The sequence below is a fragment of the Chiloscyllium punctatum genome, chromosome 48 (genome assembly GCF_047496795.1).
Source record: "Chiloscyllium punctatum isolate Juve2018m chromosome 48, sChiPun1.3, whole genome shotgun sequence".
NCBI classification, from domain to species: Eukaryota; Metazoa; Chordata; class Chondrichthyes; order Orectolobiformes; family Hemiscylliidae; genus Chiloscyllium; species Chiloscyllium punctatum.
In genome coordinates, this window is record NC_092786.1 from 31,291,512 (window position 1) to 32,444,944 (window position 1,153,433).

At 43.4% G+C, this 1,153,433-nt stretch overlaps 1 protein-coding gene, 4 long non-coding RNA genes, 1 other non-coding gene and 1 pseudogene across 6 annotated transcripts; 4 read left to right on the forward strand and 3 right to left on the reverse strand.

Moving 5' to 3' along the window:
• The first annotated feature begins 22,680 nt into the window (after nucleotides 1-22,680).
• On the forward strand, nucleotides 22,681-510,172 carry LOC140468867 (multiple C2 and transmembrane domain-containing protein 2-like). The gene is made up of 23 exons (XM_072564927.1): nucleotides 22,681-22,931; nucleotides 90,792-91,317; nucleotides 179,607-179,666; nucleotides 183,135-183,249; nucleotides 254,504-254,646; nucleotides 259,998-260,074; nucleotides 262,948-263,059; nucleotides 267,077-267,115; nucleotides 280,973-281,137; nucleotides 284,907-285,037; nucleotides 306,576-306,762; nucleotides 308,834-308,927; nucleotides 321,447-321,549; nucleotides 321,926-322,028; nucleotides 324,068-324,169; nucleotides 329,074-329,148; nucleotides 330,597-330,716; nucleotides 411,761-411,880; nucleotides 420,756-420,803; nucleotides 463,143-463,252; nucleotides 479,856-479,965; nucleotides 491,243-491,340; nucleotides 503,740-510,172. Exons 2-23 carry the CDS (start codon nucleotides 90,871-90,873, stop codon nucleotides 503,806-503,808), a joined length of 2,628 nt encoding a protein of 875 aa, XP_072421028.1. The 5' UTR covers nucleotides 22,681-22,931; nucleotides 90,792-90,870; the 3' UTR covers nucleotides 503,809-510,172.
• Nucleotides 43,900-44,179, reverse strand: LOC140468817 (large ribosomal subunit protein eL37 pseudogene; annotated as a pseudogene).
• On the reverse strand, nucleotides 266,700-276,182 carry LOC140468868 (uncharacterized). Its single transcript, XR_011955855.1, has 3 exons — nucleotides 276,075-276,182; nucleotides 269,680-269,810; nucleotides 266,700-267,178 (listed from the first exon to the last, which is right to left on the reverse strand). It is a non-coding gene; the product is annotated as an uncharacterized lncRNA (long non-coding RNA).
• LOC140469178 (U1 spliceosomal RNA) lies at nucleotides 457,430-457,592 on the forward strand. Its single transcript, XR_011956006.1, has one exon. It is a non-coding gene; the product is annotated as a U1 spliceosomal RNA (small nuclear RNA).
• Nucleotides 510,173-568,727: 58,555 nt separating the features above from the next.
• LOC140468869 (uncharacterized) lies at nucleotides 568,728-614,151 on the forward strand. Its single transcript, XR_011955856.1, has 4 exons — nucleotides 568,728-568,802; nucleotides 568,921-568,966; nucleotides 570,385-570,484; nucleotides 613,870-614,151. It is a non-coding gene; the product is annotated as an uncharacterized lncRNA (long non-coding RNA).
• A 39,629-nt stretch (nucleotides 614,152-653,780) lies between these two features.
• Nucleotides 653,781-719,721, reverse strand: LOC140468870 (uncharacterized). The gene is made up of 3 exons (XR_011955858.1): nucleotides 719,646-719,721; nucleotides 687,768-687,881; nucleotides 653,781-654,129 (listed from the first exon to the last, which is right to left on the reverse strand). It is a non-coding gene; the product is annotated as an uncharacterized lncRNA (long non-coding RNA).
• LOC140468871 (uncharacterized) lies at nucleotides 692,305-772,654 on the forward strand. The gene is made up of 4 exons (XR_011955859.1): nucleotides 692,305-692,364; nucleotides 694,219-694,374; nucleotides 770,356-770,440; nucleotides 772,543-772,654. It is a non-coding gene; the product is annotated as an uncharacterized lncRNA (long non-coding RNA).
• Nucleotides 772,655-1,153,433: the final 380,779 nt, after the last annotated feature.

Sequence of the window (1,153,433 nt, forward strand, 5' to 3'; positions counted from 1 at the left end):
AACCACCACCAGTTATCTCTCTCTGTTGAACTGTAGGGTCCAATAGAACAAATGGCAACTTTTCTCTTCAAGTGGGAACTATGAGTTTTTCAGTCGAGAATATTTTTTGAGTTGCACCTGGGAAAGCATGTAATGTTGTCAAAGAATCATTAGAAACCAATCTGAAGATCTCTTTACATTCAGCAGCCTGTAGAATTAGATTGATAGAGTTCTTATTTTTGAAGCTTGAAGCTTGATTATTCACACAATTCAGAACCCATATCATAATTGGCAAGTGAATCTTGTGAGAATAGGGTTGAGAAACATATCAGCCATGATTGAATGGTGGAGCAGGCTATATAGGCTGAATGGCCTCATTTCGCTCCTATATCTTTGATCAATTTATCAGATAATTTTCCATCGTTTCTACTTTGACACTGTGGAACTGCACCATCTCTTTTCTACATTTCATCCAGATCACACAAGTTCTGATATTCGGCCTAATTGACAATCTTAAAGATCAAAACAGAAAATGCTGGAATTCTTCAGCGGATCAGACTCTGTAGTGAAAGAGAAAATCAGAGTCAACTTTTTAAATTGTTGACCCCTCATTATAAATGAGGATAGTTAGAAATGCAATAGGTCTTGATCAAATGAAATCAAAAGCTTAGGTGATCTGTCAGTATCTGTAGCATTGGATCCCTCCAGTGTGGAAATAGGCCATTTGGTCCATCAAGTCCACGCCAACGCTCTGAAGAGCATCCCACTTACACTCATTCCCTTACCCTATTCCTGCATTTCCCATCCAACCTACACATCTCCGAACACCATGGGCAATTTAGAATGGCCAATTCGTCTATGCTGCACATCTTTGGACTGTGGGAGGAAACCAGAGCAACTGGCAGAAACCCACGCAGACATGGGGAGAATGTGCAAACTCCACACAGCCAGTCACCTGAGGCTGGAATCAAACCCAGTTCCCTGCTCCTGTGAGGCAGTGGTGCTGACCACTGTGCCACTGTGCGGAGAGAGAGAGAAACAGAGTTAACGTTTTGAATTCAATTTCACTCCTGAGTGGCAACTTTTTTACACAGAGGGTGGTACGCATACGGAATGAGCTGCCAGAGTAAGTGATTGAGATGGGTACATTAGCAATGTTTAAAAGGCATTTGGACAAATCCATGGAAAGGAAAAGTTTAGAAGTGTATGGACAAATGCAGGGAAATTGGGTTAGAGTGGATGGCCATTTTGGTCAGCATGGACCAGTTTGGGCTAAAGGGCTTGTCCTTGTGCTGCAGGACTCTATGACTCATGTTCAGAAATGTTCCTCTTATTTCAAAGTTAACAATCACACAGCACCAAATTACAGTCCAACAGGTTTATTTGGAAGCACTAGCTTTAGGAGCACTGCTCCTTCACCAGGTGGTTGTGGAGTAAAAGTTGTAGGACACAGAATTTATAGCAAAAGTTGACAATGTGATGCAACTGATATTATAGATTGAAAAAGACCTGGCTTGTTTGTTAAGTTTCTCATCTTTTAGAATGGGCATGTTAGTTTCAATTCTTTCATATGGTCATTCCAAAATTTTCTTAAAGTTACATTCTCAAGTGAACTTTAACAATAGGTGCTATGTTGGCCCAGATAATGTATTGAAAGTGTGAGGTGCCCTGTGTGACACTATCTGTACCCCAGTGGTCAAACTGATTCTAATCTAAAAAAGGGAATTACAGAATCGCACATGGATTCATGGAAGTTTTGAGCAAAATAGAATATAATTCTGCAAGTACAAATTCACTCCACAAACTTGTATATGTGTGTGTGCATTTGTGTGTGCATGCATGTGGGTGCGTGTGTGCAGGGGTGGGTATGAGTGTCTTTGAGAGAGTGTGTGTATTTGTGTGAGTGTGAGTGTAAAGGGGTATAAGTCTGTGAGAGGGTGTGTGTGTGGGTGTAAGTGTGGGAGTGTATGTGTGTGTGTGTGTGTGTGTGTGTGTGTGCATGTGTGTGCGTGTATACTGCAATGGGCTCACCTGTAGCGTGACATGAACCCACGGTGCCGGTTGAGGCCATCCCCATGGGAACCAAACTTTGCTCTCAGCTTCTGCTCAGCCACTCTGTGTTTTAGCCTGTCCCGAAGTCCCCCTTGGAGGATGGTTACCCAAAGTTCTGAGGTCGAATGTCCCAGACCACTGATGTGTTCCCCAACTGGAAGGGAACACTCCTTTGTGTTGATTGTTGTGCATTGTCCATTCATCCGTTGTTGTAGCCACTACTCAGTCTCACCAATGTATCATGCCTCAGGGCATCCTTGACTGCAGCGTATGACAAAGACAACGTTGGCCAGGTCACATGAGTACCTGTCACATACACAATGTGTCCTCACTCTGACATGTCTTGCAGCGTCTACCATGACAAGGTTGTATGGAGTTGTCCTGAAAGCCAGGCAGTGTGCTACAAACTATGATCTGTTTGAGGGTTGGTGGTTGTTTAAAGGTGAGCATTGGAGGTGTGGGGAAGGTCTTGGCGAGGTGTTCATCCTCATTGATAAGGTATTGAAGGCTGCACGAACATGGCATAATTTCTTGGCTCCTGGGAAGCACTGGACAATGAGGAGTACCCTGTCAGTTGCAGCACGTGTCTGTCTCCTGAGGAGGTTCATTACGTCTGAACTGGCAGTTGATGAGTTGAGCGTCATACTCTGTTCTTATGAGGATATCCTTGAGTACCTCCAAGTGCCTGTCATGTTCTTCCTCATCTGAACAAATCCTGTGTATGTGTAGGACTTGTCCGTAGGGGATTGCTGTTTTAATATGTTTCCAATGGAAGCTGGAAAAGTGTAGCATCGTGAGGTTATCCGTGGGTTTGTGGTAGTGTGAGGTGCTGAGGTGTCCATCCTTGATGGAGATACATGTATCCAAGAATGGGACAGATACTAGAGAGTAGTCCATGGTGAGATGAAACTTGTTGGTATCACTGTGTGGTTGTTTCAGTGACTCCTCGCCACGGGTCCAGAGGAAGAAAATGTCATCAACGTACCTGGCGTATAGTGTTGGTTGGAGGTCCTGCATAGAGAAGAAGTCCTGTTTGAACCTGTGCATGAAAATGTTGGCATATTGGAGTGCAGATTTGGTCCCCATGGCTGTTCCATGCGTCTGGAAAAGGTGAAAATGTTGCAGTCGAGGATAAAGCGGATGAGTTGTCAGATGGTGCTTGGAGATTGACAATTGTTGGTGTTGAGTACCGAGGCTGTTGCCGCGATGCCATCATTGTGGGGAATGCTGGTGTAGAGTGCTGAAATGTCCATTGTGATGTGGAATGTTCCCGGTTCGACTGGTCCGTGGGTGCTGAGTTTCTGTAAGAAATCTGTAGTGTCGTGACAGAAGCTGAGGGTCCCCTGTACAATGGGTTTCAAGATGCCTTCGACATAGCCAGAGAGTTTCTCCCAATGGGTCCCATTGCCTGATATGATGGGACATCCTGGTGTGTTGGCTTTGTGTATCTTCGGAAGGCAGTAGAAGTCACCCACGTGAGAAGTACGTGGGATGAGGGTGCGTAGGGAGCTCTGAAGGACTGGATCCAAAGTCCTGATCAATGTGGTTCACAAGTGTGCTCTTTGGTCGGATCAGCTGGTAGCCTGTAGTGTTCCTGGTTGTTCAGTTGTCGGTACACTTCCTTGCAGTAATCTGTTCTATTCTGAATGACAATGGCTCCTCCTTTATCTGCTGGTTTGATGACAATGTTGTGATTGGTTTTGAGAGTATCATTGTGATCAAGTGATGTTTTGCTTTACCCACACCTATTATTTCAGATTTCCAACATCTGTAACATTTGTTTTTATTTGGTCTTGAGCAAGTTGAAAGGGGGAAGGGAGAAGGAATAGAAAATGGAAGATGTATGATTGGGTGGAGGGCAGGAGTCAATGACAACATTTTTTGGTGATGGGTAAATTAAGGAAACAAAAGTCCAGATGAGCTGTGAATGGCTGGGAAGTAGCATGGCGAATATGAGGTGAAGTAAAAAAGCAAGAGAAACTGAAAGAGAAATTAAATTTTGAAACTAAACATGAAATGCAGTGGAGGGTAAGGCTATGATTTAACATTGACCAACTCAAGAATGATTCCAGGAAACTGTAGATTACTGAATGGAAAGAAGAGCCACAACTCCTTAAGCTTAGGTGGAGTTTCAGTAAGACTTGTGACATGAAACTGACTGTTTAACCCGCTGGCAAGATCAGTGTTGAGCACTCAGTCTTTGTTACAAAGCCAGTGGAATTATACTTGGGTCATGAACTCTGATTAGTTGAATTTGGAACCTGCAATTCATGTTCGGAAACTCACACTTTATCACTACATGTTGTTCCACTCCCACTCCTGCTCCTATTTCCGGCTGAGTTGAAATGAAGTTGTTTCATCAGTATTGGATATGAAATAACTATCTTTTGCTAATTTGGCACTGTAACTTTATGGGCTGGGGCTGTTTTCCCTGGAACGTCAGAGACTGAGGGGTGACCTTATAGAGGTTTATAAAATCATGAGGGGCATGGATAGGGTAAATAGACAAGGTCTTTTCCTTGGGGTGGGGGAGCCCAGAACTAGAGGGTGTATGTTTAGGGTGAGAGGGAAAAGATTTAAAAGGGGCAGCTTTTTTCACACAGAGAGTGGTCTGTGTATGGAATGAGCTTCCAGAGGAAGTAGTGGAGGCTGGTACAATTACAACTTTATAAGGCATCTGGATGGGTATATGAATAGGAAGGGTTTAGAGGGATATGGACCAAATGCTGGCAAATGGGACTAGATTAGTTTAGGATATCTGGTCGGCATATCTGAGTTGGACCGAAGGGTGTGTTTCCATGCTGTATATCTCTATGATTCTATAACATTGCCCTCTCCCACCCTACTCAGAGTGCCAGTACATCCTTTTGCTTCCTAACTACTGGAATGAGGGGAGAGCTCTGAACACCACTCATTGCCCCTTCAAACACTTTTGGCCAATTTATAACCAGCAAAAGTCTGCACTGAATACAGATTCTGAGAACATGGCATTACTTCTCCAAGACAGAAACAGGCTACTCAGCCCAGCTGGTCCATGTTGGTGCTATTATCCAGACTAGCCTCTTCCCAGTTTACTACGTCTCAACCCAAGGCCAGTCACACAAACCATAGATCAAAATGAGAGTTACAACACAGGAACAGGCCATTTAGTCCATGCCAATTTTGTCTGCCTATGGATAAAGTGAATTGTCGAGGTCTTTTTCTGAGCATGGGGGAGTCCAGAATTAAAGGGCATGGATTTAATGTGAGAGGGGAAAGATTTAAAAAGGACCTGAAGATCAACCAATTGCAAGGCTTGTGAAGGTTGTAGCTCAGGTTGAGGTTTAGGGTGTAGGTTTGCTCACTGAGCTGTAGGTTTGATATCCAGACGTTTCTTACCTGGCTAGGTAACATCATCAGTGGCGACCTCCAAGTGAAGCGAAGCTGTTGTCTCCTGCTTTCTATTTATATCTTTCTCCTGGATGGAGTTCCTGGGGTTTGTGGTGATGTCATTTCCTGTTCGTTTTCTGAGCGGTTGATAAATGGCATCTAGATCTATGTGTTTGTTTATGGCGTTGTGGTTGGAGTGCCAGGCCTCTAGGAATTCCCTGGCATGTCTTTGCTTAGCCTGTCCCAGGGTAGATGTGTTGTCCCAGTCGAAATGGTGTTTTTTTTCTTCTGTGTATCGGGCTATGAGGGAGAGAGGGTTGTGTCGTTTTGTGGCTAGCTGGTGTTCATGTATCCTGGTGGCTAACTTTCTTCCTGTTTGTCCGACGTAGTGTTTGTGGCAGTCCTTGCATGGAATTTTGTAGATGACGTTGGTTTTGTCCATGGGTTGTACTGGGTCTTTTAAGTTTGTTAGTTTTTGTTTGAGAGTGTTGGTGGGTTTGTGTGCTACTAGGATTCCAAAGGGTCTTAGTAGTCTGGCTGTCATTTCTGAGACTTCTTTGATGTATGGTAAGGTGGTTAGGGTTTCTGGCTGTGTTTGGTCTGCTTGTCAGGGTTCGTTCTTGAGGAATCTGCGCACTGTATATTTTGAGTATCCGTTCTTCTTGAATATGTTGTTTAGGTGGTTCTCCTCTGTTTTCCAAAGTTTGTCTATGCTGTAGTGTGTGGGGCTCACTGGAAAAGTGTTCTGATACAGCTTTGTTTGTGTGTGTTGGGATGGTTGCTGGTGTAGTTAAGTATTTGGTCAGTGTTTGTCGGTTTTCTGTATACGCAGGTTTGTAGTTCTCCTAGTAGAAGAGTCACAGCACTCCATCCACTCCACCCAGGAATTCCTAAAAATCATCAAAAACACCAAAATAGAGGAAGACGAAGCAATGATCTCATTCGACGTAACAGCACTGTTCACCTCCATCAACATCGACCTGGCAAAGGAAACACTTACCACACTTTTAGAAGAGACCATCACACACACCCCAACCACCATCAATCACATTACCAACGAAAACATCATGAAGCTAGTGGACCTGTGCCTCACCACCCACTTCACCTTCAACAACATAATCTACAAACAAACCAACGGCACACCCATGGGATCTCCGCTATCAGGATTCATAGCTGAAGCGGTAATGCAAAGGCTAGAACAAACAGCCCTACCAACCATCAAACCAAAAATCTGGGTCCGCGACGTAGATGACACCTTTGTCGTCACAAAACGAAACAAAATAGAAGAGACATTTAACATCATCAACAACACCCTCACAGGCATAAAGTTCACCAAGGAGGGAGAAACCGACAACAAACTCACATTCCTGGACGTCACAGTCGAAAGAAAGGACAATGGAAAACTACACCCTAGATCAACCAATTCACACAGAGGGTGGTGCGTGTGTGGAATGAACCGCTCAAGGAAGTGATAGAGGCTGGTACAATGGGAATATGTAAAAGGCAGCTGGGTGGGTATATTGATTGGAATGGTTTAGAGGTATATGGGCCAAATGCTGGCAAATGGGACTAAGTCAGAATGGAATGTCTGGTTGGTGAGGACAGGTTGAACCGAAGATTTTATTTCTGTGCTGTATGACTTTATGATTATATTTTCACTTGTTTCATAGCCTTGAAGATTACAACATTACAAGTGCAGATGCAAGTTCCTTTAAATACGTTGAGGGTTTCCACCTCAACCACTACACGCCTCCTGTGCAGTGATATCCACCCTCTAGGTGAGAAAAGCTTTTCCTCATATCCTGGCTAATCCTTCTACCAAACACCTTAAATCTGTGCTCCTTGGCCTCTGCTTCTTTTCTCCTGTGTATACAAATCCAGAATCTCCTTAAACATGTGTATACTAGTCCTCTCAAGCACTTCCTGTTACAGCAAGATTCACATTCTAGCTACTCCCCAAGTCAAAATATTTATCTTGAATTCTCGACTGGTTTTTTCATGACTAGTCTATAATTCCAGACCTTAATTTTGAACTCCTCACATGTGGAAATATCTTTGCCACGACTACCCCATCAGAAAACAAATCAAAATTATTAATTTGCACTCAACTTTTTTTTTGCTGTGAATATTTTATACAACACTGCATTGGAGATCCTACAGAATAGGCTGTTTCATGTGTACAGCAGAGCAGTATGTTCAACATGAGGTCTTCATTGAAGTGAAGCTTCAGATATTTGCCTACAATGCACATGGAGGTTGTATGACTGTGGCAAGCAAGGACAGACATTTGTGCATTTTGCATTTCAATCAACACACAGTCTATTAAACCATTTATTTTCCCCATTTGTAGCTACTCTTCTCAATCTTCATCATTAATGTGTGTGGAATTAGGTTTCAAATAAAGTTTGTGTTAGTCATTCACGGGATGAGGGTGTCTCTGGCTAGGCCCACCCTGGATTGCCCAGAGGGAAGTTGAGAGTCAACTACATTGGTGGAGTCGCACATAGGCCAGACCAGGTAAAGCTGGCAGTTTCCTTCCCAAACAGATATTAGTGAACCAGATTGGTTTTCCTAACAATCTATAATGGATTCGCAGTCGTAATTAGAATCTTAATTCATGTGGTTAGCACTGCAGCCTCACAGCACCAGGGTCCCAGGTTCGATTCCAGCCTCAGGCGACTGTCTGTGTGAAGTTTGCATGTTCTCCCCGTGTCTGCGTGGGTTTCCTCCGGGTGCTCCGGTTTCCTCCTACAGTCCAAAGATGTGCAGGTCAGGTGAATTGGCCATGCTAAATTGCCCATAGTGTTAGATGCATTAGTCAGAGGGAAATGGGTCTGGGTGGGTTACTTTTTGGAGGGTCGGTGTGGACTTGTTGGGTTGAAGGGCCTGTTTCCACACTGTAGGGGAATCTAATCTAATTCCAGATTTTCTTCTTTTGTTAGATTCAAATCCTGCTATCATTTGAACCCAGGTATCCAGAACATTACCTTAGTCACTGGAATAAAAGTTTAGGGATAATGCACTAGGTCTTTGCCTCCCATAGAGGGGCATAATTTACACAATAATGGAACATAATTTACATAATTGACATAATAATGGAACATAATTTGCCATCACTGATGAGGGAATGCCATGCTGTTTGTTAGATTTGCCTTTGTTTCAATTCCATTCAATTTCGCTTTATTATCCAGACAGAAATTCATTTCAGCTACATTGCTCATTCATTTAAAAAAAATCACATATAAATGAATTATAACAATAAAAGGAAGAAATTACCCTATCACGTAAGTCTGACTTTAATTAAAATATATTAAAAACAATTCCAATGCATTAATACGATTGGGAGGGCAATCATAAATGTCTATCCTCAACCATTTATCAAATTCCTGTTAAAGGTTCTTATGGTGAAAGGCGCTTGAAAACTGATCTTTTCTGCATTCCATGAATGCATTCAACAGGAATACCCAAGACAATGGGTGATTCGGAATTAGATCAGTCTAGGATGTCTGGTCGGCACAGAGGATTCGGACCGAAGGGTCTGTTTCTATATTGTATAACTCTGACTCCATGACTCCTTGCTTGCATCAAAATTTGCGAGGGCAGATTTAATCAAGAAAGACTTGTTAGTTAAATTTGCTTCCTGTCAGGGCAAATAAGCTCTGTGCACTTTCCTCAATCAACAACAGAAGGACGCACTTAGAGTCATAGTGTTGTACAGCACGGAAACAACCCGTCTATGCCAACCTGATGTTCTAAATTAATTTAGTCTAAAAGCGATAGCACTCTCAAGGACAGAGAGAAGAATTTCCGTGAGCTTTTTCACTGCAGTTTGCTGTAAGTTAGAGCCTTAAACACCAGAGTCTCTTCCCCTGGGGATTAGAGGTCAGGGAATGTTCACTCCTGGGTATGGAGGGACTGCTTCATGAGGAGATGTTGGGTGGGTTGGACTTATATTCACTGGAGTGTCGAAGAATGAGAGGAAAACTTGAAACATATGATACTTTGGGAGTTTAAGCAAGATAGATGCAGCAAGGTTGTTTCCCCTTGTAGGAGATTCAAGGGCCAGAGGACATAATCTCTGAATAAGGGGGAATGAGGTGGAATTTCTTATCTCGGGGGTAGACATTTTGTGGAATTATTTACCACAGAGGGTTTTTGAAGCAGGACCATTAAATATATTCAAGGCTGAGATAGACACACTTTAATCAGTAAGAGAATCAAGGGTCACGGTATAAAGCAGGAATATGGTGATGATGGTTATCAGATCTCATTGGAACAGACTCCAGGGGTTAATTGGCCTAGTTCTGTCTTACATCTTATGGTCTGATGATGAACAGGAAAAGCAACTGTGTCTTCTTAATCAAGAAGAGTCCGACCAGGAAGTCTCAATAGTAAATGATACATTTTGACTTTTACTTCAGTAGAGGCTGAGATCATTCTGATGGTCCATAAGAGACAGATAGATGTTTGCGGTCTTTCTGTATTACAGACTTGAGGTTGTGTTCTTAGGAATCAATGAAGCGAACACAGATAGCCCAAAGTTGCATTCACCTGCAACTTTGGAAGGATCCCTTGGGGCCTTGGAGGGAAGGAAAGGGGGAGGTGTGGGCGCACCTTATCCACCCGGAAACCCGTCTTCAACACACCCCACCCACCTGAAACCCGCCTCCAACACACACCATCCACCTGGAAACCTGCCTCCAACACACCCCATCCACCTGGAAATCAGCAGAGGCCTCACCTTCATTCCCCTACGCTCCTGGATTAACGGGTTCAACACGCGGTTGACATCGAACAATTCTTCCGCCGCCTTCGCCTCCGCGCCTACTTCTTCAACCAGGATTCTCACCCACCCTCTGACGACCCCTTCTCCCACCTCCAACACACCCCATCCACCTGGAAATTCACCCACACCTCCCCCACTTACTTCCCTCCAAGGGCCCCAGGGATCCTTCCATATCCGCCTCAAATTCACCTGCACCTCCACACACATCATTTATTGCATCCGCTGCACCCGATGCAGCCTCCTCTATATTGGGGAGACGGGCCGCCTACTTGTGGAATGTTTCAGAGAACACCTCTGGGGCACCCGGACCAACCAACCCAACCACCCCATGGCTCAACACTTCAACTCCCCCTCCCACTCCACCAAGGACATGCAGGTCCTTGGATTCCTCCATCGCCAGACCATAGCAACACGATGGTTGGAGGAAGAACGCCTCATCTTCCGCCTAGGAACCCTCCAACCACAAGGGATGAACTCAGATTTCTCCAGTTTCCTCATTTCCCCTTCCCCCACCTTGTCTCAGTCAAATCCCTCAAACTCAGCACCGCCTTCCTAACCTGCAGTCTTCTTCCTGACCACTCCGCCCCCCACCCCCACTTCAGCCTATCACCCTCACCTTGACCTCCATCCACCTATCGTATTTCCAACGCCCCTCCCCCAAGTCCCTCCACCCTACCTTTTATCTTAGCCTGCTGGACACACTCTCCTAATTCCTGAAGAAGGGCTCATGCCCGAAATGTCGATTCTCCTGCTCCTTGGATGCTGCCTGACCTGCTGAGCTTTTCCAGCAACACATTTTCAGCTCTGATCTCCAGCATCTGCAGTCCTCACTTTCTCCTCTGAGGGAGCTGGATCAGTGTGAAGGATTCTCCCCTTTAAAATAAAGGGTGAGTTGGTGGTCGGTGTTTGTGTGGTTAGTTCACAAACAATGGTAGATAGTAAACATAGATGGGGGAAATACTAAATGAGTATTTTGCATCAGTATTTACTGTGGAAAAGGACAAGGAAGATATAGAATGTAGGGAAATAGATGGCGACATGTTGAAAAGTGTCCATATTACAGAGGAGAAAGTGCTGGCTGCCTTAAAACACATAAAAGTGGATAAATCCCCAGGACCTGATCAGGTGTACCCTAGAACTCTGTGGGACGCTAGGGAGGTGATTACTGGGCCTCTTACAGAAATATTTGTATCATCAATTGTCATAGGTGAGGTGCTGGTATACTGGAGGTTGGCTAACGTGGTGCCACTGTTTAAGAAGGGTAGTAAGGACAAGCCAGGGAACTATAGACCAGTGAGCCTGACGTCAGTGGTGGGCAAGTTGTTGGAGGGAATCCTGAGGGACAGGATTTACATGTATTTGGAAAGGCAAGGGTTGATTATGGATATTCAAAACGGCTTTGTGCGTGGGAAATCATGTCTCACAAACTTGATTGAGGTTTCTGAAGAAGTAACAAAGAAGATTGATGAAGGCAGAGCAGTAGATGTGATCTATATGGACTTCAGTAAGGCGTTCGACAAGGTTCCCCATGGGAGACTGATTAGCAAGGTTAGATCTCTTGGAATACAGGGAGAACTAGCCATTTGTATACAGAACTGACTCAAAGGTAGAAGACAGAGGGTGGTGGTGGAGGGTTGTTTTTCAGACTGGAGGCCTGTGACCAGTGGAGTGCCACAAGGATCGGTGCTGGGTCCTCTACTTTTTGTCATTTACATAAATGATTTGGATGCGAGCATAAGAGGTACAGTTAGGAAGTTTGCAGATGACACCAAAATTGGAGGTGTAGTGGACAGCGAAGAGGGTTACCTCAGGTTACAACAGGATCTTGACCAGATGGGCCAATGGGCTGAGAGCTGGCGATGGAGTTTAATTCAGATAAATGCGAGGTGCAGCATTTTGGGAAAGTAAATCTCAGCAGGACTTATACACTTAATGGTAAGGTCCTAGGGAGTGTTGCTGAACAAAGAGACCTTGGAGTGCAGGTTCATAGCTCCTTGAAAGTGAAATCGCAGGTCGACAGGATCGTGAAGAAGGCATTTGGTATGCTTTCCTTTATTGGTCAGAGTATTGAGTACAGGAGTTGGGAGGTCATGTTGTGGCTGTACAGGACATTGGTTAGGCCACTGTTGGAGTATTGCATGCAATTCTGGTTTCCTTCCTATTGGAAAGATGTTGGGAAACTTGAAAGGGTTCAGAAAAGATTTACAAGGATGTTGCCAGGGTTGGAGGATTTGAGCTACAGGGAGAGGCTGAACAGGCTGGGGCTGTTTTCCCTGGAGCATTGGAGGCTGAGGGGTGACCTTTTAGAGGTTTATAAAATCATGAGGGTCATGGATAGGATAAATAGGCAAAGTCTTTTCCTGGGATGGCGGAGTCCAGAACTAGAGAGCATAGGTTTAGGGTGAGAGGGGAAAGATATTAAAGAGACCTAAGGGGCAACGTTTTCATGCAGAGGGTGGTATGTGTATGGAATGAGCTGCCAGAGGAAGTGGTGGAGGCTGGTACAATTGCAACATTTAAAGGACATCCAGATGGGTATATGAATAGGAAGGGTTTGGAGGGATATGGGCCGGGTGCTGGCAGGTGGGACCAGATTGGGTTGGGATATCTGGTCGGCATGGACGGGTTGGACCGAAGGGTCTGCTTCCGTGTTGTACATCTCTATGAGTCTATGACTCGATCTGAAATACATATTGATAATACTGAAAAACATGCCGCAAGTCTGACAGCATGAGGAGTGAGAGAGAAACAGAGTTGAAAGATCAAAGACAAACATGAATTCTGTTTCCTTTGCCGCAGATGTTAAATATTTTCATAATTTTGGAAAGAGAGCTTTTTGCTTTTGTGGTTTATTGCTTCACAGCATTGAGGTCCACCTGTCAAAACAGACCAGGCAAGCAGCGTGCACATGATACCTTCACCACGGTGTCAGCATGAGCCATGGTGAGAGAGGGTAACATATTGACAGAGAGAAAGAGAGAGGGTTACACATTGATGGAGAGAGAGGGAAAGGTTTATACATTGATGGAGAAAGAGAGAGAGAAAGAGAGAGAGAAAGAAAGAAAGAAAGAGGGTTACATATTGATAGAGAGAGAGAGAAGAGTTGCACTTTGGTAGAGTGAATGAGAGAGAGAGAGGGAGAGAGAGAGAGAGGGAGGGTTACACATTGATGTAAAGAGAGAAAGGCTTACACATTGATGGAAAGAGAGAGAGAGAGAGAGAGAGAAGGAGGGTTACACATTGATGGAGAGAGAGAGAGAGAAGGAGGGTCACACATTGGTGGAGAGAGAGAGGGAGGGTTACTCTTGATAGAGAGAGGGAGAGAGGGAGGGAGGGTTACACATTGATGGAGGGGCGGAGACAGAGAGAGAGGGGTTTATACATTGATGGAGAGAAACAGAGAGAGATAGACAAAGAGAGAGAGGGTTACACAATGATGGAGAGAGAGAGAGAAGGAGGGTTACACATTGATGGAGAGAGGGAGAGAGAGAGGGTTACACATTGATGGGGAGAGAGAGAGAGGGTTACAGAGCGATGGAGAGACATGCGTTGATGGAGAGAGAGAGGGTGGGTTACACATTGATGGAGAGGGGGAGAGAGAGAGACTGTTACACAGTGATGGGGAGAGAGAGAGAGGGTTACATATAGATGGAGAGAGAAAGAAATAGTTACGCATTTATGGAGGGAGAGAGAGGGTCACACATTGATGAAGAGAGAGAAAGAAACAGAGAAGGTTACACAATAATGGAGAGGGTCACACATTGATTAGATTACTTACAGTGTGGAAACAGGCCCTTCGGTCCAACAAGTCCACACCGACCCTCCGAAGAGGAACCCACTCAGATGCACTCCCCTACACCTAACACTACAGACAATTTAGCATGGCCAATTAACCTAACCTGCACATCTTTGGACTGTGGAAGGAAACCAGAGCACCCGGAGGAAACCCATGCAGACACGGGGAGAATGTGCAAACTCCACACAGAGAGTTGCCCAAGGCAGGAATTGAACCCGGGTCTCTGGCACTGTGAGGCAGCAGTGCTAACCACTGTGCCACTGTGCCACCCAATGGAGCAAGGTAGACAGACAGAGAGGGTTACACAATGATGGAGAGACAGAGAGGGAGAGGGTCTGGGTCACACATTGATGGAGAGAGAGCGAGAGACAGAGGATTACACATTGATGGAGAGAGAGAGAGTCATACATTGATGGGGAGGGGGGGGGGTTACACATTGGTGGAGAGAGAGAGAGGGTTACACATTGATGGAGAGAGAGAGAAAGGGTCACACATTGATGGAGAGAGAGAGAGATAGAGGATTACGCATTGATGGAGAGAGAGAGTCACACATTGATGTGGAGCGAGAGAGAGGGTTATGCATTGATGGAGAGAGAGAGAGAGAGTCACACATTGATGGAGAGAGAGAGAGGGTTACACATTGATGGAGAGAGAGAGAGAGGGTTACACATTGATGGAGAGAGAGAGAGATAGAGGATTATGCATTGATGGAGAGAGAGAGTCACACATTGATGGGGAGCGAGAGAGAGGGTGATGCATTGATGGAGAGAGAGAGAGAGAGTCACACATTGATGGAGAGAGAGAGGGTTACACATTGATGCAGAGAGAGAGAGGGTTACACATTGATGGAGAGAGAGAGAGAGACAAAGAGAGAGAGAGGGTTACGTAATGATGGAAATACAGAGAGAGAGAGGATCACACATTGATGGAGATAGAGAGAGAGTGGGTTATACATTGATGGAGAGAGAGATAGAGGGAAGGTTACACAGTGATGGAGAGAGAGAGAGGGTCACACATTGATGGAGTGAGGGAGATAGAGATAGAGATTTAGACATTGATGGAGAGAGAGAGCGAGGTGGACAGTTACACATTGATGGGGGGTGTGGTTACACATTGATGGAATGAGAGAAAGAGAGGATCACACATGATGGCGATAGAGAGATAGAGGGTTACACATTAATGTAGAGAGAGAGAGAGGCTTACACATTGAAGGACAAAGAGAGAGGGTCACACGTTGATGGAGAGAGAGAGGGTCACACATTGGTGGAGAGAGGGAGAGAGAGTGATGGTTACATATTGATGGATAGAGGGAGAGGGTCACACATTGATGGAGAGAGAGAGGGTCACACATTGATGGAGAGAGAGAGGGTCACACATTGATGGAGAGAGAGAGAGAAGGTCACACAATGATGGAGAGAAAGAGAAGGTTACACATAGATCTAGAGAAAGAGGGTCACACATTGATAGGGAGAGAGAGGGTTATACATTGATGGAGATAGAAAGAGAGGGTTACACATTGATGGAGAGAGAGAGGGTTACGCATTGATGGAGAGAGAGAGGGTTACGCATTGATGGAGAGAAAGACAGAGAGGGAGGGAGGGTTACACATTGATGGAGAACGAGGGAGTGGGGGAGGATTGCACATTGATGGGGAGAGAGAGACAGGGTTACACATTGATGGAGAGAGAGAGAGAGGGTCACACATTGATGGCGAGAGGGAGATAGAGAGAGAGTTAAACATTGATGGGGAGAGAGAGAGAGGTGGACAATTACACATTGATGTAGGGGGGTTACACGTTGATGGAATGAGAGAGAGAGAGAGAGGGTATCACACAGGATGGGGAGAGAGATAAAGAGAAGGTCACACATTGATGGAGAAAGAAAGAGTGAGAGTTACACATTGATGGAGAGAGAGAGAGTCACACATTGATGGAGAAAGAGAGAGTGAGAGTTACACATTGATGGAGAGAGAGAGAGAGAGTCACACATTGATGGAGAGAGAGAGAGAGAGTGAGAGTCACACATTGATGGAGAGAGAGAGAGTGAGAGTTACACATTGATGGAGAGAGAGAGAGAGTCACACATTGATGGAGAGAGAGAGAGAGGGTCACACATTGATGGAGAGAGAGAGAGTGAGAGTTACACATTGATGGAGAGAGAGAGAGAGTCACACATTGATGGAGAGAGAGAGCCAGAGTCACACATTGATGGAGAAAGAGAGATAGAGAGAGGGTCGCACATTGATGGAGAGAGAGAGAGAGGGTCACACATTGATGGAGAGAGAGAGTGAGAGTTACACATTGATGGAGAGAGAGAGAGAGAGTCACACATTGATGGAGAGAGAGAGAGATAGAGAGAGGGTCACACATTGATGGAGAGAGAGAGAGTGAGGCTTACACGTTGATTCAGTTAAAGAAGAATATTTTTTCTTTGACTACCAAATGATTTGGAACCTGCATCTTTACCCAATGAATCTCCAGAGGGAGACAAACTATAGGAACAATGTGTGTTATATGGAAGCAGTGCAGGACCTGAGCTGGGACATAAGGTTCATTGCACATTTGCTCAAGTCTGGAGTGACCAGAGGAGAAAGGCAGATGGAAAGGTTTGAGAGATTTGCTTTGAAGAGTGGTTTCGAGACTGGGGGAGATTACTAATCCAGTCACAGATTCCACCTGTGGGTGATTGTTGGTTTGTTCATTATTGTAACTTTTTTTTTCGTAACATTAAGGCACCAGTTGTTCTGATGGTAACAATATCCATTTGATTAGATACAAGGCATTTGAAATAAAGGGGAAGGATTATGGATTATGACCAGGGCATGTTACGCATAATCTCTGCCATGTCAGATAAACTCAAATCCCTTTGGTCCGTTTGCTGACTGAAGGTAATTCTTTGTGCTTATGTCAGTCTCTCTCAGCTTTTCCCAATTTCCTCCCCTTCTCATGACTCAGTCATGCTGACTTTGTATTCTCCTCTTGAGTGGTGAACTACCCTCCCTCAATCAATCCCTATCCCTTACCGTGTCTTCCCACCCTTGCTAACAGTTATAATTCTTGAGTCGACAACCTTTGCGTCTGCTGACAGTCGTATTTGTTGCCATTTCCTCTCTCACTGACCAACTTCCTTCCTGTTGCGTTCCACCTGACCCAGCATTGTCCCCTTATACTCTGACCAACAATCACCATTCCTTTTCACATTGTTTCTGTATGAATGGACAGCAATGTCCACGTATGTATAAACACTGGCATTGACAGCTCGCCTTTGACCAGGTCTTGGTTCACAGCTGGTGAGACTTTGCCCGGTCTTACCTCACTTGGTTTTTATTTTCAGTAGGGTGAAAGAGAAAAAACAGGATTTTTGAGAACATTGAGTCTAACGCCTGTGGCGAGAATTGTGTTGGAATCCCTAATGATAGGGTAACTGAAGGCCTTGAAACTTTTCACTTGCTCAAGTAGAGCCAGTATGGAATCATGACAGGTAGGCCGTGCCTGACAAACCTCATTGAATTTTTTCAAGAGCTGACTAAGGTACTGTACAGGGGAATGTCTATGGATGTTGTTTATGTGGACTTCCAAAAGGCACTTGATAAAGTCCCACATAAGTAACTGTCAGCTAAGGAGGAAGGTCACGGAGTTGAGGACAAATTACTGACACAGCTGAGAAATCGGTTGATTGGCAGGTGACAGAAAGTAGGGATAATGGGTAGAATCAGAGAATCATAGTCAAGATTAGAGTGGTGCTGGAAAATCACAGCAGGCCAGGCAGCATCTGAGGAGCAGGAAAATCGATGTTTTGGGTAATCCTGATGAAGGGCTTATACCCAAAGCATCGATTTTCCTGCTCCTCAGATGCTGCCTGACCTGCTGTACATTTCCAGCACCACTCTAATCTAGACTCTAATCTCCAGCATCTGCAGTACCCACTTCCACCTCATAGAATCCTAAAACCCATACAGTGTGGAAACAAGCCACTAGATTCTCCTAACTACACATTCTTCCACATTATTTGGTCAATAATAAGGCAAGATAAACCTATAAGAGGTTCATCTGAGAGACCAGTCTCCTCTGTGTCAGAAGGTTGTGCATCCCACTGTAGTGACTTGAGAACAATCCAACCTGACACACTGGTGCCTTGCTCCCTGAATTGCTGTCCTTGGGAGAAGATGTTAACCTGAAGGCTTGCTACCTCTTTCAGGTGGATCTAACAGATCTTGGCAAGAATTTGAAGAAGAGCACAGCAAATTTCCATCAGCGTCCTTGACAATATTTATGGGCAGGTGATGGTCTAGTGGTATTATCTCTGGGCTGTTAATCCAGAGATGAAAAGGGTGACTCTGGGCCGGCACAGTGGCTCAGTGGTAAGCACTGCTGCCTCACAGCACCAGGAATCCAGGTTCAATTCCAGTCTGTGTGGAGCTTGCACATTTTCCCCATGTCTTTTTGGGTTTCCTCTGGGTACCCTGGTTTCCTCCCACAGTCCAAAGATAAGCAGGTTAGGTGAATTGGCTATGCAAAATTGCCCCATAGTATTCAGGGACGTGTAGGTAAGGTGCATTAGTCAGGGGTAAAAAATGTAGAGTAATAGGGTAGGGGAATGGGTCTGGATGGGTTACTCTTTGGAGGGTTACTATGGTCTTGTTGGGTCAAATGGCCTGTTTCCACACTGTAGGGATTCTATGGTTTGTAGCACAGCAGGCCAGGCAGCATCCAAGGAGCAGGAAAGTCAATGTTTTGGGCATTAGCACTTCATCAGGAATGAGGAGGGGGAAGGAGGATGAGAGATAAATAGGATGGTGTGAGTGGGGCTAAGGGGGGAAGGTGATGCAGGTGGGAGGTGACAGTGGTAAGTTGGTGCTGAGGATGAAGCGGATAGGTGGGAAGGAAGATGGGCAGTTCAAGAGGGCGGTGCTGAGTTGGAGGGTTGGATCTGGGATGAAGTGGGGGGGGAGATGAGGAAACTGGCAAAATCAACATTAATCCCATCAGGATGGAGGGCCCCAAGGTGGAAGATGAAGTGTTCTTCCTCCAGGCATTGGATGGCTTGGATTTGGTGGTGGAGGAGGCCCAGGACTTTGCATGTCCTTGGCGGATAGGGATGGTGAGTTGAAGGATTTGAACACAGGGTGTTTGGTTTTTTTGGTGGGTGTGTCCCAGAGATGTTCCCTGAAACATTCTGCGAGTTGGCGTCCTGTGTCCTTAATATAGAGGAGACCACATTGAGAGCAACCGACACAGTAGATGAGGTGAGTTGATGTGCAGGAAAATCTCTGCTGGAAGAATTTTTTGAGGCCTTGGATGGAGGTGTCGGGGGAGATGTGGGTGTACGGTTTATACCTCTTTGGTTGGCAAGGGAAGGTGTTGGGTGTGGAGGGTGGAGTGATGGGGGTGTGTGGACCTAACGAGGGAGTCACGGAGGGAATGGTCTCTGCGGAATGCAGGTGGGGTGGGGAGGGAAATATAACTCTGGTGGTGGGTTCATAGCTATAAAAATGGCACTCATGCATTTGTTGACATGAATGCATGGTGAAACCTTCAGCACCAGTCTATCTTCTCAGGAATATGCTTAAGATGTATTCACCTACTGATCATTTTATACCATCTGGTGCTACGTAGCATTATAATTTTTAAAAATTCTTTCCAAATGTGGATGTCATTGTCTGGACCAATATTTATTGTCAACCTCTAGTTGCCCCTGAGAGGGTGCTGGCAAGCTGCCTTTTTGAAATAGAACCCCTACAGTGTGGAAGTGGGCCATTTAGCCCATCGAGTCCACACTGACCCTCTAAAGAGCATCCCATCCACACTCACCCCGTCTCTGTAAGCCTGCCTTCCCCACAGCCAATCCACCTAATCTACACATCTTCAGACTGCGGGAGAGAACCGGAGCACCTGGAGGAAACCCATGCAGACACGGGGAGAATGTGAAAACTCCACACAGACTGTCACCTGAGGCTGAAATCAAACCTGGGTCACTGGAGCTGTGAGGCTAACTACTGAGCCACCATACTGTCCTCTATTTACTGTATTCGGGTGGGGACAGCCACAATACCATTAGGGAGGGAATATGACAAGTAACACTTGGTGAAGTATTTCCAGGTTGGGATGGTGAGTTGGGGGTTCTTGCAGGCGTTGCTGTGTCCGTCCTTCCAGATGGAAATGATCATGGGTTTGGAAGGTGCGGTCTGAGGATCTTTGGTGAATGTCTTCAGTGCATCTTGTAGATAGAACACACTGCTGCCACTAAGCATAAGTGGTGGAAGGAGTGACTGTTTATGGATGTGGTACCAATGAAGTGGGCTGCTTTGTCCTGAATGGATGTCAAGATTCTTGAATATTCTTGGAGTTGAACCCATCCAGGCAAGTGGAGAGTATTTCATCACACTCCTGACCTGGGCCTTGTAGATGGTGAACAGACTTTAAGGAGTGAGAAGGTGAGTTATTCACCTCAGAATTCCTAGCCTCTAACTGCTCATAGTATTTATATAGCTGGTCCAGTTCAGATTCAAGTCAATGGTAATTCCAGGGTATTAGTAATGAAGGATTCATTGATGGCAAAACTTTTGAATGTTGAAGGGTAATGGTTAGATTCTCTCATTTGGAGATGGTCATTGCTGGAAATCTGCATAACACAAAAGTTACTTGCCATATGTTACTGCAAACTTAGATGTTGTCCACGTCTTGCTGCATTTGGACATGGACTGCTTCAGCATCTGAGGAATCATGAATGGTGTTGAATATTGTGCAAGGAAGACCAACTGAAGATGGTCAGATCAAGGATGCTATCCTGAGGAGCCCCTGCAGGTATGTCTTGGAGCTGAGATGACGACAACTAACATTTGTGCAAGGTGTGACTCTAACCAGTGGAGAGGTTCCCCCCGATATTGATTGATTCCAGTTTTGCCCTTGATGCCACATTTGGTCAAATCTGGCCTTGATGTCAAGGGCTGACACTACCACCTCACCTCTGGAATTCAGCTCTTTTATGTATTCTAGAGGTCTGTAGCTCTAATGAGGCTAGGAGCTGAGTAGCCTTAGCAGAATCCAAACTGAACATCAATGTACCTCTACACCGTGCTCCTGAGAGGGTTGAGTGTCTGAGGACAACATCGATTCATAATTATTTTGTGCTTTTACCAGAGCAAAACATCACAAAGACTTCACTAGAGAATTATGGAATAAAATTTCATACTGAGCCACATAAGGAGATACTTTGCACATTTATTTATTTGTGGGTTGTGGGTGTCACTGGCTGGGTCAGCATTTATTGTCCTATTTGCCCTTGAGAAGGTGGGGATGAACTGCCTTCTTGAACCATTGTAGCCCACTTGCTGTGGGTTGACCCACAATGCTGGTAGGGAGGGACTCCCAGGATTTTGACCCAGCAGCAAAATCCTGATATATTTCCATGTCAGGATGTTGAGTGTCTTAGAGGGGAACTTAAAGATGGCAGTGTTCCCATGCATCTTCTGCCCTTGTCCTTCTAGATGAAGTGGTTGAAGGTACTTTGGTGCATGATCAAAGAGGTAGAGTTTAAGAATTGTCTTAAAAGGGGAAAGATAAATGAAGTGATTTAGGGGGAGGGAATTTGTGAGTTTAGATCATAGACAGTTGAAGACACAGCACCAACGATGGAAGAATTATAATTCTAGAAGCTGAAGCTGCCAGGATTGGGCAGACCAAAAGGATTCAGGAGGGATTATAGAGTTGGAGGAGATTCTAGAGTTAGGGAGGAGGAGAGTGATTTTGAAAGAAATTTAAAATCAAGATATTTCTTGAACGGGAACCAATGTGAGTCAGTAGGTGGGACTGTGCAAGTACACAGGCACATGGGGGACGAGCCAAAAATGTTCCAGAATCATCTGAACCATGGGGTGGCACGGTGGCTCAGTGTTTAGCACTGCTGCCTCACAGCACCAGGGACCCAGATTTGATTCCAACCTCGGGCGACTGTCTGAGTGGGGATTGCACTTTCTCCAGCTCCGGGTGCTCCAGTTTCCTCCCACAATCCAAAGATGTGCAGGTCAGGTGAATTGGTCATGATAGATTGCCCATAGCGTTAGGTGCGTTAGTCAGGGCTAAATGTAGGGGAATGGGTCTGGCTGGGTTACTCTTTAGAGGGTTGGTGTGGACTTGTTGGGCCGAAGGGCTTGTTTCCATACTGTAGGGAATCCAATCTAGTCTGCCAGTAATAAAGGTACAAGTGGTGGCTTCAGCAGCAGATCAGCTGGGGCAAGGTCAAAGTGGGACAATAATGTTGTGGAAGTGAAAATCTTATTCTGAATACGAGGAAGCTCAACTTGAAATAAAACATGACAGTCAGGTTGTGAACAACCTGGTTCAGTCACACAGTTGCCAGGGAGAGGGATGGAGCTAGTAACTAGGGAACAGAAACTGGAATGAGAGATTGAAGGAGAATGTGTCTTCATGTTTTTAATTGGAGGAAATTTGCTTATACAATTCTAGACAGGACAAGGGGGATAGCAGCCTTTATTGAGGAGGGAGCAGTGTCAATGTTAAGATCTGTTAAATAATAATTGTTTGGTGCAAATCTATTGATATTAACATAAAAAATCTTGTCAACAAACTGAGAAGCCAAATTAATGAGGATGCTGCAGGGTTTTTTTTTAGGTTAAAAAGGAAGCATCTTTTATATTTCACCCTCTGGGTCCTGTAGACCCTGCTGTGAAAGGGATTGTGAGGGCACAGGTCCACGTTTCTGACTGACACAGGCATACAAGGGCAATCTATACATTACACCCACACTGGAGCCTGGCAGAGCTGAGCATTTACAATCGGCAGAAACAGAGGACCTCCCCTTTAAGGTCTGGACGAGGAAGTGAGAGAGAGGGAGGCTTCCCCTGAATGAGGCTGGAGCGAGGGGGAAGAAGACACAGAGAAAAGGCACAGCTGGCAAGAGCTCTCAACACTAACGAGATGGTCGCTGAAGGTGTGTGCATCTTTATAATCTCTCTAATTGTTGCATTTAATCCGTCTCTCTTTCTCTTTTTACAACCGACTGCAAATCGGCCAGTTTCCTAATTTGCAGAATGCATGTTTGAAATCTCCTGGTTAGAGAAACCCTCCAGCTGTAACAAAACAAACAAGCCTGAAGTTGGTCAGCCGAGTTGTGAGTTTGCAGAACTTTGAATCCTGTGGACTGAAATTCACACTCTCCTGTCTTCTTAAACAACAAGAACAAAATTGCACTGGTTTTACCAGTGAATTCAAACCAGCAGCGATTGAGGAGAAAGATTGATGTGTTGCAGCCACATTTAGTATAGTCTGTTCATCTGTGTGTTGGACGTGGTTGTGGCTGAGGAGATAGTGAGGGATCCAACAAACTGGGTCTCCCCATTCAGTCTAATGTTGAAAGTGTCACCACATCAACAATGTGGAATATTTAGCCTGCGTCCCTCTGTCCAGTCTGGCGATGCATTGTGCAGGGCAGGAGCAATGCTTTGTTTTTAAATCTCCTGCTTCAGAGATATTCTAACCATCAAAAACTGCTCTGAAGAGTGCAGATATGAATCATGTGTGCTGTGGTAATCTGTTACTAAATAATACTTGCTTTTTGCTATATTCTGCACTTGTGAATTCACAAGTTGAAGTTGTTATTCATTTGGGACATTTATAGAATCATATTCTCAGCTCTTCCAACATGGGTACAATGCCAATGACCTAATTTTAGAGGAATAAAAACGTGTCATGAGAGAAACATAAAGCATTTTCCTGGTCACGGATAGTAATTTCTAGGCTTTGCTCTTGGACTGAATCATTTGCTAATATAATCACATACTATAAAACAAAAATAGCTTTTCATTGCAGTTATTGCCACAAAGCCTTTACATCTTCATCAGTATTTGGCAGGCCATGCTGTTGTGACCTTGTGCGATTTACTTTGCATTCTGGCCTCAGAATCCTTTGTGGTTATAGAAAGTTTAATTTGAAAGTGTGTCAGAACCAGTGGTGACACAGTTGGCAATCAGAGGGGTGCAGTTTTAAGATGAGTGGCAAAAGGTCTAGTGGGGATTTTAAAAAAATCATGTTAGGATGTGAAATGTGTTGCCTGAAAGGATGACAGGAACAGATATAACAATAACTTTAAAATGATGAAAGTATTTCCAGTTTCTGGACAGGCCATTTGGCCCGTGACAGTATTATTGTTCCATATGAACCTCCTCCTACCCCCTCCATTTAAGTCTGTTTGTAGATTCTTCCATTCTGTCCTGCATGTTTAGTTAACTTCTCCTATTTATAATAAATCGTGCATTCTATGAGAGATTTGTATGTTATTTGTCTCATTTTCTGCTTCTGGTAGTCAGTTCACCATGTCTGGATAATGAACTTTCTCCTGAATTCCCTGCTGAACTTATTAGTTATTGTGTATGCATAAAAGCTTTGTGTTACAGACCTTAAATGTTGTTGAATCAAGAGACATGTTGTCAAAGATTTTCATTTCACGTTCATCATGATAAACGCAAGAATACCAGATTTCAAACATTTTCAGCAAATTATACTCCGAAGAGAAAACAGTGCTGATTGGTTGGTAGGAGAAAGTGAGGAAGGCAGATGCTGGCGATCAGTGTTGAAAAGTGTGGTGCTGGAAAAGCACAACAGGTCAGGTAGCATCCAAGGAGCAGGAAAATCGACGTTTCGGACATAAGGCCTTCATCAGGAATATGGGTGAGGGAAGGGGACTGAGAAATAAATAGGAGGGAGGGGGCAGGGGGAAGGTGATAGTTGGGGGGATCATAGTGATGGAAGGGTGGAGTGGATAGATGGGAAGGAAGATGTATAGGTAGGACAGTTCAAGAGATGGTGCTGAGGTGGAGGGTTGGATTGGTTGTTGAGTGAACTCTGGCTGTTGGTTGCATGGGAAAAGCAGCAGGAATCATAGGCATCGCAAGCTCCTTTTAATAGTTTCAGAAATAAGGCTTGAACATATTCCTTTTGTTTGCAGCAAACAGACTCACAGTGTGAACGTGTGTCGGCTTTAGCAGACGTAAATGAGCCGCTTTATCAGCTCGACAGAATGGTGGTGTGGAAATCCTGTTACCATTCCTGTTGTTTGGTCCATGGCAACACATTGGCCCAACTGAGCCAAGTTGCCCTTTGTTCAGGAAGGGATTGAATCAGGTTCTATCTAAATGATGGAAAAAACAGAAACAAGGGATCCTTGGTAGAGTCTGGGCACTTAGATCATTAAAATATTACAGCAGGTAGATAAAAAAGAATCAAAGACAAAGACAAAGAATGATAACCTCCAAATCTAGAATACAAAGGGTAGAAGTCATGCTTTGCCTGTCCAAACCCATGTTTAGACTTTACCTGGTGTGTCATGAGCAGATCTTGCCACCATACCGTATTGGTCTTGGAAAGAGTGTAAAATGTTATCTGGACTCCAAATGTTAAACAATGAAGCGAGATCACACTGGAATGTTATTCCAATGAATTTAGGTTAAAGAATGACTCAATCAAATTATTTTCAAGGTAATAAAGTGAACAGATAGACTACGAAAAATGATTTTCCCTGATAGGATTGTCCAGAATGCAAAGTCAAACATTGGCCTTTCTGGAGTGCAAATAGGAAATAATTCCACGCACAGGAACGTTGAAACTTTTATTTTAGAATTTTCACAGACAGCGGTTAATTTGAAATCTGAGAGTAATAGATATTTGTTAAATAAAGATACTAAGGAATTTGGAGTAAGAATGACTCTTATGGGCTAACGTTGTAGACCAGTCGTTATCCCACAGAGTGTGGGCTCACGTGTTGACTTCTGCTCCTATTTTTAAGAAGACATTTCCCTCTGGATCATACAGAGGTACCGGCCCTCCAATCTGGCACCCTGAGGTATTGCCAGGTGGTGGATACTGTGATCAGTTCAGGTCAGCCTGGGGCTGGTGGGATCAAGGGTGAAACACTGGCTCAGTGGTTAGCACTGCTGTCTCAAAGCACCAGGGACCCAGGTTCGATTCAACCCTTGGGCGACTGTGTGGAGTTTGCACATTCACCCCATATCTGTGTGGGTTTCCTTTGGGAGTTGCGGTTTCCTCCCACAGTCCAAAGATGTGCACATAGGTGGATTGGCCGTGCCAAATTGTCTGCAGTGTTCAGGGGTGTGTAAGTTAGCTGCGTTAACCATGGGAAATGCGAGGTTATGGGGATAGGCTAAGGGGATGGGTCTGGGTCTGGGTGGGATGCTCTTTGGAGGGGGTGGACTCGTTGGGCATTCCTGAAGAACGGCTTATGCCCGAAACATAGATTTTCCTGCTCCTCGGATGCTGCCTGGCCTGCTGTGTGTTTCCAGCATGACATTTTTCAACTCTAGTTGAGTGGAATGGCCTGTTTCCACACTGTGTGGATTCAATGGAATATGAGAGATCTGTTCAGAAGAGTTGAGTGGAGCATGGGATAGAGGCCGGTCATAACTGATACACGTCTGGATCCATACAGCTCTGATCTGGATAGACAAAGCAAGTTATTTGTTTCCAGGTTTTCAAACCATTCTGAAAAGGCCTGTCTGAGACACCCTCAGTGTCTGGATAACCTGTAATTATAAGGAAAATATTTGGAAGGCTATGGGGAAAGGACAGAGGAATTCGATTAATTCAGTAGCTGAGTGCAGGCATGAGTTACATAACGTTTTACTGTTTGAGTTCTTCACCCAGTTGGCGAATAAAGGGTTTCAAATTAATTCGCTATTGCCTGTGGTGGTACCACCATTCCCAGCTAGAGGTTAATTTCCCCATCAAAGGTGCCCGGAGACAGTATTGTTGTGAGTGACAAAGAATATATTTCGACTCACCACAGCTGGCTGGAGAAATTATCTTGGTTTTATTGTTGCTGTGGATCCTGCCTGAGGATCTATTTGCTGTAGTTCATGATAGATTTTTTTTTGAAAAGAGACTCTTGATTGTTATAGTGTGTGCTACAGTTTGCTGAGTGAATAGGTTGATACAGTGAACAATGTACGTACAGCTCCACCTCCCACATTCACTGACACATCAGTGGGTACTCGGTTAATTTATACTTGTCAAGTCTGTTAAGGTGAGATACAGTTAGAAGACTTGGAAGAGGTGTTTCCGTTAGAAATGTTGATGGCCATTTTCTTTTTTTAATAATGGAGACTGCCCACGCCAAGGTGTCACATTTTAATTCCAATCCCTGGAGATGGGAGAATTCAGTCCCTTGCCATGGCTGGTGTGTATGGCGCTTACAAGTCGAAGGGGCAACTTCCCGTTCAGGTCCTCGTAGGCCTGAGGTGCTAATTCTGTAGAAGTGGGTCATCGTTTGTGGAAGGTATGTTGTTGAGGACTGAGCAGTAACTTGTTTGTAATTTCAACAGTGGGAAGTGTTTGGGAATTAATTTAAACAGCCATTTAAAGCTTTTTGATAGGTTTCCTGTCAAAATTATAGTCCACAATTGATGACTCTTCGGAAATTCTGCTGTGATTTTTATGACCCTTAGCGTAAAGACATTCTTTTCAAGCAAGCCTTTGGACACAGTGGCGGAGTGGTTAGCACTGCTGCCTCACAGCACCAGGGACCTGGGTTCGATTCCAGCCTGAGGCAACCGTCTGTGTGGAGTTTGCACATTCTCCTAGTGTCTGCATGGGGTTCCTCCTGGTGCTCTGGTTTCCTCCCATAGTCTGAAGATGTGCAGGTTAGGTGGATTGGCCAGGTTAAATTGCTCATAGCGACGAGGGATGTGCAGACTCAGTAGGTTAACCATGGGGTCTGGGTGGGATACTGTTCGGAGGATCGGTGTGGACTTGATGGGTTGAATAGTCTGCTTTCACTCTAGGGATTTTATGATTCTGTGATCTCTCCTAATATGGTGGTTCATATGGGGTGGTACAGTGGTTAGCACTGCTGCCTTGGGCGACTCTGTGGAATTTGCACCTTCTCCCCGTGTCTGTGTGGGTTTCCTCCAGGTGCTCCGGTTTCCTCCCACAGTCCAAACATGTGCAGGTCAGGTGGATTGGCCATGCTACATTGCCTGTAGTGTTAGGTGAAGGGGTAAATGTAGGGGAATGGGTCTGGGTGGGTTGTGCTTCAGAGAGTCGGTGTGGACTTGTTGGGCCGAAGGGCCTGTTTCCACATTGTAAGTAATCTAACCTAATTAGAGTACTTTAGTACTGCTGATAAGGCACATTTTGTTAAAGTTTTTTGCCTCTCATTTCAGGACAAATCATAAGAATACCAAATTAAAGGGAAAACCTCATTTAAACTGCATGAGGGGAGAGTGCTGATCAATTAACAAGTGGACTCTGGTCCATGGTAAAGCCTTGGCCAATGAGAATGCACTTTCCAACCAATCAGCACTCTCTTCTCATACTGTATAAATGCTGATTTTCTCCCTAAATTAGTATTCTTGAGAATTGTCCTGATGTGTGCAAGACAAAATGATTGAACAAAATGTTGTTTTTCAGCAAAACTCAAGTCCTGTGCTAACGATTGTCTATTCGTACAACATTTTGTTTGATAATTCTCTATCTTGGGATGTTTTATGCTGTAGCTGTTGAAGATGCTGTATACTTAGATTAGATTAGATTACTTACAGTGTGGAAACAGGCCCTTCGGCCTAACAAGTCCAAACCGACCTGCCGAAGTGCACCCACCCAGACCCATTCCCCTACATTTACCCCTGCACCTAACACTACGGTCAATTTAACATGGCCAATTCACCTAATCTGCACATCTTTTAACTGTGGGAGGAAACCGGAGCACTCGGAGGAAACCCATGCAGACACAGGGAGAATGTGCAAACTCCACACAGCCAGTCGCCTGAGGTGGGAGTTGAACCTGGGTCTCTGGCGCTGTGAGGCAGCAGTGCTAACCATATGTGATTGTTTTATGCCTTTGCCGTGGACAACAAAAGTGTAATCTTGGCATGCCAGAGGAGAGTTGCCACTCCTTGAATTTGACTGTCAAATTACTCAGAATTACTTCAACGTCTTTCTGGCAGAATGTTAATCCTCTTTATAATGCGACGTTGCCTGGAGGAGGACCATCATGCAGTGCAAGCTGGTGTTAAATGGAAGACAGATCTGTTTTTCACTCAGTGGCTGGTGAAGGGAGGTTAGATTATTTCCTGGTGAATGTTTTGTGCATTTTCAGAATTACTGGGATTGAGAGGGATCTCAGAGACTTCTGTGTTGTGGATTGTGGTCTTGAGCGGATTTGTCAAATAAAATATTTATTGGCACTTGGTCAACAGAATGTTTCTAGTCAATCTTTGGTGTAATTTAGAAGTGTTCTAGCCAGCAGGGTGATTGTGTAATTGTAAAATAAAAGGAATCATTACCTATAATTTTAGATGTTTCCAGTGAACTTTTTGGAATAGAGCCTGTTTGAAATATTGCTGCCTCAAGGTAATAATAACTTGGCTTCAATCATTGGAATGTTTCTGAGTACTTGGTTGTGATGAAAGTACAGAACATGCACAAGATTGAATGTGTTTAATTGGGCTGATTTTAACTTCTTTAATCTCATCCAGATGAGAAATATTGTGCACAGTATGTGGAATCCTTAATTTAAAAATAAGGACTGGTCTGTTAAAAAAGTGAAAAGGTAATAATTATTATTAGGATCGTAATCATGTAAGAAAGACTTGCATCTATGTAGCTTCCTGAAAGCGTTTTATAGTCAATTTGCACACAGCAAGGAGTTGATGACCAGATAATAATGTGGGTTAAAGAATTAATATTGGCCATGACACCAGTGGTAGTGTCCATCTTAGAAACAGTGGACAAGTGCTATGGAGCCTTTATTTGTTCATTTGAGAGGCTGGATTTGATTTGATATTCCATTGGAAGATGGCACCTGTAATGGTGCAGTGCTCTCTCAGTATTGCATTAGAGGCTCGGCTATAAGTTCAGTTCTTTGGGGTAATACATGATCTGATCAAAAGGATGACGCAAAATAAGTTATAATGCAAGGCTGTCAGAATGTTATTGACCATAAAGAGAGTTCGTCACCTTAGAGCCATTGAAATGATAAAGCACAAAAGGGGCCTGTTTGGTCCATTTTGTCTATGCTGACCCAAAAACATCTATTTGCTCTTTCTAATCCTGTCTTCCTGCACACGGCACATAAGGTGCAGTTCAGGTATTGTATAAAAGAGTTGGGGTCTCTTCCTCCACTAGCAACTCTGGCAGCGAATTCCAGATACCCACCACCTCTCTGTATAAAAATGGTTTTCCTCATGTCCCCTTTAATCCACCGAGCTGGAATCTATGACCCCTTGTTTTTGAACTCGTTGTCAAAAGCTTGCTATTTCCTGCTGTCTCACCCGGTATTTCTCAGTCAGGGAAATGAGCAAGAACATTTAGTCTCGATCCATTTGAAAGCGACTGAATGTACCAATGACTTAGATTAATGTGATTCTTCTGTGTTTGAGAGCCTCACTCTGTTTAGGTCCATTTTAGTTGGATGTTGGAGCTTTAATCTGCTTTTGCTCCTGATTCCTTTTGTGTGTCAGACTGACTTTCCCAGTCGTGGGTTGTCAGTCCTGGTGTGAAATACAGTATAGTACAGTGTCATAGTCATAGAGTCATACAGCACAGAAACAAACTATCCAACCAATCCATGCTGACCATAATCCCAAGATAGACTAGTCTGACCTGCCTTTCTATATCCTTTCCATAACAGGGTGATCAGAACTGTCACAGTACTCCAGAAGAAGTGTCACCAACATACTGTACAACCTCAACATTCCTTCCCAACTCTTATACTCAAAGGTCTGTGCAATGAAGGCAAGCAAGCTAAATACAGTCTTTAACCACCCTGTCTACGTGTGCTGCAAATTTCAAAGAATTATGTACGTGAACCCACCCCCCACATCCCCCCCAACCCGGTCACTCTGTTCTACAACACGTTTGAAAACGTGTTATATAAACGTGTTTTAATTGTCTAAGCTCTGCTCTTGTTTGCTTTACCAAAATGTAATACCTCGCATTTATCCAAATTAAACTCCATCTACCACTCCTCAGCCCATTTACCTAATCAATCAAGATCTCCTTGTAATCTTAGACAACTACTCTGTTCCACTATGCCACTAATTTTGGTCATGATTTGGAGATGCCGGTGTTGGACTGGGGTGTACAAAGTTAAAAATCACACAACACCAGGTTATAGTCCAACAGGTTTAATTGGAAGCACTAGTTTTCAGAGCACCGCTCCTTCATCAGGTGGTAGTGATGAAGGAGCATCGCTTCAAAAGCTTGTGCTTCCAGTTAAACCTGTTGGACGATAATCTGGTGTTATGTGATTTTAACTAATTACGGTGTCATCCACAAACTTGCCAACTCTGCCTTTATATGTTCTCATCTAACTCATCTGCCTAAATGACGAAGAAAAGTGGACACAGACCTCCAGTCCAAAAAAAAACCCTCCACCATCACTCTGTCTCCTGCTGTTAAGCCAATTTTGTATTCAGTTGGCAAGCTCTCTTTAAATCCCATCTGATCTAACTTTACTCATGAGTCTCCCACATGGAGTCTTGTCAGAAAGGCTTTCATGGTTTCAGCAGCTGTTCAAACTAAGGTTCTAACTCACCCTAGTTCTCAAAATCTCAAATGTGACAGCGCAGAAGGTGGCCATTCAGCCCATTGTGCCTGCAAACATTTTGTTACCGTGTTGAAGTATGCTTTGTTCCACAAATCTGGACAACACAAGTTTCAGTAGTACAGCAGATGCTTTATTATCAGACAGCTGATGTGAGATTCTCAATGCCCCAAAAGTAGTCGTGCGTCTACGTGTGGTGATACTTCCCCATGAATTTCTGCCCTACACATAAAGACAGTATTTTTTATAGAGATTAAACAAAAGGTTTATCAGTCATGTGATCGATTGTTAGTACATGGTTTAATGGGTAATTATGAATTTACAAAGCCCGGTGAATGTCGATGTCTTGTGAAAATGTGTGAATGGGTTACAGAAACTGATTATCGTATTCTTCATGTTGTTGATGCGAAGAGATTAAGACCGAAGGGTTTTGCCTGCTGTAAATGGGGGATTCACATACCTATGCTAAGACGGAGAGGAAGTAAGACAATGGGAGCAGGAAGCAGTTTAACAGGGTTGTGGCCAAAGCTATGAGTCTTGTCTGGGAAGGACAAACACCTCTATCTGAGGCTACAGGGGAATCCACATGTGTGGATCCACTAGGATCCTCTTCTGGGATACAGTCAACCTCCCTCCTAACTGAGATGACCTGTCCATATTGTAAGAAAACAGGCTTTCAGTTGATACTGCAGTGAGTCTTTTTGACAGTGGAATGTTTAACTCTTGAGTCCCCAATGTGCCCTGAAAGAGAAGTAAAACATGGATCTGATCCCTTGGTGCCTTTCTAACTTGCTCAACCGAGTGCCATTCTTCCTGCCTTTTCCCAAATCCCTCCACTTCATTTTTATCTGGATAACCATCCAGGGCCGTCTTGAATCTGCCTCCACCATATTCCCAGGCAGTTATTCCACGCTCGCTGTGTGAAAATGTCTATTTTTCTCTCATCACCTTTACCTTATTTACACATCACTTTAAACATCGGCCTTCTGGTTCCCGTTCCTTTTACAATTAAGGTAGCATCTCCCCCTCGACTTTGTCCAGCCCCCTCATGATTTTGAAAACCTCAATCAAATCTTCTCTTCACCTTTTCTCTAGAGAGAACAATCCCTACTGCTTCAGTCTAATCCTCATAACCTGAAGTTTCTCATTCCTGCAACCATTCTTGTAAATTTAAAGAAGTTTTATTGAAAAAATACTTGGACAAAGTAAACAGAAACAATCCTTAACTTGTCAGGATCGTTTGTGAAGTGTCAGGGTTTCTGCGTTTAATCATTTATAGTTTCATTTTCCTCTTAAGTACTGAAAATTAAGCTTGTTGTTAGCTGTCTGATAGGCTGTTGGTCTGTGTTGCAGTTTCAAGCACCAAACAAATTTTTGTTTCTAGATTATACATTGCCAAAGCATTGTGCTGGATCAGTGAAAGGAGTTCCCCTTAAACTGTCAGATGTAGAGTAACTGAACTGTCGTTACAAAGTTCATTCACACGTATGCTTTCAGTCATTGACAAACATGCTTTACAATACTTAAAGTCATAGAGATGTACAGCATGGAAACAGACCCTTCGGTCCAACCCGTCCGTGTTGACCAGATGTCCCAACCCAATCTAGTCCTACCTGCCAGCATCCGGCCCGTATCCCTCCAAACCCTTCCTATTCATATACCCATCCAAATGCCTCTTAAATGTTGCAATTGTACCAGACTCCACCACATCCTCTGACAGTTCATTTCATATACGTACCACCCTCTGCGTGAAAAAGTTGCCCCTTAGATCTCTTATATCTTTCCCCTCTCACCCTAAACCTATGCCCTCTAGTTCTGGACTCCCCAACCCCAGAGAAAAGACTTTGCCTATTTATCCTATCCATGCCCCTCATAATTTTGTAAACCTCTATAAGGTCACCCCTCAGCCTCCGACGCTCCAGGGAAAACAGCCCCAGCCTGTTCAGCCTCTCCCTGTAGCTCAGATCCTCCAACCCTGGCAACATGCTTGTAAATCTTTTCTGAACCCTTTCAAGTTTCACAACATCTTTCCGATAGGAAGGAGACCAGAATTGCATGTAATATTCCAACAGTGGCCTAACCAATGTCCTGTACGGCCGCAACATGACCTCCCAACTCCTGTACTCAATACTCTGACCAATAAAGGAAAGCATACCAAACGCCGCCTTCACTATCCTATCTACCTGTGACTCCACTTTCAAGGAGCTATGAACCTGCACTCCAAGGTCTCTTTGTTCATCAACACTCCCTAGGACCTTCCCATTAAGTGTATGAGTCCTGCTAAGATTTGCTTTCCCAAAATGCAGCACCTCGCATTTATCTGAATTAAACTCCATCTGCCACTTCTCAGCCCATTGGCCCATCTGGTCAAGATCCTGTTGTAATCTGAGGTAACCCTCTTCACTGTCCACTACACCTCCAATTTTGGTGTCATCTGCAAACTTCCTAACTGTACCTCTTATGCTCGCATCCAAATCATTTATGTTAATGACAAAAAGTAGAAGACCCAGCACTGATCCTTGTGGCACTTCACTGGTCACAGGCCTCCTGTCTGAAAAACAACCACCACCCTCTGTCTTCTACCTTTGAGCCAGTTCTGTATCCAAATGGCTACTTGAGTGAGTTTAAATGCTTGAATAATTGAATTGGGTAGAATTCCTAGTCCAAGGTTTGATTTCTTAGCTGCTGCTTGAATGTTTTAAACAAACAAGGATTCTGGCTGTGGAAGCAGGAACGATGTGGATACAGCAACTGTGATCTCAGAATCTGGTTAGTGTGCAGTCAGTGTAAAAGTCACCAGCACCAGACTTTGCAGGATTTTAAAACAAATAGTATTTTTTTATTTACGCATGCTCAGCTGGGAAAGGCTATGACACACATCCAACAAACTTGTCAGAAAGATGTATTTTAAAGGCAGGAATCCATTACCAAAATAGTAGAACCAACCCAAACATGTTTCCACTGATGGGTGAGTGCCGAACCAGAGGACACAGCTTAAAAATATGGGATAGAGCATTTAGAACAGAGATGAGGAGAAACTTCTTCACCCAGAGAGTGGTGGCTGTGTGGAATGCTCTGCCCCAGATGGCAGTGGAGACCCAGTCTCTGGATTCATTTAAGAAAAGAGTTGGATAGACCTCTCAAGGATAGTGGAATCAAGGGTTATGGAGATAAGGCAGGAACAGGATACTGATTAACGATGATCAGCCATGATCATATTGAATGGTGGTGCAGGCTCAAAGGGCAGAATGGCCTACTCCTGCACCTATTGTCAATTGTCTAATTAACCATTCACATGTCTGTAAGAACCTGATTGAGTAGGGACCTTGCTCTCACTGTTGTGTTGAAGTTCAGGTCTGTTCAGATGGTGGCCGTCAGAGCTTTTGCATAGTACCTTTGAGATAAAGATGCTCCAGCATATTATGTAGATAGCTCCTGGTAGTCCTTGTAACCAGAAGTTTCTTTATAGGTGAAAATGGTTGAAGGAAGTTTTTAACAGATTTAAAGGCTCTTGAAATGACACGAAGATCTAGCTTTGTTTCTGCTATTCTTTTGCAGACTGCTTCAGAGTAAGCAGGGTTTAATCAAAACAGTCGTAAAGAAGTTTTGATTACATGATGAATGACTGTTAATGAATGGTGAAAATTGCTTATGCGATCAAGAAGTTATTGATACGCCATAGAAGGTAGATACTTTGCACTTGATAATGGAGAACCAGTCTCAATAGCTCTCCTTTGTTACCGGAGTAGACTAAAATGAGGGCGGCTTGGGGCTGCTTATCCCTGTGTCTTGTGTAAAGTGTAGAGTATCAGGTGTGGAATAAAACAGAAAGGCCTTGCTTTAAGAATGTCCATTATTGTCCACTTTGGAAGTTTCAAAAGCTTTATTACTGTTGCAGGCTGAAAAGTCAGCTGACCATTCAGCAGCCAACTTGTAGTCCCTTGAAGAAGGAATAGAGTCTTAAAAAAATGTAATAATTATTTGCCTGCATTTGTCATATTGTAGCTTCAAGACAATGTCCTCTCAGTTTTAATCTGTTTATCAAAGATGGTCTGCTTTTTGTGTAGTTACGAGCTGACAGCAGATAAGAGGAAGTACTTGGTAATAAATGAACCATAAATGTGTTATTAAATTGTCAGTGCCACAGACAAAGATCAACGTGATTAAAAATAATTTACCCATTAAAGCTAGCCTCATTACAGTCTTATAGAAGTGTCCATAATCTTAAATTAGATTGGACTTAGTCCTGGTGGTTTGTTGTCTGATGCTTGTGTATCTCAGTGGAATGCAGAAGGTTTTACTGTACAGAGTGCTGGTGAGACCACAGCTGGAATACTGAGAGCAGTTTTGGTCCACTGGTTTAAGGAAATGTGTCATTTGATTGGAGGCTGCTGAGAGAAGATTAACTCGGGTGATCTATGGGATGGAGGGATTGTCTTATGGGTAAAGGCTAAACAGGTTGGGGAACTCTGCTGACTAGAATTTAGAAGACTCAAAAGCGATTTTTGTTGAGACCTATCAGACTAAGGGACTTGACAGGATATATGCTGAGGGGACATTTCCTCTCAATGGAGAGTTCATGCCCATGGGTATATTCTCAGAGTTCAGAGAAGGAGAAAATGAGGACTGCAGCTGCTGCAGAGTCAGAGTCGAAAAGTGTGGTGCTGGAAAAGCACAGCTGCTCAGGCAGCATCCAAGGAGCAGGGAAATTGACATTTTGGGCGTAAGCCCTTCCACAGGAATGGGGAAGGCGAAGGGGGCTGAGAAATAAATAGGAGGGTGTGGGTGAGGCTGAGGGGAATGTAGCTGGAAAGGTGATACATCGGGGATGATGGTGATAGGTTGGAGGGGAGGATGGAGTGGACAGATGGGAAGGAGGATGGACAGTTAGGACAGTTCAAGAGGGCGGTGCCGAATTGGAGGGATGGATCTGAGATAAGGTGGCAGGAGAGGAGGTAAGGAAACTGGTGAAATAGACATTGATCCCGTGTGGTTGGAGGATCCCAAGGCGGAAGATGAAGCGTTCCTCCTCCAGGCATTGGGTGGCTTGGATTTGGTGGGAGAGGCGGCCCAGGACTTGCATGTCCTTGGCAGAGTGGGAGGGGGAGTTGAAGTGGTCGGCCTCAGGGCGGAGAGGTAGTTTGGTGCATGTGTCCCAGAGATGTTCCCTGGAATGTTCCATGAGTTGGCGTCCTGTTTCCCCAATGTAGAGGAGGCAACATTGAGAGTATAACAGACACAGCAGATGAGGTGATTGGATATGCAGGAATATCTCTGCCTGATATGGAAGGATCCTTTGGGGCCTAGGATGGAGGTGAGAGTGAGGTGTGGGCACAGCTTTTACACCTCTTGTGACAGAGGAAGGTGCCGGGAGCAGAGGGTGGGTTGGTGGGAGCTGTGTAGGGAATGGTCTCTGCGGAATGCTGATAGGGGTGGGGAGGGAAATATATCTCTGGTGGTGAGATCTGCCTGCAGATGACAGAAATGGCGGAGATGATGCACAGCCGGAGATTAGTTGGATGGAAGGTGAGGATGGGGGGGGGGGTTGGGGTAGGGGGTTCTATCCTTGTTGTGGTTGGAGGGGTGGGGCTCAAGGGTGGAGGTGCGGGAAGTGGAGGAGATGTGCTCGGGGGCATTGTTTACCATGTGGGAGGGGAAATTGTGGTCCTTGAAATAGGAGGCCATCTGGGATGCTCTGTGGTGGAATTTTGCCTCCTGGGAACAGATACAACAGAGGCTGAGGAATTGGGAGTAAGGGACTGTGTTTTTGCAGGAGAGGGGGTGGGATAAGGTGTAGTTCAGGTAGCTGTGGGAGTCGGTGGTTTGAAGTAGATGTCCGTGTTGAGTCGGTGGCTGGAGATGGAGAGGTTCAGGAAGGGGAGGGAGGTATCAGACATGGTCCAGGTGAACTTGAGGTCAGGGTGGAAGATGTTTGTGAAGTTGATGAACTGTTCAACCTCCTCATGAGAACATGTGGTAGTGCCAATACACTCATTGATGTAGCGGAGGAAAAGGTGGGGGATAGTCCCAGTGTAACTGCAGAAGATGGACATACCAAACGAAGAGGCAGGCATAGCTGGGGCTCATGTGGGTGTCCATGTCTACCCCTTTGGTCTGAAGGAAGTGGGAGGATTCAAAGGAGAAATTATTGAGGGTGAGGACCAGTTCTGCCAATCGAATGTGTGTGTCATTGGAGGAGTATTGGTTGGTTCGGCAGGAGAGGAAGAAACGGAAGGCTTGGAGGCCTTTGCCATGCAGATGGATGTGTACAGGGATTGGATGTCCATGGTGTAGCTGAGCCACTGGGGGCTGGAGGAACAAAAGTCTTGGAGGAAGTGGAGAGCGAGGGTATCCTGAACCAAGGGGAACAGGCCGGTGTCAAGATTTGAGGAGGTGTAGACGATGGGTCGTTCGGGACAGTCAGGTTTGTGAATTTTGGGTAAGAAGTAGAACGGGACAATGTGGGATCCAGGACTATGAGGTTGGATGGGAGATCCCCTGAGATGATGAGGTTGTGGATGGTCTGGGAGTTGATGGTTTGATGATGGGAGGTGAGATTGTGGTCGAGGGGATAGGAGGAGGAGGTGTCTGTGAGTTGGCACCTGGCTTCATTGGTGTAGAGGTCAGTGCGTTAAACTACCACTCTGCCTCCCACCTTGTCCGTTGGTTTGATGGTGAGGTTGGGGTTGGAGTGGAGGGCTGCGCATTATGAGGGTGAGAGGTTGGAGTGGACAGGTTGAGACAGTCACTGTCGCAGCGGCAGTTGGAGATAAAGAGGTCAAGGGCAGGTAACAGACCAGGATGAGGTGTCTAAGTGGCAGGAGAAGCGGTCCTTAGAGGGTGGGTGGGAGTCCTGATGGAAAAAATAAGTGCGGAGGCGGAAGAAGAAATGTTCAATGTCACGACACGTATGGCATTCGTTGACCTGGGATCATAGTGGGATGAAGGTGAGACATTTATTGAGGACTGATCGTTCACCCTCAGTGAAGGGGAGGTCTGGGGAGATGGTTAAAAACACGGCAGGGCTGAGGCCTGGGGCCTGGTGTAGAACTGGAGTGGGGGTGGAGACTGTCCCTGGAGTAGGTGTGGTCATGGTATCATTGGTGACATCAGAGTACAGAGTGCCAGTTTAAGACTCAGATGAGAAATTTATTTTCAGGGTGAGGATCTTTGGAACTCCTTGCCACAGAGAGCTGTGGGGGCAGAGTCCGAGTGTGTGTATAAGGGCCCGATAGATTCTTAATCATTCGGGGAAATTAAATATTACAGGGAAAAGATACAAAAGTGGATGTGAGGAATGTTGGATCAGACATGATCCAATTGAGTGACAGCGCAGGGTTGAGAGGCTGAATGGACTACTCCTGTTCCCATTTCTTGTAGTTTTATATGGTCTTATGGTATAGTGTTGTAGATGGAATATTTTCTGAGCTAGGTTAGGGTGAGTTTGTCACCAACAGAGTGTCTTATATTATTTCCTGTAACACAAGCCATATGTGGATATTATGGTATTAAAAAATCTAACAGATACATAGCATAGCTAACTTCTATTAGACCATGACATTGCTCAGGCCATCTGAGCATCTGGGCTAATACTAAGCTATAAATTTCAGCAGTGCAACATGCTTCCAGTAGAGTATCTTGCTTCAACCAGTCAGAGGCAAGTCTGAGTCTGAGACCTTTGTACCCCTGGGTGACATGCTACGATGCCATGTCTCTTAAAGGTATACTGATTGTGACACAGAGGTTGGCTTGAATTGTAGAGTTCCTTATCTCCCCATATTTTCATGAGTAAAGTGTATTCTGAACTCCTTATCCAGTTGAAAAGGATGGGGTTAGGGACAACTGATAATCTGGCCAATGTACGAAATGGCTTTTGTTAATGGGCTGCTTTTCCTGTAAAACAGTGACTCCCCCTTAATGGGGAGTGAATCGTCCAACTTGGCGTGTTGAACCTTGTGTTGCTGGCTTCACATGCCTGAGGTGAAGTTGGTCAGGGCAAGAATGTGAGATGGATAAGATTGCATTCCCTCCTTGGATTGGGTGGTTTAGTGCAAAGCATTCTGCCTTTCACCCATTCTCGAAAAACGACTCATTACCTTCTCAATAAATGTTTTTATTTTAAAAGTCTGGCGAGGATGGGACATGATTGGTAACTTCATTATCTAAGAGATGGAGATGCTGTGAACTCCTGACTGTAGTAGCTGGAGTATCTGGTTCAGTGTCAGAGTCATTACAATGCAGAAGGAGGCCATTCCGTCCATCGAATCCTTACTTGCTTTCTGCAGAACAATCCTCTTTGACGTGGGACTGTTCCAGCAGTAATTGTGATCTGGTCCTCATGGATATTTGAAAAATATCAATCATAGTTTTCTAGTCCCTTTTACCTTTAAGTGTTGGGTGAGCTTATCACCAAGAAAAGATGAATTAGCTTGCACAGAGTTATGGGAATCCTCCTGTCCCTCTCTGTGTGGTATGGAATGATCCAACAGGCACAAGGAAATGAGTCCATTGTAAAATGGTTGCGAAAAGAGTTTTCTTGCATTTGTGTAGTGCCTTTCATGTCTCCAGGTCCTCTCTAAAGTGCTTTTCTGTTAATTCTGTACTCTTTGAGAACAATGACAATCATAATATTTTAAAAAGATGCATGGCAGTCATTTTGAACAGACCAAGTTCCTCCAAACAGCACTGAGACTAATGAACAAATCTGGTTGAGTTTGGCTAAAAGTAGCCCGGGAAAACAGGAGAAGTCCAACCATTTCTTCAAAGGGTGAGATCTTCAGCATCCACCTGAATCTCCAAGGAAATTGGTGGGGCCTTTAGCCCTTGGGGTCCGAAGGGTAGCGCCTTTGACAATGCTGCACTCCCTTAGTAGGCCGAATAAAAATAATATTCTCTTGCGTTGGGGCCAAAAAGGAGGGAGCAATATCACTGAAATACGTTGTAAAGATGTATATTTTTATTTTTCTGTATTTTTGATTGTGGACTGAAATGGGAAAAGGTCTTAAAAGCCAAGGATTACCACACCTTTTTAAAAGTAAGTGACTTGATACTCCTACTAGACACAGCCGTTTGTTCAAGCAGTGGAGAATGTCTGTCTGCAGATGAGCTTGAGCTATGGACATGTCTGAATGGAGTTTCCACCGACAACAAGGAGCTGATTGGTCTGTGATGATGGAAGCCTCTTGCATATAAAAACTGCGATTGGCTCCCAAGTAGCTGAACAACTTCTGGATTTGAATGTTTGGGAGAAGTCAACAGATCTTCCAAAGCTGTCCTCTGTCTCTGCAGTTGAAAGCACTTCAAGTTTTAAGAAAGCCTGTTTATTTCCCCATAACAGTTACTGTAAGCTGTTTCTTTTTAAACCAGTAAGCCAGGGACATGATAAATATGGATCAGTCACCCTGTGTCTCCTGCAAACCAGTAGAAGAAGTATCTGGAGAAGGAAGATAAAAGGACAACCTGTCCTGACAAGCCAAAGATCATCTCAGTGAACTCTGGGGTCATGGACCACTGAACTGTCTTCCTCGTCTGCTCCTCTGTCCAGGGCACCCATTTTTTAATTGTGTTTGTGTGCGTGCATCTGTGTTAGGGGAGGTTAGAGTTTGAATAAACATAATAAAACTTGTTCAGTCAGAAACTTGCTCCATGCTTTCTGTCAACCTGGTTCTGAAAGACAGCTAAATTGGGGAATTCCAAATACTTTAAAATAATCTTTAACTTTTGTGATGACTCCACTTGCTTATCCCAGTGAGGGATAGTGACACGTCCTACACAGGAATTGTTCCTGTCTATGGTGCATTTAATAGCATTGCCGGAGGACTTATGAAGAACTGTTTGAGTTTAGTTGTGATGACTGGAGCCAGGAGGACTCTGTCCTGTAAGTCCAGTTTGTGCTTGACCGCTGACCAACGGGCACCCACTGAGTGTCTCTGCTGAACTGAAACCCTTTCCTTGTATGTGCAGAAATTCTGATTGCACTTGATTTCATTGTCTGCGTTTCGAAAGTGTGAGAGAGTGATTTACCAAAATGAGACCAGGAATGAGGGACTTCAATTCCATGCAGAAATGTGAGAAGCCTGGATTGTTTTATCTGGAGCAGGGAAGGTTAAAAGGAGATTTAATCCAAGCGTTCAAAATTGTGAAGAGTTTTGGCAGGAAAAGGTTTCCAGTGACAGAGAGGGTTAGTGACGAGAGGAAACGGATTTAAGGGAATTGACAGGAGAACTAAAGGCAAGACGTGAATTTGTTTTTGACACATGAAGGCTGTGGAAAATGATTCACTAGTATTGTTCTAAATAGAACTAGGCAAAATACTTGCTGGAGGAAGAGATTTCAACTACTGTGGAAATCATGTCGTGTCTACTTTGCCCAAAGGCAGATCCTTGGCACATTGTCAATTTTGTCCTGAGGGATTTTCTTGGCAATTTTCATCAATGGTCAGTGGTATTTGTCCCTTTGACTCTCGGGCAGGAGACAGGGGCCTACTTCAACTGGAACTGGAGCCAAACCTGCCTCATGTTTGTGTTATTTTGAATCACACATTGGCCGTTGAGCTAACTGTCACACACACGCACACAGCTTCCCCCCTGCCCCCCACAGATCTTTTCAAGGGAATCCAAAAGTCGTCCATAGTGGGTGGGCGTTAGTAGTCATGGATTTACATGTGGAGTTGAGAGTGTGTTGCTGGAAAAGCACAGCAGGTCAGGCAGCATCTGCGGAGCAGAAGAGTCAATGTTTCGGGCATAAGTCATTCCTGATGTAGGGGTTATTCCCGCAACATCGATTCTCCTGCTCCTCGGATGCTGCCTGACCTGCTGTGCTTTTCCAGCACCACACTCTCAACTCTGATATCCAGCTCTGCAGTCCTCACTTTCTCCTAATTTACACATAGAGACAGAGTGCATGCAGAGGGAACTGAGTGAGTCCTGTACACCTGACTACTTCAAGGAAGGTTGCTAATATTTCAGTGCTGAGGGTAAATTGAAGTCAGGACTGTTCTCCTTAGAGCGAAGAGGGCTGAGTGGTGATTTGAGGCATTTGAAAGGGCACTGGATGGTTATTTGTACAGAAATAGCATGCAGGGATATGGGGAAAAGGACGGAAATTTGCACGGGGTAATAGAATTTGTACCTTTGTTTTAAACTAAAACAAAGGCACAAATTCTATTACCTCGTGCAAATTTCTGTCCATTTCCCCATATCCCTGCTAATTATTTCCAACTTATGTTGAATGTGGGTGTCGCTGGCTCAGTCAGCAATGTTTTTTGCCCATCCCTAATTGCCCTTTCTCTGGTTGGCTTGCTCGGCCATTTCAGAGGGCAGTTCAGAGTTTGCTGTGGGTCTGGAGTCATGTGTGACGATAGCTTTCCTTCCCAAAAAGGACATTAGTGAATGTGATGGACTTTTACAACAATCGACAATATTTAGACGGCTGCCAGTTGTCTAATTTTCAATTCCGGATTATTTTATTGAATCCAGTTACCATGGAGGGATTCTGGCTCATATCTCCTGGGTTCTGGAGTTCTAGCCCAGTGACTTTACCAATAAGCCACTGCCTCCCAGGAGCAAGCGGCTATACGCTTAGCACAATTTTCTTTTATACTCATACAGCATGGAAACAGACTCTTCGGCCCAACCAGTCCACGTTGAACATAATCCCAAAGTGAAATAATCCCACCTGCCTGCGCTTGGCCGATATTCCTCCCAACATTTCCTGCTCATAACCTTATCTAAATATCTTTTAAATGTTGCAACTTTGCCGGCATCCACTGCTTCCTCTGGAAGTTCATTCCACACAAGAATCACTCTCTGTAAAAAAAAATAAAAGTTGCCCTCCTGTCCTTTTCATATCCTATACCCTCAGGAAAGACACCTACCATTCACCTTACCTGTACCCTTTGTTATTTTCTGAACCTCTATAAGGTCACCTTTCTGTGAAAGAAGCCTATTTAGCATTTCCCATAACTGAAACCCTCCATCACAACATAGAACTTAACCGCGCAGTATAGGCCCTTCAGCCCTCAATAGTTCCACAGGTCGATGCAACATTTGAAGCCCATCTAACCTACTCTATTCCATTTTCATCCATTTGTTGATCCAATGATCAATTAAATGCCCTTAAAGTTGGCGAATCTACTGCTGTTGCAGGCAGGGTGTTCCACGCCCCTGCTACTCTCTGAGAAAAGAAACTATCTCTGACATCTGTCCTATATCTATCACCCCTCAATTTAAAGGCATTCTCGGCAACTTCCTGGTAAATCTTTTGTGAACCTTCTCCAGCATGATAATATCCTTCACTTTCCAAATGTGAGCTTTGTTTAGTAGGTAGGTAGGTATACTTTAGTTCATGCAGTGCTGGAGGACGCCTTTGGGGCACGTCTGGGTCTCAATGTGGTCCCCATGTGGAAACCATTCCTGAAGCTGTGATAAACCACCTCTTAAATGCCTCACCCAACCTGAACCTATTGTGTTTCTCATTTTGGTGTCTGCACTCCAGTTATGCTTCCCCTTTCTCTTGTCGTTGGGTTTCTGCAGGTGAATTGCCTTAGCCTCACATTGCCGGCAAAACGTGTGGGTCTTGTTCTGCTTCCTACCAAATGACAATGTTCCTTTTGTCGGAACAAATCACTGCAGATGCTGGAATCTGTGTTGAAAACAACGAATGCTGGAGGTCATGGTAGGTCAGACAGCATCTGTGAAGAGAGAGCAAGCTAATATTTCGGGTCTAGGTAACTTCTTCAGAGCTGACATAAAGTGTGGAAGGGGCAGCATTTATTGTACAGTTGAGGGGTGGGGAGTTGGGTGCTGTTGTGGGGCGTGCGGTTGTGGGGGTGGTGGGGTGCAGATAGTTCAGATTAGACATCGGAGCAGTGTTCCCTTTGTCAACTTCGCTACAGGCTCAAGAGTGAAGCCAACTTTTGATCTTTTCTTTTGAAGTTCTCCTTTTGTTTTATAGTTTAGTTCTGTGACCTGATGAGCTGTTTCACTAAAATATTATCTTTAATTGATATTTGTGATTTTTGCAACTATAGTCATAAATTACATTGTTACCATAAAATCCTTACAGTGTCAAAACAGGCCATTCAGCCTAACAATTCCACACTGACCCTCTGAAGAGTATCCCATCCAGACCTATCCCCTTACCCTATAACCTTACATTTCCCATGGCTGACGTACCTAACCTACACATTCCTGAACACTACGGGCAGTGTAGCATCACCAATTCACCTAATGTGCACATCTTTGGACTGTGGGAGGAAACCTACACAGACACTGGGAGAATGTGCAAACTCCACACAGACAGTCGCCTGAGGCTGGAATCGAACCTGGGGCTCTAGTATTGTGAGGCAGCAGTGCTAACCACTGAGCCATTGTGCCCCATTGTTGCTAATGGGCATGTTCCTTTGTGGCAGCAAGTGCAGTAATTATTAAAGTTTTAATCTGTTGTGACCTGGCATACACTGAGGGCATTGGAATCAGTCACTTTGTCTTTGGAATGATTGATTCTGTTTTTAAAAAAACACCTGCAAGGTGCAGTGGAGCTCATTTAAAATTGATTTTTGGTTTTAAATCCATTTCTTGCCCAGGACTATCTCACAAAGAGGATGGGGGGATGAACAGCTGCTATTTGTGTGATAGTGCCTCCATATTTTGTTTTTCACTGAATTGAAAGCAGGATTGCAATTTCAGATAGTGGGCGATGATGCATGGAATTCGTGACTCAAGATCTGGATGAGAGGCATCGACATTTGAGCTTGAACTGATATGTGCCAAGTAGCAGTTGTATCGTTTGAGTTCCAGGCAATGACCCTCACCAATAAGAGGAGAAAGTGAGCACTGCAGATGCTGGAGATCAGAGTCAAGAGTGTAGTGCTGGAAAAGCACAGTCGGTCAGGCAGCATCTGAGGAGCAGGAGAGTCAACGTTTCGAGCATAAGCTTTTCATCCTGGTGAAGAGCTTATGCTCAAAATGTCGATTCTCTTGCTCCTGGGATGCTGTCTGATTGGCATCACCAACCATCTGCATTTGGCATTCAATTGTATGACCATCATTGGATCCCTCAATCAATGTGCTGTGGGTTACCACTAACCATGTAAGTACAAGGGTAGGTCAAAGCTTGGAAAGTTTGTGGCAAGTAACTCACCTCCTGGCTCTCAAAAGCCTGTCTACCATCTACAAGGCTCAAGGGGGAAATGTGATGGTATGCTGTCCATTTGCCTGGCTGAGTGGAGCTTCAACAATGCAAGAAGCTTGACACCATCCAGAACAGAGCAGCCCTCTTGGTTGGCGTCACATCCGTCACTTCCGTCATTCACTCCTTTCATCACCGTCTACAAGGTTCACTACAATAACACACCAAGCCACCCTCAACAGCACCCTCCAAACCCATGGTTCTACTATCCAGAGGGACAAAGGCAGCAGATACATGAGAGAATCACCCCTTGCAAATTCCCCTCCAAACCTCAAACCATTCTGGGTTGGAAATATATCACTGTTCCCTGAATGTTGTTAGGTTAAAACCATGGAACTCCCTTTCTAACATCATTGTGGATCTACCAACACCACATAGGAATCTCACCACCCTCACCTCAATGGCAGTTGAGGTTAGGCAGTAAACACTGTCCTAACCAGCAATGCCCACATCCTGTGAATAAACAATAAAAATAAATTGCAAGTTATATTTTTTCAGGCAGCACAGGTCTCTGTGACGTACATTGTTTAATTTCCAATGTCAAATAAAGTGAATCAGTGCCTCTATGTTGTATTTGTATCTGATTGAAGTCTGTCCCCAGAATTGCACTTTACACTGACATTGATAGACCGAGGGAGAGGGTGATGTCGACACTGGAGAAGTAATCCAAGATTATTCTCTGGGAACCAAGGGTTTGTACCTCGCATTTGACCTTGCTGGAATTTAAATTCAATTCATAAAGTCTGTCTCCAATGATGGTGGCCACCACAGCAACTATTGATCTTTGTAAAATTCTTCTTGGCTCACTGAATGTCCTATAGAGAAAGAGACTGCCATCCTTTCCTGGTCTGGCCTTTGTGTGACTCTAGACTATATTTGACTCTCAACTGCCCTGTGAAATGGCCAAATGAACCATTTAGCTCTTAGATGAATAGGGCCAGGCAACACACTGCCAGCGATGCCCACCTCATGTGAAACAGTTTTTTTTTTAATGTGTAAGTCTAGCCATCAGTGCTTTATGCCAACTCTTCTCACTTTCTGATGTTTCTTGCAATGATGTTCCTTCATTATTCAAGTCATTTTTTGACCCTAAGGTCAAAATTGCTTGACTTACACGGGTGTCTTTTTACTTGCTGCAATGGAAGCTGTTGGGTTTGAGGACAGTGTATTTCCTGCCCCAACTGTTGTTTGCTATCTGTTGTGGTCTCGAGTAGGTGAGCAGTGTCAATGTGGAAAGTTGCTTGTATGTTTCGTCCTCTGGTGTGTGGCAGCTCTACTCTATTTACAGCTTTTTTTGGTTTCGTTCTAGGAGCTGTGCTGTTCCATGACCTGCTCTTTGGAGGTCATACACAAACATTTCTAATTCTGGAACGGCACTTCTCTAGAATGAAGCACTAAGACTTTTCTAATCATACAATCTCCCTCAATCGTAAGGAAATGACATCTTGTACATCCCAAGATGTTAAACTTCACCCTGCGGTTGTCATCAGCATTAAATTTTGACCTTCAGGACCTATTCCATTTCCCTAACAAAAGCAAGAGGATGTCTGGATCATATAACACCTATCTTATCTGATTAATTACTGTGGTTCCAATGGAAACTTTAATTGTAGCATTTTGCTTTTGACTTCAGTCATCTTTTTTAGCCTGATTCAATTATGACTTGCAGGCTACAACCTTTCACGCCTAGTGAGTTTGAGAAGATTTGTAGCTCAGGTTGAGGTTCTGGATGTAGGTTTGCTCGCTGAGCTGGAAAGTTCATTTTCAGACGTTTCATCACTAACTAGGTAACATCTTTAGTGAGCCTCCAGACAAAGCACTGCTGAGGATTCCTGTTTTCTATTTATATGTTTGGGTTTCTTTGGGTTGGTGATGTAATTTCCTATGGTGATGTCATTTCCTGTTCTTTTTCTCAGGGGGTGGTAAATCAGGTCTAAGACAATGCGTTTGTTGATAGAGTTCCAGTTGGAATGCCATGCTTCTAGGAATGCTCGTGCATGTCTGTTTGGCTTGTCCTAGGTTGAATGTGCTGTCCCAGTCGAAGTGGTGTCCTTCCTTATTTGTATGTAAGGATTCTAGTGAGAGGGGGTCATGTCGTTTGTGGCTAGTTGATATTCATGTATCCTGGTGGCTAGTTTTCTGCCTGTTTGTCCAATGTAGTGTTTGTTACAGTTCTTGCACGTTATTTTGTAAATGACATTAGTTTTGCTTGTTGTCTGTATAGGGTCTTTCAAGTTCATTAGCTGCTGTTTTAGTGTGTTGGTGGGTTTGTGGGCTACCATGATGCCAAGGAGTCTGAGTAGTCTGGCAGTCATTTCCGAAATGCCTTTGATGTAGGGGAGAGTGGCTCGGGTTTCCGGACACATTTTGTCTGTTTGGGTTTTGGGTTGTCCTAGGACAAGACAAACAGAGGCACGCACGAGAATTCCTAGAAGCATGGCATTCCAACCAAAACTCTATGAACAATTAAATTCAATAATTAATATGTCACATTTACATATCTAGTTTTGGACCAAAGCTTAATTATTCAAGTAAAAACTGAAGAAACTGCAGATGCTGGAAACCAAAAATATAAAAGGAAATTGTTGAAAAGGCTCAGCCGGTCTGGCAGCATCTGTGGAGAGAAATCAGAAGGAGGGGTCTGTGGTAGAGATATTGAACCTGAAACGTTAACTCTGATTTCTCTCCACAGATGCTGCCAGTGTTGCTGAGCTTTTTTAGCAATTTCTGTTTTTGTTAATTATTCAAGTTGTAGCTTAAATTCTTCAAGGTTTAAAATTGATCAGTTCTTTTCACAAAATGTAAACATCTTTGATTTATCATTTGTTCCTAATACTCCATTTTTCATAAAATGTACAAATAACTTGAGTTTCTTAACCTGCACTTTTTTTATGATAAGGAGAAAATTTGCTGGATATTTTTCAAGTTGATCTTTATTTTCTGTGGAATGATTCCTGCTGTTTGATAGGGTCTACCACTTGTGCCATGTACGATACTCGCTATTAGACACAAAGCAAATGGTGATTGAGAGAAGATGACGTGGACAATGGGGAGTTGTTTCCTTGGGGAAGACAGTTTCTCATTGTTGCTCCGTTCTCCTTCACTGTGTGACCTGCTGTATTCCTGATCCAGTGAGGCAGAAGTGCACCAGTAAGATGATGAATGCAGGGGATTGTGGCTTGACTGGCTGAGTGCAGAGTGTCCCCTGGTGATTTTGTCATGCAGTTTTGAGAATGCAAAATGGGTGGTGGTTAGGGGGTGTGAAGTTGCTCTGCCTCCTCTTCCCTTCACAAATATTGAGGGGGAAGGTTTCAAATACTCTGGTGACATTGCAGCAGACCATAGTTTTCTCCATATTTGGATAATTTACATCAGTGGAAATTCTCGATATTTATGACGCATCCACTCTACCTGCTTATGAGTTAGCTAAATGAATGGGTTTGTATATAACAGATGCAACACATTGTCAATAAATGCGAGATTATCCACTTTGGTAAAAGTACAGAAGGCAGAATAACACCTAAAATGATGAGAGGTTGGGAAATATTGATCACAGAATTCCCTACAGTCCCTTTGGCCCATCGAGTCCACACTGACTCTCCAAAGTGCATTCCATCCAGATCCCTGTAACCCAGCATTTCCCATGGCTAACCCACTTAACCTCCACATCCCTGGACACTAGGCAATTCAGCATGGCCAATCCACCTTAACCTATACATTTTTGGACTGCGGGAGGAAACTGGAGCATCAGAAGGAAAACCATGCAAATGCACAGTCACCCGAAGCTGGAATCGAACCTGTGTCACTGGTGCTGTGAGGCAGTAGTGTTGATCACTGAGCCACCATGATGTCACTAAATAATGGAGTCCCTGTTGGGGAATTGAACACCAGTTTCCTGCGTAATAGGCGTGGGTACTAACTGCTATACTAACCAGGAAGTGAGATGTTCATGGGGGTCTAGGTGTCCTATTCAAGTCACCATGCTGACCCAGCAAGCAGTTAGGAAGGCAAGTGGATTGTTAGCCTTCATTGCAATGGGCTTTGAATTCAGGAACAAAGACGTCTTGCTGGCTTTGTATAGAACCTTGGTGTGACTGCACCTTTTTGTACAGTTTTGGTTCCCATATCTGAGGAGTGTTGTACTCGCCATAGGAGTGCAGCAGAGGTTCAGGAGGATAGTGGACAGCGAAGAAGGTTACCTCAATTACAACGGGATCTTGATCAGATGGGCCAATGGGCTGAGAAATGGCAGATGGAGTTTAATTTAGATAAATGTGAGGTGCTGCATTTTGGGAAAGCAAATCTTACAAGGATGTGGCAGGTTGGAGGATTTGAGCTATAGGGAGAGGAATTGAACACCAGTCTCCTGCATGATAGACGTGAGTACTAACTGCTATACTAACCAGGAAGTGAGATGTTCATAGGGGTCTAGATGACCTACAAAAGTAGGACCTAGTGCCTAGGTAACCTACAAAGCCTCCAATCTGTAAAAAAAACCCTCCACTACCACCCTCTGTCTTCTACTTCAAGCCAGCTCTGTATCCAAATGGCTAGTTCTCCCTGTTTTACCTGGAGCGTTGGAGGCTGAGGGGTGACTTTATAGAGGTTTATAAAATCATGAGGGGCATGAATAGGATAAATAGACAAAGTCTTTTCCCTGGGGTGGGAGAGTCCAGAACTAGAGGGCATAGGTTTATGGTGAGAGGGGAAAGATACAATAGAGACCTAAGGGGCAACTTTTTCACACAGAGGGTGGTATGTGTATGGAATGAGCTGCCAGAGGAAGTGGTGGAGGATGGTGCAATTGCAACATTTAAGAGGCATTTGGATGGGTATATGATTAGGAAGGGTTTGGAGAGATATGGGCCGGGTGGGACTAGATTGGGTTGGGATATCTGGTCGGCATGGCAGAGTCGGACCGAAGGGTCTGTTCCTGTGCTGTACATCTCTGACTGTATGAGTCTCGAAGAATAAAAGGTGACCTCGTTGGAGGTTTAAAAAGTCCTTTCAAAATGTGACCATTTTGATAGCTGCAGAAAGGATGTTTACCCAGGCTGGGGCAGGTGACATTACCTGAGAATATAGACAGTCCATGTAAGACTGCGATGAGAAGGGGTTTCTTCATTCAGAGGGCAGTGAATCTTTTGGAATTTTTTTACCCAAGGGAGCTGTGGAAGCACTATCATTGAGTAAGTTCAAGTGAGTAGATTTCTGGAGACTAATGGCATCAAAGGATAGGGGAACAATGGGGAATGCTGACATTGAGGTAGATGCTCAGCTGTGATCTAACTGGGTGGCAGAACAGGATTGAAGGGCTGAAAGGCCTGCTCCTGCTCCTATTTCCAACTTCTCAACTATACATCACTTTGGAGGTAACCGACTCTAGAGGTTCCTCCTTCACTCAACATTACCAGAAGAGCATTACCAAAGGAGCAGAAATTAGGCCAATCAGCCCAACATGTCTGCTTCACCATTCAATCACAGCTGATAAGTTTCTCTACCCCATTCTCCCATTTTCTCCCCGTAACCCTTAATCACCTTGAAAATCAAGAACCTATCTATCTCCGTCTTAAATACACTCAATGACCTGGCCTCCACAGCCTTCTGTGTCAGTGAATTCCATAGATTCACCACTCCTGACTAAAAAGGTTTATCCTTCTCTCCATTCAAAAAGGTCTGACCTTTACTGTAAAGGTGTGCCCTTGGCATAGATACTGTCAAGAGTGGCAAGTCAACCATACAATCATACAGCACCGAGACAGACCCTTCAGTCCAATCAGTCCATGCTGACTATAATGCCAAGCTAAGCTAGTCCCACCTGCCTGTGCTTGGTCCACATCTCTCCAAACCTTTTCTATTCATTAACCCATCCAAATATCTTTTAAACATTGTAATTGTACCCACATTCACAACTTCCTCTGGAAGTTCATTCCGCACACGAACCACTCTCTGTGTAAAAATAGTGCCCTGCATGACTTTGTTAAAATACCTCTCCCCTCACCTTAAAAATGTGCCCCTAGTCTTGAAATCTCCTACCCTAGGGAAAAGATACCTGCCATCCACTTTATCTATACCCCTCATGATGTTATGAACCTCTCAACCTCCTCTGCTCCTGGGAAATAAGTCCCAGCCTATCAAGCCTCTCCAAGTTGAAATCCGCTAGCCCTGTCAACATCCTGGTAAATTTCTTCTGTACTCCAGAACTGGCCTCACCAACATCCTGTCCAATCTCGACAGGACGTTCCAACTCCTATACTCAAAAGTCAGCAAAGAATCCGACCTATTGCTAGGCCAGAGCATCACCAATTCATGTCCCTTCCACTAGTTGAAGGTATTGTTTCTGTCTGATAAGCAACAGGCCTGCCATTAGTGAACTGTCCTCATTGTCTGGGAATATCATTTTGGTTCAAGTCCGTCACACCTGATGTGGCAGCTTATGTACACTCTTTATTCAAAAGCAAAACATCAGGTTAGTCTTGATGCTTGTCACAAATAACATAAATTGGCAAGGCAGCAGTGTTGCCATAGCAACAGAAAAGCAAACCTTAGCAATCAGGACGCAGTTATCAAGTCTGCCCTGTGGAGAAATCCACGCCTTCTCTCTTTCTAAACTGTCTTTGAATGCCTCACGCTTCATACATTGACATAATTGTGCATGATGCATGTTTTTAACTGAAGTGATATTCTGGTGTCCAACTCCCTGGCCTTGGGGAGCCTGCTGTCAATTACCAGATCTCCAGAACCATCTAAACCTGCCCTAAGGGTCTGTGTGCACTATCTAATTTGATCCTAATGAATCTTACTTCCTTATCTATCACCCATACAGACATATCTGCTCAAAACACAGACACATACACACACATACGCGCACACACATACGTGCGCACACACACACTCCCTCAATGAATGTACCTTATGTACAGTTTTAAGTAGTTTTGGTTGTGCTGGTGAAGATTAATGATATGTTGTAATCTTGCCATTTTTTTAAAAGGAACCCTACAAAACCCATCACTGTCCAATCAGAAGCTGTCAAGATTTATCCTTTTGAATGTTAACTCTTGACATCGAGAATATAGTGAGATCTTCATGAAGGAAGGGTGGAGATGTGGTGCTGGCTAGGGGTGGGGAGGAAGGGAGTGAGCTTTGGTAGTGAAGAGGATTATGTAGCAGTGGGGCTGACCAACTCTGGTGAGAGGTGAGACTGAGTGTGGCTCGGTACATGGTGCAGTGTTAGTTTGAAGTGGTGGTGTATGGACTTAATGCCCAAAGTATGGATAAGTGATGTGGTGGGGAATTTGGCCCTGGAAGAGGGAGTTGTAAGCAACTGGCTGTGATATTAAAGAGTTAATTTGCTCTGCTCCTGCAAGAAATTGAATGCCGTAGGGGTAGGATGGTGTGTCTTTGTCTTTGTCAGTGGAATGTGGGAGGTTTACATTCCCATCGCCTGCTATTCAGGGATGATTTACATTGTCATCCAGAAATCAATAAGAGCATTATAGTTGGAATTCTAACTACACCCTGTAGTTAAAAACACAATTCACACCAGATCTGGCCTTTAAGGGATGATTTGCATTACATTGTTTCTGCAGGTGAGGTGGTCACTGCATTGTATCTTCAGTGGCAGGTGACTGTGAGGGAGTGACTGGGGCGGGGGGGTGCTGTCTTGTAGGCATTGCTAACTGTGATGTAAATATCCTGTATAAAGGAAGGACTGTTTCCTTTGTTTGGGAAGAGCGCTTGTCACGATCCCCGTAAGCTGTGTAAGGTGTATGTTAAAGGTTCCTCCAGAGATACCCGTGGACGTGCCTCGCAAGCGTGGTGAGGAGGATTCAGAGTTTCTCCAAAGCTTGTGCTGTACCGTGCTTAATAAATTTTGTTGTTCACAGAAGTTGGTGGTTTGGAGCTGCATCGAGTATGTAAGAACCTCAGGAAAAAAAAGAACTTAACATGGCTAATGGCTGTGCTTGGGGATGGGAGTTCCATACTTCCTGCTCACCTCTTGGGCACAACAGTAGACTGTTTAAATTTGGCCCACATTCTTGGTGTATGTGGTGTTACGGCTAAATCAGTTGCTTTCCTGAAGGTGATGTGAGAAGATTGGCGGAAACAGCTACCCAACAATGCAAATTAAGTGGGATATCTTATCATTTGAAGATTCATTTTCTAAAGCAATCTTCATTCACACAGTAAACTACAAAGTTCTGATTGCTTTCAGTAGGAAAGACAGGTTAAAGCAAGTAAAGAATATGCTGCTGAATGTGTTTATAAAGTCACCCTGCTCCTCATCTTACAGCCATCACTGCTTCCTCACAACCTTGTGACATTTGTTTATGCTATTATTTTGCTGTTCAAAGGTAGTGTTGTGATTAGTGGCCAGTGTTTGGATTCTGAGCCAGACTCTTGAACTCCAGATGTCTCCTTGACCTGAGACACACTGTTAATTAATCTTATCACAGAAGTTGCCTAATCTACTTGGTTATTTTCCCATTTTTTTTCTGTTTTTATTTTGGGTTGGCTTACTATTCTACTGTCACCTGTGATATGACCGAAGCTTTGTGTAATGATTGGAACGAGCTCAGCCAGGTGGTTCTCATAGAATTTGAGTTCCCTGATTGGGGCTGTTAACCTAGTCCAATCAGGGAGCCTTGGCTGACATATAAACAGGCGTGTCAGAGGTTCTGATCACTCTGAGAGATGGCTCTGAGGGGGCTGGACCCATGTCAAGTACTATGTGTCAATAAAGAGCGAGTTGGTGATGGGATAATGTGGAGTTATTTCACTTTGGAATCGCATTGTGAGGTCATATTGTGTTTGGGTAATGTTCAGTCCTCATAGAAACCTATAAAATTCTAAAAGGACGGGTTAGGCTAAATGCAGGAACGCTATGTTCGATGACCAGGGAGTCCAGAGCCAGGAGTCATATGCTGAGGGTACAAGGTAGACCTTTCATAACTGAGATAGTGAGAAATTTCTTCACCTAGAGATTGGTGAGCCACAGAAGGTAGTTAAGGCCAAACATTGAATGTCTTCAGGAAGGAGTTAAATATAGTTCCTTGGGCTAAAGGGATCAAAGGGTATGGAGAGAAAGCTTGAACAGGGCACTGATCTGGACCATTAGCCATGATCCTATTGGATGGGGAAGTGGGCCTGAAGGGCTGAATGGTCCACTTCTTATTTTCCATGTTTCTGATGCCTCTGAACCTGAAGTTCAATTGGGGCAGTGGTTAGCATGACTGCCTCACTGTGCAAGGGACCTGGGATTATCGAAGCCTTCCCGCGAGCTTCAGTGGGTAAGGGAGGACCCCCTACTGGAGTCTACTCAATCTTCCCTGGTTCTTTCCCTGAGATCGTTCAATTGCCTGAAATAAAATTTTTACAAGACGTCCATTAAAGGTTTAGCGCGTTTATTTAAACATTTACAACAGTATCACAGTTACAGAGTAACAAGACACCAAGCCCGAGTTTACGTCAAGGTTCTACAACCTCAGCAGAATAGCAGTACCTGCACTTAGTAACCTCATGCACTCTCAGACTACTCTGAGAATGGCACTCTCAATCTTGAGTATTTATTCGGTTTTTGCCCTCTAAACATGTCAATTAAACTCCTGCTGATGAACGTGATGTCCTCCCCACATTCCTGATGTGCTTGTGATGAACTTGTTAGTCTTTTGTTGACCGATCACATTAGTAGAATAGCTATAATGAAACTGCCCTTGTACTGACTCAGGTAATGACGTTAAGTGATGATATTCTTTAAAGTTTGGTCACATATTCATCAGCTCATGTCTTTGCTTAAATCTGATTATTGATCTTTAACGTCTTAAACCCATTCCTCATTGTTTTCCACCTCACACGCTTGGTCAGTAAACTCTTTATTCAAACCCCTACTGTCTTTCTTCATAGGTACTTGATCTGGCAAAGGCTTTTTTTCCTCCTTAATGACTAATTTTTAAGATTCGAAGCTGCCTAAACTTGTTCTTGTACAGAGCTGGACTTCCTGCTTTTCCCAGCAAAGCTACCTTACTTAATACTTTTTCCTTTTGCTTTATTTCTATCATTCTTTGGTTTCTTTAATTCCATGCTTTCCCCTCGTGTCCTTTCACAGGATCAATTCCAGCCTCCAGTGATTGCCTGTGTGGAGTTTACACATTCTCCCCGTGTCTGCGTGGGTTTGCTCTCTGTCTAAAGACGTGCAGCTGAGGTGGATAGGTCTCCCGATGAAGGGCTTTTGCCCGAAACGTCGATTTTACTGCTCCTCGGATACTGCCTGAACTGCTGTGCTCTTCCAGCATCACTAATGCAGAATCTGGTTTCCAGCATCTGCAGTCATTGTTTTCACCTAATGTTAAATTACCCGTAGTGTGCAGGCTATATGGGTTAGCCATGGGAAATGCGGGGTTACTCGGATGGAGCAGGGGGTTGGGTCTGGATGGGATGCTCCTCAGTGAGTTGGACTTGAAAGGCCGAATGTCCTGCTCCTATACTGTAGGGATTCTTTGAATTGGTCACCAAATCCTGAAGTGGCAAGGAAGAACAGCAGAGACTATACTTTTTGTTTTCCTGAGTTGATGTTTGAAGGACAGAGGTTGACTAGGATACCAAGGAAGAATCTCTCCTGCTCTTTTTTTTTTGAACATTATGTTGGGAATTTTTACATCCACCTAGAGAGCTGACAAGATTTCACAGTTCAATGTCATGTCCAAAAGACAACAGCACCATCCAAAAAGCACTGCTTCTGTCAGTGCCAACCACAATAATTTTTTTTTTGCTCAGGTTTTTGGAAAGGGGCCGTGAATGCACAGCTTTCTGACTCTGAGGCTAGAATACGACTCAGCAGTGGTATGTCATTTTAACTAGGACGGGGGTCAAAAATTACCCCACGCCACAGCAAAAGCAAAATCCTGTTGATGCTGGAAATCAGCTGGGAACATAACACAAGGCAACCGGAGAGGTTAGATTGAATAAAACTAGGCACCAATAAAGAGATTTGAAGCATTTGAGGTAAATTGTTTTAATTGACTCGCAGGGTGTAGACACCTAAGGCTGTGTCAGCATTTATTGCCGGTTCCTAGTTACCCTAAGGAATGGCAATATATTTCCAAGTCAGGGTGGTGAGTGGATAGGAGGGGAACCCGCAGGTGGTGGTGGTGGTGGTCTTATGTATCTGCTGCTTTTGTCCTTCCAGACGGAAGCGGCTATGGATTTTGCGTGCAATCTGAGGATCTTTGAATATCTGCAGTGCATCTTGTAGGTAGTACACACTGCTGCTGCTAAGCACTGGTGGTGGAGGGAGTGGGCTGCTTGTGGATGCAGTGCCAAGCAAGTTTGCTTTGTCCTCGATGGGGTCAAGCTTCTTGAGTATTGTTGGGGCTGTACCCACCCAAGCAAGTGGGGAGTATTCTATCGCACTCTTGACCTATCCCTTAATTGTGGTGGACAGACTTTGGGGAGCCAGGAGGTGAGTTACTCACTGCAAGATGGCGAGACTCTGAGATACATTTAAAGGGTAGCAAGACATTGACATGAGGAATAGAAGAATCCAGAGGAACCTCGATTATCCGAAGGACATGGGCAGGGAGTATTTCATTCAGTTAATCGCATTCCAGATCATCAAATGCTGGATAACATGGTTTAGCCAAGCATCAGGACCTTGCGATCTTGCCGGATAGTCTGATATTCGGATACTCGAATGCCGGATAATCAAGGTTCCTCTGTACATTGATGGGGTGACATGAAAGGGAGAGGAGGAGGAGGAGGTTTGTGCTTAATCCTATATTGTTATTTAGAAAGGTGCATAGTGGAATGGAACTCTGCTATTTCTATGAACTTGAAGGAAGTAAAAGCATAACTGGAATAAATAACTGTTTTGAACGACTTGAATTTTTCCTATATACCGTTCAGAGAGGATAATATTTTAGTTAAAGAATTCTTTACTTCTGTGCTGAAACCGTGCTTGCATTTGAAATGTTGTATTGTTGTTATTTTGTTGCTTTTAATAATTCTAGATAGATCTTTCAGTTACACGCATCTAAGAGGGAGAATTTACAGAACTAGCTGTTGAAAATTGACTTATTCTGGAAGAACTGTAACATTATTTAAGCATGAAGGAAATGTTATGGATTAACATATCCTGAACTTTGATATAGGGGATAGATTTTCCAAAGTAATATGTGATGGAGAAAGAAAGATGCCAGTTATTTTAATCCTTTGGTAACAAATATAAAGCTAATAAGATTTATGTTTCAGGGCTGTCTCTAATTCAGGTTAAAATAGAGGATTGCGGGGGGAATCATGCGACATGTTCTAAACTCTATTCAACAATAAGCTTAAGTGATTTGGAGGGAAACCAAGTCGTTTTACATGGAAGAAAGTGCAAGATGCTTTTAGTGACAAACAATGACCAGAGCAGCTCTGCTGTTGCTATGGAGTCATACAAAATGGAAACGGACCCGTCAATCCGACCAGTCCATGCCGAACATTATCCCAGACTGTTAGTCTCAAAGTACTAAGGAAACTCTAACAATATCAAGTTTTGCAAAGAGCTATAGTTTAAAATTTCTGTTTAATTCTAAGATAAGAAAGACCTGACGTCTAGAAAATAGCTCATCAGTGTTTCTACCTAGATGCAAGGCCCATGTGATTCATGTTGTCATAGAGATGGGTTTTGAGTGAGTAGATGTCTGTGGAATTGAGTTAGATTTTCCTGAGAGCATCTTTCTCACTCCTTTTGAAAACCCTTGTACACTGTCTGGATTCAGAGTGGAGAGTAAAGAGGTAAAGGCAGCAAACCTCTCTTGTCTACCTTGTAATGGGAGATCACCTTCTGATTGAACAAACACATTTCATGAGGGTTTAAACGAAGCTGGCAGATTGGCCTGGCTTTGGCTGGGAAAAGTGACTTCCAATTTGTCTCTCACCATGAAAACCAGTTTGGGATTCTTAAGTTCTCTGGTAAAAGCAAAAGGAAGTTAGAATGTCTTTTGGCTGTTGAAGAATGAACTTTTCACCGAAGGGGAAATGTGTAAAAGTGAAAGGAGATTTTTGGTTCTTTAAAATGTGCAATTGAAGGATCTGTTCCAAATTATTGAGTTAGTATTTAGTCAAATAAACCAAAGAACCATAGACACTAGAAAGCAGAAGCAAACAGAGAAGTTGCTGGGAAAACAACAGGTCTAGCAGCATGTATGGTGAGAGAGACAGTTAGCATTTCGAGTCCAGTGATCCTTCTTCAGAACTGACTGTAGTTGGGAACAGATTGGTATGTATATTGAAGATGGGGTGGGGGGGAAGGAGGAGGAGGAGGAGGAGTAAACACAAGTTGGAGAAGAAGTCACTGTTGCTTGCCACTTCCTGTTGCCTGCCATTTCAACATACCACAGTGTTTCCTGGCGAACATCTCTGTCTCAGGCTTGCTGCAGTGCTCCAGTGAAGTTTAGCACAAGCTAGATGAACAGAATCTTCCTTTCCCCTTGGGGAGCCTACACCTTTCAGGATTCAATATCAAGTTCAATAATTTTAGGACTTGAACCTATATCCTCTCTACAACCCCCATATACCAGGCCTTGTCATCTCATGGACTGCTTCCACAAACAACACTGTTCGCTGCTAACCGTCCCCATTAACAGCTGTTGATTCCCCGAGGCTGACTTTTACCCACTCCTTTTGTCTGTCCAACTGTTGTTCTCTCTGTCTGGGCTTGATCTCCACCACCACCTCCACCTCCTCCTCCTCCTCCTCCTCCTCCTCCTCCTCCTCCTCCTCCTCCTCCTCCCCCTCCTCCCCCTCCTCCCCCTCCTCCCCCTCCTCCTCCCCCTCCTCCTCCTTCTCCTCCTCCTCCTCCTCCTCCTCCTCCTCCTCCTCCTCCCTACCCCACCGTCAGCATTTATACCAACCTTTCCCAGCTACAGTCAGTTTTGAGGAAGAGTCACTGGGTCTGAAACTCTGCTTTCAGATGCTGCCAGACCTGCTGAGTTTTCCCAGCAATTCCTGGTTTTTGTTAGTTTAGTCAATGTTGCTTTGAGTTTGGTATTAGAATACAAATCCTACAATTTTTGAAATCTTCTTATTTGATCCTTTCAGTTATTCTTTGGCAATTTCTTTTCAAAACATTACTGATTTTTATAGTAACAGTAACAACTGCCTTAATTTTGTTACCCTCTCTCTGAAAGCACATATTCTAACTTTGTGTAATGGCTTTAGGACATTGGACTTACCTTGTGATGATGTCTTGGGGTATAAAAAGTGCAGTGAGTGGGGTGTTTAAGAGCAGGCTAGAAAGGAGTGGAGAGAGTGACTGAAGCCTGATGTTGAGCCATATTGTTTGAAACTTGTGGGGAAAGGTTGAGTAGACCAACCAGCATTAGGTGTAGGGTTTATAGAATAGTCTTTTGATAACATAACAGAAAATTAGAGCCTGGTGTATGTCTGAATACGATGGATTCTATTTAGTTGTAACATGTCATAATGAAAGCCAAAGCTGGAAGGTAGTTTGTGAGACTACCTTCTCTTCGACTAGCCTTGAACTTAAACTAATGCTTAATGCTACAGAAAATAGGACTAACTTAATAGACAAATCTGCTATTCAATACCCATTGTTATGTCTGATGTTTAACTGTCTCATCAAATGTTATCCCATCGAAATATATAAAATTCCCAAAGGAAGCTTGGTTATGGAATCTAGAATGAGAGGTCACAATCTCCTAATAAGTGCCAGGACTGAGGTGAAGAGAGACGTCCACATTCAAAGGATTACAGATCTTTGGGATTCTCCACAGCAGAGGGTTGTGACTGTTCAGTTGGTATGGATTGTGTCCCTAGAGGATTGCTTCACACAGCCATCTAGCCGTACAGCCTTTTTATTCCTGTTTATCCCTGGGGAATATTTCTTCCCACCCTACCTCTTGCAAAAATGCCATCCCGTATTCCCAATTCCTCCGCCTCCGCCGGATCTGCTCCCAGGAGGACCAGTTCCACCACAGAACACACCAGATGGTCTCCTTCTTTAGAGACCGCAATTTCCCTTCCCACATGGTTAAAGATGTCCTCCAATGCATCTCGTCCACATCCCGCACCTCCGCCCTCAGACCCCACCCCTCCAACCGTAACAAGGACAGAACGCCCCTGGTACTCACCTTCCACCCTATCAACCTTCGCATAAACCAAATCATCCACCGACATTTCCGCCACCTCCAAATAGACCCCACCACCAGGGATATATTTCCCTCCCCACCCCTTTCCGCCTTCCGCAAAGACCGTTCCCTCCGTGACTACCTGGTCAGGTCCACGCCCCCCTACAACCCACCCACCAATCCTGGCACTTTCCCCTGCCACCGTAGGAACTGTAAAACCTGCGGCCACACCTCCTCCCTCACCTCTATCCAAGGCCCTAAAGGAACATCTCCGAGACACCCGCACCAATTAACCACACCGCCCCGTGGCCCAACATTTCAACTCCCCTTCCCACTCCGCCGAGGACATGGAGGTCCTGGGCCTCCTTCACCGCCGCTCCCTCACCACCAGACGCCTGGAGGAAGAACGCCTCATCTTCCGCCTTGGAACACTTCAACCCCAGGGCATCAATGTGGACTTCAACAGCTTCCTCATTTCCCCTTCCCCCACCTCACCCTAGTTCTAAACTTCCAGCTCAGCACTGTCCCCATGACTTGTCCTACCTGCCTATCTCCTTTTCCACCTATCCACTCCACCCTCTCCTCCCTGACCTATCACCTTCATCCCCTCCCCCAATCACCCACTGTACTCTATGCTACTTTCTCCCCACCCCCACCCTCCTCGAGCTTATCTCTCCACGCTTCAGGCTCACTGCCTTTATTCCTGATGAAGGGCCTTTGCCCGAAACGTCAATTTTGAAGCTCCTTGGATGCTGCCTGAACTGCTGTGCTCTTCCAGCACCACTAATCCAATATTTGATGGAAGTGACAGTAACTGCCTTTTTTAATATCTCAGTGATTTTTCTCCAGGATTGCACGCAGCATAATCCTTGAGACTGGTCTTCAGTAACTGAAGATCAGGCCAGATCTGTTGGGTTGGAAAACTTCGTGGAAGCGTATGTTCGAGGCTGAAATGCACAGATCTTTACATTCTAAGGAATTCAAGAGATCTTAGGTTCGTGCAAGAATCATAGAATTGCTGCAGTGTTGAAGCCATTTGGCCCCTCCTGTCCACGCCGACCCTCCGAACAGCGTCCCAACCAAACCCACCCCCACCCCAACGTATACATTACCATGGTTAATCTACCTAGTCTACACATCCCTGGACACTATGGGCAATTTAGCATGGCCAATCCACCTAACCAGTACATCTTTGGACTGTGGGAAGAAACTGGAGCACTGGGAGGAAACCCACACAGACACCCATCCAAAGGTGGAATTGAACCTGGGTCCCTGGCGGTGCTAAACACTAAGCCACTGTGTCCACCCACTGGGGAGATGGAGCTGTCGTGAATGATCATCTTGAATCTCATTGTTTTGTGGTGCAGGTCAGGCAGCTAGTTTCTTACATTATTACCTTGGTGGAGTTTTGAAAGCATTAGCCTAGCTTTGACGAAATCGGGTTCTATGGTAAGTCAGTAGTCTGTTTTAGCTGCACCTCTCTGAGTGAGAGCAAGAGAGGGACGATGAGTCAGGATCTGCAAGGTAAGATAATATACTTATTGCAAAACCACAGCGCAATAGAACAAAATGATCAGTTTCTTACTGGAAGTTTCTTCCGTGCCAACTGTGGGACATTAATCCTTGCCATGGATCAGCTCGGCTGGTTGCTGTTAATTAAAAGAGCAGGTTACTCGGGTTTCTGAAAAGGATATTCAGGCTTTGTTATTGGTGAAATTGAGTATGTACTCTCGCCGATGTTATTGTAATTCAGGAATGTTAAGTCTGCACAAACAGGAAAAGTCAGTTTGGTGCAGAAAATGAACAGTTGTGGATCAGGTCATGGGGAGCCAATAATCTGTTGGGTTTCGTGAGCTGCATTCAATGCAGTTGCACAACCTTTTTCACCAAATGATTGGCAGAGAATTCATTGGGAACGAGACTGGATGTGCTTCAGGGCAAATTGTTTTCAACTAAAGAAAGATGTCTTTTTGTTTGACGTGACTCAATCTTTGATGCCTTCAGCAAAAGTAGAGGAACAAAGGCTCAGGTTTGTTTTTCGTACGACAGATGTATATGGAGGGCTAGCACCAGCAATAAATATAAGTGCAAAGTCCTTGTCAAGGCTCTTCTCTACTCCCTGTATTGCAGCTCAACTTCTGTGTGATTGTTCATCTCTGTAAACATAACGGTGAGATGGTGTCACGATGCATTCAGTTACTCTGCAATTTCTGACCAAGTATCTGGTGGACTCTAAAAGCTTGAGCAAGAGTCCAGAAATGGGAACACCATCCCATAAGCTGTTTCAGTTTTAGTAATTTCAAGCTAATATGTTTTTCTTCAGTTCTTTACCATTTATACAGCTTATTCAGAAATTTATTCTGTAATCTGAAATGGCGACATTATCCACTTTTCACTGTGTACAAGTGACAATGTATTAAATAACCCGAAATCTAAATGAATCAAAGTGGTGACTACATTCAAGAACATCTTTGTCAGGTCCAAGGCTTAGAGTCAAAGTTTATCTTTAGTGGTGAAATCTGATACAGCAGGAAGGTGAGGGAGTGAAGAATTTTAAGGCCATATGGAGATGCATGGGGCGGGGGGAGTGGGCATGGTGTAGTGGCTCAGGGAGTAGCACTGCTGCCTCACAATGCCAGGGACCCGGGTTTGATTCCAGCCTTGGGCTGTGTGAAGTTTGTACGTTCTCCTCGTGTCTGCATGGGTTTCCTCCATGTGCTCTGGTTCACTCTCACAGTCCAAAGATGTGCAGGTTTAGAATTGGCCATGCTAAATTGCCCCATAGTGTTCAGGGATGGGTAGGTTGGGTGCATTAGTTAGGGGTAAATGTGGAGTGGTAGACGAATGGGTCTGGGTGGGTTACTCTTTGGAGATTGGTGTGGACTTGTTGGGCCGAATGGCCTCTTTCCGTACTGTAGGGATTGTATGATTCAATGCAGCCTTTTTCACTAAGTGAAATCCTCAAGTGAGCATGCTCAGATTGACAGGAAACTTTGAAGATTCAGAGGGAAGGAGACCTAATTTAAAGTCTGGACATGCTGTAAAGGGGAAATTGTTTTCAACTTGGCAATAAAAATCATTTTTTTTCACGCAGTTCAATCTTTGAACCTTTTATCCATTGTGTTCCCTCACTTTAAGAGATGTCAGCTGTTCCCAGAAGAATATCAATACAGTATTAGCTTCACAACATGAGAATAAATGAATGGCTACCAAAGCTGAGTAAGCTTGTAAAATTTGAACTAATAAATGAGTTCAGTACTGAAAGAGCTTTTCTGACCCATTGGGAAGCTGTGCTGTTCCTTTCTTATTCCCCCCAAACTGGGAACTCAAGGTAAAAATAACCACAGATGCTGGAAATATGAAATAGAGAAAAGGATTCTGGGTAATCCAAGATGGAGGATGGGAATAGTTTCTGGCTGTAACAGGCTATTCCTTTTTTTTGAGGTATTTTAGGTGTTGGAGGTTATTTCCTCGAATCCCAGGAGTAGCAATTACTGTTTTATGTGCTGTTGCATTTTTTTGGAATTTTGGAGAAAAAAGAATCAAAACAACGGCACTTTTAAAAGAAAGAGGAATAGACAAAGGCAGCACGTGGTGAGGTCAGTGCAGGAGAAAAAGAAAGAAAGAAATCCACACTCCTCCCTGACACAGCAGTGAACCTGCGAAGTTACTGCCTTTGCTGTTTGAATTCATGTATTGCTCGACATTGGAGTGCATCTGAGAAAATTTTAAGTATGGCCTTACAGTAAGTCTGCAGTAGTGAGTAGAGTGGGTTCTTTCTTGATTATATGTTTTATTGAGATATGTCTCCTGATTAAACTTAAAAATATCAGCCATAAGTATTAAGTTAGCCTGGAACATTGTTTTGTAGAGGAATAAGACAGTGCTATTTTCTGGGTCTGTAGATTGGAAGAAGCAAAAATGGCCTTTAGTAGAGTGATGTGCTCTTCTTGTCGGATGTGGGAGTTTAGGGAGAGTTTACGGGTTACTGAGGATTATATCTGCAATAAATGCCATTGGTTACGAATCCTATCAGATCAAATGGATCAGTTAGAGATACAGTTTTTTTTATTAGATTCCCTCCAGTGTGGAAACAGGCCCTTCGGCCCAACCAGTCCACACCGACCAGTTAGAGGCAATGAGGAATTTGCAAGAGCAAGGGGATGTGATGGATGGCAGTTATAGGAAGGGAAAAATGTTGCAGATGGAGTTATGAGGGAGGAGCTGGCCAAAGTTCAATGGTGCAGTACCCTAGCAGGGATGGCAGTGGAGCATCAATGGCAGGTATTTCTGGGTATAATGCAGAAGTTGCAGGATTAGTTCATTCCAAAAAGGAAGAAAGATCCTAAGAGGAGGCAGGGGTGGCCTTGGCTGACGAGGGACGTTAAGAATCACATAAAGTCAAAAGAGAAAAAGTATAACATAGCAAAGATGAGTGGGAAGCTTTTAAAGAACAACAGAGGATTACTAAGTAGGAAATACGCAGAGAAAAAATGAGGTACGAAGGTAAACTGGCCAAAAATATAAAGGAAGATAGTAAAAGCTTTTTTAGGTATGTGAAAGGAAACAAAAATGGTTAAGACTAAAATTGGGCCCTTGAAGACAGAAATGGGTAAATATATTATGGGAATCAAAGAAATGGTAGAAGAGTTGAATTGGTACTTCAGATCTATGTTCACTGGGGAAGACACAAGCAATCTCCCAGAGGTAACAGTGGCTGAAGGACCTGAACTGATGGGAATTTATATTTGCCAGGAATTGGTGTTGGAGAGACTGTTAGGTCTGAAGGTTGATAAGTCCCTGGGGCCTGATGGTCTACATCCCAGGGCACTGAAGGAGGTGGCTCTACAATTCATGGATGCATTGGTGATCATTTTCCAATGTTCTATAGATTCAGGATCAGTTCCTGAGGATTGGAGGGTGGCTAATGTCCCACTTTTTAACAAAGGAGGGAGAGAGAAAGTAGGGAATTATAGACCAGTTAGTCTGACCTCAGTGGTGGGAAAGATGCTGGAGTCAATTATAAAAGATGAAATTACGACTCATTTGGATAGCAGTAACAGGATAGGTCAGAGTTAGCATGGATTTATGAAGGGAAAATCATGCTTGACTAATCTTCTGGAATTTTTTGAGGATGTAACTCTGAAGATGGACAAGGGAGATCCAGTGGATGTTGTGTACCTGGACTTTCAGAAAGTCCCACATAGGTTAGTGAGCAATATTAGGGTGCATGGTACTGGGGGCAAAGTACTAACTTGGATTGAAAATTGGTTGGCTGGCAGGAAACAGAGTAGTGATAAATGGCCCCCTTTCGGAATGGCAGGCGGGTACCGCAAGGATCAGTGCTGGGACCGCAGCTTTTTACAATATACATTAATGATATAGATGGTATTAAAACTAATATTAGCAAATTTGCTGATGATACAAAGCTGGGTGGCAGGGTGAAATGTGAGGAGGATGTTAGGAGATTACAGGGTGACCTGGACAGGCTAGGTGAGTGGACAGATGCATGGCAGATGCAGTTTAATGTGGATAAATGTGTGGTTATCCGCTTTGGTGGCAAGAACAGGAAGCCAGATTACTACCTAAATGGTGTCAAGTTAGGTAAAGGGGCAGTACAACGAGATCTAGGTGTTCTTGTACATCAGTCAATGAAAGCAAGCATGCAGGTACAGCAGGCAGTGAAGAAAGCTAATGGCATGCTGGCCTTCATAACAAGAGGAATTGAGTATAGAAGCAAAGAGGTTCTTCTACAGTTGTACAGGGCCCTGGTGAGACCGAACCTGGAGTATTGTGTGCAGTTTTTGTCTCTAAATTTGAAGAAAGACATTCTGGCTATTAAGGGAGTGCAGCGTAGGTTCACGAGGTCAATTCCTGGAATGGCGGGACTATCTTATGTTGAAAGATTGGAATGATTGGGCTTGTATACCATTGAGCTTAGAAGGCTGAGAGGGGATCTGATTGAGACGTATAAGATTATTGAAGGATTGGACACACTGGAGGCAGGAAACATGTTTCCACTGATGGGTAAAAAATAAGGGATAGGCCATTTAGAGCAGAGTTGAGGAGAAACTTCTTCACCCAGAGAGTGATGGGTGTATGGAATGCTATGCCCCAGAAAGCTGTGGAGGCCAAGTCTCTGGATACATTCAAGAAAGAGTTGGATAGAGCAGGAATAGGATACTGATTGTGGATGATCAGCCATGATCATAATGAATGGTGGTGCTGGCTTGAAAGGCAGAATGGCCTACTCCTGCACCTATTGTCTATAGATTTTTTTAATTTCAAAAATATACTTTATTCATAAAATGATTTGATGGTCTGTACATTTGGTCATGCCATACATATGTCCACATTTACAAACACAGATTCGAATTTATCATTTATACAGGTCTGTGCATTTCTCAATCTTATGCATATCCCCAAAGCCCATTTTGGAGAGGACATCCCTCATATATGTATGCGATATCCTGTCAAAGGCTTTCTCCTGGTCCAGGCTGATGAGGCAGGTGTCCACCCCCCTGTCCTGCACGTAGGCGATCGTATCCCTGAGGAGTGCAAGACTCTCAGAGATCTTCCTGCCCGGTACAGCACAGGTTTGGTCCAGGTGGATCACCGATCCCAGAGCAGACCTGACCCGGTTGGCGATGACCTTTGACAAGATTTTGTAGTCTGCATTTAACAGTGAGATCGGTCTCCAATTTCTAATTTCCTCCCTCTCCCCCTTCCGCTTGTAGATGAGGGTGATGATGCCTTTCCTCATGGATTCACTCATGGTACCTGCCCGAAGCATACTGACATACACCTCCAGCAGGTCCTGGCCGATCAAGTCCCAAAGAGCGGAATAAACCTCGACCGGTAAGCCGTCGCTTCCGGGAGTTTTATTCTTTTCGAAGGACTTGAGGGCCTTGGTCAGTTCATCCAGAGATAGCGGCTGGTCCAGCCTCTCTCGTGTTCCGTCATCTAGGACCTCCGTGATAGAGGACAGGAACGACTGGGAGGCCGCGCTGTCGGTTGGCTTCGAGTCATACAGGCTGGCGTAGAAGGATTTGCTGATCCTCATGACGTCAGCCTGAGATGACGTTACCGAGCCATCTTCTTTCTTCAGGCTGCTGAGCACGGAGCTCTCTTTGTGCACCTTCTGGAAGAAGAAACGTGAGCACGTCTCGTCCTGCTCCACCGAGCGGACCCTGGACCGGAAGATTATCCTGGAGGCCTCCGAGGCAAAGAGCGAGGCTTGCTGGCCCTTCACCTCCTTGAGGTCCTCCGTGACATCGACCCCCATCGTCTGCAGCAGGAGCAGGTTCTGCATACTTTCCTGGAGCTGGGACAGTTTTCCCCGCCTCTCTCTCGCCTCCTGGACACCTTTGAGGATAAAGAACCTCTTGATCTTCCCTTTTACCGTTTCCCACCAGTCCGCTGGAGACTCAAAGAGGGGCTTCACGGTTCTCCAACCTGCGTAATCCCTCTTGAGCTCTTCGATGTTTCCCGGGGTCAACAGCTTAGTGTTCAGTTTCCACGTTCCCTTGCCTGCCCGCTGTTCGTCCTGTAGGTGACAGTCGGCTGTGGGCCGGTGGGTACCCCTTGGTTCTCACCGGGTAGGGGGAGGCCTTCACCCACCCCCTCAGAGGGATCGTCTTTTCCTTCTTGGGCGATTCCTCTGTGCAGGAAGCACACACAATGGGGTCGCCGACAAGATGGAAAACAGCGGCTCCCCTTCCTTCTCCTTGAAGACCTTCAGGAGCTGTTCGCACTGCTTCACGCTTCTGAAGGTCACATCGAAGTAGCCTGCCCCAGGGAAATCCTGCAGGCAGTACACGTCTGCGGCTGCAAGGCCGCAACACTCCAGCAGAACTTTCTTCACAAACACCGTCCGATCCACCAGCTCCGACGACTCGCAACACGACCCCCGCAGTACTTCCCCCGCCAGCACGCTTCTGCTGCGTCGAACCTCCAACACTCGAGCAGAATCTCTTCCTCTGGTCCTCAGGAACGACACATATTCCGAGCCAAATTTTTTTTTTTTTAATTTCAAAAATATACTTTATTCATAAAATGATTTGATGGTCTGTACATTGGATCATGCCATACATATGTCCACATTTACAAACACAGATTCGACTTTATCCTTGTCATTTACAATCCTGTGCATTTTTCAATCTTGTACATATACATATGTTTGGCTGAGGCATCAGCAGAGCCCAAAAAAACGTCCGCATGGGCCCCCTGTTCTTCTTTAGGCAGGCCGATCTTACACGGTGGTCTTTCCCCACCGCACCTTGGCGGCAGCTGCCCCAAGCTTCAGCGCGTCCCTCAACACGTAGTCTTGGACCTTGGAATGTGTCAGTCTGCAACACTCAGTTGGGGTCAACTCCTTCAGCTGGAAGATCAACAGGTTTCGGACCGCCCAGAGAGCGTCCTTCACCGAGTTGATGATCCTCCAGGCGCAGTTAATGTTCGTCTCGGTGCGAGTCCCGGGGAACAGGCCGTAGAGCACGGAGTCCCGCGTCACGGCGCTGCTCGGGACGAACCTCGACAAGCACCACTGCATTCCTCTCCAGACTTCCTCTGCATAGGCACATTCCAGAAGGAGGTGTGTGACAGTCTCGTCCCCCCCGCAGCCACTTCGAGGGCAGCATGCGGTGCGGCAGAGAGTCCGGGCGTGCATAAAGGATCTCACAGGCAGAGCCCTTCTCACCACCAGCCAAGCCATGTCTTGGTGCTTGTTGGAAAGTTCTGGCGATGAGGCATTCTGCCAAATGGCTTTGACAGTCTGCTCAGGGAACCGCTCGACAGGATCCGCCCTCTCCTTTTCCCGAAGGGTCTCAAGGACGCTACGTGCTGACCACTTCCTGATGGACTTGTGGTCAAAGGTGTTTTTCCTCATAAATTTCTCCACGAAGGACAGGTGATATGGAACGGTCCAACTACTCGGAGCGTTCCGCGGCAGCGAGGCCAGGCCCATCCTTCGCAACACCGGGGACAGGTAGAACCTCAGTACGTAGTGACACTTGGTGTTTGCGTACCGGGGATCCACGCACAGCTTGATGCAGCCACACACAAAGGTGGCCATCAGGGTGAGGGTGGCATTGGGCGTGTTTTTTCCCCCATTGCACCGGTCTTTGTACATAGAGTCTCTTCGGACCCGGTCCATCTTTGATCTCCAAATGAATTGGAAGATGGCCCGGGTGACTGCGGCGGCACAGGTCCTGGGGATAGGCCAGACCTGTGCCACATATAGCAATACTGAGAGTACCTCACACCTGATGACCAGGTTTTTTCCTGCAATGGAGAGCGACCGTTGCCCCCATCTGCCTAGTTTCTGTCTCATCTTCCTGATCGGCTCCTCCCAGGTCTTGGCGCACGCCCCAGCCCCCCCGAACCAAATACCCAGCACCTTCAGGTGGTCAGTCCTGACGGTGAAGGGGATAGAGGATTGGTCGGCCCAGTTCCCGAAGAGCATGGCCTCGCTCTTGCCTCGGTTTATTCCGAGCCAAAAGGCCGAGAAATCCTGCAGGCAGTACACGTCTTTTCTTCACAAACACTGTCCGATCCACCGGTGTGTGCTCCTCCACCTTCTTCACAGTCACCCTGACTGTGTTCCGAATGCCCTGGCCCAGGCGGCGAGTGGCTGCTGAGGCCATAGCTCAGAGGTTGGCTGGTCCCTGAATTGGCGTTAGGCCGAAGCCAGCATGAAGATCCACCAAGAGCAGGTCAGCACAACCAAATGATCCTCCAACGTCCAATCACGATCCAGCAATGGTCTCCAGCAGCTCCGACGCCTCGCAACACGATCCCTGTGGTACTTCCCCCGCCAGCACACGTCTGCTGCGTTGAACCTCCAACACTCGAGCAGAATCTCTTCCTCTGGTCCTCAGGAACTACACATATTCCGAGAAGTAAAAGGCGAAAGATTCTAGATACAGTCATATAGATGGGTTAACTTCAGGAAAGGTAAGAGAGGTAGGCAGGCAGTACAGGAGTCTTCTGTGGCTATCCCCATTTCAAACAAATGTGCTGTTTTGGAAAATGTGGGGCAAAGAACTCTCAGGGAAATATAGCAACAATAGTCAAGTTTCTGGCATCAAGATTGGCTCTGATGCAATGAAGGGTATGTTGGGTTCCAAGAGATCAATTGTGTTCGGGGACTCTTTAGTCTAATGCAGAGACAGAAGTTTCTGTGGCCAACAGTGAAAAATCAGAATGGTGTCTGGCTTCCCTGGTGCCAGGATCAAGGATATCCGAGTGGGTGCATAATGTTCTCACGGGGGAGAGGGGCCAGCAGGAGGTCATTGTCCGCATTAGAACCAATGACATAGGAAGGGAAAAAGATGAGACTCTGAAGGGCGAATATAGGAGTCAGGCAGGAATTTACAAAGGAGGTCCTCAAGAGTAGTAATATCTGGTTTATTCCCAGTGCAATGAGCTAGTGGGGGCAGGAATAGGAGGATAGGGCAGATGAATGTATGGCTAAGGAGCTGGTGTATGGGAGAAGGATTTACATTTTTGGATCATTGGAATCTCTTCTGGGGTAGAAGTGACCTGTACAAGAAGGACAGATTGCACCTGAATTGGAAGGGGACTAATATACTGACAGGGAGATGTGCTAGACATGGGATCTAAGTGGGACATCCTGCCCTTGGCTCCAGCTCCCCCCCCCCCCACACACACACATGCACACTTTTCCTGGGTTCCACACAGGGATGAACCGTAAACCCCCCCTTCCCCAGATAATCTCTCCAACATTATTCTGTACAGGGCAGAGATTGAACCTGTCAAGAAATTGTGTGTGTGAGTGTGTGTATATACGCGTGCACTATTTGGGTGGGTGGGTGGGGATGGACGGGGGTTGGTGGAGTGGGGGCGGCGGTGTGGGCTCTCATGCACAGTGTGCTTTTGCCTAGTCTCCTGAATGGAGAACAGACTTCACAGAAAATTCTGAGACTCAGAGGAAATCAATTAACCGAATAGTCAATTATCAGCCCATCTCGTTCAAATAATCGAGGTTCCCCTGTGCATGTATTTGGAAAGGCTGGGACTGATTACGGATAGTCAACATGGCTTTGTGCGAGGGAAATCATGTCTCACAAACTTGATTGAGTTTTTTTTTGAAGAAGTAACGCAGAGGATGGATGTGGTGGATGTGATCTTTATGGACTTCAGTAAGGCATTCGACAAGGTTCCCTATGGGAGACTGATTAGCAAGGTTAGATCTCATGGAATACAGGGAGAACTAACCACTTGGGTCGAGAACTGACTCAAAGGTAGAAGACAGAGGGTGGTGGTGGATGGTTGTTTTCAGACTGGAGGCCTGTGACCAGTGGAGTGCCACAAGGATTGGTGCTGGGTCCACTACTTTTCATCATTGATATAAATGATTTGGATGTGCGTATAAGAGGTCCAGTTAGTAAGTTTGCAGATGACACCAAAATTGGAGGTGTAGTGGACAGCGAAGGGGGTTACCTCAGATTACAGCGGGATCTCGATCAGATGGGCCAATGGCCGGAGAAGTGGCAGATGGAGTTTAATTTAGATAAATGCGAAGTGCTGCATTTTGGGAAAGCAAGTCTTCGCAGGACTTATACACTTAATGGTAAGGTCCTAGGGAGTGTTACTGAACAAAGAGACCTTGGAGTGCAGGTTCATAGCTCCTTGAAAGTGGAGTCGCAGGTAGATAGGATAGTGAAGAAGGCGTTTGGTATGCTTTCCTTTATTGGTCGGAGTATTGAGTGCAGGATTTGGGAGGTCATGTTGCGGCTGTACAGGACATTGGTTAGGCCACTGTTGGAATGTTGTGTGCAATTCTGATCTCCTTCCTATTAGAAGAATATTGTGAAACCTGAAAGGGTACAGAAGAGATTCACAAGGATGTTGCCAGGGTTGGAGGATGTGAGCTATAGGGAGAGGCTGAACATGCTGGGGCTGTTTTCCCTGGAGCATCGGAGGCTGAGGGGTGACCTTATGGAGGTTTACAAAATCATGGATAGGATAAATAGACAAAGTATTTTCCCTGGGGTGGGGAATTCAGAACTAGAGTGCATAGGTTTTGGGTAAGATGGGAAAGATATAAAAGAGACCTGAGGGGCAACTTTTTCACGCAGAGGGTGGTACGTGTTTGGAATGAGCTGCCAGAGGAAGTGGTGGAGGCTGGTACAATTACAACATTTAAGAGGCATCTGGATGGGTAAATGAATAGGAAGGGCTTAGAGGGGTATGGGCCGGGTGCTGGCAGGTAGGACTAGATTGGGATGGGATATCTGGTCGGCATGGACGGGTTGGACCAAAGCGTCAGTTTCCATGCCGTATATCTCTATGATTCTATGACTTTAAGCAGAAAGTACTGGAGAAATCTGACAGATCTGGCAGCATCTATGGAGCGAGAAACAAAGTTAATGCAAAGTTAACCCTTGTCACCATTTTGTGGGGACGCTGTTTTTAGGTTATCAATGCCACTTGTGACTTGATTATCTTTTAAATTTAACCCTCTTAATATTACCATAGTCTGAGATGTGAAGTTATCGTATTTTATGAATAACTATCAATAATTTTAATCATTAAACCAGTTCCCCTTGAAAGCATTTGTTAATCATCTCAGTGGCTTATTGTGATAAATCCCAATTTCTCACCACAGTTTCTGCAAAAATTGATTTACAAATTCTTTATTGGATTTATTAAGCACTGCCTTTACTTTTATGGTCTCCCCAAAATACGAAATGTTTCCTGTACATTTATTCACTTGCAGTTTTGAAGGTTTCTGTGAGTTTCATTGCTTTTTTCCTATGGGGGCGCACACACACAAAAACAGGTGTACGTGCATGCACACACACATGATCACGCACGCATGCATGAATGTACACAGACACAGGCATGCACATGCATGTACACGTACACACACGCAAAATGCACATGAGTGCATGCACGCAAACACACAAAGAAAAGATATGCACATACACAGGCAGGTGCACATACACACATACACGTGTATATGCAGACATGTATGCACGCACACTCCTTGTTGAAAATGTTGGAAGGATTAGCAGGCTAGTCATCAACCTGTTCAGCCCCATTTTCGATACTCCATAAGCAAAAAATTGCAGATGCTGGACATCTGAAAAAAGCAACTAGAAAGCAAATTGGAAAATATTAGCAGGTCTGGCAGCATCTGTGGTGAGAAACAGCACGAACGTTTCAGAGCAACGACCTTTCATCAGAACTTTGGAGAACTGGAACCGTCCGTCTCTCTCCACGGGCTGTTGCCTGGTGACCTGAGATTCCATTTTCTCTTTGTTCTTATTTCATGGACATTTGGTTCTGTCATCAGCAAGACTTGGAATTGACTTGAACCCAGAGCTTCCAGCTCCGAGATTGAGAAAATCTCACAGAGCTCCCTATCGGGCCATCTCTCAGTTATCATCTTTTCAGAGAAAGGATTTCCAGACTATTCAGAATTTTCTGATAGTTGTTGCATCTTCAATGTTACAAACCGGAGGGAGGGCCTTGCCCTGAGTGATCACAGTCTTTGGCTTTGATGCAGCCTTTTGTTGTAAAATTCTGTGGTAAGTTCAAGTTGTACATTGTGCCAGGCATTGTGTGCGTGGTATAATGGCTCCTTGCATAGAGGTGTTTCGCCAGTTTTCTGTCTGTGCTGTTTCTCCAATCTTTTGCTTGTTAATGAATGCACAAAGTGGGAGTTAGGGGCTGAATAGGTAAATGTTGACTCTGAAATGAGTCATAATTTTCACGGTCAATACATTGCAAGATGAATAAATCGATTTCATTGATTTTCAGGTTTAAATTTTTGGATTTCATAGAATCCCTACAGTGTGGAAATAGGCCATTCAGCCCATCAGTGATCTTCTGAACAGCATCCCACCCCAACCCATCCGCCTATCCTATCCTTGCATTTCCCATGGCTAAACCATCTCATTTGCACATCACTGGACACTATGGGCAATTTAGCATGGCCAAATCACCTAACCTGTACAGCTTAGGCTTGGGGGGGGACTGGAGCACCCGGAGGAAACCCGCACAGACACGAGGAGAATGTGCAAACTCCACATTGAACCCGGGTCCCTGGCGCTGTGAGGCAGCAGTGCTAACTGCACTGCCCTGTTTCACCCACTTAAATTCATCAGCTGATTATTTGTCTCAAAAATCACACTTCCAGGTACTTGTGATATATTTGTACTTCAGATTTAACGTGAGAAACAGTTGAGTGTTGCATTCAACTAAATTTCCTGCAAATGTCAGTGACCATCAACTGTCTTCACAGCAAACGTTAAACTTCTCCATATAGTGAACGCAGCTTAACGTCTGTGATAGGAAAATAATAAAGTTTGTTGTAATGCATAGTACACCAGAACATTTTGAAATGAGAAGTCTGGTAATGAAAAGTATGGATTTCAAAAGTGAGAAACTTACTTAACCGAGCTGATTGAAGAGTTGAGGAAGTCACAGAAGAGTAAATCTAGCAGACGTGACAAATATATTGGTCGTGCAGTATTTTTGGTTTCTCTTAAAGATCTTTGGTAACTCATAAACATCTAAAAAGTAAGGTCAGACAATGTGGAGACAATAGACGAGTGGCCCAACGAATTGCTGGCTGCTTCCTAGGTCATGCAGAGTGAAGGGAATTTACTCCGTAGCAGAAAGTGGGAGATGACACAAAGACAGAAATTGCTGGAGAAACTCAGCAGGACTGGCAGCTTTTACATGAGAACATAAGAACTAGGAGCAGGAGTAGGCTGTCTGGCCCCTCGAGCCTGCTCCGCCATTCAGTAAGATCATGGTTGATCCTCCCATGGACTCAGCTCCATGTACCTGCCCACACACCATAACCCTTAATTCCTTTACTTTTCAAAAATCTATCCATCTTTGCCTTAAAGACATTCAAGGAGATGGCCTCAACTACTTCACTGGGCAGAGAATTCCAAACATTTGGGTGAAGAAATTTCTCCTCAACTGAGTCCTAACTATGTTCCCCCTTATCTGGAGGCTGTGCCTCCTCATTCTAGTTTCACTTGCCAGTGGAAACAACCTCCCTACCTCTATCTTATCTATTCCCTTCATAATTTTACATGCTTCTGCAAGATCTCTCCTCTTGCTTCTATGTTCCAATAAGTATTGTTCCAATCTACTTAATCTGTCCTCACAAGCCAACCCTCTCTGTGGGAAGAAAGCAGAGTTCACATTTTGAGGTTGGTTACTGTTCGTCAGAAGTGGGCAATGATGTTTCACTCGGATCAGTGCATTGTTTCGGAGTGAAGGGTAGGCACTGGAGACGCTGCAAGGCTTGGCTTGGGCAATGCAGATCCTTCACTCAGAGATGAAAACCCTACTGTGAGGTTGGCCTCGGGAGTCTTCGATGCAGGAGTTTTGGAGTCAGGCGTTAGATCCTGAAGAAGGGTTACACCCTAATGGTAAACTTCTCCACCTCCTGATGCTGCCTGGCTTGCTGTGTTCTTCCAGCCTCCTGCTTTGGGTCCTGGGGCAGTTTGGGTCTGTGTTGGTGTAGGGTGTCTGTGGAGTTGCCTGCATACAAGGTTACAGTCAGTGGTGTGTTGCGGAGGGTCAGTTTAATAGTTACCCAGGAGTTACAGTAGATGTTAATCCCTCTACATAGTCCTGTACCTCAGGCAGAACTCTCAGAGGTCTCTGACCCTTTGTGAGAGTTGCAGTCTGTTTTGGAGGATTCCTGACACTGTTAATTGTCCGTCTGAAGTTTTGCCTTCCGGGGCAGTTTGGAGGGAGTCAGCTGAATCTGGATTTAATTCTTGAGTTCCCTGCTGTAATAACTGGAGCAATGGGTCCATATGCGAACACTGCAAAGTGAAGGGAGCCTTTGTAAGTTCATTCATTATAAGTTCCTTTTGAAGAAAGGTGAATAAAGGCAAATGAGTTTTAAAATCACCTCAGGCAGATTTAACAAGAGCCTCACTTGTGGCTTGTTCCTGACCCATTTAACTGAAGACACAAAGCTATATTCAGTGGGAAAAATACCCTCTTTACTCTCACAACCAATTTCCGCTCTGGGATGTGCTAATAAATCTCAATCTAACATGAACAGTTGTGGCTCTCTGGTAGTATCCCCACCTCTTAATCAGGAGACCCAGGTACAAGTCCCACCTGCCCTGGAGTCCTGCCTGAGCAGGTTGATTGAAAATATCATTTTATAATCTGCCTCCACCATACTCTCACGCAGTGCATTACCGCTCCTAACCATTTGCCGCGTAAGTAAATTTGAAGGGCAATTTTTGTGCACTGGTATTGTCCCTGCCTCTGACTGTAAGGTGCTGGAGGGATCTAGGATCGAGTCCCATCTGCTCCAGAAGCATGTCATAGCACATTTTGATTGATCAAAAATTTTGGCTCTTGATTTTTGCTGTTCAACTATTGGTTATTCTACCTTCAGCTGCCAAAGCCCCAAACTCAGGAATTCCTTCCCTAAACCTCTTTGCCTCTTTTTAAGCTGATCCTGAAAACTTGGAAGCACTAGCTTTCGGAGCGCTTTCAGTGGACAACCACCTGAAGCAGATGAAGCTACTGGGATGCTGCCTGAATTGCTGTGCTCTTCCAGCACCACTAATCCAGAATCTGGTTTCCAGCATCTGCAGTCATTGTTTTTAACCACCTGATGAAGGAGCAGTGCTCTGAAAGCTAGTGCTTCCAAACAAACCTGTTGGACTATAACCTGGTGTTGTGTGATTTTTAACTTTGTATACCCCAGTCCAACACACTGGCACCTCCAAATCCTAAAAACTTGGTTCTTTTGATCATCTGTCACGATATCTCCTTGAGATGTGGCAAATCTATTCCCAATAATGCTTCTGTAAAGCACCCTGGGACATGATGTACCACATTAACAATGCAAGTTAATGTACTGTTGCTGTTCCTTCTGTTCACCATTCCTACAAGTTTCAACTGCTTTTGTGAAAATGGACCTTCACAGACAGCTGGAGCGTTGGCTGAATTAAATCTGAGTTCAAGCCAAATTTAATTTAACAGCGTTACAAATTAATCACAAACTTCTCCGAAATATAAATCATGAACAGACAATTCAGCCTCTTGAGCCTGCTCTGTTATTCAATACCATCATGGCCTGTCTCATCTCGGCCGCATCGCCACTTTTCTGCCCACTCTCTGTAACCTTTTAATCCATTACTAACCAAAAATATGTCCATCACCACCTCCAATTTATCCCAGTCTCTACTGCACTCTGGGACGATTTGAGAGAAGTGGTTCCTCCTTATCGCTGTTTTTACCTTATGGTAGATTTAATTCAATGACAATGACTGCAGATCTGGAAACCAGATTCTGGAATAGAGTGGTGCTGGAAAAGCACAGCAGTTCAGGCATTAAATCGACCATCCCTTATGACCTGTCATTCTAGATTGCCCCATAAGGGAAACATCTGTTTGACATCCGCTTTGTCACTCTCCTTCAGCGTTATGGATCAATTCGATCTCTTAGCCTTCTTAACTCTAGTGAGTATAGGCCTAAACTGCTTGATCTCTCTTCACAAGACAAGCCTTTTATATCTGGAATTAATCTAGTGAACTGTCTCTGTCACCAATGCAGTTGCATCTTTCCTCAAATAAAGGATCAAAACTGTCTGCTGTACAGGAAGTCCCTGGATTAGGAATGCCCGACTTGGAAACGTCCCGTACTTGCCAACCTACCTCTGGCTACTCATTTTTAAAAATTATTTTTAAAAATCTGAGTTACCTACAATGTTTTGTCCTAACGAATGGGTGGACTAATGAGCTCGTATCTGTTCCGAATTGCACACAACTTCGGCTTACGGACAGTGGAAAAAACGGAACTCATTCATAACCTGGGGACCTCCTGTACTCCAATGCACTAACGCATTGTCCAATTGCAACAAGATTTCCCTATTTTTACACTTCCTCCATTAGCAATAAATGCTTAAATTCTATTCGCCTTCCTTTTATTACCAATTGTATCCACATACTAACTTTCTACAGTTTGTACATGAGGACACCCAGATCCCTCTGCACCAAAGCATTTTGAAGTTTTTATTTAAATCCATTAGGACAATAAGTTGACTTTCTATTCATTTGATGAGAATTGATTACCTCATACTTTTCCTCATTAAACCCTATCTGCCAAATTTTGGGCCATTTACTGAACCTATACATATCCATCTCCCACAAACCTACCAACACACTGAAACAGCTACTGACCCAGTCCCAACAACCAGTAAAATGAACGTCATTTACTAAATACCCTGCAAGGACTGCAACAAATATTACGTTGGACAGACGGGCAGGAAACTAGCCACCAGGATACATGAGCATCAACTAGCCACTAAAAGACATGACCAGCTATCACTAGTATCCTTACACACAGATGAAGAAGGACATCACTTTTTCTGGGACAACGCATCCATCCTGGGACAGGGTCAACTGAGACACGCACAGGAATTCCTAGAGGCCTGGTATTTGAACAGAAACGCCATCAACAAACACATTGATTTGGATCCCATTTACCAACTTCTGAGAAAAAGAACCAGAAATGATATTACTCACCGTAACAGACCAAGACACAGAAACAGAAAGTGGGACAGAACACCTGCGCCTCACCGGAGACTCACTGATGGTGTTAGCGAGCATGGTGACAAAACGTCTGAAAGCAAATCTTTCAGCTCAGCGAGCAAACTTGCAACCTGAACCCTCAACCTTCTCAAAATTTGCGAACAATCAAGCCAACCTATCCATATCCATTTGCAAGTTTCTTATTTCTTCTTTGCAACTTAAACACGTGACAATACATAAGTGTTCTACAGGTATTGCTGTAATGGAAACTGTGAATATGTTTCCCAAACTGGAAATGTTTGAAACTATAGGTGATCAGCACAGATTGTCAGAACTGATAGGAGGACCCGCTGGGGTTTGAGTTGAGAATGTTGTCCTAGAGTGTTGCCCCTAGTCAGAATTATACGCTCTCCCAAGAACTGCAGGTTAACAAGATGAAGGGATGCTTAATAGACAACCATTAGTGGAGGTCAGTTTGAGTATAACTAATTTTGATCAGTTTGAGTATAACTAATTTTCACCCAGCTAAAACCTCATGTCAAAGCATAGTGAGAGTAATTGAGTTTGTGTAGCTCATTGGTTGACCAGATTAACCAGGAATTGGCTGTTCATGTTGGGATATTGGATGGTCCTGCAGTGGAATATGTGACTAACTGTTCAGATGCATTTGGAAATCAGCTCCTCCGAGCTTTCAGTTTGAAATGAGGCAACCTGTGTTTCACTTTACCCGCATTCTGGTGTTGCACCTGCTGAGCTGCATCCTGCATCCAACAAACTTATAAAATTGTTCACCTTCCCTTCGGGTGAATTCATGTTGATTAGCCAGATTTAAAGAAAGATAATGGGCCTCTTGGATGGTTTTACAATATGGCAGGTTTCTGTTACCTTAATGTCTCCAAATTTTGGACATTTACTCAAACTTTCCACATCTGTGTGTATGTACCATAAACACACCTGACAATAGCCCTTTCTGGGAAAACGCCAATCCATTTAAACTTGCCCATATGGCCCAGTTATAGTTTGGCTGTGATATCAGGAACATGTCAGTTTGAAATGAACAAGTCCCATGTCTTGCCAGCTTCTGTACTGTTGTTACTGAATTCCAAGAATTGTATTTTTAATAAGGTCTGATTTTCAGTTTGATTCCAGCCTCTGGTGACTGTCTATGTGGAGTTTGCACATTCTTCCTATGTCTGTGTGGGTTTCGTCCGGGTGCTTTGGTTTCCTCTCTCAGTCCAAAGATATGCAGGTTGGGTGCATTGGCCATGCTAAATTGCCCATAGTGTTAGGTGCATTAATCAGAGGGAAATGAGTCTGGGTAGGTTACTCTTTGGAGGGTCGGTGTGGACTGGTTGGACCGAAGGGTCTGTTTCTGCACTGTCGAGAATCTAACTGAATCTAATCTTCCATTAGGGAAGGATCTGCAGCTACAGTGTTGCTCCCCTGCTAGTTACCCACTCCCTCTGTTGTCACCTATTGCTGGAGATCGCATGAAATATTAGGAGCACAAGTATGTCATTTAGCTCTGTCAAGCTTGCTATGCCATTCAAAAAGACCATAGTTGATCTCAGCTCTGATATACTAAACTCTGTGACCAAGCATAACCCTCTGGAACTGAGAACTCATCAATTTCTTTACTTAGGATATTTTCTTCAACTCTGTCCTAAATAGCCTTAAACTGGGACTATGAACTCTACTTCTAGACTCCCCAGCCTGGGAATGTAGTGAATGTAATCCGGTCAGCCAAGTGAGCTCACAGAATATGAGTTCCCTGATTGGCACTGTTAATTGGATCCAAACTGGGAGGCCTGACTGACAGATGTAACCAAGAGTGTCAGAGATGCTAGCATTCTGATATCTGACTCTGTATAAGGCAGTACTACTGTCAAGGATTGTTCATGTATTATTAAAGGATGACTTGGTGATGGGATACCGGCCTCTCTCGAGTTATTTCAGGGAGGTCAGCAGAGAATGTAGGCCCTTCCAATTTATTTCAGTAGGTGCTGGGAAATGAGAGACTTGATCATGGCTTGGATGTTGGCACCCATAAAGAAGGCAGGGGAGAGGATGAGCGATGCACCCTGATCCCCTCAGGTTAGCTAATCTTACAGACAGTATAGTCTGCAAGAGCCTGTTGGGAGGGCCTGGATTTGGGCCTTGAAGGGTGGGCCCAAATAGAATGAGGTGGATGGCTCAAAAACTCTATCGCCATTGACTTGATGTTAAACTAATTCCTTCTCCAGCAAGCTATTTATTCAGAGTGACTGTTGGAAACTAATATTTGTGCAGTTTCCTGCTTACTGGTCCAAACATGAAAATCCTTTGTCTGCCCACTTGTATAGCCTAATGCGAGCAGTCTGCACTGCCATGCTAGAGATATTCTTGTTGAGTTGTTAATTTGTTTTTGGATGAGGTTATCTGAGGGATTCCAGCACCGGATAGTAACCTCAAAACCTCATGCCAGTTTAGATCTGACATGGGCTGGCCTTTTTGTTTTAGTGGTGGGACCCCACTGCCTCTGGGGGACAAACAAGCGCCCTTTGGAACTTTGGTGAGGGCATCTCTTTAAATGATGATGGATGATTAGTCCGAACCTCTCAAAGCGATCGTGTCTTTTGTGAGGAACATCCAATTGCCCTAAATGGTAGGTAACTGAGAGGCTTTTCCACAAGAAGGTTTCCCTCTTAGCTACTTTTTCAAAATTTAAACAAAATAAAGAATAATAAAAAAAAAGCCAGGCTACAATATGGCTGTGGGGGAGGGGAGGGCTTGTTGGCCTACCTGGAGTGCTAATTCCTCGCCTGCCATTAGGTGTCCACGTCCAGAAAGGTGCTAAGCAAATGCAGTGTCTTTCTTTCTTTAGATTGTGTCTTAGAAAGGTACTCTATTGTATTCCTGCACAAAAGTCCCTTGTTGTACAGTTATTCTGCACGGAAACAGGCCCTTCAGCCAACTTGTCCATGCTGACCAGATTTCCTAAACTGACTTGTTCCACTTGCCTGTGTTTGGCCCATATTCCTGTAAATCTTTCCTACCTATCTACCTGTCCAGATGTCTTTTAAATGTATTGTATTCGCCTCTACCACTTACTCTGGCAGCTCGTTCCTTCCATGTACCTCCCTCAGTGTGAAAAAGTTACCCCTCAGGTCCCTTTTAAATCTTACCCCCTCACCTTAAATCTAGGCCCTCTAGTTTTAGGTTCCCTGAACCTGGGGAAAAGACCTTTCCATTCACCTTATTTATGCTCCTCATGATTTAATAAAGTTCTGTATCGTCGCCCCTCAGCCTCTAACTTTCCAGGGAAAAAAGGTCCCAGCCTATGCAGCCCCTCTTTATAACTCAAACCCTCTAGTCTCAGTAACTTCCTTGTAATTCTTTTTGCAGCCTTTCCAGTTTAATAACATAAAATCCTATTGCAGGACGACCAGAATTGTGCGCATGACCCCAGATGTGGCCTTACAATGTGGTGTACAGCTGTAACATGCTGTCCCATAATCATGAACTCCGACCAATGAAGATAATGGTGACAAATGCCTTCTTCATCACCCTGTCTACTGATGACGTCACCTTGTCTTTTGTATCTTACTGATGCCAGTTCTATAGTGGTATGGCTTCATCTCTGGCTTTGGTCTTTAAATTAGCTTCCCTCCTGTTTTAGTCATCTGTCATTTATGTTTGACCCATTGTGCCTTAACAATGTGTAAATCCTATTAATTGTAAATGGTTGTAAAGACATGGAAGGGAGATGTAGAGAAAAAAGGCAAACTATACGAATACTCTAACAACATGAGGATGTGTATATTTCATTAAGTGTCAGATCACATGGGACTGAGGCCTGATGGGACAAGGCCTGACTGAAACCCTGGTCCGCTATGAGTGTGTACATCATTGATGATATTAATGGAAGAGGAGATTCAAACTGTGTTGGTCTGAACATGGTTCGCAGTCCATGTGGGATCAGTTGGTTCTGGAGACAGGCACTGAGGAAAGAGATGTGGCTGTGGTAGTGAGTCTGTTTGTGGACGTGGTTGAAAAGCTTCAGGGCAGAAGAGATGACCTGGGAGTTGCAGCGAGAGAGAGACTCACTGAGATCCTTGTAGAGGGAGGAGCAGAACTTCTTCAAGGTAAAAATCACACAACACCAGGTTATAGTCCAACAGGTTTGATTAGAAGCACTAGCTTTCAGAGTGCTGCTCCTTCATCAGGTCGTCGTGAACAATGACCTGATGAAGGAGCAGCGCTCTGAAAGCTAGTGCTTCCAAATAAACCTGTTGGACTGTAACCTGGTGTTGTGTGATTTTTAACTTTGTACACCCAGTCCAACACTGGCATCTCCAAATCATAACTACTTTTTCAAGGTAGGCTGTGATGAAGGGCTTTTGCCTAAAACGTCGATTTTCCTGCTCCTCGGATGGTGCCTCACCTGCTAACACCACTCTAATCTTGATGGATATTAATGGTTTGCACTTGCCTTGTGTTCGGCCCTCAGCTCCTTATACTAGCCCACAAACATCTCTGTTTGGAAAGCAAAATTTATCAATTCTTCACAAGGCCCAGCTGCCTCCTGAATCACTTCTGTTACCGGCAGTGTATTTACTGTGTGAAGTGTCTGGTTTTTAATTTGCCCTTTATAAGTAGAAGATTTTGTCTTTAGCACTAGTGTCATGGTACATCTTGAAGTATTACATGGCTCGCAGCAGATTGTTGTGTCACTTGCTCACTGCCGTGTTACTTTTTCCTGTTACTTTATGTCTTAGTCTCACTTTCACTTTCTGTTTGTGCCTCTATAATTTTCTCGTTGACGTACTATGCCTGATTTTTTGATGGTTCAGTAGATGCCCCTGCAACTGGAATCATCTGAAAACATTCCCAATGTGGAGTTAGGGCTGTAGATTTTAGATGATCCTCACATAATTGGCCTAATAGTTCACCAGGGGGTGGCATGGTGGCTCAGTGGTTAGCACTGCAGTTTCACAGCACCAGGGACCCGGGTTCGATTCCAGCCTCAGGCGATTGTCTGTGTGGAGTTTGCACATTCTCCCCATGTCTGTGTGGGTTTCCTCTGGGTGCTCTGGTTTCTCCCACATTCACAGAAGATGTGCAGGTTAGGTGGATTGGCCAAGCTAAATTGCCCCTTAGTGTCAGGTGCATTAGTCAGATGATCTGGGTGGGTTACTCTTCGGAGGGTCTCTGGACTGGTGGGGCTGAATGGCCTGTTTTCACACTGCAGGGAATCTAATCTAAAATAAGAGGAATTAAAACCTACTTGAACTCTTGGGTAACCAGTAAATGAACCCCATCACCATTTACACTTGACCGCTGTGCACATTCTGGTCTCTGCTGTCAACTTACCACATTGGGAATTGATGTGTCTGCAAAAAGCCTTGGAGCTTGACGATAACATTGTGTTTGATTCTCATGTTTTTATTGTAACTCAGACCATCTACTGAAGAAAGGGAACTCCCTCTTTTGTTTTCACAATACAGAACTTCCACATACTCCTATTTGTCACTTCATTGATCATATTGACCACAACTGCTGGAAATAATCTGTCAAAATCCTCTCAGCTTCACCTCCGTGACTACAGTCTCTACTTGTGAAGAATGAAGGGAAGGTTTTGAGGCACAACACTTTCCAGGTTCACATTGCTGAAAGCGGTCTTCCAAATCCAGCTCAGAGCAAAGATAATCCGCTAGACTTAGAAATGGAAATTGTCAAAACTGAGTTCAAATCTAGTCTCCATGTTGATCTCATTCATTTTGGTCAGAGTAGAGCAGATTCAGCAAGCCCTGTCTAATAATGGCCAACTCAAGGAAACCATCATCAGGAATGGCCCAAGCATATTCATCATCACCCCTGAGCATGTACTTCTTTTCTGCCCACTCAACGGTGAACTAGGAATATCTAGGAATGTAATTTTCAAAGGCAATCGGGTAAGTTTTCCACAAGCACTATGTTGAGATCTGCATGACCACATACATGTAGGTCACATTGGGCACTGAAAGAAAGATCAGCGATTGGCACGTGATCTATCTATTGGCCCGACATCAATAAGGACATGAAGCAATTGATCGAGTCATATATAATCGAGAGAGCCGCTCATCCCACATGAAATTCCTTTTGAGCCGTAATGCAAATTTTCCATTTCGAGAAGCCAATCACATCCTGACGATTGAACATTTCACCAAATTCCCTTCAGTGAGATAAATCAAAGATGGCACTACTGCAATAGTCATTGACATATTAGCCACCATGTTCATTATGTTTGTTCCTCAACAGGTTGTTAGGTGACAACAGTCTGTTGTACACTGGCTGGGACAACTCCAACATTTAAAGGGCATCTGGATGTGTACAGGAATAGAAAGAATTTAGAGGAATATGGGCCAAACGCTGGCAAATTGGACTAGATCAGCTTAGGATATCTGGACAAGTTGGTTAGAATGGTCTGTTTCTGTGCTGTACATCTCTGACTGTGGTGAATCTTTCCAAGACAAATACAGGAAGTGGGATTCATTGCATTATCTGTTTCATCACTACCCTAAGTGTAATGGTCTAGCAGAAAGTACTAGGCAAAAGTGAGGACTGCAGATGCTGGAAACCAGATGCTGGAATCGATGTTTCTCCATTCCTGATGAAGGGCTTTTGCCTGAATCTTCGATTTTCCTGCTCCTCGGATGCTGCCTGACCTGGTGTGCTTTTCCAGCACCACTCTGATCTAAACTCTAGCAGAAAGTACTGCTCGTTCAGTAAAGGCCCTGATGATTAAATGCAAAGCTGTTTGCCAAGACTTTCAGCATACCGTTGTAAATGTCTAAGTTGCTCCTGAAGGTAATGGTTTACCCTTACTGACCACTCTCCATTTGGAATATACATTGACACAATCCTTCCCACTCTTACCACTCAGCCATATTTCATTGCACTGTTGGAAAGAAATGGGAAAGTTGTAAAAGAGAGAGATCACTGAGTATGGAGACAGTTTTCCCAACTAGAACCAAGACAAAGCATCAGAGTTCAAGATTGCTCACCGATTGTGAGAGTCTGTGGAAAGCAACTAAGACATTGTGTCCAGCCCAGATTGTACAATATTGTCACAAGCCATGATCAAACTCTGCTGTAAAACAGATGACACATCTGAAATATGCATGACCTCCTATCCATCTTAAAAGACTTTGAAAGAATCACGCCATACATCCATTACCCATGATAAACATCTGTCCACCACATAAGATTTCATACTGCAGAATGAAGCTGCACTACTGAATTATGACATTTATATGAAGAGTAAATGTGGTTGCGTCGTGAGGCTGCCAAAGTGTTGTTGTGAAGTCTGAAGTGAACATATTAATGTGCACTTCTTTATTTTGTAAAATCTATCAAATCAGTCTCCGTTCTTCGAAGGCAGAAAGAGGGAATGTAGCATTCTTGTACAGATCTAAAAAGGGCACTAAGCATTTAAGACAGTGAGATAACATCTTGACATGTTATGCAGTATGTAAGAGGTCTCCAACTTTATCTTTCTCAGTCAGCAGTTTAGCAAGCAGCCAGCTAATTTGCTGACCGGTCTGTTCATCCACCAGACAACTGTGCACAATAATGATAGAAGTGCGCATAACTCCTAGTCTGTATACGTAAGTTGAAGAGAGTTGTTAACAAACTTCCAGATAACTGACTCAATATGTACCAGATTCTCAGGTACTGCAAATTGGTCAAAACAAATTGGTAGGAATGATAAGAAGGAACACTGTTAGAAATAGCTTTAACAAAATAAAGAGTCACAAAAGGAAATGAGTTTTCAAAGTAAAACAGTGGGAGAACAACATTGAGACAAATAAAAGTGGACACAAATGAGGGAACATAGGAGGCCTGCAGTGCATCTCCAACTGGGCCAATTACATGCAGAAGGGAGTTGGAACCTGAGGGGGCAAGACCAGTAGGGAGGTAAGTAGAAATCATTGGAACCACGCAGATTGGGAAATGCGAGTGTGTGGACTGAATGAGTCATCACTCGGTGTAATAAATAGAACTGTAGCATGTGAAAACTGGCACAACAGAAAGATCGCAACAAGCAAACTATATGGGAAAGAAGTGTGATGCTTCAAGAATATGTGCGCTGTATAAAAAGACAAGTATAATAGTATCATTGAACCTTTGTAAGTATTTGCTACTTTGTAATGAATGGGTGTGATTTACTGAACGACTACATCTCTCAATGTCCCACCTTTAACACTTGGTTGTGCATGCAACACGGGTCCACTCAATTTGCAGTGACTTTCGCTTGTTTGTCTACAAATATAGTGTGTCATCGGTCTGCTAACTTTATTTTTATTTAGTGTTGTTTGTGAAGTCTTGCCTTTGCATCAACTCTCCTCCCCACTCTTTTGTGTCAAGGTACATTGCGTTTCTGAACTCAACTCATTGTAAATTTAAATATTAGTGGTTTTTGGATCAATCCTTGCAGTTTTCTTTTAAATCATTCCTGGGATTTGGTCCTTGCTGGCTTGGCCAGCAGATCACCCATCCCTAGTTTCCCTTGAGGAAGTGGTGATGAGCTTTGCTGACCACCTTCAGTTCACTGCTGAGTATCTGCTCATTCATTGCTTTCTTCACAAGTACCTACAATTTCCTTCACAATACTCTTCTGCAGGTCTGTTTAAATTCTCCACTGGTGCAAATTTTGAACACTTGTTTTAGATTAGATTCCCTACAGTGTGGAAGCAGGCCCTTCGGCCCAACGAGTCCACACCGACCCTCCGAAGAGTAGCCCACCCAGACCTATTTCCCTCTTGACTAAGGTGTACACCTAACACTACGGGCAATTTAGCACAGTGAATTCGCCTGACCTGCACATCTTTGGGCTATGGGAGGAAACTGGAGCACCCAGAGGAAACCCACGCGGACACTGGGAGAATGTGCAAACTCCACACAGTCACCCGCGTCTGGAATCGAACCTGGGTCCCTGGTGCTGTGAGGCTGCAGTGCTAACCACTGAGCCACTTGTGATGGGCCGTAGACGAATATGTGCCTTGACCATTGTCACACAGCAACAAGTGAGTGAGTTTACATCTCTACTTTGATGTTGGGTGACACAGTGGGTTGTCTTCCTTCCTAGGTGATTTTGAGGGAACCCAGTTTTGCCAAAGCTGATGCCCCAGGAGAAAGTGAAGTCTGCAGATGATGGAGATCCGAGTCGAGAGTGTGGTACTGGCAAGCCACAACAGGTCATCCTGAGAATTGAAGGGGGTATTTGGGCATAAGCCCCTGATGGAACATCGATTCTCCTATTCCTTGGTTGCTGCCTGACCTGCTGTGCTTTTCCAGCACCACACTCTCAAAGCTGATGCCCTTCAAGTTAACCTGAATCCTCCTCAATCTGTGATGTAGTGAGCATCCTCCCTTGCTTTGAACCAGAAACCCCTGATTCGAGTCCTGCACCAGGGCTGGTGCCTGTGGAAGGAGCATTTCTAACTTAAGAGTATCAAGCTGTAAATCTTTCCAACGTGCCCAGGCACTAATGAAAATCAATGCAGCCCTTGAAGCTCAAGCAAGGCCCAATTCTTCGAAGCGAGAACGAAAGAAAAATCAAACTGATGATTGGAAGAAGAGCAGGAGGCTGTCTGAGTCATCAGTCTTCCCTCGAGCATCACCACTCGTTACAGATTCATTCATGTTTGTAAGCTGCAGGATTGCACCAAGAGAACGTGTCACCACAATTCCTGACAAACATTAGTCAGTACGCTGCAGGCTGGTGAGTGGGTTTGGACCACATTGGGGAGTCCTGAGGACGTGAAAGGTCTAATGTAAATAAAAGATTTATTGTTGGTTATAGTCACTGGTGCAATAAAATGAGACCAAAAGTAGACAGAATCCAGATTTCTTGATTCCCTTGTTTAGGGAGATGGTGATATGGAGGTAATATCTCTAATTGGACCAGGTATCCAAAGGTGCAGGCTAATGCTTTAACAACCATATGGCCATAAGAAATAGGAACAGGAGTAGGCTGTTTGGCCCTTCAAGTCTACTGTGCCATTCAGTAGGATCACTGCTGATCATAGGGTGGTGCGGTGGATCAATGGTTTGCACTCTTGCCTCACAACACCAGGGACCCAGATTCAATTCCACCCTCGGACAACTGTGTGGAGTTTGTGTACTCTCCCTGTGTCTGGGTGGGTTTCCTCTGGGTGTTCGGGTTTCCTCCCACGGTCTAAAGGTTAAGTGAATTGCTAAATTACCCATAGTGTCCAGGGATGTGTAGGTCAAGCATGGTTACAGGGATAGGATCAGTCTGGGTGGGATGCTGTTCGGAGGGTCGAGTGGACTCATTGGGCCGAATGGCCTGCTTCAGTAGTGTGGGGATTTTGTGATCTGACATTCTTCACGTCCATTTTCCTGCCCTTTTCCCCATAACCCCTGATTTTCCTTTTGATCAAGAATCTATCTCAGTGTTAAATATACACAGGGACATATGTGTGTGTGCGTGTATGAAATGTAGATCTATATGTGTATGTACACACAAATATAAACAGATATATTATATATATATATTTGTTGTTATTCTTGGATGAGTTGTTAGCTGTCTTATACTGTATAGTAAAGAAAAAGAAGAAATTCAAATATATCCATCTTCGTTTGAAAGCTTGAAATGTAAGATAAAGAAGATTAGAATGTGTATGGATCTCTCTAGCATTAGAGATGTGGTATGTAAACATCTTCAGTGAAGAGTGCTATGTAATAATGAAAAGTCAGCAACAGCCATATGAACTGATCCTGGTGCTTGAGAGAAGCAAGCAGAGCCTTTTTTGGGAAGATTGTGATTTTTCTTCCCCATTGCCTCCCTTCCTGTTTGCTAGTGTGATTGACCTGACTGTAGGACGTGTCCACCCATCGATTGTGCTGCCAGAGTAACTTGTTTCTCTGTAGCTATCCTGCTGAATCTCTTGTCATAGCTTAAACATATTGATCAGATCACTCCTCATTCAGAAAGCCAAGTTTATCTAATCTGTCTTCCTCATTTCATGCTCTAAGTTGTGATGTTGAGTCGGCTTAAGTAATTATCCAGTTATTGAAGGAAAAGCTGTCAAAACATCTCAACTTGCACTTCTCAAGACCTGCAAAGGAATGCTAAATTTCAAAGGGAGCACCACTATCTACAGCATGAGAAATGTGTTTTGATTAAATCTGATTGGTCAAAGGTCATTACTACTGACATAAACAATGATGATAAGTCTGATAACTGTACATCCCATTGCATTAAATTGTTGAGTGAAGCTAAGTGCTCAGTGATATTGTGTAAATTGTATAAAGAGTAGCTGACAATTTGGGGCTGACACCCAGTGACCATTTGTCCCTCCATTTTTCACTGACAGATCCTGCATAAACAAGAGGCTGAGGAGGCCGTCTCTGAGAGAGCAGGACCATCGAGGACTTGGTCGAGTCCTCAGCGACATGGAGTCGCAGAAGGACATTACCACGTGGGAATCCTTCCGTGCCAAGACCAAGCCCTTCCTGCAGAACTTAAAGAAAGGCAAAATGTTGAGCAAGAGGAAAGAAGGGAAGAAGAGGCACCTTCTGGACCAGCGGATGAGCGTGTCGGAGCCAGACATGGTGCAAGTGGGCAAGACGTACAGTGAGAGCTGCTCTCGCGTAATTGTCAAGACCTCTGCCATCAACTACTTCAGCAGCCCGTCCACCCCGGTTAAGAAACGGGATCAGGTCATGGCGCCGCAAATTTCAGTCTCGCCAGGCCAGCCTCAGAAACCGGAGAACTCGTGTCCTGAAAAGGAAGCTTGCACACCCACTACATTACCCGAGTTAGTCAAGGAATCCAGCAGCAATAGCGCTGAAGACCTGGTGGAACGCAGCTTCTATCTTGGAACGGATGACAAATATGCGGTAGGTGTTTAAAGGAAACGCAGAGGCGCATCTTCTCCTTTTTTGGGCCGAATGGTGGATTTGTAACCATATCCAGCCGAGGTACATTTGGCGCCTGCCATGTGAGAGAGGCATGGAGTGCCACTGATTTTAAAAAAACCTGCTAAGATTAACAGTTTGAAATGAACTTCGACAGATACTTACCCAAGGGTGTAAAGTCATCCAGAGGAACGAGTGAGACCATGGCTGGAAAACTGTGAACAGGTTTGGTCCCCATATCTCAGGAAAGATAGACCACCAATGGAGCCAATCCAGAGCAGGTTCTCTAGACTAATACCAGATTTGGAAAGATTGTCTTCTGAGGATTGGCTGAGTAGGTTGGGGCTTGTGCTGATTGGAGTTCAGAAGTATGAGAGGAGACCTTATTGAAACACTTATGATTATCAAGGAGTGTGACAGGGTAGATGTGGAATTGTTTTCCTGTTGTGAGGGAGTCTTAAGACCAGAGGGCATCATCTTTGATTGAGGAGCCATGCATTTAAGGCAGAGATGAGAAAGAATTTGTTCTCTTGGTAGTGAGTCTGTGGAATTCTAGGAAGGGGAGGGAAAGGTCTAGGAAGGGGAGGGAGGAGTCTGAGACGGTCCAGGTGAATTTGAGGTCGGGGTGGAAGGTGTTGGTAAAGTGGATGAACTGTTCAACCTCCTCGTGGGAGCACGAGGCAGCGCCGATACAGTCATCGATGTAGCGGAGGAAAAGGTTGGGGGTGGTGCCAGCTGCGGAAGATGGACTGTTCCACATATCCGACAAAGAGGCAGGCATAGCTGGGGTAGGCATAGCCATGGCTACTCCTTTGGTTTGGAGGAAGTGGGAGGATTGGAAAGAAAAGTTGTTCTGGGTGAGGACCAGTTCAGTCAGTCGAAGGAGGGTGTCAGTGGAAGGGTACTGGTTGGTATGGCGGGTAAGGAAGAAGCAGAGGGCTTTGAGTCCTTCGTGATGGGGGATGGAGGTGGACAGGGACTGGATGTCCATGGTGAAGATAAGGCGTTGGGGTCTGGGGAAGCGAAAATCGTGGAGGGTGTGGGTGGTGTCCCGAACGTAGGTGGGGAGTTCTTGGACTAAGGGGGACAGGATCGTGTCGAGGTATGCAGAGATGAGTTCGGTGCGGCAGGAGCAGGCTGAGACAATGGTTCGGCTGGGGCAGTCAGGTTTGTGGATTTTGGACAGGAGGTGGAAACGGGCGGTGCGGGGTTGTGGGACTATGCGGTCGGAGGCGGTGGATGGGAGATCCCCTGAGGTGATGAGGTTATGGATGGTCTGGGAGAGGATGGTTTGGTGGTGGGAGGTGGGGTCATGGTCAAGGGGGCAGTAGGAGGAGGTGTCCATGAGCTGACGTTTAGCCAATTCCTTCGTCTTCGCCACATCTGCTCCCAGTAGGACCAGTTCCAAAACCGTACAACCCAGATGGCCTCCTCCTTCAAGGACCGCAATTTCCCCCCAGACGTGGTCGACGATGCCCTCCACCGCATCTCTTCCACTTCCCGCTCCTCCGCCCTTGAGCCCCGCCCCTCCAACCGCCACCAGGACAGAACCCCACTGGTCCTCACCTACCACCCCACCAACCTCCATGTACAGCGTATCATCCGCTGTCATTTCTGCCACCTCCAAACGGACCCCACCACCAAGGATATATTTCCCTTCCCTCCCCTATCAGCGTTTCGAAAAGACCACTCCCTCCGTGACTCCCTTGTCAAGTCCACACCCCCCACCAACCCAACCTCCACTCGCGGCACCTTCCCCTGCAACCGCAAGAAATGCAAAACTTGCACTCACAACTCCCCCCTTACTTCCCTCCAAGGGCCCAAGGGTCACTTCCATATCCGCCACAAATTCACCTGCACCTCCACACACATCATCTATTGCAGCCGCTGCACCCGATGTGGCCTCCTCTATATTGGGGAGACAGGCCGCCTACTTGCAGAACGTTTCAGAGAACAACTCTGGGACACCCGGACCAACCAACCCAATCACCCCGTAGCTCAACACTTCAACTCTCCCTCCCACTCCACCAAGGACATGCAGGTCCTTGGACTCCTCCATCGCCAGACCATAGCAACACGACGGTTGGAGGAAGAACACCTCATCTCCCACCTAGGAACCCTCCAACCACAAGGGATGAAGTTAGATTTCTCCAGTTTCCTCATTTCCCCTCCCCCCACCTTGTCTCAGTCAAATCCCTCGAACTCGGCACCGCCTTCCTAATCTGCAATCTTCTTCCTGACCTCTTTGCCCCCACCCCACTCCAGCCGATCACCCTCACCTTAACCTCCTTCCACCTATCACATTTCCAACGCCCCTCCCCCAAGTCCCTCCTTCCTACCTTTTATCTTAGCCTGCTGGACACACTTTTCTCATTCCTGAAGAAGGGCTTATGCCCGAAATGTTGATTCTCCTGTTCCTTGGATGCTGCCTGACCCGCTGTGCTTTTCCAGCAACACATTTTCAGCTCTGATCTCCAGTATCTGCAGTCCTCACTTTCTCCTGCTCTTACATATGGCCTCCGTAGAATACAAACAAAATTCATCCAGAATTGGACTCTTGAACAGAGGGCATTCTCCAAATCCATCTTTCCAAAGAAAAAGCTTTTGGAAGTCTGTAATTTTCACTTCCATCCACCCCCCACAAAAAAAAGAGAGGAGAGAGGTTCGATGAATTGAAAATTTCAAAATTGGTATTGGTTAAGGCTTTTGTTGGTTGAGAGTCAAGAGCCCTGTGCCCCCTCCTAAGTCCTCTTGGGATACCCCCCCCCCAACATTGCTGATGAAGGGCTTATGCCAAAAATGTCAAGTCCTGCCCGACCGCCTATGCTTTTCCAGGGCCACCCGTTTTGCCTCTGCTGTCCAGCATAGGGGCTGCACAGTGGCTCAGTGGTTAGCACTGCTGCCTCACAGCACCAGGGTCCCAGGTTTGATTCCAGCCTTGGGTGACTGTCTTTGTGGAGTTTGCACATTCTCCCCATGTCTGTGTGGGTTTCTTCCCACAGTCCAGAGATATGCAGGTCGGGTGAATTGGCCATGCTAAATTGCCCATAGTGTTAGGTGTATTAGTCAGAGGGAAATGGGACTGGGTGGGTTACTCTTCAGAGGGTTGGTGTGGATTGGTTGAGCCGAAGGGAATCTAATCTAATCTGCAGTCCTCACTTTCTCCTAGTTATAGAGTCATACAGACCAAAAGAGTGCCTTTGGCCCATTGAGTCTACACCAATCAGCTTGCATTAATTCCTCTTCCTCGCACTTGGCTCATAGCTTTGAATGTTAAGCCTTTTCAAGTGCTTCTCCTTGTACTTACCAAAGGTTACAGAATGAGACGGCCAAAATGGATTGACTGATCCTGATCTTCTGAAACAGCTTGATGGGCTGTGACCTGTTTTGATGACATTCATTCTGCTTCTCTCTCATTCTCACACACACACACACACACACACACACACACACACACACTCCTGCTCTGTCTCCCTGCAGATGCAGCCGGCCTGTCTGTTTTCACCATTTTCTGTGTTTTATTTTGCCTCATGTTCGCAATGGCCATGATATTTTAATTTTGTAGATTAAGGGCTGAATGGCCTTTAACTAGTTCTTGCCTTGCTGTAATGGCAGAGTCTTGCTATTGACTCACAGGAGAATGCTGTATAAAGACACGGAAACCGGAGTGTCCCCTTTTGGAGTCAAAACAGTTTGGTGCCTGGTGAATAATTTGGAAGTGAAAGTCTGTTTTGACACAAATAAGGTCTCCACAATAACCTGGGGCTTATGGTACATGGATTGAAAACTCCAAGACTGTGTATCAGACATAATTGTGGGAAATTAAAAGTTTTGTATAAACTAAACTCATTAAAATCTAGGTGTAACAGGATTCATCTTTCAATGAGAAGTTCATGGGCCGACAAGTGATTTAACTGTTGTCACTGTGGAGGGTTTTGTTTAGAGTGGGTGTGTGTGATTACTGATAATTTATTTCCTTGTTGACTGTTTTGCAGTATGTAGGCAGAATGTGTCAAAATATAAAAATCCCTTTCAAATCGCATGACCCCCACATTAAGGACCCTGACCTAGATTCTCTGAATTGCTGATTTACAGATTGATTAGGATTGGTATAAATGCTGTCTTTATCAGCAGCAAAAAACATTTGTTTGATGCACAAAGTGTTTATTCTGTGCAGTACGCATATGAATCTGAGTCATTGTTGTATATCGACTAATACTATCTTGGAAAGGGACAAAATATTTTCTTTTTGAGAGGTTCTTGGGACCACTTTTTTGTTTTCAGGGGTTCATTTTCATTCTCATCAATTTATAATGCAATACAGCCACTTCATACCGTCTGTGTTTGTATTAACATGTGAGGTTTCAACTCTCAAAGAAGCAGAAATTGAATAATTTATCAAAGCTCTCAATTATAAACCCTACATCAAACTTCAAGTTACAGCATTCAAGGAAAACATTAATTTCCGAGGTGTGTTGTAATTACATAGGTGCAAGACAACAGACTTAAGTTAGAAATAAAAGTTGCTTTCAAAATGACTGATTCACTTCAACATGCAAAAAACCATCACTCAAAGCACACCTTCCATATTGTGTGAAGTTGCATTTCCATCGCATATGTCCAAAGCTGAAAGACTTTAACTGGAGAGTCTGAGATGTAAATTGGCTAATTGACAGTGTTCATTCCAAAGGAATATGCCCCATTATTCCCCCATCTAGTAGCTCCTGAACATATGCAGCCTTAGGCTAGAGCTTCCACATTCATTTACCTGCAATCCATTACCTTTTAGTTTTCCTGCTCCAGGTTAACAGTGCGTTACTTAGTAGGCAGGTTTTAAACTGTTCTTGCTTCTTCACTGTCACCTCTCTCTGCCATCACAATTGCCCTCTTGTCTTCATGTCTCTTGTAGATTCACACCACCCCCACTCGACCCTGAAAGCCCCCACACATCCGACGGATGGAATTCCTGACATACAGGTCCCTGCTATCATCCCTCCCAATCCTGCTCCCAGAAAAAGGCCTTCCCCGATGTTTCTCTCACTTACAATCCTCACTCTCACTTTCACTCTTACTCTCGCTCTCTGTCACACTCGCTCTCTGTCACACTCGCTCTCTGTCACACTCGCTCTCTGTCACACTCGCTCTCTGTCACACTCGCTCTCTGTCACACTCGCTCTCTGTCACACTCACTGTCATGCTCTCGCTCGCTGTTGCGCTCTCACTCGCACTCTTGCTCTCATGTTCTCTTTCTCTTGCTCACGCTCTTTCGCTTGCTTTCGCGCTCTCTTTCACGCGCTAGCTCTATCGTTTGCATGCTCTGTCACACTCTCACCCTCACCCTCACCCTCGCATGCTCACTCATTTAGCCAGCTCACCGCCTCTGTAGTCACAGACTGGGTCTCTCTTTTACCCATGAACTCCTAATGCTGGAGAGAACTAGCCTATGATTGGAACAGCCCCTCTCAGATTCTGCCCATTCAACTCGCTGGGATAAGGTTTGTAATTGTGCTCGTCCACAGGAGTAGGCTGTTTGGCCCCTTGACTCTCATGTGCCTTGAAGTATTCAAGAGGGCGTTGGATGGTTCTTTGGATAAAAATAACATGCAAGAGTATAGGAGTAAAGCAGGAGATTGGTACGAGGTAATGATGCTCATTTATCAGTTCAGACGTGATGGACCGAATGGTGTAATACTTCTGTGATTCTGAGTCCATGTTCTCTGTAAAATATCGGAGATCAGGAAGGAATTTGGATGCTCGGTTGGCCAAAACTGCAGTGATCAAAGTGGGTGCCATTTTCAAGATCAGCCCCTGTCCTACTATTGCCACGTCCAGGAAGGCAAATTGCAAATATGTTGTATTTAAAAATGGGAAGTGATTGCCCATTGATTGCCCATCCCTAACTGCATGGAGGATATGTAAGAGTTGAGCATGTTGTTGTGGGTCTGGAGTCACATGTACCCCAGTCCAGGTAAAGATGACAGATTTCCTTCCCTAAAGGCCATTAGTGAACCAGATGGGTTTTTACAACAATCTAGGAGCTGACTGTTAAACCGGTTCTTCGTTCCAGGTTTTCTGCCTGGAAGGGATTTGAACAGTGTCCCCAGTGCATCAGCCTTCAATTCTGCATTCTAGTCAAGCGATGGTTCGTTGAAGTTTGTGTCACAGGGAGACAGGGTGGTTAAGAAGGCGTTTAGCACGCTTGCCTTCATTGCTGAGATCTTTGAGCATCGGAGTTGGGACGTGATGTTAAGGTTGTTCAGGACGTTCGTGAGGCCTTTTGTGGCACACTGTGTCGAGTTCTGGTCATCCTATTATAGGAAGGATTGTATTAAGCTGGAGAGGACTCAGATAATATTTACCAGGATGTTGCTGGAAATGGAGCGTTTGAGATATCTGGAGAGACTGGAGAGGCTGGGACCTTTTTCTCTGGAGCGTAGGAGGTTGAGAGGTGACCTTAAGGTTTATAAAATTGTGAGGCGCATATGCATAACATTAATGGTCTTTACCCTGGGGTAAGGGGGAGTTCAAAACAAGGGGATAAATTTTTAAGGTGACAGGAGAAAGATTGAAAAAAAAAGTAAGGGGCAATTTTTTGTTTACACCGAGAGTGGTTTGTATGAACTTCCAGAGCAAGTGATAGATAGGGGCACAGTTACAAAGATTAAAAGTCTTTGGATGTGTATGTGAGTAAGAAATATTTGGAGGGATATGGACCAAGGGCTGGCAGGTGGGACTACTTCGGTTTGGGGACATGGTCGGCATGGACTGGTTGGACCGAAGGGTCTCTGTTTCCTCGCTGACTATGCAGATGGGTAACAGTCACTATTGGTCTGGCCTGACTGGATTAACCAAACGCAGGCTTCCTCAGGACTTAGAGATCTTCAAAGAGACAGGACACCTGTCCCAAACATGGACATCGAATTCCTCCTTTCCTGCTTTCCTAGTTGGCGCTCTGGAAATGTGAACATAATAATTTCTGCTCAGTGTTTTGGGGACTTAGTAGGTTGTTTCCTACCTAAAAAAAAGTAGACTTTTCTTGGCAGACTATAACACTTTACAAATGAAATCATCAGAAAATGATTTGCAACATGCCAGGTGTAGATCACCAGAGTGGATGTTCAGTGTCATCGCCTGTGTTTATGACAATTCCATTCAATATTACTTGGTACCAGACTGTAGTTCGGTCTTGCTAGAGGACGTGTAGGCTATTTTTGAAAATGGATCATGTTCAGTTGGATATTTTCTAATCAACCTTCTCAAAAATGTTATTACATACCTCTGGAGCAAGTGGGATTTGAACGCAAGCCTCCTCGGTCAGTGGTCAGGACACTACCACTGCACCACAAAAGCCCTTTAGTTCCTACTATATTGCAAAACACAGCCAGCTGGTCAAAATTGTTCAGTGGCCAAAAGCTGTGATTCATATGTTAATACCTGTACGTTTCTTTGCCTGTAAAATACCACGGCCAGGGTGATATCATATGAATGTTTTCATGCATGTTAGCCCTTATAACATGCATCTCAGAGTCTGGATTCTTTATGAGACAGATATGTTGAAATTTGTTAATTATTCAAATTCAATGAAAGAAAGAAAGAAAGAATCTGGAATTGAGAATCAACTGATGACCATGAAACCATTGCTGATTTTCTGAAAGATCTGTCTGTCTCGTTTGGGAAGGAAATCTGCCATCCTTACCTCTTCTAACCTACATGTGACTCCAGACCCACAGCTTTCAACTGCCCTCTGGAATGGCCTAGCAAGCCACTCAGTTCAAGGGCAGGAAATAAATGCTGGGCAGCCAGCAGCACCCATGTCCCATAAGTGAATCAAAAAAACTGCGCAATGATGTGATGTCTCGGATTTGCACGTAGCCTAGGTTCTACACTTACTGTATTACTGCTACATTCTATACCAGCTGGGGCAGGGGGTCTGTTTAGCTCAGTTGGCTGAATGGTTGGTTTGCGAAGGCGGTGTGATATCAGACAGTGTGGGTTCTTGCATTGCTTGAGGTTAACATGAAGGACTTTCCTTGTCAAACTCTCCCCTTGCCTCTGAGGTGTGGTGACCCTTGGGTTAAATCACCACCAGTTGTCTCTCGCTAATGAGAGAGCAGCCCCAGGGTTGGTCTGATTATGGCTAATTGACACCAGCTGAAAGACTCGGGATAAAATGAGACACTTTATATTAGACCATCCCATTTTGTGATGTTGATTTCACTCTTAAAGGTACAGTCCCATTCTGAGGTTCTGCAGTGACGCAGCATGTGTAACATGGTGAGCAATGTCCCTGTTGGTATTAGCCAAAATATTGATGCCACTTTCTTAGCATTGGGTGCTTTGTTCTTGTATCCACTTCCAATGTGCTTCATTTATCATCCTGGTGCTCAGTGCGGTATGAATCTCACACCGGTCACAGTCTGTCAGTCCTGACTATTGTGCAATGAGAAAGCAGTATGTTATGATTTCAAGACCACATACAATCTGTTGCACTTGCTATTTTGGTCAGATTTTTGGTATTCTCTCTCTCACTGAGCCTTTAGTCATGTGAACAAATGCCACCTCCTTTGGCTTGGTGTCAGGTGTTGGTCGTTGTGAAGCACCTTTGGGAAATTTTGCTGAATTCAAAGTGCTGCAAGTTTGCGTCACATTGATCCACACTGGAATTTAAAAGTTATTGTTTTAGGCATACCTGGAGAAACCAGCACACTTTGACATCTTAGGCACAAGACATTTCTTCAGGAATGGCTGGAATGTTGACAGACTGGTTCTGAACTCTTCAGATTTGCTGCTAGGCCTGCTAAGGTTCTTGTCATAGAGGTGTACAGCACGGAAACAGACTACTCCGTCCAACTCATCCATGCTGACCAGATATCCCAACCCAATCTAGTCCCATCTGCCAGCACCTGGCCATATCCCTCCAAACCCTTCCTATTCATATACCCATTCAGATGCCTTTTAAATGTTGCAATTGTACCAGCCTCCACCACTTCCTCTGGCAGCTCATTCCATACACGTACCACACGTGAAAAAGTTGCCCCTTAGGTCTCTTTTATATCTTTCCCCTCTCACCCTAAACCTATGCCCTCTAGTTCTGGACTCCCCGAACCCAGGCAAAAGACTTTGTCTATTTATCCTATCCATGCCCTTCATAATTTTGTAAACCTCTATAAAATCACCCCTCAGCCTCCAACGCTCCAGGGAAAATAGCCATGGCAGTTGGTGGAATTTAAATTCAATTCATTAACCTGACAGCTAACGCAGAAATGGTGACCATATTAATTGTTTTTGTAAAATCCCATCTGATTCATCCCAATGTCCTTCAAGAGGTTTCTGAGCGACGCGTGATTCTAGACCTACAGCAATCTGTTTGACTCTGAACTGCCCTCTGAAATGGTCTAGTGAGCCATTCAGTTCACGTGCAGTTTGGGATGGGTATCAAATGCTGGATTTACCATATTCTGTGAAAGAATAAAGAAAATGAAAGGTAGGCCGAATCCCACAGGAAACAGATGTGATATTTAGATGAATGCAAAAGATCTCCTCATTCTATTTGAAGAACAGGGAACATCTCCATCTCTTTTGGAGAATATTTATGTCTGACCCAAATTATCAAATCAGATGAACCCTTAGAGTCATATTTGATTATTTCTTTCTGACAGAGAGACCTGGCCCTGTTGAGCTTTGAGTACTTTCCTCTTCACTACCGTTTTGCTTCAGAAACAGGAGTAGGCCAATCAGCCTATCAAGCCTGCCCCAGCTTTCAACCCAATTGATTTGGTTTATCAAGTACTTTATCCACCCCATCTCCTTCATCCTGTACACCACTGGTCATCTATTGGTCTCTATCTTAAATACACTCAAAGACTGACCCTTCCATATCCCTCTGTGGTTGGGAATGCCAAAGGTTCACACTGCTGAGTAAAAATCTTTCTCCTTGTCTTAGGCCTAAGTGGCATCCTCGCTTATTTTTAAATTGTGCAGCTGGTGAAAGAACTCCATGAAGGCCCCGTCACCAAGTCACCCTTTATTGACACGTGCATAGGACATGGCAGTGACCCAGCTAGCTCAGAGCTGGCTGCTGGAGTGAAGAGAATCCCTCGGATTACTGTATTTTTTAATTTTATAAACAGTAGACAGCTTAAAAACCATTAACATGGACAGCTGTAGGGAGAGGAGCGGCAAAGCCAAACCCCAAACCCTACTGTTCAACCTGTTTTCAGGGAAATGGGGCCAAGCTTCAAATCTCACTTTCAGTCATCACAGAAGTAACAGTAACAAATACATACAAGGCAGTCCAATTAGATAAGAAACAGTGCATAGAATACAGACTCACCCCACCCCCAGCATGCCACCTGTCCCTCCCACCTTCTGGCCACTCTAATGCAGCCAGCCTCTGTGCCCTTTCCGGCTCTCGGTCCACCCTGACACACCTTCCAACCATCTCTAGGACAGCCTGTCCTGTTTCCCCAACTCCTCCCAGTATGACAGTGGTCAGGACGACCTATCCACCTTCTGGATTCCCTAACCGCTCTTTGCACCTTCCGGCCACCTCCAGGACAGCCCGCCCTGGTAGCTGCCCGAGGTGGCAGCGCTGAGGATGGCAGACTACTGTTTCTACCTGTCAGCCAGGACTGGATGACTGGACCAGGATAACAGCCTCAATCAGGAAACTCCTATTTTCTGAGGTCTCCCTGGCTGACCTTGTTCCACACACTACAGCCGGGTGATCAGTTCTGCCAAAAAACGAGGAGGTGATAATGTTCTCCTTTAAGTTTACACTTGCAAGATGATAAAGCCTGTAAACAGCAAATGTTAGCTCAATTTGCACCTGGGCCAAAGAGGCTGTACTGCAGGGTTTCTGTACAAATGAAAGCATCGTATGATGTACAGTTGCTGGGCACTCAGTTGCTCATGTGGCAATAAGCATCTTGTCAAACAGTATAGTGATTTTTGAGATTGCGAATGGTTGATGCTCCAGTGTAGTAATGAGAGTGTGCTGCACTGTTGGAGGTCCTTTCTGACATTTGAGGCAGTAAGCTGAGTCTCCCTCACAGAAGAGCACTCTCCAGTGTTCAGGCTAATACTTGTTCCCCACCCAGCATTACTGGAACAGACTATCTGGTAAATATTGTATTGCTGTTTATCGAATCATATTAAACAGAAATAGAGTCATATAGCATGGAAACAGGCCCTTTGGCCCAACTCATCCATGTCGACCAGGTTTCATGGATTGAACTAGTCCCATTAGCCTTTGTTTGACCTGTGTCCCTGTAAACCCTTCCTATCCATGTACCTGTCCAAATGTTGTAATTATACCAGCCTCCACCACTTCCTCTGGCGGCTCATTCCATACACACATTACCTCCACGTGAAAAAGTTGCCTGTTAGGTCACTTTTAAATCTTTCTCCTCTCACCTTAAACCTTTGCCCTCTAGTTTTGGACTCAACTACTCTAGCTAAATTCACTATTAAGTCTCTTTCAAAAAAAGGACAATAACTACATTTGTTGACTCTAGATGCCTTAACTGTGTGTTTCACCATGTCATTATGCAATTTAATTTTCTTTCTTCTGCAATACGAATGAAAAAAAAAATTCCTTCTTATGCATTTTCTTTGGGCTAACGAAATTTAGACAAAATATTTGGAAGCAAAAGTAATTTCCTTGCTCTAAACTAAGCCTTACCTGAAAATCAGTTGACTTTCTTCATGTAGACATCAGTGAGTGACTGTAGGATCAATGAAGCCCATAAACTTTACTTATCGCCAATATCTAACAGCGGTGCCAGATCTATTAGCTGCTGTTTTCTTCTTTGAAGTTTATTGCTCATTTGTTTGTTTGCCTGTGGGAAATGAGTGGCAGTTAGTGTCTGCACAGTGGGAGGCTGGGCTTGTGGGAGATTATTAACTCAGCTATTGAATGGATTGGTTGAGACATAGAAGCCAGACTGCTGTGTAGTTGGAAGCTGTCGCAGCTGGTGTAATGTGTTGTTGGCCCTTGTCTGGCCCAGTACAGAAGGCACAGCCTTGCCTGCCAATGGTCAAGAGAAAACATTGCAGCAAATGACAAAAGGGATGAGGTGGCTTCACAGTGCCAGGGACCCAGGTTCGATCCTAACCTCAGGCAGCTGTCTGTGTGGAGTTTGCACATTCTCCTGGGTGTGGGTTTTCTTCGGGTACTCTGGTGGCCACCCACAGTCCAAAGGTGTGCAGGTCAGGTGAATTAGCTATGCTATACTGCCCGTAATGTCCACGGATGTGCAAGCTGGATGGATTAGTGGGGTTATGGGTACAGGGTGAAGTGGGGGTGGAGGGGGTAGGGTAGCTGGGTCTGGGGGAGATGCTCTTTGGAAGGTTGGTGCAGACTCGATGGGCCAAATGGTCTGTTTCTGCTCTATTGGGATTCTGTGATTCTAGATCATGTGACTGATCCTCCTGGAGAATCCAACTCTCCTCTCTCCAGGTTCTTTGGGGGGTGGGGGAGGCATTTGCTGTTGTCTTCCTCTATTTCCATGGTTTGGGTGCCGTGTTCCCTTAATGCTTTTGCCTTCTGTACAAACTGCTGGGGTGTGTGTGGGACAGCGACTTCTGAGACCGGAATGCAGACTGCCGTGTTTAGGGAATGGCGGTAGTGCTTCTCGGATGTTCAGTCAGGAAGCTGGTGCTGTGCTTCATCCTGGGCAGTGTGGCCTAGCAAAGGTGCAGAAGGAGAGTGAGGACTGCAGATGCTGGAGATCAGAGTCGAGATTAGAGTGGTGCTGGAAAAACACGGCAGGTCAGGCAGCAACCGAGGAGCAGGAAAATCGACGTTTCGGGCAGGAGCCCTTCATCAGGAATGAGACTCCTTCCTGATGAAGGGCTTTTGCACGAAATGTCGATTTTCCTGCTCCTCAGATGCTGCCTAACCTGCTATGCTTTTCTAGCACCACTCTAATCTTGACAAAGGTCCAGAGGGAATCCATCACCACGCCATCGAAAAGACACAAGTGGAATTGGGCTTCCTCAGTTTTGATGGCAATAGGTATTACCCATCCCTCCTCTCAACTTGTCACATACAGCATGGAAACAGATCCTTTGGTCCCAGCCGACCAGATACCCTAAATTAATCTAGTCCCATTTGCCAGCATTTGTCCTGTATCCCTCTAAACCCTTCCTATTTTTCCCTCACTCCTTCCCCCTCAAAGCCGGAAAGGGAAGAACTAAATAGTCTCAGGGTAAGGGATTGGGCATTTTGGATTGAGATGAGAGACATTATCATTCACATCGTATAGATTATTTACCTTGAGAGAGCCTGTGGATGACCTCAGGCTGATTTCATTCAAGGCTGAGATTATTTTTTAAATGCGGAGGATATGAGTGTCAGGGTGAAAGCTTGAGGTTGGAGATGTTTGTACTGAATGGTGGATGGAGAAGGCTGGAAGAGACTGGAAATTTGGAAGAGAAACGCAGAATGGTTGAATTGCTCAGCAGGTTTGCTAGCATCTGTGGAGAGAAATCAGAGTTAGCCTCCCTCAACCCATAACGTGAACTCTGATTTATCTCCACAGATGCTGCCAGACATGCTGAGCAATTCCAGCAATTTCTATTTTTGTTTCTGATTTACAGCTTCCACAGTTCTTTCAGTTTTTTGTTAAGCTCTGATTAGTTTGTTCAATGTATTCCCGTTCTAGACGGCATGCCCTCATCCCGTGCGAGGTGGTGGGTGGGGGTGGAGGGGGGTGAGGGGGAGATGGTATACTGGCTTTCCTCCTTTATGCCACCACCTCCTCAGTTTGTCTTGGTGAGGGTCATTTGAAATGGAGCGTGTGAGAGATGCCCAAGATGGCTGACAGAAATGGCAGCTGTCTCCTGTACTCTTGCCGATTGTGCTGCCAACACTTGGCCGTTTGCAGTCGTTGCCCAGGCTCTGAATCAGCCGTTGGACTGTGGTGGGTTGTAGCGATGGTGAGGCAATCACTGTAAAAGGAAGTAGAGAAGCTCAGGATCCAGATCAAGATCATTTAACATGAGAAATGCTTCCTTCCTGTTCTAACATGACTCTGCGACTTACCTCGTTCTCAGCAGAAATAATTTAATACAAATACTGTAGATTATACATTTCATTGGAACTTAACAGTTGTTAAATTCCGGGGTGGCATGGTGGCGAGCACTGCTGCTTCACAGTGCCAGGGACCTGGGTTCCATTCCTGTCTCAGGCGACTGTGTGGAGTTTGTACATTCTTCCCGTGTCTGCGTGGGTTACCTCCGGGTGCTCCGGTCTCCTCCCACAATCCAAAAGATATGCAGGGCAGGTGAATTGGCCATGCTAAATTACCCACAGTGTTAGGTGCATTAGTCAGGGGTAAATGTAGGGTAGGGGAATGGGTATGGGTGGGTTACTCTTCGGAGGGTCGGTGTGGACTTGTTAGGCTGAAGGACCTGTTTCCACACTGGAGAGAATCTAATCTAAATTGTCACTTTCCCTTTTAGAATGTCTGGTAGGTATTTCACTTGACCTGTTTGTGCATGCACATATTTTCCACCATCTAACAGTGCTAATTATACAACACACATCCTAATTTGTTAAGAATATCTGACCTGTGGTCAATTTTGTCTGACCCAAATGGAAGTATATTTTAAAAGGAGCCAGGGTTTCTTGCGTTAACAAAAGAGTTATGATTATTGATTACTAACCACAATCAGGAATAAAAATACAGACTTAAAATAAGAAATGAGCCCAAAAAATGGTTTTAAAAAAATACATCTCAGTTACTCTTGAGGATAATGTTGCAGCCATGACAATAGATGTTTGAGTAGACGTTGGCTGTTGAGCAGGTGATTTTGTGATTTCTGGGGGACTTGCTGTTTTTGAGTGTAGACGCTGTGTTAGAACACTATCAATAGGCACTTATTCATCAAAAACACACTGTAGGTTTGCTGCAGGTGTATTGTCTGGAATTGGGAATTGGACTGAAATAACTCCAGGAAGAACATTATCACAATATCAAGTTGCCCTTTATTGACATGTGGCGAGTCCTGGACACTGATCCAACCCCCACAGTGAACAGAACCCCTGACACTCCTGTTTGTACTTTTTAATACATTTTAAAAAAAAATAAAGTACAGTTGACAATAAGCAGAAAACAGCAGTTCACAAGAAAAACCATTATACAGGGGAAGGGGTAGAAAAGCCAAACCCCAAAGTTCAATCAGTTTTCAGGGAAATTTGGTCAAACCTCAAGTCCCACTTTCAGTCAAAGGTAACACAGTAACAAATGCAGTTCACAACACACACGCAGGTGTTCAGTCTCCACACAGGCCTTAGTCCATCCGAAGGATCCGACCCACTCACAGGAGTACAGTACATTGTAAAGGCGCAGTTAACTCCCCGGGGTTTAGTCCACTCTCGAAGGCAGCAATTGTTCACCTCTCAGCACACACAGGTTGTTCAGTCTTTAAACACCTAGTCACCCACAAAGGGCCAGGCCTACCCACAGAAACAGCTCATCCGGAAAGATGCATCCTCTCACAAAGTCTCAATCCAAACATCAAAAAAGTGAAAACACATTCAATAAACTAAAGAAAACCAGAGTGCAAGGGCTAAGCCCTGCCACAAAGTCAACATTGTCCTTTTCTCAAAGTAAAAGAGAAAAGAATAATGCACAGGCTGTAACCAGCCAGTGAAACAACAGTTCCCTAATGAAAACTGAATTACACATGTAACACATTGACTGGGTAAATCAGCCGGTTTAAGAGTCAGTCCTCAATAAAAAGGAATACCAGTTGACAAACTGGCTATATGGTTCAGTCAGTTCAGGAATCAGGATTCCTCTAAAAAAGACAAACAGAAACCAACATCAGCAGTACACGCGGGATGTGGGCAGTCAGCTCAGAGTCCGTCCCCTCCCTGACACAAATGGAGAATCCTTGACACTGGGCCAGATCTCAGAGTGAACAGTACCCCTGACATTCCTGTTTATATCTGTCAGCCAGGGCTCCCTTAATAGACCAGGATAACAGCCCCAATCAGGGAACTAATTCCATGAGGTTCAGTTGGCTGACCACATTACATTCACGACAGGATGTTGTGAAGGGGTCAGTTAGTTCAGTTGGCTGGACAGACAGTGTGATACAGGATGATGGCAACACTGTATGTTCAATTCTGGCCAAGGCCACTGTGAAGGACCTTCTTTCTCAATGTCTGCCTTGACCTAAGGTGTGGTGACCCACAGCAGTCCGCTCTCTCTCACACACTCTTGTCTCCCCTCTTCCTTTCTTGCTCTGACATGCTATCTCTCTCTCTCTGTCCCTACAACGAGAGAGCAGTTCTCACAAGCAGCTTAATTTTTATTCCTGAGAATTAGGAGTGGGTTTGGCAATGATCTGATCCAAGTCTGTGCCTGGATCAGTTTACTTAGAAATGTTTCTGTATTGTTCCAGCTAGCTGGGAGATGACTTGTTTGCTGAACTGTACAGACTGGAAACAAACTTGCCTTATTTCAGAGGCTCCACGTAGAGCCAGAAATAATTAAAATGCATGTGATTTTTGCTGGTAACATTCATTTACTTGTGCTGCTGTGGAATGTGTTACTTTGCTCATTTGCTTATTCTATATTGTCTGCACTAGCTTCTCTCGCACCATTGAGCTGAAAGCCCCAGGATTGCATGGCATGGAATCATAGAATCTGTGCAGTGTGGAAGCAGGCCATTCAGCCCATCACATCCCCATCCATCCTCCAAAGAGCATCCCACTCAGACCCACCTCCCTACCCTATCCCTGGCTAACCCACCTAGCCAGCACATCCCTGGACACTATAGGCAATTTAGCACAACCATCTTACCTAACCTGCACATCTTTGGACTGTGGGAGGAAACCCATGCAGACACTGGGAGAATGTGCAACTCCACAGAGGCAGTTGCCTGAGGGTGGAATTGAACCCAGGTCTCTGGCACTGTGAGGCAGCAGTGCTAACCACTGAGCCACCGTGCTACCCTGGTAAATCCTTTCACTGGACCAATAAAGAAAAAGCTGAAATTTCTGAACTCATTGCAATGTCCAGAGGACTATAAAGCATCAAGTCAATAGATCCTTTAGCTTCACTGGAATGGTGAAGGAGACTGGAAACCGAGTGGGAACAAGTTGGAGAGTAAACTTATCAAAAATTGCACCCTTTACCCCACTTTCTTCTCTCCACTGGTTTTGCTTTCTTGTTCCAGTTTCTTCCTTTTCCTTCTAGGTTTTGTTTTCCGATGTATGTGATTCTGCCATTAACACCTCCTCTAGGCAATTCTTTTATTTTCTTTTTTTGGTTCCATTACCATCCTCTTTGACACTGCACTGTGAACCCTTCTCATCATGTCATCTTTCCCGTCTTGCACCCCGTCACAAGCTAATCATGTGGGCTGTGATTGGTTCAAACGCCACCTTCAGATGATACCTTCAGCAAGTCTGTGTGATTCAGCAGTGGGGGATGTTTGTGTAATGACTGTAATAAGTGAAATGGTTACACATAGTGGGAAGCCCTTACTACCACAGAATGTTTTTGACCAAAATGTTCAAGAGACGAATTCCTGAAAACACTAAGGAACATTAACAACCTCAAATTTGTCAGAGAAGCAATGGAACAGAGGACATTTACCAAGTCTTTGCATTACATAACTAACTTCAGTATTTAGGAAGCAGGAAAAATAGAACAGCTTGTAAAGTCATGTGGACAGCTTACTTGGAGTGATGCACAAAAAGATGACTTCTAAAGTGCAAGTCATGTGTAAAGTATATGTTAGCTCTTGCCGCTCAATCAAGTGCCAAACAGGACCGAAATCGATAGAGGAAGGGACGAACCAGCATTGCTGCCCGTGCTGCCTCTGACCCGGGGTAGATTGGTGTGAGACGCTGGAAGGGGTTCCATGGTGAAACATTGAGGCAGTATTGGTCGACACTTCTAAAAACAAATTCATATGAAATAAAATTAGTGGAGCTTGAGCATGCGTTGGTGCTGATGATACCATGCACCTAGTGTGATAACATCTGCAATGCATTGGCAGATTAGATTCCCTGCAGTGAGGAAACAGGCCCTTCGGCCCAAACAGTCCACACTGACCCTCCGAAGAGTAACCCACCCAGACCCATTTCCCTCTGACTAATGCACCTAACAATATGGGCAATTTAGCATGGCCAGTTCACCTGAACCCACACATCTTTGTGACTGTGGGAGGAAACCCACGCAGACACGGGGAGAATGTGCAAACTCCACACAGTCACCCGAGGCTGGAATTGAACCTGGGACCCTGGTGCTGTGAGGCTGCAGTGCTAACCACTGAGCCACCGTGCCACTCCAGATGATTTGGTTTGATTTGATCGGATTTGATTTATTATTGCCACGTACCAAGGTACAGTGAAAAGTTTTGTTTTGCATGCAATACAAGCAGATAATTCTGTACAAAGTGCATTGGATGCATCTGGAATCCTTTTGTGGCCAACTGATGTCATTGGCTATGCCTGGACAGGGGCAGGTGTCCATTTTGGCATTCGGAGTAATTTCTGCAAATTATGTTGAATATATGCAGGTAGAAAACATTAAATTGGGATTTCACTTGTACACATATAAAGTGACGCAAACTGGGATAGTAGCGCGGTTGAGATGGGAGGTGTATGCTTGTACTGTTTTACTCTGTAAATAAATTCATGACTGAGCAAACTTTGGCTCAGGTATACAACTGCCTTTAGGGAGTTGCACATCACTGACCTTCTCTTTCACGGTGCTTTCATTCTGCTTTTATTTCACGTTTCTAGCGACCACAATATTTTGCTTTTGTCTTTCTGGTGACAATATTTGCCGGTTTACAAATTGAAGACGTCAGTATCAGCTTGAAGAAATTTACTGCTGTTAATCATATCAGTGCTCTCAAGTTGCCAGATGGAAACTCAGTACGTTTTCTCTGGTGAAGGAAAGTTGTCTCGAATGCTGTGGATGAATTCATTTTTTACATATTAAAAACTGTCAGGCTGTCTTCTCTTGAATATTCAAAACTTGGTGGTGGGGGGAGGATGGATGAGCTGATCATGGTTTAAGATTACCAATTAGGCAAAGATTGGGACAGAAATAAAGCTGCTGTTTTTATTTGTAAAAGAGACCAAGCCAAAATGATAAAATACAGCAGCTACAGACAAATCCAGCCAGAGATACAGTAGAGAAAAAAATGTTCTTTTTCAGATGAGGACTTCCTTTAAAATAAATCACATACTGTAGAGGTGGGAGATCTGAAATATAAACGAAGTGCTGGAGAATCATTGCAGGTCAGGTAGCATTATATTGAATGTGAAATTGACCGAGTGTTTTGAGTCTGACTCTGTCTCAGAAGAAGTCACAATGGACTCAACCTTAACCATATTTCTCTCTCAGCAGATGCTGCCTGATTTGCTACTAGCACTTTGTTTTTATTAGAGAATTTCCTTTTTGTTTTTTAGTGTTTAACTTGCTACTGCCTGCAGTAGTTGAGGCACACAGCGTGGAAGCAGTTGAGGAGAAACGAGAGTAAACACATGAGGGAGGAAGTAATAAAAGATAAGGTAGAAGGAAGCTTGCATGGAGTAGAAGCACTTCAGTCAGCTGAGCTGAATAGCCAGTTTTTGGGTTTTACATTCTACATAAAACTGCATCTGCTGACACTGGCCTCTTGCGCGACCCTGACATTCCCACCTTTGGCAGCCGTGCCTCCTCCTATCCAAGCCTTGACACTGGAATTCCGTCCTTAAACTTCTCAACACATCTGTCCTTCACTCTTTCTTTAAAGCATTAAAATATTCTCTTTCGACCAAGCTTTTGACAATCTCTCCTACTAGCTCCTTAATATGGTTTGGTTTCAGATGTTTTTTGATAATATTCCTACAGTGCATCTTAGAATATTTTAGTGATGCAGTAAAATGCGATATTGTGTGTGTCTGTGTATATATGCATCTGTGTATGTATGTGCGTCTGTCTGTATATATGTCTGTGTGTGTGTGTCTGTATATATGTCTGTGTGTGTGTGTCTGTATATATGTGTCTGTATGAGTGTGTCTGTATATATGTGTCTGTATGAATGTGTTTGTGGTGTGTATGTCTGTCTGTATGAATGTGTGTGTGTATGTCTGTCTATGTGTGTCTGTGTATATGTGTCTATGTGTGTGTCTGTGTATATGTGTCTGTATGAATGTGTGTGTGTGTATGTCTGTCTATGTGTCTGTATGTCTGTCTATGTGTGTGTGTGTGTGTGTGTGTTTAGTCAGTGCAGGACTTGGATACAGCTTGCCGATTTGTCGGCAATCAGGTTTATTGAGGCAGTAAACGGAAGACAAACCAGAAATTCTCTTTAACTCTTTTTATAGTAATGGGTGAATCACTGATGTGCAGATTAGATACAGGAATTTAGTGACGTTATTGCAGAAGCTAACTAATCTATAATCTAATGCACCACAAGCTGAATGCATATCTCAGTGGTGTTGAAGTTGTGTGTTGGTAAGCAGAATTATACTTGGCTCAAATACCCACTTTCTGTTCAATCATGCACCAGTCAAATGCTTGATAAGATGTGTAAACAAGTCAGTGGGTGAAATTAGCAATGAAGAATAAGTAATCCCCTCAAGTTTCAGATTTTACAACGAAATAACTATCAGTAAATAGACCAGACAATTTAAAAAAAAATCATTCACAGGATATGGGCATAACTTGCCAGACCAGCATTTATTGCCCATCCCTAATTGCCCACATTACTGTGGTTCTGGGGTCACCAGATGAGGAAGGCAGTTCCTTTCCCTAAAGGGCATTAGTGAACCAGATGGGTTTTTCCGACAGAAAAAAATGATTTCATTGTCATCATTTGACTCCTATTTCCAGTTATAATTCAAATTCAAATTCCATCATCCAGTTTAATTCAAATTCCATCATCCTCTGTGGCAGGGTTTGAACCCAGGTCCCTCGCACATTAGTTAGGTCCACCCCTGCTCATGACTCCACCCCCATTTCCCCCACCATCACACCCACTCCAGTTACTGGCTCTGCCCCCACTCCCAGCTCCACACCCACACTCGATCCCAGCTCCCAGCCCTGCCGAGTTTTCACCATCCCTCCAGACCTTCCCCTCACTAAGGATGAACGATCAGTCCTCAGCAAAGAACTCACCTTCATCCCCCTCCGTCCACGTATCAATGAATTTAATATACGACGTGACATCGAACACTTCTTCCGCCGCCTCCGCCTCCGAGCTTACTTTCACAATCAGGACTCCCGCCCACCTTCCAAGGACCCCTTCGCCCACCTCCAACACACTCCATCCACCTGGACACCCCATGCTGTCCTATTACCTGCCCTCGACCTCTTCATTTCCAACTGCTGCCGGGACATTAACCGCCTCAACCTGTCTACTCCCCTCCCTCACTCCAACCCCTCACCCTCACAATGCACAGCCCTCCAATCCCTCTGCTCCAATCCCAACCTCACCATCAAGCTATCAGATAGATGGGGCGCAGTGGTAGTCTGGCGCACTGACCTCTACACTGCTGAAGCCAAACGCCAACTCGAGGACACCTCTTCCTACCGCCCCCTCGACCATGACCCCACCCCTCATCACCAAACCATCATCTCCCAGACCATACAGAACTTCATCACCTCAGGAGATCTCCCACCTACAGCTTCCAACCTCATAGTCCGGGAACCCCACACTGCCCGGTTCTACCTCCTTCCCAAGATCCACAAGCCTGACCACCCTGGCCGACCCATTGTCTCAGCATGCTCCTGCCCAACTGAACTCATCTCTACCTACCTCGACACTGTCCTATCCCCCCCTAGTCCAGGAACTCCCCACATACGTTCGAGACACCACCCACGCCCTCCACCTCCTCCAAGACTTCTGTTTCCCCGGCCCCCAACGCCTCACCTTCACCATGGATATCCAATCCCTCTGGATTAAGAGGCTAGCGTGAATACCAGTAGGCCATCAAGTCCCTTTACTGAGAAAATTTCCTCATGCTGTTATCAGCCACCATTTCTTCATTCAAATTACTTCATCCAGTTTGAATTATATATATAACTCAGCAAAGAATGAATCAATTATTTTGAAGAAATCATTAACTTCCTTATCATTTATTTAATAGGGGAGATGTCTGAAAAACATTCCACCTCCACGTTAGAGTCTGAAACTTGAGTTGATGCAGGAGTGAGACAGTATGGCTGGAGTAGGCCGAGGCTTGTATGTGCTGCCTGCTGGACAGGGTGAAACTCGATCCTAGGCAATGTCACGTCAACAACAGCTTTTGCTTTTGAACTGAAGAGGAAAGAAAAAGCTTTTAATCAGGAAAGAATTGGAGTTGAGTCATTAGAGTTGAAGAGGAGACAGTGACATAGTGGTATTGTCACTGGACTAGTAACCTGAGTAAAAACAGAAATTGCTGGAAAAGCCCAGTATGTCTGGCAGCATTTGTGAAGAGAAATCAGTCACCGGACCCAAAACGTCAACTCTGATTTCTCTTCCCAAATACTGCCAAACCTGCTGAACTTGTCCAGTAACTTCTGTTTTTGTTTCTGACTTACAGCATCTGCATGTCTTTCGGTTTTTATTGAGTAATCCTGAACCTTCAGCCAACGTTCTCAGGATATTGCACCTTTTCAGATGGTGAAATTTGAGTTCAATAAAAACACAGAATTCTGTAGGAAATAGAGGTGGCCATTATTGTAAAGACCTATCAGGTTCACTCATTTTAAAGTGATGATTTGGAGATGCCGGTGTTGGACTCGGGTGTACAAAGTTTAAAAATCATACAACACCAGGTTATAGTCCAACAGGTTTAATTGGAAGCACACTAGCTTTCGGAGCGACGCTCCTTCATCAGGTGATTGTGGAGGGCTCGATCGTAACACAGAATTTATAGCAAAAATTTGCAGTGTGATGTAACTGAAATTATACATTGAAAAATTGATTGTCTATTAAGCCTTTCATCTGTTAGAATACAGTGATAGTTTCACTTCTTTCATGTGTAAATCACAAAACCCTTTTTTTTAAAGTTGCATTCTCGGGTTAGCTGTTAACAATGGTGATAGCTAGACAATATGTTGAATGTGCTCCTGCCCCACTGAACTCATCTCTACCTACCTTGACACTGTCCTATCCCCCCTAGTCCAGGAACTCCCCACATACGTTCGAGACACCACCCACGCCCTCCACCTCCTCCAAGACTTCCGTTTCCCCGGCCCCCAACGCCTTATCTTCACCATGGATATCCAATCCCTCTACACCTCCATCCGCCATGACCAGGGCCTCCAAGCCCTCCGTTTTTTCCTCTCCAGACGTCCCCAACAGTACCCTTCCACTGACACTCTCATTCGTTTGGCCGAACTGGTCCTCACCCTTAACAATTTCTCCTTTGAATCCTCCCACTTCCTCCAGACCAAAGGCGTAGCCATGGGCACACGTATGGGCCCCAGCTATGCCTGTCTCTTTGTTGGCTATGTAGAACAGTTGATCTTCCATAATTACACCGGCACCACTCCCCACCTCTTCCTCCGCTACATTGATGACTGCATTGGCGCCACCTCGTGCTCCCGCGAGGAGGTTGAGCAATTCATCAACTTCACCAACACATTCCACCCTGACCTTAAATTTACCTGGACTATCTCTGACACCTCGCTCCCCTTCCTGGACCTCTCCATCTCCAATAGTGACGACCGACTTGACACTGACATTTTTTACAAACCCACCGACTCCCATAGCTATCTGGATTACACCTCTTCCCACCCTATCTCTTGCAAAAATGCCATCCCGTATTCCCAATTTCTCCGCCTCCGCTGTATCTGCTCCCAGGAGGACCAGTTCCACCATAGGACACACCAGATGGCCTCCTCCTTTAGAGACCGCAATTTCCCTTCCCACGTGGTTAAAGATGCCCTCCAACGCATCTCGTCCACATCCCGCACCTCCGCCCTCAGACCCCACCCCTCCAACCGTAACAAGGACAGAAAGCCCCTGGTGCTCACCTTCCACCCTACCAACCTTCGCATCAACCAAATCATCCACCGACATTTCCGCCACCTCCAAAAAGACCCCACCACCAGGGATATATTTCCCTCCCCACCCCTTTTCACCTTCCGCAAAGACCGTTCCCTCCGTGACTACCTGGTCAGGTCCACACCCCCCTACGACCCACCCTCCCGTTCTGGCACTTTCCCCTGCCACCGCAGGAACTGTAAAACCTGTTCCCACACCTCCTCCCTCACCTCTATCCAAGGCCCTAAAGGAGCCTTCCACATCCATCAAAGTTTCACCTGCATATCCACCAATATCATTTATTGTATCCGTTGCTCCCGATGTGGTCTCCTCTACATTGGGGAGACTGGGCGCCTCCTAGCAGAGCGCTTTAGGGAACATCTCCGAGACACCCGCACCAATCAATCAAATCGCCCCGTGGCCCAACATTTCAACTCCCCATCCCACTCTGCCGAGGACATGGAGGTCCTGGGCCTCCTTCACCGCCGCTCCCTCACCACCAGACGCCTGGAGGAAGAACGCCTCATCTTCCGCCTTGGAACACTTCAACCCCAGGGCATCAATGTGGACTTCAACAGCTTCCTCATTTCCCCTTCCCCCACCTCATCCTAGTTACAAACTTCCAGCTCAGTTACTGTCTCCTTGACTTGTCCGACCTGCCTATCTTTTTTTCCACCTATCCACTCCACCCTCTCCTCCTTGACCTATCACCTTCATCTCCTCCCCCACTCACCCATTGCACTCTATGCTACTCTCTCCCCACCCCCACCCTCCTCTAGCTTATCTCTCCATGCTTCAGGCTCACTGCCTTTATTCCTGATGAAGGGCTTTTGCCCGAAACGTCGATTTCGCTGCTCGTTGGATGCTGCCTGAACTGCTGTGCTCTTCCAGCACCACTAATCCAGTATATGTTGAATGTGTTAGTCCCCTGTGTTCTCTGTCTATGACCTGATGTTTAGATTGATTCTAATCTAAAAAGTGAGATAACAGAGTTTTACATAAATTCATGCAGTTTTTGAGCTCAGAGTTCTACATGAATGTATGCAGTTTTTGAGCAAAGTGCAATTTAACTCTGCAAGTACAAATTCACCACACAAAATATATGTGTGCATGTGGGTCTTTCTGTCTGTGTGTGTGTGTCTGTCTGGGGTGGGGGTTGTGAGTGTGAGAATGTGTGTGTGTGTAGTGAGTGCAGAGTGTCTTAAGCCTGTGAGGGGGTGCATGTGTGGGAGTGTGTGTGTCTGTAAGGGTGTATGTGGGTATCTGTGTGTACCTGTGTCCGAGTGTATGTGAGAGTGTATGAGTGTGGGTGTTTGTGTGTGTGTGTAGTGCAATGGTGATCACCTGTAATGTGACGTGAACCCAAGGTCCCAGTTGAGGCCATCCCTATGGGTACCGAACTTGGCTTTCAGCCTCTGCTCGGCCACTTTCCTCTGCTGCCTGTCCCGAAGTCCATCTTGGAGGATGGTCACCCGAAGGTCCGAGGCTGAATGTCCTGGACCACTGAAGTGTTCCCCAAATGGGAGGAAGCTCTCTTGTCTGTTGATTGTTGTGCGGTGCCCATTCATCCATTGTCGTAGCCTTTGCTCGGTTTCCCCAATGTACCATGCCTCTGCGCATCCTTGCCTGCAACGTATAAGATAGACAACGTTGGCTGAGTCACATGAGTACCTGCCATGTCCAAGGTGGGAGGTGTTCCCACGTGTAATAGTGGTATCTATGTCCACAATCTGACATGTCTTGCAGCGTCCACCGTGACAGGGTTGTATGGAGTTGTCCTGAGAGCCGGGCAGTTTGCTACGAACAATGATCTGTTTGAGGTTTGGCAGTTGTTTAAAGGCAAGTAGTGGAGGTGTGGGCAAGGTCTTGGTGAGGTACTCATCCTCATTGATAATGTGTTGTAAGTCACGAAGAACATGGCGTAATTTTTCAGCCACTGGGAAGTACTGAACAACGAAGGGTACCCTGTCAGTTGTAGCATGTGTCTGTCTCCTGAGGAGGTCATTACAGTTCCTTGCTGTGGCACGTTGGAACTGGCAGTCGATGAGTTGAGTATCGTACCCCGTTCTTGTGAGGGCATCCTTGAGTTCTTCCAGGTGTCCGTCACGTTCCTCCTCATCTGAGCAGATCCAGTGTATGCATAGGGCTTGTCCATAAGGAATGGCTGTTTTAATATGTTTTGGGTGGAAGCTGGAGAAGTGTAGCATTATGAGGTTGTCTGTGTGTTTGCGGTAGAGTGTGGTGTTGAGGTGTCCATCCTTGATGGAGACGCACGTGTGCAAGAATGAGACTGACAGTCGTGAGTAGTCCATGGTGAGTTTGATGGTGGGATGAAACTTGTTGATGTCACTATGTAGTTTTATCAGTGACTCCTCGCCATGGGTCCAGAGGAAGAAAATGTCATCAATGTACCTGGTGTACAATGTTGGTTGGGGATCCTGCATAGAGAAGAAATCTTGTTCGAACCTATGCATAAAAATGTTGGCATATTGAGGTGCAAATTTGGTCCCCATGGCTGTTCCGTGTGTCTGGATGAAGAATTGGTTGTCAAAGGTGAAGACGTTGTGATCGAGGATAAAGCGGATGAGTTGTAGGATGGTGTTTCGAGACTGGCAGTTGTTGGTGTTGAGTACTGAGGCTGTTGCCGCGATGCCATCCTTGTGGGGGATGCTGGTGTAGAGTGCGGAAACGTCCATTGTGACTAGGAATGTTCCCGGTTCGACTGGTCCGTGGGTGCTCAGTTTCTGTAGGAAAACCGTAGTGTTGCGACAGAAGCTGGAGATCCCCTGTACAATAGGTTTCAGGATACCTTCCACATAGTCGGAGAGATTCTCACATAGGGTCCCATTGCCTGACACGATGGGATGTCCCGGTGTGTTGGCTTTGTGTACCTTTGGAAGGCAGTAGAAGTCGCCTACACGAGAAGTACGTGGGATGAGGGCGCGTAGGGAGCTCTGAAGGACTGGATCCAAAGTTCTGATCAGTGTGTTTAATTCTCGGGTGTGTTCTTTGGTCGGATCAGCTGGTAGTTGCCTGTAATGCTCCTGGTTGTTCAGTTGTCGGTACACTTCCTTGCAGTAATCTGTTCTATTCTGAATGACAGTGGCTCCTCCTTTATCTGCTGGTTTGATGACAATGTTGTCATTGGTTTTGAGAGCCTGGATGGCATTGCGTTGTGAACGGGTGATGTTTTGCTCTACCTTGTGGGTACAGCTGATGCCTTTAAAAGAGGAATCTCTCCACCCCACGAGTCTCCATGTTGGGTTGGCTCATCAGCATGAGCTCCCTTGCCCATCGCTGTGCCTCACACCAGCCCAGGACGCAGTCTACAGGCCTTTCCACGATAGCTTTCATTAGGGAAGAAGTGGGACCCCACCTCATCACCACCACCGAATCAACCATGGGGGGCGGGCGGAGGAGTAGGAGCAGGAGCAGGGTCACACGTAAATCAGAAAGAAAAACAAAAATTGCTGGAAAAGCTCAGCAGGTCTGGCAGCATCTGTGGAGAGAAATCAGAGTTCAGGGTCCAGTGACCCTTCCTCAAAACTGAATGTTCTCTGGGTTCAGCTGGGCTGGAGTCATCTTTGCATCTGAGCATTGTGCGTAAAACTCAGAAACAGGCCATTCACCCCCAGTGGCATTTGTTCTACAAGAGTGTTCTTCTATCCTCTTTCACACCTTTCTCCCTCTTCAAATATTTATCCAGCTTGCCTCTTACGTGCATATATTTTCATCTCTTCAATTACTCCGAATGGTCATGTGTTCATCATCCTTGATGTTCACCAGGTAAAATGTTAATACTTTATTTGATTTTTAGTGACCATCTAATGTATGATTTCCAGCTTCAGCCTTCCTCTCAAGTGGATACATTTTCTCCTTCTATAATCTCACAGACCCTTTACTAGGCCCATGCTTCAGTCTTCTAGTTCCCAGATAACTGAGCCAGTCTCTTTGGACTTTCCTGATAGTTATGACCCCTCGGTTTTCATTTCATCTATTTTTGAATCACTTTTACGCTTCTCTCCTTTACTCCTTTAACTTTTTCTGCAAGTCAGAGACCAGAACTGTAGTCCCAGCTGTGGCTTGACTAAGACTCAATATAAATTTTCCTGTGAATTTTCAGCTTTTTAGTTCTACCTCTTTGAAACAAGCATTGTGTTTTTTTGGCTCTGAGAAGTGAATAGTGCTCACTAACCGAAAGCCTTATCCTTTCTAAGTATAAATAAAAGTTGTTTTCAAAACTATTGACCAGAAAAGACAGAGGGCTGAGGTGATCAGTGTGGGATGCTGATTATGGATTTGCATTAGGTGAGTCGCTACAGCAAATATATTGATCGACAAAGGCACACATTGTTGGTCTTGCATAAACAGGACATGAGAGCCAAAAGGAATACTGGAAAACACTGCAATGATTCAGTTGCTAGAAATCTGATCAAGGACAAATATGGTATTCCCAGCAGCTGGGAGTTACTAATGTACAAGTCAATGAACAAAGTCAAAATTTTCATAACAAAAGCAGGCTATTTGCTTTGTTGATGCAATATTTAAAGAAAAAGATCCATGATTCAACTGAATGATATCAAATAGAGGTCTGTGAAAGCCAGTTTACAATCGGTGAAGACCAAATCTATTTCTTAACCCACCACAGTATGTGGGAGTGACAGAATTGCAAGAACGCCAAATCTCAACGGGCATGATAATTTGTACTGCATGAGAAGTGGATCTCGATCGATTGGTAGGTGGATTCTGATTGAGGTGTTGCTATGGTGAATGTACCAGGGAACAGTTAACTGTCAATATTTTGTTTAAATTCAATCCAGGCAAGTGGACTCTGGTCAAGCCATTACCACGAGGAATGCCTTAGGAAATCACCGCTCTACAAGTTTTTTTTTAATTTATGTGAAAAGACACAACACATGGTTTTATTCATTTTGTTTGCAAAGGGCTGGGCCCAGGATGTGAAGTTGGGGAATGTGTTATATGTTAAGGCCGAGGATATTTACTGAAGGTGATTATAAAGTGTCCAGATGGGAGGCAAATGGAAGGCTCACTCCCACATACTGTGGTGGGTTAAGGAATAGATTTGGTCTTCACCGATAGAGTCCTACAGCATACAGACAGGCCCTTCATCCCAAACTGGTCCGTGCTGACCAAAATGTCCATCCATGCTAACCCCATTTCCCTGTACTTGGCCCGTAGCCTTCTTGCGGAACGTTTCAGAGAACACCTCTGGGACACCCGGACCAACCAACCCAACCACCCCGTAGCTCAACACTTCAACTCCCCCTCCCACTCCACTAAGGACATGCAGGTCCTTGGACTCCTCCATCGCCATACCATAGCAACACGACGGTTGGAGGAAGAGCGCCTCATCTTCTGCCTAGGAACCCTCCAACCACAAGGGATGAAGTTAGATTTCTCCAGTTTCCTCAGTTCCCCTCCCCCACCTTGTCTCAGTCAAATCCCTCGAACTCAGCACCACCTTCCTAACCTGCAATCTTCTTCCTGACCTCTCTGCCCCCACCCCCACTCCCACTCCAGCCTATCACCCTCACCTTGACCTCCTTCCACCTATCGCATTTCCAACGCCCCTCCTCCCTACCTTTTATCTTAGCCTGCTGGACACACTTTCCTCATTCCTGAAGAAGGGCTTATGCCCGAAATGTCGATTCTCCTGTTCCTTGGATGCTGCCTGACCTGCTGCGCTTTTCCAGCAACACATTTTCAGCTCTGATCTCCAGCATCCTCAGTCCTCACTTTCTCCCCGTAGCCTTCTCAACCTTTCCTATTTGTCCAAATGCTATTTAAATGTTGTTAATGTACCTGCCTCAAACACTTCCGCTGGCAGCTAATTCCATATGCGTACCCCTCTCTGTGTAAAAACGTTGCCCCTCATGTTCCCTTTTATTCTTTTCCCTCTAATCTTAAACTGATGCCCTCGAGTCCTCAATTACCCAACCTTAGGAAAAAGACTGAGTGCATTCAACCTATTTATGTCTCTCATGAGTTTGTATACTTCTGTAAGTTCCTCCCTCAGTTCCCATGCTCTAAAGAAACAAGTCCTTGCTTGTCCAACCTCTCCCAATAACACAGACCATTGTATCCTTGTAAATTTCTTCTGAACTCTTTGCAGTTTAATAACATCCTTTCTATAACGAAGTGACCAAAACTGAACACAATACTCCCAAGTGTGGCCTCACCAACATTCTGTACAACTGCAACATAACTTCCCAACGTCTGTACTCAGTGCCCTGACTGATGAAGGCCAGTGTGCCCATAGCCTTCTTCACTGCCCTGTCTACCCGTGACTCCAGTTTCAGAGAACCATACACCTGAACTCCAAGATCCCTCTGTTCCACTACACTCCTTAAGGCCCAAACATTCACCATGAAGCTCCTACCTTAGATTTGACTTTCCAAAATGCAAGACCTCACACTTATCAATATTAAGCTTGCTTTATCATTTCTTGGCCCACTTCCCCAGCTGATCAAAGTCCTGCTGCAATTCCTGATAACCTTCCTCACTGTCTATGATACCACCTATTTTCATGTCATCTGCAAGCTTACTAATCATGCCTTGTACATTCTCATTCAAATCATTGGTATAGATAACAGACAGCAATGGGTTCAGCACCGACTCCTGAGGCACTCCACTAATCACAGACCTCCAGTCTGACAAATATCCTTTCACTATTCCCTTCTGCTTCCTACCATCAAATCAACTGTGTGTCCAATTTGCCAGCTCGTTCTGGATTCCATGTGATCTAACCTTCCAGAGCAGCAAACTATGTGGAATTTTATCAAAGGCCTTACTGAAATCCATATTGACTACGTCTACCATCTTGCCCTCATCAGCCTACCTGGTCACTTCATCAAAGATCTCTAAGAAATTTGTGAGGCATGATTTTCCACTCAAAGCCATGCTGACTATTCCTAATCAAACCCTGACTTTCCAAATGCATATATATCTTATCTCAGATTTTTTAAGGTTAAAGTTATGGGGTTGACTGTTGCATGGATACTACTTTTGAGGGGCCACAGTCCAAAATACTGTATCATTACCAGAAGCCCAATTGAGCTCCAAACGAATGAAGAGAAAAAACACAATGAATTACAGTAATTACTGGATAAAGGCAATAGAAACAAAAATAAATTAGTAAACTTTATACATTTAAATCATAATTATATGGTACATCTTAAATTAAACATGTCAAATACAAAAGTCAATTAAAATCCTGCAAAATCACACTGTTCAACATCTTCAGCACAAAATATAGGTTCATAAGCATCAAGCATAAGACGAATGATATCATCGTCTGGATCCTCTTCACATTTGGTGTCTGTAGTTAGCAGTAGCACATCATTGGCTTCTTCTCCATCTGTGTCATCCCATGTCCTCTCTACCATCCGATGCATTTCAAATTCCACGTTTCTTGAATGATTTGGAAATAGTGTCAGCTTTTACTTCCATGAATCCCCCAACGATCCATTTCCCAATCAGTGGCAGTGATGGAGCCCACATACTGTCTCCTTTTGTGTATGCTTTTATCTTCAACACGCACCCAGTTATTCCACTTCATTTTCATTGTGTCCTTAATGGCTTATTGATACCACCATCTATTCGTTGCAAAACCCGGGAATTACAGCTACGTTAGTGTTATGTGATCGGATGTTATCAACAACATTCCTCACTAGTATGATCCAATGTGGTCCCAGATAAGCAAACTCTTTTCCTTGTGAAGTCCACCAGGTCATAAATTCCAAACTCCCTTTATCCATTTGATACACCCACTTTCCTGCATCCAGCCTTGTGGATGCTCGTGGACAACAATTCTGTTTGGAAATTTCTCATTTGGCAAAATTTTTCTCTTTAAACAGCCACAGGTTTTAACTGCCAGCAGCCATAAATTACATTTCTCATGGTCAGTGGTTTTCACCAATAGTTTTTTTCTCCTTTTTGGTTCACGATTCGATTCTCAAGAGTAATAGGCACTTAGTCCATGTTTCGAATGCATGGTAACTTGGAGCTTCCCTTCAGCTGATTTCTGCTTACAAACTGGTGAAACTGTGAAATCTTCAGATAAAAACAAGGACTGCAGAGAAGGGCTTTTGCCCGAAACGTCGATTTTCCTGCTTCTCGGATGCTGCCTGACCTGCTGTGCTTTTCCAGCACCACTCTAATTAGATTATGATATCTTCAGGTTCAGAGGGCAGCTTTTGTGCTGTCTTAGTTCTCTGCCGAAGTACTAAGCAATGCCTTCTCAGGAACCTTGTGCACTGTCCAAGACTTGCCTTAAAATCAGAAATTCCATCCTCCCTTGATTGGTTTTGTACATGAAGTCGGTTGGCTTCACAGCAAACACGTTTTCCATTTTAACGATTTTCAAGTACCCACTCAGCAACTTTTTTTTCTCCAATTGTGGTCACTAGCTGGGTTTACCTCTGTTGGCCCACTTTCGCTCTAGCATTGCCTGACGTTGGTTCGATGTCATTCTCTGGTTTCTCTCAAGTTTCTCTGAAACGTAGTTCAGTTGCTGCTTCACCATTATTTGTCTTCTCTTGCAACTTCAGTGACTTTCAGTTTAAACTCATTTTTTTTCTGGAGGGAATTTTTATACAAAATAATGGAGAAATTTTAAAACCCCAAATAGGTATATAACTGTATTCCATGTGTTCTTTGACACCTGACTCTGACCCTGACTTTTAAAACTTTCTCATCAAATTAGTGTGAATTGTACATCAAAACAGATAATAGCACGAAGAAAAATACAGTTGTACGTTATAACATTGATATACTGGATAATACCTTGACTCACAAATGTTGATGTTATCTTTGAAGAACTAGGGTCGACTTTTACATGAAATGTTTGGAAAATTCTAGATTTGTTTGGCCAAAAATAGGGGTCAACCTTTACATGAGATTGACTTTTACTCGAGTACCATATATGGTATGTGAACTGGGTTGAATTTATCCAAATTGGTACCTTCTTTGACATTGTGATTCCACATTGCAGCATTAAAGATATTAGGTCGAAGTTTATGGAGTACTCATAAAAGAAAGTTATCAAGTTATGCAAATGAGTTGTTCTTTGACCAGTATATGTTAAAGTGTATTTAATTCAGTTGGAGAACAATGATTTAATGTTCATCAAAATAATTTAATAATGCCATTCTAGATTCTGAAGGTTATGTTCTCCAAACTATTAGATTTGTAAAGTTTTTAGAGCACGGAGAAAAGCTGCTTCGGCCCATCATGCATGGGCTGATCAACAAACATTTATCTATTCCAATTCTATTTTACAGCACTTGGCCCATACCCATTTTTGCTATGGTTTTTCAAGTGCTCATCTCGATAGTTCCTAAATTTTTTAGGATTAGGTTTTATTGTCGCATGTAGAGAACAACTTCGGTTATCCAAATGTCAATTATCCAAACTTCGGATTAACCGAACAAGATCTTGAGGTCCCGTGAAAAACGTTGTCAGTTATCCGAACAATCAGTTATCTGAACAAAATACTCCCTGCCTATCTCACTCAATAATCGAGATAGTCAAGTGCAGGAATGCAGTTTACAATGTCACCATTCACAGCGCCGTCTTCGCTGCAAGGTACAAAATCTCAGAAAAAGAATAGTAAATAAGAAATAAAGCTAAAAGTTCCAAATAATATTAGGCGGCACGGTGGCGCAGTGGTTCAATTCCCGCCTCAGGCGACTCTGTGTGGAGTGGGTTTCCTCTGGGTGCTCCGGTTTCCTCCCACAATCCAAAAATGTGCAGGTTAGGTGAATTGGCCATGCTAAATTGCCCGCAGTGTTAGGTGAAGGGGTAGATGTAGGGGAATGGGTCTGGGTGGGTTACGCTTCGGCGGGTCGGTGTGGACTTGTTGGGTGGCCTGTTTCCACACTGTAAGTAATCTAATCTAATCTAAACAATCCATTCTTAAGCCATGGCTCTGAAGTCACTCCACATGGGCCTGATCTCTCGATCCTCATGCCTATGTGCTGCCTCTGTACCTGTACCACCCTTTTTGTCAGGCATTATTAGAGGTCTCTTGACAGCAAGTTTTGTATCAATGGAGTATTGGATGGCCACTTATCTGATGGCAGCCTGTAGACCTCAACAATAAGTTGTCCGATTCGGAGAGTATGTGTCGAGAGTGTGGTACTAGAAAAGCACAGCAAGTCAGGAAGCATCTGAGCTAAGATTTGCTTTCCCAAAATGCAGTACCTCACATTTATCTGAAATAAGCTCCATCTGCCACTTCTCAGCCCACTGGCCCATCTGATCAAGATTCCATTGTAATCTGAGGTAACCTTCTTCGCTGTCCACTACACCTCCAATTCTGGTGTCATCTGCAATGTTACTAACTGTACCTCTTATGCTCACATCTCAATAATATATGTAAATGACAAAAAGTAGAGGACCCAGCACCGATCCTTGTGGCGCTCCACTGGTCACAAGCCTCCAGTCTGGAAAACAACCCTCCACCACAACCACTCTGTCTTCTACCTTTGAGCCAGTTCTGTATCCAAATGGCTAGTTCTCCCTGTGTTCCATGAGATCTAACCTTGCTGACCAGTTTCCTGTGGGGAACCTTGTCAAACGCCTTACCGAAGAAAGATCACATTTACCGCTCTGCCCTCATCAATCCTCTTTGTTACTTCTTCAAAAAATTCAATCAAGTTTGTGAGACATGATTTCCCACGCACAAAGCCATGCTGACTATCCCTAATCAGTCCTTGCCTTTCCAAGTACATGTACATTCTGTTCCTCAGGATTCCCTCCAATAACCTGCCCACCACCAACGTAGGGCTCACTGGGTCTATAGTTCCATGGCTTGTCCTTACTACCCTTCTTAAATAGTGGCACCACGTTAGCCAACCTCCAGTCTTCCGGCACCTCACCCGTTACTATTGATGATACAAGTTTCTCAGTAAGATGCTGAGCAATCACTTCTCCAGCTTCCCACAGAGTTCTAGGGTATACCTGATCAGGTCCTGAGGATTTATCCACCTTTATGGGTTCCAAGACATCCAGCACTTCCTACTCTGTCATATGGGCATTTTGCAAGATGTTACCATCTATTTCCCTACAGTCTATATCTTCCATATCATTTTCCACAGTAAATATTGATGCAAAATACTCGTTTAGTATCTCACCCATTTTTTATGGCTCCACACAAAGGGGATGATCTTTGAGGGGCTTATTCTCTCCCTAGTTACCCTTTTGTCTTTTATGTATTTGTAAAAACCCTTTGGCTTCTCCTTAATTCTATTTGCCAAAGCTATTTCATGTCCCCTTTTTGCCCTCCTGATTTCCCTCCAAAGTATACTGCCTTTATACTCTTCTAAGGATTCACTCGATCTATTCTGTCTATACCTTACATTGGCTTCCTTCTTTTTCTTAACCAAACCCTCAATTTCTTTAGTCATCCTGCATTCCCTATACCGACCAGCCTTCCCTTTCACCCTAACAGGAATATACTTTCTCTGGATTCTCGTTATCTCATTTCCGAAGGCTTCCCATTTTCCAGCCATCCCTTTACCTGCGAACATCTGCCCCCAATCAGCTTTCGAAAGTTCTTGCCTAATACTGTCAAAATTGGCCTTTCTCCAATTTAGAACTTCAACTTTTAGATCTTGTCTATCCTTTTCCATCACTATTTTAAATCTAATGGAATTATGGTCGCTGGCCCCAAAGTGCTCCCCCACTGACACCTCAGTCATCTGCCCTGCCTTATTTCCCAAGAGTAGGTCAGGTTTTGCACCTTCTCTAGTAGGTACATCCACAAACTGAATCAGCAAATTTTCTTGTACACACTTAACAAATTCCTCTCCGTCTAAACCCTTAACACTATGGCAGTCCCAGTCTATGTTTGGAAAGTTAAAATCCCCTACCATAACCACCATATTATTCTTACAGATAGCTGAGATCTCCTGACAAGTTTGTTTCTCAATTTCCCTCTCACTGTTAGGGGGTCTATAATACAATCCCAATAAGGTGATCATCCCTTTCTTATTTCTCAGTTCCATCCAAATAACTTCCCTGGATGTATTTCCGGGAATATCCTTCCTCAGCACAGCTGTAATGCTATCCTCTATCAAAAATGCCACTCCACCTCCTTCCTTGCCTTACTTTCTATCCTTCCTGTAGTATTTGTATCCTGGAAAATTTAAGCTGCCAGTCCTGCCCATCCCTGAGCCATGTTTCTATAGGTGCTATGATATCCCACTCCCATGTTCCCAACCATGCCCTGAGTTCATCTGCCTTACCTGTTAGGCCCCTTGCATTGAAATAAGTGCAGTTTAATTTATTAGTCCTATCTTGTCCCTGCCTGTTCGGCTCTCTTCTGTTCTTAACTGTTTCAGCCTCAGATTGATCTGTTTCCTCACTATCTCCCTAGGTCCCACCCCACCCACCTTACTAGTTTAAATCCTCCCAAGCAGTTCTAGCAAATTTCCCTGCCAGTATGTTAGTCCCCTTCCAATTTAGGTGCAATCCGTCATTCTTGTACAGTTCACTTCTACCCCAAAAGAGATTCCAATTATCCAAAAATATGAATCCTTCTCCCATACACCAACTCCTAAGCCATCTGCTCTATCCTCCTATTCCTGCCCTCACTAGCTTGAAGCACTGGGAGTAATCCAGATATTACTGCTCAAGGACCTCCTTTTTAAATTCCTGCCTAACTCTCTGCAACCACCCTTCAGAATCTTAAACTTTTCCCTTCCTATGTCGTTAGTTCCAATGTGTACAATGACCTCTTGCTGGCCCCTCTCCCTCTTGAGAACATTCTGCACCCTCTCTGAGACATCCTTGTTCCTGGCACCAGGGAAGCAATATATCATTCTGATTTTTCCCTGCTGGCCACAAAAACGTCTCTCTGTACCTCGGACTAGAGAAACACGTAACACAATTGATCTCTTGGAACCTGATGTACCCCTTATTCCATTAGAGCCAGTCTCAATACCAGAAACTTGGCTGTTCGTGCTACGTTCCCCTGAGAATCCATCACCCAGTCCATTTTCCAAAACTTGTTTGAACGCACCTACACCAGGTGCCTACCCCTCTTACCTTTCCTGGAGTTAACCCATAGGAAGAGACTTTTTCCCCCCTTCCTATGACTACCATCCATCACATACTGTTGCTGTTGCAAATTCCTCGTTGCTTCTAACTGTCTCTCCAACCGATCCATTCAATCTGATAAGATTCGCAGCCAACAGCATTTATTGCAGATATAATCCGCAGTAAACCTTAAACTCTCTTTAAACTCCCACACCTGACAAAAAGCACATATCACTCTAGAAAAGGCCATTTTTCCTCCTCCACAATCTACAGACCCAGAAAATAACATTATCTTATTCCTCTACAAAACACTGCCCCAGGCTAGATTAATAGTTATGGCTTATATTTCAAGTTTAATCAAGAGACATAACTCAAAATCATATCATCAAGAAAGAACCCACTCTATTTAATACTGCAGACTTTCTGTTAGCCACTTAAAATAATTAACTTATCTGATTCTGTGCTGTGAACTTTACCCAAACGGTTTCTCCATGATGAGTTGTGAATTTCAATGTTTGTTAATTTTCCCAGATGCACTCTGATGTCCAGCGATACATAAATTCAAACAGCAAAGGCAGTAACTGTGAAGGTTCACTGCTGTGTCAGTTTCTTTCCTTCTCTTTCTCTCTCCTGCACTGACCTCACCATGTGCTTCCTTTGCCTGTTCTTCTCCCTTTTCAAACTGCTGTTGTTTTGACTTTTTTTTGCAAAGTTCCAAAACAATGCAACAGCATATGAAACAGTAATTGCTGCTCCTAGAATTCGAGGAAATCACCTCCAGCACCTAAAATAACTCAAAAAAGGAGCAGCTGTTATAGCCCAAAATTTCTCCCGTCTTCCAGCCCTTCAGAGATGGAGAACAGCAGCCTTCTCTGGTCTGGCCTACATGTCACTCCAGTTCCACAGAAATGTGGTTGGCTCTTGACTGTCCTCTGAAATAGTCTAGCATGCCAACTAATGCAAAGGTTACTTGGGATGGTCAACATAGACTGAAGGGGAAAAGGTGAGGTCTGCAGATGCTGGAGATCAGAGTCGAGAGTGAGTTGCTGGGAAAGCACAGCAGGTCAGACAGCATCCGAGGAGCAGGAGAATCAACGTTTCGGGCTGGAGCCCTTCATCACAAATGAGCGTGACAGTGACAGTCTGACATGACAGTGATGCCATGAAAGAATACATTAAAAATTATGTATTATCTTTTCTATACATATCATTTCTATATTTATATGCTATTTTATATGTTTATTATTGTTATTATTATTTAAAACTTCTAATATATTTTCATATGGTGCTGTCCAGGATTTTCACCTCCATTGGTACAATTTACCATGTTTACTTCTGAAGCGGAACTTTTGCCCGAAACGTTGATTTTCCTGCTCCTCGGATGCTGCCTGAACTGCTGTGTTTTTCCAGCGCCACTCTAAGCCAGAATCTGGTTTCCAGCATCTGCAGTCATTGATTTTACCTAACTGGATCTGACTTAAAATGCAGAATCACCGCTCAGTTCAGGAACTGCAAAGTTTGACTGGCTTATTTTCTTTTTAGAAGTGTTAAAAGAGCACAAATCTGTTGAGGTGCTTGTGCGGTCAAAATTCAGAAATCACACACTTTTTGCTGGCAGTTTTGCAGGAACAGCTTAAGTGAGTTCATTACTCAATATGTTTCCAGCACAGTCCAGTTTCCATGGTAAATATGATGAGGCTCAATCATCTGTAGTTTAAAATGAATCTTTTAATCTCCTGTCACATCATTAAACTAGTGAACTGCATTTATTCCACTCTGAGAGTGATAGATTTGAAATGGTTTGCTGTAATAAAGTATAAGAAGCTTATGGCCAGATGCTGTGTGACAATGGAGACACAGAAGGAGCATTCTGGAACATTGAAATGCTGATTTGGAGATTTTAAATTCGCTGGCTAACTATTAATGACAAAAGGAATGGAGCAACTGCTCCTGTGGCTAAAAAGGAAGAATTTTTAATCATTCAACGATTGCAGTGCTCTCTGAGATTGAGAAGCAAGTTTGCATCCTTCATTTTTACAAAAATACATTTCATTCATGAAATTTTGTAAAAGCATTTCAAAGATTGAAAACGATATGGCAATAAAAGTCAGTTTGTCTCCATACGTCATGTTCCACTCTTGGGTCCCTCAATACATTGTATTGCTGGTATTCCTGATGAACGGCTTTTGCCCGAAACGTTGATTTTCCTGCACCTCGGATGCTGCCTGAACTGCTGTGCTTTTCCAGCACCACTCTAATCTAGACTCTTACTATTGCAATGTATTTTCAATATCACATTTGTAGCCTGAAGGAAAACCATTTCAATTTTTTTGGAATACTACTTCCAGTTGTGGACTCCCTGCTATAGGAAAGCTGTTGTGAAACTTGAAAGGGTTTGCAAGGATGTTGCCAGGGTTGGAAGACCAGAGCCAAAGGGAGAGGCTGTATAGACTGGGGCTATTTTTCCTGGAACGTGAGAGGCTGAGGGGGTGACCTTCCAGAGGTTTCTAAAATCATGAGGAGCATGGATACGGTAAATAGACAAGGTCTTTTCCTCAGGGTAGGGGAGTCCAAAACTAGAGGCTTAAGCTGTGAGGGGAAAGATTTAAAAGGGATCCAAGAGATATCGTTTTCACACAGAGGGTGGTGTGTTTATGGATTGAGCTGTTAGAGGAAGTAGTGGAAGCTGGTATAATTACAGCATTTAAAAGGCATTTGAATGGGTATATAAATAGAAAGGGGTATGAGGGATATGGCCCAAGTGCTGACAAATGGGACTAGATTGGGTTAGGATCACTGGTCGGCATGGATGAGTTGGACGGAAGGGTCTGTTTCCGTGCTATACAGCTCTATGACAAAAAGTGCGATAGAATCAAACGTTTTCTCCCTGCAGCATTTCCTACTCTGGGGGTCAAGAGTGTGTTGTTGGGAAAGCATAGCCAGTCAGGCAGCATCCAAGGAACAAGAGAATCGACATTTTTGGTATAAGCCCTTCATCAGCAATGTGGCTTGTGGGCCGGGGCTGAGAGATAAAAAGCCTCATTCCTGTTGAAGGGCTTATTTCTCATGAGTGAGAACTCATGGGACACTTTGGGGAATATAAATTTGAGAGTAATTCCTGATATCCAGGAGTTTGGTTTGGATTTCTGGGTTGTAGAGCTCTGTAGCCTAATTCTTTCAAATGTACCTCACCATCCCCCACCCCCTTGCCCCTTACTGACAGTTGAGGATTGCTGAAATTCCCTTGTATTTCTCCTTCAATGCACTTATCAGGAGGCATTATCATGGTATCGGAATGGATATGTTCCTAATGAAGCAGTTTCTCCTGCAGTCCCCTTTGTGCAAACGTGATTATTATCTCATGTCCTCTTTCCTGCTACATTGTATACAGTGACTCAGACGGCAGCATGGTTCCAAGAGGGAATTGGCAGCTCTTTAGGGCCTTCCTTAAGTGACCATTCATCAAGTGTAACCTTTTGGCAGTAAACGCTGGCTATTAAACGTCTGTCACATGTGATTCTGTCTTGACACATGTTCGCTTTCCAGCTCAGTTCTCTGTAGTGTGGTTGGAAGTGCCAGTTCAAACTGAATATTACAGCAGAAGATCAAGCCTTTTGGCAATGCTCAACCTGTTCCTTTTCTCTTTCTAAACAAAAATCACCGTGTAGGAAATCTGGTTTCATCCCATTCCACTGTGGTCTTCACATAAATGTTAGTATTATTTCTTTATCCCCAAGCAACATTCTTTTTCAAACTGTGTGCGGGCTGTTGCCTCTTTGGTACTTTCTGGGAGACGGTTATTCTACATTTTGTGAAGAAAGCAGTGCTTAAAATTTAATTGAGTTTTTTTTCCTGAGTTTTTTTTTCCGAAGCTGGCTCATCTTTATAAATGTGCATTTGCCTCATGTTTTGGTGTCTGCGTTGCTGTCTGACGTGGGATGAAATCAGGCCTCAGGCTTACCTCATCTCAACTCTTGTTATGCGTGATGTTTGAGTTTCTTCACTGGACCACTTTAACACTTTTATTTGACAGCAAAACACTGAAGTTAGAGCACCAATAACACAAGTGACTAATAAAACTGTCACAACTTTCAGCTAGAACATAAAATAAGAGGTTATTTTGAAACCTCTTAATGGTCCAAGGCCAAAACAGGCACAAGTCAACATCTACTGTGTACATAGGTTTTTGTGTTATTCCTTCTGTCTGGGTGTGTGCATATGTGTTTGCAATATATTGTCCAAAATGTAAACTTAGCCACCTGCCAATAATTTAGTGCTTCAGTTTTTTTTATTTCGTTGAGTTTTTCGAACTCACTAATTGATTATCAATCTGATCGTCAGACAAAGAGAATTTTTTTTTTCACTGACCATGTCTGGGTATAGCTATAGTCCCACAAAATAATGTTACCTGATCCCCATCACTAAACTTGTGTTTAACATAGAAAGTAAGAGCAGGAGTCGGCTACTCAGCCCTTCGAACCTGCGGCTCCATTCAGTATGATCCTGGCTGATCATCTAACTCATTCCCCCGTTCCCGCTTTCTCCCATACACTTTGCTCCCTTTAGCCCCGAGAACTATTAGTGAGTTTTGAGAAGACTTGTAGCTCAGGTTGAGGTTTTAGATGTAGGTTTGCTCGCTGAGCTGGAAGGTTCATTTCCAGATGTTTCGTTATCCTACGAGGTAACATCTTCAATGGGTCTCAGACGAAGCAACGCTGAAAATTTCTGCTTTCTATTTACATGTTTGGGTTTCTTTGGGTTGGTGATGTCATTTCCTGTGGTGATGTCATTTCCTGTGGTGAAATCACTTTCTGTTCCTTTTCTCAGGGGGTGGTAGATGGGGTCTAACTCGATGTGTTTGTTGATAGAGTTCAGGTTGGAATGCCAGGCCTAAAGCCGGAACTCTATCAACAAACACATCGAGTTAGACCCCATCTACCACCCCCTGAGAAAAGGAACAGGAAGTGATATCACAGGAAGTGACATCACCAACCCAAAGAAACCCAAGCATATAAATAGAAAGCAGGAATTTTCAGCATTGCTTTGCCTGAGGCCCACTGAAGATGTTACTTTAGTAGGGTAACGAAACGTCTGGAAATAAACCTTCCAGCTCAGCGAGCAAACCTACATTCAAAACCCTGAGAACTATATCTAACTCCTTCTTGAAAACCGTCAGTGATTTGGCTTTAACCACTTTCTGTGGTAGTGAATTCCACAGTCTCACCACGCTCTGGGTGAAGGCATTTCTCCTCATCTCAGTCCGAAATGTCATATCCTGTATCCTTCAACTGTGACCTGTAGTTCTGGACTCCCTGGTCATCAGGAATATCCTTCTTATGTCCAAACCCATTAGAATGTTATAGATTCCTATCAAATTCACCCCTCATTCTTATAGTCTCCAGTGAATGTAGTCCTAAGCAATCCAGTCTCTCCCTTTACTGCTGAATTGATCTCCAGCAACCCCGTAGGATTGTGCTGTTTTCAAGTTGAGGGTAGTGTTTAAAGGAAATGGTGGCAATCTCACCTGCTGGTTGGACAGCCATCGAGAGCCAACCCTTGTCTGCTCTTGGAAATGCCCAGCTGAGTCGAGTGTCATTTGGGCACAGAACACAGCGGGCATTATCCGGGATTTGGAATGCTACCCTGGGAGTTGAAGGTCTATTTGAATGCAGCACCTGTGCCTTGTGTTGTAAAAGCCACTGGTTCTGAAGAGTTAATCTGGTGACATTACACAGACTTCGGCCGGAGACATAACCAAAGAGAGCTGATGCATTCTGTACAGCTTCCGAGAGTTCCGATTGTGAAATATACAAATGAGTCGTATCTGTGCCTGACTCATAATGTCATTGGCTCTCATTGCTATCACACAGTTAACTATCTTGTTAACTCACAAGACAAGATGTTCCTCTTCTGCTTAGACTCATCAGTGCTCTATCCTCCACTTCTGACCATTAGGCTGGCATGAGGAAGCTCATATAGCTCCACTGGCTGGCTTTTTGGTTTGTGATACAGAGTGATCTTAACAACATGGGTTCAATTCCCGTCGCCTTGAAGGCCCCAGCCATCCCAAACTGGCCTCTCACCGGATTTGTGGTGACCCTGCGGTTAAACCCATCGGCAATCGCCTCTCTGAAACCAGAGAGCAGCCTTGGTGACTACACTGGCTTTTGACATGGCGGTGGACCAACCGCCCCTAACCACATCTTGGCAGCAGCGGCAGGTACCACACGCTGTTCTGTGCCACTGGTAGAAGGTGTTGGCATTTACGTCTGCTGGAGGCTGTGGAGGAGGGCCGTGAGTGAAGGGTATGGAGCTGCCTCTCAGGGGGTACCCCTTCCTAATTCTAGCTCCCTCCCTCAATTAAGCACAGAATGAGGGGCATGTCCCGCACCTGGTAGCCCACTTTTCAGGATTCCCTCATAGCTGGCTCCTTCCCTATGCAAGGAAGCCCTTGAGTGAGCATTAAGGTCTCTCCTTGTGGAGGGTCAGGAAGACCATCCACCAGCCATCTATCCTCAGAGGTAATTATGGCAGAGAAAATAATGTAGTTACTGATCACCCTTCAACCTGATTAAATATCCCCATCCACACCAACTGTGCCTTGAGGGAGGGCAATAAATCAATTGCCATGGTACTCCATGGATATTGTGGAAGTTTTCTGATGTGTGTATGTGAGAGAAGGTATTGAAGAGTTTGAGATTATTCGCATTCTGAAGAATAATAATCTCCAAATAAATCATTGGACAAATCTTGAGGGAACAGTCAAGTTGATGTTTTAGAATTTCTAGTTTCTCTGGAGCCATGGACCCCATGCTGATATTCAGAAAGATGGAAGATGAAAGATGGAAAATGGAAGATTTACACACGGGCAAGCACTTGCATACAGTCAATGGAGGGATTTGAGATTCATACGTAACACTTATTAGACATAAACTGGAGTATTGTGTTCTGTTCTGGTGCACTGTAACATAGGAGGGATGTGAAGATACTGGAAAGAGTGCAAAAAAAGGTGTATAAAACTGGTTCCAGCGATGAGGAACTTCAATTATGAGACAGATTGGAGAGATTGGGATTGCTCTTTTTGGACAGAAGAAGGCAAAGGGGGGGGTGCGGGGAATCAATTGAAGTTTATAAAATTATGGGTGGGTCTGATTGAGTAGAAATGGAAAAACCGTTCCTGCTTGTAAGCGTATCGCCAGTGAAAGGGCACAGATTTGAGGTGATTTAAAAACGTAGCTAATATGATGTGAGAAATGAGTGATTTAGGGCTGGAGTTCAGTGTAGTGGAAGCAGGTTCAATTAAGGCATTGGAGAGGGTAATGATAAATATTTGAAATAGAAACAGTTTGGAAGAGTCTGGGAAAATTACAATGATGGTTGGATAGCCAGTACAGGTCAATGAGCCAAATGGTCGCCTCTGCACCCTAACAGTTCTGTAATTGCGTGAATCATTTCCAGGAGAACCAGGTAGATACTTGCAGGAATATATACTGAAAATCTTCGTTTTAGGGTTACTGGCTTGTTTCCAATTCTGTAAAAAGTCAAGATGCTCATGATTGAGAGAGATCTCTTTTGCCGGCCTTTCAGAAAAAACTCAAATCTCTCTTTTGTCAGAGCTGTTTCAGGAAGGTTCATTTGTGTTTCTCTGTTCTTCACTGCAAGTCTTTTAACGAATCACTGGGTAATCTCAGTGAGTTACAAGACAGGCACCTCATACGTTTTAAATGTGACAGCCATGATTGGCTCTGGGAAACAGAATTTGCTTACTCCGGTCTCCTCAGTTCCTTCCTGCCCTTCTGAGGTTGAATGAGAACTGTCACTGGGGAACCACACAAATGAACTGTCACTGATGCCAAAAGAAGGTGAACATGGTCAAAGGAGGGTGCCCACTGTGGTGTATTCTGCTCTTCTTCCCAGTTCAGAGTTTTATGACCTGTTATTGAAGCACTTTCTGGTATTTCTCTGGCGTCATTGGTCACAGATAACGCAATAAGATAATCCCACATGCTCAGCAGGATCCCTATTCGAACTCAGCATCCATCTGTTGCTGCCGTGTTTAAAGAGGAAAATTGATTTAATTTATTACCCCAAATGAGTACAGAAACTGTAGGAGACAACTCAGAATCTCTAAGTGATGGCAGATTTTTTTTCTCTAAGTTGGTATCGCTAAAGGTCAGGAATTATTGCTCATCCCTAACAGCTCTCCAGCTCTGCAGCTCGCTAAACCATTTTCAGAAGGCAGTTAAGAGTCAATCCCATTGCTGTGGGTCTGGAGCCTGATGTAGGCCAGACCGGCTAAAGATGGTAGAATTCCTTCCCTGCAGGGCATTGAAGAACCATGTGGGTTTTTGCACCAATTGTTAAAACGCAACCAGATCTTATTGAATGGTGGAACAGATTCAAAGCACCTACTGGCCTACTCTTGTTCTCTGTGTTTCAATAAAAGCAAAATACTGCAGAGTCTGGAAATCTGAAATAAACTGTGGCTGAATAGTTAGCACTTCTGCCTCACAACTCCAGGGTCCCAGGTTTGATTCCAGCCTTGGGTAACTGACTGTGTGGGGTTTGCACATTCTCCTCATGTCTGCGTGGGTTTCCCCTGGATGCTCCGGTTTCCTCCCACAGTCCAAAGATGTGCAGGTTAGGTGGATTGGCCATGCTAAATTGCCCAAACTGTCCAGGGATGTGTAGATCTGATGGATTAGCCGTGTGAAATGCGGGGTTACAGGGATTGGCTAAGAGGGTGGGATGTTCTTCGGAGGGGTTGGTGTGGTCTCAATGGGCCGAATGGCTTGCTTCCACACTGTAGGGATTCTGTGATTCTTAAAACAAAGTCTGGAGAAACTCAGCGGGTCTGGCAGCATCTGTAGGGAGTAAAAGAGGGTTGACAGAGTTTAGAGCAAGGGTGTAATGAAAGCAGGGGAGGAATGGGCCTGGTGAAACACAAACTGCTGGTTGAGCCGGTAGTTTGTAGAATTTCCTCGACAGCACTGTCGCTGATATATATTCTGTCTCTTTGGTGATCAAGAGGAGGCTGATAGGGAAGTAGTTGACAACTGGATTGGGTTTGCTTTGCTACATCTAGATGTATTATGCTGAGCTAATGCCGGGTAATTACCTAGAGGATGGGAAAGAGAAGTGGAAGAGGATGTGAAAGAAGTCAGAAAATAGTTAGGGTAGCAAAGAGAAACTTCAAGACTATTGACATGAAACATAAAGAGTGAAGTGTACTACATACAGATTCCAGACCTGCAGTGGTAGTTTGTCTGCATCAGTGTTTTCTGTGGAAAAGGACATGGAAGATATAGAATGTAGAGAAATAGATGGTGACATCTTCCAAAATGTCCATAAGTGCAAGATGTCTTGAAATGCATAAAAGTGGATAAATCCCCAGGACCTGATCAGGTTTACCCTAGAACTCTGTGGGAAGCTAGAGAAGTGATTGCTGGGCCTCTGACTGAGATATAAGTGAGGTGCCGGAAGACTGGAGGTTGGCTAATGTGGTGCCACTGTTAAGGAAACTATAGACCACTGAGTCTGATATCAGTGTTGGGCAAGTTGTTGGAGGGAATCCTGACGTACAGGATGTACATGTATTTGGAAAGGCAAGGACTGATTAGGGATCGTCAACATGACTTTGTGCGTGGGAAATCATGTCTCACAAAGTTGATTGAGTTTTTTTGAAGAAGTAACAAAGGGGGTTGATGAGGGCAGAGTGGTAGATGTGATCTATATGGACTTCAGTAAGGCATTCGACAAGGTTCCCCATGGGAGACTGATTAGCAAGGTTAGATCTCACGGAATACAGGGAGAGCTAGCCATTTGGATACAGACTGGCTCAAAGGTAGAAGGCAGAGGGTGGTAGTTGTGGAGGGTTGTTTTCCAGATCGGAGGCTTGTGACCAGTGGAGTGCCACAAAGATCGGTGCTGGGTCCACTACTTTTCATCATTGATATAAATGATTTGGATGTGAGCTTAAGACGTATAGTTAATAAGTTTACAGATGACACCAAAATTGAAGGTGTAGTGGACAGCGAAGGGGGTTACCTCAGAGTACAACGGGATCTGGATCAGATGAGCCAATGGGCTGAGAAGTGGCAGATGGAGTTTAATTCAGATAAATTCGAGATGCTGCATTTTGGGAAAGCAAATCTTAGCAGGACTTATACACTTAATGGTAAGGTCCTGGGGAGTGTTGATGAACAAAGAGACCTTGGAGTGCAGGTTCATAGCTCCTTGAAAGTGGAGTCGCAGGTCGACAGGATAGTGAAGAAGGCGTTTGGTATGCTTTCCTTTATTGGTCAGAGTATTGAGTACAGGAGTTGGGAGGTCATGTTGCAGCTGTATAGTACATTGATTAGGCCACTTTTGGAATAGTGCTTGCAATTCTGGTCTCCTTCCTATTGAAAAGATGTTGTGAAACTTGAAAGGGTTCAGAAAAGGTTTACAAGGATGTTGCCAGGGTTGGAGGATTTGAGCTATAGGGAGAGGCTGAACAGGCTGGGGCTGTTTTCCCTGGAGCGCCGAAGGCTGAGGGGTGACCTTATAGAGATTTATAAAATCATGAAGGGCATGGATAGGATAAATGGACAGTCTTTTCCCTGGGGTCGGGGAGTCCAGAACTAGAGGGCATAGGTTTAGGGTGAGATGGGAAAGATATAAAAGAGACCTAAGGGACAACAACTTCATATGTTTATGGAATGAGCTGCCACAGGAAGTGGTGGAGGCTGGTACAATTGCAACATTTAAACGGTATCTGGATGGGTCTATAAATAGGAAGGGTTTGGAGGGATATGGGCCAGGTGCTGGCAGGTGGGACTAGATTGGGTTGGGATATCTGGTCGGCATGGACGGGTTGGACCGAAGGGTCTGTTTCCGTGCTATACATCTTTATGACTCTACCTCTGAGTCAGTAGATAGCAGATTCAAAACTACTTGCACCAGATATGTATCATACTAATCTCTGAACAGTTTGATTAAACTAAATACAATACTGTAAATATCAAAACATAAATTAAGATATGAATAGAGTGAATAAGGGATGTAGAAGAAAAAGCTATGAGAGAGTAGAAATATAGACCGGTCACTTTGCCTTTGTGTTTACAGGGAGACTAAAGTTCTATATGTGATATTGGAAAATGCAGCAAAGAAGATATCACAGAAGATTATTGCTGAAGTAATCATGAGGGGGTGTGGATAGGGTAAAATAACCAAGATCTTTTCCCTGGGGTGGGGCAGTTCAAAACTTGTAGGGTCTGGGTTTAAGGTGAGAGGGGAAAGATTTAAAAGGGATCTAAGGGGCAACATTTTCACGCAGAGGGTGGTGCGTGCATTGAATGAGCTGGCAGAGGAAGTGGTAGAGGCTGGTACATTTACAGCATTTCAAAGGCATCTGGGTGGGTATATGAATAGAAAGAGTTTAGAGGGATAGGGGCCAAGTGCTGGCAAATGGGACTGGATTAACGTAGGGCATGGATGAGTTGGACTGAAGGGTCTGTTTCCATGCTGTACATCTCTATGACTCTTTGACTCTAATCAGACTTGGTAAGGGTAAAGCCCCTATGTATATTAAAAGTTTGATGAATTATGTGATGAAGCACAATTATGTGATGTATCAAAATTCTTTCGAGAAGCCAATAGTGCTTGGGGTCTGGTGGACAGCTCGAGTTATTTTTCGATGTTGCCACAGATGGGATAAGCTCAGGGAACCACAGCCAGTTAGCTCGCTGTAATTGGTCGGAGAATTGGTGAAGCTTAACTCAAAGGCACAAAGGTGTAATGAATGTGCAGTTAACACTGACAATGAAACAGCAAAATATCAGAGAGCATTAATGACCCTGCAGAATGGAGATGTCATGAGCAGGCAGAGGTGGTTACTGCAGATGTTGGCGATGAGAGTCAATATCACCATTACCCCCACCCCCATCCACCTATTACATTCTCAGCTACCTTCCCTCTAGCCCTACCCCCCTCCCATTTATCTCTCCGCCCTGGAAGCTCCCAGCCTCATTCCTGATGAAGGGGTTTTGCCTGAAACGTTGATTTTCCTGCTGACTGACATGTCATGAGCAGGTTAATGCCAATAGAGTGAAGTATGAGGAGATGCATTTCTTAGAAGGGATAGCCTATCTCTTGAGAGGTTAAAAAAGTTCCTAAAACTAGTGAGCCAGGTAAATAAAAATAATTTTTTTTAGAATACAAGCATTTAGGATTCATTTAGTCATCGAGGCCTAGAGATGTGCAGCATAGAAACAGACCCTTCGGTCCAACTCGTCCAAGCCAACCAGATATCCTAAATTAATCTAGTCCCATTTGTCAGCATTTGGCCCATTTCCTTTGACCGAGAGGGATATAATTGAAAAGCAGAAGGTTTTCTTTCTCTTATGGGATGCAGGCACCCCTGTTGGGCCAACATTTACTGTCCATCCCTTATTACCCTTGGGAAGGTATTGCAGCACTGTCTTGTTGAGCTGAAGTGTGTCTGGTGGAAGTACATTCACCATGCTGTTGGTAAGGAACGATGAAATATTTCCAAGTCAGATGGTGTGTGGCTTGAAGAGAGACTTGCAGGTGGTGGTGTTCCAATGTATCTGCTGCCCTTGTCCTTCCTGGGGGTAGAGGTGACAGGTTTGGAAAGACCATGAAATCTTGCTGAGACCACATTGAGAAAAACGTTCTGATTCTCGTGCTGACATTGATTGTGAAGGTGAAAAAAAGATTTCCAAGGATAATACCAGAACCAAAAGCTTATAACTCGCAGCAAAAACTGAACTGGCCAGAGCTGTCTCTTTTACTTGAAAGGAAAATACAGAAGGGTGACCTGAGAGAGTGCTTTAAATAATGACTTTTCATTTGTTGGAAGACCAAAACTCTCAACCATAAATGTAAAATAACTGCCGATTAAATCCAATAAGGAAGTCAGAAAGCCATTGGGAGAGCAGTGAGGTGATTTACCTGACTAACACGAAAGGGTATTTTAGGGGGAAGCTCGATAATGAGGCAGAAAGGAATAGAAGATCATGTTGATCGAATGAGATGAAGAGATGTTAGGAAGTGGCTGTCACTGAATAGAAATGGCAACGGAGCAGTTGGGCAGAACAGCCTGATTTGTACTGTGGTTTCTATCCAAGCTCTCACTGCTCATTCTGTTCACATCCCCTGGGACCATGAGTCAACGTTCATGATGTCCAGGGAATAATTGTAACTTTGGTATAATACAGATAATGTGAAGTGGACTCCTCCATTACACATTTCTGTTCCATTGAAGTTAGTCGGAAGGATAATGAAGTGGATATATAATGTTGGCCTGCTGTCCCTCTATTTACACCATTGTCCAGTAATAAAACGATTCCAGCAGCAAGCATTTTGGTAAGGTAATAAGGGTTGATAAAATGGGAGTTTGTAAACCATTATATTGAGTAGCAAATTCCATATCATTTTGGTATTCTCACAACAGGACCGATACCTTGTTTTACTGGAGATGTTGCTGCATAATTGATTGTGTTTCCATGGTACAGAGAGTGACCCACAGCTCAATGACAGTGTGTATGGAGCACTCAATACCTTTGTTCCACTTGCGAAGGCAAAAGGTTTCACTTGTAACAACGTGTCGGCTGTGATTAATTAGACTGAGCACTGTAATTATTCGCCCACAGACAGATCTATTCAGCACAAGTGTATTGTTACCAGTTTGGTCTTAAACAGTGCCCTGCCTTACCTTGCAGCTTCTAATTACCTCCTTTGTTTTCCTTTTGTCTGCTAATGGTGCAGTTAAACTTTAAAGAGCAGTTGCTGATGGTGGTGAGCTGAAATCTTGACCACAGGGAGTCAGTGATTCTGCCCAGAAGCCTGTGCCCAGATTTTGAATCTCCTCCTTTGGGGTGGCATGGTGGCTCAGTGGATGGCACTGCTGCCTCACAGCGCCAAGGACTCTTGTTCGACTCAGTCCTTGGGCGACTGTGTGAAATTTGCATGTTCTCCTTGTATCTGCATGGGTTCCCTCCAGATGCTCTGGTTTCCTCCCACGGTCCAAAGATTAGGTGGATTAGCCATGGTAAATTGCCCATAGTGTACAGGCTACGTGGATTAGCCATGGGTAATGCAGTTTTAGGGTAGGGGAGTGGGCTGGGTGGGATGCTGTTTGGAGGACCATTGTGGACTCAATGCCTGAATGGCCCACTTCCATACTGTGGGGTTTCTGTGATTCACTTGTTCAGATATTGGGCACAGCGATTGATGGAATGGTGGGTAGAGTGAGAATCTTTAAGGACTGCAGGACTAATAGAATCCAACTGCTCCATCAGCCTCCTGTCAATCATCAGCAAAGGTGTGGGTGACACAAACCACTTAATTAGCACCAAGCTGCTCATGGGTACTCACTTTGGGTTTGACCAGGAATACTAGCGCCAGATCTTGTAGCTGTGTTGGTCCAAACCTGGGGAAAAAAAAATCCAATTCCAGAGGTGAGGTGCAAGTAAGTACCCAGATATTAGGGCTGGATTTGACTGGCTGTGCCAACAAGGAGGCCCCAGTAAAACTGCAGTTGGTTCTTCTCAGTGGCAAACTCTTCACTGGTTGGCACATCAGAAGATGGTTGGGATTACTGGAAGTCAATTTTCTCAGCTCCAGAAAATCTCTGCTGGAGTTCTCCAGGGTATGTACATTTAATCAGTCTTCAGGTATGCTATGATACACCTCTGGAACATGTGGGACTTGAACACAACTTCCATAGTACTTCAGCACAGTCCTAGGCCCGACCATCTTCAGCTGCTTCAACAATGACCTGTCCTCCATCCTAAGGTTGGAAGTAGCGATGTGCAATTATCACTGAACAATGTTCAATTCCCTTCACAGTCTGCAGATAATGAAGCAGTTTAAAGGCTACTCTGCAATATTTTTTAATATGAAGCACAAATTAAAACAGCAGGTTTTAATTTGGCAATGATCTAAATGTTTCAAAGCTGATGTTGGAAATAATCACTTGGAGAGTATTCTCTTAAATTCTGAAAAACAAATATTTAGCCTCGTGTCTCATTGTGTTGCTGTGATTCATTAACTTCAATTTGAACACTCATTAGATTTACAAATTTGACTTCCTTTGCTGTGATTTCTAAGGATTACAGCGTTTATCTCTAGTATATTAAAGGAAGAACTTTATAAAACATTTGCTGAGACTGGAGGACAGCTTGCAGCCCCTTTTATATCCAATGTTCTGTTTCTGAAATGTATTAATAAATGAAACAATAGTATTTAATTTGTGTGCAGAATGTTTTTTGGCAACAGGAATGAAATAATATTCAGATAGTTTCATTTTGTTTGGAGATTGGATCGTTGGTTGAGGATAGGATTTGTCCAGGATATGGGCAGATCCCTCTGGCTACCTTTCATTAAACAGTGCCATGGGATCTTACATATCTATCTGAGTTTGTGGACATGGTCTACGTTTGCTGTTTTGTTTTAAAGGTGACCTCTCCGTCAGTGCAGCATTCCCTCAGTACTGCACAGCAATTAGTGCCTGAGGAATGTGCTCCAAATGTGAGGTGATGCATTTTGGCAAGACTAATTCTAGAGCGAATTATACAATGAACAGAAGGGCCTTGGGAAAAGTTGATGGGCAGAGAGATCTGGGAGTGCAGGTCCACCGTACCCTGAAGGATGCTGCACAGGTGGATAGAATGGTCAAGAAGGCATATAATATGCTTGCCTTCATTGGACGGGGTATTGAGTATAAGAGCTGACAAGTCATGTTAAAATTGTACAAGACATTGATTTGGCCGCATTTAGAATACTGTGTACAGTTCTGGTCGCCACATTACCAAAAGACTGTGGACGCTTTGAAGAGTGTGCAGAGAAGGCTTACAAGGATGTTGCCTGGTATGGAAGGTGCTAGCTATGAAGAGAGGTTGAGTAGGTTAGGATTGTTTTCATGAGAAAAAGGGAGATTGAGGGGGGGGGACCTGATTGAAGGGTATTGACAGGGTGGATAGAGACAAGCTTTTTCCCAGGGTGAGAGATTCAATAACGAGAGGTCACGCTTTCAAGGTGAGAAGTGGAAAATTTAAGGGGGATACACGTGGCAAGTACTTTACACAGAGGGTGGTGGGCGTTTGGAATGCGTTGCCAGCAGAGGTGGTAGAGTCAGGCACGGTAGATACATTTAAGATGCATCTGGATAAATGCACAAATAGGTGGGGAGTAGAGGGATACAGATGCTTAGGAATTGACTGACAGGTTTAGACATTACATTTTGATCGGCTCAGACTTGGAGGGCCGAAGGGTTTGTTCCTGGGCTGTAAGTTTCTTTGTTCAGTCTCGACATTGGGTCTTGAGTTCTCAGCCACCTTGATTATAGAGTGTGAAGGCCGTGCTTAACACCTGGCAGGGCACCGTATGAAATCCTTTGGCTTCAGTGAATCAAAAAAATGGCTCAAGGCAGTGGGGATGGGCGATAGATGCTGACTTAGCCAGCTATACCCACATTCTGTCAACAAGTGAAAACAATCCCTAATACAATTATATTCTGGTCTAATAAAATAATTGGACAATGCTATAGCAGCAATAGCTTCTACAACACATCATGTGGCCAATGTACTTGCCACATATTGCCAACTGGGAAGCTGGCTGCAGCTAGAGTTATAGAGTCTTTGAGATGTACAGCATGGAAATAGACCCTTCAGTCCAACTAATCCATGCCCACCAGATATCCTAAACAAATCTATTTGCCATTTGCAAGCACTTGGCCCATATCAGAATCTCAGGGAGTCCCTCTCCCACTGCAACTCCCAGGTCATTTCCTCTGCTCTGAAGCTCTTCAACCATGTCGTGAAACAAACTCGCTACCACAGCCGCATTTGCTTCCTCATTTCCCCTTCCCCCACCTCACCCTAGTTCTAAACTTTCAGCTCAGTAACTGTCACCTTGACTTGTCCGGACTTGTCCTACCTGCCTATCTTCTTTTCCACCTATCCACTCCACCCTCTCCTCCTTGACCTATCACCTTCATCTCCTCCCCCACTCTCCCATTGTACTCTATGCTACTCTCTCCCCACCCCCTCCCTCCTCTAGCTTATCTCTCCATGCTTCAGGCTCACTGCCTTTATTCCTGATGAAGGGCTTTTGCCCGAAACGTCCATTTCGCTGCTCGTTGGATGCTGCCTGAACTGCTGTGCTCTTCCAGCACCACTAATCCAGTATTTGGTTTTCAGCATCTGCAGACATTGTTTTTACCATATCCTTCTAAACCCTTCCTATTCATATATCCATCCCGATGCCTTTTAAATGTTGCAATTGTACCAACTTCCATCACTTTCTCTGGCAGCTCATTCCATACACGTACCACCCTCTGTGTGAAAAAGTTGCCCCTTAAGTCCCTTTTAGATCTTTCCTCTCTCACCATAAACCTATGCCTTCTAGTTTTGGACTCTCCCACTGGGGAAAGACTTTGTCTGTTCACCTTATTTATGCCCTTCATGATTTTATAAATCTCTATAAGGTCACCCCTCAGCCTTTGATGCTTCGGGAAAACAGTCCCAGCGTATTCAGCCTCTCCCTGTAGCTCAAATACTCCAACCTGAGTAACGTCCTTGAAAATCTTTTCTGAACCAATTGCATTTCTAGAATCACAGAGTCAGACAGCACAGAAACAGATCCTTCTGTCTAACCGGTCCATGCTGGTCATAATCCTAAATTAAACTAGTTCTATCTGCCTGCGGTTGGCCCATATAACCCTAAACGTTTTCTAGTTCATGTACTTACCTGAATGTCTTTTAAACATTGTATCTATATACGCACATCCACCACTTCCTCTGGAAGTTCATTCCCCACATGAATCAACTGTAGGAGACTCACCAACTTTAAGGGCATTTAAATGGTCATTGGATAGACATATGGACAAAAATGGATCAGTGTCGGTTCGATGGGCTTCAGATTGGTTTCACAGGTCAGTGCAACATCGAGGGCCGAAGGGCCTGTGCTGCACTGTAATGTTCTATATTCTGTGAATCGTACTCTATAAAAGGAATTGTCCATTGTGTCTTTTTTAAATCTTTCTCCTTTCACCTTAAAAGTATGCCCCCTAGTCTTGATTTCCCCCACCCGAGGCATTCACTTTATCTAGCCTCCCTCATGATTTTATAAAACTCTATAAGGTCACTTCTCCGTCTCCTACGCTCCAGTGAATAAAGTGCCAGCCTGTCTGGTAAGCGAAATGTAGTATAGACATTGCTGCCAGTCATGTGATCTCAGTACTCATTTACACAGCATGCTCATGATGTCAGTGTTAACTTTTTTGTCTGTATTGTGGTAAAATAGCAAGGTGATAAACAGGGGTTGTCTTGCCTGCTTAGCTTCCATCACTTAGAATGGTGGGAGAGATTTATGTAATTATACACCTGGAAAGCACGCTTTGCGTGTGCATGTGTGTGAGGCAGATAAAGTAAGTAATTCTATGCAAAGAAAATTAAGTGCAAACAAGAAACTTAGTGTCCTATTGGGACACGTGGGAGTGTGAAGAAATGGGTACCACCAGAAATGAGATGAGTTCAGGACTAATTGGAACATTGGAGCCAAGGAAAGCTTGCCTAGTTGCTATGGTATTTTAAAAGATTAATATTGATAATCAGATTTGAGGTATTAACAGAAGTGAGGTTCAGAAATATTTGAGTGTTGTGCACCGTGCATTTAATGTGTCTGGAATTAAATTCCAAACGATAAGTTCTGACCATTGCTTTCTGTCTCTAGATTTGAGCAGCAGTTTTCTGTAAAATGTATAAGAGCAGGAGCAGGCCATTCAGCTCCACCATATAGTATGATTATGGCTGATCAAACACTTCAAAGCCTTTTACCAGTCCCCAACCTCATAGTCCTGTACACTACTAGGAATCTGAAAGCTAACAATTTCTATCTTAAAACACATTCAAAGACTGAGTTTGCACAGCCCTCTGTAATAGAGAATTCCAAAGGTTCACAAACCTCTGGCTTAAAAACAAAATTTGCCTCCTCTTGGACCCAAGTGGCTTCTCCGTTTATTTTGAAATAGTGCCGCCAGTCATAGACTCACCTAACCAGGCAAATACACCCTACCTGCATCGACCCTGTCCATTCCTTTCAGTATTTTGTAAGTCTCAACAAGATTCCCTCTCATTCTTTGAAACTCGAGAGAGTCTAGGTCCAGTTGGCCCAAACTCTTCGGAGGACAGTCCCGTCACCCCGGGAATGAACCTGGATGAATCTAGTTGCGCTCTCTCTATGGCAGCAACATCTGTCCTAACATAAAGAGACCAACACTGCACACAGTACTCCAGGCACAGTCTAACCAATCTGCTCTACAACTGAAGCAAGACTTCTTTACTCCAGTACTCAAATCCTATTGGAATAAAGGCTGACATTCTATTATCCTTCCTGATATCCAACTACACCTGCATGCCAACCTTCAGTGACTTATCAATAAGGACACTTGGAGTGATAAGAGTCATAGAGATCTACAGCACTGTAACAGACCCTTCTGTCCAACTCAGCCACGCCAACCAGATTACCCTAAATTACTCTCATGCCATTAGCTAGGATTTGGCCCACTTCTTTCTAAATCCTTCCTATTCATGTACCCATCCAGGTGCCTTTTAAATGTTGTGGTTGTAGCAGCCTGCACTACTTCCTTTGGCAGTTCATTCCATATACGCACCACCCTCCGCATGAAAACATTACCCCTTAGGTCCCTGTTAAATCTTACCCATCTCACCTTAAACCATACATATCAGCAAGGCGGCTAAATCTACTACTGTAGTGTCTCCCACCTGCCCTCCTCCTCTAACCTCGTTAACAAGTAGGAAGAGCGGGAGTGACGACCAGGGGACTGCCGGTAATATATCTGGGCAGTGGCTGAACCTGAGACACTACACGTGTTGTGTCTCCCATCCTCCCTACTGCCCCTCCTCTAACCAAAAATAGGACTCTGGTTTGTTAAGATAAGGATTTTCTATTTCTTTATCAGTGAATGGTTAAAAATTTACTTTTTATGGTTTATCTATTAATTGGTTTTTAGAAAAAGACTATAGCAGAGAGGTATCAGAAAGTATTTTAACTCAAACCTATACAAAGTAATAAAGTAATTAACTAAACAGAGATGGCTGGGCAGGTGATGTGCTGTAGCTGTATGATGTGGGAGCTGGCTGACCCCATTGTAAATGGCAGTGACCACATCTGCAGCAAGTGTTGGTTGCTGGAAGAACTCCGGCTCAGAGTTTATGATCTGGAATCTGAGCTTCAAACACTGCGACACATCCGGGAGGGGGAGAGTTACCTGGACGCTTTGTTTCAGGAGGCAGTCACACCTGGGAGATTAATTCACATTCAGTTAGTGATCAGGGACATCAGAGTGTGACTGTAAGTGAGGCAGGTAGGGGGAACCTGAGTTCAGGAGTGCAGGAGCCTCAGCCCTTGACCTTGTCCAACAGGTATGAGATTCTTGCTCCCTATATGGATGAGGAAAAGAGCTCTGGACAGGATGAGCCAGCTGACCACGGTGCAGAAGGCCATTCAAGAGGGGGGAGCAAAAAGACAAGTAGTGGTTATAGGGGATTCTATAATTAGGGGGACAGATAGTATCCTATGCAAGCCGGATCGGGAGTCTCGCATGGTGTGTTGCCTGCCCGGTGCCAGGGTGCGGGACATCTCCGACCGGCTTGAAAGGATATTGGAGCGGGAGGGGGAGGATCCAGTTGTTGTGGTCCACGTTGGGACTAACAACATAAGCAAAACTAGGGTGGAGGACCTGTTTGGGGATTATCAAGCACTAGGAAAGAAATTGAAGTACAGGTCCTCAAGGGTCATAATCTCCGGATTACTGCCCGAGCCACATGCCAATTGGCATAGGGATAAGAAAATTAGGAAAGTAAACACGTGGCTAAGGGATTGGTGTGGGAAAGAGGGATTCCATTTCATGGGGCATTGGCATCAGTTTTGGAACTGGAGAGATCTGTATCGTTGGGTTCAGGTCTCCACCTGAACCGATCTGGTACCAATGTTCTAGCGAAGAGGATAAATAGGGTGGTCAGTAGGACTTTAAACTTCTGAGTTGGGGGGAAGGGAAAGTGAAAGTGAGAGAGAGTATGGAGTTAAATGGAAAGATAAGCAGCAGGATAGCATGTATGCAGGTGGATTTAACCTTGAGGCAGATTAGGAATGCAACAAAAAGGAAGGATAACTTAGGACATCTTATGACTTCCAATATCTCGAATGATAAGAATGCTCGTAGCATTTGTAACAAAGTAGATGAACTAAACGGCACAGATCATCGTGAATGATTATGATGCGATAGGCATCACAGAGATTGTAGGGGGTTCAGGACCGGCAGTTAAACATCCAAGGATTTACAACTTATCGAAAAGACAGGGAAGTGGGCAGAGGGGGCGGGGTGGCCTTGTTAGTTAAGAACAAAATTAAATCTATGGCACTGAATGACATAGGGTCGGATGATGTGGAGTCTGTGTGGGTGGAATTGAGGAACCACAAAGGCAAAAAAAACCATAATGGGAGTTAGTACAGACTTCCTAACAGTGGTCAGGACCAGGGGCGCAACATGCACCGGGAAATAGAAAAGGCATGTCAGAAAGGCAAGGTCACGGTGATCGTGGGGGACTTCGATATGCAGGTGGACTGGGTAAATAATGTTGCCAATGGATCCAAAGAAAGGGAATTCTTGGAATGCTTACAGGATGGCTTTTTGGTACATCTTGTCATGGAGCCCACAAGGGAGCAGGCTATTTTGGACCTAGTGCTATGTAATGAACCAGATTTTATAAAAGATCTTAAAGTAAAGGAACACTTCGGAAGCAGCGATCATAATATGGTAGAGTTCAGTCTGCAGTTTGAAAGAGAGAAGACAAAATTGGAAGTAATGGTGTTACAGTTAAACAAAGGTAATTATGAGGGCATGAGAGAGGAACTGACTAAAATAGACTGGAAGCAGAGCCTGGCGAGGAAGGCAGTAGAGCAAAAATGGCAGGAGTTTGTGGGTATAATTGAGGACACTGTACAGAGGTTCATCCCCAAGAAAAGAAAGATTATCTGGGGAAGGATTAGACAGCCATGGCTGACAAAGCAAGTCAGGAAATGTATCAAAGAAAAAGAAAGATCCTATAAAGTGGCCAAGAGCATTGGGAAATCAGAAGATTGGGAAGGCTACAAAAACAAATAGAGGATAACAACGAGAGAAATAAGGAAGGAGAGGATCAAATATGAAGGTAGGCTAGCCAGTAATATTAGAAATGATAGTAAAAGTTTCTTTCAATACTTAAGAAACAAACGACAGGCAAAAGTAGACATTGGGCCACTTCAAACTGATGCTGGAAGGCTAGTGATGGGAGATAAGGAAATAGCTGGAGAACTTAATAAGTACTTTGCATTAGTCTTCACAGTGGAAGACATGAGTAATATCCCAACAACTAAAGGGAGTCAGGGGGCTGAGTTGAGTACGGTTGCCATTACAAAAGAGAAAGTGCTAGAAAAGCTAAAAGGTCTTAAAATTGACAAATCTCCTGGCCCTGATGGGCTACATTCTAGAGTTCTGAGGGAGGTGGCTGAGGAAATAGCGGAGGCGTTGGTTGAGATCTTTCAAAAGTCACGAGTCAGGGAAAGTCCCGGATGATTGGAAGATCACTGTTGTAACCCCATTGTTCAAGAAAGGATCAAGACAAAAGATGAAAAGTTATAGGCCAATTCGCCTAACCTTCGTTGTTGGTAAAATTCTAGAATCCATCATTAAGGATGAGGTTTCTAAATTCTTGGAAGAGCAGGGTCAGATTAGAACAAGTCAACATGGACTTAGTAAGGGGAGGTCGTGCCTGACAAACCTGTTAGAACTCTTTGAAGAGGTGTCAAGTAGGTTAGACCAGGGAAACCCAGTAGATGCGGTCTATCTAGACTTCCAAAAGGCCTTTGATAAGGTGCCACATGGGAGGCTGTTGAGCAAGGTGAGGGTTCATGGTGTTCGAGGTGAGCTACTGGCATGGATTGAGGATTGGCTGTCTGACAGAAGGCAGAGAGTTGGGAAAGGTTTTTTTTTGGGAATAGCAGCTGGTGACAAGCGGTGTCCCACAGGGTTCAGTGTTGGGGCTGCAGTTGTTCATGTTATATATTAATGATCTGGATGAAGGGACTGGGGGCATTCTAGCGAAGTTTGCCAATGACATGAAGATAGGTGGACAGGCAGGTAGTACTGAGGAAGTGGGGAGGCTGCAGAAGGATCCAGATAGTTTGGGAGAGTGGTCCAGGAAATGGCTGATGAAGTTCAATGTGAGCAAATGCAAGGTCTTGCACTTTGGAAAAAAGAATACAAGCATGGACTACTTACTAAACAGTGAGAAAATTCATAAAGCTCAAGTACAAAGGGATCTGGGAATGCTAGTCGAGGATTCTCTAAAGGTAAACATGCAGGTTGAATCCGTGATTAAGAAGGCGAATGCAATGTTGTCATTTATTTCAAGAGGGTTGGAATATAAAAGCAGTGATGTGCTACTTTATAAAGCTCTGGTTTGGCCCCATTTGGAGTACTGTGTCTAGCTTTGGTCCCCACACCTCAGGAAGGACATACTAGCAATGGAGCGTGTCCAGCAGAGATTCACACGGATTGTATTCATTGGAGTTTACAAGGTTAAGGGGAGATCTAATAGAAACTTACAAGATAATACATGGCTTGGAAAGGGTGGACGCTAAGAAATTGTTTCCGTTAGGCAAGGAGACTAGGACCCGTGGGCACAGCCTTAAAATTCGAGGGGGTCAATTCAGAACAGAAATGCAGAGACATTTCTTCAACCAGAGAGTGGTGGGCCTGTGGAATTTATTGCCGCAAAGTGCAGTGGAGGCTGGGACACTAAATGTCTTCAAGACAGAGATTGATAAATTCTTGATGTCACAAGGAATTAAGGGCAACGGGGAGAATGCGGGTCAGTGGAGTTGAAATGCCCATCAGCCATGATTAAATGGCGGAGTGGACTCGATAGGCCGAATGGCCTTACTTCCACTCCTATGTCTTATGGTCTTATGGTCTTAAACCTATACCTTCTAGTTTTGGATTCCACTTACCTGGAAAAAGACCGTTGCTCTTTCCCCTATTCCCTCGCCTCTGCGCTTCAGAAAAAATAGCTCCAGACTATTCAGCCTCCCCCTTTTGCTGAAACCCTCCAACCCTGGCAACCAGATCTCTTTGGACATCTATATGTCACAGCTTCTTACCATTTGATAAATGGTCTGAAGAGAAACACTCTGTTTCTTTTAACAAAGTAGTTAATCTCACATTTTTCCTACATTAGAATCATAGAATCCTCACACTGTCACACAGGCCATCCAGCCCATTGAGTCCACACTGACCCTCCGAAGAACATCCCACCCAGATCCACCTCACTACCCCATCCCTGTAACCCTGCAATTCCCATGGCTATTCCACCTAGTCTACACATCCCTGGAAATTGTGGGCAATTTTCCATGGTCAAACCACCTAACCTGCACATCTTTGGATTGTGGAAGGAAACTGGAGCATTCGGAGGAAACCCACGCAGACACTGAGTGAATGTGCTAACTCCACACAGGCAGTTGTCTGAGAGTGGAATCAAGCCCCCTGCTGATCACAGAGCCAGCATGCTGCTGATGAGTTGGTAGCACATCGTACATCTCTCCTTATTGTTGTTCCCGTCAAAACTGGTGGAAGGCTCAACTCGGCACAAGAGAACAGGTTTCTGTTTAAACTTAACTCAAATCATGCTTTCTTCGAATCCTCTATGACATGAAATAGCATCAGTCTCAACTTGGAGAGATTGTACAATGCAGGTCTTTGGCAAGTTTATAGAATCATAGAATGCCCATAAGTATGGAAGCAGGCTACTGGGACATTAGACTGTCACGCTTCCTGCAGAGATAGGAAGGTCTGGCCTTTTGTTTTCGTCACCATGTTCCTTCAGAGATGACTCTATTTCTTCTTATTAATTCACACATGGAAGGAATGTAGGTGTTGCTGGCTGGGCCAGCATTTATTAGCCATTCTTAGTTTCCCTAGAGAAGGCCGGGATGGCATTTTAAGCTCCTGGCAAGTGTGAAGGTAGGGGCATTTAATCAGGTGCAAGGATTCCTGGTGGGGACTGGGGAAGGTCTGGCCTTTCGTTTCTTATTAGGATGGTGGCCTGACCCATACCCTGGTCAATGACCAGGAAAAGGCCTTGACCCTTTGCCAGTGGTGTTCATCCTGTGGGAACAACAAACAAAGTCTAGTTGGTTGCTCAGTGTCCTCTCTATCAAAGGCCTTTGGTGCTTGGCTTTGCGAAGGCTGCAGCCCCTTTTCTTGCCTCTTTCCCCATTCTCCCTGAAACCCCAGCCTCCATTTTCTCACACCAAGGGCACTTCCTGATCAAGTCATGCCCATCCTCTGATTTAGTAGGGTCACCAGTCTCTGAATGGAAGCTCGCAATTGATTGGGCGTTCCGTGCCCTGGGCTCCTGATTCTGTGCAAAGCCCACTGATGCCCTGATTCGGCTCGTAATTCAGCCTTCCACAAAGGAGGCAATGCGGGTCTAGCTACTTGGATACAAAATTAGCTTGGTGGTAGGAGATAGGATGGTGGTAAGGGGTTGTATATGGATTGGAGGCCTTTGACTAGCGGCGTGCCGCAAGAATCGATGCTGGGTCCACTGTTGTTTTGTCATTTATATAAACGATTTGGAGGAGAATGTAGGAGGCATGGTTAGTGATTTTGCAGATTACATCAAAATTGGTGGTAGAGTGGACAGTGAAGAAGGTTATCTAAGAGCACAACAGGATCTTGATCAGCTGGGCCAAACGGCCGAGGAGTAGCGAATGGAGATTAAATCAGATAAATGGGAGTTATTGCATTTTGGTAAGGCAAATCAGGGCAGGACATACACCGTTAATGGTAGGGGCCTGAGGAGTGTTGTCAAATAGAGAGACCGAGGGGTGCCGGTACATAATTCCTTGAAACTACTGTCACAGGTAGACAGCATGGTGAAGAAGGTGTTTGCTTTCATTGGTCAGCTCATTGAGTACACGAGTTGGGACATCATGTTGTGGCTGTACTAGACATTAATGAGACCACTTTTGGAGTACTGCGTACAGTTCTGGTTGCCCTATTATAGGGAGGATGTTATTAAACTGGAAAGAGTGCAGAAAAAAATTTACAAAGATGTTACTGCTACTGGAGAGTTTGAATTAGGAGGAGACATTGATTAGCTTGGGACTTTTTTCCCTGGAGTATAGGAGGTTGAGGGGTGACCTTACAGAGGTTTACAAAATCATGAGAGATCTTTTCCCCAGGTTGGGGAGTCCAAAACTAGAGGCGTAGGTTTCAGGTGAGAGGGGAAAGATTTAAAAGGTACCTGAGGGGTAACTTATTCACGAAGTGGGTGATGCAGATATGGAACAAGCTGTCAGAGGATGTGGTAGAGGCGGATACAATTACAACTCAATAGACATTTGGAACAGGTACAGAGGAACCTCGATTATTCGAACATCAATTATCCGAATTTTGGATTATCTGAACAAGATCTCGAGGTCCCATAAAAATGGCATTAGGCAACTCAGCATTCAGTTATTAGTTGAACGGCATTATAGTGTGCATTGCTGGATAAGCAAGAAATGTTCGGATAACTGGAATTCATGGATTACTGCTTGTTTATGATCAGATCGATTATCCGAACAATCAATTATCCGAACAAATACTCCCTGCCAGTCTCGTTCGGATAATCAAGGTTCTACTGTATATGAATGGGAAGGGTTGACAGAGATATGGGTCAAACACATATGGCCAAATGGGACTAGTTTAGCTTGGGATGGGCATGGGCGAGTTGGAGCCAAGGGTCTGTTTCCATGCTGTATGACTTTGACTCTCTGGCACAAATGGCAGAGGAGATGCTTAGAAATGGCCAGGTTTAGGTATTTTGGCTTCCAACTGTTATTCTGACTTAAATCCGATGTTCTGCTCTAAATGCCTCATTTGTACAGTTAACAAGAATTTTACAAATGGAAATCTCAAGAATCCTATTGTATTAATTTGCAGCAGCTATGGAATTTGCAATGAACTGTAATCCTGGTGACAGGTTGGCATCAGTGAGTTTGTTGATGCCTTTAGCTGGTACAAAGCTGGAGCTATAAGCAGCCCCCAGAGTCCTGCCTTCCTACGATGCCACTGCACTATAAATGGATGGTATGCCTGAGGACTGGCTTTAACATCAGAGGGCAATGTCTCCTCACCTATATGGAATTGTCCTGCTGTCTGATGGGATCCCATTCTGAAACACTCACCGTCACTCTATCTGCAGGGTGTCAGCTTTGGCTAAGTGGGTAGCATTATTACTTCTTGAGTCAGAAGATTGTTGGTTCAAGACCCACTCGGGAAATCAGAGCACACATGAGCCAACCTAGTGCAGGAAATCTTTTTTTAAATGGGGAATGTGTGCAGAAGCTCAGCTGGTCTGCTGCAGGTCTGGTGAGAGAATGAGTTCAGTTGTGCGGAAGAGTCAGACTAGACTCGAAACGCTAACTCGGTATCTGTGGAGAGAGAAACAGTCAGACCTGCTGAGTTTCTCCAACATTTCCGATTTCCAGCATCCACAGTATTTTGCGTTTATTTTTTAATATCATGCAAAACCCTGTCTGATCTCGGTGTTGATTGAGAAAGATCATGCTCTTCTTTAACTGATTCCTCATCAAGGTTGCCCCAGTGCCTTGGAAAATATTTACCCCTGACCAACATCCGTAAAAATTGGTTGTTTGGTCATGCTGTTGTGGAAGCAATTATTGGCTGCTGTGATTCAATAATCATTTTTCACAAACATTTCCTCACCTCTAAAAAAACCTTTGGGAAGCTCCAAGCTTGTGAAAGGCTCTGTACAAGAATAATTTATCTGTTCCTCTTTTTTAAAAAAAATCTTCTTGTATGGTTCCAAGCCACAGTTGAACACGTGAATTTTTTCCTGTGTGTTCAATTCTTGCTGTCCGCTTTATGTAAGTCCCCCACCCCCACCACCCCGCTCCATTCCCACAAGATGATTGAAATGGAGCAGAATTTAAAATGTTAGCAATCTCCGCACATTGTGCAACTCGCTGCCAACAACTGCGAGGCCTGTGGGCCAGGTGAGATGCAAAGGCATGGATTTGAATTGCTGCAAGTCTCATTTATTTTGAATAGGGTTCAAATGTCCTGAAGCACTCTTTTTTTTAGAGGTAGCATCATATGGAAATTGGAAGTGATGAACCATTTTTAATCACCCAAACTGATTGAAGAAAAATTGTGGCTTATTACCTACCTGACCTTTAAATCCAGTGTCATAATGTCCCTTTAATTATACCTGAATTCAAACTCCCTAGTGTCAAGCTGAAGGTGAGGGCACTTGAGAAATGAATGGTTGCCACAGAAACAGCACTTTCTGAAGTAATGAGCGGTTCTGAAATGCAGCTCGACATGCTGTGTCTTAATGCAGGGCTCTTTTCTACATCTTTCTCCCACACATCCTGATTCCTGAATGCTTCCCTCCCCATTAATTTGTCATTTCTCACCACGGTTTAATGTTGCCAGAGGGACCGTCTGCTGATTGGAGGCGAAATTTCAAATTCAGAACAAGAGAAATGATTGCATGTGTTTGACTCACTCGTCTCTGAGTTAGTTCATGCCTCACTATAAAGGGAAAGTGCATGATCTTGTCTCACACTTTGAGTGCTGAACTGAGGACCACTGTGTCTGATTAGGTGGCTGGAAACTATTTCATGGCACTGCTTAAAAGGAGGGAGTACCTCTCTTGCTCTCCCCATGTGTAGCTGTCTCATTCCCTTCTGAAACATCAATATAACAGATTAAAGGCAACATGCTGTGCATGTTGGGAATCTGAGACAAACACTGAGATCGCACAGTGATTTGAAATGCCAACTCACGACTCATAACTTCAGATTCTCTGGTAAATGCTCAATAGGTCCAGCAGCATCTGTGGATGCAACAGATTAACTGGTTATTGACTCATTTGCAGTTTCTGGGATCTTTCTGTGTGTAAGACTGCTATGCCTATGCATTTAAAAAAAAAGACTCCATTGCCTGAAAAGCTTAATGACTATATAAGGCAGCATTGCCTGCACGTAAAAATACTCAGTTCTTTGAAAAGTATGGGAGGACTTAATAAGTCTGTGATAATGAGCTTTGTTAATACAGATTCTTTATTTGGAGCAAACAGGGACAAGTGAAAGCAGCAACATTCTTAGTAAACTATACATCAAATGTACGAGTTCAATGTCTTTCAACTTTTTCATGTAATAGCAGGTTGCTAGTCATTTCTGTCAGAAGTTTGCATCATTAATTTAATCTGAACCTGTTGTAACAGGTCTGGTTGTCAATGGAAATTGAAGTAGGCCTCAGTTGGTCAACTACATTGGGTCCCAGATGGCTAGTTACTATTGGCCCCAGGTATCAGATGAGGTGCAGAAAGCTCCGCCTCTTCTCCATTTTGTTAATCGAGTTCCTGGTCTGACATTAAACCTTGATCCATTGAGATGAAGCCAATGCCCAATGAGTAAAGGCAGTTCCGCAGAGATTATTCCCTCCGCAACTCCCTTGTTCAGTCCATGCCCCCCCTTCCCCCCCCCCCCCATCAACCCATTCTCCACACCCAACACCTTCCCTTGTCACTGCAAGAGATGTAAAAATCTGTGCCTACACCTCCCCCCCCCCCCCCCCCCCCGCTTACCTCTGTCCAACGCCCCAAAGATCTTTTCACCTTGGCAGAGATTTTCCTGCACATCCGCCCACCTCATCTACTGTGTCCATTGCTCTCGATGTGATTTCCTCTACATTGTGGAGACAGATTGCCAACTTGTGGAGCTTTTCAGGGAATGTCTCCAGTACACACGCACTAAAGAACCCCATTGCCCTGTGACTGAACACTTAAACTCCCCTTCCTAGTCCCCTAAGTCCTGGGCCACCTCCACCACCAATTTCAAGTCACCTGATGACTGGAGGAAGAACGCCTCATCTTCTGCCTTGGGACCCTCCAACCACATGGCATCAACGTCGACTTCACCAGTTTCCTCATGTCCCTTCCCCCACCTCATCCCAGATCCAACTCGGCACCATCCTCTTGATCTGACCTACGTGTCCATCTTCCTTCCCATCTCTCCATTTCACCCTCTCCACCGACCTATCACAATCACTCCTCACCCGCATCCACTTATTGTCTTCCCAGCTGCCTTCCTCCCCAACCCTACCGTCCTATTTATCTCTTAGCTCTCCTCTCCAGCCAGTGATGCCCACATCCCACATGTGCCTTAAAAAGTCCCGAGGTGAATCACAAAAGAGGAACAGTTGGCTATGTTCAAAAGTAATTTAGCTCAAAGAGGATATGATGTGTCGAGGTAATACCATTGGACTAGTAATCCGGAGGCTCCAGTAATATTGGGGTCACATCAACTGGTAGAATTCAAGATCAGTTATTAAATCCAGAATTGAAAATTGTAGTGATCATCAAACTCTCGATTACTGTAATGTACGATCATCTTTATTGTATAAGGACATGGTCCTGACGTGATCATTTTTGGAGACTGCATTGAACCCTACCCAGCATGATGATGTCATACAGCCTTGGGTAGGGATAGGTAAAATAAGAGGAGGTCTCATGGGGTGAAATCCTGTACCTGCAGTTCGCTTCACTGTCTAGCTAACAATGTTTGTCTTACTAATATAACTTGTAACTGGTGGTGAACATGAGATAAATGACATGATAAGGACGTCTTCATGTTAAGACTCACTTGCAGTTGACACTCCAGCAATACTGTGAACCCCAAAGGCCCTTGAACCCAGTCAAGGAAAGAGGATTGACAACATCATTGTATTGTCAAATCCCAAATAGGTCACCCTTCAGGGAAGGAAATCTGCCATCCTTATCTGGTCTGGCCTACATTGTGTTTCCAGACCTACAGCAATGTGGTTGACTCTTCATTGCCCTCTGATATGGCCTGTAGCAAGCCACTCAGTTCAAGGGCAGTTGTGGACAGAGAACATAGGCTGGGTTTGCCAGCAACACCCACATCCCATGACAAAATGAAGATTTAAAATATGAAACCAATGTTTACCCCCAACAGAGAGAGAGAGAGAGACAGAGACAGAGACAGAGATATGCTAACTAAATTAATAGATCATGGTCACGAAAGGGATTGAGACATAAATTGGGTCTGGGTGGGTTACTCTTCGGAGGGTTGGTGTGGACTTGTTGGGCCGAAGGGCCACACTGTAGAGAATCTAATCGAATCTAATTATCATCTCTAAAGAGCACTTGAAAATTTGAAATGTAACATTGTTGAAGGCAGTAAGATGGTACAGTGTCTCAGTGGTTAGCACTGCTGCCTTACAGCATCCAGGGACCCAGGTTCAATTCTGGTCTTGAGCGACCATCCATGTGGAGTTTGCACATTCTCCCTGTGTCTGTATGGGCTTCCTTTGGCTTCATCCTATACTCCAAAGGTGTGCAGATTAGGGTGGATTGGCCATTCTAAATTGCCCTGTAGTGTCCAGGGATTTGCAGGTTAGGTGGATTAGCCATGGGAAATGCAGAGTTACCAGGATAGTGCAGGGGAATGGGTCAGGGGGGAATGTTCTTTGCAAGGTTGTTTTGGATTCGATGGGCCGAATGGCCTGCTTCCACACTGTAGGGATTCTATGATGCTTCTATGAAGGAGAGTGGTATAACGAGTAAAAAAGGCAGCACTTAAAAAAAGAGTAAGACTGAAAAAGGAATAGAAAAAGAAAGATGCATGGGATATCGAGGATAAAAATTTTCTTTGTAATTATATTAGGAGGAAAAGAGCAGTGGAAGGTACCAGAAACTGAAACTGCTGGGAATGCTGATTAAATCAGATAATATCCCTGGGGAGAGAAACAGAGTTAATGTTTCACATCCGTCCAAACGGGAAAATCTGGAACTGTAATAAGTTGTACATAAAGGTGCCTAATGAACATAAGGGCCATAAAGGGTCGAAAGCTGGAGAGATTAAATGATGAGAGTTTGTAATGTCAAAAGGATTGGTAAAGGAGTGAAAGATTTGTCGACCGGATGGTGTAAATGCTGAATCATGTGAGACCGCCAAGGAAAAGAAACAATTAAAATTAAAATCCTCAAAGAGCAAGGAAATGAAATTGGGACATAAACAGCATGGGTGTATTAACAAAACAGAAAATTAAAATTGTTGAATTGAGTTATTGAAAATTTTTGATTTGACTTGTTATTGTACCGCGATACAATGAAAAGTATTGTTTTGCATGCTAACCAGATAAATCATCAGTAATCATCATCATTAAGCACATCAGGGTAACAGAACAGAATACAAAATATAGTGTTACAGCTGCAGAACAGGTGCAGAGAAAGACAATCTCTAATATATGAGAGGTCTGTTCAAAAGGCAGCAAAGTACCTTATTGAAAGCTGAGGAGCTGTTCCTTGAACTTCAGTGAAACATAGAGGAGGCTGAGGATAGAGGTGAGTGTGGGAGCAAGGTGACAAGCTTAAAAGTGACAAGCTTAAAAGTAAAAGTTACACTTACAGATTGACTTGGATGTGTTGCCAAAGTCATTGTGCAGTTTGTAGTGGTGCTCCTCACGTGGTGGTGGCTGATGCGAACACAGGAGACTAAATCGAAAAGAGTACATGTACGTTGCAGTTTCACCCAGAAGGAGTGTTTGGGATCCAGAATAGTGAGGAGAGTGAGTGTACAAGGAAGGGTGCTGCATCTTCTGCATTTCCACAGGAAGGTGCATCATGAGGGGTATTGTCTTAAAAACCGATTTGGTGCCTGTTGTAAATGGGAAATAATAGAGCTGTAAGGTAATAACTTTGTGTTGATCTTTGCAATAGAGAACGAGGATAAATTACTTGCCTTTATCCGGGGAAATTAATAATGAATCAAGGACTGAAATACATTAGAGTTAACATAAGCAAGAGAACAAGATTGACAAATTCTCCAGAACAGAATTGCAGTTTGTGGACTCAGAGGGTCAGTGTCAGCATCATCTTGCATTTAAAAAAAAACCTATTGGACAGAAACAATGCATTGTGACAAATGGTTATTTATCAGACTTGGTTGTCCAAGTGTAAGTGCTGAGGGGGCACTTTCTTTTTTGGTGTGTATTAATGTTTTGAGCATAAGAGAACAAAGTAAAATTTCAAAATTTGTCAATGGTACTGTGAAGTAAAAGGTTAACTATACTTTTAATCACAGACAAGCTAGTGGGTATGAGCACAGGGAGCTATATCTTAGTGATGTCAGGTCACATGGAGCATGAACCTAGGTCTGTCTTACCACCTTATGCATATAATTATCGTCAGTCAAACCTCTTAATGTTCATTTAGCTGAATGTAGACCTGATTCTTGCTTCAGGGACCAGACGTGGAGATGATACCACTCAGTTGTGACAGGAATACAGAAATGAGCAGATAGGGCAGAAATGTGGTAGATGGAATCCATTACTGAGAAAAGTGAGGTGATCCATTTTGGCAGTACAGATGGGAAAAGGCAGTATAACATTAATAGCACATTTGGAAAGAATGTGCAGAGACATGGGACCTGGGAGTTCCCATGCATCGATCTTTGCAGGATAGGAGGGAGCAGTTATCAAAACACACCCAATCTTGAAATTAATATAGATATTGAGAACAGAAGCAGAGAGGAGATGATGAAGTTTATAACACTTTTAGTTTGGCTGCATATAGAAGTCTGATTTTGGTCACCATACCTTATGAAGAATGTGAGTGTCCTTGAGAAGGTTCAGAGGAGATTAACCAGAATGATTTGTGGTTTGAAGGATTTTAGCTTTATGGCTAATTTGGAGATGCTGGCATTATTTTCCTTGGAGTGAAGGTCTGAGGGAGATTTTATGACCGTGTATAAGGTTGTGATGGGTTAAGATGAGATCAAGAAAGAAAAAGCTACTCCCATTAGCTGATGTTGATGGATTACGAGAGATAGATTTGAGGCTTTAGGCAAGAGATACAAGGGACTTTTGAGGTTAAAAGTTAGTTTTTAATGCAGTGAGTGGTAATGATCTGGAAGTTAGTGGAAGCAGAAATGATAAATCATTTCAAAAGGAAGTTAGATGGGCACCTGAGGGAATGAAACACACAGGGCTAGAGGAAAGAGTAGGACTGGACTGACTTGATGACTCTGCAGAGAGCCTATGTGCACCTGATGGGCAGGATGTTCCCTTCTGTGGCAAAATGATGCTCTGAGGCAGTGGTTTAAATATGAGCCCTGTCACCTGACTGTAGAACTAAAATAAGGGAAAGTGGGAATACACATTAGAATCCCTACAGTGTGAAAGCAGGCCATTTGGCCCATTAAGTCCATATTGACCCTCCAAAGAGCATCTCACCCAGACCTAGCCCCTCACCCCCCACCCAGACCCAACCCCTCATTGTAACTCTTCATTTCCCATGGCTAATCCACCTAATCTACACATCCCTGGACACTATAAGGCAATTTAGCATGGCCAAGTCACCTAACCTGCACATCTTTGCGCTGTGGGAGGAGACCGGAGCACCCGGAGGAAACCCGCACACCAAGGGGAGAATGTGCAAACTCCATACACACAGTCACCCAAGGCTGGAATTGAACCAGGTCCCTGGCGCTGTGTGGCAGCAGTGCTAACCACTGAGCCACCGTGCCGCCCCAGTGGACTCCCAGTCTGAACCAAAAAGGTATAATCATAAGTAAAATTCAACAGAAGGACAGTCTCCAGTTGTTTGTTCCAGCTTTCTTTTAAAATAAAGAGTATTGTTGGACCTGTGGATGTTGTTTGTGTTATGTAGAGCGAAGTGAGGGATTTACACACAGCATTGACATCATTGTAGACCTGTTGGGCTGGAAATTCTGTTTCTGAGCCATGAATTTAATGCAGTTTTATGTTTCTTTTTATAATTTTGAATTATTTCCTGGCGATATCCTGCTGTGAATCAGAAAAGAAGTCATGCAGCCTCTGAATGTAGCTTTAGTGGTATTCAAATTATAAAGGATGGATGAAGTAATGGACGTTAAACATGAATAAGTGTGTAAGGTTATAATTCAAAACATTCAGTCACCAGTCATGAAAGGTGAGAGTTTTGCTCCTTTTTTTTGTGATTTAATTTGAATTTGTGCAGTAAATTACACTGCAATTACTCAATCCCATATATTGAGAAAACGAGATAACCTCTGCTCCCTTCTCCCTCATGTATTTATGTTTGACGGGATTAGATGAAGAGGGCTATGAGGAGGTTGATGTGGTGCAGAATAGACTATTTGGGTTGAATGTGTGTAATATGTTGTCCTGTTGGTTATCCCCAATACCAGTTGTGAGTAAATATGTGTGACTGCCTGTTCGGAAAGTTGGGATTAACCTTGAAATGTAAGCTTTTGGCGTGGTGACAAGGACTTCCTGGGAATGTGGGCGAACATCCAGTTTGTGCTTCCCTAGGATTTCCCACCCTCTTCAAGGTAATATACACAGAAGGTCCCAAACAGGTCAGTCATCTCTCTAAGCCTGCCCTCACAGTGAGGTGTACTGCATCAGCAGCACTAAGCGTAGGTTCCTGGTAATTTTCACTTAGGTGTGGAGCAAAGTATGTACAAATGGTCCTGGGCACTATTGATGTCATGTAAATTGGTGAAAGAAGCTGTAATTTGTTTTGAACAGTTAACTGGAGCAATCATTTTGTTCCTTGGTCCCTTTGTAAGTAGACCAAGGATTAATTCTGAAACATTGCTAAAAAGAGGCGTGAATCTGAAATGTCTCCAGTTTTGTACACATCAGGACTGAGACACAAGAAAACCGAATTTAGCAAGGAGCTAACAAATTGTGTAGTAAGAGAAGATGGGATGGATTGGTTGTCAGTGGGAACTGTTGATCTTATTGCTTTTATTCAAACCAGGCAAGTCAACTCTGATTGGCCAGGGTATTGCCATAGGTTATGTTGTGATGCAGGTCGAGAGTAGGGATTAGTTACATTTCTACCACAAAGGTAACTGATTCAATTGTTCCAACCACATATACAGTGTTTAGGGATCGTGGGAATTAGTGGTTTAGGAAAGACCAGTTTCCAGCTTCTACTGACCTGTCAGTGACATGTTACAGTGATGGTCTCGATCAGTCAAAACAGACAATCTCTTCTAATGCCATGGAAAAGATGTGAGGAATGGGGGGAGCATTTTACCTTGCAAGGAGACCCCACTTCAAACATGGAGTGTGCTTTGTTACCATCCAACTTGCAGTTTTATGAAGGACATTTACTTGACCTCTGTCATTCAATTAATACAACCTGTTTCCGCTGTCTCTCTGGGCACTCTGTTCCATTGATTGACCACTCGCTCATCGAGGGGAGTGGCTGGCAGACGATGGATGATAAAATTGGGCACCATAGCAGTAGTGCCTACTCACCTCCATGGAAGTTTTGACAGCGGTAGCTGCCCTTCCATTGGGATCTCTGGAGACCACTGAGATACCTCTTTCTTTTATCATTGGGATGTTACCTGCACAGCCAGTCCAATGGCCTTGTGGCTGGGTGAGATGCAGGTCTCCTGCTTGGATACCCTGTGTCTAGTCCAGGCCCAATCCCCCACTCCCCTCAACCACTTCCAGGGAGTCAACCCTCATTTTCCCCAGCCCCCCCCCCCACAAGGCTAAAGTTTGCTCACACCCCCCCTGCCGAGGTCTGCCAGCCCTACCCCAGTGAAACCCCGAGCTTAGGGTTAAATGCAAGCCCGTGGTGTCTTTTCTTCAGGGACTGACTGCAGTCCCAGTGATGACCATTGCTCCTGGTGGTGCTGCTGCAACTGCAGCCAGTGCCTGAAACCTAGGAGAGCTGTTGGCCTTCTGATTGGATGGTTGCTTTCAGAGTTGTGCTTCCTCCCTGTTTTAAGGGTATTGTGGGGTAAACATAGAATTTATGGCTGGAGCCAATTAATTGCTCACCAGCTGTTAAATGACTGCACAGTGACCAAGCTGGGAAGGAGGGTTGTTGGCCAATACCTACCAAAATTCTAGGCACGTTTTCAACCAATTCCGTTTGAGGTCCAGGACACGGGAACTCCAGAAGTACAAAATTCCTGTCACTGCTCCCACATTCTTTGATAGTACAGGCTGTGCCAAGACAGTTCTACGATCAGTGATATGGCAAGTGGATTAAGTTAAAATTGGCTGTGTAATATTGGCTCGGAGCTGATCCAGACGGTGCAGGAAGGACCTGCTTTGAATGTATTTTCAGTTAAGATTATCGTGATGTGATTTGTCTGCATTGCTATTGGGTGATTTTAAAAATAAGTCTTTGATTTGGGAATGTTTCCTGTAAGGTCTGCCTTTGAACAATGAGCAACATGTTTTGATGAGGAACACACGCCATGGATTTGTTGTTATATTGAGTGAAACCAGAACAAAGGAACTCTGAGAAAGGAAAAAGTTTTTGCACTTTTTTTTTCAACTAAGTAATTGCACCTTTATTTGTAATTACCAGCCTGGATTTAAAGATCCTCAGAATACATTGAACTGACTTGATAATTCGGAGGGTGAATTACAGTGTTGACATGTTTATTTTAATACTGTGGGAGTTGAAGCTTAATTATTTGCAATCACGCTTTCTCTGGTAGTACTATTATGAAACTAAAATAAAGAATAATTCTGTTAGTGTGCCGTTAGGTGTCAGATGCATTGAGTCACCTGGTGGACTAATTCTCAAAAGTAACTAGGATGTGGGAGAACATTGGCTTTAATCACCGTGACAGAGACTCCTTAGACGTGGTGTCAGTTCATCAAAACCCACAAATTAAGACAATAAATTACAGGGCCCTGGAGCAACACAGTTGCTCTGTTTGATAGTTATACAAGTTTCAATTGGTAGAATTGATTGTTCACTCCTGTGGATTCAGGCGTGCTTAAAAGGTCTTCCTTATGTAGGTGGGTAATACAATTCTACCACAGAAGGTGGGAGCAGAACTCTTTCTTGTTTGTTGGATGTGGGTGTAATTGACATTGCTGCATTTATTGCCCGTCAGTAATTGTCTTTGAGAAGGTAATGGTGAGCTGCCTTCATGAACTGCTGCAGTCCATGTGATGAAGGGGCACCTGTGGGGTTGGTCGGGAGGGAGCTTCAGGAGTTTGACCCAGCGACACTGAAGGAAAGGTGATCTGTTTCCAAGCCAGAGTGGTAGGTGGCTTGGAGAGGGATTTGCAGATGGCGCTAGTGGCCCCATGTCCCTGCTTCCCTCGTCCTACTGCAACAGAACTTCCCAAACCGTGATCCCATCTTGGTGTGTAAATATTGGTGCAAGCCCTGAGTATGTGTAGGTTGGAAGACGTTGATGGTTTTGCCCGTAACTGTTGTGAAGATTCTGATAGGGCACGGCACCATTCATACATGCATGGTGGAGCCAATCCCAACACTGTTCCCACCAGACTCCCCACTCAATAGACATTGTTGCTGCTTCAGGAGCTCACAACTCCAAACGATTATCCCGAATTTCCACTGTCAGACATTAACCCTGTTCTTCATGGTTTGGAGCATCAGAACGAGTTATTACAAATACTTCTCTGTGCTGAATCTTATGGACTTTAGACCTCACTGCAGGGGTGCACCAGAGGTGGAGGGTGTGAATTGTTTATTTTTTAAGCTGTGTTGACTGAGAGGTGTTGCTTTGTCCTGGATGGTGTGGAGCTTCCTGAGTGCTGTTGGAGTGACAAATGACGCTCCCCTCTGACTTCTCCAGCTTTTGCACAGATCTAGGAGGTACTGTGGGTGATAGTGCCTGGGGAGAGCTGGCAGTAAAGACATCAGCACAGTGGCATGCTGAAGCCCTCCTCTGCTAGTCAATTGATGAGCAGGCCTGACGTTTGCCTTGTAGATGGTGGACAGATCCTGAGGAATCGGGACCCTGTGTTAGACCATCTGTGTGACCTCAGTGTTAAAGTTGAGGAACCTTTTGCATCAAATGGACAAAACTCTATCAGATTGAAAGGGATTAAAAATGCCAAAGCAGCCTAAGGAAGGATGTTGTTTACAAAATCTGGGTAGACCCGTTTATGGAAGGCTGCAGGCCCCTTTGAACCAACACTGTGATGGTCAATTGATTTCTTTTTGAATGGTTATGGTAAAGTAGTTTAGAGATTAAGAGAAGATTGTCTCTCCTCCAGTGGACTTGCTTGGTGCCATGCTGAATGGATCACCCATTTGGCAGGTGTATGGCTATTCATGGATCTCATTTTTCCTCAGATTTTTACCATTTGTAGTCATCTACATCTGAGTGGGACTTGCCTTAAAAAAAAGGTAAGCGTTTTAAGTTCATTCAGTTCCAGGATGTCGGTGCTGTTGACATGGCTAGCATTTATTGACCATCTCTAATTGGCCAGTAGAAGGTGCTGTTGAGCTGCCTCCTTGTGCCACTGCAGTCCATGTGGTGTCAGCATATACAGAGTTTTGTTAAAAAAGGGAGAACTGATCCAATGCCAGTATTGTAACAAGTCAGGATAGTGAGAGACTTGGAAGTGAACTTGCAAGTTGTGGCTGTTCCCAAGTGTTTGCTGCCCTTTAGGATTGGCACAGTAGTTAGCACTGCTGCCTCACAGCGCCAGAAACTGGCTTCAATTCCCGCCTCAGGCAACTGTCTCTGTGGAGTTTGCATGTTCTCCCTGTGTCTGCATGGGTTTCCTCCGGGTGCTCAGGTTTCCTCCCACAGTCCAAAAATGTGCCGGTTAAGTGAATTGGCCATGCTAAATTGCCCGTAGTGTTAGGTGAAGGGGTAAATGTAGGGGAATGGGTCTGGATGGGTTGCTCTTCGGACAGTCGATGTGGACTTGTTGGGCCGAAGGGCCTGTTTCCACACTGTAAGTAATCTAATCTAATCTTGTCCAGATGTAGATGGCTACAAATGGTAAAGGTTGTGGGTTTGGAGGGTGCTGTCTCAGGAGTCTTTGTGCAGTGCATCTTTTAGATGGTACACACTGCTGATACTGAGCATCAGTGTGGAGGTACTGAAAGTTTGGAGGTACTGGCAATCAGGTAGGCTGCTTTGTCCTGGATGGTGTCAATCTTTGTGAGTGTTCTTGGCGCTTCACTCACCCAGGCAAGTGGGGAATATTCCATCACACTCCTGACTTGTGCCTTCTCCATAGTGACCAAGCTTCAGTGATTCAGGAGGTGAGTTACTCACAGCAGGATTCCTAACCTTTTGACTTGCTTCTGTCTCTACGGTATGTATGTGGTGAGTTCAGTTCAATTTCCAGTCAATGGTAACCTCCAGGATGTTAAAGGAATCAACAAAGATAGTACCATTGAATGTCAAGAGGAAATCAATGCCTTGTGGGAATTAGCTGAGGAAGAATGAATGCTTTCCTGTCCCAAACACTTCATGGTCAATAGACCTTTGAAGTATAGTCAAGGTTGCAATGTAGGAGACAGGGAGATTTTATTATGTAAATAAGATCAAAATCATCTTCCTGACGGGGAGTGTCTGCGACCAGAGGACAACGAGTTAACATAATTGGCAGGCGAAACAGTGAGGAGATGAAGAGAAATGTCTGTGATTTCTGACTATCTGGAATCCAGTGGCTGAACAGATGGTGGAAGCAGATTCGCAAGTAACTTTCAAAAGTGAATTGGATCAATATTTGAAAAGGAATAATTTGCAAGGCTAAAGGGAAGGATCGGGGGAGTATGTCCAATTGGCTTGCTACTTCAAACAGCTGACATTTGCATGATGGATTGAGTCTCCTTCCGTGCTGTTGGGTTTCAGAATGACTTCTCTGACAAGAGCTCCTCTTCATCCATATTGGCAATTCCGACCTCCATCCTCTAGTTGCTGTTTGTGTCTGGCAGGCTCCATTATTCAGGGCCCAATATTGAGGTGATGTTTAAGTCTTGTTGGTCTGGAACAAGGGATGCACATTATACCCCCCCACACACAACCAAGACCATGTTTCAAAGCCATGCTATCTGGTTCAAACCAGAAGAAAATACCACTGTTACACACTGGATTACATGATGTGGAGGTGCTGGTGTTGGAAGGGGGTGGATGAAGTTAAAAATCACACAACAACAGGTTATAGTCCAACAGGTTTATTTGAAAGCACAAGGTTTGGGAGGTAGCTGGTGGGGCAGAGTCATAGGACATAGAATTTATACTAAAAGATCAAATTGTCATTCAACTGATTCAATTGAACAAATGTGGATTGATGTTCAGTCTTTAATCACTTAGAATGGGAATATAGGTTTCAAGTAATGCCTTGTGGGAATTAGCTATGGAAGTATGATAGCTTTCCTGTCTCAAGCACTTCATAGTTTGATTGAAGTATAGTCACGGTTGTAATGTAGGAGACTGGGAGATTTTAGTAGATAATGTAACGGCATTAACCCCCCCCCCCCGCCAATTTAAACCTGCAACACAGAAATGATTTAACCCCTGCTGCAATCTATAATCTATAATATAATCTATTGGGACGAGATGCAAAGAACTATCCCAAAAGTCACTATTTAAAGTACAAAAACAATTAAGAACTTTATTCTTTAAGTCTAACGTAAAATATTAACTAACAACTATTTACAACTCCTTTCTCTCATTTATCTTTTACTTTCCCTTCTACAATACTGGTCCAATAAAACCCCAATTAAAATTAAAATTTCAAAACCAGCCAGCTGTCGAACCTTCTCTTTATATCTTCCTCTGTCTTCTTTTCTTCTTAGGGATTTCTGTTTCATAGGTCATTGATCAATAAAGGTACCTTTTAAGAGAACTATTCTTTGGGCAGTCTGCACATGCTGGTGGTTTGGCAGTTCTCCTCCAACTGTTCAATTTTTCCCAGTTTTATACCCCGAAGCATCAGCTTGTTTTGTTTGGCTTAATATTGTCAAAATACTAAATTCAAATTTGATTGGGGGTTATTATCTTGGGGGCATAGTTTAAACTGATTGGCTGAATTTGAATTTGTTTTTTGTCTCATAACAACCTGGATACTGCTAGCTGCTGGATTAAATGTTACATTGTAAATTCTCAAGTACTCCGTGTTCTTGCTAAGTCCATCAACTTTCTTAAAGTTACAATACCCCTTACACCTTCATAAGAATAAATAAGATCAAACTCATCTTCCTGATGGGTAATCTTTTGAAACCCCATTCTAAGTAATTAAGCCATAACAGCAATCTAACTCTGTTCAATACTTTGCATCAGTTGTATGACACTTTGATCTTTCACTATAAATTCTGTGACATATGGTCCTGTTCTACAGCTACCAGATGAAGGAGCTGTGCCTCGAAAGCTAGTGCTTCCAAATAAACCCATTGGACTGTTAACTGATTTTTAACACTGGATTGCATTATCGTTAAATTATATGTTCAAAGCATTTATAATGGAAATGATTGCTGCGTCAGAAAAACATCAAAATTGATGTCATATTGTTGTGACTGTGATTGAATTCCATATTTTGATGAATGGGCTAAATACTTTGTTCCCTCTTTCAAACCAAAAAAACCTGCAAATACAAGACATTGGTCAGGCCACGTCTGGTCACTCTATGATAGAAAAGATTTACCAAGATGCTACCTAAACTGGGAGGTTTGAGTTATAAGGAGAGGCTGGATAGGTGCGTAGGACACTGAGGCATGACTTTGTACAGATGTATGAAATCATGAGAGGCATGGATACGGAAGATAGCTAACAGCTTCTCCCCATGGTGGGTGAGTCTAAACCTGGGGGGCCATAGGTGTCATGTTTGAGGGGTCCATTGTTTCACAGTGTTTGCAGTGGGTAGCCAGAGGTAATGGTGGAGGCGAGTACAATTTTGTCATTTAAAAAACATTTTGAGAGGTACATGGACAGGATAAGTACGGAGGGCTGTGGACCAAATGCAGGCAAATGGGACTAGTTTAATTGTTAAATCTGGGCAGGATGGGCAAGTTGGGCCAAAGGGCCTGTTTCTATGGCTGTATGACTCCGTCTTTCCCTGAATTGCAAATGTGGCCTTCAGATTGACCCAGCAAGCTGGCATTTCTGACGAGACAGCTGTCCCTCAGGATCGTGCTGTCGTGCAACTTTAGATTACATGCTCAAGTTATGAGACGAGGTTGGAACTGCATGGGCACCTCCATCCCACAGTTTTCCAGCAGCTTGAGTTCTGGTCTGCAAAGGTTTGTAAAATCAGGAAAAATATGCATTAAACTTTGGACCCTCATCCCGATCTTGAGTACAGTGTAAACAGGAAATCTAGAGATGGGCTTTATTAAGTGCAGAGTTTTTAACTAGCTGGACAGCGTCCCTCAAATCGATTCCAAGGAGCTCCCTCAGTGGAGTGGGGGTGGGTTCCAGTTCTGGTGAGCCAGTATGGGATTCTGTGCTCCAGACCAATGCTTTTCCAAGTATTATATGATATGTGTACTGTTATGGAACCCTCTGCTTTGAAGTGGAGTCTATAGAATACCTAGAGTGTAGAGGTAGGCCATTCAGCCCATCAGGTGCATACCAAAGCTCCGAAAAGCATCCCATCCAGACCCAGCCCCCACCTAGCCTATCCCTGTAAGCCTGCATTTCCCATGGCTAATCAAAGAACAAAGAACAAAGAAAATTTACAGCCCAGGAACAGGCCCTTCGGCCCTCCAAACCTGAGCTGATCCAAATCCACTGTCTAAACGTGTTGCCCAATTCCTAAGCATCTGTATCCCTCTGCTCCCCACCTTCTCATGCATCTGTCCAGACGCATCTTAAATGAATCTATCGTGCCTGCCTCTACCACCTCTGCTGGCAATACGTTCCAGGCACCAACCACCCTCTGTGTAAAGTACTCACCGCGTGTATCCTCCTTAAACTTTCCACCTCTCACATTGAAAGCATGACCTCTCATTATTGAATCCCTCACCCTGGGAAAAAGCGTATCTCTATCTACCCTGTCTGTACCCTTCGTGATTTTGTAAACCTCAATCAGGTACCCCCTCAATCCCCTTTTTTCGAATGAAAATGATCCTAACCTACTCAACCTCTCTTCATAGCTAGCACCTTTCAAACCAGGCAACATCCTCGTAAACCTTCTCTGCACCCTCTTCAAAGCGTCCACATCCTTTTGGTAATGTGGTGACCAGAACTGTACACAGTATTCTAAATGCGGCCAAACCAATGTCTTGTACAACTTTAACATGACCTGCCAGCTCTTATACCCAGTCTGATGAAGGCAAGTATACCGTATGCCTTCTTGACCACTCTATCCACCTGTGCAGCAACCTTTAGGGTACAATGGACCTAAACTCCTAGATCTCTCTGCCCATCAACTTTTCCCAAAGCTCTTCCATTTACTGTATGATTCGCTCTAGAATTAGACTTCCCAAAATGCATCACCTCACATTTGCCTGGATTGAACTCCATCTGCCACTTTTCCGCCCAACTCTTCAGTCTATTTATATTCTCATGTATTCTTTGACAGTCCCCTATGCTTTCTGCTACTCCACCAATCTTTTTGTCATCTGTAAACTTACTGATCATACCAACAGGGCCCTCTTCCAGATCATTTATGTATATCACAAAAGCAGTGGTCCCAACACTGGCCCCTGTGGAACACCACTGATCACCTTTCTCCATTTCAAGAAACTCCCTTCAAATGCTACTCTCTGTCTCCTGTTACTCAACCAGTGTTTTATCCACCTAGCTAGAAATACCATGTGACTTCACTTTCTCCATTAGTCTACTATGGGGAACCTTGTTAAACGCCTGACTAAAGTCCATGTTTATGACATCTAGAGCCCTTCCTTCATTTATCAACTTGGTCACTTCCTCTATTAAGTTGGTAAGGCACAATCTCCCCCCGCACAAAACCATGTTGCTTATCACTGATAAGCACATTCTTTTCCAAATATAAATAAATTTTATCCCTCAGTGCCTTTTCCAGCAACCTTCCCACCACTGACATCAGACTCACTGGTCTGTAGTTACCTGGAATATCCCTACTACCCTTCTTGTACAGGGGGACAACATGAGCAACTGTCCAGTCCTCCGGCACCTCACCTGTGTTTAAGGATGCAAAAAAAAATCTGTCAGGGCCCCAGCTATTTCCTCTCTAATCCACCCAGCCTGCACATCCCTGGACACTAGGGGCACTTTACCATAGCCAATCCACCTAACCTGTACATTTTTGGACTGTGAGAGGAAACCAGACCACCCAGAGGAAACCGACGCACACACTGGGAGAGTGCCTGTATGGCGTTTGCACAGTCACCTGGGAGGTGGAATTGAACCTGGGTCCCCGATGCTGTGAGGCAGCAGTGCTAACCGCTGAGCCACCGTGCCACCCCGCTTCACCTTGTAAAACTGTAGTTATATCTATTTTAGTTAACTTCTCCATTGATGGGATAGTTGATGAAGTTCCCTCTCATCCAGCTTCCTGGTGAGTGAATGCAGGATTTGCAATTCAGCAACACCTTGTGGCCAACTATGGGAGATTGGCCGCGTCAGTAACGTTAGAAATATGGCAACATGGCCACGGGAATAGACTTTGAGGGACACTGTACAGTGAGCGAATCTACGGAACAGTCCCATTTGGGAAAGAAAGGGACAGCTGGAGTGTTGGTTTACTGCTCGGGTTGACTGACGTGCACTGGAGATCTTGGGTCGTGTTTCTTATAACCTCTCACTCCGTGGAGTCCATTCCACAGCAGCACACCATTGCAGTGCTGCTCAAATATGGACGCCACCAGGGTCAGCTCTCCAAACTTCTCCATATCCTGTAAGCTGACCGTTTTCAGCTTGTTCAATAACTGCCCAATTACAGCTGTCAAAAGGAATTCATTTATAGAATCATAGAGTCAGACAACATGGAAACAGACCTTTCGGTCCAATCAGTCCATGTCAATCATAATCCCAAACTAAACTAGTCCCACCTGATTGTGCATGATCCATATCCCTCCAAACATTTCTTATTCGTGTACTTATCCAAATGTCTTTTAAATGTTGTAACTATACCCGCATCCACCACTTCTTTTGGAAGTTCATTCCACAGGCGAACCATTCCCTGTGTTTAAAAAAAAGTTGTCCCTCATGTCTTTTATAAATCTTCTTCTCCTCTCTCCTTAAAAATATGCCACCTAGTCTTGAAATTCCTGGGATCGAACAGCTTTAATATTAATCTAGAGACTGTTTTGGCTCCTTTGAATCCATTTTGTCATTGTCCTACAAGAAGGGGATATTATAGTCTGTATAGGCATGAGCACAGGCCCCAGAGAAGTTGCATTAGTAGCTGTTAGAATTGGTGTGATCTGTAATGTTCTCTACCTCCACACCTACTGCTGCACATGTCAGCCTGTCCGGGCTGATGGGAAGATAATGTGTTTTTTTTATCAGTCTGTGAGGTTGAAATGTCTCTTTGGGGAAGTAGAACAGAAGAAGTGCAAATCAATGTGTCTTTTTGTTACAGAGCGTCAAACTGGCATCTGAGAAGTAATCTTGTTTTCATAAGAGGTTCTTTGTAATGTCTCATTCACTTTTGATCAGAACTGTAGTCCTGGATTATAATGTTCATCACTCTTATTTCTTTGCTCATCCATGAGATGTCCGCATTGTTACTGAGGTTGGCATTTATCACTCGTTCTCGAGCTGCCCCCAGAATTTTTAAGGTAGTTTCTTAAGATCCATCTCTTTAAATCAAATTTTTAGCTAACTCTCATCGGAACATTACTTGATTAGAATTAGCTTTATTGTCACATGTATTCACATGAGCACAATGAAAGGTTTGTACTTTCAGTGCCAGCTTAGGTACCAAGGTACATAACTACAGATTCTCAAGTGTAGATTCTGAGGTGAAAAATATTGAAAAATAAAGATATCAGAAAACAGTCTTTTCAAACCAGACCGCACTGGGCTTCACCTTGAGGCTGGGGGTCCGGGCCTGCGATTATTAAAGATCTTGACTGACCCATTGTCGTCATGTGGGTGATAATGTTGGGGGAGGAAAACTCCACCTTTCCTTTGTTTTAGACATACATAGATGGGAAATATAATTGAGGGGTGATAGGTACAGGACAGGTGTCAGAGGTAGGTTCTTTACTCAGAGAGTAGTAACAGCATGGCATGCCCTGTCTGCAACAGTAGTAGACTTGACAACCTTACGGGCATTTAAGTGGTCATTGGATAAGCACATGGATGATAATGGAATAGTGTAGGTTAGATGGGCTTTAGTTTGGTTTTACAGGTCGGCGCAACATCGAAGGCCAGGAGGCCTGTACTGCGTTGTAATGTTCTATGCCCTAGGTAGGAGACCATGCAGCCCCTTGGGTCAGCTCTACCTTTCTATAATATCATGGTTGAACTATTTGTGTTTTGAATTCCGCATCCCCATCTACCCAAGATGCCTTTGATTCTCCTGGGTAAGTAGTGTCACAGAATTACAGAACTGTTAGAGGGAGGCCATTCAGCCCATCATGTTTGCACTGGAATCTATCAACCACTGCCTTAAAAATATTTAATGACCTCACCTTCTCCACCTTTTTGAAGCAAAGAGTTCCAAAGTCTTTCAGAACACAAGAGAGAAAAAAAATTCTCTTCATCTCTGATTGAAGTATTTAGTGATTTTGCTAAGTTGACAGGCTGTAATTATTATGACTGACTTGCTAGACTGGACTGTAACTAAGATTCCACTATTTTGATGTGTGACAGAAGTTAGATTAGGGAGTAAGGATAGCAGGGGTCATCCTTTCCTGAACGATACCAATGAACCAGTTGACTACTTAGGATTCCCTATTCATTTCCTGAACTCTTTTTTTTCTGCCACCAGGTCTTTGTTGAACTGGATAGAAATTCTCAAAGCTGCCTGGCTTATATCTTTAGAATTTGGGAACGTTAAGCTTCTAAAGTAGAATCATACAACCCTTCCAGTGTGGATGCAGGGTATTCGATCCATTGAGACCTTCCGAAGAACTCCACACCCGTACCCACCCCCACCCTTTCCCTGCATTTCTCATGGCTAATCCACCTAACATCCTTGGACACTATGGGCAATTTAGCATGGCCAATCCACCTAACTTGTACATCTTTGAACTGTGTGAGGAAACCGGAGCACCGGCAGAAACACACTAAACGCAGGGAGAATGTGCAAACCCCACACAGACAGTCGCCCGAGGGTGGAATTCAACCTGGGTCCCTGGCACTATGAGGCAGCAATGCTGAACCAGCTGCCATTTCTTGGTGGTGGAATTCATGGATTTGGAACATACTGTTGAAAATGCTCAGGTGATTTACTGCAGTGCACCTTTTAGATGGTACACGTGACTACCTTTAATCATTCTTGCGAGAAGGATGAACGTTGAAAGATGGCAGGTAGACTCGAGAAGTAGATGGGTTTTGAAGGTGATGTTCCTTTTAAAACGGTCACAATTTTTTTTTAAAACAATGGTGTGCTTAAACAGTAATTTCAAGAAATCCTGTGACTTGAGCTGAATGAGTAGACAAATAACCTAGAGACAGAATAGCAGATTTACTAAGTTGAGCTTTTGTGAGCCAGTGTGGGTGGGGGGAGAGGCCAGAAACTTCACCTTGAAGGACAAAAAGTCTATTCCATCTGCTTAGGAACCTCAAAGTAACTGCACAAGAGCCATGTATATTTTGCCCTAGAGATCAGTGAGAAAATTTCATTGAGTTAGCTTGTGTCTGAGACTGTTGGGGAGAGACAGCAAAGGTCATATCTGAGTGAATGTGCACAGTTTACTGATAGGAATGTGAATTTAGGAAGAAATTAACGAGTGATGATGAGAGTGATACCTCACTGGGATAAAGTGTCAGTAAAGGATATTGCTGGGAAGAAGGGTTGAATTTTTTTGCTATTGTGACAAGAGTTTTGCACTATTTTTAAGAAGAGCACAGAAGTTAGCCCAGAGTTCTGCCCAGTATTGATTCCTCAATTGATGTTTCAAAGAAGAAACTGACCGTCTGGTCTTTATCAGATTGGAGAGCTGGCTGCGTGCAAATTGACTGCCACATTTCCTAAACGATAGCAGTATAGTTGGTGGGAAAAGTCTTTGAAATGGCTAGTGATGGTAGAAAGTGCTTTATAAATGCAAGTTCTGTCTGGGAAATCCAGAATTTTACAATTTGAGGTTGGTGTTTCAGGAGAGAAATTGGGGAGTGATTCCTCAACTGCGGAAATATGGGGGTGTCCTGCCCCACCCTGCCTCAAAAGCTTTGGATTCTGGGTGTTGATGAAAACTGAGGTGGAGGGATTTTTCACAGGCAGTGGTTGAAGGAGAAGGAGCAGTATCAGGTGGAAGGTGCTGAGGCACAGGTTAAGTGATTGATGGAATGAGGGACTGGATGGTCTGGTCTTGTATCTACACATTCTGCTTTTACTGCTGTTTTATTAATTGAATTTTCTTGAACTTGCGTGGCCTGATGATTGTCCATTGAACTAAGCATTCACGTTGCTGGAGTGCAGTACCCTCTGTGCATTGGATTAGTGAATAAACTGTCAATGTTCCCACTGATCGGAGGTGAAAACCACAGAGGTTTTATTGAAGGCAAATTGGAGGGCAGCCCAAAGATGGACGTCAAAAGCGATTTGCAGTGGACTGTGAAGGTGGTACAGAAATGGCCCAGTGTGACAGTAGGATAGCTACACAGAGCAGACACCTGCTACTGGGATCCTGATGAAGGGCTTATGCCCGAAACATCGATTCTCCTGCTCCTCAGATGCCGCCTGACCGGCTGTGCTTTTCCAGCACCACACTCGTCAGTCCTCATCTGCAGTCCTCACTTTCTCCAAGAAGTCACACGACACCAAGTTACAGTGCAACAGGTTCATTTGAAATCACAAGCTTTCGGAGCGTTGCACCTTTGTCAGGTGAAGTCTGTCAATATTCTTGGAGATCCTCTCCGCTTTGAGCCGACAGTTTACGGTGTCATAGGAACATAGAAGATAGGAGAAGGAGGAGGCCATTCAGCCCTTCAAGCCTGCTCTGCCATTCATCACGATTATGGCTGATTGTCCAACTCAATAGCCTGATCCCACTTTCTCCCCATAATCTTCGATCCGGTTTGCCCCAGTTGCTTTATCAAGCCACCTCTTGAATCCATTCAATGTTTTGGCATCAACTACTTCCTGTGGTGATGAATTGCACAGGCTCCCCATGCTTTGGGTGAAGAAATGTCTCCTCATCTCCATCCTCAATGGTCCATCTCAAATCCTCAGACTGTGACCACTGGTTCTGGACACACCCACCCTGTCTATCCTGTTAGAATATTATAAGTGTCTATAATATCTTCCCCCTCCCTCCACCCCACTCCTCTGAACCCCAGTGAAAGCAATCCTAACCGAGTCAATCTCTCCTCGTACGTCAGTCCCACCCTCCACAGAATCAGCCTGGTAAACTTTTGCTGCACTCCCTCAAGAGCAAGAGCATCCTTCCTTAGAAAAGGAAATCAAAGGTACACACAATAATCTCGGTGTGGCCTCACCAAGGCACTATCTATCTCCGTGGAGGTGCCAGTGTTGGACTGGGGTGGACAAAGTCAGAGGTTACATGACACCAGGTTATAGGCGGGCAGGTTTATTTTAAATCGCAAGATTTTGGAGTGCTGCTCCTTCGTCAGGTGAAGTTCGGGATCTTTGTGGCAGTGAAGTGTAGCATTGTCTTTTCCTGTAAGCAGACTTGCCTGCTGACATTCATGATTATCCGCGGCACTGAGTGGCTGTGCCAAGTTTATGAGTGAGCACGGTGCCCAATGCCATTATAACAAGATCAATGCCATTGCAATTTACTCCTTATATTATTTGTATTTTTCATTTTTGTTGAGCAGCAGATAGTAGCAAATCTATTAATAGTAAGGGTATCCTATTAAAATTGTATTTGTACAAAGTGAAGTACTAGATTTGATGGAACTCTGATCTAATGCACTTAGAAGGATGTTTGCTCCAATAAAAAAAATTACACCTCAAGTCTGTGTAGTTGGCTTTTTAAGTTAGTAACCCATTTATCATCTCTCAATACTTATTGTCACCTTAATAAAAACCAGAAAAAAAGGTTAATTTTTTGAAACGTTAACGCTGATTTCTCTCCATAGATGCTGCCAGACCTGCAGAGCTTTTCCAGCAATTTCTGTTGTTGTTTCTTCTTGTCACCTTGACTGTTAATATTGGGCTTGGAGCTGCTGAGGAATGTTTAATGTGGTGTCCTTCATGTAACTAAACTGAACCTTTTATCTTTCAGGATGATCTCAGTGAAAGCACTGACCTCGAATCATTGCAGAGTTCACAGTTCCTCGAACAGGTAAATGCTTGTGTTTAATTGCTGAAGAAATTAAAGTTCCTTAGCTTAGAATGAAATGTTATTGACATCGATGTTTGAACACGTTTATATCAAATTCTGCTCAAGATTATTTCAATTCAAGTAAATTCTAGGAGATGTATATAAAATTTGGGATTCTAAGGCTAAATTTTTAGTTAAAAACACAGGACTTGACTTTTACACAATTAATATTTTGGAGAATTTAGCTTGCTTTGGTGGAGCTGCCAGGTCAGAGTTTTCCCATCAAGCCACCTCCAACAGGAGGAGCCAGATGTCCACTCAAAACCAGAGGTTGCCTTGTACATTCTGTAGAAAGTGAGGACTGCAGATCCTAGGGGTCAGAGTCGAAGATGTACTGCTGGAAATGCACAGCAGGTCAGGCAGCATCCGAGGAGCAAGAGAATCAACGTTTCGGGCATAAGCCCTTCATCAGGAATTCTCGGATGCTGCCTGACCTGCTGTGCTTTTCCAGCACCGCACTTTTCTACATTCTGTAGTTCTGTCAGGAACTGAGAGTTTTCACCTGAGTGGGTTTGACTTTAGCCGCGAGTGGGTAGTGAGCAGGAAGAGTTAGCGGGGGGAAGGTACGGGGGAAGCAGAGGTGTGGTCAGTGTATCTTTTGTTTATGTTATCTGGCTGTTTCACTCAGAACAGGCAGTTTCAATTTTGCTTCAGTGTAGACTATCTTACTGGAATGAGAACCAATTGGGAATGAATCTTTGTGAGGCCTGCACTTTGTGTAGAGAACATATGAACTTTATCACACCCCATATACAATGCATTGGGGCATACCCTCGGTGTGGATTCATTGGGGAAATGCAGCCTAAACATTTCCTAGCTTCTTCCTAAAGGAAGACATCTACAGTGGGCCTCATGGAACCTTGTGGCAGGAAGCAGTGGAAACAAAGTCACAGCAGATGAAGGATGACGTTTCTCACATGGTAGCTCTGAGAGGTAGATTGGGTAACCATAACAAAACGCTGAGGTATCCACAGTGGTGAAATCTGAAAGAAAATTGCAGAAAATCACTTTGCTTTTGTCTAATGATCTCCAAATAATTTTACACTTTAGAGAGTAGCTGGAACCAAAGGAGAGGTCAAAGTTACTTTTGTGGGCTGTGGAATGCCTTTGTCTTCGTTCCTAGAGACATGAGTAAACCAACATCAACAGCTTTCTCGGGGAACGTAGGAACTTTCTAATAGGATCGGCCATTTTGCCTGTTGAGCTGACTTCACCACTTAATCCAATCATGGCTGATGAGAGAACATTCTTCTAACTTCTCCATACCCTGCGTGTGTAGAAGTGCTTTCTATCATCAGCCCTGAACACATTGTGCTGTAGTTTTATGGTTATAGCTTGTTGTTGTGGGCTTCCCCAAGCAGAGGAAATGGTTTCTCTTACTCTCTCTGCTTAAACTCTTTCTAACCACAACCGTGAGATATTATCTGTCTTTATCCTCATTAACATTGTCGGGCTACATAACCAGTCAGTATCTCCTACTCCACTGTCTCCTCTCTGTGTGTTTCAACTCTGTAGATCTTCCAGAGAGCTGGTGGTGTAGTGATATTGTCACAGGCCTAGTAATCCAGAACCCTAGGCTAGTGTTCATGCATTCTCACCAGCTGGTGAGATTTGTTCAATTAAAAAAAAGTCTGTAAAAACCCATCTTGTAGAATAATATCACCTGAGGGAAGAGAATCTGCCATTTTTATCTGGTCTAGCCTGTATGTGACTCCAGACCCTCAGCAATGTGATTCACTCTTAAATGCTGACCCAGCCAGCAATACAATATCCCGTGGACAAATAAATACAAAGCTGACTTTGCCTCAATTCCTACTTGTCCTAATTTGATGTCATTTCAGCAGCTTTGCCACCCATCCCCTATTCTGGGTTTCTCCTTTTGTGATCAAAGAAGCCACAGGTGGTTCGCTCTGCCTCTGAGTGTTCTGAAATTAAGACGGTATAACAGACTGATCTTTGTGGTCACAAATTTGCCCTGGCCTATCAACGTGGGACAAAATATAGTCCGGTCAGCAATACGGTGCCATCATGCTAGTCCCTGATATTGTAGAGGTGAGTGCACACGGGAATTAAATCATAGAATGCAGGCTGCGCAGGATGAGGCCATTTGATTAGAACTGCTGCCTCACAGCGCCAAAGACCCGGGTTCAATTCCCGCCTCAGGCGACTGACTGCGTGGAGTTTGCACATTCTCCCCGTGTCTGCGTGGGTTTCCTCCGGGTGCTCCGGTTTCCTCCCACAGTCCAAAGATGTGCAGGTCAGGTGAATTGGCCATGCTAAATTGCCTGTAGTGTTAGGTAAAGGGTAAATGTAGAGGTGTGGGTTGCGCTTCGGCGGGTCGGTATGGACTTGTTGGGCCGAAGGGCCTATTTCCACACTGTAATGTAATGTAAAAATACTGGCCCTCTAAAGAGGTCCCAGCCAGACCCACCAACCCAATCCCTTTAACCCTGCATTTCCCATGGCCAGTCCACCTAACCTGCATATCTTTAGAATGGAGGAGGAAACCTGAGCAGCCAAATGAAACCCACAAAGACACAGAGAGAATGTGCAAACTCTATATAGTCACCCAAGGGTAGAATTGAACCTGGGTCCCTGGCGCTGTGAGGCAGCAGTGCCAACCACTGAGCCACCATGCCACCCCAATGGATGCAGCCAGCAAATAGGACTGACAAGGTTGCTGCAGACATAACGGAGAACATGAAAGATAGGCACAGCTCAGCTTGGACTTTTATTCATTATTCTCCAGGATAGCTTCCCTGTGCACCTGAAGTTGAGACCACTGTTAATGATTCATTGTTAAGTGAATCCAGCAGGAATTCACACAGATGATCCCTGGAATGGTTGGCCTGACATATGACGAACGGCTGTGGATCCTGGGATTGTATTCATTAGAGCTTAGAAGGTTGAGGGGAGATCTAATAGGGACTTAGAAGATAATGCATGGCTTAAAAAGGGTCGATGCTGGGAAGTTGTTTCCATTAGGCGGGGATACTAGGACCAGTGGACACAGCCTTAGAATTAGAGAGGGTCAATTTTGAACGGAAATGAGGAGACATTTCTTCAGCCAGAGAGTGGTGGTGCTGTGGAATTCTTTGCCCTGGAGAGCAGTGGAGTCTGGGACGTTAAATGTCTTCAAGACAGAGATTGACAAGTTCTTGATCTCGTAAGGAATTAAGGGCTATGGAGAGAGTATGGGTAACTGGAATTAAAATGCCCATCAGCGTGATTAATTGGTGGCGTGGACTTGATGGGCCAAATAGCCTTACTTCCAATCCTGTGCCTTATGATTTTAAGGTCTTCAGTTGCTTCATGTCTTTATTTGACTTGTTAAAGCGTGAAGCAAGTAGGATCCTTTTAAACCTGTAACTTCAGATCTGAATTGTTTTAAAGTATGATGTATTTGTGACACAAATGTTTTAATTGCAGTCCTTCGAACACCATGAAGAGCCAGGTCGAGAGCCTTCTGCATTTGGTTTGCCCTCGTACCTTCTGACCATCCAGTTGAAAGAGGGACGGAATCTGGTAATCCGGGATCGCTGTGGTAAGATCCTGAGTTTCGTAGCTCAAACTAACTGGCTGTGTTGGGACGCTCAACTAGCAGCAAGCTCAATGAGACTCACTGGGGATTGGTTGAATGTGGAAGTACTGTCTGCGTGGTCTCCTCCTTCTATTCCCCAGGCAATCGGCAGGAGCAAGCTTAGTTGTAGAGAACTGGCTGGAAAGAAAATAATTTGGGCAACCTATCTATGTGGTCAAAGCTAAAAAAAATCGCACAACACCAGGTTATAATCCAACAGGTTTGTTTGGAAGCACTAGCTTTTGGAGCAGGTGGTTGTGGAGGATAAGATCATGCTCACAGAATTTGTAGCCAAAGGAGTCCTGTGTCATGGAGATGTGATACAGTAAACAAAATGAGACTAAAACTTCCTTTTTCTAATATAATGGGATATGCTGGTTTCTGTTCTTTGATATGCAAATTCCAGAACTTCTCTTAAATTACATTCTCAAAAGACCTCAGCTTTTTAAACAGTGTGTGAAATCTGTCTGTGTCCCGATGCTATGTCAGACTGACAAACCCTCTGGATAGTTTTACAGAGATTTACATGGATTCATGCAGATTCATGCTGTACCTGCGTGATGTTTGGCTTAGATAAGAACTGAGGAGATAGCAAGTGCAGAAAGCTGAAGAACTGAGCGTGGGGCAGTTCTCAAGTGGAACAATGAATATGTCTGTGGCTTGAATTGAAGAGAAACAGCGAGGTGTACAAATGGGTAAAGAGCTGAGAGGACCAAGTGAGGAGATGTGACCAAGGTTGGGGGGGGAGAAATAGAAATCAAGACTTTTGCATCTTAAATTATTTTATCAAAAAAATATTGATTTCCTCTCATCCTGCAAATGCTCCTTATGTATTTGTATCTGTTCGGGCAATTGATAGCCATCGCCTATTTCTTCTTAACTTCGAATAACAACATGAAGCAACTTCACAATGATACATTGGTCTTGACTTGAGGTGCATTCTTGAAGAATAATGTATAAAGGTTTGGGGTGAGCTGTACCTATCTTTTTGTGTCTGGAGCAATCCAGTCAATCCTTTTTGCTGGCTGGAGCCAGGTATGTTAATTTACTTCAAAGCCACTTTCCTTTTGAAATCATTCACCAGCTCTGCTCCCACTCTCCTTTCGGTCAATGAGTTCCAGGTCAGTGCGAAAACAGCTGCTTCCTCTCCACTGTTGGCCCAAAATGATAGCTCCTGAGGATTGAGAGGTTTGACACTGGTTGGGTCCGTGAAGCAGTGGAGGAGGGATGGTGGTGCAGGCCTTATTGATGGTGCTGAGCTGGCTCAGGACTGATGGACTCTCTTCAAGCTAGACCTTTCTTTTATTTCCTTATTCGTAAGTTATCCAAAATGGCGCTGTATCGTGATGGCAAATTAAAGCTTTTCGCTGTATTTTATCGTGGCCTTACTGTAAAATACAGGTGACAATAAATCATTCGTTCATTCAAAACTTCAAACCTGTACCTCACAGTGTTGTAATATGAAGAACCATTTCTCTATGTCTGCCTTTTCCAAACTTTTCATAATTTTGAAACGTCCATCAAATCTTTACCTCGATCTCCTTTGTGCTTAGGAGTCCTTGTCCTCATTAGGACTTGGTGAGTTAGAGGAAAAGGCCATTTTATTGGTTGGGGAGTCACTGTATAGGTCCAGCTTGAGATGGTAACTCTGAGGTATTCTTGGTTGGCTTTGTCACCCAGCAAAATGATCTGAGCAAACGGTAGAAAAACTAGTTTCCTTTGCAACATCGAGGAATGTGACAGATTTACCAAGGAATGTGACAGATTTACTGAAGTGTGACTCCTGGTGTCTCAGTCAACATTTCCACAGATCCTGCCCCTGTGGGAACTGCTGCAGGACCTTAGCACTAGTTAAACTTCAGATCTATGAACAGTGTTCACTGCTGACCTTTTTCTAAATAAATGTGACTTTAAAAAGAAATCAACCTCGAGGATCGGTGAAGTGTCAAAGGGTGGGGAACAATTTTAGATTGTGGGATTGGTCTAAAACTGGAATCATGTAATTTCTCTGCCAAATGCAATTTTCAATTCAACTGAAGCTGACCAGAATTGGTATCACCCATTTTGCCCCATTGTCAAAATGTAAAATTATCCCTAGAACAGTAGGAAGTTTCATTTCTGATGTTTTTGGGTGACATGGTGGCTCAGTGGTTAACGCTGCTGCCTCACAGCACCAGGGACCCAGGTTTGATCCCACCCTCGGGCGACTGTCTGTGTGGTGTTTGCAACATTCTCCCTGTGTCCGTGTGGGTTTCCTCTGGATGATCTGGTTTCCTGTCATGGTCCAAAGATGTGCAGGTCAGGTGGATTGGCCATGCTATATTGCCCATACTAAATTGCCCATAGTGTGCAGGCTGGGTGAGTTAGCCATGGGAAATGCAGGATTTGTGGGATAGAGTTGGGTTGGGTCTGGGTGGGATGCTCTTCGGTAGGTCATTGTGACTCGATTGTGACTGAATAGCTGCTTCCAAGCTGTAGGAATCCAAGATTCTATGATCTTGTTTATTGTGTGTTATTGAGACCACACTGCGAAAGATTTTTGCTTTCCTGTTCTCCTCGCTAACCAAGAGGTCTGGTGTTTTAGATTCATGGTTTGATTGCTAAATTGTTCGCTGAAAAGTAAACAAATGTTTAAATTCTGTTTGTCCAGCCAAGACAAAACTGTCGCAGTAGATCGAGTTGGATACCTGCATTCTGTCAGATCCTGACAGAAGATTGAAGCTAATAGGAGCTTTTTCTAATGTTTGAGGCAGCTGATATTGTGCCAGACATGATTACAAAATGCAACCTCACCCCTCATTGTTGTCTTGTACTTGATTTTATGTGGATCGTTGGAAGTGATTGGCCATTTGAATCTCACCACTGAAAATACAATAATAACTCTTCAGTGATAACAGCATTCACTTAGATTAACAAAGCCATCTGGATGACTCCAATTAACTGTTATTCTATTATTTGATCTTTGACACAGTGAATCAACTTCCGATCGAAGCCAAACGTTTGTTGTTACTGTTTGTTGAATGTTGGATTTTGTATAAGGATTATTGTTGGCCCTCCATTTAAAGTTACATTTTTAACCTCCAGTTTGTCACCTGCGGTATTTCAGTCCACTTATTTTGAATGTTAAAACAATACTATAGAATTGTAGAAGAATTATAGCATGGAAGAAGGCCATTCTGCCCTGTTAGTTCCCTCCTTCAAGGGTAGCCCAGCTAGTTCCACTCTCCTGTCTTTTACCCTGTAGCCTGCAAGTTTTGTCCACTCAGTATGAGCAGTAGAACTGTGTTCAGCCACAAGTGTCAGTTAAATCTAGGTGTAGTACCTTTTTACAGAAATTAAAAATAGCATGGTTAGCACTGCTGCCCCACAGCGTCAGGGACCTGGGTTCGATTCCAGCCTCGGGCTGTGTGGAGTTTTGCACGTTCTCCCTGGGTCTGCATTGGGTTTCCTCTGGGTACTCTGGTATCCTGCCACAGTCCAAAGATGATTTGGAGATGCTGGTGTTGGACTGGGGTGTACAAAGTGAAAAATGACACAACACCAGGTTATAGTCCAATAGGTTTAATTGGAAGCACTAACTTTCAGAGTGCTGCTCCTTCATCAGGTGGTGCCAAGCCAGTGCTTCCAAATAAACCTGGTTGGACTATAACCTGGTGTTGTGTGATTTTTAACTCTGTCCAAAGTTGTGCAGGTTAGGTGAATTAGCCATGCTAAATTGCCCGTAGTGTGTTCAGGGGTGTGAAGATTAGGTGCATTAGTCAGGGGTATATATAGGATAATAAGGGAATGGGTCTGTGTGGGTTACTCTTCGAAGGTCGGTGTGGACTTGTTGGGCCGAAGGGCCTGTTTCCACACTGTAGGGATTCTCAAAGACTTTCTAAAGTATCAGTTAGTGCCCTTGAGAGAGTGTGTGTGAGAGTATGTTTGTATTTGTGACAGAGAGAGAGAGAGAGAGAGAGAGAGAGAGATTATGATTATTCCGTTCTCTTTTGATAGCTGTGTATAAATCTGCTTCACCTTACTCTCAGGTAATGCATTCAGGTCTTAACCTCTTGCTGAATAAAAAAAAATGTTTATCCACTTTTTGGTTCTTTTGTGAAACACCCTCAAATCAAGCTCCTCTGATCCCTTAACCCTTCCATCAATAGAAACGGTTTTCCCCATTGTGTTTGTGGACCTCTTGTATTTGCAAACCTTAGTCAGATCTCCTCTCAAATTCCATTCTTCTGAGGAGGAACCTTCCCACCTATCTCCAATCCGTCTTCATAACTGAAGCTCCCTCATCCCTGGCACCATTCTCATCAATCTTTTCTGCACAGTGTTTAAAACCATTAGACATAGGAGCAGAAATTAGGCCATTCATCCCATTGAGTCTGCTCTGCCATTCAGTCATGGCTGAGAAGTTTCTCAACCCCATCCTCTCACTTTCTCCCTGTAACCCTTGATATCTTTGATACTCAAGAACCTATCTATCTCAGTCTTAAATAGACTCAATGACCTGGCCTCCACAGCCTTCTGTGGCAATGAACTGCATAGATTCATCCCTCTCTGGTTGAAGAAATTTCTCTTTATCTCCATTCTAAAAAGTCTTCCCTTTACTCTAAGCCTGTGCCCTCAGGTCCTGGTCTCCTACCAATGGAAATGTCTTCCTAACATCCACTCTGTCCAGGCCATTCAGTATTCTGTATGTTTCAATTAGATCCCCCCCCCCCATCCTTCTAAACTCCATCGAGTATAAACCCAAGACCTCAAAAGTCCCTCATATTTTAAGCTTTTCATTCCTAGGACTATTCTCGTGAACCTCCTCTGAACACATACAAGGGTCAGTGCATCCTTCCTGAGATATGGGGCCCAAAACTGCACACAATACTCCAAATGTGGTCTGACCAGAGCTTTATAGAACTTCAGAAGTACATCCCTGCTTTGATCTTCAAATCCTCTCAAAATAAATGCCATCATTGCATTTCCAGGTTATAGTCCAACAGGTTTAATTGGAAGCACGCTCGCTTTCGGAGCGATGCTCCTTCATCACAACCACCTGATGAAGGAGCAGCGCTCCGAAAGCTAGTGTGCTTCCAATTAAACCTGTTGGACTATAACCTGCTGTTGTGTGATTTTTAACTTTGTACACCCCAGTCCAACACCGACATCTCCAAATCATCATTGCATTTGTCTTCCTAACTACTGACTCAACCTGCAAGTTTACCTCGAGAGAATCCTGGACGAGAACTCCCAAGTCTCTTTGCACTTCAGACTTCTGAATTTTCTCCCCATTTAAAAAATACTCCATGCCTATATTTTTCTTACCAAAGTGCATGACTTCTCACTTTTTCCCTGTAGTACTCCACCTGCCACTCCTTTGCCCACTCTCCTAACCTGTCCAAATCCTTCTGTAGCCTCCTTGTCTCCTCAATGCTACCTGTCCCTCTAACCTAGTGTGCCTTTAATTATAAAGACTAGAATCCTGTAGGTCTTATTAAATATCAACATTGCGTACCATCTTCACTGATATTTGAGTATCTGCAGCTCCCTTTGCTCCTGTCCCCTTGTATTTGGAATTGTTTGTATCGTCTCTTCCTATTCTTTCATCCAACTAAACTATCCAAGCTTTGTTTACATCGAATCCAAGACTGCTCTGTGGTCAGTATCACAGTTGTTTGTGAGAGTGTATGGGGGAGCCGGCTGGGAGGTTTCCTACATTATTGACCGTGATTGTATTTCCAAAGAGATTTGAGGTTTCTTGAAGTCGTGAGGATGCAATGTAATGGCAAGGTTTTGACTGTGTTGTGAGTAAATTGCATTCAGTGGTCTTGGAGTTTCTGCAAACATTTGCAGTAGTTTTCTTTGAAAATAAAACTGCTAAAAATAGGTCTCGCCCACAAGATTAGTCAGTACTTCTCTCTTTCTCTCGCTCACTCTCTCACTGACACCCTCCCTCTTGCACTCTCGCACTTTGAAACACTCTCGCTCTCACACTCTTGTATTCACTCACTCACTCTCACATTCTCCCTTTCTCTCTCTCATTCTCCTTTTCTCTCTCTCTCTCACTCTTGCACTCGCTCTCACTCTCACACTTTCACACTCACTGTCACATGTACTGTCATGCATAAACACACTTACACCTCTCTCCCACACACTCTCTCTCTCTCTCTCTCTCGCTTGTGGGCAAAAATGGTACTTTAGAAATCCTGAGCAATGTTTTAATTTTTGTAAAAGGTATTACACTAGATTATGCTGAGCTTCAACTTACAAACAGTCATGGAGCTATACAGCAAAGAAACAGACACTTTGGCCCAACTTATGTGTGCTGACCAGATATCTTAAATAAATCCAGGCCCAGCTGCCAGCACTTGGCCCAAATCCCTCTGAACCCTTCCTATTCATATACCCATCCAGATGCCTTTTAAATGTTGTAATTGTACCAGCCTCCACCACTTCCTCTGGCAGCTCATTCCACACACGCACCACCCTTTGCATGAAAAAGTTGCCCCTTGAGGTCCCTTTTAAATCTTTCCCCTCTGACCTGAAACCATTGCCCCCTAGTTTTGGACTCCCCCCACCCTGGGGAAAAGACTTTGTCTATTTACCCTATCCATGCCCCTCATGATTTTATAAATCTCTATAAGGTCGCCCCTCAGCTCCTGACACTCCAGGGAAAACAGCCTCAGTCTATTCAGCCTCTCCCTATAGATCCTGGCAACATCTTTGTGAATTTTCTGTGTGGCTAAAAACATTGTTGCACTTCTCGTCACACAGCAGGAACTTGGACTTGTGAAATTGAATTGTGATTCTGTGAGCATCATTTACTGAGCTAAATGGAGGGACATGGCCCATCAATGTCATGCGGCAAGATTGATTTCTTAAATGAGCAATTCTATTGTGATCCAGTGGTTTTGAGAGGAAAGTCTTGCTATCATCTTGTCAGGCCTACTAGGGATAAGCAATTAGTGTACCTTACTTGAGTCATTCATGTCCTGAGCACAAGTTGAAAATAGAAGTTAAAAAAGGAAAGAGCTTGTCTTTTTTAACAGTGGTTGTTCCTCTCTCAGTGACACGGAACACTGCAATCCTGCTGCTATAAATTCTGTGTCATATGATTCTGCTCCACCACCACCTGATGAAGGAGCAGTGCTCCGAAAGCTAGTGCTTCCAGATAAACCAGTTGGACTATAACCTGGTGTTGTGTGATTTTTAACTTGTTACACCATGAGAGAGGCAGTCACCTGGGCAATAATTGGCTAATTTAATAACAGGAGGGCAAGCGCACTGTTGAATTAAGGATGGCTAGCAGGAGGCTAGAAGAACACAGCAAGCCTGGCAGCATCAGGAGGTGGAGAAGTGAACGTTTCAGGTGAAACCCTTCATCAGATTACTCCATGCTTCACCCATTGACTTCTCCACCTCTTGATGCTGTCCGGCTTGCTGTGTTCCTCCAGCCCCCTGTCTCTCTACCTTAAATCCCAGCATCTGCAGTTTTTTTTTGTCTCAAATTAAGGATGGCTGCCAGTCAGTGGAGGGTCGGTAGGAGACCCGGCAGCTTGGGAAGTGCAGGAGTCTGAATTTCAGGTAAAAGAGAGCGAGGGAGAGGGGGTGGCTGAAGGTGAATGTACCCCTTCACCAACGTTTAAATTTTCACATTAAAAATTGGCCTCAGCAGTTGATCCAAAATGGCAGAATTGCTGTGAGTCGCAGTCTCCAAGTCAGGGCTGGGCAGAAACCCTGAGTTGATGAGAATCCTCCATGGCATAAACGAGGGTTGAAGAGATCCTTCAAGGCTATGAAAGGCATGAGGTTAAGCAACCCAGAGCAATAGTGAGTTGAGTTAGCAGTGTGTGTAAAGATCTTGGAGAAACATCAATTGAGGAGAATAGCATTGAGTGAATGCCCAAAATCTTGCTGAAAAGGAAACTGATTGTAGCAATTCCATCTGAACAAGGCATTTTAATTTGGACATCGGGCTAACCCTTTATTGGGCTTGAGTATCTGTCAGGTTATTGTTGGGTAAAAGAGTTGAATCTTTTCTTTCTTCCTTCTTTCATAATGAGTTCATTTGAAATATTTCTTCTCCCATACAATATAGTTCACTTTAAGTTTGCATACACTGACAGTCTCATGTGGATTAGTTCAATGACTGATCTCCACAGTGAGCATTGTTGGGAAAAATATTATGTCTGTTAAGCCAGTTCTCAGTCTGACAATATTGCCACCAGCATGGATCGTAGCGTGAGATCCTCAGCCCCAGCTTGTAGAGAGCAGATCTGTTTTGCGTCCCACCTAATCATTACCGGTAGTCCTTGAGTACACGGCTTTGATTAATGCGTTTTCACCATGCCATGTCTTGTAATTCCACCACCAGTCATTCCATTAGTGCGTTTCTGATTGAGGATAACACAGTTCTTATTCAGCTCCCGGTAGCATGGAGTAATAAACGCTTGCCAAAGCTCAGGGCTCTGTACAGCTTTTGGTTCATTCAATTCATTTTGGTCATTAACTGCCTCAGTGAAGGCTGGATAGTCTTGGTCCACAGCTTTCCATCTCCAGCTTAGCAATCTTGTGAACAAGGCAGAAACATTAAAAGTTGTTCCTTGTATGTTTTTTCATGTCTACTTTGGTAGTTTTTTTAACTGCATGTTTGCAACCTGTACTTTGCTTTTGATTAGATTCTGCATATTGTGGAAATAGGGCCCTTCGGCCGATCAAGTCCACACCAACCCTCTGAATAGTAACCCCTCCAGACCCACTTCCCTACACTTACCCCTGACTAATGCACTATGGGCAACTTAGCATGGCCAATTCACCTGACCTGCACATCTTTGGACTATGGGAGGAAACCAGTGCACCCAGAGGAAACTCTAGCATACGTGGAGAATGTGCAAACTCCACACAGACAGTCACCCGAGGGTGGAATCGAACCCAGGTCCTTGGCGCTGTGAGGCAGCAGTGCTAACCACTGAGCCACCGTGTCACCCATTTCCAGGAATGTAACCCTATGGATACAGGCTGGGCTATTTAGGAATGAGATGGGAAGACATTTCTACACCTAGAGTCAATCACAGAGACATACAGCACGGAACCAGACCTTTTGGTCCAACCACTCCACGCCAACCATGATCCCAAACTAAACTAGTCCCAGCTTCTTGCTCTTGGTCCATATCCCTCCAAATATTTCTTATTAATGTACTTATCTGAATGTCATTTAAATATTGTAACTGTATCTGCATCCACCACTTCCTCTGGAAGTCATTCCACACATGAACCACCCTCTATGTAAAATAAGTTGCCTCTCATGTCTTGTTAAAATGTTGCTCCTCTCACCTTAAAAATATGTCCCTAGTCTTGCAATTCCCCCAACCTGGGAAGAGGCATATGCCATTCCCTTTAACTGTACCCCTTATGATTTAATAAACTTCTATAAGGTCATCCCTCAACCTCCTTTGCATGAGTTTAAAAAAGTCCCGGTCTATCCAGCCTTTCCTGATGACTCAAACCCTCCATTCTTGGCAACATCCTGGTAAATCTCGTCCGAACCTCCTCCAGCTAAATAATGTCCAGAGAGTGTTGAGCCTGTGGAATTCATTACCACAGAAAGATTTGAAGAAGGAGATAGTGATAGTTCTGGGGGAGAAAGGGATCCAAGTGTCTGGGAAGAAAGCAGGAACTGGGTACTGAGTTGGGTACTGTTCCTATTTCCTATTTTTCTAGTTTCTAGCTCAGGCATTTACGTGGATTTCTGTGTGTTTTGCTTAACACAGTTTCACTTGACGAGTTGATTGAGGATTACCCGTGCTCAGAATGTCCCACTGCAAAGTATTGACCTGAAGATGGGGTTTAGTACCATGTATTCCCCTCTCCCTATTACATCAGTGACCATACTTCAAAAAGTGCTGTGTTGTTGGTAAAATACATTTGGAATCCTAAGGTCACTAAAAGCATTGTCGAAATGCAAATCACTATTTTATGTCTTGAGTTGGCAGACAGTGAACTGTTTTACATTTCCTTTTACCAGCATGATTCAGATCTGTTGTACAAAGGCTGTTAGCGAATAAAGTTTTTATTTAATCGAGAGGGCCAGTTGATGCTGTAACTTTAATTAAAGAGCTATTGAAGCTGTTGGATGTTACTGAGACAGTTGGAAGTTTTCGGGCTGTTGGACTGTGAATTACGACGGGCTGGGAAAGAGCGTTGTCTGTGCTGGTAATACAGGTGATCTGTTAGATGCTACTGCTGCTCATGTGTGATCTGTTACTTGTGTGTAAATATTTAATATCACATGGCAAGGCTTGAATGCAATCTCAGATTTGCATTTTGGGAAGCTTGTAAATAGAGATGCAGTTATGCTTTATTTTCAAAATCGAGAGGCTTTACGCTCCCTGGCTGAAATGAGCTGTTCCCTCTCTCCTTCCTGACCCCTTGCCTCTTTTGTGATGTGATGAAGTGGGAGCTTTTACTGTTCTCGAAGCCTGGGAGGACACCACAGATATTGTTAAGAGTTGTCGACACTTGTTTTTTACTTCTTAGACACTCCTTGGGGACTGAGGGCGGACTTCTTCCAGTCCGCTGTTGTGGGTCCTGACATGACTGAACACTAGTGAGAGGCATAGATAGAGTGAATAGTCAGAGACTTTTCCCCAGGGCTATCACAAGGGGGCATAATTTAAGGTGATTGGAGGAAGGTTTCGGGAAGATGTCAGAGGTTGGTTCTTTACACAGAGATTAGTGGGTGTGTGGAATGCACTGCCAGCAATGGTAGTAGAGTCAAATACATTAGGGACATTTAAACGACTCTGTACTATCTTCCATGTGCCTATCCCAATGAAGGATATGTAGATTAGTCAGCTGTTAAGATTGGATAAAAGCCAGCACAACATTTAGGGCCGAAAGGCCTGCACTATGCTATATTGTTTTGAGTTCTATGTTCTAACAGTGTGGCACTAAATCCACACACATTGTTGTAGGTGGTGTTTGAAGATGTCCTGGAGGTTGGGGATGCCTTACACATCCCTTTAATCTCGTATCTGCTCATATGACCTGATGTACACAGAGGCTGAGGGCTCTGGCCATTTCTGTTTGAATTCCTACGACAGTGTAACTCTAAATGCAGGGGGAATGGCCTTATATCTTTGTAAGACTAGAACATAACAAATGTGAACAAGAGTAGGTGAGTCAGTCCTTTCAGCCTGAGTTGCCATTCAGTCAAATCCTGGCAAGTCTGATCATGGCTTCTACTCCACTTCCCTGCCACCTGTAAGCAAATACACAAGATGGCCTTCTGCCTAGTCTTCCCATGTGTCTGTCACACTGAGACATGCTTCAACACTCTTAACTCCGACATGACCCAGCTTGGGACCTTTTACTGACTGAGTTGTTAGACGCATCCTGTGGTGTTGTGCAATGCTCTTGATGTACAGTACGTACAACATTCTCATACATATTGTACTGTTATGAGGTTAAAAGCATGTATGTTTACTTTAAAATGGGGAGCGTTTTCTGAATTTTGAAGTAAATTAAAAACACAGGTTCAGCTGCCTGAGCAGAATGGCTGGGAGATGAGCTGTTCCAAAATAGCTACATGTAACAATCGTTTATTAAATGGATACTTAAGTTTTAGTTGTTGTTTTGACAACAATTCAAATTTAACCAATTAGTTTAAACTATGCTCAGGTTACTAAAACACAATCAGCGGGGGGTATAAAAACATGGCCATTTTTGACAGTCGGTCAGAGCAACTGCCACCGAACAGCAGAGCAATTGTCACAGAACTGAAGAATTAACTGCCCATCTAAAATCTTGCTCTCAAAGAAATTAGAAGACACTTGATCAAAATGATCTTTAAGATCACCCAGGAAGATCAGCAGATGGAAGTTTGAGGACAGCAGAGAAGGCAGAGACAGTGTGGATTTGAAATTAAGTTAATATAGTATTTAATATGTATGTTATTGGAACGGCATGTTAATAAAATTGTGTTCAGTTAAGGGAAAGAGTCTTTGGTTTGTTAATAGTTTTGTTTAGTGTTCACTATTAGAGTTAGGAAAATAACTTGTTATTTTTCTTTAAATAGTGGGAGTTAGGAGTTCTCTGTCACTCTCACATTTTATTGGATTACAAGGCAAGGTGAGCTTTTCTGGGTGTTTGGTTTTAGTTAACAGAAGGGTTCAATCTCCGCATTGTAACAATACACTTGGTTTAAAATTTAGTTGTATAACTCCATGTATGAAACCTTTTGAAATAAAGTAAAGCTATTACACGACAAATTAAGTTCACTTTTTTTTCATGGGAAAGGGGCAAGACCAAAGTTCTTTGCCCTTCCCTCGTGGTGCTGGAATTGATCGACCATGTCAGAGGGCAGTTCAGAGACCAGCACATTACTGTTTGTCTGGAGTCACGTGTAGTTAGACCAGGTGCATTCAAGAGAAGGTCAGTTGTTCATTTGGATAGAGTTAGTGTGCAAGGTTATTAAGCAGGAGTTAAAGATAAAGAGTTAAAGAGTGCAAGATAAAAGCAGGATTGACACTAGGTAATGATGCTCACTAGCACTGATGGGCCGAATGATCTCCTTCTGGGCCCTAACAATCCTGTGATTTCTGTGAAGGGCAGTTGCTCTCTTTCCCTACAACTTCTCAATAAACCAGATAGTTTTTAGGGTAATCAGAGTTTCATCGTCACTATTATTAATTGCATTTCAACTCCCAGTGTGATTACTAGTCCAGTAACATTACTAGTACAGTCACCATCTTGAGATGTATTTAAGTAAAAATGTTTCCATTATGAGATCCCCTGGTAGAATAAAGGTTGTGGGTACAGGGGCTGCAAACACCTCAAATGTTCCCAACAAGTCATACATCATCCTGACATGGGTATGCATTGCCATTCCTTCGTTGTGTCGGTGTCAAAATCCTAAAATTCCAATTCTTAACAGGGAAGTGGGAGTCTATTTACACATTCTTCAGTGCTTCAAGCAGTGACTCGCTACTACCCTCTGAAGTGAAACTACAGAAGTGGGCATTAAATGCCAGCTGTACCACGTGGTGCCCGAGCTCAATAATTAATATTGTAAAAGTTGCAGGTTGTTTGTTCGTTGTGGTGATTAAGATTATTTGCAAAAATATTTACCTGTGAGGGAGCTTCAGTGGTAGTTCTGGTGATGGGAGGGGACCCTTCCAATGCCACTGTTAATTCTGAACATTTCACACTCGGTTTCAATCCGTGTCTATGTGAAGCTGGGAATGATTATCAGTAACGTCTGTTCAAACCAAAGATTGAAAGGAGATAATAAATATTATGTAAATTCAATCATGCCTTATAAAAATTGTGGGTGTATTTGTGGAACTCTGCACATTTTAAGATTAATCTTGAGAAGACTACTTAAGTGTAAATGTTATTTGGTTCAGAACTTAGTGCCGAATAAAGTAGTGCAGTTAACCTTTAGCAAAGGAGCAAGTCACATTATGTATTGCATGTGTTCCCGGGTTTATTCAAGCCCATCAGTAAACTAATCGTGATAGATTTGTATTAAGTCAGCTCGTCCAGTCGTTTTGTTTCGGAATGTGCAATGTGTTTAGTGAGGAGTACTGCTTTCATCAAAAGGGGATTAGAATTGAACACTACGATGTTTGATGAACCTTAACAGTAAGTCTGGTGCTCTGTTTCTTTTCCTTTGGAAATCCACTTGCCTTCAGAGCTAAGGGTGCCACCTGTGGGCAAAAGCAGATTGTTCTCCTCTCCAACAAGACCTGATCAAGTCCTAAGGACCTACCCTGCCATCTTGTCCAGCAAAAACCTGTCCACTGTCGTTGTAACATTGTGTGAGAAGAACGTGCTCAGTCTCCACTAATGTTCGTGTGAAGACTTTTGTTTATTTCAAAAATATACTTTATTCATAAAATATTTTGATGATTTGTACAATTGGTCATGCCATACATACATAAGCATTCCATTTCTTGGCATGCAGAGACAGAGTAATCATTCCTATATACAGGTCTGTACGATTACTATCCACATATTTAGCTGGGGGGTCAGTGGAGCCCCCTTACTGGATCGGACCCCTGTGCTTAGGCAGGCAGATGTTACACGGTGGTCTTTCCCCACCGCGCCTTGGCGGCAGCTGCCTCAAGCTTCAGCCCATCCCTCAACACGTAGTCCTGGACCTTGGAATGTGCTAGTCTGCAACATTCAGTCGGGGTCAACTCCTTCAGCTGGAAGATCAACAGGTTTCGGACGGCCCAGAGAGCGTCCTTCACCAAGTTGATGATCCTCCAGGCACAGTTGATGTTCGTCTTGGTGTGCGGCCGGGAAACAGACTGTAGAGCACGGAGTCCTGCGTCATGGAGCTGCTTGGGGCGAACCTCGACAAACACCACTTCAGTGAAGACATGTTTCCGAGATCAACCCTCGGAACAGGTAGCTTTAGCCAATGCATCTATCATCATCCAGGGTCCAGCTCAGGAACCCACAATAAATAGCAGCTGATAGAAGCACGAGAAGAAGATCTTGTTGATAATGTTGCTATCTCCCAGTTAGAAACTCCCACCTCAGGACTTGATGGTCATAGTGCGTAGACACATAGACAAATAGGTGTGCCTGTCCATCTCCCAATATTTCGGTGGCCGGTGGTGAGAAAGAGAGAATCTCCTTGTCAGCCAGACTGTGTAATAGATTCACTTCTTGTGTCCTCCTCTTTCTGAGGGAGTGAGGCACATCCAACTGTGAAGAACACTGACAGGTGCAGTGAGGGTGCTGACATTGTCACCTTACTATTCAGTCCCAATATCAGCAGACACTCTCTTTGTTGAGAGTCTGACAGTGGGGAATTCAGTGATGGTAATACCAGTGAATGTCAAGAGATGATGGGGAGCCATGATTTTAATTTGCTATCTATCAGACCGAGGTGGGGCATTGTCCAGGGCTTGCTACCAATGGACACCAACTGCCTCAGTATCTGAGAAGTTCCGAATGGTGGAAGGTCATTGATGAAGTAGCTGAAGGTGATTGGACCTAGGACAGGGCTCTGAGGAACTCCTGCGGAGATAACCTGGAGCTGAGATGATTGATGTTCAATAAACACAATCTGCTTCCTTTCAGTTAGAAGTAGCTCCAACCAATGGAGAGATTTCCTTTGGTTTCAATTGACTGTAATTTTGGTGGGATGCATTGATAGTGTAGTTGTTCAAATGACTGCCTTGATCCAGGACAGCCACACTCTCATACAAAGATACGTTTCTGACAAATGGGTTCCTAAGGACAAGGTTGAGTAGGTATGGTTTTCTCCCTGTTGGTTCCCTCACCACCTGCTGCAGACCTATTTTAGCAACTGTATCCTTTAGGACTCAACCTGCTAGGTCAGTAGTGGGAATACTGATCTTGACTCCTGACCCTGGCCCACAGTGTCCAGACCTCAGACTTTGACCTTGTCCAAGTGTCCAATACTGGAACTACAGGTTAGGAGAAAGAGAGGACTGCGGATGCTGGAGATCAGAGTCAAAAGATGTGGCGCTGGAAAAGCACAGCCGGTCAGGCAGCATCCGAGGAGCAGGTGAATTGACGTTTTGGGTATAAGCCCTCCGTTAGGAATGAGGGTGGGGGGGTGGGGGGCGGCGGGTGGAAGTGAGGTAGCCGGGAAGGTAAGAGGTAGATGCAGGTGAGGGTGATGGTGGTAGGTTGAAGGGGAGGGTGGAGCAGATAGGTGGGAAGGAAGGAGGACAGGTAGGACGGTTCAAGAACAGGCAGTCGAATTGGAGGGTTGGATGAGGTGGGGAAAGGGGAGATGAAGAAACTATTCTGCCATGAACATGCAAGTCCTGGGGCTCCTCCACTGCCAAATCCAAGCCATCTGACGCCTGGAGGAAGAATGCCTCATCTTCCGCTTTGGGACTGTCCAACCATATGGCATCAACGTCAACTTCACCAGTTTCCTCATATTCCTTCCCCTCACCTCATCCCAGATCCAAACCACCAACTTGGCATCACTGTCTTGGCCTGTCCTACCTGTCCATCTTCCTTCCCACCTATCCACTCCACCCTCCCTTCCAACCTATTGCTATCACCCCCCCACCTGCATCTACATATTGCCTTCCCAACTACCTCACTCCATCTCCACTTTCCTATTTATCTCTCAGCCCCCTTAGCCGCCCCCACATTCCTGATGAAGGGCTTATGTCTGAAACGTCGATTCTCCTCCTCGGATGCAGTGCTTTTTCAGCAACACACTTTTGGAGCTGCAGGTTGTCTGGGAAAGAGGGAGGTGGAGGATCAACTCAGTCCTGACTCTTGGAGTGACCTTGCATATCCCGTTAAGGGGTGTGGGCAGACTGGGTTTGAAAGACCGTGGTATGAGGGGAAGAGATGAGTTAAAGGGGGAATGGTGTACTGTCAAAAGAGACCCCCTCCCTCACTCACGCCGCCCCCCCCCCTTCTCACCAGTTGCTGTTGCAGTAAAAGGTGCAGGGGCTATGAGCAAGACAGAGGCCTCCCCCTCACTGTGGATACTCTTCACTGGCCACAAAGGGGATGGAATCGGTTGAAATGGGATTGGGGAGTGTGGGTTGTGAGAACTCCCACCCATCGTAAATTGGACCAGGATAGATGCCAGCTGTTCCATTTCATGAGAGCCACCCCCTCCACTGGCCGGGAGTGGGGTAGCTCAGCCCAGCCCATTCCCTCTCTCTCTCTCTCTGAATGTTGCTGAGTCTTTCCAGCATGTTCTCCTTTGTCTCTGTGTATTGCCTCTCACTGAATGTAAGCATCTGACATCTCCAGGCCCTTTGACATTTTGTCATCTCAAATTGATAATTTTCACCAAAACATAACCGTGAGAAAACTAAACCTGTGCCAAATCTGCAAGAGCCAGCGATGCGATGCCATTTAGCTGCAGGACATTAGCCTGTTGGTTTTCTGTTGTCATGGCGCCTAATTACATTTTGGGCAATCCTTGATGTTGTTTTCCTTCCAGATTATTCCAAAGATTTTTCAGTTCCGAGAAAAGTGGTTTGATTTTCTGACATCTGTTCTAAATTTACTTTTAGCATTATAATCTGACTTCCTGGCACTGACTTCCTTTACGTGCTATGAAGTAATTAGGTTTGCTTTATCTGCAAAGTTTAGCTTTTTTTTATTTACTGTTTACCTTCACAACCCTCTTTCTTGACTGTGTTATAAAGTTTATATAATCTTCATAATTCTCTACTTACAGTTGCTTCCACTGCTATTTTCTGGATTCTTTTTAAATTTAAATTTATGAGTTTAACTTGTGTAGATTTTCAATTTGATATATAAACATGTGCAACTTCATGTTCATTTGAAAGGCATAAAAGGCCCAGTGGGACCATTAGGTACACTTCATGGTGTATATATGTAACTTCATGTTCTCGCATGGGATATGGGTGTCCCATCACTCATTGTCCTTGTGACTAGTCACTTTGAACAGCTGCAGTCCCTCTGGGCAGTCCAGGAGGGTTGTTATGCTGTTAGGGAGTGAGTTTCCAGGGTTTTGACCCAGGAATACTGAACGAATGGTGATGTAGTTGCAAGTCGAGAGTGTGTTGCTGGAAAAGCACAGCAGGTCAGGCAGCATCCGAGGAACAGGAGAGTCGAGGTCTCGGGCATAAGTCCTTCATCCGATGTAGTTGCAAGTCAGCATGGTGTGTGGTTTGCAGGGGAACTTGCAGACGATGGTGACCCACATGTATTATGGGTGGCGTGGTGGCTCAGTGGTTGGCATTGCTGCCTCCCAGCACTGGGCACCTGGGTTCGATTCCACCCTCAGGTGACTGTTTGTGTGGAGTTTGCACATTCTCCCCGTGTCTGTGTGGGTTTCCTCTGGGTGCTTCAGTTTCCTCCCACAATACAAAAGATGTGCAGGCTAGGTAGATTGGCTGTGGGAAATGTAGGGTTACAGGGATAAGGTAGGGGTGTGGGTCTGAGTTGGGGGGGGGGTGGTCAGTGTGGTCTTGATGGGCTGAATGGCCTGCTTCCACACTGTAGGGATTCTATGATTCACTTGTTTATTCAGCTCACTTTTTGTCACTCTGTTATTTCTGTCTTGAAACACTGCATTGATCCCTCCTTCCCAACATCATGTGCATCTGGTGGCAGCTACTGTGTGTAAGTTTGTGAGACTCTTTAGTGTGAGTCAGCGTGAAGTCCAAACAGGAATTGAAATAAACCCTTGTAAAAGCAGCTGAAATGATTCTGAGCAAATTTTGTTATTATGCCTTGTGTTGGTTTGTTCAATGTTTTGCAACATGTTTGCAATAACAACGTTGTGTTTAATTAGTGCTGCATCTACAGAACAGACCTCATGTTTATTGCTAATTCATTGGTGTATCCTCTGTCTACACAACTCCCTGTTTTTATGTCATTGCCTAATTAGAATGAGTGCCTGTGTCCAAACAGTTCTCTAGATCAGGGACAAAGCTTGCTTGAGCACTGATATGTGGGTGGCGCGGTGGCTGAGTGGTTAGCAGTGCTGCCTTGCAGTGCCAGAGACCGGGGTTCAATTCCCACCTCAGGCGACTCTCTGTGTGGAGTTTGCACGTTCTCCCCGTGTCTGCGAGGGTTTCTTCCGGGTGCTCTGGTTTCCTCCCACAATCCAAAAATGTGCAGGTTAGGTGAATTGGAAATGTTAAATTGCCCGCAGTGTTAGGTGAAGGGGTAAATGTAGGGGAAGGGGAAGGGGTCTGGGTGAGTTACACTTTGGCAGGTCGGTGTGGACTTATTGGATCTGTTTTCACACTGTAAGTAATCTAATCAAACTTTGAGTTTATACTCAATATCTTGTTGAATTATGCTTCTCACAACTTAAAATGATATTGCCTCTTCCGTACAATACCCCCAAGATACTTCAGCAAATGTAGGGAGCAGGAGAGCTGTGAGGGGAGAGACATGATAGGAAACATAACAGGTCAATGCGGGAGAGAAGGTGCTGAGTGGAGTAGTGACAGTGAACCAACGGTGGGTCAGGTCAGTGTGTGACTTGGCAGAGAGCAGACAGACAAACGTAGGCCATTCAGCCCTTTAAACCTGTTCTGCCATTCAATAAGATAATGGCTGATCTGATTTTAACCTCAACTCCACATTCCTGCATATTTTATGTGGTCATGGTCTTGCTGTCTTTGTCCTTCTTGGTGGTAAATGTCATGGGTTTGGGTCAAAGGAACTCTGGTGAGTTGCTGCAGACTGTCTTGTAGATGGTGCACATTCCCTCCTGCTGTGCCCGAGAGGTGGATAGGGTGCCTGTCAAGTTGGTTACGTTTCCCTGAATGCTGTTGAATCTCTTGAGTGTTGAAAGCACCCCATGATCTGTTAAGAATATGGTGACTGTACTTAATACAGGATTCCTAACAGCTCATCTCCTCATTCCCACGCTGTTTATATGGTAAAGAGGTTAATGAGAAATGATCAAAGTGTGAGAGGGTGTTGACTAAGTCCCTGGTACCAATGGTGGATAACTCAAAGGAGACCGGAGATGGGCCCCGAGAAGATTCTAGAAGTGGAGGGGAGCTAGATTCCAGAGAAGTTGAGAGATGAGGTGCTGGGAGCCGAGGAGATGGATGGGTATTGGGGAAATAAGGCACTTGAGAATCTTTGTGCAGTTTTGGCTATTGGGTGTGAACTTGTACAGGAATTGGAATTTGTGTGGAGATCGTTAGAAAAATCTCACCCTGGGAATGACCGAGATGTTCCTAAGCGTTACCTTGACAGCAGGACATTGGTCATGCGGACATGACCAATGGCCTCTCGGTAGTGGAACAGTCACCATCTTGTTAAGGGGATTGGACTTGTTTTTTGAATTGGAGATGCCAGTGTTAGACTGGTGTGTACAAAGTTAAAAATCACATGCCACCAGGTTATAGTCCAACAGGTTTAATTGGAAGCACTAGCTTTCGGAGCACCACTCCTTCATCAGGTGGTCACCTGATGAAGGAGCAGTGCTCTGAAAGCTAATGCTTCCAATTAAACCTGTTGGACTATAACCTGATGGTGTGTGATTTTTAACTTTGTTTTTTGAAGCTCAGCTCAGGGTCACAGCCAGGAAGTAAGGTTGTACGCCATCAGGAAATTCTCACTTCCTGACTTTTTAATTCCATGCCTGTTGAGATTCAGGTGGGATCCTGGCTGCGCATACTTTTTGTGGAAGTCTTTCCTATGGCAAGAACCTTGTGTTAATGTCATGCTAGTGTGTAGTGTGTGGTGGAGAATAGACTGCAAACAAATCCGAACAAGCGAGTCTGATTATGGGACAACAGGATGCAATTTATTACATCGCTGTGACTACAAAGGGCAGGCCCCAAGTTATGGATAGACTCTGCTCATTCGCAAGTCAATTTGCACACAGTTGGAACACAATGCAAGACAATGTAAAACAGCTGTTTGTAAATGTGAGGAAATGTTCTCATGTCGGACTTTTTAAATGAATATTAATACGACCCTATATGTGATCTCATTTGTAAGTGCAAGCATTTATAAGTTGGACCTTCTTAAATCAGGGATTGCCTGTACATAAAGGTCACATTAACTCTGTGAAATATTTAGCTATTACCATCAAGAGGTAGACACCAGGGTATCTCCATGGAACCCTGCTCATAGATTAACCCTTTCATGTCTGTTGCCTTCTATAAGGGATGAAGTTTGCGTTGTGTGACACTATCACTGTGATCAGTTTTGAAGAGATCTAGCAGTTCAAAACCTGCATCTGAGAGTCCCTGTGAGTCTGTGGCATTACTACATACAACTACAATCTGTAACATTGTGGCCCAGCCAATCCCCCCTCTGCCAATAGCAAGACTCTGCTGGGAGATTAAACCAGGCTTAATGAAGAGTTTCTTCTTCAGGAACACATGACAGGAGCAGCAGTGTATCTAAGCGCAAGGTGTCAAACTGCTTCAGCTACAGGGCTAGCTTGATAGAGTCATACAATGGAAATAGACCCTTTGCTCGAACTTCCTCTGGTATTTCATTCCACTATGCACCACTTTAAACAGCGGAAGCTGCAAGAGATAGAGAGGTTTTGGTCATCTCACAACTGATTGAGATTTGAGCTTTGCAGCACATGCAGTTGTAAATGCTGGTGGATAATTACTCAGCAATAGGAGGAGGAAACTCCATAAGTAGCCTCATTGTCAATAATGGGGGAGTCCTTCAGATCAGTGCAAAGGGCAAGGCTGAAGCATTTGTATCTTGTTTTCAGTCAGAGGTGCCAAGTGGATGAGCCATCTCAGCTTCCTGGGGACTCCCAACATTCACGGATACTGGTCGTCAGCCAATTAGAATCACTCCACGTGACATCAAGCAACAGTTGGAGGCACTGGATGCTGTCAAGGCTAGGGGCTCTGACAACGTTCAATACCATTGAGGATGTGGTTCAGAACTTGCTGCTGCCCCTAGCCAAGCTCTGTCAGTACAGCAACAACACTGACACCCAGCTGACAATGTGGAGAGCTGCCCAGGTATGTGCTGTATGCAAAAAGCAGGACAAATCCAACACTAACTCTAATACTTCATCAGTCCACCCTAAATCATCAGCAACGTGCTAGAAGGTCATCAACGGTACTATTAAGATTCTCTTGATTCTCACCAATCTGAGCTTGGATTCCACCAGGACCACTCAGCTCCTGATCTCATTACAGCCTTGGTTCAGACATGGACAAGAGAGCTGAATTCCAGAGGCAAGGTGATCTGAGAGTGACAGCTGTTGACATCAAGGCTGCTGTTGACCCAGTGTGACATCGAGGAGCCCTGGCAAAACTGGAATCGTTAGGTATCGGGGGGGGGGCAGGTTTTCTGCTGTTTGGAGTCTTACCCAGCTCAAAGGAGAATTTGGAGGTCATCATCTCAGACACATCTCAGTGTCAGTACAGAACTGCAGGAGTTCCTCTGGGTGGAGTGCTAGGACCAAGCATCTGCAGCTGCTTCATTAGTGACCATCCTTCCATCAAGTCTAGAATTAAGGATTTTTGCTGATGCTTGCACAACATTCAGCATCATTTGCAATTCCTCAGATGCTGATGAAGTCTGTGTCATATGTCAGACAACATCCAGGCTTGAGTTGAAGTATGTATCATCTACAAGCAGCAAGTCAACCTCTGCAGCATCCTCCAAGTCTTTGAGATCCACCATGGGCAAAACATGGGAAGATGAACTCCATCCAGATCACCCACCATCCTGAGTTATATCACTATTACTTTGGTGTCACTGAGTCACAATTCTAGAACTCTCTTGCTCACAGCCCTGTGGGTGCCCTATGCCTGAGGAAGAGCAGCGGTTCATGAAGACAGTGCTCCACCGCCTTTTGTGGAGAGCTGAAAGTGGTAATAAATGCTACCATCTCTAGGGACACCCAGTCCCCATGGCTCAATAGAAAACAATTCAAAGAATGTAAACAAAGGACAAAAACATCTGGGAATCCACACCAGGCCAGTGAGCCTTGCAGAGAGGAAGTAAGTTCATGTTTCAAATTGGTGACTTTTCTTCAGAATTGAAGACAAATGGAAATGTTTTGCTCCTCTTCACAGATGCTGTCTGACCTGTTGACTTTCTCCAGCTTTTGGTTTTCCTATTTCAGTTCTCCAGTGTCAATGCCGTGCTGCTTTTGTGCAAATAAATGAATTGCTGGGACACTCTGGGGGGATTAATCAGGAGGCTGTGATGTGTTAGGCTGCATCCTTTGAATCAACGTGCTGTCACGGAGAGGCTGTGTGTCTTGTTTCATCTTTCCCCATCTGAATTGGCTGCAGTGCTGCCAGAGAAAGTGGTGAATGCAAGTATATTAAAAGACATTTGGGTAAGTTCATGAATAGGAAAGGTTTGGAAGGACATGGGCCAAGCGCAGGTAGGTGGGACCAGTTTAGTTTGGGAACACTGTTGACATGGACTGAAAGGATCTGTTTGCATGCTGTATGACTCTATATTTAACACCGTGTTCAAATGTTGCGAAGAGCCCAAGCAAGGTGTCTAGTTTGTGATTGAGACCACCAATATCTAGTTTATTTACCATCCTCCAACTTGTGAAGAGGATTCATTTTTTAAAATAATTGTTTCTCTTTTTTTTCTTGGGGTTGCTGGCAATTTATTATCTTTTCCTACTTGTCTGCTACCTGTACCCTTCCGTGATGCAGGATATATACGTCCACCCACAATACTTCTGTTTGTAGTAGTTTGATCCAATTGATTGGCATGCTCTGCCATTTTAGAGGGTGGTTAAGGGTGAACCACATTGCTGTGGGTCAGGTGTCACATGTAGACCAGGTAGGAATGGCAGATTTCCTTTTCTAAAAAGCATTTGTCAACCTGAAGGGTAATTTTTTTCCTGATCATTATTCATCAGACTTGCAATTTCCCACAACTTTATTAATTCAGTTATTGATTTTTTTTGAGTTGCTGTGGTCGGAATTGAACTCCTGTCCTTAGACCTTCTTCACTCTAGTTCCTGGATAGTACTCCAGGAACATTATTCCAATGCCAGTACTCTGTCTTTGCACAGGCCTTTCCTCCTGTAAGACCACAGTGATTGTTCTACATTACAGATAGTCCCCTAACACAACCTTGAATAGATGCCTCTATAATGCAAAGTTAATTGGAATCTGCTCTTCTTGTTCTTTTTTCCCAAATGTTCAACATTCGTTCCTGCTACCTCAGTCCAGGTGAGCCTATGTTTAGCAATGCTTTGTGGCGATCTCCCCTCACAATTTGGAGATGCTGGTGCTGGACTGGGGTGTACAAAGTTAAAAATCACACAACACCAGATTATAGTCCAACAGGTTTAATTGGAAGCACACTAGCCTTCGGAGAGACATCCATTGCATAGAGTAATGCTTTGGGTGAAATTGTCTCAAGTCAGATATGGATGGTGCAAAATTCTAGTTGTTGAATTTCTCGATTATCCTCACTGATGGAACAGCAAATTCTATAACGTGCCCACTTCCATTTCACATAATTATGTAATATGTTACTTGACTCAGCTTATTATGTGGCCACGCAGATCAATCAGTAAGGTGTTGGACCATACACACCGTGAAGTTACAGAGCAGTGGATAAGCCAGCCTCTGGTGTCGAGACTCCCTGTGAAATGAGGCACCAAATGGGGAAAACCCTCCGAGAAGGTTACAAGTGTTGTCGATCAGAGAGATTTTGATAGAACAAGTAGGAAAGCACAAGCCAGACATTATAAAGGAGAGTGAGGTTCCACCATTGCAGCTGGTCCACTAGTTGCAAGACAGAGCAAACAGTTTGGAACAGGTCCACCAGGCAGGCATTCCCTGTCTGCACCTGAGGAAGGGTTCAGCTGATTGTTAAAGATGCCTTGCTCACACAGTGTAAACCAGCACTGCAGCAACTCATCAAGGTCCTGTCAGACAGCGCCTCCCACTGTTGGGCTGATGCAAATACACAGCTTGCTCAGTGATGTCCTTCAGGCAAAGAGAGCTGTCATGCTTACCCTGGCTGCTCTACGTAGTGACCCCTGACCTCCAGCCACATGCTAAACGTTTGATGGTTCTCCCATGTGGCCTGGTGAGCAAAAATACCTCTCATTTCTCTTTGGAGTGCGTGTGCATTTTTACGTGTGGCCCCTTGAAATTTGTTTGCGGCTGGATATGTGCACATGGTAATACCAAGGGGCAGCTGGGAACCACTGGGCTGCTAATTGGTTGCCCAGTTCAGAGGGAAACTTGCTGGTCAGTCACTACTTTGTAATGCTGAGCCCCTTTGTCTCCCAGGCTAAAGACCAACTGAGCTACCATCTCAGGGCAGCTGGGATGAATAATAAATACAGACAGTAACCTCCAGGAATGTATGAATTCTCAGTAACCAGGCCTATAACGATGGGTGTCAGATGGCGATAAAAATTATAACTTGGAAAAGCACTCAGTAGCGCACTTGGCCAATATTTGTCCTTTGACAGTGTTGCTGTAACAGATAAGATGATTTTTAATCTCATTGCTGTTTGAGATCTTGCTGTGCATGTGTTGGGTTGATCTGTTTCCTACATTATGATGAAGAGAGTTAGCTAGATGGTTAGTTTATGATGGAGAATTGTCTTCAATTCCTGCACCAACTGAGGTTACTGTGAAGGACAAACCATCTCAACATCTCCCCTTGCCCGAGGCATCGTTACCCTCAGGTTAAACCACCAGACGTTGCTTCCCCTCGAATGAGGGGGTGGCCTTATAGTCTGTAAGACTATGGTGACTTTGCCTTTTTGCATTATGATGGTGACTACAGTTTGTGACTGTGGATTGTGAAGCACTTTGGAAATTTTTGAAATTGTAAGAGATGGAGTGTAAGTGATGCCTTTCTTTTCCTAATACTGCTATTGATTTGTAAGGAATAATCAAGGGAGCCACTGGCAGTTTCTCTGTGCTGACGTTTACTGGTTGCTTGAGTTTTCTGTGTTTGAATGAGGAAGGCCCGGTGGCTCAGTGGTTAGTTTTGCTGTCTCACAGCACCAGATTCCAGCTGTGTGTGACTGTGTGGAATTTGCATGTTTTCCCTGTGGTTGCTTGGGTTTCCTTTTGAGTGCTCTGGTTTCCTCCCACAATCCAAAGAGGTACAGATTGGGGTGGATTGGCCTTGCTAAATTATCCAAGGATATGGATTAGCTATGGGAAATTCAGAGTCAAGGGGGAGTTGGGATAGTCTTCAGAGGATGGTTGTGAACTCGATGGGCTGAATGTCCTGCTTCCACATTGTAGGTGTTCTGTGAATGCATGGTTTGGTGTTGCGTTGTAGTTTGACGTTTATTACAAACATAAGAGTGAGAGCAAGGATAGACTACTCCATCCCTCTGCCTTTTCCACCATTCAATAAGATCATAGCTGATCTCACCTACCCCCCCCACCAACCTTGCTGAATAACATAACCCGCATCCCCCCCTTTCTTGTCAAGAGCTTTCTACCTCTGCTTTGAAAATATTCAAAGATGCTGTTTTTGAGGATAGAGAATTCTAGAGATGACCCTCAGTGCAGGGGAACAAAAAAAATCTTATGTCTGTCTTAAATTCACTTCTTATTTGTAACTTTGTAACAAAGTTAAAAATCATACAGCATTGGTTACCTGACTAGTTACCTGGCGAAGGAGCAGTGCTGTGAAAGCTTGTACTTTCAAATAAACCTGTTGGACTATGTGTTCTGTGATTTTTATCCTTATTTTTAGGCAGTGACCCTTGTTCCAGACTCTGTTGAACGAGAATGCAATTTATTCACCTCCACCCTTTGAAAACCCCTCAGGATCCACCCTTTGAAAACCCGTCAGTCACTGAAGCTGCCTCTTACTCTTTTGGATGAGATTCCTGTTGTACGCGTCTCAGCAGTCGCTTTCCAAGTGGTGGTGACTCCATCAATTGTGTTTAGCCACAGTGTAAACTGTAGAAACAGCACCACCCTTGGGATAAACTGGGGATTGCCACAGCAATAGTCAAACTAAACACCGAGTGATAGCAGCAGTCAGACAGATTAGTGATTTTATCATGTACTCCAGCTAATGATGTAATGTTACAGGTAGCTCTATTGAAATTGTAATCTCTCACATTGCCATGCGCTGTCTACTCTGCCATGCACTGTGTTTATTTTCTACACGATTAAAATGCTTATTACAGTTTTAATTGCATTTCATAAGGTGACTGAACAAATCCAAACATGCCTTGAGGTCTTCTGGATGAAGTGACACTGTTTATTGTCAGCATTATTAAAAACTGTGGCTCTGCTTGTCAAAGAGCTCACTTCTTCCAGACTGCCCCCAGGCTGAACTCCCCCACCAATGAGATGCTAATTGCTGAACTCCAGGCTGGTTCGGGAGATATGAGTATAGAATCACAGAATCCCTACTGTGTGAAAGCAGGCCATTTGGCCTGTTGAGTCTACACTCCCCCGTCTAAAGAGCTTCCCTCCCAGATCCAGATCCAGCCCCCTGTCCTATCCCTGTAGTCCAGAAGTTCCCATGACTAATCCACCTAACCTGCACATCCCTGGACACTGTGGAAGAATACTGGAGCATTCAGAGGAAACTAATGCAGACACAGGGAGAATGTGCAAACTCCACACAGTCATCTGAGGAAGCCATGAAAGGTAACAATCAAGATGAGAATTTTAAAACCAACACCAGAGTACAATTATCCCTTGTGCCTTAATATAACACCACTTAAACATTGACGTAGATCTGGTATGCCAAGGCCTGTTGATGATAGATCAAACATCAAAGAATCGCATTATTATAGCACATACTGTAAAGGTTCTGATCTGCATTATCCCTGAGTGTTCCTGACCACTTATCCCCATTGTCAATCCTACTTCACCCCAGAGCCACGCACGAGCATGTTTGACCAGTTAATGGGTGGCAGCCACTTTTAAAACAATTCCATCACATTAAAGAGAGATGTACAGTCACTCATAGCAACAATCTGTGGAGCCAGCTGGAGTATTTTCCCTGTGGCTCTTTGAATGAGGCCGTGGGATCTTCCCATGCACCTGGGAAGGCAGCCAAGATGAGTTTGACATCTTCTCCGAAAGCTGTAAGGTTGCAGCTGGCAGTGCCCCAGTGGTCAGTCCTGAGACTAGAAATACTGGCACTCCTGGGGCATTACATCACATTCACTTAGAGCATCATTAAAACATGGCTTTATTAAGAGAGTTTATGATCTGCCAGAACTGAGAGATGCATTTTCAGGGGCTGTTTAGGTGATAAACAGCCTCTCATTCCTGAATAAGCAGTTTAATATTATCGTCAGTAATGATTTCTGTGTTAGAATATATATTGGTTTCCAAATCCACCAACTCTCTTCATTCTGTTTAGACTACAAGAGCGAAGATGTTTTGCTTCAGTTGTGTAGAACGTTGGTGAGATGGCAGCTGGAATACTGTGTGCAGTTCTGGTGGCCTTGCCAAAGGAAGTTTAGAGGGAGTGTCGAGGAATTTCACCAGTCTGATTCCTGGGATGGTGGGAGTGTTCTGTAAGGACAGATTGAGGAGGTTGGGCCTTTATTCCCTGGAGTTTAGAAAAATGAAAGGTGTTCTCAGAGAGAGCAACAAATTTCTTAAAGGGAGAGACAGTGTTGGTACAGAAAGCATATTTCTCCTGGATGAGATCCATAATCTGGGAATGCAGTCTCAGGATAGGAGAGAAGACTGGGATGAGGGGGTACATCTTCACTCAGAGGGTGGTGAATCTTTGTAATTATATACTCCAAAGAAAACTCTGTCATTAATATAAGTTCAAGACAAAGATTGATATATTTCTGGTTAGTAATAAGATCAAGGGATATGGATAGTCTAACGGGGAATATGGTGTTGAGACAGATGGTCAGTTATGATCTAGAATAACAGAACAGATTTGAGAGGCTGAGTGGTCTAATCCTGGTCCTAAGGTCCAGAGGGAAGCAGACCATTTGCTCAGAATCTACACCTGAAGTTTATCCACATTAACCTCGTTTTGCTGTTTGGTTGGAATAGAGAAACATTAAAAATAGATCTCTTTAAAACTGCAGTAGTGATACTCTTTCCATTCTCTGAAACTAATTACATTTAAAAGGTGGCTCAGTGGTTAGCACTGCTGCCGCACAGCGCCAGGGACCTGGTTTCGATTCCAGCCTCGGGCGACTGTCTGTGTGGAGTTTACACATTCTCCCTGTGTCTGCGTGGGTTTCCTCTGGGTGCTCCAGATTCCTCCCACAGTCCAAAGATGTACAGGTCAGGTGTATTGGCCATACTAAATTGCCCATAGTGTTCAGGATGTGTTGGGTGCATTAGTCAGGGTTAAATGTAGAGTAATAGGGTTGGGGAATGAGTCTGGGTCGTAACTCTTTGAAGGGTCGGTGTGGACTTGTTGGGCTGAATGGCCTGTTTCCACACTATAGGGATTCTGTGATTCTATTCAGTGAAAATATTAGTTTAAACTCAAAGAGGTGAGTTGATGGGAACTATTTTTTATGCATTGAGTTTTGTGATCTAGAAGGCACTACCTGAAAGGAGAATACCTTTTTTTTTCCATCTATTTCAATTGAGGAAAGTTTAGGAAAGATAACTTTTGGCGACAATTCAGTCGGGTGCTCTGTCGGTACTGAGTGGTTCCAGACTAGTTACCCACTTCATGTGTCACTCTATGACATGCTCCAAGTGAACCTTGACTCCACTCGACTTGGCCTCACCCCAAATGAAAGGGACCAGTGAGGATAAACCATTGTCGAGAGGAGTAGCAGATACATTTAACATAGCACTCAGAAAATCATGTCATGTCATTTCATCTCTTCAAACATTGATAGTCAAATATAATGTGTTGAACATTGCATTTCCTGCACATGTCCTGGAAAGGTGTCCTGCCGTGTTTTGGACTGTTGTTAGATACAATTGATTGAGGAACAACCAACAGACCTAACTTGGTGGTTGGTGTCTCAGCAGAGGTATGTTGATTTGTCGCACAAAGTCAGTAGTTCAAGAAGGCAGTTCAGCTCTGCCTTCTCAAGAACAACTCGAGAAAGGCAATCAATGCTGGTCTAGCCAGCGACGCCCAGATCCCACCGGTGACTTAAACAAAAACAAAAGGAAATTTGATGTAGTCAGTGATCAGAATGTAATTGTGTCTTTGGACATGGACAATATGGGTCACAATTTTGCACCACAGTTCAGAAATAATTTTGTGTGAGAGGACAGATTCTCTCGATTGTTGGGATTAACAGACCCGGTGTTGTGGTCTGGAATCTTTCATGTTGCATCTGATGAGTTTATTACCACATGGATGACAATGTTGAGAATGGTGTATGCTAACAGACCAAAGATAATTGGTCCAGCTTTTTCAGTGGTGTGAAAGGTTTGAGGTGACTGTTCTGAGCCAGATTAAGATTGAAGACGGATGATGCCAAACCAGTGGAAGCTGTTTATCATGTGTGCATTGTACTTTATTATGTCTTTCCCCTGTTAGAGCATCGTGGGATGATACTTGCATGTACACCAGTTCAAGATATTTTCTAATCAATCTGTTTAGAGATGGAGCAGGTCTCCTGGGTAACGTTGACATATGAGGCTGTCCATTCCTTTTGAGGTAAATCACTTGGATGGAGGCAAAGGCTCCAGCTTTTCTGACCGTGTTCATGTGGTCTGTTTGTTTGACAACATGTACTGTCTGTGACTTCATACACATGATTGTGGGCAATCTTGGAATTCCCTCCCTAAGGGCATTGTGGGTCAACTCCAGCAGGTGGACTGCAGCGGTTCAAGAAGTCAGCTCACCCCCACCTCAAGGGTGAATAGGGATGGGCTATCAATACTGGCCCAGCCAGTGACACCCGCATTCCACAAATGAATGATAAGCAAAGGTGGAAGTTTGGAAACATCGTTGACATTGTTCCTTGGTTCACCCTTCTTCTCCCCCCCCGGCCGCACCCCCGCCATGATGCTGTAATACGTTGGGTTTCTCTAAGCACTTGGATTTCTTGTAGGTTTTATCCTTTTGTAAAACATCGCTTGCGTACGTCGCAATGTTTTGTAGTTCATTCACAGGATGTGGGCATTGCTGGCTTGGTTATTGCTCAGGAGGACAGGTAAGAATCAGCTACATTACTGTGGGTCTGGAGTCACGTGTGAAAAGGTCAAGTCACCATAGTCTTACCAGACGATAGGACTGTTCTGCGGTGGTTTAACCTGAGGTCACTATGTCTCGGGCGAGGAGAGAGGTCGTGAAGGAGAGCCCTCTAAGGTAATCTCAAACGGCGCAGGAATTGAACCCATACTGTTGGTGTCACTGTGTGTTACAGACCAACTGTTCAGCCAGTTGAGCTAACCAACCCTCTCTTAGAGTCACATGTAAGCCAGACCAGATATGCATGCCATTTTCCTTCCCTAAAGGGCATTAGTGAACCAGATTCTTAATTCCAAATTTTTATTGAATTCAAATTCCACCATATGTCGTGGTGGGATTCGAACCCAGGTCCCCAGAACTTTTTAAAAAAAATTAGTCGTGGGGTGAGGATGTCCCTGGCTGGGCCAGCATTTATTGCCCATCCCTAATTGCACAAAGGTCAACACGTTGCTATGGGTCTGGAGTCACATGTAGGCCAGACCAGGTAAGGATGGCAGTTTCCTTCCCTCAAGGGCATTAGTGAACCAGATGGGTTTCACTGATAATGGATTCATGGTCATCATTAGATCAGGTGTCTGGATTAACAATGTGACGAGGCCATTGTCTCCCCAGAACACTGGCCTGTTATATGAGGCAAGCCACATCTTTTTGAGGATTTTGATATTTTACTGAATGTGTTGATGGGTGCAGCAGTGGTTTTGGAATCAGGCATCGGGAGGTGTTGCTGACCATGTACAATTACTTTGAACTTGTGTCCTTCTCAGAGAAGATTATAAATAGCATGGTCTTCAGGTTTGTTTAAAATTGCTTTTCTGAACAAATTGATGGGTACAGAGGCAAGTTTCAGCCTTCGGCTGAATTCACTTTGGGGAAAGCACACTGGGCACCTATTCTTTACCTTGAAATCTGTTCGGGAAAACATCATCGGGATCTTTGTGGTCGTCATTAGAAAAGCTGGGGGATATTATCATTCTTGAACCTTTCTTTCCCAAAGCGATATGAAGTCTGACTGTCTGCCTTTCTTTAATCACCAGGATAGATGTGGGATATTTACAGAGACGGGGGGCTGGAAGAAATGGGCATTTAAGATCAAAGTTTGCTGACTGCTCCCTCTGAGTCTAAGATTCTGCCCAGAACGCAATGTCCTGTTTGTAAAACTTTGCATTCCTTGGAAGAACAAGTAATAATGTAGACATCATTTGCTGCCCTTCCCTAATTACCCCCTTGGCCTACAGGACTATTTCAGAGGGCAGTTAATTGTCAACTGTAATTGGTTAGGCCTGGAGTCACATGCTAGCCAGACCAGGTAAGGGTGGCAGATTTCTTACCTTTCCAGGACATGATGAACTGTTTGGCTCCTTTCAGTAATCACCACGGTCACCATTATTGCAATTAGCTTTAAATTTTAGGTTTTATTAAATTGAATTTAAATTCCTCGAGTTGTCATGATGGGGTTTGAACCCATGGCCCCTTGAGCATTAATTCGCCTGGGAATCAGTGATGTGACCACTAGGCCAGTGCTGCCTCCTAAGCAATCAGGCTACTTCAGAAGAAAGATTAGTCAGTCTCTACTCAGGGCGGCACGGTGGCCCAGTGGTTAGCACTGATACCTCACAGCGTCAGGGACCCTGGTTTGATTCCACATTCTCCCCGTGTCTGCGTGGGTTTCCTCCCACAGCCCAAAGATGAGCAGGTTAGGTGAATTGACTGTGCTAAGTTGCCCATAGTGTTCAGGAATGTGCAGGTTAGGTGCATTAGTTAGGGGTTAAATACAGGGTATGGGAATGGGTCTGGCTGGGTTATTCTTCGGAGGGTCAGTGTGGATGTTGGGCTGAAGGGCCTGTTTCCACACTGTAGGGACTCTATATAAAATTCTGCTCTATATTCCAAATGAACTGTGACCTAACCTGCACTCTGGAGGCCAGCATTTCCCTCACAGAAAACTGGAATGAATACACGTCACTCTGTTAGTCACAAAGGGGTTAAAGAATCTTATCATGCAAGTCCTGAGTGGCCATGATTTTAATGACAGGCTGTTAAAATGAGGAAAAGTGAGACTCCTCTATTTAGCATTAAAAGGAATATTTAATATTTGTGACAAGTACTTTATGAGTGCCATTATGTCATAAATAAGATTCAGTGAAGCCCTGTGTTATCCTGTACCATAATGGGGGTCTATTGAGTCGATAGAACATTGCTGCGTGTTGTTCAAATGCAGGAGCCCTCTGGTGGCTTGCTTGTGAAGTGCATGATTGAAATCATTTTACTTCCATCAGTAAATTTGCAGTAAAACGCTGAGGGTTTTTAGGAGTGAATGAGGTGCCTTTGCTAAGTTCATGTTTTATTAGTGTAGGCGATTCAGTTTGAGTTTGTAATGTGCTGTATTTAGGGGACTTTCTCCTGCACAGTACAGGGAGCATGGAAGAATTGCTGTTAAAGTCTGAGATGCTCAGTGTAGTGTTTTAAGGTGATTATACCCTGACTAACTTTCAACCAGTTTTCACTAATCCTTTCTAACTCAGGGGCGTTATATGGTGAGATAGACAAAGGGGACAAGAGTCGTGGAAAGGTCCAACACAACTTTAATGAACACTTTATCAAGGAGAAACAATATTTTTCAGGTTCTACTATTGTACTTAAATTAAACTCTATCAATTCTTCACAGGACTCTTCAGTAAATAGTTTTATATCTCCTAAGTAAACAGTCTTAAATCTTCTGACACATGCTTCTGAAGGTTTGCTTCACCCTATCCACATGTCAGTACAGCTGTTTTTGAGCTGTTTGTCTGAAAAGGTTAGTAATTCCCATTCAGTAAGGCTGGGACAGGCTGTTCCTCAGTCTTTGAAGGTTGGCTGATGTTTCAGGATCTCCAGTTGTCGATTTGGTCTTCCCAGGTCATCTAGGGCTGGTTCTGGTCTTCGGGTCATCTCATCGAGGTGGTCTTCAGGGCATGGTCAGTCTGATGATGCTCACCATGAGGTACAAGGAGCTGGAGATGCTGTGCAGCTTTGCTGCCAAAGAGGCTCTCTGGGGACGCTGTTGAAGAAGGTACTAAAGCAGAGCCAGGCTGGGACTCCAGATTGCCCACTTATCCCTCTCTTCATTCCCTTCTTGAAGATTCTGTGGCCTGTGTCCGGTCCTAGCATCAGCCAGGGTCAGGAAGATCCAATGAGGTGGCTGTGTTCCATATTTGTAGATGGCAGAACATAGTTTTGAAACTTCTGCTGTTGAGTGCTGTCCTTGCTACACTGTACATCTGGCCTCCTACTGAGCTGGGCACCGCCAAGTCTGTGTAACATGCTTCTAGCAAAGCACTTTCACTGGAGTAAACAGTGTGGCCATTAACATCAGGCCAGGCAGCTCCAGGCCTGTCTTCTTCCGATGGAAAGTTGATTGTCCAAAACCTGGCGACATGAATACTGTCTGTTCCAGCTGTACAGTTTGCAAATTGCAGAGTCCAGTTGGGTTTCCACATTTCAAGTTTTTATCCATGCTCATGACAAAATGTCAATATGTCTGTAACAATCCCAGAAGTCAAGAGTCAGCTGACCACAACAAGTCTTTTGAAGTCTCTAAACTAGAGTTGTCCAAAAGCTAGATGTTTTTAGACTGTTCAGCTAGGTGCTGGAAGGTTCCAGACTTGTCTGTTTGGCTGCTTACACATCAGGCAGCATCCGAGGAGCAGGAAAATCAACCTTCATCACAAAGGACTTCTGTCCGAAACATCGCTTCTCCTGCCCCTTGGACGCTGCGTGACCTGCTGTGCTTTTCCAGCACCACACTCTCAATTCTGATCTCCAGCATCTGCAGTCCCCAATTTCTCCTGCTTACACATTAGTCTGTTTTTAAAAAAAAACTCATTCACAAGATGTGGGCATCACTGGCCAGGCTAGCATTTATTTGCCCATCCCTAACCAGTTCAGAGATAACCACATTGCTGTGGGTCTGGAGTCACATGTAGGGCAGACTGGATAAGGATGATTGTTTCCTTCCCTAAAGGGGATTAGTGAAACTGATGGGATTTTGCAACAATCAACAGTTATTTGGTTGCTATTAAAGCGGCTTTTTATTCCAATTTTTGTTTTACTGAATTCAAATCCATCTATCATGGTGATTCTGCTTTAACAGTAGTGCCTCATTGGATGTGGAGCACTTTCCAATGTGCAGTGACTGTGAAAAGTGCTTGATAAATGCCACATTGCTGTTTGTGGGGCCTTGCATTCTTCAGATTGGCTGCTACAGGGCTAGGCTGACAGCAGGCGCTACATTTCAGAAAGTATATAATGGGCTGTGATACACTGTGGTTGATCCTGAGACATCACAGATGCTATATATCTGGGCTTTCTGTCTCACTCTCTCTCTCTCTCTGAACACCCTGTCTGTGGATCTGGAGGATAATGCCAGGTGAAATTGGTAATGAGCAAGACAGCCCCCCCTTCCTTCAGGGTAAATGAACATTGTCTGAAGCCTGAAGTGTGTTGGGCCTTCACTGAGTCAGACCTGGCCTACTTCAGAACTGGCTTTCATCACCTTGTACAAAGGCTGCCTTACATGCACAACCAATAAGGAAATGTGAAACTGCGTATTTGTAACTTACGCAGTGTGCTCAGACTTTGTCCACAAATTCTATTTTCTTTTATTACTGTTGTTGCATTTACTGAATCAATAATTCCTCTTCAGTTTGCTCAAATACAGTGTAATTAGGGGATAGTGATGGCCCAGTGGTATTCTCATTGGACCATTTAATCCAAAGTCCTAGAAGCATCTGGGGACCTGGGTACAAATCCTGACTCGGCAGATGGGGTAATTTGAATTCACCAAAAACAGCTGGCGTTCAGAGTCTATTGATGACCATGAATCCACGATTGTTGGATAAAACCCATCTTGGATCATAGATCATAGAATCCCTGGAAACAGGCCGCTTGGCCCAACAAGTCCACAGTGACCTTCTGAAAAGTAATCCTCCCAGACCCATTTCCCTACTCTATTACTCGACATTTCCCTTTGACTAATGCCCCTTACCTACACATCCCTGAATACTATGGGCAATTTAGCCCTGCCAGTTCCCCTAACCTGTACATCTTTGGACTGTTTGAACTATCTGGTTCACCAATGTCCTTTAGGGAAGGAAACTGCCAGCCTTACCTGGTCTGCCCTACGTGTGGCTCCAGACCCACAGCAATGTGGTTAACTCTTGACTGCCCTCTGGGTAATAAATGCTGACCTAGCCATCGGAGTTCACACTCCATGACTGAATAAGGGACCAGCAGGGTTCTGTGGCGAGTGTGTTGAGAGCCCATGTACAACACCATAAGCCATCTTTTAGTGTCCTTTATTTTAAACCTCTGATTGTGTGAACTTTTGTCATTGTTTTTCCATTTGTAAATCCTTAGACTGGAGCTACCTATGTAAACATGCCACACTAACTGCAGCTTCTTCTCCCATATAGACGCACTGCAGAACCATCACTGGCAATGAATTTGATTGCAGTGTGACATGTTTACATTGAAATTTATGGTGGAAATTCCGGGGATGAATGTCTGAGCTGAAAAGGGAGCTCTGCGTCTGTGTCCTATTGCTATGACCTCTTGCCCTTTTACCCTTGAAGAATGCGCTGGGAAATAGATGCAGTTGGTCCAGCAGCCCCTCCTCAATAACTGTCAGATTTTGTCCTTCATTAAAGCTTTGGCTTAAATTAACTGCTGTTTTGGTGCTGGCTATGTGAAGTCTGGGTTCCATTTCGCAGCTACTTTGTATTTGTGGTTTCATTCTACATTGCAAACTTAATTCAGGTCCTGTAAAACACGCGAGTAGATCGTTAGTCTGTGGAGTGGATTGCTTTTCCGATGCTAATTCTTTCTCGCAAATGCAAATATTTTCTCTTCTGGTTGGTAATTAATTGTGATTCAATATTTCTGTCTGAGTAAACGATACACCAATCTGCAGCTCGACAGTCTAATTCCCAGTTACAGGCTTAGAGTCAGGAAGCATTTGAAAGGGTCACTTGGCTTGTATTGTCGGTGCTTTGAGAAATAAGCAACCCCTGGATCTCACTTTCCAGTGGGATAGAATCAGTGACCGTTTTCAGCACAGGTTTTCCATATGTACCAACCCCTCATTCATCAAATTAATCTCAATGCCAGGAGTAGTTTAGTTTGTGAAAGTTGGTTGGCGTCTATTTCTGTGCTGTATGACTCTTGAGTAGGAAGGATTGTGCCTGTGGCATTGTAAACCTCTAATAAACAATAACTGGCTGTTACTTATTTCATCCTGATACTTCGGAGCTCTTGTGGCTTGCAGATCCAGGTTCTTCTTTTCCATTCATTCAAGGGACGAGAGTATGTTTGGCCAGGCCATATTTAATTGCCCAGAGGCTAGTCAAGAATCAACCACATTGCTGTGCGTCTGGAGTCACGTGTAGGCCAGACCAGGTAACGAGAGCAGCTTCCTGCTCTAAAGGGCATTAGTGAACCAGATGATTGTTCCCCCAACAATTGACAGTGGAGTCATGGTCATCGTTAGACTCTTGATTCCAGATTTTTATTGAATTCAAATACTGCCATGTGCCGTTGCAGGATTTGATCCTGGGTTCCCAGAACATTACCTGGGTCTCCATGTTAACAGTCTAGCGGTATTATAACTAGGTGATCACCTCAAGTCACAGAATCATTGGAGTGTTACAGTGCAGAAGGAGGCCATTTGGCCCATCATACCTGCTGCTGAGCTGGAGGTGTGGTATTAAATGTTGAAACAGGTTGGTTTAAGTAATATTTTATAATCCTGACAGTGGTTTTCATCTCTTGTGGAATGTGATCGCTATAAAACTGAGACTTGACCATCCTCCAACCGACTCTGCCTGTCTGCTTTCACTTAACCATTTACCTGCACTCCCAGCTCAAGGTATACGGACAAACGTGGGCCTCTGCTGTCTCTGCTTTGGAGGCTTTGTGGGAAATAAGGGGCCAGGCTACCATTTGAGATCTTATGTGAATATGATGTAAATATCCCATTCCTGTTTCTGGACCTTATTAAATGACAGAGTAGACTAGAAGGGCCAAATGGCTATTACTGTACCTACTAAACCCTTCCCTATTCATATACCCAGCCAGATGCCTGTAATTGTACCAGCCATGCTAAATTACCTATAGTGTTCAGGGATGTGTAGGTTAGGTGCATTAGTCAGGGAAAATGTAGGATACTAGGGTAGGGGCATGGGTCTAGGTGGGATACTCTTCAGAGGGTCAGTGTGGACTTGTTTCCACACTGTCAGGAATCAATGATTCTATGAAGTGAACAAATATAACAGAGATGGGTCTCAACAATGTGCAGTTACTGAATTTAAACTGTAAGTTGGGCAGAGACTATGTGAGTTTGGTTCTGAATTCTTGTATGAATTGAATTCCTTCAGTACAAACTCTGACAGCTATAATTTGATGAAGAATCTGATTACAAATGTCTATAGGTGAGCTCTTGAGATCCTAGTGAAGACCCTCGTTGGGAGAGAGTTGTTTCCTCAGGAGCAGTGGTCTGTGAAGGTTCACCTCCCATTTTTGTGCTTGTGCATTGGGTCCTTGTGACCTCACATGGATCGTGGTCAGCTGAGGCCTTAAGATTTAAAATTCTTATTGAATGTTTTCCGTGGTCTCACCCTCCCTACCTGTGTGACCCTCCTCAGCTATGTAAGACAACCAGTCCCTCCAAAGGCCCCTGTTTGAAGGAAAGGACACTCACCCCTGTAGAGTGAGTGTCTTTTCCTTCAAACAAAAGCAGAAATTGCTGGAGAGACTCAGCAGCTCTGGTAGTGTCTGTGGAGAGAAAACATTTGGAGTCCAGTGGCGTTTCTTTAGAACTGTGCTTTTTCTCCTTGGGTTTCTCCTCAGAGAATCCCTACAGAATGGAAGCAGGCCATTTGGCCTATCGAGTCCACATCGACCCTCTGAAGAATGTCCACCCAGGCCCACCCTCCTACCCTATCCCTGTAACCCTGAATTTGCCATGGCTATTTGACCAAACCTGCACACCTCTGGACACTGTTTAGTATGGCCAATTCCCTCAACCTTTTTAAACACAGATTAGGAAAGGATATTTCTGTTATTTGCCAACTTTGGTGGCCACATTTGGAGGTGGAGGAGGACTATCTGAATCCAATTACTGGGCTGCCATTGCCAAGCAGCTCTCAGTTCAGCATTACCTCACATCCTGTGCTCGAGGTGAGAAGCCAAGCAAACATCTGTTTCAGTTCTAGAGAGGTACAGTCAAAAAGCAGAGCAGTTAGGCTAAACCTGTACAGGACCTCGGTCAGAGAGCGCTTGTGTTCTGTGAACAGTTCTGGTCTCCGTACACCATTCACCGCCTCCAGCATTGGCACACTGTGGTTGCTGCAGGTACTGCCCACAGGAAGCACTGCAGCAACGTGCCAAGGTTCCCTCACCATGAACTTCCAAACCCATGAACTCAACCAGACGGAAGGACAAGAAACACGAAGGGGCAATACCCCCTACCAATTTCTTTCCAATTCTTACATCATCCTGACTCCATCCATCTTCATTCACATTTGCTGTGTCCAAATGCTCAAACAGTGGATCTCCATACACCAGGGCAGGTCATGTCTTACCAACATGATTGGATTTTTCGAGGAGGTGCCAAAGATGATTGATGAACGTAGACTAGTGGATGTTGTTGACATGGATTTTAGTAAGGCTTTCGACAAGGTCCCTCATGGTAGGCTCATCCAGAAGATTAAAATGCATGGGATCCACGGTGACCTGGCCACTTGGATTCAGAATTGGCTTAACCACAGAAGGCAGAGAATAATGTTTGAAGGGTGTTTTTGAGGCTGGAGGTCCGTGACTAGTGATGTTCCGCAGGGATCCATACTGGGATCTCTGCTGTTTGTGATATATTTATAAAAATGACTTGGACGGAAATGTAGACAGGAGGTTTTGTAAGTTTAAAGACGTTACAAAGATTGGTGGAGTTGTGGATAGTGTAGAAGGATGTCAAAGGATACAGTGGGATATAGATCAGTTTCAGATATGGGCGGAGAAATGGCAGGTGAAGTTTAATCCACCTAACTGTGAGGTATTGCACTTTGGGAGTTCAAATGTTAAGGAAAAGTGGCAGGACTCTGAACAGCATTGTTGTACAGGAGGATCTTGGGGTTCAAAGTCCATAGCTCCCTGAAACTAGCCATGCAAGTAGATAGGATGGTAAAGAAAGTGTATGGTACACTTGTCTTTATTGGTCAGGGAACTAAGTACACGTGTCAGGATGTCCTGTTGCAGTTTTGGTTAGGCCACATTTAAAGTATTGTATTGAGTTCGACTCACCACGTTACAGGAAGGATGTGGAAGCTTCAGAGAGGGTGCAGAAGAGGTTTACCAGGATATTGTCTGGATTAGAGGGTATAAACTATAAGGAGAGGCTGGAAAAACTCTGGTCGTTTTCTCTTGAGCAGGCAGAGGCTGAGGGGAGACTTGGTAGAAGTTTATAAAATTATGAGATGGATAGATAGAGTTGACAATCAGAATCTTTTCCCAGAGTTGAAATGTCTAGGACGCGTGTATTTAAGATGAGGTGGGGAGGGAGATTTCAAAGGAGATGTGAGAGACAGGTTTTTTTTAAAAACAGTAGTAAGGGTCTGGAACGCACTGCGAGTGGTGGTTGTGGAGGCAGATACAATAGGGGCTTTTGAGGGATTTTTAGGTCACAACGTGAATATACAAGGAATGGAGGAATATGCAGGCAGAAGGGATTGGTTTAATTTGGATTCATGTTTGGCACTTCATGGTGGGCCAGAGGGTCCATTCCTATGTTGTACTGTTCTGTGTTCAATGTTCTGTGTTCTACCAGAAGGACTGCAGCTTTCCACCTTGTTGAAGCCAGATACAGATGGGCAATGGATATTGGCCTTGCTCTCATCCCATGACCACATCTAAAAACCAATCACTGTTCATACCAATGACTTTTCGCAGGGCGGTTCGGTTCTCCCTCATTGGAGATGGTCACCCCTTGGCATTTGTTGGGTATGATTCCTTCCAGATGAGTGGGAGAGTATGCTCACTCCTTGTTTCCCATGGATTGCTCCCTGTGGATTGCTCACTTGTTTTCTTTCCCTGTTGCCTTGTTGGGTCCTGATTGTGTGGTCCTTCATGGTAGATAGCAGACTTCCATCATAGCGGTGCCTGCTGTATCTATTAGGTATGGGAGGTCCATGCCCCTAATGAGAATTCAGGGTACTCTCATCACAATCCTGACGTGTGTCATGCAGAGGTTTTAGGGAGTTAGCGGGCGAGTTACTAGCTACAAGATCCACTGGACAATGGCTCAATTTCCCAATCTTGGGAGGCTTCATTCAAAGGAACATAAGACCGTTGAAACAGGAGTAGGCCATTCAGCCCCTTGGGACTGCTCTGCCATTCTAGATTACAGCTGATCACTGACTTTGACAACATATTCCAGTGTTATTTCCAATATCCCTTGATGTCATGAGTAACTAGAGATCTAACAAACTCTGTCTTGAACTTGCTTTAATAACTTAGCTTCCACAGCTCTCTGGAGTACAGAATTGCAAAGATTCACCACCCTCTGAGTGAAGCAATTCTTCCTCATCTCAGCCCTAACTGGCCAACTTCTTATTCTGAGATGGTATCCCCCTGGTGCAGGACCACGCATCCAGAGAAACATCTATTCTATAAGAATTGTGTAAGTTTCTATGCAATTGATTCTTATTCTTTTAAACTCCAGCGAATACAGGCGCAGTCTCCTCAATCTCTGTTCACAGGACAGTCCCAGCATCCTGAAATCAATTCTGTGAATCTCCACTGCACTCCTTCTGTAGCAAGTGTAGTCTTGCTTTATCGCAGGAACCAGAACCCACCCCCCCCATGGATTCTCTGCACCACTGAAGCAAGACTTTGCTCCAGTTCTCGCAATGGTGAGGGAAAATGTTGAAGATTTTATAAGGCGTCACTGTGGGCTCTACCTTTAGCTGTCTCAGGAACCTTGTGTTGGAAGATAAATACAGCAAACCTCACACCAAACTCTTAGACGAGCGTCAGCAGTGTTGCCTGAAATAATTCCATGAGGGCCATCATCCCGTCACCAAGTTAACCCTGACTTGCATGTGGAGAGTCCTTAACACTGATCCAGCTCCCTCAGAGCCAGCTCTCAGAATGATCAGAATCCCTGACACGCCTGTTTATATCTGTCAGCCCGGGCTCCCTGATTGGACCAGGTTAACAGACCCAGTCAGGGAACTCATATTCTGTGAGGTTCACCTGGCTGACCTCATTACAATCACTCCATTACCCACCCTCCTGCATTTGTTGGATATGTGGATAATGTATTGCAGTTATTGCAAATCTCAAGGGGAATATCACTAGCACTACTTCTACAAAGTCCTACAAATCCTGTGGTAGGCTGTGAGATCCAGTACTTGTATATCTTCTCTGAGTTGAGGATCCCCAGTATTGAGGCTCAATTTACTGTCAGAATGCCATGGTGAATGGCATCAGCTGGAGCAAATTTGAGATCTTTCAGAGGGAACTCAAGGATGTTGGGCGTTCGAAAGGATGGAAATCCTGAAGCCACTGGACAGGAGAAGACAAGGCACAAAAATACATGACCGCAAGGGGTCAGGAGTCAAATCCTTGGGTGCACCTGAGCAACTGGAACCAGGAATGTTGCATTTAAGGAACACCTTTCAGTTGCATGGAAAGGCATGTGGTGTAGATGTTGTTTTTATGGTTTTTCAGCTAGTTGTTTCACAAGGGAAAATTGAGCTTCATGATTAAAGTGAATATGTAGCAGTATGGGTAGAAAATTGGTTGATTATTCACACTGTGGAAACAGACCCTTCGGCCCAACAAGTCCACACCGACCCACCTAAGTGCAACCCACCCATTCCCCTACGTTTACCCCTTCACCTAATACTATTGGCAATTTAACATGGCCAATTTGCCTAACCTGCACATTTTTGGACTGTGGGAGGAAACCGAAGCACCCGGAGGAAACCCACACAGACACAGGGAGAATGTGCAAACTCCACACAGTCAGTCGCCTGAGGCGGGAATGGAACCCGGTTCTCTGGCGCAGTGAGGCAGCAGTGCTAACCACTGTGCCGCCCACATGGTTGATGTTTGATGTTTGGGTAAATAGATGTTCCTCAGTCTGGGAATAATGTATCCATGTGGTCGGTGCTGACTCCAGCTTTGTTGACAGTGACATTATAAACAGTTTGTATTTATGTTGAGCTTTCTAACAAAGGGACTTCTCCCAAGGCATTCCTCTGAGTGACTGAGAGGACCTTGCTGCTACATTTTCAAAATGGTGGCAACTTGCCTGTCAAGTTACAGCAGACTAGGAGAGTACACTGGCTTAATGAGGAAGCAGAGCAGTGGTAGCGAAGTTAAAGAAACGAAGCAAATTCTGGACTCCATATCCTGTTATCCCTAGAGACGTCCTGGCCCCAGTTATCGGCCCACTTATTTGCAGGGTTATTGACCTGTTACATTTTGGGGAGGCGATGACCTAGTGATTACAGAGGTTTAAAAATCACGTGGGGCATAGATAGAGTGAATAACCAAGGTCTTTTCCCTCAGTGTAGGGGAGCCCAACACCAAAGGGCATAGTTTTAGGGTGAGAGGGGAAAGATTTAAAATGGACCTGAGGGCACAATGATGTGTATGTGGAATGCACTGTCAGAGGAAGTGATAGAGGCAGGTACAGTTACAACATTTACAAGACATTTCGATGGGTACATGAATAGGAAAGACTTAGAGAGATATGGGCCAAAGGCAGGCAAATGGGGTTAGTTTAGTTTGGGAAAACTGGTTGACATGCACAAGTTACACTGAAATGTCTGTTTCAACGCTATATGACCCTGTAGTATTATCACTAGAGTATTAATTCAGAGAGTCAGAGAATGTCCTGGGGAGTTTTGAGAAGAATTATAGCTCAGGTTGAGGTTCTGGATATAGGTTTGCTCGCTGAGCTGGAATGTTCATTTTCAGACATTTTGTCACCATACTGGGTAACATCTTCAGTGAGCCTCTGGAGGAAGCATTGCTGATGATTTGGTCTGTATGTGTTGTTTTCCTGTAGATGCTGGCTTGAAGTTCCCCATTGGCTGTTCGCTCTACTGTGACATCTAGGAATGGCAGTTTGTTGTTGTTTTCCTCCTCTTTGGTGAATTTTATGCCAGTAAGGTTATCATTGATGGTCTTAAAGGTTTCCTCTAATTTATTTCGTTTAGTGATGACAAAGGTGTCATCCACGTAGTGGACCCAAAGTTTGGGTTGGATGGTTTGCAAAGTCTCTGCATTGCTGTCTCTGCTAAGAACCCTGATATCGGAGATCCCATGGGTGTTCCGTTGGTTTGTCTGTAGGTTTTGTTGTTGAATGTGAAGTGGGTGATAAGGCATAGGTCCACTAGCTTGACGATACTGTCCTTGCTGATGAAGTTGGTGGTGTTTGGTGTATGTGTCTTTGGGTCTTCTAATAATGTGGTCAGTGTATCCTTGGTCAGGTTGATACATCAAAGGAAACCATTATTTCATCCTCTTCTATCTTGGTGTCTTTGGTCTTCAGGAATTCTTGTCTGAAGTGGACGGAGTGGCGTGAGTCTTCTACTAAGTGTTTTAGTCTTTGGTGTAGCTCCTTAGCCAATGTGTATGGGTCTGAGGTGGGGAGGGGGGGAGGGGTCAGTGCTTGTCGGTTTTCTGTATACGCAGGTTTGTAGTTCTCCTAGTAGAAGAGTCACAGCACTCCATCCACTCCACCCAGGAATTCCTAAAAATCATCAAAAACACCAAAATAGAGGAAGACGAAGCAATGATTTCATTCGACGTAAAAGCACTCCATCAGCATCGACCTGGCAAAGGAAACACTTACCACACTTTCAGAAGAGACCATCACACACACCCCAACCACCATCAATCACATTACCAACGAAAACATCATGAAGCTAGTGGACCTGTGCCTCACCACCCACTTCACCTTCAACAACATAGTCTACAAACAAACCAACGGCACACCCATGGGATCTCCGTTATCAGGATTCATAGCGGAAGCGGTAATGCAAAGACTAGAACAAACAGCCCTACCAACCATCAAACCAAAAATCTGGGTCTGTTACGTAGATGACACCTTTGTCATCAAAAAAGAAACAAAATAGAAGAGACATTTAACATCATCAACAACACCCTCACAGGCATAAACTTCACCAAGGAGGGAGAAACTGACAACAAACTCGCATTCCTGGCATCACAGTCAAAAGAAAGGACAAAGGAGAACTACAAACCTGCGTATACAGAAAACCGACAAACACTGACCAAATACTTAACTACACCAGCAACCATCCCAACACACACAAACAAAGCCATATCAGGACACTATTCCAACGAGCCACATCACACTACAGCACAGACAAACTTCGGAAAACAGAGGAGAACCACCTATACAACGTATTCAAGAAGAACGGATACTCAAATAATACAGTGCGCAGATTCCTCAAGAACAAACCACGACAAGCAGACCAAACACAGCCAGAAACCCTAACCACCTTACCATACATCAAAGAAGTTTCAGAAATGACAGGCAGACTACTAAGACCCCTCAGAATCCTAGTAGCACACAAACCCACCAATATTCTCAAACAAAAACCAACAAACTTAAAAGACCCAGTACAACCCATGGACAAAACCAACGTCATCTACAAAATTCCATGCAAGGACTGCCACAAACACTATGTAGGACAAACAGGGAGAAAGCTAGCCACCAGTATACACGAACACCAACGAGTCACAAAAAGACACAACCCTCTCTCCCTTGTAGCCCTACACACGGATGGAAAAAAAACACCAGTTGTCCAACTGGGACAACACATCTATCCTGGGACAGGCTAAGCAAAGACATGCCAGGGAATTCCTAGAGGCCTGGCACTCCAACCACAACACCATAAACAAACAAATAGATCTAGATGCCATTTATCAACCCCTCAGAAAACGAACAGGAAATGACATCACCACAAACCCCAGGAACTCCATCCAGGAGAAAGATATGAATAGAAAGCAGGAGACAACAGCTTCGCTTCACTTGGAGGTCGCCACTGATGATGTTACCTAGCCAGGTAAGAAATGTCTGGATATCAAACCTACAGCTCAGAGAGTAAACCTACACCCTAAACCTCAACCTGAGCTACAAACCTTCACAAACCTTGCATTAAAGAATTGTCTATTTATATCAGTAACAGGCTATGGTTTTGATAATATATCTAAATGCAGCCCTTCCACTACACACAGGAGTTTGAAGCCATAAACACGCACATATTGTGACTTCACCAAGTCACTGCCATGAATGGGGATCCATGGTTAAGTTGAGAGATTTGAGGCACTCCAAGAGCAGAGAAAAGCTCAGAAGTTGAATAAGCAGAGGTTGCTAAAAAAAAGTTTAATAAAAGTGAACAGGGGAAGTTGGTTTTACTTTGATGCAATTGAGAAAGAAGGCTTGTCAAAATGGTCACTTATTGACTGAGAAGTGACGTTATTGGGAATTCCCTGAAGGGGAGGGTTGCTTGGACTTGCTTTCGCTGAGACAGAGACCATTGTTTTTTGCATGGGAAATAGTATAAATGCTTAAATTAGAGAAAGATGCTTGATGGTGGGGAGATAGCGAGGTAGTAAGATCAGTTGCAGATTCCACAGCAGAAAATTGATGCAGACAGTGGCCTCTTTGCTTTACATGTTGTCACTCCATAATTCTGACCTCTGTGGGAAAATGTAAATTTTGTTTTTTAAAACCGTAAACATATGCAGAAATATGTTTAGCTCAGCTGGATTGGTGGTTAAAATTTGTTTCTGAATGACGCCAATAGCACAGGCTTGGGGCCTACCCCTTTGCTCTGTGGGTGAGTGGCTCTCTAACAATGGAGAAGGAAAAAATACTGTAAAGGGAAGACTCAAGTTTGGGACTGTGGGTATATAGATTCTTTGGCATTGCATGCAAGGTATTTGCTCAAAAATGTAATCAGGTGGAGCAAAACTGCACCCTACTTTTAACGGATAGTTTCAGACACAATCACCATATCCAGTGTTTGCCTGAAGTTCAAGTCATAATTGCGATGACCTGAAGCTTAGCTGCGTACTAGCTGTGCTCATAATTGACACGAGAGGTAAAATAACGTTAAACGTTGGCCTCCAGAATGTTGGTCAGATCGAGAGCAATTAATTATCTTCATTCACGGAATGTGGGCATCGTTGGCCATGCCAGCATTTATTGCCCATTCTGAATTGCCCAGAGGGTAGTTAAGAGTGCACCACATTGCTGTGGGTCTGGAGTCACATATAGGCCAGACCAGGTAAGGATGGCAGTTTCTTTCCCTGAACGGCATTGGTTAAGTATCGACTGCAGCTCCAGTTAAACTTACTGTGTAGCTGGCTCCTGGTGGCCTTATTTTACAACAGGCGTATTTGATATTCTGTGATTCGTGTTGAGGACAGCGATGGGGTAGAATTTCCAATTTGCTGCCCAGATCTCAAACTCCTGACGGAAATGAAAGTGGAGCAGTTTCTGTTGTGGTTGACCAACTGGTGGATGCTGCTATTACATTCAGATTGCAAGCTAAACATCCATTGCAATTTTTTTTGAAAGTATACTTTGAAAAAACATTTAGTCACAAATGCAGTTCGGTTCTGTACAGCACCATATCAAGGAAGCAAACAAACATTGGAGTTTGACTCTATCCAAACAAGCCAAATCCATCTCTTACATATACAAGACAAATTTAGATGCCTTGAGGCACGAGGAGAGTCCGATAACTGAAGAGACCCCGATTTATCTTTAGCAGGAAGACCTCAGGCATGGTCTTTCCTCACTGGGCTTTGACAGCAGCTGCCCCAAGCTTTACTGCATCGTTCAGCATTTAGTCCTGGACCTTGGAATGTGCCAGTCTGCAACATTCAGTCAGGGTCAACTCCTTCAACTGGAAGACCAACAAGGTTTGGGCAGACCACATAGCCTTTCACCAAGTTGATGATCCTCCAGCCGCTGTCCCTGTTTGTCTCAGTGTGCATCCCGGGGAACAGACTGCAGAGCACAGAGTCCCATGTCACAGAGCTGCTCAGGACAAGCCTCGACAAAAATCCATCCCAGATATGCTTCCATTAATAGAATGTGCGATGAGGAAAGGTGTTAAACTGAAAGTGAATGGTCATTGCGTGATCCTGACATTTGGGGTAATAATATGGTAGGGGTGATTACATGACATAAATGTTATGGCACTTGGCTGCATGCTCTCTGCCTCACAATATTCCAGGGTATTCACTTTGTTAAAGTGAATGGAATTGAATTTCAGACAGTGATTCTAGTGGTACTACAGCTACTGTGCCATGGTCAAAGTGGATTTGTACCCTGCAAACTCTGAGCCAGGGACCTGGGTTCAATTCCACCCTCAAGTGACTGTGCAAACTCCACACAGACATTCTCCCAGTGTCTGCATGGGTTTCCTCCAGGTGCACCGGTTTCGTCCCACAGTTCAAAGATGTGCAGGTTAGGTGGATTGGTCATGCTAAATTCCCCACTGATTCAGGGATGTGTTGGATTAATCATGGGACGTGGAAGGCCACAGGGAGGGGAGCGAGTCTGGGAGGGATGCTCTTCGGATGGTCAGTGTGGACTCGGTGGGCTGAATGGCCTGCTTCCATGTTGTAGGGATTCTATGATTGTAAGACTTGCTGGATCTGCAATGAGGTTTTGCCTGTTTACAGGAAGAGCACTCTGCCCTCCCTCTTGAGTCATTTGCTTCCCTGTAAAACACTGAAATGATGAGCTGAGCAAATGCCAAAATACCTTTTTATTGCTGAACTATTAATATCTAGCTTCAAGCCTCATCTGTGAGATTAATGCATAAGGAGTTTTATTGTGATTTGTTTTCATAAACTCTTTGCTGTGCCAAATTTCAAAATCTCTGCAAACTAATAGACAGATATGTTTTTGTAACCAAGGACCTTGAGATGTTAATGTCACAGTGTTTGACAAGACTGCTTTGGAGTTATAAAGATTATGTGCTTGATATCTAAGAAGTATATAACTTCTCTTCTTTTCTAGATTTTTAACACATGCTGAGTGAACCTCTAGGGTCAAACTTTTTTCATTGTTTTTCTGTATCTTAATGTCTTAGGATTGTTCGACTTCCTTGACATCTGCTTTCAGTAAACTTCAAACAATCTCTGTTCAGAAACTCAACACTTTTGATTTTCTAATTTGTTATAAGAAGTGATATGAGGGCACAAATCCCGGAAACAATGTCCAGAGATCTGAGACGCTCTTAATTGGTGTTGTATCAACGCCAGTGCACTCGTTCAAGTAAAGTGCAGGGAGAGAGAAAGGAAAGGAGCTGTTCATTGTTGGAAGGTCTCAGAAGTTGACTGGAAACATTTAGTAAGGCACTTGCAACACGTTTTGCATTGAAATCATTTATAAACAGTGGTTTTGAGGTGCTATCGCTGAGGCCACTCCTGCCAGTCCAATTTTTCTTCAACTGTCCTTACAGAGCCTCAGATTTCCTTGAAGGACTTGTGAATATAAATCCATTTAGCTGGCACTCACCCGCCACCCGAGTATCTGAGCGTTACACCCCATTACACCGTTGTAATGTCTAGGAACGGTGGAAATGCAGGAGATGGTTACAAACGTTGAACATTGCTGAAAAGAGAGACATACTACCAAAGCTTTTCGTCCTGCGCCCATCAGGACAAATGCAAGAATACTAAATTTTAAACGATCGCCACAATTCAGGTGACAATAGGTTGGCATGTCAACCTTGCTGTTTGTGACGTTGACGTGGAGAGAGCTGCAGATTCCCCAGTTCTCGGAGTAATCTAAGAAGGACCGAAATGTGAAGGAACGACCTTCACATGTGTGGCTCTGAGGAAGAGCCATCTAGACTCAAATGGTAGCTCACTCCCTGTCCATGGATGATGCTTGATCCAATGTAATTTCCAACATTTTTTGTTTTCAGTAATGCTTGAACATATTCCTTTAGTTTATGGAGTTTGGAACCTTGTGAATGGTTGTATTTCACCTGTAGTAAGTCTCAATGTGCTGTGTTGCAGCCTCAAGTAAGTAGTGGGCATTTAGCATGTTGGTGAGGGCACTTTTGGAATACTGCATGTAATTCTGGTCTCCCTACTATAGGAAGGATGTGAAACTTGAAAGGGTTCAGAAAAGATTTACAAGGATGTTGCCAGGGTTAGACGGTTTGCGCTACAGGGAGAGGCTGAACAGGCTGGGGCTGTTTTCTCTGGAGCGTTGGAGGCTGAGGGGTGACCTTACAGAGGTTTATAAAATCATGAGGGCTGTGGATAGGGTAAATAGCCAACGCCTTTTCCCCAGGATGGGGGAAGTCCAAAACATGAGGGCGTAGGGTTAAGGTGAGAGGGGAAAGATTTACAAGGGACCTAAGCAACAACTTTTTCACACAGAGGGTGGTACATGTATGGAATGAGCTGTCAGATGATGTGGTGGAGGCTAGTACAATTGCAACATTTAAAAAGCATCTGTATGGGTACATGAATAGGAAGGGTTTGGAGGGATATGGACCAAATGCTGGCAAATGGGACTAGATTAATTAGGATATCTGGTTGTCAGGACGGATTGGTCTGTTTACGAGCAGTACAGCTCCATGACTATGACATCTCATGGAGTTCAGTGGTAAATTTGACACCTTGAAAGCAAGTTGGATACACTTGCCTTAATCAGAGAGCTCCGAATTTGAAATCCTCTCATTGCTCTGAACTTGATCATCCGCTGAATGTTTTGTTCAGTTCTGGACACCATTGTGCTGCTATGTTCGGAAACTTCCCACTATGTTATGGGATAACACATAATCAAGACACAAGAAATAGGAACGGGGTAGACGCTGACCTGCTGGATCTGCTCCACCATTCAATTTGATCCTGGGCTTCAGCTCTGCTTTCCCACCTGTTTCCCATTCCCCTGATTCCCTGAGTGATGAACAAATCTGTCCATTTCAATCTTAAAGATATTTAGCAATGAAGTATCTGCCGCACTGTATGGTGGGCAACTTCATAGATTCACAACCCTTTACATGAAATAATCTCTCTTCACCTCAGTCTTAAATAATTGCATTAAAATTAGATTTTATGTCACCTTGGCCCCTTATCCTGAAAATGCTTTAGATTTCTGACAATATGTGTCTACCCTGTCAAACCCGTTCAGATTCTTATATGTTTTAATGAGATCACCTCTCATTCTTCCAAACTCCAAAGGATATAGACCCCAATTTGCTCAGGCTGTCATGATAAGACAACACATTATTTGCACTGTTAGGGATGCCCATGAGTGAGCAGCACAAGATGGCTACCAGCGACCCATGGCAACTGTGACAGAACATGGTTGGCAGCACCATTTCTTCCCCCCCGCACCACCGCCCCACAACCTTTCTCATAGCAGGGCTCAGTTGTGTAAACCTTCACTTACTGCCTCCAATCCAACTATAATGTGGAGACGAGACTACACACAGTCCTCCAGATGTGATCTCACCACAATTCAGTAAGACCTCTCTATTCTCTTATCCCTTTGCACAAAGGCCCAGATGCCATTAGCCTTCCAAACTGCTGCTGCACTTCACGCTGACTCTGCGCTCCTTGTCCAAGCACGCTAAACATCTGTGAACATCAACACTTCACAAGTGAAACACTTATAAAAAATAATACTTGTAAGTATAATAAACTATGAAAAGGATAGTGATACATTTCAAAAGGCTGATGGGAGCAGGGCAGGTGCAGAGAAGGGTGCGTGAAACACCTTGGAAAGTTGGGGAGAGGTAATAGGTGGAATTCTAAAAATCACAGGTGCAGGAGCAGAGGGTCCTGGCACTCTATGTGCACAGATCATTTGAAAATGTTTGGGCAAGTTGAGGAAGTATGTGGAACTCTGGGCTTCGTAAGTTGATGCAAAGAGTATAAATGCAAGAGTTCAGATAAACTTGCACCCAGGTTTGACTGGAGTAATGTGTTTGCCAAAGCTTTGGGAAAGGTATGAAGGTGTTAGAGATGGTGCAGGAAGGATTTGTGAACATTGTTCAAAGGATGAGGAATTTCAATAATGTGGATAGAGTCACAGAATCCCTACAGTGTGGAAGCAGACCATTTGGCCCATTGAGTCCACACCAAACCACCGAAGAGCATCCCACCTAGACCCATCTCCCTACCCTCATCCTTGTGATCCTGCCTTCCCCACGGCCAATCCACCTAACCTGCCAGTCTTTGGAGTGTTGGAGGAAACTGGAGCACCCAGAGGAAACCCACACAGACACTGGGAGAATGTGCGAACTCCACACAGACAGTCAGCCGAGGCTGGAATCGAACCTGGATCCCTGGCATGGTGAGGCAGCAGTGTTAACCACTTAGCCACCATGCAGCCCTTTGGGGGTGATAGATGAAGAAACTGGGGTTGCTCTCCTTGTAGAGAATTGGATGGAGAGTAGATCTGACCGAGGAAGGGGTGCAAAATCAGGAGGGTTCTGGACAGAGTAATTTAGGAGACGGTTCTCACCGCTGGAAGGATAAAGAACCAGAACGCACCACTTTAAAATGATTGACCAAAGAAGTAATGCTGCCTTAAGAAAACCTCTTTAGGCAGAGAGTGGTCAGGATCTGAAATGCACGGCCTGAGAGTGTGGTAGAGACAGGTTCGATCATGACTTTCAAAAGCGAGTTGGATAGAAATCTGACAAGAGAAAATTGCACAGTGCTAGAGTGGAAAGGAAGGTGTGTGGGATTATTCAAGTAGCAGAGAATCAAAGAGAATGTGATGAGTTGAACGGTTTTCTGTATGGTGTAACCCACTCTGAGGTTCTATGATTTATTTACAAGGTGACATTGTGATTAAGATTGCTGGAAGATTGCAGATTAAATAAATTGAGGTTACACTTTGTCCTCGATGCCTACAAGCACTTGTACTTGTAAGTGCCTACAATATATTAAAATGTCCTAAGATTTTCCACAGGAGTGTTCTCAAACAAACTTTGATGCCTGAATCTCAAAACAGACCTTCAGGACAAGTGGTCACTATGGTAACGTCATAAAGGAGGAGAGAGTGGAATCTTTCTTCACCCATTTGTCAGGGGCAGAAAGATCCAATTTTACAAAAATTGGCTCCAATGATACTTGGGCTTTCCTGGCGATACCTGCGGATCATAGAATAATTATAATGCAGAAGGAGGCCATGCAGCCCATTGAGTGTGTGCTCTCTGTACAACAATTCAGTCAGTCCCATCCCCCCACTCTAACCCTGCAAATTTATTTCCAACAAGTGTCAAATTGTTCAGTTGAGACCCAGTTGGGCAAAATTTTAAGTGAGCCTTAGAATTCGGGTAATGTGCATCTTTTTTGGACTCAAAATGGACCTAAACAACCTCCCCAGCCTTGCTTTTATCCATGGAAGCTCAAATTTGTTTGCGGAGTTGGTTTGTGATGTTTTATTTTTAAAGTGCCATTTAATGATAAACATACTCTTGAGTGCAAGGATACTGATATTTAATACTACAGGAGCTGCAATAGCTCCCTCACTGACTTTTGATGGTTGCTTTTGTGTTTTAGATATGATATACTGACCTTAAAAGAAATGCAATATCCTTATGCACTATTATGTGAATGTCTTGGCTCTGTGACTGTGTTTTATATGCTTTCTCTGTTAGTGAGGGAGCAATAAATGATGTATATTTGCATCCTGGGCTATTATGGCGTCCGATGTAATGCAGAGATTGTCCAGAATTCTTCCATTAGAACTATAATAATTTCACTGCACGTGAAATCTCTGAAGACACAAAATTTGTCTGAGAGGCTTTAATAGAGGGAAAAGACAGACATCGAAAAACTATCTGCTGCAGTATATCAATTCCTGGATTTCAAAAATGGAACGTTAATTGCCATCAATGGTTGAGGCAAAACCTCCATCACTTCATGACTGGAAATTAGAACTTGTTAATCAGTCAGTGAAAATGCTGAAAATAGAGCACATCAGAATGATAAAGCAAGAAAGGATTCTGGGAACACACTCCTGGCTCGGAGACCATTTTTGATCTCTTAAATAAAGAATTTTCATTTATACAGGACTTTTCATGATATCAAATTTTCTCTAAGTACTTTAAAACCGATGAAGTGCTTTTGAAGTGAAGTCCATGTTGTATTGCTCAGAAACTGAACTGGACCAGCCAGTGTAGATTCTTTGGTGACAAGAGCAGATCAGAGGCTAGGAATCCCCCAGAGAGTAACTCACCTCCGGATTTCCCAGGGCCTGTCCACCAGCTAGATGGCAAAAAGTCAGGACTGTGATGAAATATACCCCACTTGCCTGGATGAGTTCAGCTCCCAAAACAAAAACTTGAGAAGCTTGATACAATCCAAAACAAAGCAGTCCAGTTGATTAATACCACATATACCACCTTAAACATTCACTTCCTTTACCACCAATCCACAGCAACAAGGGTGTTTACCATCGACAAGATGTCCTGTAGTAACTCACCTTCAACGGCATCTCCCAAACCTGTCACCTCTCCTGCCCAGAAAGAAATGGGCAGCAGATGTTTGGGAGCAACAAAAAGAGGAGTTTTGAGCATTGCAATCTGTAACTAATGGAATGCTACAGCGATCAGTGTTGGGCCACATACATTTATAATAAATATTTATGACCTGGCCGGATTTGCAGATAACGCAAATAGGTAGGAACACAAGTGGTGTGAATGATACAAAGAATCTGCAGAGGGCATACAGATGGGTTAAGCGAGTGGGCACAAACTTGGCAGATGAAGTATAATGTTGAGAACATTGAGGCTCTGACTTTGGCATGAAGGATAAAGGAGCTGAATATTATTTAAATAGAGAAAGACTGCAGAAAGCTGTACCTGGGGAGTCCTTGTGCATAAATCACAAGTTAGCATCCACGTTCAACAGGTAATAGTGAAGGCAAATGGGATGTTGGCCTTTGTGTCAAAGGGATTGGGGGATAAAATAGGAAGATTTTGCTGAAACTATGCAAGATCCAAGTCAGGCTAGAATACTGTGAACTGTTTTGGGCCTCTTATCTAAGGAAAGATTTACTGGCATTGGGGACAGTCAGGAGAAGGTTCAATAGACTGACACAAGGTTTTGGTGGGGGGTGGGGTCTGTCATGTGAGGAGAGGTTGAACATGTGCCTGTACTCATCGGAGATTATAAGAGTGAGAGGTGACCTAATTAAAACTTGACAGGGTAGATGTAGCAAGGTTGTTTCCCCTTGTGACAGTGTCATGTACCAGAGGGCATGAACTCAGAATAAGTGGTCACACATTTAAGACCGAGGAGGAGGAATATTTTCTGTGATGGCGGTGAATCTTACTGCAGAGGGCTGTCAGTGCTGGATCATTAAGTTTATTCACGGCTGAGGTTTTTAATCAGTAAGGGAATCGAGGCTGACTGGGGATAAATCAGGAAGGTGCAGTTGAGGGTTATCAAATCAACCATGATCTCAGTGCAGTGTGGAGCAGACTTGATGGGCTGAATGGCCTACTTCTGCTTCTGGTCACATTGCCAGCATCTGTAAGTTCTCCTTCAAGTTCTGCCATCCTGACTTGGAAGTATATCGCTGGATCAAAATCTTGGAACGCCTTTGCTAATCTCACTGTGGATGTACCTGCACCATATGGATTGCAGTGGTTCAAGAAGGTGGCTCATCCAGCCTTCTCAAAGACAATTTGGGACGAGCAATAAATATTAATGCGAGCCATTATAATACTGATGCCCTGCAAAAGAATACGAATGGTAGTCAGTTTGTGCACAGTAAGCTCCCACAGACAGTATTGACTAAGATAGCATTTTTTGTTTGTGATATTGATTATAGAATCGTAGAGGTCTAGAGTATGGAAACAGGCCCTCTGGCCCAACTGGTCCATGCCACTGATTTTTCACAATTTATACTCGTCTCATTTGTCCACTTTTGGTCCAAATCCCTCCACACCTATCCCATCCCATGGTTAAAGGATAAATATTGTTCAGGTTACCTGAGTGCTATAGTAACCAGCAAACGACACAGCCAGGGACTGTGGCAATAGTCTCTATCTAAGAGTGTAGGCAGGATCTGGGTTTGAAGTCTCGCTGATGGACAATGTGTTTTACATTTCTGCACTTCTTGCACTGCAGTACATTTGTATGTCCACTTGAGTTGGAGAGTCAGCCTAGGCTACATGCTCAACTCTCTGGTACGGCACTCAAACCCAGGTGATTAGATTAGATAACTTACAGTGTGGAACCAGGCCCTTCGGCCCAATAAGTCCACACAGACCCTCCAAAGAGCAACCCACCCAGACCCATTCCCCTACATCTAACACTGCGGGAAATTTAGCATGGACAATTCACCTAACCTGCACATTTTTGTGACTGTGGGAGGAAACCGGAGCACCCGGAGGAAACCCACGCAGACACAGGGAGAATGTGCAAACTCCACATAGACAGTTGCCTGAGGCAGGGATTGAACCCAGGTCTCTGGTGCTGTGAGGCAGCAATGCTAACCACTGTGCCACCGTGCCGCCCAGTGTCATACTGCCATTGAGGCACAGATGACACTGAGGGTGACTGTGCATGCGATATGGTGTCGGTTTTTAGTGTATTGTGTTGAGTTTAATTGTTCTTCAATTTGTGTTCTGTCTGTAGCACCTTATTCCTTTTGTTGAGTTGTAGTCATGCCAAAATAGTCGGATTTTTGAGGGAGTCAATACCGCAGAAAGAGAGAGGTGTGTAAGCTTGTAGACTTGCAAAGAGTTTACTTGCATAGTTTTCCTGAAATCTTTATTTTTGTTGCATCAGGTGAAGTTCAAATGCATTGGCTGTAGAGGTCATTGTAGCCCTTCTGTAACATTGCAATTAGAGTTATAGAGATGTACAGCATGGAAACAGACCCTTTGATCCAATTCGTCCATGCCAATCAGATATCCTAAATTAATCTAGTCTCATTCGCCAGCATTTGGCCCGTATCCCTCTAAACCCTTCCTATTTATATACCCATCCAGATGCCTTTTAAATGCTGTAATTGTACTAGCCTCTACCACTTCCTCTGGCAGCTCATTCCATACATGCACCACTCTCTGTGTGAAAAAGTTGCCCCTTAGCTCCCTTTTAAGTCTTTTCCCCTCTCAACTTAAATCTAAGTCCATTAGTCTTGGACTCCCTTCCCCTGGGGAAAAGACTTTGGTTACTCACCCTATCCGTGCCCCTCATGATTTTATAGACCTCTATTAGGTCACCCCTCAGCCTCCGGCATTCCAGGGAAAGTAGCCCCAGCCTATTTAGCCTCTCCCTGTAGCTCAAACTGTCCAACTCTGGCAACATTCTTGTAAATCCCGAGTAAGGATTACTTAACTCAGATTTCGCTCCACAGATGCTGCCAGACCTGTTGACCTTTTCCAGCAATTTCCATTTCTGTTTAGATCCTTGTAAATGTAATTGTCCAAGACAGAGTAGGGGGTGAGATCATGGAGATTTCCAAGTGAGCTTTATGTGCTGCATGTAGGGGAATTAATAACTTTATTCTAATGCTGAAGAGAGTTGCAGCTGCCTGATAGAGGTCACTCTGTTGGCTGAGAAGTGCTTGAGAATGATCGATGAAGGCGCTACATGAATACACATCTGCCTTTCAAGTTTCCTTTGCTTACGCGGTGAATTGCGATGAACGGTTCGTAACATTTCATTCCTTTCAAGATCACATCTTGCTCTGTTTGACTGCACCAGTTGCTGTGTGTTTTGCACAGCTCCTCCAGCCTTCGTTGATAACTACATCATTATCTGTGGAGCATCAGCATTTTGACAGCGCCACTCTCCAGTGTAATTCAACAGGACCTGAGTGACTGTCGAATCTCGTTGAAATAATCCCATCGGAATATATTAGTTATGCCACAGAACTAACAGTGGCACAGGCAATAGGTTTGTTTCTCTTTCCCATAGCTTTCCATCAGGTACTAATTGAGTCTTGCAGCCCTCGTTATTTGTCTTGTAATTGAGTTATCTCAACACTATCTTGCGGAAGAAACTTTTTAATTACTACACCGCAATCTTTATAAAAGAGATGTGATTGATTGAAACACTTTCTTTTCCCACCACTGGATTATATAGAGTAAAACTCAACAGTGTTTCCATTTTTCTCAAAGCCTCTCTCTCTCTGGTGTTTAGACCAATACTGGTCTTTTTTTGTTGTCTGCTCTCCCTTCACTGCCTAGTTGAGATGTTACTTGTTTGACAGGAGACACATACCTTCTGTATACAATCACCACACACATTTCTCCCCCAATTATTTTACCAACAGTCAAGGTCCACTAAGTTGACACTTCTCCTGAGCAGCTTTGTGAGGCGTAATCCTCCCCTATTAATGCTGAGTTTAATATCATCATTCACTCCAGTGTTTTATTATTCAAGCTTTCCAATTCTTGTAACATTATTAGCCTGTCAAATGTTGTGTTCCACCTGTCTGGGGGATTACCCATTATCCCTTGCATGCAGGGAAGTGACACTGATGAGTGAAGTTTTGAGATATTCATTTAGTGTTTAATCTGACGGGCATGACAGCTGATCCCAAAGCTCCTCACTGATTAAAGCTAGGCCTCTCTGCCTCTCTCCATCCCATCACGCCTCTGAATACAACAGTAAAGGGATAAAGCTGCCAGTGAAAGGTGCTCCAGGCAGATTTGCATAGGCTCCACGTAAGTGAAACTAACAGACTGATTATGTGTTGTTGCACAGGAATTTATTCAGTGGAAAGGAAAAGTTGGGGGGGAGGGAATAAAAAAGGGAAATCAGTCAAGGCCTGTTTCAGAGTGCTGGGCATTTTCAGTAACCGTTCTTCCACTTAAGTTAAACTTTGATCTGCACCTCCACACAGCTCTTCAGATGTCAGAAGTTGTTGTGGGAAAAGTGCGCAGTTTAGGAGAAATTAAACTCACAGTCTTGCCCTTTTTTTGACACTGCAGTATGCAAGGGGACGCTACTCCCTGACTTACTTTAGCTGTCATTTTTACATTTGGGTGAATCCAGGGAGTGCAGACAGTTACAACAAAGTGATCAATCAAGAGATATCTGCTCTTCATGTTTGTTCGGATATTTTGAAAATGTTTTGATGTTGCAGTGCGGGGGTTGGTGCATAATCATTTGCTGTTTTGGCTGGGCAGCGTTGTGTTTCATTTGGTTGATCATGTTTAAGCAACTTTCTGTTGCTCTCTCAGTTTCCTCTCTCTCCCTCCTGCTGTCTTTCACTCACTCTCTCTGTCTCTTTTTCTCACTCTCTCTTTTCCATCTCTCGCTCTCTCTCTCTCTCTCCCCCTCTCTCTCCTGTGTCTCACTCTCTCTCCCTCCTGCTATCTCTCACTCAGTTTTCTCTCTCTCCCTCCTGCTTGCTTGCACTATTGCTTGTTTGTGCCTTCCCACTCTTGCTTAAATGCAGAAGTTTCTCTCACTCGCACGTTTTTCACTTGCTGTTGGTCGTGTTTGCCTGTGTTCTGTCTTCCTCACTTGCATTTTTTCTCCATCTCTTCCCCTCCTTTGTCACTGTCTTTCCCTCATTCTCACACCCCCATATGTTGTATTCTCAGATAGCACTCCTGCCACCATGAGATACTCTGCTTTGAGTAGCTTACTGCCTTTTGTTCACGCTGGGTCCAGAAGTTGTCCAGCGATCAGGGGATGGATCACCAATGAGTCCAAATGAAAGAGGCACTGACGACACCAAATGCTGGAGATCACAGCGATTCAGACAGCATCTATGGAGAGAGAGCAAGCTAGTGTTTTGAGTCTAGATGACTCTTCATCAGAGTTGAAGTGGGGAGGGGGCAACATTTATGTAATAGTTAGGGACAAAGACAGGGGAGGGATGTAGAGTGCTGGGGGAGAAAAGATGTTGGACAGTTCAGACTAAGTGACCGGAATGTGAGAATGGCAGAACAATGGTGGGTCTAACTGCCAGACTGGAAAGAACAGACAGTCCCACTGGGGTGGGGAAAGGGGACATGGTGACAGACAATGTAACAAGTAAAGCTAAAAGAAAGGGAAGGACTGGGAGTGGGTTCACAACCTGAAGGTGTTGAACTCAATATTAAGCCCAGAAGGCTGTAAAGTGCCCAGTCTGAAGATGAGGTTTTGTTTCTCTAGTTTGCGCTGAGATTTTGTGGAACACTGCAGCATGCCGAGGACAGACACTTGGGCACGCGAGCAGGATGCTGTGTTAAAATGACCAGCTACAGGAAGGTCGGAGTTATGCATGCATTCAGACCGAGGTGTTCTGTGAAGCAGTCACCCAGTCTGTGTCTGCTTTCTCCAATGTAACAGATTTCAGCATCTGCAGTAATGTGCTCCGACCGGGGAGAGGGACTTGTCTGACATAACCAGTGGTTATGGTACGTGGTAGCAGTGGGTACAGTTTACATTAACTTGCTGGCTGCCAGGAGCTGGATCGTTCTGTCTGGGTCCTTTTGCAAATCTCAACTGTCTTCATCCAGAGACTGAGACACATGAGATTGGCAGGAGATCAATGTAACATGAACATCAACTCCTTCAGAGCGATTAGCTCATAGACTGCACATGCACACACGCGCGTGCTCTCTCTCTCTCTCTCTCTCTCTCTCAGTCACTCACTCTCTCACTCACTCACACGCGTGCACACGCACGCACACACTTTTATCTACAGCATATTTGTAAAGGTCCAAATGCTGTGAGAGGGCTGTGTTGTTTTTCTGAAGAACTCTGTCTGGTGGCTATGTTGGAATGTCTTTCCCCAAATATGCAATCCCAGTTTGCATCCATTATTAAACTTTGTGTGCAGATATTCACAAAAAGCTGTTTAGTAACTTATTAGCTGGCTGTTTAGAACTTCCAAGCGTGACAGAGTTTTTATTGAGCCTCAAAAGACGATGTTACATTTTGGAATCCAGGTTGTAGTGATTGTAATGAGGTCTGCCAGGCAGACTCAGAGAATATGAGCTCCCTGATTGGGGCTGTTAACGTAGCCCAGTGAGGGAAACCTTGCTGACAGATAAGCACAGGAGTGTCATGCATCCTGACATTCTGAGAGCTGGCTCTGAGGGAGCTGGATCAGTGTCAAGGACTCTCCATGTGTAAGTAAAGGGTGACATGGTGACGGGATACCAGCCTCTCTGGAGTTAATTCAGGGGCAATGAGGACAAAGCATGCTCCTGAAAACATTCACTCGCAACAGTCATCTTTGAATTGGGGCAAGCATTTCTGACATCGTGCTGTTAATTGGGAAGCTTGACTCGTTCGATCCTGCTGTCGAAGACTGGGCCTAGAATGTGGAAAGGATGTGTTATGTTTTCCAGGCAGATGATGTCGGGGCAGCTGAAAAGCAAAGAATAATTCTCCTGACTGCTTGTGGACCTGCAGCTTTTTTGCTTATTAAGAACCTTAATTTTCTTGAGGCAGCAGATAAGAAAATCTTTCAAGAGTTGATGAATTTAGTTACAGAATATTCCAACCCCAAGCCTCCTGTAATTCTGAGTTGTTATAGTTTTTACTTGGCACTTTGAGAACCCAGGGAATCTGTGTTGGGATTTTTAACTAGGTTAAGATGACTGCCAGAGGCATGTGATTTTGGTTTAACCCCCAATGGGATGCTGAGGGTCTGTGGTATGTGGGGTTAATGATGTAGCTTTGCTAAAACGCCTGCTAGCTGAAGCCCAAACTGGCTTTGTCATTAGAAAATATGGCAAGTGGAGCACATGAGTTATAGGATAGTGATGATGGAAGTGGCCACACTTACCAGTCCGAATGAACTTGGGGAAAACTATTTGAGTGCAGGCAATTGCACAGCCTCACTGAGGACATCCTGAATAGGAGGACTCTAAGTCAGCCCACAGAAAAACCCCAAAACAAAGCCAAGTCTCAGCCAAACAGTTAAATGTTTCTTCAGGATCTGGGCCGACAAGCCATTGCAGTTCCTGCCATTGTGTGGATGTGAGACAACAAGAGAGTCCCACTAGACCTGAATTGAATAACAGAACTTACAGGCCATTATCCAAGAGAGTGCACACTCTGCAAAGTCCAGCTACATTTGGTTTGGAAATGTTAAATTGCGTAGCAACATCCAAATCAGAACCAATCAAAAGAAACATCTGATTAAATGGTCATTGGGCTTTGATGGGGATCGATACCAGCACGGCCGTTTCAGTGATCACAGAACCAGCCTTTAACAAAATTCCCTCTGGACTCCAAACCTTAAGGTTACACTAGATCTTGGCTAGACTGAGAACCTGTTCTGGGGAATCTTTACAGATTAGGGGTACAACTTCAGTTCCGGTCTCTTATGAGAAACAGCTAGTTCAATTGCCACTGATTGTAGTAAAAGCCTTGGGCCCAAGCTTGATGGAGTGAAATTGGTTGAGAAACATTCACCTGGATTTACTGAACATTTTTCGATTAGAAAATGGCTGCCTGAGTGAGGTCCTAATTAAATGCACAGAGGTTTATCAGGAGCGTCTAGGGACTATCAAAGGAGACGAGGTCACCTTGCGTGAAACAATTGCACGATTCTGCAAGGCCTGTCCAGTGCCATGGGCACAAGTTAGGACAGAAATCGGGAGGCTGAAAAGTGAAGGAATCATCAAACCAGTATGGGCAGAGCTGTCAAACCGTTTGGAAGCTTAATGGATTAGTTTGTCTCTGTGAGGATTTTAAACCAACAGTAAACTGCTTTTTGTGGCTGGATATATATCCAATTCCTCGCACAGAAGATTTATACACAAGGCTGATGGGGGGGTTGTCTTTCACAAAGTTGGACATGAGCCATGAATAATTGCAATTATGGTCAGATCAAGAATCCAAGAGGTATGCTACAATTAATACTCATAAGGGTTTATACCGATTTACAAGTCTGCCATTTGGGGTATTGTCAGCTCGTGTCATTTTCAGTGAATAATGGAGAAAATTTACAAGGTCTACCCCACATTGCCATTTATTTAGACGATGTGTTAATGCCAGGGGTCCAATAAGGAGCATGTAGAGAACTTGGACATCATACTTAGACATTTCTTCGTAGAGTGCACATGCCTTAGAAGGGAAAAATATGTGTTACAGGCATCCCAAGTGACTTACAGAGTTGACAAGACTGGGTTACACACGTTGGAAGATAACGTGAGAGCAATCAAAGGGGGCCTGGCTCCAATGTCTGTACTGGAGCTCAGGTCTTTCCTTGGGCTGGTGAATTATTGTGGAAATTCATACATAACCTGGCCTCCATCCTGGCACCTTTGTATCAACTCTTAAAAATGGGTCAGCCTTGGAAATGGTCACATAGCCAAGCCATGGCTTTCAGGGAAGTGAAGAAGTAGCTAGCATCTTCGAAAGTGTTGGCATGCTGTGATCCCAAATGAGATCAGGTATTGACATGGCGATGCCTCCCCGTATGGCACCGGGATAGTATTAGCTCATGGATGGCCCAATGCAGAGGAACACTCTATAGTGTGTGCATCCAGGACTGTGGCTAATGCAGAGTGTTAATTAGGCCAGATAGAGAAGGAAGGTCTGATGATTATATTCTGAGTCAGGAAGTTCCACCAATACCTTTACGGACATAAATTTTGCAATAATAACAGACCACAAATCACTGCTAGTTGTACTTAAAGAGGACAAGGTAGAGCCGCCCATAGCTTCAGGCTGAACTCAGCGGAGGGCTCCAATAATAATTGTGTATAATTACAAGTTGGAGCCTGGGAGGCCAAATAGCAAATGCAGATGCATTAAGCCGCCTCCCACTGACAGATACACCACCGGTGGGACTGTCACTGGAAGAGTCTGTAATTATTTTAAATTGTCTGGACACACTTCCAGTCACAGCTGACAATATCAGACTCTGGACGTACCAAGATCCGATCCTGGCAAAACTGAAACCGTTGGTGGCTATGGGGGAACCAAAGAGCCATCACAACCTGAATTGAAACCTTTTTGGACCCGGAGAGACCAGATCACAGCAGAGGATGGCACATTGTTTTGGGGAGCAGGAGTGATTGTCCTGAGCATCAGACACTGCCAGGTGCTGGCTGAACTCCACCAGGGTCATCCAGGGGTTTCCAAAATTAAAATGTTAGTGAGAAGTTATGTCTGGTGGCCAGGATTGGTCGCAGACATAGCCGTACTTATGGGGCAGTGCCCAGAGTGCCAACAAGGACAAAGATTACTGCCAGCAGCTTCCCCACACCCGTGGCAATGGCGGAGTAAACCGTGGTGGACCTAGTCACATGTTGATTTTGCAGGTCCTTTCATGAGCTCAATGTCCTTAGTCATTGTAGATGCCCATTTAAAGTTGCTGAACTTGCTTTGAGTTCATTCGTTAAGAACTGTGCGCATCTTTTGCAATTCCCAGACTCCCGGAAGTGTTGGTCACAGATAATGGGCCATCGTTTACCAGCAGGGAATTTGAGTACTACCTTAAGTTGAATGGTATTTGATATATCTGGACAGCTCCATACCATCCATTGTCCAGTGGTCTAGCAAAAAGAGCAGTCCAAACGTTGAAGGTAGGTTTGAAGAAACAGCGTACAACTTCACTTGATACCTAACTGTCCTGGTTCCTATTTGATTATAGGACCATCCCTCATGCACCCACAGGGATATCTCTGGTGGAGTTACTCATGGGGAGAAGACTCTGAACCACGTTAGATCTGATCTTCCCAGACTTGGGATGGAGGGTGAAATGACATTGGGAATGCCAAAGCTAGACACAAGACTCTGCTAAGCAAGAGACAGAGTTTACTTCAGGGGATGAGGTTTGGTGTAGGAACCATGGGAATGGCCCTGCATAGGTAGGCTGTATGGTCAACACGAGGTCAGGTCCCGTGTTGTATAATGTTCGGGGAGGTGCGACAGCTCTGAATAAACACGTGGACCATAAGAAAGCTGCAAACTCGCAAACGGCATGGGAACAAAACGTGCCCAGCTCTTCGACTGCCTTTCTGACTGTTCCAGAAACCATTGGTTCTCCCTCTCCATCAAGCGTTAAAGATAACTCGGAATCTGAGATGGCTACAGAGGATGTCGCTGCCACTATGCCTTTGCAGCCTGAAGAGGAGAATGAATTTTTTCCGAGGTGTTCTTGGTGTGAGAGGTGAGCTACTGTGCATTGCACACTGCCTGTATCAGAGACAGTGTTGGAGGAATCTGACATGGTGCTAAAACACCCCTGGAGGAGCTACAAAAGAAAATAACCAGTCTATGCCCCAGACTTAGAGAGGGAGGGAAGTAGTGATTGTAATGAGGTCAGCCAGATGGACCTAATAGAATATGGGTTCCCTGATTGGGGCTGTTAATCTGGTCCAATCAGAGAGCCCTGGCTGACAGAAACAGGAGTGTCAGCGATCCTGACACTCTGACAGCTGGCTCTGTAGGAACTGGATCAGTGTCAGAGACTCTGTGTGTAAATAAAGGGTGACTTGGTGACAGGATACCGGCCTCTGTGAAGGTATTTCACAGGTTGTTTAGGTAAATTCCTTATAGCCCATGGTGTCTGCACTTCAGCTGCCTGCTCCAGGTTCATCAAATTGGAGACCCCCCAACCCAGAGTGAGCACTGCTTCCCAACTGGCTGTTGACTGTCCATTCAGTCACACCTGACTGTGGGCGATTTTGACAATGCACTCTTCAATCCCATTGTTCCAGTTTGATTATAAACTCCAGGATGTAGTTGCCCGAACTCTGAGATGAAAATGGGATTAAAATTGAATGTGTTAGAATAGAAACCATCTCTAACATCTTATTGTTGTGTGAGAATCAGTGGGAAAGTTCACTTCTGCTGTAGAAAATACGAGGGCAGTATTCTTTTCAGATAATGTTTTGCTGATAGTGCCTGGTCCGTCATTGCTTGGGGTGGCTTTTCTCTCACAATGTTCTGCTCTTCACCTCATTAATTGTATGTTTACACTCTTGTTTGTCTCTCTTTGGGAATAGTGCCAGCAGAGACCTGGGAGTGTTTCCAACAGCTAGGGCCTTGCGTCTTTCTGGCCCCCAGGTTTGCAACCCCAGCTGGTCATCACGTCAGGTTCTGCAAACCAGGAACTGTCCCCACCGTGTAGTGCCCCCACAATTATCACTGAGGGCAAATATCTCAGAAGACAGGAAGGCTCTCCATAGGAATTTGGAGATGTTTGCTGGAGAGGATGGCGAGAGGAGGATAATGCTTTTCCCAGCTGGCCGACAGAGGAAGCCATGCCACTGGACCAACTCAGCTTGGACACGTGTGACAGCCTGTATTAGGGCTGTGTCTGGGGGGAAAAAGCCATGCCCAGCAGGAAGTACCTCTGTGCTCCACAAGGCTAGGTGTCACCACCTTCTGTTCTACGCCTCCTAATCACTCGAACTCTGTCACTGTACACACCTCATAAAAGCTCATTGAAAGTTCATTGGTACGGTGGCTAATTGGTAAGCACTGCTGCCTCACAGCGCCAGGGTCACGGGTTTGATTCCCACCTCAGGCAAATGTCTGTGTGGAGTTTGCACGTTCTCACCGTATCTCTGTGGGTTTCCTTCGGGTGCTCTGGTTTCTTCCCACAGTCCAAACATGTGCAGGTTAGGTGGATTGGCCATAGGAAATGCAGGGTGACAGGGATAAGGTAGGGGATGGGATGCTCTTAGGAGGGTTGGTCTGGACTCAATGGGCCAAATGGCCTGCTTCCACACTACAGGGATTTTATTCTATGATGGAAAACAAATGCCATTATTCCACACATCCACTCAACAGCTCTCTCCACCTCATTTTCCCAAACTACTAAAACCTTCCCTGTCCTCTACACTTCTCCCATCTGCTCCTGCCTCACCACTAACGTGGTGACTTTCATCTGGTCACTTTCATCATACTCAGTCCCTCACTTTGCCATATTAGCAGGAAGAACTGGTCCACCCCTTTTCCCCGATTGATGTCTCAATGCCCTATTTGTAATCCTCAGACTGGTCACTCTCGGCCTGTAAGACTGACCATAGCCCAAACCCTGAACTGCAGGGACACGGATCTCAGGACTCTGGTAAGACTAAGGGCCTGACTGACTGTAGCCAATCCCTTCTAGAGTGACAGTACCCTGCAACTTCTCTTATTGTGCACCTCTGACTTTTGGACATGGCTATTAACTTGAAGCACATGGAGTGTGCTACCCAGCTAAGCTGCTGGCTCCAGTGTGACGCTGACGTGGCGCAGTGCCACACAGACATGTCTACTCCCTTGTCCATTCAGTGCTCCCACTGTCGCAAGCTGCCTGCCTCTCCCTCTGCAAAGCTGCGTGAACCCCAGAGGCTGGCCGCTAGGTAACCGGGCGCTGAAGACTCTTGAGCTAAGAAAGCAATGTGACCCACACAGAGGCTAGCAGGAAGTGGGAATGAGTGAGTGCTGGGAAAGCAAGCTAAACGCTTTGCAGTGTTGCGCGGATGCAGGCTGAGGGAAAATGGTGTCCAGCGATGTTATTTGTGAAGAGATGGGTGTGCCACTCTGACTGGCTTGTGAGGGAATTTGCACTGTCTAATTGATTACTTTCTGAAGGAGAGGAGAATTAAAAATGGTGTAAAATAAGGAGAGTGAGGTTTGGATGGAATGAAAGGTAGTCACCAGCCATTGGTGGGATTCTGAAGTGACTATTTGGGACTTGGGGGTGGGGTCAGCAGAATTATTTTTCTTGATGTCAAAAGTCCGGAGTTTTCATTTGCACTATTTTTCTTTAAAATAGTTTTTCGAGTAACACCATATGCTGTCATTGATACTTTGGAAACCTGAATGAAGTTAGCCCTTAATCTTCTGAATTCCAGGGAATTAAAAACCTCGCAGGTTAAATCTCCCCACATAAAGTGCTCTTTACATGCAGTGCTAAAGTAACCAGCTCTATGTTCTAAACAGCTCAGGGGGAGGGAATCAAATACAATGGATATTGAATCAGCAGAGGCTATGCATTCATGCCTGTGATGGGCAGTCAGAAATGGATCAGCATCTCTCAGACAGAGTTGTGTTTGCCCAGGACATGACATTCACAAACAACCTTTAATGAACTTGACCAGGTTCACCAATGAAGATCGGGGTAGGATATAGCTCATCTGAAAGACTCTTAAAATAGTTGTGACCAGTAAATATAAATGGATATCGGATTAGTGTGGTTATATTTCTCTTGGGAAATGGTGTGTCCCGTTTTCCCTTTCAGCAGCTAAATAGATCAGCCAAAGTTCTGGTTCATCTGAACAGTATCTACTTTTCAAAAAAATCACATGGGCGACTTTTCTGATCATGATGAGAAAGATTCTACCTCTGAAGTAGAAGATTGGGATTGTTGTTAACAACAGCTTGGGCCCTACAGGCACAAAGTGGAGTTAATTAACTGAGTATTAGAGTCATTCAGATTGATATGTTGAAGCTTTCTGTATATTTTAGTTTCAATTAACTTTACCTTGTATCAGGTCAGTGACCCGTGGTTACTAAGGCCTGATGCTGACCCCATGTTTTCGAGATGCCGTGGTAATGGGTGGGCTGAGAATTGAAGCAGGGTTGAGAGCGTGGTGCTGGAAAAGAACAGCAGGTCAGGTAGCATCTAAGGAGCAGAAGAATCGATGTTTCAGGCATCGGGAATTCCTGATGAAGGGCTTTTGCCCAAAACGTCGATTCTCCTGCTCCTCGGTTGCTGCCTGACCTGTCATGCTTTTCCAGCACCACGCTCTCGACTCTAACCTCCAGCATTTGCGGTCCTTAGGTTCACCTGAGAACTGAAGCAGTTGAGGCAGTGACTTAGCTGGATTTGTTTTAGTCTTTTTCATTATGAAAGCCTTGCCTCGAGAATGTTATTGAAGAGAATTGAACACGATGTTGAGCATACTTAGAGTTTATCCATTCACCATAACGCAAGAACCCTTTTTATTACGCAATGCTGTTGGTGAGTGGGAAAAAAAAAATTCAAGTTTTGGAGCTGTTCCCAAAACAGAGAGCAAGGAGGAGGAAAATTCTGTCCTGTCACCTGCGATCACGATAGCTCAGATCATTGTGGACTGCTCTTGGTAATTGGTTTACTTTGTTCAGCCGTCTAATGAATTGCAGCTCTGTGAGGTCTCTCTGGCTGCTCACAGACCTTCCTCACTATCGGACATGATTAAAGCCGCTGTAATGGAAGACAGCAGTACAAGTACAAGTCGAACTCTGGTTTCCTAATCCAAGCTGGCTCGACATGCCTTTGCCTGGAGTTGTCAAGGAGATTTGGCAGGATGGTGATAAATAGGAGAGCTGGAACCCAGTGGAAAAAAGCACGAGAGTTGATTAAATACCCAAGCTTGAATTGATCCCTGAGAATTGATCAGACAGTATCAGGCTTATGGACTGTGCCAAATGCAAATGTATTTCAGCAGTTCCATCAGATTTTGTGGATAGTATAATTTGCCTCTGGTCAAACCTTCGTCCTATTTGTTTAGTACAATGGGAGAAGCTGTCCACTGAAAAAGGAGCAACTCAAAGGTGGCTTTAATGTAGGCCTTAGGCCTTGTGAATGCAGAGAGGCAGGTGTACGTGCAGCTTGATGTAGCTGCAGATCTAAAGAGCCCTTATTTCTTAAAAAAAATGCAAAAATTAGAGTTTTCTGTAGTGGAGAATGTTAACTAAGTGTGATGTGAATTCTTGAGGTTTTATATTTTTCCATTTTCCTCCCAAAATGTGTTGACACATTGGGTAATATTTGGGATCTTGCCCAGAGCTGAGAAGAACTCCACTTGGGCACAGGTGGGCCATCCCTGGGATCAAGGAGCCGAGGATACAAGTCCCATCTACAGAGAGTTGGTCGTCCAGCACTCGCCCATGTTGACCAGGGCCAGTATTCTTTTGAATACGCCATTGGTTCTCGGAGGCAGCTATATATGTTAAAGTGGAAATGTCCTCCAATTGATCCAGGTTTCACAAGTAGGATTCAGAAAACAAAACCTGTGTGCTTTAAACTTTTCACAAGAAGTTTGAAGCTGTCAGAGTTAATTGGAGAGATGGGATGCCTTTTAGATAGATCCAGGAATAGGTTTAGAAGAAATGAACTCAGGGATTGACCGTGCTGCTGGGGAGGTACCAGCCTTGAGATTGTTGACATCACGGATCCCAGGCCACAGGTGATGGACAGCAAGAGGGAGTCACCGTAAGAGGCCTGTGGTGGGAGTGGGAGTGAGGTAGGGAGATGACAGCAAGTTTGGTGAATGTCTCTCCCTGGACCTACCCCTTCCCGATCCTGGGCCTCTTATTCAGGGAACTGAGTGCTATTAAGCAAGATAGCCCCCTCTCCCCCACCCCTTCAAAACTCTCATGTAATCCTGTATAGATCTGTGAATCTTGCTCCCTGCATCATTACACCAGAAGACATAGGAGCAGAAATTAGGCCATTCAGCCCATTGAGTCTGCTCCACCATTCAATCATGGCTGATCAGTTTCTCAACCCCATTCTCCAGCTTTCTCCTCATAACTCTTGATCCCCTTGATACTCAGGAACCTATCTATCTCTGTCTTAAATATATTCAATGACCTGGCCTCCACAGTCCTCCGTGGCAATGAATTCCCTAGATTCCCCACTCTCTGGCTGAAGAAGTTTCTCCTTGCCTCCATTCTAAAAGGTCTTCCCTTTACTCTGAAGCTGTGCCCTTGGGTCCTAGTCTCTCCGCACAATGGAAACATCTTCCCAACATCTACTCTGTCCAGGCCATTCAGTATTCTGTAAGTTTCAGTTAGATCCCCCCCTCATCCTTCTAAACTACATTGAGTATTAAGCCAGAGACCTCAAATGTTCCTCATATGTTAAAGCTTTTTATTCCTGGGACCATTCTTGCACCTTGGGAATCCAAACCCCCCTCCCCTCACCACTACCTGGTGTGGTACTTTAAACTTGTATTCATGGGATGTGGGTGTTGTTAGCTGGCCCAGCATTTATTGCCCTTTCCGAGGTGCCCTTGAACAGCTGGTGAGCTGCCTTCCTGAGCCGCTGCAGTCAGTGTGCTGTAAGTTGACCCACAAGGCCCTTAGGGAGGGAATTCCAGGATTTTGATGCAACGATACCCGAAGGAACAGCGATGTATTTTCAAGTCAGGATGGTGCGTGACTTGGAAGGGTCTTGCAGGTAGTGCCGTTCCCATCTACCTGCTGCCCTTCTCCTTCTTGATAGTAAAGGTAAAGTCACCATAGTCCTACCAGACCATAGGGCGCTCTCTCATTAGGGAGTGACAACTGGTGGTGGTTTAACCTGAGGGGCATCATGCCTCAGGCAAGGAGAGAGGTTGACAAGGAGAATCCTTCATGGTAACCTCTGCTGGTGTTCCAATCCACGCTGTTGGTGTTCCAATCCAAGCTGTTGGTGTACCAATCCACGCTGTTGGCGCCACTTCATATGAGTAACCTGCCATCCAGCCTATTGAGCTAACCGTCTCGATTGTAGTGGTTATGGGTTTGGAAGGGGCTGCCCAAGGAACATTGTTGTATGGTAACAAAGGGTTTTTCATCCATAAATACGACAGGTTAAGGATGGAAATGATCGGAGTGCATCTATGAATGATTGCCAATTAAATTGATCGCTCTGTAAGAATACCTTAAGATATTTTCACAGATATCATTGATGCAATGTACTTATTTTGTCCCACAGGTACGAGTGATCCTTATGTCAAGTTCAAACTGGCTGGCAAAACGTTGTACAAGAGCAAGATCATGTACAAAAACTTAAACCCTCGATGGGATGAGACCTTTGTCATACCAGTCAAGAACTTGAATCAAAAGCTGTATGTCAAGGTAATAAAGAGCTGCATGTTCAGAAATGATATACTGATTCAGCTAAATACTGTTACGTTAGGAGTTAAATTTAGTGTGGTTCAGTGCTTATGTTTAGATGGTTTGGTTTGATTTGATGGTTATGATATAGTTAGGATCGGTGATGGGGTCAATGGTCCATTCTTTGTTTGGGATTCACTGATTAGAATTTTGGTTGATTTCAGTGGCTATGGTCATTGGTAATCGTTTTAGGTCACCCGATCCGGTATCAGTGGTTATAATTTGGTTTGAGGTCGCGCGCATTGTTTAAAAACAGATTGTTGCATTTCTAATTCCTGTGTGACAATAAAACAAAGTATTAACACTCTGCTACTTGAATGGTTAGGATCTGGAGCGCGCTGTCTGAGAGTGTAGCAGAGTCCATTGAGGCTTTCAGAGGGAACTGGGTCAGTATCTGAAGAAAGAATATTGATAGGGTTACCAGGACAAAGGCAGGGGGTGTGGAATTAGCTGAGTAGTACTTACAGGATCAGTTTCCATCCTGAAAATGTCCCCTTGTTCCTTATTAGGCGGATGGGACTGGTTTAGTTTGGGATTATGGTCAGCATGGATTGGCTGGACCGAAGGGTCTGTTTCTGTGCTGTATCACTCTACAACCCCTAGTCTTCTATTAGTTAGCCAATCCTCTGTCCATGCTAATCCAACATAACGAGATCTCAATAATTAGCACTGATTTAATGTTGTGTTAATAAAAAGATGTAAGGGCCCTAGCCAAGGTGTGACAAAGACTTAAAAGGAGGGTCCTGGAACTGAATAGACTTAAATGTTTAGCTCTGAATTTTGTAAAGACTCCAGCTTAGCCAGGAACGAGAACAAAGATTCTGGAAGCCCTGCTCTGGAACACAGCGCCTGCCCATATCACCCAGGGCCCATTGGTTCATGGTTCTGGATGTAGGTTTGCTAGCTGAGCTGGAAGGTTCATTTCTAGGTTTCGTCACCCTTCTAGGTCATCTTCAGTGGGCCTCTGGGCAAAGCACTGCTGGTAATTCCTGCTTTCTATTTATATGTTTGGGTTTCTTTGGGTTGGTGATGTCATCTCCTGTGGTGATGTTATTTCCTGTTCTTTTTCTCAGGGGGTGGTAGATGGGGTCTAACTTGATATGTTTGTTGATAGAGTTCTGGTTGGAATGCTATGCTTCTAGGAATTCTTGTGCGTGTCTTTGTTTGGCTCGTCCTAGGTTGGATGTGTTGTCCCAGTTCATGGAGGCAGCTATATATGCTCAAGTGGAACTTTATGAATAGGATTCAAAAAACAAAACTTGTGTGGTTTATACGTTTCATGAGAAGGTCTGCAGTTGTCAGTTATTTGGGGAGATAGGATACCTTTTAGATAAATGCAGTAACACTTAGAACAATTGGAGTGCCTTTTGGGATTGTAAATAATAGAGAGGAATATGCATAAAAAATGGATAAACACATCACAACTTTCAAGCTATCGAATCATTTCAAACTACTGACTTGTACCTTCAAACAGTAGGAAAAAATGCATTGCATTTAAAAAAAAGTCCGTTCTAGCTATCTTACTCTGTGTGTTGAAATAGACCTGAGGACCATCATTATAGGATTAGTGTTTCGTGACTGATGTTACTACCTATCATTATCACAGTGGGCGCCTGTCAGTTTGCAGTTTGTTTAATAGCTCAACTTGCTTATATGACCAATGGAGCTATGAATATAAATGCTTATTTTTATACAGGATTAAGTAGTTGAAGAAAACTAAATATAATGAATCAGTTTTTAATCAATGAGAGTGAAACTCAGGACAAATGCAGGCCTCATTATTAAACTAACCCATTCAAGATCGTAAGCCACTTTAGGAGAAAGTAAAGACTGCAGATGCTGGAGATCAGAGTCGCAGAGTGTGATGCTGGAAAAGCACAGACGGTCAGGCAGCATCTGAGGAGCAGGAGAGTTTACATTTTGGCATAAACCCTTCATCAGGACATCAGATTCTGTTACACTGCAAATTCTTATCCTGATTAGCTACTGACTGAATATAAATATTCCAAACAGTCGCTTTCAACAGGGGGAAAAGAGAATTAAGTTTGTGCGCAGAATATGACTCTAGATAGATGCGATATGCAACCCAATTGGCTTGGCATGTGAAGAATATTTTAAGTATGGGACGTGTCAATGGCTGCTAAGGCTGTGCTTTCTCACTTCAAATTTGTAATTAAATTGACAGAGGGGTTTTGTTGTTCTGAAGTGCCAAGAATTTGTCAATCATGTATTGTTGAAACTCTTGCAGTTCCTGAAGCATCGTTTGTTATGGGTTTTTGTGCAGGATTTCAAGTGATTCTGAATTCTGTGGAGGATTTCGTCCACGCATGTGCGTACACACCTACACGCACGCACGCACACCTAACATGAATACACACCTACACAAATACACACCTACACGAATACACACCTACACGCACGCACACACATGAATGCATACCTACATGAATACACACTGACACACGCACACACCGACATACGCACACACACTACACACACTGCAGTATGTTTCCATTGATCAAAGAGAAGGTTGGGCTGATGCTGAAGTTGATGTTCACATTTGGGACCAACTGTAGGAATTAGTTTCAGGCTGATCCACAGTTATTTCGAGTTAATGCGGTTTGTGAATTCTCATTTATTATTGTGCTCAGCTCCATATTGCAATCGACTTACAGCACAGATTTGGACCATTCAGTCGAACTATCCATGCTGGCGTTTATACTCTACATAAGCTTTCTCCCGTTCTGTTGCGTATTAGCTTAAACATCCTGCTAACGTTGTCTCCCTTACATTTTTATCTAACTCCAGTTAAGTGTCTGTTCTATTTGCCTTTACCACTTCATATTCTGGGGTATGCTACTTGGGTAATGCAGCTAAACTATGAATAGAGAGCTTTAGTTTCTTATTGTAGCTGTCTCTTTATAGCAGGTTTGGTAGCTCAGTGTTTAGCATTGCTTCCCCACAGCACCACGGATCCCAGCAACCCGTTTCCTGCTTTGGGTGACTGTGTGGTGTTTGCATGTCCTCCCCTTGTCTGTTTGGGTTTCCTCCGATTTCCTCCCACAGTGCAAAGCTGCCAAGGTTAGGGTGGATTAGCCACGCGAAATTGTCTTTAGTGTCCAGGAATGTACAGACTAGGTGAGTTAGCTCTGCTAAATGCCGGGTTACGAGGAAAGGGTAGAAGGGTTGGGTCTGGGTGGGATGCTCTTCAGACGGTCAATGTGGACTTGTTGGGCTGACCAGCCTGCTTCCAGGGTATAATTCCGACCTTTTGACAGGACTTTTTTTGTGATCCTGATGTGCTTTGCTTATGTCAGGAAAACTGCCCATGGAGAGGCACTGAGTGGAGGTTGGCTGCGATAGATTTTGGAGCAGGCCTATTGTAGCGTGGTGTGGCTCACAGCTCTCGTGGTATCTGACAGAGTGTAAATCTAATGGATCCACATTGTTACACAATAGCACCCCAAGCCTGAGCAATTAATTCATTGTACGCCAAAATGATCCAGTGTTGCTACCGCAAACATGGCAGAATGTAAATTGGATGCCCACACGCAAGCCAAGTATTTTGTGCCACACTCCCTTTCCCCTTCTGATCTCACAATGTGGCTACTGATGACACATCCTTCTCTGGCCCATGAAGAGTTGCAAAAATAATTAAGAGTCTGTATCCTGAAACAGATGTGTCGGTGCTTTTTTACCTCACAAAATGGGGCAAAATTGGTCGCCGGACTGAGTTGGGATGTCGATCAGCTTTGGTTAACTTGGTACATCAGAGAGTCCAGGAAATTACAGATATTCTGGGCAGCCTGCAGAATTAAATGTGATTGGTTTATGTAGACAGAGTGCTTTCACACTGTAACGGCAAAATCCACTTTCATGTCTTCATATTGAAACTTTGGATCTACCATCCGAGAAACAAGAAAGTTGACATTTCAGGCAGGACCGTGAAGAAGTTCTGCCCGAAATGTCGACTCTCTTGTTCCTCAATTGCTGCCTGACCTGCTGTGCTTTTTCCAGCGCCACGCTTTATCAACTCTGCCTCTCCAGCACCTGCAGTCCTCACTGTCTCCTACTTTGGATATGGTGTCGATGTAACCTCATTCTGGAATCACAGCAGTGACTCATACCAGACCAAAGTGTCTCGCTGGGATAGTGAAGGCCGGTTGAGCGTTCACATTTGCTTCAATCTCTCTACTACGTGTCAGTGATGAGCTGCAATCCTCTTTGAGGCAGAGACAAAATTGGGGCATTGCAGCTGTAGTTCACCTCCACATACTGCAACAACTTGAGGATAGTCTGTCCTTCCTGTGATTATGAGAAGCTCCGTATTCAATCTTTTGAGGTTTCTCTGTGTTTTGGTTTCAGTGCCAGATCCAGGTATTCCCTTTCGACTGCAGTGCAGCATTGTCTGTCCCATATAAGCATTAGGAATTTGTGTCATCGCCCATCCATTGACCTGTTGTGTTTATGTTCAGCCGTATGCTCACCTGTGATGCAACTGAGGGCCAAGGGTCTTGTGGTACAGTGGTAATGTCCCTACCTCTGGGCCAGAAGGTCCACGTTGCCTGGAGGTGTTTCATCACGTGTCCACACAAGATGATGAAAATAATGGACACCTAAGAGTTTACATTCCTCTGTCTTTGTAGAGTGTCCAGTGGAGCCATAATGGGTCATGTCATGGTATGACCAAGTGATGTTGGGTACCACATTATATTCTACTGAAGGTAGGACTTTGGAAAATCAAGAGAGCTCGTACAGGGAGCTTTATATGAAGGAGGACATTTGGCCCATCTTAATTAACCAGACTCACTCCTCTGCTGTTGTCTCCATTATTTTTTCAGTCATTGCAGTTGATAACTCTACACACAAGAAACCTCCTGATGCCAGTCTTAAATTCCACTTTTACTGCCTTACCATTTAATTGATAGAGGCATGTTAAAGTAGCATCCCATAATGTTTCCTATTTTACAGACCCTGATAATGCCATTGCTTAGACGCCTCTGATTTTCAGACTGAAAAGCCCAAATGTCTCCACTCTTTGCTTGTAACTCAGACTCTGACACCACTGCCCAGCCTCATGACTCCTGTCATTGTGACTGGTGTCTGAATGTCTCCGTGATTTCTTGACCATTGGAAATGGACACACATCTCCGGGTCGGGACTGATCGGAGCACTGAATTATTTCCTTTTGACTGAGGTGGCGATCATAAAATTGATTCTACAGGTTATGGTCGTAAAGCATTTGTCTTGAACCACGTGTTCATTCACTCTCAGTTAACGTAATAATGAAATAAAACTCTCTCCGCAAATAGGTTTACGACCGAGATTTGGCCACGGACGATTTCATGGGTTCTGCATATCTCAGTCTGAGCGAGCTTGAAGTGAACAGGTTTGTAATCTAATGGTGAATAATACTTTACTGTTTGTGTACTGTTGGTTTGTTATCGAGTGAGTGATTGAAGAGGGTTATCTGATAGAGCAGTACCTGAGCTCTGAATATTGAAAAGTGTTCCTTGGATTTAGGCAAGGCAAATAAAAGATATGAAGTACTCAGACTCAATTGTCTGGAGCTAAGTGCCATTAAAAGCACAGCAATTGTTCACTGGCCTGGAGGGATTAAGAGATATAAATTATAAATTAATGGAGACTGGATTTATGACTGTGTTGGCATACACACAGAACTTCAGTGAAGAGCTGATATGACTTATAATAAGGCACGGGAACTGGGCTGAAGTTTTAAAGTGTTTGAGCTAATAGATTGACTAAAACTGATGGTGATATAATGAAAACAGAGTAGTGACTTTTGATTTAGTTCATAGCTGAATATCTGTCCCCATAATGGTCTATTACAGACATATATACGCACACATTAAAATGGTGAGTGTAAAGTTATGATATTGAAGCAGGCAGTTCAGCCCATCAAGCCTGTGCTAGTTGTTTATTTTTGGAGATGTTATCCAATTAAATCACTGTGTTCTCTCCTCATATGAAAGTTTCAATAAATAGAATGAAACCAATCACTGTTCAGCAGGTGAATCTCAAACCTTACCTCACATTAGTTAGAACTGGACAGATCCTGCACCAAGAGGGCTGCACAGTGTTAAATGGTGGATTTGTGTTTTACTGTCATACATTCACAGTGAATACAGTTTCCCACTGGGGGTAACAGGATTGCAGACTTGGCCCTTAAAGAGTGCTCCATTAAGTAGAGAAAGAGCCTGATCTTGGCCGTCTATTTCCATTAGCAGCACATTTACCATTGTACAGTTTGGTGTTATTCAGATTGAGTATTTTCCCCTTTGACACCACTGAATTAGTAATGAATGTGTAAATGGTATGTTAATGATCTATTGAGGAGGGAGTGGGCAGGGAAATGGTATAGGGACCGAGCACATTGACTTGATAAATGAATTCAATAGAATTGGGTTTACAATTTTGTAATAATGGGAATAACATCTCCCAACCCTGTGGCAGCCATTTTGCTTGTCTGCCTATTGGACTTTTATATCTCCGTGATATCCAAACTATGAGTACGTTTCTATTTGATTGTTCAGTAATGCTGGAAAATAAGTTTATATTCTCTCGAATTGAACTCTACATACTGGCAGCAGATATTGAGCCTTATACTCATGGAAGCCTATGCGTTCCTCACAATTATTTGCCTGGTGAAATTGACGCTGGTTTTGTGGATTAATTATGACCCAAAGAAGGTCTACCTGCTCATCTTGTCCATGCTAGCTCTCTGTAGAGTCAGTCAATGCCATACTCACCACTAACCTTGCAAGTTTTCTTCCATTCCATTACCCATCCAATTGCCTCTTGTAATCACTGCCTCAGTTTCTCCTATTTATATTGGCAATGGGTTTGAAATTCAAATTTTCAATCATGTTATGGTGTTATCATGAAGTTTTAGGCACTCTCAGCTTATTTATGAAACCTAGGGTCAGACTTCCATTGTTGTGGCTGAAAATCTGAGTTGTAAAATTTCTCCACTCATCCCCTTTACCTCTCGATGCAGTTTGAAAGTGACATTTAGGACAGGCAAGTGCTGAGGTCGACTGAGTCATCTCTCTTCTCTGAAATAGTGGCCCAAACCTAATGCTACCACAGCACAAATCAGTTTGCCTATAGCCTGTACTTACCTAGTATCCACTTCGAGCTCACTTCAGCACAATGTGGAGATGAAAGAAAGTATGGACGTGTAACCAGCTGTTACATGGCTGATACTGCAATAAAGTCTCATTCAAAATACCCAATGATAAAACAATTAATCCATTGTAAAAACAAAAAAAGCTTCTATTACGAACCACATCAAAGACAGTTAATCCTTTAAAAGCCTCTTAAATCTGCTAGTCAAATCATGAACTTTGTACCCCTGCTGAGATAACATGGATCTTTCTGGAAATCAGTCAAGCATCAACAATTGGCCTACCTGTAATAACAACCCTTGGGAAATATCAACAATGAGGTGTGTTAAAATGGCAGAAGCAGATGGTGAGTTTTTTTTTGTTCTAATCTAATTAAGATATCCTTTGAATCTGTTGAATCCAGCAGTGGGTCTACATAGTTTTTGTTTTCGTTGACAGCTGCAGCCTGTTCTTATTTTCTTTTGAAAAGGAAACAAATTGTGAACCTTTAACAGATCTTACCTTCCCTCAGGGTCTTGTCTGTGTCCTCCATAGAGTCGCTGTGGGTTGAGTTGCATTCTCCACAAAATGTGGGGTCTGTCTGAACTCAGCACTTGTCACAAATAGCTCTGCTGAGTTTGGGATTCTCAATCTGGCCACAACTGACAACAATGAGAAATGGGAAAAAGGCCATGGCTATTCACCCTATCCATGCCCCTCATGATTTTATAAACCTCCACAAGGTCACCCCTCAGCCTCTTGATGCTCCAGGGAAGATAGCCCCAGCCTATTCAGCCTCTCCCTATAACTCAAACCCTCCAACCACGCTAACATTCTGGTAAATCTTTTAGGAATCCTTTCAAGTTAAACAGCATCTATCCTATAGCAGGAAGATCAGAGTTGTATGGGCTATTCCAAAAGTGACCACACCAGTCTTCTGTACAGCCGTGACTCCTATACTCAATGCAATTGACCAATTATGGCAAGTGTATTTCTTCACAACTCTGTCTACTTCAACTTCAAGAATTCCAGAGCTGGAATGGCTGAAAATCTGGTTTCTATCCTCTATAGTTCAAAGGCTGTCGACATGATTTGAAAACACTTTTTAACATGTTGGTCTGCTCCCTTCTCTTAGCACGGTACTGAAGCAATTGCAGCTCGATGATCCAAATAGCCTGGAGGAAGACATGGGCGAGATTATCCTGGAGATAAAACTTGCCAACAAACCGAGGGATGGCAGAAGAAATGTGAGTAAAGGGGTCATTCTTTCCTGCTGTGCATTTATTCCTACATTTTCATATGTTAACTTTGGAAGTTATATAAGGTGAAAGGAATTGTTTTTTGGATACGCAAGAATTCATAATGCATGTGTCAAGTAATATCCACTCCCACCATCACCGATGCTCAGTAACAGCAGTGTGGACCACCTATAAGATGCACTGCAGAAATTCACCAAACTCCTTCCAATACTTCCCCATGCACAGTCACTGCATCTAGAAGGGCAAAGGCAGGCAGTTACATGGAAAAACCAGCAATGCCAACTCCCTGCGGAGTCACTCACCATCCTGATGTGGAAATATATCACCGTTCCTTCAGTGTCACTGTGTCAGAATCCATGAATTCCCTTCCTTGTGGAATTGTGGACTGCATGTCTCACCACCACCTTCTCTAGAGATGTGAAATAAATGCTGGCCCAGCCAGTGAGACCCATGTCCCACAACTGAACAACAAAGCAGGATCCAAAACTTGGATTATGATGTGATTAATTAATGATGGGAAGTTAGGGATGAACAATAAATCTAGTAATGCTTATATTCTATGAACAAATATAATTCAAAAACTTGCAAACTTGTTTCTTTGGATTGATTGAAGACTATAGTAACTAACTGAACCATCAGCAACAATGGACATCATGTGAGGAAGCTCAAGGCTTCCAAGAACCCACAATGTACATCACGTCCAATTGGTACTACCACAGGGAAGATCAGATTATTGTGCATCCATTAAGCTGTGAAGTATTCTCTATTACTTTGTGTTCCAGGCTGCCTCCCATTTGGATTTATGCTTTTTCGAAGGTGATAGGCTTAAGTCCAACTCTAGACACTGTAACCTGCCTGATACTCCAGAGTAATACGAGCGTAAGAACTAGGAGCAGGAGTAGGCCCTTCAAGCCCGCTCCGCAATTCAATGAGACTATGGCTGATCTTTTCATGGACTCAGCTCCATTTACCCACTCTCTCACTGTATTCCTTAATTTCTTTACTGTTCAAAAAAGAATCTATCTCAGCTTTAAAGGCATTTACTGAGGAAGCCTCAACTGCTTCACTGGACAGGGAATTCCACAGATTCACAACCCTCTGGGTGAAGACATACCTTCGCAACTCAGTCCTATATCTGCTCCCCCTCATTTTGAGGCTGTGCCCTCTTGTCCTAGTTTCCCCTGCCAGTGGAAACATCCTCTCTACTTCTATCTTATCTATTCCCTTTCTAATCTTATGTTTCTATAAGATCGCCCCTCATTCTTCTAAATTTCAATTAATATAACCCCAGTCTACTCAGTGTCTCCTCATAAGACTGAACTCTGAAATCAAACCTAGTGAACCACCTCTGCGCCCCCTCGAGCACCTGTACATCCTTTCTCAAGTAAGGAGACTAAAACTGTGCGCAATGCTCCAGGTGTGGCCTCACCAGCACCCTGTACAGCTGCAAGATAATCTCCCTGCTTTTAAACTCAATCCCTTTAGCACTGAAGGACAAAATTCCATTTGCCTTCCTAATTACTTGTTGTACTTACAGACCAACCTTTTGTGATTCATGCACAGGGACACCCAGGTCCTTCTGCACAGCAGCGTGCTGCAATTTCTTACTGTTCATGTAATAGTCCTTTTTACCGAAATGGATGACTTCACATGATGGAGCCTCACTAATGACAGGTTGTAACAGGGAATTCCCATTCGCTATTGGCCATAAACTCATGGCCCAGGAACTCATCAGGTTTGCTGAAGGAATAAAAATGGTGTGAGAGTTTACTTAGCTGGGGTAGTTTCAGGTGTGAGGTGTTGGTGCAGCCAATTGGCAGTAAAATTGATCTTCAAAACCCAGTGGGTTTTTATCAGATTTGCTACAATATCTGTGCACCAGGCTTCACATCTGAGTATTTTCTCTTGAATTCATTGCTGTTGGTTTATTAATGATCTGGTATTGACACATGGGTGCGTCCTGGCTGCTCTGATTCCCTCCCTGATCCCAGTTGCTGTGAGTTGAGCTATTATTGCCTGGTTTCCCTGTAGCTGCTTGGTGTCATTCCCCATGGTTAATGGGATCTATAACCAAGAAGAGTAAAGGGATGCTTATTTTCACTAAGAGGATGATGGAGGTCTAGAATTCACTATGTGAAAGGTAGGGGAAAGCAGGGACACTTATCGCATTTCAAATGTGTGGCATACATTTTGAAAAGCCATAACTTACAGTCCAGGAAGCAGAGAGTGAGATTAAGCTGGATGGCTTCTTGTACAGCGAGGATGGGCTGAATGACCAGCTTCCATGCTGTAAAATTGTTATAGTTGATGTCACCTTGTTCAGCATTCATGTAATTGACAATGTAGCTTAGTTTAAACAAATAGCAGTAATGATTTGCAGTCCATACACAGCCTTCCACATTCAGACTCTTCAACACTGATGCACAGCAGCATCAGTGTGTACCCTCCAAGAGATGCACTACAATAACTCACTGGAAATCCCTTACAGTCTCACAGCCTCTTCTACACAGCAGCTATGTGGGAGCACGACCCTCTGCAGCCTCCCCTCCAAGCCAAGGCACCCGCTGCCTGAATTTGGAAATGTATCGCTGTTCCTTCAGTGTCGCTGGGTCAAAATCCTGGAACCTTCCCTGAGAGCACTGTGGATATACCTGCACTAGTGGACTGCAGCAGCTCAAGTAAATGACTCCCCACCACCACCTTCTCAAGGGGCAACATATGTTGGCCTAGCCAGGGAATCTCCTGTCCAATAAATGAATAAAAACTTCTGCGTGCGGTAAGGACAGGTGGGTGGTCTTGAAGGTGGGGAGTTGGGCTTCATGTTGTGTTCAGTATGCCTCCAGCCCAGTACTGATAGTGCACTCTTTATAGCATGTGAAGCATCAACCTTCAAGCACTTTCTAATCTGGACATTCGATGACTATCTCCCATCATTTAAAAAACAGGCAGAGTGTTGTGTATATGGACTGTGGACCATTAGACTGGTGGAAATGCTTGCTCAGTAAACAAACATGAGTCTGCCAATTGAACATCTTAACTGCGCAGGGCCAGTACCTGTGGGGGAACTGCAGCCTAACGTTAATATGAACCTTAATTAAAATAAAGCCCAATCTCCACTCTGACTCTGAGTGCCAGTCGGACCCTCCTGTCGATTTACTGAGGGTATTTACTCTGCTGTTCCCGCTGAGGGGAGATGATTATCTTCCGTGTTCCTGAGGAGATTGGGATTGCAGCAGGTTTTTCTGAATGGCACTTGGCAGATTCCAGGATGGTGGTGGCATGTTTTGAGATCCCGGAGGTTAATTTGCACTGGATTTGCCCGTCCAAAAAAATTAGCAGCATAACCATGTATTGTTGCTGGCAGCATAATCGCTCGTCATCCTGCTGTTAAATCCCAGCATTAAAAAACCAGCAGAACAGAAAATGACAGCAGTGTAATTAACAAAAAGGGAATCACACCAACCAGGTCTATCTAATTAGAAAAACATGAACCAGTACAGAAAGCCACATGACTGGCACGAGAAGGTTAAGTGACATTGTTTGGAAAGGTTTTAATTTATACAAGACTAACTAAACCTTCATTTTCATTAAGCGTTGTAGCTTCAATATGTAGATTTAACTCGGGGAATCCGTGTTTGCTGATACAATGTGCATTTATAATTAACATTGTAACACATCGCAATACGTGTCACTTGAGTGCAATCAGTCAAAATGTGATAGTAAAAATATCTGAGCCTTGTAGGGAAGCCTGGCTCTGGTTAGCTGTGGGGAAGCAGCCCTTTTGCAGGCACTCGTGGTGTTGCTCAGAAACGCCAGCGTAACCCCCACTGCGATTTATTTGCAATTATTTATTCGGATTCCAGAGCAGCTTCGGTGCATTTTCCCTCTGTTGTTAGGCAAGACCAATCCCTTCAGAAACGGTTAATTTGTCATTAACAACTGCATTCCTCTGTTCATTCCTGTCTCCTGCATCCTGTGCCACCTTGCATCCCATCTGTTCACCAGGCCGGTCCAGTCAGGAAGAAGCGAGGGACGCAGACGAAGGTAAAACCTTAACTCTTTTATTGATTGTTTTCTTAGTTTGATGCTTTTGTCAGCCAAATGTTCCTAAAAGAAACAATTTATTGACAGTGTCAGGAATTTTGTTGAGTCTATAGACAACGTAATGTTTGTCATGTTGATTCACCATTTGCTAATTGAGTGGCCAGCACCATTATTACCAAGTATCACAGAGAGTTTTAATTTGTGCTCATTCCTTGCATTAGGTTGTTCAGAAACAGCCGCTCAGGAAGTTTCCAGGGTGAATGTTCCATCTTAGTCCCTCAAACAATTCTGATACATGTTGTCAGCATGTTTGGTGAACTAAACGTTTTTTTGTGTGGCAGTGATTTGCCAGGGTAGGGTTTGACACTTTGATTCAATGTATTCCTGGGGATTAAATCATGTGATCCATGTCCACATGACCTCTGTATAGTTTCTGATCATGTGACAGTTTCCAGTTCATGCTACATTTAATGCCGAACAAAAGAGGCCCATATGGCTGAGGGTTATTTGCATTAGGAGTTCAGTTTACACTTGCAGCAAGTCCTGTGCCAGTCTTGAGCGCCTGGGTCAAAGGTCATTCAACTCACAGCATGATTCCGATGGGAATTCCCACTGACAAGGGGATTGTAACCAGTTTCGAGGCAAGGTCCTCCGATCCGCAGCTCCAGGCAGCATGCTCTAATCTGTTTATTTCCTGGATGAGGAGGGAGGAACTGGCTCCCCACTCTAGTGACACAACTTCTTGGTTGGTTGCAAAAATGCCTAAAAAAGCCACATTGGACTCTTGACAGTGGTAGGCCCAGAGCCTGGACTCTCAGTGGTGGTAAACCTGGAGCCTGGACTCAAAATGGTGGTAGGCCCGGAGCCTGGACTCAAAATGGTGGTAGGCCCGGAGCCTGGACTCTTAATTGTGGTAGGCCCGGAACTTGGACTCTCGATGATGTAGGCCTGGAGCCTGGATTTTAGTTGGCGGTGGTGCCCATCACAGAGTTTCCTGGCGATGGTGGACCCAGTGCCTGGGCTCTTGGTTGGAGTCTTCGAGTACCAGAACACCTTTCAGAGACCCTGAAGCTATGCTTTAGACCCCAATCTGAACAGAAGGTGAACTCTTACTTGAGTAATTTCTTTTTATCCTCATTGTACATCAAAATGGTGTTGGATTGTGGCGACAAAATACTTTTCCCTGTATCTTTAAGATAGATGTGATAATAAATAAATCATTCATTCAATCGAGTGAGCCTCCTGAACCATTGAAATACAAACATATCACCAGGTACGTCAAAGTGAGCTCATAGAATGTTTGCATACTACATCGAAATGACTGCATGATAGGAGGGATTTATCTCATCTGTCTTGTATTGAGGCCAGCCTGAAGACTGGAGAAGGTTGACAGCATTGGAGTGAAGGAGCTGTAGGTTTATGGTGTGTTCTTTGGATTTTTACCACCAGGGACCTGTGTGTAGGGTGAGCAGGAACTACTCAGTTACATATCTCTGGTTCCCAACTCTGTCTACACATATGCCTGGAGGTGTCAAACTCATGACATCTCATGACAATCACCCCATTTCTCTGCTTCCACCAACATGTGCATCTTCAGAGCTAACTGCCATTCCCCACCAAGTCCTGCTGCTGTGGAAACCTTTGTTTGTGTTTCTGATATCTCTAGATTTCACTGTTTTAATGCCTTCCTCAACTGGCCTCTCATGCTGCACTATACAATGTGCTGTAATACCCCGATCATTTCAACTCCCAGTCCTGTCTCTCTCTGCTGCAGTCTCCCTGGGCAGTAAGTACTGGCCCAATCAGTGAAGGCCCATAATCCCTGAGTGAGTTAAAAGAAAAATCAGAATGCGATAGATTCTTCATATTCAGTTGTGTGAGCGTTGAGTATCATCCACCTATTGTTTGGTGGTACAAAGTTTTAGTATTGTTGAAAAGAGAGACATGTTGCTGGAGTTTTTTGTCTTGCACTCCTCAGGACCAAATGCAAGAATGCCAAATTTCCCAGAATCACCACCATTTATTATACAAGAGAAAAGATAAAGGTATAGTCCTCACAATCCCAGAGAACTACAGGGGTCCTCCTCTCATTCTAGAGAGATGACTCGTGGTGAATTTAACCTGATGGCTACCAAGCTTTGGTGAGGGCAAGAATGAGGCAATGGGACCTTCGTGGTGATCTTAGCCAATACAGGGATTGACCCTGTGCTTTTTGCATCGCTCTGCATCGGGAGCCAGCTGTCCAGCCAATGGAGCTAACTGACCCTGAATTAGAAGAGAAAAGGGCACTGATTGATTGGCATTGCTTCTGCCGATCTATGCCGCCATGCCACGTAATAGGCACCTCATCCTAACATTTTTCTCCTATGGGATAATTTTGTGTGACCTTTTGAAATTTGGCATTCTTGCATTTGTCCTGAGGCATGCAGGACTTTGGCGACGTATCTCCTGTCAGCACTAATCATCCATCACCTCATGGTCTGGGATCCTATGTTCCTATAAAGAATAGAACGTGCTCACAGAAAACATAAAAAGCCTGCATAATTTCTAGATATTTCTCCTACCGTTTCTTGTAGCCTTGTCCTGGAGATTCCTAAACATTCTTGGAGAGTCTGGAATCCTGGCAGTGCTTCAGGATTGACTTGGAGAGCAGGGTCTGTCACTCTCCACCTTGTGTCTCTGCTACATTATTGAGCTTTAAATAAGTGAAGGAATGCGTGTAAGCAGAGGAGAGAATGTGTTTTTGGATTGCTTACAGATATTGCTCCATTAACCATAAGTTAAACCGTGTATTTAAGTTGAGAATGCAGAGCATGGACAAGAATTACATGAGCATATAGAATTTGAGAGAGTATATAAATTGAAATCAATATTATATGTCAATTAGAAAAGCAAAGTTTAAAATCTGAAATGAAAGCAAGGACTGACAGCATCGTGCCTTAGCACCAGGGATTCAGGTTCGATTCCAGCCTCTGGTGTCTGTCTGTGTGGAGTTTGCACTTTCTCCCTTTGACTGTGTGAATTCCTCCGGGTGCTCGGGTTTCCTCCCACAATCCAAAGATGTGCAGGTCAGGTGGGTGGGCAATTTAGCATGGCCAATAGTGTCCAGGGATGTGCAGGCAGGGTGGTTTAGCCTTTGGAAATGCAGGGTTACAGGGATAGGGTAGGGGGATGGATCTCGGTGGGATGCTTCTCAGAGGCTCTGTCTGGACACAATGGGCTGTGAGGTGGCACGGTGGCTGAGTGGTTAGCACTGCTGCCTCACAGCACTAGGGTCCCGGGTTCGATTTCCACCTTGGGTGACTGTTTGTGTGGAGTTTGCACATTCTTCCTGTGTCTGTGAGGGTTTCTTCTGGGTGCTCTGGTTTCCTCCCATAGTCCAACGGTGTGCGGATCAGGTGGATTGGCCGTGCTTAATTGCCCATAGTGTGAGGTGCATTAGTTAGGTGTAAACATGGGGAATGGATCTGGGTGGGTCACTCTTCGGAGGCTCGGGTCACTCTTCGGAGGGTCGGTGTGGACTTGTTGGGCTGAAGGGCCTGTTTCCACACCGTAGGCAACCTAATCTAATCTAATAGCCTGCTTCCACATGGTAGGAATTTTATGATTCTGAAAGTGCACTGTGGGTATATTGAGATTTGTGTAGATTAATGGTGTGGCACGGTGGCTCAGTGGTTAGCACTGCTGCCTCACAGCATAAGGGTCCCAGGTTCGATTCCAGCCTTGGGCGACCGTCTGTGTGGAGTTTGCACATTCTTCCTGTGTCTGTGTGGGTTTCCTCCGGGTGTTCCGGTTTCCGCCCACAGTCCAAAGATGTGCAGGTTAGGTGAATTGGCCATGCTAAATTGCCCATAGTGTTAGGTATTCTAGTCAGAGGGAAATGTGGGTGGGTAGGTTACTCCTCGGAGGGTCAGTGTGGGCTGGTTGGGCCGAAGGGCCTGTTTCCAGGGAATCATCATCAAAAAGAACAAGATAATAGTTTCACTTGATACTTAACTGATCCTATGTTTCTCCTGAAGCTGTTTGACCCTGTTACATTACCTTTTGAATAAAAATTTGATATAAATGTACATTATAAATGTTTTAACAGGCACTCTGGTTCCCTCAGCTGTGTAAATAGAAATACTGAGTTCAGTAAAAGTTTGGAAGTTTTGCTGAAGCATTTACAAGTTACTGATTATGCCTCGGTTGGAGTAATATGTTCCATTCTCTGGATCATACTTTTGGAAAGATGGCCAGAAGCAGATTAGGCATCAAGACAGGAGAAGCTGGCATTGTTTGCCTTAGAACAGAGAAGGTACGACCACAAGAAATAGGATCTGGAGTAGGCCCTTTGGCCCCTTGAGCCTCTCCTCCTTTGCAAAAATGATTCGAGTGGGATTTGTACCCACAGTCTCAAGGAGTTCGTTTGGGCCTCTCTCTTACTACTTCAATGACGCTACCACCTTCCCCTGTGCTGTAAGGTGGAACAATTCCAACTTCTTTGATCAATACTGGATTACCAATCTGCAGCCAGCCAGTGCATCATTCACTGGTTTCACATTCTGTGGCTCAATGTGTTATTGGTCCTGCTGTGCTAAACGCTTTTGAAATGTCAGTGTACGGTGTGTGTAAACACAGAGAAAAATTCCATGGTGTGCACTAGGGGTTTGGAGATATGACTAAGCAGCTTGTTGGAGAGGTGGGAGAGAAATAGCGAGGGCAAAGGGTTGAAGGATAAAGGTCTTTTCAGCTGAAAATTGAGGATGGGCAGAAGTTCAGAACTGACTGTCGGCTCGAATGAATGGACTGGAAAGTGGGGCTGGAGGAGATTGGAAAGTACAAAAACAAGTGGTTCACTCAACATGTTTCTGCCTGATGAAGAGCTTATGCTCGAAACATTGATTCTCCTGCTCCTCGGATGCTGCCTGACCTGCTCTGCTTCTCCAGCACCGCACTCTCGACTCGCATGTCTCTGCCAGAGTTCGTACTCCACACAGACCTCTCTTATTTTTTTTTACAGAATCCCTACAGTGTGGAAGCAGGCCATTCGGGCCATCGTGTTCACACCGACACTCCGAGGAACATTCCCCCATCTCCATCTCCATCCCCCTCCCCTGTCCCTGTATCCCTGCATTTCTCATGGCCTACCCACCTAGCCTCCACATCCCTGGAAGCCTTGAGAAATTTAGCGTGGTGAGTTCACCTGACCGTGGGAGGAAACCCACACAGACAACAGGGAGAAAGTGCAAACTGCATACAGGCAGTCGCTCAAGAGTAGGTCCCTGGCCGAATCAAAATACCTCCACCCACGCTGCATCCCTGTATTCTCTGCCTTGTATACGCATTAATGTTGGAGCAGGCACCAAGACAGGAAGAGTGGCCGGTCAGTTGTGAGTTAGAATAGAAACTTGTTAAATTGGCTAAAAGCCAAAGAACGGTGGCATGTTGGAAGCCAGAAATTGCTGGAAAATCTGAGCAGGTCTGGTAGCATCAGTGGAGAGAATTGTGGAGGTTCGGTGACCCTGCTTCAGAACACTGGAGCAATTCTCTTTTCTCCACAGAGGCTGAGTGTTCTCCCCAGCCAGTTCTGCTTGGTTTATGCGGGAGAGAGGAATTCAGAAGCTGAAAGAGACATGAGAGGGAGTTGGTATGTGACTGCAGAGAGAGGTCGGAGAGCCTGCTGCATGTCATACAGTGGGGCTTGATTGAGAGATCTTGTGGTGCAGTGGTAGTGTCCCTACCTATGAGCTAGGAAGTACAGGTTCAAGTCCCACCTGTTCCAGACATATGACAAAACATTTCTGAACAGATTGATTAGAAATATCTACAGTGAGAGGCTGATAGATGAGGGCAGTGTGACCTGTGATCTGGTGTTAGCAGAAACACAAGCCAGAGGCTGGTGGCTATTTCCTACTTAATTTTAAGCAGCTTCTCTTTTGGTCACAATATCTTTCATTTTTGTTTGTGTCACTTTGGAGCCGATTGTTTCAATTCCTTTTAATTTATTTTCACTTGCAACTCAAAAGCTTCCACTTTTCCTTCAGTTTTGTGATTATTTTATAGATTTTGTTTGGCTTCAGTTGGAGTGTGGAGGCAGTGGCTGATGGTATTTCACTAAGAGTGGGGCTTGAACCCTGTCTGCTGCTGTTAGCCTGATCAGCTAAACCGAACCTTTCCCCAATCCCACCATTCATTGGAATCTTTCTGTCCTTCGACCTTCGAAGTCTGACCTGGAATGCTGCTGTGCTTTGGTCATTCAGTCCTGGGTCAGTGATCACTAGAGGGCAGTATTCAACCAGCATTCAGTGACCTGAGCCACTTATTCATTGAGAGTTTGCTTTTCAGCTAACAGAGATTAATAATGATTTTTAACAAAATCCATGTTAGTTCCATTATGTCTGACAGCTCCTTCATTCCTTCCTTTTGTAATTCTCTATTTTAATAAAGCTTTATCGATGACAAATACATGATTATGTTAACGAAGGCATGTCTAAAAGATTACTACATACTGCTCCTGTCCTTAATTAATTTAACGTACAAGATATATTTCCCAAATGTGAATTTTGCCCCAAATATTCTACTTTGGAACTGTTCACATGCACTGAAATGAAATATACAATCTTGTCGGCTTTTTCTTAAATGTTCGAAAGTTGGAAGGGAATTGCAGGAGGGAGGCTTATCTCTTTTACGCAGTGAAGGGTTTTTAGCTGTCAATTGTTCCTGGATATATTTCCAACTTTTGGATATTTCAGCACTTAAAGGGCATCAGAGGAAGTTGGAGAGCAGCGCAGATATCAGCAGGTTAGAAAAACGCTGCTAAAATTAGCACAGCGTGGCATGTTAGCCCACTCCAAGCAATATTAGTCAGGTATTTGTGTATTTAAGTGGTCTAGACTCAAGTAGATAGACTCTAGTCAATAAACATTGACAAGGGATTAGCATTTGCGATATTGGTCTTAGGATTTGGGGTGGCAGAGCCTGGCAAATTTGGGAACAGACTTTCCTCACAAATTAATCTGTGGCTAAAAAAATGTTAGCTTTGGAGTTACAGTGTAATTGAAGGGATCCGTGCTTGTGTACACACCAGGATGGAGTGTGCTGACATTCAACCACGGCTTTGGATGTGCACTGGGTTCTCACGAGAACTTAGAAGCACTTTGCCTTTGGAAGGTGCTGAACACCTGCGTGACGTTGCTACTGGCTGCTTTCTGAGAAGCTGGAACGCATACACGATAAGTCTCACTCAGGCATCACTTCACTTGATAGCTGCCCAAATGGTGCATCCATTCCCAATGCAAACAAGGCTACAATACTGGGCAGCTCGGTGGCTCAGTGGTTAGCACTGCTGCTTCACAGCACCAGGGTCCCAGGTTCGATTCCAGTCCCGGGCGACTGTTTGTGTGTCGTTTGCACGTTCTCCCCGTGCTCCAGTTTCCTCCCACAGTCCAAAGATGAACAGGTCAGATGAATTGGCCATGCTAAATTGCCCATAGTGCTAGGTGGATTAGTCAGAGGGAAATGGGTCTGGGTAGGTTACTGTTCGGATAGTCGGTGTGGACTGGTTGGGCCGAAGGGCATGTTTCCACACTGTAGGGAATCTAATCTAAATAAATACCCAAGCTGGACTAAAATTCCAAAGAAAGTTGCTGAGAGTTTTACATTGCAGATAAATAAACAGCCTGTTTCTGTTGATACTTTAAAAATGCATTAATAGCCTCCTCCATAACCAATATCCTTTGTATTAGGAGAAAGTGAGAACTTCAGATGTTGGAGATCAGAGCTGAAAATGTGTTGCTGGAAAAGCGCAGAACGTCAGGCAGCATCCAAGGAGCAGGAGAATCGACGTTTCGGGCATGATTCCTGAAGAAGGGCTGATGCCCGAAACGTCGATTCTCCTGTTCCTTGGATGCTGCCTGACATCCTTTGTATTAGGTCTGACTGAGGGAATACTGCTTCTTGAAAACTATGGGAGCAAGTTTCTTCGGAACATTTCATTTCCCCTGCATTTTCAGGAAATTTACTCAAGTAGTTACTTTGCAAATGTTTACATCAGGAGAGTCTCTGAAAACAAACATGGTTAACCTTCCACCGACAGCAGGGAATGGGAGGGGAATGTAAAGTGCAAAGCAAATTATTTTATCAAGGAATCTGAATGTAATTATATGATGTGAATGACAACATAAACTTTAGAGTTACCTCTAAGGATCTGGCGTCGAAGCAGTAGGAATGCTGCCCTGTTTTATAACATACCAGACCCCTGAAGACCTGTTGACTAACTTCGATTGAAATTGTAATGACGGTTTCTCGGGGCCCTGATAAATGAGGTCATTGCCATTTAAATTGTCACCTGTGCCTCTTCAAACATAGATACAAGCTGCTGGCCTTCTGAATATCAAAAGACACTGGAAACTATCATTCCTTGGGCAAATATTGCTTTTGCCTTACTTGCAGAGGCTTGAATTGCTCTCTGGTGTTTTTCAAGTTATTTTAGACGTGAGCTTCAAGGCTTGAGCCCTGAGAGTGCAGCTCTGAGATCTTCAAAGTGTCCTGGGAGGGAGGGAGGGGGGGGAGGGCGCGGGGAGGGAAAGAGAGGAGGCGGCGGGAGGGAAGAGAGTGGGGGAGGGCAATGTCGTCTCTCTCAGCGATGAGAGTATGTCGACATTTCCCAGTATCAGCAGCAATAGACCAGATGTGAGAACGTTATAAAGAGGCTGTCAATAGATCTAGCCGGTGTGGAGGCTAACTCCAGCTCTCTCTGCCTGCAATCCCCGCCACCCCCCCCCACTCTCATACTGTTCAGCCATATGGAAGCAATCTTCATCTTCTACCAACCCCCCCACCCCCACCCTTGGCCCTTTAATGGCTAACTTTGGAATCCATTTTCACGAGTCTCGAAGGGCTGAGGGGAGCAGTCTCATGAATTGACCAGATAGAAGTCACTTCCAAGATAAACATTCGATTTAAAAGTTAGACATACCAGGCTGCAGATTTCTTTTGACATATTTCAGAGAAAAATAAGCACTGCTATCCATCTTCAGCAGATGCCAGGCATCAGCAGGATACCTTTGATCCTCTTTGAAAAGTTATCCCCACCCCCGCCCCTCACGAAAGTATAAATCCACAAGTGTTCTCCTACACTGGAGGGTTCAGCCCCTGCCCTTTGAAGTTTGACCCGAAGAACAGCCCACGGCCTTCGCTGTAAACACTGCCTTTCTTTTTATATCACGCCTCCCGTTACCTCAGGAAGTCCAAAAGGCTTTGCAGTCACTTGAATAATGTGGGGTGTTCAGCACTCCATTCACACAGAGAAAGCTCCCATTAAGACTGGTGTGACAGTGATTGGATAGGGACCCTCTGGGTATTCAGATCCAAATTGTTGGAAGTGAGAGGTCAGGTATAAGACATTGAGGGTTTTGTTTATTCCGTCATGGAGTGAAGCCTAGGCTAGCTAGGCCAGCATTGATTAGATTTAGATTTAGGTTTTATTGCCACTGTACTCAAATACCGAAGTACGTGTGTACATTGAAATGTTTACAATGTCAGAGAAAGTGAGGACTGCAGATGCTGGAGATCAGCATCAAAAAGTGTGGGTGCTGAAAAAGCACAGCCGGTCAGGCAGCATCGAAGGACCAGGAGAGTCGAGCTTTGTGCATTTCGTCAGGAATGTGATGATGTCCTGATGAAGAACTTATGCTTGAAACGTTTCCTCTCCTGCTCCTTGGATGCTGCCTGCCTTTCCCAGCACCACACTTTTTGACTCTAATGTTTACAATGTCGCCAATCCCGGCTTCATCTTAGGTACAAAGGTACCTCGTACAGAATCATAGGTACAAAAATAGGAATATAAAGTGACGTTGAAAATGAGTCATTATTGTACTTCTTCAACTCTAATTGCTTACAGGGATTAACCAAATCGCTGTGGGTCTGGAGTCACATTTAGGCCAGACCAGGTAAAGATGGCAGTTTGGCAATAGTGAGGACTGCAGATGTTGGAAACCAGAGTTTAGATCAGAGTGGTGCTGGAAAAGCATAGCAGGTCAGGCAGCATCCAAGGAGCAGGAATATTGACATTTCGGGCAAAGGCCGAATAGATGACTGGCCTTTGCCCGAAACGTCGATTTTCCTGCTCCTCGGATGCTGCCTGACCTGCTGTGCTTTTCCAGCACCACTCTGATCTAAAGGATGGCAGCTTCCCTCCCTAAAAGACATAGTGAACCAGATCGGCTTTTACAAAAGTGGGCCATGGGTTCATGGTCATCATTTAGACTTTTAATTCCAGATTTGTATCGGATTCAAATTCCACTATCTGCCATGGCAGGATTCGAATCCAGATTCCCAGTGGTCAATAATCTAGTGATATTACCACTAGGCCATCGCCCTGCCCTATTTTGATTATAGGATAGGAGCAGAGGGACTCCCTCACATACATACACACTTTCGTTGTTGAAAGTGGGAGGTTAGGTATATGACACTAGTTAGACCTCAGCTGGAATACTGCTGTGACACTGCCTTGTGGGAACTCACTGGGAGAGAACAGAAGCGGTGAGGAATGTCAGCTATGAGGACAGATCGAAGTAGCTGGGGCTACTTTTGGAGAGGAGGAGGCTAAGAGGAGATCTGATTAAGGTTTTAAAAGTCATGGTTTAAAAGGTTGGATAGAGAAGATAGGGTGGAACTGTTCCTGATCATAAAAAGAGCAAGAATGAGGGGGTGGGGTGTGGTGGTCCAGATTTAAATCAAGGGTGAAGGGAGGAAAAATGTATTCACTCAGTGAGAAGTTCGGTGTGTGGAATGCACTATGTGAAAGTGGGGTGGAGGCAGGTTCAATTGAGGCATTCAAAAGGGCATTGAATAGTTATTTGGAGAAAAATAATGTGCTAAAGTATGGGGAATTGGCAAGAGATTGGTACACGGGGGGTTGGTGCTCACTTAATGAGCTGGTGCAGCCATGATGGGCTGAACGCTCGAACCACCGTAACAGATCTGTTAAATCCTAGTGTCAACGGAATCATGGCACTTTCCAAATAAAGGCATAGAGTACAAAAACAAGGAAGTTATAATGACCTTTTCCCCATCGTGGGGGATTTCAAGATAAAGGGGCATGCTTTTAAGTTGAGGATAAAGATTTTAAAAGGACATGCGGGGCATTTTTCTTTTTAACACAGAGGGTGGTTTGTGTGGAATGAACTGCCAGAGGAAGTGGTGTACACAGGTACAGTTCAACCTTTAAAAGGCATTTGGATCAGTTCATGAATAGGAAAGGTTTAGACGGATGTGGGCCAAGTGCTGGGAGGTGGGACCAATTTTGTTTGAAAACATGGTCAGCGTGGACCAGTTGGACCGAAGGGTGTGTTTCCATGCTGCATTACTCTATGACTATTACTATTTATCAAACACTGATTGGGACTAAGCTGCAGTATTGTGTCCACTTCTGGGCATCATGTTTATGGAAGGGCGTGAGGGCAATGGGAATGTGTTGAATAGGTTTGTAAGAATGTTTCCATGGATGAGAATAGATGGGAAAAGCTGGAGATTGAGAGAAGGTTTGACAACAATGATTCAAATTACGAGCAGTCTGGACGTCGAGCAAGAGAGAAGCTGTTCTCGATGACTGAAGGGTTAAAGACCGGGTTGCACTGACTGAAGGTGATTGGCAACAAAAATAGCTGATGTGAGGGAAGTGTTTTTACACAGTGAGTGGTTTGTGTGTGGAGTGCATTGCCGAGAGTGGAATGGAGGCAGCTTCAATTGTGGGCAGCATGGTGGCTCAATGGTTAGCACTGCTGCCTCACAGCACCAGGGAGTTGAGTTCGATTCCTGCCTCTGGCAACTGTCTGTGTGGAGTTTGCACACTCTCCCTGTGTCTGCGTGGGTTTCCTCCCACAATCCAAGAGGTGCAGGTCAGGTGACTTGGCCATGGGAAATTGCCCATAGTGTTAGGTGCCATGCTTTGGAGATACCAGTGTTGGACTGGGGTGAACAAAGTTAAAAATCACACAACCCCAGGTTTAATTGGAAGCCCTAGCTTTTGGAGCGCTGCTCCTTCATCAACCACCTGGTGAAGGAGCGGTGCTCTGAAAGCTAGTGCTTCCAATTAAACCTGTTGGACTATAACTTGGTGTTGAGTTATTTTTAACTGGGTTAGGTGCATTAGTCAGGGAGAATGGGTCTGGGAGGGTTCTCGTCGGAGGGTCGGTGTGGACATGTTGGGCCGAAGTGCCTGTTTCTATACTGTAGGGAATCTAATCAATCATGGCTTTTCAAAGGGGATTGTGATAACTGACAGAGTGAAGTGAAAACATTCACAGGGTTGGTGGAACTAGCTGAGTTATCTTACTGAGAGGCAGGATGGCCATTAGATGAATCTAGAATTTTCTTGCATCATTCCCCTTCACTGTGTGACCTGTGTGATAAGTGAAGAGAGCATGGGTGAAGTTTAATGGTACATTAGCAAGATTTGTTTCTGATGTCTGATTTTAGATCATGTGAGTGAGGGGTGTTGGAGGGAGTGTTTTGATCTAATTCCAGGAAAAAAACAAACTTTTGGGAAAGCTCCAAAACAACTTAGGGGGAGGAGAGGTGGGTAATACCATGTTAATCATGCGAGTGATTTGAACATGGATTTGTTGCTGCAATTTGGTTTAATATCCCAGACATAGTGGGCTGTTTGCAATAGAGACAAGAGAGGGCCCATTCCAAGGCTTGTTGGAATGAGTCAATAAACTGTGCTGATTGGTCACCCAAAGATGTTGGGATAGATGGATATCTGCCTTTTGAACTGAGGGGAAGTGTGGTATTGAGGAGAGAATGGGAAAAAAAGAACTGTTGTAAGGGAAATGGAAAATGACGGAGTCTTCTCAGAAAAATACCCTGGATATCCAAAAGGAAAAGAAATCAAAACCGAAAAAGCTGCGGATGCTGCAAATCAGAAACAAAAGCAGAAATTGCTGAAAAAGCTCAGCAGGTCTGGTAGCTTCTGTGGACTGAAATCAGAGTTAATGTTTCGGGTCTAGTGACCTTTCCTCAGAAAATCTATCACACTTGGAAATGAACGTTTTGGTCATATTGAGCTCCGTCTTGTAGAGTACAAGCTGAGTCAGAACAGAATGTTACATTTGCCAAATTTACTTGGTTTTCGTTCTGTGACAGATGTTCCTGCAGATGTTTAGTTGGATCTCAGAAACTGGATAAACTTTGATAAAAATAGTTATTGTTAAAATGGAAATGTGAATCCACGTATTAGGAATCTTCAAAATATCTTCCCCATCAGCTCTCTCAATGTTGCGCAAAGCTGATAATCCTCTGACATTTTCATGTTTAGGAATGGGCCTACACCCTTTTCTAACCCTGATGTGGAGCTGCTGCTGTTGGACTGGGCTGGACAAAGTCGAAAGTCACTCAACATCGGGTTATAGTCCAACAGGTTTATTTAAAATCACAAGCTTGCACCTGATGAAGGGACAGCACTCTGAAAGCTTGTCATTGTGAATAAACCTGTTGGACTATAAGCTGGTGTTGAGTGACTTCTGAGTTCATAACCCATTTGCAATTTCAGTTTTTTAGCTGTTTCTGCCTGCTTGCTCAACTCCCAACTAAATGCCTCTGCGCTGAATAAATACCTGAACAACTTGTTCATTGGATTCCTCTGGCATCAGTCCATTCTTCATCCCTTATGTGTAATATTTGTCCAGGATGTCTTTAAAAATAGACAGTCTTATTTTCTATCCCACATGTAACCAAAAGCTGTTTGCTTGTATGATTTAAATGATTAAATCAATGAGAGTGAAGTTGTTGTTGACTGATATGAGTCACGACTTTGAAGTTACCATCGCTCTGTCTTCTGCATGTCTCCGTGCCTGTGGTTTGGTGGAAAAGACCAGCCTCGTCAAGAATATCCGCCTGTCTGATACCCTTCGGAAAAGCCAGTTGTGGGATAGCATTGTCACCATCACTCTGTTTGAAGGAAAGGGGTTCAGAGAAGATGCAGCAGAAGGATGCTACGTCAAGTTCAGGCTGGGGGAGGAGAAGTACAAAAGTAAGGTAAGCAACAAGGAACATTACTACATTTATGTAGCACCCAGCCATATGTTCTTGGGATGACCCAAAACATTTTGCTTTTGAAGTTTAGCGTTTATTTTTTGTTGGGGAAATTGGCTGTCCGATTTCTGCTCAGCAATATTGCAGATTGTGGATTAAATAAAACCCGAAAGAACTGCGGATGCTATAAATCAGAAACAAAAGCAAATTGCTCAGCAGGTCCGACAGGATCTGTGAAGAGAAATCAGAGTTAATGTTGCTCGGAAACATTAGCTAGCTCGGAAAATCCCAGTTTATATGAAAATAGGGTGGCGGGAGGAGGTCAGGAGTAAAGGATAACTGGGAATCTAGTCCAAAGAAAGAAGAGAACAGTTGAACAGACATAGGATTGGATAACGACCTGGCTGGGAGGGTGAATAACTATTAATGGGGACTGTTAGTGGCTAACAATGGGTGGTAATAGCAGACTGTGTGATAACAAGGTCATTGGCTGTCCAGCTATTTTTCCCTCTCTTTGGGCTCTATCTCTGCTGATCATTTACTCCTTATCTCTTTCCCCCCCCCCCCCCCCCCCCCCTTACCTTCTGCATCTAAATCGAGCAACCATCAGTTGTGACGAATGGTCACTTGACCTGAAACACTGACATTGATTTCTCTCCGCAGATGCTGCCAGATCTGCTGAGCTTTTCCAGCAATTTCTGCTTTTGTTGTTGTTGCACATCCTGGAGTCGGATTTTAAGCTGGTTTGTTGGTTTTGGTTGTGAGTTCAGTGTTGGCCAACAATGAGAAGCTCCCATCTTCATCTTGGGATCTGGGACATTCGAACTTGGTTTAATCTCTGGGTTGGAAGATGGCAGCCCTCTGAGTAATTCTCCACAGACTGAGCCAAATGTACTCCAACATGTGCTGCAAATTAATGGGCCAAATCTCACTGGAGTGGGACATCTTCTGTCATGTGGCATGTGTTCAGCTGCTGCTTGTCCCCTTCAGCTTGAATGTAAGTGCTTTGTAACGTGCTGCAAATGCACGGTGATAGCATCTGGGACCCCAGTGAAGGATGGGCACATTATTTGGTTTTGTTAAACACAGTGATTTAAAGATTGAGAATAGAGCAAAAATAAATTGGAGAAAGAGGGTGAATGTGATTCTGCATCACCAAGGGAATGAATGATTATTGGAGATTTGCGACAATGTAGAGTTGAGGTTAAAACCAGATCAGTCACGATCTCATTGAATGGCATAGCAAGCTTGAAGAACTGAGTGACCTCCTCTTGGTCATTGTCTATGTGTTTTAAAGTCAGATCAGATATAAAGTGAAATAGAGATGGAAAGAATGATTGGATTAAAAGAGAGAGAGAGAGAGAGAGAGAGACGGACAGAACAAAATGTGTGGTAAAATTTGGAATGTCTTCGAACTTAAATATGCAAGAAAAAGATTGAGCAGCTCATGTTGTTCCCTTTCTGAGCCCAAAGGGGAATTTAGCAAGAACATGACTGCGATGAGGTCAGCCAGGTGGAATATGAGTTCCCTGATTGGGGCTATTAATCAGGGAGCCCTGGCTGACAGATATAAACAGGAGTGGTCAGGGATTCTCCTCACTGAGAGCTGGATCAGTGTTAAGGGCTCTCCACGGGTAAAAAAAAATGGGTGACTGGGTGACGGGATACTGGCCTCTGTGGAGTTATTTCAATAGCAATATTAGTAAAAGGGTCTAGATTAGTGTGGTACTGAAAAAGCACGGCAGGTCAGGCAGCATCCGAGGAGCAGGAAAGAAAGGTGTTTACTGTCACTCCTGAGCTATGCCTTCAATTAAATAAAGAATTGCTCTGCAACTCTAGCATCTCCTTAAAAGTAACGAGTTGTTAATCATGTGTTGTCTGAATTGCCCAATGAGGTTCGGCATTAATACAACTCCACAGTGCACTGACCCTTATCCATTGACCCTGCTGACTCCTTTGCATGTGCATATTAGTGTGTGTCTTTAACTTGCTGTTAATTACAATTGGAGGTTTGGCCCAAATGTTATGATGTCACTCTGTGCAAGTGTAGAACAGGAAAGTGAATCCATGTAAATTTACTGACGAGAGAGATTTTTGTATTATCAAAACAGATTGAATTGATGAGTTGGAGATGCCGGTCTTGGACTGGGGTTTACGAAGTTAAAAGTCATACAACACCAGGTTATAGTCCAACAGGTTTATTTGGAAGCACTAGCCTTCGGAGCGTTGCTCCTTCATCAGGTAGTTGTGAAGTATCTTACGACATTATTCTCCACAACCACCTGATGAAGGTGCAGTGCTCTGAAAGCTAGTGCTTCCAAATAAACCTGTGGGACTATAACCTGGGGTGTGATTTTTAAGATTGAATTGAATTAGCTTTTCTGTTGTGAGGAAGGGTCACCAGACCTGAAACATTAACTCTGATTTCTCTTCAGATACTTTCAGATGTGCTGAGCTTTTCCAACAGCTTCTGCTTTTGTTTCTGATTTACAGCATCCGCAGTTTTTTTTGGTTTTTATTGTCACGTCCTCACATGCATACAGTGAAAAGTTTGCAAATTGCCACTATTGGCACCATCTTAGGTACAGATTCTTGAGTACAAGTTCTTTGGAAAAGTATTAGAAATTTGGCCAACTTTCCGAGCCTAGTATCATTCTGTGTGTATTGTATGTTTCTGGAATCTGAGACATTTTATTAAATAGCAGGTGAATTCGTATGTCTAGAGATCAATAAATGTTTGGTATTTTTCATGTCAACCCCAATCTGCAAAAGATACTCCCTGCATTTTGAAAATTGTTAGAATGGTTTTCAGAGCTTTTCCATATCCCAGCCCGGAATTCACATCCAGGCATCCTGCACCTATCCAGCCTTGGTCCTTTGTGCATTGTTGATTTTTGTTGCTTTACCACTCGCGGTCATTTTTTCAATTGCTCGAGGTCTCAAACTCTGGAATTCTCTTCCACAGCTTCTTGTTCTGTCGCTGTGTCTGTCTCTCTGTCTCTGTCTCTCTCTCTCTGTCTCTGTCTGTCTGTCTGTCTCTCTCTCTCTCTCTCTCTCTCACACACACACACACACTCTCTGTCTCTGTCTCTGTCTCTGTCTCTGTCTCTGTCTCTGTCTCTGTCTCTCTCTCTCTGTCTCTCTCTCTGTCTCTGTCTCACTCACACTGTCTCTCACACACTCTCTCTCTCTCTCTCTCTCTCTCTCTCTCTCTCACACACACACTCACATTCTTTCTCTCTCTCTCTCTGCCTCTCTTTCTGTCTCTCTCTGTCTCTGTCTCACTCACACTCTCACTCACACACACTCTCTCTCTCTCTCTCTCACACACACTCTCTCTCACACACACACACTCACATTCTTTCTCTCTCTCTCTCTCTCTCTCTCTCTCTCTGTGTAAACTACCTCTGTGATAAGAATTTCCTGAAAACTCTACATCTGTCTTGGTATCATATTCTCTTTGGTAACCTTCCTGTAAAGCAGCTTCAAATGTTTCACCATATTGGAGGTGCTACATAAATGCAAATTGTCATTGAGAAATGTAGAAACTCTCAGCATGCACCCAAAATGCACCGTTTACTGCAGCTTGTGTTCATTTGTCAGATTGTGTCCTTGGGAACCACTAGCAGTACGGCTCTGTTACCTAGTACTGTAGTTGTCCCATTTCTGAAAGTGGCATGAACTCCAGTAACTTAGCCGTCAGATCTCTGCTCTTGGAAGTCACTCGAGACCTGAATGTCACTTCACATGTTGTCCATTTTCTCTTCCCAAGGTTCTATACAAATGCACAAATCCTCAGTGGAGAGAGCGGTTTGATTTTCACCTGTTCAATGACAGGGCGAATATTTTGGAAGTTGAAGTCTGTGGGAAAGTCAACCAAAAACAGGAAGCAAGTTTTGGCATGTGAGAGTGCAATTCCTTATTTGTTATAATTTACTGTTGAGTTTTACAAGGTTGAAAAGAAAATGCTGCTGGAATAAGAAAAGAACTAAGTATTTAATATTCACATTCTGCCTAAATCGCTGGGTTTGTATTATTTATTTCTGATGTGTCGGTGCCATTGCTAAGGTTACACCTGTTGCCTGTCCCTAATTGTCCTGAAATCATTATGAGTTAATCACAGTATATTCAACTGGAATAGGAGAGTCGGAGTTCTTCCCTCAAGGACACAGAATCAACCGGTTACTTACTGTTCAATAACACTTGTGATCAGTTTCAAGATTTTAGCTCCTAAAGGAGACTGAGAGTTTAATGGACACAAGACCACCCACTCAGCTTCTCTGTCCTTGTTACATTTCATCCCACAGTCTCAGTTCACTACGTCAACCAGCAAACCACTGAGGTGTATGTATAGTTTGAGGTCTCTACTTCAAGCTCCTTCGGAGGATGTTAGGGGAATCATGGATGGCAGGAGTTAAGTTACCAGGAATGAGAAGCATCAAGCCATTTATCATTGATGTAAAATTTAGAGTCATAGAGATGTACAGCACAGAAACAGTCAGTCCAACTTATCCATGACAACCAGATATCCTTATCCTAATCTAGTCCTATTTGCTAGCACTTGGCCCATATCCCTTTAAACCCTTCCTGTTCATATACTCATCCTGATGCCTTTTAAATGTTGTAATTGTATCGGCTTCCACCACTTTCTCTGGCAGCTCATTCCATACATGCACCACCTTTTGCGTGAAAACGTTGCCCCTTAGGTCCGTTTTAAATTTTTCCCCTCTTACCCTAAATCTATGCCATCCTTTTCTGGACTCTCTAACCTGAGAGAAAATACCTTGTCTATTTACACTATCCATGCCCCTCATGGTTTTATAAACCACTGTAAGGTCACCCCTCAGCCTCTTCGCTCCAGGGAAAACAGCCCCAGCCTGTTCAGCCTCTCTCTGTAGCTCAAACCCTCCAACCCTGGCAACATCCTTGTAAATCTTTTCTAAATCCTCTCAAGTTTCACAATACTTCCAGCCTGCTAATAGCAGACGAGGGCTATTTAATGCCTGAAGGTCATGGAGCATGATATTATCAGCGCAGATTAATCTCAGCCTGAACACAGGGAGGCTGATGTTCTTGGTTACAGCACAGGGGCAGGAGGAAGTGACTGGTTGGATGAGACACGCTTAAGTTTTAATGCTTTTGCCATCCCTTCAGCCATCGATCCTGCTGACTGTTTTGCATATGAATATTAGTGTATACAATTTACCTGCCATTATTTACAAAGGACGTGTTTGGCCCAAGTGTTAAAATGTGATTCGGTGGAAGTGTAGAGTTTACTGTAAATTTACTGATGAGAGAGACTTTGTATTATCGAAACAGATGTCATCAGGTCAGCACCAGGAATCCATGGTCTTAGATTGAGCTAAATTTTAGCTTAAATTTTGGGTCAAAGTTTAGTGAGGTGGGCAGAGAAGGCCTCAGGCCTTTGGCCTCCCAGGCCCCAATCTTTGCCTCTTGGCAACCCATCGCACCAGGCTTTGGATTATTTTAGGCCCACCTCAAAATGAAAGCCAAAACACCATATGCATTCTGAACAACCCTGTCCACTTGGGTGGCCATTTTAAGGGATCTATTACCTGCACACCAAGATCCCTCTGTTCCTCCACACTGCCAAGAATCCTATCCTTAATTCTGTACTTAGTTTTCAAATTCGACCTTCCAAAATGCATCACCTCGCATTTATCCAGATTGAACTCCATCTGCCACCTCTCAGCCTATCTCTGCATCCTGTCAATGTCCCGCTGTAGCCTACAACAGCCTTCTATACTGTCAACAACACCTCCAACCTTTGTGTCCTCTGCAAATTTGCTGACCCATCCTTCAATCCCCTCATCCAAGTCATTAATAAAAATTACAAACAATAGAGGCCCAAGGACAGAGCCCTGTGGAACACCACAGACTTCCAGGCAGAATATTTTCCTTCTACTACCACTCGCTGTCTTCTGTTGGCCAGCCAATTCTGTATCCAACAGCTATGTTCCCCTGAATCCCATTTCTCCTTACCTTCTGAATAAGCCTACCATGGGGAACCTTATCAAATGCCTTGCTGAAATCCATATACACCACATCCACGGCTCGACCCTCATCAACTTTTCTAGTCACATCCTCAAAGAACTCGATAAGGTTTGTGAGGCATGACCTGCCCCTCACAAAGCCGTGTTGACTGCATTTAATCAAGCCATGCTCTTCCAGATGGTCATAAATCTTATCCCTCAGAATCCTTTCTAACACCTTGCAGACGACAGATGTGAGACTTACTTGTCTGTAATTGCCGGGGATTTCCCTATTTCCTTTCTTGAAGAGAGGAATTACATTTGCCTCTCTCCAGTCCTCAGGTACGACTCCAGTGGAGAGCGAGGATGAAAAGGTCTTCGCAAGTGGCGAAGCAATTGCGTTTCTCGTTTCCCAAAGCAACTGAGGACAAATCTGGTCCAGGCCTGGCGACTTGTCAATCTTAATGTTTGACAAAAGTTTCAGCACATCAGCTTCCTCTATCTCTGTCCATTTCAGCATGCACACCTGCTCTTCAAAGGTTTCATTCACTACAAAGTTAGTTTCTTTTGTAAAGACAGAAGCAAAAAACTCATTTAGGGCTTCCCCTACCTCCTCAGACTCCACACACACATTCCCTATGCTATCCCTGATCAGCCCTACTCTTTCTTTGACCATTGTCTTATTCATCACGTAAGTGTAAAGTGCCTTTGTGTTCTCCCTAATCCGTTCTGCCAAGCCTTTCTCGTGCCCCCTCCTGGCTCTCCTCAGACCATTTTTAAGCTCCTTCCTCGCCTGCCTGTAATCCTGTAGCGCTGAGCTTGATCCTGGCTTCCTCCACCTTATGTATGCTACCTTTTTCCTTTTGACGAGAAGCTCTACCGCTCTCATCATCCAAGGTTCCTTTATCTTACCCCTCTTGCCTGTCTCAGAGGGACATATTTATTCATCAGTTGCAACAACTGTTCCTTAAACAGTCTCCACATGTCTATAGTGCCTTACCATGGAACAATTGCTCCCAATCCATGCTTCCTAACTTATATCTAATCGCATCATAGTTTCCTCTTCCCCAATTAAATATCCTCCCATTTTGCCTAATCCTCTCCTTCTCCATAGCTATGTAGAATGTGAGGCAGTTGTGGTCACTATCACCAAAATGCTCTCCCACCACAAGATCCGATACCTGCCCCGGCTTGTTTCCGAGCACTAAGTCTAGAATGGCCTCTCCCTTTGTCGGCCTGTCAACGTACTGAGTTAGGAAACCCTCCTGAACACACTTTACAAAAACAGCTCCATTCAAATCTTCTGCTCGAAGGAGGTTCCAATCAATATTGGGAAAGTTAAAGTCACCCATTACAACAACCCTACTACGTCCACACTTTTCCAAAATCTGTCGACCTATGCTTTCTTCCATCTCCCTGCTGCTATTGGGGGGCCTGTAGTAAACCCCTAACGAGGTGACTGCTCCCTTGCTGTTCCTAATTTCCACCCATACTGACTCGGTAGGCAGATCTTCCTCGACAATGGAAGCTTCTGTAGCTGTGATACCCTCTCTGATTAGTAGTGCTACACCCCCTCCTCTTTCTCCCCCCTCCCTATTCTTTTTAAATGCTCTAAACCCTGGAACATCCAGCAACCATTCCTGCCCCTGAGAAACCCATGTCTCTGTTATGGCCACAACATCATAGCACCAGGTACTGATCCATGCTCTTAGTTCGTCACTTTTATTCCTGATACTCCTTGATGTTAATTCCTTTGAGCTGGTTGTCATCTCGTAGCTGGTCTTTCTAGGATCACATCACAAGTGCATTCATTGTCCCTCAGTTAGACTCTCAGGTTGCAATATTCAATGACAGCAACACAAAGAACCACGAAGTCTGGCAGCTATTGTCGAGAGAAAAGCAGTGTTAACATTTTAAAGTCCACCAACACTTCTTCAGATTCATATATTTTAAATCAGTTTGATTCTGAAATTGATCCCAGAGGGATAAAACCTTAATTCAGGTTCTCCGTACGCAAACGCAAACCTTACTGGTCCAAATCACTGGAAATTTACACCTCAGGCCTTTGGTCCAGTCACTCTATACTGGTCTTAACGCCCCATAGGATATAGGGGCAGAAGGAGTCCATTTGGCCCATCGAGTCTGATCCTCCATTTAGAGAGTTCGTTGCTGAACTGATAATCCTCAACTCCAATTTCCTGCCTTATCCCCCATATTAATCCTTGATCTCTGTAATGATTAAAATTCCATCTCTCGGCCTTTTAATATATTTAACACCCCCTGAAGAATTCCACGGATTCTCTCCCCTCTGAGAAAAGGAATTTCTCTTCATCTCTGAAATGTGTGAACCCCGAGCCTGAGGTTATATTCTCTGATCCAGGACTTTCTGACAAGGGGGAAACAAGCTCTCTGCATCTACCTTACCAGGCACCCTGAAAAGTTTACAAGTTTAATTTTTCTGAACTCCAATGAGTACAAGTGTGTGAGCTCCTCGAGAGTGGATCCCAACTCTCAGTTTACTTCCATCTTTCCTAATCAGCATATTCTATTATCTTTCACTCCCTCATTTATTTATCTAGGTTTCCCCTTAAATATATCCTCAGAAATATAGTCATGATTTAGAGATGCCGGTGCTGGACTGAGGTGTACAAAGTTAAAAATCACACAAAACCAGGCTATAGTCCAACAGGTTTAATTGGAAGCACACTAGCTTTCGGAGCGACGCTCCTTCATCAAGTGAAGGAGAGCTAATGTGCTTCCAATTAAACCTGTTGGACTATAACCTGGTGTTGTGTGATTTTTAACTCTGAAATATATTTATGCTGCTTGCCTCAACCATTCCATGTCATAGACAGTTCCCACACACCATTTGCATAGGTGGCACCACTCTCTGGATAAATGTGTTTCTTCTGATTCTTTCTTTGCTTTATTATTGTCTGTGCTTTTACGTTCTGGATCTGAGCTTTAGACTGTCTGATGTGCACAAATATCTTCTCTATCTCTATTCCACTTAATGTAGTCACTGTTTTAAAGGTTACCAATGGGGCTTCTCTCAAGCTTCTCTTTTTCAGGTAAGTGTTTCATGGATACAGCTATAACAATGAGGCTGAACCTCAGGAAGGCTGTTGAGGTATTGAGGTGGATGCAGATGGTATTTGCTAAAGTGGCATCAGGAACATGGGACTTCAGTTCCATGAAGAGATTGGAGAAGCTGGGCTTTCCTTCTCAGTATTTAGTAAAGTATTTAGATGTGCACTTGCAATGCTAAGGCAGACAAGGTTATGGGCCAAGTTCTGGAAAATGGAATTAAAGCATTTCCATAGAATCTCAACAGTGTGGAGACAGGCTGTTCGCCCCAATGAGTCCACACTTACCCTCCGAAGAACATCCCACCCAGACCCATCTGCCTTCTAACCCTGCATTTCTCATGGCTAATGCACCTAACCTACACATCCCTGAACACTATGGGCAATCTACCGTGGCCAAGATTAGAGTGGTGCTGGAAAAGCACAGCAGGTTGGCAGCATCTAAGGAGCAGGAAAATCGACGTTTCGGGCAGGAGCCCTCCATTACAATTCCTGATAAAGGGCTCCTGCCCGAAATGTCAATTTTCCTGCTCCTCAGATGTTGCCTGACCTGCTGTGCTTTTCCAGCACCACACTCATCTTGACTCTGATTCTCCAGCATCTGTCGACCTCACATTTGCCAAATCTATCATGGCCAGTCCACCTAACCTGCACATCTTTAGACTGCGGGAGGAAACCCACGCAGATACTGGGAGAATGTGCAAACTGCACAAAGTTAGTTCCCCCCAGACTGGAATTGAACTGGTCCCTGGCACTGAGAGGTAGCAGTGCTAACCACTGAGCCGCCATGCTGCCCAGTTAAATTGTAGTTTTTGACTCGTGTAGATTTGATGGGCTAAAGGGCCTTTATCTATGCTGTAGACCACTATGATTCTAAAGTTAAGGATAGATTTAGTAGAGGTGATCTAAAATATGAGAAATTTTGAGTGAATAGCTAGGGAGGAAGGTCGACACCAAAGGATGCAGAGTTTAAATTATTTGCAAAAGAATTAATGAAGAGATTCTTTTCCCCACACAAGTTGTTTTTATATAGAATACACTTTGTCAAAGGGTGGGGAGAAAAGTTAATCAAAAATTGCCCAGAAATAGGTCATTTTCATAACAGTTCTAAAATCACAAAGTCTAATGCCTAAAAACCAGCTGAATCTGAGTCTGGCAATCGAAATGAATGCTGACCTGAAGGTTTAGATTAGATTAGATTAGATTACTTACAGTGTGGAAACAGGCCCTTGAGCCCAACAAGTCCACACCGCCCCGCCGAAGCGCAACCTACCTATGCCCCTACATCTACCCCTTACCTAACACTACGGGCAATTTAGCATGGCCAATTCACCTGACCTGCACATCTTTGGACTGTGGGAGGAAACCGGAGCACCCGGAGGAAACCCACGCAGACACGGGGAGAACGTGCAAACTCCACACAGTCAGTTGCCTGAGGTGGGAATTGAACCCAGGTCTCTGGCGCTGTGAGGCAGCAGTGCTAACCACTGTGCCACCATGCCGCCCACTTAATTAAGAGAGCTGAACATTACAACTGCTAAGGAAATTGAAGTTGGCAATGAAAGAAAAACTTTGTGCCAGTACCCAAGTGAACTCTTATCAGAAGGTCCAAGTATGACCAGTGCGCAAGGTTAAGAAAAAAGGTAAGCATGTTGTGTTCATTACATAGAGGAGGATTTTGTCAAAACCCACCAAGAAAAGTAGAACTAAAAACAAATGAAGCATCTAAGAAACCATATATTGACCGCAGTACATGATGTCATTCTTGAAGACTTGGTTTTCCCCAGTGAAATTGTGGATGAGAGAGTATGTGTGAAACTGGGTGGTACAAGACTCATGGAAAAGACACAACAGAACAATCCATAGGATCCCTATAGTATGGAAGCATGTCATTCCATACCAACTGTCTGAAGAGCAATCCCATCCAGACCCACCCCATCCCTGTAACCCTGCATTTCCCATGGCTAATCTACCTAGCATGCAGATCCCTGACACTATGGGGCAATTTCCCATGGCCAGTTCACCTGACCTGCACATCTTTGGACTGTGGGAGGAAACTGGAGCACCCGGAGGAAACCCACACAGACATGGGGAGAATGTGCAAACTCCACACAGACAGTCGCCCGAGGCTGGAATCGAACCCGGGTCCCTGGTGCTGTGAGGCAGCAGTGCTGACCACTAGGCCACCATGCCACTCACACACAAAAAAAATTGAGCTATCTACAAAAAAACTAACAAGCAAAATTGTTGTATTGTCCTAGAGTTCCAACTGTAAATTGTAATGAATGGCTCAAATAAAATAAAAGGTCAATACTAAAAAAAACTTTCAGAGGGGAATTGATTACAAGAACATGGAGATTATGATAAACTTGTATAAAACACTAGGTCAGCCTCAGCTGGAGCATGTGTGCCCAGTTCTCGGTGCCACCCTTTAGGAAGGATGTGGACTCATTAGAGAGAGTGCAGAAAAGATTGACAGGAATGGATCCAGTGATGTGAATGTTCATTCACAAAGATTGGGAAAGTTGGGACTGATTTCATTGGAGAACAGGAGGTGCAGAGGGAGTTTGATAGAGGTGTTCAAAATTGTGGGCATCTGGGCACAGTCGATGGTTACACATCATTCCCACTGGTGGAAGGATCATGAATGGGAGGGCTCAAGATTTAAGATAATTTACCAAAGAGGCATTGGAGATGTGAGGAGAAACTTTTCCATAGAATCCCTGCAGTGTGGAAGCAGGCCATACGGCCCACTGAGTTCACACGGACCCTCCAAAGAGCATCCCAGCCAGACCCATCCTGCTCCCTCGTTCCTGTAACTGTGCATTTCCCATGGATAATCCACCCAGCCTGCACGTCTGTGGACACTGGGCAATCCACCTACATCTTCGGAATGTGGGAGGAAACCAGAGCACCACCAAGGATATTTCCCTCCCCTCCCCTATCAGCATTCCGGAGCCCCACTACCAAGGATATATTTCCCTCCCCTCCCCTGTCAGCGTTCTGGAAAGACCACTCCCTCCGCCACTCCCTTGTCAGGTCCACACCCCCCAACAACCCAACCTCCACTCCCGGCACCTTCCCTGCAACCGCAAGAAATGCAAACCTTGCACCCACACCTTCCCCCCTCACTTCCCTCCAAGGCCCCAAAGGATCCTTCCATATCCGTCACAAATTCACCTGCACCTCCACACACATCATTTACTGCATCCGCTGCACCCGATGTGGCCTCCTACACATTGGGGAGACAGGCCGCCTCCTTGCAGAACATTTCAGAGAACACCTCTGGGACACCCGCACAAAACAACCCAACCGCCCCATGGCTGAACACTTTAATTCCCCCTCCCACTCTGCCAAGGACATGCAGGTCCTTGGCCGCCTCCATTGCCAGACCATGGCAACACGACGCCTGGAGGAAGAGCACCTCATCTTCCGCCTAGGAACCCTCCAACCACAAGGGATGAATGCAGATTTCTCCAGCTTTCTCATTTCCCCTCCCCCCACCTTATCTCAGTCCCAACCCTCGGACTCAGCACCGTCTTCTTGACCTACAATCTTCTTCCCAACCTCTCCGCCCTCACCCCCACTCCGGCCTATCACCCTCACCTTAACTTCCTTCCACCTATCGCATTCCCAACGCCCTCCCCCAAGACCCTCCTCCCTACCTTTTATCTTAGCCTGCTTCCTGAAGAAGGGCTTATGCCTGAAACGTCGATTCTCCTGTTCCTTGGATGCTGCCTGATCTGCTGTGCTTTTCCAGCAACAGATTTTTCAGCTCTGATCTCCAGCATCTGCAGTCCTCACTTTCTCCTAGGAAACCAGAGCACCCAGAGGAAACCCAAGCTGTCACGAAGAGAATGTGCAAACTCCACACAATCTGGGTCCCTGGCGCTATGATGCAGCAAAGCTAACCACTGAGCCACCATGCCGCCCATTCCAAGCAGTGATTGGTTGTGGTGTGAAATGTGCATATGGTGGTGGCGACAGGTTCAGTTGGAAAATGATTATTATTTATTATTAGAATAGGCAGGACTAAGGTAAGAAGGGGGATTGGCTCTAGGAGCACTGCTCATTCGGAGTAGTAACACAGACACGGTAGGCTGAATATTCTCCTGTGCTGTGATTTTGTGTTTGCATTTGAAAGATTTGCAGGGCTTTGGGGAACGGGCAGGTGAGTGGGATTATTAACCAGCTCTTTCGAAGGGCCAGCACAGGCACGATGGGCCAAATGGCATCCTTTCTTGCTGCATCAGTCTAAAGACTACACATGATTATTAACCATTCCTTGGAGAGATGGCTCAGTTGTGCATAACTCTGCATTTTGTCTTTTTTCTTCCTGCTTTGAACGAGGATTTGGTTTTATATCATAATTACTTTGGCATTGGATCAGTTTTCAGTTGAAACATGACCTTGGATTGTTTCAAAGAACAGAGAAGCTGATGTAGACTTTTCAGCCTCTTGAGTCTGTTCAACCATTTTAATAGATGATGGCTGATCTGTACCTCCAAACCATTGCCTGCCTTTGATCCTGATTTCATGGCATCTTTACCTAATAAAAATCTGTCGATCTCAGTCAAACTGAGAACTATTTCTGACCAGGCGAAGTACTGCTATTTATTACCTCTCTGTAAGTGTACCACAATATATACAGACTTTGAAAGCACAATCATAAACACTTTGGCTTAATGCAGAAAAGATATCAGTCAAGAAGTGAGCAGAATGTCGCACTGTTTTATCTTAAAAAGAAATGAATGTTGAAATGTAAATAATTGCATACAGTTTGGAAAATATAAAGGGATCTGGGTTTCCTAGCGATCATGAAAAGCTAATCTGCAGGTCCAGAAGTGATTAGGAAAGCTAATAGAATGTTATAATTTATTGCAATGGATATTGAATACTAAAGATTATGCTTCAATTATAAAGGAGAGTGGTGAGACCATGACTGGAGGACTCTATAGTACTGGTTTCCTTATTTGGGAAGGATATAATTATGGTGGAAGCAGTTCAGAGAGAGTTAACCAGAGTAGTATCTGGAATGGGCATGTTATCTAATGAGGAATGGTCTTGCTGGGGAGGTAATGGCTGAGTGGTATTATTGTTAGACTATTAATCCAAATACCCAGGTAACATCCTGGGGACCAGGGTTCAAATCCAGCTGTGGCAGATGATGGAATCTGAATTGGTTTCCAATTTTAAAAAATCTGGAATGAATCCGCGGTCACTTGTTGGAAAACCCACCTAATTCGCTAATGTCCTTTAGAGGAGGAAACTGCTATCGTAACCTGGTCTGGCCTATGTGTGACTCCAGACCCAATGTGGTTGACAGTTGATTAAGGGATTGGCAATAAATGTTGGCCTAGCCAGCAATGTCCTCATCTCACGAATGAATAAAAAAAGGACAAGCCAGGCTGAAATCCACCAGAGTTTAGACTCAATTGAAGCTTCTAAGATACTGAGGGATCCTTACAGGGGCAGTGTGGAGAGGATTTTTCCCTGTACAAGAAAATCTGGAACCACAAGACACTGTTTAAAAATGAAGGGTCACCCATTTAAAACCGAGATGAGGTGAAATCTTTTCTGACAGACGGTTGTGAGTCATTGTGGCTTTCTTCCTTAAAAGGAGGTGGAAACCGATTCTTTGAACATTTCCAAGTCAGCGTTGGGTGCATTTTTGCTAAGCGAGGGGGTAAAAAGGTTAGTACAGGTAATTAGGAATGCGAATTTAAATGTTGAGATAGACCTCGCTGTCAATTGTTCTCAATGTTAAAGTAGACCCGGGGGTGGGCAGCCGAAGGAGTTGGTAAAGGTCAGCATGGGAAAATGAATAGCCGATAATAGCGATCGTTAGCGGCTGATAATGAGTTGTTATGGTTGCAGGTCATGTGATGACAAGGCCTGTTGCCTGGTGGGTTGGCGGGGGGAAGGACATGTGACAAGGTGCTCAGACCCTGAAATTATTGAACTCCATATTGAGTCCAGAAGGTTGCAGGGTACCCAAGTGGAAAGTGAGGTGTTCTTCCAGCTTGAGCTGAGCTTCACTGGAGCACTGCAGCAAACCTGACACACAGATGTTGTCCAGGGAACATAGTTGAAATTGCAATAGACCTCACTGGACCTTTTACACAATTTTGCGACATTCAGACTAATTCTGATTGCAACTAAAGAGCAAATAGAGTACAAGTAACAAAAGTAATGCAATATCCTGCTGTTATTTGCTATTTAGTACATCAGGTGTCTACTGTCTGTAAATGTTTATCATTTTAAGTGTCTTGCGTCATTGTCGTTCAGACTGTGAGATGGTAATACCTTTCTGCAGAAAGATGTGTCAGAATGGCTGACTGCTGGCAGAGGGATGAATAATAGCCAGAGCAATTGGGGGGTTGGGGGTGGGGAAGAAATCTGACTGACATCATCTTCTTAAAAGATCTCTCCACCCTTCAGGCTCTCTGCCTGTATTCCTGATGAAGGGCTTTTGCCCGAAACGTCGATTTTCCTGCTCCTCAGATGCTGCCTGAGCTGCTGTGCTTTTCCAGCACCACTCTAATCCTGACATCATCTTCAGTTGAACCCTTTGGGGTATCAGGGAGAGTCCAGAAGTTCCCGTTGTTATTATTGGCTAACCCTTGTTGGAAGTGACCTTTACCCAAGGGAGAGACAATCCTGGCTTTTTCTGCCTGTTTCACATGCCTGCTGTTCCTTCTGAGAACAGAAACTGTCTTACAGATTACGACCTTATGTAATCTGTAGTTGCGATTCCAGAACTACCTTAATTTATCCAATTGAAATGATTGTTCTGCACAAGGTGAGACCAGTTTTCCTCATCACTTCATAAACCTCACTCAAATCATCCAAGCCTACAAATGCCCCAGGTGCCAGGAATCTGAAGCAAAAATACAAAATACTGGAAACACGGAGTATGTCGGATAGTTCTTACTCTCCACAGGTGCTAACAGTTCAACTAAATAACTCTTCATCAGAACGGAGGAACTCCAGGACAGGAATAGATTTTGAGCCAATGTGGGAGTGGTGAGGGTAGAGAAAGAGTGAAAATTAGATTAGATTAGATTAGATTAGATTACTTACAGTGTGGAAACAGGCCCTTCGGCCCAACAAGTCCACACCGCCCCGCCGAAGCGCAACCCACCCATACCCCTACATTTACCCCTTACCTAACAATAGGGGCAATTTAGCATGGCCAATTCACCTGACCCGCACATCTTTGGATTGTGGGAGGAAACCGGAGCACCCGGAGGAAACCCACGCAGACACAGGGAGAATGTGCAAACTCCACACAGTCAGTCGCCTGAGGCGGGAATTGAACCCGGGTCTCTGGCGCTGTGAGGCAGCAGTGCTAACCACTGTGCCACCGTGCCACCCGTGTCTCAGAAAAGGGCCTATCTGAGACAGGTAGGTGATGAGAGAAATTGCATGGCAAACATTTTCATGATGAAAATCTAAAGGGAGTGGAATGGGTGAGTAAAGGAGCAAAATGTAAGCCCCCCCCAAATCTATACTTCACAGGAATAGCAAAGGTCATTCAGTCCTTGAACCTGAGCCATTCACTTTGGTCATGGCTCGACAGTATCTCAAATTCCTGATTTGTGACCTTTAACACTTGCATAAAATCTTTTTTAGGTTGAACTATGACCTTGTTTCTGAACAACGATCATGCTCAGTTTAGAAGTTTTTGTTTGACCCAGTCTCAACAGGTGACTTCATTTCAAAAATAGATTTTCTGGGAATTGCTAAAATTACTCGGGGGATTAACCCATCTCAGGAAGTGTACCTTGGCCTTATCATCTCTGATCACATAGATCTCTTGACTACCTGCCCAGTTAAGTGGCCCCTTTCTCTGCAATCACCAATAGTTTTAGAACTAGGGTTAGGACTAGGGTAGGAGAAAGTGAGGACTGCAGATGCTGGAGATCAGAGCTGAAAGTGTGTTGCTGGAAAAGCGCAGCAGGTCAGGTAGCATCAAAGGAGCAGGAGAATCGACGTTTCGGGCATAAGCCCTTCACGATTGAGGAAGGTGTGCCAAGCAGGCTAAGATAAAAGGCAGGGAGGAGGGACTTGGGGGAGGGGAGTTGGGAATGCGATAGATGGAAGGAGGTTAAGGTGAGGGTGATAGGCCGGAGAGGGGGTGGGGGCGGAGAGGTTGGGAAGAAAATTGCAAGTCAAGAATGTGGTGCTGAGTCCGAGGGTTGGGACCCCTCCCCCCATCTTTTCTCAGTCCCAATCCTCGGACTCAGCACCACCTCCTTGACCTGCAATCTTCTTCCCGACCTCTCCGCCCCCACCCCCTCTCCGGCCTATCACCCTCACCTTAACCTCCTCCCTACCTTTTATCTTAGCCTGCTTGGCACACCCTCCTCATTTCTGAAGAAGGGCTTATGCCCGAAACGTCGATTCTCCTGCTCCTTTGATGCTACCTGACCTGCTGCGCTTTTCCAGCAACACATTTTTCAGTTAGGACTAGGGTAGTACTTCTTGGACCAAAGGAGATCGAGAGGATGTTTCCTCCAGGTGAGAAGACTGTGGCAGGTTTGGTGAAGCTTAAAAATCACATAACATCAGATTTTCGTCAAACAGGTTTATTTGGAAGCACTAGCTTTCGGAGCGCTGCTCCTTCATCAGGTGGTTGTGGAACATGCACATATGACACAGAATGTATAGCAAAAGGGTTACATTGTCATGAAGTTGTAATTATTAATTAAAAACTTTAGTTAAAAATCACACAACACCAGGTTATAGTTCTTAAACTAATTTAGATTAAGTCTTTCATCTTTAAGGTGTAGGTTTGCTCGCTGAGCTGTAGGTTTGATATCCAGACGTTTCATTACCTGGCTAGGTAACATCATCAGTGGCGATCTCCAAGTGAAGCGAAGCTGTTGTCTCCTGCTTTCTATTTATATTTTTCTCCTGGATGGGGTTCCTGGGGTTTGTGGTGATGTCATTTCCTGTTCGTTTTCGGAGGGGTTGATAGATAGCATCTAGATCTATGTGTTTGTTTATGGCTTTGTGGTTGGAGTGCCAGGCCTCTCGGGATTCCCTGGCATGTCTTTGCTTAGCCTGTCCCAGGATAGATGTATTGTCTCAGTTGAAATGGTGTTTTTTTTCCTTCCATGTGTCGGGCTACGAGAGATATGGTTGTTTAGGTTCTTTTATCTGTAAATCCCAGAATTACATTCTCAAGGTGGCGTCAGCTTATCTAATAATAGGTGTCACCTCAGCTCAGACCATGCATTAAATGTGTGAAGGTACAGTCTGTACCAATGTTGACTCAATTCTATTTCTAAAGTGGGATTTACAGAATCTTACATGGATTTATGCAGTTTTTGAGCAAAATAAAATTAATTCTGCAAAAACAAATTCACTCCAAATCAGGTTTGGTTAAGATGGACTAGAAAAGCTGTTCCCTTTAGCTGATGGTACAAGACAATTTAAGGCTTTATCCAGGAGATGTAGAGGGAATGTGAGGAAGAACTTTTTTTTTATAGCAAATGGGAATGACCTGGAACTTGCTGTCCTCCAGGGTGAGTTGGAAGCTGAGAAGAGGAATGATTTCAAAAGGGAACTGGATGGTCACTTCAGGGAAATAAACTTGAAGACTGAGGGGACATAAGCTAGGAAATAGGATAAACCAGATTGGCCCATGCCCATGATTGGTCTCATCCTGGATTGTAAATGACTCTGTCACCGATTGTTGAGTTTTGTCAAGTGCAAAATTCCAGCACAAGGCATGGTATTTACACAGTTGAATATAAGTCTGATTGGACTTCATCCAAAATGTTGTGTTTTAAATGTTTGGTCATGTGGTATAATGAGTTACATGAAAGTCATTATCTGCAACTAACCACATCTTCCTGGAGTTATGGTGCAGTGGAAATGTCCCTACCTCTGAGCCAAGAGACTGGCGTTTAAATCCCAACTACTCCAGAGCTGTATCATGATATCTCGAAACAGATTGATTAGAAAATGTCTATACTGGTCATAATACTTCCACACTTGACTGAGTTTTTTTGAAGAAGTAACAAAGAGGATTGCTGAGGGCAGAGTGGTCAATGTGATCTATATGGACTTCACTAAGGTGTTTCACAAGGTTCTCCATGGGAGACTGGTTAGCAAGGTTAGATCTCATGGAATACAGGGAGGACTAGTCACTTGAGTCCAGAACTCATTTATATAAATGATTTGGATGTGAGCATAAGAGGTACAGTGAGTAAATTTGCAGATGACACCAAAATTGGAGGTGTAGTGGCCAGTGAAGAAGGTTACCTCAGATTACAACAGGATCTTGACCAGATGGACCAATGGGATGAGAAGTGGCAGATGGAGTTTAATTTAGATAAACGTGAGATGCTGCATTTTGGCAAAGCAAATCTTAGCAGGACTTATACACTTAATGGTAAGGTCCTAGAGAGTGTTGCTGAACAAAGAGACCTTGGAGTGCAGGTTCATAGGTCCTTGAAAGTGGAATTGCAGGTAGATAGGATAGTGAAGAAGGCGTTTGGTATGCTTTCCTTTCTTGGTCAGAGTATTGAGTACAGTTGGGAGGTCATGTTGCGGCTGTACAGGACATTGGTTAGGCCACTGTTGGAATATTGCGTGCAGTTCTGGTCTCCTTCCTATCAGAAAGATGTTGTGAAACTTGAAAGGGTTCGGAAAAGATTTACAAGGATGTTGCCAGAGTTGGAGGATTTGAGCTATAGGGAGAGGCTGAACAGGCTGGAGCTGGTTTCCCTGGAGCATCGGAGGCTGAGGGGGTGACCTTATAGAGGTTTATAAAATCATCAGGGGCAGGATAGAATAAATAGCCAAAGTCTTTTCCCTGGGGTCGGGGAGTCCAGAACTAGAGGGCATAGGTTTAGGGTGAGATGGGAAAGATATAAAAAAGACCTATGGGGCAACGTTTTCACGCAGAGAGTGGTACGTGTATGGAATGAACTGCTAGAGGAAGTGGTGGAAGCTGGTACAATTACATTTAAAAGGCATCTGGATGGGTATATGAATAGGAAGGGTTTGGAGGGATATGGGGCAGGTGCTGGCAGGTGGAACTAGATTGGGTTGGGATATCTGATCAGCATGGACAAGTTGGATCGAAGGGTCTGTTTCCATGCTGTACATCTCGATGATTAAATCATCAATCTATATGGACATGTGAAGAGAGGGCTCATCAATATTACGCTGGAGAACTGCATTCGATAGCCTACTGAGTACAGATATAAATAAAGGAGTGCTGCAGTATGGAGGGAGTTGAAGAGCTGTGCTTATGTAGGGAACAGTGTTCATGCAGATGCCCACAGCCCAGAGGAGATTCCAGACTGCTGTCTCAATGTACCGCCAACAGTATTAATGTAAAGTACAGAATAAAGCAGGTACCACTTCTAAAGACAACTGGAGTACACTTGGAGTGGGTGTAGCACAAATTCAATGAAATGATATCTGGACCAATAGGGTTAAGCCATGAGGACAGATTGGCTAGACCAGCTTATGCTTTCAAGTTAAAGAATGGTTGAAATGCGGTGTATAAGGTGATTAAAGAGGAGATGGTGAGAAATGATTTCCTTTTGCTTTTCAGTCCAGGCGTGAGACCTAAACAATTTCTAATCCATAAAGAATCACCAGAGATCTACACACAAAAAGGCCCTTCGGCCCTTCAGATTGAACTATTCTACCCCATTTTCCAGCACCTGGCCCATAGACTTGTATGCCTTGACCATCTGGATGAAGTAGGGATTGAACCTGAGCTTATTAGTCCAGAGGTAGGGACACTAACACCGATCCACAAAGGTGCTACAGAACACGGGGTGTAACATTAGAAGTGACACTGATTGTTTGGGGTGATGACAGGTAATTTTGTTTTCCCACAACATGGTGGAAATGTGGAGTTGCTTATTGCAAAAAAAGCTGTTGTCTTGGGTGAAACTGTTGAGACTTAATTTGATTATTTTAGACCAGTGAGCAAATGGTACAAAATCAAAATAAGCAAATGAAGCCATCGTCTAAATCAGCCACAAACTACGTGAATAGCAGTGAAGAGGTTGGATGGCTGATTCACGTTGACTATTTGGTGTCACTAGCATTGGTCTAGCGCAATATAGTTTAAATTATCTGTCTCACGAAAGTTGTCTTAATCTCTTCTGGGTGATCTTTAGACATCATGCTGACTGAAAGCTGTAACACCCCTCTGAATAGGTATTGAACCGCCTCTTAATTGCCTCCTATTGTTCGTCTGACAACTCACTGATTGATCTTTCACTGCAAACAACTGCAGCAATTAAATGGTCAGTTGCAGCTGAGCGCTGTTGTAAATATTTCTGGATTCGAACTGTAGACGGGAAAGATAGGGCAAAGTGCCCTCCAATCGCACAAAGCGAGGAAATGAACTGGATTCAATGCGATCAAGTGAAAACATTGCAACAAGTCAGCACCTTGTTATCTGAAGTTTTTCCAAAGTTGACAAATCAATCAATCAGGCTCTACTGGAATGCAAAGACATGTCAGGAGAATGGAACTGTGTTTGCCACAGAGTGTGACCGCTTGGGTAGCACCAGGGCTGGAGATGAATGTCTGGCAGCATCTGACTGAGGAGCCCTGGCTGTTTGAAGAAGAGGAAAATGAAGAAGCTGAGAGAGGGGAGAGGAGGGAGAGGGGCAGAGATTCTGGGAGAATTTTGCCTCTTGGATGGGCCGACCAGCAGAAGGAAGGCCCCCTGAAGATTAATAGTGGCACGTGACTGATATTGGACGGCAGAGAATCTTCTCGAGTGGTATTGAGCAACAAATGCAGATTGTGATTCTGTCCTGTTGCTCCGTTTATGTATTAAGCATGTGTCTGTGGTCAGAGTGAAATTAGAAACTGGGTGATTGATGTTTTTTTTGTAAATTGGAAACAGAATGAGACATGGCAGATTCGTATCAATATATTGAATAGTTTTAATTGTATTTATGTTAAGCATTCGATTGAAATATGTGAAACAATTAAAAGAGCAAATTAAACCAAGAGAGAATGATGTAGAAAGATATTTACAAATTGTGTTAACTTGGTAAGCAGAAGCAAGAAGCTATTAAGAGCATAGGTAAAATATGGTCATATTTCTTGTTTACTGCTTAGTGGCTAACTGCCAAATTGGATCATCAGTTCATTCCTCTAAATTGTCTTGAGTTTCATTCCCGCGAGCTCAGTAGAAATTAGAATCGCTGAGCGCTGCTAAATTAAGCCCCTGATTTCTGAAATGTCAATTCTCCTGCTTCTTGGATGCTGCCTGACCTGTTGTGCTTTTCCAGCACCACACTCACAATTCTGATCTCCAGCATCTGCAGTCCTGAGGTAACCCGCTCCCCATTCCAGGGTTCTGCATGTTCATGCCAAACAATAAGATTGGAAGTGGCCCTTCAGGTCCAGAGTCCTGGAATTCACCAAGGATTGGGTGGTGGTGGGGGTGGGGGGGGGGGCGTGCAGGGGCTTTATTAATACCTGGCTGTACTTGCAGCAGGAGTCTGGTGTGTGGCTTTCCGCCGGCAATGCCCAGACACGATGCAGTGTGACACTAAACCCTTGGGGCTGTTGGAAACAACTTCACGCTCTGTTTAGGAGTCACTAATTCTCGTGTCATAGCCACAGTAGATAATAAATACTGTGCAACGTTTGCATTCCTTCTAAATGAAACTAGGAGGAAAAGAATTGGATTTGATCAATGTTATCCCCTCAAGATCTTACATTGTTTGAAATGCATGTATCTGATTAGAATTTCCCTTTGCTCTACCACCTTATGGATATTGTTAGACTTGTTTAAGGGAAAGCTAGATAAATACATGAGGAAAGAAGGAATAGCAGGATGCGATTAGCTAAGGGTAAACGGGGAGCTCATGTGGTGCTGTTTTGCTGCTGTCAACCTTTTCCTGTGCACTCTGCCAGTCACTAACTTGTGTTGCAGGACGGAACAGGTAGAAAACTTGTGTAATTTGAGAGTGAGTAAGCCCAGTCCATTACGCAAACCAGCCTTCGATCCATTGACTCCATCTATACATCCCACTGCCTCGGGAAAGCAGCCAATGCCAACAAAGACCCCTCCCATTCCAGTTATACTCTCTCCCACCCTCTTCCATATTTGAATACATGTACAAACAGCTTCTTCCCTGTGGTTATCAGACTTTTGAACAGCCTTCTCCAATGTTAATTCTGATCTCTCTCTCTTTCTGTATCTTCTCTGCAGCTGGAACACTATATTGAAAGATTCACCTCCACTGTGGCTGTTGACCTGATTTTGAGCAATCATCATTATCCTTCTCTCTCCTCTGCACGACACTACCAGCACCCACATTGATTCCTATATTTATTTGCTAAGCCAACCCAGCAGTTACTGTGATGACTGTAGTTTTGACACTATTGCACCTATTCTTTGCACTAAAGGTGGGCTTTGATCGGCGCAACATCGAGGGCCGAAGGGCCTGTACTGCGCTGTATTCTTCTATGTTCTATGTTCTATATTCTGCACTCTACTCTTACCCTGATGCGCTTTGTATGGTACAGTCGGCCTGTACCTGTATCACAGTGCATGTAACAACAATCATTCAATCAAAAGAGATAGGACCTGAAATTTTATACTCTAAAGGGGAAGGCGTGTGGGTTTTTAAACATGGTGATAACAGGCAACTTTCAATTTACCACGATAAAGGTCTGCTTTGGGAATAGGGATAGTTAAAACGTGTTTGTGGACTTTAGAATTGACTGTCATCTTTGTGACTGTTTGGGACGCAATGTCTGATAGATATACTTCTGGATAACAAGTAAGTACCAATAAATAAAATATCAATTGTAGAGCAGCTTGGAAACTGTAGTTACAGCATAGTGTAGTTTAATCTGTAGGAAAATCGAGACTGTCAAGTTCAGGAGGATACATTTTGAGCAGAAATGTGAACGTTTGCGACTGGGTAAAGTGCAAAGAATAGGTGCAATAGTGTCAAAACTACAGTCATCACAGTAACTGCTGGGTTGGCTTAGCAAATAAATATAGGAATCAATGTGGGTGCTGGTAGTGTCGTGCAGAGGAGAGAGAAGGATAATGATGATTGCTCAAAATCAGGTCAACAGCCACAGTGGAGGTGAATCTTTCAATAACGTCAGAGAGATTGAGAAACTGGTGAGGACTTTAAATAGGAAGCCATGTGAAGATTTATGGAGCATGAAAAAACAATTATAAATACTTTCATAATGGGCAGAGAAATGATGATTCCGGAAAAAGAACATTCACTCGAAAGAACCCGAGTGTAACTTGATCACAAGAGACCAAGGACGTGGAAGTTATCCTGGATTATTCCTCTGTCTCAAAGGAAGGGTGTCTGTATATTCTTATTGAAGGGACATTGCAACCAGTAATCCTGTTGGCCTTCTTCAAAGAGGAAATAGACCTAAAAGATTAAAGGAACTTGTGTTATAAAGTGGGACTTTGAAGACTATCCTGGAGATCGACGAGGTGTCGCTGCATTTCAGCAGCGGTACTGTAGCTGTGTCTCTGCACCATAAGTTTTTCTTTATCCCATGTCAGGATGGTACACACGTGGTTTTAGGTGCAGTTAATGACTCAGTGAAACATGCAGGTAATCCAGTTGTGATGCTAAAGACATCCTTGGTGCTTTGTAACCATTTCAATGAGCTATTGCACTTAGAGGAATCCAGTACCCTCCTCCATCACAGAGTGGATCGATTTCCCCACTGACAATGAATTGCTGCTTTCCCTGAACTCTTTACAATTTGTATTGTGCGTTGTATCTTGTTAACTCTCTCATGTTCTGATAGAATCTTGCAACTGATTTGAGTACAGTCAGCTTTTTAATAAAGCTGAAAATATTCTTGGGAAAATCAAAGCAAGAATAGAGGAAAGATCAATTTGGGTTTCCCCTAAATACACTGAGGGAGACTTTTAGATTGTTGAATTATATCAGTGAGATAAATTGGGATAGGTGTAAAACTGCACTCACCCCAAGTCCCATTGTATACCACTGGCTCTTCTCTGTTGAAATTGGGTTATTAGTCATGGTGACGCACAAGATTAACCTCTCTCATTTTGTGATATTCACATTTTTTTCACTTCTATCAAGAGATTTTGACACCAATTTGGGTACCTTGGCTGATTTTTGTTTAACATCTTCTCAACCCAGGACTCCTAGGGCACTGACCAAGTGAATTTTGAGTCTAATTCTACTCCCCCCATGCACCCTTTTGAGAATTGCAAAGAATTTCATTCACTGAGTCATTTTTAAACTAAAATTAAATTTACATTAATGATGTGCTCTTATTAAAGTTCATTTAATATTGTAAATGTTTAAGTTCTGATCACTGTCTTATTTTAACATGTTTCAGGTGCAAAGTTAACCTTTTGACGTTATCCAAGGGACAGGCAAACTGTAAGGAGCTGTCGCTGGAAAATGGACAGGGTTCTGTGGTTTTGTTGATTACACTTAGAACGTGCAACGGGGTCTACATCTCTGACCCCTGTGTCAGCCCACTGCATGACGAGACTGAGAGGCAGCAGATTATTCAGAGATATGTAAGTACACCGTACAACAAGAGTCGTTTAAAAGCCTTGACTGTAGGTGGCAAGTGGGCACTGAACTAGGGGACACAGCCTCAGAAAGAGGGGGAGCAGATTTCAGATTGAGTTGAGGAGGAACTTTCTCACCCAAAAGGTTGTGAATCTGTGGAATTTCCTACCCAATGAAGCAGCTGAGGCTGTCTTATTGAATGTTTTAAAAGCAAAGTTAGATTTTTGAACAGTAAAGGAATTAAGGGTTATGGTGTGTGGATGGATAAGTGGAGCTGAGTCTATGAAAAGATCAGCTATGATCTTATTGAATGGTGGAGCAGGATATTCCTGCTCCGATTTCTTGTGTTCTTACATACCAACTGGCAGCAGAAGAGGGATGATTACTGTCTATAAGGAGAGGAAATACACCAGGCAATGCAACAACTTTGAGGAAGAAACAGTTAACTTTTTAGTTGATGATAAATGACTTCTTGATTCGTAGAGGCTGCTAGACCTGTGGAGTATCTCCACCATTTTCTGCTTTTATTTCAAAATTTCACCACTTGCATTATATGAAGCTTAAGAAGAAACTGGATAACCCTTTCTTCAGGTTTAAGGTTTAGATTTAGCCCAACAGCAACTTGTTACTGCTCTACTTGAAACTTATTCCATAATAAGGATGGCACGGTGGCTCAGTGTTTAGCACTGCTGCCTCACAGCACCAGGGTCCTGGGTTCGATTCCAGCTTTGGGTGACTGTCTGTGTGGAGTTTTCACATTCTCCCCGTGTCTGTCTGGGTTCCTCTGGGTGCTCCGGTTTCCTCCCACAGTCCAAAGATGTGTCGGTCAGGTGAATTGGCCATATAGAATTGCCCATAATGTCAGGTGCATTAGTCAGAGGGAAATGGGTCTGGGTGGGTTACTCTTCAGAGGGTCGGTGTGGACTGGTTGGGCCGAAGGGCCTGTTTCCACATTGTAGGGAATCTAAAATCAAATAATAACAGAGCTAATGGTCCAGTTTACAAAGGTGCCAACCTGCTTCATAAAATCTGTAGCAATGCAAGCTTTTTCTTTTTGACTTTGCCTCATTTTTAGTAAGCAGACCTCAAGTGGTGAGGTTGTGTTAAGTTGGACACAGTGAAAGTAATTCAAAGTGAGTTGGCGTTCTGCCCTATATTAAACCCTTGTGCGATTGTACCCATTAACAAGAGGCAGTGAGATAATCTGAGATCTTATTCTAAGAATGATGCTATGGCTGAGAATTTCCTGGGTGGCACGGTGGCTCAGTGGTTAGCACTGCTGTCTCACTATTCCATGGTGCCAGGTTTGATTCCAGCCTCAGACGATATCTGTGTGGAGTTCTCCCTGTGTCTGCGTGGTATTCCTCCAGGTGCGATACTTGTCTCCCAAGGATGTGCAGTTTAGGGTAGATTGGCCATGCTAAATTGGATTGCAGGCTAGGTGGATTAATCGTGCCAAATGTAGAGTTACAGGGATAACATTGGGATATCCTTCGGAGGATCAATGGCGATTCTATGAAACAGATCCCTTTTAAACTCAGGACCTGGCAAAGTATGAGCAGATTTACTCCAGCCTATGTAGGATGCTGTATTTCAGTATAGCACAGAATCACAAAACCTCTACAGTGTGGAAAGAGGCCATTCAGCCCATCGGTTCCACACTGACCCTCCAAAGAGCATTCTGCCTAGACCTATCCCCCACTTTTATCCCCATGACCTCATATCTCCCATGGCTAACCCACCTAGCCTGCACATCCTGGACACTATGGGGCAATGTAGCTTGGCCAATCCACCTGCACATCTTTGGAGTGTGGGAGGAAACCCACACAGACACTGGGAGAATGTGCAAAGTCCACACAGTCACCTGAGGCTGGAATCGAACCCGGGTCCCTGGCGCTGTGAGGTAATAGTGTTAACCACTGAGCCACTGCTCCAGCAGAAGGAGCCGTGCACCCATTGAGATCATTTTGGCTCTTCGTTTAGTTATAAGTCAGAAGCTGTAGTGAATGATGAGCTCTTATTCTCTATGCTGTTTGGTGAACGTTTTTTAACTGAAGTTTTAATTTTGATTTTCAGTGTTTGAGAAACACCTTCCAGGATATGAGCGACATTGGGTTCCTGCAAGTACAAGTGGTAAAAGCTAGTAACTTGGCAGCAGCAGACTTTGCAGGTAATTTCTGGGACGGCACGGTGCCTCAGTGGTGAGAGCAGCACGATGGCTCAGTGGTAGCACTGCTGCCTCTCAGTGCCAGGGACCTAGGTTTGATTCCCGTCTCCTCCGTGTGGAGGTTGCACATTCTCCCCGTGTCTGCATGGGTTTCCTCTCGGTGTTTCGATTTCCTCCCACAGTCCAAAGGTGTACAGGTCAGGTGAATTGGCCGTGTTAAATTGCCCATAGTGTTGGGTGCATTAGTCAGAGGGAAATGGTTCCCGGTGGCTTACTCTTCAGAGGGTGGGCGTGGACCTTTTGGGCCGAAGGGACTGTTGGCACACTGTAGGGAATCTAATCTAATCTTTATTGTGAACCTCTTTAACCTGGCACCCTCAATTGCTCTCAGTCACTGCTTCACCTTTTGGTCTCCCCACCTCATTCTTCCATCCTTCTACTCCCTGTGTTGTCTCTTCAATTTAATATTTTCTTCCATTGGGAGTAAGTTTGATTTGGGATGACATTGGACCAGTTGACTGGGTTAATGTTTCCTATTTTACTTCAATGTCCAAGGGCAATGTTAGGTTTTTGTTTCTAATGCTCTCTTTGATTCTGTTTCAGTCTTTCACATCTTTTCCTCATTCCTTGTCCCATTGCCCCTCTATCTTCCCACTCCTGTTCGTTCAGTCAGATATTGCTAGACAGGGTAATGAAGAAAGCATTTGGTATGTGTGGCTTTATTGATCAGAGCATTGAGTAAAAGAGTTGAGAGGTCATGTTGTGCTGTACAGGACATCGGTTTGTCCACTTTTGGAATATTGTGTGCAATTCTGGTCTCTCTGCTATAGAAAAGATGTTGTTAAACTTTAAAGTGTTCAGAAAAGATTTGCAAGGATGTTGCCAGGGTTGGAGAGTTTGAGCTATAGGAAGGGACTGAATAGGCTGGGGCTACTTTCCCTGCTGTGTCGGAGGCTGAGGGATGACCTTTCGGAGATTTATAAAATCATGAGGAACGTAGATAAGGTGAATAGACAAGGTTTTTTTTATCCAGGGTAGCAGAGTCCAAAACTAGAGCACATAGATTTAAGGTGAGAGGGAGAAGATTTGAAAGGGACCTAAGGGCCAACTTTTTCATACAGAGGGTGGTACATGTACAGAATGAGCTGGCAGAGGAAGTGGTGGAGGCTGGTACAATTGCAACATTTAAAAGGCATCTGGATAGGTATATGAAGAGGAAGGGTTGAGAGAGATATGGCCAAATGCTGGCAAATGGCACTAGTTCAGCATGGGAAACCTGACCGTCATGAATGAGTTGGACCTAAGGGACTGTTTCCATGCTGTACAATGTTATGAGTATATTAGTTGTATTCCAGTAAACTACTCCCGCAGTAAGAAACATGTTGATGTGTTTATGTTTATATTTTACATGTTGCTTCGATCCTTAATTATTTTGGAGAAGGAAATTACCTCATTGTTTCAAATTAAATGTGCCTTCCTCCATCAGTGCCTTTGTGAGTGGGAAAGGGACGACTTGCATTTATATGGCACTTACACAGCCTCAAGTTGACACAAGCCTCTTTAGAGATATTTAGGTTCTTTGAAAATGTTGAACGACTTCAGAAGTGCGTATTAATTGTACAATGCTTTGGGATGCCCTGTGTTGTGAGGGGTAATTTTATACTTGCATTCTCAGAAAGCAGTGTAATAGTGACTTGTTTTAATGATGTTGATGAAAGGATAAATATCGTCAGAGACAGTGGGAAGACAGCCCTCTCCATATCTTAACAATGTACTGGATCTGGGAGTGCCATGAAGTCCTGAATGCACTTTTTCATCCCAAGGATTCCTTGCTGACAGTGCAGCACTCCCTCATTACTGCACCATTGTGACAGATTAGAATGTATCTTCTGGCCTGGATATGTCCCGTAAGGAATTCATTGGACATTTTAAAACCGACAGTAAACGCTGGAGTGCACAACCTTACAAAGGACCGCGATTAGGGACGGAAATGCTGGTTGGCACAGATATTAGTTCAGAAAAGAGTCTGTTATGGGGCATGACAATGAGCCGTATGCGATTACCTCTGATCATCCGTTCCCTCGTTTGCAAATGAGAGGAGGGTCTTTAAAATTCAAACTGGATGAGTAATGCAGCAAGCATCAGGAGCAAATCCGTGAAGCATTTATTCTACATCCGAGGTGAGTTATATTAATAATGCAGCTCTGTTCTAAATAAGGAGCAGAGACACTGTGATATTTCACAGTTAATATACTGCAGCCTTAACTGCCTGACAGTGAACTGTGGGAATAGGTCGACCTTGTTCACCTGCCCTCCTGCCTTCATGATGGACTTCTTGCAAATTAGGAGCTTGATTTGGTACCATATGGTGCCTGCACTGACCCTGAGAGAGGTGCTGTGCTTAGTAAACGTATCAGACTCCTGTCTGTACATCGAACATATTTTCTCTGTAATGAGCGTTTTTTTTTGCAGTGGGATCAGAACAGTTCAGTCCCAATCCTTCAACTGAAACCATATGAAACCCTGCAGTAAACTCGGGTTGTAAATGGAGTATCATCTATTACTGGAGAAAGTGAGGACTGTAGATGCTGGAGATTAGAGCTGAAAATGCGTTGCCGGAAAAGCGCAGCAGGTCAGGCAGCATCCAAGGAACAGGAGAATCGACGTTTCGGGCATAAGCCCTTCTCCAGCAACACATTTTCAGCTATCATCTATTACTGTTTGAAACAGGGTATTCCTTGTCTAAAGAATAATTAAGCATTTGGTGATGTGCTTTGGTCATAAGATTTAGCCATCTGAAGTGTAACTTTCCTTATAGAAATAAAATGATTATGCATTTGCGACAGAAGACAATATTTGAATTCACTAGAAATGACCAAAGCAAATAGTATAGGCCCATTCTCAGGGGATGTTCGGCAACTAATTTACTTCCTTATGTACTTTCAGAGGTCAGTGCAGCAGAAATGTTCAATGATGTAGAATTTGATGTCAAGACTTGAGTTTCTATAAAAGCATCCTCAAGTCCTTCTCCCACACATGTCCACATCCACTCCTGTAGGGGTCATGCACCCACACAGAAAGTTGGTCCCAACTTGAAATCACAACACCACGTAGAAAATGTGTCCATATTATTGGAAACAGACTCACCTGTGGGAATCACAATCGTGAAACTAGTTGGAAGCTTTTAACTTAACGAGTTTTCAATGAAGGGTTGTTGAGTTCTCTAACATGCTGACTATCAAACACTGACATGATTGTTGAGTGGATTCCGTTAGAAGCTGTATTAATCTGTCCACTCATTGGCTGTCCCTCCATTCAAAGACCTCATCTATTCAGTGTCATGGTTTCTGCTGTGAGTCTTTTTGTAACTAAAGAGTACGACTTTTCACCCACAATCTTAAGGATGGATGTGGCAAGACGTCCCACCGGATCCACAATATAGAATTTGCTTCCTTTATATTTCTGCCCAGTAATAGGTAATTAAAATTTAATAAAATTGCTGAAAAAGGAGGCAAGCTGCTGAAGCTTTTGATCTTTCTTCCATCAGGACAAAGGCAAGAATGCCAAACTTCAAGCTGTCGTGATTGGAATGAGGTTGGCCAGGTGAAATAGAATATGAATTCTGTGATTGGTCGTTAACTTGGGCCAGTCAGGGAGTCATGGCTGACAGGAGTCTTAGGGATTCTCTTCACTCTAGGGATTGACTCTGGTCAGAGTCCATGTACTGTACACATGTAAATAAAGGTTGATGGGATACTTGCTTCCGTGGAGTTATTTCATAAACAATCAGTTATAGAGAAAAGCATGCTGTTTGGTTGGCACGTTGATGGTGATTCTTGTGTTAGTCCTGAGGAGGGCAGTAACAGTCACTTGTTTGCAACAAAATTGCAACTGTTTAAAATATGAACCTTTGATCTGTGTTATGAAGTATGGATGTTTCTCAGGACTGACTGAAGAGTGACAATTGCTAAGAATCACCTTTTGTGAGTTGAAGGAATGTAATCAGAGTCTCGGTTGGCTGTACGTTCCCTGTGTGCTATTCAGTAGGATCATAGCTGATATTCAACTTTAGTCCATTTGCCCTCCCTCCCCCCCACCCTGTTTTGTTTCTCTCAGTCCCCAAAAATCTATCACTTTCTGTCTTGAATTACATAATGGCTTTCTGTGGTTTGTAAAATTCTGGCAAGCCTGAAAGTTGAGAGATAAAAATCGTTGCCATATAATTGCAAAATAAAAGGTAATGATGTTATCAGTGATGGCAAGCCTCAGAAACTCACTGGGTGCTTTATTGTTTTGACTGATCAATAAGCATTACGTTTCTCAGGGTGTTGAAAATATTGGGAGAAATCGCTCCTCTGTTTCTTTGGATGTGCTCTGATCATTCTTAACCAGCCCTGATTGACTGAGTTGACTTTTGGCCTTGTTTGTCAATCATTCAGCTTGACATGACTACAGTACACAGACACCACACACACGCACGCACTCTTTCACACACTGTCAAACATACACACAGACAACTCATTCACACTCTTCCCCCCTGCCTCTCTCTCTCTCTATCTCTCTCACCCTCTCTCTCCCTCTCTCTCTCTCACACACACACACACACACACACACACACACACACAGACACTTATTGCTAAATATCACTGACTTTGGAAATGTTTGTGGCTGGGAAGCAAGTGAAGGCGGCATTTCGAACTTGAATGCAGTTTTAGCCTTCTGAAAGAAATTTCCTTTCCGATTTGTGTATCATACTATAAAATAAAACTTGCAGTTTGTCCTGTTTCTTGTGTAGGAACAGAATGCTACCAGTGGAAATGACCCCTTCCTCTGGTTAGGACACAAAGCTAGACAAGCTGAAACAGAAGTTGCTGGAAAAATTCAGCAGGTCTGGCAGTATCTATGGAGAGAAAGCAGAGTTAACATTTTGGGTCCAGTGATTCTTTTTAAGAACTGCCTGCTTTGCCTAGTTTGATAGGATCATTGCTGATCACCTGACTGGATACAGTGTATCTCCATTTGATAGGATCATTGCTGATCACCTGACTGGATACAGTGTATCTCCATTTGATAGGATCATTGCTGATCACCTGACTGGATACAGTGTATCTCCATTTGATAGGATCATCGCTGATCACCTGACTGGATACAGTGTATCTCGGTTTGATACTTCACCTGAAACTTCCACTGGGATTTCTGCAATCCTCCGTCCACTCTGGGCATTCGTGCTTCCCTTGTCCAGGACTTCTCTCTGTTCCTGATTTTTACCAGCCCACCATTGAAGGCTGTGCCTTCAGCTGTCCAGACTTTGAGTTTTGGAATTCATAGGATTGTCACAGTAAAGAATGAGGCCATTCAGCTTATCATATCAGGACTGGCTCGCTGAATGAGCACTTGTCTCTTTGTCAAATGTCTGTCCAATTCCTTTTTGAATGTTTTCTCTGAAACCTGCTTCCAGTGGATACTCAGGCAGCCATGCTCCAGACCATAATCACTCGCTGCATAGAAAAGGTTTCTAACATTCCACTTGTTGATAACTTTAAGCTTCTGTCCTCTCAATATGACCTTTAAACAATTGAGAATGCTGTACGATAAGCAGTCCTAACCCTGTCCCTGAAACTGTTCTCATGAACCTTTTCTGCACTTTCTCTAATGATTTCACATCCAAAAATGCGATGCCCAAAAGTGGATGTAGTACTCCATTTGAGGTCACGCTAGTGTTTAATACAGTAGCTTCCTTTCTCTTGTACTCTTTGCCCCTATTAATAACAACTATATGCTTTATTATCTGCACTCTCAACCTGTCCTGTCACCTTCAATGATTTATACACATGTACACACAAATCCCCATGTTCTTCCTATCAAAATGAATCAGCTCTCATTTTTCTGCATTGAACTTTATCTGAACAATCTGCCCATTCCACCAACTTGTCTATATCCTTTTCCATTTGTACACTATCCTCCTTACAGTTCACAGTGATTTCAAGTTTCATCCTATGTGCCAAGTGCATCAAAATCTACGTCAATGATGTACGTTAAGAAAAGCGAGGGACCCAATGCTGACCCCCGGGGAAACTCGGTTAGAAAATTTGTTTCAACCCATGGGGCATGCAGCAACTACTAGGTTTCAAAATAATCGCAAACTTTAATGAAGATCAACAAAATGAAATTAAGAACTATCAATTTAGCACTATAGCTTGCATTGTCTGATGCAATGACCACAGTTCTGTTTTGTATTTGGCTCTAAGAATTCCTTAGATTATTAAATCTTGAAGCTTTATTTACTTTTCTTGGCACCAACTCAAAAGGTGTGCCACAACCCTCCAGAATTTACTTTGACTCTGCTTAGAATTCCAGCTTTTCTTAAAGGTCGAAATTCGATTGGGTGAAGGTGTAGTTCTCCATTTGTTTCGGGGCCTTGCCACCCTCTATTTTTTTCTTTATAGACCTTGGGACTGTGGATCTCTCAGCTCCTTGTTGAAGTTGCCAGTGGATATGCAGTTGCATCTACCAAGTGCCCCAAAAATGGGTCATTCATCCTTCAAGTCTTTGTACCTGTCCATCTACCCTTGTAAGATAAACTTCAAGTAGCTTTTAACTGCAGTTAATTCCCAGCTGGTTTGAATTGCATTCACATAAGAATGAATGCTTGTAACTTGCTGAAACTTAAAATTATGTTCGAAAATCTGTGATTTTGGTATTCACAAGAGCACCTTGGGAAATCGTACATTACAGACACTATATAAATTCAAGTTGTTGAAGGAATACGTGTGTATTTGCTGAAAGTGATATTGTAGACCATTCTTGAACAATAAATTGTGGCTCTTTGCACCTGTAAACAATCTTTGCCCTGAAAGCAGCAGACATATAATTAGTTTTAATATGTCATCCATATTTTTGCCTCCCTAATAAATAACATACCTTTCAGCTGGAACAAACGATACAGACTGTGGAGGTAAATGTTATTGTTACTGCTCCTTCGCAGCACATGAACTTCATTAGTCAGTACTTAAACATGGTATGGAAGCATTCTTTTGGCGATGGCTCTCTGAGCTGCAATATAAATCATGACACTTTCGTAATAACGCTGGCACTGCCTGCTAATGGAGCGTGTGAACCCGTTCATAAACAAAGGACAATAACACTGCTGCATGATTCATTACCTCATAAGGTGGTGTCTGCTAAAATTTTGTGCTTTTGTGACTTGCAGTATAGTAAAGATTCACAGGGGATTCTAGGCAATGACATTTACCCTTGACTGGTGAGTCAGTCAGCTCTGCTTTGATGCAAAAGTAAAGGAGATTAACTCCATGTGATACAATTATGTAAAATTGCTGTCTGCACTTCCCTTTTTGCCTTATTGCCTCCTTTTAAAGTAAACACCAACAATTGTCCCTAGCACCATCAGAACACAAGAATCTGTTGAATTTGGTCATGTATGTTTTATGCATATTTTTAAGGACCTCATGTGCAAAGTACTTTATCTTTATTTTTCATGGAGAGGCTACTGGCAGTTGCTGTTGTTTTATCTATAGGCAGCCAGTGGCCCAGGAGTTCCTTGGGGAGAGTGTGGAGGCCTTTCAGTCAGAGACTAAAGGAGAAAAGACCGTAGGAAACCCAAGAGAAATTGTGTAAACAGCTGGCAACAGCCTGTTACATATCTTGGATTCCACCCGTTTCCACTGAAGTTACAGTGGCTTAATCCCTGAAAAATATTCGTATGTATAATATAAAATGTGTACTTCCGTACGTATGAAGTAGGATGCTAGTCCTTGAGGAATGTGTTGAAAGATTCAGGTGAATAAACAGTGCAGAAGATCTAAAAATATTATAAGGTTGAGATTTAAGGAGCAAAATAATGATGGTTTAATGAGGAAAGAAAATTAATAAGGAGAGATGACTTTTTTTGCATTGTTGCAAATTGGACAGAACTATACATATAGTGACAGTGACGTCAGTCAAGATGCTCGATTCCAAATGAGTACATGATTTGCCAAATCAGGTTAACTTTTCAGTATTGAAGGTATTATTATTGAAACTGGAAGGTACTCCTACAGAAAGTCAGCCAAGGTAATTAGAGATACACTTCGACTTTGAGACTAAACAGGTAAATCTTCTGTGAAGGGCGTCAAATTTTTTTTCCTGTGGATTTTAACTTGAATAATTTGGAGGTTCCGGTGTTGGACTGGCATGTACGTAGTTAAAAATCACACAACTCGAGGTTATAGTCCAACTTCCAAATAAACCCGAATGGGGCAGTACAGTGGCTCAGTGGTTAGCACTGCTGCCTTACAGCACCAGGGACCTGGGTTTGATTCCAGCCTCGGGTTGCAGATTGTACATTCTCCCCTGTATCTGCGTGGGTTTCCTCCAGGTGCTCTGGTTTCCTCCCACAGTCCAAAGATGTGCAGGTCAGGTGAACTGGCCATGCTAACTTGCCCATAGTGTTAAGTGCATTAGTCAGAGGGAAACAGGTCTGGGTGGGTTACTCTTCGGAGGGTCGGTGTGGACTGGTTGGGCCAAAGGACCTGCTGCCGAACTGCAGAGAATCTAATCTAATCTAAACCTGTTGGACTCTAGCCTGGTGTTATGGGAGTTTTAAACTTGAATGAGGTTAAATTGAGCAAAGCAAAGGGGATGGATGAACTAAATGAGTTGAGGTGGGTGAGGTTGCGAATTTCTAAATGGTGGAGTCACTTTGCTTAGGGTAGGACTTTCGAAATAATGCTGTATGAAACTTTCTGAAATGTAAATTTATCAAGTGACAGATGGGGAACCCCAGGCAGACTTACAGCCCAGATTCTACTTCTTGCCTTGTTTCTTCAGGAATGTTTAATTATTGCTCATTTATCTGAGCAGACTATTTTAGAACCAACTAATTTTTATAAACATGATAAATTTGCACTTTGTTTTATGCAATAAATCACTGGCTTGAAACCCTTAATCAATTAGTCATAGAGTCATAGAGATGTACAGCACGGAAACAAACCCTTCGGTTCAACTCGTTCATGCTGACCAGATATCCGAACCCAATGTAGTCCCACCTAACAGCACCCGGCCCTTATCCTTAGGCTACGTTTGGAGTATTGCGTGCAATTCTGGTCTCCTTCCTATTGGAAGGATGTTGTGAAACTTGAAAGAGTTCAGAAAAAGTTTACAAGGATGTTGCCAGGGTTGGAGGGTGTGAGGGTGAATAGGCTGGGACTGTTTTCACTGGAGCGTCGGAGGCTGAGGGCCTTATCACAAGGGGCATGGATATGTTAAATAGACAAGGTCTTTTCCTCGTGGTGGGGGGAGTCCAGAACTTAAAGGTATAGATTTAGGGTGAGAGGGGAAAGATATAAAAGGGACCTGAACGACAACTATTTCATGCAGAGGGTGGTGTGTGTATGTAATGAGCTGCCAGAGGAAGTGGTGGAGGCTGGTACAATTGTAACATTTAAAAGGCATCTGGATGGGTATATGAATAGGAAGGGTTTATCTCTGTAATTTAAGAGTGCACGGGCCAGGTGTGCCTTAGAATCATGGAAATGTACAACACGGAAATAGACCCTTTGTTCCAACTTGTCTATTCTGACTAGATGTCCTAAATAATCTAGTTTCATTTGTCAGCACTTGACCCATATCCCTCCTATTCATATCCCCATCCAGATGCCTTTTAAATGTTGTAATTGTACCAGCCTCCATCACTTCCTCCGGCAGCTCAACCCATACACATACCACCCTCTGTGTGAAAAAGTTGCTCCTCAGGTCCCTTTTAAATCTATATATTTGTAATCATGTAATCATCAACCCATTTAATTTTCACCATAAATGTTTTGAGATTTTTGAGCATCATCTCTGTTTTTATCTTTCGTTGACATTTTCTGGGATATTTGAAGTGTCCAATCATTTCCACTGCTGAGAATTTGAAATGATATTGAAAACATTAATGGGCAGGACTTCCCCATATCAACTGTTAAAAGTAAGGGCAGTTTGCTGCCTCATTCTTGGGTAAGTCATCATTTAATATTATTTGCACCTCAGGCTTTCACTGTGCCATATTTGAATCTATGTGACAGTACGTGCATTAATGTACAGGATCCTGTAGTTGGCAGGCAGAAGGAACATTGTTAACACATAAGGCCTGTTTTAACTCAAAGAAAGAGATGACAGCCATTTTCTGGTTTCTGCCAGGGCACATCCTTGACTAATCAGTCAGCCTTCCTGCATAAAAAAGGTATACAAAGGTTGTCAGTTAACTGTCACTCATCATTAGCAGGTGCACTCTCCATGGCAGTGCCATAATCCACTTAACTAATCAATCAGCACTCTTATCTCATGCAATATAATTGTTGCTTTCCCTTTCCTTTGCTATTTCTTGCGAATTGTCCTGACCATTGCCGAATAAGTGCATCGACAAGATATGCCCCTTTTCTCAACAAGCTCTTAGATCGTAATGCTTCCATTGTCAAGATGAACTGAGGAACATGACATGCTAAATCTGAGTACTGTATGCCTGTTCAGATGGATAAGTGATCTCACAGCATTACTTGATGAACAACATGGGAACTCTTAAAGTGTCCCAACCAACATGAGTCCCGTAACCAGTGCTAAAAAAGGGATGATCAGCTTTGTCTTCTGTGGGAGCACGGTGTGTGCAAATTGGTTCCTCCATTTTCTGGATTACAATATTGACAGCACTTCAAACATCTTTCTTCAGACACAGTTTTTTTTTGGAATGCTGTGCGGCTGAGGAGGTGCTATTTCACAGAATTCACAGATAATTGCAAGTTTGTTTTGGTTGTGGGGATGAATAAATATTTGTACGTTAGTCACGAGGAATATATTTGTTCGTTGTCTCACTTGTGTCAGAAGGAATAGGGAACATTGTAACCATAAAGCAGGATCTTACTGTGGACTTCAGGACCCCGAAGTTGGGTATGATGTAGGTGCCCCTAATTTGCATTTGATGGCATTGACACCAGGAGATTGAGTTTGAGAGGAAACCTGGAGGTTCAGCAGCTCCAGTTGTTGGTGCTGCTGAGGCAGGCCAGAGATTGAGAAGGTGCTTCCGCATAGAGACAGTTTAGATAATGACAGGGAAGTGGGGCTGAGTTTAAAATTAAATCTCACAGGGACCGAGCAAGCATACCCCTCCATAGCTCTCTGATAGCAGCATTTGGTGCATAAATGTGATCCTCACTTCTGGCAGCTCTCTGAATGGATCCTGCAGTTCCTTGAGCTCCCCAGCTTAGTGCAGAGAGGGTACATCCATGGTTAATGGCTATGATAGTGAAATACTGACATGTACAAAGGTGACAGTAACGATAGTGGTCATTTACGAGAGTCTGAGAAGAGAGATGGAGTAGAATCCCTATAGTGTGGAAGCAGGCCATTCAGCCCATTAAGTCCTTATTGACCCTCTTAAGAGCATCTCACCCAGTTAGACCCACCACCATCCCTGCAACCCTGCATTTCCCATGGCCAATCCACTTAACCTGCACACCTTTGGACAGTGAGAGGAAACCAGAGCCCCCAGAGGAAACCCACACAGATATGGGGAGAAGGTGCAAACTCCACATTTGCCTGAGGCTGGAATTGAATCCAGGTTCCTGGTGCTGGGAGGCAGAAGTGCTAATTACTGAGCCACCATGATACCAGTGGTCTGAGCAATGTGTTGTTTAGTGTAAAAAAGAAGAAAAAATCCAGATAACATTCAAAGGAGAACCAAATTGTTGTTTAGACTGGGGCCCATACTGCTGTTAGCATAATACCAGTGAGTACTGCACTGTAAGTGTACATGACCTAGTCCCTTAAATATGCATGTGGGCTACCTACCACTTTGCAGTAGCCAATAAACCGGCCTTCCAGCTCACCCCCGGAAACCTCCCCAGGGGTAACAGTACACCCAGGATCTCTCCGAATGTGACTCTCTCCTGTTTCTCCAACCCTTCTCACTTCTATTAACTTCCTGGGTCCAGGAAAAGTTGACTCCTGCAATTTAATTTTATTTTTCATTCATCTAGTGGCAATTGTCATGAAAGTCAAATGTTTGAAGGCACTGCACTTGTCCTTCTGTGCTTCATGCTAATATTATCAGATTGTTAGATGCAGCTATGAATCGCATTAAGCAGAACATACAGTATGGAAACAGGCTATTCAGACAGGCCAGCCATGTTCATGCTGTATATTAGCCTCTTTTTACCCTGCTTTCTCAAACTCTTATCAATATACCCATCTACTTTTTTTCCCCCTCAATTACCGATCTGGTCTCCCCTTCAGTGTAGTTACGCTATTGACCTCAACTACTATTCCTCAAGGACAGACATTTTTTATATGTCTATGTCAAACCCTTCTGTAATTTTATGTTCTTTGCCTTCATGTTTCCTGATATTTATAATTATACAGAGCTGATATCATTCTTACAATTTTTGTTGTACCTTCCCCTGTGTGTCTATATCCTTAAACAACTTAGTTTAACACTTAAGATATGCTCCACTGTTTTTTTTTTCTTAACCAATCTTAACTGGTCATATGCAGGGAAAAGTGATCCATTCTGTGTTCTGGAGCTGGGCAATGATAAGCTACAAACTCACACTGTGTATAAGAACCTCAATCCTGAATGGAACAAAGTCTTCTCGTTGTAAGTTGCACTTAAAATTAACCTGAAAGTTGTACCTCTTCATTCCCCCAATGTGGGGATCGATTTTTTTTTGAGGGTTAAATATAAGAAAATCATGCTTTTCAAGCCTTAAGCAGCACTACATGATAAACACATTGATTCCTTAGTTATTGCTGGCATCATTCAAATTTTCTGTGTAAAATCCTTTTCTCAGCACAATATTTAATATCAAGTAATATTGAAATTTTCTATTAAATATTATGTAAAAGACCTTCAGAGTGAATTTAATCACAGCCTTAATTTATGTGCTATTAAAAGAGCATTAGCCTAATCGGAAATGATTGACATGTTGTGACAGTACATACTTTCTAACTGTGTCTCCCTGTCCTGTTTATAGTAACATTAGGGACATCCATGATGTCCTTGAGGTGACAGTCTTTGATGAGGATGGAGACAAGCCACCAGACTTCCTGGGCAAAGTTGCAATACCCTTGCTTTCCGTAAGCTCAACATTTTGTACTCGCCATCGGTTTTACTTACAGGTGTTGCTTTTAGAGATTTGTGTTCATCAGTTTTTTTTACACCAGTACCAAGCCCATGTCTATGTGATATCAAAAACCCTTTCACTTAAGCTGAGTGGGTGAGACTCCTATTGCCCTGTGATTATATTCAGATTCTTGCCTAAGAGGTATTGACAGGCAGCAGAACTTAGAAAGACTAAAACTTTGCCACGTTGTTATATGTAACCTATGGCCCTTCTACGAGTGAGCTGTAGAAGCCCAAGATAGCCATGATCACAGTTTTAGTTTGTTCTGCTTATCAGCTCTTGACCCTAACAGTTTAAGTATCACAACCTGTCTCCAGCTGCATTCGTTCCCTTTCCAGGCAAACAGGGACATAACTGGCCCATCATGCATTGCCAAATTAGATAACGTTGTGTCAAGTAAAGGGTGATGCTGTCCTGAGAGTTACATGTTTTAAGTTGCTTAACTCTTGAGGAATGGGTTATTATCGGTCAATCATTTTAGAATTGGAGGTGGAACAAGCAAGTTAGCCCTAATTTCAAGTTACTGACCAAAGATTCTGACACATTTACATTGAAGGGAAGGATGATAGCCCCATCCTGGTAAACTATAGACAGAAAGCAGCTGAGAAACGTTAGAGGGTGGCGTATGTGACTACTCAACCAATATAAATGTTACCTTCTTTTGCTCCAAACTCTAGTGGTCTAATGCCAAAAGGCTGGAGAAATTTCAAGGCCCATAAATTATGTGTAGAATGTGCAATGGTCAATCAGTGTTCATTATAAACTATTACAACTACGCGGAAAAGCTGAGCATCATCAAGCCTTATGTCACATCTGGGGAATTAGCCACACATCAGAGAACCATCACCCCCTCTCCCGACTTTGATTTAATTCCTCACTCTCTGCTGACCAGCCAAATACTGTGGAAATTTTCTCATGGAGATACTTTCACTGGTTTCTCATTCTCCATGATTTCAAACCTAATCTCAGCTCATTGTGCTCGCTATTCAGAGTTCAGTACTTTCTTATCTGGAGGATAATGTAAATCATGTGGAGCCAGAAACTGGGGAAAGATGTAGTGCAAGGGGTTATTGTTACTATGTAAATAAGAGGGTCTATATTATTAATGAGGTAAACTCACATGATTACTGGAATTAATGAGAGCTTGTTCCAGGTGAAGCCTCGTTCTTGTATAGTTGAAAGACAAAAATAAAAGATAAAGGTTCCCAACATTAATTGTCAACCCAAACAATGACCCATGATGATGATGATGATAACAGATGAACTTTCCTTAATGCCTCCTTCGATTTAAATGCACCAACTCATTGATCTTGCTATATCATGGGACCTTACTACTTGAGGGCTATCACTGATTACTTCCATTCACCTTCCCTTTCCTCCTTCCAACTCAATTCCTGTTGTGTTTCCCCTGGTAAGAAACAATTCCTCTGTCCACTCTCAGCTGCACTTTCTAAATCACAGCCTAGTCCATCAACCCCACAACAACCAATCTTCTTGAACGTATGCTCACATCTGCATTTCTATTCCTAGTTCTCTTTTAAACCATTACTCTGTCTCACAATGTGAAGTCAAGCAGCTTCCAAACAACCGATTGAACTAGGTGAGTGAATAGGTCACTGAGGTGTATCTGGCTTTATTTTACATTTTGGTACATAGTTACATGAGGATAACCATTGTCAGATTCATTTAGTTAAACTGTAAAGGAGACCTTAACCCTAGGATCACGACCTGGGTTAACATTGAAGCAATAACCCTGGAGGAAAGGCTTCATTTCAGACTCCACCTGACCCTTTAAACATTCCCAATTTGAACATTGGTACACAAACAATTTTAGCTTTGCAACAGCTCGGTGTGTGTGTGTGTGTGTTTGTATGTATATACACACACAGTCACTGGGTTGATCCTGCCACTTCCATTTTTATAGGTGAGTGAATGTGCGAGATTGCATTGTTAAGTTTTGTTTCCACTGAGCTTTCTCCTTTGTGACTCTAGATCAAGAACGGTCAAGAGACTGCCTATTTTTTGAAGAACAGAAAGCTGGGCCGACCAGAGAAAGGAGTTCTTTACTTGCAGATGGATATTATCTACAACCCGGTGAGTGAGAATGGAAATACTGCAGCACAGATTTCTTTGCAACCCTGTTGAACAGGCTGTGATGTAATCATATTTCATGACCTTACCTAAGTGGGGAATATGGTCAGAGGTTCACTGTAACTCTGACAGTGGCAATCATGTTGGACTGAACTATTCTAGGCTTCTTCAATGCCACCAGGGTAATATATAGGCCCAACACTTCTGACCTCAAATCAGTGCAGAGTGAGGATGGAACCCTTTCGAGAGATGAGAAAACTTTAGCCTTTGATGGGAGAGAGCACTTAAAAGAACTCCTAAGCCACGAGACCATTGTAAATAAGAGCCAGTTTGAGGAAGTTCCCCAGCTCCCCATCAAAGATGGACTGAGACTCAGACTCCCATCTAGTGGGGCAGAAGTCAAAGCTACCATTGGACAAATGAAGCATAGGAAAGCTGCAGGAATGGATGGGATTCCAATGAACATTTGAAACTTGGAGGAGTAGACTTTATCGGTCATCTCCATCAATTGTTCCTGAAAATCTGGAACAAAATGAAAATCTCTGCTGATATCAAGGATTTTGCCATCACCACCATCTTCAAGAAAGGAGACAAAGTGTACTTTGGAAAATACCGAGGGATCTCCGTACTCTCCATCGCCAGGAAAACCATCATGTGACACGTCTCAATGGAGCCCGGCTGATTGACAGCAGCTCATGGACCAATCAGTGGAGGGTGGGCAGGGCTGACAGACCAGACAGGAGCAGCTGGTCTTCTGACCCCATGACCATTAACCTTGCCAGGAGCTTTCTCCCAGATTCTGCAGTGATCCTTCTGGAAAGATAGTGTGGCTTCTGACCAAACTGGGCAGCACGGTGGCACACTGGTTAGCACTGCTGCCTCACAGCGCCAGAGACCTGAGTTCAATTCCTGCCTCAGGCGACTGACTGTGTGGAGTTTGCACATTCTCCCCGTGTCTGCGTGGGTTTCCTCCGGGTGCTCCGGTTTCCTCCCACAGTCCAAAGATGTGCAGGTCAGGTGAATTGGCAATGCTAAAATTGTCCGTAGTGTTATGTAAGGCGTAAATGTAGGGGAATGGGTGGGTTACGCTTCGGCGGGCCTGCGTGGACTTGTTGGGCTGAAGGGCCTGTTTCCACACTGTAAAGTAATCTAATCTAATCTAAAGTAATCTAATCTAATCTAAAACTGGAGAACTAAGGACATGATTTTCACTGCTTGACAATTCCAAGAGAAATACCGGAACACGAACCACTTGATTGAATCTGCCACTTTGCATTTGGAATATTGTGAGCTGTTTGGGGCCGTCTGTATAAGGAAGGATGTGCTGGTTTGAGAGGTGGGTCAAGAGGAAGTTTACAAGAATAATCTTGAGGACGAAAGGCTTATCATATGGGGACAGTAGAAGAATCTGGGTCTGTACTTGGAGTTTAGAAGGATGAGGGGGACATCTGCTTGGAACTTACAGCATACTGAGAGGCCTGGATAGAATGGATGTGGAGAAGATGTTTCCACTGTTAGGAGAGACTAGGACCCAAGGGCACAGCCTCAGCATGAAGAGACGACCCTTTAGAACTGAAGGAATTTCTTCAGCCAGTGGGTGGTAAATCTATGGAACTTATTGCTGCTGAAGGCTGTGGAGGCCAATTCGTTTATTATATTTAAGACAGAGGTAGATAGTTCTTGAGGTGTAAGGAGATCAAGGGTTACAGTGAAAAGGCAGAAGAATGGGTTTCAGAAACATATCAGTCATGATAGAATGTTGGTGCAGACGTGATGGGCTGAATAGCCGCATCCTGGTTCTATATTTTATGGTTTTGTTGCTGCCACCAGGATATGAACTTGTAATGTTTGCGAGAATGGTGTGGAGATTCAGTACCATCCTTAGACACCCAACATCATTAGTAGCTATTTTAAAACTGAAGTACAGAAGTGATGGGCTATTCATTGAATTTAGTCGTTGTAACTGAATCACAGTAGAACTGCATAGCCTGTTCCTTTGGCTGATTTGTTCAAGTAAGCTGAAGTATTAATAGTCAGTATACCTGGCAATATCAAACTATGCAGAATCTAACAGTAAAGCTTCTCTTTGCTGGCTATGGAAACCAATGGCAAGGCCACTATTTTCTCCCCATCCTTTGTTACCCTTGAGAGGGTGACTGAAAGCTGCCGTTCTGAACCGCTGCTTGAAGGTGCCTCCCCAATGCAGCTCAGCTGGGAGTTGCAGCATTTCTACGATGAGGGAATGGGCGACATGTTTCCAAGGCCAGGGAAATGTGTAGCTTGGGGTTGATAGCGTTCTCATGCCTTTGATACATTTATCGTGCACGAAATGCTTGAAGCCATTTCTGCCACTTTTTGTTTTGAATTATTGTACTTCCTCTGATCATCGAAATCAGTGTTTCACTGTTGAATTTCAGAAACCAATTCCCTGAACACAGTGGGCAGTAGTTACGTGCATTTAGATCCACAGGTTTTGGTGTTGTTTCTGTAGTAGACCTTCGGACCACTGCAGTTAATCTCTTTAAATAAAAAATAAACTGTGGCTTTAACTTTATACTGAAATCTTCAAGATTGCTAAATCAGTGGTATCCCATTGTTGTTATTTGGTAACATCAGTACTGATGGTTCTTTGTTACTAAACAGATAATGGCAAGCTGCTACCTCTATTACAGAACAAATTGTGTGAAAACACTATTTCTGAATAGGCTTCAACAGTGATATGCATTACACAATGCTTTTTAAAAAGAAACAATTTAAATGCGTGAGAAATTATTGAGGCTCTGGTTTGGATTGCAAGTGAACCAGATTTTTTTTTCGTTTAATTTGACGCTTCGGTGAATTTCATTTGAGATGTGGAGTGTTAAGGTTCCAGTGGAACACAACGATAGACACACAAGGGCAACTCTGACTGACGGTTAAAGACGTCTCACTCCAAGTTTAGATTTTGTGCATTCATTCACTGCAAATTATGTGATTTTCGCATCTGTTTTTCTAGAAGTGGATATATCTTGTGTGAGAGAGCTGGAACATCTAAAGTGACTTTGTGGGGAATCAGCAAAGAGCAGAACCAGTGTTTTGCTCACGGTGCAATGATGTTAACGTGAATATGTCTGTAGGATTATGTGGGAAAGACCTCCTGTCTGGAAATAAGGCAACTTTGGATTCTCTTTAATAGTGTGAGGTCAAAATTTAGACCTTTTTACACTGATTCTTGCATTTGCAATTAAAGTCAGAATTTGCAGACGAGAATGCAGAAGCTTGGGTTACATCAATGTAAACAATTGTGTTCTACAGAGAGGGTGGTGAATATTTCAGCTTTCCAGCATCTGTAACACTTTGTATTACTGTAAATAAAGGCAATGTCTTAATTTAGGTTCCTCTTATATTGTATATGGTAGTTAACATTTTAATATTAATAATAATATAAAATGAATGGCAGGAAGAACTGAAAGGCCTGTTCCTTTTGCTGACTGTTTTGCTCAAGTGAGTTAAAATAGTTACAGTCAGTACATCCAGCAATATTAAACTATGCAGCATGTAACTGCTGTCCTCTGGCTGGATTGCAGTCTTAAGTCCTTCACTATTATTTTATATCCCTCATATCTTTTATGAGGCTTTGGTTTGACGGTATTGAACTATCAATTAAACAAGGTCCTTTTAAGAAAATGCAAAAGCAGAAACTATTAATGGCGTATGTTTTGGGACTCAAAAGAAAAAAGATTCCATGGTATAGTCAATGACCCCCCCCTCCCACCCTGGTTATAATCTCTTCTGTTGGGCAAAAGATACAAAAACTTAAACACAGAACCAACAGATTCAAGAACTGCTTCTTCCCTGCTGTCATTAGACTTCTGAATGGACCTCTCAACTTTTACATTTAATGTTGATCTTGCTGTTTGTGCACTTTCTCTGCAGCCATAACATTATATTCCTCACCCTTTTCTATTACCCTATAACCTTTGTATGGTATGATCTGCCTCTACTGCGTGGCACAGTGGCTTAGTGGTTAGCACTACTGCCTCAAAGAATAGTCTAGTTAGCACTACTGCCTCAAAGTGCTAAGGACCTGGGTTCAATTCCCACCTCAGGCAACTGTTTCTGTAGTTTGTGCATATTTCCCATGTCTGTGCGGGGTTCCTCTCCCAGTCCAAAGATGTGCAGGCACGGGTAAATGTAAAGTACCAGGCTAGGGGAATGGGTCTGGCTGGGTTATTCTTCGGGAAGGTCAGTGTGGACATTTTGGGCCTAAAGGCCTGTTTCCACACTGTAGGGATTCTTGACAAATTTCTTTTTAAGACCAGAAATAGTGGTTTGGGGCCATGCTGCACAAAAACTTTATGTTTTTTCAGAACAAACATGGAAACAGGAAACTAACTTGTCGATACATAGTTGTCGATGTGAGGGCTGGAGCTACGTCCAATAAATAGTCTAGTTCAAGCAAGGGCTGATGCCGCAGCACTCAGTCAAGACAAAATGAGGAAATATGGAAGGAGTTATGAAAGTTCTAGTGAAAAGGTTAGCATTGATACAAATCCAGTTTTCTGGATGTTTACATGACTGGCTATTGTGGTGAAATTATTTTATCCCACAATGCCTTAGATAACCAGCAAACCAAGAAGTAAACTCATTGAGACTGAACTTTCAGATGAGAGTCATACTCTAAGAAAGCACAGCTTATTTTTGATCAAAATCTCAATACATGTCAATCTTCAGACAACAAACATATTTCTTCCATCGGATATCTTTTATTATTAGAGTGTGGGTCCTATGGTGTTGTTATGCTGTCTTCAAGCTTGGCTTCTAATGGGGACACAAAATGGGTGAATTTCCAGCAGGTTTGCTGGATCATGTTCTCTTACACGTGGAAGCTTTCTGAAAATGCTCATTTTGTTTTTAAACTTTCTCAGATTAAAGCAAGTATCCGAACATTTAAACCCAAAGAACCAAGAAATCAAGAAGAAAATGCCAAATTTTCCAGAAAGGTACTTGAGTATTCTACACTAACAGCTGTAATTTGCAAATTTGTGGTTTCTCAATTTACTTGTTGAGCCCATAGTGTATTCTTATTGACGGTTCCTGCTGTTAGAGCCCTGAATGATGTAACAGTATAGGTAATGTCACCATAGTCCCAGAGTACGGTAGAGTTGCTCTCTCATTAGAGAGATGCAACTGATGGTGAATTTAGCCTGAGGGTCACCATACCTCAGGGAGGGGAGAGGTAATGGTAATCTCACCTGGTATGGGAATTGAACCGGAGATTTTGGAGTCAGTCTGCATTGCAAACCAGCCAACTGAGCTAACTGAACCCCTTTAACAGTTATGAATGGAGGGTATGATTATGGGGTCACTGGTGTAAAATTTCATGCACATAATTTTATTTTACCGAGGGCCTGGTGGAAGCCCTTAGCCATCTATATGTTAATATGGAATCTCTAGCTTAAGGCTGTAAATATTCAGGAACTAGTCTGGGGAAAATGCAGTGAATGCTATTGTAATAAATACTGATGACTGTTAATTAAGATCTGAGATGCAGTAATAAGGATAGTAGGTTAAAATCTTCCAGCTTTGTGAGTATGTGATGCGAAGGCATGAACTATGCCTTCCAAGTGTTTTGAAGCTCTGTTTAGAGAGATGGCTTAATGTGTGTCCAGATGTATCTCAGTTATACAATGCAGGAAAGTGAACATGAGGAGTGTCAGATCAGCCATGATCCTATCCAATGGAGGAGCAGGCACAAGGGGTTGAATGGCCTACTCCTGTTCCTATTTCTTATGAGATATTTCTAGATATTAAAGACATAAACAAATGTGAGGATATTGCGTGCAAAAAGCAATGAGGTTTTAGGTTTATGTTCAGTGTCTTGTATGCTCAAGCGCGGGATACAAGAGTATAGTGGAAAGTGTACAACGTCACCACGCACAGCGTTATCTTGGGTACAAAGTACCTCGGAACAAAATCTTAGTTACAGAAATAGCAAACTAAAGAAGTAAGTTAAGAAGTTCAGCACAACAGTTGTCTTTGCATAGAAGTAGAAAAATAAAGAAATAGAATTAAAATGTCAAATGTTCCAGTCCTTTCATGAGCCATGGTGCTGACAGATGTCCCAAGCTGGGCTTCCCCAAGAGAGCTCGCTTGCTGTCCTCTGCATTTGCCCTACTTTCACCTATGCTGAGGTAAGACTAAGCTCTTAGAGAGCTTGTTATCCAGGTAAACTCAAGTGATTGCGGAGGGAGGAAAGGGGAGGGGGTGGAGAGGAAGGTCACAAAGTCTTTGCTGCTGTCTGACTGTTCAGCATGGCCTTAGATGGAATCAAACCCCTTCGTGCTGAATCATTCGTCCGAGAGCAGTGAAGGCAAATTGGAGCACTGCTGTTAGACTGCACAACTACCATTGATCCAGTCTCTTCCCCCTGTTTGTTTGATGTTCACAGACATTAACAAGGAACGTTCGGCGTGTTCGGAATATCACCAGGGCGATATGGAATACTTTGCAGTTCATCCAGAGCTGCTTTGAATGGCATTCTCCCCAGAGAAGTTTAATTGCCTTTCTGGTAGGTGATATTATTGCAATCTATAATTCTCATCTGCACAGAAGGAGAACAGTGTTCTGACATTAGGAGCTTCAGATATGGTACAGCAGCCTTTAAGCTACACTGCAATATCTTAATATAGAAAACCTCTAAGTTAACAGTCTTCAATACGATGATCACGTGGTCCTGCTGCTTCAAGAAAATACACATAGAGTCATGCAGCATGGAAACAGACCCTTCGGTCTGACCAGTTCATGCTGAACATAATCCCAAACTAAACTAATCCCACATCCCTGCTCCTGGCCCATATCCCTCCAAGCCTCTCCTATTCATCTACTTCTCTAAGCATCTTTTAAACATTGTAACTGTGGCCGTAGGGGTCTACTGCAGGCTATCCACTTGATTCTGTTAGCACTCGGTCCTTTTAGTAGAGAAATCAAGGGATACGCTTACATTGGGCAGCCTCTGTCGCCATTTTGAGAAGCACCCAGCCTGCATCTCCACCCCCTTTTTAATTGATAGTGCAGCCAAGGAGGTTATCGTCTGGTTAGTGCAAAATCATTGTCACTGTCAATGAGGAGCAAAGGTACTCCCCCTAGTGTCAGACCAGTACCATGGGCCCTGTTAACCTGGGAACCCCTCCTTTTGTGTCAGGCCAGTTTGATCTCCAGCCTAATGAAGACAAACCACTTGATGCTGGAAATCTGAAATCAAGACAGAAAGTGCTGGAGATACTCAGCTGGTCTGGCAGTATCTGCGAAGAGAGAAACCGAGTTAGTGTTTCAAGTCTGGTCTGATTCATCTTCACAACCAGATCTGAAGCCAAGTCATATCGGATTTAAACCCATAACTCTCTCCCTCTCTCCGCAGGTGTTGCAAGACCCTGCTGAGCTTCTCCAGTACTTTCAGTTCTGGTTTTGATCTGCAGGCGGCTAACCTCTGCGATGCTTCAGAGTGGCAAACTGGAGGGGCCTGTCATAAGCAGCACATGATGTGTCAGTAACGTGATCTGGTCTGTAGTTTGTATGGTCGAACTAGCACACCATGCTGCCAGATGATAAAAATGTGCCCTCTTGACTTTGGTTTTGTGAAACTGTTGCGCCATCGACCACACAGTTAACCGTCTGAATTGCTGCCATATTTTAGTCCTGGATATCACCCTTTTCAAGTATATTTGGATATTATAAGAGTAATGAATTTGCATGATCATAAGAAGATATTTCTAAAACAACCAGTTGTGTACTTCTGAAGTATGTCCTATGTTGTAATGTGGGAAACATGGCTGTCATGTCCTACACTGTGACAATTTTGCTTTCTTATTCATGTTGGTCAGGAAATAAATGTTGGTCAAGATCCTGGTCAGTCTTCTCTGCTCTTCCTCAAAATAATCCCTGATCTATGTTGCCTACATCTGTGAAGGCATTTGCCACATCAATATAGTTGTCCCTCTGATAATTCAGAGCTGGAGTATCAGTCTGGACTTAACTTACGACAGCAATTTCGAACGGGGTATGAACGTAACCTCCTGACTCAGCGTATGAGTATATCATCCACTGAGACAAGTTAGGCTTGACTCACAAAAGTGACAGACTGTTGCTCGGCAGCATTAATTGCAATCTTTTGGGAGAATGCCAAAGATGTATCTTTGTGCAATTATCAAACTCAACACCTCTGCAAAATCAAGGGTTGGATGGTTTGGAAAGCTTCTGGTTGATTAGCTCGAGTTAGGTGGCAATGATGTGGGTTGTGAAGAGCCATGGTTGAATATATTTATTGGCCTAGTGTTCAAATGCATTGCTCTGGACAATTTTGACTCTCATAAGTGTTCAATTATAAATTTTTTTTTAGAAAACTGCCAAATGCTTGTCAGCTTGGATTTTAACATTATTCATCGGATACGAGTTTCTATAGCGTTTGGTTGTAACATTAATAATTGAGAGAGTTCTAAGAATTTTGAGAGAGTCCAAATAAACTATTTCCCTGTAACTAGCTCGAATATCACCAGTCCCATTTTCCCCTTGATTAACAAGGTAAAACCTATGAATCTTCCTTCAACTTTTCAATGATTGTAATAATGTTGTTGGGCCCAATTTAAAAGTGATTTCTGTCTTCCTTCATGTCTCTCAACTACTCCCCCCATTGATGAGCACATTGGGAATCTGCTCACTATTAGGGGTGTAGGTACGGCAGCAGGCTATTCAGCTCCTTGAGTATGCTACGCTATAAAGTTTGATCACCATTGGTCTCTCATGAACCCATCTTGAATCGCTAACCCTTAACCCTGCCTAGTGAAAAGGTATCAGTTCCAGTTTTGACATTCCACTTGAGATCTCTCCACCCCACCCACCATCATTGATAGTTTTGAGGTGAAGTGCTTCTGATCTTCACTCCTCTTTGTGTGTGAAAATGTTTGCTCTGATGTTCCCTTAGATTGAACCAGTTCTAAGGTTAACTATGTGACCTTGTGTTACCAACATTGTTTTTGAACCACTTGCTGAGATGATGTACAGAGAGTGACATGGGTTACTTTCCTTTCTAATGTTCTCTGCCTTCCTTGGTAATTGTTCTGTCTTTACTGTCCAATAACTGAACTAAGAATAGGGCACTGACAGTGAGGAGTTCTGCTGAGGAATTAGCAGTGTGCTACCAGTGACCTCATAGGATCCCTACAGTGTGGGAGTAGGCCATTCAGCCCATTGAGTCCACACCAACCGTCCTCATTCTGACCGAACCCCTGTTCTATCTCTGTAACCCTGTATTTCCTATGGCTAATCCACCTATCCTGCACGTCCCTGGATACAATGGGCAATTTAGATTAGATTAGATTACATTACAGTGTGGAAACAAGCCCTTCGACCCAACAAGTCCACACCAACCCGCTGAAGCGTAACCCACCCATACCCCTACATTTACCCCTTAACCTAACACTATGGGCAATTTAGCATGGCCAATTCACCTGACCACACAGTCAGTCGCCTGAGGCGGGAATTGAACCCGGGTCTCTGGCGCTGTGAGGCAGCAGTGCTAACCACTGTGCCACCGTGCTGCCCATTTAGTATGGGCAATCCACCTAAACTGCACATCTTCAGACTGTAGGAGGAAACCAGAGCACCCAGAGGAAACCCACACAGACACAGGGAGAATGTGCAAACTCCATGCACGCAGTCACCCGAGGGTAAGAATTGAACCCAGGTTGAGAGCACTGTGAGGCAGCAGTGCTAACTACTGAGCCACCGGACCATCCTGTCAGATTTGCACACCAGCATGTACCAATGAACCAACCTCATTAGCAACGACCAATTATTTTGGAAACTGATGACCCTGCCAGTCTGTCTGAGGTGGACCCTCAAATGCTCTGCTTGGCAAGCACTTTGAGTTGAATTTGACTGAGTCTGGAGTCCCCTAATGGAGGGGCTGCAGATTGTCCAGAACATTTTTGACCCTGAAACAATTTATAAGGATGCAGCCACTTAGAGAGACACAGGGGCCTAAAGGTTTGGCAGCCTTGCCATGGGCTCTGGCATTTGGGTAAATGCCAAAGCAAATCTGTCAGGAAGGCAGAATTTGTGGGCATTGAGTGACGTTGCAGCTGATTGGCCTATCGCAGCTGCTATTTTTTATGCTTTGATGTTTGAACAGATGCATGAGATTCACTGAATATCGTCACATGCCTGTAGCTTTATTTGTCCCTTTAACATCTTAAAACTACTTCTCCGCTGGCATGTCACAATAGCAATAAGATGGAGCGGAGCTGAGAGGTTTAAGATCCTTGATCCCTTCAAGAGCCCATTGAACAGTAAAGAACAACAAAGCGGGGGAAAGAGAAAGCACAAGAGGAAAGGTAAGAGGAAGCTTGGCATCTTTGCTAAACCGTACAGCACACACTGCACGACCAAGTTCATTCCAATGCAGTCTTTGGAAACAGATGTGGTGGAAGCTGGCACATCTGTCAAGTGCCAGGGCAGTACTGCTACCCAGCAAGGCTATATACCCTGTAGCTGGCATACATCTGCATATTGTACAATATTATCAAAATCTGCTGGCCTCAAGCTGAACTTCTAATAAATCTTACAGCTCTGTAATGTGAGGGTTTGAGTTAGAGGCTGAATAGACTGGGGATTTTTTTTCGCCTGCCGCATCAGAGGCTGAGGGGTGACCTTATAGAAGTTTACAAAGTCATGAGAGGCATGGATAGGGTGAATAGTCAAGGTCTTTTTCTCAGGGTACGGGAGTCCAAAACGGAGGGCATAGGTTTAAGGTGGATGGGGAAAGATTTTAAAAGGACCTGAGGACTATCTTATTCACGCAGAGGATGATGCGTGTGTGGAAAGAGTTGCCAGAGGGAGTGGTGGAGATGGGTACAAATATAACATTTAAAAGGCAACTCTATGGGTATATGAATTGGAAGGGTTTAGAGGGATATGGAGCCAAATGCTGGCAAATGGGACTAGGTCAGATTGGGATTACTGAAGGGTCTGTGTCGATGCTGTATGACTCTGTGTGACTCTACCTGCCTGTAACTAAGGGAATCTGGAGCTGGGGCAGCATTTTGGACTAAGTGGTCTTCCATTTAATATGGAGAAGAGGAAACATTTCTGCTGTCAGACAGAAAGTAATCTTTGGATTTCTGTAGGTCTTTATTGCAAGTGAATGGAGTATAAACATAGGGCCCCCTTGCTACAATGGCATTGGTGAGACTGCATGCAGCCAATGCTCCTTAAAAGTCGCTGGGTCAAAATCCTGGAGCTCCCTCCCCAACAACATGCTGGGTCTACCTCCACCCAAACCGACTGCAGTGGTTCAAGAGGGCAGCTCACCATCACCTTGTCAGGGTGCACCGAGGGACAGGCAATAAATGGTGGGCCAGCCAGCGACACCCACATCCCATGAGTGAATTTAAAGAAAACATTTTGTTCTCATGAGAGATGTCCTTGTATTTTAAGTAATTCAGAAACTTTTGACAAGGTTGTATCCTGGGATGAAAGGTTCGTTATCTGTCTGAGAGGAGATTGAGGCAAATTGGTCCTGTCCTCATAGGCATTTAGAAAACTCCTATCAAAACATGTCTGACTCTAAGGGGGATTGGCAGGGTAGGTGCCGAGAGGATGTTGTCCTTTTATGAAGGAATCTAGAATCTGCAGTTTCAAAAGAAGAGGGTCTCCCATGAGAATCTGTTCTCTCAATTCTTTAGATATCTGCATGCCAGAGTGCAACAGAAGTTGAGTCACTCCGTATACTCCAGGCTCAGCTAGACAAGTCCTTAATCAATAGGGGATTCGAGTGTTATGGAGAATAGGCCAGAAAGTGGATTTGCGGCCACAACCAAATCAGCTTTGACCATGAACGGTGGGTGAGGCCCAAGGATCTGTAAAGTCCATGTGTTCCTATATGTTCCGAACTGGCACAAGGGCGAGGCTGAATATTCAGCACATCCTTATTACATCATAATGGAGAGGCAATGACCTATTGGTATTATCACAAGGCTGTTAATCCAGAGACTCAGATAAGATTGTAGGGACCCAGGTTTGAAATCCCGCCATGGCAGATGGTGTAAGTTCAACTAAGTAAAATCTGGAAGAGTTTAATGGTGATCGTGAATCCATTGTTAATTTTTGGAAAAGCCCATCTGATTCACTAATGTCCTTCAGGGAAGGAATCTGCCATCCTTACCCAGTCTTGCCTACATGTGACTCCACACCCACAGCAATGTGCTTGACTCTTAACTGCCCTCTGGGTAATTAGGGATCGTCAATAAATGCTGACTTAGCCAGCGACACCCTAATCGTGTGAATGAATGAAAAACAGTTACTGTATTCTCTAGTGCGAATAAATGGGATTCGTGTAGTTTGTTAGTTGACATAAATATAATGGGCCAAAGGATTTGTTTCTGTTCTGCATGATTACATTAGAATCCCTACAGTATGGAAATCCCTTCGGCCCAACAAGTCCACACCGACCCTCCGAAGAGTAACCCACCCAGACCCATTCCCCAACATTTACCCCTGACTAATGGACCTAACACTATGGGCAATTTAGCATGGCCAATTCATCTGATCTGCACATCCTTGGATTATGCGAGGAAACCCACACAGACACAGGGAGAATGTGTGGAGTTTGCACAATCATTTGCCCGAGACTGGAATGGAACCCAAGTACTTAGCATGTGAGGTCTCAGTGCTGACCACTGAGCTACCGTGCTGCTCACTGCTGAATGAAGAAATTGCTTCTCACTCTAAATTTAATGGGAAACCCCTTATTTTGATATCGTATCCCCAAGCTCTGAACTTCCCCACGAGGGCAAAATGTTTCTCAGTATCTACCCTGCTCTATTGTTCCTACCCGGCATTGCACACTTCCTTCATGCAGAGAATGTAATGTTAATATATGGAAGGCTTCTTCAGGCATCCTCGTCAATATTTACCTGCAATCTGTTTATCTGTGCTGTTAACCTGGCTGTTGTCTGTGGGACCTTAGTATGTGCAAACTACTCTATTTTCTGTATTGACCTATTTCTATGCTGTACTGTATTGTATTATACGTAATGGGCTGTGAAGTGCTTTATGATGTCCTGAGGACATCTTGGTTTGTTAGCAATGTCCATACTTTTGAGCCTTAGTAATAGTTGACCAGGCTATAATATCAGGTTGAAACCTGCCTTTAACACACTTTTAATGTCCACATGGAACTTATAGAGTATGTCTTGGAGATACTGATTCCCTGTTGAGATGGATGGGGTAAGTGTAGTGGATTTAAACTGCAGGAGCAGTTCTCAAGATGGGAGAGTGTACTTAACCCTTTCTGCAGAGCTATTCTTGCCTTGCTTTATCTGCCAAGTTTCCTGAAGGCCAGTGATTAAAAACAGAAACCACAAAGAGTCATAGAGATGTACAGCATGGAAACAGACCCTTCGGTCCAACCTGTCCATGTTGACCAGATATCCCAACCCAGTCTAGTCCCACCTGCTAACACCTGGCCCATATCCCTCCAAACCCTTCCTATCCATATACCCATCCAAATGCCTCTTAAATGTTGCAATTGTACCAGCCTCCACCACAACCTCTGGCAGCTCATTCCATATACGTACCACTCTCTCTGTGAAAAAGTTGCCCCGTAGATCTCTTTTATATCTTTCCCCTCTCACCCTAAACCTATGCCCTCTAGTTCTGGACTCCCCCACCCCAGGGAAAAAACTTTGTCTATTTATCCTATCCATGCCCATCATAATTTTGTAAACCTCTATAAGGTCACCCCTCAGCCTCCGACGCTCCAGGGAAAACAGCCCCAGCCTGTTCAGCCTCTCCCAATAGCTCAAATCCTCCAACCCTGGCAACATCCTTGTAAATCTTTTCTGGACCCTTTCAGGTTTCACAACATCTTTCTGATAGGAAGGAGACCAGAATCACATGCAATATTCCAACAGTGGCCTAACCAATGTCCTGTACAGCCGCAACATGACCTCCCAACCTGCACTCCAGTGTCTCTTTGTTCATCAACACTCCCTAGGACCTTACCATTAAGTGTGTATGTCCTGCTAAGATTTGCTTTCCCAAAATGCAGCACCTCGCATTTATCTGAATTAAACTCCATCTGCCACTCCTCAGCCCATTGGCCCATCTGGTCCAGATCCTGTTGTAATCTGAGGTAACCCTCTTCGCTGCCCACTACACCTCCAATTTTGGTGTCATCTGCAATGTGAAGTTCCTATCCCCAGTATTTCAATGGATGAGTGGATGTTGACTCTCTCCCATCCCACGTCCATGAAATCCAGGAAAAGCTAAGGATTGGATTGAAGATTTTCTTGAAGTTTGCCATTGCCAATGAACCCAGTCCTTTCCCTTTCTCTCCAATACCAGGGGGACATTAAAATGGTAGGTCTAAGTTAAATGTATAACCACAAGTAGACCTGATTTGGAGATGCCGGTGTCGGACTAGGGTGTACAAAGTTAAAAATCACACAACACCAGTAATAGTCCAACAGGTTTAATTGGAAGCAGTAGCTGTCTAAGTAAGCCAGTGCCTCTAATTAAAACTGTTGGACTATAACCTGGTGTTATCTGATTTTTGACTTTGTACACAAGTAGACCGTTTGAGAAATCATCTCCAGGTAGGTCTTTGAGTTTTGCTGCAATTTCACAACTCGAAGTGTGATGTTATTCTGAACTTAGTGGGATAATCAAGAATAACCAATTTGGTGAAGAGCTGTGAAACTGGAAGTCGAACTGAGTTGTGACTTTAAGAGGATTCCAGCATGTGGTAATAAATGGAATACTGGCTGCAGTTCAGAAAAGTTGCCTCAGGGAGCCTAAGTATTTCATGCAATACAGCCTTACTGTGTGACAGCCCCACTGTGTGGCCTGGTGTCACCTTATCCAGAATATGGTTACAGCCACAGTGTAATAAATGGTTGACCAGAGCTGTATAGGAAGGTGTAATATCCACTTGGAATTTCCCTCCTGTCGTACAGGCCTCGACTGAGGCTGCCAGCCTTCCTCACTGTGATACTAACTTTGGGGGAGAGATGTAAAACAGGTTGTCAAATGACTATCCTGTTTTACAGTGTTGCACACATTTGAAATCTATGCTTATTCATGGGCTTGAAAGATGATAATAAAAAGTGAGAGCTTTCAAGGCAATTCTGATGTAATCTTTAATAAAAACCCTGGGATTAGGCTGTACATTCTGCTCCTTGTGAAGACTTGCTTGCCCCCCCCCCCAAATTAATTATCTTTAATCTATCCTAAATTACTCACAAGTTGTGTCCTTCCAAACCTGATACCCATGCTATCCGTTCTTCAGTGAACTGATAATTTCAAAAATCTGAATTTGATTATTTTCCACTCGACAAACATATTAAGAGTTGCGTAACCATGAGGAAATGCAGCACAGTCCTCCCACAGTCGAAAGATGTGCAAGTTGTGTGGATTGGCCAGGCTAAACTGTCCCATAGTGTCCAGGGATGTGCAGGTTGTGGGTGCATTGGCCAGGCTAAACTGTCTCATAGTGTCCAGGGATGTGCAGGCAAGGTGGATTGGCCAGGATAAATTGACCCGTAGTGTCCAGGGATGTGTGGGCTAGATGGGAGGAGCTGTCGGAACTAAGAGGAATACTGTTTGGAGAGTCAGTACAGACATGCTAGGCTGAACGGCCTTGATCTGCACCAAAGAGATTGTATTCAATCGTACATTGTATTCTATGTTCTGTATTCTGTGTTCTATTCCATTCTGTGTCCTGTTCTGTTCTATGTTCTGTTCTATTCCATTCAATAACATAAAGCAGCCATGATCTGACTGAGTGCTGGAAGAAACATGTGGGTTGAGTATCATCCTCCTTTCCATTCTTTAACGTTTAGAGAGATCAGCAAGGTTCAAGCTGAATGTAATGTTGTTTAATATTACTTTAGTTTGTCTCCTTGCTGACACGAGGACTTAATCTGAGGAGCCTGTCTAGCGATTCTCAGTCCTGCCAGTCTGCTATGTATCTTCACAAGATGAAGATAACTGCCCCCCTGATAACTAGTTTATTCAGCATTTTAATACAGGGTGCCCATTCCCTTTCTTTCTGTCTCCAATCTCTGTCTGAGCATTAATGGAAGTAAAGCGTCTCTGTTCTCTGAATACCTGTGCAGCAGTCAGTGGATCACAAAAGGAGACTCAGTAACCTGAGTGCAATAGCGTTTAATTATCGTCTCAGAAGACTGATACCTTGTGTGAACTGTGACCCTTGTGAAGAACTCACCTTGTACCCAGATTTCCATATAATGTAGCCTTGTCTCCTCGGCGACTGAGATTTGACTGTCATTTTGTTCTGAAGCTGTCATTTTTATTAGTGTGGCACACGGTATTTTTTTTTGTTTGAGACGCACGTCAGACGGTTTTATGTTGTCTATTATTTTCCCGGGTCTTTCCGAAAGCTGCCTCTTTTTATTGCAGTTGGATGTGGGCGTGCTTGATGTGGGTAGGATGTAATTATACTCGCTGCAGGTGACAGTTACAAGAAGGCTTTAGCAAAAACGCAACTGAGTGATGGAAAACTTCGAACAAAAACGCACCTTGTGGTCTGGAAAAAAAAAAGAGAAACGTATTTCTCCAATCCGTGGCGGAGTTTAATGTGATTTTAATGCTGTTTGCTGCCTTGACCTGTTCTGCATTTCTTAATATAATGGATTGTATGGATCTCTTTGCCCTGTCTCTCCAGCATCTTGCCTATTGTGCACACAAGCAAAAAAATAACAAAAAGACATCTTCTGTGGCAGCTACTTTGTGTGTCACAGTCATATAAAGCAGTGTTTGGGTGGGAATGCTGCCACAGTCTTGCTCCGTGGCCTCACAGACAGGGCACCTACTTTGCTCTTGCTGACCCCACAGATTATTCACTGTGATTTAGCCCAGTTGGAGGGAAAATGTTCATTATCTGTTTCAGCTTGGTTTGGCTCAGTTTAGCATATTGATTTATGATGCACCATGGTAACCACACTTGACTAGGATTATTGTGCCTGTTCTAAAGTATGATCGAAAATATCTTGCATTGTTTTGTTTGCTGCATTTGCACTGAATGGTGTCGCCCAGGTTATAGAATTTATCTGTGAAAAATGCCTTCTATGAAACGATTGAGACCCGTTACTTCGGGCTGGAATGTTTAATGTTTGGAGCAGAGAAGGCCGAGGAGCGGGGTTTATGGAGCTGGTATTCCCGTTCTTATATCTGGGTTTGTGACCATTCAGGATAAACTGGTGTAAACGTGCACCTTCTGCACATCCCAGCAGCAAAGGCAATGAGAGTGAGGACATTCAGGGCTGTGATGCCCTTGTGCACCCAGTGCTGCAGCTGCTGGTGCTCCAGCTGGTGCTGCTGGCATTCCTGGTGGTGCTGCTGGTGCTCCAGCAGGTGTAGCTGGCAATGCCAATGCTGCTGCTGGTGCTCCAGCCGGTGCTATTGGCATTTACAATGTTGCTGCTGGTGCTCCAGCCGCTGCTGCTGCTGGTATTCCCATTGCTGCTAGTGTTCCTGATGCTGCTGCTGGTATTCCCATTGCTGCTGGTGTTCCTGATGCTGCTGCTGGCATTCCCATTGCTGCTGGTGCTCCTCACCTGAAGTCCATTGTAAAGGTTCATTATGTGCTCCTTTGCTGCCGTGGAGGCTGACAGCATGGAAGTGCAGGTCAAAGGCAAACCTGTCCAAGGATACAAAAAGGTCAGCAAGAGTCTTAGAAATCACTTCTCAAGCTGGGATACACAGTCTCTATTGAGTCCCAGCTGATGGCTATTACTGAACAAGTTAGAATGCAGACTGAATCTTGCTTGATAGATCATATTTTGTTTTAATTTTAATGAGGTGGCCTTCCATTGAACCAGGAACATGCGATACAGGAGATTTCATTTTACCAAGAAAACCAGTGTTTGTTTCACAAAAGAAAATTGAATAAGCCCAAACTATTTACATATAATGCAAACTAAATATTTTAAAACACAAGGTTAGAGATAAATAGACAAGGTCTTTTCCCCAAGATGGGGGAAGTCCAGAACTAGAGGGCATATGTTTAGGGTGAGACAGGAAAAATTTAAAAGGGATCTAAGGGACAACCATTTCACACAGAGGATAGTGCATGTATGGAATGAGCTGCCAGAGGAAGTGGTGGAGGCTGGTACATTAGAGGGATATGGGCCAAGTGCTGGCAAACGGGACTAGATTGGGTTGGGATATCTGGTCAGCATGGATGAGTTGGACCAAAGGGTCTGTTTCCGTGTTGTACATCTCTATTACTCTATCACTCTATATAATGATGACAATAGCCAGTAGCATTGTTGCTAGATTCGTAATCCAGAGACCCAGGTAATGCTCTGAGGAGCCATGATTGAAGACTACCATGGCAGATGGTAGAACTTGAATTTAATAAAAATCCGGAATTAAAAGTTTAATCATGACCATGAAACCACTGTCCGTTATTGTGAAAACCCATTTGGTTCACATGCTCTTTATGAAAGGAAATATTACTCTTCAGAGGGTCATTGTGGACTTGGGCCAAAGGGCCTGTTTCCATAATGTAGGGGATCTAATCTAATCTAACCAAATCAGTGTACTTTTTACAACACCTCACTCTGTTTGATTTAACTATGACTCTGATTTCCAGTCTCAAAAATCTCAAAGCTTTTCCTCAAGCTTTTCTTCAGACCTGAGTTTAAAAATACAAAGCTTCCAATAACGTCTTCAGGGTTTTGTCCAAACATCTCTAGTCTGGAACTATTACTAGCCTCCTTACTCTGAGGTAAACTATCCTAACTGTCTTCCCAGGAGCACTTTCATCTTCATTCCTAGGACTTCTGCAGAACTACCTCAAACTGGAAATTTGAAAAACAAAACCTTTGTTTTTTTGGCCAGGGGTGTTTCCATTAAGCTTGAACAAAAACCAACTCCTGGCATTTCTAACAGAAAACCTGATGCACAATTATTTACCTTGCTCGATTGTAAACGCTGCAAAGGTACACAAAAACTTATTTCATTCAGAAAGGTAATCCCTTCAAGCTGTTTTAAAATAAATCACTGTGGCTAAAGAAATGGCTACAAGTTCATCATTAAACTTTCTGACGCACAAAAAAAATCCCATATGTCACTCATTCAAAATTCAAACATCCAATCTTAAACTAAATGATATATATATAAATATATAAATCATGCACACTACATCACAACTGTTGGAACAAGTTCTGAGAGTGAAAGCCTTTCATTTAAACATGGAAAAGAATATCATGGTTCAGTATGTAAAAGCTTTCTAGCCTGTGGATTTTAGTCATATGCCCTTTGCCCTGTATTAATTGCAGACCTACCTATTCCTTCTGGATTACAGCTTGCTATTTTAATATGGAAGTCCCTTCAGGTCTGACAGACTTACATTTTTTTGTTTTGTTTCAATTCCTTGCAAGCATCGACGCTGTCTGCAGATTAAAATTAAGCCTGATTGACTTTTCTCCCCCCTCTCCCTCCACCTCGGTTCATTACCCCTCTTCCCTCGTCCTTCCTCATCCCTTTCCACCTTTCTTTATTCATTCAAGGGATGAGGGTGTCACCAGCTAGGTCATTTATGGCTTAGAGGATGGTTAAGGTTTTGGAGCTGGAGTCACATGTAGGCCAGACCAAGTAAGGATGGCAGATTTGTTTCCATGAAGTTAACCAGATGGGTTTTTATGGTAATCGCCATTGGTTACATGATCACCATTCAGCTTGTTTTTAATTGAATGCAAATTTCATCATCTGTTATGGTGGGTTTTGAACCCATGAGCATTTGGCTGGGGTTCTGGAGCACATGTCTTATGGTATTATCAGTACGCCGCTCCCTATCCCAAGAAGATATCAAAGCAGTGTAGTGCCATGTAGCAGCTAATTGTACAATTGGCGGTGGTGGGACTTGAACTCATACTTCCAAAGAGACTTTTTTTAGATTAGATTACTTGCAGTGTGGAAACAGGCCCTTTGGCCCAACAAGTCCAGAGCAACCCACCCAGACCCATTCCCCTATACTTACCCCTTCACCTAACACTACGAGCAATTTAGCATGGCCAATTCACCTAACGTGCACATCTTTGGACTGTGGGAGGAAACCGGAGCACCCGGAGGAAACCCACACAGACACAGGGAGAATGTGCAAACTCCACTCAGATAGTTGCCTGAGGTGGGAATTGAACCTGGGTCTTTGGCGCTGTGAGGCAGCATTGCTAACCACCATGCCACCGTGCTGCCCTGTTACCACACTTCCGCATCTGAATGTGGCCACTGTTTTAAAAGTTGCCAATGGGGTGCCTCTCAATCTTCTCTTTTTCTAAAGAAAGGAGCCCAACCATGTTGAGATAAGTGTTTTCATGGATACAGCTGTAACAGTGAGTTTGAACCTGGGGTACGTCAGGAAAACTGTCGAGGTCTTGAGGTGGATGCAGATAATGTTTGCTAGATTGGCACCATGAATGTGGGACTTCAGTTACATGAAGAGATTGGAGAAGCTGGGCTGTTCTCCTCAGTGTTTAGAGAATTATTTAGATGTGCACTTGCAATGCTATGGCACACAAGGCATTGATTGAGAGCTGGAAATGGGATTAGAATAGTTGGATTATTTTGATTGCCACAAGTTTGATGGGCCGAAGGGCATCTGTCTCTCTTCCCCGCCCCCCCCACTTTTCCTCTCTTTTCGTTTGCTTTTTTTTCCACTCTCTAATTACTCTTCCTTTCTTTTTTTACCTGCTCCTTCTCTCATGCCTCTCTTCCCCCTCTTCCCAAGTTCCATTTGCATCAATTCAGGGGTTTGAGATGGAATTGGAAAGGAGATGAAAGGAAAGAATGCACAAGATGATACTGCTACTGTTGCTGTGTTCACTGTCCTCCAGAAAGTCCTCTAGTTAAACGCTGACACAAAATGGAATCTATCTTATTTGGTTGCTGTTACAAATATTGATGAATTTGTGTCATTTTCCAGGACTGTTAATGTGAGTGAACACAACTGTGCATAACCTCAGATATATGGTTAACCGAGTTGTGTTTGAAAATCTTGATTTCACTAAGTCTTTCCTTGCCGGTCACCCAAGAGTAACTCCGCAGAAACACCTGTATTTATGGTGACGCAAATCCTTCTTAAGGATTGATCCGAAATGTTTTGTCACTCGTAGGTCCTCCTATGGACCAGCTCCGAGCTCTGTAACCTCCTTGGGATTCCATCCTAACATACGCTCATCCTCACCGTATTATGCGATGTGTGTGTCACAGGCAAAACCCATACATGTTACCCATCCCTCAACGACCTTCAACTAAACGGCTCTCTAGGCTCTGTCAGAGGCCAGTTAAAAAATCAACCACCTTATTATGGGCCTTGAGTCACATCTCCGCTCAGCCAGGTAAGGAAGGCCAGTTTGCTTAGCTAAAGGACGTTAGTGAACCAAGTGGCTTTTTTCCAATAATCGATTATCCATTAAACTAGCCTTCAATTCCATATTTTATTGGATTCAATTTCACCATCTGTCATAGTGAGATTCAAATCCATATATCCTGGCCGTTAGTCTAGAGCTGGGTTCAGTGACATTACCTCAACCAACCCACAACCGCTGAATGACTTTTGCAACCTCCAGGAACCCTCTACCCGATTACACTCACCTCCTCAACTCTTTAACCCAGCTCATTAACCCTGCCAGAAATCTTCAATCCCATGCAAGCATTCACTCACCCCCCTCTCTCTCTCACTCTTTGTTTTTCATTCTCTCTCACTCTGTCTCTCACTTTTTCTCACACTTCCTTTCACATTCTCTCTCTCTCTCTCTCTCTCTCTCTCTCTCTCTCTTAGGCATCTACCTCTCACATTCTTGCTCACACTCTGTCACTTTCTCTCTCTCACTTTCTCACTGTCTCATAGTTTCACCCTTTCATTCTTTCTCTCTCACCTTCTCTCACACTCATATTCTCTCTCTTTCTTACACACAAACACACATACACACACTATCTGGAAAGAAACACTCTTGAGTGTTCATTTTTAAGCTGTTTTTGATACTTGCTTGCTTAGGTCTGTGTTGGAATAAACTCGTGTGACACAATAGTGATGAAGCCACAGTGACATTTGGTTTCTAATTAGCTGTTGGAGAGTATCTGTGTAGGCCCCACACACAGAATGGTCAGTTTTCAACCACAACCTGTTCAAACATTAACGGCAACATTTCATAGCACTACACTTAACGCCGTGCTTTATATTATAACAAATTGCAGCTTCATCAAAAATCATTCCTACTAATTTACAAATGTGTTTTAGGTGGAATTGTGTTGCAACTTTGCAACATTAAGCGTGTTGAACATGCAGATTTCACAAAGAATTACGTGTGGCACTTGCATTATAACTTCAATCCTAAATTAATATTTTGGTTACGTGAATCAAAATAAGGATTGCAGGTGAAAAGAAATTACACTGCTGTGAATGTAAACAGCCATTTGCTCCTCTGCGTTTTGTAGCGTCATAATTTGTCGGCTGTCTGACAGTTTCAGGAAACTGATTGGAAGTCAGGAGCACTTTGCCAAACCTCGAAAACCACAAGCCGTCTTAGGTGTCCCTGCTTCCTCACTTTGTACATACACTCAAGCCTGACCACTTTTGTGAGACTAGGTTCTGTAGATCCCCTCACCGCATTCAGTGGCCTGAAAATGAAATAGCCCCCTCTTTCACCGGATCACCAAGCGATTTGGGAAATATCACCCGCTGTTCATGTGGTTATGGTTTTGGGATTTGTTTTTTTTTGTCACAAGAAGTCCCGTGAAGTAGACTTATTTGAGTGTTCACTTGCAAATTAGCTGCACACTTTGTAAAACAACGACTGCCCATCTCAGTGAATTCATTGCCTGGAAAGCACTTCAGGAGATTGTAAGTGATACGTAAATGCAAATCTTTTTCTCTTAGCCAAGACCACAAACTTAACCATTGCTACGAAAGTGAAAGTTACCGTTGTGCTCGGGAATTGTATGCTGTTCTCAAGTCCTTCCACTCCTCAATTTTAAGAAATGCATCTGTAATTCTCTCCTTTTCCCTCTCTTTCTCTTTCATTTTCACTACTTCTCATCTCCACCTCTTAGTCTCTCGTTCTCTCTGTCCATCTCTCTTGCCTCTCTTCCTATCTCTCATTCTCGCACCCTCATAGTCTCCCTCGTGTTCTCACTCACACTGTCATTTGTTCTCATACAGTCATTGTGACACTCACCATTGCCCCTTGTTCCTGGTCCCCTTGGTGCCAGTTCAGTAGATATATTCAAGAGGGAGCTGGATGTAGCCCTTGCTGCTAAAGGGATCAAGGGTGTAGCAATGGGAGACTGAGATTACATGATCGATCATGATCATATTGAATAGTAGTGCAGACTCAAATGGCTGAATGGCCTACTCTTGCATCTGTTTTCTATGTTGCTATGTTCTGTCACTCTCATTAGCGACAGTATTTTGTCCTTCATTAGAGAGAGACGGTTGGTTCTGAGTTTAACCTGAGGGTGAACATGCCTCAGGTGAGATTGAGAAGATGAGACAAAGGTAGAGATTGCTAGAGAAACTTGCACGTCCAGCGAGATCTGAAGGGAAAAACAGAGATAACGTTTGGAATCTGGTACAATTTTTCTTCGTAAGAGTTCTTCAGTTCTGACTCTTAAGAACTCTCTTTCTTTCTCCCCCCTCTCTCTCCACGTGTGCTGAGTTTCTCCAGCATTCTCAGTGTTTGTTTTAGGTTTCCAGTATTCGCAGTACTTTAGCTTTATTTGAGAGGGGAACCTTCATCATTACCTCAGTTAACATGGGAATTCAACCTGTGCTGTTTGACCTCACTCTCCATTACAGTCCAGCCAACTGGTATCCCAAACAGTACAGTCTCGACGTAGATTTGGATTAACCCTGGACATCGTACAGACCCATTTAAAACTTGGCTTTCTCACCCTAGTGTTCGTGTGTTTGGCACTTAGATGTCTGACTTGAACACTGTGCACAGACATAAAGGAAGCGCTTTACTGCGCACCATTGTGGGCGAGTTTCAATTGTCCTTGTGAGAGCTGGAGCTTGTTATTTACAGTTTTGTTGCATTAGATCTGACCAGAAAGGAAGAGCTTTGGGTATTAAAAAATCAGGAGGTGTTATGGGTGGATTGGACATCACCTCCAAAGGGCAGAGACACCTGGGCACAGTTGACAAATCACCTTTCTGTCATATTATTTGTTTTGTTTGCCATTATCTATTCTGAGGTTCTTGTCGATTGTTTCCGTACTGTGGATTCCCAGTGAATTTGGAAGTTAGAAATAGGGGCTTGGCCTTCCAACACTGGCTTTGGTGAAGGTGCTATTTTGGTTGGCAGCAGACTGGCTATCTCATAGAACCCTTACAGTGTGGAAGCAGACCATTTAGCTCATCGACTCCAACTGACCCTCCAATGACGTACGTATTCTGCAATGTCCATTGTGTTCACTTTAGTGGAGAGGGACAAGAGGGACATGTGATGGGCATTCACTGTCTGACTTACAACTTAAACCTGAGGGCTGTATCCAAGCTCTCTCACCCAGTGACTTTCAACAATTAAATGTTGAAAAAGAGTGAAATATAGAAAATGGTCTGAATGAAAAACTTGGTCATGGTCACCTTTGGATCAGTCAATCAGAACCCTCTCATTTTCTCTGTTCTTGAATTTTTGCAACAAGTCCTTTCACTCCTCAATTTTAAGTAATTTGTGTGTAATTCTCTCTCTCTTTCTGTTTGAAACCTACCGTCTCTCACTCCATCTCTTAGTCTCCTTCTCTCTGCCTCTCTTTCTTGCCTCTCTCACAGGCTGTCTCTTTCTCTCGCTCTTGCTGATTCTCAATCTCACTCACCACCACTCCTCATTCTCTCACTCACACTCTCACTTGGTTTTTCAGTCACTCTCGTTTTTTTCCTCTCTCACTCTCCCTCTTTCTCACTTAACTGTCTCTCTTTCTCTCACTCTCCCTCGTTCTCTCATTGTCCCTCCTTATCTCACTCTCCCTCGTTCTCTCACTCACCCTCGTTCTCTCACTCACCCTCGTTCTCTCACTCTCCCTCGTTCTCTCACTCTCCCTCGTTCTCTCACTCACCCTCGTTCTCTCACTCACCCTCGTTCTCTCATTGTCCCTCCTTATCTCACTCTCCCTCGTTCTCTCACTCTCCCTCGTTCTCTCACTCTCCCTCGTTCTCTCACTCACCCTCGTTCTCTCACTCACCCTCGTTCTCTCACTCACCCTCGTTCTCTCACTCACCCCCGTTCTCTCACTCACCCTCGTTCTCTCACTCTCCCTCGTTCTCTCACTCTCCCTCGTTCTCTCATTCTCCCTTGTTCTCTCATTCTCCCTCGTTCTCGCACTGTCCATCGTTCTCTCACTCTCCCTCATTCTCACACAGTCACTCCCTCTCTCACACACGGACTTGTCTTTTTTATATCAGCTTCACTGTATGGCATTAAAATCCTGCTAATGGGCCTGTAATACTGGAAGATGTAAAGCAGACACTGCCAAGTTTCATAAGCAGTCAGAGTTTTATGGCATTAATCTCTAGAGATTTGAATACTTTTTTCCTTGAATTACATATGACCTGAGAACTTATGTTTTATCTTATTCCCAAGTGAAAATATTACTCAAACAACGTATGTAACCAATTTCTAGTTTTGCTTGTGAATAAGGAATTGGATTAATACTTGCTGGACACAGCACAAGATGAAATTAATACCTAACTAGCATCGACAATAAGGAGCTGAATGTTCCTCCGCTTGTCATCTTAAACTGAGTTGGGGAAGGGGGGCAAATCGATAGAAATTCTTGTGGCAAATAGACAACATGCAGGTCTCCTACTGCCATTTGCAGTCTCCTGAATAACAATCAGAAATCTCTTGCTTGAGAGGTTTGAAAGGACATTAATGCTGCAACTCTCATTTCCACTGGCAGTAGATATCCAGGTCAAAAATCACATGATGCCAGGTTATAGTCCAACAGGTTTATTTGAAATCACAACCTTTCGGAGTGCTGCTTTCAAGTCCTGTTGGACTATAACATGTGTTGTGTGATTTTTGACTTTCTCTACCCCAGTCCAACACCCGCACCTCCACAACATAACAGGCTATCCAGGGTTTAAGTAAATGCTGGGAACAACCTGCAGAAAGGCGATGAGGTGCATTGTGAGGTTTTGGTATCGTTTCCCTCGCTTCAGCAGCTGAACTCGGTAAAGCTTTGTGTTTCCTGAGGCTGTGGCTTGCTTCATTACCCTGTTGGAATGCAGTGAGTCTGCTGCCCCTGCTCCATGTTCCCTCGGCGATAATGCAGGATGACTCCTTCAACATGTGGCCCTTGTGACCTCAGCAGCACATGCGCCGGGGTGTCCTACCCCCTGACATTGAGGTCTTGGCTGGTGGGGTGTGGAATGATGGATGGATGTGGAGGTGCAGTCAATGCTGGTCTTTAACTAAACCATTCAGTGTGACTCAAATCATAGAAACAGGCCATTTGGCCCATCAAGTCCACACCAACCCTCCGAAGAGCATCCCACCCTGACCTCCTCCACCCTATCCCTGTAACCTGCATATCCCATGGGTAATCCACCTGGCTCACATATCCCTGGACACTATGGGGCAATTTAACATGGGCAATCCACCGAACCTGTGCATCTTTGGATTGTAGGAGGATCCCAGAGCACCTGGAAGAGAAAAAAAAACACACACACACAAAATGCACACTCTATATGGACAGTCACCCGAGGCTGGACTTGAACCCAGTCCCTGGTGCTGTGAGGCATTAGTGCTAACAACTGAGCGACCATGCCGCCCCAGATATCTGGATAATTCTCAAACATAACAGCTCGGTGTTTGGGGGAAGAAGAGCAATAGGTTTTCCATCAATGAAGACCATCTCATTTGGATATCTGTGGCAAACTGGAGGGGTGAGTGACTCCTATCCATCCCACCTGCAGACTTCCCAACTTCCGGCCCTGCTCCGTTTGTCCGTCTGTCAGCTAAAGGAAACTAGTCTGCTAAGAGCAGGCACCCCTTCTGCAAAAGGGTTCTCTTCTGAAGGTTACAAAATGGTTTTGATCACACTAATATACATCATCCCCAAAAAATGATCCATTATGAGTTATGTAAAAATATACTGCAAAATGTCCTGAATTCGGTATTTCAGGAAGTGCAGTCATATTCAACTTTTCAGAACTGAGGTACCTGAACACAACTTCAATATGTTTGATATTGACAGTACATTCCAGGGCATGTAAAAAAACCTCTGGGGTTTAACCCAGATTTCACCCCTTCCCTTTGGGGTACTGTGGCTGAGAGGTGTTAGATGGTGGTCTATTTCCATTGCACCTCTGTAGCAGCTGCCTCAAGCTTTAGTGCAGCTCTCAGTAAGATATAGAGAGCTTAGCGTAAAAGCAGCAATCTCTCCATCAACATCAGCCAAATGAAGGAGCTGGTCGTTGACTTCAGGAAGCAGAGTTGGGGGGAAGGCACCCCCCCCGTCTGCATCAATGGGGCTGAGGTGGAGATGGTTGAAAGCGTCAAGTTCCAGGGAGTGATGGTCGCCAACAATAAGTCCTGGTCCACCCACATCAACGTGATGGTCAAGGAAACACAACAACGTCTCTCGTTCCTCAAAAGGCTAAGGAAATGTGATATGTCCATAAAGACCTTAACAATTTTTATAGAAGCACCACGGAAAGCATCCTGCCTGGATGCATCACCATGTGAACGGCAACTGCATTTCCCAAGACGGCAAGAAACTACAGAGTCGTGAACACAGCCCAGTCCATCCCACAAAGCAGCTTTCCATCCATTGACTCCATCTATACTTCCCACTGCCTCAGAAAAGCAACCAACATATTCGAAGACCCCTCCCACCCCGTTTATACATTCTTCCACCCTCTTTTGTTGGGCAGAAGATATAAAAGTTTGATACATTGTATGATCAGATTCAAGGCCAGCTTCTTCCCCTGCTGTTATCAGATTTTTGAATGGAACTCTCAAATGTTAATGTTATCCCTCCCTCTGCACCTCCTTTTGTGGCTGTAACCTTGTGTTCTGCATTCTGCTCCCCGATGTACAATTTATTGTATGATCTGCCTGTAATCCACAGCACTTTTCACTGTATCTCGGTGCATGTGACAACAATAAATCAAATCAGTCTGTAGCTGTGGACCTTGGAATGCGCCTGTCTGCAAATTGTCTGTAGATAACTCTCTTCACTGAAGAGTGTTAGGCACTGAACTGATGATCCTCTAGCCACAGCTGATGTTTCTCTCCCTGTGCCTCTCTACAAACAGCCAGTAGGAGCACAGAGTCCTGCATCACGGGAGTAGATGAACCTCGCAAAGAAGATTCACTGGATCCTCAGGGAGCTGGAGTTTTGTATAAGAACAATCTTCTTAGATCTTTGTCCTGCCTCTCCACCATCAAAGTGACATTTGGAGCTCTACTGGGGACAGTCCTGAAAGTGTTAACCCCCCCATGACATAGAAGGAAGTCAGTGCTTCTGGTAGCTTTACTCCAACTGCACCCCGTTCAGAAAGGTAAACCGAGGAATGTGGAGCCGAGTTATCAAATGAGGCATTGCAGGAGCTTACAATGATGCTGAGGAGCGAGGTACTGAGTAAAAACCAAGCACCACCAATCGCTGTACTAACATGTATAAACCTTTGACACACACCAGTTGAGGTTTAACTTACCCGGTGATAATGTGTAGGAACGCCCGGCCTGAAGTTGTGGTGGACACAGATCCATCGGTAACTTTGGAAGAAAAATTACCTGGATGTGGGGAACTCATTGAACAACGTTTTCAAAAGGCTAGTATAAGTGGGGCAGGCTGAATGGTGTCCGATGCCTTGGACTTTTATTAATCAACCTGTTCAGTGATGTTATTACACATCTCTGGAGCTAGTGGAACTTGAACCCTGGCCTCCCGACTCAAAGGTAGGGGCACTACCACTGGACCACAGTGCCTCTCTTATATTGTTGTATGTTACTCTGAATTGCCAAGTGAATTGTCACCCAGCAGTCATTCCGGTACACTGGACACAGTGACGAGAGAGGATATTGACCTGTGCACATTTCCACTGTGGTGCACCCCAATCAAGGACATCATGGAGTTTGAGTGATTTGAACTTCATCGAGGCTGAATAGTTCAGGAAAGGGGAAACCTGGAGTTGAAAGCTTCTCATTGAGAGGGTCTGCTGATTTACCATTATGGAGCTGTAGGTGGCAGCATAACCACACGAATCAACCTGTCCTTTAGTTTTTTTTCACTTACCCGCATGGGACTGTGCTGTTCAATTCAGTTGAAGTCAGCTTGCGTTGTGGAGCCTGTATGACAACTTGATGTAGTTGGCTAACTAATAGGTGATGAGTTGGTTAACTAAATGAATGCTTTGTTGGTTGTCAACAATACCTTGCCAACTGAGAAACCACTTTATCTTTACAGGTGTGTTCTGTATGTCTGACCTAGAACTCTGTTCTTCCTGTTCATTCGAGGTTTAGATGTCATTTTCAATCAAGTAAGCTCAAGTTTTACTCACGGATCAACAAATCAGATTCACGTGTGGGGAGCTGCTTTTTATGGTCAGTTGTGTGTGAGGAGAGTAATCAGATCAACAGGTTTTGAAAGGCATGCTCAATATAGTGGAGCAGATATATTGTTGAGGCACTGGCAATGGAAACAGCTAATGACCAAAACCATTTGGTTCCAGTTTAACTCCTAAATCACTCTGACAGTGTCCATGCTCAGTGAGTATTCTTGAAGATGCAGCCAAATATAATTACCTCTTGGGCACGCAGATTTCTCAAATGAGAAAGAGCCATGATGAAGATAGCATTTCTTATCATAGGGAGCGGCATTCCTTCACTGAGCTGGTACAGGCAGGACGGGTCAAATGGCCTCCTTCCGTGCGGCGGGTTTCCATGGCTCCCCAGTCCATCCATCATAATGGGCTGAATGGCCTCCTCTTTGTAGCAGGGTTTCTGTAATTCTCTTGTAAATTTAGCATTGCTGCTCACTTGGCACCTCTGGATGTGAGATTTGTAAACTGCACAGGATACCACTGTGCACTTCACCCAGACATCCCATTGCAGTGCTGGTGGTACAGTGTTTTATCCTGCACCAACTGTGGGGCGTCCTGGGAGCCGTACACCCTCTACATGGCCCTTGGACAGTGTTTGATCAGCTGCTGAAGGATGTGTCTTAGTTGTCGACTTTCCAGGTTTGGATGGCATGAAACGTCCGGCAAAATGCAGCAGTCTGGGAGAAACCTTACCCTCCCACCCCCCGGTCTCAATTTTCAAATGCGTTGATATTTCAGTTTATGAATTCTTTAACTGTGAAGTGACGAAACATTCAGGAATACAGTTATTGGACTGTAGCCTGGTAAAAGTTTAGGTGAATTGGCCATGCTAAATTGTCGGTAGTGCTGGGTGAAGGGATAAATGTAGGGGAATGGGTCTGGGTGGGTTGCTCTTTGAAGGGTTGCTGTGAACTTGTTGGGCCGAAGGGCCTGTTTCCACACTGTAAGTAATCTAATCTAATCTAAAATTGGTGTTATCCGATAGGCACAGGGAAGGGGTGGTGGCGTTAAAGCGAAAATACAGTTGGCTGGAGAGTACCCTGTGGGAATCTGATAAATGTGGGCCGGATGTGAGCAGGGTCACGTTCTGGTTACTGCTGATCAGTTGCTATTGATATGTCGAGTGAATTGAAGATTGAAGACCAAGCTGCTGGCTTTTTAAAAAATACATTATCCTGGCACTTTGACTGACAGTTGGTCTGGTAGTGATAATGAAAGTGATTGTCCTCTTAAAATTAAAAATCGTGCTGTTTGAATTAACGGTTTGTAGAGAATTTCTGCTGGATAACACAACTTCCACAGTGACATGTTAAGATTGCTGGCCACTGGAACAGATAACACATGGGGAGAAAAGCACACATTGAGATGATGATCCCAGTTGGTCAAGTTAGATCCCAGAATGAAACCTGGCGTGATAGACCTCTCTCCATGGATACTGCCTGACCCGCTGCGATTTCCAGCATTTTTTTGTTTGCAGCACAGATTCCAGCATCTGTAGTAATTTGCTCCTACCTTGATAAACCTGAACCTGTGTTTCTAAACAATGGAGATTGGTTACTGTGCACATTAACAAGAGTCTGCAAGTGTACTTTTAGGATAAACAAAAAAAGTTGATTTAACAAGGATAAAGCATTAACTGCATTTCCTCTGCCACTTTTGCCACCTCCAGCAGGATACCACAACCAAACAAACCCTCCCCTCATCTGTCAGCATTCCACGGGGACTATTCCATCTGCAACACCTTGCTCCACTTCTCTGTCACTCCAACAGCTCTTTAGCCTCCTTTTTCCTCCTCTTCAAGGCAGTCATCGATGTTTTGACATCTAGCCCTTTACCTCCTTTCTCATGACGCTCTAAAGCCCCAAACACACCTTCCAGGTGAAACTTGTCTTTCGTCCAGTCTCGCCTACTGTATCCCTACTCAAAATGCGATCTCCTCTACATTTGGAGAGACCATTGCAGATTGAGTGGCTACTTTGCAGAATACCTCCACCCTAAAGCTCCACACCAGCTAGAGGAACAGAGTCTCATTTTCCACCTAAACACTTTTACATTATTCAGACTTAACATTTAGCTCAGCAGTTTCAGAGTATCAACTCTGACCTCCAGTTGATTCACCCTACCTGCCACCAAAACCCCAGTTCCTCAGGTGCCTTGTCAGCACACGTTTTCTGTCGGATGAGCTGATTGATCCTCTGCCATTAGTTTAACACCTATTCTTCATCTGTATATCTTTCAATTACCATTAGTATTGCCTTTTGATATGGGACTCTTCTGTCATCTGCTCCACTTGTTTCTCCTGCCCCTCTGACAGCAGCAGAAGACCATCACTTTATAATCCCTTTCAGTTCTGTAGAAAGCATTAGAAGCACTACTGTTTCACTATGTACCCCAGCAGAAGGATTGAGACTGTCACTATTTCTTTTATCGCAGCAATATCCTCAAAGGCAGCAAATCACATTGATGATTCATCACGATCTCTATGTTGAGGCTTCTTGGCACAGCTGCAACCTGATTCTGTCTGGCAAATTCCTCTGAAGGAATACCTGCTTTTCTTCAGCTGGTAGCTCTCCCTGTGGCACCTACAACCAACTGCAAAACAAACCCGTCATAATTGTAACTTCTAAGCAAATATACAAGCTCCTAAACTCAGTTTTCAGCAGAATTGCAGGACTTCTACCCAGAGAATTTAATCTTCCTGCTTCTCTACTGACTGACGTTTGGATTCTTCTGTCCTTCTGCCTGTCTCTGGATCCCTGTTGCTAGGTAACAGTGTAGATTCCTTTCCTACTTTTCCTTTTAAGACTAAATCATCAACTCTTCCCTCTTCCTTCCAAGGGTTGTAAAACCTTATTAAGTCATATACATATATAAACGGGCTTCCAGATTTCCGGGCAGCACAGTGGTTAGCATTGCTGCCTCACAACACCAGGGACTGGGGTTCGATTCTACCCTCTGGCGACTGTGTGAAGTTTGCACATTCTCCGTTTTTGCTTAGGTTTCCTTTGGGTGTTCCAGGTTCCACCCACAGTCCAAAGATGTGCAAGTTAAGCGGATTGGCTACGCTGAATTACTCATTGTGTTCTGGCACGTGTAGGTTAGGTGGGTTGGCCGGGGGGTGGGTGTGTAAGGATGGGGTGGTGGGATGCTGTTTGGAGGGTCAGCATGGACTTGTTGGGCCGAATGATGTTTCCACACTGCTGGGATTCCATGGACATCCTGTCACCAAAGCTACCAAACAATTTGAAAAATGAAACTAAAACCGTGTCTTCCCTTCCGTAGCACAAAAAAAACCAAATTTATACATTGTCTGGAACAAGATATAAACGTCTATATTTTAAGCATCGGTTCAATGGGATAATGATCCAGATAATCTGTTAATGCTGGTTGAGGGATAGATTTTGATCAGGACAGTGGGGAGAGCACTCAGTCTCACTTTATCAGACAAGGCCACTGAAGCTTTCACTTCTGTCTGAGAGAGTGAGGGTTAAAACCTAAGAGTAAAAATAGCACCTATGACAGTGCGGCACTCCCTCAGGACTCCATTGGTGTGGTGGCTTAGAATTTGCTCACAAGTCTTCGGTGTTACACACGCATCCGGTGAATTGCAAATCACTTATTGGAATTGAGAAATTTGAAAGCACAGTGTGGAACCCTGAATAAATATTTTACGTTTTAGTTACTGATCCTATTTGTTTTTATGGTTGACTCTTTCATGAAGATCACGCAGGGACAATATCAATGATTTCTCATGACACACAGTCTCGCTAGCCTTGTGTTTTTTCATTTTAAAAAATGACAGTATTTGAAATAACAGTGCACTTTCACAAAACAAACAACTTTTTACTTCAGGTGCATTGTATAAATGAAATCATTATATTACCTTGTGGGAGCTCATAACTTCCATGACTTTCCCTAAGGTTTTTTTACAAGTGCTTTGACATTGTGAGGACATTTGTCTAGAAAGTTCTGGTTTCCACCTTGGCAGTCAATGAAAAGCAAGGTGTCATAGAGAGTACCTTCCAAGCCAGAACTTTGGAAACCTCTTGTCCGCTTCCATGTTTAAGAATTTTCAACTTAAAACCGCCTGTTCTAGTTTAGAGAAAACGTGTGCCATAACGAAGAGAAAGAACATATTTGGTGTTCATGATATGGAGGTGCCAGTGTTGGACTAGGGTGGACAAAGTCGAAACTTACCCAACACCGGGTTATAGTCCAACAGGTTAATTTGAAACCGCAATTGGGATTGGCTCTCTGTAGCTAACAAGCCTTAAACTGGGGATTCAGCTATCTTAGACACTGCCTGAAAGAAGTCCCCCCATACATCAAAACATTGAATCCTGGCTCTTGGAGTTATGTGGATATCTTAAGCAACTGTCCATGACTCACTCCCCTTTCCCCAAACTCTCCATTCCCCAGATGCAAACATTTTGTACAATTCTCCCTCGTCCCATCATGAGTGCCTGAGCCCACATGCTGTGGTATTCCCTCCCAAGAGCTATCTGCCCTGTCATCTCCCTGTGCTCCTTAAAAAACACCTTCAGAAAGCTCACTGGCTCAAAGGCTGGTTTAGACTTCAGTCACTATGCAAAAAGGTGCCATACAATCCGTACAAGTGGTTGCTTTTTACTGAAGGGGAAGAAGAAGGAGATATTTGCTGTAAGGCAATAACTCAACATTATAAGAACACTTATAGAGTCATAGAGATGTACAGCATGGAAACAGACCCTTCGTTCCCACCCGTCCAAGCCGACCAGATATCCCAACCCAATCTAGTCCCACCTGCCAGCACCCAACCCATATCCCTCCAAACCCTTCCTATTCATATACCCATCCAAATGCCTCTTAAATGTTGCAATTGTACCAGCCTCCACCACTTCCTCTGGCAGCTCATTCCATACCCGTACCACCCTCTGTGTGAAAAAGTTGCCCCTTAGGTCTCTCTTATATCTTTCCCCTCTCACCCCAAACCTATGCCCTCTAATTCTGGACTCCCCAACCCAGGGAAAAGACTTTGCCTATTTACCTTATCCATGCCCCTCATAATTTTGTAAACCTCTATAAGGTCACCTTTTCAGCCTTCGACACTTCGGGGAAAACAGCCCCAGCCTGTTCATTCTCTCCCTATAGAATGTGGAAGGGGCAGACAATGAAGAATTTAATGGAGGGGAATCCTCTGTAAATGTCCCATCAGGCACGGGGGCGTTGCTCTGGGTTCTGATTGGACATTTCTGGGTAAATATAGGTGATGATTAGAATGCCCGATCATTATCTCAGCAAGACGAGCAAAAAGTTATGATGGTAAGGTATTGGTTCTTGAGAAGAGGGGCTTCAATCCTTCCCATTCTTCGTTGAAGAGATTATTGGTTAGATAAAACAGATTAGACTCCTGCAGTAAAGAGTTGAAAATGCAGATAAATTTTGCTTTCATCTGTTGATGCCAAAAGAAGAGAATTTAATGCCTTCTAGAAACTGGATTAACTCCCTTCCCATCGTCAAGTAAATCCCAATAGTCTGAGGTGGGCCTGATTCCTGTTCCCTGAGGTGAATGGACAATGTTTAACCCACTGTGGCACTCTCTCCCTAACTATAACTCAAAATTCAGATACACACTTCCTCTCAACTACCTTCTGTGCTGTTGATGACTGGAATTTAAATAAAGTCCATTTGCATAATCAAAGGGTGTGCAATTGGAGGAGCTGAGTTGCGAGTGATGGAAATCGAGTTCCAGTCACAAGTCGGAAGCGTCCAGCATTTGAGAACAGTTTTCCAGCTGGAAAGAAGTCCATCCCCTGGGGTCCAGCAGTAAAGATATGGCATTGCTGAGCAAGATCCCAAAAGAAACCTTTCCTGATGTCAGTCAAGGAATGGGGCTTTATTTTCAGGTCGAGTGAAGAAGGGTCACTGGCTAACTCAGATTTTTCTCTGTCCACAGATGGTGCCAGATCTGCTGAGCTTTTCCAGGAATTTCTGTTTTTGTTTCTGATTTCCACACTTGCAGTTCTTTTGGTTTTTTTAGGGTTTTCTTGTCTGGGGGAATGAAGATGCCCGCACCCACCCACCCACTCAGGCCAGGCAAGTTGCCCTGCACATATCTTACTAGTTTCTTGTAGAGTTAATGATGGACATCACCAGCTGAGCTGCTCAGCTCTACTGAGGATCTGCTAAGGGCATTTGCGTCCCTGCAGTTACACCTGTGGGATCTCAGTCGATGGACACTTAACGTGTTCGCCTGAAATTCCTCCCCCTGCTATTTTGACAGAAGCATTGATCCCTTTATAAGATGAGCACAACATCATATGGACCCCAGTGGCTTTTGCTGAGGGTTACCTCACCACCTCAAAGGATAACTAGACATGGGACAACCTTGTGAATGATGCCCGCATTCTCATAATCAACCAAAAAAAAACCAGAAAAGAATTCTGGACAAATGGGTTGTGTTCTGTTATTGTCTTGTGGAAACTATATCAAATAACTCTGTGGAGGCCAGTATCCCATCACAAATTTACTCTTTATTTACACATGCTCTGTACATGAACTCTGACCAGCTAGCTCAGAGCCAGTTCCGAGAGTGAGGAGAATCTCTGAGATTCCTGGCCCAGGTTAACAGCTCCATCAGGGAACTCATACTCACTGAGATCCATCCAGCCAACCTCCTATGAAAGGATTTTGTCTATAGTTTGAATATCATTATCATGGAAAACAAAAATGACTTTATAAAGTGTGCCTCCCTCCAGTGACTAGTTAAAAGCCAATAAAGACACCTGAGAAACTCATTGACTTCATAGGTTACACTGGTAATCATTAAGGCTTTACTCAGCCCAGCATCATCGAATAGAGCTAGCTGTTCAAACTCACTGGGAAATAGCATCATGGGTGTTGTAGTCTTCCTGTTACTGGGATTGTGCAGCATCTGGGTTTTAACTTTTGTTTTAAAAACAACACAATAAATTTGCCGTTCTGTTTCTCAACCCAGGCTTATATACTCAGGTTGCGTCTGTCACTGCTGTTTGATGGATTTGATCAGGCTCTCTCAAGACAGAACTAATCACACAGAGACACAACATGGTCTCAAGCATCTGATGGAAACCAATATATATGTATTAAAATTGGACCAGATGTACTCAACACTGACTGCGTGCAAGAAGCAGGCTGCATGCATGAAATCTGGACTGTATGTATGAGGGAAGTCTTTCAAATGTGTGGCAATCAAACACAATGATGTTTGTGTGCACTGTTTACCTAAATCCCTGTTGCATTGACAATCAGACAGCAAGATCTCACTCACCTCCTACCTGAGCATCTTCCTGTCATCTGCCCTTGATATTGCAAAATCTCTGCTGTTTTGGTCCACTCACAGAGTCATTTCAAATTAAAAAGTCTTGTTTCTCAAAAGGAGCTACTTGAGTTAATCCCCACCATGTTTTTGATCCATTGTAATATTCTTGCCATTTAGAAATGTCATCACACTGTTAGCAGTCGGTTTCTCCAAAGATTTAACTTAATACTTCAAGCCTCTCAAAGAGCTTTGGGAGCAAAGTTTAAGGCTCTTTGTATAAGCTTAGTATTTTTGGAAACATGAACTTGCTGTACAGTGTGAAACAGACATGCTTGATTACACATTTTCTCTTCAGATAAGCCGAGCCAAATACAATAAATAAAAAACCCGAAAGAACTGTGGATGCTGTAAATCAGTCAAACAGAAAATGCTGGAAATGCTGAGCACGTCTGGCAGCATCTGTGGAGAGAAATCAGAGTTAACGTTTCAGGTTGAGTGACCCTTCCTCAGAACAGAAATACAATAAGATGGGATTTATGTTTTTTTTTCCTTATTTTAAATAAATTTATGGCTTCATCGACAAGGCCAGGGTTTGTTATTCATTTCGAATTACTCTTCGGAGAATTGAAGAGTCACCCATATTGTTGCAATTCTGGAGTCATGTAGCCCAAACCAGCAGCAGATTTTCTTCACCCTAAAGTGATCTGGAAGCATTTTTATAACAAAGAGTGATTGCTTCATTGGCAGCCTTTGAGAAATTAGCTTGGAATTCCAGATTTTAATTAATTGAGTTTAAATTCCACAAGTGGGATTTGAACTCAGTGCGTTTCCCTGGATCTCTGGGTGACAGTCCAGTGACATACCCACTAGGCTTTGCCACTTATGTGGCCTCAACTCCATTTTCCTGCCCTCAATCCACTACGAATTACAAATATTTCTTCACTTCCTTAAATTTACTCAATGTTCCAGCATCCCTCACACTCTAGGGTAGGGAATTCCACAGCCTCACAACATTTTGAGAAAAGTACTTTCTCCTCACCGTTGTTTTAAATCTGTTACTGCTTTTTCCTAAAAGTACGACCTCTCTCTCATTCTAGATTGCCCCCACAAGAGGAAATTTCCTTTATATATCAACTTTGTTAATCCCCTTTGGCATCATATACACCTGAACATTTTTCCCAAGATGGCGGTGGACTAGGACTGCCCAGCCAGAGCTTGTCCGCTGTGTCCACGTCTTTCCTTTTTTCCCTCTTTTCGAACATTTTCTTTCCTTTTTTCTCCTGAGCTCCCGTCCTTGAGCCTTGAGTGAGCCCTGGCCTCTGCGTGGATTCCTGTGCACCCACATTTTATGTAAGAATAATAAAATAAACTAAACTCATCATAGAAATTTAGGGACTAATGACGTAATGGCACAAGGAAACTTCAGATAGCGGGAATTTTCTTTGCAATGTTTCAGCTACTTCGACCAGAAAGGGAACAAATAAAACTAGAGTTTTGCTGTTGCAGGTAGTAAACCTTCTGCAAAGTTCAGTTGTTTAAAAAGGAAGTAATTTTTTATCTTTGCCTTTCTGTCTGTCTCTCTCTCTCCGAATCCAATTTTTTTTCCCTCTCTTTTTCAGTTAGATTGACTGTCAGTCTGACTTCTCACTAGGATTCCAGATGTGCTGTTGACTTCACCACACACTTCCATTAGTTTGTGTGGGTAAAATTTGTTCTAACTGAAAGATGAGGAGGAAACATTAACAAATATGACATGCCATAAAGTGCTGGATTGTTGCACATTATGGACTGTGTGGTGCACAACAAGCTGCAGTCAGTGTGTTAATATTGGGCAATCTGTGCTGCCGTCAGTATCTTCAGGTGGCAAGGTTACTGAGGAAATTATTACTTGATTTCTTCTAAACTCTCAAATCATTTTTAAATGGAACCACATTGATACTTTTGCTGGTCATTTTACCTTCCCAGGTTTGCCATTATTACACTGCTTTTGGATTCCTAAGCAATGAGCAATAAAGTTAAAATCTCAAAAAGACCACAGGCTAACCTGTGACAAAAGCAATAGGCGTGTTCTGTTGTGACCTGATTGCATAATGGCTCATTCTGGAAATTTCTAAGAGAAAAGATACCCCATTGGCCTTTGACTGACACTCCCTTTACTGTGTGATGAGGTGATTCAAGAATCAACTAATTAAATAAGGCTTTAAGTAGGAGTTTTCAAAAAAGGAAACCATTTCACCAAAAACACCTCTTGTGGAAAATTGGAAAACATGTTCAGACTGTGTAAGTTTAACAAACATTAAGTAATAGTAATCATAACTAAATACAGACATTACAAAAATACCATTGTAGATTTTTAATGCAATGTATTCCTGGATTTCTCTGTCTTTCAGTTGCAGCCAAGTATTTTGAACACCAGAAAAATAAACTCTCAATTTTATATTAATCTTTCCATACCTTTTAGGATGTAGATAATCATATCTCCTTTTGAAAAAAACAGAGTAAAATCTGCATTTAACTTTCATTTGAATAGGGAGAGACTGGACAAGGAGGTTCTCATGATGTTAAAAACCACAGGGTGAAACTGTGGTGGTTCTCAGAAATTCCTCAGATAATGCAGTTGGGAAGTTTTGACAAACCATACCTTGACTTTGTTGCTTATACCTTAGTGTTTGCTGTTGATGTGTTGACACCAGTGCTGTATATTTGAGCAGAGTCCCTGATGAAAATAAGATTATTTTAATTATATCAGAGGCAATAATCTTCCTGTGCCACATGGAGTTTTGCTGGAGTAATTCACTCTGTTACAATAATTCAGCAGATTACACAGTAAATGAAGAGCAGAGCAGTATTTAACAAAGCTATATAGACAGGCTGGGGCTGCTTTCCCTGGAGCGTGGGAGGCTGAGTGGTGACCTTATAGAGGTTTACAAAATTATGAGGGGCATGGATAGGGTAAATAGGCAAAGTCTTTTCCCTGGGGTCGGGGGAGTCCAGAAGAGGGTGAGAGGGGAAAGATATAAAAGAGACCTACGGGGCAACTTTTTCACGCAGAGGGTGGTACGTGTGTGGAATGAGCTGCCAGAGGAAGTGGTGGAGGCTGGTACAATTGCAACATTTTGGATCAAAGGGTCTGTTTCCATGCTGTACATCTCTATGATCGTGGGAGTTCATTATTACACTCATCCTTTCGAATCTGACAAAATTACTTTTGGACGGTAGAAAATTGCACATTTTGATTAAAGTGCCATCCTAAATTTCTCCCTGAACGATTTGCAAAAGAAAATTCACTTGCGTTTCTTTGGCTATTCATAAAAAATAAAACAAAAGCTGCACAACATCGTGGGCCGAAGGGCCTGTTCTGTGCTGTATTGTTCTATGTTTCTAAGAAACTGCTGAAGTGAAGAAAAGTTGAGGTTCCACATTAAACTTCCCAAGTAAAGATGCATGCTACGGGAATAAATTGTTTCCAGCATAGTGTCGATATAATATTTGCACGGAGAACTGTTTATAGATCTTTCACCAACACAGCCACTAGCCTGTATGCTACCAGTGGGTGATTTAACTGGAGGACTTTGATATATTCCAGAAGAACTTAATATTAAAGAGAAAAACTGTTGTAATAGTTTCAATAGCAAACACAATAGCTTGGAATATTGTTACACTAAGTGGCAAACAATTGCATAATGATGATAATGCTGGATTACAAAGCCCAGAGGCCAAGACCAAAGCTCAAGAAACTTGGGTTGAAATCCCAGCATGGAATTTAAACTCAACTAATAATTCTGGAATTGAGAAATATTGTCAGTAGCTGTGAAACTAGAATCGATTGTGGTTTAGAAACCATTCTGGTTTGCTAATGTCTTTCAGGGAAGGGAATCTTCATTCTTAAAATGGCCAAGCAAGCCATTCAGGTCAAGAGTATGGGCGGCACAGTGGCACAGTGGTTAGCACTGCAGCCTCACAGCGCCAGAGACCTGGGTTCAATTCCTGCCTCAGGCGACTCTCTGTGTGGAGTTTGCACATTCTCCCCATGTCTGCGTGGGTTTCCTCCGGGTACTCCGGTTTCCTCCCACAATCCAAAAATGTGCAGGTTAGGTGAATTGGCCATGGTAAATTGCCCGTAGTGTTAGGTGAAGGGGTAAGTGTAGGGGAATGGGTCTGGGTGGGTTGCGCTTCGGCGGATCGGTGTGGACTTGTTGGGCCGAAGGGCCTGTTTCCACACTGTAATCTAATCTAAAGAGTAAGGGGGGGATGAGCAACAAATGTTGGTCTCGCAGACAATGTTCACATCCCATCAAAGAATAAAGAGAAGCAAAATTGTATCACAACAACTTTAGATAACCATCTTCCCACCTGACAGGGCAGCATGTCAGTGTTTCAGTGGGAAATTGGGTTTCTCTTTAATTGTTTCTATGCATCTGCTCTAATGTCTGAAGTAGAAGCCAAATGCTGGAGAAACTTAAAAGGAACAGCTGCATCTGTGGAGAGAGAAACAGAGTTAATGTATGATTCTTCTTCAGAACTAGTGGCTTGACGAGGCTGTGGTGTCAGAAATTGAGTTGAGAATTTCTTAGAGCAGAAGCATAGAGAGTGAGCCATCAGAGATCAGTGGGAGGTGCAAAGGATAGAGGTGACAGAAGGGTTAAAATCCTAGAACTCCCTTCCCAAGGACATTGTGGGTGTATCTACAGCAAATGGACTGCAATGGTTCAAGAAGGCAGTTCACCACCACCTTCTCAAGGGAAACTAGGGATGGTAAATAAATGCTTCTAGCCAACAATGTCCATATTCTCTGAATGAATGAAGAAAAGGTGGCACGGTGGCACAGTGGTTAGCACTGCTGCCTCAAAGCACAGGGTCCCAGTTTCAATTCCAGCCTTGGGCAACTGTCTGTGTGGAGTTTGCACATTCTCTTCGTGTCTGTGTGGGTTTCCTCTGGGTGCTGTCCAAAAACGTGCAGGTCGGATGAATTTAAATTCCCATGTTAAATTGCCGATAGTGTTAGGTGCATTAATCACATGGAAATGGGTGGGTTACTCTTCGGAGGCTCAGTATGGACTGGTTGGGCCGAAGGGCCTATTTCCACACTGCAGGGAATCTAATCTAAACTTGTGTGCACAGATCTAAACAAATATCTGTACAGAACATATATGTTTCAGAGTAACAGACACATATTTGTAATTTATATAAATATTATTTTTAATATACTAAGATTGGGCAATTAATGCTGGCCAGCCAACGATACCCACATCCCACAAAATAAATAAATAAAGAAAAAGCATATTTAACATACTTACATGTGTATATTTATGTATATCAATTTGTTTTTGCATAAATATGGAAGGAATAACAAAATGTATATGGATCACCTCTGTCTAGTAGTTGGTCAGCAGCAGCTTTTGAACTGAAAATTGAATACATTCGATGAGTTATAGAATGAGATGAACATCTTTTGTTAGCATGTTATCTGCTGGAAGTTGGTTCTTATAATGATGCATGAATAGGAGCAAGAGTAGGCACTTTGCTTGCTCTGCCAATAAGTACAATCGTGGCTGATTTTCTACCTCAACTCCACCTGCCACACCATTCACCAATCCTTTTATTCCCTTGGTACTCTGAAATCTATCATTCTCTGTCTTGAATGCACTCACTGACTAGCAGCCATAGCCTCAACAACACAGAGCTGATTATGTGACAGCACCGGCATGAGTCAATATTTTGCGGAATCATTTTGTAGAAATCAAAGGTATTTTACAGAAAATTAAATTTGAAGGAAAGATATTGTGAAACTTGAACGTGTGCTGAAAAGAGTTACAAGGATGTTGCCAGGGTTGGAGAGTTTGAGCTATAGGGAAAAGCTGAATAGGCTGTTTTTGCTGGAGCGTCGGAGGCTGAGGGATGACCTTATAGAGGTTTATACATAAAATCATGAGGGGGATGGGTAGGGTGAATAACCAAGATCTTTTCCCAAGGGTAGGGGAGTCTAGAACTAGAATGCATAGGTTTAGGGTGAGAGGGAAAAGATTTAAGAGAGACCTAAGGGGCAACCTTTCCACACAGTCTTGCATGTGTGGAATGAGCTGCCAGAGGAAGTGTTGGAGACTGGTACCATTACAACATTTAAGAGGCATCTGGATCGATACATGAATAGGAAGGGTTTAGAGGCAAATGCTGGCAAATGGGACTAGATTAATTTAGGATATCTGGTCAGCATGACAAGTGGACTGAAAGGTGTGTTTCAGTGCTGCACATCTCTATGACTCGATTTGTTCGCTATTCTGGATTTGTTTTCTTTAAAGCTCCTAACGATAGACTTCTTTTTTAATCCTTGGAACTTTCCCCCCCCCCCTTATCAATTTGTGAGGCTGGATTTCCTGTTAATGAAGAATAGATGTTGCTCAGCTTTGTGGCTTTACTTTGGCGATTGTGCTAAAGTGCAGTTTCCCATTTCAGGAGATGCTTTTACTTTCGTTCACTGATCCATGCAGGAAATTGGAATTACAGCTCCTTCTGGGTCCCACAAGTATATAAAAATAGAGCCGCGAACGACAGCCAGCTCCAGACTGTGTAAAGCAGCTCTTTTATTCCATCCCTAATATGCAATCATAAATATTCCTTTGCTTCAGCCTTGATACGTAAAAGCATGTTAATTATTCCAAGGAAGCGCAGTATTGCTTTCCCACTGTATGAAGCCACTACATGCACACAGAGTGACATGCCAATTCAGCTAACACTCCTGCTTAAAAGCCTAGAGGGAGCATTACGCGTCCAGCCATCTGATCTATCATCCGGGAGGTCGAATGGTGTTAATGCATCCAGCACAGATTACAGACCCCCTCTAGATGTTGTTAATGCAAGACACACTTTGTGAAGTATTTAAATGGACACCGGAGGTGATGGTTCATGTCAAGCAGCAGCAGAAAGGCTGAGGGTGGATCTCATTGTCTACAAACGTAAAGATTAAGAAACCTGAGCACTGATTATACACTAAAGCGTGGCTCATACTGTGGGTGACAATTCTGACAGCTTGTTTATCTCACCTTTACCTGTCTTGTAAACTGCGGCCTGATGTAGCACTGCACAGCTGACGCCTGCATGGAAAATACATCCTGACAGTAGCATTTAAGGCTTGCCATGTTGTGTCAAAAAAATTACTGCTTATTAATGGATGAAGACGATTAACACTGACCAGAGATGCTAAGGCCTCTAGCTCTTCCCTTCCCTAACTCTTCAAGTGTGGAAAGATATCTTCAGCTTTCTGCATCTGCATATTATTTCTTTAATCTGAAACTCACAATGGTGAATTTTTTGCAACTTAAAGCAAAATTGGCAAATGGAAGAACACATCTGATTTTTGAAGGAATAAGGATATAAAAATGATCAAAATGCGATCATTTCCTTGATCTAAAAATGCCATTGTCATTTTCAGAAGCGTTCAAAATGTTGAAAAGTTTTTGCACGCCAACCCCCTCTCTACTACTGTGCAAGATCGGTCAAGCTTTGAATCATATCATTTTGTTGTTGTTTGATGCAGGACTTCTGCTGAGTTCCTGCTTAATTTTGATTGGATTACTGAAAGGATTCCTTTGACAGTCACTTCTCCCAAAGTCTTGCAAAAGTCATAAAAAGATAGAAGTTTGTCTTATGTCCCAATGCACTGGTGGCCCTAATAGTCAGCATATTCAGAATATTCAATAGGGGCATCCAACAGACAAATCAACATAACGCTGCTGTCTATATTCGATTAAGAAAGACCAACTTTTTTAAAGCATCTGTTGTAAACTCAGGCTGCTGCAATATATCTTACAGCCAATGAAATATTTTTGATATTTTGTATTTTAAGAAATGTAGCAACCAAGTTGCACATAGCAGACTCCCACAGCAGTAAGGCAACAATGACCAGATAATCTCTTTCTCATAGAATCCCCTACAGTGTTAAAGGAGGCCATTCAGCCCATCGGGTCCACACTGACCCTCTGAAGAGCATCCCACCCACACTCAGCCCATATTTCCCATGGCTAACCCACCTATAGCCTGCATTCCATGTGCACTTTAGCAAGGCCAATCCACCCAACCTTCACATCTTTGGACCGTGGGAGGAAACCAGAGCAGGGGGCTTGCGCAGACACAGGGAGAATGTGCAAAGTCACCCGAATTGAACCTGGATCCCTGGTGTTTTGAGGCGGCAGTGCTAACCACTGAGCCACCGTGCTGCCCGTACGCCCATTTAACAGAAGGCCAAACCATTCAACAGAACTCCCCGGCTTTTCTTTGGAAGTGCAGTGGGATCACTTGTAGCATCCTCAGAGAGAGAAGACATTTCCTCATTTAAATTCTCAGCTGAAAGTGTTTCTGTAATATAGTGTCAGCCTTGACTTTGTAATCATAACCACAGGGTGGGACTTGAACCTCAAACTGCTGACCGAGAGGTAAGGCTACAAGCCACTGAACGACAGCTAACCAGATAAATTTCTGCAGCAAAGCAGAGATTATTGTTCTTTTCTTTCTCTGCCATTGCTAGTATCTAATAATGAAATTAATAGGCATGTAAGTTACTGTTTTCAAAATAGCACTCCATGTTAAGAGGTTGTAAAATTTATTTTCTAAGTTGGTGTGAAAAGCATTGCTTGCTGAGTGACCGAGTGACATTGAGAGTCATGATATTGGCTCAGTGGGACCCTTCTGTAATCATATTTCTATAAATACTTGGATAACGCAGCACTTCGTGGAGTGAATGGCAGGTGTCCCTGAACTGTGTAGTCGCTACATTGAGCAAAGCTGGTTTGAAATATATTGAGTGATGTTAGGTTTGATTGAGATTGATCGCTGTCCAATGATTGTTAGAGAAAGATTACAGCCTCAGGTACCCTCAACCAGATGTCTCTTTTAATGTACTCTAAACACCCCATGCAGAGATATTTTGAGATACATCTGGAGCAAGTGGGACCTGAACCTGCACCTCCCTGTCTAGAGTAGGGACACTACCACTCCCCCTAAGTGTTTTGACTAAAATTATCCCTTTACTGATGTAATTCAAGCCAAAGGAAAGATGTTGTGAAACTTGAAAGGGTTCAGAAAAGATTTACAAGGACGTTACCAGGGTTGGAGGGTTTGAGCTATGATGAGAGGCTGAACAGGCTGGGGCTGTTTTCCCTGGAGCATCGGAGACTGAGGGGTGACCTTATAGAGATTTATAAAACAATGGGGGACATGGATAGGGTAAATAGACAAGGCCTTTTCCCTGGGGTGGGGGAGTCCAGAATTAGAGGTTTAGGGTGAGAGGGGAAAATTTTGAAAGGGGCCTCAGGAATAACATTTTCAGTCAGATGGTGGCGAATGTATGGAATGAGCTGCCAGAGGAAGTAGTGGAGACTGGTACAGTTACAACATTTAAAAGGCGTCTGAATTGGTATATGAATAGGAAGGGTTTAGAGGGATGTTTGCCAAGTGTTAAGAAATGGGACTAGATTAGTTTCGGATATCTGGTCAGCATGGACGGGTTGGACTGTGGGGTCTGTTTCCGAGCTGTATGTCTCTTTGACTCTCATATCCTGTTTGTGGAACCTTGCACTATGTTTGCCCCATTTCAAGAGTGCCACCCCTTGTGCAATATGGCTCAGTCAGATACAATTTTTTTCTTATTGTTGATAGATTGTGCGTTTTTCTAGAAAAGCCAGGATGTATGGATAGGCAAGGGCCTATTGGCATTATCACTAGACTAGTAATCCAGCAACTCACCTCATGTTCCAGAGACCCGGGTTCAAATCCTGCTGTGGCAGATGGGAGAATATGAGTTCAATAAATAATTGGTAATTAAGGGTCTAATGATGACCTTAAAACTATTGTCGATTGTTGAGGAAAATCCATCTGGTTCACTAATTTCCTTTAGGGAAGTAAATACAATCATTACCTGCTCTGGACTACATGTGACTCCACACCCACAGCAATGTGGTTGAGCCCTAACTGCCCTTTGGTCAATTAGAGATGGGCAATAAATGGTAGCCTAGCCAGTGACTCCCATATCTCCTGAATGAATAATAATAATAATGCACAGAACAGCTTACTGGATCACCTGAGATGGCTGTTAAGAGTCAACCAAATTGTTGTTTAGAAATATGGATCTAGGGTCCTCTGTGGCAAGACCAGATAATGAGTCTCCTTCATTGAAGGATATTAGCAAACCAGATGAATTTTCAAAATGCTAGATGATTGTTTCATAGTCACCAGTACAGTCATAGAGTCATCGAGATGTACAGCATAGAAACAGACCCTTCGGTCCAACCGACCAGATATCCCAATCCAATCTAGTCCCACCTGCCAATACCCGGCAGTTTTCTCTCCAAACCCTTCCTATTCACATACCTATCTAAATGCCTCTTAAAAATGTTGTAATTGTACCAGCCTCCACCACTTCCTCTGGCAGCTCATTCCATACACATACCACCCTCTGCGTGAAAACGTTGCCCCTTACATCTCTTTTATATCTTTCCCCTCTCACTCTAAACCTGTGCCCACTAGTTCTGGACTCCCCCACACCTTGGAAAATACTTTGTCTATTTATCCTATCCATGCCCCTCATGATTTTATAAACCTTTATACGGTCACCACTCAGCCTCTGACACTTGAAGGAAAGCAGCCCCAGCTATTCAGCCTCTCCCTGTAGCTCAAATCCTCCAACTCTGGCAACATCCTTCTGAACACTACTCCAAATGATTTGTTGATCATAGCTGCCCTTGAAGGATTTGAGCTGTCTTCCCTATGGGAGTCATCTGAATTACTGGTCAAATGCACTAGAGGAAATTGGGTATCCCAAAGCTATAAATGCAAGTTCTTTTCTTTTACCAGTCTGAGCCTGGCCTCTAGAACCTCAACCATGGCTAGTTACTCATTCATTCAGGGTGGAACTGTTAAGGACCAGGCCAGAACCTCTCAAAATATTTTAAGAAGGTAGCCTAGACTTTAACTTTTTCTTATTTTAAAGGCAGATGAGAAGGGTCGTGACAGCTGGTCAAACTACTCAGCTCTAAGCAAAACAGAATTTATTTAAAAACTACAGTTGAAACATGAACAAAAGAAAGTGGAATTTAGAATAACTTAACTGTTGGAAAACATAACCCACAGCAACTTAACTAATGAACTGTTCCAATCCAGTAATATCCCATAAACACAACCCTTAGCAAAAAGGTAAATTCAGACACAGATTCTTGCAGGCAGTAGGGGACAACTTCCAGAGAGAGGTTTCAGAAGAAAATCAGAGTAGTTCTTTACTGAAGCTTGCAACTCCCCTGGACTCACATCTTTTGACTGTTACAGCTAAAAACAAGCCAGAAAACGTCTGAACTAGGAGAACTGGCCACTCTCCTTCCATTGTTAAATTAGACTCTTCAGCACCTCTGCCTTTATGACCTCTCTTCAAAACAAAAGCAGGACAAAATAACCTTTCTAAAGTGACATAATAGTCACAGGAACCTGATCAGTAAAGTGTTACCATTTTAGCGACAAAAGCTATTGATCACACACCAGGTCTGTTGCAACATACGATGCTATAGACAATGACTGGAAGTGAGATGAATTTTGACAGACCTGAACCTTTTCATTTTCATAGCGCCACGTTACGTTTTAGGCCATAATGCCCAGACAACCCTTTTGTTGAACGAATGAATGATGAATTAATGATTTTGTGGTCACAAATATCTGGTGAGATACAGTGCAAAGTGTTTTATCTCCATTTTAAGTTACGAAAAGAATAAAAACAACAAGGTATGCTTAACCAGGAGACAAGTGAAAGACTGACGGGAAGCTCCCCTTAACTGAGCTTGATGGATACTAGCAGCAGACATTGTTGGGCTGCAAACCTACTGCCTTTGCATTTAAGGTCATTACACAGGTATGTTAAAATGGAGTGTTTTAATTGAAATGATCTTTGTCCACATGCAGCACCCTTGTTAATATAATTTGCATTTCACGGGTTGTTGCAAGTATTTTAGCCCAGTTATGAAGTATATTAATAACGTACAATTAAAAATTATTTTGAAATCCACAGAGTTTATCTTTTGAGTACCTAACCATATTAGTATTCAGCAGATGCCAGCTCTGGACAGAAATAATTAATAAAAGTTACACACTTTAGCAGCGAAAGGCTCATATTTTATTTATTAGTTTTGCATCTCCAGTAAAACTACAGTCAAATCTTATTATTACAAACTAGCAGGTTTGGCAAAACAGACAGTTTTATCAGGGGCTCCTCTATACTTTGAGATTCTCTCATGACTTCGATTGACCTTCAGTGAAACCAGAGAATACTTTAGTTATAATGAGGCAGGACGGGATTCAAAGTGCTCATTTGCTAGCCTTATGTGCTGAATCTACAAGGGACACCTAGTAAACCGCACATTATATCACATAGGAGCCTCCTGTGGTCATTTGTTTATTGAGATTTAGTTTCTCCACATCTCTGTCCAGTTTTAAATGTTTTGTTTTATTTCCAAATATTTTTAAAATTCTGATTATCTCTCCCTCTTTTTGCTCTACGTTAAGAAGGGGACTGACTGAGACCATTTCCGTGGGTGCATTCTGGCTGGTGGAGGGTGTGCCATGGTTATGATGGGGCTTGTCAGGAGTACATGGCACAAGATGGCTTCAAATGCACTTCGGAATTGTCACTAGGTATAGCTGATGAACCTAGCCCTGCGTTATTCTGGTTCTTGTCAACAGAGTTAAGCTGAGTCCTTGTTGAGGCTGGGGATTGATGAATGTCTGTGATTGTCCTTTGGCTAGTTAATGCCAGTGAACAACATGGTAAATTCAAAATAAAAAACCGAGAGAACTGCAGATGCTGGAAATCAGAAGCAACAACAGAATTGCTGGAAACGCTCGGCAGGTCTGGCAGTATCTGTGGAGAGAAATCAGAGTTAACATTTCAGGTCAGGTGATCCTTCTTCACAACCCTTGAACAAGGTCAATTTGCCTGGTTTTCTAGGTTAATCCCCCTAAGACTTCAGGAGTGAAATCTGTTTTGTGTCGTTCGCTGATGTTTTGTTCCGTGAACTGACCTAACGCTTGGGTTCCAGATTCCTACTATTCAATATGAGCCCAAATATTTGTTTAGTTCAGCACCAGATATTAGGCTAGCCATTGTCACTGATTGAGTTGACCCATTTTGAAAGTCAGCTTCAAGTTTGTCCTCTTCCATTTACTGTCAGCTGTTGCCTTGACTGTCAGAGTCCACTATGAATAGTGACTTTATTGACATTAAGTCCAATATTTCCTCTGTGACCAGCAGAAAGTGAGTATGAGTCAGCAGAAACAAGAAAGTTTTTTTTTTCTAAAATCGGTTTTCTAATATAAGGTCACGTCTGTTATTCTGTGGTTGATACATTTTCATTTAATCTAATAATGGTTTGTGTTTCCCAGTAATCCATTTCTCCTGATTATCCAGTTATTAAAGAATGCCCTTTACACGCTTAACTTTACAAAAACCTGTCTCTTGCATGTAAAATGTATCTGGTTTCTAACAGGGATTATGTCGAACATTTTTCATTGTGTAGGAATGTTTTCCGTTTGCTGTATAAACCCTGAAGGCAGCTTTGTACATTCAGTCAGTCTTTTTTTCCCCTCTTTTAAATCCACAGTGCTTGAACTGATAGTTTAAACACATTCTCCGTCTTTTCTACCACCCAGAAGGCCACCTTTTTTCCCTTGCCAAAAGTATTGCTCCTTTTGAGAATATTATAAAGCAACCTGATGCTAGAGTGTCAGGTTTTGAAACAATCTAGGGACACACCTGAGCTGATGGTTTGGTATTCATAGAATCCCTTCAGTGTGGAAGTTCAGCCCATTGAGTCTATACAGGACTTCCCACCCAGACTCACTCCCCTACCCTATCCCTATAATCCTGCATTTCCCATTGCCAATCTACCTAACCTGCACACGTTTGGATTGTGGGAGGAAACCCACACAGACACGGGGAGAATGTGCTAACTCCACACAGACAGCCGCCCGAGAGTGGAATCGAACCCAGGTCCCTGGTGCTGTGAGGCAGCAGTGCGAAGCTCTCTGCCCCCTTGTACACATTACAATAGTGACGCATAACCTGGGAGCTCAATGATGATGTACATTGGTGTGAGCAGAGTTGATATTTTGGACCAAGCTGTGTCACTGTTGCACAAGGTAGTTGTGCTCAGGGAATCTCAACTTTTCTCAATTGTATCAGTGTTATCGCAAGTCTAGAATTGCCCATTCAACTGTAGAACAAAAACTTACCTGCATGGGCCATTTCTGGGCACGTCAGCACCCCACAGTGTTCCCACTATTGGTTAATTGTTTGAGAATATTCAGCAGAATTGAACCATTGCCCTCCTCATAATTTGCAGGATGGGGATTCCAGGAGGGAGGAGCTGTAAAATTCTGCAGCTATCTTTCCCACCCCTGCTGTCTCACTGTGCCATAAGAGTCTTGTCTTCAGTGTCTCTTTGTAAATTTATCTGGCCCAGAATTAGTGGCGCTACCACTGCGCCATGACTCTATAAATATTTTGGACATATTATGATATACTTCCAGGGAGAATTGAACTTGAACCTTCTGGCTCAGAGACATTGCCACTGCCACCAAAAGAACCCATCCATGTCTCTTAACATGAGCTCAATTAATTGAACCTGTTCAGCAGTGTTATTATTACAAACTGCTGGAGCAGGTTGGGGTTTGAATTCAGACCAATGCACTACAAGAGCCCTTAAATGACCCTCTTAGGTTTTCTAATCAATCTATGTCAGAGATGTTACTACACACTTATAGAACAAATGGTACTTGACCCTAAGCTTCCTCCTGACTCAGAGGTATTGGATCACAGGACCCCATAAATAATATTTTGATCAGCATGTTCAGAGATGTGCACTGAGTATAGGAATTGGGCTGTCATGATGCAGGTGTGCAGAGCACTGGTTAGGCCACTCTTGGAATAGTGCATTGAATTCTGGTCTGCCTGCCATAGGAAAGATGTTGTGAAACTTGAAATGTTTGGAAAAGATTGACCAGGTTGTTTGCCAGGGTTGTTGGGTTTGAGCTGTGGGGAGAGGCTGAACAGGCTGGAGCTATTTTCCCTGCAGCATCAGAGGCTGAGGGGTGACCTTATCGTGGTCTATAAAACTATGAGCGGCATGGATAGGATAAATAGTCAAGGTCTTTTTAACCAGGGTAGGGCATCGGTTTAAGGTGAGAGGGGAAAGATTTAAAAGGGACCTGAGGGGCAACTTTTTCATGCAGAAGGTGGTACATGTATGGAGTGAGGTGCAGAGGTGGTACAATTACAGCATTTAAAAAGCATCTGGGTGGTTACATGAATGGGAAGGGTTTAGAGGGATGTAGACCAAATGCTGGCATATGGTACTAAATTAATTGAGTATCTGATAGGCATGGACGAATTGGACCAAAGGGTCTGTTTCCGTGTTGTACATCTCTATGACTCTGTATTATGATACCCCTGTGGAGCAGATGAGACTTGAACCTGGGCTTCCAGAGATGGGGGCAGTACCAATGCACTACAATAGCCCTTTGTATGAGCTCAGGTGAACCAAATAAATGCCTTCATTCACATCTAACACAGTTGATATAGACAATTAACGCTTTAGAAAGAGAGGTGAGCACTGTCTTCTCCTTCAACTCCAGTCTGATTTAATCCCCTCCCTCACCTTTGATGGTACTACACTACTTCATTTTCACATTAATCGATAAATATCCGGAAATGTGGGTAACTTCCTGAATGTCGATGAAGGCGAAAAGTCAGGCAGGTGTTTTGGCGGTGAAGAGAAAGCACTTCTGGATATTAAAAATACGTACATTTCACCAGGTCCATAGGGTGTGGAGCTTTAATCCATTAGTGAGAAAGTGGGTTTGTCATCAGGCCCAATTGCTGCTTAAAACTGCCCTCCTTCCAGATGGTTGTTGGTCACACAACGGGGCAACCTTATGCCTCACCCACTTATCCACGCAATAGCGATCTGTTGTTTAATAAAGATGTCTTAGTTACCAGGAAAGATCTCGAAAGGATGGCTGATTGATTCTTCTTCATTAATGATGCAAAGTAGCAAGTTATGACTCTTAAAAAAGACTGTGTACTAATAGCTACGTACTGCTTTAGAATATGTCTTGATTCATGACCGCCTATTTTCAAAACCAAAGTGGCTTGCAACAGTGAGATTGACTTTTTCCTGTTGCCGCGATGGAATTAGAACTTCTAAAAATATGATACACTTAAAAATGAAATGTTTTTGTGGCTGGTTTCATTGGATTGGGAGTCTAATTGTATTCTTCCCTAAGGGCTAAACAATGAAATATTTATGATTAGATCACTATTATAAGTGGTTTGTAATTTAGTTACAACAGGATTGTTGTTCAATTAAATTATATAGTAGCTAAACCAAGCCATAGCATTTTTTCCATTTAATTGAGAACTGAGCTTCTGTGTTTTGCATTCCAATTCGACTGTAAATTCTTGAGTGTAATTTGGACCATCTTTTGGCTTTGGAGCCATAAGGAGGCAGAAAGGAGAATTTAAATGTATAAAGTGTCATTCGTTGCTTCAGAACTTTACAAAGTGCTTCATAGTCATTACAATTGAAGAGCAGGCTTGTATACTGTAGACAATTAATTTCTGCACAGCAAAATCCCACAAAGAGCTCCGAGGAAAACATGCAGATGAATTTTTGTGGTGGAATGAAATGAAGGATAAATTTGATCTGAAGACGAGAAAAGCTCTGCCTCTCTTTCAAAGCAAGTCCCACGAGGTGTTTTACATTCAGAAAGTAAGTAGAAAGTTGGTTTGAGAACTGTGAACTATAGGAGCTCCAACTGTGTCAATGGAATGCAAATGGAGAACGTTTAATCATCAGTGTTTACTAAGGAAGAGGATAATGATGCAATTGTTTTTGGGATGTGGACATCTTGACCTGTTACAGTCTGTTTGCTCTGGAAAGACTCACAATGCCATTCAGGAGGGAGTTCCAGGATTTTGACCCAATGATAGTGAAGGAACAACAATGTATTCCAAGTCACAATGGTGAACAGGCTGGAGGTGGAAATGTCCCTATGTGTCTGCTGCCCTTGTCCTTCTAAATGGAAGTGGTTGTTGGTTTGGAGAGCACTGTCTAGGGAACCGTGATGAATTCCGGCAGTGCATCTTGTAGATTGTATATGCTACTGCTACTGAGCGTATATGGTAGAAGGTGGGATTGTTTGTGAGTATGGTACCAACCATGTGGATTGTTTGACCTGGATGGTGTCAGGCTTCTTGAGTGTTGTTGGAGCTGCACCCATCCAGACAGCTGGGAGTATTCTGTCACATTCCTGACTTACACCTGGTAGATGGTATGCAAGTTTTCCAGCAGGTGAGTTATCTGCTACAGCAGTCCTAGCTTCTGATTTGGTCTTGCAACCACATTATTTATATGGCGAGTCCAATTCAACTTTCGGTCACTGATAACCCCAAGTTGTTGATGGCGGAGAATTCAGTGATGGTAGTGCTATTCGATATTAAGAAACAATGGTTAGATTCTCTGTTGTTGGAGATAGTCTTTGCCTGACGCTCATTTGGCACAAATATTACTTTCCACTTCTCAGTCCAAGCCTGGATACTGTCCAGGTCTTGCTGCATTTGGACATGGACTACTTCAATACCTGAGGAGCTGATCAGAATCTGGCATCTACCATACTGGGAACCACTGGAAGAGGCTGAGATGGATTATCCATTTGACACTTTTGGCAGAAGATTGTATCAAATGCTGCATCTGATGTGTGGAGCAATATTAATAGAAGTGGAGATGGTAAAGGTAATGGATGGGGTGAAATTTGACAGGCCTGATGTACTGGCAAGGCTGGCTGTGCTAAGTCATAGGGTTCAGATTATTTTTTGGGTTTCATAAATAAAGGCATTAAATGCAAAAGCAGGGAAGTTATTCTGATTGTTAGGCCATATCTACAATATTGTACTCAGTTCTATCATGCTTTATGATGAGGGAGTTGTTCAGTGAGAGGGGCACAGTGAAAATTTAGCAGTATGGTGCAGGTGTAGTGAAAATTAGATTTTATACAAAAGGAGGTCAGAGTATGAGTAAGATGACACTGTACAAGCTAGACCTGTCCCACATCAGCAAAAATGATGGGAAAGGAATTTTGTACCATACACCCTAAGGCCATATCAGCGTTTGGTGCAGACTAGAGAGTTTAAACAGATTTCTTTAGTGAAGATAAGAGGAAGATTTCTGTTTATTGTACAAGCATGAAATGCAAACAATATACGAATGCATGATCATGGGGATATAAATGTTGATGGTTCTCTGTATGCATTGGATAGATGTATGACAGAGCTGGACTGAGTATCACAGAGTCATAGAGTCATACAGCACAGAAACAGACACTTTGGTCCACGCCAAACATCAGACTGAGTTCTGTTTAGCAAGGCTAAGCCAGACTCTCTTTCTGAGGTTCTGTTAATAAACACAAAGTTAAGCTGCGTGCCTGAGACTGCCTGTGGCCGACATAGAAGATTGACCATGTCGAAGTGTTGAGGGACTTTAGCAATGGGGTGAGGTTGGACAAGCTTTGCAGTTATACTTTGAGCAAAAGAGATTGAGACGATATTTGCATGAGCAGCATGTTGTTGCAACAGTTTTAGATAAGGAAGGTGGGGAAAAGCTGTTGGCAGTAGCTGATTGTACAAGGGGCAAACAGATTTAAGGGTTTTACTGGAGTGGGCGATATGATAAAGATCTTCTTTAACATGGTGAGTGGTGTTGTCCTGGAACCTGCAGCCTATAGTGATGGTGGATATAAGGACAGTTGGATGGGAAATTAACATGCATAGTGACAGGGATAGAAAAGATTGACTGGATTACTTTGGATAATGTCTCTTTTATAGGGCTATCCATTCAGAAATATTCTCCTGCTCACATCCGGAGTATACATCATCATGAGAGGTCTAGACAGGATTGATAGGGAGAAACTGTTCTCACTGCTGATAGAACTGAGAAGCAGCGGGCATAGATTTAAGATAATTGACAAAAGAAGCGATGGAGACATGAGGAAAAACTTTATCACGCAGCGAGTTGTTGAGATATGGAATATGCTGTCTGATAGTTGTGGTGAAGGCTGGTTTAATTATGGCATTTAAGAGAGAATTGGATTATTATCTGAAAAGAATTTAGGAACTAAGAGCTGAAGTAAGCCATTTGACCTCATACACAATCCTATATAAGCTTGCTCTGCCATTAATCCATGAGCTCGATGGGCCAAATGACCTCCTTTAATGCTGTAATGACTCTATGATCTTCTGATTCAGAAATGAGAGTGCTCAGACTGAACTACGTTGATACTTACAATTCAGTTTCTGCAGTTTGTTCTTTGATTATTATTTTAAAACCAATTGATTTTGCACATAAAAACATAAAAGATAGATTTGAAAATGCAGGACTTTACTTTGTGACTTAAAGCTGTCTTGATAGCTCAGACTGTTCAGATGGAAGTCTTGGTTATTAGATTTCATTGCCTGAAGTCTGATCCTAAGAATAATGTTGATTAATGCCGCCAGTTACAGATGAACTCAGTTCTGATCTTTTATTTTAATTGGCACGTGTTGCAGATGAAGAGGATTCAACCGATTGTACCTTCTGCCTCTCCATTCTCCTATCAAGCCTAGGTACAGCATTTGTACACTCCAAAAACTTCCAGATCAAAAATGAGAGAATACTTGAACAATGTAAAAGTACATAAAGCCATTTTGTACAATCAGTAACATTCTAATCAAGGCTTTTGTGCGTTCCTTTATAATAGGAATTTTGATTAAGGGAGATTAATGCTTGCAGAGTAGGGTAGGACACTGGATTGGTTTAAAGTTTGATACTGAACCAGAACTAATTTAGCAATCACCAGTCTAAAAGGATGAAGATGGAATCTCCAGTTTCATCTGCCGTTGATTGACTGCGTCATTCAAAAACTGAAGAGGAAGTACTATTAATTTTGATTTGTAGGTTAGTGTTATCAGTGAAAATATGCTTTCGTGTTCCTTCATATTTGAGTTTGTTCTCTCCTCCCCAATCCCCATTCCAGAAAATAATTTTAATTGATAATAGAGGCATTGAATTTGTTTCTTTGTCCTGTATCATTCTTGCTATGGGAACCATGGACTCAGGAGTAGGAATAGGCCATTCAGCCCGTCGAGCCTGATCTGCCTGTCGATAAGGTCAGGTTGTAAGCTCAACCTCAGTTCCCTGTCTGGTCCTCTAATCCTTGACTCCTTTCTCAGTGAAGAATCCATTAACTCTATCTTGAATAGATTCAATGACACAGCCTCCATTGCTCCCTGGGGAAAAGAATTCCAGAGACTAATGACCCACTGAGAGAAAATGTTTCTCCTCTTCTCGGGTTTAAATACTGTTGGACTAGACATTCAACTCATTCCCTTCAAATAATAAAATCATAAAATGGACTTGAATGAGATCATTTGGCCCATCACATTCATACTGTCTCTTTTAAAGGGCTATCCATTTAGAAATATTCTCCTGCTCACATCAGGAGTATACATCATCATGAGAGGTCTAGACAGAGTAGATAGGGAGAAACTGTTCTCCCTGCTGAGAAGCAGAGAGCATAGATTTAAGATAATTGACAAAAGTAGTAATGGAGACATGAAGAAAAACTTTATCACGCAGCAAGTAGTTGAGATGTGGAGTATGCTGCCTAATAGTTGTGGTGAAGGCTGGTTTAATTATAGCATTTAAGAGAGAATTGGATTATTATCTGAAAAGGATTTAGGAACTAAGAGCTGAAGTAAGCCATTTGGCTTCATATACAATCCTATATAAGCTTGCTCTGCCATTAGTAGAAACGTGGAACTTAGAAAATAGGCACAGGAGTAGGCCATTTGGCCCTTTGAGCCTGCTCCCCCATTCAATTTGATCATGGCTGATCACCCAACTCAGTACCCTGTTACTGCTTTCACCTCATACCCTTTGATCCATTTAGCTTTAAGAACTATATCTAGTTCCTTCTTGAAAACATTCAGTATTTTTGCCTCAACTGCTTTCTGTGGCAGAGAATTCGACAGACTCATTATTCTGTGGGTGAAGAAAGTTCTCCTTATCTCAGTCTTAAGTGGCTACCCCTGTGACCTTAAACTATGATCTGTAATTTTGCAGTTCCCAAATCATCAAGAACATCCTTTGATCATCCTATCCAGTCCTTTTAGAATTTTATAGGTTTCTATGAGGTCTGTTCCCACCACATTCGCGCCACCCCCCACCCCCCTTCTGGACTACAGTAAATATAGTCCTAACTGACCCAGTCTTTCTTCATGCGTCAGTTCTGCCAACGCAGGAATCGGGGGGGAATTTGAGCACTGCAGATGCTGGAGATCCGGTGGAAGAGTGTCATGCTGGACGCACAGTCAGTCAGGCAGTATCCGAGGAACAAGAGAGACGACATTTCGAGCATAAGCTCCTGATGAAGAGCTTTTCCATCCCAGGAACCAGTCTGGTAAACCTTTGTTGCACTCCCTCTAGAGCCAGAATATCCCTCCTCAGGTAAGGACACCTAAACCTGCATACAATGCTGTCACCTCACCAACTGCGGAGACAATCCCAGACTCTGTCCAGAGAACAGGAATGTTTGATTGTGTGGGGAGAAGCATATCTCAGAAAGATGTACTGGACACGGATCCTGCGTCTGCACAAGTCTGGCTTATTTTCCACTTTGGGATAAGCCTGAGAATGACTACCTTTATGAACTCAAAGTATTCAACTGGCTGGTTTTCAGATAGCCAGACTTTGAACAATGCATTTGTGGATTAAATTAATATTTCCCTTGAGATTCCTCACTGTTGGTTTCCAACACCTTGAAAAGGCTACCCCTTATGATTATATTCATTAACACTTTTGAATTGTCCAGTCCTTTATGTTAATTACTGTCCACAAAACAGTTACTACGTACTGAGCGACTGTTTTTCATTGATTAAGGAGTGAAGTAGGATCTGCTGTGTTCTATCTTGAAATGCCACCCTTTGCTTGTGCAGAAACGTACAGCGTAAATGAACATTAGTTGAAGAGAGCCAGGAGTTGAAATGTATATCTTTTCTGATACAGCTATCAGGTAACCCACAAGAAGTATCATTTAGGATATCTCTACTAACCAAACTAGGCACTGAGAAGTTGTCACCAAGTTGTAAGGGCAACTCTTCATATCTAGCTCAATAATTAGGCGTGCTCCAGCCCTCAGAATGCTGAGATAATTGCCAAAAGGACTAGGAGGAAGATGAGGATGATTCAGTAGTCAGAGGAGACAGGTCTTGGGTAACTGCAAAGAGAACAGAGTTGGGATGTCATGTTGAGGTTGTACAGGACGTTAGTGACGCCCTTCTGGAGTATTGTATGCAGTTCTGGTCACCATGCTATAGGAAGGATATTATTAAACTAGAGAGGGTTCTGAAAAGATTTACCCGGAAGTTGCCAGGACTGGAAAGTTTGAGTTATAAAAATAGACTGGAAAGGCTGGGACTTTTTTCACTGGAGTTTGAAGGGTGACCTTAGAGAGGTTTATAAAATCATGAGCAGCATAGATAAGGTGAATGGCAAGGTTATTTTCCTTACAGTGGGAGAATTCAAAACTAGGGGGCATCTTGTTAAGACGAGAGGAGAAATATTTGAAAGGGACATGAGGGACAACTTTCTTACGCAGAGTTTGTGTGTGGAATGAACTGCCAGAGGAAGTGGAGGATGCAGGTAGAGTTGCAACATTTAAAAGACACTTGAGTAAGTTCATGGATAGGAAGGGTTTGGGAGGATTTGAGCCAAGCGCAGGCAGGTGGGACTAGTTTAATTTGGAAACATAGTCAGCATGGACTGGTCAGACCGAAGGATCTGTTTTCATGCTGTAAACGCTATGACTTTATATAAATGAGAATTTTTAAAAACATATAATCTGTCATGCTTTGCCTTAAAAGGTGCTTGAAGCAGATTAAGTAGGAACTGGAAAAATACTCAAAAAGAGGATATTTGTTTGGTAATGGGGAAGGAGCCGGAGAGTGGGATTAAAGTTCTTTCAAAGGACTGGATGGCCTTATTTATGTGCTGTGAGAATCTGGAAGGGGTATGTTAACCTTCAGAAAGAGCGTGAGGGACATTGGGATGGGAAGGTGGTGGTGGTGATGCTGGACATCAACAGCTATTGAGCCTTGTTGTGCACCCAGCTAAAGGGAGATGATTTTATCATTGTAAAACACAGGATCCAACAGTTTGGTTTCTGTTCAGTTACCTGTGAAATCGTGCTGGCCTACTTCCCGTGTTTCTAGTTTTCCCTATTGCAAAGCAATCCCAATCACTCTTTGCCTCCGAAATAAAGTCGGAGCCTGTGATAAAAACTAATGATTTTTTGCAGTGCACCTATTTTTCAAGTCTCCACCTTTAAAAGAATCTTGTAATCACTGTGTGTAATATTCAGTGTTAGTTTGTTTACCTGCAAAAGAGAATTGGACAATATATTTTTATAAGAACACGTATATAACACATTGTACGCATTATATGTATTACATTCCATACAAATCATATTTCCATCTCAGGGTTTTTAACTAGAACCTTGGTCTATTAGAAATATTGGAGTTGATTCAAACAGGATTCACCCACTAGACTGAAGTTATTGATCACATTGCTGATTTTATATCACCCACTTGATTCTGCTATCCATTTAAAAACAATTAACCCTGTCATGTCACAAAAATAGAAATTGCTGTAGAAACTCGGCAGATCTGGCTGTGAAAACAAAGTCCATGTTTCAGGCCCAGTGACCCCACAGTATCTTTGCTTACGTAGTTGAAGCTTTTATTACATGATTAATGTAATTTCTAGTGAAAAAGGGTGAGCTTTGGGGACAGAATGATCACAACTGTGGTCTTGAATTAGCAACTCAAGCGCTGTCATATTGTGCAGTTGCAATTCAATAAATTCGTAGCTTGTGTCTCAATTCCAACAGCAATACAGCCACCACATTCTCTGGATTCTCCTGGAGATTTGAACAATGCTAATGTCCTTCTTGAAGCCAGCTCCCAAACATTAGATTAAACTTCCAGTAAAACCAACCAGGACAGACTGGACTCTGGATCCAGTGTGATACCTGAACAGCATCTCCCTTGCCAGTCTCTGAACTCTCAAATGAGCATCATTCAAGTCAAGAATAAAGTCAATGCTCTGAAAGCAGTCTGAAGCTCCCTTTGCTGTGTGGCAGCATTGACATGGATGACCGAGAGGAGCCAGCCAGCTGTCTTTCAAGATGCTGACGATTTGTCCTAATGCTTTAGCATTGAGGCAGAGCAGTAACAGTGGAGGAAAGAGAAACAAAAAGTCAAAGGAAAGCCAGCCTGGATCTCCCTGCCTCGAGGCCTTCCCCTGTGATCTCCGATGTCAGTAGGGTGTGAGTCAGCCTGATCAGTCACATGAAAATCCGTGGCTGAAACCTAAAATCCTGAGGGCAGCATTATCCTCCAATCAAGAGTCAGCTGACAGTGGCTTGCATTGGAAAGAAAATCAACTTTAAATCTGACTGATCGATGTGTAAAAAAACCCCAAAGAACCACAGATGCTGGTGATTGGAATTGCTGGAGAAACTCAGGTCTGGCTGCAAATATAGAGAGAAAGCAGAGTTAATGCTTTGCAGGGACACTTCTTCAGAACACAATTGATGTGTAAACCTGGTTGATTGTCTATTAGGAAGGGCAGCGACTACGCCCACATGCTGTGGCCTTTGGCCATTCTAATGCAGCGTCTACACTTCCTGCAATGGTGCAAGAATCTACGGAGCTGCCAGGGAACAGACTGTAGCACCAATTTAGAACAACTAGACTGGGCAAGAGGCAGAGCCTTGCCTGTGCTCCTGACAGTCAAGACCAAGAAAGATATAAGCACTAAGTTTCACAAGCATGTCACAGGCTGGGGAGACGATTGATTCATGTCTGTGAACTAGTCCTGAAATACATCTTGGACAGATAGATGGCTGCTGCCTCACAGTGGCAGGTTCCCAGGTTTGATTGCACCATCAGGGCAACTGTCTTTGTGAAGTTTGCACATTCTCCCTGTGTCTATGTGGGTTTCGTTCGGGTGCTCCAGTTTCCTCCAGCAATCCAAAGATGTGCGGGTTAGGTGAATTGGCCATGCTAAATTGTCCCATAGTATCCAGGGGTGTGTGGGTTAGGCAAATTAGGGAAATGCAGGGTTACATGGATAGGATAGGGGGTGGGCCTGAGTTGGGTACTCTTCAGAGGGTCGGTGTCGATGGGCCAAATGGCCTGCTTCCACATTGTAGGGAACCGATGACTGGGCATTCTCAGCTGATTAAATTGGAATCTCTTTGTGTTGCTTCCCCTTGATAGTTTGGTAGAATAATGGAGAACTTTTCTTTGCTGTTCCTCAAATCTGTCCAAAACTGGCAGTAGTGACGGTGTTGCTTCTTCACTTCAGGGTAAACATTGTAGGTGATGATTACATCAAGAAAATTAATTCTGAGCAGAATACGCTAGCAGCTGGTCCCACGTTGTTTCGTCGGCATTCAGAGGCTTGTGTGAGAATCCTCAACTTGGAGCCTGAATGTAAGCGTGTGAGACAGTGAGACTCAGCCGCTTTTTTGATTGATTTTGAAGGCTGAACGAGGCACAAACCACTTTCTTAGACATTTGCTAGTCAACCTGCTCAGTGATCTTACCCATCTCTGGAGTAGGTGGGATATTAACCGGCGCCTCCTGGCTCAGAGATAGGGACATTACTACCACACAATAAGAGCCCCTTGGACTACTTTGCTTTTCTAGATCTGCAAGTGTTGTAGACAGTGAGGAAGGATATGGCAGGTTACAGCGGGATATAGAGAAGCTGCAGAGCTGGGCAGAAAGGTGGCAAATGGAGTTCAATGTAGCTAAGTGTGAAGTGATTCACTTTGGTAAGAGTAATAAAAAGATGGATTACTGGGCTAATGGTAGACTACTTGGTAGTGTGGAAGAGCAGAGGGATCTTGGTGTCCATGTACACAGATCTCTGAAAGTTGCCATCCAGGTAAATAGTGCAGTGAAGAAGGCATATGGCGTACTGGCTTTTATTGGTAGAGGAATTGAGTTCCGGAGTCCTGAGGTCATGCTGCAGTTGTATAAGACTCTGGTGCGGCCGCATCTGGAATATTGTGTGCAGTTTTGGTCGCCATACTATAGGAAGGATGTGGAGGCACTGGAACGGGTGCAGAGGAAGTTTACCAGGATGTTGCCTGGTATGGTAGGAAAATCCTATGAGGAAAGGCTGAGGCACTTGGGGTTGTTTTCATTGGAGAAAAGAAGGTTTAGGGGTGATTTGATAGAGGTGTACAAGATGATTAGGGAGTTAGATAGGGTTGACAGTGAGAACCTTTTTCCACGTATGGAGTCAGCTATTACAAGGGGGCATAGCTTTAAATTAAGGGGGGGTAGATATAGGACTGATGTTAGGGGTAGGTTCTTCACTCAGCGAGTCGTAAGTTCATGGAATGCTCTGCCAGTAGCAGTAGTGGACTCTCCCTCTTTATGGGTATTTAAGCGGGCATTGGATAGGTATATGGAGGATAGTGGGTTAGTGTAGGTTAGGTGGGCTTTGATCGGCGCAACATCGAGGGCTGAAGAGCCTGTACTGCGCTGTATTCTTCTATGTTCTATGTTCTATGTAAGTGCTGTCACACACAACTGAACAACTTTCCCACCAACCAAATCACCATGATTTTCTTTTCCCCCTTTTTAACTATTAACCACCATGTGTAATCACCATGCAGCCAATCAGAAATTTATATGCAACTCAACCAATCAGAAGTGAATTGGGGGGGAGGGAGGTGGTTATGGATGGCACGGAGGTGGTTGTGGGTGGCACGGTGGCACAGTGGTTAGCACTGCTGCCTCACAGCACTGGAGACCCGGGTTCAATTCCCGCCTCAGGCGACTGACTGTGTGGAGTTTGCACATTCTCCCCGTGTCTGTGTGGGTTTCCTCCAGGTGCTCCGGTTTCCTCCCACAATCCAAAGATGTGCAGGTCAGGTGAATTGGCCATACTAAATTGTCCGTAGTGTTAGGTAAGGGGTAAATGTAGGGGTATGGGTGGGTTGCGCTTCGGCGGGTCGGTGTGGACTTGTTGGGTTGAAGGGCCTGTTTCCACACTGTAATGTAATCTAATCTAATGGAGAGTGGGAAGGGGCTAATTCAAAATGGCGTTGGACTACATTGTATCCTAGTTTTCTAATCAGCCTATTCAGAGGTTTCATTTTGGAGCAGGTGGGACTTCAACCCAGGCCTGTGTGTCCAGAGGTAGAGACTCTACTTCTGCACCACAACAGAGCCCCCCAATGGACTAATTTTTTAAAAAACTTAACCTATTTTCCTAATCGACCTGTTCAAAGATGTTGTTACTCACCTCTGTGTCAGGTGAGACTTGAACCCAGATCTCTTGGTTCACGGGTAGGGACACTACCTCCACCACAAAAGAGCTCCTAAAGGACTACTTTTTACACCTTCTAAAAGATACAATTTTCACCGGGTAATTGGGCCTACGCGTGTGTGAATTGTTGATCTCTAGATGGCCCTTAGCATTTCAATTTGAACTTCTGTCTTTCTGTTAGCCTGGCACAAATGAAAACCATTCAGAACTGAATTATATGGATACAATCGGATTGGCTTATTCATAACTTGACTCACCATTGTCAGTATCAGTGCTCCAGTTTTACCTATGACACATCTGGAATGTTGGTCTAGAGTGAGTTATTTTGAATATTTTTTCCAGCTTTTTGTATTTCTTTTAGATATTACCCCACAGTGGTCATTTGTGCTTAACTGTACTTGTTCAAATTTGTACCAAATATCTTTCTAACAAGGAAGGATTTCCAATGGTACTTTACCTTGAGCATTAAACCAACATTGCTGCCAGCACATTGAGAACTAGTTTTTAAGAACCTGTACCTCAGTACTTTTGTATCTAAGATGGCACCGTAAGTGGCAACGTGTTAACCTTTCACTGTACGCATTTGAGTACAGGTGACCATAAAGCTAATTTGATTCAATTCAATTCAGCCTTGGATACATGTAAGCCATTGGTGTCTGACAACATACTGTGACCCAAACTGTTCCTTATCATTATATGTGACTATTCAACTCCTTATCTACTGTGACACTCATTTATTTGCATCTGTACATAGTAAGTTTTCTAGTATAGCCCTCTAGTTCAGTGGCTAAGACCTCTCTCATCACACCCTCCTTCTGGACTGAGGTTTTTTTGTCATACTGATGTTAGAGTCATTTGTTCTGTGACATCATCATGACTTACATGAGTTTCATTGTGTCACTCTGGATTTTTTTAATCAAATCAAATTTGCTAATTGTTGCCCGAGTTGCTGGCCAGGCATTAGGTAAAATTGAGGAATAATCTCTCATTTGTAGTGTTGTGAGATGAAAGCTTTGGGAATGTGGACTTGAGCAGCATTGAATTACATAAGATAAAGGTGCATGGCGTTAGCATAAAATAAAGATGCATGGTGCTACAGGTAAAGTATTAGTGTGGATAGAGGATTGGTTGACTAACAGGAAGCAAAGAGTGGGGATAAATGAATATTATTCTGGTTGGCAATCGGTAACTAGTGGTGTGTCTCAGGGATCATTGTTGGGACCACAATTATTCACGATTTATACAGATGATTTAGAGTTGGGGACCACGTTTAGTCTGTCAAAGTTTGCAGATGACGCAAAGATGAGTGTCAGAGCAGAGTGTACAGAGGACTTGAAAGGGTTCAAGATTTACAAAGATGTTGCCAGGGTTGGAAGTATAGGGAGAAGCTGAACAGGCTGGGGCTGTTTTCCCTGGAGTTTCAGAGGCTGAGGGGTGACCTTATAGAGGTTTATAAAATTATGAGGGGCATGGATAGGGTAAATATGCAACGTCTTTTCCCTGGGGTTGGGGAGACCAGAACTAGAGGGCATAGATTTAGGGTGAGAAAGGAAAGATATAAAAGACACCTAAGGGGCAACCTTTTCACGCAGAGGGTGGTACGTGTATGGAATGAGCTGCCAGAGGAAGTGGTGGAGGTTGGTACAATCGCAACATTTAAGAGGCATTCGGATGGGTATGTGAATAGGAAGGATTTGGAGGGATATGGGCCAGGTGCTGCAGGTGGGACTAGATTGAGTTGGGATATCCGGTCGGCATGGACGGGTTGAACTGAAGGGTCTGTTTCCATGCTATACATCTCTATGACTCTATGACTATGAAACTTTGCAGAGGAACATAGATACTTCAAGTGAGTGGGCAAAGGTCTGGCAGATGGAGTAGAATGTCGAGAGTACGGTGTTGGAAATGCACAGTAGATCAGGCAGCATCTGAGAAGCAGGAGCATCGATGTTTCCGGCATGATGAAGGGCTTATGCCCAAAGTGTCGATTCTCCTGCTCCTCAGATGCTGCCTGACCTGCTGTGCTTTTCCAGCACCACACTCGACTCTGATCTCCAGCATCTGCAGTCCTCACTTTCTCCTAGATGGAGTACAATGTTAATAAATGTGAAGTCATTTATTTTGGTAGGAGTAACAGTAACAAGGATTATTACTTAAATAGTGAAAAGTTGCAACATGCTGCTATGCAGAGGCACCTGGGTGTCATTGTGCATGAATCATAGAAGGTTGGTCTGCAGGTAGAACAAGTAATTAGGAAGGCAAATAGAATTTTGTCCTTCACTGCTAAAGAATTGAGTTTAAAAGCATGGAAGTCATATTGAGCTGTACAAGGTGCTGGTGAGGCCACACCTGGGGTACTGCATGCAGTTTTGGTCTCGTTACTTGCGAAAGGATGTACTGGCACTAGTGGGGGTCCCGAGGAGATTCACGAGGTTGATTCTGGAGTTGAGGGGGTTGGCTTATGAGAAGAGACAGAGTAGACTGGGATTATATTCACTGGAATTGAGAGTAATGAGGGAGGATCTTATGGCAACATAAAATTATGAAGGGAATAGATAAGATAGAAGTAGAGAGGATGTTTCCACTGGCAGGTGAAACCAGGACAAGAGGGCATAGCCTCAAAATTAGGGGGAGCAGATTTTGGACTGAATTGAGAATGAACAATTTCACCCAGAGGGTCGTGAATCTGTAGAATTCCTTGCTCAGTGAAGTAGTTGACGCTACTTCAGTAAATGCTTTTAAAGTTAAGATAGATTCTTTTTGAACAGTAAAGGAATTAAGGGATATGGTGAGAGCACGGGTGAGTGGAGCTGAGTCCACAAAAAGATCAGCCGTGATGTTATTGAATGGTGGAGCAGGCTCGAATGGCCAGACGGCCTACTCCTGCTCTTAGTTCTTATATTCTTGTTTACTCTGGCAGCTGGTAAGTTCACCTTAATGGCTCCCTTCCTCAATATAACCATCAGTCTGATGGCTGGGTTGTAGCCATCTTGGTTTTCAGCTCTGTAATCCCTCTGTGTCTCTTGACCTGTCCTTTCATCTTTAAGACATTCCTGAAAACTCACCTCTTTGACCAAGCTTATTGTTCACGTGTCTCTTTATATGATGCCGTGCCAAATCTTATTTCATGCTCTTCTGAAGTTACTTAGGGATTTTTTATTATGTTAAAGACAGCGTAGAAATGTCAGTTGTTTCAGTAATAAGAAGATAGCTGCTGCCCAGTGGAGCCAGGTTAATGATGAGAGAGTGTCCATAGGCACCAACGACATAGGTAGGAAGAGAGATGGGGATTTAAGGCAGAAATTCAGGGAGCTAGGGTGGAAACTTAGAGCTAGAACAAATAGTGTTGTTATCTCTGGTTTGTTGCCCATGCCACATGCTAGCGAGGTAAGGAATAGGGAGAGAGAGGAGTTGAACACGTGACGACAGGGATGGTGCAGGAAGGAGGGTTTTGGATTCCTCGATAATTGGGGGTCTTTCTGAGGTAGGTGGGACCTCTACAAACAGGATGGTTTTCACCTGAACCAGAGGGGTACCAATATCCTGGGGGGGATAATTTACTAATGCTCTTCAGGTGGGTTTAAACTAATTCAGCAGAAAATGGGAACCAAAATTGTAGTTCAAGTGTACGGGAGGTTGAGAGTAGTGAAGTCAGAACTAAGATTTCAAGATCGCAGAAAGGCACTGGCAAGCAAGAAGTTGGTTTGAAGTGTGACTAATTCAACTCCAGGAGCATCCGGAATAAGGTGGGTGAACTTACAGCATGGGTTGGTACCTGGGATTTCGATGTTGTGGCCATTTCAGAGACATGGGTTGAGCAGGGACAGGAATTGTTATTGCAGGTTCTGGGATTTAGATGTTTCAGTAAGAACAGAGAAAATGGTAAAAGAGGGGGAGGTGAGGTACTGTTAGTCAAGGACAGTATTACAGTGGCAGAAAGGATGTTTGTGGACTCGTATACTGAGGTAATATGGGCTGAGATTAGAAACAGGAAAGGAGAGGTTACCCTGTTGGGAGTTATCTATAGGCCTCCAAATAATTCCAGAGATATAGAGGATAGGATAGAAAAGATGATCTTTGATTGGAGCAAGAATGACAGAGTAGTTGTTTTGGGGACTTTAGTTTTCCAAATATTGACTGGGAACACTATAGTTCAAGTACTTTATTTAGATGGGTCAGTTTTGTCCAAAGTATGCAGGAGGGTTTCCTGACACAGTATATAGACAGGTCAACAAGAGGTAATGAGAAAGTGAGGACTGCAGATGCTGGAGATCAGAACTGAAAATGTGTTGCTGGAAAAGCGCAGCAGGTCAGGCAGCATCCAAGGAACAGGAGAATCGACGTTTCGGGCATAAGACTGAAGAAGGGCTTATGCCTGAAACGTCGATTCTCCTTTTCCTTGGATGCTGCGTGACCTGCTGCGCTTTTCCAGCAACACATTTTCAGCTCAACAAGAGGTGAGGCCACATTAGATTTGGTACTGGGTAATGAACCCAGCTAGGTGTTAGATTTGGAGGTAGAAGTGCACTATGGTGATAGTGACCACAATTCGGTTATGTTTACTTTAGTGATGGAAAAGGATAGGTATATACTGCAGGGCAAGAGCTACAGCTGGAGGACAGGCAATCACGATGGGGTTAGGCAAGATTTAGGATGCATAGAATGGGGAAGGATACTGCAGGGGATGGGCACAATTGAAATGTGGAGTTTATTCAAGGAACAGCTACTGCGGATCCTTGATAAGTATGTACCTGGCAGGCAGGGAAGAAGTTGTCGAGTGCGGGAGCCATGGTTTACTAAGGAAGTTGAAATTCTTGTCAAGAGGAAGAAGAAGGCTTATGTTAAGATGAGAATTGAATGCTCACTTAGGGCACTTGAGAGTTCCAAGTTAACCAGGGAAGACCTAAAGACAGAGCTAAGAAGAGCCAGGAGGGGACATGAGAAGTTGTTGGCGGATAGGATCAAGGAAAACCCTAAGGCTTTCTATAGGTATATCAGGAATAAAGGAATGACTAGAGTAAGATTAGGGCCAATCAAGGACAGTAGTGGGAAGTTGTGCTTGGAGTCAGAGGAGATAAATGAATGCTTTTTGTCAGTATTCACACTAGAAAAAGACAATGTTGTCGAGGAGAATGCTGCGATACAGGCTACTAGACAAGATGGGATTGAGGTGTTAACAATTATGCAAAGTGTAAAAATAGATAAGTCCCCTGGACCTGATAGGATTTATCCTAAGATTTTCTAGGAATCCGGAAGGAGATTGCCAAGCCTTTAGCTTTGATCTTTGTCGTCTTTGTCTACAGGAGTAGTGCCAGAAGACTGGAGGATAGCAAATATTGTTCCCTTGTTCAAGAAACGGAGTAGAGACAACCCTGGAAATTATAGATCTGTGAGCCTTACTTCAGTTGTGGGTAAAGAGTTGGAAAGGGTTATGAGAGGTAGGATTTATAATCATCTAGAAAGGAATAATTTGATTAGGGATAGTCAACAAATTTTATGAAGGGTAGATTGTGCCTTTCAAACCTTATTGAGTTCTTTGAGAAGGTGACCAAACAGGTGGATGAGGGTAAAGTGGTTGATGTGGTATATGTAGATTTCAGTAAGGTGTTTAATAAAGGTTCCTCACGGTAGGCTATTATACAAAATATGGAGGTATGGGATTGAGGGTGATTTTGAAGTTTGGATCAAACATTGGCTAATTGAAAGAAGACAAAGGGTGGTGGTTGATGGGAAGTATTCATCCTGGAGCTCAGTTACTAGTGGGGTATGGCAAGGATCTGTTTTGGGTCCACTGTTGTTTGCCATTTTTATAAATGACCTGGATGGGGGCGTAGAAGGATGGGTTAGTAAATTTGCAGATGACACTAAGGTCGGTAGGGTAGTGGATAGTGCCAAAAGATGTTGTAGGTTACAGAGAGACATGGATAAGCTGCAGAGCTGGGCTGAGAGGTGGCAAATGGAGTTTAATGTGGAAAATTGTGAGGTGATTCAGTTTGGAAGGAGTAACAGGAATGCAAAGTACTGGGCTAATGGTAAGATTCTTGGCAGTGTTGATGAACAGAGAGATCTCAGTGTCCAGGTACATAGATCCTTGAAAGTTGCCACCCAGGTTGATAGGGTTGATAGGAAGGCATATGGTGTGTTAGCTTTTATTGGTAGAGGATTGAGTTTCAGAATCGTGAGATCATGCTGCAGCTGTACAAAATTCTGGTGCAGTCACATTTGGAGTATTGCGTACAGTTCTGGTGACTGCATTATACGAAGGATATGGAAGCTTTGGAAAGGGTTCAGAGGAGATCTACTAGGATGTTACCTGATATGGAGGGAAGGTCTTGCGAAGAACAGCTGAGGGACTTGAAGCTGTTTTTGTTGGAGAGAAGAAGGTTGAGAGATGACTCAATTGAGACATATAAGATAATCAGAGGGTTCGATAGGGTAGACAGTGAGAACCTTTTTCCTCAGATGGCGATGGCTAGCATGAGGGGACATAGCTTAAAATTGAGGGATGTTAGATATAGGACAGTTGTCAGAGGTAGTTTATTTACTCAGAGTAGTAGGGGCATGAAACGCACTGCCTGCAACAGCAGTAGACTCGCCAACCTTAAGAGCATTTAAATGGTCATTGGATAGGACGAGAATGGAATAGTGTAGGTTAGATGGGCTTCAGATTGGTTCCACAGGTCAGCACAACATCGAGGGCTGAAGGGTCTGTGCTGCGCTGTAATGTTCTATATTCTATGTTCTATGCTCGCCATCCCCACATCAGTTTTTGAGCTGTCTGTTAGCAGTTAGGAAATGCTAACATCTCACATTCCAGTGAGGCCACCACAGGGAAAATGGCTGAGCATTTCACAAGAGCTGGTTGTTCATTGCGCACTCAATTTACATTTTGAGATGGAAATCAGCCTCCTCTGTCTCCTCTTTATTGTCATTGATCCCTTATTTAGGAAGTGATCTGATTGCATTATAAATGGAGACCTTTCTGCCTGTTATGTCGGTGTCAGACTATGAAGGAGCTCAGTCACATGCTGCTGTTCTCTCCTCACACGTTTCACCTTTACAAGTATTTATCCAATGCCTTTTGAAATTTTCCAATTGTATCTCCTTTCAAACGTCTGCTCCAGGTTATAGCACATGTTGGAAAATCATTTCTCATTGGTCTTTAGTGAATAATGGTAAGTCTTTGCCTTCAGGTTACTAGCTGATGTTTCTTTTTGTCATTAACAAGCCTCCTCATAACTGTGACCTCAATAAACGTATCCTTTAACATCCTGTGCTCTCAGGAGAACCAATCCAACATTTCTAGCTTAGCCCCATAACTGAATGCTTCCTACTTGGAATCTTTTCTGATGGTCCTTCTTTGTACCCACTCTTAGACCTTGATGTCCTTCCTGAGACATTATCTTACCCAGAATCTAAATAGTGTATTGTGAGTTAGGTTGTTCATTCGATGCCAAATAAAGCCTTGTCGACAAGTCCTTAAGGGAGTTAGTGTATAAACCCTCATGTCTCTGTGCACTCCCTTTAAAATCATGCTATTTCATTTATAATTTTCTTCCCAGTATTCATCCTATAGTATATCCTCTACAGTCTGGAAACACACCCTTCAACCAAGCATCCACTCTGACCCTCCGAAGAGTAACCCACCCAGACCCATCCCCTTACCCTATTATCCTGCATTTACCCCTGACTAATGCACCTACACATCCGTAAATACTATCAGTAATTTAGCATGGCCAATTCACCTAACTTGCACATCTTTGGACTGTGGGAGGAAACTGGAGCACCTGGAGGAAACCCACGCAGACACAAGGAGAATGTGCAAACCCCAAACACAGTTGCCTGAGGCGGGAATCGAACCCAGGTCCCTGGTGCTGTGAGGCTAACCACTGAGCCCACCACGTTGCCCACAAAGCATCCTCCTGCAAAGCATGTCTTCACACATCTCTCCGTTAAATTTTGTTTTGTTTTTCATGCCCATTTCATTTGCTTTGCCGACAAGAATGTGAGCATCCTGACCAGTTCCCAAGAATAAAGACAAATTTGGAGAGGTTCCTTTTCGCTTTTCTGAGCTTTATTGGTAGCCTTCTATTTAAAAGCAAGGAATGGTGGTTTAAATCCATTTTTAAACAGGTTCACAGCCTTAACTCTTTAGTGCTCCATGTGACATTGTTCACCTTTATTTGTTTTTATGTTAGATTCACTGGGACCATTTCATTGTTAATATTGCTAAACCTGAAGGAATCAGATCTAGGTCAATTTTATATTCATCCCTGAATATTCTGCCCTCGGGCTACAATGGAGACAGCATTCTTTCCTGTAATTCATTCAGGTTACAGCACCTCAACAAACCTGAAACCTTAAAAATAGAACATGACCTGAAAAGCTCAGTTGCAAAGTCACCAGATCATGAACTAACCTTTGAATGCATTCCCTGGCCCTGTGTATACCTCTGGGCTATCAGCACTCCATCCTTTCGTCTATTGACGTTTCTCTTGATTTATTCCTGTTTCTTGCTGGTTAGCACCACATCTTTTGTCATCTAAATCTGTTTGTACTTCATTGCAATCTGTTTTAGCACTTACTTCTTTTACTTCAAGGACTATTTCAGAGTCCATCTCTAGAACACTTGCACTAAACAACCCAACCACCCTGTGGCCGAACACTTCAACTCCCCCCTCCCACCCCTCCTTGGCCTCCTCCGCCGCCAAACTGTAGCCATTGGACGCCTGGAGAAAGAATGTCTCATCTTCCGCCTTGGGACTCTCCAACTGCATTGGTTGATTTCACCAGTTTCCTCATTTCCCTTGCCCCCACCTTATCCCAGATCCAATTCTCTAACTCAACACCGCCCTCTTGAACTGTCCTACCTTTCCATCTTCCTTCCCACCTATCCGCTCAAACCTCCTCTCCAACCTATCATCATCACCCTCATCTACCTATTGCATTCCCAGCTGAACTTCCCCTCCCCCCAACCCACCCCCCTCCCATTTATGTCTCAGCCCCCTTGGGCCACCCCCTCATTCCTGATGAAGGGCTTTTGTCCGAAATGTCAATTCTCCTGCTCCTCAGATGCTATCTGACTGACTGTGCTTTTCCACTCTTTGACTCTGATCTCCAGCATCTGCAGTCCTCACTTTCTCCTATTCTTGCATTACTGGGGAACAAAAGAGAACAAAAGTACTTAGCATTGATGGAGCTTTGGGTTCAATTGGTCTTTTTTTGATGTGAATTACATTGAGCTGTTTTACCATCTCCAGTGAGTTGGAACGTAGCACCAGTAACCACCAAATGTTGGTTACACTCTATAAAAACGAATGTTCCATTTTGGTTTCCGTTCTACATGTCATTTGTTTGCCTCAGCCTGTTCAGCGTAACAGATTTACTCTGCAATGTGGCCACACTATAGTATTGGGAGGAATTCTGACTTAACCTGCCCACTGTGGGTTTGAATGTCTGACTTGCTTTGTGTCCTTTTCAATTTTATCCCATTGATGGTAACTGAACAATATTGGATGTAGCGAGTACCAGCATTCCACCTTCTGTGAATTTCCTGCACAGAGAATTAGGTTAAAGTTACACTTATTTGTGATGCTTATTGGAGTATCGGAAATGTGTGCCAGCTGAACTGTGCACAGCAAGATCCCACAAGCAATGATGCAATCATAACCAAAAGATCTGTTTTTAATTAAATGGTTGAGAGTCAAATCTCAGCTTTGGGCGGCACGGTGGCACAGTGGTCAGCACTGCTGCCTCACAGCGCCGGAGACCTGGGTTCAATTCCCGCCTCAGGCGACTGACTGTGTGGAGTTTGCACGTTCTCCCCGTGTCTGCGTGGGTTTCCTCCGGGTGCTCCGGTTTCCTCCCACAGTCCAAAGATGTGCAGGTCAGGTGAATTGGCCATGCTAAATTGCCCGTAGTGTTAGGTAAGGGGTAGATGTAGATGTAGGGGTATGGGTGGGTTACGCTTCGGCGGGGCGGTGTGGACTTGTTGGGCCGAAGGGCCTGTTTCCACACTGTAAGTAATCTAATCTAATCTAATCTAGTACAGCAGAGAAGACTCCAGTGCCTTTTATATGAAACACAAGCTCTCTTAACTGATTTGATTTAATTTATCATCACATGAATTTATTACAAATAAAGTGGAAGTGTTGTTTAGTGTCGCCACTCTCAGGCGCCATCTTAAAACGCAGAAAATAAACCAAAGCATAGATGATAAAGGCAGAAAAATAGAACAACAAAGTTTAACCTGTAGTCTGATTTTAATAACATGAGGTAATCTTTGGAACATCTCTTGCTTCTGGCTCAGCCCTGGGCCTGGATTTGGATTCCTCCACCCTGATGCCTCAAGTCCCTGCGGCTAAACTGTCTGCACTTCTGCGACTGTGAGTCACCGCTCTCCCGTGCCATCTTGTCTCCACCAACCCCACCATCACCACGAATTGATACTGGGCTGACCTCACCATTACAGCCTCTGCTGGTGCAGTCACAGAGTCCTGTGCTGGGAGCAAACTTACCGCATCGCCATCTCCACTGTCCTCACCGTCAGGCGTCTGGGCCTAGCTGCGAACCTGGAGCCTCAGCTCAGCCTGCGAGTCCGGACCGGGAGATTAAGCCTGGGACCTGCTTCTCGCTCCCTGGGAGACCTCATCCTGGCTTTGCTGCCACCAAACATCACCTCCGCCATCATTTACACAGCCTCCGCTCACTGGGCCTGCACTGCCATCTTCGTCCATCATTCCACCTTGGACCCTGTCTTGCCCATGCCTGCGAGGTCAGGTGTGTTTTGAGGTCCCACCTGTAAAGATACTCCTGCTGCAATGCTGCACTCCCTTAGTCCTGCACTGGACTGCCAGCCAGATTTAAATCTCTGGAGTGGGATCCGAACACTCAGCGCTGATTCAGAGGGAATGCAGCCCACTGGGCCACTAACCAGCTGGTATTCAACAGTACCTACCTTTTTTAAAAATTGTTCATTGGGTCCACTGATCATTTACATTTACTTGCCCTGCCAATACCTAGTCCATTGATATAAGGCAGCATCAGTGAAGAGTCATCTATGTTGCTATGGATCTGTCGTCCAAATGTGGGCAGGGTTCAGTAAGGATTGTAGTTTTCTTTCCTAAAGCCATTCAGGACCTTGCTGAGACCATGTCTAGTGTGTACTGTGTGAAATAACTCCACGAGAGCTGATATCCCTCAGCAGGTCACCCTTTATTTAAACGTGTGTCGTACCTGACAGTGACCCAGCTAGCTCAGAGCCGGCTCCTATGGTGAGCAGAACCCTGACATTCCTATTTTTTATTTTTCTTCTGATACTTTTTAAAATCTTTTTATCCCCGTGTTACCGCCTCACTGCAGTATTGCTTATTTTTTCCCCAGCACCCATGTTGTGTGTGTGCAGGTGTGAGGCACCGTGAAAGACATGAGGTGCACAAATCTTTATTTAATTTCCACCACCAGGAAGAAAGGAAACACCCGAGTGGCCAGTGACAGGCCGTGTCCTTCACATCAAAGGGCAATGCTGTGTGATCAAACAGTGAAGGGGAGGGCAGGGATTAAATCAAAATAGAGTTGGAGGGGGAAATAATACACTCCACTGTCTGCAGTGCCCACCTCTCCCTGAACAACTCCAGGGTGGACACCGCGTACTCCTTCTCCAGAGACACCCGGACTCTAACGTAACCGCGGAAGAGGGGCAGGCAGTCAGCCCTAACGACCCCCGACATTCCTTTTATATCTGTCAGCCAGGACTCCTTGACTGGACCAGATTAATGGCCCCAATCTGGGAATTTATATTGTATGAATACCACCTGGCTGACCTTACAGTCATAGAGTCATAGAGATGTACAGCATGGAAACAGACCCTTTGGTCCATCCCGTCCATACCGACCGGATATCCCAACCCAATCTTGTCCCACTTGCCAGCACACAGCCCATATCTCTCCAAACCCTTCCTATTCATATACCCATCCAAATGCCTCTTAAATGTTGCAATTGTACCAGCCTCTACCACATCCTCTGGCACCTCATTCCATACAAGTACCACCCTCTGCATGAAAACGTTGCCCCTTAGGTCTCTTTTATATCTTTCCCCTCTCACCCTAAACCTATGCCTTCTAGTTCTGGACTCCTTGACCCCAGGGAAAAGACTGACTATTTATCCTATCCATGCCCCTCATAGTTTTGTAAACCTCTATAAGGTCACCCCTCAGCCTCCGACGCTCCAGGGAAAACAGTCCTAGCCTGTTCAGCTTCTCCCTGTAGCTCAGGTCCTCCAACCCTGGCAACATCCTTGTAAATCTTTTCAAATTTCACAACATCTTTCTGATAGGAAGGAGACCAGAATTGCAAGCAATTCTGTGGCCGAAACAATGTCCTGTACAGCTGCAACATGACCTCTCAACTCCTGTACTCAATACTCTGACCAATAAAGGGAAGCATACCAAATGCCTTCTTCACTATCCTATCTACCTGCAACTCCACTTTCAAGGAGCTATGAACCTGCACCCTAAGGTCTCTTTGTTCAGCAACACTCTCTAGGACCTTACCATTAAGTGTATAAGTCCTGCTAAGATTTGCTTTCCCAAAATGCAGCACCTCACATTTATCTGAATTAAACTCCATCTGCCACTTCTCAGCCCCTTGGCCCATCTGGTCCAGATCCTGTTGTAATCTGAGATAACCCCCTTCGCTGACCTTGTTTCAATTAGGACTGTGTGTATGGTTTGGTCTCCTTATTTTAAAACAAATATGATTTCTTTGGAAGCAGTTCGGAAAAGGTTCATCTGACTCATTCTTGGGATGAACGGCTAACCTCAAAAAGAGGTTGAACACATTGGGCCTGTACTCATTGGAGTTTAAAAGAGTACGATAAGAGTCAAAGGGAACGCAGTAGGTGAGAGACTGGGAGGATGTTTCCACTTATGAGAAAATATTGGGAGAATATTTAAAAATCTGAAGTCTCACTTTTAAGATGGAAATGCGAGACTCTTTTCATTTGAGGGTTGTTAATCGAAGGAATTATCTTCCCCAGAAGCTAGTGTTTATAGAGGTTTATAAAATCATGGAGTGTGGATAGGGTGAATACCCAAGGTCTTTTTCCCCAGGGCCAGTGAATCCAAAACTCAAGGGTATAGGTTCAATGTGAGAGGGGAAAGATTTAAAAGGACCTGAGTGGTAACCTTTTCACGCAAAGAGTGGTGCATGTATGGACTGAGCTGCCAGAGGAAGTGGTGGAGGCTGGTACAATTACAACATTTAAAAGGCATCTAGATGGGTATATCATAGATCTAGAGGGATATGGGCCAAATGTCGGAGAATGAGACTAGATTAATCCATATCTGGTCGATGTGGATGAGTTGGACTGAAGTGTCTGTTTCCGTGCTGTACATCTCTTGACTCTAGTGGATGTTGAGTTCATGCAATTTGTGTTGGGTTGGAAAGATTTTTGATAGACATGGAAGTCAAGAACTATGGGTTAAAAATCGCACAACACCAGGTTATAGTCCAGCAGGTTTAATTGGAAGCACTAGCTTTCGGAGCACTGCTCCTTTATCAGGTGGTTGTGGAGTAACGCATATTTCATAACCATCTGATGAAGGAGCAGTGCTCCGGAAGCGAGTGCTCCCAATTAAACCAGTTGGACTATAACCTGGTGTTGTGTGATTTTTAACTTTGTCCACCCCAGTCCAACACCTGCACCTCCGTATCAAGCATTACGGGGAGCAGGCAGTAAATTGGGGTTAAAGCCATGACAAAATCAACAATCATCTAATTGAATGGTGAAGCAGGCTTGACGGGCTGAATGGCCCAGTATACCTTATTTTCCTAAACACGATAAGTAAACTGGACAGACTTTCCTCGTACTCAGTTTTGTAGGTACCATCACTGAGGACATTTTTAAAATCTTTTTTTAAAATTAATTGCATTTAAATTTTGGGCAGCACGGTGGCATAGTGGTTAGCACTGCTGCCTCACAGCGCCGGAGACCCGGGTTCAGTTCCCGCCTCAGGCGACTGACTGTGTGGAGTTTGCGCGTTCTCCCCGTGTCTGCGTGGGTTTCCTCCAGGTGCTCCGGTTTCCTCCCACAGTCCAAAAATGTGCAGGTCAGGTGAATTGGCCATGCTAAATTGCCCGTAGTGTTAGGTAAGGGGTAGATCTAGATGTAGATGTAGGGGTATGGGTGGGTTACGCTTCGGCAGGGCGGTGTGGACTTGTTGGGCCGAAGGGCCTGTTTCCACACTGTAAGTAATCTAATCTAATCTAATCTAATCTCCAGCATCTCCCATGATGGGATTTAAACGTATATCTGCACAGAATTAGCCTGATCCTCTGGATTACTAGTCAAATGACGTGACCAATGTGCCAGCATTTCCCCCTTTAATCTGTTCACACATGTGGATGTGAGATTCGAACAGGACTGATTGGTTATTTGATGCACAGGAGCAGTTACACCCAATCAGCTACCATGCACTGCAGAGTACTAAGTGAATCACAGACGATGGATGGTGACTTGACTGAGCTCTCCAAGAGCACAAAAACCCAGTGCTCAAGTGAGTCACTGATCTGAGCCTGGGAAAATGTTTGGACAAAGAGTAATCAAGCTGCAAAAATAGGAAAACCAGAGAAAAAAGACCGAACAAACACTTTGATCCGGATAAGAGCAGGGAGAGTGGAGCAAATTGATTAGATTACTTAGTGTGGAAACAGGCCCTTCGGCCCAACAAGTCCACACCAACCCTCCAAAGAGCAACCCACCCAGACCCATTCCCCTACATTTACCCCTTCACCTAACACTATGGGCAATTTAGCATGTCCAGTTCACCTAACCTGCATGTTTTTGGACTGTGGGAGGAAACCAGAGAACCCGGAGGAAACCCATGCAGACACAGGGAGAGTTTGCAAACTCCACACAGTTGCCTGATGCGGGAACTGAACCCGGGTCTCTGGCACTGTGAGGCAGCAGTACTAACCACTGTGCCACCATGCCGCTCATTGGAAGCCCTTCTCAGGAGATAGCACAAGAAATAATGGGCTGAGTGATCTCTTTTTGCACTGCATTATTCCACAAAAGATACAGCACCAAGTATGCCTTTGTCAATTATTTCTTTTTTTATTTAAATGTAGTTTACAATAATATATATAGATGCATTCCCTGCGCCTGCCCTAGTTTACTACAATGTGCTCCTTTTTTTTAAATTGGTTAGTTTTTCAAGCTGTATGACTTCAGCTTTCTAAATGTATTCTCAGTGACTTAGAAAGCATTTGCATTTTATTTGGCCTGCACTGGGTATGTTAAATTATTCCCCTGGCGGAAGGTTATTGGATTTTTACACTTTATTTTAAGGCGATTATTTTTGCATGAGCTTACAGTACGATAGTTACACTTAATAAGTGTTTTTATTACTGAGCCTTTAGCCATAATATATGGGCCATTTGCTGCTCTAAACAAGGTATTACTTACATCTTTTCTATCTGCAAGTGTGACCCATGAATAGTTTCATAAAATAATTACTAGATCTGCTGTGCACTTTAAAACATTTTGAGGAAGGGCAAGTTTCAAAACCAGGGAAAAAATGCAGATACCAGATGTGTGTTTAAGCTGGTGAATATTTAATTTTTATTGGAGAATGAAATATGAAACCTAATTTTACAGGGTTTTTTCTCTCTCTGTTCTGCTGTTAGAAATCTTAGCAGTTCAGAAAAAAAAGAATGAGATTCAGATGAATTGATTTCTGTTGCTTTGCTCAGTCAGTTGAGCCAATATGTGAGAACTGAAATTTAAAAAAAATCATTTTAAACACGTATAAAAGCCGAAAGAACCGAGGCTGCTGTAAATCAGAAACAAAAACAGAAATTGCTAGAAAAACTCAGTAAGTTCAGCAGCAACTGTGGAGAAAAATCAGAATTAACCCTTCAGGTCCAGTGACACTTCCTCAGAACTTTGAGTTAAATGGAAGGGTCACTGGACCCGAATGGTTAACTCTGATTTCTCTCCATAGATGGTGCCGGACCTGCTGAGCTTTTCCAGCATTTTCTGTTCTTATGTTAAAGCTGGTATCACCTCGGGTTTGTTTGCAAATGAAATAGAGTAACTTCTCATTGTCTCTGTGCCCAGATTTTAAAGCGGGACAGAGTGGAAAATGAAAATCCTGCTTCTATTTCCACGCCATCCTCGCCGTTCCCAGGCATTGTGTTCCTGTTTCCATTCATTCCCGGATGTTGCATCATCCTAAGTTGGCCTGAGGTAGCGGTGAGCTGACTACAATTCAGTGGTTTGCTCGGCCATTTCGGAGAGGCTGTTAAGAATTAACCACATTGCTGCGTGTCTGGAGTTACTTGTAGGTCAGACCAGACAGATTTTGTTCCCAAAGGCACTGATCATTCTTGAATGTTTTCCTGCTGTGGCCACATTTTAACACTGGGAAATTGCTGTGCTCCCAGATTGAGTGGGGGTGAGGGATGGGGAGCAGGGTTAGGTTTGCTGCAGCAAAGAGTCAGAGCTGCTGGTGGTTCCAGAGCTGGGATTGATGGAGCTGTGAGGGGACGATACCAGGTTGTGAAAATTGGGAAGTACCATCAAGGAACTGGGAGAACAGCAATGGGCCATTTCTTTCCCCAACAATTTTGCAGGATCTATCGGAGGCTGTATCGGGATTTTTGCAGCCCTTTCCCTTAAGGCACGCATGGGAGAACGGGAACACAGTTGTCATGGGGTCTCAGAGCCAAACCCAGCCCTGACCCCAGTTCATTCTGGAAAACAATCTACCAGAGTGGTTCCAGGAATGAGAAACCTCCCTTATGAGAATAGCTTGAAGATGTTGGGACTCGTCTCTGTGGAGAGAAGAAGCAGATTGAGAGAGGTTTCCAAAATCATGAGCAGGCTGCTTAGAATATCTAAGGAAAAATGGCTGTTACTTGTAGAAGGGGTAGATTTACAGTGAAGTGCAAATGAATTAAGGGTGATGTGAAAAAAAATGTTTTCACACAGTGAGGACAAAGTCAAAAATCACACGACACCGGGTTATAGTCCCGGTTTATTTGAAACTGCAAGCTTTTGGAGCAGTGCTCCTTCCTCAGGTGGTTGGTAAGAGACAATACATTGGATCCAGAGTTTATAAGTAAAAGATTAAAGGGTCATACAATTTTATGCGACTGTACTGAACAAACCTAAATGGCTATTAAGTCTTTAATCCATGAGAATGAAGGTGCAGTTTTGATTGATGAATATGTAAATCCCTGCCTCAAGATAACTTCAGGTTTTATCAGAATAAGGTAACACCTTAGATCAGACAATGTATTTTACATGTGAGGCCATGTTTCAGGTCTGTTTGTATCTCATCCTGGAGTGGTTTTATTTTCAAAATGACGAGTTAGGGATGGAATGCAGTGCTTGGAAATCTGCTGGAGGTAGGTTCAAGAGGGCAAATGGATTTTCATTTCGGTATGAATGGTGCGCAGTGATATGGGGAAAGGTTGGGGGTTAGCAGTAACCAATAGAACCGGAGTTGGCACAGTGGGCTGAATGGCCTCCTTCTGCACTTTAATGATTCTCTGACTGACTTTGAGGAACCTCCTAAAGGAAATTAGTGCCTTTTTTTTAACAACAGTTTCATGATCCTTATTAATCACTTAACTCCAGAATAATTAATTAATTTGTTTAATTTACATTCCTCTAGCTGCTTTGATGAGATGTGAACTGAAAACCTCAGACTATTAGTCTGGACCTCTCGCCTGGCTTGGTAACACTGCTGTTTGGCATACTGGCTTTGGATAAGGCTCCTGTTGAAGGCTGGCAGGAGTCTACTTCAGCCACTGAAGTTCTGGACTGATAACCTCAGCACTGCCATGACCTAATTTCAAGATGTCTCTCTCTGTTTGCTGCTTAGCAACAGCAACCTAGCACAAGGAGTTGACTGATCAGAAGAGGCAAAATTAAATTTCGAAACTCTGCCTTTGCCCAGAGAAGGAATAAAAAAGTTTAAAATCAAACAGTAATACTTGGAAATGAAGGTACTGGTCGTACTGGTCTTCCATACAAGGCAAATCTGACCAGTATGTCCCATTCGCTTGTTTTACTGGTTTATCCTCATGGGTTGTAGACCACCAAAATAAGCAGAGCTTTTGTTCCACCCACGACAAGGAGTCTGTAAAGCTCTACCATCTGGTAATCACCCCAAATGTAGAGGACATCTGGCCTGCTCCTTGCACCAAAGACTTTATAACCAATGAAGTCATTTTGAAGAGAGGACACAGTTGTACTGGGGGCACATCATGCTCCACAAACACAAATCATGACCAGATCATCTGCTTCTGGTTAAGGGATAAGTATTGACCAAAAGTCGGGATGATGCTATTTATGAAAACAAAGTTGTGGAATTTTTTACATTCACCTGAGAGAGCAAATGGGGCCTCAGTTTAGTGCCTCATCCAAATGATTGAAAACACAGCAAACCGCAGCATGTTTTATTGCAGTTTTGTAAACCTCTACAAATAGTATTTGCTGCTGGAAGCATTTTATTCTTTGAAGGTGAACTGTTGGAGCTAATAGTACACAGCTATTTCATTTGGCCTTGATAGCGATGCTAAGTTTCATTATTTTAGTTTGGAATGAATACCTTTTGTGATTCTCCTGCCATTTGCTGCACCTACAATGAGCTGGCAGATGGATGGAATGTATTGGAATACAGATAAGTCCAGACTGCAGGAAGTTGCGTTCACTTTTATCATATCAACGCTCAACTTATCAGGTGAAAAGAGAGGCATGTTGTCGAAGTGTTTTGTTTTACCATCAGCCATGATCCTATTGAGTGGCAGAGAAGGCTTGAGAGGCCAAGTAGTCTGGTCCTGTTCCTATTTCCTCTGGACCAAATGCAAGAATGCCAAATTTCATACACGTAACAACGATTTACGCTGCAGGATATAAAGATGCTGGTTTGTTGGCAAGGCTTTGGCTAGTAAACAACAAACTGCTGAATTCAACTGGATTGAATCATATCTTACAGCAATCCACTGCATTTATCTTTGACAGAGCTGCCAAATTGGGTTCTCTCCATTGCTCCAAAATGCGCACTTTTTTCAAAAAATTACATTAAGAACCACTTCAAGTCATAATTCTTTGAGATTTTGGTCACCCTGCTGTAAGAAAGTTGTTATTAAATTGGAGAGGGTGCAGAAAAGATTTACAAGGATGTTACTGGGACTGGAGGGTTTGAGCTACAGGGAGAGGCTGGGACCTTTCTCTCTGGAGCATGGAAGTTTCAGGGTGATCTTCGAAAGGTTTACAAAACCATGAGGGGTATGGGTAAGGTGAATAGTAAAGACCTTTTTCTCAGGATACGGGAGTTCAAAACTAGAGGACTTAGTTTTAAGATAAGAGGGAAAGGTTTAAAAGGGAGCTGGGGGTCAGCTTTTTCACACAGAAGGTGGTGTGTACCTGGTATGAGCCGCCAGAGGAAATGGTGGATGCAGGTACAGTTACAACATTTAAAAGACATTTGGACAGGTACATGAATAAGAAAGGTTGAGAGGGATATGGACTGAATGTAGGCCAATGGGAAACTAGATTAATTTGGATCTCCCATGATCAGCATGGACAAGTTGGAGTGAAGAGTCTGTTTCCGTGTTGTATGACTCTGACTCAATTTGAGAATGCTCAAAGTTATTCTTCAAGTTTCCAGAGAAGAGAACAGTGTTTTTACAACTTGAACTGTTGCCATGTGTGTTGTAATAAGAGTTCCTGCAGGGATATCCGCTAAGCAATTGCAGGATATTTTCACAGTTCAGATGACAACACATGGTAAAAACAATGACTGCAGATGCTGGAAACCAGATTCTGGATTAGTGGTGCTGGAAGAGCACAGCAGTTCAGGCAGCATCCAAGTAGCTTCGAAATCGACGTTTCGGGCAAAAGCCCTTCATCAGGGGCTTTTGCCCGAAACGTCGATTTCGAAGCTACTTGGATGCTGCCTGAACTGCTGTGCTCTTCCAGCACCACTAATCCAGAAGATGACAACACATGTCCAAGTCAAAATTGTCTGTACTTTGCACTGAAATGTGGCGGTAATAAGCATTCTCATGATGCCTCTGCTGCTGCCCTTCGTGGTGATAGAGGCTGGAATAGTGAAAAGCCTTGCAAGTGATAGCAACAACTGGCATTCATACAGCACCTTTAATCTAGTACAGCGACTCAAGGCTCCTCACAGCATTGTAATACTGAACGACACGAGATAGTTGGACAAGTGACCAAAGGCTCGGTCAAAGCAATTGGTTTTACAAACTGGCTTAAGGAAGGCGAGAGACAGAGAGGTTTGAAGAGGAAATTCAAGAGCTTAGCACATAGAAGGCTGAAAGCAAGAAGAAAGTGAGGACTGCAGATGTGGGGATCAGAGCTGAAAATGTGTTGCTGGAAAAGCGCAGCAGGTCAGGCAGCATCCAAGGAGCAGGAGAATAGACGTTTCGGGCATGAGCCCTTCTTCAGGAATGGGGAAAGTACGCCAAGCAGGCAAAGATAAAAGGTAGGGAGGAGGGACTTGGGGGAGGGGGCGTTGGAAATGCGATAGGTGGAAGGAGGTTAAGGTGAGGGAGTCGAAGGAGGGTGTCAGTGAAAGGGTACAGGTTGGTACGGCAGGAAAGGAAGAAGTGGAGGGCTTTGAGTCCTTCATGATGGGGGATGGAGGTGTACAGGGACTGGATGTCCATGGTGAAGATAAGGCGTTGGGGACCAGGGAAGCGAAAATCATGGAGGAGGTGGAGGGCGTAGGTGTTGTCCCGAATGTAGGTGGGGAGTTCTTGGACTAAGGGGGACAGGACCGTGTCAAGGTGTGCAGAGATGAGTTCGGTGGGGCAGGAGCAGGCTGAGACAATGGGTCGGCCGGGGCAGTCAGGTTTGTGGATTTTGGGCAGGAGGTAGAAATGGGTGGTGTGGGGTTGTGGGACTATGCGGTCGGAGGCGGGACAATGAGTCGGCCAGGGCATCAGGTTTGTGGATTTTGGGCAGGAGGTGACAATGGGCCGGCCGGGGCAGTCAGGTTTGCGGATTTTGACAGGAGGTGACAATGGGCCGGCCGGGGAAGCAAGAAGGCCAATGGTGGAAATTACCACTAGCCATCAGGGAAGTTTTAAGGGTGATTCATAATGCATTGATTTTATTTCTGAGGTTAGATTAGAATGGATGGCTTTGAGGTATGTAGGGAAGAGGTCCAGGGAATACTGGAAAGGGTGATGGCATTTATCCTAGGATCCTCTGGGAAGCTAGGGAGGAGATAGCGGAGCCATTGGCCTTGATTTTTATGTCGTCGTTGTCTACAGGAATAGTGCCAGAGGACTGGAGGATAGCGAATGTGGTCCCCTTGTTCAAGAAGGGGAGTAGGGACAGCCCTAGTAACTATAGGCCAGTGAGTCTCACTTCTGTTGGGGGCAAAGTCTTAGAGAGAATTGTAAGGGATAGGATTTATGAACATCTAGATAGGAATAATGTGATCAAGGATAGTCAGCATGATTTTGTGAAGGGCAGGTCGTGCCTCACAAACCTTAGTGAATTCTTTGAGAAGGTGACCAAGGAAGTGGACGAGGGTAAAGCAGGAGATGTGGTGGATATGGATCTTAGCAAGGCGTTCGATAAGGTACCCCATGGTAGGCTACTGCAAAAATTACGGAGGTATGGCATTGAGGGTGCATTAGAGATTTGGATTAGGAATTGGCTGGCAGGAAGGAGACAGAGGGTAGTAGTTGATGGTAAAGGTTCATCTTGGAGTGCAGTTACTAGCAGTGTTCCACAAGGATCTGTTTTGGGACCATTGCTGTTTGTCATTTTTATAAATGACCTGGAGGAGGGGCTTGAAGGCTGGGTGAGCAAGCTTGCGGATGATACGAAAGTCAGTGGACAGCGAAGAAGGATGTGGTAGGTTACAGCGGGATATAGATAAGTTGCAGAGCTGGGCAGAAAGGTGGCAAATGGAGTTCAATGTAGCTAAGTGTGAAGTTATTCACTTTGGTAGGAGTAACAAGAAGATGGATTACTGGGCTAATGGTAGGCTACTTGGTAGTGTGGATGAGCAGAGGGATCTTGGTGTCCATGTACACAGATCTCTGAAAGTTGCCACCCAGGTAAATAGTGCTGTGAAGAAGGCATATGGTGTACTGGGCTTTATTGGTAGAGGAATTGAGTTCCAGAGTCCTGAGGTCATGTTGCAGTTGTATAAGACTCTGGTGCAGCCTCATCTGGAGTATTGTGTGCAGTTTTGGTCGCCATACTATAGGAAGGATGTGGAGGCACTGGAACGGGTGCAGAGGAGGTTTACCAGGATGTTGCCTGGCATGGTAGGAAGATCGTATGAGGAAAGGCTGAGGCACTTGGGGCTGTTCTCATTGGAGAAAAGAAGGTTTAGGGGCGATTTGATAGAGGTGTACAAGATGATTAGGGGTTTAGATAGGGTTGACAGTGAGAACCTTTTTCCGCGTATGGAGTCAGCTGTTACTAGGGGACACAGCTTTAAATTAAGGGGAGGTTGGTATAGGACAGATGTTAGGGGTAGATTCTTTACTCAGCGGGTTGTGAGTTCATGGAATGCCCTGCCAGTATCAGTGGTGGATTCTCCCTCTTTATGGTCATTCAAGCAGGCATTGGATAAAAATATGGAGGTTATTGGGCTAGTGTAGGTTAGGTAGGCTTCGGTCGGCGCAACATCGAGGGCCGAAGGGCCTGTACTGCGCTGTATTTTTCTATGTTCTATGTTACTTGAATCTGAAGTTACTGTAATATCACTTGCCTTCTATAAATTTGAGTGGAATATAATTCGTGATTTATTGTCCCTCAAAACACGTTACGTCACTGTACTCACCAAATAATGGAGTTCTGAACGTAACAGGCTCTGACTTCTACTCAGAAAGCCCCATCAGCAAATGTCACAGCTTTTGAATAATCACAGTCATTTCTGTGTCAACACTTGTTGGAATCTCCCACTTAATTTAACGAAGAGTGATATTCTAGGGTACAAGACTACTTTCATTTGCGATCTGTTTATTACATACAGAACAACATCCTGCACTTACTTTGAGGCTGCTGTCCTGAAGAGAACTTTCAAAAGATGTCAATCTGACGATGTCCTTTTTTAAAATCTGACCTCCTTTTTCCCAGATATCCAGGATAGTTTTCATTCTTTTCCCCATTAGCTTTCCTTTTGAGTGTTAATGCAGTTTTTCTTTCTTTTTTTTCTCTTTCTTTTCAGTTGTATTTGGTGATCGTCTGGACATTTGAGATCTACATGATCCCACTCGCCTTTTTGTTGCTTTTTGCCTGGAACTACATTCAGAAAGCCAGAGGGAAAGTGGTCAGCCAGCACTACATGGTGAGTTTTGACAGGACTCTTCTTTTCCAGTGCTTTTTCAAGATAACGAATAATATCCCCGATCATAACCAAAGGCAAAAGTCTCCCTCTGTTAAAATGGCACATATAACACAAGAGTTGCAATTATATAATGGCTTGTATGACTATCCCGGTCATCCCAAACTGTGTTACGGCTACCTCAAAAGTATTTTTGAAGTGTAGTCGTTGTTATGCAAAACTTAGCAGTCACTTTGCGCATTACAAACACCCAGAAGGGCTCCTGATTAGGTACCCAGTTTGTGTAACGATGACTGGGGGATACCTGTTGACCAGGGCACCAGGAACAATTACCCTGCTGTTTTTCTTCCATGAGCTCTTTTGCATCCACAAGAGAAGGCAAATGGGGCCTTGGGTTTAGCATTCAATCCAAAACACTGTATCTCCAACTCTGCAGCACCCCCTCAGTACTGCATGGGAACATCAGCCTTGCTTTTGGACTCAGAGCCGTGAACTGGGTCTTGAACCTGAAACCTCGTGGCTCAGAGGTGAGAGTGCAACTTATAGAGCCACCACTGACACTTAATCATAGCAGCAAGTAAAGGATTAGATTCCTTACAGTGTGGAAACAGACCCTTCAGCCCAACAAGTCCACACCAACCCTCCTAAGAGTAACACACCCAGACCCATTTGAATGATGCACCTCACACAATGGGCAATTTAGCATGGCCAATTCATCTGACCTGCACACCTTTGAACTGTGGGGGGATACGCACACAGACGCGGGGAGAACATGCAAAATCCACACAGATAGTCACCCGAGGCTGGAATGAACCTGGGTCCCTGGTACTGTGAGCGACTGTGCCACTAAAAGATGCTTGTAGACATAATGATCCTGGCCCAGATAGCCCAGTAGCTGTGACAGTCTAGACTGGAGTCATGCTTCAGATGCAGTTGATTAATGGAGGAATTGCCTGGAGGATTAAAAATTGGAACCCTTTGAAAAAACTCCCTCAAAGTTGGAACTTCTGGAGGGGCTTTCACTCCTAGGAAATGGTAAAGGATTAAAAACCCAAGTGGCACCCTATCCCTCTCCTTCACCCAACTGGCATACTACCCCCATCACAAACCTGGCATCCTGAACTCATCACTCACCTGGCACTCTACCCCATCCCCCAACTGGCACCCTGACCCCATCACCCACCTAAAGCCGTATCCTGTCACCCACTTGGCAGCCTCACTCCCCCGATTACCTCTGACATCCTACCTCCTTCACCCAGCTGGTACTCAACCCAAAAACGGAAAGTCTGGAGAAACTCAACTGGAGAAACTCAGCAGGTCTGGCAGACCCTGTGAAGAGCGGGAAACAGAGTGAATGATTCGACAACAGTGACCTTTTGTCAGCAAAGCACTCTACGCTAATCACTGACCTGGGCAGCCTACCGAGCTCATCCACCTGACCTCCTACATCCCTTCAGCTAGCTGGCATTGTACCCCCTACCCTACCACCTACCACCCTCGCTCCACATTTACCTTGCATACCTATCCTTTCAGAGGAACTTTCAAAGTGGTTGCTGGACATTTAAATAATTGCTCTACATTTTCTGGGCCACTATGTATTTTAAATCATTGGAGGACTCCTCTTGTTCACTGGATTCACAGCTAGATCAGAGTTGGCCTTTGTTGTGATATAAAATTTGTTGATCTCTTGAGATTTATTTGGAATTAAGTATCCATCTTGATCTCTGTTTGAAATTCCTGTGGTCTGAGTACTATATCTGAAGCAGATCAGTGAAGCCAATAATAGGCATTGATGCCAGTACTCTGAGGATTTAAGCAAATTCTCCCAAGAGTTATAGTAGGCAATTACAAAACCCACCTGAAAGCTCGGTGTCTTGGTTATCTGAGTTTTACACTGGGAGGTTGTTTGTTCCTCTGCTTTCTCTGTCTTTTACTCCTCACGCCATTTTTAGGGGGTGCAATGGGCTAGTGGCATTATGGCAGAAAGTGAAAATTGAATTCAACAAAAAAAATCTAGAATTAAAGAGTATAATAGGGATCATGAATCCATTACCGATAGATGGGTTTTCCAATGTTCACTAATGTCCTTGAGACAAGGAAACTGCCACCCTTACTCGGTCTGGCCTACATGTGACCCCTGACTGACAGCAATGTGGTTGATCCTTAACTACCCTCTGGGCAACCAGGGATGGCAATAAATGCTGCCTAGCCAGCGATGCTCTCATCCAATGCATAATTTTTAAAAAGTGCTGAACATCTGCGTTTTGTCCAAAGTCCTTCTCAGTTTGTTGGCCACAAAGTGGCATGGATATAACCTGACCATAGCAAGGTCATTTTGCCCTCCTGTTACATTATATCACAGTAAAAGGCCATAAGCTACAGTCACACTGCTCTTAATTGCACTGTGCTCCTCTGAGCTGATCAGTCTGCTGCTCGCTTGGCCGGGAAGGTAGCAGGAAGCAAATGGACTCTTTGCAGTACAGTTGGAGCAGTTACGAAAGACGTTTCTGGTCCTTCTGTGCCAGGTTTGTCGTGGAGCTCAACCCAAAGCGAACCTGATAATGTCTTTCTTGACATGTTCAACTTGATGAGTTTGAGGAGGAAAAAGACACACACACATCTTCGGTGGCAATAATGCCATAACCATACTGTATCTTTTCAAACATGTCAGTGCCTGCGGTCATGTATTTGAAAGGAAGTTTGATAGGTGGGTGATGGGAAATAGTCTGTCAAACATTCCTCCAGCATGAGTGCCGCTTTTAAGTCTGTTTTTGCAGCAGTGTTGGTTTCTATAACACGTTGTTCAAGTGATCTCCCCGACCTTGACTCTCTGTCCTACGGTTCTTACAGAGCGTTAAATCACAGCCCTGGAGCCAAGGACAGAGGTCAGCCATGTGACTGCACAAAACAATATGTGTTACTGGAACCCATCACTGCATCAAACTCTTAATAACCTCGTAACCAGAGGGAGTGGACATTCTTGACAGGATTGTTTTAGTGGGGGAGGCAAAAGATTTGGCAAGGTGCCCAAGTTGCTTTTCTGAGGAAAGGCAAGTTAAAATGCACAAAGTTCTTGCAATATGCCGATAGTCTGTATCTTAATATTCCGTCAAACATTCACTTTGAGAGTTTTAATATTTGCCCCCAACATTATTTCCTTTGATAAGAAACAAAATGATTTTTTTCCACCTTATTTCTAGACCGAGTGTTGCATAGATTCACAAAGGCTACAACACAGAAACTGTCTATTCAACCAGGGTGCAGGATAGTGGTTCAGTGGTTAGCATTGCTGCCTCTCAGTGCTAGGGACCTGGGTTTGATTCCATTCTCGGGTGACTGTCTGTGTGGAGCTTGCACATTCTCCCTCGTGTCTCTGTGGGTTTCATTCAGATGTTCCGGTTTCCTCCCACAGTCCAAAGATGTGCAGGTTAGGTAGATTAACCATGCTTAATTGCCCATAGTGTGCAGGCTAGGTGGATTGACCATGGGAAATGCAGGGTTACAGGGGTAGGTCTGGGTGAGATGATCTTTGGAGGGTTGGCATGGATTCGATAGGCCAAATGGCCTGTTTCCACACTGTAGGGATTCTATGATTTCTCTTTGCCTGTGCTTGTACTCAACGGTCTTTACTTAACCCTATCATCATGTTATTCTGTTCCACCCTCTCCATTAAAGTCCCCTTTAATGTCTCTATATTATTTGCCTCGACTATTTCTTGTAGCAAGCCCCACTTTCTGAATGAAGGTTTTTCTCCTGAATTCCCAATTGGATTTATATGTGATTATCTTAAATGTGTGATCCCTGATATTGTTTTCTCCGACAAATGGAAACATCTCCGACTGACCCTTTTTAGAATTTTAGAGATCTAAATCAGAAGAACCTTCCTCTCTTCATGGGTGAAGAGACCAAACCCAGTGTGAACCAAGTCCCTTGGTCTTCGAAAGGTTCCATTAATTCACAATACCACAACATTCTTTACCAGGCAAAGTTTTCTGGAAAGCTGATGTAATAGTAATTAGTCATGATCGGAGCTCAAGAAGGTACAACCCTGGTCTCCCATCATTTCCATTCATTTCCTACATGGCCTTTATCCTTTGTTAATATGTTTGAGCACCAGCCAACAGCAGTGCAATGCTAACACCTGCCTCCCCGAGGGTGTCCAGTGGACTGCTCATTTGCTGATGGATTTCAGGGTTAAACCCACACTGTGTTTGACGGTATGGATGTTGAGCCACTGGATTCAGCTGCAGAGACTTGGACGAAAAGTACCAATCCGGTGACAGGAATCTTCAGCTGGGTAAACCACTGCTGTGTGATGCCGAATTTGAAAAGTTTGGTTCCGTCTTGCTGTGACTGGCATTCACTGTGGGGTACGTTCAATGTCGTAAACCATTTGGTTGACAAAGAGGTGACCTTCTTGATGTTTATAAAATCAGGAGGGGCATGGATAAGGTGAGTAGTCAAGGTCTTTTTCCCTGGGTTGTGGAGTGCACAACTAGAGGGGGCTTAAGGTGATAAGGGAAAGATTTAAAAAGGGCCTAAGGGACAACTTTTTCACGCAGGGGGTGGTGCGTGTATGGAATGAGCTGCCAGAGGAAGTGGTGGCAGCTAGTACAATTACAACATTTAAAAGGTATTTGGATGAGTATACGAATAGGAAGGGTTTAGAGGGATATCAACCAAATGCTATCAAATGGAAGTAGATCAATGTAGGATATCTGGTCAGCATGGACCAGTTTCCATACTGTACATCTCTATAACTAATTGGTAGATTTTATCACTAGCCCATTGGAGGTGGATTTGTAAAGTGCATGCCCAATAATATTTTAAGGAACAGGAGTAGGCTGTTCCCATTATCAAGGTTGCTCTGCTATTTAATAAGATCAGGGCTGATCTGACAATGGAGATAATGAAGACTGCAGATGCTGGAAAGTCAGAGGTGATTAAAGTGTGGAGCTGGGAAAAGCACAACAGGTTAGGTAGCATCAAAGGAGGTGGGGAGTCAACATTTCAGGAAGGGTCCTGACAAACGCTTGATCTGGTCTGACTATGGCTTTATTGGCACTTTCTTCCTTTCTCTCATAACCTTGACTCCCTTGTCAATCAAAAATCTGTCCATATGTAATGAACCAGGCTCTGCTACTCTCTCTCTGTGGAAAAGAATTTCAGAGATTAATGACTATTTGCAGGAAGAAATTCCTCCTTATTGCCATCTTAAAGAGAGTTCCCTTACCTTTAAACCATGCTCCCTGTTGTATTAGGTGTTGTTTCTGAAAAGGTTAATGTTGGAAACTGCTTTAGGCTTTAATCAGTCTAATGATGTCTCCCACTGTTTGGGTGAAGGATGGGGAGTCTAGCTTGAGATCCTAGTGTATGTAAAATACCAGGCTGAAAGGATAGAGTTAAAAACAAGGAGAGCATACTGCTCACAGTGAGCATTGCTGCCATCCCGAGTGGGCACCACAAGACAGAGCTCCAGTCGAAGTGATGTCAAGGACCATTACATTAATTGATAGCGAGGTCACAGCATCAGAGACATTGCAGATTTAAGGTGACAGCAATTGCTAACAAAAGGACAGTTTCGAAGATTTAAAAGATGGAGTCTGACAGAAGAAGAAGGTAGAAAAATTTTAAGTTTAGGCTGATCAGGTGGTACATCAATTAAATCGCCGATTTGGTGGGAAAATGTATTAAGTCCACAACTGTGGATGTTTATTTTACAAAATTGAGGTATGAGTATGTACTGGCCGTGAAAATGGGTAAAATATTCATTTTGCCCAGGAAGTGGTGAGAAACCTCTATCTGGTCTGTAGAAGATGGAACAGCTCCCAAGTGCTCCTCTAGAGAAGTTAATAGCCCGTGTTACAGCTAAACCCAGTACAATATCCTCTGTAAAGCAGAACCAAGAGACTAAAACCAAATCCTCCTGCGGAGAAATGATTTACAGATGATCAGAATGAAGCTCAACAGGCAAAAAGCCAAAAAAACCTAATAATCCTTTGCTCTCTCGGTTGTGTAACTCAACTCAATTCATTAGTGGTTTATTCTCTATAACTAATAACCAATCATGACCTCAGACCAACTAGTGAAAAGAGGATTGGTTGCCGCACTCTATCCCAACTATTGGTTGGTTGTGGTTTACTGTACTACACATCAATCAGTCCATAATTCTAGATTCCCTTACAAATAACTCCCCTGTCGAAGCCCCTCAGAATCTTAAATGTTTCGATAAGGTCACTTTTCATTCTTCTGAACTCCAATTAGTTAGCCCCAACGTGCTCAATCCTTCTTTGCAAGACAGCCTTTTCATCCCAGGAATGAACATCAGGAAACTTCTCTGAACTGCTTCTAATGCAAGTGCATTCTTCCATAAATAAGGAGCCTGAAACTATACTGGGTTCTCCAGGTGCAATCTTACAAATGACCTGCTCTGGCAAGACCTCCTTACTTTTATACTCATTGACTTTGCAACCATTCTGTTTGCCTTGTTAATTACCTACCAAGCCTGCGTTCTAACTGTTTCTGATTCATGAACGAGCAAATGCCTGCATCAGAGACCCATGCCAAAAAGGCCAAAGGCAATTGCAACTGAATACCCCCTTGGGAAGGGGTTTCTGCTCCATACTAAGCACCCTCACAGATCTGGGTTTGTTTTTCATAATCCTGCTGGAACCTTTTGCACAGGTCTCCATTTTTGGCTGGCTTGTCAGTGTTCCCACACCTTAGCTGTGCTCACCTCTTCCAGTGTAAGTGCCAGGCCTATCCTGCCTGATTATCCCTTCCATGTTCAGCAGCCACCTCCTGCAGGTAGACCGCTAGCACCAGCAGAGGTAATTCCGGACACTCATGAATTTTCAAAACCTGGATGATTCTGGTCTTTGAAACTGAAATTGCTGTGAAATTTTTCCAGAGTACGATTTTTACTAAGTGGAGTAGAGGCCACATTCCTCGACACAGACCATTTATTTTAAGTTTATGCCCTCTGGTCCAAGACTCTCTGACAAAAGGTAACCTCCTTTCTGTTTCTGTTCAGGTTGTGAAAGATTGCCCCTGTATTTGCCATTCCAAGCCAATCTGTAGGTGAAATGTGTAGAGTGGATGTTCCACATCAGAGTGCACAGCTATTGAATGGTGGGACTTTCTTCCATACCAGAGATCCTCTTTAACTAACAAGTGCCAGTCCACTTCTCTCCAGAGGGAGAAGCACACTGATATGAGGTAAAAACATTGGAGCACAATCCCATTCCCACTATCATTAGAGTGGTAGGTCCTCTTTCTGTTCTGTGGTTACTTACAGCAAAGAATAAGATGGGCTTTTACCACAATCAACCTTAGTAATGCCAAAACAAAGAAGAGTGCAGCACAGTACAGGCCCCTCAGCCCTAAATGTTGGGCTGGCCTTCTATCTTACTCTAATATCAGACTAACCTGCATACCCTTCATTGTACTAACTTCCATGTGCCTGTCCAAGAGTTGCTTAGATGTCCCGAATGTATCTGACAAACATGTTGAGCAGGAATCCAGCTTTAATTTCAGATTTATTAATCGATTTTATGATCCACTAGTTCTTATGGCTGGCATTGGACTCATATCACCATAATGTTAGTGGGGCATTAGATTATGAGCCTAATGACATTTCCAAGACACTAACAGCATGGGTTTGATCCAGTTCCAGCTGAGGTAGATTTGAAACGTAAGGTGACTAGCAAGTTTCTTTTACCTAGGGTTGGGGAGTTCAAAACTAGGGGGCATATTTTTAAGGTCAGAGGGGAAAGATTTAAAAAGGGGCCTGAGGGGCAGCTTTGTCACACAGAGGGTGGCTCCTATATGGAATGAACAGCCAGAGGAAATGGTTGATACTTATACAATTAAAGCTTTTAATGATATTTTGACAGGTTCATGAGTAGGAAAGGTTTAGAGGAGTATGGGCCAAACACAGGCAATGAGATTAGTTTAGCTTGGGCGAATTGGACCAAAGGGTCTGTTTCTGTGCTGTATGACTTGACTCTTATCTGTCTAATGTGCCTCTGAAAGTACAAAGCAATGGGAAACACCACTGACAAAATACTTCTTAGAAAAGTGCTCAAAATGGATCCAAGGATGTCCCTGTGGGCGGAGTGCACATGAAGGAATGAATGAAAAAATGAATGAATGAATGAACCCACAATATAACTGTTTGTAAGATGCTGAAACAAGCCATCCAATGAACAAGCAGGCTATAGCAGAATTAACTTGCAAAGTAATAAAACATTTCATTTAAAGCAGATGTCTTGCTATTAAGAGACATCACTGAAATTGAACAGTGTAGATGAACACTATTGAGTACAGAATATCTTTTGGAACTTGCTCATTTCATTGAATCAGAATGGATACAGAATACAGGCTGGCCAATGATCACTGACTCTCTGCAAGAGCATTCCAGCTCATCCCATTACCCTGCCCATCGTGGTGTTTGTTTCACACCAGAAGTGATGTTCGTTACTGTGATAGACATGGTGGGCGCGTTGGCGAGTGTACTGTACAGTCAAGTCACATTCGGAGAAAGGGAGGACTGCAGATACTGGAGATCAGAGTCGAAGAGTGTGGTGCACAGATGGTCAGGCAGCAGCCGAGGAGCAGGGGGATTGATTCAATGTTTCGAGCATAAGACCTTCATCAGGAATGAGAGGAATGAGTCAAGTTGCATTGTTTAGGCACAATTTATGATTAGTGTAAAAAATATTGTGGCCTTTTTTCAGGTTTGAGCACTACTTTAAAGCATCAAACACTTTGCTTGTGTTGTTATAATGATCTAGAGTTAAAAGCATTTTGCCAGTGTAAGAAAAAAAAGTTATTTAAGGCTAACTATTCATTTCTCTTCTTGTGTTTTCTGTGTCAGGAGGATTATGACGTGGACATTGATGACGACGATGAGGAGGATGAAAAGGTAACGGACAATGTATCTAATTATTACTCAACAAGCAGGCATGTTGTTTGTGGATGAAGGATCTCACAATTCACTCGCTTGTTTCATTAAAAGACCTGGTGCGGATTTTCTCTGTCAGTCTGCCAATTCTCGTTCTGTTCTGCAGAGTTCTCAAAGCACTGAATTTAAATTATTGGCAGCTACCACCCTGAGCTTAAGTGCATTAAAATAAACTTGGCAAATGCAGGAGATATGCTGAAAGCAGAAACCCATCCTAAGTAGATGGTTTGGATATCTTTAAGCAAGTATTTAAGATTTTAATTTGTATTTGTGTCTGAGTGTTACAGAATCACTTCCAAATTCCATGTCAGCCATTCACTGAAGGCCTGTATTGTTAAACACTGGTATAACATCTCCTACTGTGAGAGCTAGAAATGGTTTAATACAGGTGCAAGCAACAGAAAGCCTGTCTGTGTAAGGGAAAATTTTAAATTGGTAACACTTCAAAGGGCCAAGTCCACTGAAGTCAATGAGTTATGAATTAGCACTGACATTCTCATTCTCCCAGCAGTAGCTCTGCAACCTCTTGTAACGGAAATGCCAGAATGCCTATTGCATTTACTTGCTTGAGAGCCAGTGCTGTCACCTCTCAACCTGCGAACAACAAGCATAGTGAAAAAATATTTGTGTATGGAAAAAAACATGGTCTTAGAGAACAACACCAAGGACATAGGTAAATCAACAAGCACTCTGCCTGATTTTTCTTTAATGTTGGTTCTTGCTCATTTAATGACACCATCCAGTGCCAGTTTGCAACGTCATCTCCATTCCCTCCCACTACCCATAATCAGTCACAGAAGATTCACTATTAATACATTAGATCTTCCAAAATAGTGCCTCTATCTTTTCTGTTACAGCTCAATCATCGTGTGGAGATGCTGGTGTTGGACTGGGGTGGACAAAGTCAGAAGTCACATAACATCAGGTTTTAGTCCAACAGGTTTATATGAAACCACAAACTTTCAGAATACTGCTCCTTTGTCAGATGAAGTGATTTGACCTAATGAAGGAGCCGCGTGCTGAAAGCTTGTGATTTTAAGTAAACCTGTTGAAATATAACCTGAGGTCATGTGACTTCTTACTTAACCCAATCATCAAACTTTCAATGTTGGAAGTCAGGCTTCACTGGTTTGGAACTGATGAAGCCTGGTCAGATCACATGAAAGACTGTAACGTCTATCTTATTAGCTTTATTTCTTATTTTTTCTATCTTATATACTATGTCTGCCTGGAATGTAGAATGACTTTTTTCTTCATTTTTTTCTTTTTTATACTTACGATTTGTACCTGGGTACTTTGTACCTAAGATAGTGCCACGTTTTGATGACATTATACACTTTTCACTGCACTCCTGCTCTTTTGTAACTTGAATGCTTGTGACAATAAATCTAATGCAAATTCTAATTATATGGACCTTTAGGACATCGAATTGACTTTAAAAAAATTCTGATTTCCACGTTGTCACTCGACTAGCTAATTACCTGCATTTGAAAATAATGATACTTTCAAAGATTTGCAACTCTAGAAGAGCAGTACCCTGGAAAGACAGTGTGATGTAGTGTTAGTATCGTTGGACTAGCAATCCCAGAGATCCAGGTAATGTTCTAAGCACCTATGGGTTGAATCCCACTATCACAGATGGTGGAATCTGAATTCAATAAAAATCTGGAATGAAATGTTTAAAGGTAACCATGAAACAATTGTCGATTGTCATAAAAATTCATCTGGTTCACCAATATCCTTTAGGGGAGGAAAGTCTGGCCTCCATCTGACTCCAGACCCACAGCATTTGGTTGACTCTTAACAGAAAATCTTTGAAATAGCTCAGAAGTCTACTCCATTCCATCAAACACTGCAAAGTCTAAAGAATGGAATGGAATAGGACAGACTGCCTGGGTGGACTAAGGCATGGAAATATTAGTGACTAACACAATCCTGTTGACTCTGTAAAGTCCGCCTTACTAATATCTGGGGTTCAGTACCAAAACTGAGAGAACTGTCTCATAGTCAAGTCAAACAACAGCCTGAAACACACTTATTTACAGAATCATACTTCATAGACAACATCCCAAAATCACCATTACCATCCCTGGATATATCCTATGCCACTGGCAAGACAGACCCAGCAGAGATGGTGGCACAGTGTTATGCAGTCAGGAGGAAGTTGCCGTGGGAATTCTCAACATTGATTCCGAAAACCCATGAAGTTTCATGGCATCACTTGAAACAAGGGCACGATTACCACCCATGATGACTCCCCAAAGCCATGATTTGGAGATGTTGGACTGGGGTGTACAAAGTTAAAAATCACAATCACCTGATGAAGGAGCGTCACTCCGAAAGCTAGTATGCTTCCAATTAAACCTGTTGGACTATAACCTGGTGTTGTGTGATTTTTAACTTTGTACTCCCCAAAGCCAGCCCACCATCTCCAAGCCACACGTCAGCAACACGTGTGATAGAAACTCTCCAGTTGCCTGGATCAGTGCAGTTCCAACGACACTCGAGAAACTTGACACCTTGCAGGGCAAAGAGGCCCATTGATTGGCACAACACCCACTCCCATCATCATCGACGCTCAGTAACTGCAGTGGGTACATTGCAGAAATTCACCAAGACTCCTTACACAGCAGACAGCACCTTCCAAACCTACGACCAATGCCATCTAAAAGGATAAGGGCAGCAGGTACATGGGAACACCACCATCTGTAAAATACATTTCCAAGCTACTTGATAATATGTCACCGTTCCTTCATTGTGGTTGGGAATCATTGAATGCCTCCCAAATGGCATTGTGATTGTGCCAACACCTAATGGGTTGCAATGGTTCAAGAAGGTAGCTCCCTGCCACGTTCTCAAGATCAGCTAAGGATAGGCTATAAGTGTTACCCAGCCAACGATGCTCATGTCATGAGTGAATTACAAGAAACAACTTTCATCTGCAACACCGTCCTTTGCACCATTTATTAAGGTGCAATCAGAGATGGTAGTCTCTCTGAAAAGCTTAGACTTAAGTTCATCTATATTTTTTAGAAGAAGTTAGCAATTTGATCTATGCTAGCAATGTGCAGAATGCCACAGTCTGAGTCTGTGCAATGTGGAGAATCTCCCACCATGATCCTCCCAGTGATGATGTGCAACTCTTTGAAGTGTAGCTTTCTTCAGCTTATCACATTAAACATAAGCTTCCATTGTTTTCAAATGACTTGAAAACAAGATGAAACCTTTCCATCGCAGTGACATTGATCGGAAATGCCTCTTTGCTTCATCAACAGGCTATATTGCAGCAGCACCTTCACTCAATTTACTTGCATTGCAAGTAGCAACTGTTCACAGAACAGATTTATTTATGCAGCTGTGATTTGTTAAAATCTAGTTCTACTGAGTGTGGAAAAGACTAACAAGTTATTTTCCATGCTTCATTGCCTTGAGGTAGAGCTAATACCTTTCTAATTCAAGATCAATAAGCTTTTACCACGATTCTAACCCAAGACGCCTGTTTTACCTTCAGCTTCATCATCGGCTGCAAAAATATTGTCAAGTCAGCTTTGGATGTCATGTTATTCCATGTGGCCATTTTGCATTGCACGTGCAAATGTTTGGCTGAAACTTTGCCATCGTTAGACACTGACAAGTGGAAATCAGGTTGTATCAAGAGAAAATCTATGAACAGGAGGAGGCCATTCAGCCCCTCAGCTCTGTTCCATCATTTAGTGAGATCATGGCTAACCTGTGACCCAACTCCATAACACCTGCCTTTGCAAGTATCCCTTAATATCTTTGTGTAACAAAGGATAATGGGGAGACAATTATCAGTGGACTGGTAATGTTCTGGGGACTCAGTTTGAAATCCTGTCACAGCAGATGGTGAAATTTGAATTCAATTCATAAACGAAGTCTGAAATTAAGAGTCGATATGATGACTATGAATCCATTGTCAATTGTCAAAAAAACCCAACTGATTCACTAATGTCCTTTAGAGAAGGTAACTGGTCTGGCCTCCATGTGACTCCAGACCCACAGCTAAGTGGTTGACTCTTAATTAGGGATGAGCAATAAATGCTGGTCTTGCTAGCATTGTCCTCTGAGTGAATTTTTAAAAATCTATCTCAGATTTTAAATCTAACATTAAAATTTAGCGTGACGATTTAAAATTAATAACTGATCCAGCAACCACGACCAGTAAACAGTTTCAAAAAATGTAAATTCCAGTTCCAAAGAGAAGCAGTCGTGGTGAGGATCAGAGAGGAAACAAGCGAAATGTTTGCAAGTATTACTGTTTGGAAAACGTTTCTGATAGTTTGGTTCATCAACCAAGCTGGGAATTGGAAAATGAGTCTGCAGAAGTCATCGGCTAGATTGTGCTTTGAAGCTAATGGTGCACACCGTTATGATGCAGTGAAACAACTTCCAGAGTCTGGATGCATGCAGTTGAACATGGAAATCTTGATGTTATAATCCTGCTAACCTTGCTGTTTCTCAGCCTGCGTTATAACAGAATTACTTGAAGTGACTCACTTCTGAATCAAAGTAAGTGAATGATGTTACAACGCTTAACCACTAAATATGCCTGAAAACTTCAAGGTTCCTGGAATGAGGTGAATGGTATGATCAGTCATAAGTGCTGCACTGAAATATTTCCAATTAAGTATATAAAATATGGAATCTCATTCCTTCAACATTTAATCACTGCTAGAGATTTATAAAAAATTGTTTTTGCTTTTGCTCTTTTATTTCTTTCTGTTAATCTCATATTTCTTTCCCTCTCTTTATTTCCTTTATTTACACAATCTAAATCTGATGTATCCTTCCTAAGTTAAACTCTGTGGGCTGAGATCCAAGATGGCGGCAATCTAGTAGGTCTGCCTTGCTGAGCTCTGCACCATAACCCAGGCAAAGTGATGCAGTTATCCTCCCTTTCTTAGCTGTTGTGGTAAAAGTTGGTAGTTTTAGATGCCCAGAATTGCTGTGTGTCAGTTTTGTTGATTAAGGAAGATGACCAAGGGAAAAGGACAGCGAGGATCGCAACAAGCAGGGCACTCTCCTGCCGCTAAGGACACGCTTGCAACTGCAGCGTCAGCCTTCACGAACATCCCGAGGACTTAGCTGTGGAGCAGAGCCTGGTCTCGGAGTTCATGAAACTCTGAGAGAAGATCGATTCAGCGATGGAGGAGACCCAGACCAGGCTGGAACTGATCTCGGTCATGCTGCAGAAGCATAACCAGCAGATCCAGCGTCTTGGGTAGTGTGTCATGGAGGTGGAGCAGCTGGCCACGGCTTCTGAAACCATGGCAGAATCCTTGATGGGTTGGGTCCAGACCTTGGAATGGCGGGTGCGGGCCTTGGAAGAGCAGTTCAATGACTTTGAAGGTAGAGGTCGTCAAAAGAACATTCGCTTGATTGGGCTGCCGGAGTGGGAGGAAGAAAGCTAGCTGATCAACTTCTTAGAGCAATGGCTCCCACAGTTTCTGAGGTTGGAGTCTGAGGTAGGTCAACTGCGGGTTGAGCAGGCCCACCGGGTCGCAGTGCGCAGGCCCAGATCAGACCAGTGCCCCCATCCCCCGGTCCTAGTGTGACTCCAGCATTACAGAGATAGTGATGCTGGAAGCCTCTCGAGAATCCTCAGGCTCTCACATACAAAGGATCACGAATTATGCTTTTCTTAGACTTCTCTCCGGTCGTGATTCGTAAGAGGAAGGCCTTTGATGAAGTAAAGAGGAGGCCAAGGGAATTGAATATTCAGTACTCTTTAAGATATCTGGCAATATTACATTTCAGGCACGGCGGGTCCATGTTTAATTTTGACGAATCAGAAAAGGTAAAGGTCTTCCTGGATACTTTAAAATAGACTAACTGGCTCAAATAATATGGACAATAGTGTTTACCTTGTTTTCTCGGTGGTTTGCCTGGTTTTGTTCTTTTAATACATGGGGGTCACCTTTTTCTTTTTCTCTCTCTTCTCCCTTCTTTCTCCCCTCCCATTATCCTTTTTTAGTATCATTTCCTTTTCTTCTCTCTCTCTCTTGATGTGGGATGGGGGGGTGGGGGTTTGAGGGTGTTTTTTTTTATCTACCAGGATTGCCCAGGGTCAAAGTATGGATGGGATGGGCTGAATGCTCACTTTTAATTTTCTTGTTATAAGATGCATGTGATTTGTTTTGTCTGGGTTTGGGGTGTGGCTTCAGCTTGAAGGAGCCATGGAGGGGTTAGTGGGTTGTATGAGTGTTCCCCGTGAGCAAGGGGGGGGGGGGGAGAGTCTCCTTTTATTTGTGTTAAATGTTGATTCATTGTAGAAGTAGTTGTTAGAAGTTTTGATTTGGTAGTTTTTGTAATTGTATTCTCAAGTTTATTTGAACTGTTTACACTCGGCGCATTATGAGAGGGATTCTTCCTCCCAGGGGATCACGGGCTGTTTTGGACGGCTATGACTAATAGTTTGTTTATATGATGCACCTGGAACATTAAGGGGAGTCATTTACCGATTAAGAGAAAGAAGAGATTTTCAAGCCTTAGTAAAGAAACGGTTGATGTAGCCTTGCTGCAAGAAACACATCTAACCGATAAGGAGCACTTATTGGATACAGCAGGAAGGATCTGGCCGGTGTTTTCTCATCCTTTAATTCTAAAAGCAGAGGAGTTGCTTTGCTTATCCAGGAGAATCTTCCATTTCAGCTGTTAGACCAAATTAAAGACGAATATGAGCAGTTTCTGATCCTGAGAGCTTTGATACATTGAGTGGAGTACAGGATTTTGAATGTATATTGCCCCCCCCCAGCACATCCCCTCAATTTTTTTAACGAATGCGCTCTCCAGGTTGATGACCCTTGGGGTGCATCATACAATTATAGAGGGAGACTTTAACCGACTTATGGACCCCGAGGTGGATAGGATACTGAGGGGTCTCAAGGGTTATACTCCCACAATCCAGGCAGCTAATGGACCTGACCAAGGAGCTGGGGTTGGTGGATGTGTGGAGATGTGTTCACCCAGAGGGTAGGGATTTCACCTTCTTCTCTAACCCACACAAATGCTACACTAGGATTGGTATGTTTTTTGCTCCGTCAGCCTTTTTGAATTTGGTGCTGTCCAAGGGTGATCAGCTGTCATGGTTAAGTAGCTGTCAGTGTCTCCATGCTGTGGGTGTTTTCAGCAGTACTGAGTTTGCGAAGGTGAGCTGAATTGTATAACTCCTAGGCTTGAGTCCTGATGGATAGAGATTGTTGGTGAGTAATCAGTGTGGTTGGGGGTAAATTGCGTAGTGGCTAAGACTGTGCGGTGGGGGCATTGATGGTATATTAGTCTTGAAGCCCTGTTATAGGAAGGATGTTGTTAGCTGGAGAGGGTTCAGTTACCAGGATGCTGCCAGGACTGGAGGGGTTTGATTTATAGAGAGACGCTGAATAGGCTGAGGCTGTTTTCACCGGAGTGTAGGAGGTTGAGGGGTGACCCTATAGATGTTTTTAAAATCATGAGAGGCATAGATAAGGTAAGTGGCAGGTGCCTTGTCCCTCGGGTGGGAAGTTTATAAAAAGACATGAGGGGCACATTTTTTACACAGAGGATGATTCATGTGTGGAATGAACTTGCTGAGGAAGTGGTGGGTGTGGGTACAGTTACAGTGTTTAAAAGTCATTTGGATAAGTCAATGTATAGAAAACGTTTGGCTGGATATGGGGCAGGTGGCAGGCAGGTGGGACTATTTTAGTTTGAGATTATTGTTGGCATGGACTGATTGGACCAAAGAGTCATTTTCCATGCTGTTTGACTCTATAACTTGTTCTCATTCACCTTGTGTCAGGTGAATCTTGTGGCGTTGCATCCAGATTATCGGGTTTGACTCCCAGCATTGCAGTTCCTATTGCCCTCTGACCAAATGACTGGAGGACATACTGCACATACAGGGCATCCCTCTTCCTTTCCATCATCTTCACGATGACCTGCCGTGCATTGTCTGAAAACATTTGGAGTCCACTCTGCCTCATTTTGTGGCATTACTCACTGTTTGCCACGACTAGATTTGCTTTCCATGTACCTCTCAGTGCTTGCCCCAGCCACATTGTCCAGAAGAGGTACAGACCACCTTTAAACCTTAAAAAAAAACACCATTCTGACTGGGACAACACATCAATCTTGGGACAGGCTAAGCAAAGACATGCCAGGGAATCCCTAGAGGCCGAGCACTCCAACCACGACGCCATAAACAAACACATAGATCTAGATACCATCTATCAACCCCTCAGAAAATGAACAGGAAATGACATCACCACAAACCCCAGGAACCCCATCCAGGACAAACATATAAATTGAAAACAGGAGACAACAGCTTCGCTTGGAGGTCGCCACTGATGATGTTACCTAGCCAGGTAATGAAACGTCTGGATATCAAACCTACAGATCAGTGAGCAAACCTACACCCTAAACCTCAACCTGAGCAACGAACCTTTCACCTTTAAACAGTATTGGCTAGCTTCTCATTGCACTAATCAGCGTCAATATTAAACCCATTGCTGTCACAAGTAGCCAATAAAGCAGCATGTTCAATGTTGGCTGCATACAAATATCATTTTACTGCACAGGTTGAATGTTGCTGGTATGTTGATTGATTTGCAATCCCAACAGATATGGGTTTATCATGCATTAATTCCCTTTGCCCATTTCAGGGGCTGTACCGTTAGCGTGGTGGTGCGTATTAGCTAGGATCCTTCACTTTGATTGGTTTCTGCCCTTGTTCAATCACGGATTCCAATCTGCTGGAACCCTCACAGAATCTGGTGAGTTCTGGAATATCAACCAATACGTCTGCTATCTCTGCATCCAATTCTTTTGAAAAGCTCACATGCGGGCCATTAGGTCCTGGTGATGTGTCTGCCTTCAGTCCCATTTGTTTGTCCAACATTGTGTCCATTGTGATAGAGACTGTTACAAAAGACCTTTCCTCTCTTGAGCACCTTGCTGCCTATTATCTTCAGCATGCTTGTCATGTCTTCCACCGAAGACCAAAGCAAAGTATTGGTTTAAATTATCTACCAGTTCTTTTTTTCCTCATTATCAATTCCTCAATTGTATCATTCAAGTGTTTTGCTCTCACTTCCCGCTCTGTTTCCTTTTGTATAGTGGGGAGTTATTGACACTTTACTTCCACAACCAATTTTCTCCCTTTTTATATTTTAGTCTTCCTCTGTGGATTCCTCCAACATTCCTAGTCCTTTGGCCTACCACTAGTTTTTGCTGCTTCATTTACCTTAGATTTTGTTTGGATACTCTCCTTGACCACCTTTGTTAACCAGTGCTGGTTCAACCTCTTATCAAGTAATTTTTTAACAAGAAAATAGTTTTGCTCCATGTTAAGAAATATCTGTTTAAAAGTCTACCTCTGCTGACCTTTCTCTTAGTCTATCTTATCATTCTTTGTTGACATCTTTTTCCTCATTTTGCTTATTTAATTTGAGAATGTTAGTTTGAGACCGAGTTGCTCTCCATCAAAGTGAATTTAAAATTCTTCTATCTTGGGATGACTACCCCCCAAGAGGGACCGTGACTATGAGGATGCTCATCAGTCCTAGCTCCTTACACATGATTAGATCTGAAATAATCTATTCCTGGGTAGGTTGTGTAATGTACTGCTCTCAGAGACAATCCCTGCTGGAATTTACTGCTTGGTCTTCCATATTACCCTTGCCCATCTGATTTGTCCAGTCAATGTACTGATTAAAATCGTACATGACAATTGTTGTCTCAGAACAGCAACAATAACTTGCATTCATATAGTACCTTCGGTGTAAGGATGACTTAAAGATGTGCAGCAAAGTAATGAAGCACTTGGCAGCGAATGGAGCTGACAGGACTTGGTGATGAAAAGGCATGGATCCAATTGGTCACAACTTTGTAACATCTTTCAGAATAACCTGAAGACAGTAATAACTGTATGAGTCCAAGTGTTTTCCATACCCTCCACAAATTTAAAACACTGCTGCTCCTATCCTAACTCACCCTAAGTCCCGTTCACCCACAACTGCTGCAGTCGCTAATGGGCTTTGGTTCCCAGTTGCACAACGCCCCAAATTTTAAAATCCTCCTCCTTGATTTCAAATCCTTCCATGTCCTTGCCCTCTATATCACTGCAATCTCCTCCAGACCCATAACCCCCTGTGTCATTTGTATCCATCTGTGTCTGGACTCAGATTTTCATGGCTCCAGCACTAGGGGCCATCCCTTTAGCTGAGTAATCTACAAGCTCTGGAATAGCCTGTCTTCACTTCTCTCTCCTTATTTCACTTTCCTCTTGAAGAGACGCTTCTGATAACCTGACTCTCTGGCCAAGCTTTTTGTCATTGTCCTAAACTGTGAAGCTTCCTGGTACTGTTTATTATGGTAAAAGGGTGCTAAATAAGTGCAACTTGTTTGTTTAATTTCTGTCTGAAAGTTAACCCACATAGAATATTCAGTCCTTCACCGGTGGGGGGTGGGGGGTGGTGGGGGCTTTGTTGTTGGGGGAGTTTGGAGGGGTGGATGGTGGCTCAGTGGTTAGCGCTGTTGCCTCTCAGCACCACACACCTGGGTTCGATTCCCGTCTCTAATGACTGTCTGTGGGGAGTTTGCACATTCTCCCCGTGTCTGCTTAGGGTTTCCTCCAAGTGGTCCGGTTTCCTCCCACAATCCAAAGATGTCCAGGTTAGGAGAATTGACCATGCTAAATTGCCCGTAGTGTTTGGTGCAATAGTCAGGGGTAAATGTAGGGGGATGGGTCTGGGTGGTTTACTCTTGGGAGGTGTGGACCTGTTGACCCAAATGGTCTGTTTCCACACTGTAGGGAATCTAATCTAATCTTCCCTCAGTGCACATATGCAGAAGTATAAACTGAAGGGATAATGATTAGTATAAGGTTTTTGTAGCCATAAAATGCACCCTCTTAGAGTCATAGAGTCATAGAAACGTGCAGCATGGAAACAGACCCTTCGGTCCAACCCGTCCATGCAGACCAGATATCCCAACCCAATCTAGTCCTACCTGCCAGCACCTGGTCCATATCCCTCCAAACTCTTCCTATTCATATACCCATCCAAATGCCTCTTAAATGTTGCACTTGTACCAGCCTCCATCACTTCCTCTGGCAGCTCATTCCATACACATACCACCCTCTGTGTGAAAAAGTTGCCCGTTAGGTCTCTTTTATATCTTTCCCCTCTCAGCCTAAACCTATGCCCTCTAGTTCTGGACTCCCCGACCCCAGGGAAAAGCCTTTGCCTATTTACCCTATCCACGCACCTCATAATTTTCTAAACCTCCATACGGTCACCCCTCAGTCTCCGATGCTCCAGGGAAAACAGCCCCAGCCTATTCAACCTCTCCCTATAGCTCAAATCCTCCAACCCTGCCAACATCCTTGTAAATCCTTTCTGAACCATTTCAAGTGTCACAACATCTTTCCGATAGGAAGGAGAGGTTTGTTCTTTCAACCATAATGGAGATTTCAGAGGTCTGAGCCAATACATTTCCATTCTTGGTAACTTCTGACCCAAATGAATTTCATTGATGCACTTCCATTTGTCATGAGTCAAAATCGACTTCATCTTCCTTTATAAATCACTGTAGTGCATCAACAAAGAAACCCTCACAGTATAATTGTTCAGTTATTTCCCAATAATTTTAAAAAAAATCTGAACACTGAATTGCTCCAAGTTACACTTTGGAAAGTGTGAACTTGCAATCTTCTTGTAATGCAGATGGAATACAAAATGCTCATGAAAGCCTCACAGAGGTTTATCAGGATTGAGTTCAAAGGCTGTCTCTTTTGTTGTCGTTCCAACATTGCTTTTGGGGCAGAGTGGGTGAGACCTGCAGCTAAATGGCAGTGATTCCTTTATACCCACAGCATTGGTGAAAATCACAGAGTGCACGTAACGTATTGATTTATTTCTGCTTGATCACTTATCTGAAGAGTGATTGTCTGTGTAGATTCCCCGAGGTCTTCACTGTTCACTGTAAAAATAGACATGCTGTTTCAGTTCAAATAAACCCGAAGAACTGCAGATGCTGGAAATCAGAAACGACCACAGAAATTGCTGGAAAAACTCAGCAGGCCTGGCAGAATCTGTGGCGAGAAAGCAGAGTTAATGTTTCGGGTTCAATGATTCTTATTCAGAACTCCATTAGAAATGCCACATAAATACAGTAGCTACAGGAGCAGGTCAGGGGCTAGGATTACTGTGGTGAGTAACTCATGTCCTGACACCCCAAAGCCTGCCCACAATTTACAAAGCACATGTCAGGAGGGTGATGGAATGCTCCCCACTTGCCTGGATGGGTGCAGCTCCAACAACACTCATGAAGCTTGACGCCATCCAGGACAAAGCAGCCCACTTGATTGGCACCATGTCCACAAGCACCCAGTCCTTCCACCACCAAGGCTCTGTAGCAGCAGTGTGTATTATCTAAAGATGCACTGCAGAAATTCACTAAAGATCCTCAGGCAGCACCTTCCAAACCTATGACCACTTCATTCTGGAAGGACAAGGGCAGCAGATATATGGAACACCACCACTTGCTTAAATCTGTTTAGAATTTCGAGTTTATTGTCAGATGTATTTTTACAAGAAAAATACAATGAAAAGTGTTCTAAGTCACTCGAACAATGCTGCCTATATTAATGACAGAAGTCATCGTAAAATCACAAGTTACGAAACTAAATATAAGATAGAGTTCATCAAAGTTCATTTAAACTTGGTCTCAAAGATAGCCAATCAAGAGATGATAGCCTCAACTGAATGAGGATGCTTCTGCCTGGTTTACGAGGGTGGAAGAGAGTATAACCTGATTGATCACTCTGCCCCAGTGAATTGCTTTTCCCACTTCAAAGCTCACCAGATCTGGGAGCTGAAGGTCCCCTTCCACTGTCCCAATCAATGAACACTTGTATTTATGTAGCACCCATAACATAAGAGAATCAGCTTATTAGAGTGTGGTCAAACAAAATTTGACAAGCTCCACAATTGAAATGGTATTCAACAGTCTTACAGAAGAGAATGATAGGCAAGCAAAGAGGCTTAGGGGAAGGAATTCTAATTCCTGTTGACAGCTGATTCATCGGCAAAGCAGTGAAAATCCCAAAGGCTGGAATTGGAGCATCACAGGGATCTTGGAAGATTGTAGAGTGTTGTAGTAATAAGGAGGAGTGGGGCTGTGGAGGAATTTTAGAAGTGCGGTGTAATTTAAAAATTGCAATGTTGCCAAACTGAGCAGTGGTCAGCAGCAGAATTTTCAATGAATCGAAGTTTCTGAAAAAGTGCTATAACGACACGTCCAAATGAGCAGCAGTCAAGTTGATCAGCTCAACTTTAAATTGGTCCCATTTGGAACCATGAGTTTAGAAAACAGACGTGAACTGTATTTTGAAACCAATTTTAAAGCTCATCTTATCTTCATTTTCTCAGTAGCAATAGTTCTGGCATTATATTAAATAAAGGTCTAAAAAGTTGCATTTAGGTGCTCTGCATCAATGGATAGTACACAGAAATGGTTTGTTAAGCATTGCATCCATTATGTTTTGATAGGACCATTCGAAAAGCAACTCTTAGGTTTTAGTTTCATTATAAACAAAGCCACGTTACTTAATCATATTATTTGTCTCTGAAACCTGTTTCATCAAATCCTAATTTCCTGTGAACACCAGAAGATGCTCACACACCAGTGGTGATGCAGTGAGGGTTAAAGTATAATCAAGAACTGCAGATTGAGTCAAAACCAACTGTGGTCCAGAATAGCTCAACACATAATAATGTTTGAAAGACAGTGTCCCAGTATTCCTAATATTTGAAGGTGGTGGGAGAGAAAGCTCTTCAAGTAGATAACAATGATTGAGGAGGGGAATGTGGGGGGCTCACAGTCAATACAGGAAATTGGAGCCACAAATAAACTTTGTTCAGTTAATGCTACGTTTGATGATTAGCTGTCCTGAATGTAAAAGGAGTCAGCTGCGTCGGCGTTGAAAATACCCAGCAACCGTTTCCAAAAAAACGATTCAGTTTTTACTTTGTGACACAGTGCAGGAGGTTAGTGCCCTTTTGCGTTTTTTTTCCCCCGAAAGAAGAAATGTGTTTTATTAAATCTAAAGACGGAGCCCTTCTGGCATACTTTATATATAGCAGATGCCATTTCTGCTTTTTTAATCAGTCCTTGAGGGGAGAGCTGTTTACCATTTATAAACATACTGTTTAAGACAAAAACAAAAGACCAGCACAACTCCCATTTGCCTAAACTATGAATCTGAAATGACGCACAGTGTTTAATTACCAAAACTCCCAAACACTCTCTCAACATTATGCAAAAGATAAAAGTTCATTTGTTCCCACTGGCTCATCGTCAATGCATATTTTTCTCATGGTTTTTTTTTAGCATTTCGTTTAAAGAAAGCCAGGCTGGAGTCTTGAAGCTGGTTTCTGTCAGCTTTGAACTGTCAGAGCTTGCATTTCTATGCAATTAGATCACTGTAGCATCTCCATCCCAGAAAAGAAAATCTGCACCAACCGAGCTTTTCCCAGTCACGTTGCCAGGCCTGGGTCTACGTGACCACTTCCCCGAAGGGATCACGGTGAGGGTGGTGCCATGATGCCCACACTCGAGTAGGCTCCGAGGTCTCAGTCACCTCGACGGCGGGGCGGTGTTACCTCGCTCACTGAAATCAGCCTGGGAAGATTGTAATTATTCAGCGTGCAATGTTGTTAGGCTGGCATCTCCCCAGTGAAACCATGAAGATTCTGCAGCGTTCTCATGAAAGCTGGAACAGTGACCTTGAAAACGGCAATAAATAAACTGTTCATTTAAAAACCGCAGCAAAAAAGTATATCAAAAATCAACAATGATTTAGTAACTAATTAGAATTTTGTTTCGAGGCGCTGCCTAATTTCTAATGGGGACAGTAATTCCAAACAGTATTTGCTGTACAGTTAACCTCTATTAAGGTGCGGTCTCTACAGCATGAGCTGGATTCTAATTTGCTATTTTTGTGCCTCTGATTTTTTTGCCTTTGATGCTGCTGGCACAAAGTAATCCATTGGGGTATAAGTACAGTGCCAATGCGGCTAAGTACTGCATCGATGTAGAGTGAGGATTTGGGAGACTTCATGGCTCTGTCAGGTTTTTAAAGCAGCACTGTGCTTGAGTTATTGCCCGACACAACTGGCTGTCTCAGTGGAGTGGGGGGGGGGGGGGGGGGTCGGAGCCAGCACCAGAATGGAAGCTCAAGGGGCTTAAAAGATTTGTCAAACAGTGCAGCTGGGGAGGGGTCCTATTAGAGAAGGTGATACACAACAGTTTGGCCAAGAGCCCCATCAAAGGGGCAGAAGTAGCCTGACTCAGTCATATTCCCATGTGACCAGATCACCCCCCCCCCCCCCCCCCCCCAACCCCTTGCCAGAGGAACTCCATCCAGGGCTGTGGCTTGATGTCCAGGCTGAAGTCAGGCAAGAGTAGTTCCAGTGTCTCCCAGCTCACTGGGACAAAGATTGGGAAGAGTCACAGAGCTGTACAGCATGGAAGCATTCTTCAGTTCAACTCATCCATGCCGACTAGATATCCTAAATTCATTTAGTCGCATTTGCCAGCATTTGACCCATATCCCTCTAACCCATCCAGATGCCTTTTAACTGTTGTAATTGTACCAGCCTCCACCAATTCCTCTGGCAACTCATTCCATGCACACACTACCCTTTATGTAATAAAGTTGCCGAAGGTCCCTTTTAAATCTTTCCCCGCTCACTTTAAACTAGAGGGTATAGGTTTTGGACTCCCCCAACCTGGGGAAAGGACATTAACTATTCACCCTATCTGTGCTGCTCATGATTTTGTAAACCTCTATGAGGTCACCTCTCAGCCTCCAACACACTATGAAAAATAGCCCCAGCCCATTCAGCCTCTCCGTACAGCTCAAACGCTCCAACCCTTGTAAATCTTTCCTGCATCCTTTCATGTTTAACAACATCTTTCCTATAGCAATGAGACCAGAATTGAACAGTGTGGGTGATATTCCAAAGCTGGAAATCCGGGGAAGAGTGCAATGATGCCATATCTAGTTGAGTCAAGCTGTGAACTCTATGGAGACAGAGAGAGAGAGAGAGAGATCTGGTAAAGAGAGGTAGACAGTGAAGGTTGGAAGAAAATGAAGTGAGAGAGAGAGATTAGAGAGAAACACAGCAGTCCTGATGTTTTTAACTTCACCATTTGACAACTGTGAGCTGTGTGAGAGAGCTAGAAGAGTGTTCCCCCTCTGCTGTGTAAATGCTATATTTCAATAATTCCCAGAACCGTACTTGCAGCCCACACAAACTCCACCAGCACTCAGCAAAAAGCGATCAAAACCTCTGTTCCCTAGATCATTGCCTGAGAAATGTTGTCGGAATTCTATCAAGCCTCCTCCAGCCAATCATTCTCATGTTATAGGAGGCTGTGAATATGTGCTGAGGTAAATACCAGCTCAGAAATTAAACTGCTGTCCTGCACTATATCTCCAAAAAATCTCTGCAACCAAGTATTGTTTTTTTTTCCCTTCTTTCCACCTTTAATTCTTATCTTTTTGACTTTTCAGGTTCCTTCTGCCATCCAGTAATTTGTCCCTTTCCTGCTGCTGGCTTTTGGCCCTCCACACCTATCAGCACGCTCTCTTCAATTCTCGCTGTGTTCTCCCTTCCATAAACTGGATTGAAATAAAGTGCCAAATCTATGTCTTGTTGTGGCCTCAAAGCTCGGCTTCAGTCTGCCATATTGCGGTGTTTGAAATGTTGCGTCCCCCTTAATAAATGTTAGATTCTTTTGAAGTAGTCAATACTGCATTCACAGCACTGGGGTCTATTGCCCTTCCACAATATGACTTCAAGATCTATCCCTTTTACCAAGCACTTGCCCTAATACTGCCTTATCTTGCTAGGTGTTACAGTTTATCAGATATTCATCCTGTGAATTGTCTTAGGATATTTCATGACATAAAGCATGTTATTGACGTTGTTATTGGGACCAGACTTTTCGTTACGTCATTTGTATTTCTAGAGAATAGTAACAGTCATGTGACAGCATTCTGCACAAGTGGCAACATTGGTTATCAAGTCACGGTGGCCTCCATTTCATTCTGAGCTTCACAAGGTAACCTCTGCAGATCTATAAAGTTCCCTGGAATGGTTGCTAATGTTATTTATTTAGTTCTGCTTCCTTCTCCTCCTTTGGACAGAAGAACCAAAAGGATTGCTAATATCATAGAGTGGCTAAGTCGACTCCTCTTCCCTTCATTTCTGTGCTGGCTTTCGATAAAGGCATCACAGCTAGAACCACACCCACCATAGCTTTATAAATTTTTCCTCTTCTGCTAATTATGCAGTTTTCTTTGAATTAGCTCCTCCATGCCCTCAGGCAGTGCATCCAGACACCAGTTATTCACTGCATCAAGAAGATTTTCCTCATCTTACCTATGGTTCTTTTGCCAATGAATTGGCGTTCCAGGTTTTCAATACTTTGATCAACAGGAACAGTGACTTCTCAGTTCAGACTCATAAGTCTCTACATGTCCTCATGTCTGAGCAGATCAGCTCCAGTATCTCTAGTTTATCCTCAGGAATGACACCCCCTTCATCCCTAGAAACATTCTCTCAAATCTGTTTGACACACTCCCTAATGCGCTTGCACCTTCCAAAAATGTGGTGCCCCGAATTGGACTCAATACTGCAGTTTAGTCCCAATCAGTGTTTGATAAATGGTCATCATAACTTCCTTGCTTTTCTACTGTGTTTTTTGATTTATAACCTTACAGTGTGGACTTTCTCTGTCCTGTATTTTTGTAGAATCAGTTAATAAATCCTTTCCAATCATGGAAAGGAAGATCACTCAGTACTGAAAACAAAAAAAGTGCTGGATATCACAGGGGTCAGGTGGCAACCATGGAGAGAGAGCAAGCTAACTTTTCGAGTCTAGATAACTTATCTTCAGAACTGGCTGCTGCCTGACCCACTGTGATTTCCAGCATTTTTTGTTTTCCATACAGATTCCAGCATCTGCAGTGATTTGCTGCAAGACCATTCAGCAGGTAGACTAGCACTGACAAAGTGATGATGCAGCACAAGAAGCTCATTCTGTAGATTATCAAACACTGTCACAACCACTGTGGGTAATACTGTGTATTCAGGCAAGGCTGATTCCTTGACGCATTTTGACAATGTTACTATGGACGTACTGCTTAAACGTTTCCCATTGTAAAAAGTACCCAGATTAATCTTTTTATAAGTCTTTCACTATAGTGTTTTCATTGCTCTCCAAAGAGAACAAAACATAATCCTTAGCACATTTTTTTGATTTCCTCATTTCAGCACATGCTTGACAATGCTTCTATAGTCAGTGAGACCCATGGTTCCTATATTGCCTTCTTTACTACACATTGCTTATTTTTTGTTCCTATTATTATTGGAGTCTATAATAATTTAACATGCTTGTGAAGAAATTTGTGGATAAAAGAAAGGGTACAATCAACATAAAAATCTAACATTGATGGTGGTTATTAACTGGAGTCCTAGTTTCATGCTGCTTCTTTTATTAAACTGGGTTTAAGAACTAAAATTACATCATATCATGCCTGGCTTTCATTTTTCCGTCCTTTAATTCACACAAAACGATAGCATCCTGTAGCGAGCACTTACTTTGGACACTTGCAAATGCAGGGCTCATCAGAGATGTTTTAAATGTCCTGCAGTGTCTTTTTTTGATTACGTTAAAAAGAACACGGTGTCATTTTCAAAGAGTTTGTCACTAAGTAATTGGTGGTATTTAGAAATTATTATTTTACCTGCATATGTAACAAAGCTTCACTACATTAAACTTATTGTTTGGAGTCAAAGGGAGGGAAATTAACTAGCAAAGAATTGTTCCTAAAAGTATGAGCGTATGAAATAGGTTCAGGCTTAGACCATTCAGCTTCTGAAGTCTGTTTGGCCATTCATGTTGAATTCCATACTCGCACCTACTTTCGATAAAGGTTGGTTCCCCCTACTTAGAAGAATCTATCCACTTCCATCTTAACAAATGTTCAATAATCTCTCCTCCAACAGCGTCCTGAGGCAAACAGTTCAAACGTCTGAGAGAAATTTCTCATCCAGTCAATGTGGAGGACGTGGTGGTAATGTTGCTTGACTAGTAATCCAGAAACCCAGGTTAATCATAGAGTGATAGTGTCATAGATATGTACAGCACGGAAACAGACCCATCAGTCCGACTTGTCCATGCCGACCATCTTAAATTAGTCTAGTCCCATTTGCCAGCATTTGACCCATATCTCTCTAAACTCTTCCTATTCATATACCCATCCAGATGCCTTTTAAATTGTACCAGCCTCCACCACTTCCTCTGGCAGCTCATTCCATGCACACATCACCCTCTATGTGAAAATGTTGCCCCTTAGATATCTTTTATATCTTTCCCTTCTCACCTTAAACATAAGCCCTGTAGTTTTGTCCTCCACTACCCTGAGGAAAAGACCTTGTCTATTCACCTTATCCATAGCCCCTTATGATTTTATAAAGCTCTTTAAGGTCACCCCTCAACCTCCGATGCTCCAGGGAAAATAGCCCCAGCCTATTCAGCCTCTTCCTATAGCTCATACCTTCCAACCCTGGCAACATCCTTGAAAATCTTTTCTGAACTGTTTCAATGTTTTGAAACATGCGTTTAAGTCCCAGCATGGCTGAATGGTCTGAACCTATTTCATACGTGCAGACCTTTATAAATGATTCTCTGCTTGTTAACTTTTCTCCCTTTGACTCCAAACAACAGGTTTGTCTAATTGCAGGCATGTAACCATTGTCGTAAAAACCCATTTGATTCAGTAATGCCTTTTCGGGAAGGAAATCTGCCATCCTAACCTGGACTGAGCAGCCATGTGAGTCCAGACTCATAGCAATGTAATTGATTCTTAACTGTCCTCTGGGCAATTAGGGAGGGGAAATATTTCCTGCAATAGCCAATGACATCTATATTTTTTTGACTTGATTCGATTTATTATTGTCACATGTACCTAGGCACAGTGAAAGGTTTTGTTTCGCATGCAGTACAGGCAGATCATACCATACAAAGGGAATAAACGTAACACAGTAGAGTGAGGAATGTAATATTACGGCTGCAGAGAAGGTACGTAAAGAGTGAGATCAACAAGCAAAATATCATAAATATGGTTGTTTTTACATTATTCTTAATTGGTTTCTGGAATGTGGCACCAGTGTCTAGACCATCATTTATTGTCCAACCCTAATCACCCTGTGCAGCAAGTGATGGAGAGCTGCCTTCTTGAACTGCTAACCTTTTGGGCTATAGGTAAATCCACAGTGCTATTAGGACGGGACTTCCAGGGGTTGATACCCCACAGCAACACTGAAGCAACAGCAATCTGTTGTCAAGTCATGACAGTAACGGTGGCTCAGTGGTTAGCACTGCTGCCTCACAAGCACCAGAGTCCCAGGTTCGATTCCAGCCTCGGGCGACTGTCTGTGTGTAGTTTGCACACTCTCTCCGTATCTGCATGGGTTTCCTCCTGGTGCTCCGGTTTCCTCCCACAGTCCAAAAGATATGCAGGTCAGGTGAATTGGCCGTGCTAAATTGCCCATAGTGTTAGGTGCATTAGTCAGAGGGAAAATGGGTCTGGGTGGGTTACTCTTTGGAGGGTCGGTGTGAATTGGTTGGGCCGAAGAGCCTGTTTCCACACTGTTTGGAATCTAATCTAATCTAGTTAGCTTGGAGGGCATCTTACAGGAAATGGTGTTCTCACGTATCTGCTGCCCATGTCCTTGGAGGTGGTAGAGCTTGTGGGTTTGAAGGGTGTTGTTGGAGCAATGTTGATGAGTTGCTGAACTATGTAAATTCTTTCCCAGGTTTGGGATGTTGCAGAGCACCTTATCAGCAATGAAGTACTTTTGAAGTGGTGTGATTGCAGTCATACAGGAGCGATAGCAGTCAATTTGCACATAGGAAGCTCCCACAAACAGCAATGTGAACATTATCCCATTTTAGCCTTATGATTTAAGAAGTAAGCATTAGCCAGTATGCATTGGAGAATTCATCATTTTTTTTAGGGAGGACAAATGAAGTTTAACCTCTCATCCAAAGACAGCTGGATCTTAGAACCGGGAAGAAGTAAAAGCACAGTGGGCAGTTTGCGCTGCTTCCGAAGACAAGAGGAGATGGATGACACGCAGGGAGTTTTTTTTTGTTTTATCACCATTTCATAGCCATCAACTTTTCCAGTCCGGTGTAGCAGCCCATCTATGTTGCTGAGATTTTAAATAGTAAATTGCTATATACTTGGTTTAATCTACGCTAATTTTGATCTGTGCAATTAGATCTTTTATACACTGGACTGGAATAACATGGAAGAAACTTGTTTTTCTGACATAGCCAAGTAAAATGCTTATTATTGATAACTCTATGATTTCAGTCTCTTTCCATGGAAACTGTGCAGTGCATTTTCAAAAAAAAACCCATTTTGATCTTTCAGTTCTTATTTCCTGTGTTTGCAACCTGGACAATGTCTTCTCCTAGTTATAATTTCCTTCAGCTCTCCCCTACTATTATGACAGCAGGTTTTCATGTACCTTTTGCAAATTGTTTTTCCATATTTAACCAGGGTATTATTCCCTTCTGTATAGGCTCTCCTCTGTCACAACAGCTGCAGCTCAGTTGCTAGCACCCTTGCTTCTCAGTCTGTAGGTTGTAGTTTCAGCTCCCACTCCAGAGATGTGAGCATTGAAAAGTAGACTGCACTCTGACAGAGGACTGAGGGGAGTTGCAGACTTTCAGATGTGATGCTAAACCAAATGATCCCTCTGCTCTCTCTCAGGTAAACATTTTTTAAAAAAGCCCATGACCATTATTTGGGGAAAACAACAGGAGAGATCATTCTGCCTCACTGAAACTGATGACTGATTTATTAATGTAGTGTTTATTATACTGACTGCAATGTACAAATACTTCATTGAATGTGAAGCACTTTGGGAGAGCCTGAAGTTGTGAAAGGTGCTATATAAATGTAGTCATTCTATGTAGTCTTAGTAGTAGATTTGCTTGAATTTATTATATTGCGTTTATTGTCATTTCTTTTCCATCTTTTTGAACTTAGAAAATTAGTTTTTCATTCTCTAAGCTTCGTTCTTAGATCTTATCGAACTGCTTTGACCCACTGGCTTGTTTGTTTTAATTCCCATTGCATGAACGTCTAAGTTTCTGCAGTCTTGAATCTCCTCCTAAATTCTACCCTACTTTTGTTCTTCCTTCCTCCGGTATCTGCTGCGTCACAACCACTAGCGCTTGAGTCATTCTCCATTGACAACTGTTTCACCTGAAACACAGTTAACCACTTCTTTCTTTCCCTTTACCCCACCTGTGCCTCTTCCTACCTAAGTGTTTTCATTTTACGCCAGCGCTAATCTTTTCCCAGGTATTTTTATTTTTTGCTCTGATGTCCATGGTTTCCCCCAGGATGCAATTGATGTTTCAAATGCAGCTTCAGTTGTACAGTGCACGCCCGACAGAGGAGGCTTCACAAACTCTCACAGTCAGAGAACCCCTACAGTATGGAAGCAGACCATTCGGCCCATTGAGTCCACGGATCCTCCAAAGAGCACCCCCCTCACCTCCACACTACCACCACCACCACCCAGTAACCCTGCACTGCCCATGGCCAATCCACCTGGACTGACTTCAGACTTTCCTTCACATGGCTCTTGGTTCACCGTGATGGGGCAACAAACCCCAGTGTATTCTTCATAATGATGAAGTGAATGCGTGTTACTCATGCAAAATGATCCCAATATGGTCTGACCCAAAGAACCATGCTTGATGCAATTGCCTTTAAAGGGCTGGTAGACAGGTACATGAGGGAGAAGGGAAGAGACGAATATGCTGATGGGGTGACCTGACACAGAAAAAAATCAAGATGCTCAGGTGATTGTGTCTATTTAGGCCCACTCTCCTGTTTCTGAGTTGTAGATTCAATGTAAAGTTGCATCACAATGTTCATTGTAATATTTTATTTGTTGTCTGTGATCTGTTCTTTTCAACGTGTGGTATCTTTGTGGTTTTGCACCCAGAGTCTTAGACAGAATAACCTGTGCGCAGCTTCTAGATTATTACTCATTCTTGTACCCAGGCAGTTTAAACTGATCACAGAATAGATATCATTCCCCACTTCTGACCAGTTGTGTTTGGTCGCAGAGACTAACCAGAACTGTCTTCTCAAGGGATGGCAAGGTGGCTCAGTGGTTGGCACTGCTGCCTCACAGCACCAGGGTTCCAGGTTCAATTCCAGCCTTGGGTGACTGTCTGTGTGGAGTTTGCATGTTCTTCCTGTGTCTGTGTGTGCTCCGGTTTCCTCCCACAGTCCAAAGATGTGCAGGGCAGGTGAATTGGCCATGCTAAATTGCCCATAGTGTTAGGTGCATTAGCCTGAAGGAAATGGGTCTGGGTGGGTTACTCTTCGGAGGGTCGGTGTGGACCTGTTAGGCCGAAAGGCCTGTTTCCACACTGTAGGGAATCTAATCTAATCTAGTTATGGAGGCTGATCTCAGATTTATGAAACCCCCTGAATTTTAAAACAAAAAAAAAATTCCCTTGTCTTGTTCATGTAATTAACACTGACTGTGTGGCTGTTGTCATCTCAGGTAAACTGCTAACTCAACACAGACCAGAATTAAACCTTGCTGATTTCTGCCCAGATTCTATATCATTGTCATGCATGTAAACAAATTGGACATTTCCCTTCCTCTCAACTCATCGGCTAACTTTATAATCTGTTAGCAGTATGCTCAAGGTCTTCTGTTTTTTTGTGCTTTGTGGTAAGCCTAGCTATAAGGACTTTGATCAATTTTTACAAGTGGACAGAGATGATTAATGGTAGTTAGTCACTTAAGCAGAGAGAAACTTACATATTCTAAAATTATTGACCCATTTTGATATTACAGTAGGTGATTTTAACATAAAGTGGCTGCAAGTCGATTTATAATATTGCACCAGGGTAGTTTTTAATCTTTATTTTTGCACGACATAAACATGCAAATAAGGTGGCCAGTTCTTAAGTGGACAATTGATGTCCACTTCAGAATAGAATTGTTAGAATGCTCTTTGCTTTGGTTTTTACTTTGAAAGCATCGATACCCAAAAGTATGGCAATACCTTCAAGGCAATAAAATTAACTGTGAATCATTGCGCACATAGACTCTGATTCATGAAGAATTTCAGTACTAAATCAAGATTGATACAATTCTGAAAGTTTTTCCTCTGTCTAGAATGTTAAATGTTTCTGGGAGTAAAGCATTAAAGAAAGGAACTTGGTTCTTGTGGTTTTTAAATGCTGGCTGTTTGAAGTATTCCCCAGCTACCTGAGGCCAGTGTCTTTTTGCTTGGCTTGCAATTACCTCTAACCTATTTTCCACTCGAGTTCCTTAATAAAACTCAGAATGTTACAGGCTTGGAGGAACATGGCTTGTTAACTATAAGGTGGCATTTTACAAATGCTTCGGAGTGTCTCCATGGCCCTGTAAATGTTAAAAGCTGAGTGTTAACCTAGATTTTTATTCTAACTGGTCTAATTTATTGTGAAGTGGCTCATGCTCACTTCGGGTCAAAGCTTGGACATTGATGTGCTTCCTCATAAGGGAGTAAAGGTTACTTTAGATAGCAATGAGGAAAGTAAGTTGGCCTTGATTGGCCTGAGCACAAACCTGAAATTAAGCTTGATCTTTTTAATTCATTGGTATGAAAATGTTTCATTTCACTCACTGTTGGTCTCATTTAACTAAGTCAATTGCTTTTTATTTACATATTTTTGATTCCCCAGTAAGATTTGAGTGGCATGAGCCATACAGTGCAAATGGAAAAATCGCACTTGCTTTGTCAGGAGAAGCATTTCTGATTCCCTCCCCTTAGGGTTTGATCAGTGAGTGCTGAATCTTGTTTGAGTGGCAACTACCTTATTTCCACATGTTTGCCTCTCATTACTAGCTAAACTCAACTCATTTTTTATACAACTGCAAATTTTCCCTCCTTTCCTGACAGGAAAGTCGGAGCAATTGGTGACAGTAAAAGCTGGCCAATTGTTTCTCCAGACCTTTGGACAAACAAACTCTCACCATAACTGGAATCTCCATGAATACCATCCTCTTCCACCCTCCATCCGTGCAAGCGGGCATCAGCAAGCCAACAGCCTTGCCACATCTTCAGACCTACTCATGCACCACTTCAGCATTTTGCTTTGGAGATTGGGCGCACCTATGACCCGTGTGTTTCTGCCAGGATCTATTTCCCACAGGGTTAGCCACTCACAGCCCATGTGGCTGCATAGAATATACCTCTTATCTCTTGGAGTCATACAGCACTGATATGGACCCTTCGGTCCAACCAGTCCATGCCAGCCATAATCCCAAACTAAACTAGTCCCACCTGCCAGCGCTTGGCCCATATCCCTACAAATCTTTCCTATCATGAACTTATCTAAATGTCTTGTAAACATTTTAACTGTACCCACATCCACCACTGTCAGTCAAAGGGATTGTCTGATTCCAGTCCAAGGGGCTTGTTATCATTCCTGCGGGTCAGGAGAAAACATCCAGGGGATTGCGGGTATGTAGGTCAGGGAGCTGTGGAGCTCAAAGGGTTGGGTCAATGCTTCCTGCAATGAGTCAAAGGGAGGGATTGAGAATACTCAAAGTGAATGGAAAAGCAGTTAGGTAGGGAGGTGTCCCTGGTGAGTGAGTAGGAAGTGCAGAAGGTAGGAAAGGTCATTCACTTGAGAGGATGATATGGGTGCAAACTATGCATGCCATAGTGAGACATGCAGTCCATGAGCCTTGATAAGAACAGTATGCAGTGGCAGGGTATGTGGTGGCCTCTGAGTATGAGAAATGCTGATGATACATACGCTTGTGGAGTGCAGAAGATCATTAACCTTCTCCTGTTCAACTATGTTTTGAGTTTCACTGAAAACATTGCACTGTCCCAGGCCACTGTCTCAGTCCAGGTTGGTGACATGGCCTCCTCAGCAGAAGTAGGCACTACCCTCCATCTGTCCATCAGCACCTTCTGGTCCCTGTGGATAAACCAGTGAGACAGCTTGCCTTTCTAAGCCATTTCTTTTGCACTGTCAGTGCAGTAGCCCAGTAATTCCTGGTTAGTAGTACCTGAAGTGCTGAGGAGCTGCTGTTTAAATAAAGCACCACACATCCAAACAGTGAAAACTTCATCAGAAATTAGAAAACACTTTGTATCAAAGTCTAACCGTCACAATTTCTTCCCTTATGCAACACTGACTTTTAAAATTTGATCTTGGGAAATGGTTATTTCTGGCCGGGTCACATTTATTTCTGTCTTCAATTGCTGTGAAAAAGTAGTAATGATCTTCTTGGCACCACTGTAGTTCGCATGAGTATTGTTGACTCGATGGTTTTGGATAGGAAATTTAAGAATATTGAGCAATTGCCAATGAAGGCCCAGGCCAGGATGGTGTGTGTCTGGAGACATCTTGGGACCATGTTCCCACGATAATGCTGCTCTTGGTGGCAGAGCTGGGAAATTCTGTCATAAGCGGTTGGTGACATTAAACCAGACATGTGCAAACCAGATGGGAATCAACAGACCAGATTCTCAGATGCTGGAATTGTCGAATCCCGACAGTGTGGAAGCAGGCCATTCAGCCCATCAAGTCCACGCTGCCCTTTCAAAGAGCATCCGGACCCCGTCGTTGTGACCCTGCATTTTCAGTGGCCAATCCACCTAGCCTGCATGTCCCTGGACACCATGTGCAATTTAGTGTGGCCAGTCCACCTAACCTGCACATCTTGCAGGTGGGGAGGAAACTGGAGCACCCGGAGGAAACTCACATAGACACGAGGAGAATGTGCAAACTCCACGCAGACAGTTGTCTGAGGCTAGAGTCAAACTCGGGTCCCTGGCACAGTGAGGCAGTAGTGCTAACCACTGAGCCACCATGCCGCCAATTGGCAGCAATTTGGTTGGACATTATTTGATTTGGATATAATGCAATGTGAAGTAAAAATAAAAGAGTGATAGAAACATAATGCTTGTCCTACCTTTCTGGGGAATGTCTACAGACTTCTCTGCATCTTTGCATTGCAGACCCCCTGATCTGCTGCCTTTACCATTTAGCAAGGCAACAACCAGATGTACTGTAGTTCCAAGCTGCCTTTTAACATTATAATGAGCTTCCACTTCCCACTACCCCCCGATGCTAGTCTGGAGTTGGGGTGCCATAGTCACTCCCACCCACTTAGATAATTCATGTTTCTACATTACATTGCTGCCTTAATGGAACACAGAGGTTATTCAGTCAAGTGTTTGTTCACTGTCTACCCACAACATTTACGACAGCCATGGTTGCAATTGAGCTTGCTTCTTATTGGAGACTTTTACTTAATTCACAAAGCACCATCTGCCAAGCTGGGATTCAATCCAGAATTTCAGACTGTGGCTCTGGATTACTAATCCAGTGACATTGCCACTTCCCCTTCTCTCATTCTCTCATTTTATTCTCTGTGTTTAACTAATATTATTTTATCGAGTAAGGATAAACTTGACAACATTTGTGTACAGTAACCAAACATCAAGACCAGGATTTCATGAGATTAAAAAGAATTGAGTAATAATACAGTTTTGATCTTTCAGGCAAAATGTGTAGGCCACATGAGACTGTAAATTAAAACATCGGTTCAGGTAGCTTCTACTTAGATTATAATTTCTGTTTGCTAATGTAGAAATGAAGCAAAACATAATTTTCATCTGATCATTCAAATTGGAACAGTCAGTTAAGAAACACGTAAACCATGGACTGTGCATGCCTTTTAACTGGAAAGAGTTGCATGCTGTTTTTACAATCCAATACATATCTGAGTTGAAAATTATTTTGAGAACCAATTAAACTGCTTATTTGCAAGGTCACAGCTGGATCATCTTTTTGAATATCATTTCGTAACTTCTAGATTTCATTCAAAAGCACACATTGGCTTTACAAAGATAAATCCAAGATTCCTAACTGAAAATATATTTTGGCTTTCTTTACAGAGAAACAGTTGGCCCAGTGGTTAGCACTGCTGCCTCACAGCGCCAGGGACCCGGATTTGATTCCACCTCGGGTGATGGTCTGTGTGGAGTTTGCACAGTCTCCCCATGTTTGTGTGGGTTCCCACCGGGTGCTCCGGTTTCCTTCCACAGACCAAAGCTGTGCAGGTCAAGTGGATTGGCCATGCTAAAAGTGGTCTCGTAGTATCCAGAGATATGCAAATTAGGTGAACTAGCCATTGGAAATGCAGGGTCACAAGGTTAGGATAGTCGGGGTGGGTCTGTGTGGGCTGCTCTTTGGAAGGTTGGTGTGGACTTGATGGGTCAAATGGCCTGTTTGTACACTGCAGGGATTCTATATCTGATCCAATTGGATTTGAAGCACTGGATAAAGATTGAGAGAGTAAATGACTTCTTATTTGAGAGCGATTGATACCAGCGTTATTCAAGTCTGATAGTAAGGGTGTCTGAATCCAAGAGGATAGATATTCTTACTCATTTTTTCAAGTCCCTCATCATTTTAAAATGCACATTAAATATCCTCTTATCCTTCTTCTGCTATATGATGGACATCCAAGATTCGCAAACTTCCTCATCCCTGATTAACCCTCTCTGTACCATGTCCCAGACTTTGCTATCTTTCCTAAAGTATGGTTCCCAGAATTGCACAGTAGTCCAGCTGAGGTCTAACCAGGGATGGACCTTAACACTCGTTAGGGTCTTTAGTTCTGTGCATATTCCAGGAAAATGCTCAATAGTGATTTGAGGGGTGAGGGTGTGGAAACAAAGACCTGCATAAAAGTTTGCACCCCATCCACCCCCTGTCATTTTCTCTTCACTGCACATAAGAGGTGATCTGTCTCCAGGTGTGACGAAGAGGAACATATGTATGTTTGGCTGTGGAACGCTGTGGAGATAGGGGAGGACATGTTGGATTTATTGATTGTTAACTCCTGATGAAGTGCTCCGGCCCGAAACTTCAATTTTTCTGCTCCTGGGATGCTGCCTGACTTGCTGTGCTTTTCCAGCAACACACTCTTGACTCTGATCTCCAGCATCTGCAGTCCTCACTGTCTCCATGTCAGATTTATCCTCATATTCTCTCACAGTTGAGTGATGGGGGATAGTGATGGCAGGGAACAGAAAAATATTCAAATCTATACTTCCTAACCTGCAATTTGGCACATTCTTAATCACAACCTGAAGGTGATTTCCTTGGACTGTCAGAGGCTGAGGGATGACCTTATAAATGTTTATGAAATCATGAGGGGCACTGGATACAGTGAATACCAAGATATTTTCCCCAGAGTTTGCTCGTGTAAAACTGGAGGACACAGAAGGCAAAGATTTAAAAGGGGCCTAAGGGACAACTTTTTTCACACAGAGGGTGGTGCATGTATGGAATGAAATACCAAAGGAAGTGGTGGAGGCTGTTACAATTACAACATTTAAAAGGCATATAGATGGGTATATGAATAAGAAGGGTTAAGAGTGATATGGGCCACGTGCTGGCAAATGGGTCTGGATTAATTTAGGTTATCTGGTAGGCGTGGACAAGTTGGGCAGATGATTCTGTTTCCGTGCTGGCCATCTCTATGACTCTATAAATGTTTCCACTTCTCTCCACCATGCCTATGCACATTGCTATGACATTGTGACAATTACTTTGAACGTATTGATCTCATGAATAATTAGATTATTTTCAAAGGTATTCTTAATGAGACTTTGGTCACCTTGAAGCATTTTCTTGGGTCGGTGAATGACACTCTCGACTTTGAGTTCGCAGGTTATGGTTAACTTGATTATGCAATCCAAGTTGACACCCCTGCATAATACTGAGAGAATACTGCACTGTTGAACAGTGTTGTCCTTTACAGGAGAGATTAGACAGAGACCCTATTCCCATTTTCAGGCAGACATAAGAAATCTCAGTATCACTTTGGAGAACCAATTAGAAGTTCACCTAATATCCCGGGTAGTATTTATCTCTCAGTTTTACTCAATCAGGTTATTATGTCATTATCGCATTGCTTGTTATGGCACCTGATGTGCACAAATTGGCTGCCATATGCTATATGCTTAAAAAAAGTCACATGGTGAAGGATTGAACAGGAGCCAATCTTTCCTTATCGTAATATTTATAAACAGAGTGAAACATTCCATGCATGCACCTGCTACGTCCTAACTCATATACAGAGTCAAGAAGTGTGGTGTCGAAAACAGGTCAGGCAGCATCCGAGGAGCAGGAGAGTCGATATTTCAGGCATAAGCCCTTAATCTCAAATACAGCCCAGTTTCAACATGTGTCTGTTGATATTTGCTCAAATGATTAATGTACTCTTCCCTGCATTTAATGAAGTACCATTAATGTGCAGTTAAAATATGTTTTCAGCCTTATAAACATTTGAGAAGTATTTTATAGCCTGTGGATGACTATGGGATATCCTGAGGACAGAAAAGGCATTAGGACTCGATGAGCATTCCTCTTTCTTTCTCAGTCATCATGCTTGTGCGTGTTATTTTTGATAGTGACATATTTAATATCTATATTTTTATGCTTTCATTGCAAAATTATAGTTTTAATGCTGCCCTTGTGTTAAAAAAGTTCAAATTAGACCCTTTTCTTATATGTCATCGTCCAGTTCTGAATCAGTTGGCTCGAAGCAAGAGCACCACTCAAAAGTCAGCCTAGTTAACACTCCTTGGCCATGACTAGTTCAATATTAATGGGTGGTACAGTGGTTAGCACTGCTGCCTCACAGCGCCAGAGACCTGGGTTCAATTTCCACTTCAGATAACTGTCTGTGTGGAGTTTGCACATTCTCCCCGTGTCTGAGTAGGTTTCCTTCGGGTGCTCTAGTTTCCTCCCACAGTCCAAAAGATGTGCAGGTTAGGTGAATTGGCCATGCTAAATTGCCTGTAGTGTTAGGTGAAGGGGTAAATGTAGGGGAATGGGTCGAGGTGGGTTGCTCTTCGGAGGGTCGGTGTGGACTTGTTGGACCGAAGGGCCTGTTTCCGCACTGTAAGTAATCTAATCTAATCTAATTATACCACAGCAGGCAGAGAGGTGGGATCATAGGAGCATTTGGGATTCCTGAACAACTGGGACAGTAATTTTGGGAAAGGAAAGCCTTTTAATGAGGCAAAGTATCAAGTTCAGTGATTCCTTTTTAAAACCCTATTCTTCCGTGCCATATGGCCATTGCTGGCAAGAATGGAATTTGTTGCCTGTCACTAAATGCCCTTGACCACTTCAGGCGCAGGCAACAGTCAGCCACATTGATGTGAGTCTGGAGTCACATGAAGGCCAGACTGGGTAAGGGCGGCAGATTTCCTTCCCTAAAAGGCATCAGTGAATGAAGCGGGTGTTCTCTTTCAGTGAAAATCAATGATAGTTTTGTGGTCACTATTACTCAGACTAGCTTTCAAAAATTCTAGAATTATTAATTTGAATATAATTTCCACCAGTTGCTTCGGTGGGATTTAACTATGCTCCAGAATATCAGCCTGGATCTCTGGATTGCCAGTTCTGTGATATTACCAGTGTGCCACCATCTCATAGAGTCAGACAGCACGGAAACAGACCCTTCGGTCCAACCAGTCCATGCCGACCATAGGCCCAAGCTAAATTAGTCTCACCTGCCTGCTCCTGGCCCACATCCCTCCAAACCTTTCCCATTCAAATACTTATCCAAATGTCTTTTAAACATTGTAATTTTAAAATTGCTTCCTGTTTTTCAGCACTAAATCAGAAGCTTGTGTGAATCATGAATCTGGAGCCCATGACAGACTGGCTTTCTCTCATCTTTAGAGCTTCTAAAGTGACAATGTTGTCCCTATGTATACAACTGTTTATTGAAGTTGGTGATGACTGTCTTGCCTTTATTTTCAATGGAAAGATATTATTTGTTATTGGATTTGTACAACCCCAAGTGGTATGTTCCTCTATACTGCCAATAGTACTTAGTGTATTCAAGGTCTTCCCACTTGAATATAGTAGACCATTCCCCTTTGAAATGATTTTAACCTCGAACCAATCAACGCTTTTCCTTTCTTGCTTCACATGTATTGAGGATGTGATATTATAGGTGCTGCCTTGAAGTATGCATCATTTCATTTTAGTATTAAGTGTGGGAATGCTGGTAAATGTCTGTTCTATTGAGTCATGGAATCGTTGATGTTGAGGCAATGTTACTGACATTGATGTGAGGCAACATTTCTACTTTGAATGAAAGAACTTTAAATGTTGCATCTTAACCCAGTTGTACCTTAGGGAACAGTGAATAAGTATCACAGTTTGTGTTGTGGTAGCAGCATGTATTGAAAATGCTGTTTAGAGGGTTACATGTGTTGATGATCAGATCCAGCTATGGTCTTATGAACACTATCATGGAACATTTGGGCTGAATGGCCTGTTTCTGTGCTGTACATTTGATCTAGTTGTGGGTGAGATTGATGAGCAGGCCTTATTCCTGTCAGAAGTATATTGTCTCTGCCACCCATCTGTGACAGACAGCTTACTTCCATATTCTCTGGCTGTCTGCTGGCATTCACTGACCTTGGCTTCTGGACCTCATTTCAGGAGAGGTGGAGATTGCGACCTCCACATATGGATTTTTCACATCATCGTGTCACCTCACCCTTCAGGGCTCATATCAAAGAAGGAAAGAAACTGTCCAACCATGTAACTGGCAGGATTGCATCTTTATCCCGTATCTGTTTACAGAGATTAATGCTGGGCACTGCATTGTCTCTTTGCAAGGCTAGAACTTTTCAATGCTGTTCAAAGATGACAAAACTGAAAAAAATACCAATTTTCATCAGGAATAGGAATCCGCAAGCAATCTGATTGTGATCCATCTAATTAGTATGTACTCACCTGACCTTGCAAACTCTGTCTGCGCTCTGTATTAAATGCCTTCTCTTGGCTGGCACTCGCTGCTTAGTTGATGCTTTTGCTGGGTGTCCCCTCACCCACTCTCACAGTGGCTCTGCACATAGCATTGTTTGCTATGAGCAAAACAGATGCTGCCTGTAACACCAAGTGGATGGATTTGTGGAAATTCACACATGATGTTTAGCACATCACTGAATTGGCTGAGATCAAATCTATTCTATTCCTCTTGGGAAAGAAGGTGTGCTCTATGACCTTGATGGTGGTATTCAGGGCTCTTACTATACTGTTTCAATGACCACATTCAGATCTTCAACCATGGCATGTAGAGTTGAGAGTGTGGTGCTGGAAAAGCACAGCAGGTCAGGCAGCATCCGAGGAGCAAGAGAATCGACATTCCGGGCTTAAGCCCTTCATCAGGAATGAGGCTTCTGGACCAGGAGGCAGAGAGATAAATTGGAAGGGGGTTGGTGCTGGGGGGAAGGTATCAAGGAATGCAATAGATAGATGAAGGTGGGGGAGCAGGTGATAGGTCGGAGAGGAGGGTGGAGCGGATAGATGGGAAAGACAATGGACAGGGGTGCTGAGTTGGAGGCTTGGGACTGGGAAAAGGGGGAGGGGAAATGAAGAAACTGGTGAAATCCACATTAATCCCTCATGGTTGCAGGGTCCCAAGGTGGAAGATGAGACGTTCTTCCTCCAGGCATCGGGTGGTTAGGGTTTGGTGGTGGAGGAGACCCAAGATCTGAATATCCTTGGTGGAGTAGGAGGAGGAGTTGAAGTGTTCAGCCATGGGGTGGTGGGGTTGGTTGGTATGGGTGTCCCAGAGATGCTCTCTGAAGCGAACCGCAAGATGGTGTCCTGTCTCCCCGATATAGAGGAGTGTTGCATTTATTCCACCTCATGATAGCACACTAAGTCTTCCTCAGTTAGCCCATGGAGAACACAGTCCTTCTGGTTCGCCAATCCTGTCGATCCTCATATGGAAGCCCCAGAAATAACATCATTTGGGACAGCACTGTCCGGGAACTTGTTGCCTGTAAGCTGGCCTGAAACATTCCTGTCTGTTTGTCACATTGACCCTAACCCTAACACGAGCACTCTCCTCCCATCCCAGGAGGTATGTTTCCTGGGGATTGCTGGCTGTTCACTATCAATCATAATTCCTCTGGTAATCAAACATTCTGTTCGAACATGCAGCGTAGAATCTCTACAGTGTGGAAGTAGGCCATTCAGCCCATCGAGTCCACACCCAGCATTCACCTAAACCCACTCCCCTCCCCTATTCTATCCCTGTAACCCTGCATTTCCCATGGCCAATCTACCAAACCTTCCCGTCTTTGGACTGTGGAATGAAACCCACACAGACATGGAGAGAATGTGCAAATTCCACACAGGCAGTTGCCCAAAGAGACAATCAAACCAATGCCTCTGGTGCCATGAGGCAGCAGTGCTAACCACTGAGCCATCGTATCACCCTGGACAGCACTCAAGCTTGGGCTCCTCTTGTGGCAAGTTACTCTGATGCCCACACAAATGCAGGCAATGACCGTTTCTAACAAGAGAGAATCCAGCCATCTCCCCACGACATTGAGAGATGTTCTTTCACTGGATTACAACCCTGGAACTCTCTCCCAAACAGCCTAATGTCTACACTACACAGATCACAGCGGTTCAAGAAAGCTGCTCAGCTTCTCCAGGGCAATTCAGGATAGACAGTAAATTCTGGCTTTGTCCGTGATGCCCACATCCAATGAATATAAACAGTGAGTCAGTTTAATTTGTGCAAGATGTGAATTTCCACTGACAGGTTTCTTAAGAGATCTGTTGCATCCCTGGTGCCAGACTAGATCTCCCAAGTGGCCTAGACCCATCAGTATAAAACCTCTCACAAAGTTATCTTCGAGCATTCTTAAAGCAGCATCATCGATAAAGCAGACATGGCAGTGGTTTTCCAGTAGTTGCTCTAAAACACCGACTGTTACCTCACCTCATTGTGAAATAATATTGTGTCTACAACTGGTGATAAAATAAAGATTGGGATCTTTGCTCAAGAGGAGAAAGCGAGGACTGCAGATGCTGGAGATCAGAGATGAAAAATGTGTTGCTGGAAAAGCGCAGCAGGTCAGGCAGCATCCAAGGAGCAGGAGAATCGACGTTTCGGGCATGAGGCCTTCTTCAGGAAGAAGAGCTCATGCCCGAAATGTCGATTCTCCTGCTCCTTGGATGCTGCCTGACCTGCTGCATTTTTCCAGCAACACATTTTCAGATCTTTGCTCAAGAGTTAGTTAAAGCTTTGGGGACACTGTTGCGAACTGTGTTTAAAAGTAGGAAGAAAGATGGCAATTCAGAAACCAGTCTGTATACATGACGGTAAATTCAGAAGCAGAGTCAACAGAGGGTAACTAGATCAGTAAAACAAAACCTGCCAGAGATTTGATTTTTGTTTTATAAATAGCAAATAGACTGGCTTTAAGAGGTGAGGTATTGACACAAAGTGGAGCCCTAAATGAGTGCCTGAGATCCTGTGCAGTGTTCCTCTCTTAGTGTTTTGCTACAGTGTCGGGTACAGTGCAGTTTAGAGTTTACAGTGATTACAGGCTGAGATCTGTATCCAGAAACAGCCATGCGTTCTGCTGTAAAGTAGTGTTTTCATCTTGTTGTGCTGTTTGATCAGAAAGTGTGAATAAGCCCAGCAGGAGTCTCGCCTCCTGCTCTCAGCTGTACTTTGCACTTACAGCTACAAGTGTAAACTTGTCCTGGAGGTTTGTGGGAAGCATTACTTGACTCCATCACACAAACAGCAAGCTTCCCATTCTCGCCTTCTGCAAACGGCAGGCAGGGATACATTGTCCCTTCCTCTAACATCTAGCAACTTGTCCTATCTGTGGATATCAAACTGCATTGGCTTACCAGGAGCAGAACAAGCAGTTCCAAATGGACTAAAATGCACATATAGCTTTTATAGGTTTTCCAGTTATTATTAAGAATTATTAGTTAGCAATTTTTGAGAAGATTTGTAGCTCAGGTTGATGATAAGTATTTAAGTTAGCTCACTGAGCTTGAAGGTTTGTTTTCTGACATTTTGTCACCATACTAGGTTACATCATCAGTGAGAGTCTCACCTCTCTATCTATAGTTCTTGATTTCATATGGTGGGTGATTATTAGTCATTGAGGTGCATTGCCTTTAAATATTGAAGATAAAACCAGATAAATATGAGAGAGAAAGGAAATGAAGGATATACTGGCCAAGTTAGATGGAAATAGGCTTGTGTAGAGCATAAATAATTCAAATTGAGTAGCCTTGCACAGTCCATAGGTGGTTATTCTGATTAACTACCAGCACTGCTAGATCATCACTATTCCTTTGGGAGAAAGCAAAATTAATGGTTCAAGTCTCAAGGCCTTCCTGCAGAAAGGTCACTCTACCTGAAATATTAACTCTGCTTTCTCTCCACAGATGCTGCCAGATCTGCTGAGTTTCTCCAGCAATTTTTTTTTTGTTTCAGATTCCCAGCGTCTATCACATCCAAAAATGGAAGAATGGGAATGGATGCATTTTGTTGCTCAGTTTTTATTGGAAGTTTTCAATGCCTTTCCATGTCAAGGAGATGATCTGGCAGGGGAGATACCATGATCACTATGGTGGTTCTCCCAGGATGAGGCTATCCCATTGCACTTCCAGTGTGCTGACGCCTGCGATGTCCCCAAATGCGGGATACTCGACTGCAACATTTGTGGTAGTGGGGAACTGCTCTAAGTATACTTAAGAGGGAGATCAGGAGGGCAAAACGGGGACATGAGATAGCTTTGGCAAATAGAATTAAGGAGAATCCAAAGGGCTTTTACAAATATATTAAGGACAAAACGGTAACTAGGGAGAAAATAGGGCCCCTCAAAGATTAGCAAGGCGGCCTTTGTGTGGAGCCACAGAAAATGGGGGAGATACTAAATGAATATTTTACATCAGTATTTACTGTGGAAAAGGATATGGAAGATATAGACTGTAGGGAAATAGATGGTGACATCTTGCAAAACGTCCAGATTACAGAGGAGGAAGTCTTGAAACGGTTAAAGGTGGATAAATCCCCAGGACCTGATCAGGGGTACCCGAGAACTCTGTGGGAAGCTAGAGAAGTGATTGCTGGGCCTCTTGCTGAGATATTTGTCTCATCGATAGTCACAGGTGAGGTGCTGGAAGATTGGAGGTTGGCAAACGTGGTGCCACTATTTAAGAAGGGCGGTAAAGACAAGCCAGGGAACTATAGACCGTCGAGCCTGACCTCAGTGGTGGGCAAGTTGTTGGAGGGAATCCTAAGGGACAGGATGTACATGTATTTGGAAAGGCAAAGACTGATTAGCTATAGTCAACATGGCTTTGTGCGTGGGAAATCATGTCTCACAAACTTGATTGAGTGTTTTGAAGAAGTAACAAAGAAGATTGTTGAGGGCAGAGCAGTAGATGTGATCTATACGGACTTCAGTAAGGCATTCGACAAGGTTCCCCATGGGAGGCTTGATTACAAGGTTAGATCTCATGGAATACAGGGAGAACTAGCCATTTAGATACAGAACTGGCTCAAAGGTTGAAGACAGAGGGTGGTGGGGGAGGGTTGCTTTTCAGACTGGAGGCCTGTGACCAGTGGAGTGCCACAAGGATCGGTGCTGGGTCCTCTACTTTTTGTCATTTACATAAATGATTTGGATGCAAGCATAAGAGGTACAGTTAGTAAGTTTGCGGATGATACCAAAATTGGAGGTGTAGTGGACAGCAAAGAGGGTTACCTGAGATTACAACAGGATCTGGACCAGATGGGCCAATGGGCTGAGAAGTGGCAGATGGAGTTTAATTCAGATAAATACGAGGTGCTGCATTTTGGGAAAGCAAATCTTTGCACGACTTATACACTTCATGGTAAGGTCCTAGGGAGTGTTGATGAACAAAGAGACCTTGGAGTGCAGGTTCATAGCTCCTTGAAAGTGGAGTCGCAGGTAGATAGGATTGTGAAGAAGGCGTTTAGTATGCTTTCCTTTATTGGTCAGAGTATTGAGTACAGGTGTTGGAAGGTCATGTTGCGGCTGTACAGGACATTGGTTAGGCCACTGTTGGAATATTACATGCAATTCTGGTCTCCTTCCTATCGCAAAGATGTTGTGAAACTTGAAAGGGTTCAGAAAAGATTTACAAGAATGTTGCCAGGATTAGAGGATTTGAGGTACAGGGAGAGGCTGAACAGGCTGGGGCTGTTTTCTCTGGAGCGTTGGAGGCTGAGGGGTGACCTTGTAGAGATTTACAAAATTATGAGGGTAATGGATAGGATAAATAGGCCAAGTCTTTTCCCTGGGGTTGGGGAGTCCAGAACTAGAGAGCATAGGTTTAGGGTGAGAGGCAAAAGATATAAGAGAGACCTACGGGGCAACTTTTTCACGCAGAGGGTGGTACGTGTATGGAATGAGCTGCCAGAGGAAGTGATGGAGGCTGGTACAATTGCAACATTTAAAAGGCATTTGGATGGGTATATGAATAGGAAGGGTTTGGAGGGATATGGGCCGGGTGCTGGCAGGTGGGACTAGATTGGGTTGGGATATCTGGTCGGCATGGATGGGTTGGACCGAAGGGTCTGTTTCCATGCTGTACATCTCTATGACTCTATATACCCTTTAAAATGGAAAATGTTTGAATTGATGTAAAAGGGAGAAGGTATGGAAGGTTTTGAGTTATTAAGAGAGGCTGGATAGGTTGAGATGTTTTTCATTGGAGTTTTGGAGGTTGAGGGGTGACCTTACAGAAGTTTAGAAAATCATGAGGGAATGACATAGGGTTAATGGTAGGTGTGTTTTCCCTCAGCTGGGGGCTTTCAAGGTGAGAAGAGAGAGATTTTAAAAAAACATGAGGGACAACTTTTTTGCGGTGGTTCGTGTGTGGAATGAATTCCTACGGAAGTGGTGGATGCAGGCTCAGTAACAACGTTGAAAATACATTTAGGTAAGTACATGAATAGGAAAGGTTTGGCCAGGAGCAAGTAGGTGAGATGAGTTTAGTTTGGGATTATGGTCGGCATGGACTTGCTGGATCAAAGGGTCTGTGCGACACTATGACTTGACCAGTTATCTGTCCTATTATTTGCCTTACCTGAGCTGCCATCACAGAATTATATTCATTCACAGAATTATATTCATTCACAGAATTATATTCATTCACAGAGTTATATTCATTCACAGAGTTATATTCATTCTCAAAGTTCTACTCATTCACAGAATTATTTTCATTTGCAGAGTTACATAAAATCGCAGAGTTATTCATTCAGAGTTACATTGATTCACAGAGTTATATACATTAGCAGCTTTATATACATTCAGAGTTATATTCATTCACAAAGGTATATTCATTCGCAGAGTTAAATACATTCACAGAATTATTTTCATTTGCAGAGTTATATACATTCACAGACTTATATTGATTCGCAGTCATATGCATTCACAGAGTGATATACAATCACAGAGTGATATTTATTCGCAGTTATATACGCTCTCAGAGTTATATTCACTCACAATTGTATACATTCACAGAGTGATATTCATTCGCAGAGTTATATTCATTCGCAGAGTAATATTCATTCTCAGCATTATATACAGTCTCAGAGTTATAACCATTCATATGACTGTCATAAACAGAGGGCGGCACGGTGGCACAGTGGTTAGCACTGCTGCCTCACAGCGCCAGAGACCCGGGTTCAGTTCCCGCCTCAGGCGACTGACTGTGTGGAGTTTGCGCGTTCTCCCCGTGTCTGCGTGGGTTTCCTCCGGGTGCTCCGGTTTCCTCCCACAGTCCAAAGATGTGCAGGTCAGGTGAATTGGCTATGCTAAATTGCCCGTAGTGTTAGGTAGGAGTAGATATAGGGGTATGGGTGTGTTGCGCTTCGGCGGGGCGGTGTGGACTTGTTGGGCCGAAGGGCCTGTTTCCACACTGTAAGTAATCTAATCTGAAGTGGTCAAATACAAGTGATGCCACAGATGCAGACTTTTCATCATAGAAACCTCCTAAAACACCTCCATTGCATTTTGTTTTTATCATACTTGAAAAATATGAAAAATATTTTATCATCATGAAAAATATTCATACTTGTAGTACAGGTAGACAACCCTTTATCCGAAATCCCGAAATCTGAAAAGCGCCAAAATCCAAAGGTTTTTTTTGTGAAGTTTTTATCTCATTAACAAGGTTGTTTGGCGTGCAAACAGTTAACCCAACTCCACACCCACTGGATGTGTGTCACTGAGATGCGACATGGGGGTGCATTGGCCCAGCACTGGCAGGCCTCAATTCTGTCTCAGGGTCCGTAACTCACAGTGAGTCTGCTGCCTGATAAGACTTTTAACAATTTCACCGTTGAACTGTCACTTATTCCGAAATTTGAAGAATTCCAAAACCCAGCTGGTCACAAGCTTATCAGATAAAGGATTGTGTACCTCTACTTGGATTTGTGAATCCTTGCCATTATTTTCATCTTTACCTTTATGCAAGTTCAGAGAGTAGGGAGCAAGAGCAATCAGTCATCCAATATATGTCTCCCTGGAGCGTTTTTTCTCCCCACTGATGTTAAGTGGCAGGTTTTGATTCAGCCTGTCAACAAAAATTGAAAAGACTCCCAACTGGTTATGTGTCAGCAGTCTCAGAATGGAATCTCACAGAGCTTTTTTCATATCTATAGTCCAACCTTGTGGATATTTAAGAGTCAGAATATGAGAAAAGTAAATTCTATGGAATTAAACGATTCTTAGTAGATACAACAGAATCTACTTGTGCCGTTACTATTTATATTATAGAATTATTTTTATCAAGAATTTTTAGCTTGCAAGAGAAAATTGTGTTTTAGAAGGCTTAATTGCATGATGAAAGAATGTCCATATTTATAGATCCACAGAGTCATACAACAGATTCTTTAGTTCAACCTATCCATGTCGACCAGGTTTCCCAAACTGATCTAATTCCATTTGCCTGCATTTGGCCCATATCCCTCTAAACCTTTCCTATTCATGTACTTGTCCAAATGTCTTCAAATGTTGTCATTGTTCCTGTATCTACCACTTTGTCTGGCAGTTCATTCCATAAATGCACCACTGTCAGTGTGAAAAAAGTTGCCCCTCGCACGTCCCTTTTAAATCTTTCTCTTCTCTCCTTAAAATTATGCCCTCTAGTTTCAAACTGCTCAACCCAATGGAAAAGGCCTTTGGTATTTACCCTATCCATGCCCCTCATGATTTTATAAACCTCCAAAAGGTCACCCTTCAGCCTTCTATGCTCCAGTGAAAAAAGTCCAAGCCTATCCAAACTCTCCTTATAACTCAAAGCCTCCAGTCCCGGTAACTTCCTGGTAAATCTTTTCTGCACCATTTCCAGTTTAATAATATCCTTTCTATAGAAGGCAACCAGAACTGTGCGTGCCAATTTAAGGTGACATGGAGACTGAAACCATAACTGCTTTGTCTTCTCGAGCTTTATTTTATTCCTTTCCTGTGAAAAGATCATTGGGTCCAACAGAGTGCGTTCCTCTTTCATTCAAATTCTTCCATTACACAATTTCAATGTCCCCAACCGTTTACTCCATTAGCAAATTATTTCAAGTATTTATCGCCTTCAGCCTAAAGAATTACTTTGAAATAAAGAATCAGTTTTAATTTAGATTTCACTAATTACGTTTTTTCTACAGGTTCTTTCCACCTGACTAACTTGAAGCAATCTTACTATCTAATTAAGCATTTTTAATTTGACACATAGTCCAATATGTATGTGAGAAATGCTGAACAAAGAGCTGAAGAGAAAGATATCAATTGATTGAGGAAGCATCCATAGGGAATGGAGCAGGCGACTCAGGAACGAAGAATGTCTCTAGAGAATGAAGAAGGAGCCTATGGAATGGAGTGTGTGTCCAGAGGAATGGGGAATATGTCTGTAAAATGGTGGAATTTAAATTCAATAAGTATCTCAAATTGAGAGTCTAATGACAACCGTGACTCGATTGTCACAAAATCCCATCTGGTTCACTCATGTCCTTCATGGAAGGAAACTGCCATCCTTACCTCGTCTGGCCTACATGTGACTCCAGACCCACAGTGGTGTGATTGACTCTTAACTACCCTCTGGGCAACTAGGAATAGGCAATAAATGCTGGCCTAGCCAGTAATGCCCTCATGCCAGAATGATTTTTTAAAAAAGTCATTGTGGGTAGTAGACTTTGTATATACTGCTGTGTCTATCACCTCCTTGCACCTTGTTTACCTGCTGTGCTCTCCTGAAAGTGTGTTTGTTGTTGTTTCTAGGACTCTGAAAAAAAAGGCTTGATAGGCAAGATCCACATGGTTCAAGACATTGTTATTACAGTCCAAAATATCCTGGACACAGCAGCATCGTTTGGTGAAAGAATCAAGAAGTAAGTGTTGTTGTTGGCTTTGAGCTATATAAAGCTATCATTTACTGATCATGCATCCTTACCATGTGTCAGTTGATATTTGACGATATCACAATGGTTAGATATTTATCAATCAATAGACTCATGGAGTCGTATAGCACAGAAACAGACCCTTTGATCCAGCCAATCCATGCCGCCATAATCCCAAACTAAACTTGACCCACCTGCCTGCTCCTGGCCCATATCCCTCCAAACTGTTCCTATTCCTCTACTTACCCAAATGTCTTTCAGAAATTGTAACTGTACCCGCATCCACCACTTCCTCAGGAAGTTCATTCCACACGCAAACCACCCTCTGTAAAAAAGTTACCTTTCATGTCTTTTATAAATCTCTCTCCTCTCACCTTAAAAATGTGTCCCCTCATCTTGAAATCCCCCATTCTAGGGAATAGGCAACTATCATCAACTCCATTTTATACCTCACATTATTTTATAATATTCGATCATGTTGCTTCTCAGCATCCTACATTGCAGTGAAAAAAGTCTTAGCCTATCCAGCCTTTCTTTATAACTCAAACCTTCCACACGTGGCAACATCCCAGAAAATCTCTTCTGAAGCCTCTTCAGCTTAATCATATCCTTCCTATAACTGGGTGACCAGAACTGGACACAGTACTCCAGAAAGGGCCTCACCAGTGTCCTGTACAACCTCAACTTGACTTCCTATACTGAAAGGTCTGAGCAATGAAGGAAAGTGTGCTAAATGCCTTTTTAACCACCCTGTCTATATGTGATGCAAACTTCAAAGAATTATGTATCCAATGAAGTGTTAACATGATGGACAAGTTACATTTCCTTCCTTTTGAAATAAGTTCACTGTTTTCTCTTTGCTTGAATTTCATCTTGTTACAACAAAGTTTGATGGGGTGAGTACATTCCTTGTATTCCAGAGGTTGGTATAAGCAGTAATTTCTGAATTTTTTAAAAGGTGCGATTTTTGCCCAATTCCTTCCACACTTGAGCAAGATTCAAATCTACAAAGAACATGCCAGACAGATCTCCTTGAATTAATGAGAAATAAGAAATTAGTTTATTGAAAATGATGATTCTGGATGTAGGTTTGCTCGCTGAGCTGGAAGGTTCGTTTTCAGACATTTCGTCCCCATACTAGGTAACATCATCAGTGAGCCTCCAGTGAAGCACTGGTGGAATGGCCTGTTTTTTTATTTATGTGTTTAGGTTTCCTTGGGCTGGTGACATCATTTCTTGTGATGATGTCATTTCTTGTGATGTTATTTCCTTCCTGTTCTTTTCCTCAGGGGGTGGTAAATGGGATCCAAGTCAATGTGTTTGACAGAGTTCCAGTTGGAATGCCATGCTTCTAGGAATTCTCATGTGTATCTCTGTTTGGCTTATCCTAGAACGGATGTGTTGTCCCAGTTGAAGTAGTGTCCTTCCTCATCTGTATGTAAGGATACTAGTGAGAGAGGGTCAAGTCTTATTGTGGCTAGTTGATGTTCATGTATCCTGGTGGCTAGTTTTCTGCCTGTTTGTCCAATGTAGTATTTGTTACAGCTCTTGCAAGGTATTTTGTAAATGACATTAGTTTTGCTTGCTGTCTGTACAGGGTCTTTCAAGTTCATTAGCTGCTGTTTTAGTGTATTGGTGGGTTTGTGGGCTACCATGATGCCAAAGGGTCTGAGTAGTCTGGCAGTCATTTCCGAGATGTCTTTGAAGTAGGGGAGAGTGGCTCGGGTTTCTGAGTGTGTTTTGTCTGCTTGTTGCTGAGAAATCGGCGGAGTGTGTTCATTGGGTACCTGTTCTTTTTGAATACACTAGATAGGTGATTTTCCTCTGCTCTGTGTAGTTCCTCTCTGCTGCAGTGTGTGGTGGCTCATTGACATAACTTTCTAATGCAGCTTCGTTTGTGGATGTTGGGATGATTGCTTCTTGATGATTCTTCTGGAGACAGCCATACAGCAGCTTTCAATGTTTTTGAAAGATCTCAGATCACAATCAGTTTTCTCTCAGGATTGATCAATTTTTGCAGAACTTGGCATCATTTTTAAAGAGAGAGAGAGAGAGAGAGAGAGAGAGTCTTTGTAATTAATATTACTGCAAAGTCTCTTAGACAGAGTTCCAAATCCATGTCTACTATCATCTAGAAGGAGATGGGCAGCAGATACATGGGAATGCCACCCCTGAAAGTTCAACTCCATACCACTTACCATCCAGACTTGGAAATATGTCACCATTTTTTCATTTTCACCGGGTCAAAAATCCTGGAACTGGAACCCTTATAAACTCCTCACTCCCCATAGCCAGTTCACCATCTCCAAGGTACAAGTCAGGAGTGAGATGGAAGACTGCCCTTGCCTGAATGGGTGCAACTACAACAACACTCAAGAAGCTAGACACCTGATACTAAGTGTCTTCTACGGAATTACTGAAAGTTTTATGGATAGGGTGCCAATTGTCAATGCCCCAAATCAATCAATCTACCCTCTGATCAAAGAACAAAGATTGACCAGAAACTTGTCTTTCCTGCATTTCTCTGCCAATCCTGCTTGATTGACACCCCTTCAGTGTCACTGGATCAAAATATTGGAACTCCCTCCCTGATGACTTCATGGGTCTGCATATTGCATATGAATTGCAGTCGTTCAAAAAGACAGCTCACCACTACCTTCGCAAGGGCAGCAAGGGATGGGCAATAAAAGCTGCCCCGCTATGAACACTCACATCCTGTGAATTAATGCAAAATGTTTCTGGATGCTACTCCATGTTGTTCCCCTTTTGTTTCTTTAGCACCAAGCCGCAGCTTACATCATGACCATTCACTAGATATAGATGGTGAAAACTTGACTGTTGGTCCACAATGGGGATAATCCATTTTTACAGAGTTTCAGAATGGAAGATAAAACGGTTGTTAATGGGGGTGAAGGAGAAAGAAATGTGAAGTGTGTCTGAAAGCGGGATCCTCTCTCCTAAGAGGAAAATCGAGAAGGAATTGTATGAGCAGCAGAGGGGAAGAATCCGTGAAAAATGTGGGACAGAAATAATAGTCAGTTTCCTGAAGTTATCATAGAATCCCTGTTTATGGGAACAAGACATTTGGCCCATTGAGTCCAACTCTCTGAAGAGCATCCCATCCAGTACCACCCTATCCCTGTAAATTCATGGACACTATGCGCAATTTAGCATGGCCAATCCACCCTAATCTGCACATCTTTGGACTGTGGGAGGAAACCCACAAGACACAGGGAGGATTTGCACACTCCACACAGACAGTCACCCGAAGCAGGAATCAAACCTGGCGCTGTGAGGCAGCAGTGCTAACCAGCGAGCCACCATGCCACCCTGCAAATTATGGAAGCATTGAGACTTCAAGGCTGTAAAATTCCGAAGTGGAAAATAAGGTGTTGTTCCTTGAGCTTGCATTGTGCTTCATTGGAACATTGCAGCAAGCCCAGCAGAGAAATGTTACCATGAGACCACAAATAGTTTATGGAAATGGCATTCACAGAAGGTGTAACACTTGCCCATTCACCTCCTCACTGTCCAAGACCCCAAGCACACTTTCTTGGTGAAGCTGAATTTTACTTCTTTCAATCTGCTGTACTGTGTTTGCTGCTCACAATGTGACCTCCTTTACATTGGCGAGAACAAATGCAGACTTGGTGTCTGCTTTGTGGAGCACCTCGGCTTTGACCATAGGGATGACCCTGACCTCCTGTGCTTGCCATTTCAATTTGTAGCGATTACCATTGACCAGAAAATAAAATGGATGTGCTATAAATATTGTGGATATAAGAACAGGTCAGGGACTGGGAAGATTGCGGTACACAATTGACCTTGTGACTCTGTAAAACCAGTCTGTCATCTCTGAGATGGAAAGAAAAAGTGAGATAGAATACTGTCTACTTGCATGGACGGGGACAGGACTCAACATTGCAATTGCCTTCCTAATTGCCAACTGAACCTGCATGTTAACCTTAAGAGAATCCTGAACTAGGGCTCCCAATTATCTCTGTGCTTCAGATTTCCGAAGCCTGTCCCCGTTTAGAAAATAGTCTACGCCTCTATTCTTCCTATCAAATTGTGTAACCTCACACTTTCCTACATTGCATTCAATCTGCTATTTCTATGTCCACCCTCCTAGCCTGTCCAGCTCCTTCTACAGCCTCTCCACTTTCTCAATGCTACCTGTCCCTCCATTTCTCTTTGTGTAATTTGTGAACTTAGCAACAGTGCCCTCAGTTTCCTTCATTTAGATCATTAATATATAACATGAATAGCTGTGGCCCCAACATTGACCCTTGAAGAACACCACTAGTCACCAGTTGCTATCCTGAAAAAAAAACCCTTTATCCCGCTCTCTGTCTTCTGCCAGTCAGCCAATCCTCTATCCATGTCAGTACCTTGCCACTAAAGCCATGAGCTCTTATCTTACTTAGCAGCCTTGTGTGCAGCACCTTGTCAAAGCCCTTCTGGAAATCCAAATAGATCATGTCCACTGACGTTCCTTTGCTTGACTTGCTTTTTACCTTCTCAAAGAATTCTAACAGACTTGTCCCCTAGAGGAAACTGTGCTGAGTCAGCCCTATTTTACTGTGTGTTTCCCGAGTACTCTGCAATCTCATCCTTCAAAATGGAATCCTACCATTAGCCAAGGTTAGGCTAACCGGCCTATAGTTGCCTGTCTTCGGTCTCTCTCCGTTCTTCAACAGTGGTGTTACATGAGTCAGGTGTGTAGTCCATTCTCTTTAGGTGATTTATCCACCTTCAGAGCTTTCAGCTTCCCCAGCACCCAGCGATGGCCACCACACTCCCCTCTGTGCCCTGACTCTCTTGAAGTTCTAGCATGCTGTTGGTGTCTTCCACTATGAATACTTTTGCAAAGGACCTATTCAGTTCCTCTGCCATCTTTTTGATCCCCATGACGATTTCTCCAGCCTCATTTGCCAGTAGTCCAATGTCCACTCTTGCCTCTCTTTTACCATTTAGACTTCGAAAAAAAAGCTCTTGCAATCTTCTTTTATATTACTAGTTAGCTTACTCCAGTATTCCAGCTTCTCTCTACTTAATGCTTCTTTCATTATCCTCTGCTGGTTATTAAAGGCGTCCCACTAATGCTGTTCCTGATGTCCCTTGTCAGCCGTGATTGCTTCATCTTCTCTTTGTATGTTTCATTCTCTTTTGGGATGAATTTCTGCTGTGCATCCTGAATTACTTCCCCCCCCGCCTCCCCCAACCAACCAGAAACTTCTGCCATTGCTTCACTGTCTTCAATGCTAGGCTCCCCTTCCTGTCAACCCTGGCTAGCTCCTTCTGCATTAAACGTAAGACCTGTACTGAAACATCAGTTTGCATTTGCCACCTGCCAAAACACAATAAATATTCAGAGATGACAAAGTACTCAAGGAAACAGTGCCTGTGGCTGTTGACCAAGGATTTTCAGAATGAACAAGAAATAAGCACAGAACACGTGTATTGGAACTCCCACGGTAACACAACAATTGGAATCTTTGTTCAAAGACATCTTTAAGCAACTACAGCAGGACCTGAAAGACTCTGAATGTTTCTCTCTGCACTTTAATGAATTCATTGATATGCCAAAACAGTCCAGTTGCTTGTTTTTGGACGCATGGTTTTTAAGGAATTAACAACTGAAGTAGACCTTCTCACCCTTTAAAGGGAGAACAAAATTGAAGATACCAAAAACAAATTCAAAAGATACGTGTTTGAGAGAAACATTCTAATAAAGAAGCTGATTCCCATAATGGTGCGCAGTGTAGGCTTTGTGGCATTTTCCAGAAATTATCCTGATTTCTATCTTTTGTTGATTGCTACTGTATTATCCAACAGCAAGCATTAATGCGTAAAGCTCTGGAATTTTTTTCATGCAATGACAGTTGTTAAGATTGTAAGCTCGATTCAAGCAAGAACCCTTCAGCACTGCTTGTTTAAATCCTACTCCACAATGACCATCACCAATAAGAGACACCCTAACCACCGCCCCTTGACATTCAACGGTATTACCATCACTGAATTACCCCACTGTCAACATCCTTGGGGTTGCCATTGACCAGAAACTCAACTGAACTCACCACATAAACTTAGTGACGACAAGTCAGGTCAGAGACTAGGGATACTGCGACGAGTAACTCACCTCATGACACCCCAAAGTCTATCCACCACCTACAAGGCACAAGTCAGGAGTGTGATGGGATGCTCTCAACTTGCCTGGATGAGTGCAGCTCCAACTACACTCAAGAAGCTTGACACCATCCAGGACAAAACAATCCACTTGACTGGCACCACATTTACAAACATTCAATCCCTCCACCAACAGCGCTCAGTAGCAGCAGTGTGTGCTATCTACAAGATGCACAGCAGAAATTCACCAAAGATCCTTTGACAGAACCTTCCAAACGCACGACCGCTTCCATCTAGAAGGGCAAGGGCAGCAGGTACTTGGGAACACCACCACCTGCAAGTTCCCCTCCAAGCCACTCACTACCCTGACTTGGAAATATACCACTGTTGCTTCACAGTTGGGTCAAAATCCTGGAATTCCTTCCCTACCAGCATTGTGGATTAACCCACTGCAAGTTGACAGCAGTGATTCAAAAAGGCAGCTCAAGGGCAAATAGGATTGGGCTATCAATGCTAGCCAGCCAGTGATATCCAAGTCCCAGAAATGAATAAAAAAAAGCTTAAAGCTGTCGACAGTGAACTGATCCTTCATGCTGATGTGAGGTGTTAAGGTGAGAGACATGTTCTGTAAAGAATTATAGGTCTGATGCCTGAAATCATCACTTTTCTTCAATCAAGAAATGAAGTGTGCTGTGAGCTGCCAGACAATGTGTGGTTACTCCACTTTGTGTTTCTTATAGACCCAATGTCAGAACTGAACTGTGAGCTGCAGGGAAAGGACAGAGACTTAGTACATAGATCAATGTGATGAAGGTATTAGAATTGAAACTGGGTCTATGGTTCTCCCAGTTTAAAAGAAAATGCTGCAACACATTTGAGTTTGAAAAAAATACTAGGGAAAAAAATCAAAAGAAAGAAAATGGCTTGAAGCAGTCACCATCTATGCACACCTAAGGAAATTAGCAACAAGACATTTCTTGAATGAGACGTGATGAAACAATGTGTCACGTTTGTCTCAAATCCATTCATTCAAGTTGATGTTTGGTGGGTTGGCTATCAAATTCCAAACAGGTGTTTGATTTATGAATCAGTGGAATTAATGCAGAGGTAATAGCAATGCAAAATGATCCCCCACTTTTCGAATGATCGCTTTACGCAATTTCACTTTTACGAAAGAGCTACATTAGTATCTGTTGTCGCAAATCCGAAGTGGAATTTCGCTTTTATGACAAACGGCGATGCTTTTTCCCACATGAGTCATGCACCTTCGCTTTACGCCATTTTCAGCTTACAAAAGGTTTCCTGAGAACGCTCTACTTTTGTATAGCATGGGCTACCTGTGTTCAGTTGAAAGTCAGACCAACTTCAGACTTTTGGGAGCTCGGAAACAGAAAAATATCCACTCCTATCACCTGTGTTTTGAAAATGAAAGCTTCATTTGGTTCCACACACCTCTGTGAGACAATCTTCTCCCAAATGAAGACAGGCCATGTTCACACTGGCCTCTCAGATACCCATTCGTTGGAGAGTATATGACCAGCAACTCAAATGATAACCCAGACTTCAACGTACTGGCAGATAATGTGCAGTCACAGGTGTCACACTGAGATGTTGGTGAGTAGAAGGCAGAATAAATTATTTTAGATTTATATATCACTAAAAATAAATTCCTCATTTGAAATTTTCCCTGGGGTAGATCCTGGTTTGCACTTAAATCCAAAAGGTGTTCTTGTATGTAAAAGGTTTGAGACCGCTGTTCTTGGAAGTTCTGAAAATATTTAGAAATCGAAATCATGGACTGGAACTTCTCCTTACCCAATGACCCTGAACCAGTAACGAGAATAGGTATCCAAGTTTTGATAGGAGTCATTATTGCAGAAATTAAAGGTTGTAATTTGGATGTGTCCACTCCAGACAAGACATATAATAATGGATATCTAAAAAGAAAGCCTCAAGCTGGATGAATAGTACCATAAAGCAGATTGAATAACTTCTTAAAAATACGCAGCCAACCTCCATTGAAATCAAGTTTACTTTTTTGAACAATATATCTGCATTAGAATTCCTTTTCCGAAAGTTACAGTTTTCTTTTCAGAACTAATGCACGGCGATAACTTACATTCACGGCTTTGAGTGCAAAATCTTAATTTAGCCCAGAAATTAACTTCCTAAAAGTTGTAACAAAATTTCACTCATAGCGCAATTAAAACGGAGAATTATCTGGCTTTCTTTGGAAATTGAGTGCACTGAAGTGGATGAACATCAGGAAATTGGGACAGAAATGTAACAACTCTTCCAGGACATATTGCTAAGTGGAATAACTCTTTTGTTGACTTTGTATATTGTTTGTCAGTACGTTTTGGAGCATTGGTTTTTAATATATTTACAGTATATTAAATCACCTTATTAAAAGAGGGTACCCGAATTAATAAAATATTCTTCCTGTACTTTCATATAATCTTTCTTGCACTTAGCTATTAATTGTAGCTGGTAAGTACACACAAACACAATTCATCATCCAGTGATCATATATTGCTGTGAATTAATCAGCTACTAGTAGATTGTAGTCATTGATTTTTGCACATAATCACATCTATTAGTCTTTGTATTTTGCAATAGCATTAGGACTGTATCGACAGTGTGAAAACCCACAACCCAGATTGGAAGCATATATCAATTAGCAATTTTTTTTTCTGCAGCATTCACAAAATACAAATATTATACCAGACAACAATATGTGAATATTCAATTGATGTAACCTCAATCATTTGTTTCAACATTCATTAGGTGATCAATCAACCTTGTCGAACATCTTGACAATTTATAATCTGTCATTTACAAAGATGGATTAAGAAGATGGATTTGAATTCCCTCTAAGCAGATTAGCTCACTTCATGTTGAACCACAGATCAGGTCAATGTAAAACATTCTGATCACACAAGAGGGCTTGTGTGTGAAACCACAATCTTCCCAGTCCTCGTCAGATCTTTAGAGCTGTGGTGGGTAACTGTGAATAACTCTTGGGCTGTTTCCTAAAGGAGCTATATCTCTGTTTTCTACACAGTGTGCAGTTTTAGGTGAGGCTCCTGTAAGTTAATAACATTAACAGCTAGTACAAATTCTGTAACAGCAAGATTTAGAATTAAGTGTCACAGACAAGGTCGAAAGCAAAATCTAACAGAGACACCAATCGCCAGTGCCATTCAACTATGCTAATGCAAGAGAGGCCAGTAATGTAGCATGCAGTGGTGTGACAATGTATAGAGGGAATGTCAAGTTAGGATCAGGAGTTTGATGCAGGGTTGTGACTCACATTAAGCTTGGTGGCTTGAAAATTGTAATATCTGCAAAGCTAAATCCTGTTCAAAGGATGAGAATGCCACTATTGGAATGTTAGCCATCACATTAACAAGGTCCTTGGAATGTGAAGCTTCTGATGCAACTCCAGTAGACTTTCAGGAATTGACAATTAATCAGACAGTCAAAACAGTTAAGTATGACCCCAGTGAGGGTGAGCCTCTATAAACTCATATGATATCATGGTCTGATAAAGTTGCCATAGTCCCCCCAGATCACAGGGCTGCTCTGTCATTGGAGAGAGACAACTGGTGTGTTTTAACCTGAGGGTCATCACCTGTCAGGCAATAGGAGAGATTGAGAAGGAGAGTCCTTCATGGTAACCTCAGCCAGTGCGGGAATTGAACCCATGCTGTTGGTATCACTCTGCATCATAAACCAGTTGTCCACCCAATGAGCTGACTGACTTCTGTCTCCATGTGGTATGATAAATGCTAGTATAATTGCACTTTCTCCTCCTGTAAGTGTTCAGTGTCTTTTTTTTTAAAATGGCAGCCCTCAAACTGGTCTCATCATGTTGACTTTCTCAGGTAGTTAGGATTGGGCAGTATTTACTGTTGTGCCAGAGTTGATAATGGACTGGCAGTGACATTCATAGAGGCTTCCCTTCTGTCACCGAGATGACAATTCCCTCAGAGTATTGGGGAAGCAGGAATTATTTTTGTGCATCTTTAAAAAACTTTGAAAGCTTTTGCCTTGAATAGAAGGCAATAGGTGTGACTAAGAAATGCATTCCCTCAATCAACCATGCATCGTGAGATGATCTCTGTCTTCAGGGTCTGATGCAGCTGGGTATATAGGTTAAACTGGAATGATGGATCAAACCAGGCTGTTTTATTGTATCTGTGTGGATAGTGATCATGTGAGAAAAAGAGCAGTCAACCATAGATCTGAAAGCGCTAGACTGAGAGGTCTGGAATAATGTCCCTCTTCTATCATTATTGATCTGATGGGAATAGTATATTTAATCTACCTATTGAGAGCTCCTGTGGCACAGTGGTAATGTCCCTGTCTCTGAGTGAGCAGGTCTAAATTCCAGTCAGCACAGTGGCTCAGTGGTTAGTGCTGCTGCCTCACAGCACCAAGGACTTGCTTTCAATTCCAGGTTTGGGTGATTGTCTGTGTGGAGTTTGCACATTCTCTCTGTGTCTGTTTTGGTTTCCACCTGCAGTCCAATGATGTGCAGACGAGGTGGATTGGCCAGGCTGAGTTGCACCGTAGTGCCCAGGGATTTGCGGACTAGGTGAATTAGCCATGGGAAATACAGTTATAGGGGAGCGGGGTAGTTCTGGTTGGGCTGCTGTTCAGAGGGTCGTTGTGGACGTGATAGGTTTAATGGCCTGCTTCCACCTTGTAAAGATTCTATGAGCACCTCCGAATAGCTTGATTAAAAATGCGAGAGGTAGTAATTTGATTGCACTCACGAGCAGTCCATCTCATCCTCAAAACACACAGCACTGGTTCTCCATTTCCTCTCTGACCTGCTGCGCTTTTCCAGCAACACATTTTCTGCTTCGTTTCTTACATTACAATAGAGTCCTCAAAACTGAGCTGTCAAGAGTTTTGAGACAGTTGGCATTCACAAGAGCACTATAATAATGCAGGTCTTTTTCTACATAATATCCTTATTAATCAAACAATTTGTGAAAGGCTGTTTTTGAATAAAGTCACATAGTCCATCCGAACTATCGGGCTGCTCTCTTACTAAAGAGAGGTAACTGTGGTGGTTTAACCTGAGGGTCACTATGTTCAGATGAGGGGAGGAATTGAGCAGAAGAGTCCTTCATTGTAACCTCAACCAATGCACAAATTGAACCCACACGTTTGGTGTTGCTCTATATTGCAAACCCGCCATCCAGCCAACTGAGCTAACCGACCCTTAGAGTCTATGACCCTTTAAGTCAGAGTGAGTACATTAATGCTGCAAAACAAAAAGATACCCTTACTATTTGGACAAACATGACATAGAGTCTTACAGCTGGGAAAATTCGGTCCCACCAGTCCACGCTGACCATAACCCAAACTAAACTAGTCCCACCTGCCTGCACTTGGCCCATGTCCCTCCAAACATTTCCTGTTCATATGTTTGTCCAAATGTTGTAACTAACCACATTGACTACTTCCTCTGGAAGTTCACTCTGCACACGAACCATCCTCTGTGCAAAAAACGATTGCCCCTCATGTCTTTTTTAAACCTTTCTCCTCTCACTTTGAAAATATTGCATCCTAATCTTGAAATCTAAGTGGATGTAAAAGGTCCCATGACACTGTTTCCAAGAAAACTGTGAGAGTTTGACCTGGTATTCTGCTCGATATTAATCCCTCAAACAACTCCTAAAGCAGAAAGTCTGGCTATACTCACATTGCTAACTGTGGGAGCTTGCTGTGCACAATTGCTGGTGTGTTTCTCGCTGTAACAGTGTTCCGTGTCAGAAATACTTCATCGGCTTACAAGAGCTTTGGGGTGTCCTGAGGTCATAAATACAAATTATTTTTATTTTACCAAAATTGACATTTCAGCTGGATTTACTCCTTTCAACCCTGAAACTATAAATAGACCCAAAAGTTCATCACGGCCTGAAGTTGAGTCCAAATGACTGAAACAAAGCAGAATTCCATCAGTAAACCCCTGAACCTGTATGTTTTCATATCGCAATCATTAAAATATATATTTGGTGCTTGGGTCCTTTAAGAACACGATTCTGAAATGGAGATTAATCCCTTAACTTCTACACTGTTACAGAGAAATACAGCTGACTTGTTGAACAGCCCAATCAGATCATATTATTTCAATAAACTATCTACTAATAGGCTTGTGCACACATCAAAACTCATCAGAAAATGATAGAGTGGTATATTGTCACAAGAATTTAATCTGATCTGACAACAATCTTGAGTTTGCACATCATTATTGTGTTTTACGTTGTACCTATATTAATCCTGGAATACATTATTGAGCAGTAATTAATTATTGCTTACTTTATTGACAAATAGGAAGGAGGCTGCATTCTCATAATCATAATGTATTTAGGACTTTCTCCTTAGCCCTGTCCCAGCTGCATTGTCATGTACCTCACAAGGGTGATAATGAGGCTGTGAGCATGTTATCGGATGTATTTCCCTGGGGTTGCTGGGATTTCAAACACAAGAAATTAGTATTATGATTCTTTCATTGGAAAATGCATATATTAATGTGAAGTGATTAAAGTTTGATTACACCATGTCACTCTGGGTTTTTAATTAATAAAATTCCAGTTTTATGTGAAGTAGGTGGGTTTTTTCAGGCCATTCTCATTCCAGTCATTATACAAGAGAGGATTAATTCTACACGCAAGCCACATTCAGGGTTGTGGTTCCAGTTACACTTTGATAAAAATCAGCTCGGCTGAAAAGTGTTTGTTTTCAAGCAGCTGTTGGAACATGAAAGATTGAACGGAAAAGGATCGTTCACTGTTCAGAAGATGTGAGTTGGATGGCTGGTTCTGATACTCTGGGGGAGAAAGATGTTTCAGTAATTTACCCTGTCAATGGAGCAGCTTGTATTCCTTTTGCCATACTTATATTCATTCTCCAACATTACAGCCACTGAAGCATTTGTTAGTGAACAGCACAGAGCATTTAACTTGGAGATCCACGCAGAGGATGAATGTTGCTCCTGAACTTGGCTCCCGCTCAGTACTGATGGAGCGCTGTACTGTCGGAGTGACACTCGGTGAACAAAAGCCCCATCCACACTTCCAAGGGACGTAAAAACATTCCCATGGCAACATTGAATCATTGTAATATTTAATTAAACCGCTTGACTCCTGGACAGAGGCTGATCACTACCATCCTCCCATAACACCCCTCTCCAAAGGTATCATCTTCTGCCCCTCCACTGCTTCCTGCCAGTATTGTACTCCGTTTCTATCTTGAGAGTTGACCCTCCAAATCCTCTGGGCTGCTGACTTTGGTATTAGATGGCTATTTTTCATTGCCTGGGAGGCCTCTTCATAGCTACAGTCAACAGGATTTGTTTGGCTGTGTCCCTTGCTCTACAATGGACGTCAACCCCGAGGTGATTGAGACACAGACAAGTTGGCCATTTTACACCCGCTCCTGGACAGAGGGGTTTCATCGGATCAATAGGCAATTTGTCAGATGGGTGGTGTCAGATTGAGACCTCTGAATGATTCGCCTCCCATCCAATCCAAACCCGCCTATTTATTTGGGATTAATGATACCCCTAGAATTCCCAGTTGGATTGACTGCCAAAATTGCAAACGGAGCATAGGCACTATTACTTCATTTAGCTATAGTAAGATAAATCTACAACTTGGCATTCTTGACCCCAATCTGGACAGAAAGTGGTGAACCCCAGGGGTCTCCCCCACCCCCCCACCGGCCACTGTCCCAATGCTTCAGTATTTTTGGCATGACATAGACCCAGGTTATTGATGTGGTCTGTTCCATTTAATTCAGAGCTGGTTCCTTGGCAACAAATTACATAATGAAATATAGGAGACATGGTTAGTAAGTTTACAGATGACACTAAGATTAGATTACTTACAGTGTGGAAACAGGCCCTTTGGCCCACACCAACCCTCTGAAGAACAACCCACCCAGACCCATTCCCCTGCATTTACCCCTTCACCTAACACTATGGGCTATTTAGCGTGGCCAATTCACATAATCTGCACATCTTTGTAATGTGGGAGGAAATCGGAGCACCTGGAGGAAACCCACACAGACACAGAAACTCCACACAGACAGTTGCTCGAGGCGGGAATTGAACCCGGGTCTCTGGCGGTGTGAGGCAGCAGTGCTAACCAGTGTGCCACCGTGCTGCCCCTAGTGGTATAGTGGACAGTGAAGATTATCTAGATTACAAAAAGATCTTAATCAAATCGATCAATGGGCTGAGGAGTGACGGATGGAGTTTTTTTGGATAATTTTGAGCTATTGCATTTTGGTAAAATAAACACAGGCAGGATTTATACAGATAATGGTAGGGCCCTGGGTAGTGTTGTCGATCAGAGAGACCTAGGGATTCAGGTACATAATTCTTTGAAATTTGCATCACATGGAAACAGGGCAGTTAAGAAGACATCTAACACGCTTGTCTTCATTGCTCAGACTTTTGAGCATAGGAGTTGGGACATCACGTTGAGATTGTACGTGATGTTGGAGTGCTGTGTCCAGTTCTGGTTGCTGTGCTTTAGGAGGCAAATTATTACGCTGGTGAGGGTTCAGAAAAAACTTACCAGGATGTTACCAGAAATGGAGGGTTTGAGTTCTAAAACTCGAGGAGGTAGACTGGGATCTTTTTCACTGGAGGTTAGGGGTGGAGATGAACTTATAGCGATTTATAAAATCACGAGGACGTAAATAAGGTCTTTTTCCTCGGGTGGGTGAATTCAAAAGTAGAGTGCATACTTTTAAGGTGATAGGAGAAAGTTTTGAAAAGGACACAAAAGATGATTTTATTTTTACACATAGAGCGGTTCATGTGTGAAATGAACTGCCAGAGGAAGTGGTGGATGCACATACAGGTACAAAGTTTAAAAGATATTGGGATAAGTACGTGAAAGAAAATATTTGGAGGGATATGGGCCAATCTCAGGTAAGTGGGACAAGTTCTTTTGGGAACATGGTAGGCATGAACTGGCAGGACCGAAGTGTCTGTTTCCGTGCTGTATGACTGTGACTCTGAGGTGTAGGATACATTCCTGTGCTATAACCTAGAATTTCTTGTAAGCATAATGGAAGGAAAAGCTTGGTAAAGCAAACTGGTATTTATCATTTTATGGTCCCTGTGTCAAAATAAATAAGCACGCAGTGGGAAATGGAGGCCAACAGTATCAATAGTTATAGCACTAATTAGCAACAGCAGCAAGTGAAAACATTGTAATTTTAGTATGAAACCCTGTAATGCTGATAGTTAGGGTCTGAATTACATCTTTATAGGCTGCTCCTTACAGTGTTCCTTTAATGGAAATATGCTCAATCCTTGTCATAATAATACTTACAAATCAATAATTATGTAAAGTGAAGTGAGTTCATCTGGGAAAAGAGCAGAGTGGAGGCAGTAAAATAAAAGCAAAATATTGTGGATACTGGAAGTGCCGATTGATTTATTGTTGTCACGTACTGAGATACAGTGTAAAGTGTTGTTTTTGCTGCTATACAGGCAGGTTGCACCATATAGAGTGCGTCAGGGTAGCGAAACAGAGTGCAGAACACAGTGTTACAGCCACAGAGAAGGTGCAGCGAGAGAGATCAGAATTAACATTTGAGGGCTCCATTCAAAAGTCTGATAACCAGCGGGGAAGAAGCTGTTCTTAAATTTGTTCACGCGTGTATTCAAACTTTTATATCTTTTGCCCGATAGAAGAGGAAGGGAGTATAACCAGGATGGGAGGGGTCTTTGGTTGTGTTGGTTGCTTTCCTGAGACAGCTGGAAGTATAGATGGACTCAGTGGATGGAAGGTTGGTTTGCGTGTTGAACCGAACTGTGTTCTCAACTCCCTGTAGCTTCTTGCAGTCTTGGATAAGCGGTTGCCATACCACACTGTGATCCATCCAGACAGGATGCTTCCTATGGTGCATCCATAATAATTGGTCAGAGTTCTTGTAGACATGCCGAATTTTCTTAGCCTCCTGAGGAAGTAGAGACATTGTTGCACTTTCTTGAAATCAGTGCAAAGTCCAGGAAATACTCAGCAGATCTAGCAGCATCGTGCAGAGAGAAAGAGATAGAGACACAATTAAGCTGAACAAAACTGTGCTTCGAAGAGTCATTGACTCCAAACATTAACTCTGTTTCTCTCTGCACAGACACTGCCAGACCTGCTGCGTATTTATATATATAGAACAGATGCAGTGTTGGTAGGGTTTATGAAATGCCCTTAGACAATTGGTTTTATCATTTCCTGCACTATTTTGATCCTTCCCTTAAATGCATTGAACGTTTTTAAAAGCAGCACATTCTGTTACGGAGTTGTTGGAGTTAAAGGAAAAAGTAACTTCAGAAAGTAAATGTCTTTGACTTCAAAGCAGAGATTGTATCACAATGAATTGCATTTTTAACTTTAATGTTCCTTTTCCTTTTGTTTTCTGAACCTTCCAGCACTTTCAACTGGTCAGTCCCGTTCCTTTCCAGACTTGCCTGTACTGTGCTTGCTGTCTGCACGCTCATGTTATACTTTGTCCCACTGAGGTACATCCTGCTGATCTGGGGTAAGATATTTTTCTCTTATTGTTTATAATAATACAACGGTGAATCATAACGGCATAACAACAGGTCCTTCTGCACATCATCACCACACCAGTCATCAACCAACTATTCACTCTTAACCCAATTTCCAACACTTGTCCCATAGTATTTGTTTCAAGTGTTTATGGAAGTGTTTCTATGAGAGCTCCCACCCCTACCGCCTTTTCGGGCAGTGTGTTCCAGATACCCACCACCCTCTGTTTGGACAGAACTCTCCTTTAATCCCACCTCAGCCTCCTTCCCCTTACCTTAAATCCTAGCCTCCTCTGGGGTACTGGCCCTTCTGCTGTGGGAAGAAGTTTGTTCCTATTGATCCTATTTACACCTCTCATAATTTTTTTAGCGCCTCTATCAGGTCATCCCTCAGCCTTCTGTGCTCTAAGGTAAGCAGCCTCGGCCTGTGTCATCTCTCTTCACAAATGAATCGCTGCAGCCCAGGCAACATCTCTAATGCAATCACATCCTTCCTATTGTATAGCGACCAAAACTGCACAGAGTACTCCAACCCGCCCAAGCTAACATTTTTTACAGCTCCATCATAGTCCCTCTGCACTTGTATTCAATGTCCCAATTAATAAAGGCAAGAGTCCCGTGTACTTCCTAAACCACCTTGTTTACTTGACTTGCTGCCTTCAAGGATCTTTGGCAATGCACACCAAGGGTTCTCTGGACTTCTCGAGATCCTTTCCTGTATCGTGATTTCCTTTGCCTTGTTACCCTCCCAAAATGCATTCCTCACGCTTTGCAGGATTAAATTCCACTTACCACTGTTCAGCCCTTCTGAATCACCCTGTAGTCTAAAGCTTTCATCCTCACTACTAACACCAACAGTTTTCATGTCATCTGTGAACATGCTGATGAAACCTCCCATATTTATACCTCAATCATGAATGTATACTGCAAACAGCAAGGGACCCACAGTCAGAGTAAGAAATGTTTTGCAAGCATGTTAAATATTGAAACCACAGCCTGAGGTATTCACATGACGTTTGTTGGATTGTTAAGGTCTGGTTATAAATTTACTCTGCAGCTAGTGATATGACTGTACTCAGGTTGTCTCAGTTCACCTCCTTGTGAGATTCAGAATAGTGGAAAATGACCATTCCTTCATCTTCAGCCGGTGTGGGTGTTGCTGATAAGCCACCTTTTTGGAAGGTTGTCATCCATGTGTCCCACAGTGCTGTTCGAGGTAGAGTTCCAAGCTTCCTACCCAGTGATGTTAAGGAATGGTGATACAGCTCCACGTCTTCATCGTGGAGAGAAACTTGGTGGTGGTGGTGTCTTTATCAAGTGACCAGCAGTTGCGGGTTTGGAATCTAAGACTGCTTTGATGAATTGCTGTGGGGAATAATCATAGAATCCCCACAGTGTGGAAGCAAGCTATTTGGCCCCTTGAATCTACACCAAGCACCCTAAGACCATCTCACCCAGACCCAACCCCCAACCTATCCCTGTAGCCCTGCACTTCTCATGGTCAAGCCACCTAGCCTGCACACCTTTGGACTGTGGGAGGAAACTGGAACACCCAGAGGAAACCCATGCAAACAGGGGGAGAATGTGCAAACTCCACACAGACAGTTGCCCGAGGAATTGAACCCGGTCCCTGGTGCTGTAAGGCAACAGTGCTAACCACTGAGCCACCGTTCTGGCCCAATAATAACTTCATCACCCACTCTGTACCAGTGATTCATCAAGCTTGATACTATTGAGCGTCTTAAGAGTCGGTGGGAGTTCCACTGATCCAGCTAACTGCAGAGGATTCCATCACATTCCAGACCTTCTTTCATTTGTTCACAGGATGTGGACTCATTGGCTGAGCCAGCCTTTGTTGCTCAACCCTAATTGGCCCTAGGTCATTTTTGAGGGCACTTAAGAGTCAGCCACATTTGGTGTCATATGTAGGCCACTTTTCTTTCCCAAAAGCGCATTAGAAAGTTAGATGAGTTTTTAAGACAGAATTCACTATTTTAACTATATCGATTCTATCTTTTTTAAAATTCATATTTTACCATCTGCTATGGTGGGATTTGAACCCATGACCCCAGAACGTTAATCTGAGTTTCCGAATTGCTAGTCCAGTGACATTACCACTCCTGCACTGCCTACAGTGCAGTTGTGCCTTGTAGATGATGAGCATGTTTCAGGGAGTGTTGAGGTAAGGTATTCTTTGTGGAGCTCTGGGCCTTTTGTAGTCACAATATTTATATGACAGATCCATGTCAGCTTTTTCTCACCATCCCCCTACACCACCTGCAAGATATTGCTCGAGGAGAATTTAGTGATCATAACACCATTGACTGTCAAGATGAGATAGTTAGACTGTTCTTTTTTGAGCTGGTAATTGTCTGGCATTAATGTGGCATGAATGTTACTTACCCTTTGGACCCAAGTCTGAATGTCGTCCATGTAGTTTTTTTTAATGCACTAGACTGTTCAGGAGAGATATTAGGAATCATCCCTACACATGAAATTTGGAGCTCTGTTCAATAAACAGCGATTGATGCAAGCTCAGTTGTTAATTTAAATTTGAGATCAATAATTTTCTGTTAAACAAAAGTATCAAGGGATACTGGCCAAAGGCATGTATATGGAGTTAGGCTACAGATCATTCACGATCTCATTGAATGGAAGAACAGGCTTAAGGGGCTGAATGGCCTACTGCTGTTTCTATGTTCCTTTGTTCTGTTAGGGTATGGCCATCACTGACTGGGCCAATATTTGTTGCTTATTAACTTTTGTCTTGCTGTGTGTGGACATAGACGACTTGATTATCTGAGCAGTTGTGCATGGACTTGAATGCTGTACAAAAGTCAATGAATATCCTCACTTCTGACCTTACGAAGGAGGGCAGTTCACTAATGGTTGGTCTAAGGGGACAGTCTTGAAGAAACACCTTGGGATAGAGATGATTGTCTCCAACAACACAAGCATCTTCTTTTTATGCTGAGTGAATCCGCCCCAATTCCCATTGCCTTCAATTTTGCTGAGTAGACAGGCAGGAGGCTGGAAGAACACAGCAAGCCAGGCAGCATTAGGGGGTGGAGAAGTTGACGTTTCAGGTGTAACCCTTCTTCAGGACTGGGGTGTGGATTTAGATACCATGGCTAGTCTCTGTCTTAAGCTGCTTAATGATGTAGCCCACAATGCTCCTGGTCAGTATACAACCGTAAGATATCGGAGCAGAATTAGGCCATTCAGCCCAACCAGTCTGCTTCAACATTCAATCATGGCTGAAATGTTTCTCACCTTATTCTCCTGCCTTTTCCTTGTAACACTTCATTTCCTTATTAATGAAGAACCTATCATCACTTTCTTAAATACACTCAACAACTTATCCTCTACAACCTTCTTTGGCAATGAATTCCACGGATTCACTAGAAAGAAGAAATTACTCCTGAACTCAGTTCTAAGGGGTTGTTCCTTCTCTCTGAGGCTGTGCCTTTGGATACTAGTCTTTCCAAATCTTGGAACCATCTTCTCCACATCCACTCTGTCTAAGTCTCTCAGTATTCTGTAAGTTTCAGTCTAGTCCCCTCTCATCCTTCTAAACTCCATCAAGTATAAAGCCAGAGTCCTCAACTACTCGTCTTATGATAAGCATGCCATCTGTGGGATCATTCTCATAAACCTCCTCTGGAACTGCTCCAAGGCCAGCACATCCTTCCTTAGATATTGGGCGCAAAACTGCTCGTAATATTCCTAATAAAATCTTATATAGCATCAATAACACATCTCTCCTCATGTACTCTAGCCCTCTTGAAATGAATGCAAAGATTGCATTTGCCTTCCTAACTTCCTAACTGCCCTTTGTGCTTCAGGTTTCTGAAACCTCTTCCCCATTTAGAAAATAGCCTATGCATCCATTCTTCCTAACAAAGTGTATTATCTCACACTTTGCCACATTGTATTCCATCTGCCTCTTCTTTGCCCATATCCAAGTCCTTCTGCAGCCTCCCTGCTTCCTCAACACTATCTATCCCTCCACAGATCTTTGTGTTATCTGCAAACTTAGCAACAGTGCCCTCTGTTCCTTCATTCAGATCATTAATGTATAATATGAATAGTTCTGGTCCCAACATGGACCCCTGCGAACTCCAATAGATATCTGGAATTGATATAGCAAAAATGGCGATGATTGTCATAAATCCAAATAGATTACATTCACTTGCTCTCCTTTGCTTAACATGCTTGTTACCTCCTCAAGAATTCTAACAGATTTGTCAGATTGACCTCCCCTTGATGAAGCTGTGCTGACCCAGCCCTGTTGGACTGTGCAATTCCAAAACTCTACAATCTCATCCCTAACAATGGACTCTTAGAATCTTACCAAATGTCAAGGCCAGGCTAACGTGTCTATCGTTTCCTGTCTTCTGCCTCTCTCCTTTCAAGCAAAGGTGTTACGTTAGCCATTTTCCAGTCCGCGCCAACTTCAGTGATTCCTGAAATGCCTGTACAATCCTGTACAATGCCTGTACAATCTCCTCAGCGATCTCCTTCAGAATGCTGGGATATAGTCCAACTGGCCTGTCTGGTTTATCCACCTTTAGACCTTTTAGCTTCCCCAACACCTTATCCTTAGTGATGGCCACTACGCTCAACTTTGCCCTGATTCTCTTGAAGTTCTGGTATGCTGCTGGTGTCTTCCACTGTGAAGAGTAATGCAAAGTACCTACCAAGTTTCTCTGGCATCTCTTTGTTCCCCATGATGATTTCTCCAGCCTCATGTTTTAGTGATCTTTCGTCCATTCTTGCCTCTCTCTTACCTTTCAGATACCTGAAAAATCTCTTGCAATATTACTAGCTACCTTACTGTCATATTTTGTCTTCTCCCCACATTGCATTTTTAGTTATTCTCTACATGTTTTTAAGGGTTTCCCAATCCTCTGGCTTCCCACTGATCTACTACACTTTTATGCTGTCACTGACTTCCTTGTCAGCCATGGTTACCTCATCCTCCCCTTAGTACATTTCTTCTTCCTTGGGATGAATTTCTCCTGTGCCTCCTGAATTACTCCATAAAGTCCTGTCATTGTTGCTGCAGTCTTCCCTGCTGGGCTCCCCTTCCAATATATTCTGGCTAGTTCCTCCCTCATATGTTTTTAGTCAATTGTAATGCAGTTACATCTGACTCCAGCTTTTCCTTCTCAAACTACAGGGTGAATTGTATCATACGTGGTCACTGCCCCCAGTAGCTCCTTCACTGTAAGGTGTATGATCAAGTCTGCATTGATCAGCTAACCTGGAAATGCCTGCTCCCGAGTGGACTCTACCACAAGCTTCTCCAAAAAAACCATCTCGTAGACTTTGTACAAATTCCTTTCGTTGTGATCTGCCCACCAACCTGATTTTCCCAGTCCATCTGCATATTGAAGTTCCCCCATGATTCTGTGTAATAGTGCCTTTCTTACATGCCTTTTCTATCTCATAATTTATTTACTGCCCCCACATCCTGACTATTGCTAGGAAGCCTATTCACAATTCCCATCGGAGTCTTTGTTCTTTTGTGGTTCCTCAACTCTAGCCACACAGATTCTATGCCTTCTGACTCGATATTACTTCTTGCTTTTGACTTAATTTCATTTCTTACATATAATGCAATCTTTCCCCCTCTGTCCATCTGCATGTCCTTTTGATAGGACACGTTTCCTTGGATATTTAGTTACGAGCCCTGATCCCCTTCCAGCTACATAACTGTGACACCCACAACAACATACCTGCCAATTTCAATCTGTGCTACAAGCCCATTTACCTTGTCTAGTAAGCTGTGTACATTGCATGGTGGCTCAATGGTTAGCACTGCTGCCTCATAGCACCAGGGTCCCAGGTTCGATTCCAACCTTGGGTGACTGTCTGTGTGGAGTTTGCACATTCTCCCCGTGTCTGCGTGGGTTTCCTCCCACAGTCCAAAGATGTGCAAGTCAGGTGAATTGGCCATGCTAAATTGCCCATAGTGTTAGCTGCATTAGTCAGAGGGAAATGGGTCTGGGTGGGTTACTCTTGGAGGTTCGGTGTGGACTGGTTGGGCTGAAAGGGAACTGTGGGGAATCTAATCTTAAAAAAAAACCTTCAGTCCTGCGTTGAATGCCCCTGTCTCATAGTTGCCCCCTTACTTGCTGAGCCTGTTACTTGTTCTGAAAATTTTAATGATCTCTGTTGAGCCCTCTCCTTTTCTCATAATATTTTCCATGCATCTGACCCCCCTCCCCCAACTATTTAGTTTAAAGCTCCACCCTCTCTATCTCTGGACATGCGATTCACTGGGACTCTGGTCCCAGTATGATTCACATGGAGCCCATCCCATCGGAACAGTGCCTTCCTTCCCCAGTACTGGTACCAGTATCCCACAAATTCAAACCCTTTTCTCCCACACCAATCTTTGAGCCATGCATTTGCCTTTCTAATCTTGTTGATCTCATGCTAGTTTGCTCATGATGCAGATAGTAATCCAGAGATTATTACCTTTTTGATTTTTCTTTTTAACTTAGCTCCTAACTGCTCATATTCCCTTGGCAGAGCTTCTTTCTTCTTTCCACATATCATTGGTACCTACATGGGCCACGACAACTGGATCTTTCCCCTCCCATTCCAAATTTCTTTGCAGCCCAGATGAGATATCCTGAACCCTGCCACCAAACAGGCAATGCAGACTTTGGGACTCGCAATCCTGGTCACAGAGGACAGTGTCTATTCTCCTGACTATACTATCCAGATTACAATTCCATTTCTCTTTTCAACCCCTCTATTGAATGGCTCCCAGTACCACATTGCTATGGCCAGTTTGCCCATCCTCCCTACAGCCCTTGCTCTCATCTGCACAGAGAGCTAGAATCTCGAACCTCTTAGACAAGCTCAAGGGCTGAGGCTCCTTCAGCAGCACCTCATGGTCCCTGACCAATGACCATAATATTAGTGAATCAGTTAATCTGCGGTGTGTGACTGCCTCCCGAAACACAGTGTCCAGATCACCCTCCCTCTGCCTAATGTGTCGCTGTGTTGGAAGCTCAGACTCCAGCTCATCAACTCTGAGCCGGAGTTCATCAAGCGACCAACACTGGCTATAGATATGGTCACTATGAGCCACATTGGGGTCCACCAGCTCTCACATCAAAAATATCACCTGGCCTGGTATCTCCATTTTAATTATTTAGTTTTGTTTTAATTTGCACTGGTTTTTTGGTTTGTACCGTGTAAGTATTTCCCCTATTTGTCTTCAATCTGAAACTTGTCAAATTAGTAGCTATCATCAACCAATGAATTTACAGTTTACCTGTGATGTCACTCTTCTGTGTCGGGCCCCTGATCCAGAGCTTCAATTTATTCTGTTTAGAAAAAATCCTTCCAAGTTAGGAGGCAAGGAAACAAGCATCTCTGCTCCCTGCACCTCTGCTCCCTGCACCTCATTCCCATGTTGCCACTGAATTTTCCAAAGTGTATACTCACTTGGGCTGCTGTCCCTCTCTGAATATGATTTCTTCTTTTTGACAGTACAAAACTCACTGACGCCTCATTCAGTCTCATTTTTTTAAAAATTCCAGTTGATGCAGCTTCAATGGCTTTCTGGAGCAAAGATTTGCACTACCCTTTGAGTGAGGAAGTGCTCCCTGTCATTGTTCTTCGGCGTTCTATCTCCAACGTTAAGGATGCGCCCTTCTGTGGTCACTAACATTTCTATCGACCCAGTTGCGAAAGTGGCATCTAAAGTTGGCTTGGGTTGCCTTGTCTTCTAATGTTTCTATCCCTTACGGTCTTTGATACCCAATTCCTGCCAAGCACAGGGACTAATAGGGTGAGGAATTACTGGCAGTGTGCCACTCAGTTATATGAACCTTGTGTCAGTGGGCTGAATGAATGAACCTAATGGTTACAAACCAACTTTTCATGTAAATCAGAAATGGAAGATTCTCATTCTTCTGGGATGGAACCTTATTTCACATCCATGGCAAGCTTATACCCTTACTTTGGAATAGGGGTTGATGTCGTAAATATGTAATATTATTAAGAATTGACCTAGGGCATATTTTGAGATAGACTCTAGGGAGCATTATTGGATCCAAGAGTCCACTTAGACAGAATTTCAGACATGTTATGACACAGAACCATTTGATCTATCACATCTGCACCAGCTCTCTGAATGAGCATTTCGTCACATTCTCCTGTCTTTTTCCCATAGGCCATGAATATTCCTTCCATTTAAATAAGAATTTACTGCAGTCTTGAATGCCTCAGTTGACTTCTGTCCCTCATCCTTCCCAACTGGCATCGTAACCTCATACTTACTTGACAGGCCCAGTGGCTCAGTGGTTAACCCTGTTGCCTCACAGTGCCAGGGACCCGGGTTCGATTCCACCCTCGGGCGACTGCCTGTCTAATTGGAGGTTGCATATTCTCCCTGTGTCTGCGTGGGTTTATCCTGGGTGCTTTTTTTTTCCCACAGTCCAAACTATATAGGTTAGATAGATTGGCCATGCTAAATTGCCCATAGTTTCCAAGGCTATTTGGGTTAGATGGATTGTCCATGGGAAATACAGGGATAATGGGTTGGTATGGGCCAAATGACCTGCTTCTACACTGTGAGGATTCTATGGTACCTACCCTTTTACAGGAGCTGTCTGTGCTGCAGGTTATTTCAATCAGAATGCAGCTACTGCCATGGAGGGAAGGGTCATGGTTTCCCTTTCCCTGACTATCATGCACAACCAGGGCGCAGTTGGATTTAAGGTAGTCCCCTCATTTCTGCAGGAACTGCAACTGGAATTTTCTACCAGAAATGAGGAGGTCGTTCTTAACATGGTGAAGGAGGAGTAGGCTGGCAATCTGACTGTGATTGCCACCCCTCAGAACATGCAGCCCATTTTGTCTGACAACAACCTCAATGTAATTATCTTGTTTCAAAGTGAACAAGTGCTTCCTAACATCAGCCTCGGCCAGTTTAGTTCAAGTGTTAAGGTTGGTTCCCAGTCGTTAATTTTCAAACAAGGGGAAAGCGCTTTCAGTCATGTGCTATGTCAAAAACTGAATAGTTTGATATATTTGTCTTTGCACGTTGGTTTGTACATAGAAGCACGATAATCTTTAAGTGTAGCAACTTTATAAATACAAGATTCTGGACCAGGTTTGCACCCAGTGCTGTTTGACTCAGGAGCACGTTTGTAAATGGCAAGTGGTACCTGATTCCAGAATTCTTGACCCAATTCCTGAGCTTTCTGATGTTGACTAGCACCTTCTAAGAGTGTAGGTTGTTTCAGGTTGCGAGACCATACTTGGCCCTGTTCCATTGTGTAGATGACTGGCTTACTCCTCCATAGTTTTCATGGAGATTTGTAAAGGATCACGGTTGACAGTACTTTGGAGACATTGAGAACCCTTAACTTCATGAGGGGACGTTTTAAAAAGAACGGGAAAAGATTTTCCGCACACTGCGTCCACTCCACTTCCTCCCTCTTGCCCAGGTAGACCTAAACTTTCCCCTGTCCTACGGCCCATCATTTTTCCAATGCTGAGCTATGATGTTTCCATGAACAATGACCCACTACAGAAACAATGAGCTTGATAATTACAGTTTTATGTGTTAAAACAACTTTAAAAATAAGGATTCATAACCTCCCACTCTGTTAAAACTGCTGTGTTTTAAAAATACCCCCAGTGTAGATTCCCAGGCACAAGGGTGCTGGGTGAATAGTGCTGGGGCAAACTATAAGCTACCTCTCAAACCATTATGACTCCCCATTAAAAATGACAGGGTGAGTTTTCCATTTAAATATCACGAGGTTGCATAAGACTACCATACAACCCTTACGTGATAAGGGTGCCCCCTCCTAAGCTGGATACTGTATTGTTTATGAAAGCATTTCAACTGTGTTGTTGGTTTTTATCAGATTGAAACCTGCATGTAAATAGGACATAATTAGACCTTAGCCCAGTTAGTCACCAGTGTGTGATCTCTATCAATGCAGGAGCCATGCTGGTAATATTCACCCAGCATCCTTGTGCTTAGGAATCTACATGAGAGATATTTTGAAGCCATAATGTCAGGAAACACTCCATTTTTGAATCTACCACTGCGGTCGGATGCAGTTAATGAGGAAAGCCTTTGTTTGGATTGTTAACGCTCCTTGAATGCAATGAAATTTGATATTGCATTTCACGCAAATGTGATACTGCACTAAAGGCTGTCTACATTTGAAAGCAATTCACTCTAATCACTTCGTCCTCACACAGCCGCACAGAGTTGGCAGGCTCGTCGAAGTAGTGAGACCATCAAAAACAAAATAACCACAAAGGAACACTGTCACACAGGATGTCTGAACTTTTTGTGCATTCCGTGTTTAAACCTTTAAGACAGATGTGCTTTTAATCCGTCAGCAGATTAATAAAGTAAAGTGAAGCCATTGTTAAAGTAGAAGTCCTGAATTCATTGGCCCACACTGATAAACAGCTGAAAATGAAAACTTAGATTCCAAGTCTTTTAAACTCTAAACCTGAAGGAAACTTCCAGCCCCTTTAATTCACAGTCAAGGTTACTGAGGTGTGTGCCAAATAAAAACTGTTGTTTCTATTCAGATATGTTTCAGTGCAGGTATATATTTAAAGAAGTTGCAAGTGCATGGGTGATTTTACTTATGTGTCGATATTTTTGCATTTAAATGGAAATCACTGTTACGCCTCCCTCAGTGACATGCTCTCAGCCAGATGAGCCCCAGTTGGACCTGGTTACCTATTTGCTGTCAAAACTGCTGACGTTTCAGCTTGTCGAGACTCGCTTGGAGTCTTGAGCATTAAGGCGACCAACAGACGTTTATTTTATGAAAATAAAAAATTCTCCAGCGCTGTTTACGTGTGAAGGCAGCAGGACTGAACATGCTGAGGTCAGAGGGAGTCTGAAGCCCACTGGAGTATTCTGGAGTGGCTCAGCACATACCATGGAAATGTGCTGTTCATAAACTCCCATTTGAAATGCAGAGACCAAACACTAATCTTATCTTATGGGAGAGGTGAGGACTCTCCTGCTGTTGCTTTTGTAATGGATTTTGCAATTGAAGAAAATGAGATTTTATGTAAAGAGGGTATTTGTTAATGAACCCAGATGACAGAACAGGGAGTGGTAATAAGGTTGAGACATGAGTGCTGGCACACATGTGTGACTGCTGCTTTGTAATTGTTTTCTCACTAATTTTCACTTGCAAAACTGTTCCTTCTGTCTCGATGCATTTTTTACGAAAAAAATTTAATTCTGTTGACAGGCATACACAAATTCACGAAGAAGCTAAAAAATCCATACGCCATCGATAATAACGAGCTGCTTAACTTCCTCTCCAGAATTCCATCAGATGTCCAAAAGGTAGGAGTTTTTTTAAAATGTGCGTTCTTGGGAACAGTGTGCCACTGGGAAAGCCAGCATTTCTGGTCTGTCCCTATGCCCTGAGCTGAAAGTTTTATTAGACTATTCCAGAGGGCTGTTAAAACCTAACCACGCTGATATGGAACTGAAGATAGGACAGACTGGGTAAAAATGGTAGGTTTCTTTACCAAAAGGATGCTATTGGACTAGTTTCACTGAGGTAAAATTCATTAACTGCCCTAAAGAGATTTGAACTTGCTTTAATAATCCTGTTACAGAATAACTTGATTATTGCTCTCTGAGGCATTTTCACTTTGGATTTCCAGCAAATGTAGATGTCTTGTTTCAGCGCCTGTTCTGGTGGAATGTTAGGCTACCTGCGGATTTTAGAGGAAATAAATCTTTAGTCAAGGATCACAATCCAAGCAGTCCAGTGTGGAAGCAGGCCATTCGGCCCATTGAGTCCACATCGGCCCTCTGTGATCCACCCTCTCTACCCTATCCCTGTAACCCTGCATTTCCAATGGCTAACCCACCTCACCTGCTCATCCCTGGACACTATAGGCAATTTAGCATTGCCAGTCCACCTAACGTGCACATCTTTGGACAGTGGGAGGAAACTGGAGCAACCAGAGGAAACCCACGCAGACCCAGGGACAATTACCGGAGGGTGGAATCGAGCAACGATCCCTGGCTCTATGAGGCAGCAGTGTTAACTACTGAGCCACTGCTGCCTCATAGAGCCAGGGATCTATGTTCTTGAGCCAGGGTTCAAGTTTGACAAAACCAGAATCAATGAGCACATCACCACCAAAATCACATCTCGCTGTTAGTCATTGTGTGCGCAAATCCTCTTGGGAATGTTAAATCTCTTGCAGTCTTTTCTTCAAATGATCCAAGTTGCTGTTAGTTTTCAGGTGCTGTCAGAGGAACTAAATCACTGTTGGTAACAACGAGAAGGAATGCTTTCAGTCAGTGATTGTATAAGTCGCGCACTCTCCTACTGGGGACCAGCGCCATTGGCACCAGGGCTAAGGCAGATTGGAGAAGGAACTGTGTTTTTTTGTCTGGAAACAATGTTGATGACAAGAAATCCATGAGCCCATCTCCTTGTGTCTCCCCGCTTCCTTCCTTCATAGCAGGAGTAAGCCATTCCGTCCTCCGAGCCTGCCCCACCACTCTAGACCATGGCTGTCCATCCATCCCACACCAAATTCCCTCAGTATCCCTATATTCCTTGTTTAGTATTGAGCAATCTATCAACTGCTGCCTTGAGCTTACTCAATAACTGATCTTACACAGCCACAGAATGTGGAAGCTTAGTTACTGAATAGGTTCAAGACAGAAATTCTCTCAGTGGTAGAGAATTCCAAAGATTTTCTACTTTCTGAGTGAAGAAAATCCTCAATTTCAGTCTTAAGTCATTGGCCACCTTTTCAGGTCGTGTACTCTGCTTCTCAGTGGCACAGCCAGACTATTTTCACGGTGATCTGACGGACAGAATGCCACTTCCCTCAGTACAGAATAAAAGTGTTCTGAATATTTTTTTTGTCATCTTTTTTAACCTATTGAGTTTTTGCCTATGTCCTATTTCTCACTCTTTCTTTGTCATCATTTCCCTCTGTTATATTTGCCTTTTCTGCACCTATTCCAGCTCAGCGAGCAGACTTACAGCTAGAACCTCAACCTGAGCTACAAATCTTCTCAAAACTCCTTTTTTGTCTCTCTCTATTCCCTTGTCTGTAACTAATTTTTGACCATCTTGTACCTTCTCTTACTTTCCATCTCACAGTTTATCTGTAAGCCTAGCCCTCATGTGTTTTTTATAGTGGTTTCTCAATTATCCAGCTCTCTACAGCCACTAGTGAGATTTAGCAGCAACTGACAAGCTTGAGCAGCAGAGATGCTCAAATGGGTCTGGGACCTCAATGGAGTCCGAATCAACACTAGAAAGTGCTGTAGTTGGAGCAGAGTTCATATTGGCCTTGATTGCTTTGAAACTCACAATGATGATTTATTTAGTCTGTAAATCTACGAATCATTGGACTAACAATAATCCAAAATCCTTGACTAATGTTCTTGGGAACTGGGTTCAGATCCCACAACGGCAGATAGGAAATCTGACATCAGTAAAAAATCTGGACTTAAAAGTGAATATAGTGACAATCAGGTAACCGCAGTCAATTTTCATAAATAGCCATTAAACACACTTAGCAACAGATTCGAGAAGAGCTTCTTCCCCACTGCTTTTAGACTTCTGAATGGACCTCTCAAATTTAAAATTTAATGTTGATCCTGCCCTTTGTGCACCTTCTCTGCAACCGTAACATTATATTCCTCGTTCTGTTCTATTACCCTTACGCACTTTGTATGATATGATCTGCCTGTATTGTATGCAAAGCAAAACTTTCACTGTGCCTAGGTACTTGTGACAATAATAAATCAAATCGGGTTCATTGATGTCCTTTAGGCAACAAAAGTTACCATTCTGAGCTGGTTGGACCTACAGGTGAATGCGAAACTACAGTAATGTGGTTGACTCTCCATTCCACCTAGAATAGCCTCACAAACCAATTAGCTCGAGGGCAATAAATGCTAGCTTAGCAACGGCCATATCCAAGGAACAATGTTTCTTTCAAAAAATAGAAATTGAAAGCTCATGAACTTAGATTAGTGACAATACTAGTTCTGCCATTTATGGCTTTCATTTGTAATGCTGGAGTGTTCATTATTTCATCTTGTAGTTTTCAATGTGGCCCTTTTGATTCAATTTTTAATACACCAACCACAACCTGGACTGTGGGTTGATCTGAATCAATAAACAGCATCAGATCGTCATGTACAGTTTCAAGCTTTATCTTAAAATGCTCTCTTTCCACTTACTTGATGTTTTGAATTCTTTGATGGGATCACTGGCCAGGCAGGATTTGCCACCATCCCTAATTATTCTTGAACTGAGTGGCCCTTTCAGAGAGCACTCGAGAGTCCATTACATTATGGGTCAGGAGTCACGTATAGGCCAGACCAGATAAGAATAGCACACTTTCTTCCTGAAAGGACATTAGTGGATCAGATGGGTGTTTAAAACAACCAGTGATAGTTTCAAGCCATCATTAATGAGACTAGCTTTCAATTCCAGAGGTTTACAAAATTGAAATGCTGCATCTTGCCTGAGATTTAGCCTGCATCCCTAATAAGTTTCATGATGTTATCAATAGGTCAGCATCCCTCCTCAGTAGGCAAGGAGGTTGGATCAGTAGGAATGATTGGTCATAAAGTTATGCGGCATGGAACCAGACCATTCGGTCCAACCCGTCCATGCACCAGATTCCCTAAATCAGCTAGTCCCATTTGCCTGTATTTGGCCCATATCCCTCTAAATTTTTCCTATCCATGTACTTGTCCAAATATCTTTTATGTGATGTGGAATCCCAGAGAATGTCTAGCACAAAACCCAATGATGATAACAGGCTACTTCATGGCCTGTTAATATGCAAAGTCAGAAGTCACACAGCACCAGGTCAAATGAAGTCACTTCACCTGATGAAGGAGCAGCACTTTGAAAGCTTGTGATTTCAAATAAACTTGTTGGACTATAACCTGGCATTGTGTGCCTTCTGACCTTGTCCACCCCAGTCTAACACTGGCCCCTCCACATCCTGTTAATATACAGTTGTGAAATGCCGAATTTGTCATGATAGATCAGTAATCTGCCAAAGACTTAACAATACTTAGCAAGCTATTCTAAAATGTACAAACCTGTCAATATAATTCATAAATAGATACTCTTGTGGAATAATCCAATTAAACGAATAATGTGGCTGGAGCATTACAATTGAACTCCATCTTTCTTTCCTTCTTCACCGCCACCCACAGATGTGGAAGTTGAAGGGTGGATTTTCTTAGATTTGACATTCAAATTAGAGGCTAAAACTTCAGCGGTAAATCAAAGAAAACTGACTGTGAGTAATTTCCTCATTCTCAACCTGACTGGAAAGGGGCCAGCAATGTAAATCACATGCTGCTGTCAATCAGTCGGTGCTACCTCCAACTTTCCTGTCATCACCCGTTCAATGAATGTGATATCTCGCCAGAGATGGCTGAGACCCAAATATTCTTGGATAGTAACTGTGCAACTTGGTGCAGATTGACACCACTTAGAGTCAAAGAGTCATACAGAACAGAAACAGACCCTGAGGTACAACCAGTCTATGCCAAGTTTAATCCCAAACTAAACTAGTCTTAGCTCCCTGCACTTGGCCCATATCCCTCCAAACATCCCTTATTTATGTCCACATCCAAATGTATTTTAAACGTTGTAACTGTGCCTGTCTCCACCACTTCCTCTGGAAGTTCACATGTACCACCCCTGTGTAAGAAAGTTGCCCCTCATGTCATTTTTCAATCTGCCTCCTCTAACCTTAAAAATATGCCTCCTTAAATCTCCCATCCTGGGAAGACACCTGCCATTCACCTTATGGGATGGCACAGTGGCTCAGTGGTCAGCACTGCTGTCTCACAGTGCCAGGGATCCGGGTTCAATTCCAGATTCGGGGTGACTGTTTGTGTGGAGTTTGCACGTTCTCCCCGTGTCTGCGTGGGTTTCCTCCGGGTGCTCTGGTTTCCTCCCACAGTCTGAAGATGTGCAGGTCAGGTGAATTGGCCATGCTAAGTTGCCTATAGTGTTAGGTGCATTAGTGAGAGGGAGATGGGCCTGGGTGGGTTACTCTTCGGAGGGTCAGTGTGGATTTGTTGGGCCGAAGAGCCTGTTTCCACACTGTAGGGAATCTAATCTAATCTTATCTATACCCCTCACTATTTTATAAACCTCTATGGTCACCCTTCAACCTCTTAACCCTTCAGTGAAAAAAGTCCCAGCCTATAACTCGAACCATCCATTCCTAGCAACATCCTGGAAATCTGAAATCTCTCCAGCTTGTTAATATCCTTCTTATAATAGGGCCAACACATCCTGCACTTTTAACATTCTCTCGCTTCACTATGCACTCATTGTAACAGCAGGGTGTAGCATCGATACAGATGCACTGCACTAACTCCTCAAAGCTCTCGTGACAGCAATTTCCAAAACTTTCAACCTCCATTACCAGAAATACAAGTGGAGCAGATACACCCTGCAATTACCCCTCCAAAAAGCTCATCATCCTGACTTGGAACTATATCACCAGTCTTTCACTGCCACTGGGTCGCAATCTTGGAACTCCCTCTCGAACATCCATAAGGATGTCCCTATGCCCCAGGCATTCACCTTCTCTAGGACAATCAGGGATAGGCAATAAAGACTGGCCTAACCAGCAATACCCACGTCTCATAAATAAATAAAAAATGTCTTTTTCACAATTTTGTTTGAAGTAATTTCAGTCCCGATGAATGTTTGCTTCTCATGCTGTTATAATTTGAGGGTAAGGCAAGAAAGTCTAGTTGTGGTTTATCGGATCAGCAATGATCCCATTGAACGGCAGAGCAGAGATGATGGGCAGAATGGCCCACATCATATGGTCTTATAATTCAGGGCTGAGGCTGAAGATGGAAGGGAGCGAGAGAGTACAAGAAACTGTCCAACTTGCCCTTTAGATTCCTGACTGGCAGGGTCAGCAACTCTCCATTTGTGGCTGTGGCTCATGCCAAAGGTCATTTATCTTGTTGCATATTTACTTAAAAAAAAACAAATTGATCTGTATTTGAAGACAATGTCCCACTGAAACAGTAAAGGAGCAATTATATCTCTGTAATACAGCCCATTTCTTGCAACACATCTTCTTCAATTATTGAAGTCTATAGATTTTGTGTAAGTTTCAGGTGCACTTAGCCTGCAGCTTCATGTCCTCAGTCAATTTGTCTGACAGGCTGTCAGTCAACTATTTAGGTCTACAGACTGAAATCAATAGTATTGTGCAAAGAATACTCTGAAGCAAGCACTTGCATTTATATAGTGCCTTTCACAATTTCCAGATGTTCCAAATGAATACAGACAATAAATTGTTTACTGTTATCACGTAAGGGAAGACTTGTCCTTATGCACACAAGGTCCCATATGTGTTCAATGTCATTGCCATCACTAAATCTCCCACTGTCAATATCCTGGGAGTTACCATTGACCAGACTCTGGTCTGGACCAGCCATACGAATACTCAAGCTGAGAATTCTATGGCACGCCACCTCCTAACTCCTTAAAGCCAGCTCACCATCTCCAAGGCACAAGTCAGGAGTATGAAGGAATACTCTCCACTTGCCTGGATGATTGGAGCTCCAACAACACTCAAGATGCTTGACATCATCCAGGACAAAGCAGCCCTCTTGATCGATACCACAACCACCACCTTCAACATTCAGATTGGTTCCACAGGTCAGTGCAACATCGAGGGATGAAGGGCCTGTTCTGTGCTGTAATTTTCTGTGCTCTGTGCTCTATCACAGCCCTTGTTAAGTGCTTAGCCCTGGGCCTGGATCTGGGGGTCTTACACCCTGACGCTGAGACCACCACGAACACAAAGCAGTTGGCCAGCCTTGAGACCCTTCGCTGTGCCACCAAACTGTGTCGCTCTTCTTTGGTGCCATCTTGCCTTTACCAACAACGATGCCACCTTGACTCCACACACTGGGCCGATTTTGGAAATGCAAACACTGCTGAAGCTGCCAGGCATTGGGCTCAAACTCACCTCCCTCCGCCAACATTCACTGCCTTCACCACCTACCTACAGTGGCTGCAGTGTGTAGCATCAACAAGGTGGATTCACATAGCTCACTAATGCTCCTCTGACAGGACCCACCAAACCCACAGCCTCTACCTCAAAGGAGAAGGCAGCAGATGCACGGGAGCACCAGTACCTGGAGGGTGCCATCCAAACCACACACCAATCTGAGCTGGAATGATATCACTGTTCCTTCACACTCACTGGGTGTCAAGCTCCCTTCTTCAAAGCATTGTGGGTATACCCTGAGAACTGTGGCTGTTCAGGAAGGCAGCTCACCGTCACCTTTTCCAGGACAGTTAGGGGTGGGAACTTAATATCTGCCCAGCGCAGAGTACCCGGGGAGCATTTCAGGCTAGTGAGCTCTGAGCCCATCCACTCCATTCCACTTATCCTTTTTTCCTCCCTTTCGGGGGGGGGGGAGTCAAGTCCATGTTCCCGGTGGCGGAGGGAGGCAACTTTGGGCCCAATGCCCGGCAGCTTCAGCAGCATCTGCATTTCCGAGATCGGCCTGGTGCCATCTCAAGGTGGCATTGTTGTTGGTAGAGGCAAGATGGCACCGAAGAATAGCGACACAGTTTGGGCAGCACAGCAAAGGGTCTCAAGGCTGGCCGACTGCTTCATGCTGGTGGTGGTCTCAGAGCCAGGGTGGAAGAGCCCGGATCCAGTCTTAGGGCTTAACAAGGGCTGTGACAGAGCATGGAGCACAGAACATTACAGCTCAGTACAGGCCCTTCGGCCCTCGACGTTGCGCTGACGTGTGGAACCAAATGTTCTTCTACATTTATACTCTTATGTCTGGTTCATTTCTGTGTTTTAAAATGGTGCCAGAGAGTGGCAATATTATACACTTATCACTGCATTTGTAACAAGTACAGATAACAAATACACGTGACAATAAATAAATAAATCAGTCAATCAACAAATCCCTTGTTTTCAACCTTCATCTCACCAGCTTCCATATTCATTGGGTAGATGTTCTCCTGAGTGATGCCACCATTGGAAGCATCTTGCCCATCCCCTTCTTCATTCCAAAGGGGCACTTCCCTTGGCCTCATTCAGATCCACTCCTCAGTTATCGCTAACTGCCCCTCTCATTCCTCTGTGACCTTTCAATGCAAGTGCAGTAGATGCAAACCCAACCTTTTCCATGCTTCCCGCTCACCATCCAAGGACTAAGCATTCCTTCCAAAGTAGTGGTTTATTTGCCCTTCTCGTAATTTAGTATACTTGGTCACAATGTGGTCTCCTCTCCACGTTCAGACTGGGTGATCACTTTTTGTGCAGTACTTGCATTCACTCCACATGCAAGACCATGAGGTTCCTGTGGTTTCTCATTTTAATTCCTCACCTTTGTCCTACTCTGACATCTCTGTCCTCGGCCTGCTGCAGTCTCCCAGTGAATTGGAGTGGCTTGGAGGGGAATTTGCAGGGGGCGATGTTCCCATGTACCTGCTGCCCTTGTCCTTCGAGATTGAAGTGGTTGTGGGTTTGGAAGATGCTGTCTAAGGAACTTGTAGATAGTGCACACTCCTGCTTCCTAGTAAACATCGTTGGTGGAGGGGGTGATTGCTTGGGAATGTAACACCAGTCAAGCTTTTTCCTGGATGGTGTCAAGCTTCTTAAGTGCTTGTTGGAGCTGCACCCATCCAGGCCTTTGGAGAATATTCCATTCTACTCCTGACTTATGTCTTGTAGATGATAGACAGTCTTTGGGGAGTCAGGAGGTGAGTTACTTGCCACAGTATTCCTAGCCTCTGACCTGGTCTTGTTTATGTGGCGATTCCAGTTGAACTTCTGGTCAATTGTATCCCCCCAGAATGTTGATAATGGGGATTCAGTGGTGGTAACAGCATTGAAAGTCAAGAGGTGGTGGTTAGGTTGTCTGTTATTGGAGTCGGCATGGCATTTATGTAGCATGAATGTTACATGTCACTTCTCAGCCTAAGCCTGGATATTGTTCAGGATCAGGGTTAACCTTAAGGCTTTCCATAGGTATGTCAGGAATAAAAGAATGACGAGCGTTAAATTAGGGCCAATCAAGGATAATAGTGGAAAGTTGTGTGTGGAGTCAGAGGAGATAGGGGAAGCACTAAATAAATATTTTTCGACAGTGTTCACTATAGAAAATGAAAATGTTGGCGAGTAAGATACAGAGATACTTGCATGTAGACTAGAAGAGATTGAGGTTCACAAGGAAGAAGTATTAGAAATACTGCAGAGTGTGAAAATAGACAAGTCCCCTGGGCCGGATGAGATCTATCCTAGGATCCTCTGGGAAACAAGGGAAGAGATTGCCGAGCCTTTGGCATTGATCTTCAAATCATCATTGTGTACAGGAATAGTGCCTAATGGGTACAAAGGGTAGGTTGTGCCTAATGAATCTTATTGAGTTTCTTGACAAAGTGACCAAACAGGTAGATGAGAGTAAACCGGTTGATGTGGTGTATATGGATTTCAGCAAGGTGTTCGATAAGGTTCCCCACAGTAGGCTATTATACAAAATGCGGAGGAATGGGATTGTGGGAGACATAGCAGTTTGGATCAGTAATTGGCTTGCTGAAAGAAAACAGAGGGTTGTAGTTGATGGAACATGTTCATCTTGGTGTCCAGTTACTAGCGGCGTACCGCAAGGGTTGGTGTTAGGTCCATTGCTGTTCGTCATTTTTATAAATGACCTGGTTGAGGGCTTAGAAAGGTGGGTTAGTAAATTTGCGGATGACACTCAGGTCGGTGGAATTGTGGATAGTGACGAAGGATGTAGTAGGTTGCAGAGAGACATAGATAGGATGCAGAGCTGGGCTGAGAGGTGGCAAATAGAGTTTAATGTGGACAAGTGTGAGGTGGTACACTTTGGACGGAGTAATCGGAATGCAAAGTACTGGGCTAATGGTAAGATTCTTGGGAGTGCAGATGAGCAGCGAGATCTCGGTGTCCATGTACACAGATCCCTGAAAGTTGCCACCAGATTGACAGGGTTGTTAAGAAGGCATACAGTGTTTTGGCCTTTATTAATAGAGGGATTGAGTTCCGGAACCAGCAGGTTATGCTGCAGCTGTACAAAGCTCCAGTACAGCCACTTGGAGTGTTGTGTCCAGTTCTGGTCACCGCATTATAAGAAGGATGTGGAAGCTTTGGAAAGGGTGCAGAGGAGATTTACTAGGATGTTGCCTGGTATGGAAGGAATGTCTTACAAGGAAAGGCTGAGGGCCTTGAGGCTGTTCTCGTTGGAGAGAAGAAGGTTGAGAGGTGACTTAATAGAGACATACAAGACAATCCGAAGGTTAGATAGGGTGGACAGGGAGAGCCTTTTTCCAAGAATGGGGATGGCAAACACGAGAGGACACAACTTTAAAGTGAGGGGAGATAGGTATAAGACAGATATCAGAGGTAGTTTCTTTACTCAAAGAGTAGTAAGGGTATGGAATGCTTTGCCTGCAACGGTAGTAGATTCGCCAAGTTTAAGTGCATTTAAGTCGTCATTGGACAGGCATATGGACGTACGTGGAATAGTGTAGGTGGGATGGGCTTCAGATTAGTATGACAGGGCGGCACAACATCGAGGGCCGAAGGGCCTGTACTGCACTACAATGTTCTAATTTCTATGTTATTGTATGTGAACATGGACTGCTTCACTTTTGGAGCAGTTGTGAGTGGTGCTGAACATTATACAATCATTGACAAACATCTCCACTTCTGAGCTTATGAAGGAGGGAAGGTCATTGATGAAGCAGCTGAAGATGGTTGGGCCTAGGGCACTACCCTGAGGAACTCCTGCACAGATGACCTAGAGTTGAGGTAACTAACCTTGAACAATAATAAATATCTTCCTATATGCCAGGTATGACTTCAACCACTGGGAAGTTTTCCCTCTGATTCCTATTAATTCCAGTTTGACAGGGCTCCTTAATGCCACACACATAGTCAAATACAGGCTTGATGTCAAGGGCTGTCACTTTCCCGTCACCTCTGGAATTCAGGTCTTTTATCCCTGTTTGAACCAAAGCTATAATAAGGTCAGGAGCTGAGCGGCCCTGGCAGAGCCCAAACTGGGCATCACTGAGCAGGTTATTGCTGAGCAGGTGCTGCTTGATAGCACTGTTGATGAGACCTTCCATCACTTTACTGATGATCGAGAGTAGATTGATGGTGTAGCAATTGATTGGGTTTGATTTGTTCTGCTTTTTGTCTACTGGACACACTTGGGTAATTTTCTGCATTGTGGAGGAGATACCTGTGTTATAGCTATACTGGACTATACTTGATTAAGAGTTCTGGAGCATAAGTCTTCAGTACTATTGACAACCGGAAAGTTGTCAGGACCCATAGCTTTTGTAGTATCCAGCACCTCCAACCTTTCCTTGATTTCCCATGGAGTGAATTGAATTGGACACTGAGGACCTCTGGAGAAGGCCGACATGGATTATCCACTGGGTACTTCTGGCTGTAGACTGTTGTGATTGCTTCAGCCTTGTGTTTTGTACTGATATGCTGGCTCTTCCATCATTGAGGATGAGGATGAGGGTGTCTTTCATTTGTCCCGATAAGTGCAAGTTGAACACATTTGAGAACTGTACACAGTGTGTGATTGGCAGTGACTATATCTTAGGTCAGTGAGGTAATATGCCACCTAACCATTCTGGCCAGCCCATTCTAAATAAAGTTTAATGCTTGGTCTGAGACTGGGGTCACAAAGAAAGACAGCTTCATACCTCAATTGACATTAGTCACCAAGTACAACCTCATCCTGCAACATAGGTTGGAGGATTTGAGCTATGGGGAGAGGCTGAACAGGCTGGGGCTGTTTTCCCTGGAGCGCCGGAGGCTGAGGGGTGACGTTATAGACCTTTACAAAATTATGAGGGCATGGATAGGATAAATAGACAAAAGTCTTTTCCCTGGGGTCAGGGAGTCCAGAACTAGAGGGCATAGGTTTAGGGTGAGAGGGGAAATATATAAAAGGGACCTAAGGGACAACTTTTTCACGCAGAGGTTGGTTCGTGTATGGAATGAACTGCCAGAGGAAGTGGTGGAGGCTGGTACAATTGCAACATTTAAAAGGCATTTGGATGGGTATATGAATAGGAAGGGTTTGGAGGGATATGGACCTGGTGCTGGCAGGTAGGACTAGATTGGGTTGGGATATCTGGTTGGCATGGACCGAAGGGTCTGTTTCCATTCTGTACATCTCTATGAGTCTATGACTGCAAACCGTTTCAATAGTCTGACTTTCCCTTCCTGTATGGGGTCAGATTCCCCTTATGGCTGATCTATGAGCCAGGTTACATCCATGTGACTGGAAGAAAAGCTCAGCGCACAGATTGAGAAAAACATGACCACAAAAAGCAAAGACAGGTTAACAGAATGGGATGTTATGTTGAACGCAGACATTGAACGTAGCAGCTATTGTGTTAAACTGCTGACCAACTGTGGATTTTTCCAAATATTGTAGGCTGCATCAAAATTAGGCCGGGCCACAGGCAGGCAACTTAGATCTGCATCTACAATCCAAACATGAGTCAAGTCTTCCTGTGTGCAATTAATAGCCTATGCTTTCTGACCTTGAAACTGATTAATTACCTTTGAACCCTCCTGAAGTTTCCTTTGGGCTTTCCTCAGGGAGCCATTAGGTAGCATACCGAGGATTGGAGATACCTAACTGGAACGTGACATGTGTTTGTTTTAACAGGTGCAGCATGCCGAGCTGAAAATGAGCAATGGCCTGACTCCTGTTAAGAAGAAAAAAGGCAATTCATAACTCGTGGAGTAAGATGAAGGCGCTGATATCTTGATTGTTCGACTGAGAGCTCCCATTTTGAACTGTCCGCTGTCAAGCTTGTTGTCTGCGTGGGTCTGGGTGTCTATCTTATTCAGCCGAGATCTAAAAATGACTTTTGTTTCATTCAGTGGAAATATGTGCAATATTTTGAGTTTGACATATGATTTGAATTTAAGATATCTGGGTCAATTTGAGGTCTCTTACGCTATTTTGCCTTCAGTGGGTATTATTTTGCCCCTTATGTTCTGAAACCTTGGGATTAGTATGTGTTTCTGCTGCTTGTCAGTATTCTGACAGAGTGCCCACCTTTTGATCACCCTGCAGATTTTTGTTCTGTGAACTCAGGTGAGTTCTTTAAAAGACAGCCTGGCATCAGTGCACCAGATTCCAGCCCAGGTAGGGAAAGCAGCAACCTACCTCCCTCATTGTGAACATTTCAGGAAAACAAAAATCCACACTGTCCCTGTTTATTCTCTTGGTGTGACATGATTCTTTTTGAGTAAATTTTAGACCAATCTGTTTTTTTACCCCCTTTCTTCCAAACAGGCTATCAATTTGTTGATCACCTGTTTTGTGCTGCTGCCAAAGACCAGTTTCACTCCCCGTTTGCTTTCCTGTTACTTTCCTGCTCATTTCTTTGGCTGCATCTCTCCCTTTTATCTCAAGTATCATGAACTAAGTTTTGGCCCCATCAATTCCACCTCGCAGTGAACAAAGCTTCAATGTAGAATGGACGCAATGGTTGGACTTTCTCTTGCTTTGAAATCTTCCTAAATCTTTCACTATATAAAAGACAAGTTATCGTACTTGGCCAGATTGGAAGCTGCCAGCGTGATTTCAATGGCAATTTTGTGGGTTTGTGTCAAGTCTGGGACTCTTGTGTACTGGCTGTGGTCAGATGGGAACCATAGGTACATTAATTTACGCTGCTGCCAGTTTCAAACCCTGCCTATTTTCCCTTATCTCCTCCTGCTCGTTTCTTTTTAACCAGTCCATCCAGTGCATTCCTTAGATGAACTCGGAATAATCCATACCCCCAGAAGATCGCCACGCATTCAGAGCCTGGGCAGGAGAGCCGTTAGGAACGAAGTGTGGAAATGAATAACCATGTTACAGAGGGGCATTTGGAAAAGCACCAGCAAGGAATTGGAACCACAGATATGTGGAACAGAATTGCAACACACTGGTATCTTCAGGCTTTGCTCAGTGCCATGTGCAATTCTGTCAGCTTCAAAAGTAACTCCATTGCATTGAATTTCTTAAACAGCAGAGGAACAAAGATACAATATGAAGCATTAACACTTTTTCTTCTTTGTTCATAGCATGTGGGCATTACTGGCTGGGTGAGCATTAATTGTCTATCCCTAATTCCCCATAGGTCAGTTAGGATTAAGCCACATTTCTATGGCCCTAGAGTCATATGTAGGCCAGACCAGGTAAGGCTGGCAGATTTTCATCCCCAAAGGACATTAATCAGGGGTTTTACCAGTGACAGTGGTTACCATTAGGCTATTTTTTAATCGCAGATTATTTCATTAAATTTGTATTTTGTCACTTGGCATGATGGGATTCAGTGTCCCGAGAGCATTATCTTTGGGTTTTGGCTTATTAATCTGAATTACTAAGACATTACCACTATGTCACTTCCAACTGTTTCTAATTACATTTTCTTAAAGCTGCTTAAACATTTCTGTCCAGGAATCTGCAGCTTGTTACATTAGCAACTGCATTGGGTAACTTACCAAAAGCTTTGCAGTGCTTTAGTTTTCATACACAGTACAAGAGCTCTGCAGAACCTTTGTGGATGAAGTGTATAGTTGGTCATACTGATGGCCGCCTTAACGATTCAGTTACTCACTTTCTGAATGAATGAATTCAAAAGCCAGGAGGCTTACAGCTGTGAATAGGAATTGAGTTGCCAAGTGGCTGTTAACTAATGATTTACAAGCTATTTATTTGCATTATAAACATTTTTTTGCTCTTGGTTATAAGACTGTTTGAAGTGTCTGAAGAATGTTTGGTTAACATAGACACCCTTAAGTAAGGTTCTTGGCTCCAGTTCTGTAAGGGAAAGGAAAGGTTTCCAAATGGAATGACAGAAAAAGAGTAGCAGAGATGCTGTGGCTCTTTGTATATGTGACTATTTAAAAAGTCAACCTCCTCGCTCTCACTTTAAAAGGGCAGTATGGATTTGTTCCGCGCTCTGGTTTTAACTCCTCCTGCCTGGCAGGAACTGGTTGAGACAGTCTCACAAGGCTAGTAGTTGAAATGAGGGCAGTCACTTTGCTTCTGTGACTCTGCTGTCTTCCCATCATGTCTCTATATTAGTCCTGCCTGGTAGAGGATGAGACGGGACACCAGGACACAGGAGTCCTGCAATGCACTTCAGGTCACAGTGCAGTCACCATAGCAAAACATTTGCCATCTATTATCTAAATGGCACTTCAGACTGTTCCCTATGCCCAGTGTTTGTTATCCATATATTGACAGAAGAAACCCCATTCCCTTTTCCATTTTTGGAACTTGGTGGAGAATTAAACTTGGACAATATAAGTATTGAAACCTAGGAGTTACTATTTCAAGAAGCTCAGAGTTTATAGAGTGATTATCACAGAAATGTTTCAGTACAGCATGAGGCGATTCTGGTCCATGTGTCTGTACTGAGTATTTTAGCTCAGTGCCAGCCTTCTGTCTTTTCCTTGAACACTGTTTCTGTGTAAATAACCATCTGATGCCCCCTCGAGTGCCTCAGTTGAATCTGTCTCTACTACATTTCCAGGCAATGCATTCCGGACTGTAACTACTTGCTTTGAGAAAAATGTTTTTCCTCACTCAGTCTTTTGGAAAACACTTTGAAACTGTGCTGTCTGGTCCTTGAGCCATTTGCAAATGAGAACGGTTTCTCCCTATCCACTCTATCCAGTTTTCACCACATAATTTGTTTAAAAACATCTATCAGACCTCTTATTAGCATTCTCCTCTCCATGAAAAATGCTCTCAACTTCTCCAATTTTTCCTCAAAACTGAAGTTTTCCATCGCTAGAACCATTCTTGTAAAACTTTATATTCTGTCAATGAATTCACATTCTTCTGATAGTGGGGACCCAAACTCTGCACAGTACTCTCTGTGAGGTCATAGAGTCACATAGATGACCTGCATGGAAACAGACCCTTCGGATCAACTCGTCCAGGCCAACCAGATATTCTAAATTAATCTAGTCACATTTGCCAGCCTTTGGCCCTTTGGCTGGGTTCGATTCCAGCCTCGGGTGACTGTCTGTATGGAGTTTGCACATTCTCCCCGTGTCTGTGTGGTTTTCATCCACGTGCTCTGGTTTCCTCCCACAATCCAAAGATGTGCAGGTTAGGTGAATTGACCATGCTAAATTGCCCATAGTGTTCAAGGATGTATAGATTAGGTGCATTTGTCAGGGGTAAATGTAGAGTAATAGGATAGGGGAATGAGTCTGGGTGGGATGCTCTTCAGAGGGCCGGTCTGGACTTTTTTGACCAAAGGGCTTGTTTCCACACTGTAGGGATTCTAAGATCACCCCTTAGCCTCTGACACTCCAGAGAAAATAGACCCAGTTTATTCAGTATCTCCCTATCATTTAAACCCTCCAACTCTGGCAAAACCCTTGTAAATGTATTCTGAATCCTTTCAAGTTTAACGATGTCTTTCCTATAGCAGGGAGACCAGAATTGAATGCAGCATTCCAAAAGTGGCCTAACCAATCTCCTGACCAGCTGCAACATGACCTCTCAACTCCTATACTCACAGCACTGACCAATAAAGGCAAACATCTTCTTCACAAACCTGTCTACCTGTGACTCCACTTTCAAGAAACTATGAACCTGCGTCCCAAGGTCTCTTTGTCTGGCAACACTCCTCAAGACCTTACCATTAGGTGTATAAGTTTTGCCCCCAAACGGTGTTTTCTATAAGTTCACCAGAGCCTTCCTGTTCATGAACAATATGCACTTATTTATGCAGCCTAGGGTACTTGATGCTTTATCAACTGTTCTATGTACCTATTCTGCTATCTTTAATAGTTTACGTATACATGCATCCAGCTCTCTCCGATCCTGCACACCCTTTAGAATAGTAATCTTTTACTTTATGCTCTCTCTGTGTACTTTGTACTTCATACTTTTCTGCTTTGGACTTCATCTGCTACCCATCAGCCCACTACACCAACTTGTCAATGTCCTTTTGGAAGTATACATTGAGTTCACACAGATTACAATTTGAGTCCAGCCACTGCTTGAGTTCTGACACCCAGAGTTTAAACTTGTGTAGCTGATGACACTTCCTGCATATAGGCATTCCACTTGGTTAAGCTGCCCTACTCTAACTTAATTTTACCATTTTGTAGTAATATTAAGTAAAACTGAAGATTTGCAGAAAGTACAACATTCTTTGTAATTTAAAACAAAAACTCTTGAAAAAAAATTATTGGAAATTTAAACAGTGTTGAACAGTAATTTTACAACAACCAATTAACTCTTAGCTACCTGTGACGTTCGCTCCCTTCCCCTCTCTCCTGCTGTTTAAGGTCTGGTGATTGTCTCTGGATCCTATTACTCTCCCACTCAGTTAGCCATTGTGCTCAGCTGAAACATAGTGGGTTCAGGCCAGGAACCTGTTTTATCTTCTACTCCATTGACTTCACACAGGGTGCACTCATTAGCTATATCCAGAGTAAAGATTCAACTCCCTTTACAGTCACAAGTTTGAAAGCCAGCCAACTCTTCATTATTCAGTTGGATAACAGTAAGCCAAATTATCATCTCTCTGTAGTTTCATAAGGAGAATTAAAATAATTCAGAGCAAATGAGGAAAAAAATGCTTTCAAAATACCTTTGGGTGATTTCTACCCCATGTTTTGCTTGCACCAATGCCATGAAGGTCATTGTTGAACTCCTGGAGATCCCAAGACCACCGCAGAAAGATTAGCAATCTGCAAGCATTGTATAAGGCTCTTGATCAGGTATCGTGTTAATCTGAGCATCTGCTCCCTATTTCACATCCCTCCATGCCTGACCTCTCCCTAGCTAAATTCCTCCAAACCCAAAACCCTCTGAACTAACTACTGTCATCTAATTCTGGACTCTGGTACATGTTGGGTATTAAGCGCTTTAAATTAGTGGCTGTGGGGCTCAAAATCTGGAATGTATTTCCTCCACCCCGCTATCGCTTGTTCTCTCCTTTAACACTTGATGTGATAATGATTCCAAACCAGTCAGTCAGTGTATCTTTAAGGGAGTTACTTAACATCACAACATGTGTCACTCTAGTATAACAGTCCTTGTTTTCAATCACTCTCAGTGCAATGGAGTCAGCGTAGTGTGTTCAGTCAGTCAATTATTTATGTGTATATGTAATATACAAGTAATAGTCAGTAACCAACCTGTGTAAATTTGAAATATCATACAAGTGTAAATAGTTAGTGTTGTTAATAAACTTGAAGACACTTGCCTCAATATAATCCAGTCTTTGTTATATGTTGTGTGAGCTCATATATAGGGAAGCACTCGGACTATATCAAACTGGCAGCAATGTTTGACCCAAAAAAACCTTTTTGTTGATCTAATAACTCCTTCTGTGATTCAGAATCATATTTTATTTCATACCATTCCCGTGAATCGCTTTGATATATTTAGTTGTGTTAAACATGCTTTTGTACTTACAAGTGGTGTCGTTTTCCATTTTCACTCAAATTTTGCAGTTATAGAAAATGAGGACGAAGTGGCGGTTTGACTGACTGCCACTCAGTCAGATAACGAAGAGTTGGGTTGTTGGATGAAAGGTGAAGCACATATTGATGAATGTTTTGGGCAGTTCAGAGGCGGGTGTGTTGGAGAAAGGTCACTGGGCACACTCATCGCTTGGTAAATCACATTTAAATACCCTCATGATCAGGTCTCACAGGAGCTGAAACATATGAACATAAGAACATTAAAAGTCACACTATCAATAGGTTCATTTTTAACTTTGCAAAGTAACCGACTACCATACCTCAGTTTTTCTAGAAGATATTATGTAGTTCTTAAAGAAAAATTGAACGTCAAGTTATTCAACAGTAGTGGATGGACAATGGTTAAATTGATTATTTTTGTGATAAGTCAGTTCCACCTCATATTACCACCATTAAATATCCTCAAGAGTATCTCCTATAATAAAATTTCTAAAAATAAACTACACTTTAAAACTCTGTCTGATTTAATCGTGTAAACTTTCTCGTTTACACTATACAATTGAATGAGCGGAAATGCAGAAGGTGAAATTGCTCGACAGCCAAAGGGGTATTTCGAAGCATGGTCATTGTTGTAATGCAACAACTCCGACAGCGAACTTGTGCACAGCAAGCTCCCACAGATAGGAAAATAATAAGTAGTTTATTTAATGCTGATTGAGAGAAATATTGGCCAGGTTACCGGGGATAACTCCTCTTTGAAATTGTACCATAGGATCTTATACATTCCTGATGAAGACGTTATGCTCAAAATGCCGACTCTCCTGCCCCACGGATACTGCCTGACCTGCTGTGCTGCAAATTACTCAGTACTGATCGTGCTCAATGTGGAATCTCTAAGTGTGTCGATGAAATAATCATTGTCAACCACTCATATCCTATCAGAGCATTTCTGATGCCATTATGTGAGGTCCTGCAAACAAGTCCCTTTTCTTTCTTCAATAGAATGAGTATTTTGATCTTTTACGGCAAAAGTACAAAAGTCATAAAAAATCACAAATATCTAGCCAGAACGCTGTCTTTTGGATGAGGGATTAAGCCAAGACCCTATTTGCCTTGTCAGGCAGATGTAAAAGTGGAGAAACTGAGGACTGCAGATGCTGGTGATCAGCGTCAAAAAGCGTGGTGCACAGCAGGTCAGGCAGCATCTGAGGGGCAGGAGAGTCGGCATTTTGAGCATAAGGTCTTCATCAGGAACGTATAAGATCCTATGGCACAATTTCAAAGAGGAGTTATCCCCAGTGACCTGGCCAATATTTCTCTCAATTAGCATTAAATAAACTTATTATTTTGCTATCTGTGGGAGCTTGCTGTCGACAAGTTAGCTGTCGGAATTGTTGCGTTACAACAATGACCATGCTTCGAAATACCCCTTTGGCTGTAGAGCATGCTGAAATATCCTGAGGCCAAGAAAGGACCTATATAAATATAATTTCTTTTCTGGGTTAAAAGGAGAGAAGTTGGACAGACCAACTGACCGGGTGTTACTGAGCTGCGATCTTTCTTGTGATGTTTTCATCAGAAGGGGAGGCTAGATCGATGAAAAGTTTCTTGTCTTGGAATTTGCAGCTTACAGATCTGTCTTTAGCCCATCCAATACATGTAGGCTATGTTGGATTTGCCACAAAAAAAAGTACTTTATATCAGAATATCCATTCACCTTTATTATAGTCAATTTTAAAAGACTTTAAAAATGGCTTAATCAATTTTGCACTATTAATTTAATGTTTGAGAGTTTCAGGAATAGAGAGGTGGGATATTTTTCTACACTTACCCTTCCAATGAAATGTCCTCATTAAAACAACACAAAATCCATACATTCTGTTCAAAGCTGAGCGCTGTCAATTCAGTGCTTTAATAGGGATTTGTTTCAAAAATAATGCTTAAAAACTTACAATCCCTTAGAGTGATTTGACATAAATTAACAATCTTACAGTGCTTCACTCACAAGTTACATCTGAAGTGCAGTGTACTCTATACAAGCAAGTAATGGCAGCCATTTTATCACTGAGAAACCTCCGAGGTAAGATTACTGCTGATTCATTTATTGGTATTCCATTAGAGACAGTAGACGCGAATTACCTCCAAAATGCAGAAAAACAAAAACACTTGGTGTCAGGTTTTTTAAAAAAAATTGTTTTGTTTTTGATTATTTATGAGGGGAAAAATTTAATTTTGTATGGCAGTGGAATTGTGAGCTGTAAAAACTATAGCATTGTAAAAATTGTAGTACAGATAATTTACTTTCATCCTTTTTACGATTCATTTCAATAATTCAGTGTTCGCAATAGTAGCCAAATGTTTGAAATAAATGTTGGAATGAATGATTCTGAAATTTATAATGAATGGAAAATTTGTACAGGCAATAAAAGTGAATTCTATTTTTTAACATCCCAATTCTGGTGTTTTAATTAAACTATTATCATCACTGATTCCAGCTTTCTATTTCCTTGTATCATGGATTATTTAATCTCATCCTCTTTATCCTTTGTTCAGAGACGATGGATCCTTCGGTAAAATTCTATGACACTTCTATCTACGAATGCAAGAAGCATGACATTGATTCATTCATAAATCTCCAACATTAATTTTCGACTCCATTGACACAGGTCTTTGTTTTTAACCTCTTCCCTCATCTTTCTTTTTTACAAAGGTTTAATTTCAAAAATCCAGCCTCAAACTTTTGAGCAAAACCTTCTCTGGAATAAACAGCAGCTAAGTACAGTTCAGAAAAGAGTGTTTTGTGCTTTTCCAGAAGGTTCTATTCTTTCAGAGAGATTTTTTTTCCGTTACCTCCCCAACACCCCCACATACACACATGTCTGACTAGCAGATGACACATTTCCTCCATTCAGGCAGTTGCTGTACTGAGGCTGGTGAATGGTAAGATAATGGAAATAACCCAAGTGTCAGTTATTGACAGGACTTGAACTGAAAGGCTTATTGACTTGAGACGAATTCCTGCTTGGCATCTATACTGAGCTTCCCTTCAGTCTGTAAACATTCCCAGGCATTGCATTGATCTTGATGTGAAGCTCTTACTTCGAGAAAGAGGCCGTTCTCTACTTAGCAATATTAATTGGACAGTTTAATTAAACACCTGCCAACAGATGTGTCCAAATGAGAAAGACAGCACTGGGAGAGTTAATTCTGAGGTGAGATTGCAAAGGACGTGCTGGCTATCTGTCAGAATTCACTTTCTTTCTCACCATCACATTCCCCCTCTTCCAGCCAACCGAGCTGTTTGCATGCTACAAGATTATGAGTTGATTTGTACAATCTTGTCATAGTTCATTCCTTCTTCCTATCATGGCAGGGCAAGTTAAGTGACTGGAGAAAATAAAACTAGGTGAGTGCATTTCATAGAAAGATTAGAAGTTCCACATGAGGCACTGCGCTCCACACAGTTGGAATAAATACCTCTTTAATAAATTATTACAGCTTATTGATTACTACAGCAGATGTTTGCACATTAATCCTATTGAGGTGAATTGCATGGAGCTTTTTGATGCTTATCTCTTTAAGCTAACAGCAACAAAAGGCAGCTACATGACGTCCCGGTCACATTTGGGAATAACTTTGCCTCTGACAAGAAACCACCAGCAGAAGAACTGATCTGGCTCAATAGACACTGCTATTGCTTTCCACACCAGGTGTAATGTTGATTTCACCTGGGCAAGAGGAAGCTGGAATAAAATCATGAGATAAGGTGAATGGCAGGTGTCTTTTCCCTAGGATGGGGAGATTTCAAGACTAAGGTGAGAGGAAAGGGATGCTTAAAAAAGACATGAGGGTCAATTTCTTTTCCACAGAGGGTGGTTCACACGTAGAAGGAATTTTCTGAAGAAGTGGTGGATGTGGGTACAGTTACAATGTTTAAAAGACACTTAGATAAGTACATGAACAGGAAATGTTCAGAGTGATACAGACCAAGAGCAGGCAGGTGAGACCGGGTTAGTTTGGGATTACATTTGGCACAGACTGGTTGGACAGAATGGTCTTTTTCCATGCTGTACAAATCTGTGTGAGTTCTGGTGATGGGGTAGGTGCACAGTGTGGTACAGGACAGATAGTGTGCAGCAAAAAGCCAAAAGTGATCAAGTTGATTCCTCTGTGACTGTAAAAGTAGCCAGCAAACTGTTGAAAAGTCAGAAATTCTTGTTCACTGAACTGAGCAACCAGGACAACCCAGGGAACTTTCTGTCAACAGTTAATTCTGAAAATACTGAGACTGCAAGCACATTGGGTACATCTTCTGATTTAATATTACAGCACATATTTGAGAGACACTAAGGTGGGCTTGGAATATTCTTAAGCCTTTGATGGGACTTTTAATTGTTTGGAGTTCCCTTGACAAATGAACTGGATGAGAAATTAGATTTTTTTTCATCTATATATAGACACAACAAGCTATGATCTAGAAGCGGTCTGAAAGGTAAATAGAAGTAGATTCAGTTGTAACTTTCAAAAGGATATTGAATACGTACTTGAAGTGAGAAGTTTGCAAGTTCAAAGGGCAAGAAAAGAGGAGTGGGATGAATTGAATAGTTCCTTTAGAAAGTGAGGCATGATGGGTTTGTAGTGATTGTAATGAGGTCAGCCAGGTGGACGCAGAGAATCTGAGAGCCCTCATTGGGGTTAACCTGGTCCAATCAGTGAGCCCTAGCTGACAGATATAAGCAGGAATTATTAGGCGGTAGTGTGAGGGTAAAAGAAAAAAAAGAGAAATAAGAAAAAGAAAAAAGGAAAAGAAGAAAAAAAAAGATAAACAGGAATTAAAAATTACACAACACCAGGTTATAGACGAACAAGTTTATTTCGAAGTACAAGCTTTCATGGTGCTCCTCCTTCATCAGGCAACTGGTGGGGCAGGATCATAGGACACAGAATTTATAGTAAAAGATCAAAGTATCATACTGATGAGATATATCGATCAAACCTTGATTGCTGTTAAGTCTTTAATCAGTTAAAATGGGGATGCAGGTTTCGATCGATTAATATGTAAATCCCAGAACTTCATTCAAGTCACAGTCCCTGAGATAACCTGGTGTTGTGTGATTTTTAACTTTGTCCACCCCAGTCCAACAGCAGCACCTCCACATCATAAACAGGAGTGTCAGAGGTTCTGTTCACTCTGACAGCTGGCTCTGAGGAAGCCAAACCAATGTCAAGTACGATGCACATATATGGGATACCAGCCTCTGTGGAGTTAGTTCAGGTTGAATGTCCTCCCACTGCGCTGTATCTTGGTGTCTGTGCACTTAATGGTTACATTCATTCCCCTGAGCTGACATATTGTCAATCTATTAGAAATGAAGTTTTATATGGAGGGGCCCCTGCCCATTCCACAATTCCCCATAGTGGAAAAGTTAGCCCTCCCTCCTCTGGCCAGGTCACCCCAAGCCAATGTAATGAATAGCCAGCCCACCGTTGGGCTGTGGGCCAATCTGATGGCCTACAGCTCTCTAGTTCCAGTAACAGTTGGCAGAGTCAGTTGAGCTGGTACGTTGAGGTCTTCTGCTGGGACCAAACTTGCAAGACCCAGTGAGGGAGGTGAAGGAAACAGTATGAAGGTGGAAATTGTGCAAAAGGTCTTGGAAAGAACCAGCAGGACACCTGCTGCTTGTTAAATCCCAGTGGTGATGGACGGAGGTACGTAGTGGCCAATAATTGAGCAGAACCCTCAGGTAGGGGAATTCAAAACTAGGGGCTATATTTTAGGGTGAGAAGGGAAAGTTTTAAAAAGGATGTGAGGGGCAGCTTTTTTTTTGCACAGAGAGTGATTCATGTGTAGAATAAACACCACAGGAAATAGTGGATGCAGATACAATTACAACCTTTAAAAGATATTTGGATAAGTACATGATTAGGAAAGGTTTGGAGGGATATGGGCCAAATGCAGGCAAGTGGGACTAGTTTAGTTTGGGAATGTGGTCGGTGTGGATTAGTTGGACTGAAGGTTCTGTTTCTGTGCTGTTTCACTCTGTAACTCAAATTCCAATCCCTGGTAATGCAGGCACTCAATGGCTTTTTGGAACTTGCTACAGGTATGGTTTGGTTGGAATGTTCAGTCCGCACCTTCTAATCTCAAAGAACAATTAATGTTAGCGTGGAAGTGCCATTATCCATTTTTCTTGAAACGTAAAAGCCAATGTTACGAGAGGCAAAGAGGAGCATTACACAGAATCATAGGATTATGGAGCCCCCTGTTCTCCTCAATGTGAAGAGGTTTTTCAGTTCAAATCTGGTGCTAACATGCATGACATTGTTTCTGACACAGTGGACAATGTGCATACACAAACAACAACATCCCTATGTTTTATGTTTGGGAGTGCTTACTAAGTGTCTGAATTATATTATCTTATCGGAAAGCACACCACATGTCTCCAGGATATTAAAGTGATAACCATGATGTAGACTCGCTAATTACTTTGGAACGAAATGACCACAGTGAAATCTCAGCCATATTTATCGGGCAATTATTACTGCATGCTAATAATTGCTGGCACTCGCGTTTCACCTAAATTATTGAGTGGGAATATTGCTAAGATTGTCAGTTGTATGTGAACCCCAGTAAAACCTCTCCTATTTGTTGGTTTCCCTGGGACATTGAAAGTAGTTTTAATGATGTCCCAGGGTAGCACCACTGGTCTACCCAGTGATGCCAGCTCTTTAATTGCAGCACGGGGACTGCAAAGGGCGATTGGTTGGGCGCTTATTTTTTACATAATAACCAATATTTTCAAGTTTTTCTACATAAATGAAGTTATTAAGCTTTCTGTAAATGGAAGCAATTCCTTTGTGATATATGCTGATGAAAGGCACTTCTTCCAAGGGGAGAAAAGACACAGAGATCAAAAGTGGTCATTGTTTGTCTTGCAACTATCTTGTCATTCTTAAATATCTTGCAGAATGCTTAGGTGAAGAAGTTAACATATTTACCAACTATGAGATGATTTTTTTTTCATAATTATCTCATTTTAAAAATCGGAAGAACGAGGCTGGAGTTGTAAAATGAACGTCTGCGGTCCCAACTTTGATCTTGCAAAGAAGTTGTCAATAGCTGACGGTATAAATTCTATAGAACCTGGAATCCTGGACCTTATCAGTGTTTGACAGAAACTCTTTGTAGCTGAAATTAATAGTTTATGAGATGTATGAATACCAAATGCTTTTCTTCACTGTTTCAATTGCTATCTACACTCGTCCCCCTGGGGGTAGGGAAGTGCGGATGGTTATTGCTTAAACTCTTCTGCTTTCTGTAGTTTGTTTAACCCCTTCTAAGCCCAGGTTCCATCCACATATCCTGTTACGGCTGATATAATTTGTAAAATATTTGTTTGTTGCAGTTTTGTGGTTCTATTATGTTAGATTAAAAACCTTGGTTTTTGAAAAGTGATAATGCGGATTTCCTTCAAATTGAGATGTTTCCTGTCTGTATACTAAATAAAATATTGCACACTGAGCTCCAACTGAGCAGTTTTGTAACAAAAAAAACCTGACAACAGGATCAATATGCCTTAGCATTTCCACCGTGTGATTGAACATAATTAGTTCAATTGGCTGTCCCAATAGGTTTAGACCTGAGAATTCAAAAAGGCTTTCTTTTCAATCTGTTTTAAGAGGAAAATATGTTTTAAAAATTCAGAAAGTCTGGTATAACTAGTTATCAAAACCACTCATAATCCTGTCACAGCCTGGCTTTATTGAGGGTTGTTACGTTTGATCAGCTAAATGTCCTTGAAATGTTTGTGAGAAAATGAATATTCTATCAATAGAAAAGCAATATCGAAATATAAAGGTCAAAATAAGATTGTTTTAGTGGACGATTAGCTTATTTTAGGCACCTATTTATTTGGGCATTTCTCACTTACAGTAGGATACTTTAATAAAGCCCCTCTAAAACAAAATCTGTTCAAATAATGGAGACTATTTCTAAAGCAATTTCAGATTGCAACGTGTGAGGGAATCAACCTGTCAGTTGCTGTAGGTCAGGCCCAATCCCCAGCATCCAAACAGACTCAGTTGTCCATCCTTGGAGATGGCTGTGATGTCTTCATCAGCCTGTCAAAGGGAGGGCCTGAAGCAGTGGCAGGTCCCCTGAAACCTGTCAAGCTTGGTTTCCATGGTACCCCTTCAGGCAGTACTGTAGGCGTACTGTGCTGGAGGACCCCTGCAACCTGTTCTTGCAATCTCTGTAATGTTGAGCCCTGAGGCAAGCTTCAAGCCAGCATTGATGAGCTTGAAACCTTTACCTTGTCCCAGGTACAGAGCTTGTCACTCCCACAAGATGTGTGACATTTCTTAATAGGCCAAATGTTATTTAAGCAGCATTTTATTGTTAAAGAAGACCTTTCTCTTTTAGCAAATGTGTATGAAGGATTGCACAGAACCTTTCAACCACATTTTAAGAAGTCATTATTAGTCTTTGAAGATTTTGTTTATTGATTAGACAGAGAAACCTTCAGAAGATTGCATTTGAAGATATTACATTTGATCATTAATGCTCCAAATCATTTCAGGTGGCTTACAGAATTAAAGCTCTGCTGTCAGAATAAATGCTATTGTTTGCCCTCAAAACACGTATTTATATCAATTAAAGATAATGTTTTTCATTTTGACGTTTTAGCTGATAGTTTTTGCTGAATGGATCTGTGTACGTGCATGTGTGGGGTGTACGAAAGGACAGAGGTTGCGAGGTTGCGCGTTTGTGTAAAGTTCAAAGTTGCCCGAGTGCCATCTGAATTCCGCAATGAGCAAGGAAAGGGTATTGATTGTGCTGAGCTGATGTGACGCACTGTGAAAGCAACAACAGCTTCCCATTCTGCAGCTGCCCTCTGATATTCACACTACCGCATTGCGGTCTGAAACACAGAGCGTTTGATTATTAAGTTTAAGTTACTAAAAGGGCCTGTAAGTCATTAAGTTGGGGAAGGAGTGAAGGTGTGGAGTAATGATTGAGTGGGAGTGGGTTGGGGGAAGGTAGCGTGGGTGCTAGGCAGGAGAAGGGTGCATCTAGTAGGAGCAGGCAAGTGGAACTAGTTTAATTTGGAATTGTGTTCAGCCAGGACTTGTTGGACCGAAGGTCTGTTTCCGTGCTGTATGGCTTTGTGACTCTATGCAGAAGAGTTGGAATCTAACCTAACCCAGTCCTTGGAAAAAACATCCTATGCTAACTGCCATGAAAGGCATGAAGTAAGCAGTGAGAACAGGACTAGCAATGCCCAGACCTGTCAGGCAAATGTCAGACTGTTGCCAGCAGTGAAAGGAGAGAGGGGATCCAGAGTAAACAACCTTTCTGCGGCTTCTGAGTGAAGTCTTTACCATTCTTTCATGGGAAGTGTTTAGGGCTGTCTAGGGCAGCGTTTATTTTCCTTCCCAATTACCCTGGAGAAGGTTGTGGTAAACCATCAAATGGAATATTAATTAAACTCCACTGGCATCACTTCCATTGTATGCCCTTATGCCCATGTTTGTGAACTTGAGTTCAAGACAGACTAGATGAGGAGAAGGCAAGGCCAAGAATATACAGAGGAACCTCGATTATCTGGCATTCGATTAACCGAATTTCGGATTATCTGACCAAGATCGCACGATCCTGGTGATTGGCTAACTATATTATCCGGCACGCGATTATCCGGAATTCGATTAACTAAAAGAAATACTCCCTGCCCATGTCCTTCAGATAATCGAAGTTCCTCTGTATATTCCATAAATTCTACCCCTAAATGCTGGTTGGTGTTTCCAAATAATCTGCTCTTCCTTCTCCCTTAATTCTACCCACACGGTACTAATTATGCTCAGTGACAAGCCACTTCATGACATCATCACATGGTTGCTCGAGGGTCCTGAAGCACTGATCCAATAGGATTCATTAGCGTTCTCCACTAAAGTTCTGGAAGGCTTTGACTCATGGCTTTTCTTTTGTGTCCAGTCTTGGCTGAAGAATTCTCTAATGTGGCCTTAAGAAGCATAGCGGGTGGCATTCTCAGACTGGTCTTGGAACTCAGGCAGGCAAAAGTGAGGACTGTGGATGCTTGAAACCAGAGTTTAAATCAGAGTGGTGCTAGAAAAGCACAACAGGTCAGGCAACATCCAAGGAGTAGGAAAATTGACATTTCAGGCAAAAGCCCTTCATCAGGAACAGAGGCAGGAAGCCGCTGGAGTGGGCCACCCTGGAGGCTTCCTGCCTCTATTCCTGATGAAGGGCTTTTGCCTGAAATGTCGATTTTCCTACTCCTTGGATGTTGCCTGACCTGTTGTGCTTTTCCAGCACCACTCTGATTTAAACTCTGGTCTTGAAACTCACTTGACATGCCATTTAATCTGGGTTGGTCCACTCTCCTGCCATATGGAAAAAGCAATAGACAGAGGAATCCCAAGGACAATGTTTCAGGACAAAGTTAAAAATCACAAACACTAGGTTGTAGACAAATATGTTGATTTGGAAGTACTAGCTTTCGAAGCGCCGCTCCTTCATCAGGTAGCTATCTGATACCTGACATCAGGTACCAGATGAAGGAGCAGCGCTCAGAAAGCTAGTGCTACCAAATAAACCTGTTGGACTCTAACCTGGTGCTTTGTGATTTTTAACTTTGTCCACCCCAGTCCAACAGCAGCACCTCCACATTATACCAATCTTTCTGGAAACCAATCCAAAGTTCCAGCAGGAGTTTGACTCTCATCAAAATTTTGTGGATTTTCTAAGTTTTATGATGCTTTTTCAATCTTTTTATTAATGTCACTAACCAAAGCGTTGGTTAATTCTTAAAGTTTATTCCAACAATTCTACATGAAGTTTTTATTTAAAGCACTAGTGGACGAGCTTTTGTAGATTGAATCTCATGGTAACATTAGCAAATAAGCGGACCCATAACAGATTCTCTCTCACCACTCAGTTTTCTGTAAGTAACTATTGCTGCTTGAGTTATCACTAATTGAGAGCGTGAACTAGGAAGCAAAACCAACACCATCCCGGATGTTGCCTTCCTGGAACTTGGTAACCTTTGAAATTACTGGATGGAAGGGTCCAGCAATTCTACTGCCTAGGACCCAAGCTCCAGAGATTTCTCCAGTTCTCACTCCTCCTTGGCAAAACTGCCTTTGTTTAAATGGAACTGTTAGATGGAACGTTTCTTCAGAGGAGGTAGAGGTCAACTTGGGCTGGGAACACCAATCCCAGAAGCAGACATAGGCAGCCACTGAGGTGGGCGGCTGGTCAGGCAGGCTGGTTAGTCATAGAGTCAAAGAAACGGACTCTTTGATCCAACCAATCGATGCCAAGCATAATCCCAAACTAAACTAGTCTGATCTGCCTGCTTCCAGCCCATGTGCCCCCCCAAATATTTCCTATTCATTTACTTATGTAAGTATCTTTAACCTTTGTAACTGTGCCTGCATCCACCACTTCCCCAGGAGGTTCATTCTACAATATTTGCCCCCTCATGTGTTTTTTAAATCTCTCTCCTCTCACCTTAAAATTATGCCCCCTACTCTTGAAATCCCCATGTCCTAGGGAAAAGATGCCTACAATTACACCCTTTATAATTTTCTCAACTTCTTTATGGTTCCCCCTCAACTTTCTATACTCCAGTGAAAAAGGTCTCAGCCTATCCAGCCTTTCTTTTTATCTCAAACCTTTCATACCTGGCAACATGTTGGGAAATCTCTTCTGAACCCTCTCTAGCTCAATAATATCCTTCCTATAACAGGCAGCTCACCTTGCTTTCCATAGAATTAGTCTCAGTTGTTTTCAAAGCTGTGAAGGAGTCTTACCAAGCCACAGTCTTACAATAAATGAGCCGTCATTTAGTCATAGAGTCATAGAGATGTACAGCATGACCAGCTATCCCAACCCAATCTAGTCCCACCTGCCAGCACCCGGCCCATATCCCTCCAAACCCTTCCTATTCATATATCCATCCGAATATGTCTTAAATGTTGCAATTGGACCAGCCTCCACCACTTCCTCTGGCAGCTCATTTAGAAATTGGATGAGGAGAAATTTTCTCATGCAAAGGATGTTGCGTCTTCGGAACTCTGAACTCTAGGGAGCTGTGGATGCTCAGTTGCTGAGTATAATCAAGACTGAGGTCAATAGGTGTTCCTGGGTACTAAAAGAATCCAAGGAAAGGAGGAAAGTTTGGGCAGCTGAAGACAATGGCAAAGTCTGCTATCATTGTACTGAATATTGGAACAGGTTCAATATTTTTAAAAAGTTTGTAAGGGTTAGTTCAGGAAGACAGTGAAATGAATGGTTTCTGAATAATAACTAAATTCTCTTTTGTCGCTTAGATGAATAAAGTTACCACATATCAACATTTCTAAATAAGTAGTCTTCTTTCAAATCGGCAGATCACCTAACTTCCTTAGGATGCAGCATTTTATATTCAAGACTGACTTAAAAGTATAATTTCTGATGCCCAAACAGTCGTTATTCCAGTGTAAATGGAAGTCGGGCACAAAAGTCCCATTGTAGTAGACAGGAACTAGCTGAGAAATTGATGATTCCCTTCTGCTATCCCTTTACACCTGGAACCTCAAAAGAATCCATTTAAACTGGAGGCTTCCAATGAAATTAAGTAAACACTCACTCAAAAAATATGAGACTAATGAATGCATAATCTAACTCCAGAGTAGCTATTAAACTGGCCCCGTATGTATTTCATCCACTTATTACTACAACTTTCCCATACCTTACCTTCCACCGCCAGGCTCTGATCTGACTCCTCCCTATGGCCTGACACTCTTTCTTCTGCTCTTCACCCAACTCGTCTTTTCCTCATCACCAGATCTGATCTCCACTTTCCCCCCTCTTTCACCACTGGATACTGACCCTCTTTCCTCTTGCTGTGGATCCATTGCTTGTTTTGCAACTCTCCTCCCCCATGGTCGTGCTCCACCCATCACATGCTGCCAGACTCTGTTACCCTTGTCTGTACCTGAACCCTCGCCTCCCACTGCTGCACTCAACCCCATTCCCTGCTGCTTCCTTTGCTCCCCACCCTCACCCACTCTGCATCTAACCTTCCTTCTCAATCCCAGACCCTCTTTACACCATGCTGGACCCAATAATCCCCACCCAACCCAGAGTTATCATAAATAATGCATCACTCACCTGGCCCTCTTTTCATCTTGAACCCTGGCACCATTCCCACTTGGCACCTAACCCTTTTCCCATTCTACTCAACTGGCACCCTACCTACCAGTCACCTACCCACTTAGCATCTTATCCACCTGGCACAGTAAGCCTTACCCAACTGGTGCCCTGCCCACCTGGCATTGTACCCTCTTAGTACACTACACCAGACTTTCCTTATGTACTTTTCATTTGACAGCAGCTGTTAAAGTGGCTGTCTCAATCTTTCAATTTCAGCAGACGGGCACTGGGTGTTGTGAAAAGGGAGCATGTTTTGTCTTTTCTTGATAGTTCTTCACTAAGAAGGAGCTGCTAGAATGGAAGTAAAGTTTTAGGTTTTCAAGGGATCCCTGATCCTTTGGTAAACAAAGAAGGAACACACGGGCAATCGCTTTCCAAATTTAGTGCTTTTGCAACAGTTTTATTTCACGAATTGTTTCTTTCAAATGTGAATCAATTTTAAAAAAGTGTACTCATTTAGATTTGCTTAGAAAATGCAAATATTAGAATGTCGAGCTTTATTTGGCACATTTCTAAGATATATTTGTTGCATTTTCTCCCATGATTATTATGTTGATGTACCTTTAACAGACAAGCTCATATCATCTTCATGCATCATACCATGTGACCTGAGGGTTTCCGAATCCATCTTGCTTTCATCACTAGAAGCATGATACTCTATTATAAACTTCCTCTTCTGTTGTAAACTAATACCTTACTTTCAGTCCAGGCATTTCTATGCCTGAAATATGTAATGACTATATATATATAATTATGCAATAAATAGTCTGTTAAGATACTTCAATGCCACTCCTACGTTTTTTAATATTACAAGGGAATATATTACAAGCATTTCTGTATCTGGTGAAACACCCAACTGAGGACAAACGCTCTCTAGTATTACTAAATAAATGCCCCATGACAATAGTTACTTTTTACAAGCAGACTTGTCTCAGAAAAGTTGTAAAACACTTCATGGCTTACCTTGTTTTAATGTACCCTTCTTCATATCACATCAAAGGGATGAGCTAAGTCGCCAAGTTTAATTTCTAACTGATTATAGATTGTGATATCATCTTTTACCTACAGCCTACCTTCTGAGTCTCCAACTCAGTGCCTTCTGTGGCAAAACAAAATCATGCTCATTCAAATCTCTTTTGAACTGAATTCTTTCACTGGGTTGATGTAGTTGAGGGTAATTTACACCCTGGTTATTTCTTTTTCTGTGCGGGTTTTGGTTTCTCCATGTGAATTCTTGAGGTGCTGAATAAGCCATGTAGATTCTGAGTGATTCAGATATGTGGCAGACACTGTCATGAAGCACAATAGTGATGAGTATACTATTACACTATTACTATAGTGACACTGTAAATTAACTGTCTTTTTTATTCAGTCATGGGATATAGGCATTTGAACATGGTACATTTGAACATGGACTGCATTTATTGCTCATTCCTCGACGCTGTTGAGAAGACGGTAGTGAGCCGCTCTCTTGTACCATTAAGGTTCATGTGCTGTAGCTATACCCACAATGACATTAGAAAAAGTGTTCGAGCATTTGGACAGTGACGTTGAAGGGATGACGATATATTTCCAAGTGCGGGTGGTAAGTAGTTTGAAGGGGAAAGTGCAGTGGTGTTAGTATTCTCCTGTAACTGCTGCCCCTGTCCTTCCAGATGGAAGTGGTCATGGATTTGGAAGGTGCTGCCTTAGGAGCTTTGTGAATTTCTGCGCACTCCTGCAACTGAGCATCAGTGGTGGAGGGAGGAGATGTTTGTGGATATGGTGTCAATGAAGAGGTCAGCTTAGTTATGGATGGGGAGGAGCTCCTTGAGTGTTGTTGGAGCGGCACCCATCCAAGCAGGTATGGAGTATTCCATCATACTCCTGACTTGTGCTTCATAGATGGTGGACAGACTTTGAGGAGCCAAGAGGTGAGTTGTTCACTATTGGAATCCTAATGTCTGATCTGCCTTGTAGCCACTGTATTTATACAGCTAGTCAGTCCAGTTTCTGGTCAATGCTAATCTACAGAATCTTTATGGTGGGAGATTCAGCAATGGCAATGCCATTAAATGCCAAAGGATTCTCCCTTGTCAAAGATCATTATTGCCTGGCACTTGCATGGTGCCAATGTTACTTGCCACTTATCCAGGTCTTGGTACATTTGAACATGGACTACTTCGGTATCTGTGGAGTCGTGAATGATGCTGAACATCTTCACTTCTGACCTTACAATGGAGGGAAGGTCAATGATGAAGCCGATGAAATTAGTGATGCCAAAGACACCACTCTGAGGAATTCCTGCAGTAATAACCTGAGATAACTGACCTCTGACAACCGAAATCATCTTCCTGTGTGCCAGGCACAACTCCAACAATTGGAGAATATCCCCCTGATTTTCATTGATTCCAGTTTTGCGAGGGCACCTTGATGCCACGCTCAGTCAAATGCAGCCTTGATGTCGAGGGCAGACAATCTCACCTCGCCTCTGGGCTGGATTGCCCACTTTCTGGCAGGATAGCTCTGGGTTGCAATACTGCTTTGAATCTACACTCGCATCTTTACCAAAATGTTAAATACATGTCCAGGTAAACTGTTTTAGGAAAAAAAGTTCTTCTCCTTAGTTAATCCCCACAGATCCCTGTCTCAGTAAGCTATCTTGTGACTGATCACTTCTCGATCAGTTGCAGATTAGTGATTTATTCAGTGCTTCAGTCTCATTTAATCTTCTACCGTCTAATTGAAGCCGTCAATTAAACAGTTAGGATGCCATTGATTTGTGTGCACATATACAAAGCAAGGAACAACTTAATGCAACTGAAATTGTAATGAACGTAGAATTCCTACAATGTGGAAGCTGGCCTTTAAGCCCATTGAGTCCACACTGATCCTCCAAAGAGCATCCTGTCCAGACCCACCCCATCCCTATAATTCTGCATTTCCTACAGCTAATCCACCCAACCCACACATACCTGGACACTAGGGGGCAATTTAGCATAGCCAATCCACCTAACCTGCACATCCCTGAATTGTGGAAGGAAATTGGAGCACCCGGAGGAAACCCACACAGACATGCGGAGAATTTGCAAACTCCATACTAACAGTCACCTGAGGGTGGAATCAAACCCGGGTCTCCAGCACTGCGAGACAGCAGTGCTAACCACTGAGCCACCATGCCACCCCTTTAGGCATAGTGCCGTCCCACATGTATACCTTTTACACAACATGCATGAACATACACCTCAGTGACTTTCTCGCTGATCTCATCTTTTGCTGTGATTCAGAAGCATTCTGCTGCTAGTCATTAATGGTTTCCAATCTCAAATGGAAACTAAAGTTAGAGCGATAATGAATTTGTAACGGTACAAAGGACTTAGAGATAGCAAAACAACATGACGGTCCTATGTGCAAAATGACGATAAACTTCTCCTATAAACTTAATCCTGAGATTTTGCAATGGTTGGACCTTAGAGGAGAAATGATCAAAGCGGAAAAGTTAAATGTATAGGAGTGATTTTTGTCTAGTGAATATTGTTGAGACAGAAGTTATGGAATATCACTAGAGTTCTACAGCATTGGCTGTGCATTTCATCACTACTTAAACATGCCTGAAGCCCTTAAGCACTTGTCATTGAAGTTGTAATCCTTCAAGTCAAACATCATAAATAGGTGTAATGCTTCTTATTCCATTTCAGTCAACGTGATTTTGATAGAACAGCAGCAAAAGAAAAGTCTATCAAAAGGAGCTGATCATTAATGTACAGCAGCACCAATTGCCTTTAATTCAGCGATAACAGCATATTTCATCATGTTTGTGAAATGCAAAACAAATTCATACCGTCACACCAGACTGAACAACAGCAGCCACCTCAGCCGACTGCACAGCTTCGATAATAAGAGGAGCATTTTTCTCAAAAAGAAAACTTTTCAAGTAAAGCTCCTATTGAATACATTTGCCTTTAAAAATGGTGCCACGTTGTCTGTGCTTTATTAGCATTGATGGCATCTCATTTTTGTTGTGGTCCTGCTACTTTCACATACAGTATGTTTCCATTTCTGAACCAGTTCAATTTGGTTTGATTCAAAAATCAGAAAAGAGAAAGGTAATGTGTAAGAAAGTGATGACCGTGAATAGTGGTACTTGTGTACCAGCTTCCTTTATACCAGATATGGCTTCAATCAGTGGAGGACACACTCCCTCCTACATCAGTGGAGCAGAGTTGGAGATGGTGGAGAGCGTAGAGTTTCTCAGGGATGATAACCAACAATCTGTCCTGGACTTCTCACGTAGATGTGACTGTCAAGAAGGCACAATAAAGCCTCTTCTTCCTCAGGCAGTTTAGGAAATTCAACATGTCCGTAAGGACCCTCACCAACTTTTACAGATGCACCATAGAAAACATTCTACCCAAGTGCATAACCGGCTGGAATGGCAACTGCTCCACCCAGGACAGTAAGATACTACAGAAGGTTGTGCACACAGCCCAGACCATCACGGATCCAACCTCCTATCCATGGACTTCAGTTACATGTCTCGCTGCAGTGAAAGCTGCCAACATCATCAACCCCTCCTACCCCGCTAATATTCCCTTCCAACCTCTTCCATCAGGCAGAAGATACAGAAATTTGAACACATGCACCAATCGGGAACAGCTTCTTCCCTGCCATTATTAGACTGATGAATAGACCTCTCTAACTTCAAATAACATTGATCTTGCTTTGTGCACCTCCTGTGCTGTGTAACCCTTTATGCCTTGCTCTGTCCAAGCACCCTATGATCTATATGTCCTTGTTTGCTATGATCTGCCTGTTTTGCATGCAAAACCAAACTTTTCACTGTACTTAGATACATGTGACTATAATAAATCAAATCGAGTCAAGGCAGTGTAGCATTTCCCTCAACTTCCATTGCCCTGAAGCTGAACTACTCACTTTTGGTTTGCTTGGCACAAGCTGAGTTTCATTTTGGAAATTTCTAAATAAATGTTTGCCCCTCTTCTATTGTTGGTCGCTTCAATGGCTGAATGGAATGGCTAACAGGCAAAGTAGTGAATATATTTTTATTTCCTGTAATTTTATTTAATTCTTCAAGGCCTGGGCCTATTTCTGCTGACCCATTGCTTAAAGGATATGGGAAATCGTAACGTTAAAAATTGTAAGTATTGCTCCCTCTTAATCCACTGTCACTTGTGCTGTGCGGACTCAAGAGTATTTGTTAAAATTGAAGGGACACAGCATTAATAAAAACTATTAGTAAGAAATGACAGTATTCTGCACTCAATAAGAATAATGTCAGCTTTTTTCACTCCTTTGTTCATGGCCTTGGTTGTTTCTTTGTTATCAGTCCAATTGGCTTGGCTTGAAGCAATTGTCAGTTCATGTTGATGTGTCATTGGTGGTCTGCAGAATTTTTGGCCAAGTTTGTTGATGTCCGTGGGCTGCTGGAAATACCAAGAATATCCATTTCCTTTGACATTTAGGAATGGTCTTTCCCCCTTTGTTTGAAACTAAACTTTTAGTCGTATTGGCCGGTTTACTGATGTTAGAGAGACTACTGGACGAACTGGGAAAGCTGTTCTGGTGCCTTGAGTACACAACCTTTTTATTTTGTGTTATTTTAAGCTCATGTAGTGCTATAAATAATATTTAATTTTTGGGGGGAAATAAAGATCTGTGCCCTTTTCTCAAAATGTTACATAATTCACCCTCCTGCTTCAATGGGACATAATTCATTGTTTCCAGATGATTTGGAGACAACCTTCAAGTCAGCCCAGTCCAGATTTCAGCTGCTGTGTCTTTGAATCCAAAATCAACCAGCCAATTAAGATCGAAAATAAATGGTCATTTTCTTCCCATTCCCCAATCCCATTGAAAACTGGTCAAATGGAGATGGGCACAATAATAATTACTTATGTAGCACCTTTAACATGTCCCAAGTCTCTCCACAAGCATGTTATTGAACTGAATTTGAAATTGAAAGCAAATAAGGAAATACGAAGATAGGTGTCCAAATGCTTGAGTAAAGGGATTGCTTTAAGAAGCTATTTAAAGAAAGAGATAGAGTCAACAGGACTGCAAATGGATTTTGATACTTAGGGCCCAGGCACTTAAAGTCAAAGCACCAACGATGGAATAATTAAAATGAGGAATAAGTAAGAATCTGGAATTAAAGGAAAGTGAGATCACAGAGAGTCACATTGCTGAAGGAGGTTACAAATATAGAGAGGAGTGAGTCCACACAAGCTGGGTGGGAAGGGAATTCCATTTTTGTTTAATCTAAGCTGCTGGAATATGAAATTATCCCACAGGATCCTATGAAATCCCTTCGCAGTCTCACTATTGACACTTTTCCTTGCTAGATTTTCTCCAGAACCCCCTAAATGAGTGCTCTGAAAAGCCTCTGCGAGTTTTCCGCAACGAGGCTTACAGGATATTTTGATAAGGGTCGCATAATCAGTTACACCGGGAGTCGTGGCTAAATAATTTATGTCGCAGCGTGGGATCTGACATCATGAACTTCCATGTGATGGCAACGTCTACCTTGGATTTTTTTTTTCTTGTGCATGTGTTTTAAAATACCAGAGTAGCAGCCAACAAGAAAGGATTGCTGCGGCTTTAATTTTAATGACTTACAGGCATCAATCAGCCAGATCTGAGGGCATGGGCTACATTTCTTTCTGTAGCGCAGGTGTTCATTAAAGATTTTTGAACCTCTCAGGCATGCCCAGTGCTGGTACTGCAATCAGAGCCACCATCTATTAACAGTCCATACTAATTACTGCCTTCTAACGATTCCTGCAGTTCCATGACACAATATCCTTTAATTTCTGATAAAAGTCTTGTGATAGTGCGGTGTTGCAGGTAATTAAGGAGCCCTTTTCAATCCGCCGCGTTGTGATCACGGTCCTGAAAGTCCAGTTGTACAGACGATTCGTCGTGTTTGTTTTAATTATGTTCTGCAATGTCGCCCACAAGAGTCCAATTAACCGGCGACAAAAGCCTACCTCATTTTCATGTTACTTTCAGTAAGAGCGAGAGTAACCCATCTCGCAGTCCCTGGCCTGCAGTCATCCAGACTCTGTGTGTGTGTGTGTGTGTGTGTGTGTATGTGTGTTTTCTCCCTCTTGTTTCTTTTTTTTAACTCCAATTACAGCTTCTTCTTGGATGACATCAGTATGCCATTGAGGTAGCCTCCCTAGGTTTTCTGCCAGAGGCAAATGAATACAGTATTCAGTGATGATGTACAGACCGTTCGGATCTGTTAACTTTGGGACTATTTTGGATTCTGTGCCTATGCCCAGGATGAAAGGGAGCTTAGGGCTGACTTTCAGTTGTACTGACACATGGGATGGCCTACTGAGACAAATGCATTAGGCTTTAACATGTTTAGCACAGAAATGAGCTGCTTCATGCAAAGGGTATGCATATGTGAACGAGGTATTGGTGTATTGGATGCTTCTGAACCAGGCTGTTAATGCTTATATACAATCATCACGACTCTTGATTCTGCTAAGCCACCTTCACCGTACATCACTGTCCCCTTTAACCCTTTATTCACAATTAGGTTTCCTAGAATATAATTGCATTTCTTTTGTCAAATGTAGAAACGTATACCATTTCTATTTTACAATTCAAATGTATTTGAAAAGGCACAGATTACAATCCATGAAAAAAAGATATCAAAATAACACAAAGCTATTAACCTGAATGTTTATAGCAATTCAGAGATGTGTTTCATTAAAGTATGTAGATTATAAGTATTCTGCTATTTTACAGATATGAGTATAATTTGTCCTCTTGTACTGTGTTCTCCTCCTTACAGTTTTCAAGTAGGGCACTTTAGTCAGTGAGCTGTTAATTTCATCCTGCAAATATATCCCATGATTGTTTTTGATTATCTATTTATAAAGGCTGTTTCAAAATGAGCCCAGCTCTCCCTGTAGGACTCGGGAATGTTGATTGTGTTGCATGAGGTACGGTATGATAGTGATGCTGAGATTTGGCCATTCTCCTGTTTTGATTTTTTTGAGGGTCTTCACATTGTTACAATTGTTGCTAGATTGAGGTTGAACTTATTGTCTCCGTCTGAGATGGTGCCCTGTTTATGGAACGACTTGACCAGATCACTCTGACACTTGGAAGTGCCCCTAGCCCCAGCATTTTCCATTTCAGAATTAGAATTAGCTTGATTGTCGCAATGTACTCACATGAATACAATGAAAAGTTTACAAGGCCACGCTTAAGGCGTCAGTTTAGGTATCTAGGTACAGATTCTTAAGTTCAAATTCTTAAGGAAAAAAATTAGAAAAATAAAGAATTAAGAAGTCCATCACCAGGTAAAGGTATAAATAGGCAGTGACCTGGTATCACCAGTAACTAAAGCACTGATGTTCCACCACATGGTCATGCTTCATCGCCCCTAGGTTTGTCCATCACTAACATTGGTCCCCTTCACTCAATGTTTAGACATAGTCCTTTGGGCACTGATGGGTGCAGACTTTCAAACAAGCATTTTACTTTGTTCACCTAGTGGCCGCTGACTCATCCAATGACTCGTACCATCACCCATAAAGGAACCAAGGGTCCCAGTCTTCAGCAATCCATTCCAGAATTCTAAAGGTCAGACCAATTCAGTCAGATTGCTGTGCCTCATCTCCAGCACTACACTAGGTTGGTCTTTTTAAAACAATCCTTGGCCCCAGAGTTGCTCTTGTCATTTGTTCCATAGTAAAATTGTGAAAATCAAACGTACTCAAAGGTTTGCAGCCCCCTTTCTGAATCAGCGAGGAGCAGTCAGTCGCCCATGGGAATGTTCTCAAATGAAAAATAAGATTAAAAAAAAGCCAAAAGAAATTTTACTCATTTTAAGCCGGCAGAAATGTTTATGCTTCTGTGTTCGTGTGACTTTTAGATTAGATTCCCGACAGTGTGGAAACAGGCCCTTCGGCCCAACCAGTCCACACTGACCCTCCGAAGATTAACCCACCCAGACCCATTTCACTCTGAACTAATGTCCCTAACACTACGGTCAATTTAGTATGGCCAATTCACCTGACCTGTACATCTTTGGACTGTGGGAGGAAACCGGAGGAAACCCACACAGACACGGGGAGAATGTGCAAACTCCATACAGACAGTGTCCCAGGGCTGAAATTGAACTTGGGATCCTGGCGCTGTGAGGCAGCAGTGCTAACCATTGAGCTACTGTGCCACCCCTCTTGAGAAAACTTTCTTGAGAAAACTGTGAGTTTTATTTTAGTTTTATTTAAGTACATCTTTAATGCCAAATAGTAGTTAGGCAACTGTGGTAGGTTTCGGATTAGATTTAGTTAGACACCATTTGAAATTTTTGCTTGGTAGTTTGCCTAGAATTTTGGTCAGGAATCCTGCTTTGTTTCTAAGGATCGTTCACAGGCTTTCATTAGAAAGTTCAAAAATTGTCACCATGTGATTTGATATTTAGCTCATCATTCGAGTCCTGGGGGGAGGATGGCAGTGCATGGCTGAGCTCTGGGCCTAGATGTGGAGACCCTGCATTTTCAGTAGCTCAGCATCATCCACATCTTAAAAGGGTCAACTTGTGCCACACAATCAGTCAAATGGATAGCCTGGGTCTGAGTACACATGCTGGGGGAGATAGATTAGAGCTCAGGGCTGGGGGAGAGAGAGGCTGGAGGTCAGGGCTGGGGGAGAGAGAGAGGCTGGATGTCAGGACTGGGGGAGAGAGAGGCTGGATGTCAGAGCTGGGGGAGAGAGAGGCTGGATGTCAGAGCTGGGGGAGAGAGGCTGGAAGTCAGGTCTGTGGGAGAGAGAGGTTGGAGGTCAGGACTGGGGGAGAGAGAGGTTGGAGGTCAGGACTGGGGGAGAGAGAGGCTGGAAGTCAGGTCTGTGGGAGAGAGAGGTTGGAGGTGAGGGCTGGGGGAGAGAGAGGCTGGAGTTTAGGGCTGGGGGAGAGAGAGGCTGGATGTCAGGGTTGGGGGAGAGAGAGGCTGGATGTCAGGGTTGGGGGAGAGAGAGAGAGGCTGGATGTCAGGGTTGGGGGAGAGAGAGGCTGGATGTCAGGGGTGGGGGAGAGAGAGAGAGGCTGGATGTCAGGTCTGTGGGAGAGAGAGGTTGGAGGTCAGGACTGGGGGAAAGAGAGGCTGGAGGTTAGGGCTAGGGAAGAGAGTGGTTGGAGGTGAGGGCTGGGTGAGAGAGGGGTTGGAGGTCAGGGCTGGGGAGAGAGAGGCTGGAGGTCAGGGCTGGGGAGAGAGAGGCTGGGGGTCAGGTCTGTGGGAGAAAGACGTTGGAGGTCAGGTCTGGGGGAGAGAGGGGTTGGAGGTGAAGTCTAGAGGGAGAGAGTGGCTAGAGGTGAGGGCTGAGGGAGAGAGGAGTTGGAGGTCAGGGCTGGGGGAGAGAGAGGCTGGATCTCAGGTCTGGGGAAGAGAGAGGTTGGAGGTCAGGTCTGGGGAGAGAGAGGCTGGAGGTCAGGGCTGGGGGAGAGAGAGGCTAGAGGTCAGGTCTGGGGAGAGAGAGGGGTTGGAGGTCAGGGCAGGGGAGAGAGAGGTTGGAGGTCAGGTCTGGGGAGAGAGAGAGGTTGGAGGTCAGGGTTGGGAGAGAGAGAGGTTGGAGGTCAGGGCTAGGGGAGTGAGAGATTGGAGGTCAGGTCTGGGGAAGAAAGAGGCTGGAGGTCAGGGCTGGGGGAGAGAGAGGCTGAAGGTCAGGTCTGGGGGAGAGAGAGATTGGAGGTCAGGGCTGGGGGAGAGAGAGGCTTGAGGTCAGGTCTGGGGGAGAGAGAGGCTGGAGGTCAGGTCTGGGGGAGAAAGAGGCTGGAGGTCAGGGCTGGGGGAGAAAGAGGCTGGAGGTCAGGGCTGGGAGACAGAGAGGTTGGATGTCAGGGGAAGAGAGTGGCTAGAGGTGAAGACTAGAGGGAGAGAGTGGCTGGAGGTCAGGGCTGGGGGAGGGAGACTAAAGTCAGGGCTGGGGGTGAGAGAGGCTGGGGTTAAGGGCTTGAGGAGAGAGGCTGGAAGTCAGGGATGAAGGAGAGATACTGGAAGTCAGAGCTGGGATAAAGAGTCTAGAGGTCAGGTTGAGGGGAGAGTGGCTGAAGGTTAGGACCGGGGTGAGTGAGGCTGGAGGTAAGAGATGAGGGATATAGGATGGAGGCCTAGGATAAGGGAAAGAAGGTGGACTTTGCCTCTGGGGGAGAGAGGCTGGTGATCAGAGTTGAGAGAAGCAAACAACTTCCTTGTGGGTCCGGAGGGAGTAATATTGCCAGTCTGAAGTTGGCATTAAGGTTCAGGTTAAATCAATGCTCTTGCTCCTCCAGGTTTATGCAAAGTGGTTATTGCAGCACAATATTATTAATTTGTTCTAATTGTTTGCTGTACAGTTAAGAGAATACTCATTGAGAACCCCTTCAGTTTGCTATCCTACAATCGCTACCTAATTCATGAGATTACCATAACAAAAGTTAAAGAAAAAGGAAAGCCATATGCTGAATATTTATCACTAGCCGTTCCGGGGGAAAAAAAAATTAGAGAAATGCTAACCTTGTCAAACTTGTCAAACGTAGTGACCCACTGGTGCGAGAGCCCTCAAAGGGACTCTCTGCACTTAAGCACATTGGGATTGTCATGCAAGGGAGCGTATGCAAAGTTGCCTTTATGAATATTTAGAATTCGAGGGATAAAGGCAAGGACACCTTGAAATGATAACTTCAGGAGTGCAATTTTTTTTTAAGATATATCCAAAGTTCTAACTGTGCTGAACAGCATTAATGCATCTCTCTGTGCCTTTCCAGGCAGGAATGTTGTAAGAGGACACTTCAGTGTAACAAAACACAGATATTCCAAAAAAAAATGTAGCCACTGCCTGGAAATTTAGTGATAGCAAAGACAGGTTTCAAAAATGTCAAAACCAAAACCACAATTTCACAAATGGTTATTGATATCCACAAATTATGCAACTGTGTGTGTGTGTGTGTGTTAATAACTCTACCCTTTAGTTTGGGTTTCAGTTGTACTTCAGATGAAGGACTCTCACAGTATGTAGGTCTTGCAATTTGACTTGCCCTTTGGCAGTTGTAAACTATTTCTAAATGCTGTGGACAGGTATTGACCAAACCATATGCCCAGCAGATGTGATTTCTGACTGTTATAGACAGGTAATGACAGTTCTGGCATAAGTGATGAAGCTCCAGCACTTACTGTCAATTTCATCCCCAGGAAACAGTCGGCCCATCAAGATGAGGCTCTAATTGGAATAAAAGCAAAAGAAATAGTCAATTAATCTCTGAAGAATTCTGACAATTGCTTTGTCCATGCTGGCTGGTAGTTCTGTCACATGGCTATCAAATGTGTGTATACTTATATGTGTGTTTATGTCATGATGTATTTGTGTGCATGCATTTCTATTAAATTGAGTATACAAGGTATTTATAAAGCACTCCTGGAGAATGCTAGATTCCCCTGTGTTTGATTGACAAGTAAATAACTCTTTTAAGGAAATGCGGATGCAGGATTCTGAAGTTTGTTTGGCAGGTGTAAAATTAATAATTAACAAGAATAAACCTGTCGTCACAGCTATGTGTTTTTTTTTATCTGTATCTGTTTGCTTCTCAACCACATAACGGTCATTGAAGATTTCTTGATTAATCTCCTTTGGTGTCTATGGTGGACAAACTGCATGAAAAATACAATAAATATTAATATAAAGCAAGAATAAAGGCAAGACATGAATCTTTCAGTATCTAATACTGAATTTCAAGTAAATTAAATCCTTGAGGATGGTGCCTGCATTTCTGCACTTTGGCAAATCAGGAGCAATTACAATGTTCAGTTTATGCAAATAATACAATTAGTAAGGCAATATTTGAAGTTTATGTCAGGGTAATCAAACTCTTCTCTACACATCCAACTATCTTTAGGAACTATCTGAAAAAATGTCCAAGTGACAGAGTCTAACTGAAACAGAGGTTTATATGATCTTATCTCCCACAGAGACTGTAACAGTGGGTGATGTTATGGAATGATAGGAAGTTCCTGTGCATTGGTATATAAGCATTCATCTCAGATGAAACTTTGTTTATGCAACCATGACAATTACAGGTATATCTAGAAGTGCAGCTTGACTTGTCGGAACTAGGATGAGAGCACAGAATCAGGATAATTCTCAGCTCTGCAAATCCAAACTGTGAGAAGGTGACAAATTGGGCTGTTTGTGCTAGGCAGGGAGTGTTGGGCTTTTATGGTAGCTTTGGTGAACTCCCTTGACAACAGTGCAGAGGCTGTTGGATAGAGGTGGACTGAGCAGAAGGTCTGCCTCACTGTTCTGGCGTGTTCTTTGAGAAAAACAGCAAGATGATAAACAGCCCTTAAGCTCTCACCCTTCATGCCTCCTTATAAACACACACACACACACACACACACACACACTCTTCATGGTCCATTCCTGAAAATCCATGTCATTAATAGCCCCTAGCGAAACATGGCCCCATGCCCTCCATGACAACCTTTGACCCTATATCCAACTTCCCTTGGCCACTCATACTTCCAAACCAGTCTCTGCCTCTCCACTCACACCTTAACCATGCATAGATAATATGCCAGTTTTTGTACCAGTCCATGGCTATTCACGATGCTTTGCTCTTGTATCTATTTCGAAAAAATCATCCGAATTGATTATTGCAAATTCACTATGCTTAACTATGTTTAATTCCTTGTAAACAAAGGTGTCATAAGTAGAATTCATTGGCATTCACAATCCCATTTCATAGATTGTGTAACCATTTGAAGTTGTCAAACTGTTCACTGGCAGGCACTTCATTATGAAAATCAAAGTTTGTGAAATCAGCCATGCAGCATTAACCCTGTGATTAGGATTGCTGGTTTATTCAAACAGATAGAGCAAAATAAGAAGCGCCATATTTTGATCATTCCATACTTTATCAAAAAAATTCTTTAAAGGGCAGGAGCTTTAAATGTATTTCCCGCTCTTTTTCTTTGCTCTTTTGATAATTCCAAAATGTTTATGCAGTTCTATACACAATCATGTCTACTTTTAACAATCCCAAAGAGCACATCTTCTCTCTAAAAGGACACCTGGTTCCAGAGGTGTCCCGAGATGTTAGCAAAAACGGATATTTTGCCACTGCAAAAGTGTACCTTACGCCTTCAAAGGACTCTGGCAGCTTCAGAACATTCTCTATCAAGTCAAAAGTCACAATTCATGTTTTAGACATGTGGCTAGTCAAACTCAGATCAACCAGCAACACCTGCTTTTTAACATGTACCGTTGGCTCAGGGATTATGCAAATTAGGTCTCAGACCCAAGCATCTGAATTTTTAGTCAATAAAAAGTCAATCTGGAAAGGTCAGGCAGCATCAGAGGAAAGTTAACATTTCGGGTGAGGCCCTTTCATTTATTCTTAGGTGTAATCAAGTACAGATATACAGGAATACAGTGAAAAAGGTATAATGTCGCCATTCCTAGGTACAAAACCTTAGGTACACAAATAGAAAAATAAAGAAACAAGTTAAAAAGATCATCACTACAGTTAGAGTCATAGAGATGTACAGCACGGAAGTCGACCCTTCGATCCAACCCGTCCATGCCGACCAGATATCCCAACAAAATCTAGTCCCACCTGCCAGCACCAGGTCCATATCCTTCCAAACCCTTCCTATTCATATACCCATCCAAATGCCTTTTAAATGTTGCAATTGTACCAGCCTCCACCACTTCCTCTGGCAGCTCATTCCATACACATACCACCCTCTGTGTGAAAAAGTTGCCCCGTAGGTCCCTTTTATATCTTTCCCCTCTCACCCTAAACCTATGCCCTCTAGTTCTGTACTCCCCGACCCCAGGGTAAAGACTTTGTCTATCTATCCTATCCATGCTCCTCATAATTTTGTAAATCTCTATAAGGTCATCCCTCAGCCTCCGATGCTCCAGGGAAAACAGCCCCAGCCTGTTCAGCCCCTCCCTATAGCTCAAATCCTCCAAGGAGAAAGTGAGGACTGCAGATGTTGGAGACCAGAGTTAAAAAGTGTGGTGCTGGAAAAGCGCAGCAGGCCAGGCAGCATCCAAGGAGCAGAAGAATCGACGTTTCGGGCATAAGCCCGTCTGCTGTCCACTACACCTCCAATTTTGGTATCATATGCAAACTTACTAACTGTACCTCTTATGCGTCTTCTTAGCAAAAAGTAGAAAAATAAAAAAATAAAGTTAACAGTTAAACATTACCATCTTTTTCTCAGCCATGGGTTTGCAGTAGCTGGACTTTCCCCATGAAGGCTCAACCTCCCCCCACACTGAGCTCACTCTCCCTTCACACTGAGTTCATCCTCTTTTTGCACTGAACTCTCTCTCTGCCTGCGCCAGAGCTCAGTCTCCCCTGGCACTGGCCTCACTCTCCCCCGGCACTGGCCTCACTCTCCACTGGCGCTGGCCTCACTCTCCCCCTGGCGCTGGCCTCACTCTCCCCCTGGCGCTGGTCTCACTCTCCCCCGGTGCTGGCCTCACTCTCCCCCAGCGCTGGCCTCACTCTCCCCCCGGCACTGGCCTCACTCTCCCACTGGTGCTGGCCTCACTCTATCCCAGCGCTGGCCTCACTTTCCCCCTGGCACTGGCCTCACTCTCCCACTGGTGCTGGCCTCACTCTCCCCCTGGCACTGGCCTCACTCTCCCCCGGCACTGGCCTCACTCTCCACTGGCGCTGGCCTCACTCTCCCCCTGGCGCTGGTCTCACTCTCCCCCGGCGCTGGCCTCACTCTCCCCCAGCGCTGGCCTCACTCTCCCCCCGGCACTGGCCTCACTCTCCCACTGGTGCTGGCCTCACTCTATCCCAGCGCTGGCCTCACTTTCCCCCTGGCACTGGCCTCACTCTCCCACTGGTGCTGGCCTCACTCTCCCCCTGGCGCTGGTCTCACTCTCCCCCGGCGCTGGCCTCACTCTCCCCCAGCGCTGGCCTCACTCTCCCCCCGGCACTGGCCTCACTCTCCCACTGGTGCTGGCCTCACTCTATCCCAGCGCTGGCCTCACTCTTCCCCCGGCACTGGCCTCACTTTCCCCCTGGCACTGGCCTCACTCTCCCACTGGTGCTGGCCTCACTCTCCCACTGGTGCTGGCCTCACTGTCCCCAGTGCTGGCCTCACTCTCCCCCTGGCACTGGCCTGACTCTCCCCCGGTGCTGGCCTCACTCTCCCACTGGTGCTGGCCTCACTCTCCCCCTGGCGCTGGCCTCACTCACCCCCTGGCGCTGGCCTCACTCTCCCCCTGGCGCTGGCCTCACTCACCCCCTGGCGCTGGCCTCACTCTCCTCCTGGTGCTGGCCTCACTCTCCCCTGGCGCTGGCCTCACTCTCCTCCTGGTGCTGGCCTCACTCTCCCCTGGCGCTGGCCTCACTCCCCCCTGGTGCTGGCCTCACTCTCCCCAGCACTGGCCTCATTCTCCCCCAGTGCTGGCCACACTCTCCCACTGGTGCTGGCCTCACTCTCCCCCTGGTGCTGGTCTCACTCTCTCCCAGTGCTGGCCTCACTCTACCCTGGCACTGGCCTCACTCTCCCACTGGTGCTGGCCTCACTCTCCCACTGGTGCTGGCCTCACTCACCCCCTGGCGCTGGCCTCACTCTCCCCCTGGCGCTGGCCTCACTCACCCCCTGGCGCTGGCCTCACTCTCCTCCTGGTGCTGGCCTCACTCTCCCCTGGCGCAGGCCTCACTCTCCCCTGGTGCTGGCCTCACTTTCCCATTGACGCTGGCCTCACTCCCCCCACAGTGCTGGCCTCAATCCCCCCCCCCCCAATGTTGGCCTCACTACCCCCCTGGTGCTGGCCTCACTCCCCCCACGGTGCTGGCCTCACTCTCCCACTGGTGCTGGCCTCACTCTCCCCTGGCGCTGGCCTCACTATCCCCTGGTGCTGGCCTCACTCTCCCCTGGTGCTAGCCTCACTCTCCCCTGGTGCTGGCCTCAATCTCCCCTGGTGCTGGCCTCACTCCTCCCCGGCACTGGCCTCACTCTCCCCTCGCTCTGAGCTCACTTCCTCCCGCTGCTGGCCTCACTCTCCCCCAGCGCTTGCCTCACTCTCCTCCTGCACTACCCTCACTTGCACCCCCCTCACCCACCCCCCCCCCCCCGCGCTGGCCTCACTCTCGCCTCATGCTGAACTGACTGTCCCCTCATGCTGATATCACTCTACCCTACCCCCCCATGCTGAGCTCACTCTCCCCTTGTGCTGATATCACTCTCCCCCCCCAGTGCTGAGCTCACTCTCCCCTCACGCTGAACTGACTGTCCCCTCGTGCTGATATAACTCTACCCTACCCCCCCATGCTGAGCTCACTCTCCCCTTGTGCTGAATTCACTGTCCCCCTACACTGGGCTAAGTCTGCCCTCACGCTGAGCTCACTCTCCCCTGCTCTGGGCTCACTCTCCCCCCTTGCTGACGATAACTTCGAGCCAGCATCGCCATTCATTATGATCATGGCTGATCATCCACAATCAGTATCCTATTCCTGCTTTATCCAACTCTTTCTTGAATGTATCAAGAGACTTGGCCTCCACTGCCTTCTGGGGCAGAGCATTCCATACACCCACCACTCTCTGTTCTAAATGGCCTACCCCTTATTGTTAAACTGTGCCTTCTGGCTCTGGACTCAGGCATCAGTGGAAACATGCTTCCTGCTGCCAGAGTGTCCATTCCTTTAATAATCTGAAATGTCTCAATCAGATCCCCTCTCAGCCTTCTAAACTCAAGGGTATACAAGCCCAATCACTCCAATCTTTCAACATATGATAGTCCCGCCATTCTGGGCATTGACCTCGTGAACCTGCGCTGCACTCTCTCAATAGCCAGAATGAAAATGTGTTGCTGGAAAAGCGCAGCAGGTCAGGCAGCATCGAAGGAGCAGGAGAATTGACGTTTCGGGCATGAGCCTTGGATGCTGCCTGACCTGCTGCGCTTTTCCAGCAACACATTTTCAGCTCTGATCTCCAGCATCTGCAGTCCTCACTTTTTCCTCAATAGCCAGAATGTCCTTCCTCAAATGTGGAGACCAAAACTGCACATAATACTCCAGGTGTGGTCTCACCAGGCCCCTGTACAACTGCAGAAGAACCTCTTTGCTCCTATACTCTATTCCTCTTGTTATGAAGGCCAGCATGCCATTAGCTTTCTTCACTACCTGCTGTACCTGAATGCTTGCTTTCATTGACTGATGTACAAGAACACCTAGATCTCGTTGCACTTCCCTTTTACCTAACTTGACTCCATTTAGATAGTAATCTTCCTTCCTGTTCTTGCCACCAACGTGGATAACCACACATTTATCCACATTAAACTGCATCTGCCATGCATCCGTCCACTCACCTAGCCTGTCCAGGTCACCCTGTAATCTAACATCCTCCTCACATTTCACCCTGCCACCCAGCTTTGTGTCATCAGTAAATTTACTAATATTACTTTTAATACCTTCATCTATATCATTAAGGTATATTGCAAATAGCTGCAGTCCCAGCACCAAACCTTGTGGTACCCCACTGGTCACTGCCTTCCATTCCGAAAGGGACCCTTTTATCAATACCCTTTGCTTCCTATCAGCCAGACAATTTTCAATTCAAGTCAGTATTTTGCCCCCAATACCATGTGCCCTAATTTTGCTCACTAATCTCCTATGTGGGACTTTATTAAAGGCTTTCTGAAAGTCCAGGTACACTACATCCACTAGGTCTCCCTTGTCTATCTTTATAGTTACATCCTCAAAAAATTCCAGAAGATTAGTCAAGCATGATTTCCCCTTCGTAAATCCATGCTGACTCTGACCTATCCTGTTACAGCTATCCAAATGAGTCGTAATTTCATCTTTTATAATTGACTCCAGCATGTTTCCCACCACTGACATCAGGTTAACCAGTCTATAATTCCCTGTTTTCTCTCTCCCTCCTTTCTTGAAAAATGGAACAATATTAACCACCCTCCAATCCGTAGGAACTGATCCTGAATCTATAGAACATTGGAAAATGATCACCAATGCGTCCATGATTTGTAGAGCCACCTCCTTCAGTACCCTGGGATGCAGACCATCAGATCCCGGGGACTTATCAGCCTTCAGACCTAACAGTCTATCCAACACCATTTCCTGCCTAATATAAATTCCCTTCAGTTCATCCATTACCCAAGGTCCTTCAGCCACTATTACATCTGGGAGATTGCTTGTGTTTTCCCTAGTGAAGACAGATCCAAAGTACCTATTCAACTCTTCTGCCATTTCCTTCCTCCCCATAATAAATTTACCTGTTTCTGTCTTCAAGGGCCCAATTTTAGTCTTAACCTTTTATTTTTCTTTTCACATACCTAAAAAAGCTTTTACTATCCTTCTTTATGTGTTTGGCCAGTTTGCCTTCATACCTCATTTTTTCTCCGTGTATTGCCTTTTTCGTTATCGTCTGTTGCTCTTTAAATGTTTCCCAGTCCTCCTGCTTCCAGCTCATCTTTGCTATGTTATACTTCTTCTCTTTTATCTTTATACAGTCCTTCATGGCTGCCTCTGCCTCCCCTGAGGATCTTTCTTCCTTTTTGGAATGAACTGATCCTGCATCTTCTGCATTATACACAGAAATACCTGCCATTGTTGTTCCATTGTCATCCTTGCTAGGGTATTGCACCATTGAACTTTGGCCAGCTCCTCCCCCACAGCTCCATAGTTCCCTTTATTCAACTGCAATACTGACACTTCTGATTCTCCCTTCTTCCTCTCAAATTGCAGTTTAAAACTTATCATATTATGGACGCTACCTCCTCATGGCTCCTTTACTTCGAGGTATGTGATCAAATCCGGTTTGTTGTACAACACCAGATCCAGAATTGCCTTCTCCCTGGTAGGTTCCAGCACAAGCTGTTCTAAGACTCCATCTTGGAGGCACTCCACAAACTCCATTTCTTGGAGTCCAGTACCATGGCCACCCCCACTCCCTCTGCCCGTCAGTCTGTATAGCATGTATAGCCTTGAATATTCATTTCCCAGGCCCAGTCCACTTGAAACCACGTCTCAGTTATCCCCACAACATCGTAACTGCCAATTTCCAACTGAGCCTCAAGCTCATCCACCATATTTCTTATGTTTTGTGCATTCATATTTAATATTTTTAATTTGTTACTCTCCTTACCCTTCCTACTGATCCCTATTTCACTTGACCATCCTGTATGATCCCTTCTTGAGTTTTCTGCTCTGCTGATTCTGTTGTCTTTCTTAACATTCTTATTCTCGCTTTCCCTTTAACTTCCTTCTTGAATTCCCAGTTTGTCTTCTCCCCCCAATTACTTAGTTTAAACACCCCTGTGTTGCAGTAGCAAACCTGCCTGCCAGAATGCTGGTTCCCCACCTATTAAGGTGCAACCCGTTCCTCTTGTATAATTTATCCTTACCACAAAACATACCCCAGTGATCCAAGAATTTAAATCCTTGCTTCCGGCACCAGTGCCTCAGCCACACATTCAAGTCCATTATCTCCCTGTTCTTGCCCTCTCCAGCCCGAGGAACTGGAAGTAAATCACCCTGCAAGTCCTGCTTTTCAGCCTTCTTCCGAGTTCTCTGATATCCCACTGAAGAGTATCCCTCTTCTTCCTGATGTCATTTGTGCCGACATGCACAAGTACCTCTGGCTCTTCACCTTCGCCCTTGAGGATTCTGTCGGTGATGTCCTGAAATCATCCTCAAATCCTGCCTGTTGTCACAGAAACCCCTTTCAGTCCCTCTCACTACTGAGTCCCCTATTACCACAGCTTTGCATGATGTCTAACTCCTCGGCTCTGCCTCCAAGCCAATTTTCGATTGGCCTCTCGGACTGGCAGTGTCATCTGTCCCATCAGTTTCCAGGAATGTCAACCTGTTCACGAGAGGTACTTCCCCTGGGGTCTCTTGTACTTGAATCATCCCTTCCTTCTTCATCGTCATCTCCCTTTTCTGTTCTGGTATGCTCGGTGTAATGACCTCACTGAAGATCCTGTCCGGAAGATTCTCGTTCTATCAGATGAGCCTGAGGTCATCTAGTTCTTTCTTCAGTGCTGCCACATGCTCACTCTCTCCCCCACACTGGGCTCACTCTCCCCCGCGTGCTGAGCTCACTCTCCCCCGCGTGCTGAGCTCACTCTCCCCCACGTGCTGAGCTCACTCTCCCCCGCGTGCTGAGCTCACTCTCCCCCGCGTGCTGAGCTCACTCTCCCCCGCGTGCTGAGCTCACTCTCCCCCGCGTGCTGAGCTCACTCTCTCCCCCACACTGGGCTCACTCTCCCCCGCGTGCTGAGCTCACTCTCCCCCACGTGCTGAGCTCACTCTCCCCTGCGTGCTGAGCTCACTCTCCCCCGCGTGCTGAGCTCACTCTCTCCCCCACACTGGGCTCACTCTCCCCCGCGTGCTGAGCTCACCCTCCTTTTGCGCTGAACTCTCTCTCCCTCTGCGCCAGAGCTCAATCGCTCCCCGCATTGGCCTCAAACTCCTCTCATGCTGAGCTCACTCTCCCTCCCACACTGAGCTCTCTCTCCCCCGCGCCTGGACTCAGACCACCCCCCCCACCCCCACACCCCCGTGCTGGCTCACTCTCACCTCCCCATGCTTGGCTCACTCTCCCCTCATGTTGGCCTCACTCTCCCCCCATATTGGCCTCACTCTACCCCAGCACTGTTCTCACTCTCCCCTTGTGCTGCCCTCACCCTCCCCTCACGCTGCCCTCACTCTCCCCCTGCATTGGTCTCACTCTCCCCTGCGTTGAAATCACTCTCCCCTCGCGCTGGCCTCACTCTCCCCTGCGCTGGAAACACTGAACACTGCCCCCCCCGCACTGGCCTCGTTCTCCCCCTGTGCAGGCCTCACTCTCCCCCACGCTGGTCACACTCTCCTCCTGCGTCGGTCTCACTCTCCCTCTGTGTAGGCCTCACTCTTCCCCCGCGCTGGCCACGCTCTCCCCCCATGCAGGCCTCCCCCTCCCCCCGTGCTGGCATCACTCTCCCCCGTGCAGGCATCACCCTCCCCCCCCCGTGCTGGCATCACTCTCCCCCCGCACTGGCATCACTCTCCCCTGTGCAAGCCTCACCCTCCCCCCCAGTGCTGGCCTCACCCTCCCCCCCCACCCCGTGCTGGCCTCACCCTCCCCCCATGCTGGCATCACTCTCCCCTGAGCTGAGCTCACTCTCCCCCCACGCTGGCATCACTCTCCCCTGAGCTGAGCTCACTCTCCCCCCACGCTGGCATCACTCTCCCCTGAGCTGAGCTCACTCTCCCCTGCACTGGCATCACTCTTCCCTGCGCTGAGCCCAATCTCCCCCCGCACTGGCCTCACTCTCTCCCTGCGCTGCCTTCACTCTCCCCTTGCACTGGGCGAAGTCCCATCCAGGCTTGAAGCTGTTTGGCTGCTGGCCACTATCCGGGCACACGCTGGGCCCCAGAGGCCACATCACTCTCTCACCGTCGCTCCCTCCGCGACTGAGCCATCACCAAAAGGTCAGTAAAAACACACCGAGAAACTGAAAACAAAACAAAGAAAACAAAAAAGCAAGTGAGAAAAGAAGGAACAATCGAAAAGCGGATGGAATGGACGTGACCTACTGCCTACTCCCATCTTCGTATTGTGAGCAGTCCCTCTCTTTGCATCTCCGTGAGGGTGATGTGTTGGTTGTCTCAGCCAAGTTACAGGAGTTCCAACGAATTAAAAGGTTTTTAAATTATATCTCAAAAAACAAAGGAGTATAACTTTGTGTCAATGTGAAGAAAAACAATAAAAACGAGGGAATACATGATGAAAGGTAGGATACTGGAATGCAGTGAGGATCAGAGGGACCTTAGTGTGTGTGTCCATTGGTCCCTTAAGGTAGCTGGATTAGTAACTGGTAAAGAAGGCATATGGGATACTTGCCTTTATTAGCTGAGCCATAGAGTCTAAGAGCAGGGAGGTTGTGCTGGAAGTGTATAAACCACTAGTTGGGCCATAGGTATTGTATGTATTTCTGGGATCCACACGAAAAGATGGATTTTATTGCACTGAAGATGGTGCAGAAGAGATTTATCAGACCTCGTTTGAGCTGGAGAGTTCTAGTTATGATGAGACATTCGATCGTCTGGGGTTGCTTTTCTTGGATCAGAGGGGATATGATTGAAATGTACAAATCTAGAGACACGGTAGGCAGGAAGAAACCTTTCCTCTTGGTGGAGGAATCAATGACAAAGGGTCATAGATTTAATGTCAGGAACAGGAGGTTGACAGGAGATGTGACAAACATTTTATCACCCAGAGGATGATGGGAATCTGGAACACAGCCTGTAAGGGTGATAGGCCCAGAAGCCCTCACAACAGTTAAGAAGTATTTATATGTGTACTTGCAATGCAAGGCATACAAGGTTATGGGCCAAGTGTTGGAAAATGGGATTAGGATAGTCAGATGGTTGATTTTGACCAAGTAGTTGACCAATGGGTAGAAGGGCCTTTTTCTGAGCTGCAGACCTCAATGTCTTTAAAAGCATTGGAAGTAGCAGACAGTTCATTCACCGTTCACTTTGGTCATGGCTGATCTTCAAACTCAACAACACATTTCTGCCTGAACTTCATATCTTATGGTTCTCTTAAAGCTCACACATCTGTCAGTCTCTGCCTAGATTATTTTCAGTGACTGAACACGCACAGCTCCATTGGGCAGAGTGTTTCAGACTTCCTGAACCACCTTGTGAAGATTTTTCTCCAAATCACAGTCATAAATAGTCAATTACTTATCCAAACCTGATTCTGGACTCCTTAGGCCAGGCCACTCTTTCCATTGTCAATCCCCAGACTTTGTCAGTGTTAAGAACTTCAATGGTGTCACCTCCCATTCTTCTAAACATTGGAAGTGTAGGCCCACTTGATCAGGTGAAACATTGTTGCACTGTCTCAAAGAGATGTGCAGAGTGCAAAACTGAACACCTTTAGGAATAATCACAGAATCATTCTGGTGCAGAAGGAGGCCATTCAGCTCCAGGGATGTGCAGGCAGAGAAACTCCCTCTGGCAGTAATAAGTGACTGCCATGTGAGGTACATACCATAGTTGCCTTCCAGCTGGAACCCCTCGATTCAGTGAAGCAGCAGCAGCTGAGTGTCAGGTGGGGAAAGGATTAATCCTTGGCGCTATCACCTCTTCCAAGTACAAGCTCAACCAAGAGCCGCAATCCTCTCTCACCTCATCATGAGAAGCTGCACCGTTCGATGATCAATGCCACTTTACCCTCCTTTGCTGCTGCTCCTGGCCTGTGCCCCTACTCGCAGGCTTCCCAGGATATATATAAAGTCAGTCTCAGTAGGGCCATCAGTGATTGTACACACACTGATGTTACCAATTACTTCTTTGCTTTGGTATACTTTGCTCTGATTGATAAAGGATGCCGTATGCTTCGTTAACAGTTTTCTCAACTTGTCCTGCCTCCTTCAATGATACTTTATACACCCAGGTCCCTTTGCACCTGCACCCCCTTTAGGATTGAACTCTCTTTTATGGTCTCTTTGCAACCTGCCTACCAAGATGAGTCCCATTGCACTTCTCTGCATTAAATTTCATCTCCCCATGTGATGGCCATGTGAAGTTCTGTACCATCCTCCTCATGGTTAACAATGCCTCCAAGTTTCATATCATCCGGAAATGTTGAAATTGTGGCCTTGATCCCACATCTAAACTATTAAAAATTTTATGAACAGCTGCCAAAAGAAGCTAAGATGAATATTGACGTTAGAAAATAATAATAAATGATAGAAGGATGCGGAAGGTGATCTGAAGCAGGTGGGCCTGGAGGCCAAACACATCCTACCCTGTTGCTGCCAATATTAATACTATTCAACATCTAAATTACCTCCCTTTTCACCATCTTTACAGCATCTTCTTCCTTGATAAAGACAGATGCAAAATACTGATTTCATGCTTCAGCCTGCCTTCATGCTCTGAGGCATCTGTGCAACTATCATTCCATCGTTCTAACCAGAATTCCATCAATAAGCACATCAATTTAGACCTTATCTACCTTCCCTTGAAAAGAAAACAGGAAATGACATCATTCACCTTAAGAAACCAATACCTATAAGTAGAGAGGCGGGTAATACCACCAGCGCTTCACTGGAGACTCTCACTGATGATGTTTCCTAGTATGGTGACGAAACGTCTGGAAACAAATATTCCAGCTTAGTGAGCTAATTTACATACTTATCATCAACCTGTTCGACAAATCTTCTCAAATATTGCTATCATTCCATCCTCAGACATTCCTAATTATAATTGCTCTACCATTGTTGGCTGCACCTTCAGTTGCTGGGATGGTGGGGGAATCAAGCTCTGTAAGCTTTTGGTTACCTGACCGAATATCTTTTGATGTAATTCCGTCATATCTTGTTTTATAATGCTCTTGCCAATCATCCTGAGTCAACTCACCAGTTAAAGATGTTGAATCAATATAAATTGTTGTTGTATGCTTGACTTCAGAGATATAAATGCTGTACACACCCAGAGTAATAGAACAGTGAAACAAATAAAAGTTACTTCTAAGGAAGAGTTACCCGACCCAAAACATTAACTCTGAGTTCCCTCCACAGGTGCTGCCAGACCAGCTGCGCTTTTTCCGCAGTTTCTGTTTTTATTTCTGATTTATGGCATCCACAACTCTTCCAGTTTTTAAAAGTTACTTGTCCTTCTGCTTAACTCAGAATATTGCCTTGGATTGAAAAGTGGCACGTGATATTTACCTCATACAAGTGCCAGGCAAAGACCATCTCCAACACAAAAGGATTTAACCATTGTCCCTTGACATTTACTGGCATTACCATTGCTGAATCCCCCATTATCAACATCCTGGGGTTAACAGTGACCAGAAACTAAACTGGAATAGCCATATAAATACTGTGACTGCAAGAACAAGTGCAGCAAGAAACTCACCTGCTGACTCCCCAAATCGTGTCCACCATCCACGAAGCACAAATCAGGAATGCTCCCTATTTGATTGGATGGATGCAGCTCCTGTAATTCTCAAGAAACTTGACATTATCCAGAACAAAGCCATCCACTTGATTGGCACCACATCCAGAAGGATTTGTTTCTGTCCACCACCTGTGCACAGTAGCAGCAGTGTGTACTATCGCCAAGATATACTGCCAAGACTTGTTTGATAGCACCTTCCAAACCTATGAATATCTGGAAGGGCAAGGGCAGGAGATACATGGGAACCCCAGCATCTGCAAATTTTCTTCCAAGCCACTTACCATCCAGACTTGGAAATATATTATTATTCCTTCACTGTTGTTGGGTCAAAATACTGGAACTCCCTATGTAAAAGCATTGTGGGTGCTTCTACACCAGATAGACTGAAAGCAGCTCACCTCAACTTCATCAAGGGTGACTAGGGTTGGGCAATAAATACTGATCCCGCCAGTGATGCCCACATCCTCATAAACGAATAATTATAAAACACTTTCCATTGGAAGCATGCCAATTTGTGTCCATTACGCACCTATGTACACGTGACTTGACATATCTGTGTGCATTTCTCTATGTAGATACTCACATGCATGGTCTCAGTCCCAAGGCTAGAGGCCAGTTTTCTCTGAATGTGTTTTTGTGTCAGTTGTGACCTGTGAATATTTTAACTCTGGGCTTGAGTACATTGCATCGGCCAATTGGCACAAGTTAGCCTTGGAATTGGAGGCTGCCTGCCAACCAGGTAAATGTGCAGGATTAGCTGTCTCACCGTACTGTGAGAGGCTTCAGAGTTCCTTGTGGGAACTGAACCAACTCTCCTATTTCTACTGGTCTCACAAAGACTATTTTTAAAATGTAAATTTCTTTTTTCATTCCTGTTATGGACCTAGATACACTTCCTAACTGAGCTGGCAGAAAATTCAGTGCCAGTCCCTACTTGAGTAAAAATTGCTGATGACAACATTGGAATCTGATATGTACATGAAAAGAAAATGTTTGGAAACATTTCCTTACCACCCACTTGGGGGAACAAGTTAAAGTTGGCTGTTGGTTCTCAAGTCATGTTTAAGGGATTCAGGCAATTTTAATTTGCCACTTGACCTGTATGGAGGTTACAATAGCTCCCCACTTTTTATGTGTTTAAATGGTTTTATATCTCTTTGTGGAATCTTAAATTGCACATAGAAGTAAATAAACTGCACATAATAGAGAGGAATTAACAAGTCCAAATTTAATTTGGGAATCAAACATCATTGCATCTTACATTAAATCCAATCCTTTGTTTCTGTTGGTGTTTTGAGTGTATGATACGGATTTTGTAAACTGTGTATTCGCTCTTTCCCTGTATCTTCCCTTTGAGTGGAGCATATTGTTATCAGAAATGTGACTGCCATTTTCCAACATAACCACAAATATGAAATAATGACCATTGTTTAATTGTTCAAGTAAAAAGTTAAAGAAGCAAATTAACTACTCATGCAAACAATTGTGTGCAATTCACATAAATAAATAATTGTGTGTTTGAGCTTCAGTATCTATATATTCAAGGAACAGAGCTTTAATGTAACACTTTCACAAAAGTCAACTACCCCATTCCTTTTATTTCATTTTTAAGGCATTTTTGTGGCATAACATGAGCAATTTATCAACATTTTTAAACTCTCTTAATCTAGCTAAGTATATAAAACATTTTTCTCTGTCTCTTCAGACTTTGTTCTATTTTCCTTGGAGATTTCCTGTTTTTATGCCAGTGTCTGATATTTTAACATGTGTTTTCAAAGCAATTTGTCATACCAAACTTTGAACACAGTAAAGTCTACAGAACGGATAGCTCAACAGGACTCCAAGGAGAAATCACAGTTTTAAACTGATTTCTGCTGATGGAATAAATTGCAAAACTTAGCAACAAAAGTATGTTGTCTCTAATATATTGCCTGGAGATCAAAAATCCTCTTAACCCACCTGCATATGTGTAGCTTTGGCTGATCAAAGAACAGAGCAACTTCACTATGAAATGCACTGAGGTCTTTGATTCTTATAGATGCTTGAATTTGAGAATCAGCAATGCAAGACATAAATTAAAACTTGACTGAATTTTCACTCCTGGGTATGTAGACTTGGGAAATTTTCAGCTTTCCACAACCACTTCCGGAAACGTGGCCTGAATTTCAGGATCTTTGATGCTTGGGAACGCTGGCGAGCTTGGTAATGCTGTGGTTGACCCAATCCCACTCCTGAAAGAATGCTGAGTCACACACCATGCTGCTAACTTTGTCCCACGTGTGATATTCAATATTAGCCCCTTTGCCCTAACCACCTCATACTCGTCATTTCACACCCAATTCCTATGCTTTGTCTGTACCAGTTCATGATATCCCGTGCTCCTGATTCACCCTTAATGGCCCTATAGAGCCCATATATGACTTCCACTCATCCCCAATTGCCTCTCAATCTTTCCACGCCAACCCATCCATCTCAACCCACTTTAATAGCCTCCATACAACCCATGCCCCAACACTCATCCTATGGCCCCCTACTGCCCATATCTCAACAAATTCCCTTCACTTAACAACATTTGCTGTTGCTTTCTCCATAAAAATGGGCAGACTTCAGAGGTGATGCTGAATTGAAACAAAATGAAATTCTAAGTAGAGATTCTGTGGCAGTGAGAGTAAATTTAGGATGGCTTGTTGTTTTTCTGGTGCTAGACTTAAGGATGTCTCTAAATGTTTCAAGTATATTGTAAAAGGTGATTTTGAGAAGCCAGAAATTATTGTACACATTGGTCGGAGTGACATCTTCAGGGAAAAAAAAAGCAGTATAGAATGAATTTCAAAGGCCAGGCAGAAGATTAAAAAATAGAGCCTTAAAAGTAGTCATTTTTGGTTCACTCCCAACGACAATCTCAAAGGAGGGAAGGAACGAAATGTTAAATGGCTGAAGAGTTGATGTATTGGTCAGGGATTCAGGATTTTTGGATAATTGGAATGTCTTTTGGGATAGAAAAGTCCTGTTCAAAAAGGATGGGTCTAACCTGAACTGGAAAGGGACCAATAACTTGGAGAAAGATTTGCTCTTCCATTAAGGGAAACTTTATACTGTCACAGAGATGGAGTGGGGGAATTCTAAGTAGCAGTGTAAACAGAAGGATTGATGGAGAAAGTTCTGAATGTGATGAGAGCATGACAATTAGAAAAGAAAGATAACAAAGGGTCAGAGCATGTAGTAATTCTGAAGAACTAAATTGCATTAAGGCTGATGAGCTCAGGGCATGTTTAAGAAAATGGGATTGGGACATCTTAGCTAATACAAAAACTTGGCTGAGACATATTCGAAACTGGCAGCTTAATGTTCTGGGAAGGATAGAAAACAAGGCAAGAAAGGAAAGGTGGTGTTTTTGATTAAGGAATACATTACTACTTTAAGTAGGGAAGTTAAAAAAAATCTCACAACACCAGGTTATAATCCAACAGTTTTAATTGGAAGCACTAGCAAACTTACTGATGAAGAAGCAGCACTCTGAAAGCTAGTCATTCCAATTAAACCTGTTGGACTATAACCTGGTGTTGTGTGATTTTTAACCTTGTACACCTCAGCCCAACACTGGCATCTCCAAATCTTAACTAGGGAAGATATTTCTGAAAAAATAGCCAGTAAAATATATAGGTAGAAATTACAAATAAGAAAGCAAAGATCACTTTGATGGGATTGCACTATAAGCTCCCCAATAGTAAGAGAGAAATTGGGAAACAAGTATGTAGTGAAATCTCAGATATATGTCAGCATAATGAAGTTGTAATAATGGGGTATTTTAATTTTCCAAACATTGACTGGGGCTATCACAGTGTTAAAAGTTTGGATGATGAAGCATTTGTCAAATGTGTTCAAGAATTTTTTTATCAATATGTAGATGCTCCTACTAGAGAAGGAACAAAACCAGACTTTCTTTTGGGCAAAAAGGTAGGGCAGGTGACTGAAGTAAAAATGGGGTATCAGTTTGAGTCTAGTGATTATAATTCTATTAGTTTTCAAAATGGGAAGGATACGTTTTCCATAAAAGCTAAAGATTTTAATTGGAGTAAGGCAAATTTTAATGGTATGAGACAGGAGCTTTCAAAAGTTGATTGGAGTAGACTGTTCACAGGTAAAAAGACATTTGAGATGTAGGAGGCATTCAAGAGTGTGACGACAAGAGTTCAGAGACACTATGTTCCTGTTAGAGTGAAGAGTAAAGCTGGTAAGATTATGGAACAATGGATGAATAAAGATATTGAGGTTTTAGTCAAGAATAAAAGAGAATCTTATTTTAGATATAGATAACTTGGTTTAATTGAATTGCTTAATCAATATAAAGAGTGTAGGGGCATTCTTAAGAGAGAAATCAAGAAGGCAAAGAGGGGATGTGAAAAAGCAATGTCAAATAAGGTTAAGGATAATCCAAAGGGATTCTACAAATACATTAAGAACAAATGGGTAAATAGAGAGAGGGTAGGGTCATCTTTGTGTTGAACCCCAGGAGATGGAAGACATACCAAGTAAATATTTTGTGTCAGTTTTTACTATGGAGAAAGAAATGGAGACTAGAGAATGCAGAGAATTAAACGTTGGTGTTTTAAAAATAGTTCACATTACAGAAGAGGAAGTTCAGGAGGTCTTAGAGAATATAAGGGTGGATAAACGTCCAGGACCTGATCTAATGTATTCCAGAATATTGTGGGAAGTAAGGGCTATGAAATTATGAGACCCTTTGCAGATGCTGGGTCCTCTACTTTTTGTTATTTACATAAATGATTTGGATGTGAGCATAAGAGGTACAGTTAGCAAGTTTGCAGCTGACACCAAAATTGGAGGTGTAGTGGACAGCAAAGAGGGTTACCTCAGATTACAACAGGATCTAGACTAGATGGGCCAATGGGCTGAGAAGTGGCGGATGGAGTTTAATTCAGATAAATGCTGCATTTTGGGAAAGCAAATCTTAGCAGGACTCATACACTTAATGGTAAGGTCCTAGGGAGTGTTGCTGAACAAAGAGACCTTGGAGTGCAGGTTCATAGCTCCTTGAAAGTGGAGTTGCAGGTAGATAGGATAGTGAAGAAGGCGTTTGGTATGCCTTTATTGGTCAGGATATTGAGTACAGGAGTTGGGAGGTCATGTGGTGGCTGTACAGGACATTGGTTAGGCCACTGTTGGAATATTGCATGTAATTCTGGTCACCTTCCTATCGGAAAGATGTTGTGAACCTTGAAAGGGTTCAGAAAAGGATGTTGCCAGGGTTGGAGGATTTGAGCTATAGGGAGAGGCTGAACAGGCTGGGGCTGTTTTCCCTGGAGCATCGGAGGCGGAGGGGTGACCTTATATAGGTTTACAAAATCATGAGGGGCATGGATAGGGTAAATAGGCAAAGTCTTTTCCCTGGGGTGGGGGAGTCTAGACCTAGAGGGCATAGGTTTAGGGTGAAAGGAGAAAAATATAAAAGAGACCTAAGGGGCAGCTTTTTCATGCAGAGGGTGGTACGTGTATGAAATGAGCTGCCAGAGGAAGTGGTGGAGGCTGGTACAATCGTAACATTTAAGAGGCATTTGGATGGGTATATGAATAGGAAGGGTTTGGAGGGATGTGGGCCGGATGCTGGCAGGTTGGACTAGATTGGGTTGGAATGTCTGGTCAGCATGGACGGGTTGGATGGAAGGGTCTATTTCCATGCTGTACATCTCTATGACTCTATGACTCTAAATAATTGCATCATCTATTACTATGGGTCAGGTGCCTGATGACTGGGGGAGGGTGGCTAATGTTGTACCTTTGTTTAAGAAAGGTTGTAAGGGGAAACCAGAGACTATAGACCTGAGAGTCTGAGTGTGGATAAGTTGTTGGAAGTGATTATATAAAATAGGATTTATGGACATTTAGAGAAGCCATTGATTTGGAATAGTCAGCATGCTTTTGTGTGAGGAAATCGTGTCTCACAAACCTAATTGAGTTTTTTGAGGAAGTTACCAAAAAGGTTGATGATGGCAGTGCAGTAGATATTGTTTACTTGGATCTTAGTTTGGAACCTTTGACAAGATTCTGTGTGGTAGACTAATTAGTAAAGTTAGGTCACATGGAATTCAGGGTGAGCTTGCAAATTGGATACATAATTGGCTTAATGGCAGGAGACAGGGAGTAATGGTGGACGGTTACTTTGCAGACTGGAGACCTGTCATCAGGGATTAGTTCTGGGTCCTCTTTTGTTTGTCATTTCTATAAATGACTTGGATGAGAATACAGAAGGCGTGGTTAGTAAGTTTGCGGATCACACCGAAATTGGTGGCATAATGGACAGTGAAGGTTTTCTAAGGTCACAAACGGATCTTGATCAAATAGGCCAATGGGCTGAAAAATGGCAAATGGACTTAAATCTTATAAATGTGAGGTATTGCATTTTGGTACAACAAACAAGGCTAGGGCTTATACAATTAATGGTAGGGCTTTAGGTAGTGCTGTAGAATGGAGGGACCCAAGGGGTTCAGGAACATAATTCTTTAAAGTTTGTGTCACACATTGACTGGCTCGTTCAAAAAGCGTATGGCACATTTGCCTTCATTGTTCAGTCCTTTGAGCATTGGAGTTGGAATGTTATGTTGAGGTTGTACAGGGCATTGGTGAGGCCTTTTCTGAAGTACTGTGTGTAGTTCTGGTCACTCCATTATAGGAAGTGTATTATTCAGCTGGAGGGAGTTCAGAAGAGATTTACCAGGACGTTGCCAAGTATGGAAAATTTGAGTTGTAAAGAAAGGCTGGATAGGCTGGGACATTTTTCACTGGAGTTTAGGAAATTGAGAGGTGACCTGGTCGAAGTTTATAAAATAATGAGAGGTATAAATAGAGTTGATGTTAGTTATCTTTCCCCTAAGATAGCGAATTTCAAAACTAGGGAGCACATTTTTAAGGTGAGAGAAAGGAGATTTAAAAAAGACATGAGAGGCAAATGTTTACACCGAGGATGGTCAAGTGTGGCATGAGGTTCTTGAGGAAGTGATGGGTATGGTTACAATTGCAATGTTTGAAAGACGTACCTGAATAGGAAAGGTTTGGAGGGATATGGGCCAGGAGCAGGCAGGTGGGACTAGTTTAGTTTGGGATTATGTTCGGCATGGATTGGTTGGACCAAAGGGTGTGTTTCCGTGCTGTATGACTCCATGACTCTTATCTGTTATAGACTTTACCACATAAAAGTCCATTTAATACATTTTAACCCCTGAAGTACTTAATCACTTATTAAGATAAATATTTGTATTAGTAACTCCACATCAAACAGCTAATCCTTTAATAACCTTTTGGAGTTGTGTGTCAAACTATGAATTTACAGCTACCCCACCTTTGATAATGACATGTCTTGGAAGCAGTTAAGCAGTAAAAATGCTAGAATTATAGCCCTTTGGGGTTACCTCAACAATCAATTATTGAAACTGTAAGCACTTATCATTTTTAACTCTGAAGCAAAGGTAGGGTTTATATTTTTTTCATCAAACCTTAAAGGACAGAGGATTTAAATGACTTTTAATTTTTTTTCATTTACAGATGAGTGTGTCATTGGCTAGGACAACATTTATTGACTGTTCCTGACTGTTAAGTGTCAATCACATTGCTGTGTGTCTGGAGTCACATATAGGCCAGACCAGGTAAGGATGGCAGATTTTCTCTCCTAAATGGTATTAGTAAATCAGTTGTTTTTTCCCCCGACAATTGTCAATGATGGCATTGTCACCATTAGACTTTTAATTCCAGATTTTAGTTTTCCGAAATTAAATTCCACTATCTGCTGTAGCAAGATTCGAACCCAGGGTCTCTGGATTAATTGTCGAGCAATGATACTACGTGGGTTTCCCCTCCCCTTCACAGCTTGACAGTTGCACAGACTTTTTTGTTGAACATTTATGCCTACTCTAAAATCATAAATCATGCACATCAGGATAAGACTGTTGTTCCACTGGAAGAAAGAGCCTGTCTATATTCAATACTGAGTTCAAAATTGTCTTGCTGGGTTTGGGTTTCCCAAGTAAGTTAAATTCTGCTGCCACTATTTCCAAATGGTGAAAGTAGGAGCTGTCAGGAAATGGAGGTAGTTCTTTCAGATATGGAGTCCCAGTGCCATTTTCAATATGGCATGGACTATTGAGGACTCCATGAAAATCTAGGCACGACTCCAAAATATTTCCAAGTGCAGGCTTTTTATTATCAAATTTTTGAACTTATGTGTTTCATTTTCATTCACGACTTCAACTTGTTGAAGATGGGGTGCAATGGGCACTCAACATGTCTGTAGATTTGGTCTTTGATTTGTCTGAAAGTTTTCATTTCTCCAGATCATTGGTTTTCACCTTCACCAGTTATCTTCAAGGCAGAAATATAAGACTTGGATTCCTCCATAGTTAATGCATATTTTTAAATACTGTTCATGGGACAGACCAGTATTTTTTACTCATTGTTAATCACCCACAGAGCAGTTAGGAGTCAACCACATTGCTGAGGGCACTACCAGGTAAGGGTATCAGAATACCGTCTCTAAAAGGCATTGCTGAATGAGTTGGTTGTATGCAACAATTGACAATGATAACTTGGTTGCTATTAATCTAGATTTTTATTTCAGATTTTTATCAAATTAAAGTTTCACCATCAGGCTTGGTCGGAGGTGGGCCATAACAGGAAGTCAAACAGGGAAACTCTAAGTTAGATTAGATTTCCTACACTGTGCGTGGAAACAGGCCCTTCTGCCCAACAAGTCCACACTGACCCACACCCCTACCCTATATTTACCACTGACTAATGTACCTAACACTACGGGCAATTTAGCATGGCCAGTTCACCTGACTTGCACATCTTTGGATTGTAGGAGGAAACCAACACAGACACAGGGAGAATGTGCAAACTCCACACAGGCAGTTGCCCGACGTGGGAATTGAACCTGGGTCCCTGGCGTTGTGAAGCGCACCCCCATTTATCTCTCAGCCCCCTTCCCCCCGCCACATTCCGGATGAATGACTTATGCCCGAAACATCGACTCTCCTACTCCTCGGCTGCTACCTGACCTGTTGTGCTTTTCCAGCACCACACTCGCAACTATTGCTTCACTGCTCACAGTCTCTCCATCATCATTTGATCTACTTACATCTATACTGACATAGTTCCCTGTTTATACATTCAAGTGTTTACCCCCTCCAGATCAGAGAGCTAAATATACTGGGTCACCTCTTGTTTAGCATAAATCAATGGTCACAGTCAAGTTAGAGATATTTCCTTTACCATGGAAGAAACAATGATTCACTTCTTATTGAATATCCATGTTGGTGTCCTATGGGACATGGTTGAGCTTATAAACTGAGCTGGCCTTCGTTTCTATGAAATGTAAAGGACATTGCCTGAGATCACACTCAGTCAGAATAACTGGAGTGTTGAAGGTGGACTCAAAGCCCTGTCAGGACCCTACTGACCAACACCTTGAGATGGGTGCACTTTTGGATAGTACTGAAGCTGCCCTTTAGGCGCCATCATTCTCTTACCTTGGTGACTGACCCACCCACAGCCAGGATGCCAAGCCCTTTAGAATTTACTCATCCATGCCACCAACCCTTCTTCACCAGCCCTTGACTCTGTCTTACTGATGCTGAGCCTCCATGTCAGATGTCATTCTCCTTCTCCCCTTCCCTGTGCCATCATGATTAATGAGGAAAACACATAGCAGCACAAAGCCAATTTATGCCAGACTATGAACTGGGTGCCACAAGATTCCTGTGCATTGCTGGCTTTGTGGTGAGGGTAGGAGTTTATGAAAATGCAGTGTTTGAGCCCATGCAGAAGATAGAATACTGCCATTAAAGCTGACCATTGTTATCCATCTACACATGCAAGTTTTAACTCATAATATGACATTATTATGCACTTTCAGACAGTTGCAAACCTCAAGTTGCCTTTGTTGCAGCTCAAAGCCATCATCTTTGAACAGGTGAAGAGCTATATGCAAGAAGGTGGCAAGGTTGGATACATACAGGATGCAAATAACATCTCCCCAGATGGAGACCAAAGTTGGATAAATGATAGTAAAGTATAAGGATTTTAATTAAAATAGGGAAAAAGAGCTATACAAAATTCCAAACACAGTCAGGACTTTAAGGCTGATCTCAAGGGTTGATTGCAAAGGGACTTTCACTTATATTTCTTGAAAAGACATGGTGTATTGCACCGGATGCCAAGTTTATATAAACCATGTTTGTGTGTGAGTATGCACTGCTTTCCCGATGGTGACATGGGCCATCAATGATGGCTCTTGCAAGGGTATTCATGGCATGTAAACATATTGCAATATAATCTATTTAACATGCCATTGACTTTGGGTTGAACATTAAAGTCATAGAGTCATACAGCATGGAAACAGACTCTTCAGGCCAACTCATCCAGCTGACCAGATATCCGAAATTAATCTCTTTCCATTTGCCAGCACTTGGCTCATATTACTCTAAACTTTCCTATTCATATACCCATCCAGAGGCCTTTTAAATGTTGTAATTACACCAGCCTCCATCACTTCCTCTGGCAGCTCATTCCATAAACACACCATTCTCGGTGTGAAAACGTTGCCCCTTAGGTCCCTTTTGTATCTTTTCCCTCTCACCTTAAACCAGTGCTGTCTAGTTTTGGACTCCCCTACCCTGGAAAAGACCTTGGCTGTTCACCCTATCCATGCCCCTCATGATATTATGAACTTTTATAAGGTCACCCCATAGCCTCTGATTCTCCAGGGCAAACAGCCCCAGATATCAGCCTCTCCCTATAGCTCAAACCTTCCAATCCTGGCAACATCCTTGTAAATCCTTTCTGAACCCTTTCAGGTTTCATAACATTCTCAAGCTGTTTCAGGGTCCCATCAGCCACTGAAGAGGTGCTGAAGAGATGGTGCTGTCCCTTTTAGGAAGGTCTGCAGAGCATAAGCATTCAGGCTGTGGTCAGGCCACTTTCAAGGAGCTATGAACCCGCACTCCAAGGTCTCTTTGTTCAGCAACACACCCTAGGACCTTACCATTAAGTGTATAAGTCCTGCTAAGATTTGCTTTTCCAAAATGCAACACCTCGCATTTATCTGAATTAAACTCTATCTGCCACTTTTCAGCCCATTGGCCTATCTGATCAAGATCCTGTTGTAATCTGAGGTAACCCTATACCATGTTGACTGTCCACTATACCTCAAATTTTGGTGTCATCTATAAACTTACTAACTATACCTCTTATGATCACATCCAAATCATTTATATAAATAATGAAAAGTAGTGAACCTAGCACTGATCCTCGTGGCACTCCACTGGTCACAGTCTGAAAAACAACCCTCCACCACCACCCTCTGTCTTCTGCAGAATACAGTTCTGTATCCAAATGGCTAGTTCTTCCTGTATTGCATGAGATCTAACCTTGCTAACCAGTCTCCCATGGGGAACCTTATCGAACGTCTTACTGAAGTCCATATAGATCACAGCTACTGCTCTGCCCTCATCAATCCTCTTTTTACTTATTCAAAAAACTCAATCAAGTTTGTGAGACATCATTTCCCATGCACAAAACCATGTTGACTATCCCTAATCAGTCCTTGCCTTTCCAAATACATGGCTGAAAATGTGTTGCTGGAAAAGCGCAGCAGGCCAGGCAGCATCCAACGAACAGGAGAATCAATGTTTTGGGCATCAGCCCTTTCCAAATACATGCACATCCTGTCCCTCAGGATTCCCTTCAACAACTTGCCCACCACCGACATCAGGCTCACTGGTCTATAGTTCCTTGGCTTGTCCTTACCACCCTTCTTGAACAGTAGCACCACGTTAGCCATCCTCCAGTCTTCCGGCACCTCACCTATGACTATCAATGATACAAATATTTCAGTAAGAGGTCCAACAATCACTTCCCTAGCCTCCCACAGAGTTTGAGGGTCCTGGGGATTGATCCACCTTTATGTGTTTCAAGACATTCAGCACTTCCTCCTGTGTAATATGGACATTTTTCAAGATGTCATCATCTATTTCCCTACATTCTATATCTTCCATGTCCTTTTCCACAGTAAATACTAATGCAAAATACTCGTTCAGGATCTCCCCAATTTTCTGCGGCTCCACACAAAGGCCGCCTTGTTGATCTTTGAGGGGCCCAGTTTTCTCCCTAGTTACCCTTTTGTCCTTAATGCATTTGTAAAAACCCTTTGGATTCTCCTTACCTCTATTTGCTAAAGCTATCTCATGCCCCCTTTTTGCACTCCTGATTTCCCACATAAGTATACTCCTACTGCCTTTATACCTTTCTTAGGATTCATTCGTTCTATCCTGTCTACACCTGACCATATGGTTCCTTCTTTTCCTTAACCAAATCCTCAATTTCTTTAGTCATCCAGCATTCCCTATACCTACCAGCCTTCCCTTTCACCGGAACAGGAATATACTTTCTCTGGATTCTTGTTATCTCATTTCTGAAGGCTTCCTATTTTCCAGCCGTTCCTTTACCTGAAAACATTTGCCCCAATCAGCTTTTGAAAGTTCTTGCCTCATGCCGTCAAAATTGGCCTTTCTCCAATTTAGAACTTCAACTTTTAGATCTGGTCTCTCCTTTTCCATCACTATTTTAAAACTAATAGAATCATGGTCCCCCTTGTGAAATTTCCATGTTGTTCAACAATTTTATATTGAGGAGTCTCTGTTTTTGAGCAAAACCAACCACGCAGGAAAATGTCTTGATTGAAGGCTGACGCTTTCCTTGAATTCTTTTCCTTACACAGAAAACTTCCCCTTCCACTGCAAGCCACTAAGAGTCAGCAACGAGGGTTATGCACTTCTGCTTTCTGCCCTGGGTCCTATTCCACTGCATTCCCACCTGTTCTGAAGTAAGTTGGAATTTGGCCTTTAACTCAATCAACATTGTTGCATTCTTTAAAGTTCCTCCTCTGTGAGTTCCCTCTCCTTACAAGTTTGGCCTGAGGCTGCAGGAATAGGCCTTGTCGAAATGTAGTCGGAGCCTTGAAGACTTCACACTGTTTTGGCTCAACCTTGTTTGACAGATTCCATTGTCCTCCTTTAAGACATGTCAGGGAGGCTGTGTCTGTCAAAACACAAAACAGACCAAATTATCCACATTCCCTTCATCCCAGGAAAATGAATGCAGGTAAAAAGCATTGTGCAAATCCTTTGTTGGCCCCGTATGATTAAAAAAAAAGCAATGGTTATCTTGAAACTTCTGTGGCATTCTTATTCTTTCATTGATAATGGGTTTCCAACTGCTTACGACTGCAGATGGTGCCTATTCAGACAGACCCACTGATGGGAGTTGTCATTCATACTGCTTTCTCTCTTTCTCAATTACCCACCAGTTAGTGCATGATAGCCACAACTTTAAAAAAGCATTTGTTTTATACAAACTTTCTGCGCCTTCACATTTTAGTTGGACCTCAGAAATGCATGACAGGCAACCAGCTGGCATTCAAATGTTGTCGAGAAAACTATGAAAGGAGTTCAAAACATTTTTAAAAAATGTTCTTCCAGCTGCTGAACTTTGCTTGTAATTTTAAAATCCATACGCAAGCTACAATTCTTTATTTGAATCCCAACATCGAGCAGGATTTCAGTGAGAGTGTGTGCTTTTCTATTAAATTATGGCATATTTCATTTCGCTAAGTGGGAGAATTTTGATCCTGTAATCTTTGACAGGTGTTGTGAAGAAAAATAGTTTGTAAATAAGCTAAAATTGTACACAGTTTTCCTGCAAGTGAATTTTCAGATGAGAGCACTGATTGTACCTCTGATCATTAACTTTTATCAACCACGTTAAAGAAAAGAAGTTAATAAGTGTGCTAAAACAGCACAAGCAAGAATTTATTGTGTAAAAAGAGATGGACATGTACTAAAACAAGCCCTGCAGAGGAGATTAAACTCACCTTCACCCATAATAATGATTTTTTAAAAACAAGTGGAGATGAACTTTTCGTTAACAAAGCACTATGTTTAACTATTATCAGTTCTGAATAAAAGCCATCAAAAAGGAATTTTCTTCATCAATTGAAACTGTTAAACACACAATCAGTTAAGTTGTTGGATAAGTTTCATAACTTACACACAAATGGAAATGAATGTAATTTGAGAATTTTGATTCTCACCATGAGACTTGCTGATTTAAGAATCACTTTCAGCACAGAATTTGGCCCATCATACCTAAATTGCTATTCTCAGTTACCAATTAATTGTACCTTCCAGGCTTTTCTAAATATCTTTGCAATGTATTTTTTTATTAAACTATTTATTCAACTACTTTTTGAATCTGTGTGTGCTGCCCTTGCTGGCACCAAATGTTAAAATTCCATCCTACTGCATTATATTGTGTTGGCTGTAGATGGCACTAATGAGCCATGATGGAAGAAACCTGCCACTTGGTACTATGAACTTATTCAAGTGAAGGGCATTTCCAAAATCCTGTACTTGATGCTTTTTTTTAAACATAAGATCGACTTCAAAGGTCTGATAATTCAAGCTTTGTCATACTGATTGATTCACACTGGCCACCTATCAAAGTAAGAATGTTTTTGAATATGTATGATGTGCTTTTTGATTTTATTTTACAAAAATGACAAATTAAGCATAAGAGTTGAAGTTTGTGAAGAAAAACATAAAATACGATACTTGTTCATCTCTAATGTTTTCTTTGACAAATCGTCAAAATAGCTGTCATTTAAAAGTGGGAGTGAAGTGAGGTTTGATGTTGAGTTTTTTTTTATTAAGAACAGCTGCCACATCTTTAGTTCTGGAGTCTTACAAATGAGGCATTGCATTAAATTTACTGATTCCCATCGACAGGAGAGAGGGGGTGAGATGAACAAGTGGGTGCTCCAGAACTATCCTGAATATCAGAGTAGCATTGAGGATCTGACCCTAAGCAAAAGCTGCTGTCATGATTCTGCAGCACTGCGCCTTGCAATATGTTAAACTCACTCCAGCAAAAGAACCACAATGAAAATGTAATCAGACGAGCACGTTGCTGGCAAGTCTGATTTTAGCAATCCTTTTTTTTTTGTTTGGAAAGGCATTATTGAAGCTCTTCTTGCAGCATTTAGTATCCGTTCTTTTATTTTTAAAATAAAACAATGACCGAATGATTCCCTCTGTTTGTACTTCGACCCTGGACTTGCACGATGGAGATCACCTTTGGTGTGCTTTTAATGGAATGGTTTCCCTCTTCCCCTTCCCCTCCCCCTCCACCCCCCCAACACATCGAGTGACTGTCGACTGCTCTGTCAGAGAAGCTTCTTATTAGTCCCAAGTAAAGGAGCTGATCTAGGGTCAAGCGATGCTTCTTAATGTGTATGGCTGATTTCTGGAAGAGGTATGAAAGGATCAGAATTGAAAGAATACTGTTAATCCACCGCCTAATGAATGTCGATTACACTGTGTGACAAATGGCCTTCTCTGATTTGTAAAGAGCACCTCTCAATTTATGTTTTGTGCAGGGCACAGGATTCTCCAGAGCACATCAGAAGGTCTATATATTTCCCTGCTCCCCCATATCCCAATCAATGACACCTTGCTCACTTACAATTCTGCAGGAGATAGAGTGCTTTTTTTCAGATCACGTTCCGAGGGCAGTCTGTTCCCAGCACTTGCAAGGGCTATTATAACAATGGTGGCTTGCTCTGCCTTACCACTCATAAACATAGCAGTGGCCCAAAGTGTTTCAGCAAATGGAATAGTGCACCCTGAGTCAAAGAAGAAGATATTAGAAGGAGTGATTGAAAGATTACGCTAAATGGTGGCTTTTAAGAGCAGACTTTAAGAAAGTTGCCGAAGCGCAACCATTAAGCTTTCTCCATCTGGAAGGACAACTGCAGCTGATACATTGGGGCACCACTCCCTTAAACTCCCCTCTAATCCTAACATGGAATGTAACAGTTGAATTCAGAGCTGGAGTAGACCATTCAGCCCCTTGTGTCTGCTCATCCATTCAATAAGATCATGGCTAATTTGATCACTTTGCATTCCTGTCTATCTCTGACAACCTTTCACACCCTGCCCCACTCAACAAAAATGTGTCTACCTTGACCTGAAAAATATTCAAAGGCTACCTCTGCTCCCTTTTGAGGAAGTGAGTTCCAAAAACTAACAACCCAATGTGAGAAACAATCTCCTCACACTGTCTGATATGGGCAAGGCCTTCTCATTAAATGTTGATTATTGGTTCTAGATCTTGGGAATTTTTTTTCACACCCACATCTTATATGTTTCAATCAAGTTGCATCTAACTCTTCGAAACTCCAGGAGATACATGCCTAGCCTGTACTACATTTCATCATAACACAAAAACCCATTCTAGGTGCTAGTCAGGCACGATGTCTTTAAACTGCTTCCAACTTATTTGAATTTTTTCTTAAGGAAATAAAGTGACTAATACTGTACACAATACTATAGATTTAGTCTCACTGGTGTCCTGCATAATTGAAGCATGACCTTCCTACTGTAGTATTCAATCTCTGACAATGAACAATAGCATACTGTTTCTCTCCTGATTACTTGCTGTTTCTGCATACAAACTTTAGTGATTCATGCATTAGGTTGTCCAACCTCTCTGTATCCCAGAGCTCTGCAATCTCTCAATGTAAAGTTAAATGTTTTCTGAAACATTCATTCCACCAAACTGAACAATTTTACATTTTCCTAAATGATATTCCATTTATCAGATATTTTAGCTTATCTATATCTTTTTGCAGCCTCCTGGTGACCCTTTTGCAGCTTGCATCACCACCTATCTTTGTGTCATGAGCAAGTTTAGAAACAGTGAGTCAGGTTTATCCAGTCATTAATATAAATTATAAAATGTTGCAGCCCCAGCACTGATGCTGGCAAATGGGAATAGATCAGTTTAGAATATCTGGTAGGCATGGATGAGTTGGATTGAAGGGATTGTTTCTATGCTGTATAACTCTATGATTTTCTGATGCCTGTGTGACAGACCACAGATTAAATCATGTCAACCAGAAAATGACTCAATTATGCCGACTCGATTTCTTGTTGGTCAGCCAATCTTTTCTGTCAATGTGCTACCCTTTTCATTAAGTCTTTGTTTTCCACAATAACCTTTGAAATGAGATATTATCAAGTACTTTCTCAAAATCTAATTACAACACATCCACTGGCTCCCCTTCATCAACAGCACGTTTAATTCCACAAAGAACTCCCATAAATTGATTAAAAATCATTTTACTCCCACAAAGCCTATTGAGTCTGCCTGATTAACTTCAGCCTATCAAAGTGCTTGGATGTTATATCTTTTTAAATAGCTTTTAAAATTTCCTCTATATTTAATTTGAGCCAACTGGGCCACTATTCCCTCAATGTCAATGTTAAAATCTTGGCGCTCTCTTACTTAATAGTGCTGTGGTTATCCCTACACTAAACAAACTGCAACTGAACAAGAAGGCACCACCATCTCTAGAGCAATTAAGGGGTGAGAAGAAATACTGGCCTGACATCTATGACCTGTGAAGAGTTAAAAAAAATTTAGACACAGAACATCCAACCCAATTTTTACTGTATAAAAGTTGAAGGGCCATGTGGCATCCATCTTTCAGAACCTGGACAGTTTGAGAGGCTGCCTGGAACTGGGAAAGTATGAAACAATCAGAATCCCTCCTTACTGGAGGCTTTAGCAGGTCCCCTCGCTCACCCCCTGCTATCCAACACTCCAGAGAGAGCAGTTGGTTGATGTCGATGAGAGCACGTCAGGATGTCCTGAAGCCAAAGTTCTTTATCGCCGACAAAATACTTTGGTTGAAGTGCAGTCACTGTTGTCATGTGATCGCCAACTGGCACATGGTTAGATCTCATACATGACACTGACAAACATGACCTGGCCATCTGTCTCACAAGTTGGTTGCAGGATAAGTGTTGGCTGTGGTATTTGCTCTTGTTTTTGTAATGCCAAGGGACACTTCATGTTCACCCAGGAAGACAGACAGAGCCTCAATTTAATGCTTCATTCACATGAAAATTCAATATTCCATCAGTACTGTGCTGAGATGTCAATCCAGATTACGTTGGTAAGTTTTTGGACAAGAATAAATCTAGAACCTTCTGATACAAAGATGAGCGATCCACTGAAGGATAGCTGACAGCTTCTTAATTTCAGTTTGACTCCTTTCACTGGAAGCATATCATTTTTAAGTGTGCTCAGCAGGAAGGATGCAGAGTTAAGGGTTGAAGTTAATTGGAAAAATAACCAGAGAGGAGCTGGAATAAAATCTTTTATTTTTACATAATGATCTGCTATGATCTGGAATGCACTGCCTAATGAAGTGATGGAAGTAAATTCAATTGTAAAATGAATTGGAAAATACTTGGAGTGGAAATATTGTGCAACACCATGAAAGAGCAAGAGATTGAAACTAACTGGATAGCAAAGAATTGACCTGATGGGCTGAATGGTCTTGTCTTTTGATTCCATGATAAAGCATTGTTCAGTAATTGTGCTCTTATCTTCGTTTTGTAATGACTCCCGTTTCCTGAAACCCAAACCATTGGGCATAGCAACTGAACACTTTGCAAAGTGAAATGTCATTTGTTTAAAGGCAGAAGTCTGACAGTCTATCGAAGGTTATTTGTTAACAATTATATGTCTATTAAGCAGCACTTGATCAGTCAATGTGCAAATAGCAAGATCTCTTGGGTTTACTTATTGACAGCTGCCTGCCAATAACCAATCCAGTATGCTTCAGGAAGCACTGCAGCCCAAGGAGAAATTAGGTGGACAGAATAATCATTAGTTTAAAGTGTCTGAAGTCTAACATTATTTTTAGTTTGCATCATTGAATATAAGTTAGCAACTGTTGAAAGCAATGTGCTTTCTGAGAATGAGCTAATTATGCTTGATTTCACAGGATGAGGAGAACAGTTTGCCTACAGTTTAGATTGTGTTCAAATTTATAACAGACAGTGACATGTGTATAATGTATTATTAGAGTCCACTTGTGTTATGGTGCCCCACAGGTTACAAAGCCTTCCTCACTTACACTGCACAGCTCTCCACAGTTTGGCTCCCTTGTTCTAGTGTCGCCCACACTATCTGCCATATGCTAATAGACTGGTGGGACAAATGGTCATTCTCTATTGATTTATCCCTCATTGCGAAACCAATGAGTAGCTGTACTGTGTGCTTGAAGTGCAACGATGCTAATAAATTTCAAAAAGACCACATCTTCCACATCCTGATCTTAAAGATTGTTGTGAAGCTCAGAGGACTAATGGACTGACATGTATCAGTTATCTTGTATAATTATGAATTACAGCTCATTTTCTTTGTGCTTTGTTGCATAAATTTAAGTTAAGGCTATTCCATCCGGTTATACCTTTAAGAGAAACTTGTTATAATTTCATCCTCATTTTCAGGCCAAAATTGATCTGATCCATGACGTGACTGAAAGCCAGTGGCATTTGGCACAGATCTTTGAAGAAAAGTGGGGCTCTAAATCTCTTCATTTGATATGAGCAATCTACAGAGGAATTAAAAGGAACTCCCACAATGTGGAGGAGGAACACCTTGATATGACTGGAGCCTCCTCTTCACATTGTCATGAATCTGAATGGGAGCACTGTATGAAACGTGGAAGCAATCAGCCATTTTGAAACACTGCAGATTATTTAGAAGAGCCTTCAAGGACATCATTACCCTTGGTCACTCTTAAAAATGTTAACTATAACTCTAATGAAGGAAAATGTTTCCCAAATGTATGCTTTACTTCAGATTTTAAAATATCCTTTCTTAAATCCTTTGAAGTGAGCAAGACTAAGAGAGTGAGTGCCGACTGTTAGGCATCCCCTTTTACATTGCCTGTGCCAACAATAACATAACGTTCAACATTAAATCCGAGTACAATATTAATGATTCACTAGAGCTTTCTTTTCCAGGATATCAGTAGCAACATCTTATGCTCACAGTGTTATTACTTAAAGTAACATTCTTCCTTTCATTGCCCTAAATGGGTGACTTTTAATTGCTGCCAAATTAGTCATCCATTAGGCACTGAACAAGAATGTGGATGCTATTCGAGTTCCTATATCTCGTTTTGTGTGTATGCATATTTATATATAATATCAGATGTAGAAGCTTTGTCTGAAATCCAGCCAAACTCTGCCAAAAGATTGTTGCACCTAAGCAAGTGAATAATGTAAAGTGCGTTTTTTTTTCAGAACGGATGCAGTTCCTCTCTCTCTGGTATCACTAGACAGTCTAACAGTGAGTACAAAAGCATTTTCTGTGTAATGATTTGAGCGGCAGTTTTTTTGCTGTCAGTTTATTCGGCAGATGACAGAAACATGTGAAGAAAATACACTGCGTGTAAACACATCTGCGTCAATCACATTTATTTTTCTGTGGGCTTTGTGACAAAGTTAGTGTATGCTAATAATGATTTAGAGTGAGTCTGATGTCTTGCCTTTTAAAAATGGAATCTAAATAGTTCTCTCAGTGTGGTGTGGTATTGTCAGCGTTTACTGAGACAGCTGGACATAAAGAGAGCTAGAACAAAGCTGCCTTCACTGTCATAGACTCAAGTAATACATTGGTATTCAGATAATAAATGAGAAAAAGATGATTAATTTATTTGTAAAACACTTCTGCGCAGGAATAAATCTATTTCTGTCATTTTCAAGTTAAGTGCTATGTATTTGGAATGCACATTAACTAATTTACTCTGCATGCAATATTTTAAAATGGATGCCTAGGCTTTTGTTCTGTCAGGTGCATTGTAGATATTGTATGACAGAAAACTTTGGAATTGTAAAATACAGACAGTGACACATTAAAAAGTTTCGATGTAGCAATTCAAAACAGCCCTCAGCTCAGGCCTACTGCAGACTATTGTCCTTCGTATATTCAATATGGGGCAAAGGATAGAAATGATAGAAAAGAGTAAATCAAACCCGCTGTGTAACTATTTGAGAATATCCAATCAAACGACGTAAAAAAATAATTCAAAAGCTCCATAATGGTAAACATTGTCTTTTAGAAAATCTTATCAAATACGATCAGGGACACTTTATCATTGCTCAGACTCCGTGCAATCCATCTGCATTCATAAACCGGCAGTATTCATGCCAGCTGTCATGTGTTATCCAAAGCTCTGAAATATTTTACATCCATTAATTCGGAATTACTCCAATTACAAGCTTTCGGTGTGTCAAAGCCCCTGCACAACAGAGACGAGGTGCAGAGCACACTGACGCACCAATCACAGCGCTTCTCTGGCGTCAGGACCAGATGCAAGCAATTTACTTTTATTTCTGCATATTCAGTTCGAGGCAAGCTCAAGCTTCACCTTCGACCCTGAGCCTGCAGGATTCTAACCTCCCCAAATTAAACCTCTTTGCTCACTTATTCCTCTGCGCTCCTTCCCCTGCTAAGCATGCATTTCACTCCATAGCAACCCGAGACGGGCGTGCTGGTTCATACGACCAACATAATCAGCAATTATTGGAGAAGGGGGAGGGATGGGGGTAGAAATACAGTACTATAATATTATTAGGTGCCGTACAGGAAGTACAATTGAGGTCTTTCCCTCGCCAGTGATTCTCTCACAGCCTGTGCTGTACCATTTTTTACGTGGCAATCTTATCTCGCTGACAACAACTCAAAATTCCATGTTTATTTTTCAGCCACCAAACATCGAGTACGGTTTGCAACAAAACAGACCTCGTTGAAGATCTTCTCCAAAGTATATTGTTGGCATCATAAACATCTAAAAGGTCATAGATGGTAGGCACATTTATCCTCAAATCTGCATATCATGACGATTAGACTTGCTTTTTTAATATTAATCTTTATCTGGACAATAACTGGGATTCCAAGTGATGTGTGATTTATAATACACTGTGCATTTATTTATTGGATGAGGTGAGATTTCTGTGTATTTTAGCAAGGAGTTAAACTGAAAATTCATTAAGCAATTAAGACATTCAATTATTTACCTGTGGCAGATAAAGATTTTGCCCTGAATTCCATTGGCCTGGATTATGTTTCTTCCTTACAATGGTGCTTTATGCTGCTGATGAATATTAATTGCCAATCTCAGAATTCTGCATCATGGGTAAGAAGGGGAAGGAGGGGGTTAATGTCAGTGGGTTGGTGGAGATAGTGGAATGGGGGGGAGGGTTCATCAGCTTAGCTTCCTTCTTCTTCTGCTCTCTACATCCCACATTCCGAAGATAATTCCCTCTGTCAAAAGGCTCCTCCTTGCTTTTCTCTTCCATTGCCTCCTCTCCAGCTTTGTCAATTCTTCTCCTCCTCTGCTCCTCATCTCTGCTCAAGGGCCTTAACTATTTACCGGCACAGACTGTGGGGAGGGAAAAATGTCAAGAACAGAGGAGGAAATGTAAAATAGGGAGGCGAAGAAGAACATATTTAAATTTCCAATTCCCGTTATGCTGGAATTTGCATTAATAAACATAAAACTATGCAACAACTGAGGAGAAATAGAGACAAGATGAAATGTCTCACTAAAGTGCTTGGCATTTGTTCTGCTTGTCTCCAATGAAGCTCATCAATTGTTGGTCTTTGTTGAATGATCCAAATTTTTCACTGTTCAATCGACCTCTTAGCCTTCCTAGCTTTCCTTTCCACATAGCCCATAACAATCAGGTTACTGAAAAACTGAAGACCTCACTTGAATTTCTTCACAAGATTTAAGTCCATTTGTATCTGGAGTTTCAAGCCACTTTCTGTCAAATTACAAGACTGCTTCCTCAACCTTAAAATATGTGCCCCGCTGCCACACAAATCTTACTTAATGGCTTTAACTCACACCTAGGTAATTCCAAAGTTGTATGATATTAAGTTTTATGAAATTGAGGTAAGTTGAATTTTGCTCATTTGATATCACTGTATGTACAGCACTTTTCAAAAAAATACTAGGTGAGGAAAGCTCCAAGCCTCTTAACTCTTCCCCATTCTTTTAATGACACCTCTTGATAAACAACTACAATTTGTTTTTGCCTGAACAAGACAGTTCACTGTATATGAAGCACTTTGGGGTTTCTGAGGAGTATCATAAAGTTTATTTTTTTATTCAGATGTTTGTCAGCATCATTGCCAAGATTATAATTTTAATTCTGATCCCTAGCTTGCCTTGAGAAGGTGAGATTGGTGAGACACCTTCTTGGACCATGCTGATCGCAATGTTGTCTGTCAGTTTCAATGAAGCTACATTGCTTAAGTGGTCATTTCCGAGGGCAGTTACCAATCAACCACATTGCTGTGGATCTGGATCACTGACGAGGCCAGACCAGACCAGATCAAACCAGACTAGGCCAGACCAGATAAGGTTGGCGGAAATTCTTCCCCAGAGGTCATTCATAAATCAGATGGGTTTTTTTTTCCAGCAACAACATATTTTCACAGATGTAATGACTTCTTATTTCATTCCACAGTCAGACTTTAAATTCCTTAACAGCCCTTGGTGAGATTTGAATTGATTTTTATGGATTGTCCACCCCAACTGGGGAACAGAAGCCATTATGGCTAAACTTGCTGGATGAGTGACAAATGAAAAATCACAAACAAGATTCTACTTTTTAGAGCATTTATTTTAACATACATAAGAAACAGCACGAATAAAAATGAATCAACAGGCAAATAAAATGATCAATTATTTTAAAATAATCTTTACATTTTTGATACAACAAAGATACCGTTTATGTAACTACAACTATTTCCCCTCAGCGGGTGTGGCATTACATCGCTACACAGTGCCACAAGGTCCTGTTCTTTACTCGCACAGATTCGAATAAGAGCACTATCTGAGGACAGCTTTAATTTACAAATTTCACAGATATAATTACGATAAGCAAGTTACACTTCTCTCAACACTCTTTCTCGGGTCATGATAGTCCTGATGGTGTAAGATTCCTGAATTCCTTTTCAACTGACTAATTAACAATACCCTACTTCATGGTTTAGCCAATTCTGAGAAAATACTCAGCTCTTTCGCAAAGCTAAACTCTTCACATATCATTCCCAGTCTCAAACTGGGTGTGTCATCTTGAACCTCCAACAACCCCTGTCTCTTTTTCTGCCGAACAGAATGACAGACTTAAAGAGATCTGCTTCTTCTCCACCAAAGAATTATCTGTGTTCTTCTTTCTGTCTGTGTCCTCATCTTGTCTGGAGAAGAGAAGAATAAAAAAAAAGTCTTCAAAACATTATTGGTACATAATTCCGTCCAGTTAGCAGCTGACAAACCACAAAGCTGAGTAACAGTTGTGAAGGAAGAAGCTTTGGATAGAAAACATCACTAGAGGCACTGAAGGACAATGTAAGTCACACACAAAAAAATTTGCAGACAGCAATAGAGGAATATCACCTTTAAAAAAAGCAGTAAGAGCAGTAAAAGCTCATAGCAGGCAAATCAACTGACCCTGAAACAAGGCTGACTATCAGACACCCAGAGTAGATTTGATCCCTGAAGGGAAGATATGTTTTCACATGAAAAACTAGGCTGAGAAGCATTGTTAAGAGTTCTAAACATGAGTTACCAATTCCTGAATGACTTAATTGATGATAAACTTATCACCAGCAGGTTAAGACAATTTTTCAGATACAGACTCAAAGAAAATCGATTAACAAAGGAAAAAACAGATAAGAAATTTGCAATATCAGAGACTCAATAGTGAAATTATCAAAACCTTATTATTTTGACTGAACGACTAAGTACGTTTATTGATTTTATGAATTAAAATACAAAAGATTGGTTAAAGAAAAAGAGCATGAACCTAATTATCTGGTATTGAAGTTAGTGTAAAACTATCTTGGACGCTAACATCAACTCGAATGAATTCATGGCAGCTATATTTGATACTTAAAAAAAACATCATTGAATCTTTTGGATAAAGCCATTTTGGAGACATTCTAACCATAGGTCCTTGGGAAGTTCTTCAGCCAACTTGGATAAGGTTTTTTTTTATTGGTTTCTAAGAAGACCCTACAAAATTGGTAAAGGAAATGTGAAATTTATATTGAAAACAGCATTTTAAAAAGTAGGAACAGCTTGCAGGTTTAATACATAACAACAAAGACTCAACAGAAACTTGATGATTAATTCCACAAGATAACAAAATTATCAACTACTTTCAAGTTCCAGTCTTCAATCACATACTGCATGACATTTGCTATACCAATCTTTCTACATAAAGAACTGTTAGCCTTCTGGTCCATTTGGTAAATCAATGAATTGGAGGACGTGGAAAACACGATTCTAAAAATTTCCTTTAGCTTCTGGTTTGGATGCCAAGTCAAGTCAATAGGTACATTCATGCCTTAGAACAGAACCTTGAAGAACAAATCAAAACCATAAAAGATCAACCTTGATGTCAAGAGCAACAGTGCATGGCTTGACTTCTTCACTTCTTGTGAAACTTCACTTCTTTCGAGGGAATGTCATCTGATGTTAATAATGGAGCACAAGAAGTATAATTGTAAACATAATTCTCATAAACTCTTACAGTTACATCAATGCATGTTGCTTCAGCCTGCTCAATTGAATTTCTGAGCCAGTAGAAAACATTGAAACCACAGCTTTACCTGAAGTATTTTTATAACATAATGTGGACTTTCCTTATGTATCTATCAGCACAGACAAATCTAATCAAAGACTTGGAAAAGACTCTCACTGACCACATGGTCTCTACCTTTGTCTTTCTTTCTCCTTTTTAAAGTGCTGTTTTTTGGTCTTCTTTCTCCTAAGTTCCAAAACAATGCAATAGTTTATAAAACCGTAATTTCTACTCCTTGAATTTGAGGAAATTAGCTCCAACACCTAAAATACTTCAAAAAAGGAGCAGCTCTTACAGCCACGGTTTTATTTTTCCCATCCTCTATCTTGGATTAGAATGACAGCGGAAAGATTTAAAAGGGCAACTTTTTCACGCAGAGGGTGGTGCGTGTAAGGAATGTGCTGCCAGAGGAAGTGGTGGAGGCTTTACAACATTTAGAAGGCATCTGGATGGGTACATAAATTGGAATGGTTTAGAAAGATTTGGGCCAACTGCTGGCGAATGGGACTAAATTAATATTGGATATCTGTTTGGCATGGACGAATTGGATTGAAGAGTATGTTTTCATGCTGTACATCTCTATGACCCAGAGAGATAAAGAAAGAAGTGTAAGGTAATTTTTGTCATGCAGTTATAGTCACAGAGGTCTTCAGAACAGAACATGCTCTCAGCTCATCAAGCCTATGCTGGTCAAGAACAACCACCTAAATATTCTAATCCCACTTATCAGCACTTGGCCCTTGACTTTGTATATCTTGGCATTGTAAGTGTATATCTAAATACGTCTTAAATGTTATGAGGGTTTCTGCCTCAACCACCTTTTCAGACAAGGACTTACAGATTCCCACCACCTTCTCGATGCAAAAAACATTTCTCCACATCCCCTTTAAACCTCCTGCTCCTTATGCTAAATCTATACCCTGATTGGTTGATTCCACTACCAAGGGGAAATGTTTCTTCCTGTCTGTTCCCCTCATAATTCTATACATCTACGTCGTGTTCCCCCTCAGTCTCTTTGGCTCCAAGTGAAACAATGCCGTTCTATCCAATCTCTCTCCATAACTGAAACACTTCAGTCCAGGTGACATCCTGGTAAATCTCTTCTGCACCCTCCCCAATGCAATGACATTCCCTCCTATATTACGGATTCCAGAACTGCACGCAATACTGTGTCTGTTACATGACCAACATTTTATACACTTCCCAGCACAACCTCCCTGCCCTTAAATTATATGCCTCGGCTAATAAAGGGAAGTATTCCATATGTGTTGTTAATTACTGTAATGACCTGAAATTCTACTTTAAGGGATCGGTGAACATGCACACCAAGGTACCACTGATTTTGGTTCTTCTAAGTTCTACTGTTCATCATGTATTTCCTTGCCTTGTTATAAAAATAAGTAATCTAAATCACTCACTTGAGTATACAATATATTTGTTAATAAATGTTTACATTAGAAGAAAGCTTCTTGTGGATAGATATTGAGTAAGGGTTTCAGGATCCTGCACATCACTGAGTATAAATAGCACAGTATAGGCTAAGTTAGAACATCCTAGATTGGGAGATTCACATCAGCACATTGACATGAACATACAAAGAAGATGGGTTAGTCCTTGCCTAACACAACTACAGGGCAGAGCCTGGTGTATCTATGATGACCATATATATCAGTATTTAATAATTATGTGTAATAAATAATGCTACTTTGAAATCTAAGGCTGAAAGCAATTCTTGGCTTTGCCTTCTTCTCTACAAAGTCTGTCTTAAACTCAAACTCAATATCATTAAACTACATGATGAAAGAGTCTGTGTGCATTTTAAGAAAGCATTTTTCATAAATGGTTAATCAAATTGAGACTCATGGAATAGAAATTACATTGTCAGCTTGCATTAAAAAAAAGATTAAAGCACAGAAACAGTTTTGGCAAATGGCTGTTCTCCAGAATGGAAGATAGTAGAAAGTGGTGCTACTTAAGACTCTGGTCTTCCTGCTATAGGAAAGAAGTAAAACTTGAAAAGGTGCAGAAAAGATTTACAAGTGTATTGCCAGGTTGGAGAGTTTGAGCTATAGGGAGAGGCTGAATACATTGGGGCTATTTTCCCTGGAGTGTCAGAGGCTGAGGGGTGAGGTTTATAAAATAATCAGGGCATGGATAGGTTAAGAGACAAGGTCTTATTTTTCCCAGGGTAGGGGAGTCTAAAACTAGAGCATAAGTTTAAGATGAGAGGGGAAAGGTTCAAAAGGGCCGAGGGGCAACTTTTTCATGCAGAGGATGGTGCATGTATGGGATGAGCTGCCAGAGGAAGTGGTGGAGGCTGGTACAGTTACAATATTTAGAAGGTATTTTTGTATGTGCATACAGAAGGGTTTAAGTGGAAATGGGCCATGTGCTGGCAAATAGGACGAGATTAATTTAGGTTATCTGGTTGGCATGGATGAATTGAACTGAAGGGTCTGTTTCCATGCTGCGCGTCTCTATCACTCTTTGATTCTAAGAGTAAAACTTTGAATCTCTGCTGCTCTTGCTTTAATACATTACTTTAATATAAGAATGAGGTGTGGTGGTTAGAAATATAGAAAATAAGAGCAGAATTATGCCATTTGGCCTATTAAGCTTGTTCTGCCATTCAACACAATCATGGCTGATCCCCTATCTCCGTGGCATATTCCCATCCTCACCCCATACATTTTGATAATTTTAGCTTCTAGAAGTCTATTCCTTTCTGAAATATATTAAATGACTTCTCCTGCAACACCTTATACGACAGTAAGTTCCATAGGTTCACCATCCTCTGAATGAAGTAATTTCTCCTCATCTCTGTCCAAAATGGCCTCCTGTGTATCCTGAGACCATGACCCATTCCTCTGGACTGCCTGACCAGGGGAAACCTCACTCCTTCATTCAGTCTGTCCAGACATTTTGTATGTTTAAATTAGATTCCTCACATTGTTCTGAACTCTAGTGAGGGCAGGTCTAGTCAATCCAAACCATTCTCATTGGGCAAACCAGCCATCCCAGGAAACAGTCTGGAGATGTAATGTACTCCCATTATGGCAAACCAGTGAGTGTGGTCTCACTAAAACCCTGCTCAGCTGAAGTAAGATTTCTTTGGTCTTACAATAAAACCTTCTTGCAATGAAAGCCAACATGTTATTTATCTTTCTAACTGCTTTCTGCACCTGCATGCTTGCTTCCGGTGGCCAGACTGCAAGGATACTCAGGACCCTTTGTGCATCCATATTTCACAAATTGTCACCATTTAAATAGTACTCAGTCATTCTGTTCTTACTGAAGTGGACAGCTTCACAATTATACTGCATCTGCTGTGCATATGTCCACTCACTCAACTTGTCCAAATTGCCTTTGAAGGCTCTTTATTGTCTTACTCACCACTTATAATCTTACCTAGTTCCGTACTATCAGTAAACTTGAAAAAATTGCATTTGATTTCCCCATCCACCTTATATATATTGCGAATAGCTGGGGCTCATGCTTTAAGTCCTGCAATGTCCCATATTTCACTCCAGAAAATACCCATTTATTCAAACTCTGTGATTCTTGTTTGCTAAACAATGACTCAACCCATGACAGTACATTACTACGAATGCCATGTGCTTTGATTTAACACTTTGACCTCTTATGTGGGAAAAAGCCTTCTGAAAATCCAAACATACCACATCTGCTGGTTCTCCCTTATCTATTCCTCCAGATACATGCTCAAACATTATTTGTTTTCCAAAAATCCATGTTAAGTTTTGTGTAATCCAGTTGGTATATTCCAAGTGTCCTATCATCACATCTTTTGCAATAGTGTCCAGCATTTTCCCTGTTACTGATATTTAACAAACCAATCTATGATGTGCACTTTTCTCTCTCCTTTCTTTTTGAATCATGGTGTTACATTTGCCACCTTCCAATCTACTGGAACTGTTCCAGAATCCACAAAAATTCAGACAACATTGACCAAGATATCCAGTATTCCCATAGCTATCCTGAGATCTAGTTTATCAGGCCTTGGGGATTCATCAGATTTCTGTTCCGACAATATTTTTCACAATAATTAATCTCCTTCAATTCCTCTTTCAAAATAGACCATGGATTCACTTGCTTTTTTTTAAACAAGTTATTTGTGTCTTCTTCTGTGAAGACAAAACAAAAATAATTGTTGAATCACGCTTCCATTTCAGTGATCTCCATTATTAATTTTCCCATTTAGGTTGGAAGGGCTTACATTTGTCTTTACTATTTTGTTTTCATTTTGTACAGACAAAAGAAGCTCTTACACTCCAATATTCTTTTTCCTTGCAATTTTACTCAAACTCAATTTTACTCTCTTTGTTCTATTTGCTGAGTTCTAAACTGCTCCCAGTCATCAAGTATGCTCATTTTTCTAGCAATTTTTTCAAACTCCACTTTGGATCTGATAATCTCTTCAATTTCTTTTGTCAATCATGTCTGGGTTATGTCTCTTTTAATGTTCTTTTGCCCAAAGGAATCTTTAACCGCTATAATGCCTGCGGTGTTACTGGCTCAAATGATTTCAGTTTTGTGTACTTTCCACAGTGACTCCTGATCTGCTCCAGTTTGGGTAAGATGCTAAAAGAGTGCCTCTGCCTTTGGAAGCAAACTTCTGATGGAAATATAAATAATTGAAGCTCAGTTGTTTAGAAGTAGATATGTTCACAGAGGCTCAATATTGGATGAAATAATATTAAAATGTTATCTCATTATCCAACCTCAGTTCCAGAAATAGAGAATCAAATGATGGAAAGAGCATGGGAAAGCAATGGGAGAGGGATAGGAGACAGAAAAGAACCAAAAGGCCGACAATAAGTGAAAATGTGAGACACTTTCTGTGTTAAGAATCATCGAGTATAAAGATGTACATCGTGATCCAACTTGTCCATGCTGACCAAATATGCTACATTAATCTAGTCCTAGTTGCCAGCATTTGGCCCATGTCCCTTTGAACCCTTCCTATTCATATAGCCAGTGCTGAAAATGTGTTGCTGGAAAAGCGCAGTAGGTCAGGCAGCATCCAAGGAGCAGGAGAATTGACGTTTCGGGCATCAGCCCTTCTTCAGGAATGAGGAAAGTGTGTCCAGCAGGGTAAGATAAAAGGTAGGGAGGAGGGACTTGGGGGAGGGGCGTTGGGAATGCGATAGGTGGAAGGAGGTCAAGGTGAGGGTGATAGGCAAGAGTGGGGTGGGGGCGGAGAGGTCAGGAAGAAGATTGCAGGTTAGGAAGGCGGTGCTGAGTTCGAGGGACTTGACTGAGACAAGGTCTCTCACCTTGACCTCCCTCCACCTATTACATTCCCAACGCCCCTTCCGCAAGTCCCTCCTCCCTACCTTTTATCTTAGTCTGCTGGACACACTTTCCTCATTCCTAAAGAAAGGCTGATGCCCAAAACATCGATTCTCCTGCTCCTTGGATGCTGCCTGACCTGCTGCACTTTTCCAGCAACACATTTTCAGCTCTGATCTCCAGCATCTGCAGTCCTCACTTTCTCATATTCATATAGCCATCCAGATATCTTCTAATTGTTGTAATTGTACCAGCCTCCACCACCACCTCTGGCAGCTCATTCCATACACATAGTACCCTCTGCATGAAAGATATGCCCCTTAAGTTCCATTTAAATCTTTGCCCTCTCACAATAAACCTATGTCCTGTAGTTTTGGACTCCCCTTTCCTGGGGAAACGACCTTGCCTAGTTACCCTATCCATGCCTCTTATGATTTTATAAATCCTCTATAAGGTCACCCCTCAGCCTCCGATGCTCCAGGGAAAACAGCCCCAGCCTATTCAGCCTCTCCCTATAACTCATACCCTCCAACCTTGGCAACATACTAGTAAATATTTTCAGATTCCGTTCAAGTTTCAGAACATCCTTCCTATAGCAGGAAGATCAGAATTGCATGCAATATTCCAAAAACGGCCTAACCAATGTCCAGTACAGCTGCAACATGACATCCCAACTCCCATACTCAATGCACTGACCAATAGAAGTGATGGACACAGCTCTTGTTGCACATTGGCAGATATTTACTAGTGCAATCGAATTATTTCAAATGAAGAATCCAACTCATTCATGAACGGCTGCTTGGAAAATTGATATTATCCCATTTGAACTGTGCGGTAGCAATCTGACTGTAATCACAATTTCATAATTACTTAAACATTTCTTTTACATGAGTTTTAACAAACTGAATCAGTTTGGAGGGTTTAATTGCTCATTTAATGAATTCTTCATTGGATAAGCATTGATTGTCATTCTAGAAATGAGTTGATGTGGTGAGTTTCAAAGAAATTCTTTTAAAAAAGTTACTATTGTCAGAATTAAGCCTCTCTGCATCCTGTCTTTCAGATGATCTGATTCCAGATACAGTTTTTACGTTTAAAATGTTAATGTGACACAGACATCAAACATCATATGTCCCAATCCCTTCTACTTCCAACATAATCTGTGCCATTGATTTTCAATTTCTTAATGCATATAGCATTCAGGTAGTTGCCCTCAATGTACATATGGCCTCTTCTCACTAGGAAAGCCACTACTAGGTTTCTACTCATGCAAATGGCCTCTGAAATTGTGATGCTCTGTGCTGGCCATGTAGAAATACTTACATAATAATGTAGTCACCGTCATTACCCTACATGACCATAAGATGGCTAGATCCTTCAAAAAACAAAGGTCCATTGACCCAACTTTTATATTCATGACAAACAAGTTTGAAGTTCATGTGTACTCATGGAAAACTGGGAAAGAGAGGAAAAGAACATTGGAGTAGGAGTAGGCCATTGCTTCCCTCAAAATTGCTCTGTCAGAGGTTTGGGGCGGCACGGTGGCTCAGTGGTTAGCACTGCTGCCTCATAGCGCCAGGGACCCAGGTTGGATTCTAGCCTCAGGTAACTGTCTGTGTGGAGATTGCATGTTCTCTGAGTGGATTTCCTCTGGATACTCCAGTTTCTTCCCACAGTCCAAAGCTGTGCAGGTCCGGTGGATTGGCTGTGCTAAATTGCCCATAGCGTGCAGGGCTGGCTGGATTAGCTGTGGGAAATGCAGAGGTGCAGGAATAGGGTGGGATGTTCTTTCGAGGGTTGGTTTGGACACGATGGACCAAATGGCCTGCTTCCACAGGGGTTCTATGATCAACTACTTTAATTATATTTTTCCACACAATCCTCATTTCTCTTGTTGCAATTGGTGTCTAGGAATCTATTGATTTTGATGTTGAACATTACCAATAACTGACCTACAAAGGAAACAGAAAAAAATAGATAGAGAAGTACTGTTTCAATTCGATAGCGAATCCAGGATTGGGTAGGAAGGTAGGTACAGTTAGAGCCAGGCTTTTCAGGAGTAAAGTTAGGAATGCATAAAGGCTGTTAGAAATTCCAAACTCTCTTCTGCAATTGTTGCTAGATAGATGATTAGATTTAAAAGTGAGATTGCTAGATTAGAAGCATTTGCAGGATATGTCTGTTTGTTAGCTCAGGTTGTTTGCAATGCCAATTCAGCAACATTGACTTCCTGTACAGGCTGCTATTACAATGAAAGACTCACCTTCTGAATTTCTCCCCTCCCCTCCCCTGAGGTCAGGTGACTCTCAGATTAAACTACCACCAGTTGTCTCTCTTTCTCTAATGGGAGAGCACCCCTGGGCTGGCTTTGCCTTTTACAGGAAAGAGTGTCCTTCAAAAACAATGACTTGCTCTTGTGTAACACCTGTGATATGTCATGGTGCTTCACAGAAGAGTGGACAAAATAACATCAAGCTGAAGTCGGAGATCATAAATCCAGTCCTGATAACAATGAAAGGAATTCTTCCATTTTTAGTACAAGTCTTTTGGGATTCATGGTGCCTGGACCACCATCGGTTGGAGTGACTTTTCTCTCACAATCTTCTGCTCTTCCCCTCAATAAGGACTCTTAGGCAAATTTCTCAGAGGGTTGTGTGAGCAGATGGGTGATGCTGGGACCTTCCTGCAGCCATGCCGTTGGCACCGTATGTAAAATTCATTTGCTCATCACTTCAGACATTGCAAGCCAGGAACTACCCATCATGCTGTGGTGCTTGACCATTTCACTGAGAACATAGATCAGAGGAAAGGAAACCTCACTTTCCACTTCATGGAGAGGAAGTCTTGGTGGGCAGGGTGATGGAGGGAAGGGAATGGGGGCAATATTTTCTCCAGGATGCCATACCACCACCAGCCTAAGCAATTCTGGACACAAACTGCAGCTCAGTGCCATGTCCTGGGTGAAGTTGGATGCCCAGCAGTCATTGGTGGTGCTCTGCCAGGGTTACTGGTACCACCTTCTTTGCACGATCACCTCCCACTCTAACTTTGCCACTTCACAGGTCCCTCACCAATTTGGATAGACAGCGAATCTCAATTGTTGCATTATGTCCACTCAACGGTTCTTCCCCAACTCATCCTCCTAAACTATTATCCCTTCTTGCCCTTCACGTTTCCTAACACTCACTGGGGATACTGTGCCACTTCTTTGGGTTGTGCGTCACCATTGGCTGCTCTTCCATTCTGTGCCCCTTACTGCTCCCACCCCAAAACTCTGGGCTGTTGTCTCCACAGCACCCTGACTGACCTACCTGGAATCTCTGAATCTTTGGCAGTTGACCTGAAAGACTGACCATAGCTCAATCTTTGGACTGCAAGGACATGGATCCTTGTATCCATGATACTGATAGCAGTATTTATTATAAACTGGAACTATTCACTGCATCTTCACCTCTCTGTTAGCATTCCATTTTCCTTCACTTTTTCATCATCATATTCATATGATATCCTGTGAAAAGTCATTTGATTGATTTGACATAGATTGTTAGTTCAGGAAATGTTGCCCATATTTCAGTACTCATTTGCATTAGAATGTTTGATAATTTCCTTCATGATTTTATAGCTAATCCTAAATTTGTGGAGGTTAACATTTTGTCTGTGTGTGTGTGTGTTTATGTGTATGTATGTGACTGCTTATGTTTCACTGTATGTTTGTGTGTGTGCACAGCTATGTGTGTGTGCTCATGTGTGTTATTTGTATGTGCATGTCACTGTGTGTATGTAAGTTTGTGTATATGCGTGCATGTCACTATGTCTGTATGTGTGCGTTGTTTGTCACTGTGTGTGAGCACATGCTTGTGTCTGTGTGTGTGTGTGTCTGTGTGTTTGTGTATGTGTGTCACTATGCATGAGTATATGTGTCTATGTCTATGTCTGTGTATGTCTATGTATGTGGTCTGTGTTGCTCGTATATTTGTGTGTGCGTCAGTTTATGTCAATGTGCATGCGTGTCTGTATGTCACTGTGTCTGTATGTCTGTATATGTGCATGCATGTCGTGTGTATGTCTGTGTGTCACTGAATCTGTATGCCTGTGTGTGTGTGTATGCATGTTGTGTATATGTCTGTGTGTGTGTCTGTGTGTGTGTCTGTGTATGTGTTGAAATCCAGAACATCTTTCCTCAGAGAAGGAGACCAAAGCAGCCTACACAATACCCCAGGTGTAGTCTCCCCAAGATCCTCTACCACTACAACATGATGTGGGTATCCTTGACAAACTTAGTATGGGGCTTCTGCCCCTCAGCGTCCTTCCCTCAAGAGCTGTCAGTCAATCTGTCTGGCCAGCAACTAGTCCAACACCAACAGAACTGGAATTCAGCAGAGGGTGCTGATGGGATAGTAAAGGAATCCTGGGAGGAAGTTCATGGTGATTCAGCACGGGTAAGGATTGGGCACCTGGAGGAGGCAGGTAAAGGGTTTTGAGTTTGGATTTTGGAGATGAGAAGAGGAAGCAGAAAGTGGAAGGGCTACAATACATTCTAGTATGAGGTGGTGATACAAGCAGGGCACCTTTCAATGGATGTAACCCATGTTTGTGCTTGTGTTTCACCACTTGGTTTAAAAAAAAACAACCTTCTTCCTGCTGTCTGCCTTCAGCTGCCAGTGTATTGTAGCCATTGTGACAGCTGGAGAGCCTTTGCCATTTAATGGCATCGATAGATCTAAAGGTGTGTGGGCTTGTGCATGCTGACATACCCCTTTAATGAACCAGGAGTAAGCAGCAAGTCAGTGGCTATGCTCTGATCAGTTTTAAGTGACCCTCCCCCCCGAAATGATAGCCAGCCTGGACATTGAGGGGTTTGGTTTGTCGGTGGTGGATAATTCTGTCCCATATGTCTGTTGTTTTTGAGAACAGAAATTTCAATGTGCTGGTTCTGATTGAGGTTGGCACCATGTATGTATGGATCACCCACTTCACATACATGCTTGTAGCATCTGGTCATAGACGTCCCACATTACTTCCTCCTTCTGCAGAATGCCCACTTGTCTATATGCTCAGCAGGCAGAGTTTTTCAGAAAACACATGGTGATTAATACCAGTCTGCTTTTCTTAAAGACAAGCTGTCTACCTGAAAGGGAAGCTGAATAATCTTGCTGGTATTTCAATTATAGAAGTTTGAACATCAAAATAATAAGAGGCCTCCAGGGTGACCAACGTGGGCTTGTAGACATTACTGATGCTATTACAGTAGAGAGGTGATACAATGGTTTTATGGCAATAAGGAGAGGATTTTGGTAAGGCCCACCCTCAGAAGGTAATGGAAGCAGTTGTCCTGGGAGGTCAACTCCTGATAATTAGACCTAGAACCCCCAGCAGTGTCATAGAACAGATAATGAGTGATAATGGATCTCCAACTGTCATCTCCTACACTCTGCCAACCTTTCACGCTGTTCAGTAAACCATACCTCCATCGCTTATCCATCAATACTCCTTGGCACTCAGGGCTTATAGCTAACATCCAGTTACACCACTTCAAACTCACACACTTACCAATGCTTCCAGTCTCACACCCATCTCTCACTGCATCCACATGCCTCCAGCTATTCTGCTAGAACTGGAGCAACACTCAAACACAATGGAGCTTAACCACTGCTTCTCTGTTCTCTCTATTGCAAAACAGGTCGCACGTGATTGTAAAGAAGCAGATAAAAAGGACACATATATCTCCTAATCCTTATGGAGGTGATGCACTACACCAATATGGGGCTGACAGAGAGACAGCTTGGAAGTTGCAGAGCGACCAGTTTATTGGGCTGATGGGCAGGGACTGAACAGAATGATAAGAATGGCCTTTTATTACTTTGAGGAGTGTATTGGAGGAGCAACCCAATGTCCCAGGGCATCATAGTGCAACACAAATAACATCATAACCCAGTCCCTCCATTATATCCTGCCTTTAATGAGTTGCTGCCAAGATGCAACTGACATCTAACCATTTTCTTCATAAGGTCAAGATAACACATACGGAGACGTTTACTGCTGTACTCAGAATTGCTTTCACCTCCTGTATTCAGGATCCATCCCATCTCCTGTATTCAGGATCCTTCTCACCTCCTGTCATCTGCTGGTTACCTGGTTCTGGAGTATTCTCCTTCTCTGTAACCTGCTCCTATATTCCATCAGCTCTGTAAGTGGTTTTTCACCAGGAACATCCTCTTCCACTGCAGCCCTGGGTGAAGGTTGGTGCTGACCCCATTTATATGTATGTTCATGTGAGAGGGAGAAACAGAGTCTTAACCCGAGTCAAGTCTGCATTAACTGTTTTTTTCTAGTTGTCCATTCTTGTAATGTGGGCCCAGAGAGCAGAGATGATCATTTCACTTCCGTTCCTCATAAGTGACAGCTACCGAGTCCATAAAGTGATAATTGCCTCATTTTGAGGACAAAGATGTTCACACAAATGAAGTACAGGGGAATTTTGCCAGATTGCACTTCGATTGTGTCCATACTTCTGCATTCAAGTAAGGTGAGATACCGTGATATATGCTAAAATAAAGAGTGCATTTATCTAGCACCTTTGACAATCATTGGAGACCTCAGAACCTGTTACAGCTGACAAAGTACATTTGCAGCATAGTCATGATTGCAATGTGGGAAATTTGCACATAGTAAGCTCCTATACACAAAAATGAACAACGCTACTTCCTAGTCTTATCAGCACAATGATCATTTCCCCTCTATAATTGGAGTGAGTCCACATCTACTGTCATTTATATCTTTTTGAGTTGTAGGAATTCAGCAATCTCAGTACTTGGATGCTTCTTTACAAAAGTTACATGTCGCATGTATGCGCTGAGATGGGAAAGTTGCTGTAAAATTATTTGTTTTGAAGTGTGGGCAAAATGCTGTGCAATAATTGAGTTAATAATTGATCGCTTAAACAAGTACTGTATTTCCCAGTAGTACTTGGGTTTAATCCCCTGGAGGTTTGGGTACTAACATCTGAAATGTTTAGCTTGAAAATGTGTCAGAGGAGTTGTCACCAGATCAGGCCTGCAAGCAGTTATGGATCCTTCTTTGCTTCCTAACACTCATGCCAGTGACCCCTTTCGCCTCTGGTTGTGCTGAATCCATACCAGCACTAATAGAAACAAAAGCAGCGCTCACACATACTCAGGGAAGGTCACTTAAAACAGCCAACAAGGCAGCCATCGTTATATAGCTGCATCACCTCTGCCCTTTGTCCTCTGCACTTTGCCCCTAATTTATAACAGGTCACTTTGTAACAACCGGTGTTTGCACAGGTCAGCACAAATGTCTACGGTGGAAATGACATTAAAAGAAAGGCAGCGCCATTATGAAACATTTACAAGGCCAGTTACATCTGGTTTGCCTCAAGGAAAAAACGGCAGAACATTCACCAAAAATACACACCAGTGTTGATGAGAACAGCAGAATAAACCAACAATTTGCAATTAAGCCATCAATGTGATGTTACTATATATAAGGGTTTTGATGTGTATATTCCTTACTTGATATATAATATAAAAGGCTTTATTGCAAATACCTAGCAGCACAACCCTGTCTGACATTCCTGTGGACCCCATTTCTTTTCCACTCTACTATTAAATTCTTTCTTAAAGATGACTTGGAGATGCCGGTGTTGGACTAGGATGGGTAAAGTTAAAAATCACACAACACCAGGTTATAGTCCAACTGGTTTATTTGGAAGCACTAGCTTTCGGAGCCTGCTCCTTCATTAGGGGTTGAGATGAAGATGTGTGCCTTCAGCATACTGAAAAAGAACCAAACAAGTGAAATCTCCAGTTTTAAAGCATGCCAGCTGATCTGCAGCTCACTCCCACAGTGGGCAAACTGGAATCAGGAACTTGTGGGCCTAGAGAGGGAAGTAAAGGGTCAGCAACCTTTTGGGGGAGCATGAGGCTCTGAGCTGCAGACATCAGGGAAGAGAAAAATCAATAAACTAGAAAGTAAAGCACCAAACTTGCTGCATGTTCAGAGAGGTCTGTGTTAGGCTTTGAGAGTACAATTCATGGCACATTTATTAAAAGGGAAAGGTAGTTTTCTGGGGATAACTAGGGATATGTAAGCCAGGCAACTAATGCAGTGGCCATGTTTGCAAATAATGATCACACCTCGCATGTAAGAAATCCATGAATTTCACTGACAACTGGTTGAGTCTTCCCTTCTGTTGCCTGCTCTGTTCCTTTTGCTAGTTCTGAGAAATTCATTGGATTCAAAACATTAGCTCTGCATTCTCTCTACAGATGTTGCCAGACCTACTGAGTTTCTTCACCTATTTTGTGTGTTTCTAATCTCCACCATTGTGTTACATTGTTTTATTATCAATAGCCTTCTCAAGATCCAAATTAGCCAGGCAATCATCATCTGTGTTTCTCCTAATGGGACTGAAATGCTAACTATTGTTTCATGAACCTGTTGCAGAGACAATGCCTTACAGAATAGCATTGCAGGTTTCTCCCATCCTCTATGAAGCTGTGTCAATGAATTTCCACATAACCTCTGGGATGGGCCATAGACAGTCCTTTCCCTACAGTGACTGCCACAGGGCTGAACCATTTTAGCTAAACAATTCTGGAAATAGCATGTTTTTAAGGCTCCTCCCCAATATAAACACCCAACTCTGGGCTACAAAATGGTGAACTAGTCATTGTATTTCAGTAACAATTCCTCTGAAGATCTGCAAAGAGCTATTTTGGGGACAAAAACTGCCTCTAACTCCTCAACTGCCAGCGAGCTAATCGATCATCCACATAAAGGGATTTCAGATTGCTAACTTAGCTTTGGTCTTTTTAACTCCATCTTAAGGATATTGTTAAGCTGGAATCCCTCTGTTACTTTCTTCTTACATTGTTGCTAAAAGAATAACTTCTGAATCCTTTTTGATTTAATCTCTCTTCTCATATGTTAGTGAACATTAGTGGTGAAGCTCTGTATTTAAAGAGTGAACCCTGTTTCTGGTTTTACATTGCAACAAGTGTTGTTGTTGCTCTTACAGAGTTAAAGTCCACAAACAGAGAGAATAGGAGAAATGTTGCTTTCAAAGAGATAAATTAAATCATAATTTGCTTATGGACAGTTGGTGAGAATAGGTAAAGAGTTTAGTTTGAACACTTGCAACCTATCTGTAGCAACTTGTTATGTCTATGCTGATTTCCTCAGATTGTGTGGAGGTGCCATTGACCCATGGCTAAAGAGGAGGATCTGGACTTTAGATGAAAAAAGCTGTCCTTAACTTTGTACAATACAATATTGTTTATAATATGATACATTCCAAAATGAAGGCATCCAGATGGCTAGTTAGGAACTGAGCATTTATTGGCTTAATACACTGCTGATGGTTACAGACATTGAGATTGTAGTGATTGGAACAAGGTCAGCCAACGACGTCATACAATATACATTCCCTGATTGGAGCTGTTAATTTGATCCAATCAGGGAGTCCGGGCTGACAGATATAAACAGAAGTGTTGCCCGGGTGTCCTTGGAGAAGGAGCACGCAGTGTCCACCAACACCCTGGAATTGTTCAGGGAGAGGTGGGCGCCGCAGGGAGTGGAGTGCATTAGTTTCCCCTCCAACTCTATTTTGATTTAGTCCTTACCCTCCCCTTCACTGTTTGATCACACAGCATTGCCCTTTGATGTGAAGGGCAGTGCTTGTCACTGGCCACTCGGGTATTTTCCTATCTTCCTGGTGGTGGAAATTGAATAAAGATTCATGCACTTTGTGTCTTTCACTATGTCTCACACCTGCAAACACACACCATGGGTGCTGGGGAAAAATAAGCACTACCGCAGTTAGGCAGTAGTGTGGGGGTTTAAGGGAAAAAAGAAAAAAATATTAAATAGGAATGATGGGCATTGCTTGTCACTGGTCACTTGGAAAAAAGAAAAAAAAAACAGGAGTGTCAGAGGTTCTGTTCACTCTGAGAGCTGGTTCTGACGGAGTATCATGGAGTCTCCTCATGTAAATAAAGGGTGACTTGGTGACAGGATACCAGCCTCTGTGAAGTTATTTCAGAGGTTTTACTTACAATTTGGTGATGGAGAGGAAGATAGAAAGCTGGTAAAATGGGAGGTAGGTGCTGCGTTGGGAGCTCGATGTCTTCATTGCCATGTCTCATCACCAACGATGGGAACCCCAGTTGTTCAGCCACCAAATGCATGACCTGATTTGCCAGGAGAAAGTAAAGACTGTAGATGTTGGAGATCAGAGTCGAGAGTTGGGTGCTAGAAAAGCACAGTAGGTCAGGCAGCATCCGAGGACCAGGAGAATCGACAAGAGCCCTTAATCAGGAATGGCCTATTTTGCCATTGAATGCTCCTTTATGAGCCACCTTCCCTCTCAGGAACCACATGGGTGTAATGCCAAGTAAATGTCAACAGCAGCCCAGAGGCCTCTAGAAGGAGAGGCCTTCTTTACTTCACCCCATGATGCATGAATAAGCCCCCCATCATGATACAGATTGCCCTTGTGTATACACATCACCCATTGAAGGTGGCCCTCTCCACAGCTTGCTGTTGACACTGTACATAACACATAACCTCCTGCTGGCTCAATGTTTTCCTTTGCCCTGCATTTGCCAGGCCTAATGGTGGCACCTACCAAATCTGCTAGCCATCTGATTGGATAGGCAACTCTTGAAGGTGGGTTGTCATCCTTCATTGGTGACTGTCACTTAATTAGCCACGACTAACAAAACCCTATACTTGGAGTCCTTCATAGCTGACCACGACCAGATACCTTGTTTCAGGTGTAGGTTGGTAGATACGTATCAATTGGGATTGACTCAATCTCTCTTACTGCCCTTCTTCCAGTGTTGCCGTGGGATTTCTTTTACGCCACCTGAAAGGGAAAATAAGGCCTAGATTGAGCATCTCCTATAAAAGATAGTGCCTTTAATAATGCAGTGCACTCTTGGTACTGCCTTGGATTTCACCATAGAATCTGATCTTAAGACTCTGGAGTATAATGTGAAGCTACAATGTCCTGACTCAGAGGTAAGAGTCAATTGAACCACAGCTAACAGATATTCATAGTCACTGAACGGATACACTGCAAACTAGATATTGCATCATTATGCATTCATTTGTATGCATCTACTTACAGAGGAATAGATGCTGCCACAACATTTTACAGACGTGACCAAATATTCAGGACAGGATTAAGGGGAAAATGGGTTTAAGTCTGCATTAAAGAGCTCCAGCTTGAGTGACTTGATTTACAAGTATGATTCACAAGACAGCAGGCTACCAAGTCTGTTCATTCGTAACTAGAAGTCTGACACAGTAAGTTAGAATAGTAGGCAATGGAGATCCCAGAGAAATTACTGGATTGTAATGGCAAAGACTGTGAGTTACAATAAATAATATAAAGATAAATTCAATCAAAGAAGCATTTGATCAGTGCATATAAGTGTTCTCATAGCTTCTGGTCCTATTTCAAACATTTCATTTATTCAAAACAATTTATTCCAAATCTATGCTACAGGTGATAATTTGAGCAAATTCAGCTTTTTGAAATAGAGCACTTCATGCAACATGCAATATTCATGTTCTGAAGGATTCCGAAGAAGAGTCACATCAGATTTGAAACAGACACTCCGTTTCTCTCCAAACCGATGTTGCCAGACCTGCTGAGTTTCTCCAGCATTGTCCGCGTTTGTTACAGATTTCCAGCATCTTCAGTATTTTGCTTTTATGGAATATTCATTTGTCCACCACCAGAGGAACCAAAGTATCTACCCCTTGACATACTTTTTTGCATTGATTAAGCTTTGGGACTTTAAGAAAATGGCCGAATGAATAATCAATAAGAATGTTTTGATGTCCTGAATAATTCTCCACAACGTGCAACAAAATAATAATCTGCTATATTGCAAATGACTCATCGGAATAATTTCTGCATCATCTTAATTAATAGCGAGCCAGAATTATCAGATGAACTGTTTTCTAGCTCACTCAATTTGTTCAAGAAGTTCAAATGGTATTGTTAACCAGCCAGGCCTAAACTAATTTCATCCAAGTTTGAGTCTGATAATGGCCCACAGATGACATGATAGCATCTAATGCTGCATTAGCTGAATCTATTTCAGACAATTCACCAAAAATGTATAACCAAATTAGAGTGGACTAAATAGTCATTTCTTTGACCTGCTTCTGAGATCAGGACTAGTTCATTTATGCCTTCATTTAATCCTTTTTAAAAATAAAATCGTAGGAGTGAAAGAAAAAGGAAAAATGAAAACACAGCCTTGTTACTCTACCCTTGCTGACTTGTTCCAGGATTGCAAGGATAAAAGGAACAATAGCCGTTTTATGTAGAAAAGGTTTTTTCATGGTCAGTCGTAGAGATCTAACAGATTACACTATGCCTCACCCTCCAAAGTCAGAAGCCAGTGTCAGAAGAATGAACAGGCAAAGTTCTGTTCAAATTGTGGCTGGCCCTTGCTTTCATCCCATATTCTCCCACACATGCCCTTATTTTTCTATGATCACCCACCAATGAGGGCCCATCTGTGGCAGTGACTAGGGCCCACATCAAAGAACTTCTCAGCTAGCAGTTCACAGATAATGCTGGCACTATTGAGTGCAGTAGAGAAGAGAGAATGAAAGGCCCACTCCTTACACAAGGATGCCAAAGAATAGAACAAAACCCTCTATTCTCTCTCCCAGCATAATACCACAAATCAGAATCCTTGTATACAGCACATCTGAGGATTTTCTGCATTAAAACTCTTTCAGTTTACAAACAAGCAGCCTAAATGAGGAGAGAATTGAACCCAAATGAGAAAACAGTCCACCGTGAGCTTCATAGATATTCATTAGCTCAGCAAACTTAAAACCTGCTAGACATTCCCCTCCAGTGATATCATTTTGCAGACAAACAATGTGTGGAAGACCATTCCTTTTACAAACGATGGAGCATAAAAGCAGATTGCTTCAAATGAAATCCGATCAATGTAATACCGCAATGCAAAGTGCATCTTGTACAACAGGCTGAAAATTGACAATTCTGCAATGCCAGCTCCCCTCAGTCTTTGCCTTTCTCACAATTCCAGTAAATCATGTGATGCTGTGCTTTCACATGGTCCCAGTCTTTTCCCATGAGACTGACGCCATTTCACACTGCCATCGGACAGTAAGCAGGAAGAGGCATCTTGTGCACTTCCTGGGGAAAGAGGAGCCTGAGGGCTTTGTGTTAATAAACAAAAAGGAATGCATGAGAAAGAGCCAAATAAACATGCTATTGGAGCAAACACAGCAATCAGCTGGTGTGCTGCACAAGGCAAAAGGTGTAAGAGAAGAAAGGACATTTCATTGGAGTCTGTTAGAATCTGGTAAGGTATAATGTGGGTGAAAGCCTCACCATTTATACTGTGAATCAGAGAGCTCCCAATAATTTTTCTCCTTCCTCTCTTTCCTGTCACAGCTATCCTTGATATAACCATCTGCTCCACAACAAAAGCAATATTTAACCTAACTCTGCTAATGGAACCCGCTAGACACAATTTTGGGCAGACACAAGACACAGGGAATCAACACAATATTTGTCTCTGTTTGCTGATACCGTCTAGACTGTAGCTCTCACCCAGAACTCTCCAACTCAGAAAGGGGACTGCTGCTGCGGATGAAACAAAATGCCGCAGATACATAACAACCAAAACTCAGCAGCATCTGTGGAAAAAGAAACATAGACAGCGTTTCAAGTCCAATATGATTCTTCACTAGGTAGAGAGTAATGTTTTTTCACACTGTTGATGGGGGAGGGGACTTGTTGGTAGGAGGAATAAGTGGAACAGATTATAATAGTGTCCAGAGCAAATGGCAGAGGGAGTGATGAAGGGGCTAAAAGAGGGATAGAAAAAGGAAATGGGTGTGTGTGAAACTGTGAAAAAGAGCAAATAGCTCTGATCTGTAGAGAGCAAAGTTGACAACACGTGACTTGGGAGAATGGGGCAAGGAAGACAAATGGAGGATAGTGGTCATACTCTGAAGTTGTAAAACTCAAAGTTGAGTTCTAGAAGCTGGAAGATGCCAAAGTGGAAAGTGAGGTGCTGTTCCTCTAATTTGTGTTTGGCTTCTTTGGAGAACTGTCGCAGGTCAAAGATGGAAATTTAGTGTGGGAGCAAGGTAGTTATTGCTACTAAGGAGCTGAGGTTCACCCGTGACTTTAAGGCTGTGGCAATGATATTTCTTTAAATTATTTCATGTTTAGCTATGCATCTTAATTCACATGCAATCTTCATTGCAATTCAGACGGTGGAAGATTGAAACAGGAACATATTTCTCCTGGACTTCGAAATAAAGCCAACAGAAAGGGCAAGACGAGCTCAGTTGTGGACCATTTTAAATTGTCCTTTGGAAGCTCTGCATTTTAATGCTCTACGATACTGTAATTAAAAGCTGCAAATCTGCTGAATTAAATCTTTGCATTCGGGGAAGGAAAAACACCCTGTACAGCAAGATTACATTCAGAAACAGTGAGATGTGCCACCTGCTCATTATAGGCCATTTAACCATAATTAGTTCCGATCCGTGTTCTTCAGTTCAATTATATCTCAGAACTTCATTAGTTTCTCGGCACTGGCTTGCAGAGGTACAGTGCTCTTTCAAACAATCACCTTGCTTCATGTATATCCTAATTAAAGCGGTGATGAAAATCATCGCATCTTTAAAAATGGGAATTCATGGGAAATAGAGAGACCAGATCTTATTTCCCGTCCTGAGCACGCCACCTTCCTTGTTTTCCAAAGTGGCTACCTGAAACTCGCGACATACAATGACACGTAGATCCACAACTGGTACCAGTCCTTTACTGCATCGTTCAAAGGGGTCCTTATCTGGGTCAATGAGAAAAATAACACATAGCTGCATAGAGTTGCAAGCACATAGGTGCATGGAGCCTCAAGATATACCACAGCACTTTCTAACCAACACAGCACGTGTGTCATTATTGTCATTTTGGAAACATGGCAACCAATTTGTACAGAGCAAGCAGTAATGGGGTAAGGACCACATCATCTAATTTTCTGATATTGCTTGAGGGATGACTATTGGCCAGCATTCTGAGGAATGTTCCCTGCTTTTTTTTCTCAAACAAATGAGCACAAGACCATTTTCTTAAGCAGTTTTGCAGCTCATCCGATGACATATCCCCTATTATTTCCCTGGTGTATCAGGCTAGATTTTATTGTTCTGGTGTATCGGGCTAGATTTTATTGTCCTGGTGTATCAGGCTAGATTTTATTGTCCTGGTATATTGGGATAGATGTTATTGTCCTGGTGTATCGGGCTAGATTTTATGCTCATTGCCTTTGAAGTGGGACTTAAAAGCACAGAAGTGATGCCAACTGAGCCAAAGCTAACAAATCCAGATGAGGGGACAATGCCTAAGTTTGTTTGATCTGCAATATTTTATCTCTGGATATGGATGCATTTATTTTAAACGTGTTGAATTAGGTGATCCAATAAGCCCCTATTTATTCAATGTTAAGTGCTTGCCAGGTTATCTACAATGAGGCTGACTCTATTTTGAGAGCAATATCCTGCCAGATATACTTCCCAGTCACAATAAGGAGGTAAAGATCACACTGTAGTACCCCTTGGAGCACCCCCAACTATAGTACTGGCAATGTTCAGCCAACTCAGACACATCTGGGTTGAGAGAAGCTCCTTCTCTTCAGTTTTATGACTATATATGAAGAATCCTGCAAACGTCTGGTATTATTTTGACAGCACATGGACTGCAGCAGTTTGAGAAGGTGGCTCACCGCCACCTTCTGAAGGATAATTAGAGATAGCAACAAATGCTGGCTTTGAATGAAAAGGGATGGCCAAGAGGACAAAGTGAGATGCGAAGAAATAATATTAAAATAAATCATCTTTAAATGCAAGTGCAAGGACAGCTTTTGTGATTAATTGAATTGAACAGGATGACAATTTTTAGCTGAAATAATCTACCTGTTTGCCTACCTCAGTTCATCATTTACTGGACAAGTGATCCATACTTATAGATTTGATGAAGTGATTTTTGGCAATTATAAATCTACCCCAAATTTGACATATTCAAATGTGAATATCACTTTTCAGAGAAGTTTGCAGAACAGATATGTCAGAAAGTGATCTCAGGTGAAAGTTAGGACATGTTGAACTTACTCAAGGTTTAAGTTACACTCTGCAAAATGTCATGTCTACTTGGAGGATTTTGCATATTATAATCAAATATTAATCTGTTATTTTTTTAAACAGATACATTTTCACATTATCTTAGTCTAAATAAACTTAATAAAATATAAATTATGAATGTTATTAATGTTATGAATGTTCACATGAGGAGATATTGATTTAATAAACAGGATTCCAAGGGTGCTGGTTGCAATTGCTTGTATACAGTTCTGTCAGGAAGCATTGGATAGATTTTACACAGCATCACTGTGAGATAAACCATTCTGGAAAATAAGTTATAACTTTGAGGCTTCCTTGACTCTCTGGGAGAGTCAGAGGAGAACATTCTGAGGTACATTTTTCCACATCTCCTGGGAAATGGGGCTGAGGGAGGGCTGCTATGTGATGATTAAACAGACAGAGAAAACTTTATCATGTCCATGGGGTCTAACTTTAATTAATAAATCAAGTACAAGTTCTTAAATCCATGGCATTTCTGACAAGAGCTCTTTATAAGCCACAAGTGAGTGAGAGAGGGGTAGAGGTCACAAGCTAGTGATCACAGGGAGTACGATGGATGTTGATAACAAGGAAAGTGGAGTAGCTGACACTGGGTCATCAGTCAGAACCTAAATGACTACTTGAACAAGGGACCCCCTCTCAGGCAGATCACAGGCCAACATGATTGAAAATTGGATGTCGAATCTCATTTGACAATATTGAGCCAAGAGATCAACTTTAAGGATTTCTTGAAAGGACAAAAGAGAGACAGGGAGACTGAGGCTGAGAATTACAAAATTACAAAATTACAAGTTGATGTCATGGCTTCCAAGATGAAGCAATTAAAATCAAAGATGCATATGAGGTCTGAATAGGCAGCGTGGAAGGTATTGGAGCTGGAGGAGGATACAGAGATAGAAAGGGCATGAAACCATTGAGGAATTTCAGACTCATTGGCCCGGATATTCCGAAGGTCAAACAACGATCAGCATGTACTGGAGTTGTTCATCAGGATCATGCAGGTCCTGGATCTCCGACACAGCTAATGTTGAGACAACTACCCAGTAGACCTGACACCCCTTGCCATGAGCCAGATGCCCATCAAACCGACATTCCATCCCCCTCTCAATCTGACCTCTCGAACGGTCCTAAACACTCACGAACCTTTCTCACACCCCCCACTCTTCACCCACCTGGTAGCCTACCCTCTCAACTCCTTGACATCTCAACAACCTTCACCCAACTGGCACTCTACCTCCCTCACCTACCTGGCACCTCACCCTCCTAACTCCTGCTATTCACCTGCCACCCTCCCTGTGAACATATCTTTCACAGGAGATGTCCAAGAGAAGGGTTATGAAGGAGGACATTACAAAGAAGGAACACAGCTCCCGGATTGCTGCATAAGAAGGGACAGTTTGGGATGACAATCCTTTCCCCTTTTGGCTACTGGAACCTCTGGACAGATCTATCCCTGTTTTGTAATAGGAAGTGAATGGTAAGGGGTGAATGTAGGGGTATGGGTGGGTTGCGCTTCGGCGGGTCAGTGTAGACTTGTTGGGCCGAAGGGCCTGTTTCCACGCTGTAAGTAATCTAATCTAATCAAAAGTGCCCATCCAGAAATGTCCACAAATCATGTAAATGTTTCTGTGTTTGTTTTTGTCTGTTTGGAATCAGAAATAGAGTTTCTGACTCTGATCGGAATTTCTCGACCACTTAATCCAGTTTACATAGAGTTGTGGGAGGCAAGTCTGACATACGTAATAAAGTTCTTAGAGGTAATAATGTAATCTGAAGAAGTACAGTGGAAGTTCTGTATATGGGTATTTGAATGATGCTGCCTAGAAAGTTTGTTGATTAAGTGAAGGTGTACTCTGTCAAAAGAAATGAACAATGATGAAGAGGTTGGATAAAATGGAGAACAATGTCAACAGATGCTTCTCAGAGCAGGGAGATGCGAATTGTAATATCTCCAGCGGCCAAAGTTGAGATCATTTTTCTTTTTGATTGATGTATGTGATCTGGATTTAGATATTGGGGCACAATTTCAAAATTAGCAAATGGCAGAAACATCGGGACTAACTGTGAGGAGGGGTCCAAATGATCTCAGAAGGACATAAATTAAAATAAAAAACCCAAGACTTTTCAGTTTTTGGATTAAATTTGAAAGCTGGAGAGTTGACCAGCAGCGAACACATGGCTCACCTTTGTCAGAAAACCCACTGGGTTGGCTGCCAGTGGGATTTCCTCTGAAAATATAAATCTGGACTAAATTTAGTTTAAGAATGCATGCCAGGAGTTGAGCATGTGCTCGTCTTTTCTCAGCAGTACATCAAAGCAAACTTGTGACAAGGTTGAAAAAAATTCTTTTTCACATTTCATTTGAGAACTTAAGGAATGAAGAACATCACACTTTTAGGAACCTCCTGCAAGTGATTTTGTGGAGTTTGAGCAGTTGTTCCACGTGCATGTAAACAGTTTAGTGAGTTAGCGCAGTAGATATTTGAAGAAAGTCACTTTGAAAGCATGCTTGGGGACAATGAGTCAATTCAAAGTGAACAAAGATCACTCATAATTGCAAACAAAGTGAACCCTTTTGACTGACAGTCAATAATACAGGAGATGAGAACACTGTCAAAGATTCCATCACCGGGATAGGACCAGGTGACTTTGGGGTGGTGGGATTGCCAGTTTGATGGACAATGCTGAAATTGATAAGATCCTGGACTCATATTGATTCCACAATTGGAGTATTGTGTGCAGTTCTGGTTGTCCTACTTTGGAAAGGATATTATTTAAACTCGAACAAATGCTATCTGGAGTGGAGGTTTCAGTTATAAGAAGAGGCTGGGACATTTTTTCCATGGAGTATCGGAGACTGAGGAGTGACCTTTTAGAGGTTTATAAACTCATGGGAGAATAGAAAAGGTAGATAGCCATTAACAATTCCCCATGGCCGGTGAGTCTAAAAGTAGAGGGCATTGGTTTAAGTTGAGAGGGGAGAAATACAAAAGAGTCCAGAGGAACAATCTTTGCATACAGAAGGTGGTGAGTGTCTGGAATGGGTTGCCAGAGGTAGTGGTGGAAGCGGTTCTTAAAACATTAGGACAGGTGGATAGGTATGGAGGGATATGGACCAAACACCAGTAAATGGGACTAGTTCTATTGTGAAGATTGGATGGCATGGGCAAGTTGGGCCGAAGGGTCCATTTCCATGCTGTAAATCTTTATGACTCTATGAATCTGAAGGAGAAAGTGAGGACTGCAGATGCTGGAGATCAGAGCTGAAAAATGTGTTGCTGGGAAAGCGCAGCAGGTCAGGCAGCATCCAAGGAGCAGGAGGTTCCTGAAGAAGGGCTTATGCCCGAAATGTCGATTTTCCTGCTCCTTGGATGCTGCCTGACCTGCTGCGCTTTTCCAGCAACACATTTTTCGACTCTATGACTCTACCTTGGAGCGCAACTTGGGGGAGAGAAGATAACAAAGTTTGTTCAATCAGAACCATGTGCATTTCAGCATGTCCTCATCATTCCTCAGTGCAGTGTATAGTAAAGACAGTGCCATTGACTTCTGCAGAGAACCAAGCATGCTCCTGCCTATTAGGATTTCTGAGCAGATGAGGTACCAACACTGCCAACTACTCGCTTGGCAGGAGGGAATGCCAGTTCAATAGAAATAATGAACTCCGATTCTGTAACTAGATTGCAATTTTCCTGACAACACAGCTCCCTCACCAGTTCCTGACAGGAGCTCAGATATTTTGCCAAGGCAAATTCCCAGCAGGTGATCCGAGCTGTGAGACCATGTGAGCCCTTTGGCTAAATTAAACTGGCATCCTCAGGTCAGTAGGTATGCCATTTCAACCCCCTTTCCATGGAAACTGATTTCTTTGCCAAGGCAGCTCTTGCTTCCATGGCACTTACTAACTTCTAACTGTAGGAACCCTCATGGCGTGGCACCTGCTGACACTCCTGTCACTATGATGGCACTGTGAGTGTATCTGGTGTATAGGCTATGCCCAATGGTCTTCCCAGTTCTGGAACACAGATTGGGAATTGGCTGTTAGTGACCATCCTGTCGCAACTGCTTCCTAGTCCCTGAGCTAGAGTAGAGGAGGGCGCAGGGTTTGTGACACATCCATGTGGATTCTGTCTAACGCTTCCAGGCAATAACTGTCCACCAGAAAAAAAAAGACATTTTTGCTGAAGGATTAGGCAGACAAGTGAACTCAAATATGAAGGAATATGAGATGATATATTTTGAGAGCAGAAATGTGGAGAGGAGATGTATATTGAATGGTAAAACGTTGACAGGGGTTACGGGAAAGAATGACTTCAGGGCTCAGATCTCTAACAGCCAAAATGCAAACCACTGAAGCAGTTACAAGTCTTATGATTCTGGAATTCATGGTTAGTGTTCAGAGTACACAGTGACGGCTGTGCTTTTCCACCCCATTCCCCCCCCCCCCCCCCCCCCCCCCACCCCTCCCCACCCCCCCACCTCCACTTCAGCTCCTCTTTCTTCCAATTCATCTTGCCAGGATTCTTTACCATTTATCCCTTACTATCCACTGCTCTGTAGAATGCTCATGAATTTAATAAGGAAGCTATGATGAATAATTATTCTCAGTGGCACAAAAAAATTTCCACAGAGGCGTTGAATGTTACGATAACCCAATGCATACCAAGTGCCCTCTAGACATGGAGCAATGTAACTTGGCAGGATTACCCTTCACTTAGGGCAATACTTGTTCTTCACATAATCTTGGATACCTCGTGGATTGTCAATATTTTTGCACTGCTCTAGCTCAATCCCTTAGTTATTAAAAAATGACAAGTTAATCTAAATCAACTGTTGTACATGGGAGCATGTCAGTGAGAAAGCTGTAACAATGTCCTCATCATGTTTCCGAAAAGGTCAAACTCCGGCTTTCGGGAGACCCCTGGCTTGCAGTCAAATAAAACAGGCTCATTCAAAGGCTCCAAATGTATCATGGGATTTCATTGGGAATATGCAGAGGGGAAGTCAAGGCTTCGGCGAGAGCACATCAAACTTCTAAAGAGCCCCATCTCCCATCCCTTCAAGTACAACCCCATCCAAATAATGCAGAATCTCTACATCGTCTATGAGACCCCCATTGAACTGGAGTGGAAGCAGGTCCGAGGACTGCCTAATAAGGCAAAGATTATTTTAATTATTGTCCAGAAGATCTTTACATTTTGTTACAGAAGAAGTCTTCAAGAAGATGAAGAGCTTAAGTATCTTGAATCAAAGCGATGCTTCTTGCATTTTGTCCAACACTGGAGATGATTGTATGTCAAAGGGTAGCCTGATGTGAATTTTGGAAGATGACCTCCTGTAAAATTGGAAATATGTCAGAACCTGAAATATGTAATGGCCAAGTGACAGCACCCCGGTATCGGTATAGGTCTTAGTTCTGACCTTGGAAGAATGGTCCCTTTACCATTTCAATCTGATGTCACTTTTTATCTATTTCTCATACCAGTCACTCCTTGGCCTTCCTACTGCTCCTTGGATGTTGCCTGAACTGCTGTGCTCTTCCAGCACCACTAATCCAGTATTCCTGTGTAGCATTGCCCATTCACACTGAACTAGGGTCAGGCTTGAGCTGTAGGGTCCATTGGAACTGGGCAGACGTTGTCCCAAAAACAGATTGTGCAGTGGATAGAAGGCACTTCTTTCTTGTCATCGTAAGCTGGTCTTCATGTCAGTTCAGGGTAATGTTTGAACATAGATCCCAGGTCTATGGCAAATACCACTGAGTAGCCCACAGCTAGGCTTCTATTGAATCATGAAAAGTATAATTCAACAAAATTTTACCATAGACTTTAGACCCCTGATGTTGGAACCACATTAAGATCCCAAGCCTGTATTTCCTTGGAGCAAGATAGGCAGCATATTCTTCCCAGATGGGTGTTTCCTGATGGACAGTCTCCCTATTTGCCATCCTATTGACAATGGGTGTAGAGACCATGCCTTATCAGGAGTGAGACCCATTGGATGAGGTGGGCACTGTTAAGGCTGATCAGGGGCTCTGAGGACATCTTCACGTGAGGCACCCCAAAACTGGGCATTCTAAATTGACCCACAGCCAAAAATTCAGGCTTGACAGGAAATAGACCCACCTAAATTAAACAGCAGCCAGCAGATATCAGCTACGTTGGTTGGAAACCAACCTCAAAGAGGTCACAAAGGTTCAGATGGAACCAGTTCCAACTAGCCTGAGGGTTGTGTATTTGAGGAGTATTGATCAGACTTTCTGGCACCTTGACTTCCAACAGTGCTAGAAGCTGTGCACTTTCCAGCTCTCCGGCATGGCGACAATGAAGGGTACTGGCATGACCCTATTGGATGCTTTGGACGCTGCTGACACCAAAGGCCACAGAAGGTCCAGGGCAAAGGAGGATAAAAGCACACGCACAAACCACCCCATCAATGAATATTCACAGCAAGACTCATGGCAGAAGATTGTGCAGCAATCCAAGAAGACCCAGGAGAGGATTCACCTTAACCTGCGGGATCCATCTTCATGGAATAGAGCCAGCCCCATGTTGGAAAGGAAGGAGATTCCAAATGCCCAACTCAATTGCATTGAGGGTAATGTCCTTTCTCAGGTGGATAGACTGAGGTAAAGAGTAAATATGGTTGGAATTTAGGAAACACTCACATGATGGTATTAATAAGGAATATTTTGTTAATACAATCAAGTTGAACCACAAACTAAATTCTGTGTTCCCTTGTCTGCCTCACAGACAAGTGCACTTGGGTAAAGTGTTGTTAGCATGTAAACTGGTCAATGTGGCCAACAGCACATAGCTTTAAAGGTAATGTTTTTAGGGGTGAAATGCCTCATCCTGCAGAATGGGTTGGAACCACACTGGATTGATTGGCTTGCTCCATTAAACTGGTAATCTTCACACATGTAGGGAGCTTCGCTGCTGGTGACCACAAAAACACCTTTTGCATGTGCCCTTAATTGACTGCACACCTTGATTGACAGACAATCCTATTCTTCGTTCAGACATGGGAGGGTTTGCAGGAGGCAGGGGTATGTTGGGGACCAACCCTTGTTATTTGTTGCACGGAGATTGAAAGTATTTCAGAAATTATGAGGTAAAATATGACCATGGATGCTGAAGTTTCGTCTTTTGAGGTGGCTGGGATCTAGGATTACTCACCTTTGCTGGTCCTGCAACATATTGTTGAGAGTGTGGTGCTGGAAATCCTAGGAGCAGGAAAATCGATGTTTTGGGCAAAAGCCCTTCCATCAAAAATGAGGCTGGGAGCTACCTTCCACCCCAGCCTCACCCCCTTCCCATTTATCTCTCCACCCCTGAGGCTCCCAGCCTCATTCCTGATGAAGGGCCATATGCCCAAAATATCGATTCTCCTGCTCCTCAGATGCTAGTTAACCTGCTGTGCTTTTCCAGCACCACATTCTCGACTCTAATCTCCAGCATCTGCAGTCCTCACTTTCACCGACAACATATTGTGGGGAGCTTTTGAAATTGAATTGAATTGAATTATCAACTAAAAAGTATATTTTTCTCCATGTATAAAGTTCCTTTGCTAAACACACACACACACTTCTCAGTTTCCAGAAAGGGCTCATCCACCGAAGAATTAGTGATTGACTTCCGGCTATAAACCCAAAGTGCACTCATCAGTGCTCCAAAGGGTACAGGTCATTGCCCTGTGGAAATGAGTTGAGAGAAAGTCACCCCTTCCAACAGACAAACTTGTGATATAAGAATAAAGTGTTATTGACTGCTAACCTTCCTGCAACCTCTTATCGATTGACTCCATTGACAGAACCTATTCTATTTACACAGGAATTATAAAGAAGAATGATAGGATTTAATCATGTCCTAGCGTTGCAGTAAATAATGCCTGTCTGAAAAACAAATTGATGAATTATTATCTTGTTTTCATTTAGCAGTATAGTAAATGTTAAAGTTCTAAGGTGCGTTTGTATCCTCTTGTTTCCTGTTTACTGCTGTCAGCTCACTTGTTTGGTGTCTACAGATGTTATTGTTTCCATCTCTAGTGGTTTCATAGATTTACATCTGTATTAAATCATTTCTGATATGATCGCACCTCTGTTACCTAAAAGAAAACTTAATGCTAAAAAAACGATATCTCGTATAGTAAAGCTTTTAAAAGATGGAAGATAGGACCAAGGCTGAGATCAGTAGATTTATACAAATGACGAACATAAAGGATGGCACAGTGGCTCAGTGGTTGACACTGCTGCCTCACGGCACCATGGACCTGGGTTTGATTCTACCTTTGGGTCACTGTCTAAATGGAGTTTGCACAATTTCCCCATGTCTGTGTGGGTTGCCTCTGGGTGCTCTGGTTCCCTCCCAAAGTGCAAAGATGGGTAAGTTAGGGTGGATTAGCTGTGCTAGGGGAGGGGAGGGTGTGTGTTTGGGTGGAATGGTCTTCAAGCATTGGTGTGGACTTGATGGGCATGATGGCCTGCTTTCACACTGGTGGGACTCTATGCAGTAGAATGGGCAAATTCTTTTGAAGTAGGTCAGCTTTCATCTCTTTAAAGGGTGGAACAAGTTTGAAGGGCTGAAAGGCCTACTTTTGCTTCTATTTCTTATGTTCTTCAAGAAAATAAGTTTGAAATATTTTCCCAGCCACTGGTTGCTTGAAAATAGGAATAACTTAGGTAAATCCAAAGAAGTTTTTCTTTCATGTAAACATTTTCATGATCATGTCTGTACACTGGGAGCTTTGGAGATTCTGTAACTTGGTCAAATATTTGGGATTTTCGATTTGTTCCATACAATAAAATTCCCAGCATGAGTTAGCAGAGTGGTAATACTCTAAAGCACAACTATGTGAGGTCTATAGTGATCTCTCCTTATTACCATTTCATGTCAGATTCCCTGTGGAAATAAATGTAATAATTCAACCAGGCTGAATGGAACCTACGCTCTAAATATGATTACCTAAAAAAGAAACTGGTATGATTCTAAAATGACACAGGTCTGTCCAGCAATTTGCTTTACTTACTATTGAAATCCTGAAACATGGAAATGGATTAGAAACAAATGTTATGCTCTAGTGGTTCAAAATTGATTTGCACCAAGTAGAGTTTTGCAATATGCAATGTGATATCAGTAATTTTTAACCATGAAGCGAAAGGAGTCTTCCCAATACTTGCCAATGAACATTAAGTAACCTTCCTTCTCAAGACTCATAGTCTGATGGCTTGGTGTTTGTGGTAGCATTCCGCAACTTTACTTTGTGAAACTATCAGAAACCTCTGGCATTCCCCTGTGAAATCACCAGTTGCATTCAGTAATTCCCTGCTCCTCCACATGGAGTACTCTAGAAGTCACAACAGAGCGAAACTTTGAAAATTTCTCAATTTAATGTAAGCTTCTACTTTTGACACTCTTTGACTTGCTAGAATGGCATTTGAAAAAGTTATGCCTTGTTGGTTAAGATAGAAATAAGTTTTTAAAGGTGTTCTGTAAAATAATTATTGTTGAACAACTTCTCCATCCTCAATAATCTAACTTCATATTTGTGAAATGTCAGATTTCTCAGTTGTGATTAAAAATTGATTTTTTTAATGCTATTGCGGCCTGTTTATTCAGCTCCGTCTTTAATTTATATATTTATTTATATTTACTTTGATTTTTGATAAAAAGTGAAGGATCATTCATGTGTTTCATTTCTGTCTTTTTACTTTTGTGCTTTTTAAAACTGTAGGTGAAATGAAAAAGAACCATTTTAAATCTAATGTTTTGAAAGGCCTACTGCATGTTTTGAAAAGCAAGCAGACTGACACTTATGGCAAACATGTTTTGAAGAGCTGCTTGACTAAGCAATAATTGAAATTTAGTTTGCAGATGAGTTGGAGCTGAAAGGTTTTGTATTCAGACGGAGCTTTGGTTGTCTACAAGAAGCTAATTGGTCTATGGTCTTGTGACCAGTTTTCAAGTACAAAGGTTCTTTGTCTGCCAATATCTGTGGGATTGGTCCTCTGATAACTGAACAGTTTGGGGCTGAGAAAAGTTTAGATAGAAAAGTGATTAGTTCTCCTCCAGTTCAGAAGCTCCCTCTCTCTGTTCTCTGTAGTAAAAATCTGTTATAAACCTGAAGAAAACCAGTTTATTGTCCCTTCAGTGGTTGCGATATGGTGTGACCTTAAATTGTTAAGCAGAGACCTTTTATAAATTAACTTATCACCCTGTAACTCTTGCAAACCAGTGAACGTATTCAGAAAAGGAGAGTTTAGAAGAAAACTTTGGATAAGCAAGAACCAACTGAGTAGATCTTGTCAATACAGGCTATTGAATTGCCTTTCTAGTCCATGTTACTTTTTCCCTGCTAAAATCTGTTTGCCAGTATGTGTGTTAGAGGGGATATACAAACCTTTATATCTTCTACCTAATGGTAGCAGAGAGCATAACCAGAGTGGGAGGGCCTTTTGATTATGTTGGTTACTTTCCCAGGGTATTAGAGAGAGGGATAACCAGTATTGATTTAACCTGAGGGTCACCACACTTCAGGCAATGGATGAAGTTGAGAAGATGGAACCTTCCTGGTAGCCTCAACTTGCGTGGGAACTGAACCTAAACTGCACCATAACCAGCCATCCAGCCAACTGAGCTAATACTCTATGACAGGGCTAGCCCGTGACATATCAAACTTGAGTACAGTTTCTCACCTTTTATAGTCAATGTCTCTATTTACAAATTCCTTATAAAAGCAAAATGCTGGAAATCTGAACAGAATGCAGAAACCATACAGATCTGGTGGCATCTATGGAGAGAGAAACAGTGTTAATAGTTTGTGTCTAATATGATTCTTCTTCAGAACTGATATCTGTTAAGGACTCTCAACCCATAGGCAATTCTCCATCCTGAGTCTCAGTGTGTAACAGTGAGTGCAGCATTTTCCCCTTGATAAGGTTGTCCTCACTGAAATCCACCAGTTGCTAAACAATTACCTCAAATGAGAATAAGGATAGAATTGAAAGTACAGTCACTTCCTGATTTATGAATGCTCATTCATACCTATGATTGTGATCCTATACCAAGAATGTAATTTTAAAGATCCAACGTGTGAACATTTCCTGTACCTTTGAATGGCGACCTTTGAATGGACTGAAGACTAGAACCCATTTGCCTGTAACTGTGACAAACTTTAAAATATCTGGTCCCCTTCCAGTTTTTTAGTTGATGATATTACGACACTTTGTGGTTTTCCTCTCCACTGTTTCGTAAGAGAGGTTACAGAGATTCTGAATTGCAAGAGAATTAAACACATTTCTTTCGATCTTCCCAGAGAGAAAGTCGAGTGAGTTTTCCATGGTACAGCATGGCATTGACAGCACACATGTGGCTTTGATCAATTCCGTGGGGCACCACGACTGGAAAGAAAAATCCACTCCATCAACATCTAGTTTCTGTGTAGCCGGACACACAAATTGTACAAATATCCAGAGACCATGACTAGAGAGCATTAAACCAGAGAGGCTCCAGGGTGGCACGTTGCCTCAGTGGTTAGCACCGCTGCCTCACAGCACCGCGGATCTGGCTTTGATTCCAGCGTCTGTGTGGAGTTTGCACATTCTCCCCGTGTATGCATAAGTTTCCTCCAGGTGCTCTGGTTTCCTCCCATAATCCAGGTTAGGTGAATTGGCCATGCTAAATTGCCTATAGTGTTCAAGGATGTGTAGCTTAAATGCATTAATCACGGGTAAATGTAGAGTAATTGGGCCACTCTTTGGAGGGGCAGTGTGGATTTGTTGGGCCAGGTGGCCTGTTTCCAAGGATTCTATGAAATACACCAAACCAGGTGCCATATCAGACTCTTTCATGCTCCTTGATGGTGCTCGCAGTCTTTTTTGCCAGGCCGACAATGCACCAAGCACCTGGGCGTACCTACCCATCAGTCTTCTTCTGTGGGCTGCCCACTGATGTTTTCCTCTGTTTGCATGTGGCCTTGCCCTCTGCCAAACTAGCACCAGTGCTCCTGTAGTCTCTTGCCCCAGCTTTAAGCCATTCGTGCACACTACCTGAAACATGCAGCTTCTGGCATGAAAGTACACGCAGTGTCGGAATCTGAACTCTTTGCTCCACATGTGAAAGTGTTTCGTCAAAGGTATGAGTTGAGCGCCATCTCTAGCTGGCACTCAGAACAAATCATGGATTGAGGAGAAAGTAGAGGATAAGAGGGGAAGTTCAGTATAAGCAAACATTTATCCTCACAAGTTCCAGCCTTGTCGCTGACTGAATCATCAGTGCTCCAATGGTGGTGAGCTCAACCCCGATCCTGGATGTGATCCCAGGCAGCCATATCTGACCCCACATGACAGCTGTTAGTCCCTCTAATTATGCACAATGTTCTCCTGCAAGAGAGAGGAGTTACGTGTAGTGCACTGTGTTTGGCTGATATGGCTCTCAGAGTTGAATAGTTTGTGTGCAAGCTGTGGCATCTGGGTGTGAGACTTGTAGACATGCTTGGTATGTGAACTATAAAATATCTGGTCCCTTCCAGTTTAAAGTTGAAGATATTGCAATATTTTGTGGTTTTCCTCTCCATTGTTTTGTAAGAGAAGCCATGAATGCTGGGTCTGAGTTCTGATTGGTAGAGGTTTAGGCTGGTGAGTAATGAGGGTGAGTGCATGGAGCAGGATTGATGACATTGACCAGACACTTAACTGGATCAGCCACATAAATACTCTAGCAACAAGAGTGGGTGAGAGGGTAGGTATTGTTAAATACCAGACTTCCTAGAACCTGTCCGCCATCTGGATGACACAAACAAGGAGTGTGACAAAAACACTCCGCACTTGTCTGGCTGAGTGTATCGCTGGAGATTAGAGTCAAGATTAGAGTGGTGCTGAAAAAGCAGAGCAGGTCAGACAGGATGCGAGGAGCAGGAAAATCGACCGTTTCGGGCAAAATCATCACTATTCCTGATAAAGGGCTTTTGCACAAAACGTCAATTTTCCTGCTCCTCGGATGCTGCCTGGCCTGCTGTGCGATTCCAGCACCACTCTAATCCTGTATCTTACACCATCCTGGACAAAGCAGTCCATTTGATTGACATCTGATCCACTACCTAAAACATTTACTCCCTTCAACACTAGAACACAATGCCAGTAGTGTACTATCTCAAGATTCACTGCAGTCACTTACAAGGATTTTCATCAACAGCACCCCCCAAATCTTCCACTTCGACCATGCAGGAGAATAATAGAAACAGACATTTTCAAACATCAGCACCTGCAAGCTCCCCGCCAAGTCACACACTACCCTGATTTGGACAAATATGACAATCTCTTATTATCATTGCTGAATTAAGTCCAGTAGCTCTCTCTCTGAACTCTTCACCACAGAGATAGCAGCAGTTCAAGAAAATGACCTGTGGTCACCTTCTCAGGGATTTCTATGGATGGATAATAAATGATGGTATTCTAGGGGCACACATATCCCATAAACAAATGACACGTGTGTGTAGCTCCCGCTGTAATTGCCAGACATGGCACTTGGAGATGCATTTACTGCCTTGACTTATTGACATGAGCTTCTTGAACTTCCAGAGATATTTCTGCCAATACCCTTCACTGCTGTTTGCTTCTGTAACCCCTTAGGGTTCATCTGATGGGAACCTTCACCCCTTGTGGATAGATTGTGTTATTCCTGCGCTGAAACCTCTCAACCAAGGCTTTCCGTTTGGAAATTTTGGAGTCTTCTCTCTGCAATGTTTAGTAATGTTTATATCTTTCTAAGGTCAAACTCAGTTTTGCCATGAAATTGAGCACCTGTTCTAGCCAAAATTCCCATCCACTTTAAGTGGAGCAGGTTGGTTTTAAGGGATATTTTTTAGATTAGATTCCCTACGGTGTGGAAACAGGCCTGTCGGCCCAACAGTTCCACACTGACCCTCCGAAGAGTAACCCACCCAGACCAATTTCCCTCTGACTAATGCACCTAACACTATAGGCAATTTAGCACGGCCAATTCACCTGACCTGCACATCTCTGGACTGTGGGAGGATATCGGAGCACCTGGAGGAAACCCATGCAGACACAGGGAAACCCACACAGACACGGGGAAACCCATGCAGACATGGGGAAACCCACAAAGACATGAGGAAACCCACAAAGACATCCTGAATGAGTCCAGCCCCTCACAATTGTGTATGCCTCCTGCTCATGTCCGCGACAGTGAACTTAGCACGAGGTTTGTATCCTTCCTGCATTACAAGTAATGGGTGTGGTTAGTTGTGCATTGTCATCCTTGTGACTGTTTTCAGGTTGAAATGAATTTTATTATCCAAGTCTCAGCTGGTGACACCTTACAAAATATCATCGCTATTTCTTCACATGTTGGTGTTAATTTGTGTGTCCACTGTCCCTGTATGTGAATGTTGACAGAATTCTGACATCTCTTCCTCTGTCTGAACCGTTCCTGTGGTGCTGAACCACTGATAGTAACATTAAACAGCAAAGTTAGAACAAATTGCATTCATATAGCATCATCAAACAACATCTGACACCGAGCCACACAAGTTGCTTTTAGGACAGTGTCCATAAGCTTGCTTGTGGGGATAGGTTTGAAGGATATCCTATAGATGAATGAGATCGAGAGGGAAAGAGATTTAACTGGGGAATTCAATAGCTTAAGAGCCTAAACAACAGAAAACATGGCTACCAATTGTGCTGCAATGAAAACTGGAGATCAACAAAAAAAAACACATTTGGAAGGACACTGCGTTTTCACAGGATGTCTGACTGGAAACAAATCCAGAGTTTATGAGGGATGAGATCATGGAGGGAATTGTAAACTATGAGAATTTTAATCTGTGACTCAATGCTCCATCCCTGGCATTGAAGTAGCTCAAAGCTCACAGGAATCTTAACAGAGTCATTGGAACTAGGCAGCAATGGGAAAACTGCTGACAGATTTGGGGCTGGAGGAGTTTACAGACAGAAGGAGAGTTTTGGTCATGGTCAGATTTAAAACTAATACTAAGGATTTGTAACTTGAGGTGTTGCTTGTTGCAGGTCATTAACACATGGGTGAATGGAACTTGGTGTGAAATAAAATACTTTATTTTCAGTAATGACAGGGGCCGCAACACCCAGATCATGTCCGAGTCCTGACACTGCAGCTCACATGATGCAGTCTTCAAATTTATATGCCTGACTGGGCTGGCAGTGAGATAGGCACTCAAGTAGTGGCAGTAAGCTCTTACAGGAGAGAGGAACTGCCTACAAAATGTGAATGTCAAAGCCATGATAGTGCCTTACAGAAGAGAGAATTTATAAAATCATGAGGGGCATGGATAGGTAAATAGATAAGGTCTTTTCCTTGGGGTGGGGGAGTCCAGAACTAGAGGGAATAGGTTTAGGGTGAGAGGGGAAAGATATAAAAGAGACCTAAGGGGCATCCTTTTTCATGTAGAGGGTGATGTGTGTGTGGAATGGGCTGCCAGAGGATGTGGTGGAGGCTGGTAGAATTGTAACATTTAAAAGGCATTTGAATAGGAAGGTTTTGGAGGGACCTGGGTGCTGGCAGGTGGGACTAGATTGGGTTGGGATATCTGGTCCGCATGGACGGGTTGGACCGAAAGGTCTGTTTCCATGCTGTACATCTCTATGACTATGTCTGAGGGGGAGCAATTTCACTGTGCACAAAGTAACTAAATAATGAGTCGAACGCTTATGCACCCATTCAGCACAAAATCCCCAAATGCCAAATCATTTTCATGATAAAGCATTTAGATTAGATTCCCTACAGTATGGAAACAGGCCCTTTGGCCCAACAAGTCCATACCGACCCTCCAAAGAGTAACCCACCCACCTACTCCATACTAATGCACCTAACACTATGGGCAATTTAACATGGCCAATTCACCTGGCCCATACATCTTTGGACTTTGGGAAGAAACCAGAGCACCCAGAGGAAACCCACACAGACACAGGGAGACTATACAAATTCCACTCAGACAGTCATCCAAGATTGGAATTGAACCTGGGTCCCTGGCACTGCAAGGCAGTAGTGCTAACCACTGAGCCACTGTGCCGTCCCAACTTGGTTGCGTCCCAACTTCAACCCAACAGCTGTGCACTACTGTGCACCCTTCTCACCTGTCCTTGCTTTGAATATATCAGAGACATTGGGCCATTGCCATGCCGGCTGAGTGCAATACTCTTAAAATACAATCCCTCCTCTTCTTTCCCCCAGATGTGGCTAGAAATTCCAGGATGGGGTCATTAAAGTTTTGAAGGAGCTCAGGTTTATAGAGGATGCAAGGCTGTGGCCCAAAATCTTTAAAACGCAACTATTCCATCTATGTACTTGTGATAGATTTATGATCGATTCCATTTCAGTTCCTAAAGAAACCCAAGGTTGGTGATTATTTGATCCAGCCCTTGCAGAAGATACCCACTACTACCGGATATGTGTAAAGTTGAAAAGTTCAATTGTACTCTTACGCTTTCCAGAATTTTTTTAAGAAGAACACTGTTTATTTATAAAATATGGAGAGTAGCAGCGTGTTTAATTTTATTCCCATGAGCCATGCAATCTTCATCATTTGTGCTCAAAGCATATTTAGCTGTTTCCCACTATGTCCTGAGTACATCCCAGTGATAAATGTCTGAGTAACAGAAGTCAGCATTAGATTCTGCACTTTCCCACAATATAGTGAGAGAGATATTACAGTCATGTAATGAGTGTTGGGGAGGGAACTGAAGACAGTCATTGTGTGATTTTAATGAGACAGCAAGTATTAAGTAGATTGCAGAGCTCAGATAGCGAGAAGTTAATGTTGCCTTTTCACTCCTCCCCCCCACACCCCTCGAACATGGAAGTTAACAACCAGGAGAAACAGGATCCCCACAGTGCGAAAGCAGGCCATTCAGCCCATCACGTCCACACTGACCCTATGAAGAGCATCCCATCCTACCCCTGCATTTCCCATGGCCAATCCACCAAACCTACACACTTTTGGACTGTGGGAGGAAACCAGAGCACCCAGAGGAAACCCATGCAGACACAGGGAGAATGTGCAAACTCCACACAGACAGTCACCCAGGCTTGAGGTAACAGCTCTAACCACTGAGCCACAGAAGATTTAAAGTAATCGGTCAAGGGATTAATGGAGGCTTGAGGAGAATTGTTTTCACTCAGAGGGTAGTGAATGCTTAGAAAGGACAGTTTAAACAGAAATCCATAATCCTGGGATATGTATCTGATGCAACTGTGATGCAACGGGAATGAATTAATTATGATGACGTATATGACAATACAATTCTGACATCAATAGTCATGTGCTATCAGGACTCATGAATAGAGAAATGAATGAATTGTACTTGAGAGCTGTAATCGACATTCTGTATATTCGAATGTTAATAATGAATTTCCAGGACTTTTACAGGGAGTCAGACAGCAGTTACTCCAAGTAAATGCAAAGACAAAGATGCAGCAGACTCAGAGTCTAGCTAAATAGAACTGCCTCAATAGTTCTGTCGAAGCATCTAACACTCAGACTTCATGATAGGCAGAATCAATGAGGGTAAAATAATGCAGGTTTGAGACTACATGAGTAGCAGTCTCTGATGACAGCAACATTCGAACAGATCAGTAACCTACAGGCCCTGGATCCAGGTCAGGAAAATGGGCTGAGGTTGAGTCACTCTGTCTTTTCTGGCAAATATATGATGAGCCTGGACCAACTGTCCAAAGGACATCCCACCCAGACCCATTCCCTTCACTCTCCGTAACCCCTAACCTACACACCCCTAGATGCTACAGACAATTTAGCTTGGCCAAATGGCCTCTTTCTCTACTGGAAATTCTTTATTTTGCTGAGCATCTTATTTTACCGTGCAATGCCACCACTTGCAAAGCTGAACTCAGGCAGTATTCTGACAAGTGATAGCAATTCTCCTTATATCAGTGCACTCCGAGGACTGTGTAAGGTGTGGGTTCCAGAGGAAGGTTTTTCCAAGAGATTGTACGATACTGATTTCAAAGTAATTAAGTTGAACCTTTATTGTACTTTTCACAGCTGAGATGGAGCTATGTGAGGAGAATGTTAATGACTACGGGAAACAGTGAAGACCTGACGTTCCAGAAACTGCATCAACAACTGGCTGTGATGCTCATAATGCAGAACAACAACATCAATTCACACGGAGGTGCAACATGGCTCTTGATGCTTTACATTGCTGTAATGATGTATTTAGTATACACTAATGCTTCTTTAGTGAAAGACTGTTGAGAATATGGCATTCCCTAAGGCGTTGCAAGTAAATAGCATTGATGCATTTAGGGGGAAACTAGACAAACACACAAGGGAGAAAGGAATAGATGGGTATATTGATAGAGGTAGATGTGGGAGGAAGTTAGTGTACAGCTGACATAACCCGTTTGGGTGAACAGGCTGTTACTGTGGATTGTACACAATTCTATCTCACTAAATGATATCCTATGCCTCTTCCTACAAGCGATTCTTTCTAAACTATATTTATTGTATAATATATATTACACAATAAGATATATTCAAAACATTGGCACAAAACTTGACTTTCTGCTTACGTAATTCTTGTCTGTCAACATTTTGAGTGACCGTTTAAACTGGGAATTCCTGGTCATGTGCCCTAACAGTGGCAGTCCATCCCACTGAGTGTGCCACACTCTTTAGTCCATGTAGCTTCCATGAAACAGCCTCCTCATGTTAAATGGCTCTGTGCATATTTTTTTTGCCATGAACTGTGTCATCTTCATTCTGAGGAGCAACTATACACAATATTCTAGGTATATTTGACTTTACTGATTGCTCTGATCATTACTCAGGTTCAGCTTAATCTACCTCATGGTCAATTTCCCTGAAGATATATCAGTACATCTCAAAGAGTTCCTGATTTTGGTTACCTGCCAGGGGTGTGCTTCTTTGCTGTGCTAAAAATCTTGCAACTGCAGCAACTCCTCACAATAAAAATTGCCTTCCTGATTTCATTCTTGCAGCACAATCTTGTGCTTCAGAAGTCCACACTTGAAGTGGAAACTATGTAAACTTGTCTGTGTCTGTCCACTGCAATTGTATCACCTTACCAATGCAAATGCTGCAGTGTCTTCAGTTTACATCAACCTCCTAATTCTCCTGCGCTGTGAGAAAGCTATTTTTCTCTGGGTCAAATCATAATGTACGTTGTGCTAATTAGCTATTGATGATGATGTAAAATCTAAGTCATGTACAATAATAGACATGAAACACACGATGGAAACTGAATTATTTCTGTGCGTCCAACTCAACTGTCATGTCATTACACCTGAAGCCAGTATTGCATCGATTGCCTATGTACAGGCTCAGAATTCATGGTCTTAGATTTATTCATTAATTTTCTCAGATATATTCATTAAATATCAAAACATTTCCTCCCACCTTCCCTTATAACTGTAACATTAGTAATACAGCAACTTTGAAAATCATAAGAACAGAGAAAACAGGAACTGGAGTCGGCCATTTGGGCTTTTGAGTCTACTCCACTATTCAGCAAGATCATGGTTGATTTTCTATCTCAAAGCTATTTTCCTGGACTATCCTTTGATATCTTCACTATCTGGAAATCTCTGTCCGAAACATACCCAATGACTAAGTATCTATTGCCCTTTGGGGTAGAGAATTCTAAAGATTCACACCCTTTAAGTCCCTCAATCCTAAGGTCCTTGGTTCAATTGACATGTTTCTTCCTAGGGGCGAGGGATTCCAAAACTGGGGGCATGGTTTTAAGATGAGATGGGAAAAGTTTAAAAGAGACCTAAAGGGGCAACAGTTTCATGCAGAGGGTGGTGCATGTGTGGAATGAGCTGCCAGAGGAAGTGGAGGCTGGTACAATTGGGTGGGTGCATGAAAAGGTTGGTTTTAGAGGGGTATGGACCAAATTCTGGCAAGTGGGAACTAGATTAATTTAGGATATTTGGTTGGCATGGACGAGTTGGACTGAAGGGTCTGTTTCCATGCTGTACAATTCTGTGTGTCTATCACTGTTTTGCATTATATCATTCTTCTGATGCCATTCTTTGCTGCCATGATAAGATCACAACATACCAATCGATTTTTCAGTCAAATTGCTAAAAAGATCAAGTAATAGTGGTTGCTATCATGGCTACTAAGGGTCAACACACCACTTTTGTAAATGTTGCAGCCCCCTCTCCCGCCCCATTGAACCCCCACCCTTTTCATCTAGTCTCAATTGGCAATGGCTTAAAGCCTTTTCAAAACCACAATGCCATGACCAAAGCAATCACACGTTTCCAGACAATCAATGAGATTGCTGCAGACTATTGTTAATGGTTGAAAGGTCACAGAAACATTACTGCCCAATGAAGTTGCATAAAGCTTCACTGACAGTTGAAAGCTCGTCCAAGTAGACAATTACTTAGAAGGCATTTGACCATCATGCTGGAAACTATCAGTTGGAAAGGTTATCCAGTTAGTCTCAGTTGCTGCTTTTGATTGATAGCTCTACAATCTGCTCCCTCTATAAGTTATTATCCAAATTCCTTTTGCGAGTTTTTGCATTTGCTTCGAGAACCTTTTCAGGTCGTGCTTTCCAGAACCTAGCAATTTGCTACAAAACAGGCTTCCTCACAACTTACCTTCAGGTTCTTTTTTGCACCAAGTACCTTAAAACTGTGTCCTCTGGGCTACTTTTACCACTTGAAACTTTGCCTCTCCTTACTTGTTCAAAACCCCTCATAATTTTGAACAGCATGACTAAATTTCCCCTTGATCTTTTCAGTGCAAAGGAGAACAATTACAATTTCTTTAATTTCTCCACGATATTGAAATCATCATACCATCTCCTCTGCATTCTTTCCTAGGCTTTGATATTACAATCATTTAGTTTTCCTGGCCAAAGACCGCAAACGTTAAATATGTTAAACATTTGTCTGTGGTAAGGCAATTGTTGGAGGAATTTCAAATACATTAAGCAGCCACATATAACTTGGCATAAACTCTTTGAGATTCCCTGAGATTAAATCTGACTTTGGAAATGCCATATTATTTATACATATTATATACATTGTATTAATTTGCATGGAGTGTTTTTCTTCCTTGTTCATGGGATATTGCTGACAAGACCAGTATTTGGTGTACAATTTCCCCCGAGAAAGTGGTGGTCAGTTTTCTTAAACCAATGCTATCCATCCAGGTGCTGATTTGTAGAAAGTTCTAAGATTTTGATGGAGAAACAATGATGGAATAACAGCATAGTTTCCAAGTTAGGATGGGGTAACCTTTTGTCTTTCTGCTTTTGCTGCTGCCGATCTTCTATCCAATGGTGGTTACGAGTTTGAAGGCTACTATTAAATAAGTCTCAGTGAGTTGCTGTAGAGTATCTTATGGATGCTGTGGACATTGTGCATCATTGATGGAGGGAGTGGATATTTAAGGTGGTGAAGGGGGTTTTGGTTTGTCCTGAATAGTATGAAGCTTCTTGAGTGTTGTTGGAGCAGCACTCATGTAGGCAAGAGCTAGGACCTTTCTCATTTGAGCATAGACGGGTGAGAGGTGACTAGATCAAGGTGTACAAGATGATGAGAGGCATAGATAGAGTGGATAGCTAGAGACTTTTTCCCAGAGTGGAAATGGCTATCACAATGGGACATAATTTTAAGGCGTTTGGAGGAAGGTTTGGGAGAGATGTCAGAGGTTGGTTCTTTACACAGAGAGTTGTGGGTGCATGGAATGCACTGCCAGCAGTGGTCATAGAGTCAGATACATTAGGGACATTTAAGTGACTCTTGGATATGCACATGGAAGACAGTGGAGAAAGTGAGGACTGCAGATGCTGGAGATCAGAATCAAGAGTGTGGTGCTGGAAAAGCACAGCCAGTCAGGCAGCATCCGAGGAGCAGGAGAATTGACGTTTTAGGCATTCCTGATGAAAGGCTTATGCCCAAAATATTGATTCTCCTGCTCCTCGGATGCTGCCTGACCGGCTGTGCTTTTCCAGCACCATACTCTTGACATAGAAGACAGTACAGTGTAGGCAGTGTAGTTTGATCTTAGAGTAGGGTAAAAAGTTGTCTGAAAGTCAAGGGCCGAAGGGCCTGCACTGTGCTATACTGTTCCTTGTTCTATGTAAGTAGGGAGTATTCCATCACACTCCTGACTTCTGCCTTGCAGGTGATAGACAGTAAATGGGCAGTCATGATGTCGAATTCGTCACAAAATACTCAGTCTCTAACCTGCTATTGTAGCCACAGTACTTGCGAATCTGGCCTACTCAAGTCTGTGGTGATCTCCAGGATGTTGATAATGAGGAATTCATTGATGGTACTGCTGTTAAATGCTAAGAGAAAACAATTAGATTGCCTTGTTGGAATGGTCATTGCCTGGCAGTGGAGTGGTATAAATACTGTAGTATCTGCCACTTAGCAAGCTTAAATTCTATCCAGGTTTTGATGCATATTGGAACTGACTGTCTCAATAACCAAGGGGCTGCAAGTAGAACTGATTAATGTGTGATCATCAGCCAACAGTGTTCTGACCCCAGACCAGATTGCCAAATTTAAGTTGCAAACAAACATAGAGGATGCAGGAGATACTCAATATGTCTGGCACTGTCTGCAGAGAGAGAAAAACAGAGTTAACATTTTGTGTCTGGTATAACCCTTTCCCAGAACTGATTTAAGTTTAATTTAAATTGCAGTCTAGGCTAGGGATCAGTAACATTTTTCTTTAAAGAAAATAAAGTGTGAGAACAAGTGGATTTCCTAAAAGGACAAAGTCAGAAGATGCTATGTTTTTAAACAAACAATAAGAAATACATAGTCTACCAGATATGTACAACTTATTTACAGCACCCTAGTTACATGTGGTAAATTTCTAATAGATGTTGATTGAACATTCCACTGTGCTAATCAAAAGCTACTGCAACCAAAACAGATTCCATCAGTTTCTCAATAATACCTCCAGATGATAATAACACAGTGGATCATCAAATTTCATGAAACTTCAAAAGGGACCACAATTCTTCACTTTGCTAATCTGGCCTTGTAACTCCTTCTAGAAAGCCATTTTATTATAGACTGCCTCAATGATTGTTCCCTTTTTGGTTGAACACCCTCCTTTCGTTGTAGCTCAAAACTGCACTCCAATGTCCTTCAAGAAGATAGATTAAAAAGCTGGAGGCATATTCTAGAGTTTAGGTAGAAGAGGGGTTAGCTGGATAGCTGAGTGCATGGTCATCTAATAGCAAGTCTGTCCTGCCCTTACATAGACTACAGCACTTTAAAAGGGGAGATCTTCTCCATGTCTAAGGAAATTAGGGATGGGCAATAATTGTGGCCTTGTGGTAAACATCCACATCTTATGGGAGAATAAGTTGAAAAGCAAATCACGATTGAACAGTGAAAGATGGGGATGTGCAAGAGACTAGCATTGGAGAGCACAGATATCTCATTTTTGTAGGGCTGGAGAAGGTAAGAGTTAACAATTGTAGAAATTATGGAGTATTTGAACACATAGACAAAAGTGTTAACATTGAAGCGTTGACAGATCATAAATCAGTCATTGATTTCATCTTCGTGGGATCTCACCTCACAAGCAGGTCTGATGTCATAATCTTCACCATGTAGAAGAATAAGATACAGGTCAAAGATGCAGGCTTCATTTCTGATTAAACTCTGCATTATTTGTGACAATCTGATTGACACCATCAACTGTACTCCTTAACCACAATCCTTTCACCCTTCAAAGGAATCTGAGATATTACGGAATTGTACATTCCTGCATGTTCCAGTCATGGATAGTGATGGGAAAGACTCTGATTTTCTTCCCATTGCATGACTGTTGACACATGATGGAAGGATTTGCAAGTTGGCCTTTCAGCTGCCTGGCTATATTATAAACACACCTTCCTTGGCAAGTGCCACTGCAATCTGAAATCTGCAGGCGAGGTGGGTCAGCCATGGGAAATGCAGAGTTACAGGGATATGGTAGAGGGGTGGGTCTGGGTGGTATGTTGTTCGGAGGTGGGTGTGGACTCGATGGGCCAAATGGTCTGCTTCCACACTGTAGGGATTCTATGATTTTCAGAGACAAGGATGCTACACTGTGCCACAAATCTTCCTATTGATTTTGCAGTACTATAAATACCATTTGAGTGACTATGTAATGTAGAACAGATTGACAATGACAGATAAAAGTACATGGAAACATATATGTACAAGTTTGGCAAAATGAAGTGTTCTGCGCTGTCACTTTATAGAACTCAAAATAGCTTCTCATTATCAAGTCCTCTTAAACATTTAAAATAGATCGCACATTCCTAAAATAGCTCTTGATGCAAACTGTTTATTGTGTAACTCTGAAGTTTGCTTTTGTTGTTACTTATTGTCAAAAGTATTTCACCTCCATATTATTCCAAAGTGAATAACAGCTGGGCATGAGTTAAATGCAGAAAAGTGTGTAACAAAAGACCATGTTTTATATTCCGACCTGCAGCAATCTTTAATCCTGAGTTCTCAAAGTTAATGTTTCATTCAGGAACTCAGTAAACTAACTGTAGCAGAAATACTCAGTGACTGAAGTTGGTGAAAATAGATACAGCTCAGAACTTCCAGTTGAGTTGAACGATAATGTTATATACTGTAAGTTAATGCTCGGGATGTGGTGTAAAGGCCAGGGGTCACTCTACCCCTCTTTCCTGACTCTGCCTGCTGTCAGTTAATGCCTGATGGACTTGGGTAGGGCCTACCAATTCTATCTCTAGACCCAGGAATACCAGCAGGAATAGGGATTACTGTTGAGTCGACAGACTGTCGAAAAGGAAGATAGTTAAGTAAATCAAGTATGAAGGTAATTGAGGTATAGGCGTGTCTCTTGCACTGTGGGACAGAAAGGACAACTATGGGGGTGAAGAGAAAGGGTGGACAGGACAGGTGAATAAAGGATTGGGAGAATTTGGACATAGTGCCCTGCAATGGGCATGGGAACCCAGGAAAGGAGCACTCTAACCCTCTTCCCTTCCTGGGACCAGCCTGACCTCTGGAAAGTTCCAAGCTGCAAAATTGTCACCAACCTCCCCCCTGCCAGGTTTTCTGTCAATCATACAGATTGTAGTTTTAGAATAAGGGGTAGCTGATTTAAAACAGAAATGAGGAGAAATGACTTCTCTCAATGCGTGGTGTACCTGTGGAATTCACTACCCCAGGGTGCAGTTGGTACTGGAGCACTGAATAAAGTTAAGGAGGATATAGGTCGAGGGTCATGGAAAGCAGGTAGGAAAGTGGAGTTGAGGCCGAGATGAGATCAGCCACAATCGTATCAAATAAGGTAGCAAGGGGCTGAATTACTCACTCCTGTCCTTAAGGTCATTTGTTCCTGCAAAAGCTACACTAGAGAAATCTCCAGCATGAAGTACTAATGCTGATGTAGAGCCCATTGGAAATGACTGTACGAGTCTCACAGCATCCGATAGATTTTCTGACCAGTAATTTACCTGAACAGAGGATTCACCAGGTCCCATTGCAAGTGTGAGATCATCAAGGCCTAGTGTCCGTCAGTGTGCTTTCTCTCAGATATTCTTTATGTTCCAAGCCCAAAAAAAAGAGTAACCTCTGACCCACATAATGCTGGTTGCATTCCTTACTGCAATACAAGTGTTCATAGTTCATGACTGTAATCCTGAAAGTAATGTGAACTTCAGGAGTGGCAGGTATTGTCAAAGAGAACAGTGATCCTGAAAACAGAAGGTGTTGAAAATTCTCCTCCAGTGAACACCTGAAAACATCAGCCTCGCTTTATTAAACGAGTGTTGGCAAGAAAAGGAATTAAATGTTTGATTATAAATATCCATTGTGGATTAATGGAAATTCAAATGTGTTAGCAAAAGTTTCATTGCATTTTGGGATGGAAAACTTTAACTCCAGGCAAAGAGTATTGTTCTGAGATTGCAAACCAATTAAACCAACAAAATTTGCCTAAACTCTTCAACTAGGTGTCTATTACAGGTCTATAATAGGCTTATTTATCGTACTCAGTCCATTTGATGACAGTTAATAATAATAAACTAGTTTTCAACATTTCCAAATGACAGGCTCTCCTCACATAAGCGCTCTCAACACCTCTCAAAGTTTCAGTCTGGCTTCATACAGGGTCACTGAAGCGCAGAGCAACTCCCACTAAATCCAGCTGGAAGATCGAAAATGGACAAAGCTTATTCAAACTATGAAAATGCCAGAAAAGGGCAAAGTCTGTTTCAGGCTGTAAACAATGAATGTTGGCCCTGCCCATTATTCAGCACCCTAAGGGGAAGGGTTACTTGCACAGCTAAAAGAAAAACAAATAGTTACTTAGAGGAAACGAAATTACAGTATCAACTTGTCAAAAAAAACTTTTTCCTCAGTGGTGTCCAGGAATGTTCTTTGTTTAAGGAACATAGTGATGAACTTCAAAGTGCTGTATGTTTGATCCCACAATGGAATAACTTGAGCTTGGAATTCTTCTCCTTTATTCACTCACGAGACATGACTGTCGTTGGATGGGCCAGCATTTGTTGCTTGCCACCAGTTGCCCTTGAGAAAATCGTGGCGAACTGCCTTCTTGAACCATTGCAGTCTCCATGATGTAGGTTGACCCACAATACCAATTGGAAGGAAATTCCAGAATTTTGACCCAGTGACAATGGAGAACGGTGGTATATTTCCAAGATAGGGTAGTGAGTGACTTGGAGGGGAACATACAGGAGGTGGTGTTCCATTGTATCTACAGCCCTTGTCCTTCCAGATGGAAGTGGTCTTGTGTTTGGAAGGTGCTCTGGAAAGGTTTTTGGTGTATTTCTGCAGGGTATCTTGTAGATAGTACACACTGCTGTACTGAGCGTCGGTGGTGGAGGGAATGGATTCTTGTGATGGTAATGCCAAACAAGTTGGCTGCTTGGTCCAGGATGGTATAAAGCTTCTTGTTAGAGCTGCACTCATCTAAGCAAATGGGAAGTATTCCATCACGCTTCTCATTTTTGCCTTGTAGATAGTGGACAGGTTTTGAGGAGTAAGGAGGTGAGTTACTGCTGCAGTATTCCTAATCTCTAAACTGTTCTTTTATGGCAAGTTCAGTTAAGTTTCTGGCCAATATTAATCTCCTGGATGTTAATAGAGGGGGAATTCAGAGATGGCAACCCCATTGAGTGTCAAGGCGTGGTGTTGGATTATTTCTTATGGGAGATGCTATAAGAAACTGCCTGGTATGTGTGCCACAATTGCTACTTGCCATTTGTTAGCCAAGCCCGAATATTGTATAGATCTTGTTACGTTCGAACACGGACTGCTTCAATACCCAAGGAATTGTGAATAATGCTTAGCATTGAGCAACCATTGATGAACATCCTGCTTGTAACTTTATGATGAAGGGAGGGTATTGATGAAGCAAATGAAGTTGAGCCTAAGACACTACTCTGAGGAGCTCCTGCAGAGATATCCTGGAGCTGAGATGATTAACATCTAACAACAATAACCTGTGTGCTAGGCACGACTCCAATCAGCAGAGAGTTTGCCCCATTGATTCCAATTTTTCTTGGGCTTCTTGATGCCAAACTCAAATGTGACCTTGATATCAAAGGCTGTCATTCTCACCTCACCTCTGAAATTTAGTTATTTTGTTCATATTTGAACCAAAGCTGTAATGAGATGAGGAGTTGAGTGGCCCTGGTGGCACCCAAACTGGGTGTCCCTGAGCAGGTTATTGCTGAGCAGGCGTTGCTTGATAGTGCTGTTGATGATGCCATCCATCATTTTACTGATGATTGAGAGTAGACTGATGGGTCGGTAATTGGCTTGGTTGGATTTGTCCTGTTTTTATACACATAACATATTCGGGCAATTTTTCACATTATCTGGTGGATGTCAATGTTGTAACTATACTGGAGTATTGGCTAGGAAAGCAGCAAGTCCTGGGGCACATGTCTTCAGTATTACTGCTGTCAGTGCCCATAGGCTTTGCAATATCCAGTACCTCCAACCTTTTCTTGGGGAGTGAATCAAATTGGTTGAAAAATGGTATCTATGACACTGGGGACCACTGGCGAAGACCAAGATGGATCATCCACTTGACACATCTGGCTGAAGATTAGGGTGAGTGCTTCAACCGTATCTTTTGCACAGGAGTTCTGGTCACGTCCATCATTGATGATGGGGATATTGGTGGAACCTCTTCCTCCAGTGAGTTGTTTAATCGTCCACCATCATTCTAGATTGGATGTGGCAGGACTACAGAGGTTAGATCTGATTCATTGGTTGTTGGATTGCTTAAGTGTGTGTATCACTAGCTGCTTGGCTGTTTGGCATTGCAAGGTGATCTGTTTGGTAGCTTCACCAGGTTGAGACCTCATTTTTAGATGTGTCTCGTGCTTTTTCTGGTATGTCTTCCTGAACTCTCCATCAAACCATGAGAAAAGACTGACAAGCAGGAGTTCTACTCTCAAGAGATGCCTGCAAGGTGACCTCATTAGTGGCTCTTAAAATAACGAAGGGATTTGATAGGGTAGATATACAACATCCCCCTCCATTTTGTGCAGTGTCCAAAACTGACAGCCATGAATATAGAGTGGATACTAAACAATTCAGTCAGGAAGTCATGAGAAACTACCTGAGAAAACATAGACTGTGGAACTCAGTATCGGGGAGAGCGATGTGTCCAGTAAATTCAACATAACTGAAATTTTGTGTCAGTGACATTGAATTACCAATGGGTGGAATCTTACGCTTTTTTTTCGCTAACTGCAAATTGTGTTGAGCTGTTTAGAAGGTGTCACACCATGAGGCTTCTCACCATATCTTACAAAACTCACCTCATTTATAATGTACCCTGTATCTAATGGTGTCCCACTTGTCCAATTTGAGCCCCACCTTACCACACTCCATTCCAGGGATAATTCACCACTGCTGAAATATCCTGGAATTGACTGACGTCCCTGCTACCATTTTTATAAGGACATTCAGTTTCCAGACAAGCACCATCAATTTGGAGCTGCCGTGCATAGTTCCTGACATTGTTCTTAGACATGGCAGACAGGAGGAAATTAGAGCTGCACTTTGTGGTCAGGGATCTGGAGATTAGGGTGGTGCTTAGGCAGGACATCCTCCTCTCCCTGGACTATTAGAGGAGGCCAGGGCATTAGACCATGTCAGCCTGGTCTCAAGTTGCCACCTGAATCAAATTAATGAACTTAATCGTCTTCTTCAAAGGTGTAACAAATAAAGTGAATAATGTGGTCCTGCAGATGTAGTATATCTGGACTTCTAGAAGATATTTGGTGAGGTGCCACACTTAAGGTCAATGTGCAAGATAAGGTGACATTGGGTCGGGGGCAAATATATTAGCTTGGATATATGATTGCCTAACACGAAGTTACAATAAATGGGTCCCCGTACGAGAGGGAGGATGGAATTCCATTGGGAATAATTCAGAGAACGTTCACCAGAATAATTCCAGAGATAAAAGAAAGCTTGTGTTATGAGGAGAGAGTCAGCTGTTTAGGCCTAGACTCCCTGGAATTTGGAAGGATGTGAGGAGATCTAATTGGGGTAACTAGATGCTAAAGGGGGATTGACTAAGAATGGATGTTTCTGCTTGTTGCGCAGTCCAGATCAAGAAGTCCAAACCCCATCATAGCTCTTCACCCCTGAAATGAAGAGGATCCTGACTCTGAGCTCCCCAAGTGGCTGACTGGCCTGTTTTCCTCTTGAAATGAGAGGGAAGCATGTATTAAGGGAAATGAGATGGGTGGCATAGCTATTACTTTTGGTGCATTTGGGAAGGTAACCTGAGCAAATAAGTTGTCAGCATGCAGGGGGCATGCAGGGTTAGTTGTGTCGAGAGTCAGGGTGGGTGATGGTGAATGAGGGAAGATTCTGCAGGCAATAATGAGAGCAGTAGAGCAAGAGACTTGGTGGGAGGTAGGTGCAGTAGTGGAGTTAGAGTACATGTGAGATATTGGATTAAACATGGTGGCACTTATAGAGAAAGAGTGAAAGCCATCATTGACCTTCTTCCAACATTGCCGGGCATTCCACCAGAAGGGTGAGACTGCAGTGTCCCTGGGAGCAACCTGGGTCCAGGCTCATATGGTCTGGTGTGGTGGAATCCTCTGCTGGCCTGGGGGAAGAGGGCATTCTACTTCTGCACCACCCTTCATGGATTGCGGTAGTATCACTGGATGGTTAGGCCAGAGACCCAGGTAATGTTCAAATCCTGTCATGGATTTGAATTTAATAAACTTCTGTAATTAAGATGACCATGCATCCATTGTCAATTGTTGGAAAAATCCATCTGGTTCACTTGGGTTCTTTAAGGAAGGAAATTGCCAGCCTTACTTGGTCTGTCCTACATGTGACTTCAGACCCACAGCAATGTGGTTGACTCTTAACTGCCCTCTGGAGAATTAGGGATGGGCAATAAATGCTTTCCTAGTCAGAGATATCTAAATCTCATGAATGATTAAAAAAACTCTGCCAACAAGGACCTCCAGGACCCTGCAAATGGAGTGCCAATTCTCCCTTGTCTGCCATGTTGCAGGCCAATGTTGAGCACCATTCAGGGCAACTTCGGAATGACAGAGCTGGTCAAGGTGCACAACAGCCTTTTAAAGATGACAGGAATGCCAGTCCATTCCAGGTTATCTTGACAGTGCTGAGTTATGCTGGGTACAATGAGTGGTAGATAAGGGCTAGAATTGGATGAGAAGGACACTATAGGATTAAGGTAGGTAGATAAAGAGATGAGTTTGTTCAGATGCAGCGACCTAACTCTCGAGGCCTCGCTGAGAGAAACCCTTCATGAAATTTGATAAAACTGAAACTTAACAAACAAAACCATAACATTTAGCCCAATGTTCCCATTTAGATCAAAGGGCTAGGCTGCAATTAACTTGCATCCAGCTATGCACTAATAGATTCAGATGTTGCTGCCACTTCAGTCTTGCACTGGAAACATAAAACACTTGTCTATATCCATGTGTGGGCGCTATGTTTCACAAAGTTGGTAGGCTAGCCACAAATTTACTGATACCACGAGCTTGATCTCAAACTATTTTGAAGAAAATAACAAAGTATATGAAGGTATTTAATCTGAATGAATATTCATTTATTCATTCACGTATTGCTCTCAAAGGCAGGTCCTTGGCGCATTGACTGCAGATATTTTCATTGGCAGCTTTTGCAAGTAATGGTTTACCATAGTTCAGATGTATAGATCGGTAACTAGTCCCAGGTAATATATTTGAGCCATTTAATTTTGTCTTGCCAATGATTAAAATCATGGCTTTTCTATAACTCCATTTTTTTTGCAGCAATATTGCCTTTATGGGCTGAGGTAATTGTACATTATCACATTGTCAATTTATCCAGGAAATATCTCCAGTGGTGCGTCCTTATTTGTTTTGAAAGCATTTTTTGCTTTTGAGAGATTAATAGATCTCTGGTAAAACATCCAATGATTGTGAATATCATTATTAGGAATTATTATACAAAAAAAGTGTTTGAATGACTTTGACAGTCTGGTTTTTTTTTTAAATCATTCTCCATGGTTTACTTTTTTCTTTTAAACTATACACTTATGTTGGAGTTCTGGGAGCCTTTTCTTAAAAATTGTCTTGCATCAATTCTTTGTTTTTGGTCAGTACTTAGAAGACATGATAACTAGTTTGTGTAACTGGGGCTTATATTTGTGCTGATGTTAATGTTTTTCATCCGTTTCTTCATCTGAGGAAGTCTCACACCTGCGCTCCCAATGTACCTGATTTTCATATGTCTAATTTGTGCTGACACAGAATCTCAGTGTTATTGCCCTTTCATGCTTTGCATTCTTGGTTTTATTAGGACCAGGTGAAACCTGGTCTTAATAAAGCACAAAACCTACATAGAGCATGGATTACATTCACCAGGCCACACAGCCTCACTGCAGCTGAAGATCATTTCTTGAGGAGAGCTTTAATGCAAAATTGAGAAAGGAAATGAAATAAAATGAAATGAACTTTTTATGGAAAATCTATCAGCCTTACATAGCTTATGGAGTTTTCAGGTTCACAAGTCAACCCTAAATATAGATGAGATTAAAGAAAGATCCATTTTGGATCTGTACCAGCAAAGGAGGATTTTAGTGTCAGATTTATGCATTGTTATTAGTGTAGTAGGGAGCTAGTCTGCTTAATTTCTTTTGCTCATTTATTATCATTGAAAAAATTAGTCAAAATGTTATGCCTGACTCCGTCTCTAGAGTGGAGACAGCGACCAATCTCTTATGAGCCATGATCTATAAGACAGCACATTTTTGAGTTTTATGATGCCATTGGCTGCTCCTGGGTAGAGGTGTACACAACTTGGCAGTATATCTCTTTTATCCCAAAACAACTCAGCATCTTGTTTTGTGAGCATGCATGCAATAACATGCTGGTTGAACACTCTGATATTTTTTTGAGATAGACTTACAGAGTTGTACAGCACGGAAACAAACTCTTTGGTTATTGCTCAATCTCTTTTTGGAAAATTTAATACTAAAGAAATCTCTCAAAAGTGTCTCATATTTAAATAAGCAATTTAAATTGGGCTTTCTTTGAAGATTGCAACAAATTAGCTTTGATGAAAGAGTTACAGTCTTCAACCATGATTGATGACTCTTGAGATTCAGGATCAATTTACTTCCTGTGCAAAGTGCTGGAGTATGTGGTTGCCAGGATCCAACACTCTGGTTCCCTTGTGCCAAGATGCTCAATGTATTCAGATCAGAAGAATATAATTTTTAGACAGATTTCTTGGCTTTCATTTCAACATTGTTAGGACTTTGGAGGAGGAGAGATTTTCACAGGGGCTTATCTCTATAGACTTGCAATGATTCACCTCCCTCCAGAAATCAAATAGAATTCACGATAGTGGTATATGGCAGCGGACAGGCTCAATGTGCCAAATGGCCTTCCACTTCTCCAAGATAATTTACATCTTATGGAAATATGCTTGCTTTGTCCACTTGAAGTGCAAATAAAAAAGCCTTCATCTGATGTGTTTTAACTCTGGGACCAAAAATCTGCTTTTGAGAGTTCTTTGACGGATTTACCACTATAAACTGACAACTTGTCTTTCCAAATACCAGAACATCCCAGAATACTTTACAGCCAATGGAGTACTTTTGAAGTATGGTGACTATTAAAATAAAGAAGACACACAGCCAACTTACAGTGCCATCTCACAAACAGCAATGTGGTGATGACTATACAATGCACTTTATTGATGTTGAAAGTGGGATAAATATTGAACAGGGCATCAGGAAGACTTTTTTTTAACACCTTTTTGAAATATTACATGGGGCGTAAAAACTGTACCATTGATGGCAGACAGGACCTCAGCTTAACATCTCATTTGAAAGACAGGACCCCTGACATTGAAGCACCCCCTCAGTACTGCACTGGAGTAACAGATCAGAAAACCAAGTTCAGCCTATACTGTGCTATACTGGCTATACTGGCTATACTGTGTGCTGTGTCTTGATAAGAGCAAAATGGCATGGATAGTACCTCAATGCCTGCTTAATTCTATCAGCATAGAATCTAGAATGTGAAGTCCAGAAGACTGTAATAACAAAATATTAATTAAATGCAAATTAAAACCAGTTTTACAAAAGGGTTATGTTTACCACGTGCTTATGTGCTTTTCTCAATAAAAGAATACAAATTTTAATCAATACATTGCAAAAGAAATGTTGTTCAGATTCTCTTTTCATGGTCTGTAAAGTAGTTGTATGCTTTAATGTTGGAATTGCTTTCGGTCTTCCATGTGTGGTGGGTGAGAATCACCTCAACTACCAAATTTACTTTCAGCCTCATCTCAGAAGTCCTGTTAGTTAGGAGATTGAGTCTGTCACTGTTCCTTTGACATGGGCCTCTATCATACCCATGTATGCCTGTAACATCTCTTCCTTCTTATGTTTAATGGAGACATTTTAATAAAGAAACCACGTAGAGATTTTCAGTTGTGAAACTTGGGTGTTTTACCTCATTTTGCATCTCTGCCTGCCTATGAATGTGTTTTCAATCTGTTGTGTCTGGTTATGCATTGAAACAGAGTGTGTAGATTATTGTTCTCATCACTGGGCAGGATGTTCAACATTCTTGAACAGGAAATACTAGCAATAGAATGGAAATTGTTGCACCTTCATGTGATTCAGCTGAAAACCTGCAAGTTGCAATGACAACATTAGCACTGAGAAATTTAAAACAATTTTGAAGAGGCAGAAATTCGACTTGGCAGAAAACAGCATCTTTAAATAAGAATCGATAAATTGAAACCAAAATCTTACAAGGCCGTTGGTTGTCTCTTTACATTGTGTCCTGTACGAGCACTGCTCTCAGTTAATATCCATATTCTGCACTATTAAAGGCATTGTGGTTCACCCTCCATTTTCTTTGGTGTCAACAGAGTTGCCATTTAATAATATTGTCTGTTCATTTATAATGAACGTTAAAGATTAACATGAATAACAGCCAGAAAACTAGCTCTTAAAGACATACTGGGGTGGGAGGATTTTATTGCCCCTTGCTGACATTTTACAGGTGGATCATGTAAAGTAAAGTGGTGGCCTTCCCCCACTTCTTTACCCCCCAAAACCGCTAACCGTCACCCACAGTACACAAAGCCTGGCTACCCCTCTGTCCACTGACGTTCTTAAATGGTCAATTCATCTCATTCCACCTTTGCTGCCATAATGCAGTAGACAAGAGAGTGAGAATACTAGGCTAGTCTGCTCTCTCATAACATTAAGATACTCTCCTACCTTTGGGCGGCACGGTGGCACAGTGGTTAGCACTACTGCCTCACAGCGCCGGAGACCCAGGTTCAATTCCCTCAGGCGACTGACTGTGTGGAGTTTGCACGTTCTCCCCATGTCTGCGTGGGTTTCCTCCGGGTGCTCCAGTTTCCTCCCACAGTCCAAAGATGTGCAGGTCAGGTGAATTGACCATGCTAAATTGTCCGCAGTGTTAGGTAAAGGGTACATGTAGGGGTATGGGTGGGTTGTGCTTCAGCAGGGCTGTGTGAATTTGTTGGGCCGAAGGGCCTGTTTCCACACTGTAAGTAATCTAATCTAATCTAATCTAAAGACATCCTAGTAATCATCTACTCCAGATACTCAACAGATCCCATTGTACCTCCCCATTAAACCCTGCCCCATGCCTGGACTCCTGTACCCAACACCCTAACAGCAACTCTTACCCCCCAACCTGTGGGTCCTGCTGGATTTCAGCAGTAACTGAGAATTCACTATACTGTGTGCTGGCTACTGATTCTGTAGTTGACCTCAGTTGGAAACTGAAGACACAGACCACAATTTACATTTCAGTGCGATAAAATATTCGAATGGACATTGTGTTCCATATACTGCTACTTGGTAATGAATAGATGGCATTCAGATGGTTGTAAAGGTACATGATTATTTTCGGAGATTGAACAGATTAAGTTATATTGGAGAGCAGTGAAAAGGTGGAGAAACTTTGCATCTGTCTTCATGCAAGAAGATGCAGGGAATCTCTCCAAAATGCTAGAAATCCAAAGGACTTATGAAGCTGAGGAGCCAAAAGAAATTCGATTGCAAAGAGGTATTACTTGAAAAGCTAACTGTGTTGAAGATACCCAGAAATAGAAGAGCTTCATCCCAGAGTGTTGGAGGAGATGGCTAGAAAGGTAATGGATGTTTTGGTGGTTCTCTTTCAAGAATCTAGAGATTCTGGAAAAGCTCCTATTTACCTGTATGTAAAATAAGCTTGTTAAAGGGGCAGCATCATCACACCTATGCTAATTTCAGTATGTCCAACCAGCCTAACACCCTACATCTTTAATATCCTTGTTTCCAGCAAATCCTTTACTTTTCCCAATCCTTTGGACAGCCTCCATTTTTACTTATTGAAATCCTGGGATGTAGATGTAAATGTTCCTGTCCCTTGACTACAGCAAACACTGTCGTGTCTCACTATCTTCTAGAAATGTTACCCAGTGCTCTACTATCATCCTAAAATCCAAAAATAGCTCCTCTTTTTTTCCCAATACAAAACCTAAATCTCTCTTTTCTTCTGCCACCACCCTCACCTCCAACGATGTATGAAAAGCATTATTGACATTTTTAGCTTCCTCTCTGCTTTTCTCCTTTTCACTTGTTGACTCAAACTATTGCCAGGCACCTCCTAACCTAGTGCTTGATCCACATATAATCCAGTTTCTCTCCTTTCACCCTTTATGCTCTCTCTAAGAGTATCTTGTCCTTATGACTCATCTCCTGCCCCCTTAATCTCATTCCTACTAAACTGTTGACCACTCAGTTCTCTTCCATAGTCTTTAGATACTGTCCACCCGCCCTGTTAAAACTGCTATGTAAGAAATGTCTCTTTGATTTCTCTAGCCATTATGTAGAAAACAACTTCTTATTTATGTTTGAAATTTGAACTTAAAAAAGATATTACTTAAAACCAAGGAGACTGTACAAAGAGATAGTTTCAGTTTTGAAATCATACTTACCAGAGCACAGTTTGAGGTATATACAATTTTGCTTTTTCTTGGAACAGAGAGCACAAAACCAAATAGAAATGGATTCTGAACTAGTGGCACAAACACAGAAATTGCTGGACAAACTCTATAGGTTTGGAAGTATCTGTTGAGTGAGAAACAGAGTTAATCATTTGACTCTAATATGATCTCCTTCATCAGAGAGCAGTACTGAATTTGAAACATTAACTCTGTTTTCTCTCCACAGGTGTTGCCAAACCTACCAAGCATTTTCTATGCTTGTTTCAGATTTCCAGCATCTGCAGTATTTTGCTTTTCTATGTTGTGTTTGGCTGTTCTCTGGGTGACCACGGTTCTATGATTAACAAAATGCTGTAAGATGTTCCTCTTCTATTCAAGTTGTTGAAGTTATTTTCTCTCCATCAGATCTAAGTAATATTTGCTTGCAAAAATCAATGTAATTTGTTTGTGATATCCTACCTTATGATCTGAAATGCTAAGTTCAGACATGAGATCATTCCATATTTCACAAGGAACCTTGCTATTTTCAGTTGATTTTATCAAGGCATTTTCCTCTCCTTCTAATTTCCTTTTGCTTGCCTTTTGAGTGCTGTTTTCCTTTGCTCAGACCCATTGCTGATTTTTAACGCATCTCCTGAACATGATGCAGTGCATTTGGTGTAATGTGCCTTTATCTTGAGCATTATGCTAGTTCAAAGTTAATGTCTTGCCTCTAAACTTCAGTTTGCATTTGTTCTGCATGTGTGCATTAGGTTCAAGTAACATGGCTGTTTGTTTGAAGGTACTACCTGACAGAAAGTAAATAAATCACTGTCCCACAAGCCACATGTCTGGTATAAACTGTGTTCCATCCAGCTGGTGTATATGCCTTTGAAAAATGACTGATCTTTTTCTTGTAACCTGTAGGGACAAAGCTTCTGTCCTATTTGCCAATGTGATGGTGTCCAGTGATTTTCAGAGGTGGAGCTCTGCTCAAGTCGCAGTTCATCGTTCAAAACATTGTGGGTGTAATCAATAATATTCCATGACCTTGAAACAGGAGGAGCTGAAGTCATCCAATATTGTCACAGAGTGCAATGTTAGTCCACTCATGTATTGGCAGGACAGCCTAATACTTTCTACAGTTACAGAAAGCAACAGTCTCCTGTTGACTGCCTTTCTTACATTAATACAGCACCTGACTGCTAATCAGATTGAGTTTATCACAAACTATTCAATATCCTTGCTCTTAAAAAGCCTGAATGGGATTGTACTTTGTGTGATTTTTAATGAAGATTCTTCTGCAAGTAAAACTGATGTTTCATTCCACAGTTTGGAATTAAAGCATTAATGCTATCAGTACTGATAAATTTATCAGGAAGCACTGAAAAAATGTTTTATATTCTTTGGAGGCAGGAAATTATACTTTAAGCTTCTGGAAAAAGAGTTAGAATTTCAGCTGCAGTGACCAGCCTGGTTAAAACTGTATTCTTCTTCAAGTTCTTGGCACTCGGGAATTTCGAACCTGAGCTATCTCTGTTCAGTTCTGTCTTTGTTAAAAGGCAGAAATAATTTAAACTTGTTCAACTTTATCATTAAAAAGATGTACAGTGCATCAATTGAGAAACAGCAGAAACTAATCAAATTTCTATCCTCCTACACAGAATCCTCTGGTATTTGTTTTAGCTTAACGCAAATGTTAAAGAAATTTACTGTGCTGTTCAGTTAAAATTTAAACTGTGGTGTGTACTTCAGTTGATTAAATTACAAAAAAAAAGTCCAAAACTGAAGCTAATTTTGAATGGCTTTGGGTTAGGCAGAGGTTGTTGGTTTGTGGCCACTCTAAATTAAAAGTAAGAGTTTAACAAACCCAAGATAAGTTGTGTCGGAGTTAACAGGTTAATTCAAACATTACTTTGAACAAAATCTGTTTGAACTGTATAATCTGGATGTTCAGCTGAAAAGCTTTGTGGTCAAATCACATCAATCACATAACACAGGGCTATCCAGTGACAGCTGGCGTTCTGCTGTTTGTAAAAGTCCTTTTACAACATGCAGTTTCTCATTTCTACACACCATCAAAGTAATTAGCTGCCAAACAGTATGATGTACACCACAGAGTACCAGTGCCGCTGTGGATTAACGGAGATGTCTCATCTGACACATCTGGGCACAGAAACTAATCGGAACAGCTGCTTCGGCCCATATGGCAGCAGGGCTGGTGTTATGGAGTGCTGAGTCTGAACGATACCAACCTGCGGCAAATTATCCATCATTAATCCAAAGATCTGACCAGCTTAAGTGCAATTGCTAGTCAAAACATCTGTACGCAGAGAGGTGGGACGTTTCTAAATGCAAGAGAAATTAAAAGAGACAGTTTTTGCATCATGAGTGTCCTATCGACTAAACTAAGACAATCACAATCTGCTGAAGGTTTCTGTTACTCCCTCTAATCTATATTCTACCATCAGCAGCTCCAGTGCGATGCATTCCTCTGTGCACACAAAATATTCCCCAGAGCCAGATGATGATATTTACTTAAGATTAAAAATAATACCCAAATGATATTATAATGTTACGCAATGCCTGATTTTAAAAGAATAACCTGTGAGGAATTTGAATTTGTGCATATTGGGAATCTATGCTGTAGTGTGAATGTTTGCTAAAAACAAAGATATATATCTTCATGTTGATCTTATCTGTGTTCACAGCCCTGAACCAACTTAAGATCATCTCTGGTGTATCTCAAACACATTTTTGTTTTGCTTTCTTTTTGAGAAAGTTTTTTAGAATTTGTCAGCAAGCAATATTTCTTCACAAAATGTTGTTTAGAACAATTGGAGGAAAATATATTGTAAAAATATATTGCAAAATATATTGAAATATTGTAAAAAATGCCAAGCGATTTTCAAATGGTACAATAAGGCTTGTAGTGCCATGTCTTTTATGAGATGATTTCCTGAGCTATGTGAGTAGAAATTTTAACCCATTTGCTCTCAATCTCTTTGCTCAGTTTGGTCAAGAAATTAAGTTCAATGTCAAGGCGATAATACTGTTAGTGCTATTTTATAAAATATCACCATGATTATCTTCAAATGGTATCAATCTGAAATAATTGAACAAACAAGAAATTTGAGAACTCGTTCCAGCTATCACATTTTTAATTTATTCATGAATTTCTGAATTATGATTATAGTTACTTAGCACAAGTTTTTTTGCTCACTAAATAAACATTGGAAAAGTGGTAAATAGATTTTAATGGAAAGAACTTACATATTAAATTTGTTTCTTCATGTCTTCAGGATATCCCGAAATGTTTTCCAGCTAATGAGATATTTCTTTCTGAACTGCATTTTGCCTGTGAGGATGTTTAATTATTGTGAAATATCCAGTCAAGTATTTTGCATTTACAGTTTCATGTTTGTAAATGAAAATGTGCAAATGTGAATCAAGCACAGAACAAAACCCTAACATATGATTATATCAATTTGTAGGTTTCTCATCATCAGGACTTCCCTTTCAGCAGGTCATACCTGATTTAGCTAGTGCTAAATGCTGGTTGAGTTTAATGTCAATGCAACTAAAGCAGAAACAAGGGATTGATCACTGAATGATCTGTGAGATATGCTAAAACAAAATAACGCACAAACATTCTCAAAACATATTAAAGGAAGAATGCTTTAAATAATCAATTAACAACAATAATAAAGTTCCTGTGGGGTTTTTGACATCTAGAAACTTACTTTTGAAGTCTCCACATCTACTTAAATATATTGCAATTACTTTGAACAACACAAGTGTTTTTATGTAATTTGAATGACATGGTTATTGTTTGCATTGATACGTAATAAAGTGGCATAAAAGGGGTTTACGCTCCATGCCAAGGAGCGGCGGGATGTGGGTGAGGGGTAAAGGTGCATCTTAAGACTAATTTGTAATAAAATTTTAATTGTCTACAGCTGTAGTCAATTAATGTTTGATTAATCAACTAATTGTTACCCCCTTGATATCTGTGGTTATGGATGAGGCTGTCAGCCAGATCTTGGAAATTATTCACCTTTGCTAAATCTACATCACTGAAAAGTGAATGTCTATTTAAGTTAATCATTAAGTTATCAACACCCATGCAACCCAGAGATGTTTTGTGATTTTCTTAAGTCACTTTGCACTTATAAGTCATATTCTGATTAAGATAAAGTTGTAATTAACCATACATTGCAATGGACAATAGGCATGTCTCCCTCTACTTGACAGAGACAATGGGTATATAAAGTTTGAGGAGCATGAGCAATGCCAGGTGGCAGGCCTCTATGACCCAGAACAGCTGGTATGGAGACAGTACCCAAGCCATTGGCGTCATTCTGCATGACCCTTTAACCAACCGAGTTAACTGAGCCTGCAGGGATTCTGCTTAGTTAAATAATTATTGTTGGTATATCTTGGCTAATTTGGGTAAAAGGTAAGGTCATTTCAAATTGAGCAACTGCAAGAAGCACAGTGCAATGTGCTAGCCCAAACAACATTCTGTAGACTGAAAGGAAAGGGAATACGGTGCTGAAGGTGGACAAGAATTCAGTTGATCCAAAGAATGAGTAACAAGTCATTTTGCAGTAGGATATTAGAGATAATGTAAATGTTTATGTGGGGTACTTCTTTATCCATTTGTGGGAAGAATGCGTCACTGCCTAGGCTGGCATTTAGTGTTCACCCCTAGTTGTTTTTGAGAAGGTGTTGGTGAGGTGTGTTTTTTGAACAGCTGTGGTGTATTTGATGTTAGTAGACACACAATGCTATCATGGAGAGAATTCCAGAATTTTGCCCCAGTGACACTGAAAAATTGCCGATAAATGTCCAAGCTGGATGGTGAGTGACTGGGAAGGAAACTTATAGGTGGTGGTGTTCCCATGTATCCACTGTTGTCTACCTAGTTGTTAGTGCTCATTCGTTTGAGTGGTGCTATCTAAGGAGCCTTGGTGAATTTCGGTAGTGCATCTTGTAGTTAGTACACACTGCTGCTACTGAGAGTCGGTGGTGGAGTGAGTGAATGTTCATGGATGTGATGTCAATGAAGTGGATTGCTTTGCCCTGGATGGTATCAAGCTTCTTGAGTGTTGTTGGAGCTGCACCAATCCAGTCAAGTGGGGAGTAATTTATCACACTCTTGACTTGCTTTGTAGATGATATGCAGGTTTTGGGGAGTCAGGCGGGAGACTATGTGCCAGAATTCCTAGCCTCTGACCTGGTTTCATAGCCATTGTATTTATATGATTGGTCCAAGTTGAGTTTCTGGTCAATGGTGACACCTAGGATGCTGATGGTGGGGCATTCAGATTTGGTAATCCTATTGAAAATTAAGTGGTACTGGTTCGATTCTCACTTTGTCATTATCTGGCCCTTGTTTGGTACAAATGTTACATGTTATCCATCAGCCCTAAGCCTGCTGCATTTGGACTTGGAGTGCTTCAGTATTTGAGGAGTCATGAGTGGTGTTGAACATTGTGCAATCAACGATGAACATCTACTATTCTGACCCTGTGACGGAATGAAGATTACTGATCAAGGCACTGAAGTTGATTGGACCTAGGACACTACCTTGAGGAATTCTTGCAGTGGTGTCCTGGAATTGAGATGACTGATCTCCAACAACCACAACCATCTCCTTATGTTCCAAGAATAACTCCTACTAGTGGAGAATGTTTTCCCTAATTCTAATTCCGAGTTTTGCTCTTTGATGCCGCACTTATTCAAGTGCAGCTTTGATGTCAAGGGCTGTTGCTCTCACCTCACTACTGGAATTCAGCTCTGTTGTCCATGCCTGAACCAAGGTTGTAATTGGGTCAGAAGCTGTGTGGCCCTTGTAGAATCCAAATTGGGCATCACTGAGCAGGTTATGGCTGAGCAGGTACTACATAATATCACTGTTGATGATGCCTTCTGTCACTTTGGTGATGATCGAGAGTAATCTGATGGGGTAGTAATTGGCTGGGTTGGGTTTGTCCAGCCTTAGTTTACAGGACATACTTGGATAGTTTTCTACATTGTTGAGTAGATGCCACTATTGTAACTATATTGGAGAGGGGCACAGCAAGTTCTAGAGTACACGACCTCATTTCGATTATCTGAAAGTTGCTAGGGTTCATCACTTGTGCAATCTTCAGTGTCTCCAGCCTTTTTCCATATGATGTGGAGTGAATCAAATTGGTTGAAGACTGGCATCTTTGATGCAGGGGAGCACGAGAGGAGATCAAGGTAGTTTACCCCCTGGGCACTCAGAGTCATAGAGTCATAGAGCTGTACAGCACGGAAACAGCCCCTTGCATCCAACTCGTCCATGCTGACCAGATATTCTAAATTAAGCTAGTCCAATTTGTCAGCATTTAGCCCATATCCCTCTAAACCTTTCATATTCACATATTCATCCAGATGCCTTTTAAATATTGTAATTGTACCAGTCTCCATCACTTCTCTGGCAGCTCATTCCATACATGCACCACCCTTAGTTTGAAAAAAAATGCCCCTTGGTTCCTTTTAAATGTTTCCCCTCTCACCTTAAACCTATGCCCTCTAGTTTTAGACTCCACTACCCTGGACAAGAAGATCTTGTCTATCCATGCCTCTCATAATTTTATAAACCTCTATAAGTCACCCCTCAGCGTCCGATGCTGCAGGGAAAATTGCTCCAGCCTATTCAGCCTCTCCCTATAGCTCAAACCCTCCAACCCTGACAATATTCTTGTAAATCTTTTCTGAACCCTTTCAAGATTCACAACTTCCTTCTTACAGCAGGGAACCAAGAATTACATGCATTATTCCAAAAGTGGCTTAATCAATATCCCGTGCAGTTGTAGCTTGTTTTGAATACTTTAGTTTCATCTTATCTTTTGCATTGACATGTTGGGCTCCCCATCATTGAGGTCAGGGATATTTGTGGAGCCTCCTCCTCTCATGAAAGGTTTAATTGTCCAGCACCATCTTGCCTGGATGTGGCTAGATTGCAGAGCTTAGATTTGTTATTTACTATAATGAATATTTCAGGTGCATCACTCTCTGGGTGAAATAACATATTCTCATGTAAGTCTGAAATGGTTTATGATTGCCTGTCCATCAGGAACGTCCTTTCTGCAACTGTCCTGTTTATATCATGCCTCTTTGTGTGATATTTTGCTCAGATTTATGGGCTCACCATATTGTTAGAATGAGATCAAAAATTAAGTGAGCGATATAATATAAATTCTCTCTTGCCTACTGAGCAGGATGAAAAAGATCCTAGCAGGGATTCAATTTGACAGTAAAAAACCTAACACGGAATTCATTTCTCGACCAAGAGAGGAATGAGATTATGTCATTAACAAGGAGTTGAAGCAATCAGCATGGATGTATTAAGGAGAGGCTGGTGAACTACAAGGGAGAGTGCAGAATAGAAGGCTTTGTTGATAAAGTTTGATGAAGAGAGGTATGAGGAGGCTGTTCTGAAGTGTAAATACTACAATGAACTAGTTGGGCTGAATGGCCTGTTTCTGCGCTGTCCATTTTATGTAATTTAATGTAAATCACATTGTGGATCATTCCAATTGTGTTATGACTCACAGCATATTAATTAAAAGTGAGGTTCTGGTTATGCACTTTTTTCTAATTCCAGGAATTCTGAACATTCCAGCTACTGCTTTGATTGAGGTTTGTCATCGGCTGTATCTTGTTATGAGCATGATGTCTATTCAGATTCAATGTTTCTGTCATACATCTTTATGTAACTAGATAGTTAATTCTCAAACCATAGATCATATCTTTCTTTGTTTCCTTTCCTGCTGCTCTGATTCGTCATTCTGACGTTGTGACTCTAAGCATCATACAGCTTGATAGACAAGTCATCTCTAATTTGAACAACTGGTAGCTGCATTGGCTGAAGATTGTTGCAAATGCTTCAACCTTGACTTTTGCACTGATGTGGCGAAAGTGAGGACTGCAGATGCTGGAGATTAGAGTCAAAATTAGATTGGTGCTGGAAAAGCACAGCAGATCAGGCAGCATCCCAGAGCAGGAAAATTGATGTTTCGGGCAGCAACCCTTCATCAGGAATTTGCGGTGATGTGCTGGGCTCTCCCATTGTTGACAATGGGGATATTTCTGGATATTCCTCCTCCAGTGAGTCATTTGATTGTCCACCTTCATCCCCAACTGGATGGAGCAGGATCACAGAGCTCAGATCAGATCTGTTGGTTGTGCGATAGCTTAGCTCTCTGTATCACTTGTTGCTTATGATGTTTGGTACGCAAGCAATCCAGTTTAGTAGCTTTACTGGATTGAGACCTCACTTTTGCATTGCCTGCCTGGATGGTAATGGTAGAGTGGGGGATATATTGGAGCATAAGGTTGCATACTATGCTGGAGTATGATTCTGTTGATCACCCATAGTGCCTCATGGATGCCATTCTAAAAGTGCTAGATTGGTTTGAAGTCTGTCCCTTTTAGGACAGTGATAATGCCACACAAGATGATGTAAGGTATTGTCAATGTGAAAGTGAGATTTTGTCTCCACAAGGACTGTGTGGTGTTCAGTTTTTACTGATACTATCATGGACAGATCCATCCACAGCTGGCAGAGTGGTAAAGATTAAGTCAAGGCTGTTTTTTCCCTTACCACCTGCCACAGACTCAGTCTAACAGCTGTGTCCTTTCGGACCGAACCAGCTTAATCAGTAGACCTGCTGCTAAGCCACTCTTGAAATTGAAATCCCCCACCCAGAGACCATTTTTCACCCTTGATACCCTCAGTGTTTCCTCCAAGTGTTCACCAAGGAAAAGTACTGATTCATCAGTCAAGGGAGGATGGTACTTGGTAATTAACAGGAGGTTTCCTTGACATGTTTGATCTGACACCATGAGACTTCACAAGTTCCGGACTCAATGTTGGAGACTCCAAGGGCAGTTTCCCCCCAACTGTGTATCACTGTGCTGCCACTTCAACTGGGTCTGTCCTGCCAGTGGGACAAGACATATCCAGGGAGGGTGATGGTGGTATCTAGGATATTGTCTGGAAGGTATAATCTTGTGAGTACTGTAATGCCAGGCTAGATTGACTAGTCTGTGAGACAGCTCTCCCAATTTTTGCATGAGCCCCCAGTTGTTACTATTATGGATCAGGCCAGACCCCCTCAAAACATTTCAAGAAAGTAGCCTGATCCTAACTTTGCTAGTTGTTTTAAGCAGGTGTCAAGTGGATATTCCAGGGGTGATACAATTGGCCCAACCACTTAGTTTTAAACAAAACAGAATTTATTTAAACGATTACTGAATGAAACACAAACAAAAAAGAAAAAAAAAAGAATAACTTAACATCTCCAAAAAGCCACCAGGTTATCCCAACTTGATGATGCTGTTCCAAATACTTGCAACAATCCCCATAAACACCCCTTGGCAAAAAAAGGTAAAATTATATACTGAGTCTTATAGGAGATAAATCAGAGAGACGGAGGATCAGCATGGACCTGCTTCTTTGGTCCAACAGTTCACCATTGACTGCCTGCTTTCAATGAACAGCCAGACTGCTAAGGCCAAACCAAACCAGAGAAAAGCTGAGCTGGGAAAACTGGCCACTCCCCTTTCATTGTCCAAGTGTTTTTTTTAAAGAAAACTTGAAAGCCATTTAAAGTAGATCAATCCCAGACATTTCGGAACCTGTGTCTTTATGATCTCCTGAAAAGAAAGCCAAGGGCAAATAACCTTGTTCAAGGAGCAGCGATGTCACATTTACTAAAGAGGATTTTGCAGGGACAACAGGGCTTGTTCCTGCCAAATCATTTTCTGACACCTAGGTCAATGCCGGAGAGGGATGGGTGGAAGGTAGTCTGGTTTAATTTCTTTTTTCATTTCTGGTAGTTTATACAACTGAATGGCTTGGTGGGTCATTTCAGAAGGCATTGTTGTATGCGTGGAGATACATGCAGACGAGACCAGGTAAGGATGGCAGTTTCCTTCCCTAAAGGACCAGGTGAGGTTTCCCCCAATCATTGGCAGCAGTTTCATGATCATCATCCGATTCCAGATTTTTATTGAATTCAATTTCACCATCTGCCCTAGTGGGATTTTAAAGCAGGTTCCCAGTTTTTGGATTAATACCTAATGATAAGATCACCAGGCCACGCCTTTCCCTTGTTTGAAAATATTCAAGGGCAGGCGGAATTATTTGAGATTCATCAATTCAGTAAAGATTTTGGAATGTTTTGGTTTGTACATCTTAATGCTATTTTCTATAATTCAATTATTACCTGAGCTTCAGAGGAAACTCAATAGCATCTTTGCCCAGAGCTAATATTGTTGATAGTATTTGCTATTGTTTTCTGGGGACTTTGCTTTGAAACCTGTCTTAATCAAACTGATTATGTTTGTGTGGTTCAGCCTGCTACATGTTCTGCCAGGAGATTAATTCCATTAACAGTGCACATACACATTTGCACATACATTTCCTGCTCCATTGTTTAGTCCTCTCTCTCTTGTCCTCTTTGCAGCCCTTCCCATTCATGGGAACTTAATGTTCTTCATTGAGACTTCTGGAATCTCTCTACGCTCTATTTCTCTAACCTCTCCAAAACTCTTCTTGAGTTACCTTAACAACAAGACCTGTAATCACCACTCGTTAGGATTTTCACTTGACTTGGCAGCATTGTTCTGGCTATTTATTGTATAATACCTTGCAATTCCCATATTTGAAAGCCCCTTTAGTTGCTACTGTGATTTTTTGTGCAATTTGCTATCTCCACAATGCACAACATTTGCATTTGGAAGTTAACTTAGCTAAATCTCTTGTAAAGCAATATCCTGAAAGTGCAAACTTTCAGTAAACAAGATATAGGCATTCCATTCAAAGCACTGCTTTAATCAACAGCAATGATTATTTCGTGCCTAAAACAAGCTGTTCCTCTGAATGGAGCCCATCTCAATGTATTGTGCAGGCATCGTCAGCCAGAACCTGAAAGATGACCATATCTCATGTAAACAATGTTCTACAAGTTGCTTGACTATAATTACAGGTGTCAGCCAATACCAGCAACATGGTAATTGGATTCTCCCTATCCTGACATGCTTGGCTGTCTATCTTTGGAATTCCTACAGACAATTAGACTTTGAAAGCTTCAACTGTGGCAGTGAAAACAGCCGTGACTATGAGTAGAGTAAACAGACAAGGCATGAAGGCTGTTGCTCTATGTTCCATGGCCCATTTGCCATGAAGCATCTGAAATTTTAGAAGACTTTTCATTGGAAATGATTTCAAGACTTTTTGTGAATGTGGGCTCATGCTGTGTCCTTCATAGTTTGCAAGATCAGCATATTGATGAACTAAAACAGCTTTCAGTGTTGCTGAACAGGGAAACTCAGCCAAACAGTGCTAAAGCGTGAACCGGAATCTTGAAGGGATGTGTGAAAGTCATTCACCCACGTCTTGATGCTCTGGGAAGATGTTGTTCTGGTCATTGTGTTTGTAAAGAAATCATGTGATTGAAAAGCTTAAGTGCACTTTTTAGCTCTGGTAGCAAAACCATTAGTAGATATGAAATGCACTGAAGTACATTTTCATGGCTCCATATTCTTACGTCAATATCACATTTTTTTGCCTTTGATACATTACGATTTAAGTAATAGCATATACAAAATATAGACATCCAAAGTAGAATTGATATATGGATTTAGAGTGAACGTATAATGTGGTTGCATTTGACTCTGAGGTGATGATGAACTTTAGTTCTTATAGTGAGTTACATACACAATACAAAAATTATGTTAACATACCATAATTTTATGACATCATTTCACTGTGTACACTTTTGGATCATGTAAAAGTGGGTATTGTATCTCACGATGAGCCACAAAACCGCTGAGGTAAAACAGTGACAGATTACTCCAGATCCCATTACCTCCTGGGACATCCTGGCCCATATGCCAAAGGAAATGTGGGTTGAGAATTGACCTGTAAAGATACATGAAGACCCATGGCAGAAGCTCATGACCCGGCATAAATACCATCCTCACACCTAGGGACAGCTGCAATTACTGATGATGACTGATCAATTTCTTGATTCTGCAGGTTGTTACAATTGATGCATGTTCACTTCAGTAGAGAAAGGAATTCAAAGGTAGAAAGTAGGAGCAACGGTAGGCTATTCAGCCCTGCAAGCCTGCTCTGAATCAAATGAATTAGAAGAAAAAAGTAGACCATATAATGACAAACATTTATTCCAGTTTACCTGGTCCTCTACATGGCCTCAATCTTCCTGGTGCTCTTTATGCTGTTAGTTTGGAGTGGTTTCAACAACTCTTGAAGATGATTAGCTATAAAGCTCTTAATGAAATGTATGAGGGCACTCCCTTACACTAGTTGCTTCTCATGCTACTATCACTTACAGCCTCAGATTACATAAATGTACACCACTTCCTTCGTACTATGACAGTTATTCCAATATGGGACTCCATTTAGTATAGTCCATTATACTTTAGCGAGAACAGAGCTTCAACTCAAGACTTTTCAGATAAACTAAATGAAAAGGGACTCAAACAGAAGTTTTATGCTTTGTAGATACTTACTTGTTACAGTCATCTGGGTTGCTCTTCTACAAACAGCCAATTACTTTTCAATGCAATATGATTTCTTTCTGCTTGGATTTTGTTTGCATTTTTCCTAGATGTATCCATTTTCCATTGGAAAAACTTAGGGCATAGTAAACTAATGGCATAGATTCAAGTTTAATAAGACACACACTTTAAGTGAAAATTCCACACAAATAAATTGTGGAATTAGTACCCAGGAATAGCTATGGAAGCTGCCACAGTATAAACCGAATGGGCTACCTTAAGGGAAGACAATTTGCTATTAATGCTTGACTTATCTTATCTGAGCGTTGTTGCACATGTCGTTGGCTTTAGCTGCTCTGAATCTAACGAGGGTTGCACAAATGTTACCTCATGAGTAATACCCGTATCTCAAAAATAAAGTTATTTTTAAAAAGACACAGCTCCCATTTTTTGATTCAAAGTAACATGAATTTTGTTGAACCAGAAGCTTAAGTTCCAACTGCAATACCTGGCAAATGAAAATGTACAAAGATGTTACAGTTTTAAGCTCCTACCAAATGAAAATAAATAAATAGATGAAATCAATTTTGAAAAGACAATAACACCAACCAAATGTCTTCTTAAGATTGACTGGCAAATCAATTGACTGTAAGAATTGAGGAGAATGTTAGCAACAACGAATAAACATGATGGTTTGATCACCAATTTGAGACTTTTCAAATGTATAACTTCAGTATGAATTTAAAATCTGACTTGTTACTGAAATATATGAAATATTAATAAAGGATAGCCCTGATACTCTTTGAAACATTTGTTTTTAAATTTGTTGGATCATGTCCACAAAAAAGAGGTTGGTAATGAAAGAAATTGTCTCTTCAAAGTATTATTAAATTCAAGTCTTAAAGGTGTGTGGTAATAGAGTCCAAGCATTTTAGATATAATTGCTGTGTGATTTACCCTTTTGAAAATGTCCATGGCAGCTTACTGTGGTGAAAAGCTGATATCATTTCATAATCCTAACCCAAATGCAGTTCAGAGCCATGTCTTGCTATATGTGCAAATTGAATGTCTGAATTTATTATGTCTTAGGAGTTTAGTAGCATGATTGTACCAGAAAACCACTGAGTGTCTGGAATGCTCTCTGCAGGAGAAAGGTTTAAATTAAAGAATTGCAAACTGATGAGGATAAGGTAGTGCCTATGAAAGTAACCTTAATGGTGATTTAGCTCAAGGATTGCATAAGCCATGGTCCTCAATGCCTCTGCTTCAGTCTCTTAGTATGCAGAGTGTGGAATTTAGCACAGGATGGTTTTCATAGAATCTCTACAGTGTGGAGACAGGCCATTTGGCCTGACAAGTTCACACCGACTCTCTGAAGACCATCCCACCCAGACTCTATCCCTGAAATCCTGCATTTCCCATGGCTAACCCACCTGGCCTGCACATCCCTGGATACTATGGGCAATTTACATGGCCAATGCACCTAACCTGCACATCTTTGGACTGTGGGAAGAAACCAGAGCACCCAGAGGAAGCCCACAAAGGTGAGGGGAGAATGTGCAAACTCCACAGAGAGGCTGGAATCGAACCTGGATCCCTGGCATTGTGAGGCAGCAGTGCAAACCACTGAACTATCATGCCACCCAGGTTCAGCAAGGTTGCTGCATTTTCCACTCAAATTTTGAGTACTTAATTTGTAAAATAAATGAAGTGTGGGCCAACATTTACACATAGATTTTCAACTTATATTGTTGCATAAGACAATAAGGCATAAGCATCTGAAAATTCATTAACTGATATCATCAGCCAAGCTCCAGCGATCAGGATATAAAAGACTTTTCTGAGGAGGAGCTAACCAGTGGTTTTCAGGTTTTGATGTCTGTCTCTAATTTGTTCACCAGATTGTTTTAGTCACGCTAATATGTACCTACTCTTAAATTTAGCTAGAGTGTCTTACCAAGACCTCTCCTGTATCTTCAATGCAATGAAAAGTTCTATATAATAAGCCTATTATTGAGATTGAGGCTCAGACTTTGTGTCGGCATCAATCCTCATCATGTATCAGTGATGTAGACTAATTCCAAGAAGGAAATCTCTTGGTAGCAAATTTATCCAAGACATACCACATGGTTCTGGATGATCGCAAGACTACATTTTATGATACACAACCATATTTTGATATCCCAGACTCCCTTTGACAGTAAATATTGTGCCTATGTTTACAACTGTCAAAGTACTTGGAACAGGAACAAGTTTGGTTTTACTGCCAAGCCACAAGGAGAATACTTTTTGAGTGTTACATCATTCCCTGAGTAGGGGTAATAAGCTAAAGAAAGTTAATCTTTCTGTGCTTAAGATAATCTTCCATGTTGTATTTTTCCCAAATTAATCAATGTACTCCTAAAAATGGTGATATGTCAGTGACAAGTCTATTGTTTGCTGCAATCATGAAAATTTGATCACTTTTTATTTCTGATTGGTGGCTGTTTTCCAATTCCCTTCCTAAATGTCTCGTCTACATTTTCTTTCCCGTTAAGATGCTCCATTACACCGACAATTCTTTGACATGTAACAATACTATAGTTTTAAGATTGTATTTGGTGCTTTACTTTAATGAAGAAAGGTTGACATCAGAGGTTCTGATTGGTCTGCTTCAAGGCCCATAAAATAAACAGCTGGTGAGGCCCTGGCCTTTTTTCTAAAGTTAGAACAATAGAAGCGGCCTGACTGGGTGGGGTCGTACTCTCACAGAACCAGGATTTTTACTTTTGGTTTCTCAGTAGCAGTTGTTGCTGGGGTCTTGAAGTTTGGTCTGGAAGCTGCAGTACATCTCTCTCGCTCTCTGTCTCTCACATTTTAGATTAGGTTAGATCCCCTATAGTGTGGAAACAGGCCCTTCAGCCTTTTCTTTTGATATTTTTCCTCCTGGACTGGAGAATTGCCTGTGAGACAACCTATTTTACTGAATTTGCCTTTATCAAGGGTGTATTTATGAGGTGTTAATATCTTGGAATAGTTACTGTTTCATAGTTAAATAATCCATTCTTGTGTCAAATTTTCGAATAAAGTTAAGTTATTCCAATTTCTTCTTTCTTTTGTTGTATTTTAACTATAGTGCATGAATAAAGTGCTTCAAGACTGGAAGTTTCACCAATTGAATTGCTTCTGGAGCGTAAAACCTTGCACTTGCCTTTAATGTAAGAAAAACATTAGGGTCTAAGCCATTTTCTCAATATATTTTGAGCGGATTTGGTCTGGTCTATACTGTCATAATGAGAGTGATTTTAACTCATTGAAAATCTAACCAGTGATATGCAGTTAAAATCAGGAATGTCTCATTTGGCTTGTTGTCATCTCAGTTGTCTGATACCACATTAAAGATGTTCATAAAAAGGAAGGTTTTGTTGTTCAGCCATTCACCCAGATATCAGAAGTGCATGTGCAAATTGAAATTGAGACTATCACTTATATAGGGAATGTTCCAATATTTTAGTTTATTCCCAGGACATGGGCATTGCTATTAAGGCTAACATTTTATTTTCTTATCAGTGCTGAGGGTAGGGAAGTACTCCTATGACCTTAGGATATTGTCTCTGCTTCATGTCAGATTAACGTCCAAGTAAAATGTCAAGTGATTCAGAATTAGTTTACACAAATATGAAGTGCTTGATTCCTTCAAGAATCAGGTCAAAGGTTGTTATGTTTAAAAGTTGCAGACACAATTAAGCCAATAACCATTGCTGAAATAAAATGGAGATTGAACCTTCTGAGGCAAATCTTTGCAAAACAGCTTTATTGAAGTTCTCTGATTAGCAGTTCGGTGAAGCATCTAAATTATTATTTACTCTGACGAAAACATTCTGAAATTCCCAGAATCTTGTTAAACGCAAATAAATGCTCACTTCAAGGCAAATGAAAGAATATGGAAAGTTTCGTCTTTGTTACTGTTGTACAGTTATATCTCTTTACCCAAAAATAAAAAAAATGTCAAACTGACTTAACAAAATAATTAAATCCATAAATCTGCCAAGCTGTTTATTACAGGAGAGCTAAAACTGACCCATGATACCTTTATGCAAACTGACAAGAGGTTTTATATCTTTTTTTTTCATTTGATTGCCCGAGGAAGCAAACAATGTTAGGATAACATTTGCTCCATGATACTTCCTGCAGCAAAGAACTCTGACAATCTCACTGCAACTCTTACTTAAAGGTCATTATTACCATGGTGGGTTAGAGGGTAAAAAAAAACTTCTTGTAAAAGATGCTTTTTTCTAAAAGATTTCTTGGGGCTAGATGATACACTGGGCTACTATATGTCATCACTCTTTACCTTGAAAGCATAGATTTAGAATCGCACCTAATGACATCTGATGTGAGTCAAATACCAGGGCAGTTGAGGGTCAAATACAAAATGAATTGTTAGCAATCTCCTACTAGAGATAGGTGACATTAGTCTAGGGCTTAGAATAGCTTTAGGTTATAGATGTATGGAATATCAGTCAGAAAAGATTGGTCGTTGTACCGTTTCGCCAAGTGGAGACAAGCAAAAAGCTGTTTCATGTGATTACAGACATGAGCTCCAACTACATATAAATTGTATCTTTCCTCACACCAGACCCCAAAATTACAGCCCAGAACATTGAAAGCTACTCTTTTACATTAGGATACCAGAAAATATTCTGTAATATTGTAAAGAATTTTAACTTTAGCTATTGAGCATATACTCATCATGCTTTATGCAGCGTCACTCCAAAAGATATTGGAATCTGACAAAGTTCTTGGTATGAGGTAAAAACAATGACTGCAGATGCTGGAAACCAGATTCTGGATTAGTGGTGCTGGAAAAGCACAGCAGTTCAGGCAGCATCCAAGTAGCTTCGAAATCGACGTTTCGGGCAAAAGCCCTTTAAGGGCTTTTGCCCGAAACATCGATTTCGAAAGTTCTTGGTATATCTAACCTTTCTTTAGAATCTTGTCATCTCTGAATATGTTAAAACAGACTTTGGATTACAGGATAATCTACCAATTCAGTTGTACAAATTAGCGTTCTTACACATTTAACAATGTTAACCATTTCAATTGCCTGTCACAAAAACTGTCAATCAGAAAAATGGTACCGGTAACCAATTTCTATTATTGTATGTAAAACAGGAATATCAGTATCAAAATAAACTTAGCTTAGACAATTCTATTTACATAGAGTATTTCTATTGTGATACTCTGTCACTCTTGTTCTTTGTGCATTCCAGTATTGGTAGGGTAAAGATCATTGTATGAGTCTGGATTTTGAGCCTATGCTGAGGTCTGGATTGGAGACAAGGGAGCATTAAAATAGTATCATTGGCCTGAGGCAGGTTAACCAGATTTAATCAGTTCCTGAGCTATTTTCCTAGAGGCAAACTGAGGTGGGATGTGGCTGTGGTGACATGGCTACTTGCGGTGGCAACTTAAGACCAACTCGAAATGGCTGACTTCGAGTTTGCCTCCAGTTACACATAAGCAGCACGAGTTGGCACAATGGCTCAGTGGTTAGCACTGCTGCCTCACAGCGCCAGGGACCTGGGTTTGATTCCCACCTTGAGCAACTGTCTGTGTGGAATTTGCATGTTCTCCCTGTGTCTGCATGGGTTTCCTCACACAATCCAAAGATGTACAGGCCAGGTGAATGCAAAATTGCCCATAGTGTTAGGTACATTAGTCAGGGGTAAATATAGGGGAATGGATCTGGGTTGGTTACTCTTCAGAGGGTTGGTGTGGACTTGTTGGGCCAAAGGGCCTGTTTCCATACTGTAGAAAAACTAATCTTAACAGTGTAAGGATGTCTCTGAGATGGGGGAGGATGGCAAAAACTTAAGTTTGAAAATGCTGAAGAGGTGAGGGTTCCATTTTGAATCTCTTGTCGATGTTATAAGTGATGCTCTCACTGAGAATGAAGCAGAGCATTCTTCAGAGATTATAGAAGCAGCTGATGCTCATTTGGAGCACATGTTTTGTTTTGGCCAGTCAGAGTTTGACGCACGTCTGTCCTCTGAGTCAGGAGGTCCTGTTTCAAGTCCTATCTGCTTCAGAAGAATGTAATAGCAACTGTGAACAGGTTGATTAGAAAATATCTAAGGCCTAGAGTCATAGTCATAGAGTCATTCAGCACGGAAATAGGTCCTTCAGTCCAACCAGTCCATGCCGACCATAATCCCAGACTAAACTAGTCACACCTGGCCCATATCCCTCCTACCATTTTGTAATCATGTACTAACGCAAATGTTTTTTAAACATTGTAACTGTACCTGCATCCGCAACTTTCTCTGGAAGTTCATTTTGCACACAAGCAACCATCTATGTAAAACATTTGCCTCTCATGTCTTTTTAAAAATCTTCCTTCTCTCACTTTCAAAATATGCCCCCTAGTTTTGAAATCCCCCACCCCAGGGAAAGGACGCCTACCATTCACTTTATTGATGTTGGGCTTTGGAGGGCTGTTGTGGTGCAGTAGTAATGCTCCTACCTCTCAACCAGGAGGCCTTGGTTCAAATCCCACCTGCTTCAGAAGGTGTAAAAGTGACTGTGTATGGGTTGATTAGAATATTAGTAATTAGTATAGTCATTTATTAATAATATCAAAGAGTTGGCTTTTCCTAAAATGATGATTGCTCAGGAAAGGGAGAGAGCAAGATTGTGATAGGCAGACTGATTTTTGCTTCCTGTTTCAGTTGATGGAACCTGGTGATTTAACATATCTCAGTTACCAGTTATAAAATCCTGCTATTTATTTAAAGCTAGAAAGCATCGGATTTCCCCAGCCGCTTTGAGATTCTGGACAGCAAGCCTGTGCTCTGGCCATTAATTGACCATGATGGAGACAATCATTCTATTCCTTGTCAAAATCCCTGCTCCTGTACTGTTGTGGAATAAAGTTACTATGGAGCTGACCTTTTCTGGAACTGTTGCGAGATTTCCCTCGCCACATCCCAAGCCAATCTAATCCATGCCACCTTCAGCTGGTTCAACAGCCTTATGTACTCAATGCCTCCCAGTAGTTTCACCTCTGCCCTTTAGAAGCAGTGCATGGCTACCATGACACAGAGTCACTACATCACTCATATCTCTAAGCAGTTTGTTCAGCTTTCTCCTTCAAGGTCCTATGTGACACTTGATTGTTCCAGAATATCAATATTGCCTCAAACTTTCTGGAAGCCAGTTATTGATGTGCATGACTCTAATATACATTTACGTATTGAGATATGTCATTTTATTCGTAGCATGAAAAGAAATGTTATATTCATTGATGCCCCGAATTGTAGGAAAATGCAGAGAGCACTTTAATTTAAGATGAGCCTGCTGCTCCTTAGTAATTCTGATGTGCATCCAGCTACGTGTTTATTGAATTGAACATTAATAGGTTTTGTAACTTGGCACTGGATGGCATTGGAGTCCTCCTGCCATTTTCCCAGTTGGTTATATCTGCTGGTCTTCATACAAACATCATTCAAGTCATCCCTTGGTGTTCCAAAGACACTAAAACTAATCAGGCAAAATGATAAAAACCATAATCTATTATGATACTCAAGCTTAAACACACGTACCAACAAGTTCAAGAACAGCTTCTTCCCTGCTGTTTTTAGACTGCTGAACGGACCTCACAAATGTCAAATCTAATGTTGCTTTTTAAAAATCTTCTATGGAGCCATAACTTTGTATTCCTTGCTTTGCCTAGATCTTTGTATGTTTTGATCTGCTCGCAAAACACAACTTTTCACTGCATTTAGGTACATGTGACAATAATAAATCAAATCAAATCAAATTTATACCTGTATGATAAGTTTCAATTATGGAAGTGAAAGGTATTACCTACAGTTGCCAAGTTTTGAAACTAAGATGTCAGGCATTAGAAGGCACAAAGTAGTTGATTGTCTGGAAGCTGTTTTTTGGCAGAACAGGGGAGATGGATTTGTGACAGGAATGAATTGGAGACAACCCTCTCTCTCTCAGTCTTTCAAGAAGGAAGGTGATCAGTAACAGCTGATTAAGAAGAAATATTAGGAACTGGGAACTTAAGGACAACTAAAATGTTTGCTACTATTGAGTATACAAGATATTAATTGAACAACTGTGGCTCCCAGGTTAAGTCCTTTATGTTTTAAGGACATGCTAAGGATATTAAAATGTGTTTTCCTAACAGTTTCTTTTTGATTTGACCTCCATTTCTTTTCAATCTTATCTGTGCTTGCAAGGATGCTCACCTTTGGCTCTGATTTTCTTGGAGTAAGCAGATAATTAAACTGTTCTTTCTTTAACTTAAGAAAACCTTATTGGCTGCTTTCTGTTTCTGGTGAATTAGTTCACTACATTTTAATTGGAGGGAGGTACAGTCTTATGCTGGAAGGATAATGAATCTTTGTTACAGTTAACTGGGGAGTTTGAAATGATGGGAGCAGTTCTTCACCTGGTTGTACATGTGATAGGATAAGGTGACATAATATGAATATAAATTGTTTTCTATTCCCATTCCATATACACTGAGTCTTCAACACAGGATTAAACCTACTGATGTAGCAGTGCTGATCCTTGCTGTCACATTATTAGGTTTTCATTGTTTTTCCTTGCAAAGAATCAAAGATACTGAGGGAGCTGCCCTGAAAAATGCTCCAGTCTTTGTATTTTAATGCAAACGTGAGCTCTTGCTGTGAATTTGCATTTTCCCCAGTTAGAAAACCTAAAATATTCTTTTGTTTGGCATGTACTGTTGATCATAGAATTATGGAATCCTTACAGCAAGGAAACAGGTCATTCAGCCTATTGAGTCTAGAGAAACCCCCCCAAAGAGCATCCCACCCAGAGCCACCTCCTTACCCTATCCCTGTAACTCTGCAGCTCCCATAACTAATCCACCTAACCTGCACATCTCTGGACACTATGGGCAATTTAATACGGCCTATCCATCTAACCTGCATATCTTTAGACTGTTCATAGGTGAATTATCCCATTTCTTCACATTTAGAAACACACTCTTTTCTCTTTAAATGCTTGGAGGACAATCTCTTTTTCAACTTCAATGAACAATGAACAGCAAAGGTAAAGAAGCCACTGGCCCAATATATTCCTCTTATACGCTTTCAAGCCACGGAATTCATCAATGATTCACTGCCAGTAAGCAGCATTCTCCCTCCACGTTTTTGCGCTGTCACCATCACCACTGAAAGTTCTTTTCTATCTGCAAAGAGAAGAGCATTTGCATTAGTATATCCAGCTTCTAGTAAGTGAAAGTGCAACAGCATTCTCGATGCTTGATACCATCCAAGAGAAAGTGGCCTGCATGATTGGCACCACATTCCCAAATGTTCAGTCCTTCCACCATCACTGACCCTCGGCAGCAACAACATTTTTACCAACTTATAACCGTAAGCATATGGCATTTATGAGGTATGGAGCAGCAAGCAAAACAGCAAGAACACCCATCCCCAAAGTTCTCAAGCAACTTTGCTATCCTCGATGGACATGTATGAAAGCTTTAACAGGATTTTAACAATTATTTTTCATTAAAGACTGCACAGAAGTTTTGAAATGTACAGAAACATTGTAACCATTGAAGCATTGATGTCTCAATCAGCAATTACTGCTTAATAACATGCTTATCTGCAGCCATTACATTTGAAACCGAAAGAAAAATATACGTCAATTGTTTCTTTGATAGTGTAGGGAATTGGGGATTCAATTCCATTAACATTATAATCAGACATGTGTTTTATCTAATTTTGAGAGTCCAAAAGTTGCTATTTTTCACTGATGGAGTCAAAATGTTTCTTGAAGATATTAGCAATGCTCCAATAATGTGTTCATTACTTTAAATTAAGCACATGCCTGATCAGTGTTTGACCATCAAAACATTCTATCATTAAGTTCTTATTTGATCAGATTTTTTAAAGTGTACGATTGTCAGTTGGTTGTCCATAACTTGACTATTCCTGGAAAAAAAGACATACTTTGTTGAAGCTGTATGTTTTGCACTCAGTAGGACAATTCACAAGAGTTACTAATGGAGAGGGAAAGTAACATGGATACGTTATGAGATGAGGGTGTTGATTGATTGGCAAGTGGACGCTGATTGGTAAAAGTGTTGCCTTGAGAAATTTTTGTTGAGTTGAAGCAGGCACACAATAATCCAGGGACAGTCTTATCAAACTCCTATACAATCAAAGCAAGACTTCACTAATCCTGTACTCAAATCCTCTTGTGATAAAGGGTCAAATTCCATTCTGCTTCCTAATGGCTTGCTGCTCCTGCATGTTAGCTTTCAGTGCCTTATTGATGAGGACACTCAAAAACCTTTGCAGATTTACACATCCAACCTCTTACCATTTCAGAAATACTCTACACATCTGATTTTCCTGCGAAAGTGGGCAACCTCACATTTTATCACTTTAAATTCTACTCTACATGTTCTTGCCCAATCACAAAGCCTGTCCTGAAAACACTTTACAGATTCCTGCTTAGCTTTGTATCATCCGCAAATTTGGAAATATTACTTTGGTTCCCATGCCTAAGACACTAAGATACATGGCCCAAGTATTTATGCTTGTGTTGCACACTAGTCAATGCAAAAATGACTCATTCGTTCCTACTTGCTGTTAGCCAACCTTTTATCCATGCCTGCATATGTGATTTATTGTCCTTACAAATTTCCTGTGGGGGACTTAATTAATAGCCTCTGAAAATCCAAATATATTATTCAAAGATGAGCATGAGAATTCACTCAATGCATTGTCTAATGTTTATTCCTTAATCAACATCGCTAAAACACGTGTTCTTATTATAGTTCATGGGACCTGACTGGAATGTATCCCGTCACTAAGTCACCCTTTATTTACACATGCATCATACTTGTTGCTTGTCCAGCCTCCTCACAGCCAGCTCCATGAGCATACAGAACCCCTGACATTCCTGTTGGTATCTGTCAGCCAGGGGAGGTATCGCCATGTCAACACCGGATGTCGCTTGTGGTCACAATGTGCCAACACCTTAGACGTTGATAACTGCTTCTTCACTTCCCTAAAGACTATGTTTTGGCTATGAAACCATTTCCATGGCTGACCATTTTTCAATAGTAAACATAAGGGTGCCAGGATGGAGGACAGTTTATGTATGAACTTCCCATAATAGTTCACCAATCCAAGAAAACACCTAAGCTCCTGGACAGATGTGGGAGCTCGGCACCTTTTGATTGCCCTCACATTATCTTCCAATAGGTGTAACCCAGTTTTGTTGACTCTGTAGCCCAAATTAATCACTTGGGGTGCCTGGAACATACATCTTTCCCTTCTAAGGTTCTGATTTGGATGTTGCTAAGCAATTTAACTGTTCCACTGGCCTATGAATTCTCTTACTTAATTCAGGCCAAGAAGGCCCCTTTTGCTGAGTAGAGTCCACATACTGGCAGCAGCTACGATGACTTGTCAGCACAGATCCTGAAGAAAATGTTAACGGTTTGGCCAAGGCTTGGCTTTGTCTTGGGGTTGTGTTGTGGGCTGACCTAGAGTCCCTCAGGATATGTCTTCACTCAAGCGATTTACTCCAAACTCAATCGTCCTGGTGAGGATGTCCACTTCTATTGACATACCCGGTCACATTTGCTGCATTTTCCGATGACAAAACCAGTTGGGCTTCACCTAGTCGGTGTTTTTGTATGGTTACATCATTAATCCTCCTCTTGTCACGATTGAAATAACTCCACAGAGGCCGAGATCTCCTTACCAAGTCACCCTTTATTTACACGTGCAAAGTACTTGACGTGAAGACGACTCCCTCAGAGTCAGCTCTCAGAATGGAACCTTTGACACTCCTGTTTATATCTATCAGCCAGGGCTCCCTGATTGGACCAGGTCAACAACCCCAATCAGGGAACTCGTATGTTATGAGGTCTATCTGGTTGACCTCATTAATTCCCACACTTACTGTGCGTAAATTGGCTGTTACATTTCTCTTCGTTGCAAAAATGGCTATCCCTCAACAGTGCTTGATGGTCTACAGTGATGTTTTTAGCATCCTGATGTTGTGAATAGGGCTGTAGAAACGCTATATTTTTTTTAAAAAATGATGAATCGGTGTTTCAGTAGTGGTTTTATTCGATATAGGCAGGAGTCATGATTATTTTAACTTGTGCTTGTTGAACAATTTCAACTATCCAAGGTTACTTTCTCCAGCTGCAGTATGCCCTTGGGTGAACAAATACAGTCACTGCACTATTGGTCAGTGGGAATTGATGGGTACTTGAAAACCTTTGTTTAAAAAAAACAGACCAAACGAATAGGGAGATGAACATATTTGGCCTTCAGTGCTGGATGAATCACTGTTGTTGTATGCACCACAGATGACTTTGCTTGAATACAAGGAAAGACCTTGAGACTCTCGGCTTTTCACTTCATCTGTTCCTAAGTGGAACCTTGGAGGGACAAAATACAACAGAAAGCATCACTGGATTAAAAGTATTGAATTTGTTTTAACTGCCCCTTCTCAGATAAATAGAGATGGGAGGACAAAAACACTTAACTCAAGACTCAAGTACTGTCCTTTCCCCTAGGCCAGAGTCTATTTCAATCCAGCAGCACTCCATTAATAACAGACAGCATTTCATTAAATGACATACTTTGTTCCTCTAGGGTAGCCTTGTTTTCTGTACTGATCATTACAAAGAAATCACTTGGGGACTTGACACAGTGTGATCTATGTAACTGCCTGTATAGATTTTCATATATCACATGCTGGCCACAGAATTATAGCACTCAGTCTACCAATTCTCCCTTGTTACAAAGTAAAACATTGCACCATTTCGATTTTTATTCAGTCCAAGTGTTGATGGACAGCAATGAAAAATAGTGCACTGACAGGAAGCGACCAGTCCTTACTCTTAATTTGGAAATGCCAGTGAACTAAGTGAAATGCCGTACTGTGTTAAAATGTGGTTATATGTACAATCTATATGGTCATTTTCATTTGATTCTTTACAAACAGAATTTTATGTTCCCTGGGGGCAGGTTGGTAGATAGACAGGAGGCAGAAAATAGGGGGTAATGGCAGAGTGCTTTCCTTGTATCCACTCTCCACAATCCTCCAACCCCTGACCCCGATCCCAATGCAGTTTTAAATACAGTGGAGAATTTTTGCACAGCTCACCTGCCCTTGAGTTAATTGAGGTCCTTAAATAACCACTTAATGAGCATTTAGGGGTTTTTTTGCCCTCAGCGCTCTGAACCCAGTGGGAGGCAGAAGCATCATTTAGTTTTGAAGAGCCTCTAAGTCTCCACTCTTTGTACTATTAGCAGAAAAGTATGGGGAGGTGGGGAGAGACTCCCTTTATGGACCTGCTAGACCCAATGGAGTAGGGGTGGGGGATAGTGAGGGGAGAATGCAGTGAGGTAGTGGATGTGGATTCACCATTGACTTTATCACTAAATTCGTGGGGAAGCACAAAATCTGATTTTATAGTTAATGAGAAAAGTTCTGTAGATACCAACTTTTATAATACTTGCGTGGGATTGCACTTGTAATGAAAATAATAATGACTTTTGGTAAAAGTTTATTAATTACGTTTGCAATGTTGACTATCCCATTTTAAACTGGCATGTTTATGAACCTCTGGCCATAAGATTCTGAAGATTACAAAGAAATTCACAAATTTTTGTGTTCTTGGATCAAATTGATCATTTTCTGCATGACTTGGAGTGCAAATCCTGAAAGCAGTTGACAGGTAATCGTACGAATTAACATACAACCCAATCAATTAGCACTTGCATGAGCTGGTGGACAAAGATGTCTGACATCATTTCATGCTATAATCTGTGAGTTTGTCAAGGCAATCTTTGGCCAAGATACAATTTCAGTAATTACAGTGCATTTATCCTTTTGTAAATTGTGCCCATGGTTCAGCATATTCAGCAGTTTTGGTTTCCAAACTTTGTTTCTTTGTCAGATTTAGCGATCAAGAAATGCTTTGAATGCCAATACTTGGTGTTGAATGATTTTTCACTTTGTTACATAGTCTCAGTCTTAAACATATGCAGGGCAGACTTACCTTAAGTAAAGACAGGCTTAAAGTTATCTCTGTGGCAGAAAGGGTGTACCCAGATGTACTGACATGAATGGGACCACTTTGCACAGGTACATGGCTGCGTTAAATCAACCTTACTGCCCAAATGTGCTCAGTGATGAATGCTATTGTACCATGGAACAGCAGGCATGGAATCAACAGATGTTGATGGTGGCAGCATCATGGCGATATTACTAGATTAGTAACCCAGAGGAACAGACAAATGTGCTAGGGTCATGGGCTGAACTCCAAGCATAGTCACTAGTGGAATTTAAATTCAATTAGTTGATCTGGAATAAAGATATATCCTTAGTTATTGGTATTGCATGGGTAAAGGTTACAAAAGGGTTAATGTTGACAATTGCATTAGTGTTCAAGCAATGTGACCATTTGATACAGATTTGGATGCAGAATCAAGGAGTTCAATTTGAGATTCTGATAGGATCAGATGTCTCATAGTTGACTGTCTTAGTAATTATGCGGAAGCGGGTACTGCAGACGGTGAAGATTAGAGTCAAGATTAGAGTGGTGCTGGAAAAGCACAACAGGTCAAGCAGCGTCTGAGGAGCAAAATCAGGAACAGTGTAGATCAAGATGACAAAAGGAAAATTTAGCATATAGAATTTGATAGGAGGATATAGTCTGAAGAGTTTAAAATTGTGATATCATCAGGCGATGCATAAATTAAACTGGTGGATTTGGTGGGAAGAATGATTAAGACTCTAGCCACAGATGCTTATTTAGACAATCTGGTAAAGGGTTTGGCATTGTGTTTTAGGTTGCGATAAGTGGGAAAGCATCAGTTGTGTCCATGAAGAAATAAAAAGCCTTCAACCAGGCTTTAAAAGTCAAGAAACCACATTTTGATCAAACAAAATGTGGAACCCCCCCCCCCCCCCTCCTCCCATAAGCAATGCAAAGATACAGCATTGTTAGTTAATAGAGTTGAAACTTTATGGGGAGAAAATAAAACATCACTGCATTTCTGCAGATGTTTAAAATCTCATCAGCTTAGGCAAGAATATAGTATTGCTATAATAGAGTTTAAAATTTTGAGTAATGTTCATAGAGGCAGATTAATACAATAGTGAAATCCTACAATATTAAAATCTCAAAAGCAAGATTACAAACCCATTGATGTGCTGCAAGTTTGGAACAACTTTATAGCATTAGGAATAAATAATGACAAGTAGGAGTAATATAGGTAAAATTGTAAAACTACTATAAGATGCTGAAGAGTCATCTAGACTTTAAACACTAGCTTGCTCTGCCTCCATGGATGCTGCCTGACCTGCTGTGATTTCCAGCAATTTTCTTTTCCCAGTGCAGATGCAACTATCTGCAGCAATTTGTTCCTACACTACTTTAAGAGATCAGCTAAAAGAATGCAAGATTAGACATCTTGCAGAAAGCAGTTCTTATAATACAGAATTGCTTCAAAATTAAATGCTAAGTCACATGCAGAAGGAAAGACACTATTGTATTCAGTATCATGTGAAGTGGATGGAATTATAACATCTTAAGAAATTTTATTAGTTTTTGATAATTACTTACTCTGAGACCAAATAAAATTCTTGAAAGAGTTGAAGTTTAACAGAAGTGTTAAACATGAAAGGGAATTTGTTGATATTTCATTAACGAACACCACAGATTCATAAGAAATTATGAATATGGAGCTTTGAAATCAGAGTTTGTAAGTGACAAAATTATACATAAAGTTATTGACCAGTTTTCATCACATTTATTACAGACCAAAAAAGCTTTGACTTTAGAGAAAGATTTTCATTTTCTGCTGAATGCAGAAACCAGAAAGATTCACATATAAGTCCTGCAGTTGGGATATGAGAGCAACAGAATCCATCCACTTGAAAAAGTACAAACTTTCTAAAGGACAAGTAACAAGTCAATACAGGGAGTAAGGCCTGATCTTAAGAGTGAATATCAACACTATGGAACAGAAAAACCTCACAGACATAAGTGATGCTTAATTTGACAGAAGAATATCATATTTGTTAAACTGAGTGACGTTCAGAAGATGTTCAGAAGAATGACATCATTTCAAAGCAGCAGAAATGTTTGTAGTTACCTCGTTAAGGTAGAAAAACACCACTGAAAAAAAGCCATTACACAGATCATAGAACATAGAACAGTACAGCACAATAACAGGCCCTTCGGTCCAAAATGTTGTGTCAAACACGATGCTCAATTAAATGAATCCCTTGGTCCATGTCCCTCCATTCCTTAGATATTCATGTGCTTATCCAAAAGTCTCTTAAACCCCCAATGTATCTGCCTCCATCACCACCCCGGCAGCTAATTCCACACTCCTATCACTCTCTGTATAAAAACCTTGCCCCTCGTGTCTCCTTTGGACTTTCCCCTCTCACCTTAAATGTTAAACATTTCAATTCTGGGAAAAAGATTCTGACCGTCAAACCAAACCATGCATCTCATAATTTTATAGACTTCTATCAAGTCTCCCCTCAACCTCCATGACCGAAAGGAATTCTGAAAGGAAACTGGTGATTTAATTGACTTGAGTTTCACAGAACTTGGTTTTGTCAATGGACAGCTCATGGACTTTAAGCTTGAGATAGGGATGGCTGTCATATTCCTATACCATGGCTTAAGAAACAGATGCTACAGTCGGACTGGTAAGATTACATATGGCAATGGTATAAGGCTCAATAGTAAAGATATGCTACATTAACACCGAAGCTCAAAACTTATATGCAAGTTGAAAATGTCTATGTGACGTAGGTTTGCTCACTGAGCTGGAAGGTTCATTTTTAGACGTTTTGTCACCATACTAGGTAACATCTTCAGTGAGCCTTCAAATAAAGCACTGGTGATGAAGCCCACTTTCTATTTATATGTTTCATTTTCCTTGGGTTGGTGATGTCAAACCCCGTGGTGACATCATTTCCTATGGTGATGTCATTTCCTGTTCTTTTTCTCAAGTCAATGTGTTTGTTGATAGAGTTCCAGTTGGAACGCCATGGTTCTAGAATTCTTGTGTGTGTCTCCGTTTGGCTTGTACTAGGATGGATTTGTTGTCCCAGTTGAAGTGGTGTCCTTCCTCATCTATATGCAAGGATACTAGCAAGAATGGGTCATGTTGTATTGTGACTAGTTGTTGTTCATGTATCCTGGTGGCTAGTTTTCTGCCTATTTGTCCAATGTAGAGTTTATTCCAGTTCTTGCACGGTATTTTGTAAATGACATTAGTTTTGCTTGCTGTCTGTATAGGGCCTTTCAAGTTCATTAGTTGCTATTTTAGTGCATTGGTTGGTTTATGGGCTACCATGATGCCAAGGGGTCTGAGTAGTCTGGCAGTCATTTCCAAGATGTCTTTGATGTAGGGGAGAGTGACTAGGGTTTCTGGACGCGTTTTGTCTGCTTGTTTGGGTTCTTGCTCAGAAATCGGCAGACTGTATTCATTGGGTACCTGTTCTTTTTGAATACACTGTATAGGTGATTTTCCTTTGCTCTGCGTAGTCCCTCTGTGTTGCAGTGTGTGGTGGCTCATTGAAATAATGTTCTAATGCAGCTCCGTTTGTGGATGTTGGGCTGATTGTTTCTGTAGCTCAATATTTGGTCTGTATGTGTTGTTTTCCTGTAGACGCAGGTTTGAAGTTCCCCATTGGCTCTTTGTTCTACTGCGACATCTAGGAATGGCAGTTTGTTGTTGTTTTCCTCCTCTTTGGTGAATTTTATGCCAGTAAGGGTATCATTGAAGGTCTTGAAGGTTTCCTCTAATTTATTTCGTTTAGTGATGACAAAGGTGGCATCCACGTAGCGGACCTAAAGTTTGGGTTGAATGGTTGGCAGAGCTGTTTGTTCAAGTCTCTGCATTACTGCATCTGCTAAGAACCTGATATCAGAGATCCCATGGGTGCTCTGTTGGTTTGGCTGTAGGTTTTGTTGTTGAAGGTGAAGTGGGTGATAAGGCATAGGTCCACCAGCTTGACGATACTGTCCTTGCTGATGAAGTTGGTGGTGTTTGGTGTATGTGTCTTTAGTTCTTCTAATAATGTGGTCAGTGTATCCTTGGTCAGGTTGATGTTGATGGATGTGAACAGGGCTGTTATGTCAAAGCAGACCATTATTTCATCCTCTTCTATCTTAGTGTCTTTGATGGTCTTTAGGAATTCTTGGGTGGAGTGGATGGAGTGGTGTGACTCTTCTACTCAGTGTTTTAGGCTTTGGTGTAGCTCCTTGGTCAATCTGTATGTTGGTGTTCCTGGGAGCAAGATGATGGGTCTGAGGGGGGGGGGGGGCTCCTGGTTTGTGAATTTTGGGTAATCTGTAGAAGCGTGGTGTGTTGGATCTATGTGGTTTCATTTTTTGGAAGTCAGTCTTATTTATTTCTCCAGATTTCGGATGTTTTTTGAGTAGAGCTGTGATTCAGTTCTCTAGTTGTGGGGTCGAGTCTACCTCCACCTGTTGGTAAGTGTTGGTATCTGCAAGTAGTGCATTTGCTTTCTTAATGTAATCTCTTTGATTTAAGATGACTGTCAAGCGTCCTTTGTCTGCAGGTAGGATAACAATTTTTTTTTAGTCTTTTTAATGCTTTCTTTTCTTGTGTATTGAGTGTGTTTCCTTCCTTTTTCCTGCTTAATGTTGGTGCGACTGCCTGCCTGATGGTTTACTGCATTTCTTCTGTGAGTTGATTATCTTCCAGTGTTGTTTCTAATGCTGCTAGGAAATCTTTCTTGCCCACATCCTGGAAGTTGTAATTTAATTCTCTTACTAAGACAGCTTTCTTAGTGTCCATTAAGGATCAGTAAGATACATTTTTTATCCATGCTTCTGTGTTGTCAGTGTTATTATTTTGTGTACGTTAGTCTAGTTTTTTCTGCAAATTTAATTTTTTTCATTTTGTGTTTGTCACTGTCTAATATATATGGCTTGTTGTACTGTGTCTGTCCATTCATGGTCTGTTGCATTAGTGAGTAAAGATTTTTGGTGCAAAATTTCCCGGTTTTATTTACAGAGTTTGTTGTGGGCATCATTAATCATTTCTCTAAGCATTCTGCGGCTGTTTTTCTCTATTACTCTTTTGGCTAGTGGGATGTTAAAGGGACGTTTGTATTTAAGTAGCACCTGTTTCCTTAGGCATTCATGCAGGAAGTCCAGCTGTTCACAGGTGGTGCTCTGTCGGATGACATTTTTGGGCCAGTTTTAGCGTATTGTGCCCATAGGTGTTATTGGGTTTTGAGAGGATTTGTTACTCAGGTTGAGTTTCTGGATATATAGATTTGCTCACTGAACTGGAAGGTTCGTTTTCAGATGTTTCATCACCATACTAGGTAACATCTTCAGTGATCCTCTGAATGACGCACCGGTAGTGCAGCCCCCTTTCTATTTATATGTTAGAGTTTTCTTGAGTTGGTGAAGTCATTTCCTGTGGTGTAATCATTTCCTATGTTGATATCATTTCTGGTTCTTTTTCTCAGGAGGTGGTAGATGAGATCCAAGTCAATCTGCTTGTTGATAGAGTTCCTGTTGGAATGCCATGCTTCGAGGAATTCTTGTGCTTGTTTGTCTCTGTTTGGCTTGTCCTAGGATGGATATGTTGTCTCAGTCAAATTGGTGCCCTTCCTCATCTGTATGTAAGGATACTAGTGAGAATGGGTCATGTTGTTTTATGGCTAGTTGATGTTCATATGTATCCTAATGGCTAGTTTTCTGCCTGTTTGTCCAATGTGGTGTTTGTTACATTTCTTGCAAGGTCTATAAATAGAAAGTGTACTACATCACCAGTGCTTCATCTGGAGGCTCACTGAAGATGTTACCTAGTTATGGTGATGAAACACTTGAAAATGAACCTTCCAACTCAGCGAGCAAACCTATGTCCAGAACCTCAACCTGAGCTACAAATCTTCTCAAAACTTACTTATGTGTATGCAAGTCACAATCAACATTACTCAATTGTGAGTCTGTATCTATGTCATGACTTTAACTCTTTGCAGTTGCAGAAAGACTTCACCTCATTCCAAGAGAATAACTGATTCAGTTTAAGATCCTGCCCCAATGACCCTCTGTCTCTTGATAGTTTTAGTAATTATGTTTAACGTGCCATGGTGAACTTATAGAGTTATCCAGCAGGGAATCTTGTACTGCTTTCAAATGATATCTAGTTGTTAAGAGAAGTGCTTCTTCTTGTTAAGTCTCTTACATTGTTGGTTGCACATCAGTCCCTGTGGAGAGGGGCAATCAGTTTGTAAGGCCTTATTGTGGTTCTGCTCCTGGGCTTAGCCAAGGTGGTCAGTAATAAGTGCTGGCAGCAGGTCATGGAGGGTGCTTGACATCTTGTCCCTCTTTTGTGGTCACATCCACCCTGGTGACACTTGAAAGGGAGCATGCAGTTGCACGACAGGGATGGGGTGCATCATCACCCCAGATACTATTATTGTGGTTTAGAAAGTTTTTGTTCACCATTTTGATATGGTTTCATCAGAGTGCCCATGATGGGCTCTCTAATACAAGTAAAATTTTATAGGAGTAGAATAGAGGATTATTGGTAGCACTCTAACCCCTCCATCCATCCACCCCAACCATTAGCAGGTCGTGATTGTTTCTACAAGCACATCAACAATTGATGCCAAGGCAATATTGCTGATTTTCAGAAAAGTCCACCCAGTTCATGAATGTTCTTTAGGGAAGAGAATCTGTCCTCCTTACCCAGTCTGACCTACCTGACCAACAGCAATGTAGAATGACTTCTAACTGCCTTAGCAAACCATTCAGTTGATGGGCAATTAAGAATGGGTAACCAGTTGGGCACATATGACCCATGAAAGAAGTAGAGAACAGTAGTTTGCTAAAGTTACATAACAGTAATGTAAAATCTCTATAGGGTGGAAGTTCATAGAGTCCACACTGGCCCTCGGAAGACCATCCCACCCACACTCACCCCATCCCCGTATTTCCCACGACTTAACCCACACATTCCTGGACACTATGGACAATTTAGCAATGCCAATCCACCTAATCTTTGGACTGTGGGAGGAAACTGGAACGCCCATAGGAAACCCACACAGCCACAGGGAGAATGTGCAAACTCCACACAGACAATCGCTTCAGGCTGGAATCAAACCTGAGTCCATGGTGCTGTGAAGCAGCAGTGCTAACCATCGTGCCACCATGCTACAGTATCAAGTGTCAGCCGCTCAGTTTGGAATGAGACTGGACTCCAATGAAATAAAACAATTCAAAGAAAAATTTACTGAAATTTTCAAATGGTCTTCACATAACAATATGTGTCAAGGTGCAAGAAAGTAGTATGTAGAGAGTAGTGCACGCAGAAGATATGGCCTAAGCCAGGACATATCAGAACAGATGACCCAAAGATATTAAGGAGCAACATAAAGACAGAGGAAATTTTCTTGATGAAAAATGTCAATTTGAATCAGACCCCAGAGGCTGACTGATAACACTGACACAACATACCACCCATTTCCAAATACTGTTCTGATGCAGGCCAAATGTCAACTCTGATTCTGTCTCTATAGATACAGCCTGACCTGCTGAATCTTTTCAGTGCTTTCTGTTTTTAATTTTAAAATGTTTTGATTGATTTGAACACAAATAATCATTTGTTCTTTAAACTGGACAGAACTTTCATTTAACACTAGGCTGTGGAACAGCTGTGTCTAATCACTTTGAAATATGGCAGCACTCCAGTGAGTTGAAACACTTAGAAGAAAAATTCACCAAATGTTTCCAACTAAGCGTACCAGACAGGATTTAAACATTCCTTACAAATCGACCTCTGCATTTTGAAATTAGTTGCTTTGTACATCCCCCAACTAAATCAATGGTGAGTCAAAAGAAAATACTGTTTCCGGTTTTGTCTCTTCAATGGCCTTGATATTCATAGGATTTTTAAAAAAAAATGTACCTACCTAAAATTCCCCATGACAGTTTTTGACATTAAAATGTCAGTTGCTGCTCTTTCACTGAGAAGCAAGTATTCACCACAACAGTGATCCATTCAGGTTATGTAGCCATGCAATCAATAGCTGTTAAGTGCTGCAGTATTGCAATTAAAAGTCTACAGGTTATTTCACTTTGTTCTTCACTCAAAACAGATGGTATGTGCCACCGTGGATCGCAATGAAAGTGCAGATCCATCGGGCTCTGATCATCTGCACATCAAAAATAATGATTACGTCAATAATATTGACAAAGTATTTGCGTACTGTGGGATAAAACTTTGATCCTTGTTAGTTGTGAGTGTGTTGTTCGTCAGAATGTATCATTAAAGTAAACATTCGACTAGCAATAATTCTTCTTTTAAGTTGTGGGAAAACATGAGTTAAACAATACATCTATTTTTATGTATTAAATTCAATTTTACCTTCATTTCCGCAATAAAATTGAGGCTGTGCAAAACGGTAAGGTTTAGTGCAATAGAAAAACAGTGTTGGAAATTCAAACTGGAAACAGCAAATGCTGGAAATACTTAAAATGTCAGACTTTATCTATGGAGGCAGAAACAGAGCAAATGATTGGAATTTAATGGCTGTGGTGGATGACTAGTGCAATGGCACCAAGATGGCGGTGGTGTAGGACTCCTGAGATCAAATGCTCTGTCTGTTTCTTTACTTTCATTCTCTCTCTTTTTGCATTTTCTGTTCTTTGATCTTTTTATCTCCCATCTTCAGGTGGCATTTGCGATGTTCCAGGATGAAAGTCAGCATGGATTCCCGGCCTCAGTGTGGACTCAGACTCCCAGCCTCAGTGTGGACTCAGACTCCCGGCCTCAGTATGGATTCCCGGCCTCAGTGTGGACTCAGACTCCCAGCCTCAGCATGGATTCCTGGCCTCAGTGTGGACTCAGACTCCCAGCCTCAGTGTGGACTCAGACTCCTGGCCTCAGCATGGATTCCCGGCCTCAGTGTGGACTCAGATTCCCGGCCTCAGCATGGATTCGAATTCGTGGCCTCAGTGTGGATTCAGACTCCCAGCCTCAGCGTGGACTCGAATTCCCTGCCTCAGCATGCACTCAATCTCTCAGCCTCAGCTTGCACTCGATATCCTGGCCTCAGTGTGGACTCAGACTCTCGACCTCAGTATGGACTGAGACTCCCAGCCTCAGTGTGGACTCGAGTTTCCAGCCTCAGCGTGGACTCAAATTCCCGGGCTCAATGTGCACTCGAACTCCTGGCCTCAGCATGGACTCAAACTACTGGCACGACTGCCTCGAGGTGAAACCTGGCACAGTCTGAGTTGGCGGGACTGTTATTCTGAACTCTATTTCTCTATTTTCCTAAGTTATTGCTGGCCCCTTTACTTGTTTATTTTTCTATATTTTTCCTTGAAGAATCTGTACTTAAGAATCTGTACCTAAGGAGGCTCCTTAAGTGATGGCTTGTAAACATTTCAGTGTACTCATGTGTGTAGATTAATTCAAACTGATCGCAGTCCTGCCACAGGCTTTTCTGAGTAGCTTAAATCAAGATTTAATTCCAATCCTTGGGCCCTAGTTCCTGGAAGGGGAATGAATCCCAGGACATCTTTGTGTGTGATGGATGCCCTCACTTCTGAGAGCTGCTAGCCAGTCAGTAAACCAGGAGATTGGCAGAGCTGGCAATGCCAGCTGATTTTGCTGTTCAGTTAACCTCAGGGATCGAACATGGAGACCAAAAGGAAAAGTGCGTGGGTTAGGATTAAAGTTGGGGTTAGGGCAGACATGGAAGCTGCAGAGAGAAAGGTGAGGGGCAGTTGACTTAAAGAGCAGAGATGGAATCTTGCTGTGGGTCCTGGTGGTGGGTGACACCATTTGGCATGGAATGCAGCAAATGGTGAAGAAGGCAAATGATGTTTTGGCCTTTATAGCGAGTACAGGAACTGGGATATCTTACTGCGATTAGACAGAACCTTAGTAAGATCATACCTGGAGTATTGTGTACAGCTTCCTTATCTGAGGAAGGATGTTCTGGCTATAGAGGGAGGGCACTAAAAGTTTATCAATTTGATTCCTGGGATGGCATATGAAAAGATATGGCATTAGTTTGGTCTATATTCACTGAAATTCAAAAGAATGAGGGGGGAGTTGCGTAGAAACCCAAAAGAATTGACAGGGCTAGACAGAATAGGGTGACATAGTGGCTCAGTAGTTAGCACTGCACCAGGGACCCGGGTGTGATTCCACCCTCAGGTGACTGTCTGTGTGGAGTTAGCACATTATCCCTGTGTCTGCGTGGGTTTCCTCCGGGTGCTCTGGTTTCCTCCCACAGTCCAAAGATGTGCGGGTTAGGTGAATTGGCCATGCTAATTTGGCCATAGTGTTCAGGGATGTGTAGGTTAGGTGCATAAGTCAGGGGTTAAATGTAGGATAACAGGGTAGGGGAATGGGTCTGGGTGAGTTATTCTTCAGAGAGTTGGTGTGGACTTGTTGGGCTGAAGGGCCCATTTCCACAATGTAGAGATTATATGAATAAATGTAAGAAGGGTGTTCCTGATGATAAGGGTCACAGACAAAGGATATGGGGTAAGCCCTTTTGGACAGGATTAAGGAAAAATTACTTAATGCAGAGAGTGGTGAACCTGTGGGCTTCATTAACACAGAATGAGTGTTTTTAAGAAGGAACTGGATGTAGTTCTCCAGGCTAAAGGGTTCGAAAGTATGGGAAGAAAGCGGGTTGCTGTGTTGGGTGATCAACCATGATAGTACTGAAAGGTGGTGCAAACTTGAAGGGCCAAATAGCCTACTCGTCCTCCTTTTTCTATGTCCGCTGAAGGGCTTTGGTTTACCCCTGGACAAACTGGTCATTCTCAAGCCATCCCACATCAGACTACAGGAAGGATGGGCAGTCTTCAGCCTGCATATGCCTGCCACCTCCAAAACAACATTGGTGTTGGGGGGTGGGGAAAGTGAAATTAAGGTTTGTCCAAATTTTAGGTTAATAGCTTCCCAATCAGAAACTGCAAAGGAAGACCAGTGTAACAGATTCTGTCTAAATATCAAGAGAGGGAAATGGGTGAGGAGGAAAGAAATAAAAGGAAGTTCTGTGGTATGGTTAAACCACAAAGAGGAATGGTAGTGAAGAGAAGGAAATAAATTAAAAAAAAAGCAATGAGAATAAAATCAGAATACTCTATGGGATAAGCAGGAAAATGGTGAGAGAAATGAAGCAGATTGGTTAGATTTTACAAGATGATCTCTGTCCACCCCTCTGCCCAACTGAATGTATGTGTATATCCCACCATATCCTCACAGCTACATTGCAATAATTTAACACCAAGCACAACATGACCTCAACAGTGAGTTAAATTGGATAGAGTGGAAAACTAATGTAGCCTTAAAGCCAATTCAGTTTTCCATCGTACGAGTGAGGTTAAACATCCCCCTCAATGTAAATGTGAACAATGACCAAGAAACAAGGGGAGAGTATTGCTGAGTTTGGTCATGATTTCACTGAGGTGGCCCTATGGCTCAGTGGCTAGCATTGCTGCCTCACAGCACCTGGGACCTAGGTTCGATTCCATTCCTTCTGCTGTTCATGCTTGGTCTATCAGAGATGTGTCAAATGATTGGTTCCTTCATGGCTGTTCCTATTACAATTAGCTGGTCTTGGTTCAGAGATTCTGGATGTGTCAGTGAGGATGTGGAGTGTTTTCAGCAAGAATGCCTTTAAAGCATTTCCTCTACTCTCCTGGTAATCACTTGCTGTGATGAAACTTGGAGTAAAGAGTTTGATTTGGAAGCTTTGGGTTAGGTGTGTGGATGATGTGGCCCATGGAATGCAGCTGATGGGACTGTAAACCAGTGTTCTGGTGTTGAGAATGTTACCCTCAGAGAGGACACCATTACTGAAGTCCTCCAACTGTCAATCAATAGGCAGGATTTTGTGAAGGCATTGCCGGTGATATTTCTAGAGGGACTTGAGGTGACTTCTGTACATTACCCATGTCCCCGATACATGCAGCACGGGCTCGGTGCTGGGTTTGATGCCTTTGTCATCTTTTCCTCAAATGGCCAAAGACTGTGCTGGCTGTCTGGAGGTGACATTGAGTTTCATCGGTGATCTCTGCTCTCCCTGAGGAGACACTCACTAGATGAGAATTGAGTCACTTGGCACAAAGACTCATTTGATTGCTCAGTGGGTACAAGGTGGTAGAGAATATCTGTCTTCTGGATGTTTATCCTAAGGTCCACCTATCCTGAGGTAGGGGTTTGGGGGCTTTAAATATTTGCATGCCATCATGTAGTAAGCAGAGCGTGGTGACGAATTTCTGCAGGCAACCAGATTTGAGGAAGACATTCCTACTTCCTCCTGGCTGACAGAGACTGAAGGTCCTTGAGAGGTCAAAGAAGGTCACATAGAGAGGTTTCTGTTGTCCTTTTATAGAGACTGTATTAATATGGGTGATTTCCCTCTTTGACATCTGCTATGAAAACTCTTATTCAGCAGATAGTTAAATCGTTCTTCGCGGGGTGAAGTTCAAAGGTCTGACTCCATCAAAGAGCACTTTTTGGAACAGAGTTGTTCTCAGAGAATTTCTGTTGAACACAACTTCTGCAAAGGCCTGAGTACTGACTTGAGTGCCTATTGAACTGTTCTGGTCAAGATCAACTCTTAACTTCAGTTCACCAGGTTAAGAGTAATGGAATGATATGCTAATGGGGCTTAATGAAGAAGGAGTCAGAGGTTCATGTTGTACCTAAAGACCAGCATGAAGCTACTGGGCTGGATGACCCATTTCTGTGTTGTAAATAGTTTGTAATCTTGCCTACTTAATGAACACAGAAAATACAGAATGAAAACACATTAATTAATCGTAACATTAATTTACCATTTTCATCCTGCAGTGGAGAATTGCACTACAAGGGAATGAGAGTCAGTGTGTGTGTGTGTGTGTGTGTGTGTGTGGGTGTGTGGGTGTGTGTGTGTGTGTATGGGTGGGTGTGTATAGAGCCAACCACTGGCAGCTTATTATCAGAGTGGAGAGTTACCTCTGATCCTCCGTTCAACTCTTTTAAATGAACAAGAATGGTATAGACAGCCCCTGGTGAGCACTGTAGCAAAAGGTTAAAAGATCAATGAAAACTTTCAAACAGAAACTTGTCAAAATTAAATGCTGCAACTCAGCTTACTAAAATCAAAGGGGCCTGTTTGGTTACACAAAACAAAAACAACTCATAGTCTTAGCAACAGGTTGAAATTTATTGAGTGATAGTGATGAGTATGCATTACGTTGCCTTATTAAACTTAATTAATAAGCATGTCAGGAGTCAGTCATGTAACATCTGACACCATTAGAGTCTCGATCTTTGATTATCCACCTAAGACTGCGTGACATCATCAGATTGAGTGGAATTGAATGGGATCTCCAATATTGCACATTTGCAGAACTGTAACCTGATGCAACAAGAGACAGGACTGCCATATTGGAATGCTCATATCTACACACTGCCACCTACCGCCCCCCACCACCACCCCCAACACCCTCTACCATTACCACCCACCTCCCCTTTCCATGCTCCATTTTTGTATGCAACAAGACAGTTTAAGTGGAAATCTGCAAGGATGATGCCCTGGTGTCGGTATTAACATCCCAACATCCTTAATATCTTCTCTAATCCAGCCATAAAATTTGTCCGAAGTACTTATAAAACTCTTGTTTTGTCTCAGCTGGGGGATTGTGACCAATTCTGAGTACCATACTTGAGGAAGAACACCAAAGATGCTGAATATATTTACAGAATGGTATCAGAATTGAAGCATCTCAGTTATGTGGAGACACCAGAGAAGATGGAGCTTTGTTTTAACTTGTTGAACATCACTGGTTTGGTTAGCATTTATTGCCTTTCCCTAATTGCCCAAAGGGAGGCAGTGTGAGCTTCATTCTTGAACTGCTGTAGGACCCCCACAGTACTGTTTTAGCGGGACTTTTGAATTTTGATTCAGTGACATGAAAGGAACAGTGATACAGTTCCAGGTCGTGATAGTGTGTGGTTTGGAGAGGAACTTGCTGGTGGTGGTGTTCCCATGCATCTGCTGCTCTCGTCCTCCTAGATGGGTTTAATCCTCTGGGTGCAGAGAAGGTGGGATTGACTACTGGTGTTCAACATCAGGACAGGTTTTAATGAGGTGAATAAAATAAATCATTTCCATAATAGGTGACTGGCAACTATGAGAATGACAAGGAGGAATATTTTGATGCTGTTAGTTGTTTTGAACTGGAGTTCACTGATTTTTGGAGAGGTGGAAAAGATGCAGTTAGAAAGGAAATTGGATACAAGATGTACTAGGAAACAGAAACAATTAAAGGGTTATGAAATTACAGAGGGAAAGGCACTAATTGAATAGCATTTTTACAAAGTTGGCGCAGGCATAATAGATTAAATGGTCTTTTTGATTACTGAGTTTTTTGGTCCTCTGACCTAATATCATCATTATACCTTAGTGTCATACTTTGTTTTATAATGCACCTATGAAGTATCATTGTATATTATTTTAATATAGCCTTTACTATAAAATAACTTGTTGTTGCAGCTTCAATTAGAAATGGAGGTTCCTTCTTCGATCACCAGAACACACCTGTGACACTACGCAGTGCATCTTTCACTCCTGTGAGTGGGTGGGAAAACACAGCAGAAGTTACCATCTAAATTGATGAAATAAAGAGCATGACATTGGTCCAGAATGATGTGTAATTTGGCACATATGTAATTTGTCCTTGATGAGGATCACATTTCATTATTTACGAGAACAATGTGTCTTTTTTTCTTTTTCTTTTGGTGGCCATGTCATGTTTCACTTTACCCCTATGTGCCCTCATCCCACTTGACAAATTCTATTATTGATTCCAGAGAATAAAGGGAATTTACAGTCAGTGTATTTGTATAAGTATGACTCATGGATGGTGGGTGTTTAAGTTCAGAAATGTTTACATTCCAATTCACCCTGGTGACAGCATTCATCAATTCAAAAGTTAATGTTCCATAAATAGATATTACCAACATCTGTATAATTTGAAATCGCCATGTCTCAGAATAGTTTTGCAATAATACAATTGTGATAGCGCCTTCCACAAATCCAGGATATTTTTGTTGAGCTAACCTTTAATTCTTTAAGATAACTCACTAACTACTGAATTGTTTTAGTTTCCTTTTCAGTTGAATGTGCACAGGAACATAACTGAGCATATAAGTCAGCCACTCAGGCAAAACAAATCTATGTTCTGGGGAGCAAGTTACTGCAGATGTTGGAATCTGTACTGAAAACAAAATGTGCTGTAAATCACATTGGGTCAGGCACCTCCTGTGGAAAGAAAACAAGTTCGAACCTAGATGACTCTTCATCAGAGCTGACATGAAGTGTGGAAGGGGGCAACATTAATGCAATAGTGGGTGGAGTGATGGAGTGCTGGGGAAAATAGGATATTTATAAGTCTATGTTCTATATCAGGGTCCTTATGTTTCACTCTGCTTCAACCTAGGAAGATTTCTCGTGATGGTTAGCTCTGCCATTTCAGAGGGAAGTTTAGAGCCAATCTCATTTCTATGGGACTGAAGCCTCATGTAGATCAGACCAAGTAAGGACAGCTGATTTCTGAATCCCTAAAGGTCATTAGCAAAGTGGCTGAGTATTTAAGACTCTTGTGATTGTCAAATTCAAACTCCCCTATTTCTTTGGTTGGATTTGAACCCATAAACTCTGAAACATTCCCATAAGAAAAAAATGACAGTTAAAGTGATGAAGCAGACATCCTGGCTTGACTCATCTTGTATACTTGAAAATGGAGCTCCATTGCTACCAGTACATTCATTCTCAAGGTTTTATTGTTAATTGGTCTTTCCTTTTGGATCAGTCTGTGCCTCTGAGCTACTAATCCAATAACATTGACGTTGCATTACTGTTGCCATCATACATCAGGTCAGATTGACTGCTCTTGACCTTCAGATGGCTTTGGTCTAAATGTGACATTGTGGTGGTTGGAAGCCAGTAACTCAGCCTCAAGAGGTCACTAAAGAAGTTCCTCAGGACAGACATTTTCTAACCAACCTATTCAGAGATGTTAATGTATACCTTTGGAGCAGGTGGGACTTGAACTCTGGTCTCCTATCTTAGAGGTAGGAACATTGCCACTGCACTACACTGAGCTCCCAAGCTTCTCAGGCTAGTAACAGAGGCTTTATCATTGTCAGCTGCTTCATCAGTCCTTCCCTCCATTATACGGTAAGAAGTGAGGATGTTTGGTGGTGAATGCACAATACTCAGTACTATTTCTAACAACTTACAGCTCCGCTGGTACTGAAACAGTCCATACCCATAAGCAGTGAGATCTAGACAACATTCAGGCTGTTTGTGGCAAGTGGCAGGTGACATCTGTGTCACCTAAGGCATCATCTCCAACAAGAGTCTAACCTTGATGTCTAATGACATTGCCATTACTTGCATTCCCCACCATTAACAAAATCAAAATTCTGGAACTGTACCCATCAGAGAAGCATGTGCATAACTACAGCACATGACAACTGTGGTTCAAAGTGGCAGCTCATCACCATCAAGATTGATTAGAATGGTTCATAAATGTTGTCATCCAATGATGCTCACATCCTTTCAATAAATTTAGTTTAAAACATATCTTTTCACCCTTTTGTCTAGTATTCCAGTGAATGAAGTTATGCTATTTGCCTCAAGCACTCAAAATGCTTGGTGAGTCTACACCCTAACCATCTTCTGGGTAAGAGGTACATCTTGACCTCTTTACTAAATTTATTAGTGATTATCTTATATTTATAGTTTCTAGTTTTGGGCTTTTATTAGGTTGAAACAAACTTCCCAATATCCGTCCTTAGAAGCTCCATATTGTCGTGAAGACCACCATCAGATGACTTTCCTGCCATAATTAGGGAGCGTCTTGTATTGTCAGATTGGTCCCTCCTAGTAATCCTTCATTTCAATCCAAAAGGATTCTGCTTCTATCTTAGCTTTAGTTGTGCCGTTGCTTAACTGTCTTTATTTATCATGTTTTTCAATATTTCACTCCGATTTTTAATACCCCTATTTCTCATGAAGTACTTCTTGGATTTATTTGTGACTTTCACAGTTATTACTCCAGGCTTTTAGCTGCCATGAAATTCTTCATCCCTTCATTATTTTAAATATCTTTATCCGGTCACTGATTTCCCTTTTCCAGGGATTAGAGTTCTAATTCAATCAATCTTTCATGACAACTATACCTTGTTAAAACTAATAAATTGCCCATGTTGTTACCTGCTGGTACGATTCTATAGGAAATGGTGGGATGATGTGGAAACCCCAAATTGATGCTACTAAAGGGGAGCTTTGCATTCTGATGTCACTTACTGGGAAATTGTCTTCAACCTAGAATGTTTCATGCATGTGGAAAATTGTACAGATTACATCCCAACATTCCATATGGACTGCTGATGGTAATTTTGAAATTCAACCCTGACATTTATTTCCTATTGATTCCCAGTTTTTCTGTATCCAAGACATTATTGTCAGATTGTAATTTCATTTAAGATTGAATTAGACTTTTAAAAACTAATTTAAATGGCTTATTAAATACCTTGATGTGATTACAATAATGATTTAAGATGTATGATAGGGCTCTTGTGGCTATCTGGGTTAGAAGTCTTTAATTCATATTCTAGCTGCTCCAGAGGTGTGTTCTGACAGAACTGGTTGGTTAAAAATATCTGTCTGATATACACTGGCTGTGGAATACAATTTCTTTAATCAATGATAATTCTGAAAAACTCCATGTCTAAAACACTGCATGGTACGCCTTTCATAAGGATATGAAAAAATAATGTTTAAATGCAAATAAAACTGAAAGGAAATGACGGGTTTCCTGAAATGTGCGCTTCTTGTTTCACAGCTGAATGCTCGGGATTTTGACATAGAGAATTCCTCTTCTGTAAATATACTTAACCACAGATTAATGAGTGCAGATAGTAAGATTGCATTCTTGATTCCAGTCTTTCTTGATTTCTGCAGCAATTTTTGGACTTTACTAAATTGGCTTGGGTAGAGTGTGATATTTTACATAGATATCTCATTAGTTTAAAGTATAGTCTCCCGGCTCTTAGCTGGTTTGAATGTGTACTTATATTGTGCCCTGAATATGTTTAAAAGACATACAAATTCATAAAATGCACTTTGAAATCAGGGAACACTTATTAGAGGTGATCAGAAGTTTGAGTTTTAAGGCGGATTCTAAAGTGGGAGGCAGATGGAATATAAGAGCAGAAGTCCTGACAGGGAATTTGAGAGAATGGACCTAGATGGCAGAATTTATGACTGCCAGTGAGAGTGCAAAGGAAACAGTCAAGGCACAAGAGACAAATGTGAGGGGGAGTGAAAGAAACAGGGAAGGGGGTTTATTGTAAGACATTTATATATAGGTAGAAGGAAAACTGTAAAGGTGATTTAAATATAAGAATAGTTTTTTAATGACCGGGAGTCATAGTAAGTCAGCAATGAATGTTCTTAAAATTTCTCAGACATTTCTGATTGAGCACTCTGAGGCATCCTTGAGCAAATCATAATAAGCATGATGATGCATTATGAACCCAGCTCAACTGTCCTTCGTGTTAACTTCAGAAATATTGGGAATGAAGTCAGTGTTTCAGAGACCCCTGAATAATGCATTTTAGTAAATCATACAATTAAGCAGGCTTATAGTTATATGGGAAATCCTACTTCACCTGAACAGGAGGCATCTGAAAGAGTATAATTTCAGCTACTGTACAAACTTTGATCTTGTGTAAATGTCAACCCCCCCAAATCTTAATCAAAAAATTCAAACTCATTTTGCATTTATCCCCTCCTCACTTCTGAAGTCAGACACAACCCGGGCATGAAACAACTTGATAGAATGCGATATTTTCTCATCAACTTGTTCAGAGAAATTATGACACACCGATGGAGTAGATTGGACTTGAACCCAGGCTTTCTGACCAGAGGTGAGGACACTATCACTGCACCACAAGAACCCTCAACTTGATAGAGTTGCAGAACAGTGGAGCCTTAATGACAGACTTTTGGCCCTTTTACACCTTGAAGAACAGTTGTTTTTGTTAACTCTGTAACAATGAGCTGATGGTCAAGTATGGATTTTAACCACTCTGAAATACTAATTGTGTAAAGGTTGACTACTTCTTGACTAGAAGTTTGATCTTAGAAATTGACTTTTTTTTTGTGTAAGTTTGCTCGCTGAGCTTGAAGGTTTGTTTTCAGATGTTTCATCACCATACAAGGTAACACCATCAGTGAGGATCAGGAAAATTGATGTTTCGGGCAAAAGCCCTTCATCAGGAATGCAGGCAGAGTGCCTGAAGGGTGGAGAGATAAATGAGAGGAGGGTGGGGTGGGGGAAGGTAGCAAAGAGTACAATGGGTGAATGGGGGTGGGATGAAGGTGATAGGTCAGAGAGGAGGGTGGAGTGGATAGGTGGAAAAGAAGATAGGCAGGTAGGACAAGTCATGGGGACAGTGCTGAGCTGGAAGTTTGGAACTGGGGTGAAGTGGGGGAAGGGAAGATGAGGAAACTGGTGAAGTCCCCATTGATGCCCTGGGGTTGAAGTGTTCCGAGGTGGAAGATGAGGCTTCTTCCTCCAGGCGTTGGGTGGTAAGGGAGTGGCAGTGAAGGATGCCCAGGACCTCCATGTCCTCGGCAGAGTGGGAGGGGGAGTTGAAATGTTGGGCCACAGGGCGGTGTGTTTGATTGGTGCGGGTGTCCCAGAGAAGTTCCCTAAAGCGCTCTGCAAGGAAGCGTGCAGTCTCCCCAATGTAGAGGAGACCGCATCGGGAGCAACGGATACAATAAATGGTATTGGTGGATGTGCAGGTAAAAGTTTGATGGATGTGGAAGGCTCCTTTGGGGCCTTGGATTGAGGCCGCACAGACTCCGGGCCACCTTTAAACCAGCAGAGTTCGGAATCGAACAGGACAACCAGTACAGTCTACAGATTCAAGATCCTCCGCTCCACGCTCGCAGTAATGCGCTGGCACCTAGTCTCTCTACAGTCAGCTATGCCCTAAGAGGACCAGTTCCACCACAGAACACACCAGATGGCCTCCTTCTTTAGAGACCGCAATTTCCTTTCCCACGAGGTTAAAGATGCCCTCCAATGCATCTTGTCCACATCCCGCACCTCCGCCCTCAAACCCCACCCCTCCAACCGTAACAAGGACAGAACGCTCCTAGTGCTCACCTTCCACCCTACCAACCTTCGTATAAATCAAATCATCTGGTGACATTTCCACCACCTCCAAAAAGACCCCACCACCAGGGATATATTTCCCTCCCCACCCCTTTCTGCCTTCCGCAAAGACCGTTCCCTCTGTGACTACCTGGTCAGGTCCACGCCCCCCAACAACCCACCCTTCCCTTCTGGCACCTTCCCCTGCTGCTGCAGGAATTGCAAAACCTGCACCCACACCTCCTCCCTCATCTCCATCCAAGGCCCCAAAGGAGCCTTCCACATTCATCATACTTTTATCTGCCCATCCACTAATATCATTTATTGTATCCGTTGCTCCCGATGCAGTCTCCTCTACATTGGGGAGACTGGACGCCTCCTAGCAGAGCACTTCAGGGAACATATCTGGGACACCCGCACCAATCAACCACACCGTCCTGTGGCCCGACATTTCAACTCCCCCTCCCACTCTGCCGAGGATGTGAAGGTCCTGGGCCTCCTTCACCGCCGCTCCCTCACCACTCGACGTCTGGAGGAAGAACGCCTCATCTTCCACCTCGGAACACTTCAACCCCAGGGCATCAATGTGGACTTCACCAGTTTCTTCATCTCCCCTTCCCCCACTTCACCCCAGTTCCAAACTTCCAGCTCAGCACTGTTCCCATGACTAGTCCTACCTGCCTATCTTCTTTTCCACCTACCCACTCCACCCTCCTCTCTGACCTATCACCTTCATCCCACCCCCATTCACCCATTGTACTCTTTGCTACCTTCCCCCACCCCCACCCTCCTCTCATTTATCTCTCCACCCTTCAAGCACTCTGCCTGCATTTCTGATGAAGGGCTTTTGCCCGAAACGTCGATTTTCCTGCTCCTCGGATGCTGCCTGACCTGCTGTGCTTTTCCAGCACCACTCTAATCCAGAATCTGGTTTCCCGCATCTGCGGTCATTGTTTTTACCTGTTTTTACCAAACCATTAGTGAATCATGATTTGGAGATGCCGGTGTTGGACTGGGGTGTACATAGCTAAAAATCACACAACACCAGGTTATAGTCCAACAGGTTGAATTGGAAGCACACTAGCTTTCGGTGTTGTGTGATTTTTAACTTTGTCCACCATCAGTGAGAGTCTCCAGTGAATAGCTGGTAGTGTGGTCAGCGAACTAACTTACAGATTTATCATCACCCTGAGCGACAAATCTTCTCAAAAGTTGCTAAAACGTTTTTTTTCTCTCAGCGAGTTTTGAGAAGACATTTTTTCCTCTGTTTCAGCTTATCACCAGTTCTGGCTAACCTTTGATTTCAACTCAACAGTCTTGAGTTTGGTAGGGAGAGATGGTATTGTTGAATTTGGCAGCAGAGTTAAACATGAGTATTTGCAATGTATCTGGATCAGTTCTCAACGAAACAAGTTTACTGCTGGGAATCAATTAATAATAGAAATAACTTCTCAGTGCAAGCAAATATAGAAAGTTGGAGCTGTAGTCTCTGTTTTGTGCTAATTCCATTCTCCTGGCTGATGCTGGAATTGTATATTGTGGAAATTAATGTTTAAATCCTATGATTTCCCACTGGTTACAAATAACTGCAAGTTTGTGAGAGTGCAGTTTTACGATCTGTTGGCTCCAAGCAAAAATGCCTCAGAGTTGAATTCATCCTCGAAGTTTCCGAAATCTCCACACCTAATTTTCGTGGTGCCTGAAAGATTTGCAATGAGGAAAGCTAAATGATTCTCTTTCCCTTGTCTCACGATTACAAGATCCTGACCCTCAAAAAATTTTAACAGATGGAGGTATTCAAGATCATGAAGAATCTTCTGGGCAGTTAAGTGGATTATCCATGGGAAATGTAGGAACTGGTGGATAGATTAAGATCTGGGCAACACAGATATAAAACAATTGCAAAGGAAATAATGGACATAAGAAGGAAAAATATTTTCTTGCAACACGTTGTTACGGTTTGGAATGCACTTTCTGAGAGTGTAGTAGAGACAGATTCAATTAAGACATTCAGAAACGAATCAGATCATTATTTGAAAAGGGAGAATGCTCAAAGCCAGATGGAGGAGGCATGCAAGTAAATGGCAGGAGGGGAAGGTCTCCTGTAGAGAGTCAGTGTAGACATGGAATCATAGAATCCCTTCAGTGTGGAAGCAGGCCATTTGGCCCATCCTGAAGAGCAACTCATCTGAACACCCCCCCACCACCCTATCCCTACATTTCCCATGGATAATCCACTTAACTTGCACATCCCTGGACACTATGGGCAATTTAGCATGGCTAATCCACCCAACCTGCACATTTTTGGACTGTGGGAGGAAACCGGAGCACCCGGCGGAAACCCACGCAGACACGGGGAGAATGTGCAAACTCCACACAGACAGTCCCTGATGCTGTGAGGCAGCAGTACTAACTGCTGAATCAAATGCTGCCCCATGATGGGCCAAGTAGGCTCCTTCTGTGCTGTATTAGTGGTGCTGGAAGAGCACAGCAGTTCAGGCTGTGACCATTCTATGGTTATTCATTATTCATTTTGATTGATTGTGTAATTGTATTTGCACTGTAGCTGCTGCCACCAGTGTAGAATGGGAGGTTGGTGTTTTCAAATGTTTCATCACTATACAAGGTAACACCATCAGTGAGGATCAGGAAAATTGACATTTTGGGCAAAAGCCCTTCATCAGGAATGCAGCCTGAAGGGTGGAGATTCTATAAGTGGGATGTGGACAAGATGCATTGGAGGGCATCTTTAACCACGTGGGAAGGGAAATTGAGATCTCTAAAGAAGGAGGCCGTCTGGTGTGTTCTGTGGTGGAACTGGTCCTCTTGGGGAATAGCTGACTGTAGAGAGATTAGGTGCCGGCGCATTGTTGCGAGCGTGGCGCGGAGGATCTTGCCAGTCTGCCTGGAATATGAAACCAGAGATATGAGGTCATAGTTGTACATTTGTCCAGTGAACCCAATTGTTTGCCCTGTTGGCTGACTCCTCACAATCCCATGTCTACCCCACCCACTGCCCTGTGTGCTGTCCACTTGCACTGAACTAAAACCACACCCTCTCCATTCATTTCTATATTATTATAATGTAAGAAATGTGGTAGCCAATTTCCACACCACCAGCTCCCACAATGTGCAATGTCATAATGATAAGAAAATTTGTTTCACTGGAGCTAATTGAGGGGCAAATATTGTTCAGGGCACTGAAGAACATTCCCCTGCACTTCTTGGAAAGAGTGCCTTGGAGTCAATTATGAAGGAGGCAGAAAGGGATTTTGTTCAACATCTAAACTAGACTTAGCTTCTACATCAGAGCTAGTGAGTGAAAGAAAGAAACCTTTGCAGCAATGAAAATGTACTTATTGAGTCAGAAAGGGAGTAAAACCATTAATCTAATGCCCCGGTGTATTAAACTGGACATGTGAGCTGAAAGTAATTCAAAAGCATTTTAGATACATGTGGACCAGCTTCCCATTTGATAGTGCAGCTGTGCCTCTCACTTGTATTTGTACTGGCAGTTATTCAATAGTCATCCTTTAGATATGCAAAGGAGTTTAACGACTTATGCAAGCGTAATTCAATCTCATTATTGAGCACATTAGTGTATGTTATAGCAGATTTTAACCCTTCATTATCTCTTTGCCAGTCCTGTAGTATTTCTAATTGACTTAATTGAACTCATAATGTTGAATTGACAAACCAACAACGCATTGCTTTACATGCGATGTATGTTTCAGTAGCACTTAGGACTGGTCTCAGGTTTAGTGACATATGGCAATGAAGACACTAATCTCTAATTACAGAAAAAGTACACTTAAGATGGTTTTACATTGATGGGTTGTTGAAGTCAGATTGTGGTAGATTTGGAGGCCCATGAGGACTGGCTTTCTGATCCTGCATTATGGATAAGAGAATGGGGATTAGCAATGCAGGAAGGCAAACTGATGCATGGATATTGATCTCCCCTGATCCATACTAAACAACTGGTGCTATAAAAGCACAGTGAACAGACGTTGACCTCCAGCCATGGAGCAGTCACAGTCTGTACCAGAGACTGATTGAAAGAAGAGTAAGGCAAATCAGACCAAGACTTACACACTTAATGGTAGGTTCCTGGGGTGCGTTGCTGAACAAAGAACCTTGGGGTGCAGGTTCATTATTCCTTGAAGGCAGAATCACAGGTAGATAAGGGTAGTGAAGGCATTTGGTATACTTGTCTTTATTGGAGTTGGGAGGTGATGTTGTGGCTGTACGGGACATTGATTAGGCCATTTTTAGAATACTGCTTTCAATTTTGGTCTACTTGCTATTGGAAAAATTATGTTAAACTTGAAAGGGTGCAGAGACGATTTACAAGTACGTTGCTGAAGTTGGAGGGGTTTGAGCTACAGGGAGAGGCTGAATGGGGTGGGGCTATTTCCCCAGGATTGTCAGAGGCTGAGGGTGAACTTATAGAATCATGAGGGGCATGGATAGGGTGAACAGCCAAGGTCTGTTTCCCAGGGTACGAGAGTCCAAAACCGGAGGGCATAGGTTTAGGGTGAGAAGGAAAAGATATAAAAGGGACCTAAGGGGCAACATTTTCACGCCGAGGGTGGTGCAGATATGGAATGAGCTGCCAGAGGAAGTGGTGGAGGCTGGTACAATTTAACAGGTACCTGGATGGATACATGAAAAAGAAGGGTTTACAGGTATATGGGCCAAATGCTGGCAAATGGAACTGGATTAATTTAGGATATCTGGCTGGCATGGACTGGTTAAACCAGGGTGTCTGTTTCTGTGCTGTACATGTCTATGACTCTAAAAGGTTTGCTGATGCAAACTAAAAGCAGAAAGTTGTAGAAATACACTGTGGGTCACTGAAAAGAGAAATACAGTCTGTGCATTATGTGTTATCATCTAGGTGTAGAAATCAAGGTAATTCATAACCTGAAACTTTAGCTGATATTTTTTCATGTTGGGTGCTAACTAGTTTTTGACTATTATACAATTCTACCCTGAAGAACCTGATTTGTGATTAGGAAAGTTCAAAGTTTGTTTACCTATTTACCTATTTCCTGTAGTTGCTTTTTAAATTGTATCAGGTACAATTAGGCATGCAATGTTGTCATCATGTCACCAATCAGATCATTGTATAATCCTTTTCTGCATCACAGTTTTATTTTTTTCTGCATTTCTACTGAGTTGTAGGATTGATCCTATGAGGCAATGCCCCACAAACTCTCTTTTGTAGAAATAAAATCAATTGATGACACATTAGCATTAGCACTGACTGCTATCAAGAAAGAAAGAATTTGCGTTTATTTGGAACCTGTTGTCACATCTGGACAGAAGAACTTTGCACTGAACAATGAGAGCAGTGTGTTTGGTGTGGAGCAAGTATGAGCTGTGATATAGATGAAAAGGTGAGAAGTTATCAAAGACTACAACATCATTGCACCCATCCCTTTTGATTCATTCACAGGATATGGGAGTCACTGACCAGGCCAGCACTTATTGCCTATCCCAAGAAGATGATTGTGTCTTCTCAAACTGCTGCAGTCCATAGGGTGTAAGGACACCCACTGTGCTGTTACAGAGGATTTTGACAGAGCATCAATGAAGGAACTGTGATCCAGCTGCAAGTGAGAATGGTGCATGACTTAGATTAGATTTTTAGATTAGATTACAGTATAGAGAAGAACTTTGCACTGTATAGACTTGTAGAGGAACTTCAAGTGATGATGTTCCCAGAACTCTGCTGCCCAAAGTGGTAGATGCTGTGAGTTTGGAAGGTACTGTTGAAGCAGTCTTGTCAAATTGCTGCACTATAACTTGTAGATGATACACATTGCTATGTGTCACTGTATGTCAGTTGTGAAAGAAGTGAGTGTTGGAGGTGGTGGATGGAGTGAAAATCAAATGAGTTCCTTTCTCCTGGATGATATTGAGCTTCTTGAACGTTATTGGAGCTGCACCCATTCAGTCAAATGAAGAGTATTCTGTCACACTCCTGACTTGTGTGTTGTAGATGGTGCATTGGCATTAGAGAGATAGGTGTTGAGTTACTTGCCATAAAATTCACAGCCACTGACCTGCTCTTTTTGCTGCTATAGATGTATGGCAGGTTCAGTCCAGTAATGGTAACCTCTAAGATATTGATTGATGATTTCAGTGATGGTTATGCCATTGAGTCGTAAAGGAAAGTGGTTAGATTGACTCATTGTTTTCCTTCATCTGTCAATGCAGCACCAAAACCTGACTAACCTGAAGTAAACTGGCCAATATTATTAACAGAAATTGGCGGTATCAATGTATGATATCAGAACTGGACTCAGCAGCACTCCATCAGAACCACTTTCCCTCAGGTCCTGGTTCTTGACATCAGTGGTAATGGTAAAAGTTATTAACCCTGTTACTCTACAAGTCACATGATGGTGTACTTCTAAACCAGATCAAGACTTCTTGTCATTATTGGCAGTAACCTAGTGTGCCCTCAAGTTTTCACAACCTGGCAACATTTCGACTATCTTTGGAACTTGAGTTTGCAATTCACCATTTTGTTTTGGCAGATTTCCCTTGAAATCTCAGTTAAAAATACAGAATTAAAATGAGGTGATTAATGGGCTTTTTAAAATATTAGGCAGTGTAATTTTTTTTCTATCACTTGCTGGAACAAAGTCAAATCCATAAGAGATGAAAAGTTGCTGAAGAGAGGTCTAGTAGTTGTGGCAGGAAGCAATTCATCTCACATCCATCTGGATGATGTCATCATTATGTCAAACGTTTGTTGGAAAATTGCCTCCTGGATTGGTTCAAAGGACTGAATAGTGTTGGTGTAATCCTCAAGGATCAACTTAGAGGTGTCTTTTAAAACAACCTAGATTCAAAATTCAAGTGTAGCTATCCCACATGAAGGTTGGATTGAATCAAAATGCTAGGTGTTCTGTTTCCTTCAGACAAACTCTCATGGAGACAGGAAAACTTATGTTTGAAGTGTTTGTCTGACTATGATTTGTTAGTAGTCTGGGTTTCTACTAGTGAAATGAAAGGAATCAGTGACTACCACAGGGACTTCCTCTGTTTCCTTTCCTCCTGGAAGGTTTAACAGATATTGCATAGAGTGAGATTGTGATTGAGCAGAGGCAGTTCTGGAGAGAAAGTTTCTGCAGACAGATCCAAAGTACTGATTGTTGGGCATGTTACACAGGACTGACAAAAAGGTTGCTTATATGGTGTCTTATTGTGAAGTTGGGTTGGACTGACAGTGACTACTTGGAAACAAAAGCAGAAAATGTTGGATATGCTTATTAGGTCAGTCAGAATGACCATGGTTCACTGCTGTATAGTGAAATTGGCCACAATTGTTAGTGTTGCCTGTAACTCAGAGGGCCGAGGGAATGCCACAGTTACCAAACAAATGGAACATGTTGGCAATGAGCTACCAAAAGAATGACAGATGGCAAGGTTTATTAAAATGAATGTTGTCTTTCAGAGTGTACAATAGATGTGCAAGGGATGTTATTAATGGAACATTCTGTCTTATCTACTGTTGAACTTGTGTTTCATAAAACTGACTTTTTGATATTTACCATCTGCTGCCATTTTGATTAACGGCTGACAGTTTTGCAAAACTAAACTAGCTTAGAATCTGCTTGAGCACCTTGGACGTAGGCTGGATTTTAAGATGTTGGATTCCTCTTGATTATGATTAAAATATTTTCATGGGAAACCTGTCCAAGTTCCGAATGGCTGCTCCATGGTAATTTAACACTGGAAGCTGTGTTCATCAATTCAAAGTGAGACTTCTGCCCCTTTCTTGCAGTCTGCCTGAAGAAGCTGCTAGCCAATCAGATAGCTGGCAACCTTATAGTTCCAGTAATGGCCAGTGATGGCACTGCTGGGGGATCCAGCACACCAAAGAGCTCAGCTCAGTTCAGGATCCGAAGCCTCAGTGAGCCCTGCTAATTTATCCCTGCAATGGGATGAAGGGATGTGGGAATCTGGGCTTTAGATGTGGAGGATGGGAAGAGAGGAAGGATTAAAGCAGGGATGATCTGAGGGGTGATCCTTCTAGTGTGCCCAGAAAGCCCTCAAAGTATGGACTTATCCTGGCCCAGGTAGTATACTGGCAACAGTGATTGAAATAACTCCAGCGAGGCTGGTATCCTGTCACCAAGTCACCCTTTATAGATACATGGAGAATCCTTGACACTGATCCAGCTCCCTCAGAGCCAGCTCTCAGAGTGAACAGAACCTCTGACACTCCTATTTATATCTGTCAGCCAGGGTTCCCTTATTGGACCAGATTAATAGCCACTGCCAGGGAACTCATATTCTTGTTGTAGTCACTGCAGTGAAGAGGCCCTTAAGTCAGGGTGATGATGTCCTAGTGGTATTTTTGCTGCACTGTTAATGCAGAAACCAAGGTAATGTTCTGGGGCTCTGGGTTAAAATCCCACCATGGCAGATGGTAGACTTTGAATTCAATAAAAATTTGAAATTAAGTATCTGATGATGACCATGAAACCATTGTTGATTGTTGGAAAATCCCATCTGGTTCACTAGCGTCCTTTAGGAAAGGAAACTGCTATTCTTACCTGGTCTGGCCTACGTGTGACTCCAGGCCCACAGTAATGTGGTTGACTCTTAACTGTCTTCTGGGCAACTAGAGATGGGCAGTAAGTGCTGGCCTAGTCAACGATATCCTCACCCTGTGAATGAATTTTGAAAATAGTGATAATTAATAAGGTTTCAATCAATCCATTGGCAAGTGGGCACCCAAAATCTCTCCCACCCTTCAGCAGGGTCAGGTCATGGTTTTTCAAGGAAGGTAGTCCACTGTGTCAGTGAAAACCACCACACTTTGTTCACCAAAACAATACATGCAAGAGAGGAGACTTACCAGTTCATGCCCAGTCACATGTGATTTTACATCATAGCTCATTGTTCACATGCTCAGTAGCTGTTAGTTGAGTAGTGATATGATTATATTGCCTTGTGTTTCATATCTCTGTGTGGCAGATAGATAGTGGGGATGTTCCCCACTAGCTTTTATATGTGATTGATTTCCAATCCACCACCAGAAAGCATAAAATCCAACCTTCTGTGCCATGGTTATTGGAATGATTGGGATGAGCAATGATAGAAATATCAGATGGACTACAACACACACCCATAGCGATCACTGGCCAATTGCTCATCTGATCGAATGTGTTTCCTCCTCACTCTCAGACACCACATAGGGCGGCATGGTGGCACAGTGGTTAGCACTGCTGCCTCACAGTGCCAGGGACCTGGGTTCATTTCCCGACTCAGGCGAACTGTCTGTGTGGAGTTTGCACATTCTCCCCGTATCTGCGTGGGTTTCCACCGGGTGCTCTGGTTTCCTCCCACACTCCAAAGATGTGCAGATCAGGTGAATTGGCCATGCTAAATTGCCCGTAGTGTTAGGGGCAGGGGTAAATGTAGGGGAATGGGTGGGTTGCACTTCGGCGGGTCGGTGTGTTCTTGTTGGGCCGAAGGGCCTGTTTTCACACTGTAAGTAATCTAATTGGTATCCTTTGGTTCTTGACCCTTTGGCTAATGGGAACAATTTCTAATTTTTCTACACTCCTTATGATTTTCTATCAAATCTTTCCTCAAATTGCCTTTCCTAGGAGAACAGTCCTGTCTTCATTCTGTCCATGTAACCTAATTCCTTCATAGTTTGGTAGAAGATTTGTAGCTCGGGTGCTCGTTGTTGTGGTTCTGTTCGCCGAGCTGGGAATTTGTCTTGCAAACGTTTCGTCCCCTGTCTAGGTGACATCCTCAGTGCTTGGGAGCCTCCTGTGAAGCGCTTCTGTGCTGTTTTCTCCGGTATTTATAGTGGCCTGTCTCTGCCGCTTCCGGTTGTCAGTTCGAGCTGTCCACTGCAGTGGCCAGTATATTGGGTCCAGGTCGATGTGTTTGTTGATAGAATCTGTAGATGAGTGCCTTGTCTCTAGGAATTCCCTGGCTGTTCTCTGTTTGGCTTGCCCTTTAATGGTAGTGTTGTCCCAGTCGAATTCATGTTGCTTGTCGTCTATGTGTGTGGCTACTAAGGATAGCTGGTCATGTCGTTTCGTGGCTAGTTGGTGTTCGTGTATACGGATCGTTAACTGTCTTCCTGTTTGTCCGATGTAGTGTTTTCTGCAGTCCTTGCCACCCCATCCCACAGCTCACCAATAGGATAAACAACACACTGAGGAATCTACAAAAAAACGGACAGATAACCAGGTCTGACCTACAAAGAATGAAACCTGAAAGCAACAACACCCCCAGGTTCTATGAACTACCCAAAGTGCACAAACCAGACATCCCACTCAGACCCATAGTATCACTACCAGGGACGCCATCACACAAACTGGCCAAAGAACTACAGCAGAAGCTGAAACACCTGATCAGCCGATCCAGACAATCTATACAATCGACACAGGAATTCTTGGACATCATCAGAAATATACACATAGACAAGGAAGAAACTATGATCTCATTCGATGTAACGGCACTGTTCACCTCCATCGACAAAACACTAGCCAAAGAAACAATAGCCAACCTGCTGGACAGACATAACAGAAAACAGGATGTTGAACCTATCAACAAAGACGGTATACTTAAACTACTGGACTTGTGCCTCACAACACACTTCACATTCAATAACCAAATATACGAACAAATCAATGGAACACCCATGGGCTCACCGATCTCTGGACTCATAGCAGCAGTAATGTAAAGGTTAGAACAAACAGTCTTACCACAACTTCAATCCAAACTCTGGGTCAGATACGTGGATGACACCTTTGTAATAATTAAAAACAGAGAAATAGAGAACACACACCAGATCATCAACACCACACTCACAGGAATCCGATTCACTAGAGAGGAAGAAAAGGACAACCAACTCCCCTTCCTAGACGTGATGGTACAGAGAACACCGAACGGAGAATTCACCACAAAGGTTTACAGGAAAGCCACACACACAGACCAAGTCCTAAACTATGAAAGCAACCACCCCAACACACACAAACGAAGTTGCATCAGGACACTATTCAAAAGGGCCACAACACACTGCAGCACACCAGAACTACAAAAAGAGGAAGAGGAACACCTATACAAAGTATTCGCCAAAAACGGATACCCTTGCAATTTCATCAACAGATGCCTAAGGCAGAGACAACGGAACGAGGACATGCCGCAACCCAAAGGACTAGCCACACTACCATACATCAGGAGCATTTCTGAACTGACAGCCAGACTACTGCGACCACTAGGACTCATAACAGCACACAAACCAACAGCCACTCTCAGACAACAACTCACCAGAACAAAGGACCCGATACCCAACATGAGCAAAACTAATGTAGTGTACAAAATCCCATGCAAGGACTGCAGAAAACACTACATCGGACAAACAGGAAGACAGCTAACGATCCGTATACACGAACACCAACTAGCCACGAAACGACATGACCAGCTATCCTTAGTAGCCACACACACAGACGACAAGCAACATGAATTCGACTGGGACAACACTACCATTATAGGGCAAGCCAAACAGAGAACAGCCAGGGAATTCCTAGAGGCATGGCACTCATCCACAGACTCTATCAACAAACACATCGACCTGGACCCAATATACTGGCCACTACAGCGGACAGCTCGAACTGACAATCGGAAGCGGCAGAGACAGGCCACTATAAATACCGGAGAAAACAGCACAGAAGCGCTTCACAGGAGGCTCCCAAGCACTGAGGATGTCACCTAGACAGGGGACGAAACGTTTGAAAGACAAATTCCCAGCTCAGCGAACAGAACCACAACTAATTCCTTCATTTCAAAAACTATTGTCATGAGCATTTCTGACTCTCTAATGCTTTAGGATCTTTTTTATAATGTGGTGCTCAGATTTAGGCACAATTGTCAGTTATCGCCTAATCAGGATTGCCCATAACTTTCTTGCCTCTGTGCTCCATACCTCTATTTATGAAGCCTGGATCTTATATGCTTTAGCAACCATTTCTCAGCTTGGTCTTCCACTTTCAATGATCTGTGCACATTCATCGACATGTCTGTCTGCTCCTACACCTTGTTTAGAATTTTAACCTTTGTTTAATATTACGTTGCTTCAAATTATTGAGACACATGACAAACTTAATCCAGGATCAATAATTCATGACCATCAGGAATAAACGTGGTCCAAGATTGAGTCAAAGTCTGTGCATGGATGCTTGAAAAATCTTATACACATTGCTAATGAAAAGGTCCATCACATCAAATTATGGTAAACACTATGATCTCAATTTCTTCTCAATTCCTAATAATGGTTTTAAAAACCCACTTTTATGGCTGATTGTTGTCAAACATTATTGTTAAAACTACCTACCTGGTGAATTCATCAATGATTAGAAATAACGTTGATGAAAATACCGTTTAGTACGAAATATGAATGCAGCTCCTTTTTTTTTCAATTCATGTGTGGGATGCAGGTGTTGCTGGCTGTTGCCTTGTAGCTAGTTAAGAGTCAATCACATTGCTCTGAGTCTAGAGTCACATGTAAGTTAGACTAGTTTCTTTCCCTAAGGGACTTTAATGAACTAGATAGGCTTATTCCTGACTATTGTCACCATTAGATTCTCAATGTCAGATTTTTATTGAATTCAGGCTTGGCCATCTGTTATATTAGGATTTGAAACTAGATCCCCATGACATTATCTGGGTCTACTGGATTAATACTTTAGTGATAATACCACTCGGCCATTGCCTCAATTCTCTATGCAGTTAACTTCTTTTTGATTCTACGCATCTGATAATAAGAACAGGGCAGAAGCAAAGTTCTTTTTTGTTAAAATGCGCTCAAATTATATCAGTGATATTTGTTTTGAGAATTAATCAGTATTGACAGACATACCAAAGTTGATTAAGAACAAGTAAGGAGAGATGTCAGCTTGTGACATTGTCTGACGCTTAGGATATTACTGTTGATGGAATGAGAAGGAGGTAATGAGAAATTGAAACCATTTTAGAGTGGAGTCAGAGAAGCTAGTATCCAGTCTTCTCAGACAAAGTTTTGGAAGTGAATTCTCCTATCAATTCTGCAACAAAGTTGTAAGAATGACACGGAAGGATACAAAATGCAGGATCAGCTACAGCTGGAAGCCGGGACATGAAATCAATGAGGTGAATTAATAATGTTGTAAATCTAAGGATATATTTTCCTAAAATTGCAAACAGCTGTTGATGAGTAAGTTAATAACATGTTGGAACACAGTCTATTGAAGCTTTTTGAAAGACAGGAATGCAAGGAGGAAAATGTGCCTATGAACTGTAGTGCTGAACATATAGAAGGCTAAATTAAAATGTTGGCAATAGTGTAAGAAGATGAATATTAGACTGACTGCACCTTACACACCACTTCTGTTTAATGGAGTTGATAGCCAATTGGTTTCTATATAACTCTAATGTTGCGTATATTCCTGTGCCCTTACTATACATTGGAAGAAACTCGAATCACTCTGTTCTATTTGTACTTATCCTGATAATTTCAGGTTCTCCTGAATCTTGAGAGTCTCGTTAAAAAAAACTAATCTTAGTGTCAATGCCTAATTACAGGATAAGTTCAATAACTAAAAAAAAACTAAAGAACTGTGAAAACTGGAAATCAGAAACAATAACAGAAGACTGCTAGAGAAACTCAGCAGGTCTGGTATCATCTGTGGAGAGAAAGCAGACTAAATGCTTGGAGTACAGTGACCCTTCTTCAGAATACATTAACTGTGCTTTCTCTCCACAGAAGCTGCCAGACCTGCTGAGTTTCTCCAGCAATTTCTGTTTTTGTTTTAAAATCGAAGATCTGTAGCTGTCAGCTATTGGATGTACATCCATGCAAATGGGGATGTGAAATTGAACTTTACTGAAATAATTCTCTGCACACATATTGACAGAGGGGCAGTCTATATCATTCACATCCATAACAGAGACTTTTTTTTTGTCTCCCACGGATGCATAAATTGGGCAGGGAAAAGTATGGAAAAGTGATATTTCTGGCTGCAGAAGCAAATCTCTTCTGGCTTTCTTGACCTTGTTCTAACTTCATCTGATCTTTTTACTGGCTTTGAGAGCAGCACATACATATCCCATTGTTGAGGGTGGGAGCACCATTGTGAGGACATTGGCCATTTGAAACTCTTTTCCTCTGCTTTAGATGTGTGCTGCTGTGGGTTTTGAAAGCCCTAGAAAACCCCTAAAGCTTGAGAGGTCATCACCTTGTTGGGATCCTGCTGATGATTCAGGAGCATTCTGACAGTTGGGTTTTTAATATTTTGACACCTTCAGATGCAATAATTTATAGCAATTATTGATTGTGAGGCTCTGTCCTGAAAAAAATAAGTGCTGCAATTGTTGACAAGTATTGCATTACGTTTGCCAATGGAGATAGCAACATACTGCAGATGCTGTAAGTCAGAGTTGATAAAAAGTGAAGCTGAAAAGGCATCCAGATGAAGGGTCCTAACCTGAAACATTGACTTTCCTGCTACTCCACCTACTGTGCCTTTCCAGTTCCATATTTTAAATTGAAGCAACATACTTGAACTGCAGAAAAATGTGCTGACAAACTCTGACAGAGTCATGGAGATGGATAGCATGGAAGCAGACCCTTGGGTCCACCTCATCCATGTTGACAAGGTATCCTAAATTAATCTAGTCCCATTTGCCAGCACTTGGCCCATATCCCTCTCAACTCTTTCTAATCATGTACCCATCCAGATGCCTCTTAAATGTTGTAATTGTGTACCAGTCTCCATCACTTCTTTGGCAGCTCATTCCATACATGCATCACCCCCTGCATGAAAAAGTTGCCCCTTAGGTCCCTTTTAAATCTTTCCCTTCACTGTGACTTAGTTGCTTGGATCTTTTGTATTTTGAAAAGTATTTCTTTGATATTGAACATTAAAAACATTGTGTTATTTATTCATGAGGTGTGGGCATCAATGGTTGAGCTAACATTTATTATCTCTCCCTTGTTTCCCTTAGAAAGATGGTAGCGATCTGCCTCCTTTAACCACTACTCTAGTTCGAGTCACAATTCTGTTAGAGAAGGAGTTACAGGATTTTAACCCAATGACATTGAAAGAGCAGCAGTATATGTTTCCAAGTCTGGACTGTGGGTGTCTGTCGGGGAACTTGCAGGTAGGTGTTGTCCCATTGTATCTGCTCCCCTTGTCTTTTAGATGGTAGAGGCCATGGGCTTTGGAGGAAAGATGTCTTCTATTTTCTCAAAACTGTGAACAGTTGTTGATGAGCAAGTTAATAGCAATCTGGAAACAATCCCTGAAAGTAGGAGTAAAGATCTATCGAAGGAGTGTTGGTGAATTTCTGCAGTGCATCTTGTACGTGATAAACACTGCTTGTACTGAGTATCAGTGGTGGAGGGAGTGGATGTTTGTGGATGTGGTGCCAACCAAGAGGGCTGTTTGCCGTGGATGCTGTCAAATGTCTTGAGAGTTGTTGGAGCTGCATTCATTCATGCAAGTGGGAAGTATTCCGTCAGACTTGGCTAAAACCCTGAAGGGATTATTCAAAGCTTAGAAAGTCTAAGTCGAAATGTGTGGCTCTGGAAAAGCACAACAGGTCAGGCAGCATCCGAAAAGCGGGTGAATTGACATTTCAGACATAAGCCCTCCCCCACATTCCTGATGAAGGGCTTATGCCTGAAACGTCATTTCGCCTGCTCCTGCCCTGCTGTGCTTTTCCAGTACCACACTTTTCGACTCTGATCTCTAACATCTGAAGTCCTCACTTTCTCCTTAGAAAGTCTAAGCTCAGTTGTGTGAATACTCAAAGTCAAACCGAGAGCAATAACAGAGAACACAATTCTCCTGTTTGAGTACTGTAAATGGATTCTGTTGCGATTGATGGAATATTGAACTTCTGTGTGCTTCACAATCTTTCAAATTGTTTTCTATATAAGTAGCTTGATTTATGCTGTTTGTCTGCTTTTTTTATAAACTCCTGTGAGCTTGCTCGCAGAGCTGGAAGGTTTGTTTCCAGATGTTGCATCACCATACGAGGTAATATCATCAGTGAGCCTCCAGTGACGCACTGACGGTATGGCCTGCTTTTTATTTATGTATTTAGGTTATCTTGGGTTGGTGATGTCATATCTTGCAGTGATGTCATTTCCTGTTCTTTTCCTCAGGGGTCGGTAAATGGGATCCAAGTCAATGTGTTTGTGGATAGGTTTCCGGTTATAGTTATATTCTGGTTCTAGGAATTCTCATGTGTATCTCTATTTAGCTTGTCCTAGACTGGATGTGTTGTCCCAGTCGAAGTGGTGTCCTTCCTCATGTATATGTAAAGATACTAGTAAGAGTGGTTCATGTCTTTTTGTGGCTAGTTGATGTTCATGTATCCTGGTGGCTAGTTTTCTGCCTGTTTGTCCAATGCGGTGTTTGTTACAGTTCTTGCACGGTATTTTGTAAGTGACATTAGTTTTGGTTATTGTCTGTATCGGGTCTTTCAAGTTCATTAGCTGCTGTTTTAATGTGTTGGTTGGTTTGTGAGCTACCATGATGCCAAGGAGTCTGAATAGACTGGCAGTCATTTCTGAGATGCCTTTGATGTAGGGGAGAGTGGCTAGGGTTTCTGGATGCATTTTTGTCTGCTTGTTTTGGTTTGTTGCTGAAAAATTGGCAGACGGTGTTCATTGGGTACACGTTCTTTTTGAATATACTGTATAGGTGATTCTCCTCTGCTCTGCAGTGTATGATAGCTCATTGAAATAATGTTCTGATGCAGCTCTGTTTGTGGGTGTTGGGATGATTGCTTCAGTTGTTCAGTCTTTGATCCATATGTGTTGTTTTCCTGTCAATGCTTCTGTAGTTCAGTATTTAGTCAGTATGTGTTGTTTACCTGCAGACACTGGTTTGAAGTTCCCCATTGGCTGTTCGCTCTACTGCAACATCTAGGAATGGCAGTTTGTTGTTGTTTTCCTCCTCTTTAGTGAATTTTATGCCCTAAGGGTATCATTGATGGTCTTGAAAGTTTTGTCTAATTTGTTTCATTTAGTGATGACAAAGGTGTCATCCATGAAGCGGACCCAAAGTTTGGGTTGGCTGGTTGGCAGAGCTGTTTGTTTGAGTCTCTGCATTACTGCCTCTGCTAAGAACCCTGAAATCAGAGATCCCAATAAACTCCTGTTTTATTGTTAAAATCAAATCTGTCTTATTGTGTAGTTGTGTTCCCATGAAAGATCACCTCCTCAAATTAGAAAAGAAAACAAAATGTTTAATCGAGCCAGATTTCAATCTGGGTTCTGATTTTTCCCAAAATACCATCATCTGGAATTATAGCAATAGCTATTATAAATGGTCAGGTGAATCCCAACAACCTCTCAGCAAAACTCTGTTGATGTAGCTCAAAGGAGAAAGTGATAGTTGTAGGAGGTTCAATATTACAATGTCATTTCGGAATATATTGTTGCTGATTTACATAAGTTATTGGACATCTCAGGAATTAAACTTGTTCTTTCTATTTTTTGCAGAATAAATGAAAGATATATTAGACTGTAAGAGATTTAAATATTTTTCACTGCACCACTTGCTTTTAACAGGCTGCTGAAGCCACTTGATGGCCGATATTGGGTATGTGGCTCTACTAGATACATGGAGAAAGTGAGGACTGTAGATGCTCGAGCTCAGAGTCGAGAGTGAGCTGCTGGAAAAACACAGCAGGTCAGGCAGCATCCGAGGAGCAGGAGAATCAACGTTGATGAAGGGCTTAGGCCCAAAATGTCGATTCTCCTGCTCCCTTGATGCTGCCTGACCTGCTGTGCTTTTCCAGTACCACACTCTGGACTCTACTGAATACATGGGGGAGGTCCATGAAGAGGGCATAGAAGGTTTGAGGCATTGTGAAAAACATGAGGGGGCATTGAGGATTGAGTGATTGAAGTGTAAGGCTTATGGGAGCAATGTTGAAAACTGGGCTATTGTTCCTGTGAACTGAGACAGATCCTCGAACCAGCTTACATCTAGACCCACATCTCCCCACACTTCTTTTGCAATTGTACTCTGGTTTGCAAACTGGGAGCAAAGATCTTTTGAAATACCACAGGAAGGTGGAGAGGGAAGCTGTTTCTAGAACAGCAGTGTTGTACCCACAAGAGGCTAAGTTTAAATTATTGTAATCGTGTAAAATGGCGAATAATGGATTGGCTGCACTTTGCTGACAGGATTGAAAATCACAGGCAAGATCAATCATGAGTCTATTGTGCTTTGAGGAACTGCAAAGAAAATAACGAACTTGCATTTTGTGAACCGGGAGGGAAATCCACACCAACATTTCAAAGCAAACCCTGGAGAAATTTCACCATTGAACAGTATACTTGCCCCTGTCATGTTAGATACTCTCAATGAGTAATGTGTCCCAAAGTTGGCACAAACATAATCCCAATGGATTTCGCCTTTGAGACTCCACTATAGATATTTACACAACTCATCGAGACCGGTGTCTGAATAGCACCTATTATGTTGCATTTATGGTGCTATAGTTCGAGATCAGTAGATTACATTTAGTTTACAGTCTGGTTTTGATCAAGGTGAGGAACGTGTGCAGCAAATGAGTTGCTCTCACTCATATATGGTCAGACACTTAGATTTTCATGGCCTCTGGGAGCTAAGAAGTAAAGTACGACTCAAATAAGTGCAATAACTACTAATGTTTTTCATGAGCTATGTCATAGAGTAATCCATAGAGATGAACCAGATGGAATAGGGAGGACCGAAGTGTGGGTTCATATCGAACAGGTCTGGCAGTGAAATATTATATGTTCAGAAGAGATCAGAAAATAAGAAGTTTCAGGGATGATATAATGACATTTAGGAAATAGGACATAACAAATGTTAAGACAAAAGCCAAGTTCATACGGATTGAGATAAATGATGACAAGGAATTTGTCGAGCTATGAAAGTGTGCTCCAGATCATCTAATCTTTGGAAGGGAATTTTCTGTTAAGGGTTTTTAGTTTTTTACCTGTTCAGTAGGGCAGATATAGTGATGAGATCTACATTTGTGAAGAAGTCCAAAGCCAGGGGCTGAAGTAACTCCAAAAAGACCGGTATCCCATCACCAAGTCACCCTTTATTTACACGTGGAATGTACTTGATACTGCTCCACCTCCCTCAGAGCCAGCTCTCAGAGTGAACAGAACCCCTGACACTCTTGTTTATAAATGTCAGCCAGGGCTCCCTGATTGGACCAGGTTAATGACTCCAATCAGGGAACTCAATCTATGATGTCCACCTGAATATAAGATAGTTACTGACGAGTCCAGTAAGGAATATAGGAGAAACTTCTTCATTTACAGAGAATGTGGACCTGGCCATCACATGGACTCTATGAGGAGATTATCATAGATTCAGTTAAAGGGAGACTGGAAGGTACATAATAGAGAAATGTATGCTGCCACGGGCAGATTAAGCAGGGTGGGAGGAACCTCATGTGGAGCATGAGGACCAACATAGACCTATTGGGTTGAATGACCCTGTTTCTGTTTTGTAGAATTCTAATTAGTTGAAAAACAGAAAGTGTTGGCAAACCTCAGCAAGTCTGGCAGCATTTGCAGGAAAAAAGCAGAGTGGGGAAACGAACTCTGCGAGTTAATGGGATATGAATTATTTCCAGGAATTCCAATCGCTTATATTAATTGATGGAGCAAGTTCAAAAGCAGAGGTGATGGGATAAGTAAAGAAAGAAACATTGAGGGTTCCTGGGGTGCAGTTGTAGTGCTCCTGCAGTTGACTAAAACATTTAGGAAATAATAACTCCCCTGAACAGTTACTTTAAGAAAGATAAGCAAAACATTTATCTAGAGAGGGTCTGAAGAGATACCTCTGAACTGCTACCATACATTGCAAGACAAAGGGGAACAATTTAGAGTAAAGCCAAATTCTGGCAGATATTTCTGTATGAAATTGTTGAATTCAAGCTCAAGTCTGGATGACTGTTGCATGCCAACTTGTAAAATGCAGTGGTCTTTCTCATACTTACATTGAGCTTCACTGAAATACTGCAGGAGGCAGGCACAGCAGATCACTGTGAGAGAAGACTATTAAATTAAAATGGGTGACCAGATGGTGGGAGCAGTGTAAGTGGACTGAACAAATGGTTGGTCCCCTTATTGGGTGGCACGGTGGCACAGTGGTTAGCACTGCTCCCTCACAGCGCCAGAGACCTGGGTTCAAGTCCCACCATGGGCACCTGCTTATATGGAGTTTGCATATTCTCCCTGTGTCTGCGTGGGTTCCCTCCGTGTGCTCCGGATTCCTCCCACAATCCAAAGATGTGCATGTTAGGTGAATTGGCCATGCTAAATTGCCTGTAGTGTTAGGTGTAGGGGAATGGGTCTGGCTGGGTTGTTCTTTGGAGGGTTGGTGTGGACTTGTTGGGCCAAAGGGCCTGTTTCCACACTGTAGGGAATCTGATCTTATTGGAGATCACAATACAATGTTCTATTAGATTCATAGAGATATACAGCACAGAAACAGACCCTTTAGCTCAATTTGTCCATGCTGACCAGATATCCTAAGTAAGTCAAGGCCCACTTGCTAGCATTTAGCCCAAATCCCTCTAAATCCTTCCTATTCATATACCCATCAAGATGCCTCCTACCATTTCCCCTGACAGCTCATTCTATACACACACCACCCTCTGCATGAAATAGTTGCCCCTTAGGTCCCTTTAAAATTTTTCCCCTCTCACCCTAAACCTATGCCCTCTAGTTCTGGACTCCACCACTCAAGGGAAAAGACCTTGGCTATTCAACCTATCCATGCCTCTCATTATTTTATAAATCTCTACAAGGTCATGCCTCAGCCTCCAACACTCCTGGGAAAATAACCCCAGCCTATTCAGACTCTTCCTATAACTCAAACTCTCCAATCCTGGCAACATCCTTGTAAATCTTGTCTGCACCTTTCAAGTTTCACAACATCCTTCCTATAGCAGGAGACCAGAATTGAATGCAGTATTTCAAAAGTAGCCTCACCAATGTCCTATACAGCCACAACATGACCTTTCCACTCCTATACTCAATGCACAGACTGATAAAGGCAACCATACCAAACATCTTCTTCACTATTCTGTCTGCCTGACACTCAACTTCAAGGAATTATGAACCTTCACTCCATGGTCTCTTTGTTAACAACACTCCTAGGACTTTACCATTAAGTGTATACATCCTGCTCTGATTTGCCTTTCCAAAATGCTGCACCTGGTGTTTATCTAAATTGAACTCCATCTGCCATTCCTCAGCCCATTGGCCCATCTGATTATGACCCCATTGTACTTTGAGGCAACCTTCTTTGCTATCCATTGCACCTTCAATGTTGCTGTCATTTGCAAATTTATTAACCATATCTCCTTTGTTTCTATCAAAATCATTTATTACCACGTGCAGAGAACAATCGAGAGTACTGAACTTGTACTCAAGTAGGTCCATAGCCCTTTCACTAGCCGTTGACTCAACTATTCTGGTTGCACAACTCCAAAACTTGATAGAAAGGAAACTTGAGAATGGCCAATAAATGGCACAGTGGCTCAGCAGTTAGCACAGCTACCTCACAATGCGAGGGAGCCAGGATCAATTCCATCGTTTGCTGACTGCCTGTATGGAATTTGTACATTCTCCAAGTCTCTGCGTGGATTCACTTCCAAAGTCCAATGATATAGAGGCTAGGTGGATTGGCCATGGGAAATGTAGTGCTATAGGGGAGAGGTGGTGAATCTGGGTGAGATGCTCTTTGGAGGGTCGGTGTGGACCCAATGGGCCAAATGGCCTGTTACCAAATTGTCGGGATTCTATGATAAAAGCAAAGTAATAATGTATTAAAATATAATGAATAGTCACAATTCAAATTTATGGCAGTTCCTAAAACTAAAAGCTCTGGTGTGTTTGTAATTGTTTGATTGCTACAAAAATAAAAATTCTGTCAAATGTTAATCTCCAAAGGACCCATGGGTGAATTGCAGAAACTGGTCATTGCAATCTTTGGGTAACTGGTTGATTGAGTGTAATGTGCTCTAAGTGAAGCAACATCAGGTTAAATTGAACTGGTGCACATGCCTAAACATAATGCAATTAACTACTGACAGGAGGTATTGTCTGTTGCCATGGCATTAGCCTTCTTGCATTTCATGTTACAGCCTATGTAAAGTGCTAGCTGTTTTCAATTAGTAAGGCATAATCTTTCATTCAGTTAGGAAATTATACTGCACTGAAGAGCTTCAGGTGAAGCAAATGCAAAATGAACCTTTCCAAGATTAAGAATTAGTTGGATCTGGGCACATATAAATTACACCTAAAGATAAAGAGGATGAAATTCCTTCAGAGGATCTAAGTAAAGTAAGCATTAACGCTGAGCAATTGGACAGATTTGCTCTTACAAATTGTAGATGATATTTGCTGAAAATCCACCCTTATGCATCGCCGCCGTTACAAAGTGTTCCAAAAGGCTTGAATAACTTGGTAATGGCCGCTAAAATCCAGTTAAGAGCACCACAAGGAAAAACACTAAGGGACAAGGGCTTCCATTTCGTTGTGCTGAACTTAACCGAAAGTACATAATCTCTACTCCCACTTAAAGGACTGCAGAATTTTAAATACAAATGCGTTCACTGCAGCCTCCGTTTCTGTGATCTTTCAGCATTTTCCCTGTAAACTTTGATCCCTCTCCTGATCAAGAATCTATTTCAGCCCGAAATGCACCCGACGTCTCTGTCCCAGCAGCTCTCAGGAGCATGGAGTTGCAAACACTCAGAACTCTCTGGGAGAAGAAATTCCTCCTCATCTTAGCCTTAAATTTGCACCCCTTTAATCAGAGACTATGCCCTCTGCTCTGAGACTGTCCCATGAGGGAAAACATCCTCTCAGCATTTACTCTGTCAAGCTCATTAAGAATCCTGTATGTTTCAATGAGATGCCTCTCATTCTTCTAAACTCCAGTGGACAGAGTCCCAACCTGTTTAGCTTTTGCTTCAAAAGACAATCCCTTCAAACTGGCGATCATCCTCATGATCCCTCTCTGAGCAACCTCGAATGAATTAATGCCTTTCCTGAAATAAGGGGACCAAAACTGCTCACAGCACTCCAGATATAGTCTCACCAGCAGCTTGTACAGTCGCAGTAAGACGTCCCTACTCTTATACGCCAACCCCCTTGAAATAAGGACCAAGATTCCATTAGCCTTCGTGATTACCTGCTGTGTCTGTGTGCTAGCTTTCTGTGTTTCCTGCAATGCAGGTTCCATTGTGTCATAGCTTTCTGCAGTTTCCTCCATTTAAATAATACCCTTTTTTGTGCTCCCCTCCAAAATGAACAATTTCACATTTTCCAAGACTATATTTCATTTGCCAACTTACTTAATCTATCAATATCTCTGTAGACTGTTCGTCTCCCTCTTGCAATTTACCCCTCCAATGATTTTCATGTCATTTGCAAATTTGGCTACAACGGTTCTTTTCTCCGAGTCACTGATTTGTATCGTACGCAGCTTTAGGACAATTTTAACATTTTAAAGAATTGTTTGATTTTCATTGTGTTTCAAGGAAACTGACTATTGCACGACAATACAAAAAGTGAAAGCTTCTGCAAATTAGATTGATGGATTAGACACGCTGGGTGGAGACGTTCGGAGTTAGTCCCTGCCTAACCAGCAGTGGCAATCAGTGATTAAGCAATGATAGCATCTCTGAGAGAAGAAATATTCTGAACGGCAGCCCTTACACTTGGCCAAGGCTGAAATCCTTCCGATTCAAAGCATTCCAAACCTATCAATTTCACTAAAGAGGTATTGGTTGCTGTGAGCTCACCTTGGTGACCTGGCAAGTTGCTGACAGGTTGGGAAGTTATGATATCCAGAAATCAGTGTTAAACTAATATTTCATTGGCTTTTGAAGTATTTCAATTGGTTTCCCACTAGAAGCAAAGGGGTTCTCCATGACCTTCAATCCTGTCTCAGCAAAACACAGATTGGGATTGTAATGTGTCAGGGTCCTGACCTAGTGTCACTTTTAGGATTTTTAAAGTCATCTTATGCCCATTACGTTGAGGTTGTGCAGGACATTAGTAAGGCCTATTCTGGACAGTGTGTGTGCAGTATTGGCCTTCCTGCAATAGGAAGGATATGTGAGTTTTGAGAAGATTTGTAGCTCAGGTCGAGGTTCTGGATGTAGGTTTGTTCGCTGAGCTGGAAGGTTCATTTTCAGACATTTTCTCACTATACTAGGTAACGTCATCAGTGAGGATTCCTGAAGAAGGGCTCATGCCCAAAATGTGATTTCTCCTGCTCATTGCATGCTGTCTGACCCTCTGCACTTTTCCAGCAACACATTTTCAATGTCATCAGTGAGCCTCTGGTGAAGCACTGGTGTTATGGCCCGCTTTCTATTTATGTATTTAGGTTTCTTTGGGTTGGTGATGTCATTTCCAGTGGTGAACCCAAATAAGCAGACAAAATGTGTCCAGAAACACTCACCACTCTTCCCTACATCAAAGACATCTCAGAAATGACTGCCAGACTACTCAGACCTCTTGGCATCATGATAGCTCACAAACCAATCAACACACTCAAACAGCAGCTAATGAAATTAAAATACCTTATACAGACAACAAGTAAAACAAACGGCCTTGACAAAATACCTTGCAAGAGCTATAACAAACACTACATTGGACAAACAGGCAGAAAAGTAGTTACCAGGGTACATGAACATCAACTATCCACAAAAAGACATGACCCATTATCTCTAGTATCTTTACATACAGATGAGGAAGGACACTACTTCAACTGGGTTAACACATCCATCCTAGAATAAGCCAAGTAGAGACAAGTACAAGAATTCCTAGAAGCATGGCATTCCAACCAGAACTCTATCAACAAACACATCGATTTGGATCCCATCCATCACCCTCTGAGAAAAAGAGCAGGAAATGATGTCACCACAAGAAATGACATCACCAATCCAAGGAAACCTAAGCACATAAATAGGAAATGGGTCATAACACCAGTGCTTTAGTGGAGGCTCACTCATGATGTTACCCATGGTGATGAAATGTCTGAATTTGAACCTTCCAGCTCAGTGAGCAAATTTGCATCCATAGGAAGGATGTTATTAAATTATAGTGTTCAGCAAAGATTTACCAGGATGTTGCCAGGAATGGTGGACTTGAGTTATAAAAATAGGCTGGATAGGCTGGGACCTTTTTCACTGGAGCATAGGAGGTTGAGAGGTGATCTTGTAGAGTTTTGTAAAATCATGAGGGGCATAAGTAAGGTGAATAGTAAGTGTCTTTTCACTAGTGTGGGGGTGGTCAAAACCAGAGGGCATACTTTTAAGGTGAGAGGTGAAAGTATTAAAAAGGACATGAGGGGCAATCTTTTTCCAGAGAGTGGTTCGTGTGTGGAATTAAATGTCAGAGGAAGTGGTGGATGTGTATACAATTAGATCATTGTAAAGACATTTGGATAAGTTCATGAATAGGAAAGGTTTGGAGGGATATGGACCAAATGCGGGCAAATGCAACTAAATTGATTTGGGAACATGGTCAGCATGGATTGGTTGGACTGAAGGGTCTGTTTCCATGCTATATGACTCTATGACTCCCAATACCTAGGATAAATGCCCCTTCTTCCAGTGAAAATGCTTTTATTTTGTGATAGATCCATTTTCAGCTGAACCAACCAAATTTCTACTTGTAATCCTCTAAGGGATATTTTTAAAGGTCAAAAATATTTTCAAGTTCTAAAATGCTGCCTGGTAGCTCTATTTTATGGTGAATTCTACATTTAGTAATACTAAAAAGAGTTTAAAAGGAAACCTGAGAAAAGGACAAGATTCAAAAAGTAATGCAATTTGAGCCCAGAACTCTCACTGTACTGAGTGGGAACTCTACCTCAGCTTTGCCACATTGGAAAATTAATGTTCTGAAATTTCTCTGGTCTTTGAAATGAAATTATTCAACTACGTGGAAAGAATCTGTATGGAGAAAAAAGAATAAATCTCAGCCCCTGCCCTTTTGTGCTGTTTCAATTAATTATCTAACATATTTTAATAAGGATGTTAGGTAATTAATATTCAAAATAGCAAATGTTAATAAGAATAGAATAGAGGAAGGATTTCAATCCTATTTGATTAAAGAAGAAAATCAAAGTATTTCCTCAAGGAATGTCAACCTATGTTGCTCCAGTATCACGACAACATTCTAAATACAGATTTATATTGTTTCTGGAACATTCCCAAACATAAATTACTGGTGTACATGGTGTGGAGGGTGGAAGGTAATGGGGAAAATTTATTTGGTCCCCAACCTAAACATTGATCAATAAGATTCAGCTGGCCCACGGTGAGATTACACTTAGGAAGGACCTTAATTGGGTTTAGGGTGAGATCTTTGCCCCATTAGAAGGAGAGCACCAGTTGAGTGAGTTGACAGCAAATCTGATTGGCCAGTAGCTCTGTATTCCCAGCAGCACCTGAAGAGAATCATAACTAGTGCTGTTCCAAAGAAGAGGGGTGTCTTTCAGATTTCAGGTGAGCCTAGAAACTGTAGGTAGAGCCTGGAGAGCCCATGCTGTAGGGGAGGGGGTGCTGGGTTAGCAAGACTGAGGGGCAAGGAATAGGAAGGTGAGATATGATTTTGTGAGAGCACTTCTGGGCACTGGGGAACCCTCCTCCCTACCAATGTAACTACCCAGTTTTTTCTCCATGCAAAAACTGTGCAGAACTCTTTTACTACCTTGTGTATATACATAAAGATTTTGTCTCATGAATAAAGTTTATTTTTTCAATAAAGAAAACTACCCAGCTTTCTTATCTGACCCTTGCCCTTACAGTCAAAGCTGTTAGCCTGCTCACCTGACCCTTTCCTTCTCCCTTTCATGTGAAGCTCTCAATAGGCCTAAAGCCTGAGAGGCTGTCAGACATATTCCCTGCATCTGGACAGCTCTGGGTTTGATGGGAATATGGTGGGATGGCCACCTGCTTTATTTTATGAACCCACCAACCCTACTCCTTATCGCTTTCGCTGTCACCTTCCACAACCCGCCATCATTACCAGCTCAATAGGAAAGGGCACCATAGTCAGTGGACACACCTGAAAAATCCCCTCCAAGACTCACACCGGCCTCACTATGTACAGCACAAGGATTAAAAAAAAATTCAATTAAACATATTATATTCAAATTTACCTTCTCAGCTTCCCCCTGGCTCGCACTCTCTCTACTCCCACTACTGAAATGGAGGCTGCTGATTCACCAGGTAAGTATTTAATATTCAGACTTACTTTTTTTCTCCTTTAATAAGATTTTATTATAAACTACAGAAGACAAACAGTGCCTCAGAAGGCATGAGTAATGTAGCTGCTCCAGATGGATTCTGTAAGCAAGTTTTAGTCTTTTCATTTCATTTATGACAGAAGAGATTAAAGTCTAATAGTTTCCTCATCAGTTAGAATAGGCCGTATAGAGAATACAGTTAACCCAGCCATCCTGCTTTAGAATTTGGGGCCCAATGGTATACCCTAGATAACTTTGTCAAATAAAGCAAAGTAAGATAGTAGACACATACTGCACTTTGCATAGTATGGGAGTGTAAGCATATAGTACATAACACGCTTAAATGACCTTCCTCCCAGTCCTTCACCCACATAACTTGGAGTAATTATCCAGGTAACTAACTCCATTTTGAAGATTGTTCAACAGATTTTGAATTTGAAACTGAATCATTAAATTTGCATCCCAACATGATCTGTAAGTGCCATGGCTAATTCCAGAGTGTTTTGACTGTCTGCTAATTACCTGCATTATTCAGATGTGAAAAGACCACAATAAGAAGAATGTCAAACTGACACAAGTTAAACAGCGTAGTACTTCTGCAATGCTTCCTCTAACTTCCTCCATTTCAGCAGTGGGAGTCGAGACAGTGCGAGCCAGGGGCTGCCAGGAAGGTAGTATAGAAAATAAAATACTTGCCTTGTGTACCAGCAGAGCGAAGGCTGAACAGGAGCAGAAGTGGACATGGGCAGCTGCTAGGTATGTCAACGAAGATATTTGTGCAGCGGCCAAACCCAAAAAAACTACACATGTAGCGTCTCCCACCTCTCCTCCTCTTCCTCTAACCAAAAAGATAACTCTGTGTTTAGGGTTGGTATGGTAAAGGTTTTTTAAATCTCCTTTGGCACTTTAGAGCAGAGGAGATGGGGGCTGGGGCAGTTGCATGCTCCTCTTACAGGATATGGGTTGTAAGGGCCACCACTGGTATCCCTGCTGACTTCACATGCGAGAAGTGCATCCAACCCCAGCTCCTCCCAGCCGCATTAGGGAACTGGAGCTGGATAAACTTCCGATCATTCAGAAGGCTGAGAGGGTGATAGACAAGCACTATAGGGAGAAAGTCATGCTTAAGTTACAGGAATAAGGTAGCTGGGTGACTGTCAGGAAAGGAAAAGGGAATAGGCAATTAGTGCAGGGACCCCCTGTGGATGTTCCTCTCATTTGGGGGGGGGGGGAGTGGAGCAACCTACCAGGGGAAAGCCACAGCCACCACTTTTCTGATACTGAGCCTGGCTCTGTGGTTCAGAAGGGAAGGAGGGAGAATAGGAGAGCAATATTAATAGGAGATTCAATGGTGAGAGGAACAGACAGGACATTCTGTGGTTACGAGCAAGACTCCTGGATGGTAAGTTGCCTCCCGGGTGCCAGGGTCAGGGATGTCTCGGATCAAGTCTACAGGATTCTTAAGGGAGAGGGAAAACAGCCAGAAGTTGAGGTACACATCAGGACCAATGACATTGGAAAGAGAGGAGGACCTGAAAAGAGAATATAGGGAGTTAGGTTGGAAGCTAAAAGGCAGGTTGAGCAGAGTAGTAATCTCAGAATTGCTACCGGTGCCACAGGCTAATGAGGCTAGAATCAGAGAGCGAGTGTAGCTGAACACATGGCTGCGGGGTTTGGTGTTGGAGGGATGGCTGCAGATATGTGGGTCACTGGGATACCTTCTGGGGAAGGTGGGACCTTAACAAAGAGGACAGGATGCACCTGAACTGGCGTGGCACCAATATCCTGGGTGGGAGGTTTGTTACAACTCTTCAGGAGGGTTTAAACTCGTTTAGTAGGAGAATGGGAACTAGAGCTAAGGGTCAGAGGATGGGGAAGCTGGTGAACAAGCAAATACAGTGTGCAAAGAGTCTGTGAGGAAGGATAAACAATTGATAGGGCAAATCTGCAATTAGTGTGATGGATTAAAGTGTGTCTACTTTAACATAAGAAGTGTCAGGAATAAGGATGATGGACTTAGGACATGGATCAGTATGTGGAGCTACGATGTTGTGGCCATTACTTGGATATCACAGGGGCAGGAATGATTGTTGGATGTTCCTGGGTTTAGATGTTTCAAAAGGAATAGGGAGGGAGGTAAAAGGGATGGGGGAGGGTTGAAGAGGTTATCTCTACTGAGTCAATATGGGTGGAAGTCAGAAACAGGAAATGAGCTGTCATTTTATTGATAGTTTTCTATAAACTCCTGAAGAGCAACAGAGACATGGAGGAGCAGATTGGGAGACAGACTTTTTAAAGGTGCAAGAGTAACAGGGTTGTTGTCATGGGTGACTTCAACTTCCCTAATATTGATTGGATCTGCCTTAGTGCAAATAGTTTGGATGGAGCAGATATTGTCAGGTATGTCCAGGAAGGATTCCTGACTCAATATGTAGATAGGCCGACTAAAGAGAGGCCATATTGGATTTGGTGTTTGGCAATGAACCAGGTCAGGTGTCAGATCTCTCGGTGGGAGAGCATTTCGGTGATAGTGATCACAACTCCCTGACCTTTACTATAGTCATGATGAGGGATAGGAGCAGACAATATGGGAAAATATTTAATTGGGGGAGGGGGAATTACAATGCCATTAGGCAGGAACTGTGGAGCATAAACTGAGGACAGATATTCTCCGGGAAATGCACAACAAAAATGTGGAGATTTGTTTAGGGAGTACTTGTAAGTATTGGATAGATTTGTTCCATTGAAGTAAGGAAAGGATGGTAAGGTAAGGAACCTTGGATGACAAGAGATGTGGAACATCTAGTCAAGAGGAAAAAGGAAGCTTACTTAAGGTTGCAGAAGCAAGGAGCAGACAGGGCTCTAGAGGGTCACAAGGTCGCCAGGAAGGAACTGAACAATGGACTTAGAAAAGCTAGAAGGAGGCATGGAAATGCTTTGGTGGTTAGAATTAAGGAAAACCCTAAGGTGTTCCGCACTTAAATGAGGAAGAACTGAATGGCCAGAGTGAGGGTAGAGCCAATCAGGGATAGTGGAGGAAACTTGAGTCGGAGTAGGTAGGGAAGGTCCTTAATCAATACTTTGCTTCAGTATTCACTACTGAGAGGGACCTTGACGTTTGTGAAGACAGCTTGAAATAGGCTGAAATGCTCAAACACGTTGATATTAAGAAGGAGGATGTGTTGGAAACTTTAAAAAACACGAGGATGGATAAGTCCTTTGGGCCAGATGTGATAGTCCCAAGGTTACGACAGAAGGCCAGGGAAGAGATCGCTGCACCTTTGGCGATGATCTTTGTATCCTCCCTGTCCACTGGAGTAGAACCAGATGATTGGAGGGTGGCAATTGTTCTTTCCTTGTTCAAGAAAGGGAATAGAACATGGAACATAGAAAAGTACAGCACAGTACAGGCCCTTCAGCCCATGATGTTGTGCTGAGGATTAATCCTAATGTAAAATAACTTAACCTACGCACCCCTCAATTCACTGCTATCCATGTACATGTCTAGCAGTTGCTTAAATGTCCCTAATGATTGCTTCCACTACCGCTGCTAGCAACACATTCCATGCATTCACAACTCTCTGCATAAAGAACCTTCCTCTGGTGTCCCCTCTATACCTTCCTCCTAATATCTTAAAACTATGACCCCTCATGCCAATCAATCTTGCCCTGGGGAAAAGTCTCTGGCTATCGACTCTATCCATTCCTTTCATTATCTTGTACACCTTGATCAGGTCACCTCTCTTCCTCCTTCTCTCCAGAGAGAAATGTCCGAGCTTAGTCCACCTCTCTTCATAAGGCAAGCCCTCCACTCCAAGCAGCATCCTGGTAAAACTTCTTCGCACCCTCTGTAAAGCCTCTGTATCTTTCCTATAGTAGAGAGACCAGAACTGGATACAATATTCCACGTGTAGTCTCATCAGGGACTTGTGGAGCTGCAGCAAAACCTCATGGCTCTTTAACGCGATACCCCTGTTAATGAAAGTCAAAACACCATATGCTTTCTTAACAACCCTGTCCACTTGGGTGGCAACTTTGAGGGATCTATGTACTTGCACACCCAGCTCCCTCTGTTCCTCCACATTGCCAAGAATCCTGTCTTTAATCCTTTTTACAGCATTTGAGTTCGACCTTCCAAAATGCATCACTTCACATTTATCCAGGTTGAACTCCATCTGCCATTTCTCAGCCCAGCTCTGCATCCTGTCTATGTCATGCTGCAGCCTGCAGTAGCCCTCGATACTATCAACGGCACCTCCAACCTTTGTGTCATCTGCAAATTTACTAACCCACCCCTCAACCTCCTCATCCAAGTCATTTATAAAAGCTACAAAGAGCAGAGGCCCAATAACAGAGCGCTGCAGGACCCCACTCAACACTAACCTCTAGGCAGAATACTTTCCATCTACAACCACTCTCTGCCTTCTGTCAGCCAGCCAATTCTGAATCCAGATAGCCAAATCTCCCTGTATCCCATACTTCCTGACTTTATGAATGAACTTACCATGGGCAACCTTATCAAATGCCTTGCTGAAGTCCATACACACCACATCCACTGCTTGACCTTCATCGACCTGTCTTGTCACCTTCTGAAAGAAGTCAATAAGATTTGTGAGGCGTGACCCGGCCCTCACAAAGCCATGCTGATTGCCGTTAATCTCACTATGTTTTGCCAAATAGTCATGAATCCTATCCCTCAGAATTCTTTCTGAAACTTTGCTGACTACAGACGTAAGACTGACAGGTCTGTAATTGCCAGGGATTTCCCTATTACCCTTCTTGAAAAGTGGAACAACATTCGCCTCCTTCCAATCCTCCGGTACGACTCCCGTGGAGAGTGAGGAGGCAAAGATCTTTGCTAGTGGCTTAGCAACCTCCTTTCTCACTTCCCAGAGCAGCCTAGGATAAATCTGGCTCTGGGGACTTATCAATCTTAGGGATAACCCTAGGAATTACAGACCAGAAAGTCATACATCAATGGTGGGCAAATTATTGGCGAAGATTCTGAGAGCCGAGATTTATGGTTATTTGCAAAAGCATAGTTTGATTAGAGATAGTCAGCATTGCTTTGTGAGGGGCAGGTCATGCCTCACAAGCCTTATTGAATTCTTTGAGGATGTGACAAAACATACTGATGATGGTAGAGCAGTGGATGTGGTGTAATGGGTTTAACAAGGAGTTTGATAAGGTTCCCCACACTAGGCTCATTCAGAAGGTAAGGAGGCCTATAGAAGACAGAGGGTGGTAGTTGATGGAAAGTATTTATCCTGGAGCTCGGTGACCAGTGATGTTCTGCAGGGATCTGTTCTGGGACCTCTGCTTTTTGTAATATTTATAACTGACTTGGATGAGGAAGTGGAACGGTAGGTTAGTAAGTTTGCAGATGACACAAAGTTTGGTAGAGATGTGGATAGTGTGGACGACTGTTATAAGTTACAATGGGGAATTGACAGGATGCAGAGCTGGACTGAGAAGTGGCAGATGGATAAGTATGAAGTAATTCATTTTGGAAGATCAAATTTGAATGTAGATTACAGGATTAAAGGCAGGATTCTTGGCAGTGTGGAGGAACAGAGGAATCTTGAGGTCCACGTCCATGTATCCATCAAAGTTGCCACCCAAGTTGGCAGGGTTGTTAAGAAGGTGTATGGTGTGTTGGCTTTCATTAGCAGGAGGATTGAGTTTAAGAACTGTGAGGTTATGCTTCAGTTCTATAGAGCCCTGGTTAGACCACACTTGGAATATTGTGGTCAGTTATGGTTTCCTCATTATAGGAAGGATGGGGAAGCTTTTCAGAGGGTGCAGAGGAGATTTTTCAGATGCTGCCTGGACTGGAGGGCATGTCTTATGAAGAAAAGTTGAGGGAGCTTGGGCTTTTCTCATTGGAGCTAAGAAAAATGAGAGGTGACTTGATAGAGGTTACAAGATGATGACAGACCTGTATAGAGTGGATAGCCAGAGACTTTTCCCCAGGGTAGAAATGGCTACCATGAGTGGGCGTAATATTAGGATAATTGGAGGAAGGTTTCGGGGAGATGTCAGAGGTAGGATCTTTACACAGAGAGTGGTGGGTGCATGGAAGGTACTGCCAGCAGTGGAAGTAGAGTCAGATACATTAGGGACATTTAAGCAACTCTTGGATAGGCACTTGATGATAGTAAAATGCTGGATATGTAGGTGAGTTTGATCTTAGAGTAGGATAGAAGGTTGGCACAACATTGAGGGCCAAAGGGCCTGTACTGTTCTATGAATTTATTTTTTCTTTTATACACAAATACGCTATAAAGTCACCATAAGAACTACTTAAAGTTTGCTGTCCTTTTTGGAAAAAGATGTGATTATTTTAGAATAGTTCAGAGAAGGTTCACTTGACTCATTTTTGGATGAAGGGTTTATCTTTGGAGAGAAGTTGAACAGGTTAGGCCTATATCTATTAGATGTCAGAAACAGTAGGTGTAATCTTATCAAAACAGATAAGATCTTGAACAAGTGAATATGGTGGATATCTGAAAGATGTTTCCCTTTGACGAGGGGTACTAAAAATAGCTGAAATAGTTTCAGAATGAGAGATCCTTTATGAGCTGAGGAGATTTGTTATCTCATTGAGGGCCATTAGAATGAGTTAAATAGATTTTTAGTAAACAAGGGAGTGCAGTCAAGAAAGTAGAGCTGAGATTGTATTGGCCATAACATTATGGAGTAGGCATGATGGGCCAAATGGCTTCCTAATGCTCCTGTGTCCCTTCGCCATGGAAACAAAAGCCTTGGTTGATTTTTGTGCTTTCAAAATGGAGCTTTTGAAAAGTAGCTGCATTACATGACCTGTGTCTTTCTCTGGAACTACGCCTTGTACATAAAATAGTTTGAAAACCATCAGTACTTGAGAACCTTCCTCACTTCAAAAAGACATTGGGTAAGGTTTTATTGACAGTGCTCTTTCAGTCAGTTATCCATACCTCTATTGTTAATATTGCCATTCAGAGTATCCTTCTTCCATAAACTTTCAGAAATGAATTTGGTAAACATTTCTGATTGAAGGTGACGATTGATATTTTCAGTAAATGTTTTTCAAACTGTTTTTTGACTTTTGTGAAACCAGGAGCTGAACCGTTTGTATTGCTGTTTATTATATTGCTATTGATAAAAGCCAATCCTTCATGAAGCATACACAGCTTGACAGTAGAATGTTATGCTTCATCATCTTAAAATGTTGGCTCTTAGGAGCAGAGCTGGAGTTCTGTTTTGAATGGAAAATTCAAGGGGTTTGAATGTCATTATTTCATTTCACTAATAACTTTATTTGATCCTGTTTCTCTTTAGTGAATTCATTATTATGTCACAGACAGCCAAAGTATTCTGGCTTTAAATACTTTAAAAGTCTCAGATTTTCCTGAGGCAAGTGATGTTCACTGGAAGTCCAGTCATGTAAGATGTGCAAAATTTGTTCCTGTGTGGTATTGGGCAAAATATGAAAGAAAACTATTCTCTTGTACATGCGATGTAATAACTAAACAAAACCAAAAGAGATTATGATGGATTTTCAATTGGTTACCAAGTAATGAAGTTGGGGATCAGCTGCAAGTTATAGCAGCTGCCTGATTTTCATTTCAGCTTTTCACCTGGGAAACAGAAAATCTAACCCAATCTTTCAGCTGCTTATTTGTCAGAAAGGAATGTGGAATGGAGAGGAATATTTCTTCAATGTTGCTGTGTGTGAGAGATATCAATATGCATGGAAGCTTCAGGGCTAATTTCCATTCAAAGCGCAAAGCACCTTCGAAGAGCTGGTTCCATCAGGTTTACTGGTTGTGCCTCATTTAGAATAGTGAGCTACTTGCCTGCCTTAACCACATCTACTGATTCCTGATTCCTGGAACTGAGATGGAAAAGTCAGCCATGGCTGTGTTGGCCAAGAGAGCTATGGGGAGAGTTTGAATAGGCTGGGGCTATTTTACCTGGATTTTGAGGGGTTACCTTATTGAGATTTATAAAATCATGAGGGGCATAGATAAGGTGATCAGCCAAGGTCTTTTTCCGAGAATGGGGGAGTTCAAAACTGAAGGATGTCGGTTTAAGCTGAGAGGGGAAAGATTTAAAAGGGATATAAGGGGCAATGTTTTCACCCTGAGGGTGGTAAGTGTATGGAATGTATGGAAATGGTGGAGGCTGGTACAATTGCAACAATTAAAAAGCATCTGAATGGACATATTAATACAAAGGTTTTAGAGGGATATGGGTCAACTACTGGCAAATGGGATTAGATGAATTGAGGATATCTAATCGTAATGGAAGAATTGGACTGATGGGTCTATTTCCATGCTGTACATCTCTATGACTCTGTGACACTAAATCTGCAGCAGATACAATGGCCAACATGATGGAGATCTTTTCTCAGGTTCCATTGAAGAAGCCTCCAGTGAATGAGCCTGATATTGTGTTCAGGCAAAAAAAGGACTTGCTGATAGAATTTGGACATGCTTTGTTAGATCCTGTGGTTTGAAAGCTGTATATGCACTGCTTAAAAGTGCTCTTCTCTGGGAGACCTCTTAAAGCGAGTGCCTGACTGCTCAAGGATTAATGAAAAAAAAATGGGGTGAGGCACCCCACTGTCATTGTAACTTGGATGAATGCAAATGCAGGCAGTTTCTGTGAGCCCTGCATTTTAATTTCTTTCCTATTCTCTCTATTCTCCTTGTGGGACCCTACCCCTTCTCCTATCTGTGCTGTTGGTACTGACATGGACCATGACCTCTGGCCGTTCACTCTCCTGCTTCAGAAATTCCTGCAGCCACACAGCGATATCCTTGACTTTGGCACCAGGGAGGCAATGCACCATCCTGGGTCACATATCTGGTCACAGAAATGTTCTTCCAGTAGAATCCCTTATCAATATTTTTTTCTCAATCTTTTATTATCCCCCAATCCCATCTTGCAGCTGAGCCAATCCCATGAGAAACCATCTCCCCCAATACAATACTAAATAGAAAATCTATTAGAAAGGGAGATGGCCCAGGAGCCTCCTGCACGATCTTTCTGGCATTTTTACTCTGTGTGATAGACACCCATTCCTTTTGGTCTGTGCACTCTTCACCTGCAGTGTGATTACCTCAATGTGATGGGTAAGCATTAAGATGCCACCTGTACAGTTACTCTAATTTCAGACTTCCAGTAGCTGCAACTGGCTACACATCTTGACAGGGATACCCCGCGACACAGGAAGTGTCCCTCACTTCTCACACGACATGGAGGAGTATTCCATCATGCTGAGCTAGCTTGCCAAGACTTACCTTTAAATTACTTTCTTTCTGTTTACTTCCTTTTGCAAGAAAACTAAATGTAAACCTGGGCCCTTACCTTATTCCCTATGCTTTAGACTCTCATAATCTAAACTAAAGACAACTTTTTACTTGAGAAGTTGGACCGTGGAAATACTGACCGGGTCTTGTTTACCAAGGTTATCACTCAGTCCCCGCTGGCTCCTGGTCCCACTTGATGAACTTATGTTTTCTCTGCAAAGTCACTCATGAATATCTTCACAACTCACCCCTCTTTTGCAGCCTTTTAACTCCTGCCCTCCTTGAGGCTGGTGCCCAGTAAGATCACATTCCCAATTTTCTATTAGTGGGCTGCACGGTGGCACAGTGGTTAGCACTGCTGCCTCACAGTGTCAGAGACGCAGGTTTAATTCCTGCCTCAGGCGACTCTCTGTGTGGAGTTTGCACATTCTCCCCGTGTCTGTGTGGGTTTCCTCCGGGTGCTCTGGTTTCCTCCCACAATCCAAAAATGTGCAGGTTAGGTGAATTGACCATGCTAAATTGTCCGTAGTGTTAGGTGAAGAGGTAAATGTAGGAGTATGGGTCTGGGTGGTATACGCTTCGGCGAGTCGGTGTGGACTTGTTGGGCCGAAGGGCCTGTTTCCACACTGTAAGTAAACTAATTTAATTTATCCCCAATGGGAAATTCCCCACTGCTGTCTTGCTGTGTGTTTTATATTTCCCCAATCTCATGCTGGCCCTTGTTATATTATTCACTTGCCTTTATTTTCTATTATAGATTTTAGTAACTTTACTATTAATTTGTATATTATGTTAACATTCAAGAATAGAAGTATCTTAATTACTTCCCGGAAGCTCACCAAATAGCTCCTTTTTCAGTGATTTTTATTTATTCCAGAAATATGCATTATTTATAAAAAATTCTTTATGCATGTACATAGATAGTTAAGCAGTTTGATGCTGTGTAGTAGCATTTGGAGAATTGACTCTATCCAATCAACAAAATCAAGGTATTTCTTACTTAAACAGGATTTTATTTACATATATTTGAAGCACCAGGAAAGTCCAATAACTGAACAGACCCCCAGTAAACTTTGACCAAATGATCTGAGACAGTTGTCTTCCCCCAAGCCTTGCTGCCCCAAGCCTTAATGCATCTTCCGATCAGCTCCATTGTAGCTAATTCTGCCTCCGACTGTCTGTCACATGGTACTTCCTTTGCCAACTTCTCTCAGTGATGTTCACTTCACCTACTCAGAGTGAAGGTTTCATGGAACTGCCCTCTTACTGAGTCCTTGCATTTTAAAAAAAGGCTCAAGCTTCATAGACGATGTTTCAAGGATTTCTCAGTGCGTGCAAAAGGAATTAAAGCATCTGCTCCAGGATTCAATTCTAAACTTGTTCCACTGCCATTTACATAACAAAACTCATTCTGTGACTCTGTGAAATCAAGGAAGTTAAGTTTTAGACAGGAAGAATTCATCCTGCCAGTCCACATCATTTAATGCTGACATGTCATTTGTGCAGACTTTTGCTGTCTGTGTTTAATTTTCTCTGCTCTTTGTACTTGCAACTCTCTGAGTTGGGTTCTTATCAGTGCAGTTCCTTCATGATTTGGACTGTGCCCACCACTTGTGGTCCTTGCTGTTGCATTTTTTCCCCCCTAAATATTTGCTTCTTTCTCAAACTCATAAATACATTTGTTTCTGAGCTACATTACTTATTGTGGTCATCACGTCGTAGAGTCATACAGCACAGAAACAGACTTTTCGGTCCAACCTGTCCATGCCGACCAGATTTCCTAAATTGAACTTTCCACTTCGAGTCACAGCATCATAGAGCATGGAAACAAGCCATTCAGTCCAACTTATCCATGCTGACCAGATATCCTAAATTAATCTAGTCCTATTTGCCAACATTTGGCTCCATTGGAACTGTACCTGTATCCACTCCTTTCTCTGGCAGTTCATTCCACACACTCTATGTGAAAAAAGTTGCCCCTCCAGTTCTTTTAAATCTTCCTCCTCTCACTTTAAAAATATGTCCCCTAGCTTTGAACTCCCCCATCCAAGGGAAAAGACCATTGTCATTCACCTGTGTATAATTTTATAAACCTCAATAAGGCCTCAATCTCCTACACTGCTGTGAAAAAAAGGTTCCAGCCTTTCCAGTCTATTTTTATATCTAAAAACCTCCATTCCCGGCAACATCCTGGTAAATCTTTTCTGAACCTTCTTCAGTTTAATAATATCCTTCCTATATCAGAGACCACAACTGGACACACTCTTCTCCACAAGAGCTCTCACCAATGTCCTGCATAACTTCAACATGACACCCCAACTCCTATACTCAAAGATCTGAACAATTAAGGGAAGCATGCTAAAATCCTTCTTGATTATCCTGCATACCTGTGATGTACATTTTAAAGGATTATTTACCTGGTATCCCATCGCACAAAGTACCTTCATTAAGAAAAATACTGCAATGGTGTAAATGACCCACACACTGATCATACAGGCTTCATAAACCAGAACAATGCAGCCAGGTTAATTTTGGAAGAGAGCCAAATTGTGAGTATTCTTCCCAAATTGCACTAACTCGCTTGTGCAGTGCTACCACAAAGAGCTTCACACTTGCAAATGCCAATGCTCTGAGTAAAAGATGTGTAATCTAATGCCTTACTGCCCCAGTCATTGTTCTTGATAGTTCCCAGAAAATGAACAATAATTTGGTCTGCCAAAGGAACTTGTTCCATGACAATCCTGGGAAGGGTTCCAGTTTCTAATTGTCAGTCTTAGCGCATTATTGATGTTACGTTCTGTCTAACTCCCAGGAAGATCATATACAAAAACACATCATTTTAAACAGAGCAAGCCTCAGGGTCAGAGCAATGTTAAAAGTTCCACATGTAGCGTATTTATGAATGAACAGTCCTCTTCTTCCAGTGCAAAAAAAACCCTGCAAATGATAAATAATTGCAAGAGAGCCTGGACTGCATGGCAGTAAAATAATATTTGACCAGCGAGACAGAGTAGGTAGAAATGCATAGACTGCTCGTGGTTACCAAAGCCGGATATTAAACCCCACTGCTATAGTAGGTGATGCCATGTGATAACAACAATTTATGTCTGTGCCTGTTCCTGATTAAACTTTGGACTGCTCTGAAATGCATTAACAATGCTCCAGGATCAGATTTATATTATTTTGGCGAATGGCTATGCTAATAATAATGTGTCAGAGTAGAAGCAGTGCAAACGAGAAGCTCAGCAGAGGAGCATTGAGAGTCGGTGTGCCTCAGGAGCAATACTGTGCTGGAGAGCTGAATTAATATCTGGATGTGAAGGGGTATGGACAGTGATGGTCTTACTCTGCTTCAGGAACAGCCAGGTAACCTAGTGGACCACAGCACAGCCATGACCTAAATCTCTTGAACAGGCCTTTCCAAAGTGGAGGTTGGGACCCCAGGCAGGGTGATCAGGTGAAACTTTGATATTGTCACTGCTGAGGCAGTGGTTTACGATTAGGTTCTTACCCCACTCCTCGCATACTCTCACCATCCATTTTTACCATATCCGCTGATCTCAAAGGTTTTCACTGAAACGCAATCTCAAACTCTCAGTTTTCATTGAGGAGTCACAGCAATATTCAAGCCTCAAAATAGGGTCAGAGTGGAGAAAAAGCTCAGCCCAAGAAACTCAGAAGGAGCACAATGCGTACCAACAGTTCAAAATATGCAGAATTCAATCATAAACAGCCATCCACATGACTCCTTTCACAATGAAAATGGAATATGTATAAATAAGTGTAGCAAGATTTTGAATGCAGAACAAGGAGAAAGAGAAACATCAACACTCACCACTGCTGATAACAGGACCTACACCCAAAATCCTGAGAAATTCCAGTGAGGGGTCATATCCTGCATCGAGGATGACATGTATTTAACAATGACTTACAAATCCTGAAATCAAACAGTTTAGGAGCGTAATTTGAAACTGGTTATACTAAAAGTCATAATTATTGGCAGATTCCCAGTGACATGTCTCAGGGAAAGTTGGATGATACATTGCTTTATGATGGCAGCAGTGTTATGCCATTTAATGCACAATGTAGTTTTATGTAATAAGTGGAGGAGTGTTTACATTTTAACGACCTTTAACTAATTGGTACCTTGAGGAAAGTTGTCTGCTGTTAAGATGGTGCTGTGTTTAATGTGGCTAATTCCTTTAAAAATATCAAACTGGACCCAAACATAAATCTTCTAACTGCTCAATCAGTCCCTAAGGAGAACTAGTCTAAACAGTCACATCCTTCGGTCAATTAGTAGCTAATTGTTGTTGCTTAGGGGAATACGTCTCAAACCAACAACAGTGACTTTTCTTTCCCAAAGAGTTTGCTTGTTCATTGTTCAGAGCGAATACCTGTTCAGTTGGATTCAGTTGCCGTTTTCTGCCTCTTAGATTTAAGATCGCTAAGTTGCAAACGTGAGCAAGTGCGGGTTTGAAGACTGTGCATGAAAATTGTTGCACAAATTCAGGTTGATGTTAATGGAGAGGAAACTCAACGAGTGGAGAGGAGCTGGTAGGAAATCTAAATATGCACCAAACCTCAAATAACTTGATGAGGGGTGATTGAGAGGGAGGGTAAATATACAGAAGGTAGTGCTGCTAGCAGCAGGGCCCTGAAATAGCAGAGTGGGGAGGGTTACATCACAGCCCAATAGCTGGGGTCCAGAGATTTAGGGATCCATTATGCTCAGGCCGGGTGGTGAGGGCAAGCTGGAACCATGACCTGGACTTGCACCAGGGCCCACAGTTTCTCCCTCTGCCCTGGTTGGTGCTGGGTGGAATGGTTTTTGTACAAGAATTGGCATCAGCCTCGCTAACTTTCTACCCCTTTATTGGTTTTATTTTAGAGTATTTGACCTCTTTTCCCCTTGTGTAATTGCAGCAAACTTATGCTTTAAATCCTGTCCTTGAGCAATAATTCTTGAGGAAAACCTTGTAAGAATAATGAAAAAAATATTATTATTGTTACTCAAAGTGAAAGAAGAGAAGAAAGTCTGCACTCATAGCACTTTATACTTCAACTTAGAAAGGATTGTATGATATGAAAACTGAAACTATATAGAAGTTCTGAATGTTACATTTTTGTATCAGTTCAGAACGGGACTATTCATTGTCTTTGTTTCCATTTCATTGATTTAGAGGCTCTTGAGTTTGAATTGTAATATCATGAACAATTGAAACACAAATATCTAAGAGTATTAGCTTTTTTTTCTATATAGTGCAATCATGATGTTATTATAATCCATCCATGACCTTATATATTAAACCCCTGGCATGCTTGCCTTCAATGGTCAGAGCACTGGGACACCATGTTAACGCGGTACAAGACATGGGTAAGAGCTACATTTGGAGTACTGCGTACAATTCTGGTTGCCCTGCTATCGGAATGTTGTTATGAAACTGGAAAGAGTACAGAAAGTATTTACAAGGATTTTACTGAGACTGGAACGTTTGAGTAATAAGGAGAGGCAGGATAGGCTGGGACTTTTTTTTCCCTGGAGCGTAGGAGGCTGAGGGGTGACCTTAAATGGGATTATAAAATCATGAGGAGCATAAATAAGGTGAATAGCCAAGATCTTTTCCCCAAAGTAGGAGAATCCAGAACTAGAGGGCATAGTTTTAAGGTGAGAGAGGAAAGATTTAAAAAGGACCTCAGAGGTAACTTTTTCACACAGAGGGTTGTGCATATGTGGAGCGAGCTGCCAGAGGTGGGTGCAATTACAACATTTAAAAGATATTTGGACAGATACATGAAAAGCAAATGTTTAGAGAGATATGGGCAAAACAAAATGGGACTAATTCAGATTAGGAAGCCTGGTCAGCATGGATTAATTGGGCTGAAGGGCCTGTTTCCATGCTGAATGACCCAATGACACTTTGAGACTGATGCACAGTGGCAGCAATGTGTACCAACCACAAGATGTGCCACAGTAACTCACCAGGTTTCTTTTGACAACACTTTCCAAACCCATGACCCTTATCACCTAGAAAAACAAGAACAGCAAATGCATGGAAGCAAGACTCATCTATAAGTTCCCCATAAAGCCACTCACTATCTTGACTTGGATCTATATCACTGTTCATTCACTGTTACTGGGTCAAAGTACTGGAACTCTTTTCTGAACAGCACCATGGGGTGTACCTACACCTTGGCTATTGTAGCAGTTCAAGAAGGTGGCTCACCATTGACTTATTAAGGGCTACCAGGTACAGACAATGTATTCTGGCTTGGCTAGAGATGCTCCCTTCCCATGAAAGATGTATTTCACTTCTGACACAAATACATTTAACCAGATCAAATTACCTAGAATCTGTGAAAGGATCACTTTCTTCTAGTGCATGGCATAATTTATTTGTAAATGTGAGATGCTTCTTTATAGTCTATACAGGGCAATCTCGATTATCTGAATTGGGCATGGTGTATTTTGTTTGGACAATCGAATGTTTGGATAACACAATTTACCCAAACTTCGGGACCTTGAGATCTTGTTTGGATAATCTGAAATTCAGATAATCGATGTTTGAACAACCGAGGTTGTTCTGTAGATTGATTGGGAGTGGAACTCCAACAAGAATTGGGAAATAAATGAAACTTTAAACGTAATACAGGATGACAGTGAGGGCAAACCTGACATTTGTAAGCCACCAGAATTAACTGTAGCATTGAGACAAAGTGTCTCCTTCCTTTTTGTCCTTCAAGCAGTATCTCATGCTGCAGCCTTATTACACAATCACTGCTAGGCATATGACCACTCGTTATAAATAGGCAGGGACTGGCCTGCCCAATCCCGAATATGTGCACACTTGCAGCAATTTCTTGATTGGAGATCACGAGTGGTAACTATGAACTATTTCCCTGGCTGTAACCTTGTCTGCCATCAAGTAACTTGGCAAAGAGTTGCCCATCTTTGAGTGAATTCCTTGTGTGTAAATCAGCGCCAGCACTGTTGGTTCTGGTTAGAATAATTTCTAGAGCCATACAGGGAGAAAATGAGGGCTGCAGATGCTGGAGATCAGAGTCAAAACATCTGGCGCTAGAAAAGCACAGCAGGTCAGGCAGCATCCGAGGGGCAGGAGAGTTGAGGTTTCGAGCATGAGCTCTTTATCAGGAACGTCCTGCTTCTACTCCTCGGATGCTGCCTGACCAGCTGTGCTTTTCTAGCACCACACTCTTTGACTATTGAGTCATACAGTCATGCAGCATGGAAGCAGACTCCTTGGTCCAAATTGTTCATGCTGACCAGATGTCCAGTCTGACCTAGTCCCATTTGCCGGCATTTGGCCATATGCCTCTAAATCCTTCCTATTCATTCACACATCCAGATGCCTTTTAAATGTTGTAATTATAACCGCCTCTGTCACTTCTCTGTCAGCTCATTCTACACATGCACCACACTCTGCGTGAAAAAGTTACCCCTCAGGTCCCTTTTATATCTTTCCCGTCTCACCGTGAACCAATGCCCTCTAGTTTTGGACACAACTTCCCACTCTGGGAAAAAGACCTTGGCTATTCATCCTATCCATCCTTACCTCATGATTTTATAAACCTCTGTAAGGTCACCCCTCAGCTTCTGACACTCCACGGGAAATAGCCTCGTCCTGTTCAGTCTCTCCCTCCAGCCGTGTCGATATCGTTGTAAATCTTTACTGCACCCTCTCAAGGTCAACAACATCTTTCCAGTAGAAGGGTGGCCATAATTGTATGCGGTATTCTAAAGTGGCCTCACCAATGTCCTGTACAGCTACAATGTGACATCCCAACTCTTACACTCAATGTTCTGACCAATGAAGGTAAACGTGCCAAACACCTTCTTCACCACTCTGTTTACCTGCGACTCCACTTACGAGGAACTATGCAGCTGAACCCCTTGGTCTCTTTATTTGGTAATGCTCCCTAGGGCCATACCATTAACTGTATATGTCTTGCCCTGGTTTGCCTCACCAAAATGCAACACCTCGCATTTGTCTAAATTAAACCCCAGCTGCTACTCCTTAGCCCATTGGCCCAGCTTATCGAATATTTTGCTAGGGTCATCACACACCAGTGTTCAAGGTGATGTTTAACCCTATCAAATTGTAGGTTAGACTATGACTGAAGTCAGTAGTGAACAGTACTGATGTAAAATGAATCTCAAGCAGACTGCTCATTTATGGTAGCCATATGTTCAGGATGTTGATTTTTTTTAACTAACTTAATATGGGAAATTATTTTATTTTAATTACTGAACACGGGCTAATCTAGTATTCAGGTCAAACACTGCAAGAATCATGTTAAGCAATGTAAACATCTGAAGGAAAATAGATCTCCATTAAAAATGATTGTAGTGGAAACTATGGAATTTGGCTAATGACTTCTCTCTTCCCCCTCCACCTCTTCCTTTGTCTAATTGGAATAATTTTCTTCCTTTTGATAATATTTTTGCAGTTTTCGAAGTTTTATTTTTCCAGATGTTGAATGCGGCTGAGCTCCCATTCTTCATGTTCACCAGCTGAGGTTTTCCTTCTGGCTACTGTTATTTTTGTGAATGTCAGCAATTTTCCTACCCTTCCTTTTCAGCTTTACAATTCACAGTGACCTTTCAACATTTTGGTTGCACTGAAGAAACAAATGTTAGCATTGAATTTCAGAAGCAGCTTCTGTATAACAAAATGAGACTCAAGACCGTAATTTAAGGGCTTTGACCATTCTGCTCCGACTTTGTTCTTGAGATATGGGAAATGCTTACAAGAAAATTTTTATTGCCCATCATAGAGAAACAGGATTGGGACATTCAGCATGTTCTGCCATTCAAAATGATTATGGATCATCATCTATTTCAATAACAATTCCCACATTCTCTCCATATTCTTTATGTCATTGGTATTTGGAAATGTTTTAATATCTCCTTCAAACATACTCAATGGCTGACCTTCCACAGCCCTGTGGGATAGCCAGTCGCCAAGATTCACAACCCTCTCGTAAAACTATCTGCCTTCATCTCGATCTTCAGTGATTTTCCCTCATTTTGGAATCGTGTTCCCTGGTTTAGACTCGCCAGGCAGAGGAAATATCTTACCTGCAGCTATCTCATCTACCTCTTTGAGTATTTTGTAAGTTTCAATGCGATCGCGTTTCATTTCTTCAATCCAGTTTGCCAGTCTCACTTCATGGGGCAGTCCTACCAACCCAGGAACAAATGTGATGAACTTTCAATGCAATTATAGCAATTATATCATTCCTAATGTAAGGGGAGTAAGGCTGCTGTGTGGGGTAATTGAACTACAATTATAAACAATTGAAGCAAGACTTCTCTGCTCCTATACTCAAATCGTTGGGCGAGTCACCTGTGCCTGCATGTTAGCCTTTGGCGACTTATAAATAAGGACAACCAGGTTCCTTGTACGTTCAAAGGATACAGCAAGGTATAGATCAGTTGCAGATATGGGTGGAGAAATTGGATAGAATTTAATCTGGGTAAGAATGAGATGCTGTACTCTGGGAGATCCAATATTAAGGAAAAGTATACAATGAATGGCAGGACCCCAGCATTGATGTACAGAGGGATCTTAGGATTCAGGTCCACAGCTCTCTGAAAGCAGCCACACAAACAGACTAAGCTGGGAAAGAAGGCTTATGGCATGCTTGCTTTTATTGATCAGAGAATTGACTACGAGAGTCAGGAGGTTAAGTTGCAGCTTTATAAAACTTCGCTCAGGCCACACTGAGAGTATTGCATTCAGTTCTGGTTGCCATATTACAGGAAGGATGTGGAGGCTTTGGAAAGGGTACAGAAGAGGTTTACCAGGATGCTGCCTGGATTAAAGGGTATGAGCAATAAGGAGAGGCTGGAAAAACTCAGATTGTTTACTCTGGAATGGTGGAGGCTGAGGGAAGACTTGGTGGAAGTCTATAAAATTTGAGATGCACATAAGGTTGATGGTCCAAATCTTTTTCTTCAAGTTGAAATGTCTAATACTAGGGGGCATGCATTTCAGGTGAGAGGGGTCAAGTTCAAAGGAGATGTGAGGGGCAGGCTTTTTACATGGAAGGTGGTCAGTGTCTGGAACATGCTGCCAATGGTGGTGGTGGAAGCAGATACATTAGAGGCATTTAAGGAACTTTTAGATAAGCAGAAGAATATGCGAGGAATGGAGGGATATGGGCCAAAAGCAAGGGCAGGTAGAAGGGATTCGTTTAATTTGGCATTATGTTTGGCACAACATTGTGGGACAAAGAGTCTGTTCCTGTCCTATACTGTTCAATGTTCTATGTTCTGTGTTCTATGTTCTATGTTTTATCTACACTTTTTAGCTTCTTAACTTAAATCAAATACTCTACACATCTGTTCTTACAATAAAATGGACATCCTCACATTTTTCAACATTACATTCTTCAAAGTTTGTGAGAAGATTTGTAGTTTGGGTGCTTGTTGCTGTGGTTCTGTTCGCCGAGCTGGGAATTTGTGTTGCAGACGTTTCGTCCCCTGTCTAGGTGACATCCTCAGTGCTTGGGAGCCTCCTGTGAAGTGCTACTGTGATGTTTCCTCCGGCATTTATAGTGGTTTGTATCTGCCGCTTCTGGTTGTCAGTTCCAGCTGACGGCTGCAGTGACCGGTATATTGGGCCCAGGTTGATGTGTTTGTTGATAGAATCTGTGGATGAGTGCCATGCCTCTAGGAATTCCCTGGCTGTTCTCTGTTTGGCTTGTCCTATAATAGTAGTGTTGTCCCAGTCGACTCAGGTTGCTTGTCATCTGTGTGTGTGGCTACTAAGGATAGCTGGACGTGTCATTTCGTGGCTAGTTGGTGTTCATGGATACGGATCGTTAGCTGTCTTCCTGTTTGTCCTATGTAGTGTTTTGTTCAGTCCTTGCATGGGATTTTGTACACTACGCAAATTCAACCCAAACTCTGGGTCAGATATGGAGATTAAAAACACAGAAATAGAAAACACACACTGGATCATCAGCGCCACACTCTCAGGAATCAGATTCACTAGAGAGGAAGAAAAGGACAACCAACTCCCATTCCTAGACGTGATGGTACAGAGAACACCGTACGGAGAATTCACCACAAAGGTATACAGGAAAACACACACACAGACCAAGTCCTGAACTACGAAAGCAACCACCCCAACACACACAAAAGATGTTGCATCAAGACACTGTTCAAAAGGGCCACAACACACTGCAGTACACCAGAACTGCAAAAAGAAGAAGAACACCTCTACAATGCATTCGCCTAAAACGGATACCCCCGCTTTCATCAACAGATGCCTAAGGGAAAGACAATGAAATGAGGACGTGCCACAACCCAAAGGACTAGCCACGTTACCATATATTAAGAACATTTCTGAACTGACAGCCAGACTACTGCGACCACTAGGACTCATAACAGCTCACAAACCAACAGCCACTCTCAGACAACAACTCGCCAGGACAAAGGACCCGATACCCAGCATGAGCAAAACCAATGTAGTGTACAAAATCCCATGCAAGGACTGCAGAAAACACTGCATAGGACAAACAGGGAGACAGCTAACGATCCGCATCCATGAACACCAACTAGCCACGAAATGACATGACCAGCTATCCTTAGTAGCCACACACGCAGATGACAAGCAACATGAGTTCGACTGGGGCAACACTACTATTATAGGACAAGCCAAACAGAGAACAGCCAGGGAATTCCTAGAGGCATGGCACTCATCCACAGATTCTATCAACAAACACATCGACCTGGGCCCAATATACCGGTCACTGCAACGGACAGCTGGAACTGACAACTGGAAGCGGCAGAGACAAACCACTATAAATGCCGGAGGAAACATCACAGTAGCGCTTCACAGGAGGCTCCCAAGCACTGAGGATGTCACCTAGACAGGAGACGAAATATCTGCAACACAACTTCCCAGCTCAGCGAACAGAACCACAACAACATTGCATTCTATCTGCCATATTCCTGCAAACTCTGTAAATCTCAAAATCTTCTCGAATGCACTTACATCTCCCTTACAGCACACATTCCCAATTAGCTATTTGTTTCCTTGGAAATGTTACATTTGGTACCCACATCCAAATCAGTGATGTGTCCTGTGACCAGTTGAGGCCCAAGTACTGATCCATATGACACACTACTAGTCACAGCCTGCCAACATAAGAATGACCCATTTATTCCTACCCCTTGTTCCTTGTATGTTAGCCACTCTAAGTGTATTACTTTTGCCAACCAGGTTTTTTGAAGGACTTTATCAAAAGCCTCCTAAACATGCAAGTATACCAAATCCACGTTTTACAATCCATTTTCAATTTCACTCATAGGACTGTGGGCATCACTGGCTGGGCCAGCATTCATTTCCTGGCCCTAGATGCCCTTGAGAAGATGTTGGTGAGCTGCCTTCTTGAACTGCTGCAGTCCATGTGCTGTAGGTCGATCAACAGTATCATTAGGAGGAATTTCCAAGATTTTGACCCAACGACACTAAAGGAATGGTAAAATATTTCCAAGTCCGGATGGTTAGTGGCTTGGATGGGGATTAGCAGGTGCGTTATTTACATGTATCTGCTGCCTTTATCCTTCTAGAAGGAAGCAGTTGTGTGTTTAGAAAGTGTTGTCTCAGGATTTTTGGTGAATTTCTCCCGTGCATCTTGTAGGTAGTTAACATTGCTGTTACTGAATCTCAGTGGTAGAGTGACTCGCACCGCATCCACATTCAATCAAGAGAACTGCTTTGTCATGGATGGTGTCAAGCTTCTTGAGTGTTGTTGGAGCTGCACCCATCCAGGCAAGTGGCAAGTATTCCATCGCATTCCTAACATGTGCCTTGTGGATGGTAGACAGTCAGGAGGTTAGTAATATCTTCAAATAATTCCACGTCAAACACAATTTCCATGTCAACTATGTCCAATTAGATCATTATTACCAAGCAGCCATTCTCACATCCTTCATAAATCGTTGTCACATTTTCCTCCCTCCTGATGTGAAGCTGACAGGACTGTTGTTCCTCATTTTGTTTTCTCTCCCATTTTGCTTAAATAATGGGGTGACATTTGTTGCCTTCCATGAACCATTCCAGAATCTATACAATTTCAGATGATGATCACCAATCATTAGTTAACTCAAGGACATTAGATTAGATTCCCTACAGTGTGGAAACAGGCCCATCGGCCCAACCAGTCCATACCAACCCTCTGAAGAGTAACCCACCCAGACCCATTTCCCTCTGACTAACACTAATGGACAATTTAGCATGGCCAATTCACCTGACCTGCACATGTTTGGACTGTGGGAGGAAACCGGAGCACCCGGAGGAAACCCACGCAGACACAGGCAGAATGTGCAAACTCCACGCAGACAGTTGCCTGAGTTGGGAATTGAACCCAGGTCCCTGGCACTGTGATGCAATAGTGCTAACTACTCAGCCACTGTGCCACCCATAGTCAATCAAATAGTGTGGAACAGCAATCATAAGCTAGGTCAGGTAAGGGTTACAGTCCCAGTTGCCTTTATTTACCATTCTTTAGGATGACACAGTGGCTCAGTTCTGCCTCACAGCACCAGGGACCCGGTTTTGATTCCACCCTCAGGTGACTGTGTGGAGTTAGCACATTCTCCCTGTGTTCTGCGTTGGCTTCCTACCGGTGTTCCAGTTTCTTCCTACAGTCCAAAGATGTGCAGGTTAGGTGGATTGGTCATGCTAAATTACTAATAATGTCTGGGGAGTGTAGGTTAGGTGGATTAGCCATGGGAATTGCAGGGTTACACGGGCATGTTAAAGGGTTGTGTCTGGGTGGGATGATCTTTGGTGAGTCGGTATGAATTTGATGGGCTGAAAGGCCTGTTTCCATACTGTATGGATGATATGATTCTATGTCGTTTTGCAAATGTTTACTCTTTAGATAATAATCCAACTTCCGCTTTGACTGCCTAAATTTAAATCTGCTTTTTGAACACTGTGACTGTGCATTCCAGATTCTAACTATTCATTGCATTAAAAAAAGGACTGAGTCATGTCACTACTAATGCTTTTGCCAGACACCTTAAATCTGTGTCCTCTTTTCTCAATCCTTCACAACTGGGGATACTTTTCTCCTTGTTTGCTCTGTCTCGGTCTCTCAAGTGAACCAGCTCACACTGAATGGTATTGACAATACTCAGAATACATTGCTCTGCCTAATAAAGACAATGTCCAGAAAGGCAATGTGGCAACTGCACCTGTCCCCTGCAAAAGAAGGGTTACAACTTTCTGAGTGGATTTCTGCAACAGCATCTTGAATTGGCTACAGAACAGGGGCCCTCCTGATAATCTCCAGAATGCAATTCAACATCATGTGTGACCAGAGGGTCTTTGAACCCAAAGTTTGACATGGCTTGTATGCACAAGAACAGAGGAAGAGAGGAGCTAGGAGCCCCTTGTGTTTATATAGCTGACTTCACATTATCATAACATACCAATGTACACTGCAGCTAATAATATCATTTGAAGTGCAGTTACTGTTGTAGTCTAGGTAAATCATAGAATCCTTACAGTCTGGAAGCAGGTCATTCAACCCATAAAGTCTATACCGACCCTTCGAAACGCATCCCACCCAGACTCACCCTATCACTGTAACTTTGCATTTCCCATGGCTAATCCACCTAATCTATGGACAATTTAGCATGGCCAATCCACCTAATCTGGACATTTTTGAACTGTGGGAGGAAAGCAAATAACCCAGAGGAAACCCGCACAGACACAGAGAGAATGTGCAAACTCCACACAGTCATCGCCTGAGGATGGAATGGAAATTGGGTCTCTGGCGCCATGAGGCAGCAGTGCTAACCACTGATCGACTATACCAAATAAGGCTATCACTTTACCCAGCAATCTCGCACAAAGCATTATTTAATCTATAATGTCGGTTGACAAACATATTGTGGCCCAAACAAAATGGAAAGATTCTCAGAATCCTGCATGCATATCTACTTCAGAAAGAAGCAGTCTGCCCTAACTCCATCATCCCTCCATGCTTCGTCTTGGTTTGCCAGCATATCCTTCCATTCCCTTGTTTGCGTGCTTATCTAGCTTCTTTTTAAACCCTTCCATCTTTGTCATTTAAAAGTGTCATGGAGTCTTTTATTTTTGCCTGAAACAGCATTTGAGGCTTTTGATCAGCTCCTCATTCAAAATCCATCGCCGGGCAGTACTGCATTGAAGTGTCATTTTAGATTATGTGCTCAATTCTCAGAAGTGGCATTCAAACCTTTGACCTCCTGACTCAGAGAGTGCCAATGCCGAGCCGTGAGATGCAAAGGACTCTTGAGGGGGTTCTTTAATGTTAGGAGAGAATTCCCGAATTAAATCAAGCTCCCAAAATGCAGCAAATTATCGAGTCTGACAACTCCCAGGAGAGTGAATGTAGGCTGTGCGTGCCTAAATTGTCAGATGTTAGGAAAGGTAGAGCTATGTTGGTGAATACCTTTAGTGAATTAATTTTTCAATTTAACTACCTGCGATATGTAAAAGGAGGGTCTACTATAGTTTATGCTGATTAATTGGTTGCTATTATTCCTGGCAATTAATTCTCATAGTTGTCGCCATTTTCAGCAATCTTCCTGTGATTTTAATTGATACATCCAATAAAATCACGAAAATCAAAAGATTCCAATTGTAGAATAAAGGCAGGTCCTCTAAAAGTGACCCCCTGAAAAGCATTCTACCCAGACCCACTTCCTTAACGTATCCCAATAACCATGTGTTTCCCACACCCAATCTGCACATCTTGGAAAAACGGAAGTTACTCAGTGAGCACAGAAGAAGAGGAAACAAATATGTCACCAATATTCAAAGTAATAAGAGTAAATTAACTAAATAGTTTCTGTCTACACATTTTGTACAAGATTAATTTCCAGTTTCCTTTCAATGTATTTGAATGCGTATATAATTAAAGTTCACCTCCCATTTACTGTGAGGTTTTGTACTGAAAGAAGAGACAGCTAAAGGTGTTCTGAAGGCAATATTTCAATGGAGCAGCCCTGATGGCATCATAGATTGTGAGTAGAATATTAAGACTGAATTACTGCATTAAACCACTGTCTGGAATTTGTCACACTTTAATTTATACTGAATGGAATTTGTTTGATTTATTTGGATAATGTTTGCTTTGAACATTTCTTATGAGGTGAAAGAGATGAAGATGAAAGGGTAACAACATTTATCAAGCAGTTTTATGGTGTGTTAGTAGTAGAGCTTTCTTGGGGAGCTGCATGATTGATAATAACTGTGACTTAGCTTTATGCAACATCTCATGCTATATTGTGAAATATGAGAAAGTAAATGATGGAATTTTGGCCATCTGATCAGAGCTGGAAAGCTATAGAAATCCCTTCCAGAGGGCAAAATGTAGGGCAACAGAAAGAAGGGCTGCGCTGGGCATGGTTGGACAATGGATATCACAACGCAGTTGCAGTGGATGTGTGAGGATGGCACAATGCGACAAACATGGCAACCAAGACAGCAGCAGATCTCCTGGCAGGAGTAGCTACCAGCTGCAGTAATTACAGAGCACACATTACAATTCAAGATACACTGGTTTATAACCAGAATAGAGCCCAAAAAAGCATAATCTTAACAGACCAGAATTAGATTCAGTTTTTACAGCTGGTGTAATTTAAGAATATCATATTTTTGGGGAGCTCTGATGGTGCAGTGGTAGTGTCCCTACCTCTGAGCCTGGTTTCAATTTCCACCTACCCAGGCGATGTGTAATAATACCCCTGGACAGGTTGATTAGACAATATCTAAAACACAACTTGGGAACTTGATACTTCAATTCATGGCATAATGTGCAGAGAGCCATACAATACTGCAGTGTAGAAGATTGCTATTCACATATCATTATTTGAGCTCTTACGTCTGTGCCAGCTCTTAAAAATAACTATTCCATTATTTCATCTTCACTGCTTTTACCCGAAAAACTTGGTCCTTTCCTTTCCAAGTATGTGCCCAAATCCTTTTTGAAAGTTACTGTTGAACCTGCTTTATTATTTCAGGCAATCCCGATCATAACAAGTGACTGCCTTAAAAATTTTTTTAAAAATCTTGCCTTCTCTTGATTCTTTGATAATTTTAAATTTGTGCTGTTTGGTTGTCAAGCATCCTGCCTGTTGAAATACTGTGTCTCTGCTTTTTCCTCTCAAAACCCCACATAATTCTGAACACCTCAATTAAACTTCTCCTTGACTTTCTCCTCTAAAGAGAACAATCCCAGTTTCTTCGGCTTCTCCACATAGCCTCAAGGACTTGATATCTTTTTGAAAGTGTATTCTCAGAATTGAACACTACAGTCTAGCTGAGACTTAAACAGTAATTTATGAAAGTTCAGAAAAAATTTGCATGCTTTTGTATTCTTTACCTCTATGTATAAAGTTCAGAACCTTTTATTTTACAAAATGCAGCAAATAAATCTATTCTGTCATCTTCAAAGACGTATGCTTGTAAACTCCCAAATATCCTTGCTTCTGCTTCTCTTTATAAACGTACCACTTAGCTGACCTTATTAATAATAAGAATTCTGGACATTTCCAGAAACCATATTCAGATTTTTGTTTTGTGGTTAGCACTGCTGCCTCACAGCACCAGGGTCCCAGTTTCAATTCCAGCCTTGGGTGACTGTCTGTGTGGAGTTCGCACATTCTCCCTGTGTCTGTGTGGGTTTCCTCTGGGTGATCCGGTTTCCTCCCACAGTCCAAAGATGTGCAGGTTAGGTGAAGTGGACATGCGAGATTGCTCACAGTGTTAGGTGAATTAGTCAGAGGGAAAATGGGTCTGGGAAAAAGAAAGCTTTTTAAGTTCTTGAGTGCAACATATTTTCAAGTTTCACTTCAACTGTGTGTTTTTTGACCACAACATACAGAGAGATACAGACTACCCATCTTTATTACTTTATACACATTTGGAAACCCTCTCCAGGAACAGAACAAACTTTAAGTTGGTCACTACAACTATTCCTTCCAACAGTCTGTTGGTAGGGTTATGATTAGAAGCTGTTAACCATTTACATAAAAGCCATACTGAGAGTTTTTCATTGGGTAAGACATTTGGCTGGGCAAGTTCAGGTCTCAGTCAGGAGATTTGTGCATGTGGGGGGGTGTGCTGCATTGTTAGAGGGGAGGCATTTTTCTGCCAATGTATTAAATCTGTTCTCCCAAGTGCTATGCATGTCATTTTGCATTATGCAAAGAAAAACAGAGGTCTTGGCAAATATTTAACTTCCAACTAACAGGTTACCTGGTCTTTATCATATTGCTGATATTGTGAGCCAGCTGTGTGTGATTTGTATGCTGTGCTTTCTGAACTGCCTCCATTCCCAAAAGTATTTTGTTGACCATAGTGCATTTTGGGATGTCTCCTCAAGTTGTGAATAGTTTGGTCTGAATGGAAGTGTTTACTTTTTCACCTCATTTACGACCTCGGGTCAGGAGCAGGCTGCTTGGCCTATTAATAAGGTCATGGCTGATCCCACATTCCTCACATTTAGTACCCTGAGTTTTCCCCATAACCCTTGTTTCCCCTAATGGTCAAGAATATGTCTACCTCAGCCTTAAACATACACAAGGACTCTGTTCCCACAGCTCTTTGTGACAATGAGTTCCAAAGACACTCAACCATCTGGGGGAAGAAATTCCTTCTCATCTTAGTCTTAAATTCTATTAATTCTCTTAATTCTAAGACTATGGCCTGTGGTCCGAGAGTCTCCAATGAGCAGCAGCATCCTCTCAGAATTTACCCTGTCAGGTCCCTTAAGAATCCTATTTGTTTCAGTGAAGTCAGCACCCATTTTTTCTAAACCATAGTGAATAGTGTCCCAACTTGTTCAACTATTGGTCATAAGACAGTATCTCCATACCAGAGATCACATGAAGCAGAGATGTTCTGAATTCCTATTCATTACTCCCAGCAAGACAACTTCAAGGTTCCCTAGATCACATAGTTTACTGAAGACAGGAATGACAAGCAAACATAAACTGACTATTTAATTGTTAGATCAACAGGAATATAGTGGTGAATAATTAAGGGATATTTCAGAAAGCATATAATATTTTCCAACAAATAAGAATAATTCTCAGGGATCGACCTACCATCTGTCGTTACCTAAAACGTCAAAGATAGTACCAAACTCAGAAAAGTAATAATGTGCAAAACTACATGGCAGGTCAAAAAACTGTACAGAATATTTTTAAAATAGCAAAGAATTACCAAAGGTTAATAAGGAGGGAAAAAAAGTATGAGTTTGAGAGAAATTTAGCCAAAAATATATTTAAAAGGTAGGAGATATTTCTTCAGTATGCAAAAAGAAAACAGTTAACAATGTAAGTGTTATCCTATATAAAGTGAGTCTGGGGAATTATTAATGGAGAATAAACACAAGGCAGGCAAATTGAACAGATATTTTGTGCTGGCCTTCATTACAAGGGATACAAGCAGCATCTCAGAAATAGCTGCAAATCAGGGATTGAAAGGGAGAGAGGAACTCAAGTAATTTACAATTACTAGGAAAGTAGTACTGAGTAAATTGTTGGAACGAAAAGTCTCCAGGTCCTGATGGTTTCATCATATAGTCTTATAAGAAGTAGCCAGTTGATGCGTTTTTAATTTTCCAAACTCCATGAGCTTCAGGGTAAGTTCTTTGACATTGGAAAAGAATTAATGTAACTCATTTATTCTAAAGGAAGGGAGAGTGAAGGCACAAAACTGCAGGTCAGTTAGCTTAATATCTGTCATGGGGAAATTTAGAAACTATTATTAAACAAGTTAAAACAGGGAATTCAGATAAGCTCAAGAAAATTAGGCAGAACCAACATGGTTTTGTCAAAATGTTTAACAATTTATTGTAGTTCTTTGAAGAAGTAACTTGTGTTGAGGATAAAGGAGAACCAGTGGATAAATTGTATTAAGACTTCCAGAAGGCATTTGATAGGTGCCACATTTAATCATATTGCAGAAAATAACAGCTCAATTTGTAGGGGTGACATACTGGCATGTTCAAAGTTTGGTAGAAGATTTGTAGCTCGGGTGCTCGTTGTTGTGGTTCTGTTCGCCGAGCTGGGAATTTGTCTTGCAAACTGGAGAATAATACCAGAGAAATACCGGAGAAAACAGCACAGAAGCGCTGCACAGGAGGCTCCCAAGCATTGAGGATGTCACCTAGACAGGGGACGGAACGTTTGCAAGACAAATTCCCAGCTTGGCGAACAGAACCACAACATGCTGGCATGGTTACGTCGGCTTGCTAACAGGGAACAGAGAATAGAAATAAATTGATCTTTTTCAGGTTGGTGATTGGTGTGCCACAGGGCTTAGTACTGGGTCACCATTTCTATATAACATACATAAATTATGTGGATGAAGATGTTGAAAGCATGACAGTTAACTTTGTGATGACAATGATAAGTAAGAAAGTAAGTTGTAAAGTGGTCATGAGCTTGCACAGGGACATAAATGAGTTGGCAAAGATATGACAAATAGAATATAATGTGTGAAGATGTAAATTTGTTCATTTTGACAGAAAGAATAAAGGAGAAGCATAATATTTAAATGGTGAGAGGTTGGAGAGCTCTGAGATGCAGAGGGATCTGGGTGTCCTTATGCATGAATCATAGAAGGTTAGTATGCAGGTTCAGGAAGTAATAAAGAAAGTTAATAGAATATTATGTTTTATTGCAAAGGGAATTGACTGGAGAGTAGGGAAGCTATGCTTCACTTATTCAGTGCATTAGTGAGGCTGCATCTACAGTATTGTGGACAGTAATGGTCACCATACCTTCAGAGGGATGCTAATGCATTGGAAACAGTTCAGAGATTGACTCAATTAATAACATAAAATGAATGGATTGCCTTATAAAGAAAGGCTAGACAAGCCCAGCCCATCTGGAGTTTAGAACAGTTAAAGATAACTTAACTGAAAGATATGAGATCTACAGGGGATGTGACTGGATGGATGTTGAAAGCATGTTTCCTCTTCTGGGAGAATCTAGAAGTAGATGTCTTAGTTTAAGAATAAAGGTGTACCCATCTACACAGGAATAAGGAAACATAGTTTCTCTCAAAGGGATGGGACTGTTTGGAATTCCCTTCCTCAAAAGGCAGTACCTCAAGAATCTGTAAATATTTTTAAGGCGGAGGGAGATAGATTCTTGTTGGCCAAGGGGATAAAAAGCTACTGAGGATATGCAGGAATGTAGAGTTAAAGATAAAATCATATCAGCCTGGCCTTGTTGAAGGTCAGAACAGGCTTAAAGGGTCGAGTGGCCTACTTTTGTTCTTTGCATATATGACTCGAATAAAGCAGGTGTTTAATGGTTGATGCCTTGGTTAACTGTTGCATTCTCCTCGGTGGTTCTTCAGAATTGGGAATGACTTTCTTCCACATAGGTGTTGTCAGTTTTGAGGTGTTTAAGCAATTCACGACTGGATTTGCCCACTCTGCTGCAGGTGATGTTGGTGGTGGGTAGGTTTCCTGCAGCTTCTTTTGCACGTTCATTCCACTGCTTACATTTGATGTCCCTCAGGGCCTGTTCCAGATGCTCAAAATAGTTGGATTTTTGTGGATCCTTAAGCCAATTAAGGTGTAGTCACAGAAGGAAGTGATCCAGCCCATGATCTCCTTGCTGGACTAAAAACCCTCAACTTCACTTTCCTGCCTTATCCCATAACCCTTGACCTCTCTTAAAATGCATCTATCTCAGCAATGAATGTACAGAATTGAACTCTCAACCTCGGGTTTACATGACCACCTAGCCCTTCTATTTAGGAAGTCAGAACTGTAGAGGGGCAGGGGACCTTGACCATAGACTGCTTTTAAACTTGGGGCTGGAATCAAGCAGGCAGGCTGCCACCCTAGAATGTGAAACTGAATGGTTTTTATCTCCTGGGCTCCCTGTCAGGGTAACATCCAGAATTAGCCAGAAGTTTCAGATGGCAGCACTGGTCCCTGGCACTCAGGTAAAACAGAGAAAGGGGAACTTGGGGAGAACCTTGTGTTGGGGAACAGGAATTGAGGTTAACTCTTTCATCATGTAATCAGTCCCATGTCTATTGGTGCTGATTCAGACAGCACAGTAGACTTAGTGGCAATTGCAGGAACCAGGCTGTAGTGATTAGAACAAGGGCCAGGTGGATCTTATTGGATATGAGTTCCCTAATTGGGATTGTTAACCTGGGACAATAAGGGACTCCTGGGTGACAGATATAAACAGAAGTGTCTCACATAGCATTGCCCTTTGATGCGAAGGGCACAGCTTGTCACTGGCCACTTGCGTGTTTCCTTTCTTCCTGGTGGTAGAAATTTGAATAAAGATTCGGGCACCTCGTGTCTTTCACTGTGTCTCACACCTGCACACACTCAGCATGGGTGCTGGGGAAAAAGTAAGCACTAATGCAGTTAGGCGGTAGTGTGGGGGTTTAAAAAAAAGAAAAAAGAAAAAAAGAAAGTAAAAAATAAACAGAAGTGTCTCACATAGCATTGCCCTTTGATGTGAAGGGCACTGCTTGTCACAGGCCACTTGAATGTTTCTTTTCTTCCTGGTGGTGGAAACTGAATAAAAATTTGTGTACCTTGTGTCTTTCACTGTGTCTCACATCTACACACACACAACATGGGTGGTGGGGGAATAAAATAAGCACTACCGCGGTTAGGCAAAAAAGAACAGGACTGTCAGAGGTTCTGTTCACTCAGACAGCTGGAAAAAAAAATAAACAGAAGTGTCAGAGATTCTCACCACTCTAGGGACTGGCTCTGAGCGAGCTGGTCCATGCATTGGGTGCATGTAAATAAAGGGTAACTTGGTGCCAGGACACCAGCCACTGTGGAGTTATTTCATAGATATTGAATGTATCAGCATCGAGTTATTTGGGATTCCTTTCTTAAGCTTCTGAAACCCCTTCTAGTTATTCAGATCCATTCACGATTCTACTCAATTATATCAAGCGCAGGTTGTCATTCTAAAGTGTGAGGCATAATCACTGGCCTTCCCTGAAATGAAAGAAATTAAATCATGTCACATCTTTCTTTAAAAGAGAAGTTAGAGGACATAGACATTTTGGAGGACAGAACTGAGCCATTGATCAAAGTGCACAAACACTGTACCTTCTGCACTTTAATATGAAAGTGGCTTCAGTTGAATCCATGTGCACTCCAGACTCCCAGACGAGGCGAGGTGATGCCAGCCCCTATTACACTGACTCAGTCAAGCTTTTCCAGGTTTTATGACACAAGAGCAAATTGAATTTAGGCTAGTGGACAGAAATAACCCAAGAGGCATATCTTGGAGCTTGTATGCAGCTTATTCTGGGAAGTCGTCCAATTGTCTCTTTAAGAACCTTTCCATTACCTCATGCTGGGTGAAGTCCTGAATGAGCACCCCGGCATGGTTCGAATACAAAGTGCCTCCAGATAATCTTGATATTTTTAACTCGATAGAAATGTTATACATGTCGGTAAATGGGTAGTGACAGCTTGTAAACTAGATAATGCTTCAATCTTCAGCCAATTGCAAATTCAGAATATTCCCTGGCCTTGAAGGTGAAGTGTAGGCTTCTCTGCCTTAGTTCCTGTTTCCCAACACAAGGCTCTCCCCAAGTTCCCCTTTCTCTGTTTTACCCAAGTGTCCATGGACCAGTGCTGCCATCTGACAATCCTGGCTAATTCTGGATGTTACACTGACAGGGAGCCCAGGAGATTAAAAAAAATTCACTCTCACATTCCAGGGTGGCTGGTCACCCCCTTTCAGCCTGCCTGCTTGATTCCAGCCCCAAGTTAAAAAGCAGTCTATCGTCAAGGTCCCCTACCCCCGTACAGTTCCTGATTTCCTAAAGAGAAAGGCTAGTTCATAGAACTCGTACAGTGTGGAAGCAGGCCATTCAGCCCATCAAGTCTTTCCAAACACTCTAAAGAGCATCCCACCAAAACCATCCCTCTAACCTTGCCTTTACCATGGCTACCCAATCTAGGCTGGACACTATGGACAATCCACCTAATCTGCACATCTTTGGACTGTGAGAGCAAACCAGAGCACCCAGGGGAAACCCACACAGGCACAGGAAGAATGTGCAAACTCCATACACAGTCACCCAAGGATGGAATCGAGCCTGGATCCCTGGTGCTTTGAGGCAGCAGTGCTAACCACTGACCTACCCTGCTACCCTTAGTTCTTCCATCCATGTTGAGCAGTTATGCTAACAGAGGCTGGAGATCAGAGATACTGAGCGAGAATGTGGTGACCAAATATCTGATCAGTCACCCTTTAGGTTCTGCCTATGTTTCCAGCATTATAGCAATGACTAGATGTCCAATGTACATAATTTGGCTATAAAGCACCTTTAAATGTTTTGAGAACATGAAAGGGGTTGTATAAATGCAGATTCTTCCTCCATTATGAGTGTATGATCATGGAATTAATACAAAATAGAACATTTTTGTTTAACACAATATTTATTGAAGACATGACGCATTGTGAATTCAATAAGCATTTAATTCTCATAGTCCTGAGTGGATTATGTATGATTTGACTGCTGTGGACTATTAACTTTATTGTCACCATTCAGTCGATTGGAGTACATAAACTCTGACACCAGACAAAAGTCTGTAGTCCAGGTTCAAATTGCTGTAAAGCTTTGTTGCATTTAGTGACATCAATATGGATTGAATTGACACCAAACCAATAGAAACAATTTTTAATAGATTTTGCTGTGTGATAATACTACTGCAGTCAATTAAAAACCTCCTTCATTGTGAAGTCCAGTCACTTGTTATCTGCTGGTTACTTTCATTAGCCTTCACTAAGGATGCAGATATGAAGCCTCATAAATTCAAATCATAACCTCGATCCCTGCAGTGATTCTCTTCCCTTTGAAGGTTTTATTTACTGGTTTGTTTCTCCTCTCTCTTTAATTTTGGCTTGCAGCTGCTCCTCATTTTGTCATTCACACTTTGTCTGGGCATGCGTTTAGTTTTTTGGTCATTTTTAATCAACCTCTTCAGACATGTTATGATACACCTCTGGTGCAGGTGAGACTCAGACCAGACCTTCTAGCCCGTGGGTAGAGACGCATATATGTAGAGTTCAGTATAAATTTGATGTTAACTCTCTTTTTGAAAAGGTTAACTGTGCAATTTGAATGCAATTCATATTGTGCTTGTGACAATACTGTGGCTTTAAGAGGTATATTTTGACCCGGGTTTTTTTTGAGAAGAGATCTTAAGACAGAGGTACGGAGCTGTCCATTGAAACCCTATAGAGTAAACAGCTTGTGAGGCCTTGGGTTTAAAAAAAATAAAAACAATAGAAGCAGCCTGAATGGATGTGGCAAGCTTCCACAGGATTTTTAGTTTTAGTTTTTAATTGCATTTGTCGCTGGAGTCTTGAAGCTGGATTTGGAAGTTGTATACATCTCTCACTGCTAAACAGAGTTTTCTCTTGATGTTTTTCCTTCTGAACTGGAGATTGTCTGAACTGAGACAATCTATTTTACTGAACTTGCCTTTGTCCAGTGGATGTTTATGGAATGTTACTATATTGGAACAGTTATTTAGTGGTAGTTAATAATGTATTATTCTGTTAAGTTTTCCAATTGAGTTGTTATCCCAAATACTTCTTTCTTTTGTTATATTTAGTTGGAGTGGATGAATAACACATGTTTTGCTTGAACACTGGTAGTTTGACCAGTTAAATTACATTTGGAATGCAACACCTTACACTTTAAAATAAGAAAACATTAGATTCTAGACTATCTTCTGAATATCTTTTGAGGGTGTTTGTCTGGTCCATTACACACTGCACATCTGAATGGCTACTTGTAATACTTTTTCTAAATCAGAACAGTGGTGGCGATTAAATAGCTGACATCTATGGAAAGGGTTGCACCGAATTCAGCAAGCGCAGGGTTACATTTGGGGGTGAATTTATCAGATTGCTTGAGCTGTGGAAAGAGTGTTAGGTTTGGCCTGGAGGAAGGATAGAACTTGGATGTACTAGGAATTTTGAGATGGTTATCTTCATTCATAAATAAAATGATTGGTTTTTGAAGGCCTGCTGTAAAATGTCAATCAATCAGTATTGCTAAGATGCCAGCCCATCAACTCAACCACACACAACTGTGACCTGACTGCTATTATGGGATATTGTATAGCCTTGACCCTCTCTGTCTTGGAAAAGATGAACTACTGAATATCAGTCTATTTTTACCTTAAATGTGCTCCCCACCTTTTGTGCTCCCCACATTCTTGCAATTGGTGTTAACCTTGCCAGAGGTGTGCTATCTAACCTTGCCAAGTTTTTTACAATCCTGTGCCCTATGTTGATTGAATATCTCATTGACATAAGTAACATTGAACATAGAAAATTATAGCTCAGTACAGGCCCTTCAGCCCACGATGTTGTGCTGAGGATTAATCCTAATCTAAAATAAAATAACCTAATTTACATTTCTCTCAATTCACTGCTATCCATGTGCATGTCCAGCAGTTGCTTAAATGTCCCTAATGACTCTGTTTCCACCACCTCAACTGGCAATGCATTTCATGCATTCACAAGTCTCTGCGTAAAGAACCTGCCTCTGACGTCTCCTCTATACATTCCTCCTAACACCTGAAAACTCTGACCCCTCATGGCACTCAATCTTGCCCTGGGGAAAAGTCTCTGGTTATTGACTCTATCCATGCCTCTCATTAACTTGTACACTTCGAATAGGTCACCTCTCTTCCTCCTTCTCTCCAGTGAGAAAAGTCAGAGCTCAGTCAACCTCTCCTCATAACACAAGCTCTCCAAGCCAGTCAGCATCCTGGTAAACCTCCTTTGCACCCTCTCCAAAGCCTCCATATCTTTCCTTTAATAGGGCAATCAGAACTGGACACAATATTCCAAGTGTGATCTCACCAGGGTTTTGTAGAGATACAGCAAAACCTCACGGCTCTTAAACTCAATCCCCCTGTTAATGAAAGCCACATCATCATATGCTTTCTTAACAACCCTTTCCACTTTGAGGTACTTATACACTTGAATACCAAGATCCTGCTGTTCCTCCAAGAATCCTGTCTTTAATCCTAACTTCAGCATTCAAGTTCAACCTCCCAAAATGCATCACTTTGCATTGATCAAAGTTGAACTCCATCTGCCATTTCTCAGCCCAGCTCTGCATCCTGTCAATATCACACTGCAGCCTGCAACAGACCTCAATACTATCAGTGGTACCTCCATTCTTTGTGTCATCAGTAAACTTACTAACTCACTTGTCAACCTCCTCTTCCAAGTCATTTATAAAACCTACAAAGAGCAGAGGCCCAAGAACAGAGCCCTGCGGGACACCACTCACCACTCCAGGCAGAATACTTCCCATCTATAACAATTCTCTGCCTTCTGTCAGCCAACCAATTCTGAATCCAGACAGCCAAATCTCCCTGTATCCTATATCTCCTGACTTTATGAATGAGCCTACCATGGGGAACCTTATCAAATGCCTTGCTACAGTCCATGCGCACCACATCCACTGCTCGACCTTCATCAGTTACCGCCTTTGCTGTTTGAATTCATGTACCGCTGGACATCGGAGTGCATCTGGGAAAATTAACAAACAGTGAAATTCACAACTAATCTTGGAGGAACTGTTGGGCGAAGTTCACAGCACAGAGTCAGATAAGTTAATTGTTGTTTTAAGTCTGTCCAAGGGAAAGGCTGTATTAGTGAGTACAGTGGGTTCTTTCTTGATTATATGTTTTTGGAGATAAGTCTCTTGATTAAACTTAAAGTATAAGTCATAGCTATTAATTTAACCTGTGGCAGTGTTTGTAGAGGAATACGACAATGTTATTTTCTGGGTCTGTAGATTGTGAAGGAGCAAAAATGGCCTTTGCAGTGATATGTACGTCTTGTCAGATGTGGGAGTTTAAAGAGAGTTTAAGGGTTACTGCGGATTATATCTGGCATAAATGCTGTTGGATGCGAATCTTATCAGACTGAATGGATCGGTTGGAGAGATAGATAGAAGCAATGAGGAATTTGCAACAGCAACAGTATGTGATGGATGGCATTTATAGGAAGGGGGGAAAGTCTCAGATACAGTCACATAGATGGGTTAACTCCAGGAAGGGTAAGAGAGGTAGACAACTACTGCAGGAGTCTTTTGTGGATATACCCATTTCAAACAGGTATGCTGTTTTAGAAAATGTAGGGGGTGATGGATTCTCAGGGGAACGTAGCACGAACAGCCAAGTTTCTGGCATTGAGACTGGCTGTAATGCAACGAGGGGTACGTCGGCTTCCAAGAGATCAATTGTGTTAGGGGATTCTGTAGTCAGAGGTAAAGACAGACGTTTCTGTGGCCAGCAGAGAAAAAGCAGAAAGGTGTGTTGTTTCTCTGGTGCCAGGATCAAGGATGTCTCAGAGAGGGTGCAGAATGTTCTCACGGGGGAGAGGGGCCAGCAGGAGGTCATTGTCCACATTGGAACCAATGACATTGGAAGGGAAAAGGTTGAGATTCTGAAGGGAGATTATAGAGAGTTAGGCAGAAATTTAAAAAGGAGGTCCTCAAAGGTAGTAATATTTGGATTGTTCCCAGTGCTACAAGCTAGTGAGGGCAGGAATAGGAGGATTGAGCAGATGAATGCATGGCTGAGGAGCTGGTGTATGGGAGAAGGATTCACATTTTTGGATCATTGGAATTTCTTTTTGGGGTAGAAGTGACCTGTACAAGAAGGCCGGATTGCACCTAAATTGGAAGGGGACTAATATACTGGCAGGGAAATTTGCTAGAACAGCTTGGGAGGATTTAAACTAGTAAGGTGTGGGAGGTGGTGGGACCCAGGGAAATAGTGAGGAAAGAGATCAATCTGAGACAGGTACAGCTGAGAACAGAAGTGAGTCAAACAGTCAGGGCAAGCAGGGACAAGGTAGGACTAATAAATTAAACTGCATTTATTTCAATGCAAAGGGCCAAACAGGGAAGGCAGATGAACTCAGGGCATGGTTAGGAACATGGGACTGGGATATCATAGCAATTACGGAAGCATGGCTCAGGGATGGGCAGGACTGGCAGCTTAATGTTCCAGGATACAAATGCTACAGGAAGGATAGAAAGGGAGGCAAGAGAGGAGGGGGGAATGGCATTTTTGATAAGGGATAGCATTACAGCTGTGCTGAGGGAGGATATTCCTGGAAATATATCCAGGGAAATTATTTGGGTGGAACTGAGAAATAAGAAAGGGATGATCACCTTATTGGGATTGTATTATAGACCCCCCAATAGTCAGAGGGAAATTGAGAAACAAACTTGTAAGGAGATCTCAGCTATCTGTAAGAATAATAGGGTGGTTATGGTAGGGGATTTTAACTTTCCAAACATCGACTGGGACTGCCATAGTATTCAAGGTTTAGATAGAGAGGAATTTCTTAAGTGTGTACGAGACAATTTTCTGATTCAGTATGTGGATGGTATTAGGCAAGTACTTTCAAAAGCTGATTGGAGGCAGATGTTCGCAGGTAAAGGGACGGCTGGAAAATGGGAAGCCTTCGGAAATGAGATAACGAGAATCCAGAGAAAGTATATTCCTGTCAGGGTGAAAGGGAAGGCTGGTAGGTACAGGGAATGCTGGATGACTAAAGAAATTGAGGGTTTGGTTAAGAAAAAGAAAGAAGCATATGTCAGGTATAGACAGGATAGATCGAGTGAATCCTTAGAAGAGTATAAAGGAAGTAGGAGTACACTTAAGAGGGAAATCAGGAGGGCAAAACGGGGACATGAGATAGCTTTGGCAAATAGAATTAAGGAGAATCCAAAAGGTTTTTACAAATATATTAAGGACAAAAGGGTAACTAGGGAGAGAATAGGGCCCCTTAAAACTCAGCAAGGCGGCCTTTGTGTGGAGCTACAGAAAATGGGGGAGATACTAAATGAAGAATTTTGCATCAGTATTTACTGTGGAAAAGGCTATGGAAGATATAGACTGTAGGGAAATAGATGGTGACATCTTGCAAAATGTCCAGATTACAGAGGAGGAAGTGCTGGATGTCTTGAAACGGTTAAAAGTGGATAAATCCCCAGGACCTGATCAGGTGTACCCGAGAACTCTGTGGGAAGCTAGAGAAGTGATTGCTGGGCCTCTTGCTGAGATATTTGTATCATCAATAGTCTCAGGTGAGGTGCTGGAAGACTGGAGGTTGGCAAACGTGGTGCCACTGTTTAAGAAGGGCAGTAAAGACAAGCCAGGGAACTATAGACCGGTGAGCCTGACCTCAGTGGTGGGCAAGTTGTTGGAGGGAATCCTGAGGGACAGGATGTACATGTATTTGGAAAGGCAAGGACTGATTCGGGATAGTCAACATGGCTTTGTGCGTGGGAAATCATGTCTCACAAACTTGATTGAGATTTTGAAGAAGTAACAAAGAAGATTGATGAGGGCAGAGCAGTAGATGTGATCTATATGGACTTCAGTAAGGCGTTCGACAAGGTTCCTCATGGGAGACTGATTAGCAAGGTTAGATCTCTTGAAATAAAGGGAGAACTAGCCATTTGGATACAGAACTGGCTCAAAGGTAGAAGACAGAGGGTGATGGTGGAGGGTTGTTTTTCAGACTAGAGGCCTGTGACCAGTGGAGTGCCACAAGGATTGGTGCTGGGTCCTCTGCTTTTTGTCATTTACATAAATGATTTGGATGCGAGCATAAGAGGTACAGTTAGTAAGTTTGCAGAAGAAACCAAAATTGGAGGTGTAGTGGACAATGAAGAGGGTTACCTCAGATTACAACAGGATCTGGACCAGATGGGCCAATGGGCTGAGAATTGGCAGATGGAGTTTAATTCAGATAAATGCGAGGTGCTGTATTTTGGGAAAGCAAATCTTAGCTGGACTTATACATTTAATGGCAAGGTCCTCGGGAGTGTTGTTGAATAAAGAGACCTTGGAGTGCAGGTTCATAGCTCCTTGAAAGTGGAGTCGCAGGTAGATAGGATAGTGAAGAAGGCGTTTGGTATGCTTTCCTTTATTGGTCGGAGTATTGAGTACAGGAGTTGGGAGGTCATGTCACGGCTGTACGGGACATTGGTAGGCCACTGTTGGACTATTGCGTGCAATTCTGGTCTCCTTCCTATCGGAAAGATGTTGTGAAACTTGAAAGGGTTCAGAAAAGACTTACAAGGATGTTGCCAGGGTTAGAGGATTTGAGCTACAGGAAGAGGCTGAACAGGCTGGGGCTGTTTTCCCTGGAGCATCGGAGGCTGAGGGGTGACCTTATAGAGATTTACAAAATTATGAGGAGCATGGATAGGATAAATAGGCAAAGTCTTTTCCCTGGGGTCGAGGAGTCCAGATCTGGAGGGCATAGGTTTAGGGTGAGAGGGGAAAGATATAAAAGAGACCTAAGGGGCAACTTTTTCACACGGAGGGTGGTACGTATATGGAATGAGCTGCCGGAGGATGTGGTAGAGGCTGGTACAATTGCAACATTTAAGAGGCATTTGGGTAGGTCTATGAATAGGAAGGGTTTGGAGGGATATGGGCCAGGTGCAGGCAGGTGGGACTAGATTGGGTTGAGAAATCTGGTCGGCATGGACAGGTTGGACCGAAGGGTCTGTTTCCATGCTGTACATCTCTATGACTCTATGATAACCTGTCTCGTCACCTCCTCAGAGAACTCAATGAGATTTATGAGTATTGACCTGCCCCTCACAAAGCCATACTGACTGCCTTTAATCATGCTATGCTTTTTCAAATAGTCACAAATCCTATCCCTCAGAATTCTTTCCAAAATTCTCATTTCAATATCATGGTCAGAATATTTAGGCCCCTCAGGGGGCTAGCATAGAGGGGGAATGGACCTGAATTTTCTGGTCAGCTTCCAGTCTCTAAACTGGTGGGGGTGGCCTTGTTCTTAGCCTGCGTCCATGCTGTATCTCAATTGCTAACACTCTTGCCTCTGCATCACAAGGTGTGGGTTCAAGTCCCACTCCAGGCTTAAGTACAAAAATCAAGGCTGACTTGCCAGTGTAGTACTGAGGGAGTACAGCATTGTTGGAGATGCTGTTTTTAGAATCGCGGTATTAAATTGAGGCTGCATTTGCCAGCCTCTGTTGGGTGCAAAAGATCCCATGAAGTTATTTTGAACAACATTAGGGGAACTAATCCTGACATTCCCCCCAATATTTATCCTTCAATCAAAAACAAATCATTTGGCCAATGTTGCATTCCTGCTTTTTGACGTTGTTTTGGATAATATTGTCAGTCACATTTCTTGTACTACAACAGTGAGTACACTCCAAAAGTACTTCATTGGCTGGAGGGCATTCGCAGATACTTGGTTGATCATGAAAAGCATTATGCATTGTAGGTCCTTTATTTCATCACCAGGTCACCTCTACATCTATACTGATTTAAAGAAAATAGACGTGGTTGTTTAAACCTGTTTGAATAACAGAGATTCCTTAAGCCAGCAGTCATTCTTATAATCCCTGCTGAAACTCTTTCAAGGCTCTTATATCACTCACCATCTGCAGAACCCAGAACTGGTTACAATACTCCAGATGTGGTCTAACCAGTGAGCTGTGTCATGACAGAATGCTGTCTTTTGATTTGTACTGAATGCTACTATTAGTACAACTCAGAACTTAGCTGACTACTGTTTCTTTACATTTGAATATACGAGATTTTACCTCATTATTTTAATGATGGTATAAGATGATGACCAAATGTATATCTGCCCTTGTAATGTCTTGTTCATTTTGATAATAATAACAATGTTGACTGATGACATTTTGTTTCAAAAAATATTGAATTCATATTTAAAACACCATGGATAGATCTTAGGCACTTTTTCAGTCAGCTTTATAAAACCTATAAAATGCAATTCGCCCACGAAACATCCACGTTGTGCTATTGGTAGGTCTTTTCATTGTGATAGGGGAAGAAATCACACTCAATTTCCAAAAGTTTAGAAAGATGCTGAGCAATTATTATTATGCAATTTGAGCTTTGCAATAGAATGTCAATCAGGACCTCCCAGCTTCAGAATGTAAGGTTTGTCATCATTAATTTGACACAATCATGTCTCCTTTGATATCTACATAAAGGGGAAAGGAATAACACTGCCGATGTCTGAGAGAAACTTGCTCATCATGGAGCTTGACAAGAGCAAAAGGAGAATCAGTGATGTCCATAGGAGCCAGCTCAGCAAACACACACTATTGACCCCCTGTTTTTTAATTATAAGTTCTGTGGGTGGAAGGCAACATTCTGAGGGTGGAGGGCGGCTAATGTTGTGCCACTTTTTAAGAAGGGTGGGCGGGAGAAAGCAGGAAATTATAGACCAGTTAGTCTGACCTCAGTGGTGGGAAAGATGCTGGAGTCTATTATAAAGGATGAAATTACGGCACATCTGGATAATAGTAACAGGATAGGACAGAGTCAGCATGGATTTATGAAGGGGAAATCATGCTTGACTAATCTTCTTGAATTTTTTGAGGATGTAACTCAGAAGATGGACGAGGGAGATCCAGTGGATGTACTGTACCTGGACTTTCAGAAAGCTTTTGATAAAGTCCCACACAAGAGGTTAGTGAGTAAAATTAGGGCGCACGGGATTGGGGGCAAAGTACTAGATTGGATAGAGAATTGGTTGGCTAATAGGAAACAAAGGGTAGTGATTAACGGCTCCATTTCGAAATGGCAGGCAGTGACCAGTGGGGTACCGCAGGGATCTGTGCTGGGACCGCAGCTTTTTACAATATATGTAAATGATATAGAAGATGGTATCAGCAATAACATTAGCAAATTTGCTGATGACACAAAGCTAGGTGGTAGGGTGAAATGTGATGAGGATGTTAGGGGATTACAGGGTGACCTGGACAAGTTAGGTGAGTGGGCAGATGCATGGCAGATGCAGTTTAATGTGGATAAATGTCTGGTTATCCACTTTGGTGGCAAGAACAGGAAGGCAGATTACTACCTCAATGGTATCAAATTAGGTAAAGGGGCTGTTCAGAGAGATCTGGGTGTTCTTGTCCACCAGTCAATGAAGGCAAGCATGCAGGTACAGCAGGTCGTGAAGAAGGCTAATAGCATGCTGGCCTTCATAACAAGAGGGATTGAGTATAGAAGCAAAGAGGTGCTTCTGCAGCTGTACAGGGCCCTGGTGAGACCACACCTGGAGTACCGTGTGCAGTTCTGGTCTCCAAATTTGAGGAAAGACATTCTGGCTATTGAGGGAGTGCAGCGTAGGTTCACGAGGTCAATTCCTGGAATGGCAGGATTGCCTTACACAGAAAGACTGAAGCGACTGGGCTTGTATACCCTTGAGTTTAGAAGACTGAGAGGGGATCTGATTGAAACGTATAGGCTTATGAAAGGACTGGACACTCTGGCAGGAGGGAACATATTTCCGTTGATGGGGGAGTGCCGAACCAGAGGACACAACTTAAAAATACAGGGTAGACCATTTAGGACAGAGATGAGGAGAAACTACTTCACCCAGAGAGTGGTGGCTGTGTGGAATGCTCTGCTCCAGAGGGCAGTGGAGGCCCAGTCTCTGGATTCTTTTAAGAAAGAATTGGATAGAGCTCTTAAAGATAGTGGAGTCAAGGGGTATGGAGATAAGGCTGGAACAGGATACTAATTAGGAATGATCAGCCATGATCATATTGAATGGCGGTGCAGGCTCGAAGGGCAGAATGGCCTACTCCTGCATCTATTGTCTATTGTCTATTGTCTGTTGTCTATTGTCTATTTATGGGTGCAACACAGTGCTAGGACCCGGGGTTCAATTCTAGCCTTGGATGACTGCCTGTGTGAAGTTTGCATGTTTGTTCCTACATTTGTGTTTCCTCCCACAGTCCAAGGATGTGCAGGTTTGATGGATTGGTCATGCTAAATTGCATTACTCCAGGGGTGTGATTAGCCATGGGAAATACAGAGATTGTGTGGGATGCTCCTTCAAGGATTGGTATGGACTTGATGGGCTGAACAGCCTGCTTCCACACTGTAGGGATTCTATGATCATTTAGCTTCTCTTGGAGAAAGTTACAGCATCAACCCATTTTACCTCACATTTATTACACAAACTTAACTGACGTCATTCCATAAACATTTCTTGTTTTGCCTGGGTACCGTGATTGCATTTCGAGTTGGGTGGGTATAGTGCTGTGTGTTTATGTAAATACCCGACTCTCCAAACACCAAATATCCTGCATCTGGCACAGTCTGCAGAGTACGCATTGCACTAGCACATATTGCAGTCAAATGAGAGTGGAAACAGCTCATCCTCCATCATGGCACACTGCCTAAGAAGGAGAAGATGATGATCTACTGATAGAAATACTTTCTTAAGATGTTTGCACCTCATGCATATGGAGATGATAAATGAAGTGTTAACTTCCCTCTAACCCGATTCATAGGAAGAAATTTCTCAGCTTGGTTGTTCTGGTTGGGGGAATGTCTTTCTTCAGTATTCCATACTGATATGATGTAGTGTTGTACTTTTTGATTCATGGTTCAAGATCCCTTCATATTTGGTTGAAAGCTATGATGAAGCTTGCTGTATAAGGTAGTAGGTTTGAAGGGGTTCATTTTCACATTACATTGGCTGCACCCATTCTATTAACCTCACACAGTCTGGGGATTGGAGACAAGGAGCTCCACTCTACCTTTCAGATAGAGCAGATGTACTTACATCAGCTTCCTAAGGTCCTCCTCATCGTGCCTGCTCAAATGCACTTGTACTCATGGCTATCAAGGAGTAAATATTGTTGTTATCTAAGAACAGTGTTTCTTCTGTAGATATTCTACAGTGATGTATTCTCTATCACTAATCACTAGATACGCACAAGACAATGCAACAACAAAGCTGGATTTGTGATAGTGAACTACCCTCAACAACACATATCCAGTACCACATACTGGTAGAAATGGCAAATATCACAAGGTACCAAGAATTGGCATCTGGAAAAATACCACAGAACAAATAGGAACAAATTTTCAAAATTAAAAAGAAAGCCTTGTGTTTGACAACTATGACAATAAGAACATTCAGCTTTTGGTGAGAGATTTATGACACCATTTCCAACAGTTAGCAGTGACAGTAGGCAATTTACATTTTTTTTGCAAAACAGTGCCCATATTTCTTCAACTGTCATTATGTGCCCAAATGTGCAACGTTAATCTGATTATGGATTCACGTCTAGGGACACTCCCCCTAGATTGTAAATAGGTACCATTCCTGAGTATGTTCACAAGTTGATCTGTCCACAAGTCAGAACCCAATGCAGGATGATATGAAGCAGCCATTCATAAGTACAAGAAGTGGTCATGTGTTGCATATTTAAAATTACACCCCAATGTGGGATCGTGCGGATAAATATCGGCATTCATGGGTCAGATGTTTGTAAATCAGGGATCTCCTGTAAACTTTGGACTCCTTTCCATGCAATCTACAACAGCATGTGGGCATATCCTTACAGAAGGTCTGATCTCTTTGACCAAGTGTTTGATCATCATCTCAAAAGCCCTGTTTATTTGGCCAATTTTTTGATTCCTCATGTTTCTGTGAAGAAAGAAAAGTGAGGGGAATTATAACAGAAACATAAAATTCCGAAGGGAATGGACAAGTTAGAAGCAGGGAGGTTGTTTCCACTGGTGGATGAAACTAGGCTTAGGGGGAACAACCTCAAAATAAAGAGGAGCAGATTCAGGACTAAGCTGGGAAGGAACTTCTTCACCCAAAGGGTTGTGAATCTGTGAAATTCCCAGCCCAGTGGAGCAGTTGAGACAACCTTGTTGAATGCTTTTAAGGCAAAGATAGATTTTTGAACAGTGAAGGAATTAAGGGTTATGGAGATTGGATAGGTAAGTGGAGCGAAGTCCATGAAAAGGTCATATCTTATTGAGCATGCTTGAGGGGCCAAATGGCCTACTCCTGCTCCTATGTTCACATGAAGCACCTTGGAAGTATTTTCTTTTCTGTGTAGAATCCACTTAATGAATGAAAGCTGTTGTTTACTGAAAACTGCTTATTAGATTAGATTACTTATAGTGTGGAAACAGGCCCTTCAGCTTAACAAGTCCACACCTAACCCTCCAAAGAGCAACCCACCCAGACCCATTTCCCTACATTTACCCCTTTACCTAACACTACAGGCAATTTAGCATGGCCAATTCACCTAACCTGCACATTTTTGGACTGTGGGAGGAAACCCACACACACATGGGGAGAATGTGCAAACTCCACACAGACAGTTGCCTGAGGTGGGAATTGAACCCAGGTCTCTGGCACTGTGAGGCAACAGTGCTAACCACTGTGCCACCATGCATTGTATATTCAGTGTATCTGTTGAGATAGCTGCAGGAACTACCTTGTTCTAACAGCATATCAGAGCAACATTTATCAGTCAGTCTGGCCACATAATTTCTGACCTCAATCAGAACAGTCATCCATTATGATCATCAAGGTACAGAAAATAAAATGTTGATTGTGAATTCAATATAAGACAAGTGCCATTTTAACATATTGATGGAAATGTTTTGCTCTGAACTGAGAGAGTTAAAACCTGGTTGAACTTGGTAAATGAATGGGTCACAGATATACCTCAACTTAATCCATAATTCAGGTTGTCACTGAGCTGTTATAAAGAATCTGCCTCTCTCCCCTGGGGTAACGTTAAAAGTTCCTCCTTTCCAGAAAAAAAAAGGCCAAGACCGTGATACAGAACAAACAGCATAAAGTCACTGATGGCAAAGTGTCTGAAATAATATTTCCTGCCCTTTAGCTTGCTTCAAATAATGAATTAAAACATTGAAGTGTCGTGACAAGGCTTACTCTAAAATCCCTATGTATGACAACAGTTAAAAGAAGTCTGGAGAAACAGAAAGCAATGTGAGTATCTCCTTTGAATTTTCATATCAGTGTTTCATGTTGGTCTGCGCAGAATAGATTAAAGTGACCATGGGATGATAGTCAACCAGGAGCAGCAACAATCCCTCCTGTCAAACCAGCTCTGATGATTGGATCAACTCTGATGAAATAAATGCTGACTGCTGACTTTCGCAATTTCACGCAGAGCCTCTGTGTCACCAGAGTGCCTTCTCGCAGATTGAGATATTTGTGAGCTGTCATCTTTGATAAATAACTGCCAGGAATGAAGCCACAGCCCTTGACTCCAAATTTAACAAGTCAGGACTGAGTCTGCAGAAATTCATCACATGTGATAGGTGATTAGCAATGAGATCATCCCTGTAACGTTACCCAGAAGACCAAGTGTCAGATACAAGTGGCAGAGGCTGCAGGAGATGCAAATACATTTGAACAGGAGTGATGGCAGTCTAAAAAACACTTCATTCATCTTTGCAAATTACACTGGGGCCATGGATTGACAGCATCTTTTCTGGCATTTCCCTGAAATCCTCTTTGCTTCTCTCCTACTAATCGAAGGCAAGTGGTTAGAAGCAGCTATAACAGAAGCTATAACAGAATCGTATTATCCATGCCACCCCACTCGCAAAACTACTCTTGATATTCAAGCCTTTTAAACCAGCAGACCGAGGGCTCTGGTTTGAGAGTTTACTGTTTTAATGTGCTACCTATCCTTCACTCACCCAATTTTCTATGATATCATAAAAACCCACACCTTTTCACTTTTCATTACAATCCACATATCTCTCTCTCTCTCTCTCTGTGTCTGCGTATGTGGCATCTCACCAAATCTGACAAGAGTGTTACACCAATATAAAATGAACTTAGCATTAAACCAGAGGTTGCCTTAATGGTGGAACACCCTGAAGTACACTCACTGTTCTGTTAATAGGATTGAAGTATGTAGGCTATGTATTTCCGCCCACAGGATGTACCATGGTGATCGAGTGCTGATCAGTTTGTTGATTAGATTTCTAATTTGTCACACATTTGCTGCATGATCTTATCTTTGAAGGGAAGCTAGATGATCAGGTAGACAAGGAGATAGGAGGATACATCAATGAAGCACTGTGCATAAATACTTGTTGGTATGAATACGCTTCCACTATGCTGCAAACTCTTCAACGATTCATAATTCTGTGACTAATATTATTTGCAGCACAGTGGGCGGCACCGGGGCACAGTGGTTATCACTGCTACCTCACAATGTCAGAGACCCGGGTTCAATTCCCGCCTCAGACGACTAACTGTGTGGAGTTTGCACATTCTCCCGTGTCTGTGTGGGTTTCCTCCGGGTGCTCCAATTTCCTCCCACAGTCCAAAAATATGCAGGTTAGGTGAATTGGCCTTGCTAAATAGCCCACAGTGTTAGGTGAAGGGATAAATGTAGGGGAATGGGTCTGGGTGGGTTGCACTTCGGTGGGTTGGTGTGGACATGTTGGGCCGAAGGGCCTGTTTCCACACTGTAAGTAATCTAATCAAACACATTGCACATTATTTGCTATCAATACAGGCTGCCTTTATTTCTGTTTCTCTATCTGCCAGAACCTCTCACATCATTTTGAAGCAGTTCAAGCACCATCTAAAGCAGTTACCTCGGGTACAGTTTCTCCCTACCTACTTCACATGGAGGGGTCTAACACTCTGTCCCACGAGTGCAGGCTGTTCCATGCTGAAACACCAGGGGATGCTACCTGGCAGAAGGAGGGCATGTTTGCTTTCCTGACTGTAGGAGGAGCTCTGCCTCTGGCACAAGGGGCCCACCAGCTGGTTTGTATATTCCAACCCTGTGCAATCCCGAATGGCATAGATTATAATGATACCGGAAGGCATGGTAGTTCAGTGGTTAACACTGCTGCCTCACAGTGCCAGGGACCCAGTCTTGGGCGATTGCCTGTATGCAGTTTGCACATTCTTCCCGTGTCTGCATGGGTTTCCTCCCTCAGTCCAAAGATGTGCAAGTTAGGTAGATTGACCATGCTAAATTACCTAGTGTTGAGGGATGTATAAGTTAGGTGATTTAGCCAGGGGAAACGCAGGGTTACAGGAATAGGGGGTTGAGCCTGGGTGTGATGCTCTTCAGTGGGTCGATGCGGCAGAATGGCCTGCTTCCACACTGTTGGGATTCAATGTTCCCCCATTCATCTCATTAAGTAATGATGTTCCTTAATTTGGAATCCTTTGGCTCCATTCATTTATCCACGAACCTATTTTGATGGGATTGTGCTGTTCTTATGTCAAGCACTTCCAGGTTCAGAGGTCCTGTCCAAATGATCCATTCAACTATCTGTTACAAGTAAGTCAGCACAAAGCTGCTAGGAATTCCCTAGCTATCAATCATTCCTTTCCTGCACCAGATCATTGGGTCCTATGGCAGTGGCATGGAGGATTTGCTGAAAGGGCACCGTCATCAAGAGAAACCTTCTCTGATTTATTTCCAGCTGCAAATCAGGTTGAAGTGTATCATCATATCACTTGTACATAATGTCATTAAATTGGAAATAAGAGAGTCATTGGGCTCTCTTCTTCTGCAAACAAAAGCTGTACTTTTTTTCAAGAGATCAATTGTTGAATTCAAAGTGTAAAACATGAAATGACTCCCAAAAGCAAGATTAAGCACCTGAGGGAGAAGGCTACATTGAAATTGTGTCAGTTTGTGAATTCAACATGTACAAGTTCCTACACAGCATACAGTCACAGAGAGTCATAGAGATGTACAGCACAGAAACAGACCCTTCGATCCAACTTGTCCATGCCCACCAGATATCCTAATTTAATGTAGACCCATTTGCCAGCATTTGGCCCATACCCTTCTAAACCATTCCTATTAATATATCTATCTAGATGTCTTTCAAATACTGTAATTGTACCAGCCTCCATCACTTCTTATGGCAGCTCATTCCACACACGCGCCACCATCTGTGTGAAAATGTTGCCCCTAAGGTCTCTTTTATATCTTTCCCCTTTCACTGTAAACCTATGCCCTCTAGCTCTGGACTTCCTCACCCCAGGGAAAAGACCTTGTCTATTTATCAGATCCATGCCCCTCATAATTTTATAAAACCTCTATAATGTTTCCCCTCAGCCTCCAACGCTCCAGGGAAAATAGCCCCAGCCTGTGCAGCCTCTCCCTATAGCTCAAATCCTCCAACCCTGGCAACATCCTTGTAAACCTTTTCTGAACCCTTTCAAGTTTCACAACATCCTCCCGATCGGAAGGAGACCAGAATTGTACATATTAGTCCAAAAATGGCCTAGCCAATGTCCTCTACAGCCTCAACATGACCCGCCAAGTCCTATACTCAATGCTCTTACCAATAAAGGAAAGCATAACCAAACACTTTCTTCACTAACTTATCTACCTATGACTCTACTTTCAAGGAGCTATAAACCTGCATTCCAAGGTCTCTTTGTTCAGCAACACTCCCCAGGACGTTACCATTAAGTGTATTAGTCCTGCTGTGATTTGCTTTTCCAAAATGCAGCACCTCGCATTTATCTAAATTAAACTCCAACTGTCACTCCTCAACCCATTGGCCCAGCTGATCAAGATCCTGTTGTACTCTGAGGTAATCTTCCTCGCTGTCCACTACACCTGCAAACTTACTAACTATATCTTTTATGCTCACATCCAAATCATTTATATAAATGATGAAAGCAGTGTCAATGAAAAGCAATATAAATTCTCAAACTGCTTATTTGGACTGTGTTTCTATTAACCCTTTAGCAATTATTGATACACTTTAGCACTTAAAAGGCATAAGTCATTTGATAGTTAACCTGTAATGATAACTTGCTCCTGATTAGCCTGGACATTGCTATGAAAGTAGTACATAACTGAGGCAGGTGTTTGTGGCACAGAGTTAGTGTCCCTATCTCTAGTGTAAGGTAGCCTTATTTCAAGTCCCACCTGCTTCAGTAGCATGTAATAACATCCCTGAACATCCCGCCTCAGGTGACTGTCTGGGTGGAGTTTGCACTTTCTCCCTGTGTCTGCGTGGGTTTCCTCCGGGTCCTCCGGTTTCCTCCTACAATCCAAAAAAAAAATGTGCAGGTTAGGTGAATTGGCCACACTAAATTGCCCGTAGTGTTAGGTGAAGGGGTAAATGTAGGAGAATGGGTCTGGGTGGTTGCGCTTTGGCGGCTCGGTGTGGACTTGTTGGGCCGAAGTTCCTGTTTCCACACTGTAAATAATCTAACCTAAAAACATTTTGATTAGGGGAAATATCTAGAGTATGAAGGGTTAGCCTGGTAATAATTCAGGGATTATGGCAGTTAAGTAAGAAATGCAGTCTATACCAGATTTCCTCATTATACTGTTCCATAGCTGGTATTACAGCAAAGACTTTGGATCGGTTAAGTCAGTTGATGCCAGTGGACTTCTTGGTTACTAGGGGCATGCACCATATTCCCAAAACTACATGTTGTTTTCAATGTGTTCCCACATGCCTATTGGCAATTGAATCTGGGTCAACAATGCTGCAATGGAAACCACCTAAACTGCACATGAACAGGGATAAGATGGCCTCTTGGTTTCTTTTATTTGAAGCGCATCGATTACTAGTGTTTAGATGCCTTTTCTAAGTTTGCCTTTAAGAGGGATCTGGATCCCTTTTTGAAATAAATAAATACAGCGAGTGCTGGAGAAACTCGGCAGGTCTGTCAGTTTCTGTTCAGAAAGGAATAGAGTAAACATTTCAAGTTTAGTATGATTCTTCTTCGGTGGAATATAGTGAAGTATTTCAAAAGTATTGCACGGGATAGTACAGAAACGTGACAAGGGAAATAGAAGTGACAGTACTCAGTAAATCTAGCCACCACCAAATAATGATAATGGCCGCTTAAGAAAAGGGAAAAAAATAGTCTCACAGTTGATCACAAGTCTTTTGTATGCCCTCCATTGAAAGGTGTTGGAAACAGAGTTATAGAGTCATACAGCAGGGAATCAGACCCTTTGGTCCAACCAGTCCATGCTGGACATAATCTCAAACTAAACTAATCCCATTTGCCACCTGTACTATCCTGTGCAGTACATTTGAAATGCTCCACTATGTTCCACTGAAGAAGAATCATACCGGACTTGAAATGTTTACTCTATCCCTTTCTGCGCAGATACTGACAAATCCTTGGCCCATATCCCTCCAAACATTTCCTATTCATGTATCTATACAAATGTCTTTTTAATGCTGTAATAGTGCCTCACCCACTTCCTCAGGAAGTTCATGCTACACCTGAACCTCCCTCTGTGTAAAAAATGTGCCTTTTATATCTTTTTAAAATCTCTCTCCCCTCACCTTAAAGATGTGCCCTCTTGTCTTGAAATTCCAAATCCTAGGGAATAGACAAATACCATCAACTCTATCTATACCTCTCATTATTTTATAAAGTTCTATAAGGTCACCTTTCAAACACCTACACTCCAGTGAACAAGGTCCCAGCCTGTCCAGCCTTTCTTTATAACTCAAACCTTCCATACCCGGCAACATCCTGGTAAATAACTTCTGAGTCCTCTCCAGATTGATAATATCCTTCCTATAACGGGGTCACCAGAACTGGATACAGTATTCCAGAAGAGGACTCACCAATGTCCTGTACAACCTCAACATGACTTTCTAACTTCTAAAGTCAAAGCACTGTGCAACAAAGGCAAGTTTTTGAATCTTTATTAGCAGAGGTTGATAGCATTTTTTAAATTTCAAAAACATACTTTATTCATAAAAAAACAAAGTCACTAAAGTAGTTTGGCTCTGTACAGTAGCATATGAAGAAAACAACAAAATTGGATTTTATTCTCTCCAACAAACAAACCAAAGGCATCTCTTACTTGTGTAAGATTATATTGACATGTAATTGAGGCACTGGAGGGGAGGGGGGGGGTCCAATAACTGAACTGACCCCCATTTAGCTTCAGCAGAAAGACCTCAGAAAATGGTCTTTTCCCACTGTACCTTTGTGGCAGCTGCACCAAGTATGTAGTCCTGGACCTTGGACTGTGCCAGTCTGCAACATTCAGTTGGGGTCAACTCCTTGACCTGGAAGACAAGCAATAGCGAATAAAAGGTTATCTGGGGTAGACGGGATTGTGGAGTGATCAAATCTACCGAAAGGTTGGACAAGTGCCTTTCACTTCCTGGTATTCATTTTAAATACAGGGAAAAAAAACAACATTTATTTTACAATCAATAGGTTCCTGATTATTCTCCAAACACAGCTGAAGAACTAATTACAGAAAACAGTAGGGAATCAAAATCCAAACAATTTTATTTCCCCTCGGCCCAAAAATAAGCCAGACACCATTCTCTGAAATATGAAACATTGTGTGTTTCTTCCATTTTTGTTGGTATAGTTTTCCCATTAATAAAATCCCTCTCATTCTTGGCACTCAGCAGCTTAGTTTTTTCTGAGTTTAGTTAGCTTAACACCAATATTAAACACCAGCATAAAGGAACGTATGTCAGAGAATCAAGCATTGTGCTTGTTTGAGAGCTTATACACAGCACACTTCAGACAGAATAAAGTTTTTGCTGTTCTGTCTTAACAATGTATCTTCACCCTCAGCCCCTGGAAGATCATCCTACTGCATCAATGTGACATTTCAATTTCCTACATTAGCCATCCTTATGACATTTCTGATTGAAACTGCCAACTGTCAAATTATGTTTGGTGTTATGCTGTGCTTGACACCCAATAGGAACTGGACAGAGGCAATTCAAACTCATTTCCTGCAGACCTTTACAGCTGTCAGAGACGGGAGAGACCTTTGCCCTAGCAGTTGATCTGGATTTCAACTCAAGTTTCCAAGGTAAAGGGATACTATTTAGTTTGCCTGGTTCCTTTCCCAGCAAATTGACTGAAAATGTTAAAAATCAGCTCCAAGGGTTTGAATGATCCAATGGGGTATCATCTCGCTTTATACCTCAGGGATCTGATTTTGAATCCAGTACAAACTGTATGAGATGGAAGTCTCCCGTCTCCAGAGCATATTAAAAAAAGGCCTTCAGGAAATTAAGTTTACCCATAGTTAGGAATCTCCACAGCTTAAAAGTGCCACCTTCCAACATTAACTTGGTGGCTGACATCATCAGCAAAAAATATATGGAAAGCAAGAAAGTAGCACAGGAGTCTGGTTTTAAAAATAAGTGCAGCCAAGAATTAAACTTAATGTTGTTTTTACTCAATTCATAGATACTTCACTGACCTGTTTGAACTATCTTCAATTTGTGAATGGTTTTTTTATAAAATGTTTCTTTTCTTTGAAGGTATTTGGTGTGATCATTGCATCGGGCTACTTTAAATATTCTTTCGAAAGATTAGAATCCTTTGGAGAGATTTAACCCACAAAGTTGGGCAGGCTGGTGCTGATGTGATGTACATAATACTTAGAAATCTCAAATTCAACTCAAAAACTGCCTCCAAACTGCCCACTTCTAATATTATCAATAAAGGTTTGTCAGGGGTTAAGGAGTTCCATTTTAGAAGGCTTTTTTTTAACCCATTGAGTTAGCTATTCCGGGGTTTGAAGTGCGAAGGAATAGATCCCTGAGGTAAATTGCTTGTGGTCAGGAGGAGTAGGTGTGATTCTCCCTGTGTCCTGTCATGTTCCACTTGCCCAAATACATGTGCTCAGTCATTGATTTCTTCCTCCTGTGTTTGCCAGTCCCTCACAAGCCCCAGTCTCCAATTATCCCTCAATGGTCTCTTCTGACTCCTTCTAACGTTGATCTCTGACACGTCTCATTGTGAGCTCTAAACCCCCCCAACACCCCCAGTTTCTGACCCCAGCCACTGTCAATTCCTGAGATCCCACACTCCATGATCTCTTACTCAGCTGGTATTTGCATATCACTGAATTTCCCACGTACAGTGCCAACATATCTGTCAGTCTCAGTGTCAGGCTGAAAACACATTAGATATTCTGCTATTAAATTTTACATGAAGTCTGAGGAACCCACACCTCCATGTTTTCCTTCTGGAAGTCCTCCCCAGACTCAAAGCCCCCAGAAAATATCAGGATCATATTCTCTTCCGGCACAGAGAGAGGTTATTGAACTTGCAATGCCTGTGCCAGTGTTTTAAAAAGCCCCTCAGTTAATTCAAAATCCCTGTTCTTCTGTACATTGGACATGGTGGGTAAGCAAATAATCATATAATTCATTTCACTGTTTAATTAAACACTCACAGTGAAAAGAATTTTAGTTCCACAAAATAAAATATCTTCAATGATTTCTCCTATTATTTGTCGGGGGGAGTTCTAGATAACAATATTTGGAACTGTGTTAAATTTAACACCTATCTCTAGACAGTTGTTACACTACGGCCCTGTTAAAGTCAATATATGTCAGTTGACTAGTGAGCACTAAATCAGAATGGGAAACATTTACAGTTCCATGTTTAATAGTGCAGGTAACTTAGAATGTAATTCAGCTACTTTCGTGGTTTATGTAGACGAGTCTGCCAACCTTGCATAACTAACTGGATAACTAATGCAAAAATCCTCCAGAGAAGGGGAATTTGAATTCATCTGTTTGAGACTATTGTTTATGCCAATAATCTGGAAATAAAGATGTGCAAATCAGGTGAATTGGCCATGCTAAATCGTCCATAGTGTTAGGTGCATCAGTCAGAGGGAAATGGGTCTGGGTGGGTTACTCTTTGGAGAGTCGGTCTGGACTTGTTGTGCCGAAGGGCCTTTTTCCACATTGTAGGGAATCTAATCTAAAAGGCCTTGAGGGTCAGGACTTTATCGTCATGAGATAAGTCTTAGTTTCTCAGACCAATCAGTAAGTAATAACTGTGGGACTGCAGCGGTATCATTGGCAGAGCAGTAGCCAATGAATAGTTTCAACTTGACTCAGCTCCTATTACAGATAAAAACAATGACTGCAGATGCTGGAAATCAGATTCTGGATTAGTGGTGCTGGAAGAGCACAGCAGTTCAGGCAGCATCCAAGTAGCTTCGAAATCGACGTTTCGGGCAAAAGCCCTTCATCAGGAATAAAGGCAGTGAGCCTGAAGCATGGAGAGATAAGCTAGAGGAGGGTGGGGGTGGGGAGAAAGTAGCATAGAGTACAATGGGTGAGTGGGGGAGGAGATGAAGGTGATAGGTCAAGGAGGAGAGGGTGGAATGGATAGGTGGAAAAGAAGATAGGCAGGTAGGACAAGTCCGGACAAGTTATGGGGACAGTTACTGAGCTGGAAGTTTAGAACTAGGGTGAGGTGGGGGAAGGGGAAATGAGGAAACTGTTGAAGTCCACATTGATGCCCTGGGGTTGAAGTGTTCTGAGGCGGAAGATGAGGCGTTCTTCCTCCAGGCATCTGGTGGTGAGGGAGTGGTAGTGAAGGAGGCCCAGGACCTCCATGTCTTGGCAGAGTGGGAGGGGGAGTTGAAATGTTGGGCCACGGGGCGGTGTGGTTGACCTATCACCTTCAACCCCTCCCCCACTCACCCATTGTACTCTATGCTACTTTCTCCCCACCCCCACCCTCCTCTAGCTTATCTCTCCATGCTTCAGGCTCACTGCCTTTATTCCTGATGAAGGGCTTTTGCCCGAAACGTCGATTTTGAAGCTACTTGGATGCTGCCTGAACTGCTGTGCTCTTCCAGCACCACTAATCCAGAATCCTATTACAGATGTTGGGTGGTCAAATCAGAATCGGTCCTTTGTAGCATTGGCAGCTCAAGCTATTGAGGTGGCCATGGACAAAGCTCTATTGGGAAAGAAAGGTGCTTCCATATCTTAAAATTGGTTTTGCTTCCTGGTAGCTGGGCCCGAGTAATTAGAGGTTGTCTTCAGAGCAGCCATTGTTGCCAGGACACCTCTTTTATGTCTGAAAACCTCAGGTAAGCAGGCCCCCCCACCCCTCTATTAAACTCCACCTCCCCATACCCACTCCCCAGAATTGGGGTCTGTGCCACTTCTGCCAAAATACCAGCAGTCCAGAGAATCATCCATCATTTCAACCTTTAATCATTTAAATTGGCTGTGCTAATTTTCGTCAAGATTAGAGTGGTGCTGGAAAAGCACAGCAGGTCAGGCAGCATCCAAGCAGCAGGTAAATCGACGTTTCGGGCCAGAGCCCTTCACCAGGAATGAGGCTGGGAGGCTCCAGGGTGGAGAGATAAATGGGAGGGGATTGGGGCTGGGGAGAAGGTAGCTAAGAGTGCAATAGGTGGATAGGGGTGGAAATGGAGGTGATAGGTCAGAGAGGAGAGTGGAGCAGGTAGGTGGGAAGGAAGATTGCAGGTCGGACAAGTCAAGAGGATGGTGCTGAGCTGGCAGGTTGGAACTGGGGTAAGGTAGGGGATGGGAAAATGAGGAAACTGGCGAAGTCCACATTGATGCTCTGGGGTTAAAATGTTCTGAAGCTGAAGATGAGGCGTTCTTCCTCCAGGCGTTGGGTGGTGAGGGCAGGCACTGAGGAAGAAGATGTGGCTGTGGTAGTGAGTCTGTTTCATGACATGGTTGAAGGGCTTCAGGACAGAGGAGATTACCTCGGTTTGCAGTGAGAGAGAGACTCACTGAGATCCTTGTGGAGAGAGGAGGAGAACTTCTTCAAGGTAGGCATCCTTGCAAGAGGATTCACAGTAAGGTTAAAATCAGCTACACAAACGTGAGGACTGCAGATGCTGGAGATCAGAGTCTAGATTAGAGTGGTGCTGGAAAAGCACAACAGGTCGGGCAGCATCCGAGGAAAATCGACATTTCGGGCAAAAGCCCTTCATCAGAAATGAAGCCCTTCAGCAGAGAGATAAATGGGAGTGGGGTGGGGCTGGGGAGAAAGTAGTCAAGAATGAAATAGGTGAATGGAGATGTGGATGAAGGAGAAGGTTGGAGATGAGGGTGGAGTGAATAGTTGGAAAGGAAGATTGGCAGGTAGGACAGGCCATGAGGATGGTGCTGAGCTGGTGGGTTGGAACTGGGGTAAGGTGGGGTAGGGGAAATGAGGAAACTGGTGAAGTCCACATTGATGCCCTGTGGTCTGCTCCCTACCAGCTCCTTCTTTACTCCATCACAGTGGGGACAGCTTATTGCTTTCAGTCCAACATTAAACCTTTCAAATTCACATACACTTTTTTTAATGCACCTATCCTATTAGGTCTTCATGTTATGAAGGCCCTAGGGACACTTTACAGTGTGTTTGTTGATAGAAATTGTACAAAACAAAATATACATTTTCACATGAATGTTGATAACATTTGTTGCTATATGGGTAAGTATAGAGTTTAATAAATATGTAAAATGAGACCCTGAGGTGAGTTGTGGTGTTGCTGTAACCTCTGTAGTCTTGTGTTAGTCTAGCTGCTGCCAGATCTTCCCAAGAAGTGAAAACTGGGACTTGTTCTGTGGAGATACAGCAACCTCCATGTCCCAGCAATCAATAAGAAGAATTATACATCGCTCTGTTACATTTCCATTCCCCACCCCCGACTCTGAATTTATGGCTAATGTGTCACAACTTCTAACTCTTGGTCAGGACGTGTTCTTGCTTTCATATCCTGGAAGTAGAAGCAATATGTCCACACTGGTCATCGTCAAGAGGGCCATCCCTTACGACCTTCCCTCCTCCATCTCTGAGGAAGGTAGCACGGAGATTTCAGCAGAAACACTAGCAAGGCTGCCTCCTCCACCCTCCAACATCTCAGACACCAACATCTCCAAGGGATTTTATCATGATGAGAGTCAGGAGAATCTGCTATTGAGTGCATCACCACTGCATCTCTGCAACATGCCAAAGGAGAAATGGTCCTATTCACTGGCACTTGGAATACGCCAGAGACAGGTACTGGGTCACCTCAGGGATCGGAGGTCACCCATGCTGTTGCCAATGGAATTTGACACAAATGCACATGAACAACAGGCAGGTTTGCCAGGGGTTATGGGACTGCACCATCACTGTTGGAACCCTGCTGCTTCAGGCATGTGGGTGCCTGGCTGCCTCCATGGACAGGCTGGTGACTGTTGTCCAGTAGCCTCAGATTCTGATGGACATATATGATTAGATTAGATTCCCTATAATGTGGAAACAGGCCCTTCAACCTAACAAGTCCACACCGAACCTCCGAAGAGTAACCCACCCATTTCCCTCTGATTAATGCACCTAACATTATGGGCAATTTAGCATGGCCAATCCACCTAACCTGCACACCTTTGGACTGTGGGAGGAAACCTGAGCACCTGGAAGAAACCCACGCAGACATGGGGAGAATGTGCAAACTCCAAACAGACAGTCGCCCAAAGATGGAATTGAACCTGGGTCCCTAGCGCTGTGAGGCAGCAGTGCTAACCACTGAGCCACCGTGCCACTCCACATGTGGACCCACTCTCCATCAATTTCCCATTGGTCGTCAGCACCAACAGCAAGGTGATAGGGGGATGAAGGACTTTGATCTCGCTCCAGGCGCCCTTTCCTCTCAAGGAGACAAGACAGTACCAACAAGCACCAGCTGTAAGAGGAACCCCACACAGGCCTCAAAGATGACTCCTCTCAGGCCACTCAAGACAGCTGAGCCTTTCACTTCCACCCTGCCTGCCACTGTAGGAATTCGACATGAGGGTAGTGCGTCTGCTTCTGGGCAAGACACACTCATCACATCTGGGGCCTCTTGGCAAAAATGCCCTGGGGTAAAACAACCAAACCACCAAATCAGTGGGCAGCACTGTAGGGCAGTCTCCTTCCAGCCCTTCTGTAGAACCAGAGAATGCACTGAGGCATTGTAGGAGGGAAGGAAATAGAGAGACCTGAAGACACATTGTTAGGACATCCATGAACCTACATTTCCACTTTTGTAAAGATATGATCACTCTTCCCCATCAGCTATGTGTGCGAGTCTCTGTCTGGCCACAACTACAACATTGAAGGTGCAGAACCCACCCGTCCTTAGCTGCATGATGGTAGAAGGTGTGCAGTGAGCAGAGCCCGTTCCATGTGCTTTTGGCAACCTGGCCCTACCTTTCCAGGTCAATAAATGTGCATGACAGGCATTAATAGGGGGATTCACTTGTTACCTTGCATAATATTTCTAGGAGGGCTTGGGAGCAAAGAATTGGACTACACACTAATGCTGAAGGTTCGCAAAGCATGCATGAGTTGCTGATGTGTTTCAACTTCACTGCATAAATGTCTGTAATAGCTTTATCTTTGAAGGGCCTCATGTTGCTAAAACTCAAAGCACTTCCCTCACAGAACAAAGCATTATCCTTCCTGCCCCTGGTGTGGGTGCAGACATTCACTCATGCTCATTCATTATTGAGAGCATGATGGAAGGCAACAGCGTTGTTCTTCAACCATTGAGTCCCAGGCTCATGTCTCTGTGTTGGTGAGGAACATAAACGTTCCCTAACATAAAACAAAGAACTGCGCTGGAAATCTGAAGCGAAAACAGAAATTGCTGGAGAAACTCAACCGGTCTGGCAACAGGTCAATGGAGAGAGAAATAGAGTTAGCATTTCAAGTCCACTGCCCCTTCTTCAGAGATAGAAGAAAGATTAGAATGGAAATTTTGTCAGAGAGAGGAGCATTCCCTTTTTGCTCGTCCTTCTGTCAGCTCTATAGGCTTTTCTCTTCCCAAGTCCCCACCCAACACATTGAAATCTTCATTTGCCGATTGTAACATCCCTGTCCCAGATTCAGGCATATCATGTAAACATGCTGATCTGGTAACACTGTTCCCTCATGGACGATGACCCTACTTTCCCTCCTATATGACACCTTTCTCCTTCATTGTCTATTGTTTCCCTCTCTTAAAAAATCTTTACCATGGCCCCCTTCAGTATTATTGCCCCCTCTGCATCCCAGGATTCTGTGAAAACATTTAAAAGACATTTACATAAGTAGTTGAATAGGAAAGGTTTGGAGGGATATGAGCAGGCAGGCGGGACTTGTTTCGTTTGGGAACATGATCATTGGGGAATAGTTGGACCAAAGGGTCTGTTTCCATGCTGTATGACTTGATGGCTCGATGACTATGACTCCAAGCTCCACAATTGATATCAAAACCAGAAATTGCTGGGAAAACTCAGCAGATCTGGCAGCACCTGCAGAGCAAAAGCACTGAAATGTTAACTCTGCTTTCTCTCTCTACAGATGCTGCCAGACCTGCTGAGTTTTCCCAGCAATTTCTGTTTTTTCTCTCTGATTTCCAGCGTCTGCAGTTCTTTTCATTCCCCCACAACTGATATGGCCAGAGTTCATCCTCCAGTGATCCCTGATAACCCTCTAGTGCACAGACCGCCAAGACTGACAGCAGCCCACATCCTTTGAACAACTTAACGGGACAGACCTGAACCACAGCCCTGACTGATATCTGTACAACTCTCCAACTCTCATGACTTCCTGGACTGATTGTACTGAATTGTGGTCGGTGGCCCACACCTCAGACTACCATGGCTCTGACCACTGTGGTACCTTCTAAAGAAGAAGAATCTATTTCTGTTGAGCTTCCTAATAAAGAGTTATGTCCAGCAGGGTTTTGGAATTTCAGGAAGAAAGTGTTGTAGCATCTGACTGTCCAGACTGCTACATGCTCAGGTTTTTCTGATTTTCTTTCAATCTAAGGTATGCATGGTTTTTCAGGTACTGCCGCAGAACCCCAGGTATTGGGCAAAATGCAATGTTTTTGAAGAAATAGAACATGCAGTTACATCAGAAATACCAGTCTGTTCAGTTTTACAGTTCTATCTGTTTTTGCTGACACTGTATAAGTTGACCTCCTGCCTGTCTTTACCACAAAATAAAGTTCTGCTCCATTCTTCAATTTATCTGTTCTATTTTACTTCATAGTCTCACAGAAGGATGCTGTAATAAGTCAAGAATCTTTGTTCTATTCCAGTGTCACCAATTTTAAAAACTCAATATATCCTGATGTCTTCTGCTTTCCAACCTTTGTCAAATATGTTTTGAAATTATTGGTCCGGATTTCTGTGGAGTCAGTCAAATCTGTTGTTTTATAATCTCTGCCCTGTTCGGAATACATGTTTAAAACTTACAGCTAATTTAATTGTGGGAACATAGCCATACCATTTTCCAACAATACCCTGATGTCCTTTAATGCCTTTAATATCTGGAAATCTGTCTGAAATGTAATCAAATGACAGAGCCTTCATAACCTTTGGGGTAAAGAATTTGGAGGCTTTTATTCCCATCTTTCCTGGTTTAGACGGTAAGAATGGGAGAGATTCCTGGTCAATCATATAAATGAAGGAATGTTGGAGCCTTCAGATTACAATACACATGTGCAATTACATGTGCCCAAGGTGACCAGGGTGAATGAGAACCTACCTCTAACACATCAACCTTTACAGCAGATTAATAGGTTATATGGGCCACTAACCTATATTGCTGCATATGGTCCATACATGTGTCCTCTCAGCAAACATCATCTCATCCTGTGAAGATTCTGATATTTCTTCGATTTCTTTATCCCCCATATGGCTATCTGCTTTCCCTTAAAGGCATACAACATACAACAGCTTGTAGACATGAAGGATATTTTAAATTTGAAAGGCTTCAGAAAAGACTTATAAGGATGTTGCCAGGATTGAAGGGTTTGAGCTGGAGGGAGAGGCTGAATTAGAGTCCCCACAGTGTGGAAACAGGCCCTTTGGCCCAACAAGTCCACATCAACCCTCCTAAGATTTAGCCACCCAGCCCTATTTCCCGACCCTACTTTATTTTACCCCCGACTAATGCACCTAACCTACACATTCCTGAACACTATGGGCAATTTAGCATGGTCAATTCACCTAACCTGCACGTCTTTGGATTGTGGGAGGAAACCGAAACAATTGGAGGAAACCCATACAGATACGGGGAGAATGTGCAAACTCCACACAGACAGTCGCCTGAGGCTGGAATCAAACCCGGGTCCCTGGTGCTGTGAGGCAGCAGTGCTAACCACTGAGCCAACATGCCCCCCATGAATAGGCTGGAGCTGTTTTCCCTGGAGCGCCAGAAGCTGAGGGGTGACCTTATAGAGGTTTATAAAGTCATGAGGGATGTGGATAGGGTAAATAGACAAGGTCTTGTCCCTGGAGTGGGAGAGTCCAGAACGAGAGGGCCTAGGTTTTGGGTGAGAGGGGAAGAATTTAAAATAAATCTATGGGGCAACTTTTTCACGTGTAGGGTGATGCATGTATGGAATAAGCTGCCAGAGGAAGTAGTGGAGGCTGGTACAATTACAGCATTTAAAGGGCATCTGGATAGGTAAATGAATAGGAAGGGTTTGGAGGGATGTGGGCCAAGTGCAGGCAAATAGGATTAGATTAATTTAGTATATCTGGTCAGCATAGACAAGTTGAATTGAAGGGTCTGCTTCTGTGCTGTACATCTGTATGACTCAATGACTCTAAGAACAGCTTCATCCTCGCTGTTACCAAACTTCTGAATGGACTGCTCAAATTTTAAATTTAAGTATTGATCTTGCTCTTTGTGCACCTTCTCTGCAGCAGTAACATTGCATTCCTCACTTGGTTCTATTACCCTACCGCACTTTGAATGGTATGATATGCTTGTATTGCGTGCAAAACAAAACTTTTTCTCTGTATCTAGGTACATGTGACAATAGCAAATCAAATCATTTGTACATTATTGTTGGTTTTAGAGTTTCGGCTATATGTATAAAGCCTGGGAACAGAAGCGGACAAACTCTGTATTATATGCTGCATTTGTTCAAGACAGAAGATGCGGTAAGTTTAGGATGCATTGGATTAACTTCCATTGAATTAGACCTTGTAACAATAGTAATAAATGCTGGAAACGTGATACAGGACACTTGGAGAGAACTCTTTGCATCATACAGTGGAGATGAGAAGAGTTTAACTCACTAACTAACTTAGGAATACCAATTCCACAGATATGAATGACAGCTCCCACACAAAACAGGGGACTTAACACTACAGACACCTCAAATTCAGCATCCAGTCCAACTTTTAATACTCCGATATATTTGCTCTTGTCATTTTCTCAGCTGATGTGTCTAAACTCTTACAGTATTATCCCCTGTGTATAACACTTATGTATAACATCATGAAAAATATTCTCAGTGTCGAGTCACCCGTCGCTATGGTCACGGCAGACTGTCATTATCTGTCTACAACAGTTGGAAGTGACATGCAGTGAGTATTTGATATGTTGGCTTTTTGAAGAAATAAAATATGGGCAACATAAGTAAGGGTTACCAAAAACTAGAAATGTCACAGTGTAATATTGTGACAATGTGACAATTATCAACATATTGTGAGCTTTTTAATGTGTCTCTGCAACAAGAAAAAGATTACACTCAGTTGGAATCTGCACTAGATCGTGCCCTACATAAATGAAGTATTTTTACTTTCTGTCAAAGTCTTCTTAGCTGACATAAGGTGAACATTGAAAACAGTTTAGCTCATTTTGCAGCTCTTTTAATATTTAATTCTGGTTAACTTATTCTTGCTAAGTGAATCAGATTTGTGAGCCAACAGATAATTTATTTGAAAGGATTTAGCTGTGACCCTGTATTTATGTCAAATGGTTATTAAATTTGACATAAATAATTTTTCTTGGGTACATGCAATTTTCTGACAGATAAAAAACTTAAAGATTCATGTGCAAATTTAGAGGAATGAATATTATAAAGGTACCATCTAAGGTTTGTTTTGTGATTGGCATTCCCACTGAGAATTTCTACCACAAACCTACCAGATAAACTAGTTATTGGGCAGTGTAGTGAGTCACTGGCCATCAATATGAAATTAAGCCTGACAGGAAATTGCAGCATAATGTCTATTTTAAACACATTTTAGATGTCTAGCTCCTTTTAAAAGCTTGAATAAACCTATGTTCTTTCACATCTACAAGATTGTTCAATCTATCCTGTGCATTTGAGATAATTTGACAAATGGGACTGCTTGAAGTATTAGTGCTGGACCCATCTAACACTGAGCATCACATCACATTCAATGAATGTCAATGGTCTAATTTCACATTGTGATTAACGTCCATGCTGAGTAACTTTAAGACAAGAAGATTAAGATACTTAAGTAAATAATGAGGTTGTTGTTATTTAATGGTGTGCCTGAGATAAATACAAAATACTTTATATTTCTACATCCTTTTATGACCTTAAATTGTTCTACTGCCCATGAAGAACTTTTTGAGGTGCACTCACTCTTGTAAGAGAGGCAGTGTGAAAGTCATTTTGCACAAAGCAAGATCTTGCTAACAACACCATGATGGATAATTGGATAATTTTTTTTAGTTATGTTGAAAGAGGGGTAAATATTGGTCAAACCACCAGGAAAATACTCAGTGCTTCTTTAAACACTTTAAATAGTGCCATCTAATCTTTTACATTCGTTTGTGACCCCAGATAATACCTTGGTTGTGTCTTATCTAAAAGATATCAGTCCTGACAGTTCAGCAACTGCTCAGAACTGGCACTGAAGTGTCAATCTAGATTCTTGTTCTGAAGCCTCTCAAGTGGGATTTAAATCTCAACCTTCTGACTCAGGCCAGACCTTATTGAGATTAAGTACTAACTAAGTACCAGGCACTTGTTGACCCAGGCAATTTCCAGGTTCAGTATCTAGTCAAAAAGCAAACTTGCTAATAGGACACTCCAATTTCTCTCAGACATCGAGTGGCTTCAGCTCCTAATTCCGCACCAGTGATCATTGATGGAACTGAGTTTACATGCATGTCAATATTTGCGATCAAACTGTTCAAACATCTTATAACACACTGGTGTTACTTGAATCCAGGACATGTGTGTATGTTAATAATAGAAATTGTGCTTTATGCTGATCCTCAGAACCAAATAGCACATTGACTATCTAGAATTGAGGGGAGGCGATTACTTATGGTGGCCCGTGGATTAATAATCCGAAGATCCTCATTGTCAGGAACTCAGCGCCTGATCGAGGGCCCTTGCTGTCAAATTCCTTCTCCACTGCATCTTCCAAACTGCAATCTTCTGCCATCACTCACCTGTGCCTGGGTCCTTCAGTGATGCTGAGTCTAGAGTGGATGCAGTACTGACAACAGACAGACATCATGGTGGTGCTGCTGAGCAATAAGGAATGGCCAACCTTTGATTAGCCAGCAGCTCTTAGCAGGCAGAACTTATCAAATGATCGACTTACCAATTTGTCAACATATTATACTATCACATTTTCATAAAATCAATGTATCATTTCATAAATTTGATGATTTACCAACATTTCAACATCCCTAGGTCCTTCATCTGAAGTCAAGCCCACTGCTGCCCAGTTAAATGTTCACTTGGCACTAAATCTAGTGGGCTTACCAGAGACAGGACATGGAGGACTCCTGCATTCCATTCTTTAATAAAGAATCCTACATCATTTCTCTGTATCCATCCAAATCCTCTGATATTCCAGTTTCCCATAAAAGATACAATGGTTCCTGTCTCATCAACTACTATATAAAGCAATATGCATTCCAATGACTTCCTACACAGGTATATTCATTCTAAATTTTCTCTTTGTTTAGTGACAATTTTAAATTGATGACTTACCTGTGCCTCCCTAAACAGAGGAAGTAACCTTTCCATCTTCAATTGAAGCGCTTTGTAGTTTCATGCATTTCAACTCAATCTTCGTTGGCTATGGCAAAAATCCCACAATCCAAAGACTTCCTCACAACTATTGTTTAACAATCCTGGCATAATCTTGTTGAATCTGTGCTTTATGGATGTTATATGGTCTCAATGTTTTTTTTTGTAAATCAAGTCTACAATCTAACTGTGACATGTGTCTTGTACGAAGGTATCACTGTTTAATATTCCTATCATATGCAACACAGAATGATGTGAGAATTTTCCAATGGTTTCCTCTACCTGAATTCCCCTTTATAGGCAGTGATTACACATACCCCTAGATCTTCCTGTTTTAGATAAGGGCATAAGAATTAGGAGTAGGCCATTTGGCTGGTCGAGCCTGCTCCGCCATTCAATAAGATCATGGCTGATCTGTTCATTGACTCAGCTCCACTTACCTGGCCACTCATCGTAACCCTTAATTCCTTCACTGTTCAAAACTCGATCTATCATTGCCTTAAAAACATTCAGTGAGGTAGCCTCAGCTTTTTCACTGGGCAGGGAATTCCACAGATTTGGAATCCTTTAAGTGAAGAAGTTTCTATTCAGTCCCAAAATCCTAATTTTCCCATATTCTTTAGCATCTCTCCATTAAGCATCCATTTCCATCCCTAATTGTCAACCCCAAATATATTACCTCTCACATATTGAATAATAGTCCTTCTTGTTATTTCTATTTTAATGTCATAAGCAAGTTTCAATATTTTAGCACATTTGTTAAACTTGTTGTGCTGTTCTATTTGAATAGCTGTTGGTAACCAGTGTTATTCTCTCCGAAATACTTTATACTCAAAGTTTGTGAGAAGATTTGTAGCTTGGGTGCTCGTTGCTGTGGTTCTGTTCGCCGAGTTGGGAATTTGTGTTGCAGAAGTTTCGTCCCCTGTCTAGGTGACATCCTCAGTGCTTGGGAGCCTCCTGTGAAGTGCTTCTGTGATGTTTCCTCTGGCATTTCTAGTGGTTTGTCTCTGCCGCTTCCAGTTGTCAGTTCCAGCTGTCCGCTGCAATGGCCAGTGTATTGGGTCCAGGTCAATGTGTTGATTGGTTGAATCTGTAGATGAGTGCCATGCCTCTAGGAATTCCCTGGCTGTTCTCTGTTTGGCTTGCTCTATAATAGTAATGTTGTCCCAGTCGAATTCATGTTGCTTGTCATCTGCGTGTGTGGCTACTAAGGATAGCTGGTCATGTCATTTCGCGGCTAGTTGGTGTTCATGGATGCGGATCGTTAGCTGTCTTCCTGTTTGTCCTATGTAGTGTTTTCTGCAGTCCTTGCATGGGATTTTGTACACTACGTTGGTTTTGCTCATGCTGGGTATCGGGTCCTTTGTCCTGGTGAGTTGTTGTCTGAGAGTGGCTGTTGGTTTGTGTGCTGTTATGAGTCCTAGTGGTCATAGTAGGCTGGCCGTCAGTTCAGAAATGTTCTTGATGTATGGTAACGTGGCTAGTCCTTTGGGTTGTGGCATGTCCTCATTCCGTTGTCTTTCCCTTAGGCATCTGTTGATGAAATTGCGGGGGTATCCATTTTAGGCGAATACATTGTAGAGGTGTTCTTCTTCCTCTTTTTGCAGTTCTGGTGTGCTGCATTGTGTTGTGGCCCTTTTGCACAGTGTCTTGATGCAACTTCTTTTGTGTGTGTTGGGGTGGTTGCTTTCGTAGTTCAGGACTTGGTCTGTGTGTGTGGTTTTCCTGTATACCTTTGTGGTGAATTCTCCGTTCGGTATTCTCTGTACCATCACGTCTAGGAATGGGAGTTGGTTGTCCTTTTCTTCCTCTCTAGTGAATCTGATTCCTGAGAGTGTGGCGTTGATCTTCCGGTGTGTGTTTTCTATTTCTGTGCATCTAACAGATGCCTAAGGAAAAGACAACGGAATGAGGACATGCCATAACCCAAAGGACTAGCCACACTACCATACATCAAGAGCATTTCTGAACTGACAGCCAGACTACTACGACCACTAGGACTCATAACAGCACACAAACCAACAGCCACTCTCAGACAACAACTCACCAGGACATAGGACCCGATACCCAGCATGAGCAAAACCAAGGTAGTGTACAAAATCCCATGCAAGGACTGCACAAAACACTACATAGGACAAACAGGAAGACAGCTAACGATCCGTATCCATGAACACTAACTAGCCACAAAATGACTCGATCAGCTATCCTTAGTAGCCACACACGCAGATGACAAGCAACCTGAGTCGACTAGGACAACACTACTATTATAGGACAAGCCAAACAGAGAACAGCCAGGGAATTCCTAGAGGCGTGGCACTCATCCACAGATTCTATCAACAAACACATCGACCTGGGCCCAATATACCGGCCACTGCAGTGGACAGCTGGAACTGACAACCGGAAGTGGCAGAGACAAACCACTATAAACGCAGAAGGAAACAACACAGAAGCGCTTCACAGGAGGTTCCTAAGCACTGAGGATGTCACCTAGACAGGGGACAAAACATCTGCAACACAAATTCCCAGCTTGGCAAACAGAACCACAACAACTTTATACTCGATTATGTTTTACATTTTCTGAAGTTTAACATGTGAACCTAAAATCCTATTCGTATTGCTATTATAAAATTGTAGAAAGGAATTTAGCATGAACATATTAGGCAATCATACAGAAAGAGTGTGGCTTAGAAAACATACTTTTAACATATTCATGTGAAAGTCACCTGACGAGTAATTTAAAAGCTTGTTTAATAGAAATGGCTTATGACCTTCATTAAAATATTGGACAAAGGGATTTCTCATCAATGCTTTTGTTATTGATATTCCACAGTGTAATTTACCCCAAGAGGTTTTCAATTCTTTCTTAGAAAATTACCCACTAACGATGCTAACAAAGTCTAAGTGCTTCTTGTCTAACCTGACTGGCCTTTGCTCTATCCCGTCCTCTGACAACTAATCTACAGATGTCATATTTTCCAGCAAGTTTAATTCAGCAACTCAATCAGCAGCACAAATTAAGTTACTGTCTGAAAACATTATCTCAATTTTCATCCCACTGCATCTATTGAAAAATGTTAAATTGGGCTGAAATTACCGTGGTACATTTGCCTTTTGTCTAGTCTTGCGAAATTCCTGTTTTACCCTCAGCATCATGTATCTACTCCAGTGACTCAAGCATTTATTGTCTGCTAATTGTCATTACTTCATTAATGACAGCTAATTTTTGAACTTTTAATAAATTAGATGCACTTTAAAATATTATCAACCGTACCACTTGATCTGTTGTGGCATTATTGATGAGTCAGGGGAAGTGTTACATGAAGGAAATGTTGCAATAAAAGAAGCCAGGAAGATCTTAAATATATTATATTCAGTAAATATACATTACAAATTAGTAAAGGAATGGATGTAGGTTTGCTCGCTCATCTGGAAATTTTGTTATCAGACGTTTCATCACCGTATCAGGTAACATTATCAGTGAGCCTCCGGATGAAGCAATGGTGATATGGCCTACTTTCTATATATGTGTTTAGGTTTCCTTGGGTTGGTGATGCCATTTCCTGTTCTTTTTCACAGGGGGTGGTCAAGGGGATCCAAGTCAATGTGTTTGTTGATAGAGTTCCGGTTGGAAAGCCATGCTTCTAAGAATTCTCGTGCGTGTCTCTGCTTGGCTTGTCCTAGGATGATTGTGTTGTCCCAGCTGAAGTGACCTCCTTCTTCATCTGTATGTAAGGATACTAATGAGAGCAGGTCATGTATTTTTGACTAGTTGATGCTCATGTATTATGGTGGCTAGTTTTCTGCCTGTTTGTCCAATGTAGTGTTGGATGTACGAAGAGGCAATATGGGAACTACGAAGAGCAGAGGAAAATCACCCAGACAGTGTATTCAAAAAGAACAGGTACCCAATTAACACAGTCTGCCAATTTCTCAGCAACAAACCCAAACAAGCAGATAAAATGCATCCAGAAACCCAAGCCACTCTCCCCTACATCAAAGACATGGCAGAAATGACTGCTAGACTACTCAGACCTCTAAGCATCGTGGTAGCCCACAAACCCACCAAAACACTAAAACAGCAGCTAATGAACTTGAAAGACCTTATACAGACAACAGGAAAAACTAATGTCATTTACATTGGACAAACAGGCAGAAAACTAGCCACCAGGATTCATGCCACAAAACAACCTGACCCACTCTCACTAGTATCCTTACATAAGGATGAGGAAGGACACCACTCCGACTGGGACAACACATCCATCTTAGGACAAGCCAAACAGAGACACACAGGAGAATTCCTAGAATCATGGCGTTCTAACCACAACTCTATCGACCAACACATTGACTTAGATCCCATTTACCACCCATGAGAAAAAGAACAGGAAATGACATCACAAACTCAAGGAAATCCAAACACTTAAATAGAAAACAGTGCTTCATCCAGAGGCTCACTCAGTTACCTAGTATGGTGACAAAATGTCTGATACAGAACCTTCCAGCTCAGCAAGTAAACCTACATTCAGAACCTCAACCTGAGCTACAAATCTTCTCAAAACTTGCCAAGCTCCTATACATTTGAAGCAGACTTCACTACTCCCATACTGAAATTCTCTTACGATAAAGGCTTGTATTCACATTAGCCTTCCTTTTTAACTTTCTGCATCTGCCTAATTTTGACATTTTGACAGGAACTCCCAAATATCTTTACGTATTTGTACTGTCCAACCTTTCACCACTTAAGAATTTCTCTGCACATCTGTTCTTCTTACCAAAATGGGTAACCTCACATTGTTATATTCCATCTGACATGTTCTGGCCCATTCACTATGCCTGTCAAAATCTTTCTGTACAAGCTTTACATCTTCCTCATAATACAAAATCCCACATAACTTTTTTGAATATATACAAATTTGGAAATATTACAATTGGTTACCTTGACCAATTCATTGCTATATAACATGAACAGCTAAGCCCACATCCTCGTCCTTGTTGCACCCAGTACTCATAGCCTACCAATGTGAGAATGACCCATTCATTCCTACTCTCTGTTTCTGTCTGTGAGCCAATCATTAATCCATGCAAGTATATTACTTCTGATCTATGTGATTTAATTTTGCTAACTAATGTCCTGTGGAGGACTTTATCAAAATCTTCTGAAATTCTAGGCATACTATACCCATTGGCTCTCCTTTACCAATCTGAACGTGATATTTTCAAAAAGCTTTAACAGGTTCCTTAACATGATTGCACATTCACAATGAATACTGACTATGCCCAATCAGAGCATTTATTCATCCCTTTCTTTAGAAGAGATTCTAGCATTTTCCCTATTGCTTAAGATCTGTAGTTCCCTGTGTCTTTTCTCACTCCCTCCTTTAATCATGGGGTAATATTTGCTGCTGTCTAATCCACAGGAATCATTTGATAATCTACAGATAATCTACAGAATTTTGGAAGGTAATCACCAATGCATTGACCATCTCTATAGTCTCCTTCTTCAACTACTCTTGGATGTAGACCATTGAGTCCTGAGCATTTATCAACTTCCGATCTTATTAATTTCTTCAGTAAATGTTCTTACTGATGCTAATTTCCTTCAACTTGTCATTCCCTCTAATTGCTTGGACTTCATGTTTTGGCATATTTGTTGTTTCTTCTTCAGTGAAAATAAGATGACAATAAAATTGTGAATTGTACCAATTGCAATAAACTATCTTATTATGTAAAAGAATGCCTCTTCTTTTTAGATTCATCAACTGTCTAGCCTCTGCCCCTGACAATTAAAGATTGTCCCATACACTCACCATTGATGAAAGAGGACCCTGAGGAGTCTTTATACCACTTGGTTTTATGGTTCAGCCCCTATTTTATTTTTTAAAGGGTTGAACATTAAATCTTGGGTTGTAATTAATCCCACATTCCTGATCTTTGGGAATGTGGAAAGGAGAACAGTGGGCAGATTGGAGGATTTCCTCATGAGCCTGCTTTAAGGCCTAGCCAAGGTTGTCGTTATCAGGTCCAGGCAGTAGGCCATGGAGGTGGTTGTTGCAGTGAACATTCTACATCTGGATCTGGGTGTCAGAATTCCACCAGACTGCATGTGTTCTTTGATGGGTGATTACCATGGGGTTTGGGTTTACCCAAAAGACTTGTTTAATGTGAACCAAAGTTTTGTTCAGAATTTTGATTTTTGTTACAATGTCCCTTAAGAGATGCCTGCAATAATGTTGTCCAACTTGTTCCTTTTAAAACAATAGGGGAAGGAGAATAGGTGGCAGCTAACTCCCCAACCAGATTATGACAACCAAGCTCATCCTTCCTCCCAACTAGTCACTCAGGTCATATCAGACTGTAAGACATGTTGCCATCTTTACAATTCTGAATTGAACTTCAAACCGCATACCTGTTGGCCACCAAGAATGTATACATCCACCTTCGCAATATTACCTGCCTCCATAAAGCCCAATGCATTCGAAACTCAACTTCATGCAGCAACTTTCATTCTCTCATTCACTCCATGCTCATTAATGTATATAGTCAAATTTCCACTGTGAATTGAATTTAAAACATTTCCCCTCAGGTTCAAAACCTTCCACACTTCAGCAATCTTTATAATCTCATCCAGCTTGACATTGACTCCTGTACCTTTCAATCTTATATCTTTTTTTCACAAGGTAAGGTGACAGCCTAATTGTATTATTTCTGGATTGTTAATCCAGAGACCCAGCTAACATTCTAGGATCTGGGTTCAAATCCCGCCACGGCAGATGGTGGAAATGGAATTCAATAAAAATCTGGAATTAAGAGACTAACGATGACCATGAATCCTTTGGTGACTGTTGGCTGAGAATCCCACTAATATCCTTTACGGAAGGATATTAGTGGGATCTTTACCTGATCTGTCCTCCGTGTGACTCCAGACCCACAGCAATGTGATTGATTCCTAATTGCCCTTTGGAAGGCCATAAGTGCTGGCCTAGCTAGTGCCTGTATCCCATGAATGAATAAAATTAAAGCTTTTGTGTACTTCTTGTCTTTCTTTAACTCAAGACTGTGGCTGAAATTTTAGTATTATTTGTGTCACTCATCACAATCCTTCCTTATGACCTTCTACATCTTTGCTTTTTGCTCCATCTTTGAATCACTGCTGAAAGTTTTACTTTGCAACTAAATATTTGGATTCCTCTCTTAAATGACTCCACAGAGGCTGGTATCCCATCACCGAATCACCCTTTATTCACGCATGTACAGTACATGGATTCTGACCAACCAGCTTAGAGTCAGTGCCCAGAGTGAGTGGAATCTCTGAGATGCCTGTTTTTTTTCTCTTCATTATTTTCTTTTTGGGTGCTGTGACTCAGTAAAGACACTACTGTGGAAAAAAAATCAATATTTCCACCCACAGGAAAATACCCAGGTGACCAGCGAACCGGTAACAAGGTAAGCCTGAGAAGGAGAATGCTTGCATGAAAAGAGATGCCTGTTTTTATCTATCAACCAGGATTCCCTGGTTGGTGCAGGTTAACAGCCCCGAGCAGGGATCTTATATTCAATGACTCATTCCGACCACTACACTCTATTAACTGGACCTCTTACCTTGGTTTCTTATCTTCCTTTTGTCAAGCACCCTGAATCAAAATTGACACAAGCTGTAGTTGTTGGCTTTATATTATTCAATGTGATTTCAAAATTCTCTGGAGTTTGCTACATATGTACAAACATTTTATATATTGAAGCAGAGATCTTTAGAAATATTTTGAGAAATGCGGTCATATCCGCTCTGTTGCAGAACACCTCCGCTACGTTTGCAAATATGTCCCCATTATTCCAGTCTCTTACCATTTGAATACACCATCTTGCTGTTGTGCTCATAGTTCTGTCCCAGGCTTGCTGAGTTGTTGCTGTGGAGACCAACACAAGCTAAAGGAAAATCACTCAATTTTCGAACTGGACTCTTCAGAGACATTAGGACTCACTACTGAATTGAACAACTTCAGGTCATGCACTCTATCCTCCAAGTTGATACATTTGTCCTCCAGCATCTGTACTTTGTTTTCATGTTTTTGCTTTCAGTCAGAGCTGACCACTATTCTACTCTTATCACCTACTTTTGACCAATGCTTTGTTTTTTCAATACAGCTATAATGACTGCCTTTTCATTTTACATATCTAATGCAGATATAAATATGTGAATTAGGTGCAGATATATGCCACTCAGTTGCACAAATTTTATTACTTCACATTTCTTGTTTATCAATATTCCATTGCCTTTGCCTTAAAAATATTCAGCAACACTGTTTCTGCCACATTTTGAGGAAGGCAGCTCCAAAGAATCATGGTTTTCTGTGAGAAGAACATTTCCTCACGGGAAACCCCTTATTTGGAAGCAGTGATCAATCATTCTGTGTTCGCACATAAGAAGAAGCACCTTCATTTTAGTCCTCTTTTCTCAGAGATACTATCGTTATCTTTTATATAGTTTTCTGTGATGGTGTTAGAGTCATTGTCAACTTACCTTGTTTTAACTTAAATAATGGCAGTTAACTGTCAGTTATCATCAAACTGTTGCACTTTCCCCGCCGAAGCCTTGACCAATTAGTGTCCACTTGTTAAGTGATCGACACTTTCTGCTTGTACAGTATAAAGTGTTGTTTCTCTTTACACTGGTAATCTTGCAAACATCCTGATGAGTGAACAATCCTGATTTGACAAAATGTGTCTTTTTCAGCAATATTTAAGCTCTGCATTACTAAATGATGACTTCTATAATTGCTGTGCTTGTCTTTATATTTATTCATGGGATGTGGTCATTGCTGACTGGGACAGCATAAATAACCCATCTCTAAAAGCCATTAAGAAATGGTGTCATGGTATAGATTATCCTACCATTAAGTCTTTTGTTATCAATTTTCATGAATTATTACTCTTTTGGTAAGCATTTGTGGGTTTTGGTTGATGGAATATAAGGTTGTGCATGTTGGCAGAACAAAAATAGAAGAGCTAACTATTATTTAAATGGGGTGAGACTGCAGACAACTGTGGCACAGAAGGCTTTGGGTCCTAGTGCGTACAGATTAGCATCCAAGTTCAATTGGTAATGGGGAAAGCAGATGAGATGCTGACCTTTATTTCAAAGGAGATGGACTATCAAATGAGGCAAATCTTGCTAAAACTTTCCAAGGTATTACTCAGAACACAGTTGGAATACTGGTCAAGGGTTTGGTCTCCTTTTCTAAAGAAAGGTATACCTGGTATTGGAGGCACTGGAGAGAAAATTCTAGATTGATCTTGGTTCTGGAGGCACTGTCTTATGAGAAGGTCAGAAGATTGAGACTGTACTCATTTAGTTTGGAAAAATACAAGGAGACCTTACTGAAAGATTCTGAGAGAGTTTGACAGGACAGATGTGGAAAGGTTGTTTCCCCTTGTGGGAGAGTCTTAGACCAGTGAGCATAATCTCAGAATAAGGAGCTACACATTTAAAACAGAGGTAGAGTCATAGAGCTGTACAACATGGAAACAGACCCTTCGGTCCAACACGTCCATGCCAACCAGATATCCGAAATTAATCTAGTCCATTGTTTGCACTTGGCCCATGTCCCTCTAAACCCTTCTTATTCATAAACACATGCAGATGCCTTTAAATGTTGTAATTGCACTGACCTCCACACTTCCTCTGGCAGCTCATTCCATATACACACACCATCCTCTGTGTGAAAAAGTTGCCCCTGAGGTCCCTTGTAAATCTTTCCTCTCCCACCTTAAACCGTTGGTTCTGAACTCCCCCACCACAGGGAAAAGAACTTGACTATTCACCCTAAATACGCCGTCATGATTTAGTAAATCTCCTCAGCCTCTGACACTCTAGGTAAAATAGCCCCAGACTATTGTTATGAAGGAGTAGGTGTATACTGTACCTTTAAGAGAGAGAGGAAGTTAGCAAGGACTGACATAAAGTACAAAGTGTGCTGAACAACTTAAAAATGTAACATTTGTTTGAAACAAATGCTCGAGTTGCAGTGCCATGAAACACAAACAAATTCAAATTCAGCCAATTAGTTTAAACTATGCCCCAGAGACCAAAACACAATTGAATTTGAATTTAATGTTTTGATGACATCAAATCAATGGAATGATCCAATGTTTTGGGATTTAAAACCGGACATTTTGAACAGTTGGGGGTGAACTGCTACAAACACCAACAAGGATAGACTGCTAACCGATTAGCTCTCTGAAAGGTACCTGTCCATAAGAAACATTGTGCAGCAGAAGACCAAAGAAAAGCTGACTTAGAAAAATCTACAAAGGAAAATATACAATGGTGAATTGACAAAGCTGACTAGTTTTGCAACATGATTTTTTTGGTTTTGTAAACCTTAATCAGGGTTTTTTTTTTGTTGGGCCAGTATTGTAGAGTGGGAGGTAAAAGAAAGGTTTAAGAGAAAGGAGTAGTAAATGGTTGTTTTATGTTTTGTTTGGACTTCAAGAATAAACTTGTTCAATTTTACTTTAAATAGTGACCTGTGGGATAGTTCTTTGCCTCTCAGATTACGGCACGAGGTGAGCTTCTCTGTGTGTTGGGGTTAAATTAGCAGAGGGGATTACCCAGTGTTGTAACACAATTCAACGTCTCCCTAATGCTCAAACCCTCAACCTTGTAAATGTTTTCTGAACCCTTTCAAGTTTGGCAACACCCTTCCTAGAGCAGGGAAACTAGAATTGCACACAATACTCCAAATGTGGCCAAAGTAATGCTCTGTGCAGCTGCAACATGACCACCCAACTCCTTTACTCAATGCACTGATCAATAAAGGCAAGCATACCTAAATACCTTCTTCACTATCCTGTATATATGCAACTCCGCTTTCAAGGAACTATGAACCTGCACTCCAAGGTCTTTCTGTTTAGCAACACTCCCAGGACCTTACAATTAAGTGTAAACGTCCTGCCCTGATTTGCCTTTCAAAAATGCAGAACCTCAAATTTATCTAAATTAACTTCTCCATCTGCCATTCCTCGGTCCATTGACCCATCTCATTAAGCTCCCATTGTACTCTGAGGCAACCTTCCTTGCTGTCCACTATGCCGCCAATTTTGGTGTCATCTGCAAACTTATTAACTATACTTCCTATGTTCACATCCAAATCATTTATGCAAATGACAAAACGCAGTACACCCAGCACTGATCCTTGTGGCACACCACTGGTTACAGGCCTCCAGTCTAAAAAAACAACCTTCCATCACTACCCTCTTTCCCTTCCTTCGAGCCACTTCTGTATCCAAATGGCCAATTCTCCTTGTATTCCATGTGATCTAACCTTGTTGAATAGCCAAGGTCTGGAGTCCATATAGATCTCTGCCTTCAGCAATCTTTTTCGTTATTTCTTCAAAAACCTCAATCAAGTTAGTGAGACATGATTTCCCACACACAAAGCAATGTTGACTATCCCTAGTTAATCCTTGCCTTTCCAAATACATAGGTAAAAACAATGACTGTAGATGCTGGAAACCAGATTCTGGATTAGTGGTGCTGGAAGAGCACAGCAGTTCAGGCAGCATCCGAGGAGCAGCAAAATCAACGTTTCGGGCAAAAGCCCTTCATCAGGAATGGGCTTTTGCCTGAAACGTTGATTTTGCTGCTCCTCGGATGCTGCCTGAACTGCTGTCCTTTCCAAATACATGTAAATCCTGTCCTTCAGGATTCCTTCCAACAACTTGCCCACACTAGTCTATAGTTCCCTGGCTTTTCCTTACTACCTTTCTCAAATAGTGGCGCCACATTAGCCAACCTACAGTCTTGTGGCACCTCACCTGTGGCTATCAATGATCCAAAAATCTTAGCAAGAGCTTCCCACAGAGTTTGAAGGTATACCTGATCAAGTCTTGGGGATTTATTATGTGTTTTAAGACATCCAATGCCTAGTTCTCTGTTGTGTGGACATTTTTCAAGATGTCATTATTTATTTCCCCGAGTTCTCCAGCTTCGATATCCACAGTAAACACTGATGCAAAATACCCCTATAGTATCTCCCCCATCTCTTGCAGTTCCACACAGAGGAGGCCTTGTTGAACTTTAAGTGGCGCTGTTCTCTCCCTGGTTACTTGTTTGTCCTTCATGTATTTGTAAAATCTCTTTGGATTCTCCTTAACCCTATTTGCCAAAGCTATCACATGTCCCCTTTCTATCCTCCCTATTTCCTTCTCAAGTATGCTCCCACTGCCTTTATACTCTTCTAGGAATTCACTCGACCCTTGCTGTCTTTTCTTGACATATGCTTCCTTTTTTTTCTGCCAAAACCTCAATTTCTCTTGTCATCCTGAATTTCCTCAACACCTACAGTTTGCCCTTCACCTGCCTGATGAAGGGCTTATGCCTGAAACATTGATTCTCTTACTCCATAGATGCTGCCTGACCTGCTGTGCTTTTCCAGCATCACACTCTTGACCCTTCATCTTAACAGGAACATACTGTCTCTGGATTCTTGTTACATCACTTTTGAAGGTTTCTCTTTTTCCAGCCATCTCTTTACCTGTGAACATGCATCCCCAATCAACTTTTGAAAGTATTTCCCCAATACTGTCAAAGTTCGACTTCCTCCAATTTCAAACTTTAACTTTTCCATCCGGTCTATCCTTTTCCATCCCTATTTTTAAAATTAATAGAATTGTGATCACTGGCCCCAAAGTTGTCCCCCATGGACACCTCAGTCACCTGCCCATGAGGATGTGGAAGATATTTAATCTCTCAGAGGGTGGTGAATCTATGGAGTTATTTATCGCAAAAGTCTGCAGATGTTGGGTTATTAAGTATATTCAAGGCTGAGATGGACAGATTTCTAATCATTAAAGAATCAAGGTTGATAGGGTCAAAGCAGGAGAGAGGAATTGAGGATAATCAGATCAGCGAAGGTCTCATTGAATGGTGGATCAGACTGGGTGGAATAAATGGGCTACTTTTGCTCCTTTGTCTTCTGGTCTTATGTTCTTTTGAAAACATTCCTCACCATAACTCGATTGTACCTCTGAGATGAAATGTATAAAACATACCAGAAGAAAAAGAGCTGAATTGTACTATTTTCTTTCATAGAATTAAACAGTTTTGAACCTCCACTATATGTGAACTCTCAATGAAACCATATTCAATTAATTGTAGAGGAATAAATCAAAGAGGTAATCCAGTAGGGAATGGCTGTTATTAATATACACAGTGTCAACTTAGACCAGTGTGAGCAAGGACTTCTTAGTGATTGGCATTTCCTCCTAATCGTTTATATTCTTGGTCTCCAGCAGTCATCAAACATTTTCTGGTAACTGGAGCTAAAAGTTTCAAGTAGTTAACCACACCTAATGATCATATCACAGAGGTAGCTTGGCTTTCCAGAAATGCTATCACTTCCATTAAATGGTAATCAGCTGGCAAACTCGAGGGAGGAATTATTCTCTTATACAAGACTTGCAATAGTCTGACAGACATGTTATTTTAGTCATTTGAATGTGGAAAGATTCCTTAAGCATAATGTCACAAGCACTGAAAATGAGCAATAAGTAGTATTAAATAGCATTACTACTGAGAATGACCCATTATTACTTACAGATATAAGCCTCATAAATATGCAATAAATTGTAACACTGGCAGTTGACCTTTAAGCCATACCTTTGTCGAAATATCTTACTTTTCAAAGAATAAAATAGTTATTTGATATGCTAGACTTAAATCCTTTGTTCCTTGGCAGAGTGATAAAATAAGCTTGAAAGCTCATTCCAATATTTGTGATGTAACTGGTTTGAGAATTCCATGTTAAACTGCAATCTTGTCCCTTGGTTTGTTGATGACATTAACTGATGTTATGATGAAACCACATTGACAGTACATCATTCCCAAAGGTCTGTCATAGTGAAAGTAATTTATATTCTAACAGGGATAAACCATTTAATGTCATTGCTATCAGAACCTATGGCCATATCAGGAGGTTCAGATTACATGTCACATGGTTCTTTAAGAAGGAGCAGGGAAAAACCAGTGTAAAAATAATTAACATAAATTGCTTTTCAAGTGTTAAAGGACTCCATGATTCACCATGAGCTCGAACAGTTCCTATTCAATTGAAATGCAACTGGATCCCTGGCTGACAGTTGCGACCAGGCTATCAGTGGCAGTAAATGGAGATAATGGCCCCACAAGAGAGTCAAGAAATAGTTCAGCTTTGAACTGCCTAAGCATTTAGTATATCTCTTATTTTATTCACAATGGTAATGCAATATGTCACAGCACCAGTAATACATCTCTGATTTCTGTCATCTGTATGTAATGCTTATCAAGCCTCTGCCGGTTTGCAGCCCCCTTGTCACTGGCAATTATGTCTGCGTGTGCTGGGGTTGTGACTGCGGTAATATTACGTTTAAAGCAAATCTGCGAAGGAATCTCACAGCTGAGTCTTAAGCAAAACTGAAAAAAAAAACATGTTATCAAATGCTTCCTTTGAAGTCAATTGACTTATCAATCTGCTTCAGGGCCAGGATCATGTCTGTTTGGTTGTGTTATGTGATATTTACTATTTGGTTGCCTAGATGATATAATTAATCAAATATGGAGTTCTGACATGCTTTTCAGCAAAATTGCCAACTTTTATTTGCAAATGTCTTTGTCATACATTGGGTGTCAGGTACATGATTTTTTTTCACACAGAGGGTGGTACAAGTATGGCATGAGATGCCAGAGGAAGTGGTGGAGGCTGGTACAACATTTAAAAGGCATCTGGATAGATACATGAATAGATAGGGTTGAGAGTGTTATGGGTCAAGTGCTGGCAAATGGAACTAAATTAACTTAGGATGTCTGGTCTAACTCTAGAGTTTCCAAACTGAGTTCGCGAATTCACACTTAATTTTATCCTCTTTTTTTTGTCATGGACACATATTCGCTCCATATATGACAGATTAGATGGTAACTACCCTTAATGATTCCCAAGAGTACCACTGGGGTTTAACTGCCTAAAAGGGCAAAATTGACTATTTCAGAGTGCAATTTGGATTTTCCTAATCCAGCTGGTACTGCCATATGATTAGGATGTTACTTAGCACCATTTTCTAGGGAGGAATTTCAACTCTTGGTAATTAGGTCTACTCTTCCAAATCTGACTGGGCGATTATCAACTCAGTCCTTGTCTGTCTTACAGGTTCTACAGTCCTACAGAATGGCAATCTTGCATTGGCAGGTGTGACATCTAGAAGCTAACCCAGCTCAACTGATATTGCACTTCATTTTTGTTAAAAGTGGTTGATTCGTTAGTTAATGGAAAACCCGTGCAGTTTTGAGCCCATTCAATAAGCAGTGCAAATGCTGGAATACAGATCTTAATGAAGAGAACACGTGAACACAAAATTTATGAATGTGTTACCACCAATCTCTTGACCACAGTATGAATATCTGTATATCATTGTAGAGTGATTCCATCTGCCCCTCTTTAACTCTATATCTGGATATTAAAATTCAGATATAAGTTCTCCAAATAAAGCCTCCAGTTGAAGTTGTCCCAAATATCAAAGCCTCCTCATCTCTTTTGTTTCAAACTGGCGCCTTTAGCGTAATGGAAAAACCTGCACAGATCTGCTTGCAATATTTCACTCAGCTAAATATTCCAGATATTCAATTACAATGCCATCTCACACTCATACATGACATAATCCAGCTCCTTATGCATGAAGCTTTGATAAAGGATAGTCCTTATTGCCAGGGAGTTCAAAACCAATGGCTACAATCAAAGGGTATGGGGTAAGTCATTTAGCACTGAGATGAAGAGACATTTCTCCACCCAGAAAATAGTCAGCCTGTGAAATTTTCTGCCACAGAAAACATTTGAGGCCAAAACATCGAATGTTTTCAAGAATGAGTGAAATAAAGTTCTCAGAGCTAAAGGGATCAAAGAGAAAGCAGGAATTTGGGACGGAACTGGGCAACCAGCTGTGATCATATCGAATGGTGTGTAGCAGGGTCAAAGGCTGAATGGCCTATTCCTGATCATATCTTTCTTTATTTCTATGTTTCTAAAGAGCCAATCGTTTGCCTCCAAGATGCTGGAGCGTCTGTTTCCAAAAAAAAAACACCTCTCCTACTTTCTGCTAAGCCATTTCACAGCTTTATTCCTACATTTGCTGAAAGGACGCCCTGTATTGTCTGATCAGAAATGCTGAACCATGAGAGACAATTTTCATTTATCTCAAATTTTATTTGCACAGGGTGATTAGCTACATTGAAGGGAATGTGAAAAATTGTCAGTGGCGATCTGTAGAATTATGTCCAAGCTAAAGTTGGCATTCATTAGAACGTCCAGAGGGATAAATAATTAAACCAGCTGGCTCTTATAACTTTCAAACAATAGCTTCAAGATGGCTAGAGCTATTGTAATACACTGTAAGCATCCAACACAAACGTGTTGCAGGTTAGGCCATTGTTGAAACTGGCATTTGTGGTTTTTTTGTGGTGGTAGACTTCAAGGGTTAGGTACACTACATCACTTAAGTGAGGTTGCTGATGGTTAAGATCTTTTCCAGTTAATTTATTATTCAACATTCTTTGTACTACGTACACTTGAACAAAACATGAAGTTTAGACTCCCCTCAGCTACTCTCCATCATTACATGATTTCTTACACTACTACTGATAGAGCTTATGTTCATGTTCATGTATTAACCTTTTACGCTACAGTGGTATGACCAGATCACCAGTGAAACTTCCCATGTTGTCACAGTTCTAGATTGGATACTCCAAATTATTAAGTTCCTGAGTCAGGAAGGATGAATTGTCTCTGTCTTCATTATTCATTCATTCCTCCCTCCCCACCCCCACCCCCACCCCCAGATCTGGTTGGTCACAACAAGGTTAATTTACAAAGAATCCCCTCCATACCTTTCTCTCAGGTCAAATCAACATATATTTTAAAAGGTGACCATTTCACCAAAGTATGTTGTGTTAACAGATAATTGAATCTGTTAGTTACCAAACATGAGGAATGACAATTATGCCACCAAATCCCCAAGCATTAGGAATAAGACGTGAGTCCCAAAATATTAAAAGTTAATAAAAGATAGATCAGTGTCTGAGTCATTCTGAAGAGTAGACAGTAGGACAATATGGCGTAACAGGGAATGTTATTGTTGGCATTGAATTTGATAGTTGAACAATTGATTTTGAGATTTTTGGCTTTGCAGGTTGACAGAAATTCTTTTGTCCTGGTTACTTTTCACAGTGCTGGATGGCAGCACTCAAAGTGTATTTCCATTTCTTTAGCTGCCCTGCAGGGTTTTGTAAAGAACCTTCTCAACATTGAGACATTCACAGCTCACTCATCTGCTCACTGGGATGTCAGGCCACTGATATTATACCTTAAAACATTCCCAAAGACTGAGCTTCCACAGAGAATTCTGAGTACCATCTAAGTAAAACGTACAGAGATCCATCCTGGACTTAAAAGGCATCCCTCTCGTTTTTAAACTGCACTCCCAGTTACAGACTCCTCAAACAGGAAAAGCATCTTCTTGTATCAACCCTATCCAACCCATTCAGTATTTTGTAAATTTCACTTCTTATTCTTCAATCCTGTAGAGAATACAGGGCCCAGTTTGCCCAGTCTCTCTACATAGGACAGTCCCACTATCCCAGCCCCAAAATCATTGTTGTGCTGCTTCTATGGCAATAATATCTTTCCTGAGATAAGGAGACCAGAACTGTACATAGTACTTCAGGTGCAGTGTAACCAAGGCCTTCTATAATTGAAGCAACACTTAACTGCTCCTGTACTCAAGTCCTTTTGCAATCCAACTAACATTCCTTTAGCTTTCCTAATAGTTAGCTGCACCTGCATGGCAGCCTTCAGAGACTTACTGACATACACGCCCAAATACCTTTGCACTATTCAACTTCTCACTATGTACGAAATACTCTGCAGACCTGTTCCTACCACAGTGGATAAACTCACATTTTCCCACATTGTATTCTATCTGCCATGCTCTTTCCCATTTACTAACTCTATCCAAATTCTCCTGAAGCTACATCTTCGCCATAGCAAGTTACCACTTAGCTTGTTTGGAAATATTACATTTGGTCCCCACATTCAAATCCTTGATATATATTGTGAACAGCTGGGCCAAAGTAGTAATCCTTTCAGTACCTCACTAAAAGCAGTCTTCCAATGCAACAATGACCCATTTATTACGACTTTCTGTGATCTGTCAGTTAATCATTAATCCATGCCTGCACGTGACCTCCCATTCCAGGTGCTTTATTTTTTTCTAACCAGCTTCCTACAAGGTACTTTGTCAAAAACCATCAGAAAATCAAAATGTATTACATCCTCTGGAACATAGAATGACACTTGGTATTTATTGGTGAATGAGAAACCATGATTGACAAACATTGGAGTTTTTTGGAGATCTTAACAATAAGGTAGCTCTGATGAGAGGCTGGGTAGGCTTGGATTGTTTTCTTTGGAACAGAGGAGGTTGAGGGGGAACTTAATAGAGGTGTATAGTCTCATGAGGTGGATGGACAGGGTCCATAGAGAGCAGCTATTCCCCTTAGTTGAAAGGTTGAAAGGTTGATAACAAGAGATCATGATTTCAAGATGAAAGGCAGGAGGTTTAGAGGGAATTGAAGATTTGTTTTCAATTAGAAGGTGGTAGGGGTCTGGAAGTCACTGCCTGAGGGGATAGTTGAGGCAGGACCCCTCACAACTTTTTAGAACTACTTGGATGAGTAATTGAAAGGTCATAATATTCAATACTATGGACCAAGTGGGCAGTGCGGTAGCTCAGTGGTCCGCACTGCTGTCTCACAGTCAGGAACCCGGGTTCTATTCTGGTCTCAAGTGACTGTCCGTGTGGAGTTTGCATATTCTTCTCGTGTCTGTGTGGGTTTCCTCCGGGTACTCCAGTTTCCTCTCACAGTCCAAAGATGTACAGGTCATGTGGATTGGCCATGCTAAATTGCTGATGAAGAGCAATTCCTGATGTAGGGCTCCTGCCTGAAACATCGATTTTCCTGCTCCTCGGATGCTGCCTGACCTACTGTGCTTTTCCAGCACCACTCTAATCTAGACTCATGCTAAATTGCCCATTGTTGCAGATTAGGTGGATTAACCATTGGAAATGCTGTGTTACAGGGATAGAGTTGGGGGTTGGTTCTGGGTGGGATGTTCTTTGGAAGGTCAGTGTGGGCTCAATGGGTCCAATGGCCTGCTTCCACACTGTAAAAGTTCTATGATAAGTGCTGGAAAGAGGAATCAGTTTGGACTTAAAGTAGCTTTTGTCAGTCTAGACCTGATGTGCTGAAGGGCCTCTTCTCTACTGTATGGATCTATCATTCTATGTTCTGAAGGACATAATATAGCTTGATTTTCTGAAATTTCCTTCTCTAAAGGACATTGGTGAACTAGGTGAGTATTTTCTGGCAAAGGTTTCATGGTCATCATTAGACTCTTAATTCCAGATTTCATTGAATTCAAATTCCACATTTGGCGGTATCAGGATTTGAATCTAGATTCCCCAGAATGTTATATGGGACTCTGTATTAACAGTCCAGCAATAATACCACTAGGCCATCACCTCCCCTTTGTTTGATGTATGGTTGAAGACAGCATCGAATTGGTTGGATGACAATAAACAACATTGCCCTACTTCTGTTTGCATTGTTTCAATGGAGCTCCAATCTACATTATTACTTCTCAAGAAATTAAAATGCATATCCTGGATGGAACATAAAGATTTCATGCTACTTCAAGGTTCTTCATGAGGGCAATGTGAGGGACCTGGACGAAATCATTAGTCAAGTTGTTAAAAACTCTATAAATAAACTTTCCTGAACTATTTGTTTTATTGAATAACAAGGCAGCACAAAAACAAAGAAGTCTGTTTACTTTTATTTAGGAACCACTTTAGGAATCGTTGATAAGATTGAAAATTATCTGTAGATTTCTGTTTTACTGGAATCCTGTTTGTGTCGATCTGACTCACAAGTACACTCTGGATGCATACACATCAAACAGAATCCCCATCTTCAGGCTCAGACAGCAACACCATAGTATGCTGTGGCCTTTGGCACTGATTTCTAAGACCATTAACTGCATCCTCCCTCCATTGCCTAGAGGAACTTTTAAGAATTCAGTATAAATAAAATCCGTGCCATTAACTAGGTGATACAGAGTGCAGTTCACTTTCTTCCAGTGAACTGGTTAATTAAGGTCTTCTATCTATACAGCACATTCCATTGGTAGTTCCAAGTTTATGCAGATAGACTACTAATGCCCATTGGGGCTGATGCCAACTCAACATAATTCTCTCTCCAGATCTCAAGGATGCCTTGAAGGGTTTGTTGAAAAGCATTGGACTTGTCAGTCACTGGCACCAGCCCAGAGAAATCCTTTCAACCACGATTCATGACAGATTTTAACCAACGGAAAAATAATTTAAGATAATTTTTGTGTAATTGCAAGCCTTTGTCGATGAACACAATTTACTGACCTGCTTCATCTCATGGTGATCCTCTTAGCCTCGTGAAAATTTCCTTCGTATTTTAGCTTTGCAGCAGCTCTCAATTGCTCTGTGAAAAAAACTTCAATCACTGCTTTAAAAACTGTCTACTTCAATGCAACTGCTCTCTTGCTTTCATATTTATCTTAACATGACTGAGTATTGAATAATTTGGTCGGATATTTTAGCTTTTGTTTGTTGCTAACTCCATTTGTAGAATTAAGAAGATAATCAGGTCATCTGTCATTGAGACCACTATATTGCCAGTCACAGAAACCTAGCCAGTCTTTACAGTCAGCACAGTTTTTCTTTATTCCTGATGAAGGGCTTTTGCCTGAAATGTCGATTTCACTGCTCGTTGGATGCTGCCTGAACTGCTGTGCTCTTCCAGCACCTCTAATCCAGTAACAGTTTTTCTTGTGATGGAGTGTCTTGGCAAAACTACCCATGAGGCCACCAGTTATTCTACCCTGACAGTTTCCTTTGTTGCGAGATCTGAACTCTGTCAATGAAGCCAGTGCTGCTCTCTTGATGAATAAGGCAATTGGTTCATGGTCCAAAATTCACAATGTTGTTAAGTACACTTGGAAAGCAAAGGATATGCTAATCTCTTCTCAGCAAATGGACCAATTGCTATGCCACCCTGAATCCATGCCAATGCAGGCAACTGCAGTGCTTAGCTCCTTGGAGGGATCTGTATCACCTTTGAAGATCCAGTATTGATATATTTGAGAATTCAGAAACAGAGTAATGGAGCATCAGGATTCCATGCTCTACAGCTATGTGACACCAAAACATTGAAATACTCAGTTTCCTATACTTACACCTTGGAACATGAAGAGCAATTTAACAATTTGACCCCTTTTGTGGTCACCAGTTATAATCACTGTAATACAATAGTTTGATATGTCGTGCCCTGAGTTTGAGCCTTCTATGAAGCAGGTGAATTGTGGAAAGTGAAACAGAAGTCCCCCAAGTAAATGGCATTGACAATCATTGCATTGTTTTAATCTTTAAATGTTAACATTGTCAGACATGATGGACATTGGTGTGCATACTTCCTCCCCATCTTATTGGAGGCTTTCACAACCATTCTGGGGACAGACCCAGCCATATCACCCATGTCCTGTGAGCAAACACAAAAAAAACCCAATAGGAAGCCCGCACGTGGATACGTGAGAGTCAGTGCTCTCCCATTTGTGCCAATGCTTTCCAGGTGGGAGTCCCGTGCTGCATGACTGCCTGTCACAATGTAAAGGTGCAGATTGGCTTCGAGTCCACGGGATGTGATCCCCCTGCTGATGTGTCCAGCCAATAAACAGCGTTATTAGAGCAGGCTGAACATTGAAACCACTGAGATTAGCAGGTAGTATTGCTGTCTGCATCGCTTTCATTGGACATGGACTAATTGTGCATCGTGATTCCTTATTGGGTTCCATCACATTGAGACCCCCTCATCTTTCATCACAGTGTGTGTCCACTCAGGAAGAAGTTAGTGCTACTATCCAACAGAGGCAAGGTCGCTTTTCTGTATGCGGCACTTTTGTAGTCAGGCTGGCACACTGCGGGCTTTTTGCATGCATGCATTCTTCAAGTTTGCTCACATGATCATTTCTGGATGCCTCTCATCACGGTAGTTTCACTTGCCAGCCTGAAATGCACCTCCTGTGGAGAGCTCACACAATGGGAGTGAGAATGCTGCAAGGATTTTCATACTGTCACAGCTATACCACTGTCTGCAGTCACCGCTTAAAGGGAAATCATTACTTAAAGGCAAGTGGCAAATATCGTCTGCCAAAAATAATTGAGCGTGAAAATCAATCTCAACAATGAAGTGATTGCTAAAAATGTGCAACAGTAAAATGTAAGGATGGAGAAAAGCAATCAATGATGGGAACGAATCATGAGGGGCATAAATAGGTGAATAGCTAAGGTCTTTTCTCCAGGGTAGGGGAATCCAAAGCTGGAGGCTATAGATTTAAGGTGAGAGGGGAAAGATTTAAAAGGGACCTAAGGAGCACCTTTTCACACCGAGGGTAATGCATGTAACAATGAGTTGCCAGAGGAAGTGGTGGAGCTGGTACAATTACAACATTTAAAAAGCATCTGGGTGGGTAAATGAATAGGAAGGTTTCAGAGTGATATGGGCCAAATGCTGGCAAATGGGACTAGATTAATTAAGGAAATCTGTTTAGAATGGACGAATTAGACAAAAGAGTCTGATTCTGTGCTTCACATCTCTATGAAAAAAAGTGGAAACCTTAAATCAAATGAATTGGGGGAATGAATTTGAGGCTCTCTTTGATGGATGAGCTAATGGATGGGGTTGTGATATGTGTCTTGCTGCTCTGCAAATGCATCCTTCACACATTCTTCAGAGAACTTGCTTGATGAAAGTTATAAATATGGCCAATGTTGTTCACAGGACCTGGAGAGAATGGTAGAAAATGGTAGTACTTTAAAAGAGCTGCCGGAATAAGACAAAAACAGGAAACGTAGTATCAAAGGCTGTCCAAGTTTATATGCACAATGTGCTTTCAGTCAATCTGTTGCCCAACGCTGTTTGCAGAACACTAGTTTTGATCAGGGCTATGTTTAGGTGAAGCAAAACTGGTAGAGTTAGTAAATGGCTCCTTCGTGACAAGGACTATTCACTGAATTTGTGACTGATACGTTCTTTAAGACTCTAGACAGTAATGCCTGGGCAAGGTACAGTAGAAGCTACCTCATTACCAGAGAGGTCATTGACAAGCCCTTCATCTCAAAGATCATTTTTGTAAGCTTCTTCTCTATCTCCTCCAAAGCCAACAAGTCCTTCCTTAGATATGGGGCCCAATACTGCTCTCAATATTCCAAATATGGTCTGACCTTTTGCAGTTTCAGCAGTACGTTTCTGGTCTTGTATTCTAGCCCTTTTGAAATGAGTGCTAATATTGCATCTACCTTCCTAACTGCTGATTGAACTGGCATGTTAACCTTCAGAGAATCTTTGAACTAGCATTCCCAACTCCCTTTGTGTTTCAGATTTTTGAATCCTTTCCCTGTTGAGAAAAAGTCCATATCTTTATTCTGTCTATCAAAGTGCATAATCTCGTGCTTTCCCCTAGTGAATTACATCTGTCACTTTTTACCCATTATCCAGGTCCTTCTGCAGTTTCCCACTTCCTCAACACTAGCATCCCACCACCTCCCTTTATGTCACCTGCAAACTTACCAACAATGCCCTCAGTTCCTTTGTAATTGTGGTTCCAACTATTTGGACCCCTGCAGAACTCCACTCATCACGGGGAAGTAATCATGACACCACATGTGTGATTTAGAAATGTTGACAGATTCGGGGGCACCACTCCAGACATCCAGAATGCCAGTGACCCATGAGTGCAGGGGTGAGTTTCACAACGTCGTGTAGCAGCAAGGACTAGAGCCCAGGGAGGAAGATGGTCCATATAAGAGGGGTGTAATATGTCAAGGCTACCATCAGCTGCACACTAAGCAGCCCAGGACACTGGACATGACCTGACTCTGGCACAATTCATTGAGTTAAAAATCACACAACATGAGATTTGTGCACATAGACACCCACACACCCTTATAGACACACACACTCTCACACATGCACACCCTCACAGACTTAGAGACACACACATACACTTTCTCACACTCACAACCCCCACCCCAGACAGACAGACACACACAGACAGACAAAGATCCACATGCACACATATGTTTTGTGCAGTGAATTTTTTTGTACTTGCAGAGTTACATTGCACTTTGCTCAAAAACTGCATACATTCATGTAGAACTCTGAGCTCAAAAACTGCATGAATTTATGTAAAACTCTGTTATCTCACTTTTTAGATTACAGTCAATCTAAACATCAGGTCATAGACAGAGAACACAGGGGGCTAACACCTTCAACATATTGTCTAGCTATCACCATTGTTAACAGCTAACCCGAGAATGCAACTTGGGTTTTGTGATTTACACATGAAAGAAGTGAAACTATCACTGTATTCTAACAGATGAAAGGCTTAACAGACAATCAATTTTTCAATGTATAATTTCAGTTACATTACACTGTAAATTTTTGCTATAAATTCTGTGTTACGATCGAGCCGTCCACAATCACCTGATGAAGGAGCGTCGCTCCAAAAGCTAGTGTGCTTCCAATTAAACCTGTTGGACTATAACCTGGTGTTGTGATTTTTAACTTTGTACACCCCAGTCCAACACCGGCATCTCCAAATCATGACAATTCATTGAAGCAGCTAAATCCTCTTACAGCCAAACACCCAAATGCCTTGCATGTTCCTCAATTAAAAACAAGTTATTGCCATTATAGTATTACTGGAAGGGCTGCTCTCCCATTTATGGTGGCTTAACCTGAGGGTCACCATGCTTTAGGCAAGGAGTAAGGTTGAGAAGGAGAGTCCTGCGTGGTAACTTCAGCCAATGTAGGAACTGAACCCACACTGCTGGCTGCACTCTGCATCACACATCAGCTGACCAACCAACCATGCTAACCAATCCCTAGCACATTATTCAGCAATTCATCATTCTCAAAGCCACCCACTACTAGTCCCTTAATTAACAAAAAATAATTAATCTTGGTCTTAAAAACACACAGTTTTGTGACTGAGAGTTCCTAATTTGTGTCACTCTTTGTGTTAAGCGCTGCTTTTTTATTCATTCCAAAATCAGATCACTCTCCTTGTGCATTCTTGACTGGAGCCCAACCAAAGGAATGCTTCCTCAATCTCTTTCCTATCCTTCAGTATTTCTGACACTTTGATTGGTTCACCCCTTAACTTTCTCAAGTAGACGCAACACAGTTTCACCAATTAGCTGCTCCTTTTTGCTGAATCTGTACTGTGACCCTTCAAAGGCTAATTGTGGAAACATACAAAGCCCTGAACAATGTGGGCTAAAGTGGAAAATCTGAGCGAATCGTACGAGAAGTCCAGTGAGGCCTTTCTTGATGTTGAGAGCAACATGTTGCATTTTTTCTAGATGTCATGTCAAGTTTCTTACTAGAAAGCAGCAAAATGCCCAATGACGGGGAATATCATTATTTGTTTTCACCCTCATTAACACTAAATCTCACCTCATTGGTATGTGGGTTCCTATAATACCACAGACTGAATGGACACCAAATGCTGACAATTCAAGTCAGAGCAGACATTTGGTAACTCCAGTTTGTTGTGTGCTTCTTTGGATGCCTATCTTAGATATCCAACACCAATATCTCAGGGCACATGCCATGGCTGCAGTGGCTGCATATACACCCACTTGGCATCTTGACACCTGCCAACTGTACGCTCTGATTGACTTTTCTGAAGAAAGGACTTTAGATCACACCAACCCCTCTCATTGTCCTGCTGCTGTAAGAACAACTGCGCAGGTATAGGTCTCAGCTCACGGACTGAACCGGGGTTATTTGCACGCTGTCCAAAGCCTCCACTCACCATGCCCCTACCTGGATGCTCGCAGCACCTCTGCCTTGTGATTTATTACCGACACAAAACCAGGCAGCTTGGCATGGTTATCAGCAGTCACCAGTCCAGGGGATGTTGCTGCATAACATTATGCACCATGTGCCAGGAGGCACCCTGTATATGCTGCAAGGAAACAGACATGCTCCAACCTCTCATGGCAGTAGTTCTCTGCCATGCTACGGGAGACACCTTTCTTCCCAAAACACGCTAGACAGCTGTCAGTTAGGGGTTCGCGGCACAGTAAGTCAAGGGCAGACTCTGATATCAGTCCGGGGATTTGGGCACGGTCAAGCAAGTGCTCAGGGTGGACAGGATCAGCACCCAGTTCTCGAATGGGCTGAGGAGATGAATGTTGGGCACTCCACCATCAACATTCCCTCCTAGCACTGCTTGTTGTGTGTGTATTCAGCTGCTCTGCACACCGTGACTGGTGAGCTGACAGTTATCGCAGCATTGATTCCTATTTCCAGAGGTCACTACTGTGCAAGGACCTTGGCAATCTTCACAGGAGAAAATACATTCGTGGGAACACTGCCCACCATCCATCCAGGCTTTTACAGCTCTAATTTGGTAAATTGAGGAATTATGTACACTTACTTTAAAATTATTTTAACTTCTGTGATGATGGCTGCAATGCTGGGGCTTGATTTCTAATGCGCAGCTCTAGTGAGGCATGACAAGCTGATCAGAGTTAACCTTTCGAATCCAATCACTTTATTTTGGATCTGACCAAGTCCTTGAGTTCCTCGTGTGCACTTCCTTTGAAGATGTGGGATGCACTGCTGGAACATACATGCTCATTCCAGGAAGTGCAAGGACCAAGAGGGCACACAGTATTTGAGGCACTGGAGGTTCAGGTGAAGGAGTCTCAGGGGTGATGGGGGGGAATGAATATCCGCTAGGTTCATGGTATGTAGAAGGCAGCGAGACCAATGTGCCCTCTTGTAACACCTGTCCCCACTCATGATACTCTGCCTGATCTCCTTGTATTCTTCTTCCAGGCCAATGGGACCTGGAGCAAGAACCATAAGATGTAAAAGTGACAAGTGACAGAAAGGGAGTGGCATAGCCTATTTACCCCATCAGCCCTGTTTCATTATTCAATAAGATCATGGCTGCTTTGATTGCAGCCTCCACTCTAATTTCCTTGCTCTCACTTAAAACCCTTGGCTCACTTTTCAGTCAAAATTCTGTTCAAAACAACCTTGATGATATTTAATGTTTCAGTTACTACTGTGTCTGGAACAGAGAGTTCCAATGAATTCTCAGACAAAGTAATTCTATTTTCCCTCCATCTTAATTGGACATACCCTTGTTTTGGGAATATGCTCTCTAGTCTTGGACGTCCAATGAGAGGCAATTTTCTTTCAGCATCTGCCATTTCAAATCCACTCAGAATCATATATGTTTCATCAGGATCACTTCTCACCCTTCCAAACTCCAATCCAGTCAGGATATGTGAAGAAGGGTTATGCCTGAAACATTGATTTCTCCATTTCCTGATGCTGGCTGGCTTATTATGTTCTGCCAGCCTCCTGCTTGTGAGATAGATTAGATTCCCTACAGTGTGGAAACAGGCCCTTCGGCCCAACAAGTCCACATCGATCCTCTGAAAAGTAACCCACCCAGACCCATTTCCCTCTGACTAATGCACCTAACACTATGGGCAATTTAGTATGGCCAATCTACATGGCCTGCACATCTTTGGAATGTCTACTTTGGATTCCAGTGTCTGCAGTTATTTTGTCTCTACACCTTTTTTCAGCTGGTTACTACAAGAAACATTTCTTTGTTGGCATCTTAGCCAGAAAGATCAATGTTCAAAAGCCTTAGGACCCTGAAGAAATCTGACAATGATGTCATGGCACTGCATCACAAAGGGTGTAAATAACACACTGTGGGCGGAATTAGTTAGATTGATTGAAGATCATTCGAATGTGGATAACAGTCTCTTAATAATGCAACTGTGCCCAGAGTATGGTAATCTCTTAGATCACGATGTGTAATGTATAATATATAACATTATAATGCAATAAATAGGGTTCTGCAAAAATTATCTTGAAGATAATTTGTGACTTTGCCCCACCTCGAGCAGTCTGTCTTGGAACCAAACCCTCGGGTGTGAGGCTATAAAGACACAAGAAAAGATTGTGGCCTAGATATACTGCCTAGAAAGGTGTGGCAACATCAAAGAACTAAAAAAAAAGTTTTCCAAAAAAATCAACAGTACAGTTTTATGACCAGCCACAGAGCCACAGAGCGCATCAGTCGCTGTGAAGGACAAACCTCTGAACAAAAAAGTCCTGCGGAGAAATCACTAAGACTGCTTTCTCACTAAGACTATGGGGAAGCACCGTGGCTCAGTGGTTAGCACTGCTACCTTACAGCGCCAGGGACCCGGGTTCCATTCCGGCCTCGAGCGACTGTCTGTGTGGAGTTTGCACATTTTCCCCAATCTGCATGGGTTTCCTCTGGCTGCTTTGATTTCCTCCCACAGTCTAAAAATGTGTAGGTTAGGTGGATTGGCCATGCTAAATTGCCCATAGTGTCCAGGGATGTGCAGGCTCGGTGGATTAGCAATGGAAAATGCAGGGTTACAGGGATAAGGTGAGTCTGTGTGGAATGCTCTTCAGATTGTTGGCATGGACTTGGGTCAAGTGACCTGTTTCCACACTATAGGAATTCTATGTATTCTACTGTGAGCCAATGAAAGGGTTTTCAAGCTAGTAATAGGGGAATCAAACTTTTAAGAGAAATGAAAAAGGGGTGAGTACTACAAAAGGCAATTAGAAGCAATGGGTTAAGCCCAGAGTAAACACCTGGACAGAGAAGCTGATGACTGGATAGCTAGAGCAGATTTAAGCCCTTAGAGAAAAAAATCTGAGAAAACAGGCTGGGAATCAAAACTAAGAATCGTGTCAAAAACAGAAAGTGTTGCAAAAGCTCAGCAAGTCTGGCAGCATCTGTGGAGAGAAATCAGAATCTCTCCATTGATGCTCCCAGACCTGCTGAGCTTTTTCAGCAATTTCCGTTTTTGTTTCTGATACTTGCAGCATCTGCAGTTCTTTGTGTTTTTACTAAGAGTTTGTGGCAGTCATTTAGTAACTTTAGACTTTATTTACCAACACATTTATCAACAAGGAAGTTAGTAACATTTCTTCAGTAACAGGCCTATAATACATTGACAGATTGAAAAAAAAATCAGAGATAAAAACCATTTCAGAATTTAAAATCTATCAGTGAAGTTAACCAAATCTCTATTACTTGGATGAGACCTGCAAGTTTTATTCAGAAAGTTTGAGTTTTATAATGTTCAAATGTAAAACAAAAGCACTCGAGGCAAGGAGAAAAATCACAAATCTTACCACATGCATCTGAATTTCCATTTAATATTGAACATTTTATAAAGACTGTTGTCTACTTAAACTATCAGACCAAAGGGGATAGATCTCTTGTTTGAAGAATATACTACATGTAACAGCATCAATACAAAATCCTAAGCAGTCAAATGCTACCCTCCTGAAGCGTGAAGAAACTTTGTGAATTTGTCTCCTCCACCAGTCTGTCATGAACCCAAACTCTTAGGTGTAGCCCTAAAACTATGCAACAATAGAAAAATTTAAAAATGCATGCTCGAAAATAATTTAGCTGCCAATCAAACCAATAACGATCCTCAGGATAGAAGTATGTCACTTATGTTTCAACTCCTCTTTTCCCTTCGCCAATACGATTACATGAAAGGTGTCCAATATTAAAGGGGAGATGACCACTGCAGGTTAATATTCTATCGGGACTATCTTTAGCTGTTTCGGAGATTCATTATTTCCTAAAATACCTTGTTGGGAAGAATGTCACCTTTATCTCTATGCCCATTCCAAAGATTTGCACTGTTATCAAATATGACATCCATCCAAAAACAAAGATTGACATCGATATAGGTCCCTCTAAATTGCTGCCAATGGAGAGTAGTCAATATGGTAATACCAGTAATGTTGTAGCTTCTGCAAACTGTGATGAAATGTACAAGCAGATCTCTTTCAGGGTTATGGGAACTCCCCTGCTCTTGTCCAATAGTGACATGGGATATTTAGACAGACCTTGGCTTAATATCTCAATCGGTAGATGGAATCTCTGGTTGTGTAGCATTCCCTCAGCCCTTCGTTGGAGTGCCAGCCGAAATAATGTTCTCAGCTGTCAGGATTAGAGCTTGAATCTACAAGCCTCTGCCCCAGAAGCAATTGTGGCACCAGTGAACCCAAGATGCTATATCTGGAAATCATTTGATTCTTTTCCAAAGTCACATTTGAAGAAAATCCAACTGGTGAAGGCTGCCAATTTTTACTAGGGGCAGGGATGTTTTCTCTCAATGAAGATCCAAATGTCTTTTTTTAACTAGAATTTCCCAGCATGTGTTGTTCATGAATGGTAACACACACAATATTAGACATAGGGCAGGTGGGTTGGGTTGAGAGGTAGATGCGTGATAATCTACCACTAGTATTGTCATTTTCTCTCTGTTAGAATGTGATCCATGTGTGCTCATTTTGTTTATGGATTAGTACTGACCTTACCCAATGATGCGAAGAGAGGCTGAAACAAATTAATTTCAGTTACGGAATGGCCAAGAGATCATCCACCAGTCCAGTTATTGATAACTGAGAGTCCCTTAGGCCATAACAAACAGCAGTGAAAATCTATTGCCCAGATGTGTGTGTCTTATAGCCATTCTTCCAATTTTCTGACCATGATGAATTGAACATTTTAGGCATCTAATTTCCATCACTTATGTGTTAATTATACTTACACAACAATCAACACTGAGTGCAGAACCAATCTCACCCAATGAAGTGCAATATCTCTGCATTAGACAATATTGCAGCAACCTTCCTCATTGTCTGGTGTAATGGTTCCAATCAGTGAAATAATTGGTCCTCTTTAAAAAAGCCCTGCACATTTCTTGCATTGCAGTACTGTATTATGAAAGCTTTGGTTCTTGGACTGAAAGAAATCATTTCTATGCCATGTGTGTTCTATCAAATATTTGACATTCAAATTTTACTGGAGATGGTCTTGATAGATATTGTGTGATGGCAAACAAAATGCTGACCAAGGTGCTGGGAGAATTCAGCACTCAAAGGGTTTAGCAAACTTTATTTCTTACTAGAATTTAACATTGCAGCCTTAAGTCTTATTTTGATAAATGAGATCATTATTAAACACTTCTTCAGGCATTTGCTTTTCACTGTACTGTTATATAAACTCAAATAGTACTGTTGTGATGGCATGACATTATGTAGGAAGTGATGCAGTGTCCTCTATCTTTGTTAGCTATTAATTTCAGCTTAGCAAACTCTCATGAATAACTTCTTAATGAATAAATAACTTGTCCAGTACAACTGGCTATCTGAATGCTAATCAGATCGTCTGTTTTATCCTTTGATACACTGCAATCCTACCCTTTTAAAATCCATGCTGGGATATGAAATCTTGTGAGAAACAGGTTGAATACTATGTGTAAAAAGTAGCGAATAGCACATAACAATAGATTGTACATCATTTCACCACAATGGAGACTGACTTCATAGCTAACAAGCCGTAATAGTACGCTAACTGGTCTGCGTTCAAATTCCAATATAAGTTAAGTCCTCACCAGAAATTTTGCTGCTAGTGCCACAGGTGTACTTATAATCAGGCTCTACTTTGTTTTGATAGTTAGTGAATACTTTCTGTCTATAACATATGGAACAAAATCAATGGAGACCCAATAGTGAAGCAGAACTGAACTTACAGTGCAAGCCATAGCTTACAGTGACAAAGTTTGGCAGCGGAAGAGGACTGCATGCATGCTGAGTTGAGTAGGGATCGTTTTCTGCTACAAATGTTCCTCCCATGAGGAAAAGAACAATTGCTTTGGAATTGGTGGTGGTGGAAAAGAAGAAAGCTATGTGGCTGACATTCCTTGGAGCTGGGCTGTAGCATGTCTGGGCAAATTACCAAAGTGAAAATCCAAGAAAATTCCCAATACATACACTTGAGTTATTGACATAGCGCTTGGATGGATGGAACATGTATTGTGGGCCTTTTTTGGTACAGAGATGCAAGGAAGTTGTGAAGCCTATGCTTCAGCTTACTCAATTTTCCCAGAAGAAAATGATACACATGCTATGCTCAAGTAAACAATCAAAATTTGGGACAGTAATAACTACTTGTTTTTATTTTTAGACTTCCTGAAATTTTCTAATCACGGAATAATGTAAGTATCAAAATAGAAGACACTGGAGCTTAAGTTGTCCAATGTTCTTAACCTCATTAGGAGTCCATCAAGTATTCAGCAATTAATTTCAATAAGCAAGGTCCATATCTGTGGTTGGATACAATGGGAGTTTAAAGATTCCACTGGGGGTTTTAGTTTGTTACTTTTATTAGTATTTCTTAATGATCTCCTCAGTTTTCTTTAAAGTTGATTATATATTTTTTCAAAAGTTACATATGCTTGTAGTGTGCAATTTTACAAGAAATGAAAGCTTCTAATGGATAATTGAACATTTTCTTTAGAAAAGAGTAGGCAAACTTAATTGAGGTCTCTAAAGATATGAACAAGTTTAATATGGTAGGTGTATATGTTCTCACTTAGGGGAAATGGAGGCCAAAACACAATTCTAAAGGACATCCAAGGAATTGGCATGGAACACATCCCCAGTGATGTTAACTGCACCTCAGTCATTTAATATAAAAAGGATAAAAGGAGCTTTCACTGGTTGGAGGCTTGATTTTTGCCTCTCGTTCCAGAGTAAATCTTGCCTCAAACCATCAAGTGACTCCTTCAATAAAGTCCAGACTAAGCAAATGATCACCAGACATGAGGACTGTCAAACTTAAAAAAAAACTATTTTACAAACTTTGGAGTTGGATGGGTAGGGATTGGCAGATAGCAATGGAAGCTATGTCTGGCATTGGTCAGGAGCTGAGCAAACCTTTCATAACTTAAAACTCATCCCCCTGTCCCTCTACTGCTCAGACAGTTGAGTTTCTGGTAAACTGTGCTGTACAGAATATTTGTTAATCCATAACATCTTCACCAGCCACCTGTTTTCGTTACCATCACCAAAGCCTTATTTGAAGGATCAGCAGGCTGAGGGAAGAGAGAAAGGTTAAATGGAATAAATGACAACAAAGTTAACCCTACAAGCTGAGTTAAGCACTCTTTGACATGCTTGAGTGTCTGTTTTTGTTTCCACATTTGTGCTCTCAAGTGTCCTCATGCTGTCGTGTCAGAATGCTCTCAGATGTCTTCAGTTCAACATCATTGCAGCGCCACAACACAGTGGAAATAATTATCAGCATTTTGAAACTCGTAAAAAAATATTTTTTCTTAATAATTGTCCATTTTTTTTCATGAAGACTAAACCAATGTATAGAAATATGGCCTTAGAAAGTATTGGATAATCTGATGGCAAAAGAATAAAAATTTTACCATTGAGCAAAATAGTGGACTTAGACCAATAGTGAATTAAAATGAATAGCTGTGACAAGGTCATAGAATATACTGTGTGTGTGTGAGGCTTCAATGTCCAGCCACCAAGAGGAGCTCAGTAGCACCATGGCTGACTGAGTTTGTTGAGTCTGAAAGGACATAGATGGGTGTGTGGTGGTTGGTGAAGGAAACAACAAGAAAGCAAAACCATACTTGACCTCATCCTCACCAATCTGCCCACAGCACATTGAGCTGTCCATGACAGTAGTGGTAAGAGTGACCACCTCACAATGAATCAAGAGTGTGGTGCTGGAAAAGCACAGCAGGTCAGGCAGCATTCGAGGGGCAGGAAAATTGACGTTTCAGCCAAAAGCCCTTCATCAGGATATTCCAGCACTGATCTCCAGCATCTGCAGTACTCACTTTCACCTACCTCACATTGAATATTGAGTCAAAGTCCTGTCTTCATACTAAGGATTCCCATGTTGGCCTTGCTTTTACAGTTTGACCAGTTTATGCAGCAAAAACATTTTACCCATGTGTTCTTGCTTCGAAGGGAAACAGAATTGGTTTTGTAGTTCAACTTGATTTTATTTCTTCTTAAATACACCATGTGAGCTTTCCCCAAATTCCCACTAAATTTGCTCTTTTTCTCACTACACCCACCTGAGGAAGATTATTACCCCCAATGATCCACATATTTGAGCTGGGCCTTAGAAACTTCTTCCTTTCTGATGTAGGGCTGAGGCTCTTCCACGAAGGTGGGCCTCACAGGAGTCAGAGTGGTTCTTGTTTCTCTCTCTCCAGGTAGTTGGAGCTTCACCCCTGGACCAGGTTGAGTCCTCGCTGAAACTTCACTGAGAGGGTGGATGTCCAAGTGTGTCTTGTTATCCCCTCCCCTCAACCCAAACTTTCCAGAATATTCTGTGGCTTTGAAAAATGAGGTCATGAGCTAGGTTCAAATTGGTGTTGCCGGGCATGGTGACGGGGTGTCTGAGAACAAGTCTACCAGCTCAGTGAGCAAACATACAACCTGATCCACAATCTGAGCTACAAATCTTCTTCTAAATCACATTCACAGGGCATTTAATGCAAAATCTGGTACTGAAACATCATAGAATCCCTCCAGTGTAGAAGCAAGCCATTCAGCCCATCAAGTCCACACTGACCCTACAAAGAGGATGCCATCTGGACCCACCCCCTTACCCTATCTTAGCCCTACCTCTCCCATGGTTAACTCACCTAACCTACACACCCCAGGACGCTATGGGCAACTTAGCATGGCCAATCCACAAAACCTGCAAAATTTTGGACTACGGGAGGAAACTGGAGCACCCAGAGGAAACCCACCCATACACAGGGAGAATGTGCAAACAAGGGGTCCCAGTGCTGTGAGGCAGCAATGCTAATCACTGTGCCGCACCATGTAAAGCAATATTAGGGCAGTCAGCCATAAAGATAGATTTTGAAATTGTTTTAATAGTACAGATGATACAGTATAGATGATGTCACTGGATTAGTAATTCAGAGGCCCATGCTAATGCTTTGAGGGCAGGGCTGATGGCTGGTGGAATTTAAATTCAATTCCTAAAATCCAGAATTGAAAACTAGTCTCAGAAATTGTCACAATGAAACTAATATAGATATAAAAACACAAGTATCTTTTGTTTTTGTGGATACTACCATCATACATTGGAACACCACCCACAACATACACAGTAGATTCTCGAGACCCAGCCAATGCTGTATATCTCATACACTACAGGCAAGGTTGCTCTGAGGCATGGTATAGTGGCAAGACCATGCCAACACTGTGACAACAGATGAATGGATACCGCACAACAATTACCCAAGCAGGAATGTTCTCTCCTAGTCAGGGGGCACTTCAGGGTTGTGCAGTGTTGTGGTTAATGATGTCCTGAAGGCTGGGTGGTTTGGTGGTTTGGTGGTTGTTTGAAGGTGAGAATTGGAGGTGTAGGGATGATCATGGTGAGATGGTCATCATCATCAATGACATGTTGAACGCTGGCATAGTTTCTCTGCTCCAGGGAAGTACTGGACAATGAAGGGTACTCTACTGGTCATGTCCGGTTTCAGTCTTCCGAAGAGGTTGTTGCAGTTTTTTGTGATAGCACATCAGAACTGACAATCAATGAGTTAAGCATCGTATCCTGTTCTTATGAGGGCGTTTTTCAGCATCTTTAGGTGTCAATTGCATTTCTCCTCATCTGAACAAATCCTGTGTATACGCAAGGCCTATCCATGGGGATGGCTTCTTTAACATGTTTAGAGTGAAAGCTAGAGAAGTGCAACATCATGAGGGTGTCCATGGACTTGCAGTAGACTGAGGTACTGAGGTGTGCATCATTGATGGGGATGCATGTGTCCAAGAATGAGACTGATTCTGAACAGTAGTCTATGATAAGTTTGTGGGATGAAACTTGTTGATATTTTTGTGTCGTTGTTAAAGAGGAGGAAGTGCTGGACGTCTTGAAACATATGAAAATGGATAAATCCCCAGGACCTGATCAGATGTACCCTAGAACTCTGTGAGATGCTAAGGCAGTGATTGCTGGACCTCTTACTGAGATATTTGTAACATCGATAGTCACAGGTGAGGTGCCGGAAGACTGGAGTTTGGCTAATATGGTGCCACTGGAACTGACAACCGGAAGCAGCAGATACAAATCACTACAAATGCCGGAGGAAACATTACAGAAGCACTTCACAGGAGGCTCCCAAGCACTGAGGATGTCACCGAGACAGGGGACAAAACATCTGCAACATAAATTCCCAGCTTGGCGAACAGAACCACAACAACGAGCACCCGAGCTACACATCTTCTCACAAACTTTGAACTGTTTAGATTAGATTACTTACAGTGTGGAAACAGGCCCTTCAGCCCAACAAGTCCACAACGACCCTCCGAAGAGCAATCCACACAGACCCATTCCCCAACACCTAACACTATGGACAATTCACCTAAACGGCACAGTCTTGGAATGTGGGAGGAAACCAGAGCACCCAAAGGAAACCCACACAGACACGGGGAGAATGTGCAAACTCCACACATGCAGTTGCCTGAGGTGGGAATTGAACCCGGGTCTCTGGCGCTGCGAGGCAGCAGTGCTAGCCACTGTGCCACCGTGCTGCCCAGCTTAAGAACAATGATAAGGACATGCCAGGGAACTATAGACCAGTGAGCCTGATGTTGCTGGTGGGTAAGTGGTTAGAGGGAATCCTGAGGGACAGGATGTACATGTATTTGGAAAGGCAAGGATCGATTAGGGATAGTCAATATGGCTTTGTGTGTGGGATATCATTTCTCATAAACTTGACTGAATTTTTTGAAGAAGGAACAAAAAGGATTGATGAGGGCAGAGCAGTAGATGTGATCTATATGGACTTCAGTAAGACGCTTGACAAGGCTCCTCATGGGAGACTCGCTAGCAAGGTTAGATCTCATGGAATATAAGGAGAACTAGCTATTTGGATACAGAACTGGCTCAAAGGTGAAGACAGAGGGTGGTGGCGGAGGGTTGCTTTTCAGACTGGAGGCCTGTGACCAGTGAAGTGCCACAAGGATCAGTGCGGAGTCCACTACTTTTCATCATTTATACAAATGATTTGGATGCGAGCATAAAAGGTACAGTTAGTAAGTTTGCAGATGACACCAAAATTGGAGGTGTAGTGGACAGTGAAGAGGGTTACCTCAGATGACAACAGGATCTGGACCGGATGGCCAATGGGCTGAGAAGTGGCAGATGGAGTTTAATTCAGATAAATGCGATGTGCTGCATTTTGGGAAAGCAAATCTTAGCTGGACTTATACATTTAATGGTAAGGTCCTAGGGAGTGTTGCTAAACAAAGAGACCTTGGCATGCAGGTTCATAGCTCCTTGAAAGTGAAGTCGCAGGTAGCTAGGATAGTGAAGAAGGCATTTGGTATGCTTTCCTTTATTGGTCAGAGTATTGAGTACAGGAGTTGGGAGGTCATGTTGCGGCTGTACAGGACATTGGTTAGGCCACTGTTGGAATATTGTGTGCAATTCTTGTCTCCTTTCTATCGGAAAGATGTTGTGAAACTTGAAAGAGTTCAGAGAAGATTTACAAGGATGTTGCCAGGGTTGGAGGATTTGAGCTATAAGGAGAGGGTGAACAGGCTGGGGCTGTTTTCCCTGGAGCGTCGGAGGCTGAGGGGTGACCCAGTAGAGATTTACAAATTATGAGGGGCATGGATAGGATAAATAGACAAAGTCTTTTCCCTGGGATCGGGGAGTCCAAAACTAGAGGGCATAGGTTTAGGGTGAGAGGGGAAAGATATAAAAGAGACTTATGGGACAACTTTTTCACACAGAGGGTGTTATGTGTATGGAATGAGCAGCCAGAGGAAGTGGTGGAGGTTGGTACAATTGTAACATTTAAGAGGCATTTGGATGGGTATATGAATAGGAAGGGTTTGGAGGGATATGGGCCGGGTGCTGGCAGGTGGACTAGATTGGGTTGGGATATCTGGTTGGCATGGATGGGTTGGACCAAAGGGTCTGTTTCCATGCTGTGCATCTCTATGACTCTATGACTGTATGACTCTATGAGGCTCTGTAGGTCTTCGGCAGCAGAATTAGATTTGAGCATAACTGAAGACCGAACATATCCCTCACTCTACCATTACCTTCAAACCAGGAGCTCAACCGGGTTTAATGAAGAGTGCCGGAGTGTATGCCTAAAATAAGTGTCAACCTGATGATGCTACAAATCAGGACAACCTGTGGGCCAAGTGATGGCATGCGATAGATGAGTCTTAATGACTCTGAATCAAGCGATTGACATTAAGGTCTATAGTTCTGTTTTAAATGTAGCGGACAAGTGAGCAACTAACAGAAAGTGGAGACTTTACAAATATCCCCCTCTGCAATGAACCCAGCACAATCAGTGTAAAAGACAAGGCTCAAGTACCTGCATTCATCTACATCCAAAAATGCCGAGTGAATGATCCATCTCATCCTTGTTCGGAGTTCCCAGCATCACAGTGTCCAGTCATAAACCAATTTTATTTAATCCAAATCAAGAATTAGTTGAAGACACTGGAAATTTCAGAGGTTATGGAGCCTGACAACATTCCAATAATAGAACTGAAGACAAGTTCTCCGGAAATGGCTACACCCACAATCAAGTAGTTCCAATTTGGTTGCAATGCCTGCGCCTACCCAACCATGTGGCACAAAAAAAGGGAGTAATCCAACCCAGACTAGGATTCTTTCCACAATAGTGCCAGGCAATGACCATCTCCAACCAGTAAGAATCTAACCATTATCCCTTGAGGTTCAAAAGCATTACCATTTCAAACTCCCTCATTATCATCATGATGGCAGTTATCATTGACCAAAACCCGACACTGGAACAGTCACAGAAAGACTACTGTTTCAAAAACATACTGGTCGTTAGAAATTCTGCAGTGAGTAACTCCCCAGCATCCACAAGGCACAAGTCACAGTGTGATGAAGTATTCTCATTCCCTGGTTTGGTGCAGCTCCAGAAACATTCAAAAAGCTTAACACCATTTTGGATAAAACAGGGGATCTAGGACTATTTTTTTCCAAGTGTCAGGGAAAAAGTGGGATACCACAGGGGTCAGTGTTGGGACCCCAACTATTATATCGTAATGATACAGAAGAACACAAATGGTATATTTCGAGTATAAGAGTCAGGATGTGGTGGCTTGCGTGGTGGCCGTCATGGTGGCACAGTGGTTAGCACTGCTGCCTCACAGCGCCAGAGACCCGTGTTCAATTCCTGCCTCAGGCGACTCTCTGTGTGTAGTTTGCACATTCTCCCCGTGTCTGTGTGGGTTTCCTCCGGGTGCTCTGGTTTCCTCCCACAATCCAAAAATGTGCAGGTTAGGTGAATTGACCATGCTAAATTGCCCGTAGTCTTAGGTGAAGGGGTAAATGTAGGAGAATGGGTCTGGGTGGGTTACGCTTTGGCGGGTCGGTATGGACTTGTTGGACCGAAGGGCCTGTTTCCACACTGTAAGTAATCTAATCTAATGTCTTGCTACAATTGTACAGTTTCTTGGTGAAACCACATCTAGAGTATTGTGTACAATTTTGGTCTCCTTATCGAAGGAAGGATGTTCTGTCTATGGAGGGAGTGCAACAAAGTTTGACCAGACTGCTCATGAAGTGACAGAATTAATTTATGAAAAGAGACTGGATTGGTTAGGATTATATTCACTAGAGTTTAGAGGAGTGAAGGGGAATCTTATAGAAATGAATACAATTCTAACAGGACCGGACAGGGTAAATGCAGGAAGTATGTTCTGTGTAACTGGAGAAACTAGAACCAGGGGTCACAGCCTAAAGCTACGGGTAGACCATTTCAGATTGCGTTGACAAGAAATTTCTTCATCCAGAGAGTGATGATCCTGTGGAATCCCCTGCCACAGAAATTAATCGAGGCCAAAGTATTGAAGGTTTTCAAGAAGGAGATAGATGTAGTACTTAGAGCTAACAGGTTCAAAGGGTTTGGGAAGAAAGTGGAACTGATACTGATTTGGATGATCAGATGTGATCATGTTAACATGGAGTAGACTTGAAGAGCTAAACGTAGTGGAGTCATAGCGTCTTAGAGATGTACAGCATGGAAACAGACCCTTTGGTCAAACCCATCCATGCCGACCAGATATCCCAATCCAATCTAGTCCCACCTGCCAGCACCTGGCCCATATCCTTCCAAACTCTCCCTATTCATATACCCATCCAAGTGCCTTTTAAATATTGCAATTGCACCAGCCTCCTCCACTTCCTCTGGCAGCTTATTCCATACACGTAACACTCTCTGTGTGAAAAAGTTGCCCCTTAGGTCTCTTTTATATCTTTCCCCTCTCACCTTAAACCTATGCCCTCTAGTTTTGGACTCCCCAAATCCAGGGAAAAGACTTTGTCTATGTATCCTATCAATGACCCTCATGATTTTATAAACCTCTATAAGGTCACCCCTCAGCCTCCAATGCTCCAGGGAAAACAGCCCCAGCCTGTTCAGCCTCTCCCTGTAGCTCAAATCTTCCAACCCTGGCAACATCCTTGTAGATCTTCTCTGAACTCTTTCAAGTTTCACAACATCTTTCCAATAGGAAGGAGACCAGAATTGCACTCACTATTCCAACAGTGGCCTAACCAATGTCCTGTACAGCTGCAGTATGACCTCGCAACTCCTGTACTCAATACTCTGACCAATAAAGGAAAGCATACCAAACACCTCCTTCACTATCCTATATACCTGCGACTCCACTTTCAAGGAGCTATGAACCTGCACTCCAAAGTCTCTTTGTTTAGCAACACTCCCTAGGACCTTACCATTAAGTGTATAAGTCCTGCTAAGATTTGCTTTCCCAACATACAGCACCTCGCATTTATCTGAATTAAACTCTATCTGCCACTTCTCAGCCCATTGGCCCATCTGATCCCTAATCAGTCCTTGCCTTTCCAAATACATCCTGTCCCTCAGGATTCCCTCCGACAACTTGCCCACCACTGATGTCAGGCTCACTGGTCTATACTTCCCTGGCTTGTCTTTACCGCCCTTCTTAAACAGTGGTTCCACGTTAGATAACTTCCAATCTTCTGGCACCTCACCTGTGACTACCGATGATGCAAGTATCTCACTAAGAGGTCCAGCAATCACTTCTCTAGCTTCCCACAGACGTCTCGGGTACACCTACATCTTCTCCTATTTTCTATGCTTCTATGTTTCACCTCAACCATTACATTTTTAAATTCACTTCCTCCACCACCAAAAACAGATCGCCAGCAATGTGTACCATCTATAAGATACATTGTATGATTTGCCAAAGCTCCTTCAACATCATCTTCTATTATAGAACTTGGTGGCCAGGGGAAGTGTGCTCAATATGCAGCCAAACAGGTCAAGTATCAACCTGCAATTTCTTCTTATGCATTTCCATGACGGGCAGTAAGAGGAAACATTATAAGCCAACTGTATGACGGATAGAATTTTGGAACCTTTACCATCATTCTATATTGCCTCAAAATACTACATACATGTTGCTCCCTGACAAAATCACAGCACACCATTTAATATTAACAAACGTGCATTCTATTTGACAAAACAACTCTGTACATGTCTTTGAATTGACTATGGGCCTGATCTATCCCTTAATGCTATTTTGCTAAAGTGGTGCCAACAAAAAATACGAAGAAAGAGTGGAGTTGCTTGTGGAGTTAGGCCCTTCAATTAATAATTAATTGCTAGCCCCGCACCTTCCTGCAGGAAGTGATATTCTTGAACACTGTACGTGCTTGAATGGAACCATCATAATCAATGATTTGCGTACTGCTCTTGAGATGGAAGGGTGGAAACATAGACTGGTATTCCCAAAACTGCAGCAAAAATCTTAGCAAAACCCATAATCCCAGGTAATAAAAATGGAATTTAACATATTCAGTCACCCTAAACCAATCAATCTAATTACAAAAGGATGGAGTGTAGATTGTGATCCCCAAAACACTTGTAAAACTCTCTCTGAATCCCATGTAATAAAAATGGAATTTGAATTATTAAGTCACCATAAATTAGTGGTGCTGTTCATCAATTCTGCTTTAATCACAAAGATAATATTAATTTGAAAAGCCACCAATACACATGAGCAAAACACTGTGTCACTATTTTTAACCAACTCAAATTATTTTGTGTCTCTCCATGTTCAGTGCATATTAGTTCAAGATCGTTTATGCAATGTCCTTCCAGTCTCCTTCGAGTAGTCTTGATTAAGTTCCTTTGCCTTCTTTCTTAGGAGTCAATTGGGAGAACAATTGACAAGGCATAGATAGACATTGGGTAATGCAGAATCAACCTCAGTGACAGAATAAGTATCTTTAATTGGATTGCGCAGTGAGATTCAAAGGCTATGAAAAGCCCAGTTTAAGAGAAAACAATGAGCTGCTGAAAATACTGCCACTGGAGAAGAAAAGATTAAGAAGATACTTATTGGAAGTTTTTAAGGGTTTTTATTGACCACCCCAGTCTGGTCTTAGCCTCGTCTCCACCCCGGTCTGGTTTCAGACTCGTCTCCCACCCCGGTCTGGTTTCAGACACATCTCCCAGACACCCCGGAGCAGTTACTTCCTCTGAATGAAGAATTGGTAAAGAAACACATTGAAATTGTTGCAGAGTGTGTGAAGAGAGGGTTAACCAGATTTTTTCCATACCAGAGAGCTGCTCAGGCATGCATGTGGAAAATATGGTTAATTTATATATCATTGAATTAGATTAGCCTTTATTGTCATGTGCACTCGAATGAGTTTGCAGAGAAAAGTTTGTCATGTCGCCACTTTGGCGCCATCTTAAGTACAGGGTACCTAGGTACAGAATACTTTACTGTTTGTTACAGAACAGGAAGAGAAATAAAATGTCTAGCACGGGAATACAAAATTTTTAAAAAGTACTCAAATTATCCGAAGTCCAGTAAAAAAACAGGAAGTTTATTTTAAAAATGTACTCAAATTATGTTCCTTTTCACTGAGTCTGTGCCCACCAGGCTTCAGAACCCGAGACCTTGCTGCATCCTCACACTGGCCATGGGTCTGGGACTCATCTCCTGCACCGCCTTAGTCTCAGACACATCTCGTGTACTGGCCTGGTCTCAGACACATCTCCCACACCAGCCTGGTTTCAGACACATCTCCCCCACTGGCCTAGTCTCAGACACATCTCCTGTACTGGCCTGGTCTCAGACACATTTCCCACACCAGTCTGGTTTGAGACACATCTCCCGCACTGGCCTGGTCTCAGACACATCTCCTGTACTAGTCTGGCCTCAGACACATCTCCCCCACTGGCCTGGTCTCAGACACATCTCCTGTACTAGTCTGGCCTCAGACACATCTCCCCCACTGGCCTGGTCTCAGACACGTCTCCAGCACTAGTCTGGCCTCAGACACATCTCCCGCACTGGCCTGGTCTCAGACACATCTCCTGTACTAGTCTGGCCTCAGACACATCTCCCGCACTGGCCTGGTCTCAGACGCATCTCCTGTACTGGTCTGGTCTTAGACACGTCTCCTGCACCGGCGTGGTCTCAGACACGTCTCATGTGCTGGTCTGGTCTCAGACACAACTCTCACACTGGCCTGGTCTCAGGCACATCTCCTGTACTGGCCTGGTCTCAGAAACGTGTCCTGCACCAGCCTGGTCTCAGATACGTCACCTCCACCAGCCTGGCCTCCCACAACCGACCTGGTCTCAGCCTCGTCTCCCACACCGGCATGGTCTCCGACATGTCTCCTGCATCAACCTGGTCACCCACACCAGCCTGGTCTCCCACACCAGTCTCGTTTCAGACACGTCTCCTGCACTGGCCTGGTCTCAGCCTTGTCTCCCACCCCAGTCTGGTCTCAGACACATCTCCCACACTGGCATGGTCTCAGACACGTCTTCCACACCGGCCTGGTATCCTACATGAGCCTGGTCTCAGCCTCGTCTCCTGCACCAGCCTGGTCTCAGACACATCTCCCACACCAGTCTCGTTTCAGACATGTCTCCTGCACCAGCCTGTTCTCAGCCTCGTCTCCCACCCTGGCCTGGTCTTAGCCTCGTCTCCCACCCAGGTCTGGTCTCAGCCTCGTCTCCCACCCTGGCCTGGTCTTAGCCTCGTCTCACACCCAGGTCTGGTTTCAGACATGTCTCCCACTCTGGTCTGGTCTCAGACACATCTCCCACCCTGGTCTGGTCATAGCCTCATCTCCCACCCGGTCTGGTCTCCGACTTGTCTTCCATACCAACCTGGTCTCAGACCCATCTCCTGCACCGGCCTGGTATCAATCTTGTCTCTCGCCCTGGTCTGGGTTCAGACACGTCTCCTGCATCAGCCTAGTCTCAGACTGGTCTCCTGCAACAGCCTGGTCTCAGCCTCATTTCTCTCCCCGGTCTGGTCTCACATACGTCTCCTGCACCAGCCTGGTCTCAGATCCATCTCCCACACCGGCCTGGTCTCAGACCCGTCTCCCGCACTGGCCTGGTCTCAGACCCACCTCCTGCACTAGCCTGGTGTCAGAACCGTCTCCTGCACCAGCCTGGTCTCAGACCCGTCTCCCACACCAGCCTTGTCTCGGACCCGTCTTCTACACAAACCTGGTCTCAGACCCGTTTCCCTTACTGGCCTCGTCTCAGACCTGCCTCCCGCACCAGCCTGGTCTCAGACCCGTCTCCAGCACCAGCCTGGTCTCAGACCTGTCACCCGCATCAGCCTGGTCTCAGGCTCGTCTACCACAGCAGCCTGGTCTCAGACTCATTCCCCGCACCAGCCTGGTCTCAGACCCGTTTCCCGCACCAGCCAGATCTCAGACTCATCTCCGGCACCGGCCTGGTCTCATACACATCTCCTGCACCAGCATGGTCTCAGACCTGTGTCCTGCACTGTCCTGGTCACAGAACCGTCTCCTAGACCAGCCTGGTCTCAGACCTGTGTCCTGCACTGTCCTGGTCACAGAACCGTCTCCTAGACCAGCCTGGTCTCAGGCCCGTGTCCTGCACTGGCCTGGTCTCAGATCCATCTCCTGGACCAGCCTGGTCTCAGATCCATCTCCTACACCAGCCAGTCTCAGACCCAACTCCCGCACCAACCTGGTCTCAGACCCGTTTCCTACACCAGCCTGGTGTCAATCCCATCTCCTGCACCAGCCTGGTCCCAGACCCATCTCCTGCACCAGCCAGTCTCAGACCTAACTCAGGCACCAGCCTGGTCTCAGAACCGTCTCCTACACCAGCCTGGTGTCAGTCCCATCTCTCGAACCAGCCTGGTCTCAGACCTGCCTTCCGCACCAGACTGGTCTCAGACCCGTCTCCGACACCAGCCTGCTCTCAGACCTGCCTTCCGCACGAACCTGGTCTCAGACCCCTCTTCCTCACCAGACTGGTCTCAGACCTGTCGCCAGCACCAGCCTGGTATCAGACACGTCACCAACCTGCTCTCAGACCCGTTTCCTGCACCAGCTTGGTCTCAGACCCGTCACCAACCTGGTCTCAGACCCGTTTCCTGCACCAACCTGGTCTCAGACCCGTATCCCGCACCAGCCTGGTCTCAGACCCGTCTCCAGCACCAGCCTGGTCTCAGATCCGTCACCAACCTGGTCTCAGACACGTTTCCTGCACCAGCCTGGTCTCAGACCCATCTCCCGCACCAGCCTGGTCTCAGACCTGCCTTCTGCACCAGGCTGGTCTCAAGCCCGTCTCCTACACAGCCTGGTCTGAGGCCTGTTTCCAGCACCAGCCAGATCTCAGACCCGTCTACTACACCAGCCTGGTCCCTGGCCCGTCTCCAGTACCAGCCTGCTCTCAGACCTGCCTTCCGCACCAGCCTGCTCTCAGACCGCTCTTCCTCACCAGACTGGTCTCAGACCAATCCCCTGCACCAGCCTGGTCTCAGACCAATCCCCTGCACCAGCCTGGTCTCAGACCCATCTCCCGCGCCAGCCAGGTCTTAGACTCGTCCCCTGCACCAGCCTGGTCTCAGACACGTCTCCTGCACCAGCCTGGTCTCAGACCTGCCTTCTGCACCAGGCTGGTCTCAAGCCCGTCTCCTACACAGCCTGGTCTGAGACCTGTTTCCAGCACCAGCCAGGTCTCAGACCTGTCTACTAAACCAGCCTGGTCCCTGGGCCGTCTCCTGCACCAGGCTGGTCTCAGACCCATCTCTCGCACAAGTCTGATCTCAGACCCCTCTCCTACACCAGCTTGGTCTCAGGCCCGTCACAAGCAACAGCCTTGTCTCAGACCAATCTCCAGCACAAGTCTGGCCTCAGACCCGTCTTCGGCTCCAGCCTGGTCTCAGACACATCTCCCACACCAGCCTGGTCTCAGACCTGTCTCATACACCAGCCTGGTCTCAGACCCATCTCCCGCTCCAGCCTGGTCTCAGACCCATCTGCTTTACCAGCCTGGTCTCAGACCAATCTCCTGCACCAGCCTGGTCTCATGCGCGTCTCAAGCACCAGCCTGATCTCTGGCCCGTCTCCTGCAGCAGCCTGGCCTCAGACACATCTCCTGCACCAGCCTGGCCTCAGACCCATATCACCCTCCAGCCTGGTCTCAAGCCCGTCTCCTGCACCAGGCTGGTCTCAAGCCCGTCTCCTACACCAGCCTGGTCTCAGACCCGTCTCCTGCACCAGCCTGGTCCCTGGCCCGTCTCCTGCACCAGGCTGGTCTCAGACCCGTCTCCCGCACCAGCCTGGTCTCAGACCCGTCTCCTGCACCGGCCTGGTCTCAGACCCATCTCCCGCACCAGCCTGGTCTCAGACCGGCCTTCTGCACCAGGCTGGTGTCAAGCCCGTCTCCTACACAGCCTGGTCTGAGGCCTGTTTCCATCACCAGCCAGGTTTCAGACCCGTCTACTACACCAGCCTGGTCCCTGGCCCGTCTCCTGCACCAGGCTGGTCTCAGACCCATCTCTCGCATAAGTCTGATCTCTGACCCCTCTCCTACACCAGCTTGGTCTGAGACCCGTGTCCTACACCAGTCTGGTCTCAGGCCTGTCTCCTACACCAGTCTGGTCTCCGGCCCATCTCCAGGACCAGCCTGGTCTGAGACCCATCCCCCGCACTTGCCTTGTCTCAGACCTACACCAGCCTGTTTTCTGGCACGTCTCCTGCACCAGCCTGGTCTAAGGCTCGTCACCTCCACAAGCCTGCTCTCAGGCCCATCTCCCGCACCAACCTGGTTTCAGACCCATCTCCCGCACCAGACGAGTCACAGTCCCATCTCCTACACCAGCCTGGTCTCAGGCCCATCTCCTGCACCGGCCTGGTCTCAGGCCCATCTCCCGCACCAGCCTGGTCTCAGACCCATATCACCCTCCAGCCTGGTCTCAGACCCGTCTCCTGCACCAGCCTGGTCTCAGACCCATATCACCCTCCAGCCTGGTCTCAGGCCCGTCTCCTGCACCAGCCTGGTCTCAGACCCGTCTCCTGCACCAGCCTGGCCTCAGACCCATATCACCCTCCAGCCTGGTCTCAGACCACTCTCCTGCACCAGCCTGGTCTCAGACCCGTCTCCTGCACCAGCCTGGTCTCAGACCCGTCTCCTGCACCAGCCTGGTCTCAGACCCGTCTCCTGCACCAGCCTGGCCTCAGACCCATATCCCCCTCCAGCATGGTCTCAGACCCGTGTCCTGCACCGGTCTGGTCTCAGACCCAACTCCCGCAACAGACTGGTCTCAGACCCGTCTCCTACACCAGCCTGGTCTCAGGCCCGTCACAAGCAACAGCCTGGTCTCAGACCAATCTCCAGCACAAGTCTGGTCTCAGACCCGTCTTTGACTCCAGGCTGGTCTCAGACCTGTCTCCTGCACCAGCCTGGCCTCAGACCTATATCACCCTCCAGCCTGGTCTCAGACCTGTCTCCCGCACCAGCCTGGTCTCAGACCCATCTCCTACACCAGCCTGGTCTCAGGCCCGTCACAAGCAACAGCCTGGTCTCAGGACCATCTCCCGCTCCAGCCTGGTCTCAGACCCATCTCCTACACCAGCTCGGTCTCAGACCCGTCTCCTACACCAGCATGGTCTCATACCCGTCTCCTGCACCAGCCTGGTCTCAGACCCGTCTCCTACACCAGCCTGGTCTCAGACCCGTCTCCTGCACCAGCCTAGTCTCAGACCCGTCTCCTGCACCAGCCTGGTCTCAGACCCGTCTCCCGCACCAGGCTGGTCTCATACCCGTCTCCTACACCAGCCTGGTCTCAGACCCGTCTCCTGCACCAGCCTGGTCTCCGAACAATCTACAGCACAAGTCTGGTCTCAGACCCGTCTTTGACTCCAGGCTGGTCTCAGAACTGTCTCCCGCACCAGCCTGGTCTCAGACCCGTCTCCTACACCAGCCTGGTCTCAGGCCCGTCACAAGCAACAGCCTGGTCTCAGGACCATCTCCCGCTCCAGCCTGGTCTCAGACCCATCTCCCACTCCAGCCAGGTCTCAGACCCGTCTTTGACTCCAGGCTGGTCTCAGACACATCTCACGCACCAGCCTGGTTTCAGACCTGTCTCATACACCAGCCTGGTCTCAGAACAATCTCCTACATCAGCCTGGTGTCAGGCCCATCACAAGCAACAGCCTGGTCTCAGGACCATCTCCCGCTTCAGTCAGGTCTCAGACCCGTCTCCTGCACCAGCCTGGTCTCATACGCGTCTCAAGCATCAGCCTGGTCTCTGGCCCGTCTCCTGCACCAGCCTGGTCTCAGACACATCTCCTGCACCAGCCAGGTCTCAGACCTGTCTCATACACCAGCCTGGTCTCAGACCTGCCTTCTGCACCAGGCTGGTCTCAAGCCCGTCTCCTACACAGCCTGATCTCAGGCCCGTTTCCAGCACCAGCCAGGTCTTAGACCCGTCTACTACACCAGCCTGGTCCCTGGCCCCTCTCCTGCACCAGCCTGGTCTCAGACCTGTTTCCAGCACCAGCCAGGTCTCAGACCTGTCTACTACACCAGCCTGGTCCCTGGGCCGTCTCCTGCACCAGGCTGGTCTCAGACCCATCTCCTACATCAGCCTGGTCTCAGACCCGTCTCCTACACCTGCCTGGTCTCAGACCCGTCTCCTGCACCAGCCTGGTCTCAGACCCGTCTCCTGCACCAGCCTGGTCTCATACGCGTCTCAAGCATCAGCCTGATCTCTGGCCCGTCTCCCGCACCAGCCTGGTCTCAGACCCATCTCCCGCACCAGCCTGGTCTCAGACCTGCCTTCTGCACCTGGCTGGTCTCAAGCCCGTCTCCTACACAGCCTGATCTCAGGCCCGTTTCCAGCACCAGCCAGGTCTTAGACCCGTCTACTACACCAGCCTGGTCCCTGGCCCGTCTCCTGCACCAGCCTGGTCTCAGACCTGCCTTCTGCACCAGGCTGGTCTCAAGCCCGTCTCCTACACAGCCTGGTCTGAGACCTGTTTCCAGCACCAGCCAGGTCTCAGACCTGTCTACTACACCAGCCTGGTCCCTGGGCCGTCTCCTGCACCAGGCTGGTCTCAGACCCATCTCTCGCACAAGTCTGATCTCAGACCCCTCTCCTACACCAGCCTGGTCTCAGGCCCGTCACAAGCAACAGCCTTGTCTCAGACCAATCTCCAGCACAAGTCTGGTCTCAGACCCGTCTTCGGCTCCAGCCTGGTCTCAGACACATCTCCCGCACCAGCCTGGTCTCAGACCTGTCTCTTACACAAGCCTGGTCTCAGGCCCATCTCCCGCTCCAGCCTGGTCTCAGACCCATCTGCTATACCAGCCTGGTCTCAGACCCGTCTCCTGCACCAGCCTGGTCTCAGACCAGTCTCCTGCACCAGCCTGCTCTCATGCACGTCTCAAGCACCAGCCTGATCTCTGGCCCGTCTCCTGCAGCAGCCTGGTCTCAGACACATCTCCTGCACCAGCCAGATCTCAGACCTGTCTCATACACCAGCCTGGTCTCAGACCTGCCTTCTGCACCAGGCTGGTCTCAAGCCCGTCTCCTACACCAGCCTGGTCTCAGGCCCGTTTTCAGCACCAGCCAGGTCTTAGACCCGTCTGCTACACCAGCCTGGTCCCTGGCCCGTCTCCTGCACCAGGCTGGTCTCAGACCCGTCTCCTGCACCAGCCTGGTCTCAGACCCATCTCCCGCACCAGCCTGGTCTCAGACCTGCCTTCTGCACCAGGCTGGTCTCAGACCCGTCTCCCGCACCAGCCTGGTCTCAGACCCATCTCCCGCACCAGCCTGGTCTCAGACCTGCCTTCTGCACCAGGCTGGTCTCAAGCCCGTCTCCTACACAGCCTGGTCTGAGGCCTGTTTCCATCACCAGCCAGGTCTCAGACCCGTCTACTACACCAGCCTGGTCCCTGGCCGTCTCCTGCACCAGGCTGGTTTCAGACCCATCTCTCGCACAAGTCTGATCTCAGACCTCTCTCCTACACCAGCTTGGTCTGAGACCCGTGTCCTACACCAGTCTGGTCTCAGGCCCGTCTCCTACACCAGCCTGGTCTCAGACCCCTCTCCTACACCAGCTTGGTCTGAGACCCGTGTCCTACACCAGTCTGGTCTCAGACCCGTCTCCTACACCAGCCTGGTCTCAGACCCCTCTCCTACACCAGCTTGGTCTGAGACCCATGTCCTACACCAGTCTGGTCTCAGGCCCATCTCCAGGACCAGACTGGTCTGAGACCCATCCCCCGCACTTGCCTTGTCTCAGACCTACACCAGCCTGTTTTCTGGCACGTCTCCTGCACCAGCCTGGTCTAAGGCTCGTCTCCTGCACAAGCCTGGTCTCAGACCCATCTCCCGCACCAACCTGGTTTCAGACCCATCTCCCGCACCAGACGGGTCACAGTCCCATCTCCTACACCAGCCTGGTCTCAGACCCGTCTCCTGCACCAGCCTGGTCTCAGACCCGTCTCCTGCACCAGCCTGGTCTCAGACCCATATCCCCCTCCAGCATGGTCTCAGACCCGTGTCCTGCACCGGTCTGGTCTCAGACCCAAATCCCGCAACAGACTGGTCTCAGACCCGTCTCCTACACCAGCCTGGTCTCAGGCCCATCTCCAGCACCAGCCTGGTCTCAGACCCGTCTCCTAATCCAGTCTGGACTCAGATCAGTCTCCAACACCAGACTGGTCTCAGACCCGTCTCCTACACCAGCCTGGTCTCAGGCCCGTCACAAGCAACAGCCTGGTCTCAGACCAATCTCCAGCACAAGTCTGGTCTCAGACCCGTCTTTGACTCCAGGCTGGTCTCAGACACATCTCCCGCTCCAGCCTGGTCTCAGACCCGTCTCCTACACCAGCCTGATCTCAGACCCCTCTCCAGCACAAGTCTGGTCTCAGACCCGTCTCCTGCACCAGCCTGGTCTCAGACCTGTCTCCTGCACCAGCCTGGTCTCAGACCCGTCTCCTACACCAGCCTGGTCTCAGACCAATCTCCAGCACAAGTCTGGTCTCAGACCCGTCTTTGACTCCAGCCTGGTCTCAGACACATCTCCCGCACCAGCCTGGTTTCTGCCCTGTCTCATACACCAGCCTGGTCTCAGACCCGTCTCCTACACCAGCCTGGTCTCAGACCCGTCTCCGACATCAGCCTGGTCTCAGGCCCATCACAAGCAACAGCCTGGTCTCAGGACCATCTCCCGCTCCAGCCTGGTCTCAGACCCATCTCCTACACCAGCCTGGTCTCATACCCGTCTCCTACACCAGCCTGGTCTCAGACCCGTCTCCTGCACCAGCCTAGTCTCAGACCCGTCTCCTGCACCAGCCTGGTCTCAGACCCGTCTCCCGCACCAGGCTGGTCTCATACCCGTCTCCTACACCAGCCTGGTCTCAGACCCGTCTCCTGCACCAGCCTGGTCTCCGAACAATCTACAGCACAAGTCTGGTCTCAGACCCGTCTTTGACTCCAGGCTGGTCTCAGAACTGTCTCCCGCACCAGCCTGGTCTCAGACCCGTCTCCTACACCAGCCTGGTCTCAGGCCCGTCACAAGCAACAGCCTGGTCTCAGGACCATCTCCCGCTCCAGCCTGGTCTCAGACCCATCTCCCACTCCAGCCAGGTCTCAGACCCGTCTTTGACTCCAGGCTGGTCTCAGACACATCTCACGCACCAGCCTGGTCTCAGAACAATCTCCTACATCAGCCTGGTGTCAGGCCCATCACAAGCAACAGCCTGGTCTCAGGACCATCTCCCGCTTCAGTCAGGTCTCAGACCCGTCTCCTGCACCAGCCTGGTCTCATACGCGTCTCAAGCATCAGCCTGGTCTCTGGCCCGTCTCCTGCACCAGCCTGGTCTCAGACACATCTCCTGCACCAGCCAGGTCTCAGACCTGTCTCATACACCAGCCTGGTCTCAGACCTGCCTTCTGCACCAGGCTGGTCTCAAGCCCGTCTCCTACACAGCCTGGTCTGAGACCTGTTTCCAGCACCAGCCAGGTCTCAGACCTGTCTACTACACCAGCCTGGTCCCTGGGCCGTCTCCTGCACCAGGCTGGTCTCAGACCCGTCTCCTACATCAGCCTGGTCTCAGACCCGTCTCCTACACCAGCCTGGTCTCAGACCCGTCTCCTGCACCAGCCTGGTCTCAGACCCGTCTCCTGCACCAGCCTGGTCTCAGGCCCATCACAAGCAACAGCCTGGTCTCAGGACCATCTCCCGCTCCAGCCAGGTCTCAGACCCGTCTCCTGCACCAGCCTGGTCTCATACGCGTCTCAAACATCAGCCTGATCTCTGGCCCGTCTCCCGCACCAGCCTGGTCTCAGACCCATCTCCCGCACCAGCCTGGTCTCAGACCTGCCTTCTGCACCAGGCTGGTCTCAAGCCCGTCTCCTACACAGCCTGATCTCAGGCCTGTTTCCAGCACCAGCCAGGTCTTAGACCCGTCTACTACACCAGCCTGGTCCCTGGCCCGTATCCTGCACCAGCCTGGTCTCAGACCTGCCTTCTGCACCAGGCTGGTCTCAGACCTGCCTTCTGCACCAGGCTGGTCTCAAGCCCGTCTCCTACACAGCCTGGTCTGAGACCTGTTTCCAGCACCAGCCAGGTCTCAGACCTGTCTACTACACCAGCCTGGTCCCTGGGCCGTCTCCTGCACCAGGCTGGTCTCAGACCCATCTCTCGCACAAGTCTGATCTCAGACCCCTCTCCTACACCAGCCTGGTCTCAGGCCCGTCACAAGCAACAGCCTTGTCTCAGACCAATCTCCAGCACAAGTCTGGTCTCAGACCCGTCTTCGGCTCCAGCCTGGTCTCAGACACATCTCCCGCACCAGCCTGGTCTCAGACCTGTCTCATACACCAGCCTGGTCTCAGGCCCATCTCCTGCTCCAGCCTGGTCTCAGACCCATCTGCTATACCAGCCTGGTCTCAGACCCGTCTCCTGCACCAGCCTGGTCTCAGACCAGTCTCCTGCACCAGCCTGCTCTCATGCACGTCTCAAGCACCAGCCTGATCTCTGGCCCGTCTCCTGCAGCAGCCTGGTCTCAGACACATCTCCTGCACCAGCCAGATCTCAGACCTGTCTCATACACCAGCCTGGTCTCAGACCTGCCTTCTGCACCAGGCTGGTCTCAAGCCCGTCTCCTACACCAGCCTGGTCTCAGGCCCGTTTTCAGCACCAGCCAGGTCTTAGACCCGTCTGCTACACCAGCCTGGTCCCTGGCCCGTCTCCTGCACCAGGCTGGTCTCAGACCTGTCTCCCGCACAAGCCTGGTCTCAGACCCATCTCCCGCACCAGCCTGGTCTCAGACCTGCCTTCTGCACCAGGCTGGTCTCAAGCCCGTCTCCTACACAGCCTGGTCTGAGGCCTGTTTCCATCACCAGCCAGGTCTCAGACCCGTCTACTACACCAGCCTGGTCCCTGGCTGTCTCCTGCACCAGGCTGGTCTCAGACCCATCTCTCGCATAAGTCTGATCTCAGACCCCTCTCCTACACCAGCTTGGTCTGAGACCCGTGTCCTACACCAGTCTGGTCTCAGGCCCGTCTCCTACACCAGCATGGTCTCAGACCCCTCTCCAACACCAGCCTGGTCTGAGACCCGTGTCCTACACCAGTCTGGTCTCAGGCCCATCTCCAGGACCAGACTGGTCTGAGACCCATCCCCCGCACTTGCCTTGTCTCAGACCTACACCAGCCTGTTTTCTGGCACGTCTCCTGCACCAGCCTGGTCTAAGGCTCGTCTCCTGCACAAGCCTGCTCTCAGGCCCATCTCCCGCACCAACCTGGTTTCAGACCCATCTCCCGCACCAGACGGGTCACAGTCCCATCTCCTACACCAGCCTGGTCTCAGACCCGTCTCCTGCACCAGCCTGGTCTCAGACCCGTCTCCTGCACCAGCCTGGTCTCAGACCCATATCCCCCTCCAGCATGGTCTCAGACCCGTGTCCTGCACCGGTCTGGTCTCAGACCCAAATCCCGCAACAGACTGGTCTCAGACCCGTCTCCTACACCAGCCTGGTCTCAGGCCCATCTCCACCACCAGCCTGGTCTCAGACCCGTCTCCTAATCCAGTCTGGACTCAGATCAGTCTCCAACACCAGACTGGTCTCAGACCCGTCTCCTACACCAGCCTGGTCTCAGGCCCGTCACAAGCAACAGCCTGGTCTCAGACCAATCTCCAGCACAAGTCTGGTCTCAGACCCGTCTTTGACTCCAGGCTGGTCTCAGACACATCTCCCGCTCCAGCCTGGTCTCAGACCCGTCTCCTACACCAGCCTGGTCTCAGACCCGTCTCCAGCACAAGTCTGGTCTCAGACCCGTCTCCTGCACCAGCCTGGTCTCAGACCTGTCTCCTGCACCAGCCTGGTCTCAGACCCGTCTCCTGCACCAGCCTGGTCTCAGACCCGTCACAACCAACAGCTTGGTCTCAGACCAATCTACAGCACAAGTCTGGTCTCAGACCCGTTTTTGACTCCCGGCTGGTCTCAGACACATCTCCCACACCAGCCTGGTCTCAGACCTGTCTCCCGCACCAGCCTGGTCTCAGACCCGTCTCCTACACCAGCATGGTCACAGACACGTCCACCGCACTGGCCTCGTCTCAGACCCGTCTCCTACACCAGCCTGGTCACAGGCCCGTCACAAGCAACAGCCTGGTCTCAGACCAATCTCCAGCACAAGTCTGGTCTCAGACCCGTCTTTGACTCCAGCCTGGTCTCAGACACTTCTCCCGCACCAGCCTGGTTTCTGCCCTGTCTCATACACCAACCTGGTCTCAGACCCGTCTCCTACACCAGCCTGGTCTCAGACCCGTCTCCTACATCAGCATGGTCTCAGGCCCATCACAAGCAACAGCCTGGTCTCAGGACCATCTCCCGCTCCAGCCTGGTCTCAGACCCATCTCCTACACCAGCCTGGTCTCATACCCGTCTCCTACACCAGCCTGGTCTCAGAGCCGTCTCCCGCACCAGGCTGGTCTCAGACCCGTCTCCTACGCCAGCCTGGTCTCAGACCCGTCTCCTACGCCAGCCTGGTCTCAGGCCCGTCACAAGCAACAGCCTGGTCTCAGACCCGTCTCCTACACCAGGCTGGTCTCAGACCCGTCTCCTACACCAGCCTGGTCTCAGACCCGTCTCCTGCACCAGCCTGGTCTCAGACCCGTCTCCTGCACCTGCCTGGTCTCAGACCCGTCTCCTGCACCAGCCTGGTCTCAGACCCATCTCCTACATCAGCCTGTTGTCAGGCCCATCACAAGCAACAGCCTGGTCTCAGGACCATCTCCCGCACCAGCCTGGTTTCAGACCTGTCTCATACACCAGCCTGGTCTCAGACCCGTCTCCTACACCAGCCTGTTGTCAGGCCCATCACAAGCAACAGCCTGGTCTCAGGACCCGTTTCCAGCACCAGATGGTCTCAGACCTATCTCACGCACCGGCTTGGTCCCTGGCCCGTCTCCTACACCAGCCTGGTCTCAGACCTGCCTTCTGCACCAGCCTGGTCTCAGACCTGCCTTCTGCACCAGCCTGGTCTCAGACCCGTCTCCTGCACCAGCCTGGTCTCGGACCCGTCTCCTGCACCAGCCTGGTCTCAGACCCGTCTCCTGCAACAGCCTGGTCTCAGACCCATGTCCTGCACCAGCCTGGTCTCAGACGCGTCTCCTGCACCAGCCTGGTCTCAGAACCGTCTCCTGCGCCAGCCTGGTCTCAGACCAGTCTCCTGCACCAACCTGGTCTCATGCGCGTCTCAAGCACCAGCCTGATCTCTGGCCCGTCTCTTGCACCAGCCTGGTCTCAGACTCATCTCCCGCACCAGCCTGGTCTCAGACCTGTCTCCCGCACCAGCCTGGTCTCAGACCCGTCTCCTACACCAGCCTGGTCTCAGGCCCGTCACAAGCAACAGCCTGGTCTTAGACCAATCTCCAGCAAAAGTCTGGTCTCAGACCCGTCTTTGACTCCAGCCTGGTCTCAGACACATCTCCCGCACCAGCCTGGTTTCTGCCCTGTCTCATACACCAGCCTGGTCTCAGACCCGTCTCCTACACCAGCCTGGTCTCAGACCCGTCTCCTACACCAGCCTGGTCTCAGGCCCGTCTCCTACGCCAGCCTGGTCTCAGACCCCTCTCCCGCACCAACCTGGTCTCAGACCCATCACCCGCACCTGACTGGTCACAGTCCAATCTCCTGCACCAGCCTGGTCTCAGGCCTGTCTCCAGCACCAGCCTGGTCTCAGACTCATCTCCCGCACCAGCCTGGTCTCAGGCCATTCTCCCCCACCAGCCTGGTCTCAGACCCGTCTCCAACAACAGCCTGGTCTCAGACCCGTCTCCTACACCAGCCTGGTCTCAGACTCATCGCTTACACCAGCCTGGTCTCAGACCCGTCTCCAACAACAGCCTGGTGTCAGACCCATCTCCCCCACCAGCCTGGTCTCAGGCCCATCTCCCCCACCAGCCTGGTCTCAGGCCCGTCTCCAACAACAGCCTGGTGTCAGACCCGTCTCCTACACTAGCCTGGTCTCAGACTCATCGCTTACACCAGCCTGGTCTCAGACCAATCTCCAGCACAAGTCTGGTCTCAGACCTGTCTTCGACTCCAGCCTGGTCTCAGACACATCTCCCGCACCAGCCTGGTTTCAGACCTGTCTCATACACCACCCTGGTCTCAGACCCGTCTCCGACACCAGCCTGGTCTCAGACCCGTTTACTACACCAGCCTGGTCTCAGGCCCATCACAAGCAACAGCCTGGTCTCAGGACCATCTCCCGTTCCAGCCTGGTCTCAGACCCGTCTCCTGCACCAGCCTGGTCTCAGACCAGTCTCCCGCACCAGCCTGGTCTCAGACCTGCCTTCTGCACCAGGCTGGTCTCAAGCCCGTCTCCTACACAGCCTGGTCTGAGGCCTGTTTCCAGCACCAGCCAGGTCTCAGACCCGTCTACTACACCAGCCTGGTCCCTGGCCCGTCTCCTGCACCAGGCTGGTCTCAGACCCATCTCTCGCACAAGTCTGATCTCAGACCCCTCTCCTACACCAGCTTGGTCTGAGACCCGTGTCCTACACCAGTCTGGTCTCCGGCCCATCTCCAGGACCAGCCTGGTCTGCGACCCATCCCCCGCACTTGCCTTGTCTCAGACCTACACCAGCCTGTTCTCTGGCACGTCTCCTGCACCAGCCTGGTCTAAGGCTTGTTTCCTGCACAAGCCTGCTCTCAGGCCCATCTCCAGCACCAGATGGTCTCAGACCCATCTCACGCACCAGCTTGGTCCCTGGCCCGTCTCCTACACCAGCCTGGTCTCAGACGCGTCTCCTACACCAGCCTGGTCTCAGACCTGCCTTCTGCACCAGGCTCATCTCAGGCCCAGCTCCCGCACCAGCCTGGTCTCTGACCCATCTCCAACACCAGCCTGGTCTCAGACCCGTCTCCTGCACCAGCCAGGTCTCAGAGCCGTCTCCTGCACCAGCCTGGTCTCAGGCCTGTCTCCAGCACCAGCCAGGGCTCAGACCCGTCAACTACACCAGCCTGGTCCCTGTCCTGTCTCCTGCACCAGCCTGGTCTCAGACTCATGTCCCCAACCAGCATGGTCTAAGTCTCGACTCCTGCACCGGCCTGGTCTCAGACCCATCTCCCGCACCAGACTGGTCACAGTCCCATCTCCTACACCAGTCTGGTCTCAGGCCCGTCTCCTACACAAGCCTGGTCCCAGGCCTGTCTCCAGTACCAGCCTGGTCTCAGACCCATCTCCCGCACCAGCCTGGTCTCAGACCCATCTCCCGCACCAGGCTGGTCTCAGACCCGTCTCCTGCACCAGCCTGGTTTCAGACCTGTCTCATACACCAGCCTGGTCTCAGACCCATCTCCTACATCAGCCTGTTGTCAGGCCCATCACAAGCAACAGCCTGGTCTCAGGACCATCTCCCGCTCCAGCCAGGTCTCAGACCCGTCTTTGACTCCAGGCTGGTCTCAGACACATCTCCCGCACCAGCCTGGTTTCAGACCTGTCTCATACACCAGCCTGGTCTCAGACCCGTCTCCTACACCAGTTTGGTCTCAGACCCATCTCCTACATCAGCCTGGTCTCAGGCCCATCACAAGCAACAGCCTGGTCTCAGGACCATCTCCCGCTCCAGCCTGGTCTCAGACCTGTCTCATACACCAGCCTGGTCTCAGACCTGCCTTCTGCACCAGGCTGGTCTCAAGCCCGTCTCCTACACAGCCTGGTCTCAGGCCCGTTTCCAGCACCAGCCAGGTCTAAGACCCTTCTACTACACCAGCCTGGTCCCTGGCCCGTCTCCTGCACCAGGCTGGTCTCAGACCCGTCTCCTGCACCAGCCTGGTTTCAGACCCGTCTCCCGCACCAGCCTGGTCTCAGACCCATCTCCCGCACCAGCCTGGTCTCAGACCCGTCTCCCGCACCAGCCTGGTCTCAGACCCATCTCCCGCACCAGCCTGGTCTCAGACCTGCCTTCTGCACCAGGCTGGTCTCAAGCCCGTCTCCTACACAGCCTGATCTCAGGCCCGTTTCCAGCACCAGCCAGGTCTTAGACCTGTCTACTACACCAGCCTGGTCCCTGGCCCGTCTCCTGCACCAGGCTGGTCTCAGACCCGTCTCCTGCACCAGCCTGGTCTCAGACCCGTCACAAGCAACAGCCTGGTCTCAGACCAATCTCCAGCACAAGTCTGGTCTCAGACCTGCCTTCTGCACCAGCCTGGTCTAAGGCTCGTCTCCTGCACAAGCCTGCTCTCAGGCCCATCTCCAGCACCAGATGGTCTCAGACCTATCTCACGCACCGGCTTGGTCCCTGGCCCGTCTCCTACACCAGCCTGGTCTCAGGCCCGTCTCCTACACCAGCCTGGTCTCAGACCCGTCTCCTGCACCAGCCTGGTCTCGGACCCGTCTCCTACACCAGCCTGGTCTCAGACCCGTCTCCTGCACCGGCCTGGTCTCAGACCCGTCTCCTGCAACAGCCTGGTCTCAGACCCGTGTCCTGCACCAGCCTGATCTCAGACGCGTCTCCTGCACCAGCCTGGTCTCAGACCAGTCTCCTGCACCAACCTGGTCTCATGCGCGTCTCAAGCACCAGCCTGATCTCTGGCCCGTCTCCTGCACCAGCCTGGTCTCAGACCCGTCTCCTGCACCAGCCTGGTCTCGGACCCGTCTCCTACACCATCCTGGTCTCAGACCCGTCTCCTGCACCGGCCTGGTCTCAGACCCGTCTCCTGCAACAGCCTGGTCTCAGACACATCTCCCGCACCAGCCTGGTCTCAGACCTGTCTCCCGCACCAGCCTGGTCTCAGACCCGTCTCCTACACCAGCCTGGTCTCAGGCCCGTCACAAGCAACAGCCTGGTCTTAGACCAATCTCCAGCACAAGTCTTGTCTCAGACCCGTCTTTGACTCCAGGCTGGTCTCAGACACATCTCCCGCACCAGCCTGGTCTCAGACCTGTCTCCCGCACCAGCCTGGTCTCAGGCCCGTCACAAGCAACAGCCTAGTCTCAGTACCATCTCCCGCTCCAGCCTGGTCTCAGACCCATCTCCTACACCAGCTTGGTCTCAGATCCGTCTCCTACACCAGCCTTGTCTCAGACCCGTCTCCTACACCAGCCTGGTCTCAGACCCGTCTCCTGCACCAGCCTGGTCTCAGACCCGTCTCCTGCACCAGCCTGGTCTCAGACCCGTCTCCCTCACCAGCCTGGTCTTAGACCCGTCTCCTGCACCAGCCTGGTCTCAGACCCGTCTCCTGCACCAGCCTGGTCTCATGCGCGTCTCAAGCACCAGCCTGGTCTCAGACCCATCTCCCGCACCAACCTGGTCTCAGACCCATCACCCGCACCTGACTGGTCACAGTCCAATCTCCAGCACCAGCCTGGTCTCAGACTCATCTCCCGCACCAGCCTGGTCTCAGGCCCGTCTCCAACAACAGCCTGGTGTCAGACCCGTCTCCTACACTAGCCTGGTCTCGGACCCGTCTCCTACACCAGCCTGGTCTCAGACCCGTCTCCTGCACCGGCCTGGTCTCAGACCCGTCTCCTGCAACAGCCTGGTCTCAGACCCGTGTCCTGCACCAGTCTGGTCTCAGACGCGTCTCCTGCACCAGCCTGGTCTCAGACCAGTCTCCTGCACCAACCTGGTCTCATGCGCGTCTCAAGCACCAGCCTGATCTCTGGCCCGTCTCCTGCACCAGCCTGGTCTCAGACCCGTCTCCTGCACCAGCCTGGTCTCGGACCCGTCTCCTACACCAGCCTGGTCTCAGACCCGTCTCCTGCACCGGCCTGGTCTCAGACCCGTCTCCTGCAACAGCCTGGTCTCAGACCCGTGTCCTGCACCAGCCTGGTCTCAGACGCGTCTCCTGCACCAGCCTGGTCTCAGACCAGTCTCCTGCACCAACCTGGTCTCATGCGCGTCTCAAGCACCAGCCTGATCTCTGGCCCGTCTCCTGCACCAGCCTGGTCTCAGACACATCTCCCGCACCAGCCTGGTCTCAGACCTGTCTCCCGCACCAGCCTGGTCTCAGACCCGTCTCCTACACCAGCCTGGTCTCAGGCCCGTCACAAGCAACAGCCTGGTCTTAGACCAATCTCCAACACAAGTCTGGTCTCAGACCCGTCTTTGACTCCAGGCTGGTCTCAGACACATCTCTCGCACCAGCCTGGTCTCAGACCTGTCTCCCGCACCAGCCTGGTCTCAGGCCCGTCACAAGCAACAGCCTAGTCTCAGTACCATCTCCCGCACCAGCCTGGTCTCAGACCCATCTCCTACACCAGCTTGGTCTCAGATCCGTCTCCTACACCAGCCTTGTCTCAGACCCGTCTCCTACACCAGCCTGGTCTCAGACCCGTCTCCTGCACCAGCCTGGTCTCAGACCCGTCTCCTGCACCAGCCTGGTCTCATGCGCGTCTCAAGCACCAGCCTGGTCTCAGACCCATCTCCCGCACCAACCTGGTCTCAGACCCATCACCCGCACCTGACTGGTCACAGTCCAATCTCCTACACCAGCCTGGTCTCAGGCCTGTCTCCAGCACCAGCCTGGTCACAGACTCATCTCCCGCACCAGCCTGGTCTCAGGCCAATCTCCTCCACCAGCCTGGTCTCAGACCCGTCTCCAACAACAGCCTGGTCTCAGACCAGTCTCCTCCACCAGCCTGGTCTCAGACTCATCGCTTACACCAGCCTGGTCTCAGACCCGTCTCCAACAACAGCCTGGTGTCAGACCCATCTCCCCCACCAGCCTGGTCTCAGGCCCATCTCCCCCACCAGCCTGGTCTCAGGCCCGTCTCCAACAACAGCCTGGTGTCAGACCCGTCTCCTACACTAGCCTGGTCTCAGACTCATCGCTTACACCAGCCTGGTCTCAGACCTGTCTCCAACAACAGCCTGGTCTCAGACCAATCTCCAGCACAAGTCTGGTCTCAGACCTGTCTTCGACTCCAGCCTGGTCTCAGACACATCTCCCGCACCAGCCTGGTTTCAGACCTGTCTCATACACCACCCTGGTCTCAGACCCGTCTCCGACACCAGCCTGGTCTCAGACCCGTTTACTACACCAGCCTGGTCTCAGGCCCATCACAAGCAACAGCCTGGTCTCAGGACCATCTCCCGTTCCAGCCTGGTCTCAGACCCGTCTCCTGCACCAGCCTGGTCTCAGACCAGTCTCCCGCACCAGCCTGGTCTCAGACCTGCCTTCTGCACCAGGCTGGTCTCAAGCCCGTCTCCTACACAGCCTGGTCTGAGGCCTGTTTCCAGCACCAGCCAGGTCTCAGACCCGTCTACTACACCAGCCTGGTCCCTGGCCCGTCTCCTGCACCAGGCTGGTCTCAGACCCATCTCTCGCACAAGTCTGATCTCAGACCCCTCTCCTACACCAGCTTGGACTGAGACCCGTGTCCTACACCAGTCTGGTCTCCGGCCCATCTCCAGGACCAGCCTGGTCTGCGACCCATCCCCCGCACTTGCCTTGTCTCAGACCTACACCAGCCTGTTCTCTGGCACGTCTCCTGCACCAGCCTGGTCTAAGGCTTGTCTCCTGCACAAGCCTGCTCTCAGGCCCATCTCCAGCACCAGATGGTCTCAGACCCATCTCACGCACCAGCTTGGTCCCTGGCCCGTCTCCTACACCAGCCTGGTCTCAGGCGCGTCTCCTACACCAGCCTGGTCTCAGACCTGCCTTCTGCACCAGGCTCATCTCAGGCCCAGCTCCCGCACCAGCCTGGTCTCTGACCCATCTCCAACACCAGCCTGGTCTCACACCCGTCTCCTACACCAGCCAGGTCTCAGAGCCGTCTCCTGCACCAGCCTGGTCTCAGGCCTGTCTCCAGCACCAGCCAGGGCTCAGACCCGTCAACTACACCAGCCTGGTCCCTGTCCTGTCTCCTGCACCAGCCTGGTCTCAGACTCATGTCCCCAACCAGCATGGTCTAAGTCTCGACTCCTGCACCGGCCTGGACTCAGACCCATCTCCCGCACCAACCTGGTCTCAGACCCATCTCCCGCACCAGACTGGTCACAGTCCCATCTCCTACACCAGCCTGGTCTCAGGCCTGTCTCCTACACAAGCCTGGTCCCAGGCCTGTCTCCAGCACCAGCCTGGTCTCAGACCCATCTCCAACAACAGCCTGGTCTCATACCCATCTCCCGCACCAGCCTGGTCTCAGACCCATCTCCTGCACCGGCCTGGTCTCAGGCCCATCTCCCGCAACAGACTGGTCTCAGACCCGTATCCTACACTAGCCTGGTCTCAGGCCCATCTCCCGCACCAGACTGGTCTCAGACCCGTATCCTACACTAGCCTGGTCTCAGGCACGTCTCCTGCACCGGCCTGGTCTCAGGCCCATCTCCCGCACCAGCCTGGTCTCAGACCCGTATCCTACACTAGCCTGGTCTCAGGCCCATCTCCCGCACCAGACTGGTCTCAGACCCGTATCCTATACTAGCCTAGTCTCAGGCCCATCTCCCGCACCAGACTGGTCTCAGACCCGTATCCTACACTAGCCTGGTCTCAGGCACGTCTCCAGCACCAGCCTGGTCTCAGAACCGTCTCCTGCACCAGCCTGGTCTCAGGCAAGTCTCCTACACCAGCCTGGTCACAGGCACATCTCCTACACCAGCCTGGTCTCAGACCCGTCTCCTGCACCAGCCTGGTCTCAGACCCGTCTCCTGCACCAGCCTGGTCTCAGACCCATCTCCACCACCAGCCTGGTCTCAGACCGTCTCCTACACCAGCCTGGTCTCAGACCCGTCTCCGACTCCAACCTGGTCTCAGACACATCTCCTGCACCAGCCTGGTCCCAGACCCGTCTCCTGCACCAGCCTGGTCTCAGACCCATCTCCAACTCCAACCTGGTCTCAGACACATCTCCCGCTCCAGTCTGGTCTCAAACCCATCTCCTACACCAGCCTGGTCTCAGACCCGTCTCCTGCACCAGCCTGGTCTCAGATCCGTCTCCTGCACCAGCCTGGCCTCAGACCCATATCCTCCTCCAGCATGGTCTCAGATCCGTCTCCTTCACCGGTCTGGTCTCAGACCCAACTCCCGCAACAGACTGGTCTCAGACCCGTCTCCTACACCAACATGGTCACAGACCCGTCTCCTACACCAGCATGGTCACAGACCCGTCTTCCGCACTGGCCTCGTCTCAGACCCGTCTCCGACACCAGCCTGGTCTCAGGCCCGTCACAAGCAACAGCCTTGTCTCAGGACCATCTCCCGCTCCTGCCTGGTCTCAGACCCATCTCCTACACCAGCCTGGTCTCAGACCCGTCTCCTACACCAGCCTGGTCTCAGGCCCGTCACAAGCAACAGCCTGGTCTCAGACCAATCTCCAGCACAATTCTGGTCTCAGACCCGTCTTTGACTCCAGGCTGGTCTCAGACACATCTCCCGCACCAGCGTGGTCTCAGACCTGTCTCCTGCACCAGCCTGGTCTCAGACCCGTCTCCTACACCAGCCTGGTCTCAGGACCATCTCCCGCTCCAGCCTGGTCTCAGACCCATCACCTACACCAGCCTGGTCTCAGACCCGTCTCCTACACCAGCCTTGTCTCAGACCCGTCTCCTACACCAGCCTGGTCTCAGACCCGTCTCCTGCACCAGCCTGGTCTCAGACCTGTCTCCTGCACCAGCCTGGTCTCAGACCCGTCTCCTGCACTAGCCTGGTCTCAGACCCGTCTCCTGCACCAGCCTGGTCTCAGACCCGTCTCCTGCACCAGCCTGGTCTCAGACCAGTCTCCTGCACCAGCCTGGTCTCATGCGCGTCTCAAGCACCAGCCTGGTCTCAGACCTGTCTCATTCACCAGCCTGGTCTCAGACCTGCCTTCTGCACCAGGCTGGTCTCAAGCCCGTCTCCTACACTGCATGGTCTCAGGCCCATTTCCAGCACCAGCCAGGTCTTAGACCCGTCTACTACACCTGCCTGGTCCCTGGCCCATCTTCTGCACCAGGCTGGTCTCAGACCCGTCTCCTGCGCCAACCTGGTCTCAGACCCGTCTCCCGCACCAGCCTGGTCTCAGACCCATCTCCCGCACCAGCCTGGTCTCAGACCTGCCTTCTGCACCAGGCTGGTCTCAAGCCCGTCTCCTACACAGCCTGGTCTGAGGCTTGTTTCCAGCACCAGCCAGGTCTCAGACCCGTCTCCTGCACCAGCCTGGTCTCAGACCCATATCCCCCTCCAGCATGGTCTCAGACCCGTCTCCTGCACCGGTCTGGTCTCAGACCCAACTCCCGCAACAGACTGGTCTCAGACCCGTCTCCTACACCAGCCTGATCTCAGACCCGTCTCCTAATCCAGTGTGGACTCAGATCAGTCTCCGACACCAGCCTGGTCTCAGACCCGTCTCCTACAACAGCATGATCACAGACCCGTCTACCGCACCAGCCTGGTCTCAGACCCGTCTCCTACACCAGCCTGGTCTCAGGACCATCTCCCGCTCCAGCTTGGTCTCAGACACATCTCCTACGCCAGCCTGGTCTCAGACTCGTCTCCTGCACCAGCCTGGTCTCAGATCCGTCTCCCACATCAGCCTGGTCTCAGAACCATCTCCCGTACCAGACTGGTCTCAGACCCGTCTCCTACACCAGCCTGGTCTCAGGCACATCTCCTGTACCAGCCTGGTCTCAGACCCGTCTCCTACACCAGGCTGGTCTCAGACCCGTCTCCCGCACTGGCCTCGTCTCAGAACCATCTCCTACACCAGCCTGGTCTCAGGCCCGTCACAAGCAACAGCCTGGTCTCAGACCAATCTCCAGCACAAGCCTGGTCTCAGACCCGTCTCCGACTCCAGCCTCGTCTCAGACACGTCTCTCGCAACAGCCTGGTCTCAGACCTGTCTCCCGCACCAGCCTGGATTCAGACCCGTCTCCTACACCAGCCTGGTCTCAGACCAGTCTCCTACACCAGCCTGGTCTCAGACCCATCTTCCGCACCAGCTTGGTCCCTGACCCGTCTCCTACACCAGCCTGGTCTCAGACCCATCTTCCGCACCAGCTTGGTCCCTGACCCGTCTCCTACACCAGCCTGGTCTCAGACGCGTCTCCTACACCAGCCTGGTCTCGGACCCCTCTCACGCACCAGCTTGGTCCTTGACCCGTCTCCTGCACCAGCCTGGTCTCAGACCAGTCACCAACCTGGTCTCAGACCCGTTTCCTGCACCAGTCTGGTCTCAGACCTGTCTCCTACACCAGTCTGGTCTCAGGCCCGTTTCCAGCAGCAGTCTGGTCTCAGACCCATTTCCCGAATAGACTGGTCTCAGACCAATCCCCTGCACTAGCCTGGTCTCAGACCCATCTCCCGCGCCAGCCAGGTCTCAGACTCGTCCCCGGCACCGGCCTGGTGTCAGACCCGTCTCCTGCACCAGCTTGGTCTCAGACCCATTTCCCGCACCAGCCTGTTCTCAGGCCCGTATCCTGCACTGGCCTGGTCTCAGGCCTGTCTCCTACATCAGCCTGGTCTCAGGCCCGTGTCCTGCACTGGTCCTGGTCTCAGATCCATCTCCTGGACCAGCCTGGTCTCAGACATGACTCCTACACCAACCTGGTCTCAGACCCATCTCCTACACCAACCAGTCTGAGACCCAACACCCGCACCAACCTGGTCTCAGACCCGTCTCCTACACCAACCTGGTCTCAGACCCGTCTCCTACACCAGCCTGGTCTCAGGCCCGTCTCCTGCACCAGCCTGGTCCCTGACCCATCTCCTGCACCAGCCTGGTCTTGGACCCGTCTCCTACAGCAGCCTGGTCTCAGACCCGTCTCCTACAGCAGCCTGGTCTCAGACCCATCTCCTGCACCAGCCTGGTCTCAGACCCATCTCCCGCACCAGCCTGGTCTCGGACCCGTCTCCCGCACCAGCTTGGTCTGAGACCCATGTCCTACACCAGTCTGGTCTCAGGCCCATGTCCAGGACCAGCCTGGTCTGAGACCCATCCCCCGCATTTGCCTTGTGTCAGACCTACACCAGCCTGTTTTCTGGCACGTCTCCTGCACCAGCCTGGTCTAAGGCCCGTCTCCTGCACCAGCCTGGTCTCAGACCCATATCCCCCACCAGCCTGGTCTCAGACCCGTCTCCTGCACCAACCCGGTCTCAGACCCATCTCCCGCACCAGCCTGGTCTCGGACCTGTCTCCTTCAGCAGCCTGGTCTCTGGCCCGTCTCCCGCACCAGCCTGGTCTAAGGCCCGTCTCGTGCACCAGCCTGGTCTCAGACCCATCTCCCGCACCAGACTGGTCACAGTCCCATCTCCTACACCAGCCCGGTCTCAGACCCATCTCCTACACCAGCTGGTATCAGACCCATCTCCCGCATCAGCCTGGTCTCAGGCCCGTCTCCAACAACAGCCTGGTCTCAGACCCGTCTACTACACCAGCCTGGTCTAAGGCCCGTCTCGTGCACCAGCCTGGTCTCAGACCCATCTCCCCACCAGACTGGTCACAGTCCCATCTCCTACACCAGCCTGGTCTCAGAACCATCTCCTACACCAGCCTGGTCTCAGACCCGTCTCCTGCACCAGCCTGGTCTCAGACCAGTCTCCTGCACCAGCATGGCCTCAGACCCGTCTCCAAAAACAGCCTGGTCTCAGACCCGTCTCCAACATCAGCCTGGTCTCAGACCCGTCTCCAACAACAGCCTGGTCTCAGACCCGTCTCCAACATCAGCCTGGTCTCAGACCTGTCGCCTGCTCCAGACTGGTCTCAGACCCGTCTCCTACACCAGCCTGGTCTCAGAACCGTTTCCTACACCAGCCTGGTCTCAGACCCGTCTCCTGCTCTAGCCTGGTCTCAGACCCATCTCCCGCACCAGCCTGGTCTCAGACCCATCTCCCGCACCAGCCTGGTCTCAGACCCGTCTCCCGCACCAGCCTGGTCTCAGACCAGTCTCCTGCACCAGCCTGGTCTCAGGCCCGTCACAAGCAACAGCCTGGTCTCAGACCAATCTCCAGCACAAGTCTGGTCTCAGACCCGTCTCCTACACCAGCCTAGTCTCAGGCACGTCTCCTACACCAGCCTGGTCTGAGGCCTGTTTCCAGCACCAGCCAGGTCTCAGACCCGCCTACTACACCAGCCTGGTCCCTGGCCCCTCCCCTGCACCAGGCTGGTCTCAGACCCGTCTCCCGCTCCAGGCTGGTCTCAGACCCGTCTCCCGCACCAGCCTGGTCTCAGACCCGTCTCCCGCACCAGCCTGGTCTCAGACCCATCTCGCGCACCAGCCTGGTCTCAGACCTGCCTTCTGCACCAGGCTGGTCTCAAGCCCGTCTCCTACACAGCCTGGTCTGAGGCCTGTTTCCAGCACCAGCCAGGTCTCAGACCCGTCTACTACACCAGCCTGGTCCCTGGCCCGTCTCCTGCACCAGGCTGGTCTCAGACCCATCTCCCACACCAGCCTGGTCTCAGACACGTCTCCCGCTCCAGCCTGGTCTCAGACCCATCCCCCGCACCAGACTGGTCTCAGTCCCGTCTCCTACACCAGCCTGGTCTCAGACCCGTCTTCTGCACCAGCCTGGTCTCAGACCCATCTCCCGCACCAGCCTGGTCTCAGACCCATCTCCTACACCAGCATGGTCACAGATCCGTCTACCGCGCTGGCCTCGTCTCAGACCCGTCTCCTACACCAGCCTGGTCACAGGCCTGTCACAAGCAACAGCCTGGTCTCAGACCAATCTCCAGCACACGTCTGGTCTCAGACCCGTCTTCGACTCCAGCCTGGTCTCAGACCCGTTTCCAGCACCAGCCAGGTCTCAGACCCGTCTACTACACCAGCCTGGTCCCTGGCCCGTCTCCTGCACCAGGCTGGTCTCAGACCCGTCTCCTGCACCAGCCTGGTCTCTGACCCATCTCCAGCACCAGCCAGGGCTCAGAGCCGTCAACTACACCAGCCTGGTCCCTGTCCTGTCTCCTGCACCAGCCTGGTCTCAGACCCATGTCCCCGACTAGCATGGTCTAAGACTTGACTCCTGCACTGGCCTGGACTCAGACCCATCTCCCGTACCAACCTGGTCTCAGACCCATCTCCTATACCAGACTGGTCACAGTCCCATCTCCTACAACAGCCTGGTCTCAGGCCTGTCTCCTACACCAGCCTGGTCTCAGACTCATCGCTTACACCAGCCTGGTCTCAGACACGTCTCCAACAATAGCCTGGTGTCAGACCCGTTTCCTGCACCAGGCTGGTCTCAGGCCTTCTCCAGCACCAGTCTGGACTCAGACCCATCTCCCGCACCAGCCTGGTCTTAGTCCAGTCTCCTGCTCCAGCCTGGTCTCAGACCCATCTCCGACTCCAACCTGGTCTCAGACACATCTCCCGCACCAGCCTGGTCTCAGACCCGTCTCCTACACCAGCCTGGTCTCAGGCCCGTCACAAGCAACAGCCTGGTCTCAGACAAATCTCCAGCACAAGCCTGGTCTCAGCCCCGTCTCCGACTCCAGCCTCGTCTCAGACACGTCTCTCGCACCAGCCTGGTCTCAGATCTGTCTCATACACCAGCCTGAATTCAGACCCGTCTCCTACACCAGCCTGGTCTCAGGCCTGTCACAAGCAACAGCCTGATCTCAGGACCATCTCCCGCTCCAGCCTGGTCTCAGACCCATCTCCTACACCAGCCTGGTCTCAGACCCATCTCCTACACCAGTCTGGTCTCAGACCCGTCTCCTACACTAGCCTGGTCTCAGGCCCATCTCACGCACCAGCTTGGTCCCTGACCCGTCTCCTACACCAGCCTGGTCTCAGACCCATCTCCTACACCAGCCTGGTCTCAGGCCCGTCACAAGCAACAGCCTGGTCTCAGACCAATCTCCAGCACAAGCCTGGTCTCAGACCCGTCTCTGACTCCAGTCTCGTCTCAGACACGTCTCTCGCAACAGCCTGGTCTCAGACCTGTCTCCCGCACCAGCCAGGATTCAGACCCGTCTCCTACACCAGCCTGGTCTCAGGCCTGTCACAAGCAACAGCCTGATCTCAGGACCATCTCCCGCTCCAGCCTGGTCTCAGACCCATCTCCTACACCAGCCTGGTCTCAGACCCATCTTACGCACCAGCTTGGTCCCTGACCCGTCTCCTACACCAGCCTTGTCTCAGACGCGTCTCCTACACCAGCCTGGTCTCAGACCCCTCTCACGCACCAGCTTAGTCCCTGACCCGTCTCCTACACCAGCCTGGTCTCAGACCTGTCTCCAGCACCAGCCTGGTCTCAGACCAGTCACCAACCTGGTCTCAGACCTGTTTCCTGCACCAGTCTGGTCTCAGACCTGTCTCCTACACCAGCCTGGTCTCAGGCCCGTCTCCAGCACCAGTCTGGTCTCAGATCCATTTCCCGAATAGACTGGTCTCAGACCAATCCCCTGCACTAGCCTGGTCTCAGACCCATCTCCCGCGCCAGCCAGGTCTCAGACTCGTCCCCGGCACCGGCCTGGTCTCAGACCCATTTCCCGCACCAGCCTGTTCTCAGGCCCGTATCCTGCACTGGCCTGGTCTCAGGCCTGTCTCCTACATCAGCCTGGTCTCAGGCCCGTGTCCTGCACTGGTCCTGGTCTCAGATCCATCTCCTGGACCAGCCTGGTCTCAGACATGTCTCCTACACCAACCTGGTCTCAGACCCATCTCCCGCACCAGCCAGTCTGAGACCCAACACCCGCACCAACCTGGTCTCAGACCCGTCTCCTACACCAACCTGGTCTCAGACCCGTCTCCTACACCAGCCTGGTCTCAGGCCCGTCTCCTGCACCAGCCTGGTCCCTGACCCATCTCCTGCACCAGCCTGGTCTTGGACCCGTCTCCTACAGCAGCCTGGTCTCAGACCCGTCTCCTACAGCAGCCTGGTCTCAGACCCATCTCCTGCACCAGCCTGGTCTCAGACCCATCTCCCGCACCAGCCTGGTCTCGGACCCGTCTCCCGCACCAGCTTGGTCTGAGACCCATGTCCTACACCAGTCTGGTCTCAGGCCCATGTCCAGGACCAGCCTGGTCTGAGACCCATCCCCCGCACTTGCCTTGTGTCAGACCTACACCAGCCTGTTTTCTGGCACGTCTCCTGCACCAGCCTGGTCTAAGGCCCGTCTCCTGCACCAGCCTGGTCTCAGACCCATATCCCCCACCAGCATGGTCTCAGACCCGTCTCCTGCACCAACCCGGTCTCAGACCCATCTCCCGCATCAGCCTGGTCTCAGGCCCGTCTCCAACAACAGCCTGGTCTCAGACCCGTCTACTACACCAGCCTGGTCTCAGGCCCGTCTCCTGCACCAGCCTGGTCTCAGACCCATCTCCCGCACCAGACTGGTCACAGTCCCATCTCCTACACCAGCCTGGTCTCAGAACCATCTCCTACACCAGCCTGGTCTCAGACCCGTCTCCTGCACCAGCCTGGTCTCAGACCCGTCTCCTGCACCAGCCTGGTCTCGGGCCCATCTTCCCCACCAGCATGGCCTCAGACCCGTTTCCAAAAACAGCCTGGTCTCAGACCCGTCTCCTACAGCAGCCTGGTCTCAGACCCGTCTCCTGCACCAGCCCGGTCTCAGGCCCATCTCCCGCACCAGCTTGGTCTGAGACCCGTGTCCTACACCAGTCTGGTCTCAGGCCCATCTCCAGCACCAGCCTGGTCTGAGACCCATCCCCCGCACTTGCCTTGTCTCAGACCTACACCAGCCTGTTCTCTGGCATGTCTCCTGCACCAGCCTGGTCTAAGGCCCGTCTCCCGCACCAGCCTGGTCTCAGACCCATCTCCTGCACCAGCCTGGTCTCAGACCCGTCTCCTAATCCAGCCTAGACTCAGATCGGTCTCCTACACCAGCCTGGTCTCAGACCCATCTCCTACACAAGCTGGTGTCAGACCCATCTCCCGCATCAGCCTGGTCTCAGGCCCGTCTCCAACAACAGCCTGGTCTCAGACCCGTCAACTACACCAGCCTGGTCTAAGGCCCGTCTCCTGCACAAGCCTGCTATCTGGCCCATCTCCAGCACCAGCCTGGTCTCAGACCAATCTCCCGCACCAGCTTCGTCCCTGACCCGTCTCCTACACCAGCCTGGTCTCAGGCGCGTCTCAAGCACGAGCCTTGTCTCTGGCCGTCTCCTGCACCAGCCTGGTCTCAGTCCTGTCTCCTGCACAAGGGTGGTCTCAAACCCATCTCCTGCACCAGCCTGGTCTCTGGCCCGTCTCATGCACCAGCCTGGTCTCAGATCCATCTCCTGGACCAGCCTGGTCTCGGATATGTCTTCTACACCAGCCTGAGCTCAGACCCATCTCCTACACCAGCCAGTCTCAGACCCAACTCCGGCTCTAGCATGGTCTCAGAACCGTCTCCGACACCAGCCTGGTGTCAGTCCCATCTCCCGAACCAGCCGGGTCTCAGACCCGTCTCTTGTACCAGTCTGGTCTCAGACCCATCTCCTGCACCAGGCTGGTCTCAGACCCGTCTCCTGCACCAGCCTGGTCTCAGACCCGTCTCCTGTACCAGCCTGGAGTCAGACCCGTCTCCTGCAACAGCCTGGTCTCAGACACATCTCCCACACCAGCATGGTCTCAGACCTTTTGCCTGCACCATCCTGGTTTTAGAGCCAGTTCACGCAACAGCCTGGTCTCAGGCTCATCTCCCGCACCAGTCTGGTCTCAGACCCGTCTCCAACATCAGCTTGTTCTCAGTCTCATCTCCAGGACCAGCCTGGTCTCAGACCCCTCTCCAGCACAGCCTGGCCTCAGACCCATCTCCCGCACCAGCCTGCTCTCACACCCGTCTCTAACACGAGTCTCGGCTCAGGCCCGCCCCATCACCGGCCTGGTCTCAGGCCCATCTCCCGCACCAGTCTGGTCTCAGACCCTCTCCAACATCAGCCTGGTCTCAGACCCATCTCCTACATCAGCCTGGTCTCAGACCCGTCTCCAGCAGCAGTCTGGTCTCAGACCCGTCTCCAACATCAGCCTGGTCTCAGACCCGTCTCCAACACCAGCCTGGTCTCAGGCCCGTCACAAGCAACAGCCTGGTCTCAGACCCGTCTCCCGCTCCAGCCTGGTCTCAGACCCGTCTCCTACACCAGCCTGGTCTCAGACCCGTCTCCTACACCAGCATGGTCTCAGACCCATCTCCGACTCCAACCTGGTCTCAGGCCCGTCTCCAGCATCAGCCTGGTCTCAGGCCCGTCTCCAGCATCAGCCTGGTCTCAGACCCATTTCCCGCATAGCCTGGTCTCAGACCAATCCCCTGCACCAGCCTGGTCTCAGACCCATCTCTCGCACCAGCCTGTTCTCAGGCCAGTATCCTGCACTGGCCTGGTCTCAGGCCTGTCTCCTACATCAGCTTGGTCTCAGGCCCGTGTCCTGCACTGGTCCTGGTCTCAGATCCATCTCCTGTACCAGCCTGGTCTCAGACATATCTCCTACACCAACATGGTCTCAGACCCGTCTCCTACACCAGCCTGGTCTCAGGCCCGTCTCCAACAACAGCCTGGTCTCAGACCCGTCTCCTGCACAAGCCTGCTTTCAGGCCCATCTCCAGCACCAGCCTGGTCTCAGACCCATCTCCCGCACCAGCTTGGTCCCTGACCCGTCTCCTACACCAGCCTGGTCTCAGGCGCGTCTCAAGCACCAGCCTTGTCTCTGGCCCGTCTCCTGCACCAGCCTGGTCTCAGACCTGTCTCCTGCACAAGGGTGGTCTCAAACATGTCTCCTGCACCAGCCTGGTCTCTGGCCCGTCTCATCCATCAGCCTGGTCTCAGACCCATCTCCTGCACCAGCCTGGTCTCAGGCCCGTGTCCTGCACTGGCCTGGTCTCAGATCCATCTCCTGGACCAGCCTGGTCTCAGATATGTCTCCTACACCAGCGTGATCTCAGACCCATCTCCTGCACCAGCCAGTCTCAGACCCAACTCTGGCTCTAGCATGGTCTCAGAACCGTCTCCTCCACCAGCCTGGTGTCAGTCCCATCTCCCGAACCAGCCGGGTCTCAGACCCGTCTCCTGTACCAGTCTGGTCTCAGACCCATCTCCTGCACCAGGCTGGTCTCAGACCTTTTGCCTGCACCATCCTGGTCTTAGATCCAGTTCACGCAACAGCCTGGTCTCAGGCTCATCTCCAGGACCAGCCTGGTCTCAAACCCGTCTCCTGCACCAGCCTGGCCTCAGACCCATCTCCCGCACCAGACTGGTCTCAGACCCATCTCCCGCACCAGACTGGTCTCAGACCTGTCTCCTACAACAGTCTGGTTTCAAACCCGTCTCCTGCACCAGCCTGGTCTCAGACCCCTCTCCAGCACCAGCCTGGTCTCAGACCCATCTCCCGCATCAGCCTGCTCTCACACCCGTCTCCAACACGAGTCTCGGCTCAGGCCCGTCCCCATCAGCGGCCTGGCCTCAGACCCATCTCCTGCACCGGCCTGGCCTCAGACCCATCTCCTGCACCATAGGTGGTCTCAGACCCGTCTCCTACACCAGCGTGGTCTCAGTCTCATCTCCAGGACCAGCCTGGTCTCAAACCCGTCTCCTGCACCAGCCTGGTCTCAGACCCCTCTCCAGCACCAGCCTGGTCTCAGACCCATCTCCCGCACCAGCCTGCTCTCACACCCATCTCTAACACGAGTCTCAGCTCAGGCCCGTCCCCATCACCGGCCTGGCCTCAGACCCATCTCCTGCACCATACTGGTCTCAGAACCGTCTCCTACACCAGCGTGGTCTCAGGCCCATCTCCCGCACCAGCCTGGTCTCAGACCCGTCTCATACATCAGCCTGGTCTCAGACCCGTCTCCAGCACCAGTCTGTTCTCAGACCCTCTCCAACATCAGCCTGGTCTCAGACCCATCTCCCGCACCAGCCTAGTCTCAGACCCCTCTCCAACATCAGCCTGGTCTCAGACCCATCTCCCGCACCAGCCTAGTCTCAGACCCCTCTCCAGCACCAGTCTGGTCTCAGACCTGTCTCCTACATCAGTCTGGTCTCAGACCCGTCTCCAGCACTAGCCTGGTCTCAGACCCGTCTCCAGCACCAGCCTGGTCTCAGACCCACCTCCTACATCAGCCTGGTCTCAGACCCGTCTCCATCACCAGGCTGTTCTCAGACCCGTCTCCAGCACCAGCCTGGTCTCAGACCCGTCTCCTACACCAGCCTGGTCTCAGACACATCTCCCACACCAGCCTGGTCTCAGACACATCTCCCACACCAGCATGGTCTCAGACCTTTTGCCTGCTCCATCCTGGTCTTAGATCCAGTTCACGCAACAGCCTGGTCTTAGGCTCATCTCCCGCACCAGTCTGGTCTCAGACCCGTCTCCAACATCAGCTTGGTCTCAGTCTCCTACAACAGTCTGGTCTCAAACCTGTCTCCTGCACCAGCCTGGTCTCAGACCCCTCTCCAGCACCAGCCTGGTCTCAGACCCCTCTCCAGCACCAGCCTGGTCTCAGACCCCTCTCCAGCACCAGCCTGGTCTCAGACCCATCTCCCGCACCAGCCTGCTCTCACACCCGTCTACAACACAAGTCTCGGTTCAGGCCCGTCCCCATCACCGGCCTGGCCTCAGACCCATCTCCTGCACCATACTGGTCTCAGACCCTCTCCAACATCAGCCTGGTCTCAGACCCATCTCCCGCACCAGCCTGGTCTCAGACCCGTCTCTTGTACCAGCCTGGTCTCAGACCCGTCTCCTACACCAGCCAGGTCTCAGAGACCCGTCTCCTGTACCAGCCTGGAGTCAGACCCGTCTCCTGTACCAGCCTGGAGTCAGACCCGTCTCCTGCACCAGCCTGGTCTCAGACACATCTCCCACACCAGCCTGGTCTCAGGCCCGTCTCATACATCAGCCTGGTCTCAGACCCGTCTCCAGCACCAGTCTGGTCTCAGACCCGTCTCCTACATCAGCCTGGTCTCAGACCCGTCTCCAGCACCAGCCTGGTCTCAGACCCGTCTCCTACATCAGCCTGGTCTCAGACCCGTCTCCAGCACCAGCCTGGTCTCAAACCCGTCTCCAGCACCAGCCTGGTCTCAGACCCATCTCCTACATCAGCCTGGTCTCAGACCCGTCTCCAGCAGCAGTCTGGTCTCAGACCCGTCTCCAACATCAGCCTGGTCTCAGACCCGTCTCCAACACCAGCCTGGTCTCAGGCCCGTCACAAGCAACAGCCTGGTCTCAGACCCGTCTCCCGCTCCAGCCTGGTCTCAGACCCGTCTCCTACACCAGCCTGGTCTCAGACCCGTCTCCTACACCAGCCTGGTCTCAGACCCATCTCCGACTCCAACCTGGTCTCAGACCCATCTCCCGCACCAGCCTGGTCTCAGGCCCGTCTCCAGCATCAGCCTGGTCTCAGGCCTGTCTCCATCATCAGCCTGGTCTCAGACCCATTTCCCGCATAGCCTGGTCTCAGACCAATCCCCTGCACCAGCCTGGTCTCAGACCCATCTCTCGCACCAGCCTGTTCTCAGGCCAGTATCCTGCACTGGCCTGGTCTCAGGCCTGTCTCCTACATCAGCTTGGTCTCAGGCCCGTGTCCTGCACTGGTCCTGGTCTCAGATCCATCTCCTGGACCAGCCTGGTCTCAGACATATCTCCTACACCAACATGGTCTCAGACCCGTCTCCTACACCAGCCTGGGCCCAGACCCATCTCCCGCACCAACCTGGTCTCAGACCCGTCTCCTGCACAAGCCTGCTTTCAGGCCCATCTCCAGCACCAGCTTGGTCCCTGACCCGTCTCCTACACCAGCCTGGTCTCAGGCGCGTCTCAAGCACCAGCCTTGTCTCTGGCCCGTCTCCTGCACCAGCCTGGTCTCAGACCTGTCTCCTGCACAAGGGTGGTCTCAAACATGTCTCCTGCACCAGCCTGGTCTCTGGCCCATCTCATCCACCAGCCTGGTCTCAGACCCATCTCCCGCACCAGCCTGGTCTCAGGCCCGTGTCCTGCACTGGCCTGATCTCAGATCCATCTCCTGGACCAGCCTGGTCTCAGATATGTCTCCTACACCAGCATGATCTCAGACCCATCTCCTGCACCAGCCAGTCTCAGACCCAACTCTGGCTCTAGCATGGTCTCAGAACCGTCTCCTCCACCAGCCTGGTGTCAGTCCCATCTCCCGAACCAGCCTGGTCTCAGACCCGTCTCCTGTACCAGTCTGGTCTCAGACCCATCTCCTGCACCAGTCTGGTCTCAGACCTTTTGCCTGCACCATCCTGGTCTTAGATCCAGTTCACGCAACAGCCTGGTCTCAGGCTCATCTCCAGGACCAGCCTGGTCTCAAACCCGTCTCCTGCACCAGCCTGGCCTCAGACCCATCTCCCGCACCAGACTGGTCTCAGACCTGTCTCCTACAACAGTCTGGTTTCAAACCCGTCTCCTGCACCAGCCTGGTCTCAGACCCCTCTCCAGCACCAGCCTGGTCTCAGACCCATCTCCCGCATCAGCCTGCTCTCACACCCGTCTCCAACACGAGTCTCGGCTCAGGCCCGTCCCCATCAGCAGCCTGGCCTCAGACCCATCTCCTGCAACGGCCTGGCCTCAGACCCATCTCCTGCACCATAGGTGGTCTCAGACCCGTCTCCTACACCAGCGTGGTCTCAGTCTCATCTCCAGGACCAGCCTGGTCTCAAACCCGTCTCCTGCACCAGCCTGGTCTCAGACCCCTCTCCAGCACAGCCTGGCCTCAGACCCATCTCCTGCACCATACTGGTCTCAGAACCGTCTCCTACACCAGCGTGGTCTCAGGCCCATCTCCCGCACCAGCCTGGTCTCAGACCCGTCTCATACATCAGCCTGGTCTCAGACCCGTCTCCAGCACCAGCCTGTTCTCAGACCCTCTCCAACATCAGCCTGGTCTCAGACCCATCTCCCGCACCAACCTAGTCTCAGACCCCTCTCCAGCACCAGTCTGGTCTCAGACCTGTCTCCTACATCAGCCTGGTCTCAGACCCGTCTCCAGCACCAGCCTGGTCTCAGACCCGTCTCCAGCACCAGCCTGGTCTCAGACCCGTCTCCAGCACCAGCCTGGTCTCAGACCCACCTCCTACATCAGCCTGGTCTCAGACCGTCTCCATCACCAGGCTGTTCTCAGACCCGTCTCCAGCACTAGCCTGGTCTCAGACCCGTCTCCTACACCAGCCTGGTCTCAGACACATCTCCAGCACCAGCCTGGTCTCAGACCCACCTCCTACATCAGCCTGGTCTCAGACCCGTCTCCATCACCAGGCTGTTCTCAGACCCGTCTCCAGCACTAGCCTGGTCTCAGACCCGTCTCCTACACCAGCCTGGTCTCAGACACATCTCCCACACCAGCCTGGTCTCAGACACATCTCCCACACCAGCATGGTCTCAGACCTTTTGCCTGCTCCATCCTGGTCTAAGATCCAGTTCACGCAACAGCCTGGTCTTAGGCTCATCTCCCGCACCAGTCTGGTCTCAGACCCGTCTCCAACATCAGCTTGGTCTCAGTCTCCTACAACAGTCTGGTCTCAAACCTGTCTCCTGCACCAGCCTGGTCTCAGACCCCTCTCCAGCACCAGCCTGGTCTCAGACCCCTCTCCAGCACCAGCCTGGTCTCAGACCCATCTCCCGCACCAGCCTGCTCTCACACCCGTCTCCAACACAAGTCTCGGTTCAGGCCCGTCCCCATCACCGGCCTGGCCTCAGACCCATCTCCTGCACCTTACTGGTCTCAGACCCTCTCCAACATCAGCCTGGTCTCAGACCCATCTCCCGCACCAGCCTGGTCTCAGACCCATCTCCCGCACCAGCCTGGTCTCAGACCCGTCTCTTGTACCAGCCTGGTCTCAGACCCGTCTCCTACACCAGCCAGGTCTCAGACCCGTCTCCTGTACCAGCCTGGAGTCAGACCCGTCTCCTGTACCAGCCTGGAGTCAGACCCGTCTCCTGCACCAGCCTGGTCTCAGACACATCTCCCACACCAGCCTGGTCTCAGGCCCGTCTCATACATCAGCCTGGTCTCAGACCCGTCTCCAGCACCAGTCTGGTCTCAGACCCGTCTCCTACATCAGCCTGGTCTCATACCCGTCTCCAGCACCAGCCTGGTCTCAGACCCGTCTCCTACATCAGCCTGGTCTCAGACCCGTCTCCAGCACCAGCCTGGTCTCAAACCCGTCTCCAGCACCAGCCTGGTCTCAGACCCATCTCCTACATCAGCCTGGTCTCAGACCCGTCTCCAGCAGCAGTCTGGTCTCAGACCCGTCTCCAACATCAGCCTGGTCTCAGACCCGTCTCCAACACCAGCCTGGTCTCAGGCCCGTTACAAGCAACAGCCTGGTCTCAGACCCGTCTCCCGCTCCAGCCTGGTCTCAGACCCGTCTCCTACACCAGCCTGGTCTCAGACCCGTCTCCTACACCAGCCTGGTCTCAGACCCATCTCCGACTCCAACCTGGTCTCAGACCCATCTCCCGCACCAGCCTGGTCTCAGGCCCGTCTCCAGCATCAGCCTGGTCTCAGGCCCGTCTCCAGCATCAGCCTGGTCTCAGACCCATTTCCCGCATAGCCTGGTCTCAGACCAATCCCCTGCACCAGCCTGGTCTCAGACCCATCTCTCGCACCAGCCTGTTCTCAGGCCAGTATCCTGCACTGGCCTGGTCTCAGGCCTGTCTCCTACATCAGCTTGGTCTCAGGCCCGTGTCCTGCACTGGTCCTGGTCTCAGATCCATCTCCTGGACCAGCCTGGTCTCAGACATATCTCCTACACCAACATGGTCTCAGACCCGTCTCCTACACCAGCCTGGGCCCAGACCCATCTCCCGCACCAGCCTGGTCTCAGGCCCGTCTCCAACAACAGCCTGGTCTCAGACCCGTCTCCTGCACAAGCCTGCTTTCAGGCCCATCTCCAGCACCAGCCTGGTCTCAGACCCATCTCCCGCACCAGCTTGGTCCCTGACCCGTCTCCTACACCAGCCTGGTCTCAGGCGCGTCTCAAGCACCAGCCTTGTCTCTGGCCCGTCTCCTGCACCAGCCTGGTCTCAGACCTGTCTAATGCACAAGGGTGGTCTCAAACATGTCTCCTGCACCAGCCTGGTCTCTGGCCCGTCTCATCCATCAGCCTGGTCTCAGACCCATCTCCTGCACCAGCCTGGTCTCAGGCCCGTGTCCTGCACTGGCCTGGTCTCAGATCCATCTCCTGGACCAGCCTGGTCTCAGATATGTCTCCTACACCAGCGTGATCTCAGACCCATCTCCTGCACCAGCCAGTCTCAGACCCAACTCTGGCTCTAGCATGGTCTCAGAACCGTCTCCTCCACCAGCCTGGTGTCAGTCCCATCTCCCGAACCAGCCGGGTCTCAGACCCATCTCCTGTACCAGTCTGGTCTCAGACCCATCTCCTGCACCAGTCTGGTCTCAGACCTTTTGCCTGCACCATCCTGGTCTTAGATCCAGTTCACGCAACAGCCTGGTCTCAGGCTCATCTCCAGGACCAGCCTGGTCTCAGGCTCATCTCCAGGACCAGCCTGGTCTCAAACCCGTCTCCTGCACCAGCCTGGCCTCAGACCCATCTCCCGCACCAGACTGGTCTCAGACCTGTCTCCTACAACAGTCTGGTTTCAAACCCGTCTCCTGCACCAGCCTGGTCTCAGACCCCTCTCCAGCACCAGCCTGGTCTCAGACCCATCTCCCGCATCAGCCTGCTCTCACACCCGTCTCCAACACGAGTCTCGGCTCAGGCCCGTCCCCATCAGCGGCCTGGCCTCAGACCCATCTCCTGCACCGGCCTGGCCTCAGACCCATCTCCTGCACCATAGGTGGTCTCAGACCCGTCTCCTACACCAGCGTGGTCTCAGTCTCATCTCCAGGACCAGCCTGGTCTCAAACCCGTCTCCTGCACCAGCCTGGTCTCAGACCCCTCTCCAGCACAGCCTGGTCTCAGACCCCTCTCCCGCACCAGCCTGGTCTCAGACCCATCTCCCGCACCAGCCTGCTCTCACACCCATCTCTAACACGAGTCTCAGCTCAGGCCCGTCCCCATCACCGGCCTGGCCTCAGACCCATCTCCTGCACCATACTGGTCTCAGAACCGTCTCATACATCAGCCTGGTCTCAGACCCGTTTCCAGCACCAGCCTGTTCTCAGACCCTCTCCAACATCAGCCTGGTCTCAGACCCATCTCCCGCACCAGCCTAGTCTCAGACCCCTCTCCAGCACCAGTCTGGTCTCAGACCTGTCTCCTACATCAGCCTGGTCTCAGACCCGTCTCCAGCAACAGCCTGGTCTCAGACCCGTCTCCAGCACCAGCCTGGTCTCAGACCCACCTCCTACATCAGCCTGGTCTCAGACCCGTCTCCATCACCAGGCTGTTCTCAGACCCGTCTCCAGCACCAGCCTGGTCTCAGACCCGTCTCCTACACCAGCCTGGTCTCAGACACATCTCCCACACCAGCCTGGTCTCAGACACATCTCCCACACCAGCATGGTCTCAGACCTTTTGCCTGCTCCATCCTGGTCTTCGATCCAGTTCACGCAACAGCCTGGTCTTAGGCTCATCTCCCGCACCAGTCTGGTCTCAGACCCGTCTCCAACATCAGCTTGGTCTCAGTCTCCTACAACAGTCTGGTCTCAAACCTGTCTCCTGCACCAGCCTGGTCTCAGACCCCTCTCCAGCACCAGCCTGGTCTCAGACCCCTCTCCAGCACCAGCCTGGTCTCAGACCCATCTCCCGCACCAGCCTGGTCTCAGACCCGTCTCTTGTACCAGCCTGGTCTCAGACCCGTCTCCTACACCAGCCAGGTCTCAGAGACCCGTCTCCTGTACCAGCCTGGAGTCAGACCCGTCTCCTGTACCAGCCTGGAGTCAGACCCGTCTCCTGCACCAGCCTGGTCTCAGACACATCTCCCACACCAGCCTGGTCTCAGGCCCGTCTCATACATCAGCCTGGTCTCAGACCCGTCTCCAGCACCAGTCTGGTCTCAGACCCGTCTCCTACATCAGCCTGGTCTCAGACCCGTCTCCAGCACCAGCCTAGTCTCAGACCCGTCTCCTACATCAGCCTGGTCTCAGACCCGTCTCCAGCACCAGCCTGGTCTCAAACCCGTCTCCAGCACCAGCCTGGTCTCAGAACCATCTCCCACACCAGACTGGTCTCAGACCCATCTCCCATACCAGACTGGTCCCAGACCAATCTCCCGCACTAGCCTGGTCTCAGAACCGTCTCCTACACCAGCCTGGTCTCAGATCATCTCCTGCACCAGCGTTGTCTCAGACCCATCTCCTTCACCAGCCTGGTCTCAGACCCGTCTCATGCACCAGCCTGGTCTCAGACCCATCTCCGACTCCAACCTGGTCTCAGACCCATGTCCTACACCAGTCTGGTCTCAGACCCGTCTCCTGCACCAGCCTGGTCTCAGATCCGTCTCCTGCACCAGCCTGGTCTCAGACCCATCTCTCGCACAAGTCTGATCTCAGACCCCTCTCCTACACCAGCTTGGTCTGAGACCCGTGTCCTACACCAGTCTGGTCTCAGGCCCACGTCCAGGACCAGCCTGGTCTCAGACCCATCCCCCACACTTGCCTTGTCTCAGACCTACACCAGCCTGTTCTCTGGCAGGTCTCCTACACCAGCCTGGTCCCAGACCCATCTCCCGCACCAGCTTGGTCTGAGACCCATGTCCTACACCAGTCTGGTCTCAGGCCCATGTCCAGGACCAGCCTGGTCTCAGACCTGTCTCCTGCACAAGGGTGGTCTCAAACCCGTCTCCTGCACCAGCCTGGTCTCTGGCCCATCTCATGCACCAGCCTGGTCTCAGACCCATCTCCCGCACCAGCCTGGTCTCAGGCCCGTGTCCTGCACTGGCCTGGTCTCAGATCCATCTCCTGGACCAGCCTGGTCTCAAATATGTCTCCTACACCAGCCTGATCTCAGACCCATCTCCTACATCAGCCAGTCTCAGACCCAACTCCGGCTCTAGCATGGTCTCAGAACCATCTCCGACACCAGCCTGGTGTCAGTCCCATCTCCCGAACCAGCCGGGTCTCAGACCCGTCTCTTGTACCAGTCTGGTCTCAGACCCATCTCCTGCACCAGGCTGGTCTCAGACCTGTCTCCTGTACCAGCCTGGAGTCAGACCCGTCTCCTGCACCAGCCTGGTCTCAGACACATCTCCCACACCAGCATGGTCTCAGACCTTTTGCCTGCAACATCCTGGTCTTAGATCCAGTTCACGCAACAGCCTGGTCTCAGGCTCATCTCCCGCACCAGTCTGGTCTCAGACCCGTCTCCAACATCAGCTTGGTCTCAGACTCATCTCCAGGACCAGCCTGGTCTCAAACCCGTCTCCTGCACCAGCCTGGTCTCAGACCCCTCTCCAGCACCAGCCTGGTCTCAGACACATCTCCCGCACCAGCCTGCTCTCACACCCATCTCCAACACGAGTCTCGGCTCAGGCCCGTCCCCATCACCGGACTGGCCTCAGACCCATCTCCTGCACCATACTGGTCTCAGACCCGTCTCCTACACCAGCATAGTCTCAGGCCCATCTCCCGCACCAGCCTGGTCTCAGACTCTCTCTAACATGAGCCTGGTCTCAGACCAATCTCCTGCACCAGCCTCGTCTCAGACCCATCTCCCGCTCCAATCTGGTCTCAGACCCTCTCCAACATCAGCCTGGTCTCCGACCCATCTCCCGCACCAGCCTGGTCTCAGACCCATCTCATACATCAGCCTGGTCTCAGACCCGTCTCCAGCACCAGCCTGGTCTGAGACCCGTCTCCAATATCAGCCTGGTCGCAGACCCATCTCCCGCACCAGGATGGTCTCAGACCCGTCTCCAGCACCAGCCTGGTCTCAGACCCGTCTCCTACATCCGCCCGGTCTCAGACCCGTCTCCAGCACCAGCCTGGTCTCAAACCCGTCTCCAGCACCAGCCTGGTCTTAGACCCATCTCCCATACCAGACTGGTCCCGGACCCATCTCCCGCACCAGTCTGGTCTCAGAACCGTCTCCCTCACCAGCCTGGTCTCAGATCATCTCCTGCACCAGCGTTGTCTCAGACCCATCTCCTGCACCAGCCTGGTCTCTGGCCCATCTCCTGCACCAGTCTGGTCTCAAACCCGTCTCCTGCACCAGCCTGGTCTCAGACCCTCTCCAACATCAGCCTGGTCTCCGACCCATCTCCCGCACCAGCCTGGTCTCAGACCCATCTCATACATCAGCCTGGTCTCAGACCCGTCTCCAGCACCAGCCTGGTCGCAGACCCATCTCCCGCACCAGCCTGGTCTCAGACCCATCTCATACATCAGCCTGGTCTCAGACCCGTCTCCAACATTAGCCTGGTCGCAGACCCATCTCCCGCACCAGGATGGTCTCAGACCCGTCTCCAGCACCAGCCTGGTCTCAGACCCGTCTCCTACATCCGCCCGGTCTCAGACCCGTCTCCAGCACCAGCCTGGTCTCAAACCCGTCTCCAGCACCAGCCTGGTCTTAGACCCATCTCCCATACCAGAGTGGTCCCGGACCCATCTCCCACACCAGCCTGGTCTCAGAACCGTCTCCCTCACCAGCCTGGTCTCAGATCATCTCCTGCACCAGCGTTGTCTCAGACCCATCTCCTGCACCAGCCTGGTCTCTGGCCCATCTCCTGCACCAGTCTGGTCTCAAACCCGTCTCCTGCACCAGCCTGGTCTCAGACCCATCTCCAGCACAAATGGTCTAAGACCCATCTCCCACACCAGACTCTTCTCAGACCCATCTCCCACACCAGACTGGTCTCAGACCCATCTCCCACACCAGCCTGGTCTCAGACCCATCTCGTACACCAGACTGGTCTCAGACCTGTCTCCTATCCCAGCCTGGTCTCAGACCTGTCTCCTGCACCATGCTGTTCACAGGCCTGTCTCCAACACCAGCCTGGTCTCAGACCTCTCTCCTTCACCAGTCTGGTCTCAGACTCATCTCCCGCACCAGCCTGGTCTCAGAACCATCTCCAGCACCAGCCAGGTCTCTGGCCTGTCTCCAGCACCAGCCTGGTCACAGACCCATGCCCCCCACCCGCCTGGTCTCAGACCTATCTCCTACTCTAGGATGGTCTCAGACCCATATCCTGCACCATCCTGGTCTTAGACCCAATTCCCGCAACAGCCTGGTCTCAGGCCCGTGTCCTGCACTGGCCTGGTCTCAGATCCATCTCCTGGACCAGCCTGGTCTCAAATATGTCTCCTACACCAGCCTGATCTCAGACCCACCTCCTACACCAGCCAGTCTCAGACCCAACTCCGGCTCTAGCATGGTCTCAGAACCGTCTCCGACACCAGCCTGGTGTCAGTCCCATCTCCCGAACCAGCCGGGTCTCAGACCCGTCTCTTGTACCAGTCTGGTCTCAGACCCATCTCCTGCACCAGCCTGGAGTCAGACCCGTCTCCTGCACCAGCCTGGTCTCAGACACATCTCCCACACCAGCATGGTCTCAGACCTTTTGCCTGCACCATCCTGGTCTTAGATCCAGTTCACGCAACAGCCTGGTCTCAGGCTCATCTCCCGCACCAGTCTGGTCTCAGACCCGTCTCCAACATCAGCTTGGTCTCAGACTCATCTCCAGGACCAGCCTGGTCTCAAACCCGTCTCCTGCACCAGCTTGGTCTCAGACCCCTCTCTAGCACAGCCTGGCCTCAGACCCATCTCCCGCACCAGACTGGTCTCAGACCCATCTCCCGCACCAGACTGGTCTCAGACCTGTCTCCTACAAAAGTCTGGTCTCAAACCCGTCTCCTGCACCAGCCTGGTCTCAGACCCCTCTCCAGCACCAGCCTGGTCTCAGACCCATCTCCCGCACCAGCCTGCTCTCACACCCGTCTCCAACACGAGTCTCGGCTCAGGCCCGTCCCCATCACCGGACTGGCCTCAGACCCATCTCCTGCACCATACTGGTCTCAGACCCGTCTCCTACACCAGCATAGTCTCAGGCCCATCTCCCGCACCAGCCTGGTCTCAGACTCTCTCCAACATGAGCCTGGTCTCAGACCCATCTCCTGCACCAGCCTGGTCTCAGACCCATCTCCCGCTCCAATCTGGTCTCAGACCCTCTCCAACATCAGCCTGGTCTCCGACCCATCTCCCGCACCAGCCTGGTCTCAGACCCATCTCATACATCAGCCTGGTCTCAGACCCGTCTCCAGCACCAGCCTGGTCTCAGACCCGTCTCCAACATCAGCCTGGTCGCAGACCCATCTCCCGCACCAGGATGTTCTCAGACCGGTCTCGAGCACCAGCCTGGTCTCAGACCCGTCTCCTACATCCGCCCGGTCTCAGACCCGTCTCCAGCACCAGCCTGGTCTCAAACCCGTCTCCAGCACCAGCCTGGTCTTAGACCCATCTCCCATACCAGACTGGTCCCGGACCCATCTCCCGCACCAGCCTGGTCTCAGAACCGTCTCCCTCACCAGCCTGGTCTCAGATCATCTCCTGCACCAGCGTTGTCTCAGACCCATCTCCTGCACCAGCCTGGTCTCTGGCCCATCTCCTGCACCAGTCTGGTCTCAAACCCGTCTCCTGCACCAGCCTGGTCTCAGACCCATCTCCTGCACCAGCCTGGTCTCAGACCCATCTCCCGCTCCAATCTGGTCTCAGACACTCTCCAACATCAGCCTGGTCTCCGACCCATCTCCCGCACCAGCCTGGTCTCAGACCCATCTCATACATCAGCCTGGTCTCAGACCCGTCTCCAGCACCAGCCTGGTCGCAGACCCATCTCCCGCACCAGCCTGGTCTCAGACCCATCTCCTACATCCGCCCGGTCTCAGACCCGTCTCCAGCACCAGCCTGGTCTCAAACCCGTCTCCAGCACCAGCCTGGTCTTAGACCCATCTCCCATACCAGACTGGTCCCGGACCCATCTCCCACACCAGCCTGGTCTCAGAACCGTCTCCCTCACCAGCCTGGTCTCAGATCATCTCCTGCACCAGCGTTGTCTCAGACCCATCTCCCTCACCAGCCTGGTCTCAGATCATCTCCTGTACCAGCGTGGTCTCAGACCCATCTCCAGCACCAGCCTGGTCTCAGACCCATCTCCCGCACTAGACTAGTGTCAGACCCATCTCCCACACCAGCCTGGTCTCAGACCCATCTCGTACACCAGACTGGTCTCAGACCTGTCTCCTACCCCAGCCTGGTCTCAGACCTGTCTCCTGCACCATGCTGTTCACAGGCCTGTCTCCAACACCAGCCTGGTCTCAGACCTGTCTCCGGCCCCACGCTGGTCACAGGCCCATCTCCAACACCAGCCTGGTCTCCGACCTCTCTCCTTCACCAGTCTGGTCTCAGACTCATCTCACGCACCAGCCTGGTCTCAGAACCGTCTCCAGCACCAGCCAGGTCTCTGGCCTGTCTCCAGCACCAGCCTGGTCACAGACCCATGCCCCCCACCCGCCTGGTCTCAGACCTATCTCCTACTCTAGGATGGTCTCAGACCCATATCCTGCACCATCCTGGTCTTAGACCCAATTCCCGCAACAGCCTGGTCTCAGACCCATCTCCTGCACCATACTGGTCTTAGACCCATCTCCCGCGCCAGCCTGGTCTCAGACCCGTCTCCTACACCAGCCTGGTCTCAGGTCATCTTCTGCACCAGCGTGGTCTCAGATCCAACACCCGCACCAACCTGGTCTCAGACCCGTCTCCTGCACAAGCCTGCTCTCAGGCCCATCTCCAGCACCAGCCTGGTCTCAGACCCATCTCCCGCACCAGCTTGGTCCCTGACCCGTCTCCTACACCAGCCTGGTCTCAGGCGCGTCTCAAGCACCAGCCTGGTCTCTGGCCCGTCTCCTGCACCAGCCTGGTCTCAGACCTGTCTCCTGCACAAGGGTGGTCTCAAACACGTCTCCTGCACCAGCCTGGTCTCTGGCCCGTCTCATCCACCAGCCTGGTCTCAGACCCATCTCCCGCACCAGCCTGGTCTCAGGCCCGTGTCCTGCACTGGCCTGATCTCAGACCCATCTCCTGCACCAGCCAGTCTCAGACCCAACTCCGGCTCTAGCATGGTCTCAGAACCGTCTCCTCCACCAGCCTGGTGTCAGTTCCATCTCCCGAACCAGCCGGGTCTCAGACCCGTCTCCTGTACCAGTCTGGTCTCAGACCCATCTCCTGCACCAGTCTGGTCTCAGACCTTTTGCCTGCACCATCCTGGTCTTAGATCCAGTTCACGCAACAGCCTGGTCTCAGACCCGTCTCCAACATCAGCTTGGTCTCAGTCTCATCTCCAGGACCAGCCTGGTCTCAAACCCGTCTCCTGCACCAGCCTGGCCTCAGACCCATCTCCCGCACCAGACTGGTCTCAGACCCATCTCCCGCACCAGACTGGTCTCAGACCTGTCTCCTACAACAGTCTGGTTTCAAACCCGTCTCCTGCACCAGCCTGGTCTCAGACCCCTCTCCAGCACCAGCCTGGTCTCAGACCCATCTCCCGCACCAGCCTGCTCTCACACCCATCTCTAACACGAGTCTCAGCTCAGGCCCGTCCCCATCACCGGCCTGGCCTCAGACCCATCTCCTGCACCATACTGGTCTCAGAACCGTCTCCTACACCAGCCTGGTCTCAGGCCCATCTCCCGCACCAGCCTGGTCTCAGACCCATCTCCAGCACCAGCCTGGTCTCAGACCCGTCTCATACATCAGCCTGGTCTCAGACCCATCTCCCGCACCAGCCTGGTCTCAGACCCATCTCCCGCACCAGCCTGGTCTCAGACCCGTCTCATACATCAGCCTGGTCTCAGACCCCTCTCCAGCACCAGTCTGGTCTCAGACCTGTCTCCTACATCAGCCTGGTCTCAGACCCGTCTCCAGCACCAGCCTGGTCTGAGACCCGTCTCCTACATCAGCCTGGTCTCAGAGCCGTCTCCAGCACCAGCCTAGTCTCAGACCCGTCTCCAGCACCAGCCTGGTCTGAGACCCACCTCCTACATCAGCCTGGTCTCAGACCCGTCTCCAGCACCAGCATGGTCTCAGACCCGTCTCCTACATCAGCCTGGTCTCAGACCCATCTCCTGCACCAGGCTGGTCTCAGACCCGTCTCCTACATCAGCCTGGTCTCAGACCCATCTCCTGCACCAGGCTGGTCTCAGACCCGTCTCATACATCAGCCAGGTCTCAGACCTGTCTCCTACAACAGTCTGGTTTCAAACCCGTCTCCTGCACCAGCCTGGTCTCAGACCCATCTCCCGCATCAGCCTGGTCTCAGACCCGTCTCCATCACCAGGCTGGTCTCAGACCCGTCTCCAGCACCAGCATGGTCTCAGACCCGTCTCCTACATCAGCCTGGTCTCAGACCCATCTCCTGCACCAGGCTGGTCTCAGACCCGTCTCCTACATCAGCCTGGTCTCAGACCCATCTCCTGCACCAGGCTGGTCTCAGACCCGTCTCATACATCAGCCAGGTCTCAGACCTGTCTCCTACAACAGTCTGGTTTCAAACCCGTCTCCTGCACCAGCCTGGTCTCAGACCCCTCTCCAGCACCAGCCTGGTCTCAGACCCATCTCCCGCATCAGCCTGGTCTCAGACCCGTCTCCATCACCAGGCTGGTCTCAGACCCATCTCCCGCATCAGCCTGCTCTCACACTGGTCTCCAACACGAGTCTCGGCTCAGGCCCGTCCCCATCAGCGGCCTGGCCTCAGACCCATCTCCTGCACCGGCCTGGCCTCAGACCCGTCTCCTACACCAGCGTGGTCTCAGTCTCATCTCCAGGACCAGCCTGGTCTCAAACCCGTCTCCTGCACCAGCCTGGTCTCAGACCCCTCTCCAGCACCAGCCTGCTCTCACACCCATCTCTAACACGAGTCTCAGCTCAGGCCCGTCCCCATCACCGGCCTGGCCTCAGACCCATCTCCTGCACCATACTGGTCTCAGAACCGTCTCCTACACCAGCGTGGTCTCAGGCCCATCTCCCGCACCAGCCTGGTCTCAGACCCGTCTCATACATCAGCCTGGTCTCAGACCCGTCTCCAGCACCAGCCTAGTCTCAGACCCCTCTCCAGCACCAGTCTGGTCTCAGACCTGTCTCCGACATCAGCCTGGTCTCAGACACGTCTCCAGCACCAGCCTGGTCTCAGATCCGTCTCCAGCACCAGCCTGGTCTCAGACCCGTCTCCAGCACCAGCCTGGTCTCAGACCCACCTCCTACATCAGCCTGGTCTCAGACCCGTCTCCATCACCAGGCTGGTCTCAGACCCGTCTCCAGCACCAGCCTGGTCTCAGACCCGTCTCCTACATCAGCCTGGTCTCAGACCCATCTTCAGCACCAGGCTGGTCTCAGACCCGTCTCCTACACCAGCCAGGTCTCAGACCCGTCTCCTACACCAGCCAGGTCTCAGACCCGTCTCCTGCACCAGCCTGGTCTCAGACCCGTCTCCTGCACCAGCCTGGTCTCAGACACATCTCCCACACCAGCCTGGTCTCAGACACATCTCCCACACCAGCATGGTCTCAAACCTTTTGCCTGCTCCATCCTGGTCTTAAATCCAGTTCACGCAACAGCCTGGTCTTAGGCTCATCTCCCGCACCAGTCTGGTCTCAGACCCGTCTCCAACATCAGCTTGGTCTCAGTCTCCTACAACAGTCTGGTCTCAAACCTGTCTCCTGCACCAGCCTGGTCTCAGACCCCTCTCCAGCACCAGCCTGGTCTCAGACCCCTCTCCAGCACCAGCCTGGTCTCAGACCCATCTCCCGCACCAGCCTGCTCTCAAACCCGTCTCCAACACGAGTCTCGGTTCAGGCCCGTCCCCATCACCGGCCTGGCCTCAGACCCATCTCCTGCACCTTACTGGTCTCAGACCCTCTCCAACATCAGCCTGGTCTCAGACCCATCTCCCGCACCAGCCTGGTCTCAGACCCGTCTCTTGTACCAGCCTGGTCTCAGACCCGTCTCCTACACCAGCCAGGTCTCAGACCTGTCTCCTGTACCAGCCTGGAGTCAGACCCGTCTCCTGTACCAGCCTGGAGTCAGACCCGTCTCCTGCACCAGCCTGGAGTCAGACCCGTCTCCTGCACCAGCCTGGTCTCAGACACATCTCCCACACCAGCCTGGTCTCAGGCCCGTCTCATACATCAGCCTGGTCTCAGACCCGTCTCCAGCACCAGTCTGGTCTCAGACCCGTCTCCTACATCAGCCTGGTCTCAGACCCGTCTCCAGCACCAGCCTGGTCTCAGACCCGTCTCCTACATCAACATGGTCTCAAACTCGTCTCCAGCACCAGCCTGGTCTCAGAACCATCTCCCACACCAGACTGGTCTCAGACCCATCTCCCATACCAGACTGGTCCCAGACCCATCTCCCGCACTAGCCTGGTCTCAGAACCGTCTCCTACACCAGCCTGGTCTCAGATCATCTCCTGCACCAGCGTTGTCTCAGACCCATCTCCTTCACCAGCCTGGTCTCAGACCCATCTCTCGCACAAGTCTGATCTCAGACCCCTCTCCTACACCAGCTTGGTCTGAGACCCGTGTCCTACACCAGTCTGGTCTCAGGCCCACGTCCAGGACCAGCCTGGTCTGAGACCCATCCCCCACACTTGCCTTGTCTCAGACCTACACCAGCCTGTTCTCTGGCAGGTCTCCTACACCAGCCTGGTCCCAGACCCATCTCCTGCACCAGCCTGGTCTCAGACCCGTCTCCCGCACCAGCCTGGTCTCAGGCCCGTCTCCTGCACCAGCCTGGTCTCAGACCCATCTCCCGCACCAGCTTGGACTGAGACCCGTGTCCTACACCAGTCTGGTCTCAGGCCCATGTCCAGGACCAGCCTGGTCTCAGACCTGTCTCCTGCACAAGGGTGGTCTCAAACCCGTCTCCTGCACCAGCCTGTTCTCTGGCAGGTCTCCTACACCAGCCTGGTCCCAGACCCATCTCCTGCACCAGCCTGGTCTCAGACCCGTCTCCCGCACCAGCCTGGTCTCTGGCCCATCTCATGCACCAGCCTGGTCTCAGACCCATCTCCCGCACCAGCCTGGTCTCAGGCCCGTGTCCTGCACTGGCCTGGTCTCAGATCCATCTCCTGGACCAGCCTGGCCTCAAATATGTCTCCTACACCAGCCTGATCTCAGACCCATCTCCTGCACCAGCCAGTCTCAGACCCAACTCCGGCTCTAGCATGGTCTCAGAACCGTCTCCGACACCAACCTGGTGTCAGTCCCATCTCCCGAACCAGCCGGGTCTCAGACCCGTCTCTTGTACCAGTCTGGTCTCAGACCCATCTCCTGCACCAGGCTGGTGTCAGTCCCATCTCCCGAACCAGCCTGGTCTCAGACCATTCTCTTGTACCAGTCTGGTCTCAGACCCGTCTCCTGCACCAGCCTGGTCTCAGACACATCTCCCACACCAGCATGGTCTCAGACCTTTTGCCTGCACCATCCTGGTCTTAGATCCAGTTCACGCATCAGCTTGGTCTCAGTCTCATCTCCAGGACCAGCCTGGTCTCAAACCCGTCTCCTGCACCAGCCTGGTCTCAGACCCCTCTCCAGCACAGCCTGGCCTCAGACCCATCTCCCGCACCAGACTGGTCTCAGACCCATCTCCCGCACAGCCTGGCCTCAGACCCATCTCCCGCACCAGACTGGTCTCAGACCCATCTCCCGCACCAGACTGGTCTCAGACCTGTCTCCTACAACAGTCTGGTCTCAAACCCGTCTCCTGCACCAGCCTGGTCTCAGACCCCTCTCCAGCACCAGCCTGGTCTCAGACCCATCTCCCGCACCAGGATGGTCTCAGACCCGTCTCCAGCACCAGCCTGGTCTCAGACCCGTCTCCTACATCCGCCCAGTCTCAGACCCGTCTCCAGCACCAGCCTGGTCTCAAACCCGTCTCCAGCACCAGCCTGGTCTCAGAACCGTCTCCCTGACCAGCCTGGTCTCAGATCATCTCCTGCACCAGCCTGGTCTCTGGCCCATCTCCTGCACCAGTCTGGTCTCAAACCCGTCTCCTGCACCAGCCTGGTCTCAGACCCATCTCCAGCACAAATGGTCTAAGACCCATCTCCCACACCAGACTCTTCTCAGACCCATCTCCCACACCAGACTGGTCTCAGACCCATCTCCCACATAAGGCTGGTATCAGACCCGTTCCTACACCAGCCTGGTATCAAATCATCTCCTGTACCAGCGTGGTCTCAGACCCATCTCCAGCACCAGCCTGGTCTCAGACCCATCTCCCACACCAGCCTGGTCTCAGACCCATCTCGTACACCAGACTGGTCTCAGACCTGTCTCCTATCCCAGCCTGGTCTCAGACCTGTCTCCTGCACCATGCTGTTTACAGGCCTGTCTCCAACACCAGCCTGGTCTCAGATCTGTCTCCGGCCCCACGCTGGTCACAGGCCCATCTCCAACACCAGCCTGGTCTCCGACCTCTCTCCTTCACCAGTCTGGTCTCAGACTCATCTCACGCACCAGCCTGGTCTCAGAACCGTCTCCAGCACCAGCCAGGTCTCTGGCCTGTCTCCAGCACCAGCCTGGTTACAGACCCATGCCCCCCACCCGCCTGGTCTCAGACCTATCTCCTACTCTAGGATGGTCTCAGACCCATATCCTGCACCATCCTGGTCTTAGACCCAATTCCCGCAACAGCCTGGTCTCAGGCCCGTGTCCTGCACTGGCCTGGTCTCAGATCCATCTCCTGGACCAGCCTGGTCTCAAATATGTCTCCTACACCAGCCTGATCTCAGACCCACCTCCTACACCAGCCAGTCTCAGACCCAACTCCGGCTCTAGCATGGTCTCAGAACCGTCTCCGACACCAACCTGGTGTCAGTCCCATCTCCCGAACCAGCCGGGTCTCAGACCTGTCTCTTGTACCAGTCTGGTCTCAGACCCATCTCCTGCACCAGCCTGGTCTCAGACCTCTCTCCTTCACCAGTCTGGTCTCAGACTCATCTCCCGCACCAGCCTGGTCTCAGAACCATCTCCAGCACCAGCCAGGTCTCTGGCCTGTCTCCAGCACCAGCCTGGTCACAGACCCATGCCCCCCACCCGCCTGGTCTCAGACCTATCTCCTACTCTAGGATGGTCTCAGACCCATATCCTGCACCATCCTGGTCTTAGACCCAATTCCCGCAACAGCCTGGTCTCAGACCCATCTCCTGCACCATACTGGTCTTAGACCCATCTCCCGCGCCAGCCTGGTCTCAGACCCGTCTCCTACACCAGCCTGGTCTCAGGTCATCTTCTGCACCAGCGTGGTCTCAGACCCAACACCCGCACCAACCTGGTCTCAGACCCGTCTCCTACACCAGCCTGGTCTCAGGCCCGTCTCCTGCACCAGCCTGGTCCCAGACCCATCTCCTGCACCAGCCTGGTCTTGGACCCGACTCCTACAGCAGCCTGGTCTCAGACCCGTCTCCCACACCAGCCTGGTCTCGGACCCGTCTCCTACACCAGCCTGGTCTCTGGTCCGTCTCCCGCACCAGCCTGGTCTCAGACCCGTCTCCCGCACCAGCCTGGTCTCAGACCCGTCTCCCGCACCAGCTTGGTCTGAGACCCGTGTCCTACACCAGTCTGGTCTCAGACCCATGTCCAGGACCAGCCTGGTCTCAGACCCATGTCCAGGACCAGCCTGGTCTCAGATCTGTCTCCTGCACAAAGGTGGTCTCAAACCCGTCTCCTGCACCAGACTGGTCTCACACCCGTCTCCTACACCAGCCTGGTCTCAGACACATCTCCTGCACCAGACTGGTCTCAGACCCGTCTCCTGCACCAGTCTGGTCTCAGAGCTATCTCCCGCACCAGACTGGTCTCAGACCTGTCCGCTACACCACGCTGGTCTCAGACCCATCTCCAGCACCAGCCTGGTCTCAGACCCGTCTCCTAATCCAGCCTGGACTCAGATCAGTCTCCTACACCAGCCTGGTCTCGGACCCATCTCCTACACCAGCTGGTGTCAGACCCATCTCCCGCACCAGCCTGGTCTCAGGCCCGTCTCCAACAACAGCCTGGTCTCAGACCCGTCTACTACACCAGCCTGGTCTAAGGCCCGTCTCCTGCACAAGCCTGCTCTCAAACCCGTCTCCTGCACCAGCCTGGTCTCTGGCCCGTCTCATGCACCAGTCTGGTCTCAGACCCGTGTCCTACGCCAGCCTAGTCTCAGACCCATCTCCTACACCAGCCTGGTCTCAGACTCGTCGCTTACACCAGCCTGGTCTCAGACCCGTCTCCTACGCCAGCCTGGTCTCAGACCCGTCTCCTGCACCAGTCTGGTCTCAAACCCGTCTCCTGCACCAGCCTGGTCTCAGACCCGTCTCCAGCACATCTGGTCTCAGACCCATCTCCCACACCAGACTGGTCTCAGACCCATCTCCCACACCAGACTGGTCTCAGGCCCATCTCCTGCACCAGTCTGGCTCAGACCTATCTCCTGCACCAGCCTGGTCTCAAACCCGTCTCCTACACCAGCCTGGTCTCAGACCCATCTCCAGCACCAGCCTGGTCTCAAACCCGTCTTCTACACCAGCTTGGTCTCAGTCCCGTCTCATACAACAGTCTGGTCTCAGGGACTTCTCCAGGACCAGACTGGTCTCAGGTCTGTCTCCAGCACCAGCCTGGTCTCAGACCCATCTCCTGCACCAGTCTGGTCTCAGACTCGTCTCCAGCACCAGCCTGGTCTCAGACCCATCTCCCGCACTAGACTTGTCTCAGACCCATCTCCCGCACCAGCCTAGTCTCAGACCCATCTCCTGCACCAGACTGGGTTCACACCCATCTCCCGCACCAGACAAATCTCAGGCCCGTCTCCTACACCAGCCTGGTCTCAGGCTCATCTCCCTCACCAGCCAGGTCTCAGACCCTTCTCCCGCACCAGCCTGGTCTCAGAACCGTCTCCAGCACCAGCCAGGTCTCTGGCCTGTCTCCAGTACCAGCCTGGTCTCAGACCCATCCCCCGCACCCTCCTGGTCTCAGACCTATCTCCTACACTAGGCTGGTCTCAGACCCATATCCTGCACCATCCTGGTCTCAGACCCAATTCCCGCAACAGCCTGATCTCAGACCCATCTCCTGCACCATACCGGTCTTAGAACCATCTCCCGCGCCAGACTGGTCTCAGACCCGTCTCCTACATCAGCCTGGTCTCAGACCATCTTCTGCACCAGCGTGGTCTCAGACCCATCTCCCGCTCCAGCCTGGTCTCAGACCCATCTCCAGCACCAGCCTGGTCTCAAACCCGTCTCCTACACCAGCCTGGTCTCAGGGACTTCTCCAGGACCAGACTGGTCTCAGGCCTGTCTCCAGCACCAGCCTGGTCTCAAACCCGTCTCCTACACCAGCCTGGTCTCAGGGACTTCTCCAGGACCAGACTGGTCTCAGGCCTGTCTCCAGCACCAGCCTGGTCTCAGACCCGTCTCCTACAACAGCGTGGCCTCAGACTCGTCGCTTACACCAGCCTGGTCTCAGACCCGTCTCCGACAACAGCCAAATCTCAGCCACATCTCCAGCACCAGCCTGGTCTCAGGCCTTTCTCCAGCACCAGCCTGGTCTCAGACCCGTCTCTTACACCAGCCTGGTCTCAGGCCTGTCTCCTACAACAGCCTGGTTTCAGGCCCGCCTCCTACATCAGCCTGGCTTCAGGCCTGTCTCCTGCACCAGCCTGGTCTCAGGCCTGTCTCCAGCACCAGCCTGGTCTCAGGCCTGTCTCCAGCACCAGCCTGGTCTCACGCCCGTCTCCATCACCAGCCTCGTCTCAGGTCCGTCTCCTCCACCAGCCTGGTCTCTGACCCATCACCCGCACCAGCCTGGTCTCAGGCCCGTCTCCTACACCAGCCGGGTCTCAGGCCCATCTCCCGCACCAGCTTGGTCTGAGACCCGTGTCCTACACCAGTCTGGTCTCAGGCCCATCTCCAGGACCAGCCTGGTCTGAGACCCATCCCCCGCACTTGCCTTGTCTCAGACCTACACCAGCCTGTTCTCTGGCACGTCTCCTGCACCAGCCTGGTCTAAGGACAGTCTCCTGCACCAGCCTGGTCTCAGACTCATATCCCCCTCCAGCATGGTCTCAGACCCGTCTCCTGCACCGGTCTGGTCTCAGACCCATCGCCCGCACCAGACGGGTCTCAGACCCATCTCCTACACCAGCCTGATCTCAGACCCATCTCCTACACCAGCCAGTCTCAGACCCAACTCCGGCTCTAGCATGGTCTCAGAACCGTCTCCTACACCAGCCTGGTGTCAGTCCCATCTCCCGAACCAGCCTGGTCTCAGACCCGTCTCTTGTACCAGTCTGGTCTCAGACCCATCTCCTGCACCAGCCTGGTCTCAGACCCGTCTCCTGTACCAGCCTGGAGTCAGACCCGTCTCCTGCACCAGCCTGGTCTCAGACACATCTCCCACACCAGCATGGTCTCAGAGCTTTTGCCTGCACCATCCTGGTCTTAGATCCAGTTCACGCAACAGCCTGGTCTCAGGCTCATCTCCCGCACCAGTCTGGTCTCAGACCCGTCTCCAACATCAGCTTGGTCTCAGTCTCATCTCCAGGACCAGCCTGGTCTCAAACCCGTCTCCTGCACCAGCCTGGTCTCAGACCCCTCTCCAGCACAGCCTGGCCTCAGACCCATCTCCCGCATCAGCCTGCTCTCACACCCGTCTCCAACACGAGTCTCGGCTCAGGCCCGTCCCCATCACCGGCCTGGCCTCAGACCCATCTCCTGCACTATACTGGTCTCAGACCCTTCTCCTACACCAGCGTGGTCTCAGGCCCATCTCCCGCACCAGCCTGGTCTCAGACCCGTCCCCTACATCTGCCTGGTCTCAGACCCGTCACCAGCACCAGCCTGGTCTCAGACCCGTCCCCTACATCTGCCTGGTCTCAGACCCGTCTCCTACATCAGCCTGGTCTCAGACCCATCTCCTGCACCAGTCTGGTCTCAGACCCGTCTCCTACATCAGCCTGGTCTCAGACCCGTCTCCAGTACCAACCTGGTCTCAGACCCATCTCCCACACCAGCCTGGTCTCAGACCCATCTCCCACACCAGTCTGGTCTCAGACCCGTCCCCTACATCTGCCGGGTCTCAGACCCTTCTCCAGCACCAGCCTGGTCTCAGACCCATCTCCCGCACCAGCCTGGTCTCAGACCCGTCCCCTACATCTGCCTGGTCTCAGACCCGTCTCATACACCATTCTGGTCTCAGACCCGTCTCCTACATCAGCTTGGTCTCAGACCCGTCACCAGCACCAGCCTGGTCTCAGACCCGTCCCCTACATCTGCCTGGTCTCAGACACGTCTCCTACATCAGCCTGGTCTCAGACCCATCTCCTGCACCAGTCTGGTCTCAGACCCGTCTCCTACATCAGCCTGGTCTCAGACCCGTCTCCAGTACCAACCTGGTCTCAGACCCATCTCCCACACCAGCCTGGTCTCAGACCCATCTCCCACACCAGTCTGGTCTCAGACACGTCTCCTACATCAGCCTGGTCTCAGACCCTTCTCCAGCACCAGCCTGGTCTCAGACCCATCTCCCGCACCAGCCTGGTCTCAGACCCATCTCCCACACCAGTCTGGTCTCAGACCCGTCTCCAGCACATCTGGTCTCAGACCCATCTGCCACACCAGACTGGTCTCAGACCCATCTCCCACACCAGACTGGTCTCAGACCCATCTCCCACATAATGCTGGTATCAGACCCGTCTCCTACACCAGCCTGGTCTCAGATCATCTCCTGCATCAGTCTGGTCTCAGACCCGTCTCCTACACCAGCCTGGTCTCAGACTCGTCGCTTACACCAGCCTGGTCTCTGTCCCGTGTCATACAACAGCATGGTCTCAGGTCTGTCTCCAGCACCAGCCTGGTCTCAGGCCCATCTCCTGAACCAATCTGGTCTCAGACACGTCTCCAGCAACAGCCTGGTCTCAGGCCTGTTTCCTGCACCATCCTGGTCTCAGACCCATCTCCTACACCAGCCTGGTCTCAGACCCATCTCCCGCACCAGACAAATCTAAGGCCCTTCTCCTACACCAGCCTGGTCTCAGGCTCATCTCCCTCACCAGCCTGGACTCAGACCTGTCTCCTGCACCAGCCTGGTCTCAGGCCCATCTCCTACACCAGCCTGGTCTCAGACCCTTCTCCCGCACCAGACTGGTCTCAGACCTGTCTCCTATACCAGCCTGGACTCAGACCTGTCTCCTGCACCAGCCCGGTTTCAGGCCCGTCTCCTACACCAGCCAGGTCTCAGACCCTTCTCCCGCACCAGACTGGTCTCAGACCTGTCTCCTATACCAGCCTGGTCTCAGACCTGTCTCCACCACCACGCTGGTTACAGGCCCGTCTCCAACACCAGCCTGGTCTCTGACCTCTCTCCTTCACCAGTCTGGTCTCAGACCCATCTCCCGCACCAGCCTGGTCTCAGAACCGTTTCCAGCACCAGCCAGGTCTCTGGCCTGTCTCCTGTACCAGCCTGGTCTCAGACCCATCCCCCGCACCCTCCTGGTCTCAGACCTATCTCCTACACTAGGCTGGTCTCAGACCCATATCCTGCACCATCCTGGTCTTAGACCCAATTCCCACAACAGCCTGGTCTCAGACCCATCTCCTGCACCATACCGATCTTAGACCCATCTCCCGCACCAGCCTGGTCTCAGAACCGTTTCCAGCACCAGCCAGGTCTCTGGCCTGTCTCCAGCACCAGCCTGGTCTCAGACCCATCCCCCGCACCCTCCTGGTCTCAGACCTATCTCCTACACTAGGCTGGTCTCAGACCCATATCCTGCACCATCCTGGTCTTAGACCCAATTCCCGCAACAGCCTGGTCTCAGACCCATCTCCTGCACCATACCGGTCTTAGACCCATCTCCCGCGCCAGACTGGTCTCAGACCCGTCTCCTACATTAGCCTGGTCTCAGGCCCATCTCCTGCACCAGTCTGGTCTCAAACCCGTCTCCTACACCAGCCTGGTCTCAGACCCATCTCTAGCACCAGCCTGGTCTCAAACCCGTCTCCTACACCAGCCTGGTCTCAGACACGAATCCTACAACAGCCTGGTCTCAGGGACTTCTCCAGGACCAGACTGGTCTCAGGCCTGTCTCCAGCACCAGCCTGGTCTCAGGCACATCTCCAGCACTAGCCTGGTGTCAGGCCTGTCTCCAGCACCAGCCAGGTCTCAGACCTATCTCCCGCACCAGCCTGGTCTCAGACCCGTCTCCTACACCAGTCTCGTCTCAGGCCCGTCTCCATCACCAGACTGGTCTGAGGCCCGTTTCCTGCAACAGCCTGGTCCCAGACCCATCTCCAGCACCAGCCTGGTCTCAGGCCCATCACATACACCAGCCTGGTCTCAGGCCTGTCTCCTACACCAGCCTGGCTTCAGGCCTGTCTCCTGCACCAGTCTCATCTCAGGCCCGTCTCCAGCACCAGCCTGGTCTCTGACCCATCACCCGCACCAGCCTGGTCTCAGGCCCATCTCCCGCACCAGCTTGGTCTGAGACCCGTGTCCTACACCAGTCTGGTCTCAGGCCCATCTCCAGGACTAGCCTGGTCTGAGACCCATCCCCCGCACTTGCCTTGTCTCAGACCTACACCAGCCTGTTCTCTGGCACGTCTCCTGCAACAGCCTGGTCTAAGGACAGTCTCCTGCACCAGCCTGGTCTCAGACCCATATCCCCCTCCAGCATGGTCTCAGACCCATCTCCTGCACCGGTCTGGGCTCAGACCCATCTCCCGCACCAGACGGGTCTCAGACCCAACTCTGGCTCTAGCATGGTCTCAGAACCGTCTCCTACACCAGCCTGGTGTCAGTCCCATCTCCCGAACCAGCCTGGTCTCAGACCATTCTCTTGTACCAGTCTGGTCTCAGACCCGTCTCCTGCACCAGCCTGGTCTCAGACACATCTCCCACACCAGCATGGTCTCAGACCTTTTGCCTGCACCATCCTGGTCTTAGATCCAGTTCACGCATCAGCTTGGTCTCAGTCTCATCTCCAGGACCAGCCTGGTCTCAAACCCGTCTCCTGCACCAGCCTGGTCTCAGACCCCTCTCCAGCACAGCCTGGCCTCAGACCCATCTCCCGCACCAGACTGGTCTCAGACCCATCTCCCGCACCAGCCTGCTCTCACACCCGTCTTCAACACGAGTCTCGGCTCAGGCCCGTCCCCATCACCGGCCTGGTCTCAGACCCATCTCCTGCACCATACTGGTCTCAGACCCGTCTCCTACACCAGCGTGGTCTCAGACCCGTCTCCTACACCAGCGTGGTCTCAGGCCCATCTCCCGCACCAGTCTGGTCTCAGACCCTCTCCAACATCAGCCTGGTCTCAGACCCATCTCCTACACCATTCTGGTCTCAGACCCGTCTCCTACATCAGCCTGGTCTCAGACCCGTCACCAGCACCAGCCTGGTCTCAGACCCGTCCCCTACATCTGCCTGGTCTCAGACCCGTCTCCAGCACCAGCCTGGTCTCAGACCCGTCTCCTACATCAGCCTGGTCTCAGGCCCATCTCCTGAACCAATCTGGTCTCAGACCTGTCTCCTGCAACAGCCTGGTCTCAGGCCCGTCTCCTACACCAGCCGGGTCTCAGGCCCATCTCGCTCACCTGCCTGGTCTCCGGCCCATCTCCTACACCAGCCTGGCTTCAGGCCTGTCTCCTACATCAGTCTAGTCTGAGGCCTGTCTCCAGCACCAGCCTGGTCTCAGGCCTATCTCCAGCACCAGCCTGGTCTCAGGCCTGTTTCTAGCACCAGCCTGGACTCCGACCCATCTCCCGCACCAGCCTGGTCTCAGGCCTGTCTCCTCCAACAGCCTGGTTTCAGGCCCGTCTCCTACACCAGCCTGGCTTCAGGCCTGTCTCCTGCACCAGTCTCGTCTCAGGCCCGTCTCCATCACCGGCCTGGTTTCAGACCCATCACCCACACCAGCCTGGTCTCAGACCCTCTCCTACACCAGCCTGGCTTCAGGCCTGTCTCCTACACCAGTCTGGTCTCAGGCCTGTCTCCAGCACCAGCTAGGTCTCATGCCTGTCTCCATCACCAGCCTTGTCTCAGACCCATCTCCCTCACCAGCGTGCTCTCAGACCCGTCTCCTACACCAGTCTCGCCTCAGGCTCGTCTCAATCACCAGCCTGGTCTCAGAGACATATCTCGCACCAGCCTGATTTCAGACCCATCTCCTACACCAGCCTGGCTTCAGACTGGTTTCCTACACCAGTCTGGTCTCAGACCCGCCTCCTGCACCAACCTTGTCTCAGGCCCATCTCCCTCACCAGCCTGGTCTCCGGCCCGTCTCCTACACCAGCCTGACTTCATGCCCGTCTGCTACATCAGTCTGGTCTCAGGTCTGTCTCCAGCACCAGCCTGGTCTCAGGCCTGTCTCCAGCACCAGCCTGGTCTCAGGCCTGTCTCCTACAACAGCCTGGTTTCAGGCCCGTCTCCTACATCAGCCTGGCTTCAGGCCTGTCTCCTGCACCAGCCTGGTCTCAGGCCTGTCTCCAGCACCAGCCTGGTCTCAGGCCTGTCTCCAGCACCAGCCTGGTCTCAGGCCTGTCTCCAGCACCAGCCTGGTCTCAGGCCTGTCTCCTACACCAGCCTGGCTTCAGGCCTGTCTCCTGCACCAGCTTGGTCTCAGGCCTGTCTCCAGAACCAGCCTGGTCTCAGGCCTGTCTCCAGCACCAGCCTGGTCTCAGGCCTGTCTCCAGCACCAGCCTGGTCTCAGGCCTGTCTCCAGCACCAGCCTGGTCTCAGGCCTGTCTCCTACAACAGCCTGGTTTCAGGCCCGTCTCCTACACCAGCCTGGCTTCAGGCCTGTCTCCTGCACCAGTCTCGTCTCAGGCCCGTCTTCATCACCGGCCTGGTTTCAGACCCATCTCCCGCACCAGCCTGGTCTCAGATCTGTCTCCTACACCAGCCTGCTCTCAGACACATCTCCTACAACAGCCTGGTCTCAGGTACGTCTCCAGCACCAGACTGGTCTCAGGCCTGTCTCCAGCACCAGCCTGGTCTCAGACCTATCTCCCGCACCAGCCTGGTCTCAGACCCGTCTCCTACACCAGTCTCGTCTCACGCCCGTCTCCATCACCAGACTGGTCTCAGGCCCGTTTCCTGCACCAGCCTGGTCCCAGACCCATCTCCCGCACCAGCCTGGTCTCAGACCAGTTTCCTTTCACTAGCCTGGTCTCAGGCCCGTCTCCTCCACCAGCCTGGTCTCAGGCCCGTCTCCTCCACCAGCCTGGTCTCAGGCCCGTCTCCTACGCCAGTCTGGTCTCAGGCCTGTCTCCAGCACCAGCCTGGTCTCATGCCTGTCTCCAGCACCAGCCTGGTCTCAGGCCCATCTTCCACACCAGCGTGCTCTCAGACCCGTCTCCTACACCAGTCTCGCCTCAGGCTCGTCTCAATCACCAGCCTGGTCTCAGAGCCATCTCTCGCACCAGCCTGATTTCAGTCCCATCTCCTACACCAACCTGGCTTCAGACTGGTTTCCTACACCAGTCTGGTCTCAGACCCGCCTCCTGCACCAACCTTGTCTCAGGCCCATCTCCAGCACCAGCCTGATCCCAGACCCGTCTCCTACACCAGCCTCGCCTCAGACTCGTCGCCTGCACCAGCCTGGTCTCACACCCGTCTCCTACACCAGCCTGGTCTCAGGCCCGTCTCCTATGCCAGCCCGGTTTCAGGCCCATCTCCTACACCAGCCTGGTCTCAGACCCATCCCCTGCACCAGCCTGGCTTCAGGCCCGTCTCCTACACCAGCCTGGTCTCAGACCCATCTCCCGCAGCAGCCTGGTCTCAGACCTGTCTCCTCCACCAGCCTGGTCTAAACCCCGTGTCCTACACCAGCCTGGTCTCAGACCCGCATCCTGCACCAGCCTGGTATCAGGCCCGTCTCCTACACACAGCCTGGTCTCAGACCCGCATCCTGCACCAGCCTGGTATCAGGCCCGTCTCCTCCACCAGCCTGGTCTAAACCCCGTGTCCTACACCAGCCTGGTCTAAACCCCGCATCCTGCACCAGCCTGGTATCAGGCCCGTCTCCAGCACCAGCCTGGTCTCAGACTCGTCACCTACACCAGACGGGTCTCACACCCGTCTCCTTCACCAGTCTGGTCTCAGGCCCCTCACCTACACCAGCCAGGTCTCAGAACCGTCTCCTGCACCAGCCTTGTCCTAGACCCGTCTCCTGCACCAGCCTGGTCTCAGACCATTTCCCGCACCAGCCTGGTCTCAGCCCCGTCTCCAGCAATAGCCTGGTCTCAGATCCGTATCCCGCACCAACCTGGTCTCAGACCTGTCTCCTGCACCAGCCTGGTCTCAGACACATCTCCCCGACCAGCATGGTCTCAAACCCGTCTCCTGCACCGGCATGGTCTCAGACCCATCTCCCGCACCAACCTGGTCTCAGACCTGTCTCCTGCACCAGCCTGGTCTCAGACACATCTCCCCGACCAGCATGGTCTCAAACCCGTCTCCTACACCAGCCTGGTCTCAGACTCATGGCTTACACCAGCCTGGTCTGAGACCCGTCTCCAGCACCAGCCTGGTCTCTGACCCATCTCCTACACCAGCCTAGTCTCAGACTCGTCGCTTACACCAGCCTGGTCTCAGACCCGTCTCCTACAACAGACTGGTCTCATGCCTGTCTCCAGCACCAACCAGGTCTCAGACCCATCTCCCGCACCAGCCTGGTCACAGTACTAGTCTCCAGCAACAGCCTGGTCTCAGACCCGTCTCCAACACTAGCCTGGTCTCAGACTCATCGCTTATACCAGCCTGGTCTCAGACCCGTCTCCTACAACAGCCTGGTCTCAGGCACGTCTCCAGCACCAGCCTGTTCTCAGGCCTGTCTCCATCACCGGCCTGGTCTCAGACCCATCTCCCGCACCGGCCTGGTCTCAGACCCGTCTCCTACACCAGCCTTGTCTCAGGCCCATCTCCCTCACCAGCCTGGTCTCAGACCTGTCTCCTACACCAGCCTGGCTTCAGGCCTGTCTCCTACACCAGTCTGATCTCAGGCCTGTCTCCAGCACCAGCCTAGTCTCAGGCCTGTCTGCAGCACCAGCCGGGTCTTAGACCCATCTCCCACACCAGCCTGCTCTCAGACCCGTCTACTACACCTGTCTCGTCTCAGGCCCGTCTCCATCACCGGCCTGGTCTCAGGCCCAGCTCTCGCACCAGCCTGACTTCAGACCCGTCTCCTACACCAGTCTGGTCTCAGACCCGTATCCTGCATCAGCGTGGTCTGAGACCCATGTCCCGCACCAGACTGGTCTCAGACCCGTCGCCTAAACCATCCTGGTCTGAGACCCAGTTCCTGCACCAGGCTGGTCTCAGACCCGTCACCTACACCAGCGTGGTGTCTGGCCCGTCTCCAGCACCAGCCTGGTCTCAGATCGTCTCCAGCACCAGCCTAGTCTCAGGCCTGTCTGCAGCACCAGCCGGGTCTTAGACCCATCTCCCGCACCAGCCTGCTCTCAGACCCGTCTACTACACCAGTCTCGTCTCAGGCCCGTCTCCATCACCGGCCTGGTCTCAGGCCCATCTCTTGCACCAGCCTCATTTCAGACCCGTCTCCTACACCAGTCTGGTCTCAGACCTGTATCCTGCATCAGCGTGGTCTGAGTCCCATGTCCCGCAGCAGACTGGTTTCAGACCCGTCGCCTGCACCATTCTGGTCTGAGACCCATCTCCCGCACCATACTGGACTCAGACCCATCTCCGGCACCAGACTGGTCTCGGACCCGTCTCCTACATCAGCCTGGTCTCAGACCCGTCTCCCACACCAGCCTAGTCTCAGACCCATCTCCCGCACCAGCCTGGTCTCAGACCCATCTCCTGCACCAGACTGGTCTCAGGCCTGTCTCCTGCACCAGCCTGCTCTCTGACCCATCTCCCGCACCAGCCTGCTCTCAGACGCGTCTCCTACACCAGACTCGGCTCAGGCCCCTCTCCATCACCAGCCTAGTCTCAGACCCGTCTCCCGCACCAGCCTGGTCTCAGACCCATCTCCCATACCAGACTGGTCTCAGACCTGTCTCCTGCACCAGCCTGGTCCCAGACCCATCTCCCGCACCAGCCTGGTCTCAGACCCGTCTCCTACACCAGCTTGGTCTCAGGCCTGTCTCCTACACCAGCCAGGTCTCAGCCCTGTCTCCAGCACCAGCCTGGTCTCAGGCCCGCCTCTAGCACCAGACCCGTCTCAAACCCATCTCCCGCACCAGCCTAATCTCAAACCTTTCTCTTGCACTGGCCTGATCTCAGACACATCTCCCACACCAGCCTGGTCTCAGGCCCATTTCCTGTGCCTCCTCCATTCTCCATTCTCTCTGGGTAAATGTAAGAAGTTAAAAGTTCAACTTTGGGTGGGGGGGGGGGTGGTCAGAAAATCTTCTGAAAAGCATGAGAAAAAAAGAAAGGAAAAGGAACAGGCGAAGCAGAGGATCTCTGACTGGAGCGTCCTTATCTGCAGCCACCTTGGGCACTTTTAATGGAGAACTGGATATATAAATGCAAGAGAGAATGACATCTGGGTGTGCAAAGGTGATATTGTGAGAGTCAAATAGGAAAGTACTGACACAAGCAGGATGGAGAAAATTGCTTCTGTCTTTGGTAAAGATAGGAGGTTCTGTTGTGTTGCCCAACAGGAAGACACTAAATTGCACAAATCATCTGAAGGTCTGCAGCAACAGAGGACAGTTTGGTCACATTACCAAAATGTATCACTTTGCTCAAGACGAAAATATATTGATTTATCAGTTTACCAAACGTTTAACCTGATAACATCCAAATATATTCCAATGTGGCAATACATTTACAGAATTATCAGTTGGCAAAGCAATTCTCCTGTTCGTCTCTTGATGGATAGTCATCAATCCTCCTCCATGCTTCTGCAAGTATTCTCAGGTAGATCTCTTCTAAATTATCTGAACGTATTTTGCAGGACTTTGCGTCAGTCTATTCTGTTGTCTTTGTATGATCTCACACCTGATTCATAGACCGACTCTACACAATATATGTTATGTGTCAAGTTTCAGTTGACATTTTTAGTAATTTCATCAACAGAATAAAATAACACATTATCGTCCACAAATCATTCAAATAAACAAATAAACAAAATATCACTTACATAATCTTTCAATATATTTTCAACATTTTCAATGTCTTCAATTTTTCTCTGTTACAGTGATCAATAAAATTATCATGCAGCTGTAGACATTTAATGCACTTATATTTTATCCAATTTTCTGTATTCTTTCATGGGAGGTGTGCATTGGCAGCAATCCTGAATTGTCCTTGAAGTGATCGGCTTGCTATAGAGACCATTTCATGGGGGAGATAAGAGTCAACTCCAAACTGCTGTGGGTTTGGAATCACATGTAGGCCAGACCAAGTAAGAATGACAGTTTGCTTCATCTAAAGGATGTGAGTGAATCAGTTGCGTTTCTACTGCAATTGAGGGTAGCTAACATGGTCACCATTACTAAGCCAATTTTAATTCCACATTTGATTAACTGAATTCAAATTCCATCAACTGCCATGGCGGAATTTGAACCTAGTATCTCCAGAGCATCAGCTAATCCAGCAGCATTACCACACAACGCCAGCATCTATTTATTTCAGTCTGTATATTATGCATAAACTAGTACATACACCAATCTGTACAATCTTCTATTTTGAAATTTGAAAAAATAATCTCTCTGGGTACTACCTTAATAGTGTGGATAACTCTACTGGCATACATTAGTTTACAAGTCAATATAAAATTTATCTGTGATATTTTGCTATTTCCTGAAGTAAAATATGTTTTTTTTAAACTGATGTCTCTCGTGTCTTTCCCATCTCATTTCATGTGTAGGTAGGAATTCTTTATCATGTTGTCAGCCCTCTGGGTGTTGCTGTTGCAGTCCCTGGAATACTCAGTTACTTAGGGGGCTCTCTTTATCCTCATCTCATCAATTTTCTGCTCTTCTCTCCTGAAGGCATAAAGATTCCTTTACTCTGCCTGAGAAATATAACTTAATCACAGCCTCAGTAGGGCAACAATCTCGGTTTTCCAACTCCCACACCAATTGCTTTCGTAGGCTGCTTGAGAAATTCTGTTAAAATAGTGCCAATTTTTTGGGCCTTTTTTTTAACTGTTGTTGTGTCATATACATTTGTCATATACATTTGTATTAATTTGCATCATCCCATGAAACAGGAAAGGGAATGTAATATCATATAATACAAGCTGAATTACATTGGCTCCTGATCCACCGATGTAACGACATTAACATTCTTACCATCATTTCAAATTCCTCAAAGAATCTATCATTATTATCTCTGTAATGTCTTCCATGTCCTGCAACCCACCCAGGACTTTGTGTTGCTCCAACTCTGGCATAGATAGGGTTAATGTTAGGGTTAGGGATAAGGTTACGGTTAGGTTATGCAAACGTTTTTCTGCTTAGTAGAGGGTCAATAATCAGATCAACATTTTAAGGTAAAGGGATGAGGATTAGAGGTAGATTGAGGAAAATGATTTGTCATACAAAGGGCAGGAGGTATCTGGAACACACTGCCTGAAAGGATGGTAGGAGCAGGAACTGTCAGAATCTCGAAGAAGTATTTAGATATGTACTTAAAGCAGCGTCATAACTGACAGTCCCTCACAGATGGGAATGACTCTCTTCCAGTCAGGATGAGCTCATAGGTGGCTGTACAGACCAATATAGTTGCCACAGGCTCTGTTACATTTGGGTCAGTTGGGGAAGAGGGGAAGGGGTGTGTGGGATACTGCTGTGACTGTTTGCTGCTTTTACTGTTTTCACTTGGCTTCCATTGTTTCCCGATAGCAACTTAAAACACCATAGCATACGGGCTAAGTGTTAGAAAATAGAATTAGAATAACGAGATAGGGTGGACATGAGGGGCAAAAAGACCCTATTTGTGTAAAGCAAAATCTCTATGACTCCCCACAATCTCACTTTCTGTAATCATGCTTTTAGCCGTCAAGGTCCTAAGCACTTGGATTTCTTTTCTATTACTACATCTCTCTACTGACTGAAGATTTTTCTTCGGACGTATTTGTCTCAATCTTCCTGACCTTGACGGTACATTACTGTTTTAATTTATACTGCATCTGTGAAGAACCTTGGAGCATTTTGCCATGTGAAAAGTGGAGTGCACAAACAGAAGGTGGAAGCAGATTCAGTAGCAATTTCCTAAAAAGGAATCGAATACCTATTTGAAAAGAGAAAAAGGACAAGGAAAAAAAGTAGAGAACGAGTTGAATTTGCTCGCTTTTTCACAATGCCAGCACAGGAAAGAGAAAGCAACTGGCCTCCAGATATACAAATTATCTCTGTTGATTTAAAACTGCTTATCAATACAGACTGTTGCATATCTTTGTGAGAAGCCATCTTAAGGTGTTACGAAAGAAAGGGATGTCAAGTTAAACTGAGAGAGGAGAAATTACAAGACGTTTAGCTAAAATGTTGTGTTTGCTGAAGGCGCTTAGAGGTGGACAGAGAAATTGGGTGGTGGAGGAGTTTAGGGTTGGAAAATTCGAGGGAGTTGCCCCGAAGAAGCTGAAAGAAATGGTGGGTGGGTCCCGAAGAGCAGAACTGGGAAGTTATAGTAATTTGGGAGGAATGGAAGAGCAAAAAGCAATAATGCAGAGAAAGGACATTTCGGAGTTTGAAAATGAGAGTGGCAGCTTTTGGGTTCAAAGTCAATGGGTGTGGTTCAGAAAAGAAGAGAATGTTGCAGGTTAGCAGGATTTAGTGAGGGATATGTATGAGGAGTTGAGGTTTAAAGTGAGTACAGTAATGGGTAGATCAGGAGGCTGCTTCAAAATCTGCTCAGAATTGGTTAGGACGTAGTTCAAGTGTCTGAGAAAAAATGATCTTTACAATTACAAATGCTAAAATCCTCTATGAGCCAGGATAATTGAATATAATTGTTTGACTGTTTCCTTCAAAGTAATTAGTTGTGATAACTTGGTCTAATTCAGCTGAAAATGGGTTTATCACAAAAAAATGTACTTTTAGCAAGTGTGTGTCCAGCCTATGTGCAGCTTGATTTAAAATAATTAAAAATGATTTTTAAAACCTCATTGTATGATGAGATCTATACTCTTCAAAGTGCACAGCAACAAGTTCTGTGGAGATAACTACATACAGAGGATGGTAAGGAAGAACATCTTGATCAGAACCGAACAGACCATCCTTCCAAGATGGCAGCAGAGTAGAATGCTCCAGTTGGTGCCCCCCCAGCTCGCTGGTCCCTATCCCTTTCCTTTCATTTTTTTCTCCTCGTTCAAGCTTTTATCCCCCCTTCTTCCTACCCCTTCTGCCCTAATTGGAGAGTCGATTCGAGGAGCTGATTGAGCATGGTCAAGTCTAGTAGCAGAGTGGAGTGGAATGAGTCGAGTCCAGCAATGGACAGAACAGGTCGATTTCCGGAGGGATAGAGTGAGCTGACACCAGCAGCAGAGTGAGTGAGTGAGCCAGGTGCAGGGGCAGACTGGAGTGAGTGAGTGAGTGAGCCGAGTTTTGGGGGGCGGAGTGGATTGAACGAGCTAAATTTAGCAACGGAGGGAACGGGCTGATGTCAATAAGTGGCACCTGATCCAGTCCTGGATAGAGACCGGCACATGCAGACAACGTGGCCTTATGGTCTGTGGTTAGTGGGCGCGGACTCGGACAAAAGTACTTATGGTCACTTTCACTATTGTTCTGGAGCTTTCCACTGTTACCATTCTAACCTATATATTATTTTACTCTGTAACCATATTTCTTTAGTCTGTCACAATGCTTAAAAGTATGTGTACCTGGATACTCTGTACCTAAGGTGGTGCCGAGAGGTAACAGTACAAACTGTTCACTGCTCTCATTTGAGTGCACATGATAATAAAGCCTATTCAATTCAGACCTATTGGTCTAACATCACTTTGCACATGTTCAATAGCAATGCTTAATGTAAAATTACATTTCCCTTTACTCTACATCTATTCATTTCTTTGGTGTAACTAGTTAATTTGTTTTTGCAAGTTTTGAGAAGGTTTGTAGCTCAGGTTGAAGTTCCAGATGTGGGTTTGCTCGCTGAGCTGCAAGATTCATTTTCAGACAATTCGTCACCATTCTAGGTAACATCTTCAGTGAGCCTCTGGATGAAGCACTGCTGAGGATTCCTGCTTTCTGTTTATATGTTTGGGTGTTTTTGGGTTGGTGATGTCATTTCCTGTGGTGAAGCCATTTCCTATGGTGAGGTTATTTTCTGTTCTTTTTCTCAGGGGGTGGTAAAGCAGGTCCAAGTCAATGTGTTTGTTAATAGAGTTTTGGTTTGAATGCCATGCTTCTAGGAATTCTCGTGCATGTCTCTGTTTGGCTTAAATCGAAAGCAAGAATCATCAGCAATGCTTTGTCCAGAGGATCACTGAAGCGATTACCTAGTATGGTGATGAAAGGGCTGAAAATGAACCTTCCAGCTCAGCGAGCAAATCTTCACCTAGTTAATTTGTTTGTAATTTATAGAAAAATTGATATTAAGATGTTTTGAAAATGTATCTGTTTTTTCATGAAAATTAATACATTTTGAACAACAAGAAGACCATCAGAAGACCATCAGAAACAGGAACAAAAATAGACCATTCAGCCCCTCAAGCCTGCCTGAAAATTCAGTCAGATCGTGGAACCTTCCAGAATCAGTGCAATGAATCTCACAAAGTCAAGATGGGTTTTGTGGTTTGGGATGGTCTGATTCTCAAAAATGAAACAATATGAGAAATGCAGATATCATTTCCAAATATTTTTTGAACTTGTTTGCTTGATTCCACCTGGATTGTATTGATGAGTACTCATGCAAAAAATGTGGGATTTCTACCAGAATCACAGTGCAGCAGGAGACCATTCAGCCTATCATGTCTGTACCTGTTGAATGAGCATTTTGACATGATGCCAAATTTCTGCCTTTCCCCATAACAATGCACCTTGTTTCTATTTAAAGAATCATCTAATACCTTCTTCAAGGCCTTAAATGAATTGCTTTCACAACACTTCCAGGTATCTAAAACACTTACTGTGTGAATTTTATTTTTCTCACTTCACATTTGCTTCTATTGTAAAACATCTTCAAACTATGTGTTCTGTTTGTTAATGCTTTAATGAGAAGAAACACATTTTTCCCCATCTACCTCTGCCCAGTCCTCTTACGATTTGAAAATTTCTCATCTCTGAACCATTCTTGTAAACCTCTTCTGCACCGTCTTTAATGCTTCCTAGAGTGTGGCGTCCAGACCTGGTACACATTGCTCCAGCTGATGTCGAACCAAAGTTCTTTATATGTTCATCATCACTCCCTGCTCTTGTACTCTATTTCCCTCTTAATGAAGCCTAGAATGCTGTCTGCTTCTTCAACACCTGTCTACCTGACCTGCAAACTTTGTGACGTACACACATATACACCCAGATCTTTTTACTCCTCCACACACTGTGGAAGAGTGCTGTTTATCCTGTGATGTCTGCTCATGTTCCTTGTACCAAAATGTAACAGATCACACTTCTCCATGTTAACCTACATCTGCCACCCATCCACCCATTCTCCAATGTCTTCTTAAAAGCTTGACATTGTTCTCCTCATGGTTTGTCATGCTCCCAGGTTTTGACACTGTACAGTGGACAATTCCCGACAACAGGTCTTCAGGGAGGGCAGTTTTAAAATCGAAACAAAGTTAGATTCAAAAAAGGACTTGTGACAGCATTTGGGATATGGAGTTGGTGAGCAAAGAGTAGTGGACAAAGGGTATATCTTGAATCATGTATCTGCAAATAGTACAAGAATGGTCGGAGAAGTAATCAATCAATATTCTGAAATTAGCATCTCTTATGGTGTTCTTGAAATTCTTGGCCCATTGAAAACATGTTCTGGTAGATATTCCTGAGTCATTGACCTCCAGTAGGGAACTACCTCTAATCCTGGTCTTTGGTCCTGACTCTGTGATTCGTGTGAGCTGTATGGACCTCTTCCAGCCATTTACTTCCATCTGTAAGGTTTGCTCATTGTCTGTGGCAAGGCTGAATTCCCCTAACCGTTAAGAAGTTCCTGTTGCTTTAAGTAATGTTTGAAATACTTTCACCTCACACCTGAGTGCTCCATCCCCACTAATACTCAGTGAATGGTAACACTGGATAGACAACTGGATCAGTACAAAGAGGTGCCAGCACAAACTTAACTTTGTGGGACCCTGTCAACAAGCACATGTGGAGAATCATTGCTTTCAGGCACAATCACGTTTTAAAGGCCTTGGATGTTAATTTGCAACTGTCATTGTGCCAGTGCCATCAATTATGTCAGTTGCTCAAATGATGCCAAAGGAGATTCTACATCTGCCAACAGTGGGAAAGCCCTTTGCACCAGTGAAAATAGCATTAGCCTAAGAGAAAATTGAGGCCATGTATTTTAAAACTCATCTCAAAATGACATTAAGTTGACTGTACTGTTAGAGTCCTTACTCAAGATCCTATTCACAACTGCACAACTGAGAATAATACCACCTAGTCTCTCTTAGACTCTAGGGACTTGATGAGAATGAATCTGACTAACAGTGAAACTGAATTGTTCAACTTGTGCCCAGTTATACTGTAACCTGGGAAAACCTACATTCGAAATACTTAATTAGATAATTGGATTGTTCATTTCACTTAATATTTCAGTGCCACGTTAGTTAAGTGGGCAAATTCTCAAATAAAGAGTGTTAAACGTGAATTTTTCCTTTATTCTAACGTTGTTGGTTCAGGTCAGATTCCCAGCCAAAGATTATCGTTGGGAGTATTTTGAAAATAAAACTCTTTCTGTGTGTCATTAACTAAACACATTTATAATAAAGATGAAAGTTAAGGTTGCTGCAAACTGGTCTAGTCACTAACTGGAAACAGACCCACAGAAAAATATCCTGTTGTTCTGAACAGTGTGACCAAACAGGCTTAAAGCAAGATGGGGGATTCATGAGGCAATACTCTCTTTTGTTGTTAATGCCTGGTTCTATTTAGGGAAAACATGTCACATGACTTCAATCATTACAACATACAGCTGCCACTTGATGTGTATAAATAAATAGTGTTTTTACAATCTTTGGGAAAGAAAGGCATTTTAAAAATACAATTAACTTTTCCCACAAGTTCTTGAAGAAACGTTTGCTTTAAATTGCTCCAAGCTGCGATTCCCATGTGAAAGATATCAACTTATTTCATTTTTCTGTCAATCACCAGTGTCAACTACAGCTAGGTATGTCGGGTCATGCACTCTCTCTACAGGAACTACGCTCATGCTTAAAGCAGCTGAATCTTCCCGTTGCAGCAATACACGTTGTACTTGGAATCTTAACCACCAAAATAAAAACATACCTATATATCCATTCATTTGTTTTTTAGACACTGACTCATTCTAAAGAGACAATTAAGCAGTGCAACTGTTCTTTTCCACAGTCCATTTGCAATCAGATACGAGACAGTTCATGAATTACTGCATGAGAAATTTAAAATGCATTAATAATTTTTTTTTATTTGATGACTTCCTAAGCTTTATTGGAGAGGATGAATGACAATTCTTTGAAAAGTTTCCTTTTCACGATTGCGCCTTTTACTTTTTAATTTAAACTTTGGATGATAAGCAAAGGCTTCCTGAGTTAATGTTAAAATTCTGCAGCGATGCCTGATTCTGCTGCCTTGACCTCAGAAGAATGTGTTCCCTTGCACTATTTCCCACATAATCAACCCCACAATTCACAGAGTTCAGATTGCCAAAGAAAGGGCAGCTGCGTTCTTTGGGGACTTGTTTGAAACTGCAAGAATTTTTCCTATTTTTTTTTGTTTTTGCCAACGATACTTAACCACCATTGTGTAGTGACCTCCCTGACACTAGACTGAATTCAAAATCAGCTTTATAGGTGAGGAGAGCTGTACTGTTCTACTGTGATCACTAAACCATTTTATGCAATGATTTCTGGAGCAATATCAACCTGCAATTGTTGAACTACACCTTGTAGAAACTCTTTCCCATCTTCAAAATGCAAATCAGAATGCAATGTTTTCATAATTATTGAGTAGTGAACTCTCTCTAGCATCTTTCTTCACACCCGCGTAGTTCTTTACAGTTGAGAGATATTTTGATTATCTGTCCGTAATTCTTCAATTTCACTCTTGGTTAATTTGCAAAGTTTACTTGAAGTATGAGGACTTACATCTGTAAATAACTGCATTTGCTGTGACCTGAGGTCTAACGTCTTTAAATATCTGAGAATATTTAGACCATTGGTGGGCTTCCTGTGTCCCCTGATGACTCTGTTGTTCTTCTTTCAGCAGTGTTCCTGGACTCCAGTAAAACTTCCCTAATAGCTAAATACAAAATGTTATTAAGACCTGGAATAATCAGCCTGAGAGCAGGTTAAATTCCTGGCCTGCTGCATGCTAGCTAGTTGCAGTTGTGGAAGCTATTCAGAGTGCTGCACTTGGCCTTCGCAAAGGGGTGAGGAGTGGGAGCATTGGGTGAGCAAGTGGCACTGGAGGAAGTTTTGGAGTGAGGTGTGGGATGGTTGCAGGGTAGAAATTCTAACTTGTTGCGACCAGTTTCCAGCATAAGGCAGTGGTGCAAGGTCTAATTTTGAGAGGTGAAAAGTGTGAAATGTATCAGTCACAATGTTGCCTCAGGGTTGGATAGGTCTCCACTTTAAAGGTGTGCTAAGTGGCTTGCATACTCTAAGGAGAGGCCCAACATTTATTTAGGATTTCAGGATGAGCTGAATATGTGTTGAGCATGTTCACTCAAGGCTTGCAGTTCTTTCTGTGGCAGTCTGCAGATAACGTCCTTTTTAATGCACCAAATGTTGGAGGGTTAAGAGTCCTGGACCATGCCCAGCTCGAGGAAGATGTTGGCCCGGTGGTATTATCTACGATATGTGCTAATTGAGTGGTATTATTGCTGGTCTGTTAATCCAGAGACCCAGGTAACGGACTGGTGACACAGGTTTGAATTCCACCACAGCAGATGGGGGAATCTAAATTCAATAAAAGTCTGGAATGAAGAGTCTAATGATGACTATTAAACCGTTTAGAGAAAAGTGAGGACTGCAGATGCTGGAGACCAGAGTTGAAAAATGTGGTGCTGGAAAAACACAGCAGTCCAGGCAGCATCCGAGGAGCAGGAGAATCGAGGTTTCGGGCTTATGCCCGAAACGTCGATTCTCCTGCTCCTTGGATGCTGCCTGGCCTGCTGTGTTTTTCCAGCACCACATTTTTCAACTATTAAACCATTGTCAATTATCAGAGAAACCGATCTGGTTCATTAAAGTCCTTAAGGGAAGCTAATTCCCATCCTCATTTGGTCTGGCCTACATATGACTCCAGATCCACAGCAATGCGGTTGACTCTTAACTGCCCTGGGGGATGGGCATTAATGCTGACCTAGTCAGCGAGGCTCTCATCCCACGAATAAAGAAATAAAAACAATCCTTTCTGTTCTGCTCTGCTCTTCTCTCTATTGGGCATGCCCAGCTGTGCAACCAACTAAAATTGCTCAGTGTCCAGCAGCTGTGGACAGTGTATTGGTATCTGAAATTCACAGGAACTACACTGGTGAAACGTGAGGCCCAATTTTGGATGGGTTTTTAGCATCAGGATTTAAGCAAGCTTCCAAGTGCATTGTCAATTTTCTTTCCAAAAACGAGCCTAAGCAAACTTGTAGTGTTTGATTGGATCATTATGTCAACTAAAGGACTGTGTGCTACTTACCCTTGCTTCTTTGAGTCCCTTCTCCCTGTGGGAGAGTCTAAAACTTTGAGCCACATTCTAAAAGTAAGGGCCTCTCTGTTTAAGATGGTAATGAGAAGAATTTTTGAAGCAGAAGTAATTAGACTCTTGACGAACATGGGAGGCAGATGTCACTGGGAATAGGTGGGAATGTGGATTTGAGGGTACAATCAGGTCAATGTATGAATGTCGAATTCATGTCTTCAATCTATAATGGGGTCGTTTTGACTCTTGAGACCTTGTGAATATGAATTTGGCCTGTGAAGAAGATATTTGGGAATTGAAGAATGTTTAGTTCTAACAAGAAAAAATAAATGAAGGAAAGGTTATATCTCACCTAGGATCCCAAGGGAACCTCCAAAGAGCATCCCAGCCAGACTTTACCCAATAACCCTACATTTCCCATGGCTAATTTATCCAACCTACACATCCCTGGACACTATGTGCAAATTAGCGTGGCCAATCCACCAAACCAGCATATCTTTGGACTGTGGGAGGGAACCTATGCACCAAGAGGAAACCCATACAGACATGAGGACAATATGTAGACTCCACACAGACAGTTGCCCAAGGTGGAATCAAACCACCTCAATGCTGTGAGACAGCAGTGCTAACTTAATTTTATATTTTATTCAGTGAAGAAATTAAGGTTCATCCCTTCCCATGTCTTAATTACTCTGTCACATTCTTTGTTCCTCAATTCTGCATCTAGTACTCCTGATTTTTTTTCCACACTTCCCAGTTTCTCTTTCCCTTTGTATTTAATATTCTATCCCCTTTGCTTTGCATTTCTGTCTTTGTTCCTTATCTCTAAGTAACCTTTACCCCAATTATTTCCATGTGTCTCTCTACAGTTTTAACAGTTGACACAGCAATCTCTCTCATTTGCATGTTTCTTTTTTTCAACAGTCTATAACTGCTCCCTTTTCACCTGGAAGTCTTCTGTGTCTGTCCGACAATGCTGTTGAAGAATGCATATTTATATTAGTACAATGAAAACCCTACGTTCCTCAAGATGGTCAGCATCGCACATTATGATTCAATGATGAAACACACACACCTTCAAGTGATGGTTTTGACCAGGTCTGGCAAGCTGGAGACAAGGTATTGAGTGACCTGAATGAGCTGAACCAGCAGCTATTGCAATTAGGTGTCAACTTAGCAGGAATGGAGAGAGACATTAAAATGGAAGGATTGGCCGTGCAAATTTGCACGTAGTGTCCACGGATGTGAAGGTTGAGTAAATTAACCATAGGAAATGCAGGGTTATGTGTGGGTCCCCTTCAAGTTATAAAGAATCTGCAGGTATCACATGTTGTTTCGTCTGTTTTTAAATATGGGGGTTCAGATCAGAGTGGTGCTGGAAAAGCACAGCAGGTCAGGCAGCATCCGAGGAGTAGGAAAATCGACATTTCGAGCAAAAGCCCTTCATCAGGAATAGGCTTTTGCCCAAAACATCGATCTTCCTGCTCCTCAGATGCTGCCTGACCTGCTGTGCTTTTCCAACATCACTCTGATCTAAACTCTGGTTTCCTGCATCTGCAGTCCTTACTTTTGCCTAGTTGATTTTAAATATGCCCCAGAGTGTGCTCTGTGACTCCCCATCCCCTCCCCTTACATTCCATGGTTGAAATGACTTTGCATATATTGTCAAACTGTGGTACAGTTTTGTCACACAGAGGAAATCATTGAAATGATCAGTATATTATGTACACAGTGGTAACAATATGCTATCACAGGGGTCAGGGCAATTTGACATTAGTTTTTGTGGTTTGTTATCATCCAAAGAGATAAAGGAGCCCCTGCTGCTTGGCGAGAAGTCCTGAGGGGTTGGGCTGCTGTCCTCTTCAGGGTCCTGAGGAGGAGGCCATTAGCCATTTCTTCATTCTTCTTGGAAATTGGCCTTGCCAAAAGTCATGGGGGAGATTCTTGAGTCATGAGAGCTTCCGAGCAAGGGCTCCAGACTGACTGATGCTTCAAGTGCCAGGAAGAGATTGTAAATCATACAATTCAACTGGAATACATCCCACAGATGCTTGCTGTGAAAGGGTTTGTAATTTGCCACAGTGTAGCGCTGTATCACTTTTTGGCAACATTGACCGTGTCTGCCAAGCTGTTACCCTGAGGTTGCGTAACTAATGATTTGACCCAAAAGTGCAAAACAGTTTCTCGAGATGGCAAGAATGTCCCTGATTCCCTCAGCTATCTCGCTCTTTTGTTGAGTCAATGCCAACTGGAGTCAGATCTAGAGGGGTTGCCGTTTAAAGTATGTTTACTTTACTGATAGAAAGGGATAGGTGTATACCACGGGACAAGACTTATAGCTGGGGGAAAGGCAATTACGATGCCATTAGGTAAGATTTAGGAAGCATAGGATGGGGAAGGAAACTGCAGGGGATGAGCACATTAGAAATGTGGAGCTTATTTAAGGAAAAGCTCCTGTGTGTCCTAGATAAGTATGTACCTGTCAGGCAGGGAGGAATCCGTAGAGCGTGGGAGCCGTGGTTTACGAAGTAAGTGGAATCTCTGGTCAAGAGGAAGAAGAAGGCTTATGTTAGGATAAGATGTGAAGGCTCAGTTAGGGTACTTGAGGGTTACAAGGTAGCCAGGAAAGACCTAAAGAGAGAGCTCAGAAGAGCCAGGAGGAGACACGAGGAGTTGTTGACGGATAGGATCAGGGCAAACCCTAAGGCTTTCTGTAGGTATGTAAGGAATAAAAGAATGATAAGAGTAAGATAAGGCCCAATCAAGGATAGTAGTGGGAAGTTGTGTGTGGAGTCAGAGGAGATAGGGGAAGTACTAAATGAATATTTTTCAACAGTATTCATTCTAGAAAATGACAATGTTGTCGAGGAGATTACTGAGATACAGGCTACTAGACTAGGTGTGATTGGTGTTCACAAGGAAGAGGTATTAGAAATCCTACAGAGTGTGAAAATAGATAAGTCCCCTGGCCCAAATGGAATTTATTCTCGAATCCTCTGGGAAGCCAGAGAGGAGATTGCCGAGCCTTTGGTATTGATCTTTAAATCGTCATTGTCTACAGGAATAGTGTCAGAGGACTGGAGGATAGCAAATGTGGTTCCCCTGTTCAAAAAGGAGAGTAGAGACAATCCTGGTAATTATAGACCAGTGAGCCTTACTTCAGTTGTTGGTAAAGTGTTGGAAAAGGTTATAAGAGATAGGATTTATAATCATCTAGAAAATAATAATTTGATTAGGGATAGTCAGCATGGTTTTGTGAAGGTTAGGTCATGCCTCACAAACCTTATTGAGTTCTTTGAGAAGGTGACCAAACAGGTAGATGAGAATAAACCAGTTGATATGGTGTATATGGATTTCAGCAAGGTGTTTGATAAGGTTCAACAGTAGGCTATTGTACAAAATGCAGAGGAATGGGATTGTGGGATTGTGGATAGCAGTTTGGATCAGTAATTGGCTTGCTGAAAGAAGACAGAGGGTGGTGGTTGATGGGAAATGTTCATCCTGGAGTCCAGTTACTAGTGGTGTACCGCAAGAGTTGGTGTTGGGTCCACTGCTGTTCATCATTTTTATAAATGACCTGGATAAGGGCGTAGAAGGGTGGGTTAGTAAATTTGTAGGCAACACTAAGGTCAGTGGAGTTGTGGATAGTGACGAAGGATGTTGAAGGAGACATAGATAAGCTGTAGAGCTGGGCTGAGAGGTGACAAATGGAGTTTAATGTGAACAAGTATGAGGTGATTCATTTTGGTCGGAGTAACCAGAATGCAAAGTACTGGGCTAATGGTAAGATTCTTGGTAGTGTAGATGAGCAGAGAGATCTCGGTGTCCAGGTACACAGATCCTTGAAAGTTGCCACCCAGATTGATAGGGTTGTTAAGAAGGCATACAGTGTTTTAGCTTTTATTAATAGAGGGATTGAGTTCCAGAACCATGAGATTATGCTACAGCTGTACAAGACTCTGGTGCGGCCGTACTTGGAGTATTGTGTACAGTTCTGGTCACCACATTATAAGAAGGATGTGGAAACTTTGGAAATGGTGCAGAGGAGATTTACTAGGATGTTGCCTGGTATGGAGGGAAGGTCTTATGAGGAAAGGCTGAGGGACTTGAGGCTATTTTCATTGGAGAGAAGAAGGTTGAGAGGTGACTTAATAGAGACATATAAGATAATCAGAGGGTTAGATAGGGTGGACAGGGAGGCCCTTTTTCCAAGTTTGGTGACAGCAAGCATGAGGGGGCATAGCTTTAAATTGAGGGGTGATAGATATTGGACAGATGTCAGAGGTAGTTTCTTTACTCAGAGAGTAGTAAGGGTTTGGAATGCTTTGCCTGCAACGGTAGTAGATTCACCAGCTTTAAGTACATTTAAGTCGTCATTGGACAAGCATATGGACGTACATGGAGTAGTGTAGGTTAGACGGGCGTCAGATTGGTATGACAGGTCGGCGCAACATCAAGGGTTGAAGGGCCTGCAATGTTCTATGTTCTATGTTCTATGTACAGGTAATCTGAAACTGTGTGACTGTAACAATTGAGGAAGGTGGTGATGGAATGATACAATAGCTGCATCAGTAATCCAGGTAATGTTCTGAGGGCCTGCTTTCAAATCCCCAACACCGGGTTATAGTCCAACAGATTTAATTAGAAGCACTAGCTTTCGGAGCGTTACTCCTAACCATCTGATAAAGGAGCAGTGCTTTGAAAGCTAGTGCTTCCAATTAAACCTGTTGGACTATAACCTGCTGTTGCATGATTTTTAACTTTGTGCACCCCAGTCCAAAACCAGCATCTCCAAATCACAGCAGGTAATGGAATTTAAAGTTCTGAAAAAAAAAATCTGGAATGAAAAGTCTAATGATGATTCTAGAACTATTGTCAATAGTTGTAAAAACCCATCTGGTTCACTAATGTCCTTTACAGAGGGAATTTTGGTATTCTTACTTGGTTTGGCCCACATGTGACTCCAAACTGACAGCAACACAGTCAACTGTTAACGGCAGCAGGACATATCAAAAGTTGTGCCAGTCATACCCATAAATGAGTTGTCAATAGCAAGTGAGAGAATGACAACCATTGGATCAGATCGAAGCTCTGCAGTCCTGCCTCATCCAGTCATGAAGGGTATTAGGCAATTAAACAATTCACTGGAAGAGGAGGTTCTACAAGTATCACAATCTTCAATTTTGGGGAGCCTAGCACATCAGTGCAGAAGATACGGCTGCAGTTTCTATGGCCCGAAGTGCTGAGTAGATGATCCATTGTGACACCCACCAGACGTCCCCAGCATCACAGATACCAGTCTTCAGCCAGTTCAATTCACTCCATGTGGTTGGAGATGCTGGATATTGCAGAGACTATGGGCAACATATCGGCAATAGTACTGAAAACTTATGCTCCAGAACTAGCAGAGGCCCTATATAAACTGCTTCAAGAATATATTGCATCGACCCGACAATTTTGAAAATTAGCCAAAAGCAGGAAAACATCCAATTAGGCCATTTACTTCCCCATCAGTTTCTTCCAGTCATCATGGAAGGGCTCAGTGACTGTGCTCTTAAGCAGCACTTGCTTGGCACCAATCGTCTCACTGATGTTCAAGTTGACTTTCCTCAGGGCCACTCAGCTCCTGATGTTTCGAGGAAACTCTCCACTATTTGGAGTCATACTTGGCACATAGGAAGATGGTTGTGGTTGTAGGAGGTCAACTCCGTGACATCTTTGCCTAAGTGCCTCATGGTAGTGTCTGAGACCCAACTAATTTCAGCTGCTTCATCAATAATCTTCCCTCCATCATAAGGTCAGAAGTTGGAATGTTCACTGTTGATTGCGTAATTGATTGATTAATTGACGATTGACAATCACCATTCTTGACTTCTCTGATACCGAAGCAGTCCGTGCCCAAATGCAACAAGACCTCAATGATATTTAGGCTTTGGAATCTCATGTGGCAAGTAACATTCACATGATACAAGTGCCCAGCAATGACCATCCCCAAAGAGAGAGAATCTGACCACCGGTCTTTGGTTTTCAATGGCATTACCATCACTGAATCCCCAGCTATTGATATCCTGCGTGTTATCATTTATAAGAAACTGAATATTCTGAGCCATATGAACATTGTGTCTACAATAGCACATCAGAGGCCAAAAATCCTGCAGTGAGTAAGTCACCTTCTGACTCCTCAAATTCTGTCTCTCACCTACAAGTCACAAGTCAGGAGTGTGATGACATATTCTCAGCTTGACTAGATGAGTGCAGCTCGAATAACTTTCAAGAGGCTTGAAACAAACCAGTACAAATCAGCCCACATTATTGACAACACATCCACAAATATTCAAGTCCTTCACCACCAATGCACAGTAGCGGCAGTGTGTGCCAATCACAAGATGAACTGCAGAAATTCTTCAAGTCTTCTGAGACCGTACCTTCCAAATTTATGTACCATCTAGAGGGAGAAGGGCTACAGGTAATTTGGAACAACATACCAACTGCAAATTCCCCTCCATAATACTTACTATCCAGACTTGGAAATTGATTGCTGTTCCTGTTGCAAGATCAAAATCCTGGAACTCCCTCACACTATTGTGGGTCTACTTACAACAAATGGATTGCTGCAGTTCAAGAATGCAGGTCAGTTACACTTTCTGAAGGAAATCTCAGGATAAGCAGTAAATGCTAGCCTTCCTGAATGGATCTTCCTATTTTAGATGGTAAGAGACTACAGTGAGGCAGTATGACATTTTGAAAGATGTGGATGATTCTCCACAAGGAAACAAATCCTGGAGGACCAGCATCTCCAACCTTAGACTAATATCATGAGTTACCAGGTAGTAGATCTCCACACTCTGACTTGCTTTGGAGTCTTGAACAATCTACAAAGCAGGAACCTGAAGCAGACGAGATGCACCACCAGCGCTACCTTTACGAGGTCCTCCAAATCTGTGGCACGAAAGATGGTCCAACAGCAGGACATCTCCCAAGCCAACATGACCCACTTCATAGCGCTAATCACTCAAATCCAGTTCCAATGGGCAGTACATATTGTTCAAGCTTAAAGGGTAGATGTGGAGAAAGTATTTTGCCTTATGGTGACATAAGAGAACCATAGATATAAAGGGGCCATTTCTTATAAACTCAGGGATTGCCCATTTTGAAATGGTCATTAGACAAAAAGAAACAATCTCAGGATCGTTGGAACGCTTTTTCTAAAAAGGTGGTGGAAACAGAGTTTTGAATATTTTTAAGGTGGAAGTAGATAGTTTCTTGCTGAGCAAACGGAGTTTGTAATCAGATCAACTATGATTTTATTAAATGCAGAGCAGGCTTGAGGGGCTGAATGGCCTTCGCCTACTCCTAATTTGTATGTCTGATTATTCATACTCCTGGCAAAAAGCTTCCCAAAATAACGGTTCTACTCAAAGCTTGGTCAAAGTAAGATATTTATGGCTTATGCCAATAAGCATATCCCATGTAAATACTTACCATTTTGTCTATTAAGTAGCAAACAAATTAAATATACAGATTTACTCAGGATTTGGTTTATTTCCAAATGGTAGGATGGACTTGTTAGTCCAAAGGGTCTGTTTCCATGCTGTATGTCTCTATGTCTGTATCCAGTTGTCTTATCTTTTATATAGATTATACCATTTTCCTTCCTACTAATGTAAGACTAACGGATCTGTAATTCATTGTATTTTTCTCTCTCCCTCCTTTCTTAAATAGTGGAGTGATATTTGCTGCCTGCAATTCTTCAAGAACCATAATCCCCAACTAAACTAGTCCCATCTGCCTGCTCCTGACCCATATCCCTCCAGACCTTTCCTATTCATTTACTTATCCAAATGTCTTTTATACATTGTAATTGTACCCACATCCAGATTCATGAAAAGGAAATCATATTTTAAAAATCCGTTGGATGTTTTTGAGGATTGTGTTAAGATCGGTGGATAGAGTTTACTTGGATTTTCAGAAGGATTTTGCTAAAGTTCCCCACAAGAGATGAGTTAGCAAAATGAAAGCAGGTAGGTTAGGAGAAAATGTACTGGCATGGACTAAGGATTGGCTAACAGACAGAAAACAGAAAGTAGGAACAAGTGGACCATTCTCGCAATGGTAGGCTCTGACTAGTGGGATGCCATATACAACAGTACATGGATCACAGCTGTTTACAGTATTACAGGAGTGCTTTGGATTTGGTGACTAAATGTGAAAGATCCAAGTTTACTGGTGATGTAAAGCGAGGCAGGAATATTTGCTGAGAGGAAGATTCAAAGCAGCCCCAAGAGAATTTGAACAGACTTACTGAATAGGCAAGATCTGAGTGCATAGAACGTAATTTGGAAAAATGCGAAGTTAACCACCTTGATCGGACAAACAGATGAACAGAGTGTTTCTCAGATGGTAAGAGGTTAGAACAGTTGATGTACAGTGGCCTGATGGCTTAGTTAATATATCACTGAAGCCTAATGCGAAAATGTAGCAGACAATTAAGAAGACAAATGGAACGCTAGCTTTTATCATTAAAATATTTTAAGGGCAGGAGTAGTAAAGCCTTGTGTCAATTATACAGGAGTTTGGATAGATTGCACGTAAAACTTTGTATGCAATTTTAGTCTCCTTATATTAAAAATCATATCTTATTGTCATAAAGAAAATACAACAGATGTTCTCCAGTCTTGTTTCCAGGATGACTGGACTGTCCTAGGAAAAGAGATTGGGAAATCTTTGCCTGTATTTTCTAACACTTTGAAGGATGAGAGGTGATCTGTTTTAAACTAACAAAAACCACAATAGAATAGGATAGATACAGGTTGAATGTTTCGCCTGGGTGTATAGAACGAGGGGATGCAATTTCAAAATCATAAGAAGTCACTTAGTTCTGAGGTGAAGTATTGCTTTTTTTACTCAGAGGGTTGTGAACCTTAGGAACTCTCTACTCCAGAGAGCTATGGAAGCTTAGGCATTGAGTATGTTTAATGTAGAGATTGACAGATTTACAAATACTGATGATGTAAAGGGATCTGGAGATGGTAAAGAAAAGAGGCAGTGAAGTAGATGGTTCGCCATTATATATTTGCAATGCCCTACTCCTGCTCCTAGGTTCCTATGTCTCATCATTCACTAAAATTAAGGTTGAAAGATAGCCTAACTCCCTATACTTATCTTGGTCCCATATCCCATCATATCTTTGGTGAACAAAAGTCTATCAGTCTGTGTTTTACAAATAACAATTGATGTGGTGCTTAAGAATTCCAAACTTCTACTGGCCTTTCAGTAGAAAATTTTTTGCTAACTTCCCTGCTGAAAGGACAGACTCTAATTTTTAAACCATTTCCCCTGGTTCTTCACTCCTCAACTAGTGGAAATAACATTGCACCCTTTGTGTTCCCTTTACCATCTTAAATACTTTGATCAATTCACCTCTTGATTTTCTAAATTCCACAGAATATAACCCAAGTGAGTGCAGTCCTTGTTTGCATAATTCCTTCACACAAATTAACCCTTGGAGTCCCACTCTCATTATAGTAAATCCACTCTGCATGCTCTCCAAAGAAAGTAGATCCTCTTTATGTGTGGTGCACATAATTGCTACTAATACTCCAGCTGTGGTCTAACCAGGACTTTATATAACTAAAGAATTACTTCTAATTGTATATATTCAGTTCCTCTAGATACAAAAGTCAGGATTCCATTGGCATTTTGTGAATATTTTCTCTACCTGTTGATGATACTTTAATGATCTGCTCCTGATCTTCATACCCAACCTGCCACACAACCCCACCCATACCCTGAGTCTTTATCGGCTCCCGAAAACTACCTAGCCCTATGTCTGTAGCCCTGTAAATTCATCACTTTCAAATATATATCCCACCCTCGTAGGGAATCCACCTCCAACACTCTCCCCAGGCACTGCATTCCAAATCCTAACAGTTCTTGAAGTAAAGAGTTTCTCTTTGTCTCACTTCTAGCTGACTTGCTGACAATCTAGAACTTGTGACCCCTTGTTACAGACAAACAAACCAGTGGAAACAGAATACCCTTCTTTACCCTGTCAAAATTGTTCATACATACAAACACCTCAGTAAGGTCACTTCTTAATCTTCTCTGCTCCAAGGAGAGTAAGACCTATTTCCCTAATCTTTCCTTGTACCAAAAGTCATGATTCCTGGTATCATTGTAGTATATATTGCCTTTGTACTCTCTGCAGGGCTTTAACCTTCTTTCTGAAAAAAGATGCCCAGAATTCATTCTAGTACTCCAAATATGGACTGACCAATGATTTGTAGAGGTGTGGCACCACGTCTTTGCTCTCACACTCTGTGCCTCTATTTGTAAACCTAAGGATCCTAGAAGCCAACTTAACAACTGTTTCAAGCTGCTTGGCCACCTTCAGAGAATTATGCACATGAATCCCAATGTCCCTTTGCTCCTGCACTCTCCTCAAAGTTGTACCATTGAATCCATATTGTCACTTCATATTTCTTTGTCCAAAATGCAATGCCCTCATATGTTTTTGCATTGAATTTCACCTGCCAAATGTCTAACCATTTGGCCAACTTGACAATGTCCCTCTGAAGTTGCTCAGTGTCATCCTCACAATTCACTTTTCTCCCTAGCTTAGTATCACCTGCAAATTTAAAGATTTTGCCCTCAATGCCCATCTCCAAATCACTCATATAAATCCAAAAAAGCAAGGCTCCCAACATTGATCCCTGGGGAACACCACTTACAGCTCAGCTCCAATCTGAGAAATGCCAATCTGTACATACCCTCTGTTTCCTATCTTTTAGCTAACTTCTAATCCATGCTGCCAAGGACCCACCAATCCCAAACATTTCTAAATCGCCAATCAATCTGTCATGTGGCACCATTTCAAAAGCTTTCTTAAAGTCCAAATATACAACTTTCACAGTACTACCTATATCCACTGCCTCTGTCACTTCATCAAAGAACTCAAGCAAATTTGTCAGATGTGACGTTCTGAGAACAAAGCCATGTTGATTGTCAAGTATTAACTTATTTTTATTCAAGTGTATATATTCCCTATCCTTTATTAGTTTCCCCACTGTTGACATCTAACTGGGTTATCTTTTACCCCTTTCTTAAACAATAGTGTCGCATTTCCAATCCTCCAGTCCCTTGGGAATAATCCTATGTTCAGAGAGGCATAGTATTCAGCCAATTTCTTAAATGATCAACAATTTATCCTCAATTTTAAAGTTTCACTCTTTTATTAGAGCCTTTGTCAAATACCTCCTGGAAGTCCATATAAAAGACATCCACAGTTATTCCTCCGCCCAATGGTTTAATCACCCCTTCAAAACGTTTGTTCAGTTTTTTTAGGTATGACATATCCTTTTCAAATCCATTCTGGTTCTCTGAACAGCCGAATATTTTCAACCTGTTCATTCAGCTATCCTATACTCATTTACTGACCGTAAGAATGTTTGAACAGCTGGTAAAGGTTTCTCTCTATCACCTTTCTTAAACAGCAAACGACATGCACAATTTTCCAATTGAAAGGAATGATTTTCAAGTCAAAAGATTATCATGAAGGCATCTGCAATGTTCTCAATTACTTTCTTTAGAACCCTGGCAGGAAACTATCTGACTTTGGGAACCATCATTCTTCTGTTACTTGATTCAGTATCGCTATTTCATTTGCACTAATTTTTTTGGTGATACTCCCATTAAAGATTTGTTTCCTTAAGGTTGTTGACATGCTGGCCTTTTGCTCTACTGAAAATACCGAAGCAAAATAATTATTCAATATATTTGTTTGCTCCCTATTTTCTTCGACCATTTGTCAGGAGCCGACAATGCTCACGACCACACTTTCCGTTGTTAAAATTGTAAAAAAAGTTTCTTAGTTAGGCAGCTGAACCTGCTGACTGTCATAACTATTTCAACTTCCTAAATGTCTGTAACTCAGCTAAAGGTTTTTCGTATTTTTTAGCTAACAGTTCTGCATTAATTTTGTCCTGAAGGGCCCAAAATGTTAACTTTTCTTTCTCTCCACCCATGCTTCTAGACCTGCTAAGTTTCCCCAGCAATTTCTGTTTTTGTGTCTGAGTTTATTTGTTGTGTGGTTTCATGTCCACATCTGAGAGTTTAGATTCAAGACAGCCTAATGGAGGTGAGTTCAGGAATTGTCTTCAAACTTAGGCTTCTGTTTATTACATACTAAGGCTAAATACAAAGTTACTGTGCATGGTAATCAGAGATATTGCTGGTTCAAAATTAATGGATATCTTTTTAAAAAAAATATCTATATGCCTCAATATTGGTGATTTCTAAGGAAGGAAAGAATCTATAGACATCATCGAGTGGGTGAAATGGCCCAAAGGAGGTCTAGAATCACTGCCTGATCTAACTGTCCAAGCTCAGTCATCCAAAACCTTTAATTAACTGTAATGACATTAATTTCTCTTCAGTGTTTTGGCACAACCATTTCAGGTATTCCGTGTTGAGTGTGTGATGCTGGAAAAGCACAGCAGGTCAGGCAGCATCCGAGGAGCTGGAGAATTGATGTTTTGGGCTGGAGCCTTTTATCAGGAATTCCTGAAACGTCAATTTTCCTGCTCCTTGGATGCTGCTTGACCTGCTGTGCTTTTCCAGCAGCACACACTCAACTCTGATCTCCAGCATCTGCAGACCTCACAGTCTCCATTCCCTCTAAGAATGTAAGCAATCACATTTGCTGTTTCCCTTTGTAGATTTCCAGGGCAGATTTGGCATCCTTAGACTATATAAGTGTAGGATTGGTGCAATGGTAAGCTCCCTAGCTCTGGGTTCAAGTCCAGTTCAAGATTTGGTAGCTATGAAGGCTTCTTCAAAACATTGTCAAACAGGTTGATTATGAATCTGTAAATCTTCAAGTACACCTAATAGCAGGTGATAGGAGCAGGAGGGATTTCTGGTCAGCCATCCAGCAGAAGGAAATGAAAGACTGATAAAAGGATGCAATAGTTTGCCAAACATAATCACAGGCCAGTATACTGGAAGTTGACAGTTTCCAGTGCTCCTTGAAGGCATGGTACCTGAAGAGAAAGCGAGGATCTATCTGGAGCACATTTTGGCCAAGTTCTATATCTATGATCGGTTCCTTTTATTGAAAATACTAACCCTGACTTGAAAGGGTAGTCTTTAAAATCATATCTGAACACTGACGGGACAGGGGATGGAGTCAAAAAGATTTATCACATTTCAGTTATTTTTGTTGCTCCAGACAAACTTTTCCTGGGCTCTGAGCTTCCCCAAAGCCTGACTCAAGTCAACTCAATCATTATTTGCCAACTTTACTCCCAGCCTCAAGCATAATGATTAAACATGCTAGATTTAGTAGTGCACTGCCTCTCACTGAAGCCAGGGCTAGGCTGACTGTCATTGACACCCCACCCAATGCATCATCCTTTCCATCAATGTTATACCATCCCCCCTCCTTATCTAATGAGGTGTGCCCCGTTCACACTTGCAATCCCTTCTGCCTCCCAGCATTCTGCTTCTAATCCCCACAATTGAGTTTCCCTGGTTCCCTCTGCAACAGTACTTCTTGACAATTAGAACTGCAAGAGTGCCTGCGACTCACCATCTAACCCTCTTGAGCTCAGAACAATAGATGATCAGATCCCTGTTTGGCTCTACCAATGTAGATTCGTGAGTCCTCAGACTAGTCTCACTGGACCATGGCCTGCTCCCCAGACAGTACAGCGACTGACCATTTGAGCCTGACCATCCTGCGTGGACGATTGACTGCTCTCAAGGGGCCGGACTGATCTCAGAGGCTGCCATTGACTTCCTGTGCTGGATGCCCTGCCTGAAGGATGTATCCCTGGATGATACTGAGAACTACTGATAGATTTTGAGGCAGAATCATTTGCTTGAAACACATGATTGCACAGTTGGCATGTATTGTAAGTGGAACTCTGACATAGTATAGTACCATGCAGTAACACTTCTGTCCCTTGACTGATGGTTTCTGACAACCAGGATAAATCACCTGGCTTTGTGTTTGTGCTAAAAAGCAACTCAGAAAAGAAATAATGTGATTCTTCAAGTTCTGGCTGAGGGAACAATGTGCCAAAAGGCAAGGTAATGCATGGCAGAACAAGGCACGGCAGGGATGTAGTGAGCATTGAGTTTTGCAAAATATAAGTCAATACTGAGTGAGCAAACAAGGTCATAGAACCACAGAGATGTACAGCATTGAAACACACCCTTCGGTTCAATTCGACCATACCCATCTGATATCCCAATCTAATGTTGTCCCATTTGCCAGCACTTGGTCCATATCCCACTAAACCCTTCTTATTCATATGCTCATCCAGATGTATTTTAAATGTTGCAATTGTACCAGCCTCCTCTGACAGGTCATTTCATATACCAACCACCCTCTGCGTGAAAAAGATACCCCTTAGGTCCCTTTCATATACCCATCCAAATGCCTCTTAAATGTTGCAATTGTACCAGCCTCCACCACGTCCTCTGGCAGCTCATTCCATACATGTACCACCATCTGTGTGAAAAAGTTGCCCCCTGGGTCTCTTTTATATCTTTCCCCTCTCACCCTAAGCCTATGCCCTCTAGTTCTGGACTCCCCCACCCCAGGGGAAAGACCTTGTCTATTTATCCTATCCATGTTCCTCATGATTTTAAAAACCTCTATAAGGTCACCCCTCAGCCTCCGACACTCCAGGGAAAACAGCTCCAGCCTATTCAGCCTCTCTCTATAGCTCAAATCCTCCAACTCTGGCAAAATCCTTGTAAATCTTTTTTGAATCCTATCAAGTTTCACAACTTCTTTCCAATAGGGAGGAGACCAGAATTGCATGCAATATTCCAAAAGTGGCCTAACCAATGTCCTGTACAGCCGCAACATGACCTCCCAACTCTGTACTCAATACTCTGACCAATAAAGAAAATCATACCAAACGCCTTCTTCACTATCCTATCTACCTGCGATACTACTTTCAAGGAGACATGAACCTGCACTCCAAGGTCTCTTTGTTCAGCAAAACTCCCCAGGACCTTACCATTAGTGTATAAGTCCTGCTAAGATTTGCTTTCCCAAAATGCAGCACCTCGCATTTACCTGAACTAAACTCCATCTGCCACTTCTCAGCCCATTGGCCCATGTGATCAAGATCCAGTTGTAATTTGAGGTAACCTTCTTTGCTGCCCACTACACCTCCAATTTTGGTGTCATCTGCAAACTTACTAACTATTCTAACTGTTCACATTGAAATCATTTATATAAATGACGAAAATCAGAGATACAACATGAAATGGATGCTCATCCCTGTACATAATGTGTCCTGGCAGCAGCATTTCAGGAATGTTCCATAGTGCAACACTGAAAAGCAGAACTGTATCCTGATGATGTGACAACTCTGCCATGTATCAGAGGAAATGAGGACTGCAGATGCTGGAGATCAGATTCGAAAAGTGTGGCTCTGGAAAAGCACAGCAGGTCAGGCAGTGTCTGAGTAGCAAGAGATTCGATGTTTCAGGCGTAAACATTCCTGATGAAGAGCTTATGTCTGAAACACTGACTCTTCTGCTCCTTGGATGCTGCCTGACCGGCTGTGCTTTTACAACGCCACATTTTTCGACTGGCATGTATCGGATGCCAGTATCCACAGGTGTGGGGTTCGTGTGGGAATTGTCCATGGAGAGTGACTAAGATATTTGTGACTAATACCCAAGCTGGAAGTCCAGAGGAGCAAACAATAAGCTGGAGTCTTCAGGTAGCTCTATTGCTTTCATGCTGCAAATTCTCATAATCTGTTTTTATCTGGTGAGTGGGAGAGAATGGAAACCGCATATGAATATGACGGGTTTAGGTGATATTGAGAGTGGTAATGAGCAATAACTGACGCAAATAGGTCTCTCGTCACTCACCTGCACAAATCTCACTCACTCTCCAATATTTGGTTTGGACAGTAAAACTTGGAGTTCTCGGCATCGTGGAGTTCCTCGTTAAACATCTCACCTGATTTCCACAAAAGTTATCTCTTGGCCCACATTGTTCAGGGGCTTGGAAGATTCTGCCCCAGTTTTATTGTCACTTAACTTGTCCAAATATCTTTCACTTTTCCAAAAAGAATTCTCAATGTCATATTTGCTTGTTGTTTCTCCTATTCAATTAATTTACTTGTTCCTGTTTTCCCCATTTCTATTACTCTCATTATAATTTTAATGCTGAAGCTAACTTTCTCTGTTTTCTGCCCAATGAAATAGATTGATTTTGCCAGTAATTTTTGATGCTATTCTGTTACTCTCCCCTCCCCTCTCCCCACTGTATCAGTCCCAATAAACTATGTACAACAATTTTCCATTCTTAGTTCTTTGCTAATTTTTGCTCTCTGGGTGTTATTACAATAATGAAATTCTATAACAGGCCTAATTTTAAATGCCACTATGTTGTATGCTTAGGAGTTGGATGGTAGTTAACTATTTCACATGACCCAAAATTTCTAGCCAATAGTCTAACTTGAAATCTAATATTTCTTCTCACTTTTGGGCAGGATATTCCCAGCCCTGTCAGAGGCACGCAGTGGGAGTGGGGCAGGGAGGGGTGTGTGGGCTGAGACAGTAGTGAAACGCTGTGTGAGGAGAGCAGCCACTAAGCATTGTTCTGGATGTGGGCAGGCAAATGAGAGCCCAGGTAGCAGTGATGTTCCAAGCTTGCTAAATTTTAATGTTGGAGGAGCTGCCACATGCAGTGGATGCAGGCTTAATGAAGGTACTCCATCATCCAAAAAGATGGATGTGGCAACAAAGATAAACTCCTTCACCCAGAGGCACCATTCAGATGGATTCCCCTCCTCAGATTGTTATAATTTCATCTCCCATAGCGAGCTTGCATTTTGAAGTTCCCTTGAGATTTGAACATAGAACATAGAATGTAGAGAAATACAGCGCAGTACAGGCCCTTCAGCCCTCGATGTTGCGCCGACTGAAGCCTACCTAACCTACACTAAACCCATTAACCTCCATATGCTTGTCCAATGCCCGCTTAAATGACCATAAAGAGGGAGAGTCCACCACTGCTACTGGCAGGGCATTCCATGAACTCACAACCTGCTGAGTAAAACATCTACCCCTAACATCTGTCCTATACCTACCACCCCTTAGTTTAAAGCTGTGTCCCCTAGTAACAGCTGACTCCATACGCGGAAAAAGGTTCTCACTGTCAACCCTATCTAAACCCCTAATCATCTTGTACACCTCTATCAAATCTCCCCTAAACCTTCTTTTCTCCAATGAGAAAAGTCCCAAGTGCCTCAGCCTTTCCTCATACGATCTTCCTACCATGCCCGGCAACATCCTGGTAAACCTCCTCTGCACTCATTCCAATGCCTCCACATCCTTCCTATAGTATGGCGACCAAAACTGCGCACAATACTCCAGATGAGGCCGCACCAGAGTCTTATACAACTGCAACATGACCTCAGGACTCCGGAACTCAATTCCTCTACCAATAAAGCCCAGTACACCATATGCCTTCTTCACAGCACTATTTACCTGGGTGGCAACTTTCAAAGATCTGTGTACATGGACACCAAGGTCCCTCTGCTCATCCACACTACCAAGTAGTCTACCATTAGCCCAGTAATCCATCTTCTTGTTACTCCTACCAAAGTGAATGACTTCACACTTAGCTACATTGAATTCCATTTGCCACCTTACTGCCCAGCTCTGCAACTTATCTATATTGCGCTGAAACCTGCCACATCCTTCTTCGCTGTCCACAACTCCACCGACTTTCGTGTCATCCGCAAACTTGCTCACCTAGCCTTCAAGCCCCTCCTCCAGGTCATTTATAAAAATGACAAACAGCAATGGTCCCAAAACAGATCCTTGTGGTACACCGCTAGTAACTGCGCTCCAAGATGAACCTATACCATCAACTACTACCCTCTGTCTCCTTCCAGCCAGCCAATTCCTAATCCAAACCTCTAATGCACCCTCAATGCCATACCTCCGTAGTTTTTGCATTAGCCTGCCATAGGGTACCTTATCGAACGCCTTGCTAAAATCCATATACACCACATCTACTGCTTTACCCTCGTCCACTTCCTTGGTCACCTTCTCAAAGAATTCAATAAGGTTTGTGAGGCATGACCTGCCCTTCACTAAACCATGCTGACTATCCTTGATCACATTATTCCTATCCAGATGTTCATAAATCCTATCCCTTACAATTCTCTCTAAGACTTTGCCCACAACAGAAGTGAGACTCACCGGCCTATAGTTACTTGGGCTATCCTTGCTCCCCTTCTTGAACATGCTTGTTACATGCTTTAGCTTCCATTTGGGTCTCCAAAGATCTCTGCTCTTGGTTAAAATGAAGACATTGTCCATTTAAGACAAAGATGAGGGGAAACAAAAAAGAAAACGCTCAGAGTGATGTGACTCTTTGGAATTCCTTCCTCAAAAGGCAGTGAATGCAGAATCTTTAAATATTTATAAAGTAGACGTAGATAGATTCTTGCTTACCAAGGGATGGAGGATCATTTGGGATATGCAGGAACGTAGAGTTAAGGTTAAAATTAGATCAGCCATATTCTTATTGAATGATGGAATGAACTGGAAGGGACAAGTAGCTAATCTTAATCTCTACTCAAATGTTTGTATGATTGGAGAGGACCAGTTGGGTGGATGAATCCAGGAAATCTGCTGAACTGGTCTCCCCGCTGGCAAGTTAGGTTTATGGGCCTTCATTCAGTTCTGAAACCAATGATAACATTTCGCCCATGAAATTTCCATAACCATTTGAGTTATATACAAATCTATAAATGGTTATAATCAGGACATTTTCCAACTAGTTTTTTTTGTCTGACAAAATGTTCAACTTCACTGGCAAATTGCTATTTCATAGACAGTGAAATTGACTTTATTAGCGAAGTACTCTGAGATAGCAGGTAACCAGGCGCTGATGAAGTGTAAGGCAGAAAGAGTAGCTCAGTCCCAAAATGAGGCACGCACTTTGCTTTTTAAATTCACACACTGATTCTTTTTGGATGGATAAGGTAGAATTGATGAAATGATTTCCTTAATTTTTACATGTATTTTACTTTGCAAATTGCTTCATGAGAATTGAACATTTTGGCATGAAAGTTTGTGATGATTTTGGAAAATAATCCCTATTTTGCTTTCATAACATTGTGCGTCCTTTGCAAATATGTATATCAACAGCTGTAACCAATCATGCTAAGAACCCTTCAGTCTACAGCTGGAGCTGATTTTATTTATCTGCTTTCACTTCAAGTTTGGATTGAAAATATAAGTTGAAGCTGTTGAGATGGAGAGTAATTGATGCAGGGCCATTTTGATATGTTTTTATCTGCTATTGCACCATTTTAAAACAAAGCTGGCACCATTTAAACTCATCCGTCTGTATTATCTTTTATGTTTTGTGATATCTTAAACAAGCATCAACTCCCTCTACTAATGATGTTCAGTGGCACCAGTGTGTACCATCTCTAAAATTCACTGCAGTAGCTCACCAAGGCTCCTCAGACAGCACCTTCCAAACCCACAATTGTGACCATGTAGAAGGACAAGGGTATCAGATACATGGGAACACCATCACCTGCAAGTTCCTTTCCAAACCACTCACAGTCCTGACTTGGAAATATATCGCTGATCCTTCACTATCATTTGGTTAAAATCCTGGAACTCTCTCTCTAACAGTATTGTGGGTGTACCTATACCAAATGGACAACAGTACTTTAAGGAGGCACCTCACTAGCACTTTCCTAAGGATAGCTCAGGATATGCAATAAATGCTGGGACAGCCGGCAACTCTCAGATCGCAAGAATTAATTAAATAAAGAAAAGATATTGGAGAGGAAGTATAGCAAAACTTTACCAGACTGATTCTTGAAATGTTGTATGAGAAGCTATTGGGTTGATTGGGCCTGTATTCACTAGAGTTTGGAGGAATGAGAGAGGACCATAATGAAAGACATCAAATTCTTGCAGAACTTGAGACTGCCTGAAGGGATGATATTTCTCCTGTTTTTGGGATCCAGAACATGGGGTTATACTCTAAAAAATATGGGGTAAGCCATTTTAAATTGAGATGAGGAAATGTCCACATTCAGAGGCCAATGATTCAATAGCTCAGAGGCACTACAGAAGAGGTTGAGTCACCGAGTATGCTGAAGAAAGAAATTAATAAACCTTTACAGATTAAAGGCATCAAACGTTATGGGCAGACAGCAGGAGGATAACTTTCAGATAGAGAAGCAGCCATGAATACTTTGAGTAGTGGGATGGGCTCATTACGCCGAATGGTCTACTCCTGTTCCAATCTTCTATGTTTGCATGTGTTTCACAAATGAATATCAATAAATGAAGTAACTGCTTGAGCTTCAGCAGATATGAAGAGTGGAACATTGCTTGCTAAATCTGCCTATGAAAGAAATATTTTTAAAACTTGATTGTCTATCAGCTGATGTGTTGAGGAATGAACACTATCATCACAGTTAAATCTTCTAGATAAAAACAAGAAAACTGCTCTGTATTCATGTTCTGCCATTCACTGCTGCAATGGTTCTGTTTATCTGGTGTGCCCAGGCTGAACTTTATATACACAAGCAACTACAAACACATGGCACATCTTCCACACATAAGAAAAGCCTGATAATGGGGTCATTTGCAGTCATCATCTTGATCAGATGACAGTATCATCCCTTCTCACCTGAGAGACAGAGCTGCCCACTGTGATAACAATTGTTAGAAATTTTAGTCCGATACAACACATTGTGTCACGGAGAACTTGAATCCAGGTCCCTAGCTTAGAGGTTAGGATGCTATCACTGCACCCACAAGAATGGATGCAGCTTCACAATGGAAAACCAAGAGTGGAGTTTGATCCCAAGCATGCAAAATGCAATGGATTATCAATCCATCTCTTTAATGTCTCAGCCATCTCACTGTGGGGAGACAATTATACTATTGTCATTTTTACACCAAATTAACTGATGTATTGAGCCTCTCAAAGGGAAAAGTAAGTGACAGACTTAGGGTGGAGTCTTACCAGGCTCTGAGTGAGATGGAAAATGCTGAGATATGTGTAGCACCAGGTAAGATGGGCATCTCGATGTTGCCATCACCTCATCACAATTCCGTCCTTTTGCTTTAGTGACGTGATGAAATTCTCACCAGGCAATGGAAAGTTGCCAATTGATACTCTTTATTACTTGTTAAACAGCTTGTTAACAATCCAATTCACCACAGATTGTGATCTTACTAAATTTGACAGAAAAAAAACCTCTACCTGAAAACCAGCTTAGGTTCAAGGCAGATTCAAATTGCCACTTTCTCCAAAAGATCTCCATGGTGGAGAGCTCACCTTGTGCGAAGTTTCCTCTGATTTATTTTCTAGTGCATGGGTCATTTGTTTGAGTTCATAACCTCCCTAATTTTCTTTTCTACCACCATACAGCAAGGTAATGTAGGGTTGAACTGGTGGGCTATTTCAATGGCTGTCTGACCATGCAGCTAAGAGGGATTAGTTATCCTCTGTCTTCTCCAACACAAAAACTTCCAACTTCCACCGAGAAGCATTTTCCACCCTGACCTGTGTCTCAGCCCAGACCGAGAATCTAACCTCAGCACCGAGAATCTAAACTCTTCATCCAAACTTTTTTATGACCATATTGCTGTAACTCCCCCCAGTCTGAGGGGGAAGAGCTCTAAGTATTGATCCAAATCTGATCTCTCTCCATTCTTTTGCCACACCATTCGCTCCCAGCTTTAGTATTTCCAATTCTTCCTTTCACATATGCCTCCTTCTTTAAGACCTACGTCTTTCACCAATCTTGACCCCTCCGCCCCCTTTAATATAATATTTTCTGTAATAATTTTTGTCTGTGTTACATTTCTAATGGTCAGACTTACATGTTGAAATCACTGGATAAATGCTGTTGTTGTGATTGAGAGGGAGTGTTGCATTGAAGCCTCCATCATGCAAGTGAAATTTAATGAGTGACATGGTTGACAAGATTTGTTTTAACTTTAATAACCACCCACAAGAGCTGTATTTATTCAAATGGCCAACTCCCATCTTCCTAACTTCCAAGTGACTTCTGGCAGATGGTTTGACTGATTGAAAACAGTCCTTCCTCTAAGGATGGAAAACAGTTGAAGTGCCTGCATTTAATAGTATTCTGCATCTCCTGTCTCAGGAATATTTCAAAGAGTATTGCGTTCAGTGAATTGCTTGGAACTGCAGTCACTATTGTTTTGTCAACAAAGTATGAAAGCTGTAGATATGAGTCAACCTGACTCTATCCCTTTTCTTTTTTTTAAATTTTTCACAGGATGTGAGTATTATTGGCTCAGATAGTAATGTTTTGCCTATCCCTGGTCAACAAAGTAAGTTAGAACAGCCACATCAGCACTGTAATAAACTCAACATAACAGGCAGGTTCCTACTGAGGGACACACTTGTCATGAATTGTCACTTTGTAGATACAAGGTATTGCATCAGATGTTTGACTGTCTCACAACTGAAAATTGTTCCCAAGGTTGAAAGCTCTGAGAAATCGTGATAATCAACTTTGAGCTGAAATGCTTACTTTTCTCTGCAGCATAGGTGGTTTGGAACATTGTGCAATGTATCTTTACTTTTGCCTCATCAAGACCATAGGGCATCCCAAACTACCTCACAAATGAGGATTTAATTTTAAAACATAACCACTATTACTCTGTAGTTAAACTCATCAAACAACTTCACATAGCTGTCCCATAGAAATAATAGCTAAGTGAAAATAAATTATTCTTGCCGGTGATACAGTTTGAAAACAAACTATCAGGAAACTGATAATTTCCTGGCTGGAATGATAAAGCACAAACTCATTTCACTGCTGACATTTAAGGAAGATTTCATTTTTGGTCCTTAACTGTAGCATTTGGAACCATGGCTGGGTGGACCTCATTGACTTTGAGATTCTTGACTGGGGTTGTTAGCCTGGGTCAATCGGGGAGTCCTGGTTGACAGACATAAATAGAGAATCAGAAGGTTTCTCCAGTCTAGGAGCTGGCTTTGAGCTAGCTGCTTAGAGCTGATATACAGTGCCCATGTAAATAAAGGGTGACTTGGTGACGGGATATCGGCGTCTGTGCAGTTATTTCATTAACAGATTCGACATTTAACCCCCAACCACTTATTCCACTTTACGGGGAGAAATTGCTTCACATTATGCAACTTTGAAAGGTACTACACAGACTCACATTGATTTCTAGGGTGCTGGAGACCTGTGTGTTCTGTGTGCCATGTTCCATTCAAATTATTAAATGTTGCCCTTACAGTTTAAGGTCTTGAGAAGCAAGTGGAGAAATGTGGGAACTGAGGGTCTAATGAGAGTGAAGAACTTTATACAATTACTTTGTAAAGAAGTACTAAAGAAAGTAATGGAACTGATAGTCACAATTCTCCTGGATTGAGGGTGGTATGTGAATGGAATGAGCTGCCAGAGAAAGTAGTGGAGGCTGGTACAATTACAACATTTAAAAGGCATCTGGTTGGTTATATCAATAAGGAAGGGTTTGTAGGGATATGGGACAAGTGCCGGCAAGTGGGGCTAGTTTGAGATATCTGGTCAGCATGGGCAAGTTGGACTGAAGGGTCAGTTTCCGTGCTGTACATCTCTATGAGTCTATGATGAGAATTTAAAGAAGGTAGTTTTTTTTTATATTCATTCACAGGAAATAGATTGCTGGTAAAGCCAGAATTTACTGCCCACCACTAATTGCCCAAAGGATAGTTAAAAGTCAATCACATTGTATTGGGTCTGGAGTCACACGTAGCCCAGACAAGGTAAGGATGGCAGTTTCCATCCTTGAAGGGTATTAGGGAACCAGATGGGTTTTTACAACAGCCAATTCATGGTCAACAGTAATTTGTTAATTCCAGACTTTTATTGAATTCAAATTTCACTACCTGCCTTGGCAGAGATTAAATCAGGGCTCCTGGAAATTTACTTTGATCTCTGGATGAAAAGATTAGCAATAACATCACGAGACCATCCCCAGGCGGTTGCTAGGAATTAGGTTTGATTGTCTAGAAATCTCTCGATTCCAAATTTGTGTCCACACACTGGAAAGTAGCAAATGCAGCACAGCTGTTCAAGAAAGGAGTGAAAGATTAAAAAAAACATATACAGTATTACTGACCAGTTGGCATCACATGAGTAATAGATAAAGTGCTAGAATCAATCATGAAGCACATGGCAAAGGACATGTGGAAAGTTACAACCATGACTGGGCAGCGTAGGCAAGTTTGATAAAAGTGAAATCATGTTTAACAAATCTATAAGGAACTTGAGGGAGTAAAGCACAGAAAACAATTGAGAACCAATGAAAGCGGAAAATTGGATTTTCAGAAGGGATTCAATCTGCCACATTGTTAGAATCTGCTGTGCAGCCAGTGTTCCATCTAAAGTTAATAACATCTCATGGTCATTGTGACCTAATTATATGCATTAATATTAGAGGTTAGCTGGAACATTGGAAATAATTAGCAGATAAAAATATTTGTTAATATCAAATATTTGGCTGACAGCTTAGCTGCAATAATTGAGTCTGAAAATTGATGGCTAGCAGTTTCACTAACCATTTAGGATTCCAGGACATCACTTGTTCTGTTGTAATGTCAAGCAGGAAACACCAGTTAAATCAATGAAACCATCAAGATGGTTAGTACATCAGGCCTGGAGATTTGACAGAAAGGAACAGTGCTCCATAAAGTCTGAGCATCATGTGACACGATTGACAATTGTAGGTACAGATCCTGAAGGAGGTCTGGAAAGTCTTTGGACAGGTGCATAAGAAGAATTATAGAAGAACTTGTAGCAAACATCTTTCTGATGAGCTCACAGGACATTTGGAGGTTCAACAAATACTTCACTATGATTCTGCAGGGAATCAGGCTAGATGAGTCCATTCTATAACTGAAATTCAGTTAATTGGACAACAGGTCTATGATACAGATTGATACCACCAGTGTGGGTTCAATTTCTGCACCAGTTGAGGTGGCCATGAAGAATTTTCCTTCTCAATCTCTCCCCTTGACCGAGGAGTGGTGACACCCAAGTTAAATTACTGCCAGTCATCTCCCTTGAATGAGGGAAGAAGTCCACGGTCCAGTAAGACTATGACTTTTAATAGCTCTTATACTATTGGTGAATGAGTAATGGGATGTGGGCTGATTTTGACCTGGTGACAGTGAAAGAATCTGATAAATTTCCAAGTCATGATGATGTATAACATAGAAAGGAACTTGCAGATGGTGATGCAGTCATGCAGCTGATGCCTAGGTGAAACAGATTGTGGGTTTGGAAGGTGTTGTTGAATGATTCTTTGTCAGTTACTACAGTGCACCTTGTAAATAGTATAAATGCTATGCTGTGCATTGGTGATGGAAGGAATTAATATCAAAGGCAGTACATGGGATGCCAATTAAGCCAGATGCTTTGTTCTTGATTGCTGTGAACTTCTCACTTGTTGTTGGAGCCACAGTCATCCAGACAAATTAAGTGAATCATACCTCTGACTTGTGGTTTGCAGATGTTGGACAGTCTCCAGGGAACCAGGAGTTGAGTTACTCACTGCAGGATTACCAGCTTCTGACCTGCTCACTGTATTTCTATGATTGGTCCAGTTCAGTTTCTCGTCAACAGTAATCTCCAGAATGTTGATTATGAAGGATTCAGTGATTGTAATGCCATTACATATCAAGAAAAGATTGTTGGATTCTCTCTTATGGGCCAAAGATCAGTGGCACATGTGACATGAACGTTGTTTGCCACTCATCAGTTTGAGCCGGGATGTTGCTTAGGTCTTGCTGGATATGGACCCTAGCTACTTTAGTATCAGAGAATTTGCAAATAGTGCAATCATCAGCGAATATACACACTTCTCAGCCCAAGATAGAATATTGATAAAGCAGCTGAAGATGGTTAGTTTAAAACACAACTCTGAGGAATGTCTGCAGAGAGATCCTCAGCCAAAGATGATTGACTAATTTGGATGATCTACTCAAACTTAAACAGGAAGGAATAATTTACTTGAATTCAAATGGATTTCTTTATTCATATAAAATATTGTAATACAAGATTAAGAATGATTAGATCAATGTTATATATTAAATTGGATTGAGTATTGGTTAAGAGGCATAAAATAAAAATGTGATAAATAGGCCAGTTTAGGATGTCTTTTTATAATTCGTGGGACATCATTCAGCCTCTGCCATTCACAGTCTAAATGAGGGAACGAAGTATGATGTATTCATGTTTTCTGCTGATGTATAGCAGGTACGGAATGAAAACTGTGAGCAGGTTGCAAAGGGTCAGGAAAGGATTATAGAGCAATTCAGTGATTGCGCACGAATGTGCGTTTGACATATATTGGAGGGATATGTGAGATATCCATATTGATAGAAAAAAATGGAAGACCACAACATTTTTTAAAGGTAAGATATTGGTAAATGGTGGTAAGCAGAGGGATTTGCAAATATTTGTACATGAAGCACAAACATAAAACATGCAGTTGCAGCAAACAATCAGCAATGTAAATGGAAGGTTAGTCTTTATTGCAATGAGTTTGCATTATAAGAGAAAAGCAAACTGGTAATAATTATATATCACTGTTCCTGTTTTTTTTATCAGAAGGCTGTTATTGCTAAGGATTTTGCTAATTCAATTTATACTAATTCTGGAATCACCTTTTCTTTCTTTACTCCTCATCTCATTTTTGCCTTGTCCCATCATCCCAATTATCTGCTGTTTCCTCCCCATCACAGATTTTTTGCCCCTTTTGTTCTTTTCCCTCTCACACCCCTGTTACTTAAAATCTATTACCTCACTAGCATCCAGTTTTAATGAAAGGTCATGGATCTGAAACCGTTTCTGTCTCTGCAGATTTTGCCAGACCTATTTCCAGTGCTTACTGGCTTTATTATTGAGGATTGACCTTAACTGTTCTAGAGCTGGGTAGGTCAGAAAATATTCAAAGGGAAAGAGGACCAGATTATAAGGTGGTAGGAGACTATCTAAGACTGCTTTTTCTGATGTTTTCAACTCTTTGCAAAACTTCCTTTCACTATGTAATTACTCATCTGGGTCAGTTAAAATTCTGCTATGGTGTATCTTCGATCCTGGGCATCACACCATACAGGTTCCAGGTAGTAATAGAGTGTTATGTTGAACATTCCAACATACTTGTGAGAGGCCATGGTGGGTCAGTGGTTAGCACTGCTGCCTTATAGCACCAGGGTCCCAGGTTCGATTCCAGCCTCGGGTGACTGTCTGTGTGACTGTCTCCCCGTATCAGCGTGGGTTTCCTCTGGGGGCTCTGGTTTCCTCCCACAATCCAAAGATGTGTGGGTCAGGTGAATTGGCCTTCTAAGTTGCCCATAGTGTTAGGTGCATCATTCAGAGGGAAATGGGTGTGGGTGAGTGACTCTTCGGAGGGTCGGTGTGGACTTGTTGGGCTGAAGGGCCTGTTTCCACACTGTAGGGAATCTAATCTAATCTAATCTAAAAAAATGTGAATTTCCGTAATATATCTGTATCAATCTGACAGAGGTTTGTGTCATATATATGATCTATTGCAAAGACAGTAGAGACACTATTCCCACATGAACTAAGAGAAAGGTTTTCTGAAAATGTTCTGTTTGGAGTGATGAGTAAATATGTCTCATGCTGTTGGGATACATTGAATAATTCAATAATTAGACCAATCACTGTCAGCTGTAAAATTCCCTAAAAGCTATTAGACAAACACAAAGCATATTTATTGTCCCTCAGGGCATGTCACCGACATCTTTAGGTTAACAGACTAAAGCTGTGGGAAGTTCTCTGTCAGGTGCAGGTAAACACAGGTGTTCTGCACGGTTTGCTCATGGATGAATCGGAGTCTTTTATCTGTTCAGTCATCCATTTTAAGCAATATCTCTGGTACAGATGTCTTCCTTACATTTCTTGCTACATCACTTAAAAACAATAACCATGCCAAGAAAGCAAGGTATTCAGCTGTCTTTTATCAATCATGGTGGACAGATTGCATGCAAATCATAATGCAATTGAAATCTATTTCAGTGTGGCTCAGTGAGTTTTTATAAAATCTTTTCTACCTTAGTCTGTGGAAATGTAAGCAAAACCAATGTTTGTGAATCACAAAGGCACACAAGCGTTAGAGAAATAATGATACAAACATTGTGATAGCACAAGGAGAGACATACTGCAAATAAGAAACCAGTAGCTTAGCCTGGAAAACGAATGAAATGAATATACATGTGGAGTACACTGTGTAATCATGCAGCGATATTTGAATTCCAGAGCAAGAACCATGTATACTGGATTCTTATTAGACTCAATAGCAATTTGACTTTTCTGCCAAACCAGCTCTCAGAGGCAATAGAGACTCTACAGGGAGGTGCTTTGCATGTGAAATATTTCTTTCTTTTACATCTCAGCTCTATAATTGATCAAAAATCTCCTACCTGCTCAGGGAAATCATTATTAATATTGCTCCACTATACCACTGAGGAGGCTAACATTTCACGTTGAGCAGAGCTTTTGATTCATACTCAGTTTGTTGTCAATCAAAGGACTCCATCAGTGACCACCCGCTTTGTCTCAACGGGGACTGACATCTCTTTCTTATTCCTGGATACTGACTCAAAACTGTCAGTCATTAAATAACTCAGCAACGGTCATAAATTTCTGAGGCCCTAACCAGTGAAACTATGATAAAAATCATTGAATTATTGCTGGCAATCGAATACTGGGACATTATGCATGATGACAGATTGCTGAATCTCTTAGGTCCAATAATAGCTTTTTGCTAAATAATTATACTCGCATTTTTACAAGTATACCCATATTGTGGATAATGGGTCAGTGAGTTTAAACAGCAAATAGCCCAGCCTTCTAAATCAGCCGAGGATTAAGCATTGCTTCTATCCTTCGTTTCTGCTGACTTGCTTGGAGCAGAAAATGAGTGATGCAATTGCCTGTAGCTAAGAAAAGATTAAATTGTGCAAACTCCTGATCACTATATTGTGATACCCTGCCCGATGTGTTATTGTGACCCCAGCTGACGCTATTACTGGACAAGTGAGATCCCAGGTTGAAATTTGGCTTGATAGAACGTACCTTGGTTTTAACAAAGTGGTCTCTCACTAAAACACAAGCATTTTTATCAATAATCAAAAGTCCATTAATAAAAGAAATGAAGGTAAATAGAATGGACCAAAAATTTTGCCTTTAAAGATATTGAAATATTAATTCCAACACATTGCTTTATAACTCTGATGAAGAGTCATTTTAATTCAAAATGTTAGCTTGCTCTCTCTCTCCATACATGTTGCCTGACTTGCTGTGATTTCCAGCATTTTTTTGTTTTCAGTACAGATTTCAGCATCTGCAGTAATTTGCTCCTTTACAGATCAAAGAGACATTTTCTTACAGTGATCAAAAGCTCCCCTTGTACAGTACTCACACTAGATTAAAAAAACTCATTCTCTTAAAAACTCAAAAGGCTTAAGTTAACTGTAACTTCAACTCCTAGGCTGGAAAATCTAATAGTCTTTTTCTAGAGCATTCATACATCTGAGTTTAAACATTCTCAGTTTCAAACAATCTCTTCAGAGTTGTACCCAAACATTATTGATTTGAGATTATTACTTAATTCCTTACTCCAAGGCAATACTGTTTTAGCATCTTCGCCCCCTTCTCAGGAGCATTGTTTTATCCATCCATCATCATCCAAGTTAAAAATCACACAATGTCAGGTTATAATCCGAGAGATTTATTTGGAAGCCCTAGTTTTCGGAGCGCTGCTCCTTTATCAGGTGGTTGGAGAGTATAAGACCATATGACATCGAATTTATAGCAAAAGATTACAATGCGATGCCACTGATATGATACATTGAAAACAAAACTGGATTGTTTCTTAAGTCTTTCATCTTTTAGAATGACCAAGGACTTCTGCAGAACTGCCCCAACTGAAGCACAAAAACGTTTACATTTGAACTGTGGGTGTTTCCTCTGAGCTTAATAAAAATGTTGCCCACAAATTTTGCACATAAACTCTGATGGGCAATTTTTTTTTTACCTTGGTCAGGTAGAAACTCTCCGACCATACACAGAATCCCATTAGATTAACAAGCTACCTCTCTGTCAAGTTGCTTTAAAATAGATCACCATGAATGTAGAACCACTGACAAGTTAATCATTGAACCTCTCTGGGAGATAGTAAATTCAAACATACAAAATTAAATTAAATGATATTAAAAATGTATATAATTCTCACCAGTTATATATTCATGGTCTAAAATACATAGACATTGAATAAGGGTTGAAATGGACTCAGCTTGGCCATGATACCACTCTTGGTTAAGTGTCTTGTTGAAATGCTCCAGCAAAACTCAATAGATGAACTTTATAGATGAACCATAGCCCTTGAGAGAGTCATAGAGGGTGTCTGGTGCTCACAGTATTATACCTTTGCAAGGAAGTAGCATCTTCAGTAAATTAGGAGTGGTGGAGAATTAGGAAAATACTTTTTAAAAGGTAAGCATTTGTGTACAAGAATTACAAAGAATTGACATTTAGATGTGTTATTCTTGTTCTCAGAATTTTCCAAGTGATATTATGGTCAATGAATTGCTTTTTCAATGTTACCACTGTTGTTTTACAGGTCAACCAATGAGATGCATGTTACAGAGTCTCACAAAGCAAAACAAAATGAATCCGTTCATGATTATTTTAGTTGGAAGGTAAAAATTAGTCAGGATGTAAAGTGAATTCCCCTTTCGTCATTAAAGAACATCTCTGTAATGTTCACTTGAGAGGGATGGTAAACAACATCTTGAGTCACCCTGTAAGATGTCTCCTCCAATGATACAGTGCTTACAATTAAGCATGTAGTTTGAAAACATGATAATGTTGCAAGCATTAGGGCAATAAACCATCTCCCATCTGACTGTAAAATCTGGTCTGAAGATCTCCCATCATTCTGTGACTGTTAGCAAATTGTTGACAGGAATTGAAGGAATTGTGTAATCCATTCCATTGTCTGAAAACAGCCTTTGACCTTCAGCCTGTTATTCGTATTTTGCCTTTTTTTCCCTAATCTATGGAAAGGGGGTGAGCAACCTGATTGAATTGGGCCTTCTGCCCTGAGTGCCATTTCCAGGAGGCCATGAAGGTGGGCAGTGCTGAGGCTATAGGTTAAAGGCTTCCATGGTTTCGCTAAGACTTTGTCTTAGTTTTAATAGGCTTTCAGGCCCTCTATCCCTCATTCCTGACCCTACCCATCCCCCCCCACACACATACCATGCCTCCTTATGGACATGATCCATGCTTATGTCCTGTGACAGACTGCATGCTGTCTCCATATCACTCCATAGCCTTATGCCACCTGTATGCCACGTCATACCAGCCCATCTCTCCTCCATAACATTTATACGCTCATTCTACCTCCATGCCACTGCACAACCTGGCATGCTATCACTATAACCACTCACTCTTACCTACAATAGGCAGACCTGTGTCGAAATGAAAATAAAAATCAAACTTCTAACAATCTAATAGATCTCTCACACATTCACACTTCATATGTAAAAGTCATATCTCATTAATGAAATCCATTCAAAGATTTTAAATCCCTACAAATTGTCAATCTATTGGAAACAACAACAACTTCTATTCAGCAGCCATATCAAAAATTGTTAATTCTTACACATGCTCTTGAAACTCAATTACAATGTAAACTCAATATCCCTTCTGTAATAAGTGGTTATGGAGCCTCAGAAACTCAGGTAAGCATTCAACAGCAAGCTCTATCGAAATTGCAGGAGATCATAATGTATTTTTTTTCTGTTTTGTAACCCAGAAGTAAAAAAAGTTTCATTAGAATAGTTGAAACAGTTGCCTATCAACATATTAGACCAATTGGAAATGTTCAATCCCACTCATTGAGCAGTTATGTATTCTCTTGGCTGGGACCAGCCACTCATTATAGATTGGAAATGGTCAACAATGATGAAGTGGTCAAGCTCCTGATGAAGAGCTTATGCTCAAAATGTTGGCTGTCCTACCCCTCAGAAACTGCCTGACTGGTTGTGCTTTTCCAGTACCACACTTATCGACAGTGGTCAACAGTGGTTGGGAAGGGTCAACTATTACCAGTTAGAAATGATCAATAATTACTTGTGACTGGTCAGCATTACTAGTTGAAAATGTTCAACAATGGTTGGCATTTGCCAGCCATAAATCTACAGTCAATTTTACAAGAATAAATATATAATGAATACATAAACGGGAATCAGTGAACTTACCTTAATGAATGAAGGTCTTATGTATCAACATGATGGTGCAATCTGGAAAATCTAGCTAAAAGAAACTGATTGTAGCACTTGGCTTCAAACCATTATTGGGAAACTACAACTAAGGTAAGCAACAAACACAATTAAACGTTTTATAAATCAGACAGGTAAACTCTTTCTTAAAAGGATCAAGGTGACATCTGTCCAGACGATTTTCTGCTGACGATTTTCATAGCGAAGGATGGGGGTCTGCCATTGGTCTCCATGACCAATGGACCCTCCTCTTCCTCTCCATTGATCTTACCCTGATTCTCCAGGCTCTCCAGGTTTCGGCAACACTGGCTGTTGTCAGACAGGTTATGGGTAACTGGCCAGCTGCTTCCCCAATAATGCCAATGCCTTATTAAGCCTGTGTCAGTATGGAAATAAGTCAACAGATTACAGTGCTGGAAAACTATTTGGCAGCGCAGGCATCCTATACTGTGTTCACCAGTGTTAAAGTTTCAGACACATTATCTCAGCCACATTCCACGGGTTTTGTGTACAGTCAACATGTGAGAATATTGTCTGTGCAAATGAAAAAAATGAGTAATTGATGATGAACATACATGTGAAAGAATTTTTCTTTTAGATTATGAGTTATACATTACCTGGTAAATATATACTTTAAACGTTGCAGACTGAATAGCCGCTAAATGTACCATAGCTTTAAGACTATTAGGCATCTTATTCTGGCGAAACTAGTTGTTATTCGACACCAGTGCTGAACATAGAGCAGAGCAGCCTCAACAGCACTCATGCAGCGTAGGAAATTTGCACTGGACTATTTTAACCAGTCAGTCTCAGAACACTGATTGAACATTCCCAATAAATCACAATTGGTCACGGCTGAAGTTGACTGATAGAATCAGGTTTCTGATTGGACTTCCTAACGCATGCTGATCTTTCTGGATAGATGCAGATTACACATGGTTACAGTTTTCAATTGAGTTCTCCTTCTGAAAAGCTACACCAGATGGTCTGTCAATCAATGCACTTTATTGACTTTTTTTGTTATTACTCCAACAGAGATGTAATTCATTTTTTTTTAACTTTTTGAAAAGTAAGAGATTCAAATAATTCCAGGTCACATTACTTACCTATCAATTTGTAATTCCTGTACTGTGGTATCAGTTCTTGGAACAGCCAAAATGGAGTCTGTCAGCACAAACTTCAAATAACCCTTCTGAGACTGGGTTTACTTCCTGTGTGATTTACACCCTGCAGTCTTACATTATGCGACAGAAATGGCATCAAGGTTTCTAAGTCAGGGTCATGCCTGCCATTTGCAAATGCTTCCAAAGTCAATCCTATAAATCCCCTGGACCTATACTCCCTGACCAGTACAGGATTGCATATATGCATCATATTTCATATTCCAAGGATGTCCTATGGCATTTTATAGTTGATGACACACAATGTTTGTATTGATGTAGCCACTGCTTTCGTTGTACTACCAGTTTGCACAAACAACATGAAAAATGAATGTCCTATGAGAATGCCTTTGTGGGTTAAATTAAAATGTTGGGGGAGCTTTTACATGATGTATCCATTTAAGACAATATCTGAAATGTAGTTATTCTGATGATGCAATGATCCTTCAATGCGTCAGGGATGATAATGTGCTTTAGTTCTTGAGCAGAGCACAAACCTAAAATACTCTGATTCCAGAGTACAGTCCCTGCATAGAAACGTCATGATGAACTCACAATTATCTCATTGAATTGTCAACTTTGATTTAGCTACAAGTTTTATTTCATAATGAAAGGATCAAACCAGAATCTTTTCATCTAAGGTTTCAAATAATGAGGGATGGGAGATGGTATCGTAGAAAAATGTCACTGGACTAATAATTCAAAGGCCCAGGTTAGAGTTGTGAGGGTATCTGGGTCCAAATCACATGTGGAATTTAAATTCAGTGAGTAAAAGCTGGAATTGAAAGATGGTCACAGTAACGGAAATAGAAAAGAACAGCACAGAACAGGCTCTTTGGCCTATAATATCGTGCCAAGGATTAACCCTAATCTAAAATAAAACAACCTAACCTATGCAGCCCTCAATTCACTGCTGTCCATGTGCATGTCCAGCAGTCGCTTAAATGTCCCTAATGACTCTGCTTCCATCACCATCGCTAGCAATGCACTCACAACTCTCTGCGTAAAGAACCTACCATCTTCTCTATACCTTCCTCCCAACAGCTTAAAGTCATGACCCCTGGTGGCAATCAATCCTGCCCTGGGGAAAAGTCTCTGGCTATCAACTCTATCCATGTCTCTCGTTACCTTGTACACCTCGATCAGGTCACCTCTCTTCCTCCTTCTCTCCAGAGAGAAAAGTCCAGGTTTTCAACCTCTCTTTGTAAAACAAGCCCTCCAGTCCAAGCAACATCCTGGGAAACCTTTTTTGTACCCTCTCTGAAGCCTCCACATCTTTCCTATAATAGGGCAACCAGAACTGGACACAGTATTTCAAGTGTGATGTCACCAGGGTTTCATAGAGCTGCAGCAAAACCTCACGGCTCTTAAACTCGATCCCCCTGTCAATGAAAGCCAAAACACCATATGCTTTTTTAACAACCCTATCCATTTGGGTGGCAACTTTGAGCGATCTATGGACTTGAACACTAAGATCCTGCTGTTAAGAATCCTGTCTTTAATCCTATATTTAATCCTATATTCAGCATTCAAGTTCAACCTTCCAAAATGCACCAAAATGGCGGACCCCCAACCTATCCCTCAAAATTCTTTCCAAAACCTTGGTGACCACGGATGTAAGACTGACTGGTCTGTAATTGCCATGGATTTCCCTATTCCCCTTCTTGAAAAGAAGAACAACTTTCGCATCCCTCCAAATCTCTGGTATGACTCCTACGGAGAGTGAGGAAGCAAAGATCTTCACCAGCAGCTTAGCCACCTCCTCTTTCGCTTCCCAGAGCAGCCTAGGATAAATCTGGTCTGGCCCTGGGGACTTATCAACCTTAATGTTTGCCAAAATTTCCAGCACATCATCTTCATCAATCTCGATCCAGTCAAGCCTGTTTCAAGGCTCCTCAAAGTTCTCATTCATAACAAGGTCCCTTTCCTTAATGAAAACCAAATCAAAAAACTCATTTAGGGCTTCCACTATCTGCTCAGCCTCAATGCACAAGTTCTCTATGCTATCCCTGACTGGCCCTACCTTCTCCCTGATCATTCTCTTATTCCTCGCATATGAGTAAAATGCCTTTGGGTTCTCCCCAATCCTTCACACCAAATCTTTCCCGTGCCCCCTCCTGGCTCTCCTCAATCCATTTTTGAGCTCCTTTCTAGTAAGCCTTTAATTCTGTAAAGCTGTGCTAGATGTTTGCTTCCACCACCTATGTAAGCTGCCTTCTTCCTTTTGACGAAAAACTCCTCTGTTCTCGTCATCCAAAGCTCCTTAATCTTACCCCTTCTTGCCTGTCTCAGAGGAACAAATTTATTCATCACTCACAACAGCTGCTCCTTAAACAGTTGCCAATGTCTGTTATGCCCTTTCTGTGGAACAATTGGTCCAAATCTGTACTTCGCAACTCCAGTTTGGTAGTGTCATAATTTCCTTTTCCCCATTTAAATATCTTCCTGTGGTAACTGCTTCTTTCCCTCTCCATGGTTATGGTAAATGTGAGGCAGTGTGAGCACTGTCACCAAAGTGTCCTCCCACCCGAGATCTGACACCTGTCCTGGCTCATTGCCGAGCACCAAATCCAAAATGGCCTCTCCCCTTGTTGGCCTGTCTACATACCAAGTAAGAAAACCCTCCCGAACACGCCTGACAATAACGGCTTCATCCAAACTATCTGCACTAAGGAGGTTGCAGTCAATATTGGGAAGGTTGAAGTCACCTATAACAACACCCCTACGACATCTGCATTTTTCCAAAATCTGCTGACCTATGAGTTCTTCAATCTCCCTATTGCTATTAGGTGGTCTGTAGAAAACCCTGAATGAGGTGGCTGCTCCCTTGCTGTTCCTAACTTCCACTCATACTGACTCAATAGACAAACCTTCCTCACCAATCTTCATTTCTGTAGCTGTGATGCACTCTCTGATTAGCAATGCTACACCTCCTCTTTTTCCACCCTCCCTGTTCCTTTTAAATGTTCTAAACCCTGGAACATCTAGCAAACAGTCCTGCCCCTGTGAAACCCAAGTCTCCATTATGGCCACAACATCATAGTCCCAAGTACTGCTCCATGCTCTAAGCTCATCACTCTTATTTCTGATACTCGTTGCATTAAAGCAGACACAGTTTAACCGATTCATCACATGTAAAACCTCCCTGATAGATTCACTACATCCTGTCACTGTCTCATCTACAACTCCCCCCCCCCCCCCCCCCCCCCCTCTCAGATGCATAGCTCTGGTTCCCACTTCTCTGCCAAACTAGTTTAAACCCTCCTGAACCACATGAACAAATCTCCTCCCCAGGACATTTGTGCCCCTCCAGTTCAGATGCAACCCATCCTTCATGTCCAGATCCCACCTTCCCCAGAAGGCATCCTAATGGTCTAAGTATCTGAAGCCCTCCCTCCTGCACTAGTTGCGTGTTAAACCTGTTCCTCATCTCACTATCTCATGGCATCGGTAGCAAACCTGAGATCACTATTCTACTCATCCTGCTCTTCAGCTTCCAACCTAGCTCTCTGTAGTCACTTTTCAGATCCTCAATCCCTTTCCTGGCTGTGTCATTGAAGCCAATATATAGCTATATATTGCTCAATGGTGACCACAAAACTGTAAACAAACTGTTGTAAAAACCCATCTGGTTCATTGATGCTGTTTTGAGAAGGAATACTTACCTGGTCTGGCCTACAGATAGCTCCAGACTGACGGTAATGTTGTTAATGCTTAACTACATTCTGAAATGGCCCTAGTCAGCCCTCAGTTTGAGGGTAGTTAAGGAATGGGCAACAAATGCTGGCCTTGCCAATGACAGATGGACCCAGAGAAAGAGTAAAGAAAACAATGAATTAGTCTACGAATAGCCAATTATAAATATAGTAGTTATGTCCAATTTGAAGGAGGTAACTAAAGTTATTTTACAATGGAATGGGGAGGATTGAAAAGGTGGTTTACCACCACATTCTCATTAAAACATAGAAATAGGAGCAGGAATAGGCCATTCGGCCCTTCAAGCCTGCTTTGCCATTCAGTATCCTGTTCCTGCTTTCTCCCCAAATCCTTTTGTTGTGATTGGGACCAGATGGATCTTATTAAGTATGAAATCCTTGAATGGGGTAGTTAATCTGGACCAAACAGAGACCCCTGGCTGACCAATATCAAACAGAGGATTGAGAATCCCCTCACATTGGAGCCTGAATCTGAGCTAGCTGGCCACAGCGAGTATACTATGCACATCTAAATAAAGAGTAACTCGGTGACAAGGTACTGGCCTCTGTGTAACTATTTCACTTTTGATCCCTTTAGCCTGAAGAACCATATCTAACTCCTGCTTGATACATTAAATGGTTTGGACTCAACAGGGAATTCCTTACCCTTACCACTCTCTGGATGAAAAAAATTCTTTTTATCTCAGTTCTAAATGGCAAACACTGTAACCTTAGCCTGTGACCCCTGGTTCTGGACTCCCTGATCTTCATGAACATCCTTCCTGCGTTTATCCGGTCTAGCCCTGTAAGAATTTTATAGGTATCTGTGAGATTCACCCTCATTCTTCTCAACTCCAATAAATATAGTCCTAACTGAATCAATCTATTTTTTATGTTAGCTCTGCCAGCCAAGTGGTAATCAGCAATCAGCAATAAATGCTGGTATATGGACATGGCCCATGTCCCATGAAGGATAAAAAGTCCTGATCCAGTTCAAATCAGATCCAAAGCAATAAAATCTGAATCCAAAATGCTCTTCTTGCTGAAACCGTGATTGACATTATTTATTATTTATTAATACACATAACCATAACTTAGAAATTTGAGGAACATTTCTATAAGTATTTGCCTGTTAATGCTTTATATCTGAATCATTACTTAATTCTTCATTCAATAAATATTCATTGGAACACAAGAGCATGTGACAGAAGAACATTACAAATCCCAAGATTCCAAGTTAAACATTTTGATTTACCTTGTTCTATAAGGAAATAATGTATGAAAATTGTGTGCAACGATAGTCTACAACTGTTTAATGAAATTATTTAATACATTTATTCATTTAATTTTAGACATGATAATACCATATGACTACATGTTAAACATTTAATCGCCATGACTTGGAGGTGTTGGTGTTGGACTGGGGTGGACAAAGTTAAAAATCACACAGTGACCTGATGAAGGAGTGGTGCTCTGAAAGCTAGTGCTTCCAAATAAACCTGTTGGACCATAACCTGATGTTGGTGTGATTTTTAACTTCAAACATTTGGAATATCATAGAGTTATTCAGCTCTTAGATCGGCCAGTTGGCCCATCAGTCCAGTTCAGGCTTTTTGAAAGGGCTATTAAAATAAACTCAATTCCCCTGCTCTTTTCCCACAGCCTTGCAAATTTACCATTTGAAGTATTTGTCTAATTCCCTCTTGAACCCACTGAACATGTTTCGACCACCCTGTTAGGCAGTGTTGTGTTAACAAGCTTCTCATCCGTCCTCTGGTTCTGTGGCCAATTATCATTAAAATCCATTATTAAGGAGGAAATAACAGGACATTGAGAAAACCACAATACAATCAGGCAGAGTCGACATGGGTTTATGAAAGGGAAAACATATCAGAATTGTTTCGAGGATGTAGCAAGCAGAGTGGATAAAAGGTTACTAGTAAATGTAATGGCCCCAGTTTTTGGCATGGTCTGTCAGCCAGGATGAAAGAACTGAAAGAGGATTACCCAGGTCCCAGCATCCCTCAGTTTCACAGAAGCATGATTCAGCAGGACCATATTTCACATGTATGCCAAGATGTAGTCGGACTTTTATTTAAATGACTATCTACCTCCACGGATCCAAAATTTTGGAAACTCTGATGTCTGTAACCTAGAGAATAAAGATTAGACTAGGTAAGAGCAGGTTTGCTCTCAGTGCATTATTTTATTAAGAGTAACCAGGTTATATCTTAGGAGCAGCACGGTGGCTTAGTGGTTAGTACTGCTGCCTCACAGCACCAGGGTCCCAAGTTCGATTCCAGCTTCGGGTGACTGTCTGTGTGGAATTTGCACATTCTCCCTGTGTCTGTATGGGTTTCCTCGTGCAGGCCAGATGAATTGGGTATGCTAAATTGCCTGTAGTGTTGGCTGCATTAGGGTTGGTGTGGACTTGTTGGGCCATAGGGCCTGTTTTCATACTGTAGGGAATCTAATCTAAAAATAAGGATCCACTGTGGATATGGTCCAATGAAACTTTCGGGGTGGACATCAAAATCCTTTATGAGTGATTGGCCATTAGTATTGGTTGCAGAATTTAGTCACAAATCCTTAGGGGAGTAACCAAGTGTCACTGGGATTGTCACCTATGCAGTCCAAGAGTGTATTGCTGGAAAAGCACAGCTGGTCAGGCAGTATCTGAGGAGCAGGAGAGTCGATGTTTTGAGCATAAGCTCTTCATCGGGAATCCTCGAAACTTTGACTGTCCTGTTCCTCAGATGCTGTCTGACCAGCTGTGCTTTTCAAGCACCACACTCTTCAACTCTGATCTACAGCATCTGCAGTCCTCACTTTCTCCTAATTGTTAACTGCGCAAATAGTTATATGTAAATGGTGCATAAATCCGTTGGAACTGACTAAGTTGTCAAGAACTGTCAAGTGCCAATGAACTTCAATATTTCAAGAAATATCTCAATGTGCTAAAATGCTTATTTGTGAATTACAGTGCTTTTCTCAATGGAGAATAGGCTGCAATTTAACAATTTATGTAACAGAACTTTATTTTCCCCTTACTTGCATGGATACTTGTGAATTTTTCATATTTGAGATGTGGGCACACTGGCTAAGCCATCATTTATTGTTCATCCCTAATTACCCAAGATAAGCTTGTACTAATCTGCAAACTTGAATAATTAAAGTCCTTGAATTATAAACTCCAGGAGTTTGAAGCAATGAACATAATGGATATAATTCCGATTAAGAATGGTGAGTGACTCGCAGACGAACTTGCAGATGATGGTATTCCCATGCACCTGATCCTTCCAGGTTTTAGAAATCATGGATTTGGTCGATACAAACTAAAGAGATTTTGTGGGTTGTCCTACTGTATGTTGTAGATGGTCCACACTGCTGTCACTGTGCTCCAATTGTGGAGGGAATGAAATATGGTAGATTTTAGATAGGGAACCAATCAAACCAGCTGCTTTGTCCTGGATTGTATGAAGTTTAGTCATAGAGTCATAGAGATGTACAACACAGAAACAGACCCTTTGGTCCAACTCGTCCATGCTGACCAGATATCCAAACCTAATATAGTCCTATTTGGCAGCACTTGGCCCATATCCCTCTGAACTCTTCTGATTCATATACCCATCCAGATGCCTTTTAAATGCTGTAATTTTACCAGCCTTCACCACTTTCTCTGGCAGCTCATTCCCATTCCAAACATGCACCACCCTCTGTGTGAAAAAGATACCCCTCAGGTGGCTTTTATATCTTTCCCCTCTCATCTTAAACCTACACCCTCTAGTTTTGGACTCCCCCACCCAAGGGAAAAGGTCTTGCCTACTTACCCTATCCATGCCCCTCTATAAGGTCCCCCCTCAACCTCCGATGCTCCAGGGAAAACAGCCCTAGCCTATTCAGCCCTAGCCCTATTGATCAAATCCTCCAACCCTGGCAACATCTTGTAAATCTTTTCACAACGTCCTTCTGATAGGAGGGAGGCCAGATTTGCACACAATATTCCAAAAGTGGCCTAAGCACTGTCTTGTACAGCCATAACATGATGTCCCAACTTCTATACTAAATGCTCTGACCAATAAAGGAAAGCATACCCAATGCCTTCTTCACTATCTTATCTACCAACGACTCTACTTTCAAGGAACTATGAACCTGCACTCCAAGGTCTCTTTGTTCAGCAACACTCTCCAGGACCTTACGATTAAGTGAATAAGTCCTGCTCTGATTTGCTTTTCCAAAATGCAGAAACTCACATTTATCTAATTTAAACTCCAACTGCCACTCCTCAGACCATTGGCCCATCTGATCAAGAACCCTTTGTAATCTGAGGTAACTTTCTTTGCTGTCCACTACACCTCAATTTTGGTGTCATCTACAAGCTTACTAACTATACCTCCTATGTTCACATCCAAATAATTTATATAAATGATGAAAAGCAGTGGACCCAGAACCGATCCTTGTGGCAGACCGCTGGTCACAAGCCTCCAGTCTGAAACACAACCCTCCACCACCACCCTCTGTCATAGAGTCATAGACATAGAGGTGTACAGCATGGAAACAGACCCTTCAGTCCAACCCATCCATGCCCACCAGATATCCCAATCAAACCTAGTCCCACCTGCCAGCATCTAGTCCATATCCCTCCAAACCCTTCCTATTCATGCAAGGTTTGTGAAGGTTTGTAGCTCAGGTTGAGGTTTAGGGTGTAGGTTTGCTCGCTGAGCTGTAGGTTTGATATCCAGACGTTTCATTCCCTGGCTAGGTAACATCATCAGTGGCGACATCCAAGTGAAGCGAAGCTGTTGTCTGGTGTTTTCTATTTATATGTTTGTCCTGGATGGGGTTCCTGGGGTTTGTGGTGATGTCATTTCCTATTTGTCTTCTGAGGGGTTTATAGATGGTATCTAGATCTATGTGTTTGTTTATGGCGTTGTGGTTAGAGTGCCAGGCCTCTAGGAATTCCCTGGCATGGATAGGGTAAGTCAGCTCAGCAAGCAAACCTACACCCCCTTCCTATTCATATACCCATTCAAATGCCTCTTAAATGTTGCAATTGTACCAGCCTCCACCACGTCCTCTGGCAGCTCATTCCATACATGTACCACCATCTGTGTGAAAAAGTTGTCCCCTAGGTCTCTTTTATATCTTTCCCCTCTCACCCTAAACCTATGGCCTCTAGTTCTTGACTCCACGATCCCAGGGAAAAGACTGACTATTTATCCTATCCATGCCCCTCATAATTTTGTAAACCTCTATAAGGTCATCCCCTTGGTCTCTGATGCTCCAAGGAAAACAGCCCCAGCCTATTCAGCCTCTCCCTATAGCTCAAATCCTCCAACCCTGGCAACATCCTTGTAAATCATTTCTGAACCCTTTCAAGTTTCACAACATCTTTCTGATAGGAAGAAGACCAGAATTGCACGCAATATTACAACAGTGGCCTAATCAATGTCCTGTACAGCCGTAACATGACCTCCCAATCCCTGTACTCAATACACTGACCAATAAAGGAAAGCATACCAAATGGCTTCTTCACGATCTTAGCTATCTGCGACTCCACTTTCAAGGAGCTATGAACCTGCACTCCAAGGTCTCTTTGTTCAGCAACACTCCCTCGGACCTTACCATTAAGTGTATAAGTCCTGCTAAGATTTGCTTTCCCAAAATGCAGCACGTCGCATTTATCTGAATTAAACTCCATCTGGCACTTCTCAGCCCATTGGCCCATCTGGTCCAGATCCTGTTGTAATCTGAGGTAATCCTCTTTGCTGTCCACTACACCTCCAATTTTGGTGTCATCTGCAAACTTATTAGCTGTACCTCTTATGCTCGCATCCAAATCATTTATGTAAATGACAAAAAGTAGAGGACCCAGCACCAATCCTTGTGGCACTCCACTGGTCACAGGCCTCCAGTCTGAAAAACAACCCTCCACCAGCACCCTCTGTTTTCAACTTTGAGCCAGTTCCGTATCCAAATGGCTAGTTCTCCCTATATTCCAAGAGACCTAACCTTGCTAATCAGTGTCCCATGGGGAACCTTGTTGCACACCTTACTGAAGTCCAAATAGGTCACATCGACTGCTCTGCCCTCATCAATCTTCTTTGTTACTTCTTCAAAACATTCAATCAAGTTTGTGAGACATGATTTCCCACGCACAAAGCCATGTTGAGTATCCCTAATCAGTCCTTGCCTTTCCAAATACATGTACATCCTGTCACTCAGGATTCCCTCCAACAACTTGCCCACCACTGAGGTCAGGCTCACCGGTCTGTATTTACCATCCTTCTTAAACAGTGGCACCACGTTTGCCAACCTCCAGTCTTCTAGCACCTCACCTGTGACTATCGATGATACAAATATCTCAGCAAGAGACTCAGCAATCACTTCTCTAGCTTCCCACAGAGTTCTCGGGTACACCTGATCAGGTCCTGGGGATTTATTCACCTTTACCCATTTCAAGACATCCAGCACTCCCTCCTCTGTAATCTGGACATTTTGCAAGATGTCACCATCTATTTCCCTACAGTCTATATCTTCCATATCCCTTTCCACAGTAAATACTGATGCAAAATACTCATTTCGTGTCTCCCCCATTTTCTGCACCAGTTCTGTATCCAGACTGTTAGTCCTCTCTGTATTCCATGAAATCTAACCTTGCTAACCAGTCAATCAGTTTCTTGAGTGTTATTGGAATTGTACTCAACTAACACTTTCAATTAATCAGTTTGATGGCTGAAAGGGGAAAGGATGATAGGTAGAAGTAGGTATTAAATTTGCATAATGGCATGAGAGGCCATGAGGGATGGTATTATATTGTGTCGCCATAGTCTTACCAAATGAAAGGCCAGTTTTCTCATTAGACAGGGCCAACTGGTGTTGATTTAACCTGAGGGCCACCATCCCTCAGTTGAGAGGAGAGAGTGAGAAGGAGAGTCCTTTATGGTAACTTCCACAGGTACAGGAATTGAACCCAGACTATTAGCATCACACTGCTTTGTAAACCAACTATCCAACCAACTGAGCTAAACAAACCCCCCCATGAGGGATAGGTAGAGGGCATGAGGTTACACGGATGGGCTTGGAGGTGCGTGGGATAGTGTGTGAGGATTGAGAAGGCTGTGAGGGCTGGCGGATGTTTCACCTTTCTTCCCTTTTGAGGAAGTACTGTATCCTTTAGGATCTGACCCTAGAACACCTTTGATAGAAGAAAGGGACTCTTTGGCATTGTGAAAAAGTATGCTTGCATGTAAAGAGGTGTATTGGGATTTGCTAAGCTGTTGACAAATTTTACCATCAAAAAATATGCAGTTTCAATAAGTGTGAGTTATTTTAGAGCACCTATCCATATCAAACCATTATAGGATTTGTGCTGCATGACTGATATCCCAAAATATAATTTTCACAATGGGATGCCTATTGATGGACAATGCTTATTGAATCAAAATGTTTGTTGACAAAGGACATTAAGCACTTCAATAAAATGTTTGCTAACTAAATTTATTGAATATTAGAGTGAAATCCTTGTTTTTGTAAGGGATCTATTGAAGCACATAACCTGTATTAGATGTTTGGTTTGTATCAATGAGAGTGCGCTGTTTCAGTTGTGACATAATCAGTGGATTGATAATTTTACTCTTTGTCATGATGCTTCCTGATTAATATCCATACTCGATAATGAGGGATGGACTCAAAGTGATGAATGGGAGATATGATTCGACACTTAGGTGTCATGCTGATTATAAAGGGCCATGGAGGTGACTGGGAGCAAATGGAACATAGGCATAGGTTGCTATGAGGGGAATGAGGGGGTTATAGATGTGGGTAGATAAGCCTGAGGTATTATAGGGGGGAGTATGGAGGTGAGTGTGGAGTGTTTGTTTAGCATGGATGGAGAGTAGAGAGTGAGGAGGTGTGAACAGGAGTGATGTTTTTGATCTTCATCTTTATTTTCAAATTTTAACCTCAGTGCTGGGATCCCCAAGCAGCCTTTCTGACCAGCTTATCATGAGACCCTTCCTAGGTTTCCAGGCCTGTCAAATGATCCATTCCAACCCCTTTCCCCCACCACCCTATACCCCTGAAGGGAGGATTGTGACTTTGAAAGTTGGTTTTGTGCATCCAGGATTTACACAACTCTGAAACCCTGAAACAATAAATTTTGGCTGGTATACTTAGATTTTCAAGACATTCAAAAAGCAGCCATATAAAAAATTAATGCATTAAATACATGCACATAATATATATTAACATGGACAGAGGATTAGCTAATGAACGGTCAGTGAAGAATTAGGATACTTGCATTATTTTCATGCTGGCAAACAGCCAGTATAGTGTGATATTTATATCTTTCAGTATTATTTATTTTTAAGTTTGAATTTTTGTATTTGAAATAGTGGCATCTGGGTTTTCTGTGCGTGAATAGGTTAATGATTAACTCTTATTTCTGTCATCATTTCTCACATTTAAAACATAATATGAGAAAAAGACATCTGAAGAGAAATGGGTTTTTCTTAGATTAGATTACTTACAGTGTGGAAACAGGCCCTTCGGCCCAACAAGCCCACATCAATCCGCTGAAGCACAACCCACCCAGACCCATTCCCCTACATTTACCCCTTCAGCTAACACTACAGGCTATTTAGCCTGGCTAATTCACCTATTTACTCCTGACTAATGCACCTAACACTATGGGTAATTCAGCATGGCCAATTCACCTAACCTAGACATTTTTGGATTGCAGGAGGAAACTGGAGCAAACCCACGGGGGAGACACGGGGAGAACGTGCAAGCTCCACACAGACAGTTGCCCAAGGTGGGAATTGAACCTGGGTCTCTGGCGCTACGAGGCAGCAGTGCTAACCACTGTGCCACCATACCGGGAGAACTTTATGAGTGAACAAAGTAAACAGTTCTGCATTAGGCTCAACTTTGGAAAGTCAAAGAGAAATTAATATAATAACTCAATATTGAGTTCCACGAATTCAGAGTATCATCTCTATCCTCCATTTTTCTTGCATCCCTCACCTGCCTTCTGTCATGTCTTACTTGTATCTTGTTGACTTTGCTTTCAGTGGAGTGAACCCATTTTTCATTTTCACAGCTTTATTGAGACCCATTTTATATTTCTGTATATCCCTTAATATCATTGTCTCTCCCTTTGTCTTTTCTTCTGAGCTCCCACCTAATCTGTTCCACTTATTCTGCCAACAGCATATTAAAAGAAATCCAGCTCCTTTCAGTTCTGAAGAAGTGCCATTCTGGGCTCAAAATATTCACTCTGTTTCTCTCTCTAGGATACTGCCAGATCTGCTGAGTTTCTCCACATTCTCTGTGCTTGTTTTGGATTTCTAGCATCCATACTATTTTGGTTTTATGTAACCAAACTAAATGTGCTGTCGTATGACCCTTCCCCCCAGCATGCCATGCTGCAAGAAGACAGAGCTCAGTAAGATGGAATCATAGAATCCCTACAGAGTGAAAACAGGCCATTCAGCCCATCAGGTACACAGTGACCCCCTAAGAGCATCCCATCCAGACCCATCACCCACCCAAACCCTGTAATCCCTGCATTTCCCAAGACCAATCCATCTAACCTGGACATCTTTGGCCTGTGGGAGGAAACCCACACAGACACAGGGAGAATGTGCAAAATCCACACAGACAGTCACCTGAGGCTGGAATCAAACCTGGGTCCCTGACGCTGTGAGATAGCAGTGCTAACCACTGAGCCACCATGCTCCCCCTCACTGGAAGCTGTGAGTGTTAATACTATGAGATCATATGTCAACTTATGGTGGTGATGTCCTTCCTGTTATAGATATATCACACATTTGCTGTGAGACATAGCACAACTAGGGGAAGGACTTTCAAGCAAAATGTGGGCTGCAGACAAGGAAGACAACACTTGAGCCCCCAGCCATTTTCAGTTCAGTGCTGGGCACCCTACCCCTAAATATTTTCCCTTTTCCCTTATCTATTGCAGGCAGCTGGTACCCAGTCTGCTTCAGCATTCACCACTGCTCCTAATGGCACTGCTAAGATGCCAGCCCTCTGACTAGGCTGGCAACACTCAGAGCTATTTGATTGGGTTCCACTCATAAACACAGGGAGAAAGTCCAGCCAGCTACTCATGCATGCCAAGGAAATGCAATTCTTGTAATCAGCCCAATCATTGAAAATATTCTGTCTGTTTGCTCTCTGCATTCTCCGATCAAAATCCTTCTACATTTTCTTTCCTCTGAGCAGGGAAATGCTGATTTCCCTAGTCTCTCTGTTTACTCATTTCTAAATGAATCTTCTCTGAAGCCTCCCCAACATTGTGACTTTCTTCCTAAAACCTGGAACGATTGAAAACGATACTCCAGCGGAGGTTGGCATATGTTACCTGTCGAGCCTGGGTTCAATTCTCGTGTGCTCCAGAGATGTGTCATAATATGCCAATCAGAAACCAAGTAAGATAGTCAATGATCAAAAACACAAGCACGGTAGGCTTTCCCAAAGGAGGAGCTGAAAATGTGCTGCTGGAAAAGCGCAGCAGGTCAGGCAGCATCCAAGGAGCAGGAGAATCGACATTTCGGGCATGAGCCCTTCTTTAGGCTCATGCCCGAAACGTCGATTCTCCTGCTCCTTGGATGCTGCCTGACCTGCTGCGCTTTTCCAGCAACACATTTTCAGCTCTGATCTCCAGCATCTGCAGTCCTCACTTTCTCCTTTCCCAAAGGAGGCCCAAGGTTCTAGTCCTGACTTCTCCAGTGGTGTATCATAGAACATAGAACATAGAACATAGAACATTACAGCGCAGTACAGGCCCTTCGGCCCTCGATGTTGCGCCGATCAAAGCACCCCTAACCTACACTAAGCCACTATCCTGCATATACCTATCCAATGCCCGCTTAAATACCCATAAAGAGGGAGAGTCCACTACTGCTACTGGCAGGGCATTCCATGAACTTACGACTCGCTGAGTGAAGAACCTACCCCTAACATCAGTCCTATATCTACCCCCCCTTAATTTAAAGCTATGCCCCCTTGTAATAGCTGACTCCATACGTGGAAAAAGGTTCTCACTGTCAACCCGATCTAACCCCCTAATCATCTTGTACACCTCTATCAAATCACCCCTAAACCTTCTTTTCTCCAATGAAAACAACCCCAAGTGCCTCAGCCTTTCCTCATAGGATTTTCCTACCATACCAGGCAACATCCTGGTAAACTTCCTCTGCACCCGTTCCAGTGCCTCCACATCCTTCCTATAGTATGGCGACCAAAACTGCACACAATATTCCAGATGCGGCCGCACCAGAGTCTTATACAACTGCAGCATGACCTCAGGACTCCGGAACTCAATTCCTCTACCAATAAAAGCCAGTACGCCATATGCCTTCTTCACTGCACTATTTACCTGGGTGGCAACTTTCAGAGATCTGTGTACATGGACACCAAGATCCCTCTGCTCTTCCACACTACCAAGTAGTCTACCATTAGCCCAGTAATCCATCTTTTTATTACTCTTACCAAAGTGAATCACTTCACACTTAGCTACATTGAACTCCATTTGCCACCTTTCTGCCCAGCTCTGCAGCTTCTCTATATCCCGCTGTAACCTGCCATATCCTTCCTCACTGTCTACAACTCCTCCGACTTTCGTATCATCCGCAAACTTGCTCACCCAACCTTCTAACCCTTCCTCCAGGTCATTTATAAAAATGACAAACAGCAATGGTCCCAAAACAGATCCTTGCGGAACACCGCTAGTGACAGCACTCCAAGATGAACCTTTGCCATCAACTACCACCCTCTGTCTTCTTCCAGAGAGCCAATTCCTAATCCAAACCTCCAACTCACCCTCAATGCCATATCTCTGTATTTTCTGCAGTAGCCTACCATGGGGGACCTTATCAAACGCCTTACTAAAATCCATATATACCACATCTACCGCTTTCCCCTCATCTACCTCCTTAGTCACCTTCTCAAAGAATTCAATAAGGTTTGTGAGGCACGACCTGCCCTTCACAAAACCATGCTGACTATCCTTGATCACATCACTCTTATCCAGATGTGCATAAATCCTATCCCTTACAATTCTCTCGAAGACTTTGCCCACAACAGAAGTGAGACTCACTGGCCAATAGTTACTCGGATTATCCCTACTCCCCTTCTTGAACAAGGGAACCACGTTTGCTAGCCTCCAGTCCTCTGGCACTACTCCTGTCGACAAAGAGGACACAAAAATCAAGGCCAATGGCTCTGCAATCTCCTCCCTTGCTTCCCAGAGAATCCTAGGATAAATACCATCAGGCCCAGGGGACTTATCTATTTTCACCCTTGCCAGAATTTCCAACACCTCTTCTCTACATATCTCAAAGCCATCCATTCTACTTATTCGTGCCTCAGTATTTATATCGACAACAATGTCCTGTTCCTGAGTGAATACTGACGAAAAGTATTCATTCAGCGCCTCCCCAATCTCTTCAGCCTCCACACGCAACTTCCCATTACTATCCTTGATTGGACCTATTCCTTCCCTAGTCATTCTTTTATTCCTAACATACCTATAGAAAGCCTTAGGGCTTTCCCTAATCCTACCAACTAAGGACCTTTCATGTCCCCTCCTTGCTGCTCTTAGCTCTCTCTTCAGGTCCTTCCGGGCTACCTTATAACTCTCAATTGCCCCTATTGAACCTTCACGCCTCATCTTTACAAAGGCCGCCCTCTTCCGTTTAACAAGGGATTCCAACTCTTTATTAAACCACGGCTCCCTCACACGACCCTTTCCTCCCTGCCTGATAGGTACGTACTTATCAAGGACACTCAATAGTTGCTCCTTGAACAAGTTCCACATATCAATTACGCTGTCTGAATATCTATCTTGTCATTTCTAGGCTGGGTTTTACTATTTTTGGACAATTATAAATTTCCCAGTTGTATTCGAAAAGCTCCTCCTGTCAGTTACTGCACAGTCTACACTGACATCTCAGTGTACCTTCTCCCTATGTGGTACCTGGCAATGCAATTGTGTCTCGGAGCCCATCGCCATCACTAGATAATTTCAAGTGGCGTGGAAGTAGATTAAAGTGGACATCACTTAACCTTTGAGTGTAAAAAATAATCTAGTTTGGAAATAGAGACTAGGTTAAATCCAATGCACATGTCCTGAGTCTAGTATGGAGCTTTATGTTGTCGGTAAAGCCATATTTATTAATTCTGTAGTGGAGACAGTTTGGCCAAATTTAACCAAAGCCATCCAAAGAGAGGACTAAATTAATTTGTATCCCCTTAAACCCCTGGAGAGTGAATCCTGATCTACCTTTATGTGAAAGAATGCAGAAGCCTGTCTTATGTCTTATTAATAAACTCATGTGGCTTTGTGGTGGAAACCCAATTTCTCCAGTAACTGTGGAAAAGAAGATATCGGTTTCTGTATTGAAGGGAATAAATGTGGAACTTGGGTCATCTGATTTCTTCTAATTATTACCCTTAGGCATTGTACAAAAAGAAAAAGTATTAAAAATTAAAAGCATATTTGTCTGCAGAGAGTCTCTCAACACTCCTTCAGTCTTGACCTCGACAGGGTATTATTCGTGCCAAAAATGATACTGGAGGAACAAGCATCTTTCAATATCTTAATCGACAGTCTCGAATCATCTGTCTCATAGCTGAAGAGACAGGGTACCAGTCTTACTGCAGTTTTGTATCTTACTATGCACCCCAATTAGAAGCAGTTCAGGTGCTCCTGTCACGATGATGACAAGTTCAAATGGGCTACGAATTCTGAAAAAACTGCACATTTGCATCTTTCCAAGCGTATAGGATACGACTGTTTGTTGCTTGTTCATGCGAGATCTTTACTGAAAGCCTGAAGAGCTTATGAATTTTAAAATAATATTTGTTTCATTCTGAAGTGGCTGGAATGTTAATTGACAATAAACAGAGATTAAAATTTGACAACCATTTTCGAAGTTGTTTTTGACAATCAGAAAGTGCCCAATGCATGTTTGAACAAGACCAAACAAAGAATTATCTTATGAGAGATGCTAATCATAATTATGACAGATAGACCATTATCAGTATTCACTGACATGCGAGTACCATTTGCAAAAAGAATGTTGGTTTAATTAAAATTGAGTCCAATGGATTCAATTCTGCAAAAACATACACTAAGAACAGTCACTAAAGCATGTTCCTTCCAAGCTCTGGTTAAAATGTGAATGAAGTAATTTTATCAACAATCTTATCAGATGGTATAATTTTCATTCAACCCTGTGTAAGGACTGAATTCCATAAGCATTCTGTATTGTAAATTCTTGCTTTTCACTTAATCATTCCAATGTGTTTTAAAAATGCAATAACATAATTTTTATTATTAAAAAGAGAATTAGAAACATAAGGGTCAAGAAATTCAATTGCACTATATATGTTTTTCAGGAATAAAACTAATGGTTGGGGGTCTAGTACGCTGAGTAGTGTGAAAACACCCATTCCACACTGGAAGGACGCTGCCAACCATATTCAAACAAGCTGCTTTGTAGAAGCCCAGGGTGCATTATGAAGCAATTCAACAAGTTCATTAAGATATATAAATAATACCCCTATGCTGGTTGCAGGATTCCTCAGTAAAATTGGACTAACCCAATCTCTGATTTGCATTGTGATTAATTTGCTCAGTGATTCATGGGGTCAGAGCTCTATTCTAAAGGTGCACCTCATTTATGCAGATTAGTTACAGTTACACTTCTATTTAGACTCTGCAATTTTACTGGCTCTATTTTATACTGGTGAATTCCGACTGAGAGTCATAAAGTCATAGAGATGTACCGCATGGAACCAGACCCTTCGGTCCAACTCGTCCATACCCACCAGATATCCCAACCCAATCTAGTCCCATATCCCTCCAAACCCTTCCTATTTGTATACCCATCCAGATGTCTTTTAAATGTTGCAATTGTACCAGCCTCCACCACTTCCTCTGGCAGTCCATTCCACACACACACCACCCTCTGTGTGAAAAATTTGCCTCTTAGGTCTCTTTTATATCTTTCCCCTCTCACCCTAAACCTATGCCCTCCAGTTCTGGACTCACCCACCCCAGGGAAAAGACTTTGTCTATTTATCCTATCCATGCCCCTCATAATTTTGTAAAACTTTTTTAAGGTCACCCCTCAGGCTCCAACGCTGCAGGGAAAACCATAAGACCATAAGACATAGGAGTGAAAGTAAGGCCATTCGGCCCATCGAGTCCACTCCGCCATTCAATCATAGCTGATGGGCATTTCAACTCCACTTACCCGCATTCTCCACATAGCCCTTAGTTCCTTGTGACATCAAGAATTTATCAATCTCTGCCTTGAAGACATTTAGCGTCCCGGCCTCCACTGCACTTTGCGGCAATGAATTCCACAGGCCCACCACTCTCTGGCTGAAGAAATGTCTCCGCATTTCTGTTCTGAATTTACCCCCTCTAATTCTAAGTCTGTGTCCACGGGTCCTATCTCCTTGCCTAACGGAAACAATTTCCTAGCGTCCACCCTTTCCAAGCCATGTATTATCTTGTAAGTTTCTATTAGATCTTCTCTTAATCTTCTAAGCTCTAATTAATACAATCCCAGGATCCTCAGCCGTTCCTCATATGTTAGACCTACCATTCCAGGGATCATCCTTATGAATCTCCGCTGGACATGCTCCAGTGCCAGTATGTCCCTCCTGAGGTGTGGGGACCAAAACTGGACAGAATACTCCAAGTGGGGCCTAACCAGAGCTTTATAAAGTCTCAGTAGCACAACGGTGCTTTTATATTCCAACTCTCTTGAGATAAATGTCAACATTGCATTTGCTTTTTTAATCACAGACTCAACCTGCATGTTTACCTTTAGAGAATCCTCGACTAGCACTCCCTTTGTACTTTGGCTTTATGAATTTTCTCACTGTTTAGAAAGTAGTCCATGCTTGTATTCTTTTTTCCAAAGTGAAAGACCTCGCATTTGCTTACATTGAATTCCATCAGCCATTTCCTGGACCACTCTCCCAAACTGTCTAGATCCTTCTGCAGCCTCCCCACTTCCTCAGTACTACCTGCCTGTCCACCTAACTTCGTATCATCAGCAAACTTCGCTAGAATGCTCCCAGTCCCTTCATCCAGATCATTAATATGTAATGTGAACAGCTGCGGCCCCAACACTGAACCCTGCGGGACACCACTTGTCACCGGCTGCCATTCCAAAAAAGAACCTTTCATCCCAGCTCTCTGCCTTCTGTCAGACAGCCATTCCTCAATCCATACCAGTAACTCACCTCAAACACCATGGGCCCTCACCTTGCTCAACAGCCTCCCGTGTGGCACCTTATCAAAGGCCTTTTGGAAGTCTAGATAGACCACATCCACTGGGTTTCCCTGGTCTAACCTACTTGTCACCTCTTCAAAGAATTCCAACAGGTTTGTCAGGCACAACCTCCCCTTACTAAATCCATGTTGACTTGTTCTAATCTGACCCTGCTCTTCCAAGAATTTAGAAACTTCATCCTTAATGATGGATTCTAGAATTTTACCAACAACCGAGGTTAGGCTAATTGGCCTATAATTTTCCATCCTTTGGCTTGATCCTTTCTTGAACAAGGGCGGTTACAACAGTGATCTTCCAATCATCCGGGACTTTCCCTGACTCCAGTGACTTTTGAAAGATCTCAACCAACGCTTCCGCTATTTCCTCAGCCACCTCCCTCAGAACTCTAGGATGTAGCCCATCGGGGCCAGGAGTTTTATGAATTTTAAGACCTTTTAGCTTTTCTAGCACTTTCTCTTTTGTAATGGCAACCATACTCAACTCAGCCCCCTGACTCCCTTTAGTTGTTGGGATATTACCCATGTCTTCCACTGTGAAGACTGACGCAAAGTACTTATTAAGTTCTCCAGCTATTTCCTTATCTCCCATCACTAGCCTTCCAACATCAGTTTGAAGTGGCCCAATGTCTACTTTTGCCTGTCGCTTGTTTCTTATGTATTGAAAGAAACTTTTACTATCATTTCTAATATTACTGGCTAGCCTACCTTCATATTTGATCCTCTCCTTCCTTATTTCTCTCTTTGTTATCCTCTGTTTTTGTAGCCTTCCCAATCTTCTGATTTCCCAGTGCTCTTGGCTACTTTATAGGATCTCTCTTTTTCTTTAATATATTTCCTGACTTCCTTTGTCAGCCATGGCTGTCTAATCCCTCCCCGGATAATCTTTCTTTTCTTGGGGATGAACCTCTGTACAGCGTCCTCAATTATACCCACAAACTTCTGCCATTTTTGCTCTACTGCCTTCCTCGCCAGGCTCTGCTTCCAGTCGATTTTCGTCAGTTCCTCTCTCATGCCCTCATAATTATCTTTATTTAACTGTAACACCATTACATCCGATTTTGCCTTCTCTCTTTCAAACTGCAGACTGAACTCTACCATATTATGATCGCTGCTTCCTAAGTGTTCCCTTACTTTAAGATGTTTTATAAAGTCTGGTTCATTACATAGCACTAGGTCCAGAATAGCCTGCTCCCTTGTGGGCTCCATGACAAGCTGTTCCAAAAAGCCATCCTGTAAGCATTCCATGAATTCCCTTTCTTTGGATCCATTGGCAACATTATTTACCCAGTCCACCTGCATATTGAAGTCTCCCATGATCACCGTGACCTTGCCTTTCTGACATGCCTTCTCTATTTCCCGGTACATGTTGCGCCCCTGGTCCTGACCACTGTTAGGAGGTCTGTACATAACTCCCATTGTGGTTTTTTTGCCTTTGTGGTTCCTCAATTCCACCCACACAGACTCCACATCATCCGACCCTATGTCATTCAGTGCCATAGATTTAATTTTGTTCTTAACTAACAAGGCAACCCTGCCCCCTCTGCCCGCCTCTCTGTCTTTTCGATAAGTTGAAAATCCTTGGATGTTTAACTGCCAGTCCTGAACCCCCTGCAACCATGTCTCTGTGATGCCTACCACATCATAATCATTCATGATGATTTGTGCCATTAGTTCATCTGCTTTGTTACGAATGCCACGAGCATTCAGGTAAAGTGCCTTCATGCTAACTTTCTTATCATTAGAGATATTGAAAATAGCCCTAGCCTATTCTGCCTCTCCCTATAACTCAAATCCTCCAACCGTGGCAACATCCTTGTAAATCTTTTCTGAACCCTTTCAAGTTTCACAACATCTTTCCGATAGGAAGGCAGATATAATCCTCAGTAACACGGACACTCTCTCTAAACTCCCATATCCAACAAGCAGAGATATCACTCTACTAAGGGCCATTTTTGCTTCTTCCAATCTGCAGACCCAGAAAATATCACTATCTTATTCCTCTACAAAACACTGCTCCAGGCAAACTTAATACTTATGGCTTGTATTTTCAAGTTTAATCAAGAGACATATCTCAATAAAACATGCATCTAGAATAAGAAATTATGCAGGTGCAAATGTGTCTTTGTCCCCTTTGGAAGTTTATTCTTGTCAAGGCAGTCAATCTGTTTTTGGGGCTGGAGCTGGAAGAGGAGAGCAATTGAAGACAATAGAAAACTGGAACTAACTGAGTGAAGAGGGAGAAGGAAGGCAGTGTACAGGAGGTACATTGATAGTAGTCTTCAATGGGCATTTCTCATACTTCAACATCTCTGAGCAGAAATGGTTTAGAGACCTAAGCCTGACCAAATAGTTTATGGTTGAGTTATGTCACCTGCCATAACCACAACTATAGCCTTAAACTAGGACGTGGGCCACTGTGCTAGTGACTATTTTTAAATTCATTTGTGGAATGTGCGTTCGTGGAATATCATTAGCTGGGCCAGCATTTATTTCCCATTCCTAGTTGCCCTTGAAAAGGTGATAGTGAGCTGCCTTCTTTAGAGGGTGGAGGAGGGTTATGGAGGGTGTTCCAGGACTTTGACAGTGACATTGAAGGGACGGCAATATCTTCCCAAGGCAGGAGGGTGAGTGGCTTAGAAGGGAACTTGTTGTTATTCCCATGTATCTACTGCCCTTGTCCTTCTGGGTGGCACTGGTCATGGTTTTGGAAAGTGCTGTCAAAGGCAACTTGGTGAATTTCTGCAGTGCTTCTTGTAGATAGTACACACTATTGTGACTGAGTATCATTGGTCGAGGGAACTGATGTTTGTGGATGTGGTGCCAATCAAGTGGGCTGCTTTGCCCTGGACTTGTGTCTTGTAGATGGTGACAGGCTTTGGGCTTTTAGTTTATCCCTGTAACCCCACATTAACATGGCTAATCCACCTAGGCTGCACTTTCCTAGTCATTACGGACAATTTAGCATGGCAAGTCCAAGTCATTGTGGCTTTTAATGTTATACCACAAGCCAAACTGCAACAGCATTAGCAATATATCAGAGTTTGCAGTGCTTGATGGGAGGGGAGGGATGGCTAAGAGTCTCTTAATAAGGTAGTCTCCATGCACAGAGGTAAGAAGGCCAATGAATCAATAGGCATCACCAACAGTGCTGACTTTTCCTCAGTGTAGTGATACTGTCCAGTGTGCTACCTGTTATCATCTAGACATCATTTTCAATTAAGAGGAATTCCAAACCTCTAAAGCAATTTATTTGTGATCACAGGCAGAATATCATTAATTTCTGGGCTCGGTTTCTTGCTGGCAGTCAGGATTTATTCATCCTTTGAGAGCCTTTTGTGGCATTTCTAGTCAACCTTCGTCCATCAAGTCATTGGCTGGCTAAGTTACAACAAGGGATTACATCGCTCATTACTGTCAGGGAGCTACAGACATAGACACAGAGCTAGCCTACAAGGAGAGCTATGTCATCACCAAAAATCTCATTGAGTAGACTTGCGCCATACTGAAACCAAAGGCTCATTGTCTGGAATCTCTAGGACACCTATTTACATGGAGCCAACATTGACTTTCAATATCAGTTTATTCTCTTGAGAAGTTGCCATTACTGCAAAGCCTGAGAAAGTTTAACAGTTTAGGTATTAAAATAAAAAGAAATCTCAAACAAGTTAAAAAATCAAGCTCAAAAGGTACCTTCTAGTGAAAAACATTGAGAATGTTATTGTTTCCTTGTATTGATTTTGTGGTGTTGTCTCTGTACTAACTTAATTGCAAATGTAATTTATTAACTAAAGTGAATTTAACTTACTTTTAACTTGCCAAGTCGAAAGTGAGTACAAAGTCATACATCAGTATTTCCAAGTGTCCTGAATAATCCTCCCAAGATTCAACTGTTTGTGGGTAAGCAGGAAAATATGAGGGAAGCAGAATTAGTGAGTCTCTGTTGTTTCTCTTTTATCTACATGGTATTGAGTGAAACACAACCCCAAACTTGTTTTCACTTGGTTTACCCTCTCCTTCTCTGTCATCATGAGGTTTTACTGAATGAAGATTAATGTGTGGTATGAAGGAAGTCCTAATCTTTTTTGGCTTTACCGTCACTCCAGCTTGCAGCATTCGGATCAATTGGTACATCTGTGTATAGTCTGACACAGACTGGGCAGAGGCCCAGGAAAGTTTTCCCAGCCTGTGAGAGCAAAAATAAGGATAGAGTTGTAATCTTCTGGAATCCCACGGAACGGAAATTCAAAATTAATATGTGGGCGAGATAACATTAAGTACTGCGCACGTTGGAAAGGGAAAAAAAGAAGTCACTTCTAAACCATTGCCAATAGAGACTGCAACCAATCAAAACAAATTCAGAACCATCCAGCCTAGGAATTTGACTTCAAGAATTTGCAAACTTGCCAGGTTAAGCGCATTAATGATAATTGTGTGCATTGATGTTTTATGTGTCAAATTGCATAAGTTTTATTCTGATAACACGAGCTGCATGATGTTTGTCAGATTGTTATGGTTTGTTGGGGCTGTGTCTTTAATTTTGGGCAAATTGGAGGAGTCATGTGAACTGTACTGACTCCAAGATGACTACTTCTGGAGTGCAGTTTGCTAACTTTTTACTTATTCCATAAATTCAGATTGCAACACCACATGAGGACAGTAAGAACTTAATACAGACGAGCAGATGCAGACCATTGAGCTCATCACATTTGCATCACCATTCAAACAAATAAAACCATGTCTAATCTGATAATCCCCTTTCATGCTTTTTCCACATTAACCTTGATTCCTTTAATGATTAAAAAAAAATCTGGCTATTTGAGTCTTGAAAATATTTAATGACCCAACCTTTCCAGCCGTCTGCAGTAAAAAAAATCCACAGATCCACTATCCACTGGGAAAAGAAATTCCCCTGCTATCTCTGTCCTACTGTCTCTTACTCTAAGATTATGACCTCTGGTCCTAGATTCTGCCAGAAGGGGAAACAATCTTTCCATATTTATCCAGTCAAGTCTGCTAAAAATCTTGTTCAATAACATTGCCTTCCATTCTTCTAAACTTCAATGAGTACAGGCCCAACCTACTCAATCTCTCATCAATACCAGGGATCAACCTAATGAACCAACTCTGGACTGTCTCCAATGCAAGTATGTCTTTCCTTAGGTAAGCAGGTGAATATCATTCACTGTTTCTAAGTGTGGTCTGATTAGCCACTTGCATGGGTTTAGCAAGACCTCCCTAGTTTCATCCTCCATTCTGTTTGAAATAAAAGCCAACATTCCATTTGCCCACCCTATTACATGCTGAACTTGGATGCTAACTTTCTGGACTTATGCACAATGTCCCCCAAATCCCTTTGTGTTGTAGCTTTCTGCTATCTTTCTACATTTTAAAAACATGAGGCCCTCTATTCCTCCTTCCAAAATGCATTAGCTCACACTTTTCCACATTATCTTCCATCTGCCAATGTTGCCCACTTGCTTATATCAATTATGTCTATATCCCTTTGCAGACTGTGTCATCCTCCCCCCTTGCCTTCCCAAAGTAAGCGGTGACATTTCTGTCCGGTACAAGTTGCCTACAAAATAGTATTTAGTTAGCAATGATTTTGATGTGTTTATTATGGTAAATGTCTTAAAACATGGAATTTTGTCACGACATCCTTCCAGCTAAATGCTGAATGTTCGAGTCCCTTTTTTTAAAAAGTTCTTAGTTTCTGCTGGGATAGAAACATGAGATCAATCAAGGAATTGTTGGAAGCGTGAGGTGGAGTGAGGAACATTGCTGAAAGACATAATCTCTCATTGATAACCATTAGGCCCATATTGTTATTAAGTGTAATGAGATCTCTCCAATGTACCTGAGGTCAAGGTGTTCTTTGCAGCTGCTGACTACATATTTTGGTTAAATACACAGCTGGATTCAAAATATTCCCTGAAACAATGTTTAAGTTGTGTGCTTAATGAAGCAGAAAGAAGCGGCGAATTGCAAGAAGCATTCTATGCATGTTCTAAATCAGAGGTGGCATTACAAACTGCCAGAAACACAAAAACATTTGAAAGAAGATGAATGGAAAATAGCAGGTATGAAAACAATTAAAAAAAGACTCATGCCTCAAAAATAACAACTCTTAACCAGAAACTCACTCAAATGAGTTGAAGTTTAATGAAAGTTGGTTGTATTATGTGCTTGCTATGAATGATGTGGAGGAAGGAGCATTATAGATCAGTTATGAAGCATGCTGTTCTGGATTTTGGTTTGCTTCTTGCAGAGTGCATAATAGTGAGGATAACTGGGAATAAGGACAATTTCAGACATCATGCTTCACACTAGAATGTGGAACAGGCATGACACACTAGCTGGCCTTTTCTAGCCTTTTTTAATTTCAAAAATATACCTTATTCATAAAAATCTACACACACACAGTCACAAATGCAGTTCGGTTCTGTAAAGTAGCACTTTGAGGAAATAAACAAGCATTAGAGTTTGACTGTTTCCAACAAACAAACTAGAGACATTTCTTACTTCTACAAGATTATATTTACGTGCATTTGAGGCATCAGGAGAGTCCAATAACAGAACAGACTCCCATTTAACTTCAGCAGAAGGACTTCAGACAATGATCTTTCCCCACTGCACCTCTCTAACTTTGTAAAATTCAAGGGAATCAGCCTTCATTCTTCAGTGGTTTGGAGACAGGTTCCATGATCAGTCAGTGTTAAGAGAAGGGCTCTTGAAGCTGCAGGACCAATCCGAAGCACTCCAGCTTCAGAGATGCATCAGCTACTGTATTAGATAAGTCACTTGGAAGCCATTTCAACAAGAAGGTGCTGTTTCAACCAATTTTTGTGGACCTCAGGCTATTTCTTAGCTCAACCCAAATAAATTTTACATTCCATTCTTCTGATTGGAGGTCACATCTCACAAATACACACATCCTGGTCCTTGTTATCAGCACATATCCACTTTCCCCCCCCTTTTTACCTGCTCCTCCTACATCAAATATATAATATTCATTTCCCAGTCTTGGTCACCCTGCAGCCATGTCTCTGTAATGGCAATTAAATTATACTTCTCGTGTTATTAATTTGCCTATCTTGTTGCGAATCCTATGCAAATTCAGATAGGATGCTTTTAATTCTGTCCTCTGCTGTTTACACTGCTGACACACAACAATGCAGCCATGCACAGGTCAACTCACATCATCAAGTTCGCTGATGGTATAACTGTAGTGGGTCTCATCAGCAGGAATGAAGAGTCAGCATACAGAGAGGAGGTGCAGTGGCTAATGCACTGGTGCCGAGCAAACAACCTGTCTCTGGACGTGGACAAGACGAAAGAGATGGTTATTGACTTCAGGACGGCATGGAGTGACCACTCTCTGCTGGACATTGATGGCTCCCCTGTGGAGATCATGAAGAGCACCAGATTTCTTGGCATATACTTGGCAGAGAATCTCACCTGGACCCTCAACACCAGCTTCAAAGCCAAGAAAGTCCAGCAGCATCTGTACTTTCTGCGCAGGCTGAGGGAAGCCCATCTCCCACCCCCCATCCTCAATACATTCTCCAGAGGGTTCATTGAGAGCACCCTGAGCAGCTGCATCACTGCCTGGTTCTGGAATTGCATCGTTACACCCTACAACAAATATTGAGAACAGCTGAAAAGATTATTGGGGTCTCTCTTCCTTCCATTACAGATATTTACACAACACGCTGACTCTGGAAGGCGAAGAGCATTGTGCAAGACTCCACACACCCTCACTTAAACCCTTCTCCCTCACGCCATCTGGCAGAAAATATCAGAGCATTCGATCTCTCACGGCTAGACTGTGCAACAGTTTCTTCCCCCAAACCATCAGGCTCTTTAAGACAGCATGATCGGACTCTTTCCAACCTGAAATTCTTTTGTATTGCTGCTAGAAAAATGTGTATTATCCTCTGTTATACAATAACTTGTGTATCTCACACTTTGTATACACTTTATGCCGTGTATGATTGTGTAGTTTGTGCTGCCAATATAGCACCTTCGGTACTGGAGGAACACTGTCTCCTTATTTTACTGTATCAGAAATATGTGGTAAAAATGACAAATAAAAGCAACTCTACTCTATTCGATTGTTCCGTAAGTTGATCCTGGGTGATTCCGCGATTTGCTTCTTCTGCTTTCCACTTTCATTCACACCTCTTCCTCTTCTGATAACCAGCTTTTTAACAATTCTATCTGAATTCCCTCTCAGGTTCCCATTCCCCCCAAGCAGCTAGGTTAAACTTTCCCCAGCAGCAGTAAATAATAAATAAGAAATCAATTATAACCAATCAAATAAAAGCAAAATGCTGGAAATTTGGCACAAACACAGAAAACACTAGAGAGTACTGAATTGAAGATGTTCTGAGGAAGACTCAAAACCTTTACTCTGTTTTACAACTACAAGTGCTGTTAAGCTTCTCAAGATTCTCTGTGTTTGCTACAGAAAGTCTTCCCATGATGACATTGTTCCCAGTCCTGCTAAAATGTACCCGGTCCTCTGTGTGCAATTTCCACCTTCTCCAGAATTGATTCCTATGCTCCAGAAATCCAAGCCCTCCCTTCTGCTCCATTTTTCCAGCGATGTATTTATATTCTCAATCTTCCTGCATATAATCACTGGCACATAATATTGGGAGCAAACCTGAGATTACTGCCATAGAGGTCCTGCTATTCAGTCTCTTGCCTAGCTCCCTAAATTCTATGTTTGGGACCTCACTTTTCTTCCTCACCTTTACTGCTGGTGTTAATGTGGAACACAACCTCTGACTCTTCACCAACCTGTAAACAAATGTATCGCAGCCGCTGGATGACAGCTTGACCCTGCCACCTGGGAGGCACCTTGGACACAGAAAAGTCTGGCTGTTCCTGTAACTATCAAGTAACATGTCATGATGGCCCTTTCTACTCTTTCTGCATAGCTGACACATCTGCTTGGCGCCACCAACATTCCTTGGATGAACCATTGCCCTCAAACGCATTCAAAATGGAAAATGAGTTAGTGAATAAGATATACAGTTGGTTCTGATATAACGTGATTGTTTCATTCTCAGGGGATCTTGCTTTAAAAGAAAATTGTTCAATAGGCACCCCATTTAAACTAATGGGACGGGGATTGTGTCATAGCCAATACAGACAAGGAAAATTTGCATTCTACAAATAATGGTCTAAATTCTTCAATTGCATTTAAGCAAATTCATGTTGAAGAAACGCGCATTATAGCAGAACTGACTGAACTGAGTTTTCATTCTTTATATAACAGTCTAAATTCTTCAATTGCGTTTAAACCAATTTGCGCTGAAGAAATGCTCATTATAGCAGAATCGACTGTACCTCCTAGCAGTCACCCATTCCCTCATTGTCTGCCTGGACTCGATCTGAAGGTGGTATGACTGCTTGGTCAGATATGCCTGCAGAAGCATCACAATGCCTCCAGCTTGGCTCAAGTTCCAGAACCCGGAGGCAAAATATTTGTATCTGGAGACACTTTCTGCTTCTGATCATGTAATCCACATGAAATGTCCACGACTCCAACATGCATAGAATGGATATTCCACACAGCTAAGCTGTCCTGCCATCCCTTAAGCCTACTTTCATACTACTTACTTTAAACTGAGGGTGAGAAAGCAGGAAGCAAAAATACTTGCCATTCAATACCAATTAATGTAGCTATGTCTCTGATTACCTGTAGGAGAGTGAGGGGTGACCTTATTGAGGTTTATAAAATCATGAGGATCATAGATAAGGTGAATGAAAAGAGACTTTTCCCTAGGGTGGGGGAAACTAGGGGGCATATTTTTAAAGTGAGAGGAGAAAAGTTTAAAAAGATATGGGGGTAACATTTCATAAAGTGGGTTGTATGTGGAATGAACTGCGAGAGTGAGTGGTGGATGCCAGTGCAGTTACAATGTTTAAAAGACATTTGGATTAGTCCACGAATAGGGAAGGTTTGGAGAGATATGGGCCAAGTGCAGGCCAGTGGGACTAGTTTAGTTTAGGAACATGGTCAACATGGACTGGTTGGACCAAAGGGTCTGTTTCCATGCTCTGTGACTCTATGACACTCCTCTCGATGATAAGACCAAATGGTCCTAAGATGTAAGAGCAGAAGTATGTCATTCAGCCCATCAAATCTGCTATGCCATTTAATAAGGTCATGACTAATCTGATAATCTTCAACTCCACTTTCCTACCTTTTCCCATAACCTTTGACACCCTCAATGAATAAAAATTTGTCTATCTCAGCCTTGAACATACTTAATGACCCAGCCTCTACGGTCCTCTGCAATAAATCACTAACACTTGAGAGAAATTTTAAAAAATCCTCATCTCTGTCTTAAATGGGTGACTCCTTGTTCTGAGATTATGTTCTCTGGTCACAGAATCTCAAACAATGGGATTCAGTCTCTCAGCATCTACTCTGTAAAGACCCTAAGCATCTTACATAGCTCAATAAGGGCAATTTTTATTTTTCTAAATTTCAATGAGTATCGGCCTAAGAATTCATTTTTAACTGCTTCTGACTGACTGCCTTGGGGCATTTTGCTTGCCTGTCCTTCAAGATGCAACTGAACACCTGTCCCCGTGTCTTGCCTCAAACACACTTCTTTCAACAAGTTGAGATTGAAGGTGTGCAGACTGTTGTAATGGCAATATGAAGGGATTTAGAAAGAGCATTGCAGACAGCGGGGACATGATGGTTGAAGGTTTTGCCTCTGTCAACAGAGCAGATAGAGGGCAGAGCAACCACCACAGTAGAGCTGAGAGTGCTGCACAGGGAAAAAAAATTGAGCTTCTGAAAATGAGAATTCCAAAAGACAATTGTATCAGTCACCACATGATGTAGGAAATCAAGCCCTGATGAAAATCTGGTGAAAACGCGTGATTGCCTATGCCTCACTGAAAGGAACTATGAACCAATTGAGAAAGTGACTGGCAATACATGGGCCTGGCACTTGTAGGTGGAAAGAAATTGCAATTCAGATTAACCATGAGCCCTTGAATGTATTGTTAAGAAATCTTTCATGCCCACAGCTAAATGATTACAAAGCACGTCATTGCATTTCAGAAGAACACTCTGCGGGTTAAGTACAGCAAAGTTAAAATTATGTCCATTACTAAGGCTTTGAACTGAGTTTGCATGTCAGGATAAAAACACTAAAGAACACAATGACACTGAAGTGCTCCTGACCAATTCTAAAGAAGTGTACGTTGAAAATATTAAGAACAATAACAAATTGCAACTGAAGCAAAATACCATAGATGTTGCAAATCTGAAATAAAAATATAAATACAGTGAATACTGAACAGGTAGCGAGATTGAAAGGGTATTTAATTAAATGTGTATGGTTGGAAAACAATATGAACAGAGGGATACAATTAGTTGGCAGCTAAAATATTGGTTTCCTGATTTCCTGAGTAATTGAGACTGAAGCATTAGTGGTGGAGAGGACATCACATCTCTCAGAGGTAAGATGTTTTTACTGTGTGTTTGCATAGCATGAATGCTCATTAATTGGAGCCTTATCTTCAGACTAAATCCTACCTTCAGCATGAACCTGATTCTAACTAGTCAGGGATATCGGCTGGCTCAACGTCCGTCAGCTGCTGGGACATGCTGGTGTAATGATTCCCTGCATGCGTCCCTGGTTATATACTTAAAACCTCTGAAACTCACAAGAGTTTTAATGCTTGGGTGGAGGATAAGGGAGGGGCAGATTACGATGTATTCTTTGGGTGCTCATAGCCTTCTTCAGAGGTGGAGACTTTATTTCTATGGGCTATATCTGCCTTTGCCTTTGGTGAAATCTTGCAGCTTTTTTCTATTCATTCATTTGAGGTTTGTGGGTGTCGCTGACTGGTTCAGCATTATTGCCCGTCTCTGGTTGCCCCTCGAGAAGGTGGTGGTAAGTTGCCTTCTTGAACTGTTGCAGTCTACCTGCTATGTGTTGACCCACAATGCCCTTAGGGAGGGAATTCTAGGACTTTGACCCAGCAACAGTGAAGGAATGGCGATATATTCCAAAGTTGAGATGGTGAATGACTTGGAGGGGAACTTGAATGTGACACTGTTTTCATGTATCTTGTCCTTCCAGATGGAAGTGGACGTGGGTTTAGAAGATGCTGTCTAAGGATCTTTGATGAATTTTTGCAGTGCATATTGTAGATAGTATACACTGTAGCTGCTGAGCGTTGATGGTGGAGGGAGTGGACGCTTGTACATGTAGTTCCAATCAAGAGAGCTGCTTTGTCCTGGGTGGTGTCAAGCTTCTTGAGTGCTGTTGGAGTGCACCACCCAGGCAAGTAGGGAGTATTCCATCACACTCCTGACTTATGCCTTGCAGAGTGGAGAACAAGAAGAAATTAAGGAGCCTCTTCACTCTATCAGAAAAGTAGTTTCATGCCTGTCTGTATTGGGTCGATGTCTCACTCTGCTGACTTCAGTTAAGATTAGATTAGATTCCTTACAGTGTGGAAACAGGGCCTTAGGCCCAACTAGTCCACAGCGACCCTCCGAAGAGTAACTCCCCCAGATCCATTCCCCCTAACTAATGCACCTAACTCTACACGCAATTTTGCATGACCAGTTCACTTAACCTGCACATCTTTGAACTGTGGGAGGAAACCAGAGCACCCAGAGGAAGCCCACGCAGATACAGAGAGAATGTGCAAACTCGCCTGAGGCTAAAATCGTACCCGGGTCTCTGGAGCTGTGAGGTAGCAATGCTAACCACTGAGCCACCATGCTGCCCCAGTCAAGCCTCACTATTTGTAACAGACTAGCCACCCTGTTCACTCTTAAACTCAAATGCTTCCTGTTCACAAAGTGTTAACACTTCAAGATTCCTCATGCCTTCTCCGGTCTTCGTCCATCTTCCTAGCACTGGCAGTCTCATAATACCACATGACAATGTGAAGACTTGGTGACATACCAGAGCCACTGAATTCCCTTGTCCCTGTGCATTTCGTTACCATGTATCAACCATACCTTCTAACTGGCATCTCATCACCTTTGCAGAGGTTGTAATGAGATCAGATAGCTGAACATTATAAAACATAAATCCCTGATTGGAGTTGTTAACCTGGTTCACTCAGGAGCCCTGGCTGACAAAAAAAAGTAAGCTTCGGGGATACTGACATTTTTGAGCCTGACTCAGTATAAGGCAGTACTATAGTCAAGGACTGTTCATGTGTATATAAAGAGTGACTTGGTGACAGGATACCAGACTCTGTGGAGTTATTTGAGCCTTTGTCATGTGTTCTTTTGCCATGTGGTAGTGAAAATGAAGGGCACATTTTTTAACCTCTCTCCCCATTTGCACTATCCCTTGGTTTGATATCATTATGAAAAGCCCTTTGATATAACACTACTTTGCCACTCACCAAGGCTGATTTTGAGCAAGTCGTTCAGCTGTCACTGAATCCAAGTTTGTGGTTAGATTCCAAAACTACTCACCCTCTGTGCGTTCGCAGCTATGATCAAGCAGGAAGGTCTGCTATTGCCATCACTCAGGAAGAGCATCTCCTATCATTCCTAGCTGAGAGGGGTCGCTGAACTGTGGGGGTTCTCGTTTTCTGAGCATAGACATGTTGCTGAAAGGAGGGGTATATGATGAGAGTCTGGTACGATGCTTTTCCAGAAGAAAGGATGGATGGTAGATGCTGTCAAAAGGGATGGAGTCACAAAGAAAATAACTAAGCAGCCCTAAATGTGGGAAACCTTTCTCAGACATAGCAACCATTCTCTGCACCCACAGAGATTCTTGCAGAGGTGGAGTTTTCATTCATTTGGAACCGAAATGGAAGCAGCTGATAATGGGGCAGACGGTTCTGATCTGTCTTGCTGTGTCATCACATGGATGCTGTGTACCTGCCATGTGCACTTGTCTTTTGGGTCATAGTTATGTGGCGCCCAACATGAAGTGGAGGGTATTCTTACATCCGGGCAGCATTCTTCCAATTAAATTCCACCAAATGTTCACATTTCAGGTTGATTTACTGTTTTACTAGAACTGGAAAATGCAAAAACATTCTGACAAGTTCAAAGCCAATACAGAGACAGGTAAGTCAGGACAAACAAAAGGGGAGTATCTACATTCAGGCAAAAGGCAGGTAACATCAAGAGACTGAAATTTATCACTGCCAGTAGCTCAGAATAAATGGTAACAAATGATTTCTGACCAGCTGGGGCAAGGAGTCAACCAAGTCCTCTACAGTTTTATCTTCACTGCAGAGAATACTAGAAACATCCCTGAGCTGACAAAAATCAAGAAGTGGAAGATAGAAACAGAAGGAAACTACAATCACTCCAGGAAATAGTCTATAAATTGTTAGAGCAGTGCTGACAAGTCTCCACGTCTTGTTGGGCTGCACCTCAAATTCTCAAAAGAAATGTTTAGTGAGATAATTGATACATTTTTAAAATAATTCTAAAATTACCTAGATTCAGGGGAAGTTCCAGTAGAATGGAAAATTTGTCGGCAAACAGGAAATATGTTCATAAAGTGGTCATTTTCTGGTTTGCAAGATGTGATGAGTGATGTGCCACAGGGAGCCTCAACCTTTTGCAATTTGACACAAATGACTTGGATAAAAGGTCAGGCTGGTGACACAATGCCAAGTAGGAAAGGAAGTCGAGAAGAGAGCATAACAAAAGGGGGTAGATCGGTCAGGTGAGGAAGCAAATAGCTGACAAATGAAGCATAATCTGAGAAAATGTGAAATTGTCTATTTTAGCAAGAAGAATAGAAAAGCATCTTATGTAAGTGATGAGAGATTGCAGAAGGATCTGGACATCCTAATACATGTATTGCATAAAGTACAAGAAAGTACTTAGCAAAGCTAATAGAATGTTATCATTGATTGTGAGGGAGACAGCATACAAAAGTAAGGAGGTTAAGCTTCAGCTACAGCATTTGTAAGACCATAGTGTACAATATTGCTCTCCTTATTTATAGAAGGATGTAAATGGAAACAATTCAGAGGTTTATGTGACTAATACTGGAATGGACAGGTACTCTTATGAAGAAACATTGGACAGGCCTACTTGTATCCACTGGAGTTTGCAAGAGTAAGAAGTAAGAAACAGAAGATCCTGAGGGGTGGTCACAGGTTGGATGTAGATAGAATGTTTCCTCTTTGTGAGAATACCCAATAGCAGGCCCACTGTTTAAAAAAAAGGCATTGACTATTTAAAACAAAGATGAGGCAAAATATTTTCACAGAGATGTTACAAATCTTAGGAACTTTCTTTTGCAAAGGCATAAGTAGAAAAAGTTTTGATAAGCAAGAAGGTAAAATGTTATTGGGGTGTGCAAGAATATGGAATAATCAGATCAGCCACAATGTTATGGAATGGAAGAGTAAATGTGAGGGGCAAACAGCCTACTTCCTCTCCTAACTTGCATTTGCCTATGTGGACCTATTGGTTCTATGGAAGTGAATTGTTTTCCATTGAACTTTCATACTCTAATTAGTTCAAGACCAGAAGGCATATTTCCAACATAACTGCTGGAATATTTGCTTAAGGGTTTATTTTGAGCGTAAATGCAAGTATTAAGTTATGACTGGTGAAATCATAGAATAATTTGTGATAATATTCTTTTTAAACATAAAAAAGATCCCCCTGGATCTACTTCTCTGCTCTTTCACACAGCCCAGCAAATTTCTCCTTATCAAACCTGTGTCCAGTTCCCTTTGGAGGTTACAATGGACTCTGCTTTCACCATCTTTTCAGGAAATGCATTTGTGATAAATTTTAAAAATCTTCCGATCCCCACCCTGGCATTTTTCCCAATTATCTTAAATCTATGATCTCTATTTACCCACCAGATAATGATTTAATGTTATTTCTGTTTTTATTCATCATTCAATACCAGACTATTTACTGGGGGTGTCAATAGATCAATTAAAGAAAATAGAAGAGAGAAATAGCTCTGTACAAATATAATATCCTGTAGCTTTTATCCCTGGGCTCTACATAATATCCATGGTGATTGAAATGTCATATTGCACATGACTTGTTAGCTCTTCAGTGTAGGACTAAATTTAAATCATAGGCTCCCAGAATCAGAAATATTTAATTTTGTCTGCCTTTCACAACTGCATTTGCAATGGATTAAATCTGCAAATCTGACCCCTGTAACAATTTTGATGAAGCTGAAACAAATTGATTGGAAATTACTGACCCACTGTAAACCTCTGCAGTGCTGTAGAACAAGACTCTTACCCTGTTAGACCAATGGGGAAGCACATATTGATGATGAGCAAAGGCGTCAGCCATTAGTATTGATCTCTGATTGATTAAGCTCACTCTTCTTTAAAGGTTGCACTCAATCAGGAATGAGTCCTCTTGGGTTAACTGTTAACTGACAATCAGTTACTTGAGATGGAAGCAGATTAACTTGAGTAAATAAGGTGTGTTCTTTTACATTGATTCTGATGATTATCTCCTTGGATCAGCCCTTTTGCTCTCAGTTAGAGAGAAAGACTGAAGCATCAATCAGGCCAGAGCTTTTAGAAGCCAGTCAGAGTTCAGGTCATTAAACACACCCTCTTGAAAGGGCTAAAAACATGAACTGATCAATTTGCACAGAGTTGCGGTTGAGTGAAATGGACTAGGAGCCTATCAAAAGAGTCATTAAATTCTCGTCATTCTTTGTGAAAGCATTTTAAATCATAATAGGATCATCACAGTGCTGATATCAATACTGTCCACAAACAGTTTTTGAAAGGATTATGTATTGTATTAGCTGCTATCCCTGACATTTCTTTGCATAGTATGGCTTCAAAACTCACTTATGCGGAGAGAGCTAATAAGGTATGCCAGAAAGCACAAGTATTCTTTCCATGATAAGTAAAACACCTGCCTCTCACTTTCTGCATGGTTTGGTTCTGTGATAACCCGATGACAACCTGACAGCCTTAAAAGAGTTCCTGTGACAGTATAGAGTCCATAAATACAGACAGAACACTGTTCCACCATACTATACCTACCTGTAGGCCTCAGTGGGAGAGGAGAACCATGGAATCTACAATGAACCTGAAGACTGTTATGTCATTTAATCAAACTATTGATTGATATGTATATAGTGAGGGCAGGAGTATTAACAGTAACTGCAAAAAAAAATGTAGTGACTGACACACAAACCCCGAAACACATCTGCTTTAACCAACTGAGATTCTTTACTTCATTTAGTTCGTGTTGAAACAGATATATACCTAAGGAGGTGTTGGGGAAAACTTCTTGAAGACCACGGCCGTCAGTACAAATTCTAAAAGACCAATGGGGAAGCACATATTGATGATGAGCAAAAGCGTCAGCCATTCTGTGGCACATCTTATGTCTCCAGCTTTATATGCCCTGGTTGTTCAGACCTGTTCCTGCTGAGAATAGCAGAGCAACATTCCCTTCATCTGTAAGTCTTAAGGATTAATGTCAATAGTTTCAAATTCCTTAATAAAAGCCCACCCCAACCACAATTACGTACAAAACACAAATACGTCCATTTGAAATATGGTAAGGTGAAGTTATGTCAGCAACAATTTACATTAATAGATATAGCATCTTTAATGCAGCAAACTACGCCAAGGCAATGCACAAGGTAAATTATCAAAGGTTTGAGACCAAGCCACATAAGGAAATAATGATCAGCATAAGCAATTCCATTATCTTCTGGATAGCTTACATAAGAAAGGGTTTGGTAGAAAGAAGGAAGAGATGAAGTAGTCATTCTTCTGCTGATTAATGATCCAGAGCACAGGAGAATCCACGGCAGTGAACTAGAGACAGTGATGTCAGAAAGAAAAATAGGCATATCATAGAATCCCTACAATGTGGAAACAGGTCACTTGGCCCAATAGGTCCACACTGACCCATTCCCTTATCCTATTACTCTACATCCTCATGATTAATTCACCTAGCCTAGGTGAAAATGAGGACGGCAGATGCTGGAGATTATGGTCGAGAGTGTGGTCGAGAGGGTCGACATTTTGGGCAAAAGCCCTTCATCAGGATTTCTTGATGAAGGACTTTTGCCCAAAATGTTGATGTTCCTGCTCCCTGAATGCTGCCTGACTTGCTGTGCTTTTCCAGCACCACATTCTCAACTCTATTTCACCTAGCCTACATCCCTGAAAGCTGTGTGCAATTTAGCCTGGCCAATCCTCCTAACACGCAAATCTATGGACTGGGAAGGAAACTGGAGCACCCGGAGGAAACGGACGCAGACACGGGGAGAATGTACAAACTCCACACAGACAGTCACCTGAGGCTGGAATCAAACCTGGGTTACTGAACGCTGTGAGGTAACAGTACTAACCACTAGGCACTGTGCTGCCCCAATTGTTCATCTGTTTAGCTTTTTGTTATTTGAGGTGCTGCCTGTGCAATTATGGAAAACTAGTTCCCTCTCAGTGCCTCACAGCACCAGGATGTGGGTTCAATTCTAGCCTCAGGCGACTGTCTGTGTGGAGTTTGCACATTCTCCCTCTGTCTGCGTGGGTTTCCTTTGGGTGCTCTGGTTTCCTCCCACAATATAAAGATGTGCAGGTCAGGTGAATTGGCCATGCTAAATTGCCCATAGTGTTCACGGATGTATCGGTTAGGTGAATTAGTTAGGGATACATGTAAAGCATTGGGTTCAGAGAATGGGTCTGCGTGGGTTACTCTTCGGAGGGTCAGTGTGGACTTGTTGGGCCAAAGGGCCTGTTTCCCCAGTGTTGGGATTCTATGATCTCAGCAGCATGATACCTCTTTTTATGAGCCAATGATATTGTTTGTTGTTGTAATGTGTTAATTCCTTGAGTTAATGCAGGAAGGCAACTGAGCACCAATTGAGATGAACCCTCCAGAGATCGCTGACTGATTGCACAAGAACTTCTCAGAATTGCCTATTCCATTGAAGAGGTGATCATTGGAATGTGCGTATAGGTGAAAGGAACAGGACAAATCACTCCGCTGATTCCATCTCCACAATCCACTTGTCAGAAAATAAGGCTGGGAGGATGGTATGAGGAGCCAGAGCACTATCCACTATTGCTAGAACGTGGGAGGACATCTGGAGCCAGGGACTGTGAAACCCTGCTGAGGAGCACAAAATGGACATGTGCATCACTCATGCAAAGCAACAAATGTGTCAACTGCAATCATTGGAATAATTTTAACTTTGGGCAGTAGCGTAAAATGGACATTGGTGGAATGGGCACCGTGTACACTGCGCTGAATCTTCCATTCCACAGACCCAGAACTTAAGATTCACTTCACTTGATTTTACCTTCCATTACCATTACCCTTGACTAAGTGATAGGCAAATGTGGGTTCAAGTGCTCTTAGCCTAATAAATTGAAAGAAAGATATGCTTTATTATTACACCTTGCAATAGCAACTCATAGGTGTGTGTAATGCTTCTCATTGAGTGAAATATCAGCATAATGGCTCTGTTATCTGAAGGTATACATAAAACTTAGATTAGATTACTTACAGTGTGTAAACAGGCTCTTTGGCCCAACCAGTCCACACCAACCCTTTGAAGAGTAACCCACCCAGACCCATTTCCCTCTGACTAATGCACCTAACACTATGAGCAATTTAGCATGGCCAATTCACCTAACCTGCACATTTTTGGACTGTGGGAGGAAACTGGAGTACCTGGAGGAAACCCACGCAGACACAGGGAGAATGTGCAAACTCCCCACAGACAGTTGCCTGAGGCAGGAATTGAACCCAGGTCTTCTGATACTGTGAGGTAGCAGTGCTAACCACTGTGCCACCATCAGAACGTGCAACAAATTGCTCTTAAATTTTTACACTGATGTTGTACTTTCTTCAACTGTTGAGTCTCATCCTTTGGGATTCATTCTCAAGGCACGTGTTAGTTTCTCATTCAGTTACAAGTGGTGCCCAGCTTGTCGCTGAGACTATGCGAGACAGCAATAATTTTCAGTCCACTGATGGCTGTCACTGTTAATCTGCACCCAAATGTTCTAGAAATGTTACTTTGCTCTTACAGTTCATGAATTGCTTGCACAGAAGAAATACATTTTCTGCATGCCCATTGGTCTGGCAAAATCTGCAGCTTATGGAGAGGGGTAAATGTTCGTCCTTTCAGGTTTGATCCAAATGCCTTGATAATTAGTTCTTGTGTCCAAAATCCCAAACCTGGAGACTAAATAGATGAGGATGGCTGAGTGGTACCTTGTTCTTCGGTACAGTCATTGACAGTGAGATCCTCTCATTTTGCATCCCAGGATACTTTAATGTTAATTAATGCAAGTGCCACACTACTTCACATTAAACGCCATGACAGAGGTTTTATAGCTACTCACAGTAGGAAAGGATGAGACAGGAAGCCCTCTGGGTCAGACTGAAGGCAGTTACATATTGAAGGCAGCTGGAGATTGTACTCTGGTTAATGGAACTAAATCACCACCAGGTGACTGGAGATAGTCAGGAACAAACCACTCTGAGTAGTTCAGGTCATTGTTTCCTCACAGTGGACACCCTCAGCATTTATGTTATACATGTAATGTAGCAATGGCACTCCACTTGATCAAACAAGGTCTGCTACCAGACCATATAAGTGGTGTGGTGATAATGATCTTAGCTCTAGACCAGGAAACCCAGATTCAAGTCTCACCTACTCCAGAAGTGTTTAATAACATCTCTAAACAGGTTTATAAAAAAATATCTTGCAAGCCACATAAGGGAGTGATAAGAACAGAGCGATGACAAAGCTTGACCAGAGTGGTACTTTTTAAATAACATCCTAGTGGCTGGTAGCAGGATAAGGGGAATGATTTCAGGAGCTTAAATTATACACAACTGAAAGTATGACACTAATAGTGGAGTGATTAAAATCAGGTACGCAGTGGCTACATTGTTAAATCACACAATCAGAATATCACTGTACCACAAGGAAGCATACTTATGATATTATCACTATGGCATAACATGTGACCTGAGGATACAAACACCATTTACTCCATCTTATGTTGTCATCCCCTGAAGTGTGACTCTAGTAGAAGCATGCTCCTCTGTTGTAACCTATGGGCTTAATATTAACTCAGACACTTTGATGACTGAGGAATGTCATGCTTGCATATAATAATTAGCTCTATTAACGATCTGGATTCTTCAATACCGTGATATTCATACTCAGTTTTTTATGTTATGGGACATGGCATAAGCATTGCCACATTATATAAAAAATACCCTATTGGAGGCAAAATCACAACATGGCACCAAAGATGGCTGTAGACAAAATATTCAAATACCTTTCAGGTGGATGTTTGAAAAACTAATTGAAGACCAATTGAAAAATAGCTTTGACACCAGTGAATTCAGGCAATTGGACAGTTGCTCACCATTTCATTACATTGAATGGATTTCCTTGGGAGGAATGCTATAGGAGTCAGAAGGATTTGGGTTTCGGCGAGGTTTATGGCAGAATTAGATGAGAAGTCAGGTGAGGTCAACCTCAATACTGGGGTCACCTTACATGCTTCTGACAAGCAGTTAAGTGAGTTTCTCTCTAGAAAGCGATAAGTTGTTTATTGCAGGGGATTAATGCTTGTTAAATGTTTTGCTCATCTCATCCCGTTAATATTCAGCATTCACCTTTACCAAATAAGCTCAACTTTGAGAAAACTCATCACGGAAATCAAAGCAGTTTTTAGTGGATTAAGCTTGCTCCTTGCTCTGAAGGACTTCAATGTTCTGTTTGAACAAACAACATCACAAGGCATGGTCGATAGGCACCAGCCAGGCATACCCCTCATCAACAGGCATTGACATCTGACATTTACTAGTCCCTCATGAGCATCATGACATCATTCCAATACAATGACACAGGACTCTGGAAACACAGACTCGCATTGTAAAATGCACTAGCCTTGAAAGGCTGCAGAGGGGACACTCTGTACACATGAACAGGTCCCCAGCCGAAGGATTGGACAGGGCTACATCTCAGGGCTGCTCATTTGATCTGTTAACGATTGCTCACTTAATGCTGATCTCCATACTTGCAGCATCCATGCTTTGTCTTGCCATGCCAATTAGTGCAGTGAAACAAGCAGGCAACTTGCCTTGCTCGTCAGCAGCCCTCTGTCAAGGGGTCATATACCTTCCTGTATGGCAGCGTGCTATTTCAATCTCATCCTATTGAGGATGAAAGTACTGAGGCCTCAGAGGATGCATAGGCATTTCTCACTAGCTCAGAAACTAACACCCAGGGACTGGGGTCTGTGGTGAGCACCACACTGTGACAGGTCTGCAGCTAGCCAATGAAGAAATGCCTTAAGCCGCTGGTACTCAGAGGTTTGCCAGAGACCAGGTACCTGTTCAGTGCTGAATATTCTTTTCTACGTTGTTACAAATGGCCCTGCTTTCACACTACATCTCAGCTGTCTGAGTCTCAGGGTAGCCCTAAATGCCATTGTTCCAGCATTTCCTGTCTGTACACAATGGACCATGGGTGGTGATCTGTGCTAAGAATTTAAACTATCATCTGCAAGCAAGAGAAACAAGGCGTAGAGGGCAACGGGTGCTGCTGACACCATTCACTCACATCCTACACCATTTCTCTTCTTTTCTGCCCTTGATGTCCAATGATATTTGTGTGAATGAGTCAGTCAGTGATAACTATGACAGGGAGGTGCAAAACAAATTCTTGGGCAATGCATTAGGATAATCAGGAATTAGAGACCATGCAGGTCCCTGTCTTCCACAGTGCATAGATCTGTGCATAATACTCTTTCCCATTAAAAAAACTAACAATGTTAGATCCTGCAGCTCCCTCCTTACTAGTCAATACTTACCCTGCCCCACTCCAATGACAGTGAATAATCTGTAGTCGGTAGCTCACAGCCTCCATGTCTATAGATTAGTGAGTTCCCTCGCATTCAAATCTCCTTCCTAGTAACCCTAACCTTAACCTGAAACCCTCAGGATTTACACTTCCCAGGTACCCACCCAAATAATCTATATCAGCCGGCACCTTCCCACCTTTCGACTTCAGGCCCTGGCAATATGAGGTGATCATGCCAGACTGTGCCACCAGTCCCTGCCCCTGACACTAGGGTGTTCCTGATCATGGGTAAGTGCCCATCCTTCTTGATCCACTTGCCATCTATGTTTCACCACATCCCCTTTGCACACACTGTTGCCTCCTTTTACAGGTTGTCATCATCCCCCCTCCCTTATTCCTAGCTTGCAGCACCCAGTCCTAGAGAATAAATTTCAAGTCTCCTTCCTACAGCAGTGCACCCCCCAACACCAACACCCCCTCTCCACCTGCCCCTTATCCAGTTCCCTTTCTCCATAACTTCTGCGGTTAATCCCAGGGACTGACCGTGGTCCATCCCTTTAAGTGGCCTGCCTGGACATCCCTGCATGAGGAGAGCTAAGACCCTTACAGTGGCTGCACATCTCCCTGACCACCTCTGTGCTGACTCCTTGGAATGGGGAGGCAGAGACCTCCACCCCCTGACCGACAACATCAGTATGTTATGGGAGATGACGTAAGCATTGCTGCATCAAGGGAAACTCAGCTGGAGGCAGATTCCATGTAGTCAGAATTGGAAGAGTATGGAGATGTTGGAGATATGGAAGAGTTGGGAGGAGCAAGGCTATGCAGCAATTTGTAAATTTTAGATCATTTTGGTCTATGGTTAGCTATCTTTGCAATGATTTATTGACATCCAGAAACACCTATTGGATCGGGTGTTGATTATTTTAAAATTGAATTATTGCCTGTGTAGATCAGTTGTAACAGCTGCGATGACGAATGCACTTAGTGAGAATTAAGTTGTATGTAACTGAGTTTTGAATGAATTCATGATCGTAGAGGAATGAAATGTTGAATGAGGGTGTAAGGAACATAAAAGATTAATGCCAAAGATTGCAATAAGTGATGCCTTATATGAAAATGCCTCATGGACTCAGGCAAGGGAATAGTATTGATCCTCAAAGACCAGGCTTCAATGCTCCCTCATAGACTCAGTGACCATGTCTACTATATCAATGCAACTTGCATCTAATTGCTATATTGTATCTTGTTTAAGAGCCAATCCTGTTAAATTACGTAGTTTTTCTCATATACCACATGAGATCAATCAGGCCCTTACAGACTGTCATCAGGAATGAAGATGGTGGTAACAAATCAACAAGAAGGCTCCTATACCATAATGAGCTCGGGTGAAGATTCATCTTTCAACAGGAGAAGATAGAAAATTAACCAGGACAGCATTGAAATTGATGGAGTTCTGCAGGTAATGGACATGTTTCTCTGTCAGTTCTACATTTGAATTTCTGATCAGAATGCACCAGTTCCAATGGCTAGGGACATAAACCTTTAAAATATCAAAAACCGCAGCACAACCTGCTTTATTGGGATGTCATGTACACTCAGTGAACTTCATTGATATTTTTACTGCAGGTAGAACATCAGTAATGGTCACCCAATTCAATAGGTATTTCTAAGTGTCAATAAATTGTTGCAAATACAGCTAACTATTGACCAAAATGATCTCAAAGAGTACTCCATAACACTTCTTATTGATTTTGACATTATATCTGCCCCAGTGTTTTTCCTCTTCATCAGCCATATTCTATTCCCATTTATCTTCACAATCATAGAATCTATATAGTGTGGAAGCAGGCCATTCAGCTGTTCTGAACCGACCCCCTACTCTGTCCCTGTAACTCCTGTGGCTAATCAACCTAGCCTGCACATTCCTGGACACAATGGGCAAGTTAGCATGGCCAATCCACCTAACCTGCACATCTTTGGACTGTGGGAGGAAACCCACACAGATGTGGGGAGAATGTGCAAACTCCACACAGTTGCCCAAGACTGAATTGAACCCAGGTTCCTGGCACTGTGAGGCAACAATGCTAACCGTTGAGCTATTGTGCCACTCCACATGGCATGAAGAAAATTTGAACAAGCTTATGGTGAATGGTGAAGAACATAGTAAATCCAATATGACAGGAGAAACAGATGTGCCGAGTATTTTTTAGATTAGATTACAGTGTGGAAACAGGCCCTTCGGCCCAACAAGTCCACACCGACCCACCGAAGCGCAACCCACCCATACCCCTACATTTACCCCTTACCTAACACTACGGGCAATTTAGCATGGCCAATTTACCTGACCTGCACATCTTTGGACTGTGGGAGGAAACCGGAGCACCCGGAGGAAACCCACGCAGACACGGGGAGAACGTGCAAACTCCACACAGTCAGTCGCCTAAGGTGGGAATTGAACCTGGGTCTCTGGCGCTGTGAGGCAGCAGTACTAACCACTGTGCCACCGTGCCACCCATAAATGATAAGATGTGGAAAGTATAAACGTAAAGGACCTAGGTATCCTTGTTGATAAATTACTGAAGCTAGAAACAAAAAAAAATGCAGATGCTGGAATCCAAGGCAGATAAACAGGAGGCTGGAAGAATGCAGCAAACCAGGCAACATCAGGAGATTGAGAAGTCGACCCTTCCTGAGGGGTTAACGTCTTCATCTCATGATGCTGCCTGGCTTGCTGTGTTCTTCCAGCCTCCTGCTTGTCTATGATAAGTTACTGAAGGCTAACATGGAAGTAAGTAACTTATTAGGAAGGCTAATGGAATGTTAGCCTTTATTGCAAGAAGATTTGAATACAACAGTAGTGAAGTTTTGCTTCTGAGTTCTGAGGAAGGGTCCCTTGACCCAAAACGTTAACATTGATTTCTCTTCACAGATGCTGCCAGACTTGATGAGCTTTTCCAGCATTTTCTGTGTTTGTTGTTGTTGAAAATAAAATTAGAATTTAGTCTCTCCAAGTACTTTCTCGACACTTGTTTTTCCAACTCAGAGGCAAGTACAAGGCACAGTTCAGAGCTCGATTTACTTGCATTTGCTTCAATTGGAATACGGTGTACAATGTTGGTCACCTTATCTCAATAAAGATATTATTGCCACAATGAGAGTGCAAAAAACGTTCAACCAGGCTTGTTTCTGAGATGATGGGACAATTCTATGGAGGGAGATTGAGGAAACTGGGCTTGAATTCTCTGGAGTTATGAAGAATGAGAGGTGATCTCATGTAACCTTACAAAATACAGTAAGGGACAGACAGGGTAGATGCTGATAAGATGTTTCCCTTGGGTGCAGAATCAAGAGCACAATTTAAAACTAAGTGGGAAGCCACTTATGTCTGAGATGAAAACAAAGTTTTTTTTCACACAGAGGATTGTGAACTTTTGGTATTCTCTACCATAGAAACTTGAGGAAGCTCAGTCTTTGAATATGTTTATGGTAGAAATCAATAGATTTTTGATGACCAGTGATGAACAGAATTATAGGGATGGGGTGAGTAACAGGGATTGAAGTAATCAATCAACCATGATTTTGTTGACTGAATGGGCTGCTTGTATTCCTGTTCCCAATATTCTGTTGAAAGCAACTATGACACCTTCGCGGAAAACTGACGTGAGCCTTCCAATCAAGTTGCCAAGAATCTGTTCCTCAGCACGACTCCATTTCCCTTCCACCATGCACCCTCCATTCCCCCCCTCCTCCAATTAGAGTCAAGTTGTGGTCTAATGGGACATTTTTAAATAGTGGAAGATCGAATCAGGAAATTTCCTGACTATATTTCCTGAGCTACTTGCTTCGATAACAAAACAGTGTGCTTATCTGGTGTAGCTACCATTTCATCACTCAGACCAGACGTTTTCCAAAGTCTTCACTTGCCAGTCCAACGTATATTATCTACCTCCTTGCAACAACTATGATTACAGAAAAGCTCTAATTTCTTCTCATCATTTTCTTCTATATATTGTCCTATATTGTCTTAATAGTTTCTCTTTATGTAAGTTTTGTCTATACAGAGGAACCTTGATTATCTGAGATTCAATTATCCGAATTTTGGATTATCCAGATAAGATCGCAAGGTCCTGATGCTGGGCCAAACTGTATTATCAGGCATTTGATTATCCAAACATTTGATTATGCAAATAAAATACTCCTTGCTTGTGTCATTCGGTTAATCGAGGTTCCTTTGTAAATATCATCACTTGACTTCTCATTGACTGCTCAGCAAGTGGTTCATATCTTTTACACTTTAGGATTGATTTACTCATCTTAATTTATAGTCAGAACCTAAAGAAAGGTTGCTTATTCCTTACTGGGAAATAATACTTGATTTGTATGTATTATTTATCTCACATGAAATATTTCCTCGATTCCAATTACCAGCTATCTGAGAATGTGTTACATACTTAAAATGTTTTGAAATTAAATATTAATGAGTTTTTTTTACATATTTCAGATTCATACTAAGTAAATTATGGGAGGAAATTAAAAGTTTATTTAGCTCATAAAATGGTAATATTTGGTGATGCATTGATGAATGGCCTCTATTGCAGTAAATGGTTTGATTCTGCATTGTTTCAGCCTGCTCCTGTCCCACCAAACTCATCTCTTTCTACCTTGATATGGTCCTGTCCCCCCTTAGTCTTGGAACTCCATACCTATGTTCAGGACACCACCCTCACCCTTCACCTCTACCAAGACTTTCATTTCCCCAGCCCCCTATGCCTTATCTTCACCATGGACACCCAGTCCCTGTACACATCCATCTGCCATGACAAAGGCCTCCAAGCCCTCCATTTCTTCCTGTCAGGCTGTCTCAACCGGTTCCCTTCCATCGAGACCCTCATCCGCCTGCCTGAATTTGTCCTCATCCTTAACAACTTCCCCTTCCAATCCTCCCACTTCCTCCAAACCAAAGGGGTAGCCATAAGCACCCACATGGGCCCCATCTATGCCTGCCTCTTTGTTGGGTATGTGGAGCAGTCCATCTTCCGCATCTACAACAGCACAATCCCCCACCTTTTCCTCCGCTATATCGATGACCGTATCAGCACTACCTCTTGCTCCTATGAGGAGGTTGAACAGTTCATCAACTTCATGACCACCTTCCACCCGGGCCTCAAATTCACCAGGACCATCTCGGACACTTCCTTCCCCTTCCTAGCCCTCTCCATCTCCAACGATTGACTAACCACGGACATCTACTGCAAACCCACAGGTGCCCACAGCTACCTGGACTACACCTCCTTCCACCCTGCCTCCTGTAAAAACACCATCCCTTATTCCCAATTCCTCCACCTCCACTACATCTATTCCGAGGATGACCAATTCCACCATAGAAAGATTCTCCTGTTCCTCGGATGCTGCCTGACCTGCTGTGCTTATCCAGCGCCACACTCGCGACTCTGATCCCCAGCATCTGCAGTCCTCACTACCTTCAAGTTGATTCTACATTGGAACATTTGGCTTAAACTTGGTGTAACCAGTGCAAAGTATACACAACCTGGCACTGAGTTCTGTAGCAGACAATATTGCTAATTTTGTAGAATGCATTCTCTTCAAGATGAAAAGTAAGCATTACATGCACAGAGGAACCAGCAGCGAGATGTGAATGACAAGTGTATGAAACATACAGAATAATAACCTTTGGCTTCTAACCATGAACATTTCAACAGAAGATGTTAATGGAGAATCTGACTGAATCTGCCAAACTGATTAGTTAATGATTGTCAACCACAGAATCTGAATGTTGCTAAAACAGCAGATTGTGAAGACTAGAAAAGTGAAGCCCTACTCCATGGAGAGACGCGTTCCTGATTAACAGCCAGTGAATCAAAAAATCTCTGTGCTTGAACTATCTACTTTTCAAAGGTGTTCTGTTCCCTTTCTAAAAATCAGTGGAATATTGCTGTTGAAATTATATAAGAAAACTTGGAAAATAAGGACAATATATGTGGGGAGAAGCTGACTGAAATTTTTCCAAAGTTTGAGGTTATGAAGGGAAACCCTTGTTGATATTGTGCAGATTGACATGCTATATTAGTGATCAGGTGGATACTGCCAGGAAGTATACAGATAGCTATACCTCTTACTGTATAACGGATGTGTCTTTCCAGGATACTGAAGCATTTTGTTTGAACAAAGGCCAACTAAATTCACTCCACATTTCAAAGCTGTCACTGCAGTGTCTGTGTTTCTGACAACTGATTCATGTGTAAATTTACATGTCGGTACCAGATGCTGAATATGGAATGCACGCTCCTGCACTAGCAGAGCGTATTGCTCAGGCAAATCAGAGAGAACTGTCAAAAACAGATGTCCATTATGAGAGCTAGTCAACAGAGTTTTCTGTGCAAGTGATTTACAGTGCATTTTCAGCTGGGAGTGATGTGTAAATGAGACATATGGGGTTTCACATTCAGACAATACTGAACAGCTTGGATGACACTGAGCAATCACCTAACTGTGTTTAGGGAGGGGTAAATGCTTCAATATCCTGCATTGGCGGTCAGTCAGCTCAGTTGGCTGGATGGCTGATTTGTAATGCGGATTGACGTAAACAACATGGATTCAATTCTCACACCAGCTGAGGTTACAGTGAAGGACTCTCTTTCTCAACCTCTCCCCTCGTCTGAAGTGTGGTGACCTTCAGATTAAATCACTACTAGTCTTTTGTCTCTAATGAGAGAAGAGCCCTGTGGTCTGGTAAGACTATGGCAACTTCACCTTTACTGCAATAATTCGACAGTAAGGAAGAAATGAATAGCCTTTCATCAGAAAAGTTCAATATATTTGTTCTATTTTTAGCTCCTGTGGGATTGCTCATTGTGAGTCTGAAGATGGGTTAATAGGGAACAACGGTGGAACAGCGAGCGGATGTTTTCCTAGGACAGAGGGAATTGGGTTGGATGCATGCAATGAATTATATGCTCTCTCCTTCCAGAAAGTGTTTTCAGATATTTTCTATTTAGCCTGTTTAGAGATATTATTACATACCACTGGGCCAGGTGGGACCTGAATCCAGGCCTCTTAGTCCAGAGGAAGGGATACTACCACTGCACCAGAAGGGCCCTAGAAAGTGCTTTCACTGCTTGATAGGCGATTGCTGACTTTTTGAAAGACTATTTGCTTCTTAAGTACTTCAGCAACCTTCAGATGCATGTCCCTCTTATTCAACCCAATATGAGAACTGATACTTTCCAATGATTCATTTTTCAGTGTATATTGCACAGTGATTCTGGTATATTTACAAAAGTTTTCTAATCCACAAGTTAGTAAGCTTGGGGAAATGAGTATGAAATTTCCTGAAAACAATGTGCTTTGTCAACTGAATTAAAGATGCTGGATATTTGTTCACATTTGTTACTTCCATGTTTGAATCCCATTGGGAATTTCTAAGAAATGTCGTTATCCAGAGAATGGTGAGAATGTGGAATTCACAACCACAGAAAAGGTTCAAGTACATCATATAGATACAGTTAAAGGGAGGCATTGACAAGCACATGAGGAAAAAGGGAATAAAGGTTTTGAAAGATGAGAGAGGGCTCAAGAGGAGCATAAAGGTCAACATGGACTGGTCAGAGCTGCTTTTTGTCATATACCCATTATAATTTTATATCTACTTATACATCTTCTTCCAATGCCTTTCCACCATCAGCCAGTTGGGTGAAACTGCACACATCTGGAGCCATTCTTATTTATCGAATCAAAGCATGAGAATTACAATCAATGATTTCTTTTTCACTCACACCTGTGACCCCAAGGATCAGTCCTTGGCTAGCTTTGATTTCTTCTCATCTCCCAATTAGCATTCCAACAACTTTTCCATTCCTTCACATACACTACCACCACGTCCCGTCACCTCTCAAACCTTACACCATTTCTAAACTGTCATCCTGCCGGTCCCACATCCAGAATGAGATGAACAGAAACTTCCTCCAATTAATTTTATTGATAAGACTGAAGCCTTATTCCCTGCAACAAACTGCATTCACTTTTTCACTGACTCCATCTCTCTCACTGACCACTGAGGTTGAACTCAGCTCCAGGTTTATCCGAACAAAAGGTGAATTCTCAACCTTTGCACAGGAGGACAATTTCACTTAGGACCTAATAGTAGAATATGTGTTAAATGTGCCTTCGAATAAGATAGACCCTAATGTACCCTGTGTTGAAGTTAACAAACTTTCACCAGCGAGCCCAATGTCAGCAAACTCTTTAAAGTTTTGTTTAGACAAATAGCTATCTCTCATCTGCATCTGGCTTAACTGTTCATATCAGTAGAGTTTTTGTTTACAGCTCTTCAAAGTAGTTATATTGTGACTCTTTTTCCTCTCTCTCTCTCTCTCTCGCTCAGTCTCTCTCTCTCTCTCTCTCGCTCACTCTCAGTGTCTCGCACTGCATCCAAGAAACTGCTGCACATTTTCTATGTCAAGGTAAGAAAACTTGATTCACAACAGAGATTGGTTTGTGCTTCTTTTCCATGACAACCAGATCACATGGGCCATTCTCTGTGCAAGACTTTGCTATGGCCACCATGCCCCAATTAAGTGCATTCTATTTCACCATGCATCAAAGGAGACATTTTAAAACAGGACTGTCTTGTATAGTTTTGCACTCATTACAGCGTCCAGAAGATGGTCAAAAAGAAGGGACAGTTAAAAGCATGTGAGTACATGGAATTGGAGGCAACATATTTGGAGCAACATATATTGCAATGCATTGTCTATCGAATAAGTGAGAGGGCAAAGATCTGGAAAATTGAAATCTATGTAGGGTAGTGTAGTGCAATAATGCCATAGAAAATCTATGGGAAAAGTCAAGCACCAGTACTAACACTGTTCATTCATCACTGACTAAATCCTCTCTCTCGCTGGCATTATTTTGCAGAAGAATATTTTAGGAAGATTAGACTCATTGGTTGCAGGCTCGCTGCGAGCTAATCAGGCCTATCCATGGCTGGCAGGTTCTTTCACAGACGGTGTAAAACACAGCGCTCCTGACATAAGATCGCCAGCCATCACAAGCAAAGGCCTACATTTCCCATTGATAACGGTTATGACCTGCCAGGAGAACTGCATCATAAAAATTTGACTCTAGGAAACAGCCAACACCATCAAAGCCATCGTCCGTAAAAGCTAACTGCCTGTGGCAAGTCTCATTGTTTGAAGGAGCAAGAATTGTTAGTTGTCATGACAATGTACACTAGCATCAAACGACTCATAGGAATATTGAACTTTTAAGTTAGACTGTCTCTTTTCTTAGAAATAATAAAATAAAGACATGCAAATCAAAGATGACTGGGGATTAAAATGATGAGCATGTCGTGCTGTGGCAGACTTGAAAATTCTGATGTGCATTATACTCAGTCCCAAGAGAGAGCATTGAATGTTGCCCTTGGAGAGTGTCAAGGAACTTCAGACAGATTCACTTCAGTGGACGAGATACAATGCAAAAGCTACACTGTTATCTCTTGTGCTTGCAGAGATAGTGGAGGCTGGTCACCATCTCAACAGAAACCATCTCTTGTGAGCATAATGTGAGGTAACGGAAAGCAATACTGTTCAAAAGACAAGTGAAAGGGTTGAGGAAACCAACCAGGTCTTAGTGAGCTGGTCTTTCTGTGTTCTATAATGTTTGTGTAAGATAACAAGGTCACAGTTGAGAAACAGTTCCTAGGTAGCCCTATGCTTACAGTTAAACATCTCTCTCTTTCTCTTTTGTTTGGTTGATTGCTAGTAACAAGTTGAAGTATGGAAAGCCATCAATGGAAAGCAATCTGGAGGATCTCCATTGGCTGACCAAGAATCTCCAGATCAATTACTCAGTTGCTGAGGCCAATGTACCAGAACCAATCAAGTTAAAGGCTACAATGCTATACCGATCCATTGCTCATTCACAAGCCAATGACTGATTAGTGTTTCTTTTTTGTGTTTCCTCATATTCCATTTCCAATCTCTCTGTTGTGTTTTATTACTCTTCCTCACATTTTTGTAACAAATAAGCTCACTCGCTCTTTGCTTAAGAAAGCTTGATTACGTTGTTGCCTTAGCTACATGTGGAATATCCCTTGTGTTAAATTAACTTGGTTGCTACCAACCTAGAGAAGGGAGGTGGTTGAAGGAAGAAGGGGGGGGTGGGGGGGGGGGGGGGCGCAATTTCTCCCTCCTTATTTGAGAATGTAACAGTTTGACAGTGTCCCATTCGGAATCTGAATAAACTGGAGACCTTTGCTCCAAGCACCGGTCAAAACACCTGCACAAGATCATATTTTCTGGAGAGTTAACCTCTGGAAAAACAAACAGAAGGGCCTAATGTAACTTTTTTAAGGATTCCTTGAGGAAATCCTTTCCTGTGTGCCACATTGACTAAATTGAGCAAAATGTTTTATGACTATTATTACAGATGTTTATTCTTAACCTTAAAACTGAAAAAGTTACGTGAAAACAAAAATCAGTTTCGTGATATTTATCAGATATTCTCCAACACAAGCCACACTGATAGACAAGATTCTTCAAAATGCAAAATTCTGATCTGTAAGTGAGAGAGGAAAAACTAATGGCATCACACAAAGCAACTCTATTCATTTCTTTTCTGCCTGTTTTTTAACAGAGCTGTTAATCCAGTTGAAGAAGGTGCCTTTATGTCTCACCTTGAAAGGAGGAATTTGATATGCACAGTGGAATAAAATGAGAGGAATGCTGGTGCAGAATATATTGTCTAACATTTACATTGTGAGTTAAAAGGAATTGTTCGGTTGTCTAACATATTGCTTAAATAATGTTGAATTGCATTTTTAATATCAAACCAAAAATAAAGTTTGCCTATTTTCCCAAAAGCCAATGCAATGAGATATAAAGTGTAAAATGTTTGTAAGTTAAGTGAAATTTCAAATGTATTGGTACCGAAGTGGTAAAATCACTGACATTAGCAAGAACGCAATGCAGTCACACAAAGTCATATCTTGTCATAAGGTCTACTTGCCTGTAGAGACTGAGACCACAATATCTTGATGCTGACAAGTTAGCATTTCATACCATGAAATTTCTCTATTAATAATGGCTTTCCCATGAGGCTTACACTTCAAAGGAAATCTCCAGCATCACTTAACTTGGTATTCTAAACACATAAGCTGTTCAATCATGAAAGACAAAATTTTACAAGTGAAGCAAAGGAGGCTGTATTATTAGAGTGGAGTGAAGGAGCATGAGAAGAAGGCATCCTCACAGTGTGCGATTACTTGGATCTCACCCATCTTTACCACCATGATGTTGGCGGAAGGGCAGTGGAATTCCAACAATTCCAAAGAACATCTTTGCCATTGTTTTCACTTCTTGAAGCACCTCCAAGACTGGCTGCTTCTGACATAAACCTGCTGGCAGACATCTCCATTCCTCTTATAATAGCTACCAGAGGCAAAGAGAGTTTGCTGACAACACTGTGTGATATTGCGGTAATATAATTACTGAACTTTATCACAACATTGCCATTTGGCTGAGACCTTAACTTGTATATCCAATATCATTGCAAAGATACATCAGCTAGGTGTTCCAGTTGGAATTTAAATTGATGAACAATCTATAGGCATAATTTAAAACAGACCCACTATCATGTGGAGATTTTTCACATGCACAGAAGTGTTTAATTGCAATTACAATTTTAGGTAATTTGAGAGTTAAATGTTGAGTCTGAATAGGATTGGACTTTTGCCATTGAGGTAGGACGAGCTGCAACAGATGCTTTGCACTGCTGGCCCTGGTTTTAGTGGTTTGTGGTTTTAGCTCTTTTATAAATTGTTCCTATAGTTCTCTCAACATAATCCCATGTAAAACAGAATTGTGGTACTAGGGGTGCTTGGAAATTGGAGAATAGCCTTTAAAATGCCAGTCTGGCTGATGAAAGTGGTACCAGCCTGATAAAACAACAGCAAGATAACTTGGAAAATATTAGGTCCAACAACATATCTGATTTCTGAGATCTTTATGGACAGTAAAAGGATAAATGCTGAACAACAATGGCTATCTGATCCAATTGAGCTAAGCTCATTAGAGCAGAAATTATCAGTTAGCAATGATTAACCTGAACCAAAGTTAGCACTGTTATGAAAGGGCACTGAAACTCAGTTCTATATCTCCCAGTTGACTCACAACTTCTGGAAGCTACACGTTGAATGGAAGGTTATCTGGAGCTTTCAGCTTGGAAAAACTATAATCAAACTCAGGAATATGCAAAGGGATCTTGATCAGCGGATTTTCTTTCTTGGACAGCAGGGAAAGACAAGGAATAATGAATCAGAAAGCAAAACTGGAAGACACACTCTCTGTCAGTCTCTCAAATGTCAGCATCTGATGAAAAAGCAACTTGGAAAAATTGCTGCTCACCAAGAAGTCAAGGTTATCTGCAAGCTTCACCGCTCCTGAAGAAACTGGACAACTGTTAAAATATTGGGACTCAAGGTTCACTTTTGTCAGTCAAGGTCCCTAAAAATTGTAAACTTCAACTGTCTGCACATTCCTGTCTCAACAGATCCCCTCTTCCCGCTTTCCCTTCCGTTTAAACATATTCCATGTTGTGTATGTCTTAAATGTCACTTATTTTTCTTGGATCTAAGAGTATTCAAGCTCAACTCTTTCTCTTAAGGAAACCTTGGAATTGACACTCCTTCATTTTGATCGAAGTTTAATCAAAGGGTTCTGAAACATAGAAGCATAGAAAATACATATAGGAGTAATCCATTCCGCCTGTTCAGCCTGCATCATCATTCAATACAATTATGGCTAATCATGCAATTTCAGTATCTCACTCTCACTCCATACCCCTTGATCCTTTTAGCTGCAAGGGCCACACCCTGCTTCCTCTTGAATATATCTAACAAATTCTCTGTGGAAGAGAATTTCACAGGTTCACAACTCCCTGAGTGAGGGAATGCTTTGTCATCTCGCTCCTGAATGGCTCACTGTTTATTGTTAGACTGTGGCCCTGGATCCAAAACATTAACCCTGATTTCTCTTCACCAGATCTACTGAGACTTTCCAGCATTTTCTAATTTTGTTCCTAATTTTCAGCTTCCGCAGTTCTTTTGTTTCTTTTTAATCAAAAAGTGAGACATGCTAAAAAGGAAATCAAAATATTTGCTGTGACCAATTGCTAGAGGTATATAAATAAAGAGAATCAAATGCGCTTCCTCACCTGGTTGTAACAGTGTTTAGGCGATTGAAACCAAACATATGAAATTTTGAGAAATCAGAATGTGGCTGAAGTTAGTCATGAGTCTACACTTGAATTGAAAAAAAAACCTTTAGCTTATAGACGAGGCTAAATATTTCGGAATGTTTAGGGACATTTAAGCAACACTTGGATAGGCACATGGAAGGGTATGTAGGTTAGCCTGATCTCAGAGTAGAATAAAAGGCTGGCACAACATCAAGGGCCAAAGGGCCTGTACTGTGCTGTACTGTTCTACGTTCTATGTCCTATGTTCTATGAAGGTTATTCAGAAGTGACATTTCATAAACTGTTGAGTTTCATATAATTCAGTAAATTTTCTAAGTATCAATAATCCAATAGGTTTCAGTTTTCTTCTCTTGATGGTAGAAGGTGTCCTGTGGAACGAGGCTTTTGAATGACCTTGACATAGTTTCCTAGCCATGGAAAAAAATCAACTCAGATGTGTTTCAGGATAATTATTGCCTTTTGCTCGAAAACAAATGGACCGTGAAAGAGAAGGTTGACATTGTCTTGAATTTTCTCCCTACTGCTGAATATATAAGTTCCTTGAGGGAATAGGATCCAACAAAACATTGGTTGCATCAGTGAATGCTCACCTGTAATGATAGTGAATGTTGATAATCTATTTGAATTTTATTATACGTTACAGCTGAACCCAATCTCTTTCTCACCAGGCATCCTGCAGTGTACTTCTAACAGGGGTGAATGGACAATCATAAGAAATAGGCCTGGTCACGAAGTTTCTCTGCAGTAATCTGGGGGAGGGAGGAGAGAGTGCTGGAACCATTTCTAAAAAGCCCACTAATGAGATCAACCAGAATGATAGAATTGTTACAGACAAAAGGAGACCATTTGGCCCAACTATATCTGTGCTGATCCTCTGAAGGAGCAATATGTCTCATGCCACTTCTTTGTCTTTCCCCTGCATTTCCAATGAACTGATTCTCTTTGAAAGCATCAACAGAGGCTGCCTGTATCACCGTCTCAGGCAGTGCATTCCAACTCCTCAACCACGAGCTGCGTGAAAAGGTTTCTCCTCAAAGTGCCATTGTTTCTCTGATCTAAAAGCTGTGCCCTTTGGTTCTCCATCCTCTAATGGGAATAGTTTCTTCCTCTGTATTCTGTCAGACTTGCTCATGATTTTGAAACTCAACATAAAAGAGAAATCAGATCAAAGGGGGTTCCCTAATCTGTAAAGCCCAGTGATTAACTGGATAAACTTTGTGAGCTAAACCTTGACACGTTTCATGGTTTTGATCAATCACTTTGTAAACTGTATTTTAGAATCATAGAATTCCTACAGTGTGGATTTCGGCCCAACAACCCTCCGAAAAGTAACCCACCCAGACTCATTCCCCTATCCTATTAATCTACATTTACTCCTAACTAATGCACCTAACTACATATCCCTGAACACTCTGGACAATTTAGCATGGCCAATTCACTTAATCTGCACGTCTTTGGACTGTGGGAGGAAACTGGAGCATCTGAAGGAAACCCACGCGGACACAGGGAGAATGCACAAACTCCACACAGACAGTCAGCCGAGGCTGGAATCGAACCTGGGTCCCTGGTGCTTTGAGGCAACAACTGAGCCACCTTGCTGCCCCTTTTGCTGGTTGTGTCTTTGTTATAAATATAAACTGGGTGGAAAAAAAAGGTGAAGTTGAAACTTGCATTTATATAGCACCGTCTCATACCATCCTTGTTCCTAAATATTGGGTTATGGACATGCGTTGGATTAGTCTGTTCTTATGGGTGCACCATTGCAATGGTTTTCCATTGCCTTCTGCAGGATGGCTGGCCAATGGATTCTCCCACTCATCACATTTTGGAAAGATTTCCAGATTGATAACTCACCTCCATTCGAAAGGAGGAGGACTTTAGGTGTTCACTCTGTTCTCTCCCCACAGACATTGTCAGGCCTGTTGAGTTTCTCCAGCACTTTTTGTTTTTATTTCACATCTTCAGCATCTGCAGCATTTTGGTTTTATTTGATAATCAAGTGTTTTGGTCACATTTGAGTGCACCTTTCTGAGACAAGGAGCACTGGCATGGAAGTTGAACATAGAGCATGGCTCAGAGTTTAGGAGCGCTCCTCACTGTGTGACAAGATCTCCCTGCATACTCCCACCTGTCGAAGTGCATCATAACTCATCTATTGTAATTGAAACAAAACCGAAATTGCTGAAGAAACTCAGCAGGTCTGACAGCATCTGTGGAGAGTAGGCAAAGTTAAAATTTACAATCCAGAGACCCTTCTGAAGAAGCAAAACTTGAATTTGACTTTCTCTCCACAGATGCTACCAGACCTGCTGAGTTTCTCCAACAATTTGTTTTTCTTTTCAATTACTGTTGAAGTTCCATTGCTGAAGTTACAGGGACAAAGATAGCATGAAGCAAATATGCAAACTGGAAACCATTTATAAAGGAATGAACTGAAGGGTGACTGAATTTAAAATGTGAAACATTGGTGAAGCAAAAAAAGCACTAAATATAACAACTCATATTACAAGACCATTATAGGAACCTAGGAGAAAGTGAGGACTACAGATGCTGGAGACCAGAGTTGAAAAATGTGGTGCTGGAAAAATACAGTAGGCCAGGCAGCATCCGAGGAGCAGGAGAATTTCAGGCATAAGCCCTTTTTCAGGAATGAGGCTGGTGTGCCAAGCAGGCTAAGATAAAAGGTAGGGGAGGGGGAATGCAGAATGCAGTTTCCTCCAGCTTCCTCATTTCCCCTCCCCCCACCTTATCTCAGTCCCAACCCCCAGATTCAGCACCGCCTTCTTGACCTGCAATCTTCTTCTCGACCTCTCCGACCCCACCCCCTCTCCGGCCTATCACTCTCACCCTCACCTCCTTCCACCTATCGTATTCCCAGCGCCCCTCCCCCAAATTCCCTCCCCCCCTACCTTTTATCTCAGCCCGCTTGGCACATCAGCCTCATTCCTGAAGAAGGGCTTATGCCCGAAATGTCGATTCTCCTGCTCCTCGGATGCTGCCTGGCCTGCTGTGTTTTTCCAACACCACATTTTTCAACATTATAGGAACCTGCAAGAAACACAATGTGTTCATGTGTGGAATGAATTTCCACAAGGTGTGGTGGATGAGTGTACAGTTTCATCATTTAAAAGACATTCGGGTAAGTACATGAATAAGAAATGTTTGGAGGGATATGGGCCAAATGCAGGCAGTTGAGACTAGTTCAATTTGAGATTATGGCTGCCATGGACTGGTTAAACTGAAACGTCTGTTTCTGTGCTTATGACTCTATAACTCTATAAGGGTAGAAGATGGATGAAACTATTGAAAAGGAATGTCGTTTGTGAAACACTAATACTTTCTGCATTTTGCACACAAGTTCTCTTGATTAGCAAAGAAATAAACAAACAGTCAATCTTTTTGAAGGTAACAGTTGTTTAATGAATCCGATTCAAACCAGAGAGGAACTCATTGTTTCATTTTGAAAAGAGATTTGGCATGCTTTAAACCTACAGGAAAGCTGCACAATCTTAACTTCAAAAGTTAGTGCCTGCAACTCCCTCAGAGTACCAACCTGTAAACTTTCTGCTACTCTACTTCAGTTATGTCTGAGTGGGAAGGTTGAGAAAGATTGCAGGAGGCTTTGTTATCAACATACATCACCTCATATTTGTACACTGTCAACACCATCCATGTGGAGAGCAAGACTTTGTCTTGAGAGAACCATTTCCCATAAGTCATGTGATTTACATTACTGCTCACGATAATGATGATGCCTATCTAATACATTAGCCCACAGTCAACCTTTACACTACATAAGTCAGATCATGTTTGGACTTGGAATGGGAGATGAACACATAAGCTTCTAACTGAAGGCAAGGTCATGATTTATTTACTGAAAATAAGAAATGCTGGAGATCACAGTGGGTCAGGCAGCATCCATGGAGAGACAGCAAGCTAATGTTTCGAGTCAAGGTGACAGTAATTTACTCCTGCATCGTGATTTAGCTACCTTGATGTGAAGCACTCAGGAGGATTAAGAAAAGGGAAAAGGGAGGAGGGAAGGTAATTTTAATCTTTCACACAAACCCAATCTGAATGGTGGCAAAAGCTTGATCAAACAGTTACCTTTTAAGGAAGTTCTTGAAGGAGGAGATTGAGGAATAGAAGTGAAAAGGTTTGGGGAGATAATCTTCTCAATGGCTGCAGGTACAATCACCAATGATAATGTGAAGCAGGTAGTCAATGTTTAGCAGGCCAAATTTGAGTCACTCATGGTAGTCTTGATGGCTGGAGAAACCTTTGGAGGTAGAGAAGGCTGAAGCTGTGCAGTGATTTGAATATGAATGCAGTTTTGCATTTTGAGACATTGATGGAGATAAATATGAGGTCAGACCCTGTTGCTAATGCACAGATGTGTGGAGTGCAGAAATGGTTGAGATAATGTTACGCAGGAACCATATAATCAACACAACCTGTTGGCAAATATAATGTATAGGGGAATAAGATGCACTTGTAAAATATATCCGTTGCATGTGCTCTAGTGCAAGCTAAAGCCTTGTTACAAATGCTTGAACATTTGGTATCGTTTCTTTATAACTGTCTATCTCTTTTCCCTTCATTGCACCATTTCCTTGTTATTTTGGAACACCATATCAAACATTTATGTAAGAATATGTGATTAATTCCAAATGCATTTTTTTGTATATTGTTTGTGAGCTCAAGAATGCATTAAGTAGTATCAAGGCAATTCTAGAATCATGGGAATCGTTAGTTCCAAATAAGTTTTAAAGTAAAGATGAAAATTAAATGGAGGAGGTTCATAAGAAAAGCTAAATAAAAGCATTCTTCTTTGACAGAACATTATAGAGGCCACATTGTTCTTATTTTCTAATAATTCATGACTACTAAAGTGATAGGATCTTATTAGTTTTTTATTAAGGGATGAATAAGCCACTAAAATGACCAATATTATTGCTGGACCTTCCAGGATTGCTGCACTATTGGATAAAACTAAAGCAAAAAATGGATCGGACTGAGTCAGACATCCTTTGAAGTGAAACTTTAATAATTAAACCAAATTTTATTTTACTAATTTGTAATTTGGCTGCACAAATCATATGCATATGTATAAGCTTCTTTTAGATGTAGATGTTGCAGTGCACTTAGCAATATTCATTTAAACTGGGCAAAACTCTGAAGTGCTATTACCTATATAATGCATCCTATTTCATTCATCTAATTCATTATTCTTTGAATAAAATAACCATTGACTATGATTTAGTCAATTGCTTCCTACCAGCATCAGTTCAATGATAGGTAATTATTTTGTTTCCCATTTTAAATAGTGTACAGATGCCTTACTGAAACTCTGGCTGGGTTGTCAACTGATGACACAATTGCAGCTTGCAGTTTGAAATTTGTGTCTCTAAGCCGTGGCAATTGGTTTTCAAAGGGAAGGTGGCTGTGTCTTGAGTTCGGGTGTAGGGGAGTTAGTGGTGAATGGGAGTGGGCATTTCTTGAAGCCACTATACTTTCAATTAAGCATGTGTTTATTTAGTTCTGTTTCATCAGATTGGCTGGTTTTTCATGAGAGCTGGAATTCCCATTCCAGAGGGAGCAGTTGTCTCACTCTCACTTGGTTATAGCAGCCTCAGGTGCCTGGTGCCTTTTCAAAGCCAGCAAGTTGTCAACTGACTTTTGTACCTGAAGCAGGGCATTGGGGGTAGCGTAGGTGGAGGGAAGAAATACACCTTCAACACTTCCTCCCATGAAATCTGGACCAGAACCACATTTACAGCTCACCCGGTATTGGAATTGTAGAATCCCTATAGTGTGGAAGCAGACTATTTGGCCCATCGAGTCCACACTGGCCCTCTGAAGAGTATCCCACTCAGACCCACTCCCTCTACCTGTAACCCCACATTTCCCACAATTAGTCCACCCAACCCACATATCAATTTAGTATAGCCAATCCACCTGACCTGCACATTGTTGGAGTGTGGGGGAAGCCAGAGCACCTGAAAGAAACCCACTCAGACACGGGGAGAATGTGCAAACTCTACGCAGACAGTTGCCTCAGGGTGGAATCAAACCCAGGTCCTGGGCACTGTGAGGCAGTATTGCTAACCGCTGAGCCACTTTGGAGAATTGTCACTGGGGAGCTTGCTTTTCTCACTGATGAGTGTTGGGAGCTCTGGCTTGGGTGCAAGTCTGCTGGATGGCAGAAATTGGCAGCAGAAGCCCTGCTAAACAGCTGGTGACTCAGGGACTGAAGAGTGGAGTGGGTGGCCCTTGACATTGGGTGGAGCAGTGAGGAGGGACCTTGGTAATGGCACCCTTGCCTCTCCTCTCCTAATCAGGACAAGGCCTGAGGAGCAAAGACGGGGGACTACCGGGAGAAAGCGGTTCCACCTACAACATTGGGTGTGCTGCACATGAGTCATCTACCTGCTGATGATAAATTACCTGTGCTGGAGTAGGCTGGGCATAGTGAGGCCCATAGTCCTGGAAGTCTGTGCTTTTGTGCATTGCGTCCTCATGCCTAGTGCCTACCCTACCTTGTGCTAGTCCTTTCCCGAGCTGAAGAGATGGATGGACTTGGGTTCGTTTTTTTCCTGGCGTAGAGGAGGCTGAGGAGGGATCTGATTGAGGTTTTCAGAATTGTGAGAGGTATAGATAGGGCAGATTGTGAGCATGTTTTCCAGCTGGCTGACATGCCTAAGACCAGAGGGTATCAGTTTAAGGTGAGGAGTAAGTGGTTTAAAGGGGATTTGAGGAAAACATTTTTCACCCAGACAATGGTAGAAATATGGAATGGGGTAAAAACAATGACTGCAGATGCTGAAAACCAAATACTGGATTAGTGGTGCTGGAAGAGCACAGCAGTTCAGGCAGCATCCAACGAGCAGCGAAATCAACGTTTCGGGCAAAAGCCCTTCATCAGGAATGTGCTGCCCGAGGAGATGGTGGAGGCAGGTGCTCCCACAACATTTAAAAGCATCTGGACAAACATAAAATGCCAGGGCATAGTAGGCTAAGGACCAAGTGCAGGTAAATGGCATTAGTGTATTTTGGCTTTTATTGGTCTGCATAGACATGATGGGCTGAAGGGACTGTCTCTATGCTATATGACTCAATGACCCTGACCTTTGTTCATCAAGCTTACCATCATCCTGAAGTTCTATGCAACTGGGTTATTTGGAGTCTCACCCAATAAATGGCATTTTGCAGTTGGTAGTGGATTACACCTTCACACTGGTCATGGATTGAATTGAATTGAATGGCTTATTTAACAAAGAAATGCAGCAAAAAGTGTAATATCCACAACCATTTTGACTTTTGGAAGATACTAAGATATAAGACTGAAATTAAGATAGACGACTTAGACATAAGCAAAGACAGTTTTATCTTTCTGCCTTCTCGTGCTCAGCTCGATATTAGGTGGTGGGAGGGTCTCCACAATGAGTTCCGGGCCCATTAATGCCCCCACATCACAGTCTGTTCCAGGAGTACCATTTCAGGCCCACCACATCACCACAGCTGAAGACTGACAGCTCTGAATCCAATGGCAACCACGGATGCTGCATTCTTCACCAATGTTGCAGCGAGGTCCACCCCGCCACTGAGTTGCTGCTAGCACTGGACCCAACCAACATCAAAGTTACCAATCCTCAGGCACCATCTTTTATCGCTGATGTTGCAGCCGCCGATCCTGGGTCCTGTGCTTGTCCCTCCACCAACTCTCCTGCTGCCATCTTACCATAATCTTCTGCCATGAGTCTGTGCTGCGCTCTCGTGAGTCTTCTTTCGGCTCTGTCACCGCTATCAATGTCATCGCCATGACTGAGCTCTACTCAGGAGGTAAGTACAAGAAGGAAAGAATCAAGGAAAGAGAATGAGGAAACAAAAAGAAATTGGATGGCATGGACAGACCAGACAAGCCCCAGGCTCAGGATGCCCTATTTTAGAGAGACAGTGCAGATACATTGCCCTTTACCATCATCGATGGATTGCACCAAGTTCCAAGGAGACTGACTGTGCAGAGCCATCAAGGCACTGCCAGAGCAGTAAGCCCCACTGCTGAACAGAAAAGGCTTCCACCCATTGTCCAGATGGTCTGTCCCCACAGGAAGCTTATCTTGCAGGACAATCCCAAGAAGCCGGAAATTCCGGGGAGAGTCCCGGATGTCAGCTGTCTTCAGGCTGGGATCCAGACTCTTCGGGTGGCTCGTGGGAGAAAATGGTTATCTCCTGAAGAGATGGCTCCTATCCCTCTCCACGACTCAGACAGAGAAGGCACAGAAAGAAAGTCAACCACTAACACGGGACACTGCCATGTTAAGAGTACAATTTTACTACATTTTTAGGATGATAGTCTCCATTTGGAGCCAACCACACCCAAAGAGACCTGGAACTGAAGGTGAAAATGATTTGTTACTCTTCCTTGAAAAGCGAGTGAAGAAAGTGGACGATAAAGTTGGAAGGTTGGCACCCATGCATTGGAGGGAGATTGCAGACACCCTCCTAGGCCTCCCAGTGATCGATAGGATGGACTGGTTACAAGGGCCACACTGTTCTTCAATTTTTCACTTGAGTATATACCAGGCCTGTGGCAGATGACGCCCAAGTTGAACTTGAATCACTGGGACATTTTTCCAACCAGCACACACACCTGGATAATCCAATTTCCACACACAGACAAGGAGCAAAGAGTCTTCATTAGGGCGGCATGGTGGCTCAGTGGTTAGCACCCGGGTTCAATTCTTGCCTCAGACAACTGTCTGCGTGGAGTTTGCACATTCTCCCCGTGTCTGCGTGGGTTTCCTCCGGCTGCTCCGGTTTCCTCCCACAGTCCAAAGATGTGCAGGTCAGGTGAATTGACCATGCTAAATTACCCATAGTGCTAGGTGTAGGGGAATGGATCTGGGTGAGTTGCTCTTTGGAGGGTTGGTGTGGACTTGTTGGACCGAAAGGCCTGTTTCCACACTGTAGGGAGTCTAAACTACCACCTGACAGGCCCAGCTCCCCTCACTGGCTCCTTTGGCTTCCTTCACAGTCCCAATGGCAATTGAACACACAGGACCCTGAGGGAGGCCATCAAATAATTTTTTTTATAACAATATCAGGGAATTAAAAACACAAACAGAACAATCATCACCTAGCAAGTGCAGCTGATTACGTGGCACATTGATACAGAGGCAGTGCTGCCAGCTGTGACTGAGGACGGGGTAAAGGCAATGCTCAACCATATCTGCTGCCAACTGAGGTGCCCACAGCTTCTGTCCTTGTCATGGTGGTGCTTCTGGGGACTTCCTCCACAAGGTACTGTGCTTCCAGAAAAAGAGGTCGGGATGATTTTTGAGTCAAGGGGCTAAAGAGGTTTATTGAATTTGAATGACTTTTTGCCACTTGCATTTTACAGTGAACAATACAGTAAAATACAGTGAGAGGCTTCAACAGTCACCACAATCCTGCACTGCTTTGAATAGTTTAAGAATAAAAAGATGTTATGTCGCTATAGTCTGACCAGTCTGATCAGGGGCTGATCTCTCATTGGAGAGAAGCGACTGGCGGTGACTCAATCTGAGGGCCACCAGACCTCAGGCAAGGGAAGAGAGGCTAAGAAAGTGAGTCCTTCATGGAAACGTCAAACCAGTGATGGGAATTAAACCTATGCTGTTGGCATCACACTGCCCTATAAACCAACAATCCACTCAACTGAGCTAAACCGATTCCTGTAAAAGGATGTAACTGAAAGAAAGTCTACCTTCATTCCCCCGTTTCTGCTCCCATGAACCCTGAACTGTCTCACCAGCGACAGCTGAACTGCCACTCCTCGTCCACTGCCTCACCGCCATCTGCACTGGACCCACCAGTGTAGGAGTCACCACCTTTGTATCGCCGTCTCTTCACTGTAGGGCCTATCTCACCAATGCTGACATCTTGTCCCCTGCTCGTCCCGTAACCAGGAGCTCCTGACTCCACTGCCACTGTAGCCTCACTGATTACTAAGAGTCTCTGCTCTGGGCAAAATGTGACTACAATCAGGAGTCCCTGCTCCAGCATTACGGTGATCACAACCAGAAGTCCTTGCTCCAGGTGTCCAGTGACTGGAACCAGGAATCCCTGCTATGGGCCTACTATGGCAGCAACTAGGAGTCCCAGTTCTGGACCTATGTGACTGGAACCAGGAGTCCCTGCTCTGGCCCTACCGTGACAGCAACCAGGAGTCCCTGCTCCAGGTCTACCATGATAGGAACCAGGACTCCCAGCTTTGGGGCTACTGTGACAACAATAAGGAGTCCCTTCTCTAGGCCTACCAAGAAAGAAACCAGGAATCCCCACTCTGGGCCTGCTACAACAGCAATCAGGAGTCCCCTCTCTCGGCCTACCGTTACTGGAACCAAGAGACCACAGTCTGGGCATCCTGGGACTAGAATCAGAAATCCCTGCTCTGAGGACTGGAACCAGAAGTGCCCAAATCTGCTACCACCTCAATGAGGCCATGAGTCTCCCTTCTGGGCCTACCACACTGCTGCTGTAGCTGCCTCCTCGCCAGTGCCAGAGTCCCCACTTAAGGCCTACTGCAAACAGGAGTCTCTGGCTCTCCTGCCAGGCCAGACCATTGCCGCACCAAGATTCCCACTCTGGCTTCTATCCTCTAAGATGTTACTTCACCGGTACCAACAACTTGAAGAGTCCACCTCTGCCACCGCCTCCAATCACTGGAAGAGCTTTGCCATCACTGGGTTGACATCCTTGCTGTCGCTACCTCCAATCTTGATCTTTTCATGGAATGAGGGAACACCTCTGAAGACTTATTATGACACATTCACTGCTGTATTTTACTATTGACTCATTATATTCAAAATCTAAGCTGTGATAATTGCTCAATTCAACTGTAAAGGCTTGAGCAACCTGAGAGCTATCTGTCTGCTTTTAATCCTTTTCGGTGAATATGAGTTGAACCCTGGCACTCATATTTTCAATGTTGGAAGTAAACGCCCCATATCTGGCACTTCAATGAGCTGTGCAGGCTGATATTGCAGCACACTAAGAGGCACTGACGTTGTATATATCCATTCTCACCACTTGCCAGCATGGAAAGTTGAGGGTAAAGGGTTAAAATTATCACTCACAGGCTCACATTTTCTGAGTTCTGTGATCAGGCAAAGTGATGAAGAAGCCACCGATTTTTTTTTTGGAAGCCATCACCAAGTCTGGATAGTTCTGTGGAAATGTGCGGTTTGTGCCTCAGACATGTGCAAAGTAACTTCACTTCCAAATGTGGCAGTGAGCAATGTTCTGTGAAAGGAACCGATGATTGCTTCATGATCTCTGTATACATTGCAACATAAATTTCAGGAAAGTGCAAAAACATTTTGCAATCTGCATGTGGATGGTGGTCAATCTGACACCAGTTGTAGCTTCTCCAGAATAATATATTACAGGGCTGTCTGGCATTAGTTAGATGAGCCCTCCTATCATTTGACTTTGTATTTCTGCACCAAGGCCAGATTGGCTGAATAGAATCAACTTCATCAATTCCAATTGGATTACCTGCTGTGTTGTCATCCAGCTTTGATTCAGCAATGTTGATGAAGTGAAACGTGACAATTGGCTCTCTCTAGTAAACAATGTCATGATCTTACTGCCTTTGGAAAGCCACTGACCAAGATGGTTGGCAGGAAACTGCGTGAGATTAAGCCTTAGAACTCAGAAGGATTTCTAGGTCGGAGAAAATGCCATTCTTAAACCGAATGTCAATCTGATCAATTATGAAAGCACTTCAGTGCTTCCAGCTCAGAGACTTATTCACATCTGTCATTTGTAAAGATTATTTTTTCCATTATATCAAAATCTGTCTTTTTGGATAAAATATTAAATGGCTGAAAGAAAAACATTAGTCAACATGCTGGCAGAAGAGCTATGCTCCTCTCTGTGCAGTGCGGGCAGAGACTCAGAGTCATATATTATCTGAACAATAGCACCTCTCCTGTTGTGCAGCATTCCCTTTGGACTGCATGAGGTACATGAAGCATCTCTTGTTGTGCCATAAACACAAATCTAGAATCTCTACAGTGTGGAAGCAGGCCATTTGTCCCATTGAGTCAATGCCAAGCCTCTGAAGAGCTTCCCACCAAGATCCAACACCCTACCCTATCCCTGCATTTCCCATGTTGAACCCACCTATCCCTGAACACTATGAGCAACTTAGCATGGCCAATCCATCTAGCCTGCACATCTTTGGACTGCAGAAGGAAACTAGAGCATCCAGTGAAAACCCACACAGACATGGGGAGAATGTGCAAACTCCACACAGACAGTTGCCTGAGTCTGGAGTTGAACCCAGGTCCTTGGCACTGAAAGACGGCAGTGCCAACCACTAAGCCACCATGCTGCCCAGACAATTGTATTGAGAAATGAAAGAAGAATGAGTATTTAAGGCCTTCCACATCCTGTTGTTGATTTCCTTCCTCACACTAACAACAACCATCATTCCCCCACCCCTTCCAATGACACAACCTCAACATCCCAGCAGAAGGGAAGAAGAAAGAAAAACAGAAGTTGCTGAAGAAACTCAGTGGGTCTGGCAACTTCTCTGGAGGGAAAGCAGAGTTAATGTTTCGTGTCCAGTGACCCTTCTTCAGGACTGTACTCTTCTGTTCTGGCAAGACAATGGAAAACAGGGATACTGTGACCATGCAAGAAGGCACACAGTGAGTGAACATCATGAGAGCAAGCAAACAGCCCTGAGATGTAACCTGGTCCAGTCCACGAGCTGGGTACCTGTCCCCATACAAAGTGTCCATGCTGCAGACTGTCAATGAAAGTTGCCAGTGCACCCAGCAATGTACATCTGTGCTCGCTAAACAGCCTCTAAGTGTATCAGAGAGATGGGCTGTTGCCAAATACTCAATCCAAAGTATGTGAACATGAAGTGTTCATCATGCCCTGAGTTTACTAATAAGTGCCATGGCCATCCTTCAGACCATGTATTGAACCAGGTTCCCATATGGAATTTTCTTGACATTAGCTTAAGTAGAATACTGATCATTAAGCAGGCAGGTTGAGCTATTAGCAAGGTGTTTAAGAAGCAATAAAGCCCCTTGATTAGCACCCACCACTGCCTAGTGAGAAACTCACTGGGAAAAGCATAAAGTTTACAACAAGATTCTCCAGATATCAAGGATTTCTCATCTGTTTCTTTCACACATCTCACCATCATCCCAACTCCAACCCCACCAAAATTCATGCCTTTATTTCTTACTTTTACAGATTTACATACTGACCAATAGTTTATTTAAAATGTGGTCGAGGAATGAGTTTTTAATTCCAGGCTGTGGAAGGGGGATTATTGGCAGTGACTACTGCTGTGGCCTGCATAGAGACAGTATAGAGTCGGGCGGGGGGCGGGGGGTGGGGGGAGGGGATTTTGGGGGCATTATTATGGTGTAATGTTAGGGTTCAGGGGGCAGGGAGGACAGTAGTCAGCAAAGTTCAATGTGACGATCTTCATATGGGGTGATGGGTAGAAAAGGGCAGACCAAAGTAGAAGGAAGTGTGGAAGGATTAAGGAGTACCTGGTGACCAGATGGAGTTTAGTGCTGTTTGTCCACCTTGAGCTGCATTCCCTGCCATCACTTGCTGCCCTCTAAGATAGACAACACAACTGGTGAAATGGCTGGGTCAACACCCAGGTTGGGCAGCGTCAGATTCACTTTGGTGAGTCATTGCGTCAGCAAGGACCTAAAACACCCCAGCTCCATTTCACTCGCAATCCTTTCTTCACACGTGCAAATGAAGTGGACATGTTTAGGCATCAAGTGCTGGTCAAAGGTGAATTGCACCATGCCATCGGTGATGAATACTTGTACATTGTCATCTCAGTGAGGCAGAAGTAAGTCGCAATGACTGAAATGTTCGAGAGTGCTGGCCCAAAGTGTCCCATCGCTTGTGAAACATCCCAAGGTGCTGTGGGATGAGGGGGACAACATTTCATCATCTGTCATGTAAGTACGACAGTGGATGATACTGAATTCAATGGTAAGTTTCATTGTTGATGTGAACCTGGGATGGGAAGGGGATTTGACCACAACAGGCTCTCCCATAATATAATGTATTTGTTACTCAGCTGGTGAGGCCCCTTCACCAAGTCAACACACATACTGCAATAGGTTTTCCCAAAGATATTGAACTTCTTATTTGGACACTTTTTATTGCCCACCATATTTAGTGTCAGTATGAATCTACTGGGAGTATTCTGACATCAGGGTCAAAGATTATTGGCTCAGGATCTAAAAGTGCAACATAAGTTAGGCTGGTATTTCAATGCAGTACCACTGGAGTATTACATAAGACCACACGACCATAAGATATATGAGTGGATGTAGGGCCCCTTGGCCCATCGAGTTCACTCCATCATTCAATCATGACTGATGGGCATTTTAACACCACTTACGCGTGGTCTCCCCATTTCCCTTAATTCCCTTAATTAGGTACTTATCAATCTCTGCCTTGAAGACATTTAACTTCATGGCCTCCACTGTGCTCTGTGGCAGTGAATTCCACAGGTCCACCACTCTCTGGCTGAAGAAATATCTCATTTCTGTTCGAAATTGACCCCCACTAATTCTAAGTCTGTGCCCACAGGTCCTAGTATCCCAGCTTGATGGAAACAACTTCCCAGCGTCCACCCTTTCTAAGCCATGCATTATCTTGTAAGTTTCTATTAGATCTCCCCTCAATCTTCTAAACTCCAAAGAATACAATCCCAGGATCCTCAGCCATTCATCGTACATTAGGCCTACCATTCCAGGGATCATCCGTGTGAATCTCCGCTGGACACGGTCCAGTGCCAGTATGTCCTTTCTGAGGTGTGGGGCCCAAAACTGGACACAGTATTCTGAATGGGGCCTAACCAGAGCTTTATAAAGTCTCAGTAGCACATCGCTGCTTTTATATTCTAACCCTCTTGAAATAAATGACAACATTACATTTGCTTTCTTAACCACGGACTCAACCTGCAAGTCAACTTTTAGAGAATCCTGTACTAGCGCTCCCAGATCCCTTTGTACTTTAGCTTTATGAATTTTCTTACCGTTTATAAAATAGTGCATGCCTGTGTTCTTTTTTCCAAAGTGTTAGAGGCACCACCCTTTGTAAAAAGGCAGTTTGTACTGGAAAGGGTTGACAGACATCATAAGATAAGCTCCACCCTCCAGTATAGTGGAAGATATAGCAACCTGTTCCTGGAAGGAGTTAACCATGTTCTATGAGCTTTGCAGTGTTCACCAAAGCTTATAAAGTGCTTTGGTGAATATTCTTAATGTTAACAACATGTAGCTAAAGTTATAATGCATATTTAGTCTGAAGTTGAGGCTGTTGTGAAACAATAATGTATTTCAAATATAATGTAACTAGCTAATAAGTGAAATGTAATAAATTTATTAATTGTTCATCAACGTCTGCTGAAGCGTTTGTATCAGTAATCCTTCCCCACATGGTATCTTAGACTGTAACTATCCGTATCTTAGACTGAAAACCGCAAGAATGATTGGCACAGGGAATCTCCCCAGGCCGCCCAGATGGTCCTAGCAGAAATCAATATATATAAGACAACCCGTTTTGCACGTTCAATTGGTCATATGCCAGAGACTAGAGATTTTGTGGCCTACTGACCAACATTCCTTTTTCAACCAACAGAATTTTAAAAAACGATTAACAACCATTTACCTTATTTGCTGGTTGTAGGATTATTCTGTACACTAAATGACTGGCATATTTGTACTGAGAAAGTATAAAAAGTTTGTACTGAAAAGCAATTTATTGACTGTCAAATATTATAAGATAACTTCAGCATCGTATTGGTACAGGTGTGTTCTTTATGTGATGGCATTCTTACACTATGCAGTGACTGATATCTTTACTGATATAAGCCTTAGTTGATCAGTCCTCATGAGTTAGTCGTGTGGTTTAGACCTTTAAGGTTCTATTCTACACTGCTAAGAGAAAGCCCTTTCAGACTATATTGAGTTCACTCTCAGTGTGCCACATCTTGATCTCTGCCAACAGTTCTGCACTTGCTCCACAGCACCTGATGAACGAGCAATGCTCCGAAAGCTAAAACTTCCAAATAAACCAGTTGGACTATAACCTGGTGTTGTGTGATTTTTAACTTTGTTCACTTTGTAACAGTGTCTACTTTCCCTCCCTTGGGAATTACAAACTCTTGTACCTACATATTACCATACATAATCCCAGTCTCTGCAACACAGCTCTCTCATACATTTCATTCTATCCAGTCTTCACAGTATTTTTATATAGCGTATGTGTGCTGATTCTACTGATTGACAATCACGTACATCGCATCTAACATGTGCATTTTCGTTATTCTACAAAGACAGGGCTGTAAGTTTCTTTCAACAAATTTACAATGACAATTTAAGTAGAACAATGATAACTTTACTTAATTAAAATAAGAATACTCCTTTATTTTGTAACTGATTCATTATTTTGGCCGAAATGGAAACATAACAAGTGAATGAACTCCAGGATTGATAGCAACATGATGACAGAGTGTAAGGCTTTGATTGAAATCCCTTAATTGTTCTGAGAAAACATGATGCTTTTTCTTCTGCTGTCTTTTAGATCAGCCAGGCCTCTATCTTTGTGCTCATTAGAGTTAAGGACTGCCTTGAGGCTGGCAAATTAAACACTTGTCCCGGAGGATCAAGTGACTGCACTAACCACTCAGTACTGCAGCCACCAGCATCAGTATGCATCTTCAATGCTCTAATGTTATAATAAGACTTCAGCCAAAAAAAAAACCTAGATTAAATAGTGTAATTGTCTTGCAATGCACAGGTCTCTTAGAGCTGAAATTTCCTTAAGGATTACAATTATCCAAAGTCTCTTCAAAGCTTGACATAATAGGCTATCTTGCATCTATGCACATGTAATTCATACACATTTGAAGTTATTGATAATCTAATGACATGCAATCTTCTTTCTATTAAAGTCACAGAGGAGAAATGATAATGAGGATAAGTGTTTGAGATTTTTCAGCGATTCACTGTCAGCCTTTGCAAACTCATATTGCTGCAAGATCATAATTTGAAGCCATGCAATGTTTGAATGTTGGTGGTCATTTCAAACTTTCTCACCAGGAATTTAAAACTTTCAGATTTATTTGGGTTTGTGATTTAAAACGACAGTTGTTTGTCAAGCTTTCAAGGTCAGATGGATCCTTCTTCCCTATGACATCTATTCAAAAACCTTTTGGGCCCATTCGACCTTACAAACCAGTTTCTCAAATATCCTATGACACAATTTTCCTCCCTATTTGTTAGTGAGCTTTTGGCAAGTGTGCAATGTGCACTAACTTTAAATTTAGATTTAGATTTTTATTGTCACGTGATCTGAAGTACAGAAGTACAGGAGCACAGTGAGAAGTGTATTATGTTGCCACGCTTGATGACATCTTAGGTACATAGAAGATAGAACATTCCAACGCTGTACAGGCCCTTCGGCCCTTGATGTTGTGCCGACCTGTCATACCAAGGTAACTGAGAACAAAACAACTTCGATACGAAGTAGTAAGAGAAATGAGAAATTAAGCATTAAACATTACTTCATAGAAGACGTAGACAAATATGGAAATAAAGTAATAGTTAACATTAAAGTCTTTCATAGCTTAAACTTGGAAAAATATGGGAATAAGTTGTGGGCAAAGGATGGAGCAATGTTTTGGACAGAAGTTAAATACTTAAAAATTGAAGGAGATGAATTGTCATTCATTTGTAGGATATTTTGGTATCTTGGACAGATTTTGAGGCATTCAATTTTTGAAAAAAGTGTAACAATGGCAAGTAATGTCCACTGGTATAGATTTCACTACCAGAATTCATTGTGAGCAAGAATTGAGAAAGTTTCTTTCCCCCACACTTGAAATTACATTTCCAGCTTTTGAAACTTCCTTTGTTTTTCCCTTCCCTCTTTTCCTTTTGTCTTTTACTATTGCCTAGTTTTTTCTTGCTTTTAAACTCTAGTTTTCAATTTCATAGAATCCATAGAGTGTGCAAGTCGGCCATTCAGCCCACTGACCTTCTGAGGAGCATCCCATCCAGACCCACTCCCCCATACCCTCTCTCTCTCTCTCTCTCTCTCTCTCTGTAATCCTGCATTTCTCATGGCTAATCCATCCAGCCTACACATCCCTACTACATCTTTGGACTGTGGAGGCAACTGGGGCACTCAGAGGAAACCCATGCAGACACAGGGAGAATGTGTGCAAACTCTAAAAACATAGTTGCCCGAGAGTTGAACCCGGGTCTCTGGTTCTGTGAGACAGCAACGCTAACCACTGAACCAGCATGCCACCCATTATATTTTCTGACGTAAACTGCTTACTGTGTGACCGAATTCTAATGAATTCAATTGACCCACCAACTGGATTGCCTTGTCTCTCTTCCAACATAAAATCTTGTGCGAAAGCCCTAATTATGTTTGCTTTCTTAGCTCTTCTTGATTGTCAATTCTAAAAACCTGGACTTGATTTTTTTGTAAATCACTCAGAGAAAATCTTCCATTTCGAAATAGCCTTAGCAACTCTGAAAGCTATTTTAGTTTAAAATTTGTACTTTTATTTTTATCCTTTCCCAATTTCATTTTTTGGGTAGGGTATCCTGCTCTCAGTCCCCAATTTTATGTTATGACTGATTGGGAGAAATGTATTGTTTCCCCATAACTCTGTATCACAACATGAATTTAATCATTTTATCCAGTTCTTGATCTGGTCAATTGTGTGGTTTCTCTCAATCAGATATGAACCAAAAAAGATCCATCAAATGCAAAATGATTGAATGATTATAAAGTAAAACTTCTTCCACAAAGGTATAGAATTTATTCAAACACATGGTTCTTAATATGAACAGATAAAAGTTTACCTTCTAAGTAACCCAAAACACATGTGAACACTCTCTGCAGAGATTAACTTTGACATAAAATACTTTTTCACCAGTAACAGTGTTATATGTGTACTTTACCTTTATCACCATTAAAGACTTCATGCAGAGCGCTCAGGTCAGACAATACTCTGGTTAGCTATTTCCAAGAACAGTGCTTTACATCTTGAAGTATGGAACATACTTTGTAATATACATTACTGTTTGAGGTAGTAACAGTCTTATCCACCTTGATGACAGTCCTAAAGTAAAGAGGAGCCAGCAGTAAATATCCGATGGTTTCTCAACTGTCTGAGGCCTGAGTATTTGAGCCACTTTTAAAGCTGCTCACCTAATATGATGGCAGTGATTTGAAAATAGGTAATTGTGGATTCCCAAAAAATTTCAGCATTTTTAACACGAATTTAAAAAGTTGTACAGTTGATACGTGCCATCTTTGAAAGTAATATCTGGATCATCAACATTAATTAGAAGTATATGAATGCACATGAAGGTCTGAAGAAGGCTGAGCCTTCTCTTGTTCTACCATTGTATTAAGTTTGTTTATGTGATGTCTTTGATCATTTATTGCTGCATCCAAGCATTAATATCTCAAATGTAGGTAAACGGCATCCAGGTAGATTAGCCGTGGGAAATGTAGGGGGATGGGTTTGGGCTTGATGTTCTTCAAAAGGTCAGTGAGATCGTGATGGGCCATATGGCCTGCTTCCACACTATAGGGATTCTATGATTCTTGTGACAATGCTGCTCCTTTATCAAGGTTATACTGTCCTTGGTTTTTTATTTCCCCAGAATGGTTGTAAATGACACAGACTCCAAAAAGTCTGGGTAGAAGGGTTTTAGGGGCAATTTGATAATAGCTAACAGATACTGCCTCAGGCACATGGCTTTCAAGTATAAAAAAATTTGATCAATGATAGGGCAGTGGCCAATTCTCCCAGCTCAGCTTTTCTCTGGTTTAGTTTGGCTTTTAGCAGTAGTGTGGGAAAAAAAGCTGCTGGAACCAAGGACACAGATCTAGGCTGGTACTCTGTCTCTGCCGGGATTCCTGAAGAAGGGCTCATGCCCGAAACGTCGATTCTCCTGCTCCTTGGATGCTGCCTGACCTGCTGCACTTTTTCAGCAACACATTTTCAACTCTGTCTCTGCCTTCTACCCTGTAAGAATGTGTGTTTGATTTTACCTTTTGTTAAAGGGGTGTTTGTGGGGATTGTTGCAAGTATTTGGAACACCATCATTAAGTTGGGATGATCTGTTGGGTTTTTGGAGAGGTTAAGTTATTTTGTATTCTGTTTTCTGTTGTTTGTAATTCATTCAGTAATCTTGTAAATAAGTTCTGTTTTGTTTAAAACTAAGCGGTTTTCCTGGAATATCTACTTTACACCTGTTTAAAACAACGAACGAAGCTAGGGTCTGGGCTATCTTCCTGAAATGTTTGGAGGGGTCTGGCCTGGTCAATAACATACTATGTAAAGGTTGTGGCTCAGTGCTTATCACTGTCACCTCACAGCATCAGGAACCCAGATTCAATTCCAGCCTCAGGCAACTGTCTGTGTGTAGTTTGCACATTCTCCCCATGTCTGCATGGGTTTCCTCTCACAGTCCAAAGATATGCATGTTGATGAATTGGCCGTGATAAATTGCCCATAGTGTTCAGGGATGTATAGGTTAGGTCCATTAGGCAGGGGAAATATAGAGCAATTGGGTGGGGAAATGGGTCTGGTTGGGATACCTTTCAGAGGGTCAGTGTGGCTTTGCTCAGCCAAGTGACCTGTTTCCACACTATAGGCATTCTATAATTCTATGATATATCCAGAGATTCTCTGACACAGGAAAAAAAATCCTGAATTATAAGGCAGGGTGTGACTGCAAGTGTTCTGAAAGTTCATTTTGTTAAATTGTAAATTCTAGATATATTCAAAACCAAATATTTCACTGTATTAATTACCCTTGATATACCTTCTATTGGATATGTATTAAACATACACTTCGATTCTGCTGCTCATTAATTGTTAATTGGATTCAAAAACATAGAGCAGAATTTATTGGCAGTAACTTGCTAAGTATTTATTTTCTATGATAAACACTGAAGTTATTTGGACAGTCTGTTTGCAGAGCTTTAGAAATGACAACCTTCAATAATAACTTAGGAAAGGTCAGATTTCCTGATATCAGGCTACAGCGGGAAGAGGGAGGATCCCCTCTTACATTTCAGAAAGTCAAAAGTAACAGCAGAAATTCTGCAATGTTCAAAACAAGTTCCAAAAATGGAGATATTAGATAATTAACATGTATTAGCATGAGTAAAAGGTATAGTCTCCATAGTCCTCCTGGTGAATAGAACTGCTGAGAGATGGAGTTGAGTGGTGGTGATTTAACCCAAGGGTCACCATGCTTCAGGTGAGGGAAGAGGTTACCTCTGCCAATGCAGGAATTGAGCTCATGCTGTTGGTATTATTCTGCACCACAAATCAGGCATCTGAGCATGGGTTCAGTTCCTGCACCAGCTGAGGTTACCATATTAGACTCTCCTTCTTAGCTTCTTCTCTGGTGACCCTCAGGTTAAACCACCATCAGTCATCTCTGTCTCTCAAACAAGAAAGCAGCTCCATGGTTCAGTAGGAGCATGATGACTTTACCTTGAATACCATACTAACAGAATTCCAATAAATCATATATTCTGGTAAATGCATGTAACTAATGAACTGAGAACAAAAAATGTTGGAGATCACAATGGGTCAGGCAGCATCCATCTCCAGCATTTTATTTTATCTTCAGTTCAAATTTCAGCATCTGCACTAATTTGCTCCTATACGTAAATAATCTTCCCTTTGCCTAAGAAGAAGTCAGTAATCAAAGCGTCGCTCATTATATGCGAAACTATGCATTATAAACTGCAGTTAGAACATGGAAGAGTCAAAATTATGTGAAAATTGTACAAATCTGTGATTAGATTATGGTGTTCTTTTCCTGTCATTGCATTTCAGGAATAATATTCTGGTCTTGGGAAAGGTGCTTCACTGGAATGTTAACATGTCAAAGTGGGTTAAATTATAAGGACAGTCTTCATAAACTAGGGTTGGATCCTCTTCGGCAGTGAACATAAGGAATGATCTAAACTAAGGTGGGTAGATGGTTGGAGGATTTGGTAGGGTAGGTAGATGCTTTTTGTGTTTGAGCAATCTAGAATCAGGGAAATAATTTTAAGATTAGATTTAAGATGATCAGATTGATATTAGGAGGCACAAAAATCTAACTGAGGCTAAAACACTCTCTGAGGGGAAAAAAAACTGTTGAGAATGGGAGTAGGAAGGAAGTTATTTGAAAATTGATGTTTTGGCTTTACCAGCACCATCCTGGCCCCTGGACAATTTTCCCATCAAGCGTTTTGGGATGGAAGGGTTATAGGCTTACTGAAAGATAAGGTAGGTTACAAGAAAATTAGGCCAATCATCAGAGATGACTAGGATTTTCTGGTTGAACTGTTGGACTCCTGAACTACTGGGAACAGATTAGTCATCCTGAAGGTGGCGTCTTGATAGCGGTCAGAAGGCCGAGCACTCTGGACAGGTTTTGAGGCCCTTGCAGCCTGCTTGGTTGCAACTGAGATTGGAGGCCACCTTTGGGAAGACCCTTTATGATATTAGCCCAGCTGCCGTGGTCATTTTGCTTCATTTAAACACCCTAAAGATTGTGAAGAAGGCAGTTCAAGATTGAGGCATGAATCCTTTCTCTTGTACTCAAAGTGGAAGACATCAGATTACTTGCAGCTGGAGCACCTCCTATTGGGCCTTCAAGTTCAAGAGTCCATCTTTGACTCGTTGGCCACCAGATGGCCTAATTCAGCCTGGGACTGCCGGACTATTCCACTCACAGTGTAGGTCAAGGTTACATTTAGGACTCATTTGACCCAATTTTGGGAGGCCAACCAAAAACCTCAAAATCCAATCCTGGAAGCTGTTTGAAAAATCGAAAACTGCGATCGATGAGGTTTTACTGGTCAATGTTATTAAGGGTTAGGGATCCGAGGCTGATAATGGAGTGAGTCAGGCTCTAATTACATGCCTAAAGAGCCTCAAGGAGATGACTGTTTAGTTCTCGTATTCTTACAGGAATGCAGATGACTATGAGTCATCTGTGGATAGTTGTCCTTTATTCTAACCTAGAGTTTTTCAAATGGTTAAGTCATTTGATCGAGTTAAAATTAGTATTTTGGAGGCCTGCAATTTTAAAACATAGGTTAAAGTTTCCTTGGAGCTACTCCTGCTTGACAAATGATATTTCAGTTTGAAATTCGACTCAAAAGAGAATTTCTACCTAATATCTGATTTGATAATGATGCTGAAATGGGAGTGATTTCAAGGAATTGTCCAGTCGGTCTATGTGGATGAGGAGATCTCTTGATGCAATCGGTGACATCTCTGCCTCTGAGCAAGCCAGACAGATTTGAGGGCTTGATGGCTGAGGAAGCTTCAGTCAAGCAGGTCGTAGATCTATATGTAAATCCTTCCAGCACAGGCCAGTGGTAGGCAGTAGGAGTGGGAGATTTCCAGTGAGACATGTGATAGAAGGAACTTCCACAGTTCTAGGGTACAACATGTAGCGAATAGTGTATTTTTCTCAAAAAGTCAAGCTGTTTGTAGTATGTCAACCCTAAAGTGGAAGCAATGGCCTAGTGGTATTATGGCTGGACCCAGGAAATGTTCTGGGGACCTGGGTTTGAATCGCGTTTAGGCAGGTGGTGGAATTTGAATTCAATAGAAACATCTAGAATTAAGAGTCTAATACTGACCATAAGTTGATTGTTGAAAAGAAACATCTGGTTCACTAATGTCCTTTAAGGAAAGAAACTGGCATCCTTACCTGGTCTGGATTACATGTGACTCCAGACCCACAACAATGTGATTGACTCTTAACTGCCCTTTGTAATGGACAATAAATGCTGGCCTATTCAGTGATGTTCTCACCTTGTGAATAAAATAATTCAGCTAATTGGTGGCCAAAGGGCCAAAGATGGACACTTGAATTTGGAGGCCCAATAGGAAGTGCTCCAGCTGCAAGTAATCTGAAGTCTTTCACTTTTTATTCAAGAGAAAGCAAATGGCCAGTATTGAATGAGGTTGATTCAGCATACAGTTTGACCCTCCCCATTTGGACTGGGACTGATTCAGGTACTACTTCCTTGCCTACTGTCTTTAGATAAAAACAGGATTCAATAGTGACTTCCAAAACGAACCTCCTCAAAATTGCTAATATTTTTCGAAGGAATTGCCTGGGCATAGTGGCCGTGATAGAAACTTGCTACTTAGTGAAGGAGAAAAGCAGCCAATCTGCTTTATTCCATGTCCTTGTTATGTTCATTCTCTCACTTGATGACAGGTGCATTGAATGTTAAAGAAAAGATCTCCCGAGATCTCTTGATCAATTCTTTTCTTGACACATGAGTAGCATGTCTGGATTGCAGCCATATCAAATGACTGGAATATCAATTATGTCAGAAAACTGCCACCGAGTGAAGCCAAGCAACACTTTCACCTGACCATTAGGGTAAACCTTGCTGCATTCTGGGAGAATGGATTGATCAGTGGTGCCAGGAAGGGGTGGTGCCAAGTTCTGTTGACACCATTTCAATAATCTGAATCTGAACTTTTAAAAAAAGCCAATTACATGAAGCAGTAATGGTTTAAAACCCTGTATAATACAGAAATGGTTTCATCTCGGGCTGTGCATGTGTCCTGTTTCAGCTTCACCCCTGTGTCAATAGGACATAGTGCCAATAAATAATTACATCTCAGTGAAGGTAAGGGGATGATTCTGCATTAGGTCCAGCTTTAAAATCAGTGTTTTATTATCCTTACATAAGAAAATGATCACAAAACTGAACTCTAATTAATCTGAGGTTTTCAGAAATCTTACGATTCCGAGTGTGACCATATGTGTAAGAATGTTAAAGTGCTTTATAGGTTTTCAATTACATCAATACTATATTATCATCACTGTCACAATGGGAATGGATCATCTGTGCTAAGAAGGAAAGAAGTAGCCTGGATTTGAAATGCTGAACTGCTTACTTACAAGAGTATTTAATTAGCAAATTTGAAATTCAGCGCAATAAGGTTTTAAACTGCAGAGCTGTATTTTTGTCTGTATTCAGCTGATGTTACCTGTAATCCTGACAATTATGGGGTGTGATGCCTGGAAGGGCAGTGGAGTTCAGTTTAATCGGGGAATTCAAGAGAGCATTACAGGCAGTCCATGGGTTACAAATAGGTTCATTCTGGAGTCCATTTGTAAATTGATTTGTATGCCAGCTGGAACACAATGCAGGACAATATAAAGGAGGCATTAATAAGCCCAGCATGTAAACTGGTTGTATGTCAGATCTTTAAAATTACAATTAAAATTCTGTGTTTTACAATCTTATAATCCACAACCACCTGGTGAACTAGCAGCACTCTGAATGCTAGTGCTTCCAAATAAACCTGTTGGATTATAATCTGGTGTTGTGTGTTTTTTAACTTTGTCCACTCCAGTCCAACACCGGCATCTCCAAATCATGACCCCTGTATGAAATTGTAAGTCAGGGACTCCCTGTAGTTGATTATTTAAATAGAAACAATGTAAAGGGTTGCAGAGAAAAGGGAGGAGATTCTTATTAGGATGATGTGGAGGTGCCAGTGTTGGACTGGGGTGTACAAAATTAAAAATCACAGAACGCCAGGTTATAGTCCAACAGGTTGATTTGAAATCAGTAGCTTTTGGAGCGCTGCTCCTTCATCAGGTGGTTGTGGATTATAAGATCATAAGACATAGAATTTATAACAAAAGATTACAGTGTCATGCAACTGAAATGATCTGTTGAAGAAACCTGGATTGTTAAGTCTTCCATCTTTTAGAATGGATTGCAAACAAATCTTGAGAAGGTAACTTAAAAGACATTTTGGGATTTACATATTAATGAAGTGAAACCTACAACCCATTCTATAAGATGAAAGACAACATTTAAAAGTCATCTGAATGGGTATGTGAATTGGAAGGGTTTGGAGGGATATGGGCCGGGTGCTGGCAAACGGGACTAGATCAGGTTGGGATATCTGGACGGCATGGATGAGTTGGACAGAAGGGTCTGTTTCTGTGCTGTACATCTCTATGACTCTATGACTTAACAATTCAGGTTCTTTCAATATATCATTTCAGTTGCATAACACTGTAATCCTTTGTTATAAGGTCTGTGTCTTATGATCCTATACTCCACAACCACTTGATGAAGGAGCAGCGCTCCAAAAGGTGGTGTTTCCAAATAAATCTGTTGGACTATAACCTGGTGTTGTGTGATTTTTAACTTATTAGGATGAAATAATCTTTTAGTTTATGCAGACATGATGGAATAAATAGCCTCCATCTGCATCATAAGATTCTGTGAATTAATCTGATTTATGCAATACACTTATGGGTTTCAACACGAACCCAACCATTGGTGCTATGATCTTGGAAGGCGTTGACCCTTTGGTCTGATGATTGAAAATGGGAATAAAAAGCACTTGGATTTCATCAATAACTTTCAAAAATTAATAGCAACTGCATTGTAGTTGTTCAGCTGCCTTGCCTTATTGACAGCTCAGCTATGGTTTAGTGGTAGCACTCTTGTCTCTGAGCCCAATGGTTGAGGGTCAAGACTCAATTTGGAGATGAATGCAAAAAGCTGACATTTCAAGATAACACTACATTGCAGCTGCATGAGGGGAGCTGTAGTAGTTTGTTCTGTTTGAGAACCAGGAGCCCCATCACCCTTCAGGGGTAGGTATGCCAGTATTTCTTTGCCTTGGCCAATATTCACCCTGCATATTGTTGCATTATCACATTTGTCTCTTTAAATGATCATCTACAAATGAGCCAAGTATTTTTAAATCATTCTTGGGATGTGGGCATCATTGGTTAGACCAACATTTATTGCCTATATCTAATTGACCAAGGCAGTTAAGAGTCAAGCACTTTGTTGTGAGTCTGAAGTTACATATAGGTCAACCAGCTGATAAGGGCAGATTTCCTTCCACTAAATGATATTAATTAACCAGATAGGTCTTTACTACCTGGGCCTGTTCTTTATTCCGGATTTCACTGAATTTAAGCTTCAATCTGCCCAGAACATTAACCAGGGGTTCTCGATTGCTAATCCAGTGATTTGACAACAACACAACGGCACTCCCTTCAGTACCTCGGCACTCAAAGAGTAGGTTGTATCTGGCAATTACTCTGTAAGGTATGTATCAGCTGTAAATAAGCCAACTGCATGTTTTCAACAATCCTCATAACTCATGTGTAACATTTACATAACAGCTAAGTCTTTTTTCTTTAGAAGAAGAGCACAAAGAAGGAAACAGCCTAACAAGCTTGAAAGCCAAGGATGGAAATAGTCATCAAGAAGTCCCACAGTGCAGAAAATACAATTTAAATAAGAGCTTTTAACAAACTTTAGGTATCTCCAAGCTGACCAGCATCATAGAGGCAGGGTTTAGATTAGAGTGGTGCTGGAAAAGCACAGCAGGTCAGGCAGCATCCAAGGAGCAGGAAAATCAACGTTTCGGGCAAAAGCCCTCCATCAGCTAGAGGCAGGCAGCTGATTCCAATCCAAACTATCCTAAGGCTATTTCAACTTCTATAGGCAGTTGGGAGCTATAGGAGCTAATGGGAAGCACACCAAAATTCATGTGACAAGCAGGGACAGTTCTGAAAGCAGAAGGATAGATATCAGATCCTCTGCCATGAATTGAGTGGCACTGGACCTTCTGTCTGAGTTCAAGCCTGTTAAACGGACACTGTAACTAAACTTCATAGACCCAACAATTGCAAAAATGGTTTAATAAGCCTTCAAAATACTGGTAGCAATTGGTAATGAGAGGGTACATAGAGTCTGGTTTATCTGCAGAGGACTGGAAAAATCCCACAAAGATACATAGAAGACACAGAAGTTGACCAGTAAGAGCTAATTGCAAAAGGTATCACTTAACACTGATGATTTACTGACAAAAGCCACAGGAACCATTGGATCTATTTGTCAGTAGGTGCCATTATAAGGGCAATGGCTGCAATTTTTCAGAGGCTGAGCTGTCAGAGTGGATAATGGAGTTGGTGTTTTCCCAACATCCTTTGAAATATTCCAAAAAGATATCTTGGAAAGAAAATAATGGTACAACATTGATTCACTAATCACAGATGGCAGAAAATATGAAGCTACTGACGTTGAACATAAGACCTGCAAGGGTTAGGTGCAGCATACAGTATTGACACTGCAGTCAGGACTCAATACAGCAAACTAACTATGTGATAAGTCTGGTCTATCACACCAATTGTGAAGCTGTCCTGCATTCCAAGATCTATGTAAGACATATGGTTTAAAAGCATCTGGTACCTGCCTGTGCAAGAAATCTCACTGCAAAAATACAGATAGAGGATACAACGGGGCACAACCGTAAAGAATATGACAATAACATCAAGAAACGTGTCTGAGATTTTCCACAGATGTAAGCCAATAAATGATATTTACCCTAAGGTGGACTCCAGTGAAGGCTCAGAGTGAACTAACTTCCAAGCCAAGGATGAATAAAATTTCCACATCGGGTGGATGAAATCAACAAACTTGGACATTTAGCCACAGTCAACATCATTTGCCCTGAGGAACTAGACAAACACAGTCAAAGTCAAGATTGGCATGTGTAAATACCTTACCAGTCTGAATTCTGTAAAACATGAGATCATTTGAACTGAATGGTATAACTGACAACTGAAAGGTTAACTATTTCTAATCAGGTTACCTCTCCCTTGCATTCATACACTATCAATGAATTGCAGCTATGACAATTTGACTTGAAAGCCATGACTATATTTCTGAGCAGACTGGCAGTGGCAGGATTGTCAGTGTATACAACTCTCAGCATAGTGATTATTCAAGAGGTCATCAAGGTACCATGGCAGCAGAAGAGACTGAAAATAATCACATTTAATCCATCCAGGATTTTGGAGACTTTTATCTGAATAGTTCAACACCATAGGAAGTTTCAAAGGTGATGCCATATTTCAACTCACAGAACAAGGAATCCTTTAATAAATGGTCCTGGAAAATGTAGTATTCACAAAGAAGAAAATGTTAAACAAGAGCTGGATAGTATAAACCACGGTGGGCAAGCTTATAGGTGCCTGAGCTATGGTGAGATTGATGTAAATTCAGGTGAGAAATCCGGTGATGTCCATTTTCAGGTTGGGAGCAACTTGCGACAACTTTTATGCTCATGCCAAGTAGTAGTTGAGTCTCTCAATCAACAGTGGCGAGATGATAATTAAGGGGGTTTATTACTTGTTAATCACCTTATTAATGGCCCAGCCCACTTTGCTAATATTCAACTTCCTATCTTACCAAACGCACCAAACAAGCTAGATGTCGAGAATTCATGATTGGAAGCCAAAACAGGTACCTGGCAACTTCAGCTCATTATTTTGCCAAAGGACCACCATCTTGAACAACAGACAACAGCATCTCAGGATATGTTCCATGGACACTGGCCACATGCAACCCACAACCACTGATATAAGCATCCTAAATGTGCCAACCTCTCAGAACACTCATTGCATATGTCCAAACAATGTACAGGATATTCCTACACTTCAGTGCTGCACCTTAGGCTGCACTGACAACTCTCATTGTGATACTTTGCAATCAGGGGCACACACCCAGGTCATGGAGTGGACCAAGCTGCATCCCTTACTCTTCACTTGCTTCCATAGTGCTCACTCACTCTGAGCCTACTTGGATGCTCACAGCATCCCTGCCTCACATTGTCCTTGCCTTGCCTTCATGCAACATATTCCCTCAGCCAGAGGTACTACCCTCACATTAGTTCTACCTTCGAGCACAGGTACAAAGGCAAGAAGTTTGTCATGATTGCCAGCAATCCTCGGTCAAGGGCAGTAAGTCAAGAGCAGACACAGATACCAATACAGGGGCTTGGACATGGTCAGTCACCCACTTGGGGCCATCAGAACAGATGCACGGTGGCACTAGTGGTTAGCACTGCTGCTTCACGGTGCCAGAGACCCAGGTTCAATTCCCGCCTCAGGCGACTGACTGTGTGGAGTTTGCACATTCTCCCCGTGTCTGTGTGGGTTTGCTCCGGGTTCCTCCCACAGTCCAAATATGTGCAGGTTCGGTGAATTGGCCATGTTAAATTGCCCGTAGTGTTAGGGGCAGGGGTAAATGTAGGGGAATGGGTCTGGGTGGGTTGCGCTTCGGCAGGTCGGTGTGGACTTGTTGGGCCAAAGGGCCTGGTTCCACACTGTAAGTAATCTAATCTAATAACGGGTGGGGTGTCAAATGCTGGGCAGCATGTTGACACTTTCTGCCCTATTAAAGGCTGTTTCCCTCCCAGAAAGAGAGAGAGAGACAGACAGTACAGGAGAAGAATGTGTGTGGCACAGATGTTAGTGTTTGTACAGGTGAGGATACATGAGTTGAAGACAGGTAGGACTGCAGATTCTGAAAGTCAGACTCTGTTGTGATTCTCCAAATTCGCGTCTATTGAATCTGAGGATATGTAAAACATGCCAGATCTACCAGCCTCAGCTACAGAGGGAATGTTTACATCCACATGAGATTTCCTCAGTCCCTTGATCCAAAATTATTATTGTTTTATTCCCCACAAATTGATTTCTTGTTCACCGCAGGGACATAGGTGTCACTGGCTGGATCGGCATTTATTGTCCATCCTTGAGAGGATGGTGGTGGTGAGCTGCCTCCTTGAGCCGCTGCAATCCCTGTGCTGTAGGTAGACCCACAATGCCATGAGGGAGCGATTTCCAAGATCTTGACCCTGCAACAGTGAAGGAACAGAGAGATATTTCCATATTAGGATGGTGAGTGGCTTGGAGGGGATGGTAGTGTTCCCACGTATAATCCTCCTTTGTCCTGGGTTTGTGGTTGTGGGTTTGGAAGGTGTTGTCTGAGGATCTTTGGTGAATTTCTGCAGTGCATCTTGTAGATAGTGCACACTGCTGCTGCTGAGCATTGGTGGTGGAGGGAGTGGACATGACAGAATGCCAATCAAGCAAGCTGCTTTGTCCTGGATGGTGTCAAGCTTCTTGAGTGATGTTGGAGCTGCACCCATCCAGGCAAGTGGGGAGTATTCTATCACACTCCTGACTTGTGCCTTGTAGATGGTGGGCAGGCTTTGGGGAGTCAAGAGATGAGTTACTCACTGCAGTATTCCTAGCCTCTGACCTGCTTGTGTAGCAACAGTGTTTATATAGCAAGTCAAGTTCATGTTCTAGTTAATGGTAACACCCCCAGGATATTGATAATAGATGATTCAGTGATGGTAACACCATTGAATTTCAAGGGGTGGTGGTTAGATTGTCTCTTATTGGAGATAGTCATTGCATGGTATTTATGTGGCATGAGTATTACTTGTCACTTATTTGCCCAAGTCTTAATATTATCCAGATCTTGTTGCATTTGAACATGGACTGCTTCAGTATCTGAGGAGTCGTGAATGGTGCTGAACATTATGCAATTATCAGTGAACATCCTCACTTTTGACCTTACAATGGAGGGAGGGTCATTGATAAAGCACCTGAAAATGGTGGAGCCTAAGACATTACTCTGAGGAACTCCTGCAGATGTCAAGCTAACTGGCCTGTAATTTCCTGTTCTCAGACCTCTTCCCATTTTGATTAGAGAATTATATTCATTGTCTCTCATCTAATGAAACCTTTACTGCAAATTTGGAAAATTAAAATCAATGAATCAACTATCTCACTACCAACTTCTTTTAAGACCCCTCCATGGAATCCATGAAGATCCTAGAGATTATCAACCACAGCTCCAACAATTTACTCAGTGCCAGTTTCTTGTTGATTGCAATTTTCTTAAATTCCTACTCCCCCTCGCGTTTTTTTTTGAATAACGGTCATTTCTGGATGTTACTTGTATCCTGTATGATGCAAACTAATACAAAATAGCAATTTAATTTGAATGCCATCTCCTTCTTCTCTATTACCGGTTTCTAAGACACGGTTTCCAAAGGATGCACATTCATTTAGCTAACTTGTTTTTCCTTTTAAGCATGTATAGAAACTCTTACTATCTATATTTGCATTTCCAGACAACTTTCTACCACACTTTATTTTTCCCCTTCTTATAAATCTTTTAGTGAGTCATTCTTTACTTTCTTTTATATTGGGGAGAAAGTGAGGTCTGCAGATGCTGGAGATCAGAGCTGAAAATGTGTCGCTGGAAAAGCACAGCAGGTCAGGCAGCATCCAAGGAGCAGGAGAATCGATGTTTCGGGCATGAGCACTTCTTCCTGAAGAAAGGCTCATGCTCGAAACGTCGATTCTCCTGCTCCTTGGATGCTGCCTGACCTGCTGCGCTTTCTTTTAGATTGGCCAATCTCCTGAACTATCAACCATCTTTTCAGAATTATATGTTTTTTCGCCAAATTTGATACTATTACCTTAAGGTTTGTAATGTATCACTAATGGGATTTCTCCACTTGGAATTTTCCAATTTTTTTATGGAATGTATTTATTGATTATTCTGAAATATCCAATTAAGTGTCTACCACTGCATTTCTTTGACCTATCGTTGAAACTAATTTGTCAGTCCATTGTAACTATCTCTGCTTTCATGCACTTTTAGTTGCCCATTATTTAAGAACAATTCACAAAGGAGCCTCATCATCCCCCATTTTAAAAAAACATCAAAGTAAACTGCTGAAGAAACTCAACAGTACTGGCATGATCTGTGCAGAGAAAGTGAGAGTTAATGTTTTTAGTCTCCATGCCCTACTTCATTTCAAATTCTTGAGAATGCAAAACAAGTGCTAAAGTGGAAGGATTATTTGGGATGGCACAATGGCTGAATGGTTAGCACTGTTGCCTCACAGTGCTGGGGACCTACGTTTGACTCCAGCCTCAGGCAACTCTCTGTGTGTAGTTTATACATTCTGTGTCTGTGTGGGTTTCCTCTGGGTGCTCTGGTTTCCTCCTGCTGTCCAAAGATGTGCAGGTCAGGTGAATTGGCCATGCTAAATTGCCCATAGTGTTAGATGCATTAATCAGAGGGAAATGGGTCTGGGTGGGTTTCTCTTCAGAGGGTCGGTGTGGACTTGTTGGGCTGAAGGGCCTGGTTCCACACTGTAGGGAATCTAATCTAAAAGTAGCATTCTGAAGTGTCCTTTTCAGATGGACCAGTAAACAGCAGGTTTTCTTATTAAAATGTTTACGAACCTTGTGGCACATATTACAATGAGCCACGTCTGTACTCTGTGAATACTATATAAAGATTAGATTACTTACAGTGTGGAAACAGGCCCTTCAGCCCATCAAGTCCACACCAACCCACTGAAGTGTACCCACCCAGACCCATTCCCCTACACCTAACACTACGGGCAATTTAGCATGGCCAATTCACCCAACCTGCACGTTTTTGGATTGTGGGAGGAAACCAGAGGAAACCCACACAGACACAGGGAGAACGTGCAAACTCCACACAGAGAGTCGCCTGAGGCGGGAATTGAACCCGGGTCTCTAGCGCTGTGAGGCAGCAGTGCTAACCACTGTGCCACCGTGCCGCCCATCAAAGATTTTGAAAGTGCATACCCTTGTGCATTTATGAAGTGGGAACTCACAGGACACTGTACAGCCCCATGAGATTCTTACTTCGGAATAGTCACTTTCACACCAGGAGTATACATTGGATAACTGAGGAGCCAGCTGTTTTAGCTACCTTCCACAACCAGTGGTTCACTCAGAAGAATTAAGTTAGAAGGTTTGAATCCCTACAGTGTGGAAGTAGGCTATTTGGCCCAACAAGTCCACACTGATCCTCGGAAGAGTAACCCATCCAGACCCATTCCCCTACTCTATATTTACCCCTGACTAACGCACCTAACACTCTGGGCAATTCAGCATGGCCAATTCACCTAACCTAAACATCTTTGGATTGTAGGAGGAAACCAGAACACCTGGAGGAAACCCATGCAGACACAGGGAGAATGTGCAAACCCCACACAGACCATTGCTGAGGCTAGAATTGCACCCGAGTCCCTGGTGCTGAGAGGCAGCAGCACTAACCACTGTGCCACCCCAAATTATCTGGCTATCCCACTTTTAAAGTGCATCCTTGTGGAGATGACTTGATCATAGTCACCAATTATTCCCAAATTTCTATTTGTCAAGTAAAGAACGCTTTAAGCACGTCTGTGGTAAACACGCTAGTTGCCATATTCAGTCTGTTTAGTGATTAAAAAAACATTTCTCACAGTAGGCCTCAAATAGGTGATCCCTTCAGGAATACGTGTGCCAATTTGGGTGTGAACTACATGACATCCTCACTACCTTACTCCACACCAAATGGCCTTAACGGACAAATGCAACATTAAATCAAGCAGTCTGAAGAGTAGAACAATCAAGCAGCATTTTGGTGTTGCTAAGTTACCATTGCCAGCAGAGATCATGTCTGGATGGCAAATGAGAATGTCCTTGACAAGCCGCCAACTGTCCAAATTATCGAAAATTCAAGATGTACAAGGGAGGATGGAACTGAATCTTGACCAGCATTGGCAAAAGGGACAGCTGGTAGATTGGTGGGAGCATGTGGAGGATCATCGGATGAGGTTTCTCCTGTCCCAGCAACAAGATGGTTTCCAGCGGCCTGGTTGGTGATGTCAGCCCAACGTGACATTGTCATCTCAGAATGGCTGTCTCATCCTGGCTGCACCTTTAGAATATTCAATCATCCCTTAATCAGCTTTCCCCAAGCCCAGGGGCCAACAACTGGACTGTGATGAAATGCGTCTTAATTTAACTTTTTTTATTATTATATATGACTTCTGCCATTAATATAGCCACCGTGGTGTGGCGACTTATAAAACTTGTCACTGTACTTTCATGAAAAATACACATGTGACACATGACAATAAATTTCTATTCTATTCTATTCTACTCTAGTGCAGAACTACCTGAATGACATGTCAAAAGGTCAGAGTTACACTCCCCACAGTGGGATCATGATTATCCACAGAGATTTGTAAAGTGTGCTCTGAGTCCAGATCTTCTAAAAGAAACAACTTCTTTGAAACTTTGATATAAAGCCAGACCCTTACAGCTCAAAGCAAGTGTGGCCACAAGGTGGGCTCCATGAGGCTTAGCAGCAGTAAGGGAAATCAAGGGACACAGGAGCAACTGAAACAGCAGTCACAGACCTGGGGACATCATGAGAGCAGAATTCAAGCACAAAAAGGCATATTAAAAGTCTAAACAGACAAGGTCCAAAGGAAGGGAACTGTTCAGAGGCATTATAAAGGATGCAGAAGTGATGAGAGATCCATTATTTAAACTGTGGTAAAATCAGAAAGAATTTATTGTATCTGCAGCTCGCAGGAATCACTCAAGTAAAGCCATGAAAGAAACAGGGATTATTTTTGGTTTGGCAGACAGTGGGAAACAACCAGAAAAGAAAATCGGGCAGCAAGGTTTATTCAGTAAAACCATCTGGAAATGGGAATCATTTAATTTGGCCACCAATAGCAGCATTCATCCAGAGAAGCTGTAGAAAAGCTAGGAACCCTCCATTTAAAATGTAAGCACAAGGGAAAATGCTTTTGCAGCAGCACGGAGCAACAGTACTCCTGTGACTTAAAAATAGACACTAAAGTCTTTATAAATGCTATAGAAAAAAGAAACCTCATAGACAGAAGCAATGCTATTAATAAACAGCCATTATAACAGATGCTTCACCTTTATCTGAAAATGTGCCAAAGTAGGACACAGTCACAGAAAAGCAAGAAGTTGAATAAGAAAAACATTAAAGAAATAGAACCATTTGCCAATGCAAGAAAAATCTAACCTGTTCCTAGGGGAAATGGATGACATAGACATAGTATTTTGGTAAGTGGATATTTATGTCATTGGTCATCTGGTCAGTGTCACTATTTTATCAAATAATGAATTATGCTTGAGAACACACCATGACTTGGAGGTGCTGGTGTTGGACAAAGCTAAAAATGAGACCCAGGATGCTGGTAGCAGAGGGATTTGAGCCCACAACTTGGTAGAGACTGGAGTTGAAATCCTTCGACCGCTCAGCCAAGCTACCACACCCGCAGGCACCCTGCCTCTATTCCTGATGAAGGGCTTTTGCCCGAAATGTCGGTTTTCCTGCTCCTCGGATGTTGCCTGACCTGCTGTGCTTTTCCAGCACCACTCTGATCTAGACTCTGGTTTCCAGCATCTGCAGTCCTTGTTTTTAAAAAGTTAAAAATGACACAACACCAGGTTATAGTCCAACAGGTTTATTTGGAAGCACTTGCTTTTGGAGCACCACTCCTTCATCAGGTGGTTGTGGAGTTAAGATCATGCTCACAGAATTTATAGCCAAAAGAGTCTAGTGTCATGGAGAAGTCTTACAGTAAACAATCTTAGATTAAAACTTCCACTTTTTTAATATAATGGGATATGCTGGTTTCTGTTCTTTGATATGTAAATCTCTGAACTTCTTTTAAATTACATTCTCAAATTAGCTCAGCTTTTTAAACAATAGGTGTGAAGTCTGTGTCCCAATGCTGTGTCAGACTGACAAACCCTCTGTATCGTTTCAGAGTTTTACATGGATTCATGCAGTTTTTGAGCAAAATAAAATGTAATTCTGCAAAAACAAATTCACCCCATTATCTTATATGTGTTCATATGTAGGAGTGACAGATTGAGTGTGCATGTGTGGGTGTAAGTGCACGTGATAGAGTGTGTGTGCATGTATGTGTGCGTGTAAGCTTGGTTAGGTGTGTTTGAGTGTGATGGGGTATGTTTAAGAGGGTGCATGTGTCCGTGTGAGTGTTGGGGGTGTATGTGTATGCATATGAGAGAGAGCTTGTGTATGAGGGAGAGTCTGCGTGGATGTGTGTGTGTGTGTGTGTGTTTATGTGTATAAGTTTGTGTGTGTGTAGTGGGATCACCTGTAGTATGACATGAACCCAAGGTCCCAGTTGAGGCCATTCCTACGGGAACCGAACTTTGCTATCAGCTTCTGCTCAGCCACTCTGTGTTGTTGCTTGTCCCGAAGTCCATCTTGGAGGATGGTCACCTGAAGGTCTGAGGCCGAATGTCCTGGACTGCTAAGTGTTCTCTGACTGGGAGGGAACATTCCTGCCTGGTGATTGTTGTGTGGTGTCCATTCATCCACTGTTGTAGCATCTGCTCGGTCTCGCCAATGTACAATGCCTCAGGGGTAACTGCCTGTAGCATTTGAGATAGATCATGTTGACAGAGTCACATGAGTACCTGCCATGTGTTACCCATGTTGATACTCTGACACGTCTTGCAGCGGCTGCATGCTGAGACAGAATCATGCCCCAAAATACAGGATGAAGGAAGTGAACATGATGGCTTCACTTATACTGTGATCACTGAGGCAAATGTTCCCAAGCTAATCAAGAAGAAATGAGAACTAATGTCTGTGGACACAGACTGAAGATGTGATGCATACTTGCATGGTTATAATGAGGTCAGCCAGGTTGGTCTCATAAAATATGAGTTCCCTGATTGGGGCTGTTAGCTTGGTCCAATTGGGGACCCCTGGATGACAGATATAAATTGCCCATAGTGTTAGATGTGTTGGTCAGAGGAAAATGGGTCTGGGTGGGTTACTCTTCGGAGGGTCGGTGTGGACTGGTTGGGCCAAAGGGCCTGTTTCTACACTGTAGGTAATCTAATCTAATCTAATCTAATCTTCACAAAGCTGAACATGAGCCATGTGTACTTGAAATTCTGGTTAGCTGAGGATTCTCAGATATATGCTACAATTAATGGTTGTACCAATTTATGAGACTGCCACTTGGCGTATTGTCAGCTTAGGAAATTTTTCAGCGGACGATAGAGAACATTTTACAACATTGACCTCAAGTCACCATTTATCTGGATGACATGCTCATAACAGGCAAGACCAATAAGGAGCACTTAGAGAACTTGGACATAGTCCTTAGACATTCCTTCCAGGCAGGCATACACCTTACAGGGAAAAATGTGCATTCTTGGCACCCCTAGTGACCAACTTGCGCTACAGAGTTGACAGGACTGGGTTACACACATTGGAAGATAACGTGAGAGCAATCAAAGGGGGCCTGGCTCCAATGTCTGTACTGGAGCTCAGGTCTTTCCTTGGGCTGGTGAATTATTGTGGAAATTCATACATAACCTGGCCTCCATCCTGGCACCTTTGTATCAACTCTTAAAAATGGGTCAGCCTTGGAAATGGTCACATAGCCAAGCCATGGCTTTCAGGGAAGGGAAGAAGTAGCTAGCATCTTCGAAAGTGTTGGCATGCTGTGATCCCAAATGAGATCAGGTATTGACATGCGATGCCTCCCCGTATGGCACTGGGATAGTATTAGCTCATGGATGGCCCAATGCAGAAGAACACTCTATAGTGTGTGCATCCAGGACTGTGGCTAATGCAGAGTGTTAATAAGGCCAGATAGAGAAGGAAGGTCTGACGATTATATTCTGAGTCAGGAAGTTCCACCAATACCTTTACGGACATAAATTTTGCAATAATAATAGACCACAAATCACTGCTAGTTGTACTTAAAGAGGACAAGGTAGAGCCGCCCATAGCTTCAGGCTGAACTCAGCGGAGGGCTCCAATAATAATTGTGTATAATTACAAGTTGGAACCTGGGAGGCCAAATAGCAAATGCAGATGCATTAAGCCGCCTCCCACTGACAGATACACCACCGGTGGGACTGTCACTGGAAGAGTCTGTAATTATTTTAAATTTTCTGGACACACTTCCAGTCACAGCTGACAATATCAGACTCTGGACGTACAAAGGTCCGATCCTTGCAAAACTGAAACCATTGGTGGCGATGGGGGAACCAAAGAGCCATCACAACCTGAATTGAAACTTTTTCAGACCTGGAGAAATCACATCACAGCAGAGGATGGCACATTGTTATGGGGAGCAAGAGTGATTGTCCTGAGCATCAGACACTGCCAGATACTGGCTGAACTCCACCAGGGTCATCCAGGGGTTTCCAAAATTAAAATGCTAGCAAAAAATTATATCTGGTGGCCAGGATTGGATACAGACACTATGTTGGTGGGACAGTGTCAGAATGCCAATAAGGTCAAAATTTACCACCAGCAGCTACCCTGCATGTGTGGGAATGCTGGACTCAGTTACATGTCAACTACACAGGTCATTTTGTGGGTTCAATGTTTTTTGTCTAACACGAGGATGATGATGGAAAAGCTAGACTTGCAGAAGTATTGGTCACAGATAATGGGCCATTGTTTAACAGCAGGGAATTTGATTATTTCCTAAAGTCAAATCCTCATATCAGGACAGCTTTATACCATCCATCATCCAATAGTCTGGCAGGAAGAGCAGTTCAAACTTTGAAGGCAGGTTTGAAGAAACAGCCTACAGCTTCACCTAGATACCAAACTGTCCCAGTTCCTATTTAACTTGAAGACTACCCCTCATGCAACTAGAGGGAACTCTCCAGCAGACTTGCTAATGGGGAGAAGACTGCACCAGGTCAAATCTGATTTTCCCTGACCTGGGAGGGGGGGGGGGGGGGGGGGGGATGAAATGGCATCAGGAATGTCAATGCTGGACACAAGACTCCTCTAACTGAGAGACAGTTTACTTCGGGGCACGAAGCTTGGTGTAGGAACCACGGGGATGCTATGGTCGACATGAGATATGGAGCCCAAAGCTGTGCACAGTGATCCAAATGTGGTCTCCAAATTGGACCCATCATGCCTGTGTTTTGTCTTTGCTAGGAAGATTCACAATTAATTCTATTAGCCTGCTTTTTTGTCCAAGCCCTGCACTGACCTAAGTTTTAAATACGTACCCATTTTGGTCTTTCCTTACTTTCTTAAATGTATCCTAAACATTCCTTTGAAAGTGTTAATTAATTGCATGGGAAAATTGCAATAGGAAATTGAAGCAAAGATCAGCTTGTGACTAACAGCTGTGCCTACTTTATTATTTAAAAGGATTAAGAATTCTATTTATTGTCATATTTTATTATTTCATCGTGGGAGAATACATTGGATTGGAGAGCTATTTGCTTGATGGTTGACTCCTACAGTCTGGTTGTGAAACTATTGCCTGAAGAGGAACAGGAGTCCCAAAAGTTGGTACTGAGAAGAGAGCATTTGATTCTCAAAAAGCAATAGCTAGATGGGGCCTGTTAATTAGATATTCCAAAATGATTGCAGCAGCAAAGAAATGATAAGAATTGTCACGTTTGGCTAGTCTATCGTCAAAGAGGCAGGCTTGACAACAGTGAAGCACAGAAAGGAATCTGTTTTTTTATAACCGAAGATGGTGTCACTTCTCCTGCACGGAAGACCAGGGTCAGAATGTGTCACCTTATTGTGTGTGCATTACGTGCTGAGCGTTTTGTCAGATCAAACTGGCAAACATTGAGTTTCTTCCAAAAAAATATTTGGAGCTATTACAGAGCATGAATTATAAATGTGCAGGGAAATGGAAACGGTGCAATGGGCCCATTTATGATACGCAAAGGTATAAAATATTATTCAGCAATGATATGAATGCCTTTCATTCCATTTCTGTTTTATGGGGCATCTGTTTGCTAACATTTCTTCTCTCTGCCATGTAAATAATCACTAAATTAGTGAATGCATGTACAATTTCAGCTGAAGTAGTATTACTGTCAAGTCAAACAATAAAGCTGGATAGAGGTACCTCAGTTCTATCGCCTTATTCAAATGAACAGTGCACAAAGGGAAGATTGAGTCTGCCTTCCATAAATGAAAAGAAGTTTACATTTTCATTGCTCAAGGACACAAAGGGCACAGAATGACCTGATTTTAATTGAAATAACAATTCATTTGCAAAAATAAATTAAATGGTCATACTTAGAGGAAAGAGTAATGATGAGCTTTAGAATTCTTGAGGTTGCGTACCTGTATTTGCGGAAGTGATCAATGGCTGATCCCCACCCAAGGTACATTAGATATTTTGAATTTATTCTTTTTAATAAACAAAGCTGTTCTGACAGCACCTGGGCGAATAGGTGATTTAATTTAATTATTGGTTCCTGGGCACCGGCATTTTAATCATTTACTAATTTTCTTTCCACTCTATTACCAGCCAATGATCAGTTTGATTAATTTTTGCTGACGACACCAGTGCTAGTAAGAATTGGCTAACCTCTAGATGTACATCGACAATGTGAGGCTGGATTATGATTGATCATTGTCGCCTTCTCTGCCTGATAAAACCTAATCGGTGTTCACAGCAATTTAAGTAATGAAAGCTCATTATCGGCATTCGCCGCATTTAAGAGTTTTTTTATGTTCTCCTACTCGTCAACCTTTAGGGACCTTACAGGATCGATCCTGGAGTATATGAGAGTTCTGTATTGCCCTGCAAATGTACAGACAGGAAGACTTATTTCTGCTGACGTTGCCTAGATCTGCATGCATTGCCTCACCTTTCAACACATATTGACAAGATGGGCCTAGATTATGATTGATTATGTTAGCCTCTTCATTACTTAAAACCTAATCAGTGTTCTGAGTAATTTGAGTAATAATAGCTCATTATCAGTGGAATTTAAGAGTTTCTTTTCTTCTCCTACCAGGAAACCTTCAGAGACTGTCTTGGATCAATTTGAAGAGCAGGTGACACACTGCAAACCACACCTATCAATTAAAAACATCTCTTGCTGACTGTTTTGTGTCTTTGGTTGGTTGTAGTCAATGCTATAAAGATCATAATGGTTGGTGCACATTTGTTAATATTTCTCAAGGTAACTGATACCTCTCTACACATAGATATGTAAAGTGAAAGCAAAGTGGGCCTGTGGAATTCATTGCCACGGAGTGCAGTGGAGGCCGGGACGCTAAATGTCTTCAAGGCAGAGATTGATAAATTCTTGATGTCACAAGGAATTAAGGGCTACGGGGAGAATGCGGGTAAGTGGAGTTGAAATGCCCATCAGCCATGATTGAATGGCGGAGTGGACTCGATGGGCCGAATGGCCTTACTTCCACTCCTATGTCTTATGGTCTTAAACAGTGCTGGAAATCACAGCAGGTCAGGCAGCATCCATGGAGAGAAAGCAAGCTAACCTTGTGAGTCTAGAAAACTCTTCATCAGAGGTGAAGCGAAGTGCGGAGGGGGCAGCATTTATGTATAGTTATGGGTGGTAGGAAGAGTTCTGGGGAACATTAGATTCCCTATTGTATGGAAGCAGGCCCTTCGGCCCAACAAGCCCACACCGACCCTCCAAAGAGTAATCCACCCAGACCCATTTCCCTCTGACTAATGCACCTAACACTATGAGCAGTTTAGCATGGCCAATTCACCTGACCTGCACACCATTTGGATTGTGGGAGGAAACCCACACAGAGAGAACATGCAAATTCCACACAGACAGTCACCCAAGGCTGGAATTGAATCAGGTCCCTGGCACTGTGAGGCAGCAGTGCTAACCACTGAGCCACCGTGCCGCCCCAAAGAAGCAATGTTGACAATGCAAGATATACAAAATTGTCTTGAACCATCTAAGCATGAAATTTGTATAAAATTGCCCCAACAGCTGCATGATGGAGGTGTTAACCCATCATGAAAGGAAAATGACTGGAGGAATGTTTTAAAGATGTATTAGCACACGTCAATGGAGATTTGAAAGATAGTGCATAAGTCCAGCCATTCACATTTCAATACATTCTCTTAAACTGCAATGATAAAAGATGCCAAATTGTATGTGTCCATTGCATTTAAACCCTTCATACTATAGCTTTGTGAACTCATTCTAAGCAATATATGAATAATGTGGCAATTAGCTAGCAAGCAGATACCACTGGTGTGCTGAGCACCAACAACAGATGCAAACGATGCCTGCATCCATGTTTAAAAGGCTTAGCGGCCCTATTGCATATGTAAAGCTGTTGCCACAATATCCCAGGAGGATGCTTTCTGACCAATGAAGAGAAAATTGTCAGTGTGAGAGGCAATTAGCTTTCAGTTGAATTTTCTGCCATATAACTAAATAGGTATCTGAAACTATCTTATTGTAGGAAGACAATTCAGCTGTGGAGCATCTCCTATACTGCATAACTGTACAAAATAAAGTTCATACACAACCGGTGTTTTTATGGAGTGTAGTCACATAGTCACATCATTGCTCCTCACCTCAAGAGACCCTCTATAACAAATGGTGTTGGCATTCCATGGGGAGCAGTGATGTGCCAGTTATCCTCCTCTTGTATATCAAAGGTTGCCAGTCCCAAGAAAATGTTGGGGCATGTTGCCAGGCTTCCTCAGAACGGCAGGTTTTATTTTATCATGTGGCAAACTTCCAACCTGCCTGCTTTCATTTCCCCTCTTACCAACAGGATCTTCTTTGCATCTATAGTAATGAGAGCAGCAATCTGCTTTCCTGCAGCTATGTAACAGGGTCAAACATGCTCCCCATCTTTGACAGGAGAAGGCAATTCTTTGTCCCTTGCTGCTTTACCAACAACAACAAACTCACACATTTATATATTGTCCTTAATGCAGTAAAATGCTTCAAGACATCTCAAAGGAGCGGTATCAAGCAAAACTTGATATCCATCTGGAAATATTAGACTAGGATTATGTTGAAGGAGATATACTGGTTTTCTAAAACTAAAATGAATTCTTTATTTGAAGTAAAACATGCAATGCAAATAATAGTCAAAATTTGTTAAGCAGCTATTGCTATGAATCTGTTTTCTGGCAAATATTAATTTAAAACATTTCATTTCATCATGAGATTTCTTTCAGTCATGTGATGTTTAAATAGCACCAGGAAGATCAAAAATCTTTAAATGATTTTGGTCCATCAAAAAATTTGGAAGATCTTTTACATATCTGACCATAAAACCTGTGTCAAATTGTTCATTGTGTATTTCATAAGTGTCTCAGAATGTTTTGAAAAATCAAAATATCTGATCTCCATGCAGTACAGACTGAGAGATTGAATATCAATACACTCTGGGAAATAGCACAGAGCTTAAAGCTCTCCACAATTTCTTTCAACCTCTGAGAGTAGCATCCGCACCCATCCCTTCCCTTTACGTTTGAGGGAATGTAGAGAAATGAGATTTGTATATCATATGTTTTGGAGATGTCCCCAGAAGTAAACAATATGTATAAGGATCTTTTCAAAAGATTCCATAAGACCATAAGACATAGAAGTGGAAGTAAGGGCATTCGGCCCATCGAGTCCACTCTGCCGTTCAATCATGGCTGATGGGCATTTCAACTCCACTTACCCGCATTCTCCCCACATTCTGATTCGCTTGAATCAGAACCTCCAGGAGAACCTGGGGAAGTGAAGAGGATGAAGAAATGAACAAGGATATTATTGAGCAGGCAATGCTGTAAAGGGGATTCATAAGAAGCTTGTGGAAGAAATCAAACCCCCTTTTCATTTGTAACCTGAATGTCAAACCAATTGCCTTCATGTTTCAAAAATTGGCCTGACCTAAACTGAACTGACAAGACCTTGATAACAGCTGAGAGCATGAGAGTTCTGGATGAAGTCTGCCACATGCAAAACGAAATGGCCTTGTTGATGTGATTCGAGAGGAGCTTGGAGTCAAAGATGATGGAATGGAATTTCTTGTTATTTTGATTTGAAGGAGCCAGTGTTGGATTGGGGTGAAAAAGTCAAAAATCACATGACACCGAGTTATAGTCCAATAGGTTTATTTGAAACCACAAGCTTTTGGAGCGAAGCTCCTTGTCTGTTTCCTTTGTTCATAGCATGGTGGACATCTCCGTTCAGGCCAGCAGTTAATGCTCATCCCTAATTGTCCTTCAACTAAGTGGCATGCTAGACCATATCAGAGGGAAGTTATGAGACAGTGCAGTTGTGGATCTGGAATCCTGACAAGGCAGATTTCTTTTGTGAACCAAATGGCCATTTGTGACAATGTGCAACATTCCTTTTAATTTTATAGGCTGCTGCATGGACCTCTGTGGACAGTGTGTTGCAATGGCTTCCAAAAGCGGAGGTGACTCATAAGGCACACCAGTTGATGTCCACATAGTTTCCCAGCAGATATGTGGCCTTGTAACTTAAAAGAAATATTGGTTATCTGGTTCATCATTTAGTTTAGTTCATTTGGCTGGATGGGCTAATTTGTGAAGCAGTGTGATGCCAACAGCGTAGATTCAATTCTTACACTGGCTGAGATTACCATGAAGGTCCCTCCTACTCACACGATATGGAGACCCTCAGGTTAAACCACAAGCGGTCTCTCTCTCTTTCTCTATTGAGAGTGTAGCCCTATGGTCTTGTCAGGCTCCGGCAACTTTAGTTTTGCCTTATGGTCATAATCAGGCTTGCTTTGAATTCCAGATTTATATTGAATTCAAAATGTCTTTTTAATGTGGGAATTTTTGGCCAGTATTTACAGCCTGTCCCTAGTTGCGTCGGAGAAGGTGGTGGTGAGCTGCCTCCTGAAACACAGTTGTCCATGAGTTGTAGATAGATGCACACTACTATTTGGAAGGGAGTTTCAGGATTTTGACTGAGCAACACTGATGTAATACTGATATATTGTTAGTGATTGACTTGGAGGGAAGCTTGCAGGAGTTGATGTATCCAAGTACCTGTTGCCATTGCTCTTCTATTTGATGGTGGTCTTGTGTTTAGAGGGTGCTATCTAAGGAGTCTTGGTGAATTTCTGTAGTGGATCTTGTAGATGGCACACAATGCTGCTACTGAGTATTGGTGGGCGGGGATATGAGGTTTTTTGGAAGTAGTGCCAATGAAACACGTTGACTTTTCCTGGATGGTGTCAAGGTTCTTGAGTGTTATTGGAACTGCACCCATCCAGGTAAGCGGAGAGTATTCTGTCACACTCCTGACTTGTGCCTTGTAGGTGGCAGACAGGCTTTTGAGAATCAGAATGTGAATTACTCACAGCAGTCTCTGATCTGCACTTGTAGCCAGAGTATTTACGTGGCAAGTTCAGTTCAGTTTCTGGTCCATGGTAACTCCATAAAGAATAATTCAGCTCTGAAAATGCCATTGAATGTCAAGGGGCAATGGTTAGATTGTATCTTATTGGAGATAGTCGTTGCCTGATTCTTGTGTGGCACTGAATGTTCTTTGCAGTTTATTTGTCCAAACTTGGATATTGTTCTATATGCCAGGTATGACTCCAATCAGCGGAGAGTTTGCCCCTTGATTTCCATTGACTCATTTTGCTGTGGCTCCTTGATGCCACATCCAGCCAACTGCAATCTCAATGTCAAGGGCTGTCACTCTCACCTCATCTTTGAAAATCCATTCTTTTGACTATGTTTGAACTAAGATTGTACTGAGGTCAGGAACTGAATGGCCCTGGAGGAACCCAAACTGGGTGTCACTGAGCAGGTTGTTGCTAGGCAAGTGCTGCATGATAACACTGTTGATAACACCTTCCTTCACTTTATTGATGATCAAGAGTGGACGGATGGGTCGGTAATTGTCAGGGTTGAATTTGTCCTGCTTTTACTCTGTGGGTCATACTTGGGCAGTTTTCCATATTGTCAGGAAGATGCCAGTGTTGTAACTGTACTGGAAGAACTCGGGTAGAGGAGCAGCAAATTCTAGAGCACCAGTCTTCAGTATTATTGCTTGAATATTGTCAGTGTCCATAACCTTTGCCATACATAGTACCTCCAATCATTTCTTGAAACCACCTAGAACGAATTAAATTGATTGAAGATTGGTATCTGTGATGCTCGGGACCACTGGGGACAGATGTTTTCTTTCCCTAATGGGCATTAGTGAACCAGTTCTTTTTACTACAATGATTCCAGACTAATAATTCCAGATTTTAAAAAAAAGTACTTAACGTTCCAGCATCTGCTGTGGTGGGATTTGAACCCAGATCCCAAAACCATTTCCTGGGACATTGCACCATTGACAATAACTTTATTCCATCATCTCTCATAAATCACATCCAAATTTTGTCATCCACAATGGTGAGATTTGTACACATGACCCAGAAGATTTATTTAAGGTTCTGGATTACTAGTTCATGTGCATTATCACTATTGCACATCCTCCCTATGACATAACAGCACAGTTTCAGAGTTTGTGAGGGGGGTGGTCAGTGGCTTTGGTCTTTTTCATAGACCTTTTGAGTCAAACAATAGAGAAGAGACCCTTCAACCATTGACTCTGCACCATGAAACAAAAGTCTATATTTGTCCAATTTATTTAGCACTTGGCTGATATCCTTGAACGTTATGACATTTCAACTGCTCATTCAAATTTTTTTTAAATGTGATATTTCCTGCCTTGATCATGCTTCCAAACTGTGCATTTCAGGCTGGTATTGCTTTTTTCCCCCTCACATTCCCTCTAAAACACCTTCTTTTTATCTTAAAATGTTGCTCCATTGTTACTGAGGGAACTAACGGAAACATCTGCCTCCTACCTCCCCTGTATGTGCCCCCTCATAATCATTATACTTAAATTAGGTCCTATATCAACCTTCTTTGCTCTGAAGAAAACAATCCAAGTTTATCCAGCCTCTCTTCATAGCTAAACTGCTCCAACCTAAGTGAATCTCCTCTGCAACCCATCTTATAATTTGGTGACCAGAAAAGCATACTGTACTCCAGCAGTTGCAGAAGCAATGTTTTGTACGATGCAAACATAACCTCTCTGCTCTTATAATCTATGCCATGAATGATGAAAGCAAGTATATCATTGGTCTATGTAATTATCCTAGTAACCTGTCCAGTCACCTTCAGGGATCTGTGAACAAGCAACCCAAGATTCCAAGGTTCTTCTGAACTTCCTAGTGTCCTGTCATTCATTGATTATCCCCTTGACTTGCTAATTCTTCCAAAGTGCCTCACACTTTTCAGGATTAAATTCTATCTGCCACTGATCTGTCCATCTGACCAGAATCTGGTTTCCAGCATCTGCAGTCATTGTTTTTACCGAGTTGATTTTAATCCTACTGCGAATCCTCTTGCAAGGATGCCTGCCTTGAAGAAGTTTTCCTCCTCTCTCTACAAGAAGATTTCGAAGCTACTTGGATGCTGCCTGAACTGCTGTGCTCTTCCAGCACCACTAATCTGGTTTCCAGCATCTGCAGTCATTGTTTTTACCGTGTCCATCTGACCATTCTACCTATATCTTCCTGTGACCTAAAACCTTCTTCCATACCAGTCAACTACAAGACTAATTGCCATGTCATCCTCGAACTTACACCCACATCCCATGTATAATTAAAAATAAAACTCCACTAGTCACTGGTTGCCATCCTGAAAATGACCTATTTATCCCCACTCTGTGCCTTCTGTCAGTCAGCCAATCCTCTGTCCTTGCCCCTAAAACCTTTTTATCTTATTTAGCTGCCTCCTGTGTGGCACCTTGTCAAAGGCTTTCTGGAAGTCCAAATGAATCACATCTATTGGTTCGGCTTTGTTTAACTTGCTCATTACCTCCTCAAAGGATTCTACCAGATTGGTCAGACATGAGCTCCCCTTGAAGGAGCCATGTTGACTCAGCCCTTTTCTCACATGCACATGGGGTCCAGAGTGTACTAGCTAGATGGAAAGAGAACTGGCTGGGCAATAGGAGACAGAGAGTAGGAGTGAAAGGGAGTTTCTCAAAATGGAAACCTGTGACCAGAAGTGTTCCACAGGGAGTCGTGTTGGGACTTGCAAATACTCCATAATCTCATCCTTGGAATGATCCCGGCCAGGTAGTTGAAGTTTCAGTTGGGGATTACTTTGGGAATAGTGATCACAAATCTGTTAAGTTTTAGAATACTCATGGACAAAGACAAGAGTGGTCCTCAAGAAAGTAGCTGTTTGAAGGTTAATCCACATTTGACATATGGGAGGCTTTCAAAGAAAGGTTGATTAGATTGCAGGCAAAACGTATTCCTGTGAAAATGAGGGATAGAAATGGCAAGAGTAGAGAATCATGGGTGACAAGTGAAATTGTGACACTAGCTAAGAGGAAAAAGAAAGACAGCTGAAGCTTTGGAATAATATTAGGAATGTAGGACCAATCTGAAATGAGGAATTAAGAGGGCTAAAAGGGGTCATGAGATATCTTTAGCAAACAGGTTAAGAAAAATCCCAAAGCTTTTTATTTGTACATAGGGTAACTAGAGGAAGGTTTGGCCCACTTAAGGACAAAGGAGACAAATTATGCATGGAGTCAGAGAAAATTAGTGAGATTCTTGATGAGTACTTTGCGTTAGTATTCACCGAGGAGAGGGACATGATGGATGTTGAGGTTAGGGATAGATGTTTGATTACTCTAGATCAAGTTGGCTTATGGAGGGAGGAAGCGTTGGGTATTCTAAAAGGCATTATGATGGACAAGTCCCCTGGTCCAGATGGGATCTATCCCAGGTTTCTGAGATAAGCGAGAGAGGAAATAGCTGGGGCCTTAATAGATATCTTTGCAGCATCCTTGAACACGGGTGAGGTCTCCTTGGTTAAGGAGAGTAATTACAGACCGGTGAGCCTGATGTCAGTGGTAGCGAAGCTGCTGACGAAGATACTGAGGGTTAGGATCTGTTTACAGTTGGAAGAAAATGGGCTTATCAGTGATAGGCGACATGTTTTGTGCAGGTAAGGTCATGTCTTACAAACTTAATAGAATTCTTTGAGGAAGTGATAACCTTGATTGATAAGGGAAGGGCTGTAGATGTCATATACATGGAATTTAGTAAGGCATTTGATAAAGTTCCCCATGGTAGGCTGATGGAGAAAGTGTTCTAGATAGATGGGGTCCAGAGTGTACTAGATAGATGGATAGAGAGCTGGCTGGGCAAGAGGATACAGAGAGTAGTAGTGGAAGTGAGTTTCTCAAAATTGAGTCCTGTGACCAGTAGTTTTCCACAGGGATCCGTTATTGTTTGTGACATAAAGAACAAAGAGAACAAAGAAGAACAAAGCCCAGGAACAGGCCCTTCAGCCCTCCAAGCCTGAGCCGATCCAAATGTACTGTCTAAACTGTCGGTCAATTCCTAAGCATTTGTATCCCTCTGCTCCCCACCTACTCATGCATCTGTCCATTCGCATCTTAAATGAATCTACCATGCCTGCCTCTACCACCTCTGCTGGCAATGCGTTCCAAACGCCCACAACCCTCTGTGTGAAGTACTTGCCACGTGATGTGCTTGAATAGTTTGAAGGAAGGTATAGGTGGTCTGATTAGCAAGTTTGCAGATGACACTAAGATTAGTGGAGTCACAGATAGTGAAGGGAACTGTAAGAGAATACAGGAGAATATAGATAGATTGAAGAGTTGGGCAGAGAAATGGCAGATGGATTTCAACCTGGGCAAATGTGAGGTGATGGAAGATCCAATTCAAGAGCAAACTATACAGTAAATGGAAAAATCCACGGAAAATTGATGTACAGAGAGATCTGGGTGTTCAGGTCCATTGTTCCCTGAAGGTAGCAATGCAAATTAATAGAGTGGTCAAGAAGGCATACGGCATGCTTTCCTTCATTGGAGTGTTAAGTACAAGAGTTGGCAGATCATGTTGCAGTTGTATAAGACTTTGGTTCGGCCACATTTGGCAGACTGTCTACAGTTCTGGTTGCCAAATTACCAAAAGGATGTAGGTACTTTGGAGAGGGTGTAGACGAGGTTCACCACATGTTGCCTTGTATGGAGGGTGTTAGCTATGAAGAGAGGTTGAGTAGATTAGTATTATTTTTATTAGAAAGACGGAGCTGGATGGGGGACCTGATTGAGGTCTACAAAATCATGAGAGGTATAAACAGGATGGATAGCAAGAAGCTTTTTCCCACAGTGGGAGACTCAGTTACTAGGGGTCACAAGTTCAAAGTGATAGGGGAAAAGTTTAGGAGAGATATGGTTGGAAAGTACTTTACTCAGAGGATGGAGGGTGCCTGGAACGCATTGCCAGTGGAAGTGCTAGAGGCAGGCACGAATGTGTCATTTAAGATGTATCTAGATAAATACGTGAATGGGGAGGGAGAAAAGGGATACAAACCCTTAGGAAATAGATGACAGGTTTAGTTAGAGGATCAGGATCGGCGCAGGCTGGGAGAGCCGAAGGGCTTATTCCTGTGCTCTAATTTTCTGTGTTCTTTATTCTTTGTTCATAATGGATTCTAAAATCTTACCAATAATCAAGGTTGGGTTAACTGGCATATAGATACCAGTCTTCTACCTTCCTCCCTTCTTTAAATAGAGGTATTAGATTTATCAGTTTCCAGTCCTCCCTGACTCTAGTGATCCCTGAAAGATCACCAGTAATACCTCCAAAATCTCCTCAGCTTTCTCCTTCAGAATGCTGGGGTACAGTTCATCTGGTCCACCTATCCACCTTCAGATCTTTCAGCTTCCCCAACACCTTCTCCTTAACGACGGCCAGGAGACTCACCTCTGCCCCCTGACTCTCTTGAAGTGCTGACTCGCTACTGGTGTCTCCCACCATGAAGATTGCTGCAAAATATCTATTCAGTTCCTTTGCCATTTCCTTGTTCCCCATTACTATCCCTCCAGCTTCATGTTCCAGGTCCAATAGCCACTCTTGGGATCTGCTACCAACTTGAATTTCCCAGTCCACCTGCATATTGAAGCCCCCACAATATTATTGTAATAGTGCCTTTCTTACATGACTTTTCTATCTCCTGATTTATTTTCTGTCCTGTGTCCTGACTATTGCTCAGAGTCTTTTTTCCTATACAGTTCTTGAACTCTCCCCACATGGATTCTCTGCCATTCTGACCCTATATCATTTTTTCGCTATTGATTTAGGTTTGTTGCTTACGAACAAGGCAAGCTCTCACCCCCTCTGCCCATCTGCTCATAATTTTGATAAGACGTGAACCTGTATAATTGGAAGGTAGTGTTAGGTGCCATCAGTGTGCAGATCACTGCTCATGCCACCACAGGCATTTACCTCAGAAAATCTACACACAATGTCCAGTATCCCTGAGAGTTAGGATCATTACACTTCACCTATAAAATAAAAATCGTCAAATCCAAATCATTGTTGCTGCCAATTTCAAATTTGAGGGAGTGATTTTGCAAACTGGCAGAAAGTGAGAATTGTGTTAATAAGACATGTTTATTTAAAAACCTTGTTTTTAGCTGATAGTTTAGGGCTAATTAGGGATTACCATGAATTAAACGTGCCTGTAGGCTCTAAAACAGACGCCTGCAGATTCAGCACTCAAGCACTGATAAGGAGCATTTTTTCTGAAACTTCCTTGACAAGGTTAGTTTTATAAGACTCTCTGTTTTAAAAAATTAAGTTATTTTTCTAATCAACCTGTTCAGAGATGTTACTGAGCACTTCGAGAGCAGATGGGACTTAAACTCGGGCCTTGCAGTCCAGGAATAGGGACGCTAGGACAGAAGTCTCCATAAACCTAATTCCACTGTAAATGTGCAATGCATGGGGTGTCACATAACGTCATTTTTCAGTTTCATTCAGGTAGCAGGTGGGAGCCTGAACAGGTTTACGGATTCAGTACTAGAGATTCTGGTGGAGGAGATCCAGAGGAGGAGCGATGTCTGCTGCCTAGATTACCCAAGCTCCAGTTCCTTTCTTCTGCAGCAGGTGGAGCTGCTCTGCTTGGCCTTTTACTCCCTTACCAATCTCGTTGAGACCCAAAAGTATTCCTAACTTCATCACCAAGCATTCCCTTCTCCTCATGATTCCCATCAGTTTCCAATAATTCCAGTGGCATAGCACTCATCATCTTTAGGCTACATTGTCAGTGAATACCCCCGGAAATACCTTGATAAAGGTACTGGTGGGTACTTGATAACATTTCCCAAGCACATGAGGTCAGTCCACCTCCAGCACCAAGAGATAAGTAAAAGCCAAGCATGACAGCAAGTACTGTTAGAAATCCTCAACATGATGTTGTTTCTCCCTGTTCAGCTACTTTCTGTTCGGAGAGGCTGCACATTGTAACGCCGGCCAGCAACATGGTACGCAGTCTCTTTAACGAATGCTGGCAGGAAATTTAGGTATTCATCAAGACTGTAGCAGTCTGGCCATTTCCCAAGGTGCACTCCAGCTCCTTTAGAAAGATGCTGACTTGTACTGAAATCAGGCTAAATCACTTTGCAGCTCAAGAGCCCACTTTATGTACCTCTGAGGTTGCTCAGGATCTAAAATATTTGCGACAAAGTGTTACTTGGAGTGTATTTATTTTGTATCTCTACTGTGTGAGTGGGGTTTTTAAATGCCACTTTTTCCTCAATGAGATTATATTCTCTTTTCATATGGAATTCTAGTATGATATAACACAAAAGCAGTTTGTTCAGTCCTTCTGTTTAGATCAGAGTGGTGCTGAAAAAGCACAGCAGGTCAGGCAGCTTCTGAGGAGCAGGAGAATCAACGTTTTGGGTAAAAGCCCTTCATCAGGAATAGAGCTCTATCCCTGATGAAGGGCTTTTGCCCAAAACGTCGATTTTCCTGCTCCTCGGATGCTGCCTGACCTGCTGTGCTTTTCCAGCACCACTCTGATCTAAACTCTGGTTTCCAGCATCTACAGTCCTTGTTTTTACCCTGTTCAGTCCTTCTGCCTGTTCCAGATCTGTGGTCGAGACATCAATTTCACCCTGCTGCTCTTCCCCATTGTACAGTAAATATTTCTCCTTCAAATATCTATCCAATTCTCTTTTGAAAGTTACCAGTGATTCTGTTTTATCTTTCCTTTCAGGCAACACATTCCAGGTCACAACAATGCACTGAGTAATAAAAAAGTCTCTTCATGTGACAATTGGTTCTTCATCTAATTCACTGTCTTCTGTACACTGGCCATTTTACCACAAAAAAAGACTCTCCTTATTTACTTTCTCTGCTTTTGATAAGTGCACACTTGTTGCAAAATAACTTTAAAGTGTACCGAGGTGCACATATCTCAGCAGAAGGTGGCATGGTGGCTCAGTGGTTAGCACTGCTGCCTCTCAGTGCCAGGGACCTGGGTTGATTCCTCCCTCTGCCAGCCATTTGTGTGGAATTTGCACATTCTCCCAGTGTCTGCGTGGGTTTCATTCGGGTGCTTTGATTTCCTCCCATAGTCCAAAGATGTGCAGGTTAGATGGATTGACTGTGCTAAATTGCCTAGTGCTCAGGGATGTGGAGGTTAAGTGGATTAGCCATGGGAAATGCAGGGTGACAAGGATAGGGTGGGGGTGGGATTCTCTTCAGAGGTTGGTGTAGATTTGAATGGCCTGTTTCCAAACTAGGGATTCTATGAAGGTGTGTTTCAAAGCACACAAACTGCCATACCTACTCACTGTGAATACAACTCTGGTAACTTTTGCAAAAATGCATAATATGTGACAGATTTTCCAGCAACTTGGTGTTAAAAATGTATTTTTTTAAACATTCTCAGGTCAGTCATTGAAACTGCCTGGCATACCCTATTCTTAGCAGGTGAAGGGAGCTGTGAATAAAGCTCTCCATGTGTCAATGAGCACCATTCCAAAGAAACCAGCCAATGACCAAACAAAAATGTCCACATGCATAATCTATGAATGCACAAAATTTAATCAATATATCTAAACATATTACTCCTTCTGGTATTAAGCAGCACAATATCCATTTAGCTACTATGCAAACATTTGTTGGAGTGTTGGAATCTATCACTGAATATTTGGGTATGAATGTTGCCATAGAAACAGAACACGGTATCATTTAAAGTGTGCATCTTTGGCCAGCTGACACTGCCATCTGATACAATAAACGTCCTCTTGGTGTTGTGGGATATACAGCACTTGTATGCTGAAAGTTTTGACAAAAATGCACGCAGACAGTGTCAACTGTTTGTGATTTGCTTTCACAGTTTATGATAAGATTGTATTACTATCTTTTAATCGACTTTCTATTTACAAGCTTGTATTCCGCTCCCTGCGTCTGGTTTTGCAATAAAGTTTCAGTTTACGGTTGCGTAATCTATCCCTATTCATCATCTTGTAATTCATTCCCTCTTTATAGCCTCTCATATCAGATCCTATTGCCTTTGACCACACTCTCTAGTTGTTGTGTTGTAAAAGAAGCTGAACACCATCATTTGGTCGGTTATCATGCACGACCTTCAAGAAAATCATCATCTTCTCTTTTTTATCTTCACTAGGCTACAACAATGATATGCTTCTTTGCTAGCTACAGAATGATCCCTTCTCCAGCCTCTCTGCTGAGAAATGCAGTGATTAAGTGTTTCCACCTGTTTGAAGACCAAGCATTTTTCAGCCAAGGGTTACCTCCAGAGCAGCATTTGGAAACACTTTAGAAAAATGCCATAAGCCCCGAGGGAGAAGCCGCACTATATCCTGTTGGTTAGCTGTGAAATGTTTCAGTTCAGTGTGAGGAAATCAAAGTTAATTGAGCAACCAATAAAAGATAAACTTGCCTTGAAAAAAAAAGTGCAGGGACCTTTTCACCTAAAGTGGATGTTACAAAGTAGATTATTTATTTTTCATGCCAAATAGGTCTATTATATTGGCAAAGGTTGAAAAAGAAGTGCCAATGTTTGGCTTCACCTTCAAAGGAGAATATCAGGACCAGGTCCATGTATGGGTTGTCATGAGATTAAGGCTGGGATGGCATTTCAACATTACAAATTAAAACAATATACAAGTTGCAACCCATGCTATTTTTCATTTGACCCTTTGCCAAATTATCCTGCCCAGCTAAATCACACTTTTGTTGTGCTTAAGAAAATATTGTTGAAGTTAATAACTGTTAGTCAGTACAAATCTAATGAGGTAGTTGGTTAATTAGTAACAAGGTTCAAATCCTCAAGGATTTATTGGGGGCAAAAGAAACCCTTCAAGGATTACATTTCACTGCAAGAATTCTTTTCCCATTGCGATTGAAGGTTGTGATTCAATAAAAGCATTCTGAGTAAACTGCCAGAGCTGTGCTTACATAAAGTTGCACAAAAATTGCAGTTTGATCTATACTATATTGCTTTTCAAAGTTGAGTACGTTATCAATGTTGAAGTAACATTAAGGGTCTTCTAATACACAAGTAGACTATTAGCTGCAACACTTGCCACCTAGAAAATGAATGGTTATGGAATTGACAATTTGTTTAATCCATTTTTTCCCTTCCATTATGATTTTTGGATGTGTGATAGTTGAGGATATAATGAGGCTAATAATTTTTTTTAAAACATTTGCACCCTTGCACCTAAATGAAAACAAAATACAATGATAATATGCAAAAGAATATGTGTCTCTGAGTCTGATCTTGTGGACTCATTTGGAGACAGAATTGTACTGTTTAATTCTAATTGATTTATAATAGGTTATGCAAGGCTTTCTTTGCTGATCTATGCAATTGTGCTTGTTTGCTTAAGTCGTGGGGGAAACTGTAAAGTCAAATGACTGATTCCACACACAGGTAAAATCATCTGGAGGGCTTTCAGGCTCTCTGTAAAGATAACCTGTGGTGAAATTTCTTCAAGTTGTAGGTGTTTGAAGATAGGTCACTGGATGTTAACTCTGCTTTCTGATGCTGCCAGACCTGCTGAGTTTTTCCTGTAATGTTCATTTTTGTTTCAGTGAACAAATGATTTGGATTGATAACTTGACTCATCTGTGTATTGTTTTGAAGTTAATGAGTTACGCAGTGACCTGTTAAATATATAACAAGTGGGAATGTATATACCCATCGTTAATGTTAACATGTGAATTATGACTGGGTTGTTAACCTTTTCCATGAAATTTGTGATGGGAAATGTTGGCAAAAGTTCCAACTTCATGTAGTGGAATAACAGAGATGCATCATAAAGAAATTTTAAAAGGGATTAATTTTGATGGTTTCTGTTTAGCTTTGAGAACAGGAGAATTAAAGTCAAAATGGGTTTTTATTGTCACTTGCATTCAAGTACTGGGACACAAGAGTACAGTAAAAAGTTTATAATGTTGCCATTCACGTGCCATCTTAGGGTAAAAGGTACAAAAACTTAGGTTAAAAAGTAAGAAAATAAAGAAATATGTAAAAAGTTCAACATTACAGTTCTTGTCAGTATAACACAATAAATAAAAGAATGAAATTAAAAGTTCCAAATTAAGGCAGCATGGGCTTTGTTTTGAATTGAACAGATTTAACTGTCAATCAAGGCCTGGGAGGAGAAAGTGTCGTTGGCAGATAATCAACTCTGGAATCTTGCACCTCATGTAATGCAGGATGGAAGCCAATGAGTCCCATAACATGGCCCCTGTTCACCCAGTACAAATCATCAGCTTGAATTTCCATGTCATAAACTTAACAAGGTGAATAATAATAATTCATGGTAATTTGTAATGACAGTTGCTTACTAGTTTCTGAAGAGTCTTTCCTTACAATAATGATTTGGGTGACTTCTGTGTTTTGATTGCATAGTTTTAATGTGACATTATTCAGTTTCAGTGTGATCTTTATGATTAATATATTTGAACATGTAACACCATCTGCTGAAGATTATATGACAGAGTTGGTCTTCTGGAAGGTATTTGTCTTTATAATGCCACATTCATATTGTAAGGACTTAATATCAGCATAAATAATGGACCGGGACCATTCTGATAACTAACAGAGTGGTTGGTATATAGGAAGATGCTTCTATTCAGTATTTTCATAGTTTAACATTTTATTCCCATTGCCACCAGCATCAGCATTTAATAATTGATTATAGTTAATGCTTCACTATAGCAGGCAGATCATCGTTTGATGTGTCACAATTGGGTGATCAATTAAAGATCAATTCAAGCAGTTTTGTTCACTTTATTTTTTGTCAGTTACTCATTTCCTCTTTTCTGCTTCTGAAGAAAGAATTTGTGGCTGTTTAACTTCCCCAGTTCAGCTGATTTGGAATTACATTTCTGAAAAGAAAAGTCATTGCATAAATTGGGTCATAGCCAATCTAGGTGTAATAATTAAAAGTACAGGACAGTAAGTGTGAGAAGCTACTTCTGCATGGCTTGATTTGCAATTCACCGCAAGGTAGGGCAATCACTGGAACATCAAGTGTGATCATGCAAACTAAATTGCAGAACATTAAATGAGCCATTTAATCTTTGGTAATGGGTAAAGTGTTGGGTTCTAGGCAGAACAAGAATTTTAAAGGTTTTCTTTCTAAGACATGAGCTGTATTTTTTGGCAAATCAGTTAAAAAAAAAGGCAGTTATGGCATTAAAACGTTATGCTCCTTTTACCAAATAAGCAAAATGTCTAGCTCAGAGTATGTTTGGAATACATGCAGAGAACATCTTGTAAAAAGAAAAGATTCGCAACTACACTGAAATTTCATATTTTGAGCTCATCCTGTAGTATTTTACAATGAATACAACTTTTTTTAGAAGTGTCACTATTGCTGCCATTTAGACAAATTTGTGGAAAGCCAGATCCCAGCAACTAATAAAGCAATCTTTTGATGTAACTTAAGGACTGGATGCAAGTCAAGCATAACCCTTGGTTCTCCAACAGGAGTGTAATATTTTGTATCTGAAAAGGTCTTTGATTTTACATCCTATTCAAAAGATATATTGTAAGGACATTACATAATAGAGCCAATAGGCTGGGAGAACAGCTCCTCATTCTCCACTTGGGACCTCTACAGCCCTACTACACTGAAATTTCATATTTTGAGCTCATCCTGTAGTATTTTACAATGAATACAACTTTTTTTAGAAGTGTCACTATTGCTGCCATTTAGACAAATTTGTGGAAAGCCAGATCCCAGCAACTAATAAAGCAACCTTTTGATGTAACTTAAGGACTGGATGCAATATTGAGTTCTGGACTCAATATTGAGTTCAATAACTTTAGGGCTTGAGTTTCTCCCATGTCCTTAGCCGAACCAGGCCTTGTTATCTCATAGTTTATTATTACACACAACCCTGGTTAGCCACTAACGTCCCCATTAATAGCTATTGCTCCTCTTAGCCAGATCATTATCAACCCCTTTGTCTGTCCAACCCGCCTTCTCTCTTTAGGCTCTATCTCCACCTATCATTTACTCCTTAGCCCCCTTCCCCACCCTATCTTCTGCATAACAATAAAAAAATTTCCTAGCCACCATCAATTCTGAGGAGGGTTACTGGACCCAAAATGTTAACTCTGATTTCTCTCCACAGATGCTGCCAGACCTGCTGAGCTTTTCCAGCAATTTCCATTTTTGCTTCTGATTTCCAGCATCTGCAGTTCATTTAGTTGTTTATATTTTGTACAGTCAATAGGAATCTTTCCTTCTGGCTGGACAGAGCCATGTGTCACCATTTGTCAAGAGGTTCTGCTAATTTTTATTTTATTTACTAATGGGATGTAGGTAGCATTGGCTGTGCTAGCATTTTTTTGCCAATCGAATTGCGGTTTCCATGGGTTTCCTCCGGTGCTCCAGTTTCCTCTCACAATCCAAAAAATGTGCAGGTAAGGTGAACTGGCTATGCTAAATTGCCGATAGTGTTCAGGGATGTGTAGGTTAGGTACATTAGTTGAGGGTAAATGTAGAGTAGTAGGGAATGGGTCTGGGTGGGTTACTCTTTGGAGGGTTGGTGTGGACTTGTAGGGCCGAATGACCTGTTTCCACACTGTAAGGATTCTACAAATCGTCCTGAGGGCAGTTAAGATTCAGCTACTTTGTTGTAGATCTGGAGTTATATGGAGGCCAGACCAGGCACAGATGTCAGATTTCCTTCCCTGTTATTGAACCAGATGGATTCTTACAACAACTGACAATGATCACATGGTTGCAATTCAGCTAACTTCTGAATCCAAGGTTTAATTGAATTCAAACCTCTCCAACTACCACATTAGGATTTGAAGCCGTGTTTCCACAATATTTACCTGAGGTTCTGGATTGTAGTTTAATGACATCATTAGTTTGCTGCCATCTTCCTCACCCAATAAGGAATATAATTAAGTGGCCTTCTTGCCCACTGACAGCTGGATACTATTTAGAAGCTGGCATTTCTGTGAACTGCTTGACAGCACCACTGGGTGAATAGTGGCCACTGACAGAAATATACTCAGCTGAAGTCTTGGATCTCTGAGGGATGTGGAGAGGGTTGAACTAAATGCAGGGACATATCTCTCATCAAGGTGAAACTTCTTCACAAGGCTGGCTCACTTGATGGAGACATCAGTTATCTTTGAAGCACTTCCTCTGGAAGCCTGTGAATTATTCTGACAAGCTTCCAGTATGGTGAGTTCTCCATTCTGCATTGATGGTTTAAGGCCCTCAATTCTGTACTAATTGTTCATTTAGGAGCCTCAATTAGTAGCAGGGATGGGGATGTGTTCTACAAGTATTCTTCTTGGCTACAGAGGTAGGAACGTGTAAGGACCCTGCCTGCTATCCCCTTGCCTGAGTAAACAAGTCACTGTCAACCAACCTATCTGAGGGAGGTATTAAATCCTAGCCAACTTTGACCATCTGATTGAGTGTAAGTTTTGAGCCCAGAGACTTTTGACATAGAGTTAAGAGTCCTACCTCTGAGTCAAGCTGACGCTTAAATGGATGCCAATTGAAAAATGGCTCTTGTGAAAAGATTATAGAAACAAAAAATTTATGTAGAAAGGATGCCATTCAACCTGTTATTCTGTTAGTGCTGATTTATGAAATGAAGATGAAGATAATGGTTTAACAAAGCAACATTTTATTAGCCAAAGGAACAAATTGCACCAATCAACCAACTCATGAGCAGGGGAGAACATTGGCTCTAATAAGTAATTAACATTGTATCATGGTATTCAGAATTTACTATAGGAATGTTTATAAATGTGGTGTGGTTATAACAAGCAAACAATAAAAGAAAGGAAGATGTAATATTTTGCTTTATTCTAATTTTCATTGCACGAACAAAGATATGAACTTCTTATGATAGTGCTTTAATATTAAAGAATCCCTCCCATAACGATGTTGTGTAATGGTTATTAATCATACTTTCATATCTGCAATGCGTTTTGTTCAAGTACAGCATTCTGTTCAAACTCAAACTTTCTGTGAACTTTTCAGTTTCAGTTTAAATTTATGCTCCACGTGTGGTCCGAAGTGCATGGACTGCCGATTTTAAAGTAAGAATTATAGTGTGTATATTGTATTAATTTGTGTTTAACATTTTAAGCTTTGAAATGCAAAAATGTCTTATTTTGCTTCTGGATTATGAAAGTAAGTCGCATAGTCACATTGAAAATGTATTTTTTATCCATATATGGAAAACAAATGTTTGTGTAAAGCTTGGCATTTACTTTGTTCCTAGATAACAGGTTTGCTGTATCATCTGATTATTTTCCACGTCCCACAACAAACCTTAACAGCCAGTGTAACATTTCCTTCTGTCACAATGTACAGTACCCAATGGCATAGAGAATTGCATCATTTGAAACATAGAAGGATGTCCTTCAGCTCAATATGCTTGGACCAGTATGAACACTTCAGTTGGAACTGTTGACTTTAATTGCACATTCAACAGCTGAAACCTGTTTCCAAATTCAATTTGTTCATGGCTGATCTGGACTTCAATTCCATTTAACTACCTTTTGATCCATATTCCTTTGTACCTGTGCCACACAAAAATATATTGATCTCTAGTGTGAAATACTCCTGCACTGGTATGTATTCTTCGCAAACAGATATTTATCCAGCTGCCTTTGAAGGGATTCTATCAACTATCTCATGTGTATTTGAAAATATGTTTCAATAAGCAATCAAACTTTGCTTTGTATGAGGAATTTGTTGTATTTCAAGAAGTCGAAGAAAGCTATGAATGTTGTAACAGACAGATTGCACCTGAAAGGATAACTGACATCAAGATAAGCTCCACGATCAGGATATAAATGTCTGTCCCTGAGAGAAATTAAACCCTTCCAGTTTCATGTTGAATGCGAATTTAAACAGTAATATGCACTTACTTTTAAGTCTACTCCAAGGTCTCTCTGAGAGTCTGATGTCATTCAGATGTAACATAATAGCTACTAGGTACAATGTGATAAACCTTCTCTGTTTATTAAGAGTCTATTGTCCAAAAACTTGGTGTGAACATCTTTCTCACTTTGTGTCGGTATGTTAACTAAATACTAATAAGACAGATTGGTCGCAGTGAATCTTCCCAAAGCTTATCAGATGTGGCCATAACGTATGCCAAAGAACAGTAGATATTCTACATGGAGCTTGTCACTAATGGAGTTCAACAAGGATCAGTACGCAGGCTGTTGCTAATCACTGTCGAGAGTGTGGTGCTGGAAAAGACCTCATTCCTGATGAAGGGCTTTTGCCCGAAACGTCGACTCTCCTCCTCAGATGCTGTCTGACCTGCTGTGTTTTTCTACCACTCTGTCGACTCTAATCTCCAGCACCTGCAGCCCTCACATTCGCCTTGTTGCTAATCATTATCCCTTTTAACAATATAGATGAAGCCATAAAGCTATTTATACTCATGTTTGTGAAGATGAAAATTGCATGTAAGTGCAGGTATCTTCAATGAGAAGGATAGATTGTGTTGGGAAAATTAGGCCATTCCTTGGAAACTGCTTTTATCATAATCAAAGCCAGCATGATGCATTTGGACAGAGGCACCTGCAGCTATGTACACAATGAGCAGAGCTGTCTGCTCAAGGCTGGGGAGTGTCAGAAAGGCCTGTATGTTATAATACAGGGCAATTAGGCAAGACCAGGATAGTGGGACTAATTCATAACATTTTCAGAGAGCCTGCACAGGTGCCACAAGTGAGGAACATTCTTTTGGGTTGTATAATTCTATAATATAAAGTATTGTATTTGGCTTTGGTTTCCTGTTTCAGATGGTACAAACGTCCTGAAATGTGTTCAATGGAGAGTTGTTGGATTAATGCAAAAGTTAAGAATCCTAATTTTGCAGGAAAATCCAGGAGAACTGAAGATTTTTGTTTTAGAAATAAGTCATGACTTGGTCTTTAAAAGGATTTGACCTGGTCCAACAAGATAGAATAAAGTAGTTGAACTGGACAGACTAGGTAGAACGAGTTGACATAAAAACTTAGATCTTTAGGGAATCAATTACACCTAAAATAAGTGTTTTGGCTGTTCCATCACTATCACTAGGTCAATACGCTTTCCTAACTGCAGTGTGGGTCTGCTTGACCCCCCCTCCCAATGGAATGTATGGATTTAAGAAACCTTCTCAAGGGCAATTGGGAATGGACAATATATACGTGTCTAGCAAAGCAGTAACCACATCACATGAACAAACATTTTAAAAAGTATCTACATAGAGTTTACATTGTTTACAAGAATGTAAAAGGTTGAGAATGACTAGCATATCTTCATATGGCTGCTTTGTTTCTTTGGAGTTATATCATCTGGTCAATGTGGTCAGAAATGAAGTTTACTGTCTCTTATTTCCCCCTCCCCCCCTAGTTGACTGAGGGTTTTAATCTGTTTTCTGTGCTCTCAGAGAACTGTATTTGTGTCTGTGCATTTACACGTGTGTATGTAAGATGGTGTTGAGGAGAATGAGTGCGATATTAATCCACAGTCACCAAATATCAGAATTGAGGAGATTTGATGGAAGCTGGTATTTTTATGCCCTTGTTTTATATTCATGCAGTCTGTTGTAATGATGCTGTGTGTAAGACAATTTTTTCATTTTACCTTTTGTAAATTTGACTTTTTGACTTTCATTGTTCTCTGACTGACTGTCTTTTTACCTATTTACTAACCTGTAGGACCACTCTTCCATAGTTTTCCCTTTGACGTGTTTTCAAAACTTCAATTAGACTAATCTTTAGTCTTTCATGGGGAAAAGAAAAACCTTGAGAGATCTTCTTTGTAACCATAATCTTACATTCCTGGTATCAATTGTGTGTATATATTTGCTTTGAGTTACCCATACTTACAGAACCCTTCATATAATGGGCCACCTACAGCAGTGGTCAAAACAATATCTTGAACAAATCTAAAGCTCCTCTCTAAAAGCCACATTTAATCAGGGCCAAAACTGTACTAATGCATATTCCTGATAGTATTTGATCCTGTCTACTTTTCAATATATCACAGTATATTATGGAAATGCATCTTTAACTAGCTTTCTGAAGTAAAGGATGAAGAATTAAGATAAAGTGTGCCTTATGACCTTTTCAGAATATAACCCAAATACAATTACAAATAAATTTAACCAGAGGAATGAAAAAAAATCAAAGAAACATTCGTAAAATCAACAATGATTATCTGAAGTTTTTATTCCATTGTGGGAGTCACTGGCTAGGCCAGCATTTATCACTCCCTGGTTGTCCTTGAACTGAATGGCTTGTAGGCTCTAGGGTAGGTAAGGGTCAACCACATTGCTGTGGGTCTGGAATCACATCCAGGTAAAGATGACAGTTTTTCTCTGCTCAAGGAAATGACTGAACCAGCTAATTTCAACAACCAACAATGGTTTCATGGTCACCATAAGACGTTTAATTGCAGATTTTCTTTAAAAGCTGAATTCAAATTCCACCATTTACCTTGGTAGGATTTGAATCTGGGTTCCCAGAATATTATCTGGGGCATCTAGATTACTAGTCTCGCAGCAATACCACTACACCATTACCTCACTTTGATTTAATCTTGCTTATTATTGTTATATTTAATATGTGGATGATGTTTCCAGTGATTTAACATATCTGGTTTCAATTACTCCTTTTTCTAAAGGGCTCAACATTCTTTGGTGGAAGGTAGATTATTAATTTAAACAGAACCAAATTCATCCCTGACCTTTTAAGTAGGTTGAACAAACTTTAAGAAGGAGGGTGGGCAGATTGGAAGATTTAGACCGATGTTGAAGAAACAGTGCACTGTTTCTTGTCAGTGTTTCAAATTATCTGCAGAAAAGTCAGGAACATGTGACTGCTCTAGTCCTGAAAAGCAAACACAGGAGGACTGAGCCTGAATAATCAAAGCAGTGAAAAAATCCGAACAGATGCCAATGCTAGATCAAAGAGACTCCACAAATAAACTGGAGAATAAGTGGGAGCACTGGGAGTTTCTCTGCACTCCCTCAAGCTGCATTAGTCTGCCAAGCTCTTGGCATTTCCAAATTAGTTGGGAGGGGGGCTCTATGTCATTGCTTCAACTTTTTTGTTGTTTCGTTCTAACTCTGTGTTTGAAGACATTCCAGTATTTAAAAGGCAACAGTTTCTGATTTTTGAGAATAGATTTAACAAATAGATTAAGCCATGGAGAATAGATTTAGCTTCAGATACTTACTTTCTCCAGAAGCTTCAAATACAAATGATCTATTCATTCAGCAAAAATATTGAAATGTTATTAGCTTCTTAAGGTATTAGCATACTTCTAGAGCAATACATTTGAGCTTCAAATGTTTGGAGGTTATAGATTAATCTTTTATTTAATATCTTAATTTTTGGATCCACTAAAAATATTTTAACATTAAACATATTTTCCTGACCTATCAGATTAGCTGAGACAATGTAAAGAGAGAATGCAGAGATCTGCAGCACAAAAAAAAGCCCTTTGGCCCATGGCATCCTTGTTGTTATTTTGGACGCCTAATCTTAATCAATATAAAATATTGGCCGTTCTGGTATAGTGCACGTTTCGTTAACGTGAATTGGCTATAATGTGATTGACGAATTATGGATTCTGTTTGGATAACACGAGCTTTCTCCTGACCAGGCATTGTGATTTTCTATAGCAAGCTTCTACAGTGTAACTTTCTATAGTGGTTTTCTACAGTGGAATTTCCCATAGCACACTTTTGCTGAGTAACTATCAAGTTATAGCAGAACAACCTATATTGTTAACTAGTCTAGAATCATCAAAGAATCCCTACATTGTGGACCCAGGCTATTCGGCCCAGCAAGTCCACACTGACCCTCCAAAGAGCATCCCACCCAAACACCATCTCTGTAATCCTGCATTTTCCATGGCTATCCTGCACATCCCTGGAGACCAGAAGCACTTTAGCATGGCCAATCCACATAACTTGCCCATCTTTGGACTGTGAGAGGAAACCAGAGCGCCCGGAGGAAACCCACGCAGGCACGGGGAGAACACGCAAATTCCACACAGACAGTCACATGAGGATGGAATCAAATCCAGGCCCCCGGCGCTGTGAGGCAGCAGTGCTAACCATTGAGCTCCTGTGCTGCCCATCTATTAAACTAACTGCAAGTATTAAATGCAGTGAGTAGAGAAATTATGCGATTGATGGAGTTTATAATTAGGTGTGGGTTGATTTTGAGCCACACAAGCACTATTTAAGACAAGGAGATCAACAAATCACAAGGTAAGGACACAAAGCAAGTTGTTTTACCAATATGGTTCTCCTTTAAGTAGTACCTCTCTGAAATGAAAGGAGCCTGTTTTTATAACAGACTGAACACTTGAGTGGATTTAAAGTTTTGAATGCGTTCAGTGAATGGGAATTCTCTTTCAGTGGTCAGTCAGAGTGATTAAAAACCTTATTAGACAGAGTCTTTATTTCTGCATGACTGCTGAGGTCTGTCCATAGTGAATATGGGTTGAGAGTCAAGTAGGTGGCATGGGCTTTGGATGGTTGAGGTGCATGGCTTGGCAAGGCAACTCAGGCGGCATGAGGACTGGGTTGGGAGGTGAAGGGAGAGGGTTAGTGGACCTAACAGCTTCTAAAACAACTGAGATGAAGTCCCAGAGAACTAAGTAACCTCCCCCCCTCCCCACCTCAGCATTCTCTCACCCTGGTGGGTGGATTCATTTCTGGAATTGGCAGGCCCAACTCTATCATTTGCCTATATCTTAGGAGTAAACATTGGGTGTAACATGGCCTTTAAAACTGAAGTAAATATTTCTTGACCCAAGTGAGTGTGTAGCGATAATATGCCCTAATTTGCAGAACTTGCACTGAGAATGTGGGCATGGAGATGCCATTTATTAATAGTAGAGAGGAGACTGGAAATTAATGATGGCAGTTCTACGCCAAAACTTGCTGAATTCTCATTGGAGAATTACTTGTGACACCATTTTGAAAATCTGCATTGCAATAAAGCAAAATAGGTTTTGACAAAACAATACAATCTGCGTGGTTCCTGAAACATGACCTTCAACCTTTCGCCAGACCCTTTATTTAAAAAAGTAAAATCTTCAAATCAAGTGTGATACATGTATTGAGTACTAGCACTGCTAACCGTGACATTTCCCTGTATTTTGAATGAATTGTTCCCACTTTTCCTGAGGCTGTCACCTTCTCTTTGCTTGTTGTTACATCTACTGTCAGAGAGAAGGCTAACAGCATGAAGGACAATTTAGTCTGCGTTGGCTTTCTGTGATAGCAAGTCAGCTAGTTCCATTCTCTGTATTTGTCTTGAACATTTTCTTTCTTTATCTTCCAATGCTTTTTAAATTCCCTTTTGAAATCCCTGATTGAATCTGTCTTCACTACACATTGTGAGTTGAAAACTAGATTCCAAATCTTCATCTTATCGTGTCACCTTTAGTTCTTTTAGCAATCATCCTGAATCTGTTTCTCTCGTTTTTGATATCCCATCAAAAGGTAATGGTTTTCTCTCTCATAGGTATCTAAATATTCTATGATTCTGAACACTGTTATGGAATCTTCTTTTCAACTCCCTTTTTTCAAGGGCAACATTATTCCCCAATTCATTCTGCAACTCAAGTCTCTCATCATATTTGTGAATCTGTTCAGCACCATCTTGAAAGCCTTCCAATCCTTCCCAAAACAGTTTCAAGAATTGGACAAACAACCTCAGCTGAGGTGAAAGTAGTACTCCAAAACGATTATTCAAACTTCCTTGCTATTCTACTTTTGACTTGATTTTTAAAACCTGAACAATTTTTTCAGCCAATCTTTCAATTAGCCCTGCCAACATCAATGTTTTGTGATATCACTAGGACTCCCTGTTCATGCATCCCTTTCAGAACTGTACCCTTGCCATTCCTGACTCTTCTTATTGAATCAATCAGCTTGCATTTCTCTGTCATATATTTCATCTCCTTGTGTCCACTCATTCCGCCAGTGTGTGCTCTTTGGAACTTAATCACTTTTCTACTCAATTCGCTCTTTCACTCTAAGTCTTGCAAACCAGTTAAAAATGGAACCAGTACAAATTAACTCCAACAAAATAGGCAAAGTCTTTTCCTTGGGGTCAGGGAGTCCAGAACTAGAGGGCATAGGTTTAGAGTGAGAGGGGAAAGATATAAAAGAGACCTAAGGGGCAACTTTTTCACACAGTGTGTAATGTGTATGGAATGACCTGTCAGAGGAAGTGGTGGAGGCTGGTACAATTGCAAAATTTAAGAGGCATTTGGATGGGTATATGAATAGGAAGGGTTTGGAGGGTTATGGGCCGGGTGCTGGCAGGTGGGACTAGATTGGGTTGGGATATCTGGTCGGCATGGACGGGTTGGACCGAAGGGTCTGCTTCCATGCTGTACATCTCTATGATTCTAATCTAAAACATTGTCTATTCAACTGCCATTGTCACACTACTGCTGCAACCCAATTAGGGCTACAATGTCATCTTATCAGCTTATCATGAACAACTCAGTATAATCTTTTATAACTGTAAAGAAGATCTGTATAATCTTTTTTATTTACATTTAACTTTTTTCATTCACCTTTTATTTCTAGCCTTTAACTGTGTGCGGCATTAGCATTTCTTCCCATGTGTCGCAATTAAGAAAAACTTCTTTGTTAATTCAAGAAAGCCTGGTTGTATTGACTCCTTTTTACACCTCATTTCATTTTGGGTCGAGCAAGAAATATCCGCAAGGGATCCTTTTGAAATTATTGCAACCATCCGAGAGGGTGAGTGAAAAAAGAAAGAGAAGCAGTTCATCCCACTTCACCCAGGAGTTTAACAATTTGGGGTACCCAACTGAAACTGTATTGGATTTAGGAAAATCAGCTGGGGGTCTGATTGTAATAGTAAGTCAGTGTAAAGAAGCTGGTAGAGGATGTTTCTGATCATCTCTGCACAATGTAATTTCTCTATATGTAATCTATAAATAACTGTAATGTAACAAATCTCCTATTGTTTACTCAAAAGGATCTTTTAGTTAAAAGCAAAAAGGTTGGTATCTTCATCCATGGGCTTGAAGGAACATGCATGCACACACACATGGACATTTACACACTATCCTTACAGCTTTCATTTAAGACTGGGTAGTGTTGTTGAGCAGAGGGACCTAAGGATTCAGGTACATAATTCTTTGAAATTTGCATCGCAGGTAGACAAGGTGGTTAAGAAGGCATTTGGCATGATTGCCTTCATTGCTCAGACCGCTGTGCTAAAGTACTTGGAATGCCATGTTGCAGTTGTACAGGACTTTGGAGAGGCCACTTTTGGAGTACTTACACTTCAGGTCACCCTGCTACAGGAAGGATATTATTACATTGGAGAGGGTTCAGAAAAGATTTCCAAGGATGTTGCCAGGATTGGAGGGTTTGAGTTATAAAAGGCTGGTTAGGCTGGGACGTTTTTACTGGAGCATAGGAGGTTGAGGAGTGACCTTATAGATCTTTATAAAATCATGAGGGGAACAGATAAGGGAACAGCAAAAGGTCTTTTCCTTTGGAGTAGGAAAAGGGCATTCAAAACTAGGGTTATATTTTTAAGGTGAGAGGAGAAAGATTTAAAAGGGATCTGAGGGGAAAGTTTTTTTACATGGGGTGGTTCGTTGGTGGAATGAGCTATGGAGAGAATTGTAATCCAATATCAGGGTCTGATTAGAGGTGTGTGGATACAGAAGTTCCTGCAGCCAGCTGGCACGCTTGTTCCTTGTCAAGGTCCCAGTTAGCAGCCATTAAGCAAGAGGTAGATTAAGCGAGTAATGACTACCTGAATTATCCAATTTGTCTGGAGTTACGGATCCAGCAGATGCCAAGGGGTGCCTTCCTGATGGTAGAGCCAGGAATAGTGCACCAGGACCTCCTTCATGGTTTCCCACCCCACCCCACCAATTGCTGGTAATAGCTGTGGCGACATGCTGCCACTTTAGAAGGGTTTCGCCCCCACAGTGGTGCTCCAGTTATTGTATTTACTATTTATGAATTCCAAATAAATTTCAGATGCAAGCGCCCTCCCTTGCTCTCCTTTAACTAAAATGCCAGGCTAGCTGCAGCTCCGTTGGTGCTGGGAGGCTTCCTCATGGCACTGTATCATCAGGAACTTGACTGCTGCCCTTCATTGGACAGCAAGCATACCTTTTCTCAATGACTGATGCCAGTTACTGCCAATGATGAGGTTGTGGGTGGAACCCTATAGTTGATATTGATGTTAGGCTCTTAAGACAAAATAAAAATCCCACTAAGAGTCTCTCTTGCATCAGAACTTTCCTTATAAACGGGTATTGGTCAGAAATAATGGTGTTATCTGCCAGACCTTCTGTTTCTGTCTCTTATGACATGATTCTTGTGCACAGTAGATATCTGAACTGGACTTCACTGGCATTTCTGTGGGTCTCATGGTCTCAAGCACACAAAAGACAACAGAGTTGTCTGCGTCCCTTTATAAAAGAGTTTGAAACCTCTGCTAAGTTGACCATCTGAACTGACTGCTATAGTCCTGCTTTAACTCTCCAGCGCATGTTTGAAGTCCTCAGGGACCCAGCTGGGCCAATTTCAATTTGGGTGCTTGTCAGGAAATATGGAAATTGCTTAGCATTGAAAAGTCCAGCAGAATTGGACATGCTTACCTTGGATGGTTCATACATTCAGTTCATCATCATATTGTAATAGAGTAGCATTGAGAGTTTTTGTCAGTTACAACATCTCTCCATGAGGCTTTGATAGCTGTTTAGCCTGTGACTACTTTTAAGATGTGATCATTACTTACTACAATTTTTTTTAATTGCTATGGAGTAATAGATTAGATTACATTCCCTACACTGTGGAAACAGGCTCTTTGGCCCAACAAGTCCACACTGACCCTCCGAAGAGCAAACCACCCAAACCCGTTTCCCCTCTGAATGAAGCACCTAACAGTATGGGCAATTTAGCATGGCCAATTCACCTGACCTGCACATCTTTGGACTGTGGGAGGAAACCAGAACACCCAGAGGAAACCCATGCAGACACTGGGAGAATGTGCAAACTCCACCCAGACAGTTTCCTGAGGCTGGAATCAAACCTGGGATCCTAGTGCTGTGAGGCAGGAGTGCTAGCCACTGAGCCATTGTGCTGCCTAGAGTTATCAGCATATGTAACATATTTGGAACTTACATTACATGTCTTGTGTGAGAATGTGACTTCAAACATGGAATGGAGTGTGCAGTTCACCCAGGTATTAAAAACAACAAGGATTGATTTAATTTATAAAGAAAACAGAGCAATGAAATCATTAGAGATTGTTGATCAAACAGGAGTTTATCACTTGTGCACATTTCAGACATAGTGACTGAAGGTGGTGTTTATTGATGGCTGAACTCTCATAAACAGGCCAAGTAGAATACTATTGACTGATTCACCACTTCCTTTTCTGCTATATTATTGCACTGGCAAAATAACAATGATCATTTCCAAGATTCAAAATGTCCAAAACCTTACTGAGAATTGAAATGCGGTCTGGATTTTTATCAAGATATTTTATGCAACATATTTTCCAAGTTCAGCTAACCATTGTGATCAAGCTATGTGCATTTTTAAACTTCTGTTCCTCCTCAATTTTGCTGCTTAATAAACTTCATGGATACTTTGGAACTTGGCTAACACACATTCAGTTTCAGGGTTAGGAGTAACAGGAGTGGTAGCCGATGTTACATCTCAACTTTCTTCACACTGGGCAAGCTGCAAATTCAAAACTAAAAACAGAAATTGCTGGAAATACTCAGTAGGTCTGGCAGCATCTGTGGAGAGAAAGTGTAGTTAACTTGTTAAGTCCAGTGACCCTTCTCCAGACTCAGGGCTACAAATTCCTTTCAGTGCTACTTTTGCCAGTGGGTCAGTTACATTTGATATGACTAACATTAGGCTGGAACTTTCTCCCGGTCAATGGACAAATTCAGGGACTAGTTTGATTCAATGAGCATGTTGCAGCTTGTTTCAGTGGCACATAATCGCAGAGGGAACATTGGAGGTAGCTGATTTTTGATTTGATTTTGATTTTTATTTTCTTGTGTACTCAAGTATGAAAGTACAGGAGTACAGTGAAAAGTGTATAATTTCTCCACTCACAGCACATCTTAGAAATGAGTACTTAGGTACAGAATCTTAAAAACAAGGTAGAAAGAAGGATAGTTCAAGTTAAATATTGCAGTAATTACAGTATGGTGTAAGACATATGAATTAAGGTTAAAAGTTACACATTGCAGACCTTAGTTTTAAGTAGAAAATAAAGAAATAAAGCTGCAAGTTCAAACATTGTATTCTTTAAGTGCTTAGCCACTTCAACAATGCACCTCAAGACTGGAAGTCTGTGCTGAGGCCACTGTGGGTCGAGAGATCACCATGTATCACCGAAAGACCATCACGCTGGGCTGAGAGATCACCATGTACCACTGAAAGACCACCACATCGGGCAGAGAGAGAACACTATGTACCACAAAAGACCACCACGCTGGGCTGAGAGACCATTATGCCAGGCCACTCAGAGATTGCCACACCAGTCCTGTGTGTATGTACTTGGATTGATTTGACCAGGTCTCTTTGTGTGGGATCATGAATCAATCCGATAACCAGCTGTGCCATGTCTTTGCTGCACTGAATGCCTCCCTACCCACATCCTGTTATAAATTGTCAAACTTGAGATTAGGGTTGGAAGGAAGCATATTGCATCACATTTGGAAGCAATAGTTTTATTCATGCCAGAACTGTGCTACTGCTTGCAGTGTTCCATGTGGAAAAACATGTCAAGTTGCATAATTAGCACAAGCTGAACGGCAGTTTTGGAATAGCTGACATTGCTGACAACTCAAAGGCCTTTAATGTAAAGAGATGACATATGAAAATAAGTAATTACACTGGAAAAGCAGTGGGATACAGGCTCATAACTTAAGCTGTAGGTCTTCCCCACATTTCTTCATTCATATTATTGGAAGTAAACCATAAGTACATGACAGCTGAGGGGATCCAGTTCCTAAAGCCCTAAGATTTATTTTCTTGGAGAGTCTGCCTATGCAGGAAAAAAAAAAGTTTTTTAATACATTATTTGGCATATGACAATATTTTGGAGTTGAACGTGGAATCCATGTGTTATTATTTTGCTTAAGCAAGAAAGGAACTTACACAATTTTGTTGAAAACTGCAGTCGAGTTGCCTTTTGGGAAATAATTACTTCACTTTTGTATGTCAAAGCTTCTATATCCCAGCAATAACAGATTACCATTATTAGGGGGATGAAAAAGAAGTAATTAATTTTCTTTAAAAGAAACCTGCCTCACAGGAAATGGTGAGTTTAAACTGGCTGACAGATAACTCCAATCAGAGATGTTGCCAGAAAATTAAAATTTTATAACTCTTCTCTCAAATGCTGATTCATTGTTGGTTGAACTAATGGGAAAAATCGAAGGGATTTGCAAGGATGATCCCATAAAAAAAATGATTATTTTGCTCTGAAATTCAATGTACACATATTCTCTTAGGCTTTGCAAATTAAAGATTATTAATCTAAACAAGTAGGAGCTAGGGACCTCCATGGTTGCAACAGAACAATTGAAGGCTACTTGCCAAAAAGTAACCTGAAAAACCATTTCAACTAAGCTTTTCCAGAAAAGTATCTCTCTCTCTCTCTAGTCCTTTGCTGCCAGTTTCCAGAAACATTTTACCCTATCTCAACTCTGTACCCTCTCTGCAACAAACAGAGTGCTGAAGAAACTCAGCAGGTCCGGCAACATCTGTGAAGATAGAAACAGACTTAATGTTTGAGTCTTATAGACTCCTCTTCAGAACTGACCTTCCACACGATGCTACACTGACACGCTCTCTCATCTTGCAATCCCTCATTTTCACTTAAGTGGGGAGGCATAGCTCCCTCTCCACTCCTAATGCGTCCTGAAATCCTTCAAATCAGTTGAAATTGATATTCTTGGTGGTACAGTGGCTCAGTGGTTAGCACTGCTGCCTCACAACACCAGCGACCCAGGTTTGATTCCAGCCTCGGGCGACTTGTCTATGTGAAATTTGCATGTTCTCCCCATGTCTGCATGAGTTTCCTCCGGTACTCCGGTTTCCTCCCACAGTTCAAAGATGTGCAGGTTAGGCGAATTAGCCATGCTAAATTGTCTATAATGTTCAGGGGTGTGTAGGTTAGGTGCATTAGTCAGGGAAATGTAGAGTAATAGGGTAGGGGAGTGTGTCTGGGTGGGATACTCTTCAGAGGGTTGTTATATACCTGTTGTGCTAAATGGTCTGTTTCCACACTGTAGGGCTTCTGTTCTATGATATGATTCCCCAGTTCAAGTCAGCACCCACTTCTTTGCCCAACATGCACCAATAATTAAAACAGCACTCCCCTCTACTTCATCATGACACTTCATCCCCTAGCCCCCAGCCTATGTTGGCAAGTCTCCCTTTCTACTCATTCATGTTGATGTTCTCCTTCCTTTGTGTATTGAAGAGCAGGTTAAAATCCAATTTCTGGGAATCATGGGCACTGTAAGTAGGTGTGTCTAATTTGAAGGATGTTCACAATTGTCTTGTGGGCATGCAGAGTTAAACTCAGCTTTCTAATCAACCTCCCGCCTCAGGCGACTGACTGTGTGGAGTTTGCACGTTCTCCCCGTGTCTGCGTGGGTTTCCTCCGGGTGCTCCGGTTTCCTCCCACAGTCCAAAGATGTGCAGGTCAGGTGAATTGGCCACGCTAAATTGCCCGTAGTGTTAGGTAAGGGGTAGATGTAGATGTAGGGGTATGGGTGGGTTGCGCTTCGGCGGGGCGGTGTGGACTTGTTGGGCCGAAGGGCCTGTTTCCACACTGTAAGTAATCTAACCTAATCTAACCTCTTCATATATATGATTGCACACCCAGGGAGTGGGTGAGACTTGAACCCAGGCATCCTGGTCCGGGATAGGTTCACTACCACAATGCCACAAAAACGCCCATGCTTGCAGGGTTAAAATCACTCCTTCTTTATTCGTTTCAGATGCATGGAATGCAGGTGGTATTGTCAGTACTTCTCATATTTACGAATGTGTAATGACCTTCTTACTTTTATTGCCAAATATTATGTAGAGAACTTTGGCCATTAAAGGCTGTTGCAATCAATGCTTTCAGATAAGTGCTGAGCATAAGTACTAAGCAAACTACTGTTAGCAGAGAAACCTGCAAGCTGCATTTAACACTGACGCTTATTTTGTGACTTTAGTTTCCATAGATATTGCCCTGCAATTTGTAATAAGTTATACACACTCTTAGGGCAAAGTAATATGCAACTGATTGATTGTTATCAATTAGTTATTTACTTTATAGGCAAGAACAAAGAAAGGTCTAATTGGCTGAACACCATTTTTAAAACTCCAATTAACAGAGCTAAATTGAGCCTCCAACTTTCTTCCTTGTTTTTTGATTATTTAGTTTGAGGGCTACTACTGTACAGTCAGGAGAATCAGAGACAGCAATTAAAAATAAAAGCATATACACACCAGAGGTAATGATTAACTGGAACATGAGTACTTATCTGGATCTTACTGATATAGGGTCACTTCATATGAAAACATTCTGCTTCATGTGCTCAAATCCATAATGCATACACATTCTCTCAATCTATTATTGTTTAAAAAAAAATGACAAAATTGCCCTCTTAACTTTTAATTTAGTTTAATTTCTGTTATTACAGCTGCACCTTAATGCCATAACATTTTGATAATTTGGCCTAATAACTAACCTCACCTTTCAGATTATGTAATCATGCAGCATTCCGTTAATGATGTTTCTAAAAAAAATGCAGCTAAACATGTGCAAAAATGCATAATTAAGTTGAAAAATTACCGTGCATATTAGAGCTAATGAACCATTCGAAAATTCCTTTCACAACTGGACGGCTTTAACACACACTAATATATGGCCTAATATTCTTGTTTCTTTTGGCTCGTTAGGGACTTCTTGAGCAGCAATTAAAAAGGCTAAGATGGAGATCAGTACATGACTCTTTTACGGCTCATATTAGGGCCAGGATTTTGTTAGCAGCTTGTCATTCCTGACCTGTAACTGATCTGTTCCACGCTTCCGCTTTCTTGCTTTTCGGTTTTCCTCATATGATTATGATTAAAATTATCAATGTGCATTAAAAAAAATTTGGTTTAATGGATAGGAATACTTTCCAATGGTGAAACCCACCATCAATGGACAATGCTGCATGTAGAGTGGTCTATTTTAGACTCTCTTGATCATAAAGGGAGAGTATATCACTGTCAGAACTATCTTGCCATTGACATAGGACGTGACAGCACAAAGGTGGTACGGATGTTCTTCAAAGTTAAATTCCATGCGACATTGGTTTCATGTGTGTAACATGGAACTTCTTTTATGTGTTTATCAATTATTGAGAGTAGTATAACCAGCGAGCCAGAGAAACCCTGGTTCGACCTCACTTCAACAGCTTCCCTGTGAGCTGGGAGGAAATACAACATACCTTTACAGGAATAAACCCTCTACTTCAGAAACTAAGTTATGAGGAGAGATTTTACAAATTAGTTCGCATTTTCTCAAAAATGTAGAAGGTTACAGGGTGAGCTGATCGCAGTCTTCAAGATATCACCAGAAAAAGACAGGGTACATAAACTATTTCCATTGTTTAGGGATTCTAGCATTAAGGAGTATAATCTAAGAATTAGGGCCAGACTGTTCAGAAGAGTTGTCAGGAAGTATTTCTGCATACAAAGGGGCAGCATGGTGGCTCAGTGGTTAGCACTGCTGCCTCACAGTACCAGTTTCCCAGGTTTGATTCCAGCCTCAGGTGACTGTGTGGAGTTTGCACGTTCTCCCCGTGTCTGCGTGGGTTTCCATGGGTGCTCTGGTTTCCTCCCACAATCCAAAGATGTGCAGGTCAGGTGAATTGGCCATGATAAATTGCCCATAGTGTTAGGTGCATGACGGAGATGGGTCTGGGTGGGTTGTTCTTTGGAGGGTCGGTGTGGACTGGTTGGGCCGAACGGCCTGTTTCCACACTGTAGGAAATCTAATCAAAGTGTGGCAGATGTTTGGAACTCTCTTCCATAATTGACAGTAGGTGTTGTTAACTTCAAATCTGAGGAAGATGCATTTTGGTTAATCAGTGGTATGTCCCATGTTAGGCCACAGATCAGCCATGATCTCATTGAATGGCAGAACAGGCTCGAGGGGCTGAATGGGCTACTCCTGGTCCTATCTTGCTATAAATATACTGGCTTGTCTCATGGTTGGTGCTCATCGATGGTTACAAAGGATTTAGAGATACTTTCTTTACTGTGGAAAAAGCAATATTGGGCTTTTGTGCAAAATTTTATTATTAGTGGTGTACTCACCACTCTGTGGGGTATAGCTAAACTTTCAGGCTCAGCCACCCCTCACCATTATGCAATGTAGAAGACATTGACCAAGTCTGATGTCAGTGGAGGTACTGAAATGTTGTAGACGAACTTAAAGCCCTGGAACGACTCTGCCAGCTAAAGGACTGAAATCAATACATGTTTGCATAATTCTAACATTGCCTCTTTGGCCCCTTGTTCACAGGTTTGCTGACTGTCCCTACCAATCTTTCACCCCACCACAACAGCCAAGACTTGTTTCCTCTCCTGCTTCAATCCTCCGTGTCCTCAATCTCACTCCTTCGACCTGCCTCACAACCTACTCAATCTTGCCAGTGCCCAGCCTCCATGCAAGTGTTCATTTTCCAGCTCCCTTCCCTAGTGTCATGCAGTTAAACAAGGAAACTCCTTGTTTCCAACCACATGATGGCCCAATGTCAACAGGTACATACCACTTCTGTACAATCATTAACTGGGTGTCACAAGATTCTTGTGTGACACTGATTTGATCTTGAACGTAGGACATAATTGCAAACTGTTTCATTTTAATGAGTATTCATGATATGCAAATGAATGTGAGTATAAACTTGCTGCCTAATATACCATAAAAATGCTATATCCTGACACACTGATGGAAAATCCACATTTTGCAGGTGGGAGTTGCGCATGGGACCCTGTGGAATCCCTGACATAACAAACTCCAAGGGAATTTAGTGGGAAATTGAAAATTCCAACTGGGGAGTCCCCTGTGCCTGGAAACCTCTGGAAGTATCTGGATAATTCTGAGGGTTGTGCTGCAGTGATGTCGATTGTTATTCAGGAAGCGTTATACCATTAAAAACCCTGGGCAACTGTTAAACTGAGCACCCATGCTAGCACTTTGACCCTTCATCCCCAAACCTGAACTTCCCAGACCCTGTGACCTGACAACATCATCTACCTCAGAGACTCAACAGCCCCTTTACCTTCCTGCCACCTTCCACTGACCCACCAATCCCTTTCCCCGGAAGCTAAGACTCCCCTCTTCCTCTTCAATATGTGACAGTTCCCTCTCCCCCAAGGAATTGACAACCCTTCTCTATTCAGGACATAAACTCCACCTCCCCCCACCCCACCAATAGACGTGACACAACACTCCCCAACACTGTTACAGTCTGCTCCTGCCCCACTGCTCCCAATGTATGCCCTCCACCCTGACCTACCCTAATCACTCAATCACTTACCAGTCCCCTTAGCATGAATATTTATCAAGAGAAACTAGGTGACCCTGGGGAACTCCACTAGAAAATGTTTTCCTTCAACTTCAAAACTATCCATTGACTCTATGTTTCCTATCTCAAAGCCAGTTTTGTTTCTACGTTGTTACTGTCCTGTTCCTGGCATTGTATGGAAAACCTTTTGGTAGTCCATGAGCACCACATCAATAGAATTATCCTCATTAATTCTTTCTGCTACCTGTTCAAAAACTTCCAGCAGGTTACTTAAAATACAATTTTCCCTTAAGAAATCTGTGCTGGATCTTCCTAAATAACCCGTATTATTCCATGTGACTATTAAGTGTACTCCGATCACTGTTTGAAGAGGTTCTCTCCACCACACACACCAACCCTATTCCCCCTTCCCCCACACCCACCACCACAACCTACCAAAAGATAAACTGACTGGTCATTAGTTGTTGGATCCAGCCATCCAGCCTTTTTAGAAATTTGAAATTTCCAGACCTCTGGCACCACCTCCGAGTATCGGGAAGATTGAACGATTATTGCCAGTGCTTCTGCAACTTCAACTCTGCCTTTCTTTCATATCCTTGGATGCATCTCATTTGATCACAGTCAGCGCCTAATCAACTTTAAGCATTGGCATCTTATCCAATATTACCACCGTCTCAAATTGAAACTCTGTTAATAATTAAATTCTTTCCTGTGTTACCATATCTTGGGGAGTGTCTCACTTCTCAGTAAAGACAGATGGAAATGACTCATTTAACACTTCAACAACATCTCTGACTCCATGTGTAATTTCCTTCTTTGGTCCTGAATTCGCCTTACCCATTTTATCTCATTTTACCATTAGTCTGCTGATAGCAGAGTTAGCAATTCCCCTTTATGTTAGTTGTTGGTGTTTTTCATCTCCCTTCTAACCTTCTGTATACAGCTTGGATCTTAATTGTACTTTCTACCTGTCACGTCTCATGAGCACACTTTTTCTTTTTCATTTTAAACTACATCTCACTTTTCACACAGGAAGCTCAGGTCTTGTTAGCTTTGCCTTCTGGAGGGATATATCTCAACTGTGCCTTAGCAATCTCTTCTTTGGCTCAATTCTGTTCTTTTTCCATTGAAGTCAGCTGTCCCCAGTGTTGTGTTCATCCTCTGGATTGTCCTTTGTCCTATTCCACTCTCATCCAAAGCCCTATGTTATAGTATCACTGTCCACCAGCTTTGTGGAATTGGTAGAAAATGTGTGTTCTGTGGAGCACCATCAGATCCTTACCTTTGGGCACCTGGTGAAAGATTGTTTCCATATTGGTAAGATTTTGCTTCATCTAAAGTTCCAGGGCATGAATATCTGTTCAACGATAACATTATTCTGCTGATGGGCTGCTTTCCTGCAGTTTCCTGCTCTCCTTGACTGATAGGTAAGTCACAGTTTCAGACATCACATATCCCAACGACAAATGATGAATTGTTTCAACATGGTAACTATAAGCAACATTCAAATAACTGGATAGAAAAATTATAATGACTCACTTAACTTATAAAATCGGCTTCAAGACAAGAAAAGTCTTGAAACTTGAATTATTCTCCCAGCTTGAAACTTTTGAAACTCTTCGGTACCAACAGGGATGGCCTTAACCAGGACACATGACCCCATTGCGCGCACACACACACACACACACACCAAGATATTCCTACACACACACACACACACACAGATATTCCTACACACACACACCCCCCGAGATATTCCTACACACACACACACTGCTACAGACACACACACACTGCTACAGACACATATACTCACGCAAACCCTTTCTCATACACTCACACATACAATCCTATACACACCCTCCCACAGATTTAAGTCCCTTTACACTCACACTCACACACATACACACTCACACTCTCACAGACACTTATAACCTCCCCAACACCCCCCACCTCCCCCTGCCTCCCCCACTCACACACATACCCACATGCATATATACACATATAAGTTTGTGGGGTGAATTTGTACTTGCAAAATTACTTTTTACTTTGCTCAAAAACTGCATGAATCCATGTAAGATTCTGCAAATCCATTTTTTAGATTAGAATCAGTCTGACCATTGTGGCACCGACAGCTAACACCTTCAATACATTTTCTGGGCCAGCATGACACCAATTGTTAAAGTTCACTTGAGAATGTAACTTCTAAAAAATGTTTTGTGATTTACATATGAAAGAACTGAAACCAACATGGTCATTCTAAAAGATGAGAGACTTAACAATCAATCTAGGTCTTTGTCAATATATAATTTCAGTCACATCACACTGTAAACTTTTGCTATAAATTCTGTGTCTTACAATCTTATTTTCTACAACCACCTGATGAAGGAGCAGTGCTCCGAAAGCTAGTGCTTCCAAATAAACCTGTTGGACTTCCAAATAAACCTGTTGTTGTGTGATTTTTAACTTCGTACACCACAGTCCAACACCGGCATCTCCAAATCATTTTAATACTCTTGCCAGTGATGTAAAAGTTCCAGGTACATTCAAATCTTTGGAGTCAGAGAGGTTAACAGCACAGAAAAAGGCACTATGGCCCATTGAATCTGCACCAATCAAAAACAGCTACCTAACTATTCTCATCTCATTTTCCAGCATTTGGCCAATAGCTTTATATGCGTTGGCATTATATCTCAACACTTCTTAAATGTTACAAGGGTTCTGCCTCTACAATCGTCCAGATTCCCAACACTGTCTGAGTTAAAAGCTTTCTCCTCGCATCCCATCTAAACCTTCTGCCCCTCACCTTCCCTCACCTGGTCATTTATCTCTACACCAAGGGAGAAAAGGATTTTTTCCCTTTTGCTTTGTCTATGCCCCCCCCAAATTTTCATCCTCAGCCTCCACTGCTCCAAGGAAAACAATCTCACTCTGTCTGATCTCTGCTCAGAACCAAAGCTCTCCAATTGAGGCAACATCCTGGTAATCATGTCTGCACCCTCACCAGTGTAATCATATCCCTCCTATAATGTGGTTTCCAGGGCTGCACACTTATGAAGTGTTTACATGCGTGACAGCATGTCAACTGCCTAACAACTAAATGTGAACAATCCAAAAAGAAACCTGAGAGACAGACTCCCAGTTACAAATCCTCATTGCTTTAAAAAGCCAAATTGGAACAAAGTAAGATCAAAGGGATATCTTTCCATAAAAAAAGCTGTAAAAAATTAAAAATCACACAACACCAAGTTATAGTCCAACAGGTTTAATTGGAAGCACGAGCTTTCAGAGCACTGCTCCTTCACCAGGTGGTTGTCCACCTGCTAAAGGTGCAGCGCTCTGAAAGCTCGTGCTTCCAATTAAACCTGTTGGACTATAACCTGGTGTTGTGTGATTTTTAACTTTGTTCAGCTCAGTCAAACACCGGCATCTCCAATCATGGCTGTAAAAAATGGTCAACTTGACAGGATTTCCTGGCACAGTGAGACAACAGAGTTCTTGATATATTTCCCTTAATGGTGGTCTGGCAATCCCTTACAATTAGCTCGATCTCCATGCAGCCAGCTCATTAATATTAAGTAATTCTGTCAAGTGCGTGCACTCTGGCAACTAAAACATGTTAGGTTGTACACTGAGACAGGTGAATCCTGTGCCCTTTTGAAATTACATTCAAACACAAAAAATGGATTTCAAGAGACACCCAAATACAGCTGGCCAGTTACCAAAATATAATGTGTCTCGAGTCATTTTTTTTATAATTGCAAACAAGCCTGAATTCCAGTCTCTTACAGCAAGTCCTGGCACAAAAGATGAAGGCAAAGTGTAATGGTGAAAACAGTTAGCACAGAGTCTACCTTCAGGGTAAGAACAAGCATGAGTTTAACAGGTTCTGATTAAACTTATCCTTGAAGCATTTCATACTATATTGAGTTTTGTGATAAATAATCACTCATAATTTTGTGTGATTAACTTCCAAAGACTAATAAGCAAAGACTGTCCAGGTTGCATTGCAGAGAAGAACAGAGAAGATGAATCCAATGTGCAGCTGAACCTACACGTTGCATGTGTGTTCCACTGTGCTACCCCTATTGATGCAGTAATGACTAGAATCAGATCCACAGGGGTATATTACTTGTGGTCTAGCTGGTAGTTTACCATGAAACTTATAGGGCAGACTACTCTGGCTGTCTGCTTTTGTAAAATGTATTCATTCACGTGGGCCAGGTGGGACTAGTTTAGTTTTGGATTACATTTGGCATGGACTGGTTAGACTGAAGGGTTTGTTTCTGTGCTGTATGACTCTATGATGGTAGCATCATTGGCTAGACCAGATTTACTGTTCAGCACTAATTAACTTGGAGAAAGCAGTACTAAGTGTGCCTCTTGAATCACTGCAATTCTTGGGTTATCATTATACCCACAGTGCTGCTATGTAAGGTGGTCCAGGATTTTGAACCACCGGCGGTGAAAGAATGGTTTCAGGCGAGGATATTGAGTGCCTTGGTTGGGAATTTGCAGGTGGTGGGGCTCCCATACATCTGTTGGCCTTGTCCTTCCAGATGGTAGAGGGTTTTTTGAAATGATGCGGAAGGAGCCAGGGTCAGTCTCATGGATGGGGGTACACACATGACACATCAATAGTGAAAGAAAAGAAAGTTGACAGTACTGAATGAGGCATCAGAGAAGCAGGCTGCTTTTCCTGGACTCCGTCATGGTCTTGAATTTTGATGGAACTACACCATCCAAACAAGCAGAATCATAGAATCACTACAGTGTGGATAGAGGCCATTCAGCCCATCAAGTCTGCACTGACCATCCAAAGAGCATCCCACCCAGATCCAGCTCCCTATCCTTTCACTATAATCTCATGCTACCATGGCGAAGCCACCATGCCTGCACATCCCTATAAGTGGAGAGTATTCTACCACATTTTTAACTTGTTCTTGGACTGGTTTTTGGGAGACAAGAGGAGAGTTACTCTCTGCAGCACCCTTTGCCTTTGACCTGTTCTTGTAGCCATAGTATTTATATGATTGATCCAGTTTGTTTCTGGTCAATGGTAATCCCCGTAATACTAATATTGGGAGGTTGAGTGATGGTAATGGAAGTGAAACTGAAAGGATGATACGTTAGATTCTCTCTTATTGGAAATGCTAACTGTCTGTCACTTGTGTGGCTTGAATACAACTTGTCTCTTAGCAGATCAAGCCTGAATGTTGTCCTGGTCTTGCTTCATATGAACATGGGCTATTTCAGTAACTGAGGAATGTAGTCACATCTCTGATCAAGTCGATTGAGAAAAAAACTATATGTCTAGAAAAACTCCTGCACTGAGACAATTGACCTCCAAAACCATCTTCCTTGGTGCTAGGCACTTTTTAGAGACTTGCTTTCATCTGGACAGCGTCTCATTGTTTTGCCCAGCTTCAGCTCAATGCTGGGCAATTGCTTGGTAGCTTCTTTCTACTCTGCTTGACTTCATCTTTTACTGGAGAATGACACCACTCTCTCACTGAATCTATGGCAAACTGCAGAACCCCATCCGTAAATCAAACTAATCTCTTTACATTTCTCACAGAAATTGCATTTCCATTTTCACGATTTTAACACAGATTTTTCGATCTCCAGATTAGAGGAAACTTTCAACACCCCATAGTCTTAAGTTTTGTACTCGATGCTTAGCTATTTTAAAACTTTATACCTGTGTTTGTGTGTGAGCTTGATGTAGTCCTTTAGTATTTTTCTTGGGGGTGTCAAACAATAACTTTCCTCTTCCTTTCACGCAAGAACAGTTTGCAACTGATTTCTTCATATGGTGAATTAACAAACAAGTTTTTCATTTTATTTTAATGTACCTGATTATTCAAAGAAATTTTAAAAATTTTTGCTACGACCAACCAAAGGAGTCAAAAAGAAGAGAGCCGATGCATTCCACCTCCAGTGGTCATAATAAAATTGGGGGCTGTCTGGTATGTTTCAGAATTTTAATGAAAGAATTATGGCATGGAAAATAAATTGTTCAAAATCTGATTTTAAATAAATAAAATGCAAGGAGGTTTTCTTCTGTCCGAAATGTTCAAATGTTATAATGTCTGCATTTGATGCCGATGTTTTCATAATGTGTGAAAGATTAAAGACATTGTGCTTGGATGAATTAAAAAGTGTATCTGGGCACCAAGAGTTGTGGTTTAACCTACAAGCAAGAAAAACAGAATTTGTAAAATGAGTATCAAAATGTCAAGAGATGGAAACCAAAATTGGAGTAAAAAATTTAAAAAGTTAAGATTAGAACTGGAATTCCAATAAAAGTAAGAGGAAAAGAATTTCAGGAATGAGAGAGAAAGAGGCAGAACAGAAAAGAAGAGGCAGAATTTTAGCAAAGGCAAAGGGCATTAGAACTGAAACTGCTTAATTTGCTTAGCAAACTAGTTTTTAAAAATTGAAGGGAGATATGACTGCATGCTAAAAATAATTTAAAATCTTTGCTGCAGTCAACCATGGGAGTTAAAAATAGGGGAGTCTCTTCACCTTTCCTCACCTGCATGTAGCATTTTATGAATGTATAATATACTGGCTTTGACAAGACAAAAGGCAACTTTGTGCTGAGGGTAAAATAAGGGAGGAGTAAATTGCTGTATGCTTCTTCACCTGAAAATCTTTGGTTTCTGATGGAAGACTCCGTGTAACTTTGTAACTATCTGGCTCACGTCAGTATTGTTTCAGAACTTGTAAACAACTAAGCAGGTTTGCGAGTTTTCATAAAACTCTTGAGATAACCCATGAAGGATTGACCTCCTCAAGGTGCAGATATTGTTTCTTTTCTTTCTCCCTTGCATTGTCAATTTATGCATATGACCATCCTCCATTCTTCTGAAATGTTTAAGACATGGTACAAAAAAAACTTTTTGTGGCAGCACAATGCACTTTACTAGTGTTTCTTGTATGGAGCCAGCTACCGTAAACATTGATAATACTAACAGCCAAACCATAGTAAAAGCCCAGTAATCTCCTCCTTGGCCACTTTTCCCCACCTGGTTTACAAGAGGTTACAATCCCATATTATGTGGCTGAGTCTTAATATTCTTGCGAGATCAGTCAGAAATACTGCCTCATCCATAAGCCAAGAGCAGATAAATGTATCAATGATTGAATGAAATGTGTTAGCTAATTGGCCTTTTCTTTACAAATCCAAAATAGTGAGGGCCTTGTGGTAGAGTGGTAGTGTTCCTTCCTCTGAATTGTGACACCTATGTTCAAGTACCTGATCCAGAGGTGTGTCATCTTATCTGGAGAATAACGTCTCTGAACGGTTGATTAGGAAAATTTGGTTTAAAGAAAACCTACAAATCAACAATAATTTGAGCTGTTTTCATTACATTCTTCCCTTTCAAAAATAGCTTGCACCATCTACGATTGTGTGAACAAAGTCAAAGGCAAACAATAAAGTTCATAGTTCTACAAATTCTCTTCTTGAGCTGCCCATAAGGAAACAAGACCAAATCAAAAGACTGCTAGAATTCTGTGGCAGAGATTACTGGATATTAGTAATATCATTGCACACTATCCACCTACTAACCTCTGTACCCTAATCATCTGAGGCTGCTCGTGTACAGAAATATCATAAATATCATTAAAAAATCCAACCGCCCTCCCCAACGTTGCTTTTCAACTAATTCATTTTGAGCCCTGTTGCCAGGTAACAGAATGTTCTGTCCCTTCAAAGGGCTGCTCATTCTGAGTTTTTTTAAAACTTTCATTTGCACACCAATCTCAGCCATTTACAAGTCCTGCTAGATCAACTCCTGATATTGTTTGACAAAAAAATGACCCAAGGATTCTCTATGTTGGCAGATTGGCAAGAGTAATAGTTTTATGCCATGTAGGTCATTGTGTAGAAAGTGGGACAAGGCAACTTGGAGCAATGACACAGGCTAATTTCACATAAGTAGTGACCACACTAATAAAAAAAAAGAACATCTTTGTTTGGAAAATAAAATATATACTGTAATTTTATGAAATTATTTTATAATTGTGTACTGCAGCGAGGCCCAGTAACTTTAGTCACCTTCTTGTCTGTTAGCAACATGAGAAACAAGTACAGTGGTGGAAGAGATATCAAATTATTTCTAAATTGGAGGTTATTAGATCATGTGATATCATGGATGGAGTTCCTTCTACGTAGTGTGTGAGACAGTGCACATTTCTGTCAGTTAATGGGCATTTGAAAAGGATAATTTATTCTGGAGAATGATAGTAAGCAAAGAATATTGGGGTTTCAAAAGAAAATGAGTCTGGACTTTAGTCTTTTGTATGTTTGTAAATGAACCATAATTAAAGTTGGCATGTCTGAATTCTGGTTGTGTAAGCCACATTAAACAATAACTCTCGCAATTCGTGGAGCGATCTCCTCATGTTGACCTCATTCAGCTACTTAAACGTTTCAGCAAAAGTAGAGCACATTGATGCTGCTGGAGGTTAAATCACAATATAGTGCTTCGGTGTCCTAGCAACTGGTTATTAAAGAAAGAGACATTATTGCCGAAGGTTAAAAAAGTACTTCTATATTGTTTTGTACCTCCACACATTTCCCATTAAAATCTAATCAACTCTAGAGTCCAAAATATTCTGTTTGCAGCCTTCATTCCATGTTCAAATAAATATTACAATACTGTACAGAAGTTCACAAGTTAATGTAGACAAATGTAGATTATTTCACAGCCAGTATTCTAAACCCCACACTTGCATAAACCCTAATCGTTTGAATACAATAAACTGCAAATTCATTTTTATACTAATCCTACTGCACCAATCATCAAATTAGTGAGTTAACTAATTTGTTATATTCATCATTTTTTGCAATATCTTAAAAACACAGAGAGCTTTGTTATTCAATGTCTTTTTTTCTGCCTTGGATACATCCTGACTCAAATTTTATATATCTGAGTGTGAATAGATTACTTGTGTAGAGACATTGGTATAGTTCATGATGTTTTGGCTGTATCTCTTCCTTTGTGGATTGCAATTGAGGCTGAAGAACCCCAAGTAACTTTTATGAATCGGTGCTGTCAAAAACTCAGTTTTTCTGACTCACGGTATGGAATACCTGTCTCTGAGCCAGTGCTCACTGTGCACGGATCTCATTGCATATCAACAACACATTTAGATATCGTGGGAAGTGTCAGAGATCTTGTGACCCCAGCTGGGGAGCCACCAGAGGTGTGTTCTGCCTTTTATGGGAGAGGTTCGCCAAATGATAGACTAATCAGGCATTGGCAAATCCACCAATGTGTCTAACAGAGGCCAGCAGCTTTTATACTCCCCAGCACCATGGAACTGCTGAAAGAGAGACACTTTTCCTGGAATCCCAACACTGCAGAAGACCCAAGACAAAATTAATAATATATGGCATTCTTTGGAATTGGGATCATGTAGTGAAAAGAGAGGGGGCAATGGGATAGGAAGCTAGAATATGGGATGACACTTATTAGGTAGCCCTGCCCTATTTCCAGTCTTGCAATCAAGCACTGAGTACCTTCGATGAATGGACCAACTGCTCACCAAAGTGACTAGCACAGAGTGACCTCTCAGGCATGCCTGACGGTGAACTGACCCATTGAAACCTGGATTACCCCTGGTGTTGGTGGACTGAGATGACCCTTAAGCAACCAACTCAGAGCATCAATTGATGGCAGGCTAGTATTTTATTTCTTGTGGGTGAGAAGGCAGCAGGTTTGCTAATGTCAGCATCCCACATTCTGAAATGCCTTCATGTTCAAGCTCAACACTCCAGAAATAAGTAATATTCATTGGGCTGGTAATCAAGAGGCCAACATTAATGTTCTGGGGACATGGGTTCAAATCCCACCATAGCTGATGGTTAAATTTGAATTCAATTTTAAAAATCTGGAATTAAAAATTAACTTAACAGTGACCATGTTGCCATTGTCAATTGTCATAAACATCTGGTTCACTAATGTCCTTTTAGGGAAGGAAATCAGCTGTACTTACCTGATCTGGCCTACGCATGACTCCAGACCCACAGCAAGGTGGTTAACTCTCAACTACTTGACGTAATAAGTCCTGAAGGATAGCAGTGGGCTGCAGATTTCATCTTGAGAGAAACCGTTTCAAGAGAATTGTGTGCTACCAAGAAATGATCAGGAACACAACACTGACAAGAAATTCCAATACCAAACAAGTTTAATGTAGTGTGAATGGAGGTATTCTTTAGCTGTAATATACCTTAACCCCAACCCTGTCCTTCCCCCACACCCCCACCCCCAATTCACTAGTGTTATATTGTTTTATTAGCCAAATCAGATATAGGACAACGTAACAACGACCTGATGAAGGAGCAGTGCTCCAAAAGCTAGTGTTTCCAAATAAATCTATTGGAATATAACCTGGTGTTGTGTTATTTTTAACTTAATCAGTCAGTTTTAACTATAGAAACTTGATTTCAAAAGGTGCCAATGACCATAAAATGGAACCATGAGACTCGGTGCTCTGGGTGCTATCAATCTGGTGTGAGCAAAGTCACAGGTATATCCAAAAGTTAAGCTAAGGTGCAGATCAACATCCTACATATGACTCCAGGAAAGAACCTTGTTTGAACATGTTTCACAAACCCCCTCTGTGCTCTGAGCAGTCTTATTGGTGGTATTGCCAAAAAGCTGTATTGGAACTCCCTCATTGGTTTTTTGGCATGAAGAGATGTTGCATGGGACCCTCCTAACTTCTGTAGTAATGACAAGAATTCAGAGCAAAGGCAGGCCATTTTCCCCTCTCAAGTCTGTTCCAACATTCAGCGAGATCATATCAGGTCCTTTTGTGGCCTTAATTCCACTTTCTTGTCTGATCGCCCATAACTCTTGAATTCCTTATCAATCAAAAATCTGTGTTTGTCAACCTTGAATACATTCAATGACCCACTCTCCAGTGCTACATAGACTAGCTGCCAACTGAAAGACATCATATCTCCCAGGTCGGTCTTGAATGGGAGACCACCATTAATATTGTACACTGAAGAATCCTCACAATCACTGCATTGAGTTCCTGAACCCAATCAGCATCAATTAAGTAATGCAGCACAATTGAAGTGCAGGAATTCTGAATTTTAAATCTTTTGATTAATCTAAACCTGGTGAAAGTGAGGACTGCAGATGCTGGAGATCAGAGTCAAGATTAAAGTGATGCTAGAAAAGCACACCAGGTCAGGCAGTATCTGAGGAGCAGGAAAATCAGGGATTCCTGATGAAGGGCTTTCGCCCGAAATATCGATTTTCCTGCTCCTCAGATGCTGCTTGACCTGCTGTGATTTTCCAGCACCACTCTAATCTTGACTCTAATCTAAACCTGCCTATTCAGCTGGTATAATCAATACTCAGGAATTTTTCACATTTTAGAAGTTGCTAATTTAGAAGATGGTGTTATAGTAACTTGATGAAACAATAATGGGGTAAAACAAGACTTATTTTATCTATATCTCGGCCCCAACTTCTCAATTTTGGAGCTAAGCATACCCCTCTTAGCATCAAAACAAGGAGCACTAGCAGCATCCAAACTGATCAGAGGATACTGGACAACTGTCTCAGTTGGCTAAAGGCCCAATCCTATTGTGTGATCTCCAGCCTTTGGTGACCAATGCCTTGTTGCAAGCATGCCAACTATTTCAGCTCCTGAAAATAGGTCTATACCAATTTCTCGTCGACTCTCCATTTCACTAGGGATGACCCAGCACCCAGCCTTGGAAAGGGTGCCATGATTTTCTGGGCTCAAGCTAAATGGTAACCATCTGAAGACCCAATAGAGATTTTGGCCTGGATTTTCCTATAGATTTGGGAAAGAGGGACTTGAGAAATTTTGTAACTGAAGTGCACCCCTGATTCTTTTTTGTTTTATCAAAGAGGGTTTGGATTTGCAGTAGAGTTAGTTAGCCATGTTGGATGGAGTGATGAGTATGGGTGCAGAGGTAGATTCTTTCAAAGCCCCATCCTGGATCTCTGGCATAGCTGCCCAACTATACTTAAAATCCCCAACACATATCCCTCAAGCAAGTCACCCTACCACACACCATTTATGCCTCTTTATTCCCCTTCAAATTCTACCTCCATGACCATCCCCACACTTCCCACCCATGAAGCCTCTCCAACTGTGTTATCAGGAGTCAGAAACAGTGATGGGGATCATTTTTTCCTGCAGGAAATTGTGTCAATGTAATAAAACCCATTCTAATCCATACTTTGATACAGCACACAAAACTGTTTATGATTTTTTAAAATTCTTTAAATGATAGTTGAGTTGTGTAAATAAATATGTGTAACCACATCAAAGTGACAGGGACCCGGGTTCGATTCCAGCCTTGGGTGACTGTCTGTGTGGAGTTTGCACATTCACCCAGTGTCTGTGTGGATTTCCTTTGGGTGCTCCAGCTTCCTCCCACAGTCCAAAGACATGCAGGTCAGATGAATTGGCCATGCTAAATTGCCCATTGTGTTCAGGGATTTGTAGGTTAGGTGTATGAATCAGGGGTAAATGTAGGATAATAGGGTAGGGGAATGAGTTTGGGTGGGTTATTCTTCGGAGGGTCGGTGTGGACTTGTTGAGCAGAAGGATTGTTTCCACACTATAAGGATTCTTGAATTCTATGATTCTATGAAAGGCAGAAGATGTTTTTCGAAACCCATTAACTTGTCAGTCATTCCCCTGAATAGCCATGTCATTAGGACTTTAACCCCTCACGTTTAGGAACTCAGCATTACATTCATAATAACAACAGTTCTTAAAACATTTTTGCCATAAAAGGAGTCTGAAATTGAAAGAATTCAAAGCAAATCACATCAATGGAGGGATGTTTTTGGATTTTTTAAAACCTTTTCAAAGACCAATGTGGCTACCGCAGTCTCTGTTACACTTATAGCAGGTGGCGCTCATGGGAAGGGGTGGATAGGGCATTGGTGTGGTAGAGAGCTCCTTTTGCTGATGTCCCCTACTTTCTATTTTTTCCCGACGGCAAGTCTCAAGGTTCTCAATGCCTTCCCAGATGCTCCTCCTCCACTTTCCAAAGTGTCTGAGATCCATTTTACAATATTGGTGCAATCAGCAAACTTGCAAATGGAGTTGGGGCAGAATTTGGCCACACAGTCATGAGTGTATATGGAGTACAGTAGATGTATACGCAGCCTTGTGGGGCACTGATGTTGAAGATTATGGTAGAGGAGGTGTTGTTGCATATTATTACTGATTGTGGTCAGAAACTCAAAGATCCAGTTATAGAGGGGGGAGCTGAGACCTAAGTCTCGGAGTTTAGAGATGAGTTTGTTTGGAATTATGGAATTATGAAATATCCCATGGAACTATTTTGAGGAAGAGCTGAAGGACTTCTCTCTAACTGGCCCTGATTATCAATATTTATCCTGTAATTGATATCACAAAAGTAGATTACCTGGTCAGTAATACATTGCTGATTGTGGGAGCTTCATATCCATGGTGATGACACTTGCTTTCCCCCAGAAGCAATGAAGATTGAATTGCTTCCTATCCAGATGATTTTAAATGCTGACACCGGATGGTAAGTCACTTTAGGCGAGGTGGATAATGATGCTCAGGTAGATGATGAATAAAGTGGGACTGATCTAACAATCTTGTTTGACCCCAGTCTGGATTGAAAGGGTCTCTGTATCTGATCTTCCACTCAGGACAGGAATGGTCATGTTGTCAAGCAGGATTCTCAGTATGGTGACAAACGTTTACACATAACCAATGAACTAGAGGATAACTTGTAAGTCTCTATGATGTTGGTCAGATCAATGAAGAAGTGGAACAATTCGAGATTTCGGTCCTAACATTTTTCCTGGAATGGCCTGGCCATTACAATGATGTCTGCAGTATCTGAGAGGTATTTCTCAGCAACAGGATGAAGGCAATCCAAAGGAATATCAACCAGAATCTTACCCATGAAAGAAATCAGTGAAATCTCTCTCTAGTTTCCAAAAATCGCCCCCTCTTTTGTAATCATTTTGGTCACATTCTTAAAATCCATAGGAATGTCCTCTACACCCCGGAGATAGTAGATGAACAGATGAATTTATGGTATGAGCTGATAGCCATCAACACGGTAGGTGCATTAGTGGGGACATTATCTGGTTCACACTTTGTTGGTTTGTTGTTGTCAGATGATATTGGGGGATTCAGCATTGAGAATGAAGTGCTTCTTCTAACACTGAACGGTGTTATAGAGGTTGTTGCAGAGTCAGACACTCTCCTATGACTGGAGAGAACTGTTTTTCTGGTTGAACGAGGTCAATAGATCATTTTGGTGGCTTAGAAGGAAATGACTCATGCCCTGTTGGTTAGCATAAGCCTAAATCTAATGTGCCTTCCCCACTCACCAATTGTTCTTCAAGTCACAAATATATCACTTGACCTCAGCTTTCAGTTGGTGGCACATTTTCATCATTCTCTAGTGTGTGGGTGGCATTGATGAACGGCGCTAACTTGGCCTCAAGGAGATTGTGAATCTGGGTATTACTGGCATCAATTCGTCCTGATTCCATCACCAAGCCTACCCAGTAGACTTTGTCATGTCTAGGATGGCAGACTTGAGCTGCTCCCAGGATGCATGGGTAAGGATGCTATCAGTCGTTGGTGGTTGGTGTTTGGTCCAGTGTAACTGGGCCAGGAATCTTTACCCTCTCCTGGGTCCATCAAAGCTGCAACTCCCAACATTTTCTGTAAAACCTACAGTTTTCAAGTGGATGTTCATCACCAAGAGTACAAGCCGGAGATCCATCCAGCAATATTTTAATTCCTTCTTGGCCCTTGTGAGAAGCATTCCCTCAGGTCTATACCTCAGACAATGAAGCAGTTCAGAAAGTGCCAATGCCCCATGCTTCAGGTGTTCCCGTGTGGTTTTGAGTTGGTTTTGCTGACAGAAACCCATGACCATTTATCATGATCAGGTGGTGTTGAGTGCATTTGGTCAAGATTAATATCCCGCACCATTTTTTCCAATTGTTCCACTCCATATTTTGTTCAATCTGGGCATTAGGGCAGTGAAAAAAATGACTTTTTATCCCTGGGGATGGACACAAAGCTATCATGCATATCCAAGTGGAATTCATAGTCAGAACCTGAAGAGAGGGCATATGATTTGATGACAGCGGAATGTTGGTTACTGTTAGATACTTGGATATCGCTATTTTACAAGTTCCTTATACCCACTTTAGAGCTTTATTTTAGTTGACCATGCACCATAAAACCCCACCCCACTGATTACTAGCACCCCATATTTATACAACCAATTTACATTCAATTAACCCTTAATGAACATATCCATCACCTATTCTCAACATTATTTCAGGCATTTCTTCAGACCATGTTGGATTGTAACCGATTTCTTTTTTTAAAGTAAGTTAATATAACAATAGAAGAAGCAAAAAAAAATCAAAGTGACATTAAATTTGCATTTTTTGTTAATTTATAGATTAAAGTTCCAAACAATCTTTTTTTCAAAATGCCCACCAGTTTCACAGGACTTAAAAAAATAATCACCACAATTGACTATTGCAATCCACCCATTTCCATTTGAAGACTGTTCCTTTTTTTGGTTATTCACACTATTAGATTAGATTAGATTAGATTACGTACAGTGTGGAAACAGGCCCTTCGGCCCAACAAGTCCACACCGCCCCGTCGAAGCGCAACCCACCCATACCCCTACATCTACCCCTTACCTAACACTACGGGCAATTTAGCATGGCCAATTCACCTGACCTGCACATCTTTGGACTGTGGGAGGAAACCGGAGCACCCGGTGGAAACCCACGCAGACACGGGGAGAACGTGCAAACTCCACACAGTCAGTCGCCCGAGGCGGGAATTGAACCCGGGTCTCTGGCGCTGTGAGTGTATATTATCCCAAAGTGAATTACTATCAAACTGCCACTCAATAGATATTGCTACTTTTTAGAATGTTGAACTCTCTTATTATTGCTCATGATGGTGTCTTTGGATATTTCTTACAAATCCCATCCACGATTTATATCATCGAATAGCTTGTCATTCTCCCCATCTGTTATTACCATATCCTTGTATGAAATGTTTAACCTCTCAGGGGACAGATGGGAAACTTGCCTTGTAATTTTGAGGCAATTAATGTTTGGTCCTCTAAAGTTCTACGTTGCTAATGTCAATACTTGTTTTCTTTAGTCGTGAGTTTATGTTAATGAAAGACAATAGTGTTCAGCTTATATAAAGTGTGAACTACATACATTTTCCAAATGGAATCCAATTCAAATAAGCCATGAGGTGATGCGCTCATGCAGGGCAAACAAGGCAGGGGGTACATGATGAGTGGTAGGATCTTGATGAACACTGAAGATCAGAGAGACCTTAGTGTGCATATCTACCCGTCCCTTTAGATAGAGGGTCTGGGAGATGCAGTGGTTAAGAAGGCATATGGGATAATTGTCTTTCTTAGCAGAGGCTTGGAGTTTTAGAGCATGCAGGCGATGCAGAAAATATATAAAACATTGGTTAAGCCACAGCTAGAACATTGTGTGCAGTTCTGGAATCCACAATAGAGGAAGGATGTGACAGGCTGCTGAGGGGATTTATCAGGATGTTACTTTGGCTGGAGAGTTCTAGTTATGAATTGGATAGACTTGGGTTGGTTTCCTCAGAATAGAGGACACTGAGAAGGACAGGATTGAGATATATAAATTACAAGGGGCATAGATTGGTAGGATGGGAAAACTTTCTTCCCCTTTGTGGAGGGATCAATGACCAGAGGCAGAGTGTAGCCCTGGAGAAGCACAGCAGATCAGGCAGCATCTGAGGAGCAGCAGAATGAAGCCTCATTCCTGATGAAGGAATTATGCATGAAATGTCGATTCTCCTGCTCCTCAGATGCTGTCATCAGGCTGTGCTTTTCCAGTACCACACTCTTCGACTCTGATCTCCAGCATCTGCAGTCCTTACTTTCTTCTCCTCAATAACCAGAGGGCATAGATTTAACATTATGTACAGGAGGTTTGGAGGGGATGTGGAAATCTGGAACTCACTGCCTATAAGGGTATTAGATCTGTACCTTGCATAACATTTAAGAAGAATTTAAATGTTCATTTGTAATGCCATAGCACACAAGGCTATGGACCAAGTGCTGGAAAGTTGGAGTAGAATAGTTAGGTGGTTGGTTTTGTCCAGTGTAGACTTGATAGGCTGAAGAATCTTTTTCTATGACCTCTATGACAATAGCTTTGTTGTTTTCCACAACAGTTTCATCTGTGCTTTCTTCATTGATGGTTTATTGAATCACGACATTATTTCACTGAACACAACATCTGTACTGATAAAATGGCTGATTCTGGAAATATTATAAGGAATGATTTCTGTATGTTATCACCGTCAATTTGGAAACTTGTGAAACTCTCAAATTGCTTAATTTTCAATCTGATTTTAATTACTGAGGGCCTAGGGCAATTTCTAGCCATTCTAATTCATCTACACAAGATAAAGACCCTGCCAATGACATATTCATCTCTGTGGTGGAAATTCTTGTGACAAATATAATTATTTTTCTTTGATCCGTATTTCCACCTTCTTCCTCCAAATTTTCCATTTCTGGTTTTGATTTTTAATATTTATCATTTAGGAAGGCTCATGGCAAAATTGAAAATATGATAATACAATATTGGAGCCAAAATAGGTAATTCAGTCCATCAAATCTACTGTGACATTCAGTGGGATCATGATCGATTTAATGACCCTGAACTCCACTTACTTGCCTTATGTCCATGACCCTTGATTTGGTTACTGCAGAAAAAATAGCAATCTATACCTTGAATATTATTACTGACCCAGCTCTCTGTGGTAAAGAATCCCCTCAGAAAAGGAATTCCTCCTCATATCTCTTCAGAATGGATGGCTGCTTACACTCTGATATAATGCCCTTTGGTCCTAGACTCCCCCACAATCACTCTGAATTTACTCTGTCGAGTCACCTAAGAATCTTACCTGTTTCAATAATATCTCCTCTCATTCTTCTAAATTCCAATGAGTACAAGCCGAACCCACTCAACTTCTCCTCATAAGACAGTCCCTCCAAACTAGGATCAGCACAGAGAACCTTTTCTGGATTGCATCCAATGCCAGTGTATATTTTGTTAGTTGAAGGGACCAAGTCTGTTCTGTTTACCAGCTGTGGCTTGACTAATGACGTGTATAGTTTGAACAAGACTTCCCTATTTGTGTACTCTACTCCCTTTGAAATAAGGTTCAACATTTCATTTGTCTTCTCCATTATCCAATGAACTTTTCTGACAGCATTTTTTTGTGATTCATGTCTAAAGACCCCCAGAATCTTCTGTGCTACATTTTCCACAGTCTTTCTCCATTTAACTAATATTCACCTTCTTATATGCTTCCTGCCAAAGTGCATAACCTCACATTTTGCCATAATATATTCCATCTGACAAGGCTTTGCCCACCTTCTTAACCTGTCCACACCCCGAAGGGCTTTTACACCATCCTAACTGCTTGCCTTCCCACCTCATTCTGCATCATCCACAAATGTGGTGATAGTACATTCACATCCCTCATCCCAGTCATTAACTGATACAGTAAATAATTATGGCCACAATACTGATCCCTATGTCACTCTACAGATTGTAGGTTGCCATTCTGAAAATTACTTCAACTCTTTATCTATTAATTAGCCAACCTTCTATCCCTGCTAATATATTTTTACCAATACCGTAGGCTTTTACTTTTTAAGTGTATCCGACCTTGAATGGCTTCTGGAATATCAATTGACTTCACAGTGAGTGTAGTAACAAGGTCAATCAGGTGAACAGCATGCAAGGTGAGTTGGAACAGCTCAGCAAGTCTTGCAACATCTGTGGAGAGAAATCAGAGTTAACGTTTCAGGTTGAGTAACCCACCCTCAGAGTTCTGAGGAAAGATCTCTGGACCCAAAATATTAACTCTGATTTCTCTCCACAGGTGCTGCTAGACCTGCTGAGCTTTTCCAGCAATGTCTGTTTCTGTTTCTGATTTACAGCACCTACAGTTCTTTTAGTTTTTAGAAAGAATATGAGTTCCCTGACTGGGTGTTAATCTGGTCCAGTCAGGGAGTCCTGGCTGACAAATAAAAACAGAACAGCCTGTCACTCTGAGAGCTGGTTCTGAGGGACTCAGAGTACTCAAGTACTTTACACATGTAAATAAAGAGTGCCTTGGTGAGGGGATACCAGCCTCTGTGGAGTTGTTTCAGTGAGTATTTCTGTGAATCTCTTAAATTCACTTCACTTTTCAAAATAATCAGCAACATTTCTATTCTTACTTCTACAAGTTAATTTTTTAATGCTGTAACCTGAGACCTGTCTAGACATTCTAGATTTAGATGGTCTCACCAATTGGCTGACATTGTGCCCTTCCTTTTCTGTTTTATTATAATAAGTGTCAAAAGTGTGGCACTGGAAAACCACAGCAGGTCACACAGCATCCGAGGAGCAGGAGAATCAACATTTTGGACATCAGCCCTTTATCAGGCTGATGAATGGCTTATGGCTGAAACATTGATTCTCCTGCTCTTCGGATGCTGCCTGAACCTTCTGTGCTTTTCCAGCACCACATTTTTCAACTCTGATCTTCAGCATCTGTAGTCCTCATTTTCTAGATTAGAGTGGTGCTGGAAAAGCACAGCAAGTCAGGTAGCATCTGAGGAGCAGGAAAATCGATGTTTCAGGCAAAAGCACTTCATCAGGACTTCATGAAGGCTTTCAGTCCTAATGAAGGGTGTTTGCCTGAAACGTCGATTTTCCTGCTCCTCAGATGCTGCATGACCTGCTGTGCTTTTCCAGCACCACTCCAATCTAGACTTTATTTGCAGTATCAACAGTCCTCACTTTTGCCTTTCTCCCTGTTTTATTATAATTGTCTGCTTTCCTACAAATTCTGCTGGAAAGGAATGCTTGCTGGAAATTATTTTTCATTCCTCTGACATTTATTCTAGCAGTGTATATTTATATATTAATTTAACTCCCACAAAAACTAAAGTTTGCTTTGACTTAACATGTCCAATAATTTAAATGACACAGTTTGGGAAGTTCCAAAGGAGGCTTTGTAGTCTTAACCTCTAGAAACCTGTGATAACTCATACGATCCTATGATCCTGCCCACCACTCTTTTCCCTTATACCTACCTGTCAATACTTCTCATGGCAGATCTTAGAAACAATGCAGTAATGAGAGAAAATAAAGTAATATAAAATAAAATTCTAAGTTTCTGTTGTAGGCTTTACATACAGAAACAAAACCAATCATTCATAAAATGCCATTTTGCTATATTCACATTCTTCCAACTACATAAACCCTAATAATATTATATTGATGTTCACAATTCCTTACTGCAACAATTACTGGAATTTATATTCACATATTAAGGAGTCTGGAACCACCTATCGCTGTTAATCAAATTGAGATGGCAGGCACCATACTGTAATAATTGATGGTTGTGAAATCAGTCATGCGACACAAATCCAGTAATGAAAACCCTCAGGTCTGTGTCAACAGACAGAATGAAATCACAACTTAGCTCGTCCAATGTTTCTTTCAAAAATTTAAAGGGCAGGACTTTTAATTAGCTTGACAGTTTCCTTTGTCAGCTCCTTTTGGTAGTTCAGCAGATCCTTTTGCTGATCTCTTTAATGGCTGATCCTGATCATTTTGAAATGTGATGTTGATTGAATTGACTTGAGATAATGAGTTTATGTATGTTTTTACACACATTGATGTCTATTTTTAATAACTGCAAAGGTTACTCACCTGTACCGAAGGTCACCATGCCTTTGTTCCTTGCGGCCAGATACAAAGGGGTGCCTTACTTCTTTAATGAATACCTTAGTTATCTAAAGAAAAGTCAGACCTGCTTTTATCAGGGCATACTTCAGCTTTCACAATCCAAAGCTACTGAAATACAACATCAGTGGATTAATTGAAGATGCCATCTGCATCCATGAACAGCTCATTGCAAATTTCAACCCCAACCCATTCCTGTCAATATAGAAAGTGCTGTCGTCAGGAACAGAATGTGTAGTTTTCCCAGCTCACAACCATTTCCACCAGGATGGACAGTCTTTCAGTCATAGCAAAACTCCTAGTTTAAGCAAAGTCCAAGCAAATTGTAGTGCAGAGTGAATAATTCAATTTGATGTTGATAGATAAGACAATGAGGTATAGGAGCAGAAATTAGGCCATTCAGCCTGTCGAGTCTGCTCTGTCATTTGATCATGGCTGATAAGTTTCTCAACCCCATTCTCCTACATTCTCCTCGTAACCCTTGATCCCCTTGATACTCAAGAACCTATCGATCTCCGTCTTAAATATCCTCAATGACCTGACCTCCACAGCCTTCTGTGGCAATGAATTCCATTGATTCATCCCTCTCTGGTTGAAAAAGTTTCTCCTTATCTCCATTCTAAAAGGTCTTCCCTTTACTCTAAGGTTATGTCCTCAGGTCCTAGTCTCTCCTACCAATCGAAGTATCTTCCCAACATCTGCTCTGTCGGTATTCTGTAAGTTTCAATTAGATTCCCCCTCATCCTTCTAAACTCCATCGAGTACAGACCAAGAGTCCTCATACATTCCTCATATGTTAAGCTTTTCATTTCTGGGACTATTCTCGTGAACCCCCTTTGAACAAGCTCCAGGACCAATACATCCTTCCTGAGAAACGGGGCCAAAAACTGTGCACAATACTCCAAATGTGGTCTTACTAGGGCCTTATAGAGCCTCAGAAGTACATCCCTGCTTTTATATTCAAGTCCTCTTAAAATAAATGTCATCATAGTACTCCATCTGCCATTTCTTTGCCCACTCTCCTAACCTGTCCACATCCTTCTGCAGCCTCCCCGCCTCTTCAATGCTACCTGTCCCTTTACCTATCTTTGTATCATTTGCAAACTTAGCCAGAATGCCCTCAGTTCCTTCATCTTGATCATTAATGTATAAAGTGAAAAGTTATGATCCCAATACTGAGCCTTGCGGAACACCACTTGTCACCAGCTGCCATCCCAAGAAAGACCCTTTTATCCCACTCTCTGCTTTCTGACAGACAGGCCAAGCTTCTATCCATGCTAGCACCTTGCTCTAACACCATGGGTCCTTGTCTTACTCAATAGTCTCCTATGCAGCTCCTCGTCAAAGGCCTTCTTGAAGTCCAGGTAAATTAGATTAGATTAGATTAGATTACTTACAATATGGAAACAGGCCCTTCGGTCCAACATCCATTGGCTCTCCTTGATCTAACATGCTCATTAGTTTCTTAAAGAATTCTAGTAGAGTTGTCAGGCATGACCTCCCTTTGATAAAACCATGCAGACTTTGCCTTATGTTATCATACGCTTGCAAATATTCAGATCACATTAAAGAATCTGTGATATGAACTTCAATTGAAAAATCCTGTTTCCAATCCTAATCAGAAGCAACTTTTCAATGTTGCTCCCTGAGAAACAGTAGGACCAGGAAGCCAAGGGAACAGAAAGCTCACTTTGGAATATAAAATATTTCATTGTGTTCAGGAGAAAGGACATGAGAACAGAGTTACCATAATACAAAGTTGTAAACTGAGGGAAAAATAAATATGTGTACATAGTTATTTATTTTTTATTTTAACTGTATATATCAATATTGGGTTTATGTCACACCCCTGACATTCCCGTGATTTGATTAGCAATATTGTTTAAACTTATGGAGCACAGAGAAAGACATTTGGCCTTTTGTCCCAGATCTAACTCTCTGAAATTGCTTCCCAATTACCTGCATCACTGTTCCACCTGCATATTGCAAGGTCTTGAAATGTTGGTTTTATTTTAATGCCACAGCCAGTTAACTGAGAACAGAAAACAACTTGGTAACACTAAAAAATATGTTTTGAGTAAATGTTAAAATTGTATGTTGCCACCTTAAAATGCTTCACTGTCTTTAACAGCTTGAAAACAATTCTGAAAACGTCCAGCTGTCAAGAAGAGAAGGAAGAGTTAAGTTTGCAGAAACGAAAACAAACAATTTGTTATTCGTTTTGTTTGTCACAATTACTCTTTTATGCATTGTCAATTAACAATAAACTACGTAGTACTTGGAGAAGTTTTCCAACAGCAGGCTGCATTTGTTTTTGATATTCCTTCCTCTGAGGTGAAAGAAAATATAACACGGTAATTCAGGTCTGCTGTCTATTTGATTGCATAACCTGACATCACACATTATGCAATCTTCCCTACCTCCTATACCAGCTGCAATCTTTTGTCTTCATCAAAGTTGCATTGGCTCCTTGTGCTAGTCACTAAGATTACTGAATATCTGGTAAGAGTGCCCTCTATTGGCCAGTGGCCTCTCCATCTCCTGATAATGACAGTCTTCAAAATTGTGCATTAACCTCTGACTGAATGTTGCGGTCGTGCATCTCATTTTCGAGGTTGTACAATATAGGATTAAATGAGGAACTATCTCATTTTCTTCTGCTGATTATGATTCCAATATGATTTGCTTAATATCCAAGTTTAAATTTGACTTCATATTGCCAAAAATCTTGATTCCTCTGAAAGCTTGAGCCTTGTATGAAATGGAAACTGATTGTTTGCAGCTCTCCTGCTTTTTTCACTGATGTTGACTGGAGATATGTAGAATCAGTTTTCACAGGACAACATTTCTCCATCCAGGAATCTATCAGCACCAGCCTAGAGTGGTTGATGAAGAACTTATGCTCGAAATGTCGACTCTCCTGCCTCTAGGATGCTGCCTAACCTGCTGTGCTTTTCCAGCACCACACTTTTTGACTGATCTCCAACAGCTTCAGTCCTCACTTTCCCCTGGTTGGTGAATTTGACTGCCAGCTTCTATCAAAGCTTCGAAAGAGAGTTAACTTCCATTTTTGTTAATGTTTGGACATAGTATGACACACTTGCAGTGAACCTTCTGGCCTAGAGGCAGGAACACTACCACTGTGCCTCAAGAACTCTAAAACATTAAGCATGTTTGACCACTGAGGGACTCAACATATTTTTGAGCCATAAGATTATTATCTTGGGAAGCAATTGAATTAAGAACATAAGAACTAGAAGCAGAAGTAAGCAGTTTAACCCTTTCTACCATTTAATACAATTATGACTGATCTCAACTCAGTCTTGACTCTACTTTTCTGTCTACTCCCAATAACCCTTTAATGCCTTAAGAATTAAAAATCTGTCCATCTCCCACTTAAATTTACTCAACGTCCCAGCACTCACTGCACTGCAGGGTTGGGAATTCCACAGATTCATGACCCTTTGACAGAAGTAATTTCTCGTCATCTCTGTTTTAAATCTGCTACACCTTACTCTAAAACTGACCCTTTGTTCTAAAGTGCTTCACATGAGAAAACATCCTTTCTACGTCTACTTTGTCAGTCCTCTTCTGCATTTTATATACCTCAATTAGATCTCTTCTAAATGCCAGAACATATAGGCCTAAACTGCTGGATCGCTTGTCAGCTCTGGAATGGATCTAGTGAACCTTAGTCCCAAATAAGATATGTTGTGTGTGTAACTTAATGTCCCAGTCATCTTTCATTCACTACTTTTTCCACACCTCTTGGCTGCAGAGATGCAGGATACTTCAAATAAAAGCAAAGACCACCTCAGACAGCACGTTAACTTTAGATCCTAACTTTAATCCCTTCTTGTAGAGAGCTGTGAGACTTACCGCTTTCCATGTAACTGGGGAAAAGTGATTCACCAGGTTAATCCAGTCAAATTATCAAGGCATTAGTTAATTCTGCAAACAGAATAGATGGAGAAAATGAAACACACATATTTGAATTCTGGAGTGGCATCTTCCTTTATATCGTTAATATTTGGTGGAGGGCATGGAAGTGAGGGTCACTGCTCCTCAGTAGTTGGTTGGCATTTACACTGCACTTATACAGTTCTCAGCTCATTACATATACATACATGAGGAGCACAGTGTATCTTGGAGTGAAAGCAGGTAGGAGGTTGACACCTTTATGATTATCTGAAGGGTGTCAAAGATCCTGGCACATCATTTAAAGGGAACCAGAGAGAGATGTACCCCCTGCAAGCCCAGAGTCATTATTGGCACTCATGGAATGGATTTCCACAGCTAAACATTCTGGTCTTTCCCTGGACAGCCTGCAGGCCCACACTGGTCAGATGTTTACTCTTGGCCAGAAACACAAACACCATTGGATACTCTTCTTGATCTATGTCCAGTATAATATAGCCTCTCACCTCTGGTCATCCTCCATGCCCCATGCAATGTAAATAATCTCCATCATTGTATAGTATCAATGCAAGCTACCTAAAGAGGATAAAGCTGTGCCAACTGAATCCAGATAATATTCCACATGTTGTGTGCCTCTCATATTCAGTCAGGAAGCCAAAGCTATGTATTACTTGCAAATAACATAATTGGCAAGGAGAACTGAATTTTGATAAACTGGCAATTTAACAAATGTTCATGACATGCATGTTGAAGGGCTTCCTGAGGTGGCACAATTGTGTGGCATGGTGACTCAGAGGTTATTACTGCTGCCTCACCGTGCTAGGGACCCAGGTTCAATTCCACTCTCAGGCAACTGTCTGTGTAGAGAATGCACATTCGCTTTGTGTCTGTGAGGGTTTCTTCCGAGTGCTCTGGTTTCCTCCCATAGACCAAAGATGTGCAGGCTAGGTGGATTGGCCATACTAAGTTGCCCATAGTATCCAGGGATGTGCAGATTAGGTGGGTCATCCTGGGAAATACAGGGAAAGTAGCTTTGGATACTATTCGAACATTTGGTGTGGACTTGATGGGCTGAATGGCCTACTTACTGCAAGGATTCTATGATGCTTTCTAACATGTAGCTTCAACTACTTTCCAACTTTGAAGAACTTAATTGCAAAAGTTAATCTTGCCTTCAAGATTCAAATATTGTCTCTAGCACAATTAAATTCCCTGCCCAACTCAATTCCAGCTACTGAGAGCAGCACTAGCTTTCTCCCACCCCACTTCGTATGAGGATTGTTTAATGCCAACCTGTACTAACAGAGAAATAAGTGATGATGAGTCTCTACAGTAAGAAGGGACTTGTATTTTTAACAAACTTCAAGACACCAATGAAACATTGTTGTGCTATAGTAGCCATTGTGATGTAGGAAATGCAACAGCCAACTCGTGAATGGCCAAGTACCACAAACAGCTGGACAATAAATGGTCAGACAAGTTCTGTTTTAGAACTTCGTCTTCCTGATGAAGGGCTTTGCCCAAAGTGTTAATTTTCCAGCTCCTCGGATGCTGCCTGACCTGCTGTGCTTTTCCAGCACTACTCTAATCTGACCTCCAACATCTGCAGTCCTCACTTTGGCCCTCACTTTTAGTGATGTTTATTCAAGCAATAAATATTTGCCTAGCCTCTTATTTAAGACAGTATGGTGAGGGCAGACAGCACTTGGTTTTAATATCTTAATCGCAGACAGCACCTTAAATTGTAAAGTACTCAGAATCACTCAAATATTACAGCCCAGGAGATGATTCAGTTCATTATGCCTGTACCTGGTCAATTGTTAGATCCCACCCCGTGCACTGGGATGTCACTTTGATGATATTTCAGTCCCTGGCATGTACACTTTACTGTACCAGATAACAATCATGAATGAAAATAGCACAATTATAAACACTGTTCATATAACTAAGGGGTAGTTGGCTAGATGTCTGGTTTGCAATGTCAACACAACAGGTTCATATTCTTGCACCAGCTGAGGTAATCATGACACTTCTCAAACTCACCCTTTGCCAGACATGTGGTAAGCTTTGGGTTAAACCACCACCAGTCACATCTCTCTCTCTCTCTCTCTCTCTCTCCATCAATGTGTAAGACTCTCTCTCTATCTCTCTCTCTCTTTCTCTCTCTCTAATGAGACAGCAGCCCTCTGGGGTTGGTAACTTTACTTTTACTTAATATAACTCCAGTCTTTCGAGACTAATGTACCATATACATTCAGGGTGCTTGTTCAGATTTATACAGTTATTTTCTGTATTTCTTTCCCATGTGAATCACTCCATGGATAGTGACTTTACAAATGTATAGATACTTCAGTGGTGGTGGAGAAATAGCCATTAATTGACAAATCTCTAAACACATTAAAAAGAGGATTGAAAGTGAATGAAAAAAAATGTGTTTCTGTGCCCCTTTGTCATTAGGTGAGCAATTTTTCTTAACAGGTTGAACCTAACATAAAACATTTGCTCCTTGCTTGTTGACAGGCTCAGTTTTTCAAGAAGTTTTGTCTTGTGGCCTTGAGATCCCTTTTGCCATTAGCGAAAGTGATGTCTGAAGCACCTTGTAGCTAGAATTAGTGAACACAGAGATTCTACTTGCTTTTTATATTTTACAACAGAGCCCAAACTGCCTTCTTTTCATCTTCGCTGTCATGCAACTCTGACTACAGAGTTCAACAGTGATCATGCTTGTTTGTTCCCTTTCAGCCCTTCAAAGTGACAACTAAAAGCTGAACAGCAGCCCCTTGAGTGGTACTCCCACACAAAACTTTTGCTGCTTTTTGAAGTCGCCTCACCTCTTTTGATGCCAAACCTCTATTATTACAGATGTTTTTTGAACCATTTCAGTTCCATTACTGAGCCTGGAAATAGAAAGGAGCAAAGGCTTTTATGTTAGTCTCAACCTGTTTAGAAGGATTGCTCACCAAATAATATGGGGACATGGAAAAACATTGCTTTCATCCACTTTTAGCTTTTTCTTTAATGTGCGTCAACATCAGGGATTTGTTTATCTGTTGCAACACAACTGGCTTCCACTGGCATTAGAGTGACTTTAAATTGATAAAGAAAGTCAACTAAAATTGTGCTCATCTGTCTTCTGAAAGAGCACACAATATATTGTGAGACTACAGTTAATCAACAAACTTGATGGATATATACTCCAGGTATTTTATGCGCAGTGTACACTTCCCAAAACACTTGAGCAAAGAAATGATGCACCAGCCAACTAACCTCAGTAAGTTAGTTTTTGTACCCTATTTATGAAATTGTAGGGTAAATTTTCAGCACGTCTCCATGCCTGAGACTATAAACATGCTTTCTTTATCCTGAGGCTAAATGCTGAACAACTTTTCCATCCCAGGTTTATACAGCAGAGAGCCTTGCCAGCTGAAAGGAAGGGAGGAGGGAAAGAGACCCAAAACTCAATATCCAGGCCAGAAACCCACAGGATTAGGTGGGAGCTAGTTTTGTGCCCAGCCTAATGTTACCAGCTATTGACTGGATGGAGTGTAAAACCAGTGTAACCTCAAAGCCCAATCAGTTTTTACAATATGGGTGAGGGTAAATTTCCCTCAATGTTAAGTGTAAACAATGACCAAGAAACAAGGGGACAGTATTGCTGAGGTCTCTAATGATTTCATCTGGGTAGCACATTGGCTCAGTGGTTAGCATTGCTGCCTCACAGCTCCAGGGACCTGGGTTTGATTCCACCCACAGACAATAGTCCCTGTGGAGTTTGTATGTTCTGCCTGTGGCTGCATGTGTTTTCTCTGGGTGCTCTGGTTGCTTCTCACAGATGAAAGATGCGCAGGCTAGGTGGATTAGCCATGGGAAATGCAGGGTTTATAAAGATTGGGTGGTATGATCTTCCAAGGGTCAGTATGTGCCAAATGGCCTGCTTCCACTCTATAGGAATTCTATGTTTTGTCTGGAAACAAACTAGTGTATAGACAGCTGAGAGACATGCAGGAGGCTGACAGCATTCTATTGAAATGCCATATATAAGAATGAAAATATAAATATAAAAATTTCTGCTTTTGGTATGTCGTTATATTTATTCAAAACATGTTTTAACATTATCGGAATTCTAATTTAGAAGAAAACCATTTCGTAGAATCCATTTTCTTGTGTAAGAACACCTTTTAGCTGCAGCCAATGAATGCTATTATTACAAAAACAATGTATTTATTTTGTGTAACTGTGATCCAACAATTAATCCGAAAGAATAGTAAGTTGTTTTCTGCAGGGAATGTAAGACACCCTCCTCATCTTTTGTGGGACTGGATGGTGAAAAGAGTAATTGAGTCAGATCACTTTGTGCAGGCTAAACGATTAGACAGACTTACTTATAACTAAAATAGTTTTGTTAGCAAAACGAAAATGCATAGCACAACATTTATAAGAGAATGGGAAGTATCCTTTATGGCTTAATATTCCTTCATGACTCGTTCACAATATACATTCACTTGTCTATCTTCCGGGATGTTTGTTAAAGTTTGGATGCGTGTAGCTTCCCAACCATTATTCTTGGGTGTCCTCAGGACTGATGCTGATGATGTCACATTCTTTTGCAGGAATGACACTGCATTTCATAAGCATACTGTGTCAAGTAAATAATTATAGGAATGTTAGTAAGAAATTGAACAGAAACATGCAGGGACGGGGAAGTTCAAATCTCTATCATGGAACAGGAAACCAGAAGTCATCTAGAAATTTGGATCTCGCAAGAATCCAGCCTTTATCAACCCTACGATTTTTGTGATACTGACCAGAACCTTCTATTACACAGTCTACAACACCATGAAGGTGGGTGTCACTTACGCTTAGGAGTCGCCAGCTTTTCTCATGAATTGATGCAATTCTCAGCTCATGACATATACATAGATATGGAGTGAAGGTCCAAGGCACCACTGGTAAAGGGTTTTCAGACAGACCGTACTAGCCAGGATCATCATTTGGCTTCTCAGAGTGGATGACTGCAGCTAAACATTCTAGCCCTTTCATTCTGTCAGACTCAGTCTGACTCCCGTGACTTCCTTCCTTGACCACTCTCCTTGACTAATTCTCATTGAACTCCAACCTCCCACCCCACCCTGCAGTTATCCTCCATCCTGTATGCAATTTAGGCTTGTAGTGAATGGAACCAGGGCCAGGTAGATCTCATTGACGATGAGATTCTTTATTTGTGTTGTCAACCTGGGCCAATCAGGGAGCCCAGGCTGACAGATATGAACAAATGATTCAGAAGCTTTCCTCTATCTAGTGACTGGTTTTGAGGTGGCTGATCACAACTTATGTACAGTGCACATGCAAATAAAGGATGACGTGGTAATGAGATACTGGTTTCTGTGTAGTTATTCCAAGGCTTCTGCCACCTGATCTCAATTATGGCCTGGTAAAGATCCCCTAAGAGGGTAAAGCAATGGCTACTGACTCCAACATTGAGTAAATCCAGTACCTCACCTGTTGCAGCCACCTTTGTGCAGTCAGGAACCTGAAGGCATGCGTTGCTTGCTCATGGAGTAGTTTATCCTGATGCATTGGTGTTTTAATGGATATGCGTGGCATGCCAATGCTCACAAAATGGTTTCTAGATACCTTTCCGAAAGGAAGCTTGACCCATCTTTAAAGTTCAGAGAACTTAAAATACAAATTTTCACACCATGATTGGGAAGTTGATTTTTGGTCATCATGCATTTGAGTTCTTCCACCTATCTCCTTCACACTCCCAACACCAACACAAGAATCCCTGGGGAGCGGGTATCAAAGGGCTAATCAATAAATGTGGGGACATGTTGCAATCCACCACCTCCTTCTTAGTACTAGGGAACAAAGCTGATGGATGCAATTAAAATATAGATCAGCCAAGCTCTAATGGTAGGATGGAACAGGTTCAGGGGGTTGGGTGATCTACCCCTGTCCCTATATTTCTCTGTTCTTGTTGTATATTTTATACCTCATATCTACACAACACTAGTTTCTGCACGTCTAGCAGACTTAATGTGCAGTCCTTTGAAATGTCTATTTCAGGTTCAGCTGTGACTTTTAGTTCTTACTAAAATTTGTTCAGTTTGTCTGGGTCCACCAGCAGGTTTAACTGATCTAGACAGTGAGTATCAGTAATAAATAATCTCTCATAATCAAACTCAGAACAACTGAATATTACAGTCCTTGCAATCAAATGTGCTTTTTTTTATGTGCACTGATGAAGATTGGTGAGATCTCAGTTTAACATCTCTCCTGAAAGACAGCTCCTTCTAACAGTGTGGACCTCCCTCAGTACTGCACTGAAGTATCAGCACAGATTGTACATTACATACTCAGTTTATGGAGTGAGATTTGAATCCACAATCTTCTCTCGAAATAGTACTGAATCATTGACAGCTTTATATTGGGGGCTTTGTCCTCACAGCAGTTTCAACTGAAGTTGTAATCACTTTCCGATAAAGCTTTTCCTTTGGAAACAGAGGGAAACTTGCTGCTAATTATGATCCAAACATGTAGAGACCAGAAAATATCTTTCCCTATATTAGCTTAAGTGATTCAAATAGTAATTATTCATCAGCATAGAAAACAGTATACATCAATTTATTAGAAGTTATTGACTAAATTTGTTAGTTGTTACTTTCCTCAATTGTTGAGAAATTATTAAATTGTTTAATTATTTCATTGTTGTGAGATGTTTAGCCTCAAACTGACAAATTTGTTGAGCCACTATTAGTTCAGTTTGCTAATAAAATGATATCATATCAGAGGTCAGGCAATTCTCTAGTTATTTATGCTGAGCAAATGCTTGGCAAGTGTTGAATAATTCTCAAAATTAAGTCCAGAAGCAAATCAACGAAGACCTTTTGAATACAAAATGGCTATAGGCATTGTCATGGTATTAGCAGATCATTGTGCCTCAATCGTCTCTGTACTGAACTGATTTGCTTTTTAACGCTAATATGTGTTTCCAGGATTCTCCCTGCAGATGTCAGCAAAATCTAAAACCAGAGAGCAGATCTGGTGACAAAAGAAGCAAAACAAATTGTGATACCCAACAGTTTCAACTGTCGCTCAGTTGGTAACACTTTCATCTCTAAATGTGGTAGGTCACTGGACCTATTCCAAGGAATACAAACTCCAAACTCCAGACAGTACTGTGGATGTGCTGTATTGTTAGAAGTTCCATCTTTCCAATAATGCATTAAATCAAGGCCTCGCCTGCTCTGACAAATGGACATAATACTCTTGGCATTGTTCAAATGAAGTATGGGTCTTATCCCTATTGTCTTGGTCAATATTTATCCTTCAAACAGTATCCCTAATATCAGATTATCTGGTAATTCTCATATTGATGTTTACGAGGACCTAACAATGAACAAATTGTCAACCTTGTTTCCAACGTTTACAAGCCATACTCGGTAGGCCATGAAATACTTTGGGGCATTTTGAGTACGATACAAATGTTTTCTTGATGTGAATTATTCCTTTGTGCCATCAACTTGAAAGGAAGAAACAGTGTTCGAAATGAATTGACCAGACCTTTGGATGATTGCAAAATAGGAGAGAAATGTCCTCACAATTCAATATTACAGCTCAGCAGAAAGTAAAAATCAATACCCAATTGCTTTTCATGACATTATAGAATCTGCCAACTGAATTGCTAATGACCAACCAGGTGATGGTTGTATAGATAACAGAACCAACCAAATGGCCATCAAATCTAGAATCAGGGTGATAGATAGTTCATGAGAAAAACTTGAGTTTAATTCACCATGCCATTGTCTCTTCTTGTTCTGCGTTCTGCAGACAATGCAAATTAAAGCCGGCTCTGTGGTTAACACTGCTGCCTCACAACGACAGGGACCCAAGCTTGATTCCAGCTGCTGGTGACTGTCTGTGTGGAGTTTGCACATTCTCCCTGTGTCTGCATGGATTTCCTCTGGGTGCTCCAGTTTCGTCCCACAGTCCAAAGAGATGCAGGTTAGGTGGACTGACCATGGGAAATGCAGGGTTACTAGGGTAGGACAGTCGGTCTAGGGTGGGATGCTCTTCAGTGGGGCAATCTGTCTTGCATGGGCTGAATCACTTGCTTCAACACTGTAGGGATTCTATAATCTGTAAAATTGAATGGCTATGATAAAGCACTTAGCAGCAATGGCAACTCAAGGCTGGTTGATGTTGCAGTGTATAAGGTATATTGCAATAGGGTTGATAGCTGACGATGCTGTATTTGACAACAATGGATTCATATGTGAGAGGTCTGATAATTATGTAATGTCAACAGAATGCTAGATAGCCCCTGATAACACTATGCACGTTTCACAATTACTCTTCTCTTACTTCTGTTACTCTTTGGTACAAATATTCCAGACAGTCTGGAAGTAAACACTGGGCTGGTTATTATTGCTCCACTTTGAGTGCATATTTAGATATAACTGTATGCTTATATTACTCAGAATAATTTCACCCAAAGATCCACAACAGTGTGAATATGCAATCCATGTTAGGTGAATAATAATGTTGGGTGAGGTTTGTGATTAACAATTAACAGTCCGAAGCAACTAAGGACAGGAACAATTCTCCACAAACCTCAAACTCCAAGCATCCCAAGGGCTCTTTAAGGAAAATCTGTAGAACTTTTTAAATCAATGTGACTAACATTTGCACTTATTGTGCAGCTCCTGTGATAATGCTCTTATGAAAGACGGATGAAGGAAGAATGATAGAATCCCATAGCACTGAAGGAGGCCCATTCTGTTTATTGTGCTTGTGTCAGCAACATGAAAGAATTCGCCCTCAGTCGCATTCTCGCGCCCTTTCCCCAGACCCATTTAATTTTGTTTCTTTTTCAAATATTTATCCACCTGCTGTTTTAAAATCAGAATCTCATTCTAGCAATGGTGTTTCATTCCTGAACAGCACAAGTAAAACAAAATCTCCTCACATCTCCTTCCATTCTGTTGCTGATGATCTTGAATATGTACTGCATTGTTACTACCTCACTGACCATGGAGTACTCGCTTTTTTTTCCAATTTCCTCTCTGTAATTTGCACCAAAATAAGTTTTTTTCAGTAGCGTGAGGGAATTTTAAAAAAAGCTAAAAATATTTTCACTGTTCCACATCTCCAGAATTTGTCCATTTTGTGTAATGCAGCCATTTCTCATTATCCATTAACATTTCAATATTGATTTAATAGCGGTGGTGTAATGCTGTCAGCATGACAGGTCAACATTGTACTCAGAATCTGAGCACAGGCAATGTACAACCTAACAGCTTAGCTTTCTGAGCTCTGACCTGTACGGGATCCAAACTTAAATGTAGCAGGATGAGCCACTAAGGACTATTCGCAACCAGTCTCCCACATAGTTACTGGAGAAATACAATCATCACTGGTTGAAAATTTCAGTTACATAGTGGTGAAATGCTTACTCTGTACCATTGTGAACTATGTGTTTAATGTTAGCAATAATCCTTCCTGCCAAGGGAACTGGGTTAAAAGTAGATTTGTGTTTTTGAAATAAAGGAATATCTTTGCCATTCTCAGAAAAAAAAACAGGATGATGAACAGCTGGAAAGACATGCTTCCCTCAGCATAGTGTCTCACCCTCTTACTTGGGAAAAATACAAACATTCAAGCAAAAATCAATCTCTCATGTTTGTACAAACTGCAAGCTTAAGGAGGCCTGTGGCTATGGTGTGTGAATGTAACACTTTATGCACAGGGTAGTAAAATCATAAAGCTGCCTTTCTATAAACACAGAAGAGCATAATCATGAAGAGCAGGAGTAGTCCATTTGGCCCATTGAAGCTGATCTAACATTCAATGAAATCAAGGTTGATCTGATTATGGCTTTAATTCCACTTTCCTACCTGACACTCATTAAGCCTTATCTCCTTTGCCAGTCAAAAATCTTTTAAACTCAGCCTTGAACATATTCAATGACACTAACTCCATAACTCTTTAGAGAATAATATTCCATAGACAATTATAGTCCTATGAGAGCAAAAAAAACTTCTTATTCCAGTCTTAAATAGGAGGTCACAATGTTTTAAGCTCTGTTCCCTAATTCTAAACTCTCTCATCAGTGGATATCTTCCTAAACATCCAAACTATCAGTTCCCTCATGCTTTACCATGTTTCAGTAAGAGTCCCTTTTATTCTTCTAAACTTCCAGTGATGTAGGCCCAAACCTTTCATAAAATAAACCCCTCCGAAGGAAATAGTTAAGTGAATCTTCTCTAAAGAGCCTCTAACGAAATGATACCTTTACATAAGGAGATCACAGTACTCCGATGTGGTATCACTGATATCCAGCACAACTGTAACACAAAGTCCAGTCTCTACAGCTTTACCTTGCAAATAATGTCAATGTTCCATTAGTCACCTTAATCACTTGCTGTACCTACATATCAGCTTTTCATGTTTCATGTACCTCAGAATACTACTGTCCCTCTAAATTTAAAAATTATGCTTTTTCATTCATCTGTGGGATGTGGATATCACTGGCTGGGCCAGTATTTATTGCCCTTGAGAAGGTGGTGGTGAGCTTCCATCTTGAACTGCTACAGCCTACCTGCTGTGGGTTGACCCACATTGTCCTTAGGGAGGGAATTCCAATGACAGTGAAGGAACAGCAATATATTTCCAAGTCAGGATGGTGAATGGCTTGGAGGAGAATTTGAAGCTGGTGGTGTTCCCAAGAATCTGCTGCCTTTATCCTTCTAGATGGAAGTGCCTGAGGATCTTTGGTGAATTTCTGCAGTGTGTCTTACAGACAATAAGCACTGCTGCTACTGAACATGGGTGGTGGAGGAAGTGGATGATTGTGTGGGGTGCTTTGTCCTGGATGGTGTCAAGCTTATTGAGTGTGGTTTGGAGTTGCACCCAACCAGGCAAGTGTAGAGTATTCCATCGCACTCCTGATTTGTGACTTGTAGATGGTGGACAGGCTTTGGGGAGTCGGGAAGTGACTATTCTTCCTGACAAAAGTGGATAAATTCACACATTCCCAGAATTGTCAATTTTCTGCCTAATAACTGAACCTATCTACACCACTCTGTAAAGTATTTATGTCCTCGTATTAATTAACATTTCCACCTAACTTTGTGTGAATACAATTTTACCCACCATATCTTACACACCTTCATCCTTTAGTCATAGATGTAGATTGTAAATGGTTTGGGTGACAGCACTGATAACTGTCACACCCTTTTAGGATGCACCCTACCGAGGTAATAATGACCTTTTTATCCTTACTCTTAAGTTTCTGTTACCAACTACTTTCTACCAATATTAGTCCCACTACCATGAGCTCTTGTCTTGTGAGGTAACATTTGATACAGCAACCTGTTGAGTGACTTTTAGAAATCCAATGGGGGCGACACGGTGGCTCAGTGGTTAGCACTGCTGCCTTGCAGCGCCAGGGACCTGGGTTTGATACTAGCCTCGGGCGACTGTCTGTATGGAGTTTGCACGTTCTCCCTTTTTCTGCATGGGCTTCCTCCCACAGTCCAAGGATTTGCAGGTTGGTGAATTTGCCATGCTAAATTGCCCATAGTGTTAGGTGCGTTAGTCAGAGGGACATGGATCTGGGTGGGTTACTCTTCGGAGGGTCGGTGTGGACTTGTTGGGCAGAAGGGCCTGTTTCTATACTGTAGGGAATCTAATCTAGAGCATATTCGCAGGTTTCCCATTATGTTACTTCCCTCACTACCCTGTGTTCCACCTCATTGTCCACTCCATATCTCCACTTGACTCAGCCACTAGGCAGTCGGTGATGTGGTGAGTGAGGTACCAAGCTTCTTCCTGAGTGCTTCCCTTGGTCAGTCATTTATTCAGGTTGCTAAATTAAATTACACAAGTTCTCTGGTGTACCTGACAGTGATGTCACAGGTACTCAGATTGCATGGGCCATGAATGTGCCCTGCACCTATTGTGGCAGCAATTGCAGCTTTATTTTAATTCCTCCCTCCCGTTTACCTCTTGATTTTCAAATATTCTTCACTTACACTTTTTATCTTTATAGTGAAGACACATGCAAAATATCTGTTCAACTCTTCTGACATTTCCTTGTGTCCCATTATCAATTCTCTAGTCTCACCCGCTAAGCGATCAAAACTCACTATAACTAATCTTCTCCTTTTTAAACACGGAGACTCTGACTAATTTTCACTACATCTTGAACTAGCTATTTCATGCTGTCATTTCTCCCTGAATATTTTTGTTTGTAAGTTCTTTCCTTATTTCCAAAACCAATCCAATGCAAAATATCTGTTCAACTCTTCTGACATCTCCTTGTGTCCTATTAGCAATTCTTCAGTCTCACTCCCTCAGGGGTCAAAACTCACTTTAGCTAATCTTTTCCTTTTTAAACAGAGACTCTTACTAATTGTCACTATGTTTTGAACTAGCTATTTAATGCTGTCATTTCTCCCTGAATATTTTAAATGTAAGTTATTTCCTTGCTTCCAAAACCTATCCAATGTTCTAACTTATCACCAATCTTTGCAACTTTGTATACTAATTATGAAATGAGAGCATTGCTTGCTGGGCGAGCATTTATTGCCCATCCCTATCTACCCTGGAGAATAAGCCAGCTTCTTGCACCGCTGCACTCTTGCACATATTCCCACAGAATGCTCCATTTTACACACCTTTGCCCACTCACTTGCCTTACATATATTTTTGTAGCCTTTTTATGACCTCTTCATGACTTAATTTTCTACCTGTCTTTGCATCATCAGCAAATTTGGGAACTATCACTTGTCTAAGTTGTTTGTATGAGTTGAAAACAGTTGAGATTTCAGCACCAAACCTCCATCACTCATTACATTGTACCAACTAGAAAATGACCACACAAACAAAATCAGAAATTGCTGGAAAAGTTCAGCAGATCTAGCAGCATCTGTGGAGAGTAATGAGAGATAATGATTTGGATCTGGTGACCCCTCTCAGTTCTGCATTTGCAGTTTTTGTCAGTTTTTATTTCGAAAATGAAACCTTCATGGCTATGCTCTGCTTCCTGTTAACCAGCCAATTTCCTACCCATGCTAATATTGAGCTAGGGTTGATTTCCTGCCTTGAAGGATAGTGTTGCAGTAAAGGATGTGTAAGGTCTTGTAGTCACAAATTGTAGTTGAAAACAATTTTGCTGCTGATTATAGCTCAAAGCTTGTCATGAATATCCAGTCTTGAGTTGCTCAATCTATCCCAGAGTCTATTCCATTTAGCACAGTGATAGTGCCACACAACACTGCAACATAATGTGCGACTTTGTCTCCACAATGACAGTGGTGTGATCACATTCACTGACACTGTTGTTGACAGATGCATCTGTCACAGTAGATTGGTAAGGTTATGATGTAGTAGATCTTCCCTTATTGGTGGTTCTCTCATGAATTGTTGCAAACTCAGTCTAATAAGTTATGTACTTCCATGCTCTTCTATTTACCCTCATTTCAATTTTTAAAAATAGTGTTGGGCTTACTTGGCTGACTGTCAAATTAAATTTCAAATGCAATCATAATACAGTTGCTGATACCTCAGACATTCTTTACCGTGAGTTCATTATATTTCATATTTTATTGTACAGATCTGAGAGACAATACACTCTGGTCAGCACAAATAAGTGCTCTTCTGAGAAACTCTCCTGAAAACATTCCATGAATTCCTTATCTAGACCATCTTTGTCCATCTGACTTTTTCAGTCATGCGGTCTTGGTGACTATTACAAAACCAGCAGGTTTTAGCTACCAAGCAGAAATTATAGTTGGATATTGTGCCATGCTGATAGTAACTGCATTGAATTCATTGAATGTTCTGGGGGAGGAACTTTAATTACATAGACAGATTGAAGAAGTAGGGATAGCTTTCCTTGGAGAGACAAGGCAGGGAGAGGATATGGCAGAGGTCCTCAACATCGCTAGAAATCTGGAGGGAATTGGTGATGTAAAACTCCTCTTAGTGATGGATTGTGAACAAGACAAAATGGGTTTAAGATAATTGACAATACAAACAACTTAAGAACAAACTTTTGATATAGCAAGTGTTTAGAGTCCAGAATGTGATGCCTGAGAGTACAAGGGATGGAGGTTCAGCTGAGGTGTTCAATTGGGAGTCTGAAAAGGAATAAAATGCAGAATGATAGGAAGTGGCATGAGGTGAGTTGCTCCTTCAGAGGGACAGCACAGATACAACCGGCTGAATGGTTTATTTTCATCTTGGAACCATTCTGGAACTCTATGAAGGTGTCCAAACTCACTTTTCTATCCCTCAACTTTGACTGAAAAGCCAGATTGCTGATATCACAGTTTGATACAAATGTACTCAGCAAAAGACAAAAGAGAAAAATTCAATAACAAAATGAGAAGATCAGAAGAGTGCATATTTCAGCAAAATAGATAATTATTTATGTGATGAATGCTCCTAACTGTACAAATGTTGTTTCTTATTTTACAAATACTTCTGATTGTGTTGTAACCTTGTGAAACAAACTCAACCATCTTCGAGTTCATTTTCCTGAAGGTTGTTTACAGAATTCAAATATTGTTTTGTCTTGGTTCTTGTATTGGAAATAAATTTACTGGATAAGTATTAATGCAATACTATTGAAATTAATTCAAGCAAAAACATTCAATATCTTTGAGTGTGTGGGTTCAATCTCTTTGCTTCCAACTCCTATATTACTGGCAGGCCTATGTGCAGCAAAGCCAGGGTTAGCTGCAAGACCTGCTGTTTTTCAACTAGCAGTGAGAATGCTCTCTACTCTATTGACATACAGTGGAGCAAAGTAGAAAGAAGTTTCTTTTGCATCTGACATGACCTGTACATGTTTGACCTGTCATGGAGTTCCCACAAAATGGCTGACATTACCCTGTGTTACCATCCACTCAATGAGCTAAAAGCAAAGGCCTGACTTTCCTCTCTCGATTCAGAGGTACATTTTGTCACATGAATGACCAGACTTTTCATTTCTTCAGAGGAAGTCATTTTTTTCCCTACAGTCCCAAGCCCATCTAGCTTTCCTCTAGCCTTTCAGCTAGAAATCCTATCCTTACTATGGTTGAGTGTAATTGTAAGTGTAAAATGTCTGCACACCTTCATATTTCATTACTATGTGCAATGATATACGATGATCCATTATGGGTATTTGCCCATATTGACCCTTACTTTGATTAATCTTACAATAGTTTTTCAATGGAAAATGTACTACAATGCAGTGAAATATGTTATGTAATGTTCTTTTTAGGGCTGTGCTGCCACTGTTCATAGTGTGATTTCAATCAAGTAACAGCTCTGACAGATTAAAAGAACACAGTGATTTTAGCACATGGGGGGAAAATAAAGTCGAACCACCTGCGTACATCCATTAATTGACAGATATTCTGATTTGAAATTTGATTTGATTTGATTTTTGACTTGTTTTATTATTGTCACATCTACCTAGGTACAATAAAAAGTTGTTTTTTGTTTTGCGCGCAGTACAGGCAACTCATACCATACAAAGTGAATAAGGGTAATTGAACAGAGTGAGGAATACAACGGTATGGCTGCAGAGGAAGCGGACATAGAATTAGGTTAACACAAAATTTGAATGCAGAAGTCTAACAACAGTGGGGAAGAAGCTGTTCTTAGATGGCACAGTAGTTAGCACAGTGGTTAGCACTGCTGCCTCACAGTGCCAGGGACCTGAATTTGATTCCAGCCTCAGGCAACTGTCTGTGTGGAGTTTACAGCTTCATCCCATATCTGTGTGGGTTTCCTCCCACAGTCCAAAGATGTGCAGGTTAGGTGAATGAGCCATGCTAAATAGCCCATAGTGTTCAGGGATGTGTAGGTTTGGTGCATTAGTCAGGGGAAATGTAGAGGAATGGGTCTGTGTGGGATACTCTTCAGAGGGTTGGTGTGGACTTGTTGGGCCAATTGGCCTGTTTCCACACTATAGGAATTCTATGTATCATTTGGTCTGTATGTTTACATTTTTGCAATGTCTGTCTAATGATTGGAAGGGATTATAACCAGGGTGGGAGGGGTCTTTGATGATGTTGGCTGCCATCCTGAGGCAGTGAGATGATCATAGATCATAGAACCCCTACAGTGTGCAAACAGGTCTTTTGGCCCAATAAATCCACACTGACCCTCTGAAGAGTAACTCAACCAGACCCATTCCCCTACCTTATTTTCCTATATTCACCCCGACTAATGCACCTAACCTACACATCCCTGAACACTGCGGGCAATTTACGATGGCCAATTCACTTAATCTGCACATCTTTGGTTTGTGGGACGAAACTGGAGCACCCAGAGGAAACCCACACAGACATGGGGAAAATGTGCAAACTCCACACAGGCAGTCGTCCGAGGTTGGAATCAAACCTCGGTCCCCGGTGATATGAGGCAGCAGGGCTAACCACTGAGCCACCATACCACTCCCTTAAGTACAGATGGAGTCATTGCATAGATGGTTGGTTTGATTGATGGACTGGGTTTTGTTCATAACTCTCTGTAGTTTCTTATTGTCTTGGGCAGAATAGTTGTCATACCAAACAGTGATACATCTGGATAGAATGCTTTCCATGGTGCACTCTTGCAGGTGAGAGTATGTATTTGATAATTCAGAATGCTTGGCAGAGTTTCAAGTGTAAATGGGTTCAGCACAACTGGTTTCCTTTCATCTGATCATAAATATCTGTTTTAAGAAGTAATTACTGGTTGTGTCTTTGTTGTTTCTAGTTTGTATTACAAATTTATTTGCACGATGGAATGTACATGTTTTTTAAATGTTAATGTTGGTATGTAGATGGAGGGTTTTATTAACTCATGAGGTTTCTTTTCATTTTGAAACTTAAATTATTTTCCATTGATATTGCATGTAATGCCTGGACTTTATATAATGGATACTGACTGACTATACATGAGAAACAAAACCAGAAATTGTTGGAAAAGCTCAGCATCTGTGGACAGAAATTATTAATGTTTCGGGTCCTGTGACCCTTCTTCGGAACTGATGGTAGCTGGGAAGATGTTGGTCTTTATGCAGAAGATAAGGTGGGGAGAGGGGTTAAGGAGTAAACAAAGATAGAGAAGACGAGGTCATGCCTGACAAATCTGATAGATTTCTTTGTTGAAGGAACGACTAGTTTAGATCAAGGATGTTATCTACCTGGACTTCAAGAAGGCCTTTGACAAGGTGCTGCACATGAGGCTGCTGAGTAAGATAAGGGTCCATGGTGTTAGAGGCAAGGTGCTAGCGGCAAGGTGCTAGCATGGATAGAAGCTTGACTGTCTGGAAGAAAGCAGAGAGTGGGGATAAAAGGGTCCTTCTCGGGATGGCAGCTGGTGACAAGTGGTCGTCCACATGCTCAGTGTTGGGACCACAACTTTTCACTTTATACATTAATGATCTAGATGAAGGAACTGCAGGGCATTCTGGCTATGTTTGCAGATGATACAAAGATAAGTAGAGGGACAGGTAGCATTGAGGAAGCAGGGAAGCTGCAGAAGGTTATGGACAGGTTAGGAGAGTGGGCAAAAGAGTAGCAGATGGAGTACAACGTGGGAAAGTGTGAGGTCATGCACTTGGGTAAGAGCAAGGTTTGAGAAGATTTGTAGTTCAGGTTGAGGTTCTGGATGTAGGTTTGCTCGCTGAGCTGGAAGGTTCATTTCCTGACATTTCATCACTTTACTAGGTAACATCTGCAGTGGATCTCCAGGCGAAGCACTGTTGATAATTCCTGCTTTCTATTTATATGTTTGGGTTTCTTTGGGTTGGTGATGTCATTTCCTGTGGTGATGGCATTTCCTGTTCTTTGTCTTAGGGTGTGGTAGATGGGGTCTAACTTAATGTGTTTGTTGAGAGAGTTCCATGCTTCTAAGAATTCTCGTGTGTGTCTTTGTTTGGCTTGTCCTAGAATGGATGTGTTGTCCCAGTCGAAGTGTTGTCGTTCCACATCCGTATGTGAGGATATTAGTGAGAGAGGGTCATGTCGTTTTGTAGCTAGTTGATGTTCATGTATCCTGGTGGCTAGTTTTCTGCCTGTTTATCCAATGTAGTGTTTGTTCCAGTTCTTACATGGTACTTTGTAAATAACATTAGTTTTGCTTGTTGTCTGTATAGGGTCTTTCAAGTTCATTAGTTGCTGTTTTAGTGTGTTGATGGGTTTGTGGGCTACTATGATGCCAAGGGGTCTAAGTAGTCTGGCAGTCATTTCTGAGATGCCTTTGATGTAGGGGAGAGTGACTCAGGTTTCTGGATGTGTTTTATCTGCTTGTTTGGATTTATTTCTGATAGCAGTGGTGGACTCTCCCTCTTTATGGTCATTTAAGCGGGCATTGGACAAGCATGTGGAGGTTATTGGGCTAGTGTAGGTTAGGTAGGCTTCGGTCGGCGCAACATCGAGGGCTGAAGGGCCTGTACTGCGCTGTATTTTTCTATGTTCTAAAACATTCCCATGGATGGATATTTGAATCTGTGGAATGTGTTCATTGAGAACCCGTTTTTTTTGAATACACTGTATAGATGATTTTCCTCTACTCTGTGTAGTTCCTCTATGCTGCAATATGTGGTGGTTCATTGGAATAATGTTCTGATGCAGCTTCATTTGTGGATGTTGGGATGATTGCTTCTGTAGCTGAAAATGTGTTGCTGGAAAAGTGCAGCAGGTCAGGCAGCATCCAAGGAGCAGGAGAATCGATGTTTTGGGCATGAGCCCTTCTTCAGGAATGAGGAAAGTGTGTCCAGCAGGCTAAGATAAAAGGTAGGGAGGAGGGACTTGGGGGAGGGGTGTTAGAAATGCGATAGGTGGAAGGAGGTTAAGGTGAGGGGGATAGGCTGGAGTGGGGGTGGAGAGGTCAGGAAGAAGATTGCAGGTTAGGAAGGTGGTGCTGAGTTCGAGGGTTGGAACTGAGACAAGGTGGGGGGAGGGGAAATGAGGAAACTGGAGAAATCTGACTTCATCCCTTGTGGTTGGAGGGTTCCTAGGCGGAAGATGAGGCGCTCTTCCTCCAGCTGTTGTGTTGCTATGGTCTGGCGATGGAGGAATCCAAGGACCTGCATGTCCTTGGTGGAATGGGAGGGGGAGTTGAAGTGTTGAGCTACGGGGTGGTTGGGTTGGTTGATCCAGGTGTCCCAGAGGTGTTCTCTGAAATGTTCCGCAAGTAGGCAGCCTGTCTCCCCAATATAGAGGAGGCCACATCGGGTGCAGTGGATGCAATAAATGATGTGTATGGAAGTGCAGGTGAATTTGTGGTGGATATGAAAGGATCCCTTGGGGCCTTGGAGGGAAGTAAGGGGGGAGGTGTAGGCGCAAGTTTTGCATTTCTTGCGGTAGTTCAATATTTGGTCTGTATGTGTTGTTTTCCTGTAGACGCTGGTTTGAAGATCCCCATTGGCTGTTCGTTCTACCGTGACATTAGCAAAACTAATGTTGTTACAAAGTACTGTGCAAGAACTGAAACAAACACTACATTGGACAAACAGGCAGAAAACTAGCGACCAGGATACATGAACATCAACTTGCCACAAAACGACATGACCCTGTCTCACTAGTATCCTTACATACACATGAGGAAGGACACCACTTCGACTGGGACAATAGATCCAGTCTAGGACAAGTCAAACAGAGACATGCACGAAAATTCCTAGAAGCCTGGGATTCCAATCGGAACTCTCTCAACAAACACAATGAGTTAGACCCCATCTACCACACCCTAAGACAAAGAACAGGAAATGCCATCATGACAGGAAATGATGTCACCACAGGAAATGACATCACCAACCCAAAGAAACCCAAACATACAAATAGAAAGCAGGAATTATCCGCAGTGCTTTGCCCGGAGGCCCACTGAAGATGTTACTTAGTAGGGTGATGAAATTTATGGAAATGAAACTTCCAACTCAGTTAGTATACCTACATCCAGAACTCTGGTAAGAAGAATAGAGGCATGGACTATTTCCTAAATGGGGAGAAAGTTCAGAAGTCTGAAGTACAAAGAGACTTGGGCGTACTAGTCCAGGATTCTCTCGAGGTAAACTTGCAGGTTGTGTCAGTAGTTAGGAAGGCAAATGCAATGATGGCATTTATTTTTAAAGGACTTGAATATAAAAACAGAGAGGCTCTATAAGGCTCTGGTTAGAGCACATTTGGAGTATTGTGTGCAGTTTGGGCCCCATATCTCAGGAAAAATGTACTGACGCTGGAGCGTGTTCAGAGGAGGTTCACGAGAATGGTCCCAGGAATGAAAAGCTCCTGGGCCACCCTTGTAAAAGACCTTGGTAACAAGCTGACTCACAGCAGGTGAGCATGGCACTCTGACTTTGCGTTGTTCCTATTGCATTCTAATTTAAAATTGGCCCTCATACATTGCAAGTATTTTTCTTGAAAGAAATGCCATCTGTATTACCGCACAGAAGACAAAGCTGTCTGGGTACTGGTGTAATAGATAGAAAATCACAACTATCCCTCCTTATCGGCTTATAGCCAGCATTTAAACTGGAGATATATGCATGATTCTTCTGAGAAGAATTTCAAATAAAGCTATGATAGGAATGAATCACCCCAGTAATTAAATGGCCGCGGTCATCTTCTTTAATCAAATTACCAGAACAGTGGTCGGAATTTTACAGAAAGCTCATTTTTCCATAATAACTTGACAAGCTTAGATAGGCCTTCAGAATTAATTTGGTTCCTTGTATGAAGAATTTCCTTTATATTGTCTATTAAAACTTAAGATCTGTATTTTGCTTAATGGTAAGTGGAACACATTCGTATAGCCTGTCAGTGGTTTACTGATGCCCATATGTTCTTTATTAAACTGTCTCCCACCCTTTGCCCCTTTTGCCATTCTTCACAAGGCAGAAAGAACCAATTACAGACCACAGAGGCAGCCATTTACCCCCCAGCCTTTAGATTGCTATTTCCTGTCTGATATTAGCACAGCAAGCACAAGATGATAGGTTTTAAGTCCAGATGTGGTGCTTGACCATAAATTGCCTGAGAGTGAAGGCCAGGATGACCCAAACACACAGCAAAATGTGCTGTTTTATGTGCAAGAACATTTGAAAAAGGATTCTTAAAACCTTGTGCTAAAATCCATCTCACCTGTGTTGATATAATATGATAATTGCTGGATAGGCCTAATTCACACTTTAAATGTGAACCATATGGCTAGCAGGTCTCCAGAGAATGCTGCAAGGTTCATGGTCAGGGTTTCCCTACTGTAACTGGCTCTCTGGGGTCGCATTTACATTGCAGTGCCAAAGAAAACAGTTATGATTGCAAAGTGATATATCCAACCACATGCTGGTTCTGAATCCTGAAATCTTTCATCTGCCCAATGCCAGCAACAAGCCATGAAAGCCTACGGCTGTTTGCAATGGGTTAATAGCCCCATATCAACCTTCATTCATTTCTTCAGATTTACTAGACAAGCATGAGGCAAATTACCACAAATGCTTTCAATCAAGTGCCACTCAGAATTATTGTCTTGGAGTTAAAAGGGGAGGAACAAATTGACAATATTCTGGTTGACAAATTTAAACTATAAACTGGAATCTAAGGGAGTTAAACATGGCCTCAACCTCTTGTGTCAGGTTTTATGATTTAATTCTTCTTGAGAATCTTGAACAATTTAAGCTGCCTTCAAAGCTGAATTCTACAAGTATCTCACTCGACTCATGTATGACATGAAATATAAACAAATCAGTTGGGGATAAATACTGATGGTGTTCCGAGGAATCTTTCCAGTGATGGGAAATTTTCTTTCAGCAGACTTGGTACAAATATTTGTCCTCTAACCAATTTTACCACTTTCCCTTTCAATTATGGCAGGGGGTGAACTTAAGTACTCTGATGTGTTGGGAAGTTATTCAACATGAAAGCATTACTGCTGAGTCCAACAGTGCTTTTATCATTTTGAAAATAAACAGACGTTCCTGAGTTACATTAAATAGGCTAACTTAAAACAAACAGCAAGCGCATATTTTATGAAGTAAGCTTTACAATTGACAAGTAGGATATAAGGTTTATATGTCTCCTAAGCACCAGATTAGTATCATGTTTTCCATGTTGAGAAGTCCCAACTTAGTACACTAAGAGGTAGCAATAACAAAAATTGTGAAATATACACTAACCATCAAAAGTCACAGATACATCGATCTACATTACAGGAAAAGGCCCTTCAGCCCATAGAAGGGACAAAAACAGGCACCTAACCAATCTAATGCCATTTTCCAGTACTTTTTCCAGTACTCTCCTTGTACGCCTTGACATCGCAAGTGTGGATCTAAATACTTCTTAAATGTTATTGAGGGTTCTAGCTCTACTACCTTCTAGGTTTAAAAAAAAATCCTCTCATCCCCTCTAAAATTCATGCCCCTTACCTTGAATTCATTCCTCCGGTCATTAATCCCTTCACCATGGGGAAATGTTCTTCCCTGTCAACCCTATCTACGCCCCTCATAATTTTGTGCATCTCAACCATGTTCCCCTCCCCAGTCTCCTCTGCTTCAAGTCATACCATTCCAGTCTGTCCAGTTTCTCTTCATAACAAAAACTCTTCAGCCCAGGCAACATTCTGGTAAATTTCTTATGCATACTCTCCAGCGCAATCACATCTCTTCTATAATGTGGATTCCAGAACTGCATACAATAGCTGAGGCCTAACCAATATGTTGTACAGTTCCAGCATAACCTCCCTGTTCTTAAACTGTATGCACCAGCTAATAAAGGAAAACATCCCATGTGCCTTCTCAACCAGTTTTTTTCTATCTGTCCTACCACCTTAAGGGACCAGTGGGCATGCTCACAAGATCCTTCTGATCCTCTATGCTTCCCAGGGTCTTACTGTTATTTCCTTTACATGTATACTCACATGTATTTCATTCCCTTGTTTGTCCTGCCCAAACACACCACTAACATTTATTCAGACTGAGTTTGATCTACCGCTGATCAGCCCATTTGACCAGTAAATCATCTTGTGATCTAAAGCTATCCTCCTCACTATTTACAATATATTTTTGTATCATCTGCCAACTGACTGATCCACCCTCCTACATTCAAGCCTAAATCATTTATATACCACAAACAGCAAGGGTCCTAACACGGTTTTCCACAGACATCGGCTTCCAGTTACAAAAACATCCCTCAAACATCACCCTCTGCTTCCTGTCACTCAGCTAATTTTGGACCCAATTAGCCAAATTTCTTTGATTTCCATGCACTCTTACCTTTGCTACCAGTTTCCCATGCAGGACCTGATCAAAAGCCTTGCTGAAGTCCAAGTAAACCATGTTGAATGCATTGCCTTCATCTACACACCTGGTTACATCTTCAAAAAAATCAATCAGAAGTGACCTCCCTTTAACAAAACCATGGCAGCTATTCTGGATTAATCCCTGTCTCTCCAAATGCTGATTATTTCTGTCCCTAAGAATTGCTTTCAATAGTTCCTCCACCATTGAGAGTAGATTGACTGGCCTGTAGTATCTGGGATTATCCCTTGCTATCTTCTTGAATAACCGAACCACAATGGCTGTTCTCCAGTCCTCTGGCAGCTCTCCTGTGGCCAGAGAGGAATTGAAAGTTATTGCCAGATAAAAATATAAAATATACATTTTCTTGCAAGTCTTTCTCTGCAAGTTACTTTTGTAAATTTCAATGAACTTCATGCTCAAATGTTCGGGTGATAGAATCTGCTTTTTAGAATTTATCACATCTGCTCGAGATCAGTAAATGCTTAGGGCAATTCATTACTATTTATTACAAAAGTCAATTATGTCACATTGTTGGAAGAGCCCCTTTTTGTGCAATTAATGCAGGCATTAATGATTTTACATCTTTGTTTTCACTGCTAAAATTTTGTCAGAATCAAATTTATTTACGCTATGTTAAATATTTTCTTCAAATTTTGCCCCCTCCAGTTACCAATATTTATTCCCTTCCAAGTTTCGAGGTTGGCCTGATCCAATCTATGGAAACTGTCAATACCCTGTCAAAGTAATGCTCTTCCCAAGATCACCTGTTTGAATCAGACAAGGTTAATGCCTCAGGAAAGATTGGAATGCATGTCAATCAAAATCCAGTTTAAAGTTGTAGAAACTAATAAAAGCCCATTATTCATTCAGGTGACTTTATTCATTTATTTCAACAGAGTTCGGGAGGATGTTAAAAATCTCACAGCAATACAAGAAGAAGAAGAAGAACAAGGAGTACTCCTTTGTGTCCTGACCAACATCTCTTCCTCAAGCAATGCAGCCGAAAGACAGATTAATGGGCCAATTATTTTTGTTTCTGTTTGTGATGCTGAATGCAATTGATTACTCTTTTAAACCTCCATGACAACTGTGACCAGATTCAAGAGCCAGCAATTATGAAGTGCTGTGAATCATCCCGTTAAGGTTATATAGTCATACAAGGCCTTTTTTTAAGCTTTCATGTTCCTTTCTATCTTCTTTCTTTCCTTGCCTAATTTTCTTTTTGCATTGCCAACTGCTTAAAGCAGTTATTCCATCTTTTGTCTTTACAAGATCATAAAGTGAGTTGGAATGCTGAAAGTCCTCTTATTTAATGTCATCTTTCACAGAAACCAATTTTATCATTGAGCTCTTAAATCAGTTTTTTTTTGGTTTCATCCACTCTCCTACTGGGGAAGAATTCAACATTGCAGTGGCATGGTGAAGAGGGCAGGTGGTGATTTTAAATTTGAGGGTCACCATGCCTCAGGGAAAGGGAGAGGTTGAGAAGGAGAGTCCTTCATAGTCACCTCTCTCAGTGCTGGAATTGAACCCATGTTGTTGGCTTCACCAGCTAACTGAACTAATTGATACCCCAGGGTTATTAGTGACCACTTAAGGGAGTCTCACCTGGTGTTGGGATAGTTAGGCTTTCTACCCCAACATCCAGAACTAAACGTCTGGTGGTCAAAAGCAGGTAGGATCTCCTTGATGTCCAATCCACTCGATAATCTTCCCCTCTCGCTAACTACCCTATCACTTTTGAGAAGATGATTTTTGATATTCTGAGCAAGTACTATAAGGGATTAACATTAACCTTTAAACATTCCAGTCATAATATCTTCACAACTCAAAACTGCTGACCTTAATTAGTCTCCAGCGTTATTCTGCTTCCACTTAACTCCTCCAGTTCCAGACCTGAACATGGACTGAGTTGGTTATGTGAGTGCAACAGCCAATGACAACACGCAATGTAACAAACCTGAAAGAAGTCTAAGACTTTGGCAAAAGCTGCTCCCAACTTTTAGTTATCTTGTTAACTGCCCGAGATGAAGTATTCCCGTGCATCTACTCCTACTTTTTTCTTTTTTGAGAAACTAGTGTATAATTTCACTAGCTCTTGGTGCAGGTTAGCAGCTCTGTCGTTAATTTGAATGATTATATTGCTGTTTGAAAAACAACAGATGTCAGAGGGTTAACGCATCTAATTCAGCAAACTAGAAAAAGAGTCAGAGAAGCAAGTGTCAAGGAAGGTTAGGTTAATAATAGATGATCTGAAACTTTTTAGCAGAACTTGTCAATCCATTACCTGTGTATTAGCAGCTGGAAATTAAAGGGGACTGTACTTGCAACATTATGTATATTTTCTAAACTTGTGGGTTGGATGAGTGATGAGAAACATTTAAATTGGGAAGTGTTGTTCCCTTATAAGATGAATCCATTTGTGGAATGTGGCTCAATCAACTGAAGGCCTTTTATGCTGAGCAGAGATCACCAATAATTTTGAAAGCTAACACCCAAGCAGCCACTGCTGGGGTCATTCTGTGCTCCTTTATTTTCTTTACATATCTGGATTGCACATGCTTTTTTTTTTGCTTGTCAGTCTCTTCGTTTTCCTCCTGGTCAGGATTAACTGCGTTTGTTTTTGGATTGAATAATGTAACCTGAGATTAGCGAATATGTTTCTAACTATTTAGCTCAGTTTCTGGGTTAACGGGAACATGCATCAACCAAAGGGTTATGAAGATTCAGGGCTATGAAGATGTGGGTGCACTGTACTTTTGAGAGTTAAAAGTTAGCAGAACTCCCTGACACAACACCCAGTGTTCTGAATAAGGTAACATTTGTTCAAAAGCTAGATTAGCTGGGTTGCCTGAGACAATAAAAATAAATTCAAATTCTGCCAATCAGTTTAAATTATACCCCAAAATACTGAGCTCCAAACAAGTTTGAATTTAGTATATTGACAATATTAAAAGCCAATGATGCAAACTGATGCTTTGAAGGTATAAGACGGGAAAACCTGAACACTGTGGGCGGCATGGCGGCACAGTGGTTAGCACTGCTGCCTCACAGCGCCTGAGACCCAGGTTCATTTCCTGCCTCAGGCAACTGTCTGTGTGGAATTTGCACGTTCTCCCTGTGTCTGCGTAGGTTTCCTCCTGGTGCTCCGGTTTCCTCCCACAGTCCAAAGATGTGCAGGTCAGGTGAATTGGCCATGCTAAATTGCCCGTAGTGTTAGGTAAGGGGTAAGTGTAGGGGTATGGGTGGGTTGTGCTTCGGCGGGTCGGTGTGGACTTGTTGGGCCGAAGGGCCTGTTTCCACGCTGTAATGTAATCTAATCTAAAGTTGGAGGAGAACTGCCAAACCAATGACATCTGCCGGCTGCCCAGAGAAAGTTACCTTTTATCGAAAATGGTAAAGGTACCTTTTATCGATCAGTGATCTGTGAAGAAAAAGAAAAGAAGATTTAACATCTGGCTGTTTTTTTTTTTGAAAAGTTGAATGCTGGAAAATTTTAATTGGGGTGGGGTTTTATCAGACTAGTATTATAGAAGGGGAAGGTAAAGGATGGGTTCGAGGAAGGAGTTGTAAATAGTTGTCAGTTAATCATTCTTCATTATATTTTAAGAAATAAAGTTGTTAATTTTTACTTTAAATAGTTCTTGGCTTCTCAAATTTTCACAGATTACTGCACAGATTTTTTTCTGTGTTGCTGGTTTAAATTAAGCAGGGGGGTTTACCTTGTGTCATGACAAAAGGAAGTAACTTGAGCTTGGGTCCCTAGCGCTGTGAGGTAGCAGTGCAAACTTGTGAGCCACTGTGCTGCCCTTTCTGGCTCCTTATTCTTGTTTTTTTTTGTCTTCTTGGGACCTAAAGCGTTGTCCTTTTTCTTTAATGCCTAGATGTGGCGATCTATCGTGAAACAATGGCACTTTCTGCTGACTCTGAAGTTCATTCCACACAATGACTTAGTGATCACTACAGCCTGGATTTCCCCTCTTCCCATTGTCAGATTGGACCCTTTGGAATTCCAGGCATTCAGAATAGTGATGTCATTAAACTGGGTAAACTACCAATCACATTGGTTTTCCCGTATAAGAAGGTTTCAGCAAGTAAAAATCATTAACCCTCTTCACAGTCAATAATTCAATTTTACATGAAGTGAAATAAATGATTGGGACTTGCACATTAGATTTCAGTAGTCAAAATATCTTGAACATGCTCATAAAAAAAATGTGATGAAGGTATGCAAAATGATTTGTAATAAAGGTGAAATTTGATATTCCACATTTATAAAGTTACTCTTTCTGGATCAGTGAGGCTACCTAGCAGCAGTTTAGTACAATTTCAAAACTTCATTCAAGAATGAAACTTTTACAATAAGGCTAAGAGTGTAAGAGTAGACACTTTCACCAGTTCCGTGATTTCTAATTGAACACAATGTGGGGAAATCTCACTGGTAGCATCATCTGAAGAAGTGCACAATCACTCATACCTTGAATTAGAATTCCTACAGAGTGGAAAAAGGGCTTTCAGCCCAACAGGTCCACACCAATCCCAACCCACCCCCAAAGAGTAACCTACCCAGACCCATTCCCCTCCTTAATGATTCTACATTTGCCCCTGACTAATGCACCTAACCCACACATCCCTGAACACTGCAGGTAATTTAGCATAGCCAATTCATCTAAACTGCACACTGGAAACTGGAACACCCAGATGAAATCTACGCAGATGTTCAAGGGAGAATGTGCAAACTCCAGACAAGGCTAGAATTGAACCTGGGTCTCTAGCACTGTGGGCAGTAGGGCTAACCACTGAACCATCGTACTGACCCAGCACTGAGCTCCACTTTTAACTGCATGCTGCTAAGTTCACAAGTTGCTACAGTTTCGGATGAGTTACTAACAGGAAAAACCAGGCCTTAAATGGATAGGGCTAATGGAATCATGGTGCATCTGTTTATCTCCATTGTCTGTTTTCAGTTGTCTCAGAAATGGGAATCTTTCTTATTACTGCTGTTTTGACTCAGATGCTCAGTGCACTGAGAATTCTATTGCACCTTTGAGTTGGGTGTCACATTCAATTAAATCTTCCAGCTGTTATTATCCATTCTCCTTTTCTGTCTCACACTTACAGACCATCTAAAAATTATAGTGCTGACAATTAGTTTTCTCACTGAGGTCATCTGCCAGCTGAAAATTCAGAGTTAGTTGTGACGATAGTGAGTGCATGCAGTCTAGCCATGTTGGAAAATGTTAACAATAAACTCAAGTGCGAATTAGGTGCAGGGATTCAATGAATTGCTAACTACTCTGTTTTTCCATACTGATACATCATCTGTGTGCAGTTAGGAATCTGCTGATTGTCATGTGTTGCAGTAGCTTAAATGTGCAGATGCAGATTTCTCCTGTTTCATTTAATGTGCTCAGTCTGAAAAGCTTTCTGATTCGACTGCAAAGGAAAAATGCTCTGATTTTAACTCTGTCTTCCTGTTGGCAATTGGCTGGTAGCAGACACCAAGGGGAGAACCTTCCCAGTCATAAATGATGTGGAAGATGGCAAGAAAGTTGGTAAAATATGGTGAGAACAGAAAAATGAGATTTTCAACATTATGATTCTTACCCAAAGTTTTAATAGTAAGAATCTCATTAGTAAGTGGCGAGTGGCCTATTTGCATGCATTGACATTTCACTATTATTTAATCATGTCTCCTTCATCTGCAGTTTGCTATTTTACCAGGCAGTGGAGAGAAACTAGGCAGCGCCAATTCCTGTAATAGTCTCAGTGGGTACCTGGTGGCTGATGTTTGTCAACTGTTACTCTGCATTTCTACCTTGATCAACAGTCTCTGACACCTTGGCCTACACTCCGTGGGCAACGACTGCCTGTGTGTCTTCCATCCATGGAGGTTGGCATTAGACCCATGTAGTCTCACTACATCTTGGCACAACTCACATACAATATAGTTCACTAATGCACTTTCTTTGTTCACTTATGGAATGTGGGTGTCACTGGCTGCATTAGCATTTATTGCCCATGGATGTAGGTTTGCTCGCTGAGCTGGAAGGTTCATTTCCAGACATTTCATCACCCTACTAGGTAACTTCTTTAGTGGGCCTCTGGGCAAAGCATTGCTGATAATTCCTTCTTTCTATTTATATGTTTGGGTTTCATTGGGTTGGTGACATCGTTTCCTGTGGTGGAGTCATTTCCTGTTCTTTTTCTCAGCGGGTGGTAAGTGGTATCTAACTTGATGTGTTTATTAATAGAATTCCAGTTGGAATGCCATGCTTCTAGGAATTCTCCTGCATGTCTCTGTTTGGCTTGTCCTAGGATGGATGTGTTGTCCCAGGTGAAGTGGTGTCCTTCCTTATCTGTATGTAAGGATACTAGTGAGAAAAAGTAAATAGAAAGCAGGAATTATCAGCAATACTTCACCTGGAGGCCCACTGAAGATGTTACCTAGTAGGGTGATGAAACGTCTGGAAATGAACCTTTCAGTTCAGCAAGCAAGCCTATATCCAGAACCTCAACCTGAACTATAAATCTTCTCAAAACTTGCTAATTTATTGCCATCCATAGTTACCCTTGAGAGGGTGGTGGTCAGTTGCCTTCTTGAACCACTGCAGTCCACCTGCTGTGGGTTGACCCCTCATGCCATTAGGGGGGGGAATTCACCGACCCCCAGATGTTAGTAAGGAGGATTTTGTGGGGTCTACTGGCTGGTTCTGCTGTTATCTTTTCCGGTGCCTCAGTCAATACCAGGTGGTCTATCTAGTTTCATTTCTTTGTTGAGACTCCACAATGATTGATATAATGAAAAGGCTTACTTGAACATCGCAGAAGGTCAACCACATTGTTATGTGTCTGGAATCATACCTCATCAGACCAGGTGAGGATGACAGATTTCCTTCCCTGAAGAACATCAGTGAACCAGATGGGTTTTTCTGACAATGATCATCTGGAGACTCTTAATTCCCGATTTTTTAAAATTGAATTCAAATTCTAACATTTGCTGCAGCAGGCTTTGAACTTGGCTCCCCAGAACATAAGCTGAATTTCTGGCTTAATAATCAAAGCCTCAGTTAGGGTGCTGTCAACAAGTTACATAGAACATTGAACAATACAGTGCAAAACAGGCCCTTCAGCCCTCGATGTTGTGCCGACCTGTGAACTATTCTCAGCTTGTCCCCCTACACTGTCCCATCATCATCCATGTGCTTATCCAAGGATTGTTTAAATCTCCCTAATGTGGCTGAGTTAACTACATTGGCAGGTAGGGCATTCCGTGCCCTTACCACTCTCTGAGTAAAGAACCTGCCTCTGACATCTGTCTTAAATCTATCAACCCTCAATTTGTAGTTATGCCCCCTCGTATAAGCTAATGCCATCATTCTAGGAAAAAAGACTTTCAATGTCTACCCTATCTAATCCTCTGATCATCTTGTATGTCTCTATCAAATCCCCTCTTAGCCTTCTTCTTTCCAATGAGAACAGACCCAAGTCTCTCAGCCTTTCCTCATAAGACCTTCCCTCCAGACCAGGCAACATCCTGGTAAATCTCTTCTGCGTCTTTTCCAATGCTTCCACATCCTTCCTGAAGTATGGCGACCAAACCTGTACACAATATTCCAAGTGTGGCTGCACTCACGCTTTGTATAGTTGCAGCATGATATTGCAGCTCCAGAACTCAATCCCTTTACAAATGAAACCTAACACACTGTATGCCTTCTTAACAGCACTATCAACCTTCGTAGCAACTTTCAGGGATCTATGTACATGGACTCCAAGATCCCTGTGCACATCCACACTACCAAGAATCTTTCCATCGCCCCAGTACTCTGCCTTCCTGTTATTCTTCCCAAAGTGCATCACCTCACATTTAGCTGCATTGAGCTCCATTTGCCACCTCTCAGCCCAATTCTGCCATTTATCCAAGTCCTCCTGCAATCTGTAACATTCTTCCAAACTGTCCACTACTCCACCAACTTTACTTAGAAGAGGTGGGGTGCATACTAGTGAGGAAGTCTGTGCACTGAAATTTAAAGGGGCTTATCAAGGACCACTGCTGTGGTGGCAAGTCAGGAAGCCAACTGAGAGTTTTGGAAGCAGTCATGCTGAGATGCAGAGGGGTAATAATTGTGAGGGGAGGGGACAACTCAACAAATAAGGTGAGAGATACTGTAGCATGGAAGGCACTGCAGAGCTGGTGGGAAGGCATGTCATTGATGGTCACCACCACCTAGTGGTCAATGGGGGCAGCACATAGATATGTTTAGCCCCTGCATTAAGAGCAAAGACAGGATTGGATGAGGAACACAAGTGCCCAAGATCAGCATCGACCCTGAGTGGCTGTGGTTTAATCTCCGAAAGCAGATTTTCAACTGAAGGTATCCTCACCTTTTAATGAAAGTGTGGAAGAGCAGCAGTCACTCATGCAGATGGGAGCAGATATAGTGCTACAATGTTCTGCATAGCAGTGGTAATAGGAACCCCATCTCATGAAAAGGAAAGAGGCTCTGATGAGGGATTATGTGCAGCTCAGGGTTTAATGAACTAGCAGAACCACAGAGGTAGTCATCTCCAGACTGGGATTAGAGAGGAAGATGTGTGGTTTAAAATTGGCATGGGTGAAATGGGTTCCGATTTATGAGAACTAGCACCAGTTCTGGGGAAAGAGAAACCCTCTCTGATGAGATGTGCTTCATGTGAACCATGCTGGGACTAGTGCCATGGCAAATTGTAAACTGGGGTTGAAGAGAACTTTAAACTAATAAGGGGGGTGGGAGGATCAATTGAAGGAAAGTTTAAAAAAATCAAAATTAAATTAGAGAGCAAGTGTAAAACTGCTGAAGAGATGAATGATAACCAAAGTGTAATAGGAAGAGGCAGAAAGTGTACTCAGAAGAGTGTAGCAGAATATAGTACGAGAGAAAACAACAATAGCAAAGAGCCAAAGCTTAAGGCTCTTTAAAAATGCGGTGTGTCTCCAGATAACATGATAGATGAGTTGAAAGCAGAAACAGAAATAATTTAATAGCTACTACAGAGATATGGCTACAGGGTGACCAAAATTAAGAACAGTGGAGTCAGTTTGGGTGGAAATAGAGAATGATGAGGGAAAGAAATCATGGCTAGGAGTCATCCATAGGCCCCCAAAGAGTTGCCTTGCCATGTGACAAAGGGTAAATGTGCAAATAGTGAAGCTGTATCAGAACGACATTGCAATTGTCGTGGGTGATTTTCATCTCCATAACGACTGGACAAGTCCAATGGGAAAGGGTGATGTAGAAGACAAATTTCAAGAGTGCATCAGGGATTGCTTCGCAGAGCAGTGTGCTGTAGAACCAATCCAGAGACTGGCTATTTTAGAGCTAGAAATGTGCAATGAATGAGGATTAATATGAGATCTCAGAGTTAAGGATCCACTCGGGGAATAGCGATCACAAACATGATAGAATTTTAAATTCAGTTTCAGGCAGAGCATTCAGCTGCCAATCTGTACTCCTGACTCCCAAATCCTGCAATCCACAACCATAAGACTAAAAGGCAACAGTGCTATGACAATGCTATAACAGTGGTCATGATTTCCAAATTGATCAGTGTCCTAAAAGAAATCTGGTAGACGACAGAAAAGCTGGTAGACGACAGAAAAGCTATATCTTACCTTTTATTAAGATGTTTGGCCTCTCGTGACTGAGCTTCTTTTGGTTATATGTCATGCATGGGATGTTCAGAAATGTCAGATTCCTTAGTAGCTGACAATTGAACATATTGTTCAACTATTATATATTCAAAGAAAGGCCTTTAGTAACATCATCTATTATTACATCTTGCATAACCTCCCTAAGGGAATCGCTTGAATTACCTTGCAGGCCAAAGATGACAATCATCTTGTGCCAATCAAGATATCATAGGTATCACAAGGATGGTTGACTGGTTATTTTCTCACAAGCAGTATTTTTCTTGTGGGAAGGCCATTGACTGGGTCGGTCTTCCACTGTTCTTTTTGAGCAAAGGTTTAAAGTGGACCTGGCTGGTAAATTCTGGGGAAAAATAATTTAATTCTTTCTTTACTTGACATCGACATTGTTGATGCTTCACTTTCATGAGAGATTAAGAATGTTTGGTTTTTCATAGGATTAAGCAAGTTTTTCATAGGATTAAGCAGGATGGAACAGACTGATAAAAAAACATTATATTCTGTGATCGTGCCTCTGATCATGTTTTTGGGATCCTTGAGGCAGAGGGGGAGCAGCCCAAAATCATGATCCACGTATGCACCAACGACATAGCTAGGACGAGAGTTAGAGATTTAAGGTAGAAATTCAGGGAGCTTGGCTGGAAGCTTCGAGCTGGAACAAACAGAGTTGTTATCTCTGCTTTGTTGCTCCTGCCACGTGCTAGTGAGTTGAGGAATAGGGAGAGAGAGCAGTTGAACACGTGGCTACAGAGATGGTGCGGGGGGGTTGATTTCTTGATAATTGGAGCTCTTTCTGGTTCTGGGGTAGGTGGGACCTCTACAAACAGGATGGTCTTCACCTGAACCAGAAGGGTGCCAATATTCTGGATTCACTCTGCAAATGCTCTTCAGGTGAGTTTAAATAAGTCAGCAGGGGAATAGGAACCAAAATTATAATTCAAGTATATGGGAGGTTGAGAGTAGTGAAGTTAGAACTAAGATTTCAAGATGGCAAGAAGGCACCAGCAAGCAAGAAGTTGGTTTGAAGAATGTATAATTCAACACCAGGAGCATCCAGAATAAGATGAGTGAACTTGCAGCATGGGTCAGTACCTGGGATTTTGATGTTGTGGCCATTTCAGAGACGTGGGTAGAACAGGGACAGGAATGGTTATTGCAGGGTCTGGGATTTAGATGTTTCACTAAGAACAGAGAAAATGGTAAAAGAGGGGGAGCTGTGGCACTGTTAGTCAAGGACAGTATTACGGTTGCAGAAAGGACATTTGAGGACTTGTCCACTGAGGTAGTATGGGCTGAGATTAGAAACAGGAAAGGAGAGGTTACCCTGTTGGAAGTTCTCTATAGGCCTCCAAATAATTTCAGAGATATTGAGGAAAGGATAGCAAAGATGATCCCTCAATAGGAGCGAGAGTGACAGGGTAATTGTTATGGGGGTCTTTAACTTTCCAAATATTGACTAGGAATACTATAGCTCAAGTACTTTAGGTGGGTCAGTTTTTGTCCAAAGTATGCAGGAGTGTTTTCTGACACAGTATGTAGACAGACCAACAAGGGCCGAGGTCACATTAGATTTGGCACTGGTAAGAAACCCAGCCAGGTGTTAGATTTGGGGGTAATTGAGCACTTTAGTGATAGTGACCAAAGTTTGGTTATGTTTACTTTAGCGATGGAAAGGGATAGGTATATACCGCAGGGTAAGCATTATAGCTGATGGACCGGCAATTAGGATGTGATTAGGCAAGATTTAGAATGCATAGGATGGGGAAGGATACTGCAGGGGATGGGCACAATTAAAATGTGGAGTTTATTCAAGGAACAGCTACTGCGTGTCCTTGATAAGTATGTACCTGCCAGGCAGGGAGGACGTTGTCGAATGCAGGAGCCGTGGTTTACTAAGGAAGTTGAATCTCTTGTCAAGATGAAGAAGAAGGCTTCTGTTGGGATGAGATGTAATGGCTCTGTTAGGGTGCTTGCGAGTTATAAGTTAGCCAGGTCTTAGCCAAAAAGAGCCAGGAGGGGACATGACAACTCGTTGGCTGATAGGATCAAGGAAAGCCCTAAGGCTTTCTGTAGGAAGATCAGGAATAAAAGAATGGTTAGAGTAAGATTAGGCCAATCAAGCATAGTAGTGGGAAGTTGTGCGTGGAGTCAGAGAAGCTAGGGGAAGTGCTAAATAAATACTTTTCGTCAGTATTCACACAAGAAAAAGACAACGTGGTTAAGGAAAATAGAAATATCTAGGCTACTAGACTAGATGGGAATGAGGTGCACAAGGAGGAGGTGTTAGCAATTCTGGAAAGTGTAAAAATAGATTAGATTAGATTACTTACAGTGTGGAAACAGGCCCTTCGGCCCAAAAAGTCCACATCGACCCGCCGAAGCGCAACCCACCCATACCCCTACCCCTACATTTACCCCTGACCGAACACTATGGGCAATTTAGCATGGCCAATTCACCTGACCTGCACATTTTTGGACTGTGGGAGGAAACCAGAGCACCCGGAGGAAACCCATGCAGACACTGGGAGAATGTGCAAACTCCACACAGTCAGTCAGTCGCCTGAGGCGGGAATTGAACCCAGGTCTCTGGCGCTGTGAGGTAGCAGTGTTAACCACTGTGCCACCATGCTGCCCGCAGGCCAGATGGGATTTATCCTAGGTTTCTCTGGGAAGCCAGGGAGGAGATTGCCAAGCCTTTGGTTTTGATCTTTATGTCATCATTGTCTGCAGGAATAGTGCCAGAAGAAGGGGAGTAGCGACAACCCTGGAAATTATAGACCTGTAAGCCTTACTTCGGTTGTGGGGAAAGTGTTGGAAAAGGTTATAAGAGATAGGATTTATCATCAGCGAAAGAAGAATAAGTTGATTAGGGATAGTCAACACGGTTTTGTGAAGGGTAGGTCATGCCTCATAACTCACCTTAATGAGTTCTTTGAGAAAGTGACTAGACAGGTGGATGAAGGTAAAGCGGTTGATGTGTTGGTTGGATTTCAGTTGAGAGTGTGGCGCTGGAAAAGCACAGCAGGTCAGGCAGCATTCGAGGAGCAGGAGAATCGATGTTTTGGGCAAAAGCCCTTCATTAGGGATAGGGCTCACAGCTCCTGCTCCTTGGATGCTGCCTGACCTGCTGTGCTGTTCCAGCACAACACTCTCGACTCTAATCTCCAGCATCTGCAGTCCTCACTTTTCCCACCACCTGCACAGTGTCAAAATCTGCCAATGACACTAAGACGAATGGCAGAGCAAAGTGTGCAGAGGACTGTGAAACTTTGCAGAGGAAAATAGATACATTGAGTGAGTGGGCAAAGGTCTGGCAGATGGAATGCAATGTTGGTAAATGTGAAGTCATGCATTTTGGTAGGAGTAACAGCAGAATAGATTATTGCTTGAATAGTAAAATGTTTCAGCATGCTAATTTGCAGAGGGACCTGGGTGTACTTGTGCATGAATCGTGGAAAGTTGGTCTGCAGGTACAACAAGTATTTAGGAAGACAAATAGAATTTTGTCCTTCATTGCTAAAGGGTTTGAGTTTAAAAGCAGGGAGGTTATCTGGCAGCTGTACAAGGAGCTGGTGAGGCCACACCTGGAGTATTGTATGCAGATTTAGTCTCTTTACTTGAGAAAGGATGTACTGGGGCTGGAGGGGGTGCAGAGGAGGTTCACTGGGTTGATTCTGGAGTTGAGGGGGGTGGCTTATGAGGAGAGACTGAGTAGATGGGGACTATATTCATTGGAATTCAGAAGAATGATGAGGGATCTTTCAGAAACATATAAAATTATGAAGGGAATCGATAAAATAGAAAGGATGTTTTTACTCATAGGAGAAGTTAAAACAGGAGGGTATGGCCTCAAGATGAGAGGAAGCAAGACTAGAACTGAACTAGAAGGAACTTATTCATCCAGAGGGTTGTTAAGCTATGGAATTCCTTGCCCAGGGAAGTAATTGACTTTACTTCAGTAATCGCTTTTAAAGCTAAGGTAGATACTTTTTTGAAAAATAAAGGAATTAAGGATATGGTGAAAACGCGGTAAGTAGAGTTGAGTCCATGAAAAGATTAGCCATGATCTTATTGAGTGGCAGAGCAGGCTTGAAGGGCTGGATGGCCTACTCCTGCTCCTGGTCCTTATGTTCTTATGTTCTTTTGCCTGTGTATGAATTTCAGTAAGGTGTCTGATAAGGTTTCCCCATGGTAGGCTATTGCACAAAATAAGGAGGCATGGGATTGAGGACGATTTAACGGTTTGGATCAGAAATGGGCTAGCTGAAAGAAAACAGAGGGTGGTGATTGATGGGAAATATTCATCCTGGAGTTCAATTACTAGTGCTGTACCACAAAGTTCTGTTTTGAGTCCACTGTGGTTTGTCAATTTTATAAATGGCCTGGATGAGGCCATAGAAGGGTGGGTTAGTAAACTTGCAGATGACACTAAGGTCAGTGGAGTTGTGGATAGTGATGAAGGATGTTGTAGGTTACAGAGGGACATAGATAAGCTGCAGAGCTGAGCTGAGAGGTGGCAAATGGAGTTTAATGCTGAAAAGTATGACGTGATTCACTTTGGAAGGAGAAATAGGAATGCAGAGTACTGGATTAATGGTAAGATTCTTAGAAGTGTTGATGAGTATAGAGATCTTGGTGTCCAGGCACATGGATCCCTGAAAGTTGCCACTCATGTTGATAGGGTTGTTAAGAAGGCATACAATGTGTTAGCTTTTATTGGTCGAAGGATTGAATTTCAGAACCATGAGATCATGCTGCAGCTGTAGAAAACTCTGGTGCGGCCACATTTGGATTATTGTGTACAGTTCTGGTCATCGCATTATAGGAAGGATGTGGAAGCTTTGGAAAGGGTCAGAGGAGATTTATTAGGATGTTGCCTGGTATGGAGGGAAGGTCTTATGAGGAAAGACTGAGGAACCTTAGGCTGTTTTCATTACAGAGAAGAAGATTGAGTGGTGACTTAATTGACACATATAAGATAATCAGAGGGTTAGATAGATTGGACAGTGAGAGCCTTTTTCCTCAGATGGTGATGGCTAGCATGAGGGGACATAGCTTTAAATTGAGGGTTGATAGATATTGGACAGATGTCAGAGGTAGGTTCTTTACTCAGAGAGTAGTAGGGGTGTGGAATGCACTGCCTGCAACTTAGTAGACTCGCCAACCTTAAGAGCATTTAAATGGTCATTGGATAGGCATATGGATGAGAATGGAATCATGTTGGATAGATGGTCTTCAGATAGGTTCCACAGGTCGGCACAACAGCGAGAGCCAAAGGGCCTGTACTGTGCTGTAATGTTCTGTGTTCTATGTTCTATATGAATCTGGAATAAGAATATAATCTTAAAACATGACAATCTAAATATAACATTAAGTGAAAGATGGGGTGGGGAGGAACCTTTTAACATAGTGAGACTTATGCACTGACAGAGGTTGTGACTAAAGGAGCAACCATATTTCAGAATATGAGATAAGTGATTAAAGGAGAATGGCCTAAAGTGATATGAGCATATAGTAAGTACATGGGTTTACTGCTTATATGACAAGAAAAGACTAAGATGGATTGGTTTGTCCAAGTGACCTGTTCGTATGCTGTAATTGCTATTCAATGTGCTGGTAGTCCCTATGCTGCAATGAGTTCCATTCTTGAGAATGGTCTCAAATTAATCCTTATGCAAGTTGGAACACAGTTCAGGACAACATAAAATAGCCATTCATAAGCACAAGGAAAAATCGATATGTCAAATCTTTAACATTACTATCAACATATCCCTGAATAGGGTCGTAAGTATGACCCCTTGTAAGTCAGGTGTTTGTAATGAAAATAATAAAAGTAAAATCTTGCTGACACTCTTTTCCAGACTGGTCTGTTTTTAATGCAGGTAGCATGACCTTTCAGTATGAAGCTTCCTGTCCCAATTGACTGTGTTGCCATCAGGCTATTCAGACTTGGTGTTGCTGGCTGTTTTGGAAATGCAAGTCATTTAAGGGTAACAGCTCCAGAGTTGATGCAGAGCAGGTGAATTTGTATTTAGGAGCTTTATTCTTCTACAGTGAAGTGGAGGTTGTTTTGGAACAAGGGAAGGATCCAGAAGTGAAATAGAACATAGAACATAGAAGAGTACAGCGCAGTACAGGCCCTTCGGCCCTCGATGTTGCGCCGATCAATGCCCACCTAACCTACACTAACCCACTATCCTCCATATACCTATCCAATGCCCGCTTAAATACCCATAAAGAGGGAGAGTCCACCACTGCTACTGGTAGGGCATTCCATGAACTTACGACTCGCTGAGTGAAGAATCTACCCCTAACATCAGTCCTATATCTACCCCCCCTTAATTTAAAGCTATGCCCCCTTGTAATAGCTGACTCCATACGTGGAAAAAGGTTCTCACTGTCAACCCTATCTAACCCCCTAATCATCTTGTACACCTCTATCAAGTCACCCCTAAAACTTTCTTTTCTCCAATGAAAACAACCCCAAGTGCCTCAGCCTTTCCTCATACGATCTTCCTACCATACCAGGCAACATCCTGGTAAACTTCCTCTGCACCCGTTCCAGTGCCTCCACATCCTTCCTATAGTATGGCGACCAAAACTGCACACAATATTCCAGATGCGGCCGCACCAGAGTCCTATACAACTGCAGCATGACCTCAGGACTCCGGAACTCAATTCCTCTACCAATAAAAGCCAGTACGCCATATGCCTTCTTCACTGCACTATTTACCTGGGTGGCAACTTTCAGAGATCTGTGTATATGGACACCAAGATCCCTCTGCTCTTCCACACTACCAAGTATCCGACCATTAGCCCAGTACCCCATCTTTTTGTTACTCTTACCAAAGTGAATCACCTCACACTTAGCTACATTGAACTCCATTTGCCACCTTTCTGCCCAGCTCTGCAGCTTCTCTATATCCCGCTGTAACCTGCCACATCCTTCCTCACTGTCTACAACTCCTCCGACTTTCGTATCATCTGCAAACTTGCTCACCCAACCTTCTAACCCTTCCTCCAGGTCATTTATAAAAATGACAAACAGCAATGGTCCCAAAACAGATCCTTGCGGAACACCGCTAGTGACGGCACTCCAAGATGAACCTTTGCCATCAACTACTACCCTCTGTCTTCTTCCAGCCAGCCAATTCCTAATCCAAACCTCCAAAGCACCCTCAATGCCATATCTCTGTATTTTCTGCAGTAGCCTACCATGGGGGACCTTATCAAACGCCTTACTAAAATCCATATATACCACATCTACCGCTTTCCCCTCATCTACCTCCTTAGTCACCTTCTCAAAGAATTCAATAAGGTTTGTGAGGCACGACCTGCCCTTCACAAAACCATGCTGACTATCCTTGATCACATTATTCCTATCCAGATGTGCATAAATCCTATCCCTTACAATTCTCTGTGGAAGGTGGCATTTGTACTAAACTATATATTTACAGCAGACCCTTGTGAATCCCTGAAAGTTTTTTTTTTGCTGTCTAATTCAACATAAGAATATTGGTTCACTAAGCAGCTGTTACAACTTTCTCTGTCTCCATTCATCTGGTGGTTTTGCTGTGCTCAGCATTGGCCACATTATTGGTCTCTCCTGTCACCAAAACAAGAGCAACCTAAAGAGACATATAGACCAGATTTTATTCCTGAGCAATTGTGTTTAGACTATAACTTGAGTGGAACACATGCAGATATGGAGGCTTTTACATCTGTAAGCCAACAGAAATAATTTTACCTCATTTAAATGAAGATACAAAATATTAGGTGCCTTATATTAGAGACACATGTTCTTCAATATCTAAGTTTCAGGGTGGTATTCAAGCCTTGCAATAATTTAAACATAAGAGAAAAATTGCTTTGGGTCTTTAGTGAGATGTCCTGATTTTGCTGACATAACAAGCTCAAACAACTGATGGAATGCTAAAACTACTCCAGGAAAAAAAAGTGAAAATGGGAACAATTCTGCTTCCCGATCTCCAACTAACAGTTTTTTCAATGAGAACTTGAACATTTTTGAGTTTGTTTTAATACTTCTCATGACCAGTCTCTTATCAAAGCCTCCTCCAACCCTGTACTCCAATATTTGATCATAAGACCATAAGACCATAAGACATAGGAGTGGAAGTAAGGCCATTCGGCCCATCGAGTCCACTCCGCCATTCAATCATGGCTGATGCGCATTTCAGCTCCACTTACCAGCATTCTCCCCGTAGCCCTTAATTCCTCTAGACAACAAGAACCTATCAATCTCGGCCTTGAAGACATTTAGCGTCCCGGCTTCCACTGCACTCCGTGGCAATGAATTCCACAGGCCCACCACTCTCTGGCTGAAGAAATGTCTCCGCATTTCTGTTCTGAAATGACCCCCTCTAATTCTAAGGTTGTATCCACGGGTCCTAGTCTCCTCGCCTAACAGAAACAATTTCCTAGCATCCACCTTTTCCAAGCCATGTATTATTTTGTACATCTCTATTAGATCTCCCCTTAATCTTCTGAACTCCAACGAATACAATCCCAGTATCCTCAGCCGTTCCTCAGATGCTAGACCTGTCATTCCAGGGATCATCCGTGTGAATCTCCGCTGGACACGTTCCAGTGCCAGTATGTCCTTCCTGAGGTGTGGGGACCAAAACTGGACACAGTACTCCAAATGGGGCCTAACCAGAGCTTTATAAAGTCTTAGTAGTACATCTCTGCTTTTATATTCCAACCCTCTTGAGATAAGAGACAACTAGCATTCGCTTTCTTAATCACAGACTCAACCTGCATGTTTACCTTTAGAGAATCCTCGACTAGCACTCCCAGATCCCTTTGTGCTTTGGCTTTATTAATTTTCTCACCATTTAGAAAGTAGTCCATGCTTTTATTCTTTTTGCCAAAGTGCAAGACCTCGCACTTGCTCACGTTAAATTCCATCAGCCATTTCCTGGACCACTCTCCCAACCTGTCTAGATCCTTCTGTAGCCTCCCCACTTCCTCAGTACTACCTGCCTGTCCACCTAACTTCGTATCATCGGCAAACTTCGCTAGAATGCCCCCATTCCCTCATCCAAATCATTAATATATAATGCCAACAGCTGTGGCCCCAGCACCGAACCCTGCGGGACACCGCTCGTCACCGGCTGCCATTCTGAAAAAGAACCTTTTATCCCAACTCTCTGCCTTCTGTTAGACAGCCAATCCTCAATCCACCCCAGCAGCTCACCTCGAACACCATGGGCCCTCACCTTGCTCAGCAGCCTCCCGTGTGGCACCTTATCAAAGGCCTTTTGAAAGTCTAGATAGACCACATTCACTGGGTTTCCCTGGTCTAACCTACTTGTTACCTCTTCAAAAAATTCCAACAGGTTTGTCAGGCATGACCTCCCTTTACTAAGTCCATGTTGACTTGTTCTAATCAGACTCTGCTCTTCCAAGAATTTAGAAACCTCATCCTTAATGATGGATTCTAGAATTTTACCAACAACCAAGGTTAAGCTGATTGGCCTATAATTTTCCATCTTTTGCCTTGATCCTTTCTTGAACAAGGGGGTTACTACAGCCATCTTCCAATCATCCGGGACCTTTCCTGACTCCAGTGACTCTTGAAAGATCTCAACCAATGCCTCTGCTATTTCCTCAGCAACCTCTCTCAGAACTCTAGGGTGTATCCCATCGGGGCCAGGAGATTTATCAATTTTAAGACTTTTTAACTTTTCTAGCACTATCTCTTTCGTAATGGCAACCATACTCAACTCAGCCCCGAGACACCCTTCAATTTTTGGGATATTACTCATGTCTTCCACTGTGAAAACTGACGCAAAGTACTTGTTAAGTTCTCCTGCTATTTCCTTATCTCCCATCACTAGGCTCCCTGCATCAGTTTGAAGTGGCCCAATGTCTACTTTTGCCTGTCGTTTGTTTCTTATGTACTGAAAGAAACTTTTACTATTATTTCTAATATTACTGGCTAGCCTACCTTCATATTTGATCCTCTCATTTCTTGTTACACTCTTTGTTATCCTCTGTTTGCTTTTGTATCCTTCCCAATCTTTTGATTTCCCACTGTTCTTAGCCACTTTATAGGATCTCTCTTTTTCTTTAATACATTTCCTGACTTCCTTTGTCAGCCAAGGTTGTCTAATCCCTCCCCGGTTAATCTTTCTTTTCTTGGGAATGAACCTCTGTACAGTGTCCTCAATTATACCTACAAACTCCTGCCATTTTTGCTCTACTGTCTTCCCGGTTAGCCTCTGCTTCCAGTCTATTTTAGTCAGTTCCTCTCTCATGCCTTCATAATTACCTTTATTCAACTGTAACACCATTACATCAGATTTTGCCTTCTCCCTTTCAAACTCCAGACTGAACTCTACCATATTATGGTCGCTACTTCCTAAGGGTTCCCTTACTTTAAGATCTTTTATAGAGTCTGGTTCATTGCAAAGCACTAGGTCCAGAATAGCCTGCTCTCTTGTGGGCTCCATGACAAGCTGTTCCAAAAAGCCATCCTGTAAGCATTCCATGAATTCCCTTTCTTTAGATCCACTAGCAACATTATTTACCCAGTCCACCTGCATATTGAAGTCTCCCATGATCAATGTAACCTTGCCTTTCTGACATGCCTTCTCTATTTCCAGGTACATGTTGCGTCCCTGGTCCTGACCACTGTTAGGAGGTCTGTACACAACTCCAATTATGGTTTTTTTGCCTTTGTGGTTCCTCAATTCCACCCACACAGACTCCACATCATCTGACGCTATGTCATTCAATACCATAGATTTAATTTTGTTCTTAACTAACAAAGCAACCCCACCCCCTCTGCCCACCTCTCTGTCTTTTTGATAAGTTGAAACACCATGGAGGTTTAACTGCCAGTCCTGACCCCCCTGTAACCAAGTCTCTGTGATGCCTACTACATCATAATCATTCACTATTATCTGTGCCATTAGTTCATCGGTTTTGTTATGAATGCTACGAGCATTCAGGTAAAGTGCCTTAATGCTAACTTCCTTATCATTAGAGATGTTGGAAGTCATATGTCCTAAGTTATCCTTGCTTTTTTCTGCATTCTCAGTCTGCCTCAATTTTAAATCCGCCTGGAAACATGCTATCCTGCTGCTTATCTTTCCATTTACCTCCATACTCCCTGTCGCTTTCACTTTCCCTTCCCCCCAACTCAGAAGTTTAAAGTCCTACTGACCACCCTATTTATCCTCTTCGCTAGAACATTGGTACCTGATCGGTTCAGGTGGAGACCGTCCCAACGGTACAGATCCCCCCTGTTCCAAAACTGATGCCAATGCCCCATGAAGTGGAATCCCTCTTTCCCACACCAATCCCTTAGCCACGTGTTTACTTGCCTAATTTTTTTGTCCCTATGCCAATTGGCACGTGGCTTGGGCAGTAATCCGGAGATTATGACCCTTGAGGACCTGTGCTTCAATTTCCTGCCTAGTGCTTCGTAATGCCCAAACAGATCCTCCACCCTAGTCTTGCCTATGTTGTTGGTACCAACGTGGACCACAACAACTGGATCCTCCCCCTCCCGCTCCAATATCCTTTCAAGCCGGTCAGAGATGTCTCGCACCCTGGCACCGGGCAGGCAACACACCATGTGAGACTCCCGATCCGGCTTGCAAAGGATACTATCTGTCCCCCTAATTATAGAATCCCCTATAACCACTACTTGTCTATTAGCTCTCCCCTCTTGAATGGCCTTCTGCACCATGGTGCCTTGGTCAGTTGGCTCATCCTGTCCAGAGCCCTTTTCCTCATCCATACAGGGAGCAAGAATCTCGTACCTGTTGGACAAGGTTAAGGGCTGAGGCTCTCCACTCTGAACTCTGGTTCCCCCTACCTGCCTCATCCAATTCTTCACTCAACCTTTCAATCTTTAGATTGGCAATTTTCCTTCAGGCTGATTATTGCAGGTTCTGATGTCTTCCCTTGCTGTGAATCATTTGCTGCTCCCTTTTAAAAGTTTTCTTCATGAGCTGAGCTTTTGGTCAATATTCCCTAATTCCTCCTCTTTGGCTTAGAAACTATTTTTCACAAGTTTGAAGAGCTAGGGGACATCTTTTCTGTGTTATCAATGGCAATTTGACAGCAGGCTTTTATTATTGTCGTTGTGTTATGTTCATTTTTAAAAATATATTTTCACTCAGTACATTGTAATCTCTTCCTTCATCCTTATTCTCAGTTTCGATTAGTCTTCTCTCATTGTGGTGAGCTGGTCTTTTCATCTAATTCCCTCTGGTGCCTTCGAACTCTTCACAGACCATGACATTTTGTGGGTTTTGAGTTTCTGCCTTGGGAATTTTTTGCAACAGTTTCAAGCTCAGGACCTTTCCTTGCCTCATTCTGTCAAGCAGTCATGCCTCAGTTAATTAGTCCAAGGTTTCCTTTGATTTCTTTTCAGTTTTCCTAAACTTGAAGGGAATATTTGCTTCATAAATTTGTTCCATGAAAAAGTTTGAAAATTGTCGATGGTATTTGCACTTAGATGGCCTACTTCCTTGTTTGGCATTGTCTGAGACTGAGTTTTCTCATTAGAAATGGTCACGAATTTAATTAGTACGTTATCTACACTTTATATGACACATATTCAGGACAGTTCATTCCTGTCTTCTTTCAGGTTTCTGACATTTCTTTATGCCATCTTTTTTTCTCCTCAGGGTTTTATTTTAGTTGCTATATATTATTGTAAACAATGATATGGCAGAACATAAGAAATTCAATATTGATTTGCCATTGTTAAGCTGTAGCTGCAAGCTTTCTGAGATGAAATGGTTGCCAACCCAATATAGAGCATTAATTTGTTTGAAGTAAATGAAAGGTTCTAAGCAGCATGCCCTATATGACTGGAATTATTATTCTATTATTGATAGATTGCAGAAATGATTTGGATCTGGATAATCAATTTCTTTCCACCTGTACGGTCAATATTTATAGATTGGATAATATCTGTTGTTTTTCAAATTTTAAATTGCTGCTTACAATCAATGAGTCTCACAACTGATTCAGGTCCAATATCGATAGAGGTTCTCTTTCCAAGTTTCATCCTCAAGGTTGAGAGATGATCTTATAGAAATTTATAAAATCATGAAGGGTATAGATAGGGATAATGGTAGGTGTCTTTTAGCTAGGATGGGAGGTTTGAAGACTGGGGGCATATTTTTAAAGTGAGAGGAGAGAGATTTGAAAAAAGACATGAGGGGCAACCTTTATACACAGACAGTGGTTCACATGTGGGACCAACTTTCTGAGGAAGTGGTGGATGTTGGTGCAATTACAACATTTAAAGTAAATTTGAATAAGTACATAAATAGGAAAGGTTTGGAGGGATATAGACCAGGAAAACGTAGGTGGGACTGGTTTAGTTTGCAGTCATATTCAGCATAGACTGGTTGGACCAAAGTGTCTGTTTCCATGCTGTACGACTCTATGACTCTCCCACGACATTACTGTTGGTCCTTTGCAGCACAGATCTTGCTGTTAGTGTACAATCAGCCCATCACTCCCATTACTTTTCTGGTCCAGGTTTGAGTCATGAACTCTTGCACTTGGAAGAACATTCAGCCGCAGCTCAATCACATGACTTTGCCTTTGAGGGTGCTTGAGGTACAGTGGTAGTGACCCTACCTCTGGACCAGGAGGACTAGGTTCAAGTCCCAGCTGTTCCAGGGATGTCTAATAACATCTGTGAATAGGTTGCTTAGAAAAATAGGTTAGTTTTTTTTAAAATAACTTTGCTTTTGCATGTCCAATTACAGGACCTCAATGGCACTCATTGGTTTTAATAACACAGAATAGATTGCAGTGTGCAGTGATTCTGTGTTTAAAGTAGCATTCTCCATACTGGTAAGGATTGCTCATTAGCTGTCTAGGGCATGTATCTGAAATTGCTACATCACATTTACACAATAGGAGGCCTGTCAGTTATTTGATGTCCCTTTGTCCAATTGCTTTGAATTACTGCTCAGCAGTCAACTTGATGGTCCTTAAATGATCTGCCAGAGGCTGTAGTCCAAAGGATAAACACGGCACATTTCAAACATTATTATCAGATGCATAAGAACTGTGAGATACTGCTATCTCTGGGCCTGCAGTTGGCACCAGCAACATGCTGTACAATCCAAGTGAAGCCCATTGATCAATATGTTGTGGTCCTATTGCCAGCCTCACGCAATGCTTGAGGCATGTATTCTGAATGGGATAGAGTACAATTTCCAGGTTTCAAATAAGTTTCACTTTTAAAATAGAATCCCTACAGTGTGGAAACAGGCCCTTCAGCCCAATGCTTCCACACTGACCCGCTGAAGAATAACCCACCCAGACCCATTCCCCTGTCCTATTACTCAACATTTACCCTGACTCATGCACCTAACCTACACATCATGGGCAATTTAACTTGGGCATTTCACTCAGCTTACGTATCTTTGGATGCTGGGAGGAAACCTGAGCACCCGCAGGAAGCCCATGCAGACATGCGGAGAATGTACAAACTCCACACAGACAGTTGCCCAAGACTGGAATTGAACCTATGTCCCTGGCACTGTGAGGCAGCAGTTCTAAACACTGAGCCACAATGCCACCTTATTCTGCTTGAGATAACTCTTCTAATCAGGAAAAGTGTTAACAATGGTGAACGAACAATGAGCTCGGTGCATAACTCTTAATGGACCATAACTTAGCCCCACATTGCTCAGACTCATAGTAGAGAAGGTACAAGATTTCAGTTCACTGCCTTTTGATAATGGTAATACAAATGTTTGGGGACGCAATATTAACAGTGAGAAGTGGAGAAACCATCTAAATGAGTGGAAAGCAGATTGCATCAGAGCTGATGTAGAGATCCTGAACCAGCAATAATGAATTTAGACTGGGGAGTTAAGCAACAACTGAGGTTCAAAGTGCCTTTGAAGGCAATAAATCCCAGGAAATATGTAGGATGACTCAAATCTACCTATTTTACATTTGCACAAAGTCAACATTAATCCAGTGTATTGGTGCTGTGTTCAAAACTTTAAGCAAATGCTTAAATGATTTGTGGTGACTGCAAGAAAGCTACAATTTCTTTTGGAATAAAAATGACGCTACATACCCAAAAGGGAAAAAAAACACAAACTGGCAAATGAAACCTCCTGATCTGAACTCCTTTTGTGTACTTCAAAATGGAGATAAAGTATCACCAATACATTGATTTTCTAGCATTACCAGTTTTTAACTGTTTTTTTCCCTCTCACGAGTGTCATTTTAATGATGACAATCTAATCAATTGCTTGTCATGAATTGATTAACTTCGTTGGTTCGTTTAATTGAAAAAAAAAACAAATTGCAAGTTATGAAGCAGTTTTACATGAAACCAATTGGTTTCTATGAGAAACAAAAACAGAGACTGCTGGAGAAACTTAATGTCTGGTAGCATCTATGGAGAGAAACCAGAATTAGTGTTTTGAGTCCAGTTAACCTTGCTCAGAACTTCTGTGAGTACAGCTTGTACAGCCATAGTCTAATTGCCATGAAGATTTGCAACATTACATGCACACAGCGCATGGAATCCTTAAAAAGTGAATCCTGTTAATGGGAATATGCATATACGGCACCCAGTCACAGAACTTGTTGCTATTACTGACTAATATGGTGTGCCTTAAGTGAATATAAATGTGAAGCAGCCATATAAAAGGCAGCTGTTGAAGTGATGACTTAATGTGTGGCTCTTACAGCGCATGCATTAAAATGAAAACAGATTTTTGGCTGTTGTGTCTTGGTGGTTTCAAATATATCCATTTCTTGTTTGGAAACTGACCACTGGAATATTGGGAAATGAACAAATATTTCAACAGAAGTCAGTCACAAGATTCCATCATTGTTCTCACTTCAAGACTTAATTTTTAACTCCAAAAGTATACCAATTGATTAGTTCTGGTAGTTAGTTGTAGAATTACATTATCCTTACAGAAATAAATCATTTCACCTATTGTACTTGTCCTGGTTGTCTGAGAGGGTCACCATTGGGCCCACCTTTCCTCATAGCCTTGTGAATTTTATATCTCAAACATCATGTACATTTTTGTGACATTTTCCATTTGCTTGATGGATCTAAAACAGGATTGAGGAATAACACTAGCAAGCTTATTTATCTAACATATATACAAAATACAGAATTATTACATGGTAAGTGGGTTAAAAATGGCATCTGTGAAGCTTTCTTTAGATCTGGTAAGTGAACAATTTATAAGAACTGCCCTGCCAAAATTGAATTATGATCTTGGAAAAACATTTTGGTGATTTGAAATGCATCTATTTCTTTTTAATCCCGATTGTAAATCTGATAAGTCAAAGGTGTTGTAACAAAAATTATTCACAATGTCTTTGGTAAGATGTTACCTTTAATTATGAAATTAAGTTCAATCCAACCCTTGATTTTGGCAATGATTGAGCTATAGCTACCAGGAGGTAATGTGCTGGCAGCATTTTCTGAAGTGGTGACTGGAGCCAAGAATTTTTCCTGAGCTTTGTTTCCCCCAGTTAATACTGATACCTCTCATTACCTGACACACTAGTTTCTTTTGAACTACAGCAGTTATGGCTATCTGCCAACTTCTGGTATGAGCTGTTGGGTTTCAGGCACTTCTTAATGACAGAGAAATAATTCAGAAATTATTGAATATATAATTTGCATTGTTGCACACTGATGGATTGTTGCAAAGAGGATGGTCTTTCTGGATCGGTAACCAGAGGACACAGATTTACAGTGATTGCCAAAAGACGCAGAGGCAATTTGCAAGAACATTTTTCTACGCAGTGAGTCGTGACCTGGAATGCACTACCTGAAATGGTGGTGGAAGCAAATTCAATAGTAGCTTTCAACAGGGAATTGAATAAATACTTGAAGAAGAAAAATTTCAAGGACTGTGGGAAAAGACTTTGAAAGTGGAACTAATTGGATAGCTGTACCTGGTGTAAGTGCCATCTGCCAAATAGCCTCTTTCTATGCTGCATCACTCGATGGGTCTTTAGTATGCCTCTTTCACTTCCTAGTACATGTCCAGAGAAGGGAAGAAAAGGATTCCGTACTAATGCTGGATTAGATTTTGACTACACTGTTATCTTTGCAAATTGTTTTGATGTCGAGGTGCCAGTGTTGGACTGGCTTGGACAAGGTCAAACATCACACATTAGGTTATAGTCCTACAGGTTTACTTTTTCAAATAGACCCATTGGATTAATACCTGGTGTCAGGTTGTTTTGAACACTGGAGACCACAATGTTTGTGGGAGAGGTCAGATATTGGCTGGGAATTAATGGCGATGACGGAGATCTTGCCCATTGGCTGCTGAGCTGTTGTGAGCACCATTTTCCCACCAGAGGGGGGGACAGCTGCCCATCCGAGTCACAGGAGAGCAACAGAGGGTTGGGGTGACGTGGGCTGGGGATCATGGAGGAGATGGATCACAGGTGAGGTCAGGGGATTGGCTTTCAGTGAACTCCTTATCTTATGATGTCAACTCCCTCAAACGGGGACCTCTGATCAAGGCAACCCCCTTCCATGGGAGATTTTAAGCAACACTGCATGGATTACTTGTCATGTTCCCTTCATGGTGAGCCCACTCGCCTGCCAATGATTTAATATCAGCAGAATGAGGTGCATAACTGAGTATTAATTTCCTGCTTAAGCTAGTATTGAGTGGGAACGACATTCCTCAGCCTTCCTATGTGAGCATTGGGACAGAATGTGATGGCAGCACAATCTGCACTCATCACCCTCCCTTGTGATTTACTGACACTAGATGTCAAACTCAGCACCAGAGGGGTATTAAGTTTCACCCATTGTGTGGGAAGCAATTGCAATTTCAGCACAAACATCTCTTACATTTATAGCAGCCAACTGATTCTTGCTTAACTCTGGGCTTGCCATCAATTGTATCAGAACTGGCATGATAAAGGCAAACATGGACTGACTATTACTCCACTGCTGAAAGGACCAGTTGGAAGATGGAATCTAGACGATTTTGGAGTTGGATGCAAGAGATGTCAAGGTGTGAAAATGGTGCACCTTCATTTCAACAACACTTTGATGTTTTGTTGAAAGCAGCGTGTGGGGAATTGTTCCTCAGCTTATGAAGGAAGAATCTTGCTGCCTCAATAAAGGAGGCATCGCTGGAGGTAGCCCAAGAATGCAGCAGTGGGAGCAGTGTGCCAATCTCCTGAACTTAATGACCTCACTTCACCTGAGCTGACCAGGAAAGGCAAGTAGAGTTACAAATGACTCCATAATTGTGCGCATCACCCTAGCCTCTTTAACCTTATTGTCAAACATAATCCATTGCATCACTCCTCACACTCATTACTTACAAGTTTGGTATCTTTCACTTGCATACATTGCTTGCAGCTCTGCTATTCAAACCACCAATCAATCACTACTGCCCTTTTGCAAGTGTCAACCTCTCCCTGATTGCATTAACTACATTGCATCCATCAGGTCCACAAACATTATTGTAGTCATTTAAATAACTTTGCTCTGTCAGACTTTAGACAGAACCATAGGTAAGGGAGCTCTGGGAAGTGGTAACTTTGACAGTCGTAGGTAGCATATGCCATCAGTTCCATCACACTGCCGTTGTGTGACATTGAGGAACCTTGGTTAGTCTCTCCCTTGTATGATGTGTGTTGTGGTGGTGCCTCATGCAAACTAGATTCCTCGACTGCTGGCCAATCAGCTGCTGTTACCCTCTTTGCTCAAGTCACTGAACAGCTGTTACTGCTCTTTTATCAGAGAGTCAACTTAGATGCCACCTCCTCTCCTGTGATGCAAAAAAACTCCATATTGTAGAAAGTAAACTCTATAAAACTACTGTGAACAAACCTTTTTCTCATCCATAGATAGTAAAACATCTGCATACTGTGTGCTCTTATTAATCAAAATCAGCTTCTTTGATTTTCATCATGCTATGTTCTCGCATTCAATAACGTATTTCAGGAAGTGCATGGAACTGATGCTGAAATGTATTCAGTTTCGCAATTACTGTGGGCAGAATCTAATCCTCTCTTCTAGTGGATTTGGGGGGTAATTAACTTTTAAGGTTAATTGTTAATCTGAGAGCACATCTGAACTTCTGTTGACTGTAAGCTGTGTTGTCAACCGATGCTGTGACAATGTTGTGATACTTATTCCCATGTTTAACGCGATATCCATGAGATGTTCATCAATATGAATGTCTACAATTCAAAATGTTTGGTCTGCTTCACTGATTTCCATAAAAAATCTTGGGGTTCTCTTCAACTGGACACAGTTGTACTGGTTTATCTCTTCATGACTTTCTGTTTCTATGGCTGCCTCTTGCTTTGGTACATTTTCTAATAGTGACCCTATTGTTGTGAGAAAAAAAACACTCAACTTGAAAGGCTGACTGTTATTCTTGTATGTGAGATAACTTGGCTCCACAGCAAATTTTGTATATCTGGTGTCAAACCTAGCTATTGCATTGACTGGCATGTTTGTTGTGGCTTTGTAACTCAAGAAATAAGCAATGCTGCTGATCTCCTCCACCAAGTTTTATCTTTGCCTCTCAGAAAGCTTTTGCTCCCAGATCTTTGTTTCACTTACCATCAGAATGGCTTTCTCTACCGTTGGTCTTCTTTGGATTGTAATATATCTGATGAAGTTTCAAGTGTAATGCCTACACTAATCCACTCTCTTATGAACGCTGACTTTAAGTCACCATAGTCACATTTTTATACTAGCCTGAAAAGATCATCAATGCAATCATCCATGAATACTGGAGTCTTTTGTTAAAGGTTACCTTTTCAAGAATTTTATTAATTCTGAAGTGGAAATAAATGTTGAAAATTTTCAATACCTCTTAATGTTTTTTCTTATGTTCTAATTATCCAATTATAATAGCTATACTCTCAGTTGGGTACAGAAATAAATTTATTTGTTCAGATTCTGCATTATTATCCAATTTAGAAACTGTCTCATACCTCAAGAATTGTTTTCTCTAGGTTGTTGAACTTGGTGCTATATTTGGCCCATTTCTAAAATTCCTCAAAATACAACTCCCAATGGCAAATGTGATGAGCTATATCATGCTCTTTAAAGAATTTGTTCTGCTGTAACTACAGTTCTTTTAAATTTCATGAATGGATTAAGAAATGTGTCATCTCTTGTGGTTGCAATGGATGTTCAACTGTAATTAAGGCTTTCCAGTATTTCAGAGCCATGTTATGATTTCCAATGTATTCTTCTTCTCTCCCAAAAACACTTGTGTCAGGCTTGTTGTATTATTGCACAGATCTCAGAGAGGCATTTTAGCTATAAGTCATCTAGATGATATCCCATATTGAAGCTAAATATAAGAGATCTCAAACTTATTCTGTGTACATTCCTTTAGATGGCAGCTAGTCTGCTAGCAGCTAGCTCATCAATCTTTCCAGCTGCTGGTTGACCAGATGTAACATGATAGCAATGTCAGTAAACAATTAAAAGAGACTGTATGTGTAAGTCTGTTGTAAAGTGAAAGGTAGATAAATATACCCTAACTAACCCTGACAAGGTGGCAATAACTCTTTTTAACTCAGGCACATCACACAGTGAGATAGTCAAAGGAGTCCAAAGTCAGGGAACACAACTTTATTAAAGAAAAACAATATTTATCAGACTTTATTATTGTAATTAAACTAAACTCTCTCAAACTCGATTAATCTCTTTGCAGGAGTCTTTAGTAAACAGTCTCAAATCTACATTAACTGTATCCTTCTGACACATGCTTCTGAAGGTTTGCTTCACCCTATCCACACGTCGGTACATCTGTATTTGAGCTGTTTGTCTGAAAGGGTTTGTAATTCCCATTCAGTAAGGCTGGGACAGGCTGTTCCTCAGTCTTTGAAGGTTGGCTGATGTTTCAGGATCTCCAGTTGTCGATTTGGTCTTCCCAGGTCATCTAGGGCTGGTTCTGGTCTTCGGGTCATCTCATCGAGGTGGTCTTCAGGGCATGGTCAGTCTGATGATGCTCACCATGAGGTACAAGGAACTGGAGATGCTGTGCAGCTTGGCTGCCAAAGAGGTTCTCTGGGGACGCTGTTGAAGAAGGTACTAAAGCAGAGCCAGGCTGGGACTCCAGATTGCCCACGTATCCCTCTCTTCAATCCCTTCTTGAAGATTCTGTGGCCTGTGTCCAATACTAGCATCAGGCAGGGGCAGGAAGGTCCAATGAGGTGGCTGTGTTCCATATTTGTAGATGGCAGAACATAGTTTTGAAACTTCTGCTGTTGAGTGCTGTCCTTGCTACACTGTACCTCTGGCCTCCTACTGAGCTGGGCACTGCCAAGTCTGTGTAACATGCTTCTAGCAAAGCACTTTCACTGGAGTAAACATTGTGGCCATTAACATCAGGCCAGGCAGCTCCAGGCCTGTCCAGGTCTGATGGAAAGTTGATTGTCCAAAACCTGGCGACATGAATACTGTCTGTTCCAGCTCTACAGTTTGCAAATTGCAGAGTCCCGTTTGGTTTAAATCTAGTTTCCATATTTTGAGGTTTTATCCAAGCTTGTGAAAAACCATCAATATTTCTTTAACAATCCTGGAAGTCATGGGTCACCTGACAACAAGTCAAAGATGTCGTAAAATAAACTTAAAGATATTTGACTCAATATAAACCTGATTCATTGTGGTACATATTATGTGGGCTAATGTAATACAAAACCATGAAACTTATCAAGTTGGCAGCATGTGGTCATATCATGGCGACAGTCACAGAAGTAAGTGAGTATTTGAAGATGGTGACAGCAAGCAGTCATGAGGAGCTGGCAGCAAATTGGCACCTGATTGGCATTTGCAACATGTTGTTTCTCCCAATGGTCATTCTTCTTCACCCTATTTGAGTTCAGAGCTGGAGTTTCATTTTAAAGATGATGCAGTATTACATCTGAAAGATGACACCTGACCCATCTTTGTCCCTCTTCAGAAAGTGCAGCCTTCACATTCAGGATAAGTTCAAACTGCAATCAGATTCCCTGGTACGAAACAACAACATTTATAGAATTGAACATTCCACTGATTGTTGGAACTCTATTTCTGGTGCTTTGAAGAAAAAGGGTACTCTGCATGGTTGTTTAGATCCATGGGTGCCTGAACATTTGACAAAAAGATTTATTTTTTTCCTGAAAGAGCTTAAGAGTGGTCAGGTGGTGGGAGTCCATTAGGAAGAGGCCAAGGGGCAGTTTGTAGGGGAGATCCAAACAAGACTTAAAAGAATCAGGGGGATTCTCACTGAAACATATAAAATTATGAAGGAATAGATAAGATAGAGAGCAGGGAGGTGGTTTCCACCGGCAGGTGAGGATGAGGAGGCATAGCCTCAAAATAAGAGAGAGCAGATTTAGGACTGAGCTGAGGAGGAATCTCTTCACCCAAGGAGTTGTGATGTGGAATTCCCTGCCCAGTGAAGTAGTTGAGGCTACCTCTTTGCATGTTTTTAAGGCAAATATAGATTTTGAACAGCAAAGGAACTAAGGATTATGGTGAGTGGGTGGGTAAATGGAGCTGAGTCCATGGTAAAGATCAGCCATGATCTTATTGAAAGGAAGAGCAGGCTCGATAAGGCAGACGGCCTACTCCTGCTCTGAGTTTTTATACTCTTATAAATGTGGCACAAGCCCTCATTAGCTAATGGAAACAGTAAAGAAACACATTTTCAACACCTTTCAGTCTACAGAATATTTGGGTTTTCTTTCATGGTCTACTTTGCTTAGTTTTCCACTACATCTGACCAAACTAAATTATTTCCAAAATTCAGCCTGAATTTCTGTGCTGTTTAAGATTTCCACTTTGTTAGGAGAGGGTTTTGGTTTTGGCTTACATGTTCTGGTCAGTTCACTGGCTCAGTTTGAACTCAGGATTGCTTCCGCAGTCCATTGCCTTGTGATGGTTTCTATCCTCTTCAGAAAGGGCCGAATCAGCTCCTCAGGTCACTTGTCACTCTGCGAAGCAAGGCTGCCATTTGAAGTGAGGGTGTGTTCCTTTCTGACTTTTATTGATGGTGAGGCAGACTCCATGTTTTAGTTTATAAATTGCCTCTCTTGAAGAGGTTGTGCACTATCAATGTGCTTGAGGTAAAGGTTTGGATGGGGATTCTGACATGCCTGCATCCTTTTCGGATCTAAACCCTATCTGCACCCATAGCCTCCTCCAGATTAAAATTCCTTCCATTATATGTTTAGGAATGAAAAGAATTTCAACGATACTGATCCCACTCCACTTGATTGGAGTTGCAAAATGCAGCAACTTAACCTTGCACAGAAAAATCATTAAATCAAAACATTTCTAAAAGTAGTCTTTAAATATTGTGATGCAAGTATTTGTTGTACTGCTCAAAATGCAAAACAAAACAAAGCAAGCCAATGCATTTGCTGAGGCATTTTTGAAGTTGATAACAATATTTAGATAAAGTGGGTCCTTCTCTAGTTTTAGGTTGAAATAGCTCTTGACTCGTTGTCTACATATTGCATAAGTCAAGGATGAGAAAACGCCATTGACCCACTCAAGCTCATTCTTCCATTACCCGAACTCTGTTGCAGCATCTCTATGTGCCCATCTCAATCACCTCACTCAGAACATTCAATTGTGTCGCTTTATTCCAACAATTTGAATATAGGTCCTTTGGTCACATTTCCCTGGTTTAATGTAAGGTATTATTTTATGGCCATCATACCTGTATCACTTTTTATTTTATGAATTCTTTTTGTTTCTGTATGTTACATTATCTATTTTACTTAATATGGAAGCAGATTTAATTGTAATTTTCAAAAACACAATGAATTTACAATGTAGAGGAAAAGCAAGAGTTTGCACACTTATGGAGACACGATAGGAACTTGACAATTTTTGAAAAGAACCAGCAAAGGCAAAATGGACCATATGGTCTCCATCTTGCCATTGCCCCAGAAGGAAAAAAAACTGTAAAATTGTGAACGATGCATGTGAACCCAACTTGTAATTTTTCAATGAACTCGTGAGTTGTTGGTGTTGCTGGCTGGATAGCGTTTGTTGCCCATCCCTAGTTTCCCTTGAAAAGGTGGAAGTGAGCTGCCTTCTTGAACCGCTGTAGTCTATGCGCTGTAGGTTAACTCACAATGCCATTAGGGAGGAAGTTCCAGGATTTTGACCCAGCAACAGTGAAGGAACAATGATATATTTCTAAGTCAGGTTGGTGATTGACTTGGAAGGGAACTTGCAGGTGGTGGGGTTCTCATGTATCTGCTGCCTTTGTTGTTCTCAACAGACGTGACCATGGATTTGGAAGGTGCTGTCTTATGATCTTCCATAAAGTTTTGCAGTGCATCTTGTAGACAGTGTACACCACTGCTACTGAGCATTGGTGGTGGAGGGAATAGATTTTTGTGGATATGATGTCAATCAAGTGAGTTGCTTTGTCCTAGATGGTGTTAAGCTTCCTGAGTGATGTTGGAGCTGAACTCATCCAGGCAAGTGAGAAGTATCCTATCACACTTCTGAATTGTGCCTTGTAGGTGGTGGACAGGCTTTGGGAGTTATTCATTGCAGTTTTCGTCGCCTCTGACCTTTTCTTGTAACTGTTTTGTTTATATGGCATGTCCCCCCCATTTGAGCTTTTGGTCAATGATAATCCCCAGAATGTTGATACTAAGAAATTCAATGATGGTAACAGCATTAAATGTTAAGCGGTGGTGGTTAGATTGTCTCTTATTGGAGATAGTCATTGTCTGGTATTTGTGTGTTATTCACCACTTGTTAGCCCAAGCCTGGATGTTGTCCTGATCCTGTTGCATTTTAACATGGACTGCTTTAGTGTCTAATATGTTGGAAATGGTAGTGGACATTGTGCAATCTTTGGCAAACATCTCCCCATCTAAGCTTATGATGGTGGGAAAGTCGTTGATGAAAGAGCTAAAGATGGTTTGGCCTACGACACTACCCTGAAGAACTCCTCCAGATCCACATCCTGGATCTGAGGTGACTGACTTACAGCAACCACAACCATCTTCATATGTGTCAAGTATGACTCCAACCGGCAGAGAACTTGCCCCCGATACCCATTGAATCCAGTTTTGCTTGGGCTCCTTGATGCCATACTCGGTCGAATGTAGCCTTGATGTCGAGGGCTAGAGACAAAAAAAAACCTGCAGGTGCTGGAATCAAAAGAAGACAGACAGGAGGCTGGAAGAACATAACAAGCCGGGCAGCATCAGGAGGTGGAGAAATCAATGTTTTGGGTGTAACCCTTCTTAGCCTTCATGTCAAGGGCTGCCATTCTTACCTCACCTCTGGAATTCAGCTGTTTTGTCCCTGTTTAAACCAAGGCTATAATGAGGTCAGGAGCTGAGTGCTCCTCGCGAAACTCAAACTGGGCGTCACTGAACAAGTGACTGCTGAGCATGTGCTTCTTGATATTACTTTTGATGGCACCTTCCATCACTTTACTGATGATCAAGAGTAGACCATCTTGTCAGGTGGATGCCAGTGTTGTACTGGCAAAGCTTGGTTAGGGGATTGGAAAGTTCTGGAGCACATGTCTTCAGCATTATTGCCAGAATTTTGTCCAGGCCCATAGCTTTTTCAGTATCCAGTGCCTCCAAATTGAATTGGCTGAAATCATCATGGAGTGATAAAAGATGCATCTAAACTATAAAATGAAGGGTTTGCATCTGCTTTCATGAAGGAAACAGATGACACCCAGGTTACATTGAAAGAGAAGAACGCTATACATAGGCTTGCAATACGTAATAAAAAATGGGTACTGAAGTTATTCTGGAGGTCTAGAGCTTTCCTAATAATACATCATTGTTCAAGAGAGGGATAAACCAGGAAATACAGATCAGTCAGCCTAAAATCAGATGTTAGAACATTCTTTGGAAAGGCTGTCATGGATAAATTGAACTTTCATTTGGAAAAGCATAAGTTGATGAAAGAGCACCAGTATAGATTTGTTAAAGTCAAATTATGTGTGAATAGTTTGATTGAATTCCTTGATGAAATGACATAGAAAGGTTAATCAATGTGGTCTAACAGATGCACATATAGACTTTTGGAACAAAGTGTCACATTCAGAATTTTATGCAGAAAATGGGAGCAGATTGAATAAGGGGAATTGGTTTGAATATAAAATTGACTCTCACAGGAAGCTAAAAGAAATGACGCATGGATGTTTTTCACATTGGCTAACGGTTTGCAGTGGAATTTCCTAAAGATCAGGCTTTTGAGTTTGTTACTCTTCTCTGATATTTATGAACAAACTTAAATCTGGGGTAGGAAGCAATATTTGCATACAATACAAAACTTGCCAAAGTGTTAAATATTGTTGAGGATACTCATAGGCTTCAGATGATTTGGACAAGTCAGTAAAACAAACAGACACCTGGCTCATGGCATAAAATGCAGAAAAAATGTAGAGCATGAAAGGACAGATGGAGATGGTATGATACAAATAGTATAATTATATAGGTGGGTGAATAGGTGTACACATATTCTTGGTAGGACAAATCGAGTGAGGGACAAAACACACATGGGCTTCTTGGGTTCTTGTGTCAACTAATAAAATATAAAAGCAATCAAGTCACCCAAAAGTTCTATTTGTCATGAGTTACATATTATGGATGATTCTAGGCTCACAACTCGGGAAAGATGCAAATTGATTCTAAAAGGTACAGAGGATGTTTCCTAAGATATTAACAGGAATGAAAGGTATTCTCCTTGTAACAATAAAAGGTTAAGAAGTAATCTAATTTATAATATAATTTAATGTATAATATACCATTGAGCTGAGGAGTTGGGACGTTATGTTGTTCCGTGTGTTGGTGAGCCCTCTTCTGGAGCACTGTGTCCAGTTCTAGTTGCCCTATCCTTGGAAGAATACTATCAAGTTGGAGAGGGTTCAGGATAGATTTACCAGCATGTTGCTGGGTATGGAGGGTTTGAATTATAAGGAAAGGTTGGATAGGCTGGGACTTCCTTCACTGGAATGGAAGAAATTGAGGAGTGACCTTATACAGGTTATAAAACAATGAGAGGTATAGTGAATAGCTGGTGTCTTTACCCAAGGGTGGGGGATTTTAAAACAAGGGGGCATATTTTTGAGGTGTGAGGAGAAAGATTAAGAAAAGACATGAGAGGCAATTCTTTTACACAGAGGGTGGTTTGCGTGTGGAATGACATTCCAGAAGAAGTGAGCGGCACGGTGGCATAGTGGTTAGCACTGCTGCCTCACCGTGCCAGAGACCCGGGTTCAATTCCTGCCTCAGGCGACTGACTGTGTGGAGTTTGCACGTTCTCCCTGTGTCTGCGTGGGTTTCCTCTGGGTGCTCCAGTTTCCTCCCACAGTCCAGGTGAATTGGCCATGCTAAATTGCCCATAGTGTTAGGTAAGGGGTAAATGTAGGGGTATGGGTGGGTTGCGGGTTGGTGTAGACTTGTTAGGCCGAAGGGCCTGTTTCTACACTGTAAGTAATCTAAAAGTGGTGGCTGTGGGTAAAACTACAACATTTAGATAAGTTCATGAATAAAACATGTTTGAAGGGGTATGGGCCAAGTGCAGGTGGGTAGGATTAGTTGAGTTTGGAATTATGTTTGGTTGGACTGAAGCGTGTGCTTCCATGCTGTATGACTCTATGACTCTGATACAGTTTATTGAGGTTGTGGGGAAATGGAGGTGTAATGCTAACATCACTAGATTAGTGAAACAGAGTGAATTAGAGGACCCGGCTAGTGCTCTGGATTCAAATCCCATCATGACAGCTGATGGAATTTCATCTCTATTAATAGAGTCTTGATTGTGATGACTATGAGACTATCTTTTGATTTTAAAGGAACCCACATAGTTCATTGATTTCCTTCTCTGCTATCCTTACCTGTCCTGCGTGTGAATCAATTGTCCCACAGCAATGTGGTTGACTCTTGTCTGGCTTATTAAGTGGCCTCACAAGTACCTCAATTCAAGGGTAAGTAGGGATGCACAGTTCATGATAGTGTTGTACAGTGTGGAAACAGACCCTGTGGTCCAACTCATCTGTGCTGACCAGATATCCCAAATTAATCTAGTGCCATTTGGCCCATATCTCTCTAAGCCCTTCCTATTCATGTACCCATCCAGATGCTTTATAAATGTTGTAATTGTATCTGCCTCCACTACCACATCTGGCAGCTCATTCCATACACACACCACAGTCCAAAAAGAAGAGGGAGAAAAAGATTAATGGAGGCTTTAGTTAAGTAGGTACAGGAAAACTATTTCCTTTGATTTGGAATCGGTACCCATAGGCCATCGGCCTCAACTGGGATCTTGGGTTCATGTCATACTACAGGTGACCCCATTGCAATATAACACACACAAACACTCCTACACACACACACACACACACTCACACACATATATATGTTTATGGGGTGAATTTGTACGTCCAGAGTTACATTGTACTTTGCTCAAAAACTGCATGAATCCATTTAAGATTCTGTTAATTCACTTTTTAGATTAGAATCAGTCTAAACAGTATGGCACAGACAGCAGCACACAGGGGGCTAAAACCTTCAACACATGATCTGCGCTGACACCAATTGTTAAAGTTCACCTGAGAATGTAACTTTTAAAAATGTTTTGTGATTTACGTATGAAAGAAGTGAAACCAACATTCTAACAGATGAGAGACTTAACAAACAATCAAGGTATTTTTCAATGTATAATTTCAGTTACATCACACTGTAAACTTTTGCTATAAATTCTGTGTCCTACAACTGTGTACTCCACAAGCACCTGATGAAGGAGCAGCACTCCGAAAGCTAGTGCTTCCAATTAAACCTGTTGGATTAGAATCTGGTGTTGTGTGATTTTAAACTTTGTATTTCCTTTGAACATTGTGCCTATAATCAGAGATTGAAACAACAGCCAACTTATACAGCAACTTCAAGTTAACAAAATATTCTAAGATGCTTCAAAGTACTGTAGTGAACCATGGAAGGAGGTTTTCAGATGACCAAAGGCTCAGTCAAAGAAGTAGGTTTTAAGGTATGCTTTAAAGGCAGAAAGTGAGTTAGAGAGGTGGAGATGGAGAGTGAAGCATTTCCAGAGTTTGCTGCCTCGACATTTGAAGGTAAAACCATCCATGAAGGGGCAACTATTACTGGCAATGCAGAAGAAACTAGAATTATCAGAGTGTAGATCTCACAGCATGTTGTGGAGATGGAATAGATTCCGGAGATGGAGTAGATTCCAGAGATAGGGAAGGGCATGACCATAGAGGAATGTGAAAAGAAGGATGAGGATGTTAAGTAAAAGGTATAACTTGATCAGTGTTTGAAAGCATTGGCTAATGTTCGACAGGAAGGATAAGGAGCCTTTTTTTCATTTAGAGGATTGTCAAGATGTGAAACGTGTGACCTGATAAGGGGTGGAATATGATACCATAAATAACTTTAAAAGGGAGTTGAATAATTACTTGAGATTGGGAAACTGAGAAGGTCACAGACTAAATAAAGGTAAGGGCATGTAGTTAGTATTTCTGGTCTGTCAGAGCCAAAACAAAGAAGTGCCCATTTAGCCAATCATTTGTTCCAGGTCTCTATGGGTCCAGACAAAATGTCTGTTAAGTTTTCAAATACTTGGAAAAAGGTTTCACTGAGCTCATTGAATTTATTCTAAAAGTCTAATATGAAATCCATAAAAACAAATATTATTTTCAATGAGATGTCCTGTGGATAGTCTGATGACAGCACTCAGCGAGCAAAGCTATTTAGAAATGAATGATAGAATTGGCTAAGTAATCTTAATTGACCAAAATATTATAGTTCTGAAACCAGGTTTTAGGTGAGACACCTCATGTTTGTAAATGAAAAAAAAAGAATTATCCACTCCCTGAATCAGTATTAAGAGCTTTGACATGGAACAGAAATTGGACTGTAAATACGACTCTATTAGCTGTTGAGGCATTGAGTACGTGTAAAGCAAGACTGAAACATAAGGGAAGAAAAATGGAAAGCAGTAAAGTCTGTTTGCACTAGCTCATTATTACAGATATTGCATAGGCACCCTACAAAGTCATTTATATAATTTGCTTTAATTATTCTTTCATGTTTGAGTCCCTGGCATTGCCAGTAGTTTTTGTTTATTTGCTTTATTATTGTCACATGGACCTAGGTACAGTGAAAACTTTTGTTTGTGTGCAATACAGACACATCATAGCATACAAAGTGCATAAGGGTAATATAACAGAATGAGGAATACAATGTTATGGCTGAAGAGAAGGTGCACAACGAGCAAGGACAACATTAAATTTAAAATTTGAGCGGTCCATTCAGAAGTCTAATAACAGCAGGGAAGAAGCTGTTCTTGAATCTGTTGGTATTTGAGTTTAAGCTTTTTGATCTTCTGCCTGATGGAAGAGATTATAACCAGGATGGGAGGAGTTATGTTGGTCTGCCTTTCCAAGTCAGTGAGAAGTATACAGAGGAAGTTCAATTATCCAAAGGACACAGGTGGGGAGTATTTTGTTTAGTTAATTGAATGCCGGATAATTGAATGCCAGATAACATTGTTAGCCAAGCATCAGAACCTTACGATCTTATTTGGATAATCCAAAATTCGGGTAATCAAATGCCGAATAATCGAGGTTCCTCTGTGGAGGGAGTCAATGGATAGGAGGTTGGTTTGCATGATGGACTGGGCTGTGTTCATAACTCTCTGTAGTTTTTTATGGCCTTGGGTAGAGCGGTGGCCACACCAAGCTGTGGTACACTCAGATAGAATGCTTTCTACGGTGCATCTATAAAAATTGGTAAGAGTCTTTCCTTAGCCTCCTAAAGCAGTCTAGGATTGTTGTGCATTCTTGACCTTCGCATCAACATGCGTGGACCAGGACAAATTGTTGATGATCGTCACTGTTAGGAATTTGACGTTCTCGACCCATCTCCACTTCAGCTCCATTGATGCAGACAGGGGCATGCCCTCCACTCCACTTCCTGAAGTCAATTACCAGCTCTTCTGTTTTGCTGACACTGAGGGAGAGATTCTTATCCTTATACTAACCGCCAAGCACTCTATCTCTTTGCTATATTCTGTATAGTTGTAGATAAACCCGAATTACCCTTGCAATTAAATGGCTCATTAGTTCATTTCAGAGGATGGTTAAGACTCAGTAATCTTGCTGAAAGTCTGGAGTCACACAAAGACTGGACCAGACAATAACAGCAGATTCCTGATCCTAAATTAGATAGGCATTTGTAACAATTGATGATAGGTTTGAGGTTATCTATTACTGAGACTAATTTTATATTCCAGTCTTATTTATTGAATTTAAAACCACTAGCTGCCCTGGTTGGATTTGAACCTGCCTACCAGAACAGTAGCCTGGCGTTCTGGATTGCTTGCCCAGTGATAGTACCACAACTCCACCATTTGACCATGAATAGGATTTGAAGTGAAGGGTCTGAAACCAGGCGCTAGCTGATTAAGTGGGTTGTAATACAAAAGCAAATATTATAGTTTGTATCCAATTCAGACACAATGAATTAACTTTAGCATCAAAAGACAATTCCTGATTAATCTGACTGAGTACATTGATCCAATGACTATTTTTCCACTTTTATTCAATTTAACAAATCAAGTTGTGGCTACACAACAATCTGTGACATTTTAATTCTGTGTACAAATTTATTGAAAATATTTCCATTATTATTTTATTTTCCATTTTTATTCTCTTCATCTCACACTTCAAACTTCACAGCACGATGAAAATTGCCTTGATGTAACTTGTTCTAGAAAAAAGTAAAACAAAATCTCATTATGAAATGTGTAAATTGGTAAGGAAATCGGATTTCATAAATGTCCTTAAAAACGTGAAGAGGCATTATACATTTTTCATAAACCTTCCAAATTACACAAGAAACCTAAAGATTGATTTGATTTATTGTCACGTGTACCTAAGTACAATGATAAGCTTTGTTTGTGAGCATTACAAGCAGATCATAGTTAGCAAGGATATAAAGATCATAGGGTAAAACAGCTTGAACAGAGTAAGACATGCACGTTATACTACACAGGACATGCACGAGGCAAGAATAACATTAACAAGATCAAGTTAAGCTTTTTGCATGTTTTAACTATAGTGTTTAAATAAATTATGTTTTGCTTAACTTCAAGTAGTTGGACCAGTTGCATTGCATCTGGAACATGACACTTCACATCTACCTTTTAAAATAAGATAAAGTTAGAGCCTAGGCTACCTTCTTAAAAATACTGAGGGGGTCTGCTCCTGTCCATAACAAGACCGCTCAGGATCATAGTCATCTGCTCAACCATATCTTCGGACCCTTCATCTAAGTTACTTACAGAAACTTCTATAAATTGTAAACAGTCAAGGCCCCAGCACTGATCTCTCTGATACATCATTTCATTATAGCTTGCCAATCTGAAAAGACCCTGCAATAGGCAGTAAACTTGTTTTCTTAAGACTTCAAGGATGAAATCAGACATAAAGATGCATTAACTCATCCACTTTATTGACGAACATCTATGATAGCACAATTAACAAGGACCTTGATGATCACAGTAATTGAACACTTCATATGAATCAATGGAAGGTAGATCATCATAGGGGTAACAGTAATTAAAGTATCATATTATCACTAATGGGAATTTGTTTAATATCATATTAGTGTTACTTTCAGTGTCACATTGATGATGAACTAAAATGATCAATTTAATTACGTGAATCTTTTTCCGGTATGCCATTTGATTGTATAGATATGGGGAGTAGATAATTTTGCTTGATTTTTAAAAAATCATTCATGGGATTTGAGTATCACTTTCAATTATAGAATTTAATACCCATTTTTAGTTTTCCTTGAGAGGTTGTTGCTTGGGACAACATTGAACTATTGCTGTTTATGTGGTGCAGGTATAATGGCAGTACCATTTGGGACAGAGTTTGGGATTTTAACATAACAACAATCAAAATGCAGGGATATATAGGAGCAGCAAGGTGGCTCAGTGGCTCAGTGAATAGCACTGTTGCCTTACAGTGCCAGAGACCTGGGTTTGATTCCACCCTTGGGTGACTGTGTGTAGTTTTTCTCCTGTGTCTTTTTCCTCCAGGTGCTCTGGTTTCCCCCTGCACTCCGCAAGTTAAATGAATTGGCCATGCTAAATTCCCTTCGTGTGCAGGCTAGGTGGATTAACTATGGACAATGCAAGGGTGGATCTGGGTGGGCTGCTCTCCAGAGAGTTGGTGTGGACTTGATAGGCCAGATGGCCTGCTTCCATACTGTAGGCATTCTATGAATATTTCCAGATTCATGCACTGTGTGACTTTGAAGGGAATTTTAATTAGTTTTCAATCAATTGCTTAATTTCCATCATACACCAAATGCTTACATCATCATTTGGAAGACACTCTTGATATCAAAGTTCTTCACAAGGTTGGTCATTCACCCATTCAAAAATTACAAGACAATAATCAGTCTGTTGGGGTAATGAGGCCCAGGTCAATTTTCAATAGCATTTTAGGCAATACCAAGGTGTATGAGTCATTTGGGCCTGAGAGACAATGTGATTGGCATATCCTTTGCTCAGAATATCCGAAAATGTTCATTGCAAAATACCTGGAATACCTCATATTCTTCCTTAGCATCATTCATAAGGCACTGGAAGCACCAGAGTGTTAATTAAAAACTCTGTGTATCCATGGGCCTCCAAACAGAACCTCTGTGTCCTCTCCCCTATTCTCAGAACACATTCCCAACCACCTCCCTCAATAAAACATACCTCAGACTTTGGTATGTTGCTTATCCTTCCTGCCAAATGTAGAATCTGCCAGCCTCTGATAGACTGATAGTGCTCTTTGAGTGCGATTTCTACTTTCGGGAACTTGACTTCAAAGGAAGGCCCATTGTTGCCCAACAAACTGCCTGACTGAGGGAAGATACAATGGGACTTGTTGGAAAAAGTTAGGTCAGGTGTATCACTGCCTTTTCAGTAAACCAACGATATACTTGACGATACCAAAAAATCCCATTCCCAAAGTTCATTCCATAATAGATGTATAAAATGGAGTTTTAGATAATGTATGTACATCATAAAACAAACTGGAAAACAAAGACTCTTTGTCAGATTGATGTTTAAAATTTAAAGTGACTGTAAACCTGAATGTTCACAACCCTACACTGCAATCAGAAGGCTGCTGATGTTGAATTGTATTTCAGGAGCATTAGGAATAGGCAACGTCCAGGCACCTCGGCCTGGGGCTCGTCTATCCATCCTAATTTTTCTTTTTCTCTTTTTTTTGTCATTTTTCTCATTCTTCCTCTCTTTTAAAATCAAGATTTTAAGAGTGTTTTTTTCAAACTTACCATTGAGTGACTAAGGCCTAGAGTGGAGTGGGCTAGAGGCGTGGAGTGGAGCAGGATAGTCAGCGAGCTCAGTGTGGAGTGGACACTGTTGTTGGACTGGGGACTAGTGTGAGTGGTCAGTGGCTTACGGGCCCAGTCAGACCATGTGTGGAAGCCTTCTGTATTGATCTACTCCAATGTATTGTTTATCTGTAATCTGTTTATCTGACTGGAAACTTTAGCTTTATTTCTTATTTTCTAACTTATGTTATGAATCACTGTAAGGTAATGTACTTTTTTATTTCTACATTTTGTATCGATGATTTGTACCCAGGTACTTTGTACCTAAGATAGAGCTGTGAGGGACAACATTGTAAATTTTTCACTGTACATTTCTACTTTTGTACTTGAGTACATGTGACAATGAATCAAATTCTGATTTGCTTAAGATTACTGACAATTCAATTGGTGAATTATTATAAATAATTTCTCTTTCCTGCCTGTGCTATTAAGAATATCAGATTGCAGTGATGGTTTTAGCAGAGCTCCCCATCAGTGACTAGATACTAAAAGTTAACATTATTTTCTTATTTCTTGTTTTTTCCACCTCTAAACAGATCTGCAGTTTGCTTTTATGGACGGTTGAGATCCTGCAGATGAAATTGGTCTTTATTGGCAATGCAAAATTCACTCAGGCTTCTCAACAGCTCTGCTCTCTTGTGTACTTTTACATGACTTGAGCAACTTTATACTGGAAATCTTTCAAATAGGGCTATTAGTGATGACATTCTTAATTTCTTTCATTCTTTACACTCATTAGTCTCACCAAAAACCATTTGACTGTGTCCTGGTCAAATTGTCTCAAGGAAATAATGGAGGGACAATAAATGCTGACCTAGCCAGCAATACCCTCATCCTGTGAATGAATGAAAAACAGTTCTGATGTTGTATTGATGAGAAGATTGAGATAGCAGGTGGCCTCCTTGTGCACCATACCAATTCTATTATTCCGTAGAATTCACTCTTTCTTTAAATGTTTGAATTTATTGTTATCATTTTACTTCTCATGAGCACCAGCTAATCAAAGTCAAGCCAAGTAAGGACATGTTGAAAAAACAAAATCAGGCCTGAAGATCAGTTTATTTGTGAGCTTCCTTTCAAAGTGAAATGTGAACTGGGTATATAAATCTATACATCATCAAAATTGGCAACAGGTCAGATGGGATATCTAATACGAATCTCATATCTTGTTGTGCTCAAATTTGAATAGGTGACCTCTGATTTTCTCATTCGACACTTTTCAATTTCTCTTGTTAATTATCTTTTATAAGTCGGATGTGGGTATGTATATGAATAATGTGACTGATGCAGCTCAGCTCAGATCTATAGGCTCTGTAATATGTGGACTGCATTTTCTTACTGTCATGAAAACTTCTGTTTTCTTTTTCATTTTTACTGAAGATGTTCTTCTAAGGTCCAGCATCTCACAGAAACAGAGGCAGGAGAAACAAGGGAAGGCCATTTAATTCCTTGAGCCTGCTTTGTTGCTTGGTTAGATCATGGCTGACCAACTACCTCAACACTCTTTTTTCCCACACTGTTCCCATATCCTCAGATGCCTTCAATACTTAGAAATCTATTGATTTCTGGCTTGAACATGGTCATGATTGAATTTCCACAGCCCCTTGGAGCAGAGCAATCTAAAGATTTGATCTCCAATTCATCCTCATCTCAAACTTGAATGACCTACCCTTTATTTTGAAATGGTGTTCCCTTGTTTTAGACCTGCCAGTCAGAGCAAACATCCTTCCTGTATCTACCATGTTGAGCCCTGTAAGAATTCTGGTTTGGGATTGTGTGTCTACTGACGTAATTATCTCAGTTCGTTGTGGAATTCAGTTTCAGTTTGACACGACAAATAGCTCCCTCTGCCCTAGTCTCGTGCACGATTAATCTTCAGTGGTTGCACTAAATTTGAAGGTTTCATCAATTTTTTTAGTTTTCAACTTTGATGCAATCGACTTAGCAACCACTAGTTCTTTAGCTCCCTCCTTTAGTTTGCAAAGGCAGCTCCCAAGCCCTCTTTAACTTGAGATTTGATACCATTTCCAATTTTGAACTCACCAATACTATCCTTTCAATACAACCCATAATGTATTACCTCAAATTCCTTCTGACTAACTAATAATAACTACTGACTGAATGTAATTCCCTCTCAGTGTTTCAGTATTAGCTCTTTACATTCACTGGCACTGTCAGAATTGTCTTTCAAAATTGTCTTTCTCTTAAGAAAATCTGTCACAGATATCTCTCCTTTACCAAATAACTTCAAATTGGTTTCCTTGCATTATCCATGTTCATGTTAGCAGCAGTTAATTCTGCAGTTGACTATCCAATTGTGCTATTTTTAATTGCTACAGCTTCCAATTACAGTGTTGCTTGATGAAAATCTTTCGCAAAGTAATGTCTGACCTTAATCATAGAGTGTTTTCCTTCCTTATTTTGCTTACTTTCCCCACTCCCACCAATACTGCGCATCTTATTTCCTTCTTAACCTTGGAGACTGAGATCTACACATCTCACAATTTCACACCAATTCCAACATCTTTATAACAAAACAGTTTTAATTATGTCGTGCAGTTGCTTCTCAAGTGGTCTATTTGAAATGAATGTAGGTCACTAAAGACTGATCTATGACCAAAATCTTTCTACCTATTTGTCACTGATGCTTCCTGGAGCACTGCCCACTGATATGCACCTTTTGTCTTCCTTCTTGATTGTTTCTCTATTTCTGTGCCCCCAACCCATCACCCTCTCTTTTCACTGCATTACTTATGAAGTACGGTTTTTGGAAGAGCTCGTGTACAATCCTCTTCCGGACTGATTAGTTGGTACATGATTAGCTGTTGGTTTGTGAGCGTATTCTCAAGTTGTCTTCCATTGAGTTACTTACAAACATAACTCTGCCATATCCTGCTGTGACATTGGTCTGGTTTCAATCAACCTACATGGATTTCAATCATCATGTTGAGCTTAATAGCTGCATTCAGTCTAGGAGTATCTAGTATTCAGGTAATTACTTTCGAAGAAAAGTTGTAAGGAGAAACCAGGGAACCATAGACTGGTGAGCCTGACCTCAGTGGTTGGCAGTTTGTTGGAAGGAATCCTGAGGGACAGGATGTACATGTATTTGGAAAGGCAAGGACTGATTAGGGATAGTCAGCATGGCTTTATGTGTGTGAAATCACGGCTCATG

What these genes read in the sequence shown, in the direction of transcription:
- LOC140468867 (XM_072564927.1), top strand. Translation starts at nt 90,871, where the DNA reads ATGGAGTCGCAGAAGGACATTACCACGTGGGAATCCTTCCGTGCCAAG. An exon ending in GAACGGATGACAAATATGCG is followed by an intron (nt 91,318 to 179,606) that starts GTAGGTGTTTAA and finishes TTTATCTTTCAG; the next exon opens with GATGATCTCAGTGAAAGCAC. An exon ending in TTTGGTGAAAGAATCAAGAA is followed by an intron (nt 463,253 to 479,855) that starts GTAAGTGTTGTT and finishes TGAACCTTCCAG; the next exon opens with CACTTTCAACTGGTCAGTCC.